Raw genomic sequence first — 948,445 nt, forward strand, 5'->3', positions numbered from 1 at the left:
TCCTAAGTTTTATTCATTTTTATTGTGGCATTTTAACAATCAACAAAATTCACTGTAGACACCAAGATAGCTGTGATGTCCCTCTGAAACACGCCCATGACCCTGGAACAGTCCACTGTTAGGCTGGTGGTGTGTGTATTGTATTTAAAAAATTACGTCATTTTGCAGACAAAGAACCATGTCGCACGTATCTAGAGTATTAACATACTATTTTAAGCAAGTAGTATATATATAACGTGTCTGTCAATAACGTTAAGTACTGGGTGGGGTGTACTTATTGTTTATAAAGAAGCAAACACCCCTCATATTTACTTAAACGTTAAGCTCACCTTCCATACGCGGAAGCGACTCGCAGCTGTCAAACCTCAAACAGATTTCGTGAAAATCAGTCTCAGCTCCCAGTTGAAAGGAAAATATCCAGTTGACGTTACTTCAACATGGACTGTCCACGCTGGTTGCCTCTGGAGTCGAATCCAGAAGTATGTATTGTTGGTGTTTTCTCAAACCATTTCATTTTTTATCGAAGTCATTCATTCCACAACATGTGAGGGCTAGCTAACAGAGGTTAGCAGTGAGAACAAAAGCTGAGGCCGGTGTGGCTGCTTTCATCACATTTTAGCTGTTTGACTAATATATTTGTCTGTGTCTTTTCATTTCAGGTCATGACAAAGGTGAGTATTTCCTTTGGATTGAATTTAACACATTAATCAACGATAAAGCGGCGTGCAGAGGCCTAACCAGCAGCAGCGATGCTACATCCATTGTGTCATTAAAGAAGACAAGTTAGCAAATAATAAACAACCGGCTGATCGACATAATTAAAAGAAACAAGGCGGTAAAGAGTTTAACAAACAACAGAAGGTAGATGTATTAGTGTGACTAAGTGTATGTTAAGCTTGTGTCGCTTTATTTTGGCCTTATAAGCTTAATAAATGAGGAAAATTTCATGTTTATTTTACATGTTTCATGCTGCTAGTAATGACATTTCCTCCGTCATCAGCCTGACACTGTAGCCTATATCTGCGATGAAGATCTCCAAACTGTAGAAGCTTAGACGCCTGAGTAAAGTTAATGTGACCTAATGTAACCACAGATTACCAGACTCATTGCTCTAAACATTGTTAATAGATTGGATGTTCCAACTGTCTCGGTCTATAAACAAGGCCAGTGTATCTGGTTAATGTCATCCTGGAGGAGAGACACCGGATCATTTAGTAATGCTTTATTGTACAAGTCCATGGGAGTGCCACATATATACATGAAATAACAATAATAAATGAATAATTAATACATTTTGCTTCTGCTTTATTTGATCTTTCAAGGAAACTCATTTTTAAATTATCAAGGCATTATGGACCTGTGAAATAAAGTGTTATAGATCATTTTGTTTTATAAGTATTATATATATTTGTTTTACAGTAATATATAGTGAAGAGTCAAGTTTTTCAGTGGCAGAATGTGTATTGGAGAGTAACAGCATTGCATTTACTGTTCAGTTGTAATATTTAATGTCACAGGCAAACGTGTTAGCCTTTTTAAGGTGAGGAAGGACTCATTTGTTTCTGATGGTAATTGGGAACTAGCAGTTACACGCTGTTACAATAGCTGTATGTGTTTGTATGCATGAAAATGTACTCTCTGCTATTGTGTAGTTTGTCAATTGTCTGGGTATGAAGCCTACCTGGCAATTTGGAGATGTGTATGGACTGGATCCAGAGCTTCTCAGCATGGTACCAAGACCTGTGTGTGCAGTGCTTCTCCTCTTCCCTGTGACAGAGAAGGTACTTATTTACTTTACTTCTTGTAACTTCTTTGAAGCAAAATGTATTCATATATCCATGAAACATGGTGGATGGCTCCACATTATGCATGTTTCAACATCAAAAGTCTTTACATGTTGTACATGCTCGTGACCATGACATAAATAACAGTGTCAATCTTTTTTGTCCTACATCTGTTTAGTATGAAGCATTTAAGCAAGAGGAGGAAGAGAAACTGAAGGATCAGCGTCAGGAGGTGTCTCCTGATGTCTATTTCATTAAGCAAACTATTGGAAACGCCTGTGGAACAATAGGATTAATTCATGCAGTGGCCAACAACCAGAAACACCTGGAATTTGGTGAGTAGTCATTCTGTTTGCGGCATGTACAGTATGTCATGGAAGACAACTCAAGACGGTTGTATGATTGCAGTCGATCATGTGTAGGGATGGTTATCATTACGATTTTATCGATACTCCTTATTGGTTTGGTTCTTTATCAATACTCTTATTGATTCTTTTTCATTAATAAAGAATTGCTTTTTAAAAAATATTATTTTAAAAAAAGAATAAATTCAGAACAGGATTAGGATTTATATGTTAAATATAACTTAATATTGTTTGTGGAGCAGCAACTGTAATGTTTACAACAGCAAAGTCGCTAAATAAATTTAAATAATATCTCACCGGCAACTCATCTAAAATGTCAGTAAAATAAATAATATTCCTGACATGAAAATACTGATTGAAGTTTACAAAGAAGACCTACCACCACGCCCTGCAGGTAGAGGGAGAGTAACTAAGTTTCCAAGAATTTGACTAGTTTTAATATACGTTACAAACTAAGATAAACAGTTCAGCTACAGACAGCTTTGGTTTTAGCTTGTTTATAACAATTCGCTATTAGCTTAACCAGCGAGCTGTGGTTGTGTAAAAACATGCTGGTGGTGGATGAAAGACAGCAGAGAAAGACATGTTTATGCTTGTTGAACAGGTGGTTTGATAAAGTTCTTATTGACTTTTTACTTGCGAAGCAGTAACGAGCGTCATTGTTGTCAACTCGAGTAAAACTTTGTTCACTGTATCCACCTCTCTGCTGCTGTCTGCTCTGAAAGCAGAGCAGAGGACAGAGAGGAGAGGCTGCCTGCAGTGCAACCACAAGTTCCACCAAAAACATATAATAGAATTGACCTTAAAAATACCCCGGGTTTTATTTTAGAATCAGTTCTAATTCAGAACTGGGTTTCAGGGGATATCCCTAGTCATGTGAGAGTTAAAAATACTGTGAATTGACAGTATACCATAATATTTATTACATTTTGAGAAATAACCATGAGTAGTGTTGATACGACAGAATTACAGCTACAAATATTCACTCTTCATTTTACTCAGAACAGTTCAGAAGATTGTATAACTTAACCATAACTACAATACATTGTCTCATATCACAATATGTACTTGACATATTATCCAGCTTTACATCTGATCATATTTTTACTAGCAATTTTATATACATTGTAATATATTTTGTGCTTTGTTCCTCAGAGTCTGATTCTGCTCTGAAGAAGTTTATTGAAAAAAGCTCTAAAATGACCCCAGAGGAGAGGGCCACCTTCCTGGAAAAAGACGAGGTAGGAAAACACTGAAGAGCAAAAATTTACTCAAGGATGAGATGATGAAATTGGTCAGAGATAGTCACATGAGTGGAGGACTTATCACGAAAAAGAATTAAGGTTACGTAAGCTTTGTCAGTATCTTATATGTCACCTTACTTGTTGAGTAATCACAACATGTGGGGGGGGAAAAATCATCCGTGTTTACTGGTAAACTTTTAGCACCATCCTACAAATGTTTTTATTACTAGTAGCTTTAAGCATTATGTAACTTTCTGTTTCAGAGTATACGTGTTACACATGAATCCAGTGCACAGGAGGGACAGACTGAGGTTTGTATTGAGTTTTTGATCATCTGTGTTGTCTGAAGTTGCGTCTGACAGAGATTACAACATGAGTTGCACAATTTAATGCCATGTGTTGAACTCAACATTTTTTTGTCTGTCGTAGGCCCCAAGCTTAGACGAGAAAGTGAATCTTCATTTTATAGCCTTTGTGAATGTTGGAGGACAGTTATATGAACTGGGTGAGTTAACCTCTACTGAAATATGCTTTGATATATATATATATATATATATATATATATATATATATATATATATATATATATATATATAAAATATGAATTTTTCACATTGTTGACAGTAATTCCTTCATATCTATATATAGCAGAATTCAAACACCCTTGCATGGTAAATATTAAAACCTGCTGATGAATTTGTCTTTTATCTTTCCAGATGGCCGGAAGCCTTTCCCTATTGTCCACGGAAAAACCTCAGAAGACACCTTCCTCGAGGTGAGACATCACAGGATAAAACAGACATGTTATCATAGAAATATCTTTTTAAAGCTCAACTGCAATTTATAATGTTCCTCCTGTGTTGGATTGCACTGCAGGATGCGGTAGAGGTTTGTAAGATCTTCATGGCTCGCGACCCGCAGGAGGTCCGTTTCACGATCATCGCTCTCTCCAAAGATTCGTACTGAGGAGGCTCAGACCAGAGAAAACAAAGAACACATTACTGCCAAACATTCTCAAGTGCTGACTTTATTGGAATTTTTTTTTTTTCAAAACAGTTTAGCAAATGATTTGGGGAGAAATAATAAAAATGTCAGGGATATTATTCTGAACTAATGTTCCACTTCTGCTATAAATTACTTGTTATGAGTTGGATGAAACTCTAGGGGAATTGGAGTGCTGCTGTGCAATTAAAATAAGCTAGTGTTGAGATCAGAATATTCCCACTGCTGAAACATCTCAGTAGCTGTATACAGATATCAGTTGTACTACCTTGACACTGCACTAACATTTGTTTACACGGTGTGTTTGGCTTTCAGTTTAGAAAGAAGTGTTTTTTCATGTCACTGAGGGAACTTGACTTCCTTCTCACTGTGGGTTCTAATGATACCTACGTAGTGATGTGTTTTGATCATATGTAAAAACACATGGTCAAAACCAGCTGAAGAAACTTGTTTTGCAGGGCTTTAATTTCAGTCACAGCTTTGAAAACAGACAGGCCTATCGCTGATGTATGCAGTAATGGTGTTATGAAAAGCTTATCAATAAAGCATGTCTCCTGTAAGTGAGGCTAAATGAAAACTGCAAGTCAGACTGTATATCCTTGTGGAAGGTGCCTACATTTTTGTAATAAGAATTAGAAAATCTGTCAAATAAAAGGCAAATTTATTAAACATTTCTCTTGTAGATCTTCTATGTGACACAAACTTGGTTATTTTAAAATATGCATTATTTTGGCACGCTGGTGTAGACTCATAGCTATGGCAAAAGAAATACTATTTAGAAATCAGAAGAGGTCCAAGTGTCAAACAGGCCTTTCCACGGGAAATATGAACCTGCTGTCACAGTTGCAAAACCTAATGATCCTCATTTTAGTGAAGCTTCTTTTCATCATGATGCCACTATGCCAATTTATACATAAAAGTATTTTAAAAGGCAATGTGGGAGTGTTCTTTTTCTCCTTTCTCAAAGTGTTAAAACGTTAATTTAATTTAAGAGTCACTGGAGGAGGTCTCAAGATTTGTCAAATCATTTACCAAAGTATTGTCCTACATCTAAATATTAAGCAAACTGCATCTGAGGTTTGTCCTGACTTGTCTGTCTTGTATATGTAATCAGTCAAGTCTTGTTTTTTTTAGGCTGCATGTATAGTTCTTAAAGCTGACAGCCTCAAAAGCACACAAAACATCACAGACTTTACCTGGCTACTGTGCTGCTATAGTTTGCATTGTGATTAAAAAGCCTATATCTGTAAACATAACTGCTTCAAGTTGAAAGAACATCAAACTTAATCTGTGATGTCTGTGAATCTGCACTTGGAACAGGTATGAAATCTGCCTTCACCTAGCAAAACAACTTCAAATTGAACAGTCTAATCTTTGTGAACATTTGCATAGCTGCTACAGTAACAAGAATTCTCATACTCTGACAACTACTGGTCCGTCTTTTGTATGTGTCGGTCCTCTCACAATCATCACTGTGGAAGAAAATAGAAATGATCTCATACTCTTTTTCATGGTGAAATGGCTCTAAATAAGCCTGTAGACCAGTATTCTCTCTAACTTTTTCCTCCCATACTTCTTGGGATGAGGAAACCCAACAGAAAGAAACGATGAGACGAGAACTGACTCATCCTCCTCATGTTTCTACACCACTTCCACTGTGGTAAACCTTTTTCAAGGAGGTCCAGCTGCTGTAGATTAATATGTTAATGTATCCAAACTGTATTGACTAAAAAGGAAATTAATTACACTTTAGGCTACACTACAGAACAAGCATAATTAAAAAAAAAAAAAAAAAAGTTTTACCATTTGATCTAACCCAAAGGACTGTTTAGCCTGGTGGACCCACAGACTATGCATCTGTTTTTCATTTTCAAGCTCTCTCCCTCATGGAGGATGACACAAAAATTATGTTTAGTAACTGCTCATAAGAGGTATTTCTTATCTAAGTTACGTCAAAGCCAACCATTTGTATCCTGCACTAGAGACAGACTGCTGGAGAAGCTACTCTTTGACAGTGGTGGAAAAAAGTACTCAGATTGTTCACTCAAAAATAGAAATGCCAGAATATAAAATATACTCCATTACAAATAAAAATTCACTTAAAATTTTACTTAAGTAAATGTACATTAAGTATTATCAGCAGTATCAAGTATCAAAAGTTACAGTACTACTTATTCAGAATGTCCTCTTTGGTTCTGTTGTATTACTATATATAGTAGCTACATGACATGCATTAACACGTAAGCAACATTTTAATATTGCTGCAGGTCAAAGTGGTGCAAATGGTGACCACTTAATATCTTTTTGGCCAGTTAGATCTATAACAGTTAATCATATTCTACAGGATGATCACAGGTTTTGTCTACAAAGTAAACGAAATCTACAAAGTAACTACATTTGTCAAATAAATGTAGAGGAGCAATAGTATTTCCCTCTGATAAGTAGTGGAATGGAAGTATCTTAAAATGGAAATATTCAAGTGAAGTATATGCATCTAAAAATTGTACTTAGCCTACTTGGATGAATGTACTTTTCACCACTGTTTGCACTACAGGACAGTTTTGTTTTTCAGGCCCTGCAACGCATCGTAAGTACCGCTGGGTGGCGCTGCAGGGAAGAAGAGCGTTGAACTTTAAGTTGAAACATTGTTACAGGGAGTCGAACTTTTCTGACATTTACCATCAAGACCTGTGGTGAACATAAGTCTACAGGCACCGAGGAGCTGTAGCCTGAGATTAGTTGAACATTTATTGTTGGATATGAATGCGTTTACAATTACAGTATTACTGTACGGGCAGCAGTGAAAACCTGAACAATCCTCTACAGAGCTTGTGTTCACTTGAAAGCCGCTCTTAGACCCGTGGACGGTCCCCGGACCCCACTTTGGGAAACCCCCCTCTACTTCCACCACAACCTCCTTAAACTTGGTGAAGAGCATCAGTCCCTGCAGCAGACGAGGTGAGAGCACAGACTGACTTTAAAGACAGTAGTTGGAGCAGCCAAGCGAAGTGAGAAAATACCAAACAGATAAAAAAGCGCAGGTGTGTCGGATGAAAGAACAGGTAAGCAGCAGCAACATGATGCGAGGGGAATGCGTCACACCTTGCATTCATTCTGTGATGAGCTGGTGGAAATAAACAATAGGAGACATATTTCACCATTGAAGAGTGCTATAACAGTCCGCTTGACCAGTTTTAAGTGCGTTCACTGTGTCTTGCTTGTTTGAATCGGCCCACGTTGATGTCACCGGACGTTAATTGCGGCCCGCCGGTGCAGCTCACATCACGCTGTGGATGATTTGTGATGGAGTGGCGTCAGCAGTCCTCTGTCAGCTGCGACGAAGCCTACTCAGAGGCGCAGAGGTGGATTGAGGTGAGTGCCAACATTACTTACTATCTATTCAACTATCATTTCATTATGTAACACCATTTTTGCTCCTGGGTAGTTTGTGATGTGTATATCTTACACCGCATCGTAACTTTTATTCTCCTGTTGTGTCTGTCTTGTTCTATTTGAGCTTTGTTTTTATTTCCAATTTAACACTTTTTAATTGTATTTCAATGTCTTTTTTTATATTGTCTTGTGTTGCTTTTACATTCTGTCTTGATGCCTTTTATTTTTTATATGAAGCACTTTGAATTGCCTTATTGTTGGAATGTGCTATACAAATAAACTTGACCTGCCTTAATTCCTAATTGCTTATAACTAAAAAGTATAGAAAATGGCTATTATTCCCTTCAAACTTTGCTTTTGTGACTGGGACAGTGATATTTTTGAAATGTACCTATTTCCAAGGGGAAAAAAGGTGAATGTGCACATTTTCATTCAGTCAGAAAGAAATAACATATGAATCCAAATTAACATGTATTTATATTAAAAATATACAAAAGTGACCACAAAAGATTTAGAAGTGAGTAGTTTTTTGAGATTTAAGATTATACTGTAAATCACTTCAACGAATCAGCCCCCAAATACAGTCTCCCATCATCGTATCCGGTGTTTCATTTGTTGTTTTTTCTGACTTTATGTGAAAGAAAATGTGCAAATTTGCCCATTTTTCTATTGGATATAGGTCAGTTGCAAACTATCACTGTCCTGGTCACAAAAGCAAAGTTTGAAGGGAATAATAGTCATTTTCTATACTTTTTTAGGCATAAGCATTTAGGAAATAACACTTTCTACCCCCGAACAAAACACAAGTGAAATTTGTTACACAGTGTTTTCACTTCCTGACAGGACTTCAACACTGGAAATAAAATGCAAAGTGACATAAAGGTAAAATAAACTTGGCAGCTGCTGGTGATCATCATGTGGCAATTCAGAAATGTAGTGGGATTTTCTTTGTTGTTGTTTTGGGGATTATTGTTTGGTAGTTTTTTCACTTTAAAGACTTTATACTTATGGGATTAAGCTGAATTTACATAAAACTGATCAAAATATCAGCCCATACATGTGTAAATCTTTAAGAGTTTTACTGTTCAACACATTGCTGATTGAGAAATACTGTATGCTGCTCAAGTTTATGGCTGAAAGCTGATCAGCTGCCTCATTGCCCCCAAGTTATGCATGGAGGCATTTGTCAGCCTTGACATCATGTCTCAGGTAATTGGTGAGATAGAATCAATGTTTTCTTTTAGCCACTAGAAATCAGTTGGCTTTAAACGTCTCTGAGCATTATCCACGCCCTTCTATCTTCTCCACCTTCTCATCAGAATACAGGTACATGACTCTGCTCTGATTCATCATCATTGTTTTCTTGCTGCTTAATTTGTCACATCTTGCCTAGACTGTAATGGTCCAAATGCAAGCAGGTAGTGAGAAAAATCGGCAGAGCAATTAACAATTATTTCTTTGAATCAGCGTAACTATTGTGCCATACACTTAATCTACAAGCACAGATGCATAAAATTCCTGGGATTTTGTCTAGTACTGTATATGATGCTTGCAATAAAAAGTAACACCACTAACCCATTCATAGAATATTGGAAATGTTATTTTAAGTATCAGCAATGAATCAAAAACTTGTCTGGTACAGTTACACATGACACACACGATGTTTGTGACAATTTGTGGAAAATATGAAAGCCACACTGCTAACAAGAGGTGTCAGTGAGTGATTTCTTTCTGAGGAAAAAAAAGAAGCTATTTTTATGGTTGTAATGTTCACCCTTTCCTAGCATATTAATCAAAATGCAAAAACAGCTACCGACCCAACAAACCAAATCAACTAGTGCTTTTAATAACTGTGCCGTTTCATTTCTAAAATGTCAAATGATCTAAGAAGTTTCCACGCAACCTGCAGCCAGATTCTCATTCTTTCTTTTCTCTTTACAAGCGGGTGACATTATGTTCCCTCGTCTCGCAAATTCCCTTCCCAGCGGGGTTGCATGGAGCTGGTGCACGGCTGTAACTAAACAAATATTGTTCTAATTTCATGAGGGGTGAATCTGAATGCTTTCGATGTGACATCAGTGTCTCTCACACTTGCACACTGGCCCATTGTAGTGGCTTAGCTCGTTGACTGTGGTGGGGAATGATCTCAGGCAGGGGCAGGAAGACTAGGGAGGGTGAGCGTCAAGCTGAATAATTTGGATAGGTAAAGGTTATAATTAACAGCATAGGTATGAAAGGTTTGGTGTTGGAAAATGTAGTGGCATGTCCTGGCAGGGGGTAAACTGTTTCCCTTCAAAGAGAAAGTTTTGTGGCTGTTGAATTCTGCCACTGAATGATTAACAGGCTGCTTGGCTTCACAGCACTTTAAACAGAGGCATGTGTGCATGAAGTTGGTGGTGTTGTTAAAAACTAGACTAAATGGTCTGGAGCCTGTCACATGGACACATTCCTGCATTAGCTGCCATGGCTGTGAACATGAGCCCCCCCAGAGCTGGCCGGCTGTCAGCACAGGGTGCTGCGTCTTACAACCACAAGGCCTAGCAGAATAATAGAGGTCCTTGTTAAGTAATAGGAGGGCTTCAAGTGTGACTGTTATGACAATCAAGAGCAAGTGTTTTATCCAACTTACACGTCAAGATTATGCACACAGTAGTCTCTGTTATGACTAATAACTAAGTTAGTCAGATGATCTAATAAAGGTTTATTGGTTAGATTTTGATATATCTGTGTTTTAGTGCTATTTATGGTTACACTGATGATGTTTTGACTGTAGGTTGTCATTTTAATACATCACAGACATACTGTAGGTTGAGTGTTAAAAACACACCTTTTTTTTGTCACTTCTTTTGTTTAGAGTGCAATGGGCAAGAATTTGCTTTCTCAAAGAGCCTCCACTCAATAAGGTGTTACCAGAATACTTAGAATACCTCTTTAAGCAGGTTTTAGGTAGAGTTTCACTACAGACATTGATCTGGTTGAAGGTCGTGTGACAACACAGGGCACGATCTGTATAAGATTTCAGCTCTAGTTTTGATTTTATTCCCCTGTGTTTGTGCCTGTCTGGTGAAAAAGGTCCATATTGTCCTCCTGGTATACTTAGGAACAAAGCAGCCGATCAAAGGGAATATAATCCTGTGGATTTCTTTGTTACTTATGCTGTTGTTGTTGTCATGTAACACTGAACCAAATTCAAACTTACTTATGGTTTTGGTTTACATTGTTTGGGAGATGATCTAGCATGACTGTTTTTGGTGATGTACATGCTTCAATTTAAAGGTGCAGTGTGTAGAATTTAGTGGCATCTAGTGGAAATGGAATATAATATTAATAAGTATGTTTTAATTAGTGTTTAATTACCTGAAAATAAGAATGGTTGTGTTTCCATTACCTAAGAATGGAGCGGGTCCTCTTCCACAGAGGTCGCCATGTTGCATTGCCATGTTTCTACAGTAGCCTAGAATGGACAAACCAAACACTGGCTCTAGAGAGAGCCCTTCTCGTTTTTCACAAGTTTCGCGGCCACTGTGGGTTCTCCTACACACTTGGAAGTGGAGGGGGAGGGTAGATGCTGCTAGATGCCACTAAATCCTACAAACTGCACCTTTAATGTTACTGAAGATTATTTTCGTTATCAATCAATCTGCTGATTATTCATGTCCAAAAAATGTCAAGAAAATAATGACACCTTCATAGTGTTTATGCTTGACTAATAGTCCAAAATCTAAAGATTCAATTTACAATAAATATGTAATAGAGAAAATAAGCAAGTGCTTTCATTTTAGAAACTGAAACCACAAAATCAACTATCAAAATGGTTTAAGATTAATTTTCTGTTGATCGGGTAATCAATAAATCTACTAATTATTTCAGCTCCTCTTGGAGTGATTATACTTAATGTTATTTACTCATAGAGTGACATGTTTTAAAGGATATTTTCACCCAAATTATTTCTTCTGCCACCCCAACACAATTTAGGTGACTGAAATTTTGTTTGTTGTGCTCACAAAATTAAAGAATTGTTACTGTTCCTTTGTAACATTGTTCCTGTTACTCTGCATAATCTACCAGTGTTAAGTGTTAAATATATTTTTTGTCATTTGGGTGAACTAACTCTTAAATAAATTTGATTAGAATTGAAATTTCTGATATTTCTTTGTATAACCTTCGTTTTTCTTGCCCACTCTTCCATCCATTAATTTGTGGCGTTCTTGCTGCCAACACTCATGAATTGCCTTCCGTGACCTGTGCTGCTGTGTTGTTTTTCATACAAGGAGCCATAGCTGAACTGATCATTAGTCACCTCACTGTCGCAGCTTTCTGTTTTTTTTGACTGTTTTGATGGAAAGCAATTAGAAACTAGGACGCCTGGGTTCAGATGTACTCACGTGAAGCAAGACCTCACAGAAGAAGACATTCACCACATGCAGTTAGATGTTGGTGTATTTCTGATATGCTGATGGTGTTGATACTACAGTGATATATTTTTTCTTGAGGCAGATCCCTGAAATATTTGGATAATGTCCCAGTTGTTCTCTGATGGCCAGCATGCCCCTGTCCTCTGTAGAACGAACAAAGAATTTTAGGAACAATTAGTGGGGGGGGGGGCCTCCGTCCGCACAAACCTTGAATACTGATTTGCCTCAGTGCCCTGCATGAATAAACAATAGCTGTGGTCACGGACACAGAGGCTCCTCCATTCATCTGATTATTTGTGTTCTACCAAGACACCATTATTGGCACCCTGCAATAATAATAACAGAATTAATTCCACACATGTATCAGGGCACAACGATGAACTCTGAGAACCCCCGTTTCTGTCTTTTCACGGGCCGATGGGGGGAAAGTCATCATGAGTTCACGTTCAACACATTCAGCTGCACATTCTTGAGGGGAACCAGGGTGGGTTTGCAGGAAGGCAAGCTGTTTTTGAAATCCTTGCTCCTGCCTTAAATCTCCCTGTTGAAACAGAGCAGCAGTATGTTGTTGCAGATTAGAGTTATTATCCCACATGGCGGGTTCAACAGCAGAGAGAGGGCACAGTAGGCTGGATCTAAGGGGAGTTAATACCTCTAATCATGACAATAGAGAGAAGAAAAGTACGTTGTTAAAGCCAGCTTAGTGCCAGTGCCAGGACGGGTCCTGATTTCTACGCTAGAGCTCGGAGATAATATCTTAATTAACCCGTTCGCTCTTCTTTAGATTAGAACGTGTGAGGAAAACGAACATCAGTGTTACAAGCACCACTGAAAAACGGAGTCGAAATCGTTGTGCTGCTCCTTTTCCACCTGTATTGTTTGTTTGCCTGTGTGATTCCCAGCTGCTGCCCCCACTTACAAAGAACAGCAGGGGTCAGGATTTCATATGCCAACCGCAGCGCCTGACTGATTATACACTGCACTGTAAAGTTTGCTTGTGGTGTGCGTCTGTGAAGATTCCCAGTCATCCAGGTTATACATGGAGGGTTGAATCGAGGGCAACTGGACTTGGTTAATGATACTTGAAGATGTTATGTCTCTCATCCAACAGAGGCGAAATGTTGAAGTAGCTTCAACCAAGTCCACTTGCCCTCGATTCAACCCTCCTTGGAATTGTACTATTTGTGAATATGTGTGTGCATCTGTGTATTTTGGGCTTTGCATGTCTGAGTTCCTATTTTAGTATTTTCCGTGTCTGGTTATGATTGCATTTTCTCAAGGGTGGAGGAATAGACCAAGATTGCAATATGTTATGCAAACATTTCCAGACAATAGCTTGATCACATTATGCAAATCCAGAAAAACTCCACACTACAGCCATGTCAAAACTTGACAAAACTCATATTCATCAATTACAATATGGTCTAATTCTCTTGGAATGATGGGTATTTGAAGGCATCTCAAGTTATCCTGGGTGTGTTCTGAGGTGTAACCAGCTTTGTTGGGAAATAATAGTAGTGTCCTCCAGTCAATCTGTGTAATTGCTCTGCTGTCTCCTGCTCTTTACTTAGCTATGCTAGTAATTGTCCCATCTTGCGTGCTTTTCCCTGAAAGGAAAAGGACAAAAGCTTTGACACAAGGCACATCTGACTTGGTTGGTGTGACCCGTTCAACTTGTTTTGCTTTTTGTGTGAATGTGTGTGTGCATATATGTGCTTTTGTTAATTCCAGCTGTCCCACCTTACTGTATTATTACAATGAATGTGTAGTCATCTGCTCTGTTTTTAATTTAAATCAATCAATTCCCACCCAAACATAAATCCAAACACGGTATGTGAGCTTAGTGGAGCTACGTCAAATGTTTTTATATTTCATAACATGTCTGCTCCATAAATAAACTCTATAATAAAATGCGTAAAATAAAATAACCCCCCACCTCCCGCAGCAGCTATAATAGAACTCACTCTGTCACAAAATATGATTGCAGTGTGGTTGCCACTGTAATCATACGTAAGCTCTGCCAAGGAGGTTCAGTTTTCAGCCCTGTTTGTTTGCCTGTTAAGGAATGATTTAGCAGGATATCCCAAAAACTGATTTGAAATATGTTAGAGGCTCAGGCCATGGGCGAAAGAACAAGTGATTAGTGTTTGGTGTGGATCCAGATCCAGGATGTTTCAAGACTCCTAAACATTGAAGGATAGGGCATTTTTTAACATTTTCGCTATTTAACCGTGAATTCCTGCAAACATTTTTGTATATGTTTCTATGCATGATTGTAATGTTATGTATTTTCTTTCACATCCAGATGCAGAAAACATTTCTTTTTTTTAAATAAAATAACCAAATATAGCGAGTCATGCTGCCTTGAGATTATACACTCTCACAATGCTTTTTAGTTTAACTATTTGTGTTGGATTTAATAGTTTAGGTACAAACTGGTCAAGTAGTTCAAGGTGGAAACATTCCAACAAAACAGAACAGGAAGCTCTGTTAAGGAGTGGCCATGGACATGAATTTGATATCCCATAACAAACTTGTAGGTTCACAAGAAAACATAAAAAATATACTAGTGTTACATTTAAAAGGAAATAGAGATTGGATGTATGAAATGGTACAAATTGTGCATGTTAAAGTGGGTATGTGATGTTGTTTGTGTTTCTTTGTACTGTATATGTGTATGTGTGTAAGCTTGCACGTCATGCATGAGTGCAAGTGTGTGTATGTTTTCCTGCATAATGGGTCTTGGTGTTCCTGCAGTAGTGGTTTGAGATCATGGGAAAGGCATGAGGCTATAACACAGCACTGTGTTCCTCCAGTGCTCCAGATGCTCCCATAGCCTTGCGGCTTGGGCAGCCTGGCTCCAGCACAGTTTTAGCTCAGCTCTCCTGTTTACCAGAAGCTTTTTAGCATTAAAGTGAGAAAAACTGAGCCGATCGAGAGCACCCGTGGAATACCTGAAGAACTGTGCTCAACTCTGTTCCAGAGACACTGTAGGAACTCAGGAGGAAATACCTCAGACTTCCTCTCCTACTGTTCTCAACATCCTACCTTTCTTCTCCAACCACCCCACCCCACATGCACATACCCCTGCCTCCTCTCCTCACCCAACCCCTCTCGCTATTTTGCTCACTGTTTTTGTATCCCTTTTTCTTTTTTTTTTTCCAGGCAGTAACCAAGAAAAGATTTGGGAGTAACGACTTCCGATCAGCGCTGGAGAATGGCGTTCTGCTGTGTGAGTAAGTACTCTGCTTTTCTCAGGCACCTCTCTTAAGCCACTCATTCACATGGAAGCCCTCTCCTCTCCTCCAGGTCTGCGCTCCAACGTAAGTGTTACTGATATTTCCCAGGCAGACCCCCTGCTGGGTCACTGTTTGTTTGTCTGCCACATAAAGTGAGCCAGTGTTTTAAGACAGCACAACAGAGGTTGTATTATAGTCATTTGATGTTTCCAGTATCAGATCTGCCCTCTGTGGTTTTGTTTGAGAATATGAAGTGTGATCTATTTCAAGAGGAGTTGCGCTGCCTGTTGGACAGATGTTAAAGATCTGTGGATGGGCAGAGTGCCATCCTCACTTAAATGAGAGCTGTGAGGAGTCATGTAGTGAATGGAAAGCCTCCAGCTTAAACCACATCGGAGAGCCGGGACACCCTGCTTTCTCATTAGCCTGGGTACATCAAGGGTTTTGATGAGTTAGAGGAAGAAATCTATTCACCAATGGCTCTAAGTAAGAGTTGTGGAATAGTGGCTTTTCTGAGATCAGGATGCGCGTGTGTGTGTGTGTGTGTGTGTGTGTGAGAAGGTTAGCATCATGTCCCTTCATGCATGTGTATGTGGGCAGAACTGGTTGATAGACACAGTGATGTGATTTGCACGAATCAGCAGGAAGCTGTAATTACCAGCAGCCCAAGCAGAATCTTCCAAACCTCTATTGGCATCAGTTCAAAAAAGAAGCCCCTCGTTGTTGCTGATTTGAGCCTGACTCCACTATTTGCTCGCTCTCAGAGAACAACAGAGACGTTTTCACTCAGAGGGCTGTCCATGTTTTCTCAGCATGAGGAAAAGGAAGACGGAGATTAAATCGCTTTCACCTTGAAACTCAGCCTCCCTTCCCATTGTGTTGTGGTTATCATAACCACTCGGAGAGGAATGTTTAGTGTGGGTCGCACACATTATTGTATCCTACTTAGCGTACAGTGTGTTATCTGATGTAATCATAACAACTTTCTATTGTTTCACTTCTGCATGACAAACTTGAGCCCAAATGCCATTTGCATTCTTCCTTCACATGTGCTTTCAGCCAATGCATGGTCTAATACTTCCTGATCCACCCAAGTCTGTCTGCTGAGAGAGCAGAAGATACACTGCATCCACCTTAACAAGTCATTTAGTCTCATGTTGAGCTTTCAATTTGTTGTTTTTCTCAAAACAAGAAAATGGTGAGATATTTGCACTCATTTTGTTACTTTGTTAGATTCTACATACAAAATATATGATCAACTTGAAAATATGTTTCATTTTTGTGATATACTGTAAATGAACAGTATATGAGGTAGTTAAAATTGACTCCACTTTGACCAGCTACAACATTAAATGCAGCTTACACATTTATGTATCAGTAGTAGCAGTCCATTAATATACCATTTATAATAATATAACATTCTATATATATAATACCTCTGTAATTTTTAATACACTTTTACTTTTAAAAAGGTATTTTTACACTGTAGTATTACTACTTCTACTTAAACATCCCCATCAGACATGTTTTAAGACATATAAAACTCTGCTTTGAATAATTATTGATGTCTGGTGTGTTCCTTCCACAAAAAAATGTTCAATTACTTTGTAATAAATTCTTAAAAGGACGTGCACTCCTTCTCCCTCAATTGAAAGATCCAGAATGCATGAGTATGCAAATATTGTTCATTTCAAAAGTTTAACTTCTGCAAGATGTCTCCTACTTTGCTGTCCATTCTCAGTGTATGTGCCCTAGAGGTTTCAAGTTTCCATATCACACTTTTGTAAGTTGCAAACTGGACCACAATTGGCTCCAAAATAGTTGTGATGTCACAAATCACGCTAACAGGTGTACATCTTTAACTCAGATTTAAGGTGAGCACAGAGAAACTTTCCCCTTTCAGCAGATGAATGTAAACAGGCTTCAAGTGTAAAACTCTGCATATACATCATTCTGCACAGTGAAGCTCAAACATCCAATAGAAAAAAAAAACATATTTTTGAGTGGAAGGGGACTTTAAGTAAAAGAGCTGAATATTGTTTAGCACCAGAGAATCTTTTATACATCATAAACTGTGCTGCTATCACATTGTCACCATTTTTATTATTATGGTTTGTTTTTTAAATCCTTTTAGGCTTAAGAATAATTTCAAAACTCTTAAGATTGTAATGTATTATCTCCAATCTAAAACCATTACTATCTTTCTAGGATCATATTTGGTGATTGAAGGTTTGTATGGGGTTGTGTCAGTAGTTGAGGGTATGTTTTAGGAGCAAAGGACCCGCCGTGTTTACATCGTGGTGCAGCACTGGCCATTTACTAAACTGAAGCCAGGTGGCCACCATTAAGCAAAGTCGTAAACACACAACAGCAAGACTTTGCAACACTTTTTGTTCCTTCCTTGCTAGTTAGACCAGTCTAGCCAATGACCATGGGCTTTCACTTACCGTCTCCTTTCCCCTGATGTTCTCTGTTTCTCTTTTCCTCGCAGTCTGATCAACAAGATCAAGCCTGGTATTGTCAAGAGGGTTAACAGGCTGCCCACACCTATTGCTGGACTGGTAAGTCTTTTCATTCAGCCTAAATATAAGACATATTGTAGGACATTTTCTTTAAAAGACATCTTTACATTCAATGTATTTGTCACACATAGCCTCAACAGCTCATCCTAATTTCTTTCACACGCTCTTTTGTCATTACCTTTTTTGGTCATGTTCAGGTAACGTCTGTCGTAGAGAGTGCGTGATAAGATGTTAGAGGAAGCAGAGCGAGGTGCAGCATTTGAGCTGGCTGGTGACAGGTCTGAGGCAGGGCTTCCAATGAGAGAGAAGTGTTTGCCTCAGTGACTTGTCGCTCCTCATATCCATCCACGCTAATAAGTTCAGTGAACGTGGAGCTGCTTGAAAGGCCACTAGCCGCATTTGAGTGCACCCTAAATATGATGTCTGCCATGCTTGAGGCTGTGTTCAATCAAAAACTTTACACAAGACAAGAAGTCTTTGTGCTGGTATGGTAATTAGTTTTTCGATTGAGTGATGGGAGGTCAGAAGGGGTCAGAGATTGCTCTATGTAATAACCTGTTATTGAGTCAGTGTTTCTCAATATTTTGTTCAGTGGCTCCTTGAGAATGCACCTTTTTAGGCCTGGCAGTGTCTTTAAATTTCAGCAGTTGTGGCAGAGGTCTCTTGGGCCACAGTGGCTCAGCTGAAATAAATGTTTTGGGAGTGTCTGCATACAAGTGCTCGGGAAGTAGAGGGTTGAAAACCCTACCTTAAACCCATCCCTCACAAAGCTCTCTCTTGTGGGAGTAATTGAGTCCAGCTGCCGAGAAGAATTATAGAGAACCCCAACCCCAACCCAGAGAATCTGAGTGTGTGACAGTGGGCAGAGAAACACTCAGAGTAACACACTTTGGCTAGACAATGACAAGTTAGCGGTAGAAGAAACAGACTGGCACTCAGACTAGATGTTAACAGTAAATATAGTATTTGCCCTACCAAACACTGTACCATCATATCTGTGTTTTGACGTAAATCAGATTGCCTGCCACTTTGTTTTGGGCAGTTTCTCATACAATTGGCTGGGCACCTGCTGAGGTAACGAGGTAAAGTATCTCCTCAGTCAGTAGCGCTGGCGCGGTATTTCCGAGTCTTGGACACAAACCTGAAACCACCTGATCATAAATTCTCCAGCGAATACGAAAGCTCCTGGTTGGCCCGCAGCTATCAGTTGCTGCCAACCACATGGAGAAAAGTGGAGAGCTCTCCAAACAAACATTACTCAGTCTCACTGTGCTGTGAGAATAGCTTCCCTCTCAAAGTAGTCAAGTACTCTTCTTAAGATTCCTCCATCGCTCATTTCTACAAATAGAAACCCGTCTGTTCCTTAAGTGTTGGGATTGAATGTTTGAAATTTGAATTTAGCTGTGTTTCCTGAAGTTGTCAATTCATTTAAGCGTTAAACGTATATGTTTAGCCATTTTTCTCCTCATGGTGAGAAATTTTCGCATAGGGTTTATCTTAATATATGCTATCCATTTCCACTGAGTGTTGTAAGTGAAGAAAAAACTGGAAGAATTCAGTTTTTGTAATATGCTTAAGGTCCAAAAAGGCATTTGGAAATAAAATACAATGGCCAGAGAATGAAAGGAATGTTGTTGGTGCTCTTTCCGTTTGTTTGTAATGCAGATACGACTTTTCGACGTCGTTGAATGAAAGGTTCTTTGCAAACACGCCTCATTAACGCACAAATATGAAAATGCTCTGCCATTATGGTCACAACTGTTGTTTTAGTTTTGCTATCAGAGTTTTCAGCACTCAAAATTGATACCAGGCTCCAGCTCTGGCAGAATAAAAAGCCCACGGAGGGAAACGGGAAAAGAACAGAAATATCTGGTTTTGCGGAATATTTAGCAACATTGGCTCCAGACCCAGGCCTATTCTTTGGTTTCACTTGGGTCCAAGGGAATGTTTCCCATGTCAGCACACTTTTCTGACTGTTGTTGAGCACTCAGTGAGCTGTGGGTTTGGGTCATGGCACCCCAGTTTGGGTCCGGTTCTGCTTTTACCCAGTGCTGGTGGTTGTGGGGTGGGGCAGCCAGCTTCATGAGCGGGGGCACACTGGTCTGAGGCCAGAGGGAGTTAAGGATGACTCCACCGTAAATACACTGTAATTAACGTGGTGCTGGATGTTCCTGTACACACCAACTCCTTTTTGAATTGAGGTAGCAATAGGAGGAGATAAACAGACATTTTTAATGGCCCTGAGGGTGTCTTTACTTATCTAAATGTCTGTGTAACCATCTGTGCAATGACAGGCATTTGACCGTATTTTGTTTGTCTTGTATGGGTGCATGTTATGACTGGATCTGACTGGTGAGGACAGGAGGGTCTTTTATTGGGCCTGTTTCAGGAGAGACAACATTTCAAGTATTCCATCTCCTCTTGGTTTATTGTCACAGGATTCAAAAATGTGTAGCCTGATATTTTAACCATAGCTTTGTACTGCCAGAGGTCAGTTGAGGGTAATTGCAGAGTGTGCCCATCTAAGACAAATAATGCTGTGGAAGAAAAAAAAAAAAGAGTGACCACAGTGTGACCAGCACGGATGAAGGTCCTGTTATAACAAATCAGACACCTTATGAGTCCGATCTTTCCGTTTCTTGGTGTGAAGCGCTTAAATTGGGGTCCTCAAGTCTGCATGAGAGGATTAAAGGGCTGCTGGATGGATACAGCATATTTAGCGGGATTATGTGCAGGCACAAGTCAGCATAACATTCCTTCAGCATCATTTTCTCTGCATGTTCTGGGACTGACTGGCTGTCGGGGTGCTTTTAGTGTGTCAGTTCTGCTCTTTGAGGTTAAGTGACATCCATACCTAGGTGATATTAATTCTGCTTTTATATTTGTACCCACTCTCTCATATGCCTTGATTACATTGAGAACAGTGGCTCAACGTGAGTTTTTGCTTCACAAGGGAAAGATTTAAAGTGGACGATCCTTTGTGAGATTTTCATCTACATTGTAGCAATGAAGGACAAGTTCACATTTTTTCAAATCCTTCTTAAAACAATAGTCAGGTGCCCAAAAGAGGACTGACACAATGTGTTTCTTGCCATAACCATTCCTCCTGTTCATACTGGCCATTAAAAGATCACTTCATAATGTGCTTTTAATGTAAGTGATGGGGGACAAAATCCACAAGCCTTCCTCTGTGCAAAAATGTATTTAAAAGTTTATTTGAAGATAATATTAGGCTTAATATTAGGCAAAATTAGTCAAATAAAGTCAATATCTTCAGTCTGTCAGTTAAATCTTTACAAATGAGGACTGTGAAATTTGTCCCCCCATCACTAACATTGAAAGTATGTAGTCAGTATGAACAGGAGGAATGATTACAGCAAGTAAAACCTGTTTTAATGCTCATTTGACTGTTGGTCCCGTCATTTAATTGTATTTTATGGCTTGGATGCTCACAGAATCTAGAGATGATATCAAACATGCAGCGTACTTTATTGCTGTTATCACTGTCAGTACTCTTGTCAGCCAACATTCAGAGGTGAGAGATGGAAGGCAATGTGTCATGTATTCTTTTGTTATCTCTGACTGTACAGTGTGTACGCATCAACAAACAAGGCCATAAAGTTTAGTGTCATGGAAAAATGCCCATGTGAACAATGTTACATGAGAGAGAGAGAATAAGGTCTTACATGTGAGATCAACTTACTATTCCTGTGTTCCTATTCTGTATACATCTGGAAAATGACATTATCATGTCTATTATAAGGACAATGCAAGAGAAGAGAAATCTCTACTGTGTTATAATGAATAACCAGTGACCCCAGTGCCTCCATATGAAGGGGGTGGGGGTGGGGGGGGGGGGGTTTGGTCCTTGGCCTGTAGGGGCCCATAGTGACCTGTAGGACCCAGCAAAGTGTTGCTGAGGGACAAGCAAAGCTGTTAGCGAGGGATGCCTGCACTGAGAGGTCAGCTCTCTCTCCCACCATTTGCTAATAAGCATGTTTGCCATTTAAATATAGAACTAGCAATCCCATAATTATTCCTGCCCATGTTGAAACCATGTGTCATTACATGAAACCCTCTTAAGCAATGCCGTCCCAATGGGAAGTGCAGACTTCCAAACAAGACACTTGGGATTACAACTGGAAACGTCATACCCACAGAAAGGGAATGGCGCTTCCGTGGTTAAAATTTGTTTGAAATGCATGACATGTGTGTATATTTATAGTGAAATATATTTTCACTACCTTGCATTACACTCACACATCTGTGCATACACATAAACTTTATGCAACATAAAATGATTGACCGATTATAGGAGGAGAAACCGTCCTTCCACTCCCATGTCCTCTTGAGTTGCTTCAGGGAAATATTTGTTGGTTTCTGTCACCCAACCTCATGTTTCATAGCAACCAAATGTCTCCAAAATACGCCGCCGCCCCACAGATTCCACAGGTATTCTCGAGAGAAGGGCTTGGCAGAGGAGGGAGGGGACAGTTTCAGGGTGTGAGAAGAAGGACTACGCAATATGCTTGTGTGTGTGTGTGTGTGTGTGTGTGTGTGTGTGTCAGTTTTGCACTTGCATGGCCGGTTGGTTGGGTGGGACTTGTGCAAAGCTCTGATGTCATCCTTCCTGGTTTTGGCTTTGTCCCCACCCTAACCCGGCCCACAGGTAGCTCTGCTGCTGTCAGTCAGCTCCTGTCACGCAGCCTCTTCCCCCTGCATGTGTGTTTGTGTGTGTTCTGCACTGGGTCACTTCTTATTTGCTACACACATGCTCCTCCCCGTCCGTCTCTGCTCTCTGGTGATATGAACTTTGGAAGCAATGAGTTGTAGGCTGTGTTCCCTGCCAGAGAATTCTTGAGTGATTATTCTTTGCCTCTCTGAAGGTGGACAACCCTCATCCCTGCTTTGTTCTTTGTCCAGGACAACCTTAACGTCTTCCTCAAGGCCTGCGGGAAGCTTGGACTAAAGGAAGCACAGCTCTTTCACCCAGGAGACCTTCAGGACTTATCCACAAGAGTTACAGTCAAGTAAGTCCTAATATTATGAGCACTGTAAAATGTTATTACTGCTGGAACATTTTGATACCCATCCTTGCCATTCCCAGAGTTCTCCTGTAAACCGCAGACCAGCTTGTGTGTTTGACTCTTCCATGATGGAATCGATTCTCAGCTTCTATTTACGACTCCGTTAATATGCACAGTAAACCTTTAAATGTAACTTAACACTATTACACTAAACAGTATTTCAGAGCACATGTTCCCTCATGTGAGGCATGTTTCGAGCTAACTGCAGAGGTGTTAAGGGTCAGCGCTATTTTCAGTGTCCATGTATTCTTGTGGTTGGTAAGCACCTGTTGAAGCACTGCATTATGTGTTTCTTTAAAATACGATGGAGGGTACTATTGATGAAACCGCACGCATCAGTAGATCAAAGAATGTGCTTGCCAGCACGTCTGGAATTTCTGATCTGATTGGAAAATGAAATGAAATGAAAAATTCACTTTCTTCTAGTTTAAGTATAGCAAAGCATGACTTCAGTAAAAATAAAGAGTCATAAAAGTACTTGATTACTGTCAGGTGCAGGTTGTACATAAAGAAGGGTTTTTCTGATAATATGAAGTAGTTCAGCTTAGGTTGTGCACAAGTTGGTGAGCAGGACTAAAATTTCCGGATACTGCCACAGCGTTTTTAGTATTTTTCATTTTTAGACAGTTACTCTTGTGTCATTTGCGTGCTGGGCAGAGATCCATGCGGTATGTTGAACAACCTGTTCAGTTTTTACACAGGTGTGCCTCCAGGAGGTAGTGAGGTAAGGCACAGCTTAGGGCACAGCCCGTTCACTGTGACACACTCTGCTGTGCAAGCACAAAGAAAAGTGCCTCAGTGGCAACCTGCAGACTGTTAAACTAGAAGTAGATAGGTACTCAATAGCAAAGACATCACTTTAGGTGGCAAAATAATGCAGAGTGATGTCATTAAGCTTTTTCCAAATGCTGCAAACCAACGATGCTCCTGTTCATTCTGACAAGTGTTTGTCACTTTGTGTTGTCACTTGTATTTAAGCTCCGTTTGGATGTTCTTTTACATGTTGCCACAACCTCTAGGAACATTTTTCTCACGATCCACCCAAGACTCCGTCAGTCATCCTTCAACACTGACAACAATGTTGAAACCACAGTTGTCACAAAGACACACACACAGATACATGTACTGTTCATACACTGCAATATGAAGTCTAAATAAACAAATCTGCCTGTGTATTATCAAGACACAACCTCTGCCCAAAGCAGAAGATATGCTGTCCTAAGATACGGCAATATCAATCGCACAATGTTTGATCCAGTATCATAAATATAGACATCATTTCTTTATGGACCCTATTACCCTTGTATTATCAGTTATTTCCCCTCTGACATAATTATTTCCCATGGTACTGGAGATAAATGACTTTCAAAATGAGATGCACAATGTAGACAGATTGTACCCACGTTAATGCAGTTACACTAACTAACTCATATTATCAACAGGACTTTGTGTAGTAAAAAATGTCATTTGCAATGCAACATTCACTGCATTTTGAAATCATGTTTTTCCTTTGGCCAAACATTTTTTGCTTTCGAATGTGCTCAGTTCAGTATGGTATAGCTCAGCTCTTTGCCACCATGTCTGCATGTGTGTGGGGGATTGGAAGGGAGATGGGGGGGGGGCTCACGATCCTATTTTTAGGACCTTGGGGTCACTTTTACAAGCAGGACAGATTGGAATGGTATCAGGACTCGGGAGAAGAGCTTTTAATAGCGTGTTGTCCCTTTACACAGCATTCTCCATGGTATCTGGTCATGAGGGTACACCTGTGTGTGTTTGTGTGTGTACTTGTGTGCATGCATGTGAAAGTTTGAGTGCGGTTGAGGTTGTGGTTTTGTCACTGTATGTCATATGTGGCTTGTAGAACAATATTTTCATTCAGAGAAGGGACTTAAGTAGTTTTACTGTCTTTGTTTGCTCCCTCTCTAACTTGCTAAACAGTGACAGGTTCTCATTTTCTGATGAACCTGCAGCTGCTCCTGCTGTTCTAGCCACAGTGTTTTGTACATGAGTCAGTCTTGATGAATCGTGCGTAGGGAATTTCCTCTACAAATATGACATTTGTTGGCTGTTTGTCAAGAATTTATATGAGATTTAAAAAATGCTACAATGATGTTGCTCAAACAGAGAGAGTGGAATGGATGGTACACCGATAGTAACATGAGAAGATCATCCCAAACAAGGCTACAGATAAGTAACCAATGGTTTTATTTCACAGTAAGCCTACATGCAAATGAGCCAGAGAGCACAGCAGAGAGAGAGAGAGAGAGAAAGTTGTCTCTATCAGCTGTCTTTGCCCCTGGTGTACGTCCAACCTCCACTCCCTTAAACCCAGTCTGACAGGTGCTACGCTCAGCTTCCCTGTTCTCTGTTTTAACAGCAACATGGCTGTTATCCTTGTGCTGATCTATGCGGCTTTTCACAAGTTTTCCTAGCAAAATCTGTTATTTGTTTTTGTCCCTTTTTTTAAAATGTCTTTCATATATTTCAGTGTTTTAATGTATTTTGTTTGTATCATTTTTATTCAGTTTTAATCTTATGACTAAGGTGCAACACACAAAGCAACAAAACAAAAGTGTGATTCATTAATTCATATTTCAAATAGAGCTGAAAAGATTTATCAATTGACAGAAAATTAACACCACCACAGGAGGAAATTTACCTGTGGCAGTTTTTCAATTGTATGTGGCTATGCTTTAATAAAATATTAATGTCTCCCAATCCAGATTAAAAACACACATGGATATTTGCTGGTTTTTATAGTTTCCTATGATATTAAACTAAATATTTTTGGTTTTTGGACTGTTGGTTGTATAAAACAGACAATTGAAAATGTAAACGTGGGCTTTTTTTTTTTTTTTTTTTTTTACTGTGTTCTGATTTTTTCATGGATAAAATGAGGGATCGTTTAATGGAGAAAATAATCAAACAATTAATCGATATTAAAAATAGCTGCAGCCCTAAAAACTGACATTACTACACTGAAAACAGTGACCTTTCACTGACTTGTGATTGAGGGGTCTTGTGGACCTGCACCTCCTTTGGAAATGCTAAATTCCACAAATTGATCATTTGTGCTTCTTTAGGCGGGAAGTTGGCGTCAGATATTGGCTGTGTCTGCTGAGAACGCAGTTTAATATTATGCTAGTCTGTGTTGTCATGACAGCCATAAAAGATTATTGGTTCTGTTTTGACCTTTGAGCTGTGCAGTCGTTGTAGTATTGGCCTCAACGCCATCTGGAGTGCATGTCGCTCTATTGCCTTATGTTGTGAAACCTGCTTTCTGATAAAAGATGTTTATCAGTTACAAATATATTTAGTATCAAAATTATCATGACACATTGTTGTAACAGAGATACAGACTGATAGGAGGTGATATGTTCTGGAAGATTTCTCCACCCAGAGGTGTAATACTGACCAGACCGAATCGGATTCATCATTGGAGACTATGATTCACCAACTACTTTGGACCAGCTCTGTCAGATTCGAACAGCTGCCCAGGAAATGAGGGCATTAGAGTGTTGCAGATGAATCATGGCAACTAAAACTGCTCTATTTAACTTCAGCCACTTCCTGTAGACCCTTCGCTAGCATTTGGAAATTTAGCAGCTTGAAGTCAAAGTCTGAACTGTTGTAAAGGAAAAGACAAGCCGGATTTTCCCTAATGACACTCAAAATGTCAGCTGATTACTTGACACTTGACCTCTATGAATGTTTTAACAAGTGCTATTTGTCACAGAGCTAACTCTCAAACAGGACATCTGGCTTAGAAGGTGGAAATTACAGTCATTACACCATGATACACTGTGCTGGTTTACTGTAGTTGCTGAGGAACACTCACGCTTATTGAGCTTATTTCTCTGTGTAAGATGCATCATACTCTCTGATACCCACTGCATATCATATTGAATTTAAGAGAAGTTTAGCATATCAGATCTACAATAAAAGTTTGATACAGATATTGGAGAACAAGGTCTGAGTCCAGCTTTTCTCTGTGACCCCCAGTTAGCTTCCTGACAGAACAAACCCCACGCTGAGTGCGGTCCAAAGTCTCACTCGTTGCCACTGTTGGATTAAGCAAATTATTGACAAGGGTTGACTGCTCGCCAAACCAAAAAAGGAAAGAAACTGCATAGGATAGGTGTGTACATCAAAATTCATTGTCCTTTGAAGAATGTGAATGACCCCTTCGAAGCAATAGATAAAAAGGAGTGGCCGTGTGGTGTAATTAAATGATTTGGATTATGCAATAGCATCTCTGGCTGTGGATCAAACCAAATGTTTGAACTGCCTGAAGGAATGCGTTGTTTCCCAGACAAATTTGGACTGACTGCACAGCTTGTTATCAGAATTTATTCAACAGCAACATACAATATATGATTCTGTCACAATATAGCACATGCCATGTGTGTAGTGTATTTTTATTGGTTTTAAAATCACCATGACGAGTCTGAATGTTTCATACGTAAATGCAAACAAGACAAGCAACGTGCGGCTTTGTGTTAGTGTTTCGGGTGCGGTTCATTGAGCTGGCATGGCACGCTCTGGTTTCAAGATTTAATATGTGGCACCGCCGTCACTTCTTGTCGCAGCGCTGTGTGAACTGTGTGCAGATTGTGAAACCGAGCGAGTGATGATGGTGAACGGCCAATAAAGTTTCTACACCGTGGACCCAGCCCTAGCTGTAAATGGCCAACACAAGGGTCATATTTGTGCTGTGTAGTTAAGCGGAGAGAGAAATGCCAGCCTCACCCTGTTCCCTCGCTCACAGAGGCTGCAGTGTGTCTGATAAGTATGACACAATGATGCCCGACACGGTCTCACCCACAGCTGACTCCTCTGTTCAGACTCCCCTCCTGTCTGCTGCTGAGGTCTGGGTGTGTGTTAAAGTCCAAAGTGTTTTACTAAAATGAAAGAGAATAGATGAAGGATGCTACATGTGGTGTTGTTGATTGCAGCAGAGCAAGTAATCTTCATTGAAGAGGTATGCTTTCCATCATACATACATGCCTATTCATTCAGGGCAATGGTTTGTTTGTCTTTTTAATGTTTTTGTCTTAAAGACAGAGCTGGCTTGATCTTGCCGCACACAAACTGAGACCTCAGGATGTGGTCCGTGTGCAGCATCATTGACTTGTAGATTTTGTTAGTCTTGCTATAGATCTTGCTTAAACGTATGATTCTCTCTTGGTTACAGCTGTAGCCAGAGGGCCACAGAGAACTGATTGACTTGACTGGGAAAGATCATTTACTTTGGCTTATGATAAGAAATTATTTGTCTAGCATTTGGATAATGGCTTATGTTTCCTCAGTTATGTGTGTGTGTGTGTGTGTCTTTTTGTCTCTGGTTTGTATTGGCAGAACACACTCTCCAACTCCTTCAAGTCAAATGAAATTATTTTTAGGTTCGGCACAAAAGTCTCATACATTTCCATCTCAGTTTGACAAGATAGAATGTAATATATAACAATATAAATTAGACAAGAAGAAGAATATCAATTAGAAACTTAGCTCTATATTATATATATTATGGTTTAGATTAGTATCTAATAGTCTGTTGGAGGAAGAAGGATGTCACTAGCTGGCGGCAGATTGATTGAGGTCACCCCTTGACCTCAGCAAGAGATTGGTGTTGTGAAAGTCAGAGTAAGCATGCAGAGGTTGAGGCTTATGGCTTAAAAATGACTGGCTTGTGGAAGTAATGAGAACATCCTGTTAATTTATCAAGCTGGAGGGTTTCCTGTCAGAGCTCTGCTGAGCTACTGTACAGCACTCTGTATTGTATTGTCTGTCATGGTTAAGCAGTTTGAAGGACCCTCAAGTGTCCTGTTTCACTTTCTAAACAAGCATTTTACCCATAAGGAACAAACTTAAAACTGGCAAGAAACAAAATATTTTCACAAGACAAAAAGACTACATTTTACTCTGATGACAGCTATTTGACACATCTACTAATTTCTAGTTAAATTTAAGAGTATTGTGGTGTTCAGAATATCCAGGCAGCCTTCATTACTTGCATATGTGCAAGCTACACAAACACAAATGGCTTCCTTATCCCTTCAGCACATTCAATATCAAAAACCCCAATGTTTTAACTGATAATACTACTTCACAGAAGCTATTCTTAACCAAGGCTGTCTGCGCAGATCTTTTGTGTATCAGACTCCAGTGACGTTCTGTCGATGATTGTGCTCAATCACATGAACACTCAGCTGATTCTAGCAGGTTACAGCAAAGTCCTGAGGCTCTGGAGGCCTGAAAATATCCCCCCCCCCCCCCCCCCTTTTTTTTTTTTTTTTTAACTCTTCTCTTCTGTTCAGCTATTACCACTTTCTATAAATGACCATTACAAGGAGCCTTGTGGTGGTAACTCCTTTTTATTCTGGACCACGCTACCACTGCTATAATCTTAGACTTTGAGACTGTGTTCCAAGCCACACAAAAGAGAGCTTTTTTTTCCCCCCGCCTCTTTTATTGGGCTCGTAAATTTGCAATGTGCCAAATTGATTAAATGTCCATTTCATTTTTCCACTGTTGGCGAATTAGCACGTTGAAAACCCCTGGTGTGAGATGACGCGTACTGGTGAAAGAGTCGATCTGCTCGCCATAATTTAAAAGCTGTATTGGAAACTTTTTCGTATAACTTCTCCCATCGAAGTAGCGGCCATGATTTTTTTTTTTTTTAAAGAAATGGAAATTATGTCTTTTGTTTCTTCCCTCTGAACCAAGCAACCTAAAGGAATCTGAGCATGTTTTATTAACAGGCAGTCAGCTACAGTGTACGTGCATCACATTCTCAGCAGGTGCACCGGTTTCATTGCATGCTGGGAAGGGGATGTAAGAAAACCCATGTGCTCATGGGTAGAGAGGCATGTGGGGCTATTGTATTACCACATGATAGCAGGAATGTATAGCATGCACAGGAGATGTGAAGCAGACTGTATATCTTCCTCTGCCACTGTTATGGTTATGTAATGTAGCTGTTCATCACTGTTTATAGGCCTCTGTAAATAGTCACTACAGCTAATTTAAGTCATAGGCACACAACATACATAACAAAAAGGTTGTATTTCGCTTACAAGTTGAGACTGTGAGCTTTGTTTGGCTTCACAGGAATGAGCTGACATTCTCCCTGGAAAGTGATTTACTTTCTGCCAAGTTAACTGTCAAAACCCCCACAAATATGACTGAAACTCAGTATAACCTGGGGAGCTGTTTGGAGCTTTGTTGCTTTAACAGTAATGCCTTGTTTGGTGTTCAGATGTTAAATTAGCAGTTATTAGTTTTATCGTTATTTGAAACAAGAACCACTTTTGTGCCCCTAAATATTTTTACAGTTGCCTGATTATAATTACTGTAAAAAGAGGCACACACATGTAACAGTTGTTAAACTAAATAATTTATGACTTGCTATTAATTACTTCTATTTATTTTTTTCAGAAACATGTGTTTGTTTTTCCCTCAGCCTTTGTGTTGTTGTGTGAGGGTGAGTGAAGGGCTGGCAGTAGCCTGGATTGTGCTCTCAGTTTCCAGCTCTTTCACTGCCGAACACAGACACCCGACAGCCATGCCCTCCGTTCTTTTATTGTCATTTTCTCTCACACACACCCACCCACACATCTTTTCTGCTCTCTCCCTCACAGGCATCAAGAGACCCATAGGAGGCTGAAAAATGTGAGTGGAAAAGTATAAGATCTGTTTCTTTGGGGAACTTGATTTGCTGGCTTTTCAACCAGCAATAATACATCTTAAAGAAAGAAAAAGTCCTGTTCAGGTATCAGTGGAGATAGAAACCCTTAATTTATAGCACAATAGTTCCTTAAACAGTTGTTATTATATCTTATGTAATACATTTAAGTTAACTTGTAAATGTACAACAACTAATTAAGTGATGGTAAAACAAAACTGTGCTTTATTGCTTGCACTCATATTATGTGTTAAGCATTTTTGGGACATTTTAGCCTTTATACTTGGCAGACAATAGAGAGGTGACAGGAAATGAAGGGCGAGAGATGTGTCCCCAAGATCACCATGATGCTTCCACACTCATTTTTTAAGTTTTGTTTTTAGATTTTATTTACTTAAAGATCTATAAAACAATCTAAGGAGTAATATGTTAATCTAAGGGAATCTAAGGGATAATATGTTAAAGTAAGAACACAGCCCCAAAACATTAAGACAGACAAAACATATAAGATTAAATGAATTAGTTTACCTTAACATTAATCCCTGACTAAATTGGAGATATATTTCAAGCCTAGAGGTATGAAATTAGGAGATTTAAAGTGGCTCTTTTGGGGGGATATTTGCTATAAGTCACAGATTTTGATTTTAATTTTCAGATGCAAGTGAAAACATCTCTGGAAACACTGCATCTCTCATCACAGCTTCATCACATTTGATCATTATACACTTTTTTTCCCCCTGCATATGACAACAATAATCTTTTTTTCTAATTTGGATGAAAACCAAAGAGGTGACATATCAAGTGGAACCGTATCATGTGTAATAGGGGACCAGCATTTGCTGATGTAGTGATGATTGTTTGCTTTAGTGCAGTGTATTTACCTGTCCAGCCTAATCGTGCACACACAAACAGCAGCAGAGTATTCTGGATGAGCCTGGAAACAAGAGCATAGCACCGGGTGATATGACCCCGTGTCAGAGTAGGGCTACAACTATCATAACAATCACCTGCTTTAGCACTGCACTGTACATTAGTCACTAAGGGTAAGTGTGTAGCTCCGTTCTGATGTATCCTGTCTGGTAATAATGTTTAATTTCCACATATAGCCATGTATGATTTGTATAATAAGCTGTTTGTTTACTTCTCCAAAGGTGCTGATCACCATTTACTGGCTGGGTAGAAGGGCTCAATGTGAGCGTTTCTATGATGGACCTTACTTGAATTTCAAGGCATTCGAGGGATTATTGGGCACAGCGCTATACAAGGTAAGACTCTATAAGGATACACGTGGAGCTTTCTTATCTATGATGACATGAAACAAAAGTGAAACCTTTCCTTCAGAAACCAGAAATAGAATGAATGAAATCCTCTTTTACGCCCGCTGCGCAGTACATTTCTGTATCCTCCCTGGTATGTAGACTATGTGCGGAAAAATTACTGCAATAGGCTGAGGGGGCTCAAGACTGCCACCCACGAAAACCAAAGCTACGTTAAGTCATAAATGACCTGATCCCTTGACTCAGCTATTTTAATCTTGTTTACAACATGACACACAGTTCACATAGTTTACATTTGGAAATAGCTGCGTCTTTCCTTGAAGAAGACTGTTTTTTCCCCTCCTCAGACCAGTGTTGAATTTGGCACTTTGCTTTCACACAGATTTATAGGTTGTAGTGGTGTGCGAGGCCACTATAATTCAACTGACTACAGGGATTTTCAGCAATAGCAGTTGGTTACAGCACGCCTTGTACATTTAGCTATGATAATCCAAGTTCATTGGCGCAGGGTTAGGCTGGGTTTAGTTTGTGGACTTGTATTGTCTGGTAGGATTCAGTGGATTATAGATCTAAAAATCTTTTCCTTTTATAGTGGCTGACAAGTTTTTGCTTGCTTGCAACCATGCTGCTTAAAGCGGTTCAGGGGCTTGCTTATGTGTTTATGTGCAATGACATTCTTTTCACGCAGTAAACACAGTCATCAAGGCTGCATGGATCATGGCGCTGTTTGTTCTAACAGTGATGGCAGTGAATGGGAAACAATGAGCTTTTTCATTTTAATTGTAGTATGCGTTGCCCCTTATAGACAGTATAGAAGAATGTGTTTACAGTAACGGAGTCTGCAAGAATGAAAGACTGAGAGGCCAGACAGTACAGACTTCACACTCTACATGGGAGATCTCTCATGCACCACACACACAGTGGAGCTAAATATTGTAATTGGCACCCTATTATCTGACTCTGTGTGTGTGTGTGTGTGTGTGTGTATGAAAGGCTCTCCAGGAATCGTCCAGTCAGAAGGGCAGCAACGTCAGAGACAGTGGTTTTGGAGATAGCTGGTACTCAGAGCGAGAGGAGCTCAATCAACTGAGAGGAGGAGGAGGAGGAGGCGGACACAGGAGAGAAGACTCCCTGGACAGTTTGGACTCTCTGGGTTCCCGACCCCACAGCATCTCATCTGACACCACTCTTAAAGGCAGCAGTGAGGGTAGGAGACGAAAATCATACACATTTGTACATCTGACAAAACCTCAAACCTCTTTCCTTTTTCTTTTTATCCTGCTAAAGCTGTCCTTATGATATTTAAGAGGCCACAGCATATGTTTATTTTTCATTCATGTTTTTTGTGTTATTCGAGATTGCCCCTCAACCATGGAAATAGTGTTCAGACTCTCTCAAACTGTTTCATGAATATTTATGTTCAAGTTCATCCATCTAGAACTTCAAATATTTGTGAACAGGGAAGATATGCTGCATCAGAGCCAGAAAATTGACTCACATTTGTGAAAACAAATACCTATTGCCATCTAGTGGTTTGCTTTTGAAAGTGAATATTTTGAGTGAAAACGTACCAAAGTCTCAAAGGAGGGAGAGACGTATCAACACCAAAGCCCATCTGCAAACTTGTATCATGACAGAAGTGTAGTATACTCTGAGAGAGGGAAGTGTTGGTCAGTACTCCCCCCTACTCCCCACCCCTAGAAGGAACAGTGAGACATTCCACAGCCGTCCACACCGGCTTGTAAATGAGGAGGCCTCCACCCCCTGCATCCCTCTTTTACTCCTCCAAACTCATGCCAGAACACATAACAACCCCCCCATTGGACCTCTTCACTCTTTATTTGGCCTTTTTGCAACTTCCTTCATTCCCCTTATTGGACCTCTGTCCTTTGCTTCTTCTCTCCCTCACTTTTCCCCACTTTTTTCATTCCCCATAACCTGTCTTACACGTGTTTGTCCTCCCTGCTCTCCTGTCCTGTCATCTTCCATGCTCCAGGTTGTTGCAGTGACACTGAGGCAGACTCTGTCTTCAGGATGGCTGAGAACAAGGACTCGCTCAGTTACCGCCGGTCTGTAGTCATCACACCCAAAGTCAGCTCCCAGTTTAACCAGTTCCTGCCCACTAAAGACAAACCCTCAGGCTATGTGCCTGCTCCATTAAGGAAGAAACGGGCTGAGCGCAATGAGGACAACCGGCGCAGCTGGGCCAACACCATGTACACAGAGGAGGAAGGCACTCTCACCAGGTACTGTTAGAATACACACAGCAGCACACACCTTGATCTATTTGAAGATGCTGTTTCTGAACTCACCCAATAAATGAAGTCATTATTCCATCTCTCTTAAAAGTAATGCTACAAAAAGTGATCCAGAAGTGCTGGGTTTACACTACAATCCTTGGTTTGTGCGTCAAACACCTGAAATCTACATTGTGGCTGTTTTTAACACTCTCCTCTCCCATTACTGTCGATGTTTGTGATACTGTTGTGATGTCTGCGAATGGTTGATGCTGGTGTGTACTGGTGTTGTGTTTCATTCTGCTGTGTTGTGGAATGACGACCTCAGTGACACAAGGCCTTCCTCTGACTGCCACGGCATCAGTCAAGGATCCCAGAATGCCTTGCCTGCGGCTCATCTACAGTGGGCCTACGAGTATGAAAGTGGCAGTGACTCGGATGCAGACCGACCGGACCCTGATCTTGTTCTGGATGACCTGGCCAGCAGACGCTTCCACAGCCCCTCCCCAGCACCCCCCACCAACTTTGCCATACCCATCAGTCCCCTGGCAGGGGGAAGGGCAGCTGGGGGTCAAAGGGGTCCCTGGCCTAAGGTCAATATGACCCCCAATGTTGCCCCTCAACAGAAGGTGACCTGCCTCAGGTCAGAGAACATGAAACGTGAACCGTGTGACTTTGATGTGCCTGCCTGATGAGAGCGCAAACTAGACCGCTTCTCTTATTCTCAGTTTGCATGGTTAATTGTAACCATGAGCAACATCTCTGGTCGTAGTGTGCTGCCTGCTAACAGTGCTCAGACGTCTTTGCATTTGCTACAGTTTGTTGGTTTCTCTTTGAATTGTTTTGTATTTTAGCTGCAGCACGTCTTTATTTGCCCCTTTTGATTTTAATGAGTTTGGAGGAGTGATTTGAGTTGGCAACCTGACTCCTCAAATCAATTTTTTTGCCTCCTTTAAGGTTTGGTTTTTGGCTTGCATTGGTTTGCCTATACTTGCATCATCTCATTTGAGAGCTGCTGTGCTCAAGGAACATGCTCCTTTCTGCGTGACTGGTGTGCTGTACTTGCTGAAAAATGCTTCTGACATGTGTGATTGGCTGTCTCTCTTGAGCAGCAGCGGCATCAACAGTGGGGAAATGAAGCCCACCCAGCAGGGCTCCGTGAGGGTGGACCACCGCCGAGCTGTGTCCACCGACAGTCTGTTCAGGGAGATATACGGTGACTCTGAGGAGGATGATGATGAGGTGGGCTATGCTGATCCCATCCAAGATGATCTCTACACCCGCAAGATGGGCATCAAACCCCAGCCTGCTGGGAATGAATCTTATAACAAGTTCTTACCCAAGTTCTGGACGCCCGAAGAAGACATTCACATACAGAAGATCAAACTGGGCTCTCAGAAGAGACCATGGTACAAAAGGATGCAAGGCTTCAGGTGTGTAAGGGCATTAAAATCCAGATGGAATACATCATTTATGTTTTACAGAGTAGCAATCACATAGATTCAATTTATTCCCTGCTTCTTGCACAATCTTTCCTCTCTTTTCTACCTGCCACACTTGATTTTGCTATACTTGAATATTATGCATGCCAGTTTATCCTTTGAGGTCCTAAGATCCAACATTTGGTGTTCTATCATTCACTGCATTTTTCTGTACACTATCAATTTCTCCCACTTACGTTTCTTTCTCTTTCCCTACCACTGCTTTCTATTATTCCCCCTCTTTACCCTCTCTCTACTTCTGTCCCCTTTTCCTCCGTCCACCCTGCTGTCCTCGGCTGTAGCCGTAAGAAGTCGGGCTCTTCTTCAGATGATTCAGACTATGACATCAGTCCTTGGCTCTCTTCTGCCCCCTCTCCCTCCGGCCCCTCTCCCTCTCACTCGCACACACACGAGGCCTCGGCTCACACCACCCTTGTTGTGGGAAAAAGGTCGATACAGCTGCATGATTGTGACGATGCAGTAATACTCTAGAACATCTAAAATTTCTTAGAGAAATATAATTGGCTCCTGTTGAGGCTGAATTTCTGATGAGATGCTTTCTATTATACTAAGGATAAACACACTGTCAAGTTACTGGAGTTGCCCTAACATGCTTCGTAAAGCAGTTTGCTTGCACTGACCTTAGTGGAAAATAGGCTGTGTCTCAGCATTATTCTATTTTTATTTTTATTGCAGCCTATTCTAGTGAAGACTATATTTTTTTATAGCAACTAGTTGCTATGTAGTGCGGTTTTATTTCATAGCAGTGTATTTGTAAAATCCTGATTTGATCAACATCTGTTTGAATCAAATACCAATATGGCTGCTTGTTGTATCTCTCCTTCCTGTTCTTTCTCTTTGACCCAGTTCACATGCATGCACTTATCACCTTTCTGTCCTTTTCTCTCCTTTTGCCGGCTCTGCAGTCCTAATATCCAACCACTCACTCCCCCACATCTCCCCAAGATACAGCCCCCTCTGTTAGAGACCCCCCCTCTGGTGTTTGCCCCAGTGGACCCCGCCTCCGGTCCCAAACTGGTCAAAGGTGAGAGGTGGTCCCTCCTTGGGCGCCAAGACCCCCGTGAGCCCCAAGACACCTTTGATTATGAAAGCATTTCTCCCGACCTGGAGAATGATGACATGTTTGCCAGGCGCACCCTGGCCTTCCAGTCCAACATGGACCTGGCTATGATGAAGACTCACCTGTCTCCTAACCGTCGTATCTACACGTCTGAGCCGCAAATCAATATCGTCACCCAGAAACATCTCCACGACAGCAACGAGGAGAGCGATTTCCCTGATATCGAGCAGGACGATGTGGTCTATCGTAAAGAGAAAAGCCAGCAGGCTCAGCAACAACGGCCCCTCTCAGGTGCCCCTGACAACTACGCCCCTATGCCCATCCCAGAGCCCTGGGCTCTGCCTCCTGATCTCAAGGCCAGACTCCTGTGCCCTCCATGTCCTCTGACACAGGAAGCAGCGGCAAATAAAGAGAATCAGATTGAGAAGGAGACACGTCCAAAAACGGATGACATGCTGGTCCGGAAGCTTGGAGTGTGTTCTGATCATAACCAGGGGTCACTGAGAGACCCGTCAGCCAATCAGATGACTCCGTCAGTGCCAACTTCCTGTAGTGAAGGTGACCTGCAGAAATGGCAGGCTATAAGGGAAGCCAGTCAGCTAAGATATAAGAAGAGGCTAATGGTGGAGAGGCTAGCCGCTCTGAAGTTGTAGAAACAGATTGCTGTGACAGTGTCTGTTAGCTTCTCATCACTCTGTAGACATTTTTTGTCTCTCATTTTTTTCTGTGCCATTTCCATCTTGAGATATTCTGTCTGATGTTGAAGTGGTGTAGACTGCATGTTTACCCAGCGTGAGAAGAATTCGTCTGATGGCCACAACAGTCACAGATGGAAGTTTTATTTATTTAAACCTTCTGCATTCACTGCTACAGCAACAACTCTGAACTTCAGCTTGTTTTAAATGTTTTTTGTTTCACTGAAATGAAAGGTCCTATCAAGTCATAGGGCCATTTAGTTAGGTTTTCTGTACAGTGGCGATATGGTATATATATAAATTTAGAATGAAAAACCAGATTGTACATTAAACCTATTGCTGTTGTGTATTTTGAAGTGTGGTTTGTGAACAAAAGAGCATAAATTCTCCTACATCACTGACCGAATTATTGGTACATCATGAGAACTGAACTGAACAGACTTGAATTCTGCATTTTACATTTTCTTTTTGATTTTCCCATCAGACTGAGTTTGCCTGTGAATGGAAAAAAAATATTCAAGCTTAATAAAGGAAATAAGAGACTATGTTATCTTGTGATGTAATGCATTGAATTGGCCAACTGTTGACCTTTCCTTGCACCTACAGTGACATGGATCTGACCCGAGTATAATGTTGTTTTTCTCAGTAAAAAGAACTTCACACTGACATATAAGGCTCAAAGTGCAGCAGCATGAGAGCACGCAAAGGTTCGAGCCTGAGTAATAACCAAATATAACATGCTGACAGTACCAAGAAGTGCAATTAAAGAGACGACATGAAAGCCTATAGAAATTCCCCATAGCTCTGAAGGAAGATGCGACTGGTGTGGACTCCATAGTAACCCAAACACAAATCTGTACTGCAGTGTTTACACATGAACAGACACACACAAGCACACACAAAGCAGCCATTTAACCTGAGTCAAGGCCATCTGGATTTACTTCACTTCCATATGTAAAGCCATGTTGCCAGTGACATCATCCTGGAGTCTCCAGAAAGGCAGCATTGTTTAGAGAAAGATACATGTCTGCACACTTCCCCAGACAACTGTCAGGGCAAGGAAAGGTGATACTGTGCTGTAAGCCTTCTGTATACACACCCTAAGCTCTATCCTCTTCAGGGTACAGGGAAAAACCAGCAGAGTCATGTATTGGCTGGGTTTAGATACATTTGAAGTTCACCACCTGGAGATGAGCAGGTCTCAGAGTCGCTAATCAGCCTCAGGCTCTTAAACAGGACCACTCTCAGGCTCACTATTCAAGGCCAATCTGCAGAAATGTGACTTTGTTGTCTGTGGTTCTCTCTGGTTTCCTAGACAGCGCCAAATGCGAGAGAGTATCGACGGGTGAGTTGATACGGGCTCCCAGGAATGTGGCACGTTTGCGTTTGCTCTGGCCTCTTACAGTCGCTCCCCGCTGCCCTCCTGCTTTTGTGCTGCTGTTCTCACTCTCTAGCTGCTAAATGCTGACACACAACATGGTGTATTGTATGGCACAGGGCCAAGTTCAGGGTGAGGGTGGGAGGGGTGGGGGGGGGGTTGGGGGGTGGGGGCGTTCATTGCTTCACAAAGCTCTATTGACAAAATAACAAAGTGAAAAGATTCATACAATAGCAATACGCTGGGTCATCTACCTTAACTGCAGCGTGTCCCAGTGAGAGTTATGACTGAGCAATAAGCACTCTTCATGCTACTGATAGCAATATGAGACGTGTGTAAATCTTTACAGGTAAGTGAAAAGACAGTGCATTTTTCCAAAGGCTGTGAGCTTTGAATAACTTTTTCTTTTTGCATGACAGGGCAGGCTGTGATATATGTTACTAACCCACTGAGCTTCAATTTCCCCCCAGTTTTTTTTTTTTTTTTGTTTGTTTTTTTGTGATAGACTCGTGTGCTGTGTTTGCAAACTAACACTCGGTCACAGGTTAAGTGTTTAATCCGTTTTATTGTCAGCATCAGTGTTAAATATATGGATGGGTGATACAAGTTTGAATATATTTGACAATTTGAACATTGGATGATGTTTTTTCTACAGCTTATTTGACACAATGGTAAGAAACAGTGCATGCGTACTTGGAGTGCAATTTTTTTTTTAACCTTTGCCTTCTTTTTTTTATACCCTAAAGCTTCGGCCAGGACATACAAACTGAGCATCCCCTCCACCTCTAACTTGATGATGCCCCCTAGTCTTTTTTTTTTTTTTAAGGTTTTCTCATGTTTACTCTTTCTCTCCACAGGAGCAAATCAACAAACGATATTCTGGCTGAACCCACCGCCGTCCGACAATTTTACACCGAAGAGCTGCAGAAGTATCGTGAGCAGATCAAGGAGAGTGAGGATAAATGGCAGGATGTGAGTATATCTGATATGTGTGCTGCACAGGAATGCTGGAGGATATCTGTTTGTTTCCCACTATTCTTGTTATATGAATCAAGGCAAGCTGATGGCAGAAAGTAGTTATGTTCTACAGGGAACATAACTCCCCAGCACAGATAAGGTTGAGGTGAAAGGTGAGCATATGATCTTTGGGATCTGTGGTATTAGAGTGGCAGGAGGAGAGCAGGTGGTGTGGTTGCAGTCTGTGACCATGGGGTGAAAAGAGAGCTGTTCAGATAGAAGCCAGAGATGGACGTAGACACTGATTGGTGCAGCACTGCCCTCTGGCTATGGACTGTCCTCATTTCCAAATCAGAGTGTTTGTGGCAGGAAGTTTCACATACTGTAAATACTAATAATAAAATGATTGTGATATGTTGTGATGTAATATCTAAGACCCCGATGAAAATATTTGAACTGAATTCATATAAAATTTAACTTTGGTGCAACTTATTTCTGGAAGTGATGCTCCAATTTTAAACACCGTTGATCCCTCATATGTGCTCATTCCTGGGTAGGAAAATAAACAAAACAGGTATTCACATACAGTATACATTATTGGCTGTGACGGTGGTATGTCTATCTGCAGTCTGATTGGTGTCATGGCAAAATAATGAGTCTTAAAGCGGCATTTAGGTCATACAGTCCCCAATACACGGGGGAGGTGAGCCGGGAGGAGCCTAAAGCACACAAATAGAACACCTTCAAATGTAGCCCTTTCTCTCTCTTTTTTTGTCTTTCTCCTTCTCAACTTCACTCCTGTCTACTGAACAGTTAGCCATGCAACACAACCAAGCAGTTTTATCCAGATCTTACTTGAATTGTCATGAAATGATGCACAAGGTGATCTGGTCTTGTTTTCACTGCAGGACTTGAGCAAGTGGAAGAACCGACGCAGGAGTGTCAACTCTGATATAGTGAAGAAGAAAGAGGAAAGGGAGAAGATAGAACAGATCACATTCGGCGGCAGCAACAGAAGGTCCAAGACCTTCAAGGAGATGCAAGAGGAGAGGTAAGGGAAAACACACCTGATGTCTTGATGAAGTTCAGATAAGATAAATGGCACTGACTGTTAAATTTAGTACCATACAATTTCTATTTTTATGTTTAATCTTGTACTTGACTAAAAAGCAACAAACACTGAATTTGTTCCTCTTTTACACAATTTTTTTACCCTCGGAGGGGGATCCTTTGCTTTTCATGACAAGGTAATGAAACAAAATGTATGCATGAGAAGTTCTGTGGTATTAAACACAGAGACTACAGGATTACAGGAGTAAATGAGGAGACTCTCTGTAATTGTGCCTTTAGTCAGTGTGAAAGTGTAATCTAATCATGGCTTACAACCTGCCTCCCCTTTTTGTCCCACCTCTCTCTACCCTCCTCTTTTCAACCTGTGCTCTTCTTTCTACTCTCCTCCCTTTCACTCTCACCCCCCTCATTTCATCTTCGGTACCACCTCTTTGTACTTGTCCCCTTCATCTTCCTGAATTGCATCCCTTTCCATCGCTGTTTTTTATTTTACCCATCACTGTCCACTTTTTTCCTATTTACCTTTTTATCCCATCCCCCTTTTCCTCCTCTGTCCTGTCTACAGAGAAAGTAAAGGAGTGAACAGCATTGGCAGTCGTCTTGGGTCTCTCTCTTACAACGACGAAGACGTATTTGAGACACCTGTCATTTCCCCTCGTACCCGAACCCTTCCTGCCAGGAGCTACACTATTGACACTCCACACTATTTCTCTGACCGCCCTGAGCCTTCTCTGAAAGAGGACAAACCCCCTGCTGCCTCCCCAGCTACTGGCAGAGCCGCTAGCCCCCCTCCCATCTCACGGGAAGCTGACATTGTGGACAGTTCTGCCAGGAGTGACACCACAACCACCATCACTCCCATCAGCCGCAGCTCTCTCCACAGCCTGCAGGCTCCAACAGCTGCACCTCCTATGCGGAGGAGTCCTGTCTCAGAACCCACCAGCACAGCCAAGACAGAGGAGACCTCAACCACAGCCTCCTCTCTTCGCTCCATACAAAAGGTGCCGGAGCCAAGGCGCCCATTGTCGGGCACACATACTGAGGCGGAGGCCCCCTCCTTTGGTTCCCTGTACAAACAACCACCACAGCACAGCTCAATGGAACCCAAGCCTCCCGGGGTGTCTCGGGTTTCCGCCTCCCTCCCCAGGAGCTACCAGAGATCGGATAGCGCACGTCTAACCTCAGTTGTCACGCCAAGGCCCTTCGGGACCCAGTCTACCCGCATCACCTCACTTCCCCGGGCCTTTACAGTGAGTACTAGATCGTTCTACATCTAAATACAAACTAAACCTGTGTACGGCATGAGGCTGAAGGACAGTAGAGGGCAGGAGGAGACCGTGTTTGTTGACAGTTAGAAATCCTTGCCTCGTTGATCAGGTACAGTTGAATTTGTTTTGAGTACATCAGAGTTTCCCAAGAGTCCGATCTGATTACTGCGTGAATAATGGATGAAGCTAGTGTTTTTATAACGCTAACTCATCTAGCAGAGCTACTATTTTCAGCCTCCTTCACATTCATTACAGTCGTAGTAAAGGGAAAGTACATCATTTTTAATTATTTCTGGGGAGTAATCTAGGGATTGTCAAGGGAAGATAGTGAATTCTTAAAGTTGACAACACATTCATCAATTGATACCTCCCTATTCTAAGGTCTTTTAGGTTAAAATAGATTATTATCTTAATGACATCAAAGTTCATCTTAAGACTCATTCTCTGCATTCTTTTCCGGATAGATGGATGACTCTAACAAGCGTGTCAACGGCGGCGTCGATGTTTCTAAGAAGACGTCTGTGCCGAGCCGCTATCACCAGTTCATGACCTCTGAGGATGAGGCTCACTCCCAGTCCAGCTCAGCCAACAGCAGTGAGGATGAGGAGGAGCAAGAAGAGACCACAGCAAAAAGTGTCACCTCAACCCAGCATGTGTCACCTGTCCCAGCTGAGGTCAAGAGTGAAGCTCCAGTCAGTCCCGCTCCAGCCAAAGATAGCAGCCAGGTACTCAAATGACCTACTGTTGACAAAAACAGATCAGCTTTTTCTGTTGGCAGCATTGAAGGCTTTGAAAAATAATACATGCATTTGTTTAACAAATTTTATCCAAGACCAAACAATCAAGTCTACTTTTACTATAGCTTTGTGCTCAGTGAACCCTGATGCATCTTTTAAAAATAAATGATTTTTCTTATGTAAAAGTTGCTAAAAAAAAAAACCAGTTTGCTGCACAGTAAAAATGAGAAGTTTAGCAACAGGTTGGCATTTAATCAACAGCCATAAATGATTAATACAAGGATTTGTTTCCAAAAAGCAATCCTGCCAACACACAGACACAACCTAACACGCTGACTCCTCTCCAGAGCGATGGAAAGTCATCACCATTTGTACATTAAACTCTGTCGTGTGTATGTGAGGAGCTGTTGCTCATCTCTACTCACCTGTGTTGATGTTTGGTTTCTAGGAGAGCTACTGTGAGATGCGGATCAGCCTAAACCAGAAGCCCAACAGCAGCAAAGACTTTGGCTTTCAGGCGACCTGGGATTCAACTGGAGTTCGCGTCACATCTATCTATCCAGGTAACAACAGAGAAATTTCAGAGATATGCCTTCAAGGAAAGGGATTTGGATTGTATGGGTGGAGCTTTATTCATCCTCTAAATTTGAAATGTGTGAAGGTTAGCCAAACTGGCAACCTTAAACGTTAACATTCCCAAATGTAAAGCCCAGTGGAAAAAGAACAAACAGGCAATGGTCAAAAGCTGACTGATGTGTGTACAGATACAGTACTTTAGTGTTAGAAAGCAGCACACATGCTATGAAATATTTTACAGTCTGACACTGCTGGTTAGTTGTTAGCAGGTTTTCCAGTCCATTGCAGTGGCAGTGCCAGACCTGTGTATGTAGGACAACATTTATCTGGGTCAGATCTGCTGGGCCTGAACCTCTCTTTTTACTGAGATTCCCCTACCTCCACTTTACAGTATCCCATGCATTATAATAACTTATAAGTAATACTTGTAACACACACACACACCAAACAAGACATGAGCAGTATTTGTCACCCAAAATATATTGTAAATATGTGCATACAGTTCCATTTTAAATGATACTAATTAAAAACATAGACTGCCTTTATAAAAAAAAAAAACTAGAAATGTTCATGTCAAAAAATTTAAAGGGTAACTCCATCGATTTTACACATCAAAGTCTGTTTACAGGTCTTAAGGAGTACTACTGCATATGTGAAAAAAAGTTGCATAAAGCCTTTTGTGGCTCCAGACGGAGCTGAGTGAAGTTGGTTTATTGGGCTGAAGACCTCTGTAGCCCACTCCTCATCTCTGCTTGAGGCTACATTAGCCGCTACTAGCATAACACACCCAAAACTGTGCGGTCGAGTGGCATTGAGGCAATGAAGGAGCCAGGTTTTAATAAGGAAGAAGAATGCATGGAATATAAAAGACAATAACCCTCGTTCTGCTGCATCGATTTTGATCTCTTTCTTTTTTTATAGGAGTGCAGTGCTAAATTGGAGTGTTTAAAACAATCACTTCATTGCAAGTTTTTTTTGTTCCAATTAATGGAAGAAGTCACTGTAATGGTGGAATCAGACACCTTCTCTGCAGCTAATGTCCCGTCCTTTGCCTCATACAGGCAGCCCAGCCGAGATGTGCCAGCTTCAGGCTGGGGATGAGGTGCTGACGGTGAACGGGCACCAGGTGGCAGAAATGAGCTACACAGGCTGGAAGGCTGGCATGGAGGGGGCCCTGCAAGAGGGCAGTCTGGTCATGGACATACGCCGTCATGGGAAGAACAGTGAGTCACCTGGACAGCGTGTGTGTGTGTGTGTGTGTGTGTGTGTGTGTGTGTGTGTGTGTGTGTGTGTGTGTGTGTGTCATAAGCTACTTTTGGGGACAAATTTCAGACTTAGGACCAGTTAAATTGGGCGGCTTGTCCAACTGGGGACAAAAGCCATGTCCCTAATTGGGACAAAGCTGATTTTTGGGTCAGTGGTTAAGGTTAGTGTAAGGGTTAGGGTTAGGTAAGTAGTTGTTATGGTTAGGGTAGGAAATGAATGTAAGTTTATGTTATGTCCCCAAAAGAGACCATGATCTGATATGTGTGTTTGTTTGCGTGAGAGCAGGAGATACAAAAGGAATGAGACATTTTAAGGGTTGCATTCCTGGACTGACAGTGCTGCTTACCCTGCTTGCATTGCTAAACAGCTCTGACACTTTAAATTGATCCGTAAACTATTGTGAAATCATCCATGAATGATGACAGCTAAATGGTGAAAGCTCGGTAACTGTGTTTCTGTTCTGAAGAGGGGAGACTGTTATTGTGTTGACCTCAGTGGTTTTAATTTCTACTTTTTTTCTGTGTGCATTTTTCTTTTTCCCATTTTTGCATATTCTTTCATCCCTCCTTTTCCTGTAATTTCTACTAGTAGTTTCTCCTTTTTTTTGTCCTTTTCTGTCTCGTCAGCATTCCTTTCTATCCATGTGGTATTTTCCTTGTGGAGGAACTAACCCAGCTCAGGTCTACGCTCCTCTGAGTGCAACTGTGCTGTTTTCACAGTGTTAGTATAACAGGCTTATTTGTTTCAACGGCGTCAGAATCACCTTACAAAAATAATAAACCACCCAGCGTAGCTCACTTGATCTAACATGCAGTACTTGTTAAAATAGTTTAGTGAAGAGCTGTGGTTGTGAGCCTGTTGAAACACTGTGTGGATTTATGGGAGCTTTAATAGGCTACATGGCTAAGGGAAGGTGGTTTCTCTGTCACCCCCTGCTGCTTTCTATAATAACACCGTAACAGCAACCTTGTCCCCTGCTTTATAGTGTTCTCTATGTAAATAGGCAATTCTTTGTCAAATGTTGGGTTTCACATATACAATACTATGATTACATACACACATGCACAGAAATCGTGGTTTTAAGTGCAAACACACATCCTATTTTTTGCTATTGCATTGTCTGCGTGCAGACTGGGACAGAGATCAACCTTCCTTGCCATTTAAAAGCCATAAGACCATCAATCTGACCAGTATGGATCATCCGATACTTCTAGGTCCCCCTGACACAAATGCTGTCAACTCCAGCCTGGATTTCACCTCACGCACATCCACGGACGTTCCACCATCCAAAGAGGCCCCGGCCTACCCAGTTGTCGTAAGTATCCCAGAATCACTCAGGTTGATTCAGGTTTGATCCATTTTTATTTCTGTATTGTTCCTGATGTCTTTTTAATGAATGCACACCCTGCCGTGTCTCCCTGCAGGATGTGGCTTCAAACGGAGTTAATGGCGGTTTCCGTGAGGAGCCAGTGACCATGAGGAACAAAGGTAAAGAGCAGAGTACACAATCAATAAAGGTTATGAAATCTTGATGACTATTTCTGTACTTAATACCAGTAGGTGGTGTAATTTTCTTGACTTAAACAACATGGATAATATTAATGGACATTTACTGTGTTTAAAACACAATGATGTAATAAAACCACCATCAGCACCATTTGATTATGACAGAGCTTAAGCAACATATAATGTATGTGAAATTCATGGTAATGTGTTAGAAGTATAAGATGGTATCTCCCCTGGTAAAACGTGTTTTTCTCCTCTGTTGTGCCTCACTGTATCCTGTTCTCATCTCTCATGTAGAATCAGAACCCATATCTTTGAAAAACTTAAAACGGAGGTCAGAGTTTTTTGAACAAGGTAAAAAGCACTGATCAAAGCAGGGTGGGGCTCTCAATAATAATGATGGTGTCTGTGTAATTCGGTGGCTGGGTTCTCTGTGCTTTTGTCTTACTGAATTCCTCAGATTTCCAAGGGAGTTTTGCATGTTTTTTTTTTTTTTTGTCTGTCACACCCTCATGTTCAATTGAAATGCAACCTATTATCAATTGATAATGAGCTGTCTGGATTGAAATAAGATTCCTCCATGGCTCTGTTTTGGGGCTGATCCTTTATTTATTTATTTTTTGATGATCTTGTCTGGTGCCAGAGCTTAACCCTTTTGCTGTGCCCCTTCCTCCTTCAGGCTGCTCAGGGTCCAGTGTCAGTGCGCTGGTCTACCTCTGTGGTAAACAGGGTTGAGTGTGCAGTGATGTCCTCACCTTTGCCTTGTGCAACTAGGGAAACTGACATGCTGTTCAAACCAAGAGTCTAGGGAGATTATTGTTCAATGTGGAGCCCATTAAGGAATTCTGCCTTTCAAAGGCAAACAGCAGAAACAGTTCAACAGCTATATAATTTGTAACCTCCCCAACAAACAAAAAAGGTCAGATCTTGCACTCTGTTTGGACAGTCTTAACTAGGATAGTTTATCTGTTCTTACTTTTTCCCCCCTCATCATGATTTGATTTAGCTACTGCTTCATTCATGTGGTTTAACAAACTCAATGACTAAGATGTTGGGCAGGCTAACTTTTACTGCCTGCCCACCAACTATCCGTAAACAGCAGGATCGCAGTCATTGTGGTTTGGTTTTTACCTCGTTTTTGTAGTTCCTGAAAATGTTACTTTTTTTTTAAAGTTAATTTACACACACAGTATCTACAGCATAATAATCTTTATATGGTAAAACAGATGTCAGAAAGTCATATTCTGGTGTTAACTCAGTTTTGACCAAATTGTGTTAAATGTTGCCACTGCGTTTTGACTTTGTAGGGCAGAATTGTCTTTTCACAAACCTTCCTCCAAACCAAACAGATGCTTTTACCTTTATTATTGTAACACAAAAATCACAAAATTTCACAACGTATTGTGCTTTTTGTGAGGAAAACCCCCCATGAAATAAGAAAAATGAAATAAAAGTATATAAAAGCAACATTTTCAGCTCCAAAGGTTGGACAGCATGTCAGATACTCCACCAGCATAACAACCACAAATACAAATCATTCAATTGTGTTGTGTTTGTGGTATTTTTGATGTCCGGGTTTAACACATGGTTACATTTTTCACTTTGCTGCGCATGCTGTTAAAAGCATTCTCGTTGCTCTCCTGGCATGCATGTGTTGAAGTGTCTGTTAGCCTTTCAGACTGGCTGTGCTGTACATGTGTGCATCTTATGCATGCTGCTGATGTGTGTTTTTTTCTTTTCAGTTTGATTGATCTTGCTGTCCTCACAATCTGTTTATTGATTTTCCTATTCAGAACTATTGGGCTGACATCCAATGTAAATGGCTATTAGTGGGTGATCTTGAATTGAGAGAATCAATAAGTCCTATTGGGTGAAATTTGACCTTTGTTGAAAACATCAATTACTGTTGTGGTTTTAAATGTCATGTTGAATGATGAATTGGTACTTGACTTAAAAATCAAGTCGAAACTTTAATAAGCCTGTCAGCTTTGTGTTGTTGTGGTATATGGCCTAAAGGTTGACTTGTATATTTATGTTCCATTGCTCTGCCTGTGCATGCCAGAAGTATTGACTGGATGATTTTCTTTCTTTTCAAGGAGGATCAGAGTCTGCAGCACCAGATGTAAGTAGTAGCATTACATAAAGGGCAGCTTTTGTCTCTTTGGTGTTTGCTCTTCTAGCATGCCAACATATTTGAAAGCAGCTACGACAGTTATTACAAAGCCCAGACCAATCATTAAGTATCTCACGCGGGCCTCTTTGGTAGTTCACTTTAGAGACAGGTTTACTCTGCTACTTAAGCCTTTCAGTCACCCAATTACTCGACATAATTGCCGGGGCTTTCATTTTGATGTATCTTTGAAAATGGAGAAGCTCGAGAACCTAATGATAAATGGTGTTGTTTTGTTGTATAAACCACTCAACCTGTCATTTTGGGCTGTATAGATTGATGTGACTTGACAACACCAAATGTGAGTAAGAATGTCATACAGAGGTCACTACCTACAAGTATAACAGTAACATTACTTCTAAAAAAACAAAGCTTTTTGTTTGTTTTTTGTTGTTTTTTTTGCTCATCAGCAGCTAACTGCTGTTGCTTCAAGTTTTTAGCTGTTGCCTTAACAGTTTGTAAGACTGAACGTACAAGCCTGTACATTCACCTTGCATGTCTGTCTTCTCTGTCTTCAGATACCTGTTCCTTCAATCACTCCGGCTTCCAGCCGCTGGTCTTGGGACCCAGAGGAGGAGCGCAGAAGACAAGAGAAATGGCAGAAGGAGCAGGAGCGCCTCCTACAGGTACATAAAGTTGCATTCATTTAGTTATAATGTTTTGGTACAATTTACACTCAGTTGCCAGTTTAGTAGGCACACCAAGCTAAAACGAATACAGTCTAAAGAACTGTTGAGAAATTAATGAGGTGAAATCGCCCTTCAAGGTCAATTTTCCAGTGTTCACTGAATTGGAGTAAAAAGGTGGATGATGATGTATTTATGATAAGCGCATGGTGGATATGATCAAAAGCTTCAGAACAGCTACTAAATGGAGCTTGTGGTGATTGGTTGGTGAACTGCTGTTTCTTAGGTCAAGATTGAACTTTAAACTTCAGCTCTCTAAAACAGTTTCAACAAGAATTATAAAAAATTAACATCTGTAAAGGTACGATTTATTGCAGGGCTGTTGTATTAGACTGCATTAGTTTTAGCTAGGTGACCTAACAAACTGGCAACAGAGTCTGAAGTTTATTAATAAAACTGGAAATACCAAATGAAGCAACCTCACAATTCATTTGATCTTAAATACCCTTCTGGAAATCTGTTCCTTGTCCCATCTGACAATGAGAGGCAGCACAGAGCACTCAAGTGATAGACTAGGATGTCCTCACATCCAGTAGAGACTGCCTCTAATTGGCAGAAAACTTATGGTAGGACAGCGCTCAGACAGCTGGAATTTAAAGCATCTATCAAGTATCCAACTTAAATGTAGTAGTATTCTGTCAAAACATTTTTCTGAGGGTGTATTTCTGGATCAAGATCAAAGGTGTACAAAGAACAGTGCTGATGTAGCCGGGAAGGCTTGTTACTCCTCCAGTCTTATTCCCTGTTGGATAAACGGCCTGATTTCATGATGTGCCAGGGAGACTTCCTGCCCAGGGCAAGCTTCTCTAGGTTTCAGGATGGTTAGATAACATGTAGGCGAGCTTTGAGTTGAAATTATCTGAAAATGATACAGCTATGTATGTGTATGATTTTTTGTTGGGTTGTTTTTCCTTTTTGTTTGTGTGGTTTTGGGGACGGGGGTGACTGTGCATTAAATGGGATGACCTCTGACCTCTCCACCTACCTTTTCATCCAGGAGAAATACAAGCGCGACCAGGAGAAACTGCAGGAGGAGTGGCTCAAGGCTCAGCAAGAGATTACCAAGAGTGGAGACCAACAAGAAGTAAGAAAAGTATTTTATTTTGAATTTATAATGGCCTAATACCTGAAACATCAGCTGGAGAGTATTAAAATGGCACAATAGGTTCTGCCTCATAGCACTAAATTGTTTAAATGTATCCAAAAAGCTTTGATAGTGTTGTTGATTGAGATTGCTGTAATTATTCAGCGATTATGTGGCCAGGCACTGGTATTTCTGGCTTTTAAAACACAGGCTCAATTCACATAACTCAGAATGAAAGCGAGAGCAGAAGTCTGTCTGGTCATGTGAACATTCACACACACAACACACAGCAAGGCTAAGCTTGCTGTAATGTCTTTCCAGCTCATAGTTTTGCAACAAAAACTCCCCTGATTGGAATTTCAAAACTCTTGTTGGTTTGTCACCTCAGAGGAGTTGCTCCATTGTTGTTGCAGTTCCTTCTCAAAGTTAATGGAGGTCAGATTACTTAATGTCATCATGTGTTAGAAAAACTTCCCCTTTTCTCACGTTCCTTGTCTCTGGCAACCACAGAGCCTGGATGTGAACAGCCACAGCATCAGCCCACTCTCGCCCCTCTCTCCCGTCAGCCAGCCCACTCCTCCTCCGTGGGAAGAAGAAGAGAAAAAGAGAAAGGAGGAACAAGAGCGCCAAAGGCAGGCGGAGGAGAAGAGGAGGAGGGAGGAGGAGGAGCGAGAGCTTCAGCATCTCCAGGAGGAGAGGAAGAGGAAAGAAAGGCAGGAGGAGGAGGAGAGGAGGAGGAGGGAGGAGGAAGAGCTGATATGGCAGAGGAGGAGAGAGGAGGAGAGGCAAGAGGAGAGGAGGCGACAGGAAGCTGCAGAGCAGCAGCGCAGAGAGCGGCAGCAGTGGTCAGTAGAGACAGTGATCCTCCTGTAAAACTTTACTCACGTCCTCATCTGTCCTTCACGCTGATAACAACACATTCAAGTGTAAAACATAACATGCTTTACTGTCTGTGCATTAACATAACTCCAACTAACATGTTTGCATGTGCTTTGTCCTCCACCTTTGTGCTGTAACGTTCTCTCTCTGCATACTACCCTTCACTAAAGGGCTGGTAGCTCCAATGCCTTTGCCAATGTCCAGCCTGCACTGTCCTTTGCAGACAGGTTAGTACAGGAGAGAATGTGTATGTGTTTGTCAAACTGCAGCTGCAGTCATACTCCAAAGAAAATGCTTCTCTTCATAGAGCTTAGCAGCTAATCGCACTGATAAAACCTAAATCACATACTTTTTTTTCAATAAGTTCGCCTCATTACCTATTTTAATGAGTAATAATACACTTAAAACACCTAAATATAAATAATCTTTGCAAAGATAAATAATCTTTGCAACACCAGAATTGCACCAAAGCTGCCAAAGCAATACAAACAATAACCCTGCCAAAACACCAGCCCCGTTGTGTTTTTTTTAGCACAAACAAGAACCCTTTGTCACTGAAGGATAATCTTTGAAGCAGGAAATCATGTTTTTCATGTCTTTTGTCATTTTTTTAAACACATTTCCCAGTATTGGCCCATCTTTGCTGTATATCTGACATGCTTGCTGGCTCCATTTAAGCAGAATCGTTCTAACAACATCCCTTTATATAAGCAGTCATGAAATTGGAAGTCCTCCAGCAAGTGGGTTAGGTCTCCAACTGAGATGGGAATTACCTGTGACTGGTCTGCAGTCAGCACTTTCTTAATATAACCATAAAAAGTAGGGTTTCTCTGTGCGGTATTTGGTGTATCAAAATGCTTTTCACTTGAATATTTGGTTGTAAAAAATATCTAGATATATATGAAAAGAGATACTTTAAAGGACCAGTGTGTAGGATTTAGTGGCATCTAGTGGTGAGGTTGCAGATTCAACCCCTCCCCTCACCCCTCTCTTTCAAGCGTCTGCGAAGCGTTTCACAAAAACACAAAAAGCCCTCTCTAGAGCCAGTGTTTGGTTTGTCTGTTCAGGGCTACTGTAGAAACATGGCAGTGCAACATGGCAAGCTCCATGGAAGGAGACCCGCTCCCTATCTAGATATAAAGGGCTCATTCTAAGCTAACAAAAACACAACAATTCTTATTTTTTAATGGATTATACACACAATGAAAACATACTTATGAATATTATATTCCATTTCTGCCAAGTCCGTTCCGCTCAATGCCACTAAATTCTACACACTGCAAGCATGATTACTGTCTGTTTTTTAATTAGGCACTTACATGTGTTTTGTTCATTTGACAGGGCAAAGTCCAAATCATCTCCCCAGCTGGATGAAGAGCCTCAGAGGAAAGGTCAGTTTAGGTGTTATTATAAGGTCAGCTTTAATTAAGACAGAGGATAGTGCTGACTGTTTTGTGAATGCAATAGTGATAAAGTGTCAAACCAGAAATATTATATCATATTTTTTAATAAATGACTCCCATGTATTCATGCACGTATATGCGGCCCGTACCCCACTGTAGGTGGGTACATGCAGTCGAGGGGCATGGCTCACTGGCTGCTGGAAGAACAGAGGAGCATCCGTGACAAACACGCCCAGAGTCAGAGAGCTACATCAGAGCTGGAGATGGAGAGGAGAAACATCCTCAATGCCATGAGATACAGACAACCAGAGAGAGGTGGGCTCTGCCCCTGACGCTCCGCCTCTCCGTTCAATCGAAGTCAATCTGCTCATTATGAGCACTTTAATCAACTGATTAGTCAATTATTTCATTAAATCAAAACTTAAAGCTGTTTGATTAACAGTTGACCAGCCAAATGCTAAATCAATCAGTCAGCTGACCAGAAAATTACATACAGCAAAAACTATTAACTTATTGATTTCAGTGTGATTTGTGTCAGGTTGCATCTGAAAGAACCTTTTTCTTTTTCTTTTTGTTTAGAACAATTTTCTTATCACAGGCTGCAGCAGACCCTTCTGATAATAAGACATAATCGAACCCGACTTGTGAAACACTGTTTCTACATCATCACAGTCTCATTCTCTCTATCTCATTTTTCCAGTTTCTCTGCCCGTTGCCGGTCGTGATCTATTTATGACATCCCAGACACTTTTCATTTCACCCAGCATGTTTCGTTTTTATCTCTCCTCTCTGAGTGTAGCAACGAGTGGTGGAGTGGGTGAGATGTCGGGTCAGCAGCCCGTGTCGCAGGCCGAGCTGGAGCGGCAGCAGATCCTAAACGAGATGAAGAAGAAGACTCCGCTGCTGACGGACAGCAGCTGGATCCGCCAGCGCGCCGTCAACCCTGCCACCAACAAGGAGTCCAACGTGCCATACATGCGCAGGTACACGTACTTCCCAACGTACATACTCAAAAGGACAAAGTCACACAGAGGGTGACTCGCATCTCTGTTGTGTGATGGTGGTGCAGGGTTCACTAATGCAATGGTGGTTGGCTTAATAGACTCACTAATATCCTGTGACTTTAATCTGGCTACCAGTCTGACTTTGCCTCGGCAAATTTGCTTGTACCATTAATATATATATTTTTTAATACAAAAACTGATACAGCTGGTAGCCAGACGGTTTAAATGCCTCAACTAACCAGCTAACATAGGTGTGGCGTGGGTTGGCTTTGCAGAGGCGAGTCTCTTGACAACTTGGACACATCCTTCAACTCCTGGCGCTCATCATGGACACCCAGGAGCAACTCTCAAATCCCAAACTACTCTCGGCCTCACTCTGCCCTCTCCGGCAGTACTTCCTTTTATGGTGGCGGGTCAGGTGGGCGGCCCAGCTCCGCCATTCTGCCCTCTTCCTACTCCATGGGCTCCCTCCGAGGCAGGGCAGGAACCCCCTCATCCCCCTGGTCCCATCAGTCGCCTTCCCTCTCACCCTCCTCTATTTCACCCACCACCTCTCCAGAGCCTACATCTGAGGCTGGTGGCCCTCAGCAGCAGACCAGGTAAAATTAACAGCGCTGCTTAACATGCCAAACATGCTGCGTCTGACACCTCACTGGTATACTGGGTGGAACAATCATTGTCAGGGTGGTGATGTGGTCAACTATAATTCTGGATTGGGAGTGGTAATGTTTCTTTCACTTGTTATTCTTTGGAAGTTACTCTATTATGCTGTTGCATATGATATTTGTGTTTTATGTGACTTGCTCCATCCATTCACCCTTCATTCCCGGCCAAATAGGTTACACTTTTTCATACTTTTACACTTTTACACACTGTGTTTACTTTCATACAGATTCCCTGTTTAATTACACTTAACACAGTATTTTTTTGAGTTTGTGTGTGTTTTTTTGGTTCATGTGTTGTGAAGGCTCAGCCTGGAACACATATTTTCTGACAGTTGTTTATTGTTTTGTTTTTTTAATTTCAAAGTTATAAATCATTGTTGCTTGAGATTTTTTTTCTTATCAGGCAAAAAAAAACTACACTAAAACCAATTAAAACACAACAAACGTATGAGCAAAAACATTATTAAAATTTTTACATAATGTTTGTATGGAGCTATTGTCATCAGAGATTTTCTGTCATTTCAGCAATGGACAACCAATAATTATAAAAAATAAAACAAATTTCCAATAATTGGCCCATATTCAAGGGAAATACTTTTAAAAAGCCAATATTGGCCAGATGTTTTCAGTAAAAAACAACCACATCAGCCTGACCCTAGTGTATTCCGGTGTGAATATGTGTCTGTGTGAGTCTGTGTGAGTGTGTGTGTGTGTGTGTGTGTGCGTGTGCTTGCATTCATACATGCGTCATGCATGTGTGCTTGGCTCTCAAATCACAGCTGTGCATTCTGCAATCCAGGTCAGTGAGTGGCAAGAAAATCTGTACATTCTGTGACACCCCGCTGGGAAAGGGAGCAGCCATGATCATCGAGTCCCTTGGGCTCTGTTATCATTTGGGCTGTTTTAAGGTGAGAGTTCAGCTCCTGTCGGCCCGGAGCACAACGGCAGAACACCTCGGCCAATAACAACTAAACTAGATCCTTCCAGACTCTTTCTTTTATCACTAACCAACTAAATAAGATTGGATCTTAAGGTCCTGATCCCTTTACAGCAAAGTAGATTTTCTGTGATGCCAACAAGATCTTTATTTGTGCCAAAACCTGCAAGCCAAACTAATCAACCCCTTACTTTGTTTCTTTCTACCATCCTTAATTCTGGCTGATTCATCCTGGAACTTTAGTCTTCACTTGAGTGTGGTCTCCTGCATCTGAACAATGATCCTCCCCACTGTACCCAGTCTTTGTCTGTGTCCTCCCTTCATTTTTCTCTTTCTTTACATAGAGTCAAGGGCCTTCGTTCTGTCTATCCTCATTACTACTATTGTGGCACTTTTTGGGTTTGTTTTCACCAGCTGAGTAGCTCTTTAACTTTTCCCTTTCTTAAACCCTTCAGTGTATTGACTGCAAGTCTGACCTTGGAGGATCAGAAGCCGGGGCTGAAGTCAGAATACGACACAAGCAGCTCTACTGTAACTCCTGCTACATGCGATTCAAAAGTGAGTTCTTGATCCAGGCAATCGGCACACGGATATGTTGTTTGTTTTTTTTGGCTTTCTTCTAATGTAATGTTACTGTTTGTTTTCTTTTAGCTGGCCAGCCAACCTCCATGTGATGTGACTGTACTCCAGCAGATTGATGAAGAGACTACTTGTGACAACAACCCGTGAACATTGAAGTGAACATTGAAGCCATAGCAAATAGCTGGGACTCCCAACTTTGGACACACTTCCATTTATGATTCTTAAAAAACCGTTTGACTTGCTGATCATTTCTGTTTTTACAGTGTGTGATTGAGAGGGTAAGCTTGCAAGGAAGTTTTTCTCTAATGTGTTTATATCATATTAAGTATTACAGTTGTACAGTGTAAGGGTTCTGCATGCACCAGAGATTTCAATATTTTAGCCATGAAACTAGTCAAGCATTAAATTGCCTATACTATTACAGAGGCAGATCTTTCCAATGACCTTCACTGAGGCAGATTTTAGAGATACTGGGAGAAGTATCTAGGATCATCTCCTCTTATTCATGCTTCTTTTCCTGCAAGTCTTGCAATATTAACACGTTTGTTGTCCAAGGTATTCTTATAATGTCTATGTGCCTTTTTGTTTGTAAGAGGGAGAAGAAATTAAGATCATTAGTAGTCTTTCAAAATGTATTTAAAAAAAAAAAACGTCTGCTTGGATATCACTTGTCTGGAGTTTTCGCTTATAGATGGAAGATTGTACACATAAGCAAGTTTCCATGTGAAGAATATATCATTAAGGAATGGAATTGAGGCAAACAGTAACATTTGTAAATAAAATGGCTAAATGCTCATCTTGTGTGTTGTTGTTTACTTTTTTTTTTTTTTTTTTTTTTTAACAGTGAAATTGCATAAGTCTTTGCAATGATATTCCAGTATATGATGCAAGGTATTCCCTGCCTCTGTAATCAGGAATCATTATACTCATCGCTCTCTGTCGGTCCCTCTATTTCTCTGTAGCGCCACAGTCATACTGAAAGGAATTTCAATGAGCTTTTGTGCAAAAGTTCAGAGGACCTGCCTGCTTTGTGTTCTCCAAAGCCAATTTGTCATGCATATTTCATTCAGTGCGCATGCATTACATTTGATTACACTTTGATAAGCTATTTTCTTAATATATTCTGTCATTCTACCTGTTTCATGAAATGATATCTGCATAAACATATATTGAATATTCATACACTCTTGCCTGTTCATTTTGCAGCTCTCAAATGAATTTAAATAGCAAGGTAAGAAATTGTCCTCATTTTCCACGAATGGAAATAAGCTCTATTGAAGCAATATATGGAAATAAGTCGGACCGAGCACAAATTGGCTCTGTATTCTTGAGGTGAAGCACAAACAGCCCCTGGAGGCAGACATCTCAAATTCTTAGATTCCATTTTTAGATTTTTCTTGGCTCTCTCGTGGGAGAGAGATTTTAATCCTAATGCTTAGAAAACAAGCACGACCTGAATGGCGCCAAGCAGAGTTGAGTGGCTGAGAAATATAAAACCGTTCAGGATAAGTATCCCATCTTTTTCCTTCAAAGCCAAGGCCGCAACCAGTCTTTGTGGAAGGCTTTGACGTGGAGACTCGATTGGCTTGTGTGTGTGTGTGTGTGTATGCTGGGGCTTACGGAGAAACAGTATGCTTGGCTGCTCAGAAGCAGAAGTCTGTAAAAAGATGGAACACAGATGGAAAAGCTTAGATATGCCTGCTCTACCCTCCATCAAAAAATAATTCCTAACTCTAACAGTTCACAGTCAGCTTCATTTTAATGCTCTCCCACTGGGAGAGAAGATTTCTCTTTTTTTTCTTTTTTTTTTTGGAGATTTCCAGTCAGGCCTGTGTGGGGAACTTTTCACCTTACAATCAACACACATGACTGAGTCCAATAATAATGCTCCATTTCCACCCCAGTCCTATTTTGAAGATTTTGTTTTTTTCCCTAGGCTGTAGCTTGGACTCACCAGAAGGGGGCACTGTGGTCTAAAATTTTAGAAAGATAGACTGAGATGATCTTCCAGCTGCAGATGAATGATAGCTGCTGTTGCTTGCATTACTGAGCATGTCATTTAACATTATATACATTTTGAGAAATGGAGGTGCTGTGTCCTTGGAATTAAGCCACAGAAATAAAAATGTAAAAAAAAGCATAATGCTTTACATAATATGAGATTTCATGCGTTTGTAAATAAATTATAAGTGACACCAAATTTTGGCTTTGAGCATTATCACTAGCTTGGCTGTCATGCTTGGACAGTCCTTGCCTTCCTAATGAAATTCTATCTCTCAGTAAAAGAACACATATTTGACTCTTGCTTGACCTCCATCTAGTCCCCGTTTGCTTTAAAGACATCTAAGCACCACCTCCTGCTATTAGAGGGAATGCTTTTCACACTTAAGAAAAGCCACCAGGCACTTATTCACCTGCAGCCTGAACTGATGCTATAATTACTCATGTAATTGCTGACAGCGTCTCAGCAGACCTGTTGCCATGGCTTGCAGGCGGCATGCATACAGCTTGAAGCTCTGTCATTAAATTCAATTAACTACAGGGATTAAAGAAAATGGACTTTAAGTAAATCTGTACATTCCCAGCACACCAGGATGAATCTGCAAGGCTACTTTTACATTCACGGCAGCATACAGTTTAGACGATAATTGAAAATGTGAATGGTTTTATAGATATAGAGACATATAACATGACAGTTAAAATACAAGCTTGTAATGTATTCATGTAAGCTGTCATTACTTTTGGCTCTGCAGGCTAAACAATGACTGTGTTGGGTCGATGAAAAATCTGCAGCTATTGGAAATAATTTGAAAAATGTTAATGGGTGAAGCTGAATGTAGTGTGAATGTAAATTATAGCAAATGTCCAATATCTTGCAAGGCCGTACCATAGCGGCTATTAAAAGGTGTATGGATTTTTTTGCTGAGCAGGTAATCCATATGCATACCTTATGGGCTCTCACGGTTCAATCTTTTTTTAAAAATTCATTAGTTCTGAGCTACACGTAAATCTTTAAATTGATGCCTGTTCACTTTCTGCAAAAACATGTCTCTCTCTCATGGTGTCATGTTTATGCATGCGAGAACAGCATGGCACAAACATGATCAACGTTATCAGACTCAGTAGTAGCATTTCTGCTGGAGCTGCCTGTAGTGAAAATGCTACATAAAAGTGTTCAGTTACATGCAGTACTTACCAGTAAATTATCTTTCATGGGTGGCACAGGTGGCTATCAACTGTTGATTATCAACACATAATCACCTCTCTTCTGCAGACATGAAAACATTTTTTCAAACTTGTAGCCTATAGAGATATCGATCTGTGACCTTTTGTTCAATGAGGAAATGATCAGCCCAGATCCCTACTTGTCCTCATTACGAATGCTGACTCTAATCCCTGACTCACAAAAGGGTAAAACTCATTCAAAAGGGATTCAACCTTAGTGCAGAGGTGTTTTGGGGTTTTTTTGTTTTTAATAATACAGGATTCATTTGATGACTGGAAGCTTTAAAGTAGTCCGAGTAAATGTGACACATTCACAAGATTGGGTCAGTTTTCTGTGAATGATCGTTAAACATGACTCATCGGGAGCAACGCTGTCATGTTCTTCCAATCATGTTACTTTTTTGACAAAGGAGGACATTTTTCTCTTTCTTTTCTCTTCAAAAGAACTGTGTCTGTGCAGGGAGACAGCCCAACAACCAAGAGAATTATTCATCCAAATGCAGGGGTGAACCCTGGGAAAGGAAGTATAAAAAAAGATATTCTTTCTTCTGTGTGCAAGATGCCATGAAGCCATGTTACAATCAGGAACAAGAAAATCTGATTTCGCTCCATGACCTTAAAGAGCACTCCGATTTATTTTCATTCCTCTACTTAGTGGCTGAGGAGGGAAAAATATCACTGGCAATGAGATGCATTGGACTTGCTTTTTCAGTTGGCAGGGAACAGAAAAAGAGAGCAGGAAATGTTACACGGATTTGAAATGATAAGACTGCATGGTCACAGCTGGAACACCCTGATATGCTTGAGACTGCATTATGCCTAGGGTGACAGGGGACCAAGTTTTCCGTCCTCATATTAATTCATCCTGCCCCAGTGCTATAGCTGAGAATGAGCTGGAATACTGATTCTCAGTTAAGCATTCCCCACTCTTTATCTGGTGTTCTTGTGTTTCAATCAGGAGAAGATGAACAGAGGAGAGTAATAATTCGTTGAGAGTCCTGTCATTGTTAACTACGTGCCAAATGTTGTACTCCACACACGCGTTTTCTATATGGAGCACAACATCAAAGCAGTACACTACCTCACAGTGAGCTGCATCTGTACCAGCATTATCCCGACACGAAGACAGGTGTTTCAGAAGCTGATGCGGTACATTTAGTTGCATGTCACTTACAGCCCAATTCAGTCATACTGAACAAAGTAGAACTTACTTTTTACACCAGCAAGCATGCTGCTAGACTTTGAAAGGTGTATGAGTCCACAGATGGGAACTGCAAAACTTGTCTTTCTCAAGACTGACAGGGACATCATACTGATCGTCAACACAGACTGGCACAACCTCATCTTTTACTCCCATTACCCCTGTCTCTGTTCCCAGCCCCTTGTCATCACTTGTCACCCAGGATGGAAGTTAATTAGAATTTTATCAGAAGGAAACTTAAAAGAGGAGATGACACACTTTCAAATCTGCCCTTCATTTGATGTCAGAAGATTCATTTTGACGTTTGCATTGCGCACGTACAAAGACAGACTGGTGGCATGGACGTCCTGTTTGTACCTGCCACCCACAACCTCTAGCTCACCCATCATACACCCGTGAGCTGATGTAGAAATGTCTTTTACTGCTTACTACTTTATGTCATTGTATATTTGTCATTTTGGCTGTTTACAACATTTACACCAAGTGTAAAACATATCAAGTGACACAACCAAAAACCATATCACTACTCTACACCCCAAGTAGCTCTTTTGTGCATTCAACCTCACCTCTAAGTAGTCTTTTTTTTAAATTACCATTAATTTCAAACTGTAAATCTGACACTGTTACCGTAGCAAACTGTATAAATGCAGTGCTACATTGAAAGCCTTACAATCAATAGTAACTATGGGGTTATGGCTCAGCAAAGGGTCGTTATGTGTCTTGACAGTTTTATGCTGGATTTCTTTTGTATCAAAGCGATAGTTCCACATTTTGGGAAATGCACTTATTCTTCTTCTTGTCAAGAGTTAAACGAGAGGCTCAATACCACTCTCATATCTGTACAGTGGATATGAAGCTGCAGCCACTTAGCATAGCTTGACATAAAGACTGGAAACAGGTGTCTCTTTCCAAAAGTAACAAAATCAGCCTTCTAGCAACTAACACGTTACATCTCATTTGTTTGGTCATAGAAAGCTTTGTGTTTGATCTGTGTAAAGTGTAAAGACACTGTGATTTAAAGGGGGGGGGGTTATGTGCTGGACTATTTCTTGCATGAAAGCAGTTGCCAGACAACCAACAAGCGAGATATGTGGTAATTTAAAGTGTTGGGTAAGTTATGCAGGCCTTACACCAAACAACTTTTCAAGCAATTTCACTGTCACAGACAAATTTCCAATGTCAGAATAAAATCCTGAGAGTTTTGCTAGAGTTCTGGCGCGCTCCCATTATCTTAATCGTTTAGTGTAAGGTGGTCATAAAACTCAGTCCGAGCTGTCTTAAGTCATTCACATCTTGACGTTCCGATAAAATCAAACATGTTTAACATTATCAGAATTATTTTTAGTCTTAGCTCATGCAAATAGTGAAGTGCAATGACGTGAACTTTGTCAACAACCAATAGGTTCACTCTCTCCAGCACCAGACAGGAAGAAAACTGGGTAGATAGTAAACATGGCAGGGACTTGAGGGAGGTGCAAGAACATGAACAAGTCTCAGTTCTCTTGGACTGTGGAAAAGGAGGAAAAACTGGTGGAGTTGTGGCGTGAGCAAGAATGCCTCCTTGACGTGTCCTCCCATTTGTATGACGATAGAGTGGAGAAGTGTCCACATTTTGCGGTGTCTTCTCATTTTCTTTTTGGCTGGTTTTTCAGAAGAAACCACTGCATAAACAAGGGCGACTGTGGCCAAAAGCTGCTTCTGTTTTTGCTCCATTGTTCAACTGTTTTTTTTCTTGTAAATTTCCACCAGGAGCAGGAAGGAAAGTAACCTCAAAAGGAATCTAGTTGTAGTCTTGCAAAGGGTGACCCTGCAAGATCCCCAGTGTTTGCGTCAGTGACTAAAAACTAGATGTGGGAGGGTGTCAGACTTCAGTCTTTTAAAAGTCTTTTTAAAGTCTTTAACTGTATGGTAGGCATTACTTGAAATATGTAATCATCTACCCATATTACTCATTAAAAAAGTAATTACATTACTTTACTAATTACTCAACAGCAAACATATTTAGTTACATCATTTGTTACTTTTATTACTCAGCCTGGCTCTGTCACAGGTATCCTTTAAAGAGCTTCAAAGCCTCCACACCCATATGTTACATGTTAAGTGTAACCTGTGTAGAAAAATAAGTTGTGGTTCAACAAGCAGGTATTTACTGACCATCAACAGCTAGCTTAACTTCAGCCCAAACCAGCCAAGAGGACGCAACATGCAGAGACAACTTTGGAGTTACCTGGAGTCACAAACTACTGGTAAGATGGCAAAGAAGTCGACCTCCAAACTGTCAAAGTGTTACTGGGATGACTAACTGTAATTGCTGAATTTCAAATTGTAGTCTCTTACACTACTCGTTACTGAAAAAGTAGTCACAATACTGTAACTTGTTACAAAGTAACTAAAAGGCTGCTGGCTGTAGCTTCATATTAAGCTGAAAAACATGAGAGTGGTGTCTATATTCAAATAAAATACATATAATTAATGGTTGAACTTACACTACACAGTAAACAATATAGTCACTACATTACTAATTACTAATTACTAATAGAATTACATCAAGACCATACATATACAAAACATCAAATTAGAACAATTTAAATGGGTAGACAGGTAAAACAAAATAACAGGAACAGTCTCAGTTCATCTAAACATTGCAAAGAAAAAAATATATATTTTGCTTATTTATTTTGCAGGTCTTTCTTTAAGAATAACCTCCTTAGCTTCTTCTTAAAACCTTTTTTTTCCTGGTAGATTCTTGAGATACAAAACATGACAAACTGTGCCAATGAGATATGGCTCTATACATTACATCTGCAGAATTGTTCTTTGGTTGGGGTAGCATAATATGACCTGCCTTGTTTGTGTACTTAGAGAAAATAAAAATTTCTAATACAAACAATATGGCTATTTCAAAACTATTATGTTCCTTAACCTTTCTTCTTAACCTATCTTCAACTTTCAGCTATTAGCGATTCAGTGTCATCATCTAACTCTTAGCAAGAAAGCAATAAGCATATTTCAAAAAATGCCAAACTATTCCTTTAAAGGCTCTGCACAACCTCACAGGTGTTCACATATTACTCTGACTGATAAGACCTCTTATCAGGTTGAAGCTGGGTGGATATGCTTGGATTTACGTGACGTCACAAAACTCGATGGACCCATAACACTGATAACAGGATAAGTTGTCCCACTTCAACAGATGAGTACTAAGGAGAGTATCAGGGAGATGTCAATCAAGTCAATTTGTATGCTTCCTCACAGTCTGGCAACATAAATGAAAACACCTGCATGGACTACAGATATGTAGGGGCTTGAAATAAATCTGTGTTGATTATCAAAATGTATCAGAATTTCCTTAAGTATTTTTTCATGCTTTATTCCAATTAATAGAGCAACTGAAGCACATGTTGCAGTTTTGTTTTTCCAAGTCTTTAATAAGGCTAGAAGTACAAATTGTTGTTCTAATGAATGACCAGGAATGAAACCCTTAGTGAGTAATTTAATGTCTGTATGTTAAAGCTAGATTGCAGGAAAAGGAAAATTATAGTATTTTAATGTTTTTATTGAGCTGCGGTTACATAGCAAGATCACGTTCTAGTTGAAAAATTATGTATGCAGCTTCAGGATCCACCAAACCTCCATGTCACATACAGCGAGCGAGGGCAAATGAGGTAGGAATGAGAGTGGGTTCTTCTGCGTGAGTGTGTCGGGGTGTGTACGCTGAGGATCAGAATTGACAAAAAAGAAGGAGCGCTGTTAAATTCATTTCTGTCAGGATAGTGTCACACTCACTCTTTGTGCCGCAGGAAGATGTGGAGAGTGTCTGTGACTGTGCATGAGTGCTGCTCATTCACCACTGGATGTATTAATGCCAGGACCCAGCTTTGTTCCACACTTACTCACTGTCTCTCTCTATGAGCAGCCATATGGGCTGAAGAGTATACATATAGGTATTATACATACATATGTAAGGATATGTACTTTACAACCTGTAAAAGATTGTGAATAACTAGTGATAACTGGTAGTCACATTAAATGCACAATCTGAGGTGAAAAAATAGGCTCTGGACTCTGCTTTGTTCTAATCCCTCCTTTTATTTGTACTAAAATAGGATATTTTCTGTGGAACTCCAACCACTTTAGGCAGAACAGTCTATTATGCAGATTATGTAATGACAAATGTTGAGTTCAGTGTAATAGACTATTTGGTTGCAAGGTTTTGAAAGCCCAGATAATGCAGTAGGTCAGGTTTTATAAGGTCGATTACCCAACTCGTTTCATACAGATATAAAAATTATGACCACACCTTAACATGTAGCCATACTCATTCACACGAGCATTTATCCAACCAGAACCTTCACTCCAATGTGCCTCTCAGGGTCTTTTACTGAAATAATAAAAGGATATTGAGAGGAGTTGGCCACCCATTCAACCTAAGAAGAAAAAGTCTCAATTGCGATTGTGAATTTGATACCTTTTTTCAACAACTCTCACAGATCTGCTCTCAGAATCCGGACAGCTTTGGTCAGTGAAAGTTAATGTTGTCCAATGGATTTATTTGCTCCTGAAGCAAAAGATATTTCTGATTGTTTTTCTCCTTTCTCTGGCCTGAGAAGCTCTTAAACCAGAATAACAGTTGTATCAGTATGATCAAGTTGTTCCATGTCAGAGACGGAAATAAGTTTTTTGCTCTTTTTTATGGTTCTGGTTTGTGTGGAACATTCCTTTGATTATGTGTAAAGACCAGACTGATGACACATCAGTTTGAAGCATATTTTTGCCTGTGCATCTTTTCAGAGCTGCAGACGTCACTTACACAAAGCAGCACTTTATGTGCCTGACGGTGACTCTGCTTCCTGACATTCAACCATGTGTGTGTGCGGTTTTAGACACCATATAAATTGTGTGCTCTCCTACACTAGCATGCAGAGTAAGTCAGGATTTGACTTTGACTATGCAAGGCAGCTGCTCTTTTATCTCAGTCTCAGCACACACACACAACACATGACACAACACAAATTGATGCTCTCAAAATATATGTTTGAACAACATGGAAAAATGACTTCTAGTAAGTAGCATTTACTGATTTGCTGTGTTTTTCTAGACAAGTTTGTGCTTATAGTTTTTTTGCACTGATGATTAGTTGCCATACTCAATGTGTCATGTGCTCTCTTCGCTCTCTGGAGGACATCGCCAACACACGCTACCTCTCCAGAACCACAAACATTGTACAAGACTGTTCACACCCTGGTCACCACCTGTTTGACCCGTTGCTCTCTGGCAGGCACTACAGGTCATTCAAAACACGGACCACTAGACTAATGAACAGTTTCTTTCCGAAGGCCACCTGCCCTCTAAAGTCAATCAAAAAGTAATGAACCTAGCATGCAACAAGAAAACTGTCCTTGTGCTACAACTCAATATTTACTCACTGTGCAATATTCACATCTATTTATGTGCAATATTTCATATTACTCCAGTGTATACTACATCTATTTTCATTGATACACTTTACCATTTTGTATATATTTATTTTAGGACTTGTGTTGTGTGGTTGTGTGAGACTATGTTGTACTGTGTTTTTAATATACCAACCAAGAGTAGCACTCCTAATTGTCATTGTATCTACGATACAGTGACAATTAAGGCTTTTTTATTCTATTCTATTCTATTGTTATTGTCCAAAATCAAAAGGAGAGAAAGGAATTTTGAACATACTGACAATGACTGAATTCAATAGATAAAAGCAAAGATTCTTCCCCATCTTGTGCTTAGGTCTGCACTGATTTGCTGAATTTACTTCTTGTCACACTAACTTTGTGTCTCCATGAAGAAACACAAGCCTGTGGAGTGATCAGACTCCTGAAAGGCGGCAGGCCAGTCAAGATGGGACTTTATTGTTGCCACGGCAGCAAGCGGGCAATATTTTATCTGAAAAGCATCACTAGAACATGAAGCTGTCAGTCCAGTCTTTTGTTTGTGGTCCATTCAACATCATTATCTCCCTTGCAGAGCTGTAATTACAGTATGGTGAATAGCTTTCCAGAACCCATCATTTCCTGCACTGTAAGCTTCTTGTTTTGTTCGTGCTACAACAGAGGAGCTGAGCTATTATATCAATATAGTCAATATATCGAAATATTAATTTTCATGACGGCAGCATTGTGGAGAAGGTTTTGTGCTTTCAGTGTACAGAGAATGGAAATGAACATCGATGAGAACACTTTGGATGAAATAGTGCAGACAGTGTCTGACATATCAAAGAACTGACCTCAGCTGCACCCCTTGTGAATAGCAGCATGCTGTACACCTATAGGGTTTGACGTGAACCTCAACTCTTTTATTTAATATAACGTAGTCTTCAGATTCTCTACTGTCAGACTTTGAGTGATTTTATTTGGAGTTTAAAGCTGCAAATGGGGGAGTTCATATTTCTAAGGCATTTGCCCCAAAGTCCCAGGCGCACAGGATGTTAATACAGCAGCTGCTATCTTCTTCATACTTGACTGCAGGCCCGGGGGGAATGAAGCTGGAGCCGGAGCTGGAACAGGGCACCCCTTAGGGATTCCTCCAGAGCCCTCGCTCCTAAATCACTGCTCAGCAATTTGTTTGTTTTGGATGAATGCTCATCATTTGAATTCACGTGAAGATAGGGAATAAAATTCCAATAACTTTCCGTCTTATATCCTTGGTAATTCAATACAAATACAAAACCTTAGTCTCATTAAACTTGCAATTACAATTTAAGCAAAGCTAAATAAAAGCCTTTACACCAGAGGGGAAAAGGTAATTTCTCTGCTCTCTGTTCTAATTTATTAGTCTGTGCAAATGTAAACCATACTCTGACGAATTAATGTCCCTGAGATCATGCTGTCTTGATTAAACATCAGTGCAGCTGGGCTGCAGCTATCAGTTATTTTAGTAATAATTCTACCAATTATTCTATCGATTAATCAAGTAATCAGATGCTATGCTAATGCTAACGTTACTTGGTGTCATGTTCGCTCTGTGGACTGGATGCTTTCTGCTGAGATGCTGAAGCATTGACGTCATGCTATGGTTGTAGGCTAGTTTGGTTTTACACACTGTACAGACTTTTTGTTTTGTTTCGGCTTGAAATGATCCCAAACTTTGGACTCTTTCTGTCATTTTCTCTGGCCTGTATGTTCTCTTCGCCCCTTGCTATTTACTCTTTCTTCCTCAATTTTGCAATCCATGCCATCAAATCACGTCCTCTTCATGTCACATTGTAGCAGGTTTGATACTTTTAAATGAAGAGGCGTGCCAGTCAGAGTCGCGTCTGACAAATAATAATTATAAAATAGAAAGAAAATAGCTCAGTCAAACTATACAAAACAATAAAGCAAAGAGCAAATAGCAATGAAATATACGTCACCAAAAACCAGCATCGCACAAACAAACCACGACTCAATTCAGTTTTCAATAGGTGTATTAAATCAAACAAGAAAGCCTTATTGGTGTGTGTGTGTAAGTGTGTGTGCATGTGTAACTCGTCCCACATTCTCAGAGTTCAATCCACTCAGTAAAGAGTCCGTTTTGTTTTCCCCACAATCCCAAATCAGTTTATGCAAACATGCTCTATCCATGCTAACAGGCTAGCTTCACCTTTTCAGCCCTGCAAATTCAACCTGCCAGCACCCAGGCTACAAGCACAGCCTCCAGTGGAGTTTAACTATTTAAAAAAAGGTGCAAATTCACAACATAATCAACCTTGTTGTGTTTAATCTTTATTTAAATTGCATTATGTTGATTATATGAGGCGGGAAGCAGGCAGATACATGGCCGAGCTAACGTTAGCAATAGCGCCTGGATAGTTAACATTTAGAAACCCCCCCACAATGAAAGAAAAGGGATAAAATGGAAATCCATGACAACAAAATGGTAAACAAAGTACGCAAACAACACAAACACAGAGCTGCATAGATTACTGTGGCATTCAGGTTTATTTTCACGTGAATTAAATGAAGGTTGCCCTGACAGAGAGAAGGGTTATCTGTTGATAGATCTCGAAAGAGTGTGTTGCTGAGACAGGGACAGGCCTCGAACAAAGTTCATTTTCTCCTGATTTGTCTGTCTGAAAAATGCCATTTTAGTGTCAGAGTGTTCAAAAGATAAAAAAATTGGGTCCAATATTTACTTCAGTGACTATGGTGTGAAACAGACTGATAATCTTTGCTCATATACACTTCTCCCATTGGAGTGAATAGACTCAGGACGCATGACACAGATACAGGAAATGACTCTAAGTGCGTCGTCTCCTTTCTGAACCATCTCTGGTTCAGTTCAATCCAGTTTCACAAACATAAAAGAAGGACAACTCAAAAGTCCGCTCTGGGTTGTACCGCAGATGCCCACAAAACAAATCAAAACAGGAAATCAAAACTGAAATAGCAGTGTCTGTATCCACATTTCAGCAACAGTGATTATCTACAATATATAACATTACAATGAGTACTCACGGTACCATCGAGCAATCAGTCAGCAGCAGTCAGTTAGGTTTGCAGAGCTGGCAGTTTGCAGTAATAATCATCTGTGCGAAACACAGTGCACTGTATAAAGTTATATGGATTAAACGAAGCTTCCATGCAGATAATTTGCAGTGATGAGTTTTATTAATCAAGTTACTCGAGTTTCTCCAGGAATCGTTTCAGCCCTATGCAGACATTAATTAATATACAAACCTCTCTACCAGGTTCCCTCAGTATGCTTGAGTCTAATAAACTTTACTACAAATTCCACGGTTGGGAAACAAAGTGATATACCCAGACCACCAGTTGTCCCCTGGCTGATCCTCCTCCTCCTTTATTGTCTGCTTGCAATCCAGCCATTGCCTCTGTTCATCATTAAACCCCGAAAGTGCCCCAGAGTTGTACACAAAGCAAAGAGAAAAGCTGAGCTTATTAGAGTGTTTGGCTTGTTAACTTGCTAATGGCCTGGGTGTTTGCTGTAGGTTATCATGAAAACACCACTTAGGTCCATTTGTCTCTAAACTCAATTTCATGCTCTCCTGAGCTGATACTTTATGTCCTCAGGAAGAGAAGATATGAAGCGGTTTGATCAGGGTGGATCATGCCTTGGCCATGCACCCTACATGTGCAATTACTGTGTGGAGAAAAAATACCAAGTGGAAATACCACTGTCAGTCTGAGCAGCCTTTAGATCCTCTTTCTTCTTAAATTCTTAAGATAAGTTCTTAAATGAACACATAAATGCTGCTCTAGTGCAAATTTCACTTCTTCCACTTGTATCCTTAAAGGTTTTACTGAATATAGTGCACCAGTGGCAGCCATTTAGAAAAGATGGCACATTTATGTACATTATGTACAGTGTGTCTTATCTCTTTCAGTTATACAAATAGGAATTTAAGTGGAGATCAATATAGATGTATTTATGTGGCATCTTTGATCTTTGTTTTATATTAATTTATAAGTCAATAGTTGTAATAATTGTCTTCTTTACATATTTTTTTCATCACACTATTTGTCGATTTAATACTCTCAACTCTCAATAGACATTCAGTTACATGGTTAATTATAAAAAAGAAAATTGAGAAACCTCCAGAGGAAAAAGTCCTATGCCTGCTTATTTAGAGACGGCTAAAGCTAGTCTAATCTACAATTATGCACACATACATGACAGTTATAACACAAATACCATATATATATTTACAACAAATACTGAAACCACAAATGTCATACATCCCACATACTGCATGATCTGTCTCATATGTGCCACATTGTTCATTATGAAATGTTTGATTGGTTTTCTCTGACATTCAGTGCTATGAAGGTTCAGATTTTCTGCTCATGATTAAATGTATCTATGGGGTTTCAAAACTAAATACCATCATATGAAATCTTTATAGTCCTCATAGCCTCCCCATTGTTGCCATGGTTACCATAGATGCAATGTTTCCGTCTAGGAAGCCTCTTTGATTTTCCATTTTTAGTAAGATATTAACAGGTTTTTCTGCCAGATCCTCCCAGTCTCTCCACAATCTACTTCATGATTTCAACCTCAGCTTACATCTGACAAACAAAACATCTTCCAGCAATGACTGAATTCTCTTCTTGTGATATTAGAGTCTGTAGTGTGACATTCTCATGGCTCTGTTCAAATTATTTTGGGGAATAATCCTGTTTCTTAATTAACAACACCTCTACGCTGGGCAGTTTTTTGATAACACTCACTTCTCATTGTAATGCAAGCCACTTGAGGATGTTAGTCTGAGCATGTTCCTCTAAACCACTGATTGATTTCTAAGGGCTTTGGCTCTTTATGGCTCCATATGAATCACACTGGCTATTTCAGGCTTTCAGATCTCACTGGTGGTGGAAGTAACGTGGTGTTATATTTCCACCAAGCTTGGTTCTGTTGTATTTTAAATGCCAGCATGAATGTTTTGGGGAATTTTTTTGTTTATTTTATTGCCAAGAGTTAGATGAGAAGATCAATTCCACTCATATACTGTATCTATACGTTCGAAATGCAGTAAGGCTACAGCCAGTATAGCCAGTTAGCTTATTTTAGCATAAAAATTGGAACGGGGGGAACAGCTAGCCCAGCTCTGTCCAAAGGCAAAACAATTAAGATGTTAGTGACACTTTATATCTTGTTTGCTTAATCCAAAAAACAAAACAAAGTCTTGATGTTGCCAGGCAACTAGTGAGGAATCCAGGAAGTCAGAAACCCAACCAAGACATAGTCCAGCACATAAACCCCCTATTAAACCACAAATTGTTGTTTTTACACTTCAGTTTTTCTACAAATTAAAACAAACAAGATATAATTGTGTTTAAAATGAGCTTTTACAGGTGCTAGTCGGTGATTTTCTTACCTTTGGGCAGAGCCAGGCTAGCTGACTCCTTCTATTTCCAGTTTGCTAACCAGCTGCTGGCTTTAGTCCTAGCAGAGATTCAGACCTTAAACAGTCATGTGTTGAAAACATTGCAGGTCTGCACTGGTGAAGGTGAGACAATGAAATACCATCCAGGACGTCCAGTTGGAGTCCAGTTGGGTCTCATGCAAGAACATTTTCGTATTCTTATTCTAAAAATTCTTACTTCTTTCTGTGAAGTTTGCTCGTACAGGTGTTCCAAGTCAGATTCAACAAATTGTCTTAACTGCCTGAACCTGTCACAAATTGCTCATTTCAACCTCATAAATGATCACCTGTTCATGAGTGGGTGTGCGTTTGTGAGATTTGATCGTTAGCGTAATCCACGGTCCTAAAATTGCCATCTAAGGCTCCACATTCCAATCCATTTGTGGGCAAGTTTCGTTCACAAAAAAGTTCCCAAAGAGTAAAAACATTGCTCAGTTTCAAGTCCTGCTTTCAGAAATCAGTAGACAAAAATATAATAAATTTAGGAGTGTCAGTAGTAGGGAACCCAAAACAGAAAATATGAATCCAGCTGCAAACGACGTGTCATCAGAGCAGCTCTGTGCTGTGACAGAAATAAAGAGGGAATGCTTTGACATGAAGTTAAATGCTTAAAAATGTCTTTCTAAAGCAAAGCAGTCTGTGATGCCATACTTTTCCTTTAAAGCACTTCAAGTTGTACGAAGTGCTACAAGTCATGTAATTTACAGTTTATAGATAGATTTACAGTAGATTTACATTTATGCCATTAAGCCAAGTAGCAACAGTAAATATTCTCCATCAGAAATGTGTGAACATTTATAGCAGAGCAAGGAACGCTAAAGGTGGATCAGTGGATAGTGTATTGTTGTTTTTGTATGTTGTTTCATCTCACATCGTTCTTTTTTGTGCTGATTAATCCTCCTGTGCCCTTTAGTAATCTCTCCCAGCCAGCCTGATTTCCTGACTGAGGAGTGGCAGCTGTTGACCTCCAGTATGGATATAGATTTAATTGATTTAAGAGGGTTGAGTTTTTTTTAATAGTAGGCCATGCCAAAGCAGCTATTTGCTTATTTACCAGCTGGAGCACAGCTGTCATCGCCTGCAATTCTTCCATAACACCACCTCTGTTCTTCCTGACAAACCTTCTCCAATCTAATCAGTAATCAATACCACTAATATGCTATCCCATCTGGCGTCATCCTGCCAACAGAATGTCTCGCATGGGTCAATGGCTGCCAAGGTAGGGGGAGCTTAGCTGGCTTACTGTGCAGGATGAGACAGAAGACCCACCCTGAGTGAAGTTGGTTGCTCAACTTAGTCTTGTATGAACCTGGTGGGAGGCCGATAGGAAAACCTGCTGTCCTGTGCTTAGTCTACCCTTGGAGATCAGAACTCAGATCAGACCCATCTGTTCTCTGCTAAGAATGAAAAAGAGGGAATAAAATAAAAGGACAGAATAAACCCTCTTTGACCCACAAGTGAGATCTCTTTTACTCAGCTGCACCTGAAGCTGGAATGTTTTTCAGCCAGCAAAAGATTTTCTTCTTTCATATTCAAAAATATTTTGCTGCTAGGAAAACTGCATCAATATGAGAATAAAACAGGCTATATAAATCAGTAAACAATATGCTGTATATTATCAAACTTTACTATAACTGCTGTTAGTCACTGATGAGAGCGTCAATTGCTTTCCTTGTTTGCTGGCACTGTTAGGTCATTACATAATTTAATTATATAATTGTTCTTGTTGCTTAATGGCATTACAGGAGAGGGAGCCAATCTGACAGCCAAGTACCAGTCAGCTCTGATTATACCTGTAATTTAAATCAGCATGAATATTCCATCATGATAAAATTAAAAAGTCGACTGCAGAACACAAGATATCATTGCACATTGCTGATAATCATGCCACTGAAGCAGGATTTGGTCCTAGATGTGTGACTGTAATGAATCTTAACCCACCTCTGCATTTCAAAGTCATATCTGTGACTTATCACTCCACCGTTCTTAATCAATATTTCACAGTTGAATGTATGAAGGATCAAGAGTTTCTTCAGTTGAAACGATTTCCTGTTACTACCAAAAGATACCTTGAGAGATATGTTCAAATAGAAGAAAAATAATTTTTCCCTTCCATAATACAAAAGCCCTTGCATTAGAAACTTGAAAAGATGAGATGACTTAAAGATTCCCTTAACACTTTTAAAAAGGACAAAAAAATTATAGCAACAATGCTAAGAAAACATGATCATGCCTGGAGAACATTTTCAGAAACATAGGAACTCAATAATTATAAGTTAGCAATATGACTTTAATATGGTCGTCTGATCAAAATTGCTTGCAACACTGAGAGAACTGCACTTGGAAACAGAGGCCGGTAATTAGGTCCCTGCAAATTCAATTAACTTCCTCACCAATTCAAACAAGCATTAATTGTAAGGGCTGAACTGCAAAGCACAGTTCACGAGTGGATATTGATTTAGGTTGAATCAGGGTTTATGATAGCTGGCATATGCCAGGCTTTATGCCAGTATCATGTGTAGTTGCCCAGCAGATGAAAATATCAACAGCCAAAATGTGTCATGGGAAATATGCCAATTGCCAAATAAATAAATTCATTAATAGCATATTAAATAGCCTAATATTGTGTGACTTATAGGATGTTGCCCAGACAACTTAAATATAAACTTATATTGTGCAAAAGTTTGTTTTGCCTCCGCTGTTAAGACATTAAAAGAGTCACTGAGTGTTTGGTCATGTGACTAAGCATGGCCACGAGATTCAAAAGCCGGTGCACACTCACCAACATCCCTGCACTTTGGCTCAACAGCAGTTAATACAACGCTGAAAAGTCTTACCATTTTCTCTCAGGTAATGTTACATCTAACATTGGCACAGTGAAACAAACGGACCAGCCCGGAGCTCCGCAGTTAAATAACATGTAATTGATCAGTGGGAGGTTTAACTTTTCCCCAGTGAGAGGAGGGCTCGGAGAGACCACGACAGGTGAATGTGGTGGCAGAGCTGCAGCTGCAGGCTGCCCGCATGACTGCATTAAATTAACAATAGCGAGGCTATTTGTTTTATTTTATTGTTGTAGCCTACATGCTCAGTTCACAATGTCTATGAAGAGTTCATTCTGCTGACTATTTTTAATAAAATACATTTGTTGGATCATAGTGTGTGTGTTTTGTGTTTATTGCTTTTGAAATCTAGGCTGTTACATGGCTATTTAAAACAAATGTCTGGTAGATGCTCTATATGGTTGGAATTGTGAAATACTAGCAGCCATAATGGCCGTCAAAAAAAAGTCTAGCATAAACTCTGGGTTGAATCACCAACTGTCTCCTTTAGTTGTGCTGTTGTCAGCATTTAAACAGTGCCGAGACACAGACTGAGGACATATTCCTCCAGGAGCATCATACACATTCCTGTGCCAGACAAACAACAACAAAGGAGGTTGACCAGAGCCTGCTGCAGCATCAAAGCAGGTTGAGCTGGCACACACTACTCGTGGATACACACACACACAAAATTGCAATACCATGAATGTAAAACAATATGTGTGAGTCAGAGAACATCACAAGAGAATGGTATGAAGATTTGACAGAAATCCTTACCTGATCAGAGTTTATCTCTTTATGATTGTTTGATTTGGTTTTCTAGATTTGTTTTAGCTCCTATTAAACATGTCTTAAAGGAATAGGTCATCTTTTTGGGAAATATGCTTGTATGTTTTCTTAAGTTAACCAAGAAGATATCACTCGCACTTCTGTGCAGTAACTGTTGAGCTACAGCCAGGAGACAGTTAGCTTAGCATAAAAAAGCAGGTGGAAACAGCAAGCATGGCTAAGTTTTCAACTAAGCTAACTCACTGAGTTGATGTCAACATTAGCTGATAAAATCTGCCATTTCAGCCAGTAAAATCAAGGGTCGCTGGCTAAAAATGGCTGCTTTAACAAAATTTTGTCAACTTCTGAAATCAAGTAGGGCCTACTTATTTTTCTCGTGTAGTCTATCATAGCAACAATAACTAAGGAGTTGTGGCTTGGCAATGGGTCATTTTATGTGGCGCAACAGAGTTTTTTACTAAATGACTTGTCTTAAAGCAGTAATTAGACATTTACGAAAATGATCTAATTTGCTCTCTGGCTGAGAGTTAGATGAGAAGATACCACTCTCATTCTGTACGATAAATGTGTATGATGGCTTGAGCCAGCAGCTGGTTTGCATAACCAGCTAAACTTAACATAACCAGCTGCTGGCTCTGTCTAAGGTAACAAAATCTGCCTCTCAGCACCTCACTAACAACTCACACCTTTTATCTTGTTTGTTTAATCTCTGCAAAAACTGTAAAAACTTGATTTTATGGGTGTTATGTTCCAGACTATTTCTTAGCTTGGAGTAGTCGCCAGGCAAACAGCAGAGACTCCATGAAGTTTCTGGTCTCAGCCAAGAAATATTCTGGCACATAAACCTCTGTAAAAGAGCAAATTGTCATTTTTACACTTTGGTTTTTGCAAAGATTAAACAAGCAAGATACAATGACATAATTGGTGAGTTTGAGAGGTGCTGTCTGGTAAGTGGATTTTTTTTTTTTTTAACCTTGGACATTTTTATTTAATCTAAATTGACTGTCCCCTGTCTGTAGCTCCAAAACACCAAGGCCAACAATGGAAATGCACTCACTTGCCAGTTTATTAGGTACACCTAGATAAAACTAATGCGGTATAATACAACAGCCCTGCTCTAAATCCTACCTTTATATTGTTCCATTTTTATTCAATTTGTTTAGAGGTGTTGATTTATTTTATGGTCCTTTTGGAGGCTGTAGTTTGTGGTGTTGAACTGTATATACTGAGAGGCATTTCTAATATTTAGTCTAATTCATATAAATGGTATATAATATATATATATATATGGTACAATTCAACAGCACCACAAAATAAAACCTCCAAAATGACCATAAAATAAAGTATAATTCCTGGACTGCATTGTTCTGCAATATCCCTGACAAGTTTATGATAAATATATTAGAATGTCAATACAAAACAAACCAGACCATTAAAATTACAGAACCACATATTTTCTCCCTTTGTAGTGGCTGTGCAGATAGTTGCGGGTTTATGTGCTCAGGTTTTACGATATCTGCCATTGACATTTCTGTGATTTGTGGCTCTCAAAACCTTAAAAAATCACATTTGAAAAACTCAATAGCAAGGCCTCTTTTCAAAAACAAGGCCCTGGTTACTCTGGATAATCCACAGACCTCACTGTGGACAGTTTTTTATTGAGACTATTCTCTTGGTAGCATACCAAAGAAATCTAATAAACCATAAGTAGCTGTGTCTGCACAGCCAGCTATGCTTAGAAGAAAGTGGAAAAATATGAGTTCTTGATCATTTGGGTGAACTGACCAGCCAAAGGCTTTCAGTCATTAAATTCACTTTAAGAATGCTGTCTTATACAACAGCAAGTGATGTCTAGCGGAACAGATATATCCCGCTGTACCAGACAGCTGGTGACTCAAAAAATTAGGGAGGACAGGAGGAAAACCAATCCATGATGTCATGTTATTTTATACTAGTTGGCTACTTATCTCTACTTTCTTATGTTCAAGTTATGTTATGTTTTTATGTTCAAATGCAGGGCCGTGCAGAGACATTTAGAGGGGCTGGTGCTCAATGTTAAAAAGGGGCAAATGGAACAAGATTTAAAAACACCCTACACCAACCTAACATAACCTGTTGTAGTAAAGCAACCCATATTCAAACAGAATGTAACATGAAATCTTGCAACGAACCGCATCATACCATATCATTGTCCCTCACCCAATTAAATCATAAGGGAGACAATTTTATATGCCAATAAAAAAATTGCTGTCAAAACAAAAAAAATTGGTGAAAAGGCTGCTCCTTTAAAGACATTTACACATATTGTTTCCAAACAAAGAAGCAATCATTTTAGCTCTGGAGTGGTTCAGATGTGTCATTTTACCAACAAAGTTAAACAAAGTTAACTTAAAATTTATAGTATTGTTCTATTGTGACAACAGATTTATGTTCTCATCAAAAACAGACAACATATCACATAATTTACACCTGTTTCCTATGTATTTTCTTAGTATACAGAAATATATAAAGTATCACATAGCTCATGATCTGATACAGGTACAGATCAGTGCTGAATATGAGAGAGACTGAACACTAAAAACAGTCACAGATCTAAAAGTGTAGGTTCACATCAGAAAGTATTAAGTCATGTATCTGATACATGACTTACAGACTATTATCTATATGCAAGACATACAGCCTACAAAGTTGTCATATTAACACTGTTGTTATTCTAGTTACTTTTAGTATTTAAAGTCTTTGTGAACACTCATTAACAAATCAAAGAACATCAACAAGTGACTGAACAACCTCTTCAACAGCTTCAATGTCCAGGCAAACTGCCTACAGCACGTTATATGATCTCTGCTGCATTCTTGTTAAGGAGATAAATTCACACAACAGCGACAGAGACATTTAATCAGACTAGAAATTAGCGACCAAAGAGACAAAGCTGACCAAAGCTGTATCTGACTCACGTTATCTGATGTCTTCTTTCTGTCATGGAAATGAAGTATCCACGTCATAACGTCCATTTGTGGCTGTTGGTCATCTTGTTTGTTAGTTAACAGAGCTTTGTCACTGCTGGTTAACCAGTCTGATATCATTAGCAACAATAACAAACAAGCTAACTCCCAGTTGTTTCATTTAAATAATGTTAGCTTTCTATTGTTGAGGAGTTCACTTCAGCTACAGCAGCAGCATGTCGGGCCTTCGGTCCTGGAGCTGTGCTGATCCAGAAAGGTCCAGAAAGTAGTGACTGGAAGCCAGCTGTGTTCATCTCCAGAGGTTTGTCTGATGTTGAGAAACACTATGCTCAGATTGAGAAGGAGGCACTAGCAGTGTCCTGGTCATTGATACGCACCACAAACCTCTGCTGCCCCTACTAAGTACCAAGGTGCTGGACGAGCTTCCTCCTCAAATCAGCATCAGTCAACACAGTCATATCAGCTCTGAAGAACATCTTTGGTCGGCATGGGGTCCCAGAGCTGCTGATGTCAGACAACGTCCCAAAGTGTGCCTGTACTCTCTTCAAAAACTCTACCAGAGTATGGATTCACTCACATAACAAGCAGCCCAAGACACCCACAAGCCAATGGAGAGGCTGAGCAAGCTGCACCTTGTGGAAAGAGTGAGGAGATCATGCTAAAGCCCTACTCAGTTATCGAACCACTCCAATGGAGAACGGTTATTCTAGCTAAGGACCACTCTGCCTCAAGTGCTCAAAGCATTGTCTCCACACTGGCCCAACATCAAGCAGTTCCCAAGTATGTTGACATGAGGAGAGAGAAAACAAGAGTGACTAGACAACAAATGTCACAGAGCATTACCTACATGACTTGCACCCAGGCCAGAGTGTATGAATCACCATGGAAAACACTCTTACAACAGACAGCAGCCCCAAGGTATTACCTCGTCAGTACTGAGGATGGACTGTTGAGGATGGACTGTTGAGGAGAAACCATACACATCTGCGTGCAACTCATCAGCCAACATCTGATGTAAATGCCAAAGATGACACAGACTGAGGTAGTGCTGACAAAACTGAAGGTTACCCAGACACCACATCTTTTAAGCTCAGGCAGACACTCATGTCCGCCCAATAGACTGGACTTATAAACGTGCAATGTTAGTGAGAAACATAAGTGTTATATGTGCTTTCAGTTAAAGTAGTTATGGTTCAAAAGAAATGAATGGGATCACTAATGTGAATAAAAATAAGGCTAAGCATTTTTTGTTGTTGAATGCTTAAGGAAAAAAGAGAAAGGTTTCTTACTTAAAAGGGGGAGATGATGTATAAATGCTGTAGCCATAGATCAGAATCATCAGAATACATGTCCAACAGATATACTGAAGTTGTGTGGCTTGTTCCAGAAGGAAGTGTTAACCGCAACCTCACACTCTGCCTCATTATTATAGATAATAACGTAACAACACCTTTCAAGGCCCACTTGGGTGAGTGAAGAATGACAGAGGCAAGAATGGAGGGCTTATTCAAGTGATGGAGAAAAGAACATGGTGGTATCTCAGTATTAATTGATTGTATGGTGTAGAACAGAAACATGGTCCAGTAGTGTTGTTCAATGGACACAATGGAACTGAAAACAGTGGCAGCTGAGAGACACAATTGCTTTCCAAAAGGGGTTAAAAAAGCAGAACAGAGAAAACAGCTGTGGTCTACAGTGGCTCTTAACTTTTTTGGCCTGTGACCCTTTAAAGTGGAGCTTCGTATGCCTACTTAGTGCGCCTTGTTACCACTTGCAAATGTCTATCAGTTGTAAGCAGATAGAAGCTTCTCTGACTCTTGCATTTGAATAGTTTTTAGAGGCCTGACAAGGTAAAACCATCCAGTATTTCACAATAAGTAAGACTAAGATGATGTTTAGCAGGTATAATGTTTACCATGATTACAATCGTAGTTTAGGGGTATTTATATGCTAACATTGGCAAATTAGCACTAAACACAAAGTAGAGCTGAGACTAATGAGAATGTCATTTGTTTTGCAAGTATTCGGTCATAAACCAAAGTACTGGATGAATTAAAATTTTGCTGGTGGAAAAGTCAGGGGAATCACCAAAGTTATTACAATTCATCCTCTCAAGATCATGAATGTCTGTGCCAAAAAATCATCGAAATCCATCCAGTAGCTAGTTATCTACACATTTCATTCAAAACCATAAATATCAACCTCATGATGGCACTAGAGGAAAAGTTAGGAGATCACCAAAGATGGTAGACTTCATCCTCTGGGAACCATGAATGTCTGTACATAATTTCATATCATGACAAAAATAAATCACATAGTTGTTGAGATATTTCAGTCTGGACTAAAATGACTGACCATTGACCAAACTACAATTCAGCCATAATTCCAAATCACTCAGTCAGGTTATCACTGCCCATCTGAAAAACCAAGCAGCTGGCATATTGTTGGTATTTTCTGCCACCCTGGCATCATGTGGTCTTTACATTTACAGAGTAATCTCCCCAAATGACCACGGTGTGGTTTAAATGTCACCTGTCTTTGTGTGATCTGTGCTTCACGGTAAAACCGGAATGTTCCAAGTGGAACTCTTCAGACCACCTGTCGCACTGTCGTCATCAGCCACAACATGATCTGTGTGCATCAGTGTGAAACAATCATTTTTATAGCTTGGCAACGTCTTCACGGACCATCTAAAGCTCATGCCATTAAACCCTGGATTCAAGATATTTAAGCATGCACCGAGCAAAAAAATCTTTACACAACAAATTAAATAATTTAGCATAGCCTCAGCACAGCAGCCCCTCAAATAAAAAATGAAATCCAAACTGGCAACGGTTTTCACAGTGCTCCTAAATCTTTCACTTCCCACCATCTCTCTAAGCCACCACTTGAATTTGATCCAATTGAAATGATGGAGACGCTGCTGCATCACATTCAGCCCTCTTAACTTACTGTCATTAGCAATAGCAATGTATTTTTCTTTATTTACATTTCCTACTTTCTTCTTTGTCACATAATAATGGCATTAAAGCTATGACACTCTGGTTTTCACTTAAAGTGAGAAACAGCAGTGTATTAGTGATGACCTCAGTAGCACGCTGACTACAGTGATCAATGTTGAAACAGCAGTTTATCATAGTCATGCAGTTCACTGGTTTCCTGACCAGCCATATGACCGTCTGACAGAGCCAGGCTGCTTTTCTGATGAACTGTGGGGGGTCCCAGGGAGAGACTTTAGTAAACAGCAGAAAATGCAGTATCAGAGTCAATACATAAGTGGTTTCTGACAGTGGATGGCTGAGCCTTCGGCATTAATGGCCAAGACTGACACATGGTTAAAGGTTTCTCTGTGAGAGTCAGATCAATGATTTTTTTTTCTTTCTTTTTTTTGAGAATAACAAGCACCATGTCATCTGCTGGGTGAGTCAGGAAACTCTCTGAAGTAGTGGCACCGATTTCTTACAATATAATAGCAATTTCAGTTTTGGAGTACTTTGTAATTTTAAAAAAAGGAATCAAAAAAGCAAAAAAAGGGAAGGAAAGGCAAAAACCAAAGGTGTCCAGTCTCTTTAATTGAAATGATTCAAAAGCATTTGTACGTTTTTATTTCATTAGGTCATAAGTTTTTATATTAACATTTCCAACAAATACGACACAAGATTGTAGTAGTGTAGAATAATTAATATATAATTCAGGACAAATCTGGATAGTCCGGGCATATAAAAGTAGAAAATATGAAGAAAATTAACATTTTAAAAAATGGGGCAGCACATTACAGTTATGACAATGTGAGAAATGAGATTAAGGTTTAGAAGAGCCACTGTCCAATATTAAAGGATTAGACAGGCATTTGTAAAGTATAGAAGGACTGAAATGATGAATATTCCTTAATAGCTGTATGCCAGCTCCAGGGGTTCTCCAGTTAGAGAGGCAGACACAGAAGCAGAGGTCTTGATTCCTCTCGCTTCTCTGTGTATCCCCCGCCCCCCTTCCCACCCCACCCTTTTCTCTCTCTCTCAACCCATCCGGTCAGGGCAGATGGCCGCCTACCTAGAGCCGGGTTCTGCATGAAGTTTCTTCCTGTTAAAGGGGAGTTTTTCCTTACCACTGTCGCCAAGTGCTTGTTCATGGGGGAATTGTTGGGTCTCTCTCTCTGTAAATTAAAGAGTATGGTCTAGACCTGCTCCATGTGAAAAGTTTCCTGAGATGACTTTTGTTGTGATTTGGCGCTATATAAATAAAATTGAATTGAATTGAATTGAAAACTACTGATGCTCAGTATCAGGCACATTTGTAGAAACAGTTGTAACAGCTTCCTGTGTACGTAGGAATGTATGCATGTTCAGTATATGGAATAATAATCACAATAATAAACAATAGTGAGTCAATATAAAAGTAAAACTGACATAAAATAATACAAACTGTCACATTAGCATAAATTAGCATTAGTATGCTACACTCGTGGGTTAGCCTTAGCACATAAGCTTATTAGCAGTGGTGTGAAAATGGTTTGTTGGCTTAAGCCTCCTAAAAGAAATATTATTGGGAAAAAACAAACTCTCTCAATAGCCCAAAACATAATAAACCATGATCACAAAACCTCAAAGTTTGTTATTTAGACATTCAAATAATATACTCAGTCCATTAAAACTTGTTATCTAAATTAATTATTTTAATGGAATTGAAAAAAACTACACCACATACTTCAATTGGGAATCAAACCCTGGTCTCACAGGTGCCAATAAGTGCTAACCTTTGTCAAATCATTTAGTGGTCATGAAAATGTATTCAGATTTAGCCTATTGATGATGCATTCACCTCATAAGTCATGACACACTACTCTCCACTACATGAAAGTACATAAACCGCTTTTAATAATCAAAAGTATCGGTATCAGTATTGATATTGGCGATTCTGGCCCTGTATTACTTGGTATCAGATTGAAACCAAATTTTGCAGTATCGCCCACCCCGAACGGGAATAACTAGCTAGGCTATGTGTGAGCAGCGGTAAGACCTCGGTCCTTGCTGAGTCATCCTGCCTAATGCTTGTCCATTTTCCTTCATTTACCTGGCTAATACTGCTACCATGACTAGATCAAAACCTCTCTCAATACTTTCCAGCTTCCTGTATATGGCTCTCAGCCCCAAGCCCACTTGTTTTACTGAAGATTGAAATCTTCAGTAAGTCGCAAGTATATAGCTTCATATTTGAAAACGTTATTTCCTAAAACAGCCAGGCATTGTAGTTTGTAGCAAACATTACTCCAACAGGAGAAAAAAACCGGAGTGTATATTTAGCTGTAATAATACACATTTTGTATTATGTATTCTTTCATTGAGGGATTTGGTCTTTTAATGGGTTATTTGAACGTAAAAAAAAAACAATAAAACAAAACATAATATCACCAGCCTTATCCTTAATTTATAGATATATACTGTATAGATATAAAGGACAAGGTTGATCATTTGTGAGAATCTCTTTGAATATGGAAATGTCCTTGAAAGAAGTGGCAAGAAAATGACATCTATTCTCAGACTATTCCACTGAAAACTGGAAACAGTGCACCAGTACACGGGGAATTTCATTTTATGCATTATTTTCCAGGTCAGATTACCAAAAATTACCATTTGCAGGTATTCACAGGCTTATTCAGAGAATTTTGATGTAGAACTGAAAGGACTGAAATGGAAAAAGTATGCACACATGGCTTTGTAGGCTTGTAGTAGCGGTTATATGTAACATGCCATCCAAATATATTTTTAAAAGTTGTTCTCTGGTCTGGTGTGATGCTTTTCTAGCATCAAAATAACACCACTGGTGCTTGCCAGAACATGCAGTCTAAGCTCTGCCTCAAGGATGAAGCTTTGGTGGTAGAACATTTGGATTTTTTTTGGATTTTTTTGTCAAACAGGAACTAGACTCTCTGCACATCTACCTAAAACCACAGCACAGATGAGTTGATATATTTGCATTTTCGCAAAAGCGTGGCTTTCACAAAAATTGAAGGCAGATAATAAGCTTTTTCATTTTCATCTGTATCCTTGGTAACCAATATGAGCCGTATCATATATGTTAATTGCCAGTACAAAGTAAGACTGTTATGTACTCTTGCATATCTGAAAATTAAAAGCTGTCTGTGGTGAAGGAAGCTTCTTCGACCTAGTTATCTAATCAGGCTGTAACCTGTAAACAAGTCCAGCAGAGGAGGCGGACATCTGTCAGAAAAAAGTCAAGCAGATGTTAGATGTTTAGCGTTTGCAAAGTCAGTATTTGTATTACTCTCCACACCACATCATCGTCTATCTGTGCTTGTTCCTGAACATAGGAACAGTCATCGCTGCGATCAAACATAATACACCATAGACTTCCTGCAGAGCTCATGTTTTATCTGTGCTGCTGACAATTCCCTCTTTTAATGCTGGCTTTGATTAATATCCTGCTTGTCCAGATTGTCAGCCTGACCCTCAGAGAGAACAAAGAGTGATATTAGGGGAAAAAATTAAAGAGAAAAAACATCCAAAAGAATAATAATTCACCTGTAGTGTTTCATTCTCAGCGGGTATTGATTTAACATGTTACCTAATATCTGTAGGGGCTTCCATCAACTCCTCCGGTGTTTAGTCTTCTGCTACAAATAGAGGATTGTCAGACAGCCAGTGTGCAGATGAGCAATGCAGCAAAGCTCAAAGCAAGCTGGATGAAATCACCTGTGAAATGCTGTGTACAGAGTGTATTTTTCCACTGGTTCTTGCTTTGAATCTGATATGACAGATGCAGACATTATTCCTTTTTATCTGAGCACCACAGCTGTTTCGTGGTTGTATCATTTTCTGACAGTGCTGTTTGCAATTTGTAGCTCATATCCTCATATTCTGTTTCCTCATTTTTATCTATTACAGCTTGCATACAATATCTCAGCATATAAGGACGTCTTTTTTGTTTTATTTAGTGCATGAGTAATGCAAATTCTCAGTGCTGTTAGAGGGAGTTAAGAGAAAGAAAGTAATAAGATGTTCCTAATTGGTCTACTGCTGCACCCTTCTGCTGTATATCATATGTTTTAATTAGTTCATTTAGAATTACAAGGAAGAAAATGAATTCAATATAAACAAAAGAGAGAAAATCACAGAGGTTTGTGCAGAAGTATGAAGGACACAATAGGCCCTTTTTGACAGTATTGAATTGTTCACTGGGTTTAACTCCTTACAGATAGAGACAGAGTTGTGTTTGTACTTGATTCATATCGGAAAATGCAGTTTGGATAGACCTTATTTGCACAAATAGAAATAATGTCCTCACAGTATTTTAAACTCAATTACTGTTGGATCCCATTCATTTTAGACCGCAAGTAATCAGTCTGCATCTGTTGGCTTTTGCGGAAAACTTTGTCCAACAGAAATGTGGAAACTCAAACAAAAGTGGAAAATGGTTGTTCTAAATCACTTATTAATAATATAGTCTAGATGATTTTCTATGCACAAAATCCAAACTGGCTTACATTTGAAGGAATTAGGAAGACTTTGGCAACACAACATTATTATGTCTATGTCAACCTCCCCACATTACATCAGTGGGTATTTAGTATTTTCCAGAGGGCTTCTACTGCATGTAACCATCTCTAAATGGCTGTAAACAATATATTCTTTGATCTAATTCATTGAAAAAGATGTTTGAGCAGTGTAGTGAACAAGAGTGAGATCTATGTGGATAAAATCTTCAGTGACTAGCTTATTCCAATGAATTAGGTATAATAAATAACAAAAACCCAGTGCATTCCAGTTACATGCAGGACTGGTTGTAGTTCCGTGGTATAGTTGTTATTCTGTGCTAAAACTGTGAAACTACTTCAGGATCCTATCACTTTTCTAAATGTAAAATTCATCCTTGGGTCAACGTGTAGCATAAAAATATAGACCAAGAAAGCAAGGATTCACATATAAAGTCCACATCAGTTTAACTGCAGGGCACAGACCTGAGTCCTTGGAGCACTGTAAATCCTGTTTAACAAGCTAACTTTAATGGCTAAAGAGGAGACCGTAAAGGAAACATGAGATGTTATGGTTCATGTAAAAGCCTATAATTTGTATTATTTCTGCCATGTTCTTTAATTAGACCCAAAATACTGTTAAAAGTAGATTGGAGACAGCTGTGAAAGACTATGTTGGACTTTCTGAGCTGAAAAATGTACCGCCTTGCCTGGCAGCACAGTCATTACTGTGTATTGTACTGTATCAGTACAGAGCTATTGCAGCAGAGCGGTGCAGTTATTCCCATAATTCCACTTGATTCTGCTTCACACCTCTGTCCAGAGTAATACATCAATGCAGCAATCAAGAGTATTTCTAAACCCAGAAGTGAGCATCTGTCTTGATACTTTGCTCCTTTAGAGTTATTATCTATGCCACAGCACCCTGTAATTCTGTTTCCTATACACAGAGAAGCTTCCTCCCAAAACCAAGCCAGATGTGGAAAACCTGAAAGCAGAGCAATGGCTACAAAAAACAATCTGAAATCATGTGAATACCACAAGAGAGGGAACCACATTTGTGCAGACGTAACCCTGTCATTGTGTTCTGGTTCTCCTCTCACAGGGTGACTCATACAACTTGTAACAACCTCCCAGATTCAGCAAGAAAAGAGATGCACTTCTGACATTATACTATATATTATATGACATTCTATACATCTGGGAAAAAGAAAAGAGGCTTGTCAGTTTGGAAACTGACCCACAGATACTATAACAGTCATTGAAATGCTGAGCTTTCAACTCCATTCACTGAACAAGGAGATTTAGAAAGAGCGAAAATTGACCAGTAAAAGGATCAAATATACGGAAAGAATAGTATCTGTAATCGGGTATAGCCACACAGGAATTAAAACCTTGCAGAGCATCAAGCTCGTAACAAATGCCTTGCTTGCTTAAAAGGACATCTTTTGTTGCAAAAACCCTGGGAATGCAGAGAACACTCAAATGAAAGACCTCCAATGCGAGACCAGTGGCCCCGGTATATAAGGCAGCTTTTATAGAAGTGCATAGCAGGTGTAGAAAGAGCATTTTCCCTTTGATGACTGTAATTTTCAAAAGAACTCAGCTGGCATGAGAGGTGGGAGGTTTAATGGCCACATGAATGGATAGAGCCGCATCCCAGCTCAGGTGATCAGGACGCATTAGTCAGGAGGCCGCTGATTGCAAATGATGACTCCTGCAATTGTTTAGCAGCAGTTTGAAATAAAAGGAGTCTAAAATAGGAGCGCAACACACATTCGAGAGTCTCATAAAAATCGATTTTCTATGCAATGCACTGTCAGAGGCATCATTTGCCATATGTGGGCTGTGCTTGTTTTGATGTTATTAGGGTTTTAAACAATATCAACTGTACCTCCAGTGACAGTGACATTTAAGGTTTTTTCTTTCTCATATCTTGTTTGATATATTTGTTTCTGCCTTTTATTTGGATTTTTTGCTCCCCCGTGGCGCAAATAAATAAACAAGTATTACTGCTAAAGTATTACTGGTAATGTTCCTCTTCCTGTTATTTTTATAAAAGAGAAAAAGCTCACATTCATGATTCTCATTTAACAAGCAATGAGGTCATTATCTTCAGTGCTGGCATTCATTTCTTCAGTAAGTTGAGGAGGAAGTTTCTACCTCCACACCTTCTGTCTCTGGGCATGAATGTAAACTGATCTTAATTAATGATTTACTCAACAGTTATTCTATGTTTGCCTGAAACTGAGGTCATACTGTATAAACATTTCATTCACTTTGTTCTACTTCACATTACTATAATAAAGTCAATTTTCCTGAGCATCCTCTCTGATCTGATTCGCTGACAGTCACATCCGTATCTGCTCACCCAAATCAGTTACATTTTCCAGATGCCCCTTGCACTTTCCCTTATTATAAAACTCAAACATGATACCAGACAGTATTATATCAACAACTGGTTGTCAACACCAGGACTGCTGAATCTTAATCAAGCTAGATTAATAAAATAATTTGTGTGGTGACAAATCACCAAACCAGTATACATGGTACAGTATGAATACTAGGGATGTATCATATTCATATTTGGTTTAATATGGCTGCTAAGCCACATTATTTATAATAAAATATTCCATTATATAAAAAGAACATATACTGGATCTTCAGGTATACACTAACAGCAGTCAGTAACTTTTTTTAAATTCCAGCCAGGGACATTTGTTGAATGTCATACTCCATCTCTCTCCCGTCATTTCCTTTTTATCTCAACAATCAACTGTTCAGAAAAAAAGAGATCTTAAAAAAAAAAAAAACTAAACGTGAGAGCATTTGTGCAAATGTGAAGGACAACACTGGGGAGATAAGGGAATTAACAACTGTCTATCAAGATGTCAGCACACGTCCCTGTCTACATGTCTTTCTTTCTGTTCTGTGCTCACATTAAAGGAACATATACTGACTTAAATGAATTAGTTTTCTAATAAGATGGCTACTAGTCTCTCATCTCAAATGCCCTGCTTCTTCTTATTGCATATAATATACTATTGATAGATGATCTAATGCTTCACTCACTGGTGGATTTTCTTGCTGCCTCTGGACTCTGATAACATCTGATTTGAACACTGACTGATGTGAAGTCAAGTTTAAAATGTATTTCTGACTCAGAATTCAATTAGAATAATGAAGCCCACGGTCCGGCGTTACTGTTGTGATGTGCTAATGAAACTGACTTTGATCTAAAATAAGTTAGGAAGCTAAAAAGCATCCTGGACCCATGTGTGGAATTCAAACAGTCCTGATCTGCTGAGGTTCATGTCAGGGAGCTCAACACAGAGCATGCGCACATTAGAGGGATAAAAGAGAAAAAAAACAGTAGCACAAATAGAGATAAACATATGAGAGGAAAAATAACAGCAAAATGGTTGACAAGTGAATGTCATTTGTCCCTCACTCTTCCTGTTTTCCTCTGTTATCCCATCATCACTCACACTGAAAAAACCCATAAGCCCCATTTATTGGCTTTTACTGAAAGGTAAAACTGTCATAAGAATTTTCAGTGACTGTCAATAATATATGAATTATTCATGTAGTATCAATTCATAAATACAATATCATATCTATTTTGTATTTTCTGATTAATCCTTTTATTTCTTCTCACTATTCAGTAGCAACTAGAAACAAACTGTTTTAAGACACATGTTTGAACAATAGGATTTTCTCCCTGAAAGGTTTTCTCTCGTACATGTCAAACAGTACTCCTCAAAACAAATGTTGGCAGTAGAATAACAGATGTGCAGTCGGAACGATACCTTTACAGCCAAATGCTTTTACTAGTAAATATCCAAATACAGCCATTTACGCATCACATACCTGCAACCAAACACTGAAAGCAGTTAAAGTAAATGAGTCATTGCCAAAATGTGAAAGATGTATTTAAAAAAATACATTGGAGGCTGGTCTAATTGGACTCTCATTTTTAATTCCTTATCATTTCACTCAGGGATTGTAAGCAGCATCCCTGCACGGGTATCAAATCCTGCTGTCTAAACTGGCAGAAATATATCCATTTCTACATGTGCACAATGGGATCCCATGTGCATGTGCTGCAACAGCTTGAACGATCTGTTCAACAATGGAAGACAGCCTTTGCTGCACATGTTCGAGTGGGTTTCCTCCCACAGTCCAGAGACATGCAAGTGCTTTAGAGACTTGCATGCTGTACTGTGTGTAAATGTGGGTGTGAGTCAGTGATTGTTTGTAGGCTGATGTCTGTGGCAACCCTGTGACGGACTGGCGAATGATCCAGGGTGTTTCCCTGCATATTATGAAAGTGTGGGGATGATGCACAGTATGATTTGGCATGATTTCATGTTCTCAAGATCATAAGAGACAAAATCAATCAAATGTAGGATTATTTGGACATATTTCATGAAACATATTCTTGTGATTATTTTAATGTAGGTTGGTTCTTTTTTTTAAAGAATATGACACATTTATTGACAGTAAACGATCATCCTGTTGCGAATGTACATTCCCAATCTGAAATATTCATTTACACATATGCAGGGGTGTGAAAATATCTTGGCTATCAATTTATAGCTCCAAATACATTTGAGTCATCTTGCAGAAAAACATCTATCAAGGCTCATTTTATCATTTTAGTTACAGCAGCCGCTACTTATGTGGTGTGTCACCCAGCTGTATTATGTACGATAGACCTGCATAGGCGGTCACAAGTCTGTCTCTGTAATCTGTTGCCTCTCTTTTATGGTTTCAACTCAGGGAAGTCAACAATAAATTTTAACCTTGGTTGAAACACTGAAACAAATCAGAGGGCTAGTTTAGGTCTTCAAAAAAGGCTTTCCCAAATCTTCAAGCATGACTCAAGATAAGTATCTGGCAACTAAATTAGTATTTGGCAAGTAAACATCAATACAAAGTTGCAGTGCAAAACATTTGAATATTAAAATTGGAGTTATCTGAATATTTTTCTTGTCCATCTATTGGTTAATTAATTTTAAATGAACTTGTCACGGAGGCCTGCTCAAGCAATGACCCAGTGGAAGCAGGGTCTATGTGCTACCAAATTGTTAATGCGCACATAAAGGAAGACAAACTGCTCCCCACACTTAAATAAATTCATTATTTAGAGTCATTCATGTGTCTACAGTAACCCCTAAAGAAATCTCTCTCCTAAAGATAATTTTCATTCCTGTCCAAACTGCACATTTTCCAACTTTTTCAAGCCAAATTGAGCCTGAGTGATATATTGAGCCCATGAAACCCAAAGATGTTCCCTCTGGGAGGATGTCCCCAGACCCCTACAGAGGTTATGTTATTGCCTCTGCACTATAAGCCCCTGATGTTGTATAATCCTGCTCATGGCCCTGAATGTAAGGCCAATTCTTTCATGTCTGTTTTTGAATGAAACACATAATCCAAGTCTGGCTGGCTTTACACTAACGTAGTCAAATAATTGTGCTCTCACAGCAGAGGTGCACCAATCGACTCTCCATTTATCCACAGTCCCTGGCAGAGTGAACCCTCCAATTTGTGTGCAGCTGGACCCTTTCATTATATACACTTGAAATGATAATGACATCATGTGTGCACAGCTGCACTATTTGCATCCGCATGACCTGCAGCTGAATTTGTGTGACAAAACGGATCCTCTCGCAATATTTACTGCTTGTGCAATTTAATAACAGGGCTGACGTTGGATAGAAAATAGGTGCAATGCCTGGAAATGGCAAGTCAGAGCCTGGGAAACTTCATGGTCAGGATTTCTGTAATCCTGAACACAATGAGAAGTACAGACCCATCGACACACAGCTGCCACATACATTTCCCTTCTGTTCTTCTGGGTTAAAATAGTGTGACAGATGTTGTTGAGCTGGCAGCGACAGTGCTATGATGGGCTGAGGTGCCGGGGTAGGGCACATCTCTTTGAGGCTGACTCTTTGATTCCCCATTGAGTAAGCTTTTAAAAGGTTGGAGGTGGAGATGATCGCCAGGGTTTTGTTACAATGAGCACCATGCGCAGAAGTTAAGAAGATATGACGATCGTCAAAGGGCTGAGAATAACATGGTAGAAGATTTTATTTCATCTGAACAGGTTTAACAAATACAACTCTACCAAGCAAGCACATACACTTACAATCATGTCAGTGATAGATCTGCTATGAGTGCCTATTAGATAATACAAAGTTGGCCAAACAGTGATCAAGCAAGCCTAGAAGTTACAATGACACTGAATACTAATCGCTGCTTGTCTGTTCTTGGATGCCGCTCAGTTCACACAGTGACACACTGAGTCAGATATGACTGAAACATTGACATGCAGTTCTATGAGATTGAGATGATGGTGTTTTCCATGCCATAGAGCTTCTGATGAGTGTGTCAACTCAAACTGTTCTCTGCTCACTTTTAACATCCAAATTGCATAATCTTCAGAAAAAAAAAAGTTTGTGTAAATTGTTTTTAAAATCTATTTTGGGGGCATTTTATGTCTCTGGTTAACCTCAGAAGTGGCAATACTGATCTCTGGCTATCTTGCAATATTTTGCAGTCACTCGCCCTTTACAAATACCATTCAACACAGCAAAAATAATACTTTTTAAAGACATTCCCCTCTAGATTTTGAAATGTCTATGTAATACATCAACATTACATGACTAGTTTACTGTTAGTTGTCCCGACAGAAGACATATTCGGTGTAGCTTGTCCAAATTTTGTCCTCGTTTGGATCATTGCTGGTGTAGGCACAGGTGCCTGTGGAGCTGCAGGCCACCATGTGGAAGCCCGCCTCTGTCAGCTTGTCAAATGCCTGCTCTAGAAAATTATACTTCAGATAGTACCGGGATGTGTATCTCTCCGGGGGCCGGTCCGGGTCTCTGCTCTCGTTTAGCGTGTCCCCAAACACTTCTTTGGCCAGGGAGGTCTTCCCGCAAACCGTGATGCGCGCCACTCTTCTGAATTTGGCGTCGGTTTGGATGTCTCTGCCAATGGTGTACGAGCCGCGGTATCCAATCGTGATATAGCCCGACTTTCTAGAGTCCAGAGAGGGGGAGCGCATGGCTCCGCTGACTGACACGGTGCGTAAAGTCTCCATGGCGCCAGAAGCGCCGCACTGCTGCGCACCTTCCTCGGTGTCACTCTGGCCGATCTCCTCGCTGATTGAGTTGTCCTTACTCATGCGGGGGCTGAGGCGTTTCGCAAGGTCCCGCAGTTGGAAAAAGTCAGCCTCCCTCTGCAGTCGACTTTTCTCGGGGAAGTAGTCCGGGAGGACCAAGTTCAGGTCCCGGAGATAATCTAGGATGTAGCGGAACAAGAAGCCGTCCCGGTCCAGGAAGAAGCGCCCTTTGCTGTCTCTCGCCAGCTCCTTGGGTGTCTTCTTGTTGAACATGGTCCACAGTAGCGAGTCTGGGACGGCGATGAGAGTTTTGTGTCTGGTTACATAGACCTGCCCGCCGACATTCAACTCAATAATCTCTGAAAACGGGGAGCCCGAGTCACCGCAGTTGGACCCTGCGCGCTCTATGTCAGCCAGTGCCATCTTCTCTGCACTGATGTGGGATCAGTGGAAACACTGAGCAACAAAGTGGCAGCGGCTTGTTTATGAAGCCTGGGCTCACCACGTGCGTGAGTGCGCGTGCGTGATGGCGGGTCGACTGCTAAATTAACATTTAACTATTACATGACTGTCTTGTTTAAAGTGGGCTGTAGTGGTCTGGTGTATGAGTGCATGCGCGTCTCTCTCTCTCTCTCTCTCTCTCTCTCTCTCTCTCTCTCTCTCTCTCTCTCTCACACACACACACACACACACACACACACACACACGCACGCACACGCACGGAGAGATGGAGAGAAAATCCGTGTGTTGTCTCTCCAGCATCATTTAAAGCAAGCGCCAATATTTGATTATGTGCTATTTGTTTCCTGCTGTGTTTGGCATAAAATTTAACCCTCCACCCTCTGATGAGAATTTAATTCATTAAATTAATTATGTTGGGTTTTCACAAACCCATAAGACTACATACAGACAGTAAGTTATCCCAAGTTTAAAATAAAGAAATGGTCTGAAAATATGGAAAGAGTGACACCCATTGCAACTCTGATGGAAATGCAGCCAGCATCTCTCTCTCTAACACACACACACACACACACACACACACACACACACACACACACACACACACACACACACACACGCAGTCCTTTGGAGAAGTAAAGGACTGGTAAAAATTTACACTCTCAAGGCCTAAATTAATCATGTCTGTCTTTAAAAAAATGTCAGGTCCCAAAGTCCAGTGTGTATTTAAATGTTTATTTTATATGAAGCTAATAAGTAGCTTTAGCCACCCAATGTAGTCAAATCAAGTCAATATCTTTTAAAGTTACAGTCTCTTTAGTGCTTACTATCCTTCCACTGCAGCTGAACAGGAAAACATTGTCCGTCGAGACACAAAGAGGGACATTTTTACCAAAAAGACTGTAACTGTGGAAGATATCCACTTTATTTGACTAACTCAGAAGGCTGAAGCCTCAAATTATTTTCAGATTAACTATGAAATACATTTTTACTTTAAACAATGACTGTGGATTTTGGCTCCCATCACTTACATTGAAAGTGCATTTGGAGAGGATTTTCTAATAGTCATTTTGAACAGGAGGAATAATTACAGCAACTCACTATTGTTTTAAGAGGACTTGAAAAATGTGAACCTATCCTTTAAAATTCTCACCATTGGTCCTCACAAAGGTAGCATACATGTATTAATACATAAAATAAAAAGTGGGATTAAAGATGTTAAAGGCACATATAAAACCAGCATAAAGGCAGCTAGAAAGGAGGCACACAGTTCAAATGTGTAATGTAGTTTCTGATGTGCATAAATGAAGAAAATCACAAAGAGTAAAACTGGCTGTAAATTGATTTTTTTCTTTTTCTATTTTTTTTTTTATCCCTCAGTCTTGGAAAGTGTGTTTTCACACCACAAGAATAATTAAATAATAGCTGTGCATTTAGGTAATGATGTAGGTGTTTGATTAAACAGAGGGGTGCTCCTGACTATTCATCATAAACTTTTTGTAAAATCACAACTAAGAATCATCGATTACTTCCCCAACTGTTGGAAAACAGTTTCTGTTATTTCCCCGTTCACAACTTCCCATAGCAGACAAATGAATTTCCATTGTCTGTCCATCTTAAAAAGAAACTATTTGCAGAAGACAGTAGATATTGCTTTGACCACAGTTATTTTTACCACAAAAAGTTAAATCTGTATTCTCACAGTCATACTGGCTAAAAAAACAGCCAACAAAACACCGCATGAGTCCATTGTGATGATTTTTAATTTTTAATTCCGCTATTTACAACAACAAGACAACCACGTGATGTCTTGTGCAAGTTCTTTGATATCTAAAGCTGCATGTAGCTTTCAAGTTCATGTATTTAACACACGCCACAAACAGGGGGGAAATGAATCAAAGACAGCATGCAGTCATTGTGAAAGTTCCTACTTCTCCTCATGGTGAACTTTTGCCACTTTGGAAATTTGACGGACAAGCCCTCAGACAAGTAATTACATATAAAAGGCAGCTGTACTGGCATGTTTTGTCATTTGAAGACATTGTTGAGCTACGACAATGCTACGCAAGGTGCTGCTATTCTCTTCTATAGTCACATACTGTATTCTCAGCATTTCACTCTTTAAGATTTGATTTAAACAACTTTTGGAGCGTATGTTTGGGTTTAAAGACAACTAGATGCAACATATTAAAAATGTCTAGATGCTTAACAACTGTAGTCTCTCTGTGGAGGTTTGTTCTTTAGTTTGGGACTGACTGGCCCTGTTTCACCTTTCCAGGGTATTACAGAGAGCTTTGGAGCTGCTATCCATGCCCTCAGCACCACTCAGCTGACAGATGGTGTGATTAACAGGAGCAAAAGGATGATGCTGGACACCCTGGGTGTTGGGCTTTTGGGAACCAGGACAGCTGTCTTCAACAAGGCTCTCAAGTACAGCCAGGTACAGTAAGCCATGATAGTATGTGGAGAAATAATATAAAGAACACTTAATGAAAAATATTTTGAAGTAATGAAAAGTAGGATTGTATACACTGTTATAGTAATGGCTCATCTTAGGTTCTCAACATGTCTTTTGTGCAATGTTTGTGATTATGGTTAATTATTTTCCTTTTCCATGAGATGTTTACATTAGTAGTCTATTTCCTGTCCTATATCCAAGCTGACCCTCATATTCATTTGCCTGATTGCAGTCGTTTCAATCAGAGGAGAGGAGCAGTGTCTGGGGCAAATCAGAAATATCCCTTCCTCCTAATTATGCTGCTTTCGTCAATGGCATCGCGGTAAGCATAATAAATAAGTCATAAATAAGATCAAATAAAAGCATAACAAGTAGACAACGTGGCACGCGTCTGGTTTAACCTTTCATTACTGGTTCTGTCACATTGTCTGGTGATACTAGGTTCACTCCATGGACTTTGACGACACTTGGCACCCTGCTACTCATCCCTCTGGTGCTGTGCTACCTGCACTGCTGGCTCTGGCAGAGGCACTGCCCAGCCAGCGCTCTGGTCTAGAACTGCTGCTGGCCTTCAACATTGGCATCGAGGTGCAGGGCAGACTCATGAGGTTCTCCAGGGAGGCCTACAACATCCCTGAAAGGTGAGATCTGGGCTCAGTCAATGTGCACATTTTCTGTCCAAATGAAAGTATATGTGCACTGGAAGTATTTCAGCATTAAAGGGCTGATTCACCTAAATTACAAAAAGTACAACATTTACCTCTAGTGGTATCTACCAATGCTGATAGTTCTGATTTTATTTGAGGTTTTGGTGGTGGTGAATAACTTTTAGTTTGTGGTACTCACAGCAATAACAAATGACATACAACAACAACAATGACAACTGCGACATCCCTGCATAATCCACACACCTCAATGTTTTTTGTAGGGACTATTTCTTTGGTAGAAAGTAGGTCCAAGTAAAACTGGTTGCAGCAAGGTCTGTGGATTATTTTGAACAGAAAAGTTGTTGTTGAGGTTTTCAAATATGGTTTCTGAATGCTGTGAGCTAGAACTGCAACTAACATTTATTTGTCTGTAAAATGTTAGAAAATAGTAAAAAAAAAAATTTTTAAAAATGCCTGCAATTTCTTTTAAGCCCAAGGTGATGTCTTCAAATTGCTTGTTTTGTCCGACCAATAGTCCAAAATCCAAAAAAATGAAGCAGCAAAGCCTTAAATTTGAGAAGCTGGAGCCAGAGAATGTTCAGCGCTTATGCTTGAAAAATGACTTTAAGGATTAATCAAGTATCAAATAGTTGTCTACCTGACTAATCTAATTTGATTTGATTGCTGATTAAACTTGAACAGAACCTAATGTCATCCTTCTTCCTCTTTCCCAACACTGTCAGATTCCACCCTCCCAGTGTTGTTGGCGTGATGGGCAGCGCTGCGGCCTCGGCTAAGCTCCTCGGTCTGTCCCCTGCACAGTGCATTCATGCTTTGGCAATCGCAGCCTCCTCTGCTGGGGCTCCCTTGGCCAACGCGGCCACACAAACCAAACCTCTCCACATAGGAAATGCTGCTCGGAGAGGCCTGGAGGCCGCTCAGCTGGCCCAGATGGGACTGGAGGGGAATCCAGCCATCCTGGATATGGACTGTGGGTTTGGGGTTTACTACAAAGACTACAGTCCTTCAGCAATGGCAGATCCTGGTGCCGGCGGCTTTAAATGGATTCTTGAAGATCAGGACATTGCCTTCAAGCGTATTCCTGCTCATTTGGGGATGCACTGGGTTGTGGATGCGGCTCTGGCAGCCCGCGAAAAGTTTGAAAACACAGCTGGCAACTTTGATCTCAGCCAGATCAGACAGGTCACACTTCGAGTGCCTCCATCCAAGTACATTGACTGCCCCTTACCTGCCACAGAGCACCAGGCCAGGCACTCATTTCAGTTCAATGCCTGCTCTGCCCTGCTGGATGACAAAGTGACAGTGGCTTCATTCAGCGAAGCTCAAATTAGCCGGCCTGCTCTGAGGGAGCTCCTGTCCAAAGTCAGGGTGGAGACACCGAGAGATAACCAGCCCAGCTTTGACAAGATGTACTGTGAGGTTGAGATAGAAACCGATCAGGGGCAGAACTATGCAGCCAGGTGTGATACCTTTTATGGCCACTGGAGGAAGCCACTGAGTCACAAGGACCTGGTGGAGAAGTTTACTGTAAATGCCTCCTCAGTGCTGTGCTCAGAGGGAGTGGAGGGGGTGATAGATGTGATAGGAAACATTGAGAGAGAGAGAGAATGCTCATCCTTAGGTTCATATCTGAGAATGACAAGTGCTCAACATAAGCAGCTATACAGTGCAAGGATTATGTGATTATACAGTATTTTATGAAGCCAATACAGCAAATTTTTGAAGCCTTATGTATGTAATATGGTGACATTTTCCATGTGGTGTGCTCAGGGATGAAATCAATATAATGTTGTAGATATTTTACAACAAGTCTGAAATAAAGTGAACTGAAAAATGTGAAGTTTTTTTATTTTATTGCAGTTTCTCTGTACAATATCATACTTGTTTATTTTCCACATTTACATCAACATTGAAATCATGAGACTGATCCACTGCATCACAACATAATCTAGTAAGATTGAGTTAAACTGAGATTATTGCAAAATAATAGATAAACCTGTAAAATCAGACCATGTTGTCTAACATAACTACTGCAAATATGTATATTTTGTATCTGGAAGTGCTTCTGATCAAGGTGTAACACATTGGTTTAGCAATGATCTGCTGCCTAAAACGCTTTTTTTTTTTTGCTCTCTGTTTCCAGCGCCTTTTCAGTATTAATAGAATCAGGCAAGCTTCAGCACATCCTTCACCATCGCTCCAATTCCATCAAATATCTCGTGGATCGGCGCGTTGCACATGAAGGCACAGGTGGTAACCAGCTTGTTCTTGTCGTCCACGAGGCTCTCGCTGACACTTTTACTCACGTGCTTGCACCCCAGCTGGTTGATGGCTGCCGCGGTGTCAGTAGTGTCCGGGTACCTGAGGGAAAGAGAGATAGCAGAGCCACACAATGTTCAGCTGCTTAAAGGTGGTTTTTACAGCTCTGGACACTTAAAATGATTATTTTTGAGAATTTATTGTTATTAACTTGGGACTTATTCGTGTAGCTTTGGATCATTTTTATTGTAATGACCAAAGTGTATTCTGAAATCGGGAAATATTGCTAAAAAAAAAAAAGTCCAACAGGGAAAGAAACCGAAGCCTTCAGATGATCTGACTAAACTGCTTTATTTGGAAAGTAAAACCAAAAATGAGCACATGCAGAATTACAGTAATAAAGAAAAACTGCATGCACAAATATGGCAAGAAGGAAGTGGTTGTGTAAACTGTGATGGATGTTTACAGACAGTTTCTGGTAATAATTTTAACATTTGTCATCATTTACTGAATACGTTTGACTAACCCGGGAGTTTATTTAAAGCCTGGATGATCATCTGACTGCTGTTTTATTTATTTTTTCTCTAGTCAGATGTCTTTCAGTAATGTTGTCCTGTTCCTGCAGTAAAGCGGAACATATATCTAGAGTGAGACTCACTTGTCATCCTTCTCCACGCCGACAGTGACCTCACAGCCAGGGAACACCTTGGCAGCCAGCACAGGTGAGATGCAGCAGAGGCCGATGGGTTTGCCCGCGCCGTGGAACGCCTGCAGCGCGGCCTTGACCTCAGCGTTAACAGAGCAGTCCTTCCCCTGCACTGCCCATGTACACAGGTTCTTCGCTGCCCCGAAACCACCTGAAAAACATTATAAAAATTAGATTAATTTGAAGAATAACTAACTAAGCAGATGTGTGTTTAGAGGGAAAAGAAACACAGAAGCCAAGTGCTCAATCAAGTAGGGCAAAAAGAAAATTCACAGTATTTTAAAATTATCTCCACCCTGAAAAACTTTCTTTTCAGTGTATTTAGACTGAATGGGTGAGGCATGTAACAACACAACATAATGAGATCTTCGTGGTAAGGGAGCAGGCTTGTCTTGTTGTTATGACTGAACCTGGGAATATGACAGCATCGTGGTCTGCGACACTGAGTTTAGACAGGTCCTGGATGTTTCCACGGGCCAGCCTGGCGCTCTCCACCAACACGTTTCTCTTCTCCTCAGATGGTTCGCCTTTCAGGTGATTCACCACATGCATCTGGTCAATGTTGGGAGCAAACATGTTTACCTGCAGAGTAGAACAGCAAAAGGTAAGGACTGGCTCAGGGAAACAACAGGTTCCTTTAGGACTGCAAGTAATTGTTATTTTCATTACTGATTAATCTGTTGGCCCTTTTTTGATTTACTCTTTAGTCTGTAAATCCTCAAATGGAAGAAGATAAATGATTTTTTGTTGACTTAAATGATAATAAATTGACATAATTATTGGTAATTGATTAATTGAATAATCAACTACTTATTTCAGCAGTATACATCTAAGTCCTATTCTTACATTTATACTTATTTTGCAAAATTGCATAATTTAAAAAGAAAAAAAGTACATTTAAATAGCCCACAATCACAAATCAGACATTTGCTTCATTATAATGTTTAAACGATTTAATCCTAGTAAACATTCCCTGTCTTAGGTCAGTTAGGATCACTTCTTTATTTTAAGATTGTGAAATGTCAGAATAGTAGAGAGAATAGTTTATTTCAGTTTTTATTTCTTTCATCACATTCCCAGTGGGTCAGAAGTTCACATACACTCAGTATTTGGTTGCATTGCCTTTAAATTGTTTAACTTGGGTCAAACGTTTTGTGGCCTTCCACAAGCTTCTCACAATAAGTTGCTGCAATTTCGGCCCATTCCTCCTGACAGAACTGGTGTAACTGAGTCAGGTTTGTAGGCCTCCTTGCTCATACGCTTTTTCAGTTCTGCCCACAAATTTTCTATTGGATTGAGGTCAAGGCTTTGTGATGGCCTCTCCAATACCTTGACTTTGTTGTCCTTAAGCCATTTTGCCACAGCTTTGGAAGTATGCTTGGGGTCATTGTCGATTTGGAAGATCCATTTGCAACCAAGCTTTAACTTCCCGGTTTATGTCTTGAGATGTTGCTTCAATATATCCAAATAATTGTCCTTCCTCATGATGCCGTCTACTTTGTGAAGTGCACCAGTCCCTCCTGCAGCAAAGTACCCCACAACATGATGCTGCCACCACTATGCTTCACAGTTGGGATGATTTTTCCTCCAAACATAATGATGGTCATTATGGCCAAACTTCAATTTTTGTTTCATAAGACCAGAGGACATTTCTCCAAAAAGTAAGATCTTTGTCCACCATGTGCAGTTGCAAACTGTAGTCTGTCTTATTTATATGGCGGTTTTGGAGCCGTGGTTTCTTTCTCATGAGCGGTCTTTCAGGCCATGTCGATATAGGACTCGTTTTACAGTGGATATAGATACTTTTGTACCGGTTTTCTCCAGCATCTTCTCAAGGTCCTTTGCTGTTGTTCTGGGATTGATTTGCACTTTTCACACCAAAGTACGTTCATCTCTAGGAGACAGAACGCGTCTCCTTCCTGAGAGGCATGACAGCTATATGGTCCCATGGTGTTTATACTTGTGTACTATTGTTTGTACAGATGAACATAGTACCTTCAGGAGTTTGGAAATTGATCCCAAGGATGAACCAAACTTGTGGAGATCCACATTTTTTCTGAGGTCTTGGCTGATTTCTTTTCATTTTCCCATAATGTCAAGCAAAGAGGCACTGAGTTTGACGGTAGACCTTAAAATACATCCACAGGTACATCTCCAATCAACTCACATGATGTCAATTAGCCATCAGATGCTTCTAAAGCCATGACACCATTTTACTGGACTTTTCAAAGTTGTTTAAAGGCAGTAAACTTACTGTATGTAAACTTCTGACCCATTGGGATTGTGATATAGGGAATTATAAGTGAGATAATCCTTCTGTAAACAACTGTTGGAAAAATTACTTGTGTCATGCACAAAGTAGATGTCTTAATCAAAACTGAAACTGAGCTCTGTTTAGTGTACACATACCCCTATCACACACTCACTCTCACACATTCACACACGTACACAGATGTGGGATCAGTGGAAACACTGAGCAACAAAGTGGCAGCGGCTTGTTTATGAAGCCTAGGCTCACCACGTGCGTGAGTGCGCGTGCGTGATGGAGGGTCGACTGCTAAGTTACTATTTAACTATTACATGACTGTCTTGCCTAAAGTAGGCTATAGTGGTATCGTGTATGAGTGCATGCGCATCTCTCTCTCGGTCTCTCTATAAAGAAATTATCTGAAAATATGGAAAGAGTGACACCCATTGCAACTATGATGGAAATGCAGTCAGCATCTAACACACACACACACACACACACACACACACACACACACACACACACACATATTCTGTATGAGTACTTGCAGATCAAACCGTCCCTAACTTACACTTGCACCTCCTCTGCTGAGGTGGACCAGGACAGCGGAGGCCTCGTGGATCTCACTGCCGTCATAAACTCCGCAGCCCGCCAACACCACAGCCACTCGTTTACCCATCTGTGTCGTGTAGTAACTTTTATTCACTGCCTGGATCGCGCTGAATGTCAGCAAGTTGCGACCACAGTGGTGCAGCAGGGTGAGCATGGCGGACTGTCTGTTTCTTCTTCTTCTTCTGGTAGGATTATGACAGTTTGGCGGCTACTAGGTGCATTGCTGCCCTCCGCAGGACAAACACTTAACTGACACGATCACACTTTTATTTTCATATATAACCCTGAATCATGCAGGAACTGTAAAACTGCTTTTGTGATCAGCTGATGGTTCTCATTCTGGTCAAAGAAAGATTTAATAGAAAGGCTTGTCTACTTCTTCTTCTTCTGGGTTTTAAATGTCAGCTTGTGTTCAGCCTCCTTGGCGCGTCACTGCCATCCTCTGCACAAACCTAAGCACTGCTGCCTCCTTATAAAAAGATATCTAGAGGACCAACTTTGATCTTTAATGTCATTTTTTCTCCAATTTAACAAATAAGGAAACTTATTTTTTTAGTAAAGTAAAAGGCACAATTATATTTTTATTATTCAATTATTCATCTATATTGATACTCTTTAATCTTTACATTTCATTCCTGACCTTGAAAGTAGCAACTAACAAAAATAGTCAGTCCACTTTCTCGCTTCCTCTGGAGCTTTCGACCATATGACACTGGTTTTCGTCTCTGCAGATGCGCTTTCATCAGTTGTCATGGGACTGAGGTTGATAAACTTCCCCTTATTGTGACCACTTTCAGAACATTTCGCCCACAAACGTTTAGTTTCAGAAATGGTCGAGAGCCCCAAAACAAGTGAGTAAGTGGGCCTTAAGTGGAGATACTATTGTAATTAACTAGATTAATTGTGCAAAAAACATTAAAACGGGTAAAAACTGGTCGTAATTAATATTTACAATCTTTAATTGTTTATACATTTCATTAGCATGGTTTTAAATTCTTATTTCTTACTTTTTGTTATTTATGTGGACAAAATTATATTAATAAACAGATTGTAATTCAAGAAATTAAAGAAATGTATGAACATGTAGAGAAATGCATTACTGGAGAGTGAAATAAATATCAAATAAAATATGATTTACTAAATTAAATTTAAAAAGAGTTTCAAAAGCCAACCTGTAAACTCCTACGTGTCAATAAAAATAAATATAATATACAATAAATATGATAAATAATTAAGAATATAACATTAAATATTTATATCTACTGTTTACATTTCACAAAGTCAGAATGAAGTTTCCAGAAGAATGTATAAATACTGTATTGATTATTTCAATTTGACATAAATTTCGTTGCTTTTTGTTCCATGAGACTTTCAAATAGAAAGATATGTTTGTATTTTTCCTATTTATTTATTTATTTACAGTTTTGTCAATTAGTTTTCGACAGGAGCGCGTTCACGTGCTCCTCGGATGGCCCCATTTCCGGAGTTGGGAAGTCGTTTTTACGACTTCGGTGTGTTCATGAGCTACAATGGACGCTACAAATAAAACGTGTTGCATTTTGTCCCAGACTTGTTGCCGCAGCACTACATTCCCTAAAAGCTCTAAAACATTGTTTTACCTGACTTGTTATCAGCGTAAATGCTTGACTTGAGGGGGCGTTCACGTGAATTTTCTCAGTTGGGATGTAATTTTTCCGATTATTCCGACATCATACGAATGCCGCAATCCTGTCTGCTTTAGTCATGTGATCTCATATCATCAACAAAACCGTCATGTGACCAGTAATGAGGAAGTCCGCTCGGAGGGAAGAATCATGAGAAAGCTATCTGTGTGACTTCGTGTATTTTCTGTCTGACATGATGTTTCACACGGAGGCGTTTGTGTGTTTAAACTTGCTGCTGTTTCTTCATGTCGGTGCTCAGTCCAGCCGGCAGTGGCCGGTTCCCTACAGGTACCGTCAACCTCTGAAACTCACTGAAGTTACTACATACAGTTACTATTTACTCTCTATCTTCGTCAAACAAACCCAGTTTAAACTCGCTTTGTGCCTGTTCTGGACTTTTCCCTGAACTGTTAACTAGACATTTTTGTGAAATTCAGGCATCATCAGTGTGTCACACTCAGTAATAACAGACAATAGTTAACTTGTCAACTTGCAGACATATGCCTGGTGCGTTCACGTGACTCTGGAAGCTTTGGACTCTGAAGCATTTCTGAGCGTAGTCAGGAAATGCAATTTAGGAGATGCTGACCAGTATTTCGTGCAACAGTAGTTCTGGGTTAGGATGACAATAGTGATTGCTGTTTATGTAATGACAAAGATTATTTCTCTTGATCCATATAGGGCAATTTTTATTTACTTGCAGAAATCATGTGACACAATCATAAAGACGTGAAAAAGATATTTTTTACAGAAGTTCATGACTGATCTGTCTTCTAAGTTTACAAAATGTAAATTGGAGGTGGAAGCCTTTGTTTTGGCTGTTTGGGATTTCTTTACCTTTTTTATGTGTGAGAACCCTGTTACCATATTCAATAAAAAAAAAAAAAAACAGCTTTATGATAATGGGTTTCAACATCAAACAAGTAGATTTTTCAGGCTCTCTGTTTCAGTAAACTTACATTTACACAATTACACACAATTGTTCAGATTTATAAAACTCTTTGTGTATTTAAGAAACCAGTATTCTTCCTTTTTTGGACTGAATAAGAACTTTATTAACATAATACTGGTTAATCATGTCTCAGAAAAGCTTGAGTAGTGGTTTAAACTCTCCTTGGTGCTGGCATGCTCTCATGTCATCAACAGACGGTTTGATAGTCGCCCCGATGTGGACTCATACTGTGAAGCTCTCTACCCGTTCTGCCCCACCGGTGACCGGGACGGACGGATTCCCGCCATGTGGAACACAGATGTCATCTCAGTTTATCGAATGCAAACTCCTGTGTGGGAATTCAAGTACGGAGATTTGCTGGGGAAATATGTAAGTACATTAATCCTTCTGTTGTACCAGTGAAACGTGTACACAGACACACAGGTTAGAGTCTGTAGAAATGTAACAAACCGCCCGGTGTTCAAGATACATAAACTTTCTGTTCACTGATAGTTAAGTTTTTGACTCATTATTGAGTTTTGGACTACAAAACAAAAACAAAACAAATGAAAGGTGAATTAAATATGTTGTTCATATGTTGTAGTTCAGACCAGAATTTAAAAGAAAACTATATATATACACTTACTTTATGATTATACTTACCAGGACTCCCTGGAGGAAGAGATCTGGTATCTCAGTAGGACCTTCTTGGCTAAATAAAGGAAAGATTAATTATTTATTTGCGGTTTATTAAAAAAAAAAGATTGTGGTTGTGAAATTAAATTGAAAAAACAAATTAGTCGTTATTGCATCAGTTCATCATCATAACTGATAAATTATAACAGATGCTGTCAGTGGAAATAATTATATTTAAGTATGGAGAGAAAAATTATGATACTTAGCCAACATTAGGGGAAGTATTGGTTGTGTGGTTTATTATTATATTCTTGGTAATTGTGGCATATGTATGGTAAAACATGTGATATGTGATGCAGATTATCTAATTTAATGTGGTATTACTGTTATAATGGAAGTGCAGCTGTGCGACTTTATTTATAGAAACACAGCTGTACACTTCCCCCCTACGTACACACACACACGCACACACACACACGCAGAAACACATTCCTAACAGGCAATAAAATGTGTCTTCTTGGTTTGCAGCATATCATGCATGATGCTATCGGGTTCAGCAGTTCTATTACGGGGGCCAACTACACTATGGAGTGGTACGAGCTGTTTCAGCTGGGTAACTGCACCTTCCCTCACATAAGACCGGAGGAGTACGCACCTTTCTGGTGCAACCAGGGAGCCGCCTGCTTCTTTGAAGGCATCGATGACATACACTGGTCACAAAATGGCACCTTGGAGAAAATAGGAGAAATCAGTGGTAAGACTTCACATGTGTAATCTTGTGTCTTTGCTCATAGAGGTCAAGAGGAATTATGAATATCAGGTCAGAAATCTGAGGAAAAAAAGACGCTATTCAGATTTTTTTTCTTATTTTCAACAAATCCTGTAAAAAGAGCAAAACCAACAATGAATTTAATTACTAACACGTTTCCTTGGTAGCTGAAACCTGACATAGCTTCTTCCTGTCTGCCATAGAGCTCCATTGTTGTCCAAAAAAGATTAAACGAGTCACTCACACTAACTGGAGCACTATAATGTGTATTAATCCACGGCTGAAACTAGTCCCAAACAAATGCACCATTTACTCCTATTTGAGTAACATTTTCTAAAAACAGTGCCTAGCTGTCTTGAGAAATGACTTTGCCTTTTTTTAAACATGAAATGGTATATTTGTGCTCCATTTGAAAGATTTACGTCTTCTGTTATAATGAAAGGGTTCAGTAAAGGCAAAGACATAGTAGCTAAGTGGTCTCGCAGCATAAAGGTTGCGGGTTAGAGTCCTGGTCTTTGGTAGCAGGAGCTGCCTGTTTCTTTTCCTTCCACCCCCCCAAAGATGTGCATCTCAGGTGGTGGGACTGTGTGACATGGACTAACCTGTTTTCCATGCCTTTTTGCCCAGTGCATTCTGGGAAGAGCTCCAACCTCCCATGACCATGAAATAAATGGGTTCGATCTAGAAAATAGCCACTCAGTCTAGCCAGTCTGACTTGTTTCAGTTGGAAAATTTATATTTACACCCTCCAAATGATATATTTTTTGGACTTCTGTCCGCTGGTATTAAAATGTTTTTTCTCTTTTTCTCCAGGGAGCCAGTTCAATGAGATGGCCCAGTGGGTCCAGGACGACAACGAGACTGGGATCTACTATGAGACGTGGACAGTGCTTTCCGACCCCAGTCCCAACGCCACAGTGTGGTTTGAATCTTATGACTGCTCCCAGTTTGTCCACCGCACATACAGGAAACTTACTGAGCTGGGAGCTGAACTGTCCAGCCGATCGCAAACCAACTACACCAAGATCTACTTGTACAGCGGAGAGCCCACCTACCTCGGCAATGACAGCACCATATTTGGACAGCCTTCGCTGAAGAATCTGGCAGTGGACATCCGCGAATTTTACCACACATTCAGACCGCACCAGTCGTATATAGACTTTGCCATCAGCCTGTTGGAAGCTTATAAAAAGGTTGTGTTGGAGAAGAGCTTCTACCTTTACTATAACTTTGAGTATTGGCATCTGCCAATGAAGCCTCCGTATGTGGGGATTACATATGAAGAGGTGCCTTTGCCTTCGCCCAGACCCAAGGTTGCAATTAATTGATTCATCTGGCGATTTTCTCTTTTGATTATTTGATTGGGCCTTTTTCAAAAGGTAGTGAAAATGTTCCCAGAGCCTGTTTCATCCCAACTAACAGTTAGAAGCCAAAGATATTAACAATAAAAAGTGAGGAAAAACAGGAATATTCCACATTTGAGAAGTAGGAGCAAATGTTCATTCTTGACCCTTGAAACAGCAGCTGAGAAAACAATCTCACAAAAAACCCCACGAGGTCCATTTAGTAGCTGGTTTGCAGCTTTCATACAGGCTGAGAACACAAGCTATTGAAAAGCATGAGAGGTGATGTTTATTATTTCAGCATCTGGACTGTGTTTAATGCATTTGAGGTTTTTAGCATTGATTTCCCAGATTCTGTTTTTGCACTTTTTATTTCAGTTGTAAGGACTAAAGGTACGTTGAATTTATGCAAACCTACATGAATGCATGAATGATGCTGAAAGATTATGAATTAAATAACACACCAGGTCTGATGTTATGTTATGAATTAGGACTGGGTAATGTATCGATATCATGAATGACAAAAGTGTTGTCTTTTCTTGGTTTGAAAGGCTGCATTTAAGTAAAATGATGTAATTTTCTGAACTTACCAGACTCTTCTAGCTGTTCTGTTTTTTGCCTTTAACCACTAAGTCATTATGTCCACATTACTGATGATTATTTATCAAAAATCTCTTTGTGTAAATATTTTGTGAAAGCACCAATAGTCATCTCTACAATGCTGTCGCAATATTGAGGTATTTGGTCAAAAATATTGTGATATTTGATTTCGTCCATATCACCCAGCCCTATGATGAATTCAGATGTGTTCAGTGTAAATGCAGATGTTCAACTATAGATTTTGATCTTTTCACCTGTTAAACATCTTAACAATTTGACTTTGGTGACTTTTCCTTTAACACCACCATGAGGTTGACACTTGTGGGTTTTTTTTTTTAGTGAAATGAATTGATGATGAATTGCTATGACATTTGGTAAACACACTCATGCCTCCTTCAGAATGAGCTGTAACTTTGGTGATCCTGTCTTTTCATCTACTGTAGCGCCATCATCAGGTTTGCTGGTTTATGACCAAATTTCTGCGAAACTAATTTAACATTCTCAGCAGCCTCAGCTGTGCTTTGTGGTAATTAGCAACTGTTAGCATGCTAACATGCTAAGATGATTTACGTAAACATCAGCATGTTTTGTTATTATGAGCATGTTAGCATTCAGCTAGCTTTAAGCACCTCTGTACACAAGTACAGCCTCACAAAGCTGCTGGAGTTTGTTAGTCTTGTTTCATTCATTTCAAAATACAATTTACTGAGCTTACTTGTGCATTTCTTTAACTATTTATTTATTATTTGTGTGTACACCATGATTTACTGCACTGTTTGGAAGGTAACAACAGGAAAGACAAAAGAGTACATTCACAATTTTTTATTACCAGTATAAGATCACATGTCCAAAAACAATTTTAATTTCATGACAGGTGACCAGTAAAGCAAAGCAGACAAAGCATTTGCCATACAGAAGCAAAACTAAAGGACAGCATTGTCAACACAAGTTTACTCCTAATAAACTTATCGGAGGACTCTCTGAACAAACGAGGTTAAAATGACAATTACTGACAAGAGGCATCTTAACGATGAAAGATAAATACATTTCCCTCTTAAATCTGTATGAAACGTTTTACTCATCCGGCTGGATTTTAAAATAAAAGCCAATAAAGACCAACAGGAAAATGTAGTAAATAAGCATTGAGACACTGCCTTCAAAAAGCTGAAAGAAGCTGAAGAGGCTTCGCTTTAGAGCTGCTGCAACGGCAACTGTTTTATCCACAGCAAAAATCATGAAAAATAATCAGGAGATATGTTACTGAGCCGCTGAGATGCTATCGTACATGAGCACGGACAATCGGCGCAGGTTAAAAGAGACCAATACTACGAGTTGACTATGTTAGTTCAATCCGATAATACTTCCTGCAAAAAGCGACTCAGTGATTCTCTACAGTCCTGTTTGGCTACATGAAATATCTAATGCGACTTGGATGAAAAAGGAATGAAGAATAGCTTGAAAATAAATCACATGCAGGATTGCCCAAAAGTTCGTCCACTACTGACAACTGAAAATACATGTTTGTCAAATTATATTCCTCAAACATAATTACATAGCTTTTAATAACATATACTGACACAAATCAAAATGTTTGATTACAATTTTGCTCACAATATTTGGTTTATCTTCTTATTGCCAATTTTTACAGTCTATGTTACTCCAGTTAGCAGATTCCTGTTGATCTGATGTTAACTTTTACGTTTTCCTCACAATGATCAGCAGGGTTCACATCTGGTGACTGTGGAAGGGAAAGCCCTACAAGTTAGCACTCCTTTCTCTTCAGGAGATTCAAGCATCCCTTTTACACAATTTAACACGAAAACTATGGCGTTCCTCTGCAGAACTGTGTGCAGGGTTAGATTGACAAACTGGAGTGTGATCACTTGAGGTTTGTTAAAATTGCTCCAGTGTGTTGATTCAATTCTTAAAAGTTTGTGGTGGTGGATTTAAGACTTTTGGACCCCCCTGTATGCAAGAGAGAGTGGGATGGAAGTGTCAAAACCAAAATCTTGCTGCTGGTCTGCTTGCTGGTTTTTTTTAATGATTCTTGCTTCTTTTGTATTACCGAAAAACACAAATTAATTACAAAAGCAATATCCATATCAATAAATTACACAGCTTATCTTCTCTAGTGAGTAGAGTATGAAAAAGATCCATCTAGTAAAGGATAACTCGCACTCTGGTTTATAAAAGACACTAGCCGTCGGTTAAGGAAACTTCAAACCCTGACAGAGGGTGAAATAAAGAAATAAGTACATTTCTATTCACAATAATCAAACACACAGCGTTTTATATACAGATGCATTTGACTTCCTTCTTAAAGGAAAAAATGTTTGTTTCACTCATCTGACTTGCCAAATCTCTTTTTAACTGAAATGAATGGATGTTTTGGGGTTGTTGTTTGTTTTTTTGGAAAGGAGCACTAGCGATTTCTGCAAAGACGATGTTTGTAAATGACACAATGAACACTGTTCCTCTCCTGCGTGTACGATGAGATAACACAATACAGAGCAAACGTGGGCTAATAAGAGGGCAGATATTCACGACAGGGCCGAAGTTTAGAGCTTGAACAGGCAAATAGCAGAAGATACAAATGAAACCTATATAGGAAATATTCATTGAATGCACCTGAGCGACACAAAGGGTTAGTTTTGCATTCCCAGCGCGCATTTATAAGCTGACAGCCACAGAGACTAGCCTATTGTTGAATGATTATAAAGCAATCTGACCATGAAGGTTGGAGACTTACCAATATCTACCTCAGACATTTCTGTGCACTATCTATATTATATACAGTTATTTATCTGATTGTTTATTATAGCTTTATTACTTCAATATAGTGTCCTCGGTCTCTGATTCAACAGAGCCTCACTACAGCTGAAATAATCAGCATTAGAATCTGGGTCCAACTAAGAAATATTGGAGCATTATGAAGATAGTTTCTTTGCTTTCGTTCGGGTGTTTAAACGCCCCCAAAACACAAAGACTTGGTTTGTCCTGACTAGTATTTGGTATCCATGTAAGGTGCTTAGGATATCTATAACTGTACAGAAATGATCTCTAAACAATGTTTGTTAAATTAAGCCAATTCATGTGTGATGCAGAAAAGAAAAAAAAAAAATCAACACTGTATACCTTCACGTCACAAATATAGAGACTAATATACACATTTCTCTTTCTCTCCTAGCCATCATTTTCAGCAGTTGTGTTTTCTTTTCGGACGCGTGACTGAGTTCGGGGCGAGGAGGAAAAGCAACACAACTGCTCTTATGTTTTACATTAGTTTAAATTGAGGTGTAGGATCCAGCCCCTCTTCTTCAAATTTAGTGAATAATCGCCTCGACTACACCTTACAAAACGCCTTCTGTCTCATAACATGTACAAATACCTCCGACGCCATATTTTGTGACAGAGTGCGTAGCTGCTATCTCAGACTGGATTTAAGTAGGCCAAGTGGTAGTGTAACAACATGCAATTGTGCGCCTCATCGTTCCAATTACTCCACAATGTTAAAAAACATTGAAACACACACTCACACTCTCACACACACACACACACACATACATACATACACACTGACATCTCTCATAATATAGATTATTATGACCAGGCTACAATGTCCATATAACTCATTTTGCCAGTTATAAAAACATTGTTTTAGTTTAATATTTCCATCTGCAATGGTCTGTGTGTCGATTGTGTAGAAGCCAGCCTGGTGAGTTCTGTCTCCGGATTCTGCAAAGCAGGTTTTTACAGTCCATTTGGAAGATAACAGGCAGAGAGTTTTGTGGTGTTTACATGACATGATAACATTGTGTGGCAGTCAGGTGCCACATTACATCACTGCCCTTGCACTCCACACAGTTCAGCGAGTTTATGCTCTCCATGTTGCTACCAAACATTCCACTTCTGCTGAGCATTTAAAGACTTTTTTTTTAACGCAAACATGGAGGGGGCATGAATGTTCTTTGCCTCAAACTTGTCACACTGAACTCTGTGTGCTTTCTGGCTGCTTTTTACCAGGTTGGCATCATGTCTGGAAACCAGACACGGCCTAGGTGCTTAGAAACCTCCCAGTGGATCTCATCCAGGGAGTATTTGTGATCTGGAATCAGCACCTCTTCCATGATGGACAGCTGAGACAGCCTACGGCCACACATCTTGACAAATTCCACAAACGCGCTGCAGGAAACCTCGCACTCGCCCAGGCCGATGGCTGACAGCTGGGTGCAGTGCTTCGCAATGCGGATCAGCTCCTCGTCCAGAGGACGCAGGCCGTTAGCGCACACCACCAGCTCCACCAGACGGGGGCAGTGGAGGCCAACTCGGCCCAAGACCTCCTTGCTGACTGAGCGGCCGAAGTAGAGGTGTGTGACAGGGATCTCCTCGTTAAAGAAGGGGCCGAACTCGTCCTCATAGAGGAAGAAGTACATGACCAGGTTGAATTTGGGCGAGTGCCTCACCATGGCGTCCCAGCTGCTCTTCTTGATGGTGTGGAAGTGCTGGCCCGGGTTCTCACTCACCACATCAATACGCAAGTGCTCCAGGTGGACATGTTTCTCTGAGGAGAGGGCCAGTAGGAGTTCATCACTCAGGAGGTGGTAGTTCAACGCCAGCTCTCTCAGCCCGTGACACTGATCGGCCACACACAGGATCCCTGCAAATATGGAAAGGTTGCGTCTTTTAATCCCACTCATCATTAAATTCTGTTTTTAATGTTCAAAAAAGTATGAAAATATATATAGCCATGAGGAAGAAGAGAAACGAGTCAGACAAACAAAGTCATTATCAGAGCTGACAAATAAAAACAGTTCAGTACATACAATGTATGTAAGAGGGAGAAACCGGCTAACTACACAACAGCTCATTCATGCATATCATGCGATGTCCACCACATGAAATGACAACATTGTTCAAGGCCAGACGTGAAAATTGCAGGCTCCAAATAAGCCACTGAACAAAAAAGCCTTGTGACTCAAAACAGGAAATCAAAAATATTTGACTGAAAGTAAAACATAACCATGATTTGTAAATTTGTTGACAGCAACTGAAAATAATCCAACAACCACAAGGAGAAAAAAAAAGAAAATATACGCAAAAAAACCAACGAGAAAGCTGCTTCTTCTAATTTTAGGCACTGAGACGTCTACAGGAAGTGTCTTTGATCCGTCTGTACCTGCTGGGGAGACGTGAGGGCAGCTGCTCATCTTCAGCAGTTTCAGGGTGTCACTGTTGTTGGCCACCAGCACCTTCAGAGATGGATCATCCACTGGCGTGTCGTCAATCTTAAGCGAGGACAACGATTTGGAGTTGACAAACACCACAGTCAGAGCTGAGATGAAATGAGACTGTGGACAGACAAAGATGACACTGAATTATAAAGTATGTCTTCCCCTTTGAGCAGAAATAAAATCCTAAAGACAGGGAAGTGGAGAAAGGTGGGGTACAAGAACGGTATATATGTGTCAAGTTTCAAGTTCCTATGATAATAAAACAGTACTTGCTGACAGCTTCCCAGGACACTGATTTTCAAGCGTTCATAAAAAGACCTCAGAGTGCATCAAGAGAGACAAAATAAAACTTGCAAAATGTGTTTCCTCCTGAGGCCTTGGAAGTAATTAAATCCTTGTCCTTGGACATGCATAAGAACAGACACTGCTTTTCAGCCTCATCCTCAGATAAGAAGAGAATATAAAAACTATCTCGTCAACTAACATGATCAGCCACAGCTTCAAGGACACCACGGAAATGAATTAGCAATGTATAAATCAATAAAATCAGATTATGAACTCTAAGAACAAAAGTTCCTTTGATTTCTCTTGCAACTCTGAAGAACAGGATACTAGGAAGACCCGATGTGTTTATGGTAATTATACCTTTGGAACCTCCATGAAACTGGGCCTGGCTGTAGAGATGAGCCCCAAGGTCTTCAGTGAGCAGTTCACCAACTGTGAAAGAATGTCACATGCTGCCTCTGCAGACTCTGTACTGCTGTCCACCTGGAATTACAAGGATCGCATGTCATTTTTAGAACGTAAAAACTATTTTTTAACAAGCGGATTGTTGGATTCCAGTCTCACCTTGAAGCTGACGTACTGCAGGTGGTTGGAGTGCCTCTTTATAATCTGTTTAATGAGGTCTGGATGTGTAGCTTTCAGGTAGGAGCTGGCTGGCTGGTTAAGCTCAAACTCAAAGCATCTCCACAGCTCGGGCATGTGGAAAGCCTGGTTCCACCCACGGCACACCTGAGAGGCGTAAGCCCGGTCCAGCAGAGGGAGGTACTGGAAGATTTGGAGCAGGAGCTCCTGAGGCAGTCTTGCCCAGTGACAGTCTGGCGACTCACTGGCCTCCGCTGTCGCTGTCTCTGACTCTGACTCCGCGCCCGTCTGCTTCCGCACCTTCTTGCGAGCCTCAGGTGGGCTCTTACTGGGAGAGCCAGGGCTGTCCTCCTCACCTCCTTTCATCCTCTTCATCCTGAAACATGGAGATAAACCAGTTCAGCACCACAAAACACAAAGCTTTTTTACTACACAATATACATATGTCTCTATATTAATTAATAAGTCCTTTCAATGTTCTCTAACGTGTGACGAATGGTGTGAAAACTGATCCTAATGGTCGAACATCAGTACCTCAGGTAAACATATGTGCACCTAATGTGGAGAACAATGAATTTAAAATAATCTTAGATCCTCTTTTACCCATCTAAATACACATGAACTCATCTTAGCAGGGGCTTTGATTTGCTTTATTACTTGATAGATATAGCACTAAACCAGTTATATCTATGTTGGCGGGTTTTACAGACTTTGTATCACTTAGTCACATCTGTGTACTGACACTGCACCACTACTTTTCACAGACTGACTATTCTAGCATCAGCAGTTCTTTGGTTTAAGTCATATATGCCTTTAATTTGGTATACTTGCATGAAGTGCATGAAAATACTTAAGTGTCAAGGTTGAGGTTGGTGAGTTCATTCAAGAACTTTTTCTCTCATTTCTGTTTTTTTTGTTGTTGTTGATGTTTTCCTCGTGTTTTCATGTTATTATCTCTCTTTAGTCCGTTTTAAAAGAAAGAAAAAGGAGTAGCCAATAAAAGATGTCAACTGTTTTGATTGGCGGGGATCCACTCCAATAAAAATATAATTACATTAAATTACACAGAGACGTTATACCTGACATTGCTTAATTCATAACCAACATGTCTGCTGCTATATGCGGTTAACTTCAGCTACACTACACGGAGGCCATGCTGAGGCAGGTGGCTGTCAACATATTGATATTACACTCAGCCAAACGTCTGATAGGACTGTGCAGTTTGTTTGACCCATGTACTCGAGTTAATTTACATAAGCAATAAACTGCTTACACTGCTCGCTACGGTAACTAATGTGGTGACAGCGTCAATGAATGTAACTAGCGTCAACAGTTAAGTTAGCTAGTTAGTTTAATAAGAGTAATAACAAATGTGCCAGTGGTTAAAATCATTCAGGACTTTATTCACTGAATGATGGACAGCTTATTTTCATACGGAGATATTTGCTGGCTTATCGTTCAGCCGCCCATCCTACCTTGTTTACACTCTGCTATCTTTCTCGCCGTTAGCAGGAAAATCCGACTTGACACTTCAGCCCGGGCCCACGCTGGAAAAGCTCAATCGCAGCAGCCAGATAACACGCATCGGAGCACAATAACCGAGGCCTTTTTTGACGATAGAGAAAGAATTAGTAGTGTTTTTCAAGTGAAGAAACGGCCCCGCAGCCTGCCACCGCCGCTCGGTTGACCTAATTCCCTCGCAGGAGTTAGTCGCGGCCCCCTGAGCCTGAAATGGCGAAGTGTTGTTTTGAGAGCAGCAGTGCACCATGGGAAATGCAATGCGAAATGGCTGTTGGTAAAGATCGTCTCTGTAAAGTGATGACTCACTCGATGGTTAAAAAAAAAATCATGTTCTGTTATTTTAAAATGATCACAAATACACACTCTTTTTTGATTTTATTTTTTACTTTCTGTTTAACACCTTTTAATTGTATTAAAATGTCTTTTGCCTTTTGTTCCTTTTACGTTTTGTCTTGATGGCTGTAAAGCACTTTCAATTGCCTTGTTGTTGTTATTTGTTGTGCTATACAAATAAACTTGCCTTGCTGCTTTTTCTGAACAAAAGATTTTGAACACTTTGATCCATATAAAGACTTGGTTATGTGTTTCTGAGTAATATCTTCTACGTTCATATATTATGGCTAAAAGTCTCTGAAAGAATTATTCAGCGTAATAATTTCACTATACGTAAATATCATATCTACTTATGCAAACTGAAAGTGACTCAAACCAACTTTACACACTTTATTAGTGGCTTTAAATTATATTTTGAGTCCCTTGAAAAAAAACTACATTGCCTCATGTTTTAGTTGCTATTATTTTAAACAAGTATGTTAAATTTAATTTTATCTGTGACTTGTGTTTTGGTTGCCTAAATCTGATGTTTACAAAATGATACCCTTTGTGTCCTTTTTCCTATCTTTGACTCTCTAACAATATTAAGTGTGTGTTCTCTAATGTGCACCTCTTCTCTGTGAATAAAATATTTAAAAATTGCTTTTCGAAAAAGTGGGCATCAAACCACAAGCATGAATGTTTTATAAATAGACCATGGAATAAAGATGGAATAAAGGACGATTATTAGTGATGTTTATTAATAATTCTCTTTGTAATACATTCTGGCTTCTACTTATTTTAATAAATCCACCGAGTGAACAATAAAATGACGATCAGATCAAATGTTAGTCATACAGTAAATGTCATGTTGTGTTGCCACTACTGTGAACTTTAGTACATCTAAAACTGTCAGTCTAACAGCTGTGTCTGATGTAATTTTTAATGCCATATCTGATAAGATACCAATCAATCAGTCAGTCAATCAATCAGACTTTATTTGTATAGCACTTTTCATACAAATACAATGTAACACAAAGTGCTTAACACAATAAAGCTATCACTATTTCAGTATGAGATATCCTAAATTACTTAATGGAAACATGTAGAGTGTATGTGGTAATGACTGTAACCCACTACTTATTTGTGGATTGTCTATATTGTACATGTGAATTATACTGAGTATGGGTTACAAATACTGTCACAATTAAGCAGAAGACCTATTTATTGTTATCCTGATTAAACACAGGTCATAAATAATAATATCAGTGAAGTGTTCATCCGAAAGCAATTCATTTCAGTTTCATCATATAACTTTCCTCCTGTCATATACAAACTATTTTACTATTGCAAGTGATATAGATTTTGGTAACAAAAACACCAAAAAACCCATATTTTAGATGATTTATTTTGGATGACTTGGATGTTGACATTAGGTTGGGATGTACTGTAGCCCAACAGTTCTCAACCACAAGGGGTCACAAGATAAATCTGATGCAGGAAAATGGAAAAAAAAAAAATGTAACAATGTTATTTATTCTTTCAGACATTTCTCCTATCTTTGCCTTTTTTCAAGTGAGTCATTGGAATCTTTTACCTCTTAAAATAAATTATAAAGTCTCTAGTTGAACTGGTCACAACCAGTTTACATATGCAACAGATGGTGATGAGAAGTAGATGCTGTTTTATTTAAGGGGTCACAAGCAAAAAAGGGTTGAGAGCCACTAATGCAGCCCACACTCAGTCCTACAGACCAGCAGGAAGCTTTATATTACCCTTCAGTGAGACGCAGTTTGGTACCCAGAAATAATAGAAGAGTAACACATCTCCCATTTTACTCCTCTCTGCAATGGGAGAAGGAGTTTTTATTTTTATTTACAGAAATTATGTGTACATGAACCATTTAATACTTTATCTAGATTTGACACCACAGTGTCTTTACTATAAACAAACCAAAGACCAACAGGTGGGTCATTTAATGGAAACGTCAACGCTAATTAAGTAATGACACAGTGTATACTTTGCGAAACAGAGAACCTGGTTTATTACCATTCAACTCCATCCACCACAGATATTACAGAGCAGATTCACAAGTATTAAGCTTTTTTATATAACAGCAGCTGCTTTTTTTCACACTCTGTTCCCCTGACCCCCAATCCCCCTGCCTCCTACTAGGGAAAAGCATTACAGGTGCACAATTTTATTTGGTGTGACGACTGGCCCCTCAATTCGTTCAGCTGTAAATCAGTCTCACTGTGAGGTTTTTTGTTACTTTTTGTATCATTGAAGGATTTGGTACTTTTTTTTCTTCTTTTTTTTCCTAACAGAGCTGTAAATAGGATGTACACCCACCATCATTCACTGCAGGCGCCAGGCTCCTTCCCGCTTCCAGACAACAGAAAAGATATGACATTTAGAAGAGGGGGGTAGTATGACTGTCTACTGTATAAAAATGTACAGTGGCTTTATTGACATACATTCCATAGGTTAAACAGCTGCAAAATAGGAGGCACACCCAGTATTGCACTTCATTAAAAGTTCTGGCTCAAAACATAACCCAGAATATCAAACAAAACTGAAGTGAAGAGTAGCAACTTCGGAATACAGCTAATTTGAATAGTATCATTATATACAAGATTAGATAAATCGTACACTATTTTCCTTCCAAACATAATATTCTTAACAGTCTTATCCACCAACTTATCTTTTTTTGTCCGTCAACCCATGATGCACTTGACAGTGGAGAATACTGTACAAGATTACGAAAAAAGTTTACATACAACAATATTTTAAATTCATAGTTAGGAAGCTGGAAATACGGCCTGTTCCTTTTTTTTTTTTTAAACCCACGCTGATCCACAGTTGCTTTATGCAAATTTATTTCATATTCAATGTTTAATCTTGTATTGTTACACTTCAGTGATCAGGAGGTGAGCAACGTCTATAGAAGCCGAGGGAATACAACGGCCGCATGCAAACACGTCACAAGTTTTTTTCTTTTTTTTTTTTTGTTTTCTTTTTTTAAACGCTATGGTTCTTTTTTCATTCAGGTTACTCTGAATCCAAAGGAGCCGCCACTTGTGTTTCGTAGCAGAGCCTGGATACTGATGTTGGTAGATGAGCAGACCTGAGGACTCTTGGCTAGGGGCAGAAACCTGGTCCAGTGTCCAGGCCACTTGACAATGCAAGAGCCAAGCTTCACGGCTGAGCTTCAGCAGCAGCAGCCAGAAATCACAGTGGACAAACTGGTTTTCAGTAAAAGTCTCTTGTTGTTTAGAAGGTGTGGGCATTCCTGCACACCCCGCAGCCCAAAGCGAACTCCTCCCCTGTTGGTGGATGAACCACATGCAGAGGACACTCAGTGCCCTCCAGCTGTTTGCCTTTGGGCCCTGTGACAGAAAGGACAAGGGTTACATCTCAATTATATCTTCTTACAGTCATTTCAGTCTGGTTTTTGCAGGCAGTCAGACTGTTTTTAAAGTTTGCATGTGCACTCATGAATGATTTAATATTTTCCAGAGGAGTCTTGTCAACAGAATCATTACACACCTGCAGGACAATGGGGCAGTTCCTCCTTGGGGACACTGGTCATCCTCTGGAAGTCATCATGGCAGGCGTTGCAGAAGTGTGTGGTGCCAAAGCAGAAGAAAACAGCCACGGAGCAGCAGTACCGGCATTTGTATTCAAGGAAGTCTGTGCCATGCTTTGAGCACATCTGGTCAGAAAATACATAACACATCAGCAGGGATGAGATCATATTTTGTTTTTTGAGTACAGATGAGCACCATTAAAAAAAAATAGTTGGATACTTTGGGAAGTATGTCTGTTTGCTTTCTTGCAAATAGTTAGATAAGAAGAGGGATATCAATCTCATGTCTGGAGTTTTGAGTCTCTGCTGGTTGCCAGGTAGTCACTGTGCCCGAGTTAAAACATGTAACCGCTCATAAAACTACTTGTCCGGTTTTTGTCCGGATTAAACAAATGAGATACGACATGTCAGTTTGTGAGCTTTAGAGGTGCAGGTAGGCAGATTTTGTTAACTTTGGGCAGAGCCGAACTAAATGTTTCTCCCTGTTCCCAAAAATCTAGCACAATCTAGTGGGTTCTCACCCACTTCACACAATGACTTGCCAGCTGTGAGGAGGTGAGACAGAAAGCAAAAAATTCTCTCTTTAGCTCTTTTTTCATTAGTTACACAACTATGTCAACTTTTTGTGTCTACAAATGAATGCAACACTATTCGTGTCTGAAAGTGAGTGCCAGTATTCCCATATTTAAACGATTATCAAGTCTCTCCCCTCTCTATGACAGCCTGTTTCTAATCCCACCTTCAAGTGTGGCTATTTGGAACAGCTATTGACCCTTTTGCCTTCAGACATGATCAGACGACACGTTGTACAAACAGGTTTTATTTGAGTACACACAGGCCCCATCTTCTCATCTAACTAACAGCAAAGGATCATAACAGGTATCATTTACCCACCTGAGCCCTGGAGACATCTGAACATGCTCCACAGATCAGCTCACTGGGGTCGTAGTCATCTCCCTGTCCTGCCTCTGCATCGCAGCGAGCCTCTCCCCCGAAATAGGCCTAGGAATAAGGACAGCTTTGATTCTCAACCCTTAAACTACATTTAAATAGAATATCTTGCTACTTTAGTTTATATGGTACCTTCTTGCACTTGTAGCAGACATAGTATGCGTATCTGTTCATGGCAAAGCCTGCAGGGTCGTTGTGGAAGCGTGCTCCTGGTGTAGTTATTGCCTCGCTCTTATGTAGACCCTCATACTCCAGCCTCATCAGAGCCTTTCTCCTCACGTCCTCGTAGAGCTCCTTAATGGGGTCAAGTAGGTCCTTGATCACCGAGTGGTTGATTTTGTTCTGGAGGCAAACAATGAAAGAAATAAACATCGATAAAGGTCATTCTTTTGAGTTTTCACTGTATGTGTCGATGGCATTTCACAGACATGACCGTGAACAAAGAGGTTGTTGTATTTGAGGGGAAGACGCCCAGTAGACTAAACTTTTTCAACAAAGAATGTAAGCAAACAGAGCTAAATCAACTTTGGAGGCATGGTGGATTTGGTTTTCAACCTCTTTGTTACAGGGTTAATCCCTGAAGTCAGGGAGGCTCAGGTAACGTCTTACCTTGCAAATTGGACACAGCATGAAACCAAAAGTGATTCGGGGCCCCAGCCAACGATTTTCAAGAACACGACGAGTGCACTGAAGGTGGAACACGTGAGTGCAGTCGAGCTGGAAAAAAGGTTAAATGTGAACAAATGTGAAATGTGAAAGTGAAACCATTACACCTGCTGAATAAACAGTCACATGTAGAGATACCTGTACAGCAGGAGCAGCAGAAAGAGCCTCTGTGAAGCAAATCATACACATGTCATCTGCATCTTGTTTCAGACAGCCAGTGTTCTTGTCACAGCCATGCAGACACGGAAGGCAGGTCTCCTCATTCTTCACTCCACCACAGGGGTGTCCACAAGGATGAGTCTTACTGCATGCCAGTTTAGCGTACTCCTGGGGGAGATAACATGAGAGGAGCTGGTGAGGCTTGGGAGCTACGGCAAACAAGTTATTTTTGTTACTAATGACTTCTTGTGCTTTCATTTCTACACCATAAAATATACACTTTACTACATAAGTCAGCATTGTTCAGTATGTGTATTGTGCTGGTATTTGCTCCTCTCTGATGAGTGGACAACGCCGCATCTATTATTTGGGGTCTCAAATCCTCAAATTTCTCCCCTCAGGACATAGACCCTTTTCACGAAAACCAAAATCCTTTTGGGAATAGTACAGAAGCATCTGCCATCTGTATTTTCAATTGGGTACACTGTTTTAGCAACAGAATGTTTTGAATTGGTTATTCTTATTTCTAAATAAAAAATATTTTATACTTTCTTTTGAGCACAAACTTCTCCGTTGATACAAAGTGTGCTATGGTGGTCACAGTTTTAAGTTTTAGTTTAGTTTTAGTTGGTTTTGTTTCATGTTGCCAAGCGTTATGGTCGTCCTGGTCAAAATTGACCATCCGATTATAACCATTTATGAATCTATCATTATGTTAGATCTTTTTATTAACTTTATTTCTAATAATTATGAGAAGTTTTTCACTTCTCTTTGGAACTTGTAGTGTTGTAAGCCTAATTGAGCTAAACATATACAACATAAATATCATTTATGGATTATTTTGAATATAGTAAATACCAGAGGAAACATATTGTGCTATTTATCACAGACCACTTGGTGTCAAAGTGTAGATAAGACTTTTTTTTTTTAAACCCCTAAACATTTTAAACAGTGGTGCAAAACAGCATCTGTGGTGTTCCTGGTAAAAACTGACCATTATAATATTAGACAAACAACACCTACAGATATTTAGTGGTATAATGTTCTTATAACAGTTGACGCTTAGTACCTGGCAGTCTGGGTCGGAGCAGACGCTGCCCACTGCAGACAGCTCGGTTCCGTTCCTCGTTCCACAGAACCTGCAGGCATCTGAGCTGCTGGATGCAGGTTTACCTAGAAAAATATGAGACTTAGATTAGATTTCTGAAGGCTAGTGGAAACCAGAGGGAAATTCTGGAGGTTTGAAACAAAACTTTTAATGTAATTACACTATTTTAGCTTTTAATAATTTATTAGCATCACCAGGTGCAATGTTACTGAAAAAAAAAAAACAATCAGACCAGTATGCAGTGTCGCAGTGTTACCTGTGTGCTCTCTGAACTCCACCATAGCCTTCATTGTTTTTGAGTCAGCCAGAGCCATGAGCCAGAAGAGCTTGGTCCTCCCACAGCCTTCATGGAGATCCACCTTTATGGCCTCCTCTTCCTCCTTGAACACCTGAAAGCACCCATGAAAAAAAGATTTAACACCAGCTCAATCTGCTCTACATTCCTTTTATAATAATTGGTTTCATATTATTTAATTCATAAGGCGTTAACACTACCGGAGGAATAATAATGCTTAAAAAGCCAACGCTAACCTGTCTCTGGTGAGAGCGCGTGCGTCGGTGCAGGTGGAGGAAGCGGTCACAGTCGGTGCAAAGGTTGCCGCACATGTTGCACAGGATGATGGCTGCGGTCTCGCCGTCGTCATGGTTGTCACACATGGGCTAAGAGGAGGAAATCGGTTTGTTATTCTTTTGATGATCTGTCTATTAGTTTCCAACACTGGAACTCTTAGCTTTTTATAAACTATAGCTCTCACCATCTGTTTCTGCTGTCCATCTTTGCCCATCCAGCGACCAGAGGACAGCCTGTCTACATGGTCCTGGTCCAGCACGCACAGTGAAGCTAAGGCCAGCCACAGCTAACAGACAGAACAGGAGATAATATATGGTTAGTTAATATACAGTATTTCTACATTCAATACATTCTCTACAAGTGACTAAATCTGAGTTCATACCCTTGTGGTGGCGATGCAGCGTACAGGAGACCGATGCTCCTCCTCCATTTTGGTCAGAGCTATGATCGTCTCAGCTATTGCATTTTTGGTGACTCTGGACCATGCATCTGAAAGGTGACCCTGGAAAAAAAAAGCACATGACTGTCTTAGAAATATATTTTTTTAAGTGCTGTGGGATCCATTAAACGTGAAATTTATGAAAAATGTGGCTCCATATTGCATTAAGTGTGCATAGAGTTAAAAAGGAAGGATGTGTAAACACTAGGAACTTACACCGGCCATGTCTTTAACCAGCTTTATGATGATCTCTGCAATCTGAGGAGGGGTAGAACCTTTCATCCACCAGTGGCTCTCCCCTCTGCGGATGTAGCTGAACATGAAAGAAAGAGGCATCATAAAATACATCCTTTTGATTATTTGATTTCTGCTTGGGCTTGGCGGAAACCAACTCACCTGGAGTTGAAGATCATGGGCAACGTGACAGTTGTGACCCCTTTGCCCGCAGCCATGCCGGCTGTGCCAGAAATGGTGGTGCCTTTGGCCTTCAGCTGTACGGTGAGGGCTTTTGCGATGCAGCCCAAGAACATGTCAAGGATGCCTAACTTGTTCCAATCACCCTTCTCTGTAGAGTGGATGATGTCACTAATGTCTGCTGGTGGCAGAGCCTTCACTCCGATGATGCTCGCGAGTCGCACTGGAGTCACCTCTGGAAGGACGCGTCTAAGCAATGATGTCACCTGAGAAGAGATCAGATGGCAAACAACGATATTTTTGAATAGTCCCACAAGGTATTTACTTAAACAGAAGAGTCTTCTGGCTGATTTTGGTTCTTGAAGACCACATCGTGGCCAACAGTGAGTAAAATTACTTAGTTCCTAGTCGTATGCAAACACCTATTAAAGATTTTCATGTCATTTTCCATGTTAAACTCTATACTGAACGTGACTAAACCTCTACTTGTGTGTGTTTGCGTATACCCCAGCCCACCTGTCTCTGTACTCTCGGGGAAGCCGTGTGCAGCAGAGAAAACAGGTCTTGCATAAGTGTTAGTTGCTGCGCTAGGTACTGGCGGCCCACGTTGGAGCCACTCAGAGCCAGGACCATAGACAGGAGCTCGAAGCAGTAGGCGTCTGAGGAGGCGTCATCGTCACTGGGCTGGGAGTTGGCATTCTCTTTGCTGGAGATGGCGTGCTCCCACTCCTCCCTCACGCGTGTGGCCTCCATACGAATAGCCTGGACGATGTGCGCACACACCTGGAAAAGAATACACTCATTAGGTTAGAGGGCAAGGGTTATAATATTTCATCCTGAGCTGATGCTTGGACAGACTTTTTACCTGTTTCTGCAGGTTGGTCAGTTTGCTCCTGCTGAAAATGATTCCCACCATGTGCTCTTTAAGGTCTGCGTCAGATGGTACCTATTCATAAAAATGTAAAAAGTGCAAAACATTAAGTTAAAGGTCACTAAATATGTGAGTCAGTCAAACAGCACAGCTAAGCTTTACAGTGCAGACCTTGTCTTCTCCCTCGGGTGATGAAAGCAGGTTTTTCTCCTCCTGCTCTGGAGTAGGCTCTGCATCTCCACAGATTAGTTTCCCAAAGACCTAAATGAACAAAGAAAAAAAAGAGACTTATTTGTAAAAAATACATTTTTCAAAAGACTCCAGCTATTGGGACTCAAATGTAATATTTGCAAAATGTTAAGTTTCAAACCAGTACCAAAGCCAGTACAGAATGGTAACTGAAAAAAACCCTAAATTAGACAAACCTGTGAGGTGATGAGGCGAAACACACGGAGCGTTTCAGCCTCACAGTTCTTTTGCTGGGCCATGCTGGCTGAGATCTGTCCTGGAATCTTGATGCTGTCACCCTCTTTCCAGCCGAGGACTTTCACCTGGCGCACCCTCAAGGTGTTTTCTGGACCTTTCAGCTCCACCTTGATCACATGGTGATCCCCTCCAGGGAGCTCACTTGTCACCCAGCCCATGTGACGTGAGTCGAGGTCAACCTTGGATGAAAAGGAACAGAGGTGATCATAGAGTTCATCCACAGATACATTATCTGGTTCATGGTGCACCTCATAAAAATAACACTAATTTAACGCTTGATCATTTCTACATCTCTTGTTCCAAAAGGACTCACTATGATAAGGACAGATAAAGGATGTGATCATATGAACAGTAATTTATAGCACTTAAAAAAAGAGACCAGTGAAGCCACAGGCTGTCAGTTTTTAAATTTTGAAAGTGGATTTGATGTTAACTGGACAAATTTTGGATACACTTCATATTAAATTTGAAGCCAAAGAAACGGACCATACCTGTTTGATTCTGCAGAGGTCCTCTATAGCTTTTCCACACAGGAATGTCACTGATGTGACTTTGTTCTGTGAATATGAGAGTAAAAATGAAAACACTGAATCCATCAGAAACCCATATAAAGACATTATCACCACTCATTACACTATGGCCTTAAAGTGGCATTTATTCCATAACAAAAAGTGTTTTATCCCCCCAAACACATCAATGTCTGCTTTGCTGTTGCCTCCTCACCCCGATGTCTCTGGAGTTGTCCACATGAACAGACACATTGGAGGCATTTATGCCTTTCACACAGCTGATAGTGATGCTCTTAGTTTTGTTCTTGTCCTCATCTCCAGATTCCCAGAAGGTCTCTGTGGAGCCATCTGTTAGGCTGCCGATCATGGCAGGACGACTAGACGTTTTGATGTCCACTACACTGGTCAGGTCCTTGAGACAGGTCACCAGGCAGAGATCCTGTAAACACACATAGATACATCAATGTCAGATCGGTGAATTAACAACAGAAACAATGAGACCCTTACTGCTGTGTCTGTCTGTGCTATAAACACAGAACAGACTTATGATGGATATACGGTAAATACAGTTAAATCCCTGTTGAGTAAGTGCATATTATCTTGCCTGGCTCATTGCTTCGTAGCCTGACTGCACACTGATGTTGAAGCTCTCCTCACTGTCTCCATCATCTGACTTGGACAAAATGTTGTTGATGTGATGGAAAACGTTGCTCTGGTGCAGGAACTGGTGGTCGGACTGCTTGAATTTGAGACTCCAGCACCTAAAAGAATGAGACACGAATATTTACATTACCCATAATATGTGCATGAAGCTCAGAACAGGCAAAAATACAAGGAGGCATAGATTGTCACAAATGCATAACGAAAACAATTTGTTGCTTGCAGGTTTTCTTCATCTTTTGTATGTAATAGAGAATTAATCACAAAAATAAGAAACTGTACCTAAGTGCCATCTGCTGAAGTGAGCTTCCACTAGGAAGTGACATCATGAGGTCGGAGATGGTCTGAAGGAGACGGTGGAAGGTGTGGGGGAGAGGGTGAGCTGCCTCCCCAGCAATAACGATGTCTGACAGAGGGTGTTCACAGACACCAAGGTCTCTTTCCTGTAGGGTAAGGAGAGGATCATGATAAGAAAATGCAACAGCCAAGTAGAAATAATGCTTCATGTTGTTTGACTTTCAGCCACTCATCACCTGTTCCACAACTTCTTTGTTCCCTTTGTTCTCCTCGTCTTCCTCGTCCTCAGGTTCAAACGGTGATGGCGTGAGAGATGCTACAAAATGCCAAAGGATGTCATGCAGGGAGGTGGTCTGGATCACATTGCACAGAAGCCAGTTGAATGCCTGATGGGACACCAAGAGCAAATCATACTAATTAGTCTTTGTATTAATAGTGCATTTGGACAGCATTAATTACATATAAACAATAGAACAGCCTAATAAAAATATATTTGCTAATTAAGTATACAAATCTAATTGACTAATTCACAACGTAGAGTCAACTAATTGCCTATAATCAAGACTCACTGCTTTATAATCAGCAATAATTAAAGCAAAATTGAGCTCTGAGATTGAGCAAAATATTGCCGCTAAGACAGCTGTACCTCCATGGCGAATACCCTGCAGGCAGACTTCCTCAATGCATGCCTCATGGCCACCTCCAGGCCCTCCAGGTCATGGTGCTGGATAACAAACGCCAGGACAGGCCACTGGAAGTTCCTCTCCCCTTTACTGAGGGAGCCATGGGCCGAGATTAACCTAGAAAGCTCTGGAGATGGGTGGCGCAACAGTGAAGATCCCACTTCTGTAAGGGAGACAGAGCAGGTCGTTGTTACAGATGATGCTGTAACTCATTCATCCTTCACTATCACTTGTGAACTCTTAATTCTCAATGATTAAGTTTAAATACCTGCATCGCCACTATGGACCCTGCGCCTGGGCACAGCTTTGACCCGGGCCGGAGAGGGCGAGTGCTGCTTGTCATACTCAGAGGCAACGACTGAGTAAGACCTCTGAAACACAGTGCGCTTAGCCGTGTCGCTGTCTGTGATTGGGCTGGTCTCAAGACTATAAGAAAACAAATAAAGACATATACAGTTTAACCTCCAATTAAAACATCATTGACATAATCAAAATCAATTTAAATATTGCACTGCATCAAGTATGTTTTCAAAAGACAGTGTGCCTGTCCATGTGTTCATTTTCAGCAGCTACTGAGTGTGGGAGGTAGGGATGGATGAAAGGATAAATGTGGACCGATTTTGGCAGAGATTTTGATTGACTTTTTGTTAAACAGTGAGGGCGATACAGTCAACCACTTAAAAAGTTTTCTTTGCTTTACAAAAACCGATAAAGAATTCCTGACAGAGAGTGGAGCAGCCACGCTCTTTTGTACTGTATAGAATGAGGGTGGTCATGATTATAAGGCTGTCAAAACAAAGTTATTATGTGTGTTTGAATAAATTGACTTGAGACAGAGAGCTTCCTGTATACTCAGGCACCTCAAAACCTTAAGGACAGATTTGCTAACAACAGTGCCGTGAGTTGAATATTCATTATGTGTGTCTAGGTTGTATAAACAGAAGGTAATTAAATGATTATGTGTTACCTGGGGGGCATTGATTTCATGTTGCTCTCTGGTTCCTCAAACACATTGGGGCAGGCGTCAGGGGTGACTGAAATGTAGGGAGCAGGAACAGATGTGGAGCGCAAATACCTCATCTCATCTTGGAAGAGATTGTCATCTTGGTAGGCGCCAAAGTTCTCTGTGTGTTGCCTGGGAGATGACAGGAGAGTGAGAATCATTATGAAAACATATGTTACTGTAGGTTTTTCTTACCTATAAAAGGCAACCTATAATTGACTGAGTTGTTTAAGCTACCTTGCTAGTGTCTGAAGGTAGAGACAGCTCATTTTATTGGGGATTTCGTCTGACACGCCCTCCTTGAGGCTAGGAAGCAGATGGGAATGCAGGGGCCGGGGAGGGTGGTGGCATAGCATGCTGGGCTCGGCAGCGCTGCTGAGGGACAGCAGGAACAAAGCGTTTGCCCGGATCACCTGGTGGGCCTCCATAGTGGGCAGCGCCCTTGGGGTCTTCACCTGCAGAGGTTTTTTCCTTGACTGTTTCACCTGGAAAGAAATATGCAGATAGGGATTAGTTCAAGTAGACTAAGAAGTCAGTATGAGTTAAAATCTGACAGTGTTTCAGTAAAAGAGGGTTAAGTGCTACAGCCTTGCAGCAGCAGGCTACCTTTTCCCTGGCGGCAGTCTGCTTCTCTCTCAGGTATTTTTCCCGACAGCGATCACACACCAGGTACCAGGTGCTGCCTCCTATGCCTCCGTCTCCACAGTTCCCAGCCCAGCCACCACAGAAGTGGCCAATGCTGTTGTATCCTTGGCCACCAGCATAGCGACCACAGCCTGCCACAGAAATATTACGGGATGTTCAAGTCACAGAGCATATTTTACATAGATATAATTCATTTTAATCAAAGAAGTATTGTGAAACTGCGACTAATAATCAAACCAGAGCTTTCTGTATTCTTACCTGGGTGAGCCTGTCTCATATGGTAGGTGACAGGGTAAGGATGAGATTCCCCGCATAGCTCACAGATAGTGTCTTTCTCCGGTCCACCCATGGCGAGCTGTGCCATCTCTCCGAACAGATTGCCTCTTGGGCGCACCTCTGCCTTCTCCCTTTTCTTCTTCTCCTTCTTTGCCTTTTTACTGTCTTTCTCATGCTCCTTCTTTTTTAAGATGGCACTGGACCCTGGGCTGGGGAAGATCATGTTCTGAGTGGCTGCCTTGATGGTGGCCATAGAGATGTCCTCCCAGAATGCCACCAGATGCTGTAACGTCAACGGTAAGATTGACTTTGCTCTTATGGAGGGATGAGAGGTCATCTCATAGGAAGCGGCCTCTCCTTTCCCATCCTCACACTTTTCTGGCAGTGGAGGTTCCTTCAGCATGGACAGTACCTTATTTTTGTTAATGCTGCCCATTTTGGAGATATCTGGGCCATGCGGAGCGATATTAAACATGTTTAGTGCAGAGGAAATCTCTAAGGAGTGACGGTTCTTTAACTTGCTTTCCTTCTCCTCAGCACCCTGTCCTCCCAGGGAGCTGCGTATGGGTGCGTGCTCTTTGGTTAAGTCTGGGTTGAACTTGAGGAAGGAGGAGCAGGCCATGGCATCGTGGACTATACCTTCATGCCACAGGAATGCTGCGAAGACCGCTCGTGCACACTCAGCCACAGAGGGTGACATTGCCTGTTTGGCAGGCTCTGTGAGCCTTGGTGTACTCTCACCTTTAAACAGAGGCCCAGATTTGTCTTTCTTTGGGCGTGTGTGTCGACTGGAGGTTTTGCGGCTGACCTTGGGTGAAGAGCGGCTCTCTAGTTCCTCTTTGACAGGGGCTTTGCCGATGCTAAAGTGTACCTTACATGAGCCGTCTTCAGCATTACGGGCCTCTGCATTTTCATCGTTGCCATCCTCGTTGGAGAGGAGAGCACTAGAGGTACACACCTCCACCACTTCACTGTGAAGGTTCTCTTGGGTCACGTGTGGAGAAGGAACACGGTTCTCTGCATTGCTGATCATGCCTTTATTTGGATCTTTTGGAGACAGTTTTGGTTTGGGGGAGGTCGACCTGCCCCTTAGTGGCTCTGTAAGTGGGACCTTCTTCTTTCTAAGAGTGTCTGGGTCCAGAGTGTATGAATCTGATTTGGATCTCTCTCTGGGAGGTTCCAGCCGGGCTTTGGAGGACGGGCTAACTTTAGTTGGGAGGTTCTTGTCATGGTTGCTTGAGGTGGAGTGCTGGGAGGAGGTGCTGGAGGGACTAGACCTGCCTGAAGAGGATACGCCTTTTTGTTTTGGAGAGGAGGAGCGAGAGCCAGGGTTAGGGGACTCAGCCCGATGTCCTGAGGTTCTACCATCTGCCTTTAGGGCTTGAAGAGTGTTGTGATTGGGCGAGTGAGAGCGGCTATGAGAGTCAGACCTCAGTTTGGCCGTATCTGACCGCAGAATGAGAGCTTCACTGGCTGAGAGTCCACCCTCACCCGTCTTGACTCTGCTCTGTTCGGATGAGCGGCTTCCTCGACTCTCCTGTTTGGGGGAGCGGTTCTCCTGGCGGTGTTTGGAGGATGGGGACATGGGCCGTGCACCAGACATCAGGTTCCCTCGTTCACCTAAACGTTAATAATTCAAACAGTTACACTATGAAAGAGGACTATAATCAGCGGTAAGAGTGTAACCATTTAGCTCTAGTCACAACACCTGAGTGGAAAACAAAAATGTAATGTAAAAAAGATACAGTAAAATGAAATGAAGGGAAGAAAGACAGACAACTTAAGTCACAAAGGTGAAAGATGTTATACCTTGTTAAGCAAATGACAACTGTGAGAGATATATTTTCTTAAACAAACTTGACTTTTACTTTAATAGATGTTCTTTGGGGGGGAGGGGGGGGGGAGAAATCCTACAAAGTTTTAAACTGAACTTGATTCAAAACTCATGAGTTTATCATCTCCATTATAATATTGTATTTGGCCACAGTTTTTAAGGTTGACACTAACACTACATGCCTAAAATCTTATTGCCAAAAAACTTAAGTTCACCACAGAAAAGACTGTGTTTCTTGAGTTCCTACCCACCCTCTGTTCAGTCTGAGGGAGGCATGCATGCTGTGATTACCCACCCTTTTGCCTTAGAGCGAGAGATGAGAGAGCAGTACCATGCCCAGCCACGGACACACTGCTTTTGTGCACACGCTCACGAGAAGCAAGGCTGCGTGATGAACCATCTACAGCGGAAAACAGTGGCAGGTAAACAAACAAGAAATGGAATGCAAGGAGGCCGCCACAGAGAGAAAGAAAGCACAAAGAGGCAATGGGGTCAAGTCAAGAAGGTGAAACTGGAAGAGGCAAGGGGACAAAACATTAAAGTGATGGGAAGATACAGGTAGAGAAAATGACAGACTAGGAGACAGAAACACGTAGAAGAGGAAAAGATCAATAGATCACCAGGTAAAAAAAGAAATGACCAAGATTAGAGAGAAAGTAGCAAGACAAAAGAAGAGACTGACAGGAAAAAAGAGAACTATACAAGTTTAAAAATGTTTTGGATCAAAAATCATCTTTTTTAAACTGGGGTATTTTTTATTATCCAGTGAAAGCACAAACTATGAATATCTGGGCTATGTAATATCGTTAGTTAATGACCGGTGTGAAATCTTGCTGTTTTAGGAGGTTATTGTAGACTGACAACAAAAAACTATTAAGCGTACTGTTGGGTACATTTGCAGTGAAGCCCTGGTCTGGTTGGGACAAGGAATGAAACAAGGTGTTAATCAAGGGCGAAAAATGCAGATATGAAGTTTAAGTAGCAATGAAGGTAATGAGGAAAAGGAAAAGAAAGCTCACCAATCAAGAGAGCAAGCAGAAAAATAATCAGCTCAGCCTATTATTTCAGCACATGGCAAAAATATCCATTTTAACAAGCCGTTTAGTCTAGTATTAAGGTTCAAATCTTGTTTTAAAAAAAATAAGAGTGAATTTTGTATGTTTTTAAAGCCAGCGTCACCTGTTATTTTTAAAAACAAGACTTAAACGTTCAATAATAGACATATCGGCTTGTTAAGGATATTTCTGGACCGTAGAACATAACTGCACGTTATGTGTCACATATCACTCCTGCCCTCCCCAGAAAATGAATAAAACAAAATGAGCTTGGAGGAAAATGATCAACACCTGTGCAAGCAAGCGCTGCCAGAAAGCTGGACACACTTACTCAGAAGCTGTGGTTGTGGCTGAGACAGTTGGGAGGGGGATTGTCCAAACACAAATGGGCTGTGGACAAGGGAGGAGGAGGAGGAGGGAGGTTGGGCGGCTTGCTCAAATACGGAGGAAGAGGGAGCTGCTGAGAGGAAGGGCCCAGACTGAATGGAATTCAGTATGGCACTCAGCCGGTCACCTGCAAACATGGAGACAGAGGAGGGGGGAAAAACTACAGCTTACACTACGGTTTGAGGATTTCAAAGGGGGATGAGGGTAACTCAAGTGTTCATTTTCAAGGCAACATATGTACGAAATGGGAGGATCATCAATATGAACGATGAGTAACTGGATCAGGAATCATCTGGTTCTTTGATGAAAGTCGAAAGGCTGAATTGTTGAGACGCATACCATATTACCGCAACGTTCACGGTTCTATTTCAGCTGAGGACCCCTGTCTCTCCCCTCACTTCCTGACTGTCTATACCTATAACAACACTATCCAATAAAGGCAAAAATGACGAATGAACTTAAAATAAAAAAGTCAAAAAGGTACAAGCCTGTGTGCATAAAAAAAGAAGTGATCTATGACTCAGTGATAGGTAAGAAACACCCAATCACTGAGCTTCAATGTTGAGTTTAAAGGTAAAGATCCCGCTTTGTAAAAACCTGCCAATACTTTAAACTGTTTTGATCTGTTCACTTTCATATTCTGCTGTGTTTTGTTCCCATTTGCAATGACGAAGCATGCTGAATTTGCTACAGCTCTGATTGGCGCCTCTGACCGGCTTCTTCTCATCTTCTAAGAAACAAAGTTGAAATTAAACTGATGGCGGTAACATAAGCGTGTCGTATTGCGATGATCCAGGAGACTTGCGTGTTTCCATCTTGAGGATCATTGAGGACAATATTAACAGAAAAGACTTTCAAATAGGACTTTACGATGGTAAATATACTTCCAGAACCAGCAGTTCCTCCCATTTCGTAACTATTTATTTACTCTATTAAAAAGATAAATTGAGGGAGGGGCAGAGGGGGGTCTCTTTCTACTCTTTTATTTTAAGTGTCACTCTTGGAAAGAAGCCTGCATGACCTCATCAGAACTTCCAAAGACAAGTATCTCCATAACTGTATATCGAGCCGACACTGCATCAGGTATCATTTGAAGTCTTCCATTCTCTCTCTTGATACCAAGTTTAATGGTCCACCATCCGCCATTTCATCAGTTGTTGGAGCCAGAAAATCCAAATTTGGGAAAAGCGGGGGGCTGCCTGGGTGGTGTGGATATGGGGAACTGAACCACTATGGTTGATTCAGGAAAAAGAAACCACAAGTGTTTGTGGTAGGGACGGCACACTCAACCCACAAAAATATGTCCAAGGACCTTTTGCCAGTCATCCATGTGTTTGTTGATTTATAATTGTCAGCCAACTGGCTAAACTGTCCTTTGCCCAAGCACGTCATTCTTCTTTTGAGTTTTATTGGCATTTTTCAAGCAATTGCAGGAAAAACAAGATAGATGCAGTCAGAGCTGCATAACAGAGTCACATATATGTGGCTATGTATAAAATCGGATCTGGCTTTTATCCAGATATAAGACACTTGTGACAAGCGCAAATAGGACTTTTTAATTCCACTGTGAGACATGAATTTGTGAATTTGTATCATTTGCATAACCATGGTTCCCTCAAGGACAAAGTGTCTCCACAGCCTCTTTTTTAAAGCAAAGTGAGGAGAAAGTAAGGCATCTGAAAGATAATTGAAACAGTGTCAGGCCTATATTCAGACAGAAAGACTCCAATTCTGGATGGTTTAGCAGAAGTAATGAGTTAATTCTGGTGATGTTTTCAGTGCTTCCTCATACTTTTTAAGAAAACAGTCATTATGTAAATGATTTAATGTTTTCAAAGAGACTAAATTACGGCAACAAATGGTAAAAGGTGAAATCACAGTGTGTTCACAATGTGTTCAGGGCCAGTTATCATTGTTGAGCTAACCCACTGAAGTAACATTCACGTGGATTGGAGCTGCCTGAATAGTGCCCAGCTAAACAGAGCCCATAGCAGTCCAACTGAACAGAAGCACACTGACTGGCCCATGCACACAGACAGACATATGCCTGACACTGCAGAGATGTTAGGCATGAAGTAACAACAGTAGACAATAAAAACATGCATAAATAAAAAGAGATGATTGATCAGTGACTTTAAAGGAACTGATTGATCCATACTGGATCGTGTACATCTTGTGGAGGTGATTTTATATAAACCGTGTTTTGTTTTGCATGAAAAGAGGAAATTGGACTGCTAACCCAAAGATTATGAAACAACCTTACCACATAGATCAATTTATATAATTGAAATAAGTGAATTTATCAAAGTATTTGTGAGACAATTCTCAGTCAAAAGCATGGTGAAGAAGTCAGGTAGTGCAAGTAACAGTAAAGCAGAGAATAATCAAGAAAAGTGGGCAGAGGGAAGTTAGAGGTGAGATATACTTTATGTCAGTGATGGTAAAACATCACTCAAAACCTTGTCTGAGCACTCAAAAACTTAGAATGCAAATGCGTCAAACGATGTGGATGTTAAAAGCAAATTGACATGGAGATTAAGGACGTGTTCTTGAAAATGCACCAAGTTGACCTCACCTTTGTTGTTGGAGATGCCATAGTCAAAGCCCTGTGCTCCATTTGAAGATGTGGCCCTGTTGAAGGCCTGCACAGAGAAAGGGCTGGGTGGTGGGGTCTGGGCCCCATGCTCAAGCAGTGCTTGTTCTACAAGAGCAAATAATTAGATAATGTTATCTGACAATTTTTAACATTTTGATGATCAAAAATCCCCCCAGTTGACTTAAAATCTTGGTTACGAGCAGTGTAGTGGCTTACCCTCATCATGGCGAAGGTACTGGTTTCCCCCACGGTCTCTGGCCAACGACCAGGCCTCTCCCTCATCACTCTCACAGAACTCCACTACACTGTTCTTATCCAGCTGTACCCAGGTTCCCTCTGAGTTGACCACCTGACACACAAACAACACTCTTTATCCATACTCACACACACTGAACACTTAGTCACACACACTCTGTCTAGCCCTCCTCTATCAAAAACTAGTCACAGCCATTTTCCACATTAATCCCAGTCCATTCATGTCATTACTGCACGGACAAAACCATGGCACAAATTCTACGACAGTAGATCACTAACATGCAAACATTCAATTCATCTGATTGAAACATACAAAATTCACAGCAGTAGATCACATGAATTAGATTTTGTGTATCAGCAGACACTGCGGGACAAAACTGATGTAGCTAAAATAGAATAAAGACTTACTCTAAAAAGGGGTAGCTTATTGAAAGATAAATGCATGAAGTTGTTTTTTTCTCAACTCCCTGAAATATTGTCATTTTGGAAAAAACAGACACAGATGGAAGTATTAGTATGTGCAGGCTGCACCTCCCAGATCCAGACAGGGCATTCCAGTACAGACTCAGAGAGGAAACTATTGAACAGCATGACACACCACAGCAGCCAATGACAGGTCATATCCAAAAGAGGGGTCACCAGGCCAAAGACAATTTTGAAAATTCAAAGTACCAAGTCATTGACACGATTGTTACAAGTGCAAGAAAGATACAGTCAAGGCACAGAACGGCTCCAGCAATTTGTGATCAGACTTCCTCTGAGAAGTGTTGAGGCAGCTGAATATGACACCCTGAAACTGCAATGGATTTATAGACAAACTGAAATTAGTAAGTAAAGAAGCACACAGCCAGTTGGTAAGACCTCAGCAAGTGGAAAGAGAACAGAGCACACACCCACACCCAGAAGCACCTGATGTATTCCCCTTAGAAAGACAGATTACATTCTTTACATTCACAAATCAGTTCAGTATAAGTAAAAGAGGGAATACTAATCTGCCTGTTAGAGAATTACTGTGAGGCCAAAATCTACTAACAGCAGCTACAGTACATGAACGTGATCTAAACAGACCGATTTATTCAACGCTATCCACAAAAAACACATTTCATTATTTGGGGTGAGTGCGTACCTCGCCTATGGCCTTGACCATGTTGCCAAGTACTAACATTCCAATGGGGATACCCCTAAGGTTTGGGCAGCTTCTGATGTTGTGACCAGAGGGGCCGGTCTTCACTACCTTATAAAGCCCCGGGCCGCCGCCCTGCCCTGCCCTGTTCTGCACCCGAGTGGGGGCCTCGTGGGAAGGGCAGCTGCTCACCTCCTTCACGTTCTCCTCCGATTGGCCCCTGACCTCCTGCAAGAGGTAAGAGCACGAATTAGAGTTCGAGTAACATGTCAAAAGGCTGCAGAAATCTGACAGAGCAGGACTAGCTTCACTTACTACAAAGTAATATTATGGAGAAAAAACACTATTTACAGTGTTGTTGTAAAAGAGCATGTATGCTCAGCAAACCTAGCCCGTAAAAGTATGAACATTAGGTCTTCTTTAAAAAGCCACCTAATCCATTTCTCATCTCAGTCTCCAAAACCTTAAGCCACTCTGAGAGGTTGTGTCTCTCTCTGATGAATTGCCAGATATCACATCATCATTGAAAACCTATATAGATTTCCACCCTCAAAATCATTAAATAATATTCTAAAAAAAATGGTCACCCGTATTTTAAAATGTATATCCTGTACTTTAAAATGTTTCAATATAAAAGTTTAAGTATACTTTAAGATCAAAATGCTCGCAGTTAGTACACAAGAATTCAACATTTCAACCAACGTTGTAGCGATGCAATAAAAATGACCAATAGACTCAGATTCAGCAAAATGTTTTCTTATTTTCATCAAGTCTAAAGGGAGGCATGCTATGACACACAAGGATACAGGACTAAACATGACAAGCCTTTCAGACAAGACCTCATGCAACAGACTGGAAGTTAGTGTCTTCAACCCCATGCAACACACAAGCTTGAACAGTAATTACTTAAAAATCCCAAACGTGAGCACTGCAGGAGTTTATGGAAGAAGCAGTGTCCTCTGATTTATCATCGCCTTCAGACGTCAAAATTACACAATACAGACAACCATGCAACTGTGTTTCGACCTCTTGTGCCTGATTGTAACACTGTGGGAAGACTACAAAGTCACAAGGGGTTCAAGAGGACACGTAGAGTAACAAAGATGATAAACTATGGGGCAGTCAAGCTATTTATCCCTGCTTCATACAACTCACCTGTGGCGGGAATATAGTTAAGGGGGTCCACGACAAAAAGCCGATATCCCTGACTCCTTGGCTAGCGTTAAAGACATTCTGAGCAACAGATCGTGAGACAGTCAAGAAACAGTAGACGACTCGAGAGAGGAGAGAGAACAGAATGGGGGGAGGCGCTGATGTATTTTTTTGGAAGAAGAAAAAAATTTTTCTGGCTTGGCTCGTCTAGAATTTCCAGCATCAGAGGTTATTTGAGGAAGTGAAGAAGAGAGGACAGAATCTGCTGTCAGATCGGCCAGTTTGTGAAATTGTGGAACAGTGATAAAAGGGGGCCGCCTGTCAAATGTTTGAGCACTATTCATTCAGTGTCAGACCAAATGCATTGAAAAAATATCAAACCCGTTGCAGGGGCAGAAAAAGGATTGAAAGTTCACTCCAAACACCTTATGGTTGTGATTTCCTAATCCATGACCAAATGACCTCAAAAGAAGAAAGGAAATGCATATAAAGAAGAAACTTCCAAAAAAATTCCCCACTTGGATGATGTAGTGTGTCATGCTGTTCAGACAGAGACCTTACATGGAAGCCTCCTAGCACCTAAAGCATCCCAATGCAAAGGTGGAATTGTAGAGCAGTAGAGGTACAATTTCCAACTGACAGTTTGCGTGGTCCAGTGATTGCTTCATGACAGAAAACCACCTGGATATTAACATCTGTTCTTTCGGATACTTCCCCTTGTACTGCAATATCATAGCAAATGCTTCAAATTACACTCATCACATTCCTTATTATGATTTCATATCATGGCGGTTTTTGTGGCATGGAGCAAAATGTGAGAAAAAAAACCCTTGTTATCACATGCTGTAGTGTGCCAGTGTTCATGAACTGTGAGTTAGAGGCAATGAGGAAAAGAAGACTGAACAGTGCAGACTAACCCGCTTAACCACAGGATGAAATTGCTCCTTTACTACCTTTCTCCTCAGTCTGTCAATTCCTGCATTGGGGTTCACTTCAATGCACTCAACATATACTACCTAGGCATGTGAGCATTTACAAGTGTCGCTTCCATTTAAACATATGATGGTCATATTGTGGTAAACTTTCCACCTTTAAACATGAGTTAATGCATGCACGCTCCCAGCCGCTGTTCTCTTGCACAGTGAGTTAGTGAAAGTTTCATACTCAGTGTTGTTCGGATAGATATTTCATGCAAGAGAACACCCCAAACAGTTATACTTTGATGAAGTTCTCAATTTACCATGCTTCGAGGACATTTGGGGAGTAGGTGCCAAACACTTGAAAGTCCTTGAAAACCGTTATCGTTAAACAACAAAGGTGATCTGTGAGTTTATCCCCAAATGAACAGCGCAGGAGCCTCTGTCATTATTAAACGGAGTCAGACTGCTCAGCAGGCCTTCTACTTACGTCGGCTGGGACCAGTAGGCTCCGGCCCAGGTGCTGGTTAAAAGAGAGGCACCAGGCTTCAGTGTACCCATTCATGCTGGGAACGTACTTCTTTACTGTTTCATCATTGAGCCTGAGCCACACACCATCATCATTGTGGATCTACGGGAAAACAAGCAACAGAGCAGAGCACAGCCATGGCATCCTGTTACTATGGAAACAGGAGGGGCAGCACCCTCACACACAAACATACACACGCACACATACACACACATACACACTACACCTCTGAGGCTGCAGGAAAGTCTCCAATCAAATTAGAGGACGATAACCTTTTCAGATAAGGAATACGTAACATCGACGTCTTAATCTTTCTGTTACAGCGATGGCTTTTTGAATTCAGATGTGGGTGATCTTTATGTTCATGTTCCTAATAGTCTATATTCAGTCAGAAAGACTATACAAGCATGACAGGACATTTACAGAACGAGCCACATGCTTGCGTGATATTTGGTACCTGGTGTGCAAGAGGGAGCAGTATCACCGCGGAGAGCAGAACTAATTAAAAAAGTTATGATATGTTATATAAAATGATATGATTCATAAGGAAGAAGACTGTTGTCCGTTCTTTCACAGGCTGCATCAGCAATTTTGCTGCTGAAGTCTTAATTAATGACTGACAGTGCCCAAGCATAGGTTGACAAGATTTTGATGTGCAAAGAATTTTCCTGGATATTCATATATTCTTCTATGCACTTTGAATGGATGAAAATTAAAAATATAGAGGTGTGACGGTGGTTTGATTATTATTATGGGTGTTTAATGGGTTTTCTCTTTCTTTTTACCTTCACAGCGAGGGGGAAAAATTCTTAGAGTTATGCAAACTGTCAGTCAAGTCATCTGATATTATTTTCTTTGTGCATAAGAGATGATAATTAAACGAGTGCTCTTTTGAAGGTGAACAAAACTTGCATTACATTTCTTGTGCCATTTCTTCATTGCTTGTTCAACCTTGTGCTGCTGTGGCCTTAACGCTAATTTTTCGACATTAAATTCACACTTGAGCCAAGTTAAAATGTTACTAGGTCCAACGTAGTGAGATTGTTGTCATTTTTACGTAAAGGTGACTTGGGCAATTCAGATTAAAGTAAATATTAACATAAACAGGAGCATGTCTGAAAGGGGCTTTAAGTTGAGGTTATGTCAGGTGCAAGTAATACACAGAAAACGTCACTAGTGCTGTTATCAAAGGCTGGGGGTGGAGATATTGCGTAGGACTGGCAAATATGTGTTGCATTATAAAGTTCAGGGACTAGAGGGGAAATTCTTTAGTCAATGCTTTGCATGCTACCATTTTTGATTTCTGATTTGCATCGCATCATTTGGCTTTTTGGCACGAGTTCACACCTTTCATGTAGCCTCAGAGTGCTTTGCAAAAGTATGAAGCAACATAAAATAAGAGGAACAAATTCATAAGCTTTAAAAGAAAGTAGTAATCATTATTGAGAGAGGTAATTATACACAATACAGAGAAGCCAAAGAGGACTCAAAATTACAACTGTTCTAGACAAAACATATTATGATTACAATATTTATGATTCTGTCCTTATTGATTTATAGAAGAAGAAACACAGAAATAGAGTAAAAGTGGATAGTGCTCCAGCTAGTCTAGTCTACAACTTATATTCTCCCAGGGCTTAAGTCAATTACCTCGTCAATGAAAGTGATGGTGCCATTGACATGCACTATGCCTATTTGTTCACTCTGCAGGGAGGGGTGACTACGCACACGCAGGCCTGCGCTGTCCTTGGACACAAATTTGCGGACCTGAGAGAAGCAGAGGGGAGATGGAGACTGTGAGCCGCAGGAGCAAAGAACAGAAAGAAATAAAGGCAATAAGTGAAGCAGGAGGAGAAAGAAGAGGAAGCAGAAAGTTGACGGTTTGAGGTTGCATGCATTAACCCACTCAGAACCTTCCTCCAAGTACACGCATTCACAAAGCGAAAGATGAGGAAACTACAGGAGCTCTATGTTGAATAACACCAGTTGGATGAAGATTGCTTCAATCCTGCTTTATATATTTAGACATGGTGCTGATTTAATGTGCATGTTGTTGCTTGTTTCCCCATTATGGATCAAAATCAAAATTGTTACAACTTTCATAAAACAATGATGACCCAAACTTATTTGTTTTATGGATTCTCTGTAATTCAAGTACAGAGTTCAGTTGCTTTTTTATTTAGTAAGTAATAATCAATCACTGCAGCTAGAACAAACGACAAGGCTGATATACAGTGGTCACATGCACACTATAACCTGAGTATTGTGAATAACTCTTAATCTACATGAAGAGATTTTACCACTAAGTGGCAGAAAGACTCCAAACAAACACGTGGATGAGCCTTAATATATCACCTCGTCACATTATGGGAAACATATCAGCAAGCATGTGCTTATTTGCACATTCAACCAAGTACAGCAACATCACACTGGAGTCCTCCCAATTACCACCTAATGACCAGACAGATATCCATGACATTCTGTTGACCAGTAATTGGTTCATCAGACCAGCAAACCAAAACAAGGTGAAAAAAGGTAAACGCTGTGCAGAGGTGCAAAAGGTGTCGATTTTCAGTGTGAATAGCAATTCTAACAATCCTTTCACATTAGAGGGAGTCTTTCCTTTCAGAGTTCATATCAAAATATTTCTTAATTGAACAAGTAGGTAAGAATTGAGTTTAATGGTTTGTACCTGTATTTAGAAATTGTCAGCAAGTGTATAAGACAGGACACATAGTTTTTGGTCTGTTGAGCTGTATTTGATGGGTGATTTCAAGTATGTATGCATTTTATAGGTTTGTTAATATGCTTTGTGATGCCGATGTTTAATCATAAGAAAAATCTCACCTTGCTGGGCTGAGGTTCAGCTTTTGGTTTGACCATCTGAGTGCCAGGCGGTATCATGCCTTTGGGAGGGTCTTTGACTTCTACCTCCAAGCCAGCATCTAAAAAGATTCACAATTTAAAGGATGGAAATACTGATTTATCATACAAAGGGTTTGCATGTAATGCCACTTGCTAGTCACTCTCCCCTGTGTGGCAAACATGCAAAATTCAGCATTTACACATTGTAAAAAAACATGAAAAACACTGCTCAAAAGAGCTGTTCAATCATCTGCGTGAACAGATTCAGAAAGAATCAAGCAAAGAATTACTTTCTAAGGGGCTAGTGAAGGAACTAACCAAAAGCACACAGGTTTCTGAATGAAACGTGTAATAAATATCACAATAGTCTATCCACAGTTAACAACAGTATCCTCTGAAGTACATGTTACTGACTAGGCTCAAAAGTTGCGCTTTACTCATGTTTTCCACTGGCAGCAGCAACAATGAAACATCCAGTCCAAATCCTTTAGAGTAAAACCATCAACTCAAATGTTAACTGACTAAAATAAGCAAAACTTACCATTTAGCACAAAAACTACATAATTACATGTTAAAATACATTTAAGTGTATGTGCATTAATGATTAATTTTAAAAGGGGCATTTTAGTCTCAAAATGTCACCATTGTACAGTGCACAACTGACTTTCAGGGTCCAACGTGTTGTTTTCACTAAGTTACACTAAGCTTTTAAAAGCTAAGACATCAAGGCCACAGGGTAGTTACTTCACTGGTGTAAAGCTACATGTAGGATATTTATATCCTATGTATGTCTGGAAACTCAAACTATGGCCACATTTCAGCATTCACAGAGCACGGACTGTCTGGTATGTACAGATCGTGGTGTAAAATATACACACAGCTCTTCCCATGCATAATGGCCGTAGCAAGCTTATTGTTGTTTTTGTTGTTGGTGGTATCACATATATAAAATACATCAATGCATACCTTCTATTCACTGTGTGGGAAAAGCTTCAGAGGACAGAAGTGCTATTCTTACGGACATACATTAAATTACTTTGACATAGCTTACCTATTTCAATTCCATCAATGGTGACGTGGATTGTATAAAGGCCTACTGCTCCTGGCGTCCAGTTGGCACTGTAGGTCCCATCAGTGTTGGCACGAATCAGCATGTTCTCACTGGGCCTAAGTGGGATATAAACAGTAAGTAGATTGTATCTAAATGGAAAATGTGCTTGGTTCTGCATTATCTCACTTACCTCTTTGGGGTAGGGGAAGCAAAGCGCAGCTCTTCAAAAGAGTAGTTTTCATATGCCTAAAAATCACAAAGAGCACAAGTATTGAGGTAACAACGTGATCTGACAAAATCTAGAGCAATATCATAATTACAGAAAAAGTAGTAAATTTTCAGGCCTGTTATCTTTATCTCAGCCCTTGGACCTCTGTGAAATATATTTCTGTATGAATAATTTTGACAGATTTCATTATTAACTTTATAATGTTTGGTATGTGAACAACAGATCTGATGACCAAACAGCTACCCCCTGTGCAAATCTGCAGCTTGCTAAGGGTAAACAAGATAGTTTGTGAGTGAGTTGTAAGTCAGTTACATGAGGCTGACCTTCATCATGGTAATAGCAATATAGCGAGCTTCTTTCACAATCATGGGCTCGTATGTGGCCTCCAGCTTGGGCATGGGCAGACCTCCAAACGTTAGGTCGGGACCAGAGGACGAAGGAGAGGAGCTTCCAGGTAGCCGCTGCAGCTTCTTCACATTCTCCTGCTGCAACGACTTCTTCTGGGAAACAGGCACAGCCTTTACCTCCACCTGGAAATTAAACAGATGAGGAACATAAGAGATGTGAGACAGTAGTACAATGTTAAATAACAACTTTAAAGAACCACAACACTACTTGGAGGATTTGACAATGACAATAAATTTTTCTGTCATTTCAGTTTTATAAAATACTTATGTCTCTGAAGCAGAGAAGCTAAAACAGTTATCCTGACCTTCATGTTAGGGACATGCACCACATCTCCATACTGGTCTTTGGTCTGTACGACAACAGTAGCTGGCCACCCACAGCGAATGTCATCTTTGTTCAGGATCAGAGACGTCTTCTGGGGGTCTGCATAAGAGTCTGGCTGCAGCCACCTAGAAGAAAAGATCAAAGGGACGTTGACAGGATAGTAAATGACTCATTTGTAATGATGCCTGGGCATTACCAATCAAAGCTTAAGGTTACTTATCCTGTAAGCCCGTGTTCTCTGATAACATGAGTGAGATGTAGCACTATGGGGAACGCTCTCTCTGCGTTATTCCTCAGAAGCCTCTATATCATTATTCCAGTCCTAATGCTTGTGTCAAGGAGGAGCTATGCTTCTCACCTATCGACATGGCAGCACTCATCATTCAAGATAAGCCTTCCTTTTCCTCGCTTTACACAGAGAGGGTGCTCTAGTGAGACACCTCATTCATGTTATCGGTAAACAGGGGTTACGGGATAAGTAACCTCAAGCTCTCTCTCAAGCATTCCTTTCGGAGTCTCACTATGAGGAATATGCAGTCTACCATATTGCCAGATAAGCTTATCCCAGTGACTGATACGGTGGTGAAAGTGACGTGCTCAACTCAACCCCAGTGATGCCAACCATTACTGTCGACGAGTGGCATCTGTAGAGTCTGCCTCGTGGAATCACCACTTGTGAAGATGTTATTAATCTCAGCATTTGCAGACACCATCTGAATGGGACGAATTTCCCAAACTGGAATAGACACTTATATATACACTGAATGCAACCCGATGCACATAACACACAAACACTATGAGTGTCCAAACCTGCGATTTTGTAACCAAAGGGACTCATTCGGGGTGGTGGTTTGGTGTCTGTCTTCGCTTGGTATAGTTAGCTTAGGCGAGCAAGACAAGCAGTTTGTTTTGTTTTGGAAAAACCTTTTAATGGGGTTGGGCAGGTGTGGTATGCTTAGTGGACTACAGCTTGTGGTACTTGGCTTGGTGGCTGTACGCAGTAGCCAACACTGTTAGTTGGGTCAGTTAACAGTGGTGATGGCAACAGCTAACATGCGCTCTCAAAGCCCACTCTATGGTGAAGAGTGAACTACTGGCTGGAATAATGATATAGAGGCTTCTGAGGATGATGCTGAGAGAGCATTCCACATAGTGAGACGCCAAAACGGATGTTTGTAAGAGAACCTAAATTGTAGGGGCAAAGCTAATATGCAGTTCACCACTATTGCATATTTCAGAATTGGTAATGAACAGTTCATTTTTTTGTTCTTGTCATGTAAGAAGAATTGACAAGAGACAGCTAGAGGTGCACAAGCTGGCTCCTTGCACAAAATCTTACCTTGCCAGTCGTCCTCCACTTGAGCTCTGTACACATGTGATGAAGTCCTCAAGGAAAGAGTGCTCATTGGTTTGAAGGTGCAGAGGCAGATTCCCCTCCAGGGCCTCTAGAATGGTGGGGGAGTGAGACAAGGCCAGACCCTTCCCCAGTATCCCAGAGTGGGACTTACACACCTAGATGAGGGCAAAGGAAAGAGGAATCAAGGAGGGAAGAGTGCAGATAAAAATCCTTTTCACAAGATAATTTTGATTCCTAAACAATATCTCTGAATTTAGCAGATGACACACCTGAAGAGAGGCTTCCTCAAGAATCTCAAGATCCTCCTCCAACTCATTGCCTGAAATTAAAAGATTAGAGTAAGAGATGAATGCTTTACTCGAGATGTCACACAAGATGAATTTGCTCCCATCAATAACACAATACAATGTATCATGATATCATAAGTACAGCTTATTAACCATTGCTCCAGAAAATACCCTCATCCATTATTTTCCATACCTATAGGGAGTGCAAGGTCTTTCTTCATCAGAGCCGCAGCACACACACTGCCCAGGTAGGCCAGCTCTTTCTCTAGTTGAATGGTACCCTGAAACATCCAAAAGGCTTTAATCAAAAAGTTGTCCATTCGAAATTTTCTCTGGCTGCACACACATTTCTCATTATACAGATAACATACAGAATGCAGCTTACTCGTGAGATCTAATTATGATTCCCAAACACAGGCAACTATTATCCAGACAGACAGAAGGCCAACCTGCTACACGATTCACAGAAAAATATACAATGTCTGTACCTCATCAGGGCCAGGGTTGAATTCATATCCCACAGCCACACACTTAAAGCCGTAAAAGCAAGCTTTCTCATCTTTCACATAATCCGAGGCTGTTTCCAATGAAAACAGAACTTCATTTCCTGAAAGTAGAGAGGACAGAAAAACAGTGAATGAAGGGTGAGACAGGTGGTGGGAAGTGTTCTGTAAATAATAATTGGTGGATTTACAATGGTGTTACTACTTATTTATACTACATAACGTGACAAAACATTAACATTGCTTGCGCTGTCACAGTTGACACATTCATTTTAATACAGGATAAGTGCCTGCTTTTCTTGCTCAGCATAGATAGCCTTTGTGGGGCTTTGTGGTCACCATAGTACAGGCAGTTTGAGGGCCTCTTGCTCTCAGTCCCCCCTTTCAGGTATGTAAGCATGTTATCCCTGGCTCTGATCTTAGGAGTGCTATACAGTGCTGCTGCCTCACAAACTGAACTTCTGGAACAATAACTTGGGCAGTGCACACTAGCTTAGCAAAGACCTTCAATGCATTTACATGCTCAGTGACATTTACTAAGTCTCTGGTTTTTGGAACTTAGGGATTTAATGTGGTGCTGTTCAAAATGATAATTTTATCGTAATGCCTGAAGCTACATGTCCAATAATAAATGCTGCACTGCTCTGCCTTTCTCACCTGGGAGCACAAGGACAGTGGTTGGCCAGCCCGTGGAACCAGAGAACTTCTTGAGCTCAGTCCAGGTATTGATGGTGTCATGGATCAGAGGTTTGCCCCCAAGGCAGGACAGGTGGAGGGTGCGGCTGGGGATGAGCAAACGTAGGACATCCTCTGGCTGTGCAGTGCCACACTGTGGGTCAAACTCGATGGTGGTCCAACGGACACAATCTGGGAATGATACCTGGGGCAAGGTGATGCATAAAAGGATTAGTTTCAATTTGAATGACGTTCTTGTCTCTTACTTTCTCAGTTGTAAGTTACTTGCTAAGCTGTTAACATGCTAAAGGATAACTTACCCTGTATTGCGTGACACCAGATTGCTTGTAAGGGTGGTCGCTCTCAATTACTGAGTAGTGATTTGAGGTGGTACAAGCCGACAGGCCCTGCTCAGGCTGGTTGCCAGTCGTGCTGTCTGTTGACTGGTTGGGATTGAAGGTGGGTGGAGCGTATTTTTGGTTGAGGGCGGAGACAGCAGGTAACAGCTCTTGAACCAGTCCAAAGACCTCAACAGCAGCCTGGATGGGGTAAATGAGTAACCATAATGCCACATGAGGGAAAGACAATTTATTAGTTAAAGATGAAGAGTTTTACCTCCTGGTTTGACCTCTTACCTTAGGTACAGATGCAGCCACAGGGCCAATGTAGGCCAGGATAAGGGGGAGGAGCATGGAGAACAGACTGGAGGAACTTAATAGCTCGGGGATATCATCCACTGGAGACAACAAAGGACATAGATAAAACTGAAAACAGGCTGAACAAATATGATATAAATTTAGTATGAGTAGCTGTCAGCAGTTACCAAGTTACAAGTATAGGTTTTTTGAGCTTACCATCGACAGCAAATGCCCTGTGAAGCAGGTCCTTTGCAGCTCTGACCACAGCGCTGACCACGGAGAGAGCTCGGCTACAGTTTTTGTCCTCCTCATTGGCTTTGCTCAGCAGCTGGGACTGGAGATCACCATCGTACTCACTCCTTCAGCCATGAGACAACACTTTGGTCAGAAAAAAAACCCCCAAATACTTCAGATATCTGATGTAGGAAAATTCTTGCTTTGTGATTACCTGTAGTAGAGAATCTGTGGGATCTGTCCTCTTGTCTGATTGGTCCCATTGCTACTCAAGCTGCAGGTGCTGAATGTGAAGGACACACCATCAGAGCACTGCACTGTGGTCATACCTCCATCCCCGTTAGCAGTCCTGCTGCCGTAGTTTCGTAATCGAACAGCATACTTCACCCCTTCCTACAAAAGAATAAATTCAGACTATTTTATCCAAAACCAGCCTCATATTGTATGAATTTAGACAATAGTTTCATCCTCACAGTTGTATCTCAACAGCAAACCATATAAATATTATTTTATTGATATAGAGTACCAGTCAAAAGTTTGGACACACTGTCAAAATCACTTGAATGAGAAAGTGTGTCTAAACTTTTGACTGGTACTGTATATGTACCTTGAGTGGCACAGCCTTGTCCAGGCGAATCTCAGCAATATCACTGGGAGAATCATCTGTGCTGTAGGTACCCTTCACCAGCTCTAGAGATGTCCACCTGTGAGAATGTGCCGAGTCCCCTGGGTGCTCTGTCTGCGCCTGAAGGGTGAGGGAACAAATATGGTACAAATAGTGAAATAACAAAGCTTGAAATCTTGGTCAGCAATACCAGAGAGCACTTACATATAATCTGAAATCTTTATAATCTCTTACATCATCAGCGAGCACCTCTAGCTCATACTCATGGATGCCCCCTCCTCCATACACGCAGACGCCAACCAACACAACGCCTGGCTTGTCCACTGTCATACAGATGGCATCCGGTGACCCATTGCCCGTGTTCCAACTGCGGCCCTGGCTTGTTTTGGTGAAACGGTTAGGAGATGCTTTCACAGAGTGCAGAGAGTTCAGCCCATCAACCTAATAAGCAAGGAAACAATAAGATATGTAATCATTATATCAAACCTTTTACAAACCTCATAGGGCTGATTAACAGATTAAAAGAGGAATACCCAAGTTCTACTGCAAATATTATCAAACAATGAAATTCTGACTGAAAATCCAGTTCTCTGCATAAAGATCATCATCAAAAAGCAGTATGTGTACCATTAGGTGGCTTTATTGAAGACAAAGAATAAAAAATAATGTAATGGATGTTATCCATATATGAATGCCATCCATGTCTTTCATTTACGGACAAAAACAGTGCAGAAAAAAGGTCTCGTCATATAAACATCTAATGTTTGGCAAGTGTTAGGTAATCTGTTACTATTTATATCACCCTGCTGACTACAGGGAGCCAGACACAGCTGCAGAGGGACATATTCAGGTGCCCTGGGGAGGAAGAGTTTTTTCCCTAACAACAGACTGGGGGGAAAAAAAAACTGTGATGGTGAGGTCTGCAGCCGAGTGGCGGTTACTATGGCAATGAGAACTTGTGTCTTGACTGCGGTACATGGGTATGCGTGTGAACAGACAGAGTGATGATAATTGAATAAAGAATGTGAGAGAGGGAGAGCAACAGACATCAGACAGTCCAACCCACTTTATGACTCATCATAAAATAATACTAAAAATCCATTGCCCCCTTGTTGTTACTGATTTTTGACAACCATTAAGAAATTGCTTTGTTCCAAGCAAGAGCTGTCACTATGGAAAGTTAGTTGTATAACAATTGAGCTTTAAGTAAAATGATTTGGAATGAGGAAAGATGTGAACTCTGGTGGACAGATCTCTCATCACCAGTGACCTCATCTACAACTTACACAGCTGGACTACAACAATCAAGCAAAGTGAGATTTCATTTTAACATAATTGTGAGCTGAAACTGTTCCAAATAAAATCGAATGTGGCAGAGAGCATCCCGATCAGTGGGCAACAATCACAATGTAATTGTCCATGACAAAGACACCAGATGTTAACACAGAAAACACAGAACAGATGACATGAAAAACAAAGAGCACATCAGGATTCAATGTCTTTCTAAAGGAAACTAGAGTGGTGTAATGTCTGCGAAGACCAAGCCCTCTGGCCCTACCTTTGGGTTTAATGTGCATTTGTGTGTTGTAGATATATATATATAAAGGTTACCTCAGAGCCCAGGGCAGAAGCAGTGAGCTCAGAGACGATGGAGGCCAGCAGGCCACAGGTGTTGGAGACCAGATGCGGCGAGAACAGCTCCACTTCTTTCCTCAAACTCTTCCTCACTGGCAGCACCACAATCACCAGCATCTTCTCCAGAACCTCTCGGAAACTGGTCATGCCCATAAGGTTCTCCTCAGTCTACGGTTGTAAAAGAAGGTGCAATTATGATATTGTTTTGATTGTTATAAGTTTTCACAAGAATAGGATATGGTAATGATCAGAGGCCATCATATTCTCCATCGCTAAAACATTTCCTGGGTCTCTGACCACACTCGTAAGCATTTTGAAGTGACAATATCTGATGTGTATGACGTGCAAAAACTCACATGGCTAAGTTTCTCCATGTGGGCCACCAGCAGGGGGAAGCGGTGAGCGAGGGCTGAGTCGTTCTCTGTGCTGACTTGTTTGACAAGGGAACGCAACAGCACTTCCCCATCATATGCGATGGGCAGGATGGATGTCAGCTTGACCGAGGTGTTGCACAAAGCTGACATTACCGCCGCCAGCAGACGGCTGCTGGATGTGCGAAAGTTGGCCTCAGCAATGTCCTGAAAAACAGAGAGGACGTCATAAATGAATCTCTGATTTTATTATCTTTTGTGAATTTCTTTCTCTGATGTTCATTCAATAACCAAAGAAATATGATGTTGAAACATTCAGTTGCTCTGGATAAGAGTATAAACTTCATATCTAAAATTATGTAAAAGTAGGCGTGCTGTACATTTTATCTGAAACAATTAGTCATTTAGTTGACTGACAGAATATTAATCACAAGCTATTTTTATAATCATCATTTTGTACATTATCAAATAAAAATGCCAAACATCAGGAACTAACCTGGTCTAAGCAGTTGAGCAGGTCACAGAGACAGGCCCACTGCAGAGCTGGAGTCGGGTAGAAGGAGTGGAAACAAGCAGTGAAGGTGTTGTGGCACTCCTGCAGCACAGCTTCCAGCAGAGTCAGCGGCTGAGATAAGTAGCCCTGGGGGTCGTTGTCCAGCTTGGTCAGGCAGTTGTCCATACCTTCTGACAGGATCTTCTTCAGCAAACTGCGCGTCTTTCCCACGCACTCAGCCAGCTTGCTCGACTCCTCCACCACAGCTTTGGTGCTGGCTAGAAACCAAACAACATATCAAAAGAGATCTTATCAGATGCTATACTCTGAAATCAAGACTTATATTCAAATGTATACATTTTGAAATAAGAACTTCCTGAAATTCACCACATAATGTCTGTAAACTATAATCAATCTATGAACTACGGATCATCTATTCTGTGAAGGTTTTAAGGTTTTGCAGGCCAAAGACAAGTTACCTACAATGCTCAAATTTATTCTAATTTTGAACTATGAATCATTGTTTATCATTAGGATAGGCATTAATAACTAAAAGCATTGTTACGGTTTATTCTTAATTTTAATATCAATTCACATACTATGTAGATTCATGAATAAAAGCAGTACTGCAGATTCCTTTTTCCCAGAAAATGACCAATTAAGTTTCCAAAGATAAAATGATGCTCCTACCAGCAATGGGGAAGATCTCACAGATGTAGACCCTGAGGAGGCGGAGGCAGCACGTGCCAACAAAGCGCAGTCTCTCTAGGTCCAGCAGGGTGGCTGTGTACTGGAAGCCTTTCAACCCTCGCAGTTCCTCTACACCGAGTACCAGGGTGGTCCAGCTCCAGTGAAGGATACTCAGCAGGGACTCAAAGCACTCCTAAAGAGAGACAGAGGTAGACAGTCACACACACACATACACACGCTGAATGCAGTGCCACAATGCTGTACAAAATTATATTTATTACTCTATTCAAAACATAGACAGTACTAACCACTGAGACTGTTCGAGCGAACGAGCGTTTAAGGATGTGAACTGGCTCACTGGTCTGCTGTTTCCCTTTAGATGCATTACCATCATTCGAAGGAAGCCTGTTAAATTATGAAGAAAAAACAAAATCATTTACTTGACAAGCCAATAGACAAAATAAGCTTTAATCTCTGTTAATACAATGTGAGGAATTTTACTTGCCTGTAAAGTAGCTGAGGTATTTGACCCGCGTTCACATCTGTACCGTTGTTTGATTTCTTAGAGCTTTTGAACTGAAATACCACACTAAAGAAAAAAAAAACAAAATAAATATATTAAATCCCTGTGACCAATATTTCACTTTTTTTTTTTTTTTAAAGGAAGGTGACAATATGACACATCGATTCATCTACAAACGCAACAGCATTACTTATGTTGTGAAATCAGTTTTACCCATCATCAGTAGTGATGGTAGCCTGTCCATGGGAGCCACAGTCACTGCTGGGACCAGACACTCTGGCCCACGCCACATACCACCAGCCCAACTGCAGCAGCACCGGCTCATCAAACATCATGGCATATTTCTCCCTGAAAATGAAAAGATTATCAGTCACTGCTATCAAATATTAAAGTTGAAATTTATTTCGGTCTGTAAAATAATGACACAAACTATTTGTGACAAAAGCATAGAGAAAAAAAAAAACACCTTCAACTAAAATTAACAATTACTCCCAACAAAACAGTACTTAGTAGAAAGAGATGGAGATGATATCATTATATAAACTTTTTCTTTACATGAAAAGCTGTGAGATCAGAAGGGAAACATCAGTTCATTCGAATGGTTCACATTGATGCATAAACAGTACCTGGCAGCACAGTCATAGGCCAGTACGTCAGTCTCAGCCAGCAGATCACCATCTGTCTCATGATCGCCTCCATCAGGCCCCAGCTCAAAAAGCTGCACAACAACAGGACTGGGTTAATATACTTTAAAAGCCTGGAATTTGATGCCAGAATCCCACTTAATCCACTGAGTGTATTATCTCCTTTGGTAATTTATCAGCTTTAGGAGGGATATCTATTACAATGTTGTTGACTGTGGTCAGACTACTAAATATTTTGGTTTGACTTTAGCTCCGTTATTACTTTTGGAAATTTTTGCAAAAACTACAAAATAGTTGAACTAGTTTTCATTTGGTACATTTGAGATACCTGTGTATACAATTTGCAGCAGCACACACACGATGGATTAAAGGGTAATAAATCTTATTTCCCTTCATAAATACACAAAATGTCAGAGGATTGCTCACCTTGATCTTAGCAGTGTACTCTCCTCGTCCCCCGAACAGGCCCAGCCCACCCAGCAGGATGTCTGCATCAGCACAGAAGCGAATGGCCTCCACAGAATGGGCTGAGTAGCCCCAACCACCACCATGACCTACAGCATTACAGTAACACGTAAGAAACCAAAGCATACAAAAGCCAAATGTATCTTCCAGTATTCATCGTTTGTTCTGTACAAAGAGCCCACTTACTCTCAAAGCGGTTCACCACGCTGTAGTCCTCCTTGGAGTAGACCTTCATCACTGCCTGGGTCTCTTCCTCTGCACTGGCTACACCCATCTTCAGCTCCTGCATGGCTGCCAGCGTGTCCAGGCAACCTAATAGGTCACCACAGTATACTTCCTCTTAGCATCAACCATCAACATTTGTGTTGTAGCATTATGTGCATTTTTACAAAAGATTCATAAGACCTATGACACTTTTCTGAGTGGCTAGTGCGATGATTACCAAGGATGTGTAGAGCTCCATGAGAGCGAGTGGTGGTGGCATGGGATCCTGAGGGCAATGCAAGCTCTGGGCTAAGGATACTACAGCGAGCCTGTAGATCTGTAGCAGAGGGCATCCTGGCATCAGCGATCACTGCATTGTAGCACCACATCTCTCTTGAAGCTGGCAGGAACCTAAAAACACAAAAAGAACCATGATTAAGGATAACATGTCAAAGGGTTTAATAATCAAAAAAGAACGTGTCAAGTTTATCTGTAGAAAGTATTACCTAAATCTTTAAAAACGGGGATAAATACTGGTGATATCACCTTGGAGATACAGTAGTACATTCTATGGTAGATACTGGTTAACCAAAGTAAAACATAATGGTAGCATTTTAATTACTCATGTGAATAGCCCTTGGACTGACCTCCATATGACATCATACACAGGGTCCAGACACAGGCCAAATCCCTGTAGGTCCTCCTGCTCAGAATCATTGAATGTGCGGCAGCTTCCATCCATTTTGTTGATAAGCAAGCATTTAAATGGAGGCGGTTCAGACACAGAGGAGGGCACAAGGCCAATGATGTGCTTGCTGGCAAAGATCTCTGAAGTAGCTAGGACATGGGAGTTGATAAGGGCCTCATCGATCCGCAGGAACGTTTGGTCTCCACTGGCACCAATCCAGGTAGCCTTGCGTCCATATTTGGCACCAATATTGGGCATGGGAGATGGCTTGGCATTCCAGTAGGGCATGTCTAGGATGGGCCGGCCCAGCTGCCCTTTCTGAAAAACAAGGAGACAATGTTCACGCTCGAGCACATTTTGTGATGTACTGAAATGGGCATCTTAAGCATTATCATCATCATGTGTAAGACATGAAGTTTTGGATTTAAACAAGAATCCTGCACGCTCTGAGAAAGCAGCTGTTGACAAATTTTATGAGGGACAATGTTTTTCTTACCGAGAAACTGCCAAATGTGAAGACTTGCCCATCCATGAGGAGAACAACCGTGTGGTTACTGCCTGCTGTCACCTGGATACTGGGACCTGGAAGAGCCTGCACCAGAGTAGGAGAACCCCTAGCAGGTAGAAACATTAGTTGTAGGTTGTGTGTCAATTTCTGTTGGTCTGTATGTTTATGTCTGTTAAGTCAACAGAAGCAATACCTGGAGTTGACATCACCATGTCCTAGCTGGCCATGTTGGCCGTATCCAAACGTGTAGACATCTCCATTCTCCATCAGCACCACTGTAAAGCAAGAGGAACAAGTTTTATTTTGTACTTTCTTCACCTCAAGGTCAGCCCCTCTTTTTTCTTGATATAATATGCAGACAAATCTACCCAGAAGCAGCCATGAACCTACCTGAGTGGTGAAAACCGCAGCTGACCTGCACAGCTCGCAGCTCACAGTCAAATCTCACTGCCCCCGGTGGGTAGGTGGTTATTTTACTGGCATCCTTCTCTCCACGCTCACTGCTGCCATCTACAATGCAAACACTCAAGTCAGCACATTTGAGTAGAGGAGTGGGAAGAGAGTGAAGTTGAGTTGCAACTTCAGACCGCCCAAGTGGATGTCTCTGCACAGTCCTGGAAAACTGAGCTGGAGGAAATAAGAGGACTCAAAAGAAAAAAGGAAGAACGGGGAAAAGCATGCCGAAATAGAAAGGAGGGAAACAACACCTCTGTAACAGAATGGCTTTTGGCAACCAGTCCCATTAAAAAACACTTCTCTCCAAGAGTTAAAACTTTTAGTGGACAGATGGTTTGTTTATCAAATATTTAGACTTTTTTTGTCTGTGTTCAATGAGGAAAAGGAAATCTGGTTTACCCTGAGCCCTGTGTAAGAGGTCAGAGTTGTGGCGTGTGAGTGGAAAAAGTTGGATAGAGACCCATGCATTACAGTAAATATAATAACTGTCAATACCGTTTTGGACCAGGAACCAGTTCATTGTGGTCAGCCACATGAGATAGACGGATTAAGTTTTTAAGTTTCAATACACAGTAAATGTAAAATAAATATTGACTGGCTCTTGGCCCAAAGATTCATAGGGTAGGGTTGAAAGTTAAGCTCGTGGACACAACTCTAAATGTCAGTGAGTGCAAATAAGTGTTCTTAAATGACATTTAAAGCACACAAAAGCTGTTTTGGAAGTCACAGACAGATACATCAATATTGCCAGGTGAGGGATGTGGAACACCCCTTCCTCTTCAGGAGTGCAATATTATGAAGAAGAAGGGGAAGTATCCCAAATAACCAGGTCTTACAACCACAATGTACAGTTTATCAGAAGAACGTTATTCAGCAAAGTAAACACGTCTCAATTTCCTAACTGACATTAAGTAGGAAACAACTGCTGCTCTAAACTATAATACTATGTGGCATCAGTTATCATACATGAATTTAACAATGTAACATGACAACAAACTCACTGTTATCCATAACAGAGATTACTCATTTGAGGGGTTTTCAGATCAGATATGTTCATCCAACAGAAGCTGTCACAATTCCATACTACACACTACTTCTACACAGCTTTTGAGTATGTAATGTGCTCACACTGGAAAAGTGGCTAAATAAAGTATAGTCAGAAATCAGTCTCCATACAAACTGCTTCATTTTTGAATGTACTGTTGATAGACGCCATTTTCCAACAATGCATTGCACAAAGGAAATGGAGGAGCTGCTCACAGCTAAGGACGAAATTGGGACATACTAAAGCTAGTGATGGATTTTGGTCCAAGCAAGTCTTAGACCTGCAGTTCCAGTCCAACCTGCGCCACCTATCAGCAAGAGAAGTTACAGCAGCTGCTGTTTAGATGGGCAGATGTAGACCTGCCAATGTGCACCATCTACAGACAAAAATAATAGCTGCTTTTGATATTTGTGCAGGCAACAATTGTAAGCATTTCAAGAGTTTGCTACTGTTTGTGTGTTTAACAGCATATTTTGCTCTGAACGCTGTAAAAAGTAGAGAATTCTCAAGAGTGAAGTGTTGTCTTGTGTCCTCTTTCCTCCTGGTTACTTTGGATTTCACAAAGGAAATAAGATCTAGAAGACAATACACTATAAATATAGATTGACTGTGTTTTGTGTTTGCTGCTGAATATTTGAAAAATAAATTTGGGTGTCAGTGAAATCATTTACATATCTGTTGTTCCTTGGTTGAATAGTTCGCTTCTGACAAGTGACTATTTCTTAAGACAATTAATACTGACACTTACTTGTCTGATGGCCAAGTACCTGAAAAGCTTATTGTTAAGCCAAGTTCGTAGGTGTTGAAATGTTTTCAAGCCTATGAGTTTTCTCATCTAAAAATACGTATCTTAAAACTAACAACTGTTCCTTCTGTGTCATATTTTTTTAGCTTGTCATTCATCAAAGCTTGCTCTTCCCAGTACCTGCCGTTTCATCTGCTTGTGATGCTGCAGTTGTACCCACCAAGTGACAAATCAGCTGTTATGGGAGTGATGCTAAATCCAGTTAGACAAGGACACTGATTTCTATTTAAGGCTGAACAGCAGCAGTAGGTAGAGAAGGCATCCTAGTCCAAGAGTTAGAATTGTTGTATAACAGACCAAATCTTTATTGTACAGTCGTTTCCTATGGTAACATTGCTAAAGCAAAATAAAATAAATCAAATACAAAATAGAACAAGCATGTTGAAGAGGCTGGTAAACCCAGTCTAAAGGCTTCATAGTCATTTCTCAACTGTGAGTCAAAGTGAGTGCTTCTTGCCATCAGGCTACTTCGTTCGTTACCATGCGACCTGGTGAAGACACAAGAGTCCTGCCTTCAGAGAGTGAAAGAGGAGGTGGGCGGGACAGCCAGATTGGGAGATGAGTCAAAGGGGTGTCTCTGCACCCGTTGAGTTAGTGAAGACCATAGTACCTTTGTGCTTGTCCCGTTTATGCCTTAGTGCCTGAAGGGGTCTTATTCTGGCTAGGGCCTGCTCACGCTGGTTCATAAAAATGGGACCAGGAAAAACAAGGGGGCCTGGGGGAGAAAGAAACTTTCACATGCATGCACAATGCTCACACATGGGAAAGAACACATGATAATACTACACCAAAACAATACACACTCACTGAAAAATTATAAGACACAAGCAAGGGGGAAGTCACCAAGGCACAACACCCACGCTCACACAGCACCTGAAAGTTATTTCAAACTAAAAAGGGATGGACAAACTGTTTGTAACCTCAGCCTATTCATTATTCCCAGCCCCCACTTTCACTCTCTCCCTGTGCTTACGTTAAATTCTCAATTAATTTAACGTGTTTACGTTGAATTCAGAAATCTTTATTTCCTAAAACCAACAAAAACCACACATTTCTTCCCTAAGCATAGTCCCATTCTGTCTAGCATTGATCCATACCTCGGCCCTCCTCCAGCCTGTGCCGGCGGTTGATCCTCTGCCGTTTCTCCTCCTGACGGATCTGAATGTGCTCCTCAATGTTCACTCCTGGAGGGGGAGGGACAGGCACAGCTGAAAACACAAAAGGCCCCAGGTACACGCAGCCGAGACAGGATGCAGCAGCAGCAGGAGGAGGAGGGAAGACAGAGCAGAGCAGAACAAAACAAGACACACATCAATGAATGATGGAGAGATGCGATGGAGAAGCAATGACTCTGCACAGCACAAGAACAAATAAAGGATGAGCGACAACGGATATGTGAAATACTGCATTTAAGCAAATGCAACAGACAAGTGTGACATATGCAGCATAGGCAGCACACTGGCACATATACAGATAGCTTGCCCACCTCCCGGTTCAAGACAGTCATTTATTCTGATCAATAATAGAGGATGAAGCATACTGCACGCAAGTGAAAATTGGAATATCACATCATGTATGCATGAGCTTTTAGCATGCTTATGATTTATCAGACTTTGTGTGCAAAATGTAGATAATGCAAGTGGTGATACAGGTGAGACGTGAATGTTGTATGAATGACAGGGCAAAGCAGGGGGGAGGCATGAAGTCATACAAGATATCAGTGGATATACCTAGCAGCAGGTCCAATGGAATCATCTCCTTCACAGCATCAAAGATGCCTCTCTGTCTGGCCTCCTGACCATCCAGCTCCCTGGCACAAGCTTTGCAACAGCCACACGCTGAGCAACCAGACTCCCCAGACCCACAGCCACAAATACTGGTGGACAGAGAAATACACAGGCAGATAACACGTTCACATAATGATAAACACAAAGATATATAATGTAGTTAAGAAGATAATCCCCAGTCTCATCACACACAAGTGCTGTACGAATACTGTCTTCTTACCCCCCTGGTACTCTGTCTGGCCGTCCGCTGCTCACACAGCTGGCACCGTAGCCGGTGCAGTCTCCACAAACTGTGCAAACCATGCACTGGTCCAGCTTCCACTTGTGCATGCCTGGCTGACACATCATGCTCTTCTCCTCTTTCTCCTCTAGCTCATCCTCCAGGTCCTCATCCATAGCTGTGGCCATGCTCTCCACACCAAACGCTACAACAAGCATATACATACAGCACAAGTGACAGAATGAATGTACTACAAAGCCAATGGAGATGTAAGAAACAGTATAATGTTGCATGTGTATTTACCGTATTGACCTGAATGTAAGATGATATTTTATTCTGGAAATACATTTAAAAAGTGGGGGTCGTCTTATATTGGAGAACTACATATTTATGTGTTCACACAAGATCAGAGACACTTTTTGAATGGAGAGAGTACCGCAGTAACAACAGCTCCTAAAGAGAGTGTTGCATTATGGGTTGTCTGCAACCTTAATGTGTGTTTTGTGTTAGCTCAGTTTAACCTGCAGGACTTTCCGAAGGTTCATGTGATGTGTTTTTCTGCCACGGGGGGAAATAATTCATGACGAGTGAAAATGAGTCAAATGCGCCTTCCAATGTCTTCACTTTAGAAATGGACCACGGACTGAATAATCTGTCAAGCAGCCAAGAACTACTGCTGTCACAGATGATAAATGAGCTTAAAAAAAAAAAGACGAGAAGACAGTCTGAAAAATGCTAACTGCTGGAGAAAATAACTCTGATTGCCTCCAAGAGTCTCACAGAAGTGAGAATATGTGACTGATAGACAAATGTGGGATTTAATGTTCTTATTTCAAGGAGGGGTCATCTTATAATCAGGGTCGTCTTGTTTGAGCCAACATGGTATTTTGTCTGTATTTGTACATTTGCTCACCTTTCCCTGCCTGGCTCATAGCTCCAGTGTCCCTGCCACACTGGCCCTTATTATTCACCCCAAATGTCCACACTTCTCCAGTCTTGGTCAGGACACATGTATGGGCCTTTCCCATGGCAACCTGAGTTACAAAGTGACCTTTCAGGTCTGTCACCTGGCCTGTGGAGAGGAAAGTAATAATTATGAAAAGAAAGAAAGTGAATAACATGACTTCCAATAAAGAAATATTGTTAGATAAATATATATTTATTCTACTGAATCATCACAGAAAAAATCCTTAAGGATGAAAATTCGACTAAGTCAGTCCACTCACAGGTGCTGTCACTGTAAATGGCATCTTTGCCAAACATGTAGAGCTCTCCATCCTTGGTGACAATGCTGCTGCTGCCATTGTTGCAAGCTGTGTACACTGCTGTCTTGGTCTCTAATTTGATCATCTTCTTAGGCTTGTAGGGCTTAGGCTGCCTGCGACTTTTAGCTGCAGAGGAAAATGACACATCAGCTTTAGAACTGAGCCAGCATTGATTTTGTGTTGATCAAAGGCTGAATCTATTTTGGTGATATATAAATAATTCTAGTTTAAATTTGTCTTACTGGACTCTCCGTCCTCTCCTTTGCTGGCGGAGCCTGTAAAAAACACACTTCCGTCTTCAGCTACTAATAGCGCATGAGAGCCATCGTGGCCGACTGAAAACTGAAGGATCTTGGGAGACTTTGTGACAGGCAATTCCACCCATTTCCCTGCTGACGGGCCGCCCTGCTTTATACCCAGGCTTTGGTACTTTCCTGTGTAGTAGATCTGAGAGAGGAGGAAGAAGGAAGACATTGGAAATTGGAAAAAGTTGTGTCATAGTGGCCATTAAATAGGAGTGCAGGATCTATAGTATGTATTTGTTATTGGACTGCGCTGTGGCAAGAGCCAGTTACGCTAACTTCTTCACCCAGTATTTTTTGCCAGAGCTCTCTGTGGCCTCTTGTGTTGATACACACATAGAGAAGCTGCTGCTAGAGGTGAGAGAATATTTTTATGACTCAAATCATCTGATATTCCCCCTTACAATTACATAATCCAAACAGCACTGCATGCAAGAACAGTAGCTAGTAGGCCATAAACAGTGGGCCTTTGACTAATGTCACTAACATCGCATGCCTGGCACAATGTCCAGCCCAAGTGATGAGTGAACCTTGTGCCTAGATACAGGTTAGCTGCTCCTATTTTTATCCATCCAGTTGGTCTAGGTTAGGGTAATCTGCAGATAAGGTGTGCTGTAAGATTAGGCCTCTATAAAGAGACAGAAATGTGTAACAGGCAACTGCCTGGACTGCTATCTACAAAAGAGGCACACTGCACCACACCTACAATACAGATGCACAGGACCACACCCTCCACACACCCCAACAAACTACATTGCTGGCATTCTCATCTTACTAAGACAGTGTGCAGAAAAAATGTCAAATATGTTCTTCAACAATGCATTACATCCCTACTTTTCTTGATTACAAAGACCCTGCAGCCAGAGTCAACTGAGTCACTTCCTCCAACAGCCTGTATGCAAAGATACAAACATAATATCTATGCTTGATGTGCTGTTATTTTAGTTTTTCCTTTTCTACTCTGTAAGCCAGAGACACTGCTTAGCCGGGTGAAATACTCTAATCACTTCTGGTTATTTCAGCAGGGACGCCACTTTATAAGCTTAGTGTGCATAGAATCATTAACCAGAGTTGGGTCTAGAGCACAATGAACAGTGTTAGGACCATGAGACATGCAAAAAAAAATACAGTTTCAAAATGATGTATTATATAAAGACAATTTAGCTTAGGGGGGCATAAAATATTTCCAAAAACAAGAGGACACTTCTTATTGTCGTGCTTTACTTCAGCCTGATTATAGTCAAATCTGACTGTGGCTAAATACATACAGATGTTATAAACTAAGGGTATGTCAGTTTTGTATGATGGGCTTCATGTGGCTGTTGTGACATAAAAGGGAGACAACACATGCAGAAACACAATTAATTTAGAGATTTTTCCATAGCTGTATCCTCTCGAGTGTGTGGCCTGTCATTAGCAATACAAAAGCTCCCAAAGCACAGCTGTTGAAGCTTTTCCGACCTCCATTTTAGACACACCAGTAGAGAAGAGTTTCACTCTCACCTTCCCTGTGGCAGTTTTCATCAGAGCAAACTCCCTGCCTGCTCCAAGCAATGCTGCCTCTTCATCAAAGCCTGTGCCTGAGAGATCAACATACTATTTAAAGCCTCAGACGCACACACAAGGAGACAAGAAGTGATGAGACATTCTTTTATATCTGTGTATTCTGAACTTATTATGACATATTTGTAACCTTGTAAACAAGCATACAGTACAAAGTGCCTGTAGCAGGTGTAAGGAAAACAAATGCACATGAAAATCATTATCCGTCAATACATTTTTTTTTTTTTTATCACTCACTGATGATGTGCAGATCCTTCTCGAGGTCAAAGAGAGAGATGCCGCAGGCGTGCAGACATTTCCTTGCCAGCTTCAGCTGCAGTTCCTGCTGCAGGGCCGGGTCTGAGCTCATAGTATAGATCCGCACCACGAAACCGTCCTGCATGAGACAGGGCCAACAGGAGGAAATGCTGTTTAATCCCACAACATAACATTGCTACAGTATGGCATTTTGAGTCCACCTGACAGTTGTCAAAGACGCAATAACTCCTTATTTAATATAAAACCTATCCATGCTTTACCTGGTTAAATGTGACAATCAAAATGAATCGTCTTCATATAGGAACAGTTTGACATTTTGGGAAATACACCTGAGATGAGAAGATAGATCTTGTGTCTTTATACCAAATATGAATATCTAGTGTACAGACATAAGAGCAGCAAGAAAGAAAACAAGTGTTTTTCTTTAAATGTCTAACTATTTCTTTGAACCACAACCATTTGACTTGGGGACACCGTAGTCACGATACTTTTGACACCAAATCATTTGACTGTGCATGTGTAATTGTTTATAAGCCCTCAGCGCTACACAGATTAGAGGAGTTGAACTATGTGCATGTGTGTGTTTTGGCACAGTGGGGCATGAGGCAAGTCTTCACAGCGGGGCAACACATACCGCAACACGCACTCATAACTAATGTGATAGATACAGGCTAAATTTCACGAATTACAATTACATTATTTAGATAAGTGTATGAGGTGGAGTTGCAGTGTGTTTAGGTCAATCTACTGAGGGTGTGGCCTCAGTAGTATCTATGGCATAACTTAAATCCTACCCATGTCAGAGTAAATGGAATACTCATTTATCTTAACATGACCATGAAGCATGTGACAGCTAACCACTACTCACAGAGCTGCCAGAGATGTGGGTTAGTCAGACCGAAGGGGATGTGGCTGAAAGGGACAATTTACAGGGAAGGAACAGAGTAAAGAGAGGAACACAACAAGGAAATAATTGGGAGACAACAGGGATATAAAAAGAGATGAAGGGTAACGTGCGGCTGGTATGGTTTTCCACTGTGTGGTAACAATGACGTTGTGCCTTGATTCCTGCAGAGCAGAGCACATGTGCCTCTCATATTATTAGACACACTCCACTATCCTCTGGCCAGTACATCCACCTTGGAGTTTTGCTCTTTACACGTTACCTTCTTTCTGTGACACTGCCCTGGACTTCTTATGGTTTACCTTTATAATCCTCTTTTTCCCAGCATCTTAACTCCCCTAATTGTGTGTGTTTCTTGTGGTTTTCCTCTACTGTTAGTGCTCTCTGTGGTGACTGCATTTTCTGGGTGCTTGCTAAAATGCATGCAGCCTCTGAGGACCCCCCGCCCCCTTCCCTTCCTCCCTCCTCCCTTCCTCCCTCCTTCCTCAACATCCAGCCCCCTTGATTTGCCTAGAAACTGCTATCCGGGAGGAAGGCTGGCTGCAATGGGCAGATATATGGATTTCACATCGCCCCCTCCCCCCACTCACATTACGGAGTGCTTATGCAGATAACTGCCAGTGAGATTAAGCTCTCTGGAGAATACCCACATGCGGTGCCACTAACCTTACTGCCACGCCTACATACATCACACACACAAACAAACATCTACACACAGACTTAGCTGCACGCCAGCCCCCCTACCCCACCCCTACGGCCCCTCTGTGGCACAGCTGATGATCAGCTGAGGGCCCTTCTTCTGTGACTGCGGCTGAGGCCTCTACAGGAGTGGAAGGGTGCAAATCAAGAGCAACATCTAATTTTAACTAACAAAAGATTTGGTTTTTACCAGCAAAACCACAGATAATAAAAGAGTTTGCTCAGCTGCACAAGATAAAAAAGATGACATGTGTACGAACAACTGATGACTAGGAAGTTGACCATGTACAAACAAGGTCTTTGCATCTCTTCCCCTTGTCTCTAAACATGACAGCTGAAAAACTGTGAAAAACCTCTCTGTGAGACTGACACTATCAGACCATAACTTAACTGCGATGTAGTTAAGGGTGACCACGACTACGTGAGAGTTTTTAAACCCACTTGCTATAGACTGTCTGCAGGGAATTCAAAAGCATAACAATTATATAAGACTATAACGGCTCATAAGTGCATAATAAAGCCAGCTCTCTCCACCATGTTTCCAGCAGACACGGGCAGTACAGCTGAGGTATTTTCTGGGTATAGTTATAGAAAAAAAAAAAAAAATCATTTGAACATTTTAATGTTCTTTCTTCTTTTAAATTTTCTAGGGGAAGCTTAGGAATGATGATGCATCTTATTATTATGGTAACGAGAAGGAACATAACACGTACATCTTTGCAGGCTGCGATCTGGTTGATGTACTCTCCGTCTGTGAAGATTATGTTCTGTCCATCTGCGTGTTGACCTACAGAGAGAAGAAATGTAACAGTGAATATACCAAATATCATTTTATTGCAATTTTGATGACTTAATTCTCATGAGATGTTTTGAAGGTAAGAAAAGTGTTTTCTGGGCACCTGGCATGGTGACAGCCCCCTCATGCTCCAGAGTCTCAGGGTTGATCTTGATGGCCGACATACTATGGTTACTTGTGTCCCGATACAACAAGAACCCCTGAAGAGACAAGATAAACACCACTGCTGATATACACTCAGAAAAGAAATATCCCCAATGTAAGCTCTACAGCTGACTTGGACAGATTGTTGATGATGATATAATGATAATGTATTTGTTAAGACTGATGGGTCCAACATAAAATTAGGAACTGACTACAAATAACCAGCATCATTGAAGTCAAATGGAGGTCAACTAAATGTGAACTGAACGTTAACCTTAACTGAAATGTATGGGAAGAACATATTGATGGAAGATTCATTGTTTACCTGAGCGAAGCCCAGCCATGATCTCTTCTCCTTTCGATTCCTGATACGAGACGTGGAGTTGTACACATGGCCCTGTGGGGGATTGATCACACATGAGCAAATACACACAAACACTGACGAGCCTTAATTTCACGTTGGCAGAAAGAAAAACAGCAGACAACTACAAACACAGGAATTTAATGTTGGCAGAAACGCAAAAACAACCTATTCAAAGCAGAATTATGGCTGTCTATGTCTATTGCCATGTTTCTCGCCTGCCTAAATCTCCAAAAGGGAAATACTTTATATGGTGGTTTAATTTGATTTCATGACATTATTCTGAGCACAAAAGGCCATTCAGGGTTTAACACTACAAGGCCCTATTTTCATGGCGGTGCGATGACCAGCACGGGCAGCACAATTTGGTATTTTCCTGACCTTGAAATTGGCTTTGCCCATCTGTGTGGTATTGTGATGCCAAGTGCAGAGTACACAGGTGGGAGATTCATTCGAATGAGGCAGCACAAAGTGAGTTCTTGGTATTTTGGTGGAAAATGGGCAATTCAGCTCCACTTTGGGTGACTTTATCAACAAGTAAAAATTAAATACTTGGAGCAAATGCACAACAATAAAAGAGTAATAAAAGATGTACATAAACTATTTTAATTAGACACACTCCAACCAGAACATGTGTTTGAATTGACATAGAAAAAATTATATTTTATGTGTTTACAGTCTGTCTGGTATCCATAGATGCATAATACTGTATGAAAAACTCCTCCTTTGGTTCATTAAATCCATGCTGCCATCTGAATGGAGTAGTACAGATATGTTCATACCTTAATTAAATCACCTGAAAATGACACCAGGCTGCTACAAAATAATCAAACAAACCTCTATACACATCAGACTGGTCAGTTATAACTCAGTATTCTGGGTGTTTATGCTGGAGGCGACCTTCCAGACAATAATTAAAATTATTTCTTGAAGAAGAGTCTTTCCATTTGTTGAACTATTGTTGTCATGCTTCACTGTAATTAGCTCAGGGTTTTGAGACTAGTGATGTGACTGTGACTGATCCATCACTACACCCTCCAATTTATAGTCCACTTCAACCAGTCCCTTTGCACTTTGTGCTGCTACACACACATGAACCAAAATAGCAGGTGCGCTTGGAGATGCCCACACAGTCCATGCGCTCAAGACCTACCACTGTGCACCTGTCTTTACTCTTGCACGATTAAAATAGGGCCCACTGACTCATTTAGGGAGCTAAAGAGCTACTGTTGCTTTCAAAAACTACTGCTAGCACATAAACATTGTTGCTGTCCTATGAGAACCATGCATCTCCAAAGTATGAACCTTTTCTGAGGCTAAGAAAAACATTTTTGTTTATTTACCTTAAGAATTAGGAAGATTTTCTCAACCCATCAAACAACCATTAATCCTTCATTTAACCAGAAAAAATATTTATCCAATTATCAAATTTAGAGATGTATGGTGTCACTGAACAGTGGCGGCATGCAGCTGTCTGTGTTACGTACCCTGACAGTGCCGCTGTATCCAGAGCCCACTTTGTAGAGTCCGTCCTTGCAGAGCAAATACAGAAAGGAACCGTCAGTCTGCAGAAGACAGCGCTCATCCTCATCAATGGCCACCTCTTTCAGGACCCATTTGTTCATCAGGGCTGCACGTTTGATGCCGTTCCCAAACCAGTCCTGGATTTGAATCTTTCCCACCAGAACAGCCTGTACACTCCTCTGTAGTGCGTTCAGTATGGTGGGCACCTGTTTAGATGTAGGAGGACAAGAAGGGTGCTGAAATGTTGCAGGACAGCAAATCTCTAATATGACATAATGGGCTGTATGCGCCAGCTGAGAACCAGCTGGTGAGGTTTTCTGTTTCCGTTACTGATTTAATCAAATTGTAAAATTAGTGGCTGGGACTGTGGTTACCTGCATGCCTGTATTTGCCCTCCTCTTATTCTGCCCAAACAATTTTACACACATTCTCATCATAACTGTGGCAGCTATTACACACACTGTTGATGTCACCATTCACACACATACAAATAGACACAAACATGCATAGTTGTAAGGTATGTAAGCACACACTATCTGTCAGCCTGCCTGCCACTGTGATGATTCACAGTCTAGTCAAATGCCTAAAATGTGAGGATCCCTCATCAGCCCTGCTCTTGTATAGGCATTAAATCTGCATGTAGGTGAAGGTGAATATTGCTAAATGGCCACAAAGGCTGTCCAAAAAAATCATTAAGTAATTTGTTTAAACATGTGCAACAGAAGTCTTGATATAAAACAGAAGAAACAAAAAAAGGAGAGACAGGGAAGACTGAGAGAGAGTACGAACTAGAGATCGAAGCAAACAGAGGACCAGCTAATTGGCAGAAGAATGCAGGCGGGTTAACATAATCAAACACGAGACTCAGAGAGGCTTGACATTTTCCAAAACTCAATTTGTGCGGTCCAGACATTGCCCTCAGTCTCTTTGCTCAAAGCATGAAGGAGCCAAAGGTTACATTATCTGTCTAAAATGCACTTTGGTGATTTAAAACATTTCTTCTAATCTGAAGGACAACCTGAATAGAAACAGGATATGGAAATCCTGCTGGAGGTTGTATAGAAATTCATTTGACAACAAAGTTGTTCCAGCCTCCAGCTTCCAGCTCAACAAATGTGCATACTGTTTGATAAATGTAATGTCATCTGGACAGATTATCAGCACAAAGACATTGTGTTGACATCTAATAATCAGTAACTCATGCCAGGAAAGATTCGCATAACAAGACAACCCAAGTGCAAAGCACAGTCTGTACTAATATTCATATGTAAAAATAGGTGAAGAACATTTGTGTGTGTGAATAATTGTGCATGAAGTCAAGCTGTCAAATGCAGTCTAATCACCTGTATTGTCTGGCAGGCATGGCTGCCGTTGTTGGTGAGGATGGCAGAGACGGCCTGCAGGATTTTGCCGGTGTCTCCCCAGGACACCACCAGACTGAAGAGGCAGGCACAGGACAGGGCAGTGATGGCCTGTCCTGTGGGGTCATTGGGCCCTGTGCTCCGGACCGTGGTCTCCAGCAACAACTGGAAGAGAGACTCTGAGGAAGAACACACATAGCGGCGAGGTTAGAGGTGGAAAATATATTAGAAACACATTTCAATATAATGCAATGGAATACAAAACCACAACTAACTACAACCTCCAAAATTATCATTAGACTGCATCAACATTTCTCTGACAGTGTCAATAAAACCGATCCACAAACATAGGATTCATTGCAGGGTTGATGCATTGGATTGCTTTAGATTGTACACATGTATCCATAAAACATCTGTACGCAATTTCGACCTCACCTAGCACATCGGGAGGTTCAGTCTGGAAGCCCTCAGGCTGTTGTCCCTGCAACATGTCCAACAAGGCCTGCAGGCTACGCAGACACAGTGAGGGGTGAGAGAACCGTGTCTCTTTTATGAGCTCAAATACCCCACACAGGCCGATGCCAATGATCTGCAGACACACAGAAAGAACATTTCTATGAGCTAATAAACACCAGCTAGACTAGCTGTGATGCAACTTTATAAAGCAAATGAGGACATAACATACTGACATTGTGCACAGATATATTTTTACTTTACTATCTGTCAATATTTTGACTATATTTAATTGCATTGTTGTTGTCATGAAATTTGTCTTTAGACATAATCGTTCAAAATGGAATGAGCTTAGAGATTTGGAGTGGATGTTTTTGTTTTATTCCATGGGCTCATCATCCTACAGTTAAACGTCCTATATTTAGCTCCAGGCCCACAGTATGTACAGTTGCTACTGCTGACTTTAACATCCACTATTATGATTTTGTATAATGACAGATCCACTTGGGTGCATGAGGAGGGGCGGCAGGCAAAGGAGTCTGGCCTAGAAAAGGATGCCGTTCTCTTTCTCAGTATGGCTTGTTAGTGAATTAAATGATGCTCCAATGTTCCTTTCTATCTCAGTGAAGAACTAACGTTTGAAGCCTTAAAAAAATAGAGGAAACAAACAAACAGATAATGAGAGTGGTACAAAATATAAGGATACATGTACAATACACAACAAAAGAGATATAGATTAATAGAAACATAATAACTCTTCCACGTGTTTGTGGGGTTAGAGGCACTCACACACACACACACACACACACACACACACACACACACACACGATCCTCAACATATGGCTTGTTAACAAATGTTAATAAGCTGGAATTAAAACTAACCCCCTTCCCCCAAATATTATATCATCAGTAGCCTGTTTATTTTGTCTAAAAGAGGATAAAACAGATACGGCCATCCCAGTTACCACAACATACCACAATGAAAACTTAAAATTAAATCCATTCATCTGTGACATTTCAGTGTTTACCTGCTAACCAATACAATAATGTATGTACAGTTACCACACAACACAATATATAAAGGTTGCATGTTGACAATAACATACCATTCTCTGACATACACATTAATGAACAATTGTATCACATGCAACATTGTTAAATGATTCCTCGATAATAACAACGTAGAGAGGTTTGCCCTATTGTAATGAACCCTCTGCCATAGCAACAGGGTTGATGACATGCTAATAAATACGCTAGCAGGGCTGTAACTTTATCCTAAAATTATTAGAAACCTAAAATGTAATTTGTTGCCTTATTGGACGACAAGCTAACAGGTGACTCTTCAGATTTGTTACTGTGATACCTTTCACAAAGTCAGTTAAGTTAGTCCTTAAAGGACCTGTGTGTAGGATTTAGTGGCATCTAGTGGTGAGGTTCCCAGTGTGTAGGAGAATCTACAGTGGCTGCGAAACTCACAAAAATCGCGAAACATCCTCTCTAGAGCCAGTGTTTGTTTGTTTGGTTTGTTTGTTCTGGGCTACTGTAGAAACATGGCCTCCATGGAAGAGGACCCGCTCCCTATGTAGATATATCGGGCTCATTCTAAGAAAACACAACGATTCTTAGTTTCAGATTATACAGTAATGTAAACATAATTATGAATATTATATTCTATTTCTGCCAATAGATCCCCCTAAATCCTACACACTGGTCCTTTAACTTTAACTTATAGTTTGCTGTTGATGGTGTAGAACTCAAAATAGTACCTTAATATATTGCCTTTCGATGTGTTGGTGCTGTAATTATCTGTTCAGCATAGCTTGCTAGTTTCCTCCATTTTATTTTAGCAAAGACAAAAAACAATTTTACTGACAGGAAAATGGGGAAACCAGTAAGACAAGGTGCTTTGCTCAGACAAAACGCATTGGGGTCAGCTATGCAATATTAAAGGCTTTTATTACACTCGGGACCCTATTGTTTTCAATTGCTGTAGCCCCTGACTCCAAAGCGCACCTTTGTTCATTGAGTGTGATTTTTTAAAAAAGAACACTTTTACTTTTTGTTTGTAAAGCAAGTGTGCACTTTTGTTTTTTTAAGGCTGCCCCCTAAAAGTCACTGAGTCGATGCATCAGTCGATAAGCCCCCGAGTCGACTCGCAATTAATCACTGCCTTTTTTTTAGCCACGTCATTATACACAGAGTAACGCTGGGTGACAGCAAGACAGGCTGAACTTAAACAGTTTCTTGTCTCTAAATAATCTAATACATAACTGTGATGGAAACAATGAAGGATGATGGAAACAAAGGACAGAACAACTTTGTTTCCTGCTCTGAACTCTTAGCTGCGCTGTTAAATGCAGCAAGTCGGCTAAACTACTCTAAACAAGCGCATACCAGCATCTCTACCTTCTCCTCCTCTACCGTCCAGTGTGATCGACTCAGGAAAGACACTCTGTGCTGCACCAGGATTTTATAACTGAACAACGACATTAAAACACAAGTCTTACAGGTAAATATGAGACTCATGTAGACTATTATACCAGTTTGTTGGGGAGCTGCTGCTTTGCCAGTGTGCTTGATTGTACTCTAACTGCGGTAACTGCGTAACCTGATGTGCCAGATGGCTTGTTACACAGAACCATCTGAGAAGTTGTCCTTGCCAACTGTTTAGACAAGGGCAGGCACTTTCCAAAAAATACTTGGCAGGTGATTGGATGAACCATCTGTCTATCACCGTCTACCACCGTTCTACTTTGCGAGGCATCTGGATTCACGAGATCACGACAACATGCAAGAATCCTCACAGGACACTGATTGGTCCGAAGCACCATTGGTTCGGACACAAGCGTGTTACTTGACAAGATGGATTCTCTCGTGATCTCATGATGTTGTGATCTCTGGAATCCAGCTTCTTCTCATAGGAGACAGTATTAAAGAAAGAAAGACAAGGTGTAAAAGTTGTCCTTACAGACTGAATTTGGAATTAGAAAAGATCATTACACATGGAATATTTAATTTTTTGCCGAGTTCAAATGAAAGTTCACATTGCAAATAAAAAGTGACAGCCCTAATGCGTAAGAAGGATAAACCAGCAGGCACACAGAGTAGAAGAGGGAGTTGGGGAAACAGAGCAGGAGAGGCTGTAATCCTCACAGGATGGGGGTTTCAAACCCCTGGTAAGGTGACTCCAATTATCACAACAGTAAAAAGGATGAGCCCTGCATATTAGCCCAGGCTCAGTGTATCCTTTAGATAAAGAATGAAGGTTGGCCTTAGCCTTGACACAAAGTGTTGCAACCATCACGAAAACAGCCAATACTGCCTGCTGCTCATACCTTTGGCAGCTTGATGGCTGGCTCACGGTACTCCTCCTCCTCCTCGCTGTCTGAGTCGCCACTCTGCACCGAGCTCCTGGAGGCCAGCGCTAAGGAGGCCTCTCTCTGCTGCCAGTCCAGCACACAGTGCCGCACGTTGCAGTAGACATTGAATGCAGATGGGTTGCTGTGCAGCTTGATGTCCGGCACGCAGAGGGCTCCATCTAGACTATCGGCCTGTGGAAAAACAGAGAGCGGTGGTGGTTAGTAAAACCTTCTCTTGGTAGCCTGTATGATATCTTTTGTGGCATCCATAAGCTACTTAGCAAACCACACAGTCATTTATAAAGAGCAATGTCAATTCTTAATGAGCAGACCTAATTGTAAGGAGTCACAGTAGCCTCACAGAAGCCAGTCTATTGTTGGGTTTACACCTGTAGTCTTCTGGTAGACTAGTAGTTCTTTAAACCTCAAAATCTTTTTATTCCAAGACTCAAGACACAAATTAAAAGATATGAAACAAAGTGACATGTCTTGTGGAAAAATATATTTACTGTATGTTTAGGGAGCAGAAAGCACCTTTTAATTAGATCGTTAAGGAGCAGGTTATTTTTAGAGCCAGCATTAGCTCCAGCTTTCAGTCCTGATAGTGGTCACTTGGTCTGACCCAAAGCTGAAAGCGACACATTGCTGTCTTTTTCAGGTTATCACTGCCTTATCTATGACAAGAGTTGCAAGAATGATGTCACAGGGACTGGTCGATGATTCATTCATTTTAATCTGTGTCTCTCAACGACCAGTGTGAAGGTTGTAGTTTGTGGTTTTGTTGAATTAGTCTACTTATTGATATAAATGGTGCTCACAACCCTAGACGGACGAATTACAATAAAATCATTACAGCAAAGCTTAAGCACTTACATCCAAATAATCTCTATGATTAGAGAAACAGAGAAACTTGATAAACTAACTAATTGATAAGGTTTCTCCATCCCCCAGCCCCCCAAAAGGAAGGTCTTTTTAACTACAGTCCTGAGGCATCCTCTAGAGAAGCTGATTGATCAATTGTGCCTCTATTGCAGTGTTGCCCTTTTGGCATAACAGTCACAGGAGGTGATGTCATCTATTTGGGGAAGAGGTCATTCATTCTCAGCTCAAACCAATGGGGGGATATTAGTTCCCTCTCATCTAGCATGGTGTATACTGCTCTCTTGCCTTGCTGCTAGAGCAGCGTATGTAACAGCAGGAGTGTACAGCATTCACAAAGGAGCACATTGCCTGGAAAGAGCACTTAAAACCATTTACAACATAGAGATGCTGTAATAACCCAAACCCATGCAGCAAGAGAGAGAGAAATTTGGTCTCTTGGGAGCAAGACTACAGGATGAAGATACAGCGAAAATACTGCATGTTGAGGCTGAGCACTTGAGATAGATAGCTCACCACTTTTGTCCCATATTAAAAAGAGATGCTACAAAGATTTCATGTTGTGTAATATTTGTGTAATATCAGTATGTATGCAACTTCTTGGCTGTCTCAATTGCTCAGAAGAAGTTTAAATAAAAGTCTAACATTGATTAAAAAAATGTTTTAAAAAAGACAAATGCGCTGAGCAAAACTCAGGAGACACTCAGCATCCCCACATCTCTCTGTTCTCTGTTTAGTGTCTTCAGGTTAGGCTAACCCATTGTTGCTAACTTTGGGGCTAACCCCCTTCACTTTTTAAGCAGTTGGGGAAACAATAGATGAGACTTTTCTTGATCTTGAGAAGCTGCAGCATTTATTTACTGACACACTGTAGCCTATAGTGTACATTTCCTGTCAGACTGATAACTTACTGCTAACCTTTTCCTCTTGCTCCACTTGCATTCACCGTCACTTTTGTGCCGCTCGCTTAACCACACGCTCGCTACGTACACACATTATGCACTGCCCTATTCCTTAAAAGAGCTGCGCTACCAGGAGTTTCCCAGGCAACGACACAGAGGTTGACTCATGTTTCGGAACAGCGCTGCACAGAGAGGCCCCCAAACGCTATTGATTTCTGAATGAATGGATATTTGGCATTATTTTTGGCATTAAAAAAAAGATTTTTTTTTTTTTTGGCCTGGCGGGGGTTCTTGTTGGCCTGGCATCCCGCCAGGCTTGTACTATTATAGGGGAAACACTGCAAGACTAGAACCTGCTATCAATCAAAAACAAAATATGCAGTAACACTAGAAGACAAAAAAATGTAACTTCCCTTTCCTTGTGATGTATGTATGTTTTTGTTGATGTTTGTAAATACAGTATTAAAAAAAGCTTATTTAAATTACAAATTATGTAAACATATATATATGTTTACATTTTTAACATTACCTGCAGGCAATGAGTGTTAAAGCTGCTCCTATTACTTTATGTGATAGTATATGGTGCATGCACTGGCACTGCAGGTTCAGAATATTTCAGAAATGATGCACCACATCTTATAGATTACATCTTGCAAACAGATCATGAGACAGCTGAAACATGGTCCTCTGAGTGAAAACTGTATTTGACAGATTTCACTAGAGCTGACAGTTCTTAATTTAAAACTTAACAATTCATTAGAAACTTGACACAAATGTGAAATCTTAAAGCCATCTCATCAAGCAAAAGCAGAACCAAATATGCAAAATCTCATGAAACTGCTGATGTTTTGTGGTTTTCTTCTCACTTTGTAAAAACAGCAACTCATAATCTAAACATGCTGGTCATCTGATTGTTTCTTTTGTGTTTCTGTCTGCACTTCACTGATAATTTAATGGACAACTAAAAGCTTTGGAAGAGGCTGATATAACGCCCCCGATCGCACTTAGGCAGCTATACATTTCAGTTTGCTGGCTTTATGGAAAAATAAGAAAAACAAAAATAATTGTGTTTTTCAAAGCAGAGGCTTAAGAAGAGGGGTTGTTAGTTTGCACTATGCACTATGTTGAATAAGTAAACCTGCAATTCATCATTTCAAATCATTAATTAAAGAGATACCATCATCTTACACCTATCTCATATATCTCAGATACCACAATCAAGTGAGATACTGTATATGGTCATATTTTACTGGACTGACCTGTTTATTTTGTCCCGCAACTTTTACTGATACACTACACTATTGTTTTCTGTCATATATTATCCAGGCATTGATTCTTGTGCACATTATTTAATTCATTTTGCATTCATATGCATCTATTCTGCATTATAAATGAATGGATATATTCAGTTTAAATGAAGGAAGTAGTGTGACATTTGCAAAGTGCAATAAAAAATTTGGGATATGGAAATCAGGGTGGTGAGTGGGCATATGAGGGCTCCCCTTCAACACTGATGTCTCAGTCTCCGATCCCTTTACATACTTGCAGAACAAATTTCTATTTTTGAAAACCATAACCAGGACATCAATCTTTTTCTACCTTTAAACATCTGCTTTCAGTTGCTTAACCTTCCCAAATACAAATATTGTAGGAATTATTATGTATAATCTGACACACTAGATACATGTGATACAGGAGATATAAATTTTCTTGAAAATGTATCTCACTAATGCAGAATAGTTGCATATGAATGTAATTTCAGGGAGATACTGATTATCTTACAATTATGTTTAACACAGCCTCCAGCATGCTAAATGTAGCTTATTTATTTCATTTCAATTCAATTACAATTACTTTATTCATCCCCGGTGAGGAAATTAAAAAGTACACATTGCACGGGCACATACACACAAACACATACACAAACCTTAATAAAACACACAGGACAAAACAATATCAAAAGTTAAAATGCATTCAAGTATAAAGTGCATAGAAACTGCTGTAGTGCCTATCGCTTGGCACATCAGTCAGACGTGAGAGGGAAGGGGGTTTCCGAGAATTCAGCGAGGGGCTCACAGTCAGTTTCATGGTAGGTTGACAACAGCATCAATGGCTAATTTAATTAAGTGCAGAACTGTACATGGTATCAGCCAATCCACTCAATGAAGTATTTGGCAGTCTTTTTTTCGAAAAGAAAAATGGTACAGATGCACCTCCGCTGTCATTTTGACATTATTCCATTGAATGTGTCATTTTGTATATTATAAAATCGTAATTACATTATTATTATAATTATAGTTTTTGAAAATGACAAATCACACATCTGCCTGCACACAAGACATCACATCACCCAGTTCAGTAGGATGATAAGTGTTTATGCACTGTCTTTTGTTCTGACTCCACATCCACACGTTCATAAGCACAGAAGCAGACAAAGGGGGAGAAGAGGCCCTTTCAAACCACACTCTGATTCTGACTATGTCAGCGTGAGAGGCGTGACAGAGCAAGAGTAAGCACAACCCATACAAATACAGCATGACTGACTGTGTAACTACCCACGTTTTTATGCCTGCCCGCCTGTCAGCCTTGCTTACAACTCCATTCTCTGTCTCTGTAGAATATCTTTTGCTGTTCCAGGACATCAACTCACTGAACAAGTCACCCTGAAGAGAATTTAACTGACTAGCCCACTCTATTTTGAATTCTCTTGTCTAGAGTAGTTTTGAGGTGGAAGATGACAAAGTAGTAGAGTCTCCATTCGTCTTTGCTATTATCACATCAATCTCTTCTGCCTCTGCTTGCAAGCTGCTCGAAAAAAAGTGTAGAGCAGGCTACACTCACACTCAGAAAAACAGCAAGTCAATATAATCTAAGGGGATTACATTTGTTGGCATAATTTAGGGATCAGCTAGTTAACCTACGTTCATGCAAAGTGTACAGCAGAGGCAAAAATACAAACCCCATCCTCCAATATAGACTAGATTCCCTCTTTGGATGAAGGAGATGTAGGCAGGCAACTGTTGCCGTGGAGATGTGGAACACATTAGGTCGCTCGGCAACAGGCCATCATGCACAAGGATGAGCCACTCCCATGTGTTTCATATTCTGCCTATCCACCTCTCCAGCTTCATGTGTGGATGGACTTCCAGGCATCTGACCAGCCCCACCAATGAAAACAATGTTCCTGCCAACCACCTTCAAGATTGCAGGAAATCTAACCTCATCTATAATCTGGAGGGCAATCTGTTCAGGTTCATTCAGTAGAGAGTCGAACCAGCTGTAATCACTGTGGGCTGTGACAGTACGTAAATCTATATTTGTAAATTAAAACTGCCAGTCATGTTTTGATTAATATAAAGCAAAAATGCGAAGTACTGCATGTAAATATTAAATGATGTCTATGAAATGCTTAGAGTAGTAATGAGAACTATAACTACGTCCTACTAATATATATTTTGTTTTCTTACAATCAACATTGTATTGTGTTATGTAGCCACCTACTTTCAGGTTAGTTCACTTTATGCAATGTATTGAGAAGCAGAAACCATTTGGATAAATTAATAAAATACTATAACGGTTTACAACGCAGCCTTGGCTTTACAACCCTTCTAATAATATCTATGAATATTATTCAAATAAGGCCCCATGAAACTGAAGTTAGACCGTCTTTAGCTTCTATACTGTGACGTATTTCCCAGTGAAAGAGAATATTTGAATGGTGTACAGTTACAAGAGGGATTTAAATCAAATCCTTCACATTTGATTGGACCACTAAGAGTGGGCAGGGCTTTAGAGTTTAGCATAATATGGAGCTACAGAGGACTGTTGGCTCCACACACACCCAAACCTGTTATTAGATCAGGAGGAGGATGAGGGAGAGATGAATGAATTAGACCTCAGTCACATTGTTTTGGAAAGTTTTTGTCCACTGATATCCAAACACACATCTCTTCCTCTCATCTCACCTCACATCTCTCTCTGTTAGCTACTACGACCCACAAATGGTAACGTGCCGTTTTATATGATCGGTGTGGCTAGCTAACTTGACGCGCCAGATGGTTGGTTACACAGAAACATCTGAGAAGTCATCCTTAGAAATTGTTTGGAAAAAGGCAAGCACTTTCAAAAAATACTCGGCAGGTGATTGGATGAACCATCTGTCAATCACCATCTATCATAGGTTATTGCTTCTCGCTGTCATCACACCTAAACCATGCCCCTAGCTGCCAGTAGTTCTAGGACACTGATTGGTCAGAACCACTGGTGGTTCAGCCACAAGCGCATAACTTGAAGCCTGACAAGATGGATTCTCAAGCGATCTTGTGATCCTGCGAATCTAGTTGCCTTGCAAGGTAAGTGGCTAGCTACTAAAGTCACATTTGATGGGATGACTTTTGTAAACGCCCCTGAGTGCAGGAGGAGTCCTCAAACATTTGAAACCGGTTTACAGGAAGAGAAAACACAAAATACTCTGATACTGATTTTTTGACATACATTTGGTGTATAACAAGAGATAAATTAACATTTAACACCGGGACACAGGATCAAAACTGGGAAAATTTATTTTTCATTTCATGGGGCCTTTAATATTGCTTAACAGTTTGCTAAACAATTGAGCATCTCTTACCTTTGTCCTTGATTTGACTTTTGACTTGACCTTCTGTCGCCGCTTCAGTTTCTTCTTACTCAAAGCTTTCTTTCCCCTGAAAGTACACAGTGATCACTCAGTACTGCAAAATATATACTTAGGAAATGGTTACACTGAAAGAAATAGCACAACATGCAAGACATTAAATTTGATCTTCTGATGCAAGGAGGATGGAAGGTACGTAAAGCATTTCTGTGGTAAACACATACTTCTTCCAGCTAGTCATAATGTTGGGGGGGCGGAGGAATAATTAATCTCTTCTGTTGCTTACGATATCTGTTAAAAAACATTTGAAATGTTTGTAATGGTATCTCACTCTCAGTTTTTCACCCTTGCAGAACAAATCTACATTTTATGCAGCTGTCTCTTGAAGTACAGTATACCCAACTAAACTGTCAGGGGTGTAGCAGTTGTCTCCAGATTCAGTGTTACACAATATGACAAAGCCTGAAACAAGCAGAAGTTTGCTTTTGAAGATTTTTTTTTTTTTTTTTTAAATGCTTTTGATCTCTCTCTGAAATCTGTCTCTTGCATTGGCCTGTTATGGTAAATTTCACAAATCAAGCTGCCAATGAGAAGTGCATTGGACTACAAATAGAGTTACAACTAAAAATAGTAAAAGCAAGGCATCATTTAGTTATCATTATTAATCGCTACTGAAAACAGAAGAGCAGTGCATCTTAAATCAGCTATTGATTGGTAGTCCTAAAAGTGTTGATATAATAATTCTGTATAAATAATGCTCTGCAAGCTTGAATTGTTTTCTTTATGTTTTACAAGTAGCCTGTACAGTAAGTGTACTGTAAGGAAAAGAATTTCAAATTAAATTTACAGATTTCCCTTTCGTTGTCCTTAACCATTGTTTTCAGCCATTGTTCTCAATTGTCGTTTGTAGTCTTAGTTGTCTCAATTACTGTTTGTAGTGTTTGTCTATTGTTAGTCTCTATGCCTGTATAAGTGTTGTATTATATGTTTTATCCCTTAAAAGCCCAACCAGGGACAAAGACTTCAAATTAGTTATGGCTGGAAGTCTTATATACATTGCATTGGTTGCATTTTATTTAAATGTAACGATGCTTACATATATCATCCCTGTCAAATAAATAAGGTTAAGAGTACTCTATTTTTATTACTCAGGTCCAACTTATTATTAGTTTCTGACAGCTTGTCCCCAGACAAAAGTAACTTTGAACATACTATGACTGGCTGGGCTGTTGCCTTATTCATCAAAAATGAAACTAAAAGTCAGACAACTCATTTCAAGCCACATCAAAAAGACAGAAATGTCTGTTTACTATTTTCAATGGTAGGTCAACATCAACAAATAAAATCCATCAGAAAAAGTGACATTTGCATGAAAGGCCTGCCAAAACAGTGCTTGCCTGTACTATCTACAGCTTATGTACTAAACACTAACAGATTGTTTCCTTCCTGCTCATCTGTTTAGACATATTACTTCTGGAGTTGGTTATGAAGAGGTGGAAGGGGAATAGTGTTAGACACAGAAACAGTATATTGTCCGATGCTTTAAAGCAGACGTTGTATATTATGGGTTGAGAACAACAATACAGTTTATGAGGGAGGATGCTGCATTGACCCAGCTACTCAGTCTTCAACCTGACTTATTGACTGACGAGAATGACGTAACTGTATTACCCGCTTATGCCAAAAAACAGCAAACGAGTTCATCCACCGCCAAACCAAACACATCCTCACCCAAACACGCAGTATGACTAACGTTAGTGTAACGTTACAGAGGCAATATATGTTGTATTTATATTGTTAAAGTCAACATCTGGTCAGTATCAGCTCCATGTTTCTTGAAATTGAAATCGCTGGTTTACATTAAGATAATCTGGGGAGAGGGCTGATGCTCCTCAACGTTAAGTTAGTTAACGTTAGCTGGCTGTCGAAAACAGTGACGCCGTTGGGCCTAAATACACACGGCTAACTACAACAAATTACATCATATGACCATGTAACGAAAACTGTAGTGACAACCCGAGCAATGAGTATTTAGAAATGTTTGATAAGATATTAAACAGTTGCCCGAGCAGCAACTTACGTTTGTTTACGATAATAGCTGGGTAACGGCTATTACTGAAACAAACTGACAAACTGCCATCATGACAGTTAACGTTAGCCAGTTAGCTTGTTTTGGATGTATAAGCCGATAATGCACTTCTTCAAAACGTTACAGCCCGAGTGGATAGAGGTTTTTGTTGTTGTTTTGTTTTGTTTCAGCGGCTGTGTCAGTGTTTAGCTAAAATACAACGTTCATGGCAGCAGGAGGGGTGAACTAACGCAGCAGCGTTAAGTTAAGCTTCAACTGGCTCGGATAAGCTAGGGAAGTCAAAAGCTGCTACCTAGCAAACTGACCCCTGCAAGAGATGCACCCAAAATCATGAAGCTCCTGGCATATTGTTTGTAGTTAAAACAATGACTTCTGTGATAAATGTCTGACGAGCTCATGAGCCATTAATAACATTTAGCTTGGTTTAGCTGACGTTAATTGACATATAGTACGGCTGAGCCGGGGTTGATGTTAGCTTATGGTCGTTAGCTCCGTTAGCTTCACAAATGACAAGACCAGATATCCGATATCTGTACGTTAATATTTTCACACCCTTCAAGCCACTCACCTTCCTTGGTTTATCCCTTGCTCTTTATCGTTGATAGCAGTGGTATAAATCCGTCTATATCTTTCCGCCAGAGCTCGCCCTGAGAGTAAAAGCTGGTACCGAGTCCGACAATCCGACTGGGCTCCGGGTGTCGGACAAGAACCCATACCCGAACCAATGGTGGAGAGATCGGCTCCTGCTCCAGAAGTGACCCGGACACCCAGCCCCATCGACGGCGATGAGGAGGGCAGAATCCCTCCACCGGCGGCCGCTGCCGCAGCAGCACACATCATCGTTTTGGAGAACAATGCATATATCACATAAAAGATATAGCAGCTAGATCACATCTAGCCATCAGATGCAATCCAAATGTTATTAAATCCACCACGCGTCACATCATTTGTCCATTCCCAGTTGCAAAAATACCACAATTAGCATCCAGGATCCCCAGTTGTTATTATTATAAGCGCAAATTCAACGAATGGTCTTCTGATCCGGCCGGAGCGTCAACACGGTTCTTGTCTCCCGAGAATATATCTTCTCAAGCCATAACCATTTTTCTTGTAAAATAGCAGAAACCGCATCGCACATTTCCAAAATTCGCGTTGTTGTGTTACGTTGTTATTCGTCCCTTGAATATTTCTTGACCCCGGAGAGGCAGCACCCTCAGTTGGTCTGCCATCTTAGCTCCATCATCCCTCCCCTCCCTGGCTGAGTCTTGCGTCGCTAGCATGCCGGGATATTTTCATACGGCCAAACCGAGCGATGCTATCATTGATTTATTTGAACAATTACGTCCATGTGTACCATTACTCTGTTATATAGTTCATCTTACACACAATCGACATTCGTAGAGATGAGAGAAAGCATGATGGAAAGAACCACAGGCTAATTTACACAGTCCAACCAACACAGTAGGGGTCTGGACATTTAATTTGCAGATCCAGGGCCCCTCCCAATTTACATCTAAACTTGGCACAATGAGATACTTTAGAAGGCTATAAAAGGCATTGTTACCTGAAAAAAAATCAGCGAACCTTTGGTTTGAAGTTTAAAAACAGTGTTGCACTATGTTAGAGCTTTATTGTAGCTCACAATTACTTCTGTGCCACACCATTTATGGTTAATTTACTACTGTCCTATAAATAGCAGATGGAATAGTGTTTAGTGCTGGTATTGTACTTTCCTCTCCAGTGACCACTGTGCAGCACTGAATTGTTGACATTAGGTGCTTTAGGACAGTGATTCTCAAACCTTTTCATGTCAAGGACCCCTAAACTGACACAAATTAGACCACACACCCCCATTTGATAAGATTTTGTCCCTGATAATATTTTTGCTTTTAGATGTTTTATTAAGGAAAGTTTACAAAACCCATGACCAAAATATTCTGTCATTGTTTTACTTATGGATTGAATTAGAGTGAAAATAAATTATTCTCTTTTTGCAGGGGACACCTGGGGGTCCCTGGACCCCACTTTGAGAACCACTGTGTTAGGAGACATCCCTAAGCACTGCTCCCCCTCACAATATCCAACAGCCCTGTGTCAGCTGTGGAGACCTTCACGTTTCTAGGAACTACCATTTCTCAAGACCTGAAGTGGAAGACCAACATTAACTCCATCCTCAAATAGGGCCCAGCTGAGGATGTACTTGCTGCATCAACTGAGGAAGTATGGTCTGCCACAGGAGCTGTTGAGCCAGTTCTACACCGCAGTCATTGAATCTGTCCCATGCACATCCATCACAGTCAGGTTCGGAGCAGCCACAAAAACACAAAACTGCAGCGAACAGTAAGGACAGCAGAAAAATCATTGGTGCTCCCCTGCCCACCGTCCAGGACTTGTACTTTTCATGAACCAGGACACAGGCAGGGAAAATCATTAGAGATTCCTCACACCCGGGACACAACCTTTTTCAACTTCTCCACTCTGGCAGGCGCTACAGAACCCTGAATCCCAAAACTACCACACACAAGAGCAGTTTCTTTCCTCATGCCATCACCCTCATAAATAGCTGACCAGTATCACCTGCTGTGCCATAGCTACACTTAATTCTTCAGATAGTTATTACACCCTGCTTCACATCTACAGATACTGTATTGTACAAATACTCATATATCACAATTTCATTCCCATATGTGACGTTCATTATTGTTGTTTGCAATACCACACACACTTGCACTTTATGTATATTGTCTGTAAATAATGTACATTGTCTGTATATTGCTCGAAAGATACCAACAGCTGGAACCAAATTCCTTGTGTGTATTAACATACTTAAATCTGATTCTGATTCTGATGCTTGAACACTTTTGTTTACACAATGACTGCAGCCACCCTTTGATTAAATTGTCTTAGTTGTACAGAGGTCTTCATCGCTGAGCAGGCCTAGGCCTGCATAGACTAAGAATAAGATGTACCTCTCAATGAGTAGAACTGAGAAATATGTATGTAGCTCACACTATATGTAGATAGATGCATATTTTTTTCTGCCTATGGAGCAAATAACATAGAAATATTAAAGCCCCAAAGTAATGCAACATGCACATCATGATGATGGCGACACTTGTATCTTCATGTTCTGACAGTGATGACACAAGGCTGCAGGAGGAGCAAGAATACTGCAGGGGAAAATTGGGAGACACTATGTGTTGGGTAACATCAGTCAAAATGACAGTGAAAGCCAAAACACACTGCAATGCAATGGACATGGAAAACAAGTGCACACAATGCATATTTCATGGAAATGTAGATAATATGCTGACACGTCTTAGTGCATAAGTGAGCATGTATTTAGAAAGGAACAAAGTAAAATGTTCACAAAATACTATATTCTACTGGCTCTCCCTAATGTCAAAGTTTGTCACATTTTAAAAAGGATGGATGTGCAGGCACATTTTTTGAGAGAGAGAGAGAGAGAGAGAAAGAGATTTATACAGGCCCTAGTGGTGTTTTATTGGCTGCAAGGCATTGCAATGGCCCAATGACAAGAGAGGGGTCTGTCTACAGCCTCTTCTCATAGCAACCCAGGAAGCATCAGTGTACCAGCCTGTATCAGTGATGGCAACTGATTCATAATAGAAGAATTTATCAACATATAACTGAGGGATTATCCTGTTAGGGTTTCTATATGGAATATTAGATGTAAAAATTAGCTCAGATAACGTGTATTGTAAAAATCGATTGTAAAAGCACCCTAACTATGCTGGATTACAAACTGCTGACATTCACTGGCCCTCCTCTCTTAGTGATCTTTAGTTGGAAGGTTATGAAAAGTGAACGATTAGCCACTGAATTGTGAAACTGAAGATGTAGCCACATCCAGAGGTTGCACATTTAACCCCTGGTTGTGTCAGCTCTGTCCAGTTAAGTCAACTGGAGGGGCAGGGTATATAGGCCAAGAAGATGCCATGGGTCGGGCAACAAACATGAGCTGCACTGTCAGAAATGAAATCAACTTGCCATGCACGCATCCAGGAACTGAGGCTGGTATGAAAGTCTAGATAGGTTGGATTGATATCAGAGTCTGTCAGTATCATCAGTTGTCCTGACATGTCGCCTCTTAAAGTGTTTCAGCTCAAAGGCACTGGAGTGACTGACTGAAGCCAGAATTGTGTCTACCTGTAGCCTATTTCTCTGTGGAAATGAAATACACCCCATTTCCAAATCTCTATGCCTTTCTCTGTTGTGTCCCAGCTTCCACACTCACTACTGTCGCTTTCAGTCTCCACAACAGAATAGGTTACAAGGTGACTGGGACATGTGTAGCCTTGAGTAACTTGTTATATTTATTTAGAGTTACACAACTAGTATTGTCCTTTCTCTCATTTCCCACTAGCTCCACCCAGTGTCTGTCATTTCCACTTAAATATATGCATTCACTGACGGCAAGAGATTACAGTAGACTGCATGAATTAATTTTAGACCCCCCCAACTGTCATTAAGGCCTCCCCTTAGTGACAGTAATACCAATATTCTCCATTTGCACTTGATTGTGATTATTTTGTTACTAAAAGTTGATTTGTAGCTATCTTAAATCACCTGAGCACGTTGCTGGCACAGTAAGAGTGAAGTGAACATGGTTGAATGTGTTGTATTTCCTTTAAAATATGATGTTTGGTCACACTTTTTGATTAAGATATGTCTTTCTATGAAAAACTGGCTCAGCCTCTGATGACATTTAGTGGTTTAATCACTGGTGGATAGTCTGCATTCCTTTCGTGTTGTTATTACAACTAGGAGGGGTTAGCCTGTCTGTATCATGTTGTCACACCCCTCCATGCTATGCACCTTTCATACCTTTGATCATCCAAAACATGGCACTCCCAATAATGCAGCTCGCAGTCACAGTAGGACATTTATAGTTCAAACCTGACTTTCACTGTACTCCCAAACGACTTAACACTTGTATCAAAAATCTTATTAAATTGTCATGATGTGTCTAAGACACTACAGATGGCTCTGGCCCAATCAGTCTAATTATATTTGATAATATTCTGTTCAGTAGAAGTTTTATTCAGAGTTTCTATTTTACGGCTGTGGTGAGACCCATTTTGGCATCAGTAGCCAAAGGTGTGAAATTTCTTTGTAAGTATTGAGGTGGAATCTCAGATATTGTGGCTTTTATTTAACCTCAGTGAAGGGTGATTCATCCTCTTATCTGAGACTGAAAATCAAGTTGAAACCACTCTACCTTGCAGTACTTTTATTATCATACATGTGTAAATTACAAAGTCCACTGTCAGTCAGGTGATTTATGATAAGTCACGGAGATACTAATACACAGACATAATGTAGAATAATGCTTCTGAATGAGCCTGTGTCTCATATTAAGTTTAAAGTGACAAATTCCTTTCAAAGTGCTAAGTAAGTCATACGCCTTGCCCAAAGATCAATAATTTATTACAGTTCCACTTGTTTATGTCACAGTATATATGAATAAAATGTTTCATATGTGAGATTACTATTTTTAATAGTGTCACCATTAAATCATATTCCATTTCCAATTTAATGCTGTAGTAAGATAGAGGAGCACAGAATCCCACACCTATTCACGAGTTATGCTTCCTTGACACTAAGTTGAATTGCAGGTCTTTCAGCACTCCACCCAGTTCCATTTGTTCAACCTCAAAACAGAATACAGAGCAATTAATAAGGTATAGATGGTGATGACGGAGAGAGAAAAATGCATAGAGAGAGAGAAAGAGTGTATTTGATTGTTGTCTGAAGCCCCACCCTTGTGTGGCCTTGGAACCTCCTCCCTTAAGGTTAAAAGGATATGAAGGAAATGATAAGGGTGTAATTGCAAACTGCAGAGTAATAGACAGGTGTTAAGACCTGAACTATAGTGAGTTTCTTTGTCCTGCGAATTACAGAGCTTTCTGTCGAGGTATGTACTCAATCTTTTTTTTCCAAATCCTTTGTCAGTTTGCAGTTTCCGCTACAGACTTAGGAAAAATATGCTTAGATGAATTTTAGTGATTTAATGTGTGGTACTTATTTCTGTAATAGCAAATGATACACTGGTCCTGGAAAAATACATATTGTATTATGTAATTATGTGTGTGTGTGTGTGTGTGTGTGTGTGGGTCTGTAATAGGCTACTTTCGGGGACAAATTTCGGACTTAAGACCAGTTAATTGCAGACAAAAGCTGTGTCCCCAATTGGGAAAAAGCTGATTTTTGGGTCAGTGGTTAAGGTTAGGGTAAGGATTAGGGTTAGGTTAAGTAGTGGTTATGGTTAGGGTCAGGGCTAGGGTTAGGGTTAGCGTAAGTCTCCAGAAAATGAATGTAAGTCTTTGTAATGTCCCCAAAAGTGACCTAGGACAACGGCTGTGTGTGCCTGCATGTATGTGTGTGTGTGTGTGTGTGTGTGTGTGTGTGTGTGTGTGTGTGTGTGTGTGTGTGTGTGTGTGTTCATTACCCAATCTACTTTTTAAGAGACCTTACTCTGAGGAATGAAATACATGTCTTACTGATATATTGATTCATTATAGACTGGGAGACATCACACACACACACACATACACACATTCTGGGATTTATTTTCCAGCTTGCTGTTAACTCCTCTACATCAATGATTTGGATTTTTAGGTGCTAACCTGTACGCTTGGATCAGCACCTTTTGCTTTGATAAAGTTCTCAGTTCAGGCTGCCAAACTGCAATAAGATCACTGATCTATCTGCTCTACTAAAACTTCTTCACACAAGCCAAAATAATGCAAACTAAAGCACTAAACAGCTGCTCTTTTTTGGAGCAATTGCAGTCATCAGACAGTAGATTGTGTGACTGATATATGGACAAATTTTTGCATTCAACCTCCCTCACAGCTGTAAATGTCTGCCATAATGCCTCCGATGCTTGTTGTATTGAGCGTACATGTAGTTGAAAGAGCACAATCTTTCAATCACAATCAGTAGCTACTGGCATGTCGCTGGTCGCCCCTGTGTTTTGCTGACAACGATGTGTTTGGGGAAGGTGTGTTATGGAGGGTGGGTGTGTCTTCATGTGGGTAGGGATCAAGACAAACCAGTTTGGGTTGAGCAGAGCTGAAGCTGATATGCTGGAGACACACTGACAAATGCACCATGTCAGTCATGTTCACTCAAGCAAGTGAATGAAAGTGTGCTTATGAGGAGACGAAATGACGTAAAGATACCATAGATAAAACACACTGATTCCTAAGCTCTTTGAGTTTACATTTACTGATCTCAGGTTGCACTACAACACTGAACATACATTGTACATGAAAGGTCTCAGTCCACAGTACCACCTAGTGGCTAATATACTGTAGTTTTATTATGTGGTGAATTCTCTTGTCTTGTTCTTTCACACTTACAGGTGAAAACACAAAATGAGCCGATATCCAGCCCAGACTCGTAAGTATAGAGAAACATCTTGTACTAAAATGGCACATAGAATGAAATTTCATGAAGAGCAGATAGATTTGTCACATGCTGATACAATGTGTGCAGTAAAATGCAGGGTAGCATACTAAAAAGATTAGAATGAGAGTAAAAATAAGAATTAGAAAAAGAAATATGAAAGATAAAGATTCAAAGACAAAAAATGATAAATAATAGCATTAAATATGTAAATATATAAATATTAAAGTGCTATGGCATATATTGGCCCACTGTGTAGGTATGGGCTGTGCAATTTTTCAGTATACAAAAATGTAAAATTCACAGTTGTAAGGAAAATGAATACAATTTTGTACATGCATGCAAATGTGCATTGTTAAACAATTATATAACTGTATTAAATCATAACTGTTCACAATCTCAATGCATCCATTCAATTTTTCTCTTTCTCCACATACATATGGCTAATAGTAGGAGCAAAGCCACATGTTATTTATTAGATATTTAATGGTGCTCTCTTGTATTACATTCATATCATTCAATATAAATCTTTATGTGTTTCAAAGATGTGTAACTGCTTTGAATCTGTAAGTTGGAGACTCTCATGTCTTCCTTGTCTTGTGTTTGCAGGTAAAACCACTAGCCCTAGCCAGGCAATTGACGACAGCAAGAAGAAGACATCTCTCCTGAAAGATAACAGCTGGATCAGAAGAAACAACGATGAGGAGGAGGAAGATGTCGAGTAAGTAATGTTTACTCATAGGCTGATACTTTTTCAACACAGGCACACAGACACACCTAGGGAATGGCAACTGTTGGGTGTGACTTGTACTTCATATCTCTGTTTGCCTTCATCTTTTAAAAAAAACAGCCTTCCACTACATTCCTTCTTGCACAAGTTATTGTTGAGTCATGCCTGCTGGTATGAGTGAGTGAACTTCTTATCCTTTTTTCTCTCCACAGCCGAGACCCAAACTTTGGCAAATCTGTTCTCAGCCGGTACAAATCCAGTGAAACGCTTGTGAGGTAAAACAAACATTTCAACCCTTTATATAAACATTTCCTCAAATAAAGGAATAAATAATGGAAAACTATTGTTTATTCTGGTGACTGGATTTAATATAAATAGTCATTTGAGCCATCCATCCTTTAATTAATGTAATTTATTATCTTTTGGTTATAGCCCAGATGCTGATCAAACAAAACCCACCAAAACTACAAACAATTCAGTATCTGTGCATGCTCTCACCAAGAGGTAAAATTCTGGTATCTTCTTCTGATAATTTATTTAGATTTTTTAAATATCTATACAAACATATAAGGGGATTGTGACAAGAACCATCAATTGTGATTTTTGTCATTGCAGATTCGGTGGAAGTCAAGATGAACTGAGGAGCAGGTTGGTACAGTGTTTATATTTTTATCCTCTGCAGACACACAGCACAACACTGTTATTGATTTTCCTGTCAATTCTTGCTTCATCCAAGTCAAGACACTTCTATAACTTTAACTAGAATTGTGGCTTAATAATGCTTCTCTACTGGCAGCACCCTCCCTCCCAGGAAGACCCCACCCTCATACACCAGGAGGTACATTTTCATAATAACACAACTAATGATACAATATAACTAATGATACAATATACTGTAGCTATTTCTTTTAGAAATCATCTGAATGATCTACTTCTTTGTTGCAGCACACATTCATCCCTGAAGTCTCCACTCCCAGATTCTCCCAAAACGTATGTAAAGCTCCAGTCCAATACATAGAATGCAAAAGTCCACAGAGAAACATTAAATGTAGTGTGTCATCTTGTGTTTCTCAATGTCAATACAGCACTACCCCATCCAAGACTACTGTCACAGAGGAACCTAAAACAAGGTAAACAACATATACCTGCAACAAACCAACAAGGAAAAATATCACACTGAGACATCTTGTAAATCTATTTTGTATTACTTCTCCTTCAGCACCACAACCACTAAAGTCACCAAGAATGGCAAAACCACTGAGACCACCATCACCACCACCCAGAGTGTTAGGTAGAGAATATAGCATTAATATGTAATATCAATAAATTATATGAAATCACATGAAGTCTGTGTCAGATTTATGACAAAGTTTTCTTGCAGATCACCTGTGTCTAAATCTCCCACCAAGACTGAGACATTCACTGAGCGGGTCAAGTCTTCCAGCAAAGGGTAAAACTATACTTTACTTAAGTAAAAGTACCAATACAACACTGTAAAAATGCTTAATTACAAGTAAAAGTAAAATATATTACTGAAGTAAATGTGCCAAAATATTATCAGCAAAATGCACTTAAAGTATCAGAAGTACTGGTTAACTGGTTATTATTATATATTACATTATTAGGCTGTTAATGCTGATATACATACTGTTGTATTGAGGTGTAACATGTTTTATACAGGAGTTTAGCCCAGAGGTTTCTCTAATCTTTGCTTTTTTGTGAAATATTGGATTATTTTACCACTTTGGGCCTCTAACAGTAATTTCATTGTATCATCTGAGAAGTTTAGAGGGGAAATCTTAAATAATACATTATGTTTTATGATCTAATCTAATGTTTTTGCTGTAAAATTCTAACCTGTGAACTAGTAGTTATCAGATAAATGTAGTGGACTAAAAAGTATGATATTTCTCTGAAATGTAGTGAAGTAGAAGTACAAGGTGACAGAAAATGGAAATACTCAAGTAAAGTACCTCAAAACTGTACACTATAGTAAATGTATTTGTTTACTTTTAATCACTGCTACTACTTCTAAAATTAAGACTTTAGAGATCTACAGTATCATCTTGGCTTGATCTGTGATTAAATGAGAGACTGATTATTTGTCACATCTTTTCACAAAGGTCAGTATACCCAACCTTCTCACCTAGCAGAACAAGCAAAGTGACTGAGACGACTGTTACCAACAGTAAAGAGTAAGATATTGTCTGATTATAAAAAAAAAAAATCTTTGTGGAATTATAATTTAAATCCATATATCATCTATACAGTAATTTAACCTTTCTCTAATTTTTTTCTGTGCAGTGTGGAGGACAAACTTTATGACACTCTCATCCCCTCACCTGTCAAGGATGATTTCTCACCCAAAGACAGGTGATATTTTCACTCATCAAGCCCACAAGACACATTATATAAATCATGGTGCTAAGAAATCAGTAATTATGTGCTGTAATATGTGTGTATGTTCTTCTTTACAGCAAAAAAACCATCTCCACAACTGAGACTGTGATTGTGAAAAGCAGTGATGATGAGTGAGTTTCACCACACAGTGGGTCTAATGCAGGGAGGGCTGTATACAATCTTGGTGACATTACTTTATACTCAAGTTAGTCAGATGAAAGTGCTTTAGTTTTTTTCAGAGATAATATTTTTTTTAAAGGCAAGTGGTATTTAATGTTTTGAATGAAAACACTAAAACCACAATCTATTACAGTATTACAGAGTAACATGTTCCGTCATTACAATGAACACTCGCACTTTAGTTTATTGTGAGTCAGTCCTACATCAACGGCCATAAATATTCACTATAGCCCAAAATGTGTATCAATCCGCCGCTAAAAATAGTCCCCAACAAATGCACTATCTACTCCTGTTTGAGTGATGTTGCCCTATGGTGCCCAGCTGTTTGAGAAAGATTTAAAGATTTACATCTTAGAGTGGGAATAGAGAGGGAATAGATAGAGAGGGAATTCACTAAGGACTAAGAGATAGAATAATGCATTGTTTGGATTTGTTGACAAAAAGAAAAGACTAATGTATGCCCTATCCTTTAAAACTATTACTTCAACAAGGATATCCTTTACATATTGCAGTGTCACTAACAGTGCATACAGCCTCTCCAGAGCCCTTACATAATGAATTTTCATCTCTACCTCAAGAGACATGTAGGCTAATTGGAGGCCCAGATGTAGGTGTGTGAGTTGTCTATAGTGTGGTCTTGCAATGCCTGGTGTCCCCTTCAGTGTGTCTGTCTGCCTTATGGCCATGGAGCAAAAATAAGAAACGGATAGAAACAGTATGATGACAGTTTTAAGTTATAGGGACACTCCATCAATTTTACACATAAAGACGAGTTTACTTGTCATGGCGACTACAACCAAGCCAGTAAAAACAGATGTATAATGTCTTCTGTGGCTATGAAGGAGATTTTCTAAGTTTGAAAGATGAGGGTATTAAACATGCAGGGGAGGTCTAATGAAAGATGCTGAGTTGCATTATGGGAATTGTAGGATCCAGCATTTTTTAAGCTTAATTCAGCCTTTGCTGCATCAGTTTTGACTCATCTGTTTCTTGTGATTAACCTGCTGGAATTCCCCATACCTATAAATGACCTTACCAGTATTTAGATTTTTTTTTTCATAATACTTTGAGTGGTGTATGATGACATGCTGTTCCACAAGAAATGTTTAAATGACATGTCATGTGAAAAAATTATCGTACCCCTTATCTACCACAGCTCACAGTACTAACCGCTGATTAACAAATGATTTAACTGATGTTGAAATAATTTCTCTGCAGTGCTGAGGACAAACTCTATGATACACTCATCCCCCAGTCTATCAAAGATGATTTCTTCGACAGGTGATATTTCTATTCAAGCCTACACATTGATTCTGAAGGGTCTTAATGTCAGTTAATCATAATGTCATTGATTATTATCAATCACTATGTAATAATAAATATTCTTTTTATTACAGCAAAACACCTGTCTCCAGTACTAAGACTGTGACAGTGAAAAGCAGCACTGATGGGTGAGTTACTGCAGGATGACTTACACACAGTGTCAGTAACATTAAATACCAGACAGTCAGATGAAAAATATTGTCTTGTTTTGTTTTTCCAGAGATGGCATCAAAACTACAACCACAAAAAGGACTTCCTCTACGTAAGATAAACAATCATTTTTGGAATAAATACACTCTCAAAAAATAAGGATTGCTTTAATAATCACCATATATTGATAATATTGTGGTCTTTACAGGGCTGAGGATGATCTGTATGATACCCTCCTGCCTAAAGGCATTACATCTAGTCTATCGTCTCCAGACAGGTGAGATGTCTCAGTGGATAACTTAAACAAAACAAACAACCATATAAGTATCCTGTCAGTGGAACATCACATTTTCATTGTCACAACAGTACAAGAATCACCAAGAGAGAGACTGTCACGGTGGACAGCAGCAGAGGGTGAGCGTTGGAAATGAATGATTGAGAATGTGCAATGGTTCTTTGTATGTACAGTGTATTCATCCCAGTTTCTTCTGACGATGTTTTTTGTGCCATGTAGCGGAGAAAGCCCAACTCTGACATCGCCATCCTCCCCCCGCAGAACCCCCAGGTAACCATGCCATGACATAAGCATTACATTTAAGTGTTACATTATGGTAAGATGGGGGAACATCCCCTGCCCTTAAGAGTCTACTTACAGAGAAAATACTGGATAAGTGCTGGGATGGGATTTCAGTATGTACAGTATGATCATCCATAAATCAAACCAGCTTTGGTTCTAATGTGTTGGTAGAGTATTAAATGTAGTGTTGTGGTAAATCAGAGTTGAGTCATTTTGATTTTAGGTATCTACATATTTTATAATTTACATAAAGAATACTATCTAATCACAAAAATAAACACGTTTATTGATTCTCATTTACTAAAATGAAATATTTTTTAAATAGGCTACCTTATTGATGTTTAGCTTTGAAGAGTTTAGCCCTCAAACAAAACAAAATAATAAACAATATTTCACCATTTTTACATTTTAGAGAGTGGTCTATGACTAAATAATTGATTATTCTTAACTAATCTTTGTTGATCTGAATGTTAAATACAGCTACCATTTAGGTTTTATGTCTAAATAAAATGAACATATACAACTGACAGTCTGTAGTGGATGTAGACAACACATAGACATTAGTTTTACTGGCATATACAGTATATCTTCCTCCATCTTAGCCATACAGTCTCCTTCTATAACACCCTTCCTTACATAATGATTTTTCGTTCTCTCACATGTTAATAATGGTTCTTTTTCTCTTTTTATAGTTATGAGTACTCCAGTATCAACAGTCCCAATGTCTACACCACTACATCATACAGGAGCAGCAGGTATTGGATGATCTTTAATATGGCTAGTGTCAATATTTGTGTGCAAACATTTATGAAAGTAAAGACTTGTCTGGAAACTGATAAATGTGTAACTCTCAAAGCAGGTCAGATGACAATCTGTCAAGTCCAATCTACTCTAAACCCTCCGTGAAGAGTACGTACTCAACACCTGAGAGGTAGGAAAAGTGTAACGACATTCTCTCTTGAAAACAGTAGTTTAAGCAAAAAAACTTTTTTTTTTTTTTTTTGTCAAATTACTGTTTCCAAGGTCAAGAATGAACTTAAAACGCTCAATATTAATATAACGTAATACACTTTATAAAACTCCTGTCCCATATAGGACTGTGCTTGAGAAAGACCTGTGCACCATCTGCCGTAAGCCCTTCACTGGTGAAGCCAAGATGGTCCTCGATGACATGAAGATCAACTGCCACGCTTCCTGCTTTAAGGTGAGCAGATTAGTTTTAAGACGTTTCTGTACTTACACAAAGGTCAAGGTCAACAAGCTATGATTGAAGAATAGTTACTGTACATGCTTTACTTAAGTGAAAGTAGCAATACCACAGTATAAAAATATTCTAGCACAAGTAAATTACACTAAATTAACTTATAAAAGAGTGAATAATACTATAAGTAAAACTATGTATCATCAGAAAAGTTTTTTTTGTTACTACTGAGAATTAAAGTATAAGCAGCATTGTAGTGTAGCTCTTTGTAGTTTAATCAGTAAAAATGCATTTATAAAGTGATCTTGCTATATATTTTGTACGTAAACACCCACAGGCCACTGGCACAGGTGTTTTAACTTATGTTGCCTAATTGGATGTCTTCTATGCCATTTGGTTTTATTGTACAATGTACAGCTGTCAGATAATTGTAGTGGAGTAAAAAGTACATTTCCCTCTGAAATGTGGTGGAGAAGAAGTATAAATTTTCACCACATACTTAACTATATATTTAAAAGACAAGTTCCATCCTTTAAGTACAGTACTCAAGTAAATGTACTTCCCTCCACTGGCAAATCATGAACTGTGCAGCTGAGTGCTCAGCGTGTCTTTCTTCCCTCATGCAAGTGTTTGTTTGTGTTTGACAGTGTGAGGTGTGTAACAGCACTCTGGGTCATATGAAAGCTGGGGACAGTATGTGGATCTACAAACACATGGTGCACTGCGAACACTGCTTTGAGGTCACCAGAGGTAAAAAAAAAAAAAAAAAAAAAGAACATAATAAAATACCCTTAGGTCTTCATTTTCCTGAACTTCAAAATCCAATATTTGTTTACTTTACTTACTAAAAAACAAGTCTATCTTTTTTTTTCCACAGACAAATGGCGACGCTGAGTTTATCCCAAAGCTTTGGGGGAGAAAAAGAACATGTGATTATCAATATGTTTTGGGTGAAATGTTGCTGATACTGTAGATCTTTTGGTGTTTTGACGTTTATTAAGATTTATTAAGGTGGATTTATGTAACTATTCAGCATGTTATACTGTCTCTGTATCATTTCTGATATTCTCTGAAGCCAGCAGCCTTTAGGAAACTCTTATATGTAACATGATAAGAGATATTGCAATATTTAGGGCCGGGGGCTTTTTGTGTGTGCAATAAAGGCAATCAATGCATTTTTATCTATCAATACATTGTATATGTTTGCTCTTTAATTGCTCTTATGTATGAATAATGATGATCACAATTTCATGTATATTTTATTCTCTTAATAGTAAAAAGTAAAATTTCTAATGATGATTATAATTTCTTAGGTAAACTACACAAGAATGAAATGGAACAAAATAAAGCAGAAGAGATTTGCACTATTTGACAGAATGTGGTTTTTCTCAAATTGTACTAATTGAATTGAGTTTAACTGTATTAATTTATATTAATGGAATAAAATAGAAGATGATTCCTTTTTAAGAGGTTTTTAGTCCTATATATAGAAATATTATATATCAAAATTTCTTCACTGCCTTCATTTGTATATACAGTACAGTAGACAATATATTTGCTAAATCCCTCTGTATCTAAAAACACTACCAATAGTTTACCAATGCATATTCTTAAGAAAACAACAACAACAACAACAACACATAAATAATAAAAACTAAGGAGGCACAGAATCAAAATTGCAGAAGCCAAAGAAACAATAAAATGATATAATATACATAGATGTACACATACACAGTATAGGTATACTGTACACACATATACACACGTACCCATACCCGATAAACATACATACATATACACATGAAGTTGCACCAAGCTAAGTGAATGCTTGATCTGAAAGGAAACTATTTTCTCCCATCCCACCACTCTATCCCTGTCCCACCAGTCAAAAATGATACACTGTTTTAAACTTAGTTTTAAACTATGTACACATCAGATTTATCTTAGTTTACCTTTCCCTGACCTGTGTTAGAAATTGGTTCCAGATTTCTTTGAAGGCGTCCATTTTGCCATTTATTTTGTATATTAGTCATTCATAAAAGACAGTTTCTGACAGGGCTGTGAACCATTGAGAATAGGTAGGGTTGTTTCCCCCCATCCAGTGCCTCAGTATGACCCTCTTAGCTGTAGTAAGAGCAATGTTTAGCCATTGGGCCTTCTTCCCACCTATTCTCTCATTTCTTTTAAGGCTATTCAGGAGGCAAAGAGCAGGGTTAAGGGCAACAGCGGTGCCCAGGCTATCACTAATCTTTTCCATGACCCTCTGCCAATAGGTGGCTGGGCTAGGACAATTAAGAAACATATGGACAATATCACCTTGTTCCGTTTGGCATTGCCAACAGAGGTTTGAATGACTCAGTCCTGCCATATTCATTCTCATGGGTGTCCATTTGAGTCTATTGAGTATTTTAAATTGCATAAGTTAAGATTTGGCATCTCTCATTGGATTTAGAATCTCCTTCACTAGTTTATTCCACTCATCATCTTCATACGTAATCCTTAAATCCCTTTCCCACACGGCTTTTAGGCCTATGCTAGTGCCAATAAAATCCATCAATGAGGTAGTTGTAGATTTGACCAGCCAGGTGTGGACGACTACTAAACGATTCCAATTTAGAGCATATTGAAGAAAGGAGGTCCCGCAAAAAGAAAAAGGAACCTCGAGCCTCTCTTGGCTTTTCTTTTTATAACTCTACAACTTTCTCTTATTTGTATTACCACATATCGTCTACCTCCAGGACATCTATCACTTTCATGCTGATGTTACATGACTTTATACAAAATAGTGACCTTTTCTTCTTTCTTCTTCTTTCTGTGCAGAAAACACAGTTTCTCCTTTTCCTCAGATTATCTGACGGTTGCCTAAGTTTTTGATATTTCTTTGTGTTTGTTTTAGTCATCCTTAATGGTTCAGTATAGTTATAGTATATATAGTTCAGTACACGTTGCACAAGTTTTGTAAATTCCCCAGAAATGGTGCAAGACATTAAACTATGTTTAATTTGTCACCAATTAAAATGAATTAAAATGTTTAAAGTAGGCTTGAGTAGAGTTTGTCTCGGCCACATATAGTGGAACTTTCAACAGCATGTCCCGTGTTCTGTAGGGAAAGCAGATGACCTCACACCATTAGTTATTACCGTAGATTTAGGCTGATTGTATATAAGCTGAACATTAACATTGTTGTTTTGAAGCAATTATTGTCTGAATTTGACTTTAGGTTTGTGTTGCTGACTTGCTGAAAGGCCCCCTCCAAAGCCAGTGTTTGGTTTGTCTGATTTGGGCTTCTGTAGAAACATGGCAGTACAACCATGGATAAATAGACCTGGATACAAGGAGAACTGCGCATGCTCCATGAGCTCAATGCGCCCATAGAGCATGCTCACTAGAGATTTCCGCCGGCCTAGATGGCTAACTTCCGGTTTAGTCCTCTAGCTAACTTGAATGGGGATAAAACTATTCAATCGTGCAGCTCATTCAGACTTTTGAAATGTGATCAGACAGAATGGATCAAATTCTGATAGTGAAACGAGTCATTTTGCGGGGGTTGTGGCACACAAAGAATGTATCGGCTGATTTACAGATGTCTCTTTCACAATGTAAGTCTATGGTAAAAAGTCTTTTGGCCCAATAGCATCATGTGACATTGTAATTACACGGTTTGGCCACTATGTCAAATTGACTTCAAAGCCTGGCGCTGTTCCTGGGGTCTTTTGGGTGCAACATGGCAGGCTCCATGTTAGAGGACCCGCTCCTTATGTAGATATAAAGGACTCATTCTAAGGTAACGAAAACACGAGTCTTATTTTTATGAGATTATACACTAATTAAAACATACTAATGAATATTATATTCCTTCTCTGCCAAGTCTGTTCCACTAGATGCCACTAAATTTCACGCACTGCACCTTTAAAATTAGTTTTTTCAAAATACTATTGTTGTTTTTTTTGTTGTTGTTTTTATTGATTGGTCAGCGTCAAAAAAATTAAAAACTATAAAAAATAAAGGGTCCAAAGGAGGCTCACATAATAAATACTTCCTAAGCAGTGGTGTGATGGGAGTTGAACTCCGTGCCGCTGACCAATGAGAGGCCGGCTGTGCAGTCATCCCAGCGGCAGCAGCAGCATCAGTGTATGTGTGTGTGTGTCTCTGAGTGTGTTGTAGCCTGAATCTGGACACCCTCTCTAAATTGAACAGGACCCCTCTGCAAGCAGGCCGTGCATTTTGCCCCTCTCAATGTGCTTTTTACCAAATGGAAGCAGAGGTGTTGAACCCCCAGATGATGGCAGACGTCAATGGCAACAATAAAATCACCAACGCGGAGCTGGAGGTGTTAAAGCTTCAGGAATTGGTCCGAAAATTGGAGAGGCAAAACGAACAATTGCGGACTCGAGCGAACGCTGTAAACAATTGCTCCATCGGCCCTCATCCCCAGACCTCGTTGTCGTGTCTGCATGGGGGTACAGCTTGTCCGAGTGACAGTTTCTCCAGCAAATACAGTATTTTGAGTCCAACTCAGTCGCATCCGTGTGCCCCTGGACTCCGGGGATCAACGGAGGAGCCTTTCGCCTATTTCCAGGCGAGCTCGGTGTCTCCTGATGCCGCCGCGGAGGACAGCGGCGCCGCTGGACCCGCGACTGTTCTGGATGAGGTTGATATTTTGGACCTCAACACCGTGCTCCCTGTCGGAGAGCCTGAGAGCTGGTAACTGCTCTGTTTTCATCTGCCACTTCATAGCAGCCACACATACTGTATGTCTTTGTGAATGTACAATGAAAAATGATTGTCCCTGTGTTTCTCTGACCCTAATAGATGCTTTGTAGGCCACAGGACTGCCAACTAGCTACAGTTTAGAGACATGGTGTGTAATGCTAGCCTTCCATGTATCTCCCTCTCATTGATCACATTATTGATCCCTCTCCTAGTGGAGTAGACTTGAAGGCACTGGCATACAGAGTGACTTCTTACAGGAGGAGAAAGAACAAAAACAGGTCTGACACAAGCTTTGTGCATCCCAGAATGCACTGTGCATGCAGCATAGGTATCTATTCAGAGTAAGGCAGCACTGGGATGAAATTAGAAACAATGACCCCCTTCAGCCTGTGATCAAACAGCTTGGCTTTGTGTGTAGTGCTCAGCCCCAGGCTGAACTACTTTGAAGCGCCGTATCTGCTGACTTAGGTAGCTCACACACTGACACGCTGACTACTGAACCGTCTCCAGCTTTATGTATCTGATGTGATGATGTGGAAAATGTAGCACACAGCTGAATGCAGCAATGATGGCATCCAACATTCACCCGCTGCGGTGGTATATCCTCACTCCATTTATCACGACTAATTAACCACAAAGTCAGTGTAACACCATGACCCAGTTGCTAGATAAAGGGTCGGTTCTGCTTAGTCACAGGTGACAACTCACTTTTTTAACAATCCAGTTTAATTGATTTTTAGCAATCTGTCACTCCTGTGTAGCATTTAGCTTATTGATTGATTCTATAATCTTTCCCTGTGTGTGAAATTGAGAATCAGACAGCATGTTTTACCTTCTTTACTCACTGCTCAGATATCTTCTGCTGATAGCTAGCAGTCAATGATATGGGGATCCAGTTTCCAGTAATAAGCTCTATTTCTCTTGTCTTGACCTGCACCTGGTTTTGTAGAAGACTTATAGGTTGCGCTCAATGCACAGTTTTATGGGCTGCAACTAATGATTATTTTCCATTATTGATCAATCTCTTGATTACTTTATAAATGATTTGATTGTTTAGTCAGAAAATACTGAAAAATGCCCAGCACAATTTCCCAGGGTGCAATGCAATAACTTCAGATTGCTTGTTTTGTCTGACCAACAGTCCAAAACTTAAAGATTTTTAATTTAGTATCATATATGGCAAAAAGTTACAGCAAATTCTCATTTTAGAAGGTGAAAAAAAAGAAAGTTTACTTGATATATGACTTTTGATGATTAATTGATTTATCTCAATTGTTGTCAATTAATTTTCTGTCAATCCTATATTTGATTATAGTTGTCACATCCTATACATTATTGCACTGAATGAAACTATCACCAGTTGAATTTTACACATTTAATTTTAGATTAAAATGACAATGACTCTTTACACAAAATCTGATATTTTTTTGACTTTGTTGCATTTGGATGTCATGAAAATCACTCCCTTTCCACAGCCACCGGATCATTTGCGATAAAGCGTCCTTACCTCACTGTGTTGCTCAGCTGAGAAATATTGCCACTGTAAAACGTTCAGTCCCGTAGGATCACTAAATGCTATTTCATGTGGACACAGGTCGTTCTGCAGATAAATAATGTCAACTCTCACCATAAAACAACAATATGGTCTATGCTGTAAAGGTGTCAGGATTAAACTGTGGGTTGTGCTCAATGTTTCAGGCTGTATGTGAGTCCCAAAGCCAAGCTGCAGGGTGAGCGTATCCTCAGCCCTCTCCAGTGGTGCAGGCAGGTACTGGACCACCCGGGGCCTGAGGTGGAGCTGGCTAAGATGACTCTCTGTCACAGACTGGACCAAGGTACTGTGTATTTACCGCCCCGAGATTAACAGGCTCTCATCTGAGGCCACATCTGGACATCTGTCTCTCTGGTTGCTGACATGTGATCATAAGCTGCGACACACTTGACACAAAATGTCTCCACGTGCAACGAGGATTTCAGTGGCAGCTTCTGAATCGTGGGAGCGTTTCACTGCACACAGCTCTATTGTTTCTCTCATTTGACCATTTAAATCACTCGCTTTAAATTTATGGGTTGTAAAGTTGCAAACGACTTCCCACAGAGTGATTACTTATGTGGCAGCAGAGTTGGAAGCGCTCCCATTTACACATATCAGCATCTCCAGAGGACAATTAAGATCAGTTTAAGGGATTTGCTTCTCTGCAGATAGAAAAAAAACAAAAAAACAACTCCATTTGGAAGAACTCATGCTGTGCCGTTGGATGGCATCACACTGTGTTAAATGGAAGACAGTGTAGAACAGAGCAGAGAGGATTACAAAACTCTGGTCAGAGTATCACCATTACATTGCACCGCCTACAAGTGGCTCCACGCACTCAAATCTCCATGTTAAAAAAAGCACAATTCAAGGGAAAACATACTCCATTTTAAATTTACACTCACGTTTTTTTAAATGTTAAAGGAATAGTTTTGGGAAATATGCTTATATGTCAAGAAATAGATGAGAAGATTGATATCACTCTCATCTTCAGAGAGTTATCATCCTCTCATCTAATCTGACTCTTGGCAAGCTAGTGAATGTCAAATTAGTCCTTTAAATTCAAATATGGCTTTCAGTGAATATACTTGCTCACTAGTGTCCTGGTTTTGATCATATTTGGAATATACTGTAAAATTTACATCCATGGAACATAGTAAAACCTGTTTATTCACCTTCTTGTACACATGATTTTGATATTATCTATGTTTCTCATCGTCTATGTCTTTCACTCCTCCGCATCCAACAAATCTGACATTTCTCTGCTGTCTGAGTCACCAACAGTTGAGGATGAACCCACTTTGGTTTCTGCCTGGACTTTGCTGTAGTTACATGTCTGCTGGATTTAGCTTCTCCATCTCCATTAGCAACAGAAGAGGAGATGAAGACTACAGTTCATCCTGTGCATTACCACCGTCGTACTTCATTACACCATTTATCGACATATTTAATGTTTTACTGGCTACATTAACTACTATCCAGACACACTGCAGACCTGAATACAGTGTTTCCACTCTGAAGCATACTGGAGTTTCTCAAATATGACGATGGCTTATTCAGATTCCTGAGACCCGAATATCATGTTTATATGTGCAAACACATAACCAGGATACTACAAAAAACGATCATAACCGGGATACTAGTGTGCTACAGAATGACATTTGCTGCTGAACCCAGTTTCATATTACGTGCTTTACAGTTTCTACACTCACGCAAGAGGATATGGTTGCCATAGAAACCATGCTTAACTGGGTTTTGAGGCAGATTTACCCAACCCTCACTGCTCAAACATCCTGCACAAGAGTCTCTTGTACTGTGAAAGCATGTACTTATGTGCACGTATGAATACATACAGTGTGTGTTCTGATTTTAAAATTCAACAAGAGTTTTCTCAGATCAGTTATTTTCATATTGTGGACCTACTATGTATGCACTTTATTTTCAAAAATGCATGTTTTTAAGTGTTTGGATGTTTGGATGTTCATTAGTGCGTGTGTGTGTGTGTATGGTTGAAGGTCCTCGTCTTTTTCTAAAGCTGTATTCAAGGAAGGTTGGCTCTACTCCTCCGGGTCATGAATACACTGTTGTCTCTGAGCTCCAGTAGCCGTTGTTTGTGTAACTTGCCGTGAATGCTAGTTTTATCCAGTAGTGGTTGAGCCTAATTGTGTTGGGAATGCCAAATGCTCCACTTTGTCAGGTGTGTGCCTCCCTGACTACCAATCAGAGGGGATGAACTCAGTGTTTACACACTGAACACACATTATTTCATGTCAGTCATGTCATTTCAGGCAAGTTACTCACTGCCAATCACTTTCTAATGAAGCATACTTTATTAAGGGTTTACAGGTTGCAACTAATTGCCTTCTTAATGGTTAAAAATATTAATTAATGCACTATAGATCAGTAATGAGTCATTAATTAGAACAACATTTGAGTTGTTCTAAAAAATAATCCATATCAATTTTACTACTTATTTCCAAATGTAATAAAATGTTTTAACCATTATTAAAGTCATTAGTTACAACTTGTAAACCTTTGCTAAGTATGCCTGATGATAATAATGTACCATAAAATGAATACAGCAGGAAAACATTAAATGTGTGCTCTATAAATGTAACCCCCACATCCCAAAGTAGACCGTAGTAGATCTAATTCCGATTTTGGGAATGGGATGTAGCCTACATGCACAATCCCCGCTTATCCTAAGATCCCTCTAAAAAAAAATCTGTAGTTTAGCCCAATAAGCTGCAGTGGTAAGCTAAACCTCATCTTACTGTATGAGCCTCTTCTGTCGGAGCTTTGACCAAATCATTTACAACGTCAATGCTGATATGTAAAGAGCAGATTAACATTTGGCCAGAGTGTGTTACAGTATAATCAATGTACCGCTTGTGTGCACGTTTGGCTATCTATGTGTTTGCATGTGTTATGGTAAAGCAGTCTGACTAACATGCCCTTTGCAATTTTGTGTCTAGCTAAGCGGTGGAGAGGACTGTCCTCCGTCCGTCCATACAGCTGCATAGAGGGATTAAACACCCTCAGCTGCCCTGTCCTGCCTTACACTAAACCTGCTGCACTAACCGAGTCCCCAGGTAACACACATACTGTACATGCTCTACTACACATAGTACACACGTATATAACTCCTGCTAACCACACGAGTATCACTCTAACCTCTGTTGGGCTTCTGAGGATCATTTATAATCGTCAATAGTTCTGACTTTATTTATCTAAAATATTTTATTGGAGAGTAGACAGGAAAAGAGAGTCTGTAGCCAGACTCGCTGCGGTCACATGGTCAGTGCTTAGAGATTTAACCTAGACCATCAGGGTGTGGATACAGTGCGAATACAGATTTATACAGTATTAGTGGTCAAATTACTGAATTAATTTTTATCTGTAGAACACATATGTTAAAGTGGGCTGTCTTTACAGGATTAAAAATGCTGTTGAATTGTGTATTTATGTTAGTGGTAACACTATTAATTAAGTCCATGGATTGATGAGTTGATTGACAGAAATTGACTTTAATTTTAACTGACTGATCATTTAAGTCATTCAAGTCAAAATGCTAAACATGATTATTAATTGGTTAGCATTGGTAGTAAGAAATTATGGTTATAGTTTATTTATGTTTCTCACTATCTTATTTTCAGCCATGTTAGAGGTATAACTGGGGGTAACTGTCAGTCCATTGGTTGGTCGGTCCACCACTTTGGTCCAGACTAAAATATCTCAACAACTAGCAGGTGGATTGCCATGCATCCTGCAGACTTTACTGATCTCCTGACTTCTCCTCTAGCGCCCCCATGAGGTTCATATATGTGGTTTTGAGTGAAATTTCTACACAACTATTGGATTGATTGCCATGAAATTTGGCACAGACATTCATGTCATCCACAAGGTTAATTATGACAATAACTTTAATAACTTTAACTTTTCCAAACATCAGCATATTAGCTTTGTTACTCTGAGTATGTTAGCACACATTTATACACATTCAGATCAGGAAGCTGCCCAGAAGAAAACAGTCTCATCTGGTGGCCAATAAGCAGAGTTAAGGGCCTTGCTCAGTGAGGACCTGCTGGTCACAAGCTTGCTTTACTAACCTTCAGGCCAACGCTGCCCTCATTCCAAAAGTTAATGACTTAACAACATAGCAAATAACAAAATGATACAAATGTGCACAAAATGTGTAAATGAAGGCTAACTGGCTTTTGTCGTAACCTTGAAAGTCTATAAACTATAGAAATCATTATCTTCATCTCTTACATGGAAATTCTGAATTGAGTGTACTAAAACTCTTTCTTTTAACCTCATAGCTGTTTCATTTATCATTCAAAGTAATAAGAAAAGAGAGCCAAATGCATCTGTTGCTCCCAAAAGACTCTTGGAGCTAACTGTATAAACATAACCCAGATTCTTAAACAACCTGTTACTTGCAGTTTACACTCAGATTACAGCAAATGCTTGCAGGGCAGAGATTATAAGGTCATACCCTGAGACAGATGGTGACAAACAAACTCCTCCAGACAAAAAATTATATCCAATATGAATGCTTTTTCTGCCTTTTCATCCATATTTTAATTGTACACAAATGTCAGAGAGTGTAGTTTTGATTTACATGTTAGACTGGTTCTCAGAGATTGAAACTCTTCTCGCTTTCACTGTGTTTCTGTCCTTCCAAGCTCCATTGCCATCATCTGGTCAGTCTTTCCTCCAGCCAACCCTTCCACTCAGGGCCAGCTGCAGCCTCAGTGACAGAGCACCCACCTTCCTATCAAACTCAACTCTCCACAGTAAGATGCACTGACAATCTGTCTTCTCTGCACTGCCATTCATTGTCACCACCTATCCATCTGTAATGGATATATACGATTACATGCTATCATACAGACTGCACATCTGCTGTGAAAACATCTTCTCTGTGTGTTGAGTGCCTGTATCGCATGCAAGCATTTACAGTCGGTGCAGTTGTCTCTGTGTTTCCTCCAGTATAGAGAGTGAAATGTCTTGATGAGAGAGATTTGGCTCTTCCGTGTGTTTTTAGACCTTGGTCGCCGGCATGCTGCAATTAGCCCGCAGTCTTCCGTGGACAGTGAGGTGGGTGTTTCAGAACTGGAGGATGACTCTATCTCGATGGGATACAAACTGCAGGACATGACAGATGTGGAGGTCATGGCTCGACTTCAGGAGGAGAGTGAGTTGACTATTTAAATATCTTTTAGGCTTTACAGGAAAGAGAGAAAATAAAATACACTCCTTATGAAAAAGTGCTTGAAATCTGAAGTAATTAAATCACCACTGCAAATAATGCTACATACAGTATGTGGGTCATTAAAAGCACCATGCACATCATTGCCATTTGTCTGGGTTTGGTTATGATTTTTGATTGTTGACCAAAAAACCTGCAAAACCAATGACATTCCCATCATCCACAGCAGTAGTTCAATTAATTCCTTAATTCACTAGCAGATGTTAGCATGCTAACACACTAAACCTAGATATGGTAACATTTAGCTCAAAGCACCACTGTGCCTAAGGATAGGATCACAGAGCCACTAGCATGGCTGTAGACTGGTTGGTTGGTCTCAGGCTCCTCCTAACAGTATGTGGAGGGTTCCTTTAGCATCAGACTAAAACCCAAACTGTTTGGCTGAAGATGACTCATTGTGTAGTGCATTGCACTGCTCGTGGGTTGTAGATGTTATATAAATGCTGTCCATTTTTTTTATTTTTTTGACTGATGTATCTGATTTGGCCACTGTGGAGCTAGTTCTCTTAATTGGCTTTAAACTTCATATGAAGGCCCGTCATACCATAACAGTGTTTATTCTTGTGATTTAGTAGTTCATACTTTCTTTCAGAAGAATAAAACCATACTATACTGTTTAAGAACTGAAATAATACTAGTGAATGACATCCAGCTATATAATACAACAATGATCACCATTCTGGACAGACTGAAATGGATGACTTTGTTACATTGCTGATGTATGTCTAAAACCAGGATAAATGTTTGACATCTAAACATCTCTAAACATAAACAGGCAGCAATATCTTGATAAATTATGCAGGAGATTTCAGACAAAAAAATCTTTCCAGTATGAGTTTGGTCTACTCATTCAGTAATGGAATAATGGATGAGGGGCACCTCAGAGTATCATATAGAGTATATGAGGTTCAGGTTCATTTTTTTCCACAGATAAAAAGCATTGATCTGTCCCCCTGTAGGTCTCCGACAGGACTACGCCTCTACCTCTACCACAGCCAGTCGCCGCAGCTCCAGCTTCTCCATACACTCCCTCAGGCGCAGTGAGATGGATCTCGAGGAGGAGGACGAGGAAGATGAGGGGTACGACCAGCTCCCTCCTCCCCAGCCTCGACTTTTCCGTACAGGGTCTATGCAGCGGGGCAGCCTGCCCCACTCTCACACCTTCTCCAGTATCAGAGACTGCAGACGCAGCTCAATCACCCCACAGTATTCACTCAGTGGACTCTCCCAGTACTCTGGGAACTCCAGCCTGACCACAGAAACACACACAGCATACAGGAATAGCACAGGTGAGTGCTGAAGAAATTCCTTGTTCCTTTGCAGATTTCATGTCATCAAATATCCTTTATCATAGTAAATAATGATGTTTCTTCATGGGGTCTGATACTTTTTTCAATGAAATGGACAATCCCAAAGTCAGACCAAGAATAGTTAAGCGTCTTTGCAGAATTACCCACATTTGAGATGTCCCTAATTTCAAACCAGACCATTTTTGTATGTGCCAAAGAGGATTTAGTGAGTGCTCTTGGTTACAGGATTTAAAGAGCTTCCTCAGTTCAGCTCCGTGTTTCAGTCTACTCTGTTGTCTCTGTTGAGTGACTGACTGATATTGTAGTCGTGTTGAGGAGAATATTTTCAGGATTTATCAGGACATTCACATGCTATGCAGTTTTGATTTGAATCAAGTCAGAATTCTTCGAGGGATTGTTTGACATTTTGGGAAATATACTTACTCTCTTTCTTGCCAAGAGTTAGATGAGAAGATCGATACCACTCTCATGTCTGTATAATAAATATGAAGATGTAGCCAGCAGCTGGTTAGCTTAGCTTAGCATAAAGACTTAACAGTGACTTTTCCATTCCCTAAAATGTCAAACTATTCCTTTAATGTTGGATATATGAGTGAAAAACCTCTGAAGCTCCAAATCGAGTGGACTTCTACAATACCTGATCTGGTTTGTTGATACGGTTACGTAGACAAGCTACGGAGAAGCATGCCCAACCTGATCCGAGCTCCCAGCATGCCTAGTGTTCCCAGTATTCCATGCCTGGTGTCTCCCGTCAACCCACCCTCCCACGGCCCTTCCTCCTTGCCAACGATGTCCTCCCTCCGGAGCAGCCAGAGCTTTGACTCGTCCAATGGGCTCGCACGACTCCAGTCCTCCAGTAAGACTTTTGTCCTCATGTCTATGAGTAAATCAGATCTTGCCATACTGTCACTACTTTCATGTCATTTTTCTCTTGCTGTGTTTCAGTTCCCCCACCTGGCCAGCTCAGTCAGCGTGTCCAGAGCGTGGGAAATTTCCCCACTATTCCTCGACACCCTCTAAAAGCCACAGCTTATGTAAGCCCCACAGTCCTGCAGGGTCCCACCTCCACCTCCCTGTCCACCTCTGCCAGTCTACACTCCATCCCTAGCAGTGCTGCGCTGCCTCAGCCCCTCAAACCCAGCAGCAGCTTGGTACCGCAGCCGCTAAAAGCCAACACCAACCAGTCGGCTGTCCCCCGCAGCTCGCTTCCTCGCCCAGCCTCCTTTGTAGGACTCAGTGGAGCTTCACGGCCGAGCAAAATCACCCAACCCACACGCAGGTAAGAGCAGATACACTGAGCCAGTAAGGTTAGCTTAATAAGACATGGTTGTCTAAAAAAAACACATCTTATCAGTCTGTTTGACATATTTCAGTCTATACTGTACATCATTGGATTTTTATAAACGGATTGTTATATCTTAGATTTTGGTGAATCATAATGCATTTTAAAACTGTGTATTTTATTTTATTAAAGCTGCTATATTCTATATTTTCAAAGTAAAATGGATCAAATTACCACATGTATATGAAAGGTTTCACTGTAAAGACGAACCCATGGAGGATTATTATCCAACTCTGCAGTCCCCTTCTGCTCTACAAAGCTTTATAGCTTCTTTCAGCTCATTGTTTTTGTTTTCCAGCCAACAACGTTACTGTTTTGGTTTTCTCTCATTGCTTTCAGCAACGTACTTTCCAGATGCAGCAGGCAGTTGTTTTCAGTGGAAAAAGCTCTAAAAATGGATGGACGGTGAACATAGTGGAGCATTTAGTAGCTAATGAGCCGAATATTTCCCTCAGGAGGTGGTGGACACTGAAAACAGAGCTGAAAGGAGAGTAAATATTGCTCTGGATGTGTAAATGCTAACAAGATCGCTTTATCAACTTATAAAGTGATAATATGTCAGTGTTGTGTTTACAGCGTTTACAGCTTGTTTCCGCTGCCACCAAGTGGATGAAAATTTTGTTGATGAATGCAGATGAGGAATTTAATCGACTTGTTTCTCTCCTCCTGCAGTTTGCTGACTCCCCCAAAGAGCCTCGCCTCCCTGAGCGCCCTGAGGGACGGCAGCTGGAAAGATGGCTGTTACTAAATCCAAATAAACTGACGTTCAAGAGGTATACAGGGTAGCACTGGATGGGACCCAATCGATTGACACAATTTCTACGCGGAGGGCCCAGTCTTGGGCTGTGACCCAAGAGAAAGTGACTGTTAACCTTTTTAAAAAGCACTACTCTTGACTGAAGGACAAAGTAGAGACTGAGAGCAGTATGGGTCCAGCAGGCTGGATCTTTTCCTTACTACCTGCTGAAACACAGACTGACACACTTTGAAACAACCTGGCAATATTCTGGTAATCAGTTGTTAAATGTGAACTGGATCCTCTTTGGTATGTGTTTTTTTGATTTGTCATTGTGGATAATTAAGGCTTTCATTCAATAGAATGAAAACTTCTCTCCAGCTGAAAAACTACGCCCTTGCTTTTGTACATGCTTTTAATGATTTCATATGACTAATTTTGCAGATATTCATTTTTGTCAGACTGTGGTGTCAAATATGAATTTGAACCTGAAACTGTATTTTTACATCCTGTGCCTGTTTAAAAGTAGTGTAATTCATGTCCATTATATTTATTGACCTGACCTCACAGCACTTTTTATCAGAATTATGATTAACACGTTAAAATAAATGATCTTCTTTGTTTCTTAAGTAAAATGTGACAATTTGTTAATGTAAGTGTACACACATTATCCTTTGGCTAATTTCTTTTCATTATTGTTTACATGACGGCTGAGATTTGTAATGTTCTTTGATAAACATAATTGCTGCAATGATATTGCACATAGAGCCCTGATGCTTTTTATGGATGACAAGAATTTAAAGAGGAGGTTAATTTTTAAAGTGAATAAAAGCCTTTCAGAGTATTTTTGTGCTTCTCCAGTCTTTCTCAAATATAGTTACTTTGATTAAAGAATCAAAGAAATCCATTTCTCAAAGTTAATTAATGTTCATGATCTGCAGATGGTTATTGCCCTGTAATGGGCTGACATTTTTCAGTAATAATTGATGTTCTTTTTGAGTGAGTGACATCATTGTTTATTTAAAAGGGACAATTCATATTAATAATGTCACTAAATGTGCAATGGTTAGTTGAACAGCTAATTTTTGTTAAAATAGAATATTGTTACTCTCAACACATTAACTTCAACGTGTGCAATAGAAAAATGATTTGACCAAATTATACTGAGTTTTCTAGAATATAAGGATGAAGACACAGCACAGCACACCTTTATGTAACTGCTGGGGGCATTTGAACCTGACAGTTGTTAGCTCCACAAGGGACCCTAGAGCTAAAGTGACTAATGTTTAACAGCTTAGTGTGTTGATCTTGAATCTCCCCAGTAACACTCTCCACACTCATTTTTGGCATACTGTACCGTAGGGTGATAAGATACTTCTGTCTGCTATTTGGAATATTTTGGACTGTAAATGTAAGTATATTAAACAGCGATCACAGACATCGAAGCAGAGAATTGTTTATAATCATCATTAAGTGTGTGACCTGCACGACTGATCTTCGTGGAATTTGAGATAATGCCCAACAAAGCCCAAGAGGTATGTATGTTCATTTTTTCACTTTCATGTATCTTTAAATGCCATTCAGATATTTCACTGACAGTGATTTTGCATGTTATTTTGTTTTCTAGGATGCTGTAATCAACCTGAAGACGCTGCAGGAGATTTCCAGGCAGCTTGGTTTTGAGTGGACAGTCCTGGCGTATGAGCTTGGCTTCAACAGAACTGAGATAGGACGCTTCCACACCAAATCCACTGAAAAGAGTGTCCAGGCTAAGACCATGTTGGAAAACTGGTATGTGTGTGTGATTATAGTGTGACCACATATACACACCATAGTATACTTAAACACAGTGCATACATAGCGCAGTTCCCTGAATTAACAACAGATTATCAACTACTCGTTATCTGTATTTTTGAGGGAGAATGGAGCATTTACAATTACTGTACTCTTTATAGATTAAAACAGGGACCACATGGATTGGACCATATGTTTCTCAGATGTTCATCATTCTCCACAGGTATGAGAGGTCATGGGACAAGCCCAATAAGACCAAGCTGCTGCAAGATGGACTGGAGCGAGCAGGCAGGCGGGACCTGGCTGAGAGGCTGCGCTGCCTCCACTGGGGCCACCAGAAGCTGAGCCGCAGGGTGGAGCTGCCTTCTGCCTTCCCCTTCCTCATCACAGTCCACAAGACCATCCACAACCAAGACGGGCTTCGCAGGATCAATGAACTCAACCGTAGATACTAGATGAAGCACCTGAAGCTTTGGCTACGTTCATGTTACTCGACCATGTACATAGGCTGCACTGCACACTGAATGTAATCTGACATACTGGATGTCACTGAAGAAACAAATGAGAGGAATGGGACATATAGTTATATCCAGTATACACTGTAGTTGTGCCACGTTTAATGTCTTGTAAGACATTAAAGCTTCACAATAAAGATGGAAAGCAAGTTTGCAAGACCCACATTGAATTCCAGTTCCATTAAAATTAAAACAACTGAACAAGTGATAGATAGATAGATACATAGATACATAGATACATAGATAGATAGATTATATAGCATAAAAATTATCATAAATATAGCACTGGTACTGGTACTGTACATATTTTTCCTGACAAGTCAATTAAAATGTAGTTTTTAAAATGTCAATAAACTTCAGAATGTGAAAAATGCCTATCACAGCTTCCTAGAGTCAAGTTTGACTCAGTAGCTCTAAGTGTACTTTAACACAGTGCCATGAGCAAGTAAACACACAAGACAACAAAACTAAACAAAGATAAGCAAACATAAATTTAAATCTATTATGTACACACCTGAAAATGGATACTCAAGTCAAATTGTTACTGCAAACTGTATATACAGGATTATGTACAGGTTATACAAGTAGTGCAGGAGTTCATGGCAGTATAGTGAGTCACACAGATGTGGTTTATGTGCATCTATCGATGGATATACAGTGCAGAAGATTCAGCCTGCTTAGAATAATGTTTGAAAATAAACAGATATTAGATGTCACTAACTCATCACTGCATAAAAGTACAGCAAGGTTTTCGTATTACTGGGTTGTTGCGTTGTGTCTAATTGTTTTGGTGTGCAGGGCTCTGTAGCCTATACAAGACAGCAGAGGTTAGAAAGGTTGTGGCTAAGGAAATCTTTTAATCTGGTAAAGACCCTGAACAGCCAGACAAAGCTCTAATTAGACCAACAAAGCCAACAGGAGAATCACAGAGACGCCAGTCAAGTACAGTCTCTACATGCCCACACGCCTCTGAGAAGAGACTAAATAAGTGAAGTTGCCTGTGTGGGTGTACCATGGATGTGCAGGTTTATTCCAGGTGAGGTGGTGGTCAAATTTAAATATTAAATGAATGAATTTCACTCATCAAACACATTTAAGCATCGAACAAATTTAATTTAGTCATGCACCATGCACACAAATATGGAAGGTACATTTGATTAAATTATTTAATTTGAATGTTGGCAGCTCTCAATCGACCCAGTTCTCCTAGCCTATCAGAGACCCTGAACCCTTTCTTAGCAAGCTTGTGTGAGCGCGCAGTGGCCGCAGAGGCCTCTCACTCTGATATTTCTAACCAACCAACTAAGGCAACGAGCACTAACCAATCAGAGGCAGAGTAGGGGCGGGTCTTGGCAGAATGCGGGTGGGTAATAAAGAAATAACGCCGTGCGGTGAGCCAGAGCGGAAGCGAGGAGAGATTGCCTTCAAAACAAGCGATTACATTTTTCCCCTTGTGTGTTTAAGAAACTAATTTAAGTAGTGGAAAGTGTAAAACATAAATAACTGCATTTAAAATCTCCAGAAAACGTGTTGGGTTGGCTTCAGAAATTAACCATGATCAATCGCTGCAGCACTTGTACATAATTGTGAGTTTATTTTGGCAATTACTCCCGGAAAATGTTTATTTTAACACTCGCCAATTTGACGGTTAATTTTTTTTACGAGAGCTGCTGTCCGCTACGTTCGGGAGAGATAATACAACTGACTAGCAAAGCTAAGAAAACGGATACGACTGGCTCAGTGTTTTTCAGCATATAATTAACGAATTATCTCTGATTTAAACGCGACATTATGGTCATTTTGAGACAGAGAACTGTCGGCTTTCAGACACACAGGCGACCGCTGAGCCACTAGCTGGTAATGTATTTTTCGCAGCATGTGTTTGATTTTTGTGTATAAACCGCGGATGTGTCACTACCATCGCACAGACCCTTTGGTGTTATTGAATGTTGTCAACCGCATGACAGCCGGTTATTTGAAGCCTTCGCCGCCGACGTGAAATAATAGCTCGATTGCTCAGCGAAGTTTGCAGCAATGGCTTCGGCGCTGAGTTGCTTCAGTGGTCCTGAGGTGCTGGAGGACGTGAATCACGCCCCGGGTTTGATGAGGGAATTGAAATTACTGTACGACTGTCGGCTCCTCGGGGACGTTACCATCGGGGTGGAGAGCGAAGAGGAGTCGCTGGAGCCCGGAGGAGAGTCCGCTAGAGGTGACATTGACCGACTGTTCCTGTGCAGCCGCAACGTCCTCGCCGCCGCCAGCCCTTACTTCAAAAGCATGTTCACCGGGGGGCTGAATGAGAGCATGCAAGAGAGAGTGGTCATCCGCGGGGTGGACGCTGAGTCCATGTCGGTCATCATCGACTATTGTTACACAGGCAGGGTGACCATCACGGAGAGCAATGTGCAAAGGCTATACGCGGCTGCCAATATGCTGCAGCTGGAGTACATCAGGAAAGCCTGCTCCAGTTTCATGACAAGGAGGCTGGATCTCTCCAACTGTGTGGGTATTTTGAAATTTGCTGACACGTATGACAACCCTGAGCTTAAGGAGAATGCACAAGCCTTCATAGCCAGGAACTTCAGCCAGCTGTGTAATGGAGGGGAGCTTTGTGAGCTGGACTTGATGCAGTTAAAGGAGTTGCTATCTCTGGACACTTTGGATGTGGACTGTGAGAGAAAGGTGTGCTCCGCTGCTTTACAGTGGATAGAAGCAAATGCACTGCAGAAAAAGGACTCAGAGGATGCATTGCAGGCACTGAAGTGTGTGCGGTGGAACTTGTTTACTGAGAAGGACAAGTGTTACCTGGAGGGGCTCATGGCCAGGCCTCTAATTGAGAAATACCTTGAGTCTTTCTTCAACAGGTCTGCAGAGGACGGCTGTGGCATGTCCGCAGCTGTGGACGTACCAAAACACAGAATAGGAGTGAGCGCAAAAGAAATGATTCTCTTCTTTGGCCTACCTAATGACAACATAATGTGCTGTGACCCTTATTCAGAGGATCTGTATTTCATGGCTCCCCCCCTCGAAGATCTCAGCAGTCAGGACTACAAGCGCTCCACCATGGAGTCCTTAATCGCCTGTGCCACCCCTGAAAACAACCTGTACCTAGCCTCCCACCTTTCAAAACATTTCTGGCTGTATAACCCTGTGCTCAACAGCTGGCAGGAGTTGGCAGAGAGACCGCTGGGGAGGATACACTCTGGGATGGGTTACCTCAACGGCCATGTGTATCTCCTGGGAGGAAGGAACCCAGTGACGGACACTAGACTAAAGGAGGTCGAGTGTTATAGCGTCCAGAGGAACCAGTGGACATTTGTGGCTCCTCTGCCTCATTCTTTAGGTAAAATGCAGGTGGTGGCGTTGAATGACCACCTGTATGTGGTGAACAAAAGAAGAATGCTTTGCTATGATCCTAAGAGGAACCGCTGGCGTCACTGTGGCTCACTGAGACGAGACAAGCTTCACAAGGCCTGCGTGTTTCAGGACCAGATCATCTGTGTGTGCGACATCCCTGTGGTGAAAGCCTACAGTCCCACCAGGGGGGAATGGAGAAGGTTGGGTGACATTCCTATCGATAGCCGTGCCCTAAATTACCAGGTGATTCAACACAACAACAAGTTGCTCCTCCTCACCCAGACTCTACTGCAGCACAACAAGAACAGGGTCCTCATCCACGAATACGACCCAGCCAGGGACACCTGGAAGAATGTCATGGCAGTGTATGTGTCCACCCTGGGACCAGTGTGTGTTTCGACACGTGTGTACCCAGCGTGCCTCGGCTCTGCTCACAGCTTCTCTACAGAGGAAGACGATGACAGTGGGTCCAGTGCAGACTGGGACTTTGATGGACTAACAGACGCAGACTCTGACTCTGGCAGCTCTAGCTCATTCTCAGATGAGAACTGGTAGCGAAATGTGTCACTGTGTCAAAGAAAAGTTAAATTTATTTATAATTTAATGATTATTACAGGGTTCTGTCTGCCAGGAGAGGTCGCAGATCCAGATTCAATTCAGTATTAAAGCCAGTCATTTACGGTAGGACCGCAAGTTGATCAGAAGTGGAAATATTTTCTTTCATATATCATCAGTCTGGCTATGATCATTCACAAAAATGATCACAGCTGGTTTCAGTTATACTTCTCTTTTATTTTCAAGTCAGCACAAATGCTGGTAGTGACACAGTGTGTAGACTCTTGTTTGCTCAATAACTCACAACAAATACATGATAGAAACACAAATAGTCCACAGTAGGTTCCCCCATAGTGTGGAGTATCAACCTTTCCAGTTAAGCATATTAATGAGGGCAGCTGAATTTCTTAAGTAAACATTTTGTTAGAATTGGAGGAATTGTGAGAGATATTAAAGAAGAAGGGTAAAAATCAAAGTAGCAGAGGCTGAAATATCACCATATAGGCTCCAGACGAGGGTAACAATGCAGAATACACCTTTACACAGCAGAGATATTTTAACCTGTCAAACACATGTGTTACTAATAACATAATTCATAGCTGAATTGCACTGCAGTAATTGCTCGAACTGAGTCATGGTTCATGTTGTTAGCTCCACCTGTGCACTTCCTGCTATGACAAGTCGAATGTCTGCTGTCAAAAAAGGCCTATGAGTATAATTCAAGTGTGCTTTGATGCTACCAAAATTCACATTGACAATATTTATTCAGGAAATTAAACACGTCGGGTACAAGATGAATGTACTTTTGACAGGAAGGAAAAGAAAAACTGGTGATGCTCATTAGGGAAACACATCAGTCAAATGCAAAATATGAAGAATCTTATGTTGCTCTTGATTTCACTTTCGGTATAGCAGGAGCGCTTCGTGGCTTTTGTGTGTAAAATCTCTTATATTTTTTGTAATGCAGGCTTTCTGTAAATACTACACTTCAAAACGCAAGCTGCAATAACCTGGCTGATGTCTCTTGAGTACATTTTTAAAACTTGATGAAGCTCATTTAGAGCCACAGAAGACCTTATATGACTTTTTGTGTTGTGCCCCTTTAATGCTTTAAGTCTCAACAGCGTTGTCTGATATTAAGAGAGGAATATGTGCTTATGTGTCATTTAGCTTGACTACATGAGTACACCTGCTTATGTTCTGTGTAAAACAGTGACTGTGACTTTTTTAGACATCAGGCAGCTTAAGTGCCTCATGTTTATGACTGAAAACACAACCAGTCATTGACAGGGCTATCTGATTCGCTGCCCTTTATATGTTGTTGATGCACATGAAGACGTCACACCGCTGTGTTGTGAAACTCACTATGAAATGTATATGCCAATGTACTGTACACTGACTCAGGTTTAGGCTTCAGCAAAAGCCTGTATGCCATGATTTGACTTTTTTTCTGAGATGTAGTAAAAATTAGGTTGTTTTGGTCAAAGATGATGAATTTTATGAAAATTATTTGAAACAGTTTTATTGCGTGAATGTATGTGCTTTTGTATCTGTATTTTTTTTTTAAGTTAACATTTATGTTACGATCAAGATTCACAAAGTGTTTAGAGTATTGTTTGGTACTGATGAATTGTTTTTAGTTCAAGGACAATTTATCTGCATGTGATTCGTGTTGCAAAGCCATCGGTTTCCACAGCCTCCCCATACACTCACCTACCAGGTTATGTTTCTAATCTGTCTGCCCACATTGATATAAATGTGGTGAACAAAATATTGGAAACACCCATCAGTACAAAGCAATACCACAAACTACAGCCTCCAAAATAACCATTAAGTTGAATCAACCATGAGGGTACGATTAGTTGTATTAGATTCAGCTAGGTGTAACTAATAAACCGGCAAATGAGTGTCACTGTTGTCTGTCTTTGTACATTTGAGATCACAGATAGTTAAAATGTTACTTTATTATTATATTTTTGGATATGTGTGTGTGGGAAGGGGGGGTGTGGGAAATTAACTTTTTGAAATGTGAACATCTGCCAGTCACTAACAGATAAATGTTCAAATTCACCAGTCACTCAATAGTAAATCATTATTTTGTGTCTGAAATCTACCAGCCATATTTTACCAGCATTTGTCTGGTGACTCGTGCTTATCGCCCACCCTGGGTGGTAGGCTCTGGTAACAAACAGGGTCTGGATTATAATGATGTTTTTGGTGTATGTGTCAAATAAACCTCTGTGTGTCTGATACAGAAGAGCATTTATTTTTTAAATTCAGGAAGTAAGTGCATATAGCACATCAGGTACAAAGCAAGTACACAATACAAAATACAAGAGTGCTGATAACATATTCAACATTACAGTATTAGTATTTATTAAAATATAATTGAATTGAGAGATTAATATGAAAATAAGTAAAATAACAAATCTTTCAAATAAGGAAAGACAATAAGAAGACCATGCATTTGTTGTCAGTGGTTTCTTCAAATATATTACTTTTGTTTTAAGAACTTCTTACTTTTTGGTAATTCATCTCACCTAAGAACAAAGAAATAGAAGGTTGGGAACAAAAAAACTGTTTTTATTTATTGTACATTTAAAAAAATCCCAATAAAATAATAATTTGTATAGCACTTTCTTGAAACAATGTTAACAAAGTGCTTTACATACAATAAAATTCAGGGAGACAGTGATGTCATATTACCACAATTAAAGATGCAGTGTGTGGGATTTAGTGGCATCCAGTGGTGAGGTTGCAGATTGCAACAACAGAATACCCCTCTCTCCCCCTCCTTCTCCCTCTCCAAGCATGTAGGACAACCTACGGTGGTCCTGTCTAGAGCCAGTGTTTGGTTTGTCCGTTCTGGACTACTGTAGAACCATGGTGGGCTCCATGGAAGAGGACCCTCTCCCTATGTAGACATAAAGGTCTCATTTTAAGGAAAAAAACAACAACCAATGATTCTTATTTTCAGGTGATTTTACACTGATTAAAAGATACTTATGAATATTATATCCCATTTCTGCCAAGTCTGTTCCGATAGATGTCACTAAATTCTATACACTGCACCTTTAAATAAATAGAAGAGCTGAATAACAGAGAATAACAGTATTCATAAAAATAGGAATAAAAGGTCATAGAGGAGATAAAACAAACAATTAAAAACGTCAAAATTTACAGAAAGACCCCTCAGTGGCCCTGTCTGTATAAGTGTGTTTTTAGAAGGGATTTGAAAGAAGGAATTAATTTAGCTAATATGAATATATTGCAAAGAGTTGTAGCCTTTGTTGTCATGATAGTAACTCATGATATCTACTCAAGAGGTGAACTGTCTCGACAGTGACATCTATTGGCGGTGCTTTCACAGTTCTCGCGATGTTTCGGCACCGCTCAGTCTCCAGACTGCGAGAAGATGAGCGATGGCAATAGAAAACAAACCTGGTGAGGTATTTGACACAGTTTTCAGTCGAAATGACTCCTTAGAGCTGTCGTCGCATCACGACTGCGAGACTGCACAAGCTCGGGTTTTCAAGATAATCGTGATAGGAGATTCAAATGTAGGGAAGACGTGTTTAACTTACAGGTTCTGCGGTGGCACTTTCCTGAAGAACCCAGAGGCAACCATCGGGGTCGATTTCAGAGAGAGGACGCTGGAGCTCGATGGGGAGAGTATCAAGGTGAGAGGACATAAAGCACACAGACCTACCCTGTGATGCAACACACGCACATATATACCTCAGTGTCTGGAAAGACGACCATCTGTTTATTCTAAGGCTGTTTATTGGGATTACTCCACTACAAATCATAGGCCTACCTCTAGATGTGAGAGATGACCATCTGGAAGGCAGTTTCCAATAAAATAACAGTAGATATTATACTTCTGTAATAAAAAATATAGTACAAACATCATCTCCAAAGGTTTATTTGTTTTACATTTATTGCTGCCTTCATCACTCAACACACACAACTGATGCACCTCACATATCATGCTGATTGTAAATAGTTATGTTTATTTAAAATAAGACATTCAATGATACATAAATGTGGCTGTGTAGCCAAAGTCTGATCTATCTTTGTGTTCCTCTGTGTCATAGAGCTCCATTGTTGTCCAAAAATGATTAAAAACACATCAGTGAGCCACACCGTTGCAGCGGGTGACATGCTCATTCATCATCATGAACACAGTGCACCATAGTTTTATTCGAGTCAGTCCCAAATACGCCATCCTGTGGCTGTAAATACTCATAATTGTAGCACATTTGTATTCATCTGTGGCTGAAAATATCACCAAACAAATGCACTTTTTACTCATGTTTGAGGAACATTTGCTAAAAAACTGCAGTTCCCCGCTGTCTTGGGAAATTTCTATCAAAAATGAAACTATTTGTGACCCAAGTCAGAAAGTATTCAGAGACGCACTAACGCATTGCTGGTTTTGGTCTTTTCATGGCCATCTTATCCTTTAAATCAATGTGTGTTTCTTTTGTGCCAGCTGCAGATCTGGGACACAGCAGGTCAGGAGCGTTTCAGGAAGAGCATGGTGGAGCACTATTACCGCAGCGCCCATGCCGTCATCTTTGTGTATGACGTGACCAGCCTCCTATCCTTTGAGAGCATCCCTGAATGGATTGAGGAGTGCAGCCGACACTCTGTGGGGCCCCTGGTGCCCCGCATCATGGTGGGGAACAAATGTGACCTGAGGGACCGCCGGGAAGTGCCCACGTCAGCTGCCCAGTGTCTAGCCGACAGCTACAATTTCCCACTGTTTGAGACTTCGGCCAAGGAACCTTCTGAGAAGGAACACGTCGACGCCATCTTCCTGACTTTGGCTTATAGACTGAAGAACCACAAACCTCTGAGACTGAAGCAGCCCAGTGAGAGCAGTATAAGGTATCTGTGGAACCAGAGAGAGCAAGAAGCAGCAGTTTGTCAGTGCTGAGGTCACCTACATCCTGTTGTGGATGGATGTGCACAGAGCGTGTCTCAAGGTCATCACAGCCTTCATTGACAACATGGGTGCTGAGGAAAGCAGTGCTGAACAGACTTTCCTCTCATTAAGACTGTATTCAGAAAGACCTAATATGATCATGGGATAGAAAAGGAAGAAGATACCTATGACTTTACTTTTTTTTTCCTTCCTGCTGTACCACACATATAGTGACAGTATGGGCCAACAAGTTTGCACAATATTTAATCAACATTTCAATGAAATGCATGTAATGATGTGGAGGTATGCAAAAACATTTTTAGCTCAAACTGCACATAAAATCACTTTGAGTCAAAGAAACAGATGATATGCAATCAGCCGTCTAGCAGCACTAATCTACAGTATTCAATGCAGACAGTGAATTAAAGGGGAAATAGTTTTCAGTGTGTGTAAAGGGACCAATAAGGTAAACTGAAACTGTGAAGAAAATTGTGCAATCGTTTTATTTAACAAATGTTTTACAGTGACATTTCAGTTCTTAAGAAAAATATAACTGCATTGGGAGTGCTGTTGTGGAATGCGCATCTCTTAAACACAAATATGATCATAACCAGCTTTATTGTCAGCTCATTCGCATACACACTCAATCAAACCGGTAGCAGTAATGACAACATGTACTTGTCTTTTGAGACAAATTGCAAATCCAGATAGTTCAACTGATAAACAGTGATTCAGTGGTCCTTGAAATTCATGTGTTGGCATAAGGTAACTGATGGTGTGAAATAAAATCACAAATGATACATGTGTTGCATGTAAAGCTGCAAGAAAATAAAAATGGTTTTATCAGTATTATTATAATTTGAATTATTGAGGTTGCTGGTTGCAAGTGTTTGGTATGATGAGTATAAGGGCAGGGCTGGATGTACTCTGCCATCTTTAGGCAGCTCCCTTGGTCTGCATAACATGACTCAGCATTGCTCAGTTACACAACACAACGCATTTCCTAACACACACTATTCTTTCATCTAATGTAAAACAAGTTATTGCAGAATATATCTTTTGTGATTCATCTGTTTATGTTTTACCCAGTTCATTTACAATGTCCCTGCCTAAAGCTGAGCATCAATATGAATTATTTTCTATTTAGAAATCACTTCAAGGTTTCAGTTTCACTGACAGATTTTGACACTACAAAGGAACAGTCAAACTTACCAATCAATAAACATACGTGGAACTTTATGTTGACATTTTTGATCCTAAATATTTTGTGTTATGTTAATTATTTTTAATAGTTGTATTACTTTGCTGAAATGTAATCATATATGTTGTGCAACTTATATTATATTACTTATATTATGTGCTTGAAACGATAATTAAGTATACTCATAACCTAAATACCTTAAATTATAAATACATATTATCAAGGATAAATAATGCCTATTTTATTGTACTTTGTTATTCTATTAGTTTTATTTTGTTGTCTAATGGCTAATTAGCAGTATCTTCATCCTATTTTGCAATATTTTAATGAGACAAAACAGTCTCACCACAAAGTGCATTTAGCAGCTTGTTCTGAAGCTTTTGACCACATGGTTCAGCAGATGGGAGCCTGCTCAGATGTAATTTGACTGTACGTAGATGCCATGGATGTATTACAGGAAGGATATTATGAGACGTAGATGCTCAAACGTGAGCTCCTTTTTGATCTCTCATCCGTGTTGGTTGACATTTCAAATGTTAATGTGTTTTACCGCCGACCGGTGGCCGACGTTTGCATAACGTTAGCTCGGGATGGTGTGTTGGACAAATCGTGTAAACTCGCCACTTTTCTTTTTGAAGTTACGTTTTGCCAACAGCTGCTTAAGTTATGTATTAAACATAGACCTTAAATTCACTTCCAAAACGAGATCAAAGTGTGTGCAGCAATAAAACAGATAGCGAGACTTACCTCGCGATTCCAGCTGTCTTTTTTTGCTGTGACCGTCTCGCGCTGTGCTGACTAATGGGAGTTGTCATATTTACCAGTCTACAACTAATGCGTGAATGCACCACAGTAGCCGAGCCGTCTGTATTCTTAACACGGCGTCTCCGCGGCCATGGTAACACTCGGCTCAATACTGAACCTCTGACTCAAAAAAACAGCACAAACAAGTGCTTTTCATGCAGGTATGATAATTATTTCCATGTAGGATGTATAGGTAAAGAATATGATATAGGCCGTGCGTTGTTTTTTTGTCTACATGCATATTTAGACATGCTGGGAGGATTAATTAGAAGCGTTTTCAATATTTATTGCCCCACGATTCGTGCTGTTTTTTGTCTGTGGCCTAGATGCAAGCTAGCAAAAGCTAACGTCGGAAAGATTAGACGGGTTTAGACAATAAGAGAAGCTTATTTGAATACGCCAAAGGTTTTGATTTAATCGGCAGGTGTAGCGTTAACTGTCTGCGGTAAACACGTTCATTTAAAATCACAGTCACTGACATGAGCTAGCTTAACTAACCTGCTCCGCCGGGTGTAGCAGCCTCATTATATCTGATTGGTAACTTGCATGGAGCTGCACCATCATCCTGTAACGAATAGGATTTTAAATAAGGACACTGCTATCGTTGACTATAAATGTGGAGTTGACCCATTTTAAAACGCGGCAAAAACACTGGCCAGTTATTCATTGTTTCACCATTCAGTCGTTACTTGTTTCGTTTTCTCTCTCCTCACTATCTAGCTGTTATTCAGCATGAATTTGGCAGAGATATGTGACAACGCCAAGAAGGGCCGTGAGTATGCTTTGCTGGGGAACTACGACTCCTCCATTGTGTACTACCAGGGCGTTATTCAACAGATCCACAAGCACTGTCAGACCCTCAGGGACCCTGCACTGAAAGTCAAATGGCAACAGGTGAGTCCCCCACATACCTGACCATACTATGCTCCTTCACCAGTTATTAAACTATTGATAATTAGTAAATTGAAGCCTGTGGCTGCAGTTCAGCAGTACAAATACTTGAGAACCATCCTGGCGCTTTCCTTTGATGGCAACACTAATTTTATTTATAAAAATGGCAAACCAAAGATTGTTTTTCTTAAGGAACCCAGAGATTTCTTGACGTCTTTGTTGAAATGGTTCTATGTTTCACTCATTGAGTCATTTGCTATTATTTGTTGGTTTGGAAATATCTATATATACAAAACAAAACCTAAAATAGCGATTGCATGCCATAAAGTCACTGGTGTAAATTTAAAGATCCCCTCCAGACATGTATGAAGACATGTAAAAATACTCTGCTTGGAACAATAATGTGTGCCTGATGTAGTTTTTCCACAAAAAAAGTATAATTACCACTTTAAAATCCTTAAAACAGCATCTACTCCCCCTCATTAAAAATATAGAATCTATAAATATGCAAATGTATTTAATTTCTGAAGTTCAACTGTTGAAACAAGATATCTCCTACTTCACTGTAAAGTCAATTCTGAGTGTATATGCAGTGGAGGCTTCAAGTTTCTACATCATACTGAAGCTGAATATGGACCAGGATTGGTTTCCAAACTAATTGTGATGTCTCAAATCATGCTCACAAATCAGGCTCACCCCTTAAAATCAAATTTTTAATGAGCTCAGAGAAACTTTCCACTTTCAGCAAATGAATGTGAAGACAGCCTTCTAGTATCAAACTTTGCACATACACCATTCTGCACAGTGAAACTCAAACATTCAACTGTAGGAACAAGAAGAAAAACATGTTTTTCAAGGTCTTTCACTGAGTTTTGCTACTTGTATGCCATCAGGGCCACACAGGAGGTTTTTACATCTATAAAGGTGTCACTAATAGTTTATGAGGTATTTTATTCAGTCAGTTATTGTCTTTTCAGACAAAATGTAATTGTAATTTGGCCTGTTACAAACTGTGGACGCGACAGTGGTCCGCCTTTATTCGTCACCTTCCTGCTGCTTCCTCTAGATGGTTTTGGTGACAAGTGATAATCACAGTAGCAATGTTTGTGTTAACATGTGTATTTGTATTTATTATTGCTATACTTTTTCTGAATTTATTATCCATTCACTGCTGTCTGTAAGCCACACTGCCCCTAGGAGACAAGCTTTACTCTACTCGTTTTACCACAGACATTAACATCCACACACGTCACCTGCTGCCAAGCTGATACATGACTCTTATTCTGTGTGTGATTAGGTTAGACAGGAACTGACTGAGGAGTATGAGCAGGTTAAAGGCATCATGGGAACACTGGAGAGCTTTAAATCAGAGAAGCCACTTGACATCCTTGCTCCTCAATCAGAGGAGAGACCTGAAGACCCATTAGTTTGGCCGCCTCCCACCCCTGCAGAACACAGGTAAGTGTGTATGTGTGTGTGTGTTTCTGTCTGCTGTGTGAAATAAAACTTAATTTAGCTTTTTTCAACTCCTACAGTTAAAGATTTACATATCTGTGCTAGCAAAAACACATTTTGGCTGAAGTATGAGTTTAAAACCGTAAGCTGACATTTATTTTGTGTATTTGAGAATGTCACTTTATGGTTTTGAAGAGACTGACTCAGATAGGAAATCTTTTCATTGAACTCTATTAACATCTCTATAAATACACGTAGATAAGCTGAGCTCCACCAATCCCTATGTTTATGAGACATTAATCAAAGTAAACTTAGGTTAAATGAAAGATAAAGACCTCAAGGTTGACATTATCATTTTATATTATGTCGCACATATTCAAACCAAGCTCAACAGCTAGTCTATTTGATTTTTGATTGGGGATTCTTTGTTTCAACAATTTCCAAAAGCCATTTTTATGGAAACCATGCATAAATTCTGTATGATAATATGGGCTGAAAGCTGAAAACAAACCTGTCCACTGCTGCCTCGTTCCTAGCTTTTAATTTATGCTATGTGGAATAGAAGAACTGTGAACAAGACTGCAGCGTGTGGGTGTTTTTTTTTTCATCTTTCAGTGTAGATTCCTCATTTCAGACACCTGCCCAGAGGACCACTGTGATCAAGGGTACCTCTCTACTTTCTGAAGGACATTTATGGCAGAAACAGCCAGGAGTATTGTTATTAATGTTACCCAGAAAGTCTGGGGAACAAAATAGCTCTATAAGGAAGCACTTTGAATTACAGAGACATATTTTGCATAATCTGTTACATCTCTTGCAGTGCAGTGTCACTAACAATGTTGGATTTCTTTTTTTGCACAGCTGTACCTCAACAGAGAACTGACAGAGCTGGTTTGATTTGAATAAAACATAGGACTGTGTTATTAGTAATTGTCACTCAATAAAGCATTTCCCTATTGCAAGTTGGCTTTGATGTTTTTGTCTGCAGGTGTGTCCTACTATCACCAACGGGTATAGTTTTATTCCTGTGTGTGTGTGTGTGTGTGTGTGTGTGTGTGTGTGTGTGTGTGTGTGTCTGTAGGAATCCCATTGCAGTGAAGCGTCCCAACAGTGCAGTGAAGCAGCAGAGGAAGGACTCCCCTGGTCTGCAGCATCGAGGGGCGGGGCCAGGCGGACGTAGTCAGGCCAACCCTAAACCAGACCGGCCGGGATTTGCCCGAGGCACAAAAGCCAAAGACGAGAAGGTCTGACAGTAGCTGTTGATTGGTTTGACAGATAGGTCAGCCATAAGAAATAAGTAAATCTATCCCTGATATTCTGACCATCACCAGTTAGTTTGCATGAATTAATATTAGTAATATGTAACACCGCTGTGCTCTCAACTACTCTGTGGGCTTCTGTCAAAACCTTTATTAATCTACTTTCCTTCTCTCTTCATCAGGGAAAAAAAGGGGTTGGAGACTCAGCTGGGGATGTAGAGCAGAAGAAGTTTGATGGCACGGGATATGACAGCGACCTGGTGGACTCACTGGAGAGAGATATTGTGTCCCGTAACCCTAATATACACTGGTATGAAAGCATACATTGGCTACTACTGCTTTATGTGTTTTTCTACCAGGGCTGTTTTTTCTGTTGCACTGCTGACTGAATTCTCTGGTAAACTGTAGGGATGACATCGCTGATCTGGAGGATGCTAAGAAGCTGCTGAGAGAAGCGGTGGTGTTGCCTATGTGGATGCCTGACTTCTTCAAGGGCATTCGTCGCCCCTGGAAGGTACACACACACACACACACACACACACACAAATGTGCTTTCATGCATACTCTGAGCTGTATATGAAGACTGAGAAATCAATAGAAAAATGTTTTTCAGCAGCAAGCAGCTCAGATTGTTCTGCGCTCAAACTTACAAGACATTTTGAATCTGCTTAGCTGCTACCTTTTTAACTTACAGTAGCTGGTGCAAGCGGGCTGTTCTTTTGCTCAAAGATGAACACAACTTTAACGTGAATGCTTGTTTGCATCATTAACATCTTTTAGTTTAAGGACTTGCTCAGCAATGTTGCCTCTCAGTGTCAGTATGACTCTGCTGAATGACCAGTCAGAGTTTTATTTTTCTTTCTACCAGCTGAGGATGAACTTCATCATGTGAGGCCTCTTCCCCTCAGGCCCACCATGTGAGGGTCAATACTTACTCATTTTTTACAGCAGCACAGTGCTTTTCATTTGTCTGATGTGTGCATACATAATTGAACTCAGTTTAAATAGATTCAGAGGCTTTTTTTCACCTAACTGAAAATGGAATAAAATGAAGGATTCATAAATTAGTTATAGTAAGAAATAGAGACTTCAAGTTGATGTTTGTTTTTGTTTTGTTTTTTGGCACATACGTAGGCTGGTATATTTGTTTCATTACAGATGACATTTAGCACAGAGGTCTATGCAGTTCTGTTTTTTTTTTCTCTCCCACCTGCTCCTGCTGAGATTCTGTTCAATCCCACCAGCATCTCTTGAATATTTGTGTGCCCCATCCTGCAGGGAATACAAGACACATTAGGATATATAGATTTTGAGGCAGTGGGGACTAAAATTCTATAAAAATGTTATGGATCATGTCCCAGATTCTGTCATGGTTACTGTTATCTCCATAGCAACAGACTCACACCAGATACAGAAATGTCAGACATCAGAGCGGCGTTGATGATGATAGTTTTAATGTTTACAAAAGGGATTTAAATCAGCGTGGTACTTTTTTGTTTAATATTATTGACATTTAAAGAAAATGCATGTAACTGATCACACAACAAGATGAATGCGGTGGGTGAGCGATGAAAGCGAGAGACAAAGTAAACTGAAACTTAATGTGCTAGCGGGGGACAAACAGTTTAGCAGAAGGCAATTCATTTACATGCATGGTTAAGCCCAATAATAACAGCCTCTCATATTTTCATATATCAGATTGCATCTGTGCACATCGGGTGATGATGATGCAGAATGCTCATTCTTGTCTGCATATTCCCTCTCATTAAGTATAGCGCTGACATTTACATTAAACACACTGACAAAACAGATGCAAATCAGTGTTGTTTTTTGGCTTTAGCTCTCTGTCAAGCTCCATGAAACAGCAATGAACTAGCGCCGTGGCACTGATTGTATACTGACAAGAGTATTAATGACTAGCAGTGGTCTCAGCATCAGGGACCAAGTAACTTCAGCTGTATCAAGAAAATGGTAAAAATTCATTATCAGTAGCTTTTTAATTGTTTACATTAGAAGTGATGATGTCAGGATTAATTACAGTAAACTCTGCATTACTCTGATGGAAAAGTGATCTGAAGAATCATGAATAAGCATTTACTTTCTATGTCTATGCTGTAGACACACACACACTCGGTACAAAAGTAGATTTGCCAATTATACAAAAAAAAAGAGCAGTGATATACATTTTTATTTCATATTTACATAAGAGTGTAAATTACTAAAGGAGAATAATTAGATTCTAGTTGGTAAATCTAATCAGATCTGTGGATTTTCAGTCCCGTAGGGGTAGATGTAGCACTCTCTGCTGTCGCTGTTTATCAGCCCCGTGGATCTAAATGCTGTGCATCCTTACTTGTTCGTCTCAGATGGATATCAATGACTCACAGAGTTTGCAGCAGTTCAATCCTATAAATAAACCTAATTGCTGCTCCTCTGTTGGCCAGCTTACAGTGCTCTTTGATTGTATCTGAAAGCTGATATATAGGGGTTTATCAGAGACAAACCTCACAAGGACAGAGTTGAGTTTTTGAGGAAGTCTGCGCTTTGTTTCAGCTGTCTGGTCAAATGACATCTCAGCAAGTACTGTAAAAGAAAAACGTCATTTCAAGTTTGCTTCCGAAGACATTGAAGTCTTCTTCATTCTACAAGACCTGAGGACAGTAACACCAGGAAATCAAGCAATAATGAGACAACTTCAGGTTTGTGCTCAGTGGTCTTGATCAGTGCACAAGGATAACAATACATCTATTGGGGCCACAGCATCCTCGCCATAGTACCTGTTTGAGTTACAGAAAAGTCAAGGAAAAGTCCCAAAATGATTGAGACTTATGCCTTCATGGACCTAGGAAGTGTGGGTACATTTTGTACAGAAGATTTTGCCAGACAACTAAATCTAACAGGCAGAAAAACAAAAATCTTTCTGACCACCATGACTCAAAGGGGATTTGTTGACAGTTACTTGTTGACTCACTTGGAAGTGAGTGGTTTAGAGGAGTGCACTTAAAGATCTGCCAAAAGTGTTCCCACAGAAGGACATACCGGTGAGCGAAACAAATTCCTCTGCAGAAAGAGGTGAATAACCAGCCATATCTGAAAGTTGTCAAACTGCCATATATCAATACTGATGTGGGCCCGTTGATGGGGAACAATGCATACAAAGCTGTGGAACCCTGGAGAGTGATAAACAGCCAGGACAGTGGACCTTATTCTGTGAAAACAGCTCTTGGCTAGGTATTAAACGGCCCCCTCAGAGAACCAAAAGATGCCTCTTCACAGACAGATGTGCAAGAAAGATTTACTATCAACAGAATCACTTTACAGGACATAGAGGAGTTAACAAGACAACAGCACAACCACGACTTCCCAGAAAGGAATTGTGATGACAAGTTGGAAATTCTTGTGAGGACAGCCACTTCATGGACAAGGTGACTCGCTCGGTGCATAATATCAATGGTCACTACCATATATACCTTCCTGTTAATAGGGTGCCTGTCTCCATGCCAGATAACAAAAGAGTGGGCGAACATCATGCACTGAATCTCAGAAATCCCATTGTGCTTTATCATGGGAAAAGGATGAGTTACACCTGTGCAACAGACTACAATACCAAGAATGGAACTCACTGCAGCCTTCGTAGCTGTCAGATTTGACAAAATGAAAAGAGATGCAACTTGATCTGTAGCAGACACAGTTTTGGACAGACAGCACTAGATTGCTGCAAACAACACAATTGGAGAGCAGTGTCCGTATTGCAGAATTTGCCTTAGGAAGCCAGTACTTTTGTCATAGTTTTGACAGCATATAGTTTCTGCCACTATGTCCTGACTTCTCATAAATGCCCTGGAGAATTATACTTGTGATGTGCATGTCTTTGGAGAGAACAGCTGGGTGAATGGCCTCCTCGGGCATAGCTGAATTGCACAGCCTGCCACCAACTCTTAATGTCCTGTCCGGAAGGATAGGATGTAGTTTGTAAATAAGACCACAGTGGCAGAAACTATATGCTGTCACAACTACGACAAAAGTTCTGGCTTCCTAAGGCAAATTCTCCAATACGGAAACTGCTCTCCAATTGTGTTGTGTACAGCAAACTACATGGAAAGGCTTGAGAGCAAAAAATGTCTGACCTGCTGCAAGACAGAGTACTGCCTGACCAAGCACCCTTTAGTAATGTAGGTGTGGACCACTTTAGGCCTATTGAAATAAAGAGAGGATGCAGTACTTTGAAAAGATATGGTGTACTCTTCACTTGTCTAGCAGTCAGAGCTGTGCACTTAGAAGTGGCACATTCACTGGACACAGACTCATACATAGACGCAATACGGAGATTCATGTGTTGAAGAGGGCAAGTTACAGTAATGTGCTCAGACAACGGCACTAACTTCGTAAGTGCTGAGTGTTGCAGGAGTCGATCGAACAGTGGAACCAATCCAAAACTAAAGACACACTGAGGCAAAGGGGGATGGATATTTAATGGATATTTAATCCACCTAGTGGCTGTCATCATGGTGGAGTCTGGGAGAGGCAAATCCGCACTGTGTAAAAAAATAAATAAATAAAAAAAAAATAAAAAAATAAGGTGCTGAACTCCCTGCTGAGGCAACAAACACTTGATGATGAAGGCCTCTAAACGGTGCTATGTGAGGTTGAGGCTCTCATTAACGCCAGACCCATCACAACTGCTTCGGGTGACCCCAATGACCTTGAGCCACTAACCCCAAACTATTTGTTGTTGATGATGAAACAACCCCTCTTACTTGCAGAGCTGCTCCAAAGGGCAGATCTGCACATTGGAGATGGAGGCAGACGCAGTACATTGCAGACTTGTTTGGAAGCGTTGGACATGAGAGTACCTTTCTCTTCTTCAAGAACAGTAAAAGTGGTTTCAAACCAAAGAAAACCTCACAAAAAATGATGTTGTACTCGTCGTGTATGAGACTGCAACCTGCAATTTATGAGTCATGGGCAGAGTCTTAAAAAGTTTGCCAGATAAAAAAGGTCTTTCCACACAGTTCTAGTCAAGATAAAGACTAACACACTAGAGAGACCAACAGAGAAGGTTTGCCTGCTTCATAAGGCAGATGCCTGAAAAAGGACATTAATGTGAACTTCTTGAGACTATTATAGGTTTGACTCTTATTGTTAAATTTGTACTGAATAATTGATATGTTTGACCCATATGCAATTATGGGGCAGAGAATGTAAGCGTCAAAGTCATCATAACATACTTAATTATTGTTGAGACATGATAATTGTTGACTAATTGTACATTTTTTTGCTGTTAGTTGCTGATGTTTAATATACTGTGGGTGTATTACTAGGCCTTTAGTGGTAAAATGCACCTCGTAATGTTACAATCAAGAAGTCAGTAGTGTCAGATGTAAAAAACTGATTAGTCAGCAGTTAGTGAAGGAAGGAGGTTGCAAATCAGTGTTCCAGAAATTCCATTTTGGATTATCTTTCTGTGGAATATGTCTTTTTTGGATACTCCTTTGGATTATAATTTTGTTCTACAGAAGGATTTTACTTTGTAAAACACATTATTGCTGTGTAAAAAGGAGGATTATTCATGTCTGCTTGGAGAGACAAGTAAAGTCAACTATTCCTCTGACTGTGTGGATTTGTGTGGATGCACAGTGGAATGTTAAGAAATAGAAACACATCAAAACAGAAGACAAACCAAATAGGCAACCAAGTGGCTCAAACTGAAATGATAAAAATTTGCCATGTAATTGCCATTACAAAAGTTAAAGGACCAGTGTGTAGGATTTAGTGGCATCTAGTGGTGAGGTTGCAGATTGCAACCCACTGAAAATCCCTCCCCTCCCCCTCCCCTTCCAAACCTTGGCAGATTTCAGTGTGTTTATGTAGAACCTATTCACTTAAGTGAAAAAAGACAAGAGCCACCCCAGCCACAGCCTGTTCACCCTGCTGTCATCTGGCAAGTGATACAGCAGTATCCGCTGCTGTACCACCAGACTACAGAACAGCTTCTTTCCTCAGGCTGTAAGGCTCCTTAACTCCACCACTTCCTCTGAACCTCTTCTATATATTGCACTGGATCTGTGAAATTTCCTTTTAAATATAATGTAGTTTTTCCCTTTTTATTTCTTCTTTAGTGCTACTTTTATCTATTTTGTTCTATTTTATTGCCAAATTAATTATTTTATTCTATACTAAATTTAAATTATTTTAATATTTTTAAATGCATCGTCCATGTGTGTAGCGTGGAGGGGGCTATAACTGTATCATGATAATTAAAATGAACATTGAACCGTGTAAGAAACTTCAATGTTGGGCCATTTTGCTGGTATTCTGAAGTAAATAAAAAAAAGTTTTCTTATAGCAGCAGCAGATAGTTTGGCATTTCTGCCGGTATTGTGTTTGTTTAGGTAATCACAGTCTTTCTGTGACTGTTTCTAGTCACTGCTAGTGTCCCTTCTGTGTGTGTACATGTGTTAATGTGTCTTAAGTATGTATTATTTTGTCCCAGGGTGTGTTAATGGTCGGCCCTCCAGGGACAGGGAAGACCATGTTAGCCAAAGCTGTGGCTACAGAATGTGGGACTACTTTCTTCAATGTGTCCTCCTCCACCCTCACCTCCAAATACAGGGGCGAGTCTGAAAAACTTGTCCGTCTGCTGTTTGAAATGGTAAGAATATGTACATGTATGTGGTCTGTTAAGCAAGACCTCATCATACCGAAGTGAAAATTTAAATATATTGACACAAGCCAGAGAACAAGTCTCTTAAATCACAGTTTTCGTCTCATTAGGCTCGGTTCTATGCGCCAACAACCATCTTCATAGACGAGATTGACTCTATCTGTGGCCGAAGAGGAACATCTGACGAACATGAAGCCAGCCGCAGGGTCAAATCAGAACTTCTGGTTCAGATGGACGGTAAGTGGAACAGAGGAGTGAGGAGGTGAATAGGATGCTAATAGAGATGTCTGTGGTGTTAATTGTTTTTTAAAATATGTTAACTGAAATCACAATTGAAAACATAAATTGTATAGTCAGGAACTGTATGATACAGGTGCTGTAATGTATTTTGCTTTGGCATTTCTATGAACTTGAAAGCTGCTTGGTTGCTGTATTTGTTCATTAAACTTGCTAAATCTGTTGGTAAATCAGTATGCAACAAAACAAAAATTTACGAAGTTATCACTTATTCCAACATTAAATTTCACATCCATGTTATAATTTTATTTTGTGTGTTTCTGTTTTACGACCAGGTGTGGGGGGAGCCCTGGAGAATGATGACCCCTCTAAGATGGTGATGGTCCTTGCTGCCACCAACTTCCCCTGGGACATCGACGAGGCGTTACGGCGACGGCTGGAGAAGCGGATCTACATCCCCCTGCCGACAGGTGATCTCTCACCAACAGACTGACAGCACAACAAACCAGAGCGACAGTCACTGTAGTAGTCTAACAGATGCTCTACACTGCAACTCAAAGCAGTGAAAGTAATTCATATTGATTGTTGACTTATGAGTCAATAGAGTTTAATTTACTCACTTAATGTATTCATAATACACGAGTACTTGTTCCTCCTAAACTGATGTTCAGATGTGTCATCCTAACATCTGATTAATGCTGTTTTTTGTGTGCGTGTGTAGCTGTGGGTCGTGTAGAGCTTTTAAAAATCAACCTGAGGGAGGTGGAGGTGGCTGCTGATGTGGACCTGGACCTCATCGCTGAGAAGATTGAGGGCTACTCTGGAGCAGACATCACCAACGTCTGCAGGTGTGTGTGTGTTTTTATACATCTTAAAAGAGAAAAACAACCACAAACTGGCACCAATTCTCTCTAGTCCACTGAGCATTAATATTCATAATTATCAGTTTATTTCAACGTGCTCTAGGGCTACCCTCCCATGTTTCTCAGCTGCCTTCATCTCCTCTGTGGAGAACACAGTAACATTAGTATATTACACAGATCGAAAAGCAGCTTGCTTTTTTCAAAATTTCTACCATGTATTTTTTTGCATGAGTATATTTTTGGCATTTATTAAATTATAAAAAGATTTATATCACCAGACGTCACTCTATTGGAGCAATTCAGAATAATAGAATATGAACCCATACAGTATGTCGTTTGACTTGGACGATAATAAAACTCACCTCCATTTATTTATTAAATAGTCCTCATGAAGATAAGAGTGTAAAATGATTTCCACCACTCCATGAGATGCTATCATATGTACAGAGCAAAACACTGAGCTGGAGTGTCTCAGCCCTTCTGACTGGTCTGAATCGAGCTCTTAGATTTAAGTGTGTGTTTGCTTTTCCTTTTTTCACTTGTAAATGAATCAGTCCTCTATATAATGCTGTCATATCTTTTCTGTATTGTTTCTGATCATGCGGGGATACATTAACTGGCCAGCTTTTGCTCTCATCACTGTTAGATTTTATAAATCATATGTGGAAATACTACAGCCTGGTATATACAGTAAATGCAATGTAAAATGAAGTATGACTACCGAGGTTATACTGACTATTCTAATTTGAATACATATAGCTGCAGAGGGTGAGTAACAGCCATTTAAATCACGTTGCAATTATAAGAGCAACCAGTGTGTGTTTTGTGCATGCGTGAGACGCAGATTATGTTTCTGAGCACGTATTTGCATTTGGCTGTGAACCTGATTCACTAACAATGTGGAGCTTACAGGCATCACTTGCCTGTGTAAAGACAGTCATCTGATCAGTAGTAAGATGCTTTTTCTGGGACCTACAGTATGACAGAAAAATAAATCGTCTATAAAACTATGTTTTCTCTCTTTTTACTCTGGAGGCTGGCATTGTAATGGATACTGAAGTTGAATCAGATACAGGAAATGCTCAAGGAACATGCATCCAGATTCATAGACATGCAGGGACATTTTCTCTCTTTGATAAAGTTTCTGTTTCTGTTATTTGTGTCTATCACACTCAGTTTAAGTTAAATGTGTCTTACACTTTTTTTTAGTGAGTTAGAAGTGGCCATGATTTGATCCTGGTAGGGGGAGAGGATTATTTATGTGGTATCAATATTCTATTTTTGTGTGTGGAACTTACTGAACACAGCAAAAAAAATATCAAAATTCATGTTGTAAGTCAGTTTATTGTCATGTTTTTGTGTTTTCTGTGATCTTCCAGTACTAAAAACCATGTTCTTTATAAAATATTACTATGTTGAGTCCCCACAGATTCAGACAAAAAGAGAGTCAGAGGGAAGACTTCTTTTAACCCAAAATTCAATCAAAAATGTTCATTTCTGCACCTGAAATGCCTGTTTTTTAAATGATTGTTTGATTGTTAGATCATCAGTAGATATTCTTTACAAAGAACCTTTTCTTTGTCTCTCACAGACTGTTTTTTTTTTTTTGTCCTTGAGTGTTTTTTGTTTCTTTCTTGAAGCTAGAAGAGTGTTCTTATCAGTACTGTTACTGTCTCTCCAAACACAGTCAGGATTGTTTTGTGACTGCGGCTCACATACACTCTTGGGATACACAAACACATATTCAGATTGATCTTTAAAATAATGAAGTAGGATGGTTATTGATACACGTTCAGCTCTAGAATACAGACAACAGAATAGAGCAGTGATCATTATAAACTCACTCACTGATCATCAGAATATGTTTATGTGCTGAAGCATGAACATCATTTCATCCATTATGTCATCCTGTCCTTGACGTGGGCATGGCAGGTATTTTATGTTGCTCTAGTTGTATCTGCTCTTTTCCAGCTTGCATTGTTTTGTTAACCTTGGATGTGTGTGAGAAGCACCCACAAGCAGACTTCAGCCTGCAGTAATTCAGTCAGTTGTGGCTTCGTGATCACAGCCAAGACTCCATCCTTTCTGACATCCTTTGAAAACAGAATTCAAAACAGTATAAATACAATGTGAACATGTTTGAATACTACAGAGAAGTAACAAGTTTCCTCTCCCCCGTCCATCTCTGCTCCTGTCTTTACATCAGGGATGCGTCCATGATGGCTATGCGTCGTCGCATCCAAGGCCTGAGCCCCGAGGAGATCCGAGCTCTGTCCAAAGACGAGCTGCAGATGCCCGTGACGATGGAGGACTTCACCCTCACGCTCAAAAAGATCTCCAAGTCTGTCTCCGCTGCCGACCTGGAAAAATACGAAGGCTGGATGGCTGAGTTTGGGTCAGTATAGAGACGGGTATCGTTTAGACTCAGAGGGACCAGAACCTTTAAAGAAGCACTCGCAGCTTTGACAATGATGAAGGCCTTGAAGAGGAGGGCGGTGCACGTCACGGAGCAATGCGTGAACCAGGCAGCACATCAGGGAGATAATACAGGGGCTCAAATTCACATCAGAAGACCGGTGCCTTTGATGGAGCATGATGAAAACTGCACTCCTTCCCGTTCACAATCATCCAGCCACTGAGTGACTTGAGGAAGAATGGTGTGAACTTCTCTCACACAGGGAACTTTTAATGTAAAAAGTAGCCTAACACACATAAATAGACCAGGGAATGCACACTAATTTTACTTACATATTTGGCCTCATGCAAGAAGGTGTTCTTATCATAAATCTTTTCCTTTTTATTTTTTCTGTGAGGTTTGCTCATACGAGTGTTCCAAGTGAGATTCACCAAACTGCACTAACTTGTTAATTGCTTATTTCATCTTAATGAGCACCAGCTGTTTACGAGTAAGTGAACATACATGAGATTTGATCTTTAGCATCATCAACACCCATAAACTGCTTTATTTTAGTGGCAAAAAATGCCAACAAAGTCATCATTTCACACCATGGAGTTTCAAATCCTGCTGTTGGAAATCATAACAAATTTAGCAGCATCAGTAGTCATACTACACAATTGGGAAAATAATATTACAGCTGCCAACCACATTTAATATTAATGTCATGCAGTGCTGCTGTACTGTGACAGAAATAAAGATGTAATAGTTTGACATGAAACTAGATGCTAAAAAACATCTTTCTGAAGTAAAACAGTCCATGACTTAGATTGGAGGCTGTCAAGACGTGACAGTCATGGACATGGACGACAGAATTGCAGGTAGTGTTACACTGTGGAGTGCATCAAAGGATGCTCACCTGGACAGCGACCTGCATAAAGACCGTGAATCAGTAAGCCACAACAATGATGTGGTGAACAGAATATCAAATATTCAGAAGGCTTATTTCAGTTATTTTTATTTTAGTTGATAACTTTAACATTTAAACTGCAAATTCATTCAGATTAGGATGTTCTAATTTAGACAAGTGTTAATCTCCCTGTGGCCACAGGCAGATTAACTGTTCCCACTATAGTTGAATTTTGTTCATACCTAAGTACAAGTAGCTGCAACAAGTAATCTTAAATCACTCGTACATGCCAGTAAATAACGTGTGTGAATTGTTCTTGCATGAGGCCCTTCGTCTTAAAGAACTGTATGTTTGAGCACTTTTAATGTATTTCCTCGTGGAGCCCTCGTACTTACTACTGACTGAACACACTTGAAGAACCATGACGTCTGTGTTATATAGTGTCTGATTATGTGTTTGTGTATGTATTATTCATCGGTTTTAATATTTGTTTTCAATTTTAGTTCTATTGAGACAAAGAGTTGAGTTAAAAGAGCACGGCCACTGGATCCATTGATTTTTTTTTTTTAAGTTCAAGGACACACAGTTAATTTTCACCTAGTCCCTGTATTTTATGAGATCTTTTAGATAAGATCACCATAACTTGATTCAGTAACTCAGCAGATCTAAAGTAGATTCAGACAACTTGTCTTGAATTTCATCAGACTCAGAATTCAGATCATTTAGTCTTCTTTAGGGTGGGGACAGTAAGTAATAAGATTAGTACACTAACTCAATCCATACCCTGTGGATGTTTGTTTTTACCTGTATTTCCCAGTGTATTCATACCACATTTTAATACTGCCTCAAGCACTCAAGGCAGCACATAAGGGAAATAATTAACTACTAAAAGCTTCATTCAGTGTGTGTCACGGTTTCCCAGTAATTTCTTGGTAACTACATTACAGTTCCCGCACTAAAATCTTGTTAATCACATGTCATGTTAAAGCTCAACAGAATTAGCCCGTGATGCTCTGGCTGTCGAAATACTGAGTATGAAAATTTATTCTTGGAAATCATCGTTTGACTCAGCTTTTCCTGGAGCTGTCAAGCATCAGCAGATTGAGTTTGCCCAGTTGTCGTGGAGATGGATCTGTTGAAACGCGAGCTTGGAATGAATACTCATGCTTGACTTGCTAACCCAGCACAAACAAGAAATCCTAAAAGCGTTATGGATGACATAATATCTACTGGGCTTGCATTTCATCCCATCCATCTCCATGACAACTGAGCAAACTCCATTTGCTGATGAAATACTGTGTGATATGGCGGAAAGCCTTGCAAAAAAGCTAGTTGGAGGACCTTGAGTTTGGATTGTTTTGTCAGACTATTGAATATTAAACCTGTAATGTTGACTATGATGTAAGCTGTCTCGCAGGACTGTGTTTCAGCTTTCTAAAGACCTGTCACATGCTCATATTCCATTCAGAGATTTTATAAGTGGGGTCTTTTGAACTCTCACTAAAATGAATAAAATTAGTCTCTGAATGCTTGTATCCATTGTTGAAGCGTTCATAGGAAAAATCCCACTGCGCTTCATTGATTGGAAAAACATGGCAATGACTAAACTAAAAGATTTGTCTGTGTACATTTGAAACACATTGAAGCAGCATCATTGTGGACAAAATAGACTGTGCCCCCTTTACTTCTCATGAATGTCATTGTAAAGAATTTGTAAGAAGCACTCTGTCTTTGGTTTGTTTTTCTTTTGTCTTTTCTGTAACACTCAAACACTTGATATTTTATGAACATAGACATCTTAACATTGGCCTACATTTTACATTTTTGTATATGCTGTTGCTCAAAACATTTACCCCTCTTGAATGTTTGACAAATTTGCAGGTGGTCTGCAAGCTTGCAACAATTGCACTATGTTGTATTGTAAGGCTGCTACAACAGACTGGTAACCAGACAAGCATCATTGTAACTGTTTTGAAAGCAAAACATTGCCTAAAACCTCACCCTGAAACCTGATTCCTCCCTATAATGTACAGTAACACACCCAAAGTTCAGTCTGAAATCAATATCCGCATAAACCTTGAAATTCCTTTGTTGTGTAAAAAGTAATTTGACATATCTTTACAGCACAGCATCGAGTTTATAGTAACACACAGCCTTTTATCCTGTGTTTGAATGTATCCTGTCTACTGCTGAAGGAGCTCGAGGGACGTGACAATCCACTCGTCTGAACAGAATAAAGCAATCGATTTTCATTCTGATATTTGTCCTGTCGCTGTGTTCAGGATGTGTGGAGTGCAGGTGGGATTAGGGATGACAGATTAGAGAGAAGTAAGGAGAAAATGTACAGTGAGAGACGATGTGTATGGATGTTTGATTGATGTCACTGTGAGCTACATTCAGTGGTCTCTCGAGGCACCAGATCATGTGATATCCATTATTGATCCCATCACACTGACATATGTAGTATATATATTTTCAGCACTAACATTTCCTGCAACAGGAAGGGAAGAAAAGGGACACAATGGAAACAATCAGAAACCAAAATGATATAAAAGAAGCCTGTGTTCCTCTTTGAAATGGCTAAGGTTTTGTGAAAGGTTATACAACTGAAAATGTTCAGTTCCGCAAAACTTGAACTTGACCTTTGGTAGTCAGGAGGGTTTTGGCTCAGCATGCACTTGTTTGAATATTTAGTTCATCCTCATGAATAAGAGACAGACCTTCTAGACGACGAGAACAAGATTACACCTTTCTGAAAAAAATCTTCACATGAACTTGACCTTTGGTAGTCAGGAGAGTTTTAGCTCAGCATGCGCTTGTTTGAATAACTGGTTCATCCTCATGAATAAAAGACAATCCTCCTGGTCATCGAGGAAAGATTACACCTTTCTGAGACTGCAGCTTGTGGTACATGTTTGGTCGAAAAATTGAAGAGAATGTCATCTTTTGAGCTGTTTGCTGCCATTAAAACTAAAATTAGAGAGTTCTTTATTGGGATCTCTGTTAACCAAATTTAGATACTACTTTCCAAGCGTTCATAGTAATGTAAAGAATAATTTCATAAATTGATAAAAGTATATTGAAAGAGTACTTGTAGGTTTAAACCACTGCAAGAAAATTACAAACCAAAAATTAAAGTATTGTGTGAGTTAAGGTGGAATCTGACTTTTTTCTGTTATGGATATTGACAAGTCATGACTCATATTAAACTGCAAATTGACAACTTAATAATATGTAATAGGGCTACTAGTGATTATTGCCAATATCAGTTTATCTGCTGATTATTTTCTAAATCAATCAATTAGTCGTTTGCTCTATGAAATGCCAGAAAATAATTTAAATAAAAAAAAAAAAAGAGCGCTTGGATACACATTGACAAAGTTTATTTTTATCTGACTAATTCTGAAACCATTCACAGAAGACAAAGAATAGCAGATTATCTACACAAGACGCTGAAACTAGCAAATGTTTGGCATTATTGCTTGAAAATTGCATTAACGATTAACACTTCAGGACAAATTTGATCTATTTTTACATTAACACCATAAATAAAAACACCATTAACACCATTCTTTAAGCATGAAATATTATGATTTTTCCTAAAGTGACTCAGCTTTCTTTTTTTTTTTTTTTTGCATGATGCTGATACACATTTTTGTGCATAGAGGGTGTTCCAGGTTAAATTTGACCCCCATTTATTCAAAAATTCAAAACTGTTGTTACATTCTTCACAATGAAATTAATTGAAATCATCATGGTTGTTATGTTCTCCTATTTTAGGTAATGTAAGACTATAACATAGTGTAATTATGAATGTCTTTCCTCCATAAAGAAACAGTGTAAAACCTAAAGAAAACACTCTCTGCTCTCTGAAAGCTTCATTAAGTGTTAATCACCCATTTATTAATGACTGATGAGATATACAGTATATGAGTAAAAAAAATAGGTTTGTGGCTGAGAAGTTTGGTATAGAGACTAATTATGAGGGATACTGTGAAGTGTCAGAACATGAACAGTATGTAAGGGTTAATTGATCAAATTAGTAGCTGATTAATTTTCTGTTGACTGACTAATCATTTCAGCTCTAACAAGTAAGAAAAGAAAGTTTGTTATCAGGCATTGTTTACCAGTACTATAGGCTACTAATGATATACCACTGATGGCAAATGGCAATAAAAATCTTATATATGTGTCAGCAGTACATTTGAGATTTATGATGCCTTATAAATAAAAATGGAAAACCTGGAGATTTTCTCAGATGAGTCCTCAAATAAAGAAAAATAATTTGCTAAGGCCTGATACATTTTTGAGCAGGATCCGGTGACATAGTTATTTTCACTCTCACACCACTTTCTATTCACTCTCTGGCTACAACTCAGTAATAGTCATGCATAACAAAATATTTCCTTTTTAGGTCTACTCTCTAACACAAAACCTTGCCAAACCTTCATCACAGCTCATTTGAGAAATGACATAAGCGAGACATTAATAAACATTCATACTAAATATGATTTCTTAAACTGGGAAAACATGATCAAAATTTTTCATGGTCTGTCCCCCCTCAGATGGGGGAATACCAGAGAGTAAAAATACCACAAAGAAAAAGTACCTTTAGAAATAAGGAACATGACATCGCTTAACTCTTTCTCCAAATCTATAAAACAGTGGTTACTGGACAATCAAACATGCTTATGAGCTCTTGTATGTTTTCTTTTAATGTTTTTTTTATCAACCTGCCGGGGACTGCAGATGAATATTAGCATGTATGGCTAAATCTAACACATAATGGACCCAAATGCTCATGTTAATAAATGTGCATTGTCACTTCTTACTTAAAATAAACAAACATAAACATAAACATAATTTATTTTAACGTCTCCCCACAATGATGTAGACTGTTGTGCAGAAGTGTGGAGTCATTTGATGCAAGATGAGAAATCACAGAGGATAACGCAGCCTGCTGACTGGCGGCTGTGATGCGTTGCTCCAGTGACGCTGTGCGGCTGCATCAGCGCGTGGTTGCAACGCGACGGTTGGTACAGACGTTTTTTTTTTCCTCCACAGCGGGTCTAACGTACGCTTCACAATGGAGACCAAACCGGTCATCACCTGCCTTAAAACCCTCCTCATCGTATACTCCTTTGTCTTTTGGGTATGTAGCCTTTTGGTATTTTGACTAAAACATCTTAAAAAAATGACTGCAATACATCCTAATCTGCCGCTGTGTGTGTGTCTGTGTATGTGTGTGTGCGCGTGTGTGTATGTGTGTGTGTTTGTTGTTGTGCGTGATGAAGGGGTGGACACTGCCAGCATCATCGACGGAATCCTGCTGTTTTTAAATGTAAAAATGGTCGATAATGTGAAGTGTTTTGATATCAATATGTCCTCTATTAAAGCACTTGCGGTGAGGTTTAACATATTTTGGCTGTAGGGCGTCAGTGGTGTCCGTACATAGCAGACATAGATAGCATCATGGTTGTCAGTTATCATCTCCGCCACCGTTAAACTCCGTCTGTTTGATGAGACTAACGGGCCTCGTCTGTTTGGTAAGGCCCCGTTAAATCCCCGTTTTTACCGAGCTAACGTTACATTTTGGGGCCGTTGCTATAGATTCTTAAAGGGACATTGCAGCCTTTTCTATGTGATCCTATAGACCAGTGGTTCCCATAAAGCAAAGTCTAGCTGGGTGCCCCTCGTCACGTGTCGTTTTGTCTACAAAATGTCAGAAAATTGTGAAAAATATCAGTTAAAGTCCAAGGTTACATATTCAAATGTCTACTTTTGTCTGACTAACAGTCCAAAACCCAAAGATATTCAGTTTATCATTGTATTTGACGAAGAAAAGCAATACATTATCACATTTGAGAAGCTGAAACCAGCTTATTTTTTTTACATTTTTGCTTAAAAAATGACTAAAAAGATTATTCAATTACCAAAATGGTTGCTGATTAAACCTTGGAGCTCTAGAAAGAGACTTATTTTGTTTTATTTGAATAACTTTTAGAGACATGAGTTGGTAAAATACAAAAAATCCACAAGAAATAAATCAGAAATTAGAAGAAAGAAAAAAATCACAATTTTGTGTGTCTAGATTTTTTTTTTTTCTGGATCCTATCCTGTCCTATCATCTCACAACCCCTTGTAGGGGTCCCGGCCCCCTAGGTTGGGAACCACTGCTATAGATGTACTATAATACCAATATCCAAGCAACACCTTTTATTCCTATATAATGATGGGAAATCACAAATGTGTGTGACAACAGAGACCAGAAAAACAGTATGTAATGTCATATAAATAAACACAAAAGTACTGCAGTAAATACCTGCTATAAATACTTTAAATGTGCAGTTATTGTTGAGACTACTGCATTAGTCGTCGACTGTGCATTTTGAGACTGTGGTAGTGTTGTATAATACAACATTATATTGAAAGCAAGGCTGCAACTAACAATTACCAATTACATAAAGTCTAGAAATTGCTTTTTTATTCTGTTTACAATAAGAAAAGCAGCGAGTCCTCACTGGAGAAACTGGAACCAGAGACAGTTGAGGTATTTTTGCTTGATAAATGATGATTTATCAACTGTCAAAATAGTTGCTTACTCATTATCCGTCAATTGACTAATCAATCAATTGTCTCTGCTATAAAATGCTTTAATCTAAAATTAGGGCAGCAACTAATGATTATTTTCATCACCGATTAATTAAGCACCTGTCGATCTACAGGTGTCCTCTATAAAATGTAAGAAAATAATGCTATAGTTTCCCACCGCCCAAGGTGATGTTTTCAGATAAATATTTTGTCCAACCAACAGTCTGAAACCCAGATATTCTGTTTATTATCGTGTGCAACAGAGAAAAGCATCAAATCCTCATATTTGAGAGGCTGGAACCAGCAGATGTTTGTTATTTTTGCTTTAAAAAAGGGATTATACGATTATCCAAACAGTTGCAGATGAATGTTCTGTCAATCGATTATTCGACTAATCTTTGCAGCTCTACTCATTGAGACTGGGCTTTACTACTTCTGTTGTTTAGTTGTTTGTTGAGTCTTCATCTTGAGGCTGTGCTTTGTGGTGGTGCTGTTTATTACAGCGTTGTATTGAAAGTAGGGAATATTTTCAATATTATCAATCTGCAAATTATTTTCTCAATTAATTGATCAATCATTTTGGTCTGTAAAAGGTTAGAAAACAATGAAAAATGCCCATCAAATTCTCCTAAAGCGTCAAGATCTTTAGAGGATGATATTCAAGATATTCTGTTTAATATAATGTAAGATGCGGAAAAGCAGCAAAGTCTCACATTTGAGAAGCTGCAACCAAAAAATAGTTCTGCATTTCTGTGTGACCAAACGCCTTAAACGATGAATCGCTTATCAAAATAGTTTCCAGTGTTTCTAATATTCAATCATCCTCAGAGAAGTCATCCTCACACTGGAATTTGCAAGCTCCCAAAACATTTTGCCGCACACTATCCACCATCTTCTTCTCCTCGATATTTCGTCCACCCCATCTGCATACTGTAGGCTACACGGAGGAGCAAGAATATTAAACACTCCCTCAATATTATGCAATCCAATGCAACACCACATAGTTTACCAAACAGTTGAATCTAACCAATAGTGAGGATTTTTGTCAAGGCCTTTAGCTTCAAAGCCTCGGTCTGACTTGAATTCACACATAGAAACATATTCGCAAGCAGTATTAAACAACATTTAAAGACTAAATTCTGTCCATGTTGTCATTGTAATGAACACTCAGGATTCAAGTGTCTGTTCCGATGTTTGGGTAAATGACTGAGAGATTTGAGAAATGAGGAGTGAAAAAGTACATCTTATTCCTTGTTTCATTTTCAGTATTTGACATGTGACTCTGTTTAGGTTTTGATCACCAGCTGAATTTTCAAATATGATTTAACGCCAGTGCAAGCAGCAGTGCAACCACAATACTGTCTGAGTAGCTGGCAGGCACGGTTATCAATTTAGCGTGGCTCTGACCATAATTGTGACAGTGTTTTGTGGGTTATAGGCTCATCCTTGTCTGTTAGATTTCTGATGGCAGCCAGATATAGCCGGGGTGGATTATCTAATAAGAACATGTGAAAGAGATTTTTCTGTCCATAATGTCTTTAGGACCTGAAGAGTGCTTTTTCTCTCTGCTTTTACCCGCACTCACCCAGAATTTAAGGAAGTGAAATTGCTTACTGAACCTTGAACAAAATCTAAATTAACCCCTTTACTTTGCAGAAGAAAACACAGAGCTGAGTTCAGTCTTTCAGTTCAGATCTGTGTTAATGTGGGCTTAAAAAGAAGAGCTGTGCTGTGCCATGTGTTAGTGTCATGGACATGAACTTTTTATATTTAGTCAGGATTATATCGTCTCTTAGCGCTCTCTTATGTCTGCAGCATCAGGTTTCAGATGTCTGAGGTGCAGAAGAGTCTCATGTCTCGAAACCCCGAGGTTGAAGTGGGGCACAGGGTTCGAAGTAGAGAGAGCTTCTCAGTGTCGGGCCTCGGTTTCACTGTCATCAACTTGTCGAGGCAAATCATGTCTGGAAGTGTGAATAGCTGTATCGCCATACTTTCCTCCCTCCCCCCCCACACACACACGCACGCACACACACATAGAACATAGAGTACATACACAGGATGGTGAAATGCAGAGCAGGTGGTAAGGTCTGTGCTGTGTCCTCGCCAGCATATTTTGTCATCGCACCTTCTGTTTCTTTATTAGGCCGGGGGAGGAGGGGAAAGGGGTGACCTGTTTTAAACTCTGTGCTGTAACCAGGGTGGCCGGCCTGGCATTGAATTTCAAACAAAACGTGCAGGGGGGCTGCTCAGCTCCAGGGAGGAGGAGGAGAAAGGGAGGAGGAGGAGGAGAAGGAGGGGGGGGGGGGCAGAAGCTGCTTGGAATTCAGCAACAGACATGAAGTCTAGATGAGCTGTTCCTGCTCCTTGGACTTGATTTCCCTGCGGGTGTTAAAATGAACACTTTAGCATTGACGTGCTGATCCTGTATTTGTATGCAGCGGCTGCTCTAAGTGGGGGTGGTGGGTTTGGGGGGCTGTTTTATGTTTATAGTCTACGTTATTTGTCACTAATAATGTAGACCATAAACAGTGAGTACATTGTCATCAAGAGAACTGTTCTCTGAAATGACCGTGACAGTCTGCTCTGGCCATTAACATCACTATTAATAGACAGTCGATGTCAATGCTGAAGAATCAAATCATCAGCCTGCAGTCCTTCAGTTTACCTGGTCAGGGGCTGAAAACAACTGATCAATTACTTTACATTGTATTATGTAACATTAATTTGGCAGATACTTTTGTCTAAAGTCGGGTGGGGCAATATGACAATATATATACGATACAGATTTGTTTACCGTCAGAGGGATTTTGTGTATTTTGTATCTGTCCCTTTAATATTTCTGGGTGTTAGGCCAGTTGATCCAAACATGTTTGGCTTTTGACGCCTTAAAAAAAGCTTTGTCTAATGTCTGTTTGAGACCCCTTCAATCAAAGAATCAAATTGTGTTTTATGAATACTTTTGGTAATGCCCCAAACTAATGGTCCAAAGATGTAAAATCCTCCAGTGATTCACATGAAAAAACAAAGATTAGAAAAAAGTAAAAAAAGACAAAAAACAAAACAACAAACAGAATTTAGTGTTGTAGAAATGTGTTTCCCTTGCCTGGGTTCAGACCTTTGAATCAGGCAAATGTTTTCCACTACATTAGTCCGTTGTTGGCAATGTGACAAATGAGTGAGCACAATATGGACAATATGGGATTGTTATGATGATATGATGATCATTGTGATGAAGTACCTCCATTTGTCAGATATTAAATTCGCTGCATTGTCCATAAACACACATTCTTGTCTGTATGTATTATCCATAAATATTCTCTCAAGATTAACTTTACTATATCATATTATCACAATATAAAATTATATAAACTGATATATGATAGAGGATTTTATCCAGACCACCCAACTCTAGTCAAAACTCGCAATAATCGGGGTGTGCATCCTTCCAAAACAACTAAAAGCTTGTTCAGTGTTAATGTTAGAACCATTCGTAGCACAGAGAAATATTTGTAAACTAATAAGAGCCAATAACAACGTCAGTCAGCTCCCACTTTTGGTTGGTTAAAGTCAAAAGTGTAAAGCAATAATGAATATGTGTTCTGACTTTTTCACACCACAGAAAAATGTGTTATTAACCACCCAGCCAAATTTGACTGATTAAAAAAATCGCCAAATATATAAAATTAGGAGAAAAAAAAAATCATGGAAAAACAAGCAGTATTCTGAGCTCTGAAGGGCTGGGGGCGTGTCTGCCGAAGGTGCTGAAACCACGCCCCAACTGAACAGCCTCTGAGGCTCTGAACTTAACACTCATGCTGAACTCCCTTAAAGATATATACAATTTAAAATAGGCCTCGTTTGTAGGTGTAAGACAGGCAACAACCATGATATTTCAAAAATAAACACTAGGAGGCACTGTTTTATTCAGCCCCTATTTTGTAGGTAAATGTGGACTTACCTTAGTAAAAATGTAACTGAGTAGTTAACAAGTGAGCCATCACTAATTATCGGTATGTTAACTTTTCGTTTTTTTTCAATTAAGTTTGATGTCAATGTTACTTGCTTTTTTGAAAAGCGCCAGCGAGGGTCTGGATGTAGCAGCTACAGGTGTACATCTGTAGTGACGCTGAAAGCACAGGAGTAGTGTCCACAATGCGAGACAGCGAGAGTCAGACTGGACAGATTGATTCCTGCAGCAGTGCCGCACGACCAGCCGGACATGGATATATCCTCTCGGTGGACTGCAGCTTAAACACTGACTCTACCTGTCAACAGACACTTCAACTTGGTTTAAAATAACTCCTTAAGCGCTACCGTTGACCGAAAATGGCCCCATTCACCAGTGACAACTAATACTATGACACCATGGATGTATTATAAGAGCTGGATACCGGAATATAAATGGCGCCCATTCATAGGAATTGCTTGGCTGACGCACACCTTTCCTCTAGCTTCCGGGTTTGCTTCTGCTTTGTGCGGCCCACTGAATATGCTCAGTAGTGTTTCCACCGCCGGCTAGACTTAACATTGTGATGACGTCATGGATTTTTTAAAATTGCTTTTCTTGGCTCGAAGAAAGTTTTACAAATATAAAACCTCCATGGATCAAAAGTTTAGAAAGAGTCATAATTGACATTCTTTGCAGTTCAAGGTGTCCTGTCAACAGTTTTACAGACGTCTCTTTTACAGTGGTGGTCTATGAAGAAAATGCTCTTTGGGCTGCAGGGGGATTTTTTGCTGCAATACCGTGAGTGACCACTGGGAAAAATTGGCTGCTAGGCTGAGCTGTGGTGCCCTATCCAGCTCTATAATACATCCATGACACCAGCGTCTATCAGCCCGGCTCTGCCAAGAGCGTAAGCAAACGGGGAAAGAGAGGAGCTCTAACGGTTAAGCTAAGGCTAACGCTTCATCGGCTATCTCTACCCAGCATTTTCGCCAATATACAGTCTCTGGTGAACAACATGGATGAACTGCAACTGCGGATCACCACTCATAAAAGGATTACGGACTGCAACTTGATGACTTTTACAGAAACATGGCGTAACAGCAGCGTCCCCGATAGTACCATTGAACTACCGGGCTGCTACATCCTTAGGGCAGATACAACAGCTAATGACTCCAGTAAGACCAGAGGGGCATGGGGGACGGCGTGCATTTATGTTATCAAAGCTTTGTGCACGGACAATGCCATTATCGAGAGGCACTGCTCTGCTAACCTAGAATATCTCATAGTTAAGTGTAGACCTTTCTATCTGCCCAGAGAGTTTACATCTACTCTTGTCACGCTAGTCACCCCTCTACGTCATGGTGCAGCCATTTTAGGTACACCCTACAAATCCTGAACACAGAAATAGTAAATAAAACAGTTTAACGGTCTAACTCCACAATTCAGTACTACATAGTTCACAGTCTTTTCACATGTTTTCAGCAATTATTTTCTAACACTTATAATGTTTTTCAAAAGAAATCTCTGATTTACACGGACTTTAAAGTCTGTGTAAAGGTTTAAATTAGTAATGGGTATATATTAGCAATGGGTCATGTGACTGTGTTATATCAAAGGGGTCACTCATAGTATTATCACCTCACCCTGCAGTTCTCATCTCTATGGAGCATTTTAGCATCTTTCAGCACCTTGTTTTGGTTTTAGGGCCTCAACTTTATTGTTTTTTTTTTCACTCTCACTGCTCTCATCAGCTTAGGTTCCAGCAGCAGGCAGCTATTTTCAGTGAAAAAGCTCTGATGAGCTCACTGTACGCTAACTGCTTAGCATCAAGCGGTAGACAGACATTGTTAGCAAATAACTGGTGAACATAGTGGAGCATTTAGCAGCTGAGACCAAAAAAACAAACAAAAAAGAGAGAAAATAATGTCCTTACAGTCGTGGGTCGCGAGAAACATGATTCCAAGTGAATGCAAATGTTGCATCAGGTCTGCTAGATCTGTAAACAGGGAATTTATTGCTAAGACAGCTGCCCCCAAGGTGTCAAAACAATCTATTAATACTGCTTTAATGTTAGTGGTAAAGTTACATCTGTGCTTGCACGTCAACTTCGATAAAGCTATGGAGTCTGAAGAGTACACTAGTCTTTGACTATTCATTTTTCACTACACAAAGAACATGGACTATGGAAAGACACAAAAGACACACCAAACTGAAAACTATCTTATAAATTATAGCTCTTTATTCGTTACTATGATTTTTATCAGCCTGTGCTTCGCCACTCTTCATTTCAGTACTCTGCACCCAAATCTGTGAATAAGTGCAAATATCTACAGAAAAATACTTCAAGGTCCTCATCAGTGTTGCACTGAGTGCATTCTCAGTGCCTGGGTGCCTCCATTTTAATGGATAAGCATTTACATGACATGCAAATCAGTTCTACAAATGAGAAATTACATCCCAATACGAAACCAGAATACTGGTAGTTCTCAGTACTCTGACTCTTTGTTATTGCCTCAAATAATTGTGTGATGAATATGTTTGGTTCAGCTCCAACAAATGCTGTGTCACTGAGGATTTCTCATTTCAGTATCTCACTGCCCACAGGTCATCAATAATACCCAGTTCTGCTAGTTTTGCTTACATAAATTAGGCCACAGCTGCATATTAAAGAGATAGACACTAAGAGATAATTACATTAGTGATATTGTGGCAGACAGGTGTAGATTTGAGATGATTGTTTAGACAATTGACAGAAAATTGATAATGCCAAAAATTCAATGGTTTTAGCTTCTAAAATGTAAGTATTTCCTCCCTAAAACGGATACCTATAGCTTATGCTTTATTCAGCAGCTGCTGCTCATACAGCAGTGTTTTCTCTCACTGTAACCCCTCTTATCATCTCACCATCGGCTGAAACTCATTGTCTTTGTGTGTCATAGTGTTTGATATGGAAATTCATGTGTGGATGTTTGCATGAGTCATGATGAAGTTCAGTCATAATACAATAGCCGTACAAAGTACTCTCAAACCAAAAACCAGTCACTGTGGTTGAGGCTAAAATGACTCCTTACAGCTTTGTTTAGGAAATGCAACCGAATTCAGAGCAATACAGCAGTCAGAGGACAGGAAGGCCAGAGGCTGGTGATTTATCACGGTGAAAAACCTTTGCACAATCACTACACGCTGCCAACAGGGCAAAGTGTGGATGTTGTTAACACAGTCATTAACCTGCAGAGACTAGTTCTGAGCTGCAATCAGAGAACAGACAATGCAGCCAAAGATTACGTAAAGAAGTCTCTTTTTTTGCGTTATTGTAAATAACGTCTGTGTCATTGTCATTTTTACATAACATGAGATCAGGCTTGAAAACATTGTTGACTAATATAAGAGGAAACTTTTCTAGGAGCAAAGTTGATGGACTCTAACAGCCTGCTGCTGTTTCAGTCATGGTGGCTCATTTTCTGCCAGAGCTGAGTGTGCTCTTCTCCCCAGTTTTAGAAGTTTCAGGGTGCACAGTGACATTTTGTACCGGCTGCTCCCTCTCTAGCCAGAGAGCCTGACAGCAGGACAGCGACCAGCCACCTCTCGGAAGTAAAGGAGGAGGTTAGGATGAGTTGGCCCTCATCGGAGGCAGATCATCAGCAGCCGTTCCACACCCCGATCCCTTTCAGATACCAGTAAGACATACCCAGCTGAGACACACGCCGTTTCAGCTGCCTAGTACAACACGCTCTTTTATCCGCAGCCTTCATTTGAAATGCTAAGAGAGGCGCAACAGGAGGAAGCGTCTCGCCTCGGATCAAAGAGCTTCTTTGATTTGTCCCCTTTTTCTCTATTTCTTTCTGTGTGTGTGTGTGAGTGCAGGCATATTCATAAAGCAGGTGATCGCTATCCCATACTCCAGATAAATGTGTGTCTTCTGTCTCCCGTCTCCTCCTCCTTACTCTAATTGTGCTCCTTTCTTGTTCCACTTTGATCCTCTTTTTCCTCCTCCCCCTTGCCACCCTGCTAATATACAGCTATTGTAATATCGCAGAAGTGCAGAGATAAAAGCCTGTTCCCTGCTTTCATTCTGTTTCCTGCGCTCTTTCTGTTACATGCATCCCTCAAACCCCCGCCCTCTAGATAACAGGAGCCATCCTGCTGGCAGTGGGAGTATGGGGGAAGTTGATGCTGGGCCCGTACATCTCCCTGATAGCCGACAACTCCACCAACGCCCCGTACGTTCTCATCGGCACCGGTACTGTCATCATCGTTTTTGGCCTGTTCGGATGCTTCGCCACCTGCAGAGGAAGCCCATGGATGCTGAAGCTGGTGAGAGGCCGCAGGAGGAAGGGTGGGGTGCTATATTGCAAGGAAAGAGAGAAGTGTTGTAGATGCTGATTAATTAGCCTCAGGTCACGTGATAAAGGGAATAATGTTTGACCTCTGTTCTGTGGAGAGGGATCAGAAATCCAATACATGCTGCAGGGCACTTTGTTCAGTTAATGGTGGTCAAGTGAGTCTATTTGAGTGTGCGTGTGTGTGTGTGTGGATGCAAGCTTAGGCAAATGATACACATTTAAGAGAGAGGGTTTTCATGCAAACTATGCAAATCTTCCTCTTGCGTTTTCTCTTCCTCTCTCTGTAGTATGCCATGTTTCTGTCGCTGGTTTTCCTCGCTGAGTTAGTGGCTGGGATTTCTGGATTTGTCTTTCGCCACGAGGTAGGTTGTGCAATTCACAGCTAAACCCAAAACAACTTTTTCAATCTGAAAGTGAAATATGAAGCACTCGTTTGCATATGTGTGTGATTTTGAGTGTATGTTTGCATGCTGCAGATAAAGGGAACCTTTCACAGGACATACACTGACGCAGTCCTGAACTACAACGCTGCGGATGAGGCGAGCCGTGCTGTTGATAATTTACAGCACAGGGTAAGTCCCAGTGACATGACATCAACAAGGTACAACAGCTGAATGCAAAATTAATTCTGGGTAATTAAGGGTATTCTATATAATTCTTATTGTCATCAAAGACCAAAACCAATATTGAATTGTTACCTGTGTGGCCAAAGGCTGATATATTTTCCTTCTCTGTGCCACAGGCCTCCATTGTTGTTCAAAAATGATTAAAAACACGTCAGTGAGACACACTGTTGCACTGGATACATGTTCCTTCATTACAGTGAACATCGACACTGTAGTTTATTTTGATTCAATCCCACGTATACCTTCCTCCTCCTGTAAATACTCACTAGCACTCCAAACTCGTATTAAACAGCGGTTGAAAATAGTCTCCAACAAAGGCACTATTTACTCCCTAGTAACATAACATTTGCTAAAAACTACAGTGCCCACCTGTTTCATTTACATATTCATTAGAAATGAATGGTGGTGGGGCTGAGTGGCACAGACAGTGAAGGGTATTCAGAAAGTACTGAGACATGGACTAACGCATAGTTGTTTTTGATATGTTCATGGGATTTATTGATAAAAACAATACAGAATAACACCAACATTAAGCAGCTAGCATGGTCTGTGGGTGCGAACTCCTGCAAATGTGTGCACATTATCATTGCTCTCCAACACTGTAGTGGTCGCTGTGGACTAATCAATAGCAAATACACAGGAAGGCCGCTTTAGGAAAAACACAAGAAAAGCTGAATGTGACGGTTCTTAGTTAAAAGTTTTACAGTGGCTGTATGTCGCCACTGTCACTGTACTTATCCTTTAATCCTCATCTGCTCCTAATACTTTCTCTTTCTCTGTGCATTTCTAGCTGCGTTGTTGTGGAGTGTATAACTACACCAGTTGGTTTGCCAGTGTTTATTACCCATCCAACGGCATTCCTGCCAGCTGCTGCTTCAACTCCTCTGACTGCAACCCAGAAGACCTCCGTAATGCAACTATTGCTCCGAGCAAAGTCTACCACCAGGTCAGTTGTGTTGTCATATTGTATTTCTTGCCAGTCTCCTGCATGAGTACTATATGTAGCCTATGAATGCATGTCTGTAATCAGTGACTGTATTTACATCTGACACGTACCATTTCAAACCATCTCCCTCCTTCATACACTAATTACTTCCTCAGATAATCTCCCAGATATCCATCTTGCCCCTAATTTGCACATATAACTTGTCCCTGAACCCTCTGCAAACTAACCTTCCCCCTGTGTTTCAGGGCTGCTATGAGCTGGTCACTTCATTCATGGAAACCAACATGGCCATCATTGCAGGAGTGACGTTCGGGATTGCCTTCTCACAGGTAATATGTTTTAATATGGAGGCATAACTGAAATAAAGAAAAACAGTTGCTAAGGAGATCAACAAACACAGCTTAGCACAGCATTTTCCACCGTGTGCTTAAAGCTTATATTTGACAGGAAATCTACTGAGTTGCTTTTAGGAAAATTGCATGAAACAGCAATCTCAGTTTAGTTAGTAATGACTTGGCAACTTTACATTTACATTTCCTTTTTTTGGAAATGTAACTTTATTTTTGTCTAGTTAGACACAATTATTAAGGGCTGTTACTGGATCTATTTTCTGTTGTTCTAAGAAAAAACATTTGTTTTGCTATTGCAGAAAAGTAGATTCTTGTAGTGGCATTGTCTTTACAAAAAGAAGGAACATTTTTGCTCCCCCGACATAAAATAAACCCAAGCACCCATCTGTCTTGTCTTTCAGCTGATTGGCATGTTGCTGGCCTGCTGTCTGTCCAGGATCATCACAGCCAATCAGTACGAGATGGTGTAGCTGATGTGACGTGGCAGGTGAGAGACATTTAAAGATGCACACACCAACACAAGAAACTGCACACATTCAGAGTTTATTCAAACACAAAGAACTCTTCTCTATGTATTTATTTTGTCTTTCCAGGGAGATGAAGAGAAGAAGAGACAAAGAGCCTTGACACATGACAACAGTAAATTCCTGAAACACTATCACACATCTCATTTGGAATTTACCTCCCTCCGTCTCTCTGCCTGTGATCTTAATGTAATATCTTAATGTATCTTATTGTAAAGCATCATTCCTTGACTCACTGCTGTTGCATCAAAGCTTTCTATACCACACATCCCACTGCTACTTGATGTAGACGTTGCTCATTAGCACATATCTCGGATCAGTACAGCCTACAACAAGCAGGTAGACCAGAGTTGTCAGCGTTGACAGCGGTTTTGGTCTCAGATAGGTGACTGAGTGCGACTTGGCTTTACTGTTGGTTGCGGCATGCTCCACCGACCACCATCAGAAGGCACATCTTTGTACAGAATGACATTACTAAAGCTTGAAAGTAATACTTTGATAGATTATTTAGTTTTGCATTTGACTTTGCTATTGCTCACCATTGTATATTCCTATAGTTGTGGCATTTTGTGAACTGATTATGTGTACTGAGGATATTTTAAGTTTATATGAGGAAACTGACAGGAGAGAAAATTCTGAATGGTTCAAGAGTATTTTTATTTAAGACAAAGCACATTGTTTTTGTCCTGAATATTGAACTTAACTGTGGCAGATTATGAGCTAAATTCCATTTTAAAATTATTATTCAGTATGAGTTAAAGCTTTAGTTTGGCATAAATACACAAGAACAAACTCAATTTGTTGTCAGTTAGTTTTACAGGGGAACAGAAATATAATCATCCAGCAAACCAAACACCAGAGAGTGCTAGCTAACAGTCAGTTAGCAAACACGTTAGCTTGCTTGCTAACAGGACAATAATTTCACTGTTTATTCAAAAGATTGTAAAAGCATTTTCCATCATGTGGAGCAGTTTATACTTTGATAGAGGAGTAAAAAAAGTGGACAGATAGCTAAAAAGCTACCTTCCTCTGTTTTAAACTCTCCGGCTCTCTTTTCCCTCAAAGTTGAACTTGACTCAAAAAATTCACACACATTGACTTTGCTTACGCAAGTGAATCCATTCATTTCTGGAATTCCATTGAAATGAAGTCTAATGAATTCATTCTGCAAAACATCAGTATGCTTCAAATGAGGTAGTTTGTATGAGGTGTTGTCTGAACACATCTGAGGGCAAATGATGTGTTCATGTGAAAAGAGACAAAAATAGTGAAAAAAAAAAATATGAAAAAAAGAGAGCCTTAGAGAGAAGTTCAAACCTTGCTTACTTTGTCACCCTTGCACATCTGGCCAGTCATTGCGTGACGTAGGTTGTCAGATTGCTGGTTGTGAAAAGCCGCAGAAATAGCCAGGCGCAGCCCCCCAAGCACTTAATTTAAAGCATACACCTTTATAGTTCGATGCAGATGAAGTTTCAATCCAGAACAGGTCAGCAATAACACTTTTTAGCTTGCCAGGGTCCTATCAAGTCATTAGGGTCATAATTTGTTTTATTCTAATGGGAAATAATGCCAGCTGTATGTTCCAGTGAGAGAGGTCAACATTAGAGAAACGCAGGACTCCACCAGTGTTCATCTAGTATTCACAGTATTCTATGTAGTGCATCAACATGCCGCATTCGTCATCATCTGTAGATATGTATTGGAAATGTAATTTATATGATGTAATGTTTCTCATTCTAATATGCTAATAAGTGTAAATGTCGTGTGTCTGACTTTTGATTCTGCACTCTGGTCTGTTAATCTGTATTTGTTTGATAGTTTATAGGAAACACGCACTGAAAAATAATTGTGGCCAATGTTTTGTTGAGAGTAACGTGCAACATATAGCTGTTTCAATTTAGCTGTATATTTATTATAGTTTGGTTGGCATTACGTTTACAGTTTCACCAAGTGATTTTCTATCTCTCTTTCAGTGTGTGTGTGTGTGTGTGTGCGTGCGTGCGTGTGTGTGTATGTGTGTGTGCGTGTGTGTGTGTGTGTGTGTGTGTGAATGTGTGTGATATTTTTCTTTATTTGACTGTCCCCTTAACCTTGAGTGTGTATTTTCCTTGTATGATGAGGTTTGTGTGCGTGTGTGTGTCGGAGAGAGATTTTTGTGGATCCTGTTGTATTCAATTTTGGTCAGTATTTCGTTGTGGCTTTTAAAAACTCATTGCTTTTAAAGCTGTAAATTTATTTAGTGAATGTATGTTTTCCAACACTCTGAAACTTGTTTTTCCTTCCCCAGACTGATATTGTCCTGTAAATACTAAATTGTAATACCATCCAGCTTACACATGGGGTCACCAGACACTCAAAAAGAAATTGCATCATGCCGTCTACTATTGACTAAGTCACCATCAGTGGTCTTATTATCAATAAATATACAGAATAACAATTTTGTTTAGAGTTTACTCATTTTTGCTGGAATAGAGACCGCTCTATGTGTTTTCAATGTAGAGTTGAGCAGGTGTGTTATTATATGTATTTACAAAAGCTGCATGTAAGTGTTGGTTGGACTGTCGATGGTCGCTCCAAATGTTTCCACAAGACTGCTTCTGAAGTTGAAAACCTTGTTAAACAAGGAGTCTCCACCACATTGTATGATATGTATTAACTGGCGTATAATATGAGCATTGTATATATTTTTAATGATTATAAGTTTTATCATCTAGAGAGCCTAAAATGTGATCATTTAGGCTGTTTCCACACCTCAATCAGGACAAATGATATTTCCAGCTTTAGGATTAGTGTTAGGTCAGGTTAGCTGGTCATGTTGAAAGTAGGCTACTGAGTGGATAAAGGTATGTGGGTGCGTGGGTGTTCTTAATCTAGCTGTAGGAATCAAGCGGCACAGAAGGTCAATGACAAGGGCCTTTAAGACCTTCACTTATTCATATGACTGATTTACTCTCTTCTCCCTAAACATTAAATGTCAGCAGCTCAGGTCCTGACAGAAAACTCAGAAAGTGAGAAAGAAATTATAGGCTTATATAAACCTAACCATACATATTTAGGACTAAAAATTAAATCTATCGGCAATTACAATATATTAATTCAGAGACATAGGAAGAAGGGCTTTTTATTCCAATTTTAAAAAATGATTTTTTTAAATATCTTAGTGAATTGTGGGGTCCCTTACATACCCAGACTAATATATTGAAATTATTCTGAAAAGAGCATAATTTGATTCCACAAAAACACCTCAGCACAACCCCTCACACAGTGAGAAACAAATAAATTATCAACCTGAATCAACCACTGGACAACAACTACCAGCGTGAGCAGCCAGAAACTGTGAGTGGACTCAGACAAACCTGGCAACCAGAGAAAACAGACAGTCAGTAAACAAACCACAAAACACAACAAAACAAGAAGTTCTTTACCAAAACTCAAACACCAGGAACTCCACATATTTGCAGAGCAAAACAAAGTTCAATATTTACTTGAGGAAACAAACATGATACTGATATTGTCATGGAAGCAGCAACATGTGCAGGAACATCTGGCTGCAAATTTTCTGTCTTTTCTTTTGTGGGTCTCACCATTATACAATGACTGTATATTCAGCCTTATGGTAGCCTATATATTATTTAATCCATTATTTCTTAGCAACAGTTTTTATTTAAATATAATACAAAACAGAAGGGAGAAAAACCTCATTCAACATTTTCCTGAAACTGACTGACTTTGATGACCATTTATCACGTCACTGATCAGGCTACCATCCTCATCCACATGATGGCGCTTAGGTATCAGCGGAAAACGTACACGGAGCTCTGGAAAGAGAGGAGGAGAGATGGAGCACCACGCTCTTTCTCCGGCCGCCTGTCCCCGCTGCGCTACGGACTGCATTAGTAATAAGGCCGGAAAAGCGGCGGGATGAAGGGAAAGAAAGGCTGTTGCTCGGGGAGACCGCGCTAACCGGGCTCGCTCCAATCTCGTTACGCAAATTACCGGCAGAGCGGCGCGGCAGTGGGTCCGCTAATGGAGCGTGCGTGCCGCTGGCTTCAGCGCCCTGCCTCCTCCTCGCCTCCGCCTCCCGAATACGCTTAATGGGTTATAGGCTAGAGGGAATCATCCACCATCCACCGGGGAAGCGCTATTACTCACCCACCCTCTCTCTCTCTGTCTCTCTCTCTCTCTCTGTCTCTCTCTCTCTCTCTCTCTCTCACACACACACACACACACACACACACACAATGCCAATCATTAAGAGAGGGATACCCAACTGGTGGCAACCAGCCAACATCAATATACATTTTTTAAAATTCAAATTAAAAGCCTTGAGTAAATAGTTACAATATGTCCATGTATTTGTGGAAAAAATTGCCCATCAAGAAAACCATTTCTTTGTGTCTTATGTCATCATAAAAGAAAAAGTTGACATGATGAAATATGCTGGATCCTCAAGCTTGAGTTCATGTCTGGGACACTGTAATAGACCAGAGTCACCTTAATGTTATTTGTAACACCTGCTTTTCTTAATGACATGTCAAAATATCTGGTGTCTCATGTCTTAAACCCTCTTCATGGTGTTGTCCGGCAGGGCAGTAACCAGAATACTGAGGTCATCCATTCAGAAAAATTCTGACCAGGTCCAGTAGGTGAACTCTATTTTTTGAATTACTGTATTAAGATTTGTCATGTTTTATTTATGTGACATGAGATTATATGTAATTCCCAACATGAAGGTCTAAATGTTGTTTCAAAGCATTTTCTACACTGCCAGGAATAAAAGTCTGAAGGGAAAATTGTGTGTCCTTCATTTAGGCTGATATTTTATTTTGCTGACTTTAAAGTAGTCAAATTTAAACATATGTAAAATGAAAATGTTGGAATTTTGGACAATTCAATACCAAATGTAAGTAAGTTTTCACATGTAGAATGTAAACTCCTCTCAGCTTGCTAATGTACAGTATATACGCAAGAACATGACTTCAGTGTCGGCAATGGTGGCGAATATCAAGTCATTTAAGATGAACAACTAATTATTTTGCATGCTTCCTGTTCCTTCAGATTTTTCAATGAAGGAGGAGGAGATCTATGTAGATAGTCATTTTTATGGTATAAAATGCATCTCAAACAAATTATTATTCAAAGCAAGTATTTTTTATATGCCTTTTAACATGTCTGGAGGGGATCTTTAAACTTATCACATTATGGTGTTTGTTTAAAGGGAAAGTCCTACACTGAGTGCTGCTCATCAGAAGAACATTTTGTTAGCAAACCAGCTTCAAATCATTACATTAGATGGTTTGTGTGACTGAGTATAAAGAAATGTGTTTTCAAATGTTAATTCAATCAGATTAAAACACTTATTAAATCTATAACAGGCATTACTTTGCTGCTTTGACGTGATCTTGTTATGAAATTTCACTATCAAAAATGTGTGAAAAGGAAGCACGCAGGGTCTCTCTTCCTCTTTCAAACACACAGAGCCTTTCTCTTCTAATCCACTGTGATATCTCATTTATTACCTTATAAAGTAATATATATTAGCACGCCCTTCCCACTCAACTCGTCTCTGTGTGATGTGAGCTGTTATTGCTGTTGTTCTTGCTGCTGTTGTTGTTCTAATTGCTGTTGCTGCTTCGCCTCCAGCTTCCCTGCTGAACTCAGACACCCCTGCCTCACACTTTTCAGTAACATGCAGTTGCGATGACAAGTACTAGAGTTCCCACTCAAGCTGCCTGTTCCTATAGTGCAGCGCCCCCACTCCTCCCCACCACCTGTCCCACTTCCTCCCTTCTCTCCCTCTCGCTCTCTCTTTGAAGACAGTGGGATGATGATGACACCCGCCGTAATCGCTGGATGCTCAGCTTTCTGAAATGACACACAATCGAGAAAACCCTTCCGAACTGATCCAGGTTTCATTGTTGCATTCAGGCACGGGGCGTCCTCTTGACAAGAGGAAAGGCATTTTGCGGAAGAATAGAGAAAGTCGGTGAGGTGGGGCTTTGATTGACAGCCCTGCTGAGAGAGCAAAGCTGGAGCATGTTCCTATCTGATCTCTGTTCAGCAGTAGTGCACCCTTTGCTCTGCTGACCTGCTTTTTTTCCCCTAACTGGATCTGGGATCAGCTAATCTTTGGAGGGGGATAAGATTAGTCCATTTGTGTTATTTGTGAAGCTGCTTCCAAGGCAGATGTGCCATTGATATTGGTATGGGAAAAAAACTCAATTAATTTATTCCTTTACTATACTTATATAGTAAAGGAATACTGCTACATTGTAGAGTAACATTGTATACTTTTTACTACATTTATTTGAAAGCAGTAATAGTTGTTTTGCAGAATAAGATTTTATATACAAAATCTGTGAACATATTGTGAAATATGACTAGCTAACAGTATATAAAGCAGTTCAAATCAGCTCCAACTTGAGTATCTGCAACAGTAAAGTGCTTCTTACATGTTAACTCATCAGTAATAATAAACCATTGATATCTATAATAATATAACACTGATTTACAAATACATTTAGCTGACAGTAAGACTTACAATGGAATATTTTTACATTGAGGTATTCATACTCTTACATAAGCAAAGGCTCTAAGTACTTCTCCCACCACTGAAACTAAGTACATTTAAGATTAGATGCTACTTTACACCTCTACTCTACTGCATTTCAGAGGGAACTCTGGTACTTCTTATGCCAGTACATTTATCTGACAGCTATAGTTACTTTGCCAGTTTTTATTTGTAAATGGGGTATTTTTACATTGTCGTATTGCTACTTTTACTGAGGTAAATGAATACTTCTTGCATCACTGGCTTTAGGGAGTTACGAAATAAGAAGATATGAGTGACAAATACCAAGACGAGCCGGAAGTAGGCTGGGCCACACTGAGAGAGAAACTCTCCAGCAGGTTTTACCATTCATGTTCACATTCCCACCATTCTTGCTGAGCAACAATTTTGGAACACCGATTCATTTACTAGTATCTAGAACAAATGGCGTCTCTTCCTGGGCACATGGTATCAATCAGGCCACCTTTCTATACCAGCCTACTCTTCCGCGCCCTCCTTTATATAATTCCTTTGAGCCTATCCCTTCGTAATACAATCTGTTTTAAACTTCTTTTCAGCAGATGTGTTTTGATTTAACACTAGACAGGCAGAGTTATTTTTTGTTGATGGCCACACAGTGAAAAACATGTTTCTATACTTTCAGTCTGACCAGAAGTGTTTACTGAAGCTCAGATTTCAATACGATCGCCTGTGCACGTACTGTACTGTATTATTAACGGTGGGCTATTTCTGATGCAGAGCCAATGTGGGAGTCCCCCCCTTGTTTACCAGCAGCTATAGTTAGAAGAGTGAAGGGGACTCAGCTGTCCAGTATCTCTACTGGAAACTGGCTGGTGCAACAGTTTAGTTTAAAATGTAATCTGAAAAGCTTGTCACTACAGTAACTGGCTTAGACTAAAGTTACCCTGAGGGGAAATAACTAGGCCAGTAATATTTCTTTAGGGGAGTTAGTGTTAGTGTTTATGTGAGCTTGAACTTTTATGACGTTTTCATTTCCCATTCCCAACAGTCCTATAATTTGGCAGTTGCAACAAGGAAAAGTATAGAGGTTAGGTTGGGAATGCCCATTGATGTGGTACCAATTACTTCACTATCTCACTACTAATTCAACTCACCTTGATGTTTTCCATAGCAACACTAAATATGTACTGAGCAGAGAGCAGTTACTCAAAATGATAGAGACAACAAGACAAAACACATTTTTAGGGGTGACCAGAAAGTACATTTACACAAGTACTGTACTTAAGTGCAGTTTTGAGGTACTTAAAATTTACTTGAGTATTTCAATTTTATGCTACTTTATATAATAAATATAATAACATAAAAGCCCAGAAAATGAATACATTTGTGTAACTGAACTTCCTCTTTCCTACCTGCTTCATTATCTTATGATAACTTATGATAAAAGTTATGATAACTTCACTTTAAGTAGGTTATATTTTGCTGATAATATTGAATGCTGGATTCTTACTTGTAATGGAGTATTTTAAATAAATGTATTTTGCTCTTACTTAAGTAAATGATTTAAATACTTCTTTCACCACAGTTGTTGACACTCTGAAGGTCGTTCTATGAATTAAATGATAATTATTGGAAAGCTCCAGAGCTCAACACGTGTTGCGTCTGTTTTCTATATGTGAGCAGTCAACAGTGGCGCTTGTCATTGGTCCAACATCGACTTGTCCCGCCTCTGAGGAAATGTATATGGCCATCTGATTGGTTCTACTGGAAGCCGAGCAGTGGGCTGATGGCTTGGTTAATGAATATTCATGCTCGGTCCGCCCGGTGAGACCTCACCCCGCATGTCTGCTGCGTGGCTCATCGGAACAGAATGTGGGATACAGTGATGTAATGTGAGCCACTCTTTCACTAGAACAGAAATCGTGGATTCACAGGACAGCACATTGTACGGTAAGTTAAGTTTGGGATGAGACTTTAGTGTTGAGCAGTGAAGGCATACTGACAGCTGTTGTGCGTAATTACGCGCGGTAAACAGTTTAGCGTATTCAGCTGTAAATGTAGCAAGTAATAGCTGAGCGTTGAGATTTGTTGTTTCAGTAAATCCGCAGGATCATCTGCATTTTCTGAAGAGGGATGTACTCAACTGTCAATGTGTAGCCACCCCTCCTTAAGTCAATGTGCCAAACCTTTCTGCTCTGCTGTGTGCTATTCCAGGTCATCTGGATCCGGTTACAACTGCAGTGGGAGAACTTGACAAACAGGTTGTGGAAACGCCTTTCAGCACGAAACCACCTGCATACATAAAAGGCACACCCGTCTTCCTTCAAAGCAGGAAGAACGAGAAGGGCACAAACACTCAGCAAGGGGGAAAAACACAAGAACCGTGCCCAACTACCAGCACAGCTCGCCTGATTTACGAGACAGCCAATCCCCGCCGCAGCATCACAGACAAACAGCCGCTTCTCTTAAGCCGATCAGCCCAGAATTAAAGCAGGGCACTCACAGAGGAGAAAAACTGTCCGGTGCATTTTAGAGGAAAAAAAAACTCGGACCTTCGCTTTCACTACTGTTTCTGGACGGAAAAGAGACGCCAAAAATGATGATGCAGCAGTCAGAAACACCCAAACAGAAGAACTCCCTCTTCAACGCCATGAACCGATTCATCGGCGCGGTCAACAACATGGACCAGACCATCATGGTGCCCAGTTTGCTGCGGGACGTCCCGCTGGATGAGGACAGAGAGATGAGCTCCCTGAAATCAGACGAGGACGAGGGGGACATGTACAGCTACTACAAGCTGCTCAAGTCCATCCGCACGGACATCGAGTGGGGGGTCAGGTGCGCAGCAGCCGACGAGAGGCGCAAGGAAAGCATAAAGATCACCCGGGTGAACTCGTCCGCATCCATCTCCTCCTCCGCATCATCATCATCCGAGGAGGAAGACGAGGAGGACGAGGATTTGGAGAAGCAGTTCCAGTTTCACCTGACCGGGCTTCAAGGGGTGCTGGGCAAGCTCACACTGCAGGCCAACTCTCTTACCAAGCGCTACAAGCAGGAGATTGGTATCGGAGGATGGGGCCAGTAAGCCTGGAGAACACAGAAACTGGAAGCAAATCATTTGGCTGGCTGAACTGAACTTTGAGTATCCTCTATTGCTGCTGCTGCTGTTACTACTGATGAAATTTACTGACGAACATATGGATGGTAGAGAAAGGGGCAGCTTTATTTCTGTCTATAGGCCTACATGGTGTCGGTCTACTCTGTGGTATTAACTGTATATCTGTTGATCCTGAAGAAAGCATTCGTGTATTTAACACCAAACTTCTATGTTTTGCACTCCAAAGTGTTGTACACATCATGCATTCAGTGACACACAGGTGAAACATATTTAAGCATTTATTTAATGTATAATTTATTACCTCACACTGTTTGTTTGAGAGCCTAATGTTATTTCAAAAGTTGGAGAAGAAGTGGACTGTATGAACTACACGATCCGTCGTTTGAACCGTCCCTCTAATGGGGAATACTGACAAAAGATTTCGCTTTCTCTATGTGAAGCTGATGATGTCAGTGTGTTCATAAGGATCTGTCTGTGTATGACCACGCTACTCCCAGTCTGTTGTGTCTGTGTCTTTAAATTGTGCTTAAAGGAAGGAGGCAGATGCTTACTCATAGCTGCCAGTGATCTCCTAATGTCCTACATGGTCAATGAACTGGAATCAACTGATAATTCTTCTGCATAAAGAATAATGAGAGGTTTTCCACGAGATGCATTGTTGTCATTGTCATTTATTTGCTATTGTAAAAGGCATTATTGGAGATGTCCATCTGTCAAAACAAGCAAATGCTTTTGTACGCAGCTTCTGCACCATTTTTGTACTGATATTTGTTTTTAAAATAAACTTTTATATGAACTTACTCCATTTGTTGTGTGTATTTGTGCTCATAAATGCAGAAAATTTAAGATTTTAACATTGTCTCATAGACCAAAACAGTATAAAACTGAATTAAGACAAAACTGAAGATCAAAATATGTGTTTAAGTAATAGATTTCTTGGAATACCTGATATACAAGGGATCTGTCACCTCTGACCAAAAACAGATACTTGTAGACAATTTTTACATTCAAATATGAATTAAGTAGGAATGCTGGTCAAAAAACATGTTTTATGCATCTTAACATCTTCTGAGTATCTTTTTTTGTTCATGTTCAAGTTTTAACATTTTAACTATAAAAATACAGTTAAAAATAAGTATTGTGACTTCAGGATCAGGGAAGTCTGGTAATCAGTCTTTCATTTTACTTAAAATTGCTGGAAAAATCTGAGATGAGGGCAGCAATTCAGAGGTTTGGAGGGTTGTACAGTATACATGGATAAGATGTCAGACAAAAACTAAAAGCATCAAGACAAAAACATGTTTTTTGACATCTATTTAGGGGTGTGTCTTTAGCTTTAGCTCTGAAAACAGGTGTTTTCATTATTTTTTGTAATGGGAAAGCCAGTATGTCAGAGACAGCATGTAAACACTGTTAGGAGTCAGTCAGAACTGTTGCTCTCCTCTTGATTTGGATTTATTTTATTTAAAGTGGTGTTTACTGCAACCATTGAGACAAATTGCTCCAGAATTTTTTTGGTAATTTATCTTTGGACTTACTCCTTGTTTGGTAATACATCTCATGATAAAAAGAAAAAAAAGATGGTTTATGGCTTTAGAACCACCATCATTAATCATAAGTTGCCCTCAGCCATCAGCAATGTTAAATGTGTTAAAAGGAAGAGGTGGAATTAAAATTACCAGCAGGTTGGGGAATGTTGCTCGTCACTAAAGTGACAACACCTTGAACAACTTCAACTCTGAAAGCAAAGAGCCTGAGGAAAAGAGATACTTTGTTCAATAATATGACATAATGTACTGTTTAGTTTCAATCAGTGAATATATCATATATGCTGACGTCTGGGGATATACATATTAATTATAGGTATGCACTAGAATCAGTTCACTTTGCTTTTTGTTATTACTGTCATTTTAACATTTAAACATATTTTGAAAAGAGACAAAAGGGAGACTACTTCTGTTTTTACGCACACACGCATGCATGTGTTATTTTATGTAATATCTTGCCAAGTGGGAAAAAAAGACCAGATATCCCTCATTGTTGTTTGAATAACTGACAGTGACAGCTTCAAAGGCCAAAAAGGGAGATGGGTGCAGCTGGAGTTTCAGTGTCGCTCTCTCTCTCTCTCTGTCTCTTTCTCTCTCATACACACACACACACACACACACACACACACACACACACACACACATATACACATGCATGCATAAATGTTTAAAAACATAACATTTAGAAAGTCAATGAAAAAGATGAGCCATAGTGGACACATAACACTATATTACATTAGGCCACATCTTTATATAATAGTTGGCCTGTACTCTAAAATACCAATACTAGAACTGTATTATATTTTGTTGAATTTCTTTCAGTTCTACAAGTCAAAAATCTAAAATCCATTCTGTGAACAATTTGAGCATTTTTCAGTCAGTATTTTAAATGACCAATAACTTTTAAAAACTTCAATAATTTGATTTATTTCAGTATTTTCCGGTGTCTGTTTTGAAGCTTTTTGAAGCTTTGAAGCTTAGTTTAATAAAGTCTGCTGCAGAAGAAGTAGACTAACAAAGGAAGCAATACTCCTCAAATGTCTTTAATGCACCTTGACACTTTTTTTCCTTTTCTCTGATTCAGAGTGTTTACAGGAAATGCTGCCACTACTGTCCATAATTAGGACAAAGGTAACATGCCTTTCTGCATTTGAGTGTAGATAAAAACATCCGCTGAGATAACCTTATCATCAACCTTAAGGTACATGTCAGAGGCTATTACTAAACGTCAATGCTTTTACTATACTACATGTGTAGTGTCGACTACATATGTAGCTCTAAGCACTGTGGCAAAGGTTGATGTAGAACCTCCATACAGATTTTGATAACAAGGTATTTATTAAGTTGTAAAACCTGGGATTTTGCAGCTTTTGAACAGTGTATCACAGGAGAGTCAATTGATATCAGTGGTGGAAGTTTTCAGATCATTTACTTCAGAACAAGTAGCAACAGTATAAAGTATAAATATACTCCATAAAAAGTAAGAGTCCTGCACGCAAAATTTTACTAAAGGAAAAGTAGGTGAGTTTTATGAGAATACTGTAAGAGTACGACATGCAACAGAATGGCCTCTGAGTTATGTATGATATAAATATTTGAATTTTTTCGTATGCGTGATGCATGTAAAAAGAATCTCAGTGTGAGAAGAATTTTAATGTTATAGCTGGTGGAAGTGAAGCTGATTTAACTAGTTTATGTACTGTTGGCCAGTTCAGTCTGTAACAATGCATAACATTTAGTTCATCATTTGTTTTTTATGTGAACCTTAATCTGTGAAGTAGCAAGTAGCTATAGTTGTCAGAAAATGAAGTGGAGTAGAATGAAGCAGCAGAACAAGTAAACAGTACAAGTATCACAAAACTGCCAAAGTACTGAGCTCTTAAGCCAAGTACTTTAAGTAAATGTATTTAGTTATATTCCACCACTGACTGATAGATGGAACATATATATCCCTGTACTAACTAGTATACTAGTCCATTAACTAGTATACTAGTCCACATAAATTACGAAGGAGCGGTTATTTTACTACACAATACACAAGCGATAGTGGTGCTTTTTGTCCCTTGCGGCGCACAGTAGAAACAGGAAGTACAAGGAAAGCTAACTTACAACAAAACAAAAACAAATCGAAGCCAAATTGTTTCAAAATCATCGTGACTCAAAATGGACAGTGAAAACCCAAAGTCAGCCAGTAACGATACACGCTGCGTATTTTTTAATACACATTCAGAAGACTATCGATGCGTAAGTAGCCAACGTCACTGTAAATTCAGTTTTAGCTAATTAGCTAGTTAGCTACATAACGCTTACACTATTAGCTTACTTACTTGGTGGCTTTTTTCTGACATCGATAATAATTTAACTCCCTCGAACTGATTATGTCTCGATTGATCGGGTGATTAGTTGGTGAATGGAGTCGGCCTGCACGGTTCTTGGCGCTATATGAGGGTACAGCTGAGCTGTTAATCGCCTAATAAGCTAGCTGCTTTGATTGGCCTGTTGAATATGAGTTCAACAGGCCAATTAACTAGATGCTAACAAAATTAGCTTCAAGGAAAACTAACTGCTGTGAGCACTACTAGCTTATTGTCTGAGGTCACTATTGTTTATTCACACTTAATATAACAAGTTCAGTAATGTTAACCAGCATTATGTTAGGTTTGAGCCTCACCCAGTCCTGCATGTGGAAACAGCCTGTTTATTTTGGCCAGTATGAATAAAGATAAGCAAAGATGTAGAGTTCCTTATCTCGACATGATAAGTAAACCAGTTTGGCCAATTCATGTGTAAACTGGAATGTGAAACATACTATGAAGACATGAAAACAGTGGAGAAAACAACAACTGAAGGAACTGAACAATATATAATAGTAGTAGTACAAAGTAACTAGTAACAGTTTTTCTTGCCATAATCATTCCTCCTGTTCATACCGGCTTTTAGAAGATCCCTTCATAATGCACTTACAATGTAAGTGATGGGGGACACAAGCCTCTTTCTGTGCAAAAATGTATTTAAAAGTTTATCTGAAGCTAATATGAAGCTTCAACCGTCCAAATTAGTCATATCAAGTAGATATCTTTCAAGGTTACAGTCTTTTTAGTGCCAAAGTTCCTCTTTTTGTTACTATTCTTCCACCGCAGCTCAACAGGGAAACACTGTCTGAGGAAACACTAAGAGGGAATTTGATGCTAAAAAGACTGTAAATGTGGCAGATATCCACTTGATATGACTAATTTAGACTGCTGAAGCCTCTTATAAGCTTCAGATAAAATTTTAAATGCATTCTTACATAAAATGACTGCGTGGCCACACTGTGCATTTTGTCCCCCATCACTTACATTGAAAGTGCATTTGAAAGGGGTCTTTTAACAGCCAGTATGAACAGGGGGAATGATTACAGCGAGAAAACCTATTTCAGTGTTTTGATTTGGGCACCTGACTGTTGTTTTAAGACACACTTGAAAAATTGTGAATGTGTCCTTTTAGTACAATTTCGTGATACCTGTATTTGACTATTTCATTTTTATTCTCCACTACATTTGGAAATATTGTATTTTTTCCTCCACTACATATATTTAACAATTATAGTTACTTGCAGATTAAGATTTTAGGTTCAAAACCCATGATCATCTTATAAAATACAGTGCATTGTTATGGAATAAATTACCCAGCAGTATATAAAGCAGTTCAAATGAGCCCATCTTGACCAAATACAACATTTAAGTACTGCTTACTTGTTAATGGATCAATAAAAATGATCAAATAATATAACACTGACAGGGCCAATTCTGTATAATGAGTATTAATACTTTTATTGAAGTAAAATCATAAAATCAGGACTTGTGATGGAGTATTTTGGAGCATTAGTGTTGCTATTTTTCCATATCAAAGGATCTGAATACTTTTTCTACCACTGTGCATCACTGAGTCAATCCTATTCAGTGAATCTTATGGTGTTCACATATTTTTGAGACTATGTCAGAGAGGTGATGGTTTCACTAAATGGTATTTTTTGGTGCTGTGGTTTAAGCAGGACTATTCCTCCCGATTCCTCCCGTATAAGATCTGGAGGATTTGGCTCAGGCTCTCATCCAGGTGCGTGTCACCTCCTACCTGGACTGCTGCAACCTTCTCTCTGCAGGAGCCCTCGCTTCTGCCACCAGACCTCTGCAGCTAATCTCGAATGCTGCTACATAAAAACCCACCTTTTCATACTACATATCAACAATCCATACTAGTGCTTCTCATTTCCTAAAGCAAAGAAAATCTCCAAACACTTTAATGTAGCACTGAACAAGGTTGTAGTTTGTTTGTTTGGAAAGGATGTGCTTTGATGATTAAAAGCACTTATTACAAGTCACTTTGGACAAAAGCCTTTGCCAAATGAATATAATGTAATTGATGGCATTATACTCTAATGCATTTTTCCTGTTATTTCTTCACTCCAAAAAGAGCACTTTGCAGTATAGTGCAATCTACTAAAGCAACAGCAGCTACGTATGGAGTGAAAGCCACCGCTTAGTTTCACCCACACCTCTCTGGCAAAGTCTCAAGCACAAAAATTGAACCTCATAACCTTCACAAACATAACTTCAAATTAAATTGCATTTATTTGTACAGGTGTTGGTGGTATTGAGTCCACACCCTGAGGATTCGAGGAAGAGATTATGATAAACCTTTCAATAGTTTCCTTATCTTCAGAATAACCTAGTTAAGAAATAACCTACTTGGATCAATTGTAGCTTGTTGTCGTATCAAAGCTGACGTACGTATGTTTGGATCAGATTAGTTGGAGAACCGGTGCTGTCTCTGGTGAACATGTTAATGTGAGAAGTTGTTGCTCTGCGTGCCAGCAGCATTAAGCTCCAGGTTATCATCTTCTCTCTTGGCCTAACTATATCAGAGGAAGAATGCTGCAGCAATGTCGTCTCGCTTAGAGCCCAATTCTCTCCTTCACTGACAAGCAATAGCTCATAATTGCCAGCATCAATCACGCCGTCCCGTATGCTGTCTGACTAACCTAGATACAGATGGGCCACGTTGACCAAGACTACTATCCGAGTATGAGTTTGTTATCGCACTCCAAGTAAAAATTAAAGACAAAATATTCTTGCATTCATCCATTTTTTTCCAACCTCCTATCCTGTTCACGATTCAAAATATTCATACATTCTTTTAATCAGTATTTCAGTCTCTGTTTGTTAATAAACACAGAAGGTAATGCATCTGAGTCCTCAGTGCTGCTGACATGCCTGCTACATCTTTGTGTCTTTGTCAGTTGAGCAACACTTTTCTCAGATTTAAGTCATGATTCAATTGTTTTTTTGCTCCCATAAGAGTATATCATGTTCCGAAATCTGGACCGAAGTGTTCAAGATCAGATGAAATGATTAGTCGAGTAGTAGGCTAACTATTTGGATAATCAATCAATCAATCGATGGTTTTAGTCATTTTTCAAGCAAAATTAGCTAATATTTCCTACTTTTAGCTAGTCAATTGTGAGGTTTTGCTGCTTTTATTGGTCTTATGTGATGATAAAGTGAATATCTTTGGGTTTTGGACAATTAGCTAGAAAACAAGCAATTTGATGACATCACACTGAGCTTTTGGAAATTGTGATGGGGATTTTTTTTTTAATTTTACTATTTTCTGACATTTTATAGATTACTTGAGAATATAATTGGCAGATGAATCTACAATAAATAATTGATAGTTGGTCATTCAAAGTCTACAGTCAGGTCTTATTTAGTATTTTGTCAATTTTTCTTGTATTTGGTAGAGTTGGGAATACAAACATTACCCATGTTAACCAACATATAAATATTTGTGTGACTTATATATCATGAAAAGAAAAAAACGATCCCAAAAATAACATAATAAACTTCTCAAAAAAGAAAGCTCGCTTCTGCCCTATTTGTGGAACATTTTGTAGAAAAATGCAAAGAGTCTGAACCCTTTTTAACACTCCCACGGTTCCTTGCAGGGTGCCATCATTCAAATTTAATTAAAACAGTAACAAACCAGTCAAAGACCTCAGAGAAAACACATCTTCAGTGTCCCTGTTAGTGAGTCAAGTGTTTTCTGAGCAGATGAAAACTAATGCTGCTAAAAAAAAACCAACGACAACTATTTACTATATACAATTTGACATCCACTCTCGATACATTTAATTAGAAGCTTTCCTGGCTTTTTTGGCAGTAGATGTTTTCTATATAGGGCAACACATGACATAGCAGTGTTTTTGCAGAGGTTATCAGACTCATCGAAGGTAGGGCTTTGTCACTGTGTGTCAGTGTGTGTGAAAAATCACAGGAGCAATGTCGCACAACTGATTGTGCAGACGTGCCTTACTCTATTTTGAATGTAAAACTACTGCAGGCCCCTAGTTCCTCCAGAAGCTCACAGGACTGACTCACACATCTTTCATTCTCTTCATTCCTTGGTTCTTCTCTTTACTGTCTTGTTTCTCTCGGAGTAGCTCTCAGCTCACTTTCAGTTCGTGGCTTTGCACAAAGTATGTTGAATATCTGGCACTATCACTAACCCATCTGCTTATCTGTGATTTATTTCACTCAGCTGTCATTTAACACCCTCTGTGTTTTATAACATGTTAAATAGGTCAAATGTGTGTAGAGGTGACATTGATACACCGTACGTGTCTTAGGTGCTTGTTGCTATGTTGTAAACATTTATATATCTGATGCTCTGGTTGCTTGAAGCGATTGCAAAATCCCATTTTATTGTATTTCCTCGTAGTCGCACACATGCTTGCACTCACGTACGTAAACACGCAAAAGAGACACTTGAACAAATAACAGTCTTCTCAACCCAGTAATTTCTAAGGTTATGATTATAATGATGACAATGCACTATTTGTGATGCACATTTCAACCAATTTGCACAGTGCCTTACTCAAAACAAAAACACTACATAGAGTATTTCTAAGTCAACAAATACGTTAATACATTGGTTTTTTTTTATTATTTACAGATATTAGCCTCACAGTAATTAATTGTTTCTGATTTACAGGTGGTGATATTAACAGTAAAGCGAGCCACGGGGACCTTCTCCCTAGTAGGATGGTGAATATTTCTTCAAATGATCTCTTTCTCATCTGATTATTTGTCTTGAATCCCTGACTTTTATTTTACACCAGACTGTTCTTAAATATGATTTAGTGATACACTGAGATTGACACATTAGATTCTCGGCTAAGCTCTATCTTTAATGAGATATGATAACTGGGTATAACCATTACTAAAATGTGACATCAACAGTCGCATAAAACATCTGTTAACAGGTCTTTGACGTTTTTTTTCACAAGTGAAAGTGTAATAGATCTATGATGGAGGTTAACTATAACATTAACCTGTACAATCTAATGCAACACATTGCAGTAACCCTGTAATAAATACTATTATTATGAAACTTATAATATCCAGCTGTTGTTGAGGCTGTTTTCTAATGAAACTAAATGATTTATCTCAAAATGTCTCAATCGCAAGTCCACAGCCACAGATAATAAATGACTTAACATAAAATTTGTATGTTGGGACCCCAGTTTCTTCTGGAAAACATCTGTTTGCTTTGTTAACTACAAGCCGCTGGAGCCATTGTTTCAATAGTCAGTTGTATTTTTGGAACATCTAGAAGTCATTGCCTCAACATTTTGCCCCAGTGTTGCTGAGCAGGTCTCTGGCAGGTTTTCTGACAAAGATGAAGGTTTTATTGGTTTCTGTCTAAACACGCGTTTAATGGTCAGTGGTCTTGCTACAAGCAAAAGAATATCAGCAGGTGGAGTTAAGATTATCAGAGAGATGGTGTAGATAAGTGTTTGAGTTGTTATGATGCATTTATGTGCACCAGAGACCGTACATCAGTGCTCAAATTGTTTCCCATATAATAATTAACATGCAACATCTCACTGTTTTTTTTCTCTCTCTACAGCATTTTCATGCTGTTTGTGATCTGGCTGCTTCGCAGGTATCACTCTTTGGCTCAGGTAAATTTACGCTACAATGCACAGTATGTTGTGACTCCTTTTCTTTTTTTTGCATTTCTGTTTGCTTCGTTGCCACAGGAAATATGTTCAATTAGCCATGGCAAATCTTGGCATAATTGAACCCAGTTAAAACGCACAGATTAATCAATTGCGGAGTTAATTGACTCATGGTTATTCTGTGATAATGACTGCCGTCTTGTGCTTTTTCTCCCTCTCAAAATGAAGAGGTTTGCGCTATACTTAAGGTCTGGATATACGCTAAATAATATTGATTACATTTTTCTCTCCACTTTTTTTTTTCCGCGTTGACCTATTTAGGGTTTTATTTTTCAGCGTTTGTTTGAGTGTGCTGCTTGAGAGCCAGTTTTTGTTTTTGAAGCCGGTCCAGCAGGTCTGTCAGGTTGAGCAGCGCACCAAGTTATCCTCCTAATCTGAAGTAAATGACAGCTTAACGTGGGGCTCTCATGGATCCTATTACCACTGGACCAGGTCGCAGAGAGTGGCCTCACCTCCTCCTCCTCCTCTTCCTCCTCCTCCTCCTCTCCTCCTCCTCTCACACCACATAAACCATCTCCTCACCTCCATCCCCTTGCAAAGGTTATCCGTCAGTCAATAGTCTTTAGTGCTCTCTGGCCCTCCTGCGCTCTTTTTCTGTCTCCACCTCCTCCCCTTCTCCTCTTCCTGCAGTCTTGGCAGAGTCATTTTTGGACACAAAAATTCTGTAGTGCACAGACTATTGATTCATTTCATCAAAAAACATAATGAGTTCAGTCTCATATAGAGGGAATCCTCTGTGATATTCTCATGCAGTTGTCGCCTGGGAAGTCGTATGCCAACCTGTCAGCCACATCAGTGATCATTTGATCTATGCACTGGTATATTTACTGGGGGTGTTTTGCTATAGAATCTCTCTTCATGTCTTTGTCTCATTTTCTCCGTACAGAAGATGATTCTCAGCCTGACTGTAGCTGCCTTCTTCGACAGCGTAGCATATGTCATGGTGAGTTACTCTTGTCTGTTTCACTAAACACACACATAATTGCTTCTTTGGGTTTTGTTGGTGTGAAAATGTTTCCCCGTGCTGTTCTTCCTTCCCTCTACCAGGGCGAGTCCCATCCAGAGGGATCTCTTTGTGACTTCCAGGCCTGGTGGCTAACGTACTTTGGTAAGACAAAAAAACTCAGTTAATTGCTCACTGGCACACTTTTAACAATGGGGACGAGTGAGTCAGCAAAGAAAGCAGAGATCCAGCAAAGACATCTGCTGAAGGACTCATATATCACCACAGAAAATACTTTATCATGTCATTTTTTGCCTGGAGAACAAAATGTGCCTTGACACTGATTGCTCCAGCTTATAGCAGTTGGAAATGCAATGTGCAGAGCTGTTTCTAAAGGAGATGCAGTGAGCTTTTAAAAGCGACAAACTGCTATTTTTACATGAGTAATTGTTAAGTCACTGTTATTGGTCAAAAAGCCGACCAAAACCTGGCAGATGCTTATACGATATACAAAAAAACCCAACAACTGCACAGTTTTCTTAACAGCTTTCAAAACTTAATCCTATTTTTCTAACCATAACTTACCGTCTAGTATATCTATCTATATCTATTTTTATATACTTTTTATATGTTTATTCTCTCATATGGTATCGCTACAATTTTTAGAGGCCTATACTCCTTGCATTTATTTTGCTGACTCAGTCTGTACATTCTCTTCAGACGTTGTCAAAATAAAAGGGCGTCATTAGGATATACACTAGTTGTCAAGACCAGTAATGCATTAGTTAAACCTGCAGATCATTGAACAGTATTCACACACCCATACTAAGAGCGCCACACCCATGATGATGGTGTAACACTTGAGAGTCCAACACTATGCTGTGAAGTTATTGGCCAATCACAGCCGTTCAGTTTGCCACCTCCAAAGGCGACACCTCGGTGTTTCATCACCCTTTAAATGTTGAATATCCACCTCCTGTATGAGGAGATGCTTTTCCTCCAATCACAATACAGAATTTCATTTGGGTTAAACGGTGACATTTATAGTTTCTCATTTAAGGAGAGTGAGAGGATTTTTTTTTTTCCTCTCTTGTTTTTACACTCTCGGTTTTATTTGCATTGACGACATTTGTTGCAATTACCTTTAGCCTTGATTAGCATTAGGATTCTTAGTTGGGGCTTGACGCTAATACGACACTTCACCACACACACACACACACACGCACACACACTCAGGAGGATACAGGATAATGGGCAGTGAGTTAGTACTGCAGGGTTTGGTGTGTGTCACCTCGGTTTATCATGAGGATCCTCACGCTGAGGGCAAACTACTGTACATAAACACCGGCTGAACAGGCACTTTGTTCTGTTGCGGAGCGCCGAGCCTAGTGGGAGCCGCATAGCGCAGCTCTGCTTTTAACTTCGACCAATAAAATTTAATGAAATGTGTTTGAAATGGAGGAAGATGGTAGGAAGGGGCAGCACGAGGACAGGTGGTGAAGCTGAGACGGGTGTTGACAAGTTAAAGCAAAGCTTCGGCTGCTGTCTGGTAAGGTGCATTGGCAATCCCAATGACAGTGATTTATTGTGATAATGACATAGACAGCCAGCCTCCTTCTTTCTTAGTCACTGCACACTATTCCCAATGGTTCCCTGAGTGTAAGAATTGTGTCTGTATATTTATGTGTGTGTGTGTGTGTGTGTGTGTGTGTGTGTGTGTGTGTGTGTGTGCGTGTGCATGCATGTGTATGGGGTTTTGTTTTGTGAAACTGAGTAAGCTGAGTATGTGGCTCAGGGAATCCATCATTGTGACGACCGGCCCTGCCTGTCCTGTCAACAGAAACACACACACAGACACACACAAAGGAAGAGGGCTGAAATCGAGGCCAGAAAAAGGAAAGTGAGCTTTCTAAACTCTCTTCCTTGTCTCTGTAAAATACATTCATTTTTTCCCCTCTACTGACTGCGCCTTCCTTTTCCCTTTCTTCATTCCTTTTTTTTTTTTTTTTGTATTTTCAGTGTCTTTACACTCGCTCTGATCCACCCCGTTCAAGCCTACCCCCACCCATGTACCCCGCTCGCTTCCTCCTCTTCTCTCGCCTCCCACTCCTACTTTATCTCCCTTCTGCTTTTCCACAGTTCATCATTATCTCTCTCTGAGCTCCCCCTTCTCATCCATCACCCTAAGCCACAGGTTTCCCTCATATTACTGCAGAATGGGCATTCATTTATCAAAAAGTGAAATACATGCACACACACACACACACACACACACACATGGTTTGAACACACAGTAGCAGGTGCATGTTGTGTGCCAGGGAGCTGCGCTGTAATTTGACCTTGTTGTTTTTCTGTGTGTCTCCGCAGACTGGAGTGCCTTGGCCTGGGTTTGCCTCATCACACTGAACCTGTACCTCAACCTGGTCAGAGAAATAAGCACAAAAAGATATGAAATGTGAGTAGGAGGCTGTTCGTCCCTCATGTGCACAAACAGGTCATTCTTTGTCTATATATTGGCCTCTGTGTCTTCCTTTCAGGTGTGTTTGTCTTATTTTTTTTGCGGCCGCTTCCCTACGAGTGTTCGTTTATGTGTGTGTGTTCGGTCTGCTAGTGCATGTGTCCCTCCGCTGAGCATTGACAGCCCACTCCTCCTCCTCCTCCTTTTCCTCCTTTTCTGTTCCAGCCAGCCGACGCTCTAATTGAAAAGGGAGTGAGTGTCAGCCGTTAAGTGTGTGTTTGTGCGTGCGCGTGCATGCGCACCCATCTTCACGCTTTGTGGCTCTATGTTTCTGTCGCTCAAACTCCCATGAGCACTCTCCACAGTGCGAGTGTGAATTTGCCTGTATGTGTGTGTATGTGTGTGTGTGAGATTTCTCATTTTCCGTGCCTAACGTGGAGCTTTGTGACACAAACACACTCAGAAAAACCAAGTATGCACACTGTGGGCGGGAAAAGAAAGAAGCAGCTTTAACAAGTTAGCGGCAACTCTGTTTGCGAAGTCAAGTCAGTTATTCATGGTTGTATGCTGTAGGTGTGCACACCCCTCCTACCCTTCTGTGTGTGAGGGGTTGGGCTGGTAAAGAGAGGGGGCCCCCCCCTCCCCTGCTGCCCCCCCATGGGAGTTTCCCTGCATTGATTAGCAATAAGCCAGATGATATAATGGCGGTATAACTCAGAGGAAGACAGCTTTATGGGCACAGGGAAAGGGCCTGCTTGGGGGCCAAAATTACGCTTCAGAGCCTTATCAGCTGCACACCACTCATGGGTCCACGGGGACCAACATGAGAGAGGGACATGTCTGTGTTTTTTTGCATGTGGCCGGTCACACATGATGTGAAGGGAAAAAAACCCAGCCAGGCTTAATAGGTTAGAGTGAAGTGAAGCCAGAGCGTCAGGAGGCTTGACAGTACATAGATAAGCTGTATGTATTTAGGTGGGCAGGTATGTGGCTTTGCATGCATGCACAATTACCCCTCAGCTCTCAAACCCAACGTCCAACCCTCTCTCTCTCTCTCTCTCTCTCTCTCTCTCTCTCTCTTTCTCTTTTCCTCTCTCTCTCTCTCTCTCTCTCTCTCCCTCACACACACACACGCAATGGCACTGTGATGGTTTATGAATGAACAAATCGCCAGAGGCGATGGAGAACGGAGGCTGGATGATCTAAGACTGATTGAAGTGGATGCAAGAGAGGATAGGGAGTGTGTCTGTCTGTCTGTGTATGTGTGTGTGTATGTGTGTGTGTCTGTGTGTGTGTGTGCGCGCATGCGTGTTTATGTGTGTTTGAGGGATAGATTCAGGCTTACTGAATCCGTTGTGCGCTGAGGGCAGAGAGATATCGGTGAAGCTGAAGACAGAGGGGAAAAAAGAAGTGGTGTAAGGCAGCGAGAAATGAGATCGAGCCTCGAGAGAGATTTCTATATGAGCTCGCATGTGCGTGTCGACACGTGTGGGTGTGCGTGCAGGTGTGTGAAATGCAGAGCGTGTTGCGGTCCTGCTGTGCCTCATTAAGCCCATGTTGCGCTCTGCTCTGGACCTCGTCATCTCCCTCTCAAAGCGCTGCGAGAGTGTGGTGTGTGCGCTGCCGCTGCTGCGTGTCTGTGGGTCTGCGAGCTCTCGACATTGATTTCCTGACAAGCCCCCCTCCACCAATCGTCACGCCAGGGAATGGCAGCACTGATTTCACCATTTGTATCTCTCCTCCCACTGACATACACTCTCTCTCTTTCTCTTATTCTCTCTCTCTCTCTCTCCCCCTCCCTCCCTTGCTTTCTCTTCTCCTTTAATCGCTCAGTTGCTTGATTTTTTTCTCTTTTTTTTTTTGTGCTTCCACCATTTCCTTCTTCTCCCTTTTGTCCCTTGTTTTCCCTTTTTCCCTCACGCTCCCTCTTGTGTTCGATCTAAACACACACTCTCTCTTTTGCTCTCTGAATCTATACATATCCTATGTCTCTCTCCCACCCACCACTCTGTTCTATTTAAACCACCAGCCATCTCTCTCTTTCTCCACCGCCTCCCACACACTCACACTGCTGTCCATCAGACAGGGGCAGAGGCGAGGAATACAGTGTGCCCCGGTGAAATAGAATGAGAGTGTGTGTGATGTGTGTGTGTGTGTGTGTGTGTGTGTGTGTGTGTGTGTGTGTGGCGCGGGACTAGAAAACGATAGAGTGTGTGTCAGCCGTGTCGCCTCTGCTCGATTGACCGCACTTGGAAGAAGTCAGGGCAGGACTTCCACTCTATTGACCGGGCGACACTGTTCGCTCTATAAAGTATCGACGCCCACACCCAAAGACACTGGAACGCACACACCTCATCTGTCTAACACACACTCACGGCCATGTTTAGTGATTGAGATTTTTTTTTTTTTAGACGGCTGTCAACGATCTTTTCCTTTTTCAGTGAAAGGCAATATTACCCCTTAAACTTTCATAAACTATAAAAGTAGCCTGTTTTATACAATAAAGCTCATAAACATAGATTTTTCCCTCACAATTTACCCAGTTTAGTCCTGAAATGTATTTGTTGCTAGAACCCGCTGAGTGAGAATCCACATCCTGTTTGTGGTTTTGATGCAGACCACTCTTCTGCAAATCATATTTTCCACAACAGTGGGGGTAATTATGGTTTCTATTACCTTGAGTATTGGCAGTCTGGCTGTATAGGCATTTGTCTGCACCTGAAAAATGACCCAGATGTGAATGCCAACAAAAGGATGAACTGAAGAGGAAAAGGATTAATTTCGTTATTGGGTTTGTTTTTTTTCTCAGGGGCAAAGCTCCCCAGTCTTGCTGCTCATAATGAAATAAACGTCTCCCTTTTTATCAGGTTGTACCATGTGATGGCGTGGGGGGTTCCTCTGGTCATGTCCTCGTTGCCGCTACTCAAGGGATACTACGGCCCCGCAGGAGCCTGGTGGTGAGTACAGCCAAACATCCGGCTACATCGCGGCTTCTTTGTTTTGTCAGCCAGCGACAGCGCATTTTCTGTTAAATGTCTTTCCTTTCAAGGAGGGCCACAGCTCTGGCCTCATTCCAGCTCCAGACAGACTCCTTCCCTCATAAGATTTTATGTGATAAAAATTGGCAATTATCAGAACATCTTTGAACAGTAAAACGCCCACTCAGACTCTAGCTCTTGGTGGTGAATAGGGAAAGCATTATTTGTTTGGAGGGTAGTTAAGGGGTTGAGGAAAGGGGGAAGAGGCCGAGGAGAGGAGGCGGTGGAATGAGAATTGGGACAGAGCCTTAATCTCCGGGCTCGGCTCTCTCTTTCCACTCTCGGCTTATTAATAGCTACAGCTGCACAGCTTTCCCGCTCCGCAGTCACACAAGTCTCTATTCCGCTCACGCTCTCCCTTTCCTTTGTAACCCCCCCATCGCTCTCTCTCTCTCTCTCTCTCTCTTTCTCTCTCTCTCTCTCTCTCTTCCTCCAGCTGGATCACAGACGATCACGTAGCCTGGAGATTTGGGATGTAAGTAGACCCTTTCAGTGCCGCCATCAAAGCTTCCCCCACTGGGGGAGATGGGGAGGAGGAGGGGGGTGGGGGGTGGGGTGGGGGCGAGGGCTGTCACTGCGGGGAAATGTGAAGGGTTGCATGTCAGGGGAGCCTGCAGGGTTTTTTCCCTCTTGGTGTGAGGCCAAGATGTGTGTGCGTTTGTGTGTGTGTGTGTGTGTGTGTGTGTGTGTGTGCGCATTTGTGGATGTGCATGTGTCTGCCTCTGCCTTGTCAGATTTAGGGGAGTTGCTACACTGTGTATTTAAGTGTTTAGGACGGCTATGAAGGATTATGCCTGTCTACTGCTTTCTGCAACTGGCCCTAAGTCTGCAAGGGCTCTGCCAATCCCCCGACGCAGACACTTAAACACACACTCACACACGCACATGCACACAACAACACTTCGCTATGAGCCAAGGTAATCGTGTTGCTGCTCGCAGCATCAGCAGGGAATCAATCTTTCTAAACAAATAAGCACACACACACACACACACACACACAGACTCACACAGACAAACACTCACACATACACATGCAGAACAACACATAGCTATCAGCTGTGCTAAACGAGCCTGTGTCTCTTTTATCAGTGCTCCTCTGCTCCCCGGCTCTTTCTACTTTTCCACGCTGTCGTGGCCCAGGGGGACGAGCCGCTCAGAGGATCAGGGAATCTTCATTAGCTCTAATTACATCAAACCAGATGAGAGATTAGGGGCCAAGGCAGCACCCGTCAAGGATAAAACACATACACTCAAACACGCACACTCTGCCGACAGCTTGCAGGGAAAAGGCGCAGGAGGTCAGAGGTTGCTGTATTGAAGGTGAAAAGTGGAAATTGTGGGAGGGGAGGCATACGGGGTACAGTTAGAGAGACCGGGAATTACTCAGCAGGAGAAGGAAAGAAGGGCGGCATAGCGGGACGTAAAGGAGAGGAGAGTAAGAGAAATATATTGCCCTCGTCTCTGCCCACGCCCCGTAGTGTGTCTTCATCAGAGTTCAGCGAAGCGCGCAGACAGGACAGAGGAGGCGGGGGAGGCTTGGAGGGCTGTGTGAAAGGGGATGAAAGAGGAAGGAGAGTGAAAAGCAGAGGGCCGTGTGACGGAGGTGCAGAATTTCAAGGGTTGAGTCAGCAATTGGAAGCACTCGAGCTTAGCTGAGTCACCACTCTTAGAGGTCCCCATCGGTTTGTATCACTGGCACTGGTCAGGCATAGCACTGAGAAAATTATGTTCACAAATGAAAAATTATGATCACCAGGGTATTTTTAGCCTCAGTAGCTGTGGTAGGGTAGGGATGGCAGCGTCAGTCGATCCACCACTTTGGTCCCTGGTGAAATATCTCAACAATAACTGGATGGATTATCACAAAACAGCATTATACTAAACATTCATGGCCCCCCAGAAAGACCTAAAATCTCCTGACTTTTCCTCTAGCACCAATGGAAGGCCAAAGTGTTCACTTATCCTGTGAAATATCGCTACATCTACTAGATGGATAGGCACCAAATTGTGTCCAGACATTCAAACAAATGCATTTCCTCCAGCATCACCGTGAGGTTGACATTTGTGGTTTTGGGTGAAATCTCTCGACAACTGTTGGATGGATTGTCGTGAGATTTTGCACACGCATTCATGCTCCCCTCAGGATGAACTGAAATAACTTTGGTGATCCCCATCTTTGAATCTAGCATCAAATCTACAAAACTGATGACATTAATTAGCAAGTATTAGCATGCTAGCAAGGCACTAAGATGGCAAACGATGCAAACGTTATCAGCATCGTCAGTACGAGCATATTAGCATGTAGCTCAAAGCGCAGCACAGCCTCACACTGCTGCTAACATGTCTGTGGACTCTTTTTAGCTTTTATTAAATTTTTTCTGATTTTATGCATCTGGCAACCCAACCTTTACGCTACACACACACCCTGCTCCTTTCCTCTCTTTCTGTCTCTCAGTTTGTCTGGGGCCTGGGTAAGTGGTTGAACAGGTAGATCGTGATCTTTCCTTCGGCAGTTGGATCTTGTGGGTCAAAGTTGACGGCTGCAGTCGAGCACTAACCACCACAGACGGGTCCCCACTGCGCTCTCATCTTCTACTGAGCACTTCAATTAAGGCCTCTTTCATCCATGTCTCACCCTTCACTTCAGAGCAGCACTGGAGGGAAAGCCAGGCTGAGGCCGAATGATTGAATCTGTGTGCGTCTGTGATGATCTTTCTCCAAGTTTCAAGCTTTCTTCCAGCGCTCACTGTAGTCGTTTCCTCCGACTCTCAAAACCCCCTCTGTGGTTATCCATCTGGCTAGCCATCCTTCCCTAGTTGATCTATTGGCTGCAGCCTCTTTCTGCTATTCCTTTCATTCTCACTATGACCTTATCCCTCTCCCAGTCTTTTAATCACCTTGCGCTTCTTTGTAATTTCTGCTCTTTCTGTTCCTGACCCACAATCCTCCGTCATCCATCCACCCTTCTCTCCTCACCTTTATTCTTGTTCTCACCTTTATCATCGCCTGCCCACTCAGACTCCTCTCTCTCCCTGCCTCTATTTCATTCTCTCTCTCTCATTCTTTCCCTCCCGTCTCTCTCTTGCTCTCGCTCTTGCTCTCTCTGCGGGTAGTGCTCAGCTATAGAGCACAGCGGACTCTAATGGCAGATCATTATCATGCTAATTAGAGCACTTTGTAGCTGCCGCCCGTCATTCTCTCCTCCTCGCAGCCCCCCACGCTATCGTTAAAAAGGCCACCCCCTCCCTTTCCCCCTCTCCACCGCCTGCCCAACCCCCCACCCCATCTCTCCATCATTAACGGGACGTGCGCTGGCGTAATTGGGCGCTGTTTATTCCGGAGAACGGGTTATTAAATCACATCGAGGTGACGCTCGCGCAGGTCTCCCCTGAAACACTTTCATCATTGTCCCATGCCATTATTGAACTAGTGCGGACGCGCACACACACATGTTCAAAGAGGTTCTGCTTTGTATATTGATGTTTCCTACAAGACATGAAGGAACATGATGTATAAGGCAGCCTTTCTCTCTCCCTGTTTCCTGCTGTGAAACAAACGCCTACGATCCCGGATTTCCCTGCAAATAAAAAGTTTAATTTGATAAAAGTGTCTTTCGACTGGGAGGCTCGGAAGACAAGTGTGGATGAAGGTAAGCTTGGCCGAGGCCTAATATTTGCCTTTGGAGATGTTGCTTAAAGCTGCAGCTTTAGCACATATGCCAAGGATTTCTCATGCACATTGTTAGACATTTATTCCCAACATGTTTTCTGTACTTTGAAACCATGTGTGTCCCTGTATTGATGCATCAGAGACAGATTCAAAAAATTATGCCTTTTCAAAATGCCTTTTAATATTCAAAATTGTATAACTCGGACATTTTTGGTTCATTCCTGTTTTTTTTCTTCTGGGTCATGATCAGGCCTGTAATTATTCTTGATGTTTTGATCTTTGCGATCCGACATGTTTATCACCTAGGTGCGTTTGGCCAGCGCCTCCCTCCCTGTGCCAGGTGCTCAGGAGGACTCGGGGAAGCAGGCTGTTGCACGGCATGGTCGCGACTGCTCAGTCACTGAGGCTGAACAGAGAAGCAGAGGCCAGGAACCTGTCTATCAAAGCAAGACAAAGGCCTGTTTCGTGATTACAGGGAGAGGTTGAAACACCTCCGAGCTTACATCACCTCTCAAGAGGTTGCATAACACAAGGCTGCCATTCCAACAAAGCCATCACCCCCGTTTCCCCCGCTCGTCTCACTCTCTTTCATCCGCTCAGAAATACCTGACATATTATTCTCCCCAGCGCCTCTCTTGATTGTCAACCCTTCATCCCATAGGAATGCCATGCATTTCCGGCGATGTGACTTTGCTGGCATTATCTTTTGTTGTCTGTATACCTCTCTTCTGCCCACTGAAACTATGTGCGGTAAGGACCAGAGGTGCTTAGTCAGGTCTGTTCTACTCCGTGCTGTCTAACACTGTGCGTCCTCTACACATCAGCTATTCAATGTTATACTCTCCAGTGTCCACCAGTGAAACTTTCTAACCTAAATATACTTAAATGTGCAGTTTAGTTCACATTGACCCTCTTAGTGGTCAATGTGACTCTCAAATTGAGGAACTTTTTCCTGTTAAAAGTGAACAGTGAGAGAACGTAAACGACTGAATAACACTGTGAAACATTATCAGAACAAGCATTTTTCCAGCTCTGCACCAAATCATATCTAATAGCAATAACCTTCTCAGATTACGGCCTTGCAGATGACATTTTATTAAATGGGTTTTTTTCTGTGGTCTAATGTCTAATCTATTTGGATGGCCCTGACAGCAAAACATTAGACACCTAGCATGCTATTGATGAACTCCATTAGGATATGTGACCCTATTCATATGGATTACAAATTCAGTTAAATCCTCTTTGGTTTTTTTTTTCTTTTTCATGTGATATTTTCCCCAACAGGATCAACAAGAATGATCTTTTAATAGTTATTCCTTATTTGGAGCTTTCTTACTGCCTGCTCATGTCTGTGCATTGCAGATGGTACGTGCCTCTGTTCAGCCTCATCTTCCTGATGATCTGCTGCTACGCCCGGATCATCTGTGTGGCCAATGACAGGGTAAGTGCTCGATATACATCCGACCTGCTGCAGTAGCCCAAGACGCTGGTAATTTAGCTAAATCCAAAGGCATCGTGACCTTTTAGAAGACTAGCATCAGTGAAAGCTGACATCTCTGAAAGCTCAGGTAGGATTTTGTTTGTGTGTGTTCTTATATTTCTATACCAGGTAGAAATAAACATTCTCACAAAAATAGAAAGTTGAAACAAAATCCACCTAATTAATTTTTTGTGTGTATCTCAGGGTTAAAATAAGATATGGCTGACTGGAAAATGACTCAGTAATCAGTGGAGATCTTCAAAAATGTAGCAATACAAATGTTAAATGCATTAGTGTTGAAATTTTTCCGCCCATGATAATCAATAATCATTCGAACAATACATTTGGTTCTAGGTCTTAGTTTTGGTTATGATAATATTGGAAAACTGGAACATGGGGCTCATCGCTGGCTAAGTCTGGGTCTGCAAAAAATACTCGAGTTTAGACAAGCAGTCAGGTTGTAAACAAGCCAAAAGTTGAGCCAGGTTGTCAAAATGTCCTCATTTGTAGGAAAACCTGTTCGCCCAAGTATAACAAGTACTATATGCGAGGTTGAAGTTCAATAAGGAAGTTGGTCTGCAAACTGCAATTCAAGACAGTTTGGGTCTGTTCATCTTTCTTTTCTTTACCCTTAAGTTTGCTAACCAGAGGGTTTGTTTAAAACTTGTGGGTTGATCTGACTGTTTTTTTTGTTTGTTTGTTTGTTTGATTTTAGCAAACTTTCTGTGTTCAGAGATCTTGGCAATAGACCTGTTTTTCACAGCAGACATTTTGACACGTTAAAGCAGGAAAACAGATGGAACTGATAACAATAACAATGGTATAGTGCGTGATGGTTCACGGTTTCCTTTGACACTTGAATGCACCTGTGCCTTTCCTGCTATGATAAGTCAAAATGTCTGCTGTGAAGAAGTTGTTAACTTGGAGTGCAGTACAGTCGTCTTATTGTCAACAAAACTACAACAATGCTGTTGCAATAAACTGAATTATTCCTTACAGCTACTAATTATTCAGATCTCATAACATTTTGTGTGCAGAAAGTAAATGTTTTTGTGTTTAATGGGTTTTATGTCATGCTACTGGAAGGAGAAAAAGTATATATAGTGGCTTTAACTCTTTATCGTGCACATCGTTCACTTGCTCCGGCTGCTCAAATGTGAGGATTTTCTTATTTTCCATGTTTTATATGATAAAATGATTACCTTTGCTTTTTGGTCGGACAAAACAAGCTGTTTAAGGAAGTCACCGCAGCCTCTTTGCACTTGTGTGACAGCCACTATCTTTCAACGTTTAATCAACCAATAAATTGATTAACCGCTCCCCTCCCTGTTGGCTCACACAGCTCTGTGTGGTTTTCCATTGCAAGGGTGCAGTCGAAGCCCCGAGGCAGCATTCCACAAAGTTCGCATAGCTGCCATTCCCCTGATCTGACAACAACACACACACACAACAGCTGTAGCGCCGGTGAAAAAGGCACCGACAGACTTGCGTTACAACAACATGTGTGTGGGTTTCTGATGCAATTCATCAAATACAGAAAGAGAGTAAGGGAGAATCTAGCTAAAACCTCGTCAGATTCACGATGAACTGTCATTCGTGATGTTAGAATTCTTTGTTTGGGTGGCAGAGCGAGCGAGGGGACAGTGAGACAGATTTTGCAGATAGCCGACAACATTAGAGACAGACAGCAGGTAGCTTTAGGGCAGGGAGACTACAAAAAAAAAGAGACTACACCGCTCTTTATCATGGATGTGATAAAGAGAATGAATTAACGTAGCCGGTTTGCAACCTGCATCTCATAACTCATTCAGCTCACACTATTCAGCTGTCTCTCCCTCTTCCTCCTGTCTCTCTCTGTACTGTATCTCTATTTTCCACCTTATTTTCCCTCTCCTCCCTTTTTTTTTCCTTTCCGCCTCCATCTGCCTCTTTCTGTCTCTGTTCCCCCTCATTTTCCCTTTTCCCCCTCTCTTCTCCTCTCTCCCCCCTTCACTCTGCCGTTTTGCTTTCTCTATCATATTTATGAAGAGCTCAAGCCTTATCTCTTTTCAGCTGCAGGCTGTCTCACTTGAAAGAATTTCAAAAGCTTTGAAAGCAGGGTAGGTGGCGACGCAACGGATAAAGGGATAAAGACGAGGAGCCTGAAAAAAAAAAAAGGGGGAGAGCGAAGAGAGGTGGGATGTTAGCTGGACGGAGAAGTTTCTCTAGTTTTCAGACGGCAGACGAGGGAGAGAAGGAGTGTGGAGCTCATTAGTTTACCAAGTCCTGAGTAATTTACACCGGGATTATATAGAAAAACATCGACATATTCTGAATGACTGTGTGAGCTTGTCCTAACTAGAGGGATTTGAAAGCTAATGAGTCATTATCAGGCCAGACAGAGAGGTCTGACAGTGTGGTGAAGTGTTTGTTTTATGGATGTGATTTTTACATGCCCACTCTTTCCCTCCTAAGTCCCAACACTTAACTCTCTGATTTTGCTTACTTTTTTGGTGGCGTAGCTTAAGAGAGATTGCAGCAGAAGTCGGGTACGCATGCCAGAGACCTGGACCAAGCCTAAAGATATTCCCACTTATTATCAGTGTTTGTTGATTTTGATGGATAGTGATGCTCAGCTGAACAGCGAAGGGCTGCACAAACAGGCCACGGTCACACATAGATTTACAATGACAATCAAATCAGCGCCCAGAAACCATGGCAACATTGAGTTAATAAATAGCTGAACAGAGGAGTTGTTAGTGCGTATCGCTCTTTGCGTGTATATGTGTGCGTGTGTGTGTATGTGTGTGTGTGTCACACTGGGCCTCCAGAGATTCATCTCTGATGTCTTGGGTTACATAAACCTTCTGACTTCCTACAGCCCCTACACGTATCCCACCATTACAAATCCCAGTCCTGTGCTCGGGTATGTGCGTGCGTGTGTGTGTGTGTGTGTGTGCGCTTATGTGCGTCTGTTGACATTTTCCCTGCATTCCCCCGAGAGAGGAGACAGAGGAAGAGCGAAAAAGTATTCCCACGTTCTCTCTGGAGATCTCAAATCTGCCATGTTTGCTCCATTTTTTCCTCTTTCTTTAACACGTCTTCAAAAAGTCGTCTTAAGTTTCTCTACTCCTGTTGCTTTTTCTTCTCCTTCCTCATGTCATATCGTGTGCACCGAAGCTGATCAGTTCCCGCTTTTTGTGAGATGCTGGGAGCCAATGTGATATTTGTTCCAGCTTGTCAGTGCAAGCACAGACCTCACACCTCTCTCGGAAAAATCAAATGGTTGAAATTATATCATTACACTGCTTTTTTTGTCCAAAGTAAGTGCTCAGACCTTTTCTTCCCATTTTTTTTGTCTTTTCTGCACAGATGCAGTCATGGTTGGGAACTTTCAACCCTGAGAGAGAGAGACGAAAGGTAATGGCCTGTCTGACCATCACATTTCTCAACACACACACACACACACACACACACATACACACACACACAAGGAGCGTGGGGATTAGAGTGTGTGCAGGATTAGCTCCTGCAGTCACGCTGGGCAGGTGTCAAAAACCACAGGGATTGATTTGACCTCTTGATTGTCTTTCATGTGTATGTGCTTGTGCATGTATATGAATGCGAGTGTGCACGTATACATGCGTGTAAATTCGGGAGCCGCTGTGCTTCTCTGTGACCTCTCTGAATTAGCAGGGGAGCGAAGAGGAAAAATTAGAGCTGCATGTGAATAATTTTCATTCCTAGAGAAGACAGATTGAGAAACAGGACACAGGGGGTAGAGAAATAGAGGAATGGAGGAAGAGAAGATTATTTGGTGAGAAAATTAGCGGCTTCTGTTTGCAAATGTGGTGTTTTTTTTTCCTTTCTTTGCTTAAAGGAGCACTCCATGAATGTCCATTTACTAGTCATAGGTGGTGTTACTCAACCTATGAAAACAGGTGGATCTGTGAGCTCTCCTGAGTCTCCTAAGTAATAACCCTGGTGATGTCATCAGGGGTATCTTGGCTTGGGCTTGGAGACCAGAACTTTATAACAGAAACCCTGCATAACAAACTGGGGGAGTTTAAAAGATGTGGGTAAGGATGGTCTAATGAATAGATACTGTTGGTTGCATTATGGGAAATGTAGGATCCAGCATTTTTAGAGCCATACAAGGGACTAACAGTCAAAACGTCTTGGTTTATGCTGCTTTGATTTTAAATATCCTTTTTCAGATGTTTTTCTTGTTTGTTCCAAAATTTTATTGAGTCAGTTTAGTGCAATGTTAAATCAGTGGACTACCCCTTTAAATTAAATAATGGATTTCCTTTAAAATGCTGGTACTGTCTGGGAAGTGTTTCTCAGTTCTTCTGGGAAATTGCGATTTTGTGATCGTAATAATTAACATAAATTCAAGAAATATCTGCAATACTTGCAAGAGCTTTCAATTTTGCTAAATAACCACAACTTTTCTGGATGAAATCAACAGACCGCTTGTTGTTTGGACCAATTGTCACATTTCATGTCATGGTAATTTATGTCATCGCAGCATGCAGTGCGCAGTCAGCAAGGATTCAGGCACATTCAGGTGGAAAATGGACAAATCTCACCTGCCAACAAAAATTACTGCTGTAGACCGTGCAAAATAATTCCCAGATGTTTCCAAATGAGGTTTGCATTCAGTTGGTCAGAAGAATACAAGTTGATGTGTTGCTCAGACAGCAAAGATGAACATAATCCATCTCAAACCCCACTTTGGAAATGAAACTAAATTTTTATGTTAATGGATTTCTTTTAATGCCATTATTGACTGATTTTATTTAGTGGTAATGTTGAGGTGAAAGATTTTTTATAAAGGTTTAGTAAAAAAGAAAGGCTAGGACAGCTGTCATTATATTATTGAGTTGAGCGCGTTTATTTTTAATAAAGGCTTATAAATGGAACTCAAGTACAGTATTTTCTTTTTTATATAACTTTGAGCCTTTTTTCTTTGAGTATGCTTTTTCATCAAAGGAGGTGATTACATATGACTCTTAGTTGGCAGTAGTTTTTTAAAAATGGCCTTATTGTCCTTTGCCTGCAATTTTTCCAAATTCCCACACTTTTACCTTAATAAGACCACATAGAACGTTACAAATTGTAATTTTTGAGAAAAGCCGTTGAAAAATCAAGAATTTTAGGCAGCAATAATCACAAAAAAACTCAGCGAAATCCTTGAGGGACTGGTTTCTTATCCCCGAGTGTTTGAAAGCTTGTCATTATTTCTACTGTCAGTTCAGAGCCCGCTGGCTCAGATGCATTTTGTGTCCTCCAGCAAGACACTAGGCCCTCACCTACCCACACATTTTGCAGTTATACGGAGAAGACAAATCATTAAAATGGTAAAGCTTAAAAACTACCTAAACCAAGGCTTCCTCCACAGTGATGGTCAGTGCGACTGAAAATCTATAGCCATCCTGCTTATAGTTAGGCTACCTCACTCCCCCTCCTCCCTCCTCCTCCCTCTGCTGCTGCACCTCCACCCAGGAAGGTTAGGTGGAGAGGGCAGGTTAGGGTTAAGGTTATGTAGATGCTGCCCCTAAGTGGCAGATGTAATTACTGCACGCTGAACTGGCGTAACCCTCACCAGTGACGTGAGTGTGCATGAATGTGTGGCAGCAACACACACGCACACACACACCGTTCATGTGGGCTAATTGCTATGTGTAGCACAGAGTGTAAATAAGTCAGCAGTAGTTTTTATTACACTCTCCGTTTCCTCGTGGTTCTCTTTCCCAGTCACTCCCCTCTTTTCCATCTGTTTTCCCCTCTGCCTTGCACTTCGCACTTTCTCTCTCTCTCTTTTCCCCCCTCTCCCTCCCTCTGTCTCTTCTTTTCTCACTCCCTTCCTCTGTCTCTCTCACTCTTGTACTCATACCCAGCATGAATAAAGCAGCAAGCCAGGTTCATGGACATGAATATTTATGAGAATTTATGCACGTGCTGCGATGCTTTAAAACAACAACAACAGCCTCCCCGATTGTGCTTGCCAAGCCAGCGAGCTTCGGTTCGTGTGTGTATGAGAGCGTGTGTGTGTACCAGCAGGTGTAAACTAGAGAAAGCGATTCCCACTGGGTGTCTGAAGGACCGCTGGCTCTGGTGATTTCCATTCACGTCACCTCATCTCCCTCCTTCAGCGCCTCACATGTTCTCTGTTACTGTGTCACACAAACACACACACACGCGCGCTCACACGCACGCTCATGTTTTTCACTCACACATGTAGTTTCCCACATCTGCCATTCTTGATCATTTTTTCTCTCTCTGACTCAGCTCGGCACCATCCCCCTCCCCTTCTGTGTGTGTGTGTGTGTGTGTGTGTGTGTGTGTATCTGGCTGGAGTGATGACATACATAACTAGTGTTGGCAGTTATCAGGACCGTCAGTCACATGGTTGCGACACATCTGTGTGTGTCTTGAGCGATTTTGTTTGCGGTCATGCATGAGTGCACACCCACACACACACACGCACGGGCACCAATAGGTCTTACGGCAGCACAGGTCAGCGAAAGGATATTCGGAAGAGGGTATTTAAGTCAGGCTGCACACGAACATATACACACACACACACACAGCATTTGCACAACTGCACACACAGCAGTTCAGTCCCGTCGGGTAGCAACAAAGCTGGCTGAGCAAACAGCAAGCTGCTTGTTCGTTATCTTCCCAGGGTGTTTGTTTACTGATCCACATGAGCTTTTGCATTGAGTCACAATGTGATGTGACTACTTGCGTGTCTTTATACATGTGTGTGCGCAACCTTGTGTCCTGGTGAGTGTTAGCTCTGCACATCTGCATCCTCATTTATCCACCCAATTTTTACTTTCACATGTAGCCAACATCCTGATGAACTTATTATGAACGAGCTGCAAGGACAGTCTGATCTGTCTCTCGAGGGCTTTTAAGCAGGACATAACAAAACACATATAACTTCTTTCATAGGGATTGACTTTCCAGCTGCTAGATCATCAGCAGTAGTGCTTAAGGTTTCTTCATAGGGTGCTTTTAGATTGGGGAACTGTCCCAGAAAATCTTTGTGGGATTGAAAAAAACAAAACCAAATTAGGCTGTTGAAAGTATTTGAAAATATTGGAAGTATTTGATTTAAAAAAAATTATTTATATTTATTTTTTCCTCATTTGCAGATGTTCAAATTTCCATTTCTCTGAGCATTTCAGGAATTCTCATCCATGTTGGCTTCAAAGTTGAGATTGAAATTTCATTCTTGACCTTGGAAACAGCAGTTTTTGAAACAATATTTTAAATTCACCAACACACCAGGGTCTGCCTGGTCGGACAAGTGGGTCAGAAATCTACTTGCCTGAAGTCAGTTTTTACTTGCCCCTTTACAAATTGTTTTATTTATTAGCCGTTATCAAATAACAACAAAGACTAAAATTAATTGTCATGTTTAATCTTTAAGTAAATAAAACAGAAGGACACAGAGCACGTAGATATGAAGCAACAAACATTCTTGCATATTGAAAATGGTATGACTCATCCCCAATATTTCACTGAACACTAAATTCCTGATTTCCCTCTTCAATGTTTCTTGTTCTCGGGAGCATTTATGTCAGTGAAAAATTACACGCTCCACTGATTCCTCTATTTGACAGTGCTCACATAATCCTGAAGGATGTTTGTTTCACGCATCACACTACTAGCCTACTCAATTCTTGATTGACCAACAGCGCGTGCCAATATTCTCCGATGCGTCAAAGGGGAGTGGGCTATGCTGCATGCCGGAGACTGAGAACATAATTTATGATAGACCATGATCAAAAAGAATGATTGAAACTTTTTTTATTTTATTTTTTTATCACCTGCCACAATTGGCAATTGAGTTGCTAGATTTACTAGCCTGACATGGCATTTTACTTGCCCAGGGCAGTTGGGCAAGCCTTGTTGTGGAACCATGCAGGCTCTCTGAAACCAGTGGTGGATGTTTGTCTTAATAGTGCAGCAGAGGCTGAAGATTATAATGATGAATAATGTCTACAGCAGAGCGATATTATATGAATTTTGAAAATTATTTTTAGCCCTTGAATTTCACTCCAAATAAAAAACAGGAGTAGAAAAAGTCCTTGAATTTACCAGGAGCGTGTGGAAAACCTGATGCAGTTAATTTTAGAGTAGGCTTTCTGTGAGACGAGCGGGTCAGCGCAGAGGGTGGTGGTGGTGGTGGGGGGAGGGCGAGTTTCTCCCAATAACCACCTGTAATCTAGCGTGCGTCATTAATGTTGGGACCGCTGCACCCGCCGCACGTAATTAGGCTACGGTTTCATTCCCCTACGCTTCCTGAGCAGTGCAGGGGCCTGTGACACAGGGAGACTGTGATTAAAAACATCAGGCTCTTTAGCTGCACTCTTCCTCCTCCTCTTTCCCTTTCTCCTCCTCCTCCACCTCCTCCGCTACTTCACATCCTGTCTGTTGCGCACTGAAATTCCTCAAATGCCTGTCTCTACACCTCACCTAAATTTTATCTACCGGAGATTACTGGCACCACAAATTCTTATTCTCAAACCTTTTTCTTCCCCCCCCGACATGTAAACACACCCACATCCTTTTCCACATAGCATCCTTCAGCCTCGTGGTTTGCCCTTTCAGTCTCCAGACGAGACGTTCCTGTTAGTACACACGCACACAATTGAGATGACAATATGCAGAGCTTGACATGAGCAGTGATGTCAGAGCTTCCCGTTATAATAGACACTAATAGGGCTGAGCTTAATGCTTGCCTTTGGGTTACGCTGCGCTGTGATGTGGAAATACGGCCAGTCTCCGTTCAATTGACGATTGATTGCAACAATTGATCTGACAATTGATCTGTGGAAACTTGGCTCTTATATTCAGTAGGCTACTTCCCACCACCGCCACGAGCACACGCACACACATACACACACACGTACGCACACACCCGAGCACGACATTTTCATTCGAATTGTTTAAAATGCCTGCGTTAGAGCTTGCACGCCTCGGGGTCTTTCTGGTGAGTAATTAATTTCCAGCATGTGGGGGTAGAGAGACCAGAGCTTGTGGGCCTGCCTCCTGGCTCCGACTCAGCCAGGAGTGCCTCAGCCTCTTCCGGACGCAAGAGTCCTCCTCTCCCGGGAATTAGATAACGGCTTGTAAAAGCCCTCCACCGCCAGGCTCTCCCCCTCCTCGACTTTTAGCCGCTGCCGCATCTCTCTGTCTTCCTGCCTGCCTGCCTGCCTGCTTATCCATGAGATATTGAATTCATCCCTTTCAAATTACGGCAAAGTATTGGCTTTCAGTTTAATTGGAATCCCCGTTTCTCCTCATAACTGTGTGGATATTGCGTATTATCGGCAAGTTAATATTTTATTAGGTTTTAATTGGCCTTTGTTGTTTGCCTCAGTGCAATGTTGTTTCAGTTAAAACTGTGTGTGTGTGTGTGTGTTTGCATGTGTGCGTTTGAGAGATAGAAAGACAGACAAGAGTGATAATGCATTCAGAGCACTCAGTTTCTCTACATGGGTCAGTAGTCATTTTTCTCTCCTCCAGGTTTCCTTGGCTGAGGAGATCAAGCCGCTGAAGTGGTATCCCTCCGTTTACCTGCTGGTGTCTATCTTCCCTCTCATCAACAGGTAACACACACACACACACACACACACACACACACACACCTGTATCTGCAGGTAAATTTGGCGCTCTGTTGTTTTATTTGCATGTTGGCTTCACTCTGCTCTCTTATCTTTTCTCAACCTGTCACCCCCCTCCTCCTCCTCCTCCTCCTCCCCCTCTTCCTTCTCCTCTTGGCTCTGCCTTTCCCGTCCTCCTCTCGTGCTCTCTCTTATCTGAACTCTCAGAAAGCTCCGCTCTCTCTGTAGCAGCACAAACACTAAAGGAGATTGTGTGTGTGTGTGTGTATGTGTGTGTGTTGGATGTATAGAGCATTTTATTGGCTTTTTTAAAGCCGGGGCTTCGTCAGCTGAGGGTTGGTGGGAGGAGGCGGGTGGTCCAGTAAATGATAACCCCGCCACTGTTATTGCTTCTTCACTCCCTTCCCATCCTCCCTCTCTCTCTCTCTCTCTCTCTCTCTCTTTCCCTCTCCCCCTCTCTTTCATTTGCCGCCGCTACCTCCCTCCTCCCCCCTTCCACGTGGTACCGGTGTGATTGACAGGTCAGGGTTACTAAGTGATTAGCTGCGGCGGCTCTGCTTGTCGCCACGGCGATGTAGGCGGAGACACAGGTCAATTACAGGGTCAACGTCTCTCAAAGGCTTCCCTCAAACACCGCCCTTCCCCCCTCCCCTCCTCCCACTTCACCTTTCCATCCATTCCATTCCTCCCCTCTTTCCTCCTCCCCCCCGTACCCCTGCTGTCGGCTGATGAAGATGACAAACTGCATCCTGTGCTAACCCCAAACCGCCCCCCCCCCCTTCACTCCCCTCTTCCTTCCTTCCCTCCCTTAATGTCACTTTCCCTTCCTCTCTCCCTCATTTCCACACAAACCGGCTTTGTTTTAAACCCTTTATTTCCACTCTTCCTTGCTCGTGATCGGTCCTTCTGTTTTTTATGTCACCTCCTTCTCTTCCTCCCTCACTTTTCCTCTCCTCTGCCACACAAAGCCAGCTCTCTCTCCCCCTCTCCTGAGCAAACACGCTCTCGCTCACTCGCTCCGCTCCACTCTGCCTTTCTCCAGAGAGCGAACGAGGAGAAAACGGGAATGAATTGCTCTCTCGTTGTCATCCTCCACCTCCTCCTCCTCCTCCTCCTCCTCCTTCCCCGTTCAGCAGCGCTGGCTGTATATATCTCCGGCTCCTATTAATTTGTTAGCCTCCCCTCCCTCTCCCTCTTCCCCTACTTACTCGCCTCCCTCCCCCTGGCTCATATCCTCCTCCTCCTCCTCCCCTCTTTCTCCATCTCCCCCTCCCTCCTCCCCTCCCCTCTGCTGAGGGCTGGAGTGTGTAAAGTGTTTGTCACGGTGCCGATGCCGCTGTGCTCTGCCGTGCGGAAGCAGCGCACGGCAGACAGCCTCGTGTGTGTTTTTCTGTACGTGTGTGTAGGCGGGTGGTTGGTTTCGTGTCAAGGCAAATGTGCTGTCGCTGCTTGTTGCCGTGTGCGTGCGTGCGTGTGTGTGTGCGTGCGTGTGTGCGCACTTGTTTGTCCGCTCCGACTTGAGCGTGTGCTTTTGCTGTTTATGAGCATTCCCGTGTGTTCGTGTGTGCGTTTTTATTTTGTGTGTGCATGCCTAGCGTGTGTGTGTGTGTATGTGTGTGTGTGTGTGTGTGTGTGTCTGAGTGGGGGATTATTTCTATCTGAGCTCCAAAGCCTCCTAAACAGGGCTTAGAGAGACGGCCCAGGGCAGCAGCTAAAGCCGTCGGGTAGAGCTCTCGCTCGCTCGCTCGCTCGCTCGGCACCCCTCTCTGCTGCTCTCTCTCTCTCTCTCTCTCTGCCATTTCTCCTTGCCCTGATCCATTGCGTTAATACACAGACACTCCCACACACAAACACACTCTTGTTTTGGCCCTCATCTGCTGCCACACACACATAAATGCGCACACACAGAGACAGTCACACGCCACACACACAATTTTAATCTGTTCCAAATGCACACTGGTAAATGTGTTAATTCGACACCAGCTGTTGCGAATTGAAATGGGAAAGCGTTCCTACTTTTCCTCTCCCGCGTTCGCGCACACACACGCATGGACGAGTCATTATACATCATTTTACCGTACACATCTCTCTCTCTCTCTCTCTCTCTGTCTCTCTCACTGTCACTAATTCACTTGCCCTCATTTGGTGATGCAAAAGTAGCACCAGACACTCACACCTTCGCACTTACCCCTAATTCCCTCCTCCTTCTCCTCCTCCTCCCCTCTCTCTCCCTCTCTCTTTCTCTCCCTCCCTCTTTGCCACTTCAGTTTCTCTCAGCCCTTTGTGTGTGTGTGTATGTGTGTGCGAGTGTGTGTGTGTGTGTGTGTGTGTGTGTGTGAGCACTGCCCGGGCACGACTAGAGTTTTCACAGTCTGCTTCTCACATCGCTTCCCCAGTGTGCTTTATGGTGTGGGTGTGTGTTTGTTTACAAGGCTTGTCTAGATTCCTACTGTGCGCGCTTGTACGCCTGTTTGCATAAATAAGCCCTCTCCTTGGAACCTGGCTGCAGATTTCGGTGGCGCATCGCAGCTTGATGTGCGAGCGCTTCTCCTGGACAGCGTGCCCGTCTTTTACAAAGACTTTTTTTTGCTATTTCTCCCCAAAAAAATGATTCCTCCCTTCACCGGGGAGAAACTGACGGCCCCATTTAGTGACTTTTTTTAAGGCTTTTTTTTTTTTTGTCTAGAAGCCAGTTTTATAAGTGAGGCACAACGCAGAGAGCTAGTTGCCTTTGAGCAATCGGGGTTAGGCGCCTTGCAGAGGGACGCTTCAGTATGGATGGATTGGTCCTGGCGGCGGGGCTTGAACTGGTGATGTGTCTGTAACCTTGAGTTCACCCCACCGCTCCAGGAGGCAGCTTGCATCCTCCTAGTTATTCTTGGTTTCCCTCGATGCTGCGTGTGGGTTTTGCGGTGTGTATAGGCCTATACATGCTTGGAGGGGATTTTTGTATGGGCTCCCTACAGCGCCTACGCCCCCCCCCCCCCCCCCCGCCTTTCTCTGGAGGAGATCTGATTTCCCTGCTCCAGGCGAGCAGAGAGAACAAGACCGTGTGTGTGCGTGCGCGAGGCTGTGTGTGCTTCAGTGCGCGTCTGCGTTTGTGTGTGCGCGCGCGCTACCCGGGCCAGGCAGACCTTCCCCATCTCCGTTCTGCGCTTTGAAAAACGAGGAAGGAAATCTCAGAGCAGCAGTTATTATTCATCCCTCAAAGAGAACGGGGAGGAGGCGGAGGAGGAGGAGGAGGAGGGAAGGAGGGAGGGAGGGATGGATGGAGGGAGGAAGAAAGAGAGAGCCAAACGGGAGGGAAGGAGGAGGAGGAGGAGGAGGGGGGGATACATTAACTCTTATCTCACTGTATTTGGCATTCTGCATCCCAGGATGCGCTCTTTCTCTCTCCCTCTCTCTCACTCCTGCTTGCTCTTTCTTTTCTACACTCCCTTCCTTCCGTTCCTCGCCTCTATGCCTCTCAGAATATCTTGCATTCAGTGCGCATGGATGTGTGTTTCTGCCTCGATGTGTGTAGGCTGGTGTGTGGTTTTTGTACTGTATACCCTAATATCTTTTGTGGTGTATTTTGTTTACTTGAACAAGTGAGCTTCTCAGATGCTGAAAGGCAGCATGCAAGGTTCCATCTCTCATCTTTGTTTGTCTGCAAGCCTTTTTATTTATCCATCTCTTCACATTCAATTTACTGTATGAGAGTGGCAGCGTTGGCCTGTTTGCTAAAATAAGTTTTGAATTTCATATACTGTAGCTCGCAGGTACTGGATGTGATGTTTTTTTTTCAGATTTAGAGGCAAAACTCTTTTCTTGTGTTGCTTTGATCTGCGATCTTTGCACGAGTGATTCCCAAGCTCCAGGTTGCCATGGCAGGGCTCCAGGGGGTCGCCAGCAAAGTCAGGATTAGCTGAAATTCATGCACTAGAAGTTAACACATTAGGAAAACACATGTAATCATTTTTGTTATCAATAAGAGTCATTTCTTTACTCTTATTGATAACAAAAATCCTCGCGAATCAAAGTCTGTGGTTTTGAGTGTCATGCTTTCTGAACATCCTGATTGTCTGTATGATAACATAGCCACATGTCGCTGTGTGGCCTAGATAGTATTTGGGTGGATTTATGACCGTGCCTGTTGTGCGTGCGCCCATGTGTGTGCGTGCTCATGCTTTTGCGTCTCAGGCAGTGATCGGTGTGTGTAACTGGAGACGGAGAGCCCCGTACCCATTCGTCTCCCGTTGAGCAGCGGCGACGCTCCGCTATTCATCCCCATTTAGCGAGACAGAGAGCTGGCCTACAGGGCTGTGCGAAGAGCAAACACACACGGGCCAGGCACCCACGCTGAGGCTGGACACACACACACACACACACACTCACACTGACTCTCTTGATTCAACATCGGTACAGAAGATCTGAGGAAGAAGAGTTCATGTGCAACACAGGTGCACAGAGCACTAACAATATATATACAATGATATACATGTGTTTTCATGCATAAATATACAAACATAAAATACTCATACACATATATTTGTCCGTGCCCATACACAGGCATACAAACATTAACACACATACAGCAAAGTAACTATACATACAACTATAAATCCCTATATACAGACATATAAAGCCCTATATAAATACATGTACCCTTATACAGACATACAAACCACATACAGGCACATATAGGCGTATATATACATTCATGTACATGCATATGGTCTACACATGCACGCATAAATGCTAAAAGAGATAGTAGATAACCTCCCTCACACACACTTAGGTACGTGCACGCATTCAGTGGCGCGTGCAAACACAAACACATACACGCACACACGCAGACACACACTCACACTCTGCTCACCCTCCCTCTGCTCTTTCAGGCACGTCTTTAAATATTCATCACTCTGGCTGCTCTGAGAGTGCCGTAAACGCTGCCTCACACTCCGGGGAATCGCTAAAGCCTACTCTATCATCTGCTCTCCCTCCCTCCTCACTCACTCTCTCTCTTTCTCTCTCTCTCTCTCTCTCACACCACACACACACACACACACACACACACACACACACACACACACACACACACACACACACACACACACACACACACACACAGAGCTACATCCACTCACAAGGATAAACTCACGTGCACAAACACTCAAAGGCACAGCCTGTGGCATCGCTGGACACACAGACACACGCCAGTACATGAATCAGGCGCGGGGAAACACATACGTGGCGATGTACGATGAACAGATTTTGTGCATGTGTGAGTGTGTGTGTGTGTTTACTGGCTGCTCCCAGCACAGAGGGTTGAGTGGTGTTGTGTTCCAGGAAACAGGATGTCTCTTTGTTTGGGTTTTATTCTGTTGGTGAACGTTAGCCGCTTCAGTCCCCAGGGTCTGTGTATGCCTCTTTGTCTGTTACTGTGTGTGTGTGTGTGTGTGTGTGTGTGTGCGCGCGCGCACCCATGCAGGCGTGTGTGTGCGCTTGTGCTCACATGTTTATGCGTGTGTGTGTGTGCGCTTTGTTTCGGCACACCATGCCTCTTGTTTGTATGTTTCAGCCTGATTCCAGAAATATTCGGTGAAGTGTTGGCACAGGCGGTTGACAGGAGATGGGAGCGCGTGCTCGTGTGTGTGTGTGTGTGCGCGTGTGCTGTGCATCTGTGGGTGTGTGTATAATGGGAGTCATACCCTAAGCTGTGACAATTATCCCCATGTTGACCCCGTGATCAAAGTAGATTATGTTCCAGTTTTCAATTGTAGTGCATGTGCACACAGACACTCGCACAACACATGCATGGTTTGTTTAGATACTGTCACACTGTCTGTCTCCATATCTATAGAGTGCACCATATTCCTGCTGATAGTCCACAAGCATCAGAGCTTTATGCACATTTGAGTGGCTGATCACATGTTGTCACTGAACAATGAAAAGCCTGTTCTTAGTTTGTGCTGCCTTAAAGGCTGTCACACATGCACAAAAGACAACAACCAACAGAACCTTTTGAACCAGTGTATCCATAAGTCCGTTTTACTTATGGAGTTACTGAGTTTTATTTATTTTTTTTTAAATTAGCTCCTTATAAGTTTTGTTACTTTAAATAGTTGACAATTAAAACTAAACAGATCTGATAATGCATTTAAAAGGATTTGGATTTGATAAGTGAATTATACTTGCTTCAGATTTGATAAAAGCATATCATGCCCCAAGGCATTATGAAGCATAATTAGACATTATTGAACTGTGGCAATTCTAGTATGCTAATGTGTGTTTGTGGAGAATGTTTTGTCATGGTAGTTTGGAATTTTATTTGTCAAATTGGACCTAAATTTAATTTCAGGGGCGTTCAAGGGGTCTTAAAGAGCCAAAAAAACTGTCTGCAAACTGCAGGTATGCAGTGGGTATAATTAGAGGTGTTACTTTAACTTTTTTTATTCATGTACAATAAGATTTATCCTCAGAAATACATTTTAATATCATAACATCTTCCTTGGCTTAATAACTTGCCAATGTTTTGTCTAATGTGGTCAGCAGCAAAACATTTAGGAGAGCTGAAATAAATTCAGGAATCACTCTCTGACCTCCCAGAGAGTCAAGGGATTAAGGACGTTTTGGCAGAATTTTCCCTTTTAGTCAGAGAAAAGTTCAGATTTTCTGTCAGCAGCAGCGCTGCGGGCAGCACTAGGGCCTTGTTTTGGCACTTTGAAGCGTGTGATTCGTCTGGAAGAAGAAGAAAAAAAAAAGACGTTAGGCAGTCAAAGAGAGGAGGAAGTGCGATCGGGGTCAGGATGACTTCTCTGTCTGGCCGCCCTCTACTCTCAGAGAAGGAGTTCTCGTCTTGTACGTTTCACTCACAGCTCTGAGGATGTGCGGCACAACAATTAAAGGCAGACGAAAAGGTGAACACTGAAAGAGGGAAATTGATGGCTGGATGGTGGTATAGACTGGCAGAGTGGGATATTGGAAGAGAAAGGGAGAGGCGGATGAAGGATTTTGTGTAGAATCTGGAGGGTGAGAGAGAGACGGGTTCAAAGAGTGACTGACAGCATGATAGATGGAAGGTCTGAATATGTGAGCGCGGCTCGGAGACGCCGTCAGAGTACTAATGACTGACTGCATGCTTACAGGTGGTGGCAAACTCAACGCTTAGAGCCACGTTTTAACTCGTTCTATGAGTGTGTGCGCGCATGTATGTTCATTGCTGTTGACCGTTTGCTCCTGAGTCCTCCAGTATACACAATATCATCCCTGTTGTCCAACACCAGTCAGCCAACTGTGAGACTCGCTCGACTACCCCGCACACACAAACCCTGACAAACACACACGCACAGCAGCTCAGCCAGGCATCGCCCGCAGCCACACTCTCCTTCCCACCACTGCCTCCCTCATTCATCTTTCATTAGCCCGGCTCACACAGGAGAAACAGCCTACCCCCCTCCTCCTCCTCCTCCTCCTCCTCCTCCTCCTCCTCTTCCTCCTCCTCCACACGCCTCCCCTCTCTCTCTATCTAACCTCCTCGCCTTTTTTTCTTCCTCTCTTCTTATCTTGGTTTCTCTCGCACGTAATCGCTTTTGTTTGTCTCGCTCATGTCTTGCAATCTGTCTTTTTTGATATCTCTCCTCCTCCTCCTCCTCCTCCTCCTCCTCTTCTTCCTCGCTCGCTGTCTCCTCTGCTTTTTAGTCTTTTCCATTCAGCCTCACTCCTTCAGCCCTTTCCCCTCCTCTCTCCTCCTCCTCCTCCTCCTCCTCCACCATCGCTCTCGGCCCTCGTTCCCCTTCACAGCCTCACTCTTGCACATTGTCACCTCTTTATTGTGTTCTTCCTCTTCCACTCTCCCTCTCTCCTTCCTGTGCAGTGCTGTTTCTCTGACACTCGTCTCTGCCGGCCCCCCCACCTTCCTGTCTCTCTTACTCTCTCTCTCTCTCTCTCTCTCGCGCCCGCTCTTTCTTTCTTCCTTTCATTTCGCTCTCCGTCTCTCCCTCGATGGAGGGGAAAGGCTCTTCGCCTCTAATTGCGGCTGTTCCGTTGCCATGGCGCGTGTTGCTCGGCGCTGCGAGGTGCTGCGTGTGTGTGTGTTTGTGTGTGTGTGTGTGTGTGTGTGTGTGTGTGTGTGTGGCAGGCAGATGATTGCTTGCTGCCAGCTCTCGTTTCCCGGACGCCGATCGCGTTTCTTTGCGGCAACAGGGAAAAAAAATGAGACGCCAGAAATAGCCCCCCTTCACACAGACCCACTCACTCTCACCGCTGCACTGTTCAGAGAGACGCACACACACACACACACACACACACACACACACACACACACACACACACAAGCAGACACATACACACATCCACAGCATTTCCTCTCCACCTGACAACCTCAATGCATATGACCTAGGTTATGCTTAATGTACACACCTCTCCACACACGTACAGGCAGGGATGTGTGTGTTTATGTATGTCCGCATTTGTCAGACCTCCTCTGTGTGTGTGCTTCCTGCGTCTCTAAGGAGGTTGTGCGGGGACTCCTGATTTATTTCACCTTTAATGGGAAGTGAAATGAATGTGAGCAGCAGCTGGTCTGGTCCTCGGAGATACAGCGGTAGGCTAACCCAGAAAACAGGCAGCGTCGCTCTAAAATGGTCCTTACTCTGACAAGTGCCAGAACACGCCACTGTACGCTCCACTAGCCGCACCACTGGTTTTATTTTGAGCTGCATTTAGACATTTAGTGGACACCCGTACCCAGAATGACTTACGGCAGGTAGCTTCTCATTACAGGTTGGTTTCAAACCCTCGGCCAACACATCCTGTGGTTTCTTTCCTGTCACAACTTTTTCAAAAGGTAGTTGGAAGGCAAGTGGAGACAGATTAATAGCAAATAAACCTTACATCCTCGTGCTGCAAAAGAGGATAAGAGAGGATTATAACCAGATTTGTGGAGGAATCTCCATAATCATCTTCTATGCTGTTCACCTGCAGTTCTCACTGGGTTTTTCAGAGAATTAACAACAAAAAAAAAAAACCTCATAACTTATGTGATGGCTTAGTGTGGCCAAGTAGAAGTGCCTCTAACCTGTAATTTAAAGGTGCACCAATTTTGACATTCGTACTGTTGAAAGTTAGGCAAGAAACTGAAAATTTACTGAAAATCTCTCAAATGCTGGAGAATCTACAGTTTGACACACAAGTGCTATTGAAGAAGAGCTGGTATAGAATAAAAAGATGCCATCATATGGACACACAGTTAACAACATAATAGAGGACAATCAAGCTAAATGTAAATGCTGTTGGAAAATAGTAAAAACTTGAAAAAACACTTGAAAACACACTTGAAAAGGGAACATCTCAGATGCAGATGTTATCTAAAGCCACTTCACTCCTAAAACATGACGCAGGTTGAACAAAATAACACATGGATTTCAATGTTATTCAAATCTTTGTAATGCTTCTTATTCTAATATTTGCAAGATTTGTTAAATGGAGCCCATTTTTACTATATATATATATATATATATATATATATATATATATATGTATATATATATATATATACAAATATATATATATAATACTAAAAGGATTCTTAACCATTGAATAAACTTTCCTGTTTTGTGATTTTCTGTTTATTGTTCAGTAAATGGTGAATGGAGTGTACTTATTGCCCTTTTTCTACCGTAGTAGACAAAGCCTCTCATTCACCCATTCACACACTCACACACTGATGTCCATGCAAGCCAAGTAATTTGGGCTTCAGTGTCTTGCTCAAGGACACTTAGACATGGGGAAGACAGGAGGAGCCAGGGACTAAACCACCAACACTGTGATTAATGAACAACCCACTAGGGTTTCACTAGGGTTGAATGCTGGGGATTGAGAACCCGGGATTCCCCGGGAAACAAATATCATGCCAACTTGGAAGAAGCGACAAAGCCACTCGTTGATTAAAATGAATACAGGTTATATAGGCTACCTCTGCACACAGCATTTTCATTACCAACATTGGTGCACAATAAACATCACAGTGAGCACAAAAGCCACAATTTGTGTGACTTTAATTAGTGGAGGTGCACACACACACTCAGTCCTTTCCAAACGAACAGAACTTTTCATGTGTTGTTCTTTGCCTCTTTAATTTTTCACTACATACCGCATGGATTGCAGGTTGAAATGTCCATTGGAATTCAACTTTTAAAGTGCTCAAGGCAGAGTCTGTGACGAGATTAATGAGTTTTACCAATAATGTCGTTAACAAGTCACTGAATGTAATCCAGGGTTTTGCAGCAACTCCGTACTGATGCTCTGTTCCTTGCCCACTACTGTTTGTGTATGTAGTATTATCTCCTTTGGGTTTATTGAATACACAGCAGCAGGATCGATATGTGCATCTCCAAATTGAGAGAGGTGCTGTGGCATTTTTATACACGTGACATAGCAGGGGCAACTTCATTAATTATTTAAATCTTCCAACTCAGCGACAGGATCAGTCAGAATCCAATAGTGGCTTCAGGATCCTCAGGATGAGTCCTTAGCTTCATCAGAGATTTTGAGACATTTTTATTTTCAGCAGAAAATCAAAGACAATCAGTTTGTTTTTTTCAGAGATGGTCTACTTTAAAAGAGAAATGCTATTCTACTACATAAATAATCAATATTTAAGAAAAACACTTGCATTTGGATAAATATCATTATATAATTAATTTCCCTCAGTTCTACGGTTAAAATCAAATTTCAGTCTGCAACAAATTCTGGGAATGTTGGGAAAAGAGTGATATATTTCCAAGGAGTTATCATTTTAAAATTGCGGGAAATTCAAATTCTGGTGAAATTTCTTCCTTAATTGTAGTTGCTTGGCTGGTGTCACTATAGCCTGTCCAGTAATGTCACAATATTGACAACATGGTTGTGAAGTGAAAAACGGGGAAATGGTTCAAAACATACCAGCAGCGCTGTTACCAAAGATTTCATCAAAATCATCATTACTTTAAATAGCTGCAGATGACTCTCACCCTCTGATAGTGTCGGTCATTTAGAGATGAGTCACTGCAGCGCCTCATGTAACTCCATCTAACCACAATACAGCATTGGTTCCTCAAATGGTTGGGTTTGTGTCTTCCTCCCCTGCGGGACACAAGTAGCATGAGGATGACTTTTTCGACCCTGAGGTCAACCACCATGGCCACTTAGTTCACTCTGCACACCCAAACCCAGAAACAACACACACACGAAAAACGCTGTGAGCAGTGTACGGTTTGATTCTCTCACTAATAGATCAATAAAAGACATTAGTGGCAGGCTAACCCGGCGAGCAGCGCTAATACAGGGTTAATCCAGGGTTAATGGCTGAGGAGCATCATTCTCAGAGGCAGCCATTAGTTTGCCACCATACCACACAATATCAGGTTCTCCTCCGAGTCATGCCCCAGGCTTCCAGAGAGATAGACACAGAGAGGGGAATTGAGAAGAAAAGAATAGAGGATCACCCTCATGAGTCAAGATGAAAATGAGATATCCAGACAGATGAAACCCAATGCAAAGAAATGGGAGGGATATTGGAGAAGGGGGAAGCAGTGTGCGGGGAAACGTGCGTTGAATGAAAAAGGGGGAGAAGATGGGACAGTGAAATTGTGGCCAGGAGAAGCAGGAAACTGAGATGAGAGAAAGAGGAGGGAAGGAGAGGAAGGGAGTTGAGCGCTACACTTCTCCCTGTCCTTGTAAAGTGCTGCGTGCTGTCGAAGCGGCAGCCAAGAATGTGTCAGCCCAGCCGTCTCACGCTGCCTAATGGGCTCTTAAACGCTGATATAAAGCTCACTCGCTCTTTCGCCCTCCCCTTTTCCTCTCCCTCTCTCCCTCTTTTTCTGCCTCTGACGCTCGCTCTCATTACCTCTCGTTCTCACCCTGTCACTCACTCTGTCACTCACTTGTCCTTTCTTTCTCTCTTTCCCTCTTTCTGTTGCTCTATCAAGCTCTCACTCTCTGCCTTTCTCTTTTTGCCTCTCTTTCCTGCCTTTTTGAAGTTCTTTTGCAGGTTGTCTCTTTATTTACAACTTGTTTTTAATGGATGAACTCAACACTTCTGTCTCTCTTTCTTTTCTTTCCACCAGGCTCCATAATGCCTTCTACCCGCAGGATCCATCCTTCTCGCTGACCCTGTTGCACGTCCTGTCAGCGCCACTCCACGGCTTGGCCAATGCCTTTGTCTTTGGCCTGGATAGGGACTGGTGGAGCCTACTGAGCCCTACTGGCATGCAGGTATAACAACTGCACACACAGGCATGTACATGCTGATGTTCAGCCAGTATAGTATTTACCATATTTACCATGTTGGTATTTATTTAAAAGTTTAATAAGAGGATAAACCCTTTGAAATGCACCGTCTCCTTTTCAAGGGTGTCCTCAGGCACAAAACATGAAAGTTAACCAACGTTTAAACAAAAAACAAAACAATAAATACATAATAATAATGATAATAGATCCAGCGACACAAAACAATCAACATAGTAACATCAACACAGACACACACATAAGGGCTCTCCCACCATCCTAAACCACATCCACTACATCTCCCACAAGTGTCATCTGTACAAAAAATGAACGAGAAAAAAAATAAATGAACAGACCAAATAACATTATGTCAAAGTACTGAGTCTACTTAGGAACTAGAAGTGGAGGTATACAATCAAAGACAAACACAAGTAAATTTATGACAAACAAGCAAAGACGTCTTGAAGTCATGGAAAGAAATAATTGATCTGAGTGAGTTAGACAAATTATTCCAGACTGATGGTGCTTTAAACTTAAAAGCACGTCTCCCAGTTTCTTTAAATATTCAAGGCACAATAAAAAAGGATGTTGAGTGTGTCTGAGTGAATATGATGATTTGACTGGAACTAAAAGCTATTTTAAGTATAAAGCATAAAGTAAATGCATTTGAAAACAAAGAGCAACCAATGAAATTGTCTCCAAGAGTAAAGTGGTAGCCAGTCCAGTGTGTCGTACATCAAACAATGATGTGGGCGGTAAGGACATCCAAGGACAAATCTACAAATATTATTGTAGCCTACATTTAAAGGATGAAGATATGTTTCAGAGGTGGTCTGGTATATGACATCACCATAATCAATAATGGGAAATAAAAGCTGTTTGACAATGTGTTTTCTTACTTTGAGAGTAAAACTATTAATTGACGGATAGAGCATCCTGAAACTAGCATTTGTTTTATTTCTGATAAAATCAATATGAGGCCTAAAAGAAAATTCGGAATCAATCCAAAGTCCCAAATATTTAAATTTATCAATGTTAATAAGGGGAGACCCATCAGTAAGATTAATAGCCAACTCAGCAGGTGAATGATTAAGATTATAAATAGTACCAAACAGCATACTACAAGACTTCTGCTTGTTTAATGTGAGATTATTATTTATTTGTGTATATAATCGTGTCATCTGCATATAACTGAACAGAACAAATAGAGAATTTCTTTGTAAGATGATTAATAAAAATATAGTATAATCAAAATATTATTTCAGCATGCCAACATGTGCCAATTATTACTAAACACAAATTACAGCTGAGGCTGATGGGAATGTCATTAGTTTTACGAGTATTTGCTCATGAACCAAAATATTGAACAAATCAAGATTTTGACTTGATGATGCTAGATGAAAGTTTAAGGGAAAATCAAACCATTTCATTCAAGTCAAATTTATACAGTTCAAAACTAAAACCTCAAAGCATGAATGAAATTTAAATTATGAAATTATGTGCCATTCCATCAAGTAGATGATGAGATATATCAGTGGATAAGTGAAAAGTTTAACCTGCTGGTTTTCCAGTCCTTGCATGTTTGAAATGTTTTGTGCTGCTGCTGGTGTTGTTTTCAGTTGTCAGGTTAAGTAGAATCAATTATTAATTAATTTTTAAGGATAGATATGAAAAAACACACTCAGCTCATCACAACAGTGTAAATCTTGTTTTAGTTGATGGATTCCCCTCCTACAGATTTTATAAATGGTTGGTGAAAGCTGTTTTGTGAAATAATTCTACATACTAACATTAGCAGTATTGACCATTCTCTGTTAAAGGCTCTTTAAGGCTCTATAAACGAGGTCTGTCTATAATCAGGTGGTCAATTAAGGGCTTAAAAGAATGCACAGATGTTGGAGGAGATTGTCTCATGGGAGACTTAATCACTCAGTGATGAGAACCAGACAAAATAAAAAAGTCATTTATATTTACTTGGTGGATGTTTTCTTACTGGGTTTATTGAAAATTTGTGTATAATAATCTTAATCAAAGGATTCATCTCTATCATAATAGAGGAATTGCGATATCAACATCAACAGGTCTCTGACCATGCTCTGTCTGAACTGTAATTAACAGAAGAGGTGAAGCTAGATTTTCCTCTTTCAGATGAATAAGCTGGCTAATAAGAGCAGATAGAGAACACAGTCAAGAGCTAGTGTATCACGATGCAGAAATTGAATTTTGAAAGCCACCAACCTCAGTGCCTGGTAAAATAACTGTTCAGTCATTGAGATTGATTAACAGCCTTGTGAAACTCAGCGATGCACAAGGGTTGAGTGATGTTTTAATCAAATCGTTAATTGACAATTTATGAAAACAATTATTGTGATGTGAGAGCCGATTTTCTTCTTTTACAGAAGTTCAGAAAATCATAGACCATTTTTCACAAATTGGAGCCTAAACAGTTGACCTACAGCAGAGAGAGGCTCAATACAGAAGCCCACATATCATCACTTCAACAATGAAACGTGATGCCTCACCAGGCTCTTTGGGAAGAATAGTTAGCATGTAGTAGTCAGAATGGAAAATAATTGATCAGGATTAGATTTTTTGATACTGACCCAGTACGATAGCACCAATACCAAACAAACTGAAACAGTATTATTAATTGATTCTTTAGCAAAATCTGAATTTCTCGAACACATCAGTGTTAGATGCTAATTTTGTGTACTGGACAATTTTCATGAAAGGGGACAGCGTATGCTTTTTGTGATTTTCTGTTATTTTTATACTGTTATGATGTCAGATATCTATGCTAAACATGGTCAAATTTCTAAAATCTGAGGTTAACATAAGCAGAAATGCTCCCTGCAAGTCAAAAGCCCAGGCTTCAACCTGCTCTAAACGCAGTTTTTTCTACCTTAACAATGAGCTGACATCAACTTGTTGCACATGCCCATAAATAGCCGTCCGTTCTGTAGCCTTTGTTGCTAAGGTTTTTCCATATGTTGTTTGCGTTGTCCACTCTCAAATTTCGGATCAGATTTCAGCTCGAACAAGAAAAGACGTATTTGCGAAGTTAACATTTCGAATAAAGAACGAGAAAAAGTAGTGAAATCCGACTACTATAGTTTGTTCTGTGGTTTGTTGACCGTGTCTGCTGATGGGTAGCTTCCAAAAGCTGGCCAATCAGAGCAGAGTGGTCTCTCATTGGGAGGGGGGCCTTTAAAGAGACAGAAGCTAAAACAGTCTGACAGAGGCTGAACTGAGGGGCTGCATAACAGGCCAGTATAAAACTGTAAATCATTCAAAGATATTCCAGTAGAGCCCCAGATTAAAAATACAAGCTTGTAAATGTGTATAATATGTCCCTTTAAATCTGTGGAAACATTTCGGTCTGTACTCAAAAAGTATTGAGTTGATACCCAGCCCTTGACTGGATTTGTGACAAAAAAGTCACAGGAGGAAATAAAACTGAGCTAACCAAGACAGGAAGACTTCACAGTTGTCAGCCATCACTGTTACTTGACTTTCTAGTGGATTTATTCACTTAGTCTCCTCTCTGTACAATGGGCTAGATTGAGACTGGATTATATATCAGTCTGTATATATATATCATATATATATCAGTGTCCATCAGACGGACAGCAGCAACACATTCTGAGAAATTATATATCCAAATGTCACAAATGCATATTATGTCATCATTACACCTCTATCAGTATGATAAAATACAAACAGAATTTGTCTTTACATTCTAACAATTCTTATATTATTTAATGTTATGGAGTGACCTCAACTCTCAGGGGTTTATCAAATCGCCTATTAACTGACTTTTTATAACTTATACATTTTTTTATACTAACACATTTGGATTGTACGTTTTAAAGCTACATTAAGCTATTTCTAACCTCTAGAGGGCAGAATGACGTGCAGTGATGAGCATTTAAATCTCAAGTTGTTAAGACTAACAGCTGAAATACACTAGGCATTGACACGGCACAACACATCTGCTGCACCATTAAAATCAACTGAAGCTGCTCCGCTGACCACGAAAGCTGCTCATCTATTAACAATAGCTACTAATAGTTACTCTATTTTTACGTGGCTGATCAATTTTTTTTTTCCTCTACATGTGGCTACACGGCCCTACAACACGTAAAAACCACTGGAACTGCGTAAAAAACAAGTACAATCTGTTTAAAAATGATTAAAATAAATACGTCATTGTACCAGGGGCAGCAAATCAGCCTATGCTTCCCAACCCTGTATAACCAACTGCATTATCACGTGGCAAAACTCAATATGCGTGCGATGAAGCTGGTCATCTATGTGGAAAAATACTGGCAATGTAGCCAGCATGAGGGATGCAAATGTGTTGGGGGTGGGAGGTCCCCATAATCTGTAAAGTACTTTGTCTTTTGCAACTTCAAACTTGACAAAGCTCAGTCACCTTGTTTATATACGTTAATAGGCAATATGGAAAGGATCACGCACAGCTGAAAGCACATAAGACAATAAATGTACAGTACACATGTAGACAAGTCTTATTTTTGCAGTAGTTTAAGTGGGAAATGCTTTAACTTAGCCATTTCCAGAGGTATCCTACTTGAAATCTCCTCAGAAAACTGAGCTGGCACACAACTACACGCTACAAAGATGGAGTCAGAGTAGCAGGTAAAATACCCTGCTCCGCCCCGTCTACGTGATGCATCATGTCCGTGCCTGGTGTATTTCAGCTGTAACAAGTTAGCACACAGCTGACTACTAAAACCACCAGCAGAAACAGAGCAACATGAGCATCCCATTGGAGTTGTGTTTCTGGCCACCAGTTAAACGTTAGACCGGTATTCACTCTTTATTTAGCTCTGATTTGCTCTGCCAAGAAGCTGAGAAAAATATCAGGTTTTGTCTTTGGCTAGCTAAGTGTTTGACTTTCTTCATCAGTGACTTGTTTTTCTTCAGTTCTCTGCTGTTTGGGGTTTTGCAGGTAGCCTGAAGTTAGATTGTGTGAGGTTGCTGGAAGCAGTTGCTGACATTTTCGTCGGCCTGGATAATCAAAACAATGAGCGGCTTTGTAGCGCTGCACAGTGCTGTGTTGATTCTCACTCTGTGTCTACTCTGGCTGCGTAGCGTAAGCAGCATGTCAGCAGAGCAGCAGCAGCTGCAGTCCTCCGTCAGTGTCTGCAACATTTTGACAGTGCTCACAGCCCATTACACAATCAATGTTGTTATGCACGTTGAAGGAAAGAAAATAGACTTGAAGCCCAAAAAGATGCTTCAGGTTGCAGTTACGCATGTAATTCATGAGTGCAGCCCGTTATACAGCTGGTATAGACAGCTTCTGCCAGTAAAATTGAGGCAGATCTGCTCCATCAGATATGCGTTAGATGGACAACTGAAAAACGTTGCTGAAATGTATCCGATGTAGACAGGTGTCAATAGTATTAATTTTTCAAGCAAAAATGCCAAAAATCCACTGATATGAATGTTGCTGGTTTTCTAATGATAGAGAACTGAATATCTTTTGGTTTGGGATTATTTGGACAAGCAATTTGAAGACTGCTGTGGGAAATTGTAATGATATTTTTCACCATTTTGTGACATCTTATACACCAAAGTACAGCAGATTAATCAATAATGAAAGCCTTGCAGCCTTAAAACATATCACCAATAATAACAATGTAAGAATTTTGACTTTAGGCAGACTTAATACTTCATAGAAGTTTAAGTTGGCTGACTTTATAATCCTACAAAAACTCTATTAACTAATTACCTTAGAATTTTTAATCGGACTACTTAATTCTCCAAAATTTGAGTTGTCGTCTGTCAAAAGTGTTCATGCATCATACATACAGGAAATTATTGTTGTCTCAAATATCAAATTCCCTTAATTATGGTAAAAATAGAAATAACTGGACTTCCAGCTCATTCTGAAATTAAGTTTTTAGGGAAGTGTAATGATGAAATTTACCAGAAGGAAGATGTTTTTACATTTGAATCGCAAAACTCATTGGTTGCATTTCAATAAACACCACAATCAATACTGTTCTCCACAGATTTGTCTCACTCTACAAACATTGACAGTATCTGCGGATATGAGATGAGGCTGATATTGAACTGCAAAGGGGGAAAAAAAATCTCTGTGGTCTTAGTTCACAAACACAGACATAGACACACATATTGTCACCCACTCAGTATCAGCAGCCAGGCTGATAACGGGTCATGAGCACAATGTGGAAGAGTGGAATGTGTGGTATGACCTTCAACCCAAATGTCAATGTTTCACTGTGGTGAGTGGGGAGAGAGAGAGAGAGAGACCGAGAGAGTAAAATGGAATCTCAATGTGTTCGTAAATCACAGAGAAAATGCGGTTTGTGCGTGTCAGAGAAAGAGAGAGAAGGTAAGAAAGAAGATGACCGAGAGAAAGAGAGAGAGAGAGAGAGAGAGAGAGACAGGCAGCGTGTGTGTTCGTGACTAACAGCCGGTTGTTATTCATCTTGGCATGCGACTCCCAGCAGCCCCCTCACATCAGGTGTGAGATTGGCGGTGGAGAGGAGGGGTAAGGGAGTGAAGGAGGTGGTGAATGTGGTGGTGGGGTGGGGGAGTTGTAACAGCATCAAAACATTCCTTCCTCAACGCAACGAATCTGCGCTTTCATACCAGACACCACCTCCCCTCCCAACACTGCCTCCTCTCTCTCTCTCTCGCTTTCTTTCTCTCCTGCTGTCTGTGTCTCTCTCTCGTCCTTGTGTCTGCTGTGCGGTGAGTTTACATGCATTTAAAAGATATAGATTCACATTTTTTCATGTTTGTCTTAATAGGCTACGAACATTCCATATGTGTGTTGGAAGAGTTGTTGATCCCTCCTCGCTGTACTTGCCTTGAAAGGATCCCACATGGTCTCTCCATGCAATTAGAGCTGCAACGATTAGTCGATTAATAGATTAGTCGATGGACAGAAAATTAATCACCAATTGTTTTGAGTCATTTTAGAAATGTTTTGGTTTCAGCTTCTTAAATGTGAATATTTTCTGGTTTCTTTAGTCCTCTATGATAATAAGGACAACATTTGAGGATGTCAGTTTGGGCTTTAGGAAACAGTGATAGATTAGATAGAAGATAGACATTTTATAGTCTAAACAGCTAATCTATTAATCGATAAAATTGACAGATTAATTGATAATGGAAATAGTCATTACTTGCAGCCCTACATGCAGTGTCAGCGCATTTTGGATTTTGTAATTTAATATCTAGCTTTGCAAGACAAAACATTTTTTTTAATACATGGTATAATCTATTTCATTTCCAAAAGACCTGCACCTGTGTGCTTGTTCCAGACCTCTGGAGCAGGGACCACATCTCTGATTTGTTCAGTGATTTAAATAGATTTGATGGGTTGTCCATTAATGGCTGTTTACCGTGGTTGGAGAAAATGTCGACCAGTCAGAGCTTAGTAGGCAAGATTAAGAATAGGGATGTGATCTTCCTACACAGCGGGCTAGCTATCTAGCTACATTCATGAAAAATGGTAAGATAAACAGCGACAAGCATGGACGAGGTCAACGCAGCTGTACGGGCTGTTTTAAGTTTTAAGTTGTCTTACAAATATAACTTAAATTTACATATTTTTTTAACGTTGTGAAAAAATGTCAAGTTAACTGATCTTAGCAACTACTACCACAGCCTCTGTGTTGACTGAAAATGACTTCGGCAAGGTGGATGTGTTGTTCACTACTGATTGGTAAGGGCAAAACAAAATACCCCACTCCCATCAAGAAATCAAGTAAGACAAACACAATGTCAGGATAAATTAATCAAGTGAAACTAAATGCCAATTCAGTTTGATTATCGAGTTACTGCTCCTGTACAACATTGTGGATACTGATTGGTTTCTCTGGGATCAGTGTTGCAGAAGGGAGGGTGTTGTCTGCTGCTGGGGACATTATGTTAAAAACAGCACAGCGTCACACTCTTATACCCCATTCAGACCGACCCAGTGACAATGGTTAACCACACATCTGGGGTTTATCTCTACGGGCCAGCCTGCGTCCTCTGACCCTCCTTCACAACCCTCCTCTTGACCAGGGTTGGAAGCAGGTCTGATGCAGGTCCATTTTCTCATGAATGGAGTCCTCAGGTTTCAAGTCAGTAATCTGATTAGATGTGTTGTGAGAATGTGTTGAGAATGATGTAAACACTTAAGACAAATAAACTCAGCTCCACACCTGGTTCATGATCCAGCCAAAAATGCTGCTCTTCTTGATCGTACTTTTGATTGAAGCTGATAGGAGAGCATTACTTGTTGCAGTAATGGTTCATAAGGTGGTCGCACAAAAAAACATAAATCCTAATAAATAGATGATTGCCTGGAGCGGCTCCATGTTGTTCATTCCTCAGAGTACAAACAACGTTCACTTATTGACGTCAGATGCGATGCCTGGGTAGGCAGTAACGTATGTGGAAATGCTATAGTAATACAGGGCTGGAACCTCGTCTTATGTGAATGGCAACAACGCTGGTTTGACCAGTGTCCAACAGTCTGGCATGAATGGGTCCAACAAGGGTTGAACACGCGTTGGACTAGACTAGATGTCATACACACTTCTGCTATCTGAAAGTGGTATAACTCAAGGAAACGTGGACTGACTTATGTTTCTAGAGAAGAATATAAAAATTGAAGCTCATTGTGGTGGCAGAAGACTGGAACTCTAAAATGATTGCAGTTAAATTTTACAGTTACTTGAAAAAAATGTAATTGAATGAATTAGTTCAGCTAAAACTAAAACTTACACTAATTAGCCCCCTCCATTACTGAACTGCTGCATGTACACAAAGATTTTACTTAACCAGGTTACTACAGTGCATTTGAATTTGATGTCCAATTTCCTGTGTAACCCAGTTTCTCCCAGTAACCTGGTTTCTTGTGTGCATGAAAAAGTGCTAGTGTCTGCCGCCTATCTCTTGCTTTATCTAGTTCTCTGTTGTTTTTTTTGCTCTCTTCCGTGGCAGTCTTTGACTGTTCTCCTCCTCCCTCTCTTTTGCTATCTCTACAGTATCTCTATCTCTGTGCGCGTCTGTTCGCCTGCCTCCTCTGTTCCCTGTACTCTGCTACAGCATCTCTGGCATTTATCTCTCTTACATTATTTCTGCCTCTCTCCTTTGTGTTGCATCTCCCTCCCACCTGTGTACTCTCCCTCTCGCTCGCTCTCCACCTCTTTCTCGCTCTCCTTCCCTGATATTGATCTGCATTCTAGCCATACAGCTGAACCGCCTGTGGCTCTGCAATGAGCTCACCTCTTACTCCTTCTTCTGTGTGTGTGTGTGTGTGTGTGCATGCAGCAAAAAGCTGCTTTCAATCCCCATATGTCTCGCTATCATTCCAATCTTACTAATTATGAACACGCAGTGTGCGTCCACACAGGCGTTTTCAGGTTATTTTTGTCCACACCGAAATGTTTTAACAATAGTAAATGGCTAAATCTTTTTCTCCTCGTCCCATTTCAGTTGAGTTAATAAAACCATCACATATTAAATAGCGGGGCAGACACAATCTGGTTAAACTTTAAACATTCTGCCCAATCCTGCTCTCTGTGATCGCCTATACTGTGTATGAAAAATGCCAAATTCAGAATGTAGTTGTTCTCATTTACATATTTTTCAGTTTCTGTTGTCAGACAACAAAATGAGCATAAAATAATGATTGGGTCGAGAGTCATAAATGCTACCTGTTAACCAGGTGGACAACATTGTTGCACAAAGATGACAATCACTGTTTCATGATTGCGAGGTTGACACACCTGACATTAATACAGCCTAATGACAACACCCATGTTGTGTGATTGGTTGTGTATTAGTTAGATAATTAATGAGCGATCAGAGCATATTATATTTACCGCCATACAGCCCCAACCACTCATTGTTTTCCAAAAGTCAAACACTAAAATTTTTACCCGTCCACACTAAGACTGAGAACAGCCCTGCGTTAAAACAATGCAAGGGGCTGCGTTGTTTTAAGGTACCAGTGAAACAATGAAATCCAATTCAGGAAGTCAAGCTGGAGTTACAGATTAATGTATTTAGAGGCTTATCAGACGCCAAAACACTGCACAACAGTTTGTAATACTCACAGACAGAGGAAGGTCATCACGGCGGCAACTGTTTGATCTTTCATCATTACAATTGTGAGGTAAACAGTCGAATACAGCGTTCATGTTAGAAAGTAATCCACCAGGAATGTGCTTACCCTGTTCAGCTTTTTCGTTGTTTTGCCAAGCCCTCTGCAGTGTCACCCCCACTGCGTCAACGTATTGCACCCGTTCAAATGAATAAAAGGGCTGCATTTTTTCACGCAGAGCTAATGTCGGTCTGAGCGCCGCCTAAGCAGGTGTTTATTCCATGAACAGCCCTTGTTTCAGGTGCCGGTGAGACAATAAAATAAGATAAATTTGAAGTCTTACTGTGTATAGCGTTAAGATCGTAATTAACATACTCAGCTCTGATTGCACGTTTAATTTCTCCTGTTGCCACTATACTGGCGCATGACGGAAGTAGTGAATTTCCCGAGCAATGTGTTTTCACACATCGTATTCAGGTCCTGGTTGTTCAAGTTGCATCATATGGATTGGGGAAGCTGTTGACCACAACGATCACATTTTCCTCCGTTTAGTTTGAAGTACGGTTCTTTTACATCGTTGAGTGGGGTAGAAAACAAAAACAGCTGTCCATTTTTTAAGGGACTCAAAACAATCACGATCGCCTCTCTCAAGGTTGTTGCATTAAAGGACGTTTGCATAAAGTTGAAGGTTGCAGCGGCTAAAACGAAGAGAAAAGCTTGCATTTTCAGATTTACTTGGCTCACTGTGAACATACTCATGTCATGTGTTAATTCCAAACTATGTGTGTCTGTCTGTGTGTGCACTAGCTGGCTCTGCAGTCGCGGCTGTGCGACAGGACACGGATTGGAGAGTACCACCCCGGGGCGGTGCGCTACACACAAGCTGACCTGGTCGACCTTAGCGATGACGACGACGATGACACGAACGTGCTCTTCTACTCGCCTGACATGACCCTGAAAGACCGAGGGCCCTGAGAGAGGAAGAGAGAGAGAGAGAGAGAGAGAGAGAGAGAGAGAGAGAGGGAGACAAAAGAGCTGGAGGGAAGAAGCACGCGGGAGGGTCACAGCCAGAGAGGAACGCAGCGGATTAGAAACTGAGAGGGAGGAAAAAGAGGTAGGGAGGGAATGGAAGAGAAGATTGGGGGGACAGTCAGGCAGATAGAAGCCGGAGATGAGCTGTCAGGTTCCATTATTAATCCCCATCCTTTACTATTTAATATCCTAAAGACGCACACACACACATACTGAACAGAGCTGCAGCTCCCTGCAATACTACCATGAGAGAAGAGCAAGAGAGAAGCGGCTCTAAAGATCCTCCTAATGTTAAAGGCATCTGCTGCATCTCATATGTCTTAAAACAGTTTCTCTCTCTGCACCTCACTCTTGACTCCTGCATTCTGCAGCGTTTTGCCATACTACCACAAAAATGAAAGAAAAAAAAAAAAAACATTAAGGGCCGCTGGAAGTCAATCGTAACAAGGTGTTAGTTTAGTATTTGCAGGTGAGGTGAAAAGCAGGCCTGTTAAAATGTTCCCTGTGTCAGGCGTGAAAGCATCTACATTCACCCGTCTGAACACTGAGATCGATCCTGTTACTTAATCAATTTTTTGCCGATGGGGGTGGGGGGGGTGGGGGGGGGTGGCGTACAGTGGAAATACAGAAGGGGGGTTTTTAAAGATAGTGAAGATGACCTCCTGTGGCAAATAAGTCCAAAGCACCAGTGCTGCTTTCAAGGAGTCTCTCCTTCCTCAGACAGTATTTGTTTCTCTTTGCATATGGCAGTACTGTTGTTGCGACTTTCGCACAAGTATTCCTTTGAAGATTGTTTTGTATTTTTTATGAACTATTACAGCTATTTGTTATATTGTATTTATAACAGATCAATGTACTGTATATATTTAAGTGTACACTCTATTTTTGTACGTGCCTTGGACTGGAATGTGAAGGAAATGCTTTTCTTGGTCCGAACCTGCTGCTCTTATGTTCATACTTATGGCCTTGTGAACAACTTAAAAAACACATTATTTGTCAACACACAGCCCCCCCCCCCCCCCCCCCCCCCCCCCCCCCCCCCCCCCCCCCTCACACACACACACACACACACACACACACACACACACACAGATGCATATTTCTAAGGTGCCTGTCAAAATGGGTCTGAAAAGATGACACATACACGGCACCCACTGCATAGCAACAGCCTTTGATGGTTCATCATCTCATGGCCCTTGTCAGGGTTGGTGAAGTGGGGACATAACTGAGGTGTGATTGCAGGATAATAGAGTCACTTTATATTCAACCTCAGCCCATTTGGTTTTTCCCATATCTAGGTGGTTTCATCACTGTCGGCACGTGCTGCCGGCTGTCAGCTGCCTCTCTGACAAGTTGAACTAATGAACCGACACTTGACCCTTTTTACCCTTGAGTTGTTGAACTTTTCTGCCGGGCGTCAGTGACACCAGAGTGCAACTTTAGTTCGCAGTTCACAGAGCCGCACGCACACTAACGCTTTCTTGCACCAGGCCCTTACCCCCTCTTTTGGCACTGTTGCCGGTTTTACTTGACTGTGCACTCCATCAAATAAATGAGCAGGAGAGACATTTCATAACAAAGCTGAGACTGGGTGTGTTTATTTCATTTTCACATTGATGCAATCCCTCATCCCCTCATGCCGCTGCCCTGCCTTTTGTCAAGAGTGTGTCCATCCATGTGTGTGTGTGTGCACACCGTGTGTCTATGAATATATGTAAAGTCATCTTAGACCTGAGCTGCTTAAATAATGGATATTAATTATTGGTTGGACCCTGCTGGCCCCTGTCTAGTCTCCAAATCTGGTTAACTGGATTTTAATTAATGAAATGCACGCCATGTCCTGCAGAAAAGCAGAGTTTTCTTTTACACACACACACACACACACACACACACACACACACACACACACACACACACACACACACACAGCTCTACCACAGACGCTTGAACGTTTCGAGCCCCGCACTATCTCCATATAAAGAGCCCGGGAAATAAGCAAATCTCCCTGTCACGCAAGAAGAATTATTATTCTCCCCTCATATTGTCGCGTGCTCTGTAATTGGATACAATTTAACACCCGCGGCCCAGGGGCATGTCGGCAGGCGCACACTGCCTACCATTAGCTTGCCTCGCCTCACCACCCTATCATTTGTCAGATCTGTGTTTGTGTGCTTCTGGTGCCTACTGTGTGTGTGTGTGTGTCTGTGTGTGTGTGTGTGTGTGTGTGTCTGTGTGTGTGTGTGTGTGTGTCTGATTGCGCGCGCACACGTGGGGCTCGAGAAACCGGAGCCTTTGTTGGAGTCCGGCCATGACCTGGCCATGACGCACAGAGAGGGAGAGAAGGAGGGAGAGAGGAGAGGAAAGAGGGAGAGGGAGAAGCGACAACAGCAGCAGAGCAGACGTTCAAAAACAAGGTGGAGCTCCGTCACCTCGGAGCGATAGCGAGGCTGGTCAGATTGGTGTTTGTGGCTTCTCTGCGCAGCGTCCACACGGAGCCTCGTCTGCTGTTTATTAGAGCCCAGTAGTATTTACAGGCGGGTGTGTAAAAAAAAAAAAGAAAAAACTCTGCTCACCCACCGCTTACAGTAAATAGAAGGCTGGAGAAGGTTAATGGGGAGATTACAGTGTGCATTGAATGATGTCTTAAATGTGTAAATAATTGACTGGAAGTTGTTGTGTAGCCCTTTACATGGAATGTTTTAATTGTTTTGCTTTAGGCTGTTGGGATCGAACTGGCGCTGTTTATTCCTGCGATATGTGATTTTAAGAATGTGCGGAATAGCCCTTTTTGTGGCATTAATCAGTCGGCCGAAATCAAAGTCAGAAACATAAAAGTGTAATTTAAGCAGACGCAAAACCTGGAATATCAAAGTATTTTTGTGTTCCAGATGTAAATATTTTCAACCTATGAGCTGCAGTATGGTTAAATGATGAGTCTGGTGTTATTTTACACTTTTCTTATTGTCAACAAACCCCATAAAAAGACCAAAACAAACTATGTATTAGTCTGTTTTAGAGCCTACCTGTTAGCTTCCCCCAAACCCATTTGAAGACATCAATCTTTACAACTTTTTAAAATTTTTAAAAATGCTCATAAATGGTCTAAAGAAGCTGGGCATTGTAGCTTTTACAACTGCTACTCCAACCCGGAGTAAAAGTGCGTTTGTTGGGGACTATTTTCAGGTGTGGATTAATACACATTTGGTGTTCTAGTGAATATTTAGGCAGGACGATGATGATAAACAAAATGTACTGTTTTTGGTCATCATAATGAAGGAACATGTCACCTGGTACAACAGTGTGGCTCATTTATGTGTCTGATAGTTTTTGAACAATTAGTTACAGTATTTGTTGAAGAATATCACCAAACTCATCCTGTAATTACTTTGCTCTCTTATTTTAATCCCCTTTTTGATATTTTTGCCTTTGCTTTGACAAATGACTTTAGAACTGACAGGAAACATTAGGAGAGAGCAAGTGGGAGGACATGCCACAACATGCAAATTGACATTGGGATTACTGTACCGCTCTTCCATATGGGCTCCACTATGTAATGTTTTTTATAGATGGAGAAAAAAGTTCTATACACCATTACTAAAGGCTTAATTTTTAGCTTTTTTTCATTTTATTAATACTTTGTCAGTGACTGCACAAAGAAGAGAAGAGATTCTTTGTACCAGATTTAGCTAGTTTATTTCCATCTGCAGTCCTTGGGCTAAGGCTGGATAACCAACCAGTTAAAACTGAGCTACTGCCCCCGGGCCCCAAAAGCTCTTCAGGTTCACAGCTTGTCATTTGGTTTTTGGTTATTTGTAGAAGGACAATGTGTCAAAATCAAGTCAAATACAAGAGAGGCCCCATGGCATCTTTTTGCCCTGGTGCCCCCCAGAAAGGTTAATCCAGCCATTCAGTTAAACATAAACACTAAAAATACAATAACTGCAACGTATAATAACTCCCATAATCATGTTTCAACCCCACTTAGCATTGTACACACACATATAACAACTCTGAACTACTTCATAAACATAGTCAATGAACATACATTATGTTTTATACAGATGATTGTAATGTCAAATCAATGCTTACATGGCTTCCATTTTTAACACCATTCAGCACGTTTTCCAAATGTTCAGGGAGCTTATTACACTCTACAGTGGCCTCAAATGAAAAGGAACATAGATTGTATAAAGACGGTGCTTCTAGGAAATCTGCACTCTCCTCCTGTGGCTGACCTTGAATGTCTGATCATTTTTTCAGAGCAGAGCTGAACAAAGCTCATCAGTGGTGAAGCAGCAGCATTGTGAGATTAGAGATGATTCAAAAACAAAATTCAGGTGAAGTTGTCTACTTGGTTGTAAAGCTGCTTACCAGAGAAAGTGTGATACACAGTAGTTGAATTGAGAAAAAATATCATTCATCTTTTTTTTCCACCATTTACAGGCTCACTCGGGCTCCTTTTCACTTGATATTGGCCCTGGGAGATTTTTTGGTCTTTTCATTTGATAGCTGCAGTCTTAACCATACGTTCAGGGCTTTAGAAACACTGAGGTCATGAGTCCAAACTCCCTCAGCAGAGCCCACCCACCTAAGACACTTCCAACCAGCCACCAGACAAAGTCAGTAAAAGTGAGCAAACACCAAAGTTCCACATTTTAATTACTAGTTGTTGTTCAAATTATATTTTCTGTATATTTTCTTTATCAAGGTCTAAATTAGGGCTGCAGGTCACAATTCTTCTGATTATAAATGAGTCTGACGATTATTTTCTTGATTAATTGTTTTGTCAATTAAATGCCAGAAAATATATGAAAAATGCCAAACAAGTGACATGTTCAAATGTCAAATTGTTTTGTCCAACTAATAATCCACCCCCCAAACCCCCCAACCCCACCCCCCAAAAAACATACATCATGTTTACTATCAGACTATTTGAAACCGACAAATGATTTTTGCTTGAAAAATGACAAATGTTTATTTTAATTAATTTCAGTCAACTGACTAACTGATTGTTTTAAAGCCTTCTGGGTAACAACACTGGATCCCTCTAATTTAATTTACTTAGTTTTTTTGCTTATACACACAGTCAGATTTCAAAATATGTTGTCAGTCAGAATCAGTATTAAAACACCCAACATGTGCGTGTGTAATGTTAGAATAACCGCTCAAATAGCCAGGAGTATTATGGACATGACGTCGGTGTCCATAAAATGTCCCTGCTGCCCTGCGTCCTGTCTAACAGAAGCTCGGCTCTGCTCTGCTGCTGCTGCTGCTGCTGCTGCCTGAGCGGAGTGTAGGAGCGAGCGGAGCCTCCAGCGCTGCGATCCGGCCTGGAAAGAGTTAAATTAATCTCTCTCTCTCTCTCTCTCTCTCTTTCTCTCCCTCAACACACACACACACACACATATACACACACACAGGCTGCCACCGCCCCAGATAACAGAGGGGCGCCTCTCCCCAGCCAGCCAGCCTCCGCTAATCGCAGTGGCAGGAGGAGGAGGAGGAGGAGGAGGAGGAGGGGGGACGGGGGACGGGGGACGAGGGGGACGGGGGGAGTGGAGTGCCGGCGGCCTCTCACAGCGCTGGGCTTTTTATTGACGCTGCCTGCCTGTGTGTGTACGTGCGCGCGTGCACGACTGTGCATGCTTGTGGGTGCGTGTCAGAGCGAGAGAGCTATAAAGAGGTGTGTGTGTCTCCCTCTGTGTGTCTCTGTGTGTGTGTATGTGTGTGTGCGCTCCCCGCCAGCAGCGGAAAGCAGGGAGAGGCGGGGAACTGGGAGGGTGGGTGGCGAGGTTATGAGCGGAACTCGACAGAGGCCGACAGACGAGAGAGAAGGAGGGAGGGAGGAGAGGGGGAGAGGGAGGAGGTGGTGGTGGTGGTGGTGGTGTGGGGGGGTCTTTCTTGTGCTGCGCTGAGAGCCGCCACCGCTTCTCCTTCCTCTCAGATAAGGCTCGTTTGAAGGTTTTAATCTTTATTCTAAAAAGAAGAATTCTGTCCGCGCTTTTTTGGGAAGGGATTATGATCCCCAAGGTCGGAATAAGAGTGTGATTGATCGCATTGGTTATTTTAGCGTCACGGGCCCACTGATTGATTGTATCGATGAATGTAGCAGCCTATTGATTAGAGCTTAATCTATAGGTCCGTGTCTCTCAGTGCTTCAATAATTGGTCTCTCTCCCTCTCTCTCTCTCTCTCTCTCTCTCCCTCTCCCTCCCTCCCTCCCTCTCGCGAGCAGTGTTTGGCTCGGAGCCACGCTCGCCCTGCCGCGCCAGGCTGTAATTATCCCCGGTGAGGCCGCGCTAAACGCAGCGTGGCGCGCCTGTGGGGAACCGGTTAGCCCTACAACACCGGTGGGGGTGCGTGCGTGCGTGCGTGCGTGCGTGTGTGTGTGTGTGTGTGTGTGTGTGTGTGTGTGTGTGTGTGTGTATAGAAAGAGGAAAAAGTGGTGCTGTGTTGATATTTCAGTAGCCTGTATCGGAGCATTTTCAAGTCCTTAAATGAACCTTTGGAGCTCTGGAGATGAAAAATGATAGATTAGAAAACTGAATTAAAACAAAAGATTATGATCACTGTAAACTCATCATAAATACACAATGAGGACTCATGCATGAACATATTAATGGCACGTTAGATTAACATGAACAATCAGCACCATGACTCATGAATGTGGACTGTGTTGAGTTTTGTGCGTGTTCAAGCATAGATCTATTGATTGTACATATGTGCACGTGTGCCTGTGTGTGTGTGTGTGTGTGTGTGTGTCTGTGTGTGTGTACGTGTACGTACGTGCGTGTGCCTGTGTGTGTGTGTGTGTGTGTGAGTTGCAGTAAGCGATCCATAACGATCTGCAGGTGGATTGTGCTGATTAGTACCGGCTGCTGTGGACTGAGCTGCGTGCAAAGAGCTTCCTGCAATCTGAGCCTGCCGACTGAGTGTGTGTGTATGTGTGTGTGTGTGTGTGTGTGTGTGTGTGTGTGTGTGTGTGTGAATGTGAATGTGAATTCAGTGTCGTGCAGGCTTGTGTGTTGGCAGCCAGCCCTTTCTGAATGTGTGTCAGCTCTAAATGTGTGCATGTGTGTGGTTTCATATGTGTGTTTCTGTTTGAGGACGGCATGTGTATATTTGACCAAACGTGTGCTCTTGAAATGTGTGCCGAAGGTGTGTAGCCTATGTGTGTTTTTGTGTGTGTGTGTGTGTGTGTGTGTGTGTGTGTGTGTGTGTGTGTGTGTGTGTGTGTGCGCACATGTGAACTTGCCATGCATATGCGTGTGTTTGTCAGTCCACCGCTTCAGTGTCTGATTGCAACAGCAGATGGCTGGATCACTGTGACCTCCCAGAGTGTGGCTCCTTCTACACCGGAGTGCACCCATATGTGTGTGTTCACGCTGTTTTGATTTTTACAAGACACACAAATGCATGAGTCCCTGACAAGACACAACCTGACAGAGAAGGATGGGATCACAGATTTAAGCGTGTTTTTCGTCGCCGTCATCCAAACATGAGCGGTTCAAAGGCACATGCTGTTCTCAGGCTGGCTTTTCAAACCACAAAGTTCACACACAGTCGTAAAAGTGCAGCCATAAAAAGGCCTGCGCTCGCTCCCCAGACCTGTTTTTGTGTCTCTCTCCGGTGTTTTTCTGGATCTACAACCGTGCGTTTTTGTGGTGAGCGTCAGAAACTTAGTTTGCCCGGCAGTACCTCAGAGCAATATTCATCCTAATCCAGTTTCCAGTGAGTGATGGAGAGAGCCTTTTGCTTTCTACTCCCTCTGAGTCAGAGCAGGAGGGAAAGAGGTCGAGGAAGACCTTGTGTGGTATGCTGTCATTTCGAGTGTCTTTCCAACAACCATCTGACCTTTCAGCTTCATTATTAGTTGTATGTGACGTCAGTGTGAGTGTGTTTTTATCAGATACATGCAGTGGTCAGAGGTTAAAAAGTTAGATCTCGCTTGACATCACGTACCTGGAAAGAAAAGGGATTTGATCAATGATTTAACCTTAAGTGTGAACACAGTGTGACCAATTTCTTTTCAATTCATGGAAAGCAAAGAGCGAGTGTGTGTCCACTCATCTAGAAAAGCACTATTTGTGATGGTGTCAACAAACCTGGCCTAACTCCTGAGGGCTGGAGTCAGTATGAAATCCATGTCACTGCTGACTTTTGTGGTTTATATTAAATTGTGCCTTACAATAAAGCAGCTTCTCAGACTGTTTGTAGACAGATAGGAATCCGATTTGGACCAGGAAAAAGTCCCAACGCACATCAAATCTCTTTATAGCACAGTATTTACACACACAATACAAACAAGGGTTTTGGGCCCTGTGTAGCGGGGTTGCCAGGTTGGATCCATACCTGCGCAATCCCGGGCAGTGAATTAGACATACAGTATGTGGCCAATATGAAGAGCGTTGCACTCATATTGCCACTGGTAAAGATGGTGCCATACGTATTGGGAAAGAAAAGAGAAGAACCAAAAATGGCTTTGGCTGCAAGAGTGCAAATCAAAAATCCTCTAAATCCTCATTTCCCTGCAGCCACTTGATGCTGGGTTGTTGTTTTTTTTTTTTGAGTTTCATCACTGTTTCAACTTTTGATTGCATACTGTTACCACTAAGTTGCATGCAAATCCATTTGCATGACATAATGATAAACAATGCCATCCTACAAAAAGGGAATATGACTGCATGCGGTGGTAAGTTTTTCTCTGTGTTTTCTTTTATAGGTTTATAGTTTATCAAAGTATATTATACACTGTCACCATCTTCAAACCTAAATAAAAAGAATGAATGAATGGCATCATGTCAGCCACTCCTGTCCCTTTAACCAGATACTTGAATTTCATATGTTCATATGGCCCTATACCTAAAACAGTGATTCTGCTCCTTGTCTGCACCAAACCAGCATTTTTACGTGCCAGAATTGAGCTTTTTAATAACAGTCTCAACAGTTTGAGGCTTTAAATCTGAAAACAGGGCTTTTGGAAAACTATGAGGCATGCCTGGTTTCTAAAGTTCTCTGTGATCACTAAAACTGCGATTTGATTGACGTCTTAGCACAGCAGTGCTTGCAGGAAATACTGTTTGCCTGTTTAACGGGTAGCATCTATAAGAAAACCACAATTTTATGCTTGTTTAGTTGTCTGACAACAGGAACAGAAAAATATGTAAATAGGAGGGAAGAGAAAAAAGAGGAAGGAAGAAGAGATTTAACCATTAGGTGTTTCAGTGTGGACGGATATCTTTACAAAATCCACTGGACTGTGCATTTTCAGATTGTAAAAAAGAGCCGACACGCCCAACAAATTGCCCTGGATTTATTAAAGTTTTGAGAAAGGCTTTTTAAATTGCTGCTCACAGAAACTCAGATGTATGATGCAGTTACCGCGGAGTTTAGTCCAGAAAGAAAAAGTGGAGTTCCTATTCTGTTTCATGCATGAATACGCCCACCCTCCTTCCCTTTCTTCTCATCTCGCAGATCCTTTGTGTCTCCAAACTTTTGGACGATTTTCCCTTCAAGACGAGCCTTTTCTTTTTTAACGTTTCCACATGTGTGCTCTGTGAGCGTTGTGTTTGTTTGTATATGACCGTCTGCTGAAACTCCTACTTTCAACAGCTGTGGCAAATGCAGCCAGACCTTCCATTGCCAAGTCCCCCTCTTTACCTACTCCTACTCTGCTTCTGTCTGTCTGTCTGTCTGTCTGCTGGCCTCTCTCTCTCTCTCTCTCTCTCTCTCCTACACACACACACCACATACACACATGCAGGCACATGATGCACACACCTCAGGCTTGATATTCATAGCCTCCTCCTCCTTCACTTGACATGGGAGCCTTAACAGATGTGCCCCAGCCTTGAGCTGCCCCCCCTCCACCCCCCCCACCCCCCCCACCCCCACCCCCGCCCCCCCCCCCTCCTCTGTCTCTCTACAGCCTCGTGCTTCACAGATTTACCTTATCTGGCTTGGAAAGAAAAAAAAACTGAACTGACATTTAATTTGGATCTGCACATAGCCTCAATCATGGAAGCAAAATGTGAACGATACTGAAAATGTGTATTAAATTCTGGAGCTAGGCTTAAAAAGGACTGATTTGAGTACATTGTGGGCCACTTTAAACACTCAACTGGATTTACAGGTTATACTGTATAATGTCCAAATACACAATAGACTATATGATGTATGATACCACTTCTTTTGCTCTCTCTGAACACAAACTAACAGTCAAAATTGGCTTAATTTGTGCACTGTTCGTTTAGTCTAATATCCATTTCTATTTTATTTAATTACATTTTATTTATTCCTCTATGAGGCTATCATCATCATCATCATCATTATTATCATTATTAGTTTATTTTCTGCCTTTTCCCTGCTGCTAAAACCTCGCCTATTCCTGTTTTTGAGTTTCAGCGGAGCTTGTGTGTTTGTGTGTGTGTGTGTGTGTGTGTGTGTGTGTGTGTATGTGTGTGTGTGTGCGCGCGTGCGTGTATCTGTGTGTGCGTGCGTGCGCAGCCAGTGCCGTGCGCTGGAGGCTTATGGTAATTGCGGTCTCCCGACTGGCCTTCTGGGTAGAGTCTGCGCGAGTGGGAGTGGAGTGAGTCGCTCGGTCTCGGCAGCATTCATCCATTCTGTGCGGCACTCCCCGTACAGCTCCGTGCGTCCTCGGTGCGAACCGGGGCTCCGACCGGGGGTGTTCTTTACGCTTCTCGAAGAAAACGCGGGACGAGTAGCTTGTCGGAACAATCTTCAGCAACCTTTCTGAGACACGGATTCCGGTGTCGGAGACGACATGGAGTGACGGAGAGCGGGAGAAAGGGGCTTTTTCGGAGGACGGCGTGCTCCGCTGAAACCCAACATGGCGCTGCTGCGAGGTACGGCCGAGCTGAATTAATTTCTTCGCGAGTCCGCCGACCTCGCCACCTGTACTATCCTTTGGGGGCCCGGGCCACACGGCGCATTGGCTCTCCGACTTAAAGGACCCTAACGGATTTTCTTTGAAATTGTGGATTTCTTTTTTTATTATCCTGACGTTTGTTTTTCCTCCGCGCAGGATCTTTTTTTGCTTTATGGAAACCCAAGTGACATTTGCAACAGCAAAAAGTCCGTTTGAAATATAGGAGAAAGGATGATAGTTGCCTTTAGACAATAGATCAAAGACCCAGAGCTTTATATGTAAGACTGGTTCTGTTTCATGACAAGTGGATAACCTGTTAGACACTTTTAGTTGTTTTTTTTCTTTGGCCGGGATTGTCTGTCTCCAGCAGACAGGACCGTAACCGGGCTCGTCTACGTACGCACGGATCGCTGCCCTTGTAGTTAACTTGGCAAAACAGGAAAAAGGCTAGAGTTGGGGTGCGCGGAGGGCGGCTGGAACTAGCACCAATTAACCAGGTGAGACAATCAGTGACAAACCAAAATGTATTTGCTTACGCATGTGTGTTTGACGATGTGAAATTCCCTGCATGAGGATGGAAAAACCAGTGTTATATGTGTGTGTGTGTGTGTGTTTTTAATAGTGCTCCAACAGCCACGATGTTTTTAAATGACCCAGTGTTCTCTGTGCTGTGTTTTAAATGAAAGTAGTCTTCTTGTGGGCTTGGATCCAAACGCGATAGCCCGGTGTTGTGCGCAGAGACTGGGAGAGGAACGGCCACTTCTAAGAATAGCGCATAGGGTGGTCTTTGTGTGTTTCGGCGGGGCAATGGCATGTGGTTGATGAATAACACACACACATAATGATCCGACCGTGAGCTTGGCCTCTTTTTTTTTTTTTTTTTTTTTAACAACTGTCCTGTCAACCGGACGGAGGTGAAAAGGACGTCCCAGAGATTAGCGGACTTGAAAGTGGCGCCGTCCTCCATGGTGATATTCAGGCTTTTCGCACTCTGTGGTGCGATGAAGTGTAGGCTATGGGTGTCTGTGCGCCTGTGGGGCGAGGGTGGGAGTGTGTATGTGCGCGTGTGCGTGCGCGCACACGGAGCTTCTGCGCTAAACAAGGTTACGGAATCCAGCCTCGCCCTGCCAAAGGGAAGCGATCGGTGCTGCTCAGTTTATACACGGTTCAGTTCAGTTGGAGGACATCCCCGCGGTGTGTGTGTGTGTGTGTGTTGCTGCGACACCTGAGTGTGTGTGTGTGTGTGTGTGTGTGTGTGTGTGTGTGTGTGTTCTTGGGGGAGGTGTGGGTGCTTTGTTTGGACAGAGTGGACGTTGGTCAGTCGTCTCATCAGTCCCAAAGGTAGTGTGGGGGAAATGTGTGTGCGTGTTTGTGTGTGTTTGTGTGTGAGAGAGAGGGAGGGAGAGAGGCGGGGGACGGGACTGCACCGCTCACCTTCCTGTCTAGTTGATGGAAACCGCTCTGGCATCGTGCCACACACACACACACACACACACACATACAACCACACAACCAAGTCTCGCAGGTGTTCTCCGATATGACTTTGCGCTACAATATGTTGTCGCTCACTCTTGCACGCAGTCTTTGCTGTTGTCTTTGCATTGCAGGGGAATATCCTTTGCTCACGGAGGGTCCGCGTAGCGCCAGTTAGGACCCCCTCCCCCTGCAGCTCCGATACGCACGGCTCTCTTGTAGGGGGGAAAAAGTGTCACCCCATACTCTTTCATAATACTAAAAATACTTTTTTTGTCACTTCGTCATCGCTTTAATAGCCTGGTGAGCTTTTAGGAATTGAAAGCCACTTTTAAATCCGCCTTTGATCCAATTCAGCACTTAGCCTATTTCAACTTTTGATAATTTTTTTTAATGTTTGCTTCCACACTCATATTCCCCCTTGTACAACTGTGGGTGGCAGCGATCAGAGTGAACTAGTTCTTATAAAGTTGCTGTTTTAATTGAACTAAGTGCTGCAAGGCGTGTTGGATGTGATCCAAACTGAATCGTCTTTCCTAAAGATTCTCTAAAGCCCTCCTGCGAGCTTACAGTAGCCCGCGTTTCACGATCAGCAAAGCAGCATTTAAGCGAGCCATGTTTAAAACGCCTTTGTCAGGACCACGCTCTCCATCGCGGCGCACATCGGGGGAGTTTTTCCTCCCGTGCCGCCGCCGAGCCTACTGCCTGTCCTGGAGCCACACAGGCACTAATTAGGGGACGCTCTCTTAGGACGATCGATGTGCCTCATATTGGCTGGCTCCAGCTCATTGACGAGCTTAGTGAGGGAAGCAGCTACTAAAAGACCACTTCAGCTCCAGCAGCCAATCCACAGCAGGATGTATACGGAGGCAGTATCGCTCATAACGCGAGCGCGAGCAGGTTGGGAGAGCAGGACCTCGTGTTGGGAGCTTTTTTTTTGAGGGGAGCAGAGCAGGGGGATTAACTGGTGGGGGGTGGAGGCAACTTCAGGGGGCTTTGATAGAGAATAAAAGCTTAATTGTATTTAAATCCCACGGCAGCATCAGTAGGCTATGGCGAGGTAAAGGACACTTGTCATAAACTAAATTTACATTTGAGCCTCGAGGATAAAAATCAAACATCTGGAAATTTGGAGTAATTTAAATTTCAAGATTGGGACCAACGCTCCTAAAGAGCATGTGGGTGATTGTTTACCAAATTAACTAAATAATATGTTGTTAGTGTCACTTGTTCAACTTGTTAATCCCTTGAATTTAGTTTGTTTCGGTGGAAATAATAAGAGGGGGGGGCGTTTGCCATGTATGTAAATTTCCTGAAGGGCATTAATACACGGCTTAGATTGGCCTGTCATTAGTGGATTTGTCACTAAAACTAAAAGTGGAAATTCCCTCGTATCTGTTCTCTATTTTTTAATATCCTCCCAAACTTTTAAAGCAAAGATAACCCTGTTCACGACTCTGCTTTTTCAACTGTTAAACTCTGATCTTTCTCTAAATGAGCCCGTTCCCCAAAGCGGTGCGTGTTGTGGAAGTGTAAAACAAGTACTTCACATTTTGTGTGGGCCGAGTCTATTTAAACTGTACCCCGTCGGACTGTTTTGCGCATCATTTTTCCACTGAGCGCTGTGGAGTCACTGCGCATGGGGGCTGATCTGTTTTCCAGGTGTTGGAACACAGAGGGGGAGGGCTGCTGTACTCTAGATTGACATTTTGACGCGCCTGACTCCTCTCTTCTCATGTGAGAGGAGCTCGCACTCCTTCCACAAACAGTGTTTTATTGCCCAGCCTGACTAGTTGTCGTAGTGGGGCTCGCGGGTGAAAGAGGTTTTCATTTCGCGCTAATTACATTTATTAGAAATTAATTCTAATTAGAAATAAGCCAAAGTGCCGCATATAGACAGTCGCACATGTGAAATAAATAATATTATGTTTCCAATCAGCGGAGGAAGACTATTTTAGAGTATGCTTTTGATAAAATCTCTGTTGTTGTTGAGATTTTATGGATGTGTGCATATAAAAGCAGCACCAGCCCGGACCCTGCTGGAGTATATTGTCATGCTGAGTGATGTGGGACTGTAGATGTGTCCGTGGGGCGGTTTAGGGGGACAACTATACCTCCTCCATTTTAAAACCATTAACCTGCTGTTTGTCCGCTTTTCTAATCTGGAATCAATAGGGGCCACGCGGGGAATCTTACACTCAGAGCACGTCAATACAATCATGGGACCACTTTTCTACATCAAACCCGCTCTCATGTGTTGGGGAAACAGGCAGGGAACTGAATAAAATTCGTCAAAAGAAAAACACGGTGTTTTGTTTCATATCCAGCTGGAGACATGAGGTGTTGTCGCGCTTGTTTTTTTTTTTTTTTTTTTTTTTTCTTCCTCACTCACGCCTGGATATAAAACAACAGTCTCGTCGCTGCCGGCGCTGCGCTCGCTGCTGAGGCGAGGTGCGTGTGAACAAAAGCGGAGGCACGGAAGAGAGCCGAGGAGAGATCGGTTTTCCAGACGCTGCGCAGCTCCCGGAGGAGACGTCACGGTTTGATTGAAGCTATGCTCCGTGCTGGCCTCCCGGGACCTCGCGATGAAACAGGAGAGCCCCCCCCCCCCCACACACACTTCCCCCCCTCTCTCTCCCTCCTTCCCCTCCTCTCTCTCCCTCCTTCCCCTCCTCTCTCTTTTCTCTCTCTCTCTGCGCTCCACAAAGCTTTTTGTTTCGACGAGGTCTGGAGCGCACGGATCACTTCCCTGCAGAGATGTGTCAGCCCCCGGTGCGTTTTCGTCGGCACAGTGAGTGAGACCAGGGGCAGCACGGCCCGAGAACACTAGACCAGACCTCTCACATAATTCTCTAATCCAGCAACAGTCTGGCACACTAAAACTATGTTTCCACAGCCGATTACGCACGCATGTTAGTTTGGTATGAGTCCAGTTTCCTATAGTGATAAAAATGTTTGTTAAATATATCTCCAAAAGCAACATTTTGGCACAAATGTTTTTGCAGATAAATATAGATGCAGTAGGAAAACACGGACTATAATCAAAATCTCACTCCGATTGTATTTAGCTTACTGACCTTGCTTTGGCCTATCGGAAGATTGATTTAGCAGCAGAATAATGATGACACACCTCGCCTCCCTCCTCTGAGTCTCTGCAGGCCCCGTCTTGATCAGGCCTCCTCGTTTGTTTTTAGATGTCGGTGCCTCCGGCATCTATCTGACGAAATCCCACAGACGCTTGGCAGCGCAGCGGGGTGATGGCGATAGGAGTTTATTAGGCTACACCGACCGTCTTCAAAGCAGGAATGTTATCTGTCTGGATGGCACATCATTTAGTTCACGATGGCTATAAGGCTTTTGACCAGGAGCTGCGGATCATATACCACCAACTGAAGATCGACAGTATATTTTATTTTTATGCATTTCTATTTTTAGTTTATGAAATCTTTTAGGTACACGTCAGTAGGCTATCATTTCCTCCACTCTCCGGTCACTTTATTAGGAACACCTGTGCAATCTAATGCAACCCAATACATCAGCTCTGCCCTAAATTCTACATTTACGAAGCTTATACGTTTTCAGTTTTTGTTGACATTGTCTGAAAGGTGATAATTCTACTTTATGTTTATTATTGAGGTCACAGTGGGTGGTGGTGCTGTACTGGAGTGTTCCTAATATTTTGCCCCCATCATGTATGTCAGTGGAGTGGACAAAATATTAACACCATCCAACCCCAGTATATCACCACCACCGCCACCCACTACGACCTCAATAATAAATATAGAGTAGAATTAACACCTTTCTGACGATGTCAACAAAAACTGAAAATGTAGAAGCTTCGTAAAAGTAGAATTCATAGCAGAGCTGTTGTATCGGATTTCACAGTTGTAGGCTACGTAATGAAGTGGCCGGTGAGTGTGTCACCCTGAAGATGTGTGACTTTTAAAAGCTTGAAATGTGTCAGAGGTGTGACAGCTGTGGTTACTTCACACCGCCTCAGCACCTGTTTAAACTGACATTCATTTAACCTAATTTACGCCTTTACACACCACACACACCACCACCAATAATTAAGCCTCCTTCATTAATCAGACTATTCATCCTATATGGGGGGCGGAGTGATGGCCTATGTAGGCGAGTGGGGTGGGGGCGTCGTCCTTTAGCATCACGTGCTTTCATTTGGAACATCCAACACATGAAAGCATTTCAAATCAAAGTCAAGAAACCTCCGGTAAATGCGGGCCGACTCTTGCATGCGCATCCCCATTACAATCGGCTCCTTTGGTGACATAAAGGGCCATTTAGTCCTCATTTGGCCCGGGATGAATAGAGCCAGTTCAGCAGCCGCCGCCCAGGCCCTAGTGACAGCACGGGGGGCCTCACAATGTCGCCGTTGTTGACGGCCGTGCTGCGGAGAGGGGAGGGGGGGTTGAACCGTGCACCGACTTGCATGCGGCTGTGCAGCGGCCCGGAGGACGCAGGGGCCCCTTGTTTACAGCTCGGTCGCTAATAATGTGACAGCTGAAGAGACGCCGCTGGCGCCTTCCAACTCTGCGCTCCGCCACCAGCGCGCTCTCTGTGCCTGTCTCCAGCATTTATCTCCTCCATCTCTCCCGGCCCTTCTGTCTCTGCTCCGTCTGTGTAGTTTTGTTATATCAGGAACTGCTCTAAAACAGCATGAGTGTCAATTTTCCAGAGACTGTGAGCCGAGTCTACATTGAGATGATCAACTGGACCGTTTGGCACCCGTCGGGCTGATGACCAGTGACAATTAAAACTGGGCACGCGTTCTCTTCTCCTTCTCTTTTTATGATGCTGGGTGTTAATGTTGGTGAGAGTGAGGGCCTGAGGCTGTGTAGTTAGCAGTCTGCCTGTAGTTTTGGTCCGCGCTCTCTCTCTCTCTCTCTCAGATTTGTTCCCGCTGGTTTCTATTTTGTTCACCTACAGTGTGCGCAGAATTCCTTTCGTTTTGGGCGCGCACATAGCGTCGCAATGGTGTGTGTGTGTGTGTGCGTGTGCATGCCTGCGCGCGCGCCCGCATTTAATCCGCGTTTATCCCCACCCCACCCCCGTCGCTGCGGAGATTATCCTGCGTCACACTGCATTTTTTTTAGAGCTGATCGGAGCTCTGCGCTTCAGAGAGCCTGGCGGAGCTCCAGGGACAAAGAGCGAGAGGGCGCCTACACTCCCGCCATACAGCAAGACCCACATTCTGTTTCCCGTTTTACTGCCGAACAGACCTGCAGACTAACTCCATCGTTAGTGTCTCCCTCCCTCATACACACACACACACACACACACACACACACACACACAACCAGTACGAAACGCTGCGCTGCACGGGGACTACAGAGGCCTCAGCCCTGGAGGAAATGATGAGCGGTGCCAGTGTTTGTTCCGGTGCGTATAGGTCACGGAGAGTTCAAGTCACTGTCGTCAGAGACAGGAAATATGGGAGAAGAGGGGAGAAGCCTCTCTCGAGTTTGTCCCTCTCCTCTTCACTCTCTCTTTATTTCTATGAGTGTCTCCTTTCATTGTTCGCTCCTCTCTCATAAAGGGCACAATACTGAAATACAGAGCTATATGAGGTTCCGTTAAAAAACACCCGGTGGTTTTCTGTTTAATGGTGCGAGTCGGGGCTCCGCTCCAGCGGTCTGGTTTATAAACGCAGCTCCGACCGCTGCGCTCCCTCCTTCCCCCTGCCTGCCTGCTGCCGGCCAGTGTGATGGATTGGACGGCCGTCGGGAGTTGTTTGTTGCGCAAACTATTCTTAGCAGAGCAGCGGGGATGGGCGTGAACACACTGCCTTTTCCTCCTTTCCAATCTCTCTCCCCCCCCGTCTCCATCTCCGTCCTTCCACTCATAATGTGACACTTGGCAGGATTTTTTTTTTGTGTCAAAGCATCAGGTTTATGTAGGCTACTAATGCAAGACTACCCAACACCCAGCGACCGCTATGGTTAATAATAATAATAATAATAATAATAATAATAATGCATTTAATTCGTACCACACTTTTCATTCGTAGTGAATCTCAAAGTGCTACAGTGCTAAACACAAACAGCACACAACATAAAATAACAAGAGTGGAGATGAAAAACCTTTCCTGAATAGAAAGGTTTTTAAAAGACACCTCCCTGAATTATAAATATGAGATGTGAAATGTGTAGGCTAAAAGCGACTCAATGTGACACCATTATTAATAATATCACATAAGCATCGTGCATCTCGTTTCCGTCTTGCGCGCGCGTGCGCGCGCGCACACACACACACACACACACACACACACACACACACACACACACACACACACACACACACACACACACACACACACAGCATTTAACCATTGGCCTACCAGGCTGCACGAACTGCGTAGGTCATCCCACTGTGCGCGCTTTGTGCAAGCAAATACGTTTTAACGAGTTTTGAGTGGCCCTTTCAGTAGGCTACATACCGGTGCAGACAACAGTTGAGTTTTATCCCTAGCGGTGTATGCATTGGTGTGCCGTCATATGCTCAATGTTGACCTTGAGGCCCGGTGCAGTCCATCATCCTAGCTGGACTACTATTCATTTCACGGAAATAACAGGTAAACTGTTCGGCCGTGAGCACGTGTGGGCACGTTTTGAAGTAATAACAGGTTTTTGTCATACTGATCTCGAATAGTCAATTTCCTCTCTCCGTTGTCTCCCCACTGTGTGTTGTTGTTTTTTTAAATCTGGAAAAGCGACATAGGCATGTGTGTAAGAGAGAGATCCACACGTTGAGGCATCATGTCAAATATCTGCGTTTATATAAGAGGCTTATTTTTTCATTATCTTGTTCGGTCGCATTGAGTGCAGACTTTAGTTTTTCAATGCCAAAGGAGCCTCTCTCTCTGTGTGTGTGTGTGAGAGTATGTGTGTGTGCGCGTGTGTGTACTTGGCAAAGAGGAAGGTTCATGTGTGGCTCCAGGAAACACAGGAGACGGGAGCGGTGTGATTTCTCAACGATGTTTGATTTGCATGCTGAAACGCTTACACGTGGCCTCACGCGCATTCGTACGTAGCCTACACTTCACTTGCCCACGCACGCACACCGTTTCAGTTCCGTCAGATACGGATGTTGTTGAAGCAGGAGTGGTCCCGGAGAGCTGTGGCAGGGAGGAGGTGGCGGTAGTAGTGGTGGTGGTTGTGGTGGTGGTGGGTGGGGGGAGGCACTGGGGCAGGGAGGAGCCGCGGTGAGGGGCCCACAGCAGGCTGATTAATGGGCCCCGGGTCACGGCAATAAAAGTGGCGCGGCAGCGAGGCTCAGAGGCGTTTCTGTGCGATGATAGAGTAGCCGAGTTTCTCTGCTGCTCTCAGCACCGCCGAGCACTGCAAGGCTTCACTTTTACTATTTAAAGGCACTTCCCTCTCCCTCTGTCTCCCACCTCATTCCTGCGCTGGCTCCTCTATCAGGATGGCCTTGCAAAAATGTCCTCCTTAACGAGTCTGATATTTAAACTTCAGTATTTCCTTTAAACAATAGAAATAAAATTGCCAAGCGGGAGCCATAATTTCACCTTTCCCCCCATTGTTGTTTAACCTGTTTGAGGATTTTGAAACAACCTCTTGAAATAAAGCAGACCACTCAGTATTAAGATGCCACTTGACTCGAGGCTCATGTTCAGTGATAATCTCAATTTTAGCGTTTGTACAAAAACATTTCATGAATACCAAATTAGTCTGATTAGTCAGATTCTTTCTCACCTCAGTTTTATGTCGTGAGATTGTGATTCTCAATCAGTAATGCAAGAATAGGATATTGTCACAGCTCTTAAACTTTTTTTTAATTCACAGAATGACACCATAACATAAATAGAAATTGGAAAAAATGCTGTAAATTTGCTGTCACTGCAATTCAATTGAGGGTTGTTGAGGGGTTTTTTTCTTTGAAAGTAAATGTCCATAAAAAGCAGCACAACCCACATTTAGCATATGTGTTGTGTTATTAACACACGTTGTAGGTAATTGGCAATGCACAAACATACTTTACAAGAAACATACTCACACAGCTGATAAAAAACACAGATTTTAATATTAAAGACCAGTTATTTGTTATTTCTTAAAATGTTGTATTAATGAATAATTGAAAATAATCTTTTTGTAACTTATTTTATAACTCCTTAACAGCTTCATTATGCTCCATTGCTTTAAAGCAAGTCAAATGTATACAAAACATGAACAGATTACAGGGCATTTCACACACAAATAAATCTTGGTCTTTGTTTTTCTCACTTACTCTTGTAATTCGTTCAAAACAACATCACAAAGAGTTTTTCCCTCCATGGTCATGTTTTTTTTTTTTAAATCTTTATACGTATCCTCTACGTTTTTCCTTTTCAAACTAAACTGATTTATTGTAAATTTTGCATAGTTGTCTTTTGCATACTATACTTTGTGTGCGTGTGTGCTTCGGTGTGAGTGTTTGTTGATCTGTGGCTCTGTGTTGGCGGGCGGTAAATGGTCTCCCACCGATGTGGTCTCTGATGTATAATCTTCCCTCGCTCTGCTGGCTGAGGCAGCCGAGAGAGCAGGTCAAAGAGGGCACAGAAAAACCAGTGTGTGGGGAACGTGACTGAATAGACGCAGCCCCACAATGCACGTCTAGTCCACAGGATGGGCAGGATAGGGGTCAAAGGAGGGAGAGTAGGAGGATGGGGGGGGGGTTACTGAGGGGTGTTGACGGATGGGAGGGGAGGGGAGCCCACACAGTGCTTTCATCTCCAGTGACTATTTCAGTAGAGTTGTGTATGTGAGAGTGAGAGGAAGGGTGTGATGACTACAGCTAGCGGTACCATTATCTTTCTTCTTTGTACCTTGACCCTTCTCACTCTCACACATCCATGCCACTTTTGATTGATGTATATGTTATGTTATTTAGATTTGTGTGCCCCAGTGATTTAAATATGTCTGATACTTCATTTTTGGGCAGTCAGATTAAAACAAAGCTGTGGTGTGTGTGTGGCAGAGCCAAGACACTGACTGCTAAATGTTTGCTCATCTCCACAGGGCAACATCTGTTCGTGATGTCGATGCTGAGACACAAACCAACCTGGAACTAAGACAAGGGAACCACATCACACAAAACATGGCAAGTCCCCCTGCTTGTCCTCAGCTCTATTTACACTCATTTGTCACATGAGTCACATGAGTCATTATTATCTGGAAAAAAAAATCACTTGGGTCTGTTTCACTATGTGTATGCACGCAAATAACCTAGAAACACAGAGACAGATCTTTTTGTGCTGTGTTTAGCAGTAATGTACTGTTTCATAGTACATGCTTTTGATGTCATATTTTCCAATGTCTCTTTGAGGGATCTGATTCCTGTAATCACAGTCACATTAACTTTTTGCTGCTCCCCATTTTGCTGCAGGTGGATGCAAGGTTGACGCCCCTGGCAGCGATGGGGCTGGACCGAGGCACTCTGATGCATGATGGTCTTCGCCTCCATAGTGGGGTTGTGTATCCAGGGATCAGAACGCTGCCAGCGGAGAAGAGCCGAGAGACGCCTGGCCTCCCCCTCAGTTATAACAGGGATGGTCTCCCAGAGCTCATCTACAAGCCTGATAGCCCTCTGGACAGTCGTAAGCCCACAAACGGATACCTGGGCCTCTACAAGGGCATCCCTCCAAGTCTCCACAAGCCTGTGCTGATTCCTGGAGCTGAAGGTCTAGGCTTGGAACGCAGAGTAGGGCCTGGGGAAAAAGCATCTGAACTGGGCTTGGCAAGTGCAGGTGGGAGCTACCTCCGCCTGCCATGGCTCAACCCTTACCCTGAAGCAAGCATGTATCCCTTCATGGATTCATCCAAGTACGCAGCTCTAAACATGTATAAAGCCTCCTTGCTCAGCCAACCCAACCCCTATCTTCCCCAGCACCTGGCCTACCCATCTCTGTGTGCAGCCCAGGGGGGCAATGTTAACCCTGCTGCAGCTGCCTCTGCTGCTGAGAGGCTCTACTATATGCCCCCCTATCCTCCTTCTCCTATCTCTTCTCCCCTGGTGGCACCCCCTATGAGGATTCCTGCAGTCACAGTGGCCCCCACGTCGCTGGTACACTGCCAGGACAAGGGGCTTGGTGTTGCACCTCCATTTGCACAGCAGCTTCACCAACCTTCCCCTCATCCTCAGCACCATCAGGCTGCTATAGACAGGGACCGGTCCCCAAGCAGGACCAGTAGACCAAGCAGACCTCCTTCCAGGAACGGCTCCAGCAACAACAATAACAACAGTAGTACTAGCACTAGTGGCAGCAGTGGTGGGAATAATAATAGTCTACCTACTGATTCCTCACCTCATGCATCTTCTCGCCTCCCACAACCTCCCCCACCTCCTGCTCTCATTGACAATTCACTGGATTTACAAAGGCCAGTCGCTAGGATAGGGCCACCTCCCACCTCCTCAACTTCTTCAATATCTGTCTCATCCTCTTCCACGCAGTCTATTCCTCATCCATTCTCTGTCAGCAGCATGGCATCAGAGCAGCCCTCTCCTGCCCGGCCCAGCCCCCACAAACCTAGGCAAAGAGATGGGGTGCCTGAGCACAGAAATGTTGGGATTGAGAGGAGACCCAGCCGGTCACCCTCCAAACCTAATTTTGATAGGCCAGCTCACCCATCCCAAGCAACCAAAGACTCAGCAGAGAAGCCCTTGGATTTGTCTGGAAGAATACTGGAATTTGGACTGCCACCAAATGGTTTCCCAGTTAAGATGGACAATATAGCATCAGGACGTTATGGACTGCCCCCTAGCCGGGAGCTCCTAAAGGAAAACCTGTCCGTCTCTCCCTCCTCCCACCCTCACTCTGTGGTCAGCAGCACTTCTTCAAAGGTCTCTGAGAGGTCAGAGATGATCAGCACTTTGCACTCGTCCTGGGTAGTACCTAGCCGGTCTCCTTCCCATACACAGCACACACCAGGCTTGCCCCCCTCTCCAAGGCCTAACACAGACCTGGGACTTTCACAAGCCAAAGGCTCCTCACCCTCTGTCATCAAACACAAGGGTCTGGAGAGAGTACTGCCTCAGCAACGTAGCTCATCCTGTCCAAGGATTGGGGAGTCCAACCATAATGTTCCCTCCACTCAACACTCTGGCTCTTCTCTGGTCAGCTCCAGGGCTCATTCTCCCAAACCCAATGGTGAGTGGATCAAACACAGCCCCAGCCAATCAGAACATCCACCAGTCATAGGTCACCACAGAGAGGGAACAGAAAAGTCCTCCCAGCCTGCCAAGAGAGGTGAAACGACTCCAGAGGTGTCATCATACAAGAGGCCATGTTTAGAGAATGGTCACCCTACTGGCCACCTTTACCTTCCTCAAAGTGATGCGTACCTGAACCACAGTTTGGCCTATGCCAATAGATACCTGCACTACCCCATCCCTGATGGCATGGCACTGCACTCCCTGCCAATCACAGGGAAAGGCCCAGTTTATCCTCACCCAGTGTTACTGGGCAGCAACAGCCTTTACCCAACCCACTTGGCAGCAAAACATCCTTTACCCTACCACAACCTCCCAGCTGGTCCAGGAGGGGAATACCTCACTTATAACTCACAGGAGATGGCCCATCCCCTGATGCAGCCTCACTCTGACAACAAGTTGTCAGAAAGGGGAGACGCAAGCCTAAAGTCCCGAGGACAGGAGAAATCCTGGGGAGCTGTTGAAGAATGTGGGGGCCACAGAGATCAAAACATTGGGAAAGAGATGGGTGAAGGGAACCATATAAAGCCTGATAAGGAAACAGGAGCACAAGGACAGGGTGGAAGTCAAATCAAAACCCCCTCTTCCTCTGTAACATACAGAGAAAAGATTGTCTGCATTGACCTTGTACACTCAGACACAGATATTGAATCTACCCCAACAGTCCACAAACAACCCTCTGCTGAGCCCAGCACTAAGGTTAACCAAAATGAATGTTGTCATAGTAACCAAAATCCAACAAAGACTGACTACGAGCCAAAACACCAACACCACCTTTCCCATCCTTATCCGGTCCACTCCGGACAGAGCCCCACCCTGAAGCCCAACCACACTGATAGACAGCCAGAAACTCCCTTTGGGAAACCAAAGGTTATTCAGGACACAGGTTGTCCTGGGGTGACATCTAGCACATCCCCATCTTCTCCAGGGGAGGTCTCCCAAGCTGAGGAGAGCCCCGAGGAACAAAGCCCCAGCCCAGACCCTGGAGACCAAGACCAGAGCACATTGCGCTGTGCCCGTACATCTGGGGAGCGTAGCTCTGGTAAGGACAAAGGGGACAGGGACAGTCGGGATCTGCACTTCACTCAGCATTACACAGATGCAGTGACGGAGTCAAACCTGGAAAGACTGTGTGCGAGAGAGACTGAGAAGGAAGACAGTATTGTTGACCTAGGCGAGTCTCAAGGAGAAGGGGATGAGGACGAAGAAGAGGGTTGCCAGGCTTCATCTAAAGGCTCTCGTAGATCCAGTCTTGCCAAGAGGATTGCTAATTCCTCAGGCTACGTTGGCGACCGCTTTAAATGTGTCACCACTGAGCTGTATGCTGACTCCAGCAAGCTGAGCCGTGAACAGAGAGCTCTGCAGGTAAGGCAATTAACACTTGTGTGTGTATATACAGTACAGGCTATGTTGTGCTCAAGTTGGTAGTGAATTGGGGAGAGGTCATTATGACCAATATTTCCGAAGTGCAGACATTTTCAAACATATTTTCAGTTCTAACATCCACACAGGAATAAACCCCAAAGGGCCACCACTGTCTTTACTCCCTTGCTGCAATATTCAGAACTGCCTGTGGAACAAACCCTGCATGAAATTGGCATACTCCGCATTTACAACACAATACAGAATAATATAAGTGCTGTCATGCTACTGTCCTGCCCATAGGCTTGACCTTCCCCTTAGTTTATCATTGTCTTAGTGAGCTAGCGCAAGGCCAGTTGAGGCCCTCTATCAGGGAGGGCAGTTCAAAGGTTAACCAGGGCTGCCATCTCTGTATGTTGATTAGTGAGCAGTCATTGTAAAGGTTATTTCTGTGCGTGCGTGTTTGTGTGTCCGTACGTGCTTGTCCTTGTGTGACTGCCTTGGGGCTAAAGCATGTGTTAGTGCTGACTGTGCTATAGAGCCAAATAGTTTCAGAGCATGACTGTGGCAGCCTCACGGTTCACACTGCCTTTGGCTATGCTTAACCCTAAGGTGAGGGGCAGTGGAGGGCTTGTAGTGTGCTTAAAAAACCAGCGGCTGCCCTCTTTGGGGTTCCTCTTAGGCTGTCTGCATGCCCCCCCTCCGCCAGTCGCTATCCTCCCCCTAATGGCCTATGCTGCCCTGCCTGGTTGCTGTCCAAGGTCAAAATTCTCCTCACCCCATTGGCTAAAAGACCCTCTCTCCTAACACACATCACACTACAGCTATAAACACACAATTACAGCAACATCCCCTACACTTTTGAGATTGTTCACTGTCATTCACATACACATTGAGCTATTTGTTTTAGGCCGTTATCTCTGATTCCTTACGCTCAACATTCAGCATAAAAACACAAACAAACCCTATGCTTTGTTATCCACTGACTCAGAGGCAGATATGTTACTAGGTTGCACATGTCTGTCTATGTTGTGAACGCACCCTAGAAAACTGTGGTTTTGTCTGTGTCATGCTTGTCAATGCACAGCTGCAATGCAAAGCTATCAAACGCTCTATTTCTGGACATGTAAAAATTAGATGTGGAAGTCTGTTTGGGAAAAAAAAAAATAAACGAGATGGCTAAAACTGGATTATCATATCAATCATGCTTAGAATGAACATCTTGTTTCGATTCTCTTTTTTTCAAATTCGTCAGTTCAGAAATTATTTGATAGTTTTGATGCAGTGTTAATTGACCTGTTGAGTCATTTTAATTTGATTGTGTTATTTTGTGGGATTGTGGCTGCCTATTGTGTGTAAAGAAACATGTGGAGAAACATAACATAAATTCATTAAAAAAGATGAAATGATGGACAGATATATTGAGCCCCCCCATTCTAATTGCTTAGATGGAAGTCATATCACGAGAGGGGAGTAATATAAGTCAACCTGCAGCTAACTGGGAGGTCAGTTCTTTACATTTCTTATCACATCTGCCTCTGATGGGCTCTGTCTCCTTTGTACTCTGTATCGCTGCACACTGCTTTTTTCCCCACTCCCTTCTTTCCTCTTTTTCATCTCCACTCTCTGCCTCAGGGCTTAGATGTATATGTTATCTAGCCATGTTTATGTTTCAGGAAAGGGAGATGCCAGGACTTAAGCCCCAGAGCGCATGGACTCACAGTGGCTGCAGTAGTCTAACCTGTGTCTTGATGCCATGCTTGTTATTTACCTGTCTACCTTTTTTTGTTCTGTGTGCGTTTGTGTGTGTGGGTTTAATTTCTTTGGCATTTTCTTTTGATTTTTGAGACAATGTGATTTCTGATGCAATTTTTGCTTCTGTAGCTGTTGAGGCCAGATTGAGGCTTAGAGAGGTGTGTGTGCGGCGTGGGCAGATGATGAGTGGTTTTCATGGGCTTTCTCTGCATTTGTGTATGTGTGTGTGTGTGTGTGTCTACACAGCGGGCAATGATGCGGTTCTCGGAGCTGGAGCTGAAGGAGAAGGAGGGCGGCGGTGTGTGTGTGTCTGCCCCGGCAGCAGGACGGGAGCTGGCAGACGGCCAGCGCAGAGAGCGAGTGCTGGAACACTGCCAACACACCACCCGGCAGGGAGAGAGGGAGGGTGAGTAACCCAGCACCACACACACACACACACACACACACACACACACACACTCTCTCTCGTAGTGCACGCCACACACACACATACACAGCCACTCTGCAAATGAACACTCAGAAAGGGACACACACACAAACAATAGGTGCGCGTACACATTCACATGCACTTGCAGCAAATGCTGAGGCAAGACCGGGTCACTCTAAAAAAAGACTCTTCCACTCACATTCACACACACACACACACACACACACACACACACACACAAACACACACACACACACAAACACTCGCTTCCACAAGCTAGGGAGCGCAAGCGAATGAGCGAGCAAGAGAGACAGAGAGGGGGAGTTTTATTTTCAAGAAGCCTTTTGTGCTTATCTGCGCGGAGAGACGATCGAGAGGGAGGGCAAGAGCAGAAGGAGGGGCAGAGATTGCGTGAGTGCGCAAGTGAGAGAGAGAGAGAGAGAAAGAGAGAAAGCGGGGGGAGAGTTAGTGGGTGAAAGCGGATGGGAGAGCGCAACGGAAAGAGAGGGAGGGAGGGAGGGAGGAAGGGGGAGGAGGGGGGATAGTTACGTTGGCTGGGAGCCCAGCTGTGTGTTGGAGCGAGGCCGCGGCTGACGTGTGAGCCTAATTATGGCATGGAGAGAGACAGAGAGGGAGAGGGAGTCGGGGAGAGAGGGGAAAGGGGGGTAGAGTCACGCTCTATGTGAGAAGGGCGTGGTGCGGTCATGCCATGGGGGAGGACAGAGAAGAGGGGTGTGGGGGTGTGGGGGTGTGTGGGGGGGGGGGAGGGGGGTGAGGGATGGGATTCGCCATGCGCAGCGAGTGCGCAGGATGTTTTCTTGCCTCTCCTCTGTGGAAGTGCGAGAGGCTGCACTGAACCGTCAGGCCACTGGCTCGGCTCACATCAGATTAAAAAGTCTTTACCCCATCAAAGTTTTACTGCCTGTCTTTAAAGCAGAATAAAAGCTGGCTGGTGTTTAACTGGCATTCTCCCACTGTCAATCCCCCACCCCCTCTCACCCCCACCCCTTGTTTCCCTGCTCTCCTTCTGTCTGTCTGTCTGGTTTGTGGTCTGTCTGTCTGCATTCTCTCCCTGTGTGTCTGCCTCCCTTTCATCTTCTGTTGCTTATTTTGCCTCTGCCCACTCTCCCTTCCCCGTTTCCATCCAACCGTCTCTGCTCAGGTGTTCGACCGGCTTACACAAACAACAGAGTTCCAGTCCTTCAGAGGTGTGGGGGCCAGAGGGAGCCTTTGTCCCCGGGGCAGGGGGCCAGAGACAGGGCCAGAAGTGCCAGCCAAGGAGGGCTAAAGGATGGAGCCAGAAAGGTGGGGAGGGAGTCTGAGGGAGCTTATTGCACACCCCCCACCTTGACAGTGGGAAAAGGCCACCCTGAGGAGGCGGCCAGTCCTGGCTTTGGACCCACCAGGAAACGTCTGCTCTGCCCCAAGGTGGAGCATGAGGACACGGAGCAGGAGGAGGGAGAGAGGGTGTCCCACCCAGAGAAAAGAGCCAGGATTTCTATGGGTGAGAATTTTTTTTGTACATGCCTCGTCACTTGCCACATGCCACTCCCATTTTCCTCTAGTCATCTGCTTTCTGTGCATCTCTCTAATTCTGCCCACTTTTCCCTTCATCTGGTGTGTTGCAGAGCCCAGTCTTATCCCTTGTTCTTTTTTAAAAAAAAAAAAAAAAAAAAAAAATCAGTCTATTCCCTTTGTTGCTTCCTCCTTCCCAATCAATTCCACCTTAAACTCACTCCGTAACAACCCCCGCTCTTTTTCCCCCTTCCCACTCTCTGTCCCATCTTTCGCTCTGTGTGGCAGCCAGCTCAGAGAAGTGTTTAATCCTGCCTTTGAGAGAGAAGCGAGGAAGAGGGACAGCCATTCTCTCTCTCTTCTTTCAGCTCTGCCGTTCTTCTGCTGCGCTTACCCACCCTCTTCAAAGCTGCTCTTTTCTTCTCTTTTCATCTCCTTTCTTTTTTCCCTCATCTGTTTGGGTTTCCTTTTTTTTTCTGGCATGCGGTATCGTGCTTGCTCTCCCCGGCACAGGCAGACGAGTCAAATACCCGTCCCCCGTGAATTTCGGGAGGGGGGGAGGAGGGGGGAGGGCTCTCCCTCTGCTTCTCCAGTCTTTATTGCTTTGTTTCTCTGCCCGACTCTTGACTTCTCTCCCCTCGCTTTCCTGTGTGCGTGTGTGTTAAACGTAAGGCTTAGAGGGGGTTTTATGAGCCATAAGAATGTAGTGATTAATGCCCTTTGTTCTTTGTGCTCAGTTGTCTGCAGGTCAGTATGTATGAATGTACATACAGTACTTTAATGTGTTGAGGAAAGTGAGTAATATCTCTGCAGGGGGGAACCTTGTATGTCCACAATGTTATCTCATAGACACTTAGAAGAAAACTGTTATGGTTTAAACTTGCCCACAATGCATTTCTGAATATATCCCACAGGTTTTTAATGACTTGTATAAAACCAAGAGAGACCTAGTCTTCGAACTGTGGTTGACACATTAAAACCACTACAGTTGTTGAGCTTTAAGGTTTTTATCATGACCAAACTGTTCTCTGCAATATAGCTGTGCGTGTGAATGAGAGATGGCAAATGACACAAATTCTGTTATGTTGCCTGCAGATGAGCGCGAGCAGATGAGCGCTGATGAAGAAGATGACGACGAGGTACGGAAGCTCAAAGTTCGCATCGAGCTGAAGGGACTGCGACTCAGCAAGCCCGCCGCCGGAGCAGCTTCACCTGATTGCTCTCAAATCAAACAGGAGAGAGCATGGCCCCAGCCACGAATGGTAACCCCGACCCAGGGTGTACGAGAACGAAAGATCAGGCCCGGGGAGCCAGAGGACAGAGCCTCAGCGCAGAGAGCCGAGATCAACAGGAAATGGGGCTGCGAGAAGCTACTTAATGGTAGGAATGCGCCGCCAGCCGCGCAAACCACGGCTGTATCTCTTGAGTTCAGCTAGGGTAACGGAAATCTATCTTTGGCTCACGTTTCACTTTCTTGTTGAGCGGTCTGTCTTTAGGGGATTTCCCGGGAGCCTTTGGGGAGGGGGCAGAGGAAATGAGGTAGGGGATGCTTCCTTCTGCCAGGGGACAGGCTAGAGAATCAAAAACGGGACCGGGGGACCAAAAGCTAAAATCCCCCCACCCTGTGGTTTTGGCTTTTTGTTCAGCTGGTCTACAGCGCTCTGTGAGAGCGATGAAAGACTGAATGAGGGAAGTGGCTGGTAGAGATATGCGTGGGCAGGTGTAGTGTGACTAATGTCTGATCAATGATTTTTCTTTTTTCCCCTCAAGACCAGTCACAGGGAGAGAGAGGGCGGGGAGTGTGTGTGTGTATGTGTGTGTGGGGGCTGACTTATTAAAAACAGGGCTTTCCCTTATTCATGTGCCCAAACTGAGGCAGAGGGAGGCACAGAAAGAGGAGAAAATAAGAGCAGGAGAGAGATTAAAGGAAGTGAATAAATCAGGGGAGATTTTGGTTTATGTTTCCTGCAGAAACCACAGGCCTTGATTGGCCACTGAAATTTTTTTTTTTTTTTTTTTTTTGCCTTCACCTTTTTAGATAACATCACCCTAGCAACAGCCGTGTTGTTACAATGAATGTTTTTATTCCACTGAGTGTCTGTCAGGGCTGCAATCTTTCCTTTTTCATGTTGTTTTTTCTCAGGATTCCACTAATCAGATAAAACACATTCATCTCTATTAAGAATCTCATCTTGTAAAAGGCCTTTTTTTTTCTCAACAGAAGTTGCATAGAAAGTGCTAGCACTTTTAAACACTTTCCTTCTCATTGGTTCCCAGCCTAGGACTGATTTAATGGACTGTTTATTCTAAAAGTTGTATTGTAGCACATTCACAAGTAGTTTGAAATGCTTTGCAATGATCCTCAGAAAGAAATGTTTTTCCATTAAGCTATTAAACACCATTTTGACATTGTGGTTTCAAGGGCAGGTTTTTATTTTTTGTGTAAATATGTACTATAAGAGGCTGAAACGAGACAGGTGCCACATTTGTTTAAGGAGATTACTCATAGCAGTGTCCTTGCTGCAGTGAATGAGTGCGCACAAGTCACTATGGGGGTTTTTATGCGAGCCTGTGTTGTGCGTGCAAATGTGTGTGCGAGTGTGCAGGTTATTTTTTTTATTTATTTATTTATTTATTTTCCTGAGTGAGCAGGCATGCTGCGCTCCCAGACAGCTCTATGCACTCATTAATAAACCAACAGAGGGTGAGAGATGGCCTTGCAATACCTTCCCATCCTCCACTTCCACCGAGCTCGCACACTATCAGCCGCTCACTCTGCCTCCCTCTTCTCTTTCTCCCCCCCTGCTACAGGAGCAGCTACTTCTCCCCTTCCCCCCGGCCAGCTGAAGGACAGAGCGCACCCGCCGGGCCCCTTCTCAGGTGACCGTGGCCTCAAGGAGCCCAGGAGGGGCCCTCCCTCTCCGGCCCCAGAGCCGTCCGTGGGAGGCACCCCTCCCCTCAAGCCCCGTCGCCATAGTGACACTGACAAACCCAAGGGCAAGCGGCCGTGCAAGACCAAACACACCAGTCAGAGGGAGCGAGAGCGGGAGCGGGAGAAGAGAAAAGAGGCCACACCTAACAGTCCAGGCCAGCCTTGCGTGGCTGATCTGGGAGCAGCTGAAGATGACAAGGTGAGTGCTGATACGGTGTCTGGCTGCGATAGGGGCGTCTGGATGTTTGCAGCAGCGGAGTCTGTTTCAGTATGCCTGTCGGCGCCTCTGATTATGCAGCTGGGAGAGGGAGGGAGGGCGAGAGGAAGGAAGTATGTTTACAATGTTTAGAGGGCTGCTGGAGCTTTGACCTCCTTGTGCCCTTAGTGACTCCCTGCGGAGCGCCTGCGTGCATGTGTGTTTGTCTCTGGCCTTAATTGTCGAACGTGTGTCATCAGCGCTGTTTTGTGTGTAGATACGTGCCAGGCCTGTGAGTGTCTGCGTGTTTGTGAGCATTCCTGACATAACAACAAAACCCTGGAGCAATTATACATTGTGCTCAGCGCCGAACACAAGGCTACACATACACACACTCCTTCGCTCACACAGTGAGGAATGTGGCAGCCATGGTCGAGCGTATGAAGTGCTGGAGTTCAAAAGAGGGGGGGAAAAAATGAGCATGGGGAAAAATTGAGGGGGAAAAAAAAAAAAAAAAGGCTAGTTGTTTTCCGCCCGCGCTGCTCTCCTCCCCTGCTCCTCCTCAGCCTGACAGCTGCTTCGACATGGAATTCCACTGAGAGGGCACGCACTTCACACACACACACACACATACACAGAGGCAGGCAGGCAACTCCCTCTCTCGTGTGTTGCGCTCAGAGGGCTCTGTTGGTTTAGCGGTTAAAGAAAAGTGCCGTGCCAACCTGCAGTGTTTGGGGCGTGAACAGTTGGTGGGAAAGCTCTTTGCGTGGGTGTGTTTTCAGTGATACATAACGTGTCTTCCATACACAATAATCATATATAAACACAGATGTTGTAAATTAAAAAAAAGAATCTGTCTATACTTTATGCTATAGGTAGTATATAAAAGAGGTAGTATAGAAAAAGTCATGTGAGGATAAGAGAGGAAAAACAGCAAGCTTTATTGAATATGAATGAAAACATTCATATACCTGCTTATACGCACACCTGCATTTCCTTGTGTGTGTGTGTGTGTGTGTGTGTAGTCTCACGCATGTGCCCTTGAGTGTCCATGCGTGTGTGTGTGTGAATGTGTGTCCCGTCTGCTATGTGGCAGCGGCTGTAACACTCTCCCTCTCTCACTCTCTCCACAGCTGAGTGAGCAGCGAGGCGCTCCGAGGAAGAGAGCCGCCTCTCCTAATCATTATCCCTGCTCTCCAGTCAAGCCCTGCTCCCCCGCCGCGCTCTGCCCGCCCTCCCTGCAGCCCCAGGCAAACGGCAGAGCAGGCGGTGTCCCACCAGAGGCGGCAGGGGTGCACAGGACCCCCCCTGCTGAGCCCCCTGCGGTGCGTCCCATCCCACCGGAGGCTCGTCGGCTGATCGTGAACAAGAACGCCGGAGAAACTCTTCTCCAGAGAGCTGCGCGGCTAGGCTACGAGGTAATGGGCTTCACTCAAAGTCGTCCTCCCTCCTTATCTTTTTCTTTCTTTTACACTTCATCATCTCATTTATATCTTTCTCTCTTCTTTAAATTGAGCTCATTTTTCTCTCCCAACTTTGTTCCTGTCTGTGATTCTGGCAGACACAGTTCTTATTTTCACAATTGTCTTTCTGCATCTGATTCTTCTCTTGCATCTGTCCTATTCTTCCTCTTTCTAGATCCCTCTTTTGCTTTTCTATCATTTCCTTCTATTTCACCCTTACTCACGCTTTCTTCTCGCCGTGCTCCATCTTTTTTCCTCCTCTTGCCTGCTACTCTCTCTTTCTCTCTCAGGTTTCCGCTCTCTCCCTCCCCCTTCTTTCCTCTCAGCACTCTCTTTCTCTTCCTCTCTTTGTGACTCAGATTGTCGTTGGCACCCCTCCTCCTCCTCCTCCCCGCGAGCGCACACACACACATACACACACCCCCCCCCTTTCTCTTGCCTCGCTCCGCTCTCACATCTCATTAATTTTCCGTGAGGCGAAGTGTGACACACACTCACACACACAGACACAGGCACACACGCACGCAAGTGCGTGCGCAGACAGCATGAGGGATCGGTGGGATCATTATACGGAGACTGATGCTCGCTGCCTCTCTAGCATCGGGACTTTTTTCTCTTTCTTTGTGTTTCGCTGCCGATCGTTCGCTCCTAAACCAGATCCTCTCATTCTCTGCACATACTAGAAAGGATGAGACTGGTGTGTATTCTGCTGGATCTCTCAACTCCCATTGCTCTGAAAGCTTTTAATTAAAGTTAGATGGCCCTCTGTCTCGTTCTCACTCATCCCTTGTGTTTCTGTTCGTGGGCCTAAACGTTCTCTTCCCTTGTTGACAGATTTTACAAATTGATTTATTGATCCAAGTGGTTTTAATGCCACTTGAGCTGCATATTGTGCTGTGTGTGTCCACTCTGCTGACTTTGTGTTTGTGTGTGTGCGTGCGTGCGCATGATAATTTTTATCACCAGCAGAGGTATCTTCACAGAACTGTAAATAGGTGTGGGTATCTTTTGTTCCTCATTAACTGGTTGCTTTATGGTTGTGTGTGTTTGTTGTACACGTTTATGATGATGAGGTGTGTGTGCGTGTGTGTGTCCGTGATTATGTGTGTATGTGTGAGTCAGAGTGGGAGAGAGCAAGAGTGTGAATGAGAGGTAAGCACTGGGAGTATAATCGCGTTCTAATGGCCCTCTAATGTGCCGTGGTGACTGTGGTTAGCAGTGGCGGCGGCTGTTTTTCTCCCTCGCTCACTCTCTCTTTCTCTCACACACAAGCACACACCCTGAGACACACACACACACACACACACCGACACAGGGTGCAGCGCAGCAGCAGCAGGGTTCAGTCAGCCGTGCTGGAGAGAAGCTGGCTCGTCTCTGTGATTTATGCGTCTCTCTCGAACGTTTTTTTCCCTCCCTCTCCTTTTTTTTTTTTTCATTCCCCCTTCGCATTTTTCCCTTCCTGCGCTCCGCGTGTGGAGAGGGAAAGAGGGAGGAGGTAGGAGAAAACCTGAGACTACACAAACAAGGCGCTGACCGCTGTGCAAACAACACCCCCGCCTTCCCCTTCCCCTCCCTCTCTCTCTCTCTCTCACTCTCTCACTCTCTGTCTCTCTCTCTCTCTTTCTCTCAGGAAGCTCGTCTCTCACTGCCTGTGTGTGATAAGCCTGGGGCAGACCCCTGGGGCTCCCACTCACACACGCACACTCAAACACACAAGGACGAGCCGAAGAGAGACACACCAATTTATGCATACTGCCTCACACACATACACACACACACACACACACTCTTGCATACAAGCCTGTAGACGCACAGAGCGCTTGTCTCACGCTGGTGTTTTAGCGCCGCAAGCTCTGGGCTTATCACACACAGGCAGAGAGATATGAGGGCCTGAGAGACACAGGCACGCACACACAGCTCACATGCTGATTACGAACAAACGTGCGCGCGCGTGCACACACACACACACACACACACACAGAAACACACATACAGAAATACAAGTTATGGCCCAATAAGCACACGCACAGGCATCCTGACGTGTTCTTCTCCATATGCTACACAGAGCGACGACTCACTGCACTTGCTGCTGTCGCCCACCCACACAGACCTGCACATGCAAATTCATAATCACCTCATGAACACACAGAGCTTACATGCTGTTGTATGAACACACACACACACACACACACACACCGAAACGCGCACGGAGAAACACCCAATTTTACTCAGTAAGCACATGCACTGGCATCCTTGCGTGTACAGACCTGCACATGTGAAGGCAGAATCAGCTCATGCACACATAGACACATGCATGTAATTCAACACGCGCACTATTCTTTGCCATTCCCGATGCCCGGCCGACACTGTGCATATTTCATGTTCGTTTAGTTTTGCGATCCGTGCCTCTGCACATGAAAGCCCACTCTCTCGCTCTTCTTCCCTCCCTCGCTCCCCTTTTATTCTCTCGCTCTCCCTCGTCTGACTCGCTCTCCGAGCATTTGAAATGGTAATGAGGAGAGATTCTGCGGATGTCTTCATCCCTCTCCCTCTCGTGCCGGGGCTCTGGGCCCCTCAGCTCTGCCCATTGAAAGCTCAGATAAAGGTGCAATCTGTCATTTATTCTCCTCACATGAATCACTTCTGATTTTCCTTCTCAAATCCATGTATGATCCAAGCAAATAGAAAAACTGGATTGCATTTTAAGTACATAGTCAGACCAGCATCTGTGATCACAGAATTAGGAGAATTGCTGCTCGTAGAGGTAAAGTAAATCCGCACTGACTCTTCTTGTAAGGTTTAACCTTGGTGAACTTTGACACCAAAACTGGTGCTATTGATCAATAAACTGTCTTGACAGTGCTGAACTTTGAGGGAGATGAGATCATGGATGTATTAAGAGAACTGAATACAGTGTTCCAAGATGGCGCCCCGTTCATTCTGAAAGTTGCTCACCGGGCACATTTGGTGAAAAAGTGTGTCAGGGTCAGGGTTGGTATACGCACTAAAGTCCTCCTCCAGCCAAGCCAGTTAAGAGAATGAACGTTAAAGACTTCCTCTTACAGACTGACTTCTGGCCGCCTGCCTGTACACGTGGATGACATGACAACAATTTATTGCCAAGGCTATTTGAGACTTATCAAATTTTATTGGGCCTAATAACTTAAATACTAATACAAAGAGTCACCAAAGATTTTCGTCATGTGTTTCTGCAATATAAACTGGCCACTATACCAAAATCATCTCACAGCTCAGCACCTTTCCTGGGAACTTGATGGAAGTACAGAGTCCAGAATAGAGGACACCCATCATTATTAGCCGTGTGGTATGATCTGCAGTCAGATGGGACAAAGTGGTCAATAAAAATACATTTCTTTGAATTAACCGTTTTTGAATAATTGTCCACTAACTGATAGTTTTGTTTATCATTTGGTTTGCATGTAGCTGATGAGGATTATAGCTGGTTACCAGTTGAGACTGAAGGTATTTATTATGAATGTATATTATCCATGGGCACTGTGATTATCCCTTTTAGCGTCTTTATTCATAAGTTTGCTAAAAGCACGTTTGTGCATCAGTGTCAGATTAATTAACTGCGTGAGATTATCCTCTGTTGCCCCAGCACAGCCATTCGAGAAGAGTCTGGCTCTTACACACACGGTTCACTTGTTTAGGCAAGCACTAACTGTACTGCTTGGACTGTTGGCTCGTCATTGCACAGGGAAAGCCACTCATGCATCACCTGTACATGTGATACGCATATATATATATATATATATATATATATATATATATATATATATATATATATATATATATATATATATATATATATATATATATATATATACATATACATATATACATATATACACGCGCGCACACACACACACACATCTGTTGTATGCGCGGAGCGTACAAGGCAGCGCTGCAAGGGGTTAAATGTCTGAGTGATGCATTGATTGCAGGCGAGCGCAGGGAAGCATTCTAGAGAGGGAGATTAGAGGACGGAGGGAGAGAGCTAGAGAGAGGAGGGGGGGAGCAGTGTCTCATTTTACTGCGGAGGAGTGTCTATGTGTGTGTGTGTGTGTGTGTGTGTGTGTGTGAGTGTGTCTGGCGGGAAGCCGGGGCTCTCGTGCTAAGCTCCTCGCTCTCTCCCAGCGATATTAAACACGGCTCCGGAGGTTTAGCGCTACACCTCCTCCACAGCCACACACACACACATACACACACACACACAGAAACTCGTCAGTGGCACAAAAATACACGTGTACGCACGTGTGTGCGTGCTTGCGCGCGCGCACGCACACACACACACACACACACACACACTTAGGCAAGCTGCATATCAACACTCTCTACCCGTCAGTCTCTCTAGCACTTGCTCTCATTCACTCACACACGCAGACAGACACACACACACACACACACACACACACACACACACACACACACACACACACACACACACACACACACACACACAGCTAGTGGAATCCCCCAGAGGGAGCTTCGGCACAGCGCTCCTGAATCTCTCTCCAGCAGGCAAACAGAGTGTTGGCAGCGAGTGAAAACCAGTTGGAGCGTCATCCACCCCCCCCCCACCCCCCACCCCCCAGCACCCCACCCACCCCTCCTCCCCTTTCTCTTTTTCTCTTGCACTTCTTGCTCACACTTGCTCACTTCTTTTCTCCCGATCTTGTTTTCCACTTCTCCCCCTTTCATCATTGTCTCTCCTTTCCTCCCTGGCTCAGATCGTCCTCTGTACCACTCCTATCACTACACCCCCCCCCCCCCCCCCACACACACACACACACACACACACACACTCACCCCCCCCTCCTTTCGCACTTCACACTACCACCCACTACACCCCACCCTTTCATCTCTTGTTATTGTCAGCTGCAGCCCAGAGGACAGCCCCAGCAGATTTCATCCACAGATTCATTTATCTGTCATCTGTTGGGGTGTTGCCTCTCGCTTCTTCCCTTCTTCCGCCCTCTCTAGCCCTCTGCTCATCCCTCTGTCAGTCTGTTTTCTCTCCATCGCCTGCCTTTCCTTCCTCCTTCCTCTCTCAGTCTGCCCTTTGCTAAAATGGAGAGAGGGTGAGAGGGAGATAAACACTTGGACTAGACGGAGGGCTAGAATTAGCATAGAAATGGAAGTTTGGAGTCATTCCCCAGGTTCAGATGAGCAGCTCTCGGCACAGGACTGTTAGAAGGACGGCGCATGAGTGTGTCTAAGTGTGCAACTCTTGCACACGCATATAAATACAAATATATTAAAAAAAATATAGAAAATTAGGTAATTTCTATTTGTTTGTTCATGGGCCTGCACATACTTCTGCCAAGTTGCATGTCCAAACAGACACAAACATACCCGCAGTGTTGAAACACACACTTGTCAGAGTCGGACATGTCCCGTATCAACACACTGCCGGGCTGCTCTCTATCTCTGTTTCCTTTTTGTCACTGTTCCAGTCCAATAAAAACCAGTCTGACTACTTAGTGCTGGATGCCCAACTGTCATAGCCCTAGACCAGAGAAAACGTTTCCAGCTCTTGAGCACCTCTATCAAATCTCTTTGTTCCGCTTCCATTATGCTGTGTTCAGAGCCCAACCATCGTAACTGGCTGCCACAGTGGCGTCCAGGCCCAACCATGACACACACACACACACACACACACACACACACAAATACGTGCACAAGCACAATCTGGCAGGCTAAATACAGTTGAGTCACACTTGGTCTCCTCAATGTGTTTTGGCGCCAGCTCCAGTATTATGGAGCATTTGTGTGTGAGTGTGTGTGTGTGTGTGTGTGTGTGTGTGTGTTTGTCCGGCTCAGGAACACACTCAGTTCCTCCTTTCCCTAATTTTTCTCCCACAGGAACTGTAAAGGGAACAACTGTTTGCGTATGAGTCTGCTCTGTCTGACTTGGGTATTTGGTCTTGTATTGCTTGGGTTGTCACCACACGCACATCCACACACAGACACACACACACACACACACATACACATAATCTCACACACTAAACCTTCGTCCCTCTGCGTTGGCTCTCTTTAGGAGGTGGTGCTGTACTGTCTGGAGAACAGAGTATGTGAGGTGAATCACAGAGACTACGCTGGTTACTGCGCTCTTCACGAGGCATGCGCCCGCGGCTGGCTCAGCATAGTCCAACACCTGCTGGATTACGGGGCCGACATCAACTGCAGCGCACAGGACGGCACCAGGTAAATAAACACGCTCATTCTTATGCACGCACAACCACAGAAACCTTTGCTTGTATAAACACATCTCCTACGCACAGAGCAAACATGTGGCTTTTTTCTACAAGTCCTCATGGGGCGGGTCAGGGCTTAGTCATCAATTATGTGACCTAAGTTTGCTCATAGTAAAATTTCTGTGATTGATTTTTTTTTTTTTTTATATTTACTTGGCAACAGCAGCAGTTTGACAGATCAGCTGCAGTTTTATGTGGAAAAGGCTAGTGCTTTCATTGTTGTGTTATTAAAGCCTACGGTAGGGGGTCTGTTCAAGGGAACTGTGTAGCAGGTCTTAAAAGCAGTTTAGCTTTTATTAAACTACTACCAGATTTATTTTTTTATTATGGTAAACAGGTAAGATCATTGCTAAGAAGGATAATAAGCTTATAAATCTATCAATTGCATTTTATTTTCTGCCCCACCAGGTCAGAGTTTAGGGGAAATCTTAATGGGTAAAATATTTAATGGTACAATAAATAATGCTTTTAAGTTTCAATGAATGGCAAGTGTTGCCCTTAAAAGTATCATCTGCAATGCATTGATTCTCATCAGTGAAATTCTTAAGTAAAATGCACATGGAGAAATACTGGGGACAAAGTGTTTTATGGGAAATCACTTATCAAAATATCACAGTTACTTGATGCTACAAGCAGCACCTTAAATCTCTGACTGCCTGAATAAAAAGACAAAATTTTACTTTAGTACAAGTATACATAAAATATTGCCAGTTCTGCTACTCTATCGTTAAAAATGAATATCTGTGTGTGTCTAGACCGATTCACGACGCCGTAGAGAACGACCACCTGGACGTGGTGCGAGTCTTGCTGTCCTATGGAGCCGACCCGACCCTTGCTACATATTCTGGCCGTGGCCTTCTCAAGATGACCCACAGTGACAGCATGGAGCGCTTCCTCATGGGTAAGATCCCAAATGGGTTTAATTATAGTCATAGACGCTGTTTAGAAGAGTTCACGCGGAGTGCCAGGGATTAACAAATACAGAGATTATGAGTTACAGCCCCAATCCGACTAGAGTATAAATCTGTGCATTTTTGTGAGAGCTGACATAACTACTCAGGGCAGTTTCTTCTCAGCTCCAGTCATCAGGCTCACTCAGCCTCCGAACTGAATCTTATTAAGCAGAAACGGTAAAATCAAAGATGATTTCCTGGCTATAAAAAAAGTAAAGACTAGTGGAGAAGAGGATGTTTACATTAGTCAGGTGTCGCCTAGGAAATGATGTCCATCAGAAATAAAATTAATTTGTAATTATCCAAGAATTGGAATAATAAACTCCCATGTACTCAAACGCAGCAGTTACACAGCATGCACATACAGCATTCATGGATTAATTATGGTTTTGTTGAGTTTAAAAATAGACAATCAACAGACGTATATAGAGAATCCCAAGTTTCAAATCTAAACGCACCATAGATCACTTAAAACCTCCAAACATCTCTGTACCCTGACGATTACTGCTTTTATTGCCTCACATTTATAATACATTTTTGTTATGCATTCAGCTCTTTTGCAGTAAGTGCAGCAGACAAAAAAGTTTCCTCCCCAATGCAGACAAGCTGTAATGCAAAAGCCAGGATGTTTGAGTATTGAATTTGGTTTTGACCATAAATTACAAAATCCCAAATGGTAGAAAAGTAGTAAATGAAAAGCCTAGAAGATAAAAGTGTTTTTTTTTTTATACAGCAGGTACGCCAGAGAGTGGATATTGAAGAGGGGCAAGGGTAGATTATTGAAACGATCAGTCAGCAACATCCATTTCCCAAATGTCCCAGTCTTGGCTCATTCACTGTTCGCTGTTCTTTCAATGCTATGACCTCTGTGCAACCTGTTGATATGAATCCCTCCTTGTAAATCCTCATCCTTCACCTCCCAACCGCCACCAGACATGTCAGTCTCTGTCATCCCATTTCCCCTCCGGCACCCTCCCCCCCCTCTCTCAACCACCTGTTAGACAGGGAGTTTCAGCCCGCCGGGGTGCGTGCTGTTGCCTCTGAGCTCCTCTATCTGGTTACTTAGCAACGCCAACTGTGTTTGCTCAGCGTACGTGAGGAAATGGGCTTCGCTCTGGCTGGAGACTCTGCTTTTGTATGCGTGTGTGTGAGCGCTCGAGTGTGTCTTTTCACAAGGCTGCCATGCTAGAGTCTGACGCGGTCTATGTTTGGGGCGTGTGTGTTGAGAGGGTTCGTCTAAATGTTTGCAGTGAAGCCGAGACAACACAAATGAGCCTGTGTTCTGTGTACAGTAGGAGGAAATGAAAGCATGCACTTGCATACACAGACACACACACACACACACACACGCGCGCGCACGCAAACACTTCCTCCAAAGCCGGCTGTTTAATATTACATGAACAGCTAACTAGTTAAAACCAATTACCTGAGACACATCAGGGAAAAAAAGGAGACAGACGCACGAGGAGAGCTCATAGGAACGAGGCGACAATGAACAGGTGTAAGTTCACGGTCGTCAGAAGGGTGAACAGGTTTAGTACGAACGGGAGATTTATATGTAGACAGCTGGAAAGATGGTGCTGAATTCTGAAAAGAGCGTGGATGGATAGATCGATGCCTGCTAGATTGACAGAGCGGGGGGGGGGGGGGAGAGGGAGATGGAGCACCGGAGAAAATGAGTGAGAGCGAGCGATTGCTGCCCTCCCTCCACCTGGTCCCACTCATCTGGAGGCCGTTAATCCCTCCAAACACACGCCAGACGCCCCACGCCTCAGCACTGGCACAAAGCCCGGCTCTCACTCTGTGAATGTGTGTTTGTGTGAGTGTGTGTGTGTGTGTGTGTGTGTGTGTGTGTGTGTGTGTGTGTGTGCGTGTGCATGCTGAATACACACTTTGCTCTCGCTGTGTGTGCTTATCCAGCTCCCTCTGCTTGTTTGTTTCCAGCTCGCCCTGTGTGCGCGCGTGTGTATGTGTGTGTGTGTGTGTGTGTGTGCGAGCGAGTGAGCATGCACACGCAGCAACTGTGTGTGGTTCTTGTTTGATTCCTGGCAGCCGTCTGTAGCCCTGGTCTGAACAGAGCCAGCTCTAACCCAGCGGAGACAGTCGCTCTCCTCCCCCGTGGTACAGCCGCTGGCCCCTGACCATCAGCCCTCCACCCCTCCCCTCCTCCCTCCTCCTTCCTCCCTCCTCCCCCAAAACATTTGCTCTGTTTGTTTCTCTTTTCTCTCTTGACACTGCCCCTCCTCCTCCTCCTCTTCTATTTTACTGTGCTCTTTATCCATTTTTCTGCTGTAGTCTCCAAGGGCAATTGTATTTGCCTCGTTGCCTGTCCCTTGGGCTCAGGCTCTTGAATAACATGCTTCGCTCCTCTCCTCTCTCCATAGATTATTTTGCTGACCTTCAGGGCCGCTCAGATGACGACCCAGGCCTTTATTGGGAATTCTATGGCAGCGCCGTATGTGGTGAGTACTGATCAGCGCTGCGTGTGTGGGTTTTAGTGCTTGCAAAGTCTTTATTTTCTTCTGTGCCATCAAGCTCAAAGTGAGATGTCCATACATGTCAGAATTTTATTGGTTACATCCCTGCATGTTTTATGATAATGTGGATGCTCATTAAAAACGATCCATTTGTAATTTTTTTTTTTTTATTGTGCGCGTTTCAGAGTCTGGCGAAGAAGGTGGTGTCTACGACATCCTGGCTGATCCGCCAGGCCCAGAAGATGACGACGACGATGACAAAAGAGAAGTGTTTGAGTTTGAGTTCTCTGACCGACCTCTGCTGCCTTGCTACAACATCCAGGTGTCCCTCTCCCAGGGGTGAGCTTTCACCACAAGAGCGCACACGCCTTTTATGTATACGTGTCTGCCTGTCTCTTGGCTCTCATTCCTAAACACTGGTTGTTTTTTTTTTTTTTTTTTTTTTTTTTTTTTCTTTTAGGCCAAGGAACTGGCTGCTGCTGTCTGATGTGCTTCGCCGGCTGCGGATGTCAGCTCGCGGCTTCCGACAGGCCTTCCCTCATATGGAGGTGGTGACAGTGGCTGAGGCAGAGTTTTACCGGCAAGCGTCTTTGTCGCAGCTCTTCTCCTGCCCAGAGGAGCTGGAGAGTTTCCAACCAGACAGCAAGGAGCTGCTGGATCTGGTCGAAGACAGTGCCGAGCTGGCCGCCCTGCTGGGCTCCACGCTAGAGTGTCTGGACGACCGCTGGGAGCACTCAAGGGACAAACTGAAGGACAAAATCAAGGCCGTTGGGCTCATCCTGACCCCTGGACCCACTAAACACTGACCTTGATCCTTACCGACTGCAGTTTGCTTCAGAACCGACCCAGGGTTATGATGATATGCCTTAGCCTGACCCGTAGTTCCCGTGCTTCGGCCTTGCTCTGGACCAGCACTGGTGCACTGTACAGATGAACTGACCTGCTGGCTGACCAGGCTGCTGAAACATTTCCCTGTGTTAACTGAGGATCAAGTTTGAGACTCAATAGACTTAATAATGGTCTTATTTTTATAAATTAATATATGTATAAATAAATATATATATAAATATATAAATATATATATTAAAAAAAATATCAAGAGATTTTTTTCTTTCAGATGTTGCTCACGACTCCTCTCTGAAAGATTTTGTATGACAACAGAGTATAGTTGTGTTGTCAGCAACTGGATGGAGTGTGTGAGCGCGCAGCACATTGTGCATGTGTGTAGCTGTACAGGATAGTACTGAGACTGTGCTATTGAATGTGGTATTTGTGTTTATAGGAAGCACATGATGTCCTGTTTTTTTTTTTTTTTTTTCTCTCTCCTCCGACTTCAGCACTAGCTTAAGCCCGAGGGGCTTTTTTTTTTTTTTGTTGTATCTTTCTTTTTTTTTCTTTGTTCAAATTGTGCTTCCTGTTTAGTCTGTAATTTAACATGCAAAACTACAAAATTGTTTGTATAATAAAGTTTTAAGATAATGTTGATATTCACCCTTTGGCAAAGAGCTTGTATATAACAGTGAGGCTACTGCAGTAAAGTAATTTTTGGTGTGTTCATTTTTGTTTTAACTTTGTAATTAAAATATCTCATAATTTGTATTTATATTTTACAAAAGAAGTTGCTTTAAAATAAATATACAAACTGCAAGATGAAACACGTGTTCCGATCCTTATTGTGTCAGTGTTGAATTCATTTGCACTTTGAGAGTGAAAGTTTTGTCGGCTGCCTGTCAAATTGAATCTTTTTGCCAAATTATATGCAACTACTGCATGTCACTGAGTTGTGAATACCAACACAATCCCATATTGCCATCTCTTGGAATATTTCTGTATTGTAGGTGTCATGAAATTTATATCTGTAGCCATGACGGAACAACTCGCCAACTCCCAGTTGCTGCCTTGGTCTGCTGAGAAGCTTGTGGCTTGCAGCGCCCTCCAGTGTTCACAACTATAAATTGAATGTGAATTTATTGGGGCTTCAGTGTTAAATACCCACGTTTATGAAGGAGTTGATGTTTGAAACTATACCTTTTGAATTGTATTGGCATGATCACCAAAATTTAAAAAGCCACAATGATTATATAATTATTGAATATTTCAATCTATCTGCATCAAGGCAGGATAACAAGTGGGCCCCATGTTCACTGTGTCAGTTTGTCACAATATCTAAAAGATAAATGTCATAGTTATTATTAGGTTCCTATCTACTCCTGTGGCCCTGTGTCAAAACATAGTTTTAAAGGATAAGCGTGGAGATTTTCTATGTTTTCTTTGGCAACAAATCTCATGAAAAGACCAAAACCAACAATGACTTGATCCAATTAATAAATGTCTGTTTAGCCAAAGCTTAATATAGCTCCTTCCTTCTGTTTCCAGTTATCTCAGTTGTTGTCCAAAATCTATTAAAAACACATAAATGAGCCACATTGTTGCACTGGGTGACATGTTCCTTTATTACAACTAGCATGAGTGCTGTAGTTTATTTGAGTTGATCACACATACACTGTCCTGCTGCCATAAATACTCTCTAGTGCACAAAATCCACAGCTTGAAATAGTCCTGAATAAATACATAATTTATCCCTGTCTGATGAAAATGACAACACTAGGCTCTTTTTAAAAAATGAAAATACATATTTGTGACTTGTTTTTATGCTGTCATAGGAAGAAATTGGCTTATGACTCATGCAGCTATTGTGGACAATAACAAAACATTTAGAGTATCACCAGCCTTGTCCTTGAAGAGGTTTATTTTTCATTTGATATTGGACTTTCATGGTATATATTTTTGAAGAAATTCTGTTTCCTTAAATCACAACAACCTATTTTGAGACAGGGAAAACCTGGAATCTCTGCTTGATATCAAAGGGCTCCAAGTGCCCCCAACTTTAGAGGGTGACTGGGTAGTAAACAATGCACAGCGAGTGGGAGGAGTGATGGTTCAAGGGGACTCACTGGACTGCCTCATGGCCCCCTAGTGGGTTAATCCAGCTATAGTCTGCATCACATCCTGAATTTTCTTTGAGGGTATAGATCAACCTTGACCTTTTTACACATGAATGTGTCCAATCAGGCACTGATGATCTGGACCTGAGTGGCCATAAAGGACTGCCGTAGAGAAAAACACACCAGTCTGGAAGGGTCTGAAGAATGCACTAAATGAGCAGCAGTGTGTCAGCATTACGATCTGGCCAAGCTTCAACAAAAATGATGACTGAATGAAAGTACATAGACTCCAAACTAAATTCCCAACTGCCCGGCCTCTGCAGAGCGGGTGCCAGGCCAAAATTCAAGTGGGGTTTTGTTGATCCACACAGTGACAATGGAGCTTTACAGAGGGACATGTGCAATCCAGCCCTTCAGGCCATAAATGAATCTCTGGAGAAATGCTCTGAAGAAAGAGGGAAAACTGATTAAAATCATCTGGCTCCAGGACGCTCTCAAGACTTTCTTTTTATGTCGAAAAGATTTCTAAAAATGGGCAACATGAATGCTCGTTTTTATTCAGTAGCAAAGAGTTTTGCAGAGTGAAGTCAGAGATTTAGCTTCTCTCTTTGTGCTGAGAGGTAAAGGTTGAAAGGTATCCAGGTAAAGGTCATGGAGTGACAAGATGCTGTCAGACAGCTAACTGAGATGCTGAAAAAGGAATTCAGCCTTTCAAACCTCAATCTCTCAGCCCAAATGCTGAAATCAGTGTCATATTCTGAGAGGGAAGGTGCAGGAGGGTCACAATCGAGAGCTTCTTTCATCCCTCTTTCCTGAACAGCACAATGTAATTTTAGAGAGAAAGGCTTGGCCATAAGCCTCTAATTACCAGCTATCGCGGGTTGTAAATGGACCTCTATCCAGGTGAAAAATGGCTGTAAGTTGCTGCAAGGCACACATATACATATAACATTACACTGTATGGTCATCACTACTGTGAAATATGTTTTTTACTCCTCATAATTGTTAATAAAATGTACCTAAATATTTTCTTTGTGTGCCTGTTCCCTTTTGGTAGTTATTGTGTGGCTCATGGGGTTTTTCAGCATTTTAACATGTTATAGAGATATGTTTGGTAAATTAACTGATGTATGACATTTAAATATTCCTAAAAATATTGTGGAAATACTGTATTTTTAAGAATATCAAGTTCTAGTTTATCTGTGCAAAAACATGTACACTCTACAGTTGCTTCTCAATCCGCATAAAGGCTCTGAAGGAATTTATACCAGACAGTTGAGGCCACACTCCTCAACCAAGGAAGTACTCAGGATGATGTTTTATTTGATTATTTCTATCAGAGCATCAGAGCATTTGAACTAGAGATAGATTTGAGCCCTTAAAATACTGCAGCGAAGGTCTTAGGTGGTTGTCCTAAAGTTCTCTTCTGTTGTTTTGAAGTGGCCTTCATGAAAATTCACAGGTCTTCTCTCTCACATACATTTTTGGTTTACATGTTATTGCTTTGTGATAAAATAAAGTATCCTTTACATTTAAAAGAGTGTTTGTGGCATACTGTATGATTGGCATGGTATATCAAAAAAATATACGTTTTCAGGACCCAAGTGAGAATATTTTTTGCCAATTATCTCCAGAAAATAAAAAAACAAAACAGATTCCATTGGGCCAGTGGAGAAACTCAAACTGACATAATAATGAAATTAAACAGGTTTATTCTGGATGTCCGATGAACACTCTCATAACCCCTGGGAATTTGTGTGGTAAATACACTAAAACAGCACTTGTGCATGATAACTGAGGAATTTACATCTTGTGAATTGCTTAAAAAAAAAAAAAATCACTCAACATGCCTATGGGCTACCACTAGAGACAAAGGCAATCAAATAAAACTATATCTGGATTAAAGTGTGGCCACTACAAGCCATGAACACTGTAGTGCCATATGTTTACAATGCCATTTGCAAAGCTCTACTACAAATACTTTCAGATATATACCACCACAATTTATACTACCTCATATATAATGCAAGATTGTACATCAGTTGACATTTTTCTTAGCTTTTTATTTAACTTTTTTTTTTTTTTTTTTACTGTATTATACTACCATATATTTTTATTATACTGTGCCTTACTATGTGTATATACTGTGTCTGTTTTACGCCATATATGCCCCTTAAGCCGCAGCCCTCCTTTCGTTGTATGTATGCCTGTTCAATGTTTATTGTATGTGAATTGAACTGAACATGCATAAAACACGACAAAACATAACATCAATTAGGCTATATTAGCTAGTTTGATTGATATCTCTACAATATATCACCATAGAACTCTCAAGAAGATTAAAGTAGACTATCTGTATAACATCTTTTTTATTGATTATGTAGAGAAGTGCTCGTGTTCCTATCTATTTTTGATCAAACGCTGTACTCATCTAACTGGCGTCTTCAGCTGTCCCGTCGTTCTTTGCGCAGAGCGTCGTGACGTCAGGTCAGCTGATCTCTGCTGTAGAAAGGAGAAAGATGTGGCTCACAAACTGGCGAAGGATGGCGGCTGTGATCTCCGCGGCGTTTGTCCTCTGTTTCCTTGCCACCACTGGTAAGAAATGTGCAACGATAGATAATGATTCGCTTTAAAGAAAAAAGCTTTTCCCCTTTTATGAATCTAATATGCCAGGCTCATGTATCGTATTTGCGGATGACAGATGGCTAACCTAGCTAGGGATATCGTTAGCATCGCCGTGTAGTTTAACGTTTACTGATTTACTCTTATGTTCGGTGTGATATTGTCATATATGTTCACGATGATGGGAGATTTGTAATGCAATCTTGCTATAGTGGCAGTACAGGATCATTGGTTTGGTTTGGTTTAATAGCAACAAGCGGGTTAGCAGCTGAGGATCCTTTCGGTAGTCATTTTGCTAACACTTAGCAAAATGTCAATGCCAGCAACGAAGATGAGGCTGTGGTTTTTTTTCCTCTTCGGGTAAAGGTTAATAAATTCGTCGAGGTCACAAAAAGCTGAAGGAAGAAGGTCATTTATTTTATTCCTAGTAGCTGGTTCCTAATTCACCGCAGAGTGGTGTGTCATGTGACAGACTGTTCCTCTTTAACATTCATCACCAGCGTCCTGTCACGAGTGTATGCCTCCATCCACAGCGTTGTAATGTTAAAGGGTTATTTTTACTAGGACCCATGAAGTCCAGTCAGGCTGTTGACAAAGCACCATATCATGTCTCTTAACATATCAGTGTTAATGCATTATAACGGAATTTCATTTCCCTCCTCTACAACAAATCGGGAGCTGAGGAAGAAAAGTGTTGGAGTTGTTCTTCTTCTTCTTCCTCAACTTCTTCTTATTAGATGGTAACACTCAGTGGATGAAGTTGAATTGTGCTCAATTCAAATATCTGCAATCATATGATTTCAATATATGGGTGTGTAAAGCCAGTTACTACTTGTTACAGTCACCTGTATGTGTAGTGTTAGTGTTTAACTTTTACTCCCTCCTCCAATCCAATATATGTTTTGCTTCTTGTTCTTACAGTTGAATGTTTGAGCTTCACTGTGCAGAATGATGTAGCCTATGCGCAGAGTTTGAGACTAGAAGGATGTTCACATTCATCTGCTGAAAGTGGAGAATTTCTCTCAGCTCATTGAAAATCTGATTTCAAGGGTTGGGCCTACGAGCATGATTTATGATGTCAAAAATAGTTTGCAGTCAATCCTGGTCCAATATTCAACTTACACAAGTGTGATGTAGAAACTTGAAGCCTCCAGTGCACAAACACTGAGAATGGACTTTACAGTGAAGTAGGAGACATCTTGTGTCCATCAGTTAAGCTTCAGAAAATGAAGTTATTAGTCAGAGTAGAGTGTTTTATGTACATCTTTAAACATGTCTGGAGAGGATCTTTAAAAACCCATATGTGATAGCCAAAGTTCTGCAAACATAATACATCTTGACAAAGAAACACTGTTCCCGAAATCACTTCCTCATTCATTCACTCATTAATTCCCACAATAGTTTACTCTATAGTGAGCAGTAAAAGATTATTTTGGACACTTATGGGTCATTATCATTTTGCATCATCACTGACAGGTGTAGTGCCTTGTAACTGTGATTGTCACATCTATCAAAGGTGCATGTGGGATTTTTAGCAAAAGTAAAAACTTTTTAAGGCACTATATAATGCATATATTAAACACTAAGAAATTGGATGATAAAAAAGAAAGAACAGTCATACAAAATAAATATATAGTGCAGTGGGCAGCATATAGTCTGCTAGGTTGAGATTTGCCATGCAGCCACAAAGTATTTGTACCGTGACTAAATTCTTTTCCATGTGTTTGTTTTGTTTGACCGTCAATTCCATTTTCCCTGCAGGTGTCCATGGAGACAGCTTAACTGTGCTGCAGACTCCAGAGTTTGTGTCCTTCCAGAAAGGAGAGTGGCCTGTCTCTGGAGAAAAGATCCCTGACCTGGTGGCTTTAACCATGGGTTTCTCTGTTCAAGAGGTTATTTGTTATTTATAAGAATGTTCCACAATTTTAATTGTAGATGCTACTATGTGTCTTTTTCAGAAGTAGCTTAAGCTTATGATTGTGCTAGCCTAGCCTTTACAATGTGTGTTTATTTGTGCAGGATCTGTCCTGGCCAGGCCTCAAGGCTGGTCCTTTGTTCCAGCGTCCCCGGGCAAATGTACTGGTGGTGGTCAGGGGAGTTGATAGCCTGGCCCTGCCTCAGACTGTGGCTTCCTACCCCTTGGAGAATGTGAGTTAGAAGGACTGTGTTGTACTGCTTTGGCTTATGTTGAAACAACAGACAGAAGCATATCTTTGGGAAGGGTTTTTGTACCACTGTTGGACATCAAATTTACGTCTTGGTGTAAATATTACTGAAAATTTGGCTGTAATTTGAATGAGTCGGCATAGTTTGTCAGTGAGTCATCTTTTTCCTTCCAGCCGGTACCCTTCACCTTGGATAGTGTTGCAGAGACGGTGCATTCTCTGTTCGCTGAGGACACGCCTGTTGTGCTGCAGCTGGCCCCTAGTGAAGAGGTAACGAAAATGTACTGAGACTGAACAAGACATATTTACCTTTTTCTGACATGTCTCTCAGGGTGCTCATGTGTTCTTTTTACCTGTCTGTCTGTTGTTTTTCTCAGAGGCTGTATATGCTGGGAAAAGCCAACGCTGTGTTTGAGGACCTACCAGTTACTTTGCAGCAGATCCGTGCCCGTCTGTCCCAGGACGGCTCTGTGCTGGCTTCCCTGCCCCTCAACTCCCTCAGCAGAAATGCAGAGGTAACTTTCTAACAATATTTTATTAATATATACTTTTTTTTTTACTGATAACAACATCAAACCCAGTATCTCTGGGGTTTCTTGCACTGAAGTGAACAGATTGAGCCGTCACAGACTGAAACGTTGTTTTTGACAATTTGTATCCTTGAATTTTACCATGTGGAAGACTGTTACGGGGAGTCTTTCCTGTCTTACCTCTTTACTGTTCTGCTTCCTAGGCTGATTTACTCTTCTTGTCTGAGGTCCAAGTACTGCACGATATCACAGCTCTGGTAAGTCGTCCAGTTTTGCAGAAGGGTTTTTTTTTCCTCCTGAAAATGTGAGTTTTCCTTGCAGTGTGACACAGATGTCTGTTTTATGTCATCCCTGTAGCTGCAGAGACACAGGCATTTGGCCAAGGACCACTCCCCTGACCTGTACTCCCTAGAGCTGTCTGGCCTGGAAGAGCTGAGCCGTGTCTACGGCCAAGACTCTCCCCAGTACCGTGACGCCACTGCTATTCTTGCCTCAGTCCTGCAGAAGGTAAGAAGATCTGAGAGAGTCATGGGCCTTGTCAAGACAACCTCTTCAATCATTGATTTAACCTTTATAACCGTGTTTGTATTTTTTTTCATTGTAGTTTGGAGAGGACGTGTATGGTCTCTATGGCAACAGTGCCGTAGTGGAGGTTGTGACAGTGAAGACCTTTGAGGCTCCTTTGACCAGGAAATCCCGTTCGATCCTGGAATCCAAACAGATTGTAAGTCTGAAGCAGACCTACTTGTTAAATATCTACCAAACTGAAGTTAAATGTTAGCTCAAGTGTGCCCAAAGAATAATTATACACTGGGTGTTTCTAATATTTGGTGTACGCCATTTCTGTCAAGGAGGCCAGACTAAATATTATAAACAAATCTCAGTATAATGCAATTAAGTTCAATACCACAAACTCTGATGGTCCCTGAAAGTCCTCAATAGGTCGCAAATAGGTAAATCTTTGGTCTTTAGGCAAATGAGGTTCTCAGATGGAGTTGTTGTAATAATATAAAAGTTATAATTGCAGACAAATACTGTACATTAATAAACACTTAAAATTGGCCTTACGTGTGCTTACAACTACAGTATAGTGCATAATTAACCATTTATTTAATGTTTATATAGTGCTTATAAATGCTAAATGGGGGGACTTTAAGTTCTGTTACCACTGATTGTTTTGGTCAGTTGCCAGGGAAACGGCAGCATATGAAGGGGTGAGCTGAAACAGAGGTTACTTGGATGTAACTCTAGTTCCATATGTTATATCACAAAGCAGCTGAAGGAATGAAAACACAATTACTGCAGGGAAAATAATTAAAGCATGATACAGCCTGATCACATACAATACATGCCTGTAGCAGAGCTTAAAGTTTGACTGACTTCAGGCATAGAGCAGTTTTAAATTCATATAATACTTAATTCAATACATTGTACACATTTCCTCATGGACAACTTTTGAGGCTCACAAATCTTTTCTTGCTTTAATCCCTGCCTGTAGTGTTGCAGTGGTGCTATTAAGGGGTGAAATCTGATGCTGAGCTATAAAACAAAACCTACTTCTCTATAGCGGGACTGCCATTAACCCCTCTGCGTCAAGCATAAACCCACTTCTAGTCAATCATGGTTTTTATGACTTGGGTCTGGAACCGAGGAACGCTTTGATCATCCACTCTAATAAAACGGAGAAAGGGAAGGGGGTGGGCGTCCTGCAGAGACAGTCCTGATTGTCCAGTTAATGCGTCTTATCAGATGTTGCCCCCTGCTTCTCTCACACTCATATCCTGTGTGTAAGGGTGTGTGGTGAGAGGTCAAAAGGTCAGAGGTCTTGTGCGCTAACACACCTTTTTAAAAAGCTATTTAAATGTGATGAAATTAAACAAAATCATTGATTATTGTTAAAGTGTACATGCATTAACTCTCTGATTTTAAATCTTGTACTTTCATTGCAGAGTAACCCAGACAGTCCTTACAACCTGGCTTACAAGTACAACTTCCACTATGCTGTGGTCTTCAATATTGTACTGTGGCTGATGATCGCTCTTGCTCTTGCTGTTATCGCCATCGCTTACAACCTGTGGAACATGGACCCAGGATACGACAGCATCATCTACAGGATGACCAATCAGAAGATCAGGATGGACTAAATCCTGACCAGCAACACTCCATCTGTCCCCGTAGATCCCTCTAAGTGAATGTTTGTGTTTTTGTGTGAGGTCTTGTTTAGTGAAAAACCTTCAACAGCTTTCTGGGGTAGGGGGGTGGATGTAGTATTGAATAACATTTTTTTGTTTACAACACTGGCATGATGATTGACAAAAAATATCATCATTACAGCTGTGGCTCTTCATTTAGTCTACATAAGGAGGTTAAATGTCATCCTCTACTAGTGCATAGACCGAACAAAATTCAGAGTTCCTCCCTTCAACCCCACGGCTCATCATTCCTTATGACTTTAACTCTTCACTAACTATGTTTCATTTTTCCCCCTGATGATTGCAACTGTATTTTTTTGTAAAGAAATATTGTAATGTTTTGAAAGAATGAGATTTGTCTGGTTTTTGTGTGAAGTTGTGCTTGTCTTGCTGCGTGAAACTGTTTTAAGTTAATTTTATGTGTATATATTGAAAATACAAATGCAACTATATGAGAAACTGCTGTACTGTTATGTGAAAAGATTTGTGCAGTGTTTATTCCAGGTAGGATTCAACCTGCTTCAATTTCAAATGGTAAATGCATATTGGATAGCAGAAATACTTGATTATAGTGTTGGTTGTTAGGATTGGATAAGAATAAATGAAGATCTGTAAATCGCAATATAATGCCTGATAATAAATTATTACATGGATCACCCAGATTGTTGTCTATTATAAAAGCAGTCTTCTTTCTTGTCTTGTCTGAAAGTGGACAAGAGGGGAAATGACAAAAAAGCAGCAGTTGATTTATGAGTAAAGCTGTATTTTAAGGCTCCCGTAGTTTCATATAATTTCCTAGAAAAGAACTGGCCCCTGTTTCCCAAAAGCATTATGATCTCAGTCCCATTGTAACTATGGACTAAGATAATCTTAGCCTCAAAATGCTTATGGAAAACAGGGTCCTGGTATGTAGCTAAATTCTTACAAAGGTTCTTGGAAAGGACTACATATTTTTTTCACTAATTATAGAGAAAATGTATAGCAGAGTGTTTTACTTACTGTAGCTGAATATGTAAAGTTTCATGTGAAATTTATTTGTAGGCAAGCATACATTTATGAGGAATAAAGTTGCCAAATATAAATAAAAAAGGGGGCACTTGAAGACTGAGAAAGCCAAACATTCTGTGAAACCACAAGAAGCTCTTTAGGACAATGTCAAATCCTGCTGGGATAATGTGGGTCATCAGGTTTTGCACAAACTTGTGGAGTCCATCCCAGCTCGAGTGCATGCTGTCATTCAAGCAAAAGGGACATAGCATGTACATTTTTCAAAGAAACAACTTTTCACTCAAATTGTTAAGCTGCTATTATCAGTTGTAATGAAAAAAATTAGTATTACATTCGAAACAAATGGAAAACAGAAGAATCTTGACTAATGGTCTCGAGAGGTCACCCACCTGCAACCGTTATGAGTTCAAAGTCTGATGATGTCAGTGGAGCAGTATGCTTGGGGATGTTCTCATGGATGGATTGATTCACTGGAATTAATTAGTCATAGTTGCATTTTTGCATAACACAATAATAAAACATTGGTTTGGATGATATCTTGCAGCGGTACATCCACAGTCAACATTTATTTAGTCTATAAAGAACTGTACAAACAGACCATTATTGGCTACACTATAAAAAATATTATTCCAGCTTTTGTCCCAGTCCAATGTCCATGCTGTGCTCCTGATGACACACATTGAGGCCTTTTTCACAGCATAGAAACAAGTAAGTGCACTTACACAACTGTTCATTTTGGCTGTCTGAAAAAAAAAAGTCCTTATAAAAAATGAAAACCAAATCTAAGCCCTTGATCTGGTCTCAGGTTTTTTGTGTGTCAGTTATTTTGTAGTGGGCTAATTTCATGAAACACAACTTTACTAAAATGTGCAAATGTGTGCGCAAGATGAACTGTAATAGACCTGGTTCTTTGTCCACAAGAGGGCCACAAAGATTACCTAACAATTCAGGAACTAGTTGTATATTGTACTTTGGTGGCGCAAGTTCCCAAACAAATTTGCAAGTAAACAAATGACCAATTAAGGAACTCCAAACACAGTGAGCCTACAGCAGATACAAACTTGCTCAGTTTGTAAGCCAGCCTGACACAAAGTACAAAGTTTTCATTCTCTGGAGACTATGGATGTCTGTACAAAAAACTATGACCAGTGGTGGAAGAAGTACTCAGATCCTTTACTTGAGTAAAAGTACCAGTACAGCAATGTAAAAATACTCCATTACAAGTAAAAGTCCTGCATGAAAAATCTTACTTAAGCGCTCATTTCTAAACCAACAGTACAGATTTACACATGGATCTTTTTTTCTCAGCTGGACCAGATCTATCTGCAGACAAAATGGTGGACACAAAGGCAGACATCTTTAACCTCCATCCCAGGGCAAAAAAAAAAATTTAAAAAAATAAATGGCGCACCGGGAACAAATTGTGACCTTAGTATTCCTAAAAAAAAAGGTCAGCTCCAAGGTTAGATAGATAATTTAAATGATCCCAACTGGCAGATGTTACAACCATATTTCTATCTAATAGACATGAGGTGATCAAAGCAATTAGATGTACTGATGAATATTCTGCTGTCAGGTTTGAAAATCAACTTAAACAAATATTTTATTACCACTGAAGGAATGTGACCAATCAGAGGTGAAAGGTATTCCTGTGATGAACAGTTACATATCTGGCTGTTGTCACTGATAAGAATGAAAAACATCGACTTAAACTTCAGCCTGATAATTGAACAAATAATGAAAAAGTTCAATACGTGGTTGATGAGAGATCTTTCTTTGAATGGTAGAGTTCTAAGGGAATATCCAGATCCGTCTATGTGTCCTTGTCATTGGAAATGCCTACTGAAATATGCAAAAAAAAATTAGATAAGAGTTTATTTAATTTCATTTGGAGGAAGAAATGTCATTATTTAAGGAAAGATATCTTGTGCGGCATAAAAAGAAATAGCGGTCTGGAGGTAGTCAGTTTTGAAAAGTTAAATAATACTTTCAAAGTGAAATGGTTAACTAATAGGATTAGAGAAAAAGACAAAATTTGGCATACTTTCCCTAAATATGTATTTAGTTTAATGGGTGGAGTTAAATTTCTGCTTAAATGTGATTACAAAATTGATAAGTTACCTGTACAGTCATCACATTTTCATAAAGACATCATAAACTCTGCTGGCCTGGAAACTAACTTACAAACATAATTTTTCATCAACCATTTACTACATTTGGAAGAACAAGAATATTCAATATAAAAATGAATCACTATATTATGAAAAATGGGTTGACAGTGTTATTGTATTGGTTAAACAACTTGTTAATGCTGATGGGCAGTTACTAACATAATGAATCCCTCTCTGAACTCAGGTTACCAGTTACACCAAAAAGAATATGCAGTGGTTTGTGATGCTTTACTGGGGGTGTGCTGCAGCTTCTTAGTTCAGTAATCGAGGCTTCAATGATCAGTCCATTCAATAGTGGTATATTCCTTGGAGAAGTTGACATTATGATGAATAAATGCTTGAATAATTACACTAGGAATCACATACAAGCTATAACTCAGGACTCTTTTGGGCTTCACTTTATGGAGAAATTAATTGGTAGAAAATTTGGCCAGTTGGGGGAAAATTTTGTCTTAGTAATAAAGTTAAAGAGATTTCCTTTAAATGTTTGCATCAAATATCTCCAGGGCAAACAATCCAATTTCAGGATAAAGACATTTTTCTATGTTATGAAGGTAATGACAAGGAAAAAGATGTTATTTTTTGTACGGTTACCTTTATTATTAGGAAAATTCCACATTCACAAGAAGAGATGGGCAGACTCAAATTTTGGACATTTATATCAAGAACTACGTCAATATGTCCCCAAGGCCATCAGAATAAGAAGGCAATTAAAACTAACTGTGTTTTGATACATTTCTTATGAACTGATGATACATTATTTTGAATATATATTACTTTTTCTTAACACTTTTTTTCTTATAAACTTTATATATATACTCCTGGTGTGGACAGTTTTGTGTGTACATACTGTTAATGTAGTTATGTTCTATGAAAATAAAGAATTAAGAAAAAACGTGCTCCATGAGTGCTCCCCGATTGTTTGGTTCCCGGTGCACTTCCGCTGTTCACCGGATGTTGCTGAGGAATATTGTGTCGCCTGTTAATCACAGAACTGAACCCAGAAAAATGTGTGCCGACCGGTGTTTGACGGTGCTGGTGGAAGCGTTCAGAGGAAAATAGTTGACCTCGCATTTTTTTAATCCTCTGTTAATAGGAAGGGAAGTCGTAGCCTGAGGTAATTTAAGCTTTAGCTCTCCTCCGCATAACAACAACATAGCATAAACGTGGCTAGCTCAGTTAGCTAGCGCTAGCTACTCAGGTTTTTCACTTTCTGTTGTGCCCAAGTTTAGGAGAAAATCCACCTTTTCTCTCTTTGTGGAGCATAAACATCAGGGTCAATGACCAAAGAAACATCTTGAGTCCTGCTTGTGAACTGGTAAACGTTATTGTGGATGACTTTTGGTTTGCTGCAAGTTTTTCATTCAGCGTGCACCAACGCAGTTCTGCGTTTGATTGTCTTGCAGACTTTGTGTTAACTGACAAAGTTAACACACATAATCATAATACAGGATCTGATGTCGTCATCGTGACCGTTGTAAAACTGGAACGACTGGTTAATGATACAGTAAAAACAAGTAACAAGTGCAAATGTATTTGTCCCTGTTGATCACCGTTGTTATATGTGCAGCTGCACGAATGTCTTGGTATGTTTGCTATTTTAACTGCACTCTGACTTTATGTCTCCATCCAGACTGTTTCTCGTTTTAAGGACTTCACTAGACAGCCTGTCCATTTTGTTTGTAATGTTTGTTATTAACAGCATGCCTTCCTAAATAGCCACAATCTGTGAAAATATCAATATTAAAATGGTTATTATATTAATTGATAATCCACCAACAAAGTCCTTTTCTTATCAAAATGTTACTTCTTGGTTATTGTTTTATATTTTAGGATTTACAGTTATCATTCTGGATGTCAAAGACCATCTTGTCATTCGGGGTTTGACTTTTGTGACAGAGACAAACTGCTTATACATTTTTTAAAATTTGTGTTTCTTGTAGTGTTCCTGTTGTGCCTTATCAAATTGTGGATCATGACGGAGCGACGGAGAGCCTTAACTCTTCCATTTAGTGTTGACAAGGATAACCCGGTATGTGTGACACATGTTTTTGAAATATTCAGTTTTGTCTCTGAGCAGCGTCACGTTAACTTGTGAGCTTTCAGTATGCAGCTGCCCTGCTCCTAACTGTAGTGATGATTTCTGCATTGCCGCTTATTGTGTGCTGATCACCAGTGCACAGTGATCTTGCACTGTGTAATGGCGGTGCTCTGTGGTTGCATACATGCAGGCTTCCTCTTTTTATTGCTATTATGACTAGATTCTGTTGTTCAGGAAGCACACTCTGCCATTGTTGAAAAGGTGGATCACAGGTGGGAACTAGACAGCTTAAGCTTTGCAACTGCAATCAACATATTTTTTGCATTTTCATAGCTTCAACGCTGCTTCCATGCTGCTACTATACTGCAGTTGCTATTATAAGCTGTTACTATGGCTGAAATTAGCAATTGTTTTCATGATGCTGATTGTTTTCTAGGTAATTGATTAGTCATTTGGTCTGTAGAATGTTAGAAAATAGAATATACTTTCTTAAAGCTCAACTTTGTCTTTATTCTTTATTTATTCTTTATTCAAAACCCAAATTTAATGTCACATAAGACAAAGAAAACCAGCAGATCCTCATAATTTAGAAGCTGCAACTGGAGAGTGTTGGTATTTCTGAAAAATGAGCTCTAACAATTAATCAATTATCAAATCAATTAACAAACTGATTAATTATCCATCAATCGACAAATAGATTAATTGACTAATCATTTCAGCTCTAACTGCTACACATGCGCACATTGGAAATGTTTGTAAGTGCAAACTTAAGTACACTGATTTAATATCATAACATTTGACAAAACAGCTGCGACTACATCCTTGCTACACATAACAAATAATTTCAACATTATGGATTACAGATCAAAGTTACAAGCTTTGCACATTATCACTTTCTGTAACTGCATGTATAAAGGAGTTAACAAACTTTTGGCCATTGCATGTAATTCATTTTTCACTAGTATGGTAACTAACCACCCTGTGAATTTTAGATGGAAAACCCTCTCAGAATCCCCATGACATGTCTTTCATCAGACTGTGGCAAGTTAGACAGACAGGTACAGCGAAATCTCTGCTCTCTGTCTGACCCTGTGAACAAATGTTATGAATGTGATATGGCTATTCTTGATAGTACTTGACACTCATACTGTTTCCTTCCCTTTAGCAGGTTCCCTGGACTGCTATTGCAGGTTGCAAAATCAGACACTGTGATTCACAACATAAAAATGCTTCCATGCTGTTTGAGCACAACCATGCAGCCATGGTCAAATGTGGAATGGCCAGGTAAGCTCACGCTAATCGATTTGACATACAAACTTTTTAGGCTGTCGATTGCAGACTGAAATATTGGTTCATGGTTATACTTTTTCCCATCAGTTAAAAGTGACAAATATGTTCAGTTGTCTATACTGATCTGGGCTGAGTTATTTTGGCCGTGTAATTCATTGCAGTTTCTTAAACTTTCACAAGATGGGGCACTCACCTTGAATATTAAGACTCTTACGGCGGTGACGGCAGTGGTCCTTTTATTGCTCAGTGTCATGAGCAGAATTAAACATTTCTGAAGCTGTTGCACATCTAAAGCAGTTTAATGTAATACTTTATTATAATTTAACATGAAAATATAACATTTGTCAACTTTATGTGTTATTTAGCTCATGCGAATGTATTTATTTAATCTTTATTTTTATAGGGACAAGTATACAGCATAAACTTATGCCACTTACCTGAGCATCTATAGCCAAAGCTAGTTTGCAATGCCCGTCCCTAGATGGGCTTTTAAAATACATAAAACTCAACAGTAAAATACATGTGAAACTGCACAAGACTCAACATTACATACGCACACATTACAACATGACTACATGAATGATCCCTCTTTAAAAACTGTCCCAGTTTGGGTTTAAAATGTTCCCAGTCATGGTCCATTTTGAGTTCAGTAGGTAAAGAGTTTCACATGTAGATTCCCCGAACAGAAAAAGCCGTCTGTACCAAGTGAGGATTTACGAAAGGGCACCTTACAATTCCCAGTAGACGCACTTTGTGTTACTGAGCCAGAAACTCTGAGCGGTACCACCAGGTCCCTGAACAGCTGCAGAGCCTGGTTATTTAGGCCTTTATAGATGAGTTTAAGGTTAGCAAATTCATAAGAGTATCAAAACTTAACATATTTGATTTCTTAAGATGGCAGTGGTGTGATCTCACGTTTAGTGAAAAGATCATACAGTGCATAAAACTATTTGCTGCATGATAGGGAATTACAGTTTTTAAAATCTTTAGTGTTATGAAATCAATGGTAAGCAATATAAATTATGCTTAATTAAAATGGTGTTAAAACAACAAGAAATCAAACAGCTTTTTACACCTTATACTGCTGCACATCCTTTTATTACCAGTTACAAACCTGTTGGACCAGTCAGTTGCATGACACATCTCTCATACAAATGGTTTCAGTGGTTTGGTGTGGCCTTTCACAAGAAGATAATATGACATTGCAATTCTACCTACAGTATATTGTTATGCTAATGAATACGTCAGCTTTTATTTGAATGTTTTACTATTTTTATTTATTCCCTACACAACTAACAGGAAGTCGTCCCTTGACTGTGTGAACAGCATTTATTTTGCACTGTGCACTGTGGTCAAGCTTATCATGGCCGCACACATTGCTTATCTACACCAGTAGACTTGTTTACCCATCCCCGTCCATCATGCGTTTATATACGCACAGTCTGATCTGCGACGGTATATGAGCGATAAGTCAGAATACCTTGCACGATGTTGCAGAGAAGACGCAGCTCTAGAACGTTTGTGAATAATTCCTCCTCTGCTCTGTCCTGTAGGAGGAAGCCCCACTTGATCCTGACAGATGTCCTAAAGACAAAGCTGGGTAAAGCTTACATAGAAAGGATAAAACAAAATCACTCCTTAGGACAGAAAGGACAAAGTTCGCAAAAGGAGAGTGGTGGGTGCAGAGAGGAATCCCCGATCCGCAGAGGCACGAGGTCTGCTCAGAGGGAAACTAGGAATGATAAGAACAAGAGCATGACAACAAAATGCAACCAGAAGACCACCTCCTCATCCGCTCAAAGGTAAGAAGACACTTTAAGTTTGGCACTGTGGAAACTCTACTTTTTCACTGTCCTGCTGAGAGTTAGATGAGAACATTGATGCCACTCTTACATTTATTTGGTAAATATATGGCTACAACCGGCATCTATTTCCAGTTAACTTAGCTTAAAACTGGAAATAAGGGGAAACTGCTAACCTGGCTCTGTCCAAAGGTAACAAAATTTGCCTACCAGTACTTATAAAGCTCACTGTTAAACACATTATAGCTCATTAATTTAATCCTTTACAAAAACTGAAGTGTAAAAATGTGAAGTTGCGACTTTACTCTTGGTCATGTATCAGACTATTTCTTGGCCAGGAGCAGTGAGTTCCTGGTGTCTTGTCATCGCCGTGAGGTTGCCAGGAAACCAGAGGGGACTTCAGGAAGTGACTGCGTCAAGCCAAGAAATTGTCTGACTCATAACCCCTCATTTCTTGTTTTTCAAACTCGCAACACCCCAACAATGGACGAGATGTCTCAACAGCTTATTTACTCCAGTCATAGCTGCTCACTCAGTGCATGTGCTGAAACAGTTTCTCCCTCTTCCTACTTCGGTCTCCATAAATCACGCTCATTAGTGTCTTTCTCTGGCTGAGCCTGGTCGACTGCCTGCATATAAAAGGACAACACAGTAATATCTTGATGATGGTACTGCTGTTAAACTCTTAAAACTTCGAAAGTCATAGGCATAGTGTGATGTTTTTTCACACAGACATGTCACGAATGAACAAAAATAGACATAAAAGCAATAGGAGGTATTTTTTATGAGAGTAATTTGTTCTGTTTGTTTTCGAGTAGTTTAAGGAAGAATGACCTTTTAATGAAGCTTGGCTCTGCTGTTTGCATCCTTGGCTCTACAGTATTTTCCAGGCAGAAAACTTGGAGGTTTTATTTGGAGTAGTACCACACAGAGAGATTTCACAACTTGAGATTCTGGTTCAAATAAGCGTTTCTGCATTCGTCTTTTATGTACACTGTTGTCTCTGATGTTTTGTGATTAAGTACGATTTTAGTGTATAAACGTCCTGGGACTAAACTTTTACACTACTGCATGTGACTTTGCTAAGAACAAGAAAAATGTGTACATCATAATCCGAACATAGTTTTAATTCTTTTATATCTTTAGGTCAAGACTCAGAAGAAGGTCACATAATACTGACGGTGACGAGGACAAAGAAGAAAGCAAAGATATAGACGAGGGGATGATCGACAAGGACAACGGAGAAGACTACAAATTTGCTGAAGTTGTAGGTGGGTGAACATGAGGAATTCAAACACAGGCATTATTGATGTGACACTGCCCTCCACTAACCTGCATTACTCTTTCCATCTTCCTGCTTTTTCCTGACCTCGCTGAAGGCTTTTTCTCAGATGTCCTTTCATTTAAAGGGGAAGTACACCCATTTTACACATCAAAGTCTGTTTACAGGTCTTAAGAAATTCTACTGCAAATGTAAAAAAAGCGGTATGAAGCTTTTTGTGGCTCCATAGGGAGCCGCACACAGTCTTGATAAATTGTCTCTAGTGTTTTCACTCGATGCAACCTTGGTTGGGGCTGAAGACTACAAGTTTGAAAATGACAGTCGAATGAATCAAGTTGAATTGCATTGTAGGTAATGTTGGTACCAGGTTGTGACAAGGAAGAAGAATGCATCGTTCTGCCGAATCAATTTTTATCTTATTTTTAAAAAAACTGTCCATCATGAGTTCAACAGTGTTATCGGAAGACATTGCTAAACCAGTGGAGTGTTCTTTTACTCTTTTATGGAGTAAATGAACAAACGCTGCACTTAATAGTTGTATTAAACAAAATGCAACAGAATTTACTCTGCCTTTCCCTTACATGCATATCTTAGTTTGCACTGTAGCCATTTGGTATGGCACTTTCTTTGTGGACAGGAAATGTCCTTAGTAATAGTCAAGTTGTCAGTGCTGTAAGTGGTTGTTTCAACATGATGGGTTGATGTGTGTCTTTGTCTACAGATTGTGGGTTGTCAGTGAGCTGGGAGCCTGCTGAGGATACGGGAAGCTGTGATGAGTTTTCCCCAGCTAGCATCAAGGACAGGTGGACTGATCCAGGAAATGAAGTACAACAAAGTTTGGTGGGTACCACACAGGGTCACAGACTAGGTTTCAAGATTCAAAATCTCACCAAGGTTAACAAACTTTATCCAAACTGACAGGTGCCAAGTAATATGCGAGCAAAGTGGCTCTTACTGTAATGGTTTTGTTATGTATGACTAAAGCAAGCACAGAACATTTATGTAGTGGAGACCTACAGGGTCCAAAAGTCTGAGACCATTTTCCCATTGGGAAAGAGGTCTCAGACTTTTGGACCTCACTGTATGTTTTAAAGCCCAAAAGCTTTAAAATTTACAGATAGATGAAGCCAACAATAATATGTGTTCTGTGCTCTCTCAACAGAAGAGGAAAAGAAGGGATGCAGGGGCCCATTGCAATGGAACAGGCAGTCCCAAACGCCACCGTGAAAGTGTGCTTCGCCTCACTGGGGAAGACGGAAGAGACGGAGGACCAGCCCAGACACGTATTTGTTTTGAAGAAAGTGGAGAAGACTTGGATTTGGAAAGCCTGGACCGTAGCATTGTACAGTTCACGGTGGGAGCAGATGAGAGAACAGATGTTCTGCTCCCAATCATCAATCCTAATTTGGAGGCTGGGGACTTTATTGGAACCCCCAGACGCCGTCTATCGTCCAGCCAGGACGACACAACCAAGATCAGCCCCTCTGAACCTAGTGAGTACACCGAGCCAGTATGAGTGATGCCAGATAATCTTCTAAACCTGAGAACTTTAGTCTGTTGCTGAATCACTTATTTGAATGCATCAACAGACAAACACTGGCTCAAGCAGCCTAATACTGTTATGCTAGTTGTGTTTGTTTGAGCCTTAATCAGTATACAAACAGAACCCAAGGAAGCATCTGATTTTAAAGCTAAGTAGTCAGCTTCTGTCCTCTGAAACTGGAGAGTTTGGAAGAACAAGTATAATAAGATACTCTATCATATTATTACATTTTCTTCCAGCCGATTCATCAGGTCTTCCGATCACTCCATTCAAACACCCAAAATTCAAACTTTATGAGATAGAAGGCAACTATGTACTCCATTAAAAATTAGACAGTATATTGACAGATATAATTTTTTTACACAAATGTGTAGCATAAACAAACATTTTTGATAAGGATTGCTTAAATTTGGTTATTAAAGAATTGTGACCAGGATATGTACTGAATGGGACACTTACAGTTAAAAAAATAAACTTTCAAGTGCTCTCTGGTGAACAAAAATATGTGATGGCAACACTATTTCTATGCTGCGAATGTATCTTATTCGCTGACATGTCTGCAATAGGCTAATGTTGGCCTGTTTATCATGTCGGACTTTAATCATTACTTTTAATAGCTGTTGGCTCAGGGAAACATGGTTGTGAAGGCATGCTATGCTATTGTTAATTTTATGTACATGAGTTAGTGCTGTGATACACAGGCACCAGTCACCCATAAAGTGGGATACTTTAATTACCACCTTAGTAAAGGTGAGGGTGTTTTCCGTAACACGCTATGCTTTGAAATGGAGGTAAACTGGTTTTAAACATTAAAACAAATTACACAACAGTCTTTGAGTGTCATAGTTCAACTCCAGGGACATTAGCTTTTCCCAGAGCTTTCAATTGCATCTCGTAGTCTTAAGGCCAAGTCATGGTTTCTATACAATCGGGTCTGCACACACAGATGCTTTCCACACATGCACACTAGAAATCAAGGTGGCGACCTCACGACAGCGAGAGGAAGAGCTCCTTTGTTTGTTGTATTTGGTAGAACAAGAAAAAGTTGAAAAAAGAAAATGATGCGACCACTTAATGAGAATGGGGCCAAGTATGGGGAATACAGCACATGCGTATAATACATGAAACAAGCATCCCGTTGGCTTTTCTAGCATATGTTCAGTGGGCCCTTTTTAGTGTGTGCAGAAAGTTTGAGAATCTGCAACTGTTTGATGAGCTAACAGTGTCTGCATCTTCAGTCCAAAATGACACAGTCTTTACTGTGTTTATATGACAATTACAGAGTAAACTAGTTAATTTATACGTCCTAAACAGCCTCCTCTCCCATAGGGCTAAGTGTTTTGTTCCTGAAGTTGACTACTATCTTTTCTGTGTCTTTGTGTTGGCCTGATCTGAACCTTTTCTTTTTGCTGCGTGTGTGTGCCCTGCATCTTATTGGCTATTTCCAGGTGTCTTTTCTAGGATTACTACTGTCCCTGTTCTCCCACAAAGCCCATTATACTTCATGCAGTGTCAAATAAGGACGTGTGTGTGGTTGTATGCTTGTCTTTGAGAGGAGCAAAGTAGCCCAATTATTAAAATATAATCCACACAGACCTATTGCTTTCTGTATGCTTGTATTTCAGTTGTGCTGTCCAGTGATGATGAGGAAAGCAGTGGCGATCCTGAACCCAGCAGAACAGCAGTCCATACACCGGTCACTGTGGAAGGCACAGTAATACGGGGAAAATCCTCACAGGACGCTGTGGCCAAACAGCAAGAAGCTCCTGACATACAGGATATGCAGGTTGGTTGAGTGTATTATATTTCATCCGTAACCCTTCAGTACAACAGAAATACATTTAAAAAAAAAAAAATCTCAAGCCTGTTTCATAGCCTCATACAGGTTTTATGTTTTTTTCTTTTTGACGTTACAGTCCAAAGTAATCCAGTTTTCTCAATGGGCACAGATTCCGGCACTCTGCACGTTGCACACAGAAAGCAACCTCACAGTTCCTAAATTGAGCTGAGTTAATGCCCAGATTACCATGACATCACAGAGTGTTTTAGAGAGATCATGCTGAGGCCTAAGGTTTTACTGAACCCTAGGGGGTCTTGATTACTACCTGCTAGTTGAATGGAACAAATGAGAATACTCACCTGTGTGATGACACTTAGTCTTGTAATTGCGACAGTGAGAGGAGAACAGACAGGGGTCACATAAGGGAAGAATTTTGGATATAAAGGAAAATTCTGGTAATGCTCAACCTAGGCTATTTTCCTAGGTTTACCATCATAATGATTGTTTGCGTAATTTTATGTTACGTTGATGATGGTGAACACAACTGCTTACTTAATTTTACAATGAGTTTAGCAAACAGAGTACAATAACCAATTTATTGTTTATTTTTGTCATTCTCGTGAGTGAGAAGATGACTTGTCAGCACCAGAGAAAGAAGATAATGCATGTTTATTTGGTGACATTGTTGAAAAGATGCTGGGTCTTTATTTATTTGGTAAAACTGAAAAAGAGAAAAACAAGAAGAGCCTGTGTCCTATTTACAAAACCTGCAAAGGCTACTGATACATTCTACATATGTGAAAATATTTATGATTTTTCTGAAACTAGATAGATCAAAACTGCACTTGAATTAGCCCCAGTGACACCATTTTCATCCCTCATGCAGTATATCTGCAGTAGTAGTAGCAGCACTGCTTTTTGTCTTGTCAGAAGTTGTTGTTGCTGTAATAGTTAAATTTTGTCATCCTACCAAGATATTTCCATCAGGGTTTGCTCAGTAGTATAAAACATTTTGATAAGAAGAAACTTTTCTTGTGGTAAAAACAGCAACACTGTACATTGCTGTCAATGCATGGTGCAGTTCTTGGTACTACCACTAGGTGGTACCAAAGAAAGGAATGGTGAAATCCTAAACATAGTGGCTTTAAAATATTTAAATTGGAAAGATAACCTTTGTACTGTTGTGATTCTGGTTTCAACCATATTACTCAAGGGTCAGGGGTTTACAGCCAAATCTCATTGCACTGTGGTGGTTATTGAATATACCAGCCTGTTTGCACTATTTTCTACAAACTGCGTATGTATGTTTGTGTGTTGCAGATGCTGCATGTCGTTGTAAAAGAGCTTCCTGGTTCTGTGCCGGTTACTCCCATACCCACTGTAGACCACTCTTGCATGGGCGTGGCCTTCTCCAGACTGCACTGTGGAGGTTACCAAGGGAAGGCGAATGGAGACATCATGGTAACCTACATAAGCTACAGACATGAACATTTGACATTCATTAATCATATCATCATCTCAGGAAATAAAGTGTAACCCATGTTTTCTCTCACTTCACAGATAACAGACCAAAAAATCATCATCCCATTGAAAGGTAACGTTGTGATTTCTTATTTTTTAAGTACTGAGCCATTTAAAAAATGCTCATATAATAGCACCAGATTGTCTGGATTAGTTCCCAGTGGTTCCTAATCTCCTCTAAAATTCTTTGTTTCTCTTAAACTGCAGAGAAAATATTTCTTGATCCGTTTGTCTGATCTTGATGTTTGTAGACAGTTAAGACCACTGTAGCCCGCCGTGACCTTTGGTCTTGGTTGTATAAACTCGGACCCAAGAGGAGCCCATCTCATCTTGTTTCGGTCACACTGTCTGCACACCATCCTCCCCCAGCTTAGTGGTCTATTTCAGCTAGTAAAAAGGTGTCTGTTTGCGTTGCTGGATTAGACCCCTTTAGACCCTAATGCACTCTCACCTCTGAGCCTGTGAAATCTCCCCTAAAGGGAATTAAGGTGGTTATTCCATGAGATTTGATCATGGCCATGTGTGAGTAGGAAATCTGTCTGTTAAGGAAAATACGTTGCATATTAGTTGTGTAAACATTTTGGACAAACCAAGTACTGTTCTTGTGTAGACATATTTTCTAAAACAGAAAGCACATGTTTGTTTTTGAAAAACAAATCATGCCCAGTAAAAGACTAAATAACCCCCAAATAAAAGAATTTCAGTACATAGACAGTCAGTCTTTGCAATGCAACTATTTTTTTCACAGCATAATAATAATAATATTATATAATACATATAATATAATAATGTGTGTCTGTCTGTTGGTTGGCCAGTCCACCACTTTGGTCCAGACTGAAATAACTCCGGATGGATTGTCATGAATTTTTTCTTGACATTCATAGTCCCCAGAAGTTGAAGCTTACTGACTTTGGTCAGGTTGACAATTTTGGCTTTCTGTCAATATATCTCGAGAACAATTGGAAAGATTGCCATTAGACCTGACACAGGTCCATGGTGCTCGGAGGATGAGTTCTAACTAGACTGGTGACCCCCTGACTTTCCCATCAGGCCACAGTTTCAGTTTGACCACTTATTTGAAAACAAATGACATTCCCATCAACCTCAGCTTTGTGTTTAGAGGTAATAAGCGAATTAAGATGATGAACATGATAAACATTATACCTGCTAAACAGTATGTTAAATTTGCCACTGTTAGCATGCTGAAATGAACATTTATCTCAAAGCACTTCTATGCCTAAATACAGCCTCACAGAGCTGCCAGCTCAGCTTCTATTACACTAAAATAAGAAGAGAATAATGTTTGTAAGACGAATGTCAGGAAAGCTCTAAAACTGGATTTAGGCATCTACAGTGGGACCACTGGAACAGAGAGAGAGAGAAGCATAAGTTTCAAATCAGTACAGGAGATGGGAAACACGTTAGGTGTAGCTCTGTTGTTAAGAAGTTATAGTTCTCATAATTTGATTCCAGCTCTGTGAGATGCCAAGTTGACCTGTTCTCTCGTCCTCAGACACTAGTGAAAAGGTGGAGGTGATGTTAAGCTTGGAACGTGAAGAGCTGAGGAGGTACAGTGTTTGGGAGCAGGAGGAACTGGAGGATCAGGATATTCACTGTATGGACAACGAAGAGCCGCCTCCTGCTGCTGTCCTTTTGTTTTGTGTGTCAGAAACTGCTGCAGCTGCTATACAGTGGGACCTCCGTAAGCTCAAACAGGATGGAACCACAAACCCTGGTGAGACTGCCGAAAGTTCAGAACACACATGGAGTCAGTACCTCAAAGTCTTATTTCAAAATATTTTTTGGCGATGTGGCGTTTAGGATCCCTTTACTGTAAATCTCATTGCCTGTATTTTCATGAAAAGCAGTATGTTTATGAAGGACAATATCATAGCTTATATTCAGAGAAGTGTCAGTCATCAAGAGATACAGACAAGATTTCTACCAAACTGTTGCCAACTTTGCCAGATGTTTCCTTTTTTGTGGTTTTACTGTTCACAAATATAGTTCAGAAGGTTTTTGTTAATTATTTCAGATATAATTTTCAGTATTTTTCAATTTGTCGCTTTATCCTCAATACAATACAATACAATTATTTTTTTTATTTTAATAGGCAAAGCCAGCCCCTTCATCCTGCTGACTCTGAGAGATCCTCTGAAGGGAATGGAGGGGGCTTTATTGCGCTCCTTCTTGGACATTGACTGTCTCAAAAGTCTGGGACATGACAAAAGCTTTGTAGATGGAGTCGATGATTTGGAGGACATCCACTGTCCTGTTCTTTCTCTGGACGATAGCTTGGAGCTGATTAGAAGAACTGGACTAGACCCCCACTTGCTGTCCCTGCTGGGTCTGGAGAGCCCTGACCCTGACCCTGACCCTGGACCCGACATAGACCAGGACAGTCCATATTCTGACAGAGACAGCAACGCCTCACCACAAATTCAGCTGGAGGATGATTCACAGGAAGAGACAGCACTAGAGCTGGAGACACCACCAGAGCAGGACACAGAGATGCAACTCAAACCAGATGAGGATCAGATAGAACAAGAGCTCGAACATCCCTCTGAGGTAAATGGTCTATGTCTTTGGATCTTTCTTGGCTTGTAACCCTGTAAAATAAAGTGGTGTCTATTTGAGACCCCTCCTCGGGGTATGCATATGTCTACTGGGTGTAACCAGTTCAGTCATCGGGATGTTCGTTGACTTATTTGAATACTTTTATACAGTTCCAAAAAGTAAAATCATGTTTATTCACAGCAAAGTAAAGTCTGAAAAAATATAATTTCTGTGGGTAGAAGTGTTTTTTTTCCTTTTCTATCCTGTTAATCATCTTGTGGCTCCTCAGATTTAACTTGTGTCCCCTTGTGGGGGTCCTGACGCAACTGGTCATTGTGATCTACCAGTGGTGAATGACTGTTATATAAATATTGCATGAGATGCTCCAGTGATAGAAATTTCCTCCCACAGAAGAGCAGAGAAGAACCCATTCCTGCATACACACTGTGCCATCGTAGAACCAGAGGATCGTACTCCGTGTCCCTGTGTAATGCAGACTCCAGCTGGACTAAATATAAACATGAGGGTCTGGCTCGTAGGCAAGTATCCTGAATGTGTCCAGCTACTCATGCAGCCTGGGGCAGCAGGGGTAGACGTAGAACTGCAATGTCCTCTTAGGAATATAAAAATAATAAGACATATTAAAACTATTATAGGCTTCCTACCACTGCATGAATATATTCAAATCTGTGGTCGCTCTGTGAATGGACAGCTGTTGCTACATCTTTGATGTCACTGCTGTATGTTGACTCATTCTTCTTTCTTTCACCTCTGCTCAGGTTGATCCAGTTTCCTCCTCCACCACTAAAAGGAGGAATCACTGTTACAATGGAGGACCTGCAGTGCCTTGACAGTGGGCAGTTCCTCAATGATGTTATCATAGATTTTTACCTCAAGTAAGTAACACAATGTGAAACAAAAGGCCTCAGGTGTACTCTTGTGTTTGTGGAGGAGAAAACCACACTTGAATTGATTGTGTTGATGTGTCTTTTAAACAGGTACCTCCTCCAGAATGCCTCTGATTCTGTGGCCGAGCGTTCCCACATCTTCAGCAGCTTCTTCTACAAGCAACTAACACGAAGGGACAACGCCAGCGAAGGTGTCACCAGTGACTCGTAAGTGTCCACAGACATTTTTGTGTATGTGAGGACATTTTAAACACTGTAAAAAACTTGTGTCCATGTTTTTATTTTTTTGTGTGCACCCAGTCAGAGGCAGAGGCGGCATCAACGGGTAAAGACGTGGACACGCCATGTGGACATCTTCAAAAAGGACTTCCTTTTCGTGCCTGTCAATCAGGAGTAAGTTACATACATGAACATATGTATGGTCCAGACATGTTTTTGGTGTGCTGTTAAACATAATACATTACTCTGTTCTCTGTTAAGGGCTCATTGGTATTTAGTCGTCATTTGCTTTCCTGGACTGGATGAGCCAAAAGTTGAGCCTTGGACTGGTAAAGACTCGATGGGAAACGGTCACAACGGGACAGACGAGTTACAGGATCAAGAGGAGGCTCAAGGATCAAAAAGCTCAGATGATAATACAGAGACTCCACCTGCATCGAACCATAGTGACAGCTTGGACACAGAGACAGGTACAAAGAATGGCATTTGGTGACTTTTTTAAAACACTTCTTTGATTTATGTTGTGATTGTAGAAATGATGGCAAAGCTCAAGGTTGTTAATGTTTTCATGTGTTTTAGAAAATGCTCAAGAAGATTCCAACAAAGAAAGTCCACCTGGTCCAGTGGTAAGAAATAATTCACCTTTGTGTTCACAGACATTTTTTAAACCAATTTTATTTGTATTGTTCTTCTAAATCTGCTTGTGCTGACTCTTTATTTATAGAACTGCACAGAGCAGACTTGCCAGAGGGAAAGTGTTTGCAAGAGGTGAGTGCTCACGTACATCGAGTTACGCTACTCTGCGGCACCTGTGACCATCTGATATATGAGAAGGAGAACTGATACAGTTTTTCACATGAAGCCCCTCAGACTATGTGTCCATAGTAATTTTTTGCATGATTTAAAAGTGCCTACACACAAACACAGACAAGTTGATCCTCATTAATGAGGTTAAAAAAAAGTCCAAATAAAAGTGCAGTACTATGCATTCACAGTAATGTACCACTTATGAATTATTTGGTTCACTGCTAGCTTCAATGTGTGTACAGAGCACTCTATTTTGAATATTTATTATAATATTTTTCATACAAGTCCTGCAGTAATTTTACGTTTACAGATACCACAAACACTGATGCAGTACATTCTAAAGGCACGTTCAGACCTGGATCTGGTTACTGTATTTCCAGATTGTCTGGATCCAACTGTGATGGATTACAGTTATACTCTGCATTAGATTGTGTATCATGTCTTGAATGAACACTTCAAATAATTTTTTATCTCTGTGCTCACACTTGATTTTATCTGTGGGAAACTGCAAGTGCTGTTGAAAAGATAAGATGGCCATTTAAGTTTGGCTGTACAGCTAAAGAAGAGGATTGTGGGGGTTATTTGCAGGCACATCCCCCCCTATTAATGAGGAAAAAATGCATGTCTGATGTGGATTTAAACATTGAATGACAGATGTACCTCTCCTGTCTGTAGCCCGTGTATTCTAATCATGGATTCACTCAGACTTTCTCTTCATGAACGAGTCTTCAAACTCTTAAGGGAGTAAGTATGACACTTGAAACCATCTGTCAGTAGTTGTATGTTTGTGTTGTATAAATGTTCACATGGCGACATGTATTTGTCCCTCAGGTACTTGCAGTCAGAGTGGGAGGTCCGTCGTGGATCATCGAGGGAATTTGGTCCTGATCAGATGAAAAGCTCACATTGCCAAGTTCCCCTTCAGGACAATAGCAGTGACTGTGGTCTCTACCTGCTGCAATACGTCGAGAGTTTTTTAAAGGTAAACAACTTGTTAACATCTCTTTTTCTATTGCTCACATGGTCTGACATGTTTTAAAACTGTCACTGTAATATTGGATCAGCTACATGTTTAAATTTTCATGTTTAGATTTTAACTCATGCATGGAGTAATGAGCTCCTCCTTCTGCTTTCAGGACCCTGTGGTGCATTTTGACCTCCCTCTACACCTAGAGCATTGGTTTCCACGGCAGCAAGTGCGGAGGAAACGAGATGAAATCAGAGATCTGGTACTTAACCTTTACCGACATCAGAACCTGGACAATAACAGATAGACACACCTCTGCTGTTCAGTGCATCACATTCCTGTAGCCATTATAAATCACCACTCATACTGAGTGATGGACATTTCAACATGAACTGAAAATATTTCTGTTTTTGTTTCATGCATTGAACAAAACATGTAAACTTTTGACTATTTGTGGGTCCTGTGAGTGAATATGAAGGCATCAGTTAATTCAAACTCAACAAGTAGCTGTCCATCCAATCAGAGAGTTTTAAAGTAGAGTATATGTAAACATGCAAATGTTTGTACACCCCATGACTTTTTACTGATTGTTCTTCTGCGACAAGTTATTTTATAAAAGGAAGTATTTGTATTTCATTTTCTACATAGAACCAAGGGAAAGTGTGTGAAAGTTTAACAATTGTGAAACATAGTTTGTACAGTGAAACTGTAAACACATTGATTGTTTTAGGGAAGTTTATTTGCTTTGCTGACATTTCATGTCTTGTGTGACTTAACATTTCAGTCTAATCAAAATAGCTCTGATTCTGACTTCTTTACTGGCTGAGATTTACATTAGATGGTAATTCCAAGGAGATAGATTTAGTGTGAAATGCTTGGAAATTTCCTTGCTTTAATCATTTCCTTTCAAATGTTTTGCCATTGAAGCCTCAGGAACTGGAATTTGTCCCAATGTGAAACAGCCATTCCATCATTTGCCCCTTGTTGGATGCATGGAACAAGAAAATAAGTTTTCAGTCACTCAGTGCCTCATTCAGTTATCCTGTTAGCCTCCCACAATGATTAACTAGGGTCATTCACTCACCTCCTCTTTGCAACAAAACTGAACTGTTGATGGTACCATGTATCTGTGACACTGTGTGTCTCTCTTTGTATTGCAAACCATTGTAGACCCTAAAACATGTTGGAATACAGAGATGATACTTGATATCAGCTTTACCTGCACAAATAAGCTAAGATAGACCAAATCTAAATATTAATTAATCAATGCATCCGACTTCACATTGTCAGTTTGTATACATAATATTTCTAGTCAGTGTTTGGAAACCTCCTTGACACTGTGCAGGCATTAAGGGTCTTTATTTGACCAAATTTGTCATTGCTGATCTGTGTAAATTGAAAAACCTCCTGCGGTCCAGATCTAAGAAATGGTGTGTTTCATGTCGTACTTGAAGTACTTTCTTTTTCCGCCATCAGTTTCGATTACTTGCGTCCATCCTATAAGAAATCTCAATCATTAATTAAATCTTTTAATGAGAATACAACTTGTTGAAGGTTCAGGGGTGCACATTCATTGGTGTGTGTAACAGTATAGTCTCTAAGGTAAAATAGTCCAATAAAGGACATTGCAGTGCATCACTACTGTTGCCTAAATTCTTCTCAGCAGAGATCAGTCTTGAAAGTCTTCTAGTTTTCTCCCTTTTTGTTCAGATGTTAGTTTTAACACTTTATGACATCCTGGATGCCATGTTTTTTTTTTAGATATTTTATCTAAAATGTATGAATGTACAGGAGTTGATTCCGAAATATCTTTTGTTTCAATAGAACATTAAAACTTATAGATGAAATTACACTGGTTATTCTGTTGTTTTTCCAACTGGAACCACACCTAGATATAGTTGCACTGAACACACCCAGTGTGTTTTCGATGATGTATTACATGACTTCTGACCTCTTGTCCCTATTTTTCATAACAATACGAGGATTAGAGGTTAGTAACTAAAACAGAGACTGAGGACAAAGCATCGGTGTTGTGTAAGACTTGACATTTCTTTTTATGTATTACAAGTTTTTCTTGGCCTTACAAACACTTCTGTCAATCACCCTTTATAATTCTTTTGTCATGACAAAAGTAGCCAACTCTCTTCCTCTTAGGCCATAAGGGTTCAATTGAAAATGTTTATACATCACAATGCTTGCCACTATAATCTGTTCAGAGGGTTACATGGTCGGCTTAGGTGTTTTAATTGTCTCAGTCTGTCAGATCCCCTCACAGTGTGACTCTGAGTAATCCCCCCCCCCCCCCCACAGGTGTGCAGTGTGCTGTAGCCATTTGGCTAACACAGCCTCAATTACCAAAAGTTCATGGATGACAATCCCTGTCCACTGTCAGCACACATTATTGCCTTTGTGCAGTGTTTGAAATTATGAGGCGCAGAGGAATGCGTCGCATAGCATCACTGACACCTTTGATCCAGGAATGCACACATACAGCACAGTAAGTGAACTGGCAGAGTGGAGCCACTGCCATGTAGACCTACTTGGCTCACCTGATCTCACGTTACAGGATCAGGCACTTGTTGGACCTTACAGAGTTAAACAATGTTCAGCCATCTGCTGCAAAATAGACGACTGTCCAGGTATTTGGCTGGACGCCTACACCATGAAGAAGGCTATAGGCCAATCATATTTACTGTGGTACCTCTGCCTGAGCATTTAAGAGGAGGACGCATTTTAAAACAAGTATTTTATTTACGCATTGTTATCTTGGTGCAGATGGACCGTACCTTAAAATGCCTGTAAAATGTTCTATCTTTGGTTTAAAAACGTCTGCTGTGTAAGCACTGGTTAGTTTTTTACTGTATGTTCAGTTTTGTGGTAGTGTTACCCTAACTGTTTCATACATAAGCAGCTATATTACATATGTTTCACATATGTAATATAGCTGCTTAAAGGTAAGACGAGGTAGACTTCCTTTTTTTAAAACAGGATAAAACAGGATAAGGTACAGTTTGAGGTTAAAGGTCGACCCCAGACTAAGCCCATAACTCTCACTGCTGTCAATAGATACATACTGAGAGGATTTCATTTGTTGCTCCTCAGCTCCTCGACCAACCTGACACTTAAGAACTATATTTTTGTGTGAGTGGGTGGGTGTATGGTAGCGTCTTTGTGTGGGATTTCTTGAAAATAGCCATAATTGTCTGTAAGTATCTGCTTTCCAGATCGTAGAAACTTGTCTGAGGTGAAGCAGTTGTTGAACTGGCATCTCCCAAAAAATTCCAACTAAAATTCAGGTTAAAATTCATTATATTCCTCTTAATATCTGCACGTATTAATGCATTTCTCCTTGCTGTTGATTCTGTAGCCTTTGTCGCCTTCTCTCTGTCCACGTTTCCTCCGCACTAAGCGCCCTCCCTTCCCAGTGTTGCTCCAGTAACTTCTTGGCGAGCTCCTCTAAAAGGCTTAGAGTGAACAGGATTAGAGAGTATTAAAAAATCCGCCTCTCTCCAAGAGCCATCTGCCTATCTACCTGAGCCAGGAGCTGTCTTTTCAGCACCATGGGACACACCTCTCTTCAGCTACGGAGGAAAGCAGGAAAACAGTATGTGGTTGTACCGTCAAATGATTTCTGTACGGGGTTTCTGTCGTTCTTCTGCACCTGGAGAATTCTAAACTATGCAAACTTGTAAGACGCTGTTTATGTTGCTGTCACATGACTTGAGAGGAAGTACATGTCCACTCGATCCTTTTCCAAGTCTAAGGATTTAAACACAGTCACGGATTTAACATGTGCATCATATCTTGGAGATGTGTTTTCTATTCTGTTGTATTTAGTTTTGTGGTCATATTTTTGGACATAAGGGCAGGTATGTATCAATAGTTAACCTTTACGTTTCTTACTCAGTTCTTATACGAAGTATGGTCAGCCTAAAGTGTTTTTTGTGGTACCACAGATGCAACAGTGGAAGGATCCTCAATGGGTTACCTAGGTCTGCCTTATAGTGAAGAGCCTGTGGTGTTTCCACGCATCGTTCATGTATCTGATGTCAAGGTATCTCATGAAGGCCATGTGGCTCGACGGAAACGGAACATCCTTTTCCCAAGTGGAGTCAAACTGTGTGCACAAGACACAGCTCAGCAGGTGGTTGCAACTCATCTGAGCTACTTTCATCTTAGAGGTAAGACATCACTGTAGATGAAAATCCATGCTGTTGTCATTGGATCGGAGAAGGGGTTGGGACACAAACAACCTTCTGTTGATTGTTGACTGGAGATTGTTCCCAACATGGTTTCCAATCTCAGTCCCTTCTATTCCCCTCACAATACTTCTACCTGTGCTGGGAATGAACTGTCCAATAGGGAAGGGTGTTAACCATTGTAGCAAGAAGCCACATGGGTCAATTAGAAGAATGTCAGTTGACATCTGAGTCGATACTTGTTGCAATTAGGCCTCATGAGATTTACATTCAAGCCAACAGATAAGATACATTTGCTTCCTTACAAGGTCAGTTAACCCAAATTTCAAAAACATTTTCTCACTTACCCCAATGATATCTGGCCATGAAGGTCTCTAGGTATATGCCCTTAAACCTCTGGTGACACCAAAGTATACAGAGTCAATAGAAGCTCATTTGCGCTGCTCAAAGCATTGAAAAAATACTTTTAAAAACAGCAATGTGTCTTTCCAGAGACAATATCCTGTGTAGAGTTTTCATAGGAACTATTTCCTCGGTAGAAAGTAGTTCCAAAGAAACAATGTCTAGATTAGCCGCATTAAGTTTTCAAAATGTCATTTTCTAATACTTTTTGAACCACAAACAATTTCCCTCACTTACATAGTAGGGGATGACCTGGGTACATGAAACCAAAACTATCAGCACAGTAAAATAGCAAAAGGGGTAAGAGATTCTGTGTGTGTATGCATGTGATTTGAGGTGAATTGATGCCTCAAGAAACAGATACAAGGAGGGCTGCAGATGGCCAGGAATTGAAGATCTAATGTGCAGAATAGATGGTTGGATCTCCTCTTGATAGAGAAATCTGTAATGTGTGTGACAGAATGGACAGAGATCAAGGTGTGTTTCCTGTCATTGACCTCCTGGGCAGCCAGACTCAGAGAAAGACATGCTATCTGGTGCCAAGATGTTGAGGTTTGTTATGTAAGCTTTTTTTTGGTACAATTTGGAGGTGACCACTGGTGTTTAAGGCCTCACAGACAGTGCTGATTAGTGAAGAAGAGCATATGTCTGTGCACTGGGTTGACTCAGGAAAGGGAGTTATGTCATGAAGTAAACAGTAGATTTGGGCCCCAGTTTCTTTGGAGATTCTCTGGGCTACTTATACCTAGTTTTGTAAAAGGTCTATTATGTTTCAGTGAATTAGAGATTGTAACATTCCCCTGCTAATGAGCCAGCAGAGTGGGTCTTTGTAGCCGAGATCCAAGATTAAATTTGTGCAACAGTCTGTGTAGTTGTTGACGATAACAGACCTCATGAAAAGTAACTTGGAAAACATTTATGTAGATGTTATATAGAGCTCTGTAAGTTTGCATTAAGTGGATGACATCTCTTCCTGATCTGACCAGTGTGCCAGGAGACCATATGGGAGGCTTTCAAGATCTTCTGGGACCGCCTCCCAGAGCAAGAAGAGTACCAAAGCTGGATGAACCAGTGCCAGGAGGGAAAAGTCAATGCACAAGATATTGGCACCTATTTCAGCCAATCAGAGGAGCATCAGGCTCTGGTTAAAAAGGTTAGTGGATAACCAGTGACTTGAAAAAAGTGACTAAAGACTTTGATAACTGACTCTGCAGGTGACTGATACTGTGGTTAACATTTTCTTTTTCATTTCCAGAGACTGTCACGGCCAGGTTTGAAAAGGTAAAATAAACAATCCTTCTCTTTCACATCATTTCAATCATACATTTCTGATCTCATCATTAAGTCTGTGTCACGTGTCATTCTTCCCACCATCCGTAGTGAGCCCACGGGGTCCTGGCAACATATGTGCAGGTAAGGTTGTCAGGACTCTTAAACCTTACCTGCCCTTACCTACCTTACACATGACTTCAGATGTCTCATGTTCATTTGATTGCTTTTCTTTTTTTCCTGTTTTGTTTGTGTTTCTTAGACTTGGATGCTATTGTCCAAGCTCTGTTGTGTATTTGCTTTCCTCAGTGGCATTATTTTATCTTTTTATTATTTTCAACAAATCCTTTGAAAAGGCCAAAACTAACAAATGAATTCTTGCTTGCTTTAATCCTGCTAACAAGTTTTGTCTGCATAGCCACAGCCTAAAACAGCTTATGCTTTTGTGCTATTGTTGTCCGTAAGTTCATAATGTGCTGTTGCATATTCCTTCATCACTATTGCCAGTGTTGTTTATTCCTCTCAGAAGTGTAAACACTGAACCGTGTCTTTGAGTCTTTGAGTCTTTGAGTATGCCCATTGACTTCTGCCCAACGTAAAGCTGCTCTCTAGAAATTGAAAATGGGGTTGTTTGAAAATAAACTTCACACTCAATTAAATTACGGGGTATGTCCCTTAATGCAACCATATGGGTCTTTTATGTGTTGATACAGTGTGACACAAACAATGACACAGGGCTGTAAGGGCATCCTGGCTGACACGTAGCAGAATAAATCCATTGTTGGTTTTGGTCACTTCAGAGGATTTGCTGATAAAAAATAAAAAGATAAAAAAAACAACCCAGCCTTACTCTTTAAAACCCAGCTCGTATCTCTAGTCAGCGTGCTGTTTATTCTTTTAGTTTTTAATGATTTGGTAAAGTGACATCACTTTTGTTGTTTCACAGCACTCCAACACCAGATACAACGGAAGCTGCGCAGGCTCCTGAGCTAGGTCAGTGTCACTCCTGACAACACTGCTGAAGGTCACTGTCAGCTGCAGGACAGTGATGTGTATATATATATATATATATACACATCACTGTCCTGCATAACACCCTTCTATATCTGCACCTATGCACAAGTATTGTTTTTTCTGTATCAGGCTGTTATCTAGCCGTGTGGTTTCATGTACATATATCCTCTGTATTCTTGGTTGCTAACTTTTTATGCAGTATGTTATTTTTCTGTACTTGAGTGAATTTGGCTTTAAGCCAGTTCAGACTGAGATTTAGAAAGCAGTCAGGGTCCGGACAGTCTAATCCATACATACAGCCATTAGGAATCATGGCATTTAGAGATTTAAGATCACATCCACTTGAAATAAACAAACAATCCCTTTTTTGTACCTGAACTGAAACACCCAGAAGACAAAGATGATGGAGAAGAAGAGGAGGAGGAAGCAGTCGTCTTTGTCCCAGAGATTGAGGAGAGTCCAGTGAGTGTACACACACACACCTTAAATGTTTACAGGTTGGGATTTATATATTTTTTACATTCACTTTTAATAACAATGTGACTATATCTCTCATGTCACAGCTGGACAATGACATCGCCATGCAGCCTCCCACCCCCACTGTGCTGGAGCAGGTGGTGGAGCTGAGCATCCTCCTGACTGGACAGATGTACAGTGACGACCTCGACAATCCAGCCAGCCTCCAGTACCAAACACTTAGCAGACAGCTTGCTGAAAAGGTTCGCTTCTTTTTCTGTACCTGGCTCATTCTCCTTTATGACTCCCTTTAGTGCTACTGTATTTTAGTGCTGCCTGGAACCGCTGTATCTCCCGGTTTATGATCTGTGAGGATGCATTGTTAGTTTTAATAACATGCACTTTAAAAGCAGCAATAGTGAAACACAAAGTGTTCGGCAGGGGTTCAGAAAACACACAGATTTTATGGTACACATTTGGTTTTGGTGAAATAACAACGTGCTGAAAATACAGCTTTACAATGTTCTTGGGAATGGATCAACTTTAGTGTATGAATGCACACATACTCACCTTTGGAAGCTACTTCACTAGTTTTACAGGTACTTGGAAAATTCATTAAATTTGTCCAAGGACTCTTTTATTTGGCAGTCAGCTTGACACACAAATTTAGTGGGCACGCATACATGCACATACCTTGTAAATATCATCATGAATAAAATTTGGTGCATTTTCATGAGTGTGTTTGCACACACTTGATTTTTTGTCTTTGTACGTCCTTGTGATTAATGTGTTTTCAAAGGAATATATTTCTCTTAATTGCTAAACCGTTTTGTATTCTCTGTGGAGATCTCTGCATACTGTGAGATATAGACCAACACAAACATTGCATGCACACAAGCTCATGTGCCTTGAAGAGATTAAAAGCCTGTGTGGAGAAAGTGTAGGGGAGAACAGGGACTGAAAACTCCGAGGTAGTCAACGAGTGTAGAGAAGGAGGGATTAGAGAGGAGACAATAGACCCTGGAGACCTTTTTGTATCCTCCTTCTCTGATGGATTAAATAAACTGGGTCAGTGAGTCTGCAGAACAGTGTATGTATTGTTTGTGCACAGAAGTCCTTGTAGACTCATAAAAATAATTTCTTGCGAGTTGACCATGATGCAGTAGCCTGCCTCCCAAGGATAAAGATCTGGGCCACTGCGCAAAAGACCCGAAACCTTTCAACTGCTTTTAACTAAATTTGTCCCGTTGGAATAATAAATCCGATTTATTTTTCCAAACAAGTTCACTGTAACCTCTCAAAATATGAAACAAACTTGAGCTGCGGCTTGTTTTATTAGACCTGATCATCTTTATCTCTGCAGATAGAGGATGCGCTGGTGGGGCTTCCTGGATTTAAGAGTGTGTCTGTGCTGGACTTCAGGTCAGTGTTATTGTTATTTATCTGGACAAATGAACTGTCCACACATTAAACCTACCTGAACTTGTAACATTAACAACATTTCAGGTCTCTGCAGAGGTTTAACTGCTTCTCCTTGTTTCCTGCAGGCCCCAGAAGGATGCCCAAGGGTGAGTCATCTATACAGGCTGTTGTAGTTTGACCTTGACTAGTTCTTGAAAGCATAGCTGTTGTGCTCCCCATCCAGTCTTGCATTTAAGCCCAAAGATCCCTATCAACCATTCCTTAGCCAGAGCTGGGTGAGTGTGAGTGGTCACCTTCATCATACACTGTGTGTTTACCTGTGAGCGTAGGCACGTGTTAAGGTGTGCCACTAGTTGCCTGTGTTAATGGTCTTAGTGCGGTCACTCACCTGTTAAGTGGGATCAGGATGGGTCCAACCAAGTGAGCAGGTGCTCTTATATAGAGACGATTATCGGGGCTTTATGACCTCACCAATCAGCCTCTGGTTGAGGGATGGAGAGAAGGGTGGACAGATATTATGTGTATGGGAGGAGCGAAGGTGAGAAAGAGCAGAGGAGATGAATTAGAAAAGACAGGGAAACGTAGGCGGAGAAGTAGGTATTGCTGTGCCATTTTCTCTTGCTACTCTATTTACGGTGGTGGAAAAAACATCTAGACCCTTAACTTAAGTATGGAGCAATACCACAGTGTAAAAATACTCTATTACAAGTAAAAAGCACAATATTTCCCTCTAAATGGGAAGTAAAAACTGTAATTAAAGTACAACAATCTCAAAATTGTAAATGCATTTAGTAAAATTCCTCTGTTGCAAACTAAAAGTAAAGAGATTTTAGACGTCCAGATTTTCTTAAATTTAATCGTTAACTCTACTTTGTATATCTTATGGCCATAATTCTGCAAACATATATACATTAAGCACACAGAAAAATATTTGCACCTTCCCACAGTGATGTTGTGCAGATTTTGGGGATTTCGGGGCACATCAGGAGAAGATTTCATCTGCCGGAGTGTGAAACTAAAGAGGGAAAAATTGGATCTTCTTTTAAATGGGTCTAACTGAGGACCGGCACGTGCTCAGCTGTCTGCCAGAAATTCAGCAAACTAGGTCAGAGTGGGGGGCTCCCAGTAGTCAAATGAAGGCTGATAGATAGCTTTTTTCCATGACCTGGAATGTCTTGTGAGGTTTCCATGTTTATTATGATGATATTGATCATTCTGCTGACTCGGGCGCATTTGGCCTATACAGTGGTGCTGTGCATTCCAAGCTGGTGTAAATCACTCGAGTCATCAGTCATCTGTGAACGCTCTACAACTCTTTTAACAGGTTTGACATTAAATCAAGCTAATGCTTGAGCGATTTCCATCCTCTTAGAGAACTGCTCTCTCATCCAGGAGACCTTTTTATTTCTACTAATTGTAAATGTGTGTAGAAACTGAATGTCAAATGGTGCTCAGGTACAGACTGGGAAAATGCCTCAGCAAGTTTGCATTAGAAAAAATAACAAGAAATATCTCTTGTTGCTTAACAACTTCTATCATGGTGTCCTTTGGCAAGGCATTTCAGTAATTTTGTTGCTCTGGTGTTGCTGCTCAAGCAGAGGACGTGGATAGAAAAAGATCCATCTGGAATCAATACCAGTATATGAATAAAATTTAGATTAAAAGTTCATTCTTGACCTTGGAAACTGTAGTTTCAGTAGACAAAACAATCTCACTTAGTTTATGGCCAGATGTGGGGAGATGTAAATATATTCTTTGGTGTACTTAAACTGTTTGCACAATTATGGCCTTATGGAAATACAAATATTTTCTGATAACTATATGTATCCCTATAGGGCAAACATGCAAAATTACATAAAAAATAACCAATTCATTGTTTTTATTGTTTATCACATTTAACTGTCTCTCTTTTTCAAACTGTTCACATATGTGAAACAAAACCCCTAAAAAACATTTGTTGTTTTTAGTTTCAATTCACTTGGCATCATAAATTGAACAATAACACAATATACTTTTTATCACAATACAAGTCTAACAAAAGTCAATACATGATCATATTAAAATTATTGCCCAGTCCTGAGGCTATTCTGTGTGTTGACTGGATGACATATGTGTATCTCCAGGCTGGATGGCGTTGTGGTGGACTATGCGGTCACAGTGGTGGTGGATGGCGCGGGGGTGAGCAATGATCAACTGGACTACTTGACCTTGCAGTCTAACCGGGTGGAGAACTCGTACCGTGAGGTCAAGGAACTCCCTACAGTGGTCTACACACTCAGCGAGTTTAAAAACTTTGTCACTGAAGCCCTGCATAACGACGAGCTGGAGGAGAGCGGTATGACGATGGCCTGTGCACTATAACAGAACACACATGCTACCATTATTGCTATGTATCTAATTGGCAAACCTCCAAATGTCATATCAAATAGAGACACTGTAGACCCAGCACTTAACACACGCTACACCACTTGAGAAAACATTCCAGGGTTTTAATAGTCTCATCTGTTTCTTATTTGTCGGCTCTTTCTGTCAAAGAGGACAGAGACATATTTAGCAGAAATTTCAGCTCAAAAGTGGGCCATTTTTAATGAACAAATAACAGAGTCATCAGTTATAGGAACGGTGTGTTTACTCTGTGCTGCGGTTAAATCCTTGTCATTAAATGGTCTGCGAAATAGACCTCAGCAAAAAAGACTTGAAATCCAGAGAGTCCAGGTTTTTTTTGCCTTACTTAAGTCCTTTATTTTGGCTTTCAGCCAGCAGGTCTTACAGTTAACTCTTAATTCACAGCCACACACACACACACTCTCAGATGCACACACACACTGTAGGGAGATCTAAACCACTGCTCCTGTCAGTAAGTAGGTTAGCTGCTTCCTGTGTTTGGCCCGAAGCCTTCTCCAGAAATTGAAGGATGTGCCTATATCTCCTCCTCCTGTGAGATTTCTCCCTGACCATGTTTTTGATAGAAAGCGTGTCATTAGTTTACTGTGTTAGCAAGCTCCTCTTGAGATGGATGCCACCTGATGCTCACATCAGTTATGGGCCGAGACGTGTGAAATGATGGTTAAACACTTTCATATGGCTGACATGTGTGGCTGGGAACTTAAAGGCGCAGCTTGGCTTTGTTATTCAGCTTTGGGGGTGATGCAGTAATAGCCTTGGCCCACGGCGTCTGATGTTCTCTCCAGATTTTAGCACTGATTTGTAGCTATTTACCCCTAAAAGTAGTGCTGTCAGAATGAAGGCTGTCAGTGCCGGGAAGGTAAAAGTATTCTGTAGACTCTGGCAGGCAGGATTATTTAAACTATTTGGCACATTTACCTTTTGTGTGTCAGTTTGTATTAATATTTGTTTTTACCACTGGTTCCACAGTGTCTGAGATCCCCGTGTCTGTTGATGCTGCAGACGGAGCCATGGTGAGTAACAAGTTACCTCCACAACTATCTCTCTCCAGGCTATTCAGCTGCTTCCAGCTGCCCCACAAAGTTGATATGTCACTATTGTTTATGGAAGCTGACGCTTGGAGTTTTACGGATGTTGAGATAACCTGTAACTGGCTTGTGATGTTATCCAGACCACACCAGTGCAGGTAGGGGATGAGCTCACCAGCAAGGATGAACTGCAGCTTTGAAGATTAGTTTGGCTCTTGCTCTAATAATCCACTGCTATTCTGGGGCAAGGGTTACAGTGCACCACGCCACAGCAGGTGGTGTGGTGCACTGTAAGGAGAGACGGCACATATGAGTTCATTCAGACAAGTAATACCATCTAAAGTCTGTCTTTATTTGTGCTGTCTTGTGGTTGAGTGCACCCTTTGATGGTAATCAGAGTCTGGGTTGCACTAAATGTGTCTGCTCGTTCACTTTATAGCTCAGCACCCTAAGTGATTAATTTGACTCATTATGTGAATTGGGAGAGTTTGGCAAAGTCCTCATCAGGAATTGATTTACAGGCGAGAGCAAAGAGCTACTGTGCCACCGAAGCACTTTACTGCTCTGGTTTGGATTTGGAACATTTTAGATTCAGCTGCTGGTTTTTGAGTTGGTATCAGAAGTGTAAGGCCAGAAGTGTGCCCCGGAGACAATTGTAAAACGTAAAATTAATACATTGCTATATATAAAAAAAGATATATTATAAATGAAAGAATTAATTTTGTATTTAAATGATTTATTAATGAACTCTAAGTTAAAAAATACTAATAAATAATGAAAATCTTGTTTTTGCTGACCTCTTTTAACTTCTCATTTTGCTGCAGTGATGTAGAAATATACTCTGTGTTGTGTCAGTACACTGTGACATCACTGCTGGGTGTGGTTACAGGTGTAAGAGAGCGCACTTTAAAACATATTCAGCAGTTATGCTTGAAACCTTCAACCAAAGTGGTCAGTGAAACAGCTTTTTAGCCTGTTATTAAGTTAGTCTTTTAATGATGAATTAATCATTGAAATTTAAAACCGAATGGAAATGGAATTGCAAAAGGCTTTTTGATACTTTTTGTTATTCCGTTTTCGTATGTGTCTGCCTATCAAATCCCAGTTTCGGTTTTGTGATAACTTTAAAGACCTATAAGAACAAGATATACTATATACATAAAGAAATATAAGGAAATTACACACAAGCACACTCTAGGCTCCATATTGAAGGAGAAGTTGTACCAAAGTGGTCTCGTGCCGAAAGTTTTAGATAATGAAGCGTGTTTGTGATGCAGGTGAATGTTGCTGATGAGCCACCAGAGGTCTTGATCCTGGAGGAGGACACAGAGGACAAAGATGAATTCCTGCCTGAGCTATCTGAAAGCAACATAGAGACAACAACAGAAAGTGATATCATTGTTCTGGAGGAGAGTGCTGTTATACCTGCTGCTCCTGTCTTGACCACTGATGCACCTGAAGCTGGCAGTGAGTGTTTATCCTGAACGCACACACACACAGCATACTATATAAAAACTTCCTACTGCTTTAAGTGGCCACTTAAATTACTTCTTAGGAAAGGAATGGGTGATTTTCTGTATCTCTCAGTTCTCAGTTTGTTGAGCTCAAATTTCAAAAATGAGTTTGTCTGGTTTGTTAGATAGATATATCACTGGAAAGAGGTAGCCAATTTCTAAGAAGGGGGACCAGCTGGCACACTGACTTTCCTTTGTCTTTGTTTTTTCAGGCATCGAGGAGGAGGGTCTGTTGCTGGAGGACATTGTGCAGACTCCTGCTGTAGAGGACCCCCCACCAGAGGAGCTCCCAGCTGAGCTCCCCCCAGCTGAGCTGCCAGAGGGCGTCACACTGCCTGAACCACCGGTGGAACCAGAGGCCTCTGGTTCAGGCACAGGTGACCTGGATGACATACTTCCGTCGTCTGCATCCACAGCAGCAGAGGAAGAAACTTCTCTTGATGAGACTGCTTCAGAAGATGTGTTGATAACAGAGGATGTCATCATAGATGCAGGGGACATGTCAGAAGAGGAAACAGCAGACGTCGAGGTTGCAGCAGTGGGAGAGGAGCCTGCTGCTGAAGATGTGGCAGCTCCGGAAGAGGAGCACCTTGATGAGGTTGTTGTTAGTGAGGCAGAGATTCCAGAGGAACTTGAGATCTCCACAATTTCAACTGAGACTGCAGAAGAAGAAGACCTGCCTGTGCTACTCCCAGCCCCTGATGCTGTAGATGTAGCAAGTGAAGCATCAGAGCAAGAGGCAGCAGAAACTGCTCTGCCTCCTGTTAGCGAAGACTCAGTGGAGTCAGCAGAAGACTCAAACCTCACAGATGTTCTACCTGCAGATGAGGAGGTTAACCCGGAACAGCCTGAGGAAGACGCAGCCATCAATGTGGTTTTGTCCGATCCTGAGGAACCTGTGTCTGAAGAGGGTGGCATGAAGGCACCGACAGAGAGTGAGGGACAAGAGGTGAAGGAGGAGACTGCATCTGAAGCTCCAGCTGTAGTGGAAGAGGGTCCGGAAGCTCCAGAGATCTCGACTGAGGATCTTACAGAGGATGAGATCTTAATGGTCAGCAAGGATGAACCAGAACCATCAGTTACAGATTCTCTGAGTCCTGTCCAACCAACTGCCCTGTCTCCAGAGATGGAGTCACCTTTCACCTATATATCTGATGTTTACCCTGCCTCTGATGGGCAACCTGACATCATCATTCCTTCACTGGTGGAGGTAAAGCAAAAGAATGAAACGGGATTTAATGTTTATGTCGTAAAAAAATATCACTGAATACACAATTTTAGGTTTTAAAATAGAAGAATCACATGTTGCTTTTCCTTTTTAATGTTTAAAGTCTAACTGAAATTTGACTTGTCCTCACTTTTGTGTAATGAAATATGAACTAAATTGACACTGCTATTGTGTATGATGTTTCACTCTTCAAAAGAGGATAAAACTGACATTTAAGGGCTGGCGTTGCTAGGAAATGCGCTGTCAACCTTCTCTATGTACCGGAGCATGTCATACATCTATACCTCACAAACGTTGATACAAGTTGTTACTTGTACATACCAACTTCTTTTAATTTGAGTTCAACTGTAACTTATTAGTAATTTAAAACAGATCTATAAGTCAAAGTAAACATTGTTGCAGCTCACTCTGAGGTAAAAAAGTCTAATTTCAAAACTCATCCACTATTTTTATCCTACAGATACAGACCCCTAATGATGGTTTGGATGATGCCTCCCTTGAAGACCAGGGCTTTGAAGTAGTGAATTATGGTTTCGGTTTGGTCAACCACACAGAGGAGGGCAGCACCGGATTCCCGATTGGTGTGGCACATGGCACAGACCAGGCCAGTATTGCCATGCCTGTAAATCCTGGTCGAGCACTGATGGTGTTCTTCAGCCTGAGGGTGACCAACATGATGTTCTCAGATGATCTCTTTAACAAGAGTTCCCCAGAGTACAAAGCTTTGGAGCAACGCTTCCTAGAACTGGTAGGCATCTCATATTTTACTTGTGGTTATCATTATTCCCGCTGTTGTGTCAACGCCTCTGGTTTTTAACATCACATTGTACATTCATCAATCTTTTCCCAGCTTGTGCCCTACCTACAGTCCAACCTGAGCAACTTTCAGAACCTGGAGATCCTGAACTTCAGGAATGGGAGCATTGTGGTCAACAGCCGGATGAAATTTGGCAAGCCTGTGCCTCGTGGTGTCACCACAACTGTCTATCTGATCCTGGAAGACTTCTGTAACACAGCCTACCAGACCATGAACTTGGCCATCGACAAGTACTCGCTGGATGTTGAGTCAGGTAGGCGCTCACTAAAGTAAAGTGTTGCATCTGTAGTGTAATCATGACTTATACCAGATGTTTCTTAATGGGTGTAATATCAGAACATTGGTAAAATAACTGCAGTAAATCACTCTGGAAAAATGGGTTTGACTTTGAAAGGATCTGGCAAAGCAAGTATTGAATCCCTGTTGTGACACGTCTTGGTCTGAAGATGCGATGCAGCCATGTTGACAAATCATTAACCACACTGATGGAGTGATTACAGTGTGCTGCTCTGGTGTTACACAGTGTGTGTATTATATTTCTTTCATTTTTTTTATATATGGCTCAATTATGGACCCAGCATGACATTTCCTAACCACATTTATTAATTTCCTCATGTGGTCAGGGCTACTGTGTGAGATCATCAGTCAGCTCGTAATGGGCCTGTCATGATATCAGTGAATTATGCTTGTGTTTACAGTCATAATCTGTTTAAGTCACAGCCAGCGCTCAATGCTGGATCCCAGCACGCATAAACGCAGATGCTCCGTTAGAAAGTGAGGAAGAATGGTTTGTATGTGTCTGTGTTTCAGTTTCAACAAAAAAAAAATTAGTAGGGTTTTTTTTAAATATCTGAACTATTACAGACTATAACAGAGGGAAACAGCTAGCCTGTCACTGTCTGTAGGTAACAAAATCTGCCTACCAACACTAATAAAGCTCATCAACTAACATGGTATCTCAACACATCAACTATTATATTGTTTGTTTAATCCGCTGGGCTGCTGGGCTGTAGAGGTGCTGGTAGGTGAAATTGTTACCTTTTATACAGAGCTAGGCTAGCTGTTTCCACCTGTTTCTAGTCTTTGTGCTAAGCTAAGCTAACTGGCTGCCGGCTGTTTCCTTACAAAGACGAGAGTGGTATTCATCTTATCTAACTTTTAGCAAAAAAGAGAATAAGCATGTTTCCCAAGATGTCAAACTATTCCTTTAGGTCTGTATTTCCTGTTTTTTTGAAATGGTATTTATCATTTTGGAATAACATTTTTATGCATATTGATAATTCTAAACATTTTGATAAAACAGAGGTGAAGGAATTCACTCATCACTTTTAAATGCTTAATCACCACAAGCATATAAAATCCTGTAGGGCTGCAACTAACAATTATTTTCATTATTGATTAATTGACTGATTATTTTCTCAATTATTCGATAAATTGTTTTGTCTATAAAATATTAGAAAATTGTGAAAATACCCATTATTATATCACAACAGTCAATGTTTATGTCTTTTAAATGACTTATTTTGTCCAAACAACAATCCAAAACCCCAAAATATTCAGTTTACTATCACATATGACAAAGAAAAGCATTAAACTTTAACATTTGAGAGGCTAAAACCAACAAACTTTTGGCATATTTGCTAAAAAAATGACTAATTGTTCGATTATCAAAATAGTGACTAATTGATTAATTGACTAATCTAAAAACCTGTAATCAACCCACTTTTTCTGCTAATACCACTACACACATACACATAATAACACTCTTATGGTTCTTTAATTTCCAGGAGACCAGGCAGACCCCTGTAAGTTCCAGGCGTGCAACGAGTACGCAGAGTGTAAAGTGAACAAGTGGTCGGGTGAGGCAGAGTGTGTCTGTAACGCTGGCTACTTCAGCGTGGACGGCTTGCCCTGTCAGAGTATCTGTGAGCTGCAGACTGACTTTTGCCTCAATGACGGCAAGTGTGACATCATCCCAGGCCAGGGAGCCATCTGCAGGTGGGTGGGGATTAGGGGGAAATGATCTGCCTGTGCGGTCAAGAGTGAGTTTGCAGGTTTGTGAGGCTAATGCTGCGTATCAGAGCACTGAGAACTGCTTTTCCAAATCCGCTTCATGCAGCAGGCAGAATCCTTCCTGCTAGTTTTGAATTTGGTCTGTTTGGCTGCGTTTTGATCATGTAGAGAAAAGACACAAAGCAGTCCAAACATGTCAACCTCTTACTTTGGAGGTAAGAGTAGTTCCCGTTGTGTTCTGGCCTGATGAAATATAATCATAACCAACTAAACTAAATAAAATTAAAAAAAAAACAAACTAATTAGTTGGCTGCTAACACTAATTAACCATCTTCAAACATTTATTTTTTGGCTTAGATTAAGATTTTTTTAAATAAATTTGGCATGTTAACAGTTTGAGTCTGCACTCAAACATTTGGCAGTTTGCTATGTTAATTTAATTGCCCCCTCTGGCATTTAATTTACTGTATATGCATCAAAACAATGAGTACCATTTGGGGAGGCATAATTGCAAAGATTTGATTAGTATTATGATCCATTTTCTAACTCCAGGATGCATATTATCACATTTTTGTTCAGTGAAATATTGTTTTTAAACCAGCTATTGGAACGCTCTGGATCTTTTCTTTTTCCACACTTTCTGGTAATTATCTAAAAAATGTTTAAGGATTACTTGATTACTTGATAACAATGTTAATGCATGCATTGGTGTTCCTGGTGTCTTTGCATATATTTCTATGTCTTAACAGACATTTGCACTTGTGTTGTTTTGTGCTTAAGCATGAATATATGCGAGTAAGATGACAATACTCCAAATCAGGGACAAGTCTGGTGGTTCTTCTGAGAATGTTATATGTGGTGTTCTTTAACCAGAATGATTATGAACAGACACATAGGAGATTGTGTGCCAGTGTGACCTTTGTTTTACACCACTACCACATCATAAAACATGCAGGCAGCTCCAGATGCTCTTGGATAGTTGTTTACTTCACGTCTTCCAACCAGAAGTGTTGCAGTGCTCCATGGAGACAGGATACAAACATTTCAAAAGTTAAATTCCAAAATGAGGCATTAATGATTTAATGACACATACAGAGCTTTATAATTGCAGACCTGTTATTATTTATGTCAAAATACAGACAAAGTTGCGGATGCAGTCGTGCTTTTTTTACATTCTTAAATGATTTCAGAAAAAACAAACAAACAGAACAGTGAATAATATTTTCCGAAACATTTTGTTCTCCTGCTGTTCCCTGAATGCTTAATGAATTTAAAACAGGGAACATACATCAGTCAGTGTTGTTCACTTTTTTGTCATTGCACCTGAGTGGGAATGATTTCATGACAAATTTCCATTGTCATCACAGGTGTCGTGTTGGGGAGAACTGGTGGTACAGAGGAGAGCACTGTGAGGAGTACGTGTCCGAGCCGCTGGTGGTCGGTATAGCGATTGCCTCTGTGGCTGGATTCCTATTGGTAGCTTCTGGTGTGATCTTCTTCCTCGCTCGGACGTTACGTGATCAGTATGACAAGGATGAGTCAGAGGACCCCATTCGGTGAGGGATTCTGATTGGAGAAGCATATGAGTACATTATAATGTGAGGGATGGAGGGCATATTTGCGACTTTTCATGTCTGCCATACTGTCATAAGAGTTTATTGGCATGTTAATATGCAATATACTATATATTCTTCATTATCGCTGTGTCTCTCCATAGTACTACATAGGTTTTATATGTTTATCAGTGAGTGACACAGTGGTGAATAATAAGGAGAACAAATATGTTCTCAACAAAGAAATTGTGCTGGCACAAACTTCCTTCTTTGACCTCTAATAATCTGGAGATCTTTACCAACTTTTCCAAGTTACAGAACTTCCGTATTTTAAATTCAAGTGGAGATCCTAAATATTTCCATAGACACCAAATACATCAGGCAGAATTTCAAGTGGGATACATATTAAATTGTCAAACATGTCAAGTTGCATCCTAAAAACTCTTGGTTTTGGCTTTGGCCTTTGGGTTTGCATACAGCTGCAATGAAGTGACGAATATGTAACCCTGTCATTGACAGGAATGTGATACTGACAACATTTAAGGGAAAAAAATCAACTTATAGGGTTAATACATCATATATGCATATAACCTACATAAAGCTGCTAAGTAAGATGAACAGTATACGATGAATAAACCTGTAAGGTTTCTACCAGCCTGCAAAAGCTGTTAACTCTGTTCCTGCATAGAAACAAACTGCACTTTTCAGTTTGATAGTTAACAGAGATGCTTACATTTAGTGAGTTTGAAGACTTTCTCTCCTCCACGTGATCGGCTTTGGATTAAAGGAGTCTGGTTACTTTCTTAAGCGGACTGAGTGAGTTGAGACATCCCATGACTGTATCCTCTTTAGTCAGCCAAAAATTATCCACTGCACCATCCTTTATTCCTCTTAACTCTCTGAAGTGTGGCCACCCCCTCTCCTTCTGCCTGGGTGTCTCATTCCTCCTGTCCTCCTTTGCCCCTTCGCGCAAAGTATCTGTCCTCCATCCATCATGGTGTATGTTTGTGCTTGTCTGGCATGACTCCCAGAGCAGCCTGCGGAGAAAAACTGTGTTAACCTCAGCCAATTAACTGATCAGATATGCTGCTGATCTGTTTCCAAAAAGCCTTAAACACCTAACACAATAGGCTTTCTGACAGTCTTGAGTCCAACTCATGCATAAATGAAAGGAATTATCCAAGGTTAACAAAGGTTAATCAATGCTGAAGTCTTGCTCACTGCAGCTCAATTGTCTTTTTTGGCCTGCTAGACAACTTGTTTATCATCCTGCATCTACATTGTGATCTTTTTCTTTCTGCAGGCGAGCAGAGAGTCTCCCATCTCTAGAGAGGGCAACCAAGTACAACCCCATGTATGAGAGTGAGGCCACCACAGGCTACAGCCACTACTACCGCCGCTATCCTGAGGCTCCTGTCTATAGCAGTGCCAGCGCTGAAGCCTCTACTGACTTTAGCAGCGAGGAGATACGACACATTTATGAAAACAGTGAACTGACCAAGGAGGTGTGTTTGTGTGCCACTATTCATTGGTATAATTCAGGATTTTTAGCCTCATTAAGAAACCCTTTACCTTCTGTGTCTTTTAAAACTTGTATAAGCTTCTTTTTCCAGTAAAACCTAAGTGCCTGTTTGACATTTCATCAGTTGTCTCACACACAGACATTCATACAGTTGCATTACTGTTCCCACATCCAAATATTACCTGAAAAGGATTCAAATCGGAAACTGCACACTTGTCTCACCAACTGGCTTTTGCACCCTCTACTCAAAAAGTTATTGTAGTTTTTTGAGTGAAATGTCACATTTTCATTGAGCCTCAGTGTGATCGTTGTACTGTTTATCTGCATGTGATGTAATGTCATGTTCCCCCTTGACTGATATGTGTTTCTGCAGGAAATCCAAGACAGGATACGCATCATTGAGCTCTACGCTAAGGACCGGCAGTTTGCAGATTTTGTGCGGCATCATCAAGCGTGAGTGCCTCTCTTGTTTCCCCCTTTTCAGACTATGACAAGATAACCACCCAGGCATGTGCCAAACAAACCAAGATACAAGGAAAAAGGGAAATGAGTTTGAGATACACGAGACTGGCAAGATTGTAGCTAAAAAAATGATATGTTTGTCAGTTAAGAGCTTGAGGAGACGAAGAGTTAAAGTCATGCCAAACCAGTGTGGAAACAGATCGTTCCTAAATCTTCACCAGCCAGGCACGGAGCTGATACAGTGAGACAGAAACCTTTACGAGACACAGACGCTCCTTTGTCTGCCAACAGTCTGGCAGTAGAAATGTGTGTGTGTGTGTGTGTGTGTGTGTGTGTGTGTGTGTGTGTGTGTGTGAAGGCAGTGACTGTTTTTAAGTTGTATCTGGCTGGAGCTCACTGCTCTGTGTGCCATGAAGATCCTTCATGCCAGATAGAGCTGTGTTAGTGCTTTAATGTTGTGGGTACTTGTTTGTACATGCAGTAACTGATTCATCTAGAAGCATGAAATCTAATGTGTTTGTATATTTGTGTGTGCGCTGCAGTGTCCTGGATACCCGCAGAGAGAGCTCGTCGACATAGACATGAAACTCTCCTGTGAACAACAAGGTATTTCTTCTTCATTTGAAGACTGTAGTAGTTGGTTCCGAATTTCAGTTACAATCCCCGTCAAGATCTTTGTTAAAAACACTAAGGGATACATATCGCAGCATTGCGGGGTGGCTAGGCAGATGGAGGAAGAACGACGAGGAGGTGACGTTGCTGTTTGCTAGCTCAACAGATTTATTTCCTTGCCGCAGCAACAGCTAACACGAGGTTGAGGTGTCCCTGGTAAAACAAGAAACAGGGTGGCTAACCCTCTGAACTTCTCTCATTAACTAACTAGCCATTAACGTTTGCTGCATCTTAACTTAACAGAACACCCTTTTCCCTCCCCGGAACTACTTCTCAGCCAATTACCCCCTATGGTGGACACCGCCATCAATAAAAGCACTGCAAAATAACACAACAGTAACTTACACCCAGCACTACAATATGTACCCAAAGATTTATCAAAGTTAGCAAAAGCTATGGACCTCTGAAAAAGAAAATCATGGCAGATATTCATAATTGGAAAGGTTTTACTTCATACATAGAATCAATTAAGTAAAATGTATTAACAAGGGTCTGTTACCTTTTTTAATTAATGCCTATATAATATTTAATGTCTACTTTCAAATTAGAACTTAAATTGGCAAAAAAACCCCGAATAAATCAAAAACGTATAATAGCTGACTGTGTAGTTTGATATTATATATGTGTAATATATATTTTTCAAAAGTTGAAACTTGCATACTGACATACTTTTTCTGCTACACAGCAATATGCCTCTGTATTACAAAAGCGTGGACTGCACTGTTAAAGATGGACTGTCATTCAGCACACTACTGTTATAATCTCAACCCACACAGTTTCCTGCGTCTGCGTCCGTCCCTGCCTGTGTGGGGCAGTGGTGTCGACTGTTCTTCCTTCTTCCTCGGTGCCTTCTCTTGATCGGGTGAGCTGGCTGTGACATCAGGGGACGTGTTTGCTGCTCACTCACTGGACGTCTCCCTTTGGGGGAAAACTGGACCACATCCTGTTACTTGAAATGTTATTGGACACATAACAATCCTGTGTAGTACTTTTACTTAGTGGTGCATAATACTTTTGTTTCATCATATCCTACTTGTCCATTCTTAAATGGAAGAGCATCAAACTGTAAATATGTATATAGTTATATATTTTTATTAGCATGTTTGCTAGTTAAGATATTATTTTAACAGCTGTCTCTACTTTTTTTTGTCTCTCCAAAGCTCAAAGTGAGTCATTTCTTTAAGATGGAGACACTGAGAGAGCTGCTTTTCTTTAGTCGATGGTGCTATATTGATTTAAAATATTTTTGAAAAGTAGAGGTCTATGATGACTCATTTTACAATTTACTCTGTATATTAGAGTACTACTATACATTAAGGTGGCCAAATACAGTTGTAGTGTATGTCTTGTACGGTTCAACTCTGTAAAAGCAGCCTTTCACTGTCTGAACTATGAGTAGAAGATGATTCCAGCTAGTTTTCTCCTGGCAGGGGATTTTTCTGCCTTTTTAAGGGCTCCACCGATCAGAAACTGTGGTGTTTGTTTGTAAATGTATGGCGTGGCAGACACAAGAGAGTGAAAAAAGTGGTGATGGAGAAAGGCAGAGAGCATAAACCCGGTCCAGCTCTGGGATCCAGAAATAAGTGAAAACACGTTTCAGTGGAAAAATGCTCCGGGGCAGGCGGCCCAGGGATTTGATCAAATGGTCTGCTTTCAGATGTCATATGTAATGCAACTGAAAGAACAGGAAAAAGTAAGCTGATAAAAACATGTGCTCATTGGAAAGACAAGCTCAAGCTGCGTCTCCTGTTGAGAAACTTTAAGGTTACCAGCAACTCGTAAAAAAACAACCCCCCCCCCAAAAAAACCGTCCTGCCCTGCGACTACTTGTTTGGCCACGATCCTGCTCCTCCACCTGAAACTTTCTGACAGACTAATTCCAGTGTTTTCTTTGGTATTCTCGGACATTCCTCCACGGACTTGTTGTGCTTGACCCCTCTTGTCCCTTGAGTGGACCTTCACATCTGCAGCTGATTACAATCTGTAGGTTTCCGTTTGTTGTCGGCCAGTGTGACCGATCAGCTCTCTTAGGAGGTCAGAATCAGATAAATAGATCATGTCCTAGCTTCTTTTCTTTTCGAGGTCTACACAAGCGATAAACACTGGTGAAGCAGGCTCTTGTGACGGTGTCATGCCTTTTGCGATCAGTATGTTCTGTTTTATTTTTTACATGCATGCTTTTTTTTTGTGTCGGCATACAGTTTTTGTCAACGTCCTCCACCTGCCACCTGGACAAACGGCCAATCATCCCATACAGTGTTCTGTCCTGTAAATAACACTGAAGATATTAACAGTTGCATTGTAGCATGTAAATCATGTGTCTCAAATGTTTCAATATATGGACATATACTTTTTTTTTTTTTTACTGATGACTGTGTCATTCATCATTTTAACAGTGTTACTACACCGTGCAGCTGTTTAAATTACTAATAAACAATAAAGATAAAATGTTTTCTATAAAATAGAGACTCCTGTCAGATTTGCTTTCTCTCTTGGAGTCACTGACATATTGGCTTCTTCCACTCTGCTCGCTGGGCCAGGTGTTTAGCCGCTCCCAGTTAATCCGAAAAGCAGATTATCCTCAGCACAGCAGGTATGGATTAGGCTCGTCTGTGGCCGTGACAGTTTCTAAGAGTGTGTACCAGTAATCGGCCTGTGTCACACACATATACACATGTGCCTGGAACTGGCTGTGTAATTGAATGCCTATGCAACAGTAAAAGACACTGTGTAAACATAGCATCGGCCTGGTGAAACAATATAACTGTGAACAAGCCCAAACTGACGTGTGACTGTGTTGAAAAAATTGGATCCAGCTGCCCATATTTTGTTGTTTTTAGTATTGTTCCAGAGGTTTGGATTATACTCGGTGTGGTTTGGTGAAGTCAGATATGTGTTGGTGGCCAGTTATGGTGTCATTTAGTTTATTATTATAAGATCAAAATGGCCATGATGATGGAGAAATAGGGTGTGAGTGCTGTTTTGTTAAGCTGATATTATCAATTGTGATGAAAAAATGAGTATTACATTCAAAACAAATGCAAAATAGAAGTGTCTTGACTAATGGTCTCAGAGTTTTGGACCCCACTGTACATTCATTTCCTTTTGTTTGCCAAAAAGTCATTCACAGACCAAGAAATGTACAGTTATCCTACACAGACGCTGTATGTCAGTTAGACCCCAGACAGCTTTAACTCTCTGTTAGAGCTCCAATGAACAAACAGTATACAATGTCAATAATAGAAATCCAAATAAACTTATTTGGGATTAGGAACAGGTAGTGCGTAAAACGTACTGTCAGCACAGATCGTGTATGAAGATATAGAGCAGTTTAAACATCAGTATAAACAGTATACACATCCAGTATAAACATACATTGTATTAAACCATTTTTCATTGCTGGTGTCTCTCTGCTGTGAAGTAAACAGAAGTAATGTTTTTTGGACTTCTGAGACATGTCATTGGTTCAAAACTAAAAATCATGAAGTAAAAAGGTGATAAAACAATGTTAAGTATGTTTTTTGAGCTGTTAAAGAGAGTCAGGGTCTCCAGGACCCCAAAAAGACCATTAGAGAGTAACAGTATAAAGAGTCTCTTTGTGTTTTATTCTCATACATTTGCATCTTTAATTTACAATAACAACACATTTTCTTTTATATCGATGATGAATACTGATGCTGTTTTGTAATGTTTCCAACTTTGATGTCACAACTTAGTGTTTAGCTGTTTCTGATTTTTTTTTTTCAACTGAACCAAAAGTTTCCCTTAAGGAATTATTAATTTAATGAATACATCTGGACATCAGTATTCTTGAGGACAGTTTTATATTCCATTTATGGGATTTTGTGGGAATTAACTGGATGGGAAATTGCAGATCTTCCAAGTGTGCAAAATTATAAAGGAGTTTATGTTTGCAAAGGAAACATAGAGATGTTTTTGTTTCTTTTAGGAAGCAAAGCGCCTGTTTCCTGTGCAACCACAAGAGGGCCATGTATCTGTTTGTTATTTAACTGAAAGCTGCATTAATCTCAACTCAATAAAATTCAGCTTTTGTATTGATTTGAAATTGACTGTAAAATATATATTACACAGCAGGCCATTGAATGCACTTTTTTAAAAAAAAGTCTAAAGACCTTTTAGAGACATTTTAACTTTGTTGTGTTTTCATAAGACAAATGTGTGTGTGTGAGTATTTAAGTCTCAAGTCTAGAAATGAGTCTAGTTTGGAGGAGCTCCAAGAGTGATTGGTGATGAATAAGCCTTGTGATGGATGTTACCCATGATCATAGCAACACTGTAATTAATCCTCGCTCCTTCATGAAGATAATAAGTGCCATTTTGTTAGTGAACAGATCTTTTCCTGTCCTCCTTCCTCTGCTTCAACAACAGCAGGTAATTATCCTGATAAGCCTGCAGAGGTGTTATTTGATATCTCAATAAGTCTGCAGCTCATTTCCTGGTGTCCATGCAGACTCTTGTTAAGTGTCTTATAAAAGTCTGCTGATTTATGAGCAGATAAATGATGGAGTGAGCAGGAAGTGCAACCTGGGCCCTCACCAGCTGGCTGTGAAACACAGCGCAGAAACTATTGAGTTTATCTCCTGAACCTGAGCATGAAAGAGTTTCCCTTCACTGTGGAAGATAATTAAACATGCAGTGGCAGGCTAGTGTCTCCGAATGTGACCCTATTTACAAGTATGACTTTCACTCATTGCTGTGAGCAGCAAATAAGCTTTACTTCATGAAATGTTTTACTACAACAAGTAATGGAACATGGCAGGTTGCTTTATGGAAGTGATTTTTGATCATATGATTGCATGTTTACTCACTTTCATCTCTTTCTGCCATTTGGAAGAGCACTTTCTCCTTCAGTCTCTGCTGCACTCGCACCACTCCCTCCTCTCGCCCCTCTTGTCCTCTCACCTCTCGTCATTCCCTTATATATCTTATGACCCTGTATTTTCTTTCTCAGCCTGATGTGGAGCCATAAATGTCTCCAGTATGTTTTCTGTGGGGGGGTGGTGGGTGTCAGAGAGTGTAAGACAGAAGGGTAGAGCGAATAGGATCGAGAGAGAAAGAATCAGAAAAAGGCACATGGCTGGATTTCTGCTCTCTTTTCTGCCCACGTGCCTCACCATTACAACAGTGTTGTGTATGTAATGGGTGAACAAGAGTTCATTGGCTGATAGGAGTGTGCAAATCATCATTAGCTCTTCTCAAGTTCTGCTAGCCTGATAAGACACGTACACATGCCCGAATCCGTCCACAATTAAACATTCAGACCAGACCTTTTATTTAAAGTTACATTTTGGATGTAAGTGTATGATACAAGTAAAAATCTTTCACTTTTAGTCCCTGTAAGCTGTTTTTCACACATGTTACGGCCATTTTTTAAACATTTATCACGGGTGCAAACAAATACCTCATCTACCAGCAGCAGAATTTCTTTCCTTCCCCAGTTTGTTTCCATCTCAGCCAACTATATTTGATCCCTATTTAAATATCTATAGAGTATAAATATATTATATTGTTGGCAATTTCACATCATAATTGCCACTGGGGATATTAAAGCTGCAATAATCAACATATTTATATTAACAATGGATAAAAATATGTGTAATGTGAAAAGGGTTGCTCATAGCAACAAGCCCACAGAGAATTATCAATTGACTTTGCAGTTCTCTGCATCTCTATGGAGCTTTTTAACATCTTTTCTCTCATTGTTTTGGTTTTACGGTCCACAACTTTACAGTTTTGGTTCACTCTCACAGCCCATCATCTCAGTTTCTCATCAGCTCAGTTTCCAGCAGCAGCATGCAGCTGTTTTCAGGGAAAAAAAACTGATAAACCCACTGTACATTTCTTGACCAGCACCAAACAGCAGAGCAGACAAAGTTAGCAACTAGCTAGTGAACATAGTGGAGCATTTATCGCAGCTCAAGAGCCAGATATTTTTCCCAGGAGTTGGTGGAGACCATAACAGAGGTAGAGGAAAATTGAATATTTGACTTACATTCATCAGGTGGCCACAAACATGTTGCTCCGTGTTTTCTGGATGTGTGAATACACAACTGTTTGCCAACACATTCACCATATCTTCTTTCTAAGTAGATGATAGGTCAATGTTGTGTTTACAGCTTGCTGTGCTGCACCCAAAAGACCAATTGATGCAGTTTTAACGATTTCACACAAACAAAATTTCAATGTTGGTATCTAGACACAGCAAGGAAGTGTATTTGGACTACCTATTTGCATCATATAATCCATACTAGCGCAGTAGCATCCAAGGCAGACAGGTTAACATCCACAGAGTGATATGGACCTCTGGAGATACATTTAGCGTAATGGAGTCTTGATTTCAGCTTGCCGTTGCATCACCCCATTTTTCAGCCTCTACCTCTATGTCCAAATCCCCCTCTGAGCATAATTTCAGTGTTTTGGCAATTAAAAAATGACGTATTGCAGTTTGTGATAGTTAAATTCCTTTCTCTTGCTTGGCGGTCGCTGCCAAGGGCTTCTCTCGCTGTCACTCTGAGGCTTGGTGGTTTGTGAGGTAACCTCTTTGAGGGTGATTTATACCACACAGATGTTCAGGGATGAGCAGTTATCCTGTTGGGAAGTAGTGTGTGTCTGTGTCTGTGTGAAGAGTGTAATGCCTTTAGCTTGACACAGAGCTGTCCAATGTAGTCTGCAGGGGAAACACTTAAGGTCCTATGGCACTGTAATGAAAAAAGCTTTTCTACTTGTTTTTTCCCCTTTCGGAGAATTTGGTTCCATCTTCTTGACTCTAACAGTCAGAAAAGGCAGATACTGTACAGATTAACCCTTCATTAATACCACCCATCCTGTTCCAAATGTGTTCATCTGAATTGATTGTAAACTGGATGTTGCTGTACATTCTGGTTTGTATTGTTACAGTATTTTTTCCATACAATTGAACTGTCAGCGTTTAGTTTGGTCAAGTTTAGAGCTGCAATGATTAGTTGATCGACAGAAAATTAATTGGCAACTATTTTTGATAATAAATGAATTGTTTTGAGTCATTTTTCAAGAAAAATATCCAAATTCTCAAATGTCAACATGTGAACATTTGTGAAAATGTGAACATTTTTTGGTCAATGTAGTCTTCTATGATAGTAAACTAAATATATTTGTGTTAATGGACTGTTGGTTGGGACAAAAAGATGACATTTGAGTACGTCAACTTGCACTTTGGGAAACAGTGATCAACATTTTTCACAATTTTCAGACATTTTATAGACAATCAGTGTAAATAATTAAAATAACTGACAGATTGATGGACACAGAAAATTATAATTAGTTGCAGCCCTAGTCAAGTTTTCATTCTTGCTATTATCACTGAGTAGCAGAAGCTGAACATTTAAACCATTTATCCTTTACTTTTAGATAACTATTTCAACTGTTTATGAATTACTATTTCAAGTATTTATCCACTTTTAGGTTACTATTTCAGCTGTTTATTTATTCCTTTTAGCTAATCAACCATTTATCCATTACTTTTAGCTAACAGTTTCAAGTTCTCTGCTTGCTTGTTAACAAGCTTTCATGCACTCTCGCTTGCATTGTGGTGTTCAGGAATTACATCTTACTCAAATGTAGACATATATTTTTACAATCAAATTCTTATTTCTATTTTTTCAATTTAATTGAGCTTCTCCACAATCTTTTTATGGACCTCCTGGCAGCTGCAGAAGTACCCTGGGGTACAAGTATGTGCCTGCTATATCAGACTGTATACTCATCAAGCAACAGCAGATGTGATATGTATTACCTTGCAGGAAGTTGTTTCTTCTTCATTAAAGTGATTGATGTTATACATTTTCAAGCAGGAAGATGTATTTTAAGATAAGACCTGTGCTTCTACACTGCAGGATGAGGCTTATAGTCAAAAACAGTTCTTATTGTCATCCTTCTTTAATCAGGGGTAGATTCAGACCAGGTTCTTTGGCAGCAGCACTAACCAGTGGGCTATTTATCAGCAAGTATCAGTTGGATATTTGGCACTGGTTATTCCTCTGTTTTGGTGATTGTTGTTGCGTTGTACAAACACTGGACCCACAGTAACAGGCTGGGACAGTCTGTGCAAAAAAACCCCTTTGATGCAATGAGGCATTTGTCCCCACTGACATAAAAAAATGCAAAATGAGTATTGGTTTTGTTTTTTGTTTTTTTCTCTTTTCAATCATGTTCCTTTGCTATTATACGGGTGTAATGGAGCGTTTACTCTGCAACATTATTTATAACTGCACTGGAACTGCTAAATCAAGAGTGTGAAAAACATGATCTCAGCTGTCTCGTTCCAGACCCTCTGTCAGTGGACTCCTCGGCAGGGGCTGGTGGGAACAAACAGTTCCTCACGGGGAACGGCTGTTGCAAGGAAACCTCTTCTGGCTCGTCAACGCCTCAGCATATAGCGAGGGAAAGGTATGCCTTTTGTGTGTGTGTGTGTGTTCTGCTCACGTATCCACTGAGCTCATGGTCTGATGTCATTCACGTTGGTTTATAGTGGCCACAGTGTTGAATATTGGAAATGATTTCTGCTGTGACGAAAAAATTAATGAGTTCTACTCCCTTATGATAAATAACTGTGCTCTCTGTTTATGAGATTATGATTTTACACTATTGGTTTTGTCACATCATAACTGATCATCTGGAGGTCTTTTGTTGTTTTGGTTGCGTAATGGTCTGCTCCATGTAGACTGTTAATGAGGGACAAGACAGAATCCTGGACAAATTTAGATCCGAGGTTGCTGATAGCTTGTGCAAAATCATTTCATGAAGCCCCCACTTCTATCCCCGAATAATGTCAGAATTATTTATGTTTTGATCGGCTGCAGCTCTCCATTTCCATTTTTAACCCTCTGTGTATATATGTGTGTGTGTATGACTGTTGACCTGCTGGCAGGAGCATCAAGGCAGCATGTGGCTGAGAAAGAGGCTGAGTGGAAAAGGAAAACAGTCTGAGACAGAGTGCAGGTGTAGAAACCAGAGAAGCCCTCAGCTCATCTGAGGCATGATGGAGAGAGGGGAGTGTCTGCTGTAAACTGCAGACAGTAGCAGAACCGGCTGGTGGTGGAAAAAGAGCTCAGATCCTCTATTTAAAGATCACTTGCACACAGGTTTTAAGACATATTAAAATACTCTGCTTGAAATAATAATTTGTGTCTAACATGGTTTTCCCACAAAAAAGTTGAATTACCTTGTTAAAAGACACATTGAAGCTCAAATATTTAACTGAAGGAACAAGAAGAAAAACACATTACACTTTAAATAAAAGTACTGCAATGTAAATATTCTCCATTACAAGTCAAAGTAAAATGCAAAGTCAAAGTAGATGCATTATCATCTAAAATGTGCTTAAAGTACTGTTTCAAAAGTGCAGATAATTGGCCAAATTTGGTTGGCTGACATGGGAGTCAGTAATGTATTTCACAGTAGCACTAAGTAAAATACAAAAACGTATATCATGAGTAGATACAAACTATTCCACAGATGACCATCACAAATTGCCAAAGTCATCAAGCAACCATCCTCATGCGTATAGATGGTAACATAATTTCCTTCTCCGTCAATATAATCCAGTTGTCAATAACTGAGTTCATATAGTCCACAAGCCATCATCAATGGATCACCCCTGTGGTCTTAACTGAGGTAATTAATCAAACACAAATCAAATATCACTGCCTTCAAAAAAGGTTTGTGTATGTCAGCTGTCCTTTAAACATCAAACGTCGCTCAAATGCACAGGAAGATGTTCCAGAAACATTCCCAGCTTGCAACTACATTATAATGCATCAACCTTGACAAAAATGAAGCCAGTTAAACGTTCAATGTTGTGATCGATCGCCTACTCAACCAAGTTTTCATCATAGCGTGCTGAAATTGTGGACATAAGTGATTGTCTGAAAGCAGGACATCAATCTAAAAACTTGGATGGTCAGAAGCAGTGTAAAATATTGTTAGTTTTTTGGCTAAAACAAACAAAACTACTGGTATCGTTCTATAAAGCGGCAGGAAAAAAATGTGCCAATGCCACTCTGTAATGCACCTTTAGGGTCTGGCTAAAGATTGCATACACTGTATCCTCCAGGGTGTTCAGGTGCATCACAACTATCAGTTTTAGTCACCAATTTATCCAACACATTGCAGGAATGTACACCCAACTATGCTGTATTTACTGCAGGTTTGGACAACTTATTGAAATGTACAATTTTAGTTTAAACAGATATAGCAGATCATTATGTCACAGATGAGTTATTGGGCGCAAAGAGAGCAGATTACCCTCTGTGTGGCAGGTTCAAAGACTGTGTTATGTAACAGATGAGGAGCAGACAGTTCAGCTGTGTCAGTCAAACCGTGCTCCTCCTGAGACAGGCTGCTCTTCTGGGCCTCACAGCAGCAATAAATCCCGTGGGGTTTTATTGCTGCAGTGTTCTGCAAAACACTGTCAAAGATCACATGAAAACGAGAAGCATGGGTTACACCAGCAGCGCTGGGTGAAAGACTGCTTTTACCTGCTGCTTTTGGTTTTTAATCTCTGTAGGCTAACACCACCCTGGAACTTTCTGGAATAAAAGATTTCTTACTTCACCTGTGCTCACAGAGCATTCAACAGATTATTGGAAGGTGTTTGAAACTGACGCACAAGTTACCATAACTCAACCTGATACTATTATATAACAGAGAACTATGTCAAACTAGTGATGAATGAATGAATCACACCTCTTTTTGCCTTTAGTTATTTGGTTTTAATATAAAGTCTGTACATAACAATACAGAAACCACACATATCAAAACAGAAACAACAGCATATCACAAAACTCATACCATCATCATCAAAACTGTTGTCTTTTAAAACAGCCTGTTAATCTTTCAGCGAGGAGTATGTGGAGAGTCTCTTTTAAAGACGTAGTCAGACAGCTCAACAGGAAGTCACTGCGCCCCGCCAAGAAATAGACAAGCGCATAAATCCCTGTAAACCCCGCAACTTATCATTTTTACACTTCAGTTTTTAAACAAACAAGAGTTCACTTTAGAGATGCTGGTAGGTGGATTTTATTACCTTCAGACATAGCTAGGCTGGCTGTTTTCCCTTGTTTTCAGTCTTTGTGCTAAGCTAAGCTAATTGGCTCGAACTTTAGCATGGCAGGAAAGCAAATAAGCATATTCCCAAAATGTTGAACTATTCCTTTAACATACGAAAAAAGGCTGGTTCATATTCCAAAACTCAATTCATGAGTGCTTCAATGTGAGCCCATGTCTTTCCACTTAAAACTGTTACTGGTCCACGAAGAGTCAGAGGGAAGACATTCAGACATCCAGCTGATCAATAACAGTTGTCTTTTCATCACTATGACAAAGGATCTTGGATGCAGAGAGAATAGATTTTCTTTCTGTTTCTATATCATCCCTGCTGTGTTTCAGTCCCTCAGTTTATTTTGCTTGGCTATTCTGACGAGGCATTTCTCATCATATCTGTGGTTGACAGTGATAATCTTTAATATACATGGTGCTGTGTGGAGGAAACTGTGGCTTACCGGCCAATAACGTTCTGGGCTCAACAGGAGACAATGTTTTAAATCATCTGTGCTTATAATACTCTTTTTAAAGAATCTCTTGATCCACTTTGCTTTCTCCTCTCAGATCTCCATGTTTCCTTTTCTTGCTGTCTGATCTGATTCCCCTATTATCATACATGCTATGCTTGCTCCTATACTCCTATTCTATTTTCTCCACTGCCTTAAAATATTAAAGGATATTGTAGCCTGACCCATTCCTCTCTGTGTTCAAGTCCCATTGGCTGAGTGACATCTCTCCACATCTGTGACGAGAACTGTTGAGCTCTTTGATAACTTGGAGGACAGATCTGGCTAGATCTGTAAGAGCTCAGAGGAACCCTCATAAAGGATGTGCCTGAACTAATCTTAACCTTTGTTGATTTTTACAATTGAGAAGTACTTGATTTCAAGTACTTCTCAATTATAAAATGCAATTGTAAAAACTACACATTGTGCTTTTATGGGAGGTTATGTGCTGGACTATATCTTGGCTGGGTGCAATTACTTCGAGGCTTGCCAGGCAACCAGCAGAAACTCCAGGAAGTCACTGTGACCCCTGCAAAACCACAACATGTACTTTTTATCCTCCAGAAAACAAGACTCAACTGTAGAATAAATACATTAAAACCAAAACCAATCTCAGTGAGATTAAATGTACTTGGAGTTAGCTGTTTGGTGCAAAACATGCATTTGAAACTTGTTTTAAATTAAGTCTTGGGTGCGATAGTGCTTGCATGAAGCATCCATCTTTGCATTGAGTTTTTAATAGATCTGAGGGTTCTCTGTTCTCTCCAGGAAATGACGAGCCCCCATGGCCAAGTGCTGATCTGAGCAATGCTGATACTTTTTGGTTTCCAGCCAATAGTAAGAGTTGTTTCTGACAGTCATATGGAAACCAGATGGGCTTTTGCCCAAACAAATCTTCCAAGGGTTTGACCAACGTGTGTAATCAAAAGATTGTGGCTTACACACCAACTTGTCAACTGAAGATAAACAACCCAGTCTTGTATGTTGTATCATACATAGTGTAACATCTATGTGTGTATGTAACATAGACTGTTTCGTGTCCCAGTCGTCCTTCACTCACTGATTGTTGTTCTTTCTTCATTGTTTGTTGACACACTGTGGGGTTTGTGTGCATCATGCATCAGTGAAAGCTGCCCACACACACCCATCTACTGGGAATTTAATGCAAGTTTAGAGGCAGAATGTGAAAGTATCTGTGACTACGTGTGTATGTTTGCATGTCTGGGTATGCTGTGCGCTCAGTCTGCCAGGTAGAGTAGGGAATGTTATGGAAAATTAAAAAGGCCTGTGAGGGAAAAGGGCCAGTTGGGGTGACTGTGGCATTTGGAAGCAGGGGCAGTTTTTCCAGTCTGTCCACTGTGAGCATGCTGGTCACCTGCTCACAATTAGACCTGGAGGTCTTTGCTCCTCTCTTCTCCTATGGCCTCAGCAATCAATGTCCAGACGGGGCCTCTCTCACACATGTCAAGGACTAGAAGCAAGGCAGTAAAGTAAAACTAAGCAATCTACCATCATGTCAATGGTCTTGCTATCAAAGATAACACTACATAGATTTTCAAAAGACATTAAAAACTTTCTCAAAAAGTATCTCAATTGCAGAAGTGAGTACATGACTTGGACTGCAGTCCGTCTTGAGTCATAAATCTGCTGATTTTAGACCAAGCAGCAACTACCACAGGCTGGAGGCTGAAGTCAATGCCAAAGTACCTCAAAGTGAAATGCCACTGATAGCTACTAGATGCTGGCTCCAATCCAGTGGTCTCAATCACTAAATTCAGGCCCTCTAATGAGTGTGCTGGTGGTCATTTTGGCTGGTATTGCTCCGTTAATAAGATTTGAAGACTTCTAGGTGCTTTGATGTCTGCCGTGTGGGCATAGACATCTGTGATTGACAGTTTGCTCACCGGCTCCAGGACTTGCACTGAATGGGACTATTGTTGCAATATTTCAGTAAGTTTCAAGTTAACTGATTACGATATCTACCCTGTTAGGAAAGAAAAGGTGGCGCCAACTGGCTCCAATGCAAACCAACGAGTGATGTCACACCTCATCACGTCCATCTCTACATACAGGCTATGCTTTTGACTCAACTTGACAACATCAAAAAGACCTGCAACTTGACTTCAACACCAACGACTTCCCTTGGACTTTGGCTTTGTGTCTTATGACTTGATGTCTTCTCCAAGCCCCAAAATTAGAAATAATGTTATTAAAAGTGCAACAAATTACTTATACCTCAAATCAATCTGATGAGCAGCCAATCATGTTGTGCTAGCATGAGAGATCAGGAAGTAATCAGGGACTACTTAGTAACTACTCAGTATGATGTGTCACTTTACTTGAGGGTGCACAAAAAGAGTAATAAGTAATTTATGAGTCATTACTAGTTTCTAGCATCTGGCTCAGAGTTTATTAAATCATAAAGAAAGTAGTCAGTCGACTTACAGATATTTATGAACTAGTCATAACCTAATGATTTATTTTCTCCCAGACTATTCTCTCGTCATCATCATGTACCCTATGTTAAGTGTTACCACTTTATTTAAGATATTTTTAAGAAGAAATTCCCTCAATACTTTTCAAACACTGCGGGCATATTTTGTCTGTCTGACTCTCATTGGGTTTATGCTGTTTACCTTGTTATTTTTCTCAAACTTAGTGTATCTTTGCATTGCCATTCCCCTGATTAAAATGTCAAAAAGATAGTCCTCTAAGCACAATTCTCCTCTAGCAGACAGACGTTTTCCAGCTCAATGAAAGTCATGTACCCCCACAGATGGAACAGTTTTGGCGTACGTTTTTCTTCTGTCAAATGTCTTACTTCACCAACAGTACATTGAGGATCTGGCTGTCTGTATGAGTCTGATCTGAGGGATGAGTTACACAACAGGTAAAGTTCAACGTCTAACAATCTGATTTAAAATTAGATTTACTTTAGCCCAAAAATTAGGCTTTATTTGAGTCCGGCTCTCAGTGAGAGAGCTGATAGACCATTTTTATTGTCTTCACCATGTGTTGCAGTCAGTCCTGTGGTTTGCTTGTTTTTGCTCAGCCTTGCATCATACAACAGACACATACGATTCACATTGTCGTCTGATTTTGACCACACTTACCACTCATTTTCTGAAACACAGAACTATTAAATGCAAAGTGATCTGTGTGTTGTGGGACAAAATCAGGAATAAAACAATGGTAAACTTTAGAGAGTTTTGGCAGCTGACAAGTTGGAGAGTTACTGGAAAGAGTTCAGCACCAGAACCAGGGTCTAGAGTTCAGCCCAACTGTCTGGCAAAATGCTCCAGCAGGTACTACCTGAGGCTGGCTGCTTCAAATCTACTTTTCAGTGGCTGGAAACTATTTTAATGGGAAACACAGGGATGGATAATAAAAAAAATGAGAGTTGAGAGTTAGAACTTCCCTCTTCTCTAGGACCAATTAGATGTTGGCCTGTTACTGTCGGGAATCTTTCAGCAGTTTTTCAGGGAATCATAGTTTATTTCACCAGCAGCACGTCTCTCCACAAAGGAGAGGATTAAAAAAGACCCCAGTTCAGAATTGACACTTGTATTTCATGTGACATGCCAGTCATAATACCCTTTTTGGTAATGAAGTGAGGTATTATGTAATAATTGCTCCTGGTAAATTGCTGGATAACGTGCTCATTTGTATCAAATTAAATGCAATCAGGCATTAGCATGGTCATTACAGTCCTGGCTCTGACTACTGCCATGGAGAATATCTCCCACATGCTGCACATGATATCAGGTTATCTGTAGTTCACGGCAGCCTACTCCACTATGGCAGTCTCTTGGGTATTTGTATTCATTCACTTACCTGCTCTTTGCTGGATGTGGTTGTGCACATTCAGGTAAGGTTAGATTAGTTCTTTCCAAGAATCTCTGATGGTTTTCACTTGTGTTCCCTTCTCCTTGACAATAATTATGTCTTAATAATTGATGACGTTGGTGCTGAAAACCATCACATTCAGACGCTGTGTTATTGGAAAACAAAACCAGAAAAGCAAACAATTAGTAAATATTGATGTTGTGAAACAGATCATATGAATCTGGTTGTTTCTTAAATTTTTAAAGTTTGTGCAGCAGCTAGTCTTGCATAGCCAGACCTATTTCCATAGTGCTGTGCCAGCGTTGGAGAAAGGTCTGGCTGCACGAACTATCAATTCTGCTTTAGGGGAGAAAAATGCTCTGGCTTGTTTGTATTTCTTTAAACCAATCACAGTTGTCTTGGGCGGTGCTAAGCCCAGCATGTAGCGATGGGTGCCCGGGGGGAGGGGGGGGGGGGCAGCAGCCATGAAATGGACTGCAATGTAATCCTTGGGGGTAATTGCTCCCATTAAAGTACATCCACTAAAGGTGCTTGCTTTTGCCACTGACAAGCTCAGATTGTTATTATAAGTGTCTGATAATGAAAGTAAACACAGAAACTAGCTGCCTGTAGCAGCATTATGGCTAACTGCATAGGGAACTACATCTGGGGCAGTTTGCCGGCTAACCGAACCACCCACATATTCATCTGCGCATGCTGGTTTGTTTACATGTATGAGGCTGACTTTCACTGCAGTTAGACTGTAAGGAAACTAAAAAAAACTAAGAGCAGTGATGGATTATCCCGTGGACTACTATGAAGACAATTGTAAGTCATTTCACTTAGACTGGCCAACTGTATTTATTTGAGCCGGAGTACACAGAGAGGAGATAGAACAAATGAAAGAGGAAAAATGAAGAATGGAGGCAGAAAGGCAACAGGACTGTCAGGAAAGACAATGTAAAGTAATGGTTACCTCGGAAAAGCTGCTCGTATTCCTGCAGTCACTGCTCTCCTGACGAGTGAAGAGGAAATCTTTTGCTGCAGAGTGGGACCTCTTTCTGCCAGATTCAGAAAATCTAGAAGTATCCATGGAGGAGAGTATCCCAGCTGTGTAACTACTAAAAATGGATTTTTTTTTCTGCACGCGGCTACGCGGCCATCCAACAGGTAAAAACTACATAGAATTGTGTAAAAAACTAGTACGATCTGTTTATAAACGATTAAAATAAATACCTCATTGTACCAGAGGCAATGCGGTGCAGCAGTGCAACCTTGTGGGTTTTTTTTTCATTGCACATTAAAATAAATCAATCAAATCAATGTGTATCCATGATCCTGATCTAGTTAATTTAATTCGGTATCATTTAATATAGCCTATACCTCACCAAATCCTGCATAACCAACTGCATTATCACTTGGCAAAACTCATATGCAAATATGCATGTAGTGAAGCTGATCATCTATGTGGAAAAATACTGGCATTGTACCCAGCAGGAGGGATGCAAACATGTTGGGGGTGGGAGGGTAGGGTCACAGAGAGACATTTCACTGTAGGCATAAACATGGATGAGCTGAAGCTGATCATTGAAGTTGAAAAACATCCGGAGTTGTATGACCCAGCTAACCAGTTTTACAGTATGGACAGGATCACGCACAGCTGAAAGCACACATGAAAATAAATTTGCAGTACACATGTAGACAGGTCTTATTTTTGTAATAGTTTAAGTGGCAAATGCTTTAACTTAGCCATTTTCCAAAGTATCCTACTTGAAATCTCTTCAGAAAACACAGCTAGCATGCAACCACAAGCAATAAAGATGCAGTTGGTGTAGCAGGTAATGGGGCACGTTGCATCCGTACCTGATGTATTTCTACTGTGAGTCTCTATCGTCCGCAGTAATCCATGAAAACTCTACAGTGTGGATCTGGTCATTTTATCCTTGCAATTTGGACACTTGCAGACATGAACAATTTTATTTCATCTACTAAGTTATTATTTCTCTAGCATGAATGGACACTGAGCTATCCACAGCCTCAGACATAAACAAACCGATGTGCAAACTGCCCTGGATGTAGTTTCCTATGCAGTTAGCCATAATGCTGCTACAGGTGGCTGTGTTTACTTTTGTTATTTACTTTAGTTGTCAGGCACTTATAATAACAATCTGAGTCTGTCAGTGGCAAAAACAAGCACTTTTAGTGGACGTACTTTGATGGGCGCAATTTCTCCCAAGAATTACATTGCAGTCTGTTTTGTGGCTGCAATGTAAGCAATCTCACTCAATACTGGACTAAATCCAAATTTTTTTGTTCCCATTAGTCACTTGGACTCCAAATCATGGGAAAATAGGGTCCAGGTTGAAAAATACCAGAATTCCTCCCTGGAAGGAAGGAAAATCAATTTAAAAAGCCTCATGGTGTGTTTGGAAAATGGTTGGCAGAAAATACACTCAGTTTGCAGTTAATGGGCTAAAACATGCAAAACCATCACTGTGGTCCTCCAAACATGTCATTTGCTTCTATTGACCAAAGAATTAATAATAACTTATTAACTTGTTAACGTTTCAATCCTGTTCCTTTAAGGGTCTTTATTAGCTGGTTGGTTTTATATCATGTGACTGTATGAATTTTAAATTTGCTCCTATCTTTTGCTTCTTTGACTCACAAAAAACGGACATGTTTTCAAATACACAGCACGTGATGTTAAAATCCAAAGTGCCACCTCTTAAACTCCCATGCTCCTGGTGGTGATGAAAGGCTTAGGCACCAACCTGTGCTACTCCAATGTTGAGAAAGGCTGGGCACACATTTCATTGGGGTTGTCAAGTGCGGTCCTACTTTCATTGTTTTGCTGACTGGGTCAGTGACATCTCCAGTAGGCTTAGCGGTGTGTTCTGTGTACCAGACCCCCCCCCCCCGCGCTTATTTGGGAGACCAGCTGGGGTATTTCCTCTTCAGCCAGAGCCACTAGCTGCTCTGGTCTGCCACCCTGAAGTTTCCTTGATGGCCTGGCATAGGCCTTGTCTGCTGATCCCCAGGTCCCTCACCAGTCTTACAATTGATTTTTCCATGAAGCCCCAACATCCAACTTCTACTTGGCAGATCTTTGCTCTTCGGCTCTGCTGTTCTGCTTCTGCTGCAAGCTCTGTACATTGTAGTTTCTTTCTTTCAAAGACTTCCTGCACAGCATCCTCCCAAGGGACTGTGAGCTCCACAGTCCCACAGCTCCACAGCTATGTCTAAGTGTTGAATTACCCAGCCATTCATTGAGATTTTCAGGGTTAAGAAAGAAATTGTAGGTTGCTCGAATGAGGAAACTTATCCTGCTTGACTCCATCTCCAACGTCCTTCCAGCTGATCTTCCATTTTTCCACATTCTCCAATCTCATCCACTAGCCCTGTTTAGCTTGCAACACAGCCTTGGTACACTTACTCATCGATTACTGTCGGTGGACTTCAGCCAAGACCAACTTCTGCCACTCTAGTGAGTTGATCACTTGATTTTGCCAGGGTCATCTTTAGCCTCAATGTAGTGCATTTGAACTCCTCTGTGAGGCTAATGAGAGGCAGCTGGAATAGCCCCTGACCATACAGGCCTGTGCTGCTCAGGCATTGCAACACCTAACTATTTTCTCACATAAGAGCTGATCGTCCTTCCCGCCTTCTCGACTCCTGTGAGGGTGATGTCATACATGGTTAGTGACTACATAAGGCAAGGTAGTAGCCCAAACTGCAGGCACCAGATTTTCAGCTTACCGGGCATGAATTTAATTCTGGCCCCAGTGATGTTCTCTTGAAGCTTACCTAGAAGGCGTCTGGTGCTCGTTTCTGTTGTTGTCATGGTTGTAATGTCATCCGTGTAGGCCCTGATGGGTGGTAGATGGACTTCAGCCACTTGCCACTCTCTACCCACTTTGAGGCCCTTATGATGACTTCCTTCGCCATGGTGAAAGCCAATGGGGAGATGGTACACCCTGACATTATGCCAATCACCATGCGTTGCTATGTGTGGCGAAACAGAGCTGAAGTGGAAATAGGCCTTGACAAGGTTTGTGATGGTCTCTGGTATCTTGAAGAAGTCAAAGGATGCCAAAGAATGTCAAAGGAGGAAACTGGGAGGGACAGATCTGAATGTGTTGGCAAAGTCAAGGAAAATGACATGGAGATCACTCTTCTCTTTCTTAGCAATCTGGATTTGGTGCAAAATCATGCTGGTATGTTCAAGACATCCCGAGAACCATGGGATGCCCTCTTTTTGGACTGTTGTATCAACATGGTTGTTTCTCTCCAGATAGCTTGTTATCCTCTGAGCTATAACACTGAAGAAAATCTTACCCCCTACATTGAGGAGACTGATGGGGCAGAATTGGATTATATTGATGGATTCCTTCTCTTTCAGAATCAGGACTACTCCTGACCAGCACCATGTTTTGGGTATGATTCCCTTCTCTCAAGCCACTCTCATTAGCCTTCACAGGAAGCGAAGAGCATCAGGAGCGTTCTTGTAGAGTTGATATGGAATGTCAGCGCTATTTGGCCCTGGGGCAGATGATGCTCTTGCCCACTTTACTGCCTTCTTCACTTCCCTCCACTTTGAAGGATTAATGTCCATCTGGTGCTCTGGTTGTTCAATTGGTGGGATGTCCAATAGAATAACTGTCTGCACGTGTCTCTTGTCTTCTGCATGCATTCTTTCCAGGTACTCCTGCCTTGATGTTTTCAGATTTCCTTCCTTTTCTTAGGTGAAAAGTGATTTCACTAACTTGAAGGTATCCTTGAAGAAACGTGATCTTGCTCATTCTGTCTTTTTTCATGATTTCCACAAGTTCTCCACTCATCTCAGGGTTGCTAAACGGCTTTTGATGTTTTCCTGGACAATGTTGATGCCCTCCTTCTCACCAACAGAAGGTTTTCTCCACTGCTTCTTGAGCTGCCTTCTCTCCCAGATCAGGCACTCCATCTCCTATTGTCTTCTGGACTTGCTTTCCAACACTGGTGCCTTTTCCTTTTTGTTCCTTATTCCATGTTGTTCTACTCCATTGTCATAGATGATGTCCCCCATCTTGTCAAGCTTTCTTTTGATTTTGCCCCTCATCCCCTGTAAGACACTGGTCAGGTCTGGTTTATGGTCTCCGGTTCTTCTCTGAGACTCCAGGTCATTTCATCTTCCACTGATCTTCGTCTCAATTGCTGATTTTCTTGGCTGGATGGGCTCCATACATTCCTCTGCCTCTGTCACTGTGCTTAAATTTCCTTCCTCAGGGGGCTGATGTCCTGCGAACTTTGATGAGACTCTAGTTGCTGGACTTCATTTGACTGACTTGATTGACTTCAGAGGAAGTACTTATCAATGCAAAGTCCCTGTTTTCCCTCTCTTGAGTGCCCTTTCTTTCCTTGATGTATTTTCAGGCCCTCTGAAGATGTTATTTTCCTCCAGCCACAGGAATATACCTGAAGCCTTTTCTTGGATGCTGATGATGCGCATTCTTCTTGTCAAGTGCTGGAGTGCTTGTTGACAAAAACCACAGGACTTGTGACATGACACATCCAGTTGTAAAAAAGTGAGATTCTCATCATCAGAGCAACGTGGTGGTCAGCAGAGCATCTCTAAACCCTGAATGCTGTAAAACATCTCTCATCCATTTACATTCTATGTAAGGATTTGTTGCTGCTCTTTTATGTAGGAGCTGCAGTGTGGAAGCTGTTCTTCCATTTATCATTTGATGTTGAGTATATTCCAAATGCAAAAAGTCAAGACTGTTCTTTTGTTTAAAAGACAACTTTTCCCCAGCTTGTATCATTTATAATTGTCCCTTGCAGAGCAGAAAATCCACTCTCCATGTGAGTCCATATGAATGAGAATGTGTTTTTGTCATTAGAGGAGATTGAAAACATAGTAAACAACCACAGGCCACTGGCTCATGACTCTGCCCAGCCGTGGAAGGACACCTCTCTGCAGGGTTGGACTGGGATAGTACTACATAGTACTCAAATGGCCCACATAGCCCACTGGGATTTCTCCTGATGCTCCTGATGACCAGTCCATGCAACAACTAGGAGCCTGGAGTTTGTGTTTGTTTGATCAGTTAGTATGGTTGTGTAATTTTTCTTTGTTTTAAAATATCACTTTGTAATCTTTGCCAATGTTTGCCAAGTGATCTTATCTGTTGGTATGTTTCTTTCACTGTCATACTCAAAAATATACCAAATAAGGTGGTAAAAGGCTGCAGCAGAAACCTTGTTTCCAGATCTCAAGAATCACTTTGGTGAGTACAATGTTATTTTTTCCCAAGAGAAATGATGAAAATAAGGTCTAAGTTGTGATAAACTGGATTTTTTCTGTAAGTCTATATTTGATCAAAGACATATTGGTAAATTATCTGTGATAAATAGTTCTGCTGCATGAACAGTTTCACCAAGGAGAAATTAAGCTCTTCTTTCGTAAGGAAAGGTACATCTGGGATTTTTCAGGCAAAGTTGGAAGATTTTTCATATCTGATTCTCTTTTTTCATATTTTGGGCAGTCTATGATAAAATGTGCTTTTGTCTGTACTTCTCCTGTTTCACATTGGGCACATACTCATTTTTCTCTAACTATTGTTTTCTATGGCCTGAACAATTTTATTCTCTCTGTCTTTTCCTCTTTCTTTCCCTCAATCTATCATTTTGTGAATATTGTGCCAGCACACGGTCCACTTACCAGCTCTGCTGTTGCACCAACCATCCACCATTTGACATAAAGACAAATAGATGAAACCCTTCACAGACACCTGTTGAGAGTTATATGTATCTCCTGTGAGGTCGAACAAGGACTGCTGTGTATCCATATAGAGTCTCTTTCCTTATCATCTGTCACATGTTGATTTACTGTGGTCCATATCCAGCAAAATTCTTCATTGGACGAGCCCTTTTTTTTACCTCACAGTTACCAGATGGTTTAGCAGATAGATGAAGGGATAGAAAGATGGAAAGCAGGAGCAATTAGTTTCTCTAGAAAGTTTCATACCGGCGATTTTCAGGCTGCTACATCATTTACTGTAAACTGCGGTGTTCATATTCTGTTCGGTAAGTGTGAAATGATGTGATGATGTGATGTGGAGTGGGTGATTATTTTCCACACTCCAGTGCACTAGTATCCTATTTGCTTTCACCTACTGAACTGGGCTGTACTACAGATGTCCAAATCTCTCCTGTCTTCCTCCATTCTGTCTTCCAGAGCCTGTCTTAGTTTGATCCCAGGGTTTATTTGTTTTAATCACCCAGAGGAACAAAGACGGAGCCGAGACCAAAGAGGGCTTTAGTACAATTATATCAGCAAGCCAGGAAAACAAACTCACTTCAATCAGAGGTTATGTCTCCTTTTTTCTCTGTCTACCTCTCTCCCTGAATCACTTTCTTACAATTTATTTTCCTGTTATTGAGTGACAAGAGATTTTTCACTATTTAAAGATGGTTCCCAACCAGATTAACATGGAGCAATATGTTACTGTGATCAGAAAGAAAATATTAAAAATACATTAAACTTTTGCCATTTTGCCAGCACAAGCATTTACTCTTTTGCATCATCAACATTCTGGGGTGAGACAATAGATACTGTAGCTGTTGTACTGACCTTAGTCGAAACGTCATATCTCTCAATGTTTGTTTTATTTCTGGAGATTGTTCACAGCACAAAAGTACAGTGGTATTCTTCACAATAACACACAGAATGAAGTGCAGGAAAGGAATGAAGAGAGCAGACCTGTACTGTGTACAAACACATCTAAACAATTTATCTGTTGGCTGCCGAAGGCCTCCTGTATTTTGCACACTGACCCTTTCTGCAGGACTCTTGTACAATACAAGACTGCCCTCTCATAGCCAGCCAATGTTCCATCATAAAACATTATTTCATGAATGCGTCTCAACCTTAAAACTAAATATGATGCTGGATTTTTGCTCCGAAGGAAGCAGAGGTGAGTGGTTTTCAGTGTGTCGGACCCCAAAAATGACTTTAGCATGATACGCATCTGCTATGTGATTTTAGTCTCCAATGTGTTATGTAAAGTAGCTGTTTTAACTATTGTCAAGGATGCATCATCTTCCCTGTTTGACCGGTCTGTATTTTGCATTTGATGGTTTAATGGACTGGTGGAATCATGGAGAATCCAGTCCACATAGTAATATATAATGGTTAAGTGGTTAATAACACACCTCATTGAGCCTCAAGTTATGTTTGTTTTTTTCATTATGAATACCTCTTCTATTATTCACAGTGCAAAAATGATTTTTTTTAGCTTAGCTTAGCATAAAAACTGGGGGAACAAGGGGAAACATCTAGCCCAACTGTCCAAATGGAACAAAATCCACCTACCAGCAGCTCTACAGCTCACTAATTTACACTTTATATGTCAAAGTGCAAAAAAGTTTTTGGAGAAAGTCCCTGCACCAAGAACTAGTGAAAACCAACTTGTCGTTTTTACATTTTGGTTTTTGTACGTATTCAAAAATCAACATATAACATGTTAATTAATGAGCTTTAGAGATGCTTCCAGTCATTATGCTAGTATCAGTATCAATACTCGGCTAGTATCAATCTTTTGATCTAGGTCTCTGCAAGAAGTGAAAAAGCGTATTTCCCAGAATGTTGAAGAATTTCATTTTTTGAGGGGGACATATGCTTTTTGTGATTTTCTGTCATATTCTATCATGATATTAACGTATGTAAAAATGCTGTCTTCAAGTCAAAAGCCCAGGCTTGAGCCTGCTCTGAATGCTCTGTTTGCAAAGTTACCTTTCATTACCCATCGCCTTTGTTGCTAAGGTTGTTCCACATGTTGTTTGCGTTGTCCACTTACATATTTTGAATCAAATTCAGGCTTGAACATTTACAGATGTATTTAAAAGGTTTATATTACGAGTGAAGATAAGAGTGACATCCAACTACTACTGTTTGTTTACGTACCCGAGCCACCAGAAGTCTGCTGAGGGGCAGCTTCCAGAAGCTGGCCAATCAGTACAGAGTGGGCTCATCGGGAGGGAGACCTTAAAGAGACAGGAGCTGAACCGAGGGGCTGCATAGAGGGTCAGTATAAGATAAATAAGGAGTTTTTTGAACTGTAAATCATGCAAAGATATTCCAGTAGAGCCCCAGAATAAAAATATAGACCTGGAAATTTGCATGTTAGGTCCTCTTTAACAGAAAGAGAGCATCTGTATGTAGGTCAGTCATCTACTCTACCTCACAATTGTATTGCAGAATTTTTAAAAAACTATTTGGAGTGAAGTAACACTGCAGAAAGTGTGTAAAAAGTGTGACTTTTATGATGCGTACATCTGTGTGTTTTTGTATTGCCTCATCGGGGCCAGATTTTCACTTTATGCCTGTGGATTTGTCTAGTATCCTATCAGCTGTCAGCTCTAAGCTGCAGGCTGATCCTTCCATGTAATGTGGTTATTTATCTTTCAGACGGAGGATCCATCCGGACAAGCACACCAACATACATAAAGTATGTAGTACAAACATGTACACACACATACACACACACACACAAACACACACACACACACACACACTCACATGCACAAAGGCACACAAAATTAGAAACACATTGAGCTTTCTGCTCTCTGAGACAAAAGTGGATGAATTATATTTGTCTACTCAGTTGTCACTTTTCTCTGTCCTCTAGTCCCCCTAAATCCTACTGCTTCATCATCCACAGCACTGCTGTCCCCCATGGCTTCCCAGAAAAAAGATTTGCTGATTGCCACATGGTAGTTGGCAATAACAGTTGCCTGTCTGTCAGAAGTCATCATACTGTGGTTGAGGGCCTTATTTTTGTGACCCCCGTAGGAATTACTGGTCCTGGCTTGCGGTGTAAACGTTTTTGAACATACCGATCAGGAATTATTTTCAACTCAAAAAAAAAAAAAAAAAAAAAATCAGCACATGTGGGAAGATACACACGTGCTATTCACCTGTTTCCTGTGTGTGTGTGGAAGTATGGGAAATCTTAACGTCTGTAATGTTTTAGTTGTGCAGCAACAACCACAACAACTGTTACAGTAATCAGCAATGAAGTCATCCTTAGGGTGGATCCAGGCACTGCTGCAATTTGGAAATTTATGCTGTTATCTTATTATCAACAACGTGACGAGTGATCTGTGTAATAGACTGCTAATATCTGCAAATGACAAAGAAAGTGTGTGCGTGCACATATTATATGCAAAGGTGAAACTAAATGAGCATGTGATCTCTAAAAAAAACTGTGTGAATAAGTGGAAGAACATTCCATACATCATATTTTCCACTTTGCTGCAGAATGTAGAGCCCGTTTATCTGGCAGGAAATCTTGACTCGCTGCACTACCACACATCCTGACAGTCACATAATAAATCTCCAAAAATGGAGCAGGGTCAGAAGTCACAAACATTCTCTCAATAAAAGCATAAAGGTTATAATATAGAAATGTGGCAATATAGTGATGACACAAGAGACTGATTTCCATGGTGTGGCATGAAGTATGAGTATGAGAAGTATGAATATGTGTCTTTTAATGTCTGCAACATTTTCATCCTCGAACTGTTCTGACCTGGTATGGAACGCTGTAACTTAATAAGCCATTCCATTCATGGCATCAGCAGATTGGAAAAAGTGAGTGGAAAAATAATCTAAATTATTGTCTTTTTCCATACTCAAAATCACAACCAGTCCAAGTGAGGAAACTTGCACACTCGACTGAGCTGTGAAAGACCTTCTGCTCTTGGCCACAGAGGCAAACGTTTTCCAATTGCCGGCGCCCACTGGAAGAAAGAAATTGAGAAGAATGCAAAGAAAAAAAAAAGTCACAACCTTAAAATTGAACATGTCAGTGTCATATTGGGAAGGATTTTTTTGAGGCCTTCACTGAGTGCTTTTCCACTTGAGTAAAGGTGATCCTTCTTCAGGGAGTGTGGTGGCTTTTTGCCTGTAGATGGGAAGGAGAAAATCCTATTGTTTCCTTCAGTATAATCAGCCTTACGGAAACTGATGTGTGTTGCTGGGTGCTTGAACACGTTGATTATTACCACTCCGTTTTTTGGTACCCATCACTGACACAGTTTTCCGGCTGCGTGGCGCATGTTGGCAGGTGGGGCTGATGATGTGTTGAAAAGCAATAAAATGAGGGAAAGGAATGACAAATCTGTGATGACAAAAGCAGAGCAAGTACAGCGTGTCTGACCCACTATCCTCAGCATCCTTCACAAACCCTGAGGGAAGAAAGAAATAGGAAGGAAAAGGAAAAGGATCATGGTTGCACAAAGGGAATAAAAGATAGAACAAGAAAAGGAGGATGAAAGACTGATTTGTTCTGGTATGAATGATCATTTTAAACTAATAGAGAGAGTAGACAAGGAATGGAAGTTTTGTCGCAATAAATCAGTATATAAGAATAACAAATTTGCATCCACACTTAGTGAAAAACACATATATCTTCTCTCATGAAATGTGAAAAAGGTTGAAATCGGGTAAGAGGTACAATAAAGGAAGACTTGAAGAGCTGAAAAGCACTGACAAAATGCTTGATGATGCTTAAAAAGGGAGAAAATTATATTTTAATTTCTTTGGTTTCATGATGACACCCCCTAACTTTGCATTACTTTGATGAAATACTGCTTTATTATCTTTCTATGTAGATGGAGACCTTATTTCGATACAGCAAATCAGATCTTTAATGAAGCGATAATGTGGCCGTCATAGGCAGAGCAGACTTTTACACTGAGCCTGATAGCATCCTGCTCCACAACACAGGAGCCACAGACTAAAAAAAAACTCACATTAGCTTTTCTGCTAAAGTCTCCTTCTTATCTAACTTACAAACATAAACACACGTCTTGTCCTGCACCTTAGCTTGTTGAACAAGCCACAGAACAACCTTCACCACATTCACATGCACTGTTAACGCAGGCTAGGTAGCTAATTAGCTGTTCAGCTGCTCAGCTGCAGCACATTAAATAGGATGTTAACATACCTACAAATGTCACTTCAGTACAGTTAGATGGTGGTTTGCTCATTGCTTTTCAAAATCCTTGTTAGACACAGTTTCTGTACATGACATGTAGCTAAAGCAGTTTGTTTACTTTGTCTCTCGTGTAGCACTGGGACAAAAGGGAATATTTCCAATGTTTCACCAAAGACCCCTTTTGTCCATTTTAATAATACTAAACTATTAATAATGTATTTAAAGGACCAATGTGTCAGTAGTGGCATCTAGCAGTGAGGTTGCAGATTGCAATCGACTGAATACCCCTTCCCTCACCCTCCTCTTCCAAATGTGTAGGAGAACCTACGGTGGCTGCAAAACTTGCGAAAAACATGAAAAGCCCTCTTTAGACCCAATGTTTGGTTTGTCTTTTCTGGGCTACTGTAGAAACATGGCGGGCTCCATGGAAAAGGACCTGCTCCCTATGTAGATATAAAGGGCTCATGCTAGAGTAACGAAAACACAACAATTCTTATTTTCATGTGATTATACACTATTTAAAACATAATTATGAACGCTATATTCCATTTTTATTCTGTTCTGCTAGATGCCATTAAATTTTACACACTGGTCCTTTAAAAAACATATTGACATTATTTTTGACTGAAAACAGGGATGACTAAATGTGATTTCACTTGGACTTTAAGCACAAAAAAAGCTCTCAGGACTAACCATATATCTGAACAAGGAGACAATGTTGCAAAATGTTGCTTTCAGTCCATTAATCACAGAGTAATGGTTGATTCCATTGGATTTGAGAGGTTATTTGCATTCACTGCTCTCTGCCAAAGTCAGAAATTTCCAAAATCCTACACATAGTCTTTAACTTCACTTTTGGCACTTGAGTACCATGCAAGAAAGCTGCAAGAGTTTTTGATCTCAGCTATGACTTTTTTGGGCAACGTATGTCCTCTTGTTGTGTACAGTAAACGGGTAAGCTTTTCACCCTTTTTTGTGTTAGACATTGACAGTTATCAGACTACGCAATGGATCACCTGACTAAAGAAAAAGGCAGGTACAGGCAGACATGGCTGCTCAGGAACTGTGCATCTGTCATGAAGGAGCCATAGAAACTTGAATACATTTGCTTGAAGAATATCCAGACAAAAACAGGGGGAATTAAAGTGGAGTTTTGGCAACTAAACTTGTCACTCTCTGCAACAACAAAAGAGACGAGCAAAGATATCACTCAAAAGCCTGAGAGAGAGAGAAAGACCCCATTCCAAGGCCCCTCAGGGTGTCACTCCCGGTAACACAATCAATTTGAGAGTTAGAGGCCAATTATGACTGGTTCCAACACTTAGAGCATCTAATAGATACATTCTTCTGTTGATACAAGCCAGATTACATTCCACAAGAAGAGAAAGTGGGATGAGAGAGCATAGTAGAGGGGGAGGAGGAAAATGACAGGAGCAGACACAGTGAGGGTGGTGGTGAAAGGGAGTATAATGAGTAAGAAGAGTGGGAACATTAGGAAGAAGAAGTGATGAAGAGAGGATGGGGAGGAAGAGGAGACGGAAGATGAAATGGAAAGGAACAAATTGTGGATGGTGAAAAAACAAGAAGGTGGATCACAAATGCAATTATCTTTAACAAAACGTCACCGACTAACAAATCCAGTCAGCAAAGCAGGTCAGGTCCGGCTGATTGCACCACAAACTCTTCTATAATTTTCACAGAGTGCAGACTATGATTCATCTGTATTTAATAGGTTCTGGCACAATGAAGGCTGGGGTTCCACTGAAACAATCTGTTTAGGGACTTCCTTGGGAGACACACCTCCTCTGGTGCGTGCCATCATTTCCTGTCTCGTGTGATGACATGTGGGATATAATCGACTGCATTGGAGGGTGGAGATGTTACACACACATGCACGTGCAAGCAGACATGTGTGGGCCTTGCACAAATGCACACACTTCTTGTCCTTGAGGCCCAGTTTTGGTGGAGAGTCTCGCCTGACCACCATTAAACCAGGCTCGAAAGAAAGACACGCTCAATTGCACACAAACAGACACAAAAATTGAAGTCATTGCTTGTAAACCTTGATATACTTTATGACTTTGACCTCAAAGAAAGTTCCTAATGCAATGCTGTCGCCATGTGTTTGTGATGCACCAGAGAGTCATGTCTAAATGTGTGACACATGGCTGCAAGTGGCACGTTACGGTCTGTCGTGCACGTGACTAGTGTGTTTTTTTTGCTATTGGCAGAGAATATATTTATAAATAGTATGATGAGACATTGTTTTCGTGGAATTTAATGGCAGCCATACCCAGTACAATCATAACTTTTTGGATGCACAAGGCTTATATGACTGTTCCAATTATCCATCGACTTCACCAGACTCCAATGTGTGTATATGTGTGTCTTTGTTTATGTGATATTGTGGGGACCCAAAACTGGAGGCCCTCTTACACTACGGGGACCCACCACCCCCACCTCTCTCTTGGGACCAAAAAGCTAGGCTTCTCAAGTTTAACAGCCTATTTTATGGCTTGGTAAACATGTGCACTGGTGCCTTAGGCTTGATCAGTTTTTTGGTATCGCAGTTATGTGTTTGCACATGTTGCAACATCATATGCTGGTTTCAGAACCCTGGAAGACGTGATGACATCAAATTATAACTTATCACATTGCCTGTTGTCTGCGTCATCCTTGTTTATCACCTCATGTCTCTTTCCCCTTTGTGTGAACGGTATCCTTTAATCTTGTGTGTGTGTGTGTGTGTGTGTGTGTGTGTGTGTGTGTGTGTGTGTAGTCTATCTGCTTTCCAGGTCCAGGAATCTTTGTTTTAACAGTGCATATTGGAACCTGGGCACCTGGAAGTTGTGGATGTCTTCTTGCATCTGTATTCTTACTCTTTGTTTGCACTTTATAAAGTCCCCCTTATTCGTTATGGAGTCTAAGGATACACGATCTTATTCTGGATTTGAGAAACCCTAATATAAGAGCTGGAGTGCTCCAGGATACTGTGGTATGTAAACACTTTATCCAGATTTCTGATCTCTGTCTGCAATGTTTGCAGGTGCGTCCTCAAAGTATGAGTTATGTGGTTGACAGTCAGTGATAAACAATGTGATGATCGTGCTGAAATGAAAAGGGAAAATCTGTCATGCCAATAAAGCAAAGTGAAGTGAAAGCCTCACACTGGTGATGCGCAGGATGAACTGCGTTGTCACTCTTGTTTTTTATCGCTGGCGATCAGAGTGAGAAGCCTGATCCAAAAGACTGGGAAGTGCATCAAAGTCCAGCCAGCCAGAAACTAATGTTGGGTCATCCACAGCTGTAACTCACCCACACACACACCTGGGCACAGCAACACAGCACCCTACAGTAGGAATTATGTCCTTTTTGGACAATTCTGCACCTCACAATCTTTATCCGATGTCAAAGTGGAGAGTAGTGTGGCAACTGTAGAGAGGCTCAAAGCAAGGGTGTGAAATCAGAGTGGGGAATCATGTACCATGGCTAATTTTCATGCAGGAGACCAGGATTTCACTAGTAGTAACCATATTTCCCTTACCTTAAAAAAGTGCTTCAGTCACATAAATCTATACCATAACCATTGTTTTTCACCATAATCACAATAACCAATTTCCCTTACATTAAGCATACCGTAGTTGCCATGTAAAGATTTTTAATTTGATATAAAAAAAATGTTGGCAATGAATGTTCTTGTCTGTGTATGGGTGGTACTAATACATGTACATGGCTATAAATAACCAGGTTTCTTAAATGCCATGCTACCTTCATATTCCAAATATTAACAAGGATATTTGTGTGCATATAAACATACTCAGTGCAAGAAAAGCTAAGAAAAGGAATAAAACCAATAAGAAAGTGTCAAAGGCCTCTGCAGATGGAAAGCAGGATTGGTGTGGACACACCAGACTGAGCAGAGAAAAAAAGAGAAGAGAAAAGAAAAGAGACAGAGAAGGGCGGGAAGGTTGGAGAAAAAACATACACTCCTTTTCCAGAGAAAGAGAGTGTTGAGAGAGAGAGAGAGAGAGAGAGAGTGAAAGAAAAGGAGAGATGGGGGGAGGGTAAGGAGAGTGGGTTTGTGCGCCTCCTTCTGTCCCCTCCCTCCATTATAGAGGTATAGATGGTGCAGGAGCAGCCTGCTGCATCCAGAAGTCCAGTCCAGTGAGCTGCACTAGTCCTGAGAGCCACCAGCTCAGAGAAGTAGTCCAGCCACTGCAGAGTCCTGCAGCTGCAGCACACATAACACTCAACCTGTTACAAAAGATTTATTCAGTCAGCAAGGTACCACTGAGCAACCGTGTTGAGAGATCTCTGAGCTGTTACACCTGAGACTCACAGTCGACCACAGCAGTCATGATGTTTAGGATGCAGCAGCACTCACACAGCCTTCTGGTCTTTCTCCTCATGGTCTTCATCGCTGGGATAGTTCTCTGTGATCCCTCCACTCCACGCAGAAGCAGAGGTAGGTGACATATACATTTTCTGGACATGCATATGAGTCACTCACCCTGGTGTGCATGTGGGGGGACACCATGATGATGCTTGCTCATCATGGTGTCCCTACACAGTCTCAAGACCCATGCAAGTCACGTGGACCAGAGACTTCAGTTTGCTGATACTGTATGTTTGGATGTGAACATCTCTGTGTTCTCCTTGTGATGGACTGATTACTTTTCCATAGTCTGTCTCTACCTTCTGCCAAATGCATGCTAGGTTAATAAGATTCATACTTGTCTTATGAGTACATGACAACAGTAAAGGTTCTGCAACTTAAGCAAGACTACTCTGTACTAATGATATATAATGATTGATGGGTGTCATTCACAAATCTTGTTTCTAACATGATAAAAAAGGTAGAAGCATCTTGCAGCCTCTGCTTTGTAGAAATCCCCAGATGCACACAATGAGCAAAAGATAAACAAAAGTAGTCTTGTGTTTCCAACAAACTTGTTTTCTGTGTCCACAAAAAACAGCTGCAACTTATCAGTATTGCAGCACATATGCATATATATATATGGTAACGCAGCAGTATGGTGAAGCTGGGTGTTAAAAGGGATTAGTGTTGAATTCCAATAGCTGATTCAAAACATTCAAGTAGTTATAGAGCTAAAGTTCTTAAATATTTCCTTATCAATACATTTTGTTTCTCAAAATTGTTGAAGCTGTTTTGTGTCTGCACTGAGTGCAATAAAAACTATACATATTGTCTCCCTGCAAACAAATCACCTAAATAGATTCAATGAGGGATTTGAAAGTTCTCAGATTCTTCCAAAAAGGGAAGGAGGAGAAGTAAGTTTTTCTTCTCAAGAACCACCTGTTAGACTTTCAAACTGCCCTGATTAGAAACTGTGTGCTTTTACAATCCCTGTCGTTAATCCACATTTCCCTGAAATGAGGTGAGCAGACACAGTGAAATAGGTCAGTTACTGCTCACAGGTTTTAATGAAAGTGTTTCCAGGTTGGGGGTTAGAGGTTAGACTTGTAGACAACCTGGTAGGATGACTTTCCTGGAACTGTGCCAACAGAGCAGATCAAGTGTATAATTTGGCTAATTACTTTCATTTGTTGCTTCAAGCAAATATTTATTGTTTTACATTATCTCATTAATGGATTTTTTTTTTTTAAATCAAACCATCTGAAGAGAGTCTTTAAAACTAAACACAGACAGTGCTGTAGACACATCATTGCTGTCCAGTGAAGATATCTCCAAAGTATCAACAGAAGTGCAGAAGGAAGATTATCACAACAATGTCTTTGCATTATGTAAATATTACATATGTATCATGTGCAATCCAAATTGCTATTTAGGGGATTTATCAACAGTTTGAAGATAACTCAGTGTCAGAGCTCCCAAACCCTTTGCTCCTACATACAGAGTTTTCTTTTCCAACATAAAGGAAACCATAAAACAGACTCACTTTGATAAGTAGATTATAGCATATTGCACCTCTTCGGTCTGATTAGGATTCTCACGACATTCTTGGAAAACAATATATTTTCCACGAACGTTTTCCATATAGTCTCATTATCCCACTGCAAACACACTGAACTCTGGCTCTCCATCTCTGACTCTATACTTTCCAGCCATGCTCTATTTTGTGGGTTAAATTTGGGGACCCTTTGAAGACTTTGATGGTAATAAAAGTGATTTGAGGTGAGCAGACTGGAGTATAAAGAGGTAAGCACGGTGGAAAAGGCTGCTTCCAGTGCGTAACATCGCTGGCTGAACTTGGCACGCAGACAAATCACAGTGTGCAGTTTTGGAAACTAGATGAAAGGGGGAATGTGTGTTTTTGCTTTGGGAGGAGAGTTAAAAGTCTGTATCTCTGTTCTTCTTGGATCAGGCTGCTGGTTTCAGAATGAAACATGTTATGCAATGACGTGTGTTTGCTTTCTTTTGTTAAAGATATTATCAGACAACACAGTGTTGTCAGAGCTGACAGGTCTACGTGCTGTTAGATGATCTGTACTTCCCACAGCATTTATGGTAATTATGAGTGTATATCTGCATCTGAATGAGTTGAAACTCTTTTAATACAAGACATTATTTACTACCGATCTTCTTCAGGACAATATATGGCCTGGAAACTGCTGCTGAGCCAGACAAAACAAGGCCACATGTCTTGCACAGATTAATGAGGGAAATATGGAGGTAGAGAGGAAAGTAGAGGAGGTTAGAGGACAAGACAGATAAATTCAAAGCACTTTAGGAAGTTGAGAGAGGATCAGGTTGATGGAAAGATGGCTGGTGACACATACAGGACAGAAGAGATTGAGTAAAGGAGGAGAAGGATGGGATGGAGCTGTGCCACAGGGGAAAGGAAAACAGCTGTTGCTCAGTTGAATCTGACAAGGGAATATATAATGTGAGAGCAGAGAGACCAACATGGAAGCAGCCAAAGTGGGGGAAAATGTGGGAGTACAATCCCAGGCACAGCTCTCTCCCGCTGCGCCGCAAGGTGAGGCCTCCTGGCATCCCCTCCTGTGAGCCTGAGAGGTGGGATCAAGAAAGCTCCAGTTGAATTACGGTATATATTTGATGGGCTGAGTTACACTAGTCTACAGCTCCGGGTATTCCCGTTAGAGCTAATATAGGTCAGTTCAGCTGTCGTTTGCACACCAGCTAAATGATTTCAAACCCTCTGTGCTCCGGCTGGCACGGGGCTCAGATGATTTTCACACTTCATTGCCTTAAATGAAGGTGACTGTTTTACCAAGGGCCATAAAACATCTGTCTCTGTCTCCACGGTGCGTGAAGCCAAGTCTCCTCTTCCAGGATAGAAACCTGAGAGGGCGAAATACTGTACGCCAGAGCTGCGTAAAATCACTTTGAGACTTAGGGCACCATGCACGCAAAGTCAGAATACGTGTGTGTGTATGGCATCTACTGTCAGTTGAATTGATTTAAATGGGTGTGTATGTGTGTGATACTTTCAGGTTGTAGGGTACTATAAAGTGTTTATACCCTCATTTGGTCAGTCTGTAGAGCCCAGCTGTCATGTTCAGCCACTCTGACTCAAGACAAACTGACATGACTTCATTATTTGGTGTCACTTTCATCCACCAAAACTACCACATTCATTTCAACAAAGAGAGGAAAGTTCCATTGCATATTTTGAAAACAAAACAAGCCTTGTAGTCCTGCTCCAAGTTTTTTTTTTTTTTTTTTTGAAGCTTTGCTTTGGATATTTATAGTTCATTAGTTCACACATCAGCTTCAGTGGAAAAGTCTTGAGATGATCTCAGTGTATTTATTCTAGAGCATTTACTTGAATAGAGTCCTCTTCATCTGAACTGAAAGAGAGGCGAGAGACGGTGTAGAGAACTTGCAGCAGTGATGATCTGTGGTTCGTTAATGACAGTAAATCAGCATGTGGAAAGGTGATGCCAAAGAACTGCGAATACTGTAGAGATGCACTTCTTAATATTTATTTCCAAACACCAAACACACATAAAAATATCATGTTGCACTGCAGTTGAAAGTGAAGAGAGCGTGTTATGCTGACAACCCCATTAACCTACTCAGTTTCCCGGAGGATCATCCATCACAGCTGATGATCCAAGATCGCCGCTCTGCTGAGCCAAGCTTGAATTTCCACTTTGAGGGTGTTTCTCTTTTTCAAGCCAGCAGGATTACATTCTCTGGATATTAGTTGAAAACAGGATGACTACAAGGGTGAAATGTTTATTGAATGATGTGGCATTGTTTATTGTATAATCTGACATGTTTATTGGCCACCTCCCAGTGTTATGATGGATTTCCTCGTACAGTAAGCGCTGATTAATTGGTTGTGTTCTCTTGGGATACATGTGGAGATAGTCTGCTCATGTCATGATGTTTTAATTGAAGGGATTAGTCTTCAATGTGAGATTTACAGTATATTATATAATAGACTGCCACCCCAAATTGTGAGTAGGAATGACATTCGTGAAGCTGTTTCGAAATTCTCCATAACCTGCAGATGAAATTTATTAAAAGACAGATCCATTTTTGGCTATATCATGGCACTGTACCATTTCTCTCTGTTAGAATGAATGTTTGCTTTGATTGGGTATTAAGGTTATGGGTTTAATTACACTGTGGCTACATGTCATTTGATGAGGTAGTAAATCACTGTTTTTTTTTAGTTTGACAGGGTCAGAGTCACCAGTACAATTGCTCTCATGATGAATTTATATTCAAATAATCAGCCATTATTTTCCTCATTAGTCATCTGAAATGACTCGTTGCGGGCCCACACAAACACGCACAACATGACTTTGTGGCTTAGAGATTTTTTTCTGGCTAGCTAAATGTCAATAGTTTTCCTTTGTACTGTAGTTGATTGATTATTAGAGCTGTGACTGGATCAGTTCCTAAAGCCTTATTCATTTTACTCTGGAAATATTGATAAGTCTTAACAGTCCCTAAGTGGTGTGTGGGCCAAATGGCCAGGCTTTCGATGGGTTGTCGTGGGAGCAAGCCAGTGTTTTCTTGTACTGGAGTTTTAAAAACGTGCTGCCAGAAGTTTCCTAATGTTTCATATGCTCTGAGCCCCCCACCCTGTGAGCCAACCTCACTCGTGTTTTATCGGAAATATTGATGGGAGAAGCAAAACAAATGCAGTTTTGATAGGAAACACATAGCTGGAAAAGTGCAAGGGTATTTTTCAAATTCAGGGCTTCCCCCTCTTTCGCTGTCAGTGTCTGTTTTGGCATCTGGCAGCTGCTGGCATTATTCCTCATGCAAAGTTCCACTATTTCATTTAATGCTGAAATATGAGCCAAGGACATGTGCTGTGGAGAGTATAGTACAAGCCATAACCCAGGCAGAAAGTCAATTGTTTTAAGCCTCGAAGACAATGAGGGGTGAAAGTTTAAGCCTCCATAGACTCATTTGTGATTTCCACTGTAGACCTCAAAAAATTTAAATGACAAAAACAGAGCTTGTGGAAATATAATTAAATGTATGAATGCTCTAAATTCTAAGTTGATTTGAGGAGGATGTAAATGTTCAAAATAAAACACACTTAAATCTAATAAAAATGGGATTAATATGACAAACTTGTGTGTCACATCTACCCTGGTGGTTATTTATTGTTCTACATGTGTACTTGCCAACTGTCAGTCATAAGTCACACTTCTGGCCCAGCTGCCTTCATCTGAGTTTTCTGATATTGATTTGCATGCCTGTAATAAATTGACTAACTGTTAGCTTGCCAAGTTATTGGCTAGTGTTGAAGGCCACATGGCAGAGGCAAGTAATGAGAAAAAAATAAGCAAATTCATCAATTGATTGTGCAAGCAGGGACCTAGAGTTTGCTTGTCAGTTCACTCGTTATGATGTGCTTCATTGTATCAAGACTTGTTGCTTAAAATTTAACACAAGCTAGCTACAGCTACTAGCATACAGATTTGTGATATTGATTAAAATGGCTTCTTCTTGTTTGGATAAAATGAAAGAAAAAGTTTCATTGTATTAGAAAAAGATGTTTGACAAATCAAAAAAAGTTTTATCAAATATTCCTTCCAAGTCTTCAGGTTTAAGAGCTCGCCTGTAAAAATGAGACTTGAACACTCACAGAAATCATCACATTTTTGTGCATTCCACCCAATATACAAGTAATCAACTGTGGGATGAAATAGTCAAATCTGCCACTCTCACCTACCTTTGATTTACTCCTGTTTTTGTTTTGTCCAACTGACACTCTGCAGGTCTCTGATCTTTACACGTGCATTTCAGCAATCGCAATGTCAGACCAAGTTCAAGCTGTCATGGTTGCCTTGGCCAGTAAACATGAGCTCATCTGTAGCCTCTGTTGGCTCAAGATTACTATGCTCCACCCTTTTGTGCCTGTCCTCATCTAAAATCTGTCCCAAGGCTTGGCTGATTGGGTCTCTGCTCTGTGGAGGTCCCTTCTGGCAGGAAACGTGCAGTTTCTTGTAAAATGTGTGTGTGTGTGTAAGCGAAAAAAATGTCTGTGTGTGCAATGTATTATCTCATACCATTTTTTAGTCAAATCAAATCATTTGAATCATGCCTTGCTGACCTCAAGGTTTCATAAGACCTTGATTTAAAATTTAAAAAACAGCATATCTGTTTGAAAAGCCACTTCTAAGAGCAGAGACATATCTTTCGCCTACAAACTCCTCATATAGAAGCTGCAGTGTCTATAAAAGTCATGTTCTCACCCAATTAGAAAGCACACAATAAAAAGTGTTATTAGGTACGTGCTCTAGTTTTGTACTCTATTAATAAAATCACCACTATTAACTTTTGGTAAAACCTAAACCTCAGCAGACATCTTAAACCAGCAGCAAGCCTGCTTTGACTGTGTGTACTCCTAGCGTGCTTGTTAAGTGATGGAGAGCAGAAGTGCTCAATCTCTTCCTTGTAAGCTTTTCTAGTTTTACAAAACAAGACTAAAATGGAGAAAGAAGTTTGTTTGAGGGTTGTAGGTACTGCACTTTATGACAGCTTTCCCTATGTGCTTTAGAAGCCATAGCCTTGAGTCATAAGTGCAGTGATCTTCTCAAAAACAAAACAAGAGTAAGAACCTACTTGAATGTTACATGAAACAACTGTGTCTTCTCCTGCCTTCCCAGTGAGACGTCAGAACATGAAAGTCCGTATCAGCGCCACTGGAGACACCATCGTGATGAAGTTTTTGCGTCCCAGCACTGACACAAAGCTTGAAGGCTACATCCTGGGCTATGGCAGCAGCATGTTCTCCAAACAGTTCATTCAGCTGCCTGAGAACGGAGAGCCTTATGAGAATGAGTTTGGTGGGTTCCACAAACAGACAAGGACCAGATGACTATGATGCATATGTGAATTGCATATTGCATATTTTGACTTTGACTGTTTGTGTCTATGGAGGCTCAGAGGATCTGTAAAACTAACCTCTAGTTCGTCTTTTTATAGATGCTGAGCCCAAGTACCTTATTGCTGTCCAGCCCATCCCAACCAACGAGGTGAAAAAGCAGTGCACAGGTAATGCTTCTACAAGAATTTCATAGGAAATTCAGGCATGAAAGGCATGGCCACTTTGGCATTGAGGTGGACATTAATGTTAATGTTCATTTTTTTGCAGGTAAAGTGGAACTGGAGAAGCCGCTACACTTAGTCATTGGGTCAGTGACGCCCACTTCAGTTCTCCTGTCCTGGGGGACGCTGCTGAAAACCCCCTATGAAGGCAATGTCATGAATGACTGTTTGGAAGATGGGTGAGCTTGCACACTAACACACGTGCACGTTGTCCTCGAGAGCTTGATTGTAATACCACATTGCAAATACAGAGAGACAGCTTGGTACGGATTCATCGATGTGCTGAAAAAAGAGACAATCACATGAATGCACAAGTGCATGAAGATTATTTTTCAGGCTTTTTCATTTCATGTCCACTGGCTGTATTGTAGTTTTGGAAAGCACAGAAACAGATGGTGGAAGCTTAAGTCACTCTCTCTCTCGCTCTCTCTCTCTCTCAGACATTTGGTGCAGAGACTCTGGTATAACTGTATAAACAGTATATGACTCCCTTAAGTCTCTCAGGTTACTAAGCAGTGGATCCCTAACAGACTGTGCACACAGGTGTTTAGGAGAATCCGCCCACATAGCGTACTGTATGAGAAAGTTTTCCTTCTCTAAACAAAATCTTATAATTGAAACTTTATGCAAAAAACCATTTTGGAAGAATCTGATAAAAAACTTGATCTCCTGCTCCGCCTTTTGGAATGAATCTCTTCTTGCTTTTATTTCTAATATTAGTTTCATGTGTGTCTTCTGAATAAAAGAATAGAAACATTGGTCCTTTTGTGGGAAGAGTTTTTCTGTCACAGCACAGAAACCTTGAGATGGACATTTTTGTATTGAGCGCATACATTTTTCTCAAAAGGAACATACAGTAAGATCAAACTCCCAACCCTGCTTGTTAGAACATTGTTAACATTAGATTCATATACAATACTGATTTTACAGTATCTAGATGTACTTCATTAGTTTTATTGTGACATTAAAGTGTGAATGTCCCTAAAACGGTTTAAATGCCTGGGAACTCCTCACAAGTCAGAACTGATAAAGCTTCTTTAAACTTTTTTCTTTAAAGTTCTTGTTCATCTAGATATCACTTCACCTGGATGACTGAGATTCTTCATAGACAAATTTAGATGTAATGTTTATCTACATCTACAATCAGCATGCTCTATTCTGATCTTTCTTTGGCCCAGACACTACACAGTGCGTTATCGGGAGAGGAACAGGAAGTGGAACTACCAGACTTGCCCAACGAGTGACACAGTCATCGACAATCTGAAGCCCAACACAGTCTATGAGTTCGGTGTCCAGCCCAACACTAAGGACGGCACTGGAGTGTGGAGCAAGCCAGTCATTCACAACATCAGCATGGGGAGTACAGATGGTATGTTTGATGTTGGTTTTTCATGACACCATCCCTCCCTTTCCGGTTATCTGTGGACCAAAATATTTAGATGTTATTGTATGTTTAAGAAAAACTTTGCTAGATAATGTTACACATCCCCTTAGAAAGTATCTTTCTGTTTCCGTTATTTCTAGTCTTCAAAGTCTGTAAAAACCTGTGCATGAATCTGTTTGTTCAGTTTATTACGGATCAGCTCTTTTGCTAATTGGGCAATGTTTTCCATCTTTTTTTAATGTGAACACATGATGGCAGATGCTGACTAAGTGTCTGCCAATTAAGTGGGAGTAATAACAGTGACATTGCGTGCCGTTACGGTATCATATGAACCCTTAGATCCTGAATAGTGTTAGTGAATCATCTTGTGGTTTACTTGTATTAACCCACTACTGAGGAACCCTCTTATTCAGTCATTTAATATGAAACACATCTTGAGCAAAGCATGTTTGAAATGTGGTTTTATTTAGCTCCCTCACTTTCTATTAATTTCCTAATTTTTTAAATCTTGTGTTGTGTTTCTAGACAAGGCCATCCGGAAAATCGTCAAACGTCCCATCAACCCTGTGGTATGTACTGGATGCACTCTTTTTAATTTCTTATCAAAGCATAACTAAAGCATCATAACTTAATATTATAATTTGGTCTCTTTGCAGTATTTTTTACGTAATCGTCATATTGTATTAATATGTGGATACAGGTGCTATTAGTAGTCAAATATGCTAAATGAAAGATGCGAGAGTGGTGTGACTGCAAAGGTACACCTCTTCTCAAAATAAATATTTTCGGGAACAGGGTGTGTATTTGGAACAAGAAATATACTTTAGAGTCCATGTTGTGCACTTTAGTAAGTGTATGTTATTCTCAGGGTTGTTTGCCTAATTAATTTTCCATCCAACTGCTGAATGGAAACAGCATCAGTGCAGCCAGGGTAGGCCAAGCCAAGAGAGCAGTCTGTAGCTAGCTAACTTCTGGAGAGGAATAAAAGAGAGAAAAAAAGAAAATGAAGGACAGCGAAGGAACGATAACACTGTGGAAAGGAGTTGTGAGGAGAAAGATGGCACGGATTTTCGGACAGTGCAGTGCTGTTGTATCATGTGCTGCTAGCTTCATATTCATAAAGTGTCACAGCTGCTGAGAATCAGACACAACACTTACCCCTCAAGAGGGAAACTTTGAATAACAATCTTCTCGCCAGGGAGTTTACCAATTCGACATGGAGTTGAAGGCCTAAGAGTTGTGCAACAAAGAAAGAGGCAGAAAAAAGATGGTATTGAAGACAGAGTGTACATTTAGAAGTAGGACATTTTGTTATGATGATACTTCCTTACATTACATTAAATTATATTTTTCACAAATTCTTCCATGTCTTCTTGTCTTTCGCCCACCAGAAACCCTTAACGCCAGGTCCACACTCCTTCCCCTTTGCTCCTCGCCATGGTAAGCCAATAGAGACACGCTGCTTTTGGTCAAACCCACTGAACCCTATTTAATACAGCAGCAGAATTTTTATAATGCAGTATGATTTATCGCTGCCCAGAAATGTCTGTTTCAGCCCTTCTCACTGACCCCTGCTTTAAGACTCAGCACTGGAAGAATTTTAACATGCAGGCTGGACCTCATCACATCCAGTCTCACGTTTTTAAATCTGCAGTTTTTGTTTTGCTGGTTTATTGCAGATTCCAAGACCAGTAAAGCTGTTTTCAAATTGTGTGACCATGAAGATTTAGCACGAGATTAATTATAAACAATATTACTACGTGGAGACCAGTATGCCAATATATAAACAAGATATATAAACAACTTCAACCCAGTTTACCAAAAGCTATGTTTATGTTTTTTAATTAGAGATTGAACCTACTTTTCCCTGGTTTAAAAATCTTTTAGTTTCCTAACCTTAACCATATTTTTCCTTAGGTGCCTGGCGTGGATATTATAAGAATAAACATTTAATAAATATTGGTTGATGTGTACATTATTGGCCCGATAATGTTGAAGAAAACTATATTGTAATGTGGGTGACATTATTTTTCCTCCAAAACATATTTTGCTATTGTAATTTCTCTACCCAATTCTTTTTTCAGGACCCTGAAGGCATCTTCTGTGTTGACTTCTTGACATTAATCTCTCCTCCCTTGTCCTTGTCAGTTCTCCATAACAGGACCCAGGGCAGAGTGCCCCTCACCCGGAACATAGGCTCAAAGACAACTCTTGGTAATGCATTTTCTGACCTAAAGCTTAATTCTGAGGTCGGAAAAAATCTCGATGTTCTGTCTGACTATTACTTCTCTATCACTATCTTGCAGGAAATCTTAGCTCGTTGTTTAATGAACATACACTAGTTTTTGTACATTCTACAGGACATACAGCAACAAGCTTTCTCCCAGATCTACTAACATACACTATATTTCTCAGCTCCACCCGCAACCACTAGACAGGATTCTCTGTCGACCCCTGGACCCACAGTGCCTTTGGTCACCAAACAGCAAATCGGTAAACAGTGAATAATGGTTTTAAAAAGGCTTCATGGCTCTCATTCCCGCTGCGTGCAATCATAGACTCGGCAGACTATAATTGAGAGGCTGTCGATAGCTGCATGAGCAAGAGTGGCATGCTCTGAACAAGTACAGTAGCTCAGCCCTCCCTGGATGCGAGCTGATGGTGTCAGCTGTTTAATAAGGGTAAGGTAGGTGGCCTTGGCTGCATGGCATTTTCATAAAACTACATAGCTCATAGTGATTTTTAATGAAGGTTTTAAGGTTCTTTTATATTTGTCAGTTATTTTTATAGTGATTGATTTTCAAGATCTGTTTACCCAAATGAATCACAGATTATAACTCAAACTGTAAATCACTTAGACAAGCCTGCCAGCCAACAGTACTATAGAGAACTGGAACATTAATACCATTTATCTAGAGTCACCACATGTCGTGGGCTCCTGTTCCCAGCCCCCCAGAAAGTGGTGACCTTTGATCAGCACTGACAACCTTGTAATCTTGCATTTCAGTCAGATCAGTCATATCTCAAATAAATGCACTGTCTTAATTTTCCCGTCTCTTATCTCTTTGCCGTTTGTAATTTCATCAGTACCAACTCCATCAGTCCATAACACTATTTATGTCCATATGTTACTCTGTTTCATTACTCAGACTTGATCTTTCAGTATGTACAGTATAATTGTTCATCACCATTTGTGCTGATTACAAACCTGAAGCTTTTGCTTTCAATGCAGTGCAGTCGAAGATGTGAAGTCTGCATGACAAACTGCATGCACCAAACATTCCTCTCTCCCCAGCAGGAACTCCAGCAGAATCTCTCTTATCTTCTTCTTTTCTTTCCCTTTGTCGTCTTCTCTCACATTCATCTTTTATTATATATATTGTATATTGCAATTTCCCTCAGTTGTTATTACATAAAACCAGAGTGTTGTCATACACATGCTGTGTCCCAATTCGGGCCTGGATATGTCCAAATACAATCGAATAGACCAATTATTCATCTTGTGTTCAAGTGAAACTGTAAACTTGGGTATCACAAAACCCAATTTGGTATTTTGTGGTACTTTGTTCAGCATTTGAGGTCAACTTTATAGTGACTAACTTGAGAATGATTGACCCGAGGAGTACCTGAATGTGCCATAGTTTTGGTGTTTGTGACGCTAGACTGTCTCATTTAGGAAGAGCTCAGGCTCAATCTGGCCCTCTGGTTCTCTGAGGGACCGACTGTCATGGGCCGCATTGTTGAGAGGATCCAGTCTCTGAATTGAGACACAGCTAGTCTTGATTTCTTTTTAATATATAAAGTGTAATTCCAGGAAAAAATCAGATGACCATTGTTGTGATTCCTGTTCAGATTCCATTGAATTAATCAACAATCCTCAAAACAGAGGTATTTTTAACATTACATGGCCATAAAGTTGAGTACAGGTACTAAAGGCCTAGAATGCCATGTTATCTATTGCTTGTTTGCCTTTCTGTTGTTTTTTTCACTATCTGTCTCTCTTATTTTCTGACTTCCTCTCTTTTTCTCTCATTCTCATCACTGAGATGAGCATCTGATCAGATTGAACAATCAATTTAGAATGGTCCATCAAAATCCCACAGCAAGCGATCAATCAGTGACTATTAAACCCTCATGTGTCATAGAGGCACAGCCAATGGATTTGGATGGCCGTCGCTCACAGACATCCTGGCTGTGGTAGCTGAGTCTGTCTGTAGTAACACGGTTGTTACATTGCAAATACCTCCATATGGTCTGTATGCCTTTGAAATTGGATCCCCTCTATCAGACTGGTGCCAGGTAGAAGATATTGTGTAACCTGTGCTTTAGTCCAAGATTATCTGTGAGATCTGTGAGTTCTCAGGCCAGTAGCTGTTGGCACTTCTGCTGATCTAAATTTCAGCTGTTCAGCCATTGCCTTTATGTCTTGCTTTTGTCATTTTCTAGATAATAAAATAACATTATGTTTTATTTCATTTTATAAAAGAACCTTTACTACAGAATATAATATTTGAAATAATATTTTACAGCACAGTGTTGTGGCATCATGGCCATATTTTCTCTCTCTTGCACCACCCAGGAGGAGGAGACCTCTCCAGATCTTTCTTGCCTCCTCTCCTGGAGGTCCCCTTAGCTCCCAGGCTACGCCCTCCACTACACATTTCAGCCACCATGGCCTCTGTGCTAGACCCCCAGACAAATGTGGAGAAATATGGAGGATATCCTCTGAGTCAACCACAACAAAAGCCCCAGTCCCAACCTCATGCACAACCTCAGCCAAACCCCCAGCTACAGCCGCAGTATCGACCTACACCACAACCAAAGCCCCAACCCCAACAATCTCAACTAAAGCCCCAGACGAATCCTCAACTCCAACCTCAGCCAAAACCCCATTACACAACTCAACTACAACCTCAATCAACATCCCAGCCCATACACCATCCCCAAACTGAGCCCAACCCCCAACAGACATCCCAGCCCACTGTCCAGACCCTAAGTCAAACACAACCCCAAGCAACATCTCAGCCCATACCCCAAAGCCAACCTCAATCACAACCCCAAGCAACATCCCAGCCCAAACTTCAGACTCAGTCACAATCTCAGCCAAAGCAACATCCCCAATTACAGCCTCAAACCACACCCCAGCTCCAGTCTGAACAACAACCTCATTCAAGAACACAGCCCAAACACCACACACACCCACAAACACAACCTCAACTTAAGACCCAGACCAAGCCTCATCTGCAAGTTCAACCCACTTCCAAGCCCACATTAGTGGCAAATCCTAAAACACCTCGACCAATACCACGGCACATACTTCAAACACAACAGGCACAACCAAAGACTCACACCCAATCCCAACGTCAACCACAATCACAATCTACAACTCAGCCACAAACTCAAACACAACCTCAACCAATGGCCCACTTCCAGCCCACCTTCCAACCACAACCTCAACCAAAGACCAACCCTCAGCCTCAGCCTCAGCCACAACCAAAACCAAAACCTGAGCCAAAACACACCAAGCAGCAGTCTAAGGCCCAACCACCTAAAACACCTAAACCAAAGAGTGATTTTTCCCAACCCAAGCCCAAGACACAACCTCTAGAAAAGAACCAACCCAAGTCCCAACCAGATCCTCAGTCAAAAAAGAAGCTAAAGCCACAACCTGAACTAAAGACCCCAACCAAGGATCGACCTCGGCCAAAGACCCAGCCAGGGCCTTCAACAAAGACCCAGGCCCATCCCGTACGTCATTTTCAACCCACTTCCCAATCACAACCCAGATTGGCCCAGACTCAGTCCCGTTCTGAACCTCTACCCGAGCCACACCCTGCATCTAGGCCCCGACCACAACCTCCTAAGACCAGGACCCACTCTGATCTCACCAAGGTCACTCCAAGGCAGGGAGTCCCTACGGGTAAAGACCCTACTTTCTTCCCATCAGAAATCCACACTTAAGTATTAAGACATTATCTAAAATTACATTTTAAAAGGGGCATATTAATTAAATTTTTTGTTGTATATGTATTGAGTTTTCAAAGAAAACTTGGATAGTTATTGTCAGAATCTAGTAAATAAAATCAGTTAAATTAAGATTTTCGGTTAATCTCAATGAGTTGCTAAAATGTTTAGCAACCTTCGATACCTTTATTAAATGTTCTCAACTGGTAAAACAAAGTTAGCCTGTGCAATCAATTTGTCTTCCAATCAGAGTGTGCTATTGTGTTGTTAGATGTAAGAGTTGACTCTTTATGTGTCAAAATCACAAAAAAATGCCCTTTCTAGTTACCATTGATTTAAAACCAACAATAATCTCATTGTGTTTTAAGAAATAGGGGTAGGACATGCTCCTTTTAAAAGTCAAATTATATTTGTATACATATTATCTTAAATAATAATGATTTAATAGTGTTGAGTTATAGTGAATAAATAGTGAGTTTTCTTTCATACAGCTCCTAGTCCACCAGAAGAGGGCAAGCCTCTACCAAGACCTGCCCTGGCTACAGAGAAGGCTGGTAGTTACAATCATGGTAAACACCATGACAAGTTTGTCCCATTACCATCTCTGCTTTCGTCAAGCCACCCATGGAACCCAACGCTTTCAGTTGTACTTCAAACCATTGGATGATGTCACCGCTTCCCCATCTCCATCTCCATTCTTACGCCCTACACACCCCACCCCATCATTGTCCCTGCCTCCATGTGTGCCTTCATTATCAGCCCAGAACACTCACCTCACTCCTGCCCATTCACAACCAGCGCAGTCTGGCTAACTTTTCTTTCTCAGATTTTCATTTATGCCTCTCTGTCATTTCACTCATCGTCCACTCTTCTACTTTCTTTTCACTGACTTGCACTATCATTTATTCCATCTAGGTAAAGCTATCAAGCTCGGAAAAGGATCAACCCTAACCTCCCCAATTGCCTCTCTGCTCATCTAGGTACTGGCGTCACCAGATCCTCCATTGCTGAAGTCCCTCGTTTTCCCATTAGCTCATCAGCTCCTCCAGCAGGAAGAAACACAACGCAGTCTCGCACCAGAGTTCCTCCTCATTCCACTCGTAATGGTGTCAGACCATACTCTCAACCCAAGATATTCCCCAGCACACCTGGGGGTAATGGAGCACTCACTTCCTTTCCTCTAAATCCCTCTTCCCAAGCAGCTACCTCAGATTATCCTCTCCTGTCAGCACTCTCTCATTCTTTTGTCTGCAGCTGTGCATCTACAGAAGAAGACAAACAGACTCAAACAGACTCTTGATTTAGCACATGATCTGTGTTTTAATTCATACAATAGAATGCCTGTACCTTTATCCCTCTCACTCTATCTTCTGCTTTATCTCCTGTTACAGTCCATGTGCTCTCCATGCTCTGCCACATGTGCTCTGTGGCCCTCTCTTTCGGTGTGTATTTCACACCTTTACCATGAGCAGCAGTGGCGTCTCTGGGGTCATGATCGTTAACATGATTTATGGTCCCTCTTGTTGGCCCGGTGGGAAGTCTGGCCACAGCACTGGCCAGGATACACCACATTTTACACCAGCCATGCCAAGCCAAGCACTGGGCAGACAGTACAGCCACCATAGCCAGTCTTTCTTTTTCTTCCTCTCTCTGTATCTCTTCCTCTCCCAAACACACCCGCACACTCCCCAAAGAGTTATAGAAGAATGGATAATGAGAAATGCCAAGAGATAGAATTTATGTTTTAAAGTCATGCCAATTCCGTTTGTATATCCAGCACATCTGTAAAAGCAGGCTAAAAACACAAGCAAGTCTCCAGCTGACATTCAATAGTGAGACAGGCAAAAGTAAAATCTTTTTTTCTCTTTTCTGACTTTCTTCTTATTTGGTATGTATATTACACTGACACAAAACATTTTATAACAGACCTTTTTCTCCCTCCAACAGCCGATGGGGCGCATCATAGGGGCAATGCTCTTCCTAAACCTGTGGTGTGGCCCAAAGACAAAACTGGTAAAGACAAACCAAGATAATCATCTTTCAGTGTTCCTCACTCACTAACCTATGAGGCACTGTTATGTCCTGTCCCACACAGTCACACTGATCTGTGCTTTTGTCACAATCCTCTCATGCTTTGTGATTTTCAACTTGCCTGTCAGTGTGATGTTTTGTGTCTAGCTGTGGTCTGTGTTTTCAAATATGTATAGTCCCAGTAGCGTGTACTTGACTGAGACTGAAGCCACATAACTCTAATTTTGGCATATACTTGTCCTCGCCACATTATTTAGTCTACGGCACATATGAATTTGTAATCAGGAACTGGTTTGAATTAGTTTTAGAACAGCTTCAGCCTGCTTGTTGGGAAAGGTGAATGTGGTCTACCCTTTTTTCTTGGTCAATCACATTATTTCCATTCTGCCAGGCAGGCTCAGTTAATTAGAGTAATTGAATCCATCTCAAGTAGTAATGCAAACCACGTCTAGACCACATAAATTAATGGTGACGATTCGCTCACTCCTTGTTGCTTGGAGTTGTGAAGAGAGGTTGTGCTTCAGTCTCATGTCACAGCTGGTGTGTGTTATTTCTGGAAACTTGGGTGGTTTCAGAGGTCTTTAAGGAGTCGCAAGGCTCTCTGGAAGCACCTCTACAGAAAAGAATAGTTGTTTTGCCTGCCACCCTGCAACACATCAAAGCACAAAGCTCCTAATGACCATTTGTACCTTTTTTAAAAGACAGAATCTACACATAGTCCACCTTGCTTCCTTTATGAAGGAAATAAATGACATGAAACTGAGTTAGTAATATCATCATTACTAACTCATTAAACTGAACAGCACTCTGCTACTCAGTACAGTAAGCAAAAGTTAGAGCATGCTTTGGCGAAACGCGAATTAGAGCATGTCCTCAACAGTTTTATAGCGCTCAGTTTCACATTGGCATTTCAAATTGAATTTATTTCAAAACTGTGCTTATAGTGGACTGCAGGTGTGTAATGGACAGTGTCCATTCATGAATCCCATCCATAAAATCTGAGTGTGTGTTGCAAAAACAACAACCCCTGAGACACTGGTATATATTTCAGTGGGAATATTTTCCTAGACTGAACGTAAATATCTGTGTTTTGATTGCTTTTATTTTCACATTCTCACCCTGAAGATGTTAGAAGAAGTTATCTGACGGAAACCACCACTCAAATCTATTTTAAATTTACAGATCTCACTCTGAGGCTTTCAGCACATCAGGCGCTCGGCTTGCTATTTGGGAAGTTTATTGTACAACAGGAATTCAAAAGCATCCACTGTAGAAACTATAGGATGTCGGCCAGATTATATTATAAACATGTAGATGTATTGTTGACATATGTATTGTTGCATCACATCATATCACATTACATCACTATGGCTCTGTTTTCATTCATTGCCCAGTTAAAGCATGACATCACTCTATTTGTATTTGTTGAGGCTGGCATTCAAATTACTGCATCACCATTGTGTGACTTCATGTATAAGCATATGCTTGCCATTAGCTATACCATGTGTGAGTCAGAGACACTCCTTGAATGTATTCTCAGTGTTCATCAGTCAGACTTATTGGCAGATGATGTTTCTCTTGAGAGTATAAGTCAGAGATCATTGATTTATGCAGACTACGGTGAGGTCAACTCCAGCAATGCCCAGGGAGGAAACAAGTCCAAGAGAAATGTTTTTGAGGTATTTTGGCCTCGATATGGATAGCTTAGACAACTACAGAATTATGTTGTCAGAATGAGCACTAATGAATCTCTGAGATAAGAGAGTGATGACTGGCAAAGGGAGTGGATACTTTAGAAATTAATCCCAACTCTTAAAACAGGTTATATATAAACAGCTCAGATATGAAATAAGTAAAAGAGATTTCGTATGTCAAGACATTCAGGGCTTCTCTACCTCCTCTAAGATATCACAACAAGATTTAGTAAGATTTGCTTGTTTAATGACATTAAATCATGCTAAATTCTTTACATTTAAAATCTGACTTTGAAGGTTTGTTGCAAAGATGTTTTCATTTCAAAACCTTGCACTTTCTTGTGATTACTTATGCAGCTCATTAAAGCCAACTCATTCCTTGTGTTCAGTTTAGATTGAAACCGATCTGGTTTTCATCTCATAGCTTGGCTTGAACTTTATTTTATTGTAGCTTTGTAATGCGGGAATTTTGTGGAAAATTCGGTGGTCCAATTGCAACTGATCCAAAATAATTTTTAATAGAACAGAGTCAAAATCTTATAAAAAAGTTATTGGATCTGCTACTTAGCTATCATCTTTAGGATTAACTTTTTATAATTTGTTGGTTATTCCTCTGGAGTGTTTTTTAGGTTGAGTGGATAAAACGGGCTTCAAGGTAGTTTAACACTGACATGGTTTTCATCAGTCATAGACCATGGCAGTGCTCTGCGGCAGCACTTCACATGCAATCTGCCTGGCTTTTTATGTGCTTTATTGTCCCTTGTATTATGCCTGTGTGTGTGTATGTGTACACTCATTTCACAGCCCACAGCATTACAGCAGTCTCCTGCATTGCTAAATATCCCTCTGTTTTCAAACCCATAAACACAACATTCTTTCACCATTATTGCACAATTAAAATAACCATCATTTGTTTTCAGTTGTGTATCTCCTCTTCAGTGCCGACCACCTGTTGCTCTGTCTCAGTTGTGACTCTAAATCTGAAATGGACTCTGTTTCCCATGATTCCCTGCAGTTCTGCGTCCCTCTATTCCTGTCAACAAGAGAACCAACCTGGTGGGAAAACCTAGTGACCATGGTGAGGGCGACAGTGATGGCTGCACTGAACACTGCTGCACTTTGTCTTGTATACTGTAATTAAGCACACAACAGCTTAAACTAAGCTGCTCCTTAAGCCATTGGTGCTCAAACCTCTTTTTCCATGCTCCCCTTTCAATGCAGAAAATATTATGAAACATGACACTTATTTTGTTGTTTGAATGAAGCTTGTTAAAATGAATCTGCTAGCGTGAAAGCACTCTTGTTTGTTTATTACTCCCACATGTATCAGATTTATTCAACTTTAGTTCCACTCCGCATTTTTCCACAAGGTCATGCTGCAATGCTGCAATGCTTCTACACCTACCAGTTTGAGAACCGCTGCTTTAAGTTATCCTCTGCAAATAAAAAGGGCTCACAACTCTCAAACTACAGTAGCTTGCAATAAAATGTACAAGGTGTCCTAATGCACAAACCAGCATTTACCTTAACATTACAGCTCATCACAGATGTCTTGTCGCTGAGGCTTTTTTTGTTTCACTCACTGTTTTCTCGCTCACTCTCCTGTCTCACTGTGATTCAAATAATTGTACTTGTGTGCACAAAGCCAGTGTGTGTGTGTGTGTGTGAGCGCACTATGGTTCTGAGCATCTGGGCACCCTTGGTGTCAGTAAATGTATTCTGGCAGACCTTTTCCCCCTATAAAGAGCACAAAAGATATTACACAACAAGTAATCTCTGATCTTTCAGCAGCCAGGAAAAGGCCACTGAGTTGCTCAGTGAGGATGGCCAGAGCAGATGGATCACAACTGTGTATGACTGTGAGTCAGATGATGAGGGTGAATAACTGATCTCTCCTCCTCCTGCTCTCTGTCCTCAGATAAACCCATGGACCTGAAACAAGGAGACAAGGAGTCCATCTTGAAGCCATTCCCACTGGTCACAGCCAAACCTAAACAAGAGCGCAGACAGCAGACAACCTCCTCTGCCCCAGCCATAAACAGTATGAGTACTTTTAATATCATAGAGGAGTGTTACATCATCATCAACATCATAGCTGCTTTAATATAGCAAAATGACCTCCATGAATGTGAGAGCATATGTAACTGAAAAAGCTGTGAGTGTGAGAGTATGAGACAATGCATGCATCTGATAATCAGGTGATGTAGCTTGCAGGTGTGTATTGTATATTAGTAGTAGAGACGGAAAAACAAGAAAATGTTGAATATGAATAGGCAGACAGAGAGCCAGAGTGCCGGCCAGAGCAGGTGCTGGGCGGGCTGGTCGTTGACCTGGGCCAGAGCTGTAAAAATAAGGACAGAGAGAGCTGCCAGGGACTGTTGGCACATCAAACTAACTCCAACTCCTCTCTCTGTTTCCTTTTCAGGCAGCCGTTTTGACCTAAATGACAACTCCTCCATATTCAGGCCCTTGCCTGCATCAGATTTAGACATCATGGGCAGGAAGCGCTTTGTGGGTAAGACTTCATCAGGCCATTTTACATTTCCACTGCAGATTTAAATGCTTCATTATTAACATCAACAGCTCTGTAGCAACATACTGTGTGTGTTAAGGCTGGGATATGACGTGAATACTGTAACTCCTATTCTTATTGTACCTGTCCACAGCTCCTCATGTGATCTATAAGACAGATAAAAAGCCAGATGAGCCGTGCTCTATCACCTCCTCCCTCGCTTATTTCCCTGATGAGGAGGAGGGCAGTGATCAGAATGTGACTGGTCCTCCCCGCGTACCGCCCTCCAATCTCACTGTGGTTACTGTGGAAGGTTGCCCATCTTTTGTCATTCTTGACTGGCAGAAAACCGACAATGAAACCAGAGGTACAGTAAATTCAAACGAAAGGCGGACACTTTAAAAATAGAGTTAATGATTAAAATGGTGAATTTTGTTTTAAGACATTCAATAAATCCCTTGGAAACATGTTTTATGAGTGACAAAGTGATGGCCATGGATAGATGAGTCGGTTATGAATGATGCTGTGTGTCCATTTAAGAAGTTTGTAGAGATAGAGGCGAGTGCAGTGTTGGTTATTTTGATGAGAGCAATGTGAGAACATAGAGCAAAATGTGATGGTTGGGGTTGAAATGTGAAGTTTAAAGGCCTCCATTGCATCCAAATATATTTTACTATTACTTTCTAATGATGGTTTATGGAAAGGGTTTATATATTGGCTTTACTAATGGTTAAAGATCCCCTCCAGGAGATATAAAAATCCTCTGCTTGGAATAATACATTGTGTCTGATATGTTTTTTCCACAAAAATGTTCAGTTACCTTGTAAAAAAATTCTTGAAATAACATTTAATCCTTCTCCATCATTGAAAAATCTCCTCCATTGCCTCCAAACTAGTTGTGACGTCACAAATCACGCTCGTAGGTACATGCCTTAAACTCAGATTTAAGCTTCAGCAGATGAATGTGAAAACAGGTTTTAGTGTCAAACTTTACATCATTCTGCTCAGTGAAGCTCAAACATCCAACTGAAGGACCAAGAAGAGAAAATCTTTTTAACTGGAGGGGGACTTTAAGAAATCATTTCCTGACAAATGAATGGTGTTGATAATGTGTAGTTGTTTAGAGTTGAAATTTAGAGCATGTTTGTTTTATTAAAAGCACATTGGGGATTTTTCTGCTCCTTTGTCAGAGTATGAGGTTATATCCACCACTAAAGGACCTCATGGAGAGGAGGTGTCCATACTGACGACAAACCAGACACACACAGCAGTAGAGAATCTCAAACCAGAGAGCAGGTATGTAACAGAAGACTGCAGCTAGACATTAAAGGATAGGTTCACAAAGACTGTAACACTGAAAGATATCTACTTGATTTGAATCATTTGGACAGCTGAAACTTCATATTAGCTCTAGATAAACTTTTTAATACATTTTTGCACAGAAGGAGGACTGTGGATTTTAGCCCCCATCACTTACATTGTAATTGGATTATGAAGGGATCTTCTAATGGGCAGTATGAATAAGGGGAATGAATATGGCAAGAAAAACCTATGTCAGTGTTCATTTGGGCACCTGACTGTTGTTTTGAGACATACTTGAAAAATTGTGAATCCATCCTTTAATATGTCTTTTATCAGTATGTATCTGAACTCATCAGGATGTATCTCTTTCTGAAGTCTTCCATTTGTACAGATTAGGAACAACCATCATGCTTACAAGATTTAAATACAAACCTTTTGCTTAACAAATACGTTAGGCTTGAGATACTGGCTGATTACATTAGTACGGTTCACAGTAGACCTCATCTTTTTCAAATTCCCTTGCACAAGTCAATGCAGTGAATCACGTTTGGTTTTGCACATGCAAAATGTCCAAGGAGACACGAAAGCTGAGTAAATCTGGCTGGAATGGGTCACTGAGTTTTTAATTAGATCTCAGCATCTGGAGTCTCAAAACTCACCAGAACCCTCCCTTGGGCTGGGTTTGCTAACCCAACGATTGCCAGGACATCTGAGCACAGCACATGGAATAACCATCATCTATGTGTGCTTGTGCGTGAGTGTGTGAGACGGAGTGTGTGTGTGTGTGTGTGTGTGTGTGACCCTTCTTACTTTGCTGTCCAAGGCATGAAAATATCTCAGAGTCTCAGTTCTGGAGGAGGGAGGAATTCAGGTTGAAAACTCCTCGAAGTTTGGATTACACGTTTTACTCCTTTTTCTGTATGTCTCAAATTTCTTGTTCTTAATGTGTAATTCTTGTTTCAGTTATGAATTCAAAGTAACACCGAAGAATGAGCTGGGAAGCGGACCCTCCAGTGAGCCTGTGTCTTTCAGCACAGAATCAGGCAAGTTTTTACAAAACATCTAATCCATTTTAACCATAAGAGGAAATCCCTGATAAACCCTGATGTGTTTTCTCTTACATAATTAGTTGCATGTCAACGCCACTGTATATGTAGGTAATCATCAGACTATGATTAGCGTTGTTTAGCATCCCAGAGGGTGGGCTATTAGGCAGTTGTTAGTGTAATGATTTCAACATGGTAAAGGGGTCCGACTGATTAAGACTCAAGGGTGTTGTCAGCTCACCAGATGTCCTCTGAGGTTTCTAACAGAGGCATATCATCCACCTGGTAATTAGGATAAGCTAATTTAGAAGCTAAATTTGCACTGATCATAGTGCAGCTGAAGTATCAACTGTTGTGTTTTTAAACTCATGATGACAACACTAAGAAGGGAATGCTGTGCTTAATTGGCGTCTTGTGGCGTCCCTGTGCAATCAAAGCCATGCCTTTTGGGGCTTAACACTGTAAATACTGTGCCAAATGGGCTCTAATACAAGTTTGGATTCATCTAACACAATATCCAAGATGTCTCATGACTGTGTATTAATTGTAAGTTGTTCTGATGACGTTACTCATTGCAACTTTCCCTCAAAATTGCAGCGGATCCTCGAGTGAGCGAACATGTTTCAGGTGAATATGGCCCTTTCCTCTTATCGTCAGTATGTTGCAGAAAATTGATGCTATTTTAAAATGTTGAATGTTCCCTGGTTTTTGGTCATATACATAACATGCGTTAAGCATTTTTGCATCTAATGATTTCCTCACAGGAAAAGATGCCATCTGGACTCAGTTCCCATTTAAAACCGATGCCTACTCTGAATGCAACGGGAAGCAGTATGTCAAGAGAACTTGGTACCGAAAGTTTGTGGGTATCCAGCTCTGCAACTCTCTGAGATACAAGATCTACCTGAGTGACTCTCTCAATGGTAACTACAGCCCACTGAAACATTAATGAACTAAGCAGCTCCTTATGGCCACCAGCAAATTACAAATCACTTCTGAAAACATTTAATCTCCAAAATATCAGCTCCGTGGGAACTTCCTTGTTTTACATAACATAACTGTGCATTTCTGGCAACATTATTAAGGGGTTAAAATGTCCTGAATCCATAGAGGAACATGCAATTCTTCACTTATTTCACTTATTAGGTCTGCTGTGGATTTGAAACATGGTTGGACTGGCTCAGGGTATCTATGTGCCCATTAATGAATTTGCAGCTATGTTGTCTTGATGATGTTAAATTAGGAAATTAGGTTAGATCATTTTATTCAAGATCTGAAGATGGTCCAGAGAGAATTAGATTGGTCGCTCCTGTACAGTGACAAAATAGACACAAGTCAGTCACAAGTCTGTACATAACAGCTATATGTTTATGTCTGCTGATCTCTGTTAGCTTGCTGTACGTCTTTAGCTGTATATTTACATGTGTGCAAAAGTGTACATTGTATGCAAGTACATTTAGAGCCACTGGAAACCGGAATCCGATTCTTTGTGTGGTCATGTATTTATTACAATCAATCACTTAATAAATAAAAAGCCAACCATGAGTGATGCACCTGAAAACAGGACCATTAAACAGCTGAAAAATATTAAATAAAAAAAATTGTAACAAGAATACATAAGAAACAAAACCATAGAACTTATTTCAAAAATACAACCCATATCTCAGAAAAAAACATACTTTTCAAAGGTTTCACGACTGTTAGCACAAAACACTTTCTAAACACAAAACAGAGGATGTCCTTCAAACTGAAGTGTAGTTTGAACTCTTCTCCTGACACCTTCCTCCAAGACCTTTTCTAATGAATCATGAAGTCAAACCAATTACAGCCCCAGACAGAAAATTGGTCCTGTGCCCTGATTTCTTTAATAGCCAAAAACATACTTTCTCCTCCATCTCTGCAGGGAAGTTCTACAACATTGGAGATCAGGCAGGGCATGGTGAGGACCACTGTCAGTTTGTGGACTCTTTCCTGGATGGACGGACTGGCACCCAGATGTTAGCTGACCAGCTACCAGGCAGACAAGGTATTTTGGTTTACCATAACCATTAATGAATCATTAATACTGGTTTTCATTATGTAGACTCTCATCCCTTCTCTTTTTTTATACCAGGCTTCTACAGAGCAATGAGACAGGAACCTGTTAATTTCGGAGAGATTGGAGGGAAGTCGCACGTTACTTACGTAGGTTGGTATGAGTGCGGCACGCCCATACCTGGGAAGTGGTAAGCCCTCCACAGGGCTGTCCAGGAAGGGTGACTTCCTTGGTGGTGAGGAAGAAGAGGAGTACCAAAGACGCCTGACTTGGCCCAAGGGGGAGTGGGCCTCTCTTTCATGTTACCATGGACACTGTAGATGGGTCTCTCTGTTTGAACTCCCAGGTATGAACCTGTACAGGACTAATAGGTGTCACACAACTCTATGGGGTGTAACATTTGTCTTAATTTCTCTATTTATCAAACATGTCACAATGGATGAAAGAATGCAGGAGTTTGAGTGAACCAAAACGTTGAATATACAGTAATAACAGAGAAAATGTTGGGAAGCTGGCTCCCAAAATGTAATAACTTGTATGATATTATTTATCAAGGGATTGTTATTGAATATCTTGTGTGTGCTCGGGCTTTTAGAAGAGAAAGTAAAAGTACTTCCCAATACTTGCATGGCTATGAACACACACATAGATTGTTCATTTGTATACAGAAATGAAGTACCAATCATATATTGATTGTACATTTGGATGTTGTAAAATACAAGAACACAAGTACACACAGACATGCAGAATTTACCTTCTACTGGCCCTATGAGATTATTAGCAGTTACAGTTTGCACAGTATTAAACTTTTGTTCATATATGTATATGGTGTGAAATACAGTATGTGTACCAGGGATCACAGATGATAGTTTTCAAGTTTGAATATCATGTCATGGATGTAACAGCTTCAGCCAAATTGTTGATCTATTGTGAAAAAGCCAAAACTTGAGCCCAGAGGTTCTATGGGATAACTTGGAAACAGAAGACTTGTATTTTTTAATGCCCATGCAATCTTTTCTGGTATTTTATAAAAGAATAAAATATATATTAAAAACAATAAACTGCGCTTCATTGTGAAATGATAATTTATGTGTTTCTGTTCAAACATGCAAAATGTACATAAAACTTTAGAGAAACAAAGTTTTTTCCACATCTGTTATATGACTGCGGTTGTTTTTGATGTACCATGTAGACGATGTTCAGCAATAAATCTTGTTTTTATATTTACCGATATCCATTTCCATCTGACTTCAATGCCTTACATTTAAAGGAAAAGTTCAACATTTTGGGTAATACCCTTGTTTCCTTTATTGCCATGAGTTTCATTACATTTTGGTACCACTCTCATGTGTTTGCAGTAAATATGAAGCTAACTTAACTTAGCACAGAGACTGGAAACATGGGGAAACTGCTGCTAGCCTACCAGCACCTCTAAACTCATTAATACATTTTATCTTGTTTGTTTAATAGTACAAACTATTTCTTAACCCTTGTAAAATGGCTAATTATTATTTTTACACCTGTTACATGTTAATTAGTTGTCAAGTCAGGGTAGCAAATTCCACATGTCCAGTCTTTATGCTAAGCAAAGTTATCCTGGCTGCTGAAGATAGCTTCATACTAAGCATACAGACACATGAGGGGTGTCAATCTTATTAATTCTCTGCAAGCAAGCGAATAAGCATATTTTCCAAATTGTCAAACTTCTTTTTTATGATGCACTACCACTGTATTTTTGTGCTCAAATTCTGATCCGAGTCTGAAACAGAGTGCATGTAATGGTAAGTATGTAATACAGAATTTAACTCCAGTGGTAGACATTAAACCTATATAATAAACCCCTAACTGTGCTATCAATATTACTGACCACTTACAGTACAGTGGTCAAACCCATCTAAAAAGTGATTTCAGCTTGGCACTGATTACAATGAGGGTATTCGATAACTTCTCTAAATTATCCTTAATAAACCCTTTGTGCTCAATTGCCCTCACTCAGTTAGACAGTTTGACATGAAAGACCAGCCACATGTCTCAGCCAACCACAACCCTCAGACAGGAAAACAAAGTAGGGACACCAGCATTACCACAGTTTTCCATATCCGGTTGGGGAAGAAGGAGAAAGGAGAAGCCAAACTTAACAGACATGAACTCAGAAACCACAAACAGTGTGTGAGTGTTAAGAGAAAGACGGCAAGCTGACAGTGCCAAGAGCAACACAGTATCAAAACAAAAAGTAAAAAACAAACTCCATCTGGGTCTCAATCATTTATTAGGTTCAAGAAAAAAATGTTACAGTTTATACATAAACAACTAATCTCACTTGAAGGTGGAATTTGCTTTGATTTTTAGTAAAAACCAGTGATAAGAGAAAGAGAAAGACAGAGCAATAGCAAGTTTTACTGGAGGTGATAGAACGAGCTAAACAAAGAAAACCTTTTTTTCATGACACTGGGATCTACAACTCCCATAAGCCATCACTTAGCTAGTGTTCCCAACATGGGGCAGTTTCATTGACAAATCATTAATACCGACATGGTGGTGAAATTGATCAAATAAAGAAAAAACAAAGCAAACAGACATAACATAACATCAAGGGGTAACATTTCATTTAGGTAGTGTCTTATAAATGCATCCAGTAAACCAAACATAGATGGTTGAGGCGTATGACGCAGATGCAGTACGAGGATGCTGATCTCACTCGCAAAATGAAGTGTTACCATGAAAAGAACAACAAACAAGAGTTTGTGAGACAGCCTGTTTTGGTCTTCCAGATGTGTGCATACAGACTGGTTACATTTTTACAAAGACGGATACATGAGGGCAGACGGTGGTGGTGACAGGAGATGACGGAAAAAAAAACAAAAAAAACAAGGTACATACGCCAAGGCCGGAACAGAGTGGTGTGTTGGAGAGACAGCATACAAACACTAACCATCAGACTTCGGGGGGGGGGGGGGGGGGGGGGGGGGTTTGCTTGTTTCATATTTGGACTTGATATTTGTAGGAGGGGAGATGCAGAGCAGTAAAGCATGTTTCCTGCATCCAGTCCAAACAGTTGGAGCCACATAGAGGGTTGGGGGGTTTGGGTGTGTGTGAGGATCATCCACTATCCTCTTTTACCGGTATCCAGGCCCTGGCTGAGTGTAGCCCTGGCCGTAAGGGGGGCGGGTGCGAGCGTACGGGTTAGCAGCTCCGGGTGGAGGGGTTACGGTGTTGCCTGGAGGCGGGGTGTATCCCGGGCGGGGCTGGTACCCTGAGCCGGGCTGGGAGCTGGGCGGCAGGCTGTAGTTGGCAGGCTGGGAGGCCTGGGAGGTATAGTTTTGGGGAGGGAAGGCTCCTGGTGGATACTGCTGGGCTCCCTGAGATGGATGAGGCTGCTGCTGGCCACCCTGGAAGCCCGGGGCTGGGGCTGGACCGGGGGCAGGAGCCTGGGAGGAGGGAGGCGCGTAGTTCTGGAACTGCTGCTGTGGCTGTGGTGGACCGGGCTGAGGGGCTCCGGGCTGAGAGCTGTATCCTGCTGAGAGAGGGAAGTAGAAGAAAATCTCTTTAATTCACTCCAGAGAGGAAAGAAATCCACCTCACTTAGCAACAAACCACAAACTGTATTTTGACCATTTTTGCTCTTACCAGGGTATTGCATACCGTACTGCTGCTGTGGTGGGGCTCCTGGTTGCTGAGGCGGGTATCCACCTGGAGCCTGGTACTGCTGATACACCTGACCTGAAGACAGCACAAGCCAGAGAAAAAAATGTCATCGATATAAGCCACTATTCATTCATCTATGTGACATTCTAGCCTCATTTAGAGTTGTAGTTTCGAGTGTGTCATATGAGATTTAAGACACTTTCATTTACACAAAGCCACATACAGTATGTGTCTCTGTCTCTCTCAATCAGATATCTGACTGTAATACGTCTTGGTTGTTCTGGACTATATGCAAATCATGGTCAGCCCCACTCAAGCCCAGAGAGTGGTGGTAATGCACCTAAAGCTGCCAAAAACAAAGTTTAGTTCAAACAAATAACTATCCACAACAATCCACTAACACAAGCACTTGGGCTGTGTCTGAAATCACTCTTTCCGAAATAGTGTACTTTATTTACTCTCTGCCATTTTATTTGAGGGTGTAAATTTGTGTGTCCATGACACGTACAATACTTTCTGCTAACAATCCCACAATGCAATAGGCAGCGTTTTACAGATCTGAAAATTACTGTAGTGTGACTCTACATCTGTCAGTGATGAGGCAAAATGAGGGTGATTAGTAACTTTAAAATCTTAATTTACTGCTCTCTATTGAGTGAACTATGAAGTGTGTATTATATACGGAGTGTTGAATGAGGGAATGATTTTGGACACAGTCATGGATAACTGGCTGCTCCCTAACCCACACTGATCAATGCTGTCACCCACAGATTCACACTACAACAGCCATTTCAGTATGATCGAATATGTTGAAATCACTGGAGCCACAATGGCTAATTTCTGTGTAACTTCAGCTTCCATTATCACAGGGGACAGAGCCTGCGGAGGCTTCAACAGACCACTTACTGATGTAGTTACAGTTGGGCGGAGTACGTAAGTGTCTTGGAGTGACATGCATTTAACCCTTTTCAACATCTGGCAAGAACGTGTTCAGTTGGACTGCAATGCGTCTCGAATGCTTCTTGGATGCATTTACACTTGGCTTTTGTGATATTGGATAGCTATCCGATACACCCAAGACACGTGAAGTGACTAAGTGTAAATATGGTTTCTGTATCTGCATGGAAACACCTGTGCAGCTGGACAGCATAAAACACGAGTGCTTCAATAGAAACAGCTGCAACCACTTTGATATAAGTGTTTGTTGCTAAGAGTGCAATACCCGCAGAAATCTCTCTGTGGCACATTACAGTAAGAATTGGCTTGAGGCTAGAGAGCAGCGTGCAGGTGCCCGAGTAGACATAAACACACATACACACAAAGAAAAGATGCAAAACCTCTTAAAACTGTGGCTGACGTATAAACCCACTATCAAGATGCTGTATACACACAGACATGCACAACTCAACAGGCGCCGTCCTCTTCACCAGACATGTCTATGTTTGCAGACAGCGACTTCCTGCTGTACTTTTATTAACCATGACTTCACCAGTCCACATCGCCTGCATGCACATGTGGAGGATGGTCACAATCATCTCTACAACTTCTTAACTTGACTCAGTGCTGTGACTTAAATAGTAATCCTTATAAGACCTCTGAACACCCAAAGGGAGCCTGGAACATCGTGTTAGACGTATTAGCCACATTTGAGTAGCATGACGAATAATCAATATTATCTTGCTTAAGAGGGACGCCATTGCACATCTTTTTTATGTTTCAAAAACATGGAAAATTTTTACTTTTTATTCTAATTAGCTTACAAAGTTTTCCATTGAATGAAGACTTGGCAGACCAATGGTTCCCCTTATACAAGGCCCAAATCTTACCCCCAGATTGCCTGCCTGGCATATAAATTGGGGTGACTACGCACGAAAAGCACAAAGAGTGAAAGAGAGCCACATCAGAGTTGACTGGTTTTAAAGAACTAGTGCTTTTCCACTCTTTGGGAGGTCTGATATGGTGGCACTTAAAATTTTGAGTCTGAATAGAGCAAAGCTGAAAAGACTATGAGCTCCTATCAAATGGTTCTGTCCTAATGTTCAAGAACCTCAATGTACTCAAGAATGACAATTAATGTTATTATTATAATTCCATACTGTGGAGGAAAATGATTCTTTTCTATCCAGTGGTTCATGATTTAAACATTCAAAGCAGCACTTACTGTACAGTACGTGTACCATATATTGTCTGAAAGAAAATTTACTTTTTACATTTAAAATAAACATATATAGTTGAAGAGGCTAATGCTCAATGTACTTACAGTCTGAAAACTAATATTACTTTGCATGGTCAAGGAGACACTTGACAACTAAATACTGCTAAAAACACTTTACCTCTGTATAGTGTCTTTTTTATAAGCAAAGCAGTGATGTGGCAACCATGTGTTATCTCACTGACAGCACTTTTAACATAAGCACCATGGTCTTTATTGTGTGAAAAGGCATGTGTGTGAAATTGGCTGCTTCTCCTGTTCTCCCTGGCCTGTAATCCATCAGGAGTCTTATGTAAGACTGACAGAAGGATGCGTGGCTGTTAAACTGCATTGGCACGACGAGTTCGTTTCACCTCACTTTAGCCAAGAGTTCGGCCATCGGCTTGCTAAGCGATCGTGGGACAGACATGACTAGGGGCTCCCTGGCAGAGCTGCACGGTTTCAAAAGCGGAGACACCCGAAGTTAGGAAAATGATGTTCATAGGAACAAAGCATTTGGCTGTAGTTCTGTTGACCTCTGAGCATGCCTTTATAAGGAGTCATAAGAACATGGTCTTAGTTTTAAATAAACATGTCACACCAAACACATGTCTGCCCATCTGATAAAGAGCCCCACGCAACTGTCTGAGCCGTTGCAACATATGCATGTGTTTACGCTTTCTTTCTTTCTTACACAGATGTAAATTATTGCCAAGGGTCCATCGGCATCTGACAGACAACAGGTTGAAATCTTTACCATCTGCTTATGGATCTCATTAGCAGCATTCTCATGGCGACGTGTAATCTAAGCTTGCATTAAAAGTGAGCTTAAGGCTGCCTTTAAAAAACCACACATGCTCAGTTGGCGTCTAATCTCATGTATTACCCTTTCATAAATTCTTGTACATCGACTGGCTGTTCTGATTTGCCTTGAGGCTGTCATACTGACAAACAGTCTCTGCATCCAGAGCAAGGAAGAAAATGAGGACAAAGAGTGAGGAGGGGTCATTTGGGAGAGGCGGCTGGGCAGGATCTGGTTTAATTTCTCTATGTGCCAACCATGTGCAGCCTTGCTTGGGCGTAAGGAAAGAGATGAGGAAGGGATACTGTGATGAAGGAATGGATGAGGAGAGGACGAACTGTTTGTTGCCAAGTTCGGCTTCGAGATATATTGAGATATCTAAAATCCCATCAAAAGATTAAAAGATGGTGTCAAGCAAAAGCTACAAATCTGTTTAATAATGATACTTCACTGATCACTTGGGGGGAAATATATTTTTACTTTCTTTTTTACTTCTCTTTCCACAGGGGAGCTCAGAGTGCAGCTTCAGCTACAGAAAAATTCCCTGGGAGGTGGGAGGAAGTCTTGCTAAATTCTTGCTCACACAGGGGGTTAGGCTGAATCACTTATTACCTCACATCTCGCTAGCTACAGCCAATATTGACACAGCAATGGGAACTTGAAACTCTTCCTTGAAAATAGCAATTCCATAAAAAAATCCCATCTTCATTTCAGTAAGCTTGACTGACCTCCATAACGGCATCCCTGAGTCACCACATCTAGTAACGCTGAAAGTAACGGTCAGAATCAAATAACAAATATGAAAGACCAAGTTACTTATGATACTAAGCCATCTGTTGTTTTTCCCCAGTCCTTCTGTTATGGAAGGAGAAAAAAAAAAAGAAAAAAGAAAGAACCATGAACAGCTTTCTGTTGAGCTGGCTGTTTGTGTGCAACATGATGTGTCGTTGGCCAACCCACTGACAGAATAAGTCTTCCTTCTGGACCAACTAAACTCTTATGAAGCCCTACGGTTTGGTCCTGCAGTGCTAACCAGGCCAAACCATAAACCACCAGTTAAATGGGAGAACTCATACCACATGTGTGCTGATCGTGTCGCAGGTGTGGTCAGAAGTCAGCCTTGTGACTGCTCTGAATGAAATGAAAGTAATGCCTCTCACACGCTGCATCAAAAAGGCATCTCCTATGCTCAAGTGGTCTCCACATTCAGCTGGACCAATAAGAAAAATACAGAAAACTGGCATCCTTATCCATTAAACAAGATCCTTGGATAAAGTCAATGGACATGTTAAACTTCCCCCGAGCTGTATCCCAGATACTGTGGTGAGAAAATTAGGCAAAAATAAGCTTTGTTTTTGCCATCATACCGCCTGATCCTTTGTTCATTTATCTTTATTTAGGACTTGAGTTTGGGCCCAACATGTCTGTGTTAAAGATTGCACACAGGGGAGAACTGTGATAAGGTCTCTGCAGATGAAGATAAATGCTAATTCCATGGATACTCTTGTTTACATACTGATGATTAAGATGGATTATTTCTCATTCAGGGAGACCTGCTGCTTCAACCGCAGAATGGAACAGATTACCAAAAACAGGGAGCAAGCATTTTCTTACAGTTGATGCAGTAAACTGCAAACTTCAGTTAATGTAACTTGGTAAAAAAAAACAACAACAGTATATTCATCCTATCAACTAAGCTTCTCCATTAATTATTTCAATTTAAATTATGTGCTGCATCTTCTTCATTTTCTCGGTTTCCTTTAGTTTGCTCTGCTCATATCATTTTACATATCACATCACATATAATATTCTTCCACTCCATTAATGTTTCACCAGATCTAATCTACTATGGATCTCTGGCAGGATGAAAGTGATACTGTCTGTAATCCTATGAGAGATAAAATGATGGTAAGTGACACAGACACTAAACAATGGTATTATAGTATGGTCCTAGTCTATCATGTTACTAAATCACACATGAATATGTAATAGTTTCAAGAGTGGGCACAACAAGGAGTGGGATGAAATTACATCTCACATGCAGGACTGTAGTGATTGTGACATGGGTGCACATGTTTCTGGAGCAGTGTTTCCCCTATATTCATTCTGAATTATGAGCGCCGCTGCTTAAGTTTCACACTATCATTAATATCAATGGGCTACTAATGATTTTAACTTGCGCACCATGCAAGCATGCTTTGAGTCATCGACTAGTGCAACAAATCCCAGAATCCTCCCTCTCATCATTCTTCAAAGGATGTTTATGTGAAAGCACTGACCTATAGCCAGCTATGAAGACGATTCAGAATAGCTGGTCCACCTTAAGTGGTCCTCTGATAGCTGGTCCCCACATGGTCTTTTGATCAATATTCCATTGTGCATACCTCAGAGGAGTACCTGTCTGTTCACCTATTATGCTGTGTTAAACATGGTATGTGTGCACGTGTCTCACCATCCATGCCAGCTTGGGGTGCCTGCTGTACTCCAGGATAGGGAGCCTGTGGTTGAGGGGGCACTCCTGGCTGAGGGGCTGCAGATGAGGAGGAAGCAATGCTGTCAGGAGTTCCTGAGCGCTCCTCTGGCGCAACCGCTGGCAGAGCTACAGACACCACAGAGGGAGACAGGCATGTGCTGGAAATATGAATGCCTTATGTGACAGTTAAAACAAAACAGCAAGCAAGCCAAAGAACATCTGTTAAATTTAAAAGTGACGCACCAGTCGTAATTGCAAAGATTAAAGTCAGATTAATTTACAATAGCATCCTTAATTTTCTGCGGTTGGTTAGTGTGTGATACCTGGGGGCTGGTCCTCGCTCAGGCCAAAAGCGGAGATGACATTCTTGTTGACCTCATCCTGGTTTTTTAATGGGTCGAAGGCTGACATGCTGGCTGCGCTAACTGGGGTCGCCTGTTTCACTGTGGTTTCTGCTGTCACCACCTTGCCCTCACGCCCATCCACTGATTCTAGAAACACAGCCAGGAAAATGAGTAAGCACTAGCAGATTGCAATGTTGCAATACACATGTGCCACATTTTGCACTTGTCAATTATAAACACATTTGTTGTTACACCATGAACACAAACATGTAGTAAAAGGGGTATGTGACGATGTATGAGTAATCTTCACAAACAGGTTTTTAAAAATTATCATTGCCAAAGCCTAATAAACGTTGACCTTGATTATAACTCGAAAAATAAATCCACCTGTTTGTCTGAGCAGGGTGCCAAAAGGCAGACTACAGATCACCTCTGTCCACTTCATTCCTTGATTCAAGCCAAATCGCATATGAATATGTACGTGCTCAGGAGTGGGCAGAAATAAAAAGCTGCGTAAAGTTACAGCTCACAGAGAATTACAAACACACAAAATACAAAATCAGATTTTATACAGGGAAGGGCGTCTGTGGAGGTGAGTGACCATAGTCAGACTGGACTGAACTACAACATATGCAGTATGTAATTAAAGCAGTGTATAATTCCAGACAAATATTCACATGAAAAGAGTTATTAAATCATTCCAACAATAACTGACTCTTATCAATTATCTCATTCTTGTGCCTGTATCTGTGGGATACAGATGTTACAATTCTGGCAGTGAGTATGTGGAATATGAACAAGCGTTAAGGAGGCATTGCAATTTCCATCTGTGGGATTAAGAGAGAAGGTTTGTGATCTAAAAAAACAAACAAATCCCCCCCCCCCCAAAAAACCAAAAACAAAACAAAAACAAAAAGAGAAATCAAATCATCTGGACTGTTCGTGTGCACACATGCCATTAACTAATGGGACAGAATGTTTGTTGTGGATTCAGCAAGTTTATCTCACCTATCGATTTAAATTTTTCATCAGCAGGCAGAAGTTAAAGCTGGAGTGTGGGACTTATGTCTCCCCCTTCTAGCAGTGAGAGTAATTACAAAAACACTGTCGACACATGCTTACATCATAGGCTCTGCCGTAGCCTACAGTAGTTTCTACTGTAAAACGGTAGATAAATTGTTTTAAGTGTAACACAACCCCAGGGATATGACTCATCTCACTATCAGAATTTGATCCATTCGGTCCGATAACATTTGGAAAGTCTAGAAGAGCCGCACGATTAAATTATTTTATCCCCATTCAAGTTAGCAGAGAGCTAACCAGAAGGCGGCTGGCCCATAGAACAGGCGCAGTGTGCATTCATCCGGCCAGTGCAGGAATGTCAAACCCAACACCAGAATAAAAACTGTACTGTGAAGTACAGAGAGATTTATCTGGCAGTGATAGGCTTAATCAGTATTGCGTGAACTCGTTGGGCAAGGGCTTGAATGTTACCGACATTAATTTATATGTAAAAGTTCTGCACTGCAGGTTTAAGAGTTCTTGTGTTAAAACAATTCAAAGAGCAGATGTGCACACACATACTGCAAGAAGACTCAAGGCATTACAATGTGTATACGTGTATGCGTGTGTGTATTCGCATGTGTGGGGGAGTACTTACCATTGTCAGGTGCTGTAGCAGCCAGACCGGGCTCTGTGGGGGGCTCCAGGCTATCCAGGAGGTTGTTGACTTTATTCCTGAGCTCGATGAGCTCCCTGCGCAGGTATTTCACCTGACTGGATTCCAAAGGTCGTGGCTGACCATTCACTGAAGATAACAAGAGATGAATTTAGGGGACACAAGGGAACAAATTAAGTATCTGTTTGTCATCTGTTTGGGGACTGATTTAGCAAAGTCAAACATTTCTCCATCTCTGCACAGTCTTTGTGTGTTAGACTTCGAGGAGGCTGATGGATAAAGCTCGAGGCCTGATCGCTTTTACAGAATACAGCAATCCCCTGGTCAGCACCGTTATTAATGGGGCTTTTTTGTGCATTACTGAATATGGAGCTCATTAATTCTGATCATTCCCCACCTGGGGCAATGCTGTCTTTAACTTGAACCACTTGTTGACATAGATCATGGTCTACAAATAAGTTGCAGCAATGAGCTATTAAGACTTTCTGGGTCAGTCTTATACAGAAGAGTGTCAACAGCCTGGCAGATAGTAAACCAAACCAAATGTGGCAGGAAAACCAAGCAGCATAACCTCACACCCCGAGAAAGTAAACAGACTAACAGACTGACAATACACATACATGCTTATAGGGGACTAACAGCTCCCAATATACATGTATGAATAATGTGTGCACTTCATATTGAGGCAAATCGTTGTTGGCTGTATACACTGATGAATATTCAAGTGTTGTTCACTCTATTAGACTGGTAAATATTGATTAATAGTTAATTAAACAGTCCTAATGTATAGTATCTCATTAGCAGATAACTGAAAAAAACAGCATTGTGATACACAGTAACATGCATCATGTAAAACAACCACCAAATCATTAAGTTAAATGACTTGGAAAATCTGTTAATTCTAAACTAAGTATGTGTGCATATTAAATGATGATCTGTCCCAATTCTGTTAGCTCTGCACTCTGAATATCTGGTATTACAGGGATAATCTATCACATGGTTGAGTCCGCAAAGCCATTCACAACAAAAGCCAGACCAACACAGGGATCTCCGTCATCATCACTGCACCCCACCAGCTAGGCATTCAGCAAAACAATGAAACTGTGGAACATTCAGCAAGAAGGCACCGGCTTGTAGTCCAGCTTGTCTTTCCTCTTACTGTGTGTTTATTTAAAAAGTAAAATAACATACAGTGCTTAAATGCATATTTGAAGATGAAATTAAAACAATCAGGCAAACAGGTAAAACTGTAGGAAACACAGGATTAAGTTGTTTATTATGGACTGTACCTCCATGATTCATAAGGTACTATGACTTGGCAGAGTGACCCTTCGTGACCTGAACCACACGGGTCACTCTTAACTACTTTCAACTCTCATTTTCCTAATACTAAGTGATAGAGGAGTGGAATTTCCATTGCAAAACAATGAAATGTGAGAGTGAAAATTGCCGGACATTCCTTTCTCACACAAGTTTCTTGAGTTTGAGTGGATAATGCTGAACAGAGATGCACGGGGTCATGAGGCATTGCCTGAGACACGAGCTGCCATGAGATTCCATCTACTCTCGCTCGCTTTGAATATCGACACATGTCGGAGAATATCAGTTCCACGTGAGGTCATGACATGTGATGACGAGCCATGGCTCAGCCTCGATTGGGAGGAAGTAAAATATTTTTAAAAGAAGAAAAGAAACAAACATCTTACGGATGCCTGGCTGATAATAGCAGCAACCAGAGGACAGACTGGCTGGAAGTGCAGCACAGCAAACATGTTGTTATTACACATTGAAGAGTAGAGTGAGTGTGTGTTACTGCATGTTTAACTTTGTGAGAGTCATATTGAGCTTTAGATCTAGATTAGATTGTTACATTATAGTGATTAAAGTCCATGTGTGCTATGCTTATGACACATTTTCATAGCTGATAGCAATATTTCTTAGATTCAATGTCTTAAAGTTTGACAATTATTCATGCCTGTATTGCCATACCAGTAAATCCCAACCACAGTTTGAATCCTGGCAGAATAGAGACACAATTAGGCTATATAATAGCAAAACACTGTAACATACTCCTGCCTTTAAATGAATAACATTTACAGGAAATAAAATAATTCATGAACATGAACAAAAAACACATGTAATGTAGAAACAGCTTGCTGGGACATTTCATTAGTAAAATCAACATGTATTTAGAAATTTACAGATGCTGACCCTCTGCTGTTTATGGCCTTATATGGACATGTATTCTTTGCTGTGATTGAAAAAAAAACAGTCCCAGATGGCATATTTGATCAGTACAATTAAATTAATGATGTACAATATACTTCATCATTAACTTTGCATGCGTCTGCATTCTTTACTTTCATGCCCATAATTTATGTGTGAAAACAAACCTTTTAATCGTGTTTTTTTTCAAAAAGCAGACAGAATGCACTTTGAGACTAAATATTAATGCTGAATGTGATTTATGTACTTATTGTTTTGTCTGTTTATGTCTGGAAAGGATCAAATTTCTAAAGAACTTAGCTTCATGTGTATGCCATGTAGTTGCTGGGCTCGTCTTGTTTTCAAGAAACAGAACATTTTTTTGATTCTGATTCAAGCACTGATCAAATTATAATTCAGGCCAAGTAAGGTACTGCATTCAAATAGTCTTGTAAAAACCCTGAAATATGGCAACACTTGATGCAACTTGTTGTTATTACTGAGAAAAACAGGCATCAACATGACATGTTCGGGTGTGCCCAACTGGTTGTTTGGTAAAATGTAATTAATTCTTCTATGACCTACATCTGAAGTCACACAGCTACAGGGCTATTGGGTGATTGTGGACTAAAAAAGTGGCAAATATTTAAGATTAAGAAACAGTATAACTAGTATAAAGATCTTTTGTGAATGCATCAATCTACTGTCTATATTGTTTGTCTGCTGAACCAGCCCTTAGTGACACACAGAAATTCCACCACAAATTAGTCATAAGGGAGGGCAGACAACTTTCACTTGGATGGAGACACACAGAGAGTTGTTGTGAGAAGCATAAGCTAGACTGCCCTCCAGTGACTGGTTGCTGTAAATGAATCTCCAATCACAGCAGACAAAACATCCTGGTGTACAGTTTATCATGAAATAAAGACTTTAAAAACCTACAGGTTTAAAGTGTGGGATTTCTCAAAGCAAAGTTCAATTGAAAGGGAATAATTCGACATCTTACCAAACAAAGTCAGTTTGAGTATTCTACTGCACTGGATTGCGAAGGAGAGGTCAGAGCTGTCGAAGATGGTAATGAGGTCATCATCTACAAAAATGGAAAAGAGAGAACATGTGATTCACTGTATGGCAAATTATCTCTATTAAAGAAAATATATTAAGATACCAAAAAAAACCCAACCCTGTATTCCCTTATTAGAATTACATGGTCAAGTGAACAGATGATATGTTCATGTCATCAGTACAACAGCACACTACTTTACAATAAATAATCTGATCAGGGGAAAATTTAACACTGACATTTTTACTCTTAAGAATAATTAGGACAGGGGAGACCCGAGCCAAGTGTCCCGACTCACCTTCATCCTTGTATTTGATGGTAACCTCGTCGTTACTCTGCAGCTTGCCTCTGAAGACCCGTTGCATCATCAGCACCAGCTCATCGTAAGTAATGTCTTCGTTATGGATAGGGATGCGTCTGATGTCATCACCCAACTGGGCCTTGATGATCAGCTTCCCGCTCAGGTCCAGCTGGCCGTTCATTGTGCCGTCCGACCTCTTCTGCTCCAACCACTTAACAGGGTCAGAGAGGAAGCGGTTTTAAAAACAACCAATTAAGCAATGAGCCTGCTGTCCCGGATTTCCTTTCCAACATAAACTTTACTTATGACAAACAGGATGATATAAGGATAAGATGGATGGATAGATAAGCTGCATGGTTATTTATAAAATTGGTTAGGGAGGTTGTGAATAACTAAGGTCTTTTATCAATTGTAAATAAAAATTGCAGATATTTCTGTAATCTGTTTCCTGTGGGATGTAATCAAGGGTTTGGACACTAGAGCGTGGTCAGCCTTACATGTTGCAATGCCAGTGACATGCTGCACCACTGGGCTGCAAGATTATGGTTACAATCATAATGATTATTTAGCTCAGTATTGAAAGTTCTAAACTGTTCACAGTTATATGTGCAGTCATTTTTGGGAACAAAATAACATCATTCAAACTGGTCAGAAAACCTCCTCCACTTTCAATGAACTTTTCTTAATAGGTACAATGGGAATGTTTAAATCTTAAATAAAAAGGGATTTCATGAAACATATGTCTTTAATATCATCACAGTACATAAAAACAACAAAATGCACTCATCATAGCAGTAAAACTGAGGCCTCAGGTAAGAATGGATTTGTGCAAGTCATTGTTTTGATTAAAATGTGGTTATTACATTAACAAGTACATTCGGGTGATGATGAAATTAGCAGCTGCTCTTGACTATAACTGAGCTTTACTGACTTGCTTGAGGGTACCCTGACAATTACAAACAGAGGGACAGAGGGAGAGTGCTGCCCTTTACTTTCAGAGCCTGGAAAATGGATTTGATTTGGCAATGTTCACTTCTAAACAATCAGACTATGCCCCCCAGGGTTAGTAACATGTTTATTTAGGTCAATTTATACTGACTATAATCTTTATCACAATAAGAGGACAATCCAATCAAGGCTATGCTATGCAGTTGCAATACAATGCAATTTCACTTTATCTGCAGAGTCTAAGGGTCAAACGTCACCAAGTGATGTGGCATAGTCTCTTCCAAGCTATGACAGAACTCATAACACACTTTGACCCAAAATGCAAGCCCACTTAATTAAATAATTTAATCTTTCCATTATGTTTAGTGGCTTTTTAAGTGCAATGTAATTGGATCATGCATGAGACATTATTTATGACATCATTAGTGAAATTCTTAAAACTCACAGATTTCGTTTAACTGTAACTTGTATCTTATACAGTCAAGTTAGCCTGCTGTCTGTGGTACATCAGTGTGTGTTTGCTCGATCGAATGTCGTCACCAGTTGGATTGAATTCACAATATATTACTGTGAATTCAATCTCAGAGACGCTCCGGCTTTGCCTGTCCCGGCCAGATGAATAATTGGCTGGATGCTAAGGATTGTGTGGTAGCTAACGTTTAGCAGAGCAACTACGATAACAAATAGATTTCGACTGAGATTAACGATTGGTAAACCGTAATCAAACGTTTCAAATACCTCCCACATTATTTATCTGCGACGCTAAATCGCAGAGTCATCTGTCAGTGGCGCACATAACGTTACTTTCACTTATTAAGTTTGCTAGGCCGTTTCACTGCAGTGTCAACGATGACAGGACAGACTATATACTATGCTTTAAGTAAAAAAACAATACAGTTAAAAGTCCACTGTTTAACGTTTGTTCACCTCAAAATAATCTGCCTCAAAATCAACTTCGCGTTGTTAGCAACCGGTCAGCAAAAACAGGTTTCCAATGTAGCTAACTTTGTAACAGCTACCATAAATAAACATTCAGAGCTAGTTAAGCCAACAAATTTTTATATAGTAATGCAACATCATCACTTTCCTTAATCAGAACAGATTAATCGCTAGTCGTGGTGTGAATCTTTTTGTAAATACTTCCTATGAATCACTCCCAACACCTGTTTGGGTGAGCTAGCGTAACATTAGCCGGCTAACGCTAAATAGGTAGCTTGCTAGCTAGCCACACACAGTCAATCAATGACTGCAAAAAAATGTTGCGTGGTTAAAACTACATTATAATATGGTTTGACACCAAACCCAAGATGCCTCTCACCTGTATCTGACGACTTGACCACGCTGTATTTCACAGGTTTCCCCAAACTGTGAAAATGAAATCTGTTAGCTAGCCTAGCTAGACCCGGCTGCCAGCATCAGGAAGTGTCCTCTCGGCTGTCAACGTCACCCAGTACGTGGCATTTACTGCGCGCAGCCGCAGACAATCCGGTACAAAGTGCGCTGTGATTTACTCACCAAAGAGTAAAGATGATCAAACATCAATCTTAAACAAGTTCAAGAGAAAAAATGTATTTTTTATTCCGTCCACAATGCATTATTTTAGACATACACACAAATATATCATTTTGGCTTTCTGATCCTGAAGGAGAATACCTGAAAACATAACAATACACGTAGTTACTGTGATTACCACCTTGGCTTAGATCAGTGATCCCCAACCTTTTTGGCTTGTGTCCCTTTTTGGTTTTTAAATCATCAAATAAATTCATTCATTCACACCCCTTAAAATAAAGCAAAGTGTATGCCTGGCACCCCTTGTCACATGTTGTGACGTCTACCAGTTAAACAAAAGTTTTAATAACATTTAGAGGCTTAAGGAGATAAAATACAGTAATTTACAATAAGTAAAGCAAAGGTTTGATGAAGCTTGAAGTAAAAAGAGAAAATTCTGTGTCATAACTCTGTTTTTTTCTGTTGCACTATTCTGTCCTATCATCTTGCAACCCCTTTGATTAATCCAATGGCCCCCAGGTTGGGAACCACTGGCTTAGGTGCATTTTGAAAAAAATAATGTCCAAGGTAGACTTAACAATGAAGGACACTACATCAGCATATCTGCAGCAGAGGCAAACCTGCATCCTTTAATAAATACATTAAGCAAAATATATGTATTGGAACAGTTCATGCTGTCACTGTTCCATAAGTATGAACACCTCTACATCGGTTCAATCATGGCGACATTTTTAGAGAGATGACAACAATGTCCTGGTCCTAAATGACCTCTTTCTCTGTGAGGAAAAAAGCAGAAGTCCAGACTCTGTGTTGAACAGGGTGTGAGGTGGTTGAATGCTGTGTTTATTGATGATGCTTTAATGCCACTCCTGATTGTGTGAGCTAGACATTTATCATCAGTTTTACATGTGTAAAAACAACAACTCCAGATTCCTGGATGCATTTGAAATCTTCCTCTATTTTACAGAGAGCACTAGTTGCTAAGGTATGATTTTCCATGATGAATGGTGACTGAATAACTAAACACAAATAAGACTCATTAATCATGTATAAATTAAGATAAAAACACAGTTTTGCCCAGTCACAGCTTTCTTTCCGCCATTATTTCTTCTTCTTCTCCTGAGTGGCGTTGAACCACGAGTCTAAAAGCTTTTTCATGTAATATAACTGCCATGCGTGCACTTGTACAGCAACCACCATGACTAGGTACATAACAGTCACTGCAGAGAAGCCAAAAATGAAACGGTATGCCTTCCCATGGCGGTAGAGCTGCTGTGCTACAGGAAACATCTCCATTCCACCATAAATAAGAGGTGCCACAGAGAACAGCCCTGCACTGATCATGGATATGACCAGGTAGCTGATATTGTTCTTTGGAAGTGACAGGCTGCTACAGAGCAGAGGGAGGATGCTGAGCAGGTAGGGGTACTCCCACTGGTACGGCATGGACACTGTGTCATGTGACACCAGGTTTAAGTGGCTGACAGTCACTTGTGCAGCCACCAGGAGCCAGATCAGAAGATGGACTATGTTTAACTTGCGCACCTCTGACTTCAAGGAAGCACTGCAAAACAAATAGCAGACAGAGAGTCAGAGATTCTTGAAGACATTGTAGCTATTCATAGATAACATTCATATCAAAAGTTTGATATCAAACATAGAGTTACTTGCCTCATCTGGTAATGTGGGGCCACCTTCTCTCTGTGTTTAAAGTCACTTCCATTGGTGCCAACAGCTCTGGGGCCAACGCGTGATGTCATGTTGAGAAAACCTATTGGTGCACAAAACAAATTGTATTCCAGCAGAAAAGCTTAACACAACTAGGACTGCAACTAACATTTATTTTAATAATCAAATAATCAAGTAATCATTTGTTCTGTAAAATGTCAAATAGTACAAAATAATGGTCATTATAATTTCCTGAGAACTACCATGATGTCTACAAATTGCTTGTTTGACGGACAAATGAAAAATCCAAAAATATTACAGATATTGAAAGATGCTTAATTAACTATCACATAAGACAAAAGAAATAGGCAAATCCTTACTAGCTGGAACTAGGCCTATGTAATATTTGGCATTTTTAGCATTTGATTACCAAAACTGCTGCCAATCAATTATCTGTCAGTCGACTGATAGATTAATCCAATATTTGTTTCAGTTCTAGACACACAGCAGCTGATATTTTAACCTGCTCATCTCTCAATTTGACTGCTATCAAATGATGCTATTGGAAGAGAAAAGAAAGTCAAGCAAATAAAACCTGACACGATATCAGCCATTATGTCTACTTTTTTATATAAAAGTGATAACAGCTACTGGATTTGAAAAGGACTAATTTAATACAGATTAGTTGGGCTGTATAGCAGCCTAGCGTTAATTAGCTGCTGCTGCTGCTGCTAGCTAACCTAATTCAGCATTACCTTTTGACACATACGTACGAGCCTATAAAGTAGGTTAACGCCGTTTCATTATCATCATTAACAGTAGAATGTTACATCTCCAGATTTACATTTAGCTCGCTAACAATGCTTACTTACAATGCGTATTTCCGTGTTTCTTGTCAAGCTCGTTGTTTGAAATTGCTTTAACAAAAGATGAGATGAATGAATGTTGCAAAGAGCTGTGCGCATGCGCATGATTTCTGTTTTAAAGACCTCCCACCGCAGCATCAGCACCTCTCCTCACAGCACACAGCAGAGATCCTGACGCCCAGTCACAGTTATGATGTAAAACGAGAACTTCAGACTGAAAGGACTGCTTAATGTTCCCTAGAAGCCATTTAATGATTTAAACTTTGTTGTCTTGATTTATTGAATGGACGGATTAATTGTTGTGTGACCCCAGAGCCAAAATTTGCTGCTGAGCCCTTATTAACCCACTATTATCTGCCACTCAGAAGTATATACAGTTTTTCAATTGCTTTTTTTCTCTGCAAGAATATTACACAGCCTCTGATTTGCTGGATAATTTTATTTAACACACTAGGAAACTGTAGGAATATACACATTAAAAATCAGTGGGTTAAATTTTACCCAGTTTGGATCACTACAGCATTAACACAACACTGGGTAAATGTCACCCAGACAGCCACTCAAGATAAGGTGTTGTTTTGACCCAGTATAAATGTTACTTTTTATTTTACTGTTGTGTTACTAAAGCTTTATAACTACTCTGCTCTTTTTAAACATGCATGTCACAGTTTGTTATTCACTGTTAATAACTTGCGTGTCTTTTGATTGTCATATAAACATCATTTTGTACAAGAAACAATAAATCTGTGGCAGTTTTTAGCTACAGTTTGTTGTGTGTAACACTGGGTCAAAATATCACATCACTACTGGGGGAAGTTAAACCAATGTTGTGTTGGTGCTATATTGATCCAAACTGAGTACAAGAAGTGATTTTTAGTGTGTACAAAACAAAACTGAGATAATGAAGTCCCCACCTTAAAGCCTTAACCATGTCAGATGTTGTGGTTTGTGCTGTATATTCACAAACCAAACGTTCAGCTAAATTAGCACAAACCCTTTGCCATAGAGGTACAGTATGAAGCCTGGAGCTCTTTGCGGTTCAGGGACATTTGCCCACTTTGTCTGGTTGGTAATACAGCCTTGCTTGTGGGAGATAATTTCACTGACATAAATTGTACAGCATGAGCTGATGAAGGGAAGGCTGAGATGTGCAGTCAAAGTTGTTGTTCTTGCCTACCAGTTAATGCAGTCATCATGAGGGGAACAATTTAAAGCTGGAATGGATATCTTTACACGTGGTGTAACTACAGCAAAAATGACTAAGCAGTGTCTTGGATGTTACATTATCTTATCATACCTTATCATTACCTTATCATTGTTGCTGGCATCCAACTCTCCAACAGACTGAAATGTCATCAACCAACCAAGAAACTTTTACATGATGATATCACACTTCACTGGAAGTATGAACGAGATCAAGTATGACCTGACAATCCTGTCAACATTTTTCAGTACACTTGGATGAGCTCCTGCAGTGATTTAATCAAGTAGTTTTCTGTTACTGTACCAGCATCAGTTGAATGGGTTTAATTTGCTTTCTGTGAGCTTAGAAATACAAAATGTCAATGGCAGTTTTTTAATTAAGAAATTTTATTTAGAAAAAAACAACATAGACAACAATAACATGTGAAACATAAAGACATAAGTTCTTTGGTTACACTGACAATATTAGCACCATGGTTAAAAGGATAAATATGTATTTTCCTTTAAAGTTTTCATGCTTGAAAAAGTCTTTTCATACAGTCAAAATAATAAATTATTGACATAATTGTTGTATGAATTGCTGCAATATTCACTAAGTACTCACTTAGACTCCATTGTTTTTGATCCATTTTAAAGGCAAATTTAGTTTATATTCCGCAAATTAATTCCGCAAATCTGCCAGCGAGACATCCTAATGAACAAACCCAGGTTACTGTGAAACTGCCATTACAAGTAAAAATGTAACATATGATTCTAATTCAAAATCTTGGCTTACAAAACAGTAACAGAATATAATCAGCATACAGTAAGTAAGAATACATCAGGTAACAATTTACCTCTGAAATGGTTTTGATGTGTTTTGAAATAAAAGTCAAATGCAAAGTTATTGGATCGAATCTTTAGAGATTTGTTTGACTTTTCTTCCAACAGCAGGATGGACTTGAACACTGCATAGTACCTGTTGAGTATTATATTGTAGTAGAACTGTTCATCTGTACATATTCACAGGCAGGGTCTGTGCTTTCTGACATTTACCACGTGTGAGTTATATTTGTATAGTACAGTTTATTTAGTCACAGAGAAATGCTGTACGGTTTTTCATATACTGTGGTGTAGTGTTTAATGTAGTGTAAAGAGTGGTTTTCACAATTCTGGGCCAAATGATGTGGTTGTTTGACCTCTGTGATTTTAAATAAACAAGTTTCTTTACAGCACTATTACACCCATAAACCTGTACAGCTGATTTGCCCATTGTTCCCACTACATGTGTTAAAATCCCCTGCAGCATCATAGCTATTGAGAGCAGGCCTAAGCAAGCATTAAGACAAAATTAACGTAACATTCTTACTCTTTGAAGCTTACTCATGGGAGAAATTGTCAGTCAGCAACACATTTGCTAAGGTAATATTTCATGTGTGTCATTATCTAATTTTAATCTTTTAATTGTAATTTTATGTAGTCACTGCCCAAATGTACACCATCCTATGTCCATTAACAGTGAAACACCAATAACTGGTACATGTAGTGCCATCACACACTTTCAAATTTACTTTCATATCCTTCCATTTTGTAGATGTAATTGAAGTTGTGCCCACACTGGATTTAAAAAATTGATTCATCCCTACCTAACTTTCCCTGAAAAACTGCTACATTTATTGAGGAAGCTAAAACAAATGCAGCCTTATGAGTTTTATGGTACAATACTGAAAGTGTATAACATTTAATTGAAATTCTTATAATAGTTTAGACATTGTTCATTTGGAATATTGTTCATGTGTGATATAATTGACACAATACTGGTAAAAAGATAAATACTTATTTATTTCTAATTTAGGTAATCCACTAGGAATTCATGAGAATCAGAAATAATCCATTCAACCAAGATTGTATAAAAATTAAGGCTACACAACCGGAAAATTCTTTCTTCTAAAACACCTACGAACTACAACAATACCAACCTTCAATGAACCGTCATTCCTATTTTACATTCTTGCCATTATCAATCAATACAAAAACTGTATTTACACAAAGGTATGCATGAAAAAATATAAATTTCCTACCAAAGTGAATATGTCTTCATGTTTTCTGTTGTATTTCACATTATTTGCCACATGGGGTAGCTGCCAGTTTTGAAATGAGGAGCAGGGACACTGTTGCAATAGTGTAACTGGAATTATACTGTTTTCTCTCATTTTCCCTTCATGTGTTGATACATACTGTAATTACAAATTGCACTCTTATGTTTTTTGACTAATGAAAGTAAGTAATATTTGAGGTGTTCTTTGAATGCCTTTTCACACATTCTTTTACATCTTCAGAGCTGTAACAAATTGCACAGGGCTATATGGCTCTACAGTATTAAAGCTGCTGTATATACAGAACATCACACTTCAGATTTCCCTTGAGATATTTTATCCTGGCCTCTCATCTTTACTGACAAGATTAACAGATTGTTGACTTTAAAATGAAAAGACAATAACCATGTTTTATATCACAGAAAATCGTGCTCCCATTTGTGCTCCGCTCAGACTAAAGCCGGACTTACATCGGATATAACAAATACCCAGAAAAGGAGGAGTGCACATACTGCCCAGCATAAAGTCCTGCGGCCTGATCTGAGGGCAGCTGAATATACACAGTGTCCCCAGGTTGTAAAGGTAATACTGCGCTCCCTGATGCTTGATCTAGGAAACTCTTTTTGTATTCATCGTATGTATACATCACTGGCTCATTGTTCCTCATCAAAGCCACCCACACATTACCTCCTTTGCAATGAATGTGGTAGGCAAAGTAATAAATGCCAGGCATGTCACAAGTGAAAATTCCTGTTTGGGGGTTGTAGTTTTGGCGACCATTGTACAAGAGCTTGTCAAATACTACTGGAGTGTCCACAGGTGGAAAGGGGGTTGTTGCTATAGCTGTGAATGCCGGCATTTCCAACCCACTAGCACCCATGACTTCTGCCCCAGTGCCTCCATACTTCTTCTTACCATAACCACCAGCTTTAACACCATCTAGTCCAGGGCCCATCTCAGAGAGCACTCCAGCCATGTCAGGAGACAGACCAGGTAATCCAGGTGGGCCTGGTGGTCCAGGAGGGCCAGGCTGACCACGTTGTCCAGTGGGTCCTGATGGACCTTCTTTCCCTTGGGGTCCTATGGGACCAGGAAGACCTGGACTCCCCTCTCCTGTGATGCCTGGTGGACCAGGTTGGCCGCTATCTCCTTTTGGCCCAGGAAGACCAGGAGGCCCAATTGGTCCTGCTGCACCATCCATTCCAGGGATTCCTTTAGGACCCTGGGGTCCCACTTCACCAGGTAATCCACTGAGTCCTTTCGGCCCAGGAATTCCAGGAGGACCAGGGGGACCAGGTAGACCTTTATGCCCACCGTCTCCTTTCGGACCACTTGGTCCTGGTGGACCTCTTGGACCTGGCTCTCCACGTTCCCCAGGCAGACCATCCTTACCAGGTATCCCAGGGGGACCACTTTCACCCTGGGCTCCATCAAGCCCTTTAGGTCCTCCCTCTCCACAGTCCCCTTTTGGACCAGGTGCACCTAAACCTCCTGGTGGTCCCATAGGGCCTGGAGGACCTGGAGGACCATTTGGTCCAGGGGGTCCAAGCATACCAGGTAGTCCTCCATGGCCCTTATCTCCTTTCAGTCCTGGAGGTCCAGGTGGCCCACCCATACCTTTATCACCTTTTGGTCCTGGGAGTCCTGGTTTACCAAATCCAGGCAGTCCTGGCTTTCCTGGCAAGCCTGGTGGTCCTGGATGACCTTTCCCACCTGGTAATCCAGGCTGTCCTGGCAGGCCATTTTGACCTGGTTTTCCTTGGCCAGGTAGACCTGGTGGGCCAGGCTCTCCTCCTTCACCAGGTAGCCCAGCTGGTCCCTTTTCTCCAGGATGACCTTTCTCTCCTGGTGGTCCTTGTGGGCCTGGCATCCCATTCAACCCAGGTTTTCCAAAACCAGGCAGCCCTCTTGGGCCAGCAGGTCCTGGGGGCCCTGGAAGCCCTTTGTGACCAGGTTGTCCCGGCTGGCCCATTCCTTTGTCTCCTTTGGGTCCCGGTAATCCTGGTAGTCCTGGCAGACCTTTGTGACCTGGCTCTCCTTTGGGTCCTGGTTGGCCTGGCAATCCTTGTACACCTGGTTTACCTATTCCTGGTAGCCCAGGTGGTCCTGGTGGACCCTGAGGCCCTGGCTGTCCAGCTGGCCCTTCTTCACCCCTTGGGCCCATTTCTCCTTGTGGTCCAACCTCACCATTTCCCCCTGGTTTGCCTGGTAGTCCTGGCAAACCCGGTTTACCTACTCCAGGCTCTCCTGGTGGACCGGGAGGTCCTGATCTCCCTGCTGGTCCTGGCTGTCCATTTCCTGGAGGTCCAGGTGGTCCTGCAGGTCCTGCAGGTCCCTCAGGTCCAGGTGGCCCAGCTGGGCCTTGCCCTCCTTGAGGAATACCCTCAGCACCACTGGGGACTGTCTGACCTGTGAGAAATGAGCAACCAGAACTGATGAATTTGAAAATACATGAGCAAAATGTGGTAGTTTGGTTGCCACAAGAGCAAACACACACACACACACACACACACACACACACACACACACACACACACACACACACACACGCACACAATGGACATACAGTTGGGTGTAAAAACACTTACCCATAAATATTTCTTTTCTGACACTTGAAGAAACAATATAAGCAATAACATGTGCTTGTCATGCTTCAGCAGGTCATTTCACATTCTAAAACAAAATCTAAATGTATATGTTTTAGAAATTTGTTGGTTACTGTTTGTTTAAAATGTTGACTTTCTCACCTTTGTCTTGTCCACCATTATAGCTGATACCTTTACGAGCATTTTCTTTGCCCTTGAGCATGGGCATCTGGGGTAGCTCCTTCCTGTAGTGGGGATACTGCATATAGGGCACCTCTTTGCCATGGTACTGTTGCTGGGGAAAGCCTTCTTTGGCCACGCCCATGTGTTGGAGGTGCTGCATGGGCTGGTATGGCTGAGGGTGTTGCTTGTGTCCATAGTATGCCCCACCACTCACATAAGTAAGAACTACAAGCTGTAGCAGTGTCAGGAAGAGGGGGGCAGGGAGGGGAGGCATGGCCAAGGCCTGTACAGAAGGTAGAGGAGAAAATATGTATTTAGATCCTTTTCCTTTTAGATCAAACATTGGTGTAGTATCAATCTAAGATTTCTTGAAATATCATTAATGTCTTCAAATGTGAGTCTAGTGTATGGCCTCATTTGCAAAGTGCAGACAAAAGGAGGCCACACTCTGTCTCCCTCTGCTGCATTTACCTTGGAACTACACAATGCCAAGGTGGACTGGTTTCCAGTTGCACTTAGAATGTGTGCTTGCAGCATGTCAACTATGTAATATTGTCATAGATGTCAGGAATCATTGGGCTATTTCTTTGCTCAACTTCGGTATTGGTGCATCAAAATAGATCAAATTAAAGGAGTAAATGGGTCCTTTAAGTGTATACCATTTACATTTGATTAAAGTAGACATCTGTACCACAAACTAAGCACTCACAGGCTAAGCATGGATGAACTGTAGTTAGTACAGTTGTCCACAAGAGGGAGCCACAGTAAATACCAGACAGAATATTAAATTTTTACTGATGTCAATTTGTTGGGCTGAAACTTCCCCTGCAAGAATTTTTAGAAAACAAATTTTGAGCAGAAAAAATGTGATGCTTTTGGGACAACTGTTTAAATACCACTGCCACAATTACCTACCACCTAAATGACAACACAAAGGTGCCATTACGCTGATGTATACATTATTACAGGGTGTAATAATTTAGTCGTAATTGTCTACGGATAATGTATCATACATGATGTATAGGATTTACATGGCCTGAATGCATGACAGGAGAATGGAGAATATACAAGAACATATATTAATGGCCTGACGCTATTTTTTTTTCTTTTTATCTGCATTACTGCAATGTATTCAGACAGACAATGAAAATCATCATTAAAAGTCAAGTGAGATGATGAGACTAGAAGGTGCACAGCAGTAATAAGAAATATCAGCCTCCTACAGATGCTTGTCAGAAGTACAAACAACACACTTCCCCCCTCAAACCTCAAAACAGTGCTTGTCCTCTCAGCTAAACACCAGTGAGGAAGAACCCGTTGATGTGACGATGCCTGCTTGATGTCTTTTTTCTCTGTTTGGCCTGCATTCAGATGTCTGGCTGAACAAGTACATTTTTGAGCAAACAGAGTTACGGTCCAGCTGTGCAGTTCAGACTATATGCCTTACACCCATTATTTATCCCCTAAGCTTTCTGCAAGGTGAAGGGGTTTTCTTTGGCTCCACAGTTATTGAATAAGGCCCTCAGCTGCTCCTCTGAGTGGTTTACTTCTGTTATTCTGTCATTCTTTACAACTGATATTTCCATCTCAGTGTCAGTCTACTCATCCCCTGCCACACTCTCCACCCAGGTTCAACACACGATCACTCCCATTTTTATTATAGCCAACTCATGTGAGGTTTTTCTAATTCAAATCCCAAACCATATCCTTACTGTCCACTCCATCACCGGCTCTTTAGATCTTTGACCTTTTCTCAGTGGACTGGTGATTTTGACATGACCATGCCACTGTCTCCCCTGATGAGAGCTGGCCTTTGAAGGAAGCTAACCCAGTTTCTATGGTGGCAAAAGTCAGACATGCCAAAGAGCCCAGAATAATGTCATTGAGTTTTCCCAATGAGAGATGGAATTTATGTTTGCCCACTTTTCCCAGTATCCTCATCAACAATGTGAAGCTGTGAGATCTACAGACAATTTATAAGTGGAGGGAATGGACGAGTATTACACTGTTCTCTAACTGTGAGGTGTGTCACAGGCTAAACTGAGCATCAAGCGTTTCCCATTCTATGTGTGAGGATTAGTTTAGATTTCCATGCTATGGAGGCCAATACAAGCTAATAGAGATAGAGTGATAATAGAAATATACAGAGGCAAGACAAGCCTTGAAGATGTTTCAGTTATGGAAGATACATTCAGATAACATCTAACTAAATAAATTAGCAAATGGATGGTTAATAATAATAACACATTTTATTTATAGAGTGCTTTTCAGGGTACTCAAAGACACTTTACATTAGTTAAAATGCTTTATCATCAGTATAGTAATTTTTAAAATTAATTTCTCTGTACCAACAAAGAGCATCAATAGTTCTTTACAGAGGGTGACACATATACTTGCATGTATACTGCAAGCAGGAAACAAATGAAAGACCTCTAAGAGTTGGGTGGTGAGCGTTAGAAGAAAGAGGTGCATTGATCCTGAGACATTTGTCAGGGCAAAATATTCAGACACACTTTTGCCAACAAACACTCAGAGTCCAGAAATCCAGCAAAAGTGTCACAGAGCCTATGAGTGTTTTGAGGTTTTGTGAGGAAGGTGTAAATGTTCACCAACTATCTACTGGCATGCCGAACACAGACACTTTCATTATTATAACAGAAGAAGTACTATAACAAGACAGTCAGATCATACAGCTGAACAATTTTGATTTAATTATGAACAACATCTCATTTTTGTCATTACTGGGATAATGGCAATACAATGGTAATATGATAATTAAAATTTTTATTTTATTCACAACTTTATCAAAACACAAAATTTATGTGTGTGAAATATTGCCGCTTTGGTCCATATTCATGGTAGCAGGGAATAGCTTATCATTAGGTATGCTTCAATTATTACAAAAATATTAGTAATAATGGCACTGAGGGAAGCCTGCATCCAGTGCACTTTTGACAAATACACTTTCCTAACAAAATCACCAAACAGTTGAGATGAGATGACAAAAGCAATGTTGACCATGTTTTCTCTGGCCAGCCTAAAACTTGTTATTTAACAGAAAATGTAAATGACATAATAATGTAATGGTATGATAGTTTATAAATAAGCTTTCTTAGTGATTTCAGAAAAGCAAAGAGACAACAGGGTCCTCAGTAATATCCAACACATTAGAAATAACACATGATACATAATGATACATAATGTAAGTGTGTGCCCAAACATGACCGTGTATACATACATAAAAAGGTTTAAGTAAATAAATGTGACAGTTTCACTAGCTTGTAGGAAGGTCCCAGCTCAGTGTCAGTACGTGTGTGTGTTTTTAAAGGGGTGGAAATATTCTGACAAAAAACTTGCGACTACAGATCAGAAGGACCGAACAACGAGGGTCTGTTCAGTGTCACATAGCAACACCATAACGTCGTCATGGTGATCACATAGTGATGGAAACACCTTCTGTCTTTACCTGGTGTGCTTTTCTCTAACACATTATTCAACATAAGTGTTACCTCCCAAGTGACTTATTCATACAGTAGGGTCACTTTCAGACTCTGACATAAACATTAACCAGCAATTTCCACATCTTAACTTGTTATTAGAGAAAACAAAAAAAGAAGGCTGTAGTTCCAACAAAGTGACTGCAAAGAAGCTTGTTACACCTGTTCAATTTATTTTTAAGCACCAGTGTCTTCCTTCTATCTGTATCCACACAGATGGCAGACATGAAGTCACTTATAGAGTAAACGTGCCACAGCTGTGTGCAGACATGGCGTGAGCAGCGTGTTGTGAGTAGTTTCTCACGTTTGTAGGATTTACAGTTTAATTTTTCCACACACTGGTGCAAAATCAATTTAACTCCACATGATGACTTTCTGACAAGCAGTGGTTTGTAACAGTGACTAAACTGAAACAGCAACCGTGTTTTACATTTTCATGCCAGGCAGATGTCATCAGTGTGTCACGCACTTCACACATGTTTCCATACTGGTTTGCTTATGAGACACACATGCACACATACAGAGGAGATTGTAGAAAAAAGAACAATGGACATTTATTTGTGCAATTATAGATCACAGCTGGGGCCATTTTAACACCAAGTTGAAGCTGTTTTTAAAAAATGATCAGGCATGTATTCATGGGTGATCAGATGACTTTCTCTGAATGAATGGTACATGTATTTAAAAAAAAAATTCTAAAATCATTTTGACATGTCACAGTAGGAGTTTACCAGTTTAGCACAGATGTAAATAATAAAAATAATGATGGCTGAATTCCATTTAACTGCTTCACATTCAGGGTCCTAGTATTGTGATATCAATTAGTAACACTTTTCCTAGGGAAAGTCAAAATGATGAAAATTGTCCAATAGAAAAAGTCCTATTACTTGTGTATTGTATGTATTCTTTTATTGCACTGTATATGATTTTTTTCCCCAAGCCCATTTAGGGGCAACAATTGCAAATTTGCTCAGGTTATGGATGCTACCATATGTGTAGAATATTCAGTAATATATTCTTATATTCTTATAAATCAGTCAGTATATAAAGAAAATCCTAAAAAAAAAAAAAAGAAATATATGGTTATAAAATGAAATGCACTACTTTTCACACCTGCCACATCTCATTACCTTGAGTGAGTTCTGTCACTGAAATTAAATATATAATAAATTAGCCCAGGGGGACATGCGGCTACATCTGCTGCCAGAATCATGTGTGGCTGGTCATACACCACTAAGCTCTCAGCATGTCCTGCTTGGCCCAGACAGTCTCAAAAATAAGCAAAGTAGTCTACTATGTATGTGTATATGTGTGTGTATGTGTGTGTGTATGTGTGTGTGTGTGTGTGTGTGTGTGTGTGTGTGTGTGTGTGTGTATGTGTGTATGTGCGTGTGCCTCTGTTTCCCGACTACTTCCAGATGTCCATCTTTTTGACATTTTACATAAACGAAACACAGTAAATTGTCCATCAGGTGTGCAACGTGAGAAAGGACTCATGGGCATCATATGTCTATAAGCTGTTGTTTTTTGCTGACTTTTCCTTCACCCTGCGGAAGTTGAGGTGTTGGCCACTGAGGTTTATATAAGCTTCGATCACCAGAATCTCATTAAAACCGCAGCAGCTGTGCAACCCTCCTGAACAAATGTGTAAAGAAAGAATAAGGCTATCAAAACTACAGTATGTTGTAATGAACACCGGCTTCCTTAATACTTCTGATTTACCATTACATGCTGGAAGGAGATAGTGAGGGAACACTAAACACAGATATTTTCATTAGGCAGCCTCAAACATGATTTTTAAAATTATTCACTGCAAAAAAGTTTCAAATTTAAAATATTTTTTAAAAGAGAAAACTGAAAGTTATTGAGGCAAGTTTGTTTGCTTAGACTTATTTTCTGCATATGATATGATGCTTATTAGTGCTATCATTAAACATAGTAATAAGGGTGTAATTATTATATTGTGGAGATACTGTATAACTCCAAACATACTACAGGTCTGTGTAACACTGATCTCTGGAGCATTTGGTTAGTTTCAAGAGTCATATTTGGATTTAGGAGAAATTAAATAAATATTTTAATTTATTTCTGTAATGTAGGATGAGATATTATTTTGGAGTAAGAAAGGAAGGCAGGCTGCGATCATATTGCTAGTGTCAAAAATATGAAGCTCTGCACAATGTAATTCATGTAAATGTTATTAATTCCTTTGCACCTAACAATTTAGGACAGGAAATAGAGAAGAGTTAAAGATAATAAATGAGAGTGGCAGTTGGCTGATTCCTCACTTATGGAAACACACCTGGTTTTATATTGTCATAAAAGCATACACCAACTCCTACGCACACAGTGACAGATGAAAATGAGGTCAGCTGACAGACTGAGGAGTCAGTGTGCAACGTTCTTCCTCGAAAGCACTTGTTAATCTCTCCTCCCAAGCATTAGAATAAGATAGAAATATTAGTTCTGCGCAGACTATCCCCATTCCTCTAGACACATCTGTCTATTCTCTCTCTTCTGTCAGATACAGACAGCTTTCTTCTCACCATCTCCCTTTGTCTCTGTGTGAACAGAGCAACGTCTGTTTGGCACCATCTTCACTCTCATTTATCTCCTCTATGTCTCCGTCTGTGTGCTTGCCCTCGCTGCCCTTTCTCTCCCTTTGGAAACATCCCGGTTCAGTGACCTGAAGCCACTCAGTGACCTTGCCGACTGCCATGGAGGTTAGGGGGCAAGACTAAACTACCTTGCAAACAGACCAAGGAAAGGAACTACAGAAAAAGTCAAACACTGATGAGATACGGGAGGTCAAATGGTATTGATCACGTGGATCTGTTGGTGTGTAAAGTGGTCCTATGTGAGCACACGTGCATGTGTATTTACCTTGCTTGCGCGGCATGGTTGTGTGTGTAAAAAAAGCATCTAGAGCCTAAAATATTCACTTACTCACCCAAATTAGATTTTACTTTGTCCCTCTGGATAAAAAACAGGCAGTCTGACCAAAAGCTAGTGTTTAAATCCCACTGAACATGTTTGGCAAACCACTCTGCCTTCCTCCCCTGCACCGCAAACCATTAACAAATTTATACTTAAGCCAGCAGTACCCTTGCACTCAATCTTGGTAACTCTACTGACGTTGTGGTTTCTCAGTGAAAGGGAAAAACATTTGCAGCTCCTCGGCTCCCTAAACGCAGCTTTTATCACAAAGCACACCTCGTAAAATTAACACCTCTTCAAGTCACGCTGCAAATGTCCTCGTTCAAACAAACCAGGGGAATACAGCTACTCCGCACACACACACGCACAAACACATATACACACACGTACCCTGCCACAGCTGTGCAGCTAAATGACCAAAGTGTTTACCTCCTCCCCTCTGCTTTACCCAACCATCATTCTTGGTTTTCATAGGGTCCTTTTGTCCTTTTGTCCTCTAGGCATTCCTGACGTTTGCTGAATAATGTATACAGGAGGGTAAGATGTTGAATGTATTTGTGCACAGGACCAGCTATATTTGAGGGTCTCGTCTTCTGTAGCACTTTTCACACACTTGGTTAATACATTGATTTTGTACTATGATGCAGTGCAAAGCTAGGTAGACAAAAGGTGGAGGGAGAGAGAAATAAACTGTGCGCATGAACAGAGGAGGATTTTGTTATCAGTAGAAAATTAGGAAAAAGGAAAGTGAGGAATATTACAATAAAAGCTTTTAGAACCTCGTGTAATAGATTCTATTTGCACACAATATGATGTGTATTTCACTGTAGGTCCCTGAACATCACGCACACAAATCAGTCCACCAGAGTCGAGCAAAGACAAAACTACGTATCAGTAATGAAAGAAGACAAAAAAAGAGACCTGATCTTCATCCTAACAAAGCACTGATAACATGAGAATCAAGAAAACATTTAATATGAGTTTCCTGAGGTGACTAGAAGCTCTTTGGTGAAGCCACATATCCACAGCTAATCCCACAGCACCGAAATGAAAATCTAAATCATTTCCATTACATTGTTTTCACTCAAACTAACACAACTTAAGAATTGTGGTCTCTGTATAAGGCATCAATCTGTGAGGCAGAACTGTGTGGATTTTCTGAAAACTCACAAAACACTGTATTTCAGCTTCAAAAAGCTTGAAACAAAAATATGTCATCCCTCAGGCTTGACTTTTGAAACTTCAGATCCATTGCTCAGTTTGTGCACCCGTCCTGAATATCTGATCAGGAGTAGTGCTCCTGACTATATCCAGATCATGAAGATTTAATATTGTAATAAGTAAATCATTTAATTGCTGCTGTGACTGATAAGGCACCGAATTGACGAGCAACTTCAGAGAAAGAGCATTACAAAGCAAATCAGGCCAGAGAGGCAGAGCTGCTCAGAGCCAGAGACGGTGTTTGCTCTGCAGTCTCTTCTCACCAAACTGCTGCTCTTGCCCCCATCACATACATCTGACAGTTTGGCTTCAGCTTTCTGCATGCACACACATTTGAATGTGTGTTTGCTTTCAGCACAGGCATTCTCTCATAGAGGGATGTAGCGCAGACTTCAGCTCTCTGGAGCCCCAGAGAAAGCAGCTTAACTAGGGATACCGTTCAGATAGCAGCCTAAAAACGCCACTCTCTAGCTGGGAAGATGTTCTGTTCTGCCTGCTTCTCTGCAGGATGATGATGTGCAGAAATGATGCCATAGCTAAAAACCATATGTATGAGGCCTAGGAGATGCCACGGCTGCCCAAAACTAAATCACTTAAATTCTGTCCCTCAGAAAAAAACAAACAACTGATTTTGGACTAAAATGTACATTATACATGAGAGTGTATATTGACAGTCACGTTGAATTAAAAAAAAATTTTTTTTTGTATGTTGCAGTGAGTCTGTGATCAACAATTCATCCAGTTCAAACACAACTTTTTAAAGGATGTATATGTATGTAGTGGAACAACACTGGACACTGAGCTAACGGAGTGCACAAGCAATTCTTGATAGACAATAAAACAACATACTGTGAGATAACTTCCAGCTGTACTATGTATATAAGCAGTAAAAATCACACAAATAAACTGCTAATAGAGATTAAAATCAAGTGGATATAGTGAGAATAGGACAGTGCTTACCTTTGTGAGTGGCCGTTTATGGGGAAATAATCACTGAAGACAGACCCACAGAAAGAATAGCAGGCAGACAGACAACCACACAGAGGGAACCCTGGGATATGTGCTCATAACAGATGCACACCTTGTGGACACAGCTTATATCTGCTGTAGGGTGGAGCCACTCGGGTGGGTGGGTGGGAGAGAGAGAGAGAGGAGGAAAGAAAAGGAGGGAGGTATAGAGTGAGAGTAAATATAACCCCCTGAAAAGTTATGCCAATGCTAATTTATAGATGGATGACAATGATACAGATGGAATTTTCCCCTCATTATAATGTTGTGATGTACAGGTCTGTGAAAGCAGTAAATAGCAGAGTAATTCATTATTCTTGTGTATGAGACACACTGGACTGGCTGTTTAAGTTCACCTGTTCTGGCACACACCTGGGGAAAAAACTCTTAAACATTTACAGGCCAAACAGACTAAAATAAATAATACAAACAAGCGTGTGCAGAAATATAGTATGTATGCATACTCAGAGGCAGTGGTGCCAGAAGTACTCAGATCCTTTGCTTAAGTAAAAGTACCAATACAGCAGTGTAAAAATACTCCATTACAAGTAAAAGTCCTGCATCCAAAATCCTACTTAAGTAAAACTACATTAGTATTAACAGCACAATGTAGTTAAAGTATTGCAGTAAAAGTAGTGCTTTGGTCCCTCTGACTGATATATTATTATATATGACATCATTAGATTATTAATACTGAAGCATCAGTGTTAGAGCAGCATGTTACTGTTCTAGCTGCTGGAGGTGGAGCTAGTTTCAACTACTGTATATACAGCTAGCTAGTTTAGTCCAGTGGTTCCCAACCCAGGGGTCAGGCCCCTCCAAAGGGTCACCAGATAAATCTCAGGGGTCGTGAGATGATTAATGGGAGAGGAAAGAAGACAAAACAAAGTTCTGATACACAAATCTGTTTTCAGTTTTGGGACTTTTTCTCTAATCTTTGATTTTTGCTGAAATATTGGATCATTTGAACATTTATTGAAATTAAACCATGTGAGAAGTTTAGAGGGAAAAATCACTATTTGGTGGAGCTGTTAACAACTCATAGACATCTGAAATGTGACCCTGACTACACACTGCTTTTTGTAAGATGTCAAAAGCCAAAAATGTTGGAAACAGGTTGGAATCTTTAACAATGTGCTGTATTTTAAAAGCTTGTTATATTATCAATTGTGTCAAATCTTAATCTGAAAAGCTGTCAGATAAATGTAGTGGAGTAGAAAGTACAATATTTCCCTCTGAAATGTAGTGGAGTGGAAGTATAAAGTAGCATCAAAGAGAAATACTCAAATAAAGTACAAGTACCTCAAAACTATACTTGAGTACAGTACTTTAGTAAATGTACTTAGTTACTTTCCACCATTGCTCAGGGGTGATAAATAATGTGACAGTTGTGATGTACATTACTTAACTTACTTAAAATTCAAAATTTGCAATCAACAAGATTAAGGAAATAAATTATGGTTTGTTGTGCTTAAACTTAAGTTATGTCATAGACCAGTATTTACTGTTCAAAATATGAGATAAACTAAAGACAAATGATGCTTTGCTATCAAACTCTGAAGTTTCCACAGTTCAGAAATAGTACCGATACATTTGATACAGTACATATACTGTACTGTACTGTATTTTACTTCTAATACTTACATACTTTTACTTAAGTAAAATTTCCAGCACTCTCACTCATAACAGTGTGTTTTCTTTTCAGTTGTGTAATTTGAGTCTTCCCCCACTGCATACTGTATACTTATAATAACTCATAGAAAGTTTTTGTCAGAGTTTTTCTTTCAATCATGTGAGGATCATCCATCAATGTGAGTTTGCATCTGTATTCGTCTAAAAGCAGAAGGAAAAATAACATCCATGCTTTTATACCTGTCATAGCAAAAGTGTGAAAAATTGAGTCGGCATTAAAAGTGGTGAAAAGCCGTCTGATGAGCACTTTAGAAGGAGCATTCAGTCTCAGCCACAGACTAAAAATATTCTTTTTCTCTAAGGTTCTTTGTTGGGTGTGATGACAGACACTTTCCAGGGCAGTTTTGACACCTGTCTACAACAACTTAGTAACTCTGACGTGTCCGCACAGTAACTATATACATTATGTACATACAGCGTGACTCTCTGTACTGTACCTCTGCTGTGACTGTGTCTTCTCTTTTATTTCCTTTGCGTAAATCGCCCTGCTCTTTCCTCTCACAATTTTAGATACAGAACAGAGGCCAGCACTGTGTCGTGACTGAGGGTGGCTTAAAGTGTGCGTGTGTGTGAGAGGCAGTGGGTGCATGCGGTTCCAAAGTGACACAGTGGTGTAAAAGGGTGGATGCCCTGTTCCATCTCCAACAGCCAAGTGTCAGTTTAGTCAACTTACTGGTCCCGGCCTGATTTGTTAAATGAGGATTGACAGTCTTTTGTGATGATGCGATGATGTTCTCAGTGGTCTCACAAATTTCGTTGCTGTTTGAATGTATGCAACACAGTAAGGAACATCAGTCTCTCTATATTATCTGTGTGAAAATGCTCTAAAGTCGTTGTCCTTCATTAATGAGGTAATCAGTTTGAAGCTACATAACTATGATGTTTATATACAGTACCAGTCAAAAGTTTGGACACACCTTCCAATTCACTTGAATGAGAAAGTGTACTGTATGTAATGTAATCCACAACTTCCAGTTCAAATACTATAATGCAGTTTTCATCTCTATGGAGCTTAGCTTGTAATTGTTCTCTACCCGCCCACTCAAACACAAAACTCATATAAATGCAATAAATGCACCACAAACTCTTTCGCTCTCACACATACACAGTCACACACTTTGAGTTGTGGTGTGAAAGGTACACGATAGCCAGGGGGTAATGAGTTGTGTGTGTTTGCCCTCGTGCTTCAATTCTCTTCCTGTTCCATTAATGAAGCCTCAATGGGCCTAACAACGGCCTCTCACCAGCCGCTTTGCACCTGTTGTACTGTATACTGCTGCACGTGAAAGTAGACCCTGCGTACAGATGTAGTCCTGTTATTCCCAGACTATCACATGCCCTACTTTGATTCATGTCAGCATTCAGTTTGTTCTTGTTCTTGATGAAGTCCACGACTTATAGTTAACTTAAAGCTGCATGAATCAATATTTTCATATTAACAAAGGACAAAATTACTATGTGTAATGTGAAAGGTGTCACTCTTAGAGGAGAACCTATAAATAATTATTATCCGACTTGACAGTATTTCCCAGCTTTACCAAGTTTTTTAGAGTCTTTCAGCTCATTGTTTTGGTTTCATGTAACTTTACTATTTTGGTTCACTCTCATCAGCCTTGTTTCCAGCAGCAGCAAGCAGCTGTTTTCATTACTATGATGTGTACAAAAGCAACTAGTTGGTGAACAAGGTGTACCATTTAGCAGCTAAAGAGCCAGATATGTTTCTCAAGAGCTAAAAGTAGAAGAAATATTGGACCTACATTGGTCAGTTGGACGTAAGACTTTTACACATTTTACACTATTTACAAACAAATATATAAATATATATATGTAATATTTAAATGTCCTTATATCAGGACAATTCATAATATTCTGGCTGCCTTCATACAGATTTCATACATATACTTTTATATTTTGTATATGACATACAGTGCACAGCATAAATTAACTTTATAAAACAAGTATGAGGGACTAATCAAACAGCTACAAAATAAATAGCAAATATAAAGACAATTCTTGTTGACTTTTGTGTGTGAAGAGACAAGGAATTGATACAGACACGGGCGGTTGTCCAGGTTTGTGACACCAAATTAAGTTTTAAGGCCTTTTTGAAAAATAGATGATGTGATTAAAATATGAAATTTTGGATATGAAGAAAACCTATAAGATGCTCTATAAGATTTAAAATGTAGTGCATACTTGAGAAATTTTAGAGAATATTTAAGTTCTGAACAAGAAAAGACTGAAGGACTTTGTGCCATAGACTCTTCATTTTGCTCTGCAGTCATGAAGGACTCTGAGAGAGTTTTAATCAGCTTATTATCATATTTGAGAGTTAAAGCTGTACAGTTTGTCTTCCACATGGCCGCAGCCTGAGGATTAGAAGTATGTGGCAGACACATGGTGCTGTTCCCTGCTCTATGAGAATAAAATAAGAACATAGCTCAGTCACTTCCCAACTTGGGACTTATACACAGCAAGCACAACTACCCTAGAATCCACACACGAATGCACATACAGATCACCCACATGTTTAGCCCTCGTGCATACACACACTTATCCAAACACAGAATTGCACACAGCACATAAGATAGAGTGGCTTTGTTTTCCCACCAGTTGGCAAACCTCCTCTGTGCCCTGAGAAAGTTTATGATGCGTATTATGCATGATATTGTCCAGAACCCCTGATGAGAGTTACACTAGGTATTTGTGTTTTTGCATTCCAGTGGAGCACCACTTAGCGGCTGAACAAAAACACTAATTTGGTTGTACTATAAATACTGCTTGTTAATAGTCCAAACAAGTATATGACAGACAGAATTGTATTTGAACAGAGTACAAGTATACATGTCAGTGTGGGGAAATGTGCTACTCTTAATGAAGTGTTCTTATCAGATGTATTTGTAGCTTACAGAGCAGTTTGTGCCCAGTCTGCTATTTATCACTGTCTCTTGCTCTTAGGCACCAACTTTCACAGACTATTTTCTGTGACCTCCGCTCTTCAAATTGTGTAGGCTTGTGTATTGTGTATGCATGCACATGTTGTCTAAAGGCCTATGGGGTCCCAGCAACTCACTGGCTGTGCTTCAGTACAGCATGGCAAATGTAGATGCATTTACAAATATTTGCAGAGTTTACATTTTACAGTCATAAAGCAGAGACAATCAGGCCATCACCACAGTAACTCACTGTCAAGAATCTGGTTTTAACATTTCAAGAGCTGTCCCATAGCCCTGTCACATTTTCAGATGAGTTTACGACATCTGAGTTTGTAAGGCTTCCACATTCCTTACTTCTTCCCTCTTCACCATGAGGCAATCTTGGAATTTGCAGTGCAAACAGGAGTAAACATCGGAAAGTGTCCATGTCACCTCGCCGGTAGGGACAGTGCACTGTGGAATTTAGCTCTGCCAGAAAGCACCTAAAAATATGAGTGATCCCTTAATCAGTGTCATCAATATGGGATTGATATGATATGGGTATATTACCTACCTGTTCGGCCATGGAACAAGTGTTTTCTTAAAAAAAAAAAAAGCATCCCTATGCTGCATCATTGCCCAAATACTGAAAAATACCAGAATCTGATCTCACGCTGGGTTAATATTTACCTCTTCATGATGTCACCGAGGGGCATCTAGTTACCGGGGGATCCTTTCAGAGGACAAGAAGTAAATCAGGGTTATACCTACATTGCTTTTCAACAAGTGTGTGATCAGCTTCTTTCTTTTTAGACTTTTACTATTTTGAACTTTTACCCCACTGCCCAGAACAGCGAACCTTGACCTTCCTTCTCTGACCCTAGTTCCCACTGAACTAACCCGCAGGAACAATGGAGAGCAGTAAAGCAAGAAACACCAAACTATGTCAGGAATAATAATCACTATACCACACGAATTGTGGTTGCATGGACACTGCCACAGCAGGACATATTTAGTGATGCTTTAGGGATGGGAATGTAGGTTTGTTGGCCCAACTCTTGATCCTGACCGACATATCTCAACAAACGGTTGAATGGATTGCCATGAAATTTTGTACAGACGTTTGTGTTGCCCAGAGGATGAATCTCGCTGACTTCTCCCGTAGCACCACTATATGGGGTTTTGCGTGAAATGTCTTGGCAGCTATTGGATGGATTGCAGTAAAATTTTGTTCAGACATTCATGATCCCCTCAGGATGAACTGTAATACCTAATAACAACTTTTCATTTAGTGCCATCAAAATTTAAATTTGTCCAAAACTTTGGTTTATGACCACATATTAAAAGTATTTGATCCACCAGTCTCATGCAGCCGTTCTTTGTGTTTGGTGTTAATTAAATGTCAGCACGTTAACATGTGAACATGGTAAACAATGTTAGTAACGTTATTATGAGCATGTTAGCATGCTTACATTAGCATTTGAGTAAAAGCCCTGCAACGACTGAATACAGCCCACAAGCTGCAACCATAGCTGTATGTCTTTCTGTTATTGAGTCCTATTCTTATTTTCCCAAAATAAGTTAAAAAAAAAAAAAACAATCTGCCAGTGTTGTAAGACCAGTACTGCCATTTTCTGTCACAAATAAAATTGTTTAAAGGATTTTCAAGAATTGAGAAGCGTCATTTTCCATGATGCTAGCACCACCATTTGGATTACTCTGTCTTTGTTAAAAGTAAGTACCAACCCTTATTTCTACAAAATTTTGAAACAAATACATTTTTACAATTTTTATGGGTTGACATGCACTGCACTGAGATTATTTTTTCATTATAAGCAAATAAGGCAAATAAGACTTGATAAGACAATTGCTTGTTAGTATTGCCTAAACGCCACACAGCAGAGCAGTTGATAATACTGTCACCATATTGATTCCTGAAGAGTAATGGTTGTCTTTGCTCTACCACTTGTTATCGCTTTAAATTATCCACCATACTGCGCATTCAAGCAGTAAAACAAATGTTCCACAATTGCCTACATAACATTTAGTTGCCTTAAAGTTAGTTCAGTCCCTGCCCCCTCCATTTCTAGTTGTGATGATCATACTACTCAGCCCACACCTGCTACACTCAGGGTGGGTACTTCTCGTTCCTTGCCCCCTACCATAGGTCCAGCAATAAATCACTGGCTTTAAGAGCCCCCTGTGTCACTTCAAAAATGCCCCTCTCACCACCAACAAGGCCAGAGGTTTGTTATTCAGTTTTTTATGAAAACAACCTTGTTGCTCAGGCAGAGGGGCTCCCAGGACTCGTACCACCACCTCCCTCTCTCATAGACCTCCGCCTCAAGAAACATATGCAGACTGTGGGCATAGCGAGTGAGACGTTCCAATAAGGTCAAAATCCCATAACCTTTACTTTATTTCTAAATTTCAGTCATTTGTCATGGGAACAGTATTTTTACACACTACAGAATTTGGGTTAAGGACAACACAAACCACTTGATCAAATATTTAGGCTAATTCTCTCCTAAAGAGGAACTAAATGTGTAATGAATCCCTCACTGGAGGCTCCCATGTTCCCACCATGATCATCCATTATGACTCCAAACAGTCTGCGTTCAACCACAATAACATATTCATCCTCCCGTATATGTATCTGTGCCTCTAAGTGAGTAGAGGTTATTTAGCTTTGTGAGTTTGCAGTGACACACACTCCCCCGCTCACAGCTGGCCTGAAGACAAGCCTCCACACAGTAGTGTCGCACCAAAACCTCCATACATGCACGTAAGTGTACACATGCACAAACACATGCACAGTCTCTTCATTCCTCATGTTAAAACACACACACACATAGCACCCACAATCCTTTGCCTCAATCAACAGGCTCTAACATTCCAGTCTCTCACCCAGGGCTGTCCAGCGATGACATCACTGCACCGAAAGAGACGGGCAAAGGGTTTACAAGGCATAAGGTGGCTTGGTGGGTCGAGTCTGATTCAAAAGGCTCTCTCTCTCTTGGGCCCCATAAAAAAACACCAGTTTATTTAAATAAAACATTTGATGGAACATCGAAAACAAACATAATGGATCAACTTTTTTAATGGAATGAGTCTTTGTCTGCGAGGAATGTCAGCATTGGTGCAGCATGTCTATAATCTGTAGGAGTGCAGATTCTATGGGAATAGTTAAACATTTTGGGAAATACATAATACATTATTATACATACATTATTCATTCCAAGAGAGAGATGAGAAGATTGATACCAATCTCATGTATGTGCGTCAAATATGGAACTATAGACAGGATGTGGTTAGCCTTGCTTAGCATAAAGACGGCAGGTAGGGACCTTCCTCTGTTCAACATAGGTCTCCACTACATAAATATTCTGTGATTACTTTATTCATGAGGTACAGAAGAGGGGTTATGAGTCAGACTATTTCTTGGCCAAGCAAAGTTGCTTCTTAAAGTCTCTGCTGGTTGCCTGGCAACATCATGGTGATGAAAAGACTCCAGGAAGTCACTGCCCCCGGTAAAGAAATAGTCTGATACATAACCAAAGCAACTTGTTTTCACACTTCAGTTTTTGTAAAGATTAAACAATCAAGTTATAATGTGTTAAGCAGTGAGTAGTAGTGAGTCAAGTTAGCCATTTCCCCCAATTTCCAGTCTTTATGCTAAGCTAAGCTAACCGGATGCTGGCTGTAGCTAACTGGACAGATGTAAGAGTGGTGAAAAGTGAAAAAAAATTGCCTACCAACAATTTTACAGCTGAGTAATTAACATGTTGTATCACTTTGTCTAAACTGCTTTGACTGAGCGACTATACAGAGACCAAAACCAAAATCTGTGCTCACAAACTATACCTGTCAACCCATGCTATAGCCAGAAATGCTGCATGGAAGTACTACATGAATGGCTAAACGCCATGGATTCTGCTGATGTTGAACTACCCTAAAAGAAGCAATTGTGATGTTCACATTTTTATTCATGTGTGGGTTAAACAAACAAGGTTCAATGGCTAAATAAGAGCGCTTGTGGTCTATTTTTTCACTTTGGATAGAGCCAGGCTGTTTCCCGTTTCCAGTCTAACCACATCTAGCTAACTCCAGCTCCATATTTATGCCAGTTCATGTAATATAATTATTACCAGTTTCTGATTTGCAAATGATGTTCACATCAACATCCATGCTGTAATTCCAACTGGGAATTACATCCAACATTAAGAGCATAAGAAATGAAAAGTGGATGCCTCACATTAGCCAAAGTCCATGTTCAAGGTAATTAAACTCAAACATAAAGGATATAGTGCTATAGTATTTATTTAACCTTCACACTACCAACTTTGCAATCATGCATTTGTCTTGATTTGTCCAATGATGTGGATGCTCTTCTAATCTCACTTTGGGAAAATAAAGCAAATAAGCATAGTTCCCAAAAATATTGAACTATTCTTTAACGTGTATCTTCTTTTGTGACCCCTGTGAACAGATTTTGTCATTGAGGAAACTCTTTATGGTAATGTAAAGTCAAGTTTATGTAAAGTCACACCTATTAGATAATCCAAAACACCTCACAGTCACACATACTATGTACAGAACCCCATGTACTCCCTCATCACACTATGGTACGACTGCCTCCTTCCTATATCACCTGCACCCACACCTTGGCAAACAGACAGAATCATATTAATGATATACTGCAAGAAATGTTAGAGGGAGACAGACAGTCTGTAGATGTCTGTCATGTTTGATTTAATGGTCAGAGTTTAGGTGTGTGGGAGAAACAACAGAGCGACAGGTAAACATATTTACAGCTTTAGTGGAGGAGGGTAAAAGGTTATACAAAGTCAGAGCAGTCCTATGCCGAAAAAAAAGCAATATCACTCTTCTAATCTGCAGCATTTTCCTCTTATCTCCTCTTCTCTCATTTAAGTATCAAAAAAGCTCTTAGATCATATTCTTTCTATTATTTCCTGAGTAAAATAAGAATTCACTCACTAATTTGACATTTGACATGAAAATGTACATTTAGTTCTGTAAATCAGATTCAATACAGAAATATTTTCTTGCATTCTGGCTTGCCACGAATTCTTCAGTCTTCTACTTCCCTACTTCATAGGAAGAGGACAGTAAGGCATGCACATGTGCACATATACATACATATACTGTACACAAATGGCCTTTGCAAATACATTTTTTTTATGTTTGCCTTAGTGTGATTAATAGTTTTCGTAGCTTTTTGCCAATTCTTGCATTTTGATGAGAGGTGAGAATTGATACCAGTTCTATCAATCAACACTTGTGATTCACACTTGAAATGTTTGCCTAAATATGTTTCTCTCCTGTTTAAGGAGAATTTAAAGGCTTGAGGATGTTCCATCGCAGAGATGAGCCTCCCAGACAACACTTTGAGTCAGGCTTTCAGGCCATTTTATTACCACCTGCACTGCTTAAATCTAAACTTTGTCACACAGTAAGTTCATTTGTAACATTATTTAAGATTGTTTATGCTTCCATTTACATGTCTGGCAGTCAGTTTGGTAATATACAAGCTGAGAAGGAGAAGGAGAAGGCCTTCAGAGTGCAAGCATATGGCTATTTTCTGGAGGCAGTACTGGCCAAGGCCGGTACAAATCAAATTGTTCACTTTTTGCTCCTCCTGGACGAATGATCAGTACAAATGATTAACAATAGTGTTATAAAATATCTTGTTCTTGCACAAATCTGTGTACATAAAAAGGCGAAGTTAAATATGACTCCCAAGGTTGGTCCTAAACATACAATAATTTCTTATGAAATCTCATTGAGTCCTTTTTCTGTTATCTTCTATTTTTCTCCTAACTAAAAAAATAAAGCTGTATTTCCCACTGGGTGAAAGGGTAAGGTATTAGGCCATAAACACAGGTGCTTGCTGAAAGGCATTGTGGGTAGGGTATTCTGCAGTGAGGTGTTAGTATGTGAGGAATGCTCATAGGACTCAGTGTTGACCTGGGACAAACAGATAGCATGCTGGGATACAGCATATGGGGGACAAGACAGTTCTGGCTTAGGCAGTTTACCATGTCCTCCCATGGTAATCACTGAAAAAAGTCAGGCTGAAAACTGACAGAAACAGAAGAAAACTACATAAAGAAGAAAATGAGTTAATGCATTTGGTGCATTGAAAAGAAGGTAAACATCCTGCAAGTGACAAAAAACAGAAAATGATACACATCAAAGAAACTGAAATGTGTGTCAATCTTATTGCCTATTATTATTCTTATTTCTTTCAGATTTTCTTCAAGCTACAAGTATTTACACAAGAAATGAACGGTTTAATAAATTACTTAATCTGTGCAATGAATCCAAGTTAATTTAAGATGGCTACATTGTCTACCAAAAAACGAAATGTGTAGAATCCGAAAGAGTGCTGCATGCTGACAGTAACACCAAACTATTTAAAGTCTACTTCACCTTATTTAATGTACTCTATACTCTAAAACCAACCCACCCATCATGGTTTCTGTCAACTGGTGCTCAGTTTACACAAAAGCACTATTTAATGCCCACTTTGTGTCTGAAAGCGAATTGAAATAATCTGTATAATGACTGTAAATGTTGGCACTCCTTGTAGTCAGGGAGAACAGTTAATGTACAGTCCATAGTCCCAAATGGCCCATATATATTATGGGCAGTCCACTGTACTACCCTGTGTTATTCCACCCTACACTCTCTGTTGCCATCATTAAATGTCAAACCAGAGGCTCTGACATGGCAGGCAAGTATGCCAGATATAATATACTTGAAAGAAAGGTATAGCCCCAGAATGTATTCTCAAAACTGAGACATGGAACAAAAGCCTTTTTTACTAGTTTGTCATATTGTTTGTTTACATTTTTACAGAATTTTATATACATAAACTTCACATAACATATTTTATTACGGGAATCAGTAATTACAGAGTTCCTAGAGAGGAAAGTTGAAGGATGTAGTTTGTTATTTGTTTGTTTTTTATTGTACTAGATCTAAACAGGATGCAGCAAGAGAGAAAAAGAGAGAAATAAACTGACAATAATGTTACTCAAATCAATATGTTGTTTTTTGTGGCAGCAAGACAGTTAACTTTGTCAGTAGCAACAGTAGTAACAGTAGCAGTACCAGCAGCAGCAGTGTATTAGTGGTAGCAGTAGTGCAATAACAGTAGTGGTTGTAGTAAGGATAGTAATAGTAGTAGTAGCTCGTCTGTCCTCATTTAATCTTCAGAAGGTTAAACACACTTCCAATAAAGTTTGAAGACAGGAGTTAACATTTTAAAGATTTGGAAGCAATTGTGAAACAGTGAAAACAGAATTGAATGAAACACAAACTTTAGTGATTTAGAATCATTAAAACATTCGATACTATAAAAAAAGAGTTAAAGAACTTTAAATCAGTTATACTGTCCCTCATACCAGGAAGAAAAAAAACGTCACCACAGAAAGATCCCCATAGGTCCCTGCAGGAAGTATAACACAGTAATCAAGTAAATATATGTGTAGAGTCCACAAGAAAAAAGGAATAAAATAAATTATATAAACACTTAGCTGAAAAGTGTTCAGCATCACTCCCTATTTGCTCTACAGTGCACTGCATTCACCTGTCACCATTTCATCTGAGTGTTTGAATTGAGTGTGTAAATGTAACCACTTATAGTGTCCTCAAAAAATCCACAATGGATTGAAAAAGGTAGTGTCTATGGTGTGTACACTACTTTCTAACAATCCCACAATGCAATCCTCCACACTTTATAGATGTAAATTTCTCAACATCTGTCAGCACTGACGCAAAATAATGATGCGTGTCTGTAGACTCAGTTTATTGCTCACTAAAGAGTAAACTTTAGACAAACCTGGCTGTGTTGAGCTCTCTAGTGACATTGCTGCTTTGACAACAGAAGTGTTTGTGTTATTATGGTTGGCAGTTGCCCCCTCTGACAGATGAAAACTGTCTGTGTGAACGTGGCAATCATTCAGTCTTACAACCCTCTTGTGAAATTAGTTATGACACAGGCTTCAGAAAACATACAATGTATCCCTTCTGTCTGATCTCCATAGCCTGTTTATTAAAATGCTGTGTGGAGTAGCTCCTTAAACCCAACAGGAATTACTTGCAAGCTTTTGTTTTAAATTCCATTATTATGTGCATTGTAATCAGTGTAAATGCATCATTAAAAAAAAAATCACTCATGATGGCGTAAAAGTGGAATTTCAGCCTGGGAACGTAGTACCAAGCTAGCGGCGTGGTGGCTCACAATCTGCAGGCAGATCGCTCAGTCTTTAGCAGTCCATGGTTAACATGCAGCTCAGAATGTGATTGAAACATTAGGACAGCCCTAGAGTGTTGCAGGCTATTAGTGCCACATTAGCCTCAAACAGCTAATAATGCCAAGCTTGGTTAGCTCTAAACTGATAGCAGAAACAGTAATTTAATTCCAACAAGGGCATTTAGAGAGTAGATAAAAGATGCCTGTCAGTCTGTTCTTGGTCACAGATCTTACAAAATGGTTCATGGTTGCTACAAGGAACAAAATGATCAACTAACTAACTGCTGGTAGTGGGGATAAAGTGACATCAGGGGTTAATCAAAGCAGCTTGAATTCGATGACCCGCAGCATTTTTATTTTATGGGTGTTAATTTTACTACTGACTGGAGATCAAACACTTATTAAAAGATACAACACTTAAGGGCACAATCCTCTTTTGTTCTCTTTTCCTCTGTGAGTATTTTTGGAAACCTTTTACTCCCCGTATGTTCATCCTAAAGCCCGCTGAATCATTTCTCCTTCCCAAACACCCCGGGCATTTTCGGTTATATGCATGTCAAGACAGGCATTCGATGAGACGTATTCAAATCTTTGCCAGGTGCTTTGTTCATAATAACAGAGCACACTGAACAAAAGACGTTTAGGGAAAACCAAACTAAGCCCAACTGTGTCGATGTCCATGCCAAAAACTCACTCTACTTCTCAGGTTCTGTAAACAGTTTTTACTGTTCTCTTCTCAGTGTGAGTGCAGACTCACTACTAAAGCCAAACCACCTCTATGGTCTGTAAACCACAATATTGCATATAATATTACAGCAACATGATGCCAGTAGTGTCTTTACTATAGTGAGGGATTCATTGTCATGGTAGCAAGATTAAAAGCCATTAGCCCCAATTTGTATTATATAGACTTTTCAGTTTGGAGAAACCAAATTAGACCAGATGAGATATATTCTGGACAGAGTGCAGAGTGCATATATATATATATATATTATACAAAACAAAAAGCAACTATGAATTGATTCTAAGCAAGTATTGTCTTTGTGGCCAAAGGCTGATATATTAATTGGCTGTGCCATAGACCTCCAGTGTTGTCCAAAAGGTGTTAAAAACACAAAAATTAGCCACACCACTGTATTTCATTATGACGAAAACTGATTGTAGTATTTTTGGGGTGTTTTTTGTCATTATTAGACTTAACAGGGGACAAGGGAAGAGAGAAATGGGGAACAACATGCATCAAAGGTCACCGACCACATTCAAGTTAGCACCTTAAACTCCCAATGGCACCATTCAGCTGTTTGTGGGATTGACTCAAAATAAACTGAAGATATGAAACTAATGACTATACAATCTGCTGCTAAAAGTAGTCCCCAACAAATTCACTTTCTACTCCTTTACTCAACTACTTTGGGTAATATTCGTTAAAATCTAGTGCCCCATTATTTTAGGGAAATATTTAGCCTTTTAAATGATGAAACTGTACTGTATTTTTCAATAGTTTACCTCGAACCAGTGGGGTTGAGGCTGAGCTGAGACAGAGAGTAGGGAAGTTGGAAAGTATTGAACAACAGATTGTTAGTTTTGGTCTTTTCAAAGGATTTGCTGGCGCAACGAAAATGAAAGAATAACACCAGGCTTCCTATTTGAAAGCCAATGGTTAATTCCTGCTTGATTCATTGAAAGTTATCTATTTGCCGATATATTAAAACCCACAGGCACCCAAAACATCTCCTTCTACTTTGCTACTCTATCCTTGACATGATACACCCAGCACTATCATTTAGAGGGAATTGTGTGTTAAGTTATGGAGCAGTACTGGATACAATATGTGACTACACCAGGAATGACGGCCTACTGTCCTCCACTGTTCAGGCCCCTCTTTTTTTTCCTCTATCTATCAATCAATCACTGACATATTCTTGGACTGCTACTTGCTACTTGGGAGACCTTACAATAAAACCTGTATTGTAAACAATGTGTTGGAGAGCTGCTGTGAAACACACTGTACATATGCAAACATTAGACCACACACATACACATGCACATGCAAACATGTTCCATATACAGTACAAGGGAGTTGAGTGTGGCAAAAGGGACCTCCTACAAGTTGACCTCTGAACCTTAGAGAAGTATAGATATTGCAGTTTATTTACTCTGTCTTGGAAGATGAAACACCCATAAAATACGCTTCTCTTCCCCCATTAAAAACTGATAGCGAAACAAACTGTACCACCTCAAAATGTGAGCTCTGTTTGAGTATGAATGAAGTATGGCCTGCTGCCTTTGTCAATGGAAAACTATTTCTAATTAAGTGAGTTAACAAATAAATTTTCCTTTAACTGATGTTTTCCATTCTTCTTCTGAAGACGATTCTTCTTCTGGTTAGACGATTTCACCGGAATATCTAAAAAACACAAAGTCCTGGGCAGGTTGCCAGAGAGATGAAACTTTTTATTATGTGTTTGAATAATAAATGAATTTATCCTGCAGAGTTTACATGGGAGGCTCATGCAGAATGAAAAAGAAAATACACAGCACCTGGACCAGGAATGTGCCCAGAGAGCTGAGAATGGATCCTGGGCAGTCAGACAGAGTTTGTCCAGCTCAGGTCCAAGTATTTTAGCCACAAGAGAAGCTCCGGACCTTGAACCAAGACTATAACACTTAGCAAGACAGAAAGCCACAGTTTTAAAAATCTGCTTCAAACTCCTTTCCCAGATTCAATCCAACTACACTTGTCAAACTTTTGCATTTAAATACATCAATCACATTCTGTACATCTACACATTACTGTATACTGAGAGACAAGAAAAATAGAAACACTTGTGTGATGAAAACCACAGCCTCAAAGATAGCCATTCATTGTACAACCTTAATTTAACAACAAAATAAACTCTTACTAATTGACTTAAATACAATATATTATATATTGTTTGCTAATATTAACACCCCTGAAGTTAAAAACTGTGTGCAGGTGCAGACAAAAACACAGATATGGCTGATTAATGCATAGTCAGTATATGAACACTAAGTGGCACTTCAGTTACACTGTTTATGTGCGTGTGGTTGGGTGTGTATGTGCCATGTGGCATCGCTAACACAGGAAAGAAGCATACACAGCATTCCTCCTCATTTGGAGCAAACACCCAGTCAGAGAAAAGGTCAGAGGTCACATAGGACCTACCCACACTGAGCATCAATGCCTGATCTGCAATAATTATGTTTCTAACTGCTCCTTTTCAAATCTCATGTATGTCTGCATTTTTTTCCTGCTAATCGGAACTGCTGGTGGAAAACAGAAGCCAAAATCAGCCATTTCATTTGCATCCAGTGTATCCAATAACTGCAGCTGTCTCACCTTTAAGATATTTTTTTTTTGTTTTTAGTTCAACTGTTCAAAGCAAAATGTTTGCCATGTGCACACAATGTGTTGTGGATTGAGCTACTGATATATGTTTGTGTCCTGTAGTGATTCTATACTTTGGTATTTCTCTCCCGTAGTAGCACTAGTGTGTGTGACAAACACAATTCATCTTGGCTGACAATTAATACTGGGGGACAATCAGAGGTCAGAAAGAGGAGGAGAAACATAAGGAGGAAGAGAGAGAAGAAAGATGGACAGAGCGGAGTCTCCACCAAATCAGAAATTCTTAATTGTAGATGATAATATTGATGCAGGGAACTCTATTTTAAATTTGGTCATAGACCTACAGCATTGCATCTTTCAAAAAATGATTAATTCATTTTTACAGAAGGATTATTTTGATTGCATTTAAATAAGTAAACTAATGCTTTCCTTTTGTTCTCAAGTTTTGTGAAAGGCATCACTGTGCATACTTGCGTGAGTGTGGCCTGTAAGGGTTATGGAAGATGGTCCAGTGATCTCTCATCACCTTTATCTAGCACATCCTCATTTTTTTTTCTTGTTTGACAGCTGATTGGCACATTTAGTGAATGTACACTTAAATACTAAATAAACCATAGAAAATAAGTTAAACTAAAGATTTGTGTGGATACATGTGATGTGAATGTGCCTCCCTGAAGCCTGAATGGGATACCAGAGAGGTGGAAGTGAGTAGATTGACATAGAAAACTGAAACGATAGTCTTGGCGTGATTTAAAGAGGAAAAAATATGTGTGAGTTGTCCAAAGATCATAGTTTTCCCTTTGTGAAACCAACACTCTTAAAGGAACTAAAAACTTTGCAAACAAACAGTGAGTCAGTTTAATGAAAATCTAAAAATGTACCAGTTGATCTTTACTGTGCCCTGAAAGAAAGGTACAAATAACAAAGACGACAGCTGCAGATGTTGGATCATGAAAAGCATCTGTAAGAATAATGTAAACAGCAGTTCAACCTCCACATGCAAGCAAAACATGTCAAGAGTTATCAGACCATTATATCTAAACTACTGTCCTATCTCATGATACTGTCACACAAAACCTTAACTAGTAATGTCTCCTTAGTCTTTTGTGCATGTGTTTTTTTATGTATGCACATAATGTTGAATGGGCTCCTTGTCCACGTGTTTATTGCTATGTATTCCCCACAGGAAGAGGAATCCTTTTTAAGGCAAAATGACATCCATCATTTACAGTCACCCCTGGTTTGAAGAGTCTGCTGCTGATTATTGGTCTTCATATAAAAAGAGCTTGTTCCCAAAGCTCCCATTGAAAACTAAAGCAAATTTGCCAAGTAAAAAGATAACCATCTGTGCACTGGGTCTGATTACCCCTGTTGGTATGTCTTCCATAAACTGTCTATTTGTGTGAGTGTGTAGGTATGTAGGACGCTATATGTGATGTATGCACACATGTCTACTGTCCCACTGGAGGGTGCTGTGGTGTGAACAGACACTGTGGTTAATGGTTACACAGCGGCGGACCACCAGCCACGATCTCCCATAAGGCCGTGGGCAGGATACTGAAACGGACTCATCAAGTCACACATGTTTATTTAATGGTACAAAAAATATTGAAGAAACCGGTAGCTAGAAAACCACGTTTCCTTCCGCATTGCTAAAACCACAGACAACCGCAGACCCTTATATACTTAAACTGTACTGTTCCTCTGCCCAGCGTCTGTGATGATGGATGGAGGATGACACATAACTCACACGCACTCATGTATACACTCAGACACATGCACACAAACAAAGGTACACATGCATGGAAAACACTTGCTGATTCAGTCACTCTCTGAAAGACTCACACAGGGATTCTGTTGTCTGAAAAACCAAAGCTACACTGATTATGTTGAACATAAATCTGAGGGGGAAAAAATAATCATTTGGACACATTAATCAGAGTTGAAACACATGTGTGCAATGTTGCTATGTAACATCACCCAGAAGGCTTTAAACAAAAGTGTCAAACAAAGGTCTACTTGCAGTGATGACTCTTAATCAGATTAAAGAGAATCTGGAAGGGATGAGAGAAAATTACTTGATGCCTAATTTAAAAAACATCTACCTATCAAAAGTCCCCCAGCTGAACCAAAACAGACTGCACCAACAGATTAATATGATTCATAAGGTAAATCTCCCCTTACAGTATGTTCTGTATGTTTATAGTATGTTCTGTACGTTATGTCTCCGTACACAAACATACAGCGGTATATTCAGATCTTTGACTCAAGTTAAAAAATTTTTAAAAAGTAATAGCACTTCAGCAAAAAATAGCATTTCAGTGCTATAGCTGGTCATTTTTGCTACATTATACACTGTTAGGTAGTTTATATTATAACAATGCATCATATTGTATGAGCTCATCAGAGTTTTTTAATGTAAAATCATCATCTGCAAAGTACTTGGATACATGTAGAAATGTAAAGGGTACAATATTTTTACAGTTTTTGAATTATAGCGTGATTAACGCATAACGTTACCTCAGAATTGTACTTTTACACATCTGCACACACACACATGCATGTTGGCTCATATAATGTTCTCATACACACGTTTGTTATGACCACAAATTCAAGTCAAATCTATTTTCCTGAATCTCCCAAAATAAACCAAATTAAAGTCTGTAAACTTGAAAATATCCTGGAATCAATGTGTCTAAAATGAATGTCCACCTTTTGTCAGTTCACACTATTGGACAAACATTCAATCACACACACACACACACACACACACACACACACACACACACACACGTTTTTCACATATTCTTTTTGTTGACCAAAAAAGCAACTCAAATCCACTCTCTTTAAGCTCTAAAATCAACCACAACACAACACTCTTACAAAATAACCAAACTCAAAGCAGTCAATGCCATTTATCCCATTTCTAATACATTAAAGGCTCCTGAACCTGAAATAACCTGAAATTATCTTGACCAAAGGAATTTTTGAAGAAGAACAATTTTTGATTTTGACACTTTGAAGTTTTTTCCTCAATTTGCTGTCATTGGGGGAACATTTGGTTCTCACTTTGGTCACTGCAGGCCTGAGTCTGACCCCTGAAATGAAACATTAAATATGATATTACCAGACATTGGCCTTATATTGGCCAATCAGCTCAAAAGAGACAACCATCTGCTTATCTTCATTTTGAGTCTCACTCAAAGGTTATTTTGCAAATATGTGGTAATGGGAGACATTTCTATTTAGAGAGCAGGAAGCTCCTGTAATGTTTTTAAATCATTGAACAGGGAAGGAATGATTTACTGGCAACTGTGTTGCACTTGTCTGAGCCCTATAGCGACTCCCAGTGGAGATATCATTTAGTGCATTTTACTAGCAGCACTAGATCAGATGATCTGTAACTTAACTTGAAACACAAGTTGTTATAGCAACACATCAAATAAAATGTATTCCAAGTCACTGATTTTATATCAAATACTGTACATCCAGGTCTTCACAAACAATCTTCCTGCAATTTACTTGGAGTCATCATGAAGGTCCATTGAAAGCCAGTCCTGCTTTCAGAGTACTCTCGGGTCGGTATCACTATGGAAACTCTTGACCCTGTGGTCACTGTCAGGACCTTGGTTGAATTCTTCAAAGTCCCATTGTCCCTTTGCAGCAAAGTTAGAATTAGAATACCAGTCAGGTTTCGCCTGCATCTGTTGACCTTTGCGAGCTGACTGGCCAAGAACAGCTACATGCTGAGACTTCAAACGTCTGCGGGAATTTCCATTAATTTCCCATCCCACAGATCGATATCATTTATAACCTTGTGCCACATGCTCTTTGGATTATTTCCAATATTTTTTCACTGTTCAGCAGTCACTGAACACACAGAAATACACATACTGCTGTGAGGGTCGATACGTAAACTATTGATACTACCAGTACTAAGACTTATTTTGAAATCAATACTAGTGTTACACACACACACACACACACACACACACACACACACACACACACACACACACACACACGCACACAGAATCCATTAAACATGAAGATCATGTTCTGGGTACATGAATGAATATGAAAACATATTTGTTATTTACCATGAAAAACTGTCCTGTGTTTTGGCATGCATGTGATTTCCAATAAGTGAATTTCATAGATAAATGCTTAATGTTTGCCAAATCAAATGAAAATGCATTAACTCATAAGCTATTAATCATAAATCATGACACATGACTCACTTCTATACATGACAGTACATTAGCTGTGTTTAATAGTAAAAACTATTGGTATCATTATAATGGTGATTCTTGCCCTGATTGCAGCCAGACTTTGTAGTATCATCTACTCTACAGTGCAGGGAAACTTTGTTCCTGAGTCAGTTCCTGAGTTGATTGTTGTCCAGACCTGGAGCAGCAGGTACAGACATGATCCCAGCATGTGATGACTAACTGTCACTAACTATTTTTCCCAAAAGCCTGTGCCAAGCTCTTATCAAATGATCTGATATGGTTAACGGTAAAAGGAAAAAAGCACTGATAATCAACTAACCGTCACCATCAAACATGCACACAATTCTGTAAACAAATGTAATGTCAAGCAAAGCAAAGTTTTGGCTTGCATTTAACAAAACTGGATATGGACTGAGTATACCAGAGATTGCATGATATTAAATACATGCACATAAATTGATGTTGTAAAACAACCAAATGGAGGGTCTGTATAAAAACGGCCAGCTGGCTGCTTCCTTGTTATAATACTTTGTGACCACCGAGTGGCACAATCTAGTTTCAGCAACTCTTCAGCAGTGGACTAGACCACATTGCTCACCAAACAACTGTAACACAATATTTATGAGAACAGCTGGGTAAAATTATTAATGTTTACTAGCTCTTTAGCCAGTATCATTAAATTAATGAGTTCAGAAATTCATTGTGTAGCTCCAAGACACAAAAAAACAGTGTGCATTAATAATGTGTATGTGGACATGAGTCTTTTTGTTCCTGTAAAATAAATCACAGCTTTGGCAAAGCAGCATCCCACCAATACAGAGACTAGTCTTTATACTGGAAAAACCTCCGGGGCTGAAAATTATGTCAGTTTTAAGCATAAAATAACATTAAGTGTGAGGAAGAGGGAGCATGACTGAAGAAATGGTAGAATTTTGACCTGTTGTTACACAGTGGACATAGTGTCATCAACAATTTAATGCACAGTCTAATGCATTAAAATCAAATACAGTAGCCCTGCATCAAATCACTACCTGTATTAACAGTTTTACAGAAGTAGTATGAATAATATATAATAATAATATCAATATTTGTTGACAAAGGTGCTGAATAAACTCAAATTTTACTAATAAATCTATTTTTTTAACTGTTGGAGGAAAGAAATAGGACCGTAACACAATACAATGTTATCACCACCATAAACAACCACAAAAAATAGCATACGTGAAGTTGAATCCACACTTTTCTGACAATCTCAAAAAAGTAAACTTTAGAAATATACTATTTGCATCAGGGCTGTCTCACTGGACTGCATTAGATTGAGCACATATTTATATTATTTTGTCCAAACTTGCTTATAGTATGTTATCTATATTGGATTTTTAGGGGGATTTGTGAGGATGTCCCTCGGGATATCTTGACAAGCCTGCTGCTCTGAATGTATTGGAATTTCCCTTGTGCAAATGTGTCATAGAAATAAAGATAGAGGATGGAAAACAGAGATACAGAGATGAGGGGTGTGCATGGGAGAGAACAGAGTTGTGGACAATTTCAGCACGAGTGACTTTCTGGCTGCTTCCCTCATGGACATCTGCACACTGCACAAAGAGATGTAGAGAAACACACACACACACACACACACACACACACACACACACACACACACACACACACGCACACTGGGTCATCCATCTAATGTGAAAAAAAAACTCTGAATCATCAGACATATTACTCACAGGCTACAGGCTAAAAACTGTGTTTGTTGCTACAGGTTACTATTGGTTACTCTGACAGTTGCATCACATCCAAGCTCTTTGCCAAGCGAGGGTGTATTTTATAACAATAATAAGTTGATATTTCTTAAGTATCTTAACATTGCCTGGATGTTTTGAAAATTCCCATGATGTGTGCCAACCAGTTGTTAATCAGCCACAATCAACTTCTTTCTGTTCAGTGTCATTTTAATAACTCTGTAAAGGGTTGCCTTTTTCCCGAGCAAGTAGATTCAGAGCCAGATTTGGGTGTACAGAAAGAAAACACATTACTGGAATAATACAGGGTGGGTGGGTAAGAAACACTAAGTTTATTAGCTCACTGAGGTCTTTATGATTTATGAAACAACTGAGTTCCAGGAACACACAGGAGTTATTACATAAGTCTCAGCAAATGACCATCAACAAGAGGATTAGGTTGATTTTATTGTCCTCAATTTACTCCAGTACTCCACACTAAAATGTTGAGGCATTTGTACTTAATTTGTTCTTAATGTGAAGTTTGTTTTGATTGACTTTATATTTTTTTACTTAAAGATAAGTTAATATTTTGCCCCCCTCATGTATGTTAATGGAGTGGACAAAATATTAGGACGACTTTTCAATGTAATGCACTCCAGTACACCACCACCACCCACTATGATAATAAACATAAACTAGAATTATCACCTTTCTGATGATGTCAGTAAAACTGAAAATGTTATAAGCTTGGTAAAAGTAGAGTTTATAGCAGAACTGTTGTATTGGATTGCATTAGATTGCACAGGTGTACCTAATAAAATGCTCGGAGAGTGTAGATCCCAAAGGAAGTGTATATGCCTAATATACTTTAAATAAACATATGCAGCCTAGTATAAATATGTCATGTACATGCACAGAAAAGTATAGACAAATAAAAATATCCAAAAACAAATTATTAAAAGAATGAATAAATGATGGATAAATGAATAAAAAATGACTTAAAAAAAAGGAGGTGCAAAGTACAAATGAGAGTACAATGTATTAATATATTAATGAAAGTGCAGGGTATCAATTACAGTATTTGACATTAAAATCAATAACCTGTGCAGGATAATGCGTCTGTGATACAAATATAGAAACATAATCAATGGAACAGTAACACTGTAGGAACTTTACTGTATAACTGAATGACAAAACAGCAGGAATATGAATAGACATTGTAGTTTGAGTGGTTCTACAATAATTAAACCTCTGTTTATCTTGATTAACAGACTTAAGACTTTGCGATAAAAAGAGACATTAGGAAATAAAACATTCATTGGGAAAAATAGAGTTGTGGAATAAAAATGAAACACAAGAAAGGATTGAAAAAAAGACCTGTAATAAACTTTATTGTGAACAATATTGGATAATATTGCAATTTCATGGTTATGTTGTATACTTTTTCTGTATCTGTTCATCTGATTATTTATGTCTTATCTAACATGGAACACTTAAGGTTTCCATTAAAACCAGTGCCCTTTAGACCACTTACAACATTATAACACTGCTTAATAATTTAACGCAGAAATGGGATTTGAACAAAAAGCTAATTTCATGGTGCCCATATGAACATTGTAACAGTTTTTTCTTGCTGTATTCATTCATTTTGTTTATAATAAAAGATCCCTTCATAACGCACTACCAATGTAATAAATATAATCCATAGTCCTCATTCTGTGAAAAAAATGCATTCCAATGTTAATCTGATGTTATTATGAGACTTCAGCAGTCTGAGGTCATCACATGAAATGGCCATCTTCCAAAGTTACAGAGTTTTTAGAACAAAATGTTGTTGTTGTATTATTATCCGTCCACTGCAGCTCAGCACAACACTGTGCAGGAAAACACAAAAAGGACTGTAACTTTGGAAGATACTCACTAAATCTGATTAACTCACACGGCTGACGTCTCATATTAATTTCAGATAAACTTTGGAATGTGTGTTTGCACAGAATTTAATTGAACTGTGGATTTTGTCCCCTGTCACTTTATAAACATGTATGAAGAAGACGAATGATTATAGCAAGCAAAACCTGTGTCATTGTTTTAAAACAGACTTAAAAAAGTATTAATCTATCCTTTAATAATGACTCTGTTCTGTTCAAGTGTTGCAGTCAGCCATGACAGTATGATAGTGAGCCAGCATGCACAACAACAGGACCCTGAACCTGAAGCAGCTTAATGAATTCAGCCTTCATTAATTGTATTATTTACACCTGTGCTTTTCCTACTGTGACGTCAACATGTCTTCAGTTAAAAATGACTGCCCTCATATGAGTCGTCTCTCTATCGTTGTGGAGAAATTGATTTCTTTCTCTGTGCTTTTCACTAGTAGTGATCAATGGGAAAATACATAAGTTACAGTTTAACAAGTACTGCAATGGACATTAGCATTTAGCTTTATTGTGTTTTTATTCTGAATTGCACGTCAGGACCAGGTGTTTACTCTTTTGTGTTTACCTTCATTAGCATTTGGGCTACTGTCAGGAACAAAAAACATATTTCAGGTTTTTCAGTTTCACCAAAATCCCATTGTGCTAGAACTTACTTTTTATTTATTGAATACAATTGAGACATACAACATGTCTGTTCTCAGACAAAACCTCCTTTAAAGGTGTCTGTTGGCTGTTGTCTGAGGTTTTTGTGTTTGTAGCAAAGATATTATAGTTAACTGGAAAACTAGGTGTAAAAAAACATTTTTGTTAATGGAAATAAAAATAAAAACTAGACTAGAAAAAAATGAAATTAACTGAAACTATATTGTTTACTTACGCAACTGACCAAAATAAAAATATACATTTTTATCAATTTTGTCAAATTTGTTAATGCAACAAGCATGAGGAGACACTGGTGCATATGTTTATTGAGACTGGGATGTCTACATCAGTGGTTCTCAAACTTTTTCATGTCAGGGACCCCTTAACTGACACAAATGAGACTACATACCCCCATCTGATAAGATTTTTGCTTTTAGATGTTTTATTACAGAAAGTGTGGGAAACCCATGACCAATATTCATTGTGTTACTTATGGATGGAATTAGAGTGAAAATAAATTATTCCCCTTTTTGCTGGGGACCCCCTGGAACCCACTCAAGGACCCCTGGGGGTCCTCGGACCCCACTTTGAGAACCACATGACCAACCTGGCACATGAGTGAGTCAATCGCCTTCACGAAGTGTTGTGTTTGGAAATCTTGCGCCTTTTATAACAAAAAACTGAAACTAATACCGGAACTAATCATCTTTGAACTATAAAAACTAAACTGAAACGTGCAAACCCACTGTGGAACCTAAGAAAACTGAGCTGAAAACAAACAATTAAAAACAAAATAAAAAATGAAAACTAAGGAAAAATACAACGCTATAACAACTCTGGTTTGCAGATGTTAAGAAGGTGGAGTTTGGGATGGTTTTTATTGTAATACTGTGCTGAAGAGTGACTTTGAGGGGGGTGTAAATTTGGGATTTTTCAGAGCACATCCAGCTCCAGCTCCGGAGGAGGAGCCTCAGTGGAGGAAGTGGCTCCACAGATTGGATGCGTGTGTGTGTGTGTTGAGCAGTTACCTCCATAGTGAGTGTCGCTAACCACTGGATCGTGAAACGAGAAACAAAATACATCCTCAGGAGGGAACCACGCGCGAACTCGCCCTCGAGGAGTTGAAGATTAGTTTTTTTTCTTTTTTAATGTTCTTCGGTACAGGTTGAAAGCGGTGCAGCCGGTCCAGAAGCGAGCATTATGCATTCAGACTGCAGGCTGCTATGGGCAGAGCGGTAATGGTGGGCAGGGGACCGACAGGGGCCGGGGTCCTCGTCCTGTCGATTCTCATCATTCTCACCAAGGAGGGCTGTCGAGCGCAGAAAGGTTGGTGCCCCGCACAGCTGCGGTGACAACTGGAGGAGTCGTGTGTAACCGCAAGGACACGCGGCCATGGTGGTATAACACAAGCGTTTAGATGTGTAGAGATAACTTAAGCCAGAGGCTCGGCGTATTGTTACTGTGCACCAAAGTTAAAACCTACCTTACATGGCCGTGTGTACGTGGAATTCCGCTTGATTTACGCCGCTTGCCGCCGCCCGTCATCGGTGTGTTTGGTGAAAGAGTGGGGTAGTTAAACCAGGAAAACCGGTTCCTTGTTAAGGAACAACTGCTCCTTGGAGGATATGTTGTAAGCCGAATCAAACCGTGGCTTTCAACGAGTTGTTAAAAGTCTAAAGTCACAGTCTTTTTAGTTATTTGTGTTTCCAAATAAGCGAGGCACCTTTAACTTGCCTGTTTTTTTAATGGAGTCTGGCTCTAAGTTGACTGTACGAGACAACAGCACATTTGGGAGCTTGTGGCCTTGTTTCTCGCCCCAGTTACACCTTTTTTTCGCATTTACCGTATTCCTAATACTATATGCTCGATCAGCGTGATGTGTTTGACAGGTGACGGGTTTCTTACACCATACTGAACCTAAAAAACAATATTTTATAGGTTTTAACGCAGACAACCAACCTCAGGTGGTCAGAGATTGGGGGTGGGGTGGCAGTGGGGGTATGACTGTAAACACGTGGACACAGTTTGTCATAACTTTAAATTTCAAATGAATTATAATTGAGTTTCTCTCTTTAAATATTTTGTGATATCTGTACGATATTTTCAATTTTCTCAACAAGTTTAATGATGGAACAGTAGGCTCTATTTCTTATTGAATTGAGTTGTATTCTGGTTTGTTTTTGACCATCAGAGGGTGACTTTAGGAAGGTAATATGAACTCCTACTGAATCTGAACTCCTACTGAATACCATGCAGTTGTTCACTAACATTTATGAGTCAGAGTGAGGGAAGCAGCTTTTGTTTTTGTCCTGTTCATCTGGATAATGTCCACTGAGAAGCTCTTACGTAACACCAGGCTGACAGAACATCCACTTAGCACCATGAAGCGTGACTGTTGAGTGTTATCTCAGAGCCATAGGCCCACAGCATCAACACAAAGAAAAACAAATGTCTCCTAAAAATGTCTTAGGTCATACGTTTTGTAAAACAAATACGATCGGATGGCTGCTTCTTAAATTTTATGCTTTGGTCAAAATTAGTTGACGTTCTCAGCAGCACAGCTAAAATTGTTGTCTATAAAGCCCAAAACCAACCTAATGCTTTTCTCTTTGCTGAACCAAATAACATTACATTAATTCATTGTGCGTTTACCGAAAGTGACTTGGATTTTTATATCCTACATTCACACGCAGTTTGGTGTTTAATGTCTGGCACCAGGACACATCAACATGTGGGCAGGAGTCAAACCACCACCCCGATGATTAATGCTGCCACAGTTATCGCTCACATACTAAACCGAAAGGCCTATTCTAGTTAAACCAGAAATGATGTACAGACCTGCAGAAAGAAGCCCAAACAAATCTCTAATCATACCGAGTCTTGTAAAATTAAAAAAAGAAGGTAGATTAGGGCTGCAACTAGCAATTATTTTCAAGATATTTTAATTTACTGGTTATTTTTTTGATTCAACTGTTAATCTTTTCATCTAAAAAATCTCAAAAGATTTAAAAAATATGCCTCTTGGATTTCCTGAGTACTAGATGATGTCACCAAATATCTTGTTTTTTCCGAGCAACAGTCCTAAACCCAAAGATAGTCAGTATATAATGATAGAAAACAAAGATAATCCTCACATTGCTTAAACAATTAATCAATTTTCACATAGTTGCAGATTAATGTGTCTACAGATTGACTAATCAACTAATTGTCACAACCCTAGATAAGATTTATTACACTTTCTAATCCCTTACTTCCTGTGTGTCCTAAATGAAACTGGAATTACTAATGTAACATTTATAGATGTATTAGAACAAGCATATATTGTATGCATGTAAGCTATCAGTTTGGCCCCTCTCAACAGATGTGGAGCCCCTCCATTTTTTAAATGGAAGAAACCTAAAAATATAAATAATAAAGGATAAGACAAGTGTTATTCTGTATTTTTCTTATTGTCAACAAATCTCATGTAAAGACCAACGAAACCAACCAAGTGTTAAGGCGCTAGTATACGGCATCGTAACTGCTTAGATGATTGAATAGCCTCAGAAACCCCCTACCCCCACACATTTCCCATAACTGAATTGGAGGCCTGCGTCCGACAATTTCTGTCTGAAAGACATAAATCTTTTGTAATGGGTCACAGATACATATTCATTTAAAATTGAAAAACTCAGTAATTTTCCAAAACAGATGGGCCTGTAATTACTAGCAAACGTTACTCAATCCGGAATAAATTGTGCATTTATTGGGGACTATTTTCAGACTTGAATTAATCCACATTTGGTGTGCAAGTATTTATGGCAGCAAGCTGACGTATGTGGTATAAACGCTAAATAAAAAAAATAAAGTGCCTATGTTCATGGTAATGAAGGAACGTGTCACCTAGTGCTACTTTGTGGTTCATTAATGTCTTTTAATAGTTCCTGGACAACAGTGGAGGTCTAAGGAACAGAGGAATGAGCTATTTCAGGCTTTAAGGCAGCCAATACTTGATAGGAGGAACAATTCATTGTTGGTTTTGGTCTTTTAATGAGGTTTGTTGACAGTGACAGAAATATAGAATATCACCAGACTCGTCCTTTAACCTCCTGACATCTGTTTGTGTTGCTCTGCAGGTGATGGCTGTGGCCCCAGTGTGCTTGGCCCCAGCAGTGGGACTCTGTCCTCTCTGGGTTACCCAGGGACATACCCAAATGACACGGTGTGTGAGTGGGAGATCAGTGTGCCTCGTGGCAACAGGATCTACTTTCGCTTTGCTGAGCTGGATATAGAAGACAGCGACTGTCAGGTCAACTACCTCCGCCTCTACAATGGTGTTGGACCCGAGAGGAGTGAGATTGGTGAGAATGACAAGCAGTTACTGGACTGGATTTAGTCTGGTTTAGGGGAGAAAGTTACTGCCAAAATGACAACGCTGTCATCTATTCTGTCATATCAGTTGAAACTCAATTCATAAAAGCACCAATATAAAGTGAGCATGTCCTCCTAGTCTCAAATGAGCCATTTCTTAAATGGTATGCGTCTCAGTATCTCCCATACTTGTGTCACTGTCTGTATGTTTACATGCACAGCTGGTTACTAGGTTACAGGTTATGTCAGGAAATTGGAGAATGTATTAACATGTGCTGCAGTAACCTGGTTACTATGAGATCTGCATTACATTCTTAAAGATATATAGGATTGCAGGTAACGATTATTTTCAATATTGTTTAATCTGTAAATTATTTTCTCGATTAATGGATTACTTATTTGGTCTATAAAATGTCAGAAAATGGTGAAAAATGTCGGTCCCTGTTTCCCAGAGCCCAGGATGACATCCTCAATCCAGTCCACAATCCAAAGATATTTAGTTTAGGAATATCTAAAGGACTAAAGAAAACTAAAAATACAAAGAGACTAGAAAATATTCAAATTTTCAGAATCCGGAATCAGAGAATTTGGACTTTTTTTCTCTTAAAAAATGACTCCAAATGATTAATCGATTTATCAAAATAGTTGGCTCTTAATTTAATAGTTGTCAACTAATCGATTAATCAGCTAATCATTGCAGCTCTAGAGATATATTGTGTATGTATATACAATACCTAAAGCGGAATATGTCTGATCTTTATAAATAATGTTCAGCTGTTGAAACCAAACTATTTATTTCATTTTCAGTTCTAGGACTGTGCATTTCTGAGTTTATCTAATTGTTTTTGATGTGTGGAAGAGGATGATGTGTGTTTTTATTCAAGGTGAAACATAAACAAGGATGAATAGCCACAGTCTGTGCTATTGTCATAGCAGTACTTACTCTCTGAAGTGTTTGCTTACATGATGTTTAAAAAAATCAGTTTGCTGCAGCACGCTGACAATACCAGGTCACTTGAGTGCATGTAAACACAACGACTGACAATGCGCTGGTCACATGATAAGCACCTAGTCATCAGTGATTGTAGATGATAGAAAGCTAAATATTAGACCTGTAGATGCACAGTGCCATTGTTCAGTATGTTCTTTCTTGCTTTGACATTGCTGTAATGAGATGGCTCCATAAGAGTTTGAGAAAAGGCTGATTATAAGTTACTGATAATTAGTTGAACAGATTATGACATGATATGAATTTTCATTTTAGGGGAGAACCATTTCTTGAAATGCTCCCAGCTTAAAAGTACAGTCAGTAATCTGTTACTAGCACCTGGGTGATTTTTGCTTTCCTAGAGTTGGTTTGTGAGCACGTGTTGAGAATAGTCAAATTCATTTTTGAAATATTTTAATCCATCAAGACGATGAAGATCAGCTGTATCATTCTGTCCTGGGTTATATGTTCTATTGTTGGCTCTTTTGATGTAAAGCCCAGTTAGTCACAGCAATCACTAAAGATTTTTTTCTGCATTATTATATAACATAATGCTTGTGTTATGGTAGATCTGTTGTTATATTTGTTATACTTAACAGGCTTTTGTAACTAACCAGAACCATTTTTGTCCTGCATCTCCTACATATTCTCCCACGGCTGCCTGTGCTGTGCAACAGTCAAGTACTGCGGTTTGGGTCTGAAGATTAAAGAGCTTATCGAGTCCACTGGCAACCAGGTCACGGTCCAGTTCATGAGTGGGACCCACACCACAGGACGTGGATTCTACCTGTCCTACTCCACCACTGAACACACAGGTACCTGCTCGTTCTCTTCTCTGCATCTCATGTGTTGATCATCAGGTTTCCCCCTGTAGGTCCCAGCCTGCAGGGGTAGTCATGTGATAGAGGTGTAGCAGACTGGAATGATGTTTTGTTGAAGTCGTCTTAATATCAAGTTTGGTTACATTTCTGTTTTGGCCCCAGGTGTTAGAGTTGCTCTGGAGACCGTGTGTGTCACTGATCGAGTTAAAGTCCAATGTGAGGCTGATTACAGCTGTTTCATTCTGCACCACCTCCTCAGTGTTAGCTATCTGATCTAAATAGATTGTCCTGGAAAGCCCTGTACACAGGTCAGCTAATGTGTGTGTGTGTGTGTGTGTGTGTGTTTTATCTCTTCATATGTCACCTTTCTAGACAATCACAAACAGCCTTGTCTGTTTCTCGACCACTTTGCAGTTTTTTTGGGTTTTCACAGTGTTCGTGCTCTAGGATCTGTAATAAATCCCAAAGCCGTGTTTCATCCTGTGCTAGGATGTTTTTTTTTTCAAGTTGAAACATGAATACTATGAGAACTGGAGATTACAAATGTTTTGACAGTGACATTTCTCTCTCACTCAGTAACATGAGTGTGCTCCGTGTGTGTGATATTAGGTCAATGTTGGTGGGTTTTTGGTGGCCAGGAGTTGCAAAGCACAAACAGCGTTGGATGAAACGCATTAACAAAACAGAAAAAATGACCACAACAGTATTTCATAAACCACATTAACAAATCACTTACAACAAATCACAGCATTTCAGACATTACAACACTGCAGAACACAAAATCACACTGGAGGTCTTCTCAGGTCTACTCTGTTGTAATATTGCTAGTTATACTTACTCTAATTAGGCTGGGTAGGTCCTGTTGTGTTGCCATGGGTCACAGGTCTAAATATGTCTTATACCCAAGTAGTTGATCAGCAGAAAATAAATCAACAACAATTTTGTTGATTGAATACTTATTAAAGTCATTTATCACTGATTTCAGCTTTTCAAAAATGAGGATTTACTGCTGTAATTAGTTTTCTATCACTTTATATCAAATCATTTTTGACTGTTGGTAGACAAAACAAGTAGAGTCACAATGATTAGTCAGTTAATCAATCGCCAGAAAATTAATCAGAAACTATTTTGTTGATCAATTGTTTAGGTCTTTTTTTTTTTTTTAAGCAAAAATGCCAAATATTTGATTTCAGATTATTAAATTTGGGAATTAATTGCTTTTTCTCGTCTTACACTATAGTAAATTGAGTATCTTTGAGTTTTGGACTGTAGATTGGATTGTATATGATATATAAATAGGAAATTGTGATTGGAATTTTTTCAGTTTTTTGACACGTTACAGACCAAAACAATTAATTGAAAAAATAGTTGTATTGTTAATTGATAATGAAAGTAACTGTAAAAACAAAAAAAAAACATGTTTTCATTTGTTGCATTTTCTCCTTTGTTAATGTGTTTTGTTTTGTCTGCATGTCAGAGCCACTGTATATGAGAGATCAAAATACATTATATACAGTACATGTCCCATAATCCCATAAGCAAACAGTGTCTACAGTTAGATGACTTGAGCTGAATGGAGGGCTGTGTGCAGTTTTGTGGTAGTGGTGCTGGAGGCCAAATGAGAAGAGCATTTACGATGCTGTGTTTGCTTCCCGTTGAGTGTATTTAATCACACAGAAGAGATAAGGAGCTGCTGCCCGGCTGTAAACGTTACATTCTGATCAGCCACATATCTGGAATTCCAACTGTAATATGCAGGGTCATCATGCTAGTGGGAATTGTCTAAATTTAATGTTTTTCCATCCTAAATGATTGAACAGGCAGTAATGAATACTGAGGGGTGGCACCAGCAGATTTGTGTGTAGCTGTTCAAGAAGATTTCTCAGTTCCTGCTCAGACATGAATGTGTCTGTGTCTGGTTTTGGTCAGATAGCAGTTCAGCAGTCGTCCATGTCTGCATGAAAAACTGTGAATCTAGACCGACTTTAATGTATTTGTGGTTTGTTCTTTGTGACTGTTTTTCAAATGAGTGTGGCTGGTAAAAGAGAGCAGAGAGGGATAGTGGAGAATGCAGACAGATATTTCTAGAAGCAGGAAGAGTGAGAGACATTTGAAAGCTCGATGAGAAGAAGGGGAAGAGAGGCAAGAGGAAGTGAGAGTAATTGAGAAGAAAGTGGTAATATTTTGTGGTTTTATTATAAGGCTTCTCCTCAATGGGAAGCTGTCAATTTTCCTCTAATGTGAAATGATATTACTGAAGAGATACGATAGTAGACATGCACATGTGCTAGATTATTATCTAAGAAAACTGTTTTTTTCACACCCACTTAACAGTGGTGCGTAAAAGAAAATAATTAGTAGATATCAAGAATTTCCTCCCATTGACTCTGTGATTGTAAGCTTCATTTAAAAAAAAAAGTTGTGAAACATCTAATAAAACATCATTTCTAAGCCAGTAGTGGAGTTAAGAGTGTTTATCTCACCCTGTCAGTACATGAGGAGATTTTGTCTGGTTTCTGTGTGATGATTTTTATCACATCATAAAAGAAGAACGCAGAGTGATATATTTACCCATCATAACAGTTATCTTAACAATATTGTCTATGCTTTTGGGATATTATTCATAAAAACAATTGTGTATCATCTAAATGTCCAAATATTAACTTTAAAATTCATAATCCTGTGAATATTCACATTGTAAGTGAGGAGTTTGAGTTGTATGAGTTTTTCTTAATGGCCATCACAATTTCCCAGAGCCAAAACTCTTGTGTGGTCCAACCAACAATAAAAAAAAAAAACAACTAAATGTCTGATTTACAATGACCAGAGAAAAATAGCAGAAAGTCAATTATAGAAGCTGAAACTGGAGAATGTTGGTTTTTTTGTCTTGATAAATGACTTGTATGATTAATCGATTATCAGCATTGTTGCAGATTTACTTTCTGTTTATTGACTAATTGAGTAATCAGCCCGCTATTAAAGCACTTGCGTCAGTTGCATATTTATGTAACAGACACAGATCCATCTACAGCCAAAGAACGTTTTATAAAACTTAATAAAAGTGCTTATTCATCATCTGTGTTTTGGCACTGATAACAGATGATAAGTTATCAGCTTTTCTCTCCCCTCAGCAGACTTATTGCACAACTGTGACTGTTTGATACTTGATGGTGTGGACACTGTTTGGCTGTTATGGGAATACCCACCCATAGTTATTGTGCGTGGTAGTCCGGGAGACAAAGAAACAACTTCTGATGTCTAAAATTGGATGTTCTTTTCAATAAGAATATTGTTGATGAGTACTGTGTGATTGCCATTCTGAAGGGCATGCTTTGTCATGTGGAACATTTTCAGTGATTTCAGATAAACGGATAATTGAAGCCACAAGAAGTGGAAGGCAGTGGCGTGCGTGCAGGAGAGTAGTAATTCAGTCTTAGTGGTCATCTCGGTGCAACTGAATCACTCTGGAAGACAAACAAGGCCGTCAATGAGTCCAGCTACAGCAGATTTTTCCACCAAAGTATTGAATTGTGTTCGTCCATACGCATTATGCTAGTCATGGAATTGATCATGCAGATAAGTGTGGGTGGACAGTGTGCACAGCTAAGTAAATCAGTCACCATGGTGACTTTTGGTGGTTGGGGGTATTTGTTAGTTTGACTCAGTGGTTGGTTTACCAGATAAATGTTTTTTTTTTGATAATGTGGTCAAGACTCATCAAGAAAGACCACCTCCGCTCAGTTTTTCATTGCATTCCCAGGAACCTAACCCCATCCTGTTGGACATGTGGTGTGCCTCATCACTGAAACACTTATGTCATTAGGAACAACCCAGCTCACACATTCTTTTGTGTTGTTGTTCGAAATGGAGATTAAGTCAGTTGACAGAAAACTAATCAGCCTTTCTGCATTAGTTTTTACCTTGCGAGGTAACTGGATTCGCAAGATCACAACATCACGCGAGAATCCATCTCGTCAGGCTTCAAGTTATGCGCTTGTGTCCGAACCACCGGTGGTTTGAACCAATCAATGTCTTGTGAATATTCTCGCGTGATGCCTGGAAAGGTAAGATGGTGGTAGACAAATGGTTCGTCCAATCACCTGCTAAGTATTTTTTGTGCCTGCCCTTTTCCAAACAGTTGCCAAGGACGACTTCTCAGATAGTTCTGTGTAACAAACCGTCTGGCGTGTCAGATTTCATGACTTCTGCCTCTTTTAATAAAGGCTAAGGGTTGTTTGTTGGCTTGTGTGAAAAATCTGATGTCAGTTTGATAGGGAAGTAGCGGTGACTTTGCAAACAGTTTGTTCAGAGCAGGCTGAAGCCCTGGCTTTTGACTGTCAGGGAGTATTTTCACATGCGTACACATCAAGTTTTGACTATGTTTCAGATAGACATCATATATAAATGACAGAAAGTCACAAAAAGCATGATATGTCCCCTTTAACTAACTGTAAGCCCAGAATAAGGCTTTCCAGCTAAATGTTCCCTCAGATTTTAACATACTAAGCTCACAGTCAAGTCAACCGAACATCATCTTTATCTCTGCTGCCTGTCCAACTAGGCATCATCACCACCGGCTCTACCCTGAGAAAGTACCAGTACTATGTGTCGTATCAAGCCAATTGTAACATTTTTCTGTGAGAAAATTGTTGTCAGTTTTGATGACTTTCAGTAGTTTGATTATATGGAAGTGTAAATGGTTGTGTCTAGCCAAAGAGAGAAACAAATGCAGAGAAACTTGTTCTGACACTGTTCATTTGCCTTTTTCAGATCTAATCACCTGCCTGGACAAAGGAACTGACTTTCCGGAGGCAGAGTTCAGGTAAATAATGTTTGCTTTGTGGGGTATTTGTGCGGTGATCAAGCTGTTTTGATGTTCACTGTTTGTCTCGCTCCTCCTTCTTTTTCTAGTAAATTCTGTCCAGCGGGCTGCTTGACATCTACCGAGGAGATTTCTGGAACTATCCCTAATGGATACCGAGAGGCGAGTACATCCAGTTAATGATGTCGGGGTTCAAAACTATTAAGTTGATAAGCTTGAATTATTCATATGATATGAATGAAAGTTGAACTGGGAGAAATGTGACTCCTAAAATTAATGCAGTCCTCTAGAGAGAAGACGTATCACTCTGTTGGAGTTGTAACTGCAGAAATCCTCAGTCCATGAGTGATTGTGCAGTGGTGTTACAGAGTGGAGGTTCCTCCCTCGCAAATGATCTTCGGCTTATTACAGACACCGACCTGCAGAGAGCACACAAACCCGACAACACACCAGTTTCATTTTGGCCTGCATTCAAGTTACTCACAGAATTAACATTAATTAGCAACAGCTGATATAGTGTGCTGCTGTTTACATTTGTCATTTTAACCGGTCAAAGTGATGGTCAGCAGTGGCAAAAAAAAATTAAAGTGTTTGTTCGCTGCTCTGTACTGAAAATAGGAGAGATAACAGATTCATTAACTGGTGTCAGGAATCATTTTTTGCATCCACACACTCTAATTTGCACTCATATATACAGGCGAAATACTCGCACTGTCGCCCACGCTGTCGAGAGCAGCTTTGCAGCAGGTTGAGGTGGACAAAACACTGTAGAGTAAAGAAAGAATCAGCATGTCATGGGGTTTATTTTAGCAGAGACCGATTCATTAAAATATGCTTGTATCGGCCCCAGCTTGGATTCTTAGGATTTGCTCGGGACAACCATATATACGGTATACGTGTGTGTGCGTGTATTTGTGCTTGCATGGTGGTGATAGTCATTGTCTCATATGAGTCATGGTGCCCACCAGTCTCCCGCTGTTTGCTCATGATTCCCACTGTAACCTCGCAGGAACCACCAGACCATCAGCATTTGCTTACTCATGTTATCATGACCTTGCTCCATTACTTTTGTCTTTTGTCACCATCCATTACTGAGCTGCAAGTCTGCATATCTTTCAGCTTGATTCATCGAAGGCTTCTCTTTCTTCCTTGTGTAAACGGGCCCCTCGCTCTGTGGTATGCAAGTCCTGGACTGATGACCTCACAGCGCCCCCGCTGTGCGTGAGGTCATGGGCGCCGAGACTCTGGCTGGTGACTTCATGCTCGGAGTTTGGGGTTGTTGAAGGAGGGAGGGGTGTTGGCTAGCTGATGGAGGACAGGGAGGAGCGGCGGGGTGTGCTTCAGGGAGTGAGGTGCCCCACAGGAACAGAGGAGGGGCTGGGTCAGGGGGTGAAAGGGAGGTGAGATAATAGTTTGGCCGAAAATAATAGCCCTCTAATCCAGTCCAGCTGCAAGAGGGTGCTGAGCAGAGCTGTGTGTTTAAGTGTGTGTGTTCTGGAGAGACAAAAAGCTAGAGAGTGAGTCAGTGTGATTGAGATGTTGGAGAAAACCTTTGTGTGCATGCCTGGGTGTTTTTTAAAATTTTTTTGCATGTGTGCATGTGATTCATTCATGCTTGTCTTTTTTGGGGTGTATGTATGTCACAACACTGTAATATTATGGTGATTGTGGAGCCCTGATGCAATACTGTTCTGCATACTTGAGTCTGTTTCACGCAGTTGCCCCACCCAGACCCTGCAGCTCGCTTTCTCTTTTTAAATTTTAATGCTCTTTTTAATTTAAAATTTAAATTGCCACATCCAACTTATCTTATGTATGTATGTGTGTGTAAGTGTGGTTTCCTCTGTTGGAGGCAGGGTGCGGTGGTTTGGAGCAGTACTTAGTGTTTGTGTTAGTGGTTTGGTATGGCGCTCCGTAGGATGTGGTGTATGCTTTTGGGAAGTTTAAGAGTCACAGGGCAAGTGTTGATTGCTTGTGGCAGCAGTGACTGCTGTCTATGTGTGTGTGTGTGTGTGTGTGTGTGTGTGTGTGTGTGTGTGTGTGTGAGAATAAATGCATATGTGTATGCATACTTGTCACTGGGTAACAAGAGTTTTCGCACAATCTTGTCAGCTGTGGATTCCAGTGTGGGCCTTTTTCCAGTAATAAATTTCCACCTCACTCAACCAGCTGTTCATGGGAAGGAGCTTGTGGCCAGAGTGGAATCAGGCTTTTGTCCGTTTCTCAGTGATGTGGCAGCAGGTTTGGGCTGGAATGCGGCTGGCGGTGAATCATTACCAGTGCCACTTAGTATTCTCTCTACAGAGGAGTGACATCATGCTGATTCATCAGCCTTTAACTGCCACAGTCTGAAGGTTGAGAGTTTGCTCTCTGTGATCACACTGAAAGACAGTACTGCCTGATCTCACTCACTTACCTGCAAATGGTCCTTGTTTTGCATTGCTGCCTGTCGGCCCCTGATTCTGCATTTCAACCGCGGGTTGAAACCTAGTAAAAGTTTTGATTACCTTCACAAGCTTTAACCAAAAATGTCTCTGCTCCAGAGTTAGTATTCTTTGATGGCCCAGGAACTACCAGGGTTCAAGTCTGCTGTACAGTCACTCACTGGTCAAAACCAAGCTCTGATTGCTACAACATGTACTCAGCATTCATTCAGACTGCAAAAGCAATAACTGTGATCAATATCAGGGCTTTTTGTGTGTCAAACAAATATTAACATAATTTCTTTTTCTATAATTTCCTAAAAGTAGCTGCTGTGTAACTGTTAGTTCTTAGGTCATTTCTTTGAAAGAGTTATGTAATTTGGTAGTATACAGGAAATGTGCTCATTATAGAGTTTTTAAGAAAGAATCTAACATGTAGTTTGACACAAAACTACACACTGACAACTAAGTGTTTTCTGTTAGTTAAAGAATTTTTAAGAGTCTAATTTGATACGAATTTTTGCAAATGAACAACTATGTATGAACCCAAATGTAATGAACTGGCACTTACCAACTAAACCAAATCAGCATCCTAAAAAATTAACCTGCAAGTTATAAAATATATAATAATATATAAAATATCCAGGAAATAAGTATAAATTTAAAGGACCTGTAAAATGAAGAGTTGCCAGAATTTCTTGAAATGTTACTGATATTTTTAAAAAAGGTACAGACAACTTCAAGACTAGTCTAAGAGAACGTGAGATGGGCTAACACGAAAAAAAGTCAAAAGTTAACTTCACTAATTGTTTCAAAGCAGTTACAATAAAGTAGACAGTGTAATAATCAATTAATTGATCAACAGAAAAAAAAGCACCATTTTGATCATCACTTAATTGTCATTTTTCAAGCAACAAGGACTAAGAGTCTACACCCATGTTAACTGCTCTGTGAAACAGTACTAAGGCACACGATTTCTTTGGGTTAAATGCTAATGTCAGCATGCTAACATGCCCACAACGACAGTATAGCGTGCTAACATTTGCTAATTAGAAGCCTGCACCAAATTTCTTGGCAATCCATCCAATAATTTTTGAGACGTTTCACTAAAAACCATGAATGTCAACCTCATGGCTACATAAGAGGAAAGTCAGGGATCACCAAAGACACATGAAAAATTGTGTCTTGAACAAAGCCTTGGCTTTGTAATCGATTATAAGTCTAATTATATATTCATATATATTCACGGTACATCATGATGAGATGGCAGCACAAATGCATGAGTTTTAGTTTCTATGACTATTTGTTGTAATAGAAAGGTGCATAACCAGAATCTCTCATCTTTCTTTCTTTCCTTTCATTCTGCAGTCCTCTCCTCTGTGTGTGGCAGCCATCCATGCAGGTGTAGTGTCCAACGCTGTTGGAGGGAGGATCAACGTGGTCAGCAGCAAAGGCATCCCTCACTATGAGGGCACACTGGCTAACAATGTCACTTCCACTGGGTAAGAACTGCAGGCACTACAGCACACAAACCTCCTGCACTCTTATCTTCATTTACTTTGGTGTATGACACTACTCCTCCTCATCATCATGTGTACTTGGTGCTCATTATTTTGATTTGTATCTTTCAGAAAAGACTAAAAACTGAAATCGATTAGCTTTTATTTAGTGTATTCTTGTTTCTCTAATCACACACATCTCTTCCCTCCTCAGAGGAACTTTGTCAAACAGTCTCTTCACCTTCAGGACCAATGGTGAGTTGTTTTTTCACTAAAGCACCATTAAGAGCTGTAATAGTTTTGCTGGGGAAGTCCTGTAAATGTAATTATTACCTTCAGCATCTGTAATTTTAATTAAGTGCAGATCTTGCCATGACTGTAATTTTTATAGGTCTGCAACAAAAAATCTGGAGTAAATTACTCAGTGTTTTAACACAGGCTCACAGTTCAAACTTGATTGCTGTTAATGTCTGACCTGAAATTTCTAATGTAGACACAGGCAGAAAAACTCAAGTGTACATCTGGACTTCAGGGTTATGAGCAGGAATCCTTCGTCTTTTATCCAATTGGACCTCTGGAATTATGTAAAATGATATTAAGGCCCTCTGCACTAAATCTAATTGAATTTCTTAAACGGTTAATCTTGTTATTAACGATGGTGCTGGCTTCTCTGTGCTTGCAGGCTGCTATGGAACTCTGGGATTAGAGTCCGGCGGTGTTGCAGACACTCAGCTCTCTGCTTCGTCTGAGTGGGAATGGAACAACATCATTGGTCAACACAGTGTGTGGGCGTCATCAGGGGCACGGCTAAAAAAGGAGGGGCTGCCTTGGGCGCCTTCTCAGAGTGACCAGAAGCAGTGGCTGCAGGTCGATCTGAAGAGGGAGAAGAGGATCACAGGTACACAAGACATTCATATACAAACACACACACTCACTGGTATTACTATACACTATAACCACTGTCCTGAATTTATCTTAAGTTAAAGGGGACATATCATGCACATGACACACACACACACACAGGTCTATATTTATATTCTGGGGCTGTGCTGGAATATCTTTGCATGACTTACAGTTCATGCAGCCCCTCAGTTCAGCCTCTGTCTGAAACAGGTCATTTTAGCTCCTTCTCTTTAAGGCCCCTCTCCTGATGAGCCCACTCTGTTCTGATTGGTTCGCGTCCAGAAGCTGACTTCCACCAGCTTCAGAGGCTACGTAAACAAACAGTAGTAGTAGGATTTCACTTCTTTTTCTAGTTCTTTACTCGAAATATAAACTTCTCAAATACATTCGTATATGTTCGAGCTAAAGTCCAATCTGAAATATGCAAGTGGACAACACAAACAACCTGTGGAACAACTTGAACAACAAAGGGTTGGCTGTTTATGGGCATGTGTGAACAATATGATGTCCGTTCGATGGGGAAGTAGAGGTAAGGAAGTGTTCAGAGCAGGCTGAAGCCTGAGCTTTTATCTTTTTGGGATCTTTTAACATACGTTCACCTTATATTTTGGAACTTGGACTATGTTTAACATAGACATCTGACATCATAACAGTATAAAAATGACAGAAAATCACAAAAATCACAATATGTCCCCTTAACTGTAAGCCCAGAATAAGGCTTTTCAGCAAAATGTTCTCTCCGGTTTTAACATACTAAGCTCACAATCAAGTCAACTGAACATCAACTTTGTCTCTGCTGTCTGTCCATCTAGGCATCACCACCACCGGTTCTACCCTGAGAGAGTACCAGTACTATCTTTCAGCGTACCGGGTCCTGTACAGTCATGATGGCCAGCAGTGGTACAGCTACAGGGAAGCCAATTCTACACAAGACAAGGTAATACAATCACTAAATCAATAAACCCTGCTCGCTCAACAATTACGTCACTGGCTTTCACTTGTCTGTTATTTTTTTTTCAAATTGGTGCAAATGGACAAAAATGTCACTTTAGAAGGCTGCAGGGACACATACTTGGATTGTTTCTATAGCAACTGGTATTGACTAAGGGATGTTTATGTCAGGAAATGGGAGCAGTGAGTGGTTTGAGTTAAGTGCTGTGGTAGACAAATCAGGACACTCGGGCATTAATAATGAATGGATATGGATTTAGTGGCAGGGTTGTAAGGCTGGAAGTGCTGTCTACGAGCTGCTATCTGCTGAGAGTCTTACAGGCTCTTTGTGTGTTGAGGAAAGTAGTTATTAGTTTGCCAAGTTGGAAATTAATCGGCTTACGGCTTATAGTGGATTTGTTCAGTCTGAAACAAGAATTGCTCTGGTGAACATTTTTTAATTCTTAAGTACTACTACTGGTCTACAACTGGGTTTAAATCTCTGGCACAAATAAGAGTGTTTGTTCCCATGTTGTGGTAGATTTTCCAAGGCAACATCAACTACCTGCATGAGGTGAGGAATAACTTCATTCCTCCTATCGAGGCCCGGTTTGTGAGGATAAATCCAACCTCATGGCACCAGAGAATTGCGCTCAAGTTGGAGCTGCTTGGCTGCCAACTTCATACAGGTAAATAAATATTATATAATATAATAATACATTTTTCTATTCTTTGGATCTAAGATGTTTATTTATTTATTTATTTATTTATTTTTGACAGTGAGGCAGAGGCCGGAACCGAGGGCCCCCTCTCGTCGCACTCCACCTCCTGCCGGTACAAAACGCCCACCTCAGCTTGGCCAGACCACACACACCCCAGACATCAGAAACACCACTATGCCTCCTCACACAGGCAAAGGTGCGTCAGATTTTAGATCTAACGGCTCGTTTGACCCCTTATAGAGATGTTTATCATCTGGTATTTATTGCTGTGTTTTTGCTCTTAGATGTGGCACTTGCAGCAGTTCTGGTGCCCGTGTTGGTCATGGTTCTGACTGCTCTCATCTTGATTGTGGTTTGCGCTTGGCACTGGAGGAACAGGTACGTCTTCAACATGAGTAAATGAAGTCTCAAATGAAAACGATGTTGTTGCTCTCCATGATTTTAATATTTCTTTCTTTATAGAAAGAAGAGCTCTGAAGGAATGTACGATCTTCCTCACTGGGATCGCACAGGTAGGTCATCGCTCTGCAGGATGGGTTTATTGGTTCTGTTTTTTTTTGAGGAGTTTCTAGTCACAGCTCACTGTGAATTTGCTGCAGACTGGTGGAAAAGCATGAAGCAACTGCTGCCATCCAAGATGGTGGAGACCGAGGATTCAGTTCGGTACAGCAGCAGTGAGGTGGGCCGGCTAACAGGGAGAGGTGCTGTACCCAGACTACATGCTGAACCTGCAGGTACATGCTGTTGATTATTAACTATTGAAGGAAGCAGCTTTGATTTTGATGGTTTGATAGATAAACCAAGACATTGGGTGATTTTATCAGCAACTGAGATTGACATACCACCACAACACTGCAGTTTAGATCTCAGTAGGTTACATTAGTTACATAGTTAAATTTTAAGTCAAATTATGTGTCTTTTCTTAAGTATTTTCTTTTGTAACGTCAAAGTATCTGCACACACTAGATGCATAAAACTCTGTAAATGTACAAAGACAGAAATGTGCATTCACATTCTTTTTGTCAGATTTAAAAAGCAGTGCATGGCTTCATTTTATAAATCTGAGGCAATGTAATAAACAATAGCCTCCATACATATAGTATTGTAGGAATACACTGCACTTTTTAGAACATGCTACATGGAAATCTGAGGGTTGTTTCAACTTCACAGTTATTGTTCTTTTGTGAATTGTTGAGCATGTTGTGGACAGTGTGGACAACATGTAATCTATGAAGTATAAGTTGTTATTATATGGTGACATGCTCTCTTTTCAGAGTACGCCCAGCCCCTGGTGAGTGGTGTTACAACATTAGGTCCACGATCAACCTTTAAACCAGACGAGGGGCCTGACCCAGGATACACAGATCCTGACCTGTACGACGCCCCCATCTCACCAGATGTATACCACGCCTATGCAGAACCCCTGCCAGCTTCAGGAGCTGAATATGCTACACCCATTGTGGTCGATATGGGTTGCCACCCATCGGGGGGCTCCTCTTTGAACCAGCCCTCCACAGTGTGTAGTTTCATGGGTGCCGGGCCCTCCTCCCTGCTCACACGGACAGACAGTGGCCACTCAGGGAGGTCGGCGTATGATACGCCCAAAAATGCCACTGGACAGGCCACACCCACTGAGGACCTGACCTATCAGGTGCCTCAGAGTAGCACTCAGAAGCCAACGGAACACAGCTAAAGAGCAGAGAGTCGGGATGCACATGGCTTTTAATCCGCCTCTCACTGCCAACGCAACCTTGACAGGCAAAGAGGGTTGATAGAGGAGGAGGTGTGAACCTGTGAGCCCTTGAGTCTGGGCTCGAGTCTTGAATGAACACTACCTTAGCTTTAGATTCATCTGGAGATGTCTGTATTGCCTAATTGTTTCTGCATGGCCACAATCTGCTTGTGTAGTGCCATTACAGTCCTATCACTGAAACCACAAAGATGAATGTGCTTGTGCCAGACGTGAGAGTCGGAGATGGATGGATGGATTGACGGAGGATGAAAAAGGAGAGAGCTGACTACTATTTGATAAAAAGACTTTGTCCCTGTCCTGTGATTCTTGGTAGTTCTTGCATTCTGTGAAACTGTGATTTCCATTATTCCATTATTATTCTGTTACATACTGAACCAGGTTCAACTGAAATGTACATGATGATTTACATTCTACAAATCTGAGGGTTATTTTATTGAATTGATCGCATGTTGCATTAAGTAGCCTGCACCCAAGGTCAAAAGAATTCCTCCTTTCTTGAGAAACTCTAGTTTTCCACGGTACGTTTTGTCTTACCTTGTTTAAAAGCATGACTTGAAATTGTGTATAGTTCTAGTAATTCCATCACTGCAAACCTGTTAAATTCTCAAATGATTTACTGATATTTATTTTTTATTTCACATCCTGCTGACAAGGAAATACTCTTTTTAAGAAATTGCCCACCACCGCCCTCATAGATTACAGATCACAGACGTGCGTGGTTGCACTGTTGTAATGGGAACACTGTTGTGTCACAACAAACGTTGACAACTTGTTAGTGACTGATGAACCCTGTCGGAGATGTTTGTTTGTATGTGAACTTGAAAAGGCTGATCGGTAGAGGATCGATCCAAAGAGAAAATACTTCTTGTAATATTGAAGACCAAATGTTGCCTTTTCTGATTATGCAATGTTGATTCACAACAGGTCCAACGTTCACGATTGTGCCAACATCACAAGTTTAGCCAAATACACCTTAAAGCAGTCTTAATGTAAGAAGTAAAGCATCATTTGTAAAGGCCTAGTGGGCCTAGCAAAAAGGTACAGAGAAAATGGGTAAATCTGTTACAGCTGATAGTTTCATAGAAACACCCTCTGGTGTCTGAGCTTCCTGTATGTTTGTCCTGAACTTTTTTTTTGGTTTTACTTGCATCATGTTGATTGTCTCGTGTTGAAATGGGTGTTTGATCTGTCGTAATTGGGTGTGACTTGTTACTTTCTTGTGTCTGTGTTTTTTTTGGGTTTTTTTGGACTGGTTATGATATGGCTTATAGTCGTTGTAGGACATGTTTGTCTGTAGCACCGGTGGTAATTAAAAAGTCCACAGTAGACTGCATTCCTCTCTTGTCCTCCTCCTGTGGTACAGACGTGACCAAACACTTGGCGGCAGGAGCGCAGATGGAGGAGAAAAATGGGACGAGCTGCTTTTTAACTTTACAGAACAGCAACCTCGCCTGGAGGAGGGGTTGCTGTGTTGTTCACACAGCTGTACTCCATAACCAAGGCAATCTACATGCAGAGTTGTGGTGCTCCCTGGTCACAGAGGAGTTGTTTATGTGGCTCTCACTGATTGTATATAGAGAAATAAAGATTTTTTAAAAGAAAATGCTTTATTACAATCACCAGCTGTCAAAAGAACACATTCACTGTAAATCCATAGTACAGACACAACTAATCATTGATGGCTTTCTGTGTTCACTTTCTTTGCACATTCATGTAGTGCTGACAATTAGTGACTTCACAATCACACTGTAACTACAGCAATTTACAATTAAATACAGCATTTAAACACAGCAATTAAATACAGCAACCTTATCTTAGCACCATCCTCTCCTCGCTGCTATGATCCACAATCATTATTCCATTAGTATCAGTTCTTAAAGGATAGGTTCACAATTTTTAAAGTCTCTCTTAAAATAGTAGTCAGGTGCCCATATGAACACTGGAACAGGTTTACTTGCTGTAATCATTCCTTCTTCAGCACAAAACTATATTAGTAAAAGTTTAATATGAGGCTGCAGCCATCCAAATGAGCTTAATCCAGTGAATATCTTCCAAAGTAACTGTCTTTTTGTTACTATTCCTCCACAGCAGCTCAGCAAGGACTCCCTGTCTGGGAAAACACTTTTTAGTACAAAATGTCCGAACTTTGGAAGATATCCACTTGATAGTTGTCTAATTTGGATAGCTGCAGCCTCATATTAGTTCAAATAACCTTAACAATACATTTTTGCTCATGACGAGGACTGTTGGAGTGCATTTGGTGGGTATCTTCTAATGGCCAGTATGAACAGGAGGAATGATTAAACTTTCAGTGCTCATATAGGCAGCTGACTATTGATTTAAGACAGACTTGAAAAAAGATGAATCTATCCTTTAAGTAAATAATTTGTTAGGATTTTATATAACATTGTCAAGTATTAGCATGTAAGAACACCAATGGCGAACCAATGCCAGCTGCATTTGCTAACCTCAGTAGTAATTCTGTAATTGGAAACCTTGTCCACAAACATACACCTTTTACTACTTTTGTTGAATTACAGGATTTCCCATATAGTTTGTTTTCAACATCAAGAGTTTTCAAAGCGTAATTCTGCCACACGAAAAACAGCCTCAACACTTTGATGACTGGATACCAGTAATTGCTATTGTAATTTTTTTTGTACATAAACAAAAAGATGTACATTTAAAAACACAAACATTAACACAACTGGGTGTGCAGAGCAACATCATCACAGTAAAGCCATCACACGAGTCATTTGATCAACATTGATTTTCAACACATGGTATTGTACCAAATGAACTTTTTTTTAAAATCCCTTCTCCTCATCCCGCATTTACTTACATTTGTATGTCAATGTTCTTGTAATCTCTATCTCAGCTGCTCTTGAGTTTTTCCACTCTTTCACTCCTCAGCATCACTTCCTCACTCTTCATTCCTCCATGTTTTTTCCATCCTTTCCAAATTTCCACCAGACCACGGTGAGGGCGACGGCTATCAGCAGGACCAGGCTGCTGGTTACTAGGTAAGCAATGGGCAGGAAATGGTTCTGACCTCCGAACCAGGTCAGTGTGGTCAGCACCACTTCCTTTCTGCCTTGGAAGTACTGCACAGGGAAGTCTGGAAGGGCAGAGGTCAAGGCTGAAAATAGGCGATCACTAAGAGAAGCTCAATGGTCTTAAAATAAATGCTAAGGCTGTGGAAACAAATGCTCACAATGGGACACGTGTTAAGTATGTTTCACTTTCCTGTAGAGGCACCTACTTAAAACCTGCACCAACATTCCCATTACATCTGTGACAGCAGTGGAAGGATACTGTAGGATATATCGATGCTGTAATTCCCTGCTGGTAGCCCCTTAGTGAACGGCTTGTTGGCTCGGTACAAAACCCCGTAGAGCTTCTTGAAGTTGGGGAAGGCTGCCTCTCTCATCCAAATGATCAGGTCATCATTGATGAAGCCGTTGTTGGTTGGGTCGTGGGGATCAAGATCATACACAGGTCTATGCCAGTACAGTGGCTGTGCTGTGCCTGTGGAGCGATCACACATCAGACATGGTGAGTAATTTAAACATTGCAGAACAGGCAAGAAGCTGAAATTCTGTGTTTGATCAAGGACATTTCTATGTACCTTTAAACACTTCAGCCAGAGTCAAGTTGTCGATCTGTGGGTTCCGGAACTTGACGTTTTTGTCTGTGTACCAGGTGATGCCCCTCCGTAACAGACGGACCTTGACTGGAGAACCGTTGGAGCCATGGTAGTTGAATGTGAAGGAATCTGGGAGAACACATAAGAGTCAAGAAGGAAAATGGAGGATGGATGCGACACTGAAGTGTATTATGAGTAGTGCTTACCATTGAAGATACTGTTGGCCACAGCACCGCAGGGAGCAATGGGAAGTCCATCTTTGTTTCTTATAAATGGCTCGCAGTATGAGCTGGGGTTCTAGTCAGGGAGCAAGGTTTATGAAGACACCCAGAGACATTATTTAACAATGTTTAAACAGCAGTGTATAAAATATTTCACATTCAAACAAGCTTCTTTCATGGAGATGAATGTGTATTTGTTGCAGTATTTGCAGCTGTCAGCAAGTAAAGTTTCCTTACGATGGTATTCTGAAAAGTAATACAAAAGTTTTGTGGAGCTACCTTTAAGTTTTGCTTCCTGCCAACCATCTGTCCATCATCTCTGGAGTCCATGTATCTGCGGAGGTTCTGGTGGAAGTTTTGCAGGCCGTAATAGAAAAAGACATCTCCCTGGGAGCAGTCAGGATGCAGATCATCAGCATATGTGTGCAAACAGAGATGCAAGGCTGAATTCTATGTCTGACTCGCTTGCTTGAGCATAAAAAGTTCATTTTCTGACCTTGGAATATAGCAGTTTGACAAAATAATCTCAATTCAAGGTACATTTACAAGACTCTACAGCTTTTAATCATACTTGGGTCTCATGTTAGTTGGACTGTCTATGACAAACCATCAGAAACTGTGAGATGCGGTTGAAAGATCTGGAAAAAACTACAATTATTTTGTCAAACTGACTGGATATGTTTGTCAAACTCAGACTATTACCTTGAAGGCTTTCTCAACAGCGAACACCACTTTGCAACTGCAGCCCTGTGCTGCAATGCTCACATTTTTAAGCTTTTCAAAGCATTTATCACACGTCCCGGCCTGCGTGTAGTCCAGCTGAGAGGACAGGAGACAGTTAATTAATGAACAGAATAAATGGAGAATAAACTGTTCCTGTTTACCATAATTCAAAACATAACCTTGGATCTGTACTCTCTTTGTCACTCCCTTTTTTATTGCACACAAGGGCATTCGCTCTCTTCCTCTCCCTCTCTTTCAAACACACACTTTGTCTATTTTGTATTAGAATACTTCCTCTAGTCAAAAAACTACTCAATAAGCAAAGGCAATTCTCAAAAACACAATCTCACCTTTATTTCCTGTATGCTCTGCACGGTAAGAAGAAGCCATACTCCCAGCAGCATACATATCAAAGCCATAATGTAGAAGAAGGGCAGCACAGTGTTAGCTGTTAGCATGGGAGACCAGGCAGGGAGCCTCTGCTGTTTGAAAGCCGAGTTGTCTGGCCTCCGAGCCAAGGGCCCAGACTTAGCCTTCACTCTGCCCATGAGGAGAAGCTTCAGCTGGGGATAGACGAGGAAACTGGAGATCCAACAAGTGTGTATGCGAAGGCGCTGCTCTCTTCCTGTTCTTTGCTTAAGTGTTATCTCTACTCTCACACTCGCACAACTCTGCCTGCCAAGAGATTTTCCCAGCAGGCATTGCAGGGCGTTGAGACCGTAGGGGCCTGTTACTCATTAACCACAATCCTTTACTTAACTACCTCTTTCTGTTTTGTGTTACTTCCATTTTCTTTGTGATTTTGTTTTGTTTTTTTCACTGCTTCCTTCCATCAAGGCAAACAGGTTCCTGTTCATTTGCATCAAAGTTAAACAGAAGACTATTTTATATTTTTATTCTATTTTGCTGTGGGAGATTATCTGTTGGTTTTGCACCCCTTAGTGCTGCTTTAAAATGTTTTATCAAAGGATGTTATGATAAATGGGGCTTCCTAGTGGGCGAGTAAACTCATGACCTCACATTCTCAGTGGGAGAGACTGCCCAAGGTCAGAGTAAACAAACAGAAGGATGCCGGTTTCATTCAGAGTCCGTTTATTCAATCCATCACACTGGGACATCGTGTTGGACTACAAGAGCGAACAAACAACATCACCCATTTGACACGGCCTCTGAAAATAGTAAAAGCACAGTGCAGGTTTCACACTGACACAAAAGGGAAAACAAACAGGAAGAGGCCCCTTGGCCTGTTGTGGAGGAACATCAGTAAGACACTTTGAACATGAAGTTGTGGTGCACATTATCAGCACATGGTGAAGTTTACAATGTGCAGTTAAAATAGTCCAATTTTGACTTTGTCTTCTTTACAGCCATTGAGGATACCGCTCTCCAGCAGCTTGAAAAAGTCCACTTTGATCTGAAATATACATGCAGGAATGTCAAATATCAAATTAAAAAAAATCAAATATTTAATAGAATAATGCAGTGAGATTAGTCAAAACAAGCCAATCATATTTCATCCCAGCAGGGGGCAGCAGCTCACCTCAGGTATGTCCACCATCCTCCTGAGCTTCTGGTCCCTCCAGTTCCAGTCCAGAACCAGGTAACGCAACGCCTGCAAGTTCAAACCATCTGGGGGGAGAGGGGGGGGGTCTAAATTTCCACAGTATAAAAAGGCTTTAAAAGCTTTGAGGGTAAACAGTGTCCACACCTACCTTTCTCAATAAGAGCACTGATCCTGCTGGGTGTCCCGACTCCGATGTGGGTGACGCCTTTCTGCAGCAGCTTCACCTGCTCCTCGATCTGTGAAGACACAAACAGATAATGTTGTCCTGACTAAACTACACAATCCACATGCATTGTGATGAGTAACTGTCTTTTTCTCTATTACCTTGATGTGTTTCGCAAAAAGCTTTATTGCTTTGGCTTCACCCTTGAAGGTTGTCAGCTGCCTGGGTGTAACACAACAACAATAACATTCCTGTTAATCAGATGCAAAAGTTGTAATGCAGGAAAATAAACAAACATCACGGATCATTTGCTTACTTGATGAGCTCAATGGTTCGGAGAGCCGAGCTACAGACGATGAGCATAACCACAGAACTCTTTTCTGCATGCTGCTTTTGAATCTTCGACCATTTGGGGCAAACTAAACATAAAAGGAAAAAGACAATAAAAGTGAAACCCGTGTGTCCAAAAGTAAACAATTAATATAAGATTTACTAAACTAGATTTAGAACACTGCTCACTCTGTTTCAGGTACGAGGAGAGGCTGTGTGTCAGGTCATTACTGGACAGGAAACAGGAGTCTGGAAGATGAGGGACAGCAGACAGTGACCTTGATGAATCGACAGATCAGCAGATATTGACTGAACGTTAAAGCGGACTCGTCCTGACTCACCATGCAATTTGAGCTCCTCCTGCTCGATAACAGAACGCTTGTCTGAGAAGTACTGCGCAACCAGCTTCTGTAGGTCTGTCGGACAACCTGGTTTTGGCTCTGAGGAGGCCAAAACATCTGTAATCGTCTTCTTCTTCTGGAAAACAAACCAGACTTTCATATCCACTGACAGCACTAAACGACTGTCTGTGCAACAATAACTGTTTCCAACAGCAGGTGTCGCCACCGAGTCCACACACTCACCTTCCTCTTTCTTTTGGGTTTAGCTGACTTTTCATCCTCTGTCTCTTTCTTCTGAGGAATTATAACCTCTTTCTGTGACAACAATACATGCAGAAAACACAAACCATTATAAAATACTTCTATATGATGAATAATCTTCAGAGGTAAAAAGTGGAGATCTGATCCATTATTTCAGCAATGTGTATTTTAAGGGATTTTACTATGTATTACTTACTGCGTAATCAATATACAACAAAAAGTCCAGTGCATCACATTGTTATATTTAGGGCTGATTGATTTTGCTGCTCATTACCTATTTGATCATTTTTTGATATGTGGTCAGTGTAACAGCATACCATCCTTACAACTGCAGCACAGTGGGTTTGAATGAAAAGGTTTTGTAATTAAGAGGTAACAGGTAACATTATACCTGTTCATTCTTTTTCTTCTTCTTGGCCTTCACCGTTTTTTCTGCTATCCTCTTCCTCTTCTCTGGTTTTGTCTGTGTGTTTGGTTTCTCTGTTGGACGTTTCTCTTGTTCCGTCTCCTCTTCCACTTCAGACGCATCTAAAAAAAAAAAAAAAAAAAGGAGGTAGAAGTTTCATCAGTACAATTCTGGATTTACTTGCATCTGGTAGTAGTGCAAGAAGAATAAACTGAGAAAAGTAGAGATACACAAATGTTACCTGAGATAACAACAATGCAACAGTCCTCCAGCTAAGCATATGGTTATATTTAGCCTCTCTGTTGCTACCACTTCTCAGTGCATATGTCTTATCTTACGCTATGAGGCCACGCTCAGAACTCTTGGCATATCTGCACGCTTGTTCAAAATACTTGAGCTTTAAAAATGAATGCCAGACGGTTTTATTGCACTGTCCTTCCTGAATGTCCACTTTTAAAATACTTCGCAGTTCTCTCTGTGGACCTTTAGTTTCAAAAGAACAGTGCGGTTGACGTTGCCTCTTCATCTTGTTCAGTGTTTGGAGCTCTAAGGGTTGAAATTTCAAGCATACAGCACTTATTGCCAAATCCCAATCAGTAGCAACAAATCATTAACCACTAATGGAAGACAAATGATGTGACATCACTGATTAGGTTAAGTGTTGAATTGATCTTTTTAAGCCTCAACACAACTGCCAGAAGTTGCATGATGAGTTTACATCATATTGTTAAAACCATAATTTCAAGCAACAAAGTCAGAAAAATCATTCATGTCAGCCTTAAACTTATAACTCAGAGTCGACAGAAAACAAGAATTTAATCAATGATATCTCCCATTTGATGAAGGAACTACAGAGGTGTCAACGGTTTACAAAATGGCTGCAAAGCCAATAGCACAAGTATATAAAAATAACAGTAATACAATTACCCCAGTTATTTAAAAGGGGCGATATACAGATTGTTTGTATCTGGTTTCACTCGTTGACAAACTGCTCCATAGATGTAACACTGCAAAAGTAGCTAATTTAGGCTATTTAAATAATGTGACTTCTGACTAGCAGAACAGCAGATTTTCTTGTTCTTCCAATTTTGCACAATGTGCACACAGCATAATTTCCAAGCGAGTATTATATTGAGGAAACAAAACAAAACAATAAATAATAATTTTGACTCCATTATACCTATAACCTATAACACAGTGACAAGCAACACTTGAACATGTCTCTGACCTGCCACACTGGGTAGCTGTTCAACGCCAGGAGCTCTCCCAAAACATACACCACACATTAACCATCTAACACCTGACCCCGGATTTCCTGCTTTATCCTCTTATTTCCCATCTCGCTATCGATTCATCCCATCCAATCTTTTTTTATCACACCATCCTCCCGTTTTCCTTCTCTACCACTTCCTTGGGGCTATTATAATCTAGGACCACATAAAACAAAAGACAGTGTGATGGATTGATGCCTGGTAGGTCTTTTGCTTTCAGTCATTCCACAGCTGCACCCCTCCCTTTTCACTGCTTCACTTCATCCCTTACTGCTAGACTTTCATCTTTATCCTACTCATTACAGTCATCTATCCAGGCATGCACTCTTCCTGCTGAAAGACCACCCCCACTATTGATGTATCAAACCAGCCATTCCTCACTCTCTCTCTCTCTCCTGGTACTCCCACTCTCATTCTAGACTGGGAAGAGTGGAGTGTGAAGTGAGGTTATATTGGTGCCAAAGACCAAGGAAACAAGAACGAAGGGAAAAAGGAAGACAAATGACAGAGGTAAGGACTTCAAGCAATGATATTGGAGATAAATGGATCATAATCAAAGCAAAGCCCAGCCCTTTATGATCAGTGAGTGGTCCACCTGTCCTGCAGCAGGTAAGGTTTTTCCCTGCCAGTACTGGTATTTGCCAGTGTGATCTCTTAGGCTTGTGTTTACCAATGAAGATGGGAGCTTTAGAACAGTGTGCTATTATTGTGGATGTAGCTTTGAGTGTGAAAGGAATATTTATGGTAAACATTTTACAGCGAGTGCCCTTTAATTTTGGTATGATCAGTAAGGAAAAGTGTTTAGCTTGTGAGAACAAATCTTAAAATTTGTACACTTTTCTAATGCGATTTACACGCGCTACAGGCTCAATTTATGTGCTTGAGTGGACAACACAAAATTCAATCACCTGACATTGCTGTTCTGTGTTAAATTAGCCGTGAAATACTGTGCTCTACAATAAGCCTGCGGGTCCAGAAGTTAACCAAACCCAGGCTTCAGATGAGTAGAGTGTGCTGACAGGGCAGCTACACCAATGTTAAAGCCCCTTTCCACTCAGAGATAAGTCTTCTTATTGTTACTTCACTTGGATGTTTGGCCTTCACTGTGCAGAATGATATATGTGTATAGTTTAACACTCAAAGGCTGTTTTCACATTCATCTGCATACGTTTCCATTCACCTCTATTGTACTGGAAAGAGAAAATTCAGACGTGTCTCAAAATCTGCGCAAATTAAACCATCTGCATGGATAGGTGAGACTAGAGGTAAATGAGGAAATATGTTTTTTTGTGATTTGGGTGAACCTAACATTTAAACAGACTGACGTGGTGGGCGAGGTAGTATCACAAAGTGAATGATCCTATCATTAGCATATGTAAAAATGCTTGCGACTTCAGTATATATACTGGCTTCCAATCAGTTGACTTGCATTACAATGTGTGCCATCTGTACTTTATCATAACAGTGACATGGGGTGTACCTAATTATATATATTTCTGTTTGACCAATATTGCATTTAAAACATATCATTTTTTGTGTTTAAGGATAGATTCAATACAAGATAAGAGAACACTGCAGTTTCTGATAGTCGAAGGTTAGAAGAAACAGTTTGCGGTTGTTGTGGTTTCATTCATTTTGTACATTCTGTCCAAGCACAATATTTACAAGGGGAGCTCTAAATTTATATGGCCTTGAGGGCCACACTTACATGCAGTCATCAAATAGGCCTTTTTCACAACACTTATCATAGTAGGAAAGGCACAGGTGTTAGTAATAACATTAACAATGGCTCCGCTCTATTCAAGTGTCCTAGTAAGCTGTGACTTTGAGCCAGCATGAACAATACCAGGACCCTGAAACTGAAGCAGCTGAATGGAATTCAGCCACCATTCATTTTATTATTTATACCTGTGCTTTTCCTATTGTGACTACTGTAATTAGCATCTGCCTTACTAAAGCCTCAAATGCATGGTGAGGCACAGACCACTGATCGACTGTGCAGAAGGTGAGCCTCTCATGACAAACAAACTGAGCTTTTAGAATGAGCTAGTCATTAACCTGCATGTTTACGGGCACCAAATAATGGTAAATGTGGTGTAAACAGTCCAACATAATGCACATGCAGGTGGGTGACAAGGCAAGAAAAGGGAAAAACCAACATTAAGTAACTTAGTAAGGTATTGTGCCATCATGGTTCCTCAATGCATCTTGGGGTAGATTCTACAAGTCTCCTAACTCTACTGGAGGAATAACCACAATTCTTCCAAAATATATTCCCTCTTTTAAATGTTTTGATGACAGTGGTGAAGAGTGCTGCATAACATGGTGCCTGTGAAGGCCATAGCATATGACTCACATTGTTGTCATACTTATCAGACCTTTGAGTGACTCCTTGTGCCCTGTGGATGAGGCATTGTCATGTTTGGAGAGAGCATTCCCAACAGGACCGAACTGTGTGATTATAAGATAAATGTGATTACTCAGTATAACTTTGTATTAATTTGCAGTGACACTTTCCACCAACGGGACGAGTGGACCTAAATCATTTCAGGACAATGCCTCCAACAGCATAACAGAGGCACCAGTCATCCTCACATTGTTGGTTAAGCATTCAAGCTTTTTCCCCCACATCTCTCTAGACCTGTCGATTTATTATTTATTTTTGCACTACTGAACTCTCAAATCTCCATCTATGCCCCAACAACAAATTCTTTTGAGTCACTTTTCCTCTTGACATTTTAAATCAGAATTGAGGTCAACTGGGCTAGCGCAACATTTTTATAAATGTCACAGAACATGAAAGGACGTTGTATCATGCAGTACACCTATGGATGCATCTGCATTTGGTATGTTTCTACACTTTAATTTCTTTCTCTTGCATGATAGCATTGGATTGGACAGGTAGTTAAGTGAGAGGGCAAGAAAATCTCTCTTCAGTATTTTGTATTACTTCCTGCATAATATTGCATTTACAGATTGTTGCCGAAAGCAATACCTAAGGCAATATAAAAATTAATAGATTATTTATCGGAAGGGGGCTCTAGCAGTTCTTACAATCAGGCAGTAAAGAAAAGAACTGACAGAATGGTGAACGAATGGAAGGTGTGATAAAGATGACAAAGGCTAACTCAATTCATACCATATAAATAAAAGAGTAGTGAGGAAACAAAGCTACTGTAAGACTAGTGTCCCCTAACCCTTACCCCCAATATCCTCCAAACCACAATCGCTCCAGATGGTGGGGTCAGGAGATGAATACAAGGTAATAAGCCTACAGCTCAGATAACCATAGATCAATGAAAGTCAATGGCAGTGGGGAGGGCTCAGATGCAGGAAAATGGAGCTGCCTGGTTTAATGGGCAATCAATACTGACTGGTTTTAATGGATGGTCAATGGTGCTGACTGGACGTAATGAGGATCAATCGACTGTTACAGGAAACTGTTGATTGTTTCGGTTCCAGGCAAATAGCACTCAGATTTGGATAGTTTTAAAGAACATGTTTCTTTATGTATGCTGGCACTGTGCCTACACAACTTGCTTAAAACTATGTCGGCCATGACCTTTAGAAAAGCGCTTAATCACCAGCACAGTTTACACTATTAGTCTGATTACAGATACCATTTTGGCCTGTGCAGACAGATAAGACAAACTAATTAAACCTTTTATCCTCCTGCAACCTAAACACATCCTATTATATACAGGCATGACCACCCCCAGCCTCCCAATGCTCACGCAACCTGCTTGAGGTAGATATTGTGCAGCATTTATGTTGTTAGATTGGTGCTTCTGTAACAAACAATGTGATATTTTCTGTGAAAACAATTCCCCGGTTGTTTCAACAATCAATAACTCATCTCAAGACATGTACCAATTGCCTGATCTTGGGAGGGTTGGGAGAAGAGGTGTGTGGGTGTAGCAGTTATTGGGTTTGGAGGCATGCAGCTTCCTCTTTAAAGCCTCAATTGAGTATGTGTTATTGTTAAATCAATGGGGACTTTAGGCTGCATGCACAAATTTAACAAGCAGGCTATAGTGGAATGACTCTCTGGGAGAAAAGAATACCACTCTGGATACAAATTCAGTTGTTCAACCCATTATTTCCATTGTCCAAATATTTTGACTTTGTATTCAATTACTTGTTGCCCTGTTTGTTGTTGGAAGACTAATCCAGGAACAGATCTTGTAGACTGGCTAATTGGAGTTGAAGTAAAAGATTTACAAGCTTGCCAAGTAAAGGATAGGGGTAGGTGTTGTAATTGTTATTTGGCTGTCCTTGCTCCTGTTAGGGCTTGTTAGGCTGTAAGTCTCATAACTTAGACACAAGAAAGTGCAGGGATAGAACATCACCAGCAGGAGGGGCATTGGATGCACAATAAGGACGAGCTTTGCTCACTGACAGTACAGACAACCATGTTTTGGACACTCAAAGCTAGACAGACTGCACAACACCTGTGACACATGTGGTGTACTTTTAAAAATGAGCTTGGGCGCACACACAGAAAGCAGACTCAACCTTTACTCATTTATGAAATCTGAATCAATAAACCAAATGCATTTCTTGCTCTAAAACAATGCACATTCCTCCTCTCTATTACAAACCAAGAGTCTGGTTTATAAAAGGATCTGTGATCTGAGTCAGTCACAGAAGAGTGGTCAGTAATAGCAAAACTAAACTGTCTTGTCTCAGTGACACTCCCGACGTCCACGTGTTTCAGTTTAGCCAATCATGCCTGGCTTGTGCTTCTGATGATGTCACGTAGAAAGTGCTAATCAGACACACTCGGTTATGTAAATAACCCAAAGCTTTTAAGCTTCCACAAGAACCAAAGGAGGAAACCCTTTTCTAACTTTAGCATGCCTTGACAGCACATTGCAACTTATGCAACGTTGGTACTGTAGTTGGCCCCAAAACATTTATAGCTGCCAAACTTTACCTTAAATAACTGGACTCTTGACTCCACTTTTCCTGTTAACATGACTGCAGCTCTGCCTTCCTCCCACTTTTGTTTTTATCTACGGATCTATTCCTAATCTTTACATCTGCCCCTGCTCTCTTCTAAATCCTCCAGTGGCAGGTATCATATGGATGATATTTGTAATACTGTTCTCATCTTTCGTTCTCTATCAATCAACAGCACAAGACTCTGATGCAATACATGTGGAATCTAGCATCTAAAGTCAGAGTGAGGGGAATGTATGTAAATGTATGTGTTAGAGAGAGTGTGTGTGTGTGTGTGTGTGTGTGTGTGTGTGTGTGTGTGTGTGTGTGTGTGCATGTACAAGCACATCCACGAACACCCATGCACACAAAATGGCAAATGGTAGAATTTCACATCTTCATTCTTCAATGAACAACCTTCTGTGGAGGAAGTCTTGATGAACAAAAATAACTTCTGGAGGACGCAGTTTACATCAGAGCACAACAATGTAGACCATATTTCATTACATCACTGCCTGCCTAATAGTCATTGTTTGGCTTTCCACATTTACGGTTACCATGTAGCGTACCTTAGTTACAGCAGAAAATGTCCCTGCTACATGCAAGAAATTCACATTTGTAAAACCATATTTCAAGAGCATTTTGTAGCTCCCTTATTTCTCCTTCACTCAAAGATTATGTATGTGTTACCAAATGCAATATCATATAGTATATCATACATCTACTAGAATTATAGAATTACAGCAGAACTATCATTAGATTAATGATAAAACTAATTCATTATACTGAGTCAACATGGAAAATCTACTCTAAACTGCAGTAAATGCCAAGGCAATGAAAATTCAATAGTTTCCCTTCTCAAACAGCACTTATAGTCATTAGGGAGAGTAGTTATAACAATGGCAGTGAAGGCAGTTGATTGTCATCTAATACACTCCGTCTTTGTGCTAACGTTATCTTCAGTGTATAAAGCATTTAGAGCAGCCTTACCACACTCACAGTCATAAAAAAACAACAGTGGTTCATTTCTGGTAAAAAAAAAAAAAAAAAAAAAAAAGCAAAAACATTTATAGGCTCTCCCTTGCTCTGTTGCTGGCTTGCTTACTGTATAATTTCTCTGTAACAACACTCTTACCAGCCATGCTTGCAGTATTGTGCTCCTGCCAAAACATACATCAGCCATACAGAATGCAAATTACAGAGTGCTGTGCCAACTTGACCCTAGAAACTGGAGGCCAAAGAGGACTCCAGGGCACAGACTGAACCAGCCTGTCATGACAGGTGGATATAATCTGCTCATGGGAGATGAATAGCTAGAGCAGGGGTCTCAAACTTAAATTACCTGGGGGTCACTGGCGATGCTGTTTATTTCAAAGGGGAAAGAAGGCTCATTAGAGAAAATACTGTTTTTTCCAACAATGAATTTCTATCACTGTATACACTCTAAAAGGTTTCTTGTCCTCTTCTCTCCTTTGTAGCTAGCAGGCTGCTCCATATGTTTAGTAGAATAATGCTGCTTGAGATATTCCTTGAGAATGCCAGCTTCCTCTATGCAGATGACACAGAAATCAGTCACACTGAACTCAAATTAGAAAAACACATACAAGTTTTTGTATGTGTTTTGTAAAAGACATTTTAGTGTCAGACCTTTTAGTGTCAAGTGTCCCACAGTAAATCAGAGTAAATGCGAAATAAAATGTTTATGCTTACAAATTAAAAAGGTACTGTGTGGAGTTGTAAACAAAGTTTCTGTTTACATTCACTGTTTCTCACCAAAATGCTTTATGTGAATTCTTGAGGCCTAATAAACATGTTCAATGCATTTTCCTCATCATAAAACTTTTGCTGAGCCCATTTTTGAAAGGATCTTTTAAATCTACATTGTTACATGCTTGTTAGCAGTTTTCTTCTTACTTCCCTTTGTTGGCATAATGCTAAATTTCATAGTCTGTTCCAAACACTAACTATCAATCAGCATTAAACCTTTGGCATAACTACATATCATGTTACCAATTGCACATATGCATATATGTATGTACTTGTGCACATGCATGTGATTCTGACAACACAAGTACCCAGTCTTAAAAAATATTGCTCCATAGTCCTAAAAGACAGGGGAAAATAAAAATGGGAAAACTGTATTGCTGGATTTTGCAATAAGCTCTAAAAATAGGAGGCCAGTAATCTTTTTGAGACTCTTGGACTACAGACAATCTGAAATAAGGTACAGACAGGGCCACTCAGTGTTATATTGATAATTGAATATAAGGGTGACACACCTAGGTTTGATTACAGAGCTGGTTTGAAAATGTGAAGGAGCATGTTTAACAAACCATAAGCCACAACCATACTGTTAAAATACCACCTGTGTGCATGTGTGGACCATGTGTGGCATGTGTAGACCAGAGCACAGTGAGTAAGATAAGTTTTTGGAAGTGTTAATGGTTTATTCTGAGGGCAGCCAGTGCCCTTTAGAATAGACAGGTGCAGGCAGGAGGGATGCAGGCATGCAGCCCTGGGTGGTGTTCAGATAAATAAACAGGGGCGGCGTGCCACATGTGCAGCTGCCAACCTGCCTGCCAGCGGACAGTCCTCAGTGAGGCAACCCTGGCAACCTTTATTAAGGCCGACTCTGTCTCTGAGCCAGAACTCAAGTTTAGAGGAATTACATTGCCTGGCATTGTTTAGGTGTGTGCTTGGACATCACTATGCATGTGCTTGTCTAGACGTGGTGAGCACACTAAAGAAAGAACACAGTCTGACTTGTCTCATCTGTATGTGTGTGTGTGTGAGAGAGTAAAAATTGTGAGGTGGTCAGACCCCATCAGCATTAGTCAGCTGGAGGCCAAGGACAGGGAAACAGCAGCACGTGTCATGGCTTGACTGCTCTCATTAACAGCACCGTCAGATGGGCAGAGAAAAGAAATATATGCTCAAGGAAAACACACCCCAAGGCCACCACTGAGTAACTCTAATCAGCTCTGCTACATGTCTTATCTGATCTGTAGCAACCCGATGCTACACCTATTCAATCTGACTGATGAAGGTCCTCCTTAGTCCGAAACCTCAACCATTTCCTTTCTTTGACTCTTGGCTGCTGGACAATGAATATAAAATGAAAAGAAGATATGATCATTTTGAGTTCATGTGGTGAAGTGTGCTGGGGAGCGGTCTCAGGTTTGTGAATGATTCTTGAGTAAGTCTTGATAGTTTAAAGGGACCTAATGAAAACTCCCCAGCAATTGTGTTAAGAGCTTTCATCATCCCTTCCTGTCGCTGCAAACAAGTGGAGCAAAGGAACGTAGGGACAGCAAAGACAGCTTCATCTGTCTTCCTGATTGATACAGAGAGGGTATCAAGAGAAAGGGAGGGAGGTTGAAAAGGGAACATCACTCTTTCTTTCCACACAGACGCCGACAGAAAAAAACCAGTATGCAGACACAATCTACTGACTAAGCCAACACTCTCTCAAGGATTCACACTATAGTCTTGAACTAGCTAAAGGGCTCGCTTTCTGCTTGGTCTTTCCTGCACAATGTTTGTCCCTTATGTACATGTATTAATCTTGTTTAGAGAGACTCAAGGTTGCTCTAAGGACATGATGAATACAAGCATATACTGTCTGCATGTGGTATTTGCACTTGTGCAAGAGAAAGAATGACTGAGAAAAATAGAGAGTGGGAGACAGAGAAAAAGAGACTGAATGCTTTCCTCTTCAGTACTGTAATAACATTTCTATCAAGCACTGTAAAATGGCCTGAGGAGCCCTTCATCACTAGTTTAAAGGGGACATGTCATGCTTTTTGTGATTTTTTTTTTGTTTTATGCTGTTATGTCTGATGACTATGTTAAACATGGTCAAAGTTCCAAAATGTGACGTGAACATATAGAAATGTTCTCTGAAAGTCAAAAGCCCAGACTTCAACCAGCTCTGAGTGCTTTGTTTGTCTACTTCCTCCTTGTGATGACATCAGATTGTTTGCACATGCCCACACACGGTCGTCTGTTCCATAGTCTTTGTTGCTAAGTTTGTTCCATGGGTTGTTTATGTTGTTCACTTGCATACTTTGGAACGGATTTCAGTTCAAACATGTAAAGATGTATTTGAGATGTTTCCAAATCTTAATACTACCGTTTGTTGACGTAGCCTCTGGTGCCACCGTAAATTGGCCGAGACGCAGCTTCCAGAAGCTGACCAATCACAACCCAGTGGGCTCACTGTGAGGGGGGCCTTAAAGAGACAGCAGCTAAAATGGCCTGTTTCAGAGAGAAGCTGAACTATGGGGCTGCATAAAGGACTGGTATTAGGGACGCATCAATTCAATACTGATATCGGATCCAATACTGAATCAAATAGCTATATGGGTGACAATGGGGTTGATCTCGTCTGATCTATTATCTAGAAAGGAAGACACACTGGTGGGGCCTGTGGTGCCATTAGATGATTTTCTGTCGCCGAAGCCAGGTTACTGCTGTTGTTTCAGCATTGTGAAGCACAAGGCTTAATAGACCATATAAAGTGTACACTAACTTATAACCCTATGTGAAGTTGTTTTGGACGCTATCTCTAGTAAATAGCAGCTTTCCCAGAGAAGCCGGTGTAGCCTCAATAAGACCGGCTATTGAAGTTAATCTTGCTAAGAGAAAACCAGTCGTGTGTGGCCTAAAATGTAACGGCAAAATACCTCCGCTGATTAAATCAAATGCAACATAAAACTTAAAGAAAAAAAAAAACCCTGACTATGTACTTTATAACCGCGGTGGTTATGTCAAAGCAAGTGACTAATAAAAGTCGAGTTGCCGTTTGATTATTTAGCAATGGCCAGCAGTTAGGATTAGCTCTGCTTCTCAGGCTCACTTGCAAACAAATAAACATATTTGTTACATGTTGTTTTACAATTAGAAAAGCAATCTTAGGAAAGCAAAGTCAAATCTGATGTTGCCTTACACATAAAAGAATGATTCCAGTCTCTTCCACACAGTGAGGTATACAGTTTATTATGGTATTATTATGGAACAATGGTATTGGATCGGTACTTGTATCAGCCGATACCCAAAGCCCAGGTATCGGTATCAGGACCAAAAAAGTCAGATCAGTGCATCCCTAACCAGTATGAGTTAAAACTGTAAATCATGCAAAGATATTCCAGGAGAGCCCCAGAATATAGATATACACCTGGAAATGTGCACGATACATCCCCTTTAAAATAATCACACTGAAAGCATTGACCTCTCATATCAACTAGGGCTGTCACTTTTTCAAAAAGTCTAGTTCGAGCAAATTTGAACTAACAAGTAACTTGTTTGTATAAATTCATACACAACCCATATACCATGTGTCGGAGAATTTATTGTGATTGTCATAAACATATATATGGCGAGCGATGTCCGTCAGTGGTCAGAGAGTGTCTTACAGTTCTGTATAGTCTTTATATTTTCCTGTGTGGTGTCATATATGTCTTGAGAATGTACTGTGTCAGACAAGGTTGTAGAGTTGACATTGCTCTCCTTGTTTGATGCTGCTGCCTCACTTGTATGGTAAGCTAGCTGGTGAGTCCTCAGATTTGTTGTCATTAGAGTAAGGCAGCTGCTTTTTACAATGTTGGCAGACAGCCTTATATTTGCTGGTAATTTTAGGCTAGTAATTGGGCGCACCCTCTGCTGGATCACAAGGGAAACTACTTCGAACTGTCTGTTACACTTGTATATTGTATATTTTAAATTTCAACAGGTCAAGTACAGTTTGAATATTTAATTTTTCCCCATGTTCGAACTAAAGTTTGGATTTCAAATAAAAAGTGACAGCCCTAACATCAAGTAATTGCTCTTCTCAATTTCAACAAGATGGTAAACACAAGGTCCATTAGTTACTTATCTAAAGAAACTTGACCAACAACTCGGCAATAAAAGGCGTTCCCTGAGACTGTGAGAGTTTGGACTGGAGAAGCAGAGCTGAAGAGCAAAGCAATGACATCATCTTTCACTAATATGAACCTGCTTGCTCTCTCTCTAAATATGTGAGAACACTAAGTCAGTGTTGCTGGCTAGCAAACAGTTTAGTTGATATGATTCCAACACATATACGCACACACATCTAAGTCATATGGTCAGTAATTAAGGCCCTTCTCTCTGGCAACCTTTAGTCCTTTTGTCTGCAAAGCTGACACAGATTGTTGTAAATGTGCTAAGAGACAGCTATGAGATGACATAAGCCTAACACAAAGTAATGCCAGGCACAGGCCTATCTGTTTCAGTAACACTAACTGTTATGACAAGAGGCCTTCTGACTTGGATTGGATTTTGAATTAGCCAGAAAAGGTTTATATAATCTGCATCAGCTGGTTTCTTATTAAAGCCACACAATAACCACTTGTACTATAAAGACATATTACATGACCTTGTTCAACCTCTTTGATTGGAGGCCTACATTTCTATTTGTTCCTGTGTTCAGCTGCCACCACCAATAATTTCCCATTCTCCTGTTCCTCCTAGGAATGCATCCCCTTGGTAAAAGCAGCAAAAAGGTTTCTTGGAATCAAGGTAATCCAAAGAAACACAACTCGGAGCCTTCCATCGACCCCATTCAACCCCCCAAAATCCCCATTCAGAGGGATAATAGGCGAGATAGGAGAGAGAAGTGGGAGAGCAGACACACAAGAGGAGACCTGTCCCGTGATGACATGTTGTTTCTGCTCAGTATTCTGGAGGGAGAGCTACAGGTAGGGTGATTTGCTCACTTTACTCATTCGATCTGTAGCTAAATGTAGCTCACGAGGGACTCACAAGTCACATAAACTGCTCAAGATGAGAGAATATCTAACTGCAGCTACTGTAAGAAATTAAAGCCCATGTTCTGTTGCAATGTTTGTCACACCAGGCCAGAGATGAGGTAATCACGGTGTTAAAATCGGAGAAGACAGATTCAGCTCTACTGGGGGCCCACTATGGTTTCAGCGGATTGGAGAAGGTGCTCCACGCCCTGCAGAGGGACTCCCTACGGGCCCAGCAGGACCACCTGCAGGATGTGTACGAAAAACCTATTGCTGAGGTACCAACAGCCAATAGTAAGATACAAGACACCATATGGAGTGGATAGTCAAATTTAATGAGGTGAATGCATTACTGTCTGACAAAAAAGCATCAATTATTGCTCCATCATTGCACAAATCTGTTATTTTGCACTACATGTGTTGCATCCATTGGATCTCTTTGTCTACAATGATTATGCATCTGTCTGTCTGTCTAAGTTTGTTCGGTGGCTTGTTCAACAAGCTAAGGAGCAAGACGTCTGTTCATGTTTGTAAGTTACATAAGCAGGAGACTTTAACAGGAGAGCTAATGTGGGTTGTTTTTGTGATGTGGCTCTTGTGTTGTAGGAGGCTATCAGGCTCAGTGTGATGTTAGAACACCACGCTACTGCTTTACTATATTGAAATATAGTCCCCATCTATCTTGACGGATAACGGAACGGTATTTCATCAAATGAATGCAAAACTAGGGGGAGCCATAATGAAACCAAAGAATTTTGTTTTTTTCCCCAGAGGAGAACGCAGGACAAATGATTTACAGAGCAGAAATGCATGCTGTAGTAGACAAAAATGCAATTTCATTTCAGTTGGTCTTTAACTATTTTTTCACTAAAATAAAAAAATGGGGTCGTAGGTTTGCTAGTTGAGCGCTATACTCACTCACCAGTGTGTTAAAAAAAAAAAAAAAAAAAAAAAAAAAAAGCATACAGGGTCAATTACTATTAAATCCCACGGCTGGTGTTGGAATATCTAAATAATTAATGAAGGTATTCACACTGACTGATGGCTTCATTTTGCTAGGTCTGTGTTATTGGAGTCAATGACATTTGCTAAGAATTATAGATATTGTCTGCAGCAACCTACACAACACAGAAATTTGAGTCTGCATCAGGCTTTTACAGCGATCAGACCTTCACTTGCCACACACAGTATATACACACACTTTATAGTCCCTCCTTCCTTACTCCTTACAACCCTTACACAAGTGAAGGTACACTGACATCTTCCTGTCCATTGCCCTCTGTGTTGTTTCCCTTTTCTTTGCAGCTGAATAATTTGATGGAGGCACAGAAGTGGTCATCTACACGGATGCTGGAGCAGTTTCTTGATGTGTCACGCTCTCACAGTGATGCCCTGCACAGGCTAGAGGAGCAAGAGAGGAGGCATAGAGCTTTTATCCACAAGAGTAACTGCCTTACCACTCTACTGGAGGAGGACAGAGAGAGGTTGGTGAACCATACCATAGAGGTTTATATGAATACCTGAGAATGATATTTCATAGCTCCCACTAAATTGACAGCCCTGCATTGAAGCTGGAATTGTAGAAATATCCACCCGTGCCTTTCAGAGTCCCTCCTGTTGTAAAAGAGATGAGGATTTACAGCTAGTGTAGAAGAGGCAAAGGGATTAAAGTATTTCAGCACACTGGAACAAGCCAGATCTGAGCTCTGTGATGTACACTTGTGCAGGCTTAGGTTCTTTTAGTCTATGTTGGTCTGTAATGCTCTTCATGGATGAGTGAGAGAGCAAAGGCACCGTTGGCTGCTGCATTTCTACCAGACAGTGTATGTGACCTCAAGACTGTACTTAGAGTTACTCCACTCAGACACAGCCCATTACATCCTGGACTTGGTTTGGACCTTGTGGCCAACCTGGCTCTGTTCACTCTCCCTAGTAAACACAAAAACATGCACTCACATGCAATTATATGTACAATCGAAATTGGCATCCTTCTGCCCCAATTTAACAATACCACACAGCACAGGATAAAGCCTTCTTCTAAACTAAGTAAATGTGCTGAGGGTTTGCTGGTGGGTATACAGATTCCTTTCCCAAATAGAGAGCACATTCAGATGTCTAACATGAAGGTGGTTACTGGTTCTCCTATGCAATTTGAGGCCCACGACAGGGCTATTCTGTTGAAGTCCCTGGTCGTCTCGGCTCATGTAACACCAGAGTCCACTCTGTAATCTAGCTGTGTAGAGACTGGACTTGCACTGGGCTTGCAGCCTTGGGAGGAGACTAGTTGTCTACATCTGTGTGCCAAAGTGCAAACACTTTACTGATCCACCACAGGCACACATGCAATTAAAGACCAAAAATAGTCATCCCAGTAGAGTGATTAAGTTTACTAGAATTCTGTCTATTCAAATACGATGTGGAAACCCTAAACATGCACACATAAAGGCTTTGTGGTTCATCTTGGTCTAATGATGATTAATACATGAGTAGACAGCATGTCTGTGGTGCGGTGTGAACACTGTGCGGCTCATACATTCCTGACTTCTTGAATACAAAGGATTTTCATCACCCTGCCTACCCTCCTCTATGAGTTCCCCTTAAGAACAAACGTCTAAAACATCACACTTCAGCATCTCACATAAACTGAAGCATTGGCTGAACAAATTATGAAACTGTGACAGTGTTTTAATGTCAGATTGACCAAAGTATCTTCATGTCACAACTTAACCCTTTCCTTATCTTCCCTTTGGTGGCCTCTTGTCCACAGCTGACATGATTAGTTAATCAATCAGTTAGTTGAACCGTGGAAAACTAATCTGCAAATATTTTGAGCATTTCTTTGTCTTACGTGGTGAAAATCTGTGAATCTTTATTGTTTTGGACTGCTGGTCGGACAAAATGTGAAGTCACTAGGGATGGAGGAAAAATATCAATTCTTAGATGCATTGCGATGCGGACGTGGACGATTCTGCATTGATTCACAAATGTCAAAAAGCAATTTTCTAAATGTTAGTTAATAACATGATGCTGATATAATGAAAAACGCAGAACTACACTACAGTGCGCACACACTAGAGTTATCTTGCAGTTCATCTTAAAAAAAGGTAGCGGTTGCAAGTGTTTTTTGATTTAATGAATAAATAATTACCTTTGCGAGATGGATGTGAAGTATATTGTGAACTTTATATGCTGTCATCAGAGTTAGCATTATGTTTACATTACGTTAGCAGAGCAGCAAACTCCAGCAGTAACAAATGAGACCGGCTGACCAACACACACTGCAACGTTAAACTATTTAAACCAACTCTGAGGTGAAGAAAATAACTTGGTGCTCAGTCTGTTTCACCTCAAAAGCCCTGCACTGGCTCAGCGAGTTGGACAGCGATGGCTTTCCCCAGAACTAATGGCGCAGCAGAGAGGCTGCTCTCCATTGCTGGAGACATGACGTTAATAACACAGCGGAGCACTCCTCTTCAGTTTGTTATTCTCATGCAGGCAGGAGACTGTAAGATGCTTTCAAATTAATTAATTAGTTAATTAAGTTAACTTTTCAAAATAGAAAGGCTGTGGACCATTTATCTTAACTGCCAGTTATGTTTTATATTGTATTTCAGTGGACTAAGTACTAAGACTGAAAATAGCGCCCCTTTTTCTATTCATTCAATCAAGAATTGATTCAGAATCGAATCAGACACCAAAGAATTAGAATTGAATTGTGTCATCAGATTTCCAAAGATTCCCACCCCTAGATGTCACCTCTGGCTTTAGATGGGCGTTTTCACCATTTTACAGACCAAACAATTAATCAGGAAAATAATCAGCAGAATAATTTATAGTGAAAATAATTAGTTGCAACACTATTCTTGTCCATTAAAACCCATTAAATGACCTAATCCTCATTGCACATTGCAATCAATCTGCACAGCATTGTTTTCTTGCCTGTATTTATATCTGCTCTTAGGTACACTTGAAAAACAGTTTATATTCCCTTTCTTTGTGTTCCCAACTGCACACCAGCGTCTTTGAGCTTGGCACAAATAAGTTTGAGCTGAGTCAATGCTTGAATTTATCCACAGGGTAAACAATACAAGGCACATGGCGATACGCCTGTCCCTTTCATCTCTCTCTCCATCCTGCCCTTCTTACATCTTGCTCTGCAGTAGCCTAAATATTTAACTGAAAGAATTTCCACTCCTGCTCCAAATCCTCTTCAGCTATCTTTCAATCTCCCTCCCAGTTTCTTTTCAAAGCATATGCTCTGAGCCAAGAGAGCTACTCAGTCTGGCTTAAAATCAGCACCCCTCTGTCTTTTTCATTTCCCTTAAAAAGTAGCTCCTCAAGGTGCCATGTGCAAAGCAGATGACCTATTTTAGCTGTGAACTATACAGTAAATTCCAGTCACGGCATATAATCACTATGCCATACTATGATCCCCATTGCGTGTCAAAGGATGATTACATCTGCACATCACAATGCAGCGATCTGGTTGTTCCAACCTCAGCTATCAGAACATGCTCTAAGCCTGTGCATGTTTCCGATGGTCTGTCACAAGGCTGACAGCATCTCAGCATTAACCGCACACACATGTTCAACACTCAAAAGACGTCCATGCTCTACTCTGCCTACTTGGGTTCTGAATCACAAACACTTCACATACGCAACCCTACAGCTGCAAACCACTTTTAAAATGTTTTCACTCCCAATACGGTATCAATAAGTGCTACACATGTAGGAAAGGAATGCAGATGATCTAAAATAAGAAGTCAATGAGAAAAAGCTCTCCAGCTTGGTTAAACGTGGCAGAGGATAGGGATGGCTTCAGATTGCAGGGGCCATTTTGGATCCGGTTCCTGGACGGCAAAGTCCCGGATTTGTTTAGGTCCAATACTAGCGAATCTCCAACTGAACCTTTTATATTTAGCAAAGAGCAACAGAAAGAATATTGGTAGCGAATTTCACATTTTGAGCTGTCCATTGCTGTATCTTGTTAAAATAGCAGACATTTTTACCATCACTGGCAGATAAGTTCAGTAGTAGCTAATAAACGTTAATTCCAAAAAGGCTAAAATAAAAAGTTTGATTGTTCTCTGTTTGTCAAAGGCAGAAGTTCAAAAAACTCAATCTTGTAAAATTATACCCCTGGATGAAAATAGGAGTTATGGCAACAGAGAAGAGAGTACTCCTCTTACATAAGGGGAATATTACATATCGGCGAAGTTTGAGGTTTTTCTTGGAAATGCCTTTGAGGGATCGGCTCATGCTTGTAATTGAGGACAAGCAATGCAGATGCCAGCTCCTCCTCAATGGGAAAAAGGACCTGGTTGACTCTGGTTTGGGAGTTGGTCTGTGGATAGGAATGGCAAGGAATGTGAAGGATTGCTTTCTCACATTCCACAACAAGAGAAATATCTCATCTTAAGGAGTGCTTTTCTTACAAAAGAGTGTTTATGGGGAAAGCAGAATAATCAAGCAGGTTAATTATTATCCATACTAAGGCTGGGCGGTATGGACCAAAAATCATATCTTAGTATTTTTAGGCTAAATGGCGATACACCATATATATATATATATATATATATATATATATATATATATATAAATTTCTACGAAGTGGTCTAAATGTGTAGTTGTAAGTCAAAGCCACATGTGAGATGTTACAAGCACTTTTATTAAAACAGGCTGTGATCAAAATGAAATGCAAAGACAGGGTTTGAAATTAAACAGCTGCACAATATATCAACATGTAAATGAAAAATTATATAAATAGCTTAGGCTATATTAAATAAAAATAGGCCTATCTCTGAGAATGCTCCTTCAGTTGTTTTCAACAACAATAACAAACTGATTAAAATAAAGTACAATTACAGGTTTTCCTCTCCTGCTTAACAAAATATGCAATTGTGCAAATAATAATAAAAATGTAAATGGGACAAAAACAACAGGTCTACTCGCTCTGACAAAGTAGTTAAGTTTTTTTTTACTGAGGGAGACAGTTCTTTACCAGGCAAAGTATTTCCTCCTTTGTACCCATGTACATCTCCCATCTCCTATCGCCTATCAACAGCCTCAGGCTTCAGGGATGCCCTGTGACAGGTTACAATGTTACCACTGCAACTAAAGACCCTTTTGGAAGGAGAACTGGTTGCTGGTAAACAAAGATACTTCCTTGCCAGGTGGCTCAGTGCTGGAAAGACAATGTTATGTTCCTTCCACCGTTTGAGAGGATCTGTAACACTCTCTACACTCACTGACTGCAAGTAGCTTGAAAGTTAATTTTCAATTGCCTCCCTTTGTGTTAATGCAGTGCTGGTGGCTGTGCTCTACTTGAAGAAGCTTTCCAGTGACTTCCTCTTAGCTGTTGGTGGCACTGCTGCTTCTTGGTCTGCAGGCTTGGGCACAGCGGGCACAGCTGGGTCAGGCTGACAGCTGCCCAGATCAGCCAGCAGAGCCTCCGCCTCCAAGAGAGCTTTGTGTTTTACTGTATCAACCTTTTCACTTGGGATGCATCTGGTCCTGAACCATGGATCCACAAGTGAGGCAATGTCCATCTTGTCACTAGTGGCTGGGTTGGCATACATGGCACTGGGGTAATCCACAGTGCAGGTCTTGATTGATTTGCACAGCAGGCTATCACCCTCTTCATGTGCCAGGAGACTTGTGTTGAAATGGTGTAGCACAGGTCTGACATATGAGAGGGTGACATATTCCTCATCTGACAGAGCATTGGTGGCGTCCTAAAGGGGTTTCAGAGCCTTGTGGACCTCTATGTCCTGCCATGTAGGGACAAGATGCCTGGACTTTTTTCAGTGGACAGGACTTTTGTGAGTGCTACTTCCTGCTCCAGGACCCTCTCGATCATTTGCTGCCTTGATCCTCAGCATGTGGTTGACTCTGTGATGAGCTGGTGAGCCAGCAGACCCGGCTGAATCTGGACTTCAGCCAGATCTCTTCTTTTCCTCCAGCTGTAGGAGAAGCTCCTGACAATTCTCTTACACTGAGAAATGGCCCGGGTGATGCAGTTGTCATCCATGCCATGTCCTGTTATACAAAATTGAAAAATATATTTAAAATCTTTTTCATTTTCTTTTATGTTTTCATTTTAAGACACAGATCACTTGTGTTTAATAGGGATGTGCATGATTAAATGACTACAAGTTTAAACATTGCTGCACCTGCTAGTCGAAAACACAACCGCGACTAATTGATTAGTTGAAGATTATGTGCGATTTTATTCGACCAAGATTTTCTTTGGTTGACTACAGCCCTAGAAAACACTATTCTGTTAAACTATTTTGGTAAAATCACCAGTCACTTGTGAAAAAAGCTGTATATTTAGATTTGTGCAATCTCAAACGCTGCTGCACTTGAACGTATCCCTAGCTCCTCTCAGCTGGCTCTCATTCACTGTGACAAGCCTAAGTCTATGACTATGGTACACACGCCTTCTGATAGCTAGTGTTGATGTTAGCAACTGCTTACTGCTAGTACTACTCAACATCTGAGACGCCATTTGGAAAATATTTGGAGTTTTAACCTACATGCCACGATTCAGCAGAGGTAAGCTACACTGTCGTCTGTAGATTTTGCAGAGCAGGTATCAGTCCATAAGGATCCATGTTTTGACTAGCGTTAGCTCAATAGTGGAGCCTGTCCAGCTGTAATGTTAAAGTCTAATGAGTTGGGATCATCTGCAGCTGAGAACAGCCATGCACTGTTCACACTGGAAAATGATGATACTACTGAAGGAAACCATTTCAAGTATCTTCGATGATATGTCTGCACTGCGAGTTTATGGAAATAACTATCAATTTCAGTAGCGACAGCTGTACTGTATTAACTGATGCTTCTCCATTTAGCCTTAACATTTCAAATAGATGTTTTTTATGGTTATTAGACATACTACTGTAAGTGGTACTTACTGCAAACTATCTTTTTGCTGAGCATAGGCCTGGCATCTATTTTTTTATTCCATAAACATTGTACTCACCGATGGCCAGATGAAGTTGGTGACCAAAGTGCTGCATTCTCAGACCATTCTTCAGTTGGACCGCTTTGACAACGTTGCTCCCTTTGTCTTTTGTTATAGCAACCAGTCCATTTTCATCAAGTTTCCAGTTTGTCAGGGCATCCTGCAGTGCTTCAGCTATATGCTCTCAGGTGTGATCTTGGGGAAAAATAGCTGGTTTGGAGACATGCAGTTTTCATCTCCCAGTCTTTGATGAAATGTACTGTCCAGCTCATATATGGCTTGCACGTCCTGCTTGACCACATATCAGTCGTCAATGTGAAATGAGTCACTTTTGCGAGTCGGTTGGTAAGGTTCTGTCTGACCTCAGTGTACATTTTTGGCAGTGCTTCTCTTGCAAAGCAGTTGCGACTGGGCAACTGGTATCTTGGGTCAATGGTTTATAGTAGCTTTTTAAAGCCTTCTTGTTCCACTGTTGCAACAGGGCCCATATCTTTAGCAATGTGGTAGGCCACCACCTTAGTTATATCGCGTCACTCGGCACTTTTCTTTTTATAAGTCACACCACTGGTAAATGAAGCTTGCAACGCACTTTGTTTAGGGGCAGAAGTTTAACACACTCTGTGTACTGCAGTTTATGGTGCTGTTGTAAATGTTGGAAGAGATTTGAATGCTTCCACTTTTGGATGCAGCTTCTTTATGGCATTTTCTACAGATGACATGGTGCTCATCTGATCTTTTAAATTCAAACCATCTCCAGATAACTGAACCATTGTTTTTCTTTTTACAAACCAGGTCTCCAGATCTCCCTCCATGTTGCAGGAGAACTTGTGAGTGAGTGGGGCCGGGTTTGCGCACAGAGGGAGAGTGAGAGCGGGGGTGCACGGAGATTGTGAGAGAGGACAGATGCAAACACTGGCACAGCTTTACGGAAGAAACGGGTTATGAATTTTAACACGACATCAAACTATATCAATATAAACGGTATTGTCTCATCCAATATCTCACTTGAATATATAGATATACCATAAAAATTTGATATACCGCCCAGCCGTAATCCATACGCTCCTCTGATCTGTAGCTTACTCCTGAAGTTCACAGCTGATATTTGCTGTTGAAGTGTTTGATGTCTAGCATGGCCTTCCCTAATTATACCTTTGCTATGAATAAGAACTAAGTGCATTCAACATCAAATAATTGAAATTACAAACAAAAAGCAAGTCCAGATGAAATGTTGTTTAGCCACAGCAATCTCTGACTTTGAAACAGGCAGCTAAGACACAGAATACAGGCCTTACATGATTAACCCACATAACTGGCGTAGTCTCTATAAATCAAGGCTGCACAGTCTCTGATGGGAGGAATTCACAAGTTATACTACAACAAAGTTGAATTGGGATAAATACTGTGGACAGACTCTCTACTTTTGACTACATTGTTGGCTTAAAAACAACAGACTGATATCCAAAGTGCTCTGAAATAAAAATACTTGTGTCAAACTTAGAGCTGATGTGGCGATGTGATAAGATCCGACAGATGACGTGACTATATGTTTAAAATGGTACCCTCCTATAAAACGTGCTGATGCATCTCAGAGCTGCTAAATCTGGAGCTGACAGAAACTTTCAATAATCATACAGACATTGTTACCACATTTGCTTGGATATATAAACTACGTGATTTCTTGTTTCTGTCTCTAATATGTCTGAATGATTTTATTAGGTGAGCCTATCTCTCAGCATAAAGAAGTCCACAGCAAATAACATGGTCTATCTTTTCTGCTGCACAAAATCATTCAGCATTCAGCGCTATTCATTGTACAATATGAAATACATTTCTTTAAAAGATATGAACAATCTGCACAGATATTCATGCTTGGTGTGAAAAGGCTTTTGAAAGCAAATGTCTAAATAGTTGAAATGTGTCGTTCAGGCTGTTTTGCAAATACTTGTGTGATGACAAACAGTCATGGGGGAAACATTTCTAATCTAATTGGAGACGAGATGGATTTGCTTGACAAAAAATCCCCCACAAGAGATATGTTTCCCAATGAAAGCTGGAAGTAGAAGCCATAATGCATGTAATCACTCCTTGAGGGGGAACATGCGTCACATACAGAGTTATATGTTTGTTTCTCTCCTGCAGCACTGGTAGTACAATGATCTAGCAAGCCAAAATATTTCATTTCTTTTTCCATTATTATTTGTCGTTCTTGTTGTGACTCATGAGACATGCAGGGAAACCGATGAAAGTATTATCAGTCATCCCTCGCTGCCCCACTGGGCACATACTGTAGATTTGACTTGAGTGAAAATACAGATGAACACAGAGGAAACTGATGATGCCAAGAGAAAGGAAAAACATGCAATCCTAAAAGAAAATTTGCAATTCATACCTTAAACCAAGAAAGTAAGAAAAGGAACAAAATGACAGAAAGAAAAGGAGATATAAAAGGGGTGTGGGGAAAGAAGAAAGAGAGACATATGGATGTAATTGTGGGCCGATGAACTGATGATGTCATCTCACAGTCAGGTTATCAGGCCCCAGGCAAAGCAGCTACAACACACAAAACATGTCTCTTCTTAAAACATATGTGAACACCACACACACACACACACACAACATATAACACATGCATGCCTCTAGATGAGCTAGAGCTCCTAGGACATGCCAAGTTAGGCTTCGTACATGGTTAACATGTTTGTGCGGCTAATCCTGCAAACTGAGAGTCTATCTACTTTGAATTGTGATTGAAGCTTTAGCTTTCTTCGAGCACACACAAACACATTCTGTCCTTCCCATTAGCCTCTTTGGCATGGCTACACAATGACCTCATCTGGAATGGGCTGCACTCCAGTAAAAACACACACACACACACACACACACACACACATACATACACACACACACACACACACACAGCAGTAGAGCCTGTTACAGTCCCATATAAGGACTAGCTGATGATGTAATGGGCGCCACTGACTGCGAGTGAGACTCAGTGAGCAGAGCACTTCTCATAATGTTTGGTTTTCCGGATGGAATGTCCACATCACTGGGATCTCCGGGAACGGGAGAGGTGAAAGAGTAGAGACTATTTATTCTCTGAGGATTTTAAAAGGGCAAGGGCTAACAGCACAGCACAGGTAAGAACAATCACAAGACTTGTGAACAGCAGAATGATACAAATGTGCATTTAGAAACGTGTGTCGTTTCAAAACTTGCTTTGTAACTGCAAGATGAGCTGATACAAACCAACTGTTGGACAATTCTGCATAGATTAAACAGTCTTACAATGCTAAGTTAAGACCAAATAACCAAAGTGCAGTTCAAAAGGAATCTAAATTGTATATCAACAGAAACAAATTTAAGTCTCACTCTGAAACTTTTACACTGAAAACCTGTAGCATTAAATTTTTAATATCTTAATTGATCATAGTTTGCAATTATCTGCTTTTTATAGGAGCATTATTGACAAGACAATACTCACAATTTTATGTGGGACCATATAAAAACCAAAAATGAAGTTAGGTTATTTATTTGAGCAATATAACCAACCTTTCCATTCAGAACAATAGATCTTTGCTAATTTAAGCCACTCACCCATACACATTATTGCTGTAGGTGAAATGTATCTCACTAGTAAAAGTATCACTTAAAAAGCTGCAACATAATGTGCAGTCTCATATTTTGCAGTTAACATTAGCTGTCCTACAATCTTTTCCTTTTTTTTCCTGTGTGTTAAACTTGGACACACAGGAAAACATGCATCTAAACTTGGATTAATATGATGTGAAATAGCATGATATGTAGACTAAGCTGACGGCACTCTGGAAACCTCCAGTATGCAACACTTGTAGCAGACGGTCCACAAACTCATATAAGACAACTGATTGGACTTGAAATGGACTGCTGACAGATGACTTGTGTGCCTCACTTGCAATAACTCAACACAAAAATGTACAGTGTGTATTAGTATTAATTTTGTCAGTTATGTTTTTTTTTAAATTTAGTCTTAGTCCTTAGTCCTGTGTCAAATGTCCTTTGTAGTTTTTATCATATTTAGTCAACCTCATCCTGTTTTTTTGTTGTTTTTTTTAAGTCAAGTTTTAGTTGACGTGTGGGCATTTTAGTCTTATCTTAGTCAAAGAAAACCAAAACTATTTTAGTACAATTTTATTTAATGAAAACTGTTGACATTTTAGTCTTTTTTAGCACTGATAAAAGTTAGCCAACTTGTTAATTGATATGTTTTGGTGCTACATTTGCAGACCACATGCTGTAAAAGCTTATTTTAGTGCTTTGAGAATTATACACAAACTAGCTACCTAAAAACATACACTAAAAACGGTCCGCATAACATGGCTTTAAGCAAAAGGTTAGCCAGCTAAGCTGGCTGGGCTTCTACTTTTTCTCAATAGAAAAGTATATCCGAAAGCCATTTAAGGTTAGCATTGTCCCGTTTTTGAGAGATGCTAGCCCATCTAATGTTGTCTATACCAGAGATTAATTAAGAGGTTCCTCTACCCTTGAGTACCCACAACACCGCATCCAATCACCCTCAGGACTCAATTCTACGTCAGCTTTTATGCTCATTTTCAGCTCCTTCACAACAATTTTCTAGCCTAGCTTAATGAGTTTGGTTTGGCTATCAAACACAGACTACATAATGTAACACCAACCTTACTAGTTGGCTTAATATAGCTTGAAAAAAAATTACCACTGAGATGTTAACCCACCTCAATTTCTTTGTGGGGAGCCTTAATGTGTCTCTTCAGGTTTGTGGCATTCTTACAAGCTATTTTATGGCCTCATTGCTTCCCTTCTGATAAAGCAAACAGATACAGACACAAACTTCTGATACAGACAACTAAGAAAGTCAGGGAAGGTCTCATTTTTTTTTATAGTTACGTTACAATCCATTCACTCATTGGCCATAAAAAACAATTAATATATGTAAATTGCTTCACAATTACACATACAACCTTTAACGTTAACTTGCTTTCTGTAAAATAGCTGATGTACTCCTCACTGTGCTAATTGTAGTGTTGTCCTCATATGGTTCGTGCAGCACAGAAAATGGAACTACTGCACGCCACCCAATGAACATGATATTTGGATTGTAATTTAGAAAAAAAACAGTCTATAATATTTGTCTCCTCTTTTTTGTCAACAAAAGTAAAGAGAGATTTTGGTGAACATTTTATTTGTTAAACTACATTTTAGTCTTTTTTTCGTCAATAATATTGCATGTTGATATAGACACAGTTAGTGTTTAATGACACCGATGCCATCTCTTCATCATCTCGTCTTAGTAATGGAAAAAAAGGTCATTGATGAACATATTTAGTCATAGTTTTCAGTAACGGTCTGAACACTAGTTTGTACGAAATGCATTTGTACATTGCTGGTACACATCTGGGGAAATGTGAGGACTGACAGCACTTGGTAAATGTAGCCAGTCTGTAATTACTTATGGAACAAGGGGGAATTCCTGCCTTTCCTAGCTGGAAATGGGGTAGTGTTCGAGGTGTGTTCAAGGTACACAGAAGGAGGGTGATTGGATGCGGTGTTGTGGGTACTCAAGGGTAGAGGAACCTCTTAATTAATCAACACTCCCTGCCAAGGGACCATCTGCTGTGCTAGTCAAAACATCCTACAAAAAGCATGCTGCCTAGGGAGAAGTGCAAAACAATATAGTTGGAAATACAGGCATATCTACATGTCTTAGAGTTTTTACAAATGAGATATCTATAGACGCACATACACATACGCTCAGAGGCAAAAGAGACGAATGTTACAAGTTTCCACACAAGTCTGAGAAGTGAGGAAATAGTGATTCAAATTCTTCTGAAAAATAAAATAAATGTTTATGCAGGAAATACACAACTTAGGAAATGATTTGGTTTAACAGTTGTGGCCAAGATGTTAAGTATAAACACTACTAAATTTTCTTGATGGCTGAAATAAGAGTCAATTACACAATAAACCCATGCAATGCCATATTTCTCTCTACAGGCTGAAGCTCCTGATTGTAAAGGAGAGAGAATACCAGGAGATAAAGGAGAAGAAAAGTGAAAGAGAAGTATCAACTCTAAAAGAGGAGCTGACCAAGCTGAAGGCTTTTGCACTGCTGGTTGTGAAGGAACAACAGTGTCTGAGCGAACTGCTGGAGGAACAGAGACGTTGTGTCAAAGAACTGACTGCCATCGCTGACCACATCAAGCAGGAGGTCAGCGCTGCTTACCCCAGTGCAAAAGAAGAGGAGGGGCTGAAATCACTGCATCTGGAAGTGGAGCAACACAACCAAGTTAACATCTTCTACCAAACCCAGCACACCATGACAGCTAAACTAGTTGATGACGGTATTCAGAATCAACAGCTCAGACAGCAGCTGGTGTTCCTTGGCCATCGGTTTGATGATCTGGATGGGACTAGGGGTGTCCTGAGGAGGGCAGACAAGGAACTTCGAGAGCTCAATGAGCGAGAAATGGGGACCCCAAGCTTGCTATCAGAGGTGGAGGTACTGAGGAGGAGGGTGGTGGAAATGGAGGGGAAAGACGAGGAGCTGATTCGCATCAGAGACCAGTGTCGAGAACTGGACCGCAGACTAGTGAGGGAGACCAAACACTGCTGTAGCCTAAAGGTTGAGGTGGATAAGCTCAGTGGTAGAATCAGTGAATTGGACAGGATAGAGGAGGCTTTAGGTAAGAGCAAACAAGACTGTAGTATTCTGAAGAGCAGCTTGGAAAAAGAGAGAGATGTTAGCAAGATGCTGTCTGGTGAGCTAGACACTCTGAAGGTCAGGGTGAGAGAGCTAGAGGCTGTTGAAAGCCAACTGGAGAAGAGTGAAGCAGTGATTAGACAAGACCTGGCCAAGCTCAGGTCGCTGACTGTAGCATTGGTGGACGAAAGAAAGACCATGGCCGAGAGGCTCCGGCAAGCTGAGGAAAAACTCAGCAGGAGGGAGGGAAAAACACATGAGCAAAGCAATTTGGCAACAATGACAGAAAGACTGAGAGATGAGAGGCAGCAGGTGCTGAGGTGTAAGGCAGAGTTAGAAGAAAGGATTATGGGCATATCAAAAGAAAAGGATGAGCTCCAAGCCAGGCTTACAACAGAGGAGGAGAGGAATGGGGAGCTACAGAGTAAAATAACCATTATGAAGAAACGGTTACAGGTCCTGGAAAACAAGAAAGAAAAAGAGGAGAAGTACATGTACAGCTCAATCCCCAACCTCACTAACCATCACTGCCAAACAGACAACAAAGTCAAAGAACTGACCCAGGAACTAGATAGGCTGCAAAAAAGACTCCAGGACAAGGAGGTGTTGGAGAGAGAATTGATGAAGGTGGAGGAGGACTTTAAGTCGCTGCAAAGGAGGTTCAAGGATGAACAGAGGAGGTCCAAGGCTCTAACAGAGGAGCTAGAGGTGGCTAAAAGGGAGCTTTCTGGGTATCAGCAGGCAGAGAAGCAGGAGGTCAACCAAGAACACCTTCTACTTTGTCGCCTTCAGAGGGAGCAGGTTAAGTCCAGACTGTTAGGCAGAGAAGTAGATACCTTGAAGGAGAAACTCCAGGAGCTGATGGGGACTGAGGAATCCATCTGCAGGGTCCAGACGGATCACTCCACACTGCAGAGCAAGTTGACCCAACAAGAAGCCAGGAACAAAGAGCTGGCCAGAGAGATGAAGGAACTGAGCAGTGAGCTAGACAGGTATAGACAAATCAAGAATTTGACATCTGGTGCCAATAGTCAGCACTATTCAGACCTTTATCAGACCACCAAAGAGGTACAAACTGAGCCAGCAGACAGCCTGCCTCCTGACTATAGCTGCCAAGTTGTTTCAGTAAACAATGAGAAATCAGATGGTGAAAATGATGATGAGGACCCACACCACAATGTAGAAGTCATCAACAGAAGAAGCTCAACTCTTGTCAACAACCTTAACAGCATAAACAGCGCAAATAACAACATAAGCCAATACAGCAGCCATTCAGCCAATGGCGTAAATATGCACCAAACAGTTAATGGAGAGGTGATGATGTTAACACACACACCAGGGCAGCCATTGCACATCAAAGTAACACCGCACCATATACTCAACACAGCCACGCTCGAGATTAGCAGCCCCACTGCAGACACAGCCACATCCTACACCAGCACAGCTGTCATCCCAACAAGCGGAGCCTCACCTAAGCAGAGAATTACAATCATCCAGAATTCAGCTCTGCCTGCAGTTAATGCTAAAACCCCACCTTCAAGTCCTGACCGCACCGTCTCCCCACTTAATGGAACACCCGTCACTCGGATGTTAAGTCCAAATTCATCACGCTCTGCGACACCTGACAACAACAACTCCCCCATTCAGATTGTAACAGTCAGGACCTGTTCTCCAGAGCCAACAGAGGTCACGAGCCAGGCTGTCTTCTGCAAGACGCCAGAGAGGCAGAACAGCTGGCAACGTCAGAAGTCCAACAGCACGGACACAAGTCCCAGTATCATCACCGCAGAGGACAATAAGATCCATATCCATCTGGGGAGCCCATATGTCCAGTCTCTGAATGGCATGACCCACAGCATCCCACAGCCTGTTGGCCCATACTATCTTCGACATGAGCAAAGGACTCAAGTAATCGCTAATGGCTGCCATGTCAAAGGTGTTGGCAAGATTACCAGTAGCATCACTATATCCCCTGCAACTTCTCCAGCCTCACACTCCTCAAATATAACAGTAAGTGGCCTTTGTGATTAGGTGAAAATATACTCTGAACATATGTTCAAAGTCCCATTGCTGGACTAGACAACTAAAACAATACACTTCTTCTAAAGTGAACCCAGAGTTTGTTCTATTAAGTCCTACAAGAGCCTCTGTACAGCCTTCTTGGTCTGGTTAGTGTATCCATAGACTTACTGAATTTAAAAGCCTCTTATCAATTGTATAAATGTGTCTCATGCTTGTGTGAGTACTGAGTGAGACCAACCCAACCAAATGTGTGATGTGTATACATTTCTGTTTCATGTTTTTTTTTGTTGTTGTCATTAAAAGTCATTATGTTGTTTTCATTTATTCACCTTGACTACTTCTGAGAGGGGTTTGATATCAACAGAGCAACAGGTTGCTAGTCAAAGAGTGAAGCAAAGAGTAGATAGAAATTGGCAGTACCCTGGTTAGACAGATGTTTTTTTTCCCCTCCAGGGTCAACTCCACAGTGAACAGTATAAAAACAAACAACCCTGCACCTCCAAACTGTGGACAGATAGATCTGGTACAAATAACATCATGGGTGTTTTCTCTTTGCATGTTATCATATGCGGACATTTTAATTTCTTAATCTTTCGCAATATTTCTAGCATGAAATGAAGGAAGAAAACAGGATTACTGGGAAATAAGGTTTGTGTTTGCTGAGTTTGACTCAAAAGTTAAGTCATCTACTATCTCAGCTACACCAAAATTCTTCATAAATCTGTGTGTGTGTGTGTGTGTGTGTGTGTGTGTGTGTGTGTGTGTGTGTGTGTGTGTGAGTGTATACTGGAAAGTCCAGTTTTCTGACACAATAAAACTTGGAACACCGAGTGGTGGTGAGGTTGTTCAGGTTTTGCGGGAAATGGACTACTTTGCTATTTAAATTCTAGTCATCAGAGTCTTAACACATTTGAAAATGACAACTGATGTGGAGTTAAATCACTTTTCAACTTTTGCATAAACTTATTAACACATTTCCTCTGCTTGTTCTCATTTATGGTAAAAAAAAAAAAAAGAAAAAAAAAAGGGGTAACCCCATTAAGTGAGCAAAGAGAGCAGCAATTGGTAAACAACATCACCAGTCAAACCTACTGATGTATATATAAATGTTACATAATTTTTTGTGGCATCATTTTCAAGTTTAGTTGTAAATGGTTGTGCTGATTCTCTTATTTTATTACATTTTCCTATTTGTTTCCTGTTCCACATGAAAAACAGGATCAGTGGTCTTAGTGTCATTTAAATGATAATCCAATACAAATGGCTGCAAACCTTCAATTGCTCAAACTCCTCTATAAGTAATAATAATAATAGTAATAATAATAATAAAAAAATAAAGTTAAAATTAAGACTATAGAAACATACAAATAATAAGAACATATGCCACAAGTAAAGTTACAAGGCATGCAGGGGAAGGAGATCTAGCTAGAATTTTAAAGGTAAGAAATAAATAGTTGCCAATTATAACAGAAAAAACAATGTAAAAACAAAAATTAGGAGCAGTAGCAAAGGAGTTTATTTAGGAGAAATATTTTGGAGCAATGTGTCCAACTTCCAAAATCACACGAATAACCCTCACACATGAGACAAGGTGATGACTTTTACTAAATCTCTTGAGATTTTGAGAGAGCTTTCTGTAAAAACAAACAAACAAAAAAAAAACAACAACTTTTTAGTAAGAGGAACCATCTGATAATCTTTATCAGGTCAGCCAATTCTAATGACATCAACTTTTTAAAAACACCACTAAGGTGACTTAGTGTGGCAGAAATAAATGGCCTAAGACAAAATTAGCAATTAAATAGCCTTTTCATATACTGAATCTAGTCACCAAAGCTGTAAGGCGATGTGTCATCCAAATTAAAAAAAGCTTGCTGACAGTGTTGGGGAAAACCATAAGGCCTCCTGTGATCGGAGAGGCTGGCAGAGAGCCGACATAGCAGGTATATGATGACAAACATGAAGAAACCTTAACCACCATGAGATCACCAGCTGGTAAGGTGGAAACCAGATGAGGCATTTGATGACAGTTTGAGGCAGACTGCAGTGTGACAGAGGCTCTCATGAGAATCTTTGTCATTAGTGAGAGCATTTAGACACCTCACCATAAAAGTCATGCTGTTTCTAAACGAATCTCCTCTTCATTCTTCAGTAATTCAAAGTAGGGCTGGGCGATATAGCTGAAAAATTTATCAAAATAAAATGTTTAATTTCACTCAATATCAATAATTACTGATCATTTTTAAAGACCTACTTTTATAAAGACCAAGAGAAAAAGGTTTAATTTAACCATTTTATTCTGACTTTAACCCAAAAAACCTGGTGATCCTGCTGTCCTGGTGAGCTGACCTGTCTTTTAAAAAAAAAAAAAAAAAAAAAAAATTCCTCACTGTCTGAGCTCATTTTCTCACTCCACGCTGTTTCTGTTGTTGTGTCACATGTCGATGATGCAACTGAACAACACGACCGTTAAATGATTGGCTGTTTGCATTTCACTCGTAGCACGATCCATTATCAAGGTATATGATAGGCCGTTTACAAGCCAGGGAGGTGGTGAAAGTAGTTAAGTGAAACTATCAAACAATTTTGTTATTGTTATTGATAAAGTGTCTATCGCCGGTACATATCGCTATCATTTTATCGCCCAGGCCTTCTTCAAAGTCAGTCCCACACTCTATCTAACAAATTTCCAACTTTTCTGTCTTGTCAGTTTTCAGTCAGCCTCACAGCCTTTTCTGTCAAGTGCTTCAATGATATAAATGCAAGCAAGGATGAGATGTCAGTCAGGGTAAAGAGGCCAACCTAATACAAGAAACAGACATCTCTAAAAACAAAAAGTACATGTATAAGAAATCTCATGACGGTTTAAGTCTTACATGGCGCAGTAAAACGATACATTCCTTTGGCATGGCGAAACATAACATACCCATCTGTAGCTTGGTCTGGATGCATGTTGCTTTTATTTCATTTCTACAAAAGGGGCCAACCTTAACAAATAAGGATATCCATCACTTCATTAGGTCTGTGTATGTCTTTGTGTCTCCCAATCTATTATAATTTTCTTTATGGCTGGGATACACATGTTGAGCCATACAGTGAGCCACAATCACAGGTTGGCCCTGATACAGAGCTGGACCACAAAAGCCTCAATGGAAAGGCTTTGTGATTGCAGCTGGTTACGCAAACAAGTAATGTCTCTTTCCTATAATCAGATTCCTCTGGGGTCACTGCAGAAGCCTGGTCCAACACGGATCCCCAAGACAAAAGGATACAGCACTAACAGAAGAGGCAACAGAGCTCTCAATATGGGACAAATGAATGGAAAACCTCCTACGGTGTATGCAGGGAAAACACCGACTTGAGAATGACCAACATGCCTGTATCTTCAACATGTTCAGCCCTACACATCGATGTTATAAAGTAATAACTTTCATAATAAAAAAATATGCACAGAAAAAGAATTGTGATTTTTATACAGATGTCTTGATAGTATCAGGAGGCTATTGCAACAAAACATGAACGAGCACTAATTAATGATGAATTCAATAAATGGACTGTACTTGTATAGTGCCTTTCTAGTCTTCCGAGCACTTTTACACTACAAATCACATTCACCCATTCACACATGCATACACTGGATGGGTACAGGGGCTACCATGCAAAGTCCCAACCTGCCCATCAGAGGAAACTAACCATTCACACACAGTCATACACTGATGGCAGAGAATTGAACCGCTGATCTTCCGATTAGTGGACGACCCGCTCTACCTCCTGAGCCATAGCTGCCCTAATAATCTGTAGGTTTGCAAGTAACTATTATTTTCATTATCAATTAATCTGTATCTTTGTCTTTATTTTCTCTATTAATTGATTAGTTGTTTGGTCTATAAATTGTCAGAAAATGGTTAAAAATCACCATTTCCCAAAGCCCAAGGTGACGTCCTCAAATGTCTTGTTTTGTCAACAACAGTGCACAATCCAAAGATATTCAATTTATTGTCATAGAAGACTAAAGAAACCAGAAAATATTCACATTTGAGAAGTTGGAATCAGAGAATTTGGACATTTTTTCTTAAAAAAAACCCAAACAAAAATGATGAATTCATCATCAACATAGTTGGTGATAAATGTAATAGTTGGCAACTAATCGATTAATAGACTAATCATTGCAGCTCTGAGAATATATCATCTGAATTTGCCACACAGAGTGACTCAGTTTCCAAAAATTGACTGTAGCAACTGACAGATTTTCCACATAGTGTTACCAAAAAGCTGTTCTCGTGTATGAAAAGAAAGAAAAGCCAAACATCAACCAAAAAACTGTCAAATTTAATGCTACTGCTTGCACATAGGGGTAAACAGCTCCTAGACCATTTATTTATGTTGTGGGTACTGGTTTTATCTGCACTATAAACAATACCTTATTTTATGTTGACCATACTTTAAACATGAAATGGAGAAGGGAAAACAGAATTACTGCTAGCTGGGTTAGATTCAAAAGTTGACTCATCTCTTCACAACTTTGTGTGTGTGTGTGTGTGACCTAGGACAACGTGTGTGAGTGTGTGTGTGTGTGTGTGTGTGTGTATATAAATGATTGAAAGGAGAGACAGGACGTGTCTGTATGTCTGAATAAGCCAAATAAAAACGATTTACTTTAATGCCTCCTGAAGATACACTCTGGTAGGCAAGGCAACAACACACTGCTGTCTGACTCAATCAGGTCAATAATCCTTAAGAGTACATGACTGCCCTCTATTGGTATACAGAGTGCACTTAAAGCATGTGAGGATTAGCTACAGCTAACTTCCTCTGCTGATTTTATGGATCGGCATAACAGAGAGGTATGATAGATGTAGAGGAGAGCGAACTGTGCCGTTCAAGGGGAAGGTAGTTTGCATGGCAGGCAACGTTAGGATAACATTAACGTTTCTCATATGAGTTGGCTCACACACAGAGACAGACACACACACACACAGACACACGTGTTTGCACATCTATGGGAAGCTGCACAGAACAACTCCAGCAAACAACCCTAACTTTCCCTGTCATGACAAACCAGGGACAAACTGTACACATACGTATCGGTACTTTGTGCTTACACCCGTTACTATGGCGACTGATGTTAACAGTTCACAGAACGTTAACCCCAAAAGTTAACAGCTACTCGCTGGTTAGCTAACGTTAGCTTACAGTTAGCAATAACCAACAGACATTTCTCACGACCAGCAACAACAAGCCAACGTTGAGAGTTACACCGAGACCTCCCAGACCACGAGTCTCAGACACACCAGAATTTAAAGGCGCTAAAGTTAAGAGAGATACCTGAATTAGCCTCGTTTGTCCACCACTCGTCACCTAGGTCGTCTCCCATTTTCCTGAACCTGTAGATGAAACAGTTTGACCAATCCAAATCTACCGCTGAGACAGCGTGCTGGGGGTGTGTTCACAGGCAGCACGTTGAAAACATGCACAGGGGTTTTACATGTCAATGGGACGCCACAGAGCCCCACAAAATGAGACTTTGTTCTATCCACACCGAAATGTTAACACTAAAGAGTGGTGAATAGGTGTTACACTATATAGGCTACAACTTATAAGATCATAGTTTAACTTAATCTTTGATGAGTAACACCGACTGTCAGCAGTGGTGGAAAGTAACTAAGTACATTTACTCAAGTATTGTACTTAAGTATTTCCATTTTATGCGACTTACATCTATTGCTATACATACAATTATTTTTTGCTACATTTATTTGCCACTTATAGTTACTTGTTACTTTTCATATTAAGATTTTACATAAAATAATATATTTTAATATTCCAACTGTAGTTTAAATTGTCTGCTCTTTTCTTTTTAAAAAGTGTTATGCACTTTGAGCTGCATTAGCGTGTGAATGATGCTATACGTGTATGTGTGTGTGTGTGTGTGTGTGTGTGTGTGTGTGTATAGATATATATATGTATTTAATTATTATGAAAACACGAGATACACTTGTATAATATGATGCAGTACTATCACTAGTAATCTACCCAAAGTATCTAAAATTGGCTCCTCATTGATGAATTACAACATTGAAATTATCTTACATGCAATTGTTATTGATAAAAACCAACAAAATAATAATAATAAAGCCAGTTTGCATAATGAGCAATTGAACTTCTGATACTTCAAGTACATTTTGCTGATAATACTTCCATATTTTTACTTAAGTAACATTTTGAATTCAGGACTTTTACTTAGTTGCTGAAGTATTTTTAGGCTACAGTACTTCTACCGAATACTTCTTCCACCACTGCCTGTAAGTTGTCATGGCACTAACTATGACGTCAGCACTGTATTAAGTATTATTAGGTGTGCAACAATATTCAGAATCCATATGATTTTAAGATTTTGAGGTCACGATTTTATCTACGGTACTAAGTGGTCTAATCCTGAATTATATCTTCACTGTATGCTATACTAGCTCTATATACGTGTGTTCGGCCTGAGGAGTTTAGAATGGCACATTATTTCTGTGATAAATTTACTAGAGTCTGCCTCATGAGTTAAATGCAGGTGACAACGACAACAACCTCCGGGGCTGAAAAATGAAGCCAACACGGAAGTGCCAAAAACTACAATTATTCAAACGGCCACTTGAGGCTGGCTCCAAAAGCGAGTCAGTCCCATAGGCTGTAGCTCCATGGATGTATAATCCATACATGGCTCCCATGGCTCCCGGTCGGTCTGAAAAGTGAAGCCCAATGCTAAATGCCTCAAACCTGCATTCTTTCTAATGACAAGCAGGGGGCGATTCCACTGGTTGCAAAAAGAAGTCCGATTATATAGAAGTCCATGAGAAAATGACCCTACTTCTCACCTGATTTATTACCTAAGTAAACACTTTCCTAATGAGTCTATGGTCTAAATTGCTAGTTTTAAGTCTTCTTCAATACAGCATGATGTTCATTTTGTATATTATGGTCCCATTTAAAGTAAAAATGCACGATAAAGCAGGGTATGCTTTAGGGCGTGGTTAAATTGTGATTGACAAGTCGCTACCACGGCGACAACATTGAACGCTCAACGTCGTAGGGGCACGGTGTGTTTTTCAGTCCATGAAAGTTAATTGTAACATTTTGGTCGCCTAAAAAGTCTCGTTCAGCGTTTGGTTACTAAAAGACCCTCTAAGGAGTCGGCTGTTCAGTTTTTCTGGTAAGTACATTTTGTTTGAATGGTTTTAAGCCCGTTTTTCTCTAGCGAAAATTAGCATTAGCATTATCGCAGTTAACCATAGACTGTAAATGCACCGTGCTAACCAAGCTAGCAGCTAGCGCTAGTCAGCTCCATCCTCTCGTCCACATATGGCCACTTGTCATCATTTCTGGCTCCAAAAATCCAAGATGTCGACGGTCAAAATGCAAACTCGAGGCTTCAAAACCAGTGGGTGAAGTCACGGTGGCAACTTCTATTGTTGTTGTTTTTTTTTGTTTTTTTTTTTTTACAGTATATGATTAAATGTAACTTTCCTTTTCCTTTTTTATACAACTTTGACTCACACACAAACATCTGCTAATGCTGCAAGTTTTGAAGAATATATTTTGTCTTCATCATGAGACAAGTAAAATCAGTCGAAATTGGATCAGTGATGGCAAAGCTGGTATGGTTGCTTGGAAAATACACATGAAAGTTAGTTTACAGATCTTGGGGAGTACGATATGTGAAAAAAGTTGTATAAAGCCTTTTGTTGCTCCAGAGGGAGCTATGCAAAATCTGATAAATCTGTTGTGACTGAAGACTCAAAGTTTTAAAATTAAAAAACATCTTGGGGTATGGAGTTTAAGTGAGGTTACTAATCACAAGAGAAGAGCTGGCTGCAGACAAATTGGCGTATGTCAACCTCAATTGGCACCTGTTCATGATATCAATGGTCAGTAGTGTTCTGGTTTTTCTCTCTTTTTTGTTTTTGCATTCAAGAAGTAGACTTTAAAGACTGAAGCCAACAGGATTTCTTCTGCCTTTCTCACTGCCTTCTTCTCTTCTTCATCTCTCGTTTGTTTTAAATCCTTATTTAAGTCAAATATGATACTTTTCATGACTTATAAGTCTTGGTTTTGTACCCACTTAATTGGTACAGTTAGAAAGTCACAGATCAATAATCTTATATTTCTTGTGGGGAAAAAATTAACGTGTTTCAGCTAAAAGCCATCATTAACATTTAGCTGAATTGTATTCAAGATTTGGAGCTGTGTGCACTTCTACTTTTCAATATAGTGTAACAATACTGTAATCATACACCTTCAAGCAAGCAATCAAATGATGACATTATACCTCAACAAGCACAGTCTTGTTAATTATTAGCTACTTCAAAAAATCCTGTTGTGAGATATGTATGTAACAATGTAAAGCTTACCTCATCTGAACTCAGAATAAAATTTTCCCTAGCTAGTTTTACAAGTATCTCTTCAATGCCTGCTGAATCTGTGACTTAAATAAAAGATGTCTCTGTGGAGAGTTAAAACAAAATCCCTCAAGTCCCTCATGGTCAAATCCCTCACGGTCCTCTTCCATTATTTCAACATGCCTTTTTTCAACAGCCTGACTCCCCTCAGCATGGCTTTTTCAGCTTGAAACCAGCTTAATCATGTCATATGTTGGATGGATTTATGATTTGGTAACGTTATCATCAGACAACACAAGACGGTTGTCAAGTGAGATTTAAGAATACTGTGCATTGACAGCATGACATAATATCCTTCAAAATTGTGTTTAATCACCTTGAATGACAGCATCTCTATTTGCTTGATTTTCACGCACTTTAGTATTATGAACCACCAATCGGATATATCGGAGCTTTCAGAAAAGTCAGAGTTTCCTTGTTGTGATTACGATTTGGAAGTTTGTGTGGACACTATTTACAACTCAGAATCTCGTAATTACGATAACTCCTACAGTATATGACATGAATGCAACAGATTTATATGAATTATTAGGTTACACTATTCGTGATGAGTCTGGCAATGTTATACAAGTGTGATTCTTTGCTGGTGTTACCTGAACAATAATAATAATATGTATATCATCTGTTTTGAGCTACATGATTGCAAAAAGCCACAAGTTTTACTGGGGCTTAGACACACAAATCAATACCTCACAGAAAAAGCACAAGATAAACATATAGAGTGACTGTTAAAAAAACAACAGATCCATCTCATTCACTGAGAGCAGTGACCTATGCTAAATGCTTTGCCTGCCTCTATACAGTTTGTCTCCTGGTTTCAATTTTCCACTTCTTGCAAGCAAGCAGCTTTCAGTCTTCTTTGTTGTTTTACTGTCTGGGTCAGTTAGAAGCCCCACTGTGTTTCCCCACTGCATTTGATGTGGAAAGTAATGAGTACATGTTTTAGGAGAGAGCAATTTATGTTAGAGACCATTTCGATGCTGTACCATCTAGACGGGTGATTTCCCTTTTTGTCATGGTTACCTAGAAATGGCTTGTCACAAATTGTGCTCTCAACAGAGCTCTCTCCTCCACACAAGGTATCATACCATAAAACAATTTTTCATAGATGAAAAAGCAATAAAGGCACAGTTCACTTATGTTTGTTCATTTAATTAGATTCTAAATAAACGTCCTCCACAAGATATATTTATAGGTTATAAATCTCAAATGTTAACCTTTACAAATGACATGTACAATTATAGGATAAACCCCCATTATTAACACGATGTTTCCATAGAGGAAGAGACCAGTAACCTCAGTGTCTCTCTGTAGTATTACAAAACACTTCTTTGGCATCCTCTGTCATTATGGTTGGATTGGGTGATCTTATTTTCCAACACACAGAAGAAAGGAAAGAGAGGAGAAAAGGAGGAGGAGGAGGAGGACGTGTTTGGAATCGTGCCTTCTTTTCTGCAGCTGTAGCGGAGAGGAGGGACAGGTCCTCTGGGAGTAATTGCATGCTTTTTTGTGTTTCTGTCGGAATAACACATTTCTGGCTGGTAGAGGCTATGAGATTAAAGCTTTGCCACAAAAAAAAAGAGAACTGACTGATTACTGGGGAAATTATAAAGGGTTCAGAATGGTTATGCTGTGTAACCCTCAAAATGGGGGAAGAAAAACAAATCAAGAAAGAGAAAGGAAGGATGCAGTCAACACATTGTGCTGAGGTCTGCCAACATGCAGGCAAGACAATGGACTCTAAATGGCAGCTTTGTATGTAATTAAGCATCATTCCTGTAAAATTCAGGCCTCCTCCTCATTTGTCATTCTCTCTGTTCATCATTTGACTGCATTTTAGGAACAATATGCTGTATAAAAACACAACCCTTTTCTGTAAAACTTGCAAAACTTGCAAAAAAATCTGCTTTTCCTGTGTTAATTAGCCAACCTGTGTGTTAAAGAGAATGTGTACTTTAAAAAAGGCAAACCGCATAGAAGGTTAAAAATCATAAAATACTCATGAAATTATCTCAGATGAACATTTTTTTAAATTCTGTCTCAACTCCACAAAAAAATGTTTTGCTTGTTCCTTCACTTGGATGTTTGACCTTCGCTGTGCAGAATGATTTATGTGCAGAGTTTTCAAACTCATCTGCAGAAGGTTGAAAGTTTCTCTGTGCTCACACCTTAAATCTGAGTTTAACACGCGTATGTACGAGCATGATTTGTGCCATGCCAACGAGTTTGGAGCCAATCATGGTCCAGTATGCAACTTGCACAAATGTGAAGCATCCAGTGCACAAACACCGAGGAAGGACTTTTCAGTGAAGTTGGGACATCTTTTATCTAGAAGTTAAAACAAAATTGAATTAAGTGAAAAATATTTGCATATTAATAGATTCTGGATTTTTCAATGAGGGAGAAGGAGTAGATATATTGAGAATTTTAACAAGGTAATTGAATTTTGTGTGGAAAAAACAAATTAGACACAGATTATTATTAAAAACTGAGTATTTTAGATATCTTTAAAAATGTCTGCGAGGGGTCTTTTACTTTGGACAGAGTCAGGCTACCTGTTCCCCCCCCCCGTCTCCAGTTTTTGTGCTAAGCTAAACTAATCGATTGCTGGCGGTGGCTTCATAATTAACAAACAGAGAGTGATATAGATCTTCACAACAGGACTGGAGTAAGCGTATTACCCTACATGTCGAACTCTTGCTTTAACATAAGTGTCTTTGCCTGAACCAAAGAGGAGACCTGCAGTTTATTAAGAAGACTGCTTGTGCATGCATAGGCTATGAAAATCCTACCCATTAAGACGTGAGCTTTACATTTATGTTTTAGTAACAGGAACACAGGAAAAGAATTTAAGATACACAGAGATCTACTTTAACACAACAAGAGTCTAAAAAGTTGTAAGAATGGTGGAAAAGAGTGAAAGAGAAGATGAACGTCATTGTAATTAAAGGCGGACAGCTGTCTCTTTTGGCCTCTGTGATTGCATACTGTGGAGCTTTGGTGTTAATGTGTTTATTTTGTTGTAAGCAGCTGTTTCTCCACTTTTCTCCTTTTAATGATCACAAGATGTGTTATTTTTGGACGCCACCCTACTCTCTTTTACTGAGTGTTGTTTGTTTTCTTCTTCTGCTGAACACGAAGAAAGAGAGAACGGACACTGACTAATTACGGTTTGGAAAAAGTTCAGTGCTTGTTACAACACACCCACAAAGGCGTTTACTTCCTTCCAATTCCCATGCTTTGTGTTTCCACTGTGATAAAAGTAGTACCTGAGATCTGTACAGTGACTATTTTGAACTCCTCTCTTTTTTTTTTTTACTCATTGACAAAAACACGACTCAGTTTTTGTTCATTTGTTCTGCTGGCTTTGAGCAGCTCGGAGATAATCTGCTTTTTTCCAAACCAGCTAACCGATTACAGTTGTTTTTGGGACTTAGGTGAAAACAAGAGAGAGGTTTTTTTGTCGTCTTGTCTTTGTTGTCTTGTTGTCAAGGGTTAAAGGATTAGTTAGTTGGCAGTAAATTATGCAGAAACCTTGTCTAATTAGTGGAGAAAAATACAAACTATTCAAGGAGAATACAGTATTATATTATAATAAAGTATAATTTAACTACAATAAACTTTATAATTTTAATTAGGGCTGAAAAACAAAATGATGATTCAAATGAAATACAGTAACTGTCATGTTGGTATGCCAAAACTAGAACAGGTGGGTCTGTAAGATAGTCAGTGGTTTGACAGCGGGTATGTGACTAAGTGCAAATAAACAGGAAGTGACCTTGAGCTTTTCAAAACTTCGCCATACATAACTTCCAAGTTACAACTGTATTCATGAGCATCTGGCTTAGCCCGACCTGCACGGGATGTGCTGCATTCTAAACACTTGGCAAATATTAATTTGTTGTTGTTGCTTTCTGTCGTGTCTTTTGGTTTTCCAGACTATTTAATGAGTGTGTGTCTGTGTGCTTTGAGGTTAGAGAAGATGAAAGATCCAGATAATTAAACAAGTACACACATATTGGTTGAAATATTTCTAAAGAGCAAAAATCGAATATGGTCAGTATATTTGAACATACAGTATATACACATATTTAAATTTCCATATGTCAGTATAGTTGTATAAGAGAAGAGTTCTGCCTGTAGGCATCAGTGTTTGTTCTCGTGTAGGCTACACGTGTCTGTAGCCACAGATGGGATTAACAAGTGAATGCCGTCCCATAGATGTGTCAGGGGGTTAGAGGTAAGACAGAAGGGCTTTTCAGAGCAGGCGTTGTTATGGCGTAGGTCCCAGTTACTGTCAACCTCACCAACTGTCCAACCACATGGGTCAGGCTGCACCTGATGGAAGTTTTAAGGCCACACGCAGCAAAGTGCTCTGAAGCTGAAATGGCAGTTTAGAGGTTACAACATGTTGTCCAATTGAGTCTTCAAATTATGTGCCAGCATTTCATAACAGTGAAGGGTCAATGTTACGTTTGACAGAGAGCTGTACTCCTTCTCAAACATGAGGCCAACACTCATGAGACGTTGCCATACAGTGCTTTTTCACTTCCCTGAACATTGCATATTTGCACTTGTGGCATAAGTACATTCTCTGTTTTTTATATACTGTTATTTATAATGTTTTATTTTGAATATTTTATATTATATTTTTTTATTAAATCCGTACGCCTTTTTAATCCTTGAATCCCAAGTGCAAGCCCAGACATCCTACACTGATCAAACTACTGCAGTAACATTTACAGGCATTATATGTATATGAGTTGATATGAATGCCAAATGAAAGTGAAAAATGTGGGTATGAATGTATCAGACACAAAGCTTTTCTACAGAATGAGAAGAGGAAGGAGAATAATGGTGCTGTGTGAACTTTCATGGTCATCAAGACTGACCTTTGTCCGTCATACATTTTAATGCCAAAATTATCTTTTTATTCTATCTCAGGCAGATGGGACTGAACATCAGCTGTGTGAGAGCCGATGATGCTGCAGACAGCCAAGACTCTACAGTGTGGGCAGAGAGACATGACATTTTGTCCCCTCTCTAATTATGGTAAGTGACCAGAGTGATTGTTGTTAACTGCAGAAGTGATGGCTTTAAAGAGCTGGGGGCCATCCACACAGCTGGGAGCTCAGAGACACATACATATTTTTGCCTCAACATGTACATCACTGAAGGGACACAGAGGCACAAAACAAGGTGAGGGGGGACTTCTGGGTGATGCTCCTGTCAGACAGGACCTTGCTGCCTGTGTTACATTACGTGACCCAGCAGAGGAAGGCCAGAACAATTGGAAAATAAACAAACACCTGTGTTGTTGGATAAATGAGATGAGACTGAAACTGCTCACGGGTTGGCTACTACTTCTGGAATGAAACTGTAGCAACTAATCCTCCAAATTAAACCACCACATAAATCGTTTATACCTTGCACTCCCGAATGACCCACTGCAGTGTAATTTGACCGCTTTCCAAAAGCCTTACCAGTCACTGTTAAAAAATAATTATGTTTTATGACACAACAACACTGTGGTTAAGGTCTAGTTATGTTTATGCACAAAAAGCACTTGGTTTGGTTTAGGGAAAGATCATAGTTTGGATTAAAATGATCTTTTGAAAATGGTTAGTACTTCCTCAAAGTTAAACAACCTTCATCATCATTACAACAGTAAACACCACGTTATGTTTTTTTTAAAAAAATGTACCAGCTCATGATGGGAAGTTGGAAATGCGAAGGGAACTGTGGTTGAAACTGGAAGCTAACAATTGTCTCCTGCAGCCAAGTCCACTACATAGCCACCTACCCAACCTGCCTCCTCCTAAGAAGAAATTCAACTTATATTGACGTCATCTGAACTGTGTCACTTCCCTGAGTTATAATTACTAAGGCTGCTAGATGGCATCTTAACTATAGGTTGTTTTTGGCAACTGAATATACAACCTGTAGAGTCATTTTTCTTGGGTTGACGGGCTTGTAGAAGAAGGTTGATGAAATATTATTTTGAATCAAATTTTTTTACCCAAAATTTATACTCTCATCCCCAAATCTGAAAACACACAAGAAGGCTTTTGTGAAAATTGTGTAGAAGTGGCCAAAATATACAGTATTGAAAGTGACCCTGGAATCACACACACACACACACACACACACACACACACACACACACACACACACACTATAAATCAATAAAATTTAAAACATCACATTTGTTCAGTAACTTGAAAATATTGTAAAATATCTTAAGTACAATAAAATCTAAACTAACACACACATACACCCACAATTCAGTCTCCTCCACAAGAGAAGTATCAAATTGTACTGAAAAATAAATGTTGCCCCAGAAGTAAAAACAGACTGAAATACTAACACTAGAAGTGCACTTCAGAAGCAAAAAGAATCTGCAGAACTGCCTGTGCAAGCTCATTGTCAGGCTATCAGTAGCTATCAATAGCAATTGCCCGGGAACCTTGTGTGAATATTATTGAACTAAACTTGGGCTGAAAAAACCAAATGCCTCAAATGTCTGCCTCTATTGATTGTTAGTCGTTTGACATTTACACAAACCTGATTCCCTCCATTGTTACAGACCTTTGAATTCATGTTCTCTGTTGCTGAACTACTCACCCACAACTTTAGGCAGGATGGATTGGACATACTGTATCTGTTAAAGGGGCATTCCACTGATTTTACATATGAGGTCCTGTTCACACTTGATGGCAATACTAGTCATGAGTAATACTCACCCTGCGAAAATGTTGTTTACAGCTTTACTTTACTTCCGCTGTTGTTCTGGAGGGAGCTGTCTAAAGTCTTGACAAAATAACCTAGGTGATGTCATAAGGTAAATTTTCTTGGCTTGTGGACTACACATTTTTGAGATATTAAAAGATGTGGACATTTACCAAGCAGAGGAATATAACTAGAGGTCTGGTCATTTTGGCCTCTGCTGCACTGATTTTGACCTGTCTTTTTTAATACTACAGAAGAACCCTTACAGACTTCCAAACCTTGTGGAATTGCTTGCTGAAGAACCCCTTTTAATGGTAGCCTGGTGCTATTTCAGCAGAATGAGTAAATGGATGGCTTGGTGATCACAATGATTATGCTTTCAGCATCACATTTCCTCCCTAAATACTGAACTCCGCTGTCCATCCTTAAAGAGGAAGCCAAGTATGGTAGCCTGGATTACATTACAGTATATATCAGCGCATAGATTAAAGGACAAGTTCTCATTTTTTAAGATCTCTCTTAAAACAAGATATGACATGCCCATATGTACATTTAAAAAGTTAGTGGTTGCTGTAATCTATTATGGACAATTCGGTATGGACAATTCTTCCTGTCCATACCGGCTGCAAAGAAATTGATTCTTAAAGCAATTTCAATGTAAGTGATGAGGGACTAAATCTACAGTACAAAGTACATCTACAGCCAAAGCTAGTATGAGGCGTCAGCAGTCTGAGTCTGAGTCATGAAGGTATCCTCCAAAGTTACTGTCTTTTTAGTAACAAATTTCAGCTTGATGTTACTGTCGCTCTGTCCTTGCCCAGACAGAAAACACTGTCCATGGAAGGACAAAGTAGGACAGACAAGTCATTTTGAAAGATAACCACTTGATGCGTCTATCTCAGACTGTTGAAGATTAATTAGCTTCAGCTGAACTTTAAAGAATACATTTTTGCACAGAAAGGACTATGATAATGTAATGATGTCCACGTACATTAAAATCGGTTTAGGAAGCAAGTCTTTGAGGCCAGTCTGGACTGCAGGAACAATCATAGTATTGTTTTAATATAGACTCGAAAAAATATGAACCGATCCTTTAAGGCTGTTAAAAGAAACATTATAAATAAAGTTTCCAAATTTTATTTTAGTCAATAATAATTTTATTATTGTTTTTTGTCGTTTGTGTTTTTAAAAACAACTGTTATAAAAACAACAAAAATCTCATCTCTGTGCTACATCAACTGTCTCTTTTGAAACTTTAAGTATGTACATTTGAAAAACTTTTTCTGCTGTGATTTCTGTTTACTCTTGTCTAATATTGACCACATGGTGGATTACTGGACTTCAAGACCTTGAGGCACTGAACAAACAAAATAGTCAACAGTATTCACGCCGCTGTTATTGTGCATATAAGATGCCGATATGAAACACAGCGTTTTCACTTGATGACTTTTCCTGTTCAAGAGGAGCACAGCCACAAGATATCATTGTCAGAGATAAACCATCTCTATCATGGTGTGCAGTAGCAAAGCTGTTGTGTTTCAAGATGATTTATTTCCCCAGAAGCTGCATTTACACTATGGCTGAAGTGAAGACAATGCGATGACTTTTAATAGCACCAGATTACGACAGGTAAACATAGTCAAATATCTCTCTTCTATTTGAAATGAGCCCAGTCAGCTATTTCACCCTAACTAGCCAGTGAGTGTCTAAAATTTTTGTGAATGCAAAAAACAGGATATTGATTACAAATATATTTAAGATGCTTAACCTGTGAATTTATTTGTGTAAAATCAGTTTGTATAGATTTATAAATAACCTAACATATTTTACAGATTCATCCAACTATCTTCTGTCTAATCTAGCTTGTTCAGTCACTTTAAAATATTTAAAACCTAGTAAGTACAATAAAATTTAAACTAACACACACACACGCAATAATATAACGTAATGGCAACACCCCTTAATTATTCATGAAATAAAAATATCCTCATAATTCCCTTCTCAAATGGACATCAATGCTTAATTACCAGTAATCATAATCACATAAAAATGTACATGCTAATGTTTTTAGGGCTGCCCCTTTTTCCTGCCCTGATACGACATTATATACTTTATGTAAATATGAATGCTTGAGCTCAGTGAGATATCACACATGGGGATGATAAGACGGGAAAAGAAGGAATGAGGAGAATGCAGGAGAGGAGCAGAGAGAGGGGAGGGAGAGAGGAGGGAGATTGAGTTTGACTTGGAGCAGTAAGAGGGTAAGTCAGGATGTCCCGGAGGTCATGAATAAAAGACGAAAAGAATAATTTTGGCGTTCCTCAGCTTGGTACAGAACGTCACAGTGTGGATATCAAAGAGATTAGTAACACTGAATCACATCTCTCTCCTTTTCACTCTTTCTTTTTTTGTTGTTTCGTCTTTCTCTTTCTTTACACACATATCTCTCTCTGTCCTTGAGAGCCACACACACTGTATATTGTTCCATGAGACCACATACACACACTGAACATTAATATGATTGTCTTGTAGGTGCAGTCACCACTGGGAATTTGCATGGTGCAAATTAGGTTGGATCTCATCCTTAGAGAAGCTATTAGCCCCTCACTACCACCCTCTGCAACTGAGTGTGTGTGTGTGTGTGTGTGTGTGTGTGTGTGTGTGTGTGTGTGTGTGTGTGTGTGTGTGTGTGTGTAATGATGTCAAGCAATCTTGGCTTCACCAGTACATCATGTTCACCTCATCAGCAAAGAAAACACTGACTCATATACACACAAATGAACTATCTTCCTTTACAAAGACAAAATGCGGGCATGAACAACATTATTAGAGCTTTTTGTGTTGTTGCCCCGTATTCATGTAGAATAAACACCAGTGCTTTGCTTTACACTTTGTTCTATAATGCAGTGTGGGGAATTGTAGGAGAAAAGAGGGAATCCTTTATACAACAGCAATTCATTTTCTGATCTAGTTGGAGATAGTGACTGCGGGGGACCACGTTGTGGTTTCTAAAAAGGCGTTCGTAAGAGGAAGATTTGTCTTGTCACTGTTCTCTGCAGGTCCTCGCAGCTTATTACCATTTTACAATCAGCTCTTGAGCAGCTGTTTCCATTGATAACAAATTGATGTATTTGACTGTAATTTCACCTTAACACATGCAGACATATACTGATGCATAACTACTACGCTGATTCAGAGAGACAGTTATCTGGTCCCCACTTTACCAGTGTAAATATTCCATGAATGTTATCGGAAACCTCTACATTGAAATGTTGGGTGTCATGCAATATTTTTCCACGTCAACTGCTTTTGGGAGGACAATTTTTACAAGTAGCTACACAATAGATTTTATTATTCTGCTGTTCTGCTCTTGGCAGCGATAAAAATAGGAAAAGCACACAGCCAGCAGAATCTAACGAGAGGTAGTCCTACATCTAGAGTGTATTCAGAATAATTGAGACACCAGCTTCAAGCTTCCCCATGTGATAGAAGTTGTGTCGTATTTTTTTGTCTGATATGTATTTATAACTCCTACAAATCATTAATTACTTGATATGACCTCAGATAACACTTGAAGATCTCCTTTAAATAGTTCAAAGACTGTACCTCCGTCAAAAAAGAATGCATTATAGGACTAAGCTAATCATAGAGAATTGTCATGTTAGCAAATGTTTAGAAATTACCTTGAATATAGACATGACTGAAGAAAAATACTTTTGTGTGATTGTTTTTTTGTCTCTGATTTGTTAATTCATATTAAGCATAACGTCAATATCTTAATGGAGGTTGAGAAATGGTAAAACAAAATGCACAGAGAACTGGTTTGATATTGTCCTAAATAGAGACAGAACTGAAGAGTGAGTTGCTTTGTATAGCAGTATTGATGCTGCTATACAAAGCTGCAAGTTCAGCATTCAATACCATTAAAATAAAGGAAACCTTGTTTGTAAAGTCAAAATTTGTCAACCCAGTACTGAAGTTTAACACTCTTTTACACAAAGTGTATTCCTCTGATTCATTTCTTGCAGGGGATTTTGTGTTTTTAATTTAATTATATTTTAAGAGCCGGCATCACTTTGTGCAATGCCTGATATCATATTTTGTTTCAAGCCTAATTTGAAACTACTTCCTCCCTCCTTTGGTATAATAGAAGGTCTTTATGGATGATAGAAGATACCGTGCTGCTGCACTGGCAAACTGTAGCTAATAATCATCATCATTGTCAAGGAGGCTTGAATGGAAAGACGGAGGCTTGGCAAAGACGGTGGAGAAAATGATTTTAGGGAACTGAGTTGGCGTTTATTTCCCCTCAGCCACAGTGGAACAGCTCATTCACATTGCCACCAGTAGATGGAGCTGAGATCCTCTCAATGCTGCAGGGTCAGCTCTGCAGAATGTGTACATTTGTACATTTATGTGTGTTGCATGTGTGTGATTAGGAACATTGATGTTTTTTTAAAGGTATGTTTAAGGGGGTATCAGTACCTGTGTGTTGTCTGTATCTTTGTGTCGATTTTCTCAGTCTCTCAGTATAGTCACTTGCAAGGGTGCAGAAGTTTCCCTCTGTAAGCTGTTTACTTTTGTTGAAGGTCAGGGTAGGACAGGACCTAATGTTCAGAGACAGACTTCTGAAAGCAGTGTCTATTCAGGCCCATGCGGTGAACTGGCACTTCAGACGCTGGGTTTGGGGGCTGAGTTAGGGGGTTCGTTCTGCACAGTGGGACCAGTGTTGGCTTTTGTGACAGGGTAAGCATGTCTCTCTTTTCTTTTTTGCAATTGCCTCACACTCTATCTTCCCCTCTCACGCTTGCCCCAGTGTCTCCTCTCCCCTCTCTGTGTCCCTCTTAAGTTTGCCTATCAGCCCTCTGGCCCTTAGGAGCATCTGTGCCCCTCCTCATTCAACATATGTCCCATGCCTTTAGGCCTAACCCCCAACACTGGAGCCAATCACTTATTCATCATGAACATGAATTAACAATCATCTATTTTCCATCCCACCAACAACCTGATGGTTAATTTCACTCCTGACCTGCTTCTGGTTTTGGCGGGGTTGCTTGTACATCACGCAAACACACAGACGGCGCAAGTGGGAACCTCTCAAGGAATTATCAACAGGCAACAGTCAGCATAGACAATGCACTGGTCTGTGCAAGTACAACATGGAAGAATACCGTTGCATGATAGTAAGATGTACAAGTATCTACAAGAAGATTAACTAATTGGTTAAATGGTTTGAACATAAACCAAGAAAAAGAGGGTATTGGTATGGTGGCGTTAAAATGTGGCCATAGAGTAGCAATATAAAGAGGAAGGAATGAGACATACACAGAGGAAGAAAGCAAAATAAACAGACTGGATAAAAGCTGTGGTTAAATTTGTATTATTATGTGTACACTACCCAAAGAATGCTTTCTTCATCCATTTGATTCCATCTCCATCTTCAATGTTTTATGAATCATCAAAAGGTGCAGCAACCAGGAGGAGTTTCATGTGTCCCACATGTGCATTAGAATAAATGGCAGCCTGTACCCTGGAAAACTGTGGTAATGGTAATTGGCTGAAAGCCCTCCTTGGTGTTGCAGTGATTTTACTTGCAACTGCAACACGTTGCCAGTAGGAAGTAATTGCTCATTTGGAGGAAGGTAAGATCCTCGTTACTGCCATCAGTCCCTTGCTGTTGCTGCAGCAGAGAATACTCTGTGTGTGTTTGTATCTACTTGTACGGGGGATAAGAGTGAGCTAGTGCTGAGATGTCGTTACTATCTGACTACACCTGTCCTGATACATGATGTTTGTAAGTGGCTGAATAAAGGGAGTGTCTGTCTTTCCAAATGACAGTTCAAGGACAAGGTTCAAAGCATTACCAGGTGTCAGTCAAGCTCTTTGAAGCCTCTTCTCTCACCCCTCTCAAAGGGTAGACAGAGGAGAATAGGAGGAGCTATCTAGAGAAACGGGTTGCCATGCATCGAGTACTGTTTACCTTGCTGGGACTTAAACTGCTTCCAGCTATAAGAGGAGCTGCTCCCTTGATGTGAACCAACTTCATAGCCTCTCTCCATACTATCCTCCATACGTTCACTCCGTTGCCCTGCATTGTACTATTTAACCTCTCCAAACAACCCCCTCTTCCTTCCAGCACCCTTAAAACACTTCACACACCTACATCACAGTATTTTGAGGGATAGGGTAGTGGCGCCTAGAGCCACATTAGCATGGCAAACTCGGCGTGACAGCAGTTTTGCTACAGTGCTGTTATGATGGAGTGAATATGCTCGCAGTTTGGGCTGCTCTGGGGGAAAGCGGTTCCCTCCAAAGTGTGTTATCATGTAGCCCCGAGTGGAGCTGGAGGGAAGGAGTGGGGAGGGGGTTGTAAGATTGGGAGAAGGGTGGGGATGGGAAAGTGGAAAGAGACTGGAGGTGAGCTGAATTCAAGTTCAAAGCTGTGGAACGTGACTGTGAGCCGAGAGTGAGCTGCGGGAGGAACTGTGATGCAGGGAGTTTGGATGTGGTGTGTGCTGGAATGAATGGACCTTGGCGGGTTGACAGTCACTCCACACACGAGTTTGAGTGAAAGAGGAGGCGACAGTGCTGGGCTTATTGAAAAAGACAAGGAGAACACTGCAATCAGCTCTTCCCCTCCTGTGAGGAGGGAGTGCAAAATCACATGAACAGTACACAGAACGCTGCCTCTGCAGCGCACACAAAGCCTGCGTGAGACACATAATGCCTTTCATAATATATCATTGAAATTTACCACTGTTATGAAACAGCTATGTGCCATCAAACACACACTATTAAACAACAGTAGCAGGAGGGCGACTGTATAAAAGATGAAACAATTAAAATTGTAAAGGCTTACACAGCATAATTGAAATTAATGGTGTTCCTGTTTTGTGTGGGTTTTTTTTTTTGCCATTTTAACATTTCCTAGAAGAAACAAAATTCAAAATTTGATTTCATCCTTAGAAGAGCTACTACCTGTAAGAACTGAAATAATAATGATAATAATAATACTTTTATCATTATTCCCACTATAGACACTCGTTCCTTATGTTGGACTGAATTTCCATATTTGATATTTTCCGTCTGAAGTACAGCAGCTTCAGAGATTCAACCAGTAAAATTCTGTTTGTGTCTGAGCCTGTGATCTCTTTATACCAGCAGAAACCAAAGGAATTTTTTTTTTGATTTTTTGCTTCCTGAAGGCATAGACATGCATATACAAAACACACACAATTCATTTTAACAATAGTTGTTAAAATTAATTTTGTGTGCTTTGTATATGTATGTTAAATTTATTCTCAACAGGGGGTTGGGATGCTCTTTTTGCATCTTCAGTGTGTGATTTATACTGATAAACTGGGTGTAATTTGCCTTAAAAGTTTATCTACCATGTTTCTATGTCTGTACTGTAATCGCCACCTAAAATAACTTCTTTTGTTTCCTTGATTAAACTGTAGTTGCCTTTTTGCTCATACAGGAGATTTACAAGAGATTATAAGAAATCTACTAAAGGGCAGTTTATAATGTGTTATCTTTGGCCATTATTGCCACTGGCTTATTAACCAGTCCCATTTACTCAGTCGTCCAGTCCTTAAATAACAACATTTTCTCCCCCAGTTTACTGATAGCATTCATTTAGTTTTCTCATCATTCTGCTCTGTAATGATTTTGGAGAAGTGTGGGAAAGGAAAATTACATCTTTTCACAGATGAGATAAGAGGAAGGAGACATGTCCGATAAACTGTCTAATCAATTTCAGCAATTAAATGCAGTTGCAGCCTGTAGAAGATATTTATTAATTTACAAATACAGCTATAGCACAGCTGCAGTCTTTTTTTCCTCTTGATTATAGCAACAAGCCAAGAGCCAGGTGTTCATTCTGGCAGGGAACAGAAGGACAAGTCTTCACAGCAATAGAGAACAATTATCAGCACCTCCACTCAACTTCAAAGTTCTCTCAACATCATTAAAAGCAGGTACGGCAACCTGTATCGAATATTATGCAGCTGAAGTCTTTATCGGATGGAGATGAGCCTTATTTAATCTACAAATTCAGTAAAAACTACATTCAGTTCTGGTAGTTTAATAGTAGATTAGATTGATTTGGAGGAAAAGGATGTCAAACAGGGTTTTGTGCTAATCAGATAAACACAGTCAGACTGGTCGGTTATGGCTTTGATGCTGAGGCTTAGTTTTTTGATTGGCACTTTGCCCATTCACTTCATTTAAAACAGAGGTGATGCCTCACCCCCACTGACCAGTATTTCCATGACAGTACACAATGAACGTCCTGCTGATCCTGGAGGGTTCACTCAGCGTGCATCTGAAATCACTCACTTTTCGCATAGTGTGCTATTAAGTGTAGCCACTATTTCATAGTTGCCTGATTCTCTAGTGATAATTATAATATGGTCTTTAGTGTCACTATGAAATGCAAAAAGTAATGAACATGTGGCATTTACTCACCACATTGCAACATGTTATGCATTATACATGATCTGAATAGTGTGGTATTGTTTGTTGGCAGCACAGAGAGGTTGATACACAACAGAGTTTTCTACATAGGTGTCATACACAAACTTCTTGTTAATTTATTCACCTGATAACATATTTCTGTTCTCTTTTAGGGTACAATATGCAAGCATGGCTTGTGTGTGGATGTAAAAAAGCTACAATTATGATGGTGGTATCTCAGTTGGAAACCCATGCTGTAACTTTAATGGATGTAAAGGATTCTACTATTTAACCATTTTGCCAAGAAATGTTACATATCTGTAAAACCTGTCACATGTTCACAATATAGTAATCAAAATTCCATTGAAATAAAACTTAAGATTTTATAATGTTAAACTTTTCAATGAAATTTAGTCCAGTCTGAATAGATGGCTAGATGTCAACTGCAAATCACCAAAACTACACTTGCCAAGCTGATAGTGGTACGTTAATGTTATTTTTTCCCAAGGCCTTTGTCATAACCAATTTCAGACTAGTGTTTGAAGAACCTCCATATTCACACATTCTTCATCTGTTGGAAGAGGGGATTGCCAACATCAGCAGACTTCAGTCACAAGTAGAAATACATTTACAAGCATCTACAAACCCTTTCCCTTGTCAGTGCCTGCTCCACAACAATGTTAGCAAACCAAAATCTGAGCCATGTTTTCCTCATTTTGTTTGTTGTCAGGTGTTATTAATTGTTACCATGGAAACACACTCTTGGGTGGCTTTTAGACACTAAATTAATCAGCCTGTTTTGATGCAACTGTAATACTTGCAAGATCAAAACTAAGATGGATCTAACTCTTACAGGTTTAAAGCTTTGTACAGGGATTCAGCTTCAAAAGCATTGTCATGTTCCTATTTGTTGTGCACTGAGAGATAGAAATGGTTGCACTGATGAGGTTGGATATCATAAGATAGTGATAAAGGATTATTGATGAAGATTGATGGTGTATGTGTACTTTTGCTCCCTACCTCAACCACACCACATTCCCCTTGGACCCACATAACACACACATACACTCCACTACAGTTATGAAGTGGCCCTTAGGGGGTCACATCATCTGTCCTTCAAAATATCTTGTTTGTTTATTGCGTCCATTGACATAAAAATGAAAATAAACTCATAAAATACCAGACAGACAGATGGACAGAGAAATATAAAGTCTGGATAGGCTCAAATCTGGGACTTCAAAGACCTTTTTTCTGTCACTGGTTTTAATGAAGCCTTCTCAGAAGGGAACAAGCAGTGAGACTCTCTTTATTAAAGCGCAGCCACTAAGGGCCCCCTATGGACCCACATAACAAAGTGTGTCATTAAAAATTAACTTTGGGTGGAAGAGACTTACTCACAGAGGAGAGAGGGAGTGCAAGCTCAGATCAGCCAGGCCTGTAGCTCTGAGGCCTCCGGAGTGACCACAGTGCGGCAGGGGCAAAGCTCTAGATTCATGGTCACTGAAACTCTGTGCTCTCACATGACACTGTTTGTTGCCACAATGACCCTGAACGCTGAACAAAAGGTGGTAGCTATCAAAACCAAACTGACTATATTGCTACTCTACAGTGTTTGGAAATAAACGAAAAGAACAACAGGACACTGTTTTGTTGTCAAAATGACTTGTCTATGCTAATCTTCCTTATTCAGTATTGGCTGATATTAAAATATATTACAATAAATAGTTCATTTATTTCTAAAATACCTTCTTATTAGATTATGTATATCCATTACAGGAAATTTTGATTCCCAATAATCAGTATTGGTATCAGACCTTAGAAAGAGCATGGAGAGCTCAAGATAAAATACAGGACAAAGAGTGTTCAGACCTTGGTTTACTTTTTTAATGAGATTGAAAGCAATCAAATTTGGTACTCAAGCAAATTGAGTACCGAATTAGATTAATATCATCATCAATATCATCTGCATACAAATGATTAATATCAAGGCAGATTGATTGTTCATTAACCTGCCTTGATTTTTGGTGGATTTAGAAAATAAAAATGGTCCAAGTATTGATCCATGGGGAACACCTTTTCAGTAACACTTTACAATAGGGTACACAAACCACTGATTAGTTGTCAAGGAACAACACAGGAACAAATCTGCAAATCATAACTTTTAATTAATAAATAGCCAACATGTTTCTGAAAGAAGAACAAGGGTCTGCATTACAGTAGGCGTATTGGTACAGGCAACATGAAAAGAGGAAATGTGATATGTCAATTTTGAGTGATAATCCTTGAATTTTAAGGTTTATCAAGATTTTGTAGAATCATTTTATCCTCCATCTTGTCAATTGCAAAATGAACAGTAGTATTATACTGTTCATGTTTCAAGACAGTCTATCTGGAATGTGGATTTGTGTGTATTCACCTGGCCAACACATTATGTGGGCGGATGACATTGGATTGCTGCAAAGGTTGAGCAAGGTTAAACTTTTCTGTTGGATGATCCTGCTTTTTTTTTTTTTGCCAGAGCCCTCAAGGGTCTCACTGAAATGAACGAGGAGGTCATGTTTTTAATGCAGAGCTAGTATAGGTTGAACTCCTCTACTTTTTTGGGGAAAAAATCTTAAAATGAGACAATACAAAGAAAAAATACAAAATACAAGTTGAACATTCTCAAATTGTATTGTATAACTGTAACATTAACAAAATGTATCAAACAGTATCCTTAAAAATACTTCTAATCTGTAGGAACCACCTTCCTCCCTTGCAGTTTGCTCCCTCTGACACTGTTCCTTTTTATACTTACTCATTGAAGCTCAGGCCTTTCATATCCATCGCTTTAAGACAGCACTTTCAACTACCGGTGTCCAGCCTGAGGCAGAAACATGCCCTCAGCAGCTCACTCACCGCAGGTACAAAGTTATCAACGGCCACAGATCTGGAATCAGATGTTTTTGATCCTGCTGCAACGTTTTCAACCACGTGTAAGAGAAGACCTGTAATTTTTTATTTTGCTGCTCTCAGCATGAACGTTTTTCCCTTAAGAGGCCACTGTGTAGTTTACATTTTCTGGAAATCTACTTTAAAGACCAATTGCAAAGATGAAAAAACATCTGTCAGTTATCATGTGGCATGACTTTTGAACTTCATTCATTGAATGAAGTTCAAAAGTTTAGCTGAGTGCTTCCCCATTGACACTACTGACACTTCCTATATTCAGTATGATGTGTTCATGTCGGCCAACTTTTTGATGGAAGAGGAGGTTATTATGTTTTGCCCTAACAAATCAGTAGTGAATGACATATCCATCCCATTGACATAATTTTGTAGTTAACAAGGAAGTTGCAGCAGTGGTTGCTATGAGCAGTTAACTTTTTTACATTGGACAACATAATTCTTATTTCTGTACATGGACTTGAAACTGCTTATACAAGTGTGTCAATCTCATTTGCACTTGATGCTATTTTCCTGTTGCTGTTTTACATTAATGCAGCTAGGTAGCCAGATATGTCGGAAGATGACGTCCCCATTCTTCACCCCACCAACTAAGCTCTGATTGGCTGACTGTTTATCTAACCGATTGGAACAGCTGTCAATGGGACACGGACATCAGCCTATTTAAATCGCTGAACAAATCTGAGATGTTGGCAGCAATTTGGAGGTCTGGAACCAGGGCATACAGACACCACTAGGGGGCATAATCAGTAGTGAATCTTCTACACTTCTGTATATATGCACTGAGACAGTACGCAGACTAGGAGCCAGGCCCCCATGTCTCCTCAAACAAATCAAAGTCAGTCATGGCCTCTTATTCTGTCATTTCAGACAGACCACGGATGTCTGCAGAGCTGCTCTGCTGGATGGAGGCCACACAGAGGTAAAGGATGATTATATTCTGCCTGCACTCTCTGCTGTCATCTTCTAACATTTCTCTTCCACACAATGACCATGAGGAGGATGGGTAGAACACCCGTCACCCTAATGTCTCCTTGCCTTATCATGAGGAGCTCATAAAAGATCCACTCTCTTCCCTTCAAGTAGGCCAATCTCTGTGTCAGCCACACAAGGGAAAGGTACCGCACACACACTATGTGCCAGGCTCACTGGTCGATCACCAAAACTGAACATCAGTTACATCGGATTTCACCCCCTAAAAAACTTTAACTGTGATGACTGAGAATTGTACTGCCAAGGGCCATTTTTTATGGCAGATTACATGCATATTCATTAAGATTATATTACATTCGATATGGATTTTTTTTTCTCCCTCTTTCCTTAAATGCCATCTGAGCTTTGGAAAAGATTATGTGAGTGGGATGGATAATGCTGTGGTGTGATTTCTAAACAAACTGTCATGAAAATATTTATGCTTGCACTATGTGGTAACTGGAGTCAAGAGTTGAAAGGTCATCCATTTAACCCTTTACCTGTCTTTAACCTTTGTAACATAGAGCCATTCTCTGGATATCACAAGAGTGATGAGTGGAGTGACATGGCAGCACTTTTCTGCAAATCGTGGTCCTCTGTAGTCAAAATTAGGCATTAAAAGAGTCTTAGGGGGTCAGCGAAGCAACTATAAACCTAATGCATCTCTTATATTCTGCCTGTGTGTTTACTGTGTGTATTAATGGGCTGCTGTTGTATGGCTCTTTGGTCTTGAACAGACAGCGAGACGGTGCTGGGTTGTCACAAATACATGATGTGGACGGAAGAGAAAGAGGCAATTTGGATCCTCATTAAATTTTCAAAAGTCCTGATGGTCCTCTGAAAATTGAACCAACTGTTCCAAAGCAACCTTAATTTTATGCTACAGTAAGTGCAAATTAGCTTCACAAAAATTATTTTTAATCACACTCTGCCGAGTTAATTTGCTGTGTGGTAATTTTCCATGCTCCCTCTTAGCATCGCACTCAGTCATGAACCCTGATGACTTGTATGATCTGTGCTAACCTCAGGCTTGTTTGCCCCTGGTCCAATTTTCTCTACCAATCTAACAATCCGCTACCTTCAAAAACACAATATAAAGTTCCCTGCACAGCATCTCTGATGCACAGCAACCCTGTAGGCCTAAGAAACTGAGATAATTACCTTTGGTTACTGCTAATTTTTTGTCATGCAGCAGTGATCTGAGGTGGAATGCTGGGCTGTTATAACATTACATTCATTTGGCAGGTGTTTTTGTCCCAAGTGACTTACAGTTTTTCCCCCCTTTTTACATCTCAGATTTTGCATGATTCAGAGGAACATGTTTTCCTGATAAAGATGTTTCCACCACATTAATGCATTTAAAGGGTGTATCATTTATAAGTATTTATTTACTTACATGTAGCGAGGGAGTGGGGATGGAATTAAAATATAAATAGTACGCAGGTTCTTTATATTGGGGGAGAGCAAGGACACAAAGACTATTAAAAAATTATTACAATACTTAAAAGCATCGAACTAGCTTAAAAAAAACCAACACAAAATATAAAACCAAAATTAAAAATTAATTTAAAAACTGGAGATACAGCAACTTGAAATCCACCTAACAACTTGATTAAAGTCCAGGAAGCAGGAGGGAGTCTTAAAAGTCCAAGTAAAAACAGGGGAAATAAATACTTGAAATATCCACAACCGGAGCATTTGTATGTAGGCCAGTTTGCTTTCCAGTCGGCTGCGGCCGTTGTCCTCCCCAGAGCTGTGGTCCTCTATCTCTCTCCAGGCCGTCCCAGGGTAGCTAGGGAAACAGACAACAACAGCCAACAGCCAGTCCACTGTGGTTTACAGCCAACACAGCTTCTTTTTTGCTAGAGTACTATACACAAATACAATATTTACATGGTTGGGCAGAAGTCCCCACTCTGCCCTGCATCTCTGTGTCATGCCTGTACTACTCTGGCCTCTCTTGTTGGTCTGCTGGCTAGCTGTCATCTGCTCTGGGGTGGCGGCTCTTGTCATTAGTGGGTGGCCCCTCTTCCCTTGCTTCTTCATTTGGATTTGTCTCTTCCCTTCCTCTGTCTGGTGGCAATGACACTGGGCTATAGAGTCTGGGGAGTGAGTCATGGTGTGGCAGCACTGCTGAGCTCTCTCCTGTGAATTTGCCACAGTGTCCATAGAAATGCTCAAAGAGATACTGCACTTGGCTAAGATCTCACAAAACACCTGGTCCTTACCTAAACCGTAGGCCAAGGCATGCTGCCCCCTAGCTCAGTTGTTCCCCTCCTGATGTGGTCTTAGGAAGCCATCTCTGCCATCATCCACTTCCTCTGTCTCCATCCATGCTGCTGTTTACAGGTATTTGTCTTTTACCGGGGGTAACAGACCGGCCATGCCATGGGCCCAAAACATCCTGCAGGGATTGGTGCTTCACAGAGTTAATCAAAAAGTGCACAGGTGCAGACAATTTGTAATGAACTGAGGCAGAGCAACATAAAAGTATGTGCAAAGGAATACATAAGGCAAAGCCCACATGCAAAACAAAGCAATAATCCGGAAATTTTGATAGTAGGTGACTCTATCGTCAGACACTTAGGCTAACTCTTCCTGGTGCTATCACCTACTGTCTTCAGTCTTCACCACTGGCTAAAAAAATTCTGTTCTGCTGCAGGATATGACTTCATCTCCAACTTCGATTACTTTTGGACTAACTCAAGACTGTACAGAGCTGATGGTGTGCACCCAAATAGAAAGGGAACAAAGCAGTTGACTGCTAATTTCATTCAGTTTATAGCCTTTAATTCTTTCTGATATGCAACACGACAAGACCCGATCCAGACCTATGTGTCTCCCATCACTACATCCACTTCTAACGGTGTGGGTCCTGCCACTGTGTGCTCCGACTCTCAAACCCAGTCTCTGGAAAACTCTAGCCACAGCAGGCCTGACTCTGCTGACAACTCCAACTATTTTGCAAGGACATTAAAGTTTGCACTTCTCAATGTCAGATCCCTTACTAATAAAACCTCCATTATTAATGATCTCATAACATCACATAGGCTTGATTGTATTCTCCTTACTGAGACTTGGCTCAATGAAACTGGTAGCAAGGAACTGATTGAAGCTTCTCTATCTGAATTCTCATTTTCACATTTCACCAGGTCAAATAAAAAGGGTGGTCTGCTGCCATTTTTTCAGATATTTTATCATGTAAAAGCGTCTTATTTGGTTCTCACTCTACTTTTGAGTATTTAGCCCTGGTAATGAAATCTGCATATCCCTGTCTAGTACTCACAGTTTACCGCCCTCCAAGGCTTAAAAAGACTTTATATCTGAATTTGGTAAACTGATAACACCACAGACCATTTCGCCAACTAGTTTGCTGACTTGTTATCAACGTTTGATTTCACACAGCACACTGCCTACTCATAATCAGGGTCACACTCTTGACCTGGTCATTTCCAAGGGCCTTGATATAACCCTAAACTGCACTCTAGATGTTGGGATTTCAGATAATTTTTGTATTTTTTCAGTGTTGCTTGGGTGACCAAACATGTACCTGGTCTAAAATCAGTTAAAAGGTGCTCCATCAGACACATCTGATAAGTTTATCATTAGATATACTAACTCTGCTAGGAGTACCTGGTCACATTCTGATTTTAATTCTGATTTTACTTCTGTTTTTAATTTGTCCTCATTGTCTTTGTGTGACAATTTAGTTAATGATTTTAATCTTTCAGTGACACACATTTTTGATGATATTGCACCTGTAAAAACCAAGATAATTTCTGGTAAATCAAAAGTATCTTGGAGGAGTGTTGAAAGAGTGAAGGCACTAAAAAGAACCTGCCGTAAATCTGAGGACAAATGGCGTAAGACCAAATTGCAGGCTGATTATATTCTCTAAAAAGACTTGCTCAGTAAATATAACAAAGAAATGAAAGCATCTAGACAGCATTACTTTTCTCAAATTATTAGCGAAAATCTCAATAACTCTAAGTTTCTGTTCAGCACAATTGATAAATTGGTCAATCCCTTCAGACCAATACCCACTGAACTCCTCTTCACAAAAATGCAATGAATTTGCCTCATATTTTAAATCCAAGATTATTAACATTTGAAACAAAATCATGGCTTCTTCTGTTGGTGCAAGTGACTTCCCCTCTTCCACTCAGTGCCATACTGCTATTACCCTCTCCAACTTCGCTCCCATTCAAAGTTATGAGCTGCAAGAAGTAGTACAACAGTTAAGCTCTGCTACATGTGCTCTTGACCCAATGCCCACCAAGTTGTTTAAAAGTGTTGTCAATGTACAGATGTATCTGTCATAACAATTACTTTGATGTTTACCAGTCTGGTTTTAGAGTTAACCACAGTACAGAAACTGCCCTGGTCAGAGTTGTGAATGATATTAAAATTAGCTCTGACAACCACAAACTTACTGTTCTAGTACTTCTCGACCTCAGTGCAGCCTTTAATACGGTTGACCATGTAATTCTTTTTAAGTGCCTTGAACACTGTTAAGGCCTTAGAGGCACTGTTCTTAACTGGCTTTCTTCTTACCTTACTGGTAGATCTTTTTCTGTTTCTGTAGGTAACTCTGAATCAGATGAAGTCAACATTCCATATGGGGTCAATTCTTGGCCCTCTACTGTTTAATTTGTATATGCTCCCACTTGGGTCCATCATTCAACAATACAACATATATCAATCCTATGCTGACGACACACAGTTATACATATCTGTTTCTGCCAACCACCTTAACCCAGTGAATGATCTCATCCAGTGCATTACTGAGGTTAAATATCGGATGGCCAAGAATTTCTTGCAGCTAAATGAAGACAAAACTGAGATTCTTTTAGCAGGTTCGAAGGCTTTGAGGCACCAGATTCACTCTTTGTTAACTCCCCTGTCGGTAAAACCCTGTGAGCATGTCAAATTCTTGGGTGTGATTTTGGATGCTGATCTTAACTTTCAGAGGCACATTTCCAATGTCTCTAAGACTGCTTTTTATCATCTTAGAAATATATCCAAAGTTAGATCTTTCCTGTCACAATCAGATTCTGAAAAGTTGGTTCATGCATTCATTTCCAGTCGACTAGACTATTGTAATGGAGTCTTTGCTGGACTGGCAAAGCAATTGCTTAATAAACTCCAACTTATTCAGAATGCTGCAGCCAGAGTATTAACCAAAACCAAAATGTGTGAACACATCACTGTTTTAATTTCTCTTCACTGGCTCCCAGTAAAGCAAAGAATTGATTTTAAAATGCTTCTTATTGTTTTTAAAGCTATGAACGGCCTAGCTCCCTCCTACATTGTTGACATGCTCTCTGAATGCACACCAGACAGACCCTTGAGATCATCAAGTAAAGGTCTCCTCACTATACCAAGAATAAACACTAAATCAGCTCATGGTGCCTTCAGTCATTATGGCCCTACTCTCTGGAATTCTCTTATACACGAACTCAGGTCTGTTACAACAGTGTCTTCTTTTAAAAGCAGACTGAAAACATCTTTTTTTGCGAGCTTTTAGTTAGGTTAATGGGTAAAACCTTCTTTTTAGAAACAGTATTATTATTATTTCTTTTAACAATGATAATAATACCTTCTTACCCTACTCTCTTATTGTAATACCTTCTCACCTTCTAATTTTATATGCAGAATGATATGTTTTTAAATATGTAACATCTTATTTTATATTTTATCTTATTTGTTTTATATATGTAATGTTAATGTAATGTTATATATTTTTGTCATGTATGATCTTTACTTGTTTTCTAAGCACATTGAGTTTACGCCTGTCGTATGAAATGTGCTATATAAATAAATTTGACTTGACTTGAAACTACAAACAAGCAAAAGACAGTTCGAAACCCACCCAAACAGTTAAATATTCAACTTAATAAATTACATATTTCAAACCACCACTTTAGTCAAGAATAGTATGAATACCATCAAGTTGTCCATTTCTAGTCACAAGCATTCTCTTTTTTCCCAATTGTTTGAATTTAAATCATTGTTACCATCGCCCCTTAAATACAACCAGATATACATATAGATCTAACTTCACACCTGTATGACTCATCTGTCATAATGTTCACTGTGCAGTCAGTCTTGTGTTTTGTAATCATTTGGCGTGGTTTCTTAATCCTCACCAAATAAATTTGAGATATATAGTCCAGACTGGTCTTAAATATATGATAAATTAAAACAATGAACTTGGCAGTAGCAAAGACATTACGGTGTGCTCCAACAAATTTAATTTATATTGTGTGGTTTCGATGATTTAAGAAGCTTTATTTATCAATCACTTCCAGTGTAGTTTACGTAGATCTACAGTATTTACTGTGTGTGTTAACTGCAGTGATAAATACTACCGTATTCAACAACAGTGTGGACACAAAGGATTCTGTACATTTTAATAAGTGCTATTATCTTGATAAAGAAAACATGCTAGAAAAACAAGATACCGTCTTACCTACACATCTAAGTCTTAATGTGAGAAGTTGACAGTTATGTGGCTGTTGGTTCTTTTCAGAGTTTGAAATTGCCTGCCAGTGTCATGTTTGTGAAGATTAGTACAATTATTTTTGCATAAGTCCTATAGAGACATGAATTGCATAGTGCTGACAGTCCATTGCAATAAGATGCAACAAAGATTTACACTTATCCATATTGAACCTAGCCAAGTAATTGCTTTTTTCTATATTGCAATGTGACATAACCCACTTTGATTATATGGCTCATAATCAAGCAGTTACAGTACACTTTACATGTAATAAGTGAAATCAGGGCTCGGCTAGAGTGGTTGTTTTGACATTTCTCAGATTTTCCAGGGCGTCATTTTCTGATTGGTTGGAACGGAAGGCTAGGCTTCATTTTTACAACAAACAACTGCAGACTTATGAAAATCTCTGTATTACTGAAGAACTCTCATAGTAGTTTATGAATTATTTTTCACTTTTAGTGTAAAGAAATCTTACAATCTGTCATGACCCCCAGGCACAGGTGCCAGAATGGTTTCTTGAGGAATGAACAATTAAAAGGCACCTTTATAATACGTAATGAGTCCAAGATTTATCTTGGGATTCAAAAATACTTCAAAACCAATACAAAAAAAGCGTATTAACTTAAATGCAGCAAATGTCTAGATGTATAAATGTGGGGAATTTAACAGTCATTTGTGAAGTGTCTCTGATTTTCTCCTCTCGACTGATGGCCACCGAATGTTTTGATATCTTGAGGGTTTAAAGGCCTATTGTGATCACTGACATCCTTTTATCCACTGATTTTCTTGGTCCTCTGCCAGTATTTTTGCTGACTGAATGTAATAATTTGCCACATTGTTATGGAAATGTGATCAGCACTTATTCAACTGGTTGGCAAACTCTAGATTAAATATATTATTGCTGCTAGAATGAAGATACAAAAAAAATCTGTCATAGTGTATTGATGCTTAGGAAAGCTGCATCACTGACACAAAATCATCTGTTTTAGCCGCATTAAGAAATTTTCCCAATTGGCAAAGAATAAGGCACTACAACAACTACAATGTAATATCCTAAAGTCAATTCTAGGTTAACTTCATTATTACCTTTGAAAGTACCCAACAGTAATCTTGCACTTTTAGTTCTTCTTTCATCTTTAAAGAAATTAAAAGAAGAGCTGATTGTAGAGTGGCAGAGGTGGGGCCATTTAATAGCTCACTACCTGGATAGAATGGCATTTAATCATCCTCAGTCATTGTAAAAGTGAAAGGAATATTGGATTAGGTAATTGGCTTTCAACAGCAACCTGAAAGGGCCAACAATTTGTACCATGTTCACCTGGGCTGAATGTTGTTTCCAAATCTGCGGACAGACAGGATCATCATAGCTCATAGCCTTTCCTCTGCGTTGTACTGTATCAATTCTTCAGTTTGGAGTGTGATCACATTTACTTGTAACTGAAGTTTGGCACCACAGAGGAGGTCTGAGTGTGCCCTATGTGTCTGTTAAATGGGCACTGAATGCAAGCCTGCCCATCAAAACAGAAGGTCCAACAGAAGAATAAAATGCCCCTCGGGAAATATGCCAGATCTCAAAGTTGGCCCTTATATGAGATATTGCACTTCCTCCTAGAAGCAGCACATATGTTCCCTGGGGCAGGATGAATGGCTCCGCCTGGGAGAATAGGGGGAGGGGGAGGAGGAGGAAAGATGAGTGTCTCCATCTGTCTGTGGATCTGGGGGGCTCACAGACCGTTACATCTCCCCCTGGAAGAGAAGGGGCTAGGCAGATATCATCGAACACAGACATAGTTTCTCAGTTTCCTGGCCTTGCACTCCATGGCTTCCATGTAGCAGCCAGTGTTTGCCAGCGATCGGATGGACAACAAAACCGCATATGGACATGAAAAACACATATGGCTCAAATGTCTCTATGCCTTTTTCTGTTGGAGAGCTTTCATTACCCTTGGCTTCAGCTGTAGTGCAACTGACAGCAGCTCCAATCGGCAGGTATTTAAACAATACAGTATGAATTTAGTGTATTTTACCCCTCTTTATCATTGCACACCTTTTGGAATTAACATGTAATATAGTAGTGAACTAAAGTACCCTGGTATAATGTGTGTTTATACATGTGTGAATTTGCATGTGTGAACCTAGGGGATTGGCCCTCTCCCTGGCAGACAGTGTCCATCTGGCTGAGGGGTTTGGAGACAGACACTGTCTGTTGAGCACTATAACCCTTATCTTCATGCCATGTCTCAGATGCCCCTACCACTCTCTCTGGTCTCCCGGAAGAGATGTCTGGCATGGATGGGACTAGAAGAGGGAGAGCAAGAGAGGAATGTAAAAAAAAAAAATCAACTCACTGTTGTCAGTTGGCCAAACCAAGCACCACCAAGACACCTATCATCATTTCTATTGGGCAAGGATCCAAATCAATATCTTGTTACTGACAAAGCTAGTAGGGTTTGATCTATGCCGTTGTTCTGTCCTCAGGTTGATCATACATCATCAGTCCTGAGGTGTGAGCGACCACAGTAACACTACTTGTGTAAAGCATGTTGGTTCACTGGGGGGGGCTCATTACAGGTTTTCATCTGACTCAGTTTTGTCCCTGATAGATGAGAGACCTTACAACTATAAAGGGCGTCAGGGCATGCAATGATTTCCTCTTTGGGTCTAGAATAGAGCAGTTTAAGGATGTGAACATATGCACAAGGACAAAGACAATGCAGGTAGAGGTTAAAGCAAGGGCCGCATCAAAAGAATGTAAAACTTTTATACTCAAGTTTGACTGAATTAATTTGTGGCATTTTTAGTTTGTTGCTTTTGCGGCATTGTTGCATCATTGTGGTTATCTATACATTGGATAGTTACACATCACTGTGTAATGCATAATGAGATTTTTTTTTTCTGTAATGAGTGTTAGGGATTACAATATGAGTTTCATTAATAACAGTACAGTTGCTTATCCAAGTAAGGGGCCGTTAGTGAAGTGCTGTTAGCTTGGTACCGTTAGCTTGGCGCTAAGAGGAAGAATAAACCTTTTGGTATTTCCAGAGCTGTCTTATTTACATGCTATTTGTTCTTAGCTGGCTAGCAAGCCGCTGGTAAGGCTACACTCAGTGGGTTTTGTTCAGAGTAGGAGTGCAGTCACCAGGGCTGATGCTAAGCTAGCTGTTGATCATCAGTAAATACCTCCAAACACTGGCTGCTTAATCCACAGTGCCTTGTTTTGTATTTAAACTCAAAGCAATTAGTTTGTGACAGCTACTTCACTATTCCTCATATTACAATTTCATCAAAGTTTTCATCAGTGTAAACTATCTGCACATATACTGATAGTAATCAGCTAGTCTGATTGTCTGCTCCATGCCATGAATGTTTGTGTATTTAATATGTTAAAGTTAACTAGATTAGACAAGAAATGATATTCTCTGCAATGTTTGGTGCTTTGTTGTCGGGTGGCTACACAGCTGGTGCCCGGTCTACATTTTATATTCACATAATTAATGTGTTTCATGTGAGCTGGCCGACTGAACTACAGCAATTTAAAAAAGGAGCACTGTGCTAAGCAGTGTTTGTGTGTGAGGAAATTGCCTCTTGACAAATAAGACTGTCAGGTCAATCCAAATGTCAAATGAAAAGATTCATTTTTAAACTTAAAATCATTATTTTAATATAAAGAGGTTAAGGGCAACATGACAAACCTGACATTTTGTGAAATAATATCACTGTTGTCGCTCTAATTTCTTTGTGCCCAAGTATTATTTGAAACACATCTTAGGCTGTAATGCTAATCTTGTTGTTAATTTATGATCAACCATAATGCCAGGCATACTGACATGCTTTCTCCCTCCTTACAGATGCTTCTCTCTATTTCCTCCAGAATCTTGAACTCAGAAATAGACTTCTTGTCACGGATGATGTGTATTAGGCAGCAGGGGAAGGACCCAAATACAGACTATAGAGGCAGGCAGGGACAGTTCAGTGAGTTTATTGTCAAAAGAGAGATATGAAAGGTCACACGCATGGGTGGCAAGTCCAAACAGTCTAACCAGCAGTTGTATTAAGTCCACAGAGTTGCAGGGATGAGACAAGGAAAAGTCCAGAAAGGCAGGCAAGCAGATACAGATATGGTCCAGGTAACAGGATACAGAAAACAGAAGCTTGAAAGCACTGACAAAAAACATGACAATTACAATATTCTGACAAAGGAAAAAAGGTGATGAGAGAATGAGGTACAGGTGGGGAGATGGGCGGGGAAGCCAGGGTGAGGGAATGATGATGGATTTGCAGTGATTTCAGGGCAGATGGGCGTTGCAGGATCTGGAAAGCAAGTAGAAAAGTCTGACGGTGTCTGGTGGACTGGTGGAGAATGGCAACAAAGGGAGCAGGGAAAGTTGGAATACAGCTGGAGGAAGGGACATAGAGCCAGACTATAACACTTCTGCATGGTTTAATTTATGTTATTCTGTTCTATAAGCAATGAGTCTACCTTATAACAGAGCTGTAATTTTCCAAAGGTCGAGAAAGATGTTAACAGCTGACATTTTTTTCACAGCCCTTACATAACCTTCCTCTCTCCTAGACACACACACACACCATCTTTTTCACTGTCTCACTCTTGTTTCTCTTTCTCTCACCTTCTCTCTCTGTCAGGTGGTCTGAGGGATCAGAAGTTGCCCACAGGGTCCACCCACACATTATCCCCCAGCGATGAGTAAAGTAGCAGCAGAATTCTTGCTGTTTGCGCATAAATGTGAGTGTGTTTATGCGGATGCCCACCTGTGTGAACCTTTGGCTGGGATAGGATAAAAATAACAGTGCTAGACACCATACTGTATATGACACTCAGTGGCACACTATGTTCTGTCTTTCCCATTTCCAATGTATCTTATACTGAAGTTAATAAAACAGCAACTGAGTCGGGCTTACATTTTTAAACACAGTGAGAGTGAAAGGAGAGATGGGATGAAGGACAGACGGAAAGTATTAGAGTGGATACTTGATGACTCAGGAAATAATAGAGTTGTCATCTCCTTCCTTTCGAATCACACATTTCATCTGAGCTGCGTGTTAGACGTGATCCCTCGGCCCTGAGTGCGACAGAACTCATAAACCTCAGGCATCTTCGTACATGCAATTTGGACAACGTTATTCTGAAGAACACATTGTGCAGCTGCAGTGTCAGTCGGCAAGAACTGAGGGCATGAGCATCAAGAGCACACCGTTATTAATAACTCATATGCACAAGCGTGGTGTTATTGAGTTGTGCCTCGTACAAACACTGAATGTCGCTCGCTTTAAACAGATGAGAGGAGGGAGACAATGATTGTGGCCCATTATACAGAACCTTATCTCTGTGAATGATGCTGAGTATGGCTTCAGTGTCTCAGGTTTGTCCTCTAAAATTGCTTTGCGTAATGAGGGATTGTATTAGTAATGGTGGAGATTTTCATCTAATGAATACACAAGGATTGTTAATAGATTATAGTGAAGTACTTGTTTGGCCAGCATTGACTGTTTAGTTTATTCAGTCGTTGGGAAACACACACACAAAGGGAGGTTTTTGAATATCAGTGTCATGCTGAAGTATATATTATATCCCTGTGTGTTGACTGCTGTATAGATCAAGTGAGCGGAAAACTCTGCAGTGGAAAACTTCTGGAGGCTAAAGTCTATAGAAACAGAATCCTCATTTAATGAATATAGCCCAAAAATCTCAGATGAAGCCTAACATAAAGCTTTTTCATGGGTTTTTAATGCAGTAGACCTCTAAAGTCGAGGTTCTTTTGAAAAGATGATTGTTAGGATACGAGTCAACATGGCAACCCTATCTCCTAGAAATGATTTTGAAGTGAATTTAAAACATAGTTACTTAGAAATGAGTTTCTATACCACAAATTTGTCTTGCCAGTTACGTTTTCACTCTCACTCAGTCTTCCCTCTTTTTGTTACTGTACTTTCACTGCAACAGGGAAACACTGATATAACTAACTCAGACTGCTGAAGCCTCATATAAGCTTCAGATACATTTTTAAATACATTTTTGCACAAAATGTGTGGAGACACTGTGAATTTTGCCCCCCATCACTTACATTAAAAATGCATTTAAACTGAGAACTTTTGATAGCCAGTATGAACAGGAGGAACCTCTTTCAGTTTTCATCTGGACACCTGACTGTTGTTTTAAGAGACTTGAAAAATTGTGAACCTGTCCTTTAAGTGCTGCTGGGATTACATTTAGTGGTAATGGAATAGGTATTCACTCAATACTGTTTAGGTGTTGGTTCAATAATAGTGATGTTCACGTTGGGGTGTCGGCCAGAACACACAAAACATACAGCTATAGTTAACACAACAGCACAGTATTGCAACCATCTTGGCTTATGGGTTTAGAGTTAAATGATGTTGTGGTCTAACAAGAACAAATACAAAGTGCCAAAATATAATAAGAATCAAGCAACCAAACATACAAAACATAAATGGCTTATTACCAGAATTACAAATAAATTCTCCCATGATATGGCTACTAATGCACACATGCTTTATATGCTTAATCAGCATCACAGTAAAGTTATATTAAACCAGTTTCAAAATGCAATAAATAAATTATACTAGTAGCTCCTTTAGGTTGCAAGGCGCACAGACCTCCATCCTATTGCCATAATTACCACAACACCAATAATGTCAACGGTTTTAATGGATAGGAGCAGCTAAACTAGCATTAGCATAAACAAATTATATGGGGAGTATATTATCTCAGTGGATATGGGGGAAGCTAACAGCATTGGTAAAATAAACAGTCCTTCAGAATTGTTTCTACTAACAGTTTGTCAGAGTCGCACACAATTGAAGTAAAGTCTACTTTGCTCCATATTCTGCTGGAATGTGTCTTGCTTTGCTACAACAGGGCAACTGCATCACAACCAACAACCTTTCCAGCAGTTTGAACGAAGTGTTACGCTCTTGTACTGCACATAGCCTAATTTATAGGGAGGATGTCGGGTTAGACAGCGGGCATTCAAGTCCAGGACTTTGACACTGGAGACTAGTGATTTTTTTTTTAAAGAAAAAAAGTCACAATTCTCTGATTCCAGTTTCTCAAATGTGAATATTTTCTATGATAGTAAACTGAATATCTTTGGGTTGTGGGCTGTTGTTGGGACAAAAGACGACATTTGAGGATGTCATCTTGGGCTTTGGGAAAGACTGATCAACATTTTTCAATATTGTCTGACATTTTATGGACCAAACAATAAATTGATTAATTGAGAAAATAATCGACAGATTAATCGATATGAAAATAATTGTTAGTTGCAGCCCTACGACAAAGGTTAGGTTTATGTAACAAAAGCACAAACAGGAGTAAGGTTAGGAAAAGATAGCAGTTTTGATTAAATGTTAGTAAAGTCTTCGTGTTTCAAGTCACTATTGACTTTTTCCAATATTAAACCAAGGCCATGATCTTACCTTAACCAAGTGTTGTGACTGCCAAAACACAATGATAACATTGTTAAAAGGGCCATATTATACCCCTTTTCCACAAGTTAACACAGTTCCCTGCGGTCTTAATAAAATCTGTCTGACATGCTTTGGTCAAAATACCACAAGGATCACGCACCATTACAACCTGTCTAAAAAGCTGGTTTGAGTCTGGCTCTGCTCCCTCTCTCGCAGAGCTCGCCAAGGCTCAGCAGCCGTCTGTTGGCAATTAGCGGCTCACCCTCAACTTAGCCTAGCCTTAGCCTAGCTTTGCCCCATGTGACGTAAGAATCTGCAGCAAATCTGAAGGGCTTGTTGAATCACATAGGTACAGAGCAAGCCAGCCCACACTGGGTTGTCTTATTTCACAGCTTGTATGTTAGCAGGCACATCAGAGATCCAGATACATACTCACAAGCACTGAAAAGGTGAGTTTTTCATAATATGGCCCCTTTAATCACGCTTCAGTTGCTATGAATAGATATTGTTTTGCAATGTGGTTTCCTCATTGTGGTGATACAAAACATTGTTGGGGCAGCATCAGGTATTTGATAATTTGCAAATTATATACAAGACAGGGTTGAACATGAACTGTAATATACTGTATCTCCAATGTAGAGCTGCAATGCAGTATAGATGCCCTGCCTCCTTATTCTATCGCAATTAATTATTAGTGGATCTGGGTCCTTTGGGCAAACAACACTATCAATACTGCATCTACTTGCTGCGATCAATGAACAAGTTATTTAGGGAATTGGCCACCCCCTCCTTATGCACTAGCTCATTTGTGCTCACACATTCTTATGTTAAGTTTCTCTTCTTTGCAGTTGCTTCAGATGTACCTGATAAAAATACACCCACACCACTTTTTATTCTAACTCTTTATAGATTGTGACCTTACTAGTTCATACAAAAGCCCCCCTCCTTGTCTCCATTGCAATGAGCAGTCCATTAGCAAATGCCAATAAGCCCTCTGTAGCGTGACAGCATGTTCTCAAACAAATTAGAGCCCTAAAGACAACGGCAATATTATTATTTTCAATCCTCCATCATGTGTTCATTAATCTTCATTTGGACTTGATGAGTGTGGCAATCAAATGAAATTATATCCCTGTTTTGGCCTCTTGTGGATACCCCCTCTCACAAACTCCTATCTAATGCATTCCCGCAAGCTATTGGAATACAACAAAATTTCCAAATGACTTTAGATTAATTTTGCCTGATTAGCTGCTAAATATATCATCAAGCTCCTTCAAAGTCATTAACAGCGTCAACAACGACTGCAGAGGCAAACACATCACAGATGAAATGCACTATCAAGCACGAGCGGAATCGAGACCTTCAAATATTGAAAGATAAACATCATACAGCAGCCTTTGTTTGATTATGCAAACATGCCAAATCTCTTGTGCTCTATGTGAGATCTGAGATCTCGGCTGGTAATTAGAAGGTGTGTGTTCAGGGCCTGGCTCCATTGCTTTAAATCACTGTAATTGCTCGTGATCTCCTCTTAAAACATCACTATTCATTCCCCCATAATTACCGGCACATCTGCGGGAGCACACGTGCCTCTGACATCACTGTGCAGTCTGCATGGCCAGTTTGCTGGTGTCTGTTGGTGGCCTGCCCAATGGAGTGAGGACAGAAGACATTATAACTTAAAAGACCTACATTTCTGTTCCTCTTAGCCTCCCCATGTCTCTCTACATTACTGATCAGCAGTGGAATTACCTTTTCAAAATATCCAACTAGGCATCCTGCTGCTTTGTATCTGCAGGCAAATTTCAAAGCACTATTTTATTATAGAAAATGTGACAAACTACGTAGAGAGGTAACGGCAACACGTCTCTGCTTCATTGTGGTCTTTGATGAGACTCAGCAATAGGTTCTTTGAATATTTTGGAATATTTCCTGGTTATTGTCAGCCACTAGAGAGAGAAACTAGGGTATGGGCAATGTGTACAGTCATACCCATGGGTCTTCACTTTATAGGATGAAATATTAAATACTATAAAATGGAGAGACTTTTGTATCAGTTGCATAGTTTTCCCCTTTCCTTTCCATAATCCCCGTTGTTGTGATTCATTTTTCTGCTTTCACAACAGCCCATTCATTTTATTTACAGTTTCAAAAACTGCTTCCAGTCTTGAAAAAAGGCCTGCACTGGATAATCCATTACAGCAAATATCTTTTTTCCATAGTGCCAAAGTTGAGTGTTTCATAACAGTGTTTATGTTCATACTAACAGTTTTTTTGGACCAAATATTATTTCTGTCTCTGTAAACATAAATAGGCAACAAAACCTTTTACCTCTTGCGAACCCTGAAATCCTCAGTGACTGCATTACACTCTGATCACTTTCAATCAAGTCATCACCATGAAATAATACCTGAAGCCTGTCACCTTACCAACTGTACGTAATATCTTATTCATGTCTTTTATTTCATGTGTTTGTTAGTTGAGACATCATTCAGCCTGTCACGCTATGTTTGACACTGTGAAGTTTGTAATTTAAAAATGTCAAAAAATCAGTGAATGGTAAAACATTGAATATATAATATAAAGCAGATGCAGGCAGTAAATAGGCTGTTACTTTAAATCACTGTAATCCCCTTTAAGGCTGGCCTGCTGCCATGCTATTGATTTAAATAGCGCATAGAGTATTATGCAGAACATCTGTCTTTTATCGTGGTCTCACCTTGACACTTGGCTGGACATTTACATCCGTTCTGCCAAGTCATTGTTGACAAACTTGGGCACAGTAGAGAGAGAGAGACAATCATGAGGAAACTTTGAGGTAGCGCCCATGTGGGCCCAGGGCAGCAAAAATCACGTGTGACCCAATTCTCAGCTGTCCTAGATATAAACACTTGGCTTCCAGTAGATTACTGTCCTCCTCAGCTCATGATCAAAGACAGCCAGAAACAAACGACTGCAGCGCAAGAGATGGAAAGACACTGAGGAAATGTCGAATGAAGAAGAGAATGTGTAAGAAAGAAAGGATTTGGAGAAAGAAAAACACGTAAGAGTTGGGTGACAGAGGCATATACATGGGCAGGGGAAGATAACATGACATGTAATCAGAACTTTATACACAGTATCACCTGCTGAAGGTTATTTTAACTTGTGACATCAATATTGAAGTAGGGGGATCGACATAAATACAACAAATTATATTTAAAATATACATAAAATCACAAATACATGTACAGCATATGATTATTATTATCTGTCTCTCACCAAAAAACATATTATTTGTACTGATAGTAATACCACTAAGATATTCAGAACTTCTTCAACTTTAACCAAGATAAAAAAAATGCTAAACATGCTATAAGTTCCGTAACTTTAAAGACATTATGTGTATAATTTGAATTTTTTAATCTGGTTCTCTCAAGTGTTAGCATCACAACACTACTGTCTGACTGGTAGATGATGCTAGATGCTATCCTTCATCCTCATGGATGTATAAAGAGAACTGGATACAGTGTCTGGGGCAGGGCCCCATTCATTCCTGTAAAAGTCGCTCAGTGGCGCATGAAGCCAAAAAAGCCACTTCCTGAAAACACACTGCGCACGAGCATGCTCACTACAGACTTCCACCGGCCAAGACCATTAACTTCCAGTTTAGTCCTCTTGCTATGTGTGGCTCTTCTAGACTTTCAAAATGTGATCGGACCAAATTAACCAAATTCTGATAGTGAAATGAGTCATTTTGCAGGGGTTTTGATGCTCAAAAAAATGTATCTGCTGATTTACAGACATCTCTTTCACAATGTAAGTCTATGGGAGAAAAAGTCTTTTGGGCTCAATAGCATCACAAGACATTGTAATTACATGGTTTGGCCACTATGTCAAATTGGCTTCAAAGCCCAGCGCTATTCCTAGGGGCTTACCCATCTCCCTGCTACCTCCACATACACAACCCTTGGCTGAAAGCAACACAAGAAGAATACCTATTTTCACCTTTGTCACATTGTTTCTATGAATAAAAACATAAGCATGTGCAATATTCCAAAATATGTTTTAATCATACAAATTCTAAATATTGGCTTTAATTGTTTATCTTTGCTGTATTAATTTAGATAATAAAAATAGTGCTTAGTCACTAGCTAGCAACCACTGACCTTGTCTGTGGGAATGTGCCTGTGTGTTTGTGTTCAGTTCAGCTTCTAACTGAACTCAGAACTCATCAGAAACTCTGGTTCTTTCTGTTATTTCTCCCTAGTCTCTCTCCTTTTCCCTGTTGTCTCTGTACGTTTATGAAGCAGATTCATAAAACTCTTGGATATGTGTCTTTGCAATTTTCTTTGCGATGCCATGGGCAAATTCTCCCCTACTCATGTATTTCCATTGACTTTTTATGCAGTCGAACCACCTCTAAAATTTGCTCTGAATTCTGTCTGAACACACAGTAACATTCTTTTTAATTTGTTTGCATAGAGTTTTGTTGCATACAGTAGTATGGCATAGTTAGGTAGTATAAAAAGAGCCATAGTGATGCCCGGTGCTAGCTACAGTTATGGATTGGTTTTGTAACTTATTAGACTGAAAAATATACTCAACACACTCCTCAAACAGAAAGCCAGAGCTGTTGGTTGGGTGGGAAACAAATCATTCCTATTTTGAAAATACAGAAATACACAGGTTGAAAAATAATTATTTTTCTCCACACAGTCAAGTGCAAGTAAAAGTACATATTTTGTATTTAAACACACTGAAATGTATCAGAAGTATTGTTTATCCCTGGTAAAACACCACTTTTCCTTCCTATGGCTGTGTTTCCAGTATCAGCATTATTCATGTTATTAGCGTAGTGATTTATTAAAGCTGGTGTAACAGTGGGTGGCCGCCATGAGGTGAAACCTCTTAAGAAGTGGAAGTAGAAGCAGATCTTGCAGTGTCATTGTTTAGTCAAAAAACTCTTTCCGTCAGCCTTCATCTCACCTTCTCTTTATCAGTGCTCCAACCTTTTTATTTTCATATTTTGGCTCTTAAAAATCTCTGGCATTTCCATTAAGTTCTTTTTTTTGCGTGCAAATTAAAAAATGTGCTGTAAAACCAGTGTATTGAAACTGTTGATTATACTTTGTATACCATAAGAATTAACAATCAAAACCCACAACAGTTAGTCTTGGTACAACATCTGAAAGAAGAAGGGAAAACCTGGAGCCTTGGTAAGGCCTATTAGCCCATCTACATTCACTCTCTGTCACAACCTGTATGGCTGTAGGATTAACCAGGGGCGACGTGCAGCGGAGCATTCATGTCCTGTCCTTGTCTCTCTGTTTCCCAAGCTCCATCACTCAGGCTCATGCGGAGGCAATATTAATCATCATAACTTCCCTCAATGCACAAACTGCAGTAATGAAAATAAAACACACTCTCATGCTTATTCACAAGAGTAAAATCTATCATTAACTGTTGCTCAGTTATTTACGTGATATACGTGATAATCAGCGCGGCATTCTCTGGGGCTTTGCAATAAAAAATGAACTTTCTATCTTTGTGGATTTTAAAATGTTTTTGTTTTTAAGGATAAGTTCATAATTCTTCAAGTCTTTGTTAAAACAACAGTCAGGTGTCCATATGAACACTGAAAGAGATTCATTCCTCCTGTTCATACTAACTATTAAAAGATCCCCTTCAAATGTGCTCTCAATGTAAGTGATGGAGCCTAAATCTACAGTGTGTTCACACAGTAATTTTGTGTAAAAATACATTTAAAAGTAGCTTAAATGAGGCTTCAGCAGTCTGAGTTAGCCATATCAAGTAGATATCTGCCATTTACATTACATTACATTTACAGTCTTTTTAGCATAAAATTCCCTCTTTGTGTTTCTTCGGACAGTGTTTTCCTGTTGAGCTGAGGTGGAAGTATAGTAACAAAAAGAGGGACTTTGGCACTAAAAAGACTAACGTTGAAAGATGTCTACTTGATTTGATTAATTTGGACGGCTGAAGCTTCATATTAGCTTCAGATAAACTTGAATGCACAGAAAGAGGCTTGTGGATTTTGGCCCCCATCACTTACATTGTAAGTGCATTGCAAAGGGATCTTCTAATGGTCAGTATGAAAAGGACGAATGATGATGGCAAGAAAAACCAATTTCAATCTTCATTTGAGACAGACTTGAAAAGTTGTGAACCTATCCTTTAATACAAAAAAAAAAAAAAATCTCACAACCTTCTGTCACAAGGCCAATGATGATGTAACCTACTCTATATTGAATATGAAAGACGCAACATATCAAACAAAAAATGATTTGTAGTGGAGTGCTCAAAGTCCAACTTTCCCACACCAGTTTCCGAGTTTTTCCAAAGGTGATTTAACAGTCCTTTTGAACAAAGGACATTCCTACAGTGCATCTGCCACAGAAGAATAGAATAAATCAGATTGTATGAGTTCCCTGATGAAACAGAAGAGTATTTCTGCTTGGTGTCATCATACTCATTATGAGACACCCATTTATAGATCTGAGAAGGTGCTCTCACATCCTTAGAATAGCCATGAGGTCAAATTGAGAAGAGCTTTACTTTAAACAGACAGAAGTGTGCCAGGCAGAAGTATGAAATATGCCGCACTTCACACAGTATGTTCTGTCTTCATCGTAATGCACTGACATATGTGCCGTGAATGACAGATTTCTTTAATTTACCACCCTACTGTACAGTGTATTACTCACCCTCTGAAGGAATTTGGAAGGTATTTTATTTATTCCCAGAGCTGCTATGAAAACCAGCTGTGTACTATATTAGACAAACAATTAAGTGTGTATTATTGTACAGCTGAAACCATTTGTTGATTAATAAATTTGTCACTATACAGAAAATTAATCAGCAACAATTTTGATAATTGATTAATCTATGAAGTGTTTTACATCATTATGAATAGAATGTCTTTGGGTTTTGGACTGTTGGACCAACAAAACAAGCAATTTGAGGATGTCAACTCGAGCTCTGGCGGACGTTTTTTTTTTTTGCTATGGTCCATCAGTAATTAAGAGTGTATTATCTTCTTGCTGCTTGTCTGCTTACTTCATCAGAGAGTTGCTCATATTATAGAGTCATTTCCAGAAAGGCTGAGCAGCTGATTAGAGCTTTGTTGTTGATCTGGTCGTGTTTACTTGTGAGTCATTGTGCTGGTTTACACTGACCTTTTTTACACAGATGCTGAGCTTTGGTCAAACATTTTTGACTTTTAGACTTACCAATCATTTTCTTTTTTAAAAAAATCCACAGTTAAATCAATAATGCAAAGCGTCTGTAGGTGCATTCCTATAGCCTATTAGCTATTATGATGTGGTTCAGCAGCTGAAGCATGTAATCTGGAGGTTTAATGTTGACCAAGGACTGGCAGCTTGGGCATATTAGGTGTCTCTCCTTTCTCCTGCTCCTCTTCTCTCCTGCTCTAACTTTGCCTGAAAGCAGTGGTGCAAGAAGTATTCAGATCATTTACTTTTGTGTAAGTACCAAGACAATAATGTAAATGTTATTATCAGCAAAATGTACTTTAAGTATCGAATATAATATTAAACAATTCCAACTTCGACACACCTTCCCATCCCCTTGTATGTCCAAAGGTACTGTATATTCCATTATTATTATGGATCCAACAATGTGTAAGTAGCATTTACATTTGAGGCTGGTCGAAGTGACGCTCATTTTAACTACTTTCTATAGTTTAGTGCAGTGGTTCCCAACCTGTCACAAGATAAATCTGAGGGGGTCTGAGGGGATTGTTGATAGGTAAAGACTTTTTTTTATTTATTAATTGTTATTTTTTCTTTTTACTTTCCTCTTATCTTTCCTTTTTTGAGAATATTTCTGCCTCATTGATCTTTGAACAGTTATACAAATGAGAAAAATGAGCAGTTTAGAGGGTAAATCTCTCTCTGGCTGAACTACTAACAACTCATAGACATCTGAAACATGACAAGTAGACAGTAGTTTTTTTTAAGGGTCACATGCTAAAAAGGTTGGGAAAGTTGAGTATTTTACAAGCGTCAACCTCCGGGGCTGAAAAATGAAGCCAATGCGGAAGTGCCAAAAACTGCAGTTCCTCAAATGGCCACTTGAGGCTGGCTCCAAAAGTGAGTCAATCCCCATAGACCCCCATGTTTACAGCTTGGTACAAAAAACGGTTTTGGTCTCTATAGCTAATTTCCCCTTTGATGAAAATTTAACTCACCTGTTTAAATTTTATTAAGCTGTAAAGTCATGCATAATTAACTTTGAGTGACAGGTCGCTAGCCGCTAGGTGGCTTGTTTCTGCAACCAGGCTTCATTCGGCCCACCTCAGCTCCACCTCTTTGCCCATTTTGGATTACCCAGTAGTTAAGCGGAGTCGTTTTGGAGCCAGCCTCAGGTGGCCATTCAAGGAACTACAGTTTTTTATCACTTCCATGTCGGCTTTATTTTTCAGCCTGAACACACCACAAAATATAAGCATCTCAACCCTCAGTAGTTGTCTCATTAGTCTCAGTTGTGCAGATTTTCATGGCTGGGTTTAATTCAGATGAGTGATAAAATATTGATTGCTGCTGAGAGGATACATAAAACAACAGCTTTGTTGAAACCACAAAGAAAAAAAAATTAATAATAGAGCAATGCATAAAAAGATCGCCTGGTGAAACAATGTCTGTAAAAAGAATACCCTTCCTCTCCTGGAGTTTCTGGATATCTACCATGAGAATAATAAAAGATCCCACATTCAAACACTGTTGAGCACCGGTGTAACAATAGCTGTTTGAAATAACTATCAGAGGGGCCATTTACACAACCTTTGGTTAATCACCCAACTGCCTTCTTCCATTCTCCGCATCCTTTTCTCTCTTACCTCACGCTCAATACACCTCCACATAGCCATGGAATCTCATTCATCAATGCCAGTCCAGAGTGGATATTAGTAACCCCGCAACAGTGTGCAAGAGTGTATTATCTCCCTGCTCCTTGTCTCCTTACTTCATCAGAGAGTTACTCATGTAATGGAGTAATTTCCAGAAAGGCTGAGCAGCTGATTAGAGCTTTGTTGTCGGTCTGGTTGTGTTTACTTGTGAGTCATCGTGTTGATTTACACTGACCTTTTTGCCATTGTTTCTGTAGAGGCCTACTGTGTGTGAGCATCTTGTTCATTCACTAAAGTTAAGAACAGGCACACGTACAACACAGTGTTATACATAATCACTCAAGCAAACAAGCATTTTCATTTTAAAGGAAAAAAAAGCATTAGATCTTGCTTTCAAATGGTTAAGGATGCATTAAAAATATATCTTGTGCAGGCACTCAAAGCAGTCAAAGAGGAAAGTTCTGAAGGATAGAGCTGTCTATTCGTTCTGTGAATATCATCTTGGTGATGGTTAATGGTAAAGAGTGCAGGCGTTAAAGGGCTTATTGAGCATATGGCAGTTCTCAGAAGACTTTCTTTGAAATCCCTTCTCTCTGTTTCCCCTGCAACCCACAGAAGTCTCGCCTAGTTTATATTCTCAAAGCAGAGCCATGTGTGTCTCCCTGTGCCCTCGGTCTGTGGATGGCATTATAGACTCAGCAGGGTGATCAGTGGGGGTCAGAGCCAGCATTTAACCCTCTGTAGCCCCAGCAGCCTCTCTCCCTCCTGGACACCGGTTCTTCTTCCACATGCAGAGGCAGCTGTGGACTCAGAGGTGAGACCAGTGATACAGTGGAAAGGTCGAGATGTTTCTGAAAGAGAAGAGCGAGATGGAGAGGAACCACATCATTGACTGACTGGACAATAGAGTGCCCAGGTATGAAACTGAAATTGGAATTTGAGATTTTATTTCAGTTACATCAACAGGGATACAGTATCTCCTCGAAGGGATGAAGAAAATGTTCATTGTATTTTGAAAAATGTGCGCTTGCGTCTCAGTTCATGTAAAATTGAAACTGAAAAAGAAAATCATGAGTGAATGTATGAGGTCCCAATCCCTTGCCAGAAAGACAGACTGAGAGAAAACAGAACTGGAGGAGCCAAGAGGGAGGGGTTCATAGAGGATTTGGGTCATAGATAGCCAAGAGGGATCGTACTGTGTGTGTGTGTGTGTGTGTGTATGTGTGTGTGTCTGTGTTTGAGTGTGTGAATGTGTATGTTTGCGTGGGTTTTTTCTGTCTGTATGTGTGTGCTGTCACGTGAGCCTGTATCAGTTGCACAACAGATTATCTGATTATAACCAATTATGGTTTTAATATTGTCTTTCATATGGAGAGCCATTCTCTCTGCAGGAAATACAAATAACTTGATAGGGCAACAAAGTTACTAAAATGACATTTAAAGGTGCAGTGTGTAGAATTTAGTGGTAACTAATGGAACTGACTTGGCAGAAATTAAATATAATATTCATAAATATGTTTTAATTAGTGTATAATCACCTGAAAATAAGAATCATTTTGTTGCCCTAGAATGAGCCCTTTATATCTATATATGCAGCGGGTCCTCCTCCACAGAGCCCGCCATGTTACACCACCATGTTTCTACAGTAGCCCAGAATGGACAAACCAAATACTGGCTCTAGTTTTGTGGCCACCATAGGTTCTTCTACACGCTTGGATGGGGAGGGGAGGGGGTATTCAGTTTGTTGCACCTCACCTCTAGATGCCAATAAATCCTACACACTGTACTTTATCATTATCATTTAAATGTATACATTCATTTTCCAGGGATGGTAATTACTGTATGTCGGTCGGTTGGTCCACAAATATGGTACATACTGAAATATCTGAACTGTTGGATGGATTGCTATGAAATTTGGAACAAGCATTTACACTATGTCCCCCTCAGGATGAATTGTAACCTTGCCATCCTTAAGTCTTTATCTGGCACCATCACTTCAGTGTGTCAAAACTTTGATTTACGACCAAATACTCGCAAAACTAATAACATTCCCATCAGCCTTTGCTGTACAATGTGTTTAGTGCTAATCAGCAAATTTTAGCACGATGACATGCTAAACTAAGATGGTGACCATGATAAACATTATACTTGCTAAGCATCAGCATCATTGACTGTATATAAATATGGGCCACGGGTCTCCACTTCCTACCACTATGCAAAAGTGAAGTCAAAATATCTCCCGTCCAGGAACTGCCATCTTGCATGTGTGTGCCACATTTGGAGCCAGAGTCTGTGCAGTAGAGTCGGGCAGTGGGATTTCTGTCTGTGGGACACACTCCCTCAGCCATCCTGCTGTCTGACGGAGAACGCTTGTCACAGCTGTCAACCATTACGTCACACCCCCTTTTTATATCATCAAATAACTAATTAAAAACAAACAAAAAAATGAGCATTTGGACAAGCAGCAGAGTGATGAGCTACCTAAAATAACAGAAACCATCTTTGGGAAAAATTAATTTGACATGCACTCTGATTTTTTCAGTTTGGCCCTTGTCCCATCTGCTGACATGGACGGGGGCGGGACTTATTACCTATACTGCAGCCAGCCACCAGGGGGCGATCAAGATGTTTTGGCTTCACTTATGGGGGGCTGTCATGACGTCCATATTTATATATAGTCAATGAGCAGCATGTTAGCATTATAGTTGTGAACATGTTAGCACACTCATGAAAGCATTTGCCCAAGTACAGCCCTAGCAGCAACTACCAAGGGCAAATGCAAAAGTACCTTAAAGTACCACCGATGACCGCTATATGCTGGCTCTAATTGACTCCCATTTAAAAAGCACCAACTTCTCTCTAGAAATACTAAGTCATTTTGGAAATAGTAGCTTTGATATCTGCCATGTGGGCGTTGATTGACAGCTGTGATTGACAGTTCGCTCACCTGCTGCTATAATCGGCTCTAGGGTAGCGGGGCGTGTTTCCAGAGCATGAAAGGCAACACCCTGCACTCTTTATTTGGAAGGTCCTGGTTCCAAAAGGAAAAGATGGTGCTGACCGTAAGCTCCAACTCTGGGCTTCTGATGCAAACCAACAGCTGACCACCATCTTTATATGCAGTCTATTGTGCAGCCTCACAGAGTTGCTAGCATGGCTGTATAATACTTTTTTTTTTCCCAATAATGATTACTATGTATTCTTATTTTTTCTAGTAAATCAAATAAACTTAACCATTGCAGGATATGTCTGTTTATACATCCAGGGTTCAAATGATGTGTCTTTGTAAAAGAAAAAAATGAATTTTTAAAGTGACATTTCTTTTCCCAGCACTATTGGCCCCAGACAAACACAAACACGCACACACACAGACACACATATATATCTGTATCTTCCATTGCAGGGTCACAGTACAATGGGTCAGCCAAAAATCACTGTGTCTAGAGCACTGATCTGTAGCTGTTAAGGGCCTTGGACAAAGACATGCTTTTGGCAGTCATTTTGGGTGCTAAGGGTGAAATGGAGGCCTGTCTCTAAGCCCTGGCCTGCATCCAGCTAACACTCTCCCATAAGGTTGAGGGGAATTGGACCAATGACCTCCAGGGCGATGATCAGCCTTCCTAGCTGCATGGGTAATGGGGCATCATCTATCTGCAAATATTGTGAATATAGTTACTATGCTGGTAAAAACTCAAAAATAGCATGGCAAACTAGCCTTTTGACTGGATTCATGTATTTGATGAAGTGTTTGATGTTCAGCAACAGTGGAGCACTCTAATTTTGCAGCTCATGGTGCTCCAGTCTCTGTCTGTCATTCACTCCAGCGGGTTTCAGGTTTTCATTCTGAATCTTAGTTTTATTCAGCTCAGGGGTCAAGGGGTGACGACCCACAACTCTGGACTGTCATCACATGATCTCGCAGTGACATTGTCAGGGAGATGCCCTGTGGACTCAGCATATTTGCACTCATCTTCTGTCAGTCATATCAACTAGGAGGGACCCTGCGGTCAGAGGTGATGCTTAAATGTTTTCTCTGTGCCGCACTCTGTCAGCTGTGTTTCTGAATGGTTGTAAATATTGTTCTGACATAAGGAAGAACGTCCTAATGGTTTGGTAGTGGAGCTTGAATCAAAGGATTCTGCATCCCTTTGTAATTTTCCAGGGGAGGACAGATTCACCTCTGATCATAGATTGTGAGTGTTCATGAGTAATCAGATTTTTTGAGAGATTTTTGAATGGCAAGCACCTGATCATTTTTTGCTGTGTGACTGAAAAGATGATATCAAATGATACAGACTTTATTGTATAGACTTTTAGAATTATTCTGTGTACATGAAGTCTATTGAATGTTAGATTTTAGTGGCGTGAATGTGAAAAACGAAAGAAAAAAGGATGATTGACAAAATCTGCATTTATCAATTCAGTTGTTCTCTTTTTAATTTTTTTTTTGTGATCATTAGATCTAGATCATCCTGATTTGAACTTTCTACCTCTCCACAGGGATGTATCAGTTATCGGAATCTGTGGATTATTTGCATGTAATTTTTGAATTGATTTAAAGATTGGAAGGAAGATTGAGGACCAATCTCCACACAGGCCAGCATTATCCAGAAATTTCATAAAGTGAAATTTGGTTATGGGCAGGCTGTGCTTCATTAGCACAGAATTAAGCTGTTGAGACTTTCTCAGCTGGCCTGGAAAACAGTTTAATAGACTGGAATCAAATCTTGGGATGGAAAATGGAGTGAAAACTCTGTGGGAGAAAGTGGTAAGGGAGCTACTTTTAGGGTCTAAATTGAGGTTCGTTCACTGGATTTATGTTACTCTGTTCATATTTGAATATAAAAGGATGGATGCATAACCAAGTTTTAGGATTTTGGCTCAAGGATATACAGTACGTACACACTGTTGGGCCCCACAAACAATCAAAAAGTCACACAACCCAAAACACATGGATTGGATGCCTAGCTAGTGCGCAATTCTCATTTTCTCCCGATAGCTGTTTTAATTTACATTATGCAATGTTTTTGTCACCTTCTCTGATTATTATTTTAGCCTAAGGAGTCACTGCTACAGCTTTGACTTTTCAGTGTTATGCACACAACTGTCATGGCCGCGTATCAACATCTGTGAGCTCTGCGATAGTTTAGGCTAATGTTTTAATTGGTTCCTGAGAACAGAGGGCAAGCCAAATTGCTTTAGTGTCCCAGAGGCTTTCGCTCTTAATGAGATATTCTCCCCTCACAGGATCAGAGGGGTCCTGACCCATGTGTCGTCACTGGGATATTATTGTAGCACATTCCCCTCTCTCTGATGGAGCGCACTGAGAGGTTAATGAAAGCAGAAGTCAAGGAGATATCTATACGCGCGAAAGAAAGGGCTACTTTCCGGGACAAACTACTGTAAATGAGAGAGTCAGACGCTTGTTTAGCTGTAAGTATTTGCATTAATCCAAAACCTTCATTCAGTTCAGTTCACCTACACCTGTCTGCTCTGGTGGCTTCAACTCAGCCCCAAGTTCAAAAGAGATGCCCTTGTATCTATTTAGTTGTGAATAAACCCCTGAGTTATTTTGGATCCTCTTAAAGGTGGCGACACAAAATTAGATTTTAAATTAGATTTCAAAACCCCCGTATGGCCTTTTTGCAGGACGTCACCTCTGATCAGTTAATAAGAGGGAAAAAGCAAAAAGGAACAAGGCAAGATAGAGCAGAGACGGTGATGTCCTTCACCTGTGGTCACCTGTGACAAAGGCTCTTTAAACAGGAACGGACAAATGAGAAAAGATTAGAATCTGTGTGGGCTGTCAATGTGGAGTGGGTACATTTACTTTTTGGTCTCTTTACTGTTACAACCAAGGGGAATGAAAGGAGAAAAGAATGAAGGAAGACAAAACCAGTTAGATGGCCATTCTCACCTTCAGGCAATTTTTTTTATTGTTCAAAGGGCCTTTTGTTTATACTGATGATAAAACTGAGATATCAGAGATATGGGGGAACAGTCCTACTCTGCTGATAACAGCATATATGACACCCACCTCCTTCCTGCAAGCGAAGCGGAGCTATAGCAGATACCTAGCACTGAGATCTTATTCTGTCTGCCTCGGGCCCCACAGCACCCCCTCTTCCTTGCTACGTCCTCCTCTATAAGCAGCTAAATCGATCAGATACACCTTGTTTAACCCCCCTGAAGGATTTGTTAGATTAAGAATCAACTGACAATCTTAACCTGCAATCAATTCAAACTTAAAGCCTGATGATAACCTCATGTCATTGGAAAAAAAAAAAAGACACTGTTGCTATTTACGGCAACAATCAGGTTAACAACGTGTGGGTGAAATTTTCTTTGCTAAAAGTGCTTTTTCTTTATCAGCAGAACTTGAAAAAGTCGAGGAACCGGATCACCACGAATGCAATAGCTTTGAAATGGAAAGAATAAAAGCTTCCATGTCTGTTCCTATTCACCAAATCATTCATCATTATAACTTCTGCAAATGATTGATTCAATTAAAACAATACATTAGTGATAACGACATGTGGATGAATCCTTTCTGCTTCAACAACACGACTGATATACCTGTTGTGCTGCTGTTTTTCCTGCTGTAGCTCTGCTGCAGGGAACGCTTGTGTGTGTGGCGCCCGAGCAGGAGCAGGTACCCACTTTGACTGACAGGCTGATTTGCTGTGTTCTCCATTGCTGTTCCTCTCCACCAAACCGAGAAAATTAGATCTACAGTCACGTTGCTAATGTCAATCAAACACCTCTGTTTCTTCTATTATACTGCAGTGGTTTCTTTTGTGTGTGTGTGTGTGTGAGTCTCGATTGTTTGCATGTGTTTATGTGCCAGCACATGTTAGTGAATTAAATGTGTATGCGTTTCAGTCCTCGCCTGCAAAAATGAGTGTAGTGACCTGTGAAGGCAAAGTCGCACAAAGACAAGTGTCCTCATAAAGCAGTTCGGAGAAGGGGGTTTGGCCAGCTCACAGCGCCGCTAATCTAATAGTGGTCATTCATGCTGACGCCAGGCGAAGGCGAGTCTGGTTGGGAGGTGAAACTTGAGGGAGAGAAGAAATGAGTGTTGCTGCTGACTCTGAGAATCCCTCTTGTGGTGTTTTAGGGGAAACAGATCAGGCAAGCAGAGAGGGGGAGCAGATTTTACGGCAGGAACAGTCTGTCTCGGCTGGCCCACTCACTGTCTCATAACCTGATATGGCTGTTCGCCTCATTGGCTCTGTGTAACAGCATATCATGACCCAGGCTGAACATGTGTGCGCATGTGAGTGTGTGACTTTTAATTCTGATTGCTGTTTGCATATTACAGTAGACTCAGAGCGTGGGGGTGCTTGATCTACTCAGTGATGCTTTGCCAGGGAGAGTCATCTCATAGCCTATCCAGAGACAGATACAGTTATTACAGCGTGCGGTACAGAGCCACTGAGAAACACTCGGCACTGCAACACAGAGCTCTGACCCAGATCCCAGACGAAGAACGTTTTTTCATCTTCTCTCTCTTTTTAGAACAAAGGCTCATCTAGCCCTCAGATATGTGCCTCCATTCCACTCGTTTGTGCATTTCCACCATTTTCTACTATTTCTGTGTTTTGGGTTTATGAGATAAAATCCCTCCGGTTGGGAAGGATGCTCTGCGGAGTCTAATTGATGAAAGGGCGCCATCCGGTTTTAGCATGCTTCCCAATTAGGAAAAAGTACAAGGCAGAAATGAAAAAATAGTATGCTTGTTGAGTATCCACATGAGTGTGCCTTTAGAACAGCCCCGGTTGACGTGAACTTCCTCATCACTCTTTAATCAAACATCATTCTGTAACTTTTTTCCTGCGTTGTTGGTACGAGGTTGCACAGCGCTGTCACTTCGTCGAGTATTTGTAATCGAGCCAAATCATATCGACCTTGTCCAAGGGCCTGCACTTCACTCTGCGTCTTTCTCCCAAGATTCTTCCAATTTCATGGAAAATTAGATTAACATAAAATCAATTAATGCATTAATTAGTCTTCTTTAATTACACTAACTGGAGTATAGTTTTTGCTTTCAATTATTTATTCCATAATTAATAGGATGTAATTAGTACAGCTGATATCAATATTAAACACCACGATAATCCCACTGAGTGAAGTGGACATCTGAGGCTCATTAACAAGTTGCCCGGACCAATAGGAGGTCTGGTGACTCCCCAAGCAGCCAATAGCACAATGCAAGGAGCATACTTTGAAATCTGCTACTAATAAGGGACATGTCTTCTCATTTTGCATACAGCCTGCCGTTTATTGATTTCGAACAGGTTAATTACGTGATGATTTTGCCCTCCAGCCAAACGAAAAGGTTTGTCAATTTTTTTTAGAGACCCATGCTAATTGTTAGCGCTCGCGCAAATAACTATGTCAATATTATTAACAGCCACAGTGCGGGAGTGTGTTTTAGTGTTCAGTACAGCATTAAATCCAATATGGCACTAATTTGACTTTTTTTTTTTTTTTTTTTACTATTTTTAACAGGTGATTAAATTGATTCATTATTTTCTCAGGGACCATTTTAAAGGGAAACACCGCATGCAATTTCATCATTATAGACATAATTAGCTTTTTGCGAAATTTGAAAACATATTTTAATGCTGCAATGGGAATTGAAAGCACAGTGTTGCACTTGTTATTGATATTTAATAGATTTTAAAGATTAGATGGTTTCCTGGCTGGAGTGATGGTCTCTTGTTTTTAGGTGCTGCCAGAATTTGAGGGTTCGTTTCTTTTCTGTCTTCCTTCTCTCACTCTCACTCATTCACTGTCTGTGTTATCTAGCTGCTGGGACTGCAGCTCAAGGTGATATGGCAGCTAATTAGCAGAATTATCAGTGACCCCGTTAACAAGCCCGTCATTTAAACCTGTACTTCTCCTCTGAGAGTCCAACACTGCTGCCTGGAGCCCAAAGAAAAGGAGGGAGGGAGAGAGAGGGAGTGAATAACAGAGACACTTAAAGACAGATACAGAGAGGAGGAGGACAGAGACAGAATGACAGACAACAGGACACAGACAGAGAAAGATGTGAAATCACTGGATGTATGAATATGTGATGGATGAGGCTGAGAGGCTGAGGAGAGAAGAATGTGGCACAGTGAAGTAAAGCCAGCTGTGAATTGACATTTGAAAGGTTGAATAACACACAAATAGGACAGAGAGGTAGCATGCCACTACAGAGGAAATAGAGCAGTTTGCAGTTGATGACTTAATCTGACTTAATCTGAGAGAGCATTTTCCAGGGAAAAGAGCAGAGGAGTAATGAAAAAAGGCAATGAATAGGCTGAAGTGATGATTTGAGTGTAAATGAGAATGGACAGCCGTGCTCCTCCTGTGCTGTCCTCACCTCTGAGTCTCTGACAGCCCACAGCATACAGATGGCACTGCTAATTACATACTGCAGAGGGAGAGGGGCAGCTCCTGCTTCCCCACACTACACAATCAAAACCTAGATGATATGGTGTGTGTGTGTGAGTGTGAGTGTGTGTGTGTGCGCGCGTGCGCGCAGTTTCCACAACTGTCTTGCGGACACGTGTCTTTTTAGTTGCTAAAATTGTCTCTCTCACATCTCTATGATAAAGAGAGCAACTTTTAAGATGGCTGCCACAGTTGGACATCTCATTAGAGTCCAAACAGACAGAAAGATAAACACATACGAATGGACGTAGACATTTGGTGTCTACATACATAACACTGTACATGTGTATGCTGTACATATGTAACCGGCAAGGTTAAGTGAAGTGGTACATTTTGCTTTCAAGAATTAATAAACAGAATTGAAAAGCAAGTTTCTTAATGAAAACACATGCAATTTGGAACCAAAAATGGCTAAAAGTATCACTGTAAAGGGTTGTCATGATATTACATCAAATTGTCCTGAAATACTACAGTACTACAATGAGAATATAGTAAAATTACTTCATACCGTGTTTGCCATGGATTTTTATCAAACTAATAAACACTGAACATTAATACCTATGATGCAAGTTTATGGGAATCTATGAAAGATGATTGGAAAGATGGAATTACTTTAAATGCAGCACAGCGCCTGTTTCTATTAATTTTATGCATCCTTTCATGTTTTCATGCCAGTTTTTTGGGTGTTATTGATTAAGATCATTTTTAAAAAGCAAAATGTTTGCAAACAAGCACAGAACCTCACAACGATGGACTGTGAAATAGTTACACTGGGCTCTTTCTGGCCACTAGCACTGTCTCAGCACCCTACCTCTGCAATAGACAAATACATTCTTGGTCTCTCTTTTCCACTGGTCGGTGGAGGATGATTCCCGTAATCTAGTGGCAGAAAGTTTTCTCTTTGTCAGTCTCTAAAATACATACTCTCTCTCGCTCTCGCTCTCTCGTGTAAGATTGAGTTAATATTACCCCTGAGTTTAAAGCATTTTCTTTTTCAATATTGCTATTAAATGCAACATTTAACAGTATATAATTAAAGCTTCAATAATAAAAGTGTCATTCAATTGTATTTCTAGATAGTTACTGATAGGGTTGCGGTTTGACGATAACGTAGCAGCCAAAGCAGATAGTTACTGGTAACAACTTGGTTTGGTTTGAACATTAACATATGCATTCACAATACAACATCCCTGGACAAGCTTATGTTAGCATTGCCATGTTAGCTAGAGCTAGACAGAGAAGGAGCCTGGTTCGCTGGTCCTGCACTCCTTTGTACCTTTGTAGCTAATCAAAATAAACCTCCTGAAAACTGGAGTGCTGTGTTGTGTTCATGGTACCCTCTGAAAAAGATGGTAGTCACTGTAATAACAGTAAAAGAAACTGTTTCTGGTGTTATTGCAATCCATAGTATATAGTAAAACCAACACACGGATAAACGTCTACGTGACACCCAGCCTTACTGACTTTCTGCATATTCTCCTTTAATCTCGTACACGCACGCACACACACACCTAGATCTGGATAAAAACAAATACACATGTGATTCAATATCTTCCTCTAAAGAGATGTTCAAGTTGTTGAGACATTGAGACCCAGATTGCTCAAAGGATGGCTGTGAGTATTTTACAGTTCATAATCAGTCTGCAACTGTGACCAATACCAACAATACCATACCTCTTGAAATAATAACAAGACCATTTGAAAAACAGCAAAGTGGGAACGTGTGAAATGAGATTAAAGCTATGGCAAAAAGGAAAACTCAGGCAATGGCTGAATATCAAATACAAATTATTCATGTACCAGTAACCCATTTAGTTGCATAACACTAGTGATTATAAATGCATAATTGCGCTTGTCAGAGAGAAGTCAGGAATATTTACTGTGAGAGGACTGGTACTGGCTGAAGGAACACCTTCAGTTTATTCCTGGTGTCCTTTTGACAGCTTAATCCCAACTCAGTTCATCTGTGCCTTTGTTGAGATGACTGACCATCTGTTATTTTGTGATCAGGAGAAGATTCATTAAAGGAATGTGACTTTTAAGGAGAACCGACTGTTGGGAAAATTACATAAGTGATATGAACACAGGCACTGAAATCATTCATGTGATGATTCATGATGTGCTTGAGAGTTTTAATTATTTATTTTACATACACAAATATTGCACATGTTATCTATCATTTATCATATACATACATATATTTATTATTATATTGTTTTTTGTATAACTTACTTGCTTCGTCCAGGACTTTTTACCACAATCACAGTCTTCTTCAGCAGATGGAAATTATAACCTGCAGTCACCTGAGAATGACTTCTTTAATCTTTCTGCGGCCGTCCACTCACTCCTAGTTGATGACAAGAGGTGCATCTCCCTTAAAATGCTTCCATGTTTCCCTCACTTGCGTGATGATGTGAGGAGAAAGGAAACGAGGAAATATGTTTTTAGAGAAATTAAGCATCTTTCCCTCTGAAACATCATGTGAAACGAAGTCAGTTTCTAATGACAGTGGAAGCTGATCACAGCTGGATCAGATGTCAGTTGGCTTTAACAGCCGTAGAGACTTTTGATAGAGTTTGTGTCTGCACACACGTGCACTGTGCTAATACTAATAAAGGTGCACAGTTTTCACTGCCAGAGCAGCTGTTTTTTCTGTTACCTGTTCAACAAACACCTGCACATGAACAAAAACCTGCATTCTGTATTTATACTGTGTATTGTGTCCTGGTCAGAGGCACATGAACCATTTCTGCCGCCAGTTTTTTATTTATTATTTGCGTTTGTATTTATTGATATTCTGATTGTGACTTCGTTATTTAATAACCCGGAATATGGTTAGGGTGTCTTTTGAACAGTGGAAATGATCTATTGGGCTAAACATTTCAGGGAAAATTGGAAATTATGAAACTCATAAACCCGATGCTCAGGAATTTTCATCCTCACATGTGACTGAATGGAAATGATGATAAATGATGTAAAATATAAATGTGTTTAAAATGTGTTTCTTGCTGACAGACAGACTCTCCCTGACTTTAATTTTATCCATAATAAAAGTTAATGGGTGAAACAACTGCATGAAACCAAAAAAACATCTTAATAAATGAAAGAGAGTTCTTTATGGTTCTTTTGTTGATCAGACCTACAATTAACAGATTTTTAATTAGATGGTGAGTCGGAAAACAAATAAAATATAACTCTAGGGAGTGATACACTTGAATTTAATCTGTAATCTGTCTGTTTACTCACTGATGTGATGTGTCAGATCCATCCGATCAACAGCAGCATCCAGTCAATAAAAATATCCAGCGTGTCGGCTGGTAAAAAACTTCCAAGAAGGCTGCTCTGGTGTATCCTCACTCATGGTTCCTCAGAGATCCCTCTTTACTCCTCAGAGCAGAAATAAGCACTTTGGGGCTGCCTTCAAGATGGTGGACCGAAATGTCTTCCAGTTCATGCGAGGAGTGAGAAACGATCAAAATGGGAATGGAGACGCACCTTTTGACTCCTATCCAGGTTGATGCTGTGAACAGTTATGATCTGAAGTTCTGATGATGGTGCCTGTTGCCGGTGTTCATTCAGTCTCTTGCCCGAGGTCCTAGATGTTTCACTGATATAATGTTGATGTTGTGTGTGATGTGGATGTCATACACCACTCCAATCGTCCTCTCCGCGGGGGTTCTGTCTTTAGGGTGCATCAGCAGAGATCTTAATATGTTGAATGGTGTGATAAGTGCTGTGTAGTGTTTTGCTCTGTGTAGAAGGGTCCTCCAGTTGATCTTTTATGTTTTAATGTGGTGGTTGGAGACGAAACTGAGATATTGGTCTGAGTGAGTGGGTTTCCCCTAGACAGTCAGCCTTTACATGAGCATGGATGTCTAGAAATGGCAACTTACATCCTCTTCCTGTTCACTAGTAAACATTATGTGTGAGTTGATGTTACAGTACTGATGTGCTGGATGAAGCTTACAATAATGGAACAGTACAATTAGGTGAAACAAAAGTTGACAGATTTTTTTATGTCTAGTTATCAATGTTTTCTGATTCTGTTCAATGGTTGTTTTCAGTTATGATCCATCCAACAATGAACTGATCCTACTTACAAGTATTGTGTGTGAATCCAAAGCCTGATATATCATATTCCTCTGTGCTGTAGACCTCTGTTGATGACCTCAACACCTTCACCATTTCATCTCCCTACTAAGACTGTTATAACCAATAGGGTTACTCATTCACTTTGCACCAGTAAGCAGATTAACAAAAACAATCTATAGTACATAATTGTACCACTGTCCCACCAAGAGCCACTGCTTCTCCATCAATTATGGCTCCCAGCCCAATAACACTTAAAATGGCAGTTCAACAGCTTGTTGAACTGTGTCCTCCACGCTATGATTATTTAAGCGAACCCAGGAACAGTGATTGCGGTAACAGTTATTATGTAATGAATTTTCTTCCTTTGAAATTCTCCTGTTTAAACTAGGTGGTCTACACTTGATCATTTTTGCTTTAATTTTATCGCCCTCCAAAATCTTTCAGCAGCTTTTTAGTAGAACTCCCTGAATTTTTATCTGCACTTCTTTTAAAGTATGATAGCATTGTTCTTTAATTAATATTCATGTTAATTCATGTTCAAACGTTCACGCTGCAGATTTTTTAAACATTACTACATCTTTTAACCTTGAACAATACGTTTGTAGGTCAACACATAACCGTGGCCATACCTTAGACCTTGCTTTCACCCTGGGTGTCAGAGTTCCCACTGTGGGATCAATAGACATGAGTGTATCTGATCATAAATGCATAGTTTTTTATCTGTGAAATATGTCGGGGAAATATTTGTGTTCCCCAGGTCATTCTCTGGTCATTTTCCATCCTGGGAGCAGTGGGTAATGACCTGTCTCTTTCAGAGCGGTTCATCTCTCTGTCTATTGAGGTTGACTGAGAAAAGCAGCTGTCTTGATAAGGCTGACTGTCCTATGATAACCAAAGTCAGGTGGAGATATGCTATGCTTTGTGCAGACGGTCAGATGGGAATGGATAGCAAGTGACCTGTGTACAAACTATGTGTCTTCAGTAAATGTTAGTCAACGTAGTGTCTTGTTTATAGTTCAATAACCAGTAGAGGCATAGATGAGTGAAGAATAACCTTATAAGGAGGTAGTAAAGGTAAGGATTTGGTGAAGGGTTTAAATACTCTTGTCCATAAGTAGACTGCAGAAATGAGTGACATTGCAAAGTGTTTTCACTTGTACTGTAACTCTGTTCTCCTCGATTGAGCTTCAATAAATGTTCCTGCATAAGACATCCCGGTCTCCTATCAAGTTCTTCACTTTGGGTTAAACAGCTCTCAATTCTTTCACAAAATAGATAGCATTAACACTGTTCATCCCCACTCTATGTGCTCTCGCATTTTTAATGAACAAAGTGACTAAAGTTTCTGTACACTTTTTTAATTATCATAGCCCACTGCTGTATGAAAACCAACAAATTGGCGGACTGTTTTAACTCTGTCTCTGTGCTCATACTGAATAATATTGCTCCTCTTAAAGTCAGGTCAAAGCCTACACAAAGAAAGCAGCCTTGGATAAATCATAGGGTTCGTAGCTGTAAGTCGGAGTCTAGGAGAGCAGAGCAGATATGGAAGAAATCAGGTCTCCAAGTACACTGTGAGACTATGAAGGAGTTATTGCTCCACTACAATAATATGGTAAAGAATGCAAGAGCACAATACTTCTCTGAACTTATCTCTGCCCATCAGCATAACCCCAGATTTTTATTTAAGACTGCTGATCAGTTGGTAAATCTGACCCCTCCTTGCACTCCAGCTGAAAGTGATGCTGATTGTGAAGTTTTTATCTTACTTCATTGATAAAGTAGAGTCCAGCAGAGCTTCTGTTACCCCTAATGGCACATACTCTAATGTCCATCACCCACCACAGAACACTTTTAATCATTTTTCTTCCATTTCCTTGTCTGATCTTTTAGAGATAGTATCTTCTATGAAAGTTTCTGCCAGTCCAGTTGATTTAATACCAACAAAGTTCCTTCTCAAAGCAAATTGAACCTGTTGGGCCCTGTCTGCTGTCAATTTTTAACAGTTCTTTATCTAATGGTTGTGTCCCAGATTACTTCAAAACAGCTTGTGTACAACCTCTTCTAAAAAAAAATCTGGGCTGGATAGTACCCTCCCTTAACATTACAGACTATTCTCCAAGCTACCTTTTATATCAAAAATTTTAGAAAAATACATGTCCAAGCAATTCCTTTTAACAGCAGAAAACAATAAAAAAATTTGTGGGACAGGATGTGCTCAGTCCTTGTTCTTCTGGACCTTAGCGTAGCCTTTTACACAGTCGATCACAGCATCCTGTTAGACAGGCCGAAGCACTGGGTAGGAATATCTGGTACTGCTTTAAAATGGTTCTCTTCATACCTGTCAAACAGGAAGTTCTGTGTTTTCATTAATAATCGCATTTCATCTTTCCTCCTGTCAAGTATGGTGTCCCACAGTTTTGGGACCAATTTTATTTTCTCTGTACCTGCTTCCCCTGGGACATATTCATAGAGATGGTGTTCCCTTTCGTTGTTATGCTGATGACATACAGATGTATCTGCTCATTAGAGCCACTGATCCTGGCATGCTGAGTTCACTACATGACTGGCTATGTGATGTCAAAAACTTGAAGTCACAAAATTTCATGCTACTTAAGAGATTGTCATAATTGGCCCCCATGAAGCCTGTTGCAAAGAATCTTGGTGTTTGGTTTGATAGCAACTTAAGCTTTGAGCAGCACACAACAAAACTTTTGCAGTCTTCTTTTTATCATCTTAGAAATATTTCCAAAATGCGATGTATTTCATCTTTCAAGACACAGAGACCATTTTACACACCTTCATCTCCTCATGCCTTGACTATTGCAACAGCCTCTTCACTTGCTTCAACCAAAAAATTATAAATTGGCTCCAGACTGTGCAGAACTCAGCTGTCAGGTTTTTAACAAGATCCAAGAGAAGTGACCATATCATGCCTGTTTTAGCCTCCCTGCGTTGGCTCCCAGTATGTTTTAGAATTGATCTAAAGATCTTAATGTTGACTTTAAGGCTCTTCATGGCCTCTCTCCATGTTATATATCTGACCTCTTAGTTGCATGTGAGTATGTAGCCTGATATCCACGGGCAGAGGTCTTTTATCTGTTCTTGATACAGGGCTGAAAACTAGAGGTGACAGAACATTCGCAGTCAGAGCGCCGAAGCTATGGAACGAGCTGCCTGAGGAAATCAGGTCAGTAGAATCAGTCACCTCTTTTAAATCTCTTCTTAAAACATACTTTTATCGGAGAGCTTTTCCTGATTTTACTTGATTTTTATTGACTGCCTTTTTGCATGGCGACACTGTAACTGATTTTATTTGCTTGTTTTGTTTTTATGATCTGCGTTCTGTTTTTATGATCTGTTTCTGTTTATGATCTGCTTATTTTGTTTTTATTATCTGCCTTGTTTTTATGATCTGCTTGTTTTGAAGTTGTTGCCTTGCGTGAAGCACTTTGTAACATGGGTTTAGAAAAGAGCTCTATAAATAAAGATTATTATTATTGTCCAAAACTATTAAAAACACTTCAGTGCATTGGATGACATATGGGCAATGGTAATTTGTTAAGAAATGGCTCCAAAGACTAATAATAGTGTTCACATTCTCAGTCTCCGGAGAGTTGTTCTGTATAAGGCAGACACCGCTACAGATGCTCGGGAACGCAGCTCCTTTAACAGAGCTTTGCTAGCTTGTTGTGCTACATATCACAACCTCTTGACTTTGTGCTACATTTTAATTTTCTCAGAGAACTTCAGTAAATAGCCAAGAGATTGTGTTATGTAGCACAAGAGCTTGTACATCTCTGTAAACAAAACCATGTTCCCACGCATGCTCAGTAGCACCTGCTGTACACAGAACTTTTCTCAGGAACCTGAAAACGTGATTGCTGTTATTAGTCTTTGGAGCCATTTTAAAAAAAAACTATGGTAGCCATTGTCTTCGTGGTGCAGGAACACGTCTCCCAGAGCGATGGTGAGACTCATTTTCAATGGGGGTCTATGGCACAGAGGAATAAAATATATCAGACTTTAGATAAACACACAATACTTGTAAGTAGATCAATTAATTGTTGGTTTGGCTCTGCACATGAGATTTGTTGACAATAAGAAAAACATAGAAAATCGCCAGCCTTATCCTTTTATGCTACTTAATTTTATGAGTCTTCAGGCTTTGTTGCATTTCATTACTAAAGGTTTCGTCTTTATACACATTTGTTCTCATTACTTAATGGGTAAATTTACCAATGGACTAATCATGTCATATTCCTGTTATATGTTGATGATGACAGTAGGGAAGCCTGTGAGAATTTATCATGGTTAGGGGGTGGGGGTTTGTTGGTGTTCAAGGGGAGAGAGGGAGCTCAGTAATGATAGTGGGAGTATCTTGGTGTACATGAAGAGTGAGAAGTTGGGATCTGGAGTAAAAATAGAGAGAAGCTGGAAGGATGTAGTGTAGTTATAATGAAGCATGTAGGCTGTGTGTGTTAGAGCTGGGGGAGGGAGTGCTCAGGACCTTGGTGAGAAGGCCATCACAGGTAGTCAGGCTTCATCAGTCAACACCACCACAACCAGCTCAGCACAGGGAAGTAGTACACCATGGGAAATTAGACTCACACTTGCCTCCATTTCTTCTGCCGCTGCCTGGTGGACTTCTTTTTTCTTTTCACTCCCACCCCCCCGTGGAAGCAGTTTTTTAACCCGTGGAAGCAGTCATCCCTTCATTTCATATGAAATATGCCAGTTATCCTCAGAAAACAGAGCAGCATAAAATGAAGTTTATAAATGCTCCAAATATGCTGAACGACATCAACCTCAGAATCTAAATTTTGCTCCTTGGCTTGTGTTTGTATGTACGTACGTATGTGTCTATATGTGTGTGCGCTGTTTGTTTGTCTACATGGGTAAGTGTGTACGAGTGTATGTGTGTGATTTTTTCTATTTGATGTTTTTTGTTTTGATGTTGTTTTTTTTTTTTTTTACTCTCATCTCATCCCACCACATGCATGTCACATCACACTGTTAGGCAAAACCCTCATGACATCCTGGCAAGTGCCAAGCTACAGTATATCAAAGGGGTAATAATAGGGATTTGTCTATACAGAGTTCACGGTACAAAAGCTGAAGTAGTGAATCAGAACAAAGCGATAGCCCTTCCCTCCCATCTGAGGGCTACAGATACAGAAGAGCTGTGAGACACTTCCAATTGACCTCGAGTATTTTGGATCAAATGCCATGAAGCGGTAGGAGCTGATCTCGCTCTTTCTTTCTCTTTCATGCTCTCACTCTTACATACTGTACGCTGCATACATGGAGACCGCATGACAGTATCTGATGAAACTGCTTGTAATTCAGTTGTTCCCTTTAAATTGATGAAGCACAGTTGGAGCTGTACAGTGAATATGTTTTTATGATCATGTAGAAAGATATTCACAGTACTTGAGGGAAAAAAAAACATGTTGAGAGAAATCTATAACATTCTCTGACACAGCAAACCTCCAATTCTGAGCTGGATAAATGGCTGTTGTGTTAAACAGTATAACAGCAGCTACAGAATGAATACGAATATGTAACCGACACCCTTAATTCTATGTTTAATTTGCTATTTGTATAAACACACTAATATCTCACTTAGTATACCCGTATAATTTGCTGCCATAGCCTTGCTGCTTCGTAATTCACTTTTAGTCTCACTGCGTCTGCTACTGATAATCATTATCTGCATTTGTGAAAATAACATTTGGTTACTAAAGATATTTGTCTCTAGTACAGGACGTCTTACTGATAAAATCAGGCAAACCGTTGCTCATTCCACACCACGAGAGGAGGAACACGCAGGAAAGTGTTGCATTTAGAATATTTGAGGTATGACATTCTTCTATCTGTAGTTTACAGTAAGTGGAAGGAAGGAAAGAAAAGACAATAAGCTCTTTTCTCTCATTGCTTCTCCCATTTGGATATAGGGTCATTTGTTTTGTCACTCATTGTTCCACATTTGGGAATGATTTTAGATTTTGAGCTTAACTTTTATTCCTTGAAGAGGAATGTTTATTATTATTATTTTGATGCAGAATGGTGTGTGTGTGTGTGTGTGTGTCTAAGAAAGCAATTTAAGGACAAATTATCTTTATTATTATACATTGTAATTAATATAGTGTCATTTTAATACTGTGTTTAATAACTAATAGTAAATTCTGGATTTAAATATATTATAATGTGTGTGATATGACTTTATGTATAATTTATATTTTAGGACTGAACTCTGTATGAATATATACACTATTCTGTATATCAATACCCTTAGATCCAGTTGTGCCGGAGCAGAATTGCAGACTTTTAGACTTTATTATTTTCACTGGATTTCCTAAAAAAACCAACAAGAAATTTAGAGTTAATTCTGATTGCTGAAACTGATTCTAAAGTCCTTTTACTTCATTATTTTTTTGTATTCCTGCTGACGTGTACTTTGCTTTTAGGTGTTTGTCACTATTTATAACAGCTGCAGTCTCGACTAATAATGCTCATAACCCTGAGCTGTTCAACACCATCAGAGAAGATAAATAAAAAGGTCAAGCACACTGAAGTGTAACCCAACTTGCTGTTAGTAACAAATATATGTAGTACCACCTTAGAGTCAGGTCTGTGAGAACCTGTCAGTGTCAACATTTACAACAAAAAGGTTAAAAAAAAACCAAGGGAACTGAGCTACATGTGTGAATACAGCCGTAATTTTAAGTAAGTGTATGTCTATGGCTTTTACATTTTATCTATTTTTGTTATTGTTTTTACTGTTTATTACATTTTACTGTTTACTGCATGTCATGAAATTCTATTTAGTACTATGTATCATTTTATTAGTTAAGTCTTGATCAACTTCACGGCTGTTGTCAGACATAGCTCAATTGTCAGGAGTCCTGTACCAACCCTGTCTCCAAGAAATTACATTTACATAACACTAATTTGTTTTGCCAATTATGTTTTACTACGACATGTAAATGTTACCTGGATCTTACATTCACAGACAATGTTTTTTCCAGAGAATTAGGAGCTATGTTTTTGTCACATGGAGGTGGTTTGGGTGGATGGCGGGTACACAAAGCTCAGTACTCAGACCTGGTGTGCATCCTGATTCCCACATGTGGTTAAGTTTAGCCAACAGAAGCTCAAAGGAAGGGAAGGATTGCGATTTTTGTAAAATGTTCATAAAGTTAACACGCCCTGTCTCATGCTTCAAGTCACTGTTGACTTTGTCAGAATTAAAACAAAAGCTTTTCCTAATCTTAAATACTGTGAGTACCTAAAGAAAAAAAATACAATCATGCTTTAGTTACTAATAAACATTTTCTTATTGTTGATTAACAAGACTAGGAGTCCACAGCCATGCTAGCAGCACTGTGAGGCCGTAAGCATAGTGTCATGCTAACATGCTCATGTTTAGCAGGTATATTGTTTACCAAATTAGTTTAGCACATTAACATTTACTAATGAGCACTAAACACAGAGAGGCTGATGGGAATGGCATTAGTTTCGCAGGTATTCGGTCAAAACCAACCAATTAGAATTTTGGTAGTGCCAGAGGAAAAGGGAGCTAACTTTGTCCTCTGGAGAACATGAATGCCTGTACAAAATTTCATGGCAATCCACCCAGTAGTTGTTGAGATATTTCAGTCTGAACCAAAGTCCTGGACTGAAAATATAAATGGGGCTCCATCATGTTTCCTCCAAAACTTAATTTGCTGTTGCAAATTAGTAGTGTATAAACATAATGTCTAGGAGACAGAGTTGCCTGTGCAGGCCAGACATACAGGGTGTGTGTGTGTGTGTGTGTGTGTGTGTGTGTGTGTCCTCTAAACATTTTATGGTGTCAACAATGTGAATTCACAAGCTACCTCATCCTCAAGCCGAAGCTCAATCCCCCTCTGTCCCCTGTCTGACTCACCCCAGAGTATTACAGACAACCCTTGGACAAACACATGTATCGCTGTGACTAGAGAGGTCATCCTTGTGGACTGTGTGTGCTTGAAGGTTTAGATTTGTGTGTGTGTGCGTGTCTCATCTTGTCTGACTATCAGAGGTAGTTTACTGCACTGCTGCACTACCAACAGATGGCCATTACCATACTGTAACAAACTCAACACTAGGCAGGGACCTCTTTCATTTTCAGCAGCAAAAGCTCAGCCACATCATAACATAGTGATATCTGTTCTCTCCCTAACATCCATAATGAAATACTGTAAATGTTCTCCCCCCAACAGTAAAAAGATAAGTTTATAGCGCTCCACTATTTATGAGCAGACACAGCATTAGAGTGATTTCGGGGCCTGTTCCTCAGCAAAACACTTCCTCAGCCTCACAGCTGTCAGGAAAACTGTATAGCTGAATTGGATTGAAGAGACTGAGCCCTTTTTAAAAGCTCATATTCATCTCTTTGATGTGATAGGAACAGTTGGGTGAAACCCCGACTCTTCCGTCTTGCTCTAGGATTCGGTGGCATACAACAGAGAGAGGGGAGAATAAGGAGAGAGGGGAATAAAAGAGAAGGAGAAAAGGGGTAAAAAAAGAACATTAGGTAGTAAATACAAGCTTCTTAAACAGCTTTAACCATGAATGTTTGCTTCACAAAACTCATCACAAAAATTGATTTCAAAAGCATGCATGGAAATAATGCAAATAGAAATGTTACCCTTTAAAATGTGCTGAAATATCTTTATATGATACCTGCTTGTGTGTGTTGAGGGGGAATCAACAATGAGTCTCAACATGCCCCCTAACATTCTTCCTCCAGGGGAGCCGTTGGCAGAAAAACTCTGGGCGGGTGACCAGGCCACAGATGGTGTCACATACACACAAACACACACACAGACTGCCTGAAGGACACACACCGCAGGCACTATGTGACTCCCTTTAAAGCTCACCCCACCACCCCAACAGATTTAAAAGCCAACAGTATGGGCCTTTGTATTAAACTCTTAATGGCTAATCAAGACTGAGCTTTCAGTGATTACTCATCACCTCTAAGCTTAATTTCCGTGGTCAGAATATTTTCTGGATCAGAGCATTTGGAACATAAATAAAAGTTCACTTAAAATACAGTTTCTGCCTTCTGTTCCCCTGAAACGAAATGTGGTCATCCGCTTTCTGGAAGCAGGAGGAAACAGCCTGGCTCGCTCCAAAGGTAAAAAAAAAAATCTGCCAGCCTGCACCTCAAGCAAATTGTAGTTTTTATATTTCAGTACAGATCAAACAAACGAGATGCATCATGTTAATTAGTCAGCGTTAGAGGTGCTGGTAGGGGTATTTTTGACCTCTGGAGAGACAAAGGCTAAATGTTTCCCCCTGCTTTGAGTCTTAATGCTAAGCTAGGCTAATCATCTTCAAGCTGTAGCGTTATACATAACAAACAGACATGTTTGACATGCTATTAAGCATATGAGCCAAAATGTCAAACTATTCCTTTAAAGGATTTGCCTGGCAATGTTCTATATTTTTCTTATTGTCAGCAAATCTCATGTGCAGAGCCAAACCAACAATGAACTCATCCTACTTACAAGTACTGTGAATGCATCCAAAGCCTGATATATCTTATTCCCCTGCGCCATAGGGCTCCATTGTTGTCCAAAAACTATTAAAAACACATCAGTGAGCCACACTGCTGCACTGGGTGACATGTTCCTTCGTCCCTGAAGACAGCGGCTACTGTAGTTTGTTTAGAAATGACTCCAAAGAGTAAAAATAGCGATAAAGATAGTAACCCACCACATGTGGAAAAGCGGCCCTTACTCCTGAGGGTTATGATCTTATCACTGTTTTAACTCTTTGGAGCTGTTTTTTAAACAAGCTATGATAATCACTGTCTTCAGGGACAAAGGAACATGTCATTCAGTGCGACAGTGAGGCTCACTGACATGTTTTAAATAGTTTTTTTTTTACAATAACAGAGGTCTATCATCTATGGCACAGAGGAATATGATATATCAGGGTTTGGATGCATACACACAATACTTGTAAGTAGATCAGTTCATTGTTGGTTTGGCTTTACACATGAGATTTGTTGACAATAAGAAAAACGTAGAAAATCACCAGCCAAATCCTTTAAGTGGCTTTGATATATAATACTTGATTAATTCATTTTTGATCACTAGCGCAGTGGAGCAGTTTGTCTACAAGTGGCTCTCCATTTTGTTTGCTCTAGCACTCGGGTGGTGAGATACACATTCCTGCCTGATTTCACACTATTCCACTGGTCTACACAAGAAACATAGCAATGTGCCAGCAAAGTCAGTGAAGATTAAGATTGCCAGCCAGCAAACATCGATGTGAACAATGCAGTTTCAAAATGTTCACAAAATCAGCTTTGCTAATATTTTATGAAGAAGGAAATGCTTTCAACACGTTTGTTAGACTGCAGAGATACACAGAATGCGTTTTGCTGGTAACACTGAATGTAAAATTTAGTTGAATGAATGAATGTAAACAGAAACCTTGTTTACAAGGAAACGCCACAAGACACCTGTAAGGTTTGAAAAATCATCTCATTTCACACAGTGTGACAGTGATACATATTCTGTATCTGCATCATCTGCTTATCATAATAAATTGTCTCAGACATGTTTTTTTCCTTAAAAGAATGTTCAGTTACCTTGTTAAAATTTATCAAATGACATCTTCTCCTTCTCCCTCAATGAAAAATCCAGAATCTGTGAAAATGTAAATATTTTTCATTTTAAATGTTTAATTTCTGGACACAAGCTGTCTCTTACTTCACTGTTAAGTTAAGATGAATGTGAAAACAGCCTTCAAGTGTCAAACTCTGCACATACATCATTCTGCACAGTGAAGCTCAAACACTGAAGTGAAGTAACAAGAAGAAAAACACATTTTTGAGTAGAGGGGGATTTTAACGAGTGCTTGAGGGTCATAGAGCCCTCAACTCATCATTATGACTAGGTAAATAGAACACAATCAGAAACATAATTTAATGAAACTAAGAGAAACCCTTTAAAAAATAATTCATTCATGAAGTTTTTATTTTCTTTCAACTCAGAGACATATTTTTACACCATATTTTATTGCACACACAGTGTTTATTCCAGCAGATGTGTTTATTCCTACTGGTGGATTATTAATCACTCAACACTGAGTCATCTCGTAATAACAATTTGCATCTCAGGGTCACTGCTCTGTCATTGTCACTGATTCTGAGTCTCACATATAATTGAGAGAAGGATGAATTGTTGGATGATAATGAGCCTGTCAGTGTAGAGACATTATCACATATTACAACTGTGCTCCCTGCTTATGGCCACACACTCAATACCACTACCCTCACCCTGTGTTTTTTATGTCCTATAGGCTTTCAGGGTTCTGAGTGGCTCCATGCTGTTAAGTGCCATCTACACTGATATGGCCACCCTGGGGTCAGGCTGAACATGAGCACTGCATAGTGCAGCCACTCAGCACCACAAGGACAGAGAAAGAGTCCAAGTGCCTGCTACTCTGAGCTCGCTAACAGATGGGATGGAACTAAAGAGCATTATGGGTTTCCCAGTTTGTAGATTTGTCGTTCCGTGCCAAATTAATCAAAGTTTGACAGTGTATCATGTATTTCTCTTGTACATCATGGACTGAAGCAGCTGAAATATCACTTGTCACTCTGTTAGTGTTCCATTTCAATAGGAGAAAAATGCAAAAGCAATCATACAATAGCAAGCAAAAATACACTCACAGCTGTTTAATGTAATAACACATGCATCAAGCTCTGCTCCGCCATGCGTGGCAACCTAATTTGTGTAGGTTTATTGTTTGTAATACAAACATTCTCTGGAAATGTCTTAAATTGTAACTGGACTCGGCTGTGCACTTGAGTCCATGTCGATATTGTGTGTGCGTGTGTTTGCACTTGTGTATTCGTGTGCGTGGTTGTGCATTTGCGTCTTTGAGTAAATGTGACTGGAAGGGAGATGAAGTGTGAAATGAAGTCACTGGAGCTAAGTCGAACTTCAGCACGGAACAAAATGGAGAGGTTATCACTGAGCTACCTTGGGGCCACTGCAGTGGCTTTCAGCCTCCATCTGCAGCTTGCAAGAATAAGCTTCCAATTAGACAAATGAAATTAAGTGTTAGTAATCATCCACCAAAATGCAGTGTGACAGAACCAGTAGGCTGATGAGAGCAAGAACTGCGAGATGAAAACAGTCACAGATGTCTTAACAGCACAGAACAGAAATATTCTTCCTTGTATTGCTGTATTTTGCTCCGGAACGACCTTGTAATCCAACCACTTCTTTAGTCCACCCTCTACCCGACAGCAGCAACAGCAAGCTGTAATCTATCCGTGAGAAAAATGCTCATCAAAAAAACTGACCTGAGCAGTGCTGCTATACTATCTCCCAGTGTTTCTCTGTCAGAGCTTCCTTTTGTGGATTACACGAGATTTTGCTTCAAGATTTCAATGTTCTGGGTCTCATAAGACTTGTGTATAAAGCTTCTCTGGAATGGTTTTTTCTTTTTTGCATTTCCAGGTACTGTATACTTCAGAGCCCTTTCATTATAATATCCTTTCATATGATTGTTCATGGAGTACATGTTGGCTTTGGCTGTGAATGCTCATCGGTAATCAATAATTAAAGCTCTATAGGGTCTCTGTGAGTTAATATTCAGGTCTGTATCTTCTGCAATCCTCAGGGATACAAAGGCTTTCTCTTTCTAACTATCCCTATCACCTCCTCCACCTTGCATTTCTATTTGTTTCCATCCCTGTGTTGGTGACTTCGTAACCTCTTGTTCTCAACCAGATCCCCTCGCCAAATCTAATACAGAAATGCTAACAAAGACAGACCACCACAAAAAAAAAAGAAGGGTACAACATGTAAAGCACACATGCACACTTATTCTTAACCAATTCCTGATTTGTCTTCTGTTATTAAAACCACGCTCTCTCTTGTGTATCATCTCCTTTCCCCTCAGAGGGTAGCTGCAGCCTAAATATGGAAATTTCAAAAAATATGTCAGTTCTTCTGCTGTAGCTCTGTACTTTCTATACTTCACAAAATCAAAATTTCAGTAGATGTATTTAGTGTAAAAGGGTTGATTCCCGGTAGACTACCGAGCTTTTTCCTACATAGAGAATATGGGATACGAGACCACACAACTATACCAAATAATTAATGCTACTGGTCAAAGTAACAATCCAGCTTGCCACCAAATGTGTATCTTGTTTACATAACAGTAAAGCAGAAACATGTGACAACATTATCCATGCACTTGCAACTGTTTTTTTTCCCAGCATTTTCCTGCTTATATTTCTACAATTTTACCCAATGTAAAAAAAAAATATTAAAAACACCTTTCAGTATAATGCAATACCAACCCAAACTACAGCTTCCAAAATGACTATAGAGTCAACAAAAACAGAACATGATGAACTTTGATAGGATTTTATTCCAAGGCTGTTGCATTAAACCACATTATATGATACAGACATGTTTTCTGGTATTACAGTGTACAAATTAAAGCAGTCATAATCTGGGCTGGCAGTAGAACAAGCTGTAAACACACACAATATTGACATATTATCACCTTATAAACATGTTGTGGTGCTAATCATTGCCTATTTACACATTCAGCACACAGAGCAACATTAGAGTTTATTTGGAGTTATATTCCTGACCGCTCAACAATTAGTCTAATATTCACTCTCCTTTTAGCTCTGTCGTTGGTCTAAAATCACTCTTGTGGGAAATATCTGGCTCTTCAGCTGCTAAATGCCCCACTATGTTCACCAGTTGCTAAGTTTGTCTGTCTGATGTTTGGTGCTGGGCAGATAGAGTGTGATGGGTTTATCAGCCGTCTGCAGCTGCTGGAAACAACGCTGATGAGGGTGGTGAGAGTGAAGCAAAACAAGTAAAGATGCTGGCCAGAAAACCAAAACAATGAGCTAAAAGATGCTAAAACACGCTGAAGGGAACTACAGAGTCGGGTGATATTATGCTCATAGATTCTTATCTATGAGCATAATGTAAAAAAGATCTCCTTGGGTGGCATTTTTGTCGAAGATGAATTAATCTGTGAAAATTTATATTTATTGGTTTCACTACTTTTTAGTTTAATTTCATGTGCTTCCTATGGCCAGAGTAGGAAATAAGCACCACCTTTGCGTCATTTTGAATAAAAACCCTGACTACGTGTTCTAATTTTCAACCCCCTTGATAACTGTGATTAGTATTTGGAAGCTAAAAGATTTTCTCTGAGGATATCCCCAGTGTGGTAAGGAGCAAGGAGCTTATCTGATAGTTGCATGTTTATCACAGATTGTGAGTATCTCCCTCCTTCTTTTTCCAAATATGACCCTCTGTAGGGAGCGTGTTTACAAATGACTCCCGCTCTTCAGACTTTTGATGCTGAAAAGCTCAGCACTTGTTTTCCTTGCATCAGCAAGCGAAACCTCTCTCTCTCCACCTCTCTACCCTGACTAATTTGTGAGGGGTGCTTTCTGTGGTGATGAAAAGTCTCTGGCAACCCAACACTATAATTACATCTCAATTTGTCCATACTGCCATCCACCGGTCTTTGATAAACAGGCTGTTTGAGATTTGAGTTGTTATTTTAATGAACATCAGTCTCAGAGGAGATGTAAAGTGACTTTTAACACTTTGGGATGCGTGAAAGTAACAACTTCAACAACATACAACAGGGCTGCCAACTTTTTACTTCAGCCTGGAGTGAGCTTTGTTGACCCACTCAACCTCTCTCTGGCCTTAATAAAAAAAAAACAAGACAAATGACCATTGCATACCTGTCAAGTTAACATGACTGAAACCTGTGAGGTCAGTGATTGAAATCTGTGAGCCACCACCACCCCCCACACACGCATGAAAAAAAACATATGCAAGCATAATCGCCCCATAGAGATAAGAAGCTGTTCAGTGATGAAGGTGCTTACCTGCTGAATATTGAATCATTGTTGACTAAAGTTAGTATAACTGCAATGCAGACACGGTGAGTTGCACAGTGCAAACAATGTTAACATTGCAGTCACTCCAGCCTTGCTCCAATCATGCTCAGCAGGTTAGTTGCTTGACCACAAAATCATTGTGCTTGGCTGCTCCACCGGAACGCTCATTGCTATGATTTACACGCTTTCAGTTCAAACAGATGATGATTGGTACGTTCACGGGCAATCCGTGAAAAGTGCTGTTCTAACCTTGTTATGCTCTGCGCCTCAGCCTGTCTGAACTTGAAAAAAAAAACTGTTGTTCCTTTAATTGGGTAAATCATCCTTTGAATCATGAGAGGATGCAGTTGTTTTTGATGACACACCATAAAATTATTTTATTGGAATTTCCAACTTTAAAATGTAATGTTGACATGGTTCAAAATGAAAACCATCATAGTGAAAATGTGTACTTCAGTAATAATAGTATTACCTTGTTCAAAATGAGCAATATAACTGGTTACATTATAATTTCTCTATATGAAATAATATAATGTGCTGCTAAACATTTCCATCCATTAGCATGTAATTAAAGGATTCCCTGCTAAGTAAAAGGGCTACCACTTTTAACAATCCCACCGAGAATCAACACCACAGTCTGCAGCTCTACACAGCAAAACAATGGCATCTTGTATAAAACCATGGGTAGCCTCTACCAGCACAGGAACTCACACAAATGAACAAATGTTTAACAAACGAAATATGTTTTTCTCAAGTGGCAACCTCCGGGGCTGAAACATGAAGCCAATGCAGAAGTGCCAAAGACTGCAGTTCCTTGAATGGCCACTTGAGGCTGGCTCCAAAAGCGAGTCAATCCCCATAGACCCTCATGTTAAAATGCCCAAATATACAGCAGAAATAAACATGTTCACAGCTTGGCACAGCTTGGGGGGTGGGGGGCAGACCAGAGTTAAAGGGCCAATGAATATTGGACTTGGATTAAGCTCCAGTTCAGCTGAATGTGTAAGTAAGCAATTGTTTTGCTCAACTACATATGTTCATTACTGTGAGTTTGCTTCAGTCAGTCTCTTTTACTAATGATCAATAATTTTTAATGCAGCTTTAAGGCAGAAGTGCTCAAAGTGAGATGTGCAGACCAAAGTTTACCTGTGATAACCTCTAATTTTTATGACACTGTAGGGCCAATCCTGCCAATCCTTTGTGAAAGTAGTTGTGACTTTTCTATATAGCTACCAGGAGAAATATGTGTTTTTTAGAATTAGTGGTATTCATGCAGTTTACAGTGAGAGGGAAATATCGGATTATACTAATCCGATATCAGCTGTTGATATAATTTAATCCAATGTTATTGGTGTGAAGTTTTGTAAATTGATGTTTATTGTGTATTTTCTGCAAAATGTAATGTTAAGTGTCAGGTCAGATACATTGACCGTGTTACATATGACCTCTTTTATCATCATGTATTAGCAAGCTAACGTTAGTTTTTTCACTTGGTCTATTCAGCTATCTTACGCAACAGTTCCTGGCAGTTGTTAACAGCTAATCTTTACATAAGAACTAGCTTGTGTGGAGCGACTGGTTTTAATTTTGTGATGTGTAAATCTTCTCTTAAAGTATGAACAGCTGGTGCAACTGGCTCCTGAACATGTCAACAATTGATCCAGATAAACCTATCCAACTTTACTTTTCAGGGAAAACATTTGGGAAATATTTTACAGTAACTAGCCAAAAATTTTTAATCATGATCAGATTTGTATATTCTTTATTTATGTTATCTGTAGTCTCAGAGCCTTCTTACAAACAAACAAATAGAAAAGAATAGATACGCCTGTCATGGCAAATATGGAAGATAAATAAAGTGACAGATCCTTCTTACAAACAAACAAATAGAAAAGAATAGATACGCCTGTCATGGCAAATATGGAACATAAATAAACTAAGTTTAATCGTTGATGCTTTCCAGAGGGAAACAAGATGAAGGCAGACAAGTTGTCACAGAGCTGCTCTGCTGTCGTCACCTTTGTTTAGCTGTAACTAATCCAATGGAAAGAGTATTTTCCTCATTCAGGCTGATATATAACTGAAGAGAAGACACTGAAAATATCAAACATGATTACATCACGTATAGTTTCGGTTATCTTGACAAAATGCGCAGAGAGTGATGAATAACAGCCAGTGAATTAGCTTACAGATTCTTGTCAATGTTAAGGTAACGCCGCCAGCCATATCTGGAGCTGAGGTCTTCTGATGCATGCCTGAAGTTTTATTGGATGGCTGCTATGTTCTTAAGCCAATGTGGGGCTGACTCTACCATCTCTGTCTAGGCTCTGACGACCTCTCCCTGTAACTTGATATTCAAGCCCGTATATTCACAACTCCCTTGGGGTTCTTGAGCATTCACACCATCTCCCTTTATCTGCCTCCATCTGCGTAATGGTGTGACTCTGTCTTCTCCCTCACACGTCAACACACTGCATCAGCTTCAGGTTCTTAGGTCTTCGCTGACGTAGACCGGCTTCAATGGCAAGCTTTTTCAGCCACAGAAACAAGCGAACACTGAACTTCTGATGTCTTGTACTAGTCTCTCTCTCTTACTCCCTGACTCTGTGGCCTCTAGTTTCACAACAGTGTACTACAGTGGTATCTGAGTGCAATAAAGCTGAAAAGGTAGGGCTAATAGAAAATAATGAGCTACTTGTGTTATCCCTGTACAAACAATCTCAATTACTGATATCATTAACCTCACCACAGTGTAACAGAACTTTATTTGAGATCTGTATCTGTATCGATGTTTCACCCCTGAGATCCATCAGCCTCAGACAAACAAATCATATTTATCTGCAGCTCCCGACAAAACTCTGGAGGAGAAACAGTCAATCCATCATATTTGAAATAAGGAGTCCACACGCTGGAGCTGTCAAATTAGTATTTGGCCTCTCATTTTGATTCAAGTATTTAACCACTTGTGTGTGCAGACAAAATAACAGTAGTCGAGACATGAAAGTGGTTATCAATTATGCCCATAATATTTTATAAAAGTGGCAGGAGATGTGTTGTATTATTCAGCAGGGTTGCATAACATACGTAAGCAGTATACAAATGTGAAATGCTCATACCAATCGTTAAAAAAACACAAATTCACTTAATTTATCACATCATGTCCTGTATAATATTCTCATTGTCTATATATAAATATATCTGGTACGGTTTGGTGACTTTACAATGAGCTTAATTTTCTTTACAGTATAGTATTCTTTATGTATAGTCATTTCTAATGTCACAATAATAATTTAAATTTAGTTGTATGTTCTTTTTGTAGCTCCTGAAGAGTGAGTGTATGATATTATTGTCATATGGTATCAGTAGAGATTGTTAGTCTGGGCATACTATCCAGAGACTCTCCAACTGGGAGGGAAGAGGAGGACATTTGTCTGCTGTTGTCTGTCACAGCTGGTGATGCTGTTGTTAAGCTGAACTGTGTAGGTGGAATATATAGAACACACCTATAGTACATCAGGGTCACCACACCAAGCCCGCCAACAAAAGATTCCTTTAAGAACTGAGTAAATACACACCACTACGATGTTATTGGCTGTTTCTGCCACGTAAACACTGTGAAACTATAAGCAATATAGGCTTTCAAGCACCACTTTTGGCTATATTTGAGAACAGATTTTAAAAATACACACGGTAATGATTAAACAATATAGTAACGTCTTAGTTCATTATTGATCTTTTTTGTTTAGGGAGTGAACTTAAAAATATGTACAAGCATTACAGACATACTGTATACAGTTTGTGCTTCTAGAAACTCTGAACAACACACACACAAGCAGCCACTCAAAGATGCCTCCATCACTGACATTATTTCTCTGTCATACGTCTAATGATAGCAGTTCAGAGCCAGATTTAGCGAGTCTAGTTTGGCAACGCAGTTAAAATTTGGGGGGCATGTTGTTACAGTCACCATGCACTACCGTTTTATTTTTGTGGTTTTATTTGTGCATATTTGTTGTTTTTAACAAGTCTTCTCTTCTTCACTACCTCTTTGTGCACCGTAGCCAAGGAGAAATGTTTTTTTTTTGTAACCATGCGAGTGAGTCTAAGAATAATTCAGTGCATACAGTACACTGTATGCTTATTTATCTAAATGCAATAACAACAAGACCCTACATATATTTTAATTTTAATTAAATGTGAACTTTTTTTTATTTCCTCACCCTGAATAGGAGTCTTTGAAGTGAAAGATAAAATCACTCACCATCCTCCCACTTTCATATGAACGTTATTACTTATGAACTTTTAAAAGTACCATGACAGTTGCCCTTAATCTGGTTTGGTCTCAGCAGGTGGACTAGTGACCTGTCTCTTCATTATTTCTGCCAACAATGTACAGAACTGCTTAAAGTGGAAATATTTAAGTACAAGCACCTCATAACTGTAATTAAGCATAATACCTGGATAGTTGTACTTGCTTACCACTGGTAGGAGGTTACTGGTTGCCATGGATTCAGTCATTTACCGCTGTTTTATCTCTGCTTCCCAGCTCACTGGACCATCCACTTGTATTTTTCTTCTACTGTCTACTTTCATATGGGTCAGGTAGTGAAAAGGGGTCAGTGCTCCCATCATCAAACAAGTGAGCGGATGCAGCAGGAAAATGTAGGTAACTGCGGCTCTGCTTTTTGTTTCAGGGGGAACAAAAAAAAAGGATTGCTTTCAAGGGTTTTGTGATGAATGCTTCACTTTCTCTCTTGTTTTTTTCTTTTGGAATGTCCTCTGTGATAACCTGTTAAAGCTGTGTTGAAATGCTTGTTACCTGGGGACACCTGAGATTTAGCGCCCATAGCAACAAGTGTGTGCTGATCAGTGGTCACAGTGACATAGTGTTCATTATGTTTCTTGTGACAAGTCCCTGCTTGTGGCTGTACTTCTTCCGCCATTCCTCACTATCAGTATAACAAAGAAAGAAACAGAAAATGTCCAAAGTTAGATGTACACCTATTTCTGTCAAACAAGATTTTGGCAGTGTTGCTAACCTTGGCAACTAAGTCACCGCACACACTGGAGCAGTTTCACAATATCAACCTTGCAGGGGGTTGCTGGTGGGTGGCTTTTTATATGAAGCACTGAATAAGCTGTGCTAATATCATAGCAACAGATTTAATTACAACTTCAACAGCACAGTAAATGACGGTGGGTAAGAAGACAGTGAGGCTCCTGTCTTTCTAGTTGTTTGGATGACCACACACACAATTAATCAGTTTACAGCAATGACACTGTTGAGGGCAGCGTCCGTCTCTTGTCTGAGGGCCATAATATTCAGTCTAAACATCATCTCCTGTTGTGAGAGAGTGGGATCAAAGTAGAACTAGAAACAACAAAAAGCAAATACTGAGCCAATGGAAAAATTGTGTTTTTTACTGTGACTGGCTGCACTTTGTAGTGGGAAACGGTGACTCACAAAATTAGAGACCACATTTTGGTTGCATTTGGAGTTGGAGGACAGACAGGAAATGAAAAAATAAGAGCAAAACCTCACTCTTTTGGAAACGTGAACATTGGGCCTCATGCAAGAACATTTTTGTCTTTTCCTAAACTTGGAAATGATTGAGGATGGCTTGTTTCAGCCCAATGAATTCCACCTGATTATTAGCTCATCAACACCTCTAAAATTGTCATATAAGGTGGCCTGTTTTGCTCCATTTGTGGGCATGTTTCATTCACAAAAATACTACCAAAGAGCAAAAAGGAGAATTCCACTCCTGGCATCAGAAATCTGCAGACAAAGGCATAACAAATTTATCAGTGCCAGTGGTCATCTAAATATTAATACAGCTGCCAACGATGAGTCATCAGAGCAGCACTGTACTTCGACAGACATAAAGAGGGAATGGTTTGACATCAAGTTCGATGCTTAAAAATGTCTTCAGGTGCAACAGACGATGACACTGGACAGAGACCTGCTTTAAGACCCTGAGGCAACTGTTGGCGTTAGAGAGGTTCTCTAACAACTGCTTAAGTTTCTGTGCTGATATATGCCAATAAAAATAATAAAATGGGCTTTGGGTGGCATAACAGTAGCTAGTCCCCAAAATCACATTTTAAATATACTGTATTCAGAATATAAGAGATAATTAACATAGTGACACAGGATAAGAACTTGAAATAAGAAAATGTATTTGTCACTGTGTATATAAGATTAAGAGTGCAGCTAGAAGTATGCAAAGGCTTACAAAGCTAATAAACATGCTGCAGTGGAGCTCTGTACCTGTCATTGTTTCAGCTAATGCTGTTTGTCACAACTTGGATACACTTCTGCTATAATACTGGTCCTGTAAACACTCTTCAAACTGAATCAAAGATGCTCTAACATAAAAACATCTCCACCTAGACATCTCACACACACACAAAACACGCATACACAAACTTTTTTGACAATAATGTTTTTTTTTTGTACAGTAGAGGGTTTGTGGGTTGAAACAAAAAATTTGATCCTTTGAAACTTATTTTGAATTTTTGCGCATTTGAAGGCCAGAACTAAGTTGGAATAGTGTTTACTGTATCATCATTAGATCAAATATGTGTTCAGAGTCATATCTGTAGTTATGACAGGACAGCAGGTGTTTGGAGGTATGATGACGTACCAGAAAAGGGCAAACATTGTCCTGACAACAGTGAACAGCTGGTCTGGAGTGTAGCACCTGTGTGCCCGCCCAGCAATATGTCGGCCCTCTCCGGTACAAACTTCAATCACGCTTCAACAGCTGAACCAAAGCTATTAGTGCAAATGCAGAGAGCATCTGTCACAAATCACCAGGCTTACCTGGGCGAGATGATGAAGTATGGATTTTGGAGGGCAGGAGGACTCAGGAAAAATCATATATCTGCATATCTACCCTCTTGATTCTTTCTGTAAGGATAAATGCTCAATCTGTGGCATTGAATTTACCTTGCATTTGTTGCACAGTTTAACTGACTCTGTGTGATCGAGAGTTGAAATGTTTGGGCAAATGTCCCAAAACATCCCAAACAAACTAGTATACATATACATATACATGGTAGTAACCTGATTACTGTAAATCCAAGTATACATGTAACAGATAAGTAAGCAGATTTCTCCCCAACCCCCAACCTTATTTTGGAAACATAGTTCACTGATTTTAACCGTATTAGTGATTTTTTTGAGTTTTTTTGGGGGACTTTTTGAGTGTGTGTCTGTGTTGGAGCAGACTGACAGTACAGTGAGGAGAAATAGGCAGTCAGACAGACATATTGCACTGAATGATATTTTAATTAATAAATAATTTCTTAAGACAATCCAGTAAGTACACTTATTGACAATATAAGAAAATCCACTTTGTGGATGCACTTATAATTAAAATGATAAAAGCATAAATAATGGTGTATCTTATATTGTGTTTTTTATTGTACTTAGGATTAATAGACTAACTTCTAGTTGAAGTAGTTTTGACTATTGGTATAGTTATTTTAAGTGTACTTGAAAAATTGTATTGATATTTTTCAAAGTTTGATATGAGTGAATTTCATCAGCGTTTTTCATGATAGTTTATGAAAATCCACTGTTGTTGAACAGTGAAACACATATATATATATACACAAATATATTTTTCTAACAATTACATTTTGTACAAAAAATTAGAATGCACTTCAAATGTACTTATTGATATTTAAGTATATTTGAAGTATATTATAGTATACTTCAGTTTTATCTGGGCCACAGGTCAGGCATATGGATCATGACTAAGCCTTTATTTATAACGTGCATGTTTTTGTGCAGAGGAAGTTTAGAAAAATCACGTGGTTTAAGGCAAGACAGCTCAGTCCTGGTGTGTGTTCATGATTGTAGCTGGTTTAGTTGTGTGACAGATTGGCAGACTCAATAAATTTGAACATCCTAAATATCAGGTCCTATATAATGTCTTGAATGTATAATGATTTTCAGTGAGGAGCTTGGCAGCTGTCAGTCAAAATTAATTTTGTTATGGCCAGCTCAATGATGGCTTTGGATGGAAAATGCAGCATTTCATTTTATTGGGCTATTTGATAAGCATCACTGGTTTTCATTTTGTTGAGTCTGATTAGCTGTTTCTGCATCAACTTTACTGGGACACATAAAGAATGAGTGCTTATGAGTAAACCTTTGTCAATACATTATAGTCAAATATCTGCCAAAATGGCAGGAATTTCATCACACTGCAGAGGTCGGGTGGCTTTGTGTGTTTTTATTGCAGTGCCTCTTAGCTTCATGTATGAATGGTTATCCTTATAATCATATCAACAACATTATGGAAAAATGAATGGTAGAATTAGTTTAGTATGAAAATCATATCGAAAAAATGTTGCCAATCTTACATACGGATAATGATGCAACAGGTGCAGCCGCTCCTCACAACATGAACTAATGAACTAATTTATCAAATTGTACCTGAATTTGTTGGAATATAACAGATATATAGTTCTTAAAGCCATATTAAAAAGTCAAATGTCCATCCAATTAATCACCTCTGGCGCATATTTGGGCCAGAGCCATGGATTTGTTGTGGTGTATGCTTTTGCCCTGATCCCAGTGGGGTAAAAACACTTGGTTTAAGGTTAAAGCCTCTTCGATCTGTTCCTGCATGTTTTTGTCTAGTTTAATGAAAAGTGCAACAGTTTGTCAGACTCTACCATTAGGACTTTGCTGTTCAATAAGTGTTTGTTGGCTTGTGTTGATTTTAATTGTGCATCTTGGCAACAGCTGCTGCTCTAGCTGGTTAGTTTTGATTCATGCTGCTTTAGATGGAAGATGCATCACTGTCTCATAATTTTCCAAAGGTAAAAACATATGAACAGATGGTACAGTATGAAGTGTTTCACGTGTGCTTTGAGCCTCTCTTGATTGGCCAACTAATACATGTTTTTACTTTTTAAATCCTGTATGGGTACATTTCACATATGAGTGAAACAATATATTTTGCAGGCATCTCATATAGGATTTTGCACGTTTTTTAGCACAACTTGTATATGTGTAGTATTTGTAATAACTTGCTGTTTGAATTTCATATCAGTAGCAGTATTGAGGGTGAGGTCTATGTTTAGGTCCTGGCACACTAAGCCGACGTGTCTGTTGAGCCTTGTTTGGCTGAATGACACCTGTAGCGTTTGTGGTGTATCCACCATTGACGGATATCCAGCACTGATATTCAGCCCTAGTCAGTGGCTGTTTAAATCTGAGCATACAGTGATGCAAACACCATTACTACAAACCCAATGCTTACAACTTACTACTGTAGCAGTTTCTTCTTACACAGGTGCAGAATGTTCATGCAGGTTTAGCCACCTGGTAGTCTTTGTGGTGTGTTCAAGAGCAACTTTTAACAGGGCGATGAGAACCAACACATCAATTGGTTTGTGTCTTCACTCATTTTTTTAAGTTGTTGTGGTGTGTCAGGGGCCTTAATCTCGTGGTCTGGGACAATCATGCAATTTCACACCATCTGCAAGAAGAAATGTATTGGTGTAATCCGGATTAGTGTTCATACTGCTACTAGCTGCTGTTTCCCATTAGAATTCAGTGTGTCATGTGCCATAAACAACACTGTGAAAAAGCCATTCGAGTGTCCCATCCAAATGAAGTAATTTTCTTGTTCTTCAGAGAGTTGTTTGTAAATAGGAACCTGTTCCATATTGAGGCTCAACATTTTTCTAAATTAAATTTGCTTTTGTTAATTTTGAACAGTGTCTCTCTTATAACAGACTCCAAGATTGGAGCCATTCATTCCCATGAAAGCTGCTCAAAAAGTTTTCTGTCCTCTCTTCCTAGTGTACTTCATAGTACGGCCTACAGTACATGCACATTAGAGATGATATCAAACACACAAAAATGTTTTTAGGCTCTGTGAAAGTGTTTCAAATACTAAAGTGTACAAAAAACAAATGCTGGTCTATACAGTAAATGCCTTTTAGACTGCGAGGCATGTTTTTATCATAGTACTGCAATTGGCCACTGGGACAAAGTGGCAGCATGGTTGACTTGCCACACTTATCCAGCACTCTTAATAAATCCATGGTCCCTACACTCATTATTAATTAAAACAGTCATAGAGGGGTGTTCAGACATCAGCTCAGTGTGAAAAAACGCAGCCCTCCAATTCATTTCAATGGGGGCAGGGCGTTTACACAGCGGGGCTACCAGCGCAGACAGCTCGGCAAAAAATTGTAGCGGTCATCCAACAAAAATGTTGAACCTGGCTCAACTTTTGCTGCAACGCAACCTGACGCCATCTGGCAAGGTGCTACGTTCGACCAATCACATACATGCAAGCACACATCCCTGGTGGATTATTTTGCAACGTGAAAGCCATATTTGACTGTTTTCCTTGCGATCGTTGCGACGAAAGATAAAATAGTTGCCACCGAAAGCATCATAAGCGATCTCAAAATCTTTAAAAAAATACCTACTTAATCCTGCTTACATTTATTATAATCACAACTTTCTGTTCAGTCGGCTTACAGCGAGTTCTTTCTCCTTTAGCCGTTGTTTGCTCTCCATCTGTGGACCGAGGAAAGGTCAAGGGTTAGCAGTGTTAGGTCAGGACATGGCCACTGTATTTATGGCCTTTCTACGGTCCATGCTTTAATATGTCAACACAAACGAGGCAGGATTGAGTGTGTGTTGACAAGGGGCATTTTTCACTGCTCCCTCTCCTTCCCCTCCGTCCCACTGTTCAAGGTCCAGACACTCTTTTCTGGCCTGTGAAAAAATCTATCAAGGACACATGGACGCCCCCCAACAGACACTTTTTTTGAGCAGGGAACATTTTAAAGGGCAAACCAAGGAAAAGAACTGAATAACATGCTTGACAAAGTAAGAGATGATCAATCTTTCATCAGCGTTGGGGCTGACTTTTCATTAATGGAGTCCTGTGGAGTTTCTGCTCCTAATTACTAGACTAAGAGTCCCACTGGAATATTAATAATACAATCCCAGAGTAAGCTGTCTATCCGTTCCTTAATGTGACTGCAAAAGATAGGTATGTACGTCGGTCACATGTGTGTCTGCATTGTTTGTCAGTATGTGTGAGAGACGGTGTGGTTTTGTGTTCATAAAACCACAAAATCTTCCTACTATCTGTCTTCATCGGAGTCATTCTTTATCAGTCAACCCTCTTGAAGCTCCTCTTCAGATCCATATGAAGTCTGTAAAGCAGCCATATTCGATAAAAAATAAAGTCACCCCCCTTTACCCCCAAGGATTAATCCTGATGGTTGTGCAGCAATAAGTCAGAAGAAGAATATCTGTCCAGCTTTCAATAGATATTTTTCTGCTCTTGGCGATTTGTTTGATAACACCAGGATTACACCCCCATATATCAGCTATATGTGTTCAACCACCTTGAGATCTTTGTTCTTCTGTTCAGCCTTCCAGCCATACCTGTAAGGAAAACGATAGATGAGGACAATATCTGTCCCTTCTTCCTACAGTATGTCAATCTGCACTAGTCAATGTAGAGGAAATCCCATATATTTAAGTTCTCCATTCCATCTTGCAATGAGACCCTCAGAGATTAATCAAAAGCCTTTGATAAAGTGGAATTGAGTTTCTATGACCCACAAGCTAGCAAAGTGTGTTTTTATGTGATGGGAGGGTTAGTTGGTCAGCACAAATCACAGTTGATCGGATAAATTTATGTATGTGTGTGACAGAGGTTTGCCGAGCAGTATCAAGGGTCGGAGGTGTGTTTGGATGAAAGTTAAATTTTCAAATTGCAGACTGATTCATCAATTATCTGTTTTGTCCTCCACCTCCTGATGTAACAGCGTAGATGAGCGAGGTGTGGGTAGAGGCAAACAATCCTCCACAGCTCCAAATTACCATTGTTTTCCAGAGACTCCTAAATCACGCCCACTTTTAGGCCATCAAATCAAATCAACTTAATTTGACATCATACCCCACCCACATATTACATTTTACTCATAAATACATCACATTACTGAAGCCAACTGTGTTCTAACTGCCATTTCAGTAGGACATGAGAGATAAATAAATCCTTTAGACTCTTCAAAAACATACCGGAGTGTTCATTTTTAATTTGTTCCTCAATATTAAGACTAATTGTATATATTAAGACTTACTCATCTTGTATGACATGTCACAATTAAAAGCTTTTTAGTTCATTTTTTTGTGTTGATGTTTATTTTTTAGTTATTTTCAGAACAACACATTCATATTTTTCATGCATTGTACAAGACACTCAAGGTAATATGTTGCTTTCTTTCTTTTCTTGTGGAAATTGAGATGCATTCACTGTCCAGTGGATGGAGATTTTTTTTGGAGGCACATGCTTATGCACACTTTTAACCACTTTGTAATATACATGAAATTAACCCCCCTGTGTGACAGGGAATTAGATTTATATCACTATGTGCTCTTGAGACAAATTACAGCACTGGAGGTCATTGATCTGAGGTGGTAGGCCAGTGGTAAGCCTTCTCTCCAGGAGAGTGTACAGAGACAAGCGAGGTCTCTGTATTTCCCCATCCCCCTCCTGCTAGGCCTTCTCTGATTAGTGACGGTAAAAATTGACTTTCTGTCTGGTCACAGAATGATCCGTGCACGTACAGTGCATTAGGTTTTACATCACTGTGATGCTGGGTAGATTTAGCATTTCAAACTTCTCTCTTGGCCTCTGTGAGTGATGATTGCAGCTCTTATAAACAAAGGTAGGAGTAGAGCTTGCTGTACAATACTGCTGCCTGATGGATATACTGACTCACCATTATACACTGACTCACTGAATTTTTCTCCTCATCTTTATATTGTTTATTGCAACACATAAATTGTTCTACTGAAATTTTGAATAGTTTTTCTAAAAAAAAATCATTGCATGATTCATTATGGCATGTAGACAGTGACTGTAATAAGTAAGAGCTGATACCAGTGTACGGTCCTTGTCTTATCTTGACTTTATCACATGACGATAACCTCTGAACTGACCCTAGAACTCATTTATTAGGGGCTGTAACCATTGCAAATCAATAAGTACATGTAACCCATACTTAAGGTATGTTTGGGTCCCATTTATCTGTTATTTACTTTGAATGTTTAACTGATTTGAATGGTGAACAGTTATTTTTTTATGATAATCTGTAAACACTGAAAACTATGAGCCTTACCCAAAGTTGGCGAGTTGGATGAAGTCCTTTTATTTATTTTTCACAGTTAGCAGAGCAAGTCTGATACTGGTTTTAATGTTTTCAAAATGGCTGCATGGCTGCAAGCATGTTTGCACTACATTAACCCTGATACTAAAGCACTATAGTGTATGTGTATAGTGTATGACATTTTAACTCATCACACATGCCTATAAACGTCTGTCCTTTTGGTCCATTCTTTGTTGCTGATGTTTTCCGATTCAGGCTCGAACATTGCCATTTTGAGTAAAGAACAAGAAGAAGAAGAAAAACAAGTGAAATCCTACTGCTACAGTTTGTTTACGTAGCCTACAGAAGTTTTGTGGGCTCATCAGCAGGGTGGCCTCAATGAGACAGGAGGTAAAACGGCCTGTTTTTCTGTAAATCATGCAAATATATTCCAGTAGGGCCACAGACTAAAAATATGAACCTGGAAATGTGCATGTTATGTCCCCTTTAAATTTTCCTTCTTCAGCTTCACTGACCGAGGCAATTTTCTCAGAAATGTAATGGACAGGACCAAAGGAGTTGGTAAGTTTTGGTGCAGCCGAGGGATTAAATTGTGACTATTATTGGGGTTGTTGGATGCCGCTGTGTGCAGGCAGCACACTGACCAGCACTGCACCCACTGGGGTGATGTGTCTCCAGAACATCAGGGGTGAGCAACCCTTTAAAGTTCTGCTCAGATTGACACAGCAGTTAAAGCCAAACCACAGGTCAGAGATGAGTGGGCTTTTGGAGTGCATACACACGAACACACACTTAAGATTACTTCCAACACAAACAATACACAGCAGCACCCCTGCTTTACACAGCATTGCACATGCTTTACCAGCAAGAAGGGGGGAAACACTGAAACTGTGGAGGCAGAGTAGGGATTGTTGATAGCGGAGAGCAACGTGTAGACAGCAGGTTACCTCTTCATCTCCCTTGTCTTTGCCCCGTCGTGCATCACAGTGTATATCGGTAAAGCGAGTGGGATGCTGATTCATGCTGGCAGAAATGGACCAAGCAAAAGGGAGGGAGAGACAGAAAGAGAGGAGGCCCTAAAATGGCTCTGAACGTGTGAAAAAGTACCCTGCCAATACCGGCCATAAAACTTGAGCGACAGCAGGCACAAACCCATGAATCAGAGTGTGACAGGATTGCAGAGTTCAGTATGGCAGACACCAGATTCAATCAAACCAATACCTAACCTTCAGCATGGCTTCATGGTGACTGGCATTACAAGATCTACAAAGCAAGAACTGCTGTGAGGAAATGAATGATTGTTTCCTGGTAAAATCGTTTTATGTTTTTCTTTAAACCAACTGCAAAACAATTGTAAATACACGGCTAGATTAGATGGACACTGACTCAAATGGATTTTATTGAAGAATGCTATCCACAGAATATAAAGTACATCTAACCCCAAGTAAATTACTGTAGAGGGGAAAATTATCATGTTAAAACCATCTTGCTTTATCTTTATTTACTCTAAGGTTAAGTGTTAAAGCTGCACATTTGCAGAAAGTTCACAGGCTCGAGCATTTTAAATCTATTAGATACAACTGTCGTGCATGAAATGACTCTAAACAGCTATCAGCTTTGGATCCAGTATCACAGTAGTTTCATTCTTCCTGTGTCTTAACATTCAGTGTATCTCCTATATTGAAAGAACCACCTCAGGTAATTTGATGATGAAGTGCATATAGATTAATGTTGCTGTTGATGGAGCACCCAGTGGGAGTGTGAATGTGAGGTGTTTCCAACAGCTTGCTTTCTCATCTAAATCTTCTGAAACCTCCTACAAGCCCACAGGGAGACAGGAATATACCGCCTGCCAGAAGAAGACAATAGAGAATGGCCAGAAAGAGTATCATCTCATCAATCTTTGGCTCACTTTACGGTTTCTGTCTTACTGAAGCAGAAACATATTCTTTTTGGTCTTTAAATCATGAAGTTCTCTGGCTTTACTGGCTACCATTAGGCTTTATTTTTGGAGGCTTATGTACTGAGAGCTCTACAAACTTTTGCTAACAAATTCCAGATACAACTAGATTATACACATGACATTTAAACCCTTTTTTTGATTACATTTTTATTCTGTCAATATTAGATCTAATATATTAGGAACATTCTGTGTCTTTATGTAATACTGAACATAGAGTTTTCTAATACAAGCATATATACTGTACATAGTTACATTGTATTTACATTATAACAGTCGTTAGATCTGTTTCCATACACCTGGTAGCACAAGAATGTCATATTTCCATCATGTTGTCTATGTTATTTTTCTGGCCCTGACTAAAAATATCACCACCAGCTCTTTATCTTGATTAACCAGCTGCAAATATTCACAAAATGGCAGTGAATGGAAAAGTGTATTAATTCATTCATTTTCTTTTTCTGATATTCTGGAAATTTGGCCAAAATTTGCACCAACTTTGGATGGAAACCTACCTCTAAACTGCCTGAAAATAGCTCTTCTTTACTCTTCTGGTCCGTAAAGTCTCCCCTCCTCTAGAAGTACAAATCTCCTCTGACATTTGGTAAGATTTATTGATGAGTCATCATTAAAAAGTAAAACATTATACTAGGAATATGAATAATTGGAATAATTAATAATTACTTCAGATAGCACATGTGTAACTGTAAACCTTAATCCCACATTACAGATACAGTATATAGTTTTCCACTTCATTATTATTACACAGGGGGCAAGTTTATGTATTTAAGTTTGTGGTCATATAAAGCTAAAAGAAGTGTGTCATCCATTCTTTAACTTTAATAAAGATGTTATACAGAATTTTCCTTTGTCTTGACCTCATTGGAAGACTACTGTGATATCCCTTTTAGACTAACACAGTGCTGAGGGTTAAACCTTCAATGATATGAATGAATGACTTCTCATCTTCTGGCTTTGTGAACCTCCTTTCAGTACTGCCCAGGATATCATGTACAGGAGTTTTAGTTAAGGATGACATTTGACTGAATGTTAATGATGTATAAATGTCTTTAAATCCAAAAGAGAACTGAGATTTAACAGGAGTCTCATATCAGTGTTACATAAACCACCATATCCTGTGTGAAAGAGATATAATATGACAGTTTTATGATGTACATTTAAGAAAGTATACAAAGCTTTGATGTATGTAATCATAAGTACAATTGTTTGCCGCTGAGCCTCAGCCTTTAAAGTGCCTGAGCTACTGTATGTCAAGCTCAAACAAATGACCATTTGTACAAATCAAAACCTTTCCCTTCACCACAATCTCTGCCTTTGTGTCGGTGTCTCTCTTCTTGATCTTTATTTGAGGGAAAGCTGCTAACCATTTGTGTTGATCAGTGTTTGACACATAGACTCCCTGCTGTTAATTCATGTGTCAGCACATATGACCTTAATGTCTAGGCTCAATCTTCTACTTAAAAAAAAGAAAAGAATTGTCTTTCTGTCTTTTGTATTCTTGCTGTGGCTTGCTGAGCGTAGCATTGATGCAGTTAATGAGAAAATGCACAGCGGGAGTAAGACAGAGAGAATTATAACTTGCTGGCCTAGATTAGAAATCTATAAACAATCCCTCAAGAAGCAGCACGACTTCCTGTTTTCCTGACACCAAAGCTAGCCTTACCCTTGAAAAGTGAGGAATGAAGGAATTTATTCACAAAGTTGTTCTTTCTTTTTTCTCTCTCTCTCTCCTTCTCTACCTTGCCTCTGTTGACTTAGACATTACCTTGAATTGCAAACATTGTGTGTTAATATAGCGTATAATGTGACACTAAATATGCAGATCTGTATAGCACAACACCTGATTTCACATCTGAGTGTCAAAGTGCCATCTGTGGGGTCACCTGGGGGCCCTGGCCTGATGTCACAGCGAGTGCCGGACAGAAACATGAGAGAAGGAGGGAGAGGGAACAAGAGCGAAAGAGACTGTGAAAGAGAAAAAGGGAAGGAGGTCAAAACAGCCATCCTGATATGTTTGGTTACAGAGAGGGGGCTCAACTTTTCAAAGCAGACAGAGAGTGGCAAAGAAAATACAAGAGAAGTTTGTTGGAAATAAATGAGTGGATGGATAGAGAGAAAAGGAGCAGCAATCATACGCTTAAGATGGAAAGCTGAGGGACTCTACTGAATAAATGAGCTGCAATTACCAAGTTTCTGCAGTAATTACTACAAATCATATTATCAATATTGCATTGGTGTTGGCTTTTTGACACTACTCCCACTGTTCAACACTTTTTAAAAAATTTATAAAATGCTAGAAAAATGTCTTTATCTGAATATTCAGTCTGCTTCACAAGAATTATGTCAGGAATTAAGAGTCTGGTCGGACCAAAAAAAAAAAAAAAAAAGTATGAGTGAGAAGAGGAGAGCATCTGAGAAAGTGTTTATGAGAGCACATCTATGTGTGTGTGTGTGTGTGTGTTGGTGTGTTTGTTTGCGTGTGGGGAAATTGGATGACAGCATGTTTGTCACTGCAGTCGCACTCCACTGCTCTGGAGTGGCACTGCAGATGGATGTCTCTCAAATGCTTCAGTGAACTTGCCAATTCACCAGCTGAAACAGATGCTAAAGTAGATATATGCTGTAACTGCTATTTGCTTAACTTTGGTGATCGAGGATCCACTTCCTATAGCCGCTCTCATGGGAAAACACTCTTACAAGCAAAAGACAATATGTATTCCCTCTTTAGCTAGTAGCACGACTTGTGGCAATATCAGACGGACGGTCCAACACTTTTGTCCAGGGTGAAATATCTCAACAACTGTTATGGCTCGCCATTAAATGTCATACAAACGTTTGTGTTCAGCAAAAGATAAATCTAATGAATCACTTCATTCCAGTATTCAGTTCATGATACTTCTAAAACTTATGACCAAGTTCCCCTCAGCCTCAGCTGTACTCTGAGATGTTATCATAGACTGTATATAAAGATGGATGTAGTGAGGTGTGACGTCACCCATTGGTTTGCGCTGTAGCCGTTTGAAGCCCAGAGTTGGTTGCTGCTTACGGCCGGTGCCATCTTTTCTGTTTGGAGCCAGGACCCTCCAATGAAGGAATGTGTGATGTTGCTTTTCACGCTCTGGAAACACCCCCCCCTACCACAGACCAAAGCTAGCTTACTGGGAACACTGACTAGTGCACAATCAGGCTAACATTAGCTAAATTTAGCTAAATTTGCTAACAGGGCAGATATCATAACCAAATACCATTAAACTTCAAGTCTACAGGGCCTACGAACATGATTTGTGACATCACATCTAGTTTGGAAGCCAATCGTGGTCCAGTTTGCAACTTACACAAGTGTGATTTGGAAACTTGAAGCCTCCAGTGCACTTACACTGAGAATGGACTTTACAATGAAATAGGAGATATCTTGTGTCCAACACTTAAACTTCTGAAATGAAATATATTTGCATATTTATAGATTCTAGATTTTTTATTGAGGGAGGAGTAAATGCCATTTTAAGGATTTTATCATGGTAATTATACTTTTTTTAATGGAAAAACCCTATCAGACACACATTATTGTTCCTAGCAGAGTATTTTTATATGTCTTAATACATGTCTGGAGGGAATCTTTAAATATTGCGACAATAGTCCGGCGCAGTGGGAGTCCCGTAGCTGGGACTCCCACTGAGTAGGGAGTCCTCAAGTCTGCAGTTTTTACTTCTCTGTATTCCCACCCATGTTTTTTTGTGCACATTTACAATTTTTGTATAAAACAATATGCATTGAAAGGAAGCAGGTTTTTATGCTTGACTGTGGTGAAAAAGTTCCCTCATTGAAAAAGAGAAGATGCAGTAAAGGTTGATGGAAACAAATTTTTCAGATACACCTTAATGTTGCAGTACCTGCTTCTGCTTCTCCAGAAAAATCATTTATGTCATGCTGCCACTCACTCTTACAGGTCTGCAACCCACCACATTGTGACAGCCTTGGTTTAAAGTAGCCTAATAGCCAAGGACCTTTGTTGCATGTCAAACCCCCCCTCCTTCTCTCCCCTCGTTCCTGTCAATAAAGGCAAACATGCCGAAACAAAAAAACCTTCAAGTCCAGACAGAGACCCTTGCGTTTCACCCCGTCTCTACCGACATACAGCAGCAGCTGATAAAATCACCACAGACTACATGACAATCAGGTGGGAGGCAGCAATAAAATGGAGTGATATGTCATAATTGCTTTATCATATATATATATATATATATATATATATATAACTTTATCAATAGTGTAATTTTGTCACATTCTTTTGTAATTATATTATGTTCTATATGTAATAAATTGTATGTGGTAAACAGTAGTTGATAGAAACACACTGATTGATTTTATTTTGCAAAAATGTGAGAAATTACTTGCACAACCTTTTAAAGGAAATTATTTTTTCAGAGAATCATACATCACATTATTGGTTGCCTGATTATTATTATTATAATCCTCAACTGAGAATGTGATAAAACACAATAAATCAAATAACCATTCACAAGTACAGTAGAGTGATGTCAGTGTGATATGGAAATACAACCAGTAATGCATGAAAAGGAAGGCTTTATGGTGTCTCCAAATGTATTCACTGTTAGGTGTCTTTTTCTGAACAATCATAGGGTGTTCTACATTTGCATGTTCCAAACAGGCAGGGCTCCAGCGTTGGCTGTGGCCACCACACTGGAACAGATGTCACACCTGGTTTGTGTGATCTCTGTTGTGTGGGTGACCTCTTGGTCTCTAAGCAACACGCTTGTCTCATGGCTGATGGCCCCTGCAGATGCAGAAGCATGCATGTGTGTGTGTATGCAGAAAGGCTTCGGTTCCTGTGTATTAACTTGCTTGTGTTTGTGACTTGTGTAGTTGCATGCATGTGCATTTGTGTCTACTTTCCTATGCACACATACAGTATATTGGTTTTCTCGACTGAGCAGAAGCAGAACAATCGAGCCTGATGACTACAGAACATGATCATATATATGAGAAACATTACACAGTGTTACAGAGCTGATATGAAATGAGTGCAGCCACTTTAGATACAAATAAAGCATCTCGGGCTTCTCCACATCCCCCTCAAACCCCTCTAGACTATGATGGTATTCCTGGTTGTCCTCTTACTGTTACTAAGAAAGCCTTGGAAATCCTTTCTCCCGGCCCTCCACCCCCAAAAGACACACACATACACATACCCACACACACAAACTGATACAACACTAATCTCCCTCTCACAGTCTCTAATGGAAAGGATTCAGCTGAGTAGCTTTGGAGGAAAAAACAAAAAAGAGAAGTGGAGTGCGAAGTGAGAGAGCGCAGAGAAGGAAGGTGGGATTTTCAGAGAGCAAGGGCACAGAGGCAAGAATAGAGAAACGAGTTTGTATGTCACAAGATCATACAGGCATGAGAGAGAAAATCCAAGGTAAGAGGGAGGGAGGAAAGGTTAAGACAGAACATGGAAAACCACAAGGAGAAAAAAAAAAAAAAGCATGTCACCAGAAAAGGATTTCACACGTCACATGAAGCTGAAGACAAAAACACTTTTTGGAACTTATCCGCACCTACACAATCAGGGATTACTCCATCTATCCGCACGCAGCGTATGACAAGGCTCTGCCAGGCTGGCCCAGCAGAGATAACATACATATGGAGCATGAAACACATCTGGTGGTGCATAGAAATGATGCACATGACACAGATGTGTGTACATCCTCTGAAGTATGCTGTGAAATGAGATGTTGTAAGGCCCATGAAAGTGATTAGTGCTGCTTTGACAAATGAGCAGAAAATGGCCGTCTTCACGTATAGCATCAATGTTAAGTATGCACAATCACATTTTCCCGTACACATCTGCATGCATGCCTTTGAGAGAGACTTCAGGGCCGCCCCTTCTCTCCTCTGCTATTGTCCTACGTATGTGTGGACACAGCACTCTGTATTTAGGAATGCGTGGGATTGGAGAGAGCAGGGAAGGTCATCGGGAAAATGTAAATTAGTTGAATGAATCAGCCGATCCAAATGTAGGCTGTGCATTAAGTTATATAAAGGCCATGTTCCAACAAAAGAGGACACAGCATGGTGTGGATCTCTCTGCTTTAGGGATGATTGAGAGAGCTGATTGTGTTGTGCCAGGGGCTGACAAAATGGACTGTCATTTTTTAACACAAAAATACCAAGTTCCCCTTGTTTTAAATGACCTTTGCCTCATCTGCTGATAAAAATGAATTACCCATGACAGAGAGTAAAAGCTGAGTGTTGCACTATATTGTCATAAAGTAGCCTACATACTGCACATAGTAATCACTGCCAGTGAATTTTGTTTTATAAAGCAATACTGTATTCTCAACAGTGCTTACCGCAGGAGCTTTATACAGTATGTTAATGTAGATATGCAAGGCATTTTGGGAAATAATTCATAGCAGGTAAAATATTACAGTATGGTAATATTTTACTGCAACTTTGATATAGTAAATAAAACCTCTGTGGAGCGTCGTGGTAGCTGAATGGTTACAGCGCATGCCACATAACCACAACCTCCCTGATTCGACTCTGGCTTGGGACCCTTGATATTTGTCAAATTTAACGGTAAAACACGTTGTTGGTCTGTGCACTCCAGAACGTCTGATCTGATGCTCCTATCATCACAGTATCATTTGTTCATCTAAAACCATCCAAATCACTGTCGAAAAATAAATACGTTTCATGATGCGACAATCTGGTTAAGGTCTGGTTAGGCAATAAAAGGTAAGCTACTAACTTGGCTAACATTAGCTAACATTGATGGTACTGTGGCAGCATTTATAAATTTCAGTTTAATATAACTAACAAAATATAATAAAATATTTAGAGCTATCGTTATCTTACAGAATACACACCGGGCAGGGACGACAGAGGGCAAGGTATTTTTACTAATGATGAATTAGCAATAAATTGAAATATCTTGTGCTGAGAGAATATTGCAGTAAAGTGTTGTGTTAGTGTCGTTAAGCAAACTTTTCTTGGGAGTCAACGTCTATACGGGCATACAACATTATCTTAAGTAATGATTCTGTGTGTGTCTGTGTGTGGTATTCTGCCTTGCTGTCTGCAAATGTCTCTGTGTGTTTACAGGCCTGTCCATGTTTTTGCCTTGGTCTGTGTACGGTGGTGGTCAATGTGTTATGTGCTGGGGTTCTTATTAATGAGATGTGGCCTGAGGAGTGGTCCTAATGTGTGGTCTGACACCCATTTATTCTAATATTGGACATATTGACTAGCATCAGGAGGTTTCCATGAACACAGGTTATTAATCACATGTCCCTGGTAATCATACAGGGCGCACGACATTGTGACGGACACAGAGATGAAATTGCTGTGTGTGTGTGTGTGTGTGTGTGTGTGTGTGTGTGTGTGTATTGCAAAGCATAGTTTCTACTACCAGTGGCTCATTATCCTTCTGTCAAACACAGTCAGAGAAGGGCTCTTCTCTCTTCTTAAGAGAAGAGTAGATGAGAATAAAAGCTGAGAAATGATTTGAAATGAATACAGCGACAAGCACACACACACACAGTGTACAAGTATTGCACTAATATTACGAGAAAAAGATAAATATAGAAATATATATATTTAATAACAGTATATTTGTGTAATATATGAGTTGTGTACTGGTGACTGACTCACACACTTCACTGTGAACAGAGATTATAGACGACTTTGGGGTCTTGCAGGTTGTTCTAAAGCAATTCATTCATTTATATTTAGCTGGGTAAAAACACAGGGATTAGTAAAAGGCTTTTCCAAATCAACTGAACAATACATCAAACATATCAAATGATGATGACCTTCATTAATAGATATTTCAATGGACAAAAAGGGATTTATACATTACATGAAACAATCTATAAATAGATTACAGTGTGTGATAACATGATTGTATATTGTGTAATATATAAGTGTTGACTGGAGAGCAGTTTTTTTACTGTATGGAAAAGCACTTGAGGCATTTTAAAGCATTAAATTCCTCAAATCCCTGATTGATTAACAAGAGATCAATTAATACATTCCTAACTAATGGCTCATGTAAATCAGTTTACCTTTAGCATTAATGGAAATCCTCAATGACTCTATAGAGCAAAAAACCAATGTCTTTGCAGGTGCTTAAACACAGCATGATTTACTCTAATGCCTGTATCAGTTGTAGATACATTACATACATGTGCTTCCACATGTACACACACATGCTCTTTATATTAGATTACAAAAATGACACATTTCTGTACAAACACATGCGACTGCATTCACTTGTCGTTTGTTGAAGGCATCTCAGGATAGGAACTAATTGTAAGTATATCTTCCTATGACACGCATGCAGATAGTGCGTGAACAATATCACCAGTAAACAACACTTACTCTTACAAGTTATTACATCAGCTGCACACACACTGGTACAAGATATGCGATTACATGGCAGCTGTTTCACTCTGAACATTCAGTACAGATTCGAACGATCTTAAGAACAGTGCTACAAAAACACAACGGTTATTCGTTGGTCTTTTTGGTCTTTTGGGTTTTTTCTTTAACCTGTGAGAAAGGCACCCATCACACATACAGATGACTTATAAAGGGTGAGAGGTTGCTATAAATGTATACCCCGTTCCTCACATCCTTTGATCCTTACACCGTTGTTTCTATGCAGTGATCGTATTCTCTCGAAAACTTTTCATCGGCCTCACCGTTCTGGGTAAAATGACTTCAACAGCACAGGTGTATTATGTCTCTTGGTATTCTTGTGTTTGTCTGTTTCTGGCTCCCCTTCTCTTCTCTCTCACTTTTCAAAGACTCTTTACACTTGCACCGCACTCACTCACTCTTTTTCACACACACATACGCACACTCGCATACACACAGGTACCCTGCAGTACGACTAGCCCCAGGGGGTCAGAACAAAGCGTACGCAGCTAATCGAACCTGTGGTGAGAAATGAGGAAGAGCAGTGGTGAGGAAGCGGTTGCCTGGGTATGAAGGAGTTTTGGGGGTTCAGGAGGGGTATCATTTAACTGGCTTCCTGCTTCTGGGTCATCAGGACAACATGTAACACGTGGCAATACTGCACATATCTATAGAAACAAGCTTTTATATTAGTCCGCTTTTGAAAATCTATCTCTCAGCCTTGGTTAGGAGCATGTCTATGTTTTTTTTTTTGTTTGTTTGTTTTTGTGCAGTGCATATATGAAAGTGTGTAGGTTTGAATACTCACTTTATTATCCCCAAATTAAGGGCCAAAAGAAGTATACCTCACACTCAGATCTGTACGAGTTGAATGCACAAATTAGGGAGATCTAAGTATTCAGATACTTTACTGTATTGGTACTTTTACTTAAGTAATGTAAAAATACTTTGTATGTAGTTAAAGTTTGGTCCCTCTGACTGATTTATTATTATATATGACATCATTAGATTATTAATACTGAAGCATCAGTGTGTAAGCAGCATGTTACTGTTGTATCTGCTGGAAGTGGAGCTAGTTTCAACTACTTTATATACAGTTAGCTTTAGTCCAGTGGTTCCCAACCTAGGGGTTGGGCCCCTCCAAAGGGTCACCAGATAAATCTGAGGGGTCGTGAGATGATTAATAGGAGAGGAAAGAAGAAAAAACAAAGTTCTGATACACAAATCTGTTTTCAGTTTTTAGACTTTTTCTCTAATCTTTGATTTTTGGTGAAATATTGGATCATTTGAACATTTATTGAAATGAAACCATGTGAGAAGTTCAGAGGGAAAAATCACTATTTGGTGGAGCTGTCAACAACTCATAGACATGTGAAATGTGACCCCGACTACACACTGCTTTTGCATCAAATGTTAACATTTATGTTTAAAACTGTACCTTATCCCAATATATACAATACAACAAACCACTGGTTTCATATTTAACAATTGGTTAGATTTTAAAAGCTTGTTCCATTGTGTCAAATCTTCATTTGAACAGTAACAAAAGCTGTCAAATAAATGTAGTTGAGTAGAAAGCACAATATTTCCCTCTGAAATGTAGTGGAGTGGAAGTACAAAGTAGCATCAAATGAAAATATTCAAGTAGAGTACAAGAACCTCAAAATTGTAGTTAAGAACAGTACAGTAAATGCACTTAGTTACTTTCCACCACTGTCCAGCACATAATTATCAAGAAAATACAGGATGCACCATGTGTTTATTATTGTAACCATGACGACAAAGGTCCTCTAACCTTAATGAAGTACTCATTTCAACTTAAACCATGATCTGGAGAGTATCAATCAATGGTGAAAGAGGGCAGAATTTAAATATCATGGATGTTTTAAGTAAAGAAAGGCATTTATTTGAAGAAATGCAAACATTTTCAATAATGTTTCCTGACTGGCTACTGCAGATGGATGACATCTAAATAACTAGCAAATTTGCAAAGGTTGTTACACGTCAACCCCATGCAGATGAGATTACACAATAACAGCAGTAATTTATACGTAAACTCTATGTAAGAAGATTCCTCTGTACTTCAGTTCCAGGGTGTCAAACTGTGTTTGTTTATCAGAGTGTTGATAGTCAATGGGCGTCATGTTGCTCAGGAATCAATAGAAAAGGTTAAAGGGTTCAGATGATCTTTTCGCATTAAGCTGGTCTCTCATCTCATCTGCTTTCATCTGAAAACAAACAATGGCATTATCACCAATTATGTTTGTGATTAGTGTATAAGCCCTATGTGAGCGAAGGCAAATAGGACTGATAGACAAGAAAAGATTGCGGCACAGAAAGCAAATGATGGAAAAAGAGGCAGAGAATTACAAAGAGCAGTGGTGCACTACCTTTGTTGTGGTCTGCAAAAAAAAAAACATAGAACTGCTTCACATCATGACCCTGAAAGCAATCAGCACAATTCATCATCACCCTGACTAGCCATGTTTAACATCATCCTATTACCTCAAATGAAAACTGTATTGCATAACCTTGCACAAATGGATAATGCATTTCAATAACCTTCTGTACTTTGGATGAGACATAACTGCTTTATTTTTAAGTCTAAATAATGACCTCATCTTAAGCCAACCGGTAATGTAAAAGCATAATAGTACCTTTTGTCTCTTAAGTCCTGGCTTGAAATCCTCACATCTATTGGGTCTTGATAAGGAGTACAGCAGTACGCCGTAAGTGTGCAGATTCAGTTTGTGTACTATATGTCTGTGTTAGAGTAAGGGAAAGAAAAAGGGATTTATTACAAAGCAGAGTGGAGTGTATTTTATGTAACAGTGCGGAGTAGATCAGAGAGCAGAGCATGACCTATTTTTAGGGCTCCGTGGAGACAATGTTTCTGTTCCATGCACTGGAAACCATGACGCCGCTCTTCAATACCACTTTGCAAACCTATGGTGCATCAGAAGGTTGAGCGGTAAAGGACTGACAACTCACCCCCCTTGAAGATAGTCAGTGGTGCTGCTATTAAATTGACTCCTGGATGCGCAGTCAACCTGCCAGCACATACAGAATTCTGTGTACGACACTGTTAAAATAGTTAGGCTTTGTTTGTCGTACATGATGTGTCTGATAACTGTCCTCTCAAGAAAAACAACAGGTCAGTTGTTTCAGTAAGTGCCCCACAAGTCACAAAGCTGTAGTTTACTTTGGAGCAAAGGAGGAAATCAGGTGATGTTATTGTGGGAGGAGGTCAGCGTGAATGGATGGGTCAACAAAACACTGGACTTTAGCACAGGAGATCAATGTTAGTTTTCTGTTGCCATGCCAATAACTAAAGAGATGATCATAGATTTCAGGAGATGTGAGGATGAGAAACTGCATCTTAAAATTGTTGGAAAACCAGTCGATAGTGTGAAGGAGTTTATATTTCTTGGCTAGTTAGAGAATATATTTTTTTGAGGAAGCATATTGCAAATTTGGTGTTTCATTGAAAGCTATAGTTCAGTTTTACACATCTGTTGTAGAAAGTGTGCTAACTTTCTCTATCACTGTGTGGTTTCAGTAGTCTGACTACTACAATTTATAAAGTTCCACCAAAAGGCTCTGAACATCGAGAGAGATGATTCTCACCCAGCAGCTCCCCTCTTTGAGGAAATGCCCTCTGGGAGGAAGTTCAGACAGCTCTGTTTTAACCTGAATGCTTTATAAGAAGAGTATTCCCCGAGGCTTTTTGACTCTTGAATGGTAAACCTTTGGCATTTTAAGGGACTTTTTGTTTTTAGTTCATGGCTGTCTTTGCAATTATTTATGGTATTTTGTCAATTTCTAATGAGTTTGGGTTGTTTCACTTGTGAATCACAAACCTTCCTCACTTAGCGGTTTTTAGCTTATCTTTTGCATTTATGATACTTTGTGTATTTTGACATGGACAGACTAATAAAATAAAAATCTCTCCAACTAAACAGAAGACAAACAGTTTCTATAAAACATCATGTTGTTGATCCAACAGCTGAGCCAATTCACTCTTAGATCATGTGACAGCCAGGTGTTTCCCACCATTCCCTGAGGTCTTGCAGTCAGTGGAGAGCAACTGCAGCCACCTTCATCTTATCAGGTTATCGCTGCTACATTTACATGACATCAGAGTAAGTCGGGATCACGTTGGACAGAAATCTACTGTAACAGGAATGCTTTGACGGTGATTGCTGGTGACCAATTTTGCACCTAGCTCATCTTAAATAAGCCTAATGTAGACAAAAAGAGAGAAAGGCAGCATTATTCTATGATTCATGATTCTACTATGAACGGCAAGTAAGAAGAAGAAAATATGCAGCCACAGATGGCTGGAAGATATACAGACAGTATGATCTGTCTGTTCTGCAGCTAAGTTAATTTTTCTCATTTATTAATGCTGGAGTTCAGTGCTATGCTAACGTTAGTCTCTGGTAATGAGGTACAAAGTATTCACAAAATACTTCACCTTCATCTTACCAAGCTTATTATTAACTTACTGTATTAAATCCAAAATATACCCAAACATTTGCCTTCTTTAAAGATGAATTACAGCAAGTGCACTCTGTACGTGGCTATTTTGTTCCATAATTACAAAAAAAGAACATTTATGAATCAATTCAGAATCGTTGAATCCAAGTTTTTTCACCTGTGTTGACTAGTGTTGGGCAGTAACGCACTTGTAACGTGTTACAGTAATATTATTGCTTTTTTGAGTAACAAGTAGTGTAAGGGATTAAAGTTTTAAATTCAGTAATTATATTATAATTACTAATCCCAGTAACTCTCCATTACTTTTACACTTGGGGACTGTTTTACTGTGATTAATGGAGGGGTGATATCACCGTGGACTCTGACGCTCCAGAGGAGGAGAAATGTTACTCATGGTAATTCCAGCATATGGGTGTGGAGGATTTTGAGTTGTTTAAAGGCAATTTTTGACGGAGCTGACGGCTGAGTAACGAAATTAAAGTAATGAGTAATGTAACGAGTTACTTTTGCTGCTGAGTAATAAATAAAGTAATGTAATTATGTAATAAATTTTACAATGAGTTATATGTAATCAGTAATTAATTACAATCTTCAAGTAACTTGCCCAACACTGGTGTGGACCTGGCTTCACCACACACACCGCTACCACTTCGAGCAATTTTCAGTGTATCCCCCTAACCTCCTACCACACACATACAACCTCACTTCACTCACAGTGGGATCATTAGAGCTGTTTGATGAGTAAGTGGAAAGACCAGGACCAGAAAAGTTTATCTCTCCAGGCAGAGAGCTTCCTGGCATATAGCCCAATCCCAACACTCCTTTCACCGCTTAGGCTATGTGTGCGTGTGCGTGTGTGTGTGTGTGTGTGTGTGTGTGTGTGTGTGTGTGTGTGTGTGTGTGTGTGTCACACACACCGAGTTTTCCAATAACTGTGGTTTCTCTCTGGAAATGACCAGACCCGTGTCTTCATAAATCCTCAGCTCATCTCTTGAGGACATGTCCTGAATGCTTGTGTTTGGGGAGATGATGTTCATTATGTGCCTCTTGTGTCTTATTTCTTACATGTATGTCATCTTAAATTGGCAGCTCTCTTCTTCTTTTAAAGGGGCCGCTGGTAACATACTATTTTTTTTCTTATTGTTCATAAATCTCATGAAAGGGCTAAAACTAACAATGGATCAATCCTACTAACCAGTACTGTCTGTGTAGCTAAAGGCTGATAGAGCTTATTCATCTGCGGCATAGAGCTCCATTGTTGTCCAGAAACTAATAAAAACACATCATTGAGCCACATGTTGCACTGGATGATGTGTCTCTTTCTCATGATGAACATGTAGACTCTATTTTGAGTTTCCCATGCCATTCTTCTGCTGTTAATTCTCACTGACATGTACTTATTTGTGGCTGAAGTCTTCAACAAATGCACAATTCCTGTTTAAGTGATGTTTGCTAAACACCAGCTGCCCAGCTGTTTCAGGGAATTACTGAGCCCTATATAAACTATATTTGTGACCTGTTTTTACAAAAGTAAATCTTCAATAGGAAGATGTGAGAGACAGACTAACACATTGTTGGCCTTTCATGGGATTTGACAGCATTAAGGAAAATATAGAATAATGCCAGCCGTATGCTTACAGTATAAGTGGCTTTTTTCTCACAAATGCCCTCAACAATAAGATTTATTCATGCTATTTAGGGTTTGGGAATGTGAGTGTGTGTCTTATTCATTCTTTCTATATATACACGTTTGCCTCTCTTTTCTGTGACTCCATCTTTTTCTCTTCCTACCTCTGTCTTTTGCCACCTCTCTATCTCTCTGCCTCTATTCTTCTCCATCTATTGTTACATAAAATGTAAGTGAAGGCTTGGCTGTGTGGGCTGCCAAGTGGAGGAGTGCCTTACCACTTTCTGAACTTTCATTCACTAAGGAGTTTCCAAGTTCAGCAGCCATGCAAACCTCCTCAGCCAGCTCAGTATGTCAGAGTACAAGAGTATCAGAGTACAGGACTATTTATGAACCCTCCTCCACCATCTCAGCACCCTCTGTTGCTTCAATATTATGGTCCCTCCGGAACTATAACATACACAGTTTGAAACAATGGATGCTCTGCTGTTTTTTCTTGACAGCCATGACAGCATCGTTTAGTTTCTGCATTTCTATGTGTTTGCTTTTGCTTGTTTTTATTATAGATGTATCTCATGATAACTGTCCAGTCTATAAAATGTGTCCAGTTACCAGGGAGGGCCCAAATCGATGTCTTCTAATTTCAAGCCATATATTGTTTGAGATACAGATAAAAAGCCAAAAGTATTGAATTAACAAAAGTACAGAGAGAAGCAACTTAATCGTCACGTTGGAGAGACTGCGAGTACATGCTTTTGTGGATTAATTGTTTCAGCAGATTATATGGTATTTTCCTTTCCACCGTGCCAAAGATGAGACAACGCAACTTTTTCTGAACAGCAGCATTTGCGGCCACAAGCAGCAATTACAGAACAATGGTTAATTATTAGCATTAACAACAACACATTATGTAAAGTAACAGATTACAAATGAAATGACAAAATATGATGCTTGTCTTCCAAAACAACACATAAGTGTTTTCTGATCTGACGCCGCTATCAACAGGATGACACAGTTTGTCTGTGCCATCCGAAGCTGTTAGAAATTACTGTTTCAGAAACTGTTTTCTGAACTGACGCCAGTATGATTAAGGTTGGGTTAGGTTTGGACACAAAAACTACTTGTTGTTTGTTAGGGAAAGATCATGGTTTGGTAAAAACTTACTCTGTTAAGGTAAAGGAAACACTGCAAACATGGATAAAAGAAGCCCACATAGACTGTAGTTAGGAAACAGGAAATGAACAGCATAGCGTCCACCCATAGACTGTATATAAAGATGGACATAGCAAGGTGTGATGTCACTCACTGGTTTGCATTGGAGCTTCTGAATATGCAGCGCCTGGTGTTGCCTGTCACGCTCTGGAAATGCAGCCAGTGGAGCTAACGCTACTTAAGCTAAATTGTGCTAACAGGAAAGGTATTGTAGTCAAGTAACATTAAACCTAACTGAAATATTGCGACCATGGTCTTACTCAGTGCGAGTACCGGAGGTGGGGAGAGCAGCAGGTAAGTGAACTGTCAATCACAGCTGCCACTCAATGCTCACACGGCAGACGTCAAAGCTATTATAAATCTTCAAATCTTATTGATGGAGCAATAATCTCCAAAATGTAAAACACTATAACACATGACTTCCTCCTTTGCTTCCAAATGAAAGCTAAAGGTATGTGTGTCTTGAACATAAACATACGTTGTTTTGGGGCACTTTGTGTAAAGTCTGATTCAGTGGAGGTGCAGTGACAGCGCCCCCCACATTAGTGTTCTCCAGGGTGTATTTTTTTTCTACCCGATGACAATGTCTGTACTGTAATTTGTGAGTGGATCATACACTGAACAGCATGATGAGTATTCCCAATGATGTTGAACATTACAAAGGGACTCAAATTAGTAACAGTACATAACTAAAGCTATGTGGGCTTGTAGATGGGGGTAGGGGTGGGGGGGTGGGGGTGTTTTCTATTAAGCAGACTGGGGGTTTTATTATTTATGAATGAAATGTATGATTTGCGAAAGAAAGCATATAGTATTTATTCTTTCAAAAGTCACATACTTCCACGTGTGTATGTGCATATATTTATCTGTGTGCTCCAAAAAAAGAACACAAAACAAAAATAAACGTTTTTGTGGTAGCAGATGCACAGACATGAATAACTGATGGCTGAATGAGGGCATCAGGTTCTGGTTTTAATTTCCGTCTGTGTTGATCTTGGAGACGCTGGCCCTGGCTGGATGAAGACGAAGTGTCACTTCATAACGTGGATAAATGGGATTAGTATCAGCACTTAACAAATGAAGAACATCCTTCATACTAATCTTCCAGCTGTCAGACATGAGCGAGCCAGGGGAGACTCCTGCTCCCTCACTCCAGATCAGCTTACTACTAATGACACACCCACTCCAGCTTTCCATCCCACCGTAATGAACACAACAATAACAGCATGACTAGCCAGACATGCATTAATATAGAGAGCATGTACCTAATATGCTGACCTATTATGGACCGATTTGTTATAACTATGAATGGAAGAGCTTTAAATGAGGTAGGTATACAGATACTTGGAAAGGAAGAGTGCCTCAAGCAGCAAACTAACTTTTTCAAGAAAGTTATTCACATGTTTTTGTGTGTGTTTCTTTAGGATTTTTTTTTTCACTTTCAGTAACTAATTATAAGCATTTTGCTGCAGAGCAAATCAATCACGGCGTATTGTGAGTCATCACACAAATTCATGCAAAATCATTCACGGCAAAATGATGAAGCGGCAAGCATCTAACACTCCTCCTATTGTCACTTTAGGCTAATATTGTTCTCCTCCTGTCCTCTCTCTCTCTCTCTCTCTCTCTTTCTCTCTCAGTCTGTCTTATGACCTTCAGTAACTTGCTTCCACTACCACATCAGATTTTGTGTGTGCATTTATCCTTTGTGTGTGTTGTTACCAGTGGCTGTTTAGAGCTTTCTTCTTCTTCCTCTACATCATGCTCATGTTCTCATTCCCTTTCCATGACGTTGCCTCAGTCTGTGTCTTTGTTTTGTGTTGTGTGTTTTTTCCTGCCTATACTGAAGACAGACAGAAAGAAGCCAGTTTCTACAGTAACTGATTAGATTCAGGGCTGCTTTTGTGTTGAAGATGAGTACAAAAGTATGTAATATAAATGCTTCAATTTTGTACACTTTAAAGCAAATGATGGTGAATATAATAGTGGTCACTCAGAGGAGGCTGACTGTGTTTTGTCTAGCTCAACTGGGATGGTCACACACACACTAGGTGACAACAACCTGGATGTTTGTTGTCTCAAAACCACAACCTTTTTCATTCCAGACAAACAGGACAATGACTGCAACCCCTGACATGTGTCACAATGATGTAGCTGCTGAACAATAACAAAGAGAAGTGTCATTGATTATACTTACCACTGTAATTGTTGAAATTGTAGGTGGCGCCTTGGGTGCGCTGACAGTGTGCCTTGGCCTGTCTCTCATTAGACCAGAATGAACAGGAAACACTTGATGCATGAGTGACACTGCGCCGGCAGATGTTCCAGCAGCTGTTTTCAAATGCTCTCCTGCTTACAGAGGGATAACTGCATGTACTGTCTCCGCAGGACTGTTTGTTTCACACACATGAGCTCAGTCAAGATTCAAACAGTATTCTATATTGTCTTTTTTTCTCTCTCTCCAAATGGGTTATTAGAGAAGCTTTAAATGAATTTTGGACAAATTAAATTCTATGATATCAAATTGAGACCAGGATATTTCTTACATACGACGTGTAATAAAATTAATGAATAAAGGTATGTTGATTGATTGATTTCACTGGTACAAAAATTTAAATTGTGTAACCAAACTGTAGGTGGGCTGCAGTGGAGTAGAGATCTATATCTTGGGTTGGGGGTTGTTTGGACAAAATGGTATAGAGTCAAACTGTAATGACATTAAATCCTACATAAATATTACCAATAAAAATGATAACACTCGATATTAGACATTGTAACCAGACCCTGAGTCTCCTAGAAAAGATGTTAAAGGGGGTCAAACATCCCTCTGAGAATTTATATAACAACAAACTGGCCTCATGTCATGAACTGAGTTTTACCTGTTACAGCATAGAGTGGGTGGATTCAGCTCTGTGTGTCCTGCTGCTTTGTCACTGAGCTCTTAATGTATTTCTGCTGTTCTTTGCTGTTACAGCAACACTTCCTTCCCGGAGGGAATACACATGACAGTTTTGTACAGAACTCAACCCCTTTTGAGTCAACAAAGGAGGGACAAAAAGTGCAGACTACCAACTGCCAAAATGAAATGCACTTAAAGCACAAGTGGACATATTATAACTCTGAATTATTTTATGCCCTTGCACAAGACCTAATACTTTGATAATTAACTAAAGCAAAAAAGTAAAAATAGGAATGTTAGAGGTATTTTATGAAGTGAAGAATTTCCATATTCCAGCTAAATACAGTAATTCACAGTTTTTATGTTTATCCATCCTGCAGTATGCAACGGGTCAGAGGGGATTAAATCTGCAATCACAGCAGTGTATTTCGACGGGAGAACCAGGCAAGTTAGAGCCCTTGGGCCTAAAAGCGAAATTAATGTATGGTATGAAAATCCCCAGCTACATCCTCATGTCCTAACATCAGCATCAAAGCTCATACTGCAGTGTCATGACAGAGACAGAGAAAGAGGGGAAGATACACAGAGAACAAACGAGCGAGCGAGTGTAGCACTCCTGCCTACGCCTCTGTCTGACAATTTAAGTGCAGATCTAGCCCGCCTGTACCACCTGCGGTAGGGCCTGTGATACAATGGAGCTTAAAACAATGAATAAATCATCTCTACTGCACTTAAAAGCACCCCTTTTGTCCTTCAAACCATTCACACACTTTCTGTTATTGCTGTTTAATGTGAGAGAGCAGAGGGAAGAGAGATCCAGCAGATGGGAAAAGTTAGTAGCGGTTGTAGCTCTTGTACCTTTTCCCCCCAAATTATGCTTGAAATGACAGGTAATTGGGCATATCTCAGAAACATATCAGAGGCCAGACCTTGTTCTGGCTGGGACAAAGGGTTGATTTCCTGTTTTATTGAGCCTGCAGCCGCTTAGGTTTTTCACATCTTCTCTAAACACAACAATATCATTAGATAGGACATTTGTCTCTTATGAATGACGGAACTGTGTCTGTGAATGTCGGACAGAAAGATTCATATAGATATATAAATAAATAAATATATATATATGTATATATAAACACACAATAGGAAAGAGCCTTTGTGTCCTTCAAAAGACAGGACATGAGGCAGTTAGAGGCAAGGAGACAGAGTCCACTTTCACCCCTTCATGCCCTTCGTAATAGTCCGTAATTGTTTTACACGCTGAGCTCTGATGTCCTGCGGGCGTCTCCGGGAATGAGATGGATTTTTATTTCCATTTTCAGTTCTATGTGGATGAGTCCTGTCCTGCACTACTAATAAGCAGATCCGCCACACTTTAAGGATTGGCTTAATTACTGATTCTTGGCTGACCTTGCTGTCTGAACTTTGCTTTAGAGCATCAGTTGTGGCTCATCAATTTCTATGTTAATGAACACCAGAGGCGATAGGGAGGGACCGGAGGGGGGTTCAGTTGTTTTCATACAAAGTTGATGTTCTAAGAAGGAGTTACAGTATGTGATTAAAAGACTGTTATGTAACCTTGTGTTAAAAGAGAGAGAAATAGAAGACGCAAGATGACAAAAGTCCTCAAATGCTTTACATTATTATGTTACAAACTTGTACAAATGCCAAGTTCCAAATGGAGACTTGAATATTAGGTCCAAATAACTCTTTACTTGTCCCATAGTAACTAATCCTAACGCTAACCTTTTTTATCTGTCATACTTTGGTATTCATTTGTCCACCCCATAAAACCCCTTTGTAAAAAGAGGTGGTCAAAGTGAACTCTAGTGTCCACTGTTTCATATTTTACTTAAAAAAAAAAAAATGCAAACATGTGACCATTTTGTATCATGGTGGTATAATAACTTCAGGAAGTGGATGCATCAGTGTTTGTCTACATCAAGAACCTCTTGAGGTCAAAGCTCAAGTATCTCAAGTAGGAAAATTATCTGTTGACTTTTCATATAAAAACATAGTTTCACATAAGGATGGAATGTCTTGAATTTAACCTCACTTGATGAAACTATTCCCTTCATTTGTAGAATTTTTCAAACTTACATTTGCATCCTTGAGTTACATATTTCATTTGTATTTTTCTTTTAGATTTGTTGAAAGGAAGGCATGCTCTAAAAATGGACCAATAGGTATATAACCATGGTTTGAATTTTTTCATAAATCCCACAGCACACATGTACTCACACGCCCCAGATAATACAAGAGAGGGTGAGAATAGAGCATGTACATATGACACTTTACATTGCTGCACCTGTGGGATTCACACACCCCCACCTCTTTCTTTATCTTTTCTTCCCCCTTTATCTCCGTCTCTCTCTTTCTACCTTTCCCTGTATTCCTTTGGATGGAAAAAAAAAACGCTGATCCCGCTCCAGTCCTCTGATTAAAAGGAAAAGCCTCAAGTGGGAATCATGAGGAATGCTCCCGTGACAGCTCTGGATGCAGGCTCTGGATTGGCTGCTTGATGTATAATTCAGGTTAGATGGGAGACCTTAATGAGACTGGCTAATGATGTTGACAAGTGTCTCAGCATTGATGAAAAATAGTTAACGCTTGCACACTGACTCCGACTCGCAAATCCATTTAGATAGACTACATTTTAACACCAACTGGATCTCTGTCAAGGTCAAAATGTTTAAAGATTTTTACCATAACCATATACCATCAAACTCTTCCTGCTGTAACACTAAGAGGTTTGAACCAAGAGGATGAAATGAGACATTTTTTGCACATTTATTTGTGGTTTAGCTCCTCATTGATAGTTTTCAACATCAAAATGTTGTTAATCTAAATCAGTTTGTGGTTTAAAGTTAGTGTGCATGCATTACTTTTTGTTATCAGTGCAGTTTTCCATCAGACTTGCATCTACAGTATGTGTGATACGTGTACTGTACCATTACGCTCCTTCAAAGCGTCTCAGCTTTCTCACCACAGGCTCACAAATCCATTTTTACAGCAGAGCTTTCAGAGTGCTACTCACTGAGCTCTTTCCTACTCTCTCTTCCTCACTGTTTTGAAGATATTCTGCTTTTCACTGTTTTTTTTTTTTTTTTTTTTAACTTCTTGTGATCATTTCTGTGGGTTTGAGATGGTTTGTTGGTGAGCTGCAGAGGGAGGAAATCTAGTTCCCTGCTGAAATATTTAGCAGTGCTCAGCATGCGGAAAGAATCCAAGCTATGAACATTACTTCAGCTTCTCACAAACCCTCAGCACAAAGTAAAATAACAAGGCAGTGGAGAAAAAAAAACTTGGACTAATACAATGATTATTCAAGTAAGTTCCCGTTACAAAACAACCTCAGTCATGAGAACAATCAGGGAGTGAGAGGCTGACGTTAAAGAGGAAAAGTGCTATGAAATGTAATTTTATGTCCAAATATACTGGAACCCCTAGCAGAAGGAAAGATTAATTTATTTTTTGGCATTGAACATTTTAAAGATGTTACATTTAAATATCAAAAATATAGGCCATATCCCAAGGCGTTCTCACAACAGTACCACAATAGCTGTTAAATGTTGAGTGTTTCCAGACTGTCAACATGCAGCAGTAGGTGGTACATTCTTGTAAAAGCTCAGACAAACAAGTTGTTTTAAATCTACCACCCCTGTGTCTCCTTGTTCTTCTTCACCTTCTCCTCTCTCTTCTGCATTTTAAAGTGAAACTCACATTTGATTTCTCTCTTACATGCTATGTCACTCTCACAATCGCAGACGGCTGTATTGGACAGTCCAGCTTGAAGGTCACGGCGCTGTGATATCAAAAGATGCCACTCTGATCAGGAAAGTGGTGTGCCAGTTGCTAAGGGAGGTGATCACAACAGCCGGGGGATGAATTAGCATTTTGGAAAGTAAACCTCTGAGACTGATAACAATAGACTCATTCATATGTGCAGGTTTCATTTCAATTGTGCGCACTTGCTGTCGGTGGTTTTGTGCTGGCACAGATGTGCATACCAGATGAGCAGGGGAAATGGCATTATCTCTACAATTACAGGAAGGTCACGACCTGCTGTCGCGGCACCCGCTTGGCATCCGCTTGGAAACTGCTTGGCACCCGCAACCTGCAGATTCCATAAACCTGCAATTAGGCAATGGGCATGTATCAGTCAGCACACTCTGTGAAACATCTGCTTGTCTGTGTGCCTGTATGTGTGTGTGTGTGTGTGTGTGTGTCAGTAAAAGAGATTAAAAGGGAGACAGACAAATGACAGATAAAGGAAACAGACTGATGAGAGGCAGAGATTACTTTCGTTAGTCTGACATGCAAAATGATTAGCTATGTTCTATTTGTCCAAAATTAAGGAACATTGAACTGAAGAACTAGCTTACTTTAATGGGAAAATATGATCATGCGCCATCACTAGTGGATCCCTCACTGGCTTCCCATCAGAGAAGATTTTAAGTTGCTCTAACATTTTGTTATATTAACAATGGATGAAATTTACTGTAATGTATGTAATGTGACAAACCCACAGAGAATTATCACCGCACTATGCAGTTCCCCTCAGGTATAGCGAATTTTAGCGTCTTTCAATTCATGGTTTTGGTTTTACGGCTAAAACTTTTCCTACATTCCTCTCAGGAGTTTGTGAGGACCAAAACAGAACAAAAGTGAGTGAATATTGGATTTAGATTAGTTGGGTGGCAGAACTATAACTCCAAATGAAGGCTATTGTTGTTCTTTGTCTGCTGGATGAGTAAAAAGGCAACTGTTTGCTAACATATTTGCTATGATAACGTCATAAGGTGATAATATGTGTTTATATTTTCCTGCGTTGCACCAAAGTGGCCCAAACAATCAGTTATGGTGGGTTTACTGTCCAAATCTAAATGAACAGTTCTTCATAGATAAACTGGAGATTTAGATAATGCTTAGGCACCCTCATCATATGCATGAATCCACTTTTCATTTCATTCACTATGCAATAGTGGATTTGAATGTACTGAGTTTTGTATAATTTGACCAAAAATAATTGCACCCTTTGTGGTGTGAAAATTAAGTCTTCAACAGCGTAGATCAAAACTTCAAAAATGTTCAAGAAGGAAGGAAAAGACTGAAGACTTTCATGTTAGGAGCAGCTTGTCTTTGTGCGGTCTAATATTGTGTTACCCTCATGTTTCACGCCTTGGTACATCTGTTGTGTCCCAATGAGAATTCACATTAATTTCCTTAGTTTCAATTTGTACCAAGGAATTAATTGTTTCTTTATCTGATTGCATTCTAATGCAAAGTCTATTTCTGTCTGTGCGGGAAAGTGGGACATGATGCTTATTCAAGATATTGCTTTTTAAAGTGAAGTTGGTCCCTTTTTTTTTTTAAAGAGCTTTTATATAGAGCTGTTACTGTACAAAGAAGCTGCGAACGAAGTCAAAGAAGCTGCTGTTCAGAGCTATTTAGTGGAGCAGCAGCAGGGAAAAAAAGAAGTGTGGGAGTAAGATGTGATGGGGTCCTGTGATCTCTCAGCAGTTTCTATGGCATCACTCATGCACCATTTATCTACTGAATAATCAGCAGGCAGCAATGAGTGAGTGAGTGAGTGAGTGAGTGAGTGAGTGAGTTTTTTAAAGAGAATGAGGAGGAGGATTTATGTCATATCGGTCAGGCTTTATGTTTTCTGCACGATCTACAACTATCAGGTACCTACTCATACTCGGAAAGGAAAAACTGTGGAGGCAGATACGTCTGTGACGAGTTTCCTGAGCCCTGGGCAAGTGCGATTATACAAGACAGCCCTCTCTGTTCCCTCTAGTTCACAGATGCCACAGATCCTGATGGGATTTGATAAAAAGAGAGGTGTATATCCTCACACTGACACACAAACACACAGGTGTGTCTGGTTTGCTCTCACGCTACCGTTAGACTCATGGAGATATTCATTTATTTTCTGTTCCTTTCTGTTCCTTTTGTTTTTTGCAAAATCATCGCCACCATTGCTGTTGTCTGTAAGTAATTTACTGCTGCTGGATAATATGTAAATCTGCAGACTCTTCTTAATTGCGATGACCTTTAATTAAAAAGGGTTGATATGTTCTTAGCAGCTTTCTTGGACTGAAGTTTATTCAAAAATGAACATAGTCAACACAACAACAACACAGAACCATATATCTAACAAAATGCCATCAGGGCTTAAGCAAAACTAAAAAAAAAGTCTAAATCAAAAAGCTACAGTGGGGCATGTGGGTGCAGTAGCTGCTTTAGATGAATGAATTATGACTTTTATCAGCTGTTACATATCTGCTCTTCCAGCAAAACTGTTTATTTGTAATATGTGAGGTGCAAAAGAGAGGTGATGGCTCTGACATGATGGAGGATCACACCCCGGATTTTAGTGTATGTGAGCAATTAAATCACATCTGCCCATAGCTGTTTGAAAGCTGGCACAGGTGAATGGGTGCTCACAGCACTGTTAAATAATTAAATGTATTGTGTTGTTCTATTTGTCGACATTTCCTTTTATGGTGATTCTGTTGTAGCCCGACATATTTAGAAAGGAGGTTAGAAGAGTTACTGATATCAACAGCATAGACATCATACAGTATAGAAGACACACAGAAGCAAATGAATCACTTACAAGAGTGAGAGGATACTATATGCTTTACAAAAATCTGTAAATATGCCTACATGTATTTGAGTTTTAATGTATAACTGAGATAAATTACTGAGTGGTGAATTTCAAACACTGACAAGAAATAGAGGTTTTTAAATCGACTTATTACTCTCTGTGATAAAAACTGTTCCAATATACTCAGCTTAGTTTTTGTTTGGTTTGGTCTTGTCCTGATTTATGTTCAAATCCCCAAATTAATCCTTTACCTTGGTTTTGGATTTTCTATTATTGAAAAGCAATTTTTATTCAAACACATTGTTAACCTAAAAGCCTCAAACAGAAAAAAAGCACATGATAGGAAGACATGGAGTACAGTGTTCATATCTTGTGTGTGTTTTTGTGATTTCAGCTGAGTTAACACATTTTGTCAGACAGAAATTACTTGAATTATGTACTTCATACTAAGCCATGAGTTGAGATTCATGAAAGAACTGAATCATTCATTATATTTTTCATGTTGTAATTAGACTCCAGCTCAGGTTGAAGGCGGGTGCTATGAAAGGAATCGTGTCTTGTCACCAAACTCCCAATAAGAATGATAAAGATGTAATTTGTCCAACAGGTGCAACAAAACCAACGGGAGAGTTTGCGAGATGTCTATCAAGCACAGTCTGTACATGCACACATAGCTCTGAGAGGAAGTCTAATTACCCAACATATTTAAATCACCTGTGTGAGTGGGAGGGAACGAGTGTTCACATCATCTGACAACTCAGGAAGGTTGTAAGATAACTGAGTTGGTCATATGAGGGTTTAAAACTGTGCATTGACAAAATTACATTATATCCACTGAATTTTGGTTTAATTACACTGAATGATGGACTTTGGCTGATGTGAGGCATCCATGTTTGCTTGGTTTTATGGCATTTCTTTATTATAAAATGCCAAGTTGGATATATCTGAGCTTTCAGAAAAATTCCAATTTCCCAGTCGTGATTACGACTTGGAGGTTGACCTGTATGCTGTTTACTAGTCGTTAACTCGTAATTAAGGTAACTTCAATAGGACATGAGATTTTTGTACTAGTTTGGACTGTTTTCTCCACCACACAAACCTGCACAACTACTCATAACATAACATACCAGGGTTGGAGGCACTTTACTGTAATCTTCCAGATAAATCAAAGTGCAATGTAAATCTTAAATTCACCTCACACAAAATGGGTTAGTAGATCTGCCAGTGACGGAATAGAAAACACATCAGAAAAGAAGTAAAAGTATCATACTTTCAGAGTTTTGAAAATCTTCCAAACTGACTGAATTAAAAGTGTATTTTATTTCTGCATACATGAATAGGCTACATGAGAGATCTCACCAACCTTACCTGAGCCTCCCCCTCTCTTTAAAGAAAGCAGCAGCAGGTTCTGGGAGTGATTATAGTGGACAGCAGGTAACCTAATAGGTTCCTATTAACCCATATTTCATCTATCTTGCAATGCTTACATTCATGTGTTGGACTTCTAGCAGGATTTAATACCAGCACATTAAAATTGCTTCAAATGTAGCTTGTTCTTGTGTTTTTTAAATATCTCTGGCCATAGAAAACCAGCACAATGTAAGACAATCGGGATCAGAAGTGGTCCCATTTTGTCTTGTTTAAAGAATCCACTTTCACTTTGATAGACACCATAAACATTTGTTGACAGAATACTTTCATCACTGGCTGACTGCATAATTCAAAAATTCAACTTGCTTGACTTCCATGTTGCTCATCTCTCCACCATGTTTTCCTCTCTGTGCCACAACTACATACATGTTGATCTCTGAATGATTTCATTTAATTTGAGTTTTTTTTTCTCAGCTCAGTATCCTGAACTCTATTTGCTCATTTTTAATGGCAGCAATAAAACAATTTAAAGTTGGATTTTAAAAAGCAAAAAAAAAAAAAAAAACAACAAACAAAAACATATCGAACATGTATTGCACTGAATCATTTGTGGGAACATTTAACATAAACGAGACTTTGATTCCAGACTTTATTCCAAGCTCTTATGTAAGGCTGAGACATCAGCAGTATGCGGGATTATAGGCTAAGTGGTGGTTCAATGTTAAGACTAGTCCCTCTGTCATTTTCTGTTACTCTCTCTCTCTCTCTCTCTCTCTCTCTCCCTCTGTCTCTCTCTCTCTCTTTCTCTCTCTCTCTCTGTCTCATCCTTACCCCTCTTCACTCGCTTCTGACAAGTGAGGACCCCTTTTTTTTGCACATCCCGTTCTGTGCAGCGTTCAAGCGCTGAGTTGAATTATACCTGTCTGCTGGAATGTCTTCTCCCCTCATCCATTTCACTGTTTAATCGATGAAAATGACTGAGTGCAGGTGCAGTCGCGGCGTGTGTTAGAGCCAGCAGGGGACGGTGTGTGGTGCACTAGGACCGGGGAGAGATACTTCTCGTCGTGTGCATTGCAACTACAGAGCGGAGCTGTGGAGGAAACCCCCCATCGGATCTGACCATTTTATCCATACATTTCTTTTTCCCATCTCCACCGCGGCGCGGCTGAGTGGGGATCACACCAAACCAGTGAGTCTAGGATGGTCAAGCACCCAGGAGAGGATTAGTAATTGAGCACGATTTGCGTAAAAAGTCAGGTGTCAGATTTTTTGGGGGGAAGGGGGGGTGATCATTTGGCAGCTTCGCCCCCACTCGTTTTGCTTTACATTTTTTATTGGTTGTAGTAGTATTTTTTTCTACCCATCATCCGTTTTATTTCAAGCGCGCAAAGTCACATCTGCGTAGGAGAGCGCTTGGCGCACTTCTTCCCCAAAGGACAGAGACAAGATCTCCATTATTCTGTTTGGATTTAAACCGGACGATTGGCTGAATGGGTGACCTCGCTGAAACACAGACTATCACTGGCTTCCACCCATTTTATGGAAACGTGTTCTCTTTATTGACCCGGAGTTGTGATGTCCAAAGCCTTCCCCACTGACTGACAAACGGCGTCGTACCATTTTGGAATCGAATTGAAGGTAGGCCAGTTTTCCCCTTGGCTTGCCGACATAACACGGTTCTTTTTCAGACCATTTGATAAAGTTCGCAGACCTCAATTTAACTGGTTCTTCGATTAGTGCGGCAATGAATTGATCGCCTGTGACTCTGGGTTTCTGTCGGACAGTTGCAGCAGTTATTCTAGAAAAATTACGGCTGTAGGAGATGTAATATTCATCAGTTTAAAAAGGCTCTGAGCCAGTCAACGGCTTCAAGGCGGAGAAGTTCAGCACCTGCCACTGTTGCAGCAAAGAAATTCGGTCGAATATGGGATTATATAGGCTACAAAGATTCAGGGATGCAGTAGATAAATAATTAAAGTTATGGTATGTGTCGCAGTGTGAGAGGGAATCAATGTTTGTGCTTTTTGGTCTGAGTGAGCCTATTTTGTATATTTGGCTCACGAAATGTTTGCTCATGAGCTTAATGATGGAGATGCCGGAGAAGCCCTCTGCAGTGCAGTCTCACACACCGGCCCGCCGGGCTCACTGGAGCTCACTAAGGAGAGGATTTAGATAAAGGTGTAAACGAAGCGGCAGCTTTCCCTCAAGGCAGTCTACCAGTAAGCCTTATTATATTCACAATCCTGTCTTTATACGAAGGATATAGGCGGCTGGATGTACTGAGGCAACGATTTAACAATGAAATAAACTTAAGTTTTTTAATGGTTGCGCCACAAAAAACAACTTCTCTCTCTCTCTCTCTCTCTCTCTCTCTCTCTCTCTCTCTCTCTCTCTCTCTCTCTCTCTCTCTCTCTCTCTGTGTGTGTGTGTCTCACGTGCACACACACACACTCACAGTGATTGGGTTTCAGATGATTGTGTGCGTCATTGTAGGTGCAGAGTCTATATTCGAGACACACGAAGATGCCAAAACTCGCGCACACGCTGTCATTTTTTTTTTTGTTTGTTTTAATTGTTGCCCCGACTAAGCTAATCTGTGTCATCACGACCATTTAACTGTGCTTCAGCAGTGTGCATCCTAACAGGCTCGGGTTTCTTGCCATGTCGGCCTATACTGTATGAGTTTCCCATGTGGACAAACAGCGCGGTCCCCTTGGGTGGAACGGTGCGAATACCGACGCATGACGCAGGAATCTGAGTGATGATTGATGATGATCCCGTTTCTGACTGAGAGTGAGCCCGGGTCAGATCCACTTTGAGCCTTATAGACAACCGTTTTGTTAGCTGTATTTCTTGTCGTTTTTTTTGTTTTTTTTTACGTTGTGTTTGCTGCAAGTCGTTTTGAAGCCAGATAGTTGGTGATCTGTAAGGCTCATCTTGAACATGTGCAGTAAGTGAGCGCATGGTTGTGTCAAGGTAGGCTCTCTCTCTCTTTTTCTCTGTCACACACACACACACACACACACACACACACACACACACACACACACACACACACACACACACACATACACACACACATGGGAGGCTATTTAGGTTAAACATAGACTCACGCAATGCTGTCTGGTTGCTCGTTTTGATAAGACACCGAGGCCGCGCCTGTACACCGTTAATGAGAGCAGACAGTGTTTTTTAGTTAGTCAGGTGACCTATATCTATCTGGCAGTGACGACGCGCCAGTGGCCAGCTGGAGGTGAGCCACATCTCTAGTTCACGTTGTGAACTAAGAGAAAAGTCATGAAAGAGCATGCTTCCGTGTCACTCTGGATTTTCGGTGTAACTTTTATGAGGGCCTCGCGTTAATGAATTCGTAAAGTCACTTCTGTCTGATGTTCCACAGCGCGGCAGATAAAACTGGCAGGCCGTCGCTGCCTGCCGGGAAGATGACAGGAACTGTCCGTGGTGCTGAAACAGAAAGCTCCTTTGTTCGACTCGGGGGTGATTTTTTTCTGAGTTGAAATGTTGCGTGACTTCGGTTTCCCATCATGTCCCGTCATGTCTGGCTGCAGTTACATTTTATGTTTAAATATTTGAGCAGCTATGCATGTATGTCATTCTGAAGGTGTCTCGTGTAAACACATGGGATTAGTGTGTATTCAAAAAAAATTACAGTCATGTATTCTTTGTAATGTAATTATCATTTCATTGTAATAGACATTTTTTTTAGAGAGAGAATACAGACCATCTCTTAATGTAGGCCAATAATGACATTCATTCTACCACCATGTACATTATGCTAATATGCTTCATACATATTTCATGTTACCCATCTTAATTGTGACATCAAATCCCATAGTTACACTGCTCATGGTATTATGACACATTGTGTCATATATCCCGTGTACTTTGCCGTGCCTTTTTCTCAATTGTGGCCCTGCGTTACAGTGTTTGCTTTACAGTAAATGGCTTCATCATGTGTGTTAAAATCAATTAGCTGATCATTATAAAGTTGTTCTTGGTTTGGCAATTAGACTTTGTGAAAATGAAACAGGCTCATACTACCGAGATGTACTCCAGTTCTGTAATAACTCCAGGACCTCTGTCTGCCCATGCTGCTTCATTATATAATATATATTTGATAGAAGTATCTCCTCATTTAACTTCTCATTCTTCTCTAATTAATTCAAATTTAGTCACACAACACATATCTTTTCTTGTCGTCTGCTCTGTGTTAGAAAACATGCTAAAATATACAAACACAGGAGACATAAAACCTTTTAAGGCAATGTTGTAGTGTTGTAAGTGTTGCCATCAGGGATTTGCTGTCTCTCAGCCTTTGTATTCCTGGTACATTAAAAGGATCACACATCATTTTTGCTGTTGCATTTTATAAATATGCCGTGGAGACTCCAAATCTTTACTGATGATTGCACTCATTTTCTCCTTCTCTAGTTTCTTTTTGGACTGCACAGGGTTAAACATGCAATTGGGACTGTATAATGCACAAGGCGTGCACCATGCCTGCTATAAATGCAGTTGGGGAACCGATATATAGCCCATGTTGAAATCAAATTAACCCTCAGGGAGCCATGGCATCCACTGCGCCCCTGATAATTGACTGCATTTCTTTTCTGTGATTACTATTACCCGGTATCTATGTATGTGTATGATCTAGTGTGTATAAAGTATCTTTACATGATATTACTGCACATGTAACCCCTACTAGGTTCACTAAGTGCCGAGTGGGACCACAGCAAGGCGATTTATCTGTGCGTTAATGGTCTTCTACTAAGAAGGAAGAGCTGGTATAGAGTCCTCCTGGACTGGTCTTATGTTGGTGATGAATGATGTGTGTGTTTTCCCCTCACAGTGATTGAATTAGGCAACCCCACAGACCCATTGCTTTTCCCGAGCACTCGAAGGCGATCCTGTGGTGAAGTGTATCAATAAGCGGGTGGATGGAGTGTAAGTGGTTGTGTTGCCGCGGGCAGACAGCCGGTGATGAGGAGGGGGAACGTGCTTAGGGAGAGTCCCGCTGATCACACAGCAGATTGGGAGCCCTTGGTGCTAGCGTCTGTCGGTCACTGCCACGGGGGGAGAGAGGGGTGGACCCACACATAGCTGACCCAGAACCACATACTGGGCAAACTTCAGTTCAGCTTTCCAACTGAACCCAGCTCACATAAGCTGTTATTTTATTTGTATTATCAGGAGCCTTTCGCATCAACATAGACCTCACATGCCTGTAGTGTGAAAACATTTGTCCACTTTAGTAGAATTATGATCAGTTGACTGATGTGATTGTTTCAGAGCAAAGCATCTAGTGAGCCTGATGTTTTGATGGCTTTGTTTTGAAGGCTGGTTGCTTTGACGTGGACCCCCATGAGGCCACTGGCAGCTGAGCTCCCACTGTGGCAGATTGATATTTGTAATTTAAGGGAAGCTGTCACACAGCATCCTCCAGATGGAGAGTGCCGCGGAGGCATGCAGACGATTAAACACGGTTTGTTTAGAAATAATCATTTTGATGTGGAAGCTGAGGATTCATTTGAGGCATATTGGCTCAAGGGTTCAAAATGTTCAATTATGCACAGACGCATACAATCACATAATAATAACATATAGATCCAGAATACAGAGCAGTGTTAGGGAGTGGAAGCTTCTCGTCTGTCTGTTGTCTGATGAAGCTCTCTAAATCACAGCAGAAAGGACAGGTCAGTGATTTGTGTCCCTGTTGCAGAAAAGGTTGAGGATAGGTTGCGGTTGAGAGCTAATTCATTAATTCACTCACTGGCGTGCACACACACACACACACACAAACACACACACTCACATGCACATTGTTTTCATCATTGAACTATTGGAATTGATATTTGCAGGAGTGTCATGTTTTAAAAGACCATCTCCTCCTTGTCACATTGATTGACAATAAAGGAACAATAAACAGCACAGAGAGAATACTACGTGATTAACTGCCCTTCAGAGGAACCAAACATGTGCAATAAATCAGGCTTCCATCTCACAAATTAAGACAATGGCATTTAGATGCTGGTTTGAAGACCTTTAAGTTTGAACTTAAAGCTTTTGAGCTTATAGGTCTAAATGATAGTTGATCTCTGTGAGGATGCAAAGGTTAGAAGCACTTATATAATTTAAATTAGCCTGTAATTTTTATATGTATACAGTGTTTGAAATGGGTAGGAGGAAATTGGGGGTGGAGTTTGAGAAGGTGAGGAAAATAAACTATGTGATAACATCGCAGTATGATACATGATGCATGTCAGGTGTAAATTGTCTGAAATCTCTTTCTAGGATGTTTTTGTTAAACGTAGAGTAGGACAAAGGCAGTTTTTGCACTGTGGACTGTTATGTTGACCCGTTGGCTGGGAGTTGGGGGGATATTAGAACACACATGTTAGGCATCTAATTTTCCATATCTTCTTTGCAAAAACTCTCAAATGATGTTTGTTTGTTTGTTTACTCATGTTAGCTTGCTAGTTACAGCAGTAATAGCTCCACAGCACATGCAGATTCAGTAGCCTGGTGGGTGATGAAGGAATAATGCCACGTACTGAGGACCTACTCTGGTTAAAAAAGTGTATCCTGTTGTTGTGGGCAGGAAGAAAGGGGAGTTGCGAAGTGGTTCCAGAAGTGTTTTTCCTCATTCTGTATTCCCATTTCAAATGTTTCTTTAAACGATCTCCTCAAAATTACTGAACATAGAAACTCAGGACTGTCCTGGATAATGTAACAATCCTAGAGGTTTATATTATAATCACCAGTTTCAATTAAATCAACGTTGTTTCTGAGAAATTATGTTTTGTCTGTGATTTTGACGGACGGCTAAGAATACTACAATACCCATGAACCTCGGCCGCTGTTACAATGGAGAAGAGGCACAAATCAGAGCGGTAATTAATTCAAAACAGTTAGTCGTTCAAGTTGTTCAAAACATGAAGCCATAGTTGCTGAATTGACTCAAAAATGACCCAGAAATTGAAATTGAACTGATTCATTCTGTAGATTGTAAAATCAGTTTTCTCAACACCGTAATCTTTAGCTTCTGCCTGCTGTTAGCAGTGCATGTGACCAAATTTTAAGCTTGGTGATTAGTTGTTTCTTGTTGAAATGCACTTTGGTGGTTGTAAGTTAACTTAAACCCCAAAATGTTTATGGTAAGGTAGGATCAGCTGGATGGACCAACTCTTGTGAGGTTAGGGTTAGATTAAGGTTCAGGTTAAAATCTCAAGAGTTTCACAAATCATCCCTCTGGCTGCTCCAATCTAACACCAACCAATATTTATGTACACATTCTTGTATCTTCGACTTTTTATCGAAGAACCAGATATTTGAACACAGTTTCTTTTTTCTTTTTGATTTCACTGGGAGAGTTTCATGCTGATCTAAGATACAGAAGCACCCAAACTGTGAGTCATGTAACATTGTCTATGGGAGATATTAATGGCATTTTTACTTCCAGAACCAACGATCCCCGAAATAGCTCTTCTTACTTTGCAACTCTATGAGAAAAGATGCAGCACTGATGTGAAGTTCAACTTCCAAAATAGCCTACAAAGTTATTTAATTATTATTCAACTTTTGTTTCCTGAATCATGCGGTTTACTCATGATCCAGTAACAAATTGTCTGTGGCCCAGTACTGGTCTGCGGCTCAGTGGTTTGTAACCACTGTTATACTGGGGTGAGCTGCATGATTGAATTGAACAGACTGAACATGAGTGACATTTATATGTACAGTATTTTAGATGATAGTTTCCCCCTTTATTAATAAAAACATATTATTAATTGGAATAATTTCCATCAGAAAGAGGACATTTGATTAAAGCATCATTAGAGTAGCTGCGGCTATAACAATAATAGCTGCAGTATAGTGTTTTATACTTGTCTCATTGTATTGTTTGTTTAAGATCATTAATACAAAGTGATAGATTTCCTTCCTTATTTTCATTGCAACTTAACCATATATGATGGTTTTTTTAAATCTATTTGTCAGTTTTTTGTTGTGTTAGGACATTGGGTGCAAATGAGCTGTCTACTTAAGTCAGAGGACAAAATGATTAACTGGTTAAAACATCATTGCAGGAGACTACAGGATACTTGCCAATGGCTGCTTGAACTCACTTCCATTGAAATCTCACTGATAACCTCTCTGACACTCTCTTAGCGCAGAGCAGACACTCTGCTCCACCGATATTCGTCTTATTATTTCTTTCACACTCTAACTTCTAGCTCTCCGTCCAAAGTTCCTGCCCCACCTACAACTGTATGTGGTAAGATCAGGCCTGTGAGTCACTTTCAAGACCTCTACCTTTTAATTCAATCACCTGAGAGCATTACCTGTCAGCAGTCACAGTATTGAGATGAAAGTGGTGTTGATTTGTAGCTTGGAGTCACTTTACTCACCAGGTGAAACTCTCTTTTACAGTATGTGTAGACATCTGTACAGAACTGTTTTGCAAAATGAGGGCATCTGAAAGAATGAGGGTAGAAGGAATTTAGAGAGAGAGGAGAGTAGATAGAGGCTACGTAAAGGTGAACAAGTGTTACATAAAGGAGGCTGGATGGGTAGAGTGCAGTTAGCGAGAGGCGGAGATGAGGGAATTAAGAAATTTAAATTAAAAGAGGGTATGCAAGCTTGTTTTCATTTGCTGTTCAGACATCCTGAGCTCCTCTTTGCTCCACTGGTTTTGGATAACTCTTTCCCTAAAAAAAAAAAAAAAAACAGAAAGAGAGAGAGAGGGGGGGGTGGGGGTGATAATAATAATAGTACACATGTTTGACTGAACCTTGTGTCATGGTCTGACTGCACAATTGAAAACTGATTGTATGCATGCATGCATACAAATACTTAATTTCCATAACACTGGAAGCCTGCATTTTATTAATGCTATTTTTAAAGACAAACCTTTATTACAAACAAAGCCAATATTAAAGTTCCTCCACTCAAAAATATTATTACTTTACTTGGATGTTTGACTTTCACTGTGCAGAATGATATTATCACATTCATCTGCTGAAGGAGGAAAGTTTCTCTGTGCTCACCTTAAATCTCAGTTTAACGTGCACATACGAGCATGATTTGTGACATCACAATTTGTTCGGTGGCCGATTGTGGTCTTAAACAAGTGTAATGTGAAAATTTCTAGCCTTTGGTGCAGATACACCGAGAATTCGGATATGTAGGAGACATCTTGTACCAAGTAGTTACATTTTTGAGATGAACAATATTTATATATTCATAGATTATGAATTTTCCAATGATAGACAAGGGGTATATGTAATTTTGATGATTTAAAAGTAATTGAACTTGTGGAAAAACCACATCAGCCAGAAGTTATTGTTAAAGCAGAGGCAATGAAGAGGCAAACAGGTAACAAGGGGAGACAGAGAGACAGGTATGACATGCAACAAAGGTCCCCAGCTGGAATCGAACCAGGGTTGTGTGGCTATGAGTGAGGCATACACAGTAACCTCCTGATGAGGGTTTCTTGAAGCTGGATAAATGATGTCTGCTGTCTGTCAAGATCAAAGGTAGAAGTAGCTGGACTTTGTTATAGTGCGGCAAAACCTCTGAAGGAGGATGTCAGGGTGGGTGAACGGGTCAACAGAGCTTGTGACATGAGAGACAACTGTTTGCATCTCCCATCAACATTATTTTCCATTAATTCTTTAAATGGTAAATGGCTGAGTTTATATAGCACTTTTATCCAAAGCGTCTCACAATGTTTCTGCTGTTCATTCACCCATTCACACATCGATGGGATCAAGCTACCACACAGGGTGCTGGCGCAACCATCAGGAGCAATTTGGTGTACAGTATCTTGCCCAAAGACACTTCGACTTGCGGACAAGAGGAGTCAGGGATTGAACCACCGACCCTCTGATTAGTGGATGACCTGCTCTACCTCCTGAGACACAGCCGCCCCAACAAGAAGATTTCTTTAACCATAACTGCAGTCTTCCCCTAATCTTAATCAGTATAGCTTCAGTTGCCTAAACTTAGCCAAACCTTCTTCATAGCATCCAGGACACTGATCTGTGATGTCGTCCTGCTAATAGTGACACCAAATCAGATGATGTTCACACAAGTCTTTTTGAAAGGCAATGCCAAATTACCTGTTTTGTCATTACATTTGCAAGATGTGTTGCTGGTGTCAGGTCCTGTCAGCTGCTGGTGTAAGTAAACAATACCAGACCTGACTATCAGGAGAAAAAACTGTCTGGACAATGTTGATTAGTTATCATATGATCATGTCTGGAATTGGAACAAGATAGAATGGATCTTATCTGACCTTATTAGGTTTCACTCTTTGTGTTGTTTTGTCAGAGTAAACCTCACCAGCCGTAATAGAATAATCCTCTCAGCTGTCACTTTTCATTGGTCCTGGGAAAATCTTGTCTCATGGACGCGCATGTAAAAGATTTGATATGAACACGTGTACACACACAGAAAAGAGTACAGGAATGTAAAATAAAGAAACGCTGCTCCCTTCTCTCTCCTCTTTCTATTTCTCTGTGACACACATACACTTACACACACAAGATTAGTCATGGCGAAATGCCTTGTCTTACAGGATGAAATTGCATTTAAAGGTATAATTTAATCATTTCCCTTTTTTTTTGTAGAATTGGTGCGGGGAGTGAATCATCGTTGTAGCATTCCTTGGAGACGTCGATGTTGTAATCTCAGCACTGGCAGTTACTTGTAAGAAAGCTGTCAGTATTTTCAAGATCAGATTTGCTCACAACAGTGACATTTTAAGCTGTGATCTCTCGGTGGACTGGACCACAAAAAAAAAAAAAAAAAAAGAAAGAAAGAGAGAGAGAGAGAGAGGAGGGACTTAATCTCAATTTTCTGTTACTTGGCTTGTCAACTTGTCTCTGAAATCCACTCAGATAGACCCAGCTCTGAGTTACAAAGACAGGAAGACAAAAACAGAGACAAGGTCATGCGAGAATTGGCAAGTGAGAGAGGGAGAGAGACATAGAGAAGCAATAAGAGGAGAAGAGAGAAGGAGAGGTGTTTCTAGTTTATTAAAGCTAAAACACTTTATTTTGTCAGCTGCAGCGCTCTGTGTTATGTTGCAATGAGTCCCCGGGGAGTAGGGACCGCCATAAATACTGTATTGCTGGCTTTGATGTAGGCTCACATTGTGTACAGGGTACTAGCTATTAATGCCATCGGTCAGTAATGAGTGGGTACCGACTCCAAGCCAACAGTTAAAAGTCTTTAAACACTCACCCAAGCACAGACATGGCAAGAACTTAAGAACACCAGACGGCCTTTTTGCTAGAGGATGGGCTCAGATCTGAAATTCTTGGATACAGACACCTCATATTAGACAAGAGCAAACACAATCAGCTGCTTTTTAAGTACTTATAATAGTGAATCTTTACAAGATGACCACGAAGCGTTGGTGTCTCAGTTTGTTAGAGCTGTGACATTGCAGTGTTGTTGTCGAAGGTCAGTGACATCTATGTGTCTGTTCATCCTGCATATGCTAGTGTGTGCGTGTGTGTGTGCCTGTGTGTCTGTATGCCTGTGCACACTGATCTGACACACAGGCCCAGTCAGTCATGTTCTTGGCTCCAGCAGTGATCTGGCACCTCTCCTAGTTCTGCAGCCCCTGCCATGCCTCCCCCTCTCCCCCGCTCTCTCCTGCTGCCTCTCCTCCTCCCATCCTCCTTTTCTCCCTCCGTCCACACACCAGTGCAGATCAGCCTGCCCAGGCCTAGCAGGGTGTCAGAAAAAGAGAACTGACTGGATTTGCACCCATGCTCTCCAGCCCCGGTATGTCTCCTCATTTCTGGCTTCTCTGCAATGCTTTGCCAACATATGACAGTAATATGGCAGTATTATGTCGCCAATTATAATTTGCCGCACACAAGATGCTGAACACATGGCCTGTGAAGAGCTGTGGCTATTCACGGGCCAGGATAGCACTCGGCAAAGCCTTTTCCATATTCTTCAGACAAAACCTTGGATAACCTCACAGCGGACACACACACACACACACACACAAACACACAGATTCACTGACTTACAGTTCTGTTTCTGTTCACATAAATTCTGTAATACGATTCCATCTGAGATAACCGTACAGCTCCCTGCAGGGCCTTTTCCCCTCTCTCTGAGACCCACAGCAGCTGCACTCTAGTATAGATGCAGCAGTGGTTGGAGAACAATCAATGATACTGAGTGTGAGTGTGGCCATGTATTGATATGTGTGTAGCTGGGGTTTGAAAAAGAAAAAATTCTGAATCAGTAGCTAAAGTGGATACTAGATGTTAAAGTTAACAGCCATTTCCGACAGACAAAATAATTTTATTGAAATAAATCAGATTGTTTTGATGGCATCCTTTTTAAACCTCTTTAGTTGTTAAAATAAAGAAACATATATGCAGTAAACCTAAACATTGTACTGGTATCAGTGAGTCTACATACTATATAAACTCAAGAGAGACAGACACACTGAATAAGAGAAGAAATTATCTATCCTACAGTATATGTTTTACATTATTATAATATCAGCATATGTTTAAGTAAAAAAAGAAGACAACCTAGATGAAGAATAATGTAACAGTTTTTTACTATGAATGGACAAATATTCTTATGCTACAGAGTCTGTAGCTGCATATATGATTATACAGATCAGTGTACTTGAAAACAACACTTATCATCATTACACATGAAAGACATGGCAGTTGGACTTTCACTGTCTCCAAAAAGGTGTACGTTCAACACACAAAGGCGCATCACTTTCCCTTTGGCTACATGTTTGTGCCTGGACATCACTAGTGCAAAGAAAGAAAGAAAGAAGAAATCTATAGCTGTGCATTGTCTATTGTACAGTAGTGGAGCTGGATATTATTCAGAGATATTGGTTTAGGAGTCCCATTGTGTCACACATTGGAGTGTGCATGAGGGTCGGGTTGAGACGAAAAGGTGAGCATGTTTGGTCGAGAGGCGAGATACGGTTGAAGGTCATCGATCGGTGCTTATGGACTGTAATTCACACACAGGGGAGCAGGAGTGAGGTGGGGTGGAGGGGAGGGGATGTATAAATAAGAACAACAGAACATTCTCTGATTCCCCATGCTCCCCCCCCCCCCCCCCCCCCCCCCCCCCCCCCCCCCCATCCACCCCTTCGTCCCCAGTGAGCGTGTGATACTGTCTGCTCGGAAAGTCGTCATCTTTTTAACAGGGCTTTCATACACCTTCCCTTGCTCTCTTTGTGTGTTTGGGGCTTTCGGTTGGCTGTAGCTATTGTTCTGCAACACCCACAAGTTGCTCTCATTGGTCCAGTAGCTGATGAAGCCCATATATATGTCTCTGCCAAATACTGACAGCATCTTAGGCTCTTTGTAAGCAGTGAAGAAGGAGAGAAGACTTTTTCACCTCAGTGCAAGTCTGTGATATACTGTCAGGTTTAACCCTCTAAACTCTGGTAAGTTACAATGGTTTGTGTTTGCAGTATATGCTTTGGTTTCTTTTTTTGGCATGAACAAAGTGAGTTGTTGCTATTTTTTGGTCCAGCAGAGGTTGTTATGGATGTGATATCTTAATAGATAATGTAAACTTTTTACATTTTACGTCCTCACAGTGTTCAGTGCATGACTTTAAGAACTTTTTGAGAGTAGTTTTATGAAACCTCATGGGCTCATTTTTTCCAAATCACTAAAAATATTTTTAACAACACTTCTATTTAGTTGATGAAAATAATCCATCACTGTGGCTGAGCAGTCAATTGTCAAGTTTTTTATCAGATTGGTCATGAAACTGTGGTACACAAAGTTCCAGTCACCGTATCATATTAATGTGCACACACTGGAACGTTGTGAGAGCTGAGATGAGACATTAGGTCTAACTTCTGCCTTCTGCTTATTGGATTACAATATCTTTTAAACCTTAGATAAATAGCTAGATTCTCTGCCAACAAGTCCTCCAGATTTAATGACAAAATATTGTTTGTTACTGCCATTTAGAACAACACACAACACAACAACGTAAGCGTTTTCTGATCTGATGCTCTATAGGGGGGATGACATCATTTGTTATTGTCTTGTGAAACTGATAAAAAAGAAATAATTATTGAAAAATAAATATATTTTATTATGTGACAACGTTATGGTTAAGATCTGGTTAGTTTTAGGCATAAAAATGCATTGGTTAGGTTTAGGAAAGATCATGGTTTGGGCTAAAAAACGCCCTTAGTCATTGGGTTAAGAGAGCAAAATTGTTAGGTTTAGGGGATCTTTGTTGCCATGGTTACAAATACAACCACGTGGTTAAAGTTATGGGACGATAGACCATCAGTTGAAAACGGGATGGATGGACAGGACAACTGATTCTGCATTCTTGGTTTTCAAAGTTATGATTTAAAACAAACAATAAATTAGGAGTACTTCATCATATTTTAAACAGAATCAGGTTTATTTGCAGGTATTTGACTGCAGTTGTAGACTCAGTGTATTTACATGCAGTGCCATAAAACAACAAAGATAACAAAGCTAAGCAAACATAAACAGTCAAGTAGGTATGAAAATAGAGATCAACAACAGTTAAACAGAAAGCTATACAGTGTATATATGCAGTGTTAGTTTGATTGGCGACTGTACTGCACAAGTAAGAGTCTAGTCAGTGCAAAGAATGCTGGAATAATATTGTGCAGATTGTACAATAACTTACTGTACAGGGCATACAGAGATGGCTTTATATACATCTTGTAGTTGATAAAGATCCTGCATTAACTTACATTTATGCAGTACCAGGATTTTTATTCATGAGTATTTTCATAATCAAGACATTTGAAAAACATGGCAAGGAAAAAAATGACAAGCACATTAGCCAATTACATGAGTCAAGGCATGCAGGAAATGAGAAAATCAAGCTTGATTTGTCCCTTATAATGTTTATCTCATGAACGTGTTTGTCAAGTATTATAATGGACTGATGTGATAACGAATCAATAATTGATGTGGCTGAATCTTTCATTTGTGGTATCTTTCTTCTATTTTGCAACCTTTCTTAACCCCCTCCCTCCTTCTTTCCGCCACTTTCCTCTCCATTTCTTCCAGTTCTCTCTATTCCCAGCCTGTCCCTAGTCAAGCAGAGAATCGATTTTTAAACAGGCAAGACTCTGGGGACCGAGCAGAGAACCACTATTGGCCTCATTTAGGCTCCATTGCCACGACGATGGCTTCTCTAGACAATAGGATAGACTCTGTCATGGATACCAAGGCGTAAATGCACATTCCAGCTGAAAACCGCTCAAGCCAGCATTTCCTGTCTTCAGGGAGCTTTGTTTTAAAAAACCCTGTCGCTGTGAGAGGATGGACCGCAGTGCCTCTCCACACACCAGTAATATAGGCACATCCAGCACATTTCACAGCCGCGGGCTAGATAGGACAGGAATATAGGAAATGTATGGGCTTTTTCTCCATGCTCTTTACTGCATGCCACCTTTCACTTCTTCATCACTATCATGGCTTTTTTGTGCAGTCTGCAACATATGCACAATGTCTTTCTACCGTAAACAGCCACTGCTGATTCCTCATTAGGGGACTGTGCTCTTAGTGCTCCAGTGTATACAGCTGTATGTCTGTCAGAAAGCTTAAGCATACAGAGCCAATCCCAGGCTTCTTTCTTGTTTGAAAGGTTTCAGGGATGTTCCTGCAATTTCAGCTGTACAGTAGTTTATCTTGGACATTGGTGCATTGTTTTGTATCCAAACTGAGCTGTGAAAGATGCACTTCTGGATTGTTCTGTAGGTTTCCCACTTTCAAAACACATGCATGAAGAAACAATTTGAAGAAATTCCAATTTGGAAAAGTCTGTTGCAGTGATGTTGTCCTGAAACAAATCTTAGGGTCTGGTAAATTTGTGGTTGCTTGAGAGAAAAAGCAATGTGATGCGCCTGGCCACCGGCAGTAGGAGCACGGAGGTGAAGGAGAGATTCATGCACCCATAGTTTGAACAACACAACAACAACATTGGACACAAATTGAGAAGTTTCCCTTTAAGGTCAGCTTGAATGAACAGTTACACATTTAGAAAACTGTGTTGGCACTGCGCTGAACACTTGGATGCCCTCTAACAGCAGCTGTCAATATCAAACTGTAATTTGGCAAATGAAGGGCATTATGTTCTACGCCTGATAAAATAAGAATCTATTTAAACTAATCAATAACCATTTGGTGGTATTTTTTTATTTACTTAAGTTGATGAGAGGATGCATTTGAACAAATCTACAATAATACCCAGCTCCATCGCTTGGCTACACAATTTAGTACAGAAGTGCAGCCTATTTCATGGAAAAGACTGAAGTACGTCCTCCCACATACATGTTGATGAGGTGTGCTTTAGGTCACTTAGAGACATGAAAGAAAAGAGACATGGAGAGAGATGAAAATACATTACACTACATGTGGTACAACATACTTTAGTTAGTTACAGTACTACTGCTACTACTACAGTACTAACAATAATAACAGTGATAATAGGAATAATAGTAAAAACCCCTAATATACAGTTTTTTGCAGCTTCACAGGATACGGAGTGACAAAAAACAGGCTAAAAAATACAAGCTAAGATAAATATTCTAAGATTAGTATAAAATATATAGATATATTGATCAACTAATAATTATTTTCATAATACATTAATGTGATGATCATTGTCTTAATTAATTGTTTGGTCATAAAACAGAATTTATAGAATATATATCAGAAAACAATGAAAAATGCCCATCGTGATATCTTAGAGCAAACCGTGCTGACACTAAACGACTTGTCTTGTTGACTGATCGAATAACTGATGCAGCTCTAATAAAATATGATTCTATAAGTTAAAAAAGAAATGAAAAGGCACAGAAAAAATGAAGGGATACGATGAATGTATGTGAGAGTATGTGTGTGTGCGCGCACCTGAATGTGTATGTTAGCCTGTGTGTTTGTGTTTGACTGTGGTTTTATCTATCTGTGTGTCAGTAGTGGTCTGGCTGCCCCCAGTGGGGTGTGTATACTAAATGGGTGAGGAGACTGCTGGCCCCTGCTCTCCATCAAAGGCAGCATTGACTGGAAGCATGAGAGCCTCACTGCAGCCAGTCATCCTTGGACAGCTGACAATGGGCCTGGGCATGGGGGACGTAGCTGAAAGCAATCAACAACCGCTGGAGGAAAATGCTTCACTGCTGGTGGGATGTGTCTGAAATCAGACCTCACCCACAACAACTCCCCTCTCTGCTCTTGATCGATCACGTGCAAAACGGATTTAGCTTGCCTCGAAGCTCTTGTAATTAATTATGTACACACTGTTGCATTTTATGTGCTCGAATTACGTGTATGTACAGTATCTGTATGTCTATGTCCAGGGGTAGCAGAACAGCAGGGGTGCGGATTGGCTCAGAGTCGTGTGGTAATTAATCTCACTCAGTGAAGAGGTGCATGTTGGGACTGAGGCAGGGCATAGCTCACCGCACCTTGCTTGTTAACTCTAACCACCTATGGACAGTCTCTGGAGATTAACAAGGGCTGCCCATGGTCAAAAGCGGTCAAATGCATTTAACAAATGCTCACTCAGCCTACCAGCACGCTTATTTTTTTTATTCTGAGGCAGTAATTCATATTATTGCTGCAAAAAAATACACATGGGACTTGACTTGCACCGTGACACATCTGGCAAATGGCAGAACAAACACACATGTACACACATGCCAATGGCACAGACCCAGGAACAGGTAGAAATACAATAAGCAAAGTCGCAGTCTGCTGTGCCATTTACTCGCAATCCCACCGTGAATCTCTTTGACACAGTGACACACAGAAACACCTATGACTCACTCACTCGGCGTGTGTGTGTGTATGTATGTATGCTTTCTGTGCTTATTCTACTATTTTTTTTTTGTCTTGTCTGCTCTGCACATTGGTGTTGCACTTGTTTGCATAGCTAAAACTACAATTGGAGAGAATAATAGTGAATAAGAAAGCTGCATCTGCACACAAACTTGCTTCCACTTCTAAATAATTCCGACTTTCCTTCTAATTGCTGTGTTTGACTCCAGTGTACAACCTGCATCATATTATCAGTCAGTTCATGTGTCTCTCCCAGCAATAGCTTCAAAGGTTACCCTGTACAGTCAGTGACTGCTTAAGCATATAAATAATGTATTATTTCATAGAATGGAGGATGATATACATATGCGGTATATACATATTTTCATCTCATGACGCCAGAGCTATGATCTGACTGCAGCTGAAGAATATTTTACCTGCTGAATTCTCATTTAATATTCAGCAGTTATTACTCATGCAATATTGATCAAAACTCACTACTGGTCTTGTAGTATGCATGTGAGAGAAGGTTTAATTCCTTGTATTTACAGCTGTGTACATTCAGCTGTGCTCTCTTCACCTAGTTCTTTGACCTTGCTATAACTACATCATCCTCCCTACACTCAGTGGAGACGGCTGGAAAACAAACCCTCCTGCTCTTTCATCAAGCACTTATCTTAATAAGCCTCATATTTTAATGATCTTCATTTGTCCATCTAAATACAGTACATTTAAAAACACACTTGTACATAATCTTTTCAACTGTGCATGAATAAGTAAGGTAGATTTTTAAAATTAGTCTTAAGAAAATAGAACTTTACAGTAGTATACATTACGGTATAGCACAGAATTTTACACTCACTTAAATTGAACCCATTTATTTATTACAGAAAAAACAATAGCTGTGCATATTTTTGAACCAGATGAAATCAATGAGCATCACAACTCCACAGAAACCAGAGAAACTCTTTCTTTTCAGTTGAACATTTTCACTGTCTGCATTTTTGGTCCTGTCGGGGCATAGAGCCACATCTAGTAAATACTATAAAGATGTAATTTAGCTAAGACCACAGTGCAGGCTGCCTTCAAATTGGATTAAATCCCTAAATCACATGATCAATCATCCATAGTTTGCTGTGCCAAGATGGCGGCGCTTTCCTTCTCTGTCTTAAGATGGCACAACTGCATACTAAAGCAACAGTAACAGTGTTGTAAATCACTTGCTTTTAGGTTCTGCTTTTAACATCTTCAGTCTCAAGAGATACAAAACTGGACTATGAGAGAATATTTGAGGCTCAGTAACGTGCACAGAGCCAAAGTGCACAGACACACACCACAAGCACACAGCAGAGGGAGTGTGCTAGCAACAAATAGCGTGAGGTGATAATTGAATTTGGGAAACATTAGGGGAGAGCGGGAAGAGATACAGCTGTCCTCGGAGATTTAGTCCCATAACAATGGCAACAGACAGTAAATTCCTCTGCTCCTTTGTCAGGGCGAGTCAGCAGGCAGTGCTGGGCCATGGCCCTCATTTTCTGGTAAAAAGCAGCAGGCAAGCGGTATGTGTGCTACTGTGTGTGATGATGTGTGCATGCTTCATGCATCGCTGAAGCGTGGATATCACGCCATGCCTCTGTTTGTGCCTCCTCAAACACACCTGCTCCTGGCGCCTCAGAGAAAAAAGCTTGGCCGTAGTTAAACGCACAAGCAACGCCAAAATGTCATATTACAATGAGAGAATGCATCTGTACAACTTCTTATGTCTGTACAGTACTTTTAATGCAGGATGATTCCTAAACGTTTGCTAAGGTGCTGGAAGCATCAATGAGTCCAAACTGATAGAAGAGATTTCCACACACTTAGATCTATGCAGTGTTTCACTTTATTTTGAGACCTTCATCAGAGTATACGTGATTCAATAATGGACAAGCAGGTAAAAATAATCAATTTCATTCTAATCGTTGACAGTATGCAATACACCTGTGCACACCCTGGTGGTAGAAGCTCCACCTCTTGGGAAATGTAGTTTTTAGTACTGAATGGAGTAGTGTGAGGCATAGAAATGTTTCCATGGATCTCATGCTTTTGATTATTGATTAGGTATCACGGCAAAAGGACACACTGAAGCTGCAGGGCAATGATTTTAATAATGTCATTGACCCTATTAAACAAATACTGAAGTCAGATGAAGATGGTCTGATGGCAACAAAAATCAAGAAATACAACTGGAACAACCTGGACTCCTTCAGGGCAAAGTCTACAAGTGAGTCCAAGAAGAAGACCCTCAACATCCATCCACCACAAGCCACCAGACTAACCAGTCAAGTACCACCACGGCAGACTGTGATTTCCCTAGTGACTCTGATTGTAACAGGAGCTGCTACCAGCACCCAGCAGGTAGAAATCACCATCCAAAAAACAGCCAGTGGCATGGAAGAAAACAAGGAGGGTAAGAAAAAACCCAGATCCCAGGAAAAAGCCCTTCACCCGCCAGCAAGCCAGAATCCTGTGCTTAACCTTTCCGATAAGGTACTCACTCCCCATCAACGTTCTGCTCTCACTAAAGGCCTGAGCTTTGTCCTCACATGCAAGACAAACTCTTACAAGGTGAAGATGGATTTATTCCATTTCTTTTGAAAGATTAAACTCAAACATATGTTTGGCAACTCTGATATACAAAGGTCTCTGTTAAACCTCTATTTAAACTTAAAATCACATTCATGCCCTACACCTCAAATCCCTCTGTCCAAATTTTTTTGCAGAATAGTTGAACAAGAAACCCTTGACTTATTTAAAGACAAACCCCTTCATTCTCTCTCTAATCTCAGTCAAGATGAATATTTGGCTATACAAGAATTTTCCAAAGACCCTTAGACTATTATTAAGCCTGCAGACAAGGTCGCTACAGTCATTCAGAACATGTCAGACTACAAAGAAGAGGCCTACTGGCAATTAACTGATGAAAATTTTTACAGAAAACTGAAGACTAACCCAATCTTGATTCCCAAGAAAGATCTCAGATGTCACAGGTCGAGCTCTTGATCTGAATTGGGGCTCAAAGAATGAACATGATTTTCTGAATTGGAAACATCCTGTAACTCCTGTATTCTGTATGAAGCTTAAAATCCATAAAAACTCGGTTAAACCCAAAAGCCGACCTATGGTAGCAATTAATGATTCCTCACTAGAGCCATTATCTAATTATGTTGATCATTTTCTTAAACCATATGTTCAGAAGCTTCCATCATATATTAAGGACTCTACTGATTTAAACAGTAAGATATCAACATTAAAAGATTTACCTCATGATATCATTCTGGCCACCTTAGATGTGGAAAGCCTCTACACTAATATCTCAATCTCTATAACAAATTTATATGTGTGTTTTTTGAACAGTTATGTTTTTAACACTAACAGAAACCCCTTCCTTCACAAAATCCTCAAATGGTTCAGATATCTAGATGATGTCTTTTGCATTTTCCAAGGGACTAGAAATGAGTTGAATGATTTTGTTAATCTCCTCAGTAGTATGAATCCTGATCTTAAGCTCTCATTTAAATATGATCATAAATGTGTGTCTTTCCTGGATATGTGGGTTGAATTATGCAATGGCCGCCTCATTACTACCTTATATCAAAAAGAAAGGGAGGAATACATTCCTCCTAGCCGGCAGTGCTCATCCCAGAGCTTTGAAATATGGTTTACCCAAGAGTCAGTTCTATAGGCTCAGATGCATATGTCAAACTAATGAGGAATTCATTGATAAAGCTGCTGCAATCCTTTTTGGACAGAGGCTACTCTTTACAGTGTATTGACGAGGCCTCCCAATTTGCATTTTCTAAATCCTGCATCCTGCAACACCATGTATACCCTTAGACTCATTTCCTCAAGAGCACCATTCTAAAACACTGGCCTTTTTTGGCCTCTGACCCAGTATTAGTCCAGCATTTTAAGGATCCTCCCCTCTTTGTCTATAAAAGGTTTAACTTACACAACAAGCTCTAAAAGATTGGAATTATCCATGTGCAATTGTGCCCAGTGCCAAAACACATGGCAAACTCCTGTTTTTAGACATCCAAGATCAAGTTTTCCTGTTAAGGGTTTTTTCACATGCAGCACAGAAAATGTTATTTATCTATGAAAATGCCCATGTGATAAGATTTATATAGGTAAAACTACACACATGCTAAAACAAAGGATTAGTGGGCACAAGAGCTGAATCAGACATAACAAAGTGAACTATCCTGTTGCCTGTCATCTCAATGAATTTTCACACCCTGTCTCCTCTCTATGATTTGAGGGCATTGAACACATTGAATTGGCAAGAGGGGGAGATATGGAAAGAAAGATATGCCAAAGGGAACTCTATTGGATTGACACTTTAGATGCACTTCAGCCTACGGGCTTCAACAAGGATTTTGAATGTTGTTGTAATACAAGATGTTTCTTTTCTTCATTTTTAGTGCAGAATTTTGGGTCTATGGTTCATGATGGCCCTCACCTGATACCCCTTCATAGGTCTTTGTTCTATTTGTGTTTGAGATGCTTATTTTCTTATATGTCTGGGGATCTCTGATTTATGATGGCTTAAGTCTGATTCCTCTCAAAGCTCCATGTGAGGAAATACTACATATATATGGTACTACTTTAAGGTGCTTCCTGATTGTATTTGCTTTTTCTATATTGTCCATATTCACTGTGTTCCACCCCTTTTTTGTATTCTTTAACAAGTATGGCTTCCATTTCTATGCCTCACACTACTCCATTCAGTACAAAAAACTACAATTCCCAAGAGGTGAAGCTTCTACCACCAGGGTGCATACAGGTGTATTGCATATTGCCAGTGATTAGAATGGGATTGGTTGTTTTTACCTGCCTGTCCAGGTAAAAACAACCTGCTCCGATGAAGGTCTGATAGACCGAAAGCTCAAAATAAAGTGAAACACTGCATAGATCGAAGTGTGTGGAAATCTCTTCTATCAATTTGTACAGTACTTTTAAAAATGTTTTATCCTCACCAACACTTTTTTTTATCATTTATGCAAGTGTTTGATTTTGCTTCCAGATGGTTTTAGGAGATAGTTTTGATGATTTCAGCTCAGCATCATTGTGTTTTTTTCCCATGTTGCCCTGGAAACATTTGTATTCATGTACCCTCAGACAAGGCCAGATAAGCGTTGTGAGTCAATTACACTGAAAGAAATGTGTCTTGTGGTTGAAATAAACTCACCCTCAACCCTTTTGGGTTGTGAAGTTACCTGGCTTTGTCGGGAAATTAACCTTAAAGGTGATATATTAGGTGTTATATTATTTAAACACAGTGTATACTCCCTCCAACCATGACAAAACGATGAGAGAACCTTCAATAGTGGAGTTACATTGTGTAAAAAGAAACAGCTTGATCCTCCACTTACTGAGTCAGTATTCTGAATTTCTCCATCTTTTACAGGAACTGAGGAGAGGCAGTTGAAACGACTGCTTTACAGACTGATGTTTGAATCCATGTGCATTGAAGGCTTTCTCCCATTCTCTGTCCATCAACAAGCAGTCTCTTCTGGAGAGTACACTGAAGGACCATTCAAGTTTTAACTCTGAGAAAGTTCCTCTTTTGAGTGCTTTTGTGTAGCAGTTACAACCTTAACGCAGGGAATGGAGAGGGAGGAGAAGTGAAGGGAGACGAGGTGTGTTGGGTGGTTGTGGGGTCTCGCGAGGCGCACAATGTCCCCTCTGTGTGTGAGGATGGCAGGCCGGTGATGTCATGGCTGGCAGGACCCAAGAGCCACTGGGCTTGTGAAGGCGTGACATGATTGGGACACAGAGGAGTGTCGCTGACATTGTTCTATTGAATCAGGCTGTGACGGGATGCAGCTCTCCATCCTGCAGCTACAGAAGCACAGCCTGCCAATCATTCTGTTGTGTTAAGTAAATCAAGTTGTATCAGCAACTTGAAATGAAATTATCTTTTTTTTTTGTCATTTTGCCTTTATATTGGACATCTTGTAGTGTGGCCATATATAGGAAATACAGGGAGACATGCAACAAAGGTCCCAAAAATAGTATGCGTCTTAACTGCTGGTCTACCAGAAACCCCCAAATGAAATGATTTTGAAATAAGTAATGTGATTAGTTCATATAATATCGCCATTTGATTAACAAAATCACCATTTGCGACAAACAAAAAGTGCACTGCAACACACTCAAATTGGCTGTCCCCATCGGCAGGGGACTATGTTAGGTTAAGTCCTGTGTTACAATGAACAATTTTGACATGTAGGCAATCAATGAGCACATTGCTATCTTGCAGTGAGAGAAAGACCGCAAGCTGGTAGGAGGGCTGTGCTGGGATTAAGGATTCATACAGAGCACAGATAATCAGGTTATCCTGTTGTGTTTTTATATTTAGTTTCTAGTGTAAACTGAATATCATACTGCCACAATGCACAATGGCGGTACTGTGTCTCTTTGTTTCTCTCTCCTCTGCTTGTGCATGTGCACATGGTCCGATGTTTTTCGATATTTTACTGTCATTGTGTGTTCTGTATCAGCAAGTCTCTCCATTATGTTTGACTTGTTACATTTCTGGGACAGGATTGCAGCAATAGTTGTAGGATGTGTTACGTTTAAAGTGGGATATGATCCTTAAGCTTGAGGACTACAGAAACCTGTACTGACCTCTGAAGGATTTGGACCTCTGAGACAGTTTCTGGTTTGTGATTTGCGTGCACATAGCCCTAAACTGACTGCGAGGTTACAGCTGCAGCTGAAAACACATTTAAATCCGAACCACTAATCGGCAAGTGTTTTTAAAGGCCTTTTAGTCGAACAAAGAAGCACCAATCCTTCAGCTGTGGCATTTGCCAGAATGTTATTGGCAGAGCGGTGTTCATCGACTGAACGTTGTTTCCTAGTAGAAAGTGATCGAGGAGGAGAGAAAGGCTTCTTTTCAGAGCGGGCCTCGCGAGTGTTGTGTAAACACACACTGAGAGAGGCTCCTTTCATTAGCTATGCTAATCTGGAATGCACGTGACGTGCTGCAGACTCCAGGGTCCCTCCTGTGCTCTGGCTCTCAATTTCTGTCTCCAAATGCCAGAGTCCTGTCTTCGCCTTTCTGGTTCATTGGGTTAATTTGCTGCGTGTTTCGTTCCCCTTTTCCTATATAATTAGAGTGACAGAAACATGGATCTGGCTATTGGTGAATGTGCTCCTCTTCTTCTATCACCTTTTGCTTTTGTTTGGTCGTCTACTACTTCTCACACATACAACCACCCAGACAGGCAGCTTTAGCAGAGTGAAAGCTTTGATTGCATCACCTCTGTCCCCTTTTGCCCCATTGTTGCTGTTTGTGCTTCAGGTGAATCAAGGCAATAGGTCTCTTCCCAACCAATAATTTTAACATTTCTTAGTTTCACATTTAATTTCACAAATTGCATCAGATGACAGCTGATTTTAAAACGTACTATCAGCCAGCACTGTAAGCTAACAAACAGTTTCTTTGATGAGTGTTTTTTTTTCATTCATTTAACATCAAATTTATACAGTAACACCGGCTCTATTTCAGGAGCTGGCTATTAGAGGGTAATTACTTCATGTTAGATTATGTCATTTACTCAGAGAAAATGAGGAGTAGAGAGTGAGTCACCTCCATCAATTAATATGATATACGAGTCGATAAGGGATATGGGTGGAATATTTGCTGCTTTTGTGCGAGTCACAAGGTGATAATTTGAAATTCCCTTTAAGGTTTCCCCTATTTTTTAATGAAGCTGGCGATTAAAAGTGGTGTTTCTTACACGTGTAATTATTTCTTTATTGATTCGTCAGCAACTCAGGGAATGGTTTCTCATGAAATATATCCCTGCTGTGATAACCTGTCTCAATTGCAATCATGAGAGAAAATCATTACAAGAAAGACCCCCCAGGGGAATGAGGAAGGTAGTATGATGGTATGAGTGTCTAAGTGTGTTCCTGTGTGTTGGCGTGCAGATCTTTGTACTAAAGTGTGTGCGCTTGTTGTAGTGTTTGGGCTATTGCAAAACATTCCTTCACACTGACACTTACTCTTGCCAGTAGTGACAAAGAGGTACTTGAACTCATGTACAAGCAGTGACCGATTGTTCTGTTTTTCTTTCTCCTATCTGTCCTCTCCTTCTTTTTCTCTTCTCCTTCAGGCTGTGAGGACGGGGGGAAGATGAGACCTCCCAGCCCTCTGGTGATCCTGCTGTACGTCACGCTGTCCAAGAGTCTAAAGGTGGTCTCTAAGAGAGGCTCAGGTATTTAACACTCTTTGTCAGCCTTCCTTTTGTGTGGTTTGTGTATGCATCCATCTCCTGTGTGTTAATATGTTTCAGTGACTCAGTGTGTGTGAGTGTGTTCCAGTGTTGTCTCTTCATTTTATGGTAACCACCAACCATCAATGGCTGAAGCCATCATTGATGTAATTTGGTGGCTTCTGGGTATTTTTACCTGTGTAATTTAATACTTGTGTGCCGCTGTTTCGTGAACTCCTGCCTGATAGAAATTGTCTAAAATTTGAAAGAGTGATTTTCACTGTAGATATGTATTTAGCTACCCAGGAAATCATGAAAATCTTAATTACTGTTAATTGTTGATATTGTTCCTCATGGCTCACTAAACAGTGTGATTCATCAGGCTTCAAGTGCTTGTGGAAAACACTGGTGTCTCACTAGTGTGTGTGTTACATGCTTTAAAGGATAAGGCTGGCAATTTTCTATATTTTTTCTGACTGTCAACAAATCTCATGTGCAGAGCCAAACCAACAATGAATTGATCCAACTTAGAAGTATTGTGTGTATCCAAAGCCCGATATATTTTATTCCTCTGTGCCATAGACCTCCATTGTTGTACAAAAACATGTCAATGAGCCTGCTGCTGCTTGGGTGACATGTTCCTTCTCCCCGAAGATTGCAGTCATGTTAGTTCGGTCATGCTAGAAATGGCTCCAAAGACTAATAACAGTAATCATGTTTTTAGTCTCCGGAGAGCAGTTCCGTAGCAGACAGACATCACTGTGCATATGCTGGAACGCGGTTCTGTTTACAGAGCTTTGCTAGCTTGTTGTGCTACATATCAAATCTCTTGACTTTAAAGTTCTTTACACTGTGCAATGTAGTACAAAGTTAAGAGGTTGTGAAATGTAGCACACCAAGCAAGCAAAGCTCTCTGCCTTACACAGAACTACTCTCCAAAGACTGAAAACGTGATCACTGTTAGATTTGTTGACAATATGAAAAATATAGAAGATTACCAGCCATATCCTTTAAACATATTCTTCAAAAAGAGAATTGGCAGGTAATTGAATGGGGTTTTGCCCTCGCCACTTCTATGTAAGAATGACTCACACAGAAAAATGGGAGCAGTTTAGATATAACTGTAGCTTTTTTGCCTGTGTATTAGATTAAGAGCATGTGAATTAATGAAAAGATATACACTGTACTTCTTAAAATTAGCTTGACCTACCTCAGTCTAGAGAGAGTGACAGCTACCAAATGATCCTATTCCTCAGTGACTGGGTCGCTAAGGGTTAATGTGAAACTCATTTTGGCCCTAAATGCCAGCAAATTGAGCATCAATTGTGAACAAATGCAAAGGTCAAAAGAGAAAATGGAGAGCAAAAAAATTGAAGGCAGAAACTTTTCATGACATGAATACATATAAGTATTCAGGTAGTCAGTTAAAACACTGTGAAGACAATCTCCCATCACAGAAAAAAGTAGATCTATTATATTGCAGTAATATTCACATACTAATTTAACATACTGGATTTGGTGAAAAAATCACTTGGCAGAATCTTCATCTTAAGCAATCAGAAATGGCTTGTGCATGTGCGTGTGTGTGTGTGTGTGTGTGTGTGTGTGTGTGTGTGTGTGTGTGTGTGTGTGTGTTTGCTCTTCACACACTGGGTTTTATGTCTTCCTGTGTGTATTGCAGACATGAGTGAGCATGTCTGAGGGTTTAAGGACTGACCCTTTGCTAAAGGTTTTATACTGAAGGAAGAACAATCACCAGACAGACACTGACACAAAGAGCAGAAGGGCAACTTATAAATAAATAATGTGCTAAGTAGATGTGACACAGAATACAGACATGCTTACCCATACAGTACACCTACCTAGCCAAGAACAATATATTCCTAAACTCTCTGTCCACTGTGCGCTAATTACCAACCTCCTGCCGTAATAAAAGACTAATAAGAGTAGATTTGGTTAGGTTATTTTCAACTTGTAATGATTGTGTGGACATTATGCACTAATTGTTTAAGACAATAATCATATCTGTAATTGGCTAGAAAATCAGCCTTGTTTTAACAGGATCAATAAAATATTGATAATTCAGAAACGTTGCAGTCTGAAAATCTATTGCATAATTATTATCCAGCTAAGTTACAGGATATGATGGCTTGTGTCATCTAAGTGTCATAATAACTTTCCTGCTATGGTTATACAATGCAATAACACAATGACAGACTAATTTAATATAATCTAATTTTATCTCTGTTTAACGATTGTGTTGTCTGTATTAATTACTGTATATATATATATTGTCATTATTATCAGAGTTATATTAGTATACTGCAGGTTTCTTTTGTGCATGTGTGTGTGCGTTCTTAACTCATGTGCCTACACACACACAAGTACCTGTGTGGTTGTATGCTTTGGTTCGTGGAGGATTTCCATATAAATCTAAGCCAAGACAGTGCTTCAGATCAATCAAGTGGGTCCTCTGGGTCCTTTGGTCAAATATTGATAGCAGAAAAGTCAATATTACCCCCCAACTAAGGGGTCAAAGGTGATGGAGTGTCACTGCGTAGTTTGGCTATTTAATGGCACTTTGAAAGGCTTCTCAGGCTGCCTGAAAGATTATAAATGGAGACATGTGCAAAATCAGACAAGCTCACATTAAACTTGTAATCTGGGACATGGACACACACACGCACACACACGCACACACACGCACACACAGAGATAAGTACATGCACATACCTATAGTGTTCAGTATACAGTAGTATTAAGAAGTTAAACACATATTTATGCGGCTTTCTCTGCATAGCTTATTTTTTTGTGAGTGTTGTGGAAAAAAGTGAGCCAGTGGTGGCAGCCTGAGATACTCATCTCAATTAATTTGTTTGCATTGCATGGAAGCTTGATTTGGCATTTGCATACCTTGAGTAAGAGGCTGCCTTTGACAGCTGTTCCTCTAAATGTACAAGAAATCACTACAGCATTTTGTCAATGTGTACATGGCAGGTGTTGTGATTTCAGTATCCTATTTTTTAATTTTTATAAATGACATGGCTGTAACACATGTCAAATATTTTTTTTCTGCAACACTCTGTTATTCTCTCCAGTACTAGTCTCAGACATATTGAGCTGGATGAAGGTTAGGTGACTGTGTTAAAGATGAAATGTAGTGGTAAAGGAGATTAATTGGCTGATAAAGCCCCTGGTGGGTGATTGTTTTCTGGTTCAAAGGTTCGGGACATTTGTCTTCATGTGCTGGAGATGAAAAGATAGAGCAGCTGGACTTTCATGACCGCTATTAAATTAACTTCAAGTGACCACCTCTGGCTTTTTAAATGCACCTAGGTCAATGTCATTTATAGGTAGTTGTTGGTATTGTCCAAATAAAAAAAACTGATAAGGGGAAAGAAAGCTTAAGGATGTAGAAAGAGATCATTGTTTGGAATATTGTTCTAACACAGTGTTTGTGGAGCATTCAGTATCAGATGGGAATACTCCATTGTTTCTGCAGGATTCGTTGGGAATTTCACTCCACAACCTTGAATACTTATGGGTGAGGGATGGGCTATGAAGACTTGATTAGCCCTCAAGAGACACTGGATGAAGCTTCTATTTAATTGATTTTCCTTACCAATGTCCGGCTAGCATTCCCAGAGTTTGTAGCATCCTGAAATCCTATAATTATTCAATGTGGAGTCTGCTTGGGCCTCTATTACCCAAACTAATGAGTTTCCCAAAGGTGTGGAGGCTGCATGTGTCTCCTGTTCCTTCATTCTTCTCTCCACTCTTAGCACTGCTCATGGTTTTAATGGCCACTCAGGCTCTGCAGAATTGGATATCAGTCGGAGTAGATTGTTGTTGTTGGTTTGTGATTTTTATTCTGTGTGCACACATCTGTGGATGCGTGCATCTGTTAACACACAGGTTGTATGTTTTTCATCCAAAAACTGAATGAGCCTCATGCAAGAACATTTATTTATTCTTTTCCTAAAGTGTACAAGTGTTCCAAGTCAGACAAACTTGTCCCCGCTCGTTTCAGCCTGATGAATGCCACCTGTTTCAAGTCTTGCTGTTGCTATTGGTGTCAGTGGTGGTATCATAGGACCCGAAACAATTAGAAAATATTAATACAGCTGTCAACGACGTGTCCTAAGAGCAGCGCTGTACTGTGACAGAAATAAAGAGGGAATGATTTTACATGAAGTTAGATATTAAAAAATGTCTCTCTAAAGCAAAGTGGTCCGTGACTTAGATGAGAGGTGGTCAAGGGATGTGACAGTGATGTATAGATGAGAGAATATTATAGCCTACTGCTGGTTACTTTACACTGTCAGTTGAAAGAGACTGAAATGTATAAATTGCCATACTGAAATATGCCTATAAAAAGCATAAAATCAAAAAAACCTCTCAGTAAATTGGCAGCCATGACGACGATAATATGGTGAGCAGAATATTAATTTTGTATTAAGTTCGTTTTATATTTTATTCAAATTCTTTTCAGTATCACATTTAAATTCTTTCAGATTATTCTTAAGTAAAACAAAGGTTTTTGCTCTTGTGAAGAAAGTCAGAGACCATCTGTTCATGACTCAAATTGGTGAATGCTATAAATTCTCTGTAATCACTCGTATGTGCCACTTAAGAATAAATTTGTTCATATGAGTGGTTCTTGCATGAGGACCAATATGTTTTCTCTCCTCGGTGTGATTGTGCAGTAAATTGACCAAGGCCTTGCTGACACTGCGTGAGAGTCACTCAGGGACTCTGTAGAGGTCTCTGACAGACACAGGCTGTCAGGATCCATCCATCAGACTCCAGTTGTCTCCGTCTTGGTCCGATCCGGCCCAGTCAGACCTGAGCAAGCCCATTCCAGCCTCTCTGCTGGAGATCAGCCCATAAAGTCCCAGACTTTAATGAGACAAGACAGGGACTCTCTAACTGAGGTCTCAGCCTCCTCGCAAACCCAATTACCAGTTTTCAGCAGGCTGTAAGCTACGCTGAAGAATGTTAAAAATGGGGAAGAACTTTCTGACCAAACACAAAACCCGCTGGTCTACACAACACAATGCAGTGTCAGACATTGCTTAGTGCAAGAGACGGGGGCATCAGGAAGAACTCTGGCAGACAACGTCTCTGTAACAAGTAGTGCTGAAAGGATAAATCAGTTAGATCAACAGAAAAACTAATCTATAACCATGTTGATCAGTCAGGTAGTCTTTTATCAAGTAAAATTGTCAAGCACATTTGACAGTGACTTCTTCTTGATTAGATTTATGAGTCAGTTGAATGATTTTTACTTTCATGGCTGCTCTCAAACAAAAAAGAATATTTGAAAAGCAAAAGCAAAAAAGCTGTTCATAAAACTTTAATTTAATGAATAGCATTTTCTCAGTAAATCTCGCCCAGAGTCTTTCTGTGGACATAAAGTTTATCAAAGAATACCAAGTATAAGTGCAACTTTCCAGTGGCCTTGTGAAGAGTGTGCTGAGAAGGCTGCATCATGGCGTGTGCATGTCAACTGACACCCATAGGAAACATCTGATGAGTCAGACGGAAGAAGGTGTCAGGGACACATACTCTTACACACTTTTGCACTTTTGTATCCTGTTTACAATTTACAAAAATGGTTCTATTTGTATAGACGTTGTATGTTGTTGTCCGTTTGTTATTTCTATATGTATGTATGTATTTTTCACCCACTTGCTTATGATACGTTATGTTTAACTATCTTTGTGTGGCTTGCTGTCCTTGTGTATCTTTCTGAAGATTGTTGTGTGTAAGCACATTGAGAGCCACTAAAAACTGGGGTCAAATTCCTTGTATGCGTAAACATACTTGGCCAATAAAGCTGATTGTGATTCTAATTCTGAGTAGATGGGATGTGCCAAACCGAGGAGCAAATGTAATGAAATTGCTGGGTGCAGGTATTTTATGTGTCATACACGGCTGCTTTATGTTTCCCTTTAGAATTCCTCACATAGCGACACAACTTCATCACTCTGCCAGCTATATTCTGCAGTGCTGTTGGCATTGCAGTGGCACTCTACCTGGTAAATGTTGGCTAGCATCATTAGCATTACTGTTTGCTTAGTTGCTATGAAAAATAATTTATTATATTTTGTTTTTTCCTAATTGTGTCAAAGTTGATGGTTGGTATATCTAATTCATATGTTTACGGATTTTATTAAATGGAGGATTTTGCCAAAAATTGAAAACGATTAGCTACAAATTAGCAAGACAGCAGGAGATGTTAACAATGTATCCTAGCAACACATGCCGCTAGGCAATAACCATAGTTGCGTGGGCATTCACATGGACGCGCATCGCTAATACCGGGCGTAGTTAAGACTAGACTTAGTTTGGTGTGTGCAACCAACGTCAAGTCCAGTCTAAAGACTGGTCTAAACAAAGACCGACTTAGCAGATAGGACCAGACTTAGTAAAGACGAGTTGGTGCAACCCATCACTGGAGTCTGGAGTCAAAAACAAAAAATTAGACATAGTCCTCTGTGGACCCTCTCCAACATCTGTTGGCATTGCTCTTTCCACTGGACTGGATCTGAGTTTCAGCCGAAATCAGTCAAGAAAATGATCACTGTGGGAGTTTGGGGATGAAATGGCAACAGTAGCCAGTCAACCGAATAAACCACGTCTCCTCTTTAGACTCAGGCCTTGGACAGACAACATTCCCCTCGGTCTTGTCAAAAACACCTGCTCTCATCCAAAGCAATATCTCTCTGTCCAATTTCAAACTGTTTTTTGTGTTTGTCTTGAGTATGTTGTGTGCAGTTATCAGTCACAATGACACAATCCAGACAGACAACATATATGCAAGACCTGATCCATCACACTCTGAAAAGTGACCACATGGATCTGAAAAACCTGAGAGGAAGTGTATGTTGGTATGAGCTGTATGGTTTGAAGGACATTCTTGGAGACTGATGGCAAGGGGAACCTTCCAATATCCATTGTCCAAATCTAGTGGCAAAAAAACATGAGCATAGCATTATCAATCAAAGCAAACATCAATCCAAGGCATCGGAATATGACACCTCATTCACCCCCCGAAACATACAGAGAACCATGAATTCCCATTGGACTGTGATCTATCGTAACAATATGGCTTCAATAGGCACTGCGGAACTGATACTATTTCAGTATAGCCTTTAATTCTGCCTTTGTGGCTTTATGCTCAAGGAAGCGATATGGCTTTTTGTGCATGACCACACTAAAGATTGTCTGCTCTGGGCTGATGGTAAAAAGGTAAAAGGCAGAGGGATATTTGAGCTGTGCTGTAAACTTTGGCCTTAACCATGCATGTAATAAGATAATTGGATGCTGTATCAAAAAATGATGCTCCATAAATTTAAATGAAAGTTGCTCACTGAAAAAGTTTTTCAGGATTCTGCAGTTTTGGGTCTGTAGAGCATGCATTAGTATCCTTCCTTAGATGAGCCAGCTGACTTACTGATGACTCTCTGCACACATGAATGACATAAAAAAATACTTTGATACAACTCTGACTTATTCATTTTCATTTGACCTAATGGCTAAAATGGAACCATTGTCTTTATTTTGCAATGCTTTTGCTCTGGTCTTATTGGGCTCCAACTCATCATGTGACCAGCTATCCTGACTGTGATCCCTTTGTCACAATCAGTGGACAGCCCAACACTGTTCCTGGAGACTTGGCCTCAACTTATTTATCTCAATTCCCAGCTAGTAATTATGAGGAGGAATTAAGGCACTATACATGCCTATATAGGCTCAGCTAGATCAGAAAATGGCAAAATGAGCCTCCTCTATGATGCTGTGATTGTAGGCAGGGCCAGAATAGTTTATCTACCTTGCAAGCTATAGAGTTATACCATATACATTCAACATCCTCCACAACTCACCTCAGAGTTATATTAAATTTGAACCATGCTTATGGTGTTTTACATACCCTAGTTTACCAGCAATAGGCTTATTGTAATTTCCTACATTGTTTCCTAATCACTTTTAGGCACCAAAGGTTTTCTCGATGGTTCACCATGTGCAGCGAGTGTGCTGGCGCATTGACTATATGACCATCAATCAGCGTCACCTGGTCAAAGGATGAGTGTTATGTATCATCATGCAAATTTTCCACAGGGCCCAGTGTGTGTTGTCTTTTGCCCTGGACTCGCTGCCAGGACATAAACAGACAATAGCCTGGATTATGAATTGCTCACAGCTGCGACTCCGCGCCATCATAGCTTCTCTGGCTCTGCTGTCCCATACAAAGACAAAAAAATAAAACGCCGCATGAACACTTGTACATTTATGCACTCCAAATGTCATGAGAGAGCCAGACAATACACATCACTAAACACATCCAAGGCCTGCTGACCGGTCTGTTAGCTGGAATAATGGCTTTTAAACACAGCCTGCAGGGATGAGTGAACATGCTGCAGTGGAAAACAACACTCTGCACTCAGCTCAAATACAAGAATGGGAGCGTGTCTATGTCTTAAGCTTAATCCAGTAGAAGCTCTATCTTATAGTAAATATGTGGAGTTCTTGAGATGATTCAACTGCGATTGATGTGGTTATTGAATCCACATTAAAGCAAAAAGTCTAAACAAATTGCTTGACAAATCTTTTAATGAAAGGACTAAGACTGGGCAACAACTAAACCTAATTTATGAATGTTTTCTTAAGGTTTGTTTACATCAGGAATATTCATATTCATATATATATATATATTTTCAGTTGAAAAACACTAAATACAGTTTTTCCAACACAAACGCTTCAGTTATGCATGTAAATAAATCTCAAGTATACATATTCAAAACAACTATGGATTGAACCTTGAAAGAGCAATTATTATTTCTTTCTACCAGCTGTCAGCAGTGTTGGGCAGCAACACATTACTTTGTAACATGTTACAGTAATGTAAGTAATTACCTTTTTCAGTAACGATACAATTTGAAATTCAGTAATTACAATTACAGTTACTAATTCCAGTAATGCTCGTCTCCAGGGAACTCCAAAGTTGTCTTGTTTGCATGTTGTTTCTTCGTAGCTGGCTTGTTAACGTTAGACTTTGGTAAGGCTACATTCATAAATCAGCTGGTTGAGTTCAGAGTTGGAGGGTGTGAGAGCGCAGCCACTTGGGCTAACATTAAGCTAGCTGGCTGCTTGTTAAACCACATTGTCTTTTATTCTTTTTCTACACGTGTTAAACATGGATGTGAAATGTGGGTGTGGAGGCTTTGAAATTATTTAAAGGGCACCTTTGACAGAGAGGGGCTGAGTAACTCAAGTAAAAATAGGTAATGTAACTAATTAGTTTTGCTGTTGAGTAATTAGTTAAGTGTTTACTTTTTAAGTTAAATATGTAATGTGCAAATGATTACATTTTGTCACGTAACTTGCCCAGCAGTGGCTGTGACTGCTGGTTTAATATAGCATAGTGTCCCAAAAGCCACTGCAGTCAGCTCGCTGTCGACATACTCTGATATGACAGGGTATTGCTACCCAATGATCCCAGCAGGAGATGTCAGGGATGTATGTGTGTGTGTGTGCACTGTGTGATTGTATTCATCTGAATGTTTCTCCTTGTTTCACTTGCGATATCCCAACCTTGGCCTCTTGCTGTTTCTCTGAGCGGGGATAAAAACGATACAGCCAATATTCTAGATGACTCTGCAAAGTCCCGCTCCAAATCCCCGATAAGAGCCTGTCATGGATAACTGTAAATCTGACATGGCCCCAAGGCAGTGTGGGGGATGAAGTCTATGAAGCTGACGCCTGAATAACCTCACGATAAGTGTGGGGACAGGAACACAAAATCCAGTGAGTCAGTCATTTAATTTATTTGTCAAGGCGCTCTCCTTTCATTTCACAAATCATACTGGTGCAATTTCTCTGACACTTGCAAACTGAAATGTGCCTGTCTATACATTTCCTCTGTCAAGCAGACGGGCTAAATGACATACACAAATAAGATATAGTGAGACCTTGTCTCTACTTGTCATGCCTGTTTCATACCTCTGAGGCTTCCTAGGTGCTTGTATTGAACATTCATCCCACTCATTTCTAGTGCAGGAAAAGAGTGTGATAGTTTATTGACAGATCAACTAACAATGCTGCACTCGTCCTTGGTGCCTGTTTTCTTGATGTGAGCCACTAAGCAGGACTGTCCAAATAAGGATGTATTGAGGATAAGTAGCTAATATGGCCACCTGCACTAGCCCACAACACGTCAATACTGAAACAAGCCAACTCACAGGAAGACACGTGAATGTGTATAAACATATACACATTTGTTATCCTGGTGTTTTTGCCCCTCTGACATACACACATTCACATTTATGTTACTTTATAAGTATGCATACATGCACACAAATGTATACATACACAATTGAGAAACAAACACAGGATGTGTTGTATACATTGGTCAATTTTCTTCCTTTACCGTTGGTTTACAACATGCACAGATGCACAACGGAGGTTGTCCTGGCCTGGTCAATACCTCTCTCTCTAAATGATGAGGAATGGCCTGCGCTGCAGTAACACTGTGCTGGGAGATTGATCACATGCAGACTACTGGAGATTAAATGGCTTTCTTGTAGAGAGCCAGACCGTGGATGGTGCATTGTGTAGATAGGAATCCTGTTTTCTTGGCTTCGTTCACAGCAGCTACACTGCCTTAGAATAGCCCAGCATATGCAAGCAATCAAGCCATAATGCATTGGTTTTTATAGGAGGGCATAGGATTGTATTTGACTGTGTCATTATTTTGCTCACTCTTTCAAGTAAAGAAGAAGGACGTTGTTCAAAGACTGGAATTGTTATATTACTGGTTAGTGCCTCTGATGTGATTCCCCAGTGTCTGGAAGTGTGGAAGCAATAGCTCTTTAAAATAATAGGGAGGACATGTAAAGAGTTAGACTCTTGTCAAAAGCTAGATGGAGGTTTGCACTCGAAAAAATCACATGACAGTAAGTAGTCTTTATACAGTAGGTATTTTAATCCCCTGTAACCGTTTTCATTAAAGACCATTATAGCCTGACATATTACTCCCTCCAGTTAATGTATGCTCAGATAAATTACATGCATTTGTGCGTAATGCCGTGTATATACAGTATTTGTATGTGTTTATGTGTGTGGTGTGTGGAGGAGGAAGGTCGTACACTCTGAAGTGAACAGATGATTAGAGAGACATGTGGTGATATGTGTGCATACTGGTTTTCACTGATAAAGGAGCAATTATGCAAAGGAATCATTCATTTTTGTGGCATAAGTAAATATAATGTAATATTCAGCATATGCACTGGTGTAAGGATGTGTGCAAATGTTCAACTGAGTGGTTTTATATCTGCTACAGAAATAGACTGTCAGGTAATTAAATGGTAGTAAATGAGGAGAAGTGCCACAAGATGCTTTTATAGACATCAGGGCAATTTAGTCCACGTGAAAGGGTTGGGATATGTGAATGATATGTGAATGGTGTTTCTGTATGTCCATATTTTATGTTCATGGTTAGAATTTCTGTGCTTTTGTTTGTTAGTTTTCCTTGTGAATATGTGGGAAAGTGTGTTACCTAACTGAATGTAGCAGCAGGGTGTGTGCTGCTTGTTAGTGTGTTCCCTGGAAGCCTTGAGTATCTGCTGTATGTTAGCTGACAGGTGATGTTATTCATCTGCTGATTGGTGATTTTTTCCTGGTGGGTTTTAAAGGGGACCTATCATGCACATTTCCAAGTCTATATTTATATTCTTTGGGTCTACTGGAATATCTTTGCATGATTTACAGTTAAAAAAAAACTCCTTATTTATCTTATACTGGCATTTTATGCAGCCCATCAGTTCAGCTTCTGTCTGAAACTGGTCGATTTTGCTCCTGTCTCCATAAGGACCCCCTCCGGATGAACCCACTCTGCTCTGATTGGTTAGCCTCCAGAAGCTGCCCTTTGGCGGTTCCAGAAACAGTAGTAGTAGGATTTCACTTCCCATTGAACAACATTAGCAGTAGTCTTCAAAACGAAAGGCCATGTGCAAACAATCTGATGTCATCAAGAGGAGGAAGTAGAGGTAACTTTGCAAATGAAGCCATTTTTATATATGTTCAGTTTTGAGTTTTGGACCTTTGACCATGTTTAACATAGACATCTGATATCCTAACAGTATAAAAATGACAGAAAATAACAAAAAGCATGTTATGTCCCCTTTACAATAGCTAAATATTGAACAAAACATAATGTACAGTGTGTGTACTCAGTCAACACATAACTGAGAAATATTATTTGTTAGCACTTGGCATCAGGAGGTGTGTTTGATTGATCTTTAACAGTGATCACATCAGATGCTTTCGGAAAACCCAGAGGTTACACTTCAGGCACCAAAACTACAAAAACCAGCTTTCCAGAAACCCCTTCAGGCCATTTAAACAAGTGGTTCTCAAACTAAGGACCCCTAAACTGACACATGTTAGACCACTGACCCCTGTTTGATATGTTTTGTCCCAGGGTACCCATCTGATAAGATTTTGACTTTTAGATGTTTTATTACAGAAAGTATATGAAACCCATGACCAAAATAGTCATACATTATGTCATTGTGTTACTTATGGATGGAGTTATAGTGAAAATAAATTATTCCCCTTTTTGCTGGGGACCCCCTCCCCCTCAAGGACCCCCCTTTGAGAGCCACTGATTTAAACTACAATTCTCTATCATCTCCTTGTGTCAAAGTGATATGCACTCAATCGTTTGCTGTTGTTAGACCTTTGGACGCACAGAGCTACAAGCGTTACACATAGGAATAAACACTCACATACGCATCCACAGTGTATCTGTCTACCATCCCTCATTAAGCAAAAACTCACAAAAAAGTGAGCTCCATGCTGAGAATGTGGGGGAGGAATCTGAGTACGTCTTCAAATGCTAATGAGAGGAGCCTGCTTCAACAGACTGCTTTGTCTTAGTGTGTATCCATCTGAACATGTTTGTGTGAGTGTGTGTGTAAGCATGTTTTTTTTATTTTTTGTAAAGGTAGGGCAAATTCTAAGCTGTTATTTTTACATATCATTAGTAGCCCAGTGAAGCCCCATCACCCTGACAACTACATCCCTTCCTTTCCCTTCTGCTTATCACCATAACAACTAATCTACTGTAAATAGTGCTGTCTGCCTGTCTCTTTCTTTCTTCGTTTCTCTCCACTTTGTGTTTGTCTTACAATCTTTTCTGCATTTCTCGCTTTCTTTATACACACCTCTTGTTGCCGCAGCACCTCCCTTCTCCTTCACTGCTGTTGTTTCTTCCGCTCCTGTCTAGTTGCTCCGTTTGGAGTTCATTTTTCTGTGCCACTGCAGATGTGGGTGGTTCTGGTGACTGCACAATAACCTTTCTTCTGCTTCACATTGTCAGGTGCCTGAGCTCAGATGGCGATCAATAAAAAAGGCAGCTATAACAAGTTATCCAGCGAACTCCCCCATCCTATATTGATTTAGTACTTTTTTGTAATAAAAATAGCTTTTTAAAACGTATTTCTTTCTTTATTATATATACAGTATATTGACTGATACCTGATTGGTGTAGGTATCTGCAGTAGGTCTTTAGAAGATCGGGTCTCCTCCATGCCTTTGTGTTTGACCTAAATGTGTTATTGACAGTGAGCCTGGCCTGACAACTTGATTGGCCTACTACGCTCTAGGATTAACTTGCCAACCTGGCAGGCTTTTACAATCAAAGATCAAGCCAATGTGCTGTTTGGCTGAGTAGCTCTGGGATTGACTTAACAGCCTGATGTGCTAATGCAGAGTTATCCCAAGGTTGAGCAGCATAGCAAGGACACACATGCTGTTGTAGATCCACAATCTACTGAATATAGAGGTACAGGACATTTATAAATGTGACAACAAACACTTATCTTTGAAGTTATTATGAAGGTGTTCCTGAGGCATAAGCGAAACCTCTCGTTCGGTTTAATTTGTCCTGTATTTGGATTTTTTTCCTCTGCCTCTATTGTTTCCCTTTGCCTGACTCCATCTCTTTTAATCACTGTTTGAAATCACTAATTATTCTGGTTTATTCCGTCTCCTTTCCCCTCCCCCTCTTCTTTGCCTGACTCAATCTTTTCATCGGCAGCATAGGAGAGGTCACCTTTGTGAACCCCTGCCCTATTTCCTCTCTTTTTCACCGTTCACACACTCCGTGCTCCTCTCCTGCTTCTTTTCACTTTCTATCCAGAGCTCAAGGGAAGCCCTCCTGGATTCCTTCTTACATAACCGCCTCCCCCTCACTCTCTTCGATAAGTGCATGTGTAAAAAGCAACGTGAGCGTTCAAGGCAGAGGGAATATTGATATTGTCAGTGCTCACAAAATATTAGGTTTATCCTTGCAATGGACAGCTGTGTCAGAAAAAAAGTAAAGCCATCTAGTCAGATCACAGCCCACGATTGTTTCCTCAAGATTGACTGGCAACTATAGGCAAAGCCTGGAGAAAAAAACAAGACTTTGGAGCATATCAGTTGAAATTTCAAAGCATAGTCTTTTAGCCTTTATTTTGAGGCAGCTCTTACCACACATCTTGAATTCCTATAATGTCCCTTCTCTAGTTGGTTCCCATACACATGCTTCAGTGGCTTGCTGTATATGTGATGTTGTAGCCTGTGACGTCGGGACTCTTTTGAAGCTATAAATGCCTCTGCTCTCTCATTCTCTCTCTCTCTCTGCCTTCATTAAGAGGTTGTCTTAAGCTACCCAGCTTAACGCTATTTACATTTTCATTATTCTACCGTTACCGGGAAGAAATGGCATGAAATCCAGCAGTGTTCAGGACATTAGACAAGCTTCATTCTCACAGCAAATGGATTTACATAAATAAGGAGGTTGATACATGGAAGCGGAAAGAAAGAGAGGAAAGCAAAGAAGAGAGGAGATGAGGCAACAAAAGATGAGGAAAAAAGTGAGCGCGAAGGCAGGGAGAACCTCTAAAATGGATGAAGAGGACAAGATGTGATGCAGAGGCAGGATGGGTGAGAGAGAGAGATGTAAAGTGGTAAATGAGAGGGGATTGTGTTGGGTTCTCTGGATGTATAAAGTGGGCTCCGAGGGACTGACAGAGGTCCTCTGAACCAAAGCATGTGATCAATACAGCCCTCGGTTTCCTCATTACTGGAACAGACCTCATTGTGTTTACCATACAATGGACTTGTGGGATCAAACTCTGTTCATGTTTATTTGTCAGCCTATGTGTGTGTGTGTGTACCTACCTGTATTTTTCTGTTTACATCGTCTGTTAAGACAATTTACTGTTTTATATCATGTGGATTTACTGTATTCACAGTACTGCGCACTTTTCAATCTACTGGTAATCCTTAGTTTGAATACTTTTCCTGTGGGTTTAGACTTAAACCTATTTATTGACTGAATGAATGTTTAGTTCTTGGTGTTTATTGCTTGTGTGAGTTCACGTAGGATTGGATAGAACATAGCATTAGTTCAGGCAGAGCACTGAAGTTGTATTGGCTGATTGGCTTCAGTGGATTTCAGTATGTTTTTTGTTGATTCAACTAAGATTTAAGCACATGTATGTTTATTATGGAGATTAGCTCTCAGCAAAATCCTTATTGCTGCTCTGATTCTTTAAGGGCTCCCTCAAAGAGAAAATCTAACTGTATAACTGTATAACCATGTGCTAAAATGTCACGGTTTGTACTGACATTTGTGAAACATAAAGCTTGTGCGCGTATTTTTGGTAAGGTATTCATACATGTGGCAATTAGTATAGTGTGTGTGTATGTGCGTGTGTGTGTGTGTGCGTGTGTGTGTGTGTACGTATCGGTTTCTTTCTGTCAAAGTCCCAGTGCTTGCTTTAGAATGCTAATGATAGATTAGCCTTAGAGACTTCGTCAAGCCTCAGAGAATCTCAGCCAATCACGGATGGCATTTCTCCTTTTCAACCCTCTCAGCACACATTCCGAACCACTCTGACCCCGAGACCCTCTCTTCAAACCAGGAATAAAGACCGAAGAATAACAGGAAAGAACTCAAGTTTCGCTTTTTCTTCCCTCAGTTTCCTTTCATTTACATTTTCTCAGGAATTTTCCGTTTGAAGATCTTTTGGATCGCTCTTTCCCACTTGTTGGTGTTTTGTGTTGGATGAACTCGTCAACTGTGAGCCCAGGACCCCCCAGCAGTGAGGGGGGAACTGTCCAAAAGAAAAAGAGACTCAGAATCATCAGAAAAGGCTAATATCCTCAAAGAATCTTGATTCTGCTACCTACTTATGCTATATAGTGATATAATGAAGAATTGTTATTGTAATGGTGAATGCAGGTTGATATGATGTACTCGGTGAATGACAAAAGACCTCATTTTACTCTTAAAATGATGTACCTTCGCCTGGAATAGAAAAACATTGACACTGAATCTTTTTCAATGAATATATATATAATATATTTTCAAATCTAGGGAGTGAGGAGTAAATTATAATGGCAAGCGAATCCTACCATAACTCAAGAGCCTCCACTGTAATAGACACGTCTCCTAGTCTAATGAAAGGTAAACAGCATGAACATACACACATGAGGCAATCCAGTGTGTGTACAAGAGCTGAGTACACAGGCTCTGCATCCACTCTCCAAACTTTGCTCTGTTTGAGTACGGGGGTCAAAGGTCTCCCTCTTTACACACTGGAAGATTGAGATGAGAGTTTGTGTGTTCATGTGGGGGCTGCTGTGTGTGTGTCTCTTCTCTCAGGCTAGTTTTAAAATCAGAAACCTCTGTTTCCTGATTTTATAACTAATGATATCTGAAAATGATGTTTCAATCTTGGAATTTGATTTTCTCGTCCCTGTTTTAGGTTTGATTTTACAGCAAAAACACACCAATCGAATTAACAGAGCAACTCGGCCCTTATCGTAGCTCGCTGTAATTCTGAGTTGATCTTGATGTACCATACTCATCTATTAACAGGACAACTGCTGTTGCCATCCATCATTCAACTGAAGCGCCACCCATCCCCAGAACACACGCAAATTCGTTATTGTCAGAGGAGAAGCTTTTATCAACCCCATCTGAACTTCATCATTATTGTGTGTGAAAGAGAGTGGATGGGTGGGAAAGTGGAGTGTAATGCTGGGGGTGAAAGTGTGAAGGACATCTCCTCTTTACAGGTGCACAGCACCCCTCCCAAAAGAGCCCTCATATGTCTGATCATGTATTCAGTCCACTTCTGTGTCCCTCTCAATCCCCCGCTCTTGTAGGTTTCACTCATCAATAATTGAACCAAGAGGTTTCAGCCAAATTAGCTGAATTATTTTGAAGTAGCTGAATGCCTGCTTTTCACTAATGGGATGGTGCTTTTGGGCAGATGTTTTATTGAAAAGGAGGAGGTTTTAATTCACTTTAAATATTTGATAAGTAGTGTTATATTTAGATTATAGGCAAACCGATTTTCCTTCTCTAATGAATGGGAGAGCTGTTCGAGCAACTTCACAACAAACACCAAAAGCTCTGGAGCTTAAGTACATTCCCTGATTCCCATAGAATGGGACATTTCTATTTCAGAAGCATTGTAAGAGACAGTAATGACCATAATTGCCTGCCAAGGCTCATTCATATCAACAGCTCAATAAGCTACTGGTTGTGTCTGCTTCCCTCTAGTGAATCCTGGCTTTCTCTTGTTCATTCTGGCTGTCATTCACTCTTTTTTCCTTCAAATCTTATCTTAGGGTAAAACTGCGACTTCCATCTTGTCACTCTGAAAAAGAAGTCTTTGCTCGTCGACCTTCAAGTTAGTTTCCCTGACCTGTCGCCGCCGGCCAGTATCTCCAGCTCTGTCAGTAAATTCAGGATATACAGCTTCTCTCATATCTTTTCCTGCAGTACTAACCATATCTCAAGGCCTCCTGCCCCTCCTGTAATGTCCACTTTAACATCCAGTCCTCCCACCAGCAGCCTGACTGCTCTGTGTCTGTGATCCCTGGTGCATTATTGGCATGACAGAGGAAGGCACAGCTGTTGCGGAGCCAGGCAGAGCGGGTATGGGCACTGGTCCAGGCTTGTCGGCAGCTGGATTAGCAGTGCAGCCATTAGCATCTGAACTCCTGTAATGTGACAATATGACAGGGATTATGCCATTTGAGGCCGAGCGGCAGGAGCCGAGAAGCAGAGAGGGGCACGCTTAGAAGTAGGTTAAAATGCAAAATTGGGAAGCGGGAAGATTTAGGAAGGTGTGCAGGATTATTGGATGCTGAGTTGAGAAAAGGGGGTGTTAAAAGAGTGAACAGCCTGAAATTGCAGAGTGGACAGAAAAATGAGAGATTGGGTGGGAAACAGGATTATGCATAACTGACTAACAAAGGAATCCTGAATTAATGAATGAAAACTATTGAATTTGTGCACATGTAAAAAGAAAAGGCATTGTTGGGTAATGTACTCACAAACTCCTGCACATTTCCATTTTAAATACCTTCTTGGCAAGACATCCATCTTGTACATTTTACAGCCAGACAGCCACAAAAAGGAAAGAGATTTTATACTTACTGCTCATGCTGTCAGCACCGTACGCAACAATACACACATTCAGATTCAATATGATTTTTTATTTTGAGGTCATGATTTAATTTAAGTCCTGCATTATATTTACACAGTATACTTTATTCTAAGTACTTAACTGACATTGGGTTTCAAAAAGCCACTTGCAGTGCTTTCACGAAAATAGTCTCAGTAAAATAATGCTCATAGTTTTTTTCTCTTGTTGATTTTGTCACTTGTGTTCATGGTTCAGCTTCATTGACATTATACAATACAAGATTACACTGTGAAATGCAGTTACATTACATGATATACTGTAGTTGATATACTGTATATCTATATTCTGTGAGCCATGCCAGTTTGTGATGTGACCAGTCAGAATGCTTTTGCTTTTTCTTAACTAAAGTCATATTTTTGTTGACACTACCCACATTTTGGGTGTATTTTTGTCAGTAAAATTGTGCCTTACTTGGGATTTCTTGGAGGTCTGTGTCTCTCTCCTCTGGTGCTGCCATCTCATAACAGCAAGCCAGTAGCCTGAGTCTACTCTCCCAACATGGGAAATACATCCTGAGTGGATATTCTGTACCCCCTTTGCTGTTACCTACGCGTTCTTAGCTCCTGCTTCTGCCCCTAATATTTCTGCAGAATCTTATTTATCTTCTTTTTGAGTGCTGGGACCACTACATCTATCACCACTGCCATATTCTGTTCCTTGTCTATTACCAGATGGTTTTCCAATACTTGTTTATCTGTCTGGATCTGTCATCATCAAATGTCACCCTTTGTGGTGTCTCCAGTGGACCTGGGAGGAGGGTCTAACCCATCTTTGGCTCAGATGTGCCTGTACACAATCCCTGCAATATGATTTAATTCTTTGTTGTTTGTTTTATCCACTCATGTATCTTGATACACTAAGTGTATCTTGAAAAGCAACGTAGGTTTAGCTGAGAATCAAGCATATGCTTATATAACATCTTTAATGCAAGAAATGCAGCTTGTTTTGTTAAGCAAGTACAGACGAAGACATAAAACAGGGAGATAGATTACTAAGTGCAAACATTTGATGATTTGAAACATGATGTTTAAAAGAAACAAACAAATAAATGATTTAAAATGTTTATCACTAAGTAATCCGGTGAAGTAAAATAGCACCATGGGAGCTATTTATGATTCAGTACAGAGCAATTTGCTTTCCAAGGAAATAAAAACTACTTTAACATGGTTTGATTTATGTAATTATGCAAATGCTAAGCTTTAAAAAAAATGTGGCAGGCTATTCAATATAAGGAGCATACGCAGTAAAAGCTTCTTCTCCATATATCTTGGTCCTGGAATATCTAAAAGATCACAGTTATTATACATACACTGATGGTAAGCTGTACTGTAAGTGAGTTAAATATATGCAGATACTGAATATGCATCCAAATGTAATGCATTTTCCCATTATAGTTGGAGAGAAAAAGGAAGCGAGAATAAGATGCACATGCAGCACTGTATAGAACACATTCTGAGGTCACGTAACCACCACATGAAAAATACTGTTTGTTTTTGGAAGTTTACATTTCAGATAATTCACTGACAGTATTCAAGTCAATTATTTGTATAACCAAATATCACAAAACAAATTTGCCTCAGGCAGCTTTTGTTTCTTTTTCTGATATATTTGATCTGATATATCAGCACACAAGTAAGTTTAAATTATAACACAGAAAAACGGAGAGAGATTGAGTATTAGAGGGAAAAATTAAGGGATAGAGATGAGGTGAATATAACTGAACAGATAAAAGAGAGCCCTGTTCCACAGAGATAGAGAGTGAAGGGTTTGGAGAGGCAGATATACCCTGGCTGACCCACACTGCCTCTTCAACATCATCTCCCTTGAAGGGAACCGATCGCCACTGACCCCTCAGATAGAAGCGGTCTCTAGTTGCTGTGGAAACCAAATCTGCTGTTGGCTTCCCCGTCCTCAGTTAAGTGGCTCAGATAGACTTTGGACTTAAAATGGCCCATGAAGGTGCTGCACTTAAGTCACTGTTTGAACAAAAAACAGGGACAGGATACTAGTTGGAGTTCCTAACGTAGAGAGATGTTTGTTTCTTTGCGTCTGTGAGTCTGTGTCTATGTCCACTATCACCTTGTTGAGTTGACTAAGTGGCGGCTCAGAGGCGTTTAACTGATTTAACCCGGCCCTCATGAGTTACCAGTGAGAAAGACACCAGTGTACAAGAAATGAAAGGAGTAAGAAAGACGGGGCACACACACAAGAGATGGAGCGTTAAACTAATTACTGCTGTCAATCACTTTGCATTTGCTTTGAGTAATTAAAAACAGTACTAATTAAATAAAGATTGGCCATTGGCAACTCATTGGTTATTTTAGCCCCAGTGTATCTTAGGGCCAGACATAGTCCTCTGTCCTTTACTGCTAATCCTCTTAAACACCTGCAACACTACTGCACAGAACCTGAGAACAAGCTCTAAGAGAAAACAACAATCTTCTGTGCACAGTTGAATTTTCACATCTTACACAACTGTGCTGTTTGTTTAGCTTGTATCCTAATTTCTCTTTTGGTATGTTAGACCCCTTTCAGACATTCACCTTGTTACATAAATGTGACTGCAATTTAACATGTTGGTATCATGTCAGAAAAAGCTCAACCTTTACGTAAAAGTCACAGTTGCAGTCTTACTAGTTTGGACCTAGTAACATTTCCTTTTAACATGGAAAAAGTCTGAATTAAATGCCATCAGATTCATGTAAAGGAGACCTCTGCACAAGGTAAAACACACACAGCGAGACATTAAACAGTTGTCTTGTTCTCCCTATTATGAGTACTCTAGTTGTTGAGATTTTTCCAATGTCCAATCAGTCAATAAAAATAATCCTCACTTGCTGTGCTGGAAGTAGAAGGAAAGAAACCCTCATAAATCAGACCAGCTCTCTCCCACCTTTATATTTTCTTCATGGTGTACATTATGAGTATCCATCATAAACCTTTTCCTACATGTGAGCAAAAAGGAGGAGACCTGACTTCTAACTTCTTGTTATTTTACTGTATGTTTGTCGGACTGTATAAAATAGCAGAATTTATTAGAGGTTTCACAGTGAGAAAGGGGTCAGCATCCCCCATGCTTACAGTGGTCATTAATGAAGGCTTCAATGGCAAAATACTTTTGAAAAAATCCATTAATGATGCAGCCTGGGAGAGATCTGAGAACTCTTCTCTCTTCATATAATTACTTTTCAACTAACCGCTGTTTTCCAACAGTGACGTTACTCCCTCTTAGGTTGTGATTCTCTCTGATGTTCTGTCACATTTTAATTAAGTCATAAGGAACATTTATGTAACAGACACCTACTGTATGTCTGAATTACTTAAGGTCATTACAGCAATGTTACATATTACACTTCTGAAAATGGTTTTAGAAGATAAGAATGATGAGAATATTTTTGCTACAGATTTCTGTGTCAGGCCAAGTCCAAGATAACCACCTGCCCAATCATTCATCCATCTCCTCGTTGACTCGCCCCCAGAGCGAAGCCAGTAGGAGCTCACAGCCGTTGGCCTGCCTCCCTGCTTCCCTGCTTCCCTCTGGGCTGAGGTGCTTGTCACAGGCAGGGCTGCATTTAGATACAATGCTCCATTACATCAATAATAGATAGGAGGATGAAGGAGGCAGGCCAAATTGGATGGGACAACTCACTCAACAGGATATGACAAGTCGCAATGATGGGGAAACGTGTGTGTGTGTGTGTGTGTGTGTGTGTGTGTGTGTGTGTGTGTGTGTGTGTGTGTGTGTGTGTGTGTGTGTGTGTTGTGTGTGCGCATGTACAGTATGTAAGTGTGTGTGTGTGTGTGTATATGTTACATGAGCAAGAGGTGCATGGATGCCAAGCGAGTGAGGGAGTGCAGGATACTGAAGGATACTGACTTAGTGGGTTTCTGCTACGATGGCACCATTTAGGATCAGACTGACCCAGTTTCTACAGAGCCCATACATTTTAGATAATCCCTGAGGAAACCAGGTTTTCACAGTCTGCCTCCTCTGCATGGTGTTACATTGTAGAATACAGCAGGTAGAGGCAGGGACACAAAATGAAGCACTTAAACTTACATGCTGAATCATGCACGGTTGTGTTAAAGAGAGGATATTCATTTCCCTCCCACCGCTAAACCACCTTCCTTTGCTCTTTCCACCTCCTCCTTCCTTTCCCTCCCTCCTTCCCCTTCCCTTTTTTTTGCGCAAGCCGAAGTGGTTATGTGGCTTTATGCTGCAGCCATTTAAATCATTACCTTTCCCACATTGATCCAGCCAGAAGGTAATTGGCTCAATCAAGAGAATTAAAAGCCCGGGTAAGATGGAATAATTCAGCTCACAGATCAAAAGAGGAGGGGAAGAGGATGGGGGGAGGGGAGTAAAAGGAATGCCGATATTAACACTGTGGATGAGGAAGTGAACGCTGCAAGCAAAGGGGAGGGCTAAAAGGAATTAAAATAAGAATATTAGCATATGAATGAGACAGAGTGAAAGACAGGAAATAGAGCAAGAATATAACATTATGATACATAAAATGCTAGAGAGGGAGCAGTATGATTGCATAGACAGAAAATGACTGAAGTGAAAACTAAGGTGAAGACACATTTCCATCTTTAGTAATCATAAAACATCCCCTTGACCATGTTTCGTTTGCTGTCTCTGTCTGTTTCTGATTCAGTTTAGAAATGCAGTCCGACTCACAGTTTACCCCAGAGCCACAATACTCCTTTAGTAATGACATATCGAGTGACATTTCTGTCTCCCCTGTAGCATTCTTACTTACTATCTTCTTTCTGAATAGAAGGCCAGCAGGACTGCATTTCTATGCACACGACTGTGAGATGGACTGTGAAGCTAGCAGGCCTTGCCTTGGTTAATCCTTAAATTAGGAAACAGACGGCGGTGAAGAGAGTGTTGCAGAGGTACAGCTGTTGATGAACGGGACACCTGCTTTCTTTGAGAAAGAAACGGAATGATGTGTGTAAGGTGTCCAATATTTTTATTAGTTACGGTAACATTTAACTCATTGTCTTCATTGATGAGATTTGGGGAGTTTGGTAGGGCAAGCTTCATGAGCAGGTTTGTTTGAAAGCAAGTGCTGGTAGATTGTTTTGTAACGGAAGGCCATTATACTGTTTGCCTCACTATAGTTTTGAGTCTCACAGTATCCAAAGCGACTTACAAGTGAGGCAAGACAATAAAGCATTAGAGGACAAATTGTAAAAATTCTTTTTTTTTTTTATTATTACAGTAAGAAATGACTGGAAATAGACGAGAACATAAAAAATACCACAAGCAACAAGAAAGTCTTGCAACAAAGGAGCTCAAGTATTTAGGTGTTCATCATGTTTTCAGGCATTTCTTGAATGCACCGGGGGAGTCAGCAGACCATGTAGAGCTGGCTAGTTCATGCCACAAAAATGCAACAAAAAAAGTCTGGATTTTGATTGTGATCTACAACTCAAACCAGACTTCCTGGGTCATATTTCATTTGTCTCACTTGTACCTGAAGCAACATACTCCACCAATCCACCCTTGTGTTGTTTTAGCCTGTTTTTGATCCAAACACTTGCTTAGTATGATTAATAAAACCAGGAATTAGCCCTGCAAAATCAGCTTCACATTAACAATGGACAGTTTAGGTTTTTATTTTTACTTGGTTAATAATTTGGTTTAGATATTTTGTTTAAAACCTGTCTGATCATGTGATTACTCATGTTCATTACTCATTACGCTTCCCCTATTAGACTTCTGCAAAGCCCCATTTATCAGCACTTAGGTTTTTGAGTAAAGTGTTCAGATAATTAAGAGGAATGATGTCTAATGGTACTAAGACCCATGCTCTAACAACTAAATGTTCCTTCGGCAGTGTGATGCTTTCAGCTCACCACTGTTAAGATCTATTTAGTGCCTTGTTGTCAGTGAGTGGCTTTTAGTTCATTACTGTAGATTGAGCTGAATTGCTCATCATCCCATCATTGTGAATGGTAGCTACGAGCATTATGAGAAGAACTGGCAGTTATGCACAGTATTGGTGTTGAATAAGTTGAAGTTGAAGTTGAATTAGTGACACTTATGCATTGGTTTATAGTCATGTAGACTTGTGTCGACTTTCATACGTGTTGTGTGTGTCTAGTGTGGGTGTATGTGAGTTGGATTCAGGGTCCCAGCAGCCATGTAAGAGTCACAGATGAGCAAACCTCAGACACGCATTACCCCTGATTAGGCTCAGGGAGGAAGGTATGTAAAGAGAAACAATGAGGTGGGGGATGAAGCGTGACGAGATCACTCTATGACAGTTAATTATATCAATTCTTGCTTTTTAATTTTTACAGAAAGGGAGGAAAGAGATGGGTTGTGAGAAACATTATGAGAAAATGCAGGTGTGGAGTGGAGGTGGTGTTTGTATTCTTCGCTGTGAGGAGATAAAGAGATGCTGAGTCACAGTTCCTCCGTGATCCCAGCTTTTAAAGCTGAAATATTAAATGTTTATTTATTCATTGGTGTGACCAGCATGAAGAAGGCAGTCAGGGAAATATAGCAGTGGGGGAAAATGTTTTGAAATTAAAGAACAGCTGTTCAAAAGCACATTAACGCTGGCATTGCCTTTTTTAATTACAGATGGAAGGTCAGAGGGACAATTTCTACCTTGTCCTGCCTCAAAGTAAAAACCCCTCGTGTAGCTTTTAAGGCCATTACGTTAACTATCCAAACACATTTGCACTGGTGAGTGAATCTCTGTCTGACCCAATAAAGCTCCGGTTTTGTTGTGAATTTGGAAACAGATGCAGAAATTGGAAACTGTTTTAACTGGGCGGATGCTTTTATGCTTTAATTCAGCCCCAGTTTCTCCGAGCATATCTGCAGAAGCCTCACAGGAATCTTCCTGTCAACTTAACCACAATCCCAGTTGCTCATGCCAGCCTGTCAGTTCTCTGCCTCTTCCTCACCAGTAGTAGAGTCACATGAGCCCGGTCCCCCTGCTGCGTTCCCCTGGCTGCCGTGCACACTGCTACAGAAAAACTCCAGAGGAGATGTCTGCGCCTTGAAAGCACCATCCAGCCGAGCTGAAGAAGAACACAATGGCAAGATGAAAATATAGCACACATGAACAGCTGCTAATCCATGCAGGCTATGTGAGCCTTGATAAGCGAATAAGTGTGTGGGTAACCAGCTGATTGTAGTGCTGAACGTGGCATACGCAGGCCTGTTTTGGTTTATTCCTCTGATTGATGCTTGTAATTACCTTCTGAATGAATGCGTCGTTTTCGTCACAATGTTTGCTTTTAATTCAACCCGTTTGTGTAGCGTCTTGGGATGAGCATCCTCCTCTATTTTCTCATGCACACACACACAAACATACACAAACATACTGCATGGCATCATTTTAATAAGACAGCATGGTAATATCATGGAAATATAAAGGAGGAAAGGTGAGGCGCAAGTTCAGAGCATTTTATTGCCAATATTCCCTGCAGCATGCAGCTATTTCTGAATGCACACACACATGCACCATACACCAAAAAGTTTAAGACCTTTACAACTTCTTTCATGCTTTAGCACAGCACTAACTTTACTAAGAAAGCCAATATCAGTATAAAGTTGTGTTCAGACACCAGTGTAACTTGTCGCTGGTAACGGCTCATGAATTATGGACATGGTTCATACATCACCCTCATGTTCACACTGTACCATGCACAAATTTGCATATGAGATTAGTGAAAGCTGCTTGACCTCTAACCAAGGGCATGATGGGTGGTGGAAGGATGTGATGTGGGAGATGGGGCTCTAAAATACGAGTCAATTTCCTGCGGGGCTTATCAGAGCTGTTTGACTGGCGTGTGAGCAGCGAGCGGCCGTCAGTTGTCAGGATTTAAACTTAGGGAGGAAATGAGTCACTGGGGTGTGCTCTGAATATCCTGCAACGATAGGATAAAAGTGAGAGTGAGAGAAAGCCATATACCAAACACCTGGGAAGGAAAGAGATGTATGCTTCAGTCATATGGTTAGTATTTACAAATCATCTAAATAGAAGTGGAGGGCTAATCTGTAGTTCTTCTCAGCTGGAGCAGTATTAGTGCATAGCTTACCCTGGTGTGTTTTGAATACATCCAGTGCTTTACTGGCTGTGGTGGCTACATCAGACTGTCTGGATGACAGACACATCTTCCTCCCTTCATTAATCTCCATTTAGTTCTGCACTAGAGAGGGAGAGAGGGAGGGTGGCGAGAGAGCGTTGGGCAGAGGGGGGAAAAGGGGGAAGAGCAAGATTAAAGATATGGCTGGCCATGAAATCGAAAAAGGAGATGGAAGATGGGGGAAGAAGGAGAAAAGATGGAGAGAAAGAGGTTGAGGAGAAGGGGGAGGTGGGGGGGGGACCGGAGATGAATATTGAAAGTGAAGGTGTAGTTGCCTAGAAGACGAGTGAGGAAAGTGAGGTAAAAGGGAGGAAGGTGAGAGCATAGAGGAGCTAAGGAATATAAGTATAAATTGGAGAAAAATTGAGGCAGGAGAGAACGGCAGGAGGAGGGGAAAGGGAGCCTGCTGTTTGATCTTTAACAGGATTATTTTTCCCTGCTGTCCTTTTATTTATTTGATTTTTTCCTCATATTTATTCATTATGTAAATGCTGGCTATGTGCCAGCAGAAAACCATATCACAGTTCTGCGCTGCACTGAGCCCACCCTGTGACTGTGCATCGCCGATACACACACAGCCATACAGGGTAATCCTAAAGGGATTTCTGTGGACCTCTGCAGCCCTGCAGTATAGGCCTGGACACAGGCAGCCATGCAGCAGACTATTAGCTGAGTGCTTAACTGTGTGGTTATTGACTCACTATATGGTCTGTATTTTTTAGTGTTTTGAGTTCTTTTGTTATAACAGCTTGACCTTTAGAAAATGATGTTTGACTATGTGACCATCTGTTTGTTTGCTTTCTCTCTGTGTTGCTGGTCCGGCTCTGAGGGGTCTCTTACGCTCTGTATACTCTCTATCAGCCCATATTAAAAGACACAAAAACAAAATCCAAGGCCAGCCTGCACCCTGGTGATTATTCTGATTCTCTTATTAAAACTGAGGGCTTGAGATTTGTCTGGTAGTTGGCCTCTAGGGTTGATTGAGCTTTTTCAAGGTTCTTATTTGAATGGGTTAAACCCTCAACTGAGAGGTAGGTGCTGGATCCTGTAGTAGATATTGATTTGGCCTTTCTCTGGGATTATACAAGTATGGCTCCGTCGACTGTTAATAAGGCCATCATTGGAGGACAATACTTAATCTCAGTGGCCCGTAGCCCAAAAAGGATTTAGTTATCTCTGTGTTTGTCTGTTTGTTTGTAGTTCTTAAAGCTTCAAGGTTGATATTTTTAGGATTCATAGATCACTTGCTGATGTGCTAGAGTACTGATTTCATTCTTAGCATGTTGAGATCTTGTGTAAGTTTATTATTACATGACTGTGTATGTGTATTGGGTTGTACATATCTTTAACATCAAAACCCCCTCATGTGGGATGTACAAGGCCATTCTGATTAATAAACAGCAGCAAAAAGGGTGCACTCAGTCCTCTGTGACATGGCTATTTGCTTCATACGTATCCGAAATTCAGTATATTCTGACTCTTTTGAATATCTCCACACACACATATTGTACATATACATACACAGCTCCATGACCTATCAACCTGTATGAGAAAACTCTGGTGTACAGACACAGACGTGAGGGCTTCACAGATGCTAAGTCCATAAAAACCAGATTGTAATGTATGTGTGTGTTTGTGTGTGTGTGTGTGTGTGTATGCCCTCCAACGTACACTGAGGAGCATAGCCATTAGAGCATTATTGCAGATTGTCTAGTAGGGCGCTCAGGGCCACAAAATGCAATTAGATTCTGGTATAAAATATTTATTTCCACAACACCTACTGTGCACCAGAGAGGAGCCTTTACACACTGTGCACTTAAATATGAAAACAGTAGCGCATGCCCGAAAGAGCAGCAGATACAATTTCTCAGCGTGAGCTCATGCACAGTTTCTGTGTGTCTGTGGGCACAGATGAGTGGGGGCATGCTAATAGATGACTACTAGTTTTATTACTTTCTTAAATATATTTGAATCAAATGCATTATATTGCCCTGTAAAAGACTGGAGTCAAATTACACAGTACATAATGCAATACATTGTTATATGTATTTGAAATTGATTGTTATGCTCCATTCTAATAAAAGGATACTTAAAAGATACACCTATTAGTATATCTCAAAGACATCAAATGACTGTCGTATGTATTACGGTGCTCAAGTACTTAAATATTTAAGTTCAATTTGGAGATACTTACCTTCAGAATCTCTGTGGTATGCTTTGTACTTCTACTCTGCTACATTTCAGAGGGAAATATTACCCTCCACTATATTTATCTGAGAGCTGGAGTTACTTTGCATACTCACATTTAACACCTTTGATCAGTTTATTACAGATGACACCTTTTAAACTATCCAATAGAATATAAAGCAGCTTCACCTCTAACCACTGCAATATTAAAATGTTGCCTACATGTTAAGGCATCAGTAATAATAAAAGAATAATACACTAACACTCTGATAGGGGCCATCCCTCTGCATAATACATTTTTGATACTTCAATTACATTTAACTGATAATACTTACATTTACATTGTGGTATTGATCTTATTTACTTAGGTAAAGGATCTGAATACTTCTTCCACCATTGATTATGTCGTATATATTGTATTTTCATGTTATTGTTTCTACCTCTTATGTGTCCATTTTATGTATATCCTTGTATTTTTTGAAAATCTAACATCACAAGTTTGTCCCTGCGATGAAGGGAGCTGAAATATTTTCATTTTAAAATTCAATAAAGCCATCAATTGTCTCCAGCTTGAGCTTTCAATTGTTAACAAAAGCTGCCAGATTGATTTATGTTGGGATACTTTTAAGCCCAGAAACCACATGAGGACTTTGGTATGCCATCTTGGGATAGTCATTGTGGGTCCTCACCCCTGAAGGAGCAAGGATTAATGGATTGTGGCTTTTACTCTTCTGAAGCAGCCATCCTATTTGCTGTGTACTGAACAAGGACCATGACGCCACCTCTTCTCACCTCTCCACATTGAGCTGAAGTACTTACCAACCTTGGCTGATCAAGCTTTTACAGTGATCTTATGTGCATGGTTCAATGAAGTTCACAAACTGGTGCTGGATTTGGAAATATGTAAAGTGCAGGTGAACCTTGACATTGGGAAGCTTGCAAAGAGATACAGTACAGTCAGTAAGCTGCAAGCTAGTTCTGCACTCTCACTGTGTCTCACCAACCATGTGTCTGTGTGTTTGTGTGGGTGGATGAGTAGGTGGAGGCCAAATGTTAAGGAATGAGCAGTATGGATGGTAGTTAGTATAAGAAACCTAACTCTGGGTAACTATTCTAATCATATATACAGACCACTGGAACCAAACGTACAGGGCTCTGAATGTGATGTTTTACAGACTTTAAAATTCACAAAAATCAATCAGCAGGAGTTGGATTGTCTCCCGCTCATGCCAGGCATGTGGGCAGAGGTGGATTTTTTAAATTTTTTTTTAAATTATTTTTCTGACAGAAAAAAAAATGCATTATACGCATGTGTGTATGTACAATAATCGTGTGTACATGTGTGTTTCTGGCCTGCACTGGGAGGATTACTGTAGATTTACAAGGCCTGGTAACAATGAGCAGACCCACCCCAGGGACCCATACTCAATAACTATCACAATGAAATGCTGCTAATTCCTATTTAAAGCTGCCGCACAGGCACTGCCCTCCCTGTTCTTCAGGCCGAGGGGAGCAGGAGGCTCAGAGACAGAAGGGGAAGGAATCCATATTATGTTAGTCAGTATAATTTCTGTTAATTCCTGTTGCGTTGTTCATCTCTTAAGTCTCCACAAATCACCCTTCTCCCATTGTTTACTGACGGTTTATGAGGTAACTTCATGAGACTAATGTGTGTGTCACTGGAGAGCATTGTATGTTTGAATCTGTGTCATTTGTCTTAGAAGTGCCCACCCAAAGGCCCTGTCTTCTCTAGTACTGCTCCTTATTGGCAAGCCACTGAATAATTCAGCAGTTTCTGATGTAAAGGGGATTGCTTTAATTCCTGGCTAGCAGGTTAATGTCTGTATTTTGCTGTTGCATTAAATGCAAGCAGTAATTTATGATGTCGGCACATGCATGACAAATAAGCACATGATGTGGCGTTGTTAGAGCGTGATGCATTCATGGACAAAGATAGTATGTCTGTGTATTTATTCTGAATGTTTTTCATTGCTGCATGTTTACAAGGACCTTTTTTGTCATCTCACCACAGTTACCTTCATACTTTTCAGTTCAATGCTACATACGATGACATGAAATTGCATTTCCCAGGGTTTTGGTTGGAAAGTAGCATAATACAAAAGAAGTATTTAATATTTAAAGGAATTTAAAATTGAAGGTTTAAATTAGAATGTACAAATAATAGTGCAAGAAGAGCAATGCAATGAAATAAAATGAGTGATACGTTTATAGAGGCCCCCAGGAGAAGAATAAAAAAAATTAAATGAATAAAATAAAAGACGACAGTGTGCAAGTTCTGCTTAATATGCGTATAAGTATAGTACTTAGTGTAGATGTGCACCTTTGTGGTTTTATGAAATATTGGCAGTAAGATTGAACAGCAGAGTTGCAATTTTGTGTTTGCTGCTGTCTTCTGCTGGTTCCAGCACAAGCACATTCATTTAGAGAAGGGCTTTAATTGGACACAGAATCAGGGACAGGAATCTCAAGCTACATAAATAATTTAGGGGCGTCGGACAAGTCTGCCTATCTGACTGTTCTCTGTTTTTTCATCTTGCTTTTCTCTTCTCTTTCACTTGCTGTCTCTCGTTCCCACACATGCACGCAGGTGTGCAGGTGCATCAAAGCAAGCACAGACACATGCATACACACGCTGTACATGTTTCTCAGAAGCTGTAAGACTTTTTTTTCCCTTTGGCCATTAATCAGGAGATGAAATATTGGCACCAAATCACTTGAGGAAACTATTTTACTTACACACGAGACACAGGCTTGCATGCAAAAGCTGGCAAGCAAACACACATGCTCACATACAGTGTCTTTAAACTGGGGCGCTATCGTAATGGGGGTAATGATTTTTGCATTATTAATGAACCAGGCTTCATACTCATCTTAATTGAAAATGTCCTTTCATCTTCAACACTTGCTCATGCATCTTCTCTCTTAATATAAGTGCATGTAATAGTACATATACTGTAGAGGGAACATGCACTCACATATATAACCTGCACAAATTTCACATGTATACAGGCACACACACTGTTCAACTCCCAGCTCTTCTATCTCGCAACACTTTTTGCTGTCTTTTTATTTTCTGTTCTGGTCTGCTCTTTAACTAACAAAGACCACGCCACCTATAAATGCAAATTACCAGAATAATATTCGGGGAGTGAATTAGATTCAGGGATGCAGGGATGGAAGGCATCAAGATTTAGGGTTGGGATAAAATGAGGGTTGAGCGTAATGAAATGAGCAGAGGGTCAACTGAGAATTGATGACGGGTATACGCCGGAAGCTGTCGTGGCAACAAACCCACAGAGTGAGATTCGCAGTAGGGGCCATGTGTCAATGAGGCATCATAGCTCCATTGTCTCCCCTGTGGTTCCTGTAATGAGAAAGAGGGAGGTGAAGAAGCAGAAAAAGGGGGTTTGGGGAGACAGAGATGTCAGGAAGTTATCAAATCATACATTATACTGTGTTTGCTTTATACACATGTATGTGGATGTGTGCGTTGCTAAACCGTGCTGTTGTTTCAATGATTTATCTTGTTAAATAACTGGTCACTCTCTGCAGACCTCTGACCTTGTGAATGCACTGCTAGCAACTCGAGCAACAATATCAAAAGTGAGAGGAAAACAAGAGCGAACAGAGAAAGAAAATAGATTGGTGGAAAAGGGGCATGAAAGGACAAAGAGACGATGAAGTAAAATAGAAAAAAAAAAATCAGGTTTAGGTGGATGTGCAAATGAAACACCAGACACTTCAGTAAGGTGAGTGATATGAATAACAGGTTTTTATTGACCTGTTCAACTATGTGTTATCAGTCAATAACCAGCATGTCTTGACAGTTTACTTTCTTTAGAGGGCATGACAGTAAGAAAGTTTGAATAGAAACCACTTGAGCTCTGTGTGTGTGTGTGAGTGTGTGTGTGTTTATGATCATGGGCATAGTGCCTAGATCTAGGCCTAGGGCAGTTTGTCATTAACTCCTCTGGCCCTGAGTGCTGGCTCTCACTGGAAATGTCTCTTTCCTGACTGGATGGATGGGCCATTGCTTCCATCCCTCTCCCACCCTCTCTCTCATTGTCAATTCTCCTGCCATCACTTTGATTTAGCGTCACATTTCTTATTCATGCCCATGATTTTATGTATTCATTTTTTAAGACAAGAATTTCTTCTTATTTGGGGGTTCTATTTGTTTTAGAGGTCAAAATGAAGAGAATCACCAAAACCCTATCAACAAGAAAAACATTTTTAAAAAATTGGATTCTTTCACCTTCACCTTCAATTTCCCAATAAGTCACCATATTCGCCAGTTTTAAACATTCAATGAGAAAGACTTACCTAGCACACCAAAATACACAGAGATAGAAAAAAATTAAGACATAAGAGTTTTCCATAGAGACATGCATGCATACAGTATCACTAGGATGCTTAATGTCTCAGATGAATAAATCATCCCAATGTATTATGAAACATGGTAAATAATGAATATGCACATTGATGACTTAAGTAACACACCAGTTTAGATACAACTAACTTGACAGCCAAGTGAGACCGGTGCATACAACCATGAACACTGTGTGCTGTGGTCTGCATCAGAAAAACTCATATACCCATTACTGTTCAGCACCATGGATAGCTCCGCGGGATACAGCCTCAATGGAGTACAAATCTGAATTAAAGGGCTGACCTACAGAGATTGGCACAGTTAACCAGAACTCCAGTCTTAACCATTGGTAGTGTCTATTTAAGACCCAATTTCCTGTGTGTGTCCCTGTTTGCAGCTACATTGCACATTTTTGAGCTTTCTCCCCCCCAGGCTGTAAGTTAAATGCCTGGTAATAGAGGTCATGAGAAATGCTCATTCACAAACCCTGAGGATACAAAATCCAATGACCCAATAAACTTTTGAAGAGCCAGCTCAGTTTCAGCAAGTTTTTTTGGGGATGGGGGGTGGCTTAAGCAACACTGTCCCACCGGTGGGACACTTTAGCCTCTGTGGCATTATTTTCAGGATCATTTATACTCATTCTGACTTTTTGGTTGTAAAATTTAAGGGTTTACCTTCTAAATGACACCAGAGTTGTGACTGTAATCAGAAGGGTTGAAGAACAGTAACCTTCTTATTCTTGGTACATTTTTTCGGGCTTGTGCACAAAAGTTAGCGATCAAGGTGATGTGTTTTTCTCAATCTAGCTAGAAGAGCAAATGGAGAGAAAGTACAAATCGAGTGTATTAAAACACAAGGAGTGAGAGAGTACATCTTACCTCTCGTCTTGCTCATCCTGTCAACACAACCGCGATCATGATAGAACAGATAATGACCCTAACGTTACTGCTAGCACTACTAGCCTGCCTGCCGAGGCTTTGAATAAGATGGATTTTCAGTTTTGCATTTATAAGTGGTTCAGTCACCTGTTGACTGTGTGTGGTTTGAGAATGAGCTTAGAAGCTGTCTGCTTGCAAGAATTCATTCATGCATATAGAAAACAAGAGTGAGTAATTCGTGCATTTGATACATGCAGTGATACTTTTTGACATGAACAAGAACTCTTAAAGAATTAAGAAATATGTTCAAGTCATGTTTCTACAGTATGATATGTGCATTGCTTCTTTTTGATGAGAACATAAATATGCTGTCTAGATGCCATCCTAGAGTTTTCTAATTGAATGTGATCTGGTTTATTACATCACTATGAAACACTCTGAATTTAACTGACCTGTCTGATATTATAAGTGCTTAGTTTCAGATTTAATTTAGCTAACCTTGATAAATGGGTGGGGTCACAAGATGACAAAAAGTATAAAATAGAAAAAAGAGAGCAATTTCTGTTCAGATTTTTCTCTACTTGCACTGCTCTTTTCTTGGGAAATACTGAGCATTTTCACCTTTTCAAGTTACAAACATCCATAATTAGTCTTTATTAACTTAAATTATGGTTATGAAGGAATATTAGATTAATCTGCTGTTTAACTCCATGCTTACCGCATCTCGCCACCTGTCTGTGTCATTATCTATTGTGTTGTAAACTGTCTACTTTGTATGTGAATAGGCCTTGTATGTCAGGAAGAGTAGCAGGAGATGGGCCCAAATGCAGGACACAGGCAGTATGATTCTTTTATTTTAGCTCAAATGCAGGCAAAGAAAAACTGAATTGAACAGAACCAAACAACATAGAAACTCCTTTCTCCCGTGTTTCAGTTCAACTGAAATACTAACTGAACTAACGATGAGATGAGGTGCAGGTGGGGAGATGGGTGGAGAAACTCAAGTGAGGGGAATGAAGAGATGAAACAGGAGAACAGAACAGAATCTGATAGGCTGGGGAAAACACTGGGAAAAGGGCAGGGCTAATGAGGATGATGCAGGGCAGGTGAGGAAGGAAGAGTGGAGAGAAAAGCAGGCTGGGAACACAGGAGGAAAAACTCAGGGCAAACTGAAATCCGAAAACCCAGCTTACACATGAATATAACTTAAATACACAAGTCACACTGAGCAGAAACAGCAAACAAACCTGAACATAAAACTGACAACCTTATGGTCTTTAAAGAACTTTCAGTGAGATTCAATAAAATAGGCAAGCCAATAAAATTGTAAACAGTCTCCTGATTTAAAAGGTAGGTCTTAAGATGTTTCTTAAAGGAATTCACAGAAATTGCATGTTGAATATTTATGGGAGGCTGTTCCATAGTTTTGGTCCATAACAGGAAAAGGCTGTCTCTCCATGCTTTTCTATCTTGACTGTTGGTACATTTAGTGTTGTAGTGCTCATTGACTTAAGACAGCGCCTGGGTGTATAAAGAGATAATCGACAAAGTATGGAGGTGCTAAAGCATTCGGGGCCTTGTAAACTAGTAATAAAATTTTAAAATCGATTCTAAAAGAGACAGGGAGCCAGTGTAAAGATACTAAAATGAGTGTGATGTGTTCTCTTTTGCTTGTTTTGGTTAAAACTCTGGCAGCTGCGTTTTGTACCAGCTGAAGACTGTTTATTGATTTCTTCGGAAGTTCAATTAAAAAAGCATTGCAATAGTCAGGATGACAAAAGACGAGGGCATGAATCAATATCTTTGCATTGTAAAGTGCCAGGTACTGTATGGTCTAACTTTTGCAATATTTCTTAGGTGCAAACGAAAAAAGCTTTCTAAAAATTTAAGCTATGATCTATGGTGAGATGAATATTGGATGACAAGATGGTGTGCAGCATCCTAAAAAAGTCACATATACAATCTCACAAAGTGTGAGGGGGTCCACCATTTTCTCTGCAATTCTGAATTCCCACTGCACTGCAGTCCATGTCACTGTTAACTTAACTGTAAGCCTGAGGATGTGGAACGAGCTTCTCTCAGTACACATGTAGCCACCAGCTGCTGCCTTTTACCTGACAGCCAACTGCTTCACAATGAAGGCTTCCTGTTGAGTTTTTTTATATTTTATAAACATAGGCGGGCTTTAGGGGATGATTTTCTCGAAAGATGTGAAGTTTACAGAATGAATGAAAATAGTGATGATCATCAATATTGTAGTCGAGGTGTTTGGATTACCTGATTACTGAGAGCGCAGTTGTGTGTTTGTGAGCGGATTTAATGCCCTTGTTTTGTCATTCTTCCTCCTCTTTATTTTTGTGTCTTGGGCCCGAGAGAGGGAAGAGGGAGAGAGGAGCATGGGTGATAATGACTTGTCAAATTAGAAGTGATGGAACCTGCAGCGAGTGTAAACACAATTCGGAATGTTCAGATGACATTTTCCAAGCTGTATTTCTACTGGGGGAGATTAGGGGAGTGACAGCTCTGCCTGAATCTCATGGATCACAGCTGCACAATGGAGAACACTGGCACACACATACACAAACACACATACACATAAACACACCGAGAGAGTAGAAATTACTGGCATTTTAATACTACACAGCAGACTGACACCTGCGTAGACAAACAGACATTTGCCCACAGAGAAACACATGTGCACACACACCTCGCATTTGGAAATCTTGTGATTTGAAATGCTTCTCCTCCTCCAGGCTTTTCTTCCTTTTCATGGTCCAAGGGGCTTGGCTCAGCCAGCCAGGCTGTGTATGAATGCATGTCCATGTAGCCTGCCCACACCCCGTCAGCATGATGGATGTTGTTCACACACAGCCTTGACTTTATAACTTATAGGGACTTAATTTGCATGTGTTTCCATCGCTAGTAAAACTGCATATGATGTAGGAGCGCCATAGACTTTTTCGCTGTTAACATATTAGTGGCTCCTGTTTCTATGTGTTCTATTTTACGCATGGCCATCCTCCTCAGCACAGCAGCAGCCATGAACGGTCTTGCTCATTTCCCAACTTCGCCTATGAAATAAAGAGCCATTTACGAGGAACAATGTCCCGGCCACCACATCTCCCTCTATCCTGCCCCCACTATTGGAGAGATACTATTGAGAGTCCCGAGCGCATCAATTTGGGTCTCAAATGACTTTCTCCAGCTGGCCAAATCCTGACAAGCTTTCTGTTCTCCTTAAAAAGAGCCCTTTATCATCAAGAGAAAGGAAGAAAGGATGACTGAGAGAGAGAGAGAGAGAGAGAGAGAGAGAGAGAGAGCGAGAGAGAGAGAGAGAGAGAGAGAGAGAGAGAGAGAGAGAGAGAGGAAAGTCAAAAAGCTAATGTCTCAGTGACACCCTTTCTCACACAACAGGGGAAATTTCTGTTCTATAACGGGTTCTGGTTAATTTGAAGTCAATTGGAGAGTTATTAAAAGGATCTGAGTGAGCTGTGCTGAACTTGGTCAAGGGCAACAAACCCACCCTGGTTTCTGTATGAAACAATAGAAACAGGACTGTCACTTTCAGGCAAACTTGAAAGTCAATATGATTTGCCTATAAACTACTTGTACATTTGGACTGAATATATCTTCCATCCTATTTTACTTTTTGAAGTTATTTTAGCTACAAATACCTTCAGTTCTCTTCTGAACACCTGCTTAGATTCTGTGGGGTAAATCTCATTGTTGAGGATTTACTGCAGTTTTGCTGTACAGTAGGTATTGTTTTTGGTTTATCTCTCAAAGCGTCATGTTGCCTTTGAAATTACTCTGCCAATATGTATGCAAATGCCAACATCTACTTTCAGGAATTAGATTTTCTTCATTTCCCTACTGTTCCTATATCCGTTTCTATGGTCCTCAGGTGCAGGTTCAGTAGTTTAATGTAACGCTGTTGTGCATTGCAGCACAATTTGCAGTGCATGCACTACAAATAATGTCTGGATGAAAAAATAATAAAGCCAGATGCAGAGAAGTGGAAGCTCTGATTTCATTCACACACAGTAAGATATGATGAGTGGAGGTCATCAGATGAGCATATCTCATGTAATCATGTGGACATACACACAGGGTCTGTTTTCTAAGCAGATCTAAATGGGAATAATGCCCTCAATTTACTGTATAGTGAACAAGCAACTAGTTTAGTATTTGAGTTATTCATGTCTTTATTTTTGTATTTTCTACAGTCTCAGGGTGGGCCTTGTTTAACCTTGCAGTTCCCAATTTTCCTACAGGTAAGAAACAAGAGATTTTTTATGTTTAAATCAGGGGTAAGGCTATATAATATATTTTATATTGGTGGTAAACCCAGAAAATCTTTCACTTATTAAGTGTAAAAGATGTGTTACAGACACAAGGCATAATATGGAACATATTCACATTATAGTGAATCAGCCAAAGTGGAATTAACACATTTCCAAAAGGTTGAGGTAATATGATACTTCTAAAACATGTTGAAGAACATCCCCAGGACATTACCAGAGCAGAATGGGCTGATATAATCAAAGGTCAAACATATTTTGCAGCATCTCTATGGTGTAAAATACTCTCAGCTATGTGAACTTTGTATTTTCTGTGAGTTATGGTGAGGGAAGCTACTATACAGGGGAAATGAGGTGGAATTGATTACAGGCAGGTATAAAGGCAGATTTCAACCAACAAGATAAAAGGGCTTTAAAAGAACCAAATTCAGGGTAAATTACTCAATATTTCTTTGAACAATCAGCAAAAGCAGCAAAAATTGGGCTACAATAGCCAGCCCCCCAGCAGTGGGAACATGTTCCAAGGCTGGCATTAGGCTGATCAGCTTGGGGTTGTGTCAGTGGGTAGCTGTATGGCAGCAGGCATGGCAGACTTGCTGCTTGTTTGATTTGCATATGCAGCCTTCACATCACATCCAATCAAAGTTTCACATTCCCCCTTCTCTGTGTTTGCTCTTACAGTCCTTAATTATAATAACATTTTCCACACACTTGATAGAGTTCAAACTCAAGTGTCAATGTCGATAGTTTAGTACAAATTTTTGCAGATGGGCCTAGAGATGGACAGTTGTTTCATCAGCCGATATTTTGGCTCAAAGCAAGATAACTACTACTGCTAAACAACTACTGACCAGATGGTATGAAATTTGGTATGGATAATTATTTTCACATTACAGACAAGTGTACAGTAAACCCAACAAACAATCCAGGAAGCTTAAGGAATATGTAGTTAATAAAATGATTTCCACATAAATTAGAATAAAACATAAACATAAAATTGTTTTTGCTGATTGGTTTCTGTGTCTGATATATTTTTTACAGAAGGCATTAACACCTTAAAATCACTGTATACAATTAAAGAAGAATAAAATATTTACTAATATTAATATGTTGACAGTATCAGATGTGGTATATGGGGGGAAATTTGTCTCTTTATTACATTCATTATTCAGTCATGATAGAAAGAGACAAAGCGAAAGGTAGAATTATACAAGTAGAATATCATTCTCTCTGTAACGCTGTTTTTTGTATAGACAGCAAAGGTAGTGCACCACCATCTTTAGAGAGAAATTATCAGTATTGGTCCACATTTGCATATAAATGAACAGTGGTGAACTGTCAGTGAGGGAGAATGATTTGGAGACAGAGAAATTTGGAGTGGCACAGCACAGAGGGGGAGATTAAAAAGACACAGAAAGTTTCATATAGTGTAGGTACAAAGACAAGCAGAAAGACTGGGGGGTGTTAAACGCAAATATTAATACACAGCCCTGCTTCAGTTAGACATATAATGTGTAATACATGAGTGCATCATTTATATAAGATAACTTTTCGGTTGACATATAACATATGAGGTGCTGACTTATTATTTAAAAGAATGATAAATTATTTGTCATTTGTCAACACAAAAAAGGTTTGGTATTAAAGTTGCAATACACACCATTCAACCACTAGATGTCGCACTATAGCACCAGCATCTCAGACTAAAGCAAATGTGCACGTCGTTTACTCAATAAAGTTGGGGGGAAAAAAAGAAAGAAAGCAGTCCCTGAACCAACAGCTCTGTTAGTGCATTGCCTATTTCTCGCCTCAAATGTTTTGAGAATTGTATTTTACCTGACTGTTTAGCTGTAATTTGAGAAAGTTTGTGATGCAGCCGCCATCTTGAAAATGGACGCGGAGGACACGGAGGGACTCACATGCACTACTATGCACACTCACATGCACTAACATGCATGCATGGCCGGACCGGCTACCAAAACAAAGAACAGAGAAGCTTGGATAACAACACACGTAGAGGGATTGTGACTTTATTCTCTGCTTAGGTCACCATTACTTCATGATATCTTTACATAGAAAACAGTTGTTTGCTGACATCTAGTGAGGCTAGATGTAATTTATTGCAACTTTAATGTTAATTCAGGTCATGTCAGTTCCTGTTACAACAGATCCCTAATGGACCGGTGAAAGATCAGAACAAAGCCAGGCCACATTAACTGTCTGTTCTGTTGTGGATCCCAGACAACAAAGATGGATGACACTAAAGCTTATTTTCCTTATCAGTCTGTAATTTTTTTTCTAACATTTTTATCATAATCCAAACTGAATCCTGCAGCAAATTACATTTCAACTTCTAAGACCTTGGGCTGTAATTGTGCTTACACAATCCAATTTTTTGTCGTCTCTGAACTTAATCAATTGGCACGGCAATTACCATGGAAGTATTTACATGAATTGATCTGATATGGTGTTATGTATATGAGCTTCATGGATGGCAATAAGAATGACTATTTTCATGAGCAATATAACAAGGTTTTGAAAAATTTCATTCAATTTTCATTCATGTGCCACAAATGCTGGCTCATTCACAGTTGTGGCTAGTCAGCTGATAGAGAGGTTGGCAATGGCATGACTGGGAATGATGAGGAAAATGCAGCACAGACTGTGCCAAGTTCAAGGTATTTACCCCCGAAATAGCCTATAATAGCCTACAAACGTATATAATGATTGTCCAGCTTTTTACTGAATCACATGGTTCCCTCGTGGTCTGGTACTAAATGTTCTTGTCTGCAGACTGGGGTCAGGGAGCCTCTGGTTTACATCAACTTGTTTGCAGCCAGGCTCTCTTGATAGCTTTTTCAATGAAGACAAGGCCCAGTAGCACCCTATTATACATTCACAGCCAGTCAGTGCATCTGTGGGAGTTTACTTCCTATAGAAAGCTATCACTGACCAATCTTGATGGACTTGGGTTCTGTCCAGTCACAAACAAGCATTGTTGTCCCTACCTTTCCTGTTTGTGGTTTGCGTTTTGTGCTTTGTTAAATGTTTTTTTGTGTTTTATGAAATGTGTTTTGACCCTCAGGGCCACTTTAGTATTTGACTGAATTACAGTAACACAGGATCCGCCCAGGATAGATCCTTTGATCCATTTGGAGGCCTACTGGTATAGGCTGTAAATTCAAATTCAAGGCATGGACAGGGACTTGCAGTGTAACTGTTGGCTGAAGAGACTAAGCCAGTGATTTACAAAGACAGCTTGGGTTCAACAGGTGAAAACTTGGTCCTTGATCTGCACTTTAACTAATCTTGAGGCTAAAGTGAAGAGAGATAGAGAGAGAAACACACATGGACAAAGTGATGAGCCTATAATAGAGCAAGTTGTGATAAGAGGCTAATCCAAGAATGTTTTTATGCACATTTACTACTCTGTACAGTATATCTATGTTATTATCACGCATTACTTCAGTACAGATCTACAATCATAATGTGCGCAGTGCAGGAGAATCATATGTAATTTGATGAAAGATTATGGATGGTATTTTTATCTTGTACCGAGGCTTCCTAGTGCAGTGAACCATTTACGATAGATTCTGCACAATTACCTTTAGGGTCAGAACAGCTCTAAGCCACGATGGAGCCCGACATCCACGGACACCTAGTACATAATTAGCCTTTGCCAAGAATATATAGGTGAATTTCCATAGTTGATTAAGTTGGTCATTACTTTGCCTCCATGGTTAGACAAGATTTTTGTTCTATAAGATAATAATAATCTGTTTCGTACAAAAAATTAACTACAGAATACTGAATGAAGACAGAAATATTCACTGTTGTCCCAAAGATCAATTAGAAAACATAAAATAGGCAATGGAGGACAAAAAAACAAAATCAAGTGAGGAGGAATGAGTCGGCTGGGTAGGGATAGAGATGGAGTTATGTACATAGAGTGGGTGTAAATTGAGGAGGAGAGCAAGAGAATGAGAGAGACAGAAAGTTATTAAGAGTCCTTATCCACATATAGATCATTGACTGTCTTTGTGGCCTGCGAGAACCCTGCCGCCCACCCAACATCTGATAATTACACTTCATTAGGAGAGCAGGTAGTGATGAGGAAAGAGAGGGCAACTACTGAGGGCGACTTGAGAGCGAGTGAGAGACATGTAAGTAGGAAAGAGGAGAGAGGCACAATGGAGTGATATAGCATTGTGAAGGGATAATGTGAATTTGATTATAGGGGGAAAGAAAAGCAGGAGTTGACTTAGATGACACGTAGCTCACTCTGTGATTGTGTGTGTGTGTATTGTGGGTGTTGTGAATGTGCATTTGTTTTTGTGTGTGTGTGTGTGACTCCATGAGTGTTTATGCGTGTACATGGGTAAATTTATTCTAGCTCAGGGCTCTTTATTTATTGCCTTGGTTTAGTGTCACTCAAAGATAGACAGGTCTGCCCAGACACAGAATGTAATAAGGGTCTGTGAGGCACACACACATCCTGTAGCTTGACATTCCCCCCCTTGCTATTTCCTTGCACTGTCCATACCTATGCCCTACACGTCATGTGATGTAGCAGTGTGAGGGCATCAGCAGCAGCAGAGTGTAGCACTAGCCCGTAAAAGAGTGCTGCAGCTTAACAGTGCTGCAGTAAGATTCACTGGGGCAGTTTCCTTCAGTCTGACAGCCATGTGGGAATGTGTCTATACAGAAATGTCCTTTACATTATGGGCTTGTCTAAGAGTGGCTGAACAGGATCACTACAAAAGGTGCGATGTCCCAGAGGTGCAGGGAGGACAAGGGAGAGATCTTGTGTTTGTGTGTGTAGATGTGTATGTGCTGTCCGCAGAGAGAGTGAGAGGTGGGGACTGCAGTATTCCTCCAGCGGGAAGCATTGATTTTCCAGCCCAGCATGGGGATGTGGGAAATGTCAGCCTCTAATTGAGTTGATAAAACCGTTTTGAGTTTCAGACGTAAATATGGTTTCCCCCCACACAAAAGGCCACCGCATTAGACAACTCCCATTGGGAGGTCTGTAAGGAATGAAAGGTCTCCTTGTTGTGCGTGTGATTTTGTGTGTGTGTTTACATGCGCACACCCTTATGCATGCAAAGTTGTTTGCACAGTCAGACGATATTTAAATGTTTCTCGGACAACACACGTCCGTCAGTGAAAGCAAGTGAAAGGCACTGAATAAAATGTTTGTTTGACTGTGAATCGGGATACAAGCTTGTTAGAATAAACAGTCGTTGCTGTGGCAGAGAGGGCAGAAACAGAGAGAGCGAGGCAGAGGTCATATCCATTAGAGGTGTCGAGGGTGAATAAAGAAGAGGCTGAATGAAACCTCCACTGTCCCTGATGATTACCAGATTGATATGCAGAGAGAGCAAGGGACTTACTGGCTGCTTTCAATGGAAAATCATCCTAATGTCAGTGGATGAGTAGTTGTCTATGGTTTAATGTTTCTTTGATGATTATCTCTGTTAAAAGATGATACATGCATGGAATGGAAGTGAATCATGCAATCAGATTTTGTTTTTTGCTGTGATTTTTTAACACTCTAAACAAAAAAATACAGCTTGTTTGCTGGAATTAAAATTGTTAATAGTGTTTATTACTTCAAGATATGTGACAGTTGTGTAATCAGGTTTAAAGTTGTGAGAAGTGAATGCGAGCCTGTTTGTATCTATAGGGGCCCTGCTCTCATTATTAGGAGCGATAATTAGACAGGGTTTCACACATTACGCTCCGCACTCACACTTTGTGTTTCTCTCACATTCATATATAAGCACACACACATTTGTAGCTAAGCCCACTGGTAATTAACAGACATAATTAGGCAGACAACCATTCGTATAGGGAATGCACACTCATGCAAACATACACACACACACACACACACACACACACACACACACACACACACACACACACACACACACACACAAAGACACACATTACTTCCCTGGTAATTAAGAGTATTAATTACAAGCATAGCTGTCCCTGTGAGGCTCTGTATCACTCACAGACTGGCACGCAGCAGGGTTCTTATTACTTTATCTCACCACACCATCACCACTTCTGTCTCTCAATCCCTCTGGTTACACATACACACACATGTACTCCCAATTATGCACCTGCTGGATAAACAAATGATAGCCAAGTAGTCAGAGACTGATAGCTGGCCATAGGTTAACCTCTAGTAGCTTGGTAATTGGGAGAGATCTACTAACTGTAGTGTGCCTGAGGGGCTGCGCCATTGTCTATGATTTTTGTCAAATGTCTTTTCAGCTGCTCTATGCCTCCCTTTTTTCTCTTGTGCACTTTATTAGGAGCTGAAGTATATATTTCAAAATTAGGCCAGGAAGAGATATAGTTTCTGTCTGTATTGCACGTGTTAGCTTGTGATTTTATTTGTAAAATGAGCTACTCTACTTCCACTGTACTATGCACACTAACCTAGTTGGACATGTAGGCCAACCTCTCAGTCCAGTCAGGGTTAAGAGTACAGTAGCATGCAGTATGTAGAAAAAAGATGATCACTCTGGATTAAAACTGTGAGACAAAGAGCCTAAGGAAAATATATCTGTTCATGGAGCTGTTAGACAAGAAACACGCCTTCCTTTAAGAGCTTGAGGCGTATTCCTAGTTAATGAACTAGCCGTGCACTTTGTGGCAGTGAAGCTGTGGCGCATCCTCGGCACTTGGAGGAGTCTGACATCACTTTCCCAAATGTCACAGTGGTTGCGTGTTTGGATATTGCAGGGAAACGTCTAAGCTGTCTCTGCAGAGGCCAAGGTGGCACACATGCTCTGAATGTGTGAGCAACCTCAAGGTAGTGAGAGGAGAGCAGAGGAGATAGGTGTCTACTACAGGCATTGCACTGTGAAGTTGCAATCCTCCACAAGCTCAACATAATATGGAGTAAAAAAGACATTAATATTCATACAATATGAAACAGTTTTATACTTGCATACTGTACACAGCTTAGTGTTTTGTGACTAATACAGCTATCTTAGGGAGTGTTTTATAATAAGTAAGAGGAGGATTATTGTAGGTGGTTTATGACCTGGTAATCTTTATCCCTCTCATATGTTCTTGTGAAGTAACGTGAAGATGCATACTATTGTTTTATTATTGTGCAGTAAATATATTACTATATGTTGTAATCACACTGCAACCAATTCGTCTCATACATGTATGTGCTCATACATATTTTATTATCTTTTAATCCCTCACATGTTAGTAATGTGTTGATGAATGTCTCTTTCTCTTTCTGTTTCTTTGCAGTGGATGGCTGTACAGATTGGTCAGTGGACTATCTAAAGTACCGGGTGCTACAGGGTGAGCCGGTGCGGCTAAAGTGTGCTCTGTTCTATGGTTATATCCGGGCAAACTACAGCCAGGCACAGAGTGTGGGCCTCAGCCTCATGTGGTACCGCAGCTCCGGCCTTGGCCACAGTGACTTTGAGGAGCCCATTTCTTTCGATGGCGTGCGCATGAGCAAGGAGGAGGACGCCATCTGGTTCAGACCTGCTGACCTCCAGGATGTGGGCCTCTATTCCTGTGTCTTACGGTAAGATGGAGGGAAAAGAATGTATGCTGGGGGATGATGCATTTAAAATGCTTTTTACAGTAACAAGCAGAGGTGGATTTGGTGATTTGGGGGCCCTAGGCAAACTCAGACATGGGGCTTCTGTCATGCCTTATTTTCACTCTTTCTTTAAATGTTGGCCACAGCAAAAGAAGAAATCAAAACATTACTTAAGTATAAACACACTGTAAAACACTTGAAAACCTTCAAAATTGTACATAGAGAGGGCTGAATCCCTCCTAGTAGCAGTGCAATAGATGTATACAGTTAAAATGAAAATAATCTTAGATTAGGATTTTAGATACAAAATATATCAACTGATATAATATGATGGATTATTATAGATGAAACTAACCAGCTTTATAGTTATATATAAGCTTATAAGTTATATAATATAGTTTTGCTATAGTGAAATTATATTTTTCTCAAAGAAATAGTTTGATATTTTGGAGAAAATGTTTATACACTGTCTTGCTGAGTTAGAAGAGAAGATTCACCCTTTTCCCCAGTTTTTCCAAAGTTCAAAAGTACGCCTAACATATGGTGTGTTGTATCATTGTTTAGTCTGCCCATAAACAGAACTTGTGCGACGTAATGTGCTGCAACGTGATTTAACTAGCTGTTTCGGTTTTCCAGTCTTTATGCTCAGCAGCTAATCTTCTCCCAGCTCTAGCTCCATAAGGCACAGACTTCAGAGTATTGATCTTCTCCTCTAACTCTCGGAAAGAAAGCAAATAAGCATATGTCCTTAAAGGTAATCCCTCTTAATAAACATACATGAACATAAATCTTAGTTAAATCAACAATGCAAAATACCACATTGGGGTCAGGGTGTTGCAGGAGCTACGTCAGCAAACGACGTTGGCGTGAGCATAATCTGTACACGTGCATGAATATGATTGGATGTTACTAGTTATACAGCTGTGAATGAGCCAATGATTGCGAAGTGGCAAGTGGCAATATGTGGACAAAGAGAGATAACTGTATACAAACACAAGTAAAAGCACAAACACACACATACACACACACACTTTAGTGGGCCGTTGCAGAGAGACCCTTCCTAATACAAGATGCATAATTATGTGGCAGTAACTTATTAACCTTTGCAGTGGAGAACATCCCTCAATAAACGGCTCATTGCAGCTCTTCATTTCAGAGAGTTTTTTAATAAACCCAGTTGAAGGCCTCTTAAAGACCCGGAGAGGCTTTCAGAATACATGGAGTGTGACCGGGGGGAGAATGTTTGTGTGCAACGATACCCCAGTCTATACTGTATTTCATTATTGTACTCTGTAGCACTAATCTGGTAGAAATGCTTCCCAGACAATGTGTTACTGTAAATTAATATTGTCTTTGATTATTGACTGTTTCTTCTAACAATGCTTTGCTCATATTCAAATGCCGTGTTTGAAATTCAGAGCATACTGTAATTCTTTAGAGCACAACAGTTGTAAAAAGTGCCCTCAGGTCTGTCTTTCTCAGCGTGCTTGTGTTGAGCTGGGGGGATTTCAAACTTCTCAGATACCCTAATCAGAACACTGCAAGAGATTTGCCTCTGAGCTGAAATCAATTGTCTTTTTGTAAAGGGGTAAGCTTTTGAGTCACACATTTTAGCACATATGACCCAAACATTCTCCCCTAAAACTCCCTGCAAGCAGAGAGAGGGGAAAAAACTCCTTTTTTTCTTGCCCACATTTGGCTTTTATAAAGTACCTCCAGGAGACCTTAATTTATCCATTTAAACCTCAGATATCCGAACTGCACCTCATATTATGGCAACCACCTCATAAAGGTATGTTTTATTACAAGGCTGATGTATTCGTTTGGTATTCAATTTGCCTAATATATAACTACTAAACTCACAGCTCACTGTGTACCCCAATCCAACAACCTAATGAGTTACTCGGTTGTATGAATCTCATCATTAACACATGTAATTAAAAGCTCATTAAGTGCCACTGGTACTGTATAGCAGTTCAGAATGAGCACACACTGCACATGCCAAATTCACAAATTTTATGTCAGTGAAAATTAGTCCGATGAGACGTGTTTCAATGGTTTCAATGACCTCCGCAACCACGTGTTTTTCTTGAATCTGTGCTTATGAGGGCAATCATGGTTTATGATAAGATTTTTTAAAATATAAAATGAAATCAATTGCAAAATCTCTGTGATTTAATTGCAAGTAGGATATATTAAAACAAAACAGCAAATGAATGAATGCAGCAAATGAAGTATACTCAAAATCACTCATAATGGCATACTGAACACAGTGGTAGTGAAGAACTGAGGACATTTAAGCACTTGCCGTGAGTATAATTTTGAGGCACTTGTACTTTTCTCGAGTATTTTCTGCTCCTTTGTACTTCTTCTCACTACATTTCAAAGAGAAGTTTTGTACTTTTTACCCCACTACATTTAATGGCAGATATAATTAACAGTTACTTTAAAAATAAAGATTTCACATACACAACATATGATACATTTTTAATAATAATACATTTTATTTATAGAGCACTTTTCAAGGTACTCAAAGATGCTTTACAGAAGTTAAAAGGATGATAAACAAAAAAGGAGAAGGAGTGCGGCAGTAGAGCAGGTCGGTGAGGTAGGAGGGGGTATAATTATGTATGGGAGCAGGAGAGTTTTTGATGTCCTGGAGTTTATTTAGGACTTTGGATGTCATAAATACTGTTACAGTAATCAATTCTGGATGTTATGCAAGTCAGTGGATCAAAGTTTCAGCAACAGAGAAGAAGAGTGATGGACAGAGATGAGTTATGCTTTTTAGGTGGAAAAGGGCAGTTCTGGTGTTTAGATTGACGTAGTGTTCAAAAGAGAGGTTGCTGTCAAAAGTGACTCCAAGGTTGCAGATGTGTGGGGAGTGTGACAGAGTGGAGTTGTCGATGGTGAGGCAGAAGTTGTGAGTGGCTTTGGTGAGGGATTTGGAGCTGATGATTATCATATCTGATTTATCACAGTTAAGTTTGAGGAAGTTGGCTTGCATCCATGATTTAATTTCAGTGAGGCAGTTGGTTAGACTGGAGTGAGTTGCATTGGTGATGGATTTAGTGGAGATGTAGAGCTGGATGTCATCGACGTAGACGGACGATATTGAGGATGAACAGGAAAGGACCAAGCACTGAATGTAGGGGGACGCCATGGGACAGAGGAGTGGTGAAGGAGCTGCAGTAGACTTTGAGGAGGGCTGTTTCTGTTCTGTGCTGTGTGCAGAAACCAGATTAAAATGGTTTGAACAGGTAATTGGAGATGAGGTGAGCTTTGAGTTGGGAGGTGACATGTTCCAGTGCTTTTGACAGAAAGAGAAGAGATGGGCCGGAATGGTCAGGATATCGGGGTTGAGTCCAGGTTTTTGAGGATGGGGGTGACAGCAGCCAGTTTGAGTGTTTGGGGGACTGGAGCAGAGCTGAAAGATGAATTAATGATTTCTGTGATGAATGAGGAGATAACTGGGAGACCTCCTTAACAAGAGTGGATGGGATGGGATCCAGAACACAAGTGGAGCTTTTCATTCCAACCATAAGGGTTTAAATCGCCATTGGGGAGACTGGGGAGAACGAGACAGGGGCTGAGGGGTAAAGAGGGGAGAGACAGGTGGGGAGGTGGTCAGGTTGCTATAATGATCATCTCATCAAATATAATACATTGTTACAGGTTAAAATAGAAAATAAGATAAAACGCGCTCAACTCATGATTAGATCTTGAGGACTGGTTGCTGGATCCTCAGTGTAGTTAATTATAAAAAAGAGAGACTAGGACAGCACTCCAATTTGACTTTTTAATATTGTGGCAATATTAAAAAGTCAAATTGGAGTGCTGTCCTAGTCTCTCTTTTTTATTATAGGTTAAACTACTCAGTAATATCTAAAATACTCAAAATTAGGTCCACCTTGACCAGCTATGAAATGAACACGCTCCTCACATTTTAATGAATCAATAATAATAATCCGGTAATAGAAAATATATAATAACACTCTGAAAGGGGCCATTTTGCATTATGAGGATACTTTTGATACTTTATGTATTTTAAGTACATGCAAGTAAACTTTTGATTGCAACAGAGTATTTTTACAGTGAGTATTGCTGCTTTTGAAGATCTGAATACTTCCTACCACAACCACTTCCACTGCATAACAGTAGAATATTTTATCAAGTCTAACATAAGACATCATGCCGGTGGAATACCTTTTCTTTTTAATGTCTTACAAAAATTATTCTTTAACATGTAAAATCATGACGGATGCTTGAAAGACTGAAAGAAAGGTTCACCTGAGTGATACCAGATGTAATTGTTCCTTGTTAAGATAATGTATGTGTATGATGTCTATCACCTTATTACGTTCAATGTTTGTTAGTTAAAGTGTACTTCTTAAAAGTCTAGCAAGATATTTTTGACTACAATGACTGATTGGTCAGATAAGGCTGCACACAAACCTCCAGTTATTCACTGATATCATAATACAACCTGATTAGGATGTAAACCAATTAAAGCTGATAGACAATACTTTAAAGTCATAGCCATTGTTTTATTTCAAATCCAATGTGCTGTAGTATAAAAGCCAACACAACAAAAAAATGTGTCATTGCCCTAATACCTTCTGACTGCACTGTATATATGGCAGGATAGTTTACAAGAGCGACTTGTCGTGTTCTGTCTATAAATATAGGTAAATCCCTCTGTGTTAAGTTCAGCTTTTCATTGAAGCCCTCCAGGTGTTTTTTCTCAGAGATTTGGAGGCACACAGTTTCACTGAAGTGTGTGTCTTTCTGTCTGCAAACATGTGTGCACCTAGTCTGTGCATGTGTGTGAACGGTTATCTTTGTCCTCTGTCTGGAAATGTAAGTCTAATCGCTCTCATGTGAAGGTGACTTCATTTACATAGCAATCTCCATGTGCTTTCTTTTGCTTTCTCTCTCTCTTTCATTCCTTTGCTCTTTCTCTGCCTCACTTTCCTCTGCATGTCATCTCACATAAGGTCTTTAACATCAGTTCGGATCCATCAATCTCTCTTCCTCTCCTCCTCGCTCTGTCTCTCTCTCTCTCTCTCTCTCTCTCTCTCTCACACACACACACACACACATACACACACACACACACACACCACACTCCCTCTATGTTTCACCTGATGAATTATTTCATAATAATTCTAGTAATGAGTCTGTGTTCTGGGGTGGGTGAAACCATGTGTATTTCCTTTCCATGATTAGATTATCCAACATGTGGGATAATAATGCGTGGAGAATTACAGCTAACGTGAGGTGCAGACTAATATCCAAAGCAGTTACACTCAAATAGAATGTGACAGACGTGAAAGACACCGCAGGACTGTGCATCGACCCCCGGCTGTCCATCAATCACGCACCACCGCTGACACCTTCCCACAACACCACAGGGTGCTTGCTGTGAATTATTTAACATGTAGAGATGTCTTCTATTGGCTCCCTGGGGACTTCAATGGCTCAGGTGCACGAGAGGTCATTTCTGATCATCTCCCCATTATTAAGCAAGGAGGGGTTGACGTTGTAGGTGTGTGGATTTGCCTACATGTGCATCCATGTGTCAACATTTGTGGTGGTGAGTGTGTTTGCATGCTTGTGTTTATTCTTATTGTCCAAGTGTACTCTATAAGCCTACAGCGCAGCGTCTTCCCACTCTGTTCCCTCCAGATAGGAGGCATTGAGTCAATGATGTTAGATTTGAACACCAAGAGGGCATAGCTTTCTTGCAGTATCTTACATCTTACTTTTGCTTCCTACAGCATTTTCCAGATGCCCTTTTAGTCTTTTAGTCATCCTCTATGTTCTAGAAGTATACAGTATTTTTTTTTTTTCATTCCCGGCAGCTATTCTCCTTCTGTTCCTCTCATTGCGATCTAGTCCCAGTCTTCCACAGCTGCGCGTGGCTACATTTGTCTTTTAAGCATGTGTGTGCGTGCATGTGTCTGCATCTGTGTTTTATGGCCCCAGGAGGTCAGAGGTGTTTATATAAGAGAGGTGACTCCCTTATTGCTTCCATAACCTGAGTAGATCATATGAAACCCTGTCATTTACAGTGAATGGGAGCATCTGGCAAGCTGTAAATGTAATGTAATGAAATGAAATGAAAGCCCATATGGCTGCACACACAGCCCCACCGTTTGACTAATGTGACTGACCGAGTCAGATCACAGTTAGGCTGGGCCAGGTGGCTGACAACAGAAACACATTTGAAAGAATGTGGACTCATGGTCTGGGTCTGTTTTTAATGGTTTGGGCTATGCTCCTAGTTCCAATTAAGGGAAACCTTAAAGAGGACAGAACATGCACATTTCCAGGTATATATTTTTATTCTGGGACTCTGCTGGAATATCTTTGCATGTTTTACAGTTCAAAAAACTCTATTTATCTTCTACTGGCCTTTTACACAGCCCCTCAGTTTAGCCTCTATCTGAAACAGGCCATTTTAGCTCCTGTGTCTTTAAGGCCCCCCTCCCAATGAGCCCACTCTATTTTGATTGGTTAGCTCACAGAAGCTGCCCCTCAGCAGACTTCTGCCTGCTCCAGAGGCTACTTAAACAAACAATACCAGTCGGATTTCACTTCCTTTTTTCAGTTCTTTACCAGAAATATTAATTTCTCAAATATAATCATACATGTTCAAGCCCGATTCCAATCAGAAATGTGTGAATGGACAACATGAGCAGCCCGTGGAACAACCTTAGCAACAAAGACTATGGAATGGACGGCTGTTCATGGGCATGCATTAACTGACATCAGTTTGATGGGGATGCGAGGTTACTTTTGCAAATGGAGCTTTCAGAGCAGGCTGAAGCCCTTGCTTTTGACTTAAAGATGTCCTTTTTTACATATATTCACCTTATGTTTTGGAATTTTGTGTAACATAGACATCCAACATTATAACAGTATATAAATGACAGAAAATTGCAAAAAGCATGTTATGTTTAATGCTACACCATGTAATCTAATGATATTTTAGAGTGCGTTTACCATTTTGTGGCACCAGGTTGGAGATGGCTCTTCCTTGTGTGTACCTGTACACAAAGTGAGGTCCATAAAGAAATTGGCTTTCAGTGTTTGACGAGGAAGAACTGGCCTGCACAGATCCCTGACCTCAGCTCCATTGATAAAGTTTGGGATGAACTGCAACACAAAATGCAAGCCAGGACTTCTTGCCCAACATCAGTGCTTGACCTCTTGTGACTGAAAGGCAATAAATCTCTGCAGCCAGGTTGTTATAGCAACAAAGGTGTCCTTGTACTTTGGGTGTTTTTTGGTGTCCGTATACTGTTGGCCAATTGTTGTAGGGAACACCCCATCACAGTCACTTCTGGGGAGGCGGATGCAGTGGGATGGCATTGTGTTACTGGTGGTGGTGGAGGATAAAATGATGTTGGCTTTGATGATGAGACAACATTAATAACACACAGAGAGAGAGAGGCATCCCTCATCTCTGTCAGTGTGTGTGTGCATCAGGACTGAAGTGTTTGGTTTGGTTGCTGGGATGCGAGGAGGATGGGGGTGGGTTTAAGATGTGCAGTGGGGACTATCTCAGGGTTTGTCTCCTCTATGATTAGCATTCCCAGGCCCAGCTGACTCCCTCCATAAATCCAATAGTTGTCGTGAGCGTGAGTCATTGACTCGGTAAAGCTGCTGAACACGTCGTTATTGCCAAACCCTCAAACATAGCAGAAGGGGAGGGAAGCAGAGCAGGAGTGGAAAAGGATTAAATAACTAAAAGGATAACAAAGGGAATAAACATGGAATCCCACTGTATAAGTTTTTTGTATGTGAATCACAATTAAGAATGCCCTTTTTCTGCCTTATATTCTATAATGTAACATCAGTACTATTTATATTGCAGTATTACAAGTAAAAATGAATCTTTATCTTCTTGTCTTGTTGCTTTTCTGTCCACAGGAACTCCACATACTGCATGAAGGTCTCCATGTCTCTCACTGTGGCGGAGAATGACACAAACCTGTGCTACAACTCCAACATGAGACGAGCTGAGAAGGCTGAGCTCAGCAAGACTAAAGATATCCTCTGCCCTGATATCGATGACTATGTTGAGCCTGGCAAAGACCCAGACATTACCTGGTACAAGGTGAGGTAGTTCTTAGCATGTTTGTGGTTGTATGATCATCACTACTGCCATGAGATTTTTTGTACTACTTGTATATTTGAGGTTAATTGATGTTTTTTATATGTGAGTGTGTCTTGAATACTGATATATGTTAGGGAAGAGTAATAAGGAGGGTGCCTGTCTTTGTGATTATACAAGCAAGAAATACTCTTGAATGCTTCATTGGTTTGTTTCCATCTAATTTCTTGGCTGTTTATGTTTAAAAGCCTTGTTTGAAACGTGGTTCCAGATCATTTAGGCAGATTATGTATGGATGCAGTGATCACAATGAGTTATATAAACTGTGTTTACTGAGTGCGCCACACCGTTCTAAGAGTCATCTACAGAGAAGAAGGACTGAGCAGAGGGCAACTACAGAGCTGGCTTTTATAATCAACACAAAATGTGTATGAAGAGAAAATTGTGCAATGTCACTCTTTGCCCCGCGGAATGGGTGGATGTCCTCCAAATGCTCCTAGTCCCTGATCTTTATTCAGCATGTACCTACTATTCTATCACCTGGGTTCCTGCCTTTCCCAGGTCAGGCACGGCCTGTGGACAACAATGTGCATCCCGGAGAAGGGTTCAGGCCAGACTAATCACAGGCAGATCAGCAGTAGATTAGCTGGCCGGGCTCGACCTCTAGGTTTTTCCAGAATTCAATTACGGTCTGGGTAATGACTGGGAGTGCTGGAACCTAGAGTTATTTGGACCACTGCGGAGCCACAGTGATTGAATTCGAAAGTTGCCGGGAGCAATGGTGGAATGGAATCTGCCGAGCCATCGCTGTCCCTGCCAGGGCACCGAAGATCATGTCATGGAGTCTCTCCTTGTGCCTGCATGCACATATATTCACACATGCACACAGACGCCGAATAAACACACTTTTTTTGTCAGCATAGACTTCTGTAAATAACATTCACTGTCCTCTGTGGCCTTAGCGGAGTATTGAATTGAGAATATTTAGTTTAGTGCAATAAATCTTGATTGGATAAGTAGGATAATGGCTAAGCCTTCTCATTTTACCTTATGGAGTTTTTATGTCAGAGTGCCAAGCTATGCATCCCTACCATTCACCCACGTTTTTAATGCTCAGTTATGTTTTAAAGCTTTTGTGTCCAATTCACACCACTTGAAATCTTATGGATGTAATTAATTATGAAGCAGAGCAAAAGTCATAAATTTCATAGAGAGCCTTGTACAGAATATTTTTCTCCTGATCACACACTGTACACAATACCTTTCCATCCGTCCATTGCATCTCATTTTATCTCAAGCGATTTCTATATTTAAGTTTTGAGTTTGACCTGCCTGTCCTTCTCTAATGCACAGGAATGCCATCCAAAGCAGTGGCGCGCTAGCATCATCCAGAAGAGAGATATTCTGTCTTTCCAGGAGGTAAAGGAAGATGACATTGGAAATTACACCTGTGAAGTCCAGTTTGGTGGCTTTGTGGTCAGGAGGACGACTGAGCTCACCGTCACAGGTAAGTTTTCAGGAGAATCACAAAGGATGAAATTGTGTCTTTAACCATGGAGAGGGAAGGAATTGTCCGTTTTACAAATTCTCTATGAGGTAGTTGATGTTGGAAGAATGAGTAGAGTAGCAGTTGTTACAGGCAAAGGCACTTGAAGAAATTAATGGATGGTACCAAACACATCATGCACACACACACACACATACACACATACACACACTGCAAGCAAACTGCAGCGATATCCTGCTGTTGTGTTAATTGCTGGGGGAGGTTGAATGCTGTGGCTTGGCCTCTATCTCGTCTTCTAACTCAGCACTTTCCAGCCAACCAAGCAGTGTTGAAATATTTAAGGCTATAGGCTAAACCCCTTCACACAGAGAGCTAAAGAGCCAGGACCAAGGTCAGGAGATTAAGGGCCCGATCAGACAGAGCACTTTTTGCAGGTTGAAAAATGCGAGGCACACCGCACTGCCTTTTTTGTTGAAGCCTACAATTTAAAAAAAAGAAGCTTGCTGCATTTTTTTAAATTGTTGCTAGGCAACCACCAAATCAAAACAACTTACCTGAAATCTCACTAAAGGCTAATTCACCCCCAGGCTTGGTTTTCTGTTCAGATCATGGTAACTACAGTTGGTAAAGTCATATACCTCCAGGTATCCAGCAACAGCCACCGCTAGTTTGTCCTCCATGATTGTTGTCTCCACTTATTGTCGTCACCGCCACAGAAGGCCCGCCTCTCAATTCATCCGATTGGACAATGGGAAAAAAACGTAAATGATATTGGGCACTTTTCTGCTCGGAGTTGAAGTTTTTTCAATTTGAGGCGTTCAGGGTGCTCCTGCAAAAACACGAGACATTTAGAGCGGAAAAAACGTGAGGCGCTAAGCAACACAAAAGCAGCAAGCAAAAAGCTTCACGCTCATCGAAAAACAATTACAAAAAGGCGCCCCAGGCTGCTAAAAAGTACTCTGTCTGATAAGGGCCTTACAGTAATTTGCGCACAAGAGAAATAAATACATACATTCTTTTTTTCTTTCTTTCTCACTGTGAGTGGACTCCAGGGTGAGACCCAAGGATTGGGTGCTGTCAACTTGTGTGTGTTCTTCCAGGTCAACTACTCTGGTTAGGGTTGATTAAAAGGTCAAATACTTTTTTTCCCTCTCTCCTTTTCATTCTCTCAAACCGGTCCAGATAATCCCGACCATTTTGTTTCAGTGTGCACAGTACATCTGGTTGCTTTGCATTGCCTCATGTTGGGTGTGTGGTTTTAAATCCAAATTAAAACAATAGGAAAACAATTTTGCCTGTGCTGGCTTGGTCTTTGTGTTTGATTTTTAACTAAATAAGATTGTAGAGCTCTATTTGTGGATTCACCATTTCTGTGTGTGTGTGTGTGTGTGTGTGTGTGTGTGTGTGTGTGTGTGTGTGTGTGTGTGTGTGTGTGTGTGTGTGTGTGAGTATACAATGTTAGTCTATGTTAGTCAACACAGAAGTAGTGTTAGCATTTGATTGGTATCTTGTTTGGTGTTTATTTGTGTGGCTGGTCATTGCTCTTATGTGATATGAGGGCGATAATAGTGTGAGGTACACAGACTACCTGCTATCTAGCCAAGATCAAACAGGAAGATACATACCTCAACCTGCGCCTGGTGTGCTACTGGATAAGGCTAAAGCTTCCAGATTGGCTGCTCTGGTGATTGATGGGTAAGCATTTTATCCCCAGCGGAGCTCAATAAGTATGAGGCAGATAGGAGGTAGATACACTAGATCTCATTTTATCACTATTTCCATCACAGAGTACTCTACGTGCTCATCTTTTCCATGATTCCCTATGGACCTCAGTTAGAAATTCCCTGGGACATGCATGGGCAGCATATTTCTATAAAACATGTGAGAAGCAGTAGGTTTATTAGACTTTGGGTCCTGTGCTACAGTTTAAATGGTCAGTTTTTTATGTTTTTGTGATGTCTGACCTATTAACATTGTTGTTGTCAATATGTGTTTTTTTAATATGTGTTATTGTGAGCTACAGTATATAGTTTGAATGTTTCCAAGCACACTCCCATGTTGCTTATGTGCTCTATATACCTTGGCTGTATCCTTGTGTGTTTGTTAGCCTGTCAGCCTGACCTCAATGCTCTATAATGACAGTGGTCATAAAAGCTTTATTGGGTTATAAATATACATAGTTCACATCAATGATACAGAAAGAAGGAAGAAGAGACTGCGGATAGAGCGAGAGAAGGATACAGAGGGGAGGAAAGAAAGAGAAAGAAATGCTAGAACACTGACAGACATGTTCGTAACTACCATTTTCTTTCTGTGCAGTGTATGAGCCCCGCATGTTGCCTGTCTGCATTATGATGTGTATTCAATAAACCTGGCTGAACGATAGGAACCAGAAAAAAAAGAGGGAAATAAGTCATTTTATTCTTGATTACATTTACCTACCTCTATATTGGGAAGGTGTTTCCAAACTTTTGACTGGTACTGTACATCAAACACTGTCTGAGGTACCTTTCTGCATGTTTCTTATAATGAAATGTCAATAAGTCATCAAAGCAGAGGAAGTAATTTTATTTGACACCCGGGGTGCGATGTTCTACTGCTTCAATGCAGCATGTTGATGTGAGGATCCCATTATTGTTTCTCCTCTTGCAGTACATGAAATAATTTACATGAAGAACATGTCCAGAATGAGGATGTTCACTGTCCCTTAGTAAACAGACTCAGTGTGACTGACCCGGTGTCACTATTTATTAGAAAATTGATGTGTAGAGAACTTTTTTTTTTTTTTTTTACAGCATCACAAAAGGTGCCTGTATCAGTCACCTATTCTGTATCATCGACTGAGGTGCCTCTACTATAAAATTATTATAATTATTACACCATTTATTATACCATTGCCTTTAATAAACCTACACCATCATCCCCTCAAGTGGGCGTGAGATTATCCATATTTTATCACATCCTGTTAAAACCGATATTGCCCGAGCAGCAGGCATAAAAGGCCAAACTGTGTCTGAGATCCGAGGGCTAATGTTGTAGTTTATTTGATAGGCCAAGAGGATGAAGGAGGTCATTAAGTTTAACTGATCTTAAATATAGCGCAATAGACACTGGCCTTTGCTTTGACCCTGCCTCGCTGCAATTTTCACGTGTGTGTATGTGTGTGTTCTGTCCTCACCCTGCTGCACTGTGTAACAGCCTCCATTAGAAGCAGCGGAGGAGCCACAATCTGAACTGAGGTCAGTCTTGTAATAGAGGTTAACTATGGGCATAAACACAGGCTCGCTCAGATCAGGCTGATCCAGGAGCCCCTTAATCAAGCGTTGATGTTTCACAGGTTAATAGAAATGTAAAAGAAACAGCGACCCCTTGCCTCGTTTTATGTTCTCTCCAGTTTATGTCAGGGTGCATTTAAATGTTCTTATCTCACTCTGAGGATGTGGACATGGGGGCCAGGTGGAGGTACAGCCTGTGCCGCGATACAGGATATATATCGAGAGTAATCAACAGATGGAAATATTTTGTTTTCTCTTTCCTCTCCATTGACCTTAACCTCAACCTCCCACATGTAAAGAGAGTGCCTTTTTGTGTACTCTTATAATTGATTCATAGCAGCAGCAGGTTTGCTATTTCCCAGTTCCTCTGAGGAATACAGAGTGTGGTCAGATTAGTCTACTCTTGTGTTTGCTCCCTTCTGCTATCAGAAGCACAAGAAGCAATGCCTCAGTGATGATTAATTGATACATGCACATATAGTATATGGGCCACATCATGTATGCATGCTTGTGTGTTTGTCTTCTTAAAATATACAGTATATATGCATACCTATGAGCGTCTGGTGTGATATGTCGGTTTTTTTTATAGCACATCTTAATCATTTCTACTCAATTTTTATAGTTCTCACAGGCCTCACTTCAGCACTGTGATGGTAATGCTACAATACTATAACACCAGATAAAAGCCCTGCTCAGCTGATGTATGCAGCTCCCTCTGCGTGCTGCTGGAAGGAAAATATTATACAGGGAGAGCGGAAAAGGATAAAGAGAACAAGGGAGTTAAAGTGACTGATAACACAAAGGAGAGAGGGGAGAAGAGATAGAAAGAATGAAAAAGATAGAGAGGTTGGTGCTCCTGTATCTTATCTGTATTCCTCGCTGGTGTTTCCCAGCAGAAACAGTGTGTCCAGGACTATAAACAGACTATTATCCTAGTGTTTATCACAGTGCACATTACCGTTTGCCTCTGTCGGACTTACTGTAATGGAGTCGTTTGGTTTGATGGATGCCTCGGGCGTGGGTTTCTATCTATTGCTCCCATTATACCTCTGTCTGCATCCCCTCACTGTAGAAATATCTGTCTGCACATTCAGCATAGCCTGCAAGCATGGTGATTGAGGTTATGGCCAATGTAAATGTACCATTTGGCACAGTGAATAGGAGGTGCAGAGGGCAAGAAGAAATCGAGGGGAGGGGAGGAATCGTCTACCTTACATTACCTCCTGTAGAATATCCTCTGTGAGTGTGGAGACGCTTTATGTACTGTGAATAAATACATATACAGTACAAATCAAAAGTTTGGACACATCTTCCCTTCACTCGAATGAGAAAGTGTGTGTAAACTTTTGACTGGGACTGTACACAAGTGTGTGTGTGTGTGTGAGACAATAAAATACATATGTGATTGCTGCAGGTGTTTCGTGTCTTTGCATGTGGTGTTTGCTTTATTGCCTGCTCACTGTATCGGAATGTATTGTTGCTGGATTTCAAGTCTCCAGAAGGCACTGTTGCATTTAAGATTCATCCATCAGGGTTTGCAGCAACCTGATTGCCCTTGCCTCTCTGAGCTAGATCTCATCTTTGAGATATGGCAACACGCATATTGTATGTGCAGCGCGTGTGTGTTGGAGAGACAGAGAGTGTTGTTTGCGTGTGTGTGTGTGTGTGTGTGTGTAATGAGGAGCTCAGGTGTAGGGAGGTGATCCAGGACATCGTCTCATCGCAGTAAAAGGCTCCTTACAGTTCTTCTGCTATAAGGTCACCTTCAAAAGCATGCATACTTCACAACCTTATAAAATGTTACGGCCTGTGTGCACGTGTGAGTGGGACCGCGCGCATGTCTTTGTGCGATTTATTTATTTATTTTGGCCGTAGCTTGACTTTCACCTGGCGTATGTGGGAGAGTACGAAGGCAGAAGCAGTCAGCAGAGACACAAGGAAAGAAGACTTTGGTATCCACCTCCACAGTCTGTTCTCCCGCCCCATCTATCAAGCTGAAGATGGACAGATGGATGGAGAAGCAGCGATTAGTGCTGATATTATCCTGGAGAGCGGGGAGAAGAGAAATGAGTGGGGCAAGATAAAAGGCGTGGGGGTGAGAAAATGAGATGGGTTCGCTCTCAACTGAAACTGTTTCCATCTCTCAGTCTATATGCTCGGGTCTTGCGTGAATACGTTGTGCCGCCTGCAGTGTGCCGGCCTTGTCGTCCTCAGTTACATGTCCTCAGGGAGAAGATGATAAAATCACACCTGAGATAAGTGTTACTCCAGCAGTTGACTTTTCATGACTCCTCCTACACACATATAAGCACCTGTACACACATATGTACGTTAATCCCACCCATGAGAGGCTGGTGCACACACTGTAAAAGCACTTGATATGTGTGAGATGTGCAGTACTGTCTGTACTGTTTCAGCATCCAGTATGTCCTGCATATAGTCTGGCATGAGATTACCAAGGATATCTATGCGACGTGTTGATCCGCACGCTTTTAAAACCTATGAATTCACTGAGCAGCTGAGTTACTCGTGAAATTGTGTTATTACCAGAATAGGGTGGAGCAGAATGGCTCATTAGTTTAGGGTCAATGATCACTCTCGTCATTAACTAATCTCTCTCTGTCTCTCTTTCTCACCCCTAACCTCTCCTCCCCCTCTCCTTCACCACTCCCCTGCTCTTGTTCTCCAACTCACTTCATCACTATTCATCAGCTGTCCTCCTAGACTCTAAGCAGGCCAGGGTTCACATTGTTTTAATTCAATTAAAATTGACATCAATCTGCATGTGACGAATGAAATTTACATCCTCCACAATTAATCTAGCCTGACCTACCCCACTCCACCCACGCACACACCCTCAGTCTCTGGTTATTATCATTATCTAGGTCCATAGGGCCGGTACCAGAGCAGGAGTGAAATTAAAATCATAATTCTGTCTTTTGAAGCTTTTTGAAGTGTAGGTTAGTAAGTAAATGGCATTTTTCGGTGGCTGGGAATGCACATCTGGAATAGACATACCGATATTTCTGAGGCTGTTGAGATGAGATATTTAGCCTCTACATACTCAACAGCTTGAAGTACGTTCATTTCTGCATGCCACAAAACTTCCTGCAGTTAAACCTGCAGTGCAGAACTTTTACATATAGATGAACATCCGTTACATTCAGGCCCTTACCAAATGAGTTCTCACAATCCTATCACCACCAGCTAAATCTCCTTGTATTTCACAGTACACAGAGTTTTTAAATCTGGTGTCAGAGGTGACATTCCCCCGCTGGCTGGATGAATGCATACTGCTTTATGGGCAGAGCATGCACACCAGATACTTCCACCGTCTGAGCGGCTACCTTCCGGTTAGTCCTCTGCTAACTTGAATGTGGATAAAATCATTTAATCATGTGGCTCTTCTAGACTTTCCAAATGTTATAACTGACTGAATGGATCAAATTCTGATAGTGAAACGAGTCATTTCATGGGGGTTGTGTGATGCTTAAAACAATTTATCCACTGTTTTACAGCCTGAGAATAGCGAGTAATCTACGGTGGAGCCTAGGACGTAAGCAAAGTGTTTTTGTAATAACTCTCACTGCCAGAAGGGGGAGATAAAAGTCCCGCACTCCAGCTTTAACAAGCTAAAAGACTGAAATTCTAGTGCTGGGTGCAAACGGTCAGAGGCTCAGAACCACTGAGGAAGTCAGCTGACCTTACTTTCTGTTCATACATCAGTGGCATAACCAGTGGCCCTCCATCCTTTTTAGAAATATTTCAAAAATACAATGTTTTGTATCCCAGTTGGATTCTGAAACACAGATTACTGCCATGTCATTTGTACTGGTCTTCCTATAATAGCCAATCAACAGTTTTAGTTTATTCATATCTATATCTATATAATAATATTAATAATATTTTATTATTTTATAATATTTTCACTGGCTAATTGTTCTTTAAAAATGGGCTTTGAGATGCTGCTTCTGCTCTATAGAGCTCTAAGTGGCCTGGTCAACAGTTTTTATATCAATCCAGCATGTTCCTCAGGTCTCAACTCTCCATCTTCTTCAAATTCCCAGAATTGATTCAAGGAATACTTTGAATTGTATCTTCCATGAGAATTAAAGTATTTTGCTGTTTAAAATGTATGGAACTCTTCAGGTATATGCAGTATCAAATATGGCTAGGCCTTGACAAACGTTTTCATGAGCACTGCCTTTATAAGCCTGCTCCTTATGGCGGTGGACAGCTCATGTGGTGAGTAGTTTCACAGTCACAGGTTGTCATTTGTCATTTTTGCTTGGTTGCCAAGCTTCAAGAAGGCGCGTCTTACCTAATATGAGCTTGTCAGAGTGCAGACACCAGGGAGGAGAGTAGAGATATGGACACTTGAGAGTGTCATGCTGCAGGTGAAGGCAAAACTTTTTGTTGGGAGCGTGATGGACAATAAATGATTGCCCTCAGCCTTGAAGTATATTTGTTCAGTTGCTGTATGCGGGCTGGCCCCCAACAAGGCTGCCAGTGCAAGCAACACTGCAGGTGAACGAATGGAGCAACAGCAGAATGCTGATCGAGTTCACAGGGGTTCTTGCATCCCGTCTTGTTGTTGGCAACTGAAAGTATTCGGTGTATGTTGCACATCGTATGCTGTGGCCTGTCAGTCGCTGGTACAACCGGAGAGCTTAGTGGTGATTGTATCTCCTAGCCTAGACCTTACAGCAAAATATTTTACCAGTATTACTTGTGCTGTGGCAATAGGAAAAAAAGCTTTTTTTACCATGTATTCTCCTCCTGACATAAATCACTCACGTTAGTGCAGCACTTTGCTTTTAATCATCTCTCTCTCCCTCTCTGTATGCAACCTACACATTACAATGTATGTTCAAGCAGCTACTGTAAGCTATAATTTTGCTTCCATTTTGTGTCCAGTGCCTGTTCTGAAAGACAAGGTCCTTTTAATCTTCACGCTGGGATAATGATGAACACGATATTTAAAGTATATGCATGAATTACTGTAAAATTTTGTCCCTTCAAGCAATGTTGGAGCTGTTTCCTACAGTCCCATTTTAAAACACAGCAGCTACTCTAGCACTAATGGTCACATTGGGTCTCATTCATTCTGTGCTTAAACAGTACATACAAATGTTTTAAGCACAAATCTGGGATTCATCAAGATGTTCTTATCTGAATTTGTTCTTATTTTGTGTACTGTAACTGTAGAGCTACCTTAGACTATGCATACGCACAAATCATAAATGTCTCACGGTCTTAAAAAATTATATTGTCAATATTTATTCAATGTAAACAGTGTATTAGAACCACAATTATTTAAAAAATGATTGGACCTAAATATACAACATTTAAAAGTGTGAAATTGCTAATGCACAATTTATTAACTAATTACAAGATTAAAAACTAAGACATTGTAATCTATAAATCATCATCATAAATGTAATGAAATTATTAATATATTAAAATGTTCCTGTTCCCACTTTTAGATGACAATAGCTTATATATCGGAGTTTCCATATTGGAATGTGACACTGATTCATTTCCCCCATCAGATCCGGCTGTGATATATGCAGCTGGTTAACCAGCAGCCTGTTCATTTCTATGCACATACTAGTGAATGAGGCCCGTTGTGTGGGAATTTTGTGGGTGAGCTTGTTGACTACAGTATAACACCTTGTACTTACATTAATGGTTTTACTCTCATTCTCTGCCTGTCTTCCTCCTTCCCTTCACTAATGAATTTACAGTATATGTTGGCCGTTTTGACACTGATCATGTTATGGCCTTTGTTTCTCTGATCTCTCTGCAATCCCTGTTCTCCTTGCCAGCAATCCAGTGGTAATTGGCCCCTTACATCCTGCAGACATCCTCCTCTCCTCTCCTCTCCCCTCCTCTCCTCTCTCCTCCTCTCCTCTCCTCTCCTCTCCTCCTCTCTTTTCCCCATCGCCCCAACAGACAGTGAGCACCTAACTTTGGGTCTGTAGGCGTCGCCTCAACAGAAGAAATTTGCTCACAGTTCTGTTATAATCAGAACAGGGCCAGCTGCAGTATGGTTCTCATGGTGGGAAATGAAAAGGCTGAAGTTCAGTTAGGGGGCCCTAAATAACCATCTCATCATACAGTGTCCTTAAGAAAAGAACAACCTCCTTCCAATTAAAAGATAAGAAGGTGACCATTAACAACCACAGGGGACAGTCACAGAAAATAGAGAGATTGTTACACATCCCAGCCACAGAGCACCAATGGACACAGTCTTGGGCAAATCCTCAGAGTCCAAATTAATGAACGGTTTCAATAGGTGTGTGAGAGTCTGTAAGCATAGAGTAATTTGCACACACTTTAGGGACATGTGTACAAATGTATGTGTGCACATCTACACTATGTGAATGTTATACAAAGAGTGTAAAGACATAGGAATAAAATGATTCCTTTCCCTGTCCTCAGAAATTGTTTCTCCAGTCAGCATAACACAAACCAAACTAAATCAGACAACTATACGCAAGGTTCATGTACAACCAATGTCTGACATAATCTGCCTCTTTCTCCCATTCTCTCTGTGTGTGTCTGTCTCTACGTATGTCTCCACCCCCAGCTCCTTCCTGTAGAATTACAGAGCTTCATAAGGTTGATGCAACCCTCACTCTTTCCTTGTCACTCAATACTCTAAATCATACATATAGTGTGCAGTCAAAGCCTCTCAGCCCTGGGGTGGAGACAAAAAAGAGATCTCAGTAACACTAATATTAACTTGCCCCTTTGGTGACTGCTTATTCATGTGTTTCTGTGTTATCCTGCCCACTGTCTTCAGGTGCACTGAATGGTATACAGTGTGTATGTCCCTCTACATCATAGTTATTTTGGACCCAAAAGCGGTGCCTCAGAGAATGGTGGTTATGTCAAAATGAGTTTTTTTTTCTATTCAGTTTCTTCCAGTGAGTCCATGACTAAACGCCTTAACTGTCATTACCATTTTGTGTTGCCACCACTTTCCCTGGTACACAATGGAAATGATGTCTTTACAGCAGCATTGCTGCTGCTCTTGCTCTCTCTTTCTCTCCTCATCTGGCATCCCTGCACAGTTACGGAGGCTGTCCAAGAAGCCAATGTCAGCATATACAGTTTGCTTGCAGTGTGTGTGTGTATGTGTGAGAATGGTTTGCTGTCTGTACCTTTGCTTGTGCCTATGCCTATACTGTAAGTCTGTGTGTGTGTGTGGGGGGGGGGGGGGGGGGGGCATGATGTCCATCACTCTGCATCTGTGCATTGCTGTAAATGCATACCTGTTTGTGCACTGTATGTGCGCATCCAGGCATGCCTGCAAATGAATGGCAGAGTTTCTGTTCCACCTGTTCCTCCCTGAAGCCGGTTGCCGCTTTGGACACACAGCCAAATAAGAGCTGGTTGATCTAAAGCAAGAAAAAGATGGATGAGATGATGGTAGATTGAGTGATGGGTAGCCAAGCTACAGGTGGCCAGCAGATATGTAGGCTGATGATGTGGGTGAGATCATGTTGATGAATGTGTCTGATTGTCACATTCACCTTACTGTGATTACACTCACATTTTTTTCTAGCTACTCAGATGCTTAACGACAGGAAATGTCTCTTGTGACTCGTTGTTGTCTCCATGACCACCTCTGCTCCCTGCTAGCTCAAGATCAGATTACTGAATGCCTACTGTACCTCAATCATAAGTGTATGTGAAACAAAGAGAAAGGCAGAATGTGTTTAAAGCAGGTTGAGTCAGCGTTTATTAGACTTGCCAGTTTGCTGCAGAGTGATGTGGGTGTCACAAGCGTCATACAGGTTTTTCTCTCACTGTATATGCTCACCTTTTTATCACCTATCTCTCCCCTCTCTCTTCTTCTTTTGTTGTCACTCAGAATGATAGGAAGTAGAGGCAGGTAATTACTATGGGTGAGGGTTCTATCCCTGTCCTCTCATTTTCTTTATATTCTCTCCGACAAACCCTTACCTTCCTCTCGCTCACCATATTGCTCTCTCCATCTGTCTCTGTGGTTATTTTTAAATCCTTCTAATTACCAATTTTAGAGAGATTAAAGAAACTGTCAGCTATTGTAGTTTTTCTGAATAAGCTGGACAATACTGTAGGCATCATGCCTACATGCTTACATGGGTTTGAATCCCAGTGTGGTGCAGTGTGAGGGTTGGATCCCTTCCTGCAGTTGTTGTTTAGCAGTGCACTGGAGCAGGCTTTATTCTGATTAACTGCATCACATCTGATGGATTCCAGGCGACCTCTCCACCCCTCAATATAGCTCTGGGAGCCTTTCAGGGGAAAAAGGCTTTCCTTTTTAATTAGACAAGAATTGAAATCTATTTGTGAATGCAGAAAAGGCCCTGCGCTGAATGAGGGATTGCTGAGTTCAGTCAGTGTTGAACTGACTACAGTCATCTCCCTCACCATTACAGCATTCACAAGTAAAGCAAGTGATGTGCTCTCTGCCTGTCTCTCTGACCCATCAGGAGAAAAAACGTCAATATCGTTTTTTCTCTCCAGGTGGGTTTGATATAATAAAGACATGACTTACGTATCTATATTACAGAAATATTACAGAAGTGTATGCTCCTACATCAGTATTGTTGTAGTACAGCTTCCAGCCATCATTATGACCTTTTTTTTAAAGACTTACATCTTCAGTTGGAACAAATTGGCTTGGGGCTGAGAGCCACAGACAGAGAAGTCAGAAAGCATTGTTGGCTTTACTTTTTTCTTTGTTGACAATAATAAAAATATAGAAAACGATAACCTTATCCTGTAACGGAAGTGTCATGCTGTGTTTCTGTTTCACACACACACACACACACACACACACATTTAAGTGTATGCACACAAATATGCACTCTCATGTAATAAGCTAAATCCTAATACCCCCCTCTGGTGTCCATGCGGAGTATTCTACAGTGTATGTTGTGTAAGACTCTGTGAGTTTGATAAATAAAAGAGCAGAGAGCTCTTCCTCATAATCATGTTATATTTATGTTGAGGAGCAGAGGGAGAAGAGAGCTTCAGTGCCACAGCACCGTCCCTGGCCCTACCACTTACTAGCTGCAGAGAAGTAGCTCAGCTTCAATGTTAATTACTTTCACGGTAAAATATCTGTTTAATTTGTAATGCAGGGGCCAAACTTTCACTTCGAAATGTTTGTTGAATGATTAATTCAAAGAGTCTTGCTTGTATAGAGGAGTATTTGTTTAACAATCAGTTGTGGGTCATGTGATAATGGCCTTATTTCCGAGAGTTTCACCCTTTTCACTTTTAATCTGACTTGATTGACTGTCTCTTACCGTAATGCAGGATGTGTGCTTTATTGGCATTGTGACTCATCAGGTTTAGGGAGCAGATGCAGACAGGGCGCCACATACTGTATCCCTAAATGCTTTGCTTTGCTATTCTGCACACTCTTCCACACGCCTTCGTCTCGTGGCATCTGGGGCGTCTCACTGGGATAGCATGTTACATAATTAGCACCAAATTAACACTCAATTAGGCAACCCGTGTTGAGAGGGTGGGGACAGACTGTCTTCAGAGGCATCAGAAATCACATCAGAGTCTCATCCACCACCTGGCCTGCTGAGAACATACTGTGTCACTTACATATAGACTTATACCTCATGCTTTTTTTGTCCATGTTTTATTGGGTGATGATTAGCGATTATACAATATACAACGGTTTAAACAGAATGTCTACTGGCATTTAGCAATCACCGACGCGAGGAAAGATCAGGGTTAATGTGTTCCAATATGATGTGTTTTATGTTGTTTCAGCAAAAAGCTTTGATTTATGAATTGACCCACTACAAAGCTGGCTAGTTTATGATACTTGTGCTTCTCCTGAGAGTAAAGTGATAAAATTTGATAAAGGTCAACTTGAAAGTGTTCTTTTGTGAACCCGTCTGTGATAGTACCATATAAAAAATTCCTCTGCTATGTCAGCCAAACACAAGTCCAGTATCTTGTGTTGTAGCGGTCTCTTTTCTCCATAGACTTCTTCACACAGTCACCACCGGGAAGCAAAGGATTATAAAGAGACACAATTAACATGGAAGTCCCAGATTATTTCTGTATTATGCAGCTCTGACTAAAATAAGTAACCAAAACAGTGCTAAAGGGAACAATCTTTTTTTTTTTCCTTTGGAAAGTCATGCAAGTGCACACACAACTACAAAATACTTGCTCATACGTAGTAAAAAAAAAAAAAAAAAAATCCCTCTCAGCTCTCAACCATCTCTTCCTCTCTCCTCACTTCTCTAACGTCATGCCCTCCTTCTCTCTTTTGCACACACGCTTACCTACTCCAGCACACACACATTCGCACCTCTGTCGGGGTGGGGTTCTTTATTTCATTAACAGCCGCTTGTACGCCAAAATTCATTATGCCAACCTTCTGTTCTCGTGCACCCAAGCATGCCAGCTAACGTGCGGAACAAATTTCTCCCCCCCCCCCCCACCCTCTCTTTTCACCCTTCCTCCCTCACGCTCTTCCCCCCACTCTTGCTAATAAGTATGTTTAGGATGTGATTCACCTGCATCAAAGGCTCCCTGTGAAGAGGCCCGCTTTGTATCGCTGGTCCCTGATTAGTCATTACTGTCAAACCCTCTGTGTTTCCCTCTGCTCCTATTCTTTGAAGTTAACAAGTAGTTGTATCCAAAATGCAAATAACGCAGATATCGTTACATTCTCCCGAGCCTCTTCGTCCTGTGATGCGCTGGTTTTGCGTCTTTGTGCAACATAACTTGAGTGGCTGCCGAGCATTTGCTTTCTTATTCCCTTTTATCTGAGCACAAAGGTTGTAAAGAGTGCTAATACCACAGTACTGTTGAGTGAAGTTTAAGAGAAAATCCTGTGATTTCACATGCAATCTTTAATGGGGTAGATTTGAGTCATGTTTGCTTTAGAGCTGATGCTTCACGGTATCAATGATTTTGTTGTGATTTTTGTTTTGTTTTTGTTATATATGTTATATGATCATTCTGCTCATTCCTTCTGTCAATACTTAAATACAAAAAATGTGCAATGCTAGATATTTTTTCATTTTAAATGAAAAAAGAAAAAAAAAAAAGTTGTTTCATCTGCATCTGAAGTGAATTTCCACCCCACACAACAGACATTTGCCAATGCCACCAACCCTGTTGCCATGGAAATTGATAAGGTGGCACCTTGGGTTCGGCTGTGTTGTGACAAGTTATTCCGAGTGGAATAAAAAGGGGCTTTGTCTTGAAACAAAGCGGTGGCTTAGGAGGGCTCTCCAGCCCTCTGAGACTTGCCTTATTTATGAGACACCAGTGAACACACTGCCATAGAATAAAACAGCCAAACATGTCTGCCACTCAAACCTCCACTCTCCAGTGCTTTCTCTTGCCAATGAATATATTTGGATAGAGGACGATAAACCACTTTTAGTCCATTTAATTGTCTTTGCACTCACAATATCCCAGACATTGTGAAGTGGACTGAATGTGGAATAGCACAGCCCATCACTTCATTATTGGATTTTCAGAATTACGCTGATGAGCCCAAATAGGATGAAAAAGAAGAATCTGCACTCTGTTCTTTGCTCTCCGAAGGTTTATCGTTATTTACTGTTGCTGTGCAATATTTAGATCATTCAGGTCTTTTTCAGGCACAAACAGTACTAAAATCTCATTATATACAGTAGATTCTTACCTTAAAATGATGGTGATCTCCAACAGGTGACTCAACTGAAAAGCCATTGGCTGTAACCCCAGGTAACCATATATACATCTTCAGAAAGCAACAATCAATCACAGGAGAATTTTAACACAATATGATACACAGACAAAACCTCAAAAGGAAAAGAAGAAAATAACAAACTAAATAAAAAGTAACAAAAATTGAAAGGATATGAAGAAAAACTAATAATAGTGTACAAAACAAATTCTAAATTCAACTTTTTGAGGGATAATGTGTCAAGAGTGTAGATTTAAGAAGCCTCTGTCTTTAAAGAGTATGTCACCATCATAGTTAACATCCTCTTTGTTCACATCTCATGTTCTTTCTACTTGTCATTCCACCTCATACTACTTTTCCTGAGATTACTTTGCCACTTTCACAAGTAGGTCTATATTACCTCACCTTTTTTGCTTCTGGTGCACACAGCAGCACTTGGTCGGAGTGTACAGTGTGTGTGTGTTTGTGTACACTGTGTGTATGTGAGTGGAGTTTTTTTTTTGTAGGGTAATAATTGCTGCTTGATTTGTGGTCAAAGAAGGTCAGACATCCTGCAGGGAACATGTCAGGCTTTTAAAAGCAGAGAAAAAAAAGAGCCCAGCCCTGAAACCGTTTAACCTCTCCAACCTCCAGGGAGGTCAAAGCTCTCAATCAGCCCCTCTACTTTTATTAGCTTAGGATTCAATGTAAAATACTGGCAAGAGGGTAGCTATTGGTCCACTGCACTTGTGTTGCTTGTATGCACCCGAGCATACATGTGGAGGCTGATATTTGTATGGACCCATTACATACTGTAGATAGTGGGTCAAACTGAGAAGAGCAGGGGCTAATAACAGAACTGGGGAGGTTTTCTGAGAGGTACAAGGGTCTACGCCCCTTTCTTAGAAAAAACACTGGCAGGAACTGAGGTTTTTTTAGCATGTTTGTCTGTATCTGCCTGTGTGCACTTAAATGAAGATGCCTTCTTCAAGCCTCATTAACGCTAACACACCACTGTCGTAGCCAAATAATAAAGTCTGACCTTGAAGTGCCATTATTATAGCAATATAACTGGATCAACTCTTTAGCTGCAGTGGTCTCCTCCAATTATATTTAATACTAAAATGGCAGCTTTCCTTTCAGCTTTGTAGCAAAATGTTTTTAGAGTAACAAATCACAAATCAGAGTGCAGAATTTGTTAATGAAAGCTAAGCAGGATGTTCAACAATTGGCCTTATCAGACAGTCGGGCCTCTATTCTATAAATAAGAGTATAAAGCAGCAGTTCAACAGTCTGAAAAAGCAGAGGATCAAACAATTCTGTCTGGTGTTTTTTCTACTGCAAAGATAGTTTGCTTTTAAGAGGAATTGTTCTTTGACAAAATATCACTATGTAATCTGACAAATATGAAAGAATAACAAAAAAAAGAGAATTAATACTATTTTATGGATATTTTTCAGTATTTTCCTGCATTGTGTTTAAAATTAAACCTCATTTATAGCAATAAAACCCAGTCATTAAAACCTTAGAGAGTATGGCTTATGGCTAAATGGCCCCTCCGTGCTGGTCCCATGACCACACTGTCATAATGAGAAATTAGGAGTCGGGGCCATGAAGGAAGTGCAGGAAGAAGTGATGGATTCAGTCCAGATGGTCACTAGCGCAGACGGGACAGCGGGAGCTCTGTTAACACTTCTCCACACTGCTGCAAACAGGCACATAGCAAAAACTGTTACAATACTAACAATAAACCCTGCCACTCCACACTATGTGGTGTTTATTTAGCCACACGCATCCTCTAATAATGCCATCAATGACAAGATCCATTAACAAATAGTAGGTTCTACACATCCTGGGCACATTTGTAGATTACAACCAGGCAATTCTTAGCAGATGCTGTACCATTCACAGATATGTTTTTACAGTGGTGTAGCTTTTATCTCCTCCAGTTGATTGGGTACCACTCAAAACGCTACAGACAGATATGTAGTTATAGTGCATGTGAGTGAAGAAATGGTGCATCTGACACATGTCTAAAGAACTGCTGGTGTCCATGCTTCTATGTCAAGGAGGAGAAGTATGCAGTGATGGAGGCCTTCCCATTCACTCTTGGATCAGCGGACTCTAATGGCTTCTCATCAATTCCTCCTGTCTAGAGAAGTGTGTGTCATGACTCCTGTAACTACTTCTGACAAGAGTGATGAAGCACTTGTTAAAGTTGTAAGATTCTGCTGGAGTTTGAAACCTTTAGATATAAATCTGTGTAAAGGGGGATGGACAGAGACAGTGAATGAGGGGCAAACAGGGAGGGGGGGACCGTTGAGAGATGAGTGAAAAGGTGAGAGGAATAGCGCCCATGGTTTAGATGTGACAGATTGGAGAAAGTAGTGAGAGAGAGATGGGAGAGAGAGAAAGAGAGAGGAGTGAGAGAAGCTAATGATCTCCATCTGTCTTAGAAGGCTGGGAGAGAAGAGCATCGTTTGGCTTTTGATATCAGGGGAAGCAAACAAACACACGATTTGCAGATCTCACCCTGGCACTGTGTTATGTGACTGGCTTCATTTAAGTCAGCTTGTGAAATGTAGCTCAGAGACACCGGCTCTGTCATGCTAATGATGGCTGCTCTTCAGTAAGAGTGCTTGTGTAACAACATGTTTGTTTATGTCTGTATACTGTAGTATGCCAGAGTCTATTTTGGCACATATGCTTATGTATGTCTATGTTAATGTATGTATGATTGCGTATTTAGTTTCGTGTGGAATGAGTGTGCAAGTTTGCATTTTGTTTGTTGCACAGTGCTGATGATCTCAGATGAGACTTCTGAATCTCTAATTAGAATTTGGCACAGACTAGAAAAACTATAGTGGCTCTAACATCAAGGAGATGGAGTGTGTTGGCCATTATTGGGGCCACTTATGCTAGGTAGGAGTGTTTGCCTGTGTCTGGCTGTGAGAATACCTTCTCTTCTGCTTTTTATAGCTAGTCACAGCAAGTAAGAGTTACTTTATGAAACATTTCACTGCTGTGGAATGGAGAGCAGAAAGCATAAAAAGTGCTCTGAATTCCAGGTGATTACTAGAAGACTGTTTTGGCTTACCTTGGGTTATTACATTACTACTGTATCTCACGGAAGTTTCTGCATGTAAAGAAATATGAAAAAGCCAAGTGCTTACTCTTACTCACATGCAATAAATCAAGGAAACCTTAAGGTACTCTTGAACTGGTCACAGAAAGAACGTTCTTCAGGCACTTTTAAGCACAGCAAGGAGAGGAGTTATATTAAAAGCTTATTTAAAAGCATATTGGTTAAAACGGCAGCCAGTTTCTACCTCACAGGTTCCTCATCAGGGTGGAAACAGTTTTTAACTGTTTCTGTGTGTGTTGCAGACGGAGGCATAGCACCTCGAAGTTATGCACTGGCTGAAATAGTAAAAAATAAGCCTGAAAAGACAAGTTATTTCCCCATTCCTGCTCCTTAGCTACTGGAACTCAACTGAAAGGTTCCTGATGTCTGCATGTCCTCATCAGCTATTCTACCCTCACTACCTGTTTTACCTGAGCAAAATCCATTGTGCATGTCTGCCCTATCGAAAAAGAACCAGGGTGCCAATTAACAGTTAAGCTGCTCTGAGGGAGACATAAAAAAAAAAATCATTAGGTCTGCTGAGGTAGTCGGCTCTCTCAATAACAATTTTCACAGGTGGAATAATAATACATTCTCTTTGTTCCCTTTTTTAATTATTGAATGCTATTCTACCTGATTAGCCCAAAATATTGATTTGTAGTGTTAAATAAAAACACGTCTACACATGGATACAAAATTCAGCATGATTCTCATTTAGCCATTTCTAATATTCTGTCTACTTCCAGCGAGTATGAGTATGAAGGAGATTTGAGATTTGTCTAACATGTCTCCATTAAGCTCAGTCTATTGCATTCCTGTCCAGAAATAGAAATTTTAGGACATAAACACAGAGCTACATAGTCTGTCCCATAAGCACAGTGTTGTATTGCAATGCCTCCATCAGGAAGAGCTCTTTGCATTTCTTTAGCTACTGCATTTGAACTCAGGGTAGACACTGAAATATTGTCTTGCAGAGTGAACAGTCAGTAATCGAGACATCTCCGGATCATATCGAGGCTTGAACACCTCTCTCTCTTTGTTTCCTGTCACTCAATATATGTCGTCTGCTGGCAAAAAACACAAAATTATCTTATATACTGTATACACAGTGAGATTAATGTAATGTCAAGTATTTTTTGTCTCTTATAATAGTGTAAATTCACCCCATTATTATACACAGATGAGGAGGAACAGTGGATTTGGTAAACTGCTGAGGTTGGTGTGGAGACGGGTCAAAGGGAGCTGATGGAGCAGATGGCAGTGAGGTGACTCTGCAGGCTGCCTATCTGTTCTATTCCGCAGTTGCTTCATGTAAATATCAGACCTGTATGCGCCACCTCAGGCAGCCTGTTGGCACTTCCAGTGTGTTTACACACCTGGATGGACCAAAAGCGTGGTATACAGCATGGCAAAAAAGAAAAGGGACGCACACATGAAAACACCCTTCCAATGGGATTATACGCTGTGCATGCTGATTGTAATGCGCCAGGACTGTGTTAATCCCCCACCCCCCTCAGGTGTGTATCCACCTGCTTTGGCTCTCTCCTGCATTGACTGGGTTGGCCTTGTCCTCCTGCTCTGACCGAGTAACACCAAGCCACTAGGGCTTCCGTCTGAACAGCCCGCAGAGATTGGCACTGATTAGAGAGCTTATCCTCTGTCATTGCCTACTGTCGGAGTAGCTGCTGCATGTTTTGATGGTCAGTATCTGTCTATGTCTGAAAACGTCTCTCTGTTCTGTCTCGCATGTGTCCTCTATCAATTCCCCCCACAGCCTATCAGCATAAGCTCACCCACACAGGTGTATTAATTGTACATTTTGCTTTACTATTTAGCAGGAATGGCTTCTTTATCATCACTCCACCACAGGGTTCTGTTATCTGAGGCTGACAGGAACGTGTGCGACCTGTATGACTGTGTGTGTGTGTTTGCAAAGATGAGCAACCTACATGTGTTACCAGAGGATGGGAAAATGTTTGCTTCTAATGTTTGCTACACCTGGTAGCCAGGGTGTAGGCTGATGTTGTACACAGGCAGACGTTAAGAACTGACCTGCATTATTGAATGTGTACATGCTGTGTGTGAGCTGAGCCCTAATGGAAGGACGGTGTGGTAGTGCAGTGTACACTCTACCCATTGGGGAACATTAAAGTTCACAAAGATATTATCCAAGACACACGGCACAGATACACACATACATGCTGCCCGGGAAGAGCAGGAGCATAAGCTGGATTGAATGCAGAGAAAAGAAGCTAAGAAAAGAACTGGCAAGGTTTACTGAAAGGTAAAAAAAGAGTATGGTGGGGCCACACCTGGGTCAGTGACAAAAGGATGAATAGATGACAGTGGGGGAGATAGCGACATACTTCTTGGTGAGATGGAGTGAAAGGAAAAATATCGCTCTTAGATTCAATGAGATAGGTTAAGAACAGAGCAGAGTCTTAGACAGATGAAAAGAGTGAGCGGTTCAGTTTGGAGAGGGCACAGGCAGACTATGCTTAGCCGCACCCACACACATTGTTGATACTGTATGTCGATACTTGATCAACAGTATTGTCGAGGTTAGCCTCTAAATACAAAGATCGTCTCCTCATCAAGTTCTCCTCCTCCTCTCTATTTTCTTCCCTACCATCCGTCTCTGTCCTCTTTAAGAACTCCTCCGTGCCTGTGTTTCTTCTTCACCTTGTCCTTTTCCACTTCATACCCAACCAAGCTCCCAGAAGCATGTAATCTTCAGCGCCAGCTCATAAAACAAACACATACTTGCACTATTTGCGGTACGCCATTTCTTCATGCTCATATTCATGAACTTTGAATGACATCACAGGTGCACACATACTCACATGCTCTGTTTTGATGTATTCTCACAGGCACATGTGAAGATCATAAACGTGCAGCGCATGCTTTCTCTTTCACACCTTCCTCCTCTCTGTCTTTTGCTCTCTGTTTGGCAGATGTAGTTGCCCTTCTTCTCTGAAATTACACTGAGATGAACACGCATGAGTGCACATGCTCAAGCACACACTTGCAGGGCTTTTGAACATAGAGAAGTGCATTCTCACTTGCCAAGTTTGCACACAGACACCTCCTGTGCTCACTGTGTCGAATTCTTCGGGGTTTCTTTGTTGTTGGACTATATGGGAACATTCAAAGATTATAAAATGGTTTGAACTCTTCCTTGTGAATGTTGGTCTTTGCTCCATGTGCAACTTGTTTTGAATAGAGCATCTGGCAACTGTAAGGCTGGAACAGTCATACTGTATCACAACAGAGTGCACAGCACCATATGTGACACAGATCCCTTCAGACTGTAAGGAGGGATGATTGGGAAAGTTGTTTGTGTGCATATGGAAAGGAGCAGTAAGAGAGAGAGAGAGAGAGAGAGAGAGAGAGAGAGAGAGACTTTTATTTAAAGGGGACATGTCAAGCACATTTCCAGGTCTATATCTATATTCTGGGGCTTTGCTAGAATATTTTTTTGCAAGATTTACAGTTAAAAAAACTCATTATTTATCTTATACTGGTACTTAATACAGCCCCTCAGTTCAGCCTCTGTCTGAAACAGGCCGTTTCAGCTTCTGTCTCTTTAAGGCCCCCCTCCTGACTGGTCAGCTTATTCAAGGAACTGTGTCTCGGCCGACATCAACAAGCAATAGTAGTAGGGTTTCACTTCTTTTTCTCATTCTTTACTCGAGATATAAACTTCTCAAATACATCCATACATGCTCAAGTTCAAATCCGAGGCTATGGAACAGACAGCCGTTTGTGGGCATTCGCGAACAATCTAATGTCAACACAAGGATGAAGTAGAGGTAACTTTGCAAACAGTGTTCAGAGCAGGCTGAAGCCTGAGCTTTTGACTCTCAGGGAGCATTTTTATATATATTCACCTCAAGTTTTGGACCTTTGACCATGTTAAACATTGATATCCGATATCATAACGGTATAAAAATAACATCACAAAAATCACAAAAAGCATGATATATCTCCTTTCATTCAATTAAATCTGGAAACTAAATCATTGTTGCTATATCAACAGCAAAGCAAAAGCCGCCTAATATCAGTCATTAAAGTCTCACTGTTTTTCTCTGTATGGCCCATAAATTTGAAGATGAATTACACCTGTATGTGTCTGTGAATACGCATACAAGTGTTGCATGGAGTGTTTTCATTTTTCTCCTCAATTCTGATACACAGGGGAGACCATTATATCTCGAGGACACTTCTGACCCTCTTTTCCCTCTGCCTCAGCATCCCTGCTTTCTGCTCAGTATTCTGTAAACAATAGACCCATAAAAATACTCCTTGTTCATTTCAAACACTTCTCACATTCTGTGACTGCTTAATTGAACCTCTTACTGACAGTACAATGCAACTTATTCTACCAACCTGCGCAAAATATAATCCTAGTTAAGTCTAGAAAAACTAATTAAGACACTCTCAATGAGGTTGCTTTTTATGTAGAGAACAATGCATTATTATATTGTGTGGAGGAGCATACCTCCTGAGCATTTGTTTTTGTAGCCACTTGAAGCTCAACTCAAGAAGACACTTTGGGTAATTGATGTTGAGTTATTGTGAAGGGCTTGTTAAAGTTTGTGAGGAGGGGAAGCCTGCAGGTGAGCTCTCCTGTACGAGAAGACGCCGGTAAGATTATTGGATCTAGCAATGGCATTTATAAGGGGCAAAGCTCTGTGGTCTCACACACACACACACGGGCACACATGTACAACCACATTGACATATATTGTGCACACACAACTGCTGAGAGGGCAGAATCAGAGCAAACCTCCAGCAATCAATAACATATTTTCTCAGTCTGTCCCTTTCTCTGTCACTGTCCCTATTTTTGTATCAATCTCCCACTTCATCTTTCCCTTTTAGTTAATGCTCTTTCGTCTTTAGTGAAATTCGTCTTTAATTGGTCTCCATGTAGTACTTCTTAGGTAATGAGTTGCCACTGGTTAACTAACATGTTCAGGGAAAGAGGAAGGAGCTGACATGCAGGCACTTGATTTTAATTTCCTCTTTCTTCTTATTTCACAAAGATATGGATTATTGAGGCCTCACAGCTGGAATCCCACTTTGAACAGCTTGATCATTGCCATGTTTCATAATCACATAGTCTGTTAGAGGGCTGCTTAGTTGGAAAAAGCTTGACTGGCTGCATGGTCAAACGAGGCCAATGGTTCCCACTTTTCAAGATGAAAGCCATTTGACGGTGCCAGTGACTGTGATGCACTAACCTGTCTAGCCGTATTTGTGGGATAGAAAGCACACTCCTTTCGCTTTGATGACGACGTATTTCAACTTTGCCAGAGCCAAGGCTCTTAGAGAGCACAACAGTGGTGCACAGTGGGGGGGACGTGATGTGGTTTAGGATGAATACATGTGCTTTTATTAGCTTCCTCTGGATGACACCATCCACCTCCCCACTCGGCTCCTCTCATGTGGGAAATGGTTGGGTCTGGAATTGAATTCTGTATACTCTGAGGTGACTTTATAAGGGAATCATACAGGATGGTTATTGCACCATCAGGAATGTAATGAAACTGGCGCAAAGGTGACAACTGTACAGAGGAAGGTCACTGTTAATATATGGTGATCTCCCTCAGTACAATATAGGAGTCTGCCAGCCGTAGAGGAGAACTGAGACTTCTCAAGTCAAGCTTAGCAGTCTCCGGCGACTCACAAGGACTTTGTGTTTGCTCAAGTCTCCATCCTTGTATTTTCTTCTCCAGCTTCACTGCCTTTGCTGGTAAAAATACTAAAAAACCTTTGGGAGCCAATTTCCTGAGACTAAGGGACAGTGGCTGTATGTGTGTGTGTGCCCATGCATGAATGTGTGTGTGAATGTCCATCACTTTGTGACTGCATGCCCATATACTGAATATGGCAGTAATTTATACATTTGATTTGTTCTTATTTTCATCTTTGTCACCAAATTGCCAACAGCGTATCTCTCTCTTGCAAATCCCACATACCCACAAATGGGACAACTAACAGAAAAAAAAGCCTTGTGATCCAAGTATCTCAGCTCCATCCTTAATTCATTAATTTGCTGTTTCCCTACAGTCAGTCACCCAGAATAATCCATCAGGGAAGTCCAGTGAGCAGAAATGGCATTGTGGATGACTGATCACAAAGCTTATATTCACAGAGCCCCACTCTGTACTAATATATCTGCATATAGGCCTGCACACACACTTAAACACACAAAGTTTGATTTATCCACTCCTCAATAGCACTTAAAACATACAGTGAAGCAGTGAAGTAATTTCATACAGACTGTCATGTGTCAAAGCATCTCAGGCTTTGAAAACAAAAGCCCAGCCAATTGATTTATACATACAGCCTGCTACATTTTTTCTCACAATTAGGCATAAGCAGAGGCTCTGTCATTTTTTTTACTTCATATGTCACAACTTCCTTAACTTTCTACATATATTGTAGCATCCCTCCAAAGCTAAAGGACTCAGCCTAACTGTCATGTGGTTTGAGAGTTTACAGAGATACTTGTGTCACCTTCTGAAATTAATTCAGCCCGATTTGCTGCAGAGAATAAACATTGCCCCTGAGGATACAGACTTAAATGTTTTATTAGGAATTATCGATCTCAGAGAATAAAACTTGCATAAGTATACCAGCGTGGCCATTCTGATCCCCTAAAGACACATATTCACACAGTAGACATTGATTGACTCTGCCCTGCATGGTGATTGATACCTGCACAGTATAAATTCACAGTTGAGAGTTTTGCTAAATTAAACTAATTCTCTAACAAGCAGAGTTGCAGCTTCTCCAACATTTTGTGTATGCTTATACAGTTTTGTCCTAAAGGTTTCATTTCCTAAGAACGTAGGAGTTGAATATTGCTCAGCGCCTGGTGCAATTAGGACTTGCAACCAGCACACAAATGCAGCATAATGGCATCACAACCACAACAATTTTCCTTGCACAAAGAGATATATTTCATTGACATTTAGTCCAAATCTCTTTTTTGTTTAACATATCTTTTAAAGTAGCAGATAGACAGACAGGAGAGGAAATAAAACCTGATTCTAACCTTTAAAATGTAGCATATAATCAAGAGGGTCTTTCAGGAATATGAGACGAAAAAAACATGTATTTCTTTTCTCATGATGCTCTCTCAACCTTCCATTAAGTTAACATTAAGTTGTGTTTGCATGTTTATTAACCTGTTTGTGTCTACTTTTGCTTAAACCAGAATTTCCTGTGTTAGGAGTTGTTTCCACAACCTCTAGATTTTAATGGTGCCCCTCGCCCCCCTGCATCATGATAATTGATGTATTTCCCATAAAGGAGTAGTAATTAAGATAATGAGATTTTCAGAGGCAAGTGAAGCATTCCAAAATGAGGGGGGGTGGGGGTGGCATGTTTCTCAACTGGTTCACTTTAGTTTTTACAATTTTTCCTTTCCATCCTCTCTTGTTTCATTATCTTCATTTCACCCGCTCTACTTTTCTTTCCACTGCTTCCTATCTGTTTTCTCCTTACCACATCTGCTCTCATACACAGCTTGTCCTCATTTGTTTGCCCAATGCATAATTAGCTATAGGATCACCCATTGTGTAATTATGTATAGCAGTTTGATATGTAATTAAAATTGTATCAGTATCCTGTGTAATTTGTGCTGTGTGATTACCTATTAACAGTGCAAACAGTTGTGCCTAAAAGCCCGTGACCGCCCCTCTTATAGATGTCACTGAGCTTCTCTGTCAGTATTTACATACCAGCAGGTGCTTTATCTGAGCAAAAAGCTCTTTTCAGACCAACACATAATAAACATTAACATTTGTCTGCATCTCCTCACATGAACACTTCTTTCTGACAGCTTGAGTAATTGTTAAATACATTATCATTCAGGCTTTAACTGAGCACTTTACAAGACCACGCACTTTACTTCAGACGAGACCTCGCACTTTACTTCACATCACTTTGCAGAAAGACTTATTCCTCCTAAATAAAGAATAAACACAGTAGGGCTTTCAAACAGCTTATTAGAGAGGTCTTATAATGAGGTTAAAGAAGAGGGCTTGGGAGGACACTCTGAGGAAACATTTTAATGGGCTACAAACTGGCCTAAAAAAACACCTTTGCAGATTCACCACTAAATAATTAGATGTGCCTGAAAAGTCTGATGTCAGGAACAGCCTGTTTTATTCAATAATGGGGTTTTGTGTGTGTGTGTGTTTGTGTGTTTGTGTGTGTGTGTGTGTGTGTGTTTGTGTGTGTGTGTGTGGGGGGATTGGTGTTTACCTCACGGGTCAAAGGTCATACCCCACTGTAAAAATGTAATGTATTGAGTTTTTACCATCAATAAATACATTCATGTCACTGTACACATATAACAGGGCAATATACTGTATATCAAACCTGTTTTATTCCAGTAAACTCTTTATCTGCAGCCGCATAAGCACTGTAATCATTTTAATTGTACTGATTTTATTACAGAACAGGAAATCTGTGACAATATCAAACGTGTCATGTTTGCAAACAGAGAAATGTGATGAGTTTAACATGGCTCAGTTTTTTTCATATGATGGCATAGCACTGCAAAAAAAAAATGGTGTCAATTGTCATAAATTGTCCATAATGTAACAAAAAACCCCATTCAACTGTCTGTTATAAAACTGAACTAAAACTACACACATGGTATGTAGTTTGACACATTGGGACAAAAAGGCCTTGCACTGTGGCACAAAAGGTGTGACTTCCAGATTAGAGGCATTGATCCCAGTGTTCTTTGGTCAAGCAGCTGCTGTTAATGCACATGGGTTCAGTGTTGTACTGTGAGAGAATCAGTGCACATTTCTCTTTTGAATTCAGTTCTTTTCATCAACTTTCCTTGCATTTGCAAAACTTTTTAGGAATCTTGCTGCTAGTATTAACAATAAAACTTACACGTCACTGACAGATGTTTACAACTCATTGTCATGATAATGACATTTCCATGACCGGAGTAATTGGACTGGAGTGGATGCATGCACAGAAACTGCCAATGGGTGCATATAGACAGGCAGAATGTGGGCACAATATATCCTTACATTAAGTACAGTGTTTTGCAGTTTGGTCTCGACTTTCAGAGGCACAGCCATAAAGCAAAGCTTGGTGTGCTTTATCAAAACATGCAAGAAAAAATACACATAAGCAAATGCATCATGAATATCAAACAAGTTATTCTTGAACTCTGGCCCCTTTTGTGTATTTAATAGTCTCGACAATACTCTGATACAGTTTGTCCTAATCTCTACACCACCTCACCATTGCTACAGTAAAGAATTCTCTTTATAATGCTTTTGACAATATGTGAAAGACCTCCCAGACATCTTTTTTCTATACATATATTTTTATTGGACAGTGGACAGATGACAAGAAATGAGGGGAGAGAGAGAGACAGGGAATGACATGCAACAAAGATCTGCTGCCAGAATCAAACCTGGAACGTTGCGGTTACGTGGCATGCATCTTAACTAGTAGGCTATTGGGGCATGCCCCCCAGCAATCTTTTGTATATAAGTGTTTTTCAGTAATGCTCAGAAAGCAAGCTTTGAATGTGTGTGAACATGTGAGTGTGAGGTAAGAATTACTGAAAAAGAGCACTCATGCTCAGCAAGCCTGCCCTGGATAAAAGAATTTAAAGACAAATGCAAAGACTGTTTTCATCTTTGTGAGCAGCAGAGTACCTCATGATCAAAACATCTCATCTAAATGTAGACACAGCAGCCTCTCCATTTCTCTCCCCTGGTGTCACTGTTTAGTCGTGTACATACAGCACCCTCTTTCTGTTCTCTTAACCCCTCAACCCTGAAGAGCACAACCTTCCTTGCAGAACACACAAATGCTTTTAACAACAATAAAACTGCTGCATGTTCTGGCATTCCCCAGAGGAAGGACTTCGGCAGCAGGTCTGACATCCACCGTATGGATGATTAGCATCATTAGAGCATCATCTGGTCCCTCTCACTCAGACACACAGACACTCCATGATGGCTCTTCAAATGCCTAACACTCATGCAGATTAAATGGTGGCTTGTTCTTGGCAAAGCAGTGATTAATTTATGATTAGAAGTAGGTCAGATGAATGGAACCCGAGGTCTATAGACACCAGTGAGCGATGTGTCTTCAAAGAGGGAGTTACGAAAGTGTGAGGAATGAGGATGGACATAAAGGGGATGAGCATTTAATCATTTTCAAAAGGAGATAGGAGCTAACTTCTGTCCGTGCTCTGTGTGAAATGTTCACAAATGTCTGTAAGGCAGAGGGGAACACAAAGAAAAAATACTGGAACAAGTGGAATAGAGGGACAAAACTAAAAGTTGCTCAATCAGAAATCCTTCTTTTTCAGTGAGCTTTTTCCTGTATTGTTGGTTCATCTGTCATGTCTAAATTGTGTCTTCTCTATCTTTCAGCTCCTTTGACTGACAAGCCGCCAAAGATCCTGTTTCCTTCAGAAAACAAGATCACCAACATGGAGCTGCAGCTAGGTAAGAGCATCATGGGATTTTCCTCCAGCAGCAGTTGGCACTATCTGTGTCATTTTCAAATGACACAAAATGAATGATTTTACAAATCCTCTCCAACACACCGCAGGCACTGAAGGCAGATTGATGATGGCACTTTTATTAGCTGGAGAAAGAGCAAAAGAAAAACAATTGTTAAAGTGTTTTCCATATATGCAAATGGTGCGTGCTAATGTCCCTGGGCTGTTTTGTCAACAATGGAGAGCCCATATGGTGCCAGGGTTCCATACGCTGACTCGCCACATGGAGAGGCGGCCGCTGTCAGTCGCCATTGTTTGTCTTCTTTGACGTAGGGTCATGATGGTCCTACCATGTGTGCATGCGTGCATGAGTGAGTATAAACGTGTGGTTGTGTTTGTTTTGGTTTTTTTTTCCCGTGACAGCATATTGCTTGATTTCTGGGCACAGTCCGCTGTCCACATGGTGCTTGCTGCTCTATGAATGGCTAATGTGTCTGTCATGGAGAAGCTGATCGGACAAGACTGAGACTGAGAGGTCTGGAAAGCAGAGGAGGATTGGATGAGTATGTGACGGGAGGAGAAGGGGTGGGGATATAGACAAAGAAGGTACAATGATTCACTGAGAAGGAGGCTGTACGTTTGGTTTTAACTTCGGTAGGGATAGTTTTTGTCGGACAGCCAAAATAGTTGTGTGTACTTGCTCTCTATCACTCTTTTCTCTTTATCACTCTTTTCTCATAGACACACACACACAAAGAGTCCGACTCCACAAAATGTTTACTTTACTGAATATACATTTGCCTAAAACTGGATTTGAATCATGATTTTTCTTTTCTCTGATTTTTACATTTTACTTAATTGACTGACTTAACTATAAATCTGAGACTAAAATTAATATTTAAAAAAAACATATCATAGACTGTCGCAACAAATGTTAAAATAAAATAAATGTGTTGAAACCTGAATGTAATGTATTGCTTTGTAACTTGCTGCTGTAAGATTTTCAAACCTCACTTGAGATTCTGTCTTTCTTTCAGTTTGTGGATTTGGGCGACACAGCTCAAGAGTTTCATGACAGAGACACAGTGATGCTCAAACTTATCTTTAAATCATCTCAAAAACTTCTGTCTGTATTATTTTTCATTGAACTCCTGAACTTATGGCTAGATCTTTCACTGTGACATCAGAGGCCACCTGACTGTGTGTCTCTGTGCTGCTCAGTGACAGTCACAAACAAATCAGCTGGACAAGTTGTGGCTAATTTAGCTTATAAGTAATGTTCATGTCTTAATGACACATGTAATAATAACTCTGCTCTTGATCCACTCATGGAAAATAAGAGAGATAGCATTAAATATTTCTCCTACTAATTTCAAAGATTATTTTTTGAATTGATCACAGAACATTCTTATTAACTAAGCTCAGCTGTTACTGATACTTTGGTTCCTCTTTAAAAGGACCAGATGTCTTAATTTGCTTTTGGGGGGAATTTTCACTAACAGTAATAAAGTTGTTTAATTAAACAGCATGTCTGAGCAACAGTCACCAATTAGCTAACATAATGAAATTAATTAAATATAACATCAAATGATGAAATTAAACATAATATCAAATCATCTTAGTTCTGCCCAGTGAAGTTGTTTTCAACTCTGTAACGTTTGGAACGTTTAAACTATAAATACTAACCGCTTCAGATTCTCCACCTCACCAACGCCACTAGTGCTGCTGCTGTCGGGCTGCTGCTAGTCAATAATGCCTGCAGCTTGAAGTTGAGGGTTGCCAGATCATCGGGTCGAGTATCCCCCCTATCCTGCTCTTTCACTCTTTATCATAATAGCACACTTTTTTGCAGAAAACACACAAACATGGCAACTCTGCAGAGATCTTACCGTTAACATTACATGGAGTTAAAGCAGCTAGATTGTTTGAGATCGGTAAAAATATTGGTAGGGACAATCCAGCAACACCTTGATATTGACAGGGACATGTCGTTACCGTCCACACCTAAATCTACGCCCATGCTGAGAGGTTACCTTTTGTCTTTCATCTGATGCCAGGTAGCTCTTATAAAATGCCTCCACGGTTGGCTGATCAAGAGTGAAAAGTTGCTGCTGTTGGTAAACTGACAAGCACAGCCTCATATGTCAGCATACTCACACCTATGCATGAACAGGTTGCATAATGCATGCCCTTCGAGTAGGTATGTTGTTTGTATCTATCTGGATTTTACTGAAATTTTGAGGAAAGGTGTCTTTTGAAACGGTCTCACAATTATTTAAAGCCTCTATTTAAGCCTTGTTTTTTATGTTTGGTGTGTGTGTGTGTGTTAAAAGGTCAGCACACTTAGTGCTGCATAGTGTTTTAATACACAACTTCCATAAAATTGGGAGACTTGCAAGAGACAGTTTTTGAAAAGAAAGGTCTAAATCAGTGCAGCAACGGCCAAAATATACTGACTTTTGCCCTGAGTGTGGGCAAAATACTGGATCCTACATTTCCCATAATGCAACTCACTAGAATGTCTTTGTTAGATCCTCTATGGCCCTTGTTTATAACGCAGGCTTTTAGACTATTTTATAGTCTCCAAACCCAAGCGTAATAACCCAGATGACATTACTGGGATATTTTCCGACAAAAGGAGCAAAATTCCCTCCAGACCCACATATGACATTATACGACTGTTTTCACAGGCTAATTAGTACTCCCAATAACAAGCGAACTGATCTGTAAACCCAGAGGAGTTTCTCTCTAATGGTATGGAATATGAGGGCTTGGCACCACCATCACAAAAAGAGAATCATATGCAAAGCAGAAAAGGAGAGAAAGTGAGCCCCCATGGACTCCCAGCAGAGTCTGACACAGAGAGAAACCAAGGTAAATATTTTACAGCTGGGCTCCATTTTGTGTGTGAAAAAGTTTCTCTCTCCCTGCAGATGATAGTTTCTCTTTTATTTAGCTTTATTTATTTATTCTCCCTCTTTCTTAATATTTGTTGAGTCATGCCCTAAGCAGCTTTATGGAGCAACATGGCAGATTTATGGTGGCCAGAATGCGCACAGAAAAAGGCTGGTCCCTTATGGCAAGGTGGAGGCCAGTGGATGGGCAGTAAAATCGGAGCCGTAAGCAGGGAGATAAATCTGCAACACTGCCGGGAAACACAGCCCCACTTTATCTCCTCTGCTGCCGCAACCAGCGCAGGTCTCAGACAGCTGCCATCACAGCCAGCTTTACACAACATACACACACGCAGGCATAAATAAAACACATATGTTACATAGACTCTCACAGACGATGCACAGCGGGGATTGTAGTGGAAAGTCAAAGAGGACAGTGCAGAGAAGAGAACACAAAAGACCATGAAAAGGAACTGAGAGCGAGAAGCTGAGAGGTGTCAGAGCAGGCGTAGAGGCAAGCGAGGGTGTCAGAGATGGGATTGGATATGTTGAGAGAGAAAGACGATGGGTGTATAGACACGGAGATCAGAGTTTGTTTGCTTGTCTCAGGAGAGGGGAGGTCTTGTCAAAGTGTCCTTTTAAAGTCTCCTTCTGTCACTCAGGCCTACACACTCAAAGAGTGGATTTATGCTCATTCAGAACTAGTTTGTATGATGTGTGTTGTCCAACCATGTCGAAAATCTACAGTGTTTATAGTTGTTCTGAACAGCCACATTTGAATGCAGGGTGAAAAGTCATCGAGAAGGGGCAGACCTGATATTGTTTCAGTGCCGGGATAACAGCACACATTTTCAGACATTCTCACCTGCAAGGCATTCATGGTGTTGCACTCGATTGTTCACACGAAAAGTGACAAAAATAGTTGTGTCAAGAATTTTTTTTAAAAAAAAGAGCCAGAGAGAGAAGTTCAGAATGTCAACTTGTCGGTTTCAGAAAGTTACAGAAATGGCCACACGCAGCCTGGACTTTGCAAAGGTGACTGGGGAGAAGGTTTCCGAGGCAATTCAACCATCCGCCAAGCTTTTCTGACAGAGTATTCTGGCCCCTTAAACCACAACAACACTGCCAAATAGCAGTGTGTGTGTGTGTGTGTGCTGCTCTTATTGTGGATCTACAAGGCTTCACAGCTTTAGGGATGTGTGACTGCACGGATGCTGAAAGCAGGACTGTATTGTGTCACAAATATTACTTTCGGTCAACTTGACATTTTTGGATGCATTCTCCAAAGAAGACGAAATCACGGGTGCGTGGGATGGTTAGGTTTTGTCAGTAGCCGTCCAGTTTTTCTATTGCCAGATTTACTGCTGTCCCTAAGTGGTGAGTTGGTGCAGTCCACTTGCACATCTCCAGAATAGGAGGATGATTCATGTTGCATATTTGTATCTGTGCTGGATTTTCGTGACAAGGAACTGCACAGAAGTACACAAACTTACAGTGTGTGGCATATTACACATAGCTCCAAATTTAAAACACACACAGGCACACTGACTTGGTGTTGATTCCCTCGGGATGATTTGTCATGGGTTTGCTGTCCCAGAGAGTCGGGTGGAGAGATTCAACTCACGCAGCACTCCACTTTGAGCATCTCTCTCTCTCTTGCTTGCTCTCGGTCTCCGTCACACACACACACACACACACATGCACAGATATTCGCGCACGCCTCTGCACCACTTGGGGTGGGTAGGTCACACGCACTTGCAGCGCAGTCCTTGGTAACTGTGGGATAATTGTAACTGATAGAGGATTTTACTGTCCCCTAAAGCCGGTGGATGGATGCACTCTAGTGGAAAGGAATTAGAGTCCATTATTTCAAAGAGCAGGACCCAGTAGTATGGGATGGGTGACAGAAGGCGGACAACTCTTACCTCCTTCATTTCAGCTCCTGACACACACTGCACTGTGTTGAGTCTCTCTCTCACACACACACACACACATACACACTTAGACACAAACATTCTCACACTGCACACAGTCAGTGGTAGCCATCTGTAATAGACTGACACTCGAAGTTGCTGATGTTCCCAATTTCCCTTGTGTTTTAGCAATGTGTTTTTGACAAGAAATAGAGAGAAATAGACAGTGTGGTTGCATGTTGCACTGAATAATCTCACTCCTTGCAATCTTCCTCTATTATCTCCATCTTCTTCCCTCACAATTTGGAAACATCTGTCTGCTGGCCAAAGCATAAAACATGCTTTTTTTTCATTTCAGTGAAGTAAATCCATGCAGGGTTTTCGCATAGAGCTCAACTCTTGTGAACATATGTACTATGTGCAAATTTGTACGTCAAGGTGCCTTAAAGGTCAGACAATTTGTAAATGGTAAGTGAGAAAACTTACCAATTGCAAACTGCCTGACATTTGAAGCACCAGAGACCAAGAGAGTCAAGAATTCAGGAGGATATCATACAAGCTGGGTTGCGCCATCAATTCGAATATGCTTGAGTATATACTGCTCTGCAAAAATGAAAATGCCACAGGGTTTTCAGTCAAGTAAAGTCTCTTTAATAAACTGTGTCAAATGGTTGGCAACCAAGCTAGCCCAGGAAACTTGAAAGTGTTATGCCACTCTCTGGTCTGATGGGGCACTGAGAATGAATAATATATAACAGTTGAAATTATTAGTTACCACAACTCACAGTAACTTCGACTTGTATGGGGGATATTTTCCCATTTTTTCCACAAGTTGATATACTGTATGTACATGCTGAGTATCATTACATTTTCCAGGTGTGACATCACACTAAAGGCTTGTGTGAAATAGCTTGTTTGAGTGGTGCAATTTTGTCACATAAAAACAACAGTGAAACACTGAGGAGTATCCACTCCAAGACTCTGTCTTTATGTGTTAGTGGTTTCCCTAAAAGCCTACTGACGCTTTTGATCTTCGTCATTTTTTGTTGAAGCTGTACATCCAACTAACACCTCCAACTCCCCCTCTTCCATGCCTAACCCCATATCCATGTTTTAGCTTTCTCACTTATCTTTTCTCTCCATCTATTTGTCCCTAATCTGTTTTACCTCCTCACCGCCTCCATTGACCTCTGCTTGCTGGAGGATTTTAGGATTCGTCAGGATAAGATCATTTCCCAAAGTCTGTTGAAGTGATTAAGACCCCCTTTTCTCTCTTCTCTTCTCTTCTCCTCTCTCCTCTCCTCTACTATGAAATCTACAATGCCGGAGACCTTCTTGATCTTGAACACCTGGCCGTGACATCAGACATGTCACCTTCACACGGAGAGGGGTGAAATTGAAATTGACATTGCTCTGCAGAGTTACTAAAGGTCAACTCGGAGTCACACACAAAATTACTCCATGTTTCTCTTTCACTCTCTGTCCGTCTGCTTCTTCAGATCACACACACAAACACACACGCACACACACTTTCATTCTCTCACCTCTCTCTCACGTCTCCTATAGTCCTTCTCACCTCAGTTCCTGTCACTTTTCTTTTTTCAGCTCATGAAAGTAGCATATCTGTAAAAGTATGGCCATATTTGTGCGTTTGTATGTTTGACTTTAAGTTTGTGTGACAGTAGCACCTGTATGAAACTGGATGTTGGTGATAATGGTGTTGGCAATGGCGGTGATGAAGAGGATGGTAATCTTGCAGAGAGCTACACCGTCAGTGCTTTGTGTTTTTATAAACCGAGTACATGTATCTATATCTTTTGTGATAAATGACATATTTACATTATAACAGGAAAAAAATCACCAGCTTTAAAGGTCACGCTGCAGATATTGGGAACCATTTTATTGTGCAGTTATTCAATTTGGTTGCAGTCCTACAGTGACCCAGCGTTAAGTAGCCCACGGTGACCAGTATGGTAACTAGTGTGTCAGCGAAACAAAGCTACATGTTTAAGTGTGTGAATGGTTGTCATTAATCACTGTGTCTGGAGCTGAAAGCAGGAGCCTGCAGTATGATAAATGAACTAACAGCGCCTCTACACATGCCTAACAGGAAAGGGAGAGGGAGGAAGGCAGCGAATGAGAAAACACGCATATGAAGAGAGAGAAACAGCACCACATGTAATAAAGACAACACCCCACTGTGCATCACATACAGCTGCTTGTTTATTGCTGCCTTGACATTACTCGCCACAGACAGTGAGGCTGGTAAGAAGATGCAAGAGAGGTGTGAACCCGCACTTCATTCATATCAGGCTGTTATTTATACTCCCTGAGGCATCAGGCTGTCGCTAGACTGTCAGGCTCTGTCTTTAAAGGTAGAGTCAGTGATTCTGGAGAGAGACTGTTCAGTACACTTTTTGTCAAATTCAGCAAATATCTCTTCATGGTCTGCTAACTGTCCGTTCTGTGTGTGTGTTGAAAAAAAAATCCGGTGTTCATACTTCAGCCTTGGCTCTGTAAATGGGAAACAAACAAAGTGGCGTGGACAGAGACATACATCACAATTCCAGCCAATCAGCAGGGAGCGTTTGTACTCGTGCACAGGACGGGGGGAAGTCATCAGAGCAGCTGTCTGTGTGAGGACATGACAGTCTCCCATCTCCAGCACCCGCGGAATGTGGGTGCTGGAGCGGAGGGGAGGGCTGGCATACTGGAGAGAGAGAGGTCGTGGCCAATTCACATAGGAAGTGTTTTCTCACGGAACAGATACACTTCCATTTTATTAAATGTATCAATCCACACCAAATCTGAGACAGTCTCACTTTTTTATGCTCAGAGTCTGTTTCTGTCATGTTTAGTGAATCATGATCTGAGCAGGCAGCTGTTTAAATCAAATGTGTTTTGACCTTATAAACCATATCAGTGAATCAATAAATACAAACACTGTTGATTTCTACCCGCGGAGTCGACATGCAAACTATTTTGGTTCAGTAAATTTCTGCTGTCAGTCAGCCTGGTGAAGGCAGTTTGTCCAGCCACTGTCCTTTAAGCTCTCCAGGAGTTGCAGCTGACAGACGGCTGCTTCTGTGGACAGAGACGCTGAACGCAGGTCGAGTGAGAAGTGGGAAGGCCACAGAGAGGTGGAGAGTGTTGATGGACTGTTGTGCTCACATTTTTTTCCACTCGTGATAATCTGTGAGAGGAACAAGAGTGACTCTACAGCTGACGCATCGCTCTGAATTTCGCCATATTTCTCTTTTGGTCGTTGCCTTGGCAATGCGCATGAATTTGGGGGCAGAGCTTCTGAAGGAGCACGAAGGGAGAGGTGTATTTGTGTGGGTGTTTCGTTCAAATATCAACAATCTTTCTACAGGATGACTGACTCTGCTTTTAATAGACCTTATTAGCAACCATTCAGCCGATTCAGAAACAAAGTAGTAGCTATTTCCTGAAATGCAGATGCAAAGCTCGCCCGTTCGTTGACAGTCAGCTGATTGTCTGCCGTAGTCTTTGCTGTGTGTTCAAGCGTGACTTTTAATAGAAGACAGGATGTGATGTGAGGTGACGCATCAATCTGTTTTTATTCAGCTCGTGTTCGGTTTAGTGTGTCAGGGCCATAAGATCTGCCCCCAAAGAAAGCAACAGGTCTGATTTGTCTTCCCTTGGCCTGAGCTCAACTTTATGCTCACTGTCAGTGTTTGTGCATGTATATGTACACAATCATTATCTAGGCCATATCTGATTTCACACTGATTGTGTTAAATCAGTCACCAGCAAGAGTTTCTACCCTTTTAAGCCAAGGGATGTCTTTAAAGAGAAATGATTAGGTAATGGTAGCTCTTAGCTTGTCTGTGTCTGATGCTCAGGCCCACTGACAGGTAATCAAAGAGAAGTAGCACCCCACTCATCCCTGCATCACTCTGTATTTGATGCAACAAGGGCAGACAGGAGGAAGAGGCCAACATAATGAGACCCGTCTCCTTTTCAGAGGTTCTCTGTTTCCAGAAGCTGCCCTTTCATCCTCTTCCTCCAGTCACTGCCACCTCTGTTTGGTCAAGGTGGCAATGATAAGGTCAAGGGATATCTTCTAAAAGAGCAACTTGACATACAGACTCCATTGCAGGAAAGGCACTGAAAATTGAGTAATTGACCCAATAGGCAGAAAGAGATGGATGTACAGTAATAAGAAAGGATGGAGGAGTGAGAAAAGAACGCGGAGGATAGAGAGAGATATAGGGAAAAGGGGGGAGGGTGTTGGCACTGGAATGACATGCATGAACAGCAAAGCGAGCAGGGGAAAAGGCGGCTTTGCCATTCACTTTGAAGCTTGCTCCACTTCTGTCTGTCTTACGTAACAGAAAAATGAAGAAAAACAAGTGCCAAAAAAAACTAGGCAGGGTGGAGAGAAAAAAAGAGGCAAGTCAGAACTTCCAAACTTCAGGGCTCTGATGTTTCCGGCAAGCGAGTGGTTGTATCTGGACGATGGAATTAGTCACCATGCCGCACTGAGCTACGGTGTTGAGTGAGGGGTAAAAGAGTAAAGAGAAAGCGAGGTAGATCAGTCACTGGTGTGAAAGGAGACAAGAAAGGAGGGCTCAGAGGAGGTTGTTGGACAGAAAAAGAAAAGGAGATAGAGTAGAGAAATCTCAGAAAGCTAGCAATGTTTCTCCTTCTCTTTCTCCCTGTTACATAAGCTGATCCTTCCATCCTCAGACCAGCTGAGGCCCTCCACATATGTTTGTTCTTGAGTAACCAAAGAAGACCCCCCAGCTGGGGGCCACGGCCGCAGCGAGGAGCACCGATGCACTTTAGCTAACACCTATATGACCGTTACCCTCTTTTCTGCTGTACTGTTACTTTTTTATGACAATCAATCTTCATGATGCCACCATCGCCCACAGCAGCAAATGTTGCTATGGAGATCAGTAGATCTGCACCGAACTGCTGCCATAGGGAGAGTATTCAAGCTCACGTTGGTGCGTGTGTGTGTGTTTGTGTGTGCATCTTTCTGTGTGTGTGTGTGTGCAGACGGTTCATCTTTAATTGCCATCTGCAATCTGCATCCTGAGCACAGTCAGTAATTCGAGAGGCCCAGCGTGGGGTAAATAGCTAAGACTCATTTACAAGTGTGTTAATGGACTCTCTATCTTTGTCTTTCTCCATCCCCTTTCTCTCCCCCGCTCTGTTTCTCTGTCAGCCTTTCTTTATCCTCTCTCTCTCTCTCTCTGTCTCTCTCTCTCTCTCTCTCCACATAGCAGTCACACATTGAACCGTAGATCAAAACTTACTGCAGTAACAGCACAAGCAGTATAGAAGCAGTTTGTGCATAATTTACATAATTTTATGAATAAACACACAGTTTCAGGCAGTTAATTATCTTCAATTTGGTCATTAACATAAACATCGTTGGATTGACTATGACTGGCTGCTGCTGCTGACTGTATTTTGAAGAGCAGACGTTAACTGGGCTGGTGCTAGCCTGGGGTGATGCTTAAGGGAGTGTATAGCCAGCTGAAATTAGATTTGAGAAATGAGATTTTTTGTTTGACATTGGTTGTTATAATCACTACTGTTCAGGAAACTATCACGGATGAAAGTGAAATTGTGGTAATTTTAAATAAAAAACAGATAGACTTTTTTTTAACTGTAATTTACTCAGTGGAAGGATGAGCACAACCTTCATTTCCTTCTGCTATTTTAGCCTCCCTGCTTCTTTCCTTCCTCCCTTAACTACCTTCTTCAACCCTTGAAATGTGTTATTAGTATTAAACAATGGAGGAACAGGCATGTTAAGTACCAGCTTTACTTTCCTTAATAACTACCCTCCATGGTAATAATTACCCCCTTTGAAACAAAAGGAAAAAACCTTCTTTGGTTACTAGGCAATAAGTGTGCAGCTGGTATTGTGTGTTTTATGTGTTTGTGTGTGGGTGCACACTTTCTGTTGCTTGCACTTTCTGCTGTCATTGCAGATTACAGACATTTTCTCATGATTTTCAGCTTGCATCTTGCATTTGTTTTATTGGAGTAAATGACCAAAGTTAAACCAAAACAATCAATTTGCAGTACGTTACATCATTATAATGCACTGTAGTTTGTCTATCAATTCCTTATAGTCAGGTTTTGGAGATTTCAAGGTTTCTACTAGACACTGACAATAATTTGATTATGTGTATGTGTGTGTGTGTGTGTGTGTGTGTGTGTGTGTGTGTGTGTGTGTGTGTGTGTGTGTGTTTCCATCTCACCACACAACACTGTGTAATCCTAAATTTCACCACTAATTGTCAGCATTGCCTTAAAGGCTAGATGTAGATTTTTTCAAGTCTATCTTATTACAGTACTCATACTGTATGCCATACACACAGTAAGTGACTTATTGGTTGCTTTAGTCTCTTATCCATACTTTGGACTGCATTTTTCCACAGAACAAGGATTGTGGATTTTGTCTGCTATCTTTTAGACAGCCTCAGGATGGAGAAGAGGAGTGATTACAGCGAGGGAGGCAACAATCCTACTTTTTCTGTCACAGTACCGATTCCAATACCTCAACTCAGGATATCTGCCGAGACTGAATACTGTAAATGCAACTTACAGTGTAAATTTTAATGGCAGAAAAAGATAAGGAGACAGTATATTTCTTTTGCATTTTTGCCTTTACTTAACAGCTGACTATGTAGAAATAGACAGGAAATGTGGGGAGAAAGAGATGGCTTCAATATGTAAGGTATCCCATCCACTTAATAAGACCAATATTGGTGCTGATTCTGATCTGGCAAATTCAGTGACCAATCATGCATGCAGGCATGTGAGTACTGCACTAAAATCACAATCTAGCCTTTTAAATCTACTCCTTAAAGTCAGTCCACTGACTAAAGTCAGACGTTACCATAACATATCCTCCCTGTCATCAGTAACCACTTAACTGGATAACTGACTCATGTTGATGTTGGTGACTCATATGTCGAGTCATAGGCTGTGACGAGGGGCAAGCTCTTAACTATCAACATCTCTCATTTTTATTGTTTCTTTTCACCTAGATTCAGTAAATCCACAAAATCTACCAGTTGTCTTTACCTATATCACTCTCCACTGCTCTGAATTTAATATTCTCTTTCTTATACTGTTCTTCCCGCATGTGCAGGAGATGCATATACAGTAACAATGCGACCCTCCATCCATGTAGACTTGGACAGACATGGCACACATGTTGCTACCATAGTAATAATATCGAGAACCATCCCCCTTTACAGGATGCCCAGCTGGTAAACTGAAATCAGTCGTTGTTGCTTGTTAATACAATACTGGTTATGGGATGAAATAAATAAATATATCTAAGTGAAACTATTTTCAAACTGAACGTGTGAAACAATTTAGTGTTTAATCTGAATATTAGACTAAACCTACTGAGCCTCACATGTGCATCTCACAAGCTAATAATGCTGTCAGAGAGCTGTTCCTGTTTTAATTCTAATGCCTGCAGCCTTGTTTAAATTATTTCTCACAGCATAGGCCGATATGTTGCAGGAGCACAGTGGAGACATGCTTGTGTGGTATCGTGCCTGCAATTATGCATTCCAAGTCACAGAAACAGCTCTATTTAGTATCCTGGGTAGACCTTTAACCTGAGTGCACAGCTGTCATTGTAATAAGCTGTAACAGTCAGGGAGAGTGTAAAATGGCAATATCTTAAAGAGGACGTGTTTTTGTTTGTTTGCTCTTGCATTTATATCAAGTGCTCATCACCACAAACGTTTGAGCATTGATTGTTTATTCAAATGCTTAAAATTATTGATGCATGTCCAAAAAATAGTCCTCTCTAGAAAAATGACAGCATTGGTCATTACTTTTTTATTTGTGGTGAGAGGCAGGAGTAGTGTGACACACAATATAATGTATGTTTCAATCAGACTTCGTTAGAGTGAACAATTATTTTATTGACATGTGCACAGTAATGATGAGAAATGTAAAAAGTCTTTGGCGATTAGACCCCATCGTGATGTTGTCATAAAGGGTGTAGAGAAGCCATTAGTAGAGTAGGATATCCTCCTATGGAGTCTAGACACTGGTGGTGGTGGTGATGATGATGGATGAAGAGAATGCTGAGATCTGGATGGATGAGAAGAGGAGCGGGCTTCTGGTGAGTTCAGACCTGCGCTGAAGTGATGAAACTGGAGGTGAATGGGGAGGAGGAGGGTTGCAACTGAAATGACAGCTGATAGTGATAGAGAGGAGAACAGATGTGACGTTTTACAGCTAAGACATGATTGGCTGATAGAGATCGTGGCGAAATCTGATTGGTTTGACTAAAGGAGTTAACGCCCCTAATCAGCTGATATGAGAAGCAGGAGAAGAGAGAGAGAGAGGAGGATGAGAATGAATGAGTAACATGAGACATGTCTTCCTGTTTGAACTTACGCTAATCTTCATTAGGCTACTTTATCTACATACATGAAGGAAATATTTCTCTAACCATAATCAAGTTTTAGCTGCCTACACTAACTAGTGCGGCATATCAGACATTGTTTATAAGATATGTTATTGGAGCAGTTACATGATTCATTTTGGAAGGTCATTTCAGGACTTTTTGCCAGTTAGGGTAGATGAGACATTCTCACGCTCCTAAACCTTCCTGGACAGTTTCCTCTCCTTGTCTCATCTCAGGTTCCTGTCACTGTCTGTCTGTAACACTCAGAGTCCATGTTCTTTAAATTCCTCTAGAGCACCCACCATCTGTCCAGTGCTGCCTGCTGGCACCAGAACCTGCCTGTTGAGAGGACTCGCTATAGTGTGTGCCTCCAACAGTCAGCAGAGTTGTTTGAATTTGGCTTGTCACTTTAATGCTCCGCATCTTAATTTGTCAGTTGACAAAGTAAAGGCTTTATAGATAGGCTTATCATTTGTCTATACAAATATCGGGGTGGAAACCAGAATTCTAAATTCTCTGTAGTTTAATCACCTTTTTTACAAACTTACTTAGAGGGACTCTAGCCACAGTTTGCAGCTCACTACAAACTCTGAGTGAATGTTCTTCATTACAAATTTCAAACACCTTTAGGCTACAGATAAAAGTGCATTAACATGTTCACGTATACACAAGTGGAACATGCCATTCGAATGGCACCGCCGAGCCCTTATGTCCAAACCAACATTGTAATTGATGTAATTGATAAATAGAAAAATTTAACTTTTTACTTATGATTTTTAATTATTTTTAAGCTATTTTATTTTTGCACCATCTCTATAGACGGTCAGCCTGTGGATACAACTGATTATCAAATATAAATATTCAACCACTTTCCTCAGTATAACTTTACTAGAATCAACCAAAAAAGAAAAATTAAACAAAAATTACGGACAATCATTGAAAAAGGCTAAGGAACTAAATACGAAAATGTGCAATATAAACTCCTGCCTTTGAAGTCCACAAACACATTAAGCAACACACACAACGCTACGTTGCTATGCAACAGTACTTGTGCACATTCTCCTCTGGAGAGTGGGTTGAAACCATCAGTGAGTTTGTTGTTGTTCTCACTTGTCTGAATGGCATTCTTCTAAACTTCTTCTAAACTTCTTCTAAACTTTTTCTAAACTTTGGCATTCTAGGCTCGTTCATTCTCAATGCATAATATAACCAGTCCAGTCAACCTCTTTCCCGCTGCACTCCTCAAGGTTTTCAAACAGTTTGAGTTAAATGAGTGAAAAAGAGTAGAAAGCTTGTGCACACCTCACTAAAGGTAAAAAGTTTCACCATGTGCATGTTAGTCAGACCCAGCGTGCACCTGTTAGTCACGCAACAATGTGTGTGTGTTTGATTTGTGTTGCTTAACGTGCTCGCTGGGTGGCACATTAAATCAGAGATTAATAAAGATAGATGCAACCTTTACTCATAATGACATTGTTGTGTATTTTTAGTACTGTTCACAAACTACTAGGCCCCCATATATGACCACACAGCTCACATCCGCTGACACTCCGTCAGTGAATGTTTACATTTAGAGCATGTATCTTTTACAGAATGTCAGCTGCGTGGAGCCCGTATGCAGCCGCAGACACACTAGCAGCTTCGTCTTTGGTGCAGCTGCTGATTTGATGCATTTCTTTTGTTCCATTCTCACACAGCTTATCATGTGTTTTTCAAGACTTTTGCTTTTACTCTGTAACTGATCCAGCTTGAAATGTAGAGAAGTAAAAATACTTGAAATCAAACATACATAGGTAAAAGTAAAATTACTCATTTAAAAACACAATGTTACCTCCATCCCTGTACAGCTTCACTCTGCTGACTCTGCTATATTAATCTCCTTTCTCTCCTCTTCTTTATTTTATCCTCTTCTCAGTGGCTTTTCTAATCACTTGCACTCCCCTATTAGAGATAACATGACCTTTTGTGTGTTGGCAGTTTCCTGTGTGACCTTTAAGAGTGAGGCAGACGGAGAACATCTGTGGATTGAGTGGAGCATAATGTGGGGCTAAAGTGGACTCCATCACTGAGTTCAGCCAGAGAGAGCCATTACAACTCTTTGTCCTCAACTGGAAAATGAGAAAATTAGTCACCTTTACGTACTGTATGTGCAAGTGTAGCCAAGCTTACAAGGACTCCTCTGACCTCATGTCTTGTTCTCCTCAGTAGAACAGACCCTCCAGATCACGCCATGTTTCACAAGTAATCTGTCACTTTCACTCTTTCGTGGTGTTCCTTCTCATCACATTCTTCACCGCTGGTAGGTTTTGCGCTCCTGCCTCTATTTTCTCTCTCTGGCTCCATCAACCTTCCAATTTATCTCTCTTTTTCTCTCTCTCTCTCTATTGCCATCCCCAGAGTAAATATGTAAGGTTTGGGCTTATTTCACTGAAACTGAAGTGGCAACTATTAGTCATCATGTATGTTTTCATTTACAATCCTCATCTCAGGCAAATGTATCAAAAGTCATACACAGTGTGCTTCTGTAAAGTTCAACTTATCTGTACCGCAGCAGTGAAATTAACTTCAGCTTGTTTACCTCCATATTTCTTTTTTGTTATTTTTCCTTTGAGTATTAAAAATAAATTGTGTTTTATCCCCTCTATATATCTTACTCAGTGGTGAGTGATTCTTCTAATGAAAGTAATGTAAAAGTAAGCCTAGTGTTAATGTGCTAGGCCTGAGTTAATGGCTCCAGTCAAGGTTGAGTGGCAGGTCAGTGAAAGGAATGACAAACATTGCTTTTTACTTTATATGTAGGCTTTTTAACAGCACTGTACAGACTTTCTGTATGCTGTCTTTTCCTCTCTCATGCTCTCTCTCCCTTTGTGTGACTGTGTGGTTGCTCAGGCATGCACTCATGCTATTTCTAACAGAGCAATAGTATTCCCTGTTGACTTGAACACTATTTGTGAAACAAATAATGTTTCCATCACTGAGATTCCCCATGCTCTGCAGGTAGCTTGGCTTTTCACCCACAATACGTGAATTGAATCATTATTATTGTTCAATAGATTCTCATCTATCCATTTTCTTTCCAGCTCGTCCTTCCCCACAGCCACATCCAACAGGTCCTCCAGCAGGATCCCAAGGCATTCCTGAACCCATATCAGATAATCCTCCCTGTCTCCTATAAATTACGTTCATATACAACTAAATTACAACAGCAAGTACATTTTGCTAGAAACGTAATGCTGGCTGAATTACATTTTCTCTCAACATAATAAGAAAATGTTGTTAATTAACATATTTGGAAAGTTGCAAAAATGTGGATACTGAACGTATGAGTGAAATGTTCAGAGACAACGTACATAGTTATTTTTTTTCCATCAAAATATCCAATCTTGCAGTTCAAGATCTGCTAGTACAAACTACAGCGATATTACTTTTCATAATACTTTTTATGTTATGTTTAGACACCGGCAGCACTTGGTTAAGTTCAGGGAAAGATCATGATCTTGGTTTAATAGGCTACAGAAAAAGGTCCACAGTGACTGTAAGCATAACATGTGTATTAACATTTAAGCGATACCATAGTCTTTCACTAACCCTAACCAAGTCCAGTATCTTGTACACCCCCCATCCCCCCATCCATCCACTCCAACTTCAGAGCCATATATATAAGTAGCGTGTTATTCATTCAAAAAAACATTACCTATAAACATAATCCAGGCAGTGATTACATTTGTCAAGTCAGCATAATTGGGAAAATAATTTAGTTGTATGTTACAGTAACTTCTAGGAGACAAAAATAATATATATATATATATATATAATTTCTCCAGTGTGTTCCACACCCACTCTGGGTTTACTCCTAATTCAATGTGCGTGTAACATCACCACAGGAAGCTGTCTGGGGGGCATCCTATACCAACTGACTCCTTTCATCACTAAAGAGTGTTTTTTTCCTAAGAATTACTTATGGATTTCCAAGCCCATCACTATGTTCCTGAGGGTGTGCCCAGATACCCTGTGATAGAAGTTCATTTTCACCGCTCCTATCCGTGCTCTAGAGAGTGTGAGACTATACTACTCATGACCGTTGGTAAGGGTTTGAAAGTAGATCAACTGGAAAACTGAGAGCTTTGCCCTCAGGCTACAACCCCCGCGTTGTGAGCTCACCTTCAATCTTAACCTCATTTGAACACAGAAACACTTTAACCCCAAGTATTGATTATCGAAGTTCAGATACATATGCAGCAACTGCAACTTGCAATCATGTTTACTTGACCGTCTCACATCCAAGGTCGCACACATGCCCAGTGCACCTTTGTCTCTACCCAGTGATTTAGAATCATGGCAATTTTTATCAGAGGGGAGGCAATCAGGAGTAATTTTTTTTTCAACATATCTCATTCAAGTGAATGGGAAGGTGTGTCCAAACTTTTGACTGGTACTGTACCTGCTGTATATGCTGACATGAACACATACACAATTTTCCACACATGAATACATAAAGGGAATAAATATCTCACAGTTGGGTGTTACAACATATAATTTTCATTTTGATTGTTCCAGTTTCTCTGGAATGATGTGGTTGTTTTGGTGGGTGTGATAGTGCAGTGCAGTGGAAAAGTACAGAATGGTAATGATATCCTACAGGAGAAGTTCCAGTCGTGCAGCGATAATCATTTCTACAGGATTAAGTCCTGACCCACATCAGCCTAGCATATTAGCATTCTGAGAGTACTGCGGCAAGATTCCACACAGACTAAATGCCTGCAGTTGATAGGATGGTAAAGAGGAAGGAAAATAGGAGTGGGAGACAGAGAGAGTGAGTGTGAGAAGCAAAAAAGAATGAATAATGTGGAAAAGAAAGTCAGCTTTTTGCATGTGTCAGACCCCGTACTGTATGTTTGTTGTGTGTGTGTGTGTGTTTGCCGGTGTGCTTTTTAAGATGAGCATGATGTTTGAAGCAGCAAGCTGTGGGTTCATTTGCATCTTAACTCCTGCATTGAACAAAAGAAGTATCTATGAAATTTCCTGCACCATAGTGAAATTGGATGGCGGATATGAAACATAAGAGGAGCTTTATTTGAATTTCACTGATGTTTTTTTTCTGTCCAAACCCATTGGCTTTTAAATGCAGATGGCCTTGCAACAAATTTGAGGACCGAAGAGTTTTTTTAGCCAGAACGAGATCAGTCAAAGTATCACAAAATACAGACATTTTTATGAAGTCACAAACTTGCTTGATTGAACTTTTCACCTGTTTCTATTTTCATTGATGGTACATTGTTTGATCCTCAATATGGTCCCAGGTTGCTATCGCTTGAACGCCTCCGGTTGTAATTTGTATGATAGAAGATTTGATACAGCAACATCTTGTAGTATAATTACAAAGTTCAGTGAACAGCTTTTTAGTGGGCCTCTGCATTGAATCTGTAACTCAGATTTACATTTGTGGTGTGTGTGTGTGTGTGTGTGTGTGTGTGTGTGTGTGTGTGTGTGTGTGTGAGCTAGCAGCAGATGGTTTGTTGGGAATAATGAAAACACTGGCCCACTCAGTACCCTCTTGGTTATGACATAATATTACTAACTATACAAGAGTTACAACAATACAAGTATTACACTTGCATCGTCAAAATTTCAGAGGTGGGACTCAGCATCTATCAGGATAATCAGCATGCTTGCATCCTTTCCTTTTAAGGCAAAATTAAGTAGACTATTTCAATACTTTGAATTCTGTAGGACTTCTGCATTACTTTAGTCAGACTCTCCTGGCTCTGGGTCTGTATGTTTGTGCAGAAGTTTAAAAATCCCACCAGTTCCCTGTACCTAGATCAGGGTTGGTCAACCCAAAACATAGCCATACCTGTGGAGGGTTTTACACCTTCAGGATTCTAAAAATGATGAAATTAAACAATCTGAGAAGAAAACATCAGTCTCACAGCTAATAGATACATGCAACGGGCTCGTGAGTTTACATTGCTTGGCTATAACAGCTCAGAACAGCTCAGCAGCCACAAAAGGTGGGAACAGCTAGTTTATCTGGTGTATTTGATTGAGAACCCTCCTTCGTTATTCTCCACCCAGGATATAGGTGTTTTCTTTGTTTGTTTGTTTTGTTTTTTAAGATTCTTTTTTGGCAGGTGTGCCTTTATTTCACAACCAGTAGAGAGAGAGAGAGTAAACATGGAAAGACAGGGGTATGTCATGTAACAAAGGTCCCCCAGCCAGAAATCAAACCGTGAATGTTGCCAGGGCATGATGTAGGTGTTTTAACATAATTTTAGGAATTTGTGCACTCAAATAGTATTATGATTTCAATGAATCATTATTGTGCACGACTCAAATATGAAAAATAATTCATCCAATGACATGACTCATACTAGAGTATGTATAATAATAGGGAAATAGTCCTCCTAGTGAATGATTGAAATGAATGATGCAGTATTATCTATTGCGTAGTTGGTATGAGAACCTGATAAACAGATAAGATGACTGTTACCTGGGAAGCAGCGAGTCAAATCAACGATACAGCAGCTTAGTTCTGAATTGCCAGTTGAAGTTACCAATTATGAAAGCACCAGGGTTTAAGCAAGTTGATGGAGATTTTGTAGAAATACTTGCTTGCTCCCTGGGGAGGCTTCCTGTGGAGTATTACAGAGAGTTGGAGGTGCTGTGGTTAAAAGCTGGAGTCTGGATCTCAAAATGATGAATAATTCAGCTGGTCCAGATTTGGAAAAGTCTCCATTGGAGGAGAGCTCCTGTTTTAGGCTCTCCTAGTTTCTCCTAGTTTCACTTCCTATTGTTCCAAATCACATCTTCAGACTAGAAAAATTCCACCGGCATGGCAAAAGGGCAGAACAAGAGCAAGAAAAAAACAGCCAGATAAGAAACTATTATAAAGTTTTGGTCTGCTTGTCCAAAAGATGCATCCTGGCCAGTCACAGGGATTGCAGAGTTCAGGGGGTGCAGACACAATCACCTCCTGTCCATGAACAGGCTGGTTAAACTCCTGACTGCTGTTACTCTTTTATTCAAAATTGATAGTCTTTAGATAGACTTTTTCATTTTGGATAGTAGCTTTAGTGTTTTTAGAGTGAAACAGGCAGAATGGTGATAAGCATTACCTTAGTGTTAGTCAGAGATGACAGGACTGGGTTAATGATACATTTCCTGATTTAAAGGCAGTGGTATTAGGTGATATACACACATACTTACATACAATAGTAATTGTTCTTAGACAATCGACATCGACAATAGACATAGAAATCTAAAACTACATTTTAAAGTCCATGGGTTTTACAGTACTTTGTTGAACTTGATCTGACTGCAAATGGTAGGCGTCCAGGCCATGTGCTTCATTTGTGCGTGTGTGTGTGTTCCTTGAGGTGAGTGATATAATAGTAAGTAGTCAATGTTGTGGGAGGTAGAGGTTTGAAGAAGACATTTTGTTCAAAGGTGAAGACCTGCAAGGGTTAAACATGTCAGTGGAAGAGAAAGAGAGGAATACAGTTGAAATGTCATTTGACATGTAAGAGATGAAAGCAGTTCAGGACTAATAGATTAATACTGTTAAAATGTCAGTTGACATGTAAGTGGTAAAAGGAAAAGTGTGTGTATGTTGTAAGCAGTTGAAATTTCAGTTAAAGTCTAAGATCCGAAAGTAGTTTAGCTGTCAGCTGAAGAGTAAAAATTAGTTCACATGTCACATTGACATGTAATCAGTTAAAACAGTTGAAGTGAAGTGAAATTTCTTTTAAAGTGTAAGTTAATGAAACAGCTTAATGTCCTGTGAATATGAAGTGCTAACGCCAAAAGCGAGTGTGATGCAAAATAGTAATAATTGCAGTGTTTATCTCAAGTATTTCAGAAAGTTTTCGTCTTTGCTTCCTTGATGAAACATTGGACCAAAAGTTTCACAAAAAGTGAGGTAGACAGGTCAATTCCAGCCTGGGGATTTACTACTACTCATTATTACTGAGTGTATCATGTAGTTCATTAAGATATTCAATTACTGCAATTCAGAGTGAACCATCTGCAATGATGACACTACATTAGGCACCAATGACTGGACCAAAGTATGGAGAAAGGGTGTCCTCACTAGTCAAACTGTTGCTGGTCGATCCCAAAACATGAATAAAACAATTTGCTCAGCCACTTCAACATATCACACATATTGTGCTTGTTTCAGTTTTGGCAGGTTTCAAGTGTTTGTTTGGGAGCCCTATGTGACTGAAGGAGACTTTCTTTGATTGAAGCTCATAGCTGTATTTTGGCTGTTGACAGGAGAGTATGGAGACGTTTGGGTGAGCTGCAATTCTGCTAAGGCAACTAGACTCCCACAAAAGTAACGAGACCTGACACAAGAGTCTTCATCATCTTGCAGTTTACATCCAGATTGATTAATGATGTTTGCCCTCATAGTAAATATTCCTTGCAAATTCTGAAGAGCTGTGCCCTGCAATAGACTGGCACTCCGTCCAGGGCGTGCCTGCCAGGTATAGGGAGTGGATGAATGGATTGTCATTGTGTACTCTTTTTGTGAGATGTTTCATTAAAGGACATACTCTAGACAGAAGCAACTGCTAACTGTAACACCATGTAACAGAGTGTGAAAGGAGGAAAGTTCTCTGTTCCCTTTATATAAAAATATAGATAAAAATATAGAAAAAAGAAGAAAATGTCCTTCACTGAATGGCTTGCTTTATGACAAGCAATTATATGTTCTCCTGCGACATGAACAGTTTCAAAGGAGAGATTGAATAGGCTTTTCTTTTGGAAGGGAAGCAAAGATTGTAATTTTTGAGGTGTGGAAATGTTCTTTCTAATTCTGTAGTGTTAGACATTTTGGGCATTCTATAATAAAATAGACCACTTATTCTGTTTCACACTTGGCGCAACATGGTTGTTTCTTTTTTATCCAAATTCTTCTCTGCCAACCTGTTTTAACAGCCATCTGACGACCACAGTGTGTACTTATTCAAAATTTTGAATTAAAAATGAGGCTAGTTGAACCTGTCTTGCTCTCCCTCAAACCACTCAGGTCATTGTTAGAGTCACAGCCTGGCCCGGACAATTAACAACTTTAATTAGGTTACTGGGAATCAACATGTAAATTGTCTTTATATTTATCTCAGCTGTTTGCCTTACTGGTTGGACATTTCTGCAGATCTTCACTTACAGTAAAAATATATATTTTGTAGTCCTGACACTCTTCTCTAAGCATATCCAAATGATACCGTAGTAAGGCTGGCATTATGAAGAAAGAAATTCACTGATGTTTTCCAGGACAAGGTCTCAGTCATAATGAGACTGGAAAGATTATTCACTGCTGTTACATGTGTTTTTCTTGTGTTTGTTGTTTTCTTTGCACATTTAATCTTTAATAGTAGACCTCTGCCTAAAGATCATTCAGAGTTGTCAAATCTTAGACTCTTTATAATCCCAACCAGGGTGCAAAATTAACTTTTTTGTCTACCAACCAAACAGCTAGTGAATGTTCAAATCTTGAGAGTTGAGAACTCATCGTGTAGGTCAACTAATAAAGTTGTTCTTCATACTACAAGTGTTGCTGGAGTTCTCATCTCTCTAGACTTCTTTCCCTTCTCTGTGCACCTTGGAAATAGGTGAAGTTGTGCCAGAGATCCTTATTCTGGATGTTCAAATCGTACCAGTCACTCAATAGATTACCATTGTTTTTTTAGAATGATGAGTGAAGCAAATCTACAAGCCACTTGCATATTTTCCTAGCATTTGGCTGGTGGCTGGTGCTAATTTTGTGCCCTGATCCCAACCTCCCAACTAATGCACATGCCTGATGAATAGTCATCAAATCTCCAACAACTACAAGAAAGCTAATCTGTCCCTCTCAATATTCAGAGTTAAACCAACTCTAAAACACACCAGATGCATAGCACAGGCCTTGCTGAAGAGTTAATACTGAAAATATCAACCTTGTGCCAGGTGTGTGTGCATTTGAATGCAAATAGGAGGCTGACTGATCTGTGTGGTGATTGGTTACTTCCAGATAGCATGTGGCTATCTACATAAGGAGCCGAGCCGACCTATTGGTCTTATTCAATATCTGACTGAAGATTTCGCCCTTGTTGTATATGCATGAACGCTCAAGCAAACGAACACATCCATGACCGCTGGAATTGTATATTTCTGAGTGTATCTCAGGGCCACTTGTCTCTGAAATGAATTACCACGCTGCCTCGCTGGTAATACCTGTCTCTTTATAGGATCAATTAGAGTCCACCATAAGGCACAGCTTCTGTTGTCACACACACTTTCTCTGTGCCCAACGAACAGTGGATAAGTCGAGGCTACATTATACTTTAATGATTGGTCCTTATTCATCATTTGAGAATAATAATAATAACTTTATTTACATATCACTTTGCCACTGCTTTTTATTAAATCAAATAATCATTCATTTCTTACACTGCACTGTAACTTTTATTCTTATTCTAGTCCTATTCTATTTTAGCTTGTTTTTATTTTCTATTCTCTTTGCTCTTTAATGACTGTTTTTAATTGCATTTAAATTTCCTTTTATTGTGCTTCTTTTGCACTTTATCTCAATGTTTTTTATATTTTATGTAAAGCACCTCAAATTGCCTTGTTGCTGAAATGTGCTATTTAAAAAAAAACTTGCCTTGCCTTGCACATACAAAATCACAGTCAACAAATAAAATAACATTAAAAAAAAGGATAAAAGTAACACATAAAAGTAACAGATAAAATAATTAAGCAAAAGCCATGCAGTAGACATAAGTTTTGAGAGACGATTTAAAAGAAGGCAGTGAATTTTCTAGTCAGACTTCCTCAGGCAGGGTGCGAACCACAGGGGAGCCAGGGGGAGCTTGGCTCCTCTTAATAAGACATGACCTCCCCTGAAAACATGATTTGTTAAATATTTTGGGGATCTCTAAAATGTTTACAATATGTTATTTTTGCCATGCATTTATATTTTTCTGTATCTTCATCATCATGTATCACGTGTAAAATTAGTCTGTTATTGATGTATGATTCATGCATGAGGGTGATTCATCACTAATTCACTTTAATACAGACACTGGCATGCATGCTATTCTTGCCATCCCGATCGAAGCATGGCGGCTTTAACTCAAAGATCAGAAAAAAACAAACTTTTTTAGTCCCACTCAGTCTGCGCACCAAATCACCATTATTCATTTCTCTGTTTTGTAGTCATCATACAGATATGTCAAAAAGAAAACAAGGAAGCTTAATCACAAATTGTGGATTTACTAAAAAATCTAAGCCAATTGACTCTGAAGTCAGGCCTCTGGTATCCCTTCTGTTTTGAGGTCTATTTTAAGGGCTATTCCCAATTAATTGTATTATTCACTGTTAGTACTGTATGTGATGGGTGTTGATGAGGACTGGATCCCTTGTAGGCCACTTGGCCTGTTTTTGTTGGTTATTATAATTATTGTGCTCATCTGTATGTGATGGGTAACTTTAATTGTTGTTGATGAGGACTCAATCCCTTGTAGGGAGCCTGGCGTGCTCTGTTTTTAATTTAATGCTCATACATCTGTGTGTTTATAGGCTGTGTTGCTATTTGACCTGTCTGTGTCTCATTTATGCCGATAAACTATAGAATATAATACATCACTCTGCCTACATACTACTCGCAGCTATGAATGTTTCTCTGCAACAAGAGTCACAGTCATCCTCAAGCTACACTACACTATATATACTACTATATACACTATACTACTACACTATATTAATCTATATATTAAACTATATATAACTACTATAGCCCAACTTATTCTGAATAACAATATATGGCTTGTATAGGCTTAAAATCTGTGTTGGAACAAAGCTAATAGTGTGTAACACTCAAGTCATTATTAGACAATATGTTAATTACTCTCAAGTTAGGGAACCATTAGACATAAAGCAATACAAATGAGAATAGGTTGATGGGAGCGCGTCTTAGTTGGTGCAGGCCAGCTGTAGTATAATGTGCTAGGTATTGTCCGTATCTTCACTAAGCTTAACTCTACAGGGCTGTTATCTGAAAGAATAGATGTCTTATTTAAAGGCACTGTTAAACTTAAGCATGACTTCTACCAAAAGTAAGTACACACCATGTTATGCACTGTTAATTTTACACAATATAAAATACAGTCATTACAAGCATGTGCATAAACAGTAATGCTTAGTTGGCTTACAGTTGGCACAAGGTACAATTAAACACGTATTGTCTATTTGCATGCGTGTATGCTCATATACACACATGCACAAGAAGTCTTCATTTTCTGGAGATAAGCCTTTTTCTCTTTGCTCATAGATAAGCTGGGAAGGCAAAGTGAACTTTTCTGTTACTATAGAAACCAGATCCCAGTCGTATTCTTTTAAAGTAATGATCCTCAGGGACAAAAGGAGAAAAGTGAAAATAGGATAGGATGTGTTGCGTTTTGATGTCTTCAAAATAGGCTCCTAGCAAGAATTCATAGTTCGGATCATCGTGAGGACGCCCTGTTAGACTTCTAGAGAACATTTGACATCATTACAGTAACAGGACATTAGACTCCAAGGTTAGGCTCAAAGTGACAGAAACTGAGGAAAAATGAGTGATGAGTCATCACTATAAGGATTTGTGCAGTGCAGCTTACTTAATCTCTTTTGGAGACAAGGAGACGCTGATTGATGCTGTGCTGTACCCTGGTATATATATTCTGTAGGAAGACACACAGGCATGCAAATACACACACAAATCAAGTACAGTCTACTTCTCACAGGAAATCATTGCAGTAATTAACGTTGCGCTCCCTCGTTGCCACTCTGATTGGCTGAAAGTCATCCTAAGAAGCAGCTCTGCACAGTTCCCACAGGTATTTGCCAGAGTGAAATTATCTCAGCGCTTTTCAAGTACCAGGGGACATCATCAGCCTGTGTTAGTGTGTAAACATTTCTGTTTTCCCCAGTGCCCCTGTCCCAATGTCTCCAGCCCACTCGGCACAAGTCATTTGTCAGCCTTGATTTAGATTTATCAACACATAGGCCCCCTGCGGCTAGAGCTCAATCTGCACTCCCACTGAAAAAGCTCTGAATTTATCGGACATGCTCTTGGTGGATTCTGGGGTAGGGTGGAGGGGTTGTGATGGTAATGTGATGGAGGGAAACAAGAATCAGACAAGTGAAACAGGGAAGAGAAAGAGATGACAAGGAGGGAGGGTGAGAGAGTGAAGAGTGAGAGACAGACAGACAGAGAGGAGGAGGGGTAGTGAGGCCCATGCATCTAAACTGAAAGGAGCTGAAGTGGTGTGTTGAGATTTGAGGGTCCGGCTCCAAAAGCAGAGGGTGAGAAGGAGGACAGAGTGCTAGACGTGCGATAAGAGGCCCAAGGGGCTGGAGGTGAAGAGGGGTGGACACCCCTTTGTGCTATAGAAAGGATGAGGGATGGCTGGAAGTGTGTGTGTGTGTGTGTGTGGAGGGATGTGCTTTGAGGAGAACAGAGAGAGATTGCAGGTAATGGAGAAAAAAATAGGACAAGGAGGGTTGAGGTGATGTTCAGAAGATAAGCCAGAAGCTTTGGTTAGAGGAAATAGCTAGATGAGCACCCGGAAAAGGTGGTTCGGAAAAAATGTTAGCTGCAAAGCGGAGGGACGACATATCTGGAGGATAAAGAAGAGATACAGAGGGAAGTGAAGATATGTGATCTCTTCTTGCATAGAAAAACAAGATGAAAGCGAAATAGTAAATTAATTCCTTAGATCTGCTATTCTAAAGTCAGGCTACGTGCATAAAGCCAGAGGTATCTGTAAAGCTCTAGAGGGTGTGCAAAAAAAAAAGAAAATCACATATAATGTGCATTAAATTATTACAGCTTGTTACAAATGGCATGAGCAAGTCCTGTCACTATTAAACTGCAAATTAGTGTAATGTATACTCTGGTTTGTAAATAAACAATGAATGTAATTTATTCCAAATTGGTTTGAATGCATCAGCTTTCTGTCTAAAAGTCTTTCAGTTGTAACATAAACCTCAGCTATAAAGCTATAAAGATAAAAGTTAGAGGCGATAAGTACAATAAAAAGAGATTAAAAGAGGTTTCTACAGTAAAAAGAAAAGTAGGTTCACAAAAGTACAGACTAACTGTCAAATTAGTTAGATTGTGCCTCATCACCCGTGAAGGAACAACATTAAGTCCTCATAAGAAGTGCAACACAGTAAATAATCTCAGATACTTTTTTTTCAAGAGTAAAAAGGAGAAAATTCAGAACATCAACAGTTATCCCAACAGTAAATTAATGGTTACCTACTCTATAGTTAGAGTTGCGAAGGAGGAGGTGTTATGTTCAAACGCCCCTGGTTCTGGAAGTAAAAATACTTTTCATTTTCTTTATAGACAATGTTAGAGAACTGGCAGTTGAAGCTCTTCCAAGGCTTGGATGGGCATGAAACTCTCCTGGTTGAATAATCAGTACAAAAGATGAGCAACTGTGTTAGAAAATATCTTGTTCTCTGATAAAATGTGAAAGGTACAAGCCTGTGTCCATAAAAACCTACGTCCCCCAAGGTGCATTTTGGTAAGAAACATCTAATCACCAGATTTATAATTCCTTTATGTCTTTCAAAAGTATTTCAAACATTTGAAATGGGACTTCAAAGTGGAGAATACTTACCAAACTAGCAGCTCCGTATTATTCGAAACTCTATTACACTATTCAACACAATTTTTGTTCCTGGGTAGTAAGTGTTATTTCCTAATTGCTAATGCCTAAAAAGTACAGAAAATGGCTATTGTTCCTTTCAAACTTTGCTTTTGTGAACAGGACAATGATATTTTGAAATTTACCTATCTCCAATGGGAAAACAGGCGAATTTTCACATTTTCATTCAAATAAAGTCAAGATGTGCATCTCCATCACCGAGGTTGATGCAATACACATCTCAATCCATTACCAACAATCCAATACATTAAAGATACATATGAAGCAACTACCAATGCAATATGATATGATTCACCCCTATTGCGATGTAATATGATTCAACACAATTTGATTCCACGCAATGCAGTTTGACGCAATGCAAAAGAATGATGCTATATGCAATTCAATATGGTACAGAGTTTGATTTTATTCCTTCAACAAAAAGTGCCATCGTTACTTTACATATTTGTTTCTCTAGTGCTGCAACTTAGTAAGTATCTCATTTATGCTGTTTCTTTTTGACTAGAGATGCACCAATACTGATATCGGTCTGATACTGACTCAAATAGCTGGATCGGGTATCGGTCATAATGCGCCAATCTGGTATTGGATACCATTATTTTAATAAATAACAATTCAGTAAATTTATATCTATGTATTTATTTGTTACATTTTGTTTTACAAAGTTAGGAAAGTAACATTTAAGTCAAGCCTGATGTTGCCTTACACATAAAAGAACAATCCCCATCTCTTCCACAGTGAGGCATACAGTGTACTAATTAAACACTGGTGTTGGATCGGTACTCAGTATTGGCTGATACCCAAAGCCGAGGTATCGGTATCGGTATCAGGACTGAAAAAGATCCATCCCTATTTTTGACTTTGACCTTTCACAAACAGGCCTTTTCACAATTCCTTTGTAGTGTAGTGTTCTCTGTCTTCAGTTTACATGTATATACTCCGTGACCCAAACAATTACTGTCAAAAATTTTTAAAATTTCACTTACTCCGATGTGCAGAACAATAATTCTAGAGCACAAGTTCCACCCAGAACTGTCACACCCTGCTTGGACTTTGTGCGTTTTTTGGTCTCTTTGTGTTTTTGTGTTCTTTGGGGTTTCCTGGTTTGCACTTCTGTTTAGTCCTTCTGGTCATATGGGTTTTCTTGTTATATTTGAGTGGTGGGTTTGGACTGCCTTTTGTTGTTTAGCCTGGTGTGTTGTGTACTTGGGTTTAGGTTCTTGGTGGTTCTTTGATGGGTTGGTGTGGGTTGCATTTAGAGTATTGTGTTTTCTGGGTTTTGGTTTTGTTACTGTTTTTCCCTTGTGTGTTCATGTGCTCCTCCCTGCACCTGACCTGTATTTTCCCTCGTTAGCCCTGCCCTGTCTTCTCAGCCTATCAGCTCCCAGCCTGCCCCTGCGTCTTGTCACCTGTTCCTCGTTGTCTGATTAGGTTAGTTTGTATTTAAGTCCTGGTTTTCTGTTCAGTCTCTGCTGGATCATTTGTCCTGTTCGGTTCGTTTGGTTTTGCCCTGTTCTGTCCTTGACCGTTTCAACGTTAATGAAGATTTTTGTCAACTCTGTGTTCTGGTCCATTCCTGCTTCTCCCACATGACAGGAACGTTCTGACAGCACACCAAAGCTGTAGCATGCCAGCGCACTTGAGGAACAGTTTAGACAGGAGGAATCAATCGAAATATTATTATTGGTCACAAATTATTGGTCTAAATTGGTTCTAAATAGTACAGGCATAGGGCCTCTACTAATAATTATATATAAATAAATTGGATTTACCGATGCAAAGATGTTAGTAATGATGTATCCAGTGCACACATGCAATTGCATAGTGAATGTTTATGCCAGTGCATCAATACAAATCTTCCCATCCCCTACATGAAGTAAAAAAGATGTATGAGTCAAAATAAACATGTATTTATACTAAAGTTGTACAAAAGTGACCACAGAAAATTTATTTCCCATCATCATATCCGGTGATTCATATGTTGTTTTTTCTGACTTTGTGTGAATGAAAATGTGCAAATTCTCCCATTTTCAGTTTCAAAATATCACTGTCCTGGTCACAAAAGCAAAGTTTGAAGAGAATAATAGCTATTTTCTATCATTTTTAGGTATAAGCAATTAGGAAATAACACTTAACTACCCAGGAACAAAAAACAAGTAAAGAAATTTTTACAGTGTTATCACCTCAGACTCAGCCCTCAGCTCTTTGCTGCTCAAACAACAGTCAAAAAATAGCTACAATAAAGATCCAACATACATGTACAAGATGATGGTCCAACATGGGCATTTGCAGAGTAGATAAAACAAGCTGTCAATATTTGTTTGGTCACAGATCTGACAAAACTGTGGATGGAACAATGTTATATAGAACTCTGCCAGTTGCTACTAGCAACACAATGTTCTGTCCATTGTTCCCAGCTCCTTCAACACTTTCTTCTAAATCTCAGCTAAAAATGTATTTTTTTCTCATTGCTCAATAATTTGGGTTGGTAAGATCTGTGCGCCACTTCTCATGTGATTTATTGTTCTTGACGTTTTCTTCGTTTTTCTATTAATCTGCCATTTATTCATTCCATGCGCTGTATTCTGTTATTTTAGTCTTAAAGTGAAGCACCATGTATTACTTTGTGTAACTATTCTACTTCATATTTGTATTCTGTTGACAGCAGCAGGCGTCGTTAGGTGCCTCTCCTGTCTCATTAACACCTCAGCAGTGGTTACTAAGGAGAGAGGACAAGTTGTTCACTATGCTTGACCAGATCTTCCATCCAATTTGGCATTTATCCCAACCATTCTTCAGCCACAAGCCTCTAAACTCTCAGTCTCCTCTGAACTCGAAACTCTACTGACTGAAAGATACTCTGATCTTTTGTTACCTCTAAAAACTGTACACATATTGAAATGGTATTACTAAAACTAACTTTCACATCAAACAATAACTCCTTACATTTCCCTGTCAATAATTATCAATGATCATCTTTTCATCGTAGGCTGTAATGGTATATTTCAAGTATTACTAATAAATTATATGTTTATCATCTTTTTTTTTTTTCTAGTCCAACCAAAAAAGCTTCCACACGTTCCAACCTGCTTTACTCACAGGCAACACCATTAATTTCAGTTTGGAAATATGGTGCGGTGAGGGATTAGGGGGCCCTTCTGTTGACAGAAGACAGATGGCACAAGTGTGTGACAGGGGTGTGATAAAGTCCACAAAGATACTTGTGTTGATTGTGGATGGTCTGGGTTTGTATGACCTGAGCCTGGTTTGTGAGCTCTGGTTTTGTTTGAGTTGGTCTGATCTCAGTTGGTATTCTGGTCAGTGGGTCAGCGCCTGCAGCCAGGCAACTCTTGGGTCGTTCGTTAAAGTGATGTTCCTCGTCAAGTGTTCAAATCACACCATTTAATTGGCCTCCAGCCCCCTGGACAGGGGCCAGTTACAGCTCCCTCTCTCTAATTCTCTGCATGCCCACACTTGTCTTTTAGCTGCAGCGTTCTTTTCTCTGCACCTTTTTATTTCTTTTCCTTTATCTCATCATTTTCATCATTAAAAATAATAACATTAATTCTCATTTTCAAAATATTTGCTTGGTCAGTGGCAAATCTTTTCAGCAGGTAAAGTGCCCTTGCTTTCTCTCTTTTCAGAAACATGACACCCAGTGTTATTGAGGGAAAATGACATTGTCTTTGGTCTCATTTTGACCATAAAAGGAGATTTCTCATGAACCTACAGTAGTGGGGAAAAATGTTCCCAAAACCCTCGTGTTAAAATGGACGAAGCATAAAAGAAAAGGAGGATGTGGAGCCTGCAGCAAGGATAAGACATGAGCAACAAAGACACTTTGTAAGAGAACAAGACACAGTACTCTCAAAATGTCTAAATTACAGTATCCCAGAGTATCGAAAGGTTAGAGAGGCAAGGGTTCACAACATGGGTGAACTGGGGTGCATTGAGGAATTTGATTTCTCTTCCCATGGTACACAATATCACATTGTCATGTGATATGGACAAGGCTTGAGATTGAGGAAGAGGTGGGGCACTGGCACTTGTTGCATGTTGATCCCTCAGTCAGTAGGAAATCGCTAGAAAGATAAAAGAGCATTATTTAGTTCATCATCACATCATTGCATAATCCCCCACAGTTCCTTTCATGGTATAATGGGCCTCTGTCTTCTGCTGCCTCGGACAGAGCACCTATTATGTCATCAAAAGGGGACGATTAGCAGACGAAAGGGGAGATGAAAGCGAGGGCACCAACTACCTGTTCACAAAGGCCATAATTTTTACCGGTAATTAAAGGCTTACATTTCCCTGACGGATCATCAAGGGCCACAGAACAAATGGGGAGAAGGAGCGACAGAGAGGAAAAGAAGCAGGATTCTCCTCTGTTAAAAGCTCTCAGGCTTGTAATGGTAATTAAGGGCTTGTCTCGGGAGAGGGGACGATATTAGAACAGAAGAGAGGCTGAGGTGGTGGGGGGTGGGCCCCCAACTCTTTCATGTTCTCATCGCCCTAACTTATTCCTCCACTTATTCTGACCAAATCCTCCAATCCGCTCTTTCGCTGTACTTCGCACCCCTCCAATTCCCCCACCTCACTCCGACCTGCACTTCTCCGCAATGCAGAGTAAAAAGTAATCAGTTCAGCCTATCGTCATCGTTCCACATCAGCTCACTGCTATACCACGAACAAATAGCCACATTTATACATAGGACTAATTTGCAGGTATTGTAATGTTTTCAAAACATTGCTAACATTTTCTGGCTTTGTTCACCCAGAATTTGGCCTTCCTCCAAATTAGAGCAGACTTTGATTGCTGGCAGAAATCCACAGAGGCCCTAATATGGCACAGTACAGTACCTGTCTTTAGTTCCCGTCCTGGCAGAGCCTGCAGAGCTGCTCCTACCCAGCACAGTAGACGTTGTCATGGTAACCTGCGGGCGGCTATAGGAAAGGAATGTTGATAGACAGATTTGGACTTCTGAGCTCAACATTCCACTACCTGATACAACCAGAAAACAGTAAACACACCTGCCCGGTTATGATTCTCTGGAGATGCCCCCTTCTGCATTGAGAGATGAGCCTGGACGAAGAAGCGGGATCAGATATTTTTAGTGATGGGGATTGGAATGAAAATTTCAAGGTTCTCTAGTGAATTTTTGTTGATGCTGACCAGCTGTCGTTCAGTCTTTCTCAATTCTCTATTTTTTATCACATTCTGCCCCCCCCCCCCCAGTTCATCTCTCTCCCTTGCCCTTAACCAGAGCATTCGTATATTGTGAAAGTGTGCTGCTCAGTGATCGTGGGGTGAATCTGAGACTACATGTAGTTTACATAAGAAAGCGTGCAGAAAATGTATGTATTATCATATGCAACATGCACCAGGGACTTTCTTCACTGCCACTTTCAACAGTGATCCATCCATTTTTAACTACACAGATGGATGTACCTCCCTTTGCTACACTGAGCACACATGCAGACAAACACAGAAACACACACACACACACACGCACATAGTAACTGAAAGCAATCTCAAATACCACAAAGTACGAGTCTATCTAAAGACCATTTGAAAAAATATCGTAATTTTGTTGTTCAAAGCCACATGGGTCTATTTATTGCTCGTCTTGTTTTCTCTCTCTTATCCATCCTGTTTGCAGAAAAAGGATTACACAGTACCATGTGCACTTTTTCATGCTTGTTTCACACCTTGTGGGGGAAGAATCATGACTGACAGGACTTGTATCAGATTCTCCTGCAGCGATATCCACAGGAAATCTTCACAAACACGTTCTCCCTATCTCTCTCTCTGCCTCTCTCTCAGACACACACATTCATATACACATACAAACACTGTGTGCTTGGCCATTTTAATTAATGCTTAAAATAAAATACCCAAACTCTGATGTCTCTGTCAAAAGCTAGGCTGTAGAATATCTCTGTTTTGTGTGAGAGCTGTGTGCAGTAACTCCACTTTTGCTGATTTTTTTCACTTCAGATGACGGATCAAATGACCTTTTATGGGTCTTAGTTTTATAACACTACTTAAAATCCCAATTCATAAACTCAAGCTAGAGACAAGGTTGCTGTGTCTGTTGTTCTTAACTCTTATGCTTTTCTGGCACATCAGTGTTTCCCCTGTATTCATTCTGCAGCGGCACACCACCACTGCAAAATTATGAGTGCTGCTGCTGAAATTTCACATGATCATTAATATCAATGGGCGACTAATGATTTTCACTAGCACCGGGTCTGTTTGTTTTGGAGAGGAAGAGACCTCTGCGGGTAATCAGCTCCCTGTAAAAACCTGCTGAACGTCTGGATCTTAAGTTGTCAGAGAAACAAGCTGAGCAGATGTCAGCAGCAGCTCAGCTCGCAGCCCCTCTTTACATCCTGTGTCCTCCAAACAGCGTCAGAGAAACACTGATTTTTAATGTGAAAATGCTTTATTCAGTGATTTTACTGGTTTTAATCGCCGGGTCCATTTCTTTTGGAGAGGAGGAGACCTCTGCGGATAATTTGGCTCCCAGTAAAAACTACTTGAACAATGAACATTGAGGGAATCCTAACCGGGAGAAGCTGGTTATTTAACAATGAAGGCAACAACTCCCATGACACTACTTCACAATGTTATCGTGACTACTACTATTTGTTTACGTAGCCCCCGGAGCCAGTAGAAGTCCGCTGAGGGGCAACTTCCAAGAGTGGGCCAATCAGAACAGAGTGGGCTCATCGGCATGGGCGCCTTAAAGAGACAGGAGCAAAAACGGCCTGTTTCAGACAGAGGCTGAACTGAGGGGCTGCACAAAGGGACAGTATAGAATAAATAAGGCTTTTTTTAAACGTTCAATCACAAAAAGATATTCCAGTAGAGCCCCTGAATATAAATATAGACCTGGAAATGTGCATGATATGTCCCCTTTCAGTGATTAGTGTAAAAAGGTTGTATTCGGTTTAGTAAGGTTTGAATACAACAGCAATGTCCGTGTTGCCAAATAGAATAGTGAAAAAATAGTTTAATGCATTAACAATGACAAACAAATCACAATACTCCATAATAACCTATTGACCTTATTAACCATATGTACAGTATATATGTAAAGAAAGCTCACAAATTGACGTTTCTTATGGTTGCTCGTGTGACCTTCACTGTACAGATTGATGTACAGTCTGTTGAGGGTTTATCACTAGAAAGCTGTCTCCATATTCGTCAGCTGTGCTGTGAGACATGCACATATGGGCAAATATTTGTAACATCACAACCAGTGTGGAAGCCAATGATCATGGCTCAAAACTGCTATGAGCTCAGAACAGACTTTAGTGAAGTTGGATAGAGCTTGAATCCCGAGGTCAAACTTTTGAAACTATATTTGCACTTAATTGATCAAAATTTTAATGAGCAAGAATAAGTAGATATAATTTTTAACTTATTCAAAGTAAAACACCATACTGCAATTAAGAATGCTCTTAAAAATGAAACAGTACTTTTACTACCAGACAAGGTGGGAAAAAAAGGAGATGACGCACTCAGCTGTTTCCCTTGGTAACCTCTTCTTTAGATGAGTACGCAGAGAGAAGACTGGTGAGAACAGGCAGCCCTGAGGATGTGATTTGATGTTAAGAGGATACTGTTTTTTTTTAGTTATCGTGTTATTTTCATTGTCAGCTGAAGACACGTTTTGCATCCAAAGCTGTCTCCTGTATTCAATGGTTTGCAGAACTGGGGGTTGAGTTTAACTGAAATTATTTTAGCAGATGTAAAACGTGAGCAAAGCGCATTTTGGGCGCATTAATACACCGACATGTGGTATCGCTTCATGTGCCAGACTTCGCCCTGCCTTGAAATAGAGCACTAAGAGAACATTGGGTTGTGCTGAGGACCAGAGTGTGTTATGAAACATCAAACACACTCTGGCTATGACTTATTCAAAAAGCACTCCAAATAAAACATGTTGGTGGCTGTCACACACAAAATCAACTCTGCTCCTAGCAGTAGCATGCGAAAGACAAGGGGCCTATTCAGTAGATTCTAAAAGAAAGAGATGAGACATAAAAGACAGAAATGACATTGACATGCATGTGTGTGTCTGGTTTATAATCATGTTTGTATGCACATGGCTTTTTTTTTCTCTCTCTGGCTGTCTGTTCATTCATCTGCCCTTCTGTCTGCGTATCTGTCAATCTCACTGTGTGCTGTGTGCATCTGTGCTGAATTTGGACAGCATCTGCAGAGTGTTTTCTGTGCAGCGTTTGGTTTCCTCTCCTCTGGCTTGGAAAGTATTTCTCTGTCTGAATCTGAGTGCTCACTCTGTGAAGCCTAATTAAACCAAATACAGTACTGTAAAATCAGCTAAGCATGCACCGCGAGTTGAGGCAAATCAAAGCACACTTCATTTGATAGTCTCAGCAGTCAGTCACTTAGTCATTTACTCAGACTACTTCATTCATTCATTTATTAATTCATTCATCCGGCCACACAATGACGGCAGGCAAAGCTGCCCCACTTCAGGGTCAGCATTTGTTCCACTAGCTTTCATTTTTGCATGTAATTTCTAATAGAGGGCTTCTATTATAATTTTTTTTAAAGGCATGATGTCATGTTCTGTCTATATCCTTATCTGCTATGAATGCACTCAAGCACATTCAATGAGTGCCTTCATGAATGCGGTTATTATAAGTTGCTTTAGACATAAGCGTCTGCTAAATGAATGTAATGTGGTGTAATGGGTATCTAGTACTGTGGGTATCATGCGGGTGGAATAATACAGTCTTGCTGACAGTTTCATGCTATTTCACTGATGGACAGTCAGTGGCAGTCAAGTGTTGAGAAATGTAGCAATGCACAAATGGGATAGAAGGATACACACACTACGTTTTTGTGAGGAACAGCGAATGTAAACACAACTTTGTTTGTTTACAATAAAACTCCACAGGGTACCTTTAAGTTGCTCTTTAAACATGAAAGATTGATTATTTCGTTAGCATTCAAAAACCACAGATCCCATGAGGCTTTGACAGCAGTTGTGAAGAGGACTCATGGGATATGATGATTTGATATATATATATATATATGATTTTATATTTTGATCAAATGATAGAGTACTAGCCAAGAATATGGAAGGAAATCCCAGTGTCAGCTTTTCAGACAGACCAGTGACAGAGGTCTTGTGTGAGAGTATAGTTTTGTGTTGCAGAGGCTCAGCAGAACAGAGGCTAGCTTACAAAGGGGATGGGTCTTTGACGCTCTATACAACATGGCCTATCAACTCCACTTCACACCTAGTTATGATTAGGTTCAAGAGTTATTCTTTCAAGTTATACTGTCCTCTGCCAAGTATTCATCTGTAGCTTGCTGTGGACCAGAGTAGTAGTCAGTCTGTATGAAAGTCTGTACGACTCTCAGTGGAGCTAGGCAGCAATAAAAGAGAGGGTAGATCTTAAAGGGACAGTTTGGATTTTTTGAAGTGGGGTTGTATGAGGTAGTTTTCTGAAGTCAGTGTATTACCCGCAGTAGATTTGGGTCGGCACGCTCCCAGTTTGGAGAAGCAGACAGGACTACCGGCACAGAAACTAAACAGTGTACTGCTGTGGACGGGGGCATCAGCAAAACATATTTTAGCCACCTAAAAAAATTGATTTTTTTTTTTTTTTTTAGGTGGGCCTTTTTTAAGGTGGCTAAAATACGTTTTGCTGCTGGCCCCATCCACAGCAGTACAGTGCTTAGTTTCTGTGCCAGTACTCCTGTCTGCTTCTCCAAACTGGGAGCGTGCTGACCCAAATCTACTGCAGGTAATACACTGACTATTGGTAACTACTTCATACAACCCCACTTCAAAAAATCCAAAGTATCCCTTTAAGTCACATTTCCATCAGGCGCCGTGACCGACTCTCAGCCTTGGGGAGGATGTCAATCACTCAGATTACATGGATTTGTTCCACACCCACGCACGCGTGAAGGCAAAAACAACACACAAAGAACACTTAATCATGCTCTAGTGCAGTACAAGGCACACATTCGAGTCAGCGGGGGATATTTTTCACACCGAGTCTTGCCAATTCTTGTAATAGAACATTTATTTGTGAACTTTAAAAAAACGACACTATGGTGGACTTTTTTGAGATTTCACCAAAAGCCTGAAAGAAGAAAGAAGGTTATTTCTGAAAATAAAATTTCCTGTGAAATCTTATTTAGCTTAACAGGTCTGTTTTCCTAGCAGTGTATTGTATGGCTTTCACAAGATTGAAAATTCACTTTAACAATAATAACCATTGAAATAGTATCACAGTATCATAATATCATAACAAAAATTCATCTTTGTTTAGAGTGCTGTTAGCATTTGTTCTTCAGTTATGTGCTTCAAAAGCATATCTTTTTCACAATGCATCCGAAAAGACAAATTAATACTATTTTCCACAGTCTTCACGTTGTGAAACTTCCCTTTCCAATTAAAACATCTTCCTACTGTAACTCCAGACTCTCCAAATATTTAACAATCTTCACTATAGCCAGATAATTAATAGTTACATACACGGCTTAGCTCAGCAAATGTGGAGACTTTCATTCACTACACAGACTGATATTTTGATATTATATTCTGTGGGAAATGTGTGGAAATGTCTTGTGAGGTTAGTTGTGTTTCCACCTGGCCATCATTTTTTTTAACTCAGCTCTGCTTTGTTGGACCGTCACATTGTTGGGGTTGAGCCAAAGTTTGACAAAGTTTTACCTTGTGAATGTTCTGCACGCTGCTGGGATCAGCTCCTCAAATCCACAGACACACATACACACACATGCTCGCATCATTAAGACTGATTAGTCTGCCTGCGCATGTGCACAAAAGTTACCACCTCACTCATATAAAAATGATAATATGTCTCAGTGAAGACTAGTTCGAGTTGAGCCAGACACCATTCCTGTGAGTCACCAGCAGTTACAAACTGCTCTGAGGATATAACAGATTATAATAATAATGAAACTACTGTGACTTTGACAACAGCAGAGAACAGAGAGATTTCAAAAGCTGCACCTCCTACCTTGTAACATGATAGTGTGCAAATTATTCACCTCATTGTTCCAGTCCTGGTTAATAGTCTTCCTACCATCTGCTCCCATCTGCTCAAACTTTAACCGACTCGGCATCATTGTAGTGCTGGCTCAGAGGCTAATGACAGAGTCATGCGAGCTGTATGTAAAACAGTCTTTCCTCTGTGTCTGACTAATATTTGTACGTCTTTTCCAACAGCCTTGCAAACACAGTCGTTCAACTGCTCTTCACCCTTACAATTCAACCTGCAGCTGCACTTTGGTTTTATTTCACCTGTACACTGGAAATGTTGTAGAAATAAAGGAAGGGTGCTAGTGGGAGTGGCAGAGGATTTGCTTTGACCATGGGTGTATTAATACATGTATTAATAATGTATGAATGTGTAGCAGAGTCAGCCTTGCTGCCAATGTATCCCCATGGCCAAATGTGGTACAGCGAAAAAAAAAGAAAATCTCCTGCAGCTCAGAAAGCACTTTCCCCATAGACCACTTCAATAAAAGACACATCTGTAAAACTGTTGCTAGGACAACTTTAATGGCACACAAGGTTAATTATTAAAATTATTTTCTTATAATATGTAGCCTAGAGCTTTTTTTTTGTAAAATGTGAGGCATCAATGTGAAGTATATGGAATGAGCAAGCCGAGGAGAGAAAAAAAAGTCATTCACGTGTGTAATGGCCCAACTTAGAAGACAAAAAACTTTTGTCTTTTTATTTGTCATATGTGCAGGGTGAGCAGCTAAATTAATGGTCACCATCTTTTAACACAATATCCAGCTCTCTCATAGTGTATCCATGAATCCGATGGTGATGCTGTGGGTGTAACATCACCCACTGGTGTTTGCGGTGGTGGAAGAAGTAACAAAGGTGACTGTGAGAGCATTTGGGCGAGTGCTGCTCTTGGATTAGATCTAGACAGCATGAAGCCTTCGACAATTTCCTGCGATTCCCAGTGAGCTTCCTCTCCAGGCGGTGGCTGCTGGCAGCATGACATTCCTGGTTTGCAACTGATCTGCGGGATAAACTAACAGCACAGGAGAGACTGATAAACAGAGGTAAAGGGAAATGCTGCATCTGTGTCGCACACACAGAGATACACGGTTGTACAATATGTAATTTGCACAGTATGGTTACCTGTTTGCTGTACAAATTATAAAGTCTGTTTGTACATGAAAGTACTGCACCAAAACCTGTGCGTGTATGTACATACGTGTGTAATCACACACGGGAGGTTTCTATTTTGTAGGTACAGCGTGTAGCCTTTGTAGAGCCCGGCTGTGCACAAATACCAAGCTGAGAGTGGCTGTTGAACTTTGGAAAATGTCAGCCACTGCTCCTCACAGACACTGCTATCAGTTCGTTCCTGGGTGTCCTCCTGTCCTCCTGGCCTGCTCGCCTTAAAACTTTCCTTGTGCCGAGAGTGGCCTACTGAAATCTTTTGAAGTTCTGTCTGTGTTGTGGTGTTGGCTGGAGGAGTACAGAGGATGCATGCCCTTAGTTCAAACAAAAACAACAGTAAGAAATAAAGTTACCAGTTTTGCTCTGAAGACATGTGTTGCACTGGTCACAGCCGGTGGCATTTTAGAAAAAGGTGCAGAGCTGTAAGTGGTGTTCGATGAGTTCAAAGATCATCACACTGAGTGGCCAAAAAATGTAGTAAATCCCTGTAAGTGTGAGATCTAGAAACGGCGACCTGTCGTTACACAGTCCTGCAGTAAATCCTTAAAAATTTAGCTTTGGCTGTGTCAAAGAGAGTTCAGTCAAATATAGTTCTTTTTGAGGCTGTAGTTCCCTCCTATATGTATGTATATCCTGCACTAGACTGTAGGGAGCTGTCCATGGTGCTGTAACATGCTAAGCATTAATAACAGTTTACCTTGCAATCATGCTCATACATCCTGGGGGAATGCATCCCCTCCTCCTCCTCTTCATGTGTTTCTTCCAGTGTTTTCCGGAGTCACATGCCTAGGAGCCAGTCATCGGCTCTCCCGAGAGGAGCGTCCTCCACCGTACACTATACTGAATTATGAGCCTTCCTCATCTGTGTGTTGTTTACATGTTGCTGTGTGGTTCACTAGGAGGCAGCAGCATGTGATTGCTGCACCCCAGGCCTTTTGAGAATGCCGCTTCAGAGGAATGCAAAATAAACATGTGCATAGTACGTGCCAACAGTGCCTTATCTTTGTAATATGTGAATAGTTCATGGACACTGAAGGTTTTGCATGAGTGGCAAAAGGGGCCTCTCTATGCCAACTTCAATCATGTTACACCACTGCTGCATGTAACATTTGGTTTACATTTTTTATCTACCGTATCAGTTATTTTTTGAACCTTTAATCTTTCTCAAATAGGAAAATAACCTGCATTATCTAAACCAAAGCTTTTTTTTTAATTGGTGCATGAAGTATCACCTTTTCTCTTACTTGCCCTCTCTGTTGAACCAAAGAGATAATCAGTTCACAAAACAAAGACCCTTTTGACTCCTCAGTGACACTTACTTCTCCTACCATATATAAACTCTCAACAAACTGCAATTGTTGACTCCTGGCTTTCCTTCATATCCAGCAGCAGCTCTAAATAAAATAACATTATTGTCAGCCTCCTCTCACTTCCTTTCGCCTTCCTTTTTCTCATGGATACACAGTCTCAGGGGGGGTTTTAAGAAGCTCTTGAGTGCCCTCATGTGTTCAATACAGTTCATCCGCTTTCATAACAGTATATGTGTCTGCTGTTGACATGAGGAAACCTTTTTTTGAGATCCAGCTTGTCTGCTTTAATCAAAGCTGTATATCCCTCAAGGTGAGTGAATGTGTAAGTGTTCAACTTACATGTCTTCTCATGGGACCACTTTTGATGTGAGTTGTGTGCAAGGTCAGTGTGTGTGAGTGTACGAATGTGTGCACAAGCATACATGAGTAATGCACAGTTGACAAAGAATTGTAAATCTTCATGTTTCCTACAAAATAATATAAAGAGTTTCTGTTGATGTCACTGACTTTGAAGGCACTGATATGAAATGATACAATATTTTACGGGCCATGCACATGAAACACGCACCTTTAACGAGCCAGCAGGACTGTCAAGCATGACAGCATGTCATCTCCTGTCTTTGCAGGAAGTGCTTTGAACCTGACTTGCCGGGCTTTTTTCGGCTACAGCGGCGACGTCAGCCCGCTCATCTACTGGATGAAGGGAGAGAAGTTCATAGAGGATCTGGATGAAGAGAGAGTCCAGGAGAGTGACATCAAGTAAGAAACACACAGCTGGAGTTGAAATCATTCCATCAGATGTGGCAGTAATGAATAATGATAATGAGAGATTCACTTGAAAATATCAAAGGGCCGACGGTTTTGCATGTTTTAGCCCATTAACTCCAAATTGCATACACTAAACCAACCATTTTCCAGAGATTTATTCCCTCCCTTCCAAGCAGCTGCTGGTTTCCATTTATTTTGTTACAGTATGAACATCATACATTTTTTTTAAATGACATTATTGTTCTGGAAATGCACTTGCAAGCAGGTGGAAATCATAGCATAACTCATATGATTATCATTAGTATTATTATTATATTACATTGTGCACAGTAACAATAGAATCACATACGTCACATATATAACAAGATAATCAACTATTTTGCATCACAGTGTTTGTGATGATGTGTTGCTTCTTGGATTAGAAATTTTGTTGGTCTGCAGCTGACTCAAATCAGGGATGTTGGAGAGTCAAAAAAAGAGGGTTTTCAAACAGTCAAAAGGATAAATAAAGGTGATGAACTGTGGGTCATGATGGATTATCTGTCTCGAGAATGTTTCAAACCACTGCAGAATGATTTTTGTAGCATACTGAAATACGCTGATACATCGTCAATATGCAAAATACAGTATGTTCCTGTAAATTGCCGACTTAAATGAGCTATCTTCTCTGAGTTCCATGTCATCAGTTTCATAAGCTGGTCTCGTTTGAAGGGGAAAGTCCAGGATTCTGTTGCTTTTATTTCTTTCCATGACACGCAACTTCTTTTTTCTTCACTCCTCTTTAAATTTCTGTTTATCTGCTGCAGAAAAGGGATGCACATCTGTTGGTTTATATTCACCACCACACTATGATATACAAATCAGTTTTACAAAAAAAGAAAGTCCATGCCCTGCTTTCCTTTCTCTCACATGTACATCTTTCCTTTTTTGCACATTTAAAACATTTAAAAGAGATAGTTTATGTACCTTGCCTGCTCCCCCTGTCTCCTTCCAGCGTAACATTGTAAAATCTGTCCAACAAGCCTCCCTTGCAGGCCTCTAAGACATTTAAAACAAGCTCATCACTGTGTCTCTCCCTCCTTGTGGTGTAGCACATTTAAACAAGTCCATTCCCCGGCCCATGTGCATGTTTCCTATTAGGGCTGTTTGGAGAGGCTGCAGCTCTGGGGAGACAGCCCTGTCAGATGGTTAACAACCGCCATTTTTCACACCGCCGCCACTATCGCTATCTCCCTCGCTGCACCCACCTATAGCAGCATGCAGATGGGCCATGGGGAGCCTGGGGGGGGGGAGAGGGAGGGGGAGAGATGGAGAAAGAGAGAGTAACGAAGACACATACTATGTGATAGTGAGTTTGTTTGTGCACTGATATGAATATGCAACAGAACTAGATCTCATTTTCGCCACTGTTCTCCTGTCTTTCCCTCTCTCTGTCTCTCTCCATTACTCCTCAACACGAGGATTCCCTAAGGAGTTATCTTTTCAATAATTCATACCGATATTTCATGCAGCAGATCAATAATGTATTTGATCATACACTTGCTATTGCTGATGCCACTACCTTAGGCTTTTTCACATCCAGCCAATGCCTTGGATTTACTTACATAAAGTCAGTCAGAGATATGGACCGGGCGAAGACGGAGAGCAGCGGAGAGAGGGGATAGGAGAAACTAAACATGAACAAATCTGTGTTTACCCTGCAGCCAAGCTGTCTCCCTTCTACATGATACAGTGGGCATGTTTCTAAGGTTTAGCTGTCTTCTTCAGGCTGGCACTTGCACACTTTTAGCTTTATTACTAATGCATCAGCAGCCAAACTTGAGCTTAGAGAAGAGCACTCATACCTTGGGCTCAGAGTTTCTGCAGGCATTTATTTACCCAACTCTGAGCTTATTGATTTGGGGAAGCTCATTTCTATGGCAGCCCAGGCCCATAAATTCTCATTTGTGCAAACTGGAACAGGGCTATTGTTATCATAGCACAGATGACTGGACATTAGCATAGCATGCAGAGATTAATAAATTAGCAAAACAAATCTGGCTCAGTGTAATAAAGGACCTGATCGATAATGTTATTGACCCAATTCAGTTGGTGTTTTGCAGGTGTACGTTGAATTGAATGAATAAAAGGAACAAATTAGTTGGAAATTGATCACTAAATGAGCAAACGCAGAGGTTTCGCTAATGAGGAAGTTAGAGAAAATTAAAAAGAAAAAGTGCCTGCAACAGCCAGAGTTTGAGAACGTGTTCACAATTCACTCATTCGGCTAAATCTATATTGATAAACCCAGTCACCCAAAAGAAAAGTAGAGGATTTTACATTTACAAGATTTACATGGAAATCTGAAAATTTGCCCTTTATTTAATACATGTCGGAACATTTTCCAGCTATACACAGTCTGATGTAGTTATGTTCTCAGCCCAGTTATGTGTGTGTGTTATGAGCTGTCTTCCTGTTCTCGTGTATCTCCCTGTGCTTCATGTGGACATTCTTATGCACCCACTCTAACTTCAGGTCCTCACCATCTCCATCATCTCCATTTTAGGCTCATGTTGAATACGGCGGTCCTTCTCCATCAGGTTGTGTGGCAACGAGCTGTGCTGGCTCATATAGTGTGAAACGGGAGGCTTCAAAGAAACCCACCACTCCCTGGAGAGACATGAATTATTCCTGTGCCTCCTTCTCCCAGCGCTCCAGCCCCCAAACATTGCACAACAAACTCAGCTGAAACTACAAATATCATCAGCACTGCCTCAGTCTCTCTACGCAAAGCCCATGATACACTTTCAATTACATGATGCCAAATCTCCCCAACAAGCTGTCCTTATGTGCAGTTTATCGGCTTGAAGGCGTGAGAGAAGAGAGATGCTTGAGAGTCATTATCCCCCTACACTCACACGCACTCCCCTCCTTTCCCATCCTACTCCTCCTTCCCAACCTCACGCATAGCCTTTATTAACACATACAGTTGATGACACAACGCCCCGTGCACACATGCTCGCTCGCACAAACAGAGGAAATCTCTTTCTCATTTGCACTTTATTTCCTCCAAAGTGTCATTTGTGCTGAGGGTGCTGTAAAAAGTGGGCTAAGTAGTGTGTCTAAGCATTATCTCCCCATTCTCTCCTCCATCAGGCTCAACCAGCCCAGCCAGGGACACTCATTTACTTTATGGAATATTACTTTCTCTCCTCTCTCCGTTACCATGGCAGCCGCTATAAAAAGATTTTCTTCTCATCGCCATTGTTTGATCCCTACCCCACCCCCCTACCCCCTCCCCTGCTGAGGAAGAGCCCTTATTGATTTTCATTTCTCATATGTTTTGAGTGCAGAGAGAGAAATTAACATAGCATGAAGTACTTACAGTAAAGGGGCTTCGCTGAGATGCAGAATGCAGACACACGCTTGCGGGCATTTTCATCGCTTAACCCTTGTGGATTGTAACACAATATGTTCTGTGATTGCTGTATTCCAGATCATGAATCTTAAAGCCCTATCACACATGCTGCCTGTCATCAAATTCACATGCACTGATTATACATTCTCGTACAGACAAAAGGAACATGCTACGTCTCTTCTGCTCTTTCCAAAATTGGTGCTACAGAGAAGCATTACTTAGTGGGTTTTTTTATCATTTGTCTTGCAGGGTTGTCAAAGAGCATCTCGGTGAGCAGGAAGTAGCCATTTCCTTGACAATTGACTCATTGGAAGAGGAGGACCTAGGAAATTATTCCTGTTATGTGGAAAACGGTAACGGCCGTCGCCAAGCTACCATCCAGCTCTTCAGGCGAGGTAAGGGTTATTTGACGTTTGCCACATCCACCTTGATGACTGTAAAAGCCCTTGACATCCAGTTTTTCTTCTATTTCCCTAAAAAATGACTTAAAGGCTGGAAAATCATTTTGTTCCTCATTTACATATATATATGATGTGTTTGACAGTATCATATGTATAGACTGTATCAGCTAGTTCCAACTCTTCATTAAAACTAATGATGAATGAATATTCAAAGCCTCACTGGATTTACAATGGATCAAATGACCAGAAACACGACTCCAAACCGGTGCTAATGATGCTCTGTATCTGCTGGATGTGTAAATAAGCCACTGTTTGTTTGCTAATTCGCCATATCAACTTCATAAGCTGATAATATATCAGTGTTTTGTTTACAGCTTGTTTCCGCTGCCCCCAAGTGACCAAAAAAAAATTTTTATCACAGGATTAAAGTGTGCACACAACAAACATATATGTTTCCTAACATTTGCTTCAGATAATGGATAGTTCTTTTAACAAAAATGTATTTGAATACTTCCCTTCATATCCCCAAAAACCTTACAGAATCATTTTCTCTTCCTTTCTGATCCGTCTGATCTTTTTTATTTAGTTCCTCCATCCGTGCTTGTGTTTACAGTCTGTGTTTGGGCTGCATTTGGTTGTGTTGTTTCCTCCTTCATGTGCGCCAGCAGCTGTGCAGCTATTTTGACTCTCTAGCATGACTTGTCTGAAGCTCTTTTCATGCACTGGTTGTCACCCTACAAAGAGAGGTAATTTGATGGCTGTTTAAACAGCAAATTGGTCCTTGGCTTTTCCCAACAGGCCAGTAAGTTCGGCATACAATTACATTTTAAGTCTTTATCTGTCTGTCTCCTCACTTTCTCTGTGACCGTCTTTTGTAGATGGCCCATTTCCATTTGAGTGGGCTTTGTAGGCTGTAGACAGCTCAATTTAACTCTCCTCTGTTCAGCAGCATTTCTGAGGAGAGGGATGCTAAGGAAGACTTCAAGTCAAGTCACTCTCTTACCCTCTCTCTCTCTGTCTGTTTCTCACCCACATTATTCTGATGTTTATTTCATGTTTCCCCACTCACCCCGAATGCATCACTCATAAGCCCTGCAGCAGGTCTATGAATGTCTCAGCAGGCTGCCTTTCCTTCCAGCTCAGAGGAAAGAGAGAGATGGAGAGTGAGGAGCGTTGGTCAGTTAAACATAAACAACTTTAGAGAGTGAGGATGATTGCTGATAATTAGGTAGAATCTTTAAAATTATGGAGAGGGTCAAGAAATCACATATCAGAGGGACAAAACAACAAGTGATGTCTTTCTGAGAAACAGTATTAGTTGTTTTTTATGAAAAACCATCAAAGATAATGTGCCAGCTCATACATTTTGGGGTCTACTGTTTTATTACAGTCATTATTTAGTCTAATATTATGTCTTAAATTATAACTGTTTGAAGGAAAATACACATGCGGTGTCAAACATGCAATTTGAACTTGTTTAACAGTAATAAAATATATGTTTTATGGCATCATACTGATGCTACAATGATTTGTAAAGATATGTACCTTAGCAGTGTACATAATCTGTGATAATATAGACAATGCATTATGGTTGCCATGGCAGCCGCGCCACATTCCAGCCCACAGTGACAGAGATATAAGGTGAACCTGTTCTAGCTGAGCCAACCAGGTAAATGCTGCTTTAATACACAACATAACTCATCCTTCCCCGAGCTAGGCCTCTGGGGAGATGGAGAGGAGATAATAGAGAAGAGAAATGAATGGAGAGACAGAGGGAGAAGAGAGGGAGGGTGAGAAGTGAGAGAGCTCCAAGAGCCAGAAGAAGAAGAGGTGTGATGGAGAGAGGAGTTAGTGAGATGAGTAAACTGAAGCTTCTTGTTTTGAAAAGGCTTCCATCCATGTCCAGAATTATCACAAGTCCCACCATGGAAGGCAGCCAAAGTACAGAGCTGTGTCATTTCTGTGCTGCTCCAAAGAAATGAACCCAATTTCTCATCATCTCCCATTTTTTCCCTCATGTCTCCCTGCACTGTGCCCTCTCATTTTTCCCAAACTCATTATGAGTCTCATGTCTCTTCCCCCTGAAGATTAATGCTGCTTCGCTCTGAAAATACTGATGATTGTCCAGTCTTCCAGTAAATGTAAATGTGTCCTGAGTTTAACTGGGAACTTATGAAGAAAAACCTCTGTGTCCACCCTGGTGGAGGAATCAGTCCGTTCAATACAGATGTAATTGTAAATGTAGTTTGAACTGTGATTGTCTCAGCAATTTATACTTATAGATATGTTTTGGTCTGTGTGTGTCCATCTCAGCAGAGCTCATGTACACCGTGGAGCTGGCAGGAGGGCTTGGGGCGATCCTGCTGCTACTCATCTTCCTCATCTCCCTTTACAAATGCTACAAGATTGAGCTGATGCTTTTCTATAGGAGGCACTTTGGCAGCGAGGACATGGATGGAGGTAAAGATGGCACAAAAGATTGCAAAGAAATCCTTTCTTTGTCTCTGCTGGAAAGCCTTGAAGCACCAACCTCTTGTTTTAGCAACTTTTATGCCTTTCTGAACCAAAATGATAATGTCAAGCAGGCCTGCTTGTTTTCATAGAGGTGAATGTGTTTACCCATGTGCATATGGTTTTATGTGTGCGTGTGTGTGTTCTGTCAGAGCCTCTATCCATAACACACTCCTGGGTAGATACAGATGTCTTCTCCGTTTGTATATCCAGCAGCCCATTTCCTCGCTCTCTCGCTCTCTCTCAGCAGTTGGTGTAGAGGTGCACGTGATTGTGTGTGTACATTGCTGCAATGGCTGCATAGGGAAGAAACGAGATTTTCAATTTGTTGCCCATTTAAAAAGAGATCAGTCTCAATATGTCACGGAATAATGCCCAGCCTCTGCTGCGGAGGGCCAGATAGGACGACATGGGGACTGGGCAGGCTCGGAGCTCCTTCCCTGAGCGACAAATAGGAGCATAAACAGCTTGGAAATTGGAGGGCAACTTTTTGTTTTCTCTACAGAATATAGTAAACTTTTCATTCAGTTAAGGATTTCTCTGTTTGTGTCCCACTATGTTCTCTTTTTGCTCTGTATTTTCTTTTTAAACATTCTGGAAAGACTGAACTCATTTTTGAATCGCTGGATTGTTTCTACAGTAGCATGAATTATCTATTACATGCTGTTTTGTTGACTCAAACTTCCACATGATTAAGTCATACCGTCAGGGACCACTGATACAAGCTGTTTTTGATTTTCCAAGTTTGCTAGGTGGTTAATTAGCAAGGTTGGTTGCTAATTTGAACGTGTTGTTTGATGTTGGGATCCTATTGAGCGCAGCCCTGGCCTTTCCAGTGAATTTCAAAGCTGCATGTGCTCCTCAAAGAGTTTGTGAAAAAGCCCCTCTTCCCTTTTTGGCTGGCCCACATTCCAGTTTCTACAGAGAATAATGACTAGGACTTACTGAACATGTCACCAGTACTGCTTTTTTCCCATTGTCTATTATCTGCCTTTTCAGTTCTTCCCACTGTCTTCTGGGAAATCATTTTGAGGTGGGGAAGAGGGTGTTGCTTGAATCATGATTTGGGTGTGTTTGTATGTACCCCAATTTATTTCTCATGCACACTTTATGGCCAATATGAACACCCCTGTCCACATGCTTATTTGAAATTTTGTTCTGGGGCTGTTTTTCATGGTTCGGGCCAGGCTACATAATTCGAATTGAGGATGCTAAAGCATACAGTGATATTTTAGACAACAGTGTACACTTTGGTGAAGGCCCTTTTCTATTTCAACATGACAACACCTCTGTGCACAAAGCCTGGACTATAAAGAAGTGGTTTTCTCAGTTTGATGTGAAAGACCTTGATTTCAACCCCATCCAACACCTTTGAGATGAATTGGACAATCGCTGACTGTGAGCCAGGCCTTATCACCCAACATCAGGGTCTGACCTCACCAGTGCTCCTGTGGCTGAATTGGAGCAAAGCCCTGCAGCCAAAATCTGACAGAAAGCTCTCCTGGAACAGTGGAGGCTCTTATAGCAGCATATTGCAGTAATCATACAAGTGATTTTATGTATCTAAGGTTTGGCATCTTGAATAAAAATTTACTTAACAGAAAAAGTAAACTGGCACAGTGAGGGGCAATTTCAATTATCATTTTGTCTCGTTTGAAAGTAGCATTTACTGTCACATAAAGTTCGACTCAAGACTGCATTACAGTAACACAGCATATTCAGTTTTAAAAATGAAAGTTTTCAAAAGTCATTCATACTCTACATCCTTTCAGATACTGACTTCTGCATAAATAGTCCTTTTCTTCATAGCAATTTGATCATTTCTGAGGAAATGACTATTTATAATGAGTGTTTGATAATTGATTTGTTAATGGGGACCTATTATGCTTTTCCTTATTTTCAGTCATATACAGTATATAGTGTTACAATGTCGGATGTTCATGTTAAAAGTGTGAAATAATGATGTAAACATATGTAGAAGTAATCCCTGTGAACAAAAAGCTCAGACTTTAGACTGCGTCGAATGCTCAGTTTCCAACGTTTTTTTCTATTTTCAGCCTGAGCCTGAGCTTGTGACAGATTTCTTTATATTTTCATCTGCTCCATGCACAGCACTCAAGTTCATTGCTCTGCTCCACTAACATTATGGCATTTTTCCATTGTTTTGGGGGTAGTCATGCCGAGCTATGACTCAAGTCAAGCTGGCATGCTGTGACTGTTTTTCCATTACACAGTACAGCAAAACAAAATAAGTAGTTTATTTGTTGGAAATGTACTAGTTGTCTGTAGCTCTTCATCAAACATCATCATCACTGTGGCTGTTTCTGCTTGTACTATTCCTCCCTGCATGATTTCTAACTGATCCACTGAACAAAGAGCTCCAAGTATTTCCATATGTTGTTGTGTCAACCAGTTTTTAGCGCTGCTCACGAAGCTCTGCTAATTCAGTGAGGAACTTGTTTTATTTCCTGTAAATTCTTCACAATAAAAGTCTCCTGTTATTTAGTCATTACAAAACTTTTAATAGGAAGCAGTAAGGCAGGAAATGTTGAGTTTGCATCGGCGGCAACTTAACACAACTCTGATACGGCTGCTCCTTGGCAGGCTTCCGGAAAGCTGGCCAGTCAGAACAGAGTGGCCTCATCGGGAGGGGGGGCCGTAAAGAGAAAGGAGCTAAGACTGCCTTTTAAGAGACAGAGGCTGAACTGAGGGGGTTCATAAAGGGCCAGTATAAGATAAATAAGGAGTTTTTTAAACTGTGAATCATGCAAAGCTTCTCTAGTGGAGTCCCTGAATAAAAATATAGAGCTGAAAATGAGCATAATAGGTCCCACTTTATTCCAACATGAAGCAATGATTGATATCACACAAAAAAACAAATGATTAGTCATAAAATAGACAATGTTGTGATGCTAACTGGGGTTTTGAAGCCAAAATTAGAAAGAGTTTTGTGTTTGAGTTTTTAAGCCAAAGCAGTTGTAACACACTGTAATGCCCAAGGTTTTGGAATGAGATGTTCATCAGTCAAATACAGGTGTAATGTTGGGTTTGTTGTAAGTTTTTGATTGTGCCATGAGAAGTCAAGAGTCCACTTTTTTCAACAGCCACTCCCTGCTGATTCTCTCTGTTGGCTTTTTACAGAAAACAAAGACTACGATGCGTACCTGTCCTACACCAAAGTGGACCCTGACCAGTGGAGTCAGGAGACCAGGGAGGAGGAACGTTTTGCCCTGGAGATCCTCCCTGATGTGCTGGAGAAACATTACGGCTACAAACTCTTCATCCCAGATCGAGACCTCATTCCAACAGGAAGTAAGCACCGTGACTGTGTAATATACTGTATTGGAGCGTGAGGGGCATTTACTGTTTTGTGTAGCGTAGTTGCTGCAGTGTTTGGAATATTTCGTCATAGTTTTGAAATGTTTGTTGCTTGTTGTTTTGTCTTTAGTGTTGTTTTTCACTGTCACTGTCTTGTGTTTCAACATTTTGTGCAGTTAGGGTTAATTCAAGCAGGGTATATCCGCACTCATGAGTGATGAATGGATGATTGTTCCAGTTTTCCAAATTAGGGAAGAGGGAAAAGGCAATATTCAGCCCAATGCTGTCAATGAGAACCTTTTTCTTGTATCCTCTAAAACCTCTCTTGATAAAAGCAAACCATTCTTAACTGGCTGTTCCCATTCTATGTATTACAGAAATGGTAATATAGTATACAGTGAGCACTGGGAGCTGATATAATGAACAAATTTATCATCCTCCCTGGTTGTCATCCATGCATTTATAAATCCATGAAAATTCTGTCTGAACATATTCTCATGCGTGCTAACTCTGCTGAGCCCGTAGTACACAGTGTGCTCTAGTTAGTAGTGATGCTGTGTGTTTGTACTGTAGACTTCATGTGGAACAGATAAAACGCAAACACATCCTAGCTGGTCCAGACAGAATTAAACATCAATGGGAAATGTGTGAAGGCTCCGAGCCCTGCCGACTGAGCTGTCTCTTTCCTTTAATCAAAAGACAAGTGCCGCCAGCTTCAGCACCAAGCAAAATCATTGTAGATGAATGTCCAATCAGGGAAACATGGTATGTGAAATAAAAGATGAGCGAGAGGAAACTCGGCCACTTTTTACGACTGTGTTGAGAATGTTTCTGTGTCTGTACTGTGTTCTTCCTGTGACCTGAATGTGAACATGTTTATGTTTAGGTCTCACCAATGAGCATTACCAGGATGACACTCGACTCTTTGGAGGTACTCGCCCTCAGTCTTTTCCTCTTGTATCAGCTGCTGTCATTTACCTGCTCCTAGGAAGTTTCAAAGAGGCGCTTAGAGTGACGCTGTTATGTTATCTGAAATATCAGTTCAGTAGACAGCAACTCAGTCTAATCTTATATATTGTGCAGCTTTATCAGTCATCTCCAGCTTTGTCTGTGGGTCTGCCTTCTGGAGTATTGATTGCAATACATAGAATAGTCCTTTACATTGTAAACATACATGCATTTATATATGTATGTATCTGCACACACATACGCAGTAACCATGTGATTCTGTACACACTATACACTAAAATCAATGTAATAAAATCAGACGCTGCAGGTCGACAGCCGGTCATTGTCTTGTGTTTTGTGTCTGGTGCTGTATGTCCATCCATTGTTGAGTGTTGTGCCTTGTTCTCATTAGATCTCCTGTGTTGTATGTACATCATTCAACTATGTCACCACTCTTATGCCTTTGCATTTTTCTTCTTTTCTTTCTTTACCCCTTGTTCTCTGCAGCCTACATAGAGGACGTGGCACGCTGTGTAGATCAGAGCAAGCGCCTCATTATAGTTATGACACCCAACTATGTCGTGCGGAGAGGCTGGAGCATCTTTGAGCTGGAGACACGGCTGCGCAACATGCTGGTGACCGGCGAGATCAAGGTCATCCTGATTGAGTGTGCCGAATTGCGCGGCATCATGAACTACCAGGAAGTGGAGGCTCTCAAGCATACCATTAAAACCCTCACTGTCATCAAGTGGCGTGGCCCCAAGAGCAACAAGCTCAGCTCCAAGTTCTGGAAGCAGCTGCAGTACGAGATGCCGTTCAGACGCACAGAGCCCATGCTCACCCATGAGCCGGCGCTGGACGTCAGCGAGCAGGGCCCCTTCGGAGAGCTGCAGACCGTCTCTGCCATCTCCATGGCAGCAGCCACCTCCACCGCCATGGCCACCGCCCACCCAGAGCTGCGTTCCTCTTTCCACAACACCTACCACACCACCATGAGGCAGAAACACTACTACCGCAGCTACGAGTACGACATACCCCCAGGAGGGACCCTGCCACCTCTGTCCTCTCTAGGGAACCAGCACACCTACTGCAACATCCCACTAACACTGCTGAACGGACAGAGGCCTCCTGGGAAGAGCCGAGAGCACAGCCTCGAGGAGGCACATGCTAACAACGCCATGCTCCCTCTGCTGCCGAGAGAAACCAGCATCTCCAGCGTCATCTGGTAGTGATGAGCAGAATCAGCTGTAGGAAAATCAGTCAGGGTCAGACATGGCTAGGCTCAGTCTGGTAGCTCTTAGGAACACAGTCAATGGTCATGATGACAGCGAGAAGTGTTTTGGATCCATTTGGTTCCTTGTTGTTAACTGGCAGCAAGTCATGGAGATACAGCAGGTTTTTGGACTCTGTCTCCCTCTTTTTGTTTTGTTTTTTTTCAAGTGGACAGCACCTCCGTTACAGGAGATGTTTTCTATGTGGAACCACAGGAGATTTATGAACAAAATGATAACACACTGTTTCATCAACTAGCGAGAGACGGACTCGCAAGAACTTGACATTAAACAACAAACACACTATGGCAATTGTGCACACACACATACAAACACATACACACGCAAATGTGCATACATACAAACAAAAGGAAAACAGGGTCTTGTACATATATTTCAATTTATTTGTAGCATCAGTGTTTTCCTGTTTTGTTCTTTTGTTTGTTTTACTCAATCATGTTTGTTGCCTTCTCTACTGTAGGACTTTGCTTTAACTTGTTATACAGAGTTGTATATTTTTATTGTTTTCTCTTTTTAGTTTTTTTTTTTTTTAACTCTTATTTCAACATGCTTGTTTGGAAAGCCAGTATGTCATGTACCTGCGCTGTTGTTTTTTTTTATGTTTGTCAGTTTCTTTTTAAATCTTTGTGTAGTTTCAATTTTTTAACACTTTTGGAATTGCCTGGACATTTCAGGAGCTTCGAGGAGCTGAAACTTCTTTTTGTTTACCTGTAAAAGGTGTATCTAGTTTAAAAAGAAACTCTCTTTTAAAAAATCATAGAATATGCAAAAAGAAGGAGGAGCTGGCAAAAATACACCGTCCTGTTGGAGCAAGAAGGAGGAGCGGTTGGAGGGCAGTGCTAGTCCTCTCCAATCATATAGACCAATAGACTGGCAGAGCTCTCTCTAAAGCTTCATATTTTCTATTGAAACAAACAGCCTTGCTGTTTTAGAGTGATAGTGAAATGCCTCACCTTAAAAAGAAATCTGTAGATTATTTTAAAAAGAATTCTATTTTTATAACAGAAAAGAGTTTGCTTGAGAAGTCATACTATTTGCATTTCATCCACCATAGAAAGGGGATTTGTGTATAAGTGTTATGCTGGTTTTGTACACTTGCAATGTGGTTCCTGGTTTGTTAAGAGATTTAAGGTGGCTTTTGAACCCCACATGAAAAAATACGTCCTGTTCTTGATTCAGAAGTAAAGCATTTTCAATGTTTTGGTTTTTTTAAAAACATAATATTATTCCCATTCTGATAGTTACTTTGGCTCATATGGATAGTTCATGTTTAAGGAAAGAAAATAATACATTTGTGTTTTGAAAGACTTTTTAAATATATTTGAAGGTGTGATTTTTGAGTATGCATAGCAAATAGATATGTATTCTATATATAATATAGATATTTATATAAATATATAAACACAATTTTCACTTGGAAAGAAATGTCTATCTTTATAGAAACACAATCATTATCAGTTGCCCTTACTTTCTCACTGCACATTAAAAACATTGATTTCCTTTTGATGTTTTCCTTTTGTGTACTAGTTTTCATGACACCCTGACAACATACTGATTACATTTTAATAGTCAGATTAATGGCAAATTCATCATCTACTGTGCGTTCTTTGGTGGCAGCAGTTGGTTAATGGGTAGAAAAGTGAGTTTGAATCAGCGATCCCGCTTAAAGATCTGGCTCAGAGAAAGTGAACAAGCATCCTTCTCTCTCCAACTACTGATGAAATGCCTCTAAACACCACAGAACTAGACTGTCCCTTCAATTGCCAACTGTTCTTGTAGTAGACGCCACTACAAGACTATTTTGGTACTAGACAGCCTGTGTGTCCAACCTGTTTGTCTTCATCTGCTCTCTGTGATTATTGCCATAAATAACAGCAAGTTGAAATGATTTTATTTCAGATACTCAAACAATCCTCTAAGGACATTATGAAATGTGTTATGCAAATGATGAAACATGGGAGATATAATCTGCTGTACCCAGAGGAGAGAGAAAGAAACCATCTTGTGTCCAGATGTATGCTGCATTTTTGGATCTCTTCTTCAATGATTCTTTCAAGCCTTTCAAGAAACAAATTACTCAATTATCCTTAACAGCCAACCATCAATGCAGTGGGAAAAGGTCCATTTTTAGACAGCGCATAATGACGGAGCTCATGAAGGGAATCTGACAGTTTATAATGTGCTGATAGGGGGGTCTCTGTGGCCTAATGGTTTAGAACTCCTGCCATGTAATCGCAATTTCCCTGCTTCGATACTGGCCGGAGACATTTATTGCATGGCAGCCCCGTCACTCTCTCCCCATGTTTCCTGTCTATCTCTGCTATCAGACAGGAGCAGAAACGCCAAACAAAGATAAACCTTTAAAAAAAAAAAAGTGCTGATATGAGAAACATTTCAGCTTTAAGCCATGGAGCTTCATTTGATGCCTGACTTCCGCTTGGCGACATAAACACAATGGAGTCTGAGTGCTGCCAAAGAGTGCCATCTCATGGGGATTCACACTGCGTACAAGGGGTGTTTGTGATTGAACACTGGTAAACACAGAAAGAGAATGCACATTTACTGATTCACTGTCAATCCCAAGAGAGAACAGAGAAAAAGAGAAACTGGGGCAGAAGAAACAGACGGGGACAGACTGAGTTAAAGCCAGAGAAAGGGAGAAAGAGAGTGAAAGACAGAGTTTGTCACAATAAAGACCGTTTTTGTCCGTGCCAGGGTGCACAAAAAGGGCTGTAAAGCTCAGAGGTTTTTAGACTATGTAAACACACAAACCCCAAAGACAGTTATAACAGCATCAATAAGAAAATAAATGAACCACAACCACTGGAATTTTCATTGGCTGCGGTTCTTTTCATAAAGATGCCACCAGAGGCATGCACACACACAAGCACACACAACATGTTGTCAACCACAAGTAGAGCTAGTGACTGTTGTGTGTTGGCAGCCTCCTGCCAGACAGCTGCAGTTTTATTAGCAGACACTGGATTAATAGACTCTTTATTACCCAGAGCAATTAAGGACTTAATTGGAGAGAAAATAGGCCCCATCGAGAGGGAACGGGTAGAGGAGATAGTCAGGAATAAGCATATCTTTAGAGAAAAGTCCATAGTGGCATATGTACAAGTGTGTGTGTGTGTGTGTGATTTTTCCCTTTTTCCTGCAATGCCTCATCAGACCACCAGGAGGTATGTGAGAGTTATCAGTGCTCATATGTATCATCCAGCTGGTATCTCATGTTTTCTGCGGCCCTGCTTATTGTTGTCTTCACTTCCTTCCTTCCAGTGGTAGTCCATTTCAGTTGAATGTAGTTATTCTGTTCTGAGTGGCAATAAAAATAGTACAGAGACATTTCTCTGCTTTGAGGCACACTTAACAAAAAAAAAAACCTTGCTACTCTTGTAAACATCTTTTTGTTGAGAAACTAAACTGCAAAGTGATAACATTCCTGGAAATTAAATTTAGTCTACTCTTAGTATTTTGTTTGTCATAAACAGCAGGAGCTCTAGCAGAAAAGGCTACCAAACTGGTGAGTCCATAATCAATGTTGAGCATTGGTGAGGGGAGAGTACCTCGACTCAAAGCTTTGCTCAAGCAGCCTTTTTTTTTCAAACACACATCAGGCTCAGGGCTGAAATGTGCAATCTCTCTAACTATGCATCATATGGGAAGACTGCATTTCATCAGAATACTGTTTAATAAGGCTGTTGTTTGTATAGCACTTCCCGTCCTGCACGCTCAGCCTCCACACTGCCTCCGCTTTACTCTCAGCTCACACACACACACACACACACACACACACACACACACACACACAGTCAGCTTCCATATGCTGTTGCACACTGATGGCAATGCTCCCAGTTTTAAAGTCTAGCCAGGAATAAGAGGTCATTTCATGGTCCAATGGCTCTCTGACTGGGAATTTTTTTTTACTTCTTCTTCTTTTGTGTGTCTATCTCCGTCCCTCTCTTTCTATCTCATTTCCACTTCCTCTCCTTTATTTGAGTATAATCCAAAAATCAGCAGAGTGGGGCATATATAAATGTAAAGTAGTTACCTCCTGCCTAGGTTATTTTGTAAGATCGGGCCAAAACAAAGCCACAGGGACCAAGCACAGGTACAGGCCATCTGGCCCTTGAACAGTGACTTGAGTAGTGTAGCTGCTGGAAGCGGGAATCAGGGCCTGTGTTTGTCAAGCTGCTAAAAGTACAATTTTGGCCTTAAGTGAAATATAAAAGTAAGAATCCTTCATTTGTACTCCTACTTGCAAGCCTATCACTGTATTTAAATGTCTGATAGTCTGCTAAACCATTTTTTATTTTTTTAAAATTTGGCAATTATCAAGGGTGCTAACAAAGAAACAAGACTGAATCTGGCATTGACTTTATTTGCAGTCACCTTCTAAGCATATTCATCGTCTGCCCTTGTCAGTGTGCTACTAAATTCTCCTCATTATATGATTTCTCTGGCGAATCTCATCCACCAACAGCAGAATGTCTTGCAGCAGAATTTTGTTTCCATTTCAGCTGGTTTCCTTTCATTTCATCCCTAGTTACATATTTTAAAATTTTAAATATATTAGGCTGTTGTTCATTTCACATGTAAATTATTCACCCTGATTTTTTTTTAAAAATCACACAAATAAAATGAACTTCTTAAAAATGATATATGTTCTTGACATACCACATAAGGATTGAACAATATGGCAAATGTAGGATCAATCCATATCTCTGATTGTCCTTCTCTGCATGTAATCATGTGATGAGAGTTGCTCTTCAAAGTTACTTTTAAATTTTGCTGCAAGTAGCAGTAAGTCACTTGATAAATGTGTTTTACTGCTCATTCTTTAGTGTTATTCTTAGACATTTGATAAATGCAGGCCCAGGTCCAGGAACTTAGCTTCATTAAATTATTTGGTCATACTGTAAGGAAGTCTTTGCCCCACTGTCCACTCATATTGTAAAGTATTTTAACATATCAGTCTCTATAGAACTGATAGAAACAGATGTTTTATGATGATGCCATGAACCTACAATCCCTGGTCTTTGACTTTATAAGACCGGTTTCCAGCTGCTTTTCCTCTGCACTATAAGGGTTTTCCAGGGAGTCCATCCTCCATCCTTTCACTACACAATATATGCTCTGGACATTTTAGCCTGCATCAAAATTCCACACTGTAATGGCCAGAGTTGGAGGGACGAGTAGAACATTACCTGAGGCGCTTTTACTCCACCATTTCTGTACCCCTCTGTGTGTGTGTGTGTGTGGTGTGTGTGTGTCTCCTCTCTGTGTCAGCGGATGGGGAATGATGCATGTGCACAGCCTAAAAGCAGCAGGTGGTATACTGTTGCACCCTGGTGGTCTAACATGGCATTTCACCTGTGTTTAGAAGTCACAGTGCCACAGTTGAACCCTCCTCCTTACCTGCAATGTGTCAGACGGGACTGTGTGGGCCACCACAGACTCATCTCCATCTATAGTTGACGTAATAAACCTTTATCAATAAGTTCTGTAAACAACACAGTTGATGTGAATCAGTGTGACTCAGATTTTTCAAGGTAACATATGTATGCTGTAGCTATCACTGCTTACGTACTGAGACATATTATCTCCTGCATGATGCTTTCTAAGACTGATTTCACACAGGAAAGTGTGTCAGTGATGACAGAGCTGATATCACACACACACAAAATAAGGAGGTTAAAAAAACAATTCGGAGTATTTTTTTTATTATAGAAAAATAGTTTATATAAAAACAAATAAGTTATGAATTCCAGCAGCTGCTTTGTATTTTTCCTCTGTCATGACAATTTTCAGCCTTCAACACACTCAACATCTTGCTTTCTCTTTCATTCTCTCATGCACACACACATATTCTTGCCTGTGTTGCTCATTTCACAGTCCTTGAAGATCTCCCACATACAGTAGTTGTAAATGCAGTCCCTATCCTCCTCATCTGCCTTCTTACCCAATCAGAGCTTGGAGCATTTCAGTCCATCTTGCAGCTGAAACTGCTGAATTCAACTCTGTCCACTCTGGATCTACTTCCCGTAGAACATCTCCTTGAGCACCTCCTCAATGTTGACGGTCCCTATGATGGGTTTGAAGAAGAGCTGAGCGACCACCGGCGGGCTGATGGCCCTCAGCATGGACAGAGCGATGAGCAGCTTGGCGAACCGCGTCGTGTCCTCGCGGTGGATCAGCCTGACGTGCTCGTTCAGAGCCTGGTGCGCCTCCCGACGCAGAGACTGGATGTAGTGGAGACAGCGCAGACCCTCCAGATCTGCGGAGAGAAGACGAAAAGGGAGATGAAAGTGAGACGACTGGAAAAAGTTCAGTCTCTAGTCAGAAATGCTGCAAAAAGACTACAGACAGCTGTCAGTTAGAAAATGCAATGAACCTATTTGGAGCCCAAATACTAAAGTCTAACTCAGTGGTAGATTAATGGCACCATATAATTTCAATTATGCACAAGTTACTGCTAAAAAAAAAAAAAAAAGCATATCTCCTAAATACCCTAGTAGGCAAACTTGTAAACTATGAATGCACTATTGTACTGACTTGAAGATATTTTAATAATCTAGCCTGTGTTACACTCAGTTGTAAGTCAGCTGTGTGCCATCTATGTTAAATAACTTTAACAACTCTGACCTACCAGGGTTGAACAGCACAGCTCCTTTCAGATACGCGTACTCCTTCGTACTGATATCTACACTCCAGCACTTCTTCAGGAAGGCTTTGATCGCTTCGATATCCACAACAGAGACCCCGGCTGTCGCTCTGGTCTGGCCGGCCAGCACCTCGTTCTGTCTGTCCGGTAAACCCGTGAGGATGCGCTGTAGCATGCTGGGCTCCACGGTCTCCGTAGTCTCAAAGTCCACCCGGTCTTGTGCGAGTCCCAGCACGAGAAGGGGCGCCCAGCCGCTCCGGATCAGCATCAGCTGGTCGTCCTCCGGCAGCTCACGAAAACAGGGGACGTTTTTCACGAAGCGCAGCGTCTTCACCAGAACCGCCGACGCGGCTTTGCACGTCACCTGCGGGGAGCGGAGGATACCTCGGCGCCGCGTCGAGCCGCAGGAGCAAGCCTGCTGCCGGTGCTCCTGCAGCGAGGCTGGGGCTGCGTTGGAGGAGGTCCTGTGGAATAAGTTATGCAGTGTTTGTTGTTGCTGTTGTTGCTGTTGTTGTTCTTGTTGTTCTTGTTGTTGTTGTTGATGTTGTTGATGTTGTTGTTGTTGTTGTTGTTGTTGTTTCTCCTCTGCTGTCGCAAGGCTGTCACTCTTCAAAATGCTGTAGAGGATGCTGCTGCTGTTTCTGCCGCTGGCACCTCGACAGCGGCAGCCCTCCAGCGTGGCCATGGCCGCTGGCCGCTCTGCATGGGCCGGAGCTCAGCGCGTCCCGCTGTCTTTGAAGCGCCGGAGGTCAGTTCAGAGGTAGCGCTGTTTTCTTAGCCCCTGATAGCCCCGAGTGAAGGGCAGCACGTTTATATTAGCTCCCGTCTTTCCCCGCGCTTTGAGAGCTTTTTCAGACCCTCTGCATATTCCGCCTCCCACACTCAGGCACCTCCTCTTTCTCCACCTCCTGTCTCGCTCTCTCTCTCTCTCTCACGCACGCACACAGACACACACACACAAACGCACACAGTCACTTCAAAGGACATTACATTGACTTACATTAATGTCCTGGAGACTTATCCTCACCGTAACTATAACCACCACATGCCGAACCCTAACCTTGATATAACCCTAAACTAACCTTAACTTTAAACCAAGTCTTCACCTTAAAATTAATGATATACATCAAGGGAACTTGCTTTTTGTCCCAATAAGGGAGGCGACTCCCCACTAGATGATGACTGTAAACAGATTTATGTCCCTATGATATGAGGAATACCTGGTCCAAACACACACACACACACACACACACACACACACACACACTTATACATACACACACCTTTTAGGGCTCAAATATTCAAGACACACTGCTGTAAAACTTATTGTTTTGCAAGAATCCACGTCAGACAATACGCACCTTTCATCTCTTTTGCTCATCTGTGAAAAGTTACAACAAAATGCGTGTCTTCAAAATCTCAGCCTGATGGCACAAAATCAAAGATAAAAAGCAATAGTCAATAGGTCTGGTTAATTAAATGGATTGTGTTATTAATTGTGAGAGAGAATAAAAAAACCAAGAGGGAGGAAAACACAGACAAGAAATCAGAGCCTAGTTCTATTCTCAGCATTACCTTGACTCTCTGGCAGTGCTGTTTATCAGGCAGGAGCTGGTAAAAAATATAGGCCAGCGACGGATCTGAAGGCTTAATTATTTTAGGGACAATTTATATGATTTTCTATGAGAAAGAAGTAGGAAGAGCTGAGCTGTGAAGGCCAGCCTCCAACCTTGACTCGGACACACTGATATTGATTTAACCGTGAAAACAGGAGCTGGTGAATTATGATGTCATGACTCAATGCTCTCCTTGCCTCTGTCAGTGAAGGAGGATGGGGGGGGGGCAGGAGGGGTGATGGTGGGGGGGGGGTAGCAGGGGGAAGGAGGGGAGGAGTGTGGAGGTCAGTGAATGAGAGACTGAGAAAGACAGGTCTGGATAAAGCAGATGAATTAGAGGTTTATCTTAATTGCTCCTAAGAGGGATCACAGGTTAGGGCTGGCTGCTAACTCAGAGAGAGGGAGGTGGGGGGGGGGGGGGGGGGCTCTGGGGAAATAAGAAGTGATTACAGAGGAGTTTATCCAGAAAAAAAACAAGCAAGGAAGAATGAAACAAAACTAAAAAAAATACAAAAGTTTTCAATCAATGTCCTGACTTACAGGTTCAGACAGTTCTGGTGTAGTCACCTATACCCTCTCACTGTCACGCGAGGGTCTTCTTGGAAGGTTGCTTTGGTGTAGAGAAAGGATGACACTGAGTGCATGTTCACATTCACGAAATCCAGCAGTAAACAGGACCTCAGTGTCCACTTGTTCTGTTGCGCTGAAGGACACGGCTATGAATGGAAGCAGGATGAAAAACTTTTGCTGTAGTGCCACAATATTGTTCAGAGGCCGAATGTCTTTGTATTGATTTAGCTGGGAGAGAAAACAGAGAGATTTTTCACATGTTTATATCAAGGACACCGCGGGATAAACAGCCTTCACTCAGACTGTCTCTTCTCCTGCTCAAGGCCCAGCCAGTGCAGGTTATAAAAATCCTTCCGTCTCAAGGAGAGATTACATTATGTCTTGTTTCAAACGCACAGAGTTGAAATTGCACTTTGTCTTGCTCTTGGGTCCTCCTTTTCTTCCTTTGTTTATCAATTTGTACAAGATGTACTTAAGTAGCCCCATCGTCTTTCCTTCTGACAGAGCAGATTTGTCAGGCTAAATTTTAGCTAAATTAGCAGTATTATAATTATACAGACTACATATTATATATCTTGTATAATTATAATAATAATGATAAACTAAAGTGCTTTACATGGGGAAAAACGTTTCAGCACTACATTTAAATAAAATCAAGCACAAGAGAAGGTGCAGGAAAATAAATTTAATAAAACACACCACAGAAAATAAGATAAAAGAGAGTGGAATAAATAAAACAAGTAAGACTAACAGCAGAAATAAACAAAACCTTGCTTTAAATTGTCAGACAGTGTTGAATAAGAAGATTTTTCCAAACTTTAAGTCCCTCGCTATTCAAAAATGTCTTTTTCTTCATGTTTCTACAGTTGAATGTTTGAGGTTCACTGTGCAGAATGATGTATGTGCAGAGTTTGACACTAAAAGACTGTTTTCACATTCATCATCTGCTGAGTGCAAAGTTTTGTCTGTGCTCACCTTAAATCTGAGTTTAAGCCGTGTACTTACGAGCATGATTGGCGACATCACAACTAGTTTGGAGCCAATCGCAGATCACAGATATCAATGAAAAGCCCTACCTCAAGGACGTTGAGGACCTTTCCCACTGGTGTCAGGACAACAACCTTCTCCTGAACGTCAGCAAGACTAAGGAGCTGATAGTGGACTCTGGGAAGAAGCAGGGAAGGAACTATGCCCCCTTTAATATCAATGGGTCCTCAGTGGAGAGGCTTTAAGTACCTCGGTGTCTACATCACAGAGGGTCTGACCTGGGGGCTGCATACTGACTGTTTTGTTATTGTTGTATTATTCCAAGCAAAGTATCTTTATATATCTTAAAACATGTCTGGAGGGGATCTTTAAAGCTGCCGAAGGGGAAATAAGCAAACAGTTCCACATCCAGCAGTTACGGAGCAACATTATCATTGATTTGGAGTCGTGTTTCCATCTACCCAGTGAATGTACGTCCAGTATTCACTCTCTTTTAGCTCTGTTTTTGGTCTCCATCAACTCCTATCTCTTAAGCTGCTGAATGCTCCACTATGTTCACCAGCTAGTTGCTAACTGTGTCTGTGTGTCTTTTGGTGCTGAGCAAGTACTGTGCATTGGGTTTTAAGAGCTTTTTCTCTGACAGCAGCTGCTTGTGGCCAAGTTGGTGCCAGAAATTTAAACAATGAGCTGAAACTCATTATAATGCTCTGTAAATCCAAGGGGAGCTGCAGAATCAGGTGGTAATTCTCTGTCACTACAAGCCAATTTGATACATTGTTATTATAAAAAAAAAAAAATGTTGATCATAGCCGCTTTAAGGGGTTAATAATACTTGATCAATGAAATGTGGAGATGTTTTATTGCTGAAGGTTTGGCTGTACATGTGCTGTGTAAAAAATTGCTTTCTAGAAGACGTACCATCAAATGAAGTACACTGAGTCATCAGCTTTACAGATCCACTTTCTCAGTTTTCTGTGATAGGGAGCAGATTCTCTCTCTGGCCCAGTGCCTGCTGGTCCTGAGCCCAGTTTAAAATGGCTCAGTACGGGGAGGCCCTCTCGCAACCCTATCACATATCCTTAAGGATGTGAGTGCACAAACTGCCATATCCCAGCATTACATTTACAAGTTAAGTTCTACCCATTTAACTGGGGAAACTCTTTGCTCCATTCCCTCCCCTAACTCCCATCTGCCAGTGGTCTGTGCCGAAATATTTCGGAATATGCAAAAAAGTTATGAATAAACAGATATCGATTGTTCACACGCATGCTGTCTGTGATCTGCACTTCTGTAGCGAATTGCAATGACATCCAGACAGTCAGAGTCAGACAGCATCAGCCACGCTGCTGCTCAGTGTCTACTGCTGAAATTTAGAGCAAGGTCAGTACAGAGGAAGCGACTCACTCAGACAAGGAGCATGGGAAAGTGAGAGCGACATGCAGGAATTAAAGGGGGAAGGAAAGACAGAGTAAAGAGCCATTTAAAATAAGTTTCAAGTTGTCAGTGTATGATGTGTTTGTATGGAAGTTTTATGAAAACTTTGCCAGAAATTTAAAATTCTCCTTTGAAAAGATAAATTGCAAGTGTATCCACTTAGGTCTACAACTAATACTTTGAAACCGAACTTTTTCAATATGCACAGATTGCTCAGGTAAATACACAAAATGCTTTCAATAAGTGAGTATTATTGCTTTTGCAGTGGTAAGCATTTCCTGAAGGTTGATCACACAAATGAAATTCTGAGGTTGCCGTGACCCAAGAAGACAGCTCTTTGGCACATTCAACCGAGCCGGCCTTGAAACACAAGTGTGGAGAAGAACACAAGGTTTTTACCAAACACCCACAGACACTCAAAGACAGGTCTCAGAAACATAAGAGGACAACTTTGTATGATTCAAGGCTTTGCATTAAATGGCTCCCCTGGAAAAGTCTTGTACTGCATTGTTTGTTGATTTGTTGGGCGCTCTTCTGGCGGTTGCTATAGTGACTGCCTCCATTTTCTCTCTGTGGCTGCTCACATAAAGGACTGTGTCCTTGTCTCCATAATAGTTACAAATTGAATACTGCACTTTCCAAGGACTCATGTCACCAACTTACATCAGAGTGAGAGTGTGTGTGTGTTTGTGTGTTAGAGGGGAAGAAAGAAGACAAGTTTGCTTTAGATGTGCTCGATAACTGCAAGGTAAAATGGACAGGTTTTTTTTTTCACTTCGTTTTGATTTATTTTGTGGATCAAAAAATATAAAAGAGATAATAATGCTATTATAAAAACAGCTCAATGTTAAAATGAATGCAGAAAGACACAAGAGATGTGAATAAAAAACAAATAACAAAAAAAGCAGGAATATAAGAACACAAGGATTAAAAAAGGACCTCTGTGCAGCAACACGAGCGGTCCATAGTATCAGAGAAATTTAGATTAACGAACCATTAAGACCATACAGTCATTGTTACTGTATGGTCTTAATGTACTGTTATAGATCACATAAGGACTGCACTGTCAGTCCAACGCACCTCCATATTTCAGCTAGAAATATTGAATCGTACGTCCAAAGCAGAAATGAATGAATGAATGAATGAATGAATGAATGAATGGTCATACTATTAGAAATCTCAGAATGTTTTCTTCACATAAGCTCTCAATGACAGTGTGAAAGGTTCACCCAAGACCTGTGAATACCTGACGATCTGGCAACCCTTAACTTCAAGCTGTGTTACGTTGTTGACTATCTGCAGCCCAGCAGCAGAGTCAGTAATGAATGAACGGTGGTTAAACTGAAGTGGTGAGTATTTATTGTTAAAAAGTTATAGACATAAAATAATTTAAAATGTCTTCACTGGACAAAAGTAACAACATATTTGAATGTGAGGCATTAGGTGCTTGTTAGCTCTAACGTTTAATTAAAGAACTTTATTAGTGTAGACGGAAATTGCTCCCAAAGCAAATTAAGACATCAGGTCCTTTTCAGAAGAACTGAAGTGTCAATAACAGCTGAGCTTATCTCATAAGAATGTTCTGTAATCAATCCAAACATTTATCTCCTTCGACATTATTAGGATACATATTTACTGTATATGACCTCATACTCTCCCCTTTTCAAAGAGTGGATGAGTAATTATTGTATATGAGTCATAATAACATGGATTATTTATAAGGTAAATTAGCTGCAGCTTGTCCAACTGATTTGTTTGTGAATATGCGGGCATCATTTTATTTTAAAACCCTGTCAGCAGCAGCCGAGCAGCACAGAGTCACACAGACGGGTGAGCTGCAGCCTCTCAAGTGAGCTCTGATGTCATAGTGAAACAATAATACCAGGAGAGCTTTTTGAGATTATTTAAAGATATCAATCAACAAACTGAAAGAAGCACAAAGTCTGGAAACCTCACAGCAGAGATTGGTTGGTTCAAACAGAGCAGCACATTACCTTCAGGTTTCTATACATTTGTTTTCATATTGCAGTTATTGTGAACATCTATCATATGTCAGTTTTAAATATTAATATTAGTATGAGATTTACATCAAAAAAATAAAATGTAAAATATCTCTAACAACAGAGAACAATTCTTGCCTGTTATATCAGCAAATATATATTCAGTAAAATAAACTTTGTTCAGAATCAGGCTCTTAATGTGTGTTTGTGCAGGCATCTGTGCATATGAAAGAGAAAAAAGATATAGAGGGCAAGTGCTGTCCCTGCCAAAGTTAAAACCAAATCCACACCCTTGGTTGTACAGACTGTAAGTGTCTGAGACAAATTTGGGATTTGGGATTATGTATAAGTGAAAAGGACAAACGGCTTGAGTTGATACATTTATTTTTCTTACCTGAAGGTCCACCTACTAGAGGTGGAAGCACTTCATGAAGCACTTCACTGATTCGTGCCGTTCTCCTCGGTTCAAAGAGTTGTCAGGAATGACAATGTAGTTTGATTGCATCGCAGTTCTAATGCACGTCAGTAGGTTCATCAGTATGCAAACACATCACTGATTCTGACTGTTAAAGATTTGTTCATACATGAACTGAACCACCACTGTACCATGTACTATAACACTTGTAGCACTTACTAGCTGTTTGCAGAGCTTTCAACTGCATCTCACGTTCATCATGGAAACAACTCAGTTGAAGTATGGAATTTTGGTCACATGATAACAGGTAGTCATATATGGAGTGAGGCTGTAACCCCTGTCTCTGTTCAACGATGGTCTTGTCTTGGCATCAGATTTTTCAGATTTTACATTGGTCAGCTCAGCAGTGTTGTATGTTGATGGCGTGTAATAATCCTGTCAGGCAATAAAAAGAGCTCACTGATACATAGAACCTCTCTTTGGACAAACACAGCTTTGTTTCATTGTTTACTTCAGCTGTGGAACTATCACTAAATGCTGGTAAACAGCACACACACACACACATACACATATTAACACACTCTTATGTTACGATGGTCCATAGTCTGTTTGTCTCTCCTCTTGTAACAATGTTGAAGGTCAGTGTAAACACAAGGTCACCCAGCTCAAAGCAAACAAAGCAGCAGATATGCTAGCTTTTAGGCCAGGAACAAATGATTTTGCTATTAAAGCCTTCTTACGGGTTTTGTTCTAATATGTTGTGATGAAAATATGTTGTATAGTGTCATGTTGCATGGTGTTGTTTTGTCTTATGGTGCTGCTTGTGAAAAGTAAAAAAAATCAATTTTGGTTACTTTCATGATTCATTTGTATTGAAAATTTCAGTGGGTTTAGTGTACATTCAGTTAATGTCAAACACTCATTCATTCAAGTTTGAAAATGTGACAAATTTAACAAAAAATACTTTTAAATAAAAAACTGTAAATCAATAGAAATTATAAATAAAAGATGAGCATTGTCATTGACTTGCTCCATGTTCAACAAAAACTTTTAGCACCCGAAACAAACCACTAAAAGCTCTTGAACACTTGCCTTTTGAGATCTTTTCACAAATGTGCTGAAAGCTGTTCTTACTAAGATAAAGAGGACGGGTGGTGTTAATCTCATTGCTACCAGTGAACTACTTGGTAAAAAAAAAGAAGAAATCTCATGCACATTTCCAGGTTTATATCTATATTCTGGGGCTCTGCTTGCATAACTTTGCATGATTTACAGTTCAAAAAACTTCTTATTTATCTTATAGCTTACTGGCTCTTTATGCAGCCCTTCAGTTTAGCTTCTTTCTATAACACGCTGTTTTAGCTCCTGTCTCTTTGAGCCTTGAAAGGGAAGGGAAGATATTTTCAATCAAAAGAATAATTAAACACCAGCACCAAATATTTGTTTTTACCTTGCTGCAGCAATATAGACATGTTGGGTGATGTTGGGTATGGTCAGAGAGGCAAAAGAGCTGAAATAAAGACTTTCTGCTTGGTATTAAGTTACAAACTAAAACTGAAATCCCAGAGATCACATGCAGAATAGTCCATCAAATTGTCAAAACCTGCCGAGCCCATATTTCATAATTCGCATTGATATGGAGTGGTTGTAAAGTCTGCTAAATTGATACATTTATTGTCAGGTGAAACTTGTACTTCACTTACAAATGGGGACTTTCTCACATCTTAGATCAACCAATGGCGTGTGCTGTCCAGTTAGCTTATAGATGTAAGGTGTCATGAATGTCAAACACATTTATAGAGCTTAAGGGCAACAGAGTTACTACAATTTGTGAACATGGAGGAGCCAGATCAGATGAACGAATGTATACCATCATTGACCACAAAACAAATGTCTTTGCTTGCTGCAATGGATGCTGCTTGTGATGACATAACAGCAGAAGTATGCAGAGGATGGCTGCAGCATACAAGATGATTCTTCCCCCGAATGCATCGCAAGGGAGAGCATCGGGTGTGAGGTCGATGAGAATCTATGGCTAAACAGACAGGAGACTGTGATTCCCAGCACTGTAACTTTATTTTGTTACTATAATGCTGCATATAGTAAGCCCGTGTTTTGTTTCAATTTTTAGTTATTTTTCTGTTTACTGTATTGTACTGTGTTATGTGACCACTGCAGGACAATAAAATGTCTTTTTCCTCTCATTATATGCAAATCTAAGTGCTCTAATGCTTTACAAAGTGGAATGTGAAAGCTTGTACGCTTGAAATCAACATCTGAAGAGTATCCACTTTGATACACAATAGCAGTCAGCTAGCTACAGAATAATAACAGTCTGGTACAGCAGACATTTATTGTCAGTGAAAACATGTAGGACCAGACAGTAGAAATTAGGAGATAAGGAACACACTTCCAGAGTCCACTGTTATTCTGACTTCTTGGTTTTACACAATGTCAAAGGGACGTGTCATTTTGGTGGCAGTGACTTATTCATTGACACAAAGCTTAATGTTTAAACAAGAATTAAATGTTTGGGGTGAGTTACAGCCTTTTGCAGGTTAACTATAGTGTTGAGGTAAGAGCTGTTGGCTATTCGTTGCCTGAAGGTGTTTTGTGAATACAGCTGCAAGGATTTCAACAATTTAGATCGGGTATAAGAGGCACTCCAGAGGAATGCCATGTAGGTGGCTCAATCACTTTGTCATTTTGTAAGTTCAAACCACCTTGGATTGGTTGTTTGTGAGGAGTAGCATGTAAAGGCTAAGGCTGAACCTCTGCGACAAACACTTTGTGTTTCATGTGGCTGCTTCATACTAAGTCAGCCCACGTTTTGCCAGTTAAACACTTTTAATATAAACTAGCAGCAATAGAAAATATTTCATTAGCATTAGCAGCAACTTAAAGCTGGAGTGCAGGACTTTTGTCTCCCCCTCCTGGCAGTGGGATTAATTACAAAAATACTGTCGACACACACTTACGTCATAGGCTCCTCCATAGCTTACTCCATCGCTACTGTCATGGCTGTAAAATAGTTGTTAAATTGTTTGGAGTGTCACATCAGAATTTGATCCATTTGGTCTGATAACATTTAGAAAAGTCTAGAAGAGCCGCACGATTAAATTATTTTATCCCTATTCAAGTTATCAGAGAGCTAACCGGAAGTTAGCCATAGAGCATGTGCAGTATGTATTCATCCAGCCAGCACGGGAATGTCAAACACAACATCAGATTTAAAACTCTGGTATACTGTGAAATACAGAGAGATTTATCTGGTGGTGATAGGCTTAATCAGCATTGTGTGAACTCATTTGGCAAGGGCTTGAATGTAACTGACGTTCATTTATCTGTAAAAGTTCCGCACTGCAGATTTAATAAACGGAGAGGTAATTAACAGTGTTAAGAGAGTGAACACTAACCAGTGAGGCTGATACCAATGAGATTAAAAACCAAGATGCATAATTACATACAGTACATGCATCGTTTCATGTGCATCCCTCATGCGTATGAAGGCAATTTGAATCCAGTGCAGGAATGGCGGACCCCACCACTAATGATGAAAACAACAATATAGAGAGGTAATTACAGGCTGTAAATACTGGCTATGGTTATCATAATGGGTATCAAAAACAGGGTTTGATTTCATGAAAATCATGAGGATGATATACTTAAAAGAATTTAAGGTAACGCTTAACTACCTGTACAAATGCAAATACAGATAAACATGCTACAACAAAGTGTCAGTAACATGAGGGAGTGAGGCATTGCAGAGGCGGGACACTGCAGTTGTAATGTCCTTGTTGTGGATAAATTGTGTGTAGAACATATGCCACGGGGACGTGAGCTAATTAGCCAAGGTTGAGTGGGACTCTGGGGGTTGGGGTTCGGTGGGTCTGTGTGTATGTGTGTGTGTGTGTGTGTTTGTGTATGTGTGTGGAGGGGGCTGTGGGTGGGGGTTAACATGTAGGGGTGGAGAGAGAAGAAGAGGGAGAAGAGGCTGCCAAGGTCAAACCCATGAGTGTGCATGTGCTACTGAATCCACGCAGCACAATAGTCCCCCAGTGCCACCGTGACAGGTTCACTTCATTCAGTCTCCCCATGACTTAAAACCATCTTCACTTTGGCAGTATATACACCTTCGTTTCTCACTTCACCCTGCCTGCATCACCCCAGTAAGTCAGAAAGGATTATTTCAACAGAGGCGCTGTGAAAACACATTTAGACAAAACAGCGATTAAAATGCAGATTGCCTCACCTGACTCCTATATGCATATCCCATTTACCCGCCTTCATCCCTCTTTTCCTCGCTTGCCCTTTCTTTCAATTTCTACTTGTCCTTGTTGATCTATTCATCTTATCTAAATATATGTGACACCTTGAAATAACGTTCCTTTTTCACATGTATAGCCATTACCGAAAACACACGTAACACATGCATGCATCCATGTGTGTGTGTGTGTGTGTGTGCATGATGTGTTGAAAGGCTACTGAGTGAAATATGAAATAGAGCAGAGCAATAATTTATGTCCCTCCTATCTCGTTCTTTATTGGTCTCACAGTGACTACTGTATGAATATTTTTGCCTTACAGCATATCGAGGACAGGGTCATGTTTGCATAAGGAGGTAAATTATGACACTAATAACAATGTCGGCGTGCCAGGAAGAGATGTGGGAGGAGGTGAGGGCGAGGGGCAGAGTGGAAAATAGGGAGGAACTCACATGTGGTAGGATGTGTGTTGAATGACCAAGGTGAGGGAAAAGACATTGGTGGATGAAACACACATTTAGAATAAAAATAAAGGAAATATGGGACTGGTTTCCTTTTTTTTTTTAAGTGATAAAATGCAGCAAGATTAATGACTTGTTTTCATTTCCATCTCTAAAAATTCTCATTAAAAAGTTAAGTATTCTTCATTTGAGACTTAAGCACCTTTGGGCAACAATGAACCCATTTTCAGACTTCTGTAAGAGATTTACCGGCAACCTGAAAGTATCAACTGTATTCTTTTTGAAGTACAGTGAAATCTCTCTATAATCACTTTCAGACAATTATTTTGTGTAAGACAAGACTTACAAGACTACTTGACTACATGCCAGAGAGTGATAATGTTTGCTTCATTTCATCTATCTGATGATTCTAGTTACTAGTTACTTTGGAGATGAAGTTTTTACATACAAATATACAAGTTCATAAACATGATGCACTGCTATAGATTCAATCACATAAAGAGTGAACATAAAGTAGGTAAAATTTGCTCCTCCCTCAGCTTAAAATGCTGATTACTTGATGAGTACTTTTGATATGTTTTGGTGCTGTTTCTGTAATACAAGGCTTTTTATTTGTGCAATTGCAACTTTTACTTAAATAGGTGCTTTTCCATCACTACATTCTTAAAATCAAGGTACACCTTGATTTTTTGATAAGTGAAGAAAAAGGAAAAAAGTATCTATTCCACTGTGTATGGATGAGGGGGTTTAAGGGTAATTTAAACGATACTCTACGTTTTTGTAGAAGATGTGAATCTTTAAAAATGGGTTGTAAATGCATACTTTCATTCATGTAAAAGGCTAAATAATTTCCTGAAACAGCTGGGCACTGTAATTCTTTTAGCAAACTTTGCTCCTACAGGACTATAAAGGGTTTGTTGGGGACTATTTTTAGCTGCTCATTTGGTGCACAAGTGAACATTTATGGCAGCAGTACGGTTAATGGCACAGAGGAACAGTAGCTTTGGTTATGCAGACAATACTTTTTGTTAGTAGGATCAGTTCCTTATTGTTTTCATGAAAAATATAGAATAAAAACACACTTTATTTCAACTTTTTTTCTACGGTTAAACTTCACATCAAACTCAAATTTCAATACAAATGTAATTAATTGGAAGACATTTATTATAATTGCAAAGGTATAACTGCACTGGCCGATCATTTGTCAAATGTGTCCATGTTTGATGATTGAATGAATCTCTGTATATTAAGTCAGTGATATTTTGTAGATTACCTTTTTTTCTGATCATATTGTAGATGCTAGATGCAGATGTTTGCTCCCATAATCACAGACTGAAGCGGACACTCAGCCCATCATTGGTTGCATCACTAAATAATCTCATCTTATGCCACCATAGCTACACCTACAGTACATATTTATTTTCCACAAGCAGCAGCCTTTTGTTCAGCCAGTGCCTTGTTCAGCTGATTCAGAAGTAACCTTGCCAGCCTGCCATCATAATTGGCTACAGATCCATGAGCAGGGGGTGTATCCAAACTTCCTAGCCTCGCTGTTCAGCCTCTGCTGCTATTTCCATGTGCATACGATTTATTTTCAGATGTTCTACCTTGAATATCTTTGCAGTCAGCTTCACATACAAAACAGACTATGGTGGACTGATGGACTACGATAACATGTCAAATGTAGGTTAACTGTGAGATGCCTACATCTGTGTATATTGACCCTTCTTGATCCAATATGTTGTTTGTCTAAAAACATTGCAGGCTCTTAACCTGTGGCAACTGATTGAGGTTTTGAAGCATGTCAAATTTCACTCACATTACACTAATCTCATCCTAGATTCTTTTATAGCAAGAAGTTATTTCCAATTACACTTCTCCCTTTCTACACTTTCAAGTTCATCCATTGGCCTTGCTTATCAGGATAAATTGCTTCAGCACATCATTCTGCACTCCTCTTCACACTTTATTTGTATCAGTATGATTTTCATCTCTTTTCAGTGTCACTTTCTATACATGTTTTCTTTTGCCAAGGCCAAGGCCTCTGCTAAATGCCAGTTGAGTTCGTTGAACTTCCTGTTTATTGGAGACCTTGACAAGTACCATATGTGTTGTATGTTTCTTTATGCGCTATGAATCTGTAAACCTGCACTATACTTTAAAGCCAGATTAATTACAGTTTATTTTCATCAATCAGCCACGTATTCAACAGCCCAATTATTGCCCTGATGAAACAGTAGCAGAATAATTACTCTAAAGGAACTAATGAATTGAAACCTTTAAAAGTGTCCCCCAGCAGTGAGTGAGTACTTAAAATGGTGGTTCCTTTGCCTTTACATCTCTTAAGTAACCCTTGGTGTAAAACAATCAAACATTAACTTAAAATAATAACTGTGAATTTCAGACACTAACCCCTTTTGGCTCAATTTGTGCTCCTCTCCATACAGCATTACAATATTAGACAGCATTGGGAACTTGTGAAGGAGTCATTTCTAACTTCTCTTGCTTTATAGTGCACCAACAGAATATTTTCTTTTGACAGTAAAGGCTGAACATCACTTTATTATTATTATTACTGAGGCTTCAGCAGTCTAAGTCATATCAAGTGGATATCTGCCACATTTATGGTCTTTTTAGCATCAAATTGCCTCTTTGTGTTTCCTCAGACAGTGTTTCCCTGTTGAGCTGCGGTGGAAGTATAATAACAAAAAGAGGGACTTTGGCACTAAAAAGACTGTAACATTTAAATATATCTACCTGATTTGACTCATTTGGACAGCTGAAGCTTCATATTAGCTTCAGATAAACTTTAAAATACAATTTGCACAGAGGGAGGACTGTGGATTTTGGCCCCCATCACTTACATTGTAAATGCATTATGAAGGGATCTTCTAATGGTCAGTATGAACAGGAAGAATGATTATGGAAAGAAAACCCTATTTCAATGTTTGTTTGGGCACCTGACTATTGTTTTGTAATAATAATAATAATTTTATTTGTATAGCACTTTTCAAGCTAGGAGCACAAAGTGCTTTCCATTGCTGAGAGACAGCATAAAAAAAACAATCATAAATGCAAAAAGAAAAACACAAGAACAGCAAAATACAAGCACACAATTAAAAGACAATGTATAAAATGTACAAATAAATCATCCAAAAGGTAAAACAAGTGAATCTATTAAAATAAACTTAAAATCTGGCAGTTGCAAAACAGAGCTGTATGTAAACAAATAAGACTAGTTGTCAGATGGGAAGGCGAGTCTATAAAAATGTGCCTTAGGACAGGATTTAACAACTGAAACAGTGAAACAGCAGACTGAATATTAACTGGAAGACTGTTCCAAAGCTGGGGTGCCAGTACAGCAAAAGCTTGATCACCCTTTGACCTTAACCTGGACTCTGGAACAGCTAGAAGGCCTAACCACATCAGATCTAAGAAGCAGTTTTTTTTTTTGGACAGTAAGGAGTTAAGAGTTCACTGATGTACTCTGGCGCCTGGCCATGTAAAGCCTTGTAAGTCATGAGTAAGATTTGAAGTAAGATGAGTAAGAGATTGGTAACCAGTGCAAAGAGGCTAAAACTTGGGTGATGTGAGAAGGTCTTTGTCAGAAGTTTGGCTGCAGAGTTCTGCACAGTCTGAAGCTGAGCTACAGCTCAGGCACTGAGGCAGGTTAACAAGGTGTTACAGTAGTCCAGGCGTGAAGATATAAAAGCATGAATAATGTGCTCTGTATTGCTATAAGATAACATTGCTCTGATCTTGGAAATATTCCCGAGTTGGTAGAAACATGATTGTACTGATTTTTTTTGTGTGTTGTCCAAAGCTTAGCTCACTGTCAAAAATAGCAGTCTTTCAAGTTCTTAGCAGTGCTCTTAATATTTGGCCAAACTCATTCATTGAGATCTTGTGACAAATATGTTTGCAGCAATATGATTTGTAAAAGGGTACAAAGCCAGATAAAAAAAGAGACATAACAAGGGATAAAAGAACAAGTGTGTCACAAACTCCAGAACAGAGGGTCAGACTGTATGTGTGTGTTGGAGGTGTGAGGTGAGCCTGATGTCATCATGAGAACCAAGTATTGCCTGGAAAAATACAACTTATTCCAGCACATTTAAAGTTATGGAAAAGCTTTAGATTACAGCTCACATAGCCTTGCGAAAATGTCACATGTTTGCATCACCCACTGTGCAGAATCATCTGGCTAACAAGGTAAAATGTCAGTGATCCACACATGAATAGTGTTAAAACCACTAAAATACAGTGCAAGATATCAAGTTAAAGAAGAATAAACATGTGGGTGGATAAAAATCTGTTTTTCCAGCCAGTTACCATCCACATTCGCATGGGCACTGTGTGCTGTGATATATAGTCATGCATTATCACATTATGTTCCCCCAGCCCTTTGAGAGCCAGATCCTGCTGCCCTGTTGTCTCTCAAGGTCTCTCTCTGTCTGCTCTAGCTTAGCCAAGGTCACCCGCGCCGCTGCAGGCTCCCTGCAACCTTGAGCGGCTAACTGACCGGGAAATGTGTGTTCTCCCGTTCCACCACCTACATGTCCCCATGTCAATCAGCCAGATACATAGCAGGGCTGTCATTAAATGTTCCAGCATGCTGCAAGTTGGACATTAGGTCACTCCAGTAGATACAATCTGAAAGAACCACAGCCTCTCAAGGCCATTTAAAAAAAAAATTAGGAGGGAGAGCTCAGCTTCTGAATAAATGTTAATTGAATTAAGTGCCTTGACTACCTAGCTGTAGTCTGAAATGCTTCCACCTGTCTGTGCCTGTGTGTCTGTGTGTGTGTGTTTCAAACAGCCTTGAAATTGTGATGGATGTTTTGAAGTTATTTAGTCACATGGGAGAGGAAAAATATATGTAAACAGTATATGACTGTTCCAATTAACAAGGCAACATACTAAAAGCTTTTTAAATAAAGGCAAACCACCGAGTGCTACAGAGCATTAAAGCCACAATGGTGAGAGTGTATCTAGGACCTTGGATTTGATATGAAATCATGTGGCCTTGCCTCTGCCGCCCTCCATGTTAAAAGCTCTTTGTGACAAGGAAATTACTTTATGAACCTCTGAAAGACTTCAACCTTCCTGTTAGTTTCATTGCAGGAACATGAGAGAGGTGTGTTTCTTTGCCTTTTGTTTATCAGTCTCTTTCCCTGCTCTTGTTTTATGGCTGTTCCTCCATTCTTTGACCTCAGTCTTTCTTTTTCTTTAAGAGAAAACCTACTACTAATTACAGTAAATAAATAAGAAGTCTTTGCCCTCTTATTTATACTCTGTTTGCATCCAAATAAGTAAGACATGGTGAGTGATTTGTCAATCTACTGACAAGAAAAGGTATATAATTTGCATAATTTGTGTAATTTGGTGAAGATGAGGGGCTGTGAATAAATATTCACACCCTGTGTGCATACGTGAGACTGCAGGTTGCAGTTTTACCTTCAGCCCTTTAAACAATTCTTAACTTTTGCTGGAAAAAGAGGTCTGTTTTTCTTTTTTTTTTCCAAGGTCTGAGGAAATAAGTTTGTTTGATTATGCTCACACTGCTGTGCCTGGCATTGGGTGAATCACATTTATATGTGAGCATATTTTTTTGTTTTTTTTGTCTGTAACGTCTCGGCTCCTTTAACATGTACCTGGAATGTTCAATCCGGATAGAGGCAGAAATATCAAACATGTGTCTCTACAGCCTTGAGACTTCACAGGGCTCCGACTGCGGTGCTCAGCCCGGTAAACACACAGTTTCCTCCTGTTGCTCTCTGTTTGGACAGGAAACAAGGAAGCTGATCAAACACCGGCTCAGAAGGCCATGGCTGCACTGAGCTGGAATGGAGTCGCAGGTCTTTTCAAGGCACTTTAAATAGGGGGAAATGTCGAAAATAACATGTCACTTTTAGTGAGCAAATCCACTGGTTTGGAGCTCTGCTGGGTGTACAATATTTTCCCAAAATAAATCATGCAGCATAGATGTGATACTCATCACAAGCATGTATTTTGTTTATGCAGTAGAGGAACCAGTATCACAAACGCAGTTTAACATTTGGTGCTCAGTGCCTGCGTGCTTCAGATTTACAACCCAGGCTTGATGACATCATAGATTAGGAGTGGCAGGGCGTAGATGATAGGAAGCATTAGCTGGATGGATAAAAGCTGGCTGAGACAGTGAGAAAATAGAAGAGTGGATAGTCTGTTTCAAAGTCATTGGGGTTAATAAATCAGGTGATAATGCTTCCCCCTTGTGACTGTTTATTAAACTGCAGGAATTTATTAATGATCATTTGAAAGGGAGCATGAGAATAAACAAAAATGACCAAGACATTTATGGAATTAAATCTTTGGACAGAAAAATATATTCATAAGCCACTGATTTAATAGTGGCACCTAATACTATGTGTGCAGAATTTCGATTTCTTCAAACAAGCCTGCCAATTTTCAGATAATATATTATTTCAAATGAATTGCATTCAGTAAATGACAGGGACACCATTTAAATTATGTTCTCTATTACTTTACCGCAGAGAGACATTTAAAACAGATGAAGAAAAGAGTGTTGATCTTTACTCAAAGACATGGTGAGAAATAGAAAAAGCAAGGACATGATGTTATTGATGAATGATATTTGGGAAAAAAAATGCAAAGTCGAGTTTCAGTTTTCAGTTCCTGTCTTTATTGTCCTTTACAAAATAACAACAACAGCTCAACACACACACAACACATACACATGAGCCCATTGCATGGTGCACATCAAAAGTACAATACATAAATAGAGCCCATTCTCCTGGTAATTAACTAGTCTCATACAGAACTTGCTTTCAACATCCACTCAACACGGGGGGTTACTCCTCTTTATTCTCAGTGAGCTGCTCCCTGGATGCCTCATTTGAAATCTGCAGACAAGGAGTGCTGATCTCACTTGACTGCATGTCACCAGCCACCCGTAGCAGGCAGCTCAGGACCATATCTTTGGCCAGGCCAGCCTCCAGATTCCCTTCCCGGCTCAGCTGCAAAGTGATCTGGTCCAGGCTGGTCAGGACCAGCTCTGAGCCCAGTAAAGGGCAAATAGGGCCTGCTTCAGAATCCGAACCAGGCGCCCCTTCCCTGGCCATGTTCTCCATCATGTATTGCTGGTATAGGTCCAAGAGCTTCTGCTCCAGATAGTGATTCAGAAGGGAGTTGGAGAACGGTCCTTCGCGCCCCTGGAGCAGAAAGCTCCGATCACGACCACTTCCCAGCCTCCAACGATTCAAATCCCCCCTCAGCGGATGCAGAGGCCTGTCCTGTGATGCCTGTCCTGGGAGAGAATCCTCCACAGCTGAGGGCACATCACAGGACTGGAGGAAAGGGCCAACAGCCTGGGCATCAGTACAGACCCGCAGCTCGCCATTGTTGGCTAAGAGAGGCAGCACCTGGTCGCCTCCAATATGAAGGTCGCTATAGTTTTGGCAGATGCTCTGACAGAAGGAGGGAACCAAAAATGGGGCATCACCACCTGAGGGAGTCTGGGCCGGGATCTCTATCCCTGGAGAGATTTGTCTGCCTGGCCAGGCTCTCTGGAGATCCAAGGACTGCAACGGAGAAATGTATAACTCCACTGAAGCACCCCTGCTGTCTGTACTGTCTGTCTGCTCTGGGGAGTTGTGGTGAACGAGTAAAGTGCTTCTGCTGGGGCCTGGCAGAAGGGTAGCAGCTGCTCTCTGCAGCCTGTAAGCCCTCTGAGGAGCCTTCTCAGGAGGGAGGGGATCCAACTCCTCCAATTCACCGTAGGCCATACTCAGCAGTCTACCTTCACAAAGCATGGCTGCAACAAAGAGCACACACTGAGCATGAGCACAGGTTATCCCAGAAGCTGTGAGCATGAATCTGTCATTAAAATAAATCCTATTAACCTTTCTTCTGAAAACAAACACATTCCTACCTTGTAGCACAGTCTCCCAGTCAGCTGACAACTTGTTTTCAGATGACAAATGTCCAAGTACAATCTTTACCACAACAGAAGAAGGCACGTCTTAAACTCACTGCATGTTCAACAATACAGACTACCAAATGTTTAGTCATGTGCAAAGAGTGAGCACATGTTTGAGAGGGTTGTTTTATACCACTTCAAGAGGAAGTGGAAATGCCCTGTTTTTCTCATCTTTTTCCACCCAGTTCTGCAAACTTAAAACTGCAGCTGGGCTAATCATAAATATATTTAAACACATCATTCGTCTTAGAAAATATTTGCACAGGACTTCATTGACAGGCTGAACATATCCCCATATCTTAGTTAAGAAAATTATATCTATTTAACTCTCTTAAGACAATACATTGGTAGTTTTTATGCTTGCCAAATGAAGTTGGAGGTGAAATATTATTAGAAAAAACACACAAGCTGTAAAAAGGAACCACTGACGTTTTATTTCTGTGTAAGTGAAGCAGGTGTGTGAGATTCAGAGTCTCGTTTTCGTTTTTCTGTCTCCTGTGGAGCTTATAGCTGCAATAATACTATCTGTGTCTGTGTAAAGCAGAAGTGTGACTTCAGTATGCAACCACAGCTCCTCATTTCCTCCTTGAAACAGCGCCTTCATATTCCTCAGGTATGTTCAAGTAAGTGTGGGAGAAACTCATGTCCTTCATAGGTGAGGTCTAATTCTAGTGAAAGTTATGGAAACTTATGGCTGGGATTTTTCCCGAATTGAAAGCACTTTGTGTGTACAGCTTAAGTCTCGCTTCAATTAAGACTCTTTTATTCAGACTTCCTCCGGTTGTGACAGGAAAGCCCAACAACAGAGGTAATTGAAACACGAGACCATATGTTTTATTAATGATTGAGCGAGTAAACCGAGACAGATATTACACACACATAAGTCATGTAACTTCTCGAATTTGTTGCAATATACTGGTCGTTCATACAACTGAATTGGTCATTTTAATCTTTTCATAGCCCATAAACTCCAAAATTGGAACAGATAAGCCTCATCCGCAGTTTAATCTACCACATCTTCTTTTTTTTTTAAAACATTTTTTTGTCTTGTCTAACACACGTTTTATAAACAGGTGGATTCACTGCTAAAACTTTTAAAACAGGTCAACAGTTTGCTGGATAGTTGTTGATATTTTGTCCGCTGCCTCAAGTCTGGTAAGAGTCAGGATATCTGACACAGGACTGCTGCTCAATAGTAATGATGGCACAAAGTGTAGAGTTACCGACCCGTTGCTACAGCGATGTTGCTGAGCAACATCCGCTAACATTAAAGACACGTTGAGATCAGGTTAGACAGCTGTCTCAGATCTGCTTTTGCTTACGTGTCACTGTCAGAACCACCGTTTGGCGATTTCAGCACCATGGACAGAGACTGGTCAGCGTGAACAGCTCCAATCAGGTTTAAAGGCTTGTTTGTTTGTTTGTTTGTTTGCTTTGTGAGGTATTAGGTTGGCTTGACGAGAAATATGGATAGATACTCCAGTGACACAGAAGAATCTCAGGATAAGTCTGTAACGTTGAAACGCTCCGTTTAGAGGAATGTTCAGGAAGATAAATAATGTGTTCCGTCCCAACCATCCTGGACAGAGGGGGCGGGATGGTGGTGGGTTTAGGTCCGAGCAGGACTACCACAGCGCCTGCACCGTCAGGCTGGTCCGCAGCACCTCCATGCTGGTAGTGGGTGAGAAAACTCAGGCAGCCGTGGGCTCGACCTTAAAACGGAGCAAAAGCACAGTGAGCATCGAGTCGACCTTGTACTATTATCAGAGACAAGAGGATAGGATATGGCTTTACTCTCAGAATCAGAACTGCCTGGAGTACCTGGAAGCACTTGTGGCTTTGAGGCGGCAATACACAAAGAGTGTCAGTGACTTAAAAAGTAACGACACAAAGGCCACAGTGTCCTCCAAGAAGAAGCCTGCGCCTCCTCCACCAAAGAAAGAACCGGTAAGCTTAAATCACCTCTTCAAGAACACACGACAGGCAATATCAAAGACGAATGTTCTCCCATTTCTTCACAGATATCAAGAGCCAGACCCTCCGCCCCTCCGGCCCCCAATGAGCAAGACACTTTGCAGTTCTTTGATGAGGTCATCGCGAGCTGCGACAGCGAACCTCAGCGCAAACCCTACGTGGATGATGGACACGCTGACGTGGACTTCATAGGTGACTTTGAAATCCTTCTGCTTAATGGTGAACCTGGAATGTAGTGCTTATTCATTGGTAGCCGATACAGGCAATCAAATAGATGTTATACTAACAGTTATTCTCAATCCCCTGGGGTCAATAATGGTCCAAATAATATTCTAAAAGATCTCCTCCTCCAGACATGTAAGGCATATAAAAATACTCTGCTTGGAACAATAATGTGTGTCTGATATGGACCACGATTGGTTCCAAACTAGTTGTGATGTCACAAATCATGCTCATAGGCCTGTCCCTTAAAATCTGATTTTCAATGAGCTCAGAGAAACTTTCCACTTTAAACAGGTGAATGTGAAAACAGCCTTTAAGTATCAAACTCTGCACAGTGACGCTCAAACATCCAACTGTAGGAACAAGAAGAAAAACATGTTTTTGAGTGGAAGGGGACTTTAAGTAATGCTTAACTAGTCTAGTTTGAGTCATGATGATTTTCATGTATTAATTCATGCAGGATGTATCATGAATTCCTTTTGATCACCATTGACAAATAATCAAGTAATGATGACTTCATGTTATAAGTTTAAACTTCGTAATTTAATGAGTGTTAATTCACAGTTACTTTAATTGACAGTTAAAACATGATACAACCTGATCGCGCATTCATGTTGTTCGCTTGTAAATGTGACATAAAGCGTCATGCAGCAATATGTCCATGTTTGCATCTGACCACCACTTTGATAATAAAAAAGCAGCTTCATAGACGCTGATCAAATGCATGGCTATAAAATATCCTACATTATAACTGGAACTGAGCTAATTTGGTGACATATCATATATTAGCCTAATGTATGAAGTAATTAACATTCATTAATTGACAATCTATATCAAGTGTTAAGTAATCACATCAAGTCATAGTGACTTGATCATTTAATGGTGAGCAGCAGGAATTCATGATAAATCCTGCATTAATTTATGCATGAAATCATTGACTCACGCATTAGTTAAGCATATGTAATGCTTAATGAGATGTACTTTTATTATAAAGTGTTACCAAATCTGCTCAAGTACTCTAAGATTTTATGTAAAAACCATATGATTTTATAAACATGATGCACTGATTTATATTTTTTTAAAAGGCAACACTATCCAGTGTTCAATATATATCCGCATTAGTAATAATCCAAAGATATATAAAAACATTACTATGACGGGAGCTGTTCATCCGCTCTTATGAGTAGTTTTATTTTTTATAACTTTACTTTTGACACAATATATTTTGCAGAGAATGCTACTGCACTTCTACTTCAGTAACATTTTAAATGTAGGACAGTATTTGCTGTACTGCTACTCTCATTTAAATAAAAGGTCTTCTGAGATGGTTGAGATCAGAGGTGCAAAGTAACTAAGTACATCCACTCAAGTATTGTACTTAAAGTCCCAATATAATCATGATTACTTAATCTGACTGATTAAATGTCTTCTCTGGACACAGTTGGTGTATAACATCTGAGCTTGACATCTCTATCACTTTCCATTCAAATTTCATGACACTTTTATCAGTTACTATTACACAGAGCTTGATGACATCATGTAGGTGGCCACCATTTAAACATTTGTTAAAGTTTATACGAGCATTTCACTACATTTCAGAGGGAAATGTTCAGTTTACAGCTGCACTAGTTATCTTCTATATTGTAGTTTTTATATGCCAAACATATACATTCAGATAATATGATACTTTTCTGTATATTAGAGTTTAAATATGTAGAAGTATTAGTATTAGTAGTTTGTTGTAGCAATACTTGGACTGCTTACATGTTAATGAATCGGTCATTTTTATTCTTCATTAATTTTTACTTGTGGTACATAAGTTGATTTAGCTAATACTTCCATATCTTTAATATCTATAATTGAGTATTATAAAATTGATCTATTATTTCTTTTACATGAACAAAAAAGAGCAGACAATTTGACTTGCCTTTGCAAGAAAAGCACAGGTGTAGCCAATAATATTAAAGATGGCCCAGTTTGACCCAGTAAAGTCAGCATGCATAGTATCATGCTCATAGATCTGGCACATCTCAATTGAGTGCAGACATTGTTAACGAACATTGTTAAATAAATTACACCTGAGCTTTTCCAACAATGTCAAAATCTGTGCCAAGAAAAATGTCTTATTTTCTCCACTCTGGATGTCATAACAGATGCAGGCAGGTAAAAGTTGAGTGTGGTTAAGGTTTGGGTAAACTGTAGATCATTTATACCAATTTATACAGAGCCCCTGTGTCAAACCAGGAGAGGAAGCTGTTGGTTTTCAGCCTCAGCTCAGGTTGTTGCTCTCTGCTTCTCTCTCCCACAGTGGCCTCCAGCTCTGCAGAACACGACCTCCACTCTAACTGGGTTTTGCGGGTTCCTCGGGTCGCAGATGACTCCAAGCAGAAAGAAGTCCCTGTCTGTGCCAATGAAAGCATCCTGAACAAGAAAAACCCGAGTGGGTCCACAAGCAGCAGACTGCGGCTGCAGAGGAACCCGATCCATCTGCCCAAAGTGGTGGAGAGCGCATTCCAGACTCTGCGCTTCAAGCCCAAATTAAAAAAGCAGTGAAGCTTGATGGACATTTGAAACCACCAGCACTGCCAGGCTGCTGACGCAGAGCTCAACCTACTTGCTTGGACAGACACCATGCTCTTCTGTGTGGACAGTTCATACATACAAAAACTTTAAGTGTAATTTTAATAAAGTTTTTTTTTAAAAAAAAACTGTCCAGAGACATAAACTTCATTAATCTTGATCACATACAGACCTTTTTCACAGCAGACATTTTGACTTGCTATAGTAGCACAAATATTACTAATTAACATTAACGATGGCTCTGCTTTATTCAAGTGTGCCTGTTGAGTCATGACAGTGAGTCAGCATGCACAACACAAGGACCTTGAGACTAAAGCGCCTAAAAGGAATTCAGCCATCATTAAATTTATGACACAAGACAAAATGTTTGCTGTGGAAAAAGCCTATCCAGTGTCATTAGTTTCAGATTTTCTGAAAAGTGGTAGAAAAATATCATCAATCACAGGATGTCACTTTCCTTCATTCCCTCTGACACCTCTAGATTAGTCTGACCCTTCTTTTGATAGCATTTCTTTCAGGTCTGATGAACTGAACAGAATTAAATAATATCAATAATTCAATATTGTGATAGTTTTAGGTTGACTACAGTTTATGCTTCAGACCTGCAGAGTAACAAGACTTAATTAACCCTTGTGGTATCTAGCAAAGCTAATATTTCTGGTTTAATTTATCCAGGTTTTCAGATATCCAAGACACAACGGGGGATTAATGGATTTTTTGTAGTGCTCACAGCACTGAAAAATCAAATTAATGCAACTGATCTCATTCAAACTATTTTAAATGAAAATATTGTCAAATTGTCATTTTCTTTTCTTTATTACAAAGGTGTAGTATACAAAACCATAAACTGTACAACATTCATTTCTTTTCTGCTTTGACCTTGGGGCTGAAGAAGGATGACATAGGCTTCATGCCAGTCTTGTCCACTTTAGCCAGACTTTTCTGAGCAGCAGTCATCTTCTTAGGTGGCTGGAGTGAGGGGCAAAAAGTAAATAAATCAATATAACTCACCGACATTGCACAGAGATAGAAGGGAATTCATTACATATCTTGACCTTCAATTCAAACAGAAAAAAACATGTTTTCTCAAGGTAAGGCCCCTTGACTTGTGTGTGTACTTTAGAGACAAAGCTTAAAGGTGCAGTGTGTAGAATTTAGTGGCATCTAGCTGAACAGACTTGGCAGAAATAGAATATAATATTCATAAGTATGTTTAATTAGTGTATAATCACCTGAAAATAAGAGTTGTGTTTCGTTACCTTAGAATGAGCCCTTTATATCTACATAGGGGGCGGGTCATCTTCCACGGAGCCCGCAATATTGCGCTGCCATGCTTCTACAGTAGCCCAGAACGGACAAACCAAACACTGGCTCTAGAGAGGACCTTTCGCGTTTTTCGCGACTTTCACAGCCACCATAGGTTCTCCTACATGCTCGGAGGGGGAGGAGAATTCAGTTGGTTGCAATCTGCAACCACACTGCTAGATGCCACTAAATCCTATACACTGGTCCTTTAAAGAAAGAAAGCGGTAAACAAACAAGAACTACACTAACAATCACTATAGGTCTTAAAAAAATGATTCCAGCAATGAAAACAAACAAATGATCAATTTAGTTAATCTAATATAATCAAAACAAATGATGATTTTATCATTTCTGAGCATCCTCCTATGACTGTTTAGTCTATTCAGGCAGACTGCTCTGTATACACTCACTTTGCGCGCAAAGTCTGCACTGTTGAATTTGGTGTAGTCCTCTCCAGCTTCCACCGGATTGTCTGAAAGTTTCCGCTTCTGCCAAACGAGGAAGTAAGAAATGCTTTTCATGACCAAGAGCACCAAAGTTTTGTTTTTAACCACAGAAACACACACTACTAGTTTCAATGACCTCGCACTGTAAATAAAAAAGCTCTTAAATCATAACTGATGTTAGAAACACACAAGCAGTGATTTGTTTTCCCCCAATGTAAAAGTCAATCAACACATGCAACTGCAACAACAACAGAGGTGGAGGACTACAGAAAATGTGCACAGTGGTTTCGACAACAGAAATGAGACAATATGCCACACCGACTCTACTCACGTCTAAGGCAGACACCAACATACCTTAGTAGGTGGCTCTGTCTCCTTTGGGCTTGTGAGCTCTGGTAACCTGTGGAGGAGAATAAAAGGCATGGTTGAAATGCATCCTCACCATAACTTAGCACTAATAATGATTATAATATCAAAGTGTTAAATATCTGAACATACTGCAAGTGTTTGAGGAGAGCTTTGCTCAGGTCTTCGCTGATATACTCTGATATCAGACCATGGGCATAGCGTAGGTAGTCCTCTGTATCATGGAGATAAGAAAATGACAGTGATCATATAGTTTGAGGTTGAGTGATATGAAAATGAAAGATGGTGAAATGTTGTTTCAGTGTTTTATGATGGAAATCATGCACTATTACTGCCATCTATTGGTCAATATCCTATGTGCTGCAAGAACTAAGGTGGAAAAAAATACAAATGGGGCCCAAATAAAATAATTTCTCTTTTCATAGAAAGCTGACACTGGAATTTTGGGTAGTTATAACAGTGAAGCTGCTAAAGTTGAAGCAACATGCCTTCATTTGCGTCTGACTCTGACTTCACTCTGACGTATGTTGAGGATTTCACTCCTTCTCCCACAGAGATATTTCTCTTCTTGAGGGCAGTGACAGTCCTCTCCACCTACACCAAAACAGAAAAATCATAAAAACAAGGATGCATTTGATATGAGTGCACTGTTTTCACATATTTTGGGATATTACAGTTCAAATTTAGAGATGTTTGAATTCCATTAAATGGTGGCGATGAATACTTTAGAGTACCTTTTTCTTTAACCAATCCATCGTCTTCTCTTGACTGTATCGATGAAACTTCAGGCTTCCCACCTCTGGAAGTATGACACCAGGCATTTAAATAAAGCAACCAACATAAGCTTCTCATCGTGTGATACTAGCTTCAAGAATAAACTTGGACCTTTTTCCTCAGCAATGTGGTGCATGGAGGCCAGTGAACGTGTGCAGCTCAGCAGCCTTGAGCAAGCTGGGAACTCTTCATCCATCATCACTTGATCCACAGGTTGGAACTTCCCCTGAGCAGCAGATGACATCAAAATAATTAAAGCTGAGACTGTATGTTTCATGTGTGAGGTGTAAGTTAGGAAACGGAAAGGGTTAAAGTCTTATTTACAGCCTTTGATATACTATTCAGGTTATAGTAGAGACATGGTATTGCTGAGACTACTACCTTTCTAATTTTTATTTGTGAGGAAGCACTGCCTCCACAAAATAGCTTTACTGTCTCCTTATAGACCACAAAGTGATCAAAAATATTACAACAAGCTAACAGGGGGGGAAATATGGGCTGCAGGTGTGTGGTGTTATCATTAAAGGAACAGTCAATCATTCTGGTACAGTCACTACACTTCTGAGACACCTTCAAAAGGAGTCTTACATACGGTATTTAAGAAAACTGAATACACCCCTGGTCAATATCACTAACATTTCTTTAAAAAAAAAAAAAAACGTCTTTGACTAATTAAACTATAATCAAAAGTCCATATTTAAGAACGAACTGTGACAAAAGTCAGCACACCCTTCATTAGTGAGACTCCATTCTTTTATTTTTCAATATTTTGTATGCCTGCCTTTATTTCTGACAGATTAGATCCTCCTGGGCAGGGATGATACCAGTCTTGCACAAATCTGCGGAGAGATGTTCTGCCATTCTTCACAGATAATTCTTTTCAGCTGCTCTTTGCTGGAGGGGTTTTGTTACTCTACTTTCCACTTTAAAATACTCCTAAAGTATTCTGTTGGATTGAAGTCAGGGGACATACTGTACTTGGCCAGGTCATAGTTTCACTTTTTTCTTCTGCTGTGGTTTTTGCAGTGTGTTTGGGATCATTGTCATGTTGGAAAATTCCTCTCCTGCCAACCTTCTTGAGACTGGGAGTCATCTTTTCATTCAGTATTTGGGTATACAATCTTGCATTCATAGCGCCATCTATAAATGTGATCTCCCCTACACCTTTTACACAATGCAGCCTCATATCAGCACACTCCTGCCCCTATGTTTAATGTTCGGCACTATGCAGTCACTGTGGTAGTCTTTGCCAGGTCCATGCCAAACTTATTTATTTTGGTTTCATCTGACCAAAGAATGTGCTGCCAATATTCATCAGGCTTCTTTTCTATTTCTTTGACAAAGTCTATTCTTGTAGTTTTGTGCCATTTTTTGAGCAATGGTTTTCTTCTTGGACGTCATCCAGGTTGACTTCATGTCCTTCACTCCGTCTGAACAGTCACTGAAACACCAATTTCGATAATCTTTGTGCCAAGTCAGAAGCACTTGCCCGTCTGTTTTTCAATGCAGGGTTGCGTAAATAGCTAATTGTGCATATGATCATTTTTCAAGGAAGGCCACTGCGCCTTCTGTTACTGGTGGTTTGGAACCTCCTGTACCTCCTAACCACTGCTGCAACTGTGTTTTGGCTTCTATTCAGTAGCCTACTGATGATCTTGTACCCTCTCCCATCTTCATGAAGTCTCACAATCTGGCTTCTTACTTGTTCAGGCAATTCCTTACCATGTTGGAGCCATGTTGCATTAGACACAACCCAGGCCAAAACTGAGAAAGTTGTGGTGTTCACAGGTCCTTTTATAACCTTGTTCAGGAAATTAGTCTTAACTGGAAGTCCCGGGTGTAATCATTTTTCTTTCAGTGGTCACAGGTGTTATCACTTGTGTAGCATTGAGGTTGTACTTTGAAGTCTGTATTTTCAATTTAGTCTATCTAACCTGTTTGTTTTTAACTATAAAAAAGATCAAATACCCTACACATGTTTTAATACACTATACATGTTGTTACATGTTGCAAATGCTGTTTCTAGGAATTTTGGTAATGAAATAGTTCCAACACAATGTGTCATTTGAACATTTTTCTCTCCGTGAGCGCTAAATAGACCACATACAATGTATCGTTTATGCTTCACAGTATTGGTGTTGTAAGAAGTCTTATTTCATATCTGTATAACACAGCAAGTCTTGCTACTTCTCCAGCTTAATGTATTTGTGCTAAGTGAAAGACATTTTGGTAATATTTCCAGAGTAACAATCAATACAAGCATCCTAATCTAATGATAATTATTATGCACTTTTAGTACAGATATAAAATTGTAATAAAAAGTAACAAAATCAACATTAATGTGTACATTTCTGACTCCTCATCTTCCTACAGCTGATTGAGATTAATTTATTAAAAACACTACAACAGCATAATGACTCCAAGATATATCAACTAACTATAAGTTTAAACATATTCATGCTTAATATAAGTTTGATAGGTAGAGTAGGAAAAAAACCATCAGCCTTCAGCGGGAATTACACCCTTCGCTGTGGCAGAGTTGCAGAGGAGTTACACCACAGTTACACCACAATAATCATCAACATAACTGGAACGACAGCTGTGAGATGAACAGATTTCTTTTTCTTACCTCTTTGCCAGATTTAATCAAATAAGGCAAAATAAGATAGAGAGGATCCATTGGTGTGACAAAGAGAAGCCTCCCATCTGTTAAAAAAACGACAATTAGTTGATTAACACATGGTAAACGTTTTAGCCAAGACCACAATTTAAATAACCTTCCATCATCTATGAATATTTACATGCACAGATATTATTATAAATGCTGACATTTCAAACACTGTTACATAGCCTGGTCATATCAGATTGATAGAGATGCCAGTTTGCAGAATATTAACTCTCTCATGTACATGTACCTTGGTTAGATTCAACTTGAGACAGCTTTTCCTTTTTGTCAACACTGTTTGTCTTTAATTGGAAAACACTGTCATGATATATGAATGTATATATATGGAGAATGTTCCTCTGGACAAGTTAAATACTTTTATGTGCAGTGGACCTGTGGTTTCAGCAAGGATGATTTGGCCTATTTGAAGCTCTATTAGCATCATAAGCTGCTATGAAAGCTCACGTAGCAAAGTGTTGATTGCATAAGCTCTTTTATAGCTGATAAAAACTGCTGATGGGAACTGGATGTAATATGAACCACTTATGCAGCACTGTTTATGATAAAGTTTCGATAAAGATGCTGTAGAGCAGTGGTTCCCACAGTGGGGTTGCCACAAGGTTAATCATATAATGTCATGTGATGACATTTAATGTCTCTCTTTTGCTTTTTATCTCTTTAATGTGAAGCACTTTGAGCTGCATTTTGTATGAAATACTGCTATACAAATAAAGTTATTATTATTATTATCATATCATTGTTCATCTACTGTGTGTTTTTAATAACAGCAACATTTACATTAACCACTTTTTATATTATGTTCTCAAACATATCAAAATTGAGTAAATACGCAATAAATATCAAAATAACCACATTAAAATCTCTCTTAAAAACTGTTTAATATACGGGAGGCCGCAACTAACTCACTGTTGCCAGTTGTCATAGTAACACAACACACTTTCCGGCTCGGGAGTTTTGCAGGAACTCAGCAGTCAGAAAAAAAGCGAGTGTCAGAGCAGCAGTGGAAAGATTTGAGACAGTAAACAGTTCAAATAAATGCTGAAACATCTCGGCTCTCAACACAGAGACGACTGAATCTGAGCCAACTGACAAAACTGCTCAGCTAATGGCTTAACGGACAAGTTTTGGCTGTTTGCAGAAGACGGATATCCATCGTCATCCGTCCACATTCACTGTGGTATTGCATGTTCCCAAAGTCATATTTGTGTTATGTGGCTCTCTCATCGCTGGTAAACAAGAGACGTCCTGTCAGTGGAGTCAGACCTGCAGGTTGTTTTCTCTCAACATCAACAGCTCACATGTCCCATTAAAATGCCTGCAACCGTTTTTGTGTTTTGTTTGTTTTTCCTTGTACATTTTAAATATCGGCTCATTTTAACTGAAGAAAATGAAAGAAATACATTTAACATATTAACTCATTATTATTGTTATTGGGTGATTGAGCATGAGCATATATAATGTAACATAATATCAACATAATATAGGCTAATATAACAGAATTTATTATAATATAATATGACATTGTTAAACCCAATAAACTTCTGTGTACATATAGGCTATGTAAGTTATTTTGGGGGTTGGGTACTCAGGGTGCCATGACAAAATAATTCCTTTGAAGGGGTGCTGTGGTCTAAAAACCGTTTGGGAACCACTGCTGTAGAGTAACACAGTAATGAGTGATGACACCAACCTCTCTGTACAGTCTGTCCAACAAACCAGGAGTGGAAATCTTCTTCAAATGCTTTGACCTCATAAAGTTGCACATCACCACTTCCCAGCATGTACAGAGATGCTGCATCTGCAGTGACAAAATGAGGAACAGAATTACTTTCACTACCACGTCTGCACAAGCAGCTCACAAGATACAGCATTAGATTTCTGTGAAGAATCAAAAATAACAGCAGGCTCTTCTGAAGAAGTTTACTTGTTTTTTTTATGTGTCTGTTTATCACATATTGTCATAATGTTAATACAATGTTGTTAGGCCTCCAACTATTGATTATTTTCATCATTTAATCAATTAATCATCAGGTCCAGTCTATAAAAATGCCTGAAATTGTGAAAAAGTTCTGAGAGACCAGGGTTACATCTTCAAATTGCTGAGGTTTTGTATTATAAACAATCCAAAACTCAAATATATGAGTTGTAATTATATAAAAACAGGGAAAACAATCATATTTTTAAATTTGAGAAGCTGGAACCAGCAAATAATTGATATTTTTCTTAATAAATATCTACATTATTATTAACGATTCATTTCTGTCAACAGACTTATTTATTAATCACAAATGTTGTACATTGCTGCGTCATGCTGCATGACAAGGTTTTGGATCTCAAAAGCAGTAATTTGGGGAAACAGTTTAAAAGATCAATGAACAGCTGAAACTATCAGTTGATTAATCAGTTGGCCAACCGACAGAAGAAATGCATCAATTTTGATCACTGATTAATCATCCTTTATGAAACAGAAACATCTCAATTTCTCAAGTGTGAACATTCGCTAATTTCCATAATCTTCTATGATAGTGAATTTAATGTTTTGGGGTTTTGGACTGTTGGTTGGAGAGAAAAAAAAACAAGCAATCTCAAGACATCACCTAGTTCTGGAAACTTGAGACATTTTTCACTATTTTCTGGCAGTTAATAAAGCAAATAATGAAAATATCTGTTAACTGCATACCTAGATAAATACATAATAATAAAAATTAGACCTGTGGAGGGATTCCTCAGTCTCACAAAAGCTGGGTCACTGTCATGCTTCTGTGTGTCGATGACAGAGTCTGTGGACACCCAAACAAAAGATACATGAACAGCTGCAGGTGCAATCTGACAAAACATCACTGTTTACACTGTGTGGAAGATGATCAGTGTGCAGCTGGATGCACAGGCAAGAACAAAGGCAACTCTAACTCAAAACAAAGTTAATAACTTGTAGTAACACGCTGATGTGTAGCTAATAATAGTGGCATGCTAGCAACTGCATCTCAAGTCAAAGTCGGTGATGATAAATGTAAGAAGTGCTATGAAACTTTGCTAATGTTTCCTGGTCAAAACAAACATAATGCAGAAAGCTAGCTTAGCTCGGGCATGACTTGTGACGTACCTGCAGCTATGACAACCCAACTGTCATTTTGTACGTTAGGCGTTCGCTTCTTCTTTTCAGCCATGTTGTATTATTAGACTTTACAGACTGAATTTCTGTTGTGTCACGCTGTGTTATTGATATAAGTTAATTCCTATTTAGGCTACAAACAGCGTTAGCCAACTGCACATGAATGGCTAGCTGCTCTTGCCTGACAACATGAGCTCAGAAAAGGCGCCTCTCTCCTTCTCTGCACTTCCTGCGGTTTCTCACGCAGGAGAAACTCCGACACTCATAACTGCTCCGTCACCTCATTTCTGTCCAGTTTTTTAAAACTAGCAACACTAAAAGGGTTTGTATAATTAATGTAGCGTTTTATCATCGAAACAAGCTGATGAAGTTGTGAAAAATACACTGTGTTAGACTTGTGCTTTACTCTGTTTACACTGTTTGTAATGTAATGGTACGGCCCGATATGACGTCATGCCCACATGCAGTTCCTCAGTACGGCCACTAGAGGTCAACAAAGGACTTTGATCAAAAAATACAGTGCATGGTGGCATTTGGATTTGTACTGCACAGTTTATCTCCCAGTTACTTAGCTGATATTTCTTAAATATGCTTTGGTCTTCACAGAGAGCCAAAAGGTCTTCTCTCAGGTGCAGGATATATGGTGACCAGTTATCCTTTGGCAAACTGGCACACAACAGATTGGGGGATCCATCTGTCCTTGTAAGAGGAGGGCATCTCTCGCTCTCTCTCAGGATATGACACTGTGAGTCCCAGTTGGTTTTCAGTGAGTCACTTGTTTTTTTTTCCTCCTCCTGCACTGTTTATGTGTCTCTGTGCATGCTCGAGTGCGGATGTGTAGGATGTGTGTGTGTGTGTGTGTGTGTGTGTTTGTGTTTCCATCCCTATTAATGACTATAGCTGTGTCATCAATTTGTTTAACCATCCAGGGGTCCCTCTGATATGTTTATGTTTTTTTATTTATTTTGGTGCTGTTTATTTTCCTCTCTTCTAAAAACACCCACAGCTCAGCCTATTAACAGGTTTTTAATTAGCTTGTTTTTGGTAATGATGAAGGGAAGGATTTGTGTACCGGGTGACTGAGCTTTTTAAACATAGCCATACAGTGTGCCTGTGGAGAGCAGCATGATGTAGAGGAAAATTAGAGTCTACACTGGGTGACTTATTGCTTTGTGTTTCTCTGACATGCTCATTTTGATGTCACCTCTCTCGCTGGTTTTCAGTTTTTGTGGCCTTTTTTTTTCAGTCAGTTCAAAGATAATGTTGCCATACAGGCCCATTTGCTGATTTGAGCAACACATGCTCTGAACACTTTGAACACTGTCTCAATTCCTCCTTGAAATCAGTTAGATTTATGTTGCTGTAGTCTGTGGCAAAGAGAGCGTGGGTGAGATATTGTCGGTGAATTACTTGTTTTATGGGTCCCGGGAGTATCATACACAACAGTCTGCGCAGCTAAACAGAATATTCCATGAAAGCTTTCTTTCTTTTTGGGCTGCTTGAGGGAACGTCTGTGTGTCTGACTGCCAGGGAGAACAACAGCGGCCTTTCTGATACACTGGACCACAGACAACCCTAGAGAGCCGAGTCCTCTGTCACCAGCATGCAGACGGGAACAAAGTGGGTCTAAATTTAGGCCTCGATATGGCCTTGTAGACCCGGAGTTCGAGACCCCTCCATGCTCTCCGAAACCCAACTCAACAATTCGCATCAATCATACTGCAACAAAGAGAATTTCAACACAACTAAAACCATGTCTGTTCTTTCTTTCTCCCCCTCAAGCTCTACTTCCTTCTTCCCTTTCTAATGTGCTTCAGAGCTTGCTATTTCTTGTTAAAAATATTCCAATAAACTCGTCTGTGGAGGTATAAGGCTTTATTGCAGCCAGCAGGCGGTAGACTGTTGGTCACACTCTGCTGAGCACATTGAGCAACCCATGGTCCTATCTATCTCTGTGGCCTCATTTGTGGTGGTCCAATGCAGGGTGACTGGTTACAGCTTACATATCGACTCAGCCCCAAGCTGTCATGTCACCACCATGTGCTGTGCATTAGCAAGGGTGTATTTTTACCCTCTTCATCGCCTGTCTTCGGAATTTATGGAGTAAGAGGTGAAAAGAGCTGATATCAAGAGCATACATATTCACCACAGTGCATTTTTTTACTGTCATTGCTGCCAAGAGAAGCAGGTTATAAATAGAAAGACAACGTCACTTAGGGTGCCACTTTTTCAGTACAGACACAGACACAGGCTGTTATTTCACACAGCTGCAAAAAGCCACATTACCATTTGGAATTCCCTACAGATGTAAACTCCATCTTCAGTTCAAGGAGATAATGTACACATTGATGCACTCATAATAGACATACACACACACACACACACACACACACACACACACACACACACACACACACACACACACGCACATAAAAACAGATGTGGAGAGAATTCCCCTTGGCAGCAGAAGCCTTTGAGTCATCATCTGGGATTCCCTTCCTCTCACTTCCAAATATGGGTGGGATTGTGAGGCAGAATGTGGAAGGCAGAGTGGAACCCCCTTGTGATGTCAGAGCTTTGGAACAGTGAGCCTCAAGCTGACTGGAAACTCACAGGAAGGAATGTCGGGAATGCAAAAATCACCGAAAAGCTATTCCCTCGTGCATGTTTGTAAAATCTGAGTTGTAGCGCTCTTGCCTCATGCGCACACACACACACACACACACACACACACACATACACATACACACACATAATGTTTTTCGCCAGTCCTCTCACTAGGGAGATATGCTTTCCCGTAAAGTCTAATTCCTCTTCCCCCCCCACCCCACAAGATGGTGACTCCTTATTCCCAGCATCAGTTGCTCTGTGTGAGGCCTCTGGTTGAATGGTATTTCCCCTCTACGTGAGTGCAGCGAATGATGTGAGTGCTTGAACATCAACTGTTGTGTGCTTGACGTAGACCTTTGAATTTTGAAAATTTGGAGAGATTTATACATTTTTGCCAAAATAAAAGTATTTTCTATTATACTTCACTTTAGTGCTTGACGAGCTAGTGTTTAAATTTGTGAAACATAGACAAAATATACATGAATATTGAACAAGCTTATGAAGTATGAAGTTTAAACCACCTAACGAGGGCCAGATTAACCTACTAGGTGGCCTCGAAGCATGAATCATGTGAACCTTTTGAACTATTCTTCCCACCCTGTGTGCATTGTGTATTCAATGTATCCTTTTGCCTTGAATTACCTATCAAGTACACTCATTCACTAACCACTAGTCCTAGACTTGAATACTACCTGCCCCAAGTTTGCTGTGTGTCATTAATTTGTGGTAATTATATATATATGTACAAATATATTTAGAAATAGGCATCATGTAAGCACACTATAAACTGAAATAATAAAAGGTGTTAAAATATTACGTTACATTTGGACACACTAGTGCAGTGCCCATTCAAAATGTGCCTGTTCGGAACGGGCCAAATGCTTATTATTTCTCGAGAACTGCATATGTATGTATCAATTGACAAATGTATCAATTAAAAAGATAAGGAATTAATAAATCAAATGGTTTAAATCCAGACAGAAACTTCACCAGTGAGACTAAACTGAGGTTGAACCGTAGAAGCAGTTTACAGCCTTCCACTGGTTGATTCCGTTGCCAATCAAACATGTCTGTGCTCCTATTGGTTAGTTTTACTGCCTCAACCTCTGTTTTTTTCTCCTTTATGCAGTCCTTCTTCTCTCTTGGGCATTTTAACTGAGCAGTGCGCATGGCTCAGCAAGTCAGAGCCCAGAAGCCCCACCCTGCTGTGATGTGATGGTGTTTGTATCAAACAGTCCCTGCTGCACTCAGACACTGAGCTGAGCAGCTCGCTGTTCGCTTGTTTATTCAAAGTTTATTAAACGTGTCATGTGTCCAAACTTCACACTCGACACTGCACTTCCTTCGGCCCTCAGCAGTACACCTGCCAAGTGTGAAGTCGAGTCAGAGCCCAGAAGCCCCGCTGCCAAACAACCTCCGCTGCACTCAGAGATGGAGCTGAGCAGTATGCTGTTCGCTTATTTATTCAAAGTTTATTAATATTCATTAATATAGTCCAAATTGCACCAAATTCAACACTGCACGTCCTTGGCTGCCCAGCAATACACCTGACGAGTGTGAAGTAGATCGGATGAACGGTTCTCCAGATATGCGAGGGACAAACATACAGACAGACAGACAGACAGAGATTCCTTGCTTTTTAGTTAGATGAACTGCTGTGCCCATTCAAAATGTGTCTGAAACATCCTGCAGTAAGTCTTGAACATACATGTTAAGTTTCATTCACAGTAGAGCTTAAGTCTCTTAAACTTTTTCAAGTCATTAACACAACAGATGTAATCCCACCTCTGACCACGATGTGGGTTGCAATGGTAGAGTGACGCTGTCCATTTTCTGGTGTACTTTACCAAAACAAAAATACTATTGATCAAATTGATACATTCAATATCTACACAGTAGACCACAAGCCTGAGGGTCTGTTTCCCACTTTGTGTAGTAATATAGCTATAGTCTTGCACCTAGGCATCAACCCTGTCAAGACAAAGGTACCCTGACGGGATTTTGACCACTAGTAACACTGTGGAGCAATGTTCTGATCAGTGTCTTCCTGTTTTGTTTTTCATCTTGATGCGATACAATGCAAGACGATACAATACTATAATATACAATAGGATACAATACGATACAGCACAATGCGATACACATTTCTGCCAATGGTTTCAAACTATTCCACTGATCAACAGGTGGCGGTAATGTGCCAAGAAGAGCAGCAATACGCCAGCAAAATTCACAGAAGAGGAAGCCTGCAGGCAAGCAAACATGGATGTAAATAATGCAAAAGTTATAAAAACATCTGCCTTGCGAGGTGTTTATGAAGAAGAAAATGCATTCAGCATGTTTGTGCGGCCTTAGTAATACACACAATACTTTTTGGTGAGAAAAACTAAATGTAAATATTACTCCATGGGGTACCATTGATGTGGTGTTAATTACTTAAAACTGAATGGAACATTGTACTATAAGACTTCTATAAGTCATTGTGCAAAACACTTTATAGCAGGTTGCCAAGACTTTGGTTATCTCTTCATTTTGTGTGTTTCACATTTGTCTTGCACTGTTCAAAGTTTATTAATTATAGAACTAGTGCTGAAATAATTAGTTGATTAATAAATTGGTTGATAGAATATTAATTGCCAAATATTTTGGCAATTGATTTCATTTCTCAAGCAAAAAAACCAACAAATATTCACTAGTTACGGCTTTTCAAATGTGAGCATTTGCACCTTTTTTCTGTTTTGTATCAGTTTAACTTTAATACATCAGATTTAGACTGGTGGTTGGACAAAACAAGCAATTTGACGATGTCACCTTGACCTCTGGTAGATTTTGATGGACATTTTTAATTATTTCATGACATTTTATACACTGATGAATCAAGAAAATAATTGGCAGATTAATTGATCTTGAAAATAATTGTTATGTATCCCTACATGGATCAGTGATGTGGGCTCTAAACAGGGTCTGATAAAAATATCAGCTTTCAGGCAGTCAGGGGGGCTGCCTGTCCCAGAGGCTTTCATCTGCCCATGATCCCTGCCTGTCTCCTCTCTCCCTTTTCCTTCCGTCTCTTTACTCTGTCCCGCCGAGTAGACGTCCCACAATACACCATCCCCAACCCTAATTATTGTTTACTAGGATCAATCTCTCTCTCCCTGTCCCTCTCTCCATCTCTCTCTCTCTCTCCCTCACTGTCTCCCGCTCTCTCAGTGTACCAGGGACCAGAGACGATGTGGTAATTACATCTGCCGACTGCTGGTCTGCCGCAGACGGCTCCGCAAGTCTCTCTGCTCAGAGAGAAATTAGAGACTGCTCAGCACATGTCCAGGGCTGTAATTAGAATAAGTACTCTGTGTATGAAATGTGTTTATTTGTTTATTTATGAGACCCCAGAATTCCAGGGCACTTCTCTTCGCCTCTACTCTCTAAGGTTGGGTCAGGACAGGAGATATGCACCAGAACCCCTGTTAGGGAGTTAGCATAACTTCTGAGTATGTGTGCTGTATTTACTGTTTCAGCATGTCTCAGTTTGATATTATTTTGGTTTGATAGTCGTTTTTACAGAACCGTAACTTATAAACTCCAAGTAGTGTTGATGTTTGATGGCTATCGTGCTTGATACTAGATGTACCGTTAATAAACAGTCATTTTAAAGAATGGAAATTTCCTGATGCAGAGAAAGTTGATCCAGGGTCTACCCAGTTTTGGAAGAAGTATTTAGATCCTATACTTAAGTAAAAGCACCAGTACAACAAGTAAGTTCTACAAATAAAAGTCAGAAAGTTCAGACACAAAATGTACTTAATGTATCAAAATTAAATGTCCCCTGTGGCTGATATATTTTTATATATGACATTATTAGATTTTTTAACACTGATGCGTCAATGTGTAAGCAACATTTCACTGTTGAGGCTGGTTGAGGTGGAGCTAATTTTAACCACTTCATACAGCTAGTTTAGATTCTCAACCTACGAGTCAGCCACCTCCAGAGGGTCACAAGAGAAATTTATGAGTCGTGAGATGGTAGGAAAGAGGAAAAAACAAAGTTCTACTACAAAAATCTGTCTCCATTTTTTGGACTTTTCTCTAATGGTTTGTGTGTGATGATAACTGTTTGAATGATCCAAGTGAAGTCTAGAGGAGAAATCACTCTTTGGTGGAGCTGTTAACAACTCAGACATCTGAAACATGACAAGGAGACCCAACCAGACACTGTAATAAAGGGTCACAAGCTAAAAAGGTTGGGAATCATTGGCTTAATCTTTAATAATATATTGTATTTCATGATCTTTTCATATGTTTTTTAATCTAAAATCTTAATCTGGAAAGTAACTTTGCTGTCACATAAATGGAGTAAAAAGTAAGATATTTTCCTCTAGAAACGTATTGGAGTAAGAGTGTAAAGTACCATAAAATGGAAATACTCAAGACAAGTACCTCAAAATTATACTGAAGTACAGTACTTGAGTGCATGTATTTATCTATTTTCCACCACTGGTCCTATCAACTCTGGAGGTTGCTTGGTAACCTCTCTGATCTGCAGTCTTCAATCCAAACATCTTTACATGTTTACTTAAACTTTATATCAAGCCTGTGTATCTTTTCAAAGAAGAAATAACAAATCCACTGTCATACAAATGAAAGGTTGAACTCATAAGAAACAAAAAGCACCCTTGCTCATTTCAATACACTCAGTGGTTTTGCTCCTACAGCCTTACTTGTTCTGGTATGACCACAAGCTTATGGTGGTTAATGTTAACTAAAGTGTAGATACTTAGTCAGTTTGCTGACTTGATGGCTCTTCTCTATTTGTGCTATACTACGTTCAAGCGTTTACCGTTATCATGTTAATGTCACTTGTGGCCACAGTGGCTCACTTCATTAAAATTACATGTTATGTAAATTATTCACTCAGGGTTGTCACTTTGTGTCTCCATATTATATAAATCTACTACGGCTACTGCTGTCTACATACGACACCAATTACACGTGTCCTCAAAGAGGGATTTCTGCTCTGTTACTCTTCCTGACGTCCCTTTTTTTAAATGCTTTTGTTGAGTTTTTCCTTGTCCAAGTTGACCCTCTTGTAAAAATTGTGATTTTGTGCTATATAAAGGAAATTAATTTGACTTCACTATAACAAAATTGTGGAGCAAAGTGGATTCTGTTGCCTTCACATTTACAAGATGAGAAGAAGCAGCTATATACGAAAATATACAGCTCCAATTTTACAAAATATAGCTTACTTTTTTTTCCAAAAGTCTGTCTTTTACGAATATATTGAGAGAAAAACACATTTTTTTCTAAAACTCGCATATCAAAAATTGAGCAGACACCTTTGGCTTTCAGTACCTTTATATCAACCGTTTCACCTGCCTACCACTCTGCCACTGGAAATTCCAGAAATCAGTGAATCTCTCGGAGAAAGTAACAACCCACTGCTTCCCATACACCAACATGTCTCCCATTTTACTTTGAAGGGATCCAGTTTCAGACACAAAATAGTCAAGGGGACCAAGAGTTGCTGAGGGGCGCTTTCTCCACTCATAGATTTATGAGCTGCGCAATGAGACAGTCGACAACTCAGGCCATTAAAAGATTATCTGGATCTTTCACAGGCATACTGGGATCATTTGGGAACAAAGTCATTATGTTCATTCCTTATAAATCTGCAAGGTGGAGGGTGACACATTGGGGAAACGAACAGTCCATTACCATGTGTATTTGTGTGCATGCATGTTACAGTATGTGTGGTTATTTTATATTCCCCCTTAAGACAGATAAATTTTCCTCAATTTAGAGATGTCCTGTACATGTCTTTGTGCGTATCTCATCTTTATAGAGGACAGCTTTCATTCTGACCCCAAACCACTGTCATCATATACTGTATATCATCTCTTATCAGTGATGCTGAATGATTTAACCACAAGGGTTAGAGTGTTTATAAGCAGATTTGCTTTTGAATCACACTCCATAATCTGAGAATCATTACTGAAGAGAAAAGCAGATGCTGGATGAGAGGCAAACACATAAAGGTGTTCATGCGGGGGGGAGGTGGAGTGTCTACGCAGCAGTGACACACACTGGACGGCTGAGAGCCCAACGTGTAGCCTTTAACTTACCTCAGAAGATGGATTGACCCAGCTGCTTCATAAAATAACTAGTCAGTCTCTTAGTGAAATTGTTCCCATGATGGATATATGCTTTTATGTTTAGAACTGTCATTTTTCCACTAAACTAAAATGACTCTTGTCATGATTTCATGTGCTCTGAAGGACTTCACATTAGAGCAGTGCTGAATTTCTTGACCCAATGCACACAATCAATAAACCCATTGGCATTTTAAACACAATCATTTTTAAGTAATGCATGAAATAGTGTATGTCAGCAAATATTTATATAGGGACAAGAATGGATAGACAGTGTGTAAGACCACTGACTTCACCATTCGTGACTGGAAAGATAAAAATATTATTCATGTGACATAAAAGTTTTGGCAAATTTCCATCATATAGGCAATGACCACTTTACTTGCCAACACCATTATCTTAGAGTGTGAACAAGAACTTTAATTTCCACCAATAAGCTCTTATGACTAGACAACAATAGCTGAACGAGACACTTTCATCTCAATAGTAAAATTGGTAATTACTCTCCTGACTGGACCCAGGCTCACAGTCTGCATTTTGTCCTTGGCTTTTCAGGGATAAGGGTCTTGGCACAAACTGGCCAAGTGTAATGTAATCGAAAGAGGCAAGACTGTGAATCTGGCGGTGTGATGTCATAACTATGAGACACTTGTGTGATATCATAATTATGAGGTAATGGCGGGAGGGGTGTGCAAGTTTATGACTTTGGCACACGCTCAGTTTACCGTCAGCCGACTGCAACAGGGTACTAATGAGAATAGATGGCCTGCCTCGAGCTATCCATGTGTGCCTGTGTGTGTGTATGTGTGTCAGCATTTGTGAGAGACAGAGTGCACATGTTCGAGCAATGATAAATTGATGGTTATTGGCTGAATGATGTACTCAAGAAAGGGTTAATGCAAATGACCTACAGGTACGGACTGGAGAGCACCAGAGCGAGGGAGAACGCACGAGGGATCCATGTGAGTTTCGAAGTCAACAGGTTTTGAAGTTTGTATTTCTGCAAAAATCTGAGTCTCACTATAGATAAGACACTGACTCTTCACCAACATGTTAAGTGTTTGTTTCTGTTTTTTCCAGCTGAGAAACATTGCAAACCTCAGGCCTGTTGTGTCTGGAGCTGTGATGCTTTTATTTCATCTTGTCTCGACTGTTGTAACTCCCTCTTCACCTGCCTCAGCAAAACATGGACTGGACTGCTTACAAGTAGTCCAAAATATTGCTGATAAGCTATTGACCAGGTGCCATATTCACAAAGCATCCTAAGGCTAAAAGTATATTTAAAAAAGTAGAAACTCCTTAAAATAATGAACATGTCAGTCCTAACTTTAGTCCTAAGTTTTTATTGTGTGAGTAATACACAAACATTTTAATGCTAAAAGTAGCTCCTATAAGTCTGAGAGAAGTTAGAGGTTAGAGGCCTTTGGACTCCCAAGTCAGTAAAACCCTCTCATAATCAGTCAGCTGCTGCAGGCAATGATCCTCATTGTGGTTTTTTGGAAAAATACAACAACAAAATTTTTTTAAAGCACATTTAGATAGTGGTCAAGTTAATGAGGACCCAATTATCTCACCAACAAATTGAAACAGTCCAATCCAATTACATCTATCTCTTTCTTTCCTTCTCTCACATTGACAGATACAGATCGGTCACTTGCCAACTAGTCACTGTGGACTTTAGTGATTAAGTTCTTTCATGAAACATGTCATTCATAGCAACGTGGTCAAACCCACAACTTCTCTTAGCTTAGGAGTTTTCTCAGTTCCTTACTGAAAGTTGCTCTCGGCATCTTTGTCAAAATGTCGTCAGAGGAAAAACTTGGTTAGGAACTTTTAGCACCATGTAGGAGGACTCATATAACGTTAAGATAAAATCCTTTGTGAATATAGCCCCGGGTTCTCCAAAAAGATCTCATTTGACACCAATCTTGATTTTTTTTTTTTTTACACTTTCTTATCAAATTCTTGTAATCACTTGTAGATTTGTTGGTTGTTCTTCACTCCAGGCTTAAAACTGAAGGAGACTGTGCTTCTGACATTTGGACTTAAGATCTGTGGACAACCTTAAACAGAAGCTCAAGACCCTCTTGTCTAGACTTGCACTAAGACTTTCTTTCTACTTCTTTTGTTTTTACTCTTGTTTAGTCTTCATTTTATGTCCCTTGCTGTATTTTTTTCTTATTGTGAGGCACTTCTTCTCAAGAAAGGTGTTGTCTAAATAAATGCCCTTACTCATTTTTGCATCAGTCTTATTCATTTTCCATTGTACTATTGACACACTCATAAGATTAGTTTTATTGTAAACTCTCAGAATGAGCAAAGGTTTCGTTCATTACCACATTGAGTATTATGTGGTCTGAGCAATCCACAATGGCGTAAGAATGCTGTAAAGCTAATCCCTGAGCTTTAGTGTACATGTTGTGCTGATTTCTGGTTGCTAGTTAGTCTGATGATAAAACAATCATCTATTGTTGGACTCATTGTTAGTCATTCTGAATGAGGTAGTGCTGTCTGGGTGCTTTCAGACAACTCACCGTCATCAAACACATTACTTCTTCACAGATAATTTTGAAAACCAAGTCTTCAGATTTTTACCTATATATTAATTTCAAATGGACAGAAGATCAGTCCTTGTTTTCTTAGGAAAAATTCATCCTTTACTTGGCTTCTTTATTGGGGAAATCAGAGTGTGGGGGTCAGCCCATAAACAACACCAGAGCTGTGTTAAGAATCAAAAGATTTTATTCAATATAAATAGCAATATTATGCACATTTTCCACACAATTCAGAAATAACCCAAAGTGATAATGAGATGCACTGATGAGTTGCTTTTAACATAGGTAAGTGTCAATTGACTTCAATTCTGAACAATTTTGATGTGAAAATTATTGGCATACTATAAAGCGCATAGTAAAAACTGGCAAGCTAGTACAGCAATTTCTGTTACATGAGTACACATATGGAGAAAATTTTGACTTCACAGTTCCACTTGCATGCAATAACAGTGAGCAAGCAGTAGACTGTGTGGAGAACAAAAGAAAAGAGAAAGAGCACATTGTAAATCAGTAAAATCAGTAAAATCTTTATGATATAATCAATAATGATATACCATATCAAATCCAGATCTTTTTTTTATTATTTGATGGTGAAAGGACATAGACAAAGGGTTTTCTAAAAATCTATCCTGTGTTTTTGATGGCAAATTAAATAAATAAATTGATGACACATTTTTAAAAAATGTTTGTTCTGACTACCTAATTGGCTGCTAAATTTGACATTGCTCAATCTGCAATGGTGACCTGCTGTTTCGCTGTCAATTACGGTGAGTTAGAAGTGAAAGTGTGACCTCACCCAAACGATCACATGTGCCAAAGTCACCCTGCAGAAATGACATCATGGATAATGATGTCATCCCAGGATTCCAGACCCTCTCCATTCCTGCTTAAATGCTTTTAGGCTCGGCTGTAGACACACACACACACACACACACACACACACACACACACACACACACACACACACACACTAAAGCGTGTGCACGCTTGTGCTCTTCTGCTCGCAAACACAGACGGGTGAGCACACACACGTGCACACGCATAAAACCAACTCGAGGAGCCTCACCCTAGACTGAGTCGTGATATGAGCAAGACAAACACACAACAGATGCGATAAGGATGTCATGTGGCCTCAGAACAAATAAAGCAAATCTTCAGAACTAAATACGCCTAATAATAAGCTTGTAAACCTTCTGCAAACCTTTCTGACAGAAGCCAGGCGGCGGCCTCTCATATTCTGCCATGCCAGGAAAGAAACTACTTTAAATCAGACTCAAAGTATAATCACATTGAGCCTACTTTCAAATAGCCAAGAATAGTATTGTAGGCCACTGTGTTAATTTTCTGTGGTTTATATGCAGGGTTCCTCACTACGAAAAAAAAAAGTAAAACAGGACCTTCCTTCTGAGTGTGACAAGAGCCATGTGTGTTTAGGAAGAGGCTTTCAGCAGAGTCTGATGTCTTCTCTGCGCAGGCTTTTCTGAATATAAAGATGTCTATATTATCTGGATTTATATTGAACTTCTACAGTGCTCAGATGACAATTTGTTGAAACGGTCATGCTTCTGTGCATTCGTTTAGATAGGCTAAGCTAAAATTTTGTGGTATTATGATGGCAGCAGTGGATTGCAATTAAACTAACTTGCTTCTCTCCCTCTCTCTCTCTCTTTCTCTCCCCTTCTCTCTCTCTCTCTCTCTCTCTCTCTGTCTCTCTCTCTCTCTCTTTCTCTCTCTCTCTCCCTGTCTCTCTCTCTCAAACCCGAACACAGGCTCCCCCACAGGCTCTGTACCCAGTGCCTGACCTTAGTAAATACGTGGCTAATTTGAAGCATGTGGCGGCAAATTGGAAACACTGAGCTTTTAAAACTGTGGGCTTTTCTTTTGCACATGCTAATTCCTCCCAGGAGATCCCATCAGATGAAATGACCCAAAACATGTCAAATGTTGGGGCGACATTTGGGCCCACAGGGTGGAGAAAGGTGGGAGGAGGAGAGGGGGGTGGGGGGCAGCTGGAAGGGTGGACAAAGAGGTGCTGAAGGGCAGAGGAGTGTGAGAGAGGGTGGATTTAAAAGGGGGAAATTCATTCAAGTCATCCCTTAATAAAACACCACTGCCGCTCTCCTCCCTCTTTTTACTGTCCACCTCTTTATCTGTCACTTACACACGCGTGCACACATACACACACAAGCCTCCCACGCACAGGTGGAAATTCTTAGTGCTCTACCTCCTGTTCAAGGGAGAGCTGCCTGTTCCATGTAGGACAACAGGTGCATGCAAGGCAGGAGTGCACACGCACCGGTTCACGTGTGTCTGAGCGTGTGTGTGTGTGTGTGTGTGCACGTATTCACAATACAACTCTTTATTTTGAGAAGTGCAGAGAAGCAGGGAGAGAGTGTGAGCTTTTGGCTAGGGTCCAAATCTCACTCTGGGTGGACTCCTTGTCCAGCCCCCTCAACGCTGCAAAAAATGTTCACCTCACCTTCTAAATGAGTCTTACAATCCTGTTTTTTTTTACAGTCCTGTTTTCCCCCAAAATATTGTCTTCATACTTCTCAAAATAAGTGTAGATGAGGACTGCTTCAAGACATAAGGTCGCTCTACAGTGTTTATCAGAACATTCTGCATTGGATAAAGTTTAATTACATCTACCTATTGAAAAATTTTTTGGAGAAAAAACAGAAACAGATTAAATGACATGGAAACTTGTTTTACTTTATTCATCATAAATGCATTAACATTATTTTTATTAACATAAATTAAAAGGTTGTCTCAAGAAGGCCTGGCAAACACTGCACTGCATTTACTGTGTGTGCCACCAGGTTTTGCGCTCTTTCAGTGCAAAATAACCTAACAGCGTTAATTGTTTCTGGCTTGGTAGATGGTAAAGCTATAAAAAATTATCATTTGTCAGCAGTAATAAGACCATCTTATCTTATGTTACATCAATGTTTTAAAATGGTACGCTTAATGCCTTGAAGAGGCATATTTTTTTGCAGTAAATTCTCTCCCCCTATGCTTGGCACAAAGATGAGGGCTCCAGTTTTCCAACAATCTGGAGGATCTCTATCCCGCTTCGTGTCCACAGACGAGCTTCCTTGTTGGTCTAAATTTAGCCCTGGTCCCCTTGGGAGGCTGGAGCAGGTGGAGGTGACGGGGGCCCTGGCCCGTACTCATGGGACAGACGGGTGAACTCCATGACCAAAGCCCCGGACCTCACAATCTAGTTATAGAGCTGATAATGACATCCCCACTTTAGCACACACACCTCTAAAAGTGAGTCTGTTATTGCCTCAGTCTGATGGTTATAATCTGCGTCATGCTATCGTACAATCCCGAGCTGAAAACAACAGATTTCACTGGCAGACTCTGAAACCACTTATCAAAACTCTTCAGCAGCACCACATGAAAACCTCCAACCATGCCTCAATATTTTGAGACTTGCAACATGTAATTTGAGACCAGCTTTTGTGGGCACACATTCCCCAAAGCACACCATTGTCCTCTCTATAGAAGATGGCAAAAAAAAAAAACCCACACCAAAATGCTGCGACTTTACCTTTTCATCAAAATGACTAGATAACTACTACTACACATCTGTCCCTACCATTTCTCATTTCAGAAACTTGCTGATCCCCATATTGCTGGCCCATTCACCAGGATGACATCATTGGCTCAGACCGTGCCAACTGTGCTCAATAAAGCCCAGGCGTGTTTGAGTGTGGGAGTGCCTCTGCTGCACTGAGACTTGAAAGACACGAGTGAGAAGATCTTTGTACTAAATTAGTCATGGCAAAAATTATTGCTTGTCACAGGTTCTCACCAAGTAATTGTGAAGATATCCTTAAATCCCTACAATAGATGTTAGTGCAAAGCTATGTTAAGAAAGGTGAACTGCTGCATGATGATGCCTTTTACTATAAAACTGTGTGCAGTGGGCTCTAATTAAAGGAATAGTTTGACATTTTGGCAATACGCTTAGTTGCCTTCTTGTCAGTTAGCCAGTTAGCTTAGCTTAGCATCAAGACTGGAAACAGTGGGAAAAAGCTACCCCGGCTCTGCAAACAAAATCCACCTACCAGCACTTCTAAAGCTCAGTAATTAATACATTATATCTTATTTCTTGAATCTGTTTGAAAATCAAACTGTAAAAACAACACATTGTGGTTTTACAGGGCCTTATGTGCTGGACTGTTTCTTAAGAGTTACTGCTCCCGGCCAAGAAATAGTCCCACACATAAACCTCTGTAAAACCACAACTTACAGTTCCTACACTTTGCTTTTCTTTCTTTTTCTTATTGTCAACAAATCTCATGTGCAAAGCCAAACCAACAATGTATTAATCTTACTTACAAGTATTTTGTGTGTATCCCTGATATATCTTATTTCCTGTGTGCTGTAGACCTCCATTGTTGTCCAAAACCTATTAAAAATACATCAATCAGCCACACTGGGTGACATTTTCCTTCACCCTGAAGATTATGGTCACATTATTTTGTTTTGAAACGACTCCAAAGACTAATAACAGCAATCACATTTTCAGGCTCCAGAGAGTAGTTCTGTGTAAGGCAGATGCCACTGGAACACGGTTTACAGTGCTTCACTAGCTTGCTGTCATCAAAAGGTTGTGATCAAGCCCCATATGTTAAGCCCCCAGGAACAGCACCAGGCTGTGAAGCCAATTTGACATAGAGGCCAAACCGTGTAATTACAACTTCCGGGTCCATGATGATGCACATTGGCCCAAAAAGCATTTTTGCTTTTGCTTTTTGATACACAATCATTGGAAAAGGAGCAGTTGTAAAACTTTCAATAAATCTTTCTGAGCAGCACATCCCCCAGTAACATTTGGAAAGTCTAAAAGAGCAGCATGATTAAATTATTTTATCCCCATTCAAGTGAACGAGGAGCCAACAGGAGGTCAGAGCTTGGCCAGAGGACTTCTCGGACAAGCTAGAGAAAGACTCTTGTGCGTGTGCTCTATGGGCCTAAAAATGCGGAAGCGTGAGGAAGCACGCTGAAACATGACGGAAACACAATGGACTTCTTTGGCTTCATGTGCCACTGACTAACTTTCATAAAAATTAATGGGTGCCATCTTTGAATGCGGTATCCATGGTTGTGAGATGTAGCACAACAACTGTCTCTGGAGCCATTTCCAAACAAAATAACGTGACTATAATCTTCGGGGCAAGGGAACATGTCACCCAGTGCAAAAAATCTCACGTGCAGGGCCAAACCAACAAGGAATTGATCCACTTTACAAGTAGTAGTCTGTGCTGTAGACCTTTCAGAAACTGATTGTAATAATCCATAAATAATGTAATAAAAATGATGAGTGCATAATTTAATAAGTTATTACATTTTGTGCAAGTTATTACATTATGAGTTTAGTGGCAACTTTTTTGTTAAAAAATGACATATATTGAAATAACAAATTAAAATGTAATGTTTTCAGGTCCAATATGTACAGTATTTCATACAGACCACCTTTTCCATCCCAACATCACATCACGGCCTGCAGGAGCCACATTTCAATTGTGCCCCATGTGTTTAGGATTGCCATTCAAATGCAAACCACATACAATTGTTCCTTTATGTGCATTTTACATGTTTTATGTACCGAAATAATACACACTGTCTCAAAATCCACCTCAGAAAAAGACGAAGCCAAAAACATAAACAAGGTATTGGCAAATCTAGTTCCTATGAATATATCTATGCATCCTATGAATGCATAGATATAACAAATGTATATATAATGTACACAGGATGTTGCAAATTGTTTGTCAGAAATCAAAATCTTTGACCTGTAATTCTGTCCATATATAGTAGTGGGTGAATAGGAGTAAAGGTTTCATAATAGACTTCTTTCCATTTGAAACATCCAAATGCATGAATGTCAACCCATTTTTACAAAAACAAGGTTATTATGAGAAAGCTATGTTGCACTACTAGCACAAACCTCAACAAATGCAGCAATACACTCAACACAAGCAGATATCATACAATGTGAAGACTTTTGAACAGTTTTTTTTAATATACTGACATACAAAAAACTGCTTCATCAAATATAGATAGTCTTTCAATCAGAAATTAAACATTCTTATCAAAATGTAATACAAATTTAAACTTCAAGCATTTAAGCAGATTATACTAACCATGTCCTGAGCTTTGAAGTTTTGAATAGCTTATTTGAAAAATGCAACAATTTATAACCATACTATATTTAACCATATATTAACACATATGGAATTATGTAGTAAATCAAAAAGTGTTAAATAAACCAAAATATGTTTCATATTTTAGATTCCTCTTCGCATTTTCTCAACCAGCTTCATGAGTTCATCACCTGGAATGCTTTTCATTTAACAGGGTGCCTTGTCAAAAGTTAATATGTGGAATTTCTTGCCTTCTTAATGCGTTTAAGACTGTCAGTTGTGTTGTGCCAAGGTAGTGTTGGTATACAGCAAATAGCCCTATTCAACTACTGTAGTAATCCATATTATGGCAAGAACCGCTCAACTAAGCAAGGAGCCCATCATTACTTACGACATGAAAGTCAGTCAATCTGGAAAATTTCAAGAGCTTTGAAAGTTTCTTCAAGTACAGTCGCAAAAACCATCAAACGCTATGATGAAACTGGCTTTTATGAGGACCGCTCCAGGAACAGAAGACCGAGAGTTCCCTCTGCTGCAGAGGAGAAGTTCATTAGTCTTACCAGCCTCAGAAAACGCCAATTAACGGCACCTCAGATTAGAGCCTACATCAATGCTTCCCAGAGTTCAAGTAGCAGACACATCTCAACATCAACTGTTCAGAGGAGACTGCATGAATCAGGCCTTTATGGTCAAATCACTGCAAAGAAACCACTACTCAGGGAGACCAATAATAAGAGAGAATTGCTTGAGCTAAGAAACACAAGGAATGGAAATTAGACCAGTGGAAATCTGTACTTTGGTCTGATGAGTCCAAATTTGTGAATTTTGGTTCCAATTGCCGTGTCTTTGTGAGACACAGAGAAGGTGAACGGATGGTATCTGCATGTGTGGTTCCCACCACAAGAATGGCGGAGGAGGTGTGTGGGGGGTTTTTGCTGGTGACACTGTTGGCAATTTATTCAGAATTCATGACACACCTTCCTGTCTGGATTGAGCTTAGTGGGACCATCATTTGTTTTTCAACAGGACAATGACCCAAAACATACCTCCAGTCTATGTTAGGGCTGTTTGACCAAGATGGAGAGTGATGGAGTGCTGCATCAGGTGAGCTGGCCTCCACAATCACCCAACCTAAACCCAACTGAGATGGTTTAGGATGAGTTGGAGCACAGAGTGAAGGAAAAGCTGCCAACAAGTGCTCAGCATATGTGGGAACTCCTTCAAGACTGTTGAAAAAGCACTCCATATGACGACCTCATGAAGCTGGTTGACAGAATGCCAAGAGTGTGCCAAGCTGTCATATTTTACTTTGTTTATAGTTTGTATTATTTATTTAGTTATTTTGTGGTTTTTATGTCTTCAGTATTAATCTACAATGTAGAAAATAGTAAAAAATAAACAAAAAAACATTGAATGAGTAGGTGTATCCAGACTTGTGTGTCCAGACTGTTACTGTATATATAAGATTATCATTGGAATAGATCCACATGCTCAGAAGTATCAATAAAAATGAATTTTAAAAAGATATCAAAGCTTTTCTTACTATATATCTTGTTAGAACTTAAATAGGACTGAAAAGACTGAAAATATAATACTATATAATACCAGATTTTTTTATGTAATATAGAATTGAGTTACTACTGTGTACTGTGTGCAAACTACATAAAATATTTATTAAAGGTTTGTGCTAGTAATGCAACAAAGCCTTCTCAGAACTACCTTTTTTCTTGTATTGACAGGTTCACATACGCTTTTTGTTGTTGTTCCAGGAGAAAAGAAGCATGTTGTGAAACCTACATAACAGAATAATCCACTACCATTTATGGACAGAAATACAATTTCTGACCAATTATGCATTCATAGGATGAACGAGGTCTGCCAATATCTTATTATGTTTTTGGCTTTGGTCTTTTTCTGAGGTGGATTCTGAGACAGTGTGTATTATTTCAGTACTTAAAACTTAAAATGCACATAAAGGAACAATTGTATGTGGTTTGCATTTGAATGGCAATCCTAAACACATGGGGCACAATTGAAATGTGGCTCCTGCAGGCCGTGATGTGATGTTGGGATGGAAAAGGTGGTCTGTATGAAATACTGTACATATTGGACCTGAAAACATTACATTTTCATTTGTTATTTCAATATATGTCGAATTATTACATTTTTAACAAAAAGTTGCCACTAAACTCATAACATAATAACTTACACAAAATGTAATATTTTTTTACATTATGCACTCATCATTTTTATTACATTATTTATGGATTATTACATTATCAGTTTCTACAAGGTCTACAGCACAGACTACTACTTGTAAATTAGATCATAAATTAGATTAGAATTCCTTGTTGGTTTGGCTCTGCACGTGAGATTTTTTGACAATAAGAAAAATACAAAAAATTGCCAGCCTTATCCTTTAAACAAACAAGATACAATGCATTAATTCATGAGATCTAGAGGTACTGGTTGATTTTGTTACCTTTGGACGGAACCAGGCAGCTAGTCGATCTTCTCTTGTAACTCTTGTCAAGAAAGTGAACAAGCCTTTTTACCAAAACGCAGAACTATTCCTTCGAACTCATTTGTTTATCAGAATTTTGCACCAGACAGTGAAGTCTCTAATATGACCGTGTTAACAGCAGACAATAGAGCCAAATAGAATTCAGACAGTCAGACACTCCTCCATGTACTGGTTTTAATCTTAATGACAGTGTATGTCTGGGCTTTGTGGTGTTATGGTAGCACTAATGTTGTGTAATTAAACTAACTTGCCCCTCAATGCCCATCCCCAGTCTTCACCACACCTCCACTCTTCTTTCTCTGCCCTAACATCACACCACTACTGCTGTGAAGACTAGCTCGCCTCTTTCTTTGTTTCTGTCTTTCTTGCAGTCCGTGTCTATCTCTCTCATTCTCCTTGCCTTGCTCTCTGCGAGCACTTGTGCTAGCACGGCAGTTTGGACGATGGTCTGGGTATAGCGGGTGTGTGTCAAACAGCACCTTCCCTCTGAGGAAAAATGCACAGGGAGGGCTGCAGGAGGAGGAGGGGGAGGAGGAGGAGGAGGAGGAGGAGGAGGAGGAGGAGTGAGGTGGGGGGCACACACACTCACACACATAGCACAAACACACATACACTGCATGGTGATGTCATCTAAAATGACATCATCCCATGGAGGGGAGCCAAGGGACCTGATGGGTTAGCATCCTCCAGTGAGTAAAGGGAGAGAGTGAGAAGGAGACAGAGAGAGAGAGGAAGACTTAAATAAAGAGAAAGGAGAAAAAAAAAGAATGGACAATGTAAGAGAGACAATGACTGTGATCTGAATTTTCATTGTTTGTTTTCTACATGAATGCTTCTTGTTCTCATAATCTTTGATGCAGCCACACGTCTCTTTTAGAAATACTTGCTTCATTTCCATTTGCAGGTGTTACCGTCCTGAGGGAAGTATGCATGAGTGCAGCTAAAGTGCAGCTAGAGTGCAAGTGAATCAATACCAGTGAGCTAATACACACACATTATACACACAAGCATATTATCTACACACACATACAAGTACATGTATCTCAGTAGTATATGTGGAGTGTATGAACACATGCTTTATGCACAGCAATGCATATATACACGTGGACACATGGACATGCATGGTCTCACAAATAAACACACTCTCACACACACTGGGTGCTTAGCATGGACACCTGTGTCTCTGCGTGTTTCCATTGTTGTCCACTTGGCTGTGCTGTGCTCCACACTGTGCTCCCGGCATGCCTGCCATCTGAAACCAGACACCTATGGACCAGCATCCTGCCCGAGCGATACACTGCTCCTTCTCTGGAGCCACTGCCGATGCTGAGGACATTCCACTTGGCACACACTGATGTATTCTTTGTAAAAAAAAAATAAAAATAAAAAAAAAATCCATTTATTTATTGCTGTGATAGCAAAATTGTGATTGTGCCCACTTTTCTTCGTAGCTGGTCATATCTTTCAAATACTTTGATGAATTGCCCCTAACACTCAGTGTTTCCTTTTAAGACGGTGTCTTAGATCAGATGAAAGCTGGTCTTTCTAATACATGATGATTCAATCTTTCTTATCGCTCACTGCTGTCAGTGGCAAACTGACTCAACAGTATAAATAGAGAGGCATGCAGTGTGGAACAGAGAGGAGCAGGGATGAGAGATAGGAAGGGAATGAGGGAGGGCTCGTCGTGATGTGAGGGTGTGAGTCCACACAATGGAGGAAAATTTTGGTCATTCACAATCAAACAAAATAACCAGCAAAGATGAAGCTGGGATATTATCTGTTTTGCCCTGACTGGCATCTATTCTTGACAGGATTATTACTCACAGCCATTAATGTGATGCAAGCTTTTGACGGCCTTCTACTTTTTCACAGTCTCATCAAGTCCACAGACGTCTGTGTAACTTTTGTTTCGGTGCAATAACTTGTGTTCAACTACGTTAACAAGATAGGTACGCTAGGAACAGAGAAGAGGAAGCAGGTTATTTTAGTGTTTACTTCCCCTTTATCTCCCTTCACTTTGTGTACTGTTTTGTTGGAATGATAGCTTGCAGTCTATCTCATTCCTGATTTTAAAAAAATACAGCACATGTCATGCAGACTATCTGATAAACAGAGTGAGTTAATAATTCACAACCACTGACATGCATTTATACACATGGTGTACATAATGCATGAACAACACTCAGGTCTCTCTCACACACACACAGCATGTTTAAATCTAAATTAAGCTTTTGAGGTTAAAGTGATCATCAAAATGTTAATGTTTATATAAATCAGGGCAAACTGCACTGCCATCACCACAAACACACAGGCTATTTTTGGTCTTACTCAGTTTATCTGTACCCAGTCCAATCTCCATCCACTCTTTCCTACTTTCTTTCTTTTCTCTGTATATTGGTATATATTGGTATGGCAACATTGGCACAGGCCCACTCCTACTCTCTTCCGATCTTAGTCATAGGCCTCACTCATGAGGCACCAGCTGAAGCCCTCCAAACAGTTGATACGTTTGATCACTTCTGTGTGTTTCCTCTCGCCGCCTTTGTTGCTCTTGCACGCGCATGCTGACCACATGCAAATGGAGCCCAAACCCGGCTCTCAACTAAGAGTAAAGAGGAAACAGGATTCAATTTGTCTCCTCGTATTATCCGGTTCTTCAGGTAGGTTCGGTTTGCATGCATCTGACTAATGGTTTGCCTTTGTAGGTCAAGAGAAAGGGAACATATACTGTTGTGATTAGCCATTGTATTCAGGTGTTTGGCTCAGGTCGCTTGTTGATTCCCATTGTGCTGAGCGGGAAGGGACAGGGAACTTATTACAGGAACTCTTGCTATCCCTGTGGACACCAGCCCATAAGCTCTCTGTGAATATAGGACACATTTTGTGCATACAATTGTGTTGCACTGAGTGTGTACATATGTGACTTCCTGTCAGCTTGTCAGGTTATGCTATCTACATTATATAACCCTACGAGATACAAGATAACAAGTGAATGTTGACGATTCAAACTGTTTCATTTGCTTCTAGTTCAATACTCTCTTTATAGTTCTCTATACTTGAATCAGTCTCCTTACAGTTACACATTTCAGACACTTCCATCCTCATGAAGAAATCTGAGCCACATGACCTCTGTTTTAGAGGCTAAGGGGTTGCCCGTGAGCTTTTCTATTGAGATTATGTTGATGGGGTTTAAGGCGCAGTGGGATCTGACCCCCAGTGATTCATGTGAAAGCCTGAGGATCTCTGTCAGAGCCCTGCTGGTTGTTCCAAGAGAGGGAGAAATGATTACAGCAACTAATAACTGTTTCAGTGTACATATGGGCATGTTAATGTTGTTTTAAGACAGGCTTGGAAAAAACGGCTGGTAACAAGGCCTTCACTGTAAGACTCACCACTGACATCTTCCCAAGGGACACTTTAACAGAGGTATTATTTTGTTTTATGCTCTGTTCGATCACTGTATATTCCTGACAATCACCTTTTCTTTACTCTTGTGTCTAATTTTGGTCAACTTGTTCCTTTTCTATGAACTTCCATTACAATGTACTTCATTTAGGCTACTGCACTTTATTTGTTCTGTAAAGCACTTCAGAAAAATGCTTATTAAATCCAGTTTGTCATGTATCTTACTGAAGCTGCACCGTTAAATGCACCCTACTGCTTTATATTATGGCACAGACTGTAACTGACTGAACGCTTCTGCACGCTAAACATTTCTGAATGTAAGTTGTGACAGAGACAAAGATGGGAAGAGAATAGGGAGACCTTTGAACTTAGGCAGGCAATTTGCCATTAAAAAGTATAATTGGAGGGGTCCAGTGAAGGGCTCAATGTACTCTCAGCCCACTCCCAACTAAATGGCCAACGGTTTATTTAAGTGACAAATAGGTCAAACAGTCTCTAATTATCCCTCAATCGAAGGCAAGGATTTTCTTCTCCTGCTTTTTTTTTTTCTCCTTTTCTTTCCTGTGTGAGAGAGCAGCATCGTTCCAACTCACCAACCAGCGGTCTCTGTTGACCTAGTTCTGCTCTGGACACCGGGTGCTTTACAAGTAACAGGCCTCACCCGCTGTCTCCTCTCCTGGGCCCGTAGACACACAAGCCAGGATGTAAACATATAAACTCAGAGAGAAGCTCTACACACTCACATCTATAACCTCTCTGACGTTTTACCCATCAGGTTAATTGAGTGAACAACATTGATCTTGGATGTGTCCCCAGCTGACAAGGATAACATTGACAGTGACAGTGATGATGTTTTTAATGCTGGCAGTGCATTTTCTGTCTATAACATGCACTGAAAGCATGTGAAGTGTGTCCTGCAATTGTCAAGATATTGGAGATTTAAATGTAATTTATAGGAAAATCACAGTCACTCTGAAGCCATAAGATGCAGGGAAGTAAGTTCACTTTCACTTCACTGATGACTAAACTGAAGCTGAGACTAATATTGGGCTGTTATTAACATGAATATTACATTAAATCTGTTTTGTGGGCACTGAGTCTGTATATCTAAACAGATTGTTTAAGAGACATATTTTATTTATTCTATTTATCACATTTCCACTAGTCATATCACTGCAGTACTAACCTAAAAAACCTTGCTGAAATGCTGAGACGCTGAAATGATGTGTATCAGTGTGCCATGCGCACGTGTTGTTACACATACACCACACAAACTGCTGAGTTTTTCGTTTTGAATCATGTAGATTCCTCCCACACAATATGATCTTTCAGTTGCTCCTCAGTGTCCTCATATTCTAAATATCTGAACCAAGTCTTTTTTTTAAAAAATTTTTAAGGTGTGGTGTTTTAAACTACCCTTTTATGCGCGTGACTGAGCCCCTGGTGTACTGAAAACGCTTCAGATAGATAATCGATTACAAAGTCGAATCTAGAAAATTTTGTAAACAGCTGCGTCAAAGCGCAGTGCGCAGGGAGGGGGGATTTGGACACAGTCGCTTTATCTTTGGTTGCTTTTAACATCCACTCAAAGATTGAGGAGGTACAATATTTATCGTCCTTATTGATCCATCTCTCAAATTCAAATTTAAGTACACTTAATTTGCATGAAAGGATATTAACTATTGATTGCAAAAGCAAGTATGTGAAACAGGCCGGACCAAATATCAGCCATCCAGCGCTTCATCTCCTTTTTACTTGATACTTTCAGAGAGGAGAGGTCTGTCCTGGTGTATGTGCGACTTGGAGTTCATCAAAAAGTTCATAAAAGTGTTCATAGTTCATAAAAGTTCATAAAAGATGCATTTTATGCACATCGGTCTTGTATTTTCAGTAAGTCAGCAGTCAAGTGTTAAAGCACAAAAACAGAAAGACACACAGATAGAGAGAGAGAGAGAGAGAGAGAGAGAGAGAGAGAGAGAGAGTGCGCGGCAAACTTACACAAACTTCCTGAATCAACTGTTGTAGGATAAGAGGAACCTGCATGTTTCAAAGTAGAAATGATAAAAAAATCCTCTCCTCAACAACTTTTGGCGCCCTCACTGCAGTCTTGTACTTCATCGGTGACCTTAAAGGGGAACCGCAGCCCATCAGATTATAGCGCCTGATTACTGTTTCGTGTTTGCATTCTGACTGTGCATCAGCCCACACACCGGGCAAATATTCAAATACTGCTGCATAACTGTGAGAGTGACACTCCCAAAAACACACAAAAACACACTCAGAGAGAGAGGGAGAGAGAGAAAACAATTCAAGTTAGTTTTCAGCTGTGTCAGATTATCAGTTTTATTTGCGCACGGGAACCTAAGTGTAGGTTACTAGTTATATACAGTCAATATGTGTAAATAATAGCATACAGGCCTACACTGGGAGACAGTTTTATTATGTATTTAAGACTTGTCACTCTGGTTTTCGATGTAAATCAACCCTCAAAGTTTTCCGGATTTAACTTAAAGTAAAAGAGTGCGTTATTCCTGTCAAAATCAACTAAAAGAATATGTTTAAAATGTGTTTATGAAGATTTAATATTTGTAGCTTTGCCAAAGGTTGCTGATATCGAACGGTGATCATCTAATTGGATAATTAAGTCCCATGTCTAATCAAAGCTTTTGTTTGGCCAAAAGAAAAAAAAAAGTTATTCTATGAGACAAACCGCAGACAGTTTCAATATTTCATCAAACAATCAACATTAATATTTACGTATCCACACGCACAGCAAACACTGAAAACATTTTCCTTGATACATCCGAGTAGATTTCTTATTTAAGACTGCAAACTTGCTCTGGAAATACTTGATAATTGGTGCAAGTGAAATAGGCATTGGATTTTTTTTTCTTTTTCATATTATATTTTGTTTTATGCCAGTACATATATTACACTTTAATTATCAGTGTAGCAACAAACAAGACATCTGCAGCCCACGCCTTATGACAGACTGACCTGTGACGCATGGTTTGAGAGAGAGAGAGAAAGCATTGGACTCTTTAAAACTTGAGGTTTAAAATATACTTACCTCTTCATTTAAGAAGTGGTGGTGCAGTGCTTGCTGGACGATAAGGACGTTGACGGTGAGGCTACAAGTAACCTTTTAAAATCATGCTTCTGATAACAAGCAGCAGTTTTTACGCTCTGGCCATCGACCGTACAGGCTTTTACTTGGATGGAGGCTTCATTCCCTTTTCTTTACACTCTGAGGAGGAGATGGATGGACAAACTGTGCATTTTTTTTTCTACTGAACAAACTACTGAAATCCCATTTGCTTTATGTGGCCTCTAAAGAGTTTTACACGTGTGTTCAGTGTATTTTACGCACGCAGACTATGAGTATAGTGTTTTTTCTCCAAGCCACTTAATTATACTCTCTGTACACTCAGCCTGCGAGGCTATAGGCTTATTGTGGAGTTGCTTTTGCAAAAAAATTCCTAAAGCTATCCTCTACATGCCTTCATTTTTATGTAACTGGTCACCAGTAAATTTCACAAAGCTTTAAAGGGGTTTTGTACATGGCTGAAACTATACAGGCCTACTGTGTATGTGTAGCTTATCTCGTATGGCATCGTTTTATAGATGCTCTTGGTTCATTAGTTGTGATGAAGCTGGCACACTTATCAGACGTGTCTTCTTTTTTTTTTAGTTAATCTGCAGTCTTTGAAATTCACTTCCTTTTCACTATAATCTGCAGCCCTTTATCGTGCCAAATATTTTGTCACAGCCTTTCGCGCTGTGAGGTCAAAATATTTTCAAGGGCATTTAGAAGCTGAAGTCACTTGCTGATTTTCATTTGTTACAAAACTGATCTAAACTGGGGTTTTTTTTATGAAGCATGTGTTGTCAGGCTGGATGGAGGGAGAGGGGCGTCTTGATGGTGACTTCACTGACACCAACAACTTCCTGACGCAACGCTACTGTAACAGCGGCGGGGAAACAGGGAGCTCACCTTTTTATCCGATGAACATGATCCTATTTCTACATATAGCCGTCTCAGTTCTCCCTCCCCTCGGTTCCAAGAACAGCGACGGGCTCCTTACACCAAAGAGTCTGTTTATCAGTTTTTACAACATAAAAAAACACTTCGTTACACTACTTGTTGCGTTGCTTTACGGTCCTGTCGTTGCCACCAGGAAGCAAATAATCAAATAACCTGCCTTGTAAGTGATGTTCAAATTTTCCATCTTTTGGTTTATAACGTGTGCTTCCATCCAGAGAAAGTCAACTTTTACGCCATCTATAACCTGTGACAGACAGCGAGTAACCTGCAGAGAAATAATGGATGGAGAGGATAATTTCTCAACTTCAGTCCAAGGTTAAGGTTGAAGGAAAGGTGAATTCTTTGAAAAGATTTTTGAGTGTAAGAGAGTTGCAAGTTTCTATACTCCTACTCGTTGTTGGGGAAGCGGTAGTAACGCGTTACTGAGCGTCTCGTTACCGCCCTGCGCTGTCCGGGAACTAGCAGAGTTTGAAGTCGAAAGGCGTAGGCTGAATGCGTTCTCGTTTTGAAGACTCCGGCTCGGTGAAGTAATATAAGGGAAGCATATGAACGCAACAGAAAGCAATGAAGGAAGCCTGTATGCGATTCGGAATCTGTAGTTCTGTAAAGATATCCAAGTTACCGAGCCGGGCTATGCAAATGTCTCCGTTCCTATGCGCGCACTGGACGCACAGACTAGTAGCCTGATCTTGGGTAGCCTATCGGACCCGGGCACCGTGTACTGTGTAGCTTTTCCACTTCACATTGAAGGGATGCTGGTCGTCCCAGACACGTGAGCTGAGCTGATGAGACGACTTTATCGCGGATTTGGATGAGGGGTTTTCTGTGCGTTAATGGCCAGGCGTGCGAACTAGGCTATAGTGCGCTCAGATGTGAGTGTGTGTATGTCTGTGTGTGTGTGTGTGTGTGTGTGTGTGTGTGTGTGTGTGTGTGTGTGTGTGTGTTTGTGTGTGTGTGTGTGTGTGTGTGTGTGTGTGTGTGTGTGTGTGTGTGTGTGTGTTTTTCTTTCTCTCTCTCGGTCGCTCTGTGTATCCACCGCTCCGCCTCCCCCTTTTCGCAACATTGACGCAACCAAAAATACTGGAACAAAAGAAACAACTTCCTTGAAGCTTTGCTGAAACTGCACTTAGTCGGAGAATGGAAGCTTGTTGTCAACTTGCCTGGATAGAAATGTCGAGGTGAGGGTGTCACCAGCGGCCGGCTGGCAGCGAGAGAGATGCAGTCGATCACTCCTGAACGCATCCAGGCGATCCAGTAAGTGCCATTAAACATTCAGTGGAGTAATTTCAACTTTTGTTGTGTGACCTCCTGACTAGTTGAGTTTGCCGTTCAGTGTCAGTCACTACACAAAAAAATAAAGTCGTTTTGGTCGATGCTCTGCGACACTGGACACAAAGTAAAGTCTCTTTAAGGTAATGCTGTCGAACTGACGAGGTAATATAACTTATAGGCCTATCCTTATTCATTGTGGAGGATGGCGATGTGCATGAGGTTTTCAAAATGACAAGTTTGTACTCTTTTTCAAACAATTTGACATTTGGGAGCCATTGACAATGAGGCTTTATCCACAGTGCTGTCAAAGGTTTAGTCCGCGTAATGTGGAAGAGAAATCAGTGTATATGAGGTGAATGTAGACAACCACTAATCGAGTAAACATAAATAGGCTGTGCATTGACAAGTCTTCAACACCAGTTTATTATTTGTTATTCATGCAGCACCCTTGAGCAGTCGCCGGTTGCATGAAGAGCCCGGTGATCGACAAACATGTCCACAACAGGAGCTGTGCGAGATTTTTTATTATTATTATTAAAAAGCCTGCATGTGGTGTCGTCTTTTTAGGTGATCTGTTTAACTTTGCTTTGAGGTTCAATCCGCAGTTTGGGCGGACGAGCACTGTGCTTTGTCGCGTCGGTGTTTTCACTGCATGAACAAAGGACTGGATGGAGTAGTCGGCACAGAGCGTCGGTGGAGAGCAGGCGGGCTGTTTACAATAATAACACGATCGGGGTGACGTCAGGTGACTGACAGCCGCCTCGGCCAACGGGGAGGCCGCTTAGCCATCAGCAACACGCTATATTTGGAAAGTGGTTACATCATCCAGGTACAACAGAGGACTGTTGAGGGAGGGACTTCCGCAGGAATTCTCAATTTGTAGTCCAGAAACAAGACAATGAATAGATTAGTTTTGTCTTTGGGAGGTTTAAATCAGATTTTTAGAGTTTTACCAGCATTTACATAACCTGTGTCACCTCCTATATAGCCAGGAGGCTGTTAGGTGTGCCTTAAACACTATGAAGCCTATGACTATGTCATTACAATGCATGGTGAGGTAGGCCAAACTTGATAATTTGATATAACCTTTAGAGTGTCAGTCATATGTCCATAAAATTTATCTTCAACAGCCCACTTAGTAAATGTTTACTGATCCTTAAGATATCTAGAAACTAATGTTGGGAGGTTTAATGCTAGAAATATTAATACTGCGATGCTTCTAAATGTTCAATTTTAGCAGTTTAAAGCTACAGATTATTCTCGCATTTAATGCAAATTTGCAACCATACAGAAGCATTATTATTGCCACCAACTTTCAAAATAGAGATTCGCCATCATCTTCCCAGTGTCCATGCCCTCAGCTCCCACAATGGCTGAAGGAAAAATGGCATGATTTGGTCAAGTATAACAGAATTCCTGTTAACCATTAAATTTACAGGTAGCGCTACAAATTTTTAATCGTGAGAGAGAGTACACAAAGTCAAAATAAAACAGAAAGTGTGTTCAAAATGATTTTCACTGATAGATGCTGTTCAGAAAGTCTCCAGGTGGCCTGCATACAGATTAGTCAGGAACTATTGTAATCACCCGCCAGCTGCCTTTGTGACAAGCTGCATTACTGCTGTCCTATTGTGATTGTTTTTTTTTTTAGTACATTATAATTAGTATTATATTAGACTGTGATATAATAATAATTGTAGGACTGTAGCCTGTAATGTCCTAAATTGTCTAAATTGTACTGTTACTAAAATATTCTCTCTTGCATAAAATGAAATTCAAAGTTATGAGCTTATCAATACAAAGTATCAGAGGTACTTGCTCTGATATCACTTGGTTGGGTTGAAACCACAATTTAAGGTATTGCCCATCACTGAGTACAAAACAATTGAGTCACTTTCCACTCTTAATACTATTTTTCATGACAGCGTTAGATCATTAAAAACAAGCAATGCACTTGAAACAAGAAGCCTAACCTCACTACAAGAACCAAGTAGAAAAAAAGGCCTCAAAGGGCAATATGTGTTTTCTTTTTCATCTTCCCCTTGTCTTTCCAACAATCACTTTGCATCGCCACATCTAAGATAACTAATTGAAATCTTCTTGTAGTTTCAAATATGTATTGAAAATGCAGGCCAGAGATTTAAATCTTTGAGTGTATTAATTATCGCTTACAGTGGAAATTGGTGTATCATGTTTGCTTTTAAATTGTTTCTGGACACAGACTTTTGAAACAAGCACGAATTCTAAACATGATCTAAATGCTGAAACAGTATGAGCATACAATATAGTGTACAAGACTCATGAATTTAATTTAGGAAATCTGTTGAAGGCTTCAATGGTTTTTAGATGTTCTCTGGACTGGAAAATATTGTTGCGTGCTGTTACCTAAACACAGCATAGGTCCAGTTTAGGCTAATAGATAAAACAAGCAATTGAAAACATATAGAACTTGCATAATCCTGTAAGAAAAAAAGAACGGTCCATTCGAAGTGACAGGATGCTCTTGTCATGTGTGTCTCCTATTGCTATTGCTCCTATTGAATGTCAATAGACATTACCGTCCCAATTGATCAACGGAAGACACCATAGCACGCATCCTCCACACCACCCTATTTCACCTGGATAAGAAAGGGAGCTATGTGAAATTACTGTTCATCAACTATAGTTCAGCATTTAACACCATAGTCCCCTCCAGGCTCGTCACAAAGGTCAAGGACCTGAGATTAAACACCTCACTGTGCTTGTGGATCCTTGACTTCCTGATGAGCAGACCCTAGGTGGTAAGGGCAGGCGGACACACCTCTTCCACCCTCATCCTTAACACCGGAGCACCCCAGGGCTGTGTTTTGCTGTACTCCCTGTACATACACGACTCATCATCAAGTTTGCAGATAACAATGAAAAGGCCTACCTGAAGGAAGTAGAGGTCCTGACCCGCTGGTATCAGGACAACAACCTACTCCTGAGTGTCAGCAAGACCAAGGAGCTGATAGTGGACTTTGGGAAGAAGCAGGGAAGGAACTACGTCCCCCTTAATAACAGGCCCTCAGTGGAGAGTGTGGACAGCTTCAAGTACCTTGGTGTCTGTATCACCAAAGACCTGAACTGGGTGCTACATACTGACTCAGAGGTGAGAAAGGCAAGGCAGAGACTGTTTCACCTCATACGTTGAGGAAAATTCCAGGTATCCCCTCAAATACTGAGGAATTTCTACTCCTGCGCCATTGAGAGCATCCTGACAGGGAACATCACTGTCTGGTATGAAAACAGCACCGAACAGGACCACAAGGCCCTGAAAAGAGCGGTTTGTTAAGAATAAGGCTCGGAGAATCATTAAGGATTCCAACCACCCGGATAACGGCCTTATCTCTCTGCTGCGTTTGGGAAGAAGGTACCGGATACACCAGGCCAGCACTGAGAGGCTCCGGAAGAGCTTTTACCCTCAGGCCACTAGGATCCTAAATGAGGTCACTGCCTAAGACCCCCCCCCCCCCCCCCCCCCCCCCCCCCCGCAATCATACACATATATTTATTACCATTTGTATTCTATTTAAACTCTTTTTAATGCACAAATCGAAGCAACTGACGGGATTACATTTCACATGTGATTGTATCTTATATGATTACATCTGACAAATAAACTTGATTGATTGATTTAATGACTGATTGATTGATTAATAGAACTCATGAGTAATTTTAGAATAATACTGCTGTACATGAATTTGCCAGTGGCCTATATGGATACAGTCAGTGTCTTCTTCCAAGACTTTCTGATGTATTTGTTACAAAGCAATTGATCAGGGATAGTCTTGTCTACTTCTGCAATAAGATTTTTTTTTTTTTAAATTTAGCATTTTGCTTAAATTGCGTATTATCTTGTTGTTATTGTCTATTTATATTAGTTTCATCAGGGGGCTCAGTGGAGAAAAAGCCTGTGGTGTAGCTGCTGTTTACAACATGAATGAATCCTTTGGGAAACACTGGATACTTGTCCTCTTATGTATTTATTTCATCATGAAATTTCAAGAGAATGTAGTAATATTTAGAATGTAATATCTTCAATCACCAGTGTCAGTAAAATTTAATATCGCTGTTAACATTAGCCTTCCAAAACTTATTCTTCAAGGCCTTTTGGTAACTCTGCTGGCCTAGGATTAGATCTTGCTTGTGTTTAGCCGTCTCTGTAATCCCTCTCAGCAGTCTGCCTAAGTAAAGAAAAAAATACTGAGGGGTGTGGACAATCTAGTCAAGATTTTAAAAAAAAAAAAATACTACTAGACCAGGGTGCAATGTGATAATATTTTTTGTGTGTAATTTAAATGTCTCAGTAGTAATGATAAAGTTTGTTTTGAAAGGAAAACGCCTCTGAACACCCCTGGAACACCCCAAACAGGGCACTAGATGTTTTATGACTTGTCATTTCATTGACTCTCGAAGCAGTCTCAACATTTCTCTGAGGTTATTGGTTAAATTTTATTGCTCCGTGGGTTTTGGCACATGACTGTATTTAGTCTAGAAAAAGCTGTTTTTAACACATATGAAAATAGCAAGAGTTCAAAAATGCAAATTAGAAATCAAGCTGCTCTTGAGACGTTTGTCAGTGATAGTTCTGTGCTGGCAGACTACACTACCTTTGCCGTGACTTTAATGAAAGTCCAGAAGTTTTTTTTCTGGTACCTTATTTCATTTCAAAATAGCCATTTCGCTTTTGAATATGCAACATTTTCACATCTCAAACCAAACAGTTTATTTGTTGAACATCGTGTTGCTCTCCTCAGCTTACCTTCCTTTCCTCTTAGGCCTACTAAACACTTTCTTTGCCGTTCTGTCCCTGTTACCAATGCATCCAGCTAAGTTTTTTTCCCTTAATTGCCCCCTGTTTGTAATGTAATTTTAGACTACTCTATGAATTATACCCACTTGATTTGATTGCTATGTGTGAGAATGTCTGTAAAATTATACAGAGACTAAATAAAAAGGGCTTCTTGTGCTGTAATATCTGAACATGCTGGCCAAGCATGTGATAGTGTTTAGTAGCACTCTGACTTTAAGCTAGGCAATTTATTTGTCATGGGATTAAGTAAAGGTAACGTTTGCTTGAAAAAAAAAAAAAGCAACAGTATTTTACCTTGATTTCTGACAGCACATTTAAATGCAAAGAAGAGTGTGTGTGTGTGCACACTTTTATAACACCTAGCGGCTATTGTGACCACCTCGCAGTGTTTGTGCTAAAAAGAGGTCAGAGGTCTCTGTTGTGTTTTCAGGGTGACCTGCTAGTGACTATTAGCCATTGATAAATGTGATGTCCCACAAGTGTGCGGGCCGGACCCCTCCAAAGGGGGAGGTGTCATAACACGCCCCACACTAACCTCCCAGCCAACCCCACCTCAACTATAGAGCATACACACACACTCTGCCCTGCTGACAGGAGCACAAGGGGGCAGCTGCTACAGATGTCTCATAGAGGGAGGGGGAGGGGAACCAAGGAGACATCAATGGAGAGTCTCTCTGGAGTATGGAGCTCTCAGCGGGGCTCATTGTGTTCTCTAAAGACCAAGACGAGGGAATAGGCCACGTTAATATAGTAGGCCTCTAGTCTCTTATACTTTGTTTCAGGGTGTTGCTCATTTTTACTGTTGGCTATTATATGTTTGTTTTGTGTCAGAAGGAATTGGCTTTTGGTATATATGAAAAAACTATTCCTAAATATTAGTGTCAATTTACACAGGTTGATATTAACTATGAAGAATTGAAAAATAAAGATTTCTTTCCCCTCACCATGTTTTCTGAATTGTATGTATGATAAAAAGATAAAAAAATTGTTTCTTTAGTTTTAGTTTAGTTCCGTTTAGTTGTAGAAATTCAGTGAGAAAAGTAAAAATGGGTTTCACACTTTGTTCATTTGTTTTGCCTAAGTTAATTCAGGCACAGGCAACAGTGTACCGTGGAGAGCTGACGATCTGTGCATGTTCTCATTTCAGGTTATTCCCCTTATATAGCACACTTTCAACATGAGCGAAGTATAATTACCTGCTGTTGTCTTTGGTTGCTGCAAAAGCTGCAGACTGTCATATATGGGTGCTTATTCCTTGTCTAAATATTCTTTCACCTCTGACCTCAAATCTTTTAACATCTAGGTGTCATTCTGTTCTCTTCATTTCAATAATATAGAAGAATTCACTGAAAGCCTGTGCTTTTGTAACTCTTAAGCACATTGTGAACTGAGCTGTCTATTTCCCTATCATTTGATGTGACGCAGTCCCATGTCTGGTGATGGTGTGAAGGGCCATCTTTTGAGTCACATGAGTGAAGAGAAAGAAAAAAAAAATCAGTGAAACTCCTCCTTGAATGAGAAGCAGCTGAGTGTAACAGCCAACCATGCACGCAAGTCATCTAACATGAAATCAAATTACATTGAACTAAAACTGCCCCAGCATGGCAACTTTGCAGCCGGGCTGGCCTGCTGTGGCCAAAGACTTCGATACATGACACTGTGGCTCTTGTTCAGCTTGTCTACCAGAATACAAGGGAGAGCTCCACTCTGTCTCAACCCTCCTAATGAAGAGATGCATTATGATGTGATTTCATTTGGGCCTGCAAAAAAGCTGCCGTGGATAACAGAGCAGTCTGAGTAGCATGGTTCATTTGTGTAGTGACATGTGACTTGTGTTTTCGTGAGTCATAAGGATCTCCTGCCTAATGGAAGGCAGTGTGTGCTCATGTGATAGTGACACAATGCAGGATGAACTGTATAGTATTCACCAGAGCTGAGCTTGGCTACTGTTGGCACTGCTAATAGAGACCCATGAGGGTCTTTTTATCTTGTTAATTTTTGTCATAGTGAAACTAAACAAACCACAATTTCTGTTCATGTCGCTGAAGACTTTTGGCTACAGTGGTGACTGTGCCATCGCTTAAAAACTCTGATACTTCCACAGTGTACTAACCTGCAAGGCTATAAGAACTGCATATGTGCATTTGAAGATATGAAAGCATGGGTGTGTGTATGCGTATGTGTGTGTGTGTGTGTGTGTGTGTGTGCGTGTGTGTGTGCATGATGTCTTTGAGTACTGCATCATGATCTTCCCTATGGTCACGGTGGTGTTTTTGCTGGCTCATCCCTGCCTCTCCACATGCCTGTTTAACAACACAGAGCTCCTCCTTACTGGCTTCCTGTCCAAACCAGTTTATCTGTAAACAAGTGTGTTTTTTTCCTCTCCGTCCCATTGTCCACACTACACCAGAATGCATACACAATGGGCGCCCTCTCTCTCTCCCAGTCTGCTTTTGTACTCCAATGTAAAAAACATTATGTTTTTACTACCATACACAGCCATGAAAAATAAATTATGTGCCTCATATGGACTGAAGAAATGTGAAGTTTGAAAATGCAAATAGTTTTAGTTAAAACAGTAATAAGCATCTGTAATTGTGTAAATATTTTCAGTAAAACATTTTTAAAAACTGCTACCTTGCACTCAAACACACTCTAAAACTAACAGCAGGTTGTAGCAACAGTAATTCTTTCTTCAATAGCCAACTGACATAGCAGGTGAATATTATGTATTGTTATTATGTGTGCATTGGGATGAAATGGCTGTCTCTGTTTATCTTGCCTGAGGTGCACTATGCTACAGTAGATATGATAACTAGCAGGGTTATTGTGGCAGAGCCAAACCCGTCTCCACTTTGGCCGTTGCATATATACTACAGTGGTATGTGTGCTCATGTGTGTTGCCAAGCTAATCTTAAGTCGAGAAGAAGTAGTTATGCCATATAATTTAGTTATGGAATGTGTTTCTTTTCAACTACATATCCAAGTCCCTTTGAAAGGTGTGGAAAACAAATCAGTCACAAATTAAAAAATGTGGCAACTGAAAAGGAAAGTTAATTAAAATTAAAATAGAAAGGGCAATATGATGTCACAGCAATTTAAGACTAGAGAGCAATGTCTTCATGCCAACTGTAAAAAATAAACTAAGTTAGAGTGTCTTTCAAACCCAACCCCACATTATGATTGAGAAGAGCATAGAAGGAGAATATAACTGCAGACTGAGCCTCTTTAGCTTTACCAACCCCTTTATCTCAAGTTAAAGCTTTTTGCTTGTTGTTCCTTAACATCTTTCATGATTTGGTTTACATCTCCTTGACTTTAGGAGTAATCTCAAAGATTTCTTTACTTTCTTACCTAATAATCCACATAGACCAGATGTTACACTCCTGTCATCTATGGCTGCAATAATGTTTTATTTGACTAGCCTTTGTTTTTGATAGGCCTGTCACTCCAAGACAAGCACTATTGTGCAAACTGCAGATAACTACCCATTCAATGAATAAGGAACATATTTTGAATAGACATTCATACTACCCACGTCAAGGAGTGTAAGAACATTTTTATTGCAATGTATTCAGTATTTTTATACTCTGTAGGACAATGGGTTTTTTTTTACATGCAACTAATATATATTCATATATATATATATATGATATGCTGTAACAAAGGCTTTGTAAATGTCTGTAGGCTATATGTAAACTAGAAATAGTGTGTGTACTTCATGTGTGCACATTTCAAAATGTGTTCTTATGCACTTTGACAAAAGGCACATAAAAGGCCTCACATTTTTATAGCTATAGGATGTCCATGGTAAGCAATAATCAGTTAGTGAAAGTGCAATAGCAGACAGCTGAAACTTTTGAATCTGGGTCATCTGGGTGAAGAACAGTATTTTAACCACGAGGCTAATTGCAACTCTCAGATCGCCATTGCTGTTATGCTGTGGATAACTATGGAGTGAGCTTTAAAATGAGCTCAGTTCAGTTGATACCATGGACATTTATCAGTTTGAACTTTAAGAAAAAAGCTCAGATTTTCAAGAAAGTCATTCACTGGTGGTAAGAAACTTTATCTATGATAATGTTTGACATAACACTAAGACAGAAAATCTGATGCTGACTGTAATATTTCTAAAATTCATATAAAATT

General features: G+C 40.5%; 35 protein-coding genes, 4 long non-coding RNA genes and 1 other non-coding gene across 88 annotated transcripts; 26 read left to right on the plus strand and 14 right to left on the minus strand.

Annotated features, from left to right (window-relative positions):
• The first annotated feature begins 321 nt into the window (after positions 1-321).
• uchl3 (ubiquitin carboxyl-terminal esterase L3 (ubiquitin thiolesterase)) lies at positions 322-5,066 on the plus strand. The gene is made up of 9 exons (XM_044366603.1): positions 322-479; positions 660-671; positions 1,653-1,781; positions 1,963-2,119; positions 3,305-3,390; positions 3,657-3,704; positions 3,823-3,898; positions 4,110-4,168; positions 4,270-5,066. Exons 1-9 carry the CDS (start codon positions 438-440, stop codon positions 4,357-4,359), a joined length of 699 nt encoding a protein of 232 aa, XP_044222538.1. The 5' UTR covers positions 322-437; the 3' UTR covers positions 4,360-5,066.
• A 2,000-nt stretch (positions 5,067-7,066) lies between these two features.
• On the plus strand, positions 7,067-56,474 carry lmo7a (LIM domain 7a). Of its 7 annotated transcripts, none has more exons than XM_044364912.1 (32): positions 7,067-7,457; positions 7,672-7,767; positions 15,369-15,439; positions 17,934-18,003; positions 22,888-22,994; positions 30,695-30,725; positions 31,890-32,003; positions 33,009-33,222; positions 34,012-34,261; positions 38,825-38,854; positions 39,745-39,859; positions 40,753-40,895; positions 41,481-42,165; positions 42,648-42,908; positions 43,369-43,483; positions 44,558-44,719; positions 45,893-46,077; positions 46,187-46,250; positions 46,566-46,622; positions 46,948-46,989; positions 48,365-48,390; positions 48,957-49,064; positions 50,122-50,208; positions 50,719-51,053; positions 51,258-51,314; positions 52,429-52,478; positions 52,650-52,805; positions 53,290-53,473; positions 53,770-54,093; positions 54,959-55,067; positions 55,552-55,654; positions 55,748-56,474. In XM_044364912.1, the coding sequence occupies exons 2-32, from the start codon at positions 7,699-7,701 to the stop codon at positions 55,768-55,770; spliced, it is 4,347 nt and encodes a 1,448-aa protein (XP_044220847.1). In that variant the 5' UTR covers positions 7,067-7,457; positions 7,672-7,698; the 3' UTR covers positions 55,771-56,474. The 7 variants fall into 7 exon arrangements, with proteins under 7 accessions (XP_044220847.1, XP_044220848.1, XP_044220849.1 ...); XM_044364913.1 differs by having other exon boundaries at positions 7,067-7,353; XM_044364914.1 differs by lacking the exon at positions 46,948-46,989 and having other exon boundaries at positions 7,068-7,457.
• Positions 36,189-38,134, plus strand: LOC122991702 (LIM domain only protein 7-like). Its single transcript, XM_044364919.1, has one exon. The coding sequence runs from the start codon at positions 36,553-36,555 to the stop codon at positions 37,465-37,467; it is 915 nt and encodes a 304-aa protein (XP_044220854.1). The 5' UTR covers positions 36,189-36,552; the 3' UTR covers positions 37,468-38,134.
• A 34,671-nt stretch (positions 56,475-91,145) lies between the features above and the next one.
• On the minus strand, positions 91,146-92,754 carry kctd12.1 (potassium channel tetramerisation domain containing 12.1). Its single transcript, XM_044366035.1, has one exon. It carries the CDS (start codon positions 92,623-92,625, stop codon positions 91,756-91,758), a length of 870 nt encoding a protein of 289 aa, XP_044221970.1. The 5' UTR covers positions 92,626-92,754; the 3' UTR covers positions 91,146-91,755.
• A 1,964-nt stretch (positions 92,755-94,718) lies between these two features.
• On the plus strand, positions 94,719-97,765 carry acod1 (aconitate decarboxylase 1). Its single transcript, XM_044366289.1, has 5 exons — positions 94,719-94,730; positions 94,880-95,101; positions 95,352-95,441; positions 95,561-95,760; positions 96,510-97,765. Exons 1-5 carry the CDS (start codon positions 94,719-94,721, stop codon positions 97,468-97,470), a joined length of 1,485 nt encoding a protein of 494 aa, XP_044222224.1. The 3' UTR covers positions 97,471-97,765.
• On the minus strand, positions 97,624-101,813 carry zgc:162944 (uncharacterized protein LOC569993 homolog). Its single transcript, XM_044366756.1, has 4 exons — positions 101,572-101,813; positions 99,163-99,334; positions 98,705-98,903; positions 97,624-98,148 (listed from the first exon to the last, which is right to left on the minus strand). The coding sequence occupies exons 1-4, from the start codon at positions 101,764-101,766 to the stop codon at positions 97,953-97,955; spliced, it is 762 nt and encodes a 253-aa protein (XP_044222691.1). The 5' UTR covers positions 101,767-101,813; the 3' UTR covers positions 97,624-97,952.
• Positions 101,814-103,382: 1,569 nt separating this feature from the next.
• Positions 103,383-108,791, plus strand: cln5 (CLN5 intracellular trafficking protein). Its single transcript, XM_044366755.1, has 4 exons — positions 103,383-103,564; positions 104,423-104,597; positions 105,372-105,597; positions 106,426-108,791. The coding sequence occupies exons 1-4, from the start codon at positions 103,470-103,472 to the stop codon at positions 106,938-106,940; spliced, it is 1,011 nt and encodes a 336-aa protein (XP_044222690.1). The 5' UTR covers positions 103,383-103,469; the 3' UTR covers positions 106,941-108,791.
• Positions 108,363-115,410, minus strand: fbxl3a (F-box and leucine-rich repeat protein 3a). The gene is made up of 5 exons (XM_044366754.1): positions 115,129-115,410; positions 113,636-114,029; positions 113,432-113,554; positions 112,732-112,903; positions 108,363-112,212 (listed from the first exon to the last, which is right to left on the minus strand). Exons 2-5 carry the CDS (start codon positions 114,026-114,028, stop codon positions 111,572-111,574), a joined length of 1,329 nt encoding a protein of 442 aa, XP_044222689.1. The 5' UTR covers position 114,029; positions 115,129-115,410; the 3' UTR covers positions 108,363-111,571.
• Positions 115,411-117,313: 1,903 nt separating this feature from the next.
• On the minus strand, positions 117,314-183,193 carry mycbp2 (MYC binding protein 2). Of its 13 annotated transcripts, none has more exons than XM_044365988.1 (84): positions 180,454-183,193; positions 177,791-177,866; positions 171,359-171,574; positions 168,004-168,157; positions 167,551-167,747; positions 166,171-166,413; positions 164,648-164,719; positions 164,282-164,378; positions 164,096-164,169; positions 161,759-161,897; positions 161,462-161,538; positions 159,899-160,103; positions 159,618-159,782; positions 159,305-159,463; positions 158,392-158,596; positions 158,115-158,260; positions 157,482-157,568; positions 156,995-157,099; positions 154,469-154,588; positions 154,272-154,353; positions 154,067-154,184; positions 153,530-153,888; positions 153,121-153,293; positions 152,865-152,990; positions 152,640-152,767; positions 152,196-152,287; positions 151,783-151,917; positions 151,552-151,635; positions 151,355-151,451; positions 151,047-151,239; positions 150,360-150,634; positions 149,849-150,070; positions 149,469-149,660; positions 148,092-148,298; positions 147,840-147,977; positions 147,447-147,625; positions 147,215-147,357; positions 146,996-147,096; positions 146,681-146,899; positions 146,343-146,565; positions 145,671-145,789; positions 145,376-145,463; positions 145,165-145,214; positions 144,878-145,050; positions 143,519-143,663; positions 143,130-143,336; positions 142,768-142,823; positions 142,578-142,693; positions 141,509-141,606; positions 140,312-140,428; positions 138,623-138,763; positions 136,067-136,291; positions 134,902-135,034; positions 134,665-134,790; positions 132,034-132,216; positions 130,943-131,047; positions 128,796-130,433; positions 128,499-128,668; positions 128,130-128,377; positions 127,857-128,024; positions 127,158-127,315; positions 126,853-127,052; positions 126,443-126,592; positions 126,192-126,352; positions 125,854-126,010; positions 125,464-125,688; positions 125,232-125,297; positions 124,680-124,919; positions 124,426-124,515; positions 124,249-124,329; positions 123,900-124,166; positions 123,366-123,649; positions 123,186-123,282; positions 122,913-123,032; positions 122,715-122,816; positions 122,491-122,619; positions 122,216-122,348; positions 121,921-122,024; positions 120,831-121,019; positions 120,636-120,743; positions 120,159-120,368; positions 119,970-120,077; positions 119,036-119,201; positions 117,314-118,875 (listed from the first exon to the last, which is right to left on the minus strand). In XM_044365988.1, the coding sequence occupies exons 1-84, from the start codon at positions 180,723-180,725 to the stop codon at positions 118,760-118,762; spliced, it is 14,262 nt and encodes a 4,753-aa protein (XP_044221923.1). In that variant the 5' UTR covers positions 180,726-183,193; the 3' UTR covers positions 117,314-118,759. The 13 variants fall into 13 exon arrangements, with proteins under 13 accessions (XP_044221923.1, XP_044221930.1, XP_044221927.1 ...); XM_044365995.1 differs by having other exon boundaries at positions 136,256-136,291; positions 157,482-157,592; XM_044365992.1 differs by having other exon boundaries at positions 136,175-136,291; positions 157,482-157,592.
• A 2,538-nt stretch (positions 183,194-185,731) lies between these two features.
• Positions 185,732-195,073, plus strand: scel (sciellin). Of its 2 annotated transcripts, none has more exons than XM_044366679.1 (25): positions 185,732-185,823; positions 187,276-187,313; positions 187,929-188,040; positions 188,262-188,324; positions 188,482-188,553; positions 188,665-188,697; positions 188,846-188,887; positions 188,995-189,039; positions 189,135-189,179; positions 189,269-189,340; positions 189,431-189,499; positions 190,173-190,244; positions 190,354-190,422; positions 190,527-190,580; positions 191,848-191,910; positions 192,027-192,080; positions 192,173-192,214; positions 192,311-192,379; positions 192,469-192,516; positions 192,617-192,667; positions 193,372-193,434; positions 193,536-193,610; positions 193,775-193,883; positions 194,528-194,630; positions 194,758-195,073. In XM_044366679.1, the coding sequence occupies exons 2-25, from the start codon at positions 187,289-187,291 to the stop codon at positions 194,772-194,774; spliced, it is 1,467 nt and encodes a 488-aa protein (XP_044222614.1). In that variant the 5' UTR covers positions 185,732-185,823; positions 187,276-187,288; the 3' UTR covers positions 194,775-195,073. The 2 variants fall into 2 exon arrangements, with proteins under 2 accessions (XP_044222614.1, XP_044222615.1); XM_044366680.1 differs by having other exon boundaries at positions 193,539-193,610.
• A 2,924-nt stretch (positions 195,074-197,997) lies between these two features.
• slain1a (SLAIN motif family, member 1a) lies at positions 197,998-209,634 on the plus strand. The gene is made up of 9 exons (XM_044366677.1): positions 197,998-198,584; positions 200,292-200,428; positions 203,103-203,219; positions 204,816-204,926; positions 205,178-205,327; positions 206,362-206,691; positions 207,380-207,568; positions 207,658-207,991; positions 208,727-209,634. The coding sequence occupies exons 1-9, from the start codon at positions 198,133-198,135 to the stop codon at positions 208,800-208,802; spliced, it is 1,896 nt and encodes a 631-aa protein (XP_044222612.1). The 5' UTR covers positions 197,998-198,132; the 3' UTR covers positions 208,803-209,634.
• A 670-nt stretch (positions 209,635-210,304) lies between these two features.
• Positions 210,305-211,292, plus strand: wu:fc50b12 (uncharacterized protein LOC103911624 homolog). The gene is made up of 3 exons (XM_044366681.1): positions 210,305-210,325; positions 210,418-210,581; positions 210,808-211,292. The coding sequence occupies exons 1-3, from the start codon at positions 210,305-210,307 to the stop codon at positions 211,037-211,039; spliced, it is 417 nt and encodes a 138-aa protein (XP_044222616.1). The 3' UTR covers positions 211,040-211,292.
• Positions 211,293-212,493: 1,201 nt separating this feature from the next.
• Positions 212,494-217,263, plus strand: kbtbd7 (kelch repeat and BTB (POZ) domain containing 7). Its single transcript, XM_044366314.1, has one exon. It carries the CDS (start codon positions 213,134-213,136, stop codon positions 215,009-215,011), a length of 1,878 nt encoding a protein of 625 aa, XP_044222249.1. The 5' UTR covers positions 212,494-213,133; the 3' UTR covers positions 215,012-217,263.
• Positions 217,264-218,328: 1,065 nt separating this feature from the next.
• Positions 218,329-220,793, plus strand: zgc:101559 (Ras-related protein Rab-33B-like). Of its 2 annotated transcripts, none has more exons than XM_044366319.1 (2): positions 218,329-218,691; positions 219,513-220,793. In XM_044366319.1, exons 1-2 carry the CDS (start codon positions 218,434-218,436, stop codon positions 219,951-219,953), a joined length of 699 nt encoding a protein of 232 aa, XP_044222254.1. In that variant the 5' UTR covers positions 218,329-218,433; the 3' UTR covers positions 219,954-220,793. The 2 variants fall into 2 exon arrangements, with proteins under 2 accessions (XP_044222254.1, XP_044222253.1); XM_044366318.1 differs by having other exon boundaries at positions 218,345-218,691; positions 219,507-220,793.
• Positions 220,794-221,984: 1,191 nt separating this feature from the next.
• katnal1 (katanin p60 subunit A-like 1) lies at positions 221,985-238,878 on the plus strand. Its single transcript, XM_044366316.1, has 11 exons — positions 221,985-222,107; positions 222,667-222,840; positions 224,135-224,295; positions 225,374-225,536; positions 225,734-225,861; positions 225,960-226,065; positions 232,045-232,203; positions 232,326-232,452; positions 232,788-232,922; positions 233,174-233,300; positions 235,522-238,878. The coding sequence occupies exons 1-11, from the start codon at positions 222,102-222,104 to the stop codon at positions 235,718-235,720; spliced, it is 1,485 nt and encodes a 494-aa protein (XP_044222251.1). The 5' UTR covers positions 221,985-222,101; the 3' UTR covers positions 235,721-238,878.
• A 2,736-nt stretch (positions 238,879-241,614) lies between these two features.
• On the plus strand, positions 241,615-256,386 carry tspan7b (tetraspanin 7b). The gene is made up of 8 exons (XM_044366317.1): positions 241,615-241,772; positions 251,286-251,474; positions 251,791-251,865; positions 251,980-252,075; positions 252,920-253,075; positions 253,321-253,404; positions 253,827-253,912; positions 254,019-256,386. The coding sequence occupies exons 1-7, from the start codon at positions 241,707-241,709 to the stop codon at positions 253,893-253,895; spliced, it is 735 nt and encodes a 244-aa protein (XP_044222252.1). The 5' UTR covers positions 241,615-241,706; the 3' UTR covers positions 253,896-253,912; positions 254,019-256,386.
• A 5,920-nt stretch (positions 256,387-262,306) lies between these two features.
• mid1ip1a (MID1 interacting protein 1a) lies at positions 262,307-264,399 on the plus strand. The gene is made up of 2 exons (XM_044366320.1): positions 262,307-262,431; positions 262,696-264,399. The coding sequence occupies exon 2, from the start codon at positions 263,078-263,080 to the stop codon at positions 263,564-263,566; it is 489 nt and encodes a 162-aa protein (XP_044222255.1). The 5' UTR covers positions 262,307-262,431; positions 262,696-263,077; the 3' UTR covers positions 263,567-264,399.
• A 2,798-nt stretch (positions 264,400-267,197) lies between these two features.
• On the plus strand, positions 267,198-319,376 carry si:dkey-100n23.5 (cyclic AMP receptor-like protein A). The gene is made up of 13 exons (XM_044366416.1): positions 267,198-267,390; positions 272,176-272,228; positions 273,094-273,148; positions 274,092-274,148; positions 274,253-274,313; positions 276,516-276,603; positions 279,474-279,563; positions 280,081-280,119; positions 284,676-284,754; positions 288,145-288,192; positions 294,319-294,401; positions 306,506-306,653; positions 317,572-319,376. Exons 1-13 carry the CDS (start codon positions 267,310-267,312, stop codon positions 317,737-317,739), a joined length of 1,050 nt encoding a protein of 349 aa, XP_044222351.1. The 5' UTR covers positions 267,198-267,309; the 3' UTR covers positions 317,740-319,376.
• A 9,190-nt stretch (positions 319,377-328,566) lies between these two features.
• Positions 328,567-362,387, plus strand: LOC122991959 (BCL-6 corepressor-like). Of its 2 annotated transcripts, XM_044365441.1 has the most exons (14): positions 328,567-329,180; positions 339,192-339,273; positions 339,559-342,747; positions 344,193-344,249; positions 344,746-344,905; positions 346,089-346,430; positions 347,537-347,821; positions 349,253-349,572; positions 350,703-350,987; positions 357,100-357,266; positions 358,072-358,217; positions 360,654-360,731; positions 360,932-361,085; positions 361,207-362,387. In XM_044365441.1, exons 2-14 carry the CDS (start codon positions 339,271-339,273, stop codon positions 361,550-361,552), a joined length of 5,532 nt encoding a protein of 1,843 aa, XP_044221376.1. In that variant the 5' UTR covers positions 328,567-329,180; positions 339,192-339,270; the 3' UTR covers positions 361,553-362,387. The 2 variants fall into 2 exon arrangements, with proteins under 2 accessions (XP_044221376.1, XP_044221377.1); XM_044365442.1 differs by lacking the exon at positions 344,193-344,249.
• Positions 362,388-368,016: 5,629 nt separating this feature from the next.
• atp6ap2 (ATPase H+ transporting accessory protein 2) lies at positions 368,017-371,862 on the plus strand. The gene is made up of 8 exons (XM_044366589.1): positions 368,017-368,205; positions 368,333-368,461; positions 368,653-368,748; positions 368,856-368,993; positions 369,212-369,265; positions 369,366-369,515; positions 369,613-369,732; positions 370,958-371,862. The coding sequence occupies exons 1-8, from the start codon at positions 368,032-368,034 to the stop codon at positions 371,150-371,152; spliced, it is 1,056 nt and encodes a 351-aa protein (XP_044222524.1). The 5' UTR covers positions 368,017-368,031; the 3' UTR covers positions 371,153-371,862.
• A 3,450-nt stretch (positions 371,863-375,312) lies between these two features.
• Positions 375,313-392,945, plus strand: senp7 (SUMO specific peptidase 7). 7 transcript variants are annotated; one of them, XM_044365834.1, is made up of 23 exons: positions 375,313-375,496; positions 376,323-376,411; positions 377,413-377,478; positions 377,586-377,704; positions 379,264-379,512; positions 380,659-380,783; positions 381,516-381,634; positions 381,957-382,287; positions 383,963-384,123; positions 385,438-385,578; positions 385,678-385,711; positions 387,152-387,373; positions 387,752-388,206; positions 388,606-388,733; positions 388,974-389,090; positions 389,193-389,309; positions 389,403-389,495; positions 389,583-389,803; positions 389,901-389,947; positions 390,046-390,089; positions 390,804-390,872; positions 390,960-391,110; positions 391,265-392,945. In XM_044365834.1, exons 2-23 carry the CDS (start codon positions 376,355-376,357, stop codon positions 391,400-391,402), a joined length of 3,204 nt encoding a protein of 1,067 aa, XP_044221769.1. In that variant the 5' UTR covers positions 375,313-375,496; positions 376,323-376,354; the 3' UTR covers positions 391,403-392,945. The 7 variants fall into 7 exon arrangements, with proteins under 7 accessions (XP_044221769.1, XP_044221774.1, XP_044221773.1 ...); XM_044365839.1 differs by having other exon boundaries at positions 388,609-388,733; XM_044365838.1 differs by having other exon boundaries at positions 377,589-377,704.
• A 2,129-nt stretch (positions 392,946-395,074) lies between these two features.
• On the plus strand, positions 395,075-416,401 carry impg2a (interphotoreceptor matrix proteoglycan 2a). The gene is made up of 20 exons (XM_044366294.1): positions 395,075-395,276; positions 396,683-396,849; positions 396,952-396,967; positions 397,077-397,109; positions 398,371-398,441; positions 398,543-398,698; positions 399,799-399,857; positions 399,983-400,003; positions 401,981-402,192; positions 403,233-403,276; positions 404,569-404,758; positions 405,018-406,015; positions 406,494-406,781; positions 406,884-407,103; positions 408,638-408,848; positions 410,231-410,419; positions 411,720-411,921; positions 412,312-412,391; positions 412,943-413,006; positions 413,758-416,401. The coding sequence occupies exons 1-19, from the start codon at positions 395,075-395,077 to the stop codon at positions 412,977-412,979; spliced, it is 3,396 nt and encodes a 1,131-aa protein (XP_044222229.1). The 3' UTR covers positions 412,980-413,006; positions 413,758-416,401.
• A 5,057-nt stretch (positions 416,402-421,458) lies between these two features.
• On the plus strand, positions 421,459-471,218 carry LOC122991796 (target of Nesh-SH3). 6 transcript variants are annotated; one of them, XM_044365127.1, is made up of 23 exons: positions 421,459-421,517; positions 451,576-451,755; positions 451,895-451,963; positions 452,064-452,196; positions 453,196-453,386; positions 453,927-453,970; positions 454,793-454,841; positions 455,550-455,615; positions 455,817-455,894; positions 457,981-459,321; positions 459,857-459,934; positions 460,346-460,519; positions 461,313-461,378; positions 464,106-464,168; positions 465,009-465,131; positions 465,516-465,605; positions 465,757-465,969; positions 466,793-466,898; positions 467,868-467,947; positions 468,548-468,577; positions 468,715-468,873; positions 469,854-469,976; positions 470,064-471,218. In XM_044365127.1, the coding sequence occupies exons 2-23, from the start codon at positions 451,590-451,592 to the stop codon at positions 470,177-470,179; spliced, it is 3,558 nt and encodes a 1,185-aa protein (XP_044221062.1). In that variant the 5' UTR covers positions 421,459-421,517; positions 451,576-451,589; the 3' UTR covers positions 470,180-471,218. The 6 variants fall into 6 exon arrangements, with proteins under 6 accessions (XP_044221062.1, XP_044221060.1, XP_044221061.1 ...); XM_044365125.1 differs by lacking the exon at positions 421,459-421,517 and adding an exon at positions 444,595-444,952; XM_044365126.1 differs by lacking the exons at positions 421,459-421,517; positions 455,817-455,894 and adding an exon at positions 444,595-444,952.
• A 1,019-nt stretch (positions 471,219-472,237) lies between these two features.
• On the minus strand, positions 472,238-487,105 carry tfg (trafficking from ER to golgi regulator). 4 transcript variants are annotated; one of them, XM_044365135.1, is made up of 8 exons: positions 486,954-487,105; positions 484,685-484,898; positions 484,330-484,413; positions 481,101-481,247; positions 479,420-479,587; positions 479,076-479,222; positions 473,628-473,705; positions 472,238-473,499 (listed from the first exon to the last, which is right to left on the minus strand). In XM_044365135.1, exons 2-8 carry the CDS (start codon positions 484,866-484,868, stop codon positions 473,102-473,104), a joined length of 1,206 nt encoding a protein of 401 aa, XP_044221070.1. In that variant the 5' UTR covers positions 484,869-484,898; positions 486,954-487,105; the 3' UTR covers positions 472,238-473,101. The 4 variants fall into 4 exon arrangements, with proteins under 4 accessions (XP_044221070.1, XP_044221069.1, XP_044221068.1 ...); XM_044365134.1 differs by having other exon boundaries at positions 472,238-473,502; XM_044365133.1 differs by having other exon boundaries at positions 473,613-473,705.
• A 646-nt stretch (positions 487,106-487,751) lies between these two features.
• Positions 487,752-489,792, minus strand: jagn1a (jagunal homolog 1a). Its single transcript, XM_044366026.1, has 3 exons — positions 489,688-489,792; positions 488,819-488,918; positions 487,752-488,711 (listed from the first exon to the last, which is right to left on the minus strand). The coding sequence occupies exons 2-3, from the start codon at positions 488,905-488,907 to the stop codon at positions 488,249-488,251; spliced, it is 552 nt and encodes a 183-aa protein (XP_044221961.1). The 5' UTR covers positions 488,908-488,918; positions 489,688-489,792; the 3' UTR covers positions 487,752-488,248.
• A 2,087-nt stretch (positions 489,793-491,879) lies between these two features.
• col8a1a (collagen, type VIII, alpha 1a) lies at positions 491,880-504,432 on the minus strand. The gene is made up of 3 exons (XM_044364952.1): positions 504,343-504,432; positions 495,707-496,010; positions 491,880-495,368 (listed from the first exon to the last, which is right to left on the minus strand). Exons 2-3 carry the CDS (start codon positions 495,999-496,001, stop codon positions 493,426-493,428), a joined length of 2,238 nt encoding a protein of 745 aa, XP_044220887.1. The 5' UTR covers positions 496,002-496,010; positions 504,343-504,432; the 3' UTR covers positions 491,880-493,425.
• A 25,717-nt stretch (positions 504,433-530,149) lies between these two features.
• On the plus strand, positions 530,150-548,639 carry dcbld2 (discoidin, CUB and LCCL domain containing 2). Of its 2 annotated transcripts, XM_044364938.1 has the most exons (15): positions 530,152-530,515; positions 533,305-533,529; positions 535,205-535,342; positions 540,119-540,170; positions 540,260-540,332; positions 543,962-544,095; positions 544,307-544,347; positions 544,775-544,990; positions 545,808-545,932; positions 546,467-546,614; positions 546,706-546,843; positions 546,932-547,025; positions 547,110-547,159; positions 547,247-547,381; positions 547,922-548,639. In XM_044364938.1, exons 1-15 carry the CDS (start codon positions 530,413-530,415, stop codon positions 548,338-548,340), a joined length of 2,091 nt encoding a protein of 696 aa, XP_044220873.1. In that variant the 5' UTR covers positions 530,152-530,412; the 3' UTR covers positions 548,341-548,639. The 2 variants fall into 2 exon arrangements, with proteins under 2 accessions (XP_044220872.1, XP_044220873.1); XM_044364937.1 differs by having other exon boundaries at positions 530,150-530,515; positions 547,110-547,381.
• Positions 548,640-549,986: 1,347 nt separating this feature from the next.
• tmem30c (transmembrane protein 30C) lies at positions 549,987-553,964 on the minus strand. The gene is made up of 7 exons (XM_044364939.1): positions 553,341-553,964; positions 552,970-553,086; positions 552,547-552,654; positions 552,253-552,343; positions 552,029-552,175; positions 551,716-551,928; positions 549,987-551,518 (listed from the first exon to the last, which is right to left on the minus strand). Exons 1-7 carry the CDS (start codon positions 553,536-553,538, stop codon positions 551,331-551,333), a joined length of 1,062 nt encoding a protein of 353 aa, XP_044220874.1. The 5' UTR covers positions 553,539-553,964; the 3' UTR covers positions 549,987-551,330.
• A 101-nt stretch (positions 553,965-554,065) lies between these two features.
• cmss1 (cms1 ribosomal small subunit homolog) lies at positions 554,066-591,197 on the minus strand. Of its 2 annotated transcripts, none has more exons than XM_044364941.1 (10): positions 591,072-591,197; positions 556,041-556,177; positions 555,632-555,703; positions 555,389-555,521; positions 555,237-555,296; positions 555,034-555,136; positions 554,879-554,939; positions 554,703-554,790; positions 554,531-554,619; positions 554,066-554,404 (listed from the first exon to the last, which is right to left on the minus strand). In XM_044364941.1, the coding sequence occupies exons 1-10, from the start codon at positions 591,118-591,120 to the stop codon at positions 554,321-554,323; spliced, it is 876 nt and encodes a 291-aa protein (XP_044220876.1). In that variant the 5' UTR covers positions 591,121-591,197; the 3' UTR covers positions 554,066-554,320. The 2 variants fall into 2 exon arrangements, with proteins under 2 accessions (XP_044220876.1, XP_044220875.1); XM_044364940.1 differs by having other exon boundaries at positions 555,389-555,524; positions 591,072-591,196.
• Positions 568,737-589,182, plus strand: LOC122991711 (filamin A-interacting protein 1-like). Its single transcript, XM_044364942.1, has 5 exons — positions 568,737-568,986; positions 569,145-569,315; positions 570,343-570,521; positions 583,019-585,734; positions 588,959-589,182. The coding sequence occupies exons 1-5, from the start codon at positions 568,762-568,764 to the stop codon at positions 589,106-589,108; spliced, it is 3,441 nt and encodes a 1,146-aa protein (XP_044220877.1). The 5' UTR covers positions 568,737-568,761; the 3' UTR covers positions 589,109-589,182.
• LOC122991712 lies at positions 574,685-580,063 on the minus strand. Its single transcript, XR_006405894.1, has 2 exons — positions 577,025-580,063; positions 574,685-576,075 (listed from the first exon to the last, which is right to left on the minus strand). It is a non-coding gene; the product is annotated as an uncharacterized LOC122991712 (long non-coding RNA).
• Positions 591,198-592,778: 1,581 nt separating the features above from the next.
• Positions 592,779-872,353, plus strand: il1rapl1a (interleukin 1 receptor accessory protein-like 1a). Of its 8 annotated transcripts, none has more exons than XM_044365095.1 (15): positions 592,779-592,944; positions 599,135-599,242; positions 613,193-613,244; positions 732,433-732,534; positions 770,894-770,941; positions 778,253-778,538; positions 786,495-786,681; positions 788,032-788,185; positions 816,710-816,784; positions 858,875-859,007; positions 862,663-862,808; positions 865,128-865,274; positions 868,467-868,637; positions 869,530-869,574; positions 870,099-872,353. In XM_044365095.1, exons 2-15 carry the CDS (start codon positions 599,240-599,242, stop codon positions 870,818-870,820), a joined length of 2,271 nt encoding a protein of 756 aa, XP_044221030.1. In that variant the 5' UTR covers positions 592,779-592,944; positions 599,135-599,239; the 3' UTR covers positions 870,821-872,353. The 8 variants fall into 8 exon arrangements, 7 of the variants coding, with proteins under 7 accessions (XP_044221030.1, XP_044221033.1, XP_044221034.1 ...); XM_044365096.1 differs by lacking the exon at positions 592,779-592,944 and adding an exon at positions 597,329-597,371; XM_044365097.1 differs by lacking the exon at positions 592,779-592,944 and adding an exon at positions 597,329-597,360.
• On the plus strand, positions 651,363-662,292 carry LOC122991781. Its single transcript, XR_006405906.1, has 2 exons — positions 651,363-652,840; positions 660,997-662,292. It is a non-coding gene; the product is annotated as an uncharacterized LOC122991781 (long non-coding RNA).
• Positions 664,779-664,879, plus strand: LOC122993016. The gene has a single exon (XR_006406280.1). It is a non-coding gene; the product is annotated as a small nucleolar RNA U13 (small nucleolar RNA).
• Positions 689,930-697,872, minus strand: LOC122991779. 3 transcript variants are annotated; one of them, XR_006405903.1, is made up of 5 exons: positions 697,724-697,872; positions 697,249-697,369; positions 690,845-690,950; positions 690,578-690,629; positions 689,930-690,415 (listed from the first exon to the last, which is right to left on the minus strand). It is a non-coding gene; the product is annotated as an uncharacterized LOC122991779 (long non-coding RNA). The 3 variants fall into 3 exon arrangements; XR_006405905.1 differs by lacking the exons at positions 697,249-697,369; positions 697,724-697,872 and adding an exon at positions 691,179-692,332; XR_006405904.1 differs by lacking the exons at positions 697,249-697,369; positions 697,724-697,872 and adding an exon at positions 691,050-691,168.
• A 4,239-nt stretch (positions 872,354-876,592) lies between the features above and the next one.
• nr0b1 (nuclear receptor subfamily 0, group B, member 1) lies at positions 876,593-878,465 on the minus strand. Its single transcript, XM_044365102.1, has 2 exons — positions 877,536-878,465; positions 876,593-877,163 (listed from the first exon to the last, which is right to left on the minus strand). Exons 1-2 carry the CDS (start codon positions 878,233-878,235, stop codon positions 876,922-876,924), a joined length of 942 nt encoding a protein of 313 aa, XP_044221037.1. The 5' UTR covers positions 878,236-878,465; the 3' UTR covers positions 876,593-876,921.
• Positions 878,466-895,980: 17,515 nt separating this feature from the next.
• Positions 895,981-897,574, minus strand: LOC122992544 (TLR adapter interacting with SLC15A4 on the lysosome). The gene is made up of 2 exons (XM_044366374.1): positions 897,232-897,574; positions 895,981-897,114 (listed from the first exon to the last, which is right to left on the minus strand). The coding sequence occupies exon 2, from the start codon at positions 897,110-897,112 to the stop codon at positions 896,153-896,155; it is 960 nt and encodes a 319-aa protein (XP_044222309.1). The 5' UTR covers positions 897,113-897,114; positions 897,232-897,574; the 3' UTR covers positions 895,981-896,152.
• A 288-nt stretch (positions 897,575-897,862) lies between these two features.
• On the plus strand, positions 897,863-902,843 carry LOC122992546 (uncharacterized protein C13orf42). The gene is made up of 3 exons (XM_044366378.1): positions 897,863-899,226; positions 899,301-899,445; positions 901,784-902,843. The coding sequence occupies exons 1-3, from the start codon at positions 898,819-898,821 to the stop codon at positions 902,026-902,028; spliced, it is 798 nt and encodes a 265-aa protein (XP_044222313.1). The 5' UTR covers positions 897,863-898,818; the 3' UTR covers positions 902,029-902,843.
• A 9-nt stretch (positions 902,844-902,852) lies between these two features.
• On the minus strand, positions 902,853-911,166 carry rnaseh2b (ribonuclease H2, subunit B). 2 transcript variants are annotated; one of them, XM_044366375.1, is made up of 11 exons: positions 910,736-911,164; positions 910,344-910,412; positions 909,323-909,430; positions 907,576-907,652; positions 905,058-905,172; positions 904,907-904,971; positions 904,661-904,766; positions 904,305-904,386; positions 904,161-904,206; positions 903,771-903,848; positions 902,853-903,024 (listed from the first exon to the last, which is right to left on the minus strand). In XM_044366375.1, exons 1-11 carry the CDS (start codon positions 910,797-910,799, stop codon positions 902,914-902,916), a joined length of 921 nt encoding a protein of 306 aa, XP_044222310.1. In that variant the 5' UTR covers positions 910,800-911,164; the 3' UTR covers positions 902,853-902,913. The 2 variants fall into 2 exon arrangements, with proteins under 2 accessions (XP_044222310.1, XP_044222311.1); XM_044366376.1 differs by lacking the exon at positions 903,771-903,848 and having other exon boundaries at positions 910,736-911,166.
• Positions 910,983-921,718, plus strand: LOC122992547. Of its 2 annotated transcripts, XR_006406069.1 has the most exons (4): positions 910,983-911,066; positions 911,351-911,489; positions 920,414-920,462; positions 920,581-921,718. It is a non-coding gene; the product is annotated as an uncharacterized LOC122992547 (long non-coding RNA). The 2 variants fall into 2 exon arrangements; XR_006406070.1 differs by lacking the exons at positions 920,414-920,462; positions 920,581-921,718 and adding an exon at positions 912,275-912,608.
• Positions 921,719-948,445: the final 26,727 nt, after the last annotated feature.

Source organism: Thunnus albacares, chromosome 11 (genome assembly GCF_914725855.1).
Source record: "Thunnus albacares chromosome 11, fThuAlb1.1, whole genome shotgun sequence".
Taxonomy (NCBI): Eukaryota; Metazoa; Chordata; class Actinopteri; order Scombriformes; family Scombridae; genus Thunnus; species Thunnus albacares.

Bases quoted from the DNA above. Each gene is read 5' to 3' on its own strand.
- zgc:162944 (XM_044366756.1), bottom strand. From the start codon at position 101,766: ATGCTCACCCTGCTGCACCACTGTGGTCGCAACTTGCTGACATTCAGC. The intron at 99,335-101,571 runs GTAAGTTAGGGA...TCTACTCTGCAG, and splicing joins TCAGCAGAGGAGGTGCAAGT to GTAAACATGTTTGCTCCCAA. The intron at 98,904-99,162 runs GTTCAGTCATAA...AATGTTTTTCAG, and splicing joins CGATGCTGTCATATTCCCAG to GTGGTTTCGGGGCAGCGAAG.
- LOC122991702 (XM_044364919.1), top strand. From the start codon at position 36,553: ATGGCTGCTTGTTGTATCTCTCCTTCCTGTTCTTTCTCTTTGACCCAG.
- col8a1a (XM_044364952.1), bottom strand. From the start codon at position 496,001: ATGCCTCCCCTCCCTGCCCCCCTCTTCCTGACACTGCTACAGCTTGTA. The intron at 495,369-495,706 runs GTGAGAAAGTCA...CATTTCTCACAG, and splicing joins TAATGGTGGACAAGACAAAG to GTCAGACAGTCCCCAGTGGT.
- acod1 (XM_044366289.1), top strand. The intron at 95,102-95,351 runs GTACAGTAAGCC...GCCTGATTGCAG, and splicing joins AGGCTCTCAAGTACAGCCAG to TCGTTTCAATCAGAGGAGAG. The intron at 95,761-96,509 runs GTGAGATCTGGG...CAACACTGTCAG, and splicing joins GCCTACAACATCCCTGAAAG to ATTCCACCCTCCCAGTGTTG.
- lmo7a (XM_044364912.1), top strand. From the start codon at position 7,699: ATGGAGTGGCGTCAGCAGTCCTCTGTCAGCTGCGACGAAGCCTACTCA. The intron at 15,440-17,933 runs GTAAGTACTCTG...TTTTCCTCGCAG, and splicing joins AATGGCGTTCTGCTGTGTGA to TCTGATCAACAAGATCAAGC. The intron at 39,860-40,752 runs GTGAGTATATCT...TTTTCACTGCAG, and splicing joins GTGAGGATAAATGGCAGGAT to GACTTGAGCAAGTGGAAGAA.
- zgc:101559 (XM_044366318.1), top strand. From the start codon at position 218,434: ATGGCAATAGAAAACAAACCTGGTGAGGTATTTGACACAGTTTTCAGT. The intron at 218,692-219,506 runs GTGAGAGGACAT...CTTTTGTGCCAG, and splicing joins TCGATGGGGAGAGTATCAAG to CTGCAGATCTGGGACACAGC.
- LOC122991711 (XM_044364942.1), top strand. From the start codon at position 568,762: ATGCATCCCCTTGGTAAAAGCAGCAAAAAGGTTTCTTGGAATCAAGGT. The intron at 568,987-569,144 runs GTAGGGTGATTT...TTGTCACACCAG, and splicing joins TTCTGGAGGGAGAGCTACAG to GCCAGAGATGAGGTAATCAC. The intron at 569,316-570,342 runs GTACCAACAGCC...TTTTCTTTGCAG, and splicing joins ACGAAAAACCTATTGCTGAG to CTGAATAATTTGATGGAGGC.
- il1rapl1a (XM_044365095.1), top strand. The intron at 770,942-778,252 runs GTAAGAAACAAG...GTTTCTTTGCAG, and splicing joins AGTTCCCAATTTTCCTACAG to TGGATGGCTGTACAGATTGG. The intron at 868,638-869,529 runs GTAAGCACCGTG...GTTTATGTTTAG, and splicing joins AGACCTCATTCCAACAGGAA to GTCTCACCAATGAGCATTAC.
- si:dkey-100n23.5 (XM_044366416.1), top strand. From the start codon at position 267,310: ATGGACAGTGAAAACCCAAAGTCAGCCAGTAACGATACACGCTGCGTA. The intron at 273,149-274,091 runs GTAAATTTACGC...TTCTCCGTACAG, and splicing joins GGTATCACTCTTTGGCTCAG to AAGATGATTCTCAGCCTGAC. The intron at 288,193-294,318 runs GTAATGGCCTGT...TCTCTCCTCCAG, and splicing joins CTGAGAGAGAGAGACGAAAG to GTTTCCTTGGCTGAGGAGAT.
- atp6ap2 (XM_044366589.1), top strand. From the start codon at position 368,032: ATGTGTTTGTTTTGTTTGACCGTCAATTCCATTTTCCCTGCAGGTGTC. The intron at 368,994-369,211 runs GTAACTTTCTAA...TCTGCTTCCTAG, and splicing joins CCCTCAGCAGAAATGCAGAG to GCTGATTTACTCTTCTTGTC. The intron at 369,266-369,365 runs GTAAGTCGTCCA...TCATCCCTGTAG, and splicing joins TGCACGATATCACAGCTCTG to CTGCAGAGACACAGGCATTT.
- jagn1a (XM_044366026.1), bottom strand. From the start codon at position 488,907: ATGACATCACGCGTTGGCCCCAGAGCTGTTGGCACCAATGGAAGTGAC. The intron at 488,712-488,818 runs GCAAGTAACTCT...TTTGTTTTGCAG, and splicing joins GCCCCACATTACCAGATGAG to TGCTTCCTTGAAGTCAGAGG.
- mid1ip1a (XM_044366320.1), top strand. From the start codon at position 263,078: ATGATGATGCAGCAGTCAGAAACACCCAAACAGAAGAACTCCCTCTTC.
- LOC122991959 (XM_044365441.1), top strand. The intron at 357,267-358,071 runs GTAAATAAACAC...GTGTGTGTCTAG, and splicing joins AGCGCACAGGACGGCACCAG to ACCGATTCACGACGCCGTAG. The intron at 361,086-361,206 runs GTGAGCTTTCAC...TTTTTCTTTTAG, and splicing joins CAGGTGTCCCTCTCCCAGGG to GCCAAGGAACTGGCTGCTGC.
- tspan7b (XM_044366317.1), top strand. From the start codon at position 241,707: ATGGAGACCAAACCGGTCATCACCTGCCTTAAAACCCTCCTCATCGTA. The intron at 251,475-251,790 runs GTGAGAGGCCGC...CTCTCTCTGTAG, and splicing joins GCCCATGGATGCTGAAGCTG to TATGCCATGTTTCTGTCGCT. The intron at 252,076-252,919 runs GTAAGTCCCAGT...GTGCATTTCTAG, and splicing joins TTGATAATTTACAGCACAGG to CTGCGTTGTTGTGGAGTGTA.
- LOC122991796 (XM_044365125.1), top strand. From the start codon at position 444,844: ATGATGTTTAGGATGCAGCAGCACTCACACAGCCTTCTGGTCTTTCTC. The intron at 444,953-451,575 runs GTAGGTGACATA...CTGCCTTCCCAG, and splicing joins CACTCCACGCAGAAGCAGAG to TGAGACGTCAGAACATGAAA. The intron at 465,970-466,792 runs GTACAGTAAATT...CTCCTTTGTCAG, and splicing joins AACCGACAATGAAACCAGAG to AGTATGAGGTTATATCCACC.
- tmem30c (XM_044364939.1), bottom strand. From the start codon at position 553,538: ATGGGCAGAGTGAAGGCTAAGTCTGGGCCCTTGGCTCGGAGGCCAGAC. The intron at 552,655-552,969 runs GTAATAGTCTGA...GACTGCTCCCAG, and splicing joins CTGTTGAGAAAGCCTTCAAG to GGAGATGTCTTTTTCTATTA. The intron at 551,929-552,028 runs GTACATAGAAAT...ATCGCTCCACAG, and splicing joins TCTGGCTGAAGTGTTTAAAG to GCACAGCACAGCCACTGTAC.
- kbtbd7 (XM_044366314.1), top strand. From the start codon at position 213,134: ATGGCTTCGGCGCTGAGTTGCTTCAGTGGTCCTGAGGTGCTGGAGGAC.
- fbxl3a (XM_044366754.1), bottom strand. From the start codon at position 114,028: ATGAAGAGGATGAAAGGAGGTGAGGAGGACAGCCCTGGCTCTCCCAGT. The intron at 112,904-113,431 runs GTATAATTACCA...GTCTGTCCACAG, and splicing joins GTTTCATGGAGGTTCCAAAG to TCTCATTTCATCTCAGCTCT. The intron at 112,213-112,731 runs GTACAGACGGAT...CCATATTTGCAG, and splicing joins CCCTCACGTCTCCCCAGCAG to GGATCCTGTGTGTGGCCGAT.
- tfg (XM_044365132.1), bottom strand. From the start codon at position 484,868: ATGAACGGCCAGCTGGACCTGAGCGGGAAGCTGATCATCAAGGCCCAG. The intron at 473,706-479,075 runs GTGAGACACGTG...TGCTGTCTTCAG, and splicing joins ACCCCAAGCTGGCATGGATG to GTCAGGTGTATCAGCAGTAC. The intron at 473,503-473,612 runs GTAAGAGCAAAA...TCCCTCTCTCAG, and splicing joins GTACGGTATGCAATACCCTG to CAGGATACAGCTCTCAGCCC.
- cmss1 (XM_044364940.1), bottom strand. From the start codon at position 591,120: ATGGGAGACGACCTAGGTGACGAGTGGTGGACAAACGAGGCTAATTCA. The intron at 555,137-555,236 runs GTGAGCAGTGTT...TTTTATGTTTAG, and splicing joins CTCCTCGTACCTGAAACAGA to TTTGCCCCAAATGGTCGAAG. The intron at 554,620-554,702 runs GTAGGTGTGGAC...CTCTCCCCCCAG, and splicing joins CAGTGCTCTTATTGAGAAAG to ATGGTTTGAACTTGCAGGCG.
- LOC122992546 (XM_044366378.1), top strand. From the start codon at position 898,819: ATGTTCAGGAAGATAAATAATGTGTTCCGTCCCAACCATCCTGGACAG. The intron at 899,227-899,300 runs GTAAGCTTAAAT...ATTTCTTCACAG, and splicing joins CTCCACCAAAGAAAGAACCG to ATATCAAGAGCCAGACCCTC. The intron at 899,446-901,783 runs GTGACTTTGAAA...TCTCTCCCACAG, and splicing joins CGCTGACGTGGACTTCATAG to TGGCCTCCAGCTCTGCAGAA.
- kctd12.1 (XM_044366035.1), bottom strand. From the start codon at position 92,625: ATGGCACTGGCTGACATAGAGCGCGCAGGGTCCAACTGCGGTGACTCG.
- mycbp2 (XM_044365987.1), bottom strand. From the start codon at position 180,725: ATGATGTGTGCTGCTGCGGCAGCGGCCGCCGGTGGAGGGATTCTGCCC. The intron at 159,783-159,898 runs GTAAGACAAATT...TTTCCTCTGCAG, and splicing joins AGGAGAGGACGGAGAGTCCA to CTAAAAGTCGCAGGCAGCCT. The intron at 142,694-142,767 runs GTAAGTGAGATA...TATCCCACTTAG, and splicing joins GCTTCCCCTACCCCAAAGAG to GCCCAGTGAGAACATGCTGA.
- LOC122992544 (XM_044366374.1), bottom strand. From the start codon at position 897,112: ATGCTTTGTGAAGGTAGACTGCTGAGTATGGCCTACGGTGAATTGGAG.
- dcbld2 (XM_044364937.1), top strand. From the start codon at position 530,413: ATGGGCAGAGCGGTAATGGTGGGCAGGGGACCGACAGGGGCCGGGGTC. The intron at 540,171-540,259 runs GTAAATAATGTT...TTCTTTTTCTAG, and splicing joins TTTCCGGAGGCAGAGTTCAG to TAAATTCTGTCCAGCGGGCT. The intron at 545,933-546,466 runs GTAATACAATCA...ATGTTGTGGTAG, and splicing joins CCAATTCTACACAAGACAAG to ATTTTCCAAGGCAACATCAA.
- impg2a (XM_044366294.1), top strand. From the start codon at position 395,075: ATGGGTTACCTAGGTCTGCCTTATAGTGAAGAGCCTGTGGTGTTTCCA. The intron at 395,277-396,682 runs GTAAGACATCAC...TGATCTGACCAG, and splicing joins GAGCTACTTTCATCTTAGAG to TGTGCCAGGAGACCATATGG. The intron at 403,277-404,568 runs GTGAGTAACAAG...TTTGTGATGCAG, and splicing joins ATGCTGCAGACGGAGCCATG to GTGAATGTTGCTGATGAGCC.
- senp7 (XM_044365834.1), top strand. From the start codon at position 376,355: ATGACGGAGCGACGGAGAGCCTTAACTCTTCCATTTAGTGTTGACAAG. The intron at 380,784-381,515 runs GTGGGTGAACAT...CTTTGTCTACAG, and splicing joins CAAATTTGCTGAAGTTGTAG to ATTGTGGGTTGTCAGTGAGC. The intron at 384,124-385,437 runs GTTGGTTGAGTG...TGTGTGTTGCAG, and splicing joins CTGACATACAGGATATGCAG to ATGCTGCATGTCGTTGTAAA.
- scel (XM_044366679.1), top strand. From the start codon at position 187,289: ATGAGCCGATATCCAGCCCAGACTC. The intron at 188,888-188,994 runs GTACATTTTCAT...TCTTTGTTGCAG, and splicing joins CCACCCTCATACACCAGGAG to CACACATTCATCCCTGAAGT. The intron at 189,040-189,134 runs GTATGTAAAGCT...ATGTCAATACAG, and splicing joins CTCCCAGATTCTCCCAAAAC to CACTACCCCATCCAAGACTA.
- slain1a (XM_044366677.1), top strand. From the start codon at position 198,133: ATGGAAGCAGAGGTGTTGAACCCCCAGATGATGGCAGACGTCAATGGC. The intron at 204,927-205,177 runs GTAAGATGCACT...GTGTGTTTTTAG, and splicing joins ATCAAACTCAACTCTCCACA to ACCTTGGTCGCCGGCATGCT. The intron at 205,328-206,361 runs GTGAGTTGACTA...GTCCCCCTGTAG, and splicing joins GGCTCGACTTCAGGAGGAGA to GTCTCCGACAGGACTACGCC.
- nr0b1 (XM_044365102.1), bottom strand. From the start codon at position 878,235: ATGGCCACGCTGGAGGGCTGCCGCTGTCGAGGTGCCAGCGGCAGAAAC. The intron at 877,164-877,535 runs GTAGGTCAGAGT...TTCTCTCCGCAG, and splicing joins AGCTGTGCTGTTCAACCCTG to ATCTGGAGGGTCTGCGCTGT.
- wu:fc50b12 (XM_044366681.1), top strand. From the start codon at position 210,305: ATGCCCAACAAAGCCCAAGAG. The intron at 210,326-210,417 runs GTATGTATGTTC...TTTGTTTTCTAG, and splicing joins TGCCCAACAAAGCCCAAGAG to GATGCTGTAATCAACCTGAA. The intron at 210,582-210,807 runs GTATGTGTGTGT...CATTCTCCACAG, and splicing joins AAGACCATGTTGGAAAACTG to GTATGAGAGGTCATGGGACA.
- uchl3 (XM_044366603.1), top strand. From the start codon at position 438: ATGGACTGTCCACGCTGGTTGCCTCTGGAGTCGAATCCAGAA. The intron at 1,782-1,962 runs GTACTTATTTAC...ACATCTGTTTAG, and splicing joins TCTTCCCTGTGACAGAGAAG to TATGAAGCATTTAAGCAAGA. The intron at 3,391-3,656 runs GTAGGAAAACAC...TTTCTGTTTCAG, and splicing joins CCTTCCTGGAAAAAGACGAG to AGTATACGTGTTACACATGA.
- rnaseh2b (XM_044366375.1), bottom strand. From the start codon at position 910,799: ATGGCTGAAAAGAAGAAGCGAACGCCTAACGTACAAAATGACAGTTGG. The intron at 909,431-910,343 runs GTCTAATTTTTA...TTGTCACTGCAG, and splicing joins ACTGAGGAATCCCTCCACAG to ATGCAGCATCTCTGTACATG. The intron at 903,025-903,770 runs GTGAGTGTATAC...CCCTCACTCCAG, and splicing joins GTGCAGACTTTGCGCGCAAA to CCACCTAAGAAGATGACTGC.
- cln5 (XM_044366755.1), top strand. From the start codon at position 103,470: ATGATGTTTCACACGGAGGCGTTTGTGTGTTTAAACTTGCTGCTGTTT. The intron at 103,565-104,422 runs GTACCGTCAACC...TGTCATCAACAG, and splicing joins CAGTGGCCGGTTCCCTACAG to ACGGTTTGATAGTCGCCCCG. The intron at 105,598-106,425 runs GTAAGACTTCAC...CTTTTTCTCCAG, and splicing joins GAAAATAGGAGAAATCAGTG to GGAGCCAGTTCAATGAGATG.
- katnal1 (XM_044366316.1), top strand. The intron at 222,841-224,134 runs GTGAGTCCCCCA...GTGTGTGATTAG, and splicing joins TGAAAGTCAAATGGCAACAG to GTTAGACAGGAACTGACTGA. The intron at 232,923-233,173 runs GTGATCTCTCAC...GTGCGTGTGTAG, and splicing joins CTACATCCCCCTGCCGACAG to CTGTGGGTCGTGTAGAGCTT.